The sequence below is a fragment of the Trachypithecus francoisi genome, unplaced genomic scaffold, assembly GCF_009764315.1.
Source record: "Trachypithecus francoisi isolate TF-2019V2 unplaced genomic scaffold, Tfra_2.0 Contig01579, whole genome shotgun sequence".
Taxonomy (NCBI): Eukaryota; Metazoa; Chordata; class Mammalia; order Primates; family Cercopithecidae; genus Trachypithecus; species Trachypithecus francoisi.
Window position 1 is genome coordinate 27,428,108 of NW_022681442.1, and position 1,001,893 is coordinate 28,430,000.

Genomic DNA, 1,001,893 nt, shown 5'->3' on the forward strand with positions numbered 1-1,001,893 from the left:
ACCCACATAGTGATCTGTGCTGGATGGGGATGGTAAGGGAAATGATAGGACCAACATTTTGATGACTCCCCTCCTTTGTACTACACTGACTCCTGAAGTAGTCAGTTTGGCTTATTCAGTAGGGAAGTGCCCATGGGTACCATTTCCTACATCTGGGGTCCTTCAAAATTATCCCTGAGAGTTGTAGGGACAGACCCTAGGGTAGGGGTGCAAATACTTTATACTTGAGATGGTACTGCCAGAAGTTCTCTGTCCTGTTGGTTTGAGTCAACCATAGATGTATTAGACTTGATTTTTTTAGTCTTTTCTGGTGACACAAACTCCATTTTCACCTAAGTTAGCTGTCTGGAGACTCCATTTGCTAGTAGTCAGTGCCACAGATTTCACTAGATAATGCTCTGTGGATTCCAGGTCTTAACAAACCAAACAGCCGGCATCATTTCTATTTCTTAGTCATCAGCCTTTGGTGACTCTGGCAATGCTCCTTGCTCGACTGCCTTACTTTGAGGCATGGATGGAGTGGGGCTTAGTGGGCACCTTTTGCCGTCAAGCCACATTCCAGAAGCCCTTTCAACAGGAGGTACCTTCTGGTTTTGTGGCTTTGGAAGGACACATGGGTCATGCACACTAACTCCTCTCTTAATATTGTTCATGGTATTGACTCCTCTCAGCTTCTGCTGAACAGCAATTATATTCATATTTTATAGTCCTTTAAAATATCTATATTATCAGCTAGTGATATAATTAACTGGGTCAGACACAGTACGGCTTTATGCACAGGAATTAAAATTATAGGATCTATTCCTGGGCTTCAAGTCTTGGCTCTGCCATTTGAGTTTTAAATAACCACTTAATTTTGAAATAACTATCTTAAATTTCTTCTTCTTTAAAACTGGAAGTAGTATTCTGGTTTTTTAAAATTAAAAACAAGTGCTATGTTGTATTAGCCCTCATTTTTATAAATAAAGCTATAGTAGTCAGTGGTTTTTAATAAATGCATCGCATTAAATTCAACAGAGCAGCTGCTGTGCTGTTGGAACCTCAACACCCAGTCAATGCCTTGGAAATCCCCATTACCACGCCCCTAAGCTTTCCCAGAATCAGTCTCACTGATGCTGTATTTCCCACAAGTCGATATATATGGGTGGCTCCAGGTGATGTGCCTGTCAGCAGTGGGCAGCTGCAGCCTCTGAGATCTGGAGAGGTACCATAATGACCTACCAAAATGCCAGTACCACCACAAGGGGCAAATTTCCCCTGCCACGTTTAGGCCCCTGGTTGGCAGCAAGCAGTGATGAGGCTGGCTGGTAAGCACTACAACAGTACAAGTCCACAGGGGTGCCCATCTAGGAATCCCAGTGCCAGAGGAGGCTCTGGGCCAGTCTCCTCAAATTCACAAAGGCCAGCGGCACAGGAATTTGTATATATGGGCAGGGGTAAGAGTTTACTGGCATGGCACCAACAATTAGAATGGACACAAAAGCAGGGTCTGGCATCTCCTGCTGTGCCAAACATTCAACACTGGTTAGATTATGTGGAGGGACTGGGCTGAAAGTGGGATGTACTTGAGGGGGGTTCAGAGGAGTGCTAAACTAGTAGGGAAGTGCTTTTGAAAAAGCTAAGTAAAGCTGTTTTAAAACTTAAAAGGACCCAAAAGCCTTAAGAATGACTAGCAACTAAAACCAGGAAGCCACTGATCCACAAAATTCTCTTCTATCACCTCTGCCTTTCTCGGTAAGCACACACTGCCCTTAAGCATGTCAGCTCTGCTCCTTCCAGGTGTATATACAACAGCTGCAGTCACAAAATGAGATGGGCTTTCTTTTCCTGAGCTAAATTCCAAACTTTCAGGGACCAGCCCAGCTTGGGTCCTGTCTCCATATATGGCCAAAATGATAGGTACAATTGTATAACTTGGCAGCAGAAACCCAACCCCTGTGGAGGTGGGTTTATAAATAGAATAAACAATCTAAATTTAATCTATTTCACAGATGAAGCTAGCTAGAAAGGCAAACAAATGTAAAGAACTTTATATACCATGATACCTTGATGTGGGTGGGAGATAAGGAAATGTAATTTTATAAGAAATAGATGGTTTAGCCAGGCGCAGTGGCTCATGCCTGTAATCCCAGCACTTCGGGAGGCCGAGGCGGGCGGATCACCCGTGGTCGGGAGTTCAAGACCAGCCTAACCAACATGGGGAAACCCCGTCTCTACTAAAAATACAAAATTACCCAGGGTGGTGGCACATGCCTATAATCCCAGCTACTCGGGAGGCTGAAGCATGAGAATCGCTTGAACCCCAGAGGTGGAGGTTGCAGTGAGCTGAGATTGCGCCATTGCACTCTAGCCTGGGTAACAGGAGCAAAACTCTGTCTCAAAAAAAAAAAAAAAAGAATAAATAGATGGTGGTTTCACTAAATCATGAGTATGAGAAACAAATTTGAAGAGACAGGGAAGAATATAGTTTTGGACATATGAGTTTAATTACCTGCTAGATTATCAGATGGAAATATGTGGTAAATGGATGGAAACAAGGTGCATAAACTTAGGAGGCAGAAATTTTTAAACTTTAGGTTTAGACATTCACCAGATTGGACAATTTTTAACATTTAAAATAAAACTCTTTGCCACAAAAAACAAATGTATTAAAACTAGTTTCCAGAACTGCCCAAATGACTTTTTAAACGTGATTTAAATGTCAAGTTTTCTTTGGCAAATCTATCCAAAATACGAATTTGCCTTTTAGAAGTTAGTTTATAATTTATATATTAGAGTGCCCTTAATTGATGTTCATCGGGATACATTCCTCTGAGCCCTAATGGTTTTGGGAAGCCTAGGCGGGTGGATCACCTGAGGCCAGGAGTTCAAGACCAGCCTGGTCAACATGGTGAAACCCAGTCTCTACTAAAAATGCAAAAATTAGCCGGGCATGGTGGCAGGTGCCTGTAATCTCAGCTACTCAGGAGGCTGAGGCAGGAGAACTGCTGGAACCCGGGAGGTGGAGGTTGCAGTGAGCTGAGATCACGCCATCGCACTCCAGCCTGGGTGACAAGAGCGAGACTCAGTCTCCAAAAAAAAAAAAAAGTGCCTAAGTATCTTTTAATTAAGTTGTCATTCTCAAAGATATTCTGGAGCAAAAATCAGGAATTAAACATCTATAAATTCTTCTTCACTTCTGTTATAGTGCAGCAATTTATCATCTAACCCATAGTGGTCTATCAATTGAGTAAGGCTCAGTTTCTTGTTCTCTTCAGACACAGCTGACTGCAACTCATAAAGCAACAGCTGGCTACAGCTTCTCCACTTCTTTATTAACAACTGTAACTGAGACAGATCATTCTGAAACAGAAAAAAGAAAAAAAACATGTATGTATGTCAATAACTAGTCATGCTAGTTCAACTTAATTAAAGTTGTTAAATTAGTGGATGTGCAGGTTTAAAGGCTAACATACACTGGGATGAATGGGATTCTATCTAGGAAAAAGTAAGATGGTCATATGTAGAATGGTTACAGTGTCATTCAACTTGAGTTCAATGGCTATTTTGTTGGCTCATGCTCTGGACCATCCTTATGATAAGGGAAAAATCAGATCATTAAATTGGGCCAAAACTATGTCAAGAAGCAGTAATACAGGGAAAAATCTACTCTATCGCAACTGTAACTTTTTAAAAATGACACTATACTGTACTTTCCACTAAATTTTGCTATGAACCTAAAACTGCTCTTTAAAATTACAATATTCTAGTTAAAAATATTTTTTTAGGCTGGGCGTAGTGGCTCACACCTGTGATCCCAGTACTGTGGAAGGCCAAGGTGGGAGGACTGCTTGAGCCCAGGAGTTCAAGACTAGACTGTGCAAAATAACAAGACTATCTCTACAAAAAAATAATTTAAAAAAATTAACCAGGTGTGATGGCACATGCCTGTAGTCCCAGTTACTAAGGAGGCTGAGGTGGGCGGATCACTTGAGCCCAGAAGTTCAAGGCTACAATAAGTTATGACTGTACCACTGCACTCCAGGCTGGGTAACAGAGACCATGTCTCTAAAAAGAGAATGAATAAATAAAATATATTTTTTCAACATTCAATACTCCTAAATTTTATTTTTAAAAAACCCTAAAATTTCAAGAGAACAAATGAGATATGCTATCTCATCATTTATTCCACATAGTTGGGGGAAAATGAGCTATTGCATATATATGAATTTTCTAGGTAATAAAGGTTATCTCCTTCCAAGTACTCAAGTTCTATTTAATTCAACCTATATGAGTTGAAATCTAAAATCTAATATATATTTGTTTTTTCTCAAATAATATGGCTGAATCACATTAATTATTTGGGGGAGACACAAGATCATTACTAAAAATACCTTTTATTGTACTCTACAGCCCATTTTTAGTTTTACTAATTCACTGTCAGCTTTTACTTCTGTTCCCGTCATACTTGCATCTAACATTTAATACTTCTAATATTGCTGTGGGCTAGAAACGAGAGAGAAATGTTTAACTGCATATTAAATAAGAGCTGAGATTCTTAAAAAGTTTTACCTGGTGTTTAAGGGCCTTTTCTACTCTAAATCTGGAGTTGAATTAAAGTTGTTGGAAGCCAGGTTTCTGAATATTTGGCTTATTGCTTATTATGGTAAAAAAACAAACAAACACTTTATTTTCTATTTTTGAAATTACTTTCCTGCAATTTATGTAAAAATAAAAATTATGCAATGGTCCCGAAATTCTTCTTACCTTTGATCTATACATTTTGACTAGTTTTAGCCTCCGAAGAAGGTCTTCTTTCTCCTGAACCTGCTTCACCAATTTGGCTTTTTCAATGTTTAATCTTTGTTTAGGAAGATTCTCATTCACAAACTCATTTTGGAGAGCACTGCATGATCCAGAATCAAGTGACTGAGATTCACAGACACTGAAATTCTTCAAAGTATTTTTCAAATTTGTATTTTCTTCAAATTCACTATCTATGTGTTTAGAACTTTCTTGAAATTCCAAACAGTTTTCCTCTGTGGAAGATGCTGGTTTGTCTGAAAAGGTCTGATCATTTTCTTCACTCTCTACTTTAAGACGTTTCACCACATTGTAACAGGAATTAAATGAAGATCTTGTTTTCCTTAATCTTTCTCTAAGTGTTGCACTCATAGGCTATAAAGAGCACAAAACATTAAAAATGTGAATTAAGAAAAACATTCTTCACCAGAAATAAAGGCCTTACATTTCTGTGCTAGACACCACTAGATGGCTTTCTGTCTCCATATCTAAAGAAGGCATCACAAAATGTCTTTAATTTCTGGAAGCTCCATTTGTTCTATTTCCTTTTTACTTCAGCAAGATCAATACCTTTCTAAGTGTTGAGAGGTTTATCCCAGTAATCAAGGAACATTTGTTCAGTAACAAGCACATGCCTGACAGTACTCCAGGTGCTTCAGAATTACAGAGTAAGGAAAAGACCTAGACCCTGCCACTAAAGACCTTAACAATATTGCACAGATTCTAACTTTCTCCATTAATCTGAAACTAACTGAAATGAATTGATTCAAGAGGAAAATATGGAAAAGGGCTGGTGGGTGTCATATATGTCACCTTAGAAGAAAAACATAAAATTGTTTAATAAAATGTCTACTTATTTATGCTACACATTATGTTAATTAACAACCTTCAGTAGAATTTAAACCACCACTGCCACAATACTTAGAAACACATAATGGATCCACTGGAAGGGCAAAGATTTTCATACTTGTTTTCGTGAACTATTTGTATAGGGAGATGATGGATTCGCAGAGGCCTGAGGAGTGCTAGGTAAAACCACAGCTGAGTCTGACGGGCTCTCCATCTTGAAAGTGAAATCTTGGTTTTTCTCTAAAAAAGAAAAAGCATTAAATAAGAATCAAATTAGCCACACCTCTCCATAGTCGATTTTTATCAAAGAATATATTTTATTGGTGAACAAAGCATCCACAAGCAAGCCAGATATTTCTTCTAATTTCACTTTGTAATTCATTATTGCCCTTTTTGCAGTTTTCCATTTACCTTCCCACAACATCAACCAGCTAGTATCTCATAGTCACAACTCTCCTTGTTTTCGTTTCATCCACCAAAACATATTCAAATTCTGCCTTGGAAGAAGGGAAGAAGTAACAGCTTTAGATAATCAGGAATTCTTTATGATGACAGCTTCATAATTCAAGAAGATATAGCCGAAACCTTGACTCAAAAACAACAGGACCTGAATGTCACCCATCCTGAACTCTACAAGCTGTGACTAGAACCCGTTACCCTGCCGGCCCGAGGCGTAAGAAACACAGCGGAGATGCATTTACGCCCTTTTAGCTTAAAAGCAGCGAATAGGCACTGAAAAAGAGAGTGGACTGAAATTGCTTTCTCCGACAAAGGCATCAACTTTTAAGAGGCAAACCAGGCGCGGGAGTAGTCCACTCCTTCCCCCCATTGCAGAAAGCCCACTAGATCCCCGGAGACCCCATGCATGAGGTGAGCTCAACTCGACTCCACAGCACACTCCCGGGAAAGCCCAGGTCTCAGGTAACTTCCCTTCCCCTCAGCTGAGTACCTCCCTCCGCCATTCCCAGCGAGAGCAAAAAGCGCGCGCAGCTACGGCCGTAAATCGATTCTGTGACAGGGCGGGGCCGTGCGGGTGGCGGAGAAGACGCGCAATTGGCCAGACTGACTAACGCGCGAGACGCCGCTTCACTCAGCCACTCAGAGCGGCGGGACTGCGCGCGCGCCTCCGCCAGCCGGCGGTTGGGGCGGGGCTTGGCCACACGGTAGGCGGCCTAGACGCGTGATTGGCAGAATTAACCGTTGCGCGCGGCTCTCCCCGCCCAGCCCCCGAGAGCAGCGGGAGTGCGCGCGCGCTGCCGTGATCCGCAGCAGGTCTTCGGGGCGGGCGAAGCTGAGCTTTGGAATGACTAACCGATCCTGAGGGGGGCGCGCTTCCGTTCGCGGCTTCTCTTATTTTCAACCGCTTTCCCTTCAGGTTTCCTTGTTTTTGTGCGTCTGTGAAGTGCGCCTGAAAGTGCCTCCCCCGGCCCCCGTCAGCCCGCCGCCTCCATTCTCTGGCTCCAGTCAGTCTCCTCTCCCCGCTCGTCACAGAAAAGGCTTTCCTCAGATGTGGCGCGGCCAGAAGCCGCACGGCTGGCTGCATGTTAGATTTACAGCTTGTGGACTCCCCAGAGGCAGAGACCACAAGAACATTGTTGGGTTCCAGCCTATTGAGAATGAAACATGCTAGAAATCTATCCGAGAGTCCTGGCACTTTCGCTGAGCTCATCGCCAGCTTTTTTGGCTGCCGCAAACTCGGCGGTCCCTTTGCTAGGTGTTTATTTTTGGAAACAAAAAACCGTTTCTGTACCTCAGTATTCAGGCTTCTTAGCGTGACCTCAAATCTTTTACTCAAATCTGAGGGAAAATGTAGCCCAAGGAAGTTTGTTGTGGCGCAACACAGGAAACAGAACAATCACTACAGGAGATTGTGTCGGTCCAAAATTCAGATGTTTGAGACCGATAGGGCCTTTGCCGGCCACCGGGCAGCAGCATCCCCAGTCGAGAAAATCCACCCCATCCCTCCCCCCCCGCCACGCTTCCAGTGTGGCGAGATTCTGTTGCTACGCGACGACAAAGTTAGCTACACTGGGTGGAGCACTGGGTTTAGGGAAAGAGTTGTGTAACTTCTGAGTCGCGTGGAAGTTGGGAATTTCCAGGGACTAGTGTTTTCAGTCCTCTTATTCAATGGCCATTTTAAACATTGATATCGTCTCTTTACTATTAATAACATCTGACAGTAATGGCTTAGAAGTGGCCAGAAGGGAGTTACCTGAGCCTTAAGCAGTCAGGTATAATAATTACAGAACCTGAGGACTACTTAAGGGAATGATTAGGGGCACAGACGTTAGAGTCAAATTGTCTAGATTCAAATCCTGGCACCATACTTTATGTTGTGCCTCAGTTTCTTCATCTCTTAATATGGGATTGGGGAATTAAATGAGAGCTGGTAAGAGGCAGCTAGAGCAGAGCTAGGTATCTAGGAAGCAGTAGTTATTTTATATATTCAAGTGTATTCACCATTCCCTAACTGATTTAAAGGAATGTATCACCTTCACTTACCTTTCACCCCTTGATTTATCTCCCATTCCCCAAAAAAGCACATACATTTTTAAAAGATGCTGTTATCTGTAAGATCCCACACAATGTAAACTATAAATAGCAGAAAATGTAGAGCTTCACATATGATTAATAATACATATTTCACTCCTAAAACTTTTTAAAATTACATAAGTTAACCCCAAGGAATTTACAAAGTGGAAGACAGAACTCATGATTTCGTGATAAAGGTGTTATCTCACCAAACTGCAGGTCTCAGTCTGTACATTTATTTCTCCCTTTACTCATTCATTGGCATCGGTTAATCTCAAAGAAAAAGCAGAATGATTTGTCCCGACAGTAGAAGCACAACGCAGACTCTGCATATTCTTTATACCTCCCGGCATAAGGGCGAGTTGTTTTTATGAGTGGCTAAAATCAGCTGCTCCCAAATCCTTTTACCTTTACAACCTAAGCTTAGAGTCGTGTTTTTCCTGGCTGCAGAAAGGAAAACAACATCTTGCCTTGCAAATGTTCTGACTTGCTTATTATGTGAACTGGTATCTTAAAATGGAATTATTTGGCCAGATTTTCAAAGAACTTCAGAACAAATACTCAGAAAAACCTGTATTTCAGAAATGTGCATTTGTTGACCTACCTCTCTGGCTTTCATGCATTGTTAGAACTGAATTATCTCCCTATACGTAAGTTTGTATTTTACTTAATCTTTTCACGTCACAAATTGGAAACCCAGTTTCCTCGGTTTCATGTCAGAGATCTGGAATATAGCCCCTATACTTTTAATTGTACCTTTAGATAAAGCATATCATACATTTCAATGTCTTTAGTGACTTGAAATCTATTAGCCTGTGAAGACTTTGGTGTTTCTGACACAGGACATTGTATGTTTCCTATGAAACTTTTCAGGAAGGAAAAAATACTGGCCCAGTGAGCCAGGAAGCAAAGACTCCTTACCCTACCACAGAGAACAATTTAAGCAATAGAATCCAGTAATAATAGTAATTAATATCAACTTAAGTCAGGCTTTCCATGTATTTTAAAATTTCTTCAGTCCCCAAGGCTACTGTTGGCTACTTTGTTACTCATCAGGGAGTGGTAAAATGCTTCGTTCTTGTCTGTAATTATTGGTGGGATGATGATGTAGACCTAAAATCTTTATGAGGTTTTTTTTAAAATTTTTTTTTGTTCTTATTCTTGTCTAACGGCAAGAAAAGAATAGTAAATAGCCTCTCTTTCTCTGTCTCTACCTACACACAAACGCACAAACACACGTACTTTTTAGCCACAATTAAAATGTTCATGTTAATTTTTAAATTCTCAGCTTTAGTATTATTTTGTAAATCTTAACAATAGTCTCAAGGTAACCTAAATTATATTCCCATAGACTTTTCTGTATTGACAACATTTTTTGTGTCATGTGGACGTAACTAGTATCCATAGGTTTTTTTAAAGAAACAAAGACATAGGCTGGGCGCAGTGGCTTGTGCCTGTAATCCCAGCACTTTGGGAGGTCAAAGTGGACTGATCACAAGGTCAGAAGTTCGAGACCAGCCTGGCCAATATAGTGAAATACTGTCGCTACTAAAAATACAAAAATTAGCCGGGCCTGGTGGTGGGTGCCTGTAGTCTCAGCTACTTGGGAGACTGAGGCAGGAGAATTGCTCGAACCTAGGAGGCAGAGATTGCAGTGAGCTGAGATTGTGCCACTACACTCCAGCCTGGGCGACAGAGACTCCTAAAAAAAAAAAAAAAAAGATAAAAATACACACTTCTGAAACTAGGATTAAAATCCACTTGGGTGAGGAATTGTGTAAAATCCACATGATTCAGTTGATTTATAATGTCCATTAGGACAAATTAAACAAACTAAATTTAATACAAATTTATAACACAAGAAAATCTGCCAAATTTTCTTAGCTGACTTTCAACACTTCTTATGACAGTTGTACATAAGTTGAAAATGCCCTTCAAAAACTCTTCTCTGGGTTTCCCTTGCCATGAATTCAAGTCGCATCTTTTAGACCCATCCATGGTAAAGTGATATTTTAGTGCTCTGTAATTTCATAAATTTCCCTTTGAGAATAGTTGACAAATATTTCTATTTTTTTCTCTATTACCTAGAAGATCTCGTATGGAATTACATAATGTGTAATGCCTGCACTTGTAGAGACTTTGTTACCAAACATTGATCTTTATGATTTAACTATTTCATATTATTTAGCCAAGATATTCAAGAGAGGGTTTTATTTTAACTTCAAGATAAAAGGGCCATTGACATAGCTGTTAGGCATGCCACAGTGATTGCCTCACTGAGTAGGATGGTTACTTAGATAAGGAGAGGATCAGTATTATTAGCACAATGAAACCTTTCCATCACCATGCAGCTAGAAAATGTATCTAATAACTAATATTCAGGACAATGTACTACACAAGAACCTAAAAAGCTCTCTTCATCTGAATTTCCTGTCCTTTTATTCTCTCAGATCTGGCATTTTGTCAAATCCATCAGAGACTAGAGAGGCAATAGTGTCTATGATTCACTGCTATTACTGGGTGTGTTCCCTTGGAGAAGAATAGAGTGATTCAGGTTAGATTAGTAATGGTGAGGGAGAAGGTAGGGCCAAGTGGGTGGAGGGGGAGGGATAGTGGCATAGGAGTTAGATTCTTAAAAGGTAATGGGAATAAAAGTACTGCTCAGGGCCACATTCTTCTCATGTTCTTTTTTAAATGTCACTCCTGCATTTATTTGGAGAAAAAAAAGGCATTAGATGTCAGCAAATCCTTAAGCAAGAGAACATGTCTTTTAATCATCTTTAACCACCTTGAAGTTTGAGAAAACAACCCCCAAGATAATTTCACAGTATTGAAATCTGTTTAAAGTGCCGATAAACAAGTCAACTCAGTTTTCTACCCTTGCCTCTCATTCCTGTTTCAGTCTTGAGGGTATAAAAGGTTTCTTCTTGGTGGTATTTTTTAGCTCGGGGAGCAAGGGTGTCTAAGGGTGCCAGGAAAATAAGGAAGTAAGAGACCATATTCTAGGATACTATTGATCTTCGTGCTTCTGCTCTTCCACCTCTTGGCAAACTTAGATGATAAGTATAGTAGTAGAGAAAATCTGTGAATTTAGCCTAACCAGAAATTTTCTGGCTCACATCAGGAGCTGATAGCTAGACTGAAATTTAATCCCTTTCCCACCACTCTACCAATCAGGAGAAAACACTAAGTCTCCACTTCCAAAGGCAAGGTAACATTACATTAACACCATCAGCCTTTAGGAGCAGCATCAAACCTGCTGAATGCAGTGCCCCTGACCAGGATGTCTGAAACCCTAGTGAGGACCAGGTGGAGAGACATGATCAAAGATCAGGGAGGTGGCTTGAGCAAAGGCACCTCTTCATGGATCCTCTACCTTCCACCTCCAAGATTGTGTCAAGTGCTCATGTCCCCCATACTGTGTCTAAATTATACCACTTGTGAGTGACAGCAACATCACTCAGCTCTCCACCTCCGTGACACATCTGTGGCTACCAACAAATAATGTATAAAGTTTAATGATGATGCTGGTGATCCTCAACTGGCAAGTGATATTATTACTTTTTGATACTAAAAATATGTCTTTCTTACAGGTAGGATCTTGGAAAAGAAGTATAGAATAAAAAATCATTCACTCTGACATGGTCCTCTAAGATTTCACCCAGCTATTTAGACTTTATTAGTACAAGATTAAGACAGATAATACTTTTCCTTCAACAACGTAAACCTTTAATTCAAACCTTTCCAAACTGTCCCACCCCACAAAGTTTCCCCTTATCTTCCACTCTGGTTGTTATATCATCTATCAAGCACATTATATAAGCATTTTTCACTTGATTTAAGTATCTACCTTTGAGTCAACTTGTCTCTTCCTTTTTTTTTTTTTTTTGAGGCGGAGTCTTGCTCTGTCGCCCGGACTGGAGTGCAGTGGCCGGATCTCAGCTCACTGCAAGCTCCGCCTCCCGGGTTTACGCCATTCCCCTGCCTCAGCCTCCCGAGTAGCTGGGACTACCGGCGCCCGCCACCTCGCCCGGCTAGTTTTTTTGTATTTTTAGTAGAGACGGGGTTTCACCGTGTTAGCCAAGATGGTCTCGATCTCCTGACCTCGTGATCCACCCGTCTCGGCCTCCCAAAGTGCTGGGATTACAGGCTTGAGCCACCGCGCCCGGCCAACTTGTCTCTTCTTACAGCCACTTTCAAACCTTTCTTTTATTATTATTATTTTAATCAAGAGAAGGGTGATTTAAACAATTGTTTTCCAACACTCCCTACTACATGGGAATGATGGCTTAATATATCTCCATTTTACTGTTGACTCCCTTTCTTCTGCTCTGGTATGACATGATCTACACCCTTCTATGAATGCTGGATATTGAAAACACACCTCTATGTTGCTGAAGGTCTGGTGTGAAGGGAATTCATACTAAGCACAGGAATAACACTCACCAGCAAAGATGGTCTTTAGGATGGTTAGGCTTTTGGAGACCTGTCATTTGGCAAACAGCATCCCATGATACCAAAGAATACAGGTTTGGGTTTTGGAGGCCAGGCAACTAATCACGTCCACATTTGTTAAGCAAATTCCTATGAAACTATAAATTATAAGGTACTCATAGATTTAAAAAAAAAAAAAAAGCAAGCATTACTATAGGTTGGCATTGTCTGAAATGCTTTCCTAGTCTAACTCTGGAGCATTAAAATAGAAATTTCAAACCTGCATGTACAAGTTTAGGATTTTTGTAAAGCTGCCAAATCTTTAATATAACAATAATTAGCATAAAACTTGTGCAATTAAGTTGCCCTGAAAAGAATGAGTTTGAATCTTTTGCAAGATGTCTCTCTTTTTAAAAAAAGCATTTTACCAGTATGTATTATTTTCACTCAGAGCGGTTTCCCACAGGTTTTGAAGAGATGTAAAGCTGACTATGTTTTATTTCAATAATTATCTGCAAGGATAGCAGTTTATTTTCAGTCACTAGTTTTTGGAATGAGTCAATCAACCACATTTGCCCACCAATATCTCTATGAATACTTTGCATTTTTATAGTTGAGAAGAATCAGTTTTATTGCTCCCCTCAATCTAGATAAAATTCCTCCATGCTCAGAATGGGATTAAGTCCCCAAATCAAATGTGAGAAAGAGAAATTCAGACATATCAAACAGTAGATGCAGTAAGGCAGTACCTATAGTGACTTGATTTTGATGGGTGAAAAATAGCATGTTATCACAGGTTTGAACCACTACAGGTAAGAATTACATGGACTAATGAGAACACTTACGCAGCTGAAATTTGCATACTAATTAGCAGTTCTCAAGGCAAATCTTAGAAACCCCTCACCTTCCAATCAATAACTGCTCAAACTGAGATTACAGGAAGCTTTCTTGGACCACTACGTTCATAACTGAAGTCAGTTGTGGTGAGTGTTCAAATATTTTCTCCAAGAATTATGCAGGAGGAGAGGGAAGAATTGAGGAGGTAGGGCAGTAGGGAAGGAAGGGAGGGAAGGGAGCTATATTTACTACATGTTTCTTGCCCTTAAGCAGAACAAAAACTAGTGTTCCAAAATGATGTCTTTCATAACAAATTACTGATTACTAGGCTTGTTTACTCCATACTAAAGTTATTCTGCAGATTTGACCTGTGTTTTGAGGCCTAAGCATCAGCTCAAACACCAAGAATCCTGGGCACGCTTAATTTGGGCTAAATTCTGACAGTCATGACTTCTTTCTTAATGAGAAATGTATTCTTCATGTTCTTAAGGCCTTTTGATACATTTGAATTAAAAGAATTATGGAAGTTCAAGATTTTATGTTTAATAAAGGTATAAGCATGCATTACAGATACATGTGTACTTTCGTAGCACTGGTGGAATATTATAATGATTAGGTTAAACTTGATTATACCTTGTAACTTAGATAAGCCATTTTACAGTAGGTGAAATTTGAATGGGTAAAGCCATAAAGCCACAGAGCTTACTTATTTGGGTTTTTTTTTTTTTTTGGTCTTTTTTGTTTTTCATTCCAAATCTTGTCTTTTTTGAGTTTTGTTGCTGTATAGAGTCAACTGGGGATGAAATGGGCTGTGGTCACAAACTGTGAAGGTGAGATTGCTTAAATCTGTACTAAACATGAGATAATCATGGGTTGTCAGTTTAAATTGAGGAAAATGGGGAAATCTTTGGAATTTTTGTTTGAATACAAGTTTTAGTGAATAAAAATGACACTCATTGATGTTTACAACATTTTTCTCTGATTCATTCATTCTCTTGGAAATATGGCTGCAGCAAGGGATAGGCCTGAGTCAGAGCATCTGAGTCATTTACTGACCCTGTCACTAACAACTAATGAGCTGTATTGACTTTGGGGGTTTCAATTCAGTTTCCTCATCTATAAATTGTGAAGAGAAAAGTTATCTTTGCCTGTCTCTGAGTTAGTTCCTACAATTCCAGGTGGGGTCATTTTGGTACACCTGAAATTACCACTTCCCACCAGAGTGTTAAATGAAGTTACGGGTAAAAATTCTCTATAGAAATAACCATTATGATAATATGATAGAAGAGGTATTAGGTGCTGTACATGGAAAAGTAAATATATTCTTTAGGAGTTTACAAGTGGACACCAGTATTTATCACACTGATTAAACCAGAGCCAGCTCTGGGAAAAACTAGCACCCAGAGGTGGTTTTTTTGTTTTGTTTTGTTTTGTTTTTTCAGTGACCTTTCTTTCCTCTTCGCAGGCCTCCCACATTATCCTAATCCAGCCCTTTCAAGCCCAGGGTTTTAGGCTAACTCTCATCAACCACCTCTTGCCATTGCAGGGCATACTCCAAGTTATTTTGCTTACTTGTACTGTCATCTTCCGGAACTCATGCCCCTGTCTTTATTAATATTGGATTCATAGAGTTGGTGCTCAATAAATGTTTTGAATGGATGATTTTCAGGATGGATGGAATAATTATGTAATCAGTAATTCAGAAAGTGAGCATCCCAAACAAAGTAAGAAGAGGAAGTGGTGCTGTAGCAGTCTCCAGAGAAGAATATTTTTGATGCAACTGATACCTTGTGGAACAGCTTCTCTAAGGGGAAAACTGTTCCTCAAATATAATATAAACCTTTCAGCTGTATGTTTTCTAATTATTTCTTATCATTGTTTTGTACGGTTCTGTCACTGGACCAAGGAAGATTACTTTTACCAGAGTAGAAACATACACGAAACACGTGGTTCCTTTCCAGATGATGATATTGACCATCTTTGAAAGTGGTGACTTTTGTTCACAATAGAATGGGTTTTAACAGCTTTGTCTTTTCTCCCTCTTACCCAAATCTTCTGTGAGAGGTAGTATAATTTTTAGTCTGTGTAGCCAGGAAATAGAGTGAAAGTAAATCAAGTTTGTGGAAACCAACCATAACTTCAGCTTAAGGAAAAAAGTCAGATACTATAGCAGGAAGTAGATAAATGTTGGGTGGTATACATAGAATACTGACTTTCATTCCACAGTGTATACATGTATCAAAATATCAGATTGTACCCCGTAAATATATATAAGTATTGTCAATTAAGATAAAATGAAAGTTTAAAAATGTATCCTGATTTTATTAATTCTGCAAACTGTGCTGTATACCTGTAGTACAACTTCTGAAAAAGGTAGAGAAATGTGCATCCTTTCAGGGATAACATAACAAGGTAAATAAGTTTAATTTTTTTATCCGAAAAATTGAGGTTACTATTTGATTTGCTTCATTTCGCCACTTTATTTGCCTGAATATGTCCTGTCTTTCACTCCTCTGCAACATCACTGCTGCTGTTCGAGCTCAGGTCCGGCCTGCCTGCCTACAATAGCCTCCTGCCTGGTTTTCTGACTTCTAGATTTTTCCTCCACTTTTCCTATACCATCCCATTTCCCATGCCCATCAATTCTCTACATTGCTGCTAGAATGATCTTTTTAAAGATATTAAAATCTTCCAGTGACTGTCAGTTCTCTTTAGGATAAATCCAAATTCCCTACCAAATCACTCATACATATCTTTCCAGCTTCATCTTGTGCCACTCCCTGTCACCCACCCTGCACACCAGCTTTGCTGAATTAGGTACTTAAAATTCCCAGAATGGATAAAGCTCCTCTCCTTATCATCTTGCTACTTCCTTCTGCCTGGAAGACACAGGCATGTGTATGCATGTGCACATGTGTATGCGTGCGTGCACACACACACGCTTTCATCACCTGGCTAATGTCTACTCCCATCTCAAGATTAGGATCTTGTGTCAAAATCCCAACGCCCTCTCACTTGCTTCCCAATGGCCCACATTCTCCTTTGATTCCTTTCCTCCTCAGAATCTTCTGGCTAGAGTTAGATGCCTTTCCTTTTCCATGGTACCCTGTAGGTGTCATAATATATATTTACCATGAGCTATTTGAGAACAGGAACTGTGTCTTTGATCTCTATATTTGCAACTCCCACAACAAAAAGCTTAGCAGATGTGTTTGGGTTCAAGCAGAAGATGAAGTGCTAAGAATACACAGGGAAAGTGCTAAGAGAGTTCAGAGACGGTTGAGTCAAGGAAGACTTCATGGAAAAAAATGGTATTTGAGTTGTATTTTATTGTCTTCACAATAATCTCGATAGAATCTTTTTGCTTTTCAATCAACATTTTTAAAAAAAAATGTTAAGACTAACTCTGTCAAATATATTCTATAAATATACAAACCTGATTACAGAACACAGATGTCCCTTGGGTGGTATAGTAATAGATTTATGCTTGAGAGCTTTTTAAACACCTTCCTAAGGGCTGATTGACAGGTATATATGACATCATAGGTTGGTATTTTCCACTCTTGTTGGGTCATAGAGAAGAAAGCACAAGGTAGCAGTTAAGGGAATGTACACTGGAGTTAGACATACCTGGATTTAAATCTCAACTCTGCCCTTATAAAGTCTATTGATGATAATCTCCCTAAATGTTTCCTCTTATATTAAACAGGGTAATAATATCTACTCCATTAAATGTGATGCTGCAAATAAAGTGATTAACACAGAACTTGGCATATAGTGACACTCAACATAATGGTGGTGAAGGTCATGGTGGTAGAGGTGGTGGTTACCTTGAAGCCAGGGATGGAGACAGGTGGATGGGGCAGTACGAGAGAGAGATGCTTGATGAGAGTTTTCTTATCTCTTTCATTTAGCCACAATGTCTCAAATTGTGCTCCAGGGGCACAGTGGTTCTATGAACTGGTCTAAGGTGTTTCATAGGTAAAATAAAATTAAGGTGATATTTTCCAGGCTTGTAGAAAAAATTAAAAAGAAGTAGAATGTTTTCATTTTAATTTTTTTCAATATCCTTTCCTTAAAACTTTAGGGTCTTGTTATCTGCAAGTGGATAACAGCAGATAACAATGAACAGGTTACAAATAAATATTAAGAAGAAAGATCAGTAAACGGATTTATTTAGTTTTAAGTTTTTGTTTTTTTGAGACACGGTCTCACTCTTTCACCTAGGCAAGGTTGCAGTGACACGATCATGTCTCACTGCAGCCTCAACCTCCCAGGCTCATGGAATCCTCCCACCTCAGCTCTCCAAGTAGCTGGGACTATAGGTGCATGCCGCCAAGTCAGCTAATTTTTTTTTTTTTTTTTTTTTTTTTGGAGACAGAGTCTCATTCTGTAGCCCAGGCTGGAGTGCAGTGGTGCAATCTCAGCTCGCTGCAACCTCTGCCTCCCAGGTCCTGGCTCAAGCAATTCTCCTGCTTCAGCCTCCTGAATAGCTGGGATTACATGCATGCACCAACATGCCCAGCCAAGTTTTGTATTTTTAGTACAGACAGAGTTTCACCATGCTGGCCAGGCTGGTCTTGAACTCCTGACCTAGTAATCTGCCTGCCTCAGCATCCCAAAGTGCTGGGATTACAAGCATGAGCCACTGCACCTGGCCCATGCCAGCTAATTTTTAAAATTTTTGTAGAGATGGGGTCTCACTATGTTGTCCAGGCTGGTCTCAAACTCCTGCTCTCAAGTGATATCCCCTCCTTAGCCTCCCAAAGTGCTGGGATTACAGGTGTGAACCACCATGTCTAGCCTGATTTATTTTAAACATTTGTTCAACATTCAACAAATATTTATTTTTTAAAAGGTTGTGTGTGTGTGTATCTGTTTTGTAAAGATTCATACACATGTAGTTTGGTCATTTTTCTTGCTAGTATTATTGCTCCTAGTTCATACAACAAAACCAAATATGGCTGCATTTCATGCTGTTCTACAAGGGGCACCATGACATCCCCATGCTTGACCAGGAGTATGTGATCTGCGAACCATCATCCCATTGTCTGAAGCTTTGGAGCCCTGGTTTTTAAGACATACTTAAGTTTCTATTGCAATTTCTATGGAGAGCCCAATCATTCCTCTCCTCATTCCTCTTACATTAGAGGAGCACTTCTTTACAGACATAGATTTTAAAAACAAAGAAAATCTTGGTTGCTGCACACTTGTATTATTTGTGCCATGTACCATGAATAAAAGAGTACATCTATACCTCCTGGAGTCACTGTCCACTGGGATATTCCAAATAGTTGGAATAAGAAGACATGGGAAATAGAAAACATGCCTTGCTCCAGCCATACTGTGTACCAGTCATCCCCAAGAAGAGAAAACCAAGCTGTTCACAGCTAATGATTGAATAGGGTTTGGAAAACACAAATGATTAATTCTTGACTCATCTTCCTCTCAGAAATCCTCTGAGACTCTGAGTAACTTGTCTATTGCTTGTTCTTGATAAGTGAATGAATCTAGAACATTTCTATGTGTTGACAAGCCTGACGGATTTCTGAGGACTGTAGGGAGCCAATCTGTCAAATGACCCTGGGCAGCTCTCATATCATGGTATGGCTCATTGTTACTTCTTCCGTGTTTATCCTAGTAAGTCTTCTATGTTTATTCAGAGGTATGGAAGACAAGAGATTGGGAAGGCTCATTATCCAGACACAAATGGAAAGACTCAAAGGACATGACATAAATTTTTGGACCCAAGTCCAGCTTTTCCAGGTAGTCTCACCCTGCTGAGGGTCTGGATGAACCTTACTTCAGTTTAAATGAAGTTTCATTCTAGCAAGTAGTTATTTACATTCAGGAAGCTATCATAGTAATAAATTTAACTTTTTTGTTTGTTTGTTTTTGAGATGGAGTCTCACTCTGTGGCCCAGGCTGGAGTGCAGCGGCGTGATCTTGCAAGCTCCGCCTCCCAGGTTCATGCCATTCTCCTGCCTCAGCCTCCCGAGTAGCTGGGACTACAGGCACCCGCCACCACGCCCAGCTAATTTTTTGTATTTTTAGTAGAGACAGGGTTTTGCTGTGTTAGCCAGGATGGTCTCGATCTCCCGACCTCGTGATCCGCCCCCCCTTTTCTCCCAAAGTGCTGGGATTACAGGTGTGAGCCCCTGCACCCAGCTAATTTGTATTTTTATTAATTGCTTGTCTCAATTGCTGGCTTTACTGCATTAAAGTGGATCTAATATGCGATCAAAAGCTAGAAATAGCAACCCATCGTCCTAATGCTTCTGTACCTAGACCACAGTTGGATTCATTTTTAAAAATCTAGATGGTAAGCTCTGGTTTGAAACAAGGAGAATTCAAAACGCTTTTGGAAAAGTTTCCTGGAAGACTCATCTTCTTTATTGCAGTTATGTGAACTCTGATACTGCTAAATATACCACAAAGAAATCCTTAAGTCCACAAAATCTTTTTCTACGCCTTATCAGCTTTGCACTTAAGGAATTAGAATCTTAACATTTTTTTATTCCTAAACAAAAAAACTAGTCAAATCTCTAATGTATAAAAAGAATGACTAAACTGGGTTTATTACAGGAGTGCAAGGCTGGTTTAATATTTGATTATTGACATATTAACAATAAAAAAATTGAAAGCTATATGACTATCCAAATAGATGGTTAATAAAAAGCATTGATAAAGCTCAACATTCATTTATGTTTTTTAAAACAGCAAACTAGTGATTGAAAGGAACTTCTTTATATGATAAAGGATTTAATCAAAAGATCTACGATAAACATAGTAATGAAATGTTGAAAGTTTTTCCCCTAAACTTGAGAATAAGGATGCTTATCATTATCATTTCTATTCATCGTTGTACTGAAGCTCCTACAAAGTATAGTAAGGTAAGAAAAACATACAAAATGAATAAGAATTGGAAAGGAAAAAATAAAACTCATTATTTGCAGGAGATATGATTGAGTATATAAAAAATCTTCAAGAATATACAAATAAATTATTCAAAGTAATATGTGAGCATAGCAAGTTTACTACATACAAGGTGAATATAGTAAAAAAAACTATTAGACTTGTAAAAGAAAATAAAATTTCAAAAGATAATTGTTTTCAGTAGCATCAAAAACATGAAATACCTGGGAAAGACATAAAACCTCTACACAGAAAACTATGAACGATGAATTATAAAACATAAAAACTATGTATTTATAGAACATATAAGTATATAAATGATAAACATTAAAATATGTAAAATACATGTTTGTAACACATATAAACTATAAAATACATAAAACACTAAAACATTATTACAAAAAATTATAGACCCCAATAAATGGAGGCATAGACAGGGTTCATGAATTGGAAGACTCTATGTTTTACAGATGTTGATTCCAGCTGAGCACAGTGGCTCGTGCCTGTAATCCCAGCACTTTGGGAGGCCAAGGCAGGCAGATCATTGAGGTCAGGAGTTCAAGACCAGCCTGGCCAACATGGTGAAACCCCATCTCTAGTAAAAATACAAAAATTAGTCGGGCATGGTGGCACACACCTGTAACCCAGCTACTTAGGAAACTGAGGCAGGAGAATCGTTTGAACCCAGGAGGCAAAAGTTGCAGTGAGTGGAGATCGCACCCCGCACTCCAGCCTGGGCAACAGAGCGAGACTGTCTCAAAAAAAAAATGTTGATTCCCCGCAAATTGATACATGGATTTTGTGCCATTTCAATTTTTAAAAATTCTTGACAGGTGTTTGTGTGTGTGTGTGTACATATGCAGTTGACAAGCTGATTCTGAAATTTAACTAAAATGCAAAGACCCAAGAACAGCCAACATGTCTTGAAAAAGAACAAAGAGAAGTAACCTGCTTTACTAGATATCTTAATACCTAGGCAGTGTGGAATTAGAGCAAAGACTGATGAATAGCAATGAAGCAAACAGAGTCCAGTAACATACCCTTGCACGTGTAGGGTCTTCATTTGTGATAATGGTGGCACTGCAGAGAAATGAGGGAAAGAATTATCTTTTTATAAGGGTTATACGTCAATTGAATAACCATATAAAAAAATGAAACTTGACCTATACTTCACATCATACACAAAAATCAGTTTCAAGAGGATTTAGACCCAAATGTGAAAAAAAAATTAAGTGACAACTTAGGAGATTTATGCAAAAGAGTATCTTCATGACTTTGGGAAATGGAAGGATTTCTAAAGTAGAACACAAAACACAATGATCATTAAGGAATTAATTAAGTGGACTGTATTAAAATAAAGAACTCTGGGCCAGGCACAGTGGCTCACACCTGTAATTCCAGTGTTTTGCAAGGCCAAGGCAGAAGGATTGCTTGAGGCCAGAAGTTTGAGAACTGCCCAAGCGACATAGCAAGACCTCATTTTAAAAAACTTTTTTTTAAATTAAGAATTCTGTTTATTGAAGACCTTTTTAAAAGTTGAAATGGGAGCCACAGACTGAGAGAAGGTATTTACCACATATATAGCTGATAAAAGAAACGAATAAGAAAAAGACAAACAATCCCAACTTTAAAATGGCCAGGAGAGTTGAATAGGTACTTCACAAAAGAGAATATCCAAATGATGACTAATCAATGTATGAAAAGAAAGGAAACTTCATTAATAATCGGGGAGATTCAAGTTAAAACCACAAATAAATACCACTACACACCCACCAAAATGGCAAAAATGAAAAAGATTAACCATAACAAGTGTTAATGTGGATGTAGAGCAACTGGAACTATTGTGGAAAATCTGGCATTATTTACTAAAGTTAATACATGTACCCTAATATTCAGTAAGTATACCCCTAGGTATAAATCCAGTGAGAATTTCATACATATATTCAACAAAGACATGTCCAACAATGTTTGTAGCATCATTTGTCATAATAGTCAAAGTCTGGAACTAACTCAAATGCCATTGACATTGTGAAAGCAAAATAAATCCCCAAACCCCAAAATCACTAAGCCAAAGGGAAAAGTCAAGCTGAGAACTGCATCAGGCAAACCTGCCTCCCATTTTGTTCCTAAAAAGAGAGCTATAAAGATTAAAAAAAAAAAAAAAAAAAAAAACCTACGTGCTTTCCCCACATTTTGCCCACTGGGAAATTCCTTGTGGGCCCTAAGGTCTTTACCCTAAAATGGTTCTGTTGAATTTTACCCTAACAATGTATATTGATTGCTTATCTTCACTGGTGCGGGGCAGAACTGGGAAATCATCGCTTTGCTCACCTGACACAAATGCATTATCTGACTGTTTCCTCTAATGTAAAATGCAGATGCACTGAGCTAGGTGAATGTGTAAGTGACTGTTTCTCTACCCACCTCTCACATGTAAATTGTTATTTGGTCAAAGGCTGATCAAAGACTCAAAAGAATGCAACCATTTATCTCTCTTATCTACCCACATCTTTTACAAGTGTTTTCTTCTTTCCCCAGTATCCACCTTTTCCCCTTTAAATATTGATGCCCTCAAAATCATGTTTGGAGAAAGGTACAGGCCTACTTCCCTGGCACACATCCTGAACCTTGGCAAAATAAACTTTCTAAATTGATTGTGACCTGTCTCAGATACTTTCAGTTTGCAACATAGAATATATAATAAATTTATTGTAATACAATCATATAGCAGAAAACTTCACAGCAACAAAAATAAATTACACACAACAACATGGATGAATCTCTAAATATAATGTGAAGCAAAAGAAGCCAGATACAAAAGATTACACACTATGTGATTCCATTTTATTAATTTCCAAAGCAGACAAAATTAATTTATGGTGTTAAATGGTTCTAAAAAGTAGGCTTCTGAGGTGCTGATAACGTTTTATTTTTTGCCGTAAGTGGTGGTTATGTGGGTGTGTTCACTTTGTGATTATTCATAAAACTCTATACTTATGACTAAAATATCTCCCTGTATGTATATTATTCTTCCATATTTAAAAAAATATTTTTAAAATGTCTCAAGATTTATTCCTTTTTTGAACTTAGGTTTTTTGAGGCAGCAACAATAATATACGTTACATACATATTTTACATATAAAATGTTTTTCTTTTTGTTTTGTTAATAGACTTTATTTTTCACAGTAGTTTAAGGTTTACAGAAAAATTCAGCAGAAAGTACAAAGCGTTCCCATATACCCCTTTAGCTCTACCCCCAAAGACAGTTTTCCCTACTAATAGCAACTAGCATCATTACTGTGGTACAATTGGTGAGACAGTATTGATATATTATTATTAACTAAAGTCCATAATTTACACTAAGGTTCACTCTTTGTGTTGTACATTCTATGGGTTCTGACAAATGCCTAATGATACATATCTACCATCACAATTGAATGAGTTTCTAATTTATTTTTAATTTGTTAGTGTTTGGTTTCCTAAATTCATACCATTTCCATAATAATTATTCCTTCACATTACTGATTGATTTTATCTTCTTTATAATTAGTACTATTTCTGAAAGAGGATGCACATTTCTTTTTATGCCATTAGCCAATGGCCTAAGTCAAGTAACATCAAGATAAGGATTTAAGGCCAAGTTCTTGGGCAAAAGATTTGCCCAGGCCTAAAATTTCTAGAATAGCCGACTTTCCACTTATCATTGGCAGTTAGAAGATGTGTCAACATTGTAGTGAAAGATTCTATTACAATGCTTCAAGGAAGACCTGCCGTGGGGGATTCTACCCTTGGCCACCACATTAGGGATCACTGAGTCACGCTCTGAATCAACATAAGACTCAGGACAGGATGTATAAGTCCTGCTGCAGCACAGTTGTCTCAAAAGGCCTAGTACACTTTTTTAATTGAAGATCAACCACACCCAACCTGGAGTGGGTCTCACAGCAAATTTCTTCCCCTGCTCCTCCCTCTGTATTCGAAGCATCTCAGAAATGACTAACACTATGAAAGGAAGACAGCTATTCTCACCTGTCTTAGTTCATAAAGAAGAAGAAGGTAGTGGTGGCTTCTAATAAATACTCAAGACTAAAGGAAAAACTCTAATGACTGCATTTTAGTCTTAGAGTGAACTCTGTTGGACCTGTAACTATGAGGACTGGATAAGAGACAAACCCACTTGTTAGTCCTTAAATATAACAACATACAGGGAGTGTTGATTATATGTTGGAAGAAGAGAAAGCAGATATACTCAAAGATGTTTAAAACAACCAAAACTGAACTCCAGCCTAGGCAACAGTGAGACGCTATCACAAAAACAAAAACAAAATGAAACCACAACCAAAAACCTTGTCACACAAACACAATCCATAAATAGAACTGTGAATTCTAAAGTCAAGAAAAACATCAAAGGCAGCTCAAAGTTGTCATGAAGTGGGCTTGCCAACATTTTAAACCAGATGATATCAAAATGACCACTAGCACAGTCTCTTTATAATGCTAACTTTACTAAACCGAAGCACCTTACTAAATCAAAGGGAAGGATTAGATTGATGTTTACCTTAGGCTTAATGAGCTTTTCTTCATGGAAATATTCAAACAATAAGATTATGGAGAATTATATAGAGCTCTAAGAAAATGAAATTATCATTAAACACTTTAATATCTATTCATACACCTACAATCATGATGATAATTACCTACTCAGTAAAACAGTGCCTCCAAGAGCTACAACAAAGCAATGTGGGTGGTACCTGAGTTTCAGTTACTACAAAACAGAAAGTCAGAAAGTAAACTGTGGACCTTGGTTAATTCAGATTTTCTCCTATATCATACTTCTCTGCATGAAGCTCACAGAAGCTCTCAGAGTAGCCTCCTCTATCAGTCATCTTTGCTGTTATGTAGAGATTTCCATTCACCATATCACAAGTCTCGTTTTAAAATGGTAAATATATGAAATTATCCTTCTTTTCTAAACACAGTCTTACCTGATGGTAAATCATGACCTGCGCATTCAGGTGTAGCTGAAAGGGTCTTTGAGATACCAACATGTTTCCCATTATGAGGCCAAGTTGAGTCTGCTCTCTGATAAATGCCATTAGCTGCTTTCTACAGGGTGGAGTTCTCAGATATGTTTAAGTAAATAGAGCTGTACAAATATCAACACTGGCAATGGAATACAGGGTTTATCCATGGGGTTAGCATGATTTGTGGACTATCAGGACCCATGCAAAAGTGGGCTCTGTGCTCATTCTATTTGCTGTGTGGTGTCGTTTGCTTTACTAAGGATGTGTTGTTTTTACATGAAAATAGTTCTTGCCTTTGAACTCCAATGTTTTAGGACAATCCTCTGAGTTGTATGGGGTTGCTGTGTCTTAAACTATACTGTTGCCATATTTCCTGTGAGCACCATGCCTGAAGTTGTGTTGTACTTTTTTTTTTTTTTTTTTTGTTGAGACGGAGTCTCGCTCTGTCGCCCAGGCTGGAGTGCAGTGGCCGGATCTCAGCTCACTGCAAGCTCCGCCTCCCGGTTTACGCCATTCTCCTGCTCAGCCTCCAGAAGCTGGGACTACAGGCGCCCGCCACCTCGCCCGGCTAGTTTTTTGTATTTTTTTTTTAGTAGAGACGGGGTTTCACTGTGTTCGCCAGGATGGTCTCGATCTCCTGACCTCGTGATCCGCCCGTCTCGGCCTCCCAAAGTGCTGGGATTACAGGCTTGAGCCACCGCGCCCGGCGTGTTGTACTTTTAATATTCATTTAGACTAGAAACCTAAAGAAAAGTCTTGATAGAGTTTGAACAGTGTAAATAATTTATTTCTATGAGTACTTGTGCTGTTTGCTTAAAAGACTGCAAAAAAAGAATACGCCTCAAGTCTCTGGGTCATCTTTTAGTAAAACTCTTCATTCCAATAGGAAAGGCTCTCCCAAGGACACCAGAAGCTGTGGTGTATAGATTGATAGCACGTGATGACAGCTACCTTAAGAATAGCAGGTGCTTTCACTGGGTTAAAAAAAAAAATCACAGGAGTCTTCTAAGCTTCTTTTCAGAACAAGTGTTGAAAAAGATAATTTCTCTGGAAAATGCTCCTTTCATAGATCTAAGCACCCTTTCACACTACCAGATGTCAGCATGCCAAGCTTCTTACAATGATGGAATATTTCTTATAGTTTTCCCTATGGGCTAGAAAGTTCCTCCCACAGATAAAATCAAGGAGTGCCCGCATCTTGCTTTTACCTGAAAATGTCTTGGGGTTACAGTTATGACATATCATCACTCAAGGAGACTAGAGTATCAAACTTAAAATAAGCTGGCAACAGAACCCCAAAAAGAAAACATACAGTAACTTAACACTGTTGTAAAAAGTCCAGGACCAGAAGAGCAAGGCAGGGCTTGCCCCTTTACCTACCTAAAGCAAAATGGGGATTGTTCCCCATGGGAAAGACAAATGAACCCCAGTCCCAGGCTCATTTCAGAGCCTCATCTCAGGAACTATGAGTTTAGGAATGAGGCGTCTGATCATACTTTTTACTTTGTCCACTGTTATAAAGAGTCATAGTTCATAGTGAAAAAGAACTCAGCTGCTATTATCTGCAGGAGTGGCTGAAAAGGATGGAAGTGTGCCCATAAATCCTTTCTCTCATCACACCCACAAAACATTCAGAGTCTAACTCAAACTGCATGCAGTTAAGAAAACACTGGAAGGGAAGAGGAATGAAATGAAAAATTGTTCTTTTCTATCGAGCTCTTGTTTGGAGGGTTCTAGATTCTTTCTACCCCTCCTGGTTTGGGGAAAACCAACCTAAAATAGTCTTCTTACTCTTAGCCACCTTCCTCTTCTCCTTTTCCCTCTTTCTGGCCTTCATGACTTCTTTATTTTACTGTTTTTTTCTCATTTTTTTCCTGTCCTTCCTTTCCTCGTGTCTCTACTCATTCCACTTTCAATGAATACTTATAGTGAGCCCAATACAGAGAGGCCCTACAGACACAAAAATGGCTACAACATCAGAGTCATGGCCAAGTGGAGGAGAGGGAGGAGGAGAAAGAAGTAACAGGTCTGGTTTTTAACACGTTGAGCTTGAAGTACTTGCTGGACATCTATGGAGGTAGACAGTAGTGGTTGGGAATGCTAAGCAGGAATTCAAGAAAGAGGAAGTTTTATTGAATACTATATGTACTGTGTTTGGAGTTGGGAATACAGTGAAAAGATAAAACCTGTCCATTTTTCCAAGGACTTTAAGAAAACAAGCAAGAGCATTACAGTGTTTGAGGTACCCAGATAAAAGCATGGGCAGGTACTGAGGAGATACAAAGCAAAGCAGTCAGATCAACCTGAAGTGAGGGAATGGGAAGAGCCAGCCAGTCCCTTGGCTTCATAGAGCCCATCAGCCAGGAAGGTCTCTGTAGGCATTAGGCATGGGATTGGCACTTTAGCTCTGTTGATGCTAAATTGTTCCAGCCAGGCTTACCCATGGAGTGTTAGCTTTTCAGATTTGTGTTCTCTTTTCTCTAACTGGATATTGATCTTCCCTTAGCAGAACAGTCTCCATCTCTAGATGGGGAAGGGAAACCCATGGCTACCTGTAAGGCCTCCTTCCCATGAGTCTTAACACTATGCTGATTTGGCAAAATAGCCTACGGTCTCTTACATTTCTTCCTATTTTATAGACCCAAGAATAAACCCAAGAGTGTTCTGGGATAAGTATACAGACATAAATAAATTTGGCAGTCTGATTGGCCGCAAAAATTTTCCAAGAGAATAAGTAGATCATTGCCATGGAGTTTTCCATCTTGTGAGATCTAATGAAATTAACTTTCTACTTCAGAAACACTTTTCAGTCTTTATGATGAAATCCCTTTGACCATTAACTTATCAGATCTTGGAGCTAATGGAAATTCTCCCACCTTACCCCACCCCAACTCTATTTGTGTGAGCATCAGAGAAAACTCCCATGCTTTTCATCAGGCATCCATTTGTGTCTATTCCTCCTAGCCTAAAAAATCCTCATAAGCCAATTAAGTAAATTAAGATTTACATAAACAACTTGGTTCTCCCAGTCCTTTCTCAGCTGCCTGATTTCACCTAGACAAACTAAAAATGGAAACCCAAAGAGCAAATATTTGGTGCATTTTTAGCCCTTTAAAGGAAAACTCCCCTTTTGTGCTTTTTCTGTGGCAAGGACATTGTCCTCTACTCACAAGTTATTGCTAGAAAAACAGACAGCTTTGCGCATTGGCGTGGAGTTCCGCATGGGGTAAATCTATACAGCTGCAGTCAACAGGGATATCTTTTCCCAGTGATGACTGGGTTTGTTTCTCCAGGTTTTCAATTTAGGTTGTTCACTTGGTTTCAAAATTACCTTTTAAAATGTGTAATTTAAATTATGGTAATATGGTGTGAATCATTTCTTGAACCTTATTTAGGATATTCTTGCAAGTTCCACAGGATGATTATAAATACTTATCTTGAAGTTAATGTTGCATCTTGTTTGTTCTAGAAAGACAGAAGAATTGCTTATTGAACGTTTATGATTTTTAGCTCAAAAAAATTTAATTAAGCATGCTAGCTGCAGGCCAAAGAGGGAATATTTGAGATATTCCAAAATAATAACATTTGCTTTTAAATGTTAATATCTTATTTCAGGTACTCTTCCTGCTGTTGCTGTTTCACCTAACATTGATGAAATGAACACAATCTGATTAACATATGGTATATGGCAAAAAAACATTATCTTATGAAGTATATTGTATTACATGCCATCCTAACTATGCTGCCAAGTATTCTATAAGTATATAGGCTAGCTGAGCCTACTTCTTACTTCCAAGAGGAATGAGTGGATGGTAAAGACCATTAAGAATAGGGTTATTCTGTCTGGGTGCAGTGGCTTATGCTTGTAATCCTAATACTTTGGGAGGCCAAGGCAAGAGGATCGTTTTAGCCCAGGAGTTCAAGACTAGCCTGGTCAATATAGCAAGTCCTCATCCCTACAAATAATTTAAAAAATTAGCTGGCATGGTGACACAGGTCTGTGGTCCCAGCTACTCAGGAGGCTGAAGTGGGAGAAGAATTGCTTGAGCCCAGGCAGTCAAGGCTGCAGTGAGCCATGATCTCCACCACTGCACCCCAACCTGGTTGACAAAGCAAGACCCTGTCTCAAAAACAAAAAACAAACAAACAAAAAAACAGAACAGAGTTATTCTATTTAAGTTCATCATCACTATCACATTTCATTGAGAATTGCTGAAACTTGCACAGCATTTTCAATGATTTGCTCTGTAAATTTTTGATAATTCTTTAAGCTCCTCATGATTTACGATAGTTAAGAGCCTGGAAAATTATTTTAAACAATTTTACAGAATGGCATAGGAAAAACAATCAAGCAAACAAAAAGCTTTGCATACTAGTCCCGACTCTGCCGTTAACTACTTTCCGCAAGTTATTTAGTTTACCTTCTCATTCTGCAAACTAGGTGGCCCAAACTAGGTAATCTGTAAGGTCTCCTTGAGCTCTAAGATTTTATAATATTAATATTAGAATTATGCCCACTTTTACTAAAATTACTGTCGAAGCTCCTAACATCTTCTGAGAGTAATCTCTTCATAGTACTTTTAAGTCTTGGGTGTCTACGTGGCCTTTATCAAGAGGAAGTTATAGTCTTAATATATGGGGTGAATCACTCTCACCCTTTGTAAATGTGAATACCTCTCTATGAAATCAAAATATTTTGCAGTTTCACTTGATGTAACTTGTACTTCTGTAATCAGTTTATTGAAAAATTAGGCAATACCAGGGCGCTCCTCCAACTCCAGTAACACTTTATATGAATTTATTCATTATTCATAACAGTACCTACATATATTTGGAGAATACTATTACTTATTATTATGAACCAGTGAGGATGCTTTTGAATTTAATAACTGAAAATACCAACTCAAATTGGCTTAAATGGTAAGGAAGTTTATTATCTCACACACAAAGAATCCAGAGGTACATTCAGGCTCTCAATGTTGTCATTGAGAAGCAAGGATGTTTTCAATCCTCATCTCCTCACTGTGGTGATACCCTTGTGAGTGTAATACATTAGCACATCGACATCACATGCAGAAGTACCAATGTCCTGAAAAAGAAAATGGCTATTTCTTCTTTTTCTCCTTAGAAGCAATAAACTTCTCCTAAAAGTCCTGAAAAAACTTTTCCTCATCTACCATTGGCCAAAAAATGAGTCACATTTCTTCCTAAATCCACCACTAAGAAGAATGGGTGAAAATTAACAATTTTGGGGACAGAATGGGAAGGTAACCACTATGATCGCAACAATGTATAATATAATATATTCGTAGTCCATAGATAGTGCTTGTGCATAGATTCCTTGTCATAATGCTACATGTACTGAACACTTCTGCTCCCAAACATTCTGGAAATTCTTGGCCAATTCTTCACTCTAAGACCAAAGTCCATGACCATTGCTACACTACTAATGATTTGTATTCTGTGGGGAAAAAAATGAAATTAATGGTTCCAAAGTAAATCACCCTAACTTGTGTGTATGTCTTTCCTAGAGGATACATCTCAAATATTGCAACAAATAGAACATATGATGCAATTATATAATTTAAGTGAAATTGACGAGCTCTTGAAAGACACAAGCAATCAAAGCTCACTCAAAAAGAAATAGATAACCTGAATAATTCTACATCTATTAAGAAAATTGTATTTGTAGGTCAAATCTTTCTAGAAAATAAAACTTCATGCTCAAATAGCTTCATTGAAAATTCTATCAAACTTTTGAGAAAGAAATAATACCAATTCTACACAAATTCTTCCAGAAAATAAAGGAAAAATGAGCAATTCCCAGCTTATCTTATGAGACCATTATTACCCTGACCAAAATAGGGCAAAAACTTTACAAGAAAGAAAAATCTACAGACCAATATCTCTCATAAACAAGGACACAAAAGTTTTTTGTAAAACATCAATAATAAAATTCAGCAAATTTCCTTCTAATATAAAGGAAAATATGTCATGTCCAAGCCTCATCTCCAGAAAATAAAAATAAACAAAGTAAATAAATCAATGGGAGTTATATCAGTGAAAATGATGGAGTAAGAACCTCTTTTTTTTTTTTTTTTTTGAGACGGAGTCTCACTCTTATTGCCCAGGCTGGAGTGCAATGGTGTAATCTCGGTTCACTGCAACTTCTGCCTCCCAGGTTCAAGTGATTCTCCTGCCCCAGCCTTCCGGGTAGCTGGGATTACAGGCATTCACCACCACGTCTGGCTAATTTTTTGTATTTTTAGTAGAGACGGGGTTTCACCATGTTGATCAGGCTGGTCTCAAACTCCTGACCTCAGGTGATCCAACTCCCTTGGCCTCCCAAAGTGCAGGGATTATAGGTGTGAACCACCACACCTGGCCAAGGACCTCTTAATATTTTCTCTTCTATGAAGTAATGGGGGAACTGGGAAAAAATAGAACAACTTTTTCAGAACTCTGAAAATTAACCAAAGTTTTGCAGCAACCTGGGAAGTATTTATTCAGGAAAATGGCTCAGTAAGAGCAGCAAGCTTCGTGGCATTTTAACTTGCCCTATTCCATCCCCTTCCAACTCTGTGGTATCTTTGAAAACCAACAGCCCACAATCATGGGGAGAAGCTGGAGACTGGCAGCCAATGGAGTGGACAGAATGAGGTCGGAGTTCCTTCAAAGCTGTATTCACAGAGCATTGTCACTATTTGACCCTTCTAGTGGTTCTTTGGAAGATTCCACTTACAAGATTGTCTTTATTTGACCTGTCTCAGAGCTCATTCAGTGTGAAAAGCCTTTTCTGTGGGGCATTTGTCAAAAATAATTCAATGCAATTGTCTAACATTGTGGCTACCCAAGGAAATGGATAATGGTTGAGGGAAATAAGAGGCTAACCAAAAAGCTTAAAAGGAAAAACTTGGGATAAGATATCCATGGTGGCTTTTAAAAGTTCTAACATATTTCTGGGAATCTAGAAGACCATGTACATGCATAGACATGTGTACATATTTAGGGCTGTGTGCATGCTCAGGAAAGACCTATGAAGGCCCTATGGATGACTTTGAGGCTCTGTGAAAGCAGAAAGTAAAGGCTAAGGCAGAGCTATCAACTGGCTGGCTGAATCTTGAATGTATGCCCCTGCATGCACACAGAATCCCTTGGCAAAGATTCAGAGACTTATTGGTTCAGGGCATTTAAGGAAATCTCTGTCCAATTATTAGCTGACCACTGAGCTAACTGGGCAAAGACTTTAGTGGCCACATGTAACAAAGAATACAGACTTTACAGAATTAGTCCAGGAAAATCACAGCCAAAATATAAGAAAAAGTAGCAAACAACAAAAACAACAAAATCTGCAGAGGGAGGAGAATCTGATTTCAGAGTTACCATATTATATTATTTGAAATGTTGAGTTTTCAAAAACAAAATAATTATGAGATATGCAAAGAAACAAGAAATTATAGCCCATATAAAGTTTTAAAAATCAATTAATAGAAACTGTCTTTGAGAAAGTCCAGACATTAGATTTATTAGACATAAACTTTAAATCAGCTATTTTAATATATTCAAAGAGGTAAAAGAAACCATATCTAAATAACTAAAAGAAAGTATGAGTACAATGACTCACCAAACAGAAAATATCAACAAAGAGATAGAAATTATGAAAAAGAAACAAATTCTGTTGAGGGAGGGGGTATAAAGGTAAAAAAAGATATAAATGTATTTATTATCACTGAAATGTACACTTAAAAGTAGTAAAGATGGTAAATCTTTAAAAAAATTTTTTTGAGACTGAGTCTTACTCTGTCACCCAGACTGGAGTGCAGTGGCATGGTCACCACTCACTGCAGCCTGAACTGGGCTCAAGTGATCATCCCACCTTTGCCTCCTGAGTAGCTGGAACTACAGGTGTGCACCACCATGCCCAGTTAATTTTTAAATTTATCTGTAGAGTCATGGTCTTGCTTACATTGACTGGGCTGGTCTTGAACACCTGGCATTAAGTGATCTTCCTGCCTTGGCCTTGCAAAGTGCCAGGATTACAGGTGTGAGCCACTGTGTCCAGCCAAAAAAATAAAAAATAATAATAAAAAAAGAATTTGCCAATCTGTAAGCTCTGTGAGATGTAGTAGTAAATAGTTAAAAAGAAACAAAAAGAAAAACATTTTTTAAATCAATGTAACCACCATATCAACAGACCAAAGAAGACAAGTAACGTAATTATTTTAATAGATGCAGAAAAAGCATTTGACAATCAACATGCATTCATGATTTTAAGAAACCAAACTCTCAAGAAACTAGTAATGAAGGGAGTTTTCTCAACCTAATAGTGGGGATCTACAAAAATCCTATAGCTACCGTGATACTTAATGGTGAAACACTAAGTGCTTCTCTTCCCAGATGGGAATAAATCAAAGATGTCCTCTCTTATTACTCCATTCAACATTGCATTGGAGATTCTAGCCAGTGTGCAAAAAATAAATAAAGGGTATTTCTTTATTAGAAAATAAGAAATAGAACTATTCACAGATGACATGACTGTCTATGTAAGAAACTCCAAAGAATATCCAAAATTGTACTAGAACCATTGTTTAGCAATATTACAAAGTCAATATATAAAAACTAATTGTACTTTCTTTTCTTTTTTTTTTTTATTATACTTTAAGTTCTAGGGTACATGTGCATAACGTGCAGGTTTGTTACATATATATACTTGTGCCATGTTGGTGTGCTGCACTTTTTTTTTTTTTTTTTGAGAGGGAGTCTTGCTCTGTCGCCCAGGCTGGAGTGCAGTGGTGCGATCTCAGCTCACTGCAAGCTCTGCCTCCCGGGTTCATGCCATTCTCCTGCCTCAGCCTCCCGAGTAGCTGGGACTACAGGCACCCACCACCACGCTGGGCTAATTTCTTTTTGTATTTTTAGTAGAGACAGGGCTTCATCGTGTTAGCCAGGATGGTCTTGATCTCCTGATCTGGTGATCCACCCGCCTCAGCCTTCCAAAGTGCTGGGATTACAAGTGTGAACCACCACACCCAGCCAAAAACTAATTGTACTTCTATGTATCATTGACGAAAAATTAGAAAATAAGATTTTTTTAAAGAAAGCATTTTAAATAGCATCATAAAATATTAAGTACTTTGGTACAAACATAACAAAATATGTGTAAAATCTGTTTGCTGAAAACTATAACACTAATAAAAGAAGTCATATATATGTAAATATATGTAAATGGAAAAATATGCCATGTTTATGGATTAATAGAATTACTGTGGTTAAGATGCCATTTATTTCCTAAATAGATCTATAATTCAATGCAATCCCAATATATTTACAAATAAGATTTTCTGGGGAAATCAAATTAATATGAAAAAACAAAGGAACTAGAATAGCCAAAACCCCAAAGTTGAACGATTTACACTTTCTTTTTTTTTTTTTTTTGAGACGGAGTCTCGCTCTGCCGCCCAGGCTGGAGTGCAGTGGCCGGGTCTCAGCTCACTGCAAGCTCCGCCTCCTGGGTTTACGCCATTCTCCTGCCTCAGCCTCCCAAGCAGCTGGGACTACAGGCGCCCGCCATGTCGCCCGGCTAGTTTTTTGTATTTTTAGTAGAGACGGGGTTTCACCATGTTAGCCAGGATGGTCTCGATCTCCTGACCTCGTGATCCGCCCGTCTCGGCCTCCCAAAGTGCTGGGATTACAGGCTTGAGCCACCGCGCCCGGCCAGATTTACACTTTCTTAATTCAGAGTCCAGAATGTACACCATTATGCAATGGAAAACATTCATAGGGTCTGTACTTTCTGATTTCAAGACTTATTATATTGTTACAGCAATTAAGGCAATATGGTATTGGTGACAGGTAGACATACAGATCAATGGAGCATAACAGAGGTAAGAATAAATCCTTACTTATGCGAATAGTTGATAAATCAATTTTAATAAATCTTTACTTATGTGAGTAGCTGATAAATCCTTACTTATGTGAGTAGTTGATTTTTGACAAATTTGGAAGGACAATTCAATGGCGAAAGAATAATCTTTTAAATACACGGTTTTAGAACAAACAGTCTTATATTTAAAAATGAACCTTGAGCCAGGTACAGTGGCATATGCCTCTACTCCCAGCTGCTTGAGAGACTGAGGACAGAGGGTCACTTGAGTCCAGGAGTTTGAGCCCAACCTGGGCAACACAGGAAGATCTCACTTTCTAAAAAAAAATTTTTAATTTTTGGAAATGAACCTTGGTCCACACTTTGCACTTTATACATAAATTAGCTCAAAAATGTCCATAGGCATAAATGTAAAGCTGAAAATATTAAAATTTCTAGAAAAAAATGTAAGAAAATCCTTGACCAGGAAGGGTGGCTCATGCCTGTAATACTCGCACTTCGGGAGCCCAAGGCATGTGGATTCCCAGGGCTCACGAGTTCAAGACCAGCCTGGTCAACAAGGTGAAACCCCATCTCTACTAAAATATAAAAAATTAGCCAGTCATGGTGGTACACGCCTGTAGTCCCAGCTACTCGGGAGGCTGAGGCAAGAGAATTACTTGAACCTCTGGAAGAGGGAGGTTGCAGTGAGCCGAGATCACGCCTCTACACTCCAGCTTGGGTGACAGAGCGAGACTCCATCTCAAAAAAAAAAAAAGGAAAAGAAAATCCTGTGAATGCAGGTTAGGCAAAGATTCCTTAGACATGACATCAATAATATGATTCATAGTAGGAAAAAAATGACAAATTGGACTTCCTCTCTAAAAGGCCTTGTTAAGAAAGCAGTCATCTAGCTGTAGACTGGGATAAAATATTTGCAAAAACACCTATCTGATAAAGAACTTGTATCCAGAATATATAAAGAACTATCAAAATTCAGTAAGAAAACAACCCAGTTTTAAAATGGGCAAAGATTTGAACAGACACTACAAAAAAAGATATATGAATGGCAAATAAGCATGTGAAAAGATGACCAACATCATTAGTCACTAGAGAAATGCCAATGAAAACCACAATAAAATATCACTCCACACTTATTAGAATTGCTAAAATGAAACAAATGGATAATGCCAAAAGCTGACAAGGATGCAGAACACCTAGAACTCTTGTGTGTGTGTGTGTGTGTGCGTGAGCCAAAGATTTATTTATTCATTTCTTGCATTTGAAGTACTCTTCAATAACATCCTTGGCCTGAGACTCCTTTCCATAGTCCTTAACTACTACACAACTGCAACCAACCACTTTACGGGGTTTCCCCTCTCTGTCAATTTTACAGAGGCCTACCCATTCTCCTAGTTTCTTGTTGTCATCAACCTTAATTAGGTTGATCTGGTGTTCAGCACAAAGGGCCTCCACGAACTTGACATACATAGGCTCATCACAGTTGGATGCAAGCACACAAAGATGGGCTTGGCCCTTGTCTAAGGCTTTGGCAGCTTCGCGAATTCCACGTGCTAGGCCATCGTGGATGAGGGCGGTCTTCAGCACCTCTTGTAAAGCAGTATTAACGTCCATTACACCTCCAGCAGCAATGCCTTCCTCGGCCATGGCGGTGGGTTACGGGTGAAGCGGAATCTTGAACGCACCCAGGCCTCCGCCTCCGCGCGACTCCGCGGCGGCAGGGAAAGAGCCTAGAACTCTTACACACTGCTAGTAGGGATGCAAATTGTTTAAAACTTTGGTAAACTGTTTGCCAGTTTCTTATAAAGTTAAACATACATTTACCTAGGCAAGCATTTTACTCCTAGGTATTTACCCAAGAAAAATGAAAACTTATGTTCATATAAAATATGCACATGAATGTTTATAACAACTTTATTCATAATTGACAAAATGGGAAATAATCCAGATGTTCATAAACATATAAATGTATAAAAAAATTATAGTTCCACACAATGGACTATTAGTAATAAAAAGAGGTAAATTATTATGCTTACAACAACATAAATAAATCTCAATGCTAGATCAAAAAAGCCAGATTCGAAAGGTTAGATATTGTATGATTCCACTTATATGACATTTTGGAACAGTAAAACTATAGAGATAGCTGCCAGAGGCTGGAAATGGGAGTGGACCACAATGAAGCATAAAGGAATTTTACGGTGCAATGGGACTGTTCTATATCTTAAATATGGTGGTGGTTACATGACTATATGCATTTGTCAAAGCTCCTAGACCACTAAAAAGTGAATTTTACTGGAATATGAGTTCTCTGATTTGCATCTGATTCTGGCAAATTGCTGACACCAGGGTCCTCAAAAACACATATTAGAAACCACTGGCATAATGACCGTTCAAAAACTTTTAGATGACTGTTATAATCAGTAGAATGTTAAGTCAATGAGTATGTCAGGCAATGAGACCTGATTCTCAGCATGAGTTCACGTACTACAGATATATCCTTGAGGAAAACAGTGGCAACCACAAGCCAGGTAATAGGGTGCGGTCTTTATATTAATGAAGATAGTCCTGTGTAGACATGTTTTGTGAAAACTAAGCCCATCTCCTGAATCATGGCCTGCAGCATAAGAGAATGCTCATCCTTATGCAGACTTTTCAGCTCTCTGGCAAATCCATCTATCAGGTGGCTTCCAGCTGTTTTGCTGAATTTTTTGTTGCCCCCCCCCCCAATAGGGATCAAGCCTAACACAAATTTCAAATAACTGGTCTATTTATATAAAATAATCAGATTTTGACAGCCTATCTTATTCTGTGATCAGTATTAAACTCTTCCTCTTCTTGCTGCTCCTGACATCCCTCCCATGTCATTTCTGAGCAAATAAAGTGCAGATGACTTGGCTTGCCCCAGTTCTTAGAGAGGCTTAACTCTACCAGGATGGGTAGGTAAACACTGCCAAGCATAAAACTAGAAGTCACTTCTCATCCTGATGGGAGGATTTTCATTTCTTCTGCTAATAAGGGGAATCTTTTGGAATCAAAAGGATATTTTTCTCTGATTATAAAGGGTGTCCTAGTCTGATTTGTGCTGCTATAACAGAATACCAGACAGTAATTTATTTAAAAAAATATTTCTTACAATTCTGGAGGCTGGGAAGTCCAAGATTGAGGGGCTGGCATCTGGTGAGGGCCCTCTTGTTATGTCATAACATAACAGAAGGCCTCATATGGGTGAGAGAGAGAGAGAAGGGGGTTAAACTCATTCTTTTATAAGGAACCAACTCCAGAGATAACAAATCTACTCTTGAGATAATGCCATTAATCTATTAATGAGGGTAGAGTCATGACCTAATCACCTCTTAAAGGTCCCACCTCTTAACATTGTTGCATTGAGGATTAAGTTTCCAACACATGAACTTTGGGGGACACATTCAAACTCTAGCAAAAGGGGAGCAAGTGCTAAGGCTAACACTGCACTGATTTTTCTTTGGCTCATTTTTGTCTTTTGATAAAGCTAATTTATAATTGTTCAATTACTAGAAATAAGTTACAAATAATTTAGTAGGCCATGTGTTAGAAATAACCTATGGTAGCTTTAATTAAATGCATCATCTATAGGTGATATATTCTAATATAATCCTATATTCTTAATGTCTAAGTTCTTCAAGTCCAGAGAACGGAATCTTTTTTTTTTAATGCGTCTCCCATTGATAATATGTTAGGTGGTGAACAGGACAAAATGGGAGCAGGGAAGAGTACAAACCAAAGGCAATACACTTTTTGTTGTTGTTATTGTTTTTATATCCTCCACCAGAAAGTAATCTCTAACATGGGACTTTTGAGAAAGGTAACTTGGCAGAGAAGGGGAGGGAATTGCTGTAGTCAGTGGTTGGCTTAGAAAAATCTCAGCATCATCCTAGGCCCTGCAGTCTCCCTCATCTTAACAGCAACCACTAAATATCATTGTCTCTGTCCAACCTTGCTGATCTTGTGCTGCTCAGTTCCTTTTTCTTTTTCACCTTTGCCTTGCTAAAGCTCAGGCTCTTCACTAAACTACTGCCAGAGCGTCCCCATCAGTCTATCTTGCCTCTTTCTGTTCTACTCCACTGTCTACACTATCACCGAATTTATCTTTGTTCAGCCCAGCTGAACCTTCGGCAACTCCCCCTCACCCTCAGAATGACACCGACATGCCGCAGACTGGCACTTCAGACTCTCTCTGAAGGGTAGGTGCATCCTTGAAATATCTTCTTCAGCCTTGGCTTCTCACCACCCCCGATCCTTTAAGGCCCAGCTCAAAGGACACCTCTTTTGTGAAGCTTCGGCTGATGTTCACAGTTGAGAGTGGATTTTCATAGTCCTTAACTGTTCTCTTGTGGTTTATATTCTTCCGTATGTTGTAATTACTGGTATATGTGGTGACTGTGTTCATATATTTTTTCTTTTTATGTTGTAAATTACTGGAAGGCAGGTTTTATATTTCACCCTCAGTTGTATTTATACACCTCATGCCTTGCTCATGATAGACACTCCACTAGGTGGTAGTCCACTCACTCAACAAATATGAGTTTTGAATGGAAAAATGAATGAATAGATCTGAAGTTGGGAATGGAAGAAAAGGAAACCAGGGTGCTTTGTTATTATAATCAAGGCAGCAAGGAACACAACTGGCGATAATTCAAGAAGCCCACATGGGAAGGGCAGGAGTTGGTACTACTCAGCTATGTCCTTCCAAAAGCCAAACAATTCCACACACCATGACATATGATGTTGTCATAATTGTGTATAGAAAAGTCTTATCTAGTGGCACATGCTAAGCAAAGAAGCCAAACAGGAAGATGGTCTTCCAGTCTTTGAACAGTAGTAGAAAACTGTGACAAATAATTGTTGTATTATTTTTATTTAATATGTAAGAATTAGTTTTTTTAAAAAAATCAGTGGATTTACTGTTCAACAAAAGAGCTGAATCAGCAATTGTAGATACTGGAATTACCTCAGAAAATATAAAATTGTTTTCTCTCACCTCCTTCTCAGAGAACTTTATTTCTTATTATCTCTTGAGAATGGAGGGCAAAATGTGTCCCAAAGCTATAGGATACCTGGTGAAAGTATCATAAGCACATCATGGCACTATCATGTGATACTGTTTTTATGAGAGAAGAGTCATAGAATAGGTAGAAATCCACCTATTGGGTACACCCCTTTAAACCAAACACATAAAGAAAATATGCATCTACAAACATTCCATAAGGTAGGGAATAGTCACTTGGCAAAAGCACTCACTCTGGTCACCAAAAACAAATCCCTTTTCAAAAATACATCAGCCACGTAAAGCAGAGTCTGCCTGTACTCACGCTGCTCAGAGAGTGGTGCATCTGGTCACTTGGTGCCAATCTGGGCCACACGTGAAAAGACACTCTTTCTCCCCAGCGTATTTAAAAGTCAGTAGATAATTTTGGAAGTATAACTATTTTTCCAGGTTGCCTTTTAAGGTACTTTCCTTTCTAGTCCATCAAAAATGGATTACTGTGACTCATTAACACAGCTCCAAACACAGTCAGAGAGCAAAAAACACCTTTCCGGTGTCTTAGTCACTTCTATTTCCTAAAGTTGACTCTTTGCTTCTTCATTTTGGCAAGAATTTTGTTGTTTTCTGGTTAATTTAAAAACATTTAAAAAACAACTCCCTTACTACCAGGCATATGGTAGGAACTTAATATATAAATATTTTGTTGTTGTTGTTGTTGTTGTTTTTGTTTTTGAGACAGAGTCTCGCTCTGTTGCCCAGACTGGAGTGCAGTGGCCAGATCTCAGCTCACTGCAAGCTCCGCCTCCCGGGTTCACGCCATTCTCCTGCCTCAGCCTCCCGAGTATCTGGGACTACAGGCGCCCGCCACCTCGCCCGGCTAGTTTTTTGTATTTTTTTAGTAGAGACGGAGTTTCACCGGGTTAGCCAGGATGGTCTCGATCTCCTGACCTCGTGATCTGCCCGCCTCAGCCTCCCAAAGTGCTGGGATTACAGGCTTGAGCCACTGCGCCCGGCCAATATATAAATGTTAAATGAAGTTTCTTTCACTCCATATACCATGTCTTACTCACAGATTTGCCAAGTACAATAAACTATGAACATTGAATAACTAGAATGTGAGTGCTTGAATTCTTTTTTCTTCTCCCCCAAAGTGCCTAATATAGGACTCTGTAAACACTACTCACACATGCACATCTGAATATGTGAGAACCGGCACATGAACACAGAGACATGCAGTCTTATCAGCTGTTGAGTTAGCTTAGAGGATCCTTGACTAATTAACTTCAGGGGTTATCTGTTATAGATCTGATTGTTTTATTGTACCTGGAGAATACCAATATTTTTATAGGAACCCAAGGGAAGGAAAATACCATCCATGCTGATTCTGATGGTTGCTTAGCATGTTAGTTTTATTTTATTTTTTAATTTATTTTTATTTTGTAGAGATGGGATCTCACTGTGTTGCCCAGGCTACTCTTAGACTCCTGGCCTCAAGAGATCCTCCTGCCTTGGCATCCCACAGTGCTGGGATTATAGGTATAAGCTACAATGCCTGGCCTGTGTGTTTGGTTTTATATAGTTGTTATAGTTGAATAATTGATTGGTCTGTGGTTGCTGAGTTCTATAAACAGATTTCTATCTAAAACTATCAATAAACTATTCCAATACCATACTGCTGTTAACTGAAAACATCCTCACTGTTCAGATGGTTTTGGGTTTTTTTTTTAGTTATAATTTGCTCTCAGGCTGATCTGTTCTAATATTGCCTATTTTCTTTCAGTTCAAAGTTATGGGCAGACTTAAATTTTAATAATACACAAGGCAGGAAATGAAGGTTCAAGAGTCAAGTGGAATCTATTAGACTCTGCCATTTACGAGATGGAAGACCTTTAGCCTGTTACTCAGCCTCTCAAACTTCACTTTTCTCAGCTATAAAATGAAGATAATAATGGTACATATCTCTCGGAGTCATTGTGGGGATTGTGTTAGAGAATGGATGTAAAATATCTGGCTCACAGTAGTTCTAGAAAGCATTAGTTGCAGTTGCTCTTCTTTCCTGGGATCAAGAATCTGAACACCCACACAGTGCCTGTAGCGAGTTGCTCCTTAATGTCAACTTAAGAACATTTGTCACGTAACCCAAAACACGTCCCTCCACAGCCTGTGAGGCCCTGTGTGATCTAGTCCTGCCTCCCTTGCCAGCCTCTCGCTCGCTGCCTGTCTCCCTTCCCTTGATGCTTTTGAGCAAATTGGCCTCATCACTGTTCCCCCATCTCACCATGCAGCTTCCACCTGAGAGCCTTCTCAGAGACTCTTGCCCCATCTAGATATTAGAACACTCTCCAACCTGCCCTTCACCTGTGTTGATCTCTTTTCAGCCTTCACCTATCACCTATGTAGCACGACTTTCCCTAACACTCCTCTCCAAGATTATGTCTCTTCTCATGCTCTCATAGTAGCCAGTACTCTTTCTTTCTGATCTTGCTCTGTCACCCAGGCTAGAGTGCGTTGGTGCCATCATAGCTCACTGTAACCTTGAACAGCTAGGCTCTTGTGATCCTCCTGCCTCAACCACCTGAGTAACTGGGACTGCAGGTATATGCCATCATACCCAGCTATTTTTTTTTTTCAGTAGAGACAGGGTCTTACTATGCTGCCCAGGCTGGTCTTGAACTCCTGGCCTCAAGTCAGTACACTTTCTTTATAATAGTTATCACATTCTTGCAGTTGCTCTTATAATATATATATGCAATCTGCAATTATATATTGTACATAACTGTTATAGACTGAATTGCGTCCCTCCAAATTTCATATGTGAAGCCCTAATCACTAGTGTCTGAGTGAGTTTATTTGAAGATAGGGTTTTTAAAGAAGTAGTTAAATTTAAGTAAAAAGGAGCCCATCAGGGTGGACTCTAATTCAATCTGACTGTGTCCTTATAAGAAGAGGAGATTAGGACACACAGAGAGAGACACCAGGGATGTGCATGCACAGAGAAAGGCCATGTGAGGACACTGCAAGAAGGCAGCCATCTGCAAGCCAAGGAGAGGGGGTCTCAGGAGAAATCAAACCTCCTGACACATTGATCTTCAACTTTCAGCCTACAGAACTGTGAAAAAATAAATTTGTGTTGCTTAAGCCACCCAGTTCATGGTATTTTGTTACGGGAACCCCCACCGACTAATACATTATGTAAGGCCTGTCTTCTTCCATTAGACTGTGAACTCCATAAGCATAGGGAATATGTCCATATTTCACCACCAAACTCTTAGCACATAGTTTAATGCCTGGCTCCAAGCAGGAGCCAACGTATTTTTGTTTAATTCTTGAATTCATGAATAAAGGAATAAATGATGCAGGGGCATGTCTATTTTATGTTGAAAGCTTTGTGTGTTCTGGGTTCTTCAGTGTTCTCCTATAAGACTGATGGAAGACGTGTTGAGTATTTATTTGGGGAAAGCAGTGTCAAATTCTGCATCATTGAAAGGGTTCTGAAATGCATACTTCAGTGTGGAATATGGGCAGCTTAGGAGCAAGAGCCCCACAGGTGTTGCCGTGGTCTCCTACCCTTCCATGGGATGCAGTGCCCACAATAGCAAGGTGCAGTCGCACATCAGTGCTATGCTGTAGTGGCCCCACTGCTCCCTTCTAGTATCTTAGGATAATGCCTCAGCACTGGGGATCCCAGTGTGATGCTGGGTGCCAGGAATGTGCTATGGCCTCAGAGGACTGCCTGAGTGAGTTCCAGGGTCAGACTTCCCATTTTACCAACACCAAGGGTCTCAAGCTAGTCTTTGGGCCCCCTGGAAAGCCACATGCTATCCAGGTATTCATAAGAATTATCCTGATTGATGCAAGTTGACCATCTAGGGAAATCTAAAGGTCCCCAGGATGTACTTGGAGTTGCAGGACATCTGGAAGCCCACACGTCTTCAGGTGTATGGAGACTATGTGGTCACCTGATTTGAAGGACAGGAAGGTCCTTATCCCTCCCCAACAGCACCTCTCTCCATTATTAGGTGGCTAAATGCTTAAAATTCCATCACTAACATGTCACTCTTTTAGGTCAGCATCACTATATCTGGTTGCCTCTTTTGTAAAATGAACCCCTACCCCACCAATTGCTCAGTACGTTCAGTCATTAGCATATTATGAATTAGTTCACCAACTATTTTCTCCAGATGAGCTTGACCTGCCTTGAGTCACAAGAGTGGAAAGAGGACAAAGACATCTATAGGGGAAACAGATCTTGAACGTAAATCCTGCCAACTTCAGTTTCTCTAGGGCTCAGGCACTATAACCACAGGCCATCCATGTGCCTAGACCACTGCTGAATCATGCAGTGGGATTTCAGTACCCATGGCACCGAGGAAGGGTACTGCCACAAAGTTGTGGCAGTTCTCCAGTCATAGAAGGTAGGCAATAAAAAAGCATTTCCTTTATGCTGGTCTTTTGTTTCCTTTTCCCCATGGGCCTATAAACAGTTAATCTGGAATTCTGGAAGGAGAAGCTTTCTGCCTCTAGTAAAGTTTGATTCCTGCAGGCAGATTTTTTTTTTTTTAAATCCAGCAAGTGTCAGATAATTGGAAGGGTGGAGTAACGCTGTAAACCACGACACACCTTTGTCAGGACTTGTTTGGAAGCAAAGAGTTGAAAGAAACAAGGTGGAGAGAAAGAGAAGTGAACATTTTTGAAAGATCACTCAGCTTTAACACACCTTGGCTGGGTCTGGATAAAAAAAAGTGAGCACTGCAAATTTCTAGAAGAAAACATCAGGGGAAGAAAGAGAGAGGGGGATTTATTCAAAGTTGTTTCCAATTCCTTCAAAACCTCAAACCAGGTAAGTAAACAGGAAGACTGACCTTTCTGCCTTTCTCTGAGACTTTGATGTAAGGTTTGCTGTTTAGAAATTAAGTGTTTACTGGAGAAAAGAAGATGAAGTTCTGCAGTTTCTAGCATTCTGGTTAAAGTGATTAATTGGTTATAAAAGATGACTTTGTTGTATGCATTCTGCTTAGGGTAGGTCTTTCAAAGGAAATAAGTGGGGAAAAGGAGAAGGCTGGTTAAAATATAGCGGGGTCTAGAGGCAAGATCTTTCTGTATTGTTTTCAGCATTGTAAAATGACTTGTGTTGTTTTATTTAGAATATGATACGGCCTTATAATTCCTTCTCTTCCAATCTCAGTTTCCCCTCTCGCTATCTTGCTCTCCTCTTCCCTCTGTCTCTCTGTCTCCACTGGACAAAGAGAACAACTCAGAGGTGAAGTTAAAGTATAGGTAAGGGGCCTTCTAGAAACAACCCTGTGCTGACTGGGCCTCTCTGATTAAGCCATACATGGTAAACATTGCTGTTCACCACACTGTAAAATTACCTCTAATCTAAAGAAAAGTGTGATCTTTGAAATGATCTAATTAATTCAGGAATTTTCCAGGATCAAACTTAGAAGAAGAAAAAAAAAAGGAAGAAAATTGTTTCCCGTATATATACTCTTACGAGTCAACTTGGGTTTCCCCCTGCCAAAAAAAATTCACTTTGAGATGAGAATTACCAGTTTAGATACCTAAGTGGATGACGTTAACTGGTAACTGACAAATTATCACTTTACTTTTTGAAGTGGAGGTAAAACCTCTGGCACATTCCTTTTTTTGAGAAGCAATTAATCAGTAGTCTAATAGTGGACTCGTAAAACATAGTGAGATTTTTAAAAGGTATTTATTTGAAAAGCAGAATAGTTTCTTCTTACCTCCATATGTTCTCTCTTAGAGCTAAGGCACAGATCTGTCAGAGCTAACCTAAGACAGATGTCTATCCCCACACAGACGTACTCTAGAGAATCAGAGGGGTCCTGCTTTACTCTTAGGCCCTGCAAAACATCCACATGAGTCTGATCAGAGTTTACACAGGAAAAATTAAAATGAACAGCTCTGCTTCAAGCTTGCATAGAAACTTACCAGCCTGGGTAATATGGCAAAACCCCAACTCTACAAAAAATACAAAATTAGCCAAGCATGGTGGTGCACACTCATAGTCCCAGCTACTCAGAAGGCTGAGGCAGGAGGATCACCTAAGCCCAGGAGATTGAGGCTGCAGTGAGCCGTGATGGCACCACTGCACTCTGGCCTGGGCAACAGAGCCAGATTCTGTCTTAAAAAAGAATAGGAACTTTGGGAGGCCGAGGTGGGTGGATCACCTGAGGTCAGGAGTTCGAGACCAGCCTGGCCAATATGGTGAAACTCCATCTCTACCAAAAATGCAAAAATTAGCTGGGCGTGGCAGTGCGTGCCTGTAACCCCAGCTACTTGGGAGGCTGAGGCAGGAGAATTGCTTGAACCCAGGAGGCGGAGGCTGCAGTGGGCCAAGGTTGCGCCACTGCACTCCCACTTGGGAGACAGAGCAAGACTCTGTCTCAAAAAAAAAAAAAAAAAAGAATAAGAAAAAACTCCTTAGATTGGTGAAACTGACCAGAACTAAGAACTAACTACCTTCTCAGATTATGAAAAACAAAAAGAAGTCTGTGTTTACATTGTTTCATTTGCCATTATTAACAGTGGCAGGACACAACTGTAAACAAACTAGCATAATCACAAAGCTGGTGCCCTATCCCACCTGCCCCTAGTCATGACAATCCAGGATGCCAAATGTTGCAAGTGGCAAACCCATCTCCAGGGTGTTATAGAGACAAAGCCAAGCCTCCAAGACAGTCAACTCCAGGGCATTGGCTTTCCTGGAGTCAAACTGCTGGGCCCTTCTGTGTTATCAGGTCAATAGCCAGTGGATGGTTTTCTAATACTTTGGCAATTTTGTTGTTTTGTTTTAAAATTTAAAGTGTATAAAGATTGGAGTAATCGAAGCTATAAAAATACTTGCAATTCGGCCGGGCGCGGTGGCTCAAGCCTGTAATCCCAGCACTTTGGGAGGCCGAGGCGGGCGGATCACAAGGTCAGGAGATCGAGACCATCCTGGCTAACACGGTGAAACCCCGTCTCTACTAAAAAATACAAAAAACTAGCCAGGCGAGGTGGTGGGCACCTGCAGTCCCAGCTACTCGGGAGGTTGAGGCAGGAGAATGGCGTGAACCTGGGAGGCGGAGCTTGCAGTGAGCTGAGATCTGGCCACTGCACTCCAGCTTGGGCGACAGAGCGAGACTCCGTCTCAAAAAAAAAAATACTTGCAATTCATTAACAGAGTATAGAAACATTCCTAAAACAAAAGATAGAGAGAAAAATACTTAGCTTCTTCATTATCTTTGTTGTATGAAGAACAAAGTGTTTCATGTGTCATTAGAATAAGATAACTTGATGGTTTAAACCCAAATATGATGGTAAACAGTTAACGTGATGGTTCACTGTCACTAACAGTGGTTTGTCCTTGTGTGTGTGTGTATGTTAGCAGCATCGTCTGAATAGTTTTAGGTAGATGTGACATCATCTAAATAAAGTAGAAAGGAAAAAGCTCGGCCGGGCGCGGTGGCTCAAGCCTGTAATCCCAGCACTTTGGGAGGCCGAGGCGGGTGGATCACGAGGTCAGGAGATCGAGACCATCCTGGCTAACACGGTGAAATCCCGTCTCTACTAAAAAATACAAAAAAACTAGCCAGGCGAGGTGGTGGGCACCTGCAGTCCCAGCTACTCGGGAGGTTGAGGCAGGAGAATGGCGTGAACCTGGGAGGCGGAGCTTGCAGTGAGCTGAGATCTGGCCACTGCACTCCAGCTTGGGCGACAGAGCGAGACTCCGTCTCAAAAAAAAAAATACTTGCAATTCATTAACAGAGTATAGAAACATTCCTAAAACAAAAGATAGAGAGAAAAATACTTAGCTTCTTCATTATCTTTGTTGTATGAAGAACAAAGTGTTTCATGTGTCATTAGAATAAGATAACTTGATGGTTTAAACCCAAATATGATGGTAAACAGTTAACGTGATGGTTCACTGTCACTAACAGTGGTTTGTCCTTGTGTGTGTGTGTATGTTAGCAGCATCGTCTGAATAGTTTTAGGTAGATGTGACATCATCTAAATAAAGTAGAAAGGAAAAAGCTCGGCCGGGCGCGGTGGCTCAAGCCTGTAATCCCAGCACTTTGGGAGGCCGAGGCGGGTGGATCACGAGGTCAGGAGATCGAGACCATCCTGGCTAACACGGTGAAATCCCGTCTCTACTAAAAATACAAAAAAAACTAGCCGGGCGTGGCGGCGACGCCTGTAGTCCCAGCTACTGGGAGGCTGAGGCGGGAGAATGGCGGAAACCCGGGAGGTGGAGCTTGCAGTGAGCTGAGATCGCGCCACTACACTCCAGCCTGGGCCACAGAGCGAGACTCCGTCTCAAAAAAAAAAAAAAAAAAACGAAAGGAAAAAGCTCATAAAAGTAGAAAAATGATTTAAAATTGTGTCTTCTTGCCTAGAAAAGTGACATGGGATCATTTTTACATCTTCACAAAAACATTAACTATAAAATAACCACAAAGCAACCCTTTAGAACTATGGATGGAAATTAGTATAATTTTGGAATTGAGAGCTTGAATGATCTGCTCATCCTTAGTTCTAGTGAAGTGGCCCAACTATCTGAGAAGTTAAAAATTATGTTATTTGACAGTGCTTCCATTAAGTAGGGCTTTGGGAAGATGAACACACTGGTGAATCCTGCTAGGATAGGCAGGCTCAGGCACATACCTGGGCAGGAAACGTTCCTTTTCCTAATGTTACACTTTTAAAAAACTATCAGCACTTAAAATGTGTAAAAAAGAAGTCCTGGGAATATACTGTAGGTCCCATGGGAAGATCCTAGTCCAGGCTTGTGCCCCACGCCATCATTCTCCACTTAGTATAACTCACTTATAGAAAGTTTCCTCTTATATTTGGTTTAAAGGAATCAGTCTCCCAACACCTACCTGACACCTCAGATTGGCAGCGGGACACACAGACATTGGGGTGGCTTCAGATTGAGAGACAGGCATCCACCTGTACCTGCCTACAGCCGGCTACATTCACAAAGTACCTTCCAATGAGGAGCTCCCAGGCCCTGAAGGAGGGCATCTGATTTCTAAGTAGGTCATCACTGCATGCCATCTGGAAGGTGGGGAACCCTTGGCTTTTTACTGCAGAAATTCTTTGTCGTCGGGATTCAGGGAAAAGATGGAGGGCCTAGAAATGCCTGCTATTTTTCTGGATAAAGAAAAAACAAGCAAAACTTTCCAGGTTTGCTGCCTGGAGACTGTACTCTTAGCAAACAGAGTCATGATCCATCTTCCTAAATGACTGCAAGTGGAACCCATCCAGCCAATCCCAAATGTATAGCTGTCAGCAGCAACTTTCACTGAAAGATCAAAATAAGCAATAACTTGTAGGAAGTAAAAGTTTCTGTGGATTGTTATAAACAGTTCATTTCATGGTAATATTTCATATCAATTCAGGTACCATCCTAGAAAGCTAGTCACCTCCCCACTGACTGCCAGGTGCCTTTAAAGGTTTAATCTCCCCAAATGCCTCCTGATCCACAGCTTATTGTCTATTTTTTTAAAAGAAAGTCAGAGAAGGGTTTCAGAGGTATCAAATTAATGCTTAAACAAAGGATTGCAAAGAAGGTGTCCAGTTGCATGTAGGTTTGCATGACATAAGTCATATAGGTTATAGCTGGAATGCAGACAGATTCACTGGCCAGGTTTGTCCTTTAATGAGGCTAGACTCCTTTGTTAAACTGTGTATGGAGCCCCTCCTCTGAGCTCCAGGAAACATACCTATAAAGACATTCTGTGGCTTCTCAGATCCAGCTAGGATTTTTTCCATGATGCCTCATTCCTTGCCTTAAGCTGTGTTTGAGAAACCCCAATGAGCAAGAAGTTGGCACATTTACCAGGCCCTGAAGCTAAGTGTATGAATCTCGGTTATTCCACCAGATCGTTGATCAGCTGGTCTCATTTGGTCTTGGTTTTCATCAGGGAAGTCACCCAGTGCCACAGTATGACTTTCATGGTCCCTAGACACTTTTGCCTTTGTAGGCCCCTTCCTCCATCAAAAAACTTTTAAAAATTCTATTTTACAACTGCATTGGTATAAAGAAGGACATAATCCAGATTAGATTCTGTTCATTTTTCCTTCTGATGTTAAAAGTAAACATTTTGCGGGCCCCAAAATGTGCTGTGAACCTAGGCACTGTGCCCACTTTGCCTACTGGGTAAGTCGAGCCTGAAGGCACTAGGCAGAGACTGGAAGGAGAGCTCTTCAAGCAAGGGGCACCTGGCAAAAGAAGTGTGCCTCAGCATTCTAGAACCCAGTTCGAACTACAACCAAAACATAAACTTTTGGAGGAAGAGAAAGTTAGAGGAAGGGAGAGAATCACAGGGAAAGTCAGATTTCAGGTCCTTTCAGAACCTGGGGCCAGGCAGCACAGCAAGAAGAGAAGAGCCCAGTTGGGACGAAACCTTTGCTGTGCATTCCTGTGTGTTTAACACTTGAGCCTTCATTCCCACTGCCCTTTGGCAACAGCCCTGCCTCATACCATCCATGCTGAGGGACACGGTGGACAAGATTGCACTGGTTTTCTTTTTCAGAAGCAGAGTAAGAATGAAGGGAGAATATAAAAAATACAAATATGTGTTTTCCACATGCTTCTATAGATTTTACAGGCTTTGTTCAACTGTTTTTCATACTTATGTCTGCAGATAAGCATGCAAGAGCCGATTATAGTGAATGTTTCATACTTTGAAAAGAGTAAAGTTCCATACAAGTACGACAAATAAAATTATTTTTATCCTGATTTAAATCCATCAAGTGCCATTCTTACCTCCAGACTCTAAAATAATGAAGCATGAATGTCTCATATGCATAGAGTTCCATATAGAACATTGAACATTATGGGAGACATTAAAATGTATTAGTTGATAGCCTAAGTGCCTTGACAGATCCCCTTCAGCTATTTATTACCATGGAAAAGAATGGAGATTTTATAGTCAAACAAAGGTCAGGACACCTAATCTGCTATGTAAGCCTCTTGATGCTCAGCAGGGGGCAGGCTGATCAACTAGACACTGAAAAATAAGATCCCAGCACAAAGAAATAGAATCCAAAGTGGAACTATTAAATTAATCTTTATTATACCTGTTACAAGAAATGGGAATGATCTTGTAAAAAATAATCACATGAAAGAATCATGCTTTAAATTCTTGAAATCATGTTTTTGGTTATCAGCTTCAACAGTGGGGACCTATACTTACGAAAAACAGTGATAAGTATGACTATCCTGGTTTCTGATCTTTCCTGCAGGTGGCTATGGTATGGATGTAACCAAGAAAAACAAACCAGATGGTACTGAAGTCACTGAAAGAAGTAAGAGCATCAGAATTTTTTAATTTATGTGTTTTATTATAAAAGTAACAAAAATTTGGAAACAGAATAAGTAATTCATTAATAATTCTACCACAACCACTGTATCATGTTTAAATGTGTTCCTAAATGGACTTTAATCCTCCTCATAAGGTAGTTCTTGTTGATTTTTATGTCAAAAGATGTCCTGCTTTTTCTTGAATGATGAAGGTTGTCATTTCCATGTATAGTTTTTATAACCCTCATTTTTAATGATGAGATAGCATTATGCTAAATGAATTCACCATAGTTTATTTTATCATTTCCAAATTTAGGGGTACAGGGCCACAGAAATCTAAACGAATAACATCCTAGTTATTGCAGAGACAAAGTTGAAATAAAACTAATATCATAGTTGACCTCTACACTGAAAATTGAAAACAGGTACATTTATTTTGTGAAACTGCCCAAATAATAAATTCAGAGACATTTAAACTCTCCTCCTAACAACTTTAAGTCAGGAAACTCTTTCACTTATTCTGTGACTTTCATATATCTCCAATAAAAAAAAAAATTCTGGCTCCATAGACTTGAAACTTTTGAAACTTTTAGTTAGGAAATAATTTATTTTTATGTGTCAAAGAATACCAAAGGTCTGTACAACGAGAGGTTTAGTGAAAGCTCAAGGACTATTTTTCAAATCAAGCTGCCACTGTACTCTAGAAAAACATTTCCTTTTTTTTTTTTTTTTTTTTTTTTTTGAGACGGAGTCTCGCTCTGTCACCCAGGCTGGAGTGCAATGGTGCAATCTTGGCTCACTGCTCACTGCAACCTCTACCTCCCAGGTTCAAGCCATTCTCCTGCCTCAGCCTCCCTAGCAGCTAGGATTACAGGTGCTCACCACCACACCCAGCTAATTTTTTGTATTTTTAGTAGAGACAGGGTTTCACTATGTTGGCCAGGCTGGTCTCAAATCCTGACCTTGTGATCCGCCCACCTCAGCCTCCCAAAGTGCTGGGATTATAGGCGTGAGCCACTGCGCCCAGCCAACATTTCCTTTTATGCATTAAGTACTGTTTCTGGCATGTCCATAAGCACATTTTCTTGCTAGGACAACCAAACTAATTAGCAAAATGCAGTATGAAGAAGGACAGTGTGAATAAGAGTTGTGTGGGATGGAGCAGGTGTCAGCGGCACAGGTGAAAGTAGCACAAAATGATCCTGCACCATCTTCCTTTACTCTTTTCTCCTTTCACCACCTTCCCCACACGTATGTGCCCATGCATGCCACACACACACACACACACACATGCATGCAAGCACGCACACTGGAAACTTGCTTTTAAAGAACAAAAACCCCAGATAGTTGGGGGCTTCTGTATACCCACCAGAGACAGAGGTAGCAGTGAGGGCCACAGTCAGAGCATGAGTGATGGATTCACCATCTCTGAGAGCTACAGGAACTAAATTTCAGAAGCCAAGGGGCTGGTTCTTCAAGTCTGTCTGTGATGCGCCTGGATCACTGATTTTGCCAAACCCCAAATGTGTCTTACCAGGAGCCCCCTTCCTTCCCACAACTTCAGGGGTTGCCCTGAAGACTTTAGAACAAAACATAATATTCTTGAACACCTCCAAATTCATGAAGAAGTACACAGTGAAGTCAGCCAGGGTGTTGGTCTCAGCTGGACTGAGAGACAATGGGGAAGGAGCAATTCAGAGAAACAGAGTGACTTGAGACAAGAGGGTCTGGTCCTCCTTCAACCTCAGACCAGGTCTGGACTGGATCTAATTGTCTAAGGAGAGACATCAACACCAAAATTACTCATGTTTCAAACAGTGGCTAACTTCTTTTGGCTCCAAAAAGATATAAACTTATTTTCCAAGCATATTAAACCCATTGTTATTGCTCATATCTTTTTGCACAGTGGGTCAGATCATACACCTTAAAGCACAAGCATAGGAAAATCAACGTCGAACCTAATTTAATATGCTTAGCCTATGGCAGAGCTTAGACCTTGCCAAGATCCAGAGATGTCAGTGCATTACATAAGAACTCACCTTTTCTTTGTCTTTTTCTAGTTGTCACTGAAACAGTAACCGCAAGACTTACATCCTTACCACCAAGTAAGTAACTACCTCGATAGCTTTCTTTTCAGTAGGTCACATTTGAAGGGCCCCACACTTGTAACCTTCTCCATGGGAGTTCCAAAATTTTTGAAATCTTTTTTAACAGCTATATTGACATTAATTTCTATACAACAGAATTCACCAGTTTGAAGTGTATAATTCAGTGATTGCTAGTATATTTACCAAGTTATGCAGCCATGGTTACAGTCCCATTTTAGAAGATTTCCATGGCTCTGCAAAAAGAAGTGACCGTTAGCAGTCATTCCTTATTCTCCCTCCTCTCTCCTCAGCCCCTGGAAACCACAAATCTACTGTCTCTGTAGATTCGCCTATTCCAGATGCTAAAATATTGGATATCTTATCTAACCTGAGCAGGGATTGGGGGCTACCAGTCAAGCTTCTTGTTGAGGCTACTTTTTTTTTCCAGGAGCTCCTATCACTCCTGCAATATTGATCTGAGCCCAAAACCTACCCCCTGCCCCCGCCTCCAGGGAGCCTTGTTCCCTGGGGATGAGGAGAGCCCACCCACCAGCAGGTGAAGTTGGAGCAGTGCTGGGCTGCCAGGTGGAACACCAGCAACACAGAGCTGCCACACACCCTTCCAGCACTTCTAGGCGCTGCCATGCCTGGGTACTGACCAGGCACTCAGAAAAAGCAAGCTCAACCAAGTCCTGGACTCAAGGAGCTTTCATCGCTCAGCCTTTTCTAATATTTAAAATTTCCTAATACGCAACTTGCTATATTCTACCCAGGAGACTTTTCTTTTAAATCAGGTGGAATACTCACTCTAGATATTTGTATAAAACAAAACAAAACAAAAAACAATGAAACTGGAGCATGGCAGCTTGCATCTTATAATGTAGGTGAGAAAGGGACCCCAAACTAAGAAGGTCCCGGTGAAAAACCAGGGAAGGCTTCCACATGGTGGGTGACAGGGGATCCTCTGGCCTGACTCTACCCTGAAACTGTCACCTGCTTTTGTTCCTGGCAGAAGGCGGGACCAGCAATGGCTATGCCAAAACAGGCTCTTTTGGTGGAGGGAGCCGGTTGGAGAAACAAAGCCTGACTCATGGCAGCAGTGGCTACATAAACTCAAGTGAGTGCCCACTGGTGCAACGGATCAGGGAAGAATGGGTGACAAAGAGACAGACACCAAGAAAGTCCTACACAAGACACAGGGCAGACACGATTTTGAATCAGTGCACAAGAGGGACAATTACAATCACCTGTCATCCATTCCAAATGCCCCCAAGAGTTGTCTAAATAACACACAGCCATTGGACGGCGGGGGTGGAGAATGGAAGTGTAAATTATAAATCATCAGCATTTGAAGCCTGCTTAAAATCAGATCCATTTTCATTAAGTCCACAATATAAATAACTATCATTAATTAAGAAGACTTCATGGGTAGGTAGCTATTTCCCCACTAAATCACTCTCTTTAAGCCATCTCTTTAGAGAACCATGTGCACGCCTGAGGGTTTACAATTTGAATGAACAACAACAACAAAAGAAACGTAACGATTGGGTTACTGTGCTAAGGGAAGCTGGTGACATGCGATCCCATGCTGTGCAAAATTCCACTGGGCAAGCATCCAACACAGGCCCATTGTTCCCAATGAAGCACTCTTTCAAACTAAAACAAAACAAAGCAAAGCAAGGCGAAACAAAACAAAAACAAGAAGCACCCAGATATCCCCTGAAGCCATTTAAAATACTTGAAAGTAAAACTAAAAAGGAAGCCCCAAGGCATAATAACAGCCAAAAGAAACACCTGCCCTTACCTGTTGAGGCACACTTCAACGCTGGATTCTATTCTAGTCCTTCCAAGCAGTGTCTACAAGAAAAATGCTGCCAAATCCTTTCCATTTCCATGCATGGTAACCACACACAGGAAGGACTTTCCCAGGCAATAATTCCACCTTTTCATTTATGAACAGCTGGGGGAATGCTGAGGTGGCCCCTTTCAGCTGTGCCCTCCCGAAAGCCCTCCCTGAGTGTACTTGGTTAATATAGTTGGGTCACAGTAACCGTTTGATTCACCTCTCTGCTGAAGCACTGAAAACTTATGCTTTTCCCCTCTTGCAGCTGGAAGCACACGAGGCCATGCCTCCACCTCTAGTTACAGGAGGGCTCACTCACCTGCCTCCACTCTGCCCAACTCCCCAGGCTCAACCTTTGAAAGGAAAACTCACGTTACCCGCCATGCATATGAAGGTATCAGTCCCACTAACCATACAAGAGAACCATTCTCTTCCCCAAGCAACTTCACTCATTCTTTGAAGATTTATATCCTGGCCACCTGTGTCTGCCCCTCACCTTTCTCCCCACTCCTCCTTCATTTCTTTTATGGACTTTCATTACTTGAAGACTTCATTCATTCATTCACTACCTTATTTATTCATTCATTCACCCATTTAGTTACTTTTCCAACTAGTATTTTATCCAGCACCTACTATGTGTTTAACACTGTGTAGAAAGGCTTGATGAATGCGTAAATGAATCAGACATGGATCTTGTCTTCAGGACCTACAGTCTAATAGACAAGTTAAGATGACAGATAAAATACAATTGTGTAAAGCAGGTGGAGATTATCATTTTAAGCTGAGGAAATCAGGGAAAATTCTATGGAGGAGGTGACATCTGAGCTGGGTCCTCATGATGAGTAAGAGTTTATTACCCAAAGATGGAGAGATGGGGCTGTCCAAGCTGTGGGAGCAGCAGCATAAGCAAAGACAGCCAGAAGAGCCCAGGGCTTAAGTCGGAAATTCAGGGGTACTTATGTGCAAAAGGTTTGAGGGACTCAGATTCAGTGCTAGGATAAGATGTTTAGACTTTATTCCATATGCAATGTGAAGCCACAGAGAGTTTTTAGCAAAACAATCACATTTGAGGTCCAGGACTGGAACTCTGGAAGCCATATGTTGGAAAAATTGGTGAGAAAGAGACTAAACACAGTGACAAGTTAAAAAGAACTCCTCAGTCATCCAGAGAAGGGACATTTTGGCTGGGACCAGGTTGGTAATGATGGAGGTGAGGAGCTAGAGGTGGAAGGTATCACTGAAGTGGAATTGACAGGTTTGGCAATAGATCAAATGTAAGAAGGCTTCACACACAGGTTGGGTTCTTGGTGGTGCCAACAACTGAAACAGGGAACTAGATGGATGACTCCACTTGATGAATCCAGCTATTTCATCCTGAAGTACAGCCACTTGCCCAGCTCTCTGGCGAGGGTAGCAAGCAGGCAGTGGGTGATGCAGGATTTGAGTTCAGGGAAGAAGTCAGGGCCCAGATACCCAGGTGGAAGCCATTCGCAAAGAGGTGTTAGAGGAAGTCAGAAGACTAAAGGAGTTTGCCAAGAAGGAGAATATAAAAGTTGAAGGAAGCAAAGAAAGATAAAGTGGAGGGAATAAGGAGAAAGAAGAGCCAGAGAACAGAGAGAGGAGGAAGAGTCTTTTAGGGACATGGGGAGACCAGGAACATGCAGCAATGCTGAGGTCAACACAAGAGAGTGCTCAGGGTCAAGAAGGAGTCGTAGAAGAAGACACCTGGGTTCCATTACTAAGGTTCCTGGAGTTCCTGGTGATCTGCAATAGCAGTTTTATGTGGGAAACTGACCAGCCAGGTGGCCAAGGAGTTTAACGGTGAGAAGAGATGGGTGCTGGTGTTGGAGAAGCAGGAGTAAGGCCCACACACTCTAGTGAATGACTACAGCGGGCTGGCATCCCACACACACAGCAGACTCCCTCCTGCTGCTGCAGGATGAGAGCTACCGGGCCACTGGGAAGCCCCAAATCCAGGTGAGGTGGATTGCATCATCACAGTGCTTTCTGAGGTCGGGCCTGACCAGGGATTTGTACCTTCATTTTAATTGGGTCCACATTTGGGACAAGCCTCACAAGGTTAGAGAGGTTCCTGGTGCTGAGGGCAGGTTACTTGATCAGGGCAGGTCACTTGCTCTAGGACAGGCACAGGGCAAGCCCAGTGGAGGAAGTGAACAAAAAAGAAAGAAATCAAAACCTGCTGCTCTCCTTTGTTCATCCTTGCCTCATCTGAAGTAGGTCCTTGACCAGAGCAAAGTGCTGTGACCAGGGCCATGATGGGTCGTGTTTTACATCATGAGCCTGGCTCCTTTGACATGCATGCTGAAGAGCATACCTCATCCCCCCCGAAACACTGAGGGCTGTGGAGGTCCAGAAAGAAGTAACAGGCACTACCTCCCCTTTTGGAAGCTCTATGGGCCTAAGAGGCCATTTGTTCTAAGTGTTTTATCCCCTCTCCAGGGAGTTCCAGTGGCAATTCTTCTCCAGAGTACCCTCGGAAGGAATTTGGTATGTCCTCTCCTCATTTTCTAAAGAAATGGTCAAACGAGGCTCTAGGAAAATCCCTGGCGGAGATGAAGTGGTGGGAGTAGGGGACATCATGAGTTAAATGGATTCTTCTAAAGGAGTTTGACCCCTGCTGACCTATTTTTCCCTTGCTCTTTATCCTGAAGCATATTAAGGGGACTCTCAACCACATAAACTTGCTGTCATAAGCCTTTGCTCGTGGCACTGTAGAAATGGTAAGCTATATATAAGGCTCAGGCTTGGATGGATAAGCCCCTAAGGCCAAGCAATAATTGTAGGGATTCTTCTTTCCAGGAGATGCACAGAGGCCTCCCACAAGGCAGAGCAGCGAGTAGAACACACAAATGCTAGGCATCCCGGCACCTCACTATTGCTTGCTTTCAAGGGAACTGTGTGTGCTTCATGAACCCCCAGGCTGTGTCTTCACTTGGCCTTAAGTTTTTGTTCCATGTTCTTGCAATCTCAGTGTGCATATGAATTGATACCAGGAACATTGATTATACAATGATTATAATTTTATGTATTTGCTACAGTGGGGAAACCATGGCAGTCTCGAATAAAAAATCAAAGGGAAGACTTGGGAGCTTTTTGATACATTTGATCAGTGTAGTCAGCCAGTCCAAATGGATCATGCTCCCCAACAGATTACCTTAGCTAACTTAACTTTCAAAATGTTAGCTAACTTAACATTCATTTAGCTAATTTAACATCATAAATGTACTAGGGCATTACAAAACATTCTCTGCTATTGCTAAGTGATCATCATTTATTAAGCAACTGCTATTCAGAAAAGCCTCTATCTGGATTTAGACACACTATGAAAGTAACCCCTCACCAAATATATCTACTTCCATGTCAAAAGTATTTAGCATGCCACCTCTTACATATGCCTAAAATTGCATTTCTTTGTTTCTCAGCATCTTCCTCAACCAGAGGACGGAGTCAAACACGAGGTGAGTGCTGTCACTGGGTTCAGTCCAATTCATTCAACAAGTATTTTCTGAGCAGCTGATGTGTGTCCAGCCTTGAGCCAGGGAGTGTAAGGGGTACAGAAGAATAAACAAGGCATGCTTTCTGCTTTCAAGGAGCTTAGAGTATCCTGGGAATCTTCCACCGGCTCTATCGGGAGGGGAAGGGTAGCGTTTGACGGTAATCTAACAAGCACATAAAGGCAGGAAGCAAAACATACGATAACAATGTAGACCATCATTTGTCTTGCTGTGGATCATCTGAAGATGCAGATACCACATCTGCTTTCACTTCTGGTCTCCTGGCTGACTTTAACAAGATATGCTCTAACTGCCTTTACACATCAAAAGATGAGCAAAATCCCCCCAACCTTTTTTTTTTCTAAATTCATCCAGGAGATAAACAGCTCCACGACAGTTTTGTAATCTAGTCATCTAGACAGTGATACAGGAGAGAAATATAATCCTGGGAGAAGCAACCTTTGTTAAACTTTGGGCAGGGTTGGGGGCAGCATGTTAGGGCTGAGCTGAAGGCAGAATTCTTCACAATGACCCACCTAGACTTCCTATGGGCCTTATTATCATCAATAACTTGAAAGTTAGGAGTATGCCAACCACCCACAACTTTAGGCTGATAGTTGAAAGATGCAAATTCTCCACCTGAAGCTAACTAATAATGTTAACTACCAGCTTCCTGCCCCTCCCATCTCTGAAGAGGCCAAAATGGCAAGTAAACACTCTGGTTTTTAGAATCTTTTGCCAATGCCTCAGACCATGGAGGCAGGAGAGGACCTTGGTTGTGGCAGCCGTGAGGTGGATGATGGGGAGAGGGCTGATCATTGTTGATTGTACTGGAACCTCCTTGCTCAGCCTGGAATTTTATTAGAACATCTGCAGCTGCCTGGGAGGTGTGCAGTTGGCAGAATGGGGAATTGTTGGAGGTACGGAGGTCTCCCTTTTTAAGCAGCACTCTTCTTGGGCACACCTGGATTTCCTGTTTCCAGAACTCAGAAATGTCAGAGCAGCCTAAAGGGTCATCTGCTGCTAGGAGTTCAGTGTCAGGGATTGTGATCTAAGCTCCTTCATTCACATCCTTCTCTATCTCTTCCCTTGTACAGAGAGTGAAATTCGAGTTCGACTGCAGAGTGCGTCCCCATCCACGCGATGTAAGTGGTCATGATCTCGCTGAAAAGAAAGGGTCCAGAAATCCAGGACTAGTACTGTGTGTGTGTGTGCATGCGTGTGTGTGTGCATGCATGCACACACATGTATGTGCATGCATGCAATCATAAAACATCTTTAAGGGCCTTCTGTGAATTGGACTCTGGGCTAGGTGGCTGGAGTTAAGCTGCTGAGTAAACCGTGGTTCCTGCTGTGTAGTAGTTCACAGACTAATAGGGACACAGTAAGTCAGCCAACCATCACAACTCAATGTGGTGAGGGAACAGGGAGGAGCAGCTCCACAGCAGCCCATGGAGATCAGGCCAGAGAAACCTTCCGGGGGTAGGTGTTACCTGAAGGGAAACTAAAGAGTGGATCAGTTCGGCTCAAAGGGAGAAGCCTGCACAAGACATCGAAGAAACAGTTCAAAGTAAGGTTCAAAGTAAGGACACAATGGGATAGATTAGAGAAGGGTCAGTAGTAGAGTATAAGAATTCAAACTTTATTTGAAATGTCAGAGACCCCCAGTCTCTGTCGATGGAATATGTTAGATACCTGTTGTTCTTGCTAGAGGTATTTGACAATGTTTTGAAATGAGCTCAACTTTAGGACTGCAATCATGTAAAAGGAGTAGGAGAAGAAAGAGTAGGGTCAGTGGCTCAGGACAGAGATGGGTGCTTGTCCAGAGAGCTCAGTACCTAGGGTTGTGGAATCTGATTCCAGGTCTGACACCTTCTCACCGGAATCCTTCCAGGCTTAGGGTTGGTGAGGCGAAGGGAGTTAGGGCTGAGAGTTCCTTCAGCATACGGTGTCTACAAACCTGTGTCTCCTCTCATGCACTACCCATGCATGGTGTCTCCCACCTCTCCTGCTTCCCTGCTTCCTGCGTGGGAGGCACAGGGAGCTTGCTCCACTTTTCACCTTGCTACAAATTAAATCAGCCAGACAGACTTGAAATTAAATTACACGTGAACACAGCATAATGTTTAGGAGTTATGGCCCACAAATTCCTTTTGGCAGCCCCAAGCATACAAGGTCAAGGACCCAACATCGGATGCATCCTGCACAGGGGATGAGACTACTATTGAAGCATCTGTTTCAAGGGACCTGGTTCTCTAACTGCCTGATCCTAGATAATAGTGTCTTCTAGCCACAGAATCATTCCTGTGATGTTTGATGAGGTCTAATTAGGAAGTATCTCCCAAGCACCTTGACCTCCTTGTGAGACGCAGAAGATTCATGAGGCTAATATGACAAAGTACCAAGTTGATAAGTGCTATTCGTTAGTAAAATGTGAATATTTTAAAGCCAAGCAAAAAGTCCCAATGTGTGAGACAGATGCCATTCTCCCTAGTAGTCAAAATGCCACAAATGTTCCCCGAATTGCACAGGGACTCAGGAAAGAACCCTGGACTTAACAGAAACGTCTGTGGATTCTTTTACAGGGACAGAATTGGATGATGTTAAGCGTTTGCTCAAAGGGAGTCGATCGGCAAGTGTGAGCCCCACCAGGAATTCCTCCAACACACTCCCCATCCCCAAGAAAGGCACTGTGGAGACCAAAATTGTGACAGCGAGCTCCCAGTCGGGTAAGTGTGACAGCCCAGCTGCCGAGAGTGTGAGAAACAAACTTACCCTCCAAACCCAAAGAATGGACTCAGAGACCCAGAGAACAGTGAAAGTGAGACTTGAAATTGGGGCCCACCAAACCTCATTCCAGCTAGCACAGGGCTTTCCCCAGTAGCAACCGGTTGTAGGGCATAGATATTTGTTTGCTTGTGACAGCTGCCTTTGGTTTCCTAAGTTCCCACAATGTAAGACTCGGCAGGCATTGAATTTTATGGTTTAGGGGATAGAGGTTTTAGTTATGTTGATTATTAGATTGGCTAGATATTCCCTACTTTCCACCCCTAGCACTGGACCCTATCCGATACTCAGGTCTTCTTTTACCCCTTGTGTGAGGATTAATCCTAACCATATCCACCCCTAATGAAGGGGTTTGTTTATAGCTCTCTTCTGGGTTTTCCTTAATGTTAGCTTTAAATGTTACTTAGTGATTTATACACTTTCCATTTGTCCTTTTCCCTTCCTTCTGGGCTTTCTTTTACCAGTCCCTTGAGAGTAATGAGTTCACCCTCGTTCAGCTGTTTGCACTGATGTTTCAGTGGTTAGGACCACTTGATAGGGACCTTGCCAGCTTGGGTGGGGCTTATCTTCTTTTAAAGTCTTAATTAGTACCCAGTTGCCAGGCTGGAAGTGGTGAACTGTGAATTCAAAAGGCGGAGTTTGAGTTTGAAGTCCTTTTAACCTAAAGGATGACAGGGTGGAGAATATGGCCAGTATATAATTTCTAAAAATCGGTTTTTGGTTTCCATAGAAGGAAGATCAGTAGTCCTATCTAAATGTGGGAGTCCATATAATAACTTGTAAGGGGTCAGTCCCAAGTCTTTGCCTGGGGCTGTTCTAATCCTAAGGAGTGCTACTGGGAGACATTAAAGGCATTTTAGTTGTAAAGATTAGTTTAATAATATGCTTTTTGAGAGTTTGATTTATTCTTTCTACTTTTCCAGAGGAAGGGGGATGCCAAGGGGTGTGGTAATCCCATTTAATGTGTAAACTTTCCATAATTCCCCTTAGGACCTTTGAGGTAAAGTGGCTCCCATTGTCTGAATTAATATTTTTTACCAAGACAAATCTAGGTATAATTTGTTTTAAGATTATTTTTACCACATTCCCAGCGGTAGCATTTGGGAGGGGGAATTCCTCCACCCAGCTGGAGAGGTGGTTTACCAGTACTAGTAGATACTTCGGTCTCCCTATTTTGGGCATTTCTGTAAAATGTACTTGAATGCTTTGAAATGGCCTTAACCCACGAGGTCTTCCTCTGGTAGTCTGTTTTCTAACTACTTTTTTATTTATTCTCTGGCAGGTTACACAACACCCACACACTTGTGTGGCAAGGGTATAAACCCATAATTTTTGAGTATTGTATCACACATGGCCTGGGGACCCCAGTGACTTCCTTTATGCAGTATGGACATCAGTTTTCTCATCATGGGTTTCTTATCATTTCTCTGTCATCAGGGAGCACCCCCCTCCCATCCTCAGTTTGAGCGGCTCCTATCTTTCCCAGCTCTTCCTCCTCCTCTTTAGAAAATTTGAGTTTTAATATCACCTTAGGGATATTTGGGATTAGGCTAAACAATCTAACTTCTTCCTCCAGGGAAGCTTGCTTAGCAGCTTTATCTGTGAGCCTGTTCCCTACAGCTTCTATAGTGTTTCCTACGGCTATCTCTACTGGAAGCAAGAGGCTTTTTAAAACTTGTTTGATCAGTTCCCCATGTATGAATTCTTTCTCCCTGCTGTTTGTTAGGCCCTGCCCTGTCCGGATCTTTTTAAAGGTGTGTACTATTCCATAGGCATATTTGGAATTAGTATATACAGTGCCTTTTTGGCCTTCTAGAAGCTTTAGGGCCTGGTTAGGAGCATGTAATTTACAGGTTTGGGCTGATCAATTATTGGGTAATCTCCCTTTTTCACATAAGGATTGTTTCCATTAATGACAGCATAGCCATTGTGTTTTTACCATTTATTACTTGGGATGACCCATTTACAAACACTGTCATCCCATCATATACTGGGGTGGCTTCACTTTAGTTTGATATGAAAGTCTGGTTTCACTTTAGTTTGACATTCTGTGATATCCAAATGGTTACGATTTGATGCCTTTTTATTCTCCTCTCCTTTTCATAAGATGCTGGCTGGATTCAAGCAAATACATGTTGTCAAGACTAAATTATCTTTTTCTAATAATATGGCTTCATATTTTAAAATTTGGGAATTAGTTTACCATCTCCCAACACTTTGATTTAATATATTCCTGACCTGGTGTGGGGTGCTCACTACCAGGGCCCTGCAGAAGATCAGCTTCCGACTCCCCTCCACCAGCAGGGCCGTGGCAGCCACTGTCTACCTGCACCTTTGTGTCCCCATCTCCCGTCCTCCATGGCCCCTCTCTCTTTGTCTCTCTCTCTTCCTCTCGTACTCTTTTTTTCCTTTTACGTTATCTCTCTCCCTCGTTTCACCTTCTGTGTCTTTGATCTCTGTCTTTTCCAGTCTCTTTCTTGCTTATTTTCTTTTTTTTATCTCTCTGTCATCCCTGTTTCCTCTCCCTCACACTCAGTTTCTTCTTCTTTCTCTGGGCGCCAGCGCGCTCCCCATGTTAACAGCTTACTTACGTTAGCTCTCTCACACTGTCCACCTTTATCTCGTGCTTCGGCTCTGCGGCTCCTGCCGCCCCTACACCTGCAGCTGCACAGCTGGCTCCCCCTTGCCTTCAGAGTCAGCAGCTTAACTCTTTCTCTCTCTGGGCACCAGCAAGAGCCGTGCTGTGGCTCCCCTCTGTCTGTCTGCAAGATGGACAGCTTTGGCTTTGTCTCTCTTTTTCCAATTTCGTTTCTTATTTTTCACAAAAACCTTCTAATTCCTTACTTGACTTTTTATTCCATCCATCTTTTTTTTTTTTTTTTTTTTTTTGCAGTTTCTTAGTAATATCAGGCCAGCTTTTGGTCATAAAATTAACCTTTAAAAGGCCTTGCCCTACTAGGTCCTCTGGACTAATCCTAATTTTTTTTTTTTTTAAATTTGATCCCTGAGCCTCTGCAGAAATGCAGAGAGGGTCTCCTCTTTTTCTTGTTGGAGCTCAAATGGTTTTGAGACATTCTGTGTCCTTGAAGTGGACTCTTTAATCCCTTTAATTATTCTTTCCCTTAGGTCCTGCATTTGGGCCCAGTCTTTGGGGTTATTGTTATTCCATCTGGGATTTGCATTTAGGAATTTCTGCCCAGCTGGCTGGATTCCTTGCCCGAGAGGATGCTGTCTCTCCCAAATGGTCATGGTTGCCCTTTTAATTATTCCCCTCTTCCCCAGTAAACAGGATAGTCATGATTTACATCATCTTAGCCCAAGTACAAAAATTGGGTCCTAAAAATTGATCTAGTGCTTTGCTAAACTGAGGAATTTTTCCAAGAGCGGCCTTATTTCCTATTTAAAATTTCTAACATTAGTACTTGTTAGAGGCACACTTACATATCCAACTTCTCACTGTCCCATAGGGACTTCTCTAAAAGGGTGTGTATTAGACATCTGCTGTTTAGAAGGGCTAGGGAAATTCTCAATGTCCTTCTTACATTGTTCTAATTCTTTCCTCAAGTTTGGATAAGGATTTACGGGAGCATTGGGTTTAGCTTCTTTATGACCCCCAGATTCCTCTTCCTCCATCCTTCCTGTTAACCCCTGATCTCCCTGTCCTCTACTTTGTGAGATGTAAGGTGGAGCCAAGCGTGTTATGGGATCCCAGGGCTTTTTATTGGGCAAGGGCTTTTTACTATGCTCCTTTTTTCCTCTTGAAGGGGGAGTATGGGGGTTAATTCACTAATTTAACAAAGAGCATAACCCATCTCCTCTTGTGAGGATGGGGTTTTATTATTCACATAGCGAATTAAAGCTTGGCACACCCTGTCCTCATCTGAACCAAACTTAGGCCAAAAGACTGAAGGCTGACGAATGGGCTCTTTGGCCCAGATAAAACAGTAATACTTTATCATTTTTTGCTTTTCCTTGTCCCTGGTTCGAGGGTTAGCCCTTAAAACCCTGCAGCATTTTCCCCAATGGACTATTTGGGGGAATGTTAGAGGGTGTATTTTTAGTTCCCTCTGTTGTTGGGCAGGGGCTCTAGGTGTTTGTTTAGGGTTGCCTTGCTGCATTTTGTTGCAGTCCACAATGCATTGCAATCCTAGTTAGCTTAGGGGCTCTTCAAGTTTTTGACTTATGACCTAAGTAGCTGAGCAAGCTGATAAGAACAGACAAAACGAGCTATTTTGCAGTCAAGTAAACTTTTATCTTAGACTAAACTTATTTGATTTGAGTGGGGGAAACTAAGCAGGGCGGGGGGCGAGGAGGAACTGGTGAGGGAGGGGAGACCAATAAGCAAGCATTAGCTATCCAAGCAGGGGCCTAGTATATTCTGTTTCTTCTGTAGTTTGCTGACCTAAGCCAATTTAAGACACTTTGTCTTGGAAATGGACCACTGTATACATTATTTTCTTCAGAAGGGAAGGCATCATGGTGGCAGATCTATCCTGGCCTGGGGATTCAACCACGCCTTGGCAGGCCTTTCAGGCTTTGCCAGAGACCTTGAAAAGCACTGGGCATCTACTCTTCAAGCAGTGAAAAATGTGGGCTGTACCTATCCTACCCCTGGCTGGTCACCCATTCCATATGCACAGCCCAGCCCTAAATCCTAGAGATTCTCTTCCAGGACAGTATGTTGGCCAGGTCCCCCAAATGAAGAATACTGGGGAAATTTGTAGAGTTTTCATGTATTCATTCAGTGACTATTTATTAAATGTCTCCTCTATGCCAAGTACCAAGCATTGAGGAAAAGCAATGGACCAGAGAGACACAGTCACTGCCCTTGTAGACAGTGGGTCTCTGGAGGAAGTCAGAAAACCAACATGCCCCGGTCAAGTAGGATGAGCATTGTTCAGCAGTTCCATATTACATGTCCCCCAAGTGCAAGGTAGGTTCTGTGGGAGGCAGAAATATAAATTAGCAAAGCTGTGGAGGGAGGTGAGAGAAAAAGCCGGATCTATTGTGATAGGAAACTTCCCTCCCATTCACTACTGGAGAAAAGCCTAGAGATTGTGATCTTTCTTGTTTTTCACCCTAAAACCAAAACATCAAGGCACTTTCTGACCTGCATGACTGGCTCCCTCTCACAGACAAATCAGCAGAACTGACCCCAAATATGAAGAAGCAGGAAAATCCCCTCTTGGGGGCACAATGTCTGGCTGGTTCATAGGAATGTTTAAGGAGGGTGGAACCAGAGAAGGCTGCCATGCATGCCATGTGGCCCCAGACCAAGGGCTCCCCTGCCCAGGCATGCGCCCTGCAATGGCCATCGTGCCTGGAATTCTACTGAAAGAGGTTCGCTTCGGGGTCTCATTTGTTGCTCCTGAAAGAACTGTTCTCTCAGTGTCTTTGAAGATGGAGCACTCAGCAGCAGGTGGAGAGGAAGGCCATTGGTGGGACAGCCCACCAGGAGATGGGGAGCCAGGTTTAAAAGGAGAAATAGGTGGACCCCAAGGCAAAATATGGCTACCTCAAATTTTACCAGGAGCCAGCAAAAATTTCTAATCCAAGAGATAATGTTTTCACCAGCTCTGAGATTTCGGATGGAAACTACCCCAGGTTCCCGGACTGAGAAAGTTCCTGAAATGTGGAACTTCCAATGCCCAAACCAGGAAAGTCCCAGAAAAGTGTGGTAACTAGATTCCCCGGCAGGGAGTGTTGACTTGTCTCTCACTGGGGTGTGTGCATGTGTCTGTTTCCAGTGTCAGGCACCTACGATGCAACGATCCTGGATGCCAACCTTCCCTCCCACGTGTGGTCCTCCACCCTACCAGCGGGGTCCTCCATGGGGACCTATCACAACAACATGACAACCCAGAGCTCGTCCCTCCTCAACACCAATGCCTACTCTGCAGGATCAGGTACCTGGAGGGCAGCCTACACCCTCTGTCACCCTGAACTCGGCATGCCTCTATCCTAGAGCTGAATGACCCTCAGAACGTTTGCCATCCTCAGGGCCTCCTGGAGAGGCTTTCTGTGGCCAAATATCCCAGGAGACTCCCCCTGGAACTTCAGTTCAATTCAATCTAGAAGGTATTCTGGTGTGTATATATAGCACAGTGTATCAGGAAAAATTGGAAAGAACACTGAAAATGGATGTAGAAGATCTAGTTTCATTTCATATGAATTGATGGTGGGGCCTTGAATAAGTCATTTGACTTCTCTGAGCTTCAGGGACCATCTCTGTAAAGTGGGGTCACTCACAAGAGAGACTTTGGCTGGACCCACTGTCCACTCCAGGTCTGACAGACCTGAGATCACCTGTTGGCTGTGACCCAAGGTGCAGTGCAGGCTAGTGTTTGATTCTCTGCTGCAAGGCAGGAGCCTGTTTTTTCTAAGAACAAAACTTTACCAAAATATAAAAACCCAATCCTGGCATTTCTTCTGGTGCTTCTATGGTATCCGAATCTCTATCCCTGTCTGGGCCAGATGTCCCTCTCACCAGCCTTCCTCCTTGCCCCTGCAGTCTTCGGAGTTCCAAATAACATGGCATCCTGCTCATCCACTTTGCACCCTGGACTCAGCACATCCTCCTCAGGTCAGTGTCACCATCTTGAGATGACTTTTCCAGGCTATTTGCATAGAAGTGTTAGGATGCTTCACCCAAGAGCATGAAGGACTTTCTTCTATGCATACTGCAGCCCAGAAGCAGAGGCACAGGGCTGCACAGAGCCTGCCCTCAACCACAGGGAGAACTCAGATCTCAAGGGAAAGGTCTCAGGTGAGGGGATGTGAGCCCACATTGACATGCGTATTCTAAGGTGGTACCTTTCTTTTCTGGAAGAGTTGGAGGATTGTAAATGAAGAGTCTAATGGAATCATAGTGTAGGACATTTTCAGGGTAAAGGCATTGTTAATTTAGAAGGATTTTATTTCAGATCTTTTAAAGAAAAATAGTAATTCATTGAGTAACTGCTTTCAGATCTTTCTATAAATATAGCACATAGTTTGTTGGAGTGACTACATTGGGGTAAATAATGTTACTACTTAGCTTCCAATGCAAACATACAACAATTTTTAAAAAAATATTTATTTGCTATGTTTCCACATACATCTTAAAGGCCTATATGTAAATGTTACCAGCCTACATCTTTTCTTTTTAAAGGAGTCTGCCTTCTCCCTGTGATAATGTGACTAATAAATATAATGATGTGGGCCTTGTTTATTTACTTAACTGACAAGTACAAGTTTTGCATTCAGATTTTCAGCACCTTCCTCCAGTTGACTAGAGGCCCACCAAATCCAGAAGACATTGGCTACATGTTTTATTTCTTCTGTCTTTGCTATTTTGCTTTGCAAAGTCCTGATAAAAACCAGGTCCCAAGGGAAGGTGGGCTGATATCAGATCCTTGATCTTGTGCCCCAAATAACAAAGCTGCTGGCCAGCAGGAATAAGCTTCTGCACGTTGTTGAAAACAAACAAACAAGCAATCAAATAAACAAGGAGCCTTTGAAATCATAGTGGAGGTGGGGGAGTTTTATGTGTTTGTGTCAGGAGAAGGAAGAGCTAACTGGAATACTAGGAGTTTGCCAAGTTAGTGCCTCTCAGCACCTGAGGTGTCTGTGTCCACATCCTACGCTTACAGTTCCCACACTGTGCACCAAGGCACCACAGGAAATAGGAACCCCTACGATATTTTTACATTTTGAGAGATCTGTCAGCAACATCTGTCAGACCCTGTGCAAACTACTGCTTTTAACTTGGATGGACCTAACTACGTGATAAGTAGAACTGTTAGTAATTTTTGGCCTGGGGTAGGTAGGTGGGGGTATTAACAAAATTACTATGTCACAAAGAGTGTGGGAAACGAGGAAGTTTTGGAATCTGTTGGCAAAAGCATTGATCATAAAAGTGGTTTCAGACTCTGGGGGCCATCCTAAGCCAGGGGGCATCCCCTGTGCTCCCTGTACTCACCTGACCTCTGTTGCTTTCACAGTATTTGGCATGCAGAACAATTTGGCCCCCAGCTCGACTACCCTGTCCCATGGCACTACCACAACTTCCACAGGTCAGTAGGCTAGGGTTGGAGCTCAAGGGCTGGGAAGCAACACCTCGTTGCAGCTACAACTCACTGAATTAGGAGACCCAAAATGTCCCTGAAAATCAGTCAACCTTTCCCACCAAAGAAACAATACCTCCTGACCTGAAGATATCAATCTTGATCATTAACTGGTTCAGACATGAGTCAAGCACACAGGGAAGTCTGTCCTGTCAACAGCATCACCTTGTGAGGCATCACTTGTATGTTCCTGTGTCTCTCACAGTCAAACTGTTAGGTTGGTGGTCTCGCCAGCTCACTGCTCTCCTTGACAACCCACTGTCACAGCAAATCAATCATCTGGTTGATTTTATGATGCACCCCCTACAGGTTGCTGCCTCTGTGCAAACCTGGGGGTGGCTGGGGACGTGAAACCTAGGTCAGCCTTTGCCCCCAACTTGCCTGCTACTTAATTGGTGGAGGAAGTCTAACACACATGAGACAATGAGAGGCTCTATAAGACAATGGGAATAAGTGATAGGCCATGCAGAGCAGGTGTTAAGGGCTGTAGGAGTTCAGGAGAGAAGGAGATGCATGAGGGTCTAGGAGGACTTCCTGGAAGCAGCTAGAAGGATGAGAAGGATTATACCTGAGAACATTCCATCTAAACCCTCATTACTGTCTCCATGACTGGAGAGAGTTGATTCATCATCTGCTTCTCACTGGAGAGGGTCGGCGGCACCTCTCTGCCAGGGGTGACCAGGCTTCTCCTGAGTTGCCTGGAACGACCCTCCCATGCTGACCCAACTTCCTTTCTTGCAGCATATGGGGTGAAGAAAAACATGCCCCAGAGCCCTGTGGCTGTGAACACCGGCGTTTCCACCTCTACTGGTGAGTGCTGCTCCCAGCTGCCGGGGGTCAGGCTGGTGCACAGGGAGGATTATTCTGCAGTAATCCTGCCTGTGTATCCTTCCAATACACGCGGTATACTGGAAGAGGAAATAGGACCCATGAGTGGTCTTAGACCTGCAAATGCAACTTGCCCCAAAAGCTTCTTAGATGTTTCCATGAGTGAATAAAGCTGAACATTCCCATAAATGTTCCTATCGGAAGGGGGCAGGAAGCTCCACCCTCCATACCTGCCTAGGGCCAGGCACTTGCGCATTAGCCACTGCCCTTGACTGGAAGCCTTTGGCCCTTACCTATTACATGCAGCTCATGGAGCCCTCAGAAGCTGCTGGCACCCTCCCTACTTTCTATAGAATCTATATCAACTTCCTCCACATATTTCAGCACCATGCAATGAGCTGTTTCCTCCATTGTTCTAATTCTGGTGTGTTGTCTTCCATTCGACAATTCATTTATTGGAAAGCCTTTACTGAGCACCTTCTTTGTGTCAGATGGACACTGTTCTAAGTGCTGACAGTACAGCTGTGAACATGACAGGATAGATTCCTGCCTTCACTAAGCTGATGTCAGTGGTGGAGGCAGATGACAAACACACAAAGTATGCAAGATAATTACAGAAAAGGATACAGATTTTAAGGACAGCAATAAGTGATGTGGTAGAGATAGGAGTGTGTGTATGAGGGTGAAGTGCTTTAGATGGGGTGGTCAGCTAAAGCCTCCCCAAGAAGGCAATGCTTAAGACCTAAAGGATAAAAATGAACCCAAGTTAGTTAAGGAAGAACTTGCCTGACTGGGGGACTTTTGCCCATTCAATAAAGATCCTGTAATCACCAGGAGGGGAGGCAGCCCCCATAAACCAGCCATCCAGAGCTTCTGACATTGACCCAAACTCTTGGTGGCCAGGCCCAGCCAGGCATAGAGGGTGTCCTTGGTCCCCAAGATGCTTCATAGTAACCACTGTCAGCAAGAACAGGAGACCCTCATACACACCTAATTTACCTTCCACCCCCCTTCTCTTTCTTCTCCTTCCTCTTGTCTTTTCTCCCCTCTCCCTTCTCCTGGTGCATGTCCTTCCTTCTCACCCATTTTCTTCCTCCCCAGCCTGCACCACAAGTGTGCAGAGTGATGACCTTTTGCACAAGGACTGCAAGTTCCTGATCCTAGAGAAAGACAACACACCTGCCAAGAAGGAGATGGAGCTGCTGATCATGACCAAGGACAGCGGGAAGGTCTTTACGGCCTCCCCCGCCAGCATCGCTGCGAGTGCGTCAGATCCCGTGTGGCTTGGGTTTCAGAAGAAAGGCAAATAGTGTAGGAGAACAAATGTCCTAGCACGGTGGTTTGGGACCCTATGAGTCGTGAAACCACAGCCATCCCGTTCTAATGAAAAGCACCTGTCTGAATAGTATGTTCCAGGGTCTGCCTTCAATGCAGATGAGCTGAGAAAATTCAGGCAAAGAGCTGTCAGAGAGGCATTTGGGTGACAGCAAGCCTAATGGCAAACACAGATTGGGGCAGATGAATCCCAGGAAAGAGGGGCTTTTCTTACCAGTCTAACCTTGACCTTCCCAAGCAGGGTAGTGAGAGGGGGCGGGGGAAACATAGCCCAGAGTTGAGAGGTTGAGAAGAGAATATGCCAGGTTATAATGGGTTCTGTCCACAGCTTCTTTTTCAGAAGACACCCTAAAAAAAGAAAAGCAAGCTGCCTACAATGCTGACTCAGGCCTAAAAGCTGAAGCTAATGGTAAGAACAAATATGATTGTTGTCCACCTTAACTTCAGCCAGGCCACATTTCATTCATTGTCTTCGGAGACCTTGCTACTCAAAGTGTGGTCCATGGGCCAGCAGCATCAGCCACACCTGGGAGTGTGTTAGAACAGCAGGAGCCCAGCCCTAGCTCAGATCTACTGAGTCAGAAGCTGCAGTTCAACAAGCTTCCCAGGTGATTTGTGTGTGCGCATTATTGGAGCAAAAGCCTGCCTCTGCCACGTCTACGATGGCATCTGTTTTCTCATTTTACTTGTTCTCCATAATCTTCAGAACTAATAGAAAAATGCTTTGCAAAGCACTTGTTAGCTTTATTTTTTTTTTCTTCCCAAATATCTGCGTTCTTTGTCCAATAACCACATTTCTTCATGATGCCCTGTAGGACTCTCCAAATCACTGATTTCAGGGAGGTCAGTAAAGGAAGGAAAATGTTAAGTCATAGAACATTTTAAAATAAATGCCAATCAAATCAGTTATCAGTTTAACAAGGTAAGAGATTGAAACCTGACTGTAAGTCTTTTTTTTTTTTTTTTGAGACAGAGTCTTGCTCTGTCACCCAGGCTGGAGTGCAGTGGTGCGATCTCAGCTCACTGCAAGCTCCACCTCCCAGGTTCACGCCATTCTCCTGCCTCAGCCTCCCGAGCAGCTGGGACTACAGGTGCCCGCCACCACACGCAGCTAATTTTTTGTATTTTTAGTAGAGACAGGGTTTCACCGTGTTAGCCAGGATGGTCTCGACCTCCTGATCTTGTGATCCATCCGCCTCGGCCTCCCAAAGTGCTGGGATTACAGGCGTGAGCCAATGCGCCTGGCCCAACTGTAAGTCTTGAAAGTTAGCAGTTCCTGACATTTTAGGGGTAGGTCTAGGGCTGTGGAGTCAAAAGATCCTTTTCAGAATCTGATGAAAGGTATGAACAAATTGCCCAGTAAATTCTACATGTGCCCACAAACACTCAACTTTCTTACTTTTTTTTTTTTTTCTTGAGAAGGAGTCTCGCTCTGTTGCCCAGGCTGGAGTGCAATGGCGTGATCTCAGCTCACTGCAACTTCTCCCTCCTGGGTTCAAACGATTCTTCTGCTTCAGCCTCCCAAGTAGCTGGGACTACAGGCATGTGCCACCACACCCAGCTAATATTTTTGTATTTTTAGTAGAGATGGGGTTTCACTATGTTGGCCAGGCTGGTCTCGAACTTCTGACCTCGTGATATGTCCGCCTCGGCCTCTCAAAGTCCTGGGATTACAGGTGTGAGCCACTGAGCCCAGCCAAACACTCAACTTTCAAATAGCATCACGGACTGAGGAACAATCCTCCTCCAAGCTCATCCTTCTCATTCCCAATTCCTTCCACCCCAGGTCGGGAACTTGTGTTCAGAGTCCCTTAACCAAGAAATCAGAGTCATTTCTCACAACCACACTCATTGTTTGAATGCAAGTGGCACCCATAACTTGGTGTTCCAAAAATGTTTTGAGGTGTAAAGGTTTAAGGTCATAAGAGAATTAAAACATGGTACTTTCTCCCACCATTAATTGTTTGCCAAGCCATGTCTTCATGGATGTAATTATCACAAACATCAGATTAGCGAGGACTGAGCTGCTGGATGTTCCTGCACGTCATTGAAAGTACGTTTATTAAGAAAGTAAAGGATTTAAAAATGGCTACTCCATAGGCAGAGCAGCCAGCTCCTCCAGTTTAAAAACTCTGGTCAAAACCTGTTTGTCCTTTCAGGAGACCTGAAGACTGTGTCCACAAAGGGCAAGACCACCACTGCAGGTAGGTGAGAACCACGAACCCTGCAGTGACAGGATCCAATGGGGCTGCCTGTGGCTAATGGACCAGATGACAGCCCCTCGCCTGGAAGCAGTGCACAGAAGCCACCAGACTCTAAAGAGTTTCCCTAAAGGCTCAGAAGGGAGCAGGGTGGGGGTCAGGGGAGTGGCAGGCTGTGGGTCAGAGGTGGCAGCAGAAGGAGCTTAGCTCAGGAGATGAAGCTAAGAGGCCCCCCACCCCCAGCTGCCCCTAATTAACACTTGCTAATTAGGTTGTCTCCTAACACAACAGTGCGACTGTGTCTTTACACAGCAGCTCAAGAAGAGACTAAGCCATGCACGCCTCCAGCCCCTTAGCGTTTCCTCATTTCCTTCCACCGCCTTTTGATAGAAGCAGGTCAGCTCTTACCATCCCATTTTAGAGAACTAAAAACACTTTTCATTACAAAAAAACATTGTTTTAATTCACTGGGCACCCCTGAAGAGCTGAGTATAATTCTAGGCGCTGTGAGGATTAAAGAAAGCACTGTGTGAACTGAGGCACGGAGATGGGAACGCTTTAGGTTTGTGTCCAATCAGATGCAGATCAATGCTATATTCAAAATAAAGATGTTTAAGCCTCATGCTGTGCTGCTAACTCCTCTACTATTTTGCGTGCCTTGTCCCCTTTCATTCAACAACCTTCCCAGGAAGTAGGCAATCCTTTAACCCCATGTTATAAAAACGGAAACAAAGGTGAAGTGACCTTCTCAGGGTCACACAGCTGAAGCCAGGATTGCCAGACTTCTGGTCAGCACCAGCCAGGCCCTGTGCTCAGTCCAGGAGCCAGCCCTGTCCCATGTTGAACAGCACAGGAACTTCAAAGCCCCCAGTCACAGTCACTCAGGTCAGAAAGTCACCAAAAGTCAGAGAATCTGGAGGGAAAAGGCAGGAGCCGCCTGCATTTGCTTCATTTTCTCTGACTCTTCCACAGGTATCCACAGCTACGGCAGCGGTGGTGTTGGTGGCAGTGGAGGAGGTGGCAATGTTGGTGGTGCTGGCGGTGGCCCTTGGGGAGCGGCGCCAGCCTGGTGCCCCTGCGGCTCCTGCTGCAGCTGGTGGAAGTGGCTGCTGGGCCTGCTGCTCACCTGGCTGCTCCTCCTGGGGCTGCTCTTCGGCCTCATTGCTCTGGGTATGTGGCAAAGGCAGCAGGGCAGCCTATATGGTAGGAGGCAGGCCAGCCCCACTGCCGGTCAGAAGGGCAGGAATCTGTGAGTGGGCCCATGTGTTAGGGGGCGAGGGGACCTGAATGCATTGGTGCAGACCCTTGTTACCGCAGATGAGGAATCTGAGGCCCCAGGAGGTACCTGGCCAAGGACATGCTGCCACTTAGTGGTGGAGCTGAATTTGGATGCAGCACCTGATGCCCAGCCCCACCCTCGCTGCACCTGTAGGCCCTGCTCTAAGCACCTGGCTGCCCATAGTAACAAGGTCAGGATTTTCCTAGTCTTTTTTATTTTTGCTGTTTCCAAGCAGCCATATCTATTTCTTTTCTTTTTTTTTTCTTTCTTTCTTTCTTTTTTTTTTTTTTGGAGACAGAGTCTTGCTCTGTCCCCCAGGCTGGAGTACAGTGGTACAATCTTGACTCACTGCAACCTCCGCCTCCCGAGTTCAAGTGGATTCTCCTGCCTCAGCCTCTCGAGTAGCTGGGACTACAGGCGCATTCCACCACGCCTGGCTAATTTTTTGTATTTTTAGTAGAGATGGGGTTTCAATGTGTTAGCCAGGATTGTCTCGAGCTCCTGACCTCGTGATCTGGCCCCCTCGGCCTCCCAAAGTGCTGGAATTATAGGCCTGAGCCACCGCGCCCGGCCAGCCATATCTATTTCTATCAGCGCTCACACCACCTCACAGGGAGAGTGAGGACAAGCTTTGCCACCCAGCTCATATGAGAAGACTGACTCCCAGGCCAGGTTTCTTTAAGGCTCTGTTGTGATGCTGAGCAGCTAATCCTGCTGGTGGCCACGGCGGACGGTCTCTGCATGAGTATTGTAGCGTGAAGAAGCCACCGCAGGCCCCAGTCCCTTGTGTCAGGCACCCCACGAGGAGCGAGTGTGTGAAAGGTGAAGGACCGGGCCCTCAGTGATACAATCTGTGTCTGTTGCAGCCGAGGAGGTGAGGAAGCTGAAGGCTCGTGTGGACGAGCTGGAGAGGTTCAGGAGCAGCATGCTGTCTGACGAGAAACTGGAGAGAAGCAGCAAGGCCCGCCTCCAGGGCATGGCACCCACGGTGGGAGCAGACCTGGACAAAATTGGGCTGAACAGCAACAACCAGGAGGTGCTCTGGATGTTCGTGAGGAACAAGCTAATGACGGAACAGGAAAATGGTGAGAGCATCGCCGGGCACAGGGCCAGCTCCCCTGAGTCCCTTTCTTCTTTGCATGTAGGTGGTATGTGGGCATGTGCTGTGGGCACCATCATCGAGCCCACTCTCAGCCTCTCTCCTCCTCCGATCCTCTCAATAGCCCTGAGAGGTAGGTGGGACCAAGACTGTGGTCCCACTTCACTCCTGGGAAAACTGAGTTCTGGAAAGAAGAATTGCCCAAGATTACCGGTAGCCAAATTTAGAGTCTGATCTCTAGTCTTTGCTTCAGTTTCTTCTTCCCATACCATGATCCCCTTATTGTGTGTGTGTGACGGACAGGAGGTGTGAAGCTGACTCAGGATTTGCTTTCTCTTGCAGGAAATCTCCGAGGAAGCCCTGGCCCTAAAGGTATTGCCATGGATTGAACCTTGTCTCTGATTCATTTCCTGCAGTTGGAAGCGAGTTTTCTGGGTGGATTAGAAACCTTTTTCTTTGTTTTAAACGGGAGGATGAAGAGCTGAATGATCTTATGGTATCTGTTGGTTCTTTGTTCTAAATGGGAGGATGAAGAGTTGAATGATCTTATGGTATCTGTTGAGAGGGTTGAGATTTGGTTTTAGAGTCAGAATATCTTAGATAAGGAAGCATCTAAGAGAAGCCCAGCAATGAGCCCAAGTGACATAGACTGGGACTGGGAGGGACTCACTCACCTTGAAATACAGTTTACTCTGCCATACAAGGCAGAGTATGGCCTTTGGGTTCTTGCCCTGTCTCACAGTTTTCGTATCTTTCTGGTTTCAGGTGACATGGGAAGTCCAGGACCTAAAGGTAATTATAACATGGGCATTTCTACCTTAAATGTTAGCAAGTGTTAATTGTTTCAAACAATCAGCAAGTATCAGAAAACCCACCTTGCACTCCAAGAAGTAATTTGACAACAGATGGGACAGGCGTGTGAGGAGGAGAGGTTTCCAATCCCAGGGACCTTTGGTTGGACACAGAGCAGCTCTCCTTGGTCCAGCTGACCGGAGTTGGAGAGCTTCCATGTGCACAGGAATCTCCAAAAGAATTTGGTCCCCATTCCCCGAGCCTCTGACTCAGGGGGTATGGATGTGGGCAGGAGTCTTTATCTTAGTCACCCTCGGTGATTCTGCAGCCAGAAGAATACTGAGCACCACGTTCAAGATGACAGGATCCCACCTCTCTCGAGCTCCCCCCTCACTTCCTAGGCAACCCCAGTCCAGGGAGTCAGCTCCTCCACTTTGGAGCCCTCGAGTCTCTTTTTTCCCTTCAGATCCTTTCCACCCACACCTTCGCATATACCTGGGTCATTGTCCCAGCGCTCCTTCCCCAAGGCTCCAGCCTGCACTCCCTTCCTGACCATGTTAGGGATGGGGACTGATGCTGCCAGAGTGCCTGAACCTGCAGTTGTCAGATAAAATACAGGACTCCCAGTTAACTTTGCAGATAAACAACAAATAATTTTTCACTATAACTTGTCCCAAATATTTAATGGGACATACTTATAACTAAAAATATGTGTTGTTTATCTGCAATTCAAATGTAACTGGACATCTGTATTTTTATTTGCTAAGTTTGGCAACCCTACCCGAATCCCACTAGTGACTTCTTTGGGGAATTGGGCACAGTCCTCTGGCTGACCACTCTCTCTTTTGCCTTTGTTCCTGCAGGAGATCGAGGGTTCCCTGGGACTCCAGGTACGTACTCTCTGATGACCTCCAGCGCTGCTGGTGTTGCAGCTGCTCAGTCCTAGCTGATGGCTTCTGGGAGGAAAACAGGGCCTGAGATACCCCTGTGTGTCCACAGGTATTCCTGGGCCCTTGGGCCACCCAGGTCCAGAAGGACCAAAAGGTCAAAAAGGCAGCGTGGGTAAGAAACACATTTTTCTTTATTCATTTATTCCTCATTCTTTCATTCATTTAATAAACATTCATTAAGTGCCTGCTGTATGCGAGGCCCTGTTTTAGGCTCTGGAGAGACATCAGTGAACCAAACAGAGAAACCCTGCTGTTGTGGAGCTGAGATTTGGGTTGGGGAGAAAGACAGTAACCGTGAAAAATAGTGAAGTCTGTAGCAGGTTGGGATGATGAATGACACGGGAAAGAAGAGCCTGGAGGGATTTTGCAAATGAGAGCTGGGGAGGGTAATTTTACACAGGGAAGTGAGGGAAGGCCTCTCTGAGAGGCCGCCATTTGAGCAAAGATTTGAAGGGCAAGAAGGAGCCAGGCAGGAGAGATCTAGGGAAAACATTCCAGGCAGAGGGAGCAGCCAAGGCCAAGGCCCCAGGGCAATTTTCAAGGAGCATCAGGGAGGAGGAGACATCTGAGCTGGAAAGTCCAAAGGGATGGGCCGAGAGGAGGCAGGCTGTGTGGGGCCTCAGAGGCCAGTATAGGGACTTCGGCTTTGACTCTGGGTGAGTTGAGAAGCCATGTGCAGGTTTGGGGCAGAGGTGGAACATGATCTACTCACATTTTCAAAGAGCCACTCTGGCTTCCAGGTTGAGCCAAGGCTATGGGGTCCAGGAGAGAGACAGGGAGGCCAGGGAAGGGCTCCAGGCAAGTGTCTGTAGTGGAAGGCTGCCTGTGGAGCCCTTAGCTGGGGCACGGGATCCTAACTTGGAGGCTGGCCATCCTTGTCTTTAGGAGATCCTGGCATGGAAGGCCCCATGGGCCAGAGAGGGCGAGAAGGCCCCATGGGACCTCGTGGTGAGCCAGGGCCTCCTGGGTCTGGAGAGAAAGGGGAAAGAGGTAAGAGGCAATTCCTTCCCCGGCAGAGTTAGCTAGGCCTGTGCTTCCTTCTCTCTGTCAACACCCGTCCCTCCTTCATTCTGTCTCTCTCTCCCTCCTTCCTTCATTGACTGAGCGCTCACCCTGAATCAGGGTCTGTGCTAGGCCCTGCGGAGACGTTCGGCATGGGCTGGGCTGCAGGGCCAGTCCTAGGGCTGAGGACCCATCTGACATCCCTGGAATCCACAGGGAAAGTGGTCATAGGAGCAGTAGCCTTCCCAGAGTTGGGTGGTAAGGAGGATGAGGAATCAGGCCAAGGTGGGGCTCAGGGGGCAGGGCAGAGCAGAGTTCATTGTAAGGTGGAGTAGTGCACAGACCTTTGAGCCTCTCTGTAGGCAAAAGAAAGAGAGATCAGACACTGTGTCTATGTAGAAAGGGAAAACATAAGAAATTCCATTTTGATCTGTACCTTAAACAATGGCTTTGCTGAGATGTTGTTAATTTGTAACTTTGCCCCAGCCACTTTGCCCCAGCCACTTTGCCCCAACCTTGAGCTCACAAAAAAACATGTGTTGTATGGAATCAAGGTTTAAGGGATCTAGGGCTGTGCAGGACATAACTTGTTAACAAAATGTTTACAAGCAGTATGCTTAGTAAAAGTCATCGCCATTCTCTAGTCTCAATAAACCAGGGGCACAATGCACCGGGAAAAGCCGCAGGGACCTCTGCCCTGGAAAGCTGAGTATTGTCCAAGGTTTCTCCCCATGTGATAGTCTGAAATATGGCCTCGTGGGATGAGAAAGACCTGACCATCCCCCAGCCCGACAGCTGTAAAGGGTCTGTGCTGAGGTGGGTTAGTAAAAGAGGAAAGCCTCTTGCAGTTGAGATAGAGGAAGGCCACTGTCTGCTGCCTGCCCCTTGGAACTGAATGTCTCGGTATAAAACCCGATTGTACATGTGTTCAGTTCTGAGACAGGAGAAAAACCACCCTACGGAGGAGGCGAGACATGTTGGCAGCAATGCTGCTTTGTTATTCTTTACTCCACTGAGATGTTTGGGCGGAGAGAAACATAAATCTGGCCTACGTGCACATCCAGGCATAGTACCTCCCCTGGAACTTAATTATGACATAGATTCTTTTGCTCACATGTTTTTTTGCTGACCTTCTCCTTATTATCACCCTGCTCTCCTACTGCATTCCTCTTGCTGAGATAGTGAAAATAATCATCAATAAAAACTGAGAAAACTAAGAGACCGGTGCCAGTGCAGGTCCTTGGTATGCTGAGTGCCAGTCTCCTGGGCCCACTGTTGTTTCTCTATACTTTGTTTCTGTGTCTTATTTCTTTTCTCAGTCTCTGGTCCCACCTGATGAGATATACCCACTGGTGTGGAGGTACAGGCCACCCCTTCACCTCTCCTGGCTGGAAGGAGGCCAGGAGGGAGGTAGGGAAGGCCCCAGATGTAGGTTCAGTGCTGGAGGGACTGGGGAAAGTGTTGCAATTCCATCCTTAACTATTAGACTGCTTTTGTCAGGGGAAACCAAGACAGATACCAGAAACCCTCTTAATGCCAACAGACTGTGAGCAGGAAGTTTTATTTTCAGTTTTACTTTCTCTTTAAAATATTGCTGAACCAGACAATAAAATTTATTGAGTGCCTACTAGGTGCCAGACTCCATAGACTATAAAGTATCTGGGGGTAGGAACTGGAGGAGTTTTGCTGATAAGTGGCCTCACTGGGGCACCAATTGAATCCAAGGCCACTAGCAGGGTGGGAAGCATTCCCTCCAAATGACAGTGCCAGGGTAGGGGGCAGCCACACTGGGGCTTCTTCTAAAGTGTTCATCCCTCCATTTCTCCTCAGGGGCTGCTGGTGAACCAGGTCCTCACGGCCCACCTGGTGTCCCAGGTTCTGTGGGTCCCAAAGGTAAGTCCAGTGTGCAGGGAGGACTCAGTTTCCCAGAGGAGAAGGCACATTCAGGATGGATCACAGAGAAGAGGCCCTGGGACCCCAGACAGCCCTAACCGCCTGCCCCAGGCCTATGCAGGGGTGGTGGGTGGCTCCAAAGAGCATCCCCCAAAAAAGCAGTCCCTGGAGAGTCAAGACTGGCGCTGTAAGTTTAGCCCCATAATGGGCTTGGGGCCATGGTTCCATCTCTTTTCAGTGGCCTCATTATGTGATCCCTAAGCAGGTCGATGGATCATTCAGGAAATCAGAAATTAGACCATTTCCTTGACTGACTGCAGCCCAGATGCACACATCAAAAGTAACATGTCTGGGCAACCCAGGGAGAACGGGCCCCTTCTCAAAGCCCAAATGTTCTACTGCCCCAGCCCAAATGTTCTACTCTGAGCAGGAAAGAGCAAGGGGTAGTTTGATCCCATCCAGCTGCAGCCCCTTCCCTAAGGAGGACATGCACTGGGGTCACTCCCGGCCTGCAATACACGCACACAGCCAGCCCTCACCTGGAAGACAGCATCCCCAACCCCCACCTGCCCTTCCCCGGGGCCAGATGTCCCCACCTGTACCTGCCCCTCTGCTGATTGTTGTCTCGTCCTCCTCAGGTTCCAGCGGCTCTCCTGGCCCACAGGGCCCTCCAGGTCAGTGTGCTGCTGCTTGTAAACAGGTTGTATTTCTGGGGCAAAGGTGGCAATGTTAAAAGGAAAACTAAATATTTTTAAAGCCAAAGAAGCAATTATAGAGCAAGCCTCCCAGAGATACAGAATTCAAGTCTGCGTGTGTGTCCTCTGTGGCAGAGGCTGGGCTCCCTGATGTGTCCTGTCCAGATCCCTTCTGACCTGGCTTAGGGCTTGAGACCCTCCAGCAGCCTCAGAAATGGAAGTCCCCACCCTGCCTCCATTTCAGCAAGCACCTGCCTCTGTCTTGTCCCCTGTGGCCACAGAGCTTGTCCTGCTGTCTTGAAAATCTTGAGCTGTGGCCGGTGCCTCTGCCAAGGCTCTACAATGTGTTCTAGTGCCTGTTCATCAGCGGGGGCAAGGAACCTGGGCCAAAATGACTTACAAAGGACTTGGGAAGGAGTCCATGGAAAGCATCCTTTGACTTTTACTATAGGATGTGTGCATGTGTGTGCCTGAATGTGTGCATGTGTGTGCATACAAGTCTCATCATTCCAAAGCTAGGGATACTCATCTGTGTGCATGGCTTCTTCTGCTGGGCAGGTCCTGTAGGTCTCCAAGGGCTCCAAGGTGAAGTGGGACTTCCTGGTGTCAAAGGTAAGCTGGAGGGAGGCCTGGGGGGACAGTGAGGATCTGATGGACACAACCCACAGCCTATGTAGGCTGACAAGTGCAAGAGGGGAAGGAGAAGTCAGGATTGGGGGAGCCTGTCTTCAGAGACAGATATTGCCCCTTCCTGGTTGTCCCCTGTAGGGCATCTTACACCAAGGTGTCCATTTCCTTTTTAGGTGACAAAGGACCGATGGGACCACCAGGACCCAAAGGTATGCCACTCACTGCTGCTCAGTCATTACCAGGGCCTGCCTCACTCCTGGGAGCCCAGATGGGACCCTCACTGCAGGGTCTGAGGGTGCACAGGACCTGGACCAAGATCTCATTCTCATCCAAACTCTCAGGGAAACTGGGGCACAAAGAAGGGAAACAAAGCACTAATGTCACATTGAATTCTGGGATGGTGAATGGTTCTCGGGGTGGTGAAGACACAGCATTCCAAGGCATCTGACCTCTTGTGTCCATGGCACCGATTTGTGCAACAGCAGGGGCTGGGGGTTCAGTCTGTAGGGGGAACTGACTCTGCCAAAGATCAGATGTGTGCCTTTGGCTGCATTAATGCTGTGTCCTCACCGACACCCGCTGACAGGAGCTTACAGTACAGCGAGAACTGTCCCACAGCCGGGGCCTGTTACTGGATGAGGGTGTTTTCCTTGCTCACAGCTGTGGCTTTCTCTGCCTCCCCCTTGTTTGTTTTAGGTGACCAGGGTGAGAAAGGACCTCGAGGCCTCACAGGTCAGTCTGTCATGGGAATCTCCTTTAATCCATCCATGACTTTTGTAAATCCATCAGTCACTAGGTTGGAAAAAATCCAGAAGTAAGAGACCGAATCTGTTTGAAACCCTTCAGGGAACTTGTGATCTAGAAAAAACACAAGATGAGAAAATAAAGCCTGGAATGGAGGATAAGGAGGTATTCAGATGTATAGTCCAAACAGTAAATGTTTGGAGCAAAAAAGAAAGTGTAGGGTTGTCTCTGATAATTTTGGGGAATACAGTTGAGAAAATTAAGCTCTTCCCGTAGCAGCAGAAAGTTTGCACCACTGGTATCCTCTCAACCACTGACCTCCTGCCAACTGGCGTGATTATAAAGGAAATTGATAGTAATAGAGCTGTGACTTAAGGCGTGGTTTTGAGTTTCCAAGGAAATAAGACTCATGTACATGCCCATGGTTCTGATTAGGTGTGGTTTCTGGGTGAGCCCATGCCACTGCCCAGGGGTACCAAGTGGCCCTGACCTTGGAATCAAAGCAGAAACCGCTTCTTTGACCTCTTGGAGGAGGGAGCAGACTACTATTGTTGAAGCATACACAGCTTGCAGGTGTCCAACCAGCTAGTTCTTTGTCCGTTGCAGGCGAGCCTGGCATGAGAGGTTTGCCTGGTGCTGTTGGTGAGCCCGGGGCTAAAGGAGCAATGGGTAAGTGTTCCAAAGGAATGGATTCAGTGAGTTCCCCATTTGAGGGGTCACCACAACCCTAGAGAGATCCGTCTTCTAGAACTGCCTCTCCTGCTCTCTAATCTGCCCACCCCTGGTAGAGTCTCCCTTGACCAGTCATTTCTGTGTCTGGGCATCCTTTCTGGGGCTCAGAGAGCTGCAAGTACCTCTGTTGGGAGAGGCCTTGCAGCTGTCTGTGAGCTCCCCACTCCCCTGGGGAAGATAGTGTTGAAGTGCTTAGGAACCTCAAGTGCTCCAGGAATCCCAGGGCTAGTCTCATGGCCAAATTCAGGTTTTTACCCTTTTACTCACCTGAGGTGCCTGTCAGCCTGGCTGCAGAAACTGACCAAGAATCTCAGAGGTAGCTGGGTGCAGTGATTCACGCCTGTAATCCCAGGGACTCAGGATGATCGCTTGAACCCAGGAGTTGGAGGCTCAGTGAGCTATGATTACACTATTGCGCTACAGTCTGGGTGACAGAGCAAGAATCCATTTCTAAAAAAAAGGCCATTGTTGAGGATCAAACCCAAGAAGGGTTGAAACCTCACCTGTGGAGATGAAGCATCTGCACGCTCGTTCAGTTACCCAGCTGTTAGTGCTGACACTGCTAGGCAAGTGAGATGCTTTACCTCCCTCAAGGGTAGATAAGACTTGCATGAGGTGACAAGTGTCATGCGAGGTACAGAGTGCTGTGAGGATACAGTCAAAGGAGAGATTTTTTTCCAACAGGAAGGATGGAGGAGGGGGCATTTCAAGTGGTCCCAAAAGTTAGAAAGATTTTAATCATGACCAGTTTGGAAAATTCCATGCAGGGATGACGGCATGAGCAGGGAAAGACAAAGAAATGGGAAAGAGCAAGATATGGTCCCAGAAGGCCACCGTTTTGGAGAGAGGTTACAATAAATAATGCCTAGAGCAGAGGAGACAAGAACGTGGAGGACCTTGACTTCTAGGCCCTCGAATAAATACGACAAGCATTGAGCATCAAGCCTCTTGAGATGCAATGGGAAGGCACCGAACAATTCTCAACAGGAAAAGAGACAATTGCTGGTTTAGGAGAAGGGGCAGGGAGAGTACTGTATCCAGAGAGTGTGACAGACAAGGCTGTCCCGTGGCTGATGGCTGCGTGGGCTGCTGGGAGACAATGTGCTTCAAGGACACTGGGACAGGAGAGGGAGGAATCGCAGAAATCACTCCAGGAGCAACTGAGAGACCTTGCTTCTACTTTACCAGGTCCTGCTGGCCCAGACGGACACCAAGGCCCAAGAGGTTGGTCACTGATCTGCTGCCCCAGCCTCACTCCCATCGCAGCCCATGTTCCAGCATGCAGCCCTCAGTCCCCTTAACCATAGCGCAGAGGAGCGTACAGCATGTGGAAGTGTGCAGTGTCCAATTCTGTTCCCCTTCTCCTTCCCACCTGCCAGCAAGTCCATTAGGAAAACTCTCAGAAACTATCAGCTCAGATGTGATGACCAGTTTAGCTTTCCTAAATGTAAACACTTCCACGTTGGCCATTCTCTCTGTAGGTGAACAAGGTCTTACAGGGATGCCTGGAATCCGTGGCCCACCAGGACCTTCTGGAGACCCAGGAAAGCCAGGTAACAGAGCCAGAAGAGGGAGCCATGGCCCTGCTTAGTGTGTGTGTGCTTTGTGTGTACAGATGTAAGCATGTGTATGCGTGTGCATGCACAGGTGTGCAGGTTGTGAGGGAAGGGGTGTATATGTGCATGGTTATATGTGTGTTCTTGCAGGTGTGCACAAATGCACCCATGTGTGCCTTATCCCGTTTTCCTCCAGCAGCTCGGCAGGGAACTGCCGTAGTGTTAGGTTGTTTTGTGTGCCGTGGCCGTAGGCCCTGGCACCTCTGGGTAACTAAGTCTGGCAATTCAGAAGAGTGGGATTAACACCTGAATACAAGGAGTTCTAGAAAGGGGCAAGGACACTCTGAAAACTGCAGACTTGAAGGTCACCTCACTATCTTGCTCCTCTGAGCCCTTCCCGGGACTCTTGTCCTCCTCTCCTGGGACTGTACTGGGCCCTCACCAATACCCACCAGGCCGAGGAGGAAGCCATTGTTAGAGTCTCCACCGAGAACAAAGAGCAAACTTCTCAGGGCTGCAGGAAGAACAAATGAAAACCAGCCAAGAAAGTTGTGTGGTCAAGGCGGGTGGGCATTCGTCGGGGGCCTCTGAGAGTATAGGGGCCTCCTCAGTCTCCTTTGGCGGGTGCCCAGACAGGAGCTATAGAGGGGGAACCTGGGGCAGCACTGGGATCCGTGAGTGTTGAGCATTCTGGGTTTGTGGCTGTCCTCAGATTCCAAAAGGGTCTGTGAACCCTAATAGGCTCAGCACCATTGCCTGAGAAAGCAGTGGGTCGCGTCACTGCAAAGCCCAAAGAACTGCTCTCCATCCAGAGCTGAGAGGTCCATGGATGCTGGCTGCCCCGGCAAAAGACATGTCCTTCTGTACCCACTGACCCTTCCACTGCAATGTCCACCGGTTTGTGCAGGTGTGGGTGTGGCTACCAGGGATGGCCTCAACCCTTCAACTGTTCCCTCTTGTGTCTGATTTTCTGCAGGTCTCATAGGACCCCAGGGACCTCAGGGTGAGTCGCTGGATCACTCCTACCTTCTCCTGGGGTAACTGCTTGGGCCAGGGCTTTTCCTGCAGTCACCAGAGTTTCCGCTCCTCTGCCCACTCCCTGGCACACACTCCCTTTCACTGTGAGTCTTGAGAAGCACCTTAGGAAGGAAAAATAGACACAGAACAATGTAGAACACCATTCTAGTAGAAACGAGATTAGATTGTGTACCAATTCTATCTGCCTGTGCCCTGTTCCCCTCAGGTGCAGGAATCTGAGGGGAACCCCAAGCTCATAGCAGAGCTCCTGCTAGCCAGGATAGCTGTTATTCCAGAGGCCCAAGTTCCCCCACTGGCATGGCAGCGCATGGGCGCTCACCCTTGTTCAGGAAAGTCCAGTTTCTCTGGGACAGCCTCAGTGTTAAAGCCTGTCCTGTAGTTGGACCATTGTGCCCCCATATTACTACACCCATCCCCTAATTTCCTGAAAGAAATTAGGCAAAGATTGAAAATGAAATCAGGCAGCAGCCCCCCAGCAGTTGAATGCATAGGTACATGCTTCCGATGCTCTCACAGAGGAGTTCAGTAGTTAAAGGCAAGAGGGTGATGCTGCATTGGACACAGGAAACCCCGCCCCTCCCCTGCAGGGGAGAGGGGAGACAGAGGCTGCTCTGCAGGCTCCAGGTGGCTCATAACCCCAAGGGATGGAACCCCTCCAAAGCTGAGCCCATGGTCCTCTGCCTGCTCCAAGCCACGCTGTTGCCCCATTTCCCAAAGAGGGACAAGGGCTCAGAGCAAGAGGCTCCCCAGGGGCTGTCTAGACTAAGGCGGAAGGCAAAGCTGGTGCGTCCCAGGGTTTCAATCAGCAGTGTGGCTGTGCTGGGTGACAGAGCACTAGTTACTACCGAAGGGTGTCTGGAATTGCTGGGCCTTCATCATCCTGACTTACTTGTTCTAATCACATCAGGACTTCCCGGTACCCCTGGCCGACCAGGAATAAAAGGTAAGCGAATTTCCAAATGAGATTTCTTTCTTTTCACTGGCCATTTTTGTGGAAGGAAGGGATGGACAGGAAGAGGCCATTCTCTGGCCAGAGCCTGGATCAACAGTGGCATCTAGTGGTTCCAGCAGAGGGCTATGAGGCTGGGAGCCCAGGGATGTGTGAACCAAGCCCTGAGTCCTCAAGCCCCACCTCTCCCCAAACACTTCCCCACCCCACCAACCTGAGCCTTGCAGGAGGTTCTGGAAGGGCACTGCCCTCCCCAGAGCCTTTCCATGCCCTGTTTTGCCTCTAAATGCCCCCATTAGTGCTTCATCCCCCTGGTATGTAGGCTTGGTCCCCTCCTAACAAGTCTCTTCCCTGGGGCAGGAGCTCCCTTTGTCCTTATCATTCACATCAGCCTTAGTGTGAATGAGTACATCAGACCCTTCCTGAGAGGTGGCTTTAGTACAGGCAGAGAGGAGTGTTAAGATGCTACTGAGAGGGCAAGTCAGGGTACTCAGTGGGGAGCTCATCCTCAGGGGTCTGACCGGGGCAATGTGGTGATGCCTATACACACAGTGACCCTCTTGTCCAGTTCTGCCTATCAGACCTCAACCCCGAGCAAGTTCAGGGATCCACAGTGCTCAGGGACAGTCTTTCTCCTTCTGTTCCTGTGACCCCAACACGCTCCTGAACTTTGACATTCTATCGAGCCATGCTCTGTCATGAGCAGTCACTGTCACTCTTGGTGGGACCCTAAAATAACCACTTTCCAGAAATCATTTGCAGTGACTGATTGGGCCAAGGAGTTCTTTAGGGCTCACTAAATGTCATTCCAAAATAATGATAACTGAGTTTATAGATCCCAGGCAGACCACACTAGGTCCATGGATCTGTTCACAAATGGATGGTACCTTTTGTAAGAGTCTCATAGGTTTTGGAATTCCCAAGGATAACAGAAATCCTCCCTTTTTGAGGGCCCGTGACTTCCTGTCCAAGGGGGAGTTCAGACCCTGACTGGACAACATGCACAAGAGGGCCTTTTTACCTAACGTTGGATTGCATCCCAGCAAAACAAACTCAAGTGCTTCTCCTGTCTTGTTCATGAGCCCTGGCTGAAGGATGGTGAGCAGAGACCATCCCTCTGCTTTCCCTTCAGGAGAGAGCAATAGTCTCCTTTCATTGTGTGAATGAATGAATTGCTCACAGAACTTGGGAAATGAAAAAAAGGGGCCCCTAAAGAATGGTTTCCCCAAGTGAGTCCATGGAGTGTCAGTTCTCAGCACTGCATCCAGTTGATACGTTTGGGAATGTCCTCTTCTCAAAAGTCCTCCACGCACACTTGCATTTTCAATGCTCTGAGACACAAGGCAGAAAAGAGATCTTGTTAACCTTTATATGACTCATACCTTCTCAGATTTACCCACTGCAGAGCCCCCTTTAATCCTGCACAGCCCCTACAACTGTCCCACAGAGCACTCTGGGAACCCCGCTCTACCTGGGAGGCTCATTGCCTCTGTCCTTTGACCTTTGAGTATTTTTCCCACCTAAGGCGATTCCCAGGCAGAGTGGTGGAATGTGGGAGTGTGAAGGACTCTCCAGTCAGCCTCATTCTGGGCTTACTGAAAGGCAAGCTTTCCACATCCTCAAGTGAAGCCACTTCTCTGAATGAAGATGGATGCTCTGGCCTCCAGGGGCTCCGGCTGAAAGATTGGGACTTAATGCATCTTGCTTGCCTGCCTTCAGTTCATTAAAATGCCTTTAGCCTGAGGCTGAGAGGCCCAGAAGGGGGTCCCAAATGCAATCAGAAGCCTTGAAAATGGCTTATTGAGCCACTAATTGATCCTCATAACAACCACTCTCGGCCTTTTCCTCTCTTTCTAGGTGAACCGGGAGCTCCAGGCAAGATCGTGACTTCAGGTAGGCAGGTCCTAGAGGGACCCTCCTTTCTGTGTCTTTCTTATCCTGGGCATCTACCTTGGCTCTGCAGTGTTCTGGGCTGGATGTAGCAGGCAGTTTTTTGGATCAGTAGAGGGGGAGGAGGGAAATTTAGCAGTGATGAGAAGAAGAAATGCCAGACTATCCACCACAGCCTGGCTCAAGTCCCAGCACCTCTGAGTGAGAAGAGTAGGGCTCAATGTTCCATGTGCCTCCTGCTTTCAGACGGGTCGTCAATGCTTACTGTCCCAGGCCCCCCAGGGCCTCCCGGAGCCATGGGACCCCCAGGACCTCCAGGTGCCCCAGGTCAGTCTGTTTTCTTGCTTTGCCCCAAATCAGCAGTAGGTCTTGGTGGTAGTGACAGTAGCCCTATTTGTTCAGATCCTGAAACCCAGGGCAGGAACTGAATCTGGTAAACAGAATAAGGAGTTTGGCCTGAGAAAAGCAAACTCTTGCATTCTCAGACAATGAAGTAGATCAGTTATCCTGCTTCACAGCATAGGAGGCGAATGTGCTCTCAGCATTTACAGAAGGGGAAGCTGAGGCTTGGAGCAGGTAAATGGCTTGCCCAAGATCCCATGGCCAATTAGCAGCAGGACAAAAGATTTGGCCCAGATCAGTCTACCTCCAGAGCCTGTGGCCAGTCAGAAGACCCAGTCCTCGAACCCTTTGTTTCCTCCTGGAAAACGATTTGATATTCTGCATCCAGGGCAACAAAAATGCTAGGTATCTATTTGAAGAAAATATCCCCAAATGGGATGGTGACAAAAATATGAAAACTTCGGAACAAAGTTGTTAGGAGATAAAACAAATATTTATTGAGAGAGCGGGACACTCAATAATGCCTGCTCTGTGGTTTCAACTGTATTTTTACAAGATGCAAAAAAGAAAAAATGCTGGAAGAAAATAAAATGCCCACAAATTGAAGAGTTATGGACAATTTGTTTCCTACCTTTCCAAAGTGCCTTTTTGTTATATGTATTTTTAATTATTTTAAATTTGTGTGTACAAATGAAGTGCACAACTTATCACAACCAATGCCAGGATGTACCAGCCTTCCCTCCTGACAAGCTCCAGTGAGAAGGAATACGTAGAGGCATGTAGAAGTCCCTAACCATTACAGGACAGCAGCAGAGAGTGCAGTCCTGCCTGCCCCGGGGTCCTCGTATCTGTCAGAGATGTTCTCACGCAACTGGACCACAGAGCTGGCCTCAAATTGCTTATTGCTCTCAAATAAGCAAGTTGGCCTCTTTGGGTCCCTGTTCCATGCCTTGGGAGGAATTATGCCTTTAGTTCTTCCTATGACCCTACATGCGTGATTTAGCCATTTCTTCCTCAACCCCATTTCCAGGCCCTGCCGGCCCAGCTGGTCTCCCAGGACCGCAAGGTATGTCACACCCTGCAAGAACGCAAGGCGATGGGCCAAGTCGGGAGGACTTTCCTCTCAGGGTGGACATGGGCCCCTCTGTTCTAGATGACGTGAAAGGTGTGTTTTGGAAAAGGAGGAGAGGGCCAGGGCTCTTCACCGGGGTCTTGCAAGCTGATTCCCTGGAGCTTGGGGCAGCTGTCATAGAAGTTCTGGGAGTCCAGGAGGACCAGGGGCAGACTTGGCCTTGAAGATGAGTATCTGGCAGGAGTGCATCACTGACCCAGGGAGCAATGACAAGGGTCTGTGGGTTCTTGGCCACAGGCCCAGGCTGAGAGGACTAATTCCCAGGTCCTTTAAGGAGCCCAGGTGGAGACTGCCGGGCCTCCCACCTGGACATCTGGAGTGCAGAACAGCAAAGGCTTCAGCCCACCCGGTCCAGCGCTCACTCTGAGCTATCACTGTGTTAGGAACTTGGTCTTCAGTGTTTCATCGAGTCTTCCCAGCACCCCTGTGATGTAGATCTTTCTGACCTTGGTTTACAGAGGAGGAAACTGAGGCTGAAAGAGGTTGAGAACTTGCCCAAAGTCACCAGCTAGACCTGTGGGAGCAGGGGTTTGAACTCAGACTTTCTGACATCAAAATCCAATGTATCCCCGTCATTCCACATGCTCTTATCAGCTGTCAGGGAGCTTGACTATGGTCCTGCCCTGCCTCTGAGTGAGGGGGCACCCTTAGCAGATGAGGTGCTGCAGGTTCCTGTGCCATGACACAGGGCCTCCCCTCTTGTCAGGGAATCAAGTCACACCTGTTCTCTACTTCATCCCTTGTCCTGCCATGAACTGTGGCTGTAGCCTTGTGGCCACAACCTACTCACCAGGCTTCCTCCTCCTGACTTCCATGGGGATGTGTTTATATAACCTTCCTGCTCCTGACTTGCATGGGGATGTGTTTATATAATCTTCCTGCTTGCTACACATGGAGGGAATAACCATGTCAACCCAACCAACCTGGTAGTCTGGCCTGAGGGAGGGAACCAGCTCTGCCCTTGGGGAGCTTCTGGCCTAACCAGGGAGACCTGGTTCCTATCCTTGGGGAGCCCAGGTCTGATAAAGTAGGCAGGATACATGCACATGAAATAAGTGCTGACAGTACAACATAGAAACTTATGGAAATAACTTTAAAGCAAGCATTAGGCCAGAACCTGTTCCTAGTGGAAAATCCACCCACCCATCCATTTACCCACCCATCTACCCATCCACCTATCCATCTCCCTATCCATCCATCCATCCATCCACCCACCTACTCATACACCCACCCATTCATCCATTCACCCACCCATCCATCCATTTGACAAGTATTGATTGAGCATCTATGTCCTCAGGTGCTGTGCTAAGTGCTGCTTCCTCACAAGCATCAGTGTCCATACTCAAACTATTTCTTTCTTCTGCAGAACCCTTCCTATCTGGCCCTCCAGGCCCACCTGGCCCCCCAGGTCCCAAGGGAGATCAAGGTGAGAACTGTGTGTCAGGGAACCCAGAAGCCAGTATGTGTCCTCTGTTTACCTGCTGGTTGCCAGGAGGGTTTGGATGAAGCTGAATGAGCTGCGGCATTTTTGCATCCTTCTGCCTTATCCCACTGGGAGCTCAGCAGCCTGGAGCAAAGGTAGCGGGGATGCACAACAGTCAGAAACTCTACAAAGGATAGCCACCCAACATTGGCCTAGTGAGAGGAGAGGCACAAGGAACCCCAAGTTCTATATCTGCTCCAGCATTGGAACCCCTATCCCCTCCTCCATGGGTCCACTGAAACCACAACACCTGGTTGGTACCTGTCTCATAGCTCTCTGCCTTTTTCCCTCAGGTCCCCCAGGCCCCAGAGGACACCAAGGTACAGTAGAGCTGGCATCAAACAAAACCTGGGGTAGGGGTGGGGGTGGCAAAAACTCACCTTCCAAGTGCTTTGAGCTTGACAGAAAGGCACGTGGTGCAAATAAGCAAGAGTAGAGCAGCATGTCTCTAGGAATGGTTGAGTATGTGCATGGGTGTAGTGCAAGTGTGTGTGTGTGTGTGTGTGTGTGGCATCTCTAGGTACTGCCCAAAGGGCAATGCAGCCCCAGCAATCATGGATCTTGGGGAGGCTCTACGGGGCTGTTAGTGGGTGAGAAAAATGAGACTGACTGTCCCTCTCTTGTGTTCCTCAGGCGAGCAAGGCCTCCCAGGTTTCTCAACCTCAGGTAAGGGCTGAGCCCTGCCCCGTTCTGGCTCTGGCCAGAGCCTGTCCGAACCCTGGCTGACCGCATTGTGTGTGTTGTTGGCTTCCAGGGTCCAGTTCTTTCGGACTCAACCTTCAGGGACCACCAGGCCCACCTGGCCCCCAGGGACCCAAAGGTGACAAAGGTCAGTGAGGGAGCAGCGAGAAGGTGGTGAGGAGTAGGGGTGAGCCTGGTGCCCACAGCCCAGAGCCTGAAGAGATGGCAGCAAGTATTTATCAGTGTAAAGTCTTGGGAGAGAGAAGAGGCTGGAGGAAGGAAAGGCCAGAGGGAGGAAGGGACAAGGACATGGAGATATAGCCTCCGTGCAAGGGAGCTGTGGTATTATTACAAAAATGAGGCCAAGAGCCATGGGACAATTGTTGAGACACACACTAATAAGTGTGGTTTGGCTTAACCAGGAAAGGCTTCCTGGAGGAGGTGATGCAAACTTCTCATTTTGGATTGCAGGTGATCCAGGTGTCCCAGGGGCTCTTGGCATTCCTAGTGGTCCTTCTGAAGGTAAGAACTGAAAGTGACCAAAGTTCCTCTCTGCTTCTTCTGGTGAAGGCTGATCATTCCAATGAGGATATTGCTCTATTCGCTCATTCATTTCTCCATGATTGATTGTTGACTATCTCTATGTGCTAGGACCTATGAGCTGCCTTTAAGGAGCTTACGAGATACTGGGTTGAGGAGAAGGACCCAGGCACATATAATGATAACTAACAATGCAGACTCCACATGATGGAGAACAGAAGACCCTGGGTGCTGGGGAGTGGAGAGAAGGGGGATGCCATGTTGGGGGTCCTTCAGCAGGTTGCGGAAGGAAAGGGTAGTTCAGCCTGGGGCAGCTTCCTAGCTCCGTGCCACTTTCAGACAGTGGCTGCTACAGGCTCTCCTTTCTTCTCTTCTCGGGGATCCTTCACCTTGCCACTATCCTATTTCTCCCCCTGAGAAGACCCTCCCTCCTCACACCATGGAAGCTATTCCTGGGCCTGTTTGACCGTAGGGTGGAGAAACCGACACAGGACACTTTCTCTTTGCTGCAGGGGGATCATCAAGCACCACGTATGTGTCAGGCCCGCCAGGCCCCCCTGGGCCCCCTGGGCCTCCGGGCTCTCTCAGCAGCTCTGGCCGGGAGATTCAGCAGTACATCTCTGAGTACATGCAGAGTGAGTGGCCGGCCGCCCCAAGCCGTGGGGACAAGAACACGGAGATACAGTCTCTGTGCAAGGGAGTTGTGGTATCATCACAGGAATGACGCTAAGACACATGGGACGATGTCGGGCAGTGGGAGTGTGTGTGTGTGTGTGCGCGCGTGTGTGCGCATTGAGGAAAACAGTGTGTGTGTCCAGGCCCGGATCTTCCCCCTGCAGAGCCAGGCCTACAGGCCTGTGAGCTCCCCAACACCAGCCTTCTCATAGCTGCCCCCGACACAACCTCACCCTCGCCCACACCCTGGGAGGAGGCTGGCGCGCGCACTCATTCCCATGCACACACGCGCTTTCACACCGCACCCTGCATGTACTCATTTGTCAAATGGGTGGCTGGCTGGAGTCTTGCTGGCCCACAGCCCTCATGGGCCACTTGACCCAGCGCAGGCCTCTGCCTCAGTTTCTCCATCTGTAATTAAGGGAACAACAGTGACGGGGAGTCTAGGCTCCCTCCTGGCCCAGCCTTGTGCCCGTGTGTGGGGTGGGGCAGGCATGTTATCATGTGCTTCAGGTCACCTCTGTGGGGAGAACATGTCCTCTTGGGACAGTCTTGACTTTGCTTTGTTCCTTGGTTGGCAGGTGACAGTATTAGGTCTTACCTATCCGGAGTTCAAGGTCCCCCAGGCCCACCTGGTCCCCCAGGACCTGTCACCACCATCACAGGCGAGACTTTCAACTACTCAGAGCTGGCAAACCACGTTGTGAGCTACTTACGGAGTAAGCCTTTCCCCATGCCCTGCACCTGGCACTTTCCTCCTGTGGCTCTGCTTTTGCTCCCAGAGGCTCATCACCTCATTTGCTGTTTGCTTTGCCCTTCTCTGGAATATGAGTTTTAATTCTGAATTCCTAATAATTAGGCCACTGGGATACAGTGTCAACAAGAGTCTGTCCAGATTCAGGGCGGCCACACTAGAGAGCCACCGAGTGAGCCGTCCTGCAATCGACTAATGTGTTCCTAATTATAGGTTCTTCCTACCTGTGCATGAAGGTTGGCAGCATCTGGCAGGCATTAGGCTAAAGCATGTTCTTGAAAGTAAACTTCCTTTCTTACCAAAAAAAAAAAAAAAATCCCAACAACAATATTTGACTTTGTTATGCTTTCAAAATACCCTCATAATACTCCATTCATCCATTTCCCCCAAAGACAGACAGCTCGGGGACCGGGCCTTTCAGATTCTGGAATAATGAGAGTGTTGCTTCAGTAGCTGCTAAGCAGGTAACCTGAGGTTTTCTTCCCGACAGCTTCGGGGTACAACATCGGCTTGTTCTCATCCTCCATCTCTTCTGAAGACATCCTGGCTGTGCTGCAGCGTGAGTCACCTGTTGGGGGATCGAGAGTGGGACTATCTTTGCTTTCTCCTGGCCTCACTCGTCAGGCAAACCTTGTCCTCGTCTGAGCCTGGGGAGGGCTACAAGAGGTAGGCAGAGTCCTTTAGACAAAGAGCCACTTACTGCGCTGATCTGCTTGCTGAGTCAGCAAACTGGCTGGAAAGGGGGCAGGAAATGTCCTCCCAAGCCCCCATGCCAGGCAAGCTGGCAGGTGTCCCTTCAGGAAGCTGGCAGCTTGTTGATGTCCCCCCTGAACACTGTGGGCCTGCAGACCCAGAACTCACAAATGTCATGCCGGAGCCAGTTTGTGTAGGGGAACCCAGGCTGTGGCTGGACCATGGGTGGCACCCCCCATGTCCTGGATGGGTCCTGCTAGTGCATCCTCTCCTCTCCAGGGGATGACGTGCGTCAGTACCTACGTCAGTACCTGATGGGCCCTCAGGGTCCGCCAGGGCCACCAGGAGCCAGTGGAGATGGGTCCCTCCTGTCTTTGGACTATGCAGAGCTGAGTAGTCGCATTCTCAGCTACATGTCGAGTAAGTGTCTGCAGGAGGGTTGGTTAGGAAGGGCCTGGGATGACTGGGATGAGGACTCCCAGCGTAAACTTCCCTGTGATTGCCCCACTGACCCCCACCTGCCAGGCTGCACCAACCCCAGCAATGAGCAGTGCTCAGAGCTGTTCAAACCTGTGAGCCTGGAGCAGGTCAAGAGGCATGGCAAGGAAAGCCAAAACGGAGGTCCCAGGCACTGTCTCGTGTGCCGTCTACATACAACTCTCTCTCTCTCTCTCACACACACACACACACACTCCCATACACACATCTGCTCCCCATACTCACACTCCCATACTCACACACACTCCCATACACACACTCTCTCACTCCCATACTCACACATTCACACACACTCCCATACTCTCTCTCACACACACTCACTCCCATACTCACACACTCACACACACTCCCATACTCTCTCACACACACATACACACATTCCCATACACACACACTCACTCCCATACACACTCCCACACACACGCTCCCATACTCACACACATACTCCCATACTCTCTCACACACTCTCACATACACATACACACACTCATTCCCATACTCACACACACTCCCATTCTCACTCCCACACACACACTCCCATACATACACACTCCCATACACTCCCATTCTCACACATACTCCACACACTCCCATACACTCCCACATACACTCCCACACACACACTCCCACACACACACTCCCACACACATACTCCCATACACACACACACTCCCACACATACACTCCCACACACACACTCCCACATACACACTCCCATACACACACACACACTCACTCCCATACACACACATACACTCCCACACACACACTCTCCCACACACACACTCCCATACACACACACACACACACTCACTCCCATACACACACACTCCTGTACTCACACATACACTCACTCACACACACACACACACTCACAGAATGAAGCACACGGGCACCTGGACCTGCTTCTCCGGCCCCGCCGGCCCCTCCCCTCTTCCCTTGATGCTCCTCTTCTCTGTCTCTCTCCCTGCCACCATCTCTTCTCTTTCTTGGACCCCACTTCTGTCCAAACCTCTTCTGTGTCCGATCTCCTCTCTGACAGGATGTTTCCATCTGCCTCCCTCTGCCTGATCCGATTCCATCACATCCCTAGGTTCTGGGATCAGCATTGGGCTTCCTGGTCCCCCGGGGCCCCCTGGCTTGCCAGGAACCTCCTATGAGGAGCTCCTCTCCTTGCTGCGAGGTAAGGCCCAGCAGGGGACATCTGTCCAAGTGGCTGGGGAGGAAGCAGAATCCCTTGGCACAGGCCAGGACTGACTCCATGCCCTCCCTTGGTGTCTCAGGGTCTGAATTCAGAGGCATCGTTGGACCTCCAGGTCCCCCCGGTCCACCAGGGATGCCAGGCAATGTGTGGTCCAGCATCAGCGTGGAGGACCTCTCGTCTTACTTACACAGTAGGGCACTGCGGAGTGGGATGGGCAGGGCAGGGGATGCAGATGGGCCTTGGGGGCTCCCATGGGCTTTAGCAAGGGCAGTCCAAGTGCTCCTGGAGCCTGTACAGGGCTGGGTGCGGGGCCCTGGAGAGCGCCACATGTGCTGGCAAGGGGCCTTCAGCTGTGGCAGGAACAGAGATGGGGAGCGATGGCTTTCCCAGGTGCAGCCCGGTGTGTGATTAGGGCCGACGTGGGGCTCCACCTCTCAGTGACTGGAGGGCTGAGTTGAATGAGGCTGAGAATTGGGAGTGGGAGGGCCTGACGGGGGCAGCCATTCCTGGATGATGCCAGGAAACAGCAGGCTCTGGCCTACTGCTTTTCTCTCCTCCCATCACCCGGGAGGCCCAGACTTATCCCCTCCTTTCAGGAGGGGCCCCCAGCGCCCCCAGCACAAGCTGGAAATTCACCTTCCTCCGCAGCACTACCCTGACCTTTCTTTCTCTTCCCTCTGCCCAGCTGCAGGTTTGTCATTCATCCCAGGCCCTCCAGGACCTCCTGGTCCCCCAGGTCCTCGAGGGCCCCCGGGTATCTCAGGAGCTCTGTCAACCTATGCAGCTGAAAACAGCGACAGCTTCCGGAGCGAGCTGATCAGCTACCTCACAAGTAGGTGCCCCCGACGGTGATGCCCCACCAGGTATCCCGCAGGCCTTGCTTTCCCCTGTAAGCCGGGCAGGGAGGCACTTAAAGGGACAGGGAGGCCACACATGAGAGCCACTAGTGGGGTAGGCCCGGTTTCCTTCCACACCAGCATTCTGCCACTCGGGTACGAGAACCCTGAAGTTCACTTCCGGTCTCTCAGGGGCATTGACACCCTGGGAGAGACTCCCTAACTCCCAAGGCTTTCTCTCCACCGAGACCCGAGCTCCCACTCATGCAGCTTCTCACCCTGCAGGTCCTGATGTGCGCAGCTTCATTGTTGGCCCCCCAGGCCCTCCTGGGCCGCAGGGACCCCCTGGGGACAGCCGCCTCCTGTCCACGGATGCCTTCCACAGTCGGGGTAGCAGCTCCTCCTCACACAGCTCGTCTGTCAGGCGGGGCAGCTCCTACAGCTCTTCCACGGGCACAGGAGCTGGCACAGGCTCCCTGGGTACAGGGGGTGCCTTTGGTGCAGCTACAGGAGACGGGGGCCCCTATGGCACTGACACCAGCCCAGGCAGAGGCTATGGGGCAGCAGCAGAAGGCAGCATGTATGGTGGCAATGGCGGACTATTTGGGGCTGACTTTGCTGGAGGTCTGGATTACAATGAGCTGGCTGTGAGAGTGTCAGAGAGCATGCAGCGTAAGTGGGGACTTTTAAGCCTTGGTGCTGGGGGGAAGGAGCGTGGGAGCATCTCCAGACTGGCTTTCTTGTTTGTAGAACCCCCAGGCTGTGAAGACAGAATCAGGCAGGCAGGGACTGGAGGGGACTGGCAGCCCTAGCCTAGTTCTCAGCCCACTCAGCTCAAGGAGCCCCAGCCCTGGGACCTGAGCTGTGGGGAACAGAGCACGCCGTGGCTTTGTACTTTGCTTTCCAAGACTTAACTTGCTCCGGGTCCCAGATAAGTCATATGACCACACTGGTTTTTCTGCTGGGGCTGAGAGAAGGATGTTGGCTAAGAGTCCTTTCCCTGTGCAGCTTAACAGCACAGTTACACAGTCAACAAGCTTTTGATGCCGGCCCGCAGCAGGAAGAGAACTGTGCCGGTCACACAGTGGAATACAAAGGAAGCTGGAGGGCTTCACCTTTGCTGCGGCTTGATCTAGTTCAACTGCTTTGGGAGTTAGATACTCGGAGAGCACTGTGCTCCTCCTGAAGAGGGTGCTGGGCGATCCCTTCTTCCTGTGCCCATGCTCTGGTGTTTTACAGGTCAGGGCCTACTGCAAGGGATGGCCTATACTGTCCAGGGCCCACCAGGCCAGCCTGGGCCGCAGGGACCACCCGGTATCAGCAAGGTCTTCTCTGCCTACAGCAACGTAACTGCGGACCTCATGGACTTCTTCCGAAGTAAGGGCATCCAACTGCTTCCCCAGCACCTGCCTCACTGCATAGGTTCCCACAGGTCTGCTCCAGAGACACTAGTCTCATGAGAAACCTCCAGTTATTAACATTTGAGATGCTCAAAATTAGACAAATTCTATAAATTCTGAACTTTGTTTCCTCTTATATATCCAAACTCCATCACTATCTCTCTGTGTTACTCTGAACAAATGACTTGCTGTCCCAAGCTTCCAGGCAATCAAGCCTCTAAGGCCAGTGTTTCCTGCTTTTGCAGCTTATGGAGCCATTCAAGGACCCCCTGGGCAAAAAGGAGAGATGGGCACTCCAGGACCCAAAGGCAAGTGGTGGCAGAGCCAGTCCCCGGATCCTGTGTAACACCCACCTCTTACTGAAAAGAGCTCCTGTGCTGCTGCCACACCGGCTACCTGTGCCCTAAGTCCCCAGACTCATGTATTACTTAGTTATGCCCCATTTGTCCTTCCAGGTGACAGGGGCCCTGCTGGGCCACCAGGTCATCGTGGGCCACCTGGCCCTCGAGGGCACAAGGGAGAAAAAGGAGACAAAGGTAAGTGTTGACTGCTCCGTGTTTTGCATGTTCTGGAGAGCTGCAAGGCTGACACTCAGTAGAGAAGCAGGTGATTTGTTCCACAGCAAGCCTGAGAAATTCAGGCAAATGCCAATTACTCCAGGCAGACACTGCCAAAAGCAGAATTTGCATAACAATCCCATTCACAGTGAGGAAGAAAAGGAGAGTGCCAAAGCAGGGAGGAAAAGGAGAACCAAGCTGGTGTTGAAATGGGGCAAACAAGTTAAATAAATGTATAGTCTTACAAAAGATTTCACCTTTGAAGCCATCTTTGCAGTAGTCACAGTTGCCATAATTGCCCAAGCCAAGATCCCCACACGCCACAAGATGTTTTAACTTCCTACCGATCTTCTAACTTTCAGGTGACCAAGTCTATGCTGGGCGGAGAAGGAGAAGAAGTATTGCTGTCAAGCCATGAGCTAGCCATGGCAGGACAGCTCCTGGACCAGGTGTCATAATGCATATGGCACTTAGGTCCAAGCTCTCCAGAGGGTGAAAGCTGGAGTCTGTCAATGTCCTACTGAGACAGCATAGCCAACCTAGCTAGCAACATTTGTTTAGTCTGAACAATATATACTTATAGAATTCAGTCGAAGATACACAATCTGAAACAGCTTCATGGGGTGGACTCTAGTAAGAGTAGTTGCAATGTTTTAGAATGAGATTTACTTCTCTGCTATCTAGATCTGAACTCCTTGGCTTCTTTACTTAGTTCAAGCCCCAGCCTAGGAAAGCCAGTTACATAAAAGTTGGCTCAGGAATCTTAGAGCTTTGCCTAAATACGAGCCCAGAAAAGGGAGGATGGGGATGGGGTGCCTTCCTGGAGGTGACACTTGATGGGGGTGTGTTCTGGTTACTGCTGCAAGGCTGTGCCATCATCAGCGCCTTCCTCCCCTGTTCATTCTGCATTCTGTAGTCAGTTGGCTAAGAAGTGACTCTTGCAACTAAAAAAATTAAGAAATTCACTTCCCCTCTAGGAGGTGATAGGGTTTCTAATGGTTATCATATATGTATATCACATTCCCATTTGCTTAGAAAGTCTGATTGCAGCCATGATTGTCCATAGGCCCATGCTAGAGTTCATGTATCTGTTATACTGAACCAGGCTAGAGCAAACAGAAAAACAAGGGTGAGAGGCAATGGACAAGGAAGGAAGAAAGGGAGAGGGGGGAACAGAATACCTGATGCTGGGGACACAGCGTCAGCTCAAGACGTCACCCTCCGCTCTGCATTCCGAAAATGGCACTTGGGGGACAGGGCACAGTTGGTCTTTAACCACTTTTCAATGTCTAAAAACATTTGTTTGTGGTCTGTAAGATGAAACATCATTTCAATTGTAAAATTTCCAATTAAATTTTTTTTCTTTTTTAATATCATGTTTAATGTGATTCATCTGACCAAAGAAACATTAAAAAAAATAGTCTGGGTTAATTGGGTCTGACTCTAACACTGTTTATTACAAACACAAGAAAGCAAAAGTGGTTGTATTTTGGGGCACAGCTTCTGGTATTTCATTCAATCCCTGAAGTCTTTAAAGGCAAATCTTTAGATACCTGCCAAATATGAACTCAATCTGGGGATTTTTACAAAGTATATTAAAGTTTTCCCTAAGCATAAGTTATCTGAAATAAACATGCAAGAAATGAGCAAGAAGATGATTTGCAATTAGGTAGTGCTTTATCCTGGAGCAATGGAGTTATGATTGTAGGGTAAGTAATATATGGAATATAAAACCTTCTATTAAAGAAAAATGTACAAATCTCAAATGCCCCAAAGACATGTACAGTAAAATCAGACACTCCAATTCAGAAGAGACTATACTTGGCCACTTCGTGAATTTGTTACAAGTTGTGACTCTCAAATTGCTGGATAATTAAAAATGGGATTAAATTATATCTACTTCTACACCACTACTCTTCTAAAAAGACTTTTATTTTCCATAAGGTCTCTGCTGAGTATCTCGTATTATCCCATAAAAAATGCTCCACTTGTTTCCTCTGTATCAACCCCTAACGGCAACAACCAGTCAAGCACTACACACTCTACGTGGTCTTTTTGCCTTTTATTATATCCTGATAATTGCCTGCTATGAATGAATGAGTTTTTTTTTTTTTTTTTTTAAATGAGGCTGGGTGCGGTGGCTCATGCCTGTAATCCCAGAATTTTGGGAGACCGAGACGGGCAGATTGCTTAAGCCCAGGAGTTCGAGACCAGCTTGAGCAACATGGCAAAACCCCATCGCTATTAAAAATACAAAAAAATTAGCCGGCGTGGTGGCGGGCACCTGTGATCCCAGGGACTTGGGAGGCTCAGGCTGAAGAATCACTTGAACCCAGGAGGTGGAGGTTACAGTGAGCCAAGAACGCACCACTGCACTCCAGCCAGCGAGACTGCATCTCAAAAAACAAAACAAAAATAAAATAAAAATTAGTTCATACAGCCTCTAGACTTCAAACAACTTTTTACTGTCTAATGAAAACTATTGTGTATAATAAAGGAATTGTGCCTTTTAAATATTTTTTTCATTAGAATTATTTTTACCCAAAGGCTGAATTTTTTACTTAATTGTAGCTTTTACACTTATTAAAAGTAACTTCCAAAAAAAGTGGGGAAAAGATGTTTTGACCCTTTTAAAAAAGTAGCTTTAGGGGTTCAAGTATTATATCCCCTTTAATAGTGATCCTTATCTTGATTAATCAAGACATAGGAGTTTTTCCCTTGTTACTAGATTTGGCTAAGATACCGAACGTCTTCATAGTGTTTTATGCTCAAGTAAAATAGGGTGTAAGTCCAAACATATGACCTTCTCTGGACAAAACTCAGAAAGAGGATGGGCAGATATGAGGTTATGTCCTCAGCTGGATGGCAATGGATGTGAGCCTCTTTTGTTTCATTTTTTTTTTTTTTTAAGTCAAGAATGAGCTCAATAGTGCACAGCGCTCCCAGATTAGAAAATGACACTCCATGCCTCCCTCCAGCTGGACACGTGCCAAGTGATGCTGCCTAGTGTCTACTGAATCTTGCATGAACATTATGACGACGAGATTATTTCTGCAGAAGTGATGTCATATGATTTGTGAAATGCTTGGTGAGAAAAATCATCCATCCCAAGGGGGAAAGAAATTAAAAACATACACATATATACACAGGCTGACAGAAATATTTTAAGCACCTCCCAAAGGAGGGGTTTGCATGCTGAAAGACAACCCCCAGCAAGTTACCACTAGAAACTATATTTGAGTGTGTGTGTGTTTGCGTGTGTGCTGCGGACTACAGACAGCTAGGAATACTAACTCTGGGAGGGTCAGAAGACCTGGGGGACTGCAAGTTTTGCAGTATAACTAGGACCAACAACTGCAAAGTTTCTCAGGCAGGACACTCCAGTTTCAAAGATTCTCAATAAAAGACTGCTTCCCAAAATTGATTAAGAAATAACTTTATTTTTCATGTGTCAATCCCATGATTGAAAGGACATGTTGCTCCCAAGTAGACAAGAGGCATAATCTGAAACAAACTTATTTCTGAAAATTTAGCTTATGAACTCATTACACTGCAAACCAGATAAGGAGCACAAAAAGCTGCAGCCCACACTGAAACCTGGCAAACACTCTCCGCCAAGATTAGTAGCAGGAATGTTAAAGCTTTATCAGAAACATAGAAACATGTCAGCAACAGAACAGCAACAATACAGCCATTAACTGTTGTGCCTTCAACTTAAGAAAAGCATTTAAAGTATCACCCCATTTCTTATAAACATTTCTCAGAAAAGAACTGTTCATCAAAAGACTATTAGAACTGGAACTCTCTTCTTTCACTTCTAGATTTTCTTTAATCAACAATATCTCTAGTTAATACTTGGAAAGAATTTGGCTTCTCAGAAGAGTCTTTGTTATTTAAGCACAGTGTGGAATGGGAAGAAGTGTACAGTTACAAGGAAACTAGAAGAGTACAAAAAAATAGTCACTTCTGAAACTCGCTGATGCTCAAGAAATCAGAGACCCTTCATTAAAGTGGGTCTCATATGCCTGAGAGCTTTGTGCTTGAGGAAGTATGACTTAGAGGTAGCTCTGGTTCTGGTAATTTATATTTAATTATAATTTGCTGTATCCTGTCACAAGAGAGTTCTAATATTTTCAGCAAAGTAAAAGCATTCAACATTTTTTCCTTACCCACCCTATAGCTTCCCCATAGAAAAAGATAAGAAAAAGCTTAATGTGACTCTACATAGAATAGCAGCTAATTCAGCAATTCACACTGTATGGTTGTTGACAGGACTAGGAAAGGCAGCCTGGTGCCCCAAGCTCTAGGAGCTGGATCTGCAGAAGTGTGCAGGTCTGCTGTGTTTACAGCACTCAGGGAAAGAGGGGAGGAGGTGGCTGATGAGGGTGCACGTTCGGAGAAGTTTTTATGTGTTTCATGGCATATTCTGCCACAGCAACAAAAAGCCAAATCAGGAGCATATTTGACTGCACTCTTCTATTTCAAAGAAGTCTGTGCCCCTCGCCCACTCCCCACCTATACTTCATGCAAGAAAGATAGATCACTATCATCTATTTGAATACAGGGTCTCAGAAGAGGTGGGGCTGGTATGGGTACAAACAGCATATTTTATAACAAAACACTTTTTGAAAAGATTTATATAACTTTACGTATTAAAATGAATGCTTTACCTCTACATATGTGTCACTGTACAATCTTGCACCCACACGAATATGGTCATATTTGAAAGCGAACTCAAGCACAAACACTGAATCCAAAAGGCAGTTTTGAGGGAGATCCGAGAGTTGCTGCAACCTTACCCACAGCGTCAACCATTCTACTCTGAGCCTCTCTCCTTGAATCAATACTCTGAATGTCAAGTTGAAAGGAACAGAAAGAATCAAATATTCAGACCAAATTAATCAGGCACCACACACTATTTAGCACACAGGGTATCAATTAAATGATACTGGAAAAAAAATGTCTACTGCCTGAGGTATTCATTTTTTAAGTCAATAAACTGAAAATTTCAAAGGAGAAAGTGTTTTGAAAATGTTCCTTCCCAATCCCTCTTCAAATAAATCATTAAATACACTGGGCAACATTATACTGTCATTTTTATCATAACAATATAAACAATTTTTATCATCATCCTGAATATTACTTTATAAAGATATATATTTTAAAAGGCTTTCAAAACATTTTTCAACCCAGCATTTGAGAATAAAGCATTAAGAGTTTTGTATACAGTAACATTCGTGTAATAAGTGTATGAATTTACAACCATACATAACATGTATATATATATGTATATATATTTATATAAAAAACAAACTTGGCCAGAAATTAAGGCTACCTACAAAGTTGTCCAAGTAAATTATGCTTGTCAAAACAATTACAAAATTAAAATCACACATGCATTTTTAAATCATCTAAATCACTGACAAAACAAAGTTCAGCATCCAAAGTTTTCAAATTAACTGCAAGAAAGTGCTACAGACATTTACATTTTCTAAATATGAATCAGGGTTCCCACAAAGTTACATTTAAATTTTTTACCAGCCTCAAAAGGAATATAACTAAAAACAAACTTTGACAATTTGGTACCTAGCACTCTTAAGAGAGAATAGGTTGAAAATGGCAGGCAGCAAGCATCATTTACAAATGTGCTGTCTCACACAGCAAAGTACAGTTTATAATACTGTCTGACCTGACACGTGGCTGAAATTCTAAGCCTCAAAAGGGACTAGGAGTGAACATTTCATTAATAATTATACACATCAGCAACCACATGATAAAGGCTTCAGGCTTTTCCCACTCAAATCAAAGTGAATGATTTAAACATGGAACAAAATAAAATCAAGACATAAGTAACCTCATTTCAAAATAAGGAAAAGTAATTTCTGACATGTGCCTAAATATTTAAACTTTTAAAAAAGTATTCTGAACAAATGCCTCTTTTAAGATTAATTTCCAAAGATATATTTATAAATATAACTCACAGCCTGCAGGCCTCTGACAGAGTTTTAAACAGAATTAGCTAAGATGGAGAGAAATCATTTAACCAGCTCAGGTATTATTTTAGAAAATAAACAGAGACAGCTAAACCTACACTGCTTAAGTTTCATGAGTTTTACATTTCCAATTTGCAATCTAAAAGCTACCTCTTTTTTTTCATCTTTCCAAACTTTGTATATGTGTTTTAGGATGAAAATTTCTATCAAATGGTAAGAGAAGCAAAAATTCCAAAACAACCATGTTTAATTCTAAGGATGTTTTTGTCCCTGTTGATCAAAAAGAAAATCCTACTTACGACTTGACTGAAATGTAGTGTTTCAGGCACTATCTTAAGAAAATCAGCACCCTCAATTATTAGCTCATGCCGAAAGAGGTAATTCGTTTTGACAAATCACGGAAATAATTTTTCTCTTTTAAAAGAGGTTGTTCCTATTTAAAGAAAAAATATATTCATTTACTGAGTCAATAGCATAGTTGAGCAAATCATAGCTTTTTTATGAGAGCTGATCCACCAAAAGAAAATTATCCCAACGCTCTACAGCAGAGCTTCAACTATAGAATTTAGGCATCAATGAGAAGTTACGTCAGGTAAAAGGAATTTATTAATACTTAGTGATGTAACAGTTTTTCTTAAATAACTTTAAACATTATTTCTCCAACAGTTTTCAGGTAGCAGTGTCTAAAGAACATAATTTTTAAGATGAATATACAAAGTCACCTTAGTCACCAAGATGCTACTTTGCCAACATGGCCTAGCATCTATCTTAGTTTGTTTTCCCTTCATCTTTGCTTTTTTTTTAAAAAAAAAAAAAAAAAAAAAAGGAAAACAGCTAGAAGGTGAGGCAGGTGATTGTCTTCGTGAGTTATCTGACAGAGACTGTGGCAGAAGATGAGAAGAGAATGACACACTGAAAGAGCAAAACCCACGCACAGAATGTTTCCCATTGTTATGATCCGGTGGAATGCAAGCTGGGAATAGGATAAAATTTGGAAATCCGGCTCTGTGTTGATGGGTTAAGGCATTCAGACTCCCCAGTCATTTTAAAGAATACTTCCTGTTCCTGTAGTTTCCTGGCAAACTCTTCTTCCAGTGTCTTAAAAAGAAAGGGAAAAAGAAATTGTTATGTGCTGGTATTACATATAGAATTTATGCTGACAGTCCAGATAAAACTGCTTGTCCAAAACACTTTCTTTGTATATTATCCTCAAGAAGACATGCCTGCTCAATTTTTTAAGATCATAAGCTTTGCAGAGCGCTATGTGCAAGTCCAGCTCAGTCACATAAATGGACAATTTAGGTCCATTACTTACCTTCCCTATATTAGAGAACCATTTAATTCCTCAATTCCTCTGCTGTAAAAATAGGGATAATGTGCTATGTGAAGTCTAAATGTGATAATGATGTACTTCCACATACTATGCACTCTAATATACGGTACCTATTATTAACTATTATCTGTTTCTCCCACATGGCACTTACCCTGCCTACTTGTTATTTGAGTTGCGACGCGCCTGTCTTTTCTTTCACACTACGCTATAAGATAAGCTGTTTAAAGGCACAATCTAAACCAGAATCATTTTACCCCCACAATACAGAGCAAAGGTAAGCGCTTGAGAAATACAAGAGGCACCGTTGTGATGTGAATGTCTGTGCTCCCCATATCCATATAAAAACCTAATCCCTAATGTGCGGCACTATGCACAGAAGGTGGGACCTCTGAGAGGTGATGAGGTCATGAGGTGGAGCCCTCCAAATGGGATAAGTGCCTTCATGGAGGGCTAAAGAGAGCTGTTATTCCGCCGTGTGAGGACACAGTGAGAAGTCGGCAGTCTGGAACCCTCACCATAGTGTGACCGTGTTGGCACCCTGGTCTCAGACTCCCCAGCCTCCAGTTTATGGCATTTTGTTACAGGTATCAATGACTTTGTGGAGAAGTGATTCAGGGATAAGTGGTGCTGTAGAGGTACAAAGCACAGGAAAAGAAGGAAGGATATAGGAGGGGTTCTCAAAAGAGGTGGAACATGAGCTTAGTGCTGAAGGAAAGATAAGAATTTGATAGGCAATATGGGGAAGGCATGCCAGACAGAGCTGAAACACAGCACAAAGGCAGGAAGCTGAGGAGCTGGTGTGAGGACTGGTCATTATACCCAAGGCTGGAACATGGACTGGGAACAAAGTGGCTAGTGGGAGAGGAAGCCAGAAAGGGTGACTGTGACTCAGGTGTGGCACTATGAAGGCTTCACAGTCAAACTGAATCAATAATTTACATTTTACTCTGATGGAACTGAAGATTTCTCAACATCACTATGACAGTGTCAAGAGATGTTCTTGAGGATAAATCCTCTGGTGATGGCAGGCGAGTGGGAAGAAAGGAAAGGGAACTAGAAACTACAAGGCCCATTAGGCCATTCCTGAACAATTTAAGCAAGCACCAGGATAGCAGTGAGAAAGAAAGGAGACACGTTATGAAAAACTGTCCAAATTAATTGGCATCTGATTGAATGAAGGGTGTGACAGAAATGAAAAATAATTCTGGTTTCTAAGCATAGATGTCAGTTAAGAGAACAGGAATGTAGAAAAGAACATCTGGCGGTGAGTGGCCTGCAGTGAGCGGGGAAAGGTGAGACGGAGATGAAGGAACATCTGGCGGTGAGTGGGCTGCAGTGAGCAGGGAAAGGTGAGACGGAGATGAAGGAACATCTGGCGGTGAGTGGCCTGCAGTGAGACGGAGATGAAGGAACATCTGGCGGTGAGTGGGCTGCAGTGAGCGGGGAAAGGTGAGATGGAGATGAAGGAACATCTGGCGGTGAGTGGGCTGCAGTGAGCGGGGAAAGGTGAGACGGAGATGAAGGAACATCTGGCGGTGAGCAGCCTGCAGTGAGCGGGGAAAGGTGAGACGGAGATGAAGGAACATCTGGCGGTGAGCAGCCTGCAGTGAGCGGGGAAAGGTGAGACGGAGATGAAGGAAAAGGAGGCTGAGTTTGGTTTTCTCTCTACTGAGTTTATAATCTTTAGTCAACATTGAACAGGTATGTAGTCATCTGTACAATGTGCCAGGAACTGTTCTAGAAACTGAGTACGTATCAATAAATGAAGTGATCATGGCACGCTTTTAAGGGGTTTATATTCTCACTCACAAGAGGGGACAATAAACAAATGGGTCTGGTGGTGATGAATTGTTACGAAGAAAAACAAAGAAAGGAGAGCAGATACAGAACGTCTGAGGTTGAGTATAGGTGCTACTGAGATACAGTGACCAAAAAATGGAACCACAAGGCCTAGGTGAAATGAGGAGGAACAGAACATCCCGATGGAAAATGGGCGCTTAGTGCTCAAACTGATAATAAAAACAAGAAACAATAATAGCAATAGCAACCATTCACTGAACCATTACTATAGCTCAGGTACTAGATAACTGCTGTGTAAACGACACCAAATAGGTAGGTAGCATATTCTCATTTTACAAATTAGGAAAACCAGGCCTACAAATGGCAAGTGAGAAAATTAGTAAGCAAATGTCAGTGCTGAGATCTGTACCCACGTGTGTATGACTTCACAATTTGCGCTCTATACAACCGCTACCATTTAAGTTCCGGAGTTGTCTATATGCAACAGTTGAAGCCATGACTAGCAATAAAATCATCCAGGTAAAGACTGTTCTTTACCAAAGGGGCAAAACTGAGAAATGTCTACATTTCCGGAGACAAAAGGGGATAAAGAACACAGAGAATGAGCAGAGCTGGGTCACAAAAGCCAAGTGAGAGGAGAATTTTAAGAAACAAGACTTTTAATGAGAACAGTTAGATAAGGTCATAGAATTTGATTATTAGCAACTCACTTGTGACCACTGTCAACACGTTCAACTGGGGTGTTTGAGGCAGATGTTAGGCCGCAAGGAGGTAAAGGAGATTTTTCACCATTTACAATTCTGTACTTTTTGAATTCTAAACTACATGAATACATTACCTATTCAAAAATTTTAACAATAAATAAAATTTAAATTAAAAAGCCACACTACGGGCCGGGCATGGTGGCTCACGCCTGTAATCCCAGCACTTTGAGAGGCTGGAGTGGGTGGATCACCCAAGGTTAGGAGTTCAAGACCAGCCTGGCCAACGTGGCGAAGCCCCGTCTCTACTGAAAATACAAAAATTAGCCAGGTGTGGTGGATGCCTGTAATCCCAAAAACCTAGGGGGCTGAGGCAGGGGAACTGCTTGAACCCAGGAGGCGGAGGTTGCAGTGAGCCGAGATCGCGCCACTGCACTCCAGCCTGGGCGACAGAGTGAGACTCTGTCTAAACAAACAAACAGAAAGCCACACTATGAACTCATTTAGTCACTTCACTTCCGTTGGCACATAGCTAAATACGTATTTCCTTGACTGACTGGATGGATGGAAGAAAGGAATGGTGGAAGTGTATAGTAGGCAGGAAGGCCCCCACAAAACAAAGGTTTAAGTTTGAGTAGCAATGGGTCAGAGATCATATAGTGGTAGCAAAAACTCAGGTGACATGGTTAGCCGGTAAGATCAGGTGAATAGGGTGTCAAGTACAAACAAGGGAAAGGAGGGAGACAGAGAAGACACCATCCCTATTTTACCAGATTTCAAGTTTACATAGAATACCAGGGCCTTGTAATATGGCTGCGGTTGACCTGTTCAGACTCAGCTGTCATCACTTCCTTCCTTTTCTTCCTCCCTAACGACTACACACCGGCACACCCCCTCTTATACTCCAATGATAGAGAACATTCTGCAATTCTCTGTACACTTCCTTTTCACTCATTCTCTTCTCTCTACTCAAATCATCCCATTCCACTCCAATCAGCCCATCCGCTCAGCAAGTTCTTACTCATCCTTCAAGACTCACTTGGCTTGTAAGGTATCTCTTCTTGAAGACCTTCCCTGACTTACCCAGGCAGATTTAAGCTCTCTTCCTCCTCTCTTATACATTCTGTTCCTTTCCCCTGTGTCCTGTACTCACCTCCTTCAGAGCAATGACCCAGCCAATTCATAACTGCTTGTCACTAGATTCCAAACCTTCTGGGGATAGAAACTTCATCTTTTCATCTCTACGTTTCCTGCCCCTGACACTGTACCTGACACACAGTAGGTAAAGAGCCAATAGCTGGGTAGATGGATGAGTACACACATATCATTTTAATTAAAGCTTTTATTTACCTTTTTCCTAGGTCTCAATTTCTCTCTCCACTCCTTTAATTCTTGGCTATGTTCCTCATCTAACTCCTTCAGTTTCTGAGTCTCATGCTCAACCAACAAGTGGCATTTTTCATTCTGAAAATAAAGTTGGGATTTTAAAAAATTTCAGATCAACTAAGCAATTTTTCACAAATACAATTACCTTCCAAAATAATAAATTGCTCATCAAATGTCATGCTATTACTGAGATTCAAATTTTTCTCTATAAAAACCAAGGGCCATGAATTAGGAAATGAATCACAGCTTCATTTTTACAAGTTTATAAGCTAGAACTATTACATATCACATAGAAAGAACTTAAAAAGAACTAGCTTGAGCTTTTGTTTTTCCTTTCTAAGAAGATTTGCTCATAAAACTGACACTTCAGAAGGCAGCTTGCATACATTTTACCCGTGAGTACAGAATGTGGGATCTGGTACCAAAGGGTTGGCCTAATAGATCTCTTGCTCTAATAGATCTCTTGGCCTATTAGGCCAATCTATTAAGATCTGTTCTACTATAGTAAATTAAGCAAATATATAGATACCCACATTTATACACTACTCTGAAATCTTAAACATTTTAGATGGGCTGTACACTCTATGTAAGGTCCTAAATCAGCCCTCTCTCAAGTAACCTTTAAATTTCCTAGGAGAAAACTTCCCATGTATTTAACTTATCGCTTATGTCAAAAACCTAGAAGAAAAAAAACTATTTCCCTCTAAAAGGAAAAGAAATTCTAAATTTAGAATCTGACAAAAAATTCAGAATATGACAACAAAACTGTCTACATCATTTTGAAACTCTCCACATCTTCATGCAAAATATACTAAAAACCATACTCAATACTGCTTTTGAAAGACTCAATTTCTTAGGTTACAATTTAGCTTCATGTTTACATTAATCATGGTTATATATAATCTACACAAGCACCTATGATACTAAACTGATCTTCATTTGGATCTGTACAAAAAACAGAACCTCTCAACCCCAGCATGTTCGTAAGTGTGGTGCAGTTGACTCTGGCTAGCTACTGTTCTCTCGAAAGCAGCCACTTGTGCTGCTGCATCCTATGGGCTTTGCTGTCAGGCTTCTGTATCTGACCTGCAGCTGATGCAGTTCGCGGACATTGGCTTCACATTGCAACTGAAGATCCCGCATTTGATTCTCATGTTTTTGATGCTGAGCCATTCTCTCATTTTTCTGCCTCTTTTCTTCTTGTGCAGCAAACTATAAATAAGAAAAAAAGATAAATTATAGTTTAGAAGCATGTGATTTCTATATATTCTGAAGATATAAAGGAATGTAACAAAACAAGGCACAATAAACTGAAACTACAAGTAATAATATGCTGAGACTCAAACCTGGAGCCCACATCACAGCTTCAGGGGGGAGCAGGAACTTCTGATTAAAACCTTGATCCTTCTATCTGCTTAGTGACCTCAGTTAATTTGTGTGTGTGACCGTGACTACAAAAGTATCACAGTGAGGCCATATATCTCGACTTGAAAAGTTGTCCAAGTCACCTCATTCCCAGGGCTGGTCTTAGGACCAGTGTAGCTCAGGAGCTGGTATAGGAGGAAGGGCTTCGCTCTCTGTGACCACCATCCTGGGGAAGACTAATTGGTATATGCCATATATCTATAGCCCCAGACCTCAGAGTTAAAGTGAACATCAACAAGCCTAAGGTAGCTGTGATTGTTTAGAAAGAAAGGAATTTCATAGCACTTCTAATGGTCATTCAAAACTTTAAAACCTAAAAGAGGACAGACTAATTTGCATATTTACCTGTTTAATTTTATCACGGTCCTGATCTGGTGTGGCTGTCGAGTTAATTCTCAAACTTTTCTTAAACATGGCCATTCGCGTCTTGGCTTCACTGCGCTGAATCTTGGGCAGTCTTGCTCTTTCTTGAGTCTGTCTGTTTTTCAATTCCTCAATAAGTCGTTGATTGTAACGTTGCATTTGCTCTGTTTCCTATGGAAGTTTTAAACAGAATCCAGTGACATAGAAACAAGAGTCAGTACCCACACGCACACTCAAATCTGTCATTTTGTTGTTGCTGTCTCCTATAATTACCCCCTCCCTTGTTGCAGTGACCAGCAAAATAGTAGGCACAAAATAACTTGTAAGAAGTTAGGCCGCGTCTGGTGGCTCACACCTGTAATCCCCGCACTTTGGGAGGCTGACACAGGAGGATCACTTGAGCCTAGGAGTTTGAGACCAGCCTGTGCAACATAGTGAGACCCTGTCTCCACACACAAAATTTTTTTTTAATTAGCAGGGTGTGGTGGTGCATGAATGCACTCGGGAGGCTGAGGGAGGAGGATCCCTTGAACCCAGGAGTTCGAGGTTAAGTGAGCTATGATTGAGTGACACTGCATTCCAGCCCAGGTGACAGAGCGAGACTCTGTCTCAAAAGAATAAAAAGAAAAGAAAGTTATTAGTGATAAGAGTCTTATATTGAAACTCTTTTAATAAGCACAAGGAGTCCATACTTCAAGATACTTTAACCACAAATGGAGCCAAAATAGCTACCTTTGAGAGCCAAGATGAAGATTACAATGTGTAAAACGTCTTTAAGCATTTTAATTAGTTATTTTCCTTATAATTTGTAGAAAAGAAATTTGCAATCATGATCAAGATACAATTAATTACTCCAAACTTCATCCAAGAAATTGTAGGATAAAAGACAGAAAGGAGGTCGGGTGTGGTGGCTCACGCCTGTAATCCCAGCACTTCTGGAGGCCAAGGTGGGCAGATCATGAGGTCAGGAGATCGAGACCATCCTGGCTAACACAGTGAAACTCCATCTCAACTAAAAAAATACAAAAAAAATTAGCCAGGTGTGGTGGCGGGCGCCTATACTCCCAGCTACTCGGGAGGCTGAGGTAGGAGAATGGCGTGAACCTGGGAGGCGGCGCTTACAGTGGGCCAAGTTCATGCCACTGCACTCCAGCCTGGGCGACAGAGTGAGACTCCATCTCAAAAAAAAAAAAAAGACAGAAAGGACATCTAAAATTCATTGTCTAAGAAAAGTAAGTTTCAAAACTAAACAGCTTTGCAAATTTTAAAACGAACAAAAAAATGAAGATATTTTCCTTTCATTAACCTTCTCGTGGCGCTTAAGTAGCTGATGTCTTTGCATGAAATATTGATCTTTAAGCTGCTGTTTGAGCAGCTGGTGTTTTTCTTGTAAGTGTCGTTCTTCGAGCTCCCAAATTGCAGCTTCTCGAGCTAGAAGACAGCAGTTTTCAAAATGTCACTTTGCTCTTTTTACTAATATACTTTGCTCTTCATTTTAATATTTACATAAAAGTATTCTAAATACACTAACTTGTACACACGTATTGACATTCTGAGCTGTAAGTGCAATTTTAACCAATGTAAGGCAATATCTATTACCTCTTTCCATTCTGTTCTAATGTCGTATAAACAGAGAATGTCCTACCGTGAACACCAAAATTCTATTTAATCATCTTAATAAGAAAGAAAAAAAAAAAATCTAAGCTAATTTGTTAGGGAAAATAAGTACTTTAAATCCCATTCTAACATGCGACCATTAGGTATACTAACAACTATAAGGCATAACAAGTACAGGAAATTATTCAGATTTATTTCCAGCATCATCAGGGCAAGAAGAAATTTTAAAGGTTGTATGTTTACGTTCACTGCTACTGTCGTAAGGAATTCTACATTTTGCAGTATTTTTTAACAAGTTACCTCTCATGAGCTGTTGCTTGTTATTCAGGCACTCTCTCTCAATATTAGCTAACTCTGCCTTCTGCTGCTGGATGATCTTTTTCAGAGAGCCATCTAATTCTTGCTGTTGTTTCTGAACAAACTCTTGTTCCTATTAAAAACAGTTAATTGTCAGTTAACAAGTATCTAATGAACTAAACATCCATTTATCTATATGACTGTATATATTAGTGGTTAACAAGAGTTCCAAACCAAGTTTGCAAAGTTAGCTGGATTTTAAAATCACCAACATTATATAGTACAAATGTATTTAGTCATCCAATTCAGTCTAAGAAAAAAGCATTAGAATACATAATATTATAAACTCACTATGAATGATACATACAGAATAGGCACATAGCCCACTCATAATTAAAGTGCCCTATTAGACTAGCATCTTTGAGAGAACAATAAATTTGCAGTTTCTAAAACCGATTACTCATTCCACTATGGTATGACTAAAACAAGGATAAATAAGAAATGCTCTTTAGGTGCCGGGTGTGGTGGCTCATGCCTGTAATCCCAGCACTTTGGGAGGCCAACACGGGTGGTTTTCTTGAGGTCAGGAGTTCGAGACCAGCCTGGCCAACGTGGTGAAACCCCATCTCTACTTAGCATACAAAAATTAGCCAGGTGTGGTAGCACACACCTGTAAATCCCAGCTACAAGGAAGGCTGAGGCAGGAGAACTGTTTGAATTTAGAGGGCAGAGGTGGCAGTAAGCTGAGATCATGCCACTGCATTCCAACCTGGGTGACAGAGCGAGACTCCATCTCAAAAAAAAAAAAAAAAAAAGGAAAAGAAAAGAAATGTCCTCTAGGAAGAAAGGCAATTAAGAGCTAATAGGTGAAACAGATACCAGAATTTGGGGAACTAAGGAGGAAGAATTTTAGGAGATAAATTTTAGGAAGAAATACCATGGCTATCCTAACAGAAGAAGATAGTTTCTGTATCTACAGCATGTGCCTAAAAAGAAGAACAATAGTTTGAGAAATTAATGAGAAGTAATGCATTGCTAGAGAAATGCAAACTGGGGATAGGAAAGTGAGTTACATACTATAAATCTATCAAGAAAATTTGTATAATCATAGAATTCTACAAACATGTTTGGGATTCACTAATTCATTCAACAAATATTTATTGAGTACACACTATCTACCCAAATGTGAAATTTCTGCTTTAGAAAAACATTCTTCGATTATTGTGTAAAAAAAAGAAATGTTAAAGTGACTGATGGTCTTTCTGCTAGAATCATACATTTACAGAAGAAAAGGAGTAACATCCAAATTGAAGAAATGTAAATTTGGATCTGTCCATCCCTCTCTTGGCAGTTATAGCAGGTGGTGACTGACTTAAGGAGTATTCAATCAATCTTTGTGTGGATTTAGAATTTAGAATTGAAGCAGAATTTCACTTGTAATCCTCCCTCTTGCACATCCTTGAGAAGATCAAAACCTAATATGCATTTTGGAGCTATTCTTGAGGCCTTAAGAGTCTGATGAGGTCTGGCTCACTGCCAGGCAGCTCCTCAATGCACAGAGAGTCTCACTCCGCTCCTCAGGATGGTTGCCTTGCTACCATCCTGAATCTCTGGAGGTGACACAGTTCATGCCAGAGAGTGAACTAATGTGGTGTCGTAAATGCTGCTGTCTCATCTGCATCATCATTTGTATTTTAGCATAAATACATATATAGTAGCAGAAAGAAAAGACTAATGAATGCCTCTATAAAATACAATTACCAACTTGGCTATAGTCACCTGTAAAACTTTATCATTAAGGCAATTATCATTGGAAAAATTTTCAATGAATATTTAAATTCAACTATCTAGAATAAAGGCTTCTGCGTTTTATTTAAAGAGATACGAAATCTCCAAGCCTATCTTTTAAGTTATGACAAAGTTGTTCAAGCTGTTCTGTTCCCTAGTAACTATTTGTAACAAAATTAGTTTCTCTAATTTCAATTGTAAAATTTCTATATACAAACTTGTTCAATAAACAACGTAACCTGCAAAAATATCAAAGAGTTTTCTTTTGTTCAACATTTTTATCATTGGTTTACATACAGGATTAAAACAAAAAAATCTGTGTAGACAGAAACAATGGGTCTAAATTAACTAGCATAAATATAAATCTTACATTTAGGCACAAAAAAATTAAATGCAAAAGTAAAGGACGGGGTGAATAAATAATTATGAGAAAATAAAAAAGGTAAATATTAGCCAGTGCCACTAAAACAGTAAATGTAATTTCTCATCTATGCAATTTTTGTTCATATTACTGTATTTATGTCTAAATTAAACAAGGTAAGAGTTCAATTCAAAGAAAACCTTTTTTAAGCACTTAGTAAATGGTGGGCACTATATTACTTAGAAGGTTCCTAAAATCAATGAAAGACAGTTCTGCCTTCAAGGAGCTTCCACTCAGTTGGTCCCAAGTATCAACAGTCTTCATCTCAGTCCACATAAAGAGTAGTGGGTCCCTTCCCTTGGTACCACATTTTTAAAAGTTCAAAAGTAAACCACAGAAAACTCAAAGCTGGGAATAAAGGGTTCAGAAACCATGCCTCACAATGACTGCCTGAAAGAACCAGAGAAGTGTTCCTAAAGCAGCTACTCATACAGGGTAAAGAAGAGTTATGACTGTTACACTATATACTGAAGCAGGCAGAACTAGCACTGTGTGGTTCCAGAAGTAAGATAGGGATCAACAGGTAAAAGTCAAGATAGGCAGATGTAAGTCCAATGCATACAAGTCCTAACAATTAGAGTTAGCAAAGAACGCAGCTGCCTTACAGAGCTATAGACTTGAAAAATTAAGCAGAATCTGGATAACTATGTAGTCAGATACTGTATAAAGGATTTTTTATATTAAAGCTAAAAATTATCTGAAAAGGTCCCTTACACAGCAACCAATATATTTCATTACCTCAAAACAAAACGTTAATGTTATTACACATTCACTAAACTTCCTAACTTCAAAAGCCAAATACAGTAACATTCACAATGGAATTTATATTTAGAAATTACTTCCAGGTACAAAAAGAGCACTCACATTTCAAAAAGATTACACAAACTACATTCACCTTAAAAAAAAACAAAAAACAGATGGACTTAATCACTTGGATTAACAAATAAAAGACAACAGCAAAAGAACCTAAACTATTAAGGCCAAAAATCATTTTTTAAAGTAAACACATAAACTGTAAAAGTACAAGTTTAAATTTGGATAAACAACTTTATCATATTAATAACTATAAACATTAAAAATAGAAAACTGTAAGAAAGGGTTATGATATATTGGGCTATTTGTATAGAATTTGATCATTTTAAATGAAAAGAAAGGCTAAAAATGGTAATGATCAGAAAAGTGATCGTAATTCATAATTTCTCCCTCTCCTTTTAAAAATCAGTGTTTTCCTTACTCTCTTAGAAAACTGTAAAAAGAGTCAAACAGCTGCCAATAATAAAAAACAAGTCTAATTTCAGCAGAGGAAAAAGGAGGGGTTGAAATCAAGCTGTATTCTATCTACTCCTGTTGTATATATCAAACATCACAAACAAAAATTACAGTGTTAAATGAGCTAGTTATTTCCCTATGGAAACTGCAAGAAAGAATACAGCTTGGAATTTTAGACTTAACTTAAAACTACAATAAGGAGAATAGCAACTCACTATTCATTATTGACTACTTGAATAAATGGAAAATAGAGTTAAATGGAATGAAAATCACTATTTTTAATATGGCTTTTCTGACCATATCCATCAATAAAACATCTACATACACATATATGCAATCAAAATGTCACTTCACACGAAAATAAAAATCTAATCACAGCATTCAATTTCTCACATGTGCAAAGCTTATACTATTGAGAGGATATTTTATTTTCTTGAAAAATATGAACATCCCAAATTAGAATTTGTGGCAGGGTAGACAGAACACTGTGTTAAAAGTGCTCTAGTTCCAGCTCTACTGTTAATCTCTTATGTAACTTGAGGCAGATCACAGTCTTCTGTGCCTCCATTTCTTCATCTGTAAAATGGTTATGACTCCATCCCTGTATTAGGGTGGTGGCAATGAGAATCAAATGTGAAAATTCTGAAGAATACTGTACTCTAAAGTCAGGTTATTGCTATTATTGTCATTACAAACATTATCATGTATCAATCATCTAGATTTTGGCAAATGAAGCCAACAATGAAAAAGCACATGTGAAAAGGCAGGTAAAACAGGAGAAGCCATCCTCCCACAGGCACGTGGGACTTACGTCCTGCATTTGGGCGTTGAAGACTGCACAAGATGACAACTGAAAAGACTGAATCATGACCTGAGCAACACCCTGTGGATCAGAATAGAATGCACCTCCCAGGTAAGAATATATCTGAATTGCTTTTTGTAAACAAAAAGAATAATTATACAAATGTTGAGTTTCTTGTGGCCTGGAACAAGTCACTTAACAGAGGAACCTCTTTCTCATCTGTAAAATGAAGGATTTGAACTAGATCAGTGGTTTCCAAAGTCTAGTGTGTTGCTCTTGTTTTTTAAGCAAGTAGAACCTCCTTTTGTAAAACTCACCCCCAAAAAATCCCAGTTTACAAAACAGCAAAAGTGATGTTGCTTGAATTGAAGCAGAAGCAGGGGCTCACAGCACAGAGTACCTGCCTTCTTAGGGACTCCCAGAGTTGCTTCTCAAAAGTTCCTGTTAGTATAGTTTGAAAACCACTGGACTTAAATGATCAAATATGTTCTAGCTGCATGACTGTATGACCATTACTTACAAATTCTCAAAAAAAAGTATGAAATAGACTATAAAGTTATAAAGCTTTTGTACCTTCGCTTAAAGCAGTAGACAGAAATACTTTTAAAATCTGTTAGATCACTAAATTCCTCATTAGATTTACTGAAGGAATTTATGATTACTTTCAGCTCTACTCAGAAAATATTGGCCTATTCCCAAAATTATACGAATAATTATCAACAAAGTCTTATTAAAACATAGTATTACCTAATTCATTCAACACTAATTCTCAGTTTCGACTTTAGAATTTGATATATGGCCTTTTGGAATTAATAAAATCTATATTCCTTTACAAGGCAAAAACTATATTATTCTAATCTAGTTTGAAATCCCAATTAACCAAAGTACATGTGGGGCCAGCAAGGACTTCCTCTTCACTTGGTAACAAGACATGGCCAAGAACCACTGAGTCGGCCGGGCGCGGTGGCTCAAGCCTGTAATCCCAGCACTTTGGGAGGCCGAGACGGGCGGATCACGAGGTCAGGAGATCGAGACCATCCTGGCTAATACGGTGAAACCCCGTCTCTACTAAAAATACAAAAACTAGCCGGGCGAGGTGGCGGGCGCCTGTAGTCCCAGCTACTTGGGAGGCTGAGGCAGGAGAATGGCGGAAACCCAGGAGGCGGAGCTTGCAGTGAGCTGAGATCTGGCCACTGCACTCCAGTCCGGGCGACAGAGCGAGACTCCGCCTCAAAAAAAAAAAAAAAAAAAAAAAAAAGAACCACTGAGTCAAGCTGATGAGAGTTTAAGTTGCAGCACCAGTAGGTAGCTTAAATATGAGGCAGTATGGTGCAGTGAATCAGCGTGTGAAACACGTACCCACACTTATCTGGATGAGAATCCTGGCTCTACCATTACCCAGGTGTGTGACCTTTGCAGGGTCACTCAGCCTTCCTGTGCTTTAGTTCCCTCAACCGTAAAATGGGGGTAATAAGACTACCTCAAGGGTAATTAACTCAGATTAAGTAAGTTCATACACGTAGAGCATTTAGAACAATGCCTAACACATAGTAAATGCTGCACTTGCTATTAACTACCTTGAACTAGGAATCCCCACACCAGGCCAAGACAAAATGTTTCAATGGCTCATGGCAAGAAAAAAACAAAAGCAAACTAAATTTATTCAGATAAGCTAGTTTTATTTAAGTTTTAAATTCTAAGATTATATTTTCCTTATTTTTCATGGTGTTAAAAATATTCTCTCCTTTTAAATGATGGTGACAAGTAAATGGTAGTTTTAAAATATCTTTATTTAGCAAAATTTAAAAAAAAAATTTTCAATGGCAGCCCATGTCACGGTCCCCAGTGGTTTTTATTGTTTCTATGTTTCTTTTTATGGGTCTATAAAATCCACAAGTCTGGGAACCAGTTGTTAAACCACATAAAACGACATTAAAAAGATAATCCAAAAGAACAGTTAATACACGATACACATCTCTTATTCCTTTCACTGACATGTAACGGAAAACTGAGCTCATTTATCCTTGCCTCCAGGCTTAGGATAAATTTAATCAGAAGATTTATCTTCCTTCATATAAAAGACTTTATGTGAGATAATTCTAGAAAATTCTGTTAAAAATACTAATTTATCTCATTTTGTAAAGAATTCACCCGGCCAAGGGCGGTGGCTCACGCCTGTAATCTCAGCACTTTAGGAGGCCAAGGTGGGCAGATCACAAGGTCAAGAGATCAAGACCATCCTGACCAACATGGTGAAACCCCGTCTCTACTAAAAATACAAAAAATTAGCTGGGCATGGTGGCGCACGCCTGTAAGTCCCAGCTACTCGGGAGGCTGAGGCAGGAGAATCACTTGAACCCAGGAGGTGGAGGTTGCAGTGAGCTGAGATCGCACCACTGCACCCAGCCTGGAGACAGAGCGAGACTCTGACTTGGAAAAAAAAAAAAAAAGAATTCACCCATCTTATGACAAGGCTCAACTTTATCATAACCTAGATCGGGCTGCTTTAAACTATATATATGTAAAAAATAGTCTATTTGTTTAACTGCTTGATTCTGAACCAAAAAGAAAAACAAGGTACTTAATATTTAAAATCTGGTCTTAAAGTTGCTTATGTTGTCACGCTTAAAAGTAATGTTTGAACTACCATTTAAAGTTACCATTTGCTATTTTTTTTCTAACTGAATTTTATGGAAATAATAGCGTTTTAATGGGCATAGTTTTTGTAAGCACAAAGCTTATATACCATCCTCTATTTTTATGTCCTAAAAGTTTTCTATAAAACATTGGCATTACTACTTAAAACTATAAGCTCCCATCAAGATTAAAATCAGATAAGTGTATTATACATTCATATACTTGTTTATTTCATCTGGAGTCAACTTTCCAAAAATTCTACTTAATTTCATATTAGCAACTTAAATGTCACCATTAGTATGAATTTAGTATTAAATAAAGAGGATTCCAAGAGTTTTTGAATAGGGAGAAGTCAACATCATATAATAATAACACTTAAAATTTACCCTTTCAACCATGGTTTATCAAGCTGTAAGAAAATGGTGCTTTCTGTTTTTAGTAGCATTAAGCTGCTGCTGTTACCTGAGCATGCTGGCTTTGTGCAAGCTCCTCTTTCCTGCGTTTCATGAGCTCTTTTCTCAGCTCTTTGGGTGCTTTCTCCACTTCATTTATAACCTACAGTGTATAAGCATGCAGGAGGTGGGGAAATAATGCTTTCTCCACAGCAAGCATTTATGAGAGCAGATAAGCTACAAGTCAAATATTAAAGTTGTTAAAAAGTTCCTTTCAACATGCATTAGCATAGGTGTTAGTCTGGTGAAAAAGAACGAAAGAAGAGAACATGCATAATCTCAGTGCAGAAAGGGACATTACACCACACAAAGGTTAATTAGTTGCTAAATATCCCTATACATCATTCTCTCTCTTAAAGATCCAAAGACAACCAGCGAAGAATTACTTGCAGCACTGATGCTGAACTAAAGGGATAAATTTAACTGACCTTGTTGAAAGATCATAAAATTATAAACGTACCTACTGACATAGTTGGAAATATTGAACATAAGGAAAGCTAATGCCATTTATAAAAGTGCAAAATTTCATAATTGGCTTGATCATAATAAAGAAACAATGCGAAATAAAATCTACTTAATGAGGCCGAAAAGAAAAAAGGAAAGCAAGTCTTAGAATACACAAAGGAGAAATAAATGGATACTAAGTTTCTTCATAAGCACACCATTTTATACATGGTGTGGTAAAAACGAATGTATCTGAATAGGATTAGAATAACATTTCCCTTTGCTGACAAGTTAAGCCAAGCCTGTCAACTTAAAAATTGGTAATATGAGCACTCTCAAAAGTAAGTTTAGTAAGCTATGATTTATTATAGCAGATAAAATATAGAATGAAGTATATTTTAGAGCTCCTTCTTTTAATCATTTTGAAATCTTAGAAGTATATTCCACCCAACAATAGATCTGTAATCCAACTATGAAAAACAATCATGTGTTTACAAGTAGAAGCACCAAAAGAAACCAGATTCCAAATCACCACATGCTATTGATGGTCCGTGAAAGAGACTGATTTTGATTTAACATCATGTATTTAAAATTTCCCATCAGTAATCCCTCATGAAACCAAATCACCATTAAAAGGAAGAGACTCCCCAAATGCAAGAAGTTTAGCAATAAGGAAAAAAAATACATAATGTAATTATTTAAAATATGCATATCATGATCTCAAACATGTTCAGCGGCTGAAACTCTCCTACCCCCCAAACAAAAATAATAACTGAGACTTTTATATCTAGGATTAATTTTTAAATTTAACTGATATAAAGAATATCTCAAAAACTATTTGTGAGAAAATTAACATGCAGCCCTAGTAATGTCATATCTAACAGTATATACAGCAATTCTACATAAAACATAAGAAATAGTAATAATAGTGATCTTTAGAAATGGAAGCCACATCAAACAAAATTACATATCATTTCATTCATCTTTATCTAAAGAAATCATAAAATCACTGTATTAATGTTTGACTCTATCCTTTTCAAAGCAAATCCTTAAGATTCAGCAATATGACATTCAATTTTCTTCTCAATTTAAATGTTAAAGTCAATGAATCTGGGTATTTGAGATTTATAACAAAAGTGAAAATGCATTTATTAGTTTGGCTGAGGTTTCTGTTTGTTCCAACCCTAATAAAGTTGATCACAATCATTGTCTCTGGTGTCTTTTATATCATGAAAAGGAAAATCCTCTTCCTATACTGAAGATGTTAATAAATCATAAAATTATCTCAGAAAATTACCTACATGTTAAGCTCTTTTAGTTTTAATTTGGGACAAAAAGAGATGCTAATATGTAAACCTTCCTTCTGAAGCAATGACAATCTGTTACACTGCAAACAGATTCTATAACAAAATGAAACAGTTTCAGGAAACAATGAAAAAACTCATTCTAATCAAATGACTTTACAGATATGTTCCACTTCTAGTTCTTCAAAGTACCTCACAATATGATGGTTATAGGTAGCATGTCAAATTTCAGGTTATTCAGCTTTTGTTTGGCACAATATCCATGAAAGGCAATGAAGCTAATCAACAAACAAAATTGTTAAAAGTATGAATTAAAGATGACAACTTATAAATAATAAAATGAATTACTGCTGCCACTGGCAAACACAACATAGTAAGTTTTCTAAAAAATACTTTTGTATAAGGACTTAAATGTGTTGCATTAAGGACAATGGTAGACTGGAAAATGGATTAAACTCAATTTGAAGACTTGATTCAAGGTTTAGCTGGACATTTAGGGGTAGTCTGTGAACAGGTCACTAAAATCTCTTACTCCAGTTTTCTTGGTAGTAAAATGGGAATAATGACTGACCTTATTACAACTCTATATGACTGCTGAGAAGACCGAATGAAAGAATGAATGAGTGCTATTTAACTATCAAGTATTATTAGTATTCCTAATTCCTTAGATAGTCTTAAAACAATTTTTTTTTTTAAAAAAAGCTTTAGTAATTAAAAACAGTGGTGTACACTTACCTCCTTCTTTCGGTTCTTCAGCATATTCTGAAATTTGGACAACTCTTTCTCTTGTTCTCCTTTAATGCGTTTGGCTTCATCTCGCAAGCGATTTGTGTGCTCTTGTTCCAGGCGTTCGATAGTCTGTTTCTGCTGTCTTTCTAGATTCTCAATTTCCTGGTCATATTGTCGCTTTTTACTCTGTAAAACAATATAGCTCAAGATGATAATTTTTCCATCACCCATATTAACCCCTTATAGTAAAGATGTTTCCTAAGAGAACACAACTAGTATTTAAATTTAGTAATGTGCTATAACCTTTACAATAAAAAGTCAAATGCACTAAAATATGTTATGAAAATTCTCAAAAAAATGAGTTCATTTTTTTCTAACATGGAAAATTTTTTTCTATTTTATTTATTTATTAGACAGGGTCTCATTCTGTCACCCAGGTTGGAGTGCAGTTGCACAATCACAGTTGACTGCAGCCTCAGCCTCCTGGGCTCAAACAATCCTCCTGCTTCAGCCTCCCAAGTAGCTGGGACTACAGGTGCACGCCACCATGACCAGCTTATCTTTTTATTTATTTATTTATTTTTTTGGAGAGATGGGGCTATCACTATGTTGCCTAGGTTGGTCTTAAACTTCTGGGCTCAAGTAATCCTCCTGCCTTAGCCTCCCAAAATACTGGTATTACAGGCATGAACCACTGTGCCTGGTCTTTTTTTTTTTCTTTTCTTTTCCTTTTCTGTTTTTTGTTTGTTTGTTTTCTTTTCTTTTTGAGACAGGATCTCCCTCTGTCACCCAGGCTGGAGTGCAGTGGCGCAATCTCTGCTCACTACAACCTCTGCCTCCCAGATTCAAATGATTCTCACGCCTCAGCCTCCTGAGTAGATGGAATTACAGGCATGTGACACCCTCTCTAGCTACGTTTTCTGTATTTTTAGTAGAGACAGGGTTTTACCATGTTTGCCAGGCTGGTCTCGAACTCCTGGCCTCAAGTGATCTGCCCACCTCGGCCTCCCAAAGTGCCAGGATTACAGGTGTAAGGCACTGCGCCCAACCCAAAATTTGTTTTCTATTATACTAGCAGAATGTTCAAAGTTTTTAGATTATCCAGAAGAATAGCCAATTGTTGTGAAGTAGTAAAGCAAATTAGAAAAATTTCAATATTTATCCAATAAAATTTTTGATAAATCAAAGGGCTTATTTGAAGTCTACTTTAATAAAATAATACTATTAATAATATCACTATTATTTAATAATAAGATTACTTGTCATTTTCAGATTTACTCTTCCACATTATGATTCTTACAATAAACATCTTATTCTATTGGAATAGATCTTTTGGAATTATAAATCTACTCTTTCAACAAGACTCCTGTTTATATAATACTCAGTAACACTGTTTTTGAATACAGGTATAGTTATTTATTTGTAATGTATATTTTCTTTTTAAAAAAACTGAAAAGTAAAACATTTCAGAAAGTATGGTGGGGGAGAAATACAGATTTTACAAGGTTTTGGAAAACAACATAAGTACTATAAAAATACTCAATGAGAACAAAAGTTCATTATTTTCTTAGGAAATCTCAGTTATGATCCAGCTCATGTAATCAACAATCCACAGTTCACACACAAAAAAATTTTTTTTTTTTTGAGACGGAGTCTCACTCTGTTGCCCAGGCTGGAGTGCAGTGGTGCCATCTTGGCTCACTGCAAGCTCCACCTCCCGGGTTCACGCCATTCTCCTACCTCAGCCTCCCAAGTAGCTGGGACTACAGGTGCCTGCCACCTCGCCTGGCTAATTACACAAAACAATCTTTATCAATTAAAATTACAAGTCAACACAAGGACTATATTCAAAACATGAGTACTATAACATTTCAAATGATACTTTTTCTAACCTACATTAAGGCAGATAGTCAACATAAATTACAAAAATTTTATATTACATTATTAATTCCTTTTCCAACTTTGGACACAAGGCAAAAACTGAAGGACTCAGTGACAGCTACCTGGGACTAGTAAGCACTATTTCCTCTAGCAGCAGGAAAGAAAGATGTGGAGGCTTAACTGTAGAAGTCAGAGAATAAAGCACATTTTTAAAAAGCCCCTGAGGAGTCTTACTGCTCATCTAGGTTTGAAGTCAACTGCTCTAAACTGGCTTAAAATCTTGGATTCCAAATCTGAAAGATCTAATTAGGGCACTGAAAAATTATTCAGCAATAGGCAAATCTAGGAACGTTGTTCACTGACTTCACGATTTTAAGTTTTCATGAGAGAAAAATAAAACAACCCATCACACCATAAACAGCTTGAGGTAGACTAGGACAGAAAATCCTCTCAAGAAAAAAGAATAAATCAATAAAAGGCATCCAGAACACCAAAAAGATAAAAATGCCAGAAATAAATCACAAAGCTACAGAAATCTGGCAATCAGAGAACAAGTTCTGTAACCTGCTTTTTTTGTTTGTTTGTTTGTTTTTTTTTTTTTTTTGCACTAAATGTCATTATTAACACGAAAGGGTATAAAATGGTATAAAAATCAGACTTTACCATCATTTCCTGCTCAAAGCGCCGGAAAATTTGTTCTCGTTGTTGCTGTAGTTTGCTATTGAGCTGCTGTTGGGCTCTTTGCTCTTCTTTCTGAAGAAATCTTAATTCCCGAAGTTCCTGACGTCTGACAAAATTTAATGGTAATGACAGAGAAGACAGCAAAAATTACACTTCTGAAATACTTTTTTTTTAAGCTTTAAAAATTTTCTTTCAAGTGCAACGGTAGTAAAAGAATAATAAAAAATTAGCCAATAATTTACCTTTGTTTCTCTATTCTTCTGACTTTTCAGAGACTGAAAAGAAGTCACAAACCAGTTTTAATTACATTGTTTCTCTACTCACCTAAGAAACCGCAATTCTTCAGTTTTGGAATCACTATCTGTAACTATCTTTGACGTTGTTACACTCACTTCTACACCATCAACAATAAATTTGCGTGTTTTCTTCAATGTTTTCTTTTGTCTTCTTGTTTCCTGAGAGAGATTTTATTTTAGTTAGGCTTTGTACAGGGAATACTGGAGGTAGGAAACATTTTCTTCTTCTTTTAACATTTCTTTCTTTCTTAAGACAAAACAACTGAACAGCCATGCAGACTACACATAGAAAGTATAAATATAAAGCAGCAGACTCATCTGTGGAACCAGTTATAACACCTTAAACGTCATCTGACTTACACACGTCTTCACAGATGAAATCAAATTTTTTCAAAGTATGCATGTTCATCATTTTCATGTATAGCTTTTATGACATAATTAGGCACCAGTGATCATGAGCAATTCACATAGTTAATCAGTAGAACTTTTACATGTTCTCTTTTTTTCATCTTTTCACTTTGTAGTTTCTCAGATATCTCTGCTTTTTCACTGACAAAACAATTAGAAATGAATTTGTGGGGCTCATCTCTTAAAAAAAATCTAGATTGACAGGTCTGGGGGTAGCTGGAAATCAATTTTTTGAAAAAGCTCTCCGGTAATTTTTAAACACTGCCAGCACTGGGAATCAAAATCTACTTAATCAGTAACAATAATATCAACAGCCCCTCCCTCCATCTCAAGGCCAGAGATACATGTATGATTTTAGGGTTACTACAAAGACAGTGCCTCCACTGCATTCCAAAAGTACCAGATTTGGCTGCTAGCTATGGCCTAAAATTCTTTATCAAGACTAAACTCTTCATTCCTCAATTGGTATCCAAAAACATTTAAATGCAAACAGAAATAACAGACATATAAGACTCCTACAAATACATTTTGGTAAACAAATTAAGTGTTCAGGGCAGATACTTACTGGGTTTTGATATAGAAGAAAGAGTTAGAAGGCAGAGGGAGCAAAAATGGAATGTGAAAATACTAAACTCAAAATGCATCCGATTTTTAAATATTTTCTCTATGGCACCTTCCAATCACCTTTCTGCATCCTCTCCTCTTACTGTTCTCTTCTCCAGGGTTCCAGGATCCTCATGCTCTTCTTCCTGAGTCCAGGACTACAGTATCCTACCCAGGATTCCTTTAAAATCTAATGATGGCAAACTCCAAAAAATACACCCACCTACACCTTAACCTCCAAACTTCACATTTCTTCAGCTCCTACTAAAAGTTCAATAATTAATATCTCCTTCATTCTTATACAAGTTATTTGCATTTTTAAAAGAGGCTATTAAGTCAGTGAATGAATTTCAGAGTGGTGGTGATTTCAGTCAGTGAAAGAAAGCAAACTGAAAAAAGAAGAATACATGTAATCATTTGGGGCTGACAGGCAGACTGACCACTCATGCCCTGGAGATCCATCTAAGTCAGTTTTCCTAGGTTGTTCCTGCTTTTCTGTCTTCTCTTCTGCTACCATCAACCCAGAGGGTCTAAGAAGTATTCTCCAAGGGGTGCCCCATGGATCACCTGCATCAGAATTCTGTGGGATCTTTTGCTACAAATACTGATTCTTGGGACCCATTCCAGACTTCTACATAGCCCCTAGTAACTCCTAACCACACTAAGATTTGAGAATTACACTCAAAGCTCCACATGTTCTGGGCTGTAGTGTTTGTTTTGTTTTCCCCACAATGGTTCTCATGGCAGTGGCAATGTCTGTGACTGCATGGGCCAATGGTAAATCAAGGATTATTTATACCCTAAATGTGCTTAAAAAGAGATCATTCTTTCAATTTCTAATTCTCTCATATATTGTTGATTCTTGCTAATGTTGCATCTAGATATGTCCAATAAAAGAACCTAATCACACCAAGCAACCATATTACACTGTTTATCTGCATCAGATTTGCAAAAATAGGTAGATCCTACCACAAAACTTAAAGATTACATCCAGAATCTCCTTAGTTCTTTTAATTGCTTTCATAGGCTATAAGAATTTGTATGGTTAATACTACATTGATTTAATGCTGTTTTATTTTCAAGACATCAATTTCACATAAACTCTGAATTGAGAAAATGACAAAGGAAATTCCAAACAATGACTCATGCACACTTACTTGTAAAGATATTGATCCACTGTCTTTAGTTTTACTTAGGAAGCTAGAGATGGATAAATTCAAGTCAATGCTGCTAGTATCAGCAGTGGAACCAGTGCCTGAATCAGTATCATTTTCCTTTGGATTCTCAGATTCTGGTGGCAGAATAGTTTCAGTTTTTGATAAAGAACCTATTTCTTCTTTATTTTCTCCACTGTCAGAGTTGATATTAATACTAGGTATTAGAACAGGCTGAGGTTCACTGGGCTGTGAAACTGCAGTGACTTGAGGCTCTGTTTTAATTGACATCGGAATTTCTTTTTTCTCTTTATCTATCTGAGTAGTGACTTTAGAAGCATCCTGGACTTCACTTACTAAAGCCTTTTGGTCGGTATCAGCTACCACACTTCTGACCTCTATTTCTTCAGTGATACTTGACTCAGTAATTTCTTTAACTTCAGTTGTTCCTGGTTCCTCATTGATGTCCATTATGTTCTCTGAACTGTTTATTACCTGTTCCTTATTTTTACCTTCTTCTATTTCATTCATTTCAACTATTTCTTTAATAGGAACTTCCTTAGTACCACCAGCCTCAGGACCCACCGTGGGCTTATTAATTAATTTCTGGCCCATTTCGACCACTTCTTTCCCATCATTACTCTGTGTATCCTCAGCACTGTCTTCATCTGCTTTCTGAGCCACATCTGCTGCCTCATATGTTCCTATCACATCACTTGTATTGCTGATCACATCTTTTTGAGTTTTGTCGTCTTCCCCCAATTTCTCTTGGGTGTCTTCCTTTGGAAGCCCAACTTCACTATCAACTGCCTGAATATTTGCCTCTTTTTCTCCAGTCTCTTGAGAAACTAAATCTACTATTGGCAAAATAGTATCTTTAATTTCTTCAGATTTTGTAAGCCTATTTTCAAACACCTGTTGCTTTTCCTGATCCTTTTCTTCCTCAGATTTTAGATTATGTCCAATACTTGTTTCTAAGGTTATCATTATATTATTCTCTTTTCCTTCACTGACTGAATTAATGTCCACAGTTTCTTGGTCTTCTGTGTCAGGCAGATTTTCAAGCTTGGGCCTCTCCTCCTCTCTCTCATTCTCCTTGATTACTGCTGTTCTGTCATGGAGTTCAGTCATTGCTTCTAACTGATCATCGGTAACATGTTCACTAATATCCTCCACAGCCTTTTCAGGTTCATCAGTGGTGGGTTTTTCATTAAGAATTTTGCTGTTGAGTTTATCTTCAGAGTTATTATGTTCTGTTTTTTCTGAGACAGATTCCAAAATACAAGCATTTTGTGAAAGTTTATCTTCTTCAGAGCTGGCGATACTAAGGTCAGAAGATGTACGCTTACTTGCAGGTATTGGCTAAAAAAGATTTAATATATTTTTAATGTTAAAACATGACCCTAAGAGTGACCAAAACAATGTTTACAGACATACAATGATTTAAGATCTTTATTCAGCGAATGTTGCTGAATTTAAAGAATTAACAATTCTTCTCATAAGAAATATAAAAAAAATGGGCCAGGTGCAGTGTTGCACACCTGTAATCCCAGCACTTTGGGAGGCCAAGGAGGGAGGATTACTTGAGGTCAGGAGTTCGAGACTAGCCCGGCCAACATGGTGAAATTCCATCTCTACTAAAAATACAAAAATTAGTTGGACATGGTGGCACACGCCTGTAGTCCCAGCTACTTGGGAGGCTGAGGCAAGAGAATCACTTGAAACCGGGAGGCAGCAGTTGTGGTGACCACTGCACTCCAACCTGGGTGACAGAGCGAGGCTCCATCTCAAAAAAAAAAAAAAAGGAAATGTAACAAAAATGTGCAGCAAGGAGCAACCTTGCTACTAATCTTCAGGTCTAAATTTAAAAATTTTGTATTGCCACCCATCAATCCTTAGATACAGGTACAACTACACCTCAAAACCCAACTCTAAAAATTAACTAAATGAAATTTCTTTCCTAAATACTGACCAGAGAATTTTCTGTTTCCTCCTCTTCATCTTCCTCTTTGCCATCTTCAACTTCTTCTGTTACTTCAGCCTTTGCCTCTGCAATCAGTTCTCGGATGGGTTTGTTGGAATCAACAGTAACAAAAGGATGCTGTTGAACATTAAAAACAGCATACTCAACAACTGGAATACTACTAAACTAAGTTTCAAACACACATTCTTATGTGGTAAAAATACGAACATGTGGGCAGGAAAACGACAGACAACTTCAGATAATGCTACATCTGAGAAAGAAAGAGGAGAGGGGGCTTGAGCATAAGCAGAGGGCTGCCTAGAACTGGATCTGTACATTTTTAAGAATCTGAAGCAAATTTGTCAAAAATCATAAGAATTGTTATATCTGGGTAGTAGGTACATGTACTTTCTGTATGTTTGAAAATTTCATAATCAAAAATTTTAACTGAAATTTAAAGCAAAGTTCAGGTCACTAAATTATTACTTCCTTTTTTTTTTTTTGAGACGGAGTCTCACTCTGTCACTCAGGCTAGAGTACAGTGGCACAATTTTGGCTGACTGCAATCTCCATCTTCCAGATTCAAGCGATTCTCCTGCCTCAGCCTCCCGAGTAGGTAAGATTACAGGCATGCACTACCATGCCCAGCTGATTTTTATATTTTTAGTAGAGACTGGGTTTCACTATATTGGCCAGGCTGGTCTGGAACCCGTGACCTCAGGTGATCCACCCGCCTCAGCCTCCCAAAGTGCTGTGATTATAGGCATGAGCCACTACACCTGGCCTCATTATTACTTCTTAAAAAGTATCCACCTCTATAAAGCCTATCAAAGCCTCAAAATTATAAAAATCTTTAGAGTTCTGTTATAAGTATCTACAAACACCTGTATTCTTGACATGGTTCTAAAATTCTTGAGACTAAGAAGACATTTTATTCATCTTCGTATACTCAACATTTAACAGTGTCTGTCACAGACTAAGGGCTTCAAGTGTGGGGTAACAAAATAATAGAAAGTGTGTTCCAGGGGTATACTTGCTGCACACAACAAAGCAATTTTTTTCTGCTTTATTCCCCCAGATAGATAGGTCAACCTAAAACAGTATGATGGCGTTACATAATAACTCAACCTAACAGTAACCGCCTCAAGATTTGTCATTTTATTTGCCCACCTATAAAAGTAATTGACAAATTTTTATTTAATATATTACAAGTAGTCCTTCTATAAAGCAAAATTAAATTTACCCAATCACTTTAGCAACATTTTTTTAAAGTCAATAATATTTACTATTTACCCTCACTGTAAGACATTTTTTAATTAATTAGTTCACAGCCCCCGTCCCCAAGGAGCTTGCTTTCTAGTAATTGGAGAGACATAATGGAAATAACTACCAAAATGAAAACAACAATTAAACTGAATCAAAAAAGCACAGGAGGAATAACGTTTAAGCTAAATGCCTGTTGGTAACAGCAGCGTTTATTTTGTAAAGCAAATGCTAACTACTGCCATTTTGACTCTCCACAGGAAAACTTAAGTGGAAAGAAAGCACACTGAATATGAAATTATATTCTTACAGAGATGTTAAAATAATTATATTATTTGCTGTTGTCATACTCTCTTACCTGCAGTAGCTGAGAGGTAGTCCACCTAGCATCCACATTCTTTTCTAAGCATTTCTTTAGAAAGTCCTTAAAATTTGAAGACCTTCAAAATAAATTTTAACAGTAACATTCTATTTTACTTTCTTGTTAATCAAATCAAACAAAACTCTTTGATAAGTTATGCTTAAGTTTCATTATGTATGTAATAGTATTAATTCAACATTTAAAAAACGAGTTAATAAGACTATTAAGATTTTATAAAACTTACTCATTTGTAAATACACGTTAGACATATATGTAAGTAGGTACATAATCACTGAGACATAGCCATATACTCACAAGTATGCCAAAAAGCACAAAATTTCTAATAAATTTCACAAATATAGATCAATCTATATGCCTCACTTCCTCATAGTACAGAAAATACCTTTCTCATGCAAAACTCAAATCACTCATATTTTCAGATATATGGGAAAAGTGAGCTTGAAGATTTTTAATGGTCCTTAAGAGAAATATACCAAAAATCAATTTTCTAATTCATATAATCTTCGTACCATGTACCCAATTTTAAATACTCTTGGAAAATTGTGAGAATGTAACATGAAGTTTTGCTTCCTAATATCGTTTGTTTCTTATTAAGCTTTTTAAATAATATTTTTACCATCTTGATGGCTGTGCTAATGTAGGTGGCTCAGATTTTGCTATTTTTAGCAGCACTCGCATTGGATTTAATTCATGATGAGGTGGTTCTATCTCAGCCATTTCTATTAAAGTGATACCGAGGGACCAAACATCAGCTTTGTAGTCATAGGGTCTGTCCTTAGATGTTTCACACATGACTACTTCAGGAGCCATCCTATGAAGACAGATAATTAAAAGTTAACATGTTTAATAACAGTGACTGTAAACCACATGGTATAATCAATTATGTGGACAAAATTAATGAGTTATTGTAACTGCTGACATGACTAATACTATAAATTCATAAAACTGAATACATACCAATATGGTGTACCAATAAAGGAATCTCTTCTTTGAATTGTCCTCGTGTTTTTAGCTGATACTCCAAAATCCGCTTGAAATAATCACACAAAAGCATTAATGAGAACTTTTAAGCATTGTTCATTGTATTCAATGGGGAGAAAAAAGCATTTTAAGTCTTTAATAAGGCCAATCTTACAATAAAAAGTAAAACAGAAAGAAAAAAATGTCTCTCCCATCTTAATCTTGACCATCTCTTTCTACCATCTCCCAAAAAAACCTGCTAAAGATCCCATTATCAATACATTTAATACCACCATGTCTTCAGATGACAAATCCTTCAAAATTGAAAATTAAAAAATGGTAACTCTAAAAGCAGACCAGTCTATCCACTTCAAAAACAAATGCCAACTAGTGCTATGTGGCACAATTAAATTAAGAGTCATTAACATTTTTTCTATAGTGTGAAAAATAGAAATTAAACTAAAGCAATCTTTATGACAGTGTATGTCTTGCTAACTTCCTCATAAAATGATATTGCCAAGAAAAAACTGGGAACCTTATGTTTTCTGATTTAAATTATACAGAACAGTAACATTACAGCTTTTTCAGTTGTTAATCCCACCTTTTCAGCTTGGAGTTCAGACAACATTAACAGTAACATAAAATTGGTATTGCTGCATAATTTACCTCATGCCGTAAATGCACAAATTTTTAAGTTTCACATTTGACACCACAATTCTCAAAGCTGAATACCAAAAATTCAGTATTTGATGCTCATGCCTAGCACAGAGTATACACTCAATAAATGGTAGCTACTATTAGCCATATTCGCAATTCTAACCTTTGTCGTTTTTGTTGTAGAACTCTTAAAGGTCATGCAATTCTGCCTGAATTACTTTTATCTATTATATGGTTCTTAGGGATAAGATTGTTTTATATATCTGTGTTGCAGAAATGGAAGGTTCTCTGGAAGTATTTGTAAATTAATAAAACAGAAATTACAAATATTTTAATTGTCAACTAAATATTATTTTAGAATTCCTAAACCTTCAGTATATTTATTTTTAAGGTACACATTATTTTACACAAGTTTGTCCCTATATTCAAATAAAATTTCAATATATTTACAAAAAAAAAATGCCCCCAAAATTGAGCAAAACTATAACATCCCATTTCAAATTAAGCTAGGAGACTTTCAAAAATGATGAAAAACAGGCCGGGCATAGTGGCGCATGCCTGTAATCTCAGCACTTTGGGAGGCCAAGGCGGGCGGATCACAAGGTCAGGAGATCGAGACCATCCTGGCTAACATGGTGAAACCCCGTCTCTACTAAAAAAATACAAAAAAATTGGCCGGGTGTGGTGGCGGGCGCTTGTAGTCCCAGCTACTCGGGAGGCTGAGGCAGGACAATGGCATGAACCCGGGAGGCGGAGCTTGCAGTGAGCCAAGATCGCACCACTGCACTCCAGTCTGGGCAACAGAGCAAGATTCCGTCTCAAAAAAAAAAAAAAATGATGATGAAACTAAAGAGCCATGTAAGTCAGAATTAGAAAAATTCTGAAAGGTGACAGAACTCAAGAAAAAAATTTAAAATTAAGAAAAAAATCACTTTAGAAACAAAGGCTAAACTAGGGAAAGCAAGAGCAAATAATACAACAAATTCATACCCATTACCACTTCACACCCAGTAGGATGGCTATTATTTTTTTAAAAGCATAGAAAAAAAAGTGTTGACAAGCATGTAGAGAAACTGGAAGACTTGCACATTTCTGTTAGAAATGTAAAATGGTGCAGTTGCTATGCAGAACAGCATGGTGGTCCCTCAAAAAAATTAAACAGAATTACCATATGATTCAGCAATTCCACTTCTGGGTGCATACTCAAAAGAATTAAAAGCAGGGAGTAGGACAGACATTTGTACACCAACATTCATAGCAGTATTATTCACAACAGCCAAAAAGTGAAAGCAACCCAAGTGCCCACTGATGGATAAATGGATAAACAAAATGTGTTACATACATACAATGGCATATTATTCAGTCTCAAAAGGGGAAGACGTTGTGAAATATGCTACAACATGGATGAACCTTGAGAACATTATGGTAAGTAAAATACGCCAACCACAAAAGGACAAATGTTGTATGATTCCACATACATATATACCTAGAGTGGTCAAAATCATAGAAACTGAAAGCAGAATGGTGGTTGCCAGAAGCTGGGAGGAGTGGAAAATGGGGACTAAGTGTTTAATGGGTATGGACTTTAACTGCTGCCAGATGAAAAGAGGTATGGAGATAGGTGATGGTAATGGTTGTATAATAATGGGAATGTACTTAACACCACATAAATATACACTTAAAAATGATCAAAAAGGTAAATTTTATGTTGTGTATATTTTCCTACAATAAAAAAGAAAGCAAGCTAAAAAAAGGACTTGAGAAACAGTTACCAGTATGGACAATAGGCAAAGACCCAACAAACAAACAATAAACGTCTCTAAAGAAGCAAGTCAATGCAAGGGAACGGAACAAATGCTCAGATCTGTAACTCCAGAAAACCTTCCTGGGGGGGCAGGGGGAGGGGAAGAAAGCACTTGAATATTATAAGAGCATAATATTTATTAGAAAAGACTGGTCAAACTACCGATCTTAAAAAAAAAAAAAAGTTTTAGCATCTAAGCAAAAAGAGCACATGACTTACAATGGAGAAGAAATTCAGATTATCAGACTTTTCAACAGCAACACTTCATGACTGAAGAAAACAAAGTAACATATTTCAGATGCTGAAGGAAAGAAATGTGTGCCAAGGATCTGTTATCCAGCAAAACTAACCTTGAGGTATAAGGGTACAACTGTTACCACTATGTAAGAATTCAGAGAGCCCTTTCAGAGGAATCTACCAAAAGCTGAGCTTCAGATAACCAACAGGACCAAAGACACATCAACATAAGGAGTGGTGGTGAGCATTAAAAACAGAAATGAGAGTTAAAATGAATTATGAGGTATCCTAAACCTATCAATGTCCTTGAGAACCAGAACTCTCAATACAGAAGAAAGGAGATGCACATGTATTACAGAAGTTAGATTTTAAAAACCTTTATCCCAAATTTGAATGGGAAATATATATGAACTCATGAGGGGTCTAGCTCTGTCCTTTGAAAAGTCCTAGAACAATGGCCTATACAGAAAACTGTAAGCATCTCTTACACCAGATTGTGGTCTTGAAATCTCTTACACCAGATTGTGGTCTTAAAAGAAACCAGGGCTTCTCGAAGAAATGGCTAATTACATGGGGTACAGTGGCTCACACCTATAATTCCAGCCCTTTGGGAGGCTGAGGCGGGCAGATCACTTCAGGCCAGGAGTTCCAGACCAGCCTGGTCAACATGGTGAAACCTCATCTCTATGAAAAAACAAAAAATTAGCTGGGCATGGTGGTACATGCCTGTAATCCTAGCTACTCAGGAGGCTGAGGCACGAGAATCCCTTGAACCCAGGAGGTGGGGGTTGCAGTGAGCTGAGATCAGCCACCACACTCCAACCTGGGCAACAGAGTGAGACTCTGTCTCAAAAAAAAAAAAAAGAAAGAAAAGGAAAAAAGAAATGGTTAATTACAGGTCTGACACAGAAAATACACAGATGAGCCTGAAACATCTCAGAACTGTCAAGTGGGCTATCAAAGATTACCAGTCCTGTTAAGAAGATTAACAAGCTGACACGAAGAAGACCCCACTGACTAAAGATGGAACGTGAGCTTCAATAAGAATAAAAACTGCAATGGATTTGAAACCCACCAAATAAAACTAAATCCACGAACAAACAATATTTTTTAAAACATTGGTCATCAATTGAAGATAAGAGACAGCCAAGTCATTATCTTCATTACTAATTTTATAATCAATGAAAATAATGAAATAATTGGTGTTTCTATCAAAATCATTACCAAAAATAATGAAAACAAAATAATGGGATTCGTTTTGCAACCCCAAAAGACAGATGTGTAGGCATTAAGCCTCAATAGCTGCAACATCAAAAAGGGGCACAAAGCAGACACGGTGTGCCTCCCAGTGAAAGAATGCAAAACCACCTGTAAGTCTTGCCAAAGGATCAGGCTTGAGAATGATCAAACTTTGGATTCATCTGCCAAACTGAAGGAAATACAGAGAGGAACTTCAATCATCAGGAGTATGCAATAGCAAAATGCAGTTTGAGAGAAACACTACAGGCCAAACAGCCCAGGTTCCATGGATCAGTGTTTCTTTCATTATTAGCCCCCTTAAGGAGTCATTTTAAACATTGTTTTCAAGTCACCCCTCCTCCCATAAAATTTTAATGCCACAGATACATGTTATATCTCTTCACGTACTGGAGCCTTTGGAAGGTCGCAAACCATTGTAATGTATAAGGTTTTTTTTGTACCTAAAGGACTAATTTTAGCCCCCATGTGGGTGATATTGCCCTCATCCCCCCATTATACATGCCATAATATAAATAAAAGAAAGGAATGGGGGAAGGCCTGTAAGTTAAGAGACTTCAAAAACCCAAGTTTTATATCGGCAAGTTTAAACCCTAACATCTAGAGATGAATATTGGGTGACTGAGCCATAAAGAAACACAAGGAAGGAAATAATATAAAAGTCAGGATAAAATGTGGAGAAGAGAAGGGCAGTGGCTGAGATGGGCATACGGAAGAGCTTCTGGGGTGCCTGCCTTTGTAGTCACTACCTAGATCAAAAAGTAGAACTTTTTGATCTAGGTAGTGACTACAAAGCTATGTCTACAAAGTACTAAAGTTAAGCTACACAATTTCGGGTGTAGTTTTCTATATCTGTATTTATTTCACAATCAAAAGATTAAAATTCACTTTGGGAGGCCCAAGGCAGGAGAAGCACTTGCACCCAGGAATTCAAGACCAGTCTGGTCAACAGAGCAAGACCTCATCTCTACAAAAAAAATTTTAAAACTTAGCCAGGCGTGGTGGTGCACGCCTGCAGTTCCAGCTATTAGGGAGGATAAGGTGGAAGGATTCCTGGAGCCCAGGGGTTCAAGGCTGCAGTAAGCTATGATCACATCACTGCACTCCAGCCTAAGCAACAGAGCAAGACTCCATTAAAAATAAAAATTAAAAAGAATACAATTTAGTATACCATCTGTTTAAATGTCTTGACAAAGTAAAGTGAAATGACTATAGTCACTGGTATCAACTTGGCTTTTGAATATATTTTGTCCTTTGAATAGCCTTTCAAAATATACAAATTCGGACTTCATCGCTAGACTTTTTAAAAAATTCCTATCTTGGGTAAATTTAAAGAGGGCTATAACTTCCATAAAACCTACATCTAATTCTTCTTATGAAGGTAACATTTCTTCCCTCAGTATAAAGAGTAAAATTAAAAATTCTAGTTCTTATATTTAGGTAGTCTCTTCAGAACTAAGATTACTTTGTTAGTTTAGTCAATGTACCGTATCAATAAAAATAGAATATAAAACTAAACACAGGGGAAAAACCTCACTCGACGTGAGCTTTGGAAATAAAGAAAAAAACTGAGTTAGCAGCTTCACATACTATATTATATTCTAAACATAAAACAGTTACAAGTATTAAGTCTACATACAAAAATTTAAGGGTACAAACTTGAAACCGGTCTTTAAAAAGCTTGCCTTTTTGAAAATAAAAATTCATTCTTTCTTATCTTCTTTTTAAAACATTGAATTAGGTGTTTATATTTAGGAATTATAGAAAAATGAGTATCCAAGAAAGTGTTTTTTAAAAACTAGAATGGAGTTAGTTCTCCATGTTTCACATATTTAAGTAGTCATAAAACCACATTAAGTCACATACATAAAGATGGGAAATTTCAGAGTAAAAATTCAAATGTTTTATTTAAGTGAATAACTTACCCAATTTGATATCTCCATCTAAGGTAAAGAGAATGTTGCCAGCCTTTAGATCTCTGTGGATGATCTTATTATCATGTAAGTAGTTCAATGCATCTAAAGTTTGTTTGCAAACTACTTGTATTTGGGACTCAGTTAATGGTCTCTCAAGTTCTATAAGGAGAAAGTAAAAAAAAATCTGCTTTTTATGCAGTGAAAACATATTAGCAGGCTATATACTTTTCTGTATGTATCATCACTGTCAAAGATCATATGCAATGAATTTATTTTAGAAGAACTAAATATCTACAAAGATTACTTTCTTGACACGCTCAACATTTCATTTTAGAATTTTACTATAATTATCCAAGAATATAAAAACATAATTGAGTTGATTTAACTTACTGAACTTCACTCAATACTTATATATATTTGAATATATTTATATATATTTGAAATTCTTTAATCTTATTAAGTATAGTTTAAGATATGAACATAAAGAACAAAAAGGTATTTACCAAGCATCACAGCATCTACTGCTCCACCTGCACAAAATTCAATGAGGATCTGCATGCAAAAAAAAACAAAAACAAAAGCGTGTGTCTAAAACTACACTGAGTTTTGAGTTTCAGTATCTTTTCTTCAGCTTAGCAAAAAAAATAAAGAAATAGCTATCAAATAATCTGGGTTATGGAGACAATATACTAAACGAAGATTTTGTCAAAAGAGTCACAAATCTCAAACAATACACATTTGAGAAAGCCCATCTTGAAAGTATGGGCATTTTTGTTCATTGCCATGTTTAGTGTCCCTGCTTCTCTAAAACTACCAGGTACAGAATTTTCATTTGGTATAGTACTGCATAGCCATTTGGTCACCAATGAAAGATTTTATTACTTATATTTTTAAAGGCAACTTGTGCTTTAAGTGCACAAATATGCATTTGTTATTTTAAACTGTATTAAATAGGAATAAATCCTGAAAATATTTATACAGAGACTTCTTTTAGCTTAAAAAAAAAAAAAAAAAAAAAAAACAGAAGAAATACATACAAAAGCTTCAGATCCTAGCTCAATTATTTTCTGCTGATAGGTGACTATCTTGACTTCCCTGGTAAGATATAACACCATGTACCTTTCCTTCTTAACCCTTACCACAGTTGTAATTTTATATTTATTGTGATTATTTGATTAATTAACATGTCTCCCACTAAACTTCCCCTCACAATTGTCTAAATTTTTATTGTGCAATAGTCCCAAGTAAAGGTATTATCTGTTTATTAACTAGTCTGGGGGTTCATTTGCATTATAATCTTTGGAAACACTCTGCCACAGCCCTGAACAATAATTTCAGAAAACACCACATTAATAATAACTATAATTTAAAAAAATAACATATTTTTAACTAATTAGGTAGCTTCCTGCCTTTTTTACCTCAGCATAATGCTTTACTTTTTTTACAGGTGCTTGCCAATTAGAAATTGTATTCAAATTCATTACATTATTCAGAAAACAATTTGGGAGGTAGATCATTACTCATCCTACAGATGAGTAAACAGACTCATAAAAGTTAACTGACTTATCCAAGTTCCGTAAGTGGCAGCACTAGGATAAAAAACATAGACCTTTAGGCATCCAGTCAGGTATTCCTTATACTACTTACTCTTCTCTCTCATAAAACTTTGCTTCTTCCTTCAGGAAGAAAGACTGAAGCTCCGTTTTAAAAAGTCCCTCTTGATTAAACTAATGTTGGTACGGAACAAGTGATTGACAGATTATTATAATGAATATGAAAGTTTTATTTCTGTATCTACTTGTGCCTTAATATTTTCTGAAAATGAATTTATACATACAGCTTTAGCCATCCCATCATGCACTAAAGTTGAACCTGATAATATGATAAATATTTAACATTTCTAGTATTTTACAGTTTATTATAAGATTTACAAAAAGTTTAGGATAAAAAATTATAAACAATTTCTAATCATTTAAAACTTTTAAATGATTAAATTTAAATTATAAACAAGGACATCTAATTTCATATTTTCATAAATTTATTATTCTTAACCAAATGTTTCCACCCGGACCAAATGTTTCCACCCGGATCCAATGTCAAACAATAAACGATGAAACTGTACAATCTGAAACAAATCTGAACATCTGCTGAAGCTGAGAATAACTTTGTTATTACTCTCTTACTGGCAGATCAACTCTCATTCAAGTGACACAAGTAACTAAATAGAAGAGATAAGACATAAAATAGGTTTTAACAATTCATAAACATCTCTTTAGGACAATTAACTCATTTTGGCTACTCCTTTAGATCAAGAGAAAATACTTACCCAAAGATTGTTCTCATAATAGAAGGCATCCAGAAGTTTGACTATATTTGGGTGATCACAAGATGCTAATATATCAATCTCCACCATGTAATCTTCAAGTTCTTCTTCAGATTTAGTGTCAATCACTTTTGCAGCAGCTAAAACACTGGTCTCTTTATTCTGGGCCTGAAAATGAAAGTATCAAGGTGTCACACTTCAAATGCATCGTTTTCTAATTTTTTATTATTTTAATAGATTTTAATTTTTAATTCATATTTATGTGTAGACTGTCTTTTAAAAATAGTGTGTCAAGAGAATGAGAAGACAAGTCACAGACTGAGAAAGTATTTGCAAGACACATATTTGATAAAGGAAAGTTTTAGGTTCGCAGCAAAATTGTGTGGAAAGTACAGAAAGTTCCCTCGTACCCCATGCATAACCTTCCCCCCCCATCACACTGCACACCAGAGTGATACATCTGTTACTATGATGAACCTACATTAACACATCATTATCACCCCAAGTCCAAAGTTTACATTACAGTTTGCTCTTGCATCTATGGGTTTCAACAAATGTGTAATGGCATGTAGCCATCATTATAATATCATACAGAACAGTTTCACTGCCCTAAAAATCCTCTGTGCTCTGCCTACTCATCCCCTCCTTCCTCCAACCCCTGGCAACCACTAATCTTTTTACTGTATCCATAGTTTTGAGTTTGCTTTTTCCGGTATGTCATATGCTTGGAATCAGACTATGTATAGACCTTTCTGATTAGCTTCTTTCACTTAGTAATATGTATTTACAGTTCCTTAATGCCTTCGTGGCTTAATAACTCATTTCTTTTCAGCACTGAATAATATTCTATTGTCTGGATATACCACAGTTTATCCATTCACTTACTTAAGGATATGTTGATTGTTTCCAAGTTTTGGCAATTATGAATAAAGCTTCTATAAACATGTATGTGCAGGTTTCTGTGTAGACATGTTTTTCAACTCATCTGAGTAATAACCAAGGAGTACAACTGCTGGATCATGTGGTAAGAGTATGTTTAGTTTTTTAAGAAACTGCAAACTGTCTTCCAAAATGGGTGAAAGAGTCTGCATACACACCAGCAATGAATGCGCTCCTGTTGCTCCACATCCTCACCAGCATTTGGGGTTGCCAGCAAGCATGGCTTTCACCAGTCTAACAGCTATATAGTAGTACTTGTATATTTTCAATTTACAATTCCCTAATGACATATGATGTTGAGCATCTTTTAATACATTTATTTGTCAAATCTTTGGTGAGGTGTCTGTTCAAATCTTTTGCCCATTTTTTAACTGGGCTGTTCATTCCCTAATTGTTAGGTTTTAAGAGTTCTTTGCATATTCTGGATAACTGTCCTTTATCAAATATGTGTCTTGCAAGTATTTTCTCAGTCTGTGGCTTGTCTTCTCATTGTCTTGACACATTATTTTTAAAAGACAGCCTAAACACAAATATGAATGAGTGCATGCTATGGCTACGCGCTGCACTAAGGGCTCACATGCACAGGGGACAGCATTTCGAATCACAGCCTCTGGGGGGTCAGACCACTAGGATTTAAATTCTGGCGGCTTTGCCACTTATTGGCTGTGTTGCTTGGGGCAATTTACAAAATCCCTCTTTTAGTTTCCTCATCAGTAAAAGTTACTCATACCTACACCTCACAAGTTCATGAGAATTAAGATAACATATATCTGCTAAGTAAAAAAAAAAAACCACAAATAAACATTTAATATAGTATCTGGCATATATAGAAAGATTCAAAAATCTTAGCTGTAATTACTATTACTATTTAATCTTCACAACAACCCCATGATATGTTATTATCTCTAAAGGAGGATATAAATGAGCTTTGAGGGGTTAAAAGGCTTCCCCAGGTCATACAGCTAGTAAGAGGCCAAAACAGAATTTAAATCCAGGTCTGTTTCCAAAGGCCTTTCTGCTGGAGGATGAAACCCATTTATTTATGCCAGAGGTTGCAAAAACTTTTTTTGTGAAATTAACCCATCTATGCTGGAGGTTGCAAATTTTTTGTGTGTGAAAAATCAGACCTTGGCAATTACTTTGGGCAGTAGGATATAAAAAACTCCCACAAGCTTAGCACTCCAATAATGGAACACTAGGCATAATCATTACTCATGAAGGGTGGCAGAATACACCACTTCAAACATGCCACTTTGACGTAAGGATCACTTTGAGTGAAAGGCACTTGAAAAATAGCAGATGCAAGAAGGGCATCCTAATCTTCCACCCTTTCTTCCTGAAACTAGGAAATAAAATGTTCCTGTGAAAGATGTCTTCTCTATCCCAGGAGAAAAGAAACATTCTTTGATAGGGAGTCATAGTCAAGAGAATTATGTACAAACGGACCTTGTTAAATTAAATGTCTTCCTTTAGCCTCCCCATATAACATATCTACTTTTCCACAATCGCCTCTCTTCTTTCAACCTAACACAAAAGCATGTAGGTTTTGCCATTTCTCTCTGACTTCATTTTCTTTTGAGGGTTCCCATGTCACATAAAACTTACATTAAATTTCTCTGCTTTTCTCTTCTACTCTATCTGGTGTCAATTTAATTCTCGGGCCCAGCAGGGACCTTAAGAAGGTGGAGGCAAAGTTTTGTGTCCTCTATACCCTTTCCAGTCTCCCCATATTTCTATCATTTGGTCATTTTTCCCTGTTCTTAGTACTTTAACTTTCCCGTTTTCTTTCTTTGGTTAACTTCTCACCGCCATTTATTACAAATGAAAGGTTTCCAAATATGTAGTAGATACCAGGATCATTTTTTAACATTAGGAATCATATCTTAAAATGCTAACTAGGTTGTTTTTATAAGACATTTCAATATGATATATGTTAACATCACTTCAGCAAAACTGTACTTATTACATTAAAAACAGATACTAAATTTTTTAAAGTTAACAATAAATGTTTCAATAAATAAATGTCTAAATCTCACTTTTGAGAATTTATCAGAAGGAGATAATTTCATAAAATAGAACTCATGCAGATACAAAAATACTCATCAAAGCACCATCTGCAATAGGGAAAAAGTAAATCAGCCTAAATGTCCATTAACAGGAACCTGCTTAAATCATGCAGTACAGTTCTACAATGGAAAATTACGCAGCCACTAAAATTAATTGACTGATGTCCTAGAGATTTTAAAGATGTGTCTTTCATACTTGTGAATGGGTTGGCATGAAGGAAGAAAAATAATTCACACTAGATAATCTCTAAAATTCCTCACAGTAACAAATTCTGTCATATATTGATTATACCAACAATGACATCATTTGGTTTAATATAAGTAATAAGTTACATTAGAAAGAATAGTCCCTCAAATTATTGCTTGAAAATAATATAATTACTCATCAGGATCTGGTTCTAAAAAACTCTAAAAAAACAAAACTGAAATAAATATTTGTAAGTGTGTGACACTACTCTCTACACTAATATAACTGGGACATAAAGTATTAAAAAAAAAAAAAGAGCTTATCTACCTAATATCTAAAGGCATAAAAACTCTTCACATAGGCCAGGCACAGTGGATCACACCTGTAATCCCAGCACTTTGGGAGGTCAAGTCAGGTGGATCACAAGGGCAGGAGTTCGAGACCAGCTTGGCCAACATGGTGAAACCCCATTCCTACTAAAAATACAAAATTAGCCAGGCATGGTGGTGGATGCCTGTAAACTCAACTATTCAGGAAGCTGAGGCAGGAGAATTGCTTGAACCCAGGAGGCAGACGTCACAGTGAGCCGAGATCGTGCCATTGCACTCCAGCCTGGGCAACAGACCAAGACTCTGTCTCAGAGAAAAGAAAAAAAAAACTCTTTACATAAGGCTTAATGAAATAACTAAACCCTGGGTCCCCAACCACGGGGCCACAAACCAGTACCAGTCCATGGCCTGTTACGAACCAGGATGCATAGCAGGAGATGAGCAGCAGGCAAGTGAGCAAAGCTTCATCTGTATTTACAGTCACTCCCCATTGCTCACAATACCACCTGAGCTCTGTCTCCTGTCAGATCAGCAGCAGCATTAGCTTCTCAGAGGAGCATGAACTCTATTGTGAACTGTGAACCCTGTTATGAACTGCATATGCGAGGGATCTAGGTTATGCGCTCCCTATGAGAATCTAACACCTGATGATCTGTCACTGTCTCCCATCACCCCAAGATGGGAACATCTAGTTGCAAGAAAACAAGCTCAGAGCTCCCACTGATTCTATATTATGGTGAGTTGTATAATTATTTCATTATATATTACAATGTAATAATAATAGAAATAAAGTGTACAATAAACGTAACACACTTGAATCATCCCCAAAACATCCCCGCATCCAGTCTGTGGAAAAGTTGTCTTCCACAAAAGCAGTCCCTGGTGCCAAAGAGGATGGGGACCACTGAACTAAACAAATGTTAAAAACAAGAATGGAATAACAAATACCCAATCTTAATTTAAAAATATAACTTCTGTTGATAAAAAGATTTCAAGTATCAGTCATGATCACCTAAAATCACTGTGTTTATTTTCATGAATCATCAATAGAGCTTGGCCACATTACATAAACAAATGAGGGATTCTGGGAAACATAAGTTGTCTCAATGTTCCATAATGGCTTCATATCCTAAAAAAATTACACCCTCATATTACTCTTGTTTGAACAGAAGGTATTCCCTGGGTGGTGAGTACAGGAATAATTTTTAAATCTTAATTTATTGTCTTTCTATATTTTTACATTTTCTAACATTATATAGTATTTCATAGTGAAGAATATATTTTAATAAAATCTTCAGCTGGAAACTGAAAGACCAGCACAGAAAACAGAGATGATTTCAGTCCCAAAGAGGTGTTAGTCAATCAAAGGCAAACAAACAAACCAACAAACAAAAAACACATCAGATAAATACAAAAGGAATCTAAAAAAACAAGGAATAAAAAGAAAAAATAATCACTGGGACTGATTTTGTCAATCCGGATGATTTCATCTCAAGGCTGAGGTATTCTTCCCCCACCAAAAGAAGAAGAGTCTAATTGTCCAGTGTGTAAGAACATTTAACCATAAAATGTAAAAACTAAATAACTCAAATTGCTGTTCATGAACATCCACAACAAGGCACTGGTCCAAGCTGTGGAAAACACAAAGACAAACAACACCCCAGTGAAATGTGCTCTAGAAAAGAAACGCAATACAGCCGCTCCCTCTATCCCCAGGGAATACATCCCAAGACCCCCAGTGGATGCCAGAAACCTTGAATAGACTAAACCCTATGTATACTACGTTTTTTCTTTGCATACATATCTATGATAAAGTTTAATTCATAAACTAGGCACAGTAAGAGATTAACAATAACTAATAACAAAATAGAACAATTGTAACTATACTATCATAAAAATTATGTGAATGTGGTCTCTCAATACATCTTACTGTACTGTACTCACCTATTTTCAGACTGCAGGTAGATAAAACCATGGAAAGTGAAACCTCGGATAAGGGGGAACTACTGCACAGAAATCTATTAAAAATCTTGGTCAAATCTTGACCAAAAGAGTTGATCTGCTGAAACCCATTCATTCTTCCAACAAATACTTACTGAGTGCCTTCTATATGTTAGGTCACACTGTTCACTGTCAGCATCTGCTGACAATGTACAAACAAAAATCTCTGTGCTGGGGTACTTACAATTTTGGGGAGTGGACACTCAACAAATAAATTAGTATATTAGCAATTAGTACTGTGGGAAAAAGTAAACTAATAAGAAAGATGAGGAGGCTGGGAGCGGTGGCTCATGCCTGGAATCCCAGCACTTTGGAAGGTCGAAGTGGGCAGATCACTTGGGCCCAAGAGTTCGAGACCAGCATGGACAAATGGCGAAACACCGTCTCTACCAAAAAATACAAAAATTAGCAGGGTGTGGTGGTGCATGCCTGTAATTCCAGCTACTCAGGAGACTCAGGCACACGAATCACTTGAACCTGGGAGGGAGGGGTTGCAGTGAGCCAAGATTGCACCATTGCGCTCCAGCATGGTTGACAGAGTGAGACTCCGTCTCAAAAAAAATAAAATAAAATAAGATGAGGAAATGGGGTATGGGAGTACACAGGCAAGAGTTTACAACTTAAATAGGGTAGTTAAGTTAGGTCTAACTGAGGTGATATTTGAGCATATTAACATCAACAAAATTCAATGATTATTTTAGTGTTTTTAGCTATGTAAATTGGAACTTTTAGTATTTTACAAAGAAATCAGTAAGAAAAATCTCAAATTATTTCAAGTATGTTATCCTACATAGTAATATCCATCGTGCTATTAGAAGAGGTATGGATCTCTGCACTTTCCATTTAGTAACTTATTTAATCCTTGTATCAGTTAGGGTCCGGACAGGAGGAAAATCACATTGATTATTTTAATAGAGAAAACTGAATAAAAACAATTACTAACTCTGTTGCTAACTGAAAAAATAATACAAAGGATCAGGGAGGTAACAACTACAGGCAAAAGCTACCACCCCTAGGACTATGGGAGCAAAGGGAAAAGACTGGAATTATTAAAACTCAGAAGCTCAGAGGAAGGGTTCCACAGACCTGAAACTCAGAGGAGTTTCTCTGAGGAGACTGCTGCTCAGCTGGTGCTGTTGTCTCTGAAGAGGGGTCCTGTGAGACTGGAACCCAAACTTTTGAGGAACAGGGTACCAGCCAATTGGTGCTGGTGTTATGAAGGGTTATGATGAGGTTAGTTCTGTGAGTGTTGGAAAAACTACAAACTGTATTCAACAGCTGCTACAGAAAGAAACTGCTGATGCTGGAGCAAAAAATAAACTTCTATAAGGGTGATGGTCAAAGTAACAAGAAAGCAGACAGGAAGTTCACAGGAAACAAGACAAAGGTATAAGTCATTTCTTCCTCCTTCTCCTTGCAGCCTCCCTCTAGTGCCCTATACTTTTGAAACTGAAATGAGCTGCTAGCAAGGCAGAAATGTGATCTGCAGTCTTTGAACCAGCATCACAAAGTAAAGTATAGAAGGGAGTACTTGGAACTGAGATTAAGAACTGGCATAATCCTTCTACAACCTATGAGCAACACAGATGGGAGAGCTAAGGTACAGAGTAGAGTAAACGTTTGGGTAATAAATACCCAAAGTTACAAAAAGCTATTAAATGAAGAGAGGGGAAACTGCACTGAAAGAAGCATATACTTTTAGACTGTTGATATTGTTACCTGTTTTAAATTACACGCAAATTATGATCTTTTCAGTCCTGCTAAGATTTTGGTAGGAACAAGTATCAATATTAAAAAAGAATAAAATTACTCATCATCATTTAGCAAAGATACAGAGTTAACTCTCATTATTTGTGGTAGTTATGCTCTATAAAGTCGCTGCAAGCACTGAATTAGCAACTACTAAAACATTGTTCATAGGGAAATCCATGCACACACACACACCCCTCATATAGATTATCATATTCTTAAATCCTGAAAACAATTCATCCTGGGAGATTCTCCTTTCTTTATTTCACAAAAGAGAAATGAGGTATATAAGTGTTAACTGACTTGTGGAAGGTCATCCCAAAAACAGATGTCAGACTTGGGATTCAAACCCTGTCCAACTGGCCCCATAGCCAGACCTTCTTGCACTTCACTACACTGCCCTCTGCTGTCTCCATCCTCTGGCCATCTCTCCATGAGAGGTGAAATCAAGGCAGTGTCACCTTGTTCAAGTTCGGCTGGGAACGTGCTTGTCAGAGGGTTCAATTTTTTTTGCAGCTTTGCGCATACACACAAATAACCAAATAAGTGCTGGAAGCATAGATTTTAGGACTACAAGTAAACTTTAACAGGTAGGCAAATTCACAAATACAAAATCTGCAAATAACGAGGATCAACTGTACATATTCTTTCCATAATTTCTGTAAAACATTACAGAAATCCAAAGGATTATGTCATTTCTTGAATTCTGCAAAAGACAAAGAAATACACTTTATATTATCCTTATATTTTCTCCACATTCCCAAACTCTATTTTATTTATATTGTTCTGGTTATGTATTCAAAATTTAGTCATTGGTCAAAATATATCAACAAAATGGTGTCAGTAGTAAGTTAAACTTGGTTAAGTCTGCAGTTTCCAAAATGTTTTACCAATTCTCAGATCACACAGTTTTCCTGCTTATTTCAAGGACTTATTGACTCTGAGCAGCATGAACATGCAGAAACAAACACAACTGTGTAATAAAGAAGCCGAGGAAATGTGCATAGATTACATAGTTGGAAAAGATGAAAAAGAGAACACAAAAAGACAATTTCAAAAACATTTTAAAATAAGACAAAAAAAGTACCACGTCTGGAAACTAATTCAAGAAAAATAAAGACTTTTAAATAGTAAGGAAAACAATCCCATTTACAATAGCATCAAAAAGAATAAAACACTTGGGAATTAACTTAAGCAAGGAGGTGAAAGACTTGTACAATGAAAACTAAAAAATCAATGCTGAAAGAAATTAAAGACATAAATGAAAACACATCCCATGTTCATATATTGGAGGCTTAATATTGTTAAAATGTCAATACTACCCAAAGCAATCTACAGATTCAATGCAATCCCTATCAAAATCTCAATGACATTTTTTGCAGTAATAGAAAACCCTATCTTAAAATTCACATGAAATCTCAATGGACCCTGAATAGCCAAAATAATCTTGAAAAAGAACAAAGCTTGAAGATTCACGCTTCCTGATTTCAAACTTACTATGAAGCTACAGTAATCAAAACAGTGTAGTCCTGAAACATAAACCAATGGAATAGAGACCAGAAAGAAAAACTGCCATATATATGGTCTAATGATTTTTGGCATGGGTTCCAAGACCAGTTAATGAGAAAAGGGCAGTGTTTTCAAAAAATGGTACTGGGAAATCTGAATACCCACATGCGAAACAGTGAAGCTGGACCCTTACCTAACACCATAAATGAAAATTAACTCAAAATGGACCAAAGAAAAACCTAAATGTAAGACCTAAAACTAAAAAACTCTCAGATGACAGCATGAGGCAAAAGCTTTATGATACTGAATTTGACAATGAATTCTGAGATATGACACCAAAGGACAGGCAACAAAAGAAAACACAGAACTGGACTTGATGAAATTGTAAAATGTTATACATTTTAAAAGACAATATTAGAGTAAAATGGCAACCTACAGAGTGACAGAAAATCTTTACAAATCATATATCTGATGAGGATTAATATCCAGAATATACAGAGAACTCCTAAAACCCAACAACAACAACAACAACAAAACCCACAACTAGCCCAATTCAAAAATGGGCAAAGGAGCTGAACAGGTATTTTTCCAAGGAAGATATACAAATGGCCAATAAGCACATGAAAAGATGCTCAACATCACTAATATTAGAGAAATATAAGTCAAAACTATAGTAAGTACCACCTTACACCCACTAGGACGACTATTATTTTAAAAAAAGAATGAAAAGAACAAGTACAGGCAAAGATGTAGAGAAATTAGAACTCTTGTTTTGTGCACAAATCGATGGAAATGTAAAATTGGTACAGCTACAGAAAACAGTATGGCAGTTCCCCCTGAAAATTAAAAATAGATTCCTACAAGATCTAGGAATTCCACTCCTGGGTATATACCCTAAAAAACTGAAAGCAGGTCTCAAAGAGATGCTTGTACACCCACGTTCAGAGCTAAACACACAACAGCTAAAACATGGAAGCAATCCAAGTGACATCAATAGATAAGTGGATAAGCAAAATGTGTATATATATACCATAAATATTATTCAGCCTTAAAATGGAAGGAAATTCTAACATATGCTATGACATGGATGAACCTTAAGGTTCATTACGCTAAATGAACTAAGTCACAAAATGATAAATACTGTATGATTCCATTTAATGAGGTACTTAGTGGAATCAAAATCATAGTATCAAAAAGTAGAAGACCAGTTGCCTAGGGCTGGAGGAAGGAAGAAGTAGGAAGTTAGTGTTTAACAGGGTAGAGTTTCATTTTAAAAGATAAGAGGCATGGGGATGGGCAGTGGTGATGGTTGCACATTATGAATGTATTTAATACCATTGAACTAGACATTTAAAAATCATGAAGATGGTGAATCTTCATAGGATATTAAAAAATAGTCAAGATGTAAATTTTATGTGTATTTTACTACAATTAAAAAATTGAAAAACAAATTTACACAAATTTTGTAGTTTCAAAGTAAGCATTAATAAATAATCGTTTGTTTTGCTCTAACAATTCTAAAAATTTAACCTAAAAGAATGTCATGGAAATACACTATGTGCATATAGACATCCATTATATGATGGAAGCATTGCAAAGCAGTAAGAAAAGGACGGTCTTTAAAGTGCATAGTGCTGGGACAACTGGGTATCTACATAGAAAAAATAAAATTCGGCCTTTACCTCACTCTGTAAGCAAAAATCAACACCCGTTTAATTACAGACCTAATGTAGAAGGCAATACCATAAAACTTTACAAAGATAACACAGCAGGATATCTTCACCATCTTGGGTAGGGAAGAATTTCTAAAGACAAAAACATTAGCCACATAGGGAAAAGTTAATAAATTTCACTATATTAAAACTTAAAATGTCTACACAAAAAAGAACATCCTAAAGACAGTGAAAAGACAAACCACAAAGCAAAAGAAAATATGTACATCATATATAACTGACAAAGGATAAGTATCTAAAATATATAATGACCCCCATAAATCAATGAGAAAAAGAGAGAGCCCAAAAGACTTAATGGCCAATAAACATATGAAAAGGAGCTCAACCTCATTAGTAATAAAGGACGATACCACTTCACATCCATCAGGGCACAGACAAAAAAAAAAGGGGGCCAGAAAAAAGATTCTATCAAGGTTAATTTAAAGATCCAAAATCAGATATGGTATGTAGTTTCTTGGCCATTCTTTATAAAATTTTGGCAGGATACTCTGAAATAAATTAAGTAACATTACTTTATATTTATTTATTTATTTTGAGACAGAGTCTCGCTCTGTCGCCCAGGCTGGAGTGTAGTGGCGTGATCTCAGCTCACTGCAAGTTCCGCCTAATATTTTGTATTTTTAGTAGAGACGGGGTTTCACCACATTAGCTAGGATGGTCTGATCTCCTGACCTCGTGATCCGCCCGCTTCGGCCTCCCAAAGTGCTGGGATTACAGGCATGAGCCACCGCGCCTGGCTCTACTTTATCTTTAAATGTTAATAAGCCATAACACAGACCTTTAAAATTTTAAGAGACTTTATAAAGCTCATGCCATATAACATACCAACTGGAAATAAAACATGCTTTACAAGCAAAGATAAAATATCTTGGCTGGATACGGTGGTTCATGCCTACAATCCCAGCACTTTGGGAGGCCAAGGCCGGCAGATAGCATAAGTCCAGGAGTTGTGGAGCAGCCTGGCCAACATGGCGAAACCCTATCTCTACTAAAAAATACAAAAATTAGCCAAGTGTGGTGGCACACACCTGTAATCCCAGCTACTCCAGAGGCTGAAGCATGAGAATCACTTGAACCTGGGAAGCGGAGGTTGCAGTGAGCCAAGATCATGGCACAGCACTCCTGCCTGGGCGACAGAGCAAGACCCTGTCTCAAAAAAAAATTAAAATTAAAATTAAAAAATAAAATATCTTGATTTCCAGTACATTTCGTTAAAATTGAGATGCTAAAATGACAACGTACAAAAAGAAATGAAATTTATTAACTTTGCTCACACTTTCCAAGAAAGGAGGAAGGGATGGAAGGAGGGATGATTCAAATACCTTGCCTTTCTAAAGAAAGCACTCAAATTAACTAATATTTCAGCATTAATTTATAGGAAGAAGTGTGGGCTGATAAGCTGGTAAACTGGAAAAGTTGATCATCTTATAAATTAAAAGAACAATAAAATATTGTTTTTATACTCCACACGTACATTCAATAGTTACATCTTTACAGATAAAAAACAGAAGGTTAGTAAGAAACACAGGGATATAAAATAACTGCCCTAGTCTTGACATTTTTCCTCCCATTATCTTGAGATGAGATTATCACTTAAAAACTATTTCTGAAAATGATTCCTCTTTAAGAAAAAAAAGAAAATTACTGCTTCTGTTACAGAGTTGTATTAAAAGATCTGTGTGAATTCAAACAGATTTACAAAGAAGAAACATGGGAACAAAGTAATATGTCACTTTATCTAACAGTCTATGTCAGCACATAAACAATAACTTTCTGGTTGAAAACAGAAAACTAAGAAGGAAAGTTTAAAACGTTAAAATTGTGCCAGAAAATAGAGTATAAAATAATTCACTAAATTACTAACATTTCCAATGTCAAGTTATTTAAAATTGTTCAGAAAGGATTAACATAATTAGACAAGTAAAAAAAAACAAGGGTACAAATAATTGAAAGAAGAAAATCCTTAAGAAAAGAAAATGAAAAAGAGAAACAGATAATGAATGGATAAATGGATGAATGGATGGATAGACGTGTGTAATAAAGTCAGTATAGCAAAATATGAACACCTGTAGAATCTAGGTAGTGGATACATGTATGTTCACTATACAACTTCTTTTACTTGTCAACATTTTATAGGATTGAAAAATTTCAATGTTGAGGGAAAATAAACAATAAGAGCACTCAATAAGGTTAATATATTAGAGAATAGTAATTAATAGCTTTCTTATATCCAAACAATAATTGCAAAACATAATGGATGAACTATCCCATTCAAAATAGTAGCTGAAAAGATAAAATATCAAGGCAAAAATTTAATAAGGAAATGCAGAACTCGTATGAAAAAATATTAAAAATTTAAGGGATAACAGCTGTTTGCGGTTGTTGTTTGAGACGAGGTCTTGCTCTGTCACCAAGGCTGGAGTGCAGTGGCACAATCACAGCTCACTGCAGCCTCCACCAAGTTCTAGGGATCCTCCCACTTCAGCCTCCCCAGCAGCTGTGACCACAGGCGAGTGCCATCATGCCCAGCTAATTTTTTTACTACTTCCCAAAGACATGAGGTCTCACTATATTGCCCAGGCTGTTCTCGAATTCCTGGGCTCAAGCAATCCTCCTGCCTCAAATTTATAAAGTGCTGGGATTATAGGCATCAGTCACTGCACCTGGCCAGATAACAGTTTTCACTGAGGTTTTGGGGCAATCAAAAGCAGTATTTGTTCACTCTGTTTATTTTCAACTTTTGTTTTCTAATAAATTTATTTTCTAATTTTAAAATACCTCTATGGATCAGGAAAAAGAATTAAATAAATGAAAAGCAATCTACATTGTGGAAAAAGGACCTCATATCCTATAAATTATTAAGGAAAAAATAAATAACCAAAAATGTTAATAGACAAATGAATAACACAGATGAATCCTGAAAAATTACACTCAAACACTGGTACTGATTCTGCCATCCAGGAGACATCTGGCAATGTCAGGAGGTATTTTAGGTTGTCACAAAGAGGTACGGTCAGGGAAGCATCCTACAGTGCGTAGTATAGCCCTCCACAAAAAAAGAATTATCCTGTCCAAAACGGCTGTAGTGCCAACACTGAGAAACCCTGTGCTAAGTGCAAAAAGTCATACATATTAAGAACACATATTGTATGTCTCCCTTTATTAAAAAATTCTAGAAAAGGCAAAATTACAGTGTCATTTCGAAAGCAAGTAAGGACTATCTTGAGCTTGGTGTGGGAATAGAAACTAACTGCAAAATAGGCACATGGGAACTTTCTAGGGATGACAGAAAGGTTCCAAAGCTGGATTGTAGTAATGGTTGCAAAACTATATAGATTTACTAAAACTCACAAAATCATATACTTAAAATGGGTGAATTCTGTGGTATATAAATTATACCTCAAAATAGTTTGTTTTTTTAATTTTTTTTTTTGAGATGGAGTCTCGCTCTGTGGCCCAGGCTGGAGTGCAGTGGCCGGATCTCAGCTCACTGCAAGCTCCACCTCCCGGGTTTACGCCATTCTCCTGCCTCAGCCTCCCGAGTAGCTGGGACTACAGGCGCCCGCCACCTCACCTGGCTAGTTTTTTGTATTTTTTAGTAGAGACAGGGTTTCACCGTGTTAGCCAGGATGGTCTCGATCTCCTGACCTCGTGATCTGTCCGTCTCGGCCTCCCAAAGTGCTGGGATTACAGGCTTGAGCCACCACACCCTGCCTTTTTTTTTTAATTGGGCAAATAACCAGGAATTGCACAAAAAAAGATACCCAAATATTGAATAAGCACATAAAAAGGCACTCAACTTCATTAGTCATCAGGAAAATGTAAATAAAACCACCACACTCAACAGAATGGCTAACAAAAAACATTAAAGATAATATTAATAACAACACCAAGTGTAAGTGAAGACACAGAGCAACTGGGAAAACTCCCATACCCTACTGACGCGAGTGTAAATTGGTACAACTGCCTTGGAAGACGGGTAGTATCTTCTACAGCTGAAAATACATATCACCTATGACCTAGAAAATTCCTTCCCAGTATATAGCCAACAGAAAAAATGGCATTTGTGCACCAAAATGCACAAGAATATTCATGAATCGTACTTTTCTTTTCAATTAAAAAAATTTAAGGCTGGACACGGTGACTCACACCTGTAATCTTAGCAATCTGGGAGGCCAAGGTGGGCAGATCTCTTGAGCCTAAGAATTTGAGACCAGCCTGGGCAACATGGCAAAATCCCATCTCTACAAAAAATACAAAAATTAGCTGGGCATGGTGGCAGGTGCCTACAGTCTCAGCTACTTGGGAGGCTGGGGTGGGAGGATCACCCGAGCCCGGGGAGTTGATCATGCCACTGCACTCCAGCCTGGATGACAGAGGTGAGACTCTATCTCAAGAAAAAACAATAATAATAAAACAAAGATGAGATCTCCCTATGTTGTCCAGGCTGGACTTGAACTCCTGGGCTCAAGCGACCCTCCCACCTTGGCATCCCAAAGTGCTGGGATTACAGGCATGAGCCCCTGCACCGGGCCATGAATCATATTCTTAATATACAAAAAATCCAAATACTACAGAATGGATAAACTATAATATTTCATAAAATACCATAAAGCAAAGAAAAAGATCAAATGACTACTACATGCAGCGACACGGATGAAACTCACTCATATAATGTTTAGCAAAAGAAGCTCAACACAAAGGAATATATTAAATGATTACAGGATTAAAAGAATCATGTAAATGATTATATGAAGCCCAAAAACACAGCAATAAGATTGTAGTAGTCTGAGTAAGAGACTACAGCAGTTTTGACTAGTGAAATGACAGTGAAGAAAGAAAGATTTGAGAAATATTTAGTAGGTAGAATTAACAGGCCTTGCTGTTTAATTAGGTTTGGAGGGGAGGGCAGCAACAGGTGTTAAAAATGACCTCTAGGTCTCTGGCCTATGCAATTGGTAGATGGAAGTGGTAATTACTAAATGGGAACACAGAAGGAGCAAATTTGTGGCTGACATCATGAGCTGAATTAGTTCATCTTTTGGACTTGCAGTTTAAGGTATCTGTGAGACATCTAAGCAGAAATCTCTAACAGACGGTTGGATGTGTAGATCTGGAGTTCAAAAGGGAAGTCAGAGTAGAGACAGAAATTGCATTTAGATGGTAATTGAAGCCATGGGAGAAGGCAGGTTCTCTTAAGAAAAGGAGAAGGCGGCCTATACCTAAGCCCTGTGGAATTCCCACACATTAAAGACAGAAAGAGGAAGAGCCAGCAAAGGAATGTGAGGAATAGACACAGAGGTGGAAGGAAAATCAAGAGTATGGTGACTTAAAAGCCAAAAGATGAACTTTTTAAAGGAAAGAATGGTCAAGTATCTCAAATGGTCCTGATAGGTCAAGTAAGAATGTTAAGTGTCCCCTGAATTTAGGGACATGAAGAATCTTAAGACCATGGCAAGAGTCATTATTGGGGAAAGTGGTGGGTGGAGGTTGTCAAATAAATAATACAAAAAAAAGTCACAGAACTGAAAGACGTAAGTCTTTGGATTGAAAGGACTAACCAAGAGCCCAGCAAAACGAAAGAAGACGACGAGACCTACATCAAAGTACATTACCATGAACAGAGGATAAAAGAAAATCCTAAAGACTATTAAGAGAAAAAGATGGCAAAGGATCCAGGAAGCAAAATGGCATCAGATATTCAACAGCAACTCTTGAAGCCAGAAGATAATGAATGGAAGAAAGTCTTCAAAACTAACAGACTCCAAATCTTAAAAATTCTTTAAAAACTTACTTTTAAACTAGAATTATATATATTAAATTGTGACCTTATAATAAAGACATATTTACACAGGCAAGTTCTTAAAAAATATGTTTTCCATGGATCCCCTCTCAGAAGGCTACTAAAGGTTGTACATAACAAAAACAAGGAGGAAATACGAACAGGAAAAACAAAGTATTTAAAACATCCTTGAAGTAGTTTGTGTTCCTAAAACTTCTAGGGAAAAAACTGTAACTCATTATTAAGATACTAAAAAAGACCTAAACAGAGATAAAACATTCACAGGTGGGAAGACTCAATATCAAAAAGAGGTTAATTTTTCCAAAACTAATGTATAAATTCAATGAGATCTCTCCAAAAAAACAGTTTTTTTTTTTTGTTTGTTTGTTTTGTGGCACTCAACCAGGCTAACTCGAAAATGTACACAGAAGCCCTGAGGGCCAAGAATAATACTAAACTATGTTGAAGAAACAGCAGACATTTATTTTAATGCTTTCCTAATTAAGACAGTGGGATACTGGTACAGGAATAGACAAATAGATCAATGAAGAGACCAGAGAATGCAGAAACAGACACATGCTATACAACAGAGCACTGCAGAGCAGTGGGGAAATATTTTTCTTTCCAGTGAATAGTTCTGGGACAATCGTGTATCCATATGGGGAAAAAAAATGAAACTGGACCCCTACCTCACACCGTTTACAAAAATCTATTCTAGGTCGATTGTAGATCTAACAGTTAAAGAAAAGCAAAATCATAAAGTTTTTAGAAGATAATATAGAAAATTATCTTCATGATCACAGGCTAGGAAAAAATGTCTTAAGGATAACACAAAAAGCATCAACTGTAAAGGAAAAAACTGACAAATTGGACCATGTTAGAGAATTCATAAAAAGACACTACAATGAGAATGAAAAGACAGGTCTCAGAATGAGAATATATTTGCAATAACTATCACCAGCAAATAGTTAAAATTCAAAACACATATATTGTACACACACACACACACACACACACTCAACATATAAACAAAAAGACATCAATAGAAAAATGAGTAAGAGACCCGAACACAAAAGAAATTCAGATTACCAAAAATATATTAAAAGAATTATTTTTAGTAATCTGTGAAAGGTGAATTAAACGCACAATAAGAAATGTAACACATTATCAGGCTGTCAAAAGTTTAAAATTCTGACAACACTAAATGTTAGCAAAGATGCAGGGTAAGGAAATTCTTAAACTGCTGGTGGGAATGTAAACTTGTGTAATTAGTTTGGCATCATCTGGTAAAATTAAAGATACACTACCCTATAACCTAGCAATTCCATTCCTGTATTAACTTAGTGAAACTCATGCATATGTGCAACTACTATTTTGTGTAAGAGCCAAAAACTGAAAGCAACCAATATATCCATTAATAGTACAATAGTAAATAATTGGTGATATCATCATATAATAGAATACAATGCTACAATAAAAAAGAACTACAGCTCTATGTGATAAAGATGAACCTCACAAACATAATACTGACTTTGAAAGAAGCAAGACACAAAAGAATATGCTCAATATGATTCCATTCACATAAAGTTCAAGTGCATACAAAACTAAATTTATAACATTTAGGGATATAAACCTAGATAGTAAATGATTAAGAAAAGCAAAAACATGAATAATTTAAAGATTGGATAGTGGTTTCCTTTAGTGAGAGAGAAGGTATTAGACACAGAAAGGAGGCAAGAGGGATTCTCGGACGTTGGCAGAATTCCTTGACACTGATGGTTGTTAATAACAACTCACTTTATTATCTGCTAAATGTATATGTTTCCGTACTTTTTAATACAAAGATTATATATTTTACTATTTTTTAAAAGACACACAGCCATCAGTTGTCATACAGAAATCACTTTCATCCAGCACACAGCCAAGAGTTTAGTTTCAACTGGTTTAATAGATAATATAGCTTTCCAGAAATGCAATTCAATTAATATCTAATGTCATTCTTTTTTTCTGTTAAAAACAAAAGAAATTCAGTGGGGAAAGCAGAGGGCAGTGGCTCACGCCTGTAATCTCAGCACTTTGGGAGGCCAAGGCAGGCGTATCACCTGAGGTCAGGAGTTCAAGACCACCCTGGCCAACATGGTGAAACCCTGTCTCTACTAAAAATACAAAAAATTAGCCAGGCACGGTGGCATGCACCTGTAGTCCCAACTACTCTGGAGGCTGAGGCAGGAGAATTGCTTGAACCTGGGAGGCGGAGATAACAGTAAGCCAAGATTGTGCCACTGCACTGCAGCCTGGATGATAGAGAGGGACTCCATCTCAAAAAAAAAAAAAAAAGAAATCCAAAGATAAAAAAATTGTGAAGGATATGACATATCTTCATTTATATATCAAATACTACTACTTTTAAAAGAGAAAATAAATTTAAAGTAGCAAAGTTTTTTCAGGCAAGGAAGTAACTGCTAAATGTGTACAGTGCTGGACTGAGTGGAAGGAATACAAGTATACGATGGAAGAATGACACAAACTAAATACACAACATGATTACCTATAGTTTACACATCCCAAATCTGAAAATCTAATCTGAAATGCTCCAAAATCTGAAACTTTCTGAGTGCTAACATGACATGATGTTCAAAAGAAATGCTCACTACAGCATTTTCAATTTCAGATGTTCAATAACTAAGTATAATGCAAATATTCCAAAATCCAAAAAATTCCAAAATCTGAAACACTTCCGGTCCCAAGCATTTGGGAAATGGGATACTCAACCTCATCTCTATTTACAATATAATCTTTGTAAGTTACCAATTTCCATAAGCAAATGATAGAATCAAGTTTATAAACAGTTTTCTACTACATACTACTATGTACAATGTTAAGGTTCCACAGCTTTTTCCCCCAAATATAAGGAAGTTTATAAATCCTCAATTTCTACGGAATCTTGAAAAACAAAAACTTTTAGAAAAAAGAGGCCATCAGCCAGGCGCGGTGGCTCAAGCCTGTAATCCCAGCATTTTGGGAGGCCGAGACGGGCGGATCACGAGGTCAGGAGATCGAGACCATCCTGGCTAACTCGGTGAAACCCCGTCTCTACTAAAAAATACAAAAAACTAGCCGGGCGAAGTGGCAGGCACCTGTAGTCCCAGCTACTCGGGAGGCTGAGGCAGGAGAATGGCGTAAATCCGGGAGGCAGAGCTTGCAGTGAGCTGAGATCCGGCCACTGCAGTCCAGCCTGGGCGACAGAGTGAGACTCTGTCTCAAAAAAAAAAAAAAGAAAAGAAAAAAAGAGGCCATAAGAAGTCAGATAAGTTTTAATTTCAAATTTTATTTTTTAAAAAACTCATACCCTACTCCTTAGAAGCAGACAGCAGTGAAATGAAAAAAGAAAAAATAGTGCCAGCCCATGCTCTTTAAATATCATACTAAAATACAGTCATCAAGACCACAGAAATTCTCCTTGACACGATTTTATAGTGCTCAAATAACTACATGAAATAAGACTCTTGTTTTTCAGAAAATTTTCAATTAATGTCTCAGTACAGGAAGACAGATCACATTTTGCAGAAAGTGTTGTGAAAGAATAACACAGGGCTTTAGTATCTCCACACAATCTGACCATGCCATTAGAAACCAACAAAATGGTTTATTATCTTCTTGGTTCCTCTTCCTATCTCACCCGATATTTTGCATCTATGAGCTCTAAATGTAATAACAGTAATTTCTACCATTTACTGAGCCCTTTCAATGTGCCTTATATTTATTATCTTCTTTAATCCTCACACTGAGGATATCTTATGGATGAGCAAAGTTAGGTATAGGACAAATAAGAAACTTGCTCAAGGTCATATGCTGCTATTGAGTGAGAGACCTGTTATATTCCAACTCCAGAGCCAGTGTTCTTACTACTGAACTGTTCATATTTGATAAAACATATTTACACCATGAAAACTGCTCATAATCACCTACCACCTTCTAACTACAAGATTCTAGGTGTCTTGAGGATTTATTTTTGCCTTTCCAGGCTAAGTACATACTCACAGAACTTTAATGGGTGAAAGAATCTCAACTCTTAAGAAAGTCAGTATTATGGCTAAGAAAACAGAGGCCCAGAGAAGTTAAGTGTTTTGTCCAGGATTACAAAGCTGGTTTCTGACAGCCAGCACTAAAACACAACTCTACATTCCTAGGAGTGATCTTCCCACTACACTGAAGCCTTGCATCTTATGTAGCTCTTGCTGAAACCCATACTCTACCCTCCACACAAATAACAAAGCTTATTTTGCCAACTTCCACAGCATATGATAGCTTCCACGACAGCATTCATATGTAGATAAAACACATTCTTCCATTTCAACAAGTAAACAGATACATCACTATATGCTAAGGCTGTGGATGAACCCAAATACATATCAAAAATTTGGCATTTAATTTTATTATAGAAACATAAACATATTAACTGTAATAAGTGACGAGTGCTATAACAGCCATGTGAACAATGTGTTCTGAAAGCATACAGAGAGGAGTAGATACTTCAGCCTGGATAAAGAATGAAGACTGGGGTTTTGACAAGACGCATTTGAGGCAGGGCAAAGGCAGAAGTATAATGGTGCTTAGAAAGTAGTAGGCAGCCGGGGATGGTGGCTTCCCGCCTGTAATCCTAGCACTTTGGGAGGGCGAGGCGGGCGGATCACCTGAGGTCAGTAGTTCGAGACCTGCCTGACCAACATGGAGAAACCCTATTTCTACCAAAAATAAAAAATTAGCTGGGCGTGGTGGCACATGCCTGTAAACCCAGCTACTCCGAAGGCTGAGGCAGGAGAATCGCTTGAACCCGGGAAGGGGAGGTTGCACTGAGCCGAGATCGCGCTATTGCACTCCAGCCTGGGCAACAAGGTCGAACTCCATCGCAAAAAAAAAAAAAGCAGTGGGCAAAATGCTCTCATTTCTTCCAGTGACTGTTAAAATAAAAAACAATACTAAATATGGGCTCAGAAGACCTGAGTTCAAGTCTAGGCTGAGACTCATGTGGCTGTGAACAATTTCAATATCTTCATCTGTGAAATGTGGATACTAATACTGACCCTGCCTACCTCACAAGATTTTTGTGGGGGCCAAACTATTTGAAAGTACTTAACTTCAAAGCCCTGTATAAACGTAAGTTATTTTCTTACGTTTTCACTTCTAGGCAACCCTGTGGGTCCTTCCCCTAAAAGCTGTCTCATAAAAAATTCGCCCTTCAGGATGAAAATACTCCAATGACATCATTCCTATGTCTAGGAGATATATTATTACTAGGAGACCATATTACTAGGAGATAGTAAACAGTCAACATTAATGCCTTCAGGTTGAAACGCCAAGCTTCTTCCTATTGAAATAAATATATGCGTGTGTGTTTTTAATTTCTTAAGCGCTGATACTTCTAGTCAATGCTTACCATAAATATATTTAAAACTAGTACCACATGAAGGTCTTCTTTTGGAAATTTTGTCAGAAATTCCATTCCATTTTATAGTATGCGGTAGAGCAACCAACTCAAGAAGAGACCGCAAGTAGCAATCACTTTGATCCCAACTAGTTCTGTATTAGCTCTAGATACAACCAAAAAAAATACCCTGGACCCTAAAAAGGGAACTGTTAGAGTACAAGCATGCACGCGAATGCAGTCAGTAGACAAATCCACTGCAAAGTGCAATGAGTTTCTCATTCTAAAATACCTGAAGGGCACAACCAGACCCCTCCTATAAATTAAGGAACACTCTCATTTCCTTTGAAGCTCGACAGAGTAGACTTTATAACCCTGTCTCCCTTTCCAATCGCTCTTTAAACTCCATCCAGGCCCCATTTTGTTCCGTAAACCCGACTTCTTACCTACTCCTTGGATGACCAGCCAAGTAAAGTTGCATCGAACCGTAACAGTCAAAAGGAGCAAGAGACAGGAAAGGGACTAGGGGAGCAGAAGTCCTCCCGCCACTCCAGGCCAGTGGCTGTTTTATCTTCGCAGTACAACTTCCCGTTTTCTCCCTCTTACCTTGTACACCTTCCCAAAGGCTCCATCGCCCAATTCTCCTATAATCTCCCAAAAGTCTTCGGGGTTCAGGTCCCTCTTCACGTGTTCGTACTGCTTCTTCTTCTTCTCGCTCCCCAACTTGAAGATCTTACGGAAATTAAAGAAGGACATTTTTCCTCCCAACACAGAGTTCCTTGCACTTAAGGACTAAAAACAATAAAAGGCAAAGTTTCTCCTCCCTGCTCTCCCGCGCGAGCCCGGCTGGCGGCGGCGGGCGCGGCGTCCCTCGGCCCCCGCAGCTCCGGCCGGGCGGTCCCGGGAGAAGGCGGGGCGGCGACCCGGGCTCCGGCCCGCGGTGGGGGTGCTGCGCGAGCGGCCCCTCCGCCAAGCCCGGCCCGCGAGCGGCGCGGTGAGCACCTCGCCTCCGGCCCACCCTCGGGGAGCGGCACCTGCCCGCAAGCTCGCTCCCACTCGGCCTGGTCCGACGGGTCCGAGCGGTCAGGACGCCCGTGGCGGCGGCAGCTTAGGCCCGTGTCACGGCGAGTCTCCAGGGGCGGCGGCTACTCCTGGAAAGAGAAGCGGCCGGCGGCCTCGGAAGCGGGCAGTCGAGGAGCCGAGCCCTCCTGCCTCGGGCTGCGAGCCTAGGGTCTCCTCCGCCGCCGTCCGTTCCCGCGGCGCAAGGCCCGCGCGTCCCCTCGGGTCTAGGGCGCCGCCGCAGCCTCCGCCGCCTGGCTCCCTCCCCAGCCCACACAGCCTCGGCCTGGAGCGCGCGCCGACGCCGACTCCGTAGCGCGCCCGCGCGCTTTCCCGGCTGCGCGCCCGCCCGGTCACGCGCCCTGCTCACCGCGCGCTCGCGTTGGGGCGTCCCCTCTGGCCCCGCGCACGCGCGCTGGGTCCCGCAGACTGGCTGTGCCCGAGGGTTCGCGTGAGCGGAGCACCGGGCTTGGGGTGCGGGGGCCTCGTGTGATGGACGCATTTGCTCTTTGGTCCCTGACGATTGTTTCTCATTTGCCTTCCAAGGCCCAAATCCTGTCAGTCCACGGCCTTGGTGGAGCGGCCCCCTTGGGCAGGACCCTGTTGATTGTGCTAGCGGATGTTGCCTCCATTCTGGATCTGGGAAAAACTGTGGAGTGAAAGGCCGACCTATTAGGGTTGGGACCCGAAAGCGGACTTTTTCGCTCTCAGACGGGCCCCAGGTACAATGAGAGGGGAGTTTGTGTGGTGGTTGTGAACTTGAGCTTTGGAGAGAGAGAACTGTGACCTTGGGCAGGTAACCTCTCTGAGTCTGTTTCCTCGCTGTAAAATGAAGATCCTAACAGTCCCTACCAGAAGGTTGTGAATGAGGCAATGGATGGAAGACTTTTGCGCGGCCCCTGCACCCGCAAACGCTCAATCTTAGTTCTTACTCTTGTTGTTTTAAGTGTGCAGGCAAGATAGACACAGATACCTAAAAATTGTTTAATACAACTTTTTTTTTCATTTTTTTCTTTTTCTTTCTTTTTGAGACGGAGTCTTGCTCTGTCGCCCAGCCTGGAGTACAGTGGGGCGAACTCGGCTCACTGCAAACTCCGCCTCCGGGCTTCACACCATTCCCCTGTCTCAGCCTCCGGAGTGGCTGGGACTACAGGCGCCCGCCACCATGCCCCGCTAGTTTTTTTGTGTTTTTAGTAGAGACGGGGTTTAACCGTGTTAGCCAGGATGGTCTCGATCTCCTGACCTCATGATCCGCCCGCCTTGGCCTCCCAAAGTGCTGGGATTACAGGCGTGAGCCACCGCGCCCGGCCCCCACTTCTCAGGTGATGACTGCGACACTCCCTTGAGGGTAAAACTAACTTCTGGCCACCTCCACAACTGTAAACCTGGTGTCACTCTTGGTGACTCCACCTCAACTAAGGCCCCCACTTCCTGATCTGCCTCCAGCCCCCTTGGACAGCACTCTCTGGTGGGGCAGTGTGGGCGCTGGCTGGAATCCGTCAGGTGGTGACCTACCTTCTCCTCCACCAGACCACAACTCTTTCAGGCCAGATGTTTGTTGTTCATCACAATATACAAGTACCCGGCAACATTCCTGGCATATAATAGGAAGGCAGATCTGGTGAATGAATGAATGAATGAATGGCGGTATCTGGAGCAGAGACAATGTATATATATTGCTGTTTATGTAATGTCCCCCCCCAGTCATTTTGCCCTCCAGCCCCAAGATGGCATAGCAAAACCCCTCTTCCAGTAAGACGCTTAAGATGATTCAATTCCTTGAGATCCTTCTGTTTTGTAAAGTGTTATTGCAATATGTTAATATACAATAAATTGTACATATTTAAAGTGTGTATTTGTTTTGTTTTTTTTTTTGCTAGTACTTGTTTGCTTTTATTTTTTTAAATTATACTTTAAGTTCTGGGATACATGTGCAGAACGTGCAGGTTTGTTACATAGGTATACACCTGCCATGGTGGTTTGCTGCAAGTGTGCACTTTTATATGTTTTGACAAATGTATAGACCTGTGAAAACAATACTATAATTATTTTTAATTATTATGATTTATGGAGAAAATGAAATGCTTAAAAAATAAAATTAAAAGTACTGTAATTCAACTATCCAGACATGACCGTTGGTAAGAACTTACATTTCAAAACAGGATTTTTTTGGCTGTGCATTAACTTTTTTCAACGTGGTTGAGGTTTGCTACATAAAAAGGTTTGCATCCTGCACTTCGCATATTTCAATACAATTAATAATTGTTCTCTTCCATTATAAGATATTTAGATTATAATTTCTCTGTTTTTAATAAAATATGGATAAATATCTTTGTACACAAATCTTTTTCCACATATTTGATTATTTCCTTAGGATAAATTGCCAGAAGTAGATTTTGGTCAATGGGTATATGTCTGTTTGCTTATTTTGTTCTTTTCAAAATAGAAAAGACTTTACAATTTTGTCAATTAAAAGATAGTATATTCTTGGCAGGGTGGAGTGGCTCACACCTGTAATCCCAGGCTGAGGTGGGAGCCTGAGGCTTGAGCCCAGGAGTTTGAGACCAGACTGGCCAACATGGGAAGATCACATCTCTACCAAAAATTAAAAACAAAAAAATTAGCTAGGCATGGTGGCACTTACCTGTGGTCTCAGCTACTGGGGAGGGTGAGGCAGGAGGATCACTTGGGCCCAAGAGGATGAGGCTGCAGTGAGCCATGTTTGTGCCACTGCACCCAGCCTGGGCAACAAAGCGAGAATTCATCTCAAAGAAAAAATAAAATAAAAATAAAAGATAGTATATTTTTGTTGTAAATAATTCAAATAATACAGACATTAAAAACTAGGAAACTGTCTATAATTCTGTCCTCCTTCCTTCCCCGCTACTCATAGTTACCATCGACCTAACCACTGTTAAAAGTTAAGCCTGTGATGATGGATATGTTTATGTAATAGACAGTGGTGGTATACAGTTATCACCCAACTCATCTAGTTATATACATTTACTGTATGTCAATAATAATTCAATAAGTGGTTTTTAAAAAGTCACTAGCAAAGCAAAGATAAAGTTCTGACACCATTAAGAAATAGAAATAGGCCGGGCATGGGGGCTCACACCTGTAATCCCAGCACTTTGAGAGGCTAAAGTGGGTGGATCGCCTGAGGCCAGAAGTTCGAGATGAGCATGGCCAGTATGGCAAAACCCAGTCTCTACCAAAAACACAAAAATTAGCCGGGCGTGTTGGTGGGTGCCTGTAATCCCAGCTACTCAGGAGGCTGAGGCAAGAGAATCGCTTGAACCTGGGAGGTGGAGGTTGCAGTGAGCTGAGATCGTGCCACTGCACTTCACCTGGGCAACAGAGCTAGACCCTGTCTCAAAAAAAAAAAAAGAGAAAGAAAGAAATAGAAATATTATCATAAATTTTTTCATATATTATGAAAAAAAGAAATGGAAATGAGCCTCTTGTAAATGCTTCTCCTTTTAATAAAATAATACACATGGCCAAATAAAAAAAGTTAAGCCTATGAGCATGAGAGAATTTCGGGGGACAATAAAAAAGGGTTTATAATTAGATTATGGTGATGATTGTACACTTAGAATGGGTGAATTATATGCTTTGTAAATTATACCTCAATAAAGCTACTTTGAAAAAGTTAGGCATATATTTTTGTGTGTGTGTGTGTGTGTGTGTGTATATATATATATATATATATATATATATACTTTTTTTTTTTTGAGATGAAGTTTCACTCTGTCACCCAGGCTGGAGTGCAGTGGTGCGATCTCTGCTCAGTGCAACCTCTGCCACCAGGATTCAAGCAATTTTCCTGCCTCAGCCTCTTGAGTAGCTGGGATTGCAGGCGCCCACCACCACGCCCAGCTAATTTTTGGTATTTTTAGTAGAGACAGGATTTTGCCATGTTGGCCAGGCTGGTCCTAAACTCCTGACCTCAAGTGTTCTGCCCGCCTCGGCCTCCCAAAGTGCTGGGATTACAGGTGTTAGCCACCGCACCCAGCCGCACATATATTTTTTAAAATATAAAACTGACATCATCCAATACAGATCGTTGACATCTTTCCAAGCCACCCCAAATAGATCTGTCTAATCCTTTTTTAATAGCTGGACAGAGTTCTAGTGTCTAACTATGCCATAATTTATTTAAGCATTTTTCTGTTGACAGGCATGGAAGGCATCTAGGTAGTTTCCAATTTTTTTGTCATCATACGCAGTTCCACAGTGAGCATACATATACAAGCATCTTTGCATATTTGTCTGATTATATTCCCTTAAGACACAATTCAAGAAGTGGAATTGATGAGTCAAAGACCGTATTAAAATTTTTTTTTGCTCTGTATTGCCTAACTGGCCTCTAAAAAGGTTGGTGGCCAAATATGGTGGCTCACGCCTCTAATCTCAGCACTCTGGGAGACTGAGCCAGCAGGTTTGCTTGAGCCCAGGAGTTCCAGACCAGCCTGGGCAACATAGTGAAACCCTCATTTCCACAAAAATAAAAAAATTAGCCAACCGTGGTGGTGCATACCTGTAGTCCCAGCTACATGGGAGACTGAGACGGGAGGGAGGATCACTTGAGCCCAGGAGGTCGAGGCTGCAGTGAGACATGATCGTGCCACTGCACACCAGCCTGGGTGACAAAGCAAGGCCCTGGCCGGGCGCGGTGGCTCAAGCCTGTAATCCCAGCACTTTGGGAGGCCGAGACGGGCGGATCACGAGGTCAGGAGATCGAGACCATCCTGGCTAACACGGTGAAACCCCGTCTCTACTAAAAAAATACAAAAAAACTAGCCGGGCGCGGTGGCGGGCGCCTGTAGTCCCAGCTACTCCGGAGGCTGAGGCAGGAGAATGGCGTGAACCCGGGAGGCGGAGCTTGCAGTGAGCTGAGATCCGGCCACTGCACTCCAGCCTGGGCGACAGAGCGAGACTCCGTCTCAAAAAAAAAAAAAAAAAGCAAGGCCCTGTCTCAAAACGAAAAAGGTTGGCATATGAAAGTGTCAATTTCACCACACCCTTAGTAGCAACAAGGTATTATCCATCTTTTTTTTTTTTTTTTTTTTTTTTTTGAGACGGAGTCTCGCTCTGTAGCCCAGGCTGGAGTGCAGTGGCGTGATCTAGGCTCACTGCAACCTCCACCTCCTGGGTTCAAGCGATTCTCCTGCCTCAGCCTCCCAAGCAGCTGGGATTACAGGCTCCTGCCACCACACCAGGCTAATTTTTTGTATTTTTAATAGAGACAGAGTTTCGCTATGTTGGCCAGGCTGGTCTCAAACTCCTGACCTCAAGTGATCCGCCTGCCTCAGCCTCCCAAAGAATTGGGATTACAGGCGTGAGCCATCACGCCTGGCCTATCCATTAATCTTTACCAAGCTAATAGCCCCAAAATAACTTATCTTAATTTAGAATTATCTGATTATTAATGATGTAATACTTTTCCGTTTGTATACTGGCCACTTTTATTTCTTATTTTATGAATTGCCTCATCATATCAACGAATAATATCAAATAATGTTTGTCAGTATTCTATAAATGACATGAGCTAGTCTAACATACTTTGATGAAACGATCACAGAGTTAATAATAGCTTATATATTTTCACCATGAAGTTATAGCCACAGAAATTACTTAGTAACACTGGGTGTGATGTCATTTAGTCAGATCAGATTTTTCCAGTGAAGGCCATGACATGTAGATGTCTGTGTTATTTATAAATGATAATTTGGCTTTCCTGAATTTTTGGAACTTTAAAAGTAAAGTTGAAGTAGCGATCATGTATTCATTTTTAAAAATTTTTTTGGATTATACTTTGGTATGCAAATAAATTCATTTAATACATAATTTTTTGGCTCTACTCGCCTTAAAAATAGCTTAATACATTCTCACTAAACAGCTTGGTGAGAGGATGCTATCTTCACAATTTGCCTGGTAAATAATCTTCTCTGGTAATGATAAGGATATCATTACAAACTGGAAATTTAGACTGGGCATGGTGGCTCACACCTGTAATCCCAGCACTTTGGGTGGCCTAGCCAGGAGGATCATTTGAGGCCAGGAGTTCAAGACCAGCCTGGACAATATGGCAAGACCTCGTCTCTACAAAAATAAAATTAGCCGGGTGTGATGGTATGCACCAGCTACTCGGGAGCCTGAGGCCAGGAGTTTGAGGCTGCGGTGGGCTGTGATAGCACCACTGCACTCCAGCTTGGATGACACAGAGACCCTATCTCTAAATAAATAAATAAATAAATAAATGGAAATTTAGTACATTGTGCTTAGTGGTTTACATGCGTCATCTCGTTTAAACCTCATGGCAACGCTATAAAGTAGGTACTATGATAATCCCTATGTAAAAGAGAGGAAACTGAGGCAGTGAGTTATGTAACTTGGTTATGGCCTCACGGATAGTAATGGCAGATTTGCACTTGAATCCAAATCTCGGAAAACCTAACTCCCCAGTATTTAGCAACTCCACTAAAACAGTCTCCTTAGCCTCCTTGAGCTTTTGCCATAGCCATCTCACAGGATTGTGCCACTGCTATGCTTTTCTTCTTCCTCTAAATTGAAAACGTTCTACTCACTGTCTCCACTTTGTCGGCTCAGCTCCCAAGTATGTCTGTATGCATGTGAGTGTGCATATGTGGATACATATGTATATATGTGTTCATATGTTAATACATATGTGTGTACATGTGTGAGTGTATAGGACAGAGGGCGTATGTATGTGTGAGCATGCATGTACATATTGTGTGAACGTGTGTATGTGTATGAATACATGTGTGTATGGGTATTGTGAATGTGTTTGTATGTGAGTGTGTATATATCTGCATATGTATGTGAGGCTGTGTATGTTTCTTCTTGTAGACTGAAAGCATTTGGAGGGCAGGGACTGTCATGCTCATTCTTGTACCTTCTGCATCTAGCCCAGTATCTTCCTATTCCACACATTGTTGTTGAATGAATAAATGAAAATGATAAAACTTTACACCTAGTGAAAGAAATTACGTGTCAATTCCTTTCCCCTTCCTTGTTTAGACAATCAATTTGCTAGTTTGTTCTTTAAATGCTATTGTGTAGATTAGATGGAAGTAGCAAATTCCTTTGATGTTCAAGTATTCTGTGGCATAAATACAGTTTTCTATCCTTGTGGAGTTATATTTTTAGAAAGGAATTTTTTAGATATTTTAAGAAGGTAACTAACCTGTGATTATGACAATTATTCTCCTGAAATAGAATTGTGTGTCATTCAGAAAATTCCAAATCAGGTTTTGGGTCTCTCTTTTTCCTATTTTGAAAACAAGAAAAAGTAAACAAGTCACCTGATTTAAGCTCTTTTTTATTTCATAAAAGGAATCTAAAAATATCCTCCCTTCTAATTTGTCTCTCTTTCTGCGTCATGCAGAACTGTTACACACACATACTCCCACCTTCTCCTCATCCCTAGTAACTTCGCTAAAATGAATCATAAGCATTTGGCAGTGCAATGAGAAGGCTTAATGCATCCAAATCTTGGGAAATTAGAAAATAGAAACTACATAGAGTCCTTCTTTTACAAGTGGTACTCCAATTCCAGTTTAAAAATCTACACTCCATAACGTCTTTTGAACTTTAAGTATTTGAATGGTCAATATTAAATGTCTTATACGTTTCCTCCTTCCCCCTGCTAACGTTTCAGGACTAGTACCTCTCCCAAGTTTTTAATTAAAACTTTTTGTTACTATGCATTCATTTTTCACAAAGCTGCCATGACCATTACAAACCACAATCTGAGGCTTATTACATTACATTATTAACACCATCATGAGATACTGCCCATTTGTCTGGTAAATCCTAATCTTTTCTATTTCCACGACTCATATTTCATATTGCTACAGGAGGAAATTAACCAATACAGATTCCTGTTGAAGGCAAATATATTCTTGTATATCAATGTTAAGTCATAAAATGATCATTTCTAACAAAAATGAACCAAATGATTTTCGATTGAGGGTTTGGTAAAATAAAAAAAGTATATATTTTAGAGTTAACTCTTTAAATAACTGCTTAGAATTGGTATCTTTCATTCTTCCATTTGTTCAACAGATAGTCATCAGTTTTCTCCTACATGTCAGGCAGTATTCTAGGGACTGAGGAATCAGTCAAAATCAAAACAGACCAAAAAATCTCTTGGAAGTTATATCTAAATGACTAAGTGGGATTTAGACAAATAGATATTATTTTCTAATCCAGTAATATTTTGCAATTTCTGGAAACATTTTTGTTTGTCACAACTAGGGGAGGGGATGCTTCTGGTATCTGCTGGGTAGAGGCCAGGGATGCTGCTAAACATTCTGCAATGTGCAGGACAGCACAAAGAATTATCCAACTGAGGTTGTGCTAACCTCAGGTATTAGAGGTCAAGATATTGGTTACCTGTGAGGGGGTGGTGCCTGGAGGAAGACATAAAGGGGAGGTCTTCTGGATGCTGAGTGCATGAGTGAGTTTATTATGTTAAAAGCTTCTACACTTACAATCTGTGCATTTTTCTGTGTGTATGATTTTAACATATAACCCCTACATTCTGTAAAACTCCTCCCACTAACAGTTAGGCGTCAATGTCCCTTCCTCTTGCATCTTGGATCTGTGACTGCTTAACCAATATAATACAACAGAAGTAATATCGTGCCAGTTTCCCAGGCCTTAAAACATTAGCTGTTTCAACTTCCCATCACTTGCGACACTCATTCTTAGAACCCACCGCTGTGCCCTGAGGAAGCCCAAACAACCCATGGAGACATTCACATGGAGAGTATTGTGCCCTCAGTCCTGGTTGAACTCCCAGCTGACAGTCAATATCAACTTGCCAGCCATGAGTGAACCATACTGAAGTTCATCATCTATCCCTGTACGAAAGCTACGTGAGCTGACACCGTGTGGAGAAGAAACAAGCGTTACAACTGAGCCCTGCCCAAATTGCCAATTCATGAACTAAAAAAAAAAAAGATTGCTGTTCATTTAAGTCACTAAATTTTAGGAATGTTTAGTAAGCAGCAATCTATAACTAGAACAATGCTCAATAAATGAAAATTTTCTTTAAGAAGGCATACTATAGCCACATAACTTCGGGAAACTCTTGGTTAACGTTTTAAAAGTTTCCCTTACTGCAGAACTTTTAACGGGCTAATGTGTTTTATGTTCCTGAACGAGAGTATCCAGTGTTTCTCGAACATTTTTAACCACAGACTCTGTATCATAAAATGCCATCTTGTGAGATTTGGGTTCAATGGCCAGACTTTAAGAAAACCAAATGAACTTTTCAGTAATTCAGTAATTGAAATTCTAATTCTTAAAATTGCAAAGAGTTTGCATTAGGATAGTTTTAATTTGAAAAGTCGTATGTTATACAGTTAATTCTGGTAATAAAGTAAAAAACCCTAAATTTGCCCCAAGATTTTTTAGAACTATTTGCAAAGCTTTGATGACAGTTAAAAAGCTTAGATGACCCTTCTGTAGTTATTCCAAAGTCCCTGAGGTCATATTCAAAGGTTACATAAGCTTTTTAAAAAAAACCTAAATTCTGTTTTTCCTTGGAAAGTAATAGTAGCAATGTATGTGTAGATTTAGATGTTGAATGCTTTCCACATTTCCTTAAATTCTTACTTGACCTTACACAACATACTTCTAATATACTGATACAAAGTTGTATGTTTATTTGTCCAGATCTTAAAAACAACATTGGACTGAAGAGAATAAATTAAAAAGATATATCTTGTTTCATGTCTGGTAGAAGCCAAGTTTATTCCTTTTTGCTGTCATTCAAAATCAAAATCAAATGGAGGTTTTTTCTTTTCTTCTTTTTTTTATTTTTTTATTTTTTTGAGATTGAGTCTTGCTTTGTCGCCCAGGCTGTAGTGCAATGGCACGATCTTGGCTCACTGCAACTTCCATTCACTGGATTCAAGCAATTCCAAATGGAGGTTTTTCTTTAGTTTTCCTACCAAAGGCCAATTCTCAGTCTCTGCAACACACATTCACCTCCGCCATATCTCAGCTCAAACGTATCCTTTCAGCAGGAGGGAATTTTGGGATAGAAATACAGAGACAAAGCATAGCTTCATGAGGGCTAAGATGCTGACGGTTTCCCAGATGCCCCTTGTCATTCTTCTTTAGCCTTTCAGTTACTCCAACAAAATGTGACCCCTGGAGATAGAGTTCTCCATTTCATCTTCTGTATTCCACTCTTATCTTGCATCAGCAGTGCCTTGATTTCTATCCTATGATGACACCACCAAGTCTTATCCACTCTGATCTCTACCTGATTGCTGGAAAAGTTATTTTCTGTTGAAACCTCTGGGTTTAAACTGTGCTAACTCACATCACTTCACTCTCAAATCAACTGAGTTAGGAATTCTGGTTTCTAGATTTCTCTTTGGCTTATGGAAAGACCACTTGTTCAGCTTTTGTGCACCACGTAAACACACATAGCCAAGGGGATAAGGGAAGACTGAAATCTAGCCCACACTTCATTAACCAGGGTGAGTACCAGTGAGTCTGTGTTAGCCCACACAGGAACACCATTTTCTAGTTTTACAAAGGTGACTTATAAAGTAGTCTAGTCCTGGCCTGTGACATAGACCTCGGCGTAGCCATTTGAACATCCAAGATCGGCTGGGCACAGTGGCTCACACCTGTAATCCCAATACTTTGGGAGGCTGAGGCGGGCAGATCCTCTGACGTCAGGAGTTTGAGACCAGTCTGGCCAACATGGAGAAACCCCATTTCTACTAAAACTACAAAAATTAGCCAGGTGTGGTGGTGGGCACCTATAATCCCAGCTGCTTGGGAGGCTGAGGCAGGAGAATCTCTTGAGCCTGGGAAGCAGAGGTTTCAGTGAGCCAAGATCACGCCATTGCACTCCAGCCTAGGTGATGGGGTGAGACTTCATCTCCAAAAAAAAAAAAAAAGAGTCCAAGATCTTATCTGTTGCCTTAGGCTCTTCTCTGTCCTGTTCCAAGGTATTTCAGATGTTCCCTTTAAACGTGACTAGTTTGACTGATTTTTTTTTTTTTTGAGATGGAGTTTGGCTCTTTTTTTTTTTTTTGAGGTGGAGTCTTGCTCTGTTGCCCAGGCTAGAGTGCAGTGGCCCAAATCTCAGCTCACTGCAAGCTCCGCCTCCCAGGTTCACGCCATTCTCCTGCCTCAGCCTCCCGAGTAGCTGGAATTACAGACATGCGCCACTATGCCTGGCTAATTTTGTATTTTTAGTAGAGACGAGGTTTCTCCATGTTGGTCAGACAGGTCTCAAACTCCCGACCTCAGGTGATCTGCCCACCTCGGCCTCCCAAAGTGCTGGGATTACAGGCGTGAGTCACTGTGCCTGGCCGACTGAGTGACTTTTAAAGATCCCTCTACCCTCAAGTTCCATGATTTTATATGCCGTTCTTATCCCCCCTCTTCTTATGGATGTGGTGCCCTATGCCTCCACTTGAGAGGCTGCCATCCACCCACCTGCTGCATCAGAAGTTTCCATTCTTCCTGACCCACCTGAACATTATCGCCTTTTACAACAGCCTCAGCTAGAGATGCCCAACCATCAAATTAAATTTTAAAGGTAAACCTTATTGACATAGATTATAACTTTTCAAATAGTGAAAGTCTGTGATCACTTTTTAATGAAGTTTTTTTTTTTTTAGAGAAAGCCTAAAATACTAACATGCTATATATATATATCTCACTCATATATAATCTTTTTGTTGAATTTTTAATGAAAACAAAGTCGGTGAATGACAGTCATTGTTGAACATATCTGAAATCTCCTGTTAAGGTGAAGTAAAATGATATGAGTTTGAGGGAGGAGGATACCATTTGTTGTAAGAATGAATAACAAATAACAAATAACAAAAAGCATAAACTATAAAAGAAAGAAATTAATGAATTGGAATTAATCAAAATTAAAACTTTTCCTCTTTAAAAGTTTATGCAGCCCCCACATACTCCTTCTACTCTGAGACAGTTCTAGTCTATTGCTTCTTAAGAGGAAATATAGACCTTGATTTCAAAAATATATTTTAATAATATTTTATAATCAACTAATTTTTGTAACCAGTTATTGTAACTACATATTTTATTGGGAGAAATAAAAGGAGATCCAAATAAATGGAGATGTATACCATCTTCATGGATAGGAAGACTTAATGTTGTTGAGATGTTCATTCTCCCCTAACTGATGTCTAAATTCGATGCATTCACAATCAAAATCCCTTCAGGGTTTTGTCTGAAAATGACAAGCTAATGCTAAATATGGAAAAGCAAACAATCTGCCATATAACAAGAGAAAAAGAGAACAAAGATACGGGATTTACACTACGAGGTCTCAAGATTTATCATAAGCTATAGTAGTCAGTTGAGGTTCTGGTGTAAAGATGGGCAAAAATGAAACATAGAGAATCCAGCATTAGATGTATATACATATATATACACATATACATGTGTGTATATATACACACACGTAGTTACATATATACACATATACATGTATATACACACGTATATAGTCACATATACATACATATACATGTATATATATACACATATACATGTATATATATACACATATACATGTGTGTATATATACACACACGTAGTTACATATATACACATATACATGTATATATACACACGTATATAGTCACATATACATACATATACATGTATATATATACACATATACATGTATATATATACACATATACATGTGTGTATATATATGTATATACATACAGTCAATTGATTCTTGGCAAAGGTGGCAAGACAATTCAATGAGGAAAGGATAATATCTTCAATAAATAATGCTGAAACAGTTAGCCACATTAAAAAATAAAAAGTAACCTCAACTGTTATACCATATACAAAAAGTAACTCTAAATGGAATATAGAGCTAAATGTAAGAGCTAAAGTTAAAAATTATAAAATTATAAAACATCTTTTAAAAATTAGTGATCTTGGCTTTGGAAAAGATTTCTTAAATATGACACAAGAAGCATAAACTATAAGAGAAATAAATTAATGCATTGGATTTAATCAAAATTTAAAATTTTTTATCTTTAAAAAATGCTACTAAGAAAGGCAAGCCACAAACTCAGGGAAAATATTTTCCAAACATATACCCAACAAATAACTTGATTCTTAAAACTCAAAGAAGACTTATAGAGCAGTGGGCTTAACCTCATTTGCAAAGGGTCGAGAGAGGGGAGAAATCTGTGGTCAAATACTATGGCAACACTGGGACCAGATCTAGAAATAGAACTCAGGTGTCTTAACTGCCTGGGGTGTTTTTTCCAAGCCAACTAACCCAATTTAAAAATTGGCAAGATATTTAGACACACATTTCAACAACAAAAAAGATACATGGAGGGCATACAAGCATATGAAAATATGTTCAACATCATTAATCATAAGGGAAATGTAAATTAAAACCACAATGAGATACCAGTCCCCATCCACCAGAATGGCCAAAATTAGAAAGGATCTCCCCATCAGGTGTTGGCAAGGATGCTGAGCAACTGGAAAAACTCATATATCACTGGCGGGAATGTAAAATGTGCAACTAATTTGAAAATCAGTTTGATGGTTTCTCAAACTGTCAAACATATGTTTACCATATAATCCAGCCATTTCACTCCTAAGTATTTACACAAAAGAAGATATATGTCCAAATACTTGCCCATGCATGTTTATAGCAGCTTTGTGTCTAATAGCCCAAGTTCGAAACAACTCAAATACCTATCAGCAGGTGGATAGATAAACAAATTGCTGTATATCCATACAAGGGAATACTACTTAGCAATAAGCAGGAATGAGACATAGATACACCCAACAATGTAGATCAATCTCAAAATAATTATGCTGAGTTAAAGAAGTCAGCCCCCTTAAAAAGAGTACATTCCATTTATACAGTAAACGGAAACTAAAATGAAAACAAAACTATAGTGACAGAAAGCAGATCAATAGTTACCTGTAGAGAGAGGAGGGGGGAGAGATTACGAGTGAATATTTACGTCAAAACTTTATTATAAAGCTGAATTATAACTTTACAATTGTGAATTATAAATTTGTGTGTTCCTGTATAATCTCCCCCTCCTCCCTCCTCCATCTTTAGGCAACTATTGATCTGCTCTCTGTCACTATAGTTTTGTTTGATTATAATCAATTTTATGACCTTGTATCTTGTTCAAAGGCAAATTCACAGGTTTACCTTAATGATATTAATAAACCCAAATATACGTTACTGTTCTGCAGTTAACATAGCTTTACACTCAAAGACCCCAAGCAAAATGTTAAGAAATCGCCCTTCATTGGTCACATTGTTCATTACAATTTCATTTTCATAGGAAAGAAAAATGGTAGCATGCAGGGATGATGTGAATGGGCTTTGGTGTCCCCATCATTACCGTTGACAACCACCTCCTTCATTCTTTGACATGGACAAGTATTAATATTATAGATATAGTTTTTCTCATTGTTAGGTAAAGTGATATTTAAACACAGCTTAGAGGTAAGTCTGCCAGTTCCAAATGAATAGTTTAGACCCCCCTAAGCCTCTTCCACATAGGATTTTGAGCAAGCACTGTGGGAGGCCTCTCCCTTTCTGTGATTCTTTCTATAATAGGGAGCCACTGCAATGGTTTTTATACCTGATTAGCACCGATAATCATACTGAGATTTGTAGAGCATCTTGCTTATAATTGATATTTACTAACTTTCACAAAATGTAGGCTTCTGTTAGAACGCTGAAAGTCCTTTCCTCTCACTGAATCTTTCTGCCTCACTCAGGAGACCATCCTAATTCTGTTCTACAGCTTTGCCTTTCAAATGTTTGCTGGTTCACATAACAGCAAGGCTTAGGGAATTATTAAGGGATAAAGACTGCTTTGAAGCCAAATATTACTGCCATCCCGCACCAGAACCAATCCTGCTAAACCAACAAACTCAGAAGCACTTGCTCCCTTCCAGAGAGCTTTCCTTTGTCCTCCCCTCAAACCATATGATTTAGTTTCCCAAGGGAGGCTATGTTCCATTTTGGTTTGATAGTATCCAGATTCTCCAGATAAGCTTATTTACAATGTGTTCTACTCCTATAAACCAGGCCAACTGAGTTGTTTTCAAATTATGCACTCCTTCTTAGAGCGGGCAAAACTAATTCAAGTATTTGATATAAAAGCATTGTAAGGTGATGTGCTTCTTCAGCTTCAATAAAACATCATTTTATTAAGGAACAAGGGTTTCTGTGTAGTCAAAGTATTACTTATTCATGGGCTACACAGAAGAAAAATTCAGTATCCCCTTAATTCCCGAGACCATGTAGCAAATTAACTAGCGGATTTAAACCCCCTTTATTGGAGTTTTAAATAATGAGTGGAGGCACCATCTTAAAAAAGAAAAATAACAGTGATGCTTCTGATATGGAAGACATTTCATCTTTTTATAGTTTGCTGAGCATTGGGGGTAGGAACTCAAAGAGACCAGCAATCAAATGATATGTCAATATTTTAATATGGGAAGCCAGAGCCAAGGAGAAAGAGCCAAAATCCAGCGCCATTCTCAGCTGCAGCAGCTGCCTTGGAAAGGTCTAAGTGGGGTTTTGACAAATTTAAATTGTCATCGAACCTGTGGAAAACAATTTTGCTGTAGAGGTGGTGCTACAATGTGCCACCTTCAGGACTCTTCAGAACTGTCCCAACTGAGGCCCTCCTCTCCCTAGGCCACATCCTTATCTTGAAGCAGCCCTTGTCTACTGACTGCTTGATGCCAGGGTCTTGTCATGGTCTAGCCCTCCTGTCTCAACTCAGGACAACCCTGACGGGCTGTTTCAGCTTCAGATATCTCAGTGGGGTTAACTGAGGCCTTCACTGAGACTGTTTCGTGATCCAACCTCTTCCTACCCAATCCTGCTTCCTTCCCCTTGCTTCCCCTCCATAGGTATTAAATCCAAGGGTATTTGCATTTCAGCACACTCTTGTCTCACACCTGTTTTCTCCCAAAACCCATTGATTTGTTCTCATCTTATTCTTAAAAAATAGCTGAACAAATAGCATATAAAGTTAAAGATTAGGATCCCAAGCCTGGGCATGGTGGTTCACATCTTTAATCTCAGCACTTCAGGAAGCCAAGGCGGGCAGATCACCTGAGGTCAGGAGTTTGAGACCAGCCTGGCTAATATGGCAAAATCCTGTCTCTACTAAAAATACAAAAATTAGCCAGGCATGGTGATGCACACCTGTAGTCCCAGCTACTTGGGAGGCTGAGGCAGGAGAATCACTTGAACTCAGGAGGTGGAGGTTGCAGTGAGCAGAGATTGCACCACTGCACTCCAGCCTGGGTGACAAGAGTGAGACTTCATTCTCAAAAAAAAAAAAAGATTAAGATCCTGTACCTCTATTCCCCTAGTACCATGTCCTGGAAGGAATCACTGTTAACTATTGTTTGTATATCCTTCCAGAAAATAAATCCACAACCATATACACACATTTATGTCACTTTGCTGCAGAAGTAAGAGTATCACATGTAAACTGCTCTGCAACTTGATTGATTTCATTTAACATATTCTATATGTCTTTTCATATCAGTGCATACACGTACTTTCATAGTAGTTTCATATTATTCTACTACATAGATGTACCATAATTTTTAAACCAGACTTTCCTACATGAACATGTGGATGGGGTTTGGTTTTTCACTTTTGCAAATAAGATTACAAGGAACATCCTCAAATATTCTCTTTGCCCTTTTGTATAGTATATCTATAGGATAAATTCATAGACGTAGAATTCCTAGATCAAATGTTGTGAGAACTTAAACTCTTTTTTAATTGTCAAATTGCTTTCCAAAAAGCAGCACCAATTTAAATTCCAAAAATTTCCGTAGTCAATGCCAGAGAATGACCCTTTCCTTGCACCCTCACTAGATGTGGACATAACAAAATTTTTAAACCTTTGTCCATAATAACAGGTGAAAAATATTATTTATGGGATGCTGATATAGTTTGGATATTTGTCCCTCCAAATCGCATGTGAAATTTGATCACCAATGTTGGAGTTGTTCGGGTCATGAGGGTGGATCCTCATGATTGACCTCATGGTAATGAGTGAGTTCCCATTCTTAGCTCCCAAAAGAACTGCTTGTTGAGATGAGCCTGGTACCTCCTCCTCTCTCTCTTGCTTCTGCTCTCTTGCAATGTGCCCTCTGCACACCCCGGCTCCTCTTCCCCTTCCACTATGAGTGGAAGAAGCCTGAGGCACTCATGAGTAGCAGATGCTGGCACCATGCTTCTTGTACAGCCTGCAGAACTATAAGACAGATAAATCTCTTTTCTTTAAATTACCCAGCTTCAGGCATTCGTTTATAGCAACATAGGCTGACTAAGACACGTGCCTTTGCATTAGTATTTTTCAAATCCCCTTTGGGCAAATGAATTTAAAAATCTCCCTCCTCTCTTTGCTCCCTATAACCTCCTAGGTGGACTGAGACCATGACAGAACATGGAGTCCGCCCTTCAGAACTCCATTTCCACTCCACTTGCCCTTTGGCCAGCCACCTTACACAGTGTTCAAACTGAACAACTACACATGGCAGCACTGGAGCCTCACTGTTTTGAAGGATATGTCTTTAATTATGAGTAAGTCTGAACATCCTTTAGTATTTTTTATTGGCCATTTGTGCGTGTGTGTGTGTGTGTGTGTGTGTGTGTGTATTTTTCTTTATGGAGAGCTATTCTGAGTAGCTGAAAATCCATTAAGGCAATATTTTCATGACTCTGTACACTATCCCAATAGGATGAGTGAATGGTAAATGAAAATATTTGGTACTTTATTTAGTATGTTGAAACAAGTCATCTTTAAATTTAGTGATTTTAGGCCACTAGTTCATCAGCCTCAACTAAAATTTCATATCCAAATGTACAACGTAATTCCTGTAGAGCGGTCCTCTTTTGATGGTAATAAAGATAATGATCATGATAATAGATACAATTAATCAAGCATCTAATCTATGGTAAGCAGATTAGGAGGCAGGAGAGCTTAGAAGCCTCATACCCTCACCAGCTGTGCCTAACATACAGAACAGGCTCTGTGGTCTGATCAATTCTCTACTGATCCCTGCTCTACCTGTTACAAACTGTGTAGCTTGGAGAATTTACTTAGCCTCTCTGAAACTTAGCTTCTTCATCTCTGAAGTGGGAACGTTATTATCATCATTTTTTTTTTTAATTTTTTAATTTTTTTGAGACAGCCTGGCTGTGTCGCCCAGGCTGGAGTGCAGTGGCGCGATCTCGGCTCACTGCAAGCTCCGCCTCCCGAGTTCATGCCATTCTCCCGCCTCAGCCTCCGAGTAGCTGGGACTACAGGCGCCCGCCACCACGTCCGGCTAATTTTTTGTATTTTTAGTAGAGACGGGGTTTCACCGTGTTAGCCAAGATGGTCTCGATCTCCTGATCTCGTGATCCGCCCGCCTCGGCCTCCCAAAGTGCTGGGATTACAGGCTTGAGCCACCGCGCCCGGCCATCATCATTATTTTTATTATTATTAATACATTCCTAATGGGGTTATGGTAAAAATTAAACAATATGTCACTTAACATGGCACCTGCTACCTAGTAAGTGCTCAACAATTGTGAGTTATGTTGACAGGGCATCTTATGTACATTATGGAACTCTCTGATTTAAACAAACAAGCTTCAACAATTCTCCATTGCCAGCACAATACGATTATGTTTGACCCTGTGTTCCTTAGAACTGTAGAGGTGCCCTAGGGATTGCTGCAGGGAAAAGCACTGAGAGAGAGAGGTAAGGCCAGTAAGCCTTCCAGGTCCATCCTCTTCAATCCAAACAGATCCACTTGTATCTGTCTTTTATGCTGCAGTTCCAAATAACAATATTATTTGTTATTTAAAAAGTTTCCACTTTTTTTTTTTTTTTTTAAGTAGAAGTTTCTCTGAACCGCAGGAGAGAAATCCTGGTTTTCAAAGCCTTCCACAATTTGGCCTTAACCTACTTTTCCAGGCTTATCTTCCTTGGTATTCAGTCATGAATTTACCATCCCATTCTCTGCAATGGCTTATTTGCTGCCTGCACAATAGATTACTTATTCCTTAAGGATGGGAGATTACTTATTCCTTAAGGATGGGCACTGTGTCATTTATATTTCAGCATTTTCAGAGACTAGCAGAGTTTCTGACACCTACTATGCTTTCAGTAAATATTTGCTAAAGCAATAAATGAGTCAGTGAATGAACCCTCCAGTTAAATTTGTCTCCTAGATGCCTCTCTCAAATGTGTCTTGTGTCTTTTTCCTGCCCTTTGCTCATGAAGATTCCCTTGTCTGCGTGGCCTCTCCCCATCTCACCTCCACTAAATTCTTAATTCAGTCTATAAGACTAAAATCAAATTGTGTGGTTACTATAATATCAACTCTTGTCATCCTGGTTGGAAGGCTTCTCTTCCTCCCCGAAACTCATATGGTTTATGAGTTGCCTGTGCATTCACCTAGTGGTTTAGCATGCATTATTTCCTATTGACATTATCTGTATGTCCTATCTTCCTGTTGTGGAAAGCAGTAACAATGTCTTGAAGTCTTTTTATGCTTCATTGCTTAGCCCAGTCTCATACATACTGTGTGCTCAATATACATCTGAAAAATGGATCAACAAATAAATGAATGTTTGGTTCCTTGATATCCCAGCCAGGGTAACCCCAGAAAATGAAGGCTATACAATAGGAAAGTGAGAGTGAGGCATTGTATCTCAAAAGTTTTAAACACTGGACTCCTTTTTGTTTGTTTGTTTTTTTCTTTTAGAGAGAATCTAGCTCTGTCACTGTCGCCCAGGCTGGAGTGCAGTGAAGCGATCTCAGCTCACTGCAACCTCCACCTCCCGGGTTCAAGCAATTCTCCTGCCTCAGCCTCCCAAGTAGCTGAGATTACAGGTGTCCACCACCACACCTGGCTAATGGGCTCTTTGATATAAGGACACTTGCCCTGGAGTAGTTGGTTAGAGGACCCTGAATTCCATACTTACCAGCCATGTAGCTTTACAATAGTGTACATTTAAATTCAGGTCACAAAGCAAAAGTAAAAGGAAGCATTTTTTTACTCTCTACAAATTGCACAATAAATAATGTCTTTGAAGAGAAATCTCTTCTTTCTGCAGCCCCTGTGACATAGACACTCTTTGGGTAGCACTGACATGTATGAAGAGCAGTGTTTCAGATATCTGCTCTTGCATAACAAGCCACCCCAAAACGTGGTCATTTAAAATATCAGTGTTATATTGTGTCTCACACTCCTGGGCTCCTCTTTTTCAATCTCACCTGGGGTCACTTATACAGCTCTGGTCATCAACCTCCTGCCTAGAGCTGGAGGGTCCAAAATGGTCTAGTTACAGATCTGGCTGTTGGTGCTTGCTGTTTATTGAGGCACATCAGTAATCCTTCCTGTAAACTAAACGAGGCTTCTCACAGCAGAGAAAATCTCAGGATTTCAAGATGGTGAAGGTGGAAACTGCCAGGCCTCTTAAAACCCAGGTTCTGGAATTCACACAGCATCATTTTTGTCAGACATTTCTTCATTAGACAAAGCAAGTCACAAAGCAAGCCCAGATTCAAAGGATGGAAAATTAGATTCCATTTATTGATGGGAAGAGCAGCAAAGCCACACAGCAAAAGGATATGAACTAGAAAGGTGGGATTCACCGGGGGCCTTTCTAATGCTCTATCACAGGAAGCTCTACAGACGTCATTAATACCGCTCATCCCATTTCTACCCCCCATCCTTCAGCGAGTGAGAACCACCTGAGTACTTTTGGTCAAAGGAGGCTAACTTCCGAATTTTCTTACTTAAAAAAAAAGTAGTATTGACTCATGAGAGAAGTTTTAGAAATACTGTCAAGGCAAAGGAAAGAAAATAGCACCCACCTGCAATTCCGCAACCCCAAAACAATCATTTTTAGGATTTAGGTATATATCCATCTAGCCTTTGTTCTAAAATATTGATAATAAAATATAGACTATATGTTATTATATACCTTCCAGGCACTATACTGTGTGCTTCACATGGATTAACTCATTTAATATCATGACTCTACAAGATAGATATGATTACCTTCTTTACTGGAGAGGAAATTGAGGCTTAGAGACCTTAGCTAACTTAGTATTTTATATATAATACATTATATTATATATAATGTGATATAAGTTATACATAGATCTTGTACATCTATCTTATATATCTCATACTGTTTTGTAAACTCCATTTTTCATATAGTATTTTTGTCATGTACATTTCATTACTTAATAGCTTTTGAACAGGCTGAATCAAAATTGAAAAGCAACAATGACTTCGCAGTATTTGGATTTCTGGTTCCTGGCCATGTTTGCTTCTTGAGCCTGTCAGGTGTTTGCAGATTAGAACACAATAATGATGTGTGCCCTTCACTGAAAAGTACTAGCTTTGAAATTTTTAATCTTTTATAAGAGTCTCAAGGCTTGATTTTGGCAAAGTTGGTTGATGGAGAATATAGCATCTGAATTGTTTTAAAATTAAGACACATTCCCTAAAAGCCCAGCAATGCAGGTGCAGAACTGGAGCTCATCCACCTCCCAGGAGCTGGAGTGGGAAATGACAGTATCAAGGGCCACAGGGATTTGTGTTTTTTCAGGCATCAGGTATTTGTGTTTTTATATGAGATACTACCTAATGAAACAATCAGCCAGCTCTCAATAAATGAACAAGTCCTTTCAGTGACGTGGGCCTTGCATTTATATCTTTAATCTCTAAATTTTGTATATTCTAGGGCAAAAATTGACAGGGGTTTGTGGTATGTGGGAGGGAAGGTAGAAATGCTTGGGAAGAGAAATTTAGTAATATCCCTTTTTACAGGAAATAATAAATTAATAACCTGAAAAGATGTGAAAATAGCAAATAGAATATGAGAAACAACATAAATGTACAACATAAAATGATGTACTTTACAATTACTCTGTAAATTTAGTGCCCGTGTGTTCTTGTTTATAAGGGGATGACATGATTCACCTCTATTTCTAGCTGTCAGAAATAGAAGACTCAGCAAGGTGCGTGGAAAAATTTTTAGAAATAAAGACCTTTAATCCACTTATTAAAATGATGCTCACTGTTCTCATTTCCAGCCTGCAATATAATAACAAAGATAAACATAGGAACAAAGCACTTTACTAATAAGGAGGAAATACTTTCATAGGCCTGATGTTGCCTTTTTACTTAACAGATATCATTGTGTTTTCAATTTGTGAAGAAATACACAAGAAGAATAAACCAATTAAACAGATTGAGATTTCCTAAATGCTGGTGATTATGTAGCCCTGCTGTGGATATTTACTTTTGGGAATGAGAAACCCTTGATTCCTAAATTTCTCTTTCATAACAGTACCATATGCCCAATTGAGTAGAGATTCAATGTTATTGGCTTGGTACCAAACCAGTAGTAAATTGGTAAATAAGTAAATAAGTTTCTTTTCATATTCCAATTATAATAGATTGGAAATAGCTGCCTAGAACACTAAGTTGAAATGGATTCTGAGGTTGACAGTCTGAGCTCAGAAGAAGAGTTCTGAGATAATTCAGTGATTTTTTTGCCACTGGCAGGCAATGCAGGGAACAGCAGCATGAATATCGTAGTGTTGCCATCCCTGTTAAGATGTAAGGAAATAATACTTTGCATGAAACATCTGTTTAATATTAATAATGTTTTCCATAATTACCCAACACATACTTATTGAGCACCAGTTAGGTTCTGGAAAATGTTTTAGGTACTGGGACACAAAAGTGAACAAACAATATACACACGCTAACTGACATTTGAACATAGTACTTCACTATTCCCAGTGATCTTTCCAGTATGATACCTTATTTAATTCTCACAATGGATTAGAAAAATAAATAAAACAGGTAGTGATATGTACATATTGCAGGTGAAGAGACCAAGGCAAAAAAAATCTGAGTGTATTTTCTGAGCTGAAGCATACCCATAGAGCAAACAAAATACTTAATGGTGAAACTGTAAGAACATTTTTATTAAAATAAGAATAAGATTCAATAAGATTCACCACTTTTTTTCAACACTGTATAAGAGGAACATAAGAACTGAAAATGTATTATCTAAGTTACTCTTATTAAAGAATATGCATTGTGGACAAATTCCAAGGACTCTATGTACACAATTAATACAAGGGCACAAGATTTCTGGATACAAAATCAGTGTATGAGAATCAATAGCATTTCTATGCATCATTAGTATTAACTGAAAAATGTAATAGTAAAAAATAATTATTCTCAACCACAGTAGCAACAGGATGCAAATACAATTTCAACCAAAATCCCAACTTAGTTATTTGTAGAATTTGACAAGCTCATCCTAAAGGTCGTATTGAAATACATAGGGTCAACAAAGGATAAGACAATAATGAAGATTGAAATGGAGGGATACTCACGCAACCACATATCAAAACTTACTATAAAATTATAGCAATTAAGGCAACATGTCCTTGGCCCAGGGACAGATGAATAAACCAGTCAAACAGGTTAGAGAGACTATAAACAGACCTGTGCATCAATGGAAACTTGATATACAGCAAAGTTGTATTGTCATCAATGGAAATGATGAACTAGTCAATAAATGGCCTTGAGAAATTGGCTATTTTACGGAAAAAAATATGTTAGTACATTATATCATACACACACACAAACTACTACTGTACAGGTAGATTAAAGACTTACAAATGAAAATCAAGTCTTTAAAACTTTCAAATACACATCACTGCAGAAATAATTTTTTTCAAAAGGAAATATAGAAAAATATATTTAGAACTTTGAAATAGGAAAAAATTCTTATACAAAACATAATAAGTCTGGTAAATTTAAATTTCTATACAACAAAGATACTTTAAACACAGTAAAAAGATAAGCTGCACATTTGGAGAAAATATTTGCAATGAATGCAACTGATAAGAGATTGGTTTCCAAAATATATAAAATCATCCCACAGAATACTAGAATAATGAACTCCCCCATCCACCATGGGCAAAGGATATAAACAGGCACTCACAGAAAAAACCCAAATGACAAGCATTTGGAAAGGTGTTCAGCATCATTCAGGATCAGCAAAACACAAATCAAAACAATGATTTCACACTATCAAACTGTCAGAAAAGTTTTTAAAGCTGGGAAAACTCAGCAATGATAAAGACATAGAGCAAGGGAGATTCTCATACACTGATCACAGATATTCAGGGGTATAGGCTGATGGAGGCTCCAGGGTCTTCTGATACCACTGTTTTCATACGTGGCTTCCAGGATCACTGCAGCAGGGAAAGAGCACAGAGAACTCAGTCATTCTTCTATGCTTACCCTGGAAGTAACACATAGCACATCCACTTACAGTCCATTGGCAGAACTAGTCTCATGATATCCATCTGGCTGCAGAGGAGGATGAGAAATGCAATCTTTTCGTGTGCCCGGAAAGAGAAAAATGAAACGAGATTTGATGAACACATGGCATTCTCTCCACCATATCTGACAAAATAATATAAAGCTAGGTAGCAGATAAATGTTAATTTTACCCTTCTTTATGTTTGTGTATATATCTAAATACTTCATAATTTTTCAAAAAGGGAGAAAAGGAAGAGAGATTAAATTATCTGTTCTGGTTTATAGATCTAATAAGTGGTGGATTGACTATAACTGTCTCCATATAAACTCTATTCCTTCAAGAGTCAAATCCACGTACTGTATTCAGATTATTCATTCAAAAAATATTTATTGGTTAGGCACAGTGGCTCATACCTGTAATGCTAGTACTTTGGGAGACTGAGGCAGGCAGATCACCTGAGGTCAGGAGTTTGAGACCAGCCTGGCCAACATGGTAAAACTCCATCTCTACCAAAAATACAAAAATTAGCTGGGCATGGTGACAAGTGCCTGTAATCCCAGCTACTTGGGAGGCTGAGGCAGGAGAATTGCTTGAACCGAGGAGGCAGAGTTTGCAGTGAGCTGAGATCACACCACTGCACTGTAGCCTGGACTACAGAGTGAGACTCCGTCTCATAAAAAAACCCAAAAAAATAGAAATATTTATTGAGCTCCTGTTATATTCCCGCGCTTGAGCCTTGAGAAATGTACAGTGCAATGGTATAAGAGACAGACACATAAATTATTACAATACAATGGGACATGAAGCAAATTATATACAAAGTGCTCCTGACCATTATAACCTGGTAACATAATCACTGGAGACTTCCTCATGATGGTCCTGACTCCCTGAGAGTTTTAAAATGTACATTAGCAATGCATGAGGTCAATGTCATCTTCATTTATGAGAGCTGAACTTTTGTGGAGTGATTTTAGAAAACGCTTCAAGTAAAACCTTGTCATAAACTCCGCCTGATTCATACTCAGCCTGTACAGACTTGCTAGGGAGATGCTGCTAGAACAATACAGTCTTCTTAGACTTCATGTCTTCAGATAAGAAGTTCTTTGCTCATCTATCCCAAAGCAGAATTGAGAAAACCAAGTTCCCAAGGGAGAGGAGACTTGCTCAACTTGCTAGTACTAAAGTCTTGGGCCACGTTGGTGAAACGCCTAAGCTGACAATTCTCAATGTGTGGCAAATCTGTGGAGGTCAGAGATGAAAAGACCTAGCATATTTTCTAGACTCTTCTATGATCACAATTTGCTTCTGATAATTTATCTCCTGATAGTCTCCTCAATGCGATTTTTAAAAATTTCCATTACACACACAGCTCTGTTTCTCCAGGGAGTTCCATATTCTAGTTTATTCATTCATTCAACACAAATGTTCGAGCTAGAAATATAGTAACTAGCGAAACAGACACAGTCTCTGACTTCATGGAGTTTATATTTCAGCTGGGGAAGTAGACATTAATAGGTATGCCATTAAACTTCTTATATGTGAATAAGAGTTATGAAGAAAAATAAAAGTTGTTGTGAAAGAGAATAGATGCTACTAGGAATGCTAACTTAGAATGGAAGGGTTAGGGAATGCAAAGTTAGGCTGGTGGTGCCTTGGCCTAGGGAACTGGTAGAGGAAAGTCTAGATATTTGTGATATTTTTTGGTGGCTAAATAGATAGGATTTGATGGTTCATACATAAGTAGATGGAAAGAGACAGATAATCCGGGGTGACTCCTAGGCCTGAATCGGTAATATAAATATTTCCCTTACCTTGTTAGAATGTTTTCTCTTATCTGTTTTAAAAAAACATATTGGCCAGGCACGGTAGCTCACGCCTGTAATCCCAGCAATTTGGGAGCCCAAGGCAGGCAGATCACCTGAGGTCGGGAGTTCAAGACCAGCCTGACCCGACCAACATGGAGAAATCCCATCTCTACTAAAAATACAAAATTAGCCAGGTGAGGAGTTGTGCACCTGTAATCCCAGCTACTCAGGAGGCTGAGGCAGGAGAATTGCTTGAACCAGGAGTCAGAGGCTGCAGTGAGCCGAGATCACTCCAGCCTGAGCAACAACAGCGAAACTTCGTCTCAAAAAAAAAAAAACCATATTCATCTGTATGTTGCATTCCTTGCACACATGTTTGATCCTTAAACATAGATATTTCCTTACCTGACCAAAGGATCATTGGGATATTGACCACCTTTCACCTTGCTGTATTCAATACCACTAGTCCTTTTGTCCTATAGGCAGGATGTTGCTAAATCCAGATATATGGGGCTCTCATCCCTCTCCTACTCTCGGTGGTTAGTCTATACTCTCAAAGAGTAATTTAAAATTTAAATTTCATTTATTTACAGTGCAGTCACATGTACATTAACATGGTGCACACAGGATGTATACACAAAAGGGTATACAATGAAATGTAGACCTCCTTCAACCCCAGGTTGTCTTCTGCTCTGCCAAAGTCAACCACCATTACACATTTCTTAACTGTCCCCCAAAAGACCATTTTTGCATATGCAAATGAATATTTTGTAAACAAATGGAACTGTTCAATACCTTGCAATCTTCCCTTAACGTATCTGGAAGATCTTTTCATGTCATCTTTTTATAACCGTACACAATTTAGTTAATTAATTAATTTTTTATTTTTACTTTTATTTTGAAAAGGAGTCTCTCGTCACCCAGGCTGGAGTGCAATGGCGCAATCTTGGCTCACTGCAACCTCCACCTCCTGGGTTCAACTGATTCTCCTACCTCAGCCCCCCAGTAGCTGGGATTACAGGTGCCCACCACCACGCCTGGTTAATTTTTGTATTTTTTTAGTAGAGATGGGGTTTCACCATGTTGGCCAGGCTGGTCTCGAACTCCTGACCTCAGGTGATCTGCCTGCCTCGACCTCCCAAAGTGCTGAGATTACAGGCGTGAGCCACTGTGCCCCGCCACAGTTTAATTTAACTAATTTTATTTGTTTATTCTGCCCTTTATTGATGAACATTTTCATTGTTTCTAATCATAGGCCCTTACAAACAATGCTACAATAAATAATCTTTTATGTACCTCATTTCACAAATATGAAAGCACCTCTATAGAAAAAATTCCTATATGCAGAATGTGGAAGCAAAGGGATGTGCATTTGTAATTTTGATAGCTATTGCCGTAATTTTAAAGTATATTCCAACTTACACTTCCACTTGCAAATGTGTTAGAGTTCCTGCTTTCCCACCTCCTCACTCACATATTATGTCATCAAACTCTTCAATCTTTGCCAATCTGAGAAGTACAAATATTATTGCACAATTCTGATCTGCATTTATCTCACAGTGAGATTGAACATCTTTTCTTTTGTAACAGCACTAAGATTATACCTCTTCTGTAAACTTTGCATATCTGCTATCTCATGTGGAAGAAGCTTTTCAAAATGAAAATTAATAAAAAGTGTTCTTGATCAACTATGAGTAAAGATAGACTATCAAATCTGATTGATAAGGTACGGTCTTTTGAATATGAAGAAACGAAGATCAGTTTTGATGAAGTCATTACCTAATTTGCAAAAGTTAAGTCATAAAATATTACTATTTATCACTGAGAGAAAACTATCATTGGCATATTTTCCCCTTTTCAAAAGGAACAAGCCATTCATTCATACAGCATGGACAAATATTAAATGCATGTTGCTGAGTGAAAGAAGCCAGAATGATAAGGCTACATTCTGGGAAAATCTATATTCTGGAAAAGACAAAACTTACAGAGACAGAAACAGATCTGCCAGTTGTTGCTGGGGTTTGGGAGAGAAGAATGTTGACTACGTGAAGCACAGGGGACCTTGGAGGGGCATCTAACTATTCCATATGCTACTGTAGGCGTGGATCCATGATACTATCATTTGTGGAAAACCATAGAACTTTACAAAACTAACAGTGAACCTTAATGTCTACAAAATTTTACAAAATCAACTAGGAGGTTGGGGGATCCCAGGATGAAATACAGGCAATGACAAAAGAGCCTAACTATATTACACATTTATAACATAACCGCACCGAAGAGGACTGGCAGTCTATAACTGTGGAAATACTGGAAACTGGAAAACTGAAGACAAGGAACTGTACTTAGCACTATACTCTAGTTGGTAAAGTTGTTTCTCAAGGGGTACTGTTTAACGATTCTGAGACTGCTATACATGTATGCAGGGACTGAACAAATAAGTAAATGGCTGTTACATGCTAACTCTCAGGGAGGGAGGTCACAGGTAAACAAGAGGAAGAGGCTCTAATGTCATGCGTGGTTGTGGATTAGAACCAGAAACATAAATATGAACTCATGTTTAGATTAATATAGATATTAATGGATAGATATAGAAATAATGATGAATATGGGTGTATATACAGGTTGCCATACAGTCATATATTTCTTATCCCTATCCACTGAGAGGGCCTAGAGACAACAATACTCCAGTAGCAACACACATATCTCATGCCTATATCTTGGTTTCTATTGCCATTTCCCAACAAAAGGAGCCAGGACTTCTTGGAGAAATGGCTGATTTTAAGACTGGGTCAGAGAGTATACTAGATGACGCTGGCACATCTTATATTGCTAGAAAGTAAGGAAATGCTCAAAAAATAAAACCATGGAGATATTTCAAAGGAACACAGAAGCCAAGTGGAACAGCTCCCAGTGGCCAAAGTTGAAAAAATTGGGATTAAAAAAAAGTATCAGGTTATAATCCAAAATATAAAATAAATAATCACCAGCTCATACTAATATGCATAAATTATTGAATAAATAAGTAAATGGGTGAAAAGAGACAACTCTCTCCCATACAAAAGAAACCCAAATAATTTATGTAGATGATCGCCCTGCAATGAGGCAGAGGGTAACTCCCTACCCCGTGTTAAGTGTGGACAGCACTTAGTGACTTGCTTCTGAAGAGCACGATACAAAAAGGAGGGGAAAAGTAACTTGGCAATGAAGAAACCTGACAAACACCACCTTCCCCAGGTGACCAAGGTTAAGGCCATCAGTGATAAGTTATGTTGATTACATGTATTTTTGATATGATGTGTTGAGAATGTACTTAGTTTCTGTGGTCTTCTTCCCAAAGACCCCTGACACTGGGCTCACCAGGAGAAAATGAATCCAAATTAAGGGACATTCTACAAAATACCTGACCAACACTCCCTCCTGAAAACTGTCAAGGTTATCAAGGAAAGTCTAGGAGGAAGGAAAGTCTAAGAAATTGTCTCAACCCAGAGGAGCCTTAAGAAGCCATGACAGGTCGGGTGCGGTGGCTCACGCCTGTAATCCCAGCACTTTGGGAGGCCAAGGCCAGCAGATCACGAGGTCAGGAGATTGAGACCATTCCAGCTAACATGGTTAAACCCCATCTCTACTAAAAATACAAAAAAAAAAAAAAAAAAAATAGCCACACATGGTGGTGGGCATCTATAGTCCCAGCTACTCAGGAGGCTGAGGCAGGAGAATCGCTTGAACCTGGGAGGCGGAGGCTGCAGTGAGCAGAGATCTCACCACTGCACTCCAGCCTGGGCAACAGAGCGAGACTCCATCTTTAAAAAAAAAAAAAAGAAGAAGAAGCCATGACAACTAAATGGACTGTGATATCCCGAATGAGACACTGGAACAGAAAAAAGTGGTACCACTTGTCACAACAAATGAGGAAACAATATCGACACATTTTTATTAACTCAGCTCTCTGCTGTGATCAGATTTATTAATATCTTTTTTTCTGTTAATAATAGGGGAAACTGGATGCAGGATGTGTGGGAACTCTGTACTATTTTTGCAACTTTTCTATAAAACTAACACTATTTTTTTTTTATTTATTTTTGAGACAGGGTCTCCATCTGCCTCCCAGCTTGAGTACAGTGGCATGATCACAGCTCACTGCATCCACGACCTCCTGGGCTCAATAGATCCTCCAGCCTCAGCCTACTGAGTAGCTGTGACTACAGAAGTATGTCATCATGCCCGGCTAATTTTTGTATTTATTTGTAGAGATGGGGTTTTACCATGTTGCCAGGCTGGTCTCAAACTCCTGGGCTCAAGCAATGTACCCACCTCGGACTCCCAAAGTGCTAGGATTACTAACACTATTTGAAAATAAAAAGCTTAAAACTTAAAAAATAAGATTGGTAGATGGATAGAGGAATGGGTAGATAGCTGTGTGATAAAGTATAAGAAAATATTATTGGTAAGATCTAGGTGCCAGGCATACGAGTGTTTGCTGTAAAATTTCTCTGACTTTACTATATGTTTGAAAATATGCACAATAAAATGTTGGCAAAAAGAATATTAATATAATTCAGAGTTATTAATGTTGCTCATGTTTTTCTTTTTGCAACGTCATCTTTCTTTTTTCCTTATTTATTTATGGGCATGATTATACACATAAAGTTTTAAAAAAGAATATTTTTCCTGTTGCATTTCATTTCTGACCGTTACTAGCATTCATTTTTTCATAATTATTACTGAAATTTATTTTGTCATGTAGAAGATTGTCTAAAAATTATACCCTCTGGGTATCAAATCATTAGATACGCTACTGCCAAGTATAACCAAGTGTGTACTACCCAAGGGATCCCCCAGCCAGCTCCTGTACTGGGGAGAGGCTGTGTAGGCAGCGTTCACTGGACTCTCTGTAGGGTGCTGAGAGCCCAAAGGGCAGCAGCAGCAGTGACGGCGTGAGGGCTGGCAGCCTTGACAGTCGCCCCACTGCCCTTGTGGTGGTGAGGAGCATGCTGTCAGCTTCAGCACAGGCATCTGCAGGAGACACTGGGCACTTTTGGCCCAGACATTGGCAGCCTCGACAGCAGACAGATTCCCAGGGAGCTGGAGCAGAGCAGGAGGAGGACCAGGGCGATGCCACCTGGTATCTGGGGAAAAAGCCAAACAAACAGGACTGTATGTATGTATGTATATGTATATATTTTAGAGCCAGGGTCTTGCTTTGTTGCCCAGGCTGGAGTGCAGTGATATGATCAGAGCTCCCTGTAACCTCAAACTCCTGGGCTCAAGTGGTCCACTCACCTTGGCCTCCCTAAGTGCTGGGATTATAGGCGTGAGCCACTGCACCTGGCCTTGTTGCCTTTTATAACTCATTTTTCTCATTGTGGTTTTGACTTGTATTTCTCTAATGATCAGTAATGTTGAGCTTTTTTTCATATGCTTGTTGGTTGCATGTATATCTTCTTTTAAAAAGTGTCTGTTCATGTCCTTTGCCCACTCTTTAATGGGGTTCTTTGTTTTACTCTTATGAATTTGTCTAAGTTTATAGATGCTGGATATTGACTTTTGCAGATGCGTAGTTTGTAAAAATTTTCTTCCATTCTGTAGGTTGTCTGATTACTCTGATGATTGTTTCTTTTGCTGTACAGAAGCTCTTTAGTTTAATTAGATCCCACTTGTCGATTTTTGTTTTTGTTGTCATTGCTTTTGGCACCTCCATCATGAAATCGTTGCCTGTCCCTATGTCCAAAATGGTTTTGCCTAGGTTGTTTTCCAGGGCTTTTATAGTTTTGGGTTTCACAGTTAAGTCTTTAATCCATCTTGATTTAATTCACACCAGTCAGAATGGGTACTGTTAAAAAGTTTAAAAATGACAGATGCTGGTGAGGTTGCAAAGAAAAAGAAATGCTTATATATTGTTGGTGGGAGTGTAAATTATTAGGCAAAAACCACAATTACTTTTTGCACCAACCTAATAGTTCAACATTGTGCAAAGCAGTGGGGCAATTTCTTAAAGATTTAAAAAGAAAACTACTCTTCAATTCAGCAATCCCATTACTGGGTACATACCCAAAAGAATATAAATCATTCTCTCATAAAGACGCATGCACACATATGTTTGTTGCAGCACTATTCACAATAGCAAAGACATGGAATCAACCTAAATGCCCATTAATGATAGACTGGATAGAGAAATTGTGGTCCCTATACACCATGGAATATTATGCAGCTATAAAAAAGAATGAGATTGTGTCCTTTGCAGGAACATGCATGGAGCTAGAGGCCATTATCCTTAGCAAAATAATACAGGCCTGTAGTCCCAGCTACTTGGGAGGCTGAGGCAGGAGAATGGCGTGAACCCGGGAGGTGGAGCTTGCAGTGAGCCGAGATTGCGCCACTGCACTCCAGCCTGGGCGACAGAGCGAGACTCCGCCTCAAAAAAAAAATAATAATAATAATAATAATAATACAGGAACAGAAAACCAAGTACCACATATGCTCACTTATAAGTGGGAGCTAACTGATGAGAACTCATGGACACAAAGAGGGGAATAACACACACTGGGGTTCACCGAAGGATGGGAGGGTGGGAAGAGGGAGAGAATCAGGAAAAATAACGAATGTGTACTAAGCTTAATACCTGGGTGATGAAATTATCTGTACAACAAACCCCTGTGACACAAGTTTACCTATGTATCAAACCTGCACATATACCCCTGAACTTAAAATCAAAGTCTAAAAAAGACAACAATAAAATCACATTTTAAGTGATTCAAAAATTTGTGGGAAAAAAACTCATTTTTCTCATTTTTTAACAACTCCTCCCCACCTTCCTAATTTGTATGGTGATGACTTAGATATGTGACCCAGTTATCAGCTGGGGCCTCCCTGCACATTCCATCCTTGTCTGAGTTTCTCTGGTTTTCTGAAAATTTCCAGATGTACTTAAGTTCTCCATGGTCTTGGAGTTTACACGTCCATATTAGTCTCTGTTTTACAGCACATAAATCTGGATGTGAAACTCCACCGCCTCTCACACCCACCCTTGATGGGAGGTACCTCTTCACTAAAGATTTTGAGAGTGGCAGGCCAAGGTGGGCGGATCATCTGAGGTCAGGAGTTCGAGACCAGCCTGACCAACATGGAGAAACGCTGTCTCTACTGAAAATACAAAATTAGCCGGGCGTGGTGGCACATGCCTGTAATCCCAGCTACTCGAGAGGCTGAGGCAGGAGAATTGCTTGAACCCAGGAGGCAGAGGTTCCGGTGAGCCGAGATTGTGCCACTGCACTCTAGCCTGGGTAACAAGAGCAAAATTCCGTCTCAAAACAACAACCAAGGCCGGGCGCGGTGGCTCACGCCTGTAATCCCAGCACTTTGGGAGGCCGAGACGGGCGGATCACGAGGTCAGGAGATCGAGACCACGGTGAAACCCCGTCTCTACTAAAAATACAAAAAATTAGCCGGGCGCGGTGGTGGGCGCCTGTAGTCCCAGCTACTCAGAGGCTGAGGCAGGAGAATGGCGGGAACCCGGGAGGCGGAGCTTGCAGTGAGCCGAGATTGCGCCACTGCACTCCAGCCTGGGTGACAGAGCGAGACTCCGCCTCAAAAAAAAAAAAAAACCAGAAAGATTTGGGGAGAGCGATGGAGGAGTTTACATGGCAATGCAAATGATTTCAAATGCATAGGCCTGCTGGCTACAAGACAACAAGTGACAGGGCTGCTCTCACTACATCCTGGACCGGCTTCAAAGCCTGGATCAATGCTGGATGTCTTCCCAGTTACCAGCGAAAGGGCTGAAGCAGTATTTCTGAGTGTGGAAGATGCTCCCTCCAGAACCCTACCAGGTATTGTGCTTCCTTTTCAGTAGTGGAGGCATGAAATGCAGACATTTGTCCTTTACTTTGAAGGGGTTGTCCCAGGGTAACCCAGGCTCTGTACTGATGTGGCACTGTGTGGCCTAAACACTTCACGGACATGGCAGAGCCCAAGCCTCTGAAGCACAAGTGTCTTATCAAGGCCTCCAATGTACTTGCACTTCTTGCTCACCCAGTATGATTAACATGATATTATTGACATAGTAGATCAATTTGATGTGATGTTCTCTCTAACTTCCAAAATGTATTCTACCAGTGCAACAGCTAGTGTTTCCTGGGTCCTTGCCAAGATGGACTCCTACATCATGGGAAAGCGCTCTCTTATCAATGAATTCTTCTTTATCTAACTGTATGCTCTACCTCCCTTGATTATGCATACTCAGGATTGTTAAAAGAAAAACTTTAGACAAATTAAATTTAACAGAGTTTAATTGAGCAAAGTATGATTTGTAAATCAGACAGCCACTTCTCCCCAACTCCGTCTCCCTCCCCTGCCAACCAGAGAGATTTATGGACAGAAAAAGGAAAGTGATGTTCAGAAAATGGAAATGAAGTACAGAAACAGATGGATTGGTTGCAGCTCAGTGTTTGCCTTATTTGAATACTCTTCAAACAGTTGGCTGCCTGTGAGTGGTGGAAGTGTGGTTTCTATGATTGGCTGGGACTCAGCTACTTGTTACAAGAGTAGTTTACAGTCTGTTTACACATCCAGTTAGGTTACAGTTCACTATGTACAGAAAAACCTTTAGGCAGAACTTAAAATATGAGAGAAGGCAGCTTTAGGCTAAACTGAATTTAACAGGATCCCTATGTACTCTTCCAGCTTCTGACAACACATATTGTTCAGGTCCTGCAGCTCCTACAAGAATGGTCTCTTTTCTCCCTGAGCAGCTCCTCAAGTATGTTGTAACTTCACCCTCATTACTGGTTTGGTGGCAAGATGAAGGGAAACGTTGAGATTCTGTGGGGAAAGAAGTTGTTTTCTTTCAAGGCAAAATCTCTGTATTGACTTCAAAAGTAGGAAGTGTTAACCTTTAACCAGCCAGGAGAACGGACCCCTTCTGCAGGCCCAGAGAATTCAGAGGAAATCTGGGAAGTCAAAATTTACAAGGACCCCTGCCCATATGTCCTCACCCCAAATCTCAGGATCCCATTCCCTCCCAACTAGGATTGTGACTTTGACATAGACAGCTCACTAGGATTGAGAATTCTGCCTTCACTGGAGCTCTGCAACTTTTGTTTGGTTGGTTGGTTGGTTGGTTTCATTTTTGAGACAGGGTCTTGGTCTGTCACCCAGGCTGGAGTACAGTGGCACGATCATGGATCATGGCAGCCTCAACCTCCTGAGGCCCAAGCAATCCACCCACCTCACCCTCCCAAGTAGCTGGGACTACAGTCATGTACAACCACGCCCAGCTAATTTTTGTGTTTTTTGTAGAGAGAGGGTTTTGCCATGTTGCTCAGGCTGTTCTGGAATTCCTGAGCTCAAGCAATCCTCCCTCCTCCGTCTCCCAAAGTGCTAGGATTACAAGCATGAGCCCCAGTGCCCAGCCGTGGCTTTCTAATTTAAGTTCTGGGTCTCATCTTCAGGAGGTCCAAACTCTGACTGCAGGAGATGAGAGGGAGTCTCTTGTGCTGCCAAGATCTTCTGGCTTTTACATTCAGCTTGAAATTGGTGGTTAATCACCGGCAACCTTTCATTGTCTCTCTCCAGTGCATTGAGAGTGGCAACAACCATGCCATTTTATTGTCCTTAAATCACTACTTTCCCCAAACCTCTGGATGGGCCTACAACCCATTCCAGTTCACCACTGGTGAAAGTTTTGCCCCACCAGGGACTCCGTCTACCACTAGGGAAGGGTTCTCATCACTAGCCAGTCCTCAGTGACCCAGCTTCAAAATCCTATGTTAGAGGCGGCTTCCTAGGACCACTTTACCCCTGTGCCTGCTGTTGTATGTCAGGTTCCTCCTGGCTCTCAGACTCTGAGATTTGCCTGATAGGGAATATTAGAAAATGCTTTCAGGAGCTGAGTCCTGAGGGCGCGAGGGAAGCAGGATTGCACAGAGGGAGAAGTTGAATTGAAGGGCAATCACAATAGAGGCCTCAGCTGATCCCACAGAAAGTTCTGGAGCTGGGATAGTTAATCAGAAATGTCACGCACTAAGGTCTGGGAATGTGTCAACTGGTTACTGTCCCTGAGGGCAGAACATAATTTTGGATGAGGTCACCCTACCTTGAAAGTGGCCAGTAAAAGCCCCTTTTTCCTCTACTCAATCCTGCTTCCCTCACCCACTCAGGGCTCAGCTCCTGAAAGCGTTTCCTAATATTCCCCTACAGAGGAACCTCAGAGTCTGAGAGTGGGGAACCCGACCTACAGATAGGATGACCAGGAGCAACCAGGACTGAGGAACAGCTTAGGACGTGGGAACATCAGCATTAAAACTGAACAGTCCCAAGCATACAAGGATGTTTGGTCACTCTAGAACATCCGTCCATAAGCCCTGGCCTTAAAATACACTATAGGGAGCTGCGATTCTGTCAATTATAATTTATCAATAACAATGAATATATGTGGCTGGGTGTGATGGCTCATGCCTGTAATTATAACACTTTGGGAGGCCAAGGTAGGAGGATCACTTAAGGCCAGGACTTAAAGACAAGCCTGAGCAACATAGCAAGACTTCGTCCCTTCAAAACATTGAAAAATTAGCTGGGCATGGTGGCACACACCTGTACTCTCATCTGCTGGGCAGACTGAGGTGGGAGGATCTCTTGAGCCTAGCCGGTCAAGGTTATAGTGAGCTGTGATTGCACCACTGCACTCCAGCCTGGGTGATAGAGTAAGACCCTGTCTCTTAAAAAACAAAGAAAAACAAACAACAAAATGAATATATATGAAGAGAATATACGTCAGTAGTTAAGACGCTGGGCCACCGGATACATTTTAAGGAGTAGCTCAACTAAAAAATGCTGCTAGAAGATTTGTGATTATTTGACTATATTTGATTTGTAATATTTAGTGAATCATTGAGTAGGAATATTAACATGTCTTAGGTCATGTCCCTGACATAAAAATGGAGTAGAAGTTGCTGAAACAAGGCCAAGGAAACAAGTTGCAAGGAAATAAAAGATCACATCAGAAAAACTAGAAGCACCAAAGGCATCAGGTTGGCTAGCAACAGCATCAGAACCACCTGGGTCTCTTACTGAAAATGCAGAGTCCCACCAGCAGAAATAACCCGACTTGGTGGCTCCAGGATCAGGACAGGGGGCCACTGGAGGCTTCCTTTTTAACAAGTTCCATAGAAGATACTAATGCAAGTGACACCACATCTCACTCTAAGAGGCACTGCAGTGTTTCTACCATCTACTTTCTTTTAGCCCATTGATTAATCACCAATTATGTTCTTAAGTTTTAGCAAGTTAGGTTGCCAGAAAAAATACAGAACACCTAGTTAAATTTGTATTTCAGATGAACAACAAATAGCTTTTTAGTATGTCTCATGGAACCATAAAATATTAATAATACAAAAACATAATATGTTATAATAGTAAGGGAATGCTAGAATATGAATAATACTGTTATAAATTAAATGATCACATCAAATAGACATAAATAAGTAATTATAATAAATATAATAGAAGTGTTTAGTAAGAAGAAACTATTCATTGTTTACCTGAAATTCAAATGTAACTGAACCTCCTGCATTTTGATTTGCTCAGTCTGCCAGCCCTGCTATCAAGGGAATTTTCAAACATACACAAAAATAGAAAGAAAGTAGAATAGACCCACATGTAACCATCCCTCTGCTTGAATAATTATCAACATTTTGCTCCAGTTATTTTTTATTGAACTTTTATGCTTATCCCCCATGCTGTGGAGGACATAGAAAAAAATGACGTTCTTAAGTAGCTTATCCTTAAGTTGGGGAACATGGTACACATTCTTGAAATAACTATTGAAGAAATAGGTGCTGAAGTGTATAATGCTGACTGTAAGTTCCACAGGAGTTCGGGGAAGAGAGCATCAGCCAGTGTTGACTGGGGTGGTCTTGGCTGAGGGGAGGCAGGAGTGGAGATTGTGGTTAGGCCTGATAAAGTCTGTGTGGATAAAGAGATGATTAAGCAGGCTTTCCAGGTGGTAGATGAGGTAACCAGCATAACCAGGCTGTATTCACTCTGGCTCTATAAAAAAAAATCTCTCTCTCCATTTGAAAGCACTTACAGCACCCGGACCCTCCGCCCCACCCCTGTGCTTCACACTTTAATCATCTGGGCCCAGAGCAGCTGTCACCCATCAGGCTAATATACATCAAGCACTACTGCAAATTACATCATCAGAACCGATTAGCTCTTGAACATGTCAGCATAATAGCTCTTCGATCTTCTCTGGGTGACTCGTTAATTAACCTCTGGAATATGCTGTCTTTGACATCATTGGGGAGTTAAATTTTTCCTAGATTGAAAGTAGCCCTGGGGAAAATTGTAAGTTGATAAGAGAAAGAAAATTCATTCAGTCACGCAGCTTTATGCTAATGCTCATGAAACATCATGGCTATTTGAATCTATAGGCATGTGAAAGGAAAATAAATCTCAGGACCCCCAAATCACTAAACCAAAGGGAAAAGTCAAACTGGGAACTGCGTAGGGCAAACCTGCCTCCCATTCTACTCCTCGATAAGATAGCTGCAAAGATGAAAAAGGTATATACATCCCTTACAATTTGCCCACAAGGAAATTCCTTGTGGACAAAGGACCGACAGAACTCAGTCATTCCTCTGTTCATGTAAGACAAATGCATATCTGATTGCTACCTTTGGCCTACTGTTTCACTAAGCCAGACTAAGGCCTAAGTGACTATTCCTGTAAATTGCCGTATTCAGTGAAAGGCTCAACAGAAACTCAAAAGAATGCAACCATTTTTCCTTTATCTACCTGTGACCTGGAAGCCCCCATCCCTCTTCAAGTTGTCTTGCCTTTCTGTACCGAACCAATGTACGTCTTATATATATTGATTGATGTTCCGTGTCATCCTAAAATGTAAAATACCAAGCTGTGCCCCAACCACCTTGGGCACATGTCTTCAGGACTCCTGGGGCCATGTCACGAGTGCATCCTTAACCTTGGCAGAATAAACTTCCTAAATTGATTGAGACTTGTCTCAGATACTCTTTGGTTTACAAGGCACGTGTTGAAAAATAAAGCTAAGTACAAAATGATGCTCTGTGTCTTCTCTGGAATCACATTAACATTTAACATGATCAGTTTTTGTTTGTTTGTTTGTTTGTTTGTTTGTTTTGAGATGGAGTCTCACTATGTTGCCAGGCTGGAGTGCAGTGGCGTGATCTCAGCTTACTGAAACCTCCGCCTCCTGGGTTCAAGGGATTCCTCCGCCTTAGCCTCCCGAATAGCTGGGATTACAGGCTCCTGCCACCACACCCAGCTAAATTTTGTATTTTTAGTAGAGACGGGGTTTCACCATGTTGGCCAGGATGGTCTCAATCTCCTGACCTCATGAAAAATGATCAGTTTTTCTATACAAGTGATAAGAAGGCAAAATGTGGGGTCTTACACATTCACACACTCACTTCTGAATTCCTCTCAACTTTAAATGTAACTGTAAATACTAAGAAGAATGCAAACTTGAAAAAAATACTTTATTGAAATATAGCTACAGATCAAGAAACACAAAATAACCAGTAGCCCCACAAGCCCACTTCATGCTCCTTTGAAGTCAACACCCTTCATCAAAGGGTAATTGATTTCTTGACTTCTAATAGCATAGAACAGCTTTGACTGATTTTGTACTTTATATAAATAGAATCATATGATATGTACTGTCTTCTGTGTTTGCCTTCTTTCATTCCACATCACAGTTGAGAGATTCAAGAGATATAGCTTTTGTAATTAATATATACTCAACATTTTAAAAACTGGAGCTGGGTGCGGTATTTCAGGCCTGTAGTTGCAACACCTGGAGAGGCCAAGATGGGAAGATCACTTACACCTAGGAGTTTAAGACCAGCCAGAGCAACATAGTGAGACCCCATCTCTACCAAAATTTAAAAAAAAAAAAAAAAATTGGAAAACATCACTTTAGATTACTTTTAACATTGTATGTATGGGCTGGGCGTGGTGGCTCACACCTGTAATCCCAACACTTTGGGAGGCTGAGGTGGGCGGATCATGAGGTCAAGAGATCGAGACCATCCTGGCCAACATGGGGAAACCTCGTCTCTACTAAAAATACAAAAATTAGCTGGGCATGGTGGCAGGCGCCTGTAATTCCAGCTACTCAGGAGGCTGAGGCAGGAGAATCACTTGAACCCAGGAGGCAGTGAGCCGAGATCATGCCACTGCACTACAGCCTGGTGACAGAGCAAGACTCCATCCAAAAAAAAAATTGTATATATATCTATACACAATTTATTTGACCAAGATTATAAACTTTTATAAATGTCCTGCCTAAAAAGAAAAGTTATTTTTTCTTTTTGACATTTTTATTAATTCGTTTATCCTGGCCTATTATAATGATTATTAATCCAATTTCTCCAAAACTTAATCCTTACCCAGCTCCAAATGCCTTACAATCTTTGTAGCATCTTTATGAGAAGAGAAATATAAGAATAACACAAAGGTGTTTTCCAGTTGGTGGACTCACTAGCAGCTGGTGGCCACTAGGGAGGTCGATGTGCTGCCAGCTCTGTCCCTGTAAGGACATCTGTCATCTGTCAGAGCAATACTCTAGGACTTTCTCAGAAGAGTGCATGTGCATCAAGACTTGGTTGATTGTTTCCATTCACTTAATTATAAGCCTGAGTCCAGTTTTTTTAAAAAAGGGTCCAGTTTAAAAAAAAGTGATCACCCATCACACAAACCACTAGTAACCATGGGAAGTTCCAAAGTTGGCAAGGCATTGTGGATTTATGACTTAAATGACCAGGCATAATGTAGAACGCAGGCAACTGTCACATAGATTTTTACACCATAAACTCCAGAAACCATGCCCAGTGTTACCATGTGATACAGGCTTTCTTTAAAAATCTTTGATTTTCTTTTCAATTTTAAAAATTGTGTTAAAATACATGTAACATAAAATTTACCATCTTAACCATTTTAAGCATATAGTTCGGTGGTATTAAGTATATTCATATTATTGTGCAATTATGACTGCCATCCATTTCCAGAACTCTTCATTTTGCAAAACTGAAACTCTGTACCCATTAATCAGTAACTCCTCATCCCCACTACCCCAGCCCCTGACAACCATCTTTCCACTTTCTTCAAGATGCAGATTTTTAAAGCACAAAATGCAGAGTTCTCTTGTGTACTCAATCCAGTCTCTTAGAACACAAATTTTCCTTAATTAAAGGCATTCTCTGCTCTCCGGAATGAAACCTAGCCCATTACCTCCTGCCCTCTTCATCTTTGCAACGGTCATTATCCTTTGGTCAAGTTCCTGCCATTTGGGCAGGAAGGAGGAGCTATTTGACTTATATGTAAGGACCCAATTAGCCCTCTTGGTGCAGTTGGCAGCACTGTCAGTCTCATAAGTGTAAGGACTTAGATGGTATCTCAACCTCAGCCATCTCTCCCTTTCATGTCTGCTTCTTCTCATTCCAAGAATGCGAATTGCACCCTGGTTCACCTGGGGCCTTCTGCTGACATAGGAATCGCCTTCAAAGTCCATGAGGCAAGATGGGCTGTGAGTAACTGTTATCTACAACTAGGCAATTTCTGACTTTGTTCTACAATTCAATCCTTCACTCCTTAAATTCTTGAGCCACTTTAATTCCCTTGACCAAATGGACTTGCTGTTAACTAAAAGCTATATCATTAATAACTTCTAGTTGTGAGTGATAGAGAAGATCAACAAATCATCTTGCCAAAATGCAAACATAAAACTGGACAAAACCGATCAAAACAACCATTGCGGCACTCTGAGATCAAAGGCACATGACAATCTGAAAAGCAGTTATGCTTGAAAATGACTGAAAATGACAGTGAACATCTAATGCATTTGACGTGGGGCTTCTCTCATTCCTCTTGCTGCCCCCAGCTTGATTAATGTAGATGTTCTATCTGGGAAGGGCAAGCTGTCAGTGCAAGCAGCACCTCTACCACAGTCAAAGGGGCTCATTCAATTTGGAGTAGTCATTCCTAAAGGGAGAAATGAAGAACACAGAAGTAATAGTTATACAGATTATTATAAAATCATCTATAGTAATTTTCTTCTCATTTCTTATCTAACTTTTTTCAAACACGTGAGATTGTATTAAGCAATAATTACAACATTGTATTGCTGTGTTTATAACATATAGATGTAATATATATGAAAACAATAGCACAAAGAAGGAGGGAGGGATAGAAGAATATTGAAGCAAAATTTTTATGTTTTTCAGGAATTTAGTATTAATCTGAAGTACATTATGATAAATTAAGATATATATTGTAATTCTTAGACTACAATCTCTGAGAAATGACTAAAACTTTTTTCAAAATTCAGAGTAATTCAAATGTTACCCTAAAGATATTTAACACAAAAGAAAAAAGGAAAGCAATCAAGGATTAACCGATTAATAAAAAAGAACGTTGACATATAGAAAACAGGCCGGGCGCGGTGGCTCAAGCCTGTAATCCCAGCACTTTGGGAGGCCGAGACGGGCGGATCACGAGGTCAGGAGATCGAGACCATCCTGGCTAACACGGTGAAACCCCGTCTCTACTAAAAATAAAATACAAAAAAAAACTAGCCGGGCGAGGTGGCGGCGCCTGTAGTCCCAGCTACTCGGGAGGCTGAGGCAGGAGAATGGCGGGAACCCGGGAGGCGGAGCTTGCAGTGAGCTGAGATCCGGCCACTGCACTCCAGTCCGGGCGACAGAGCGAGACTCCGTCTCAAAAAAAAAAAAAAAAAAAAAAGACATATAGAAAACAAATAGAAAAATAGCAAATATAAATCTAACCATATCAACATTACATTAATGTGAATGGTCTAAACACCCCAATCAAAATGCAGAGATTGTTAGACTGGATAAAAAAACAAAAGCCAACTATATGATATCTGTAAGAGGCTTAGATTCAAAAACACAACTAGATTGAAAGTAAGAGGATGAAAAAAGATACACTATTCAAAGAGTAACCATTAGAGGACTGAAATGGTCATATTAATATCAGACAAAACAGACTTTAAAACTAGAAATATTACTAGAGACAAAGAGGAACATTTCATAACAATAAGAGTCAGTACATGAGAAAGACATAACAATTAGAAATACATGTGCCTTTAACAACTAAGCTCAAAATACATAAAGTAAAACTGACACCTATCTCAGAGATAACTCACACGCAGGAGGGGGAAAAGTTACTGTCCTCTGATTACTCCAACTCAGGGCCCCCACTTTATGCTGCTAAATTATACAGCATTTATCATGACATATTGTAATTGTCTGTTTACTTGTTTGGCTCACCTGGAGCCTTTTTTCCTTCTGTATGCCCAGGATAAAGCAATGTTTTCAGTCTGCCCAGCAGATATAGAACAGTTGACTTTTGTAATCAATTAATTAATAAGTGAATGGTATCCTAGGCATACGGGGAGAAGCAAAAGACAGCGTGGCATATTGTAGGAACTGTAAGTTGTTCCAAATAACATCAGTTGTGTATTCCAATGTGAACTACTGTATTTAAACTATTCATTGGATTTAAGTCCAAACTTATTTGGCCAAACTTTCATCAATATTTTGAGGATGTATTCTTTAGGACAGCATTGGAGAGATGATGGCCTCAAGTGTAGGATGGCTATGAGGGGCTGATGGGAGATGAGCCTGGAGAGGCCTGGCCAGGAGGAACTTGGTAGGAAATGCTAAGAGATTTGAACTTTGTTCTGCAGACCACATAAAGCCATTGAAGTATTTTAGACAAGGGAGTAACATAGTTTAATCTGTACTTTATAAGGCTCACCTTGGCAGTAGCATAGATGATGAATTGAAAGAAAGCCAGGCTAAAGGCAGAGAAACTAGTCGGAAGGTAGGGTCAGTAACCCAGGCAATAAATGATAAAAGCCTGGGCTCAGGTTATGGCAATGGGAACAGGGAAGAGAGGCTAAATTAAGAAAACACATTTAGAAAACAGAACTGACAGGTCTCCATGACTAATTACATTGTAGGGCAAAAGAGAGGGAGTTGTCCTTGAAACATTCCAGGTTTCTGACTTAGACAATCGGCAGGTGGTGGTGACATTCATCCTGACTGAGAAGGGAGAAACGGGGAAGAGGTTTACTTTGAGGTACCCAGGAGAGTCCGGTTGGAAATTCACATGGGGGACTCAGGAGAGTGTTCTGGGCTAGATATGAAGAGTTGAGAGTCACTAGAAGATTGTTTCCATTGAAGTCATAGGTTTGGATAAGGCCACTCAGAGAAAGTACATAGGGTAAGACGGGAAATGAGCAGGAGATTGAACCTTGGGGAACATCAACATGTAAGAGATAAACAACAGAAGAGGACACTGAGAAGGAAGAAACAGAGGTAGTAGAAGGGAAACCTAAAAGGGGAAAAAACCCATTAGGAAGCCAAGGTGGGACAGAGAGAAAATATGTCAAATCAACATCAAAAACTAGTAAATCAGGGGAAAAAAAAGATACAGAATGATAAGGAAAGAAAAGTATTCATTGAATTTGAATCTGCTAAGGTTATTGTGAGTCTTAGGAAAGTAATGTCAGTCAAGTGGTGGGCTGTGGTGGGGTGGGTTGAAGACCAAGATAAGCCAAATTATGATAGGTTGAATTAGAGACCCACCGCAGAGGAGTGTAGGTGGGAAGCATTTAGGACTCTTTCAAGGAGCTTTTCTTTGAAAGGAGATGAGAGTGAGCTGGAGGGCAGTAGTTAAAGGGGAGAAGGGGTCTTCAGAGAAGCTGTTTTTGGAAAGTTTGGATAAGGTTAAAGAGAGCAGGAGAGCATACTTAAGGGCCAAGGGGAAGCCAGAGAGAGAGGGAGGATGACATCATAGGGGATTGAGCAAGGTTGCTAAGGAGGCAGGAGGACAAGTGATACAGATGAGGCCCACTGCATTAGACCCAGAAATGTTTTCTTATTCTGGTTTCTTCACCACCAATTGATGAATATCCATAAGATACAATTTTTAGGATAGATTTAGTAAATTGGCTTGAGAACACTTCTTACACATTTTTGTGCCCCCCACCATAGTATGTTAGATGTGGCAGGTATACCCACAATTCTCTTTTATTTTTTTGAGACAGAGTCTTGCTCTGTTGTCCAGGCTAGCATGCAGTGGCATAACTACAGCTCACTGCAAGTTCAGATTCCTGGGCTCAAGCGACCCTCCCACCTCAGCCTCCTGAGTAGCTGGGACTACAGGTGTGCACCACATACACACACACCCTCCTGATATTTTTCTTTTTTGTGGACATGGGGTTTCTCTGTGTTCCCCAGGCTGGTCTTGAACTCTTGGGCTCAAGCAATCCTCCCTCCTTGGCCTCTCCAAGTATTGACATTATAGGGGTAAGCCACCACATCCAGCCTGACTACAATTTTTTTTTTTTTTTTTTTTTTTGAGACGGAGTCTCGCTCTGTCGCCCAAGCTGGAGTGCAGTGGCCGGATCTCAGCTCACTGCAATCTCCGCCTCCCGGGTTCACGCCATTCTCCTGCCTCAGCCTCCTGAGTAGCTGGGACTACAGGCGCCCGCCACCTCGCCCGGCTAGTTTTTTGTACTTTTTAGTAGAGACGGGGTTTCACCGTGTTAGCCAGGATGGTCTCGATCTCCTGACCTTGTGATCCGCCCGTCTCGGCCTCCCAAAGTGCTGGGATTACAGGCTTGAGCCACCGCACCCGGCCCTGACTACAATTTTTAAATTCATTAAATCATTCCTCTGACGAATAATTAACAACCCCCGTTGTTTACAGGGAATACAGGTAGAAGCTAGCTCAAGTCCTTCAGAATCTAGCTAAAATCTTGGCCTCCAGCTGGCTTCCACTGCAGCCTCCCTCTCCAGGCAGTTGTGTTGGCTGTGTTGGCTCGCTCTGCTGTGTTGGCTTGCCCAGGAACATGACTCGCCCATCCTTCTGCCTTTGCCCTGCTCCCACTCCATCACTGTATCACAGTACCCTTTTCACATAGAGTGAGACTAAGACTAAAATCCAAACCAACCATGGCCTACAAAGTTCCTTGGATCTGCCTCCTGCCTATCTCTCCATTGCATATGCAACCACTCTCCCCACTCTGTCTTCTATTCCTTGAACAGGAAAGCATTTTGCTGCCTCCATACAGTGGCCCTTGCTTTGACTGCTGCCTGAAATGCTCTTTGCTTAGCTCTGTGTGGCTGGCTTTTTTACCCTTCAGGTCTCAACCTGACGTCACTTCATCTAAGCACTGAGAGCAATTTGTTTATTGTCCCTCCACGCTCCCCCTACAGAATGGAAGCTCCGTAAGGGCTGGAACCCCAACCCCACTGTCTTGTCTCTTATCCTCAATGTCTATTACAGTGCTTGACAAATGCCTTTAAAATATGCTTCATGAATGAAGCATGAATGAATGAACAGCTCCTCCATAATCTCAACACCCAGCTTAAATCCCACCTCCATAGTAAATATGAATAATGGCTGACATTTATGTAGTGCTTACTTTGTTCCAGTGTTTACATATGTTATCTCACTTAATGAGGTCCCTCCATTTACCTCCTGTAACTCATACAGTAATTACCCATGCTACTCCTTTCATATTGAATCACAATTTAGCCTCTTACTTTGCTATTTAATATATTACATGCATCACTCTTTTTGCTCCAGTGGCATAATTACTGCTCCTCCACAGCCAGTGCCAAAGCACACAGAGAGAACTCAAGATATGCTGAATGACTGAAGATGTCCCCGCCCCCTGCCTGCCATCCCTGGGGTTATAATAGTAACATAAAAAAATGTTGAGAGATTATTTTTATCATGTCAAAGATAAGCACAGTCAGACTTTAGTTAAAGCAGTGAAAACACTACTGAGTAACTATTGACAGTAGGGGAAAGAGCTGAGTTCCCTTCAGATTCATAGAGAGGTCACCAGGCTTTTTAAAGAGAAAATGAACTGGGGGGCAGTGGGGCAGGGAAGAATTGCAGGTGCTTGAGAAGAGTCTACAAAGTGAAAAAATTACAAAAAATGGGAAGGGAGGGGACCAGTCCATATGAGATCCATCTAGGCTTGCTAACTGGTGCTTATTGGAGTTAGGCTCCTACCCTGCCAACAGGGACTAGGAGACAAGGCCTTGTCTTCAGGTGTTGGCTGGAACAAACAGTAAATTCTTTTGGCAGCTTGAGTTTTCTCAGGCAGGCACTTTAAAGGGATCTAGGGTCATTCCAGGAATGTAGCCTTGAGCTCTTTGAAACTATGTAGCACTTGTTCATGTCTTTATAGGCCAAAGTTGAGGACAAATTGAGAAGAAGACTCAAGGAGCCCAATTAGAGTTTGGTCAAAGAGAGAATCTTTTGTCAACTGTAAACTCCAAACAGAAAATCTAACCCACTTTGCAAATGGACAAACTCAATTCCACCTGTAAAGATGTCAAAAATGTTTAAAACATGATAGTTTGAACTCTGAGGTATGAGATATCCAGTTCTATCCCCTCATTTTCCAGAAGAATTTGTTTAAAACCTTAACTTTCTAGAAAGAATTGTCCATTCTGTCACAAATGCTTCAAAACCAAGTTCACAAGTTTCACATTGAGAAGCTATAAGAATGGGTTCCTAGCATTACATATTAACTTCTGGGTTTTGAAATATCTGCTTTGCGGTGTTGCAGAATTCCAGCTCGAGGAGCCCTGCAGTGTTGAGGATTTTAGGAATCCCTTCATACGTGTCCAGGCGGTGGCTTGGGGAACCTGAAATCTGTGTTGATGGAGACTAAAGGGAAGAGGATCCTCCCAAATTTCTCTAAATGCTTCTGCAGACTGGAAATTCTGTTCTACATTTCATCTTAGATTTCAGTTACAACCTACTCCTTCAGGTTTGGGGCTCAGATCAAAAGGAACACCCCTGACGAGTTGATGGTGCAGCACACCAACATGGCACAAGTATACATATGTAACAAACCTGCACGTTATGCACATGTACCCTAGAACTTAAAGTATAATAATTTAAAAAAAAAAAAAAAGCAAAAGGAACACCCCTTAGGAATCTTCCCTTCATTGTAAAAGATGACATCGGGACATTCTGCTCTGGTGTGGTCACCACCTGGGTGTGGTCCTTCCCAAGGCTGGCAGTAAGTGTGGAGTCCGGAAGGGCTCTTATACCCAACACTCTACCCTGGAGAGTCATGAGCGTTATTCCTGAAATCATCTCAGGCTCTGACACCCAATAGTGATTTCCTCCTTTGGGTTTCACCCTGGAGCAGATGTGTGCAGTCAGGAAAATGTCACCCAACCTGTCTCTCCCCATCTGGCAGGTCAGCAGGAAGCACCTGTCCTACTGGGTATGTTTTCATTACAAGGGCCACCCTCCTATAAGAGCAGGTATCTTCTCTCTCTCTCTCTCTCTCTCTCTCTCTCTCTCTCTCTCTCTCTCTCTCTCTCTCTCTCTCTCTTTGAGGTGGAGTCTCACACTGTCGCCTGGGCTGGAGTGCAATAGCCCAATCTCAGCTCATTGCAACCACTGTCTCCCAGGCTCACGCGATTCTCCTGCCTCAGCCTCCCGAGTAGCTGGGATTGCAGGCACACACCACCACACTCGGCTAATTTTTGTATTTTTAGTAAAGACGGGGTTGGTTTCCGTATGTTGGCCAGCCTGGTCTTGAACTCCTGACCTCGTGATCTGCCTGCGTCGGCCTCACAAAGGCTTGAGCCACTGCGACCAGCCGGTGTCTTCTCTTATTGAATCTTAAACCCTACATCCCCTACTGTTCATTGCAGTAGAATCTGGGCAACGTATTTTACCAAGGACTCTTTTTTGAGCTTCTTAAATGGCCGGGGAAGTAATTAAATCCCATGGGTCTAATGACACACACATTTTCCATTCTAGCGGCTCCAAGTTCCTTCTCTGATAAATAGTTTAGCAATTATCTCTTTGGCCACTACCTGCCTCCCCCGAGAATGCTCTGCCAGGGTGATCTGTACTCCCTTGCCATTTTCCAGAGTCTCTGTAAATTAGGAAGAATTCCTGATGTCTCGAGTAACGTAGCTCTTTATGGGACTGGAACGTGGCTCTCTTTCCTCACTTTAAAATAGAAATTCTGGAGACTAAGCACCATCAAGGTAGCCATGATTTACCAAAATGCCAGCTTTTCAAAGTTCTTAAGTGCACAACCTTCCAGACTGTAGACCGAACAAGGGGAAAGGAGACAAAATGTATTGTCATGGTTTTGCATGGCTAGTCTCTGGCAGAGTCAAGACCTCACATTCACTTGAATGCTCAAATTTAGATAGTGACATCTCCAAGTGAAACTACAGAGTCCTAAGTGTGTGTGTCAGGTCACTTGCCAACTGTAAATGAACATTTAAAATATGTCACAATGCACTTGTGGCACGGCTTACTTTTTGTCTGCTTTACATATCAGGTATCAAAAAGAAAAATAGTCTGATCCTGCCCCAACCTCTAGAAGGCCCAGGTTCAGGGTCCCGCCACCAGCGGGAGGAGGGGTGAAAGGTGACTAGAAGGGCGGCGTCAGAACTGCAGGAATTTCAATGTCGCCTCCTAGGCCTCAGCGGTGGAGGCTAGCACTAAGGCGGGAGCTGCAGAGCTGCCTGAGCCAAAAGTACGCCGCGCCGACGCGGGGTATGTAACGGGGCGCGGCTTCGGCTTGATGGGGCCGAGCGGATGGTTGGGCCGCGGCGGGATGAGGCGGGGCTTCGGGTGGGACGGGGCGGAACTTCGGAAGAGATGGGGAGGAGCCGTGGCGAGGCACTGCAGAAGAAAGGAAATGCGCTGTTTGGGAGACCGGGGTTGGTCCCCGGCGGGGCCGGGGGCGGGCTCGGGCCGGAACGTCAGAGGCGACCTCGGCCAACTGCTCTTGCGCGGAGCGGGGAGGTCGCCGCCCGGAGCTCAGAGCGCGGAAGCGCCGGGTTTCAGGGTTCCTGGAGCTGCAGGCGGCGGGAGGGGCTGCAAGTGGGTCCATTTTTTTAGTATCATTTTTCGTCCTTTTCTTGGTTCATCCCCAAAAGCGGAAAGTTTAGGGCAGAGCGACAATCAGACCCATCCACTGTGCCCCAACACGTGCAGGGCTGCGAGGGCGCCCGTTCCTCCCGGGACCCCAAGCGGTTTCTGGTACGCCTGTATAGACGTATCTTCCCAGAGTGAAAGTTTATGTTTAGCCGTTCCGAAGTTGGTGCTTTGTGGGAAGGAGAACAGCGGGAGAGTCGTAAGGATTGCAGGCATCCTGACGCGAGGAACGCCTCTTAACACGCCCCGTGACATGGAGTTTGACAGGGCCCTGGATCCCTGCGTTCACCCCTCCTGGAGTCCTGGACGCCCACCTAGGAGCAGCGTCAGGGCCGTGCCACTTTGACCCACGTTAAACGCATTGCATCCTCATTTCTGTGTCCTGTCTAGATGCTTGACTCAATGATGCAGAACCTTTCAGGGTTAGCTGGAAGCCACAGCCCAGCCTCTTGATGCAGCCTGGATCCAGCCGGTGTGAAGAGGAGACCCCTTCCCTCTTGTGGGGTTTGGATCCTGTGTTTCTAGCCTTTGCAAAACTCTACATCAGGGATATCCTGGACATGAAGGAGTCCCGCCAGGTGCCAGGTATGTGGCTGGCCACCCTGGGATGCCCTGGGCTGCATCTGCCCTCCTTTCCCAAAGTCTCAGAAAACTGGGATTAAAGGCTTTTAGGAGAGCCTTCCCTGCTGCAGGCTTTGAAAGTGACCTAGCCTGGGCCATCGCATGAGTTCATTTATTTGCAAAGTAAAAAAACAGTCTAAATCTTTTTTTGTTTTTAAGTAGGTGTTTGGGGGAGTAACATTTGTACTGAGGTTTTTACCTCCATTTAGGGTCTTTCATACTTGAAAATGCTCATTTGTTTTTCTTTGGCCCTGCTCCTGTTGGAGAGATCGCTGGGCCAGATATTCTTAGGCCTGGCTCCTTTCCTAAATGTGCCACTTACCTGGCCCGGGCATGTGACTCACCTTCTGCAAAGTTTGGGTTTCTTTGTAAAAATGGAGCTTAACGCTGTGTAATGGAATCTTTTGATTCCTGATATGTAATGGGGGTTTGTTTTCTTTTGACTTAAGCAGAATCAAAATATTATAAACTCCCTGAGAGGAAGGACATCATTTGTCTTGTTCACCTGTGTAATCCCAGGGCTTAGAACAGTGCCTGGCATATAGTGCGCCCTCAAATAGAAATAGCCGTTGAAGCAGAAAGGCATTATACATGTAAAGTTTAAATTTTTCTTTTTTATTAGAATAGTGGCTACTAGAGATAGGCTTACCATAACTAAAAATATAGCAAATGTAGTTTGGGGTAGATTTAAATAATTGACATAGCTGTCTAATAATTCACAAATAGTTTGGGGTGGATTTAAATAATTCACGTAGCTGTCTAAATTCACAAATAGCCACGTGTTTACTGTGCTATTTGAGAAGTTTGGTTAAACTTTCTGTGCTATTTTGAGTGAAGCTTTCCAGTCAAGGGCCTTCTGAATAAAAAACTATGAGTTAGAAGTAGTCAAGAATCTCAAGCATCCACAGTTTTAATGAGATAAGGTTCGTTTGTTTCCAGTTAAATGTACAAATATATTTGGATGACCTTACACTAATGAGTTTTGTGCAGATTTTTCGCCACGCCTTTGTTTCCTAATTATTGTTGGAAATGGTCTGTTTTTTTCCCTTGGAAGGCAGCCAGCCTCCTCCACAGTTTTCCATTTTCCAGTCTGGTATTCTTCGTAGCTCATCTCTTCAGGAAGAAATTAATTCACACCAAATTCTAGGCTTCCTTGCTTAATGATCTTCTGCAGGTGAGAAAACAGGTACCAAGGACATGACGGGCTTAACTCTCCCTGTAGGCAAAAGACTTTATGATATATTGAAAACAAACCAACAAAAACAGGACCAGTGATCTTTGATTTACCACTGGTGAGAATGTTTCCAAAGTGTTTTAAAAATGAAACCTCATGGTTAAAGCAGACATCAACTGACAGAGTGGATACTTTTAGACCTGGGGTCCCCAACCCCTGGGGCCACAGACCATTACTGGTACATGGCCAATTAGGAACTGGGCTGCACAGCAGGAAGTGAGCGGTTGGCCAGTGAGCATTACTACCTGAGCCCCACATCCTGTCACATCAGCAGCGGCATGACATTCTTACACCTCATTGTGAAGTGCATGTGTAAGGGATCTAGTTGCGCACTCCTTAGGAGAATCTAATGCCTCATGATCTGAGGTGGAACAGTTTCATCCCCGAACCATTCCTCCAACCCCCATCCTGGGAAAAATTGTCTTCTACAAAACCGGTGTCAAAAAGGATGGGGACCACTGCTTTAGATCATACCATAGTGTTCTGGGGGGTGGGGAATTCCACTCCTAGGTTTTTGTTTTGTTGTTGTGTCTGGTTTCATTTACTATAAAGACAAAACTTTTGACTACATAAAATTTAGGATTGTTTAAACAGCAAAGAATATCTTAAACAAAATAACAAAGACAAACCCCAAAAATGATAAAATATGAAATGAATGTGTTGTATGATAAAGAATTTCGCTGACCTTTGCCCTTGGTTCCTGAAGGGTAACATCTAAATTATTATAGTTTCCTGAGTGACAGGAGCATCATCATTATTCATTGTGGCCTCTCTAACCACACTTGAACTTATGCAAATCAGGTGGTTCATGCTGGATCACTAGATAGTTTGGGATGGGGGCTCTCTATGCCCGAAAGACCAGCTGTTTGATTAGAGAGTTGGGGTTTTGAGCCAGATCATATCAGTCCCACACTTTGGGAGGGGAGTGGGGCTGGAGATTGAGTTTAGTTATGTGGTCAGTAATTCAGTTAATTGTACCTACCTTATGAGACCTCGGTAAAAACTCTGGACACTGAGGATCAGATGAGCTTCCCTAGCTGATAATCACGTGTTGGTGTGTCAGGGGGTGATGTGTCGAGGACACAGAAGCTTTGTGCTTGTGCCCTCCCAGACCCTGCCCTGGGCATTTCTTCGTTTGGCTGGCCCTGATTTGTATCCTTCATGGATAAAACTATAATCATAAGTATAGCACCTTTCTGAGTCCTGTGAGTCATTCAAGCGACTTATCAAACCTGAGGGAGTATTGGGGACCCCCAAATTTATAACCAGTTGGTCAGAAGTACAGATATCCTGAGGACCCTCACAAAATTTGGGACTCATAACTCAAGTGAGGGCAGTATTGTGGGGGACTGTGCCCTTTACCTGTGAAATTTAACCTAACTTTGAGTAGTTACCATCAGAATTGTATTGCAAAATGATTGCAAAACGTCAGCTCCCCAAAATTTGAATTTAGAGTTAAACTAAGAAAAATACTGTGAAATTTGATTGTGGTGGTATTTAGATTTGTGGGTTTTTTTGTGTTTTGTTTTTTGTTTTGGCATTAACAAAAAGTAGCCCAGGTACAGTGGCTCATGCCTGTAATCCCAGCACTTTGGGAGGCCAAGGCGGGAGGATCACTTGAGCCCAGAGTTCAAGACCAGCCTGGGCAACAAAGTGAGACCCCGTGTCTAATTTTTGAAAAGCAGTACCAAGACTACAGTAAGCTGTGATTGTACCACTGCCTTCCAGCCTGGGCAATAGAGCAAGACCCTGTCTAAAAAAAAAAATGTATTTTTAATAATAGCTGATAACATACAGAAGTCATATTTATTGTTTTAAATACCTCTATCTGTGTCAGACTTTAATGATGGGTTAAATAATAGTGACTCATTTATTTAAATCGGCATATAATACTTATCCTATTCTAGTGGGTACAATGAAGTGGAAATAATATATCCGTAAGAATTATATTAAATCTGGTTGAAAAAGATTATCTTAGGTGTTTTAACGCTGTCAAACATAAATAACATAGCATCAATTAAATAACAGCAGTTACACTAAAAAGAGAGCAATCAAAAGTACTTTTAAAAAGAGAAAACAGTCAAATGTCTTGCTGTGGTTGTGGACGTTCAGGGTCGGCTGCTTGAAATCTGAATCAACCTGCCTGTGACTGTAGATCCCTGAACCCTTACAGCTCGACCCTCCTCCTTCTTGGGGGCCTGATGATCCAGGGGATCCTCTGATGCTTTTAGGCCTCTGTGGGCTGCATGTGGAACAGCAGGAACACAAGGGCCACTTGGGAAAGGCTGGAACATAAACTCTGTTATCTAGTATTTGTTACTGTTTTCTTTTCTTAGTTCATTGAGCTTTCTCTCAATTGACAGAGAAGCCATCCAATTTTCTTGAGCTCTCTTCTTATAGAAGATTGCTTTGATAGAAGAAAATGGCTCTCTAATTCTTTTTTCCATGTCTTCAGTCGTCTTCTTGTAGATGCTGTGCATCTGATACGTGTAGTTCATGTTTCTATATACTTGAAGAAGTTTCTTCTTTCTAAGCAGTATATTTCCTCCTCAGTTGCTTTTCTCTGAGTTTTAAAATTCAAACTGTTAAATTCTTCTGATCTTTTTCTCCATTGTTCTGTGATGCTTTTAAGTTTTTTTTTTTTTTTTTTTTGCATCAGCCACTTGGAACTGGAAAGATTTTGTTGCATCTTCATCTTGAGTGACCGTGTCTGTCCTTAAAGGCAAGTCATTGTTGTCAGTCTGTGAGGTGAAAATTCATAGGCCCCACTTTTCTGTCCTTTTTCAAGAAAGTCTACTGTGTCCACAAGTGAAGACCTGTCCAGATTTTTATTAAGTGTTGCCACACACAAAGTTTGTAGCATTGGATGACTGGCCTCCATCACAGGTGACTTGAGGACTTCATTGGCTTGTGCTGTTAGCCCAGTCTTCTCAATGCCTTTCCCATAGACTTCAACCCAGGAAGAATACCTTTTGTTCCACTCTTTTCCCCATCTGAAAGTGTTTTTGCTCTTTATTAAAACCACGACAGTGGTACATGCTAGGCTCTCCTTGGAGACCCAAAGAATCCTGGGACTTTCAGACATCACCAGCAGAGCATCCTGCTGCTTCTCGACCAACTGGAAAGACATTTCGGTGGCGGACAGCCGGCCCTCTGTGGGTCCAAAGGACTCTGCTTTCTGCCTGTGATTGCCTATGTGCTGTGGGCCACAACAGACCCTATGGAGTGTCTGTCTGTAATACAAACAAGTACCTGGCAGCCAGGATAGATCATCACATAGGCCGGGGGAGGGAGAGGCCAGCCCTGTTCTGTAAAACAGTTCTCTCTAACTCTGCTCTGCTCAGTGTACAAATAGTGATATAGAGCATTTGGGGAGGCAGAAAGGGCTGAGTGCAGCCAGAGATCAGCCTGGAGCTCAGGCCACTTGGCCCTGCAGCAAACCTAGACCACCAAAGCAGCACCATGCGTCAGCCCTGCTCTGCACACAGGCACTCCAAGGCAGAGTGGTGGGGTGTATGGCAGTAGAGTTGGCATCCCTGGGTGAGGTTCATTTTCCTGGTTTAAAGTTTGCTTCTGCCATAAGGAAGCCTGCCCTTGACTACACAGGACACAGGGATCTCCCTTCTCTGCAGGCTCCCTGTCCTTTTGAGTTTGGTCAGTGCAGGCAGGCAGGGGCAGAGGACTGAAGATCTCATCAATGGTGTTATGGAAAAGACTAGGTTTCAATTGTGAAAACTTGGGAGAAGCCCGTTGGAACTGGCTACATCTTAGAATTTTATGGCCTGGGTGCGGTGGCTCACACCTGTGATTCTAGTGCTTTGCGAGGCCGAGAGTTTGAGTCCAGCATGGGCAACAGAGAGAGACCCCCACCTCCATAAAAATGTTTAAAAATTAGTTGGGCTCCTGCTTGAGACCAGGAGTTGAGACTGCATTAGGCTGTGATTGTGCCACTCGGGCAACTGCAGTTGGCAACTGAGACCCTATCTTTGAAAAAATCACAAGCAAAAACATGGATTTTCAGTGGAACCACTTTGTCTCCATTCAATTCAAGTTTTCCTGGGTGGGGGTGATTCTCTTTTGGGGGTGACACAGTGGCCCAGGCTCCTTCCCTCCTTGTTCCTGCCATCTTCAGCTCATGCCTGCAAGGTTGTCCTGAGGACAGTCTCCAACCACCAGGTTATCTTTAGAAGCGTGCCTCTGTGGAGGGAGAGGGTCTTGCTTTTGGCTAAATTTGCCACCTCTTATTTCTTAAAACCACATCTCACTCCCCTAGTATCTCTCTGTAACTGAGGCTTAGAGGCTCATTGTCCATTTTTTGGACTCTTCCTCAGTCCCTTTGTCTACAAGGGAAACAACCGTCAGCAGAGGCCAGTCTGGGCGTTCTAAGGGGCATCGGGATTCAGGCCACAGGTCCCCCCATGACTGGAGAGAATAGAGGCTGTGACTAGGCTTCATGGTAAGGAGAATGGCCAAATGCCTGAGGTGATCATTGTTTCTTAGTTTAGAATTCACATATTTATTTTAAAAAGGACTTGACTGAGTGTGGTGGCTCCCAGCACTTTGAGACACCAAGGCAGGAGGATCGCTTGAGGTCAGGAGTTCAAGACCAGCCTGGGCAACAAAGTGAGATGCCCATGTCTAATTTAAAAAAAGAAAAAAGAAATCACCACATAAAAGTTTATAACCTGTTTCTGAAAGTAAAGAATTTAGCCATCATGGGGGTGGGGGGAAGAGGCTGGAAAAGAGATTGGACAGGACTCTTTAGTTGCAGGTAACAGGAACACAGTGCACGCAGCTTAAGGTGAAGCAGGGAGCTCGGGTCAGGTTATTGAGGGACAGGTAGAAGGGAAACCCTGCAGGAGCCTGGACAGCCCTGGGACCATCAGGGACTCCCTGCTCTGAGCAGCCCCTCTGTGTCCTGGCCCCAAGCCAGAAAAAAAGCCTCTGGGTATCAGTGAGTAGGTTCCCTCTCAGCTTTCTCCTCTGGCAGGAAGTTGCCTGCCGCCATCTGTAGCCTAGGTTTTGAAAATAGAGTTATAAAAAGAGAAGTTTTGGAGTTGTAACCTGGCCCCAAAGGGTAGTGTTTTGTAATCTACTTACTGTCTTTTTTTTAAAAAAAAATGCTATTGCCAGTTCAAAGAAATGACGGCTGATTTCTTAGAAAAGCACTTGTTTAAAAAAAAAAAAAAAAGAGCCAAATAAGCCTTTCTCATGGTTTCCTCTCTCCTTCCTTCTAGTTGCTTCAAATATAGTCCTGTGTTTGGTCCCCCACTGTAATGCCTGTTTTCAGGCCCCTTGTGAGCATTCTGCACAGAGGTGTATTAACCAAATGGACAGCACTGGTTTTCTCCTATCTGTACTAGTACAAGCTTTAATGTCAAGCTTTCTACTTAGGACCTGTGAGGAAAAGACATTGGAATTTCTTGGGGCATTGTCATTTGTCAAGGACTGATTCTTAAGTCTAGAATTTCAGCAAACAGCATGGCGTTGATTTTTTTTTTTACACCCCTTGCCCCCTACAAGTTAACATTTAATGAAGCAGAAAATGTGATCATACATTATGTTGACTTTGCTTTTTTTAAATTTTAGGTGTATTTTTGTACAATGGACATCCAATAAAACAGGTAGATGTCTTGGGAACTGTCATTGGAGTGAGAGAAAGAGATGCTTTCTACAGTTATGGAGGTAAGAACAATTGTGTCTGAAATGAAGTTGATGTAGAAGGCTGACCCTTCTGGGCTGAAAGTTGGATTTTAGCAGCCCCAGCCGTTTAGAGTAGCTGGGGACCCTCACTAAGGGCATGTACTTTCTCTATGGGGTACCGCTTATAGCCCCAGACATGGGCTAAGAATAAAATGAGGCAACGGGTAGGAATGATACTGATGAATTCAGTGAAGTGACAGCTGCTGAGGCACTAGGACGTGGAAGAATTAAAATACAGCCCCCTAGGAGCACCGATGGACAGGGCGCGGGGGGGCGGGTACCTGATGCCCAAGGGTATATCTGTAAATAGCAAAGGGTGGTAATATATGGTTATGTGGATCACTTTAAAAAGCAACGACCAGATTAATGTTAAAGTAGATTCTTTAACAACACAGGAAGGTGCGAAAAATAATTTAAAAATCTTTATATCTAGAACAGTTAACAAAAAGCCTTTTGATACCCAAAGGGGTAAATATCCATTATCAGAAAGTTTATTTTCCCTCATGATGACAGAAGCTTAATAAAGGGTTTCTATATTATGGACACTAGAGAATTGCTCGCATGTGATTTTAGTGTAATAGGTCCTTATTTTTTCATTGAGTTGATTTTTAAGCGTTTAAGACATTGCCTTGTAGAACTCCAAGCTTCTCTGTAGTCAAGAGCCCAAGCTAGATATTTTGGGGAAAACTTAACTTTAAATTCCAAACCTTTGCTGAAATTGACATTGTCACTGTTTGTGCTATGACTTGGATTTGTATTCTTACTATTCTTGAGGAAAGATAGAAGGCAGTTGAACTTTGTGACCAAGAGCATTTCATTGGCAGTCCCCACATAATTGATAATTTGTAGATACAATCTCATTGCATTTCTTTACATGTACTCATTTTCCTGAAGAGTATTATCTTGTGCTTTTAATAAAATAACATGTGAAAAATAAAAGCTCTCATTTTTTCTGCTTTTTCCCAGCATGTGTGTGTGTGTGTGTGTGTGTGTGTGTGTGTGTGTGTGTATATATAATTTTTTTTGTTTTTAATTCTGAAAAGGATCACCCTGTCAGACATTCCCAAACTGAATCTCTTCTCTGCTTTATTTTGCCAAAGATATTGGTCCTGTTTTTCTCCAGACAACTCAACAAATATTTACTAAGTGCCTACAGTGTATCCAGCTGTGGGCAGTACACTGTGGTATAGTAGAGTGCTTCCTCTCCAAATGCCAACGATGAAATAATAGCATCTTTCAATTTGCAAAGCACTTTTATATGCATAATTTCATATTATTCTACCCCTAGTCTTTTGAAATAGAAAGTACAGGTACTCATTTTGTAGATGAGAAAACTAAGGCTTAGTAACTTGCTCAAGATTCCACTGATGGAGATTTGTGGGTCCATTCTGTTTACTGACTCCAGTGTGTTCGGTGGTCTCCATACAACTCAGTTTGATTTTTCTCTCCTCTTTCTTTCTTCCATCCCCCACCCACCAAAAAATAAATAAATAAATAACTGCATTTGATTTTTAGTTTTCTGTTTTTCAGATCAAATAAATGAGGCTGTTTGAGGACTTTAAAATCCTGGCCCTAGAACCAGGCTAGATATTAAGCCTGCGCCTAAAGGAGCTTCACTTAACCCCTTTTCCCATTATAAAAAGATTAAGGCACTATGACTGCCTCTTCTCCAGTAAGCATTTCCCTCTGAGTGAGTGTCTGAGGAGCATGACATATCTGTGGGCTTCGGGAAAATAAAAAGCATCTGACTGCTGAAATTATTGAGAGTAGAGAGGCTTTTGCAACTTTAATTCTTGTGGAGAGCTGCCCCTCTCCTTGCTATCCTCAGGCACAACATGGCTTTTGGGCCACCTGCCAGGTGATCACTCCCTACTGTTCTGGGTTCTGCTTCGCCTGACTCACCGCAGGCCCGTGCTGGGGGTGCTTCCTGCTCACACTGACTCATCCTGCAGCTGAAACAAAAGGCCAGTGGTCCAGGCAGTGCTGTGTAGCTGTGGAGTACGTTGTGCAGCACTGCAAGGGTGCCTCCATTCAGGGGCATTCCAGCAGCCAGACCTCTGGGCACCAAGGCACTCAGTCTGCTGGGAGAGATCACAAGCCTGCTTAGTCCAGGGATTGGTGACAGTGCCCAGAGTGCACAGAACACTTGGTAGCAACTCGAGCTTAGACCTAGAATGTTGGAAGGCTACAGTCAAGAACAGAATAACCTCACATTCTCTAGGACAAATGTTCATGGGGTAATTTTTTTTTTTTTTTTTTTTTTTTTTTTTGTGGCCCAGGCTGGAGTGCAGTGGTGTGATCTTGGCTCACTGCAACCCCTGCCTCCCGGGTTCAAGTGATTCTCCTGCCTCAGCCTTCCAAGTAGCTGGGACTACAGGTGCTTACCACCATGCCCAGCTCAGTTTTGTATTTTTAGTGGAGACGTGGTTTCACCATGTTGGCCAGGTTTGTCTCGAACTCCTGGCCTCAAGTGATCTGCCCACCTCAGCCTCCCAAAGTGCTGGGATTACAGGCATGAGCCACTGCTCCTGGCCTGCTAATTTTTTTTTTTTTTTTTTAGCTTTCTATTATAAATCAAGCTTTTCAACTGCAGAGAAGTGATGTGCCTGGAAGTGTCATGCATTTTTTTAACGCAAAATGTCCTTATTCATTTTTTGGATTCTTAAAATGGTACTTACTCATTATAAAATAAAATTTCAAACTAGAGACAATTTTAATGAAGTATATAAAAATCATGTGAAACACTATAAATCAGGCAAAACAATGTCAGTGTTCGGGTGAACATCCTTCCTCATTCTAAACATGTTCCCAGTATCAAAGAAATATAGAAATGCCTATTTCCTTAGTACTGTTGTGCATGTTTCTTTCTCAGTGTTTCTGAAATTAGGCTTAACAGTCAACGTATACATTGAATGTGGGGTTCCTTCCCCACACTCCAAGAGAAACTGCTGTTAGTATTTAATGTCTTAAAATCATTTCTGTGAAAATACACTGTTTAATGTTGCACATAAATTGGATTATATATTTCTGTTTTACAATGAGCCATGTATATCTTTTTATTCTCATATAGTACGTCATTGTAATTTTTTTAACCAATTCCATATTTATAAACATTTAGGTATTTCCAAGTGTCAGTATTATAAAGAATACTACAGTGAACAGCCTTACATAAGATGTGTATATCTGTGTACTTATTTTTGTTTTATCTGGAAGTAATTTAAAAACAACTTTGAGAGGCAGGGTCTCACAGTATTGCCCAGGCTGGAGTGCAGTGGCTATCACCGGCACAATCGTAGCACACTGCAGCCTCAAACTCTTGGACTCAAGCAATCCTGCCTCAGCCTCCCAAGTAGCAGGCATGTGCCACCATACCTGGCTTACATTTCACAATCCGATGCATGTTTCCAAATTTGCTCGTTAAGATTTAAATTTTAGAAATTTGTTACTAATTTATACTCCCACTATCAACATATGAGGGTATCAATATTTTTAATATTTGTCAATTTCATTGTTGATACATTATTTATACTTGCTTTTTTTAGTGATAACTAGTGAACTTAGCATAGTGACGTGTTTTTATTGGCCATTTATAGATCTTCCATGAATCGCATATTCTTTTCTTTGCCACTTTTTCTCTTGTGATCTTGATGATTTTCTTATTAGTTTATATGAGCTCTTTATTTATTTTTTATTTTTTGAAACAGGGTTTCATTCTGTTGCCCAGGCTGGAGTGCAGTGGCATGATCATGGCTCACTGCAGCCTTAAACTCCTGGGCTCAAGCAATGCTCCCACCTCAGCCTCCCAAGTAGCTGGGACTACAGGCACATACCACCATGCCTGGCTAATTTTTAAATTTTTTTTTTGGTAGAGATGGAGTCTCTGTGTTGCCCAGGCTGGTCTCAAACTCCTGGGCTCAAGTGATCCTCCTGCCTTGGCTTCCCAAAGTGCTGGGATTATAGGCATGATCCACCATGTCCAGCCTATGAGCTCTTTATATATTAAATCATTGACCCTATCATTTGGGATATTGCTATCCAGTGTTAGTTTTTAGGTGGTCAGACTTAGCAGACTTTCTTTAATGAGTTCTGATTTTAATAGTCTGCTTAAAGAAGTCTCTCCTCACCCACTATCAGCCCAGGGTTAAAGGTATTCACCCATATCTTCTTCTCCTCTTAAGTTTACCTCTTCTGTATTTAATAATATGACACCCATCTAGGATTTATTTTAGTATAGGAAGTACTCTTCTTGGCTTTTTCTTCAGCATGGATTTAGGCCAGCAGTAAAAAAAATTGCCTTAGATTTCTTCAGGATTATGTGTGCTTTTACAACAGTCTAGTTGATGATTTTTTTTTTTAATTATGAGACCCACTGACCCCATGCTTAGCAACCTCTGTTCTGAGTTTGTCAGAAATTAAGCAAAGAGAAAATGCCTGTTATTCCCTAGCAAACATCTCCAAATTCCTCTATAGTTGTAAATATAACTGCAATGGGAATTGTTTGATTTTTTGCAAAAATTAGATAAACCAGGAATAACAGAAGCCAGACTAGTACTGTTTTTGTGGCCAGGATATAATTATTTTCTATTATGAAAATAATACGGTACCCTTCTGTGATGTGCTTGGCTTTCCTTACATCCCCTGCAGTGGTGAGGACTGGGCAAAAGATCTTTCACAAAGAGAAACCCAGGCCAAATGGCTTGGAACGCTTTGTCTTGGTAAGTCAGCACACTAGCAAAGAGACTGTGACAGAAGGCTGCACCCTAAGTGCGTGTGCCTCTAACCACAAACCACACGATGCTCTCTTGTTTCAGGGTGGGAGAGAAAGGCTGATTTTGTATGTGAGCAGTCATTCAGTTTTTGCACTTAACTTCCCAAGGCCACCATTTTTAGTACAGAGGTGTAGACAAGCATCATGAGGGTACCCTTGAGGGTACTAATCATTAGTACCTTGAGGTAGGATAAGTGAAATGCTGACCATATCCCATTGGGCTTGTGTACTACACTGAGTTGTGCAGACAAGCAGTTTATACTCATATACAGTGAGAGGTTGTTTCAAAAGTGGAAGGAGAGTTTGATAAGGGATTTGCTTCTCCAGGCTATTGAAAGAGGTCATCTTTCAGTATGGCTGAATGCAATGATAGTAGGCTAATTCACCAGCCTTGCCCAAATCTCTCTTCTACCCTTTTACTTTTCTCTTGCAGTGGATGACAGCACTGGAGTTATAAACTGCATCTGCTGGAAAAAGTTGAATACTGAGTCTGTATCAGGTAATTTTATTTGCCACATTCCTTTACTGTTCACCTAACTAATGGATTTTACTCGACGTAGTTCATCAAAACAGCTACAGGACTAAATTTTCACATTTATCTGCTGGTGAGTTACATTGATCTACCTGAAGCACTATACCCAGAGCTTTGGCTGCTCTGAAAACTGATGCCATAGGAAAGCCACTTGCTTTTCTTTCTCCCATCTCTTTGGTGCTCACTTCTTCCTAAGCCTACAGGAATGTGAGTAGGTTACAGGGAGTTTCAGCAGTCCATTTTTACCATGCCCGTTATTACATAAGTCAAGGCGTCTTAGCCTAATTGCTAGCCAAGTCTGAATCCCCTTGTCCCAGCCGTATCACTTGACCAAAGAACATTTTGATGACTGTTTCTCTCACATGGTTGCCACTAGCTTCTGTGCTGCCATGGTCCAGATTTCCTGAAATCTCTGTGTTCAAACAAATAATACCAAAAATTCTAAGATTGAGAAGGTAAGATAGGATTCCTTTGGAAGTTATCCATTAAGTAATATAAATTAAAAGAACTTTAAAATTGTATAGTGAACACATTGACTATAACTGAAACAACATTTGGAGTTGCTTGAATATATTTTCATAATTTTTAGATACTTTTGTTTTGTTTTGTTTTAAGGCGGGTTCTCACTATGTTGCCAGGGCTGATCTCAAACTCCTGGACACAAGTGATCCTCCTGCCACAGCCTCCCAAAGTGCTAGGATTACAGGCTTGAGCCACCACACCTGGCCCAATTTTTAGATACTTTTTAAAGTTAAGTTCATAATATGAAAGAATATCATGCAATATTGGTGATGGTTTTTGGTTCTAGAGAAGCTACGAAAACTGGAAGCTTGTTTTTCCTGTGTTTTACAACATATACAGTGTAGTGCCATACACAGTGGGGTTATTCAGTAAACACTGCCTGCTCTAATATCTAGCATCTAGTATCCATCTACTTGCATTATGTATGGTAAGAATATCTAATGCTTGGGGTCGTTTCTTCTTTTTTGCCGTAATGTGTCAGAATCTCAGCTTTGTACTTTGACTGTACCGATCAATGGAATGCTCATTTGCTTAATTTTCTGATGTATTTACATTTAGAATTTGGCTGTCAGTTTCATATAACTTTGGAATTCTAATCCCTAATTTGGGGACATCTAAATCAATGGCATTGCTTTGGTGAGGAAGGTTTGTAGGTAGATTTAAGGGAGACCACATGTTTTTAGGCAGATATCTGATAGGCAAGAAATAAATCTGTGAGACAATCAGGTATCTGGATTTTTATGTATGTCTGAGGTGTTTTTCTTAATCTGTTTTGTGCTGCTGTTACAGAATATCTGAGACTGGGTAATTTTATAAAGAAAGAAATTTATTTCTCATAATTCTGAAGGTCAGAAATTCCAAGATCAAAGTTTTGGTGTCTGGTAAGGTCTAGGTCCCCCCTCCAAGATGGCACCTTGAATGCTGCATCCTCTAGAGGGAGGAGAACTGTTCCTCACGTGGCAGAAGAGCACGAGAATGAGAACCACTTCTGCAGACCCATTTTATAATGGCCTTAATTCATTCATGAGAGTGGAGCTCTCATAACCTAAACACCTCCCGTTGGACCCCATCTTCCAACACTGTTGCATTAGGGGTGAAATTTCTAACACATATTTTGAGGGGACAAAAACATTCAAACTTGTTTTTGTCAAACTGTAGCAGTATTAAAATCATTTGCAGATTTTTGGTGGTTGTCACAATCTTCAGTCAGAAGGTGTACTTTGAATATGCGTACTTGTTCTAGATGGAGAGTCAGCGAAGTTTTTCTGTAAAGGGCCATATTTTCTGCGTTGTGCACCCTATGATCTGTGTGTCTCTACTATTCAATGCTGCCATTATAGCGGAGAGTAACCACAGGCAGTACATAAGCAGATGGGCAGGCTGTGGTCCCATAAAACTTTGTTTTAAAAACAGGCTATGGATGGATTTGGTTCATGGGCTATAGTTTGCACACCCCTGTTTTAGTCATTGTTTCAGTTTTCAAAATTAACTCTTTTTAAAGAAATAGCATCAGCAGGAATATATAATTCTTACACTTAGTAATTTTTTAGATCAACAAAATGGCTATTAATACTGAGAGTCAGATTTTTAAAATATCAATAAGTAGATACAGGAATGAACAATCACAGTGGGTAGCCTTAATTTAAGATTGCTTTGCAAATATAACGAGAAGGTAAGAGTACAAGGAGAAAAGGAGAAAACCTAAAAATGAGTCTTATCGTCTTTAAATTGTTCCCAACTAGCCCATTCTCTCCTTTTTATTTAATTGCCCTTAGTTTAAAAGCTTTCCATTGGAAGGTGGCCAGCAAAGGCTAATTTTTTAAACAAAATTTAGTCTGAGTCAAAATCATGTTCCAGTCCATTAAAGTGAAAGAATATAATATTAGCTCCTGTAAATGTCACATTGAATGTACCGTTTGGACTTGGCCTATGAGCAAAGTTAAGATTTCCTGGCCCTGAGTATTAGAATGTTAAAGGGGATTTCTCTTTCATGATGGAATAGACGCTGAAAGTGAAGTTCTGTCAGGCTCCAGTCTTCTCATTATATTCATTAAATTACACAGCTTGAGCCTCCTTTCGGCAATTTGGCTCACCCTTTAAGTGAAAGGTGGGCCTCTTGTTCTCAGGACAACCATCAGTCTGATCATTTCAGTGGTGCTACGTGAAGCATTTACTATCACCTATAATGTCTGCATAATGGCAATGAGATTTATAAATACCTTTAAAATTCAGCCTAAGTAGAAGAGGACCTGGGGATAGGGATGCAGATGGGACAGCCTTTTGAAAAAGTAGCAGTTGGGAATTTTTTGAAGAAACCTAGTAAGTTCTGAGCAGCAGTAATGCTGATTGCATCCAGGTTCCTACCTATCACTTACTGAATGCACAGAGTTCTCTGTACTCCCTACGTTGCTGTTTCCCTGGGTATAGTAGGTGCGTTCAAGGAAAATTAATGCCTCTGCACGTTACAGAGCCACAGTTGTCAAAATTGTATTAGGTTAATTTTGAGGAAGGGCTTCTCTATAAAGAAATACAGAGAGTAGATCATCTTGTATAAAGACACAGCCTCTTTTGCAATTTAAAAGCAAAATAAGATGTACGGAATAATTATGTATTTGTTAAGGTATTAAAAATCCAAATGACTGAAGCTGGTATAGGAGTTGTGAGCATGCGTGCATTGCTGACAACGTTGTCTAAAACAGAAGGGTTTGATCAGTTTATTCTGGCAAGCATTCTGACAGTATGTAATGAACTGTAAACCAGTTTGTAATTTTTTATCCAGTAATAATCTCTAATGAAAGACCCCCAAAACACAAGATACTTTTTCTAGAAGGTTTAATTATTCATCATCACAAATAGCTTATGTTTAATTATTTCCTATAAATATGGAATTGTGCTAAGTGCAGAATGTAAGTATTCAATTAGATCATGCACAACAACTCTGTGTATGAGGTAGACTCTAGTGTTACCTCCATTTCATAATTGAGGAAACTGAAATGTAAGAGTAGAAAGGAAACTGAGGCACAGTGAGGTGAAGCAGGTTAAGCAGCCTGTCCAAGGTTACACAGCTAGTAGGAGGTAAACTGAGATTCATGTCAGGTCTTTCTGACTCCAATAGCCAAATGCCAATGGCTAAGCTGTACTGTCCCTATATAGTGCTAGTGAAAAAAAGCCAAAGTAAAAAATTATAAAACTGTACCTATCATCCCAGCTACTCAAGAGACTGAGGTGGGAGGATCACTTGAGGCCAGGAGTTCAATTCCAGCCTGGGCAACATAGCGAGACCCCATCTCTAATAAACATAAAATGCTTGGCTGTGTAGCTTCTTTGGATACACATGTGTATTTGAAATTATGCTAGACAGAAAACAGAACACACAGTCTTTTACACCCACCAGCTGTAACTGGGAAATATGAGTATCTTCCTGGGGCAGGCAGCAGAGAGTAAGGGATAAGTGGGATGGCTCTGGAGCTAGAGACTGCCTGGGTTCAAACCCCAGCCTTGTCTCTAACTAGCTGTTTTATTTTGGTCAAGTTGCTTGACCTCTCTGTGACTCAGTTTCCTCATCTCTAAAATGGGGCTAATAAGCAGGAGTGGTTGTGAGGACTAAATGTGCTAATATATTGTAAAGTCCTTAGAATAGCACCTGTAGTACCCAGACATTGTGACAATTCTTCTTACTTAATACAATTTGGAAGTAAAATAGTGATAGAAGTTATTTAGAATTGAGTGTACATTGGGTTTTTTTCATCATGAAGTTGTTCAAGTTTATAGTTTTAAGTAGTGACAGAGAGAGAGAAAGTGTGAGTGTGCGTGTGTGTGTGTGTGTTTGAGAGAGAGACAGAGAGATTAGCCTAGTTTCCCAACAGAGATGAGAGGGGAGAAATTGGGATGTTGAGCACTCAGATGGGACGAGTCTCCTCACAAGGACATTTGAAAGGTTGTTTAAAGCTATTGCTACCACGCCTAGTTGAACTCATTGTACAGAATTCGTCTCAAGGCCATACAGTGCCCTTTGACTGCACTGGCGATGCAGGGCAGGAAAGAAGGCCCTGGAGCCTGTCGGAACTTGCCCTCTGGACCTCAGTCTAGACTCCATTCCCTTCACCCTACTCTTGAATAATTACAGTTTATACCTTTTTCTCAGTGGAAGACTCCAAAAGGTTATGTGGATTTCCAGCAGTAGAACAATTACTCAGAAGTAGAATAAATAAGCATATTGTGTTGGTCTTACCCTAAAACTGTCTCACAGGTGTGGTAGAGTGATTGTGGTATAACTTTTTCTCTTTCCCTCTGGCTCTAAACAACTACAGCTGCTCCAAGTGCAGCAAGAGAGCTCAGCTTAACCTCGCAACTTAAGAAGCTACAAGAGACCATTGAGCGGAGAACAAAGATAGAGATTGGGGACACGATCCGAGTCAGAGGCAGTATCCGCACATACAGAGAAGAGCGAGAGATTCATGCCACTGCTTACTGTAAGCACAAGATATTTCTACCAAATTGGTGGTTTTTCTGGATGTACATTCAGTAAACCTCTTGTTCACCTGGAAGTCAAACTTTCAAAAAGTTCAGTTAAGATACAACTCTATTTAATGAGTGAATTACATTGTTTAACATGCTTTCTTTAGAAAATGAGCATTTCTTAATTTTGTTTTGAAGAAAGCTAATTATAAGTTGGGAAAGAAAATGAATTATTTACTTTATATATGGTTGGCAAGTTTATTTGGATGACATAGTAGAGTTTCCAAAGCACTTTCAAGTTCAGAATGTCAATGCATTAGGATGGAATATGAACATTCTTCAAAATAATGGAAATTTTTAAATTTTTTCTTTATTTTTTTTTTCTTTTTTTGAGACAGGGTCTCACACTATTGCCCAGGCTGTAATGCAGTGGCACAGTCACAGCTCACTGCAACCTCAAATTCCTGGGCTCAGGAGATTCTCCCACCTCAGCCTTCTGAGTAGCTGAAACTACAGGCATGCGCCACCACACCCAACTAATTTTTTATAGAGATGGGGTTTCGCCATGTTGCCCAGGCTGGTCTCAAACTCCTGAGCTCAAGAGATCTGCCTACCTCAGCCTCCTAGAGTGCTGGGATTACAGCCGTGCGCCGCTGTGCCTGGCCAGAAATTTCTTGAACACCATTAAGTCCATTAACTTGAAATGAAAACAGCTAATCAGAAATATGACAGTTCCCCATCATCTTCCCTTTGCACTGTGCTAGCTGGTTTTCAGTTGGAAATCTCAAAGACAACCCCTGCTGTCCACCAGAGGAGGAGACGAATCAATACATTGATGTGCTTTCCTGGTTCTTTGGCCCTGGCCAAGCCCATGACACTTAGGGCATCGCATTCCCTCATGCAGGATGACTGGGAGCCATTTAGTGCATCTAGACTGTGATCCCTGGGCACTCACAGGGAGGAAGGCCCACCCAGCACCTCATTTACTATTGTCCTAGCAGCAGTTTGGGCTTGGGAAAGAACTGAGCTCAATGTAATTTGCAATTTCTGTGGCATCTTTTTTCTGGTCACTTGTTAGATAAAGTGGACGACCCAGTGTGGAACATTCAAATTGCAAGGATGCTTGAGCTGCCCGCTATCTACAGGAAAGTTTATGACCAGCCTTTTCGCAGCTCAGCCCTAGAGAAAGAAGAGGCACTAAGGTAAGTGGTGCCTTATCACTGCTGAGCATGTGACCACGGCAGGAAAGCGAAGCAGCGGGAGCCCAGATGCTGGGGTCAGCCTGGGTTCAAATCCCGAATCATCCACCTACACACTGTGGAGCTCTGAGCAAGCCCTCCAACCCGCTCTGTGCTTCAATTTCCTCTACTGTAACGTGAAGAGAATAATAGCACAGATGTCCTAGGGTGGTTGTGAGGAAATTATGTGTGTAATTGGAGTCACTGAAGGAGGAGTGGAGGCAGGAGCAGAGAAAAACACTTTGAAGAAATAATAATGCCTGACATTTTTCCAAATTTGATAAAAACTTTAAACTCACAGATCTAGGAAGCTTAATGAACTCCAAGGCAAGAAACCTGAAGAAAATTGTAGCAAGTCACCTCATAATCAAAATATGATACCATAGCATGTCATAATCAAAAACCTGTTCTAAAAAAACCTACACCAGTCATTCTCAACCAGGGATGATTTTACTTTTTTATATGGGAGGAAAACAACCCAGGAGGAATGAGAGTGTATGGATATTTGCTAATGCATGCATAAAAGAACTCTGAGAGGAGACACAGAGAACCGGTAACAGCAGCTCCCTGGGGGGTGGGGACTGAAGGATAGAACAGGAAGGGGATAGAAAGGAGACTTCACTGCTTATCCTTTAATGTTTTTTAACATGAATATATTATCTATTCAAAAAAGTGTGTTAAAAGTACAACTATAGACTCATATAAAAAGTGAAAATTCTCCATTTTCCTGTCTCCACTTTCCTGCCTCAGCACCATTCCCCAAAGATTACCGATGTTCATAAGCCAATGTGTGTCTTTTTAAATTAGTTTCTTCTGTGCTTACACAAGCGTGAATATTCACCCATAGATTTTGTGAGTTTCCATTTGTTTTTTTATAAAAATAGGACCATACCTTACATGCTGTTTTGCAGTTTGACTTTTTTTCTCCTAATCTGCCATGAATATCTTAGTTCCTGTAGTTCTGCCTCATCATTTTAAACAACCACATAATGTTCACTGTATGAATTACTCTTTGTATGAAAAACAAACCCCAATATAGTGTTGCATTTTCTAGCTAACTTTCTGTTTTTTATGCACCAAAAAGGAACAAAGGTGATGGTTTTCTACAAAGCTCTTTAATACTTTCCCTCTACAGCAATCCAGGCGCCCTGGACCTCCCCAGTCTCACGAGTTTGCTGAGTGAAAAAGCCAAAGAATTCCTCATGGAGAACAGAGTGCAGAGCTTTTACCAGCAGGAGCTGGAAATGGTGGAGTCTTTGCTGTGCCTTGCCAATCAGCCTGTGATTCACAGTGCCTGCTCTGACCAAGTGAGTGCAGCATGCCCGCGTGAGAATTCTGGTTCCCTGCCCTAGATCTGCAACTGCAGGTGTGGGTGAAAGTGACTGTGGCATGAAGATTCACAGAGTTGACCCAGGGAACAGAGGGGATGGTTCTGTCACACATTGTTTCTATTCTGGAAAGGTCATTGACCACTAAGAACTTGAAATGAGGCATAAGGCTGGACCTGCCCCTACCCCTTCCTTATTTTATTTTATTTTATTTTTCGGAGACACAATCTCACTCTGTCGCCCAGGCTGGTGATTCTCCTGCCTCGCAAGTAGCTGGGACCACAGGCATGTGCCATCATGCCTGGCTAACTGAGATAACTTTTTCTAAGAGGAATAAAAAATTAAAAAATAGAAAATTCTTAAGTGTTCTTTGAAATTTTACTCATAAATGACACAATACAACTCGGTCTTTATTTAAACTCCTAAAACACAATGGGTTAGTCTTGTTCTGAAAAAGACAGAGCAAGTCATTGAAAACCGTGGTTCAAGTTCAAGAATCATTTTGCTGATCAATAAATCATCTTGGATGGATAATTACCTCCTCTTATCTACTTCCCTGTCACTTGGCTTCTGCTGAGATTAAACACCCATCTCAATGAATACTAACAACCTAGTACTATGGACCTTAGACTATTATTTTTTTTTTTTTTTTTTTTTTGAGACGGAGTCTCACTCTGTCGCCCAAGCTGGAGTGCAGTGGCCAGATCTCAGCTCACTGCAAGCTCCGCCTCCCGGGTTCACGCCATTCTCCTGCCTCAGACTCCCGAGTAGCTAGGACTACAGGCGCCCGCCACCTCGCCCGGCTAGTTTTTTGTATTTTTTAGTAGAGACGGGGTTTCACCGTGTTAGCCAGGATGGTCTCGATCTCCTGACCTTGTGATCCGCCCAGCTCGGCCTCCCAAAGTGTTGGGATTACAGGCTTGAGCCACCGCGCCCGGCCGACTATTATTATTTTTTTCTACTCAAATATTAAGCATAATAAGATTAAGAAAGGAGGGGCTGGGTGCAGTGGCTCACGCCTGTAATCCCAGTATTTTGGGAGGTCAAGGTGGGCAGATCACTTGAAGCCAGGAGTTCGAGATCAGCGTGGCCAAAATGGTGAAATCTTGTTTCTACTAAAAATACAAAAATGAGACAGGGTCTCACTCTGGGTGACCCTGACCCCTGACTGTCACCCAGAGTGAGACCCTGTCCCAAGAAGAAAAAGAAAAATGAGAAAGTTATCTCCATGTTTTCACTCCTAGTGTTACTTGGGTAACTTGTTTGGTTGCTTGGTGTTGACGTATTGCTTGGAATTAAGAATTATTTGAGACATTGGTTTTAGGCTTTCCCTTTCATTACAGGTCTTAGGTTTGTTGTTGTTGTAACATGACTCATTTATTTATTTTCTTTATCCCACCAGGGAATGATCTCAGCTTAAATGTCCCTCCTTGCCCTCCCTGGCTGTCTAGCTGCTCTGATTGCCACGTGGCCCCTCACTCTTACACCCTGTTTTTGTATCTGACATCACTGGTCTGTCTTTGTTCGCCTGCCTGTTCCTCCATCAGAATTTAAGTTCTGTGAGAGCAGAGGCCTTGTCTGTCTTATTCTTTGCTGTCTACCCGGGGCCTAGAACAGGGCTGGCATAAAGCAGATTCTCAGTAATTATTTGCTGATTGAAGGAATGAATGATTTTTAAAAATTCAAATTGTCCCACAAAGTGTAAAGGTAAAGGTCAATTTCTTTCCCATCCTCCCTCTTACTCCCTTTCCCCTAAGACAAGCACCAGTACTAGTCTCTGGAATATCCTTCTGAGATAGTCTGTGCTTACATGTACTCTAAGTCATTGTAACCCCTTCTGTTTTACACAGATATTAGCATGGCATAGTATACTATGAGACACCTCACTTTTCATTGACGTGTGTCTTACAGATTCTTTCCTAGCCGTACATATAGGCTGGCCCCTACAGTTTTTTGTCACATGTACCATCATGTATGTGACCAATCTCTCTGTTCCTGGACTGTTTAGATGTTTTCTAATCTCTTGCCATTACCAACAAGGCTGCTGTGGACACCCTTGCTAGGTAACATAAGTTGTTCTTGATTTTGGTGGAACGGATACTGAGTCACATCCTGACCTCCTGGACATGACCACTGCTTCTCAGTTTTGTTTGTGGTCCTAATTATCTCTTCTGGGCAACAGCCTGATGTGCCCAGTGACCCATGGTTTCATACGGGGAGATGAGGGATATCGTTTCAGAAAACACCAAGGTGGAAAGGGTCACGACTGGCTGCTTTGTTCTTTGCCAAGTTTGTCTTTGCCAAGGTTGCTTCAAACAGTTGCAGTGCTCCAGCTGTCGGCTGACAGCAAGATTGACCTTCTTCCCAGTTAATCATTTAGAGGCAGCTCAAAGCCAAATTGACCTCCTAGGACTGCGGATGGTTCTATCAGCATGTTTGGAAAGAAATTTTAAAGCTTAGCGAAGACCATATTTTTCACGTGAAGCCAGCTCTTCCGTGATAGCTATAATTAAGTAAAGAGAGAGACTTAAGGACTCTTTGAGGACTAAAAGACTCCTCCATTCAAAATGATCGTGGAGAACCTTTGGCATATCTTTTTGAAAATGCTTACAGCAGAAACTTGTGTCTGCCTAGTGCTATATGTTTAAAAAGAATTGAATATGGTACTGTATTTGTTTTGTCTTTGGAAACTCTTTTTTCTATCAATTATGAATTAGTCCCCCACATTGCTCTGGTTGGGGGAGGTCAGTGTGATTAAATTGAGTTCTGTTTAATAGATTCCTAGGAGACTAAAGGTGCTTTACAATGAGAGTGAAACCCTAGATCCTTTGGCACTTTCTGTTGTCATACAGATGAAAGCTTAACAAAAACAAATCATTGTGATGGTGTTATAGTTTAGAGGCAGAGAGAGAGCAGGCTTGAATGTTTCCTCCTTTTTTTCATAGTGGTCCTTCTTAGCAAATCCAGAAACATGATAAGCAGGGCCTGCAAAACCATTGTTTCTTTGACAGCTGGATGACTGCTGAGTTTGTTTGGGAATGAAGACTATATATATTTCAGGGATCCACCCAGTTCCTGACCTGAGATGAGGAGAGGCTTGGTAAGGCTCAGTACGTTTAGCTAGTCACTGTTTTTTTTGTTTTTTGTCTGTGAGCAATTTCGGTTTCCTAAATCTGATGAATCTGTCATTGCTCTTTTTGAAAAAGACAAGAAAGACACAGATCCCAGCCCAGGAAAAGCTGCTGGCTGGAAGAGACGATTAGTGGCTTTACCCTTGAGACTATGGTCTTTATAACTAGGCCAGGGAAATATGTCCCAAGGTCAGCTGAGGCAAATGTTTTTGGAAAGGAAGCTTCAAGTATTGTTTATATTTACAGAGAGACATTTCTGTTGAGTCCTCCTTGCTCACAGCTGAAACTGTGTTTTTAATCTCCCAGGCCCAGCATTCACTCTTCCTGCTACTTGATCTTACTGAAATCTGGGAGGGGGAACTAGACTTTTTATATGGTTTTGGGATAACCAAAAGTCATTTTTAAAGACAAGAATAATCATGTAACAATCATCTCTAGTTAGTTTCCAATTTATTTCTATCTTGCTAAGAGATGTAATAAACCGAACCCTTAGGATCCTTACGTTAAATTGACTAAAGAATATAGATCTCCTTAGAATTATAAAGATTAAGTAGTTTTGAAGGTTTGCAAAGGAGTCTGTATCGCGCTGATGGTGCATCCCCTAAGAGCACCCAGGTATGAAATTAAAAGCAGTTTTGCCCTAAGCCTCTGTGAATAAAATGATGTGTGGCTGAGGATTGCTAGGTGAGGTGTTTATTCTAAACACACCCAGAGAGCTTTTCTGCCTGTGGGAGTTGTCAAATATTTCTCAGCCTTATTCTCCCTTCAGAATGGAAGCTGTCCTAACCTGGAATGTTTGTCAGTTTTGGGGCCCTAATGATGAGGTTCTCCAGTTTGTTCTTTTAAGGAAAAACTTACACTGTTAATTCAATTAGAGTGTTAGGGTGTTATCGTTAGCCCAGGAGAGTACATTTGTGAAACATCACCAGGATCTATTAGAGTAACAAAAAGCCTGTTTGGGAGGCCTCTTCTAGAAAGAGAAGGTTTGTCTGGGATGGACCTGTGAACACTTGGGACTCTATGGAGGCTCTTCCCTCTCCCCTTGAGGAAATGTCATTAGCAAATCTCAGCCAGGCTTTTTCAGCACCTCTGGGTACTGCCCCACATAGCCTTTGTAAGTATCTTTCAATAGCGGTAGGACTTGGCCTTCAAATGCTTTACTGGGAGCTTTGCCACATTTGTTTAGAACTCTGATCTTTTCAATATCTTAACAACTTTCTGTCACATTGAAAGTGGATCTGTAGGCTGGGCGCGGTGGCTCACACCTGTAATCCCAGCACTTTGGGAGTCCAAGCTGGGTGGATCATGAAGTCAGGAGATCGAGAACATCCTGGCTAACATGGTGAAAGCCCGTCTCTACTAAAAATACAAAAAACTAGCCGGGCCTAGTGGCGGGCGCCTGTAGTCCCAGCTACTCGGGAGACTGAGGCAGGAGAATGGCGTGAACCCGGGAGGCGGAGCTTGCAGTGAGCTGAGATCTGGCCACTGCACTCCAGCCTGGGTGACAGAGCGAGACTCCATCTCAAAAAAAAAAAAAAGAATCTGTACTTTGAAGGGCAATTGTTGTTCGCCATTTTCTTTGTTTTAGGAAGGAGCGGAAAATCCCGAATGATACACACTCTCTAATGTGTATTTGTTTCCATTCGTCTCACATTTACTTTATCAGTCACCTAACATGTGCGAGGTAGTAGGTGGCCAAGATGAAACAAAGTCCCTGACTCAAGAAGCACCCGATCTGGTCAAGCATGGGGGGACTAGCTGATAGCCTAGCTTCCCCAGGGATAAGAAGCAGGATGACCTGGATGACCCTCTCCAGGCAAACTTGTCTCTAGAGAAGGGAAGAAACACTGAAAGTGAGGGGGAGAGCTGACAGCAGCAGAGTTCCCTTCCAGGTGGGGACTGTGCTTCACCAGCACTGCTGTCTACTTTCAGCCTTGTGGACTCCCCTTGGTGGACCTCTGCACAGCCTCTATTCTCCTCCATTTAAAATAATGAGGCTATTTAATACTTCATGCTGGAGTCCCCAAATTATTCCAACTTACATAAAAATCTTTGAAGTCCCTAGGAAGAGATTGTTACAGCCTCAATTTTAATGGAAAAGGGGGCTAATATATACATACAGTGTTTTGGTTTTGTATACAAAATAAGTCAAAGATTGTCCAACAGTGAGGGTAACTTTTTTTATTCTGCACTACAGAGTGAGTTCATTAAAAAAAAAAAAATCAAAACTAAGGTATGGAACAGTTATGAAAGGTGACCTAGCAGGGCACACTTCTCAGTCCTCCTTAAATGCCATCCTGCTACAGTGGTACATACCAGGATCTTTTTGACTCAGCAATTAAAAGGCCTGTTGGACAAATTCATGAACCAGTTGCTCTAGGGAGTTGCTCTCAGGTGCTGTAAGGTGAGACTTATTTCTTTTCTTTTTTTCTTTTTCCTCTCTACACAGGTGAATTTTAAGAAGGACACGACTTCCAAGGCAATTCATAGTATATTTAAGAATGCTATACAACTGCTGCAGGAAAAAGGACTTGTTTTCCAGAAGGATGATGGTTTTGATAACCTATACTATGTAAGACATTTACAACTTAACTTTTTTCCTTCGTAGCTTCAATTACAAATATATTTATTACTTATGAATAACCACTTAATTATTATTAAAAATCATTGAGGAGGTACATAAAATCAGAAGTCAAAGTTGGCCCTTATCCTTCCCAAGGTATCTCTTTTAATAATAGTTGACCTATGAACCACACAAGTTTGAACTGTGTGGGTCCACTTATATGCCAACTTTTTCAGCCAAATGGAGACGGAAAGTACAGTATTTGCAGATGTGAAACCCACATATGAGGAGGGCTAACTTTTCGTACATGCAGGTTTCACAGAGCCAACTTCAGGACTTGAGTGTGTGTGGATTTTGGTATACCTGAGGGTCCTGGGACTGATCCACCGAGTATACCAAGAGATAACTGTATATCCTTCTAGACATTTATCTGTACATTTACAAATGCATACATATAAATATATGCTCCTGTGGCTTTTTAATTGTTTCAGATCCCTGGCTTATGCAAGAGCCTTTTTGTTTTATAAAAAATGCCATCATCTTCTAAATCAACATTTCTCAATCTGAACATTATTCGGGCTAGGTGATTGAGTGTCGTGGGAGCTGTCCTGTGCATTGCAGGATATTTAGCAGTATCCCTGACCTTCACCTACTGGAGACCAGTAGCAGTACCTCAATTGTGACAACCAAAAATGTCCCTGGACATTGCCAAATGTCTCCTGGGATCAGTGAGACTTGCTACTCTAAATAATGCTCTACACCTTTTTTGGTACCAAAATAACACGTCACAGGCACCTTTCCACATTAGTAGTTATAAATCTACCTCATTATTTTTAACATCCTCAGGGTATTCCATACTGTGGGTACCTGTCGTGTATTTTTTAGCCATTCCTTTTTGATGGATACTTAGGGTATTTCTAAGTTTTGCTGTCACAAATAGTGTTGCAGTGGCTATTTTTGCACAACTATGTTTGTGAACTCATGTCAGTATTTCTGTAAGATTGACTCTTAAAAGAAGAGTTGCTGGAGCAGAGGGCATGGCCATTTAAGCTTTTGGTTGACACAGTGTGATGGACCTACCTGAAGGCTGTACCAGTTGACTCCCAGCAGGAGTATGGGTGCTTGTTTGGGTCACTCTTTCCAAGTTAAAAGTTCGCCTTTTTCTGCATACCTTTAATATTGGAGGAGCTAAGCTGGAAATGGGCCTTCTCAGAACCACTGACATCAGTGGTGTGGACTTAGTTACATGCAGCTCTCCCAGAGACTGATCAAATTCCAGAAGTCTCACTATTTACAGGCAAGATTCCTGACGGGGAGCTTTTCTTTTTTTTTTTTTTTTTTTTTGAGACGGAGTCTCGCTCTGTCACCCAGGCTGGAGTGCTGTGGCCAGATCTCAGCTCACTGCAAGCTCCGCCTCCCGGGTTCACGCCATTCTCCTGCCTCAGCCTCCCGAGTAGCTGGGACTACAGGCGCCCACCACCTCGCCCGGCTAATTTTTTTTTTTGTATTTTTAGTAGGCGCCCACCACCTCGCCCGGCTAATTTTTTTTTTTGTATTTTTAGTAGAGACAGGATTTCACCGTGTTAGCCAGGATGGTCTCGATCTCCTGACCTCGTGATCCGCCCGCCTTGGCCTCCCAAAGTGCTGGGATTACAGGCTTGAGCCACCGCGCCCGGCCGGGAGCTTTTCTTAATATGACATTTCCTGATGTTGATTTACCCTAGTCACTCCCCACTTTAGAGGAATTTTAGAAATTAACAATACCATTTAAATAACTTTTGAAACAGGTATCCTGGTCTACATAAGGGCAAGTGCCTCCCACACCATCCCAGGATGGGAGTCCTGGCATGGGAAGGCCGGGTGGGAGTTAGTTGCTTCCTGGAAGCTGGAGAAGCTCATGGGGGCAGCTCACCTCGAGCCCCGCTCTGGGACACACATTTCCTCCCAGCCCTTCAGAGAGCAGCTCTTCCTGAGGAGCAGCAGTCCAGGGCAAGGCGTGGCGGGGCTGGGCACTTCCTCCTGTGAATCATTGTGATCAAGCACAAATAGATCTCTTTTCGCCATCTGTGACTTCACCCCTCCACTGCTTTGTAGTCACCTTTCTCCTGAAGCCCTGCCTTAGGGAAATGGTTAAAATAAGTCAACACTTCTGTTTGCCTAGTGCTTTCCTGCATTCAGCAGCTCTCACACATGACCTTGTTTAATCTTCGTCATAACCTCATGAGCTGAGAGAAGGCGGGTGTTCTCAGGATGCCCCCTCCAGTAAGGCAGGTCAGACAGGCATTCTTGGGCTGTCTTTAAGGAGGAAACTTACAGCTATTTGTTTGCATGTCTATTTTCTTTCTTCCTTTCTTCCTCTCCCTTTTTCTCTTTCTTTCTTTTCTTTCTCTTTCTCTCTTTTTTTGTTACTAGATTCACTGTGGAACATGAAAGTGAAACCCGTTGCATGCTGCTTCCCTCTTATCTGAGCTGATTGGAAAAGACTAAGTTGGCCAGGCGCAGTGGCTCACGCCTGTAATCCCAGCACTTTGGGAGGCTAAGTCCGGTAGATCACTTGAGGTCAGGCTTCGAGACCAGGCTGGTCAACATGGTGAAACCCTCATCTCTACTAAAAATACAAAAATTAGCTAGACGTGGTGGTGCACGCTTGTAATCCCAGCTACTCAGGAGGCTGAGGCAGGAGAATCACTTGAACCCAGGAGGCGGAGGTTGCAGTGAGCCAAGATCAGGCCACTGCACTCTAGCCTGGGCGATAAGAGTGAGATTCCATCTCAAAAAAAAAAAAAAAAATGCAAAAAGAAAAAAGTTATGTCTGCCTTTGAGAGCAGAATGTGTTTCGGTGGATAGGCCAGCTTTACTCGCATGCTAGCTTGCCCTTGCAGGGTTTTTTGTTTTTGTTTTTTGTTTTTTTCTCTTATTTTTCCTTGTGGTTGGGAGAAGCAAGAAAACTGATATAACACAAGACAGGTGTCACGGCTCAGAAGAAGAGGTCATGGGGTGAAGATCGGAGGCCTTGATCACTGTGCCTTGCTCAAAACTATAACAACAAATAAGAGAAATGTGTTATGAGTGTTGAAGAAGAAAGTTAGTTGCTCCTTAAAAGTATGCAATTCCAGCTTTTTTTTGTTTTAACCTCATTGCCCCAGTGAACCAACTCCCAAGGACGTGTCCTCTGGGCAGAACTGGTTTGACACTAGGCCAAGTATCAAACACCACATTAATGGTGTAGGGATGATTGTTATGAAATCTTTAGAAGCTATCCTGAATACTAATTTGGGAGTCTGAATGACACAACTGCTGTGTTACCTAAGAACACTCTCTCTCTCAACTATTTTTCCTATTTAGGTAACCAGAGAAGACAAAGACCTGCACAGAAAGATCCACCAGATCATTCAGCAGGACTGCCAGAAACCAAATCGTAAGTGGCATATAATGTACAAGTGACACCCTGGTGCCCTGGAAGGGGATACTGTCTCCCGGGGAGCACTGGATGGAGAGTCAGGAGACCTGGGACTTTTCCCGGTAATGACTTGGAAAGGCGATAGTCAAAGTACCTGCCCTCCCTGAGCTTCCATCTCCTCTCTAAAGGAGTGTTAGGCTAGCACGATTGTTGTGACCTTGGCTATACGTAAGATTCAGCCTTGGAGCTCTCTAAACATTCAGAGCCCAGATTCTACCCTGGGGATTCTGTTTCTATAGAGGATGAGCTGGGAGCTAGACAGGGAATTCTGATACAGTGAGGTAAAGTCACCACACTAGGACGTTTTGATGTCATTCTGCTTCTCATGTTCTCTCTGATTTGTGCTATTTCCTATTTCATGCTTGCCCCTTTTCTTTGAACACAAACCTGACATTTCCCTCTATTCTAACATCAAAGTCTTTCAGTGTTGGAAGGAATGGTTCTAGACATGACAGTTTATGGACGGTGTAATTCAGTCCTCTTGGAAACTGATAATTTGCAAAAGAAATGGTTTAGAACATGGTTTTAGTAGAGTTAGTTCAGCCCCTAGTGGTTAGACTCTGAAACTGTAGCTAGTCTGACAAGGAACAATACCATTTCCACACTAGTTAGAAAGAGAAGAAAGCATTAGTACCATCTTTAAATGCTATGTAAACTGACCGGTCTTAAAGATGACTTTTCAAAGTCTAGCTTTTGCAAACACATACTATAATAAGAAGTGTTTAAAAGGTTTGTTAATGACCCCAAGTCCCTGATCTGCCAGTGAACTCCACCTCCAGTCCTTTGGCCCATACATCCCTGAGGCCTGGCCCTGCACCAGGTTGAGTCAGTGGGTGAAGCTGGGCCAGTTTTCCAGCCCCAGTATTTATGGTAGACAGCTCTAGTTAACCTTTAAGAAGCCATGAGGTCGGATCCCAGAGTGGTGTGACAGCAGCTCTTAAACTCAAAGCAATATATTATTTCAATGCAAGTGAATGGACTTTGTTCACTTCATTCAGAACAGTAAGAACAAATATCCTTCAGTTGAAGGAAAAGTCCATCTGTCTGCAATTGAAGGAGCTTTTGAGAGCAGTGCAATGTGGGATTCCTCAGCCAAGAAGGGATGAGAAGTTGCTCCCAAGATAACATCAATGCAGTCACCCTAGTCATGGGCCTCCTGGCCAGATTCTTATTTTCATCTGCATTAGGAATAGAATGGATTGAACCCTAGGGCTCCTAGGGCTAGTAAAGCACATGAAAAGAATTCACATTTCATTTGGACTTGGCTCTCTGAAGTGTCCTGAAAGTGGCAGGTTTAACATCTACATCTACCCACAGCTCATCAAGTGGACAGGCCCTGCCACTCAGTCTGTGAATGGGAGCCTCTAAAAGCCACTAGCCAATCACCTGGCCCTCTACACTCCCAGGAGCCAAATTCTGAAGCCTGAATTACTGACAATGCTGATAAAAGATGTTATAAGAACTGTGTTGGAACCTGCTGTGACCACCCTGCTTCATAATGTCATAACATAGCAATTCAGAATAGTAATGTATGTGCCTCATAAAAAGCCAAGCAGTGCAAAAATACACACCAAAAAGTCAGACTCCCTCCCAGCACTGAGCCCCAGCTTCTGTGTTCCCCTCTCCAAAGGCAGTGGTTGTTATTGGTTACTTGCATATCCTGTTGAATATGTGTTCTCTATCAAGGATAAACTATACAGATATGTACTTACTATCAAGGATAAACTATACAGATATGTACTTACAAACATATCTGTATTATTTATCCTTGATAGAAAACACAAGAGAAGTTTAGCCAATGATATACATTGTCCCACACCTTGTATTTTAGATCTAACATTGCCTTCTAGAGGTCATTTGCCAACAGTACACATAAAAGTACCTACATCTTTTCATTAGCTGGACAGTATGCTGTTATACGTGTAGGTAAATATCCAGCCCTCGATCTAACCATTCCTACTGTGCCTTTAGTTCCTTTCTAATCTTTCATACAGAATATAGCCTGGAGTTTTTCCTTGTCAGGATGATTGGTAGAAGGACTCGAAGTCATTTATGAGTGTCTCACAAAGGCTAACCCTTCAATAATGAAAGGACTGTGAACATCAAGCCTGTCTTAAGTCCCTGAAGGATTGATATTTGTTTTCTGAAGATGGGCAGTGTGGCGGCATTGTGAGGAGCTGTGCTCTGGAGCCACCTTGCCTAGGTTTGAATCCCGGCTCTGCCACTTGGTAGCTGTGTAACATCGGGCAAGTGTCTCGGATTCTTTAAATGCAAAGTGAGGATAATAATAGTACCTACACGATGGGTTTTTATTTTTATTTATTTATTTTTTTTTTTTTTTTTTTTTTTTATTTTTTATTTTTTTTAAGACGGAGTCTCGCTCTGTCGCCCAGGCTGGAGTGCAGTGGCGCAATCTCGGCTCACTGCAAGCTCCGCCTCCCGGGTTCCCGCCATTCTCCCGCCTCAGCCTCCGAGTAGCTGGGACTACAGGCGCCCGCCACCGCGCCCGGCTAGTTTTTTGTATTTTTAGTAGAGACGGGGTTTCACCGTGTTAGCCAGGAGGGTCTCGATCTCCTGACCTCGTGATCCACCCGCCTCGGCCTCCCAAAGTGCTGGGATTACAGGCTTGAGCCACCGCGCCCGGCCCTACGATGGGTTTTTATAAGAAGTCAATGGATGGGCATTTAGAAAGTTAGAAGAGTACTCAGTGCATAATTGTGATCCAAAAAGTGTTAAATAAAAATGAAGTTCTTTTCTAATGGCACAAGTGGTAGCCTCTAATTCTCTAGCCTGGAGGCCTGAAGGCTCACCTTCTACTTGGTTTATTGATCTGGAAGGAAGCAGTTTCAGAGATAATCTGTATGTGGATTTTACTCAATTATTGTTGGAGTAAAGTTGACAAAATCTGGATTTTGGATTTCAGTATGGGTACAACAATGGCAAATTATCCAAAAAGAAAGAGCTCTATGTTGGACATGTCTTTTTATCTCTTTTTACCTGAAAATGTTCCAATTTATCAAAAAAAATTAAAAGACTGCTACAATAAACACTGATATACCCTTCACCTAGACTGACTAAAAGCTTCAGTTTGTATTTGCTGAGCATGGGGTCCTTCTCCTGTTTGATCACCAAATCATTTCACACCTAAGAAAATGAACATTTGGTGAGTTCCAAAACGTCAGCCTTTCACTAAATGTTCCTTTATACCATTAGCTTTCCAAAAATCTCCTGTGTATTTAGCTCAGGTTCATTTTTTACTAACCCAGAGCTGGAGAGAACTGCTACTTTTGGTAGAAACTGAGTACCATATAACACTCCTCATACTGGAGGATTTTTTTTTAACTTACGACAAACTTTTAAAAAAGAATTAAAGAAGTTTAACCTTTTGTAGTTACAGTAGTAGGTTATATCTGAGATGTATCCTTATGTCACTTGGGTCTCTAGAACATCAGCATTTGTGGTTTCTGGTGGAGGTATGATGGGGTATAGTATGAATCAGGCTGCATGCGAAAGTTCTTGGGAAAATATAAGGCGCAGTTATCACCGCTCATAGAGATCCATCATAAGATAACTATGTCTGCCAGGCAAACACTTTTCAGAAAAGTCTGCTTCGGCTTGTGGGTTTGCTCCAGAAGAGTCGAATTATGTAATTGTACTAACCACTGGGGAGCTCCTTGCTGGCCTTTCCTACTTTTACTGTTTTCTAATAATTTCTCACTTAGAGAAGAATCTAAGGCCAGGCACAATGGCTCACTCCCATAATCCCAATGCTTGGGAGGATTGCTTAGGCCAGGAGTTTGAGACCAGCCTGGGCAACATAGGAAGACCCTGTCTCTACAAAAAATAAAAATTAAAAATAGAGAGGAGTCTAAGTTCACGTTACCCATGTGACTGGAGATCACTTTTGAACAGCCTCACCAGATAACCCTCAGCAGAACAGCCTTTCTCAATAAATAGTTGAAGGCCTCTGAGACAGTCAGCATCACTGCTTCGGGCCCCACAGATGCCTGTAAGTCATCTTGAGCCCTGGGTCCAAGCATCCAGGCCTTGCAGAAACTACAGGCTGAGCAGCACTAAATTCCTTGTGCTCCTCCCTACCGTGTGCAGGTCTGTGTGGTTGGAGCCCCTCACCCCCCATCATCAAACCTACCCTCGCTTGCTGGTCAGCTCTTCCTCCTTGAGAGGCTTTTCTTCTTGGGAAGGGCTGAGTTCCTTCTCTAGAGCAGGAACTAAGTTACATTCATCTTCTTGGGTTATGGGTATGATGAACCAAATCATAGTAGTTCCCCCTGGTCTCTCATCCACACAGCCACCCTGAGAAGGAGGTGGTTTTGTTCCCAGGAATGACTTTGTCCCAGTTGTAGAGCCAGGGCTTGAATTCAGGTATGGTGGACTCCAGTGGCAGCTCTCGGTCTGCTAGGCTCTACTTGCTCCTCCTTGCTCAGCACTGCACACATAGTAGGTGTTCAGGAAGTCTATGGAGTGAATGTTGAAGAAACAGCCTGGAAGTGTGGACGCCAGCAATCCCAATCGGGAGGAGTAATGGGTGGACACAGCCACTAGAGGTCAGAATTTAGCAAATCTTTGTTAGCCCAGGAGCAGTCTCTGAACCTTAGGGTTGGAAAGGGCCTTGGAAGTGGTTTTCACCACAGCTGAGAACACTGAGGCCTAGGGATGACTTGCCCAAAGCTACAGAAGTGCACCAAACCTTGAACTATGCTTTGCCTTACACTGCAACACCTCTTCGAGCAGCTTCCTGAAGCCTAAAGCATTTTTCATCTGAAAACAACTTTCAGTGACTGTGTGGAGCACCTTTTGTGTGCCAGGTACTGGGTATACGGCAGAGAGAGACCATGCCTGGCCCTACCATGGAGTTTTAAACTGTGACAACTGGAGAGGGTTTGCTTTTGGTAAAGAAGTTTGACTTTGACTCAAAGTTAGAAATACATTTTACATCATGACCCAATAAATTATATAATTCTAATGCATAAGATATATGGAGTAAAGTTTCATGAATTAATATGTATCCAAATTACAATGCAAGATATTCTGTAATGTTCTATTTCTGCTCTCTTAGTTTGGTAAGAAAAAGAATGCTGATCGCAACCTACAAAAATTGGTTTCCTGATCCCCTAATAGGCACAACCCTCAGTTTGACTACTGCCGACCTAAAAGGAAGGAGCTGAGGCAAAATTAATACAAGTAGAGAGTTAATTTGGGCCAAGTTTCAGGATTGCAGCCGGGGAGCACAGATTCAGGTTTTCTGAATATACACTCTGATTAGCAGCAGTGATAAGTGGAATTTTTTTTTTTTTTTTTGAGATGGAATCTCACTCTGTCACCCAGGTTGGAGTACAGTGGTGCAATCTCAGCTCACTGCAACCTCCGCCTCCTGGGTTCAAGTGATTCTCCTGCCTCAGTCTCCTGACTAGCTAGGATTACAGGTGCATGCCACCACACCTGGCTAATTTTTGTATTTTTAGTAAAGACGAGGTTTCACCACGTTGGCCAGGCTGGTCTCGAACTCCCAACCTCAGGTGATCCACCCACCTCAGCCTCCCAAAGTTCTGGGATTACAGGCATGAGTCATGCACCTGGCCCATAAGTGGATTTTTAAAAGCCAAAAAGGAGGACAGAGTTGATACAAAGTTGTTTGTCAGGAATTCTCATTGGTTTATAGATAACCATTGATAGGTGACTGGCTATACATTGTTAAGCTATAGGGTGTGGATTATAGTGTTCAATTTCACATAATTAGGCTAATTCATAACTACTTGTGCCAATAGCAAACAGTTTCCGAGGTGAATACATAGTGAGGAGTAGAGCGTGATTGCCGTTTCGTCGTCGTGTCTCTCAGGGCCTGATAATTAAAAGGACTTGCATTCTTCCTATTTTATTTTCTCATTACCAGTGTTTAGGTCATTGATTTCAACTAGGAAAGAGGTTACTGACTTTGAGTTTGTATTGTTGTGTGCCACATGGTCTTAGTTTTGGGCAGAGGCTAAGAGGTTACTAGGAATACAACTATCACAGATGAGACTTTTGGAAGCCAGGAAGGGAGGAATGAGAACAGGCCAAAGATAGGAATCCCTTCTCACCAGGCAGCCCCATCAAATCAGGACTTAGAGGGAAGCATACGGAGGCTGCAGCAAACCAGCTCTGCTGTGAGTCTCAAGAGGGGTCCCCCTTGAGAAGCTAGAGGTTTGGCACTGAATAGGTTACACTTATACATGTAATTACCCCAGAGAAAAAAGTTTATCAAGCACTAAAAATCCACTAGGTTATGGATAAAAAAATAAAATCTTTGATTGGGAATCCTTGAAGGTTGAAGTTCAGAGTCCCTGAGCAGTGGCTGCACATCGCCGTGGTGACATCAGGGGCCTAAGAACAGGTGTTTCTGTTTTGTTTTTGTGATCATATAGATCATGCATCTCAGACTTTAATGTGCATAAAGATCATCTGGGGATCTGGTCAGAATGCAGGTGCCAAGACAGGAGGTATGGAGAGGACAGAGGAGGGCCTGACAGTTGTGACCACACTCAGCCACCTGCCTTTTTCCTGCAGACATGGAGAAGGGCTGTCACTTCCTGCACATCTTGGCCTGCGCTCGCCTGAGCATTCGCCCGGGCCTGAGTGAGGCTGTGCTGCAGCAGGTTCTGGAGCTCCTGGAGGACCAGAGTGACATCGTCAGCACAATGGAGCACTACTACACAGCGTTCTGAGCAGAGACACGTAGACCAGCTGAGGAGGACAAAGATAAGGTGGCGTTCACTCCCAGGCTCTGACTTTCAACATCATGCAGGGGTTTATCTGTCTGGAGGCAGTTACCTCATAATAAACTACAAAATATGGTCATTTTTGGAATGGGATTTGGCATAAATGTGGTTGGCTGCCTTCTGTCTGCTGTGTCCTTAGGGTACAATGACTTTGATCTCAGCCATGACACAACAAGAAAACCCTCCCTGTTGACCTCCTGGCTGGACTGCGCATTGTTTGCAGAGCAGAATGGGGAGGAAACAGTGTTGGCAGCTTAACTGATGTGTGTGGTTGGAATCTCTACCATGGCAAAGGGTCACCACAGGGTAGTGAACATTCAGGAACTAAAGGACATATGGCCTGATCACACAGTTCCAAGCTTTTCAAAACTTCAGGTTATCAGAGACCTTCCTGTGGGCCTCTCTTGATGGCTAAGAACCAGTTTAGGGGAGTAGTTCTCTCTGGATTGAGTGTCACTTGCTTACAGTTCTGTGGCTCAGGTACCAGCAGTGGGGTTGAGACCTGGGTTGATGCTATTTACAAACCTGCCCAGAGATGGGAATAAACAGGGGATCCATGGCATGACTATGTGTTTGTCATTTTCCTTTTATTTCCTTGGGAATCGAAAGGTGTCCCAGTACATTTCCCTGTACTGGCTACTGGTGTCCCAGTACATTTCCCTGCACTTACAGAGGTGCATGACTGAGGTCCCTCAATGCCCCTGAAGATCACAGAGGCAGTCAGCCAATTGCCTGGCAGGCAGTAGATGTTATTTTCAGGGTTGCCGCTGAGTGTGCAGGATGTGCTGACACCATCCAGACAAAGACTCGGTATGTGCCCAGACAGGTGATGGAGTCATGCTTTTGCTCAGAATGACAAGGTAAAGAAAAAACATCTGAGGTATGTTGTAGGCCTGTCCTGACAGCAAAATGACAAATCCAGCCAGCAAAAATAAAGTGTGGAGAAAGATTTGGAGTTAATTACAGTCATTTAACAGAAGGCATTGCCTTCGTCTGCCGCATTTGCTCGATGTAATAAGCTCTTCGTGGCTCAGCTGGAGATCCTTTAGGCCTGGAGTGTTGCTCCTCTCTCCATGGAAACAGGACAGTCTTTATACACAGAAGTCCGCTGCAGCTGGATGTGTCAGGCTGAGAGCTAGGACCAGTGGGTTGCCTCCTGTCATAGACTTTTGGCAAACCTTTGCTGATTTCTGAAAGTGATTATGTAGCTGCCCTGCATCTTCTCTGTGTACAGAAGGGTCCCTAGAATAGAGTCTGCCTGGAATGATGTCCTGGGCGTTCTTCCTTGAGGTCAGCAGCTCTTCCACGTTGAATGCATCTTTGATTAGTGGGGCTGCCCAGCAAGGAGTCCAGAATCAGAAGGTAAAAAGGGCATACCCTTGCCTACAGCAACTCTGCTCTTAAGGGTTTATCTCAGGGAGATGACCACACCAGTGTGAAAGGATGATTGCACAAGATGCTCATTGCTGTGTAATCTAGAATTCTATATTGGGGAAAATATCTATAGGGAAAAAGTTAATTACGGTTCTTGGGCGCAATGAAATGCTATACAGCCATGAAAAAAATGAATGCAGACAGTGTTGCCATGGCATACTGTCCCCAATAGATTTAGTGGGAAGTAGATAGAGTTATAGATCTGTTTCTATAGGATAACACCATTATCTACAGCTCCCTGTGTGTATGTATATATCCGTAGAGAGAATGTATATTTCTGCATGGAGGTCTTTATAAATGTAGCACATGTATATATATATACATACAGTTGACCACTCCCTTCTCCTGGAATTACTTTCCGCATTTGGCTTTCAGGACACTGAGCTCTCTGGTTGCTCCTTCTCGGGTTCCTTTGTTCAGTGCTGTGCCTCCCTGAAGGCTCAGTCCCAGACCTCTTTTCTATCTGGCTTGCTCCCTGGGGGAGTCTCCAGCAACCACATGGATTATACCATCTACATGCTGTCCAGCTCCTCAATTTAAACCCAAAATGGGCCTCTTCCCTGAACTGCAGACCCCTATATCTGGTTTGCTACTGACATATCCACTTAGGTCTCTAATGGACATCTCAAACTTCATAGGCCCAAAGCCAGGCTCCCAATTACTCCTGACCCCAGGCTTGCTCCTGATAGCGACATGAGGCAGCCAAATGCCTAGGCAGAGAGGGGCGGGTCCCAAATGAAACCTCGCGTTCAAGCGAAGAACAGCCTGAAGGCTGAAGGCTAAAAGACCAGACTGCTGGTCCTGGATGAAACCCACCACCCAGAGTGGGAACTTCTGTTCCTGTTTGCCCACCCTTTCCCGGTCGATTCTTTCTGAATAAACACCTTAACCAATCGAACGTTGCCTTTTCCAATAATACCTACAGCCTGCCCCTCCCCTATTCTGAGCCCATGAAAAGACCCGGACTCAGCCATATTAGGGGGACTTTCCCGCCTTTGGGTAGGGGGACCACCCCCATGTCCCCTCTCTGCTGAAAGCTGTTTCATCGCTCAATAAAACTCCCAGCTTTGTTCATTCTTCCACTGTCAGCACATTCTCATTCTTCTTGGGCACTGGGCAAGAACTCAACCAGTGTGTAAGCCATACTTCGCCCAGGCGGGTGAAGTGGGCGGGCCGTCTCCTGCAGCAGGTAGCATTATCAAGCAAGGCCCAGGCGGGGTGTCACCAGCCAGAGGTCCTGGCTTGCAAAGTAACCGAGAAAAAAATGCTGTGCCACTCCTTTGGAAAGTTTCCCTGATTCAGGAAGAGGCAGCTCCATCATCCAGTTGCTCACACCGAATCCACTGGCTTCTTTCTATCATACCTCACATCCAATCTGTCTGTAAGTAATTTGGCTCTACCTTCAAAATATCTCCAGAATCAACTGCTTCTCCCTCCTCCCGGCCTCCTGACAGTCCTCCCTGCTTCCACCCTGGCCCATCTTGGGCTGTTCACAGCACAGCAGCTGCTGCCACCCTGTTACGCTCCCACTCTCCTACAGCCTTTGGTCTTGCCCCAGGTAGGAGCCTGAGGCTGCACAGAGGTCAGCATGGCCTGCTTGCCCTGCCCTCCTGCCCTCCCAGCCCAGCCGCATAGGCCTTGCTGCACACACGCCTTGGCATATATGCTCCCACTGTTTCCTCTTCCCAGGTAACCATGTGAAGTGCCTCGTTCTGCCCTTTTTCCAGTCTTTACTTGAATATCACCTTCTCAGCGAGGCCTGCCCTCATTCCTCTTTCGCTGTTTGTAACCCGCCCCCTGTTCCCCTCCCAGAACTCCCTTTCCTACTTCATTTTTCTTCGCAGTGTTTGATACTGCCTAACACACTGCATGGTTTCTTACTTGCCCTATTTATTATTTTTCCCCAATAGACAGAATGTTCCATGACGGCAGAATTCTCTGTTTTGTTTCCTTCCATGTCCCCAGCACCTAGAACAGTGCCTGACAGACACATCTCCTAAGCAATATGACCAATAAGTGTGTGTGTGTCTGGCTGCCTTCCAGCTGCCAGTGTCTGCCTCTGGGCTGCCAGTGTCTGCTTCCTGGCTGCCAGTGTCTGCTTCCTGGCTGCCAGTGTCTGCCTCTTTCCTGAGGGGAGCGATTGGGGGAGGTGCTTTCTTGCACATTCTTAGTAGGCTGTATAGGCTGGAAGTGCTCAGAAGTCACACCCCGAGGGAGCAGCCTCAGCCAACAGCACCTTGGGTATAAATGCCCCAGCTCCCTCGCCCTCAGGTAAGCATTGCCAAGGCACATGTTCCACACTCTTTTCCAGAGTTCCTCTGTGGGACTGAGCACCATCCATCCACCCACAGGAGCAGCTAACCTGATAACTACCAGCCTCACCCTCCCTGGTTTACTTCCCTGCTCCCCTTTACCACATGCTGACCTCCCAAATCCATTTCTTGGTTTCTGGTCTCTGCCTCAGGATTGGCTCCTGGATGAACACAAACACTATGTTCACAAATATATTTGGGAAATGCTGGATGAATAATTATACACATCAGACAGATTACTAGAAATGCTCACCAAAGGGATGCACGTGTTACCTCTGCATGGTGAGATCTCAGGTGCTTTTTACCCCACATAGCTATCCTTTGGCAGTTTTATAATTAGCAAGTGCTCACTCTTCCACTGTCAGTACATTCTCATTCTTCTTGGGTGCTGGACAAGAATTCAACCGGTGTGTAAGCCAGACTCGGCCCAGGTGGTCTCAAACTCCTGACTCCTTACATAATTTCTACAAAAATTATAAAGCTGTTTCCCACTCCCCACCCCACACTCATGTAACCTGAAACATGAGTAAACCAAAAATGAGGTAGGCCTCTGTCTTCTACAGCAACATCAGAACTCTAAGAACATGAGGGACTCTTAGAAAACTCTCTGGAGCTAACCACAGTTGGGTCACAGCTCATGTACTGAAGACCAGCCAGAGGGTTCCCCTGAAAAGGAGGGAAACTGAGCAAACATTCTCCAGTTCTCTTGGTGTGCACGTGTTTCAGGAGGTGTGAACCCCACATGTAGCTTGTGTAGGCAGGAAGACAAATAGTGCTACTCTCTAGTCAAGGATTTGTTTGAAGAGCCATGATTATCCCCATATGGTAAGCTACCAGTGCTCCCCATCCCTGTAAGACACTTCTTTCTCATTACTTTCTCCTCTGATGGTGTGCCAGGACGCTGGCTGAGAGAAGCCAAGTGGAAAGAAGGCTGTTCAGTGATGAGGAACCTAAGACTTAGTGCCAAGGACTGAAACCAAGTAAACTTGTAATTTTCCATGATGGAAACATCTACGCTTTCTCATTAGTGGCCTTTACAGCAGTTAACCCAAAGAAGTGTCTCATTGTTTTCTTACTACATTTATGTGAAGCATACAGGCAAACTCAGAAAGACTGTGATAAGACTCACCAGAGATGCCTGCACAGGTGCTGGGGGAAAAGCAGGACCATCCTGGAGGGAGATGGTGTCTGGACAAAGAACTCTGCAGTGATTCTTATTTGCATGACTGGTGGAGGCTCTAAATGTGAGCTCAAACTCCCACGTAAGTGAGTTTTCATTGTAATCCAGAATCTTGTAACATCAGCCTACTTCTATTGAACTTACACTATCATCTGTTAGCCTGTACTATATTTATTAAATAAACCTAAAAAGGTAAATCACAGTACAGCAAAAGGTTCTGTGTTCCCCAGAATTCTAAATCAAGCTCCAAATTCCTGAAGAGGCCCCAGTCGTTTCCTGTGTGTCAAATTTAAATGATAGGTTTTCATTTTGGAACATAAAGAGAGGGATTTTGAAGACCACGGCATAGCCCTGGGGTTTTTGGATAGAGATAATAAAGAAACAATCGGTTCTCAAACAGGTTTGAGAAAATGTCAGTGTGAATTGGTGAAAACTCTGGGTTGGAAATAGTGCCGTTTTATTACCTCAGGTCTACCCAGTGGTCTTTATTAAACCTGAATTACCATGACGGAACCGGTTTCTGCTCTTAGGGAATTTGCTTTAATAAGAACTAATTGTGTATCAGTTACTAGTATCATTTAATTATTATGTATTTATCATTTAATATTTAGGTGATGTAAAAGTACTTCAACACAAGAGAATTGAAAACATGGCCACACAAACACTTGTAAGCAAATGTTCACAGTAGCATTATTCCTAATAACCAAAAAGTAGAAACAACCCAAATGTCCATCAGTCAGTGAATGGATAAACAAAAAGTGGGCTATCCGTACAATGCAATATTACTCAATGAAGTACTAATATATACTAAAGTATGGTGAACCTTGAAGAAATTAAGTGCAAGAAGCTAGACACAAAAGACCACATGTTATATGATTCCATTTATATGAAATGTCCAGAAAAACAGGCACATCCACAGAGAAGTAGATGAGGCCGAGTGCAGTGGGTCACACCTGTAATCCCAGCACTTTCGGAGTCCGAGGTGGGCAGATCACCTGAGGTCAGGAGTTCAAGACCAACCTGGCCATGGCTAAACCCCGTCTCAACTAAAAAGTACAAAAGTTAGCCGGGCATGCTGGTAGGCACCTGTAATCCCAGCTATTCGGGAGGCTGAGGCAGGGAGAATTGCTTGAACCCGGGAGGCAGAGGTTGCAGTGAACCGAGATCATGCCACTGCACTCTAGTCTGGGCGACAAAGCGAGACTCTGTCTCAAAAAAAAAAAAAAAAAGAGTGTTGCCAAGCATGGGGAGGGTGGGGATTGGGTGGTACAGGGCTCCTTTTGGGGTTAATGGACATGTTCTGGAATTAGATAGTGGTGATGTGTGCACAACTCTGTGAACAGACTCAGAACTATGGGCTAGGTTGGGATTCTTCACATTATGGTGTCTGGGTTTCCAGGGCAGGCATTCCAAGAGATAGCAAGAGCCACATGGATGCCACATGGCCATTTTTGTGTAGCCCCAGAAGCCACAGCCTCACTTCCATGGCCTTCTAATTGTTGAGGCTATCACAAAGTCCCATGCAGTTTCGAGAGGAGAGGAATAAACTCCACCTCTTGATGGGGAGTAATGAGGTTCTAGAAGGGCACATAGGTCCGGGAATATTACCCTGGCCATGTTGGAAAATACAGTCTCTCACAGATATCTTTCAGCTTTTATATAATACAGCATCATTCTTTAAAGAGCTAGTGTTAAAAATACCAACAAAGTACAAAGAAGGGGGAAGAATGGTCTACCACTTCCCAAATACTGTGTGTATCTATGTATATATATCTGTGTATCTATATCTATATATACATACACACACACACACATATATACATTTTTTTTTGAGACAGAGTTTCACTCTCGTTGCCCAGGCTAGAGTGCAGTGGTGTGATCTCGCCTCACTGCAACCTCCACCTCCCGGGTTCAAGCAATTCTCCTGCCTCGGCCTCCCGATTAGCTGGGATTTCAGGCATGTGTCACCATGCCCTGCTAATTTTGTATTTTTAGTAGAGACGGGGTTTCTCTATGTTGGTCAGGCTGATCTCGAACTCCCGACTCAGGTGATCCACCCGCCTCAGCCTCCCAAAGTGCTGGGATTACAGGCGTGAGCCACCAAGCCCAGCTTACTGTATATATTTTTAAGATTATATGTATATTGTTAGGAAAATAACCATGTTAACAATATTTTTGTGTATCCTTCCAGAAAAAAAAGTCAGCATTTTATATGCACTTCACATTTTTATTAATACTATATTTTGGAAGTTTTTTTTTCTTTCTCACTTTAGCATGCAAAATCAGCATCTTTTAAAATGGTGACATAATTCCATCGTATTGCTGTTCCATAATGCACTTAACCAGGGCCCTATCAAAAACATTTAATTCGTTTCTGATTTGTTGCTATTGCAACCAATTCTGCAGGAAACGTTTTTCTTTTCTTGGTATACATTTAAAGTATGTTTATATGGCAAATTTCTAGGAATGGAACTGCCAGGAAAAGGGGCATGAGCATGTTAAAATGTGCATAGGCACTAACAAATTACCCAGTAAAAAGACTGATCCATTGTACACTCCTATCAATGATTTATGCGTCTACTGTTTGCCCACGAGCTCACCCACACTTTGTATTATCAGTATTTTTAGTCCACGTCCATCTGATAGATGAAAATGATTTCTGGTTTCTGTTTGTATTTTTGTTTCTTTAGTATGAGTAGTATTGAGCATCTGTTCATCATGGGGGCCTTCAGATAAAGTTCTACCCTGGATAGTAGCCATTGCTTCCAGCAAGGGCTACAGACGGCCAGGCATGTGTTCTAGCAGTGGTATCTACTGTGGAACCAGCCCAGAGCACAGCTGCCGAGGTGCCAGTTAATACACAGCTGGAATAAACATCTGGAAGAACTCAAAATTCAAAATTCCAAACCTGCCCCTCCAAGTGCTTGGTCACATGCCCACCCAAATATTAAAAATAATAATATATTACAACAACAGTGGTTTTATTTATTTTTCTTTTTTCTATATCACAAGTCATCAAGCAAAGAAAGGGCAGCAATCTTTTTAAAACCAGCCACCACATTATTGACTCAGACCTCTCATAGACCAGATGCCGTTTAGCTCTGGTTCAGTGAAACTGTCCCCGGTCAGATTAATGTGAAAAACTAAGGATGTTTTTAAGAAAGTGCTAATTAAGTGGAGAAGGTAGTTTTAGTAATAGAAGTGGTCTTGCAGCAGCTGCCATTGACTCAACATAGCTTAATTATCATAATAAGCTGATGCTTTCACTTTCATCATTTGCTGGGTTTGGTACAGTTAATTGGGGCATTGGGTAACACCATTTTTTTATCATCTTCTTGGCTAGAAATTGCTCCCTTGGGGAGGAGGGCATTTATTTTTTATTCTGAGGACAATCTGTGATTGGAGGAAATGAAGCAGGGTGAGGACAGAATATCCTTCAATTCTTCAACTCTGCTTTAGAGCACAGCAGCAACAGCGTTGCATGAGCTCTGATGTGTGGCACAGGCATTTGTGACAAGGGCTGAATGTTACACTGTCCTGAAATTTGTGAATGATTATTCTAATATAAGTTAGATGGCAGAATAATATATTGAGCTATTGGTGTGGGTTTTGTTTTTCTTGTATTTTATTTCTTCTCTCTAAGCTGGAAGCCAGCTTTGTCTCAGGGAGGTTTGGCTTGGAGGCTGAATTCAGAAGTTGTTTGCATGGACTACCTGTTTTGTTGTGTTTTTTTTTTTTTTTTTTTTTTTCAGACAAGAGTCTCGCTCTGTCACGCAGGCTGAAGTGCAGTGGTGCAATCTCGGCTCACTGCAACCCCCTCCTCCTGGGTTCAAGCTATTCTCCTGCCTCAGCCTCTCAAATAGGTAGGATTACAGGCATGTGCCACCATGCCTGGCTAATTTTTGTATTTTTAGTAGAGATGGGGTTTCACCATGTTAGCTAGGCTGGTCTTGAACTCCTGACCTCAGGTGATCCGCCTACCTCAGCCTCCCAAAGTGCTGGCATTATAGGCGTGAGCCACTGCGCCTGGCCTGACAATCTACTTTATGTTTTCTGGAAGCCTGAAGCCTGGGGAAGGATTGGAGATTGGTGGCCCCCAGGCATCCCGGATGGGAATGTGCTCCCTGTGACAGTCCTGTGGCAGGTGCCAGCGTGGCAGGACTTCTGTGGAGAGGTCTTGTGGTGTCTCTCAGAAGGTCAGAGCCTTAGCCTAGGATTCTCATTTTCAGCAAAATTCCTGTGCATCAGCTTGGAAATGAAGCGGCCACAAGCCCTTCCCTGAAGGTGCACGCAGGCTGGAGTCCTGGGAATTTCCACAGCAGTCTTGGTCTTGGGAGAAGAGTGGGCCTGTCCCTGTTTTCCAGGTACCCTCTAACCTCGTGGATTTTCACATATCGCCAGGGAAGGGGAAAGCCTGCTCTGTCCTGTTACCACGAATCTAACTTTCATTCCAGGCTCGAAGGTGAGGGTGCCAAAGCTGAGGTAACTTGAAATAAAGAAAAAAAGGGGCCGGTGTGGTGGCTCACACCTGTAATCCCAGCACTTTGGAAGGCCAAGGCGGGTGGATCGCAAGGTCAAGAGATCGAGTCCATCCTGGCCAACATGGTGAAACCCCATCTCTACTAAAAATACAAAAATTAGCCGGGCGTGGTGGTGGTCGCCTGTAGTTCCAGCTACTCAGGAGGCTGAGGCAGGAGAATCGCTTGAACCCAGGAGGTGGAGGTTGCAGTGAGCCACGATCATGCCGCTGCACTCCAGCCTGGTGACAGAGCAAGACTCTGTCTCAAAAAAAAAAAAAAAAAGAAAGAAAGAACGAACGAAAAAGGAAAAAAGGACTATGGCAAGTCTCACCCACCTGCATTTTGGTGGTAAGATTCATACTGCACCACAATTCGCATAACATTCAAGGTGAACCTTAAGGTCGTGCTCCCCACGCCCTTCCCTGCCAGAAGGCTCTCCAGTGAGGGAGAAGGGGAGGACGTCACCGTACAGTTCCAGGGACATTGCCTATGGCCCTCCCTCGGGGGTGTGCCGCGACAGGAACCACCTGTCCTTGCATCACTGCTGACACAGGATTGGACATCGCTGCCTCTGAGGATGGGGGAGAGATATGTAAGATCTTGTTGCGATTCCTCAGTGGGATCCACCTCATCATGAATGAAAATGCCACCTTGTCCCACAACCATGGCACCTGTTGCCAGAGGGGAAGAGCAACCTGTGAACACAGGCCCTGTTCCTGCCAGGCTGTGTGGGAGCAAGCAGAGGACTCAGGAGGGTGAGCAAATAGAATCTATTCTAGGAGATTCCAAAAACCACCTGAGCAATGAGTCTTCTCCCAACATGAAGAAGCTTGAACGCCTTACTCATCGCAGCAGCTGGCCCAGCCCTGCCCTGCCCAGCCCAGTGCCTGGGGAAGAGTCAGCAAGCTCTGCCTGCGCCTGTGGTTTCGGTCCTGTCCCGGCTTGACTTGTCCTGGTGGAGGGTGAGACCTAGAAGCTCCGCTCCTGGGAATGACAGCTGGTGTGGAGGTGCTGGTCTCAGCACTCTGCCGCGGCTTAGGCCATCAGCACGAGCAGATGCCCCATTAGGGTGGGCCTGAGAATGGAGAACGAGGACTGTCATATGCTATTTCTGTCCATTTGTTGTTGACCCAGGTAACCAGGAAATATGGGAGGCAGGCAGATTCTGGTTGTTTCCACAGGACTTGAGACTTAACCAGACAACTGACTCTCCTGAGTGTTCCCTCTTGGGTGGCCACGCCACAGTTCACCCCATCGTCTGTGGTAGACTCAGCATTAGGCACAGCGCTGGTGCTTAAGTTTCCATGGACAGGCAGTGTGCTTATTGAGTGCCACCCGTGTGCAGGGCATCGTCCCAGGTACTGAAAAGGATGCCAGGACAAAGTTTCCTGTCTTCAGGGAACTGTCAGTCAAGTGGATCAAAAGACACATACCTGAGTGATCTGTAACCCGGTGGATCATAAGGCACAGGCCTGTGTTTTGTTTGACCCTCAGGGGAACGAAAGTGTTTTTTTTTTTGACCCTCAGGGTTTTAAAACTTTATACCAATATTTAAAAATTGGCTACGGCTACCATCTAAATGGAAAAAAAGGCAGTGTGTGCTTGTATATGTGTATGTTTGTAGGGTGTGTGTGTGTGTGTGTGTGTGTAAGGCAGCACTGCAGAAGAACCTGGTCACAGTGATGGCCTCTTCAAATAGGGAATCGGGGAGCAGGAATGAGTGGAAGACTTGTTGTAACGGTTTATAATTTTTTTAAATGTAAAATGTAATAACTACAAATAAAAAAGGATTGGGGAATTCACATAAAAATCCAGGTGTCTGGCTATTCTTGACAAGGCAGAAGCTCTAGCAGGACTGGGAACATTTTGTCTGGAAACGGGTTGGGAGAGGTCAGCATTAAAGGATTTTCAGCTGAGAGGGGGCATCAGATTTGTGTTTTAGAAAGTATTTTAGGCCGGGCGCGGTGGCTCAAGCCTGTAATCCCAGCACTTTGGGAGGCCGAGACGGGCGGATCACAAGGTCAGGAGATCGAGACCATCCTGGCTAACCTGGTGAAACTCCGTCTCAACTAAAAATTACAAAAAAAAAACTAGCTGGGCGAGGTGGCGGGCGCCTGTAGTCCCAGCTACTTGGGAGGCTGAGGCAGGAGAATGGCGTGAACCTGAAGGGCGGAGCTTGCAGTGAGCAGAGATCTGGCCACTGCACTCCAGTTTGGGCGACACAGCGAGACTCCGTCTCAAAAAAAAAAAAAAAAAAAAAAAAAAAAGAAAGTATTTTAGCAGCAGAGTGGAGGAGCACTGCTTGAGGGTGAAGTCAGGGGCAGGTAGACCAGAGAGACACGTCTGCTGCCGTCATCCAGGGAGGGGTGGGGAGGGCCTGAACCAGACAGTGGCAGGGGACATTAGTGTAAGAAAACCAACAGGTAGGTAACCAATTTGGGGAAGAGTGGAAAAGGCCAGGTGAACCGCCAGGTTCTGCAAGGCAGACCACAGTAAGGGCTACAGGATTTTTAAATTAATGGGAGGAGAAAAGGGGGCTCAGGAGATTTCTGGGGGTCTGAACTGGTGCCAGCAGAAATGCTAAAGGAATATGTCTCCTGAAATGTAAGGGAAAACCCACAGAGAAAATGGGCTTTCATGAATAATTGGCTCCTCTACCCCTTTCCAGGCTCTGAGAGTGTTTCACGGGTTTACCAGAGAAAATGGCTTCCAGAGACTGCAACGTGAGAGAACTGGAATTTCAGACAGGAATTGAATGCATGTGGCTTAAAAGACAAAGAAGCACCAAGTGAAAAGTAGCCGAAATCATATTCCTTTGGGGAATGAATTTTCTTGGATCTGTGTTCATCCTTTATGGCTTTATTAGTCATTGTGAAAGCCCTTTGGCGGTTGCAAAGCTGCCAGCAGAGTGCTGTTCCTGGAGGATTACCTTGAGCAATAAGCCCCAAAAAGCAGCCCAGGCGGGCATGTCAGCAGGGAGGCTGTCCTGGCAACACTGCTGTCCAAGGGGAGAGGCAGACGCCCTACCCCTGAGGTTTGAGGCCAGAGGAAGAGAACCAACCTGGAGATTCTGCAATTCTGTTTTCTCTTAAGGTTGCTTTGGCCGTTTAGGGTTTTCCATGAAGGACAGAAACAGGTCCGTTCCTTGAAGGCAGAAAGAAGTTTTTACTGCCCCTGCACTTGACAATGTTTAATTACATTTGCCACTTGAATCAGAGTTGAAAATATCTTCCTTTTTTTCTGTTGGGAAGTCTTGCTGTGCATCCCCCAGGCTGGCTGGAGTGCAGTGGCATGATCTTGGCTCACTGCAGCCTCCGCCTCCTGGCTCCTGGGTTCAAGCGATTCTCTTGCCTCACCCTCCTGAGTAGCTAGTACTACAGGAGCACACCACCATGTCCAGCTAGTTTTTGTAGAAAGGGGGTTTCACCATGTTGGCCAGGCTGGTCTCAAACTCCTGACCTCAAGTGATCTGCCCACCTCAGCCTCCCAAACTGCTGGGATTACAGGCATGAGCCACCACACCCACCTGAAAATATCTTCCCTTTGAGACTTGGTGACCACCTGTTGATTTGATACTGGTGTGGCCTCAGACACTCTATGATGTAAGAAAGATAGTTAAAGTAAAATCAACCCAGTACTTATTACTTCATAATAACTAATGAACAGTTATACACCAATCACCCAGCAAATTTAAATCTACACATAAGCCCAAATGGGTAGGTACTATTGTCATTCCCAGTTTACAGGTGAAGAAATAGAAACTGAGAAACTAATTTTCCCAGGGGCATATATGTAGTAAACTGGAAAACCGAGGCTTTTACCCAGTGAGTTCAACCACTAGGCTTTAATTGCTTTCAGGATCAGAGAAGTCTGTTCTCTGGTAGCTTTAAACTATGAAGCCAATACAGAGTGTCTTCAGATTTGGGTTGATATATAAACGTTATTTTTGCCACAGTTGAGGTTGCACCGAGGACACACTTCTGGTGATGAATGGCATGTGAGGGCGCTGGGCTGAGTGGGTGGGGTGACATCACATCACACCCGTGACAAAGAGGGAGCAGGTGTTTACTGAAGATGCAAGAACCTTGGGTCAGGGCAGCAAGCACTCCTACCTAAACAACTGTGCAGTCCCATGGGGAGACCAAGAGAATGGCGGAGTAGCCTCTGAGGAGTTTTGTTTGGTTCATACAGTGTTGGTCTTTCCAGGCTTTATTGTTTTAAAATTAAAAAATAGTTGATTTTAATTATGAAATATTTCAAACACACAGAAAATAATAAAGCAGATACCTAGTTACCACTAAGATGAAACCGCTGTGAATATTTTCCCCTGGCTGGGCGAGGTGGCTCATACCTGTAATCCCAGCACTTTGGGAGGCCAAAGCAGGAGGATTGCTGGAGCCCAGGAGTTCGAGACCAGCCTGGGTAACATAGTGATATCTCATCTCTACTGAAAATTTAAAAAATTAGCCAGATATGGTGGCATGGTCCTGTAGTCCCAGCTATTTGGGAGGCTGAGGTGAGAGGATCACTTGAGTCTGGAAGGTCAAGGCTGTAGTGAGCTATGACTGTGCCACTGCACTCCAGCTTGTGCAACAGAGAAAGACCCTGTCTTAAGAAGAAGAAGAAGAAGAAGGAGAAGGAGAAGGAGAAGGAGAAGAAGGAGAGAAGAAGAAGAAGAAGAAGAAGAAGAAGAAGAAGAAGAAGAAGAAGAAGAAGAAGAAGAAGGAGGAGGAGGAGGAGGAGGAGGAGGAGGAGGAGGAGGAGGAGGAGGAGGAGGAGGAGGAGGAGGAGAAGGAAGGGAAGGGAAGGGAGGAGAAGGGAAGGGAAGGGAAGGGAAGGGAAGGGAAGGGAAGAAGAAGGAGAAGGAGAAGGAGAAGAGGAAGAAGAAAAGAGAAAAGAAGAAGAAAAAGGAGGAGGAGGAGGAGGAAGAAGAAGAAGAAGAAGAAGAAGAAGAAGAAGAAGGAAAGAAAGAAAGAAAGAAGAAGTCCCCCTATGTGTTTCAGCCCTCTATCTCTTTAAAGAAACATGTTAGAAATACACATAAGGCCAATCCTGTTCCTTTCCGGCCTCTGCCCCCAGAGGTAATAACTATTATGTGTATCATTCCCATGCAGATTTTTTTTTCTTTTTTATTGTGGCATAACTTACAAGTGGTAAGTTGTACAAATTTTGATGATCCAGTTTGATGGACTTTGCTTACACTATACCTGGATGATGAATTTTTATATATGTATACACCCAGAAAAAGATAGAGGTCAAGATATTGAACATGTCCAGCACCACCTCAGAGAGCTCCTTTGCTTCACGTTATTTCAAAAATAAGCAGATGGAGGTGCCAACATTTAAAAGTTTTAAAATCTAGAGATTTAGTGTAAAAATTCAAATTTCTGGCTCCTGAAGTTTTGGAAAATATGACCACATTAAGCTCACATTCTAGCATGGGGACAGAGTGGCAACTGCCCACTGTAGACCCAGCATGAGTGCCCCAGTTTGCCTACTACGCCTGCCATGCCCTGTGGGTATATCCAGCCCACTGCATTCACTTACAGAACCTGAAAGGTGCCCCTCTATTTGTAAAATTTCAAAAGTGCCACAAATAAAAATGTAGAGAAGAATTACCTTAGCTATCTTTAGGAAGGCAGAGTTTGAGAAAAAGTGTCCTCCTCCCCACCTGCTAATGACTTAGGAAGCTGCTGAGAATGTCATAAAATAAAAAGGAATCAGATTCTCTAGGTCCGTGCTATTCAAAGTGTGGTCCTCCCATCAGCAGTATCAGCAGCATCCAGGAGCTTGTTAGAAATGCAGAAAGCTCAGTGCCCTCCCACACACATGGATGAGTTTGTTAGGGCTGCCATAACTAAGTGTCACACACTGGGCGGCTTACACAACAGAAAGGTATTTTCTCACAGTTCTGGAGGCCAGAAGTCCAAGATCAAGGTGTCAGCAGGGTTTGTTTCTTCTGAGGCCTCTCTCTTCAGCTACCTTCTCCCTGTGTCTTCACATGGTCTTCCCTCTGTGTGTGTCTGTCCTCATCTCCTCTTTTTTTTTTTTTTTTTTTTTTTTCGAGACGGAGTCTTGCTCTTGTCACTCAGGCTGAAGTGCAGTGGCGCAATCTCAGCTCACTGCAGCCTCCGCCTCCCAGGTTCAAGTGATTCTTCTGCCTCAGCCTCCTGAGTAGCTGGGATTACAGGCACCCACCACATCCGGCTAATTTTTGTACTTTTAGTAGAGACAGGGTTTTGTCATTTTGGCCAGGCTGGTCTTGAACTCCTGACCTCAGGTGATCCACCCACCTCGGCCTCCCAAACTGCTGGGATTATAGCCATGAGCCACCACACCCGGCCTCATCTCCTCTTCTTATAAGCACACCAGTCCTATTGGATTAGGGCCCACTCTTATGACCTCATTTAACCTTAATTACCTCTTTAAAGACCCTGTCTCCAAATACAGTCACATTCTGAGGTAGGGCGATTATGATTTCAATGTATGAATTTTCAGGGGCATGACCAGGGACGGTGGCTCACATCTGAAATCCCAGCACTTTGGGAGGCCAAGGCGAGCAAATAGCTTGTGCTCAGGAGGTCAAGACCAGCCTGGGCAACATGGCAAAACCCCATCTTTGCGAAAATACAAAAATTAACTGGGCATGGTGGTGTGCATCTGTGGTCCCAGTTACACAGGAGGCTGAGGTGGCAGAATTGCTTGAGCCCAGGAGGTGGAGGTTGCAGTGAGCCGAGATCCTGCCACTGCACTCCAGCCTTTGCAACACAGCCAGATCCTGTCTCAAAAAAAAAAAAATTGAAAAAAGAAAATGAGGGGCAGGCACAGTTTGGCCCATGACACCTACTAAATCAGGATTTACATTTTAACAAGACCCCCAGGGGACTTGTGTGCACATTAAAGTTGGAGAAGAGCCAGGCACTGTGGCTCGTGCCTGGAATCCCAGCACTTTGGGAGGCCAAGACAGACAGGCTGCTTGATCCCAGGAGTTCAAGACCAGCCTGGGCAACATAGTGAGACCCCATTTCTAAAAAAAAAAAATTAGCTGTGTGTAGTGGCGCATGCCTGTGGTCCCAGCTGCTCAGGAGACTGAGGTGGGAGAATCACTTGAGCCCAGGAAGTGGAGGCTACAGTGCGCCGAGATCACACCACTGCACTGAAGCCTAGGTGAAAGAGGAAGACCCTGTCTCAAAAAACAAACAAACAAAAAGTTGGAGAAGCTTGGTCCAGGTCTGCTCCCTGGTAAATAAAACACTAGTAGGTCTGACTAGGAATGGGGAGGAAAGAAAGGAGAGGCTGCAATGATTTATTTAGATGAACTTTCTCTCCAGTCCATAGGTCTGAGAGGGTGGAAATACTGGGAAACTTAAGGCCAATTCCCCCAAGTGGGAGTCCCTGCTTCTCATTGCAGAGCAGGGACCCTCTGCACTTTGGGGCATGTGAGCAGGTTAACAGGTAAGGATTGATGAACCAAGTGGGTATGAATTGGCCCATAGGAGCTAAGAGGAGCCTCCTTCTGAAAATAGGTTGGAATACTGGAAATGTGGCTGCTTTTAACAAAAAGCTCATTTTTACCTAATCACCATCTGTAGATTTCCACTTTTAAGGTGCAAAGCAAGTCTCTCGGATTTCCTGGAAAGGGGACCAGAAGGTATTACCCTGCATTCCTCTTCAGTCTTCACAAGCCCATTTTCCACCTGTCATAGGCCTGATGCTATGGCAACAGTTGTCATAGAGATACTCCTATGTCTGGTTGAAGCTAATCCATACCCATTACGGTCAATCATATGGTTTAAACTAGAGATTTTCAAGCTGTGTCTCATAAAACTGTAAGGTACTTCCAGGGTTTCACAAACATTTTATTCAAATAGCAATTAAATAGATGTGTCTTGCTGTGTTGCCCAGGCTGGAATGCAGTGGCTATTCACAAGCGCTAACATAGCACACTATAGCCTTGAACTCTGGGGCTCAAGCAATCCTCCTACCCCAACCTCCCAAGTAGCCAGGGACTACAGATGTGTGCCACCATGCCCAGTACAATTAAAAACAGTTTAAATTTATTTTTAAATGACAAAGAATGTAAACAACATCAAACCATATTTAATACAGTATTTGAACTAAAAAGTGAATATCCAAATTTTGGTCTAACAGAGTAGAGTGATTTGTAGAATACTACCCCCTCCCCTACAGATCATAATTACAAACTCTGGACAAGACAAAAATAAAAACCTATTTGATGCCACTGGACAGCAACCAGACTAAAGGAAGGGGACTTTTTCCTTGAAAGAAGGAAGACACTCTGGGTGAGATCCACACTTGTATGACTTTCCCCTAAGGGCGGCCACTCTTGAACTTTAGCATATATTAGAATCCCAGAGGAAGATAACATAATTCAGTCTCTACAACATATCATTTACAGTGTTCACTATATAAAAATTATTAGATATGTGAAGAAAGAGAAAAATGTGACCCATAATCAAGAGATATACTAGTCAATAGAAACAGACTCACAGACAACTCAGATGTCAGAACTGGCAGAGAAGGGATTTAAAATATCTTTGATAAATGTATTAAAGAGTCTTTGGAAAAGATGCAGATACTGGGTAAAGAGATGGAAAATTGAGAAGAGATTGGGAAGCTGTAAAAAAGAACTATATGGAAATCCTAGAACTGAAAAACATGATATCTGAAAAGTGAATCTCCTGCTTCACATCCTCACTCCCAATCCAACCTTCTGCCCTGGAGGTAAACATCTGTATTAGGAGTCTTTGGTTATAAATGATGAAGCTCTTACTCTAGCTTAAGACAAGGTGGTAAGGTGTAGGAGAGAATACCTAACGAAACTGTGGGGAGGGACAGAGTGGCACTACTTTAGAGTCAATTGGCCCTAGGAATCCAAATGCTGGGAAGATGCTCTTGTTTCTTTCTCTTCCTGCCTCTGAGATTTGGCTGTATCCTCTCCCACTGTGAACATTATCCTCTGTGTGGTCAGAGAGATGGCTGGGGTCAGCTCTGGGCTCATAGCTTCACAGCTCTGAGAGGAAAGAGGTTCTCTTTCCACAGCACCAGTCCCAAGGAGGGTGTCTGATTAGTCCAGTATGTGTTATATTCTCTCTATGGACCAATCACAATTGCCAGGGGTGGGAGTATTATTATTATTATTATTTGAGGCAGGGTCTCACTCTGTCACCCAGGCTGGAGTGCAGTGGCATAATCTTGGCTCGCTGCCATCTCCACCTCCTGGGCTCAAGTGATTCTCCCACCTCAGTCTCCCGAGTAGCTGGGACCACAGGTGCACGCCACTGTGCCTGGGTAATTTTTGTATTTTGTGTGTGTGTGTGTGTGTGTGTAGACAGGGTTTCAACATGTTGCCCAGGCTGGTCTGGTCTAGAACTCTTGGGCTCAAGCAATTCACCTGTCTCAGCCTCCCAAAATGAGCCACTGCATCCAGACTGAGATGGGGGTATTATTAATGGCTTGGATCAAATGCCCAACCCCAACCAATCACTATGGTCAGGGAGACAGTTCCTATTTGGTAGGGGAACAATTCTTCAAAAGGAGAGAGTAGCCTATACATGGCAAATGGGAGAACTACAGCCAAATATGTGCCTGCTACTCCATTAGCAGTAAGTGGGAATCCTTCCACATTATTTGTATATGTATTAAATAGTGTCTACCTGTGGGCTGCCATCAAAGCAATCCCATGTCAATGATTTGGATGCAAGTAATTTTGTGGGGCCATGATGTAAAGAAGTATGGTGAGGGATAGAGAAGTGAGACAGGAAAGGGGAGATCCAGTGAAGGTTAGCACTTGAGGCAACCAGGGCTCAATCCCATGGTGACCCTCTGAGAGACGGTAGAGAAGAAACCTCAGTATTGTCCTGCCAAAGGACAAAGAAGTTGGGAAATGTATGCACCAACTCATCCCTCATGGTTGTGGGTTGCTCCTGAGACACAGCTTCCTGAACATACTCCTATGGCAAGAGAAAACCATGACAGGGGACACAGGTTCCTGAGGGCAGAGGCCCCCACTGGGTAAGGAAACCCCTCCGAAGCCACAGTTCTCTGGGCTGCTGGGCTGAGGGGGAATGGGCAGGACACTGCCTGATACATGTCCATAAATCTCTTTACACAAACAGGATCCTGTTACTTATTATTATGGTAAAAATCAATTTTTCAAAACTAAACATGCTTGTTTAAACATGCTATGTGTAAAACTCAAACAAGGCCAGGCATGGTGGCTCATGCCTGTAATCCCAGCACTTTGGGAGGCCAAGATGGGTAGATCGCTTGAACCCGGGGGTTCTAGACCAGTCTGAGCAACATGTTGAGACCCCATTCCTACAAAAAATTTTAAAAATTAGCCAGGCATGGTGGCAAGAGCCTGTGGTCCCAGTTACTTGGGAGGCTGAGGCGGGAGGATGACCTGAGCTCGAGAAGGTCAACACTGCGTGAGCTGTGGTTGTACCACTGCACTCCAGCCTGGGTTGCAGAGGAAGGCCCTGTCTCAAAAACAAACACCCCCAAACGTTACCTACATCCAAATGTGTTGTTGTTCCAAATGGGAACACATGGGTGACAACAGGACTAATGCACTCATCACAGTTCAACAGTCCTGCAAGAACTAGTCTGTTTGTTACACTTCTCATTGGGGCACTATCTAACTACAGTAATCCTCACTTAACATCATCAACAGATTCTTGGAAACTGCCACTTCAAGCAGAAGAACAAATAACAAAACCAATTTAACCATAGGCTAATTGATACAAACAGGAGTTAAGTTCCTATGGCAGGGGCCAGGTGCAGTGGCTCACACCTGTAATCCCAGCACTTTGGGAGGCCAAGGTGGGCGGATTACATGAGGCCAGGAGTTTGAGACCAGCCTGGCCAATATGGTGAAACCACATCTCCACCAAAAATACAAAAATTAGCCAGGCATGGTGGTGCACATCTGTAACCCCAGCTACTTGAGAGGCGAGGAACGAGAATCACTTGAACCCAGGAGGCAGAAGTTGCAGTGAGCCAAGATTGTGCCACTGCACTCTAGCCTGGGTGACAGAGTGAGAACCTGTCTCAAAAAAAGAAAAAAAAAAAAAAAGAAAGAAAAGAAAAGAAAAAGTTCCTATGGCACATTTCAGATCACAAAAACATCACCAAACTTGCAAATAAAGACCAAAACACTTCTAATATTAAACATTGAAATAAATGTGAGCTATACTTATATTTAAGAAAGATTCATGGCCGGGCGCGGTGGCTCAAGCCTGTAATCCCAGCACTTTGGGAGGCCAAGACGGGCGGATCACGAGGTCAGGAGATCGAGACCATCCTGGCTAACATGGTGAAACCCCGTCTCTACTAAAAAATACCAAAAAAAACTAGCCAGGCGAGGTGGCGGGCGCCTGTAGTCCCAGCTACTCTGGAGGCTGAGGCAGGAGAATGGCGTGAACCCGGGAGGCGGAGCTTGCACTGAGCTGAGATCCGGCCACTGCACTCCAGCCTGGGCGACAGAGCGAGACTCCGGCTCAAAAAAAAAAAAAAAAAAAAAAAAGATTCATAAAAACAAGTAAGATCATTATTTACTCACTCAAGTTTTCCAGTTCAGGGTCAAGCATGGCCGGGCCTATCCGGGCAGCTCAAGGTGCCAAACAGGAATCAACCCTGGACAGGATGCCATCTCACGGCAGGACGTACTCTCATACCCACATTCACTCAGACTGAGGCCATGACACGCCAAGTCCCCTCGCAGGCACAGCTGTAGGAGGCGAGAGGAAACAGGAGGACCTGTAAAAAACCCACACAGATATGGGGAAAGATGCACACTCCACAGACAGTGGCCCTGGCCTGGAATTGATTCATTTCTTCATCAACGTTATAACCAAATGACATTGAGCAAAATGATGTATTTGAGGTCCTGCTGTATAGCCATTAGATATAAGTGTCAGTAGTTAATGTGTGTGTGTATACATATATATTTGTTTGTTTGTTTGTTTGAGACAGTGTCTCACACTGTGGCCCAGGCTGGAGTGTAGTGGTGTGATCTCGGCTCACTGCAAGCTCCGCCTCCCGGGTTCACACCATTCTCCTGCCTCAGCCTTCCAAGTAGCTGGAACTACCGGCGCCCACCACCACGCCCAGCTAATGTTTTGTACTTTTAGTAGAGATGGGGTTTCACCATGTTAGCCAGGATGGTCTCGATCTCCTGACCTCGTGATCCACCTGCCTCAGCCTCCCAAAGTGCTGAAATACAGATGGGGTTTCACCGTGTTAGCCAGGATGGTCTCAGTCTCCTGACCTCGTGATCCACCGGCCTCAGCCTCCTAAAGTGCTGGGATTACAGGCGTGAGCCACCGCACCTGGCTGTAGTTAATGTATATTAATGTAATATTGTCTTCAAGTGGCCTTAAACAATTACCTTGAAAACTAAAGATGGCTTTCTCTGGGTGAAAATTGGGACATTTAAGAAGAAAATGTAATGATGGGTATGATGAGTTTGATCAAGAACAAAATAGCAAATATCTCTGCCTCAGGCAAGCTCTTCAAAATATCAGTCTCAATGACAATAGCTTATGAAGCAATGTTCCAGAAATGCTCGTGCAAAGCCACCCAAAGACAAGAGAATGATGTTGAATTGTTTCACCCTTTTTTTTTCTTATTGCCTGGTCTCTGTGAACCTCTGTGTAAGTCACTTTTTATGGCAATAAAAATTACCCAAGTCCTCAATGTTTTGTGTAGTAAAATGTGCAAATTAGTTTTATACTCCCTGCCAAGTTGCAGGGCCATTTCAGACTAAACACAGTGGAGCATGGAAACAAGGCTTTCTGTTTCTATCCATGGAAAATGAACAGCTTAATATTTTTAAAAATATATATGTAAAGAAGCCTGGCAATGAAAATGCACTTAGAGTGTCATGCATAAATAACACATTGCACGTGAAGGAGAAGAAAATACTACTAAGAAAAACCTTAGAAAACCTCAAACTATTATTGTTATTATTATATATACGTAATTTTTTTCAGAGACAGGGTCTTGCTCTGTCACCCAGCCTGGACTGCAGTGGCACAAGCATAGCTCACTGCGGCCTGGAACTCCTGGGCTCAAGTGATCCTCCTGCTTCAGCCTCCTGAGCAGCTAGGACCACAGGTGTGCACCACCATGCCCAGCCAATTTTTCTATTTTTTTGTAGTGCTGAGGTCTCTCTGTGTTGCATAGGCTTCAAGCTATTATGAAGAGGACCTGGTAGTCTCAGGGCAATAAGAACATTGGATGAGTATGCTGTTGTGAAGGAGCAACAAGAACCACTGCCTGATCCTTCAGCCCAGAGAAGAATACGCAAATGCACAAATCTCACTACAATGCAAGCTCCCTGAGAGTGGGGTTCTGGTCTACCTTATTCACAGAATAGGCATTTAATAGTTGTTGAATGAATGAATGATGCCAACTTGATGATTGAAGATTCATGTTCAATCTTTACAGTTCAGCAAAAGCAGAGAACAAATAGTACTTATTTTCATAAAGAATAATAATAATAACAATAATGGCTAATATCTACTGAGGATTCCTCATGTGCCTACACTGTGTTGACCATTTGACATGATTACCTCATGTTCACCTGGCAGTCAGCCCATAAGGGAAGCTTGATTATCTTCATTTTATACACAAGAGACTGAAGTTTAGAAGTTTAAACAACTTGCCAAGATAGCAGGAATTCAAACCCAGACAGTCTGAAGCCAGAGCCCACATGTTTCCCCACTCTACTCTTCTGCCACTATGCATTCACAAAACCTATTAAGAGGAAGTTTTTTTACCACACCCTGAAATGTTGGCAAAAAAGTAGTGATGGTGTTCAAATGGTGAGAAAAGAAGGAGGGAAGAAAGTAAGGGAGCAGTGACTCCTCTTTAGTTGTACCTGTGCCAAGCAGGGTTAAAGTGCATTGTATAATACACACATTAAGCATTGGCCATTGTGAAAGAAGATGACATCTTAAAATGCATGGGATATGGCATGTCAATGATGCTGAGGTACAGTCTTCACATTGCAGACTTATCAGGTGTTTTAGAATTATTGTAATATTAATAATATGGGCAGTGAGATCCACAATTAACTTTACTTTTCAGGCCAAACCAACACGCTGGTGTGGCCATTTCAAATGAGGAAAGAAATTACTATAAGAAATTACTCTCCATCTGGTTTTAAAAAAATCATTTTATTAGCTAAATTTTTCTACTATTTAAGTGAGTTAAATTTAAATTAAACACTTCAGCTGATAGTTTTACAAACCGAAGCCAGCCAAAGTTGCAGTATTGAAATTTTATTGTATTAACAACCTAAGATAAAATGTTGGCCACAAAATCAAAGCTAAGTCTGGAATCCATATTATTTTTATGTACTTTTAAATTTTCTTCTGCAGATACTGACTTTTTTGCGGGGGAGTGCGCAGGAGACAGGGTCTTGCTGCGTCACCCAGGCTTGATTGTAGTGGGACCGTCACGACTCACTGCACCTCCACCCCCCAAGCTAAAGGGATCCTCCCAACTTAGCCTCTCTAGTAGCTGGGACTACAGGCAGGCACCACCATGCCTGGCTAATTTTTGTATTTTTTGTAAAGACAGGGCTCCGCCGTGTTGCCTAGGATGGTCTGAAACTCCTGGACTCAAGCAATCTACCTGCCTTGGCCTCCCAAAGTGCTGAGGTCACAGGCATGAGCCACTGCGACCGACTGGATTCCATATTAAAAAATAATAATTCCGATTTGAAATTTTGCAAGCTATCTGACACATTATGACTCTAAGATACCCAATTATTAAAATGACATAATTGGTAAGGCAACAAAGTATATCTGAAAGATATTTTTTCCCTAAACAATGAAGTAAAAACTAGCAGAGGAACCCTTCATTGACTCCCTTGAAGTGGAATAAATGTGAGAACGTGAGCAGTTGTTAGACATTATTACTAACATAACTCTGAAAGAGAAAATTCTTATTACTGTTTTTTCAAGCTTCTGTATAAGTTCAATGGAGAATGTCAGAAGACTGCAAAGCAAGTTGCTTAAAGACTCTTGCTCTTTGCAAGGACTTTTGTGGGAGTCTAGTTCCTTGATGCTGTGAACCTAAAATAGAATATGGAAATTGACTGCTGACACTAACATAAAACTGACATCCATAACCACTCACTTTGGATTTCTATACTTATCAAATTGTTCCCACCGATTGATTTTATATTTTTATTAATAATAAATTATTTTAAACTGATGAATATTTCAAACACTTCATAGTACAGATAGCAATATAAAAAATAAGTTCTCACCACCCAGTTTTAACAATTTTAAATAATGCTAATATTTAACAGTAAATATTAACATTTTACCAAATTCAATTCCTTTTTTCAAAGGACATATAATACTATAATTACAGAATTCTCTGGTTGCCCCCCTCACCAGGGGTAAGCACTACCTTAAAGCTGGTGTGTCCATTTTATTTTATTTCATGTTTTGAAACAGGATCCCACTATATTGCCCAGGCTGGTCTCGAATTCCAGAACTCAAGCAATCCTGAGTAGCTGGAATTACAGGTGCTCACTCACGCCAGCTTTTCCTGTCCATCTTAATACTTTGACCACAGATATATGTATGCCTAAAATATGTATATTACATATAATATTGTTCTTTATGTTTAACATTTACATTTACATACTGTCCATATCTTTCTGCAACTTGCATTGTTTTTACTCACCAGAATCTGAGAGGTTTATCCTTGCTGATAGTTTCATTTCATTCATTCTTTTCTTCTTTTATTGAGGTATCACATCCATACACTGAATGCACAACTCCAGTGCCCAGCTCAAAAACTCCACCCAGATCAAGGTGGAGACCATTTCCAGCAACCTGTAGTCTCTGTGCCTCTCCTAGCTCATACCTCTCAGAGGCAACCACTGTCCTGACCTCTAGCACCATCAATTAATTTTGTCTGTCTTGAACTTTATGTAAGTGGAATCACACATTGTGTACCCTTTGAGTGTGTCTTTTATGTTCGGTGCAATATTGTGTCTGTGAGCTTCATCCAGTGTCTTGCATGAAGCAGTCGTTCTGTCTTTGTCATTGGTATATAGTGTTCTGTTGTGTGAATGTAACATTTGTGATATTGTGAAATATATTTAGCCTTAGTCCTCTGTTCTTGACATAAAACTCCTAAAATATTTGGAATCTTCAAAGTGATGTGTCCTTTTGAATGCAAATGAGTTGACTGGTGGCTAGTAACTCTGGGTAGCTTCAGGATGGTGGCTGGTCACTAGAAAGACCAAGGCAGGATTAGAGGGTTGGGACTTTCAGCTCGCCCTTAATATCCGAGAAGAGGAGGGGGCAGCATGCTCATCTTCCATGCTGCTGGTCATGCCTACTGGGAGTCTTTCTTGCCCTCGGCCTAGGATGGAGCCTCTGCTCTGTGTTCCTGAGGCTCCCTGTATTTCTTCTGGAGCACTACTCATCAGAACTGGACAAAGCCAGGTGATGCCTGCGGTATCAATCCACAGGCCTGCAAAAACACCACTGTGATAAATAAGCTGGAAGTATGATAGCAGGTGGCTTGAGCTTCCACACATGTACTTCTATGTAACTGGTGAAATATACATTGGTGCTGCAGAAATTTGGGAGGAGATCAGGAGACACTCTCTTCTTACAGAACCTAGAAGTAATTAACTGGCGCTTTTTTTTTTCTTTTTCTTTTTCTTTTTCTTTTTTTTTTTTTTTTGAGATGGAGTTTCACTCTGTCTCCCATGCTAGAGTGAAGTGGTGCGATCTTGGCTCACTGCAACCTCCACCTCCCGGGTTCAAGCAATTCTCCTGCCACAGCCTCCCAGGTGACTGGGATTACAGGCACCCACCACCATGCCCAGCTAGTTTTTGTATTTGTAGCATAGACAGGGTTTCATCATGTTGGCCAGGCTAGTCTCGAACTCCTGAGCTCAAATGATCCACCTGCCTCAGCCTCCCAAAGGGCTGGGATTACAGACATGAGCCACCGCGGCCAGCTTATTGGCACTTTTTATAAGGCAATGAGCAAAAGATTCAGAACTCTAAGAGTCAGATTTCATTTGAAAGGTTTTTCAATAATTATCTTTATGTCCTATTTAAGTCATTCATTCATTTAACAAACATTGAGTGAAAACTGGCTATGTGTCAGACATTGTTCTCAGCACTTGGAGGTGTGCCATGATGGGCAAACCAGGCCAACATCTCTGTGCTTATAGAGTTTGCATTCTTATGTTTTAGTAAAATCATTAATTAATAATCAGACATTGTCTACATGGTTTCTTGGCTCTCCATCGGCAAGATTTTTCTGTTTCGATTCTAAACTTCTGAGCAGTGGCCATCTCTCATGAGTTAGGCAAGAGAGACAAATGGCCAGGAGTCTTGGCCTAAAAGACAGGGATTTTTCCAAGGTCTCCTGGCACAAATGATCCAGTTCCTACCACAGTAAACAACACTCTTAAGTGGAAATATAAAATCTTTCCTCACAAGCGCCTCTCATCTCCAGGGAGTTTCCTTTTTAAAATTTATTTTAATTTTTAGAGATGAGATCTCGCTGTGTTGCCCAGGCTAGAGTGCAGTGGCTATTCATAGGCACGATGGTAGCACACTACAGCTTCCTTCAACTTCCTGGGCTCAAGCAATCCTACTCCAAAGGCCTCAGCCTTTGGAGTAGCTGGGAGTCCAGGTGTATGTGACTGTGCCTGGCTCTAGGGAATATTCTTGCAGTGTGCATGTGCAGGATGCTTTGTACTTATAGACTGACCTGGACCATCAGCTCTGACCCCTGCCCCAAATAGCCCTTTAAATCAGCAGCAATCACCTCAGCTGCAAGGCCCATGTGCAAAAATGCATGGGCTAGTGCTGCTTACTTGGAAGGAATGATTTGTTTTAAGTAAGTTCAGACCTATTAATATGCCTCCCAAGAAGTTAACTATTCAGAAAACTCATTCCTCTCCCCTGCAAAAAATACAAATAAAAAATAAAAAGCAGTAACTCCAAAAATGCAGGAAACATCTCACCTCCGTGAAAGTAAAAACAAACAAACGGCCGGGCGCGGTGGCTCAAGCCTGTAATCCCAGCACTTTGGGAGGCCGAGACGGGCGGATCACGAGGTCAGGAGATCGAGACCATCCTGGCTAACACGGTGAAACCCCGTCTCTACTAAAAATAAATATAAAAAACTAGCCGGGCGAGGTGGCGGGCGCCTGTAGTCCCAGCTACTCAGGAGGCTGAGGCAGGAGAATGGCGTGAACCCGGGAGGCGGAGCTTGCAGTGAGCTGAGATCCGGCCACTGCGCTCCAGCCTGGGCGACAGAGCGAGACTCCGTCTCAAAAAAAAAAAAAAAAAGAAAAGAGGCCGGGCGCGGTGGCTCAAGCCTGTAATCCCAGCACTTTGGGAGGCCGAGGCGGGTGGATCACGAGGTCAGGAGATCGAGACCCTCCTGGCTAACACGGTGAAACCCTGTCTCTACTAAAAATACAAAAAACTAGCCAGGCGCGGTGGCGGATGCCTGTAGTCCCAGCTACTGGGAGGCTGAGGCGGGAGAATGGCGGGAACCCGGGAGGCGGAGCTTGCAGCGAGCCCAGATCACGCCACTGTACTCCAGCCTGGGCGACACAGCGAGACTCCGTCTCAAAAAAAAAAAAAAAAAAGAAAGAAAACAAACAAACAAACCCCCTTAAGATATCTTTTAAAAGACTTTGAAGCTATATTCATGTAAGTTACATCTATCTATGGTAAGCATGTGAGTAACGTTATCCAGGTGTGAAAAACCATGAAGTAAAAAACAATTCAGAAAACATTGCTTTCAGTCCATGAATAAATGCCGTATTTTACACTGAAATTTAAGGAGAAACTCATTCTTGGATGCTAACCACACCCACCCACCCCATCTTAGGTCTTTGCATCCCCCAAAACTATAGCTCCTCCATATAATCTCTCCTTCAAGATTCCAATTCTTCTTGGACTGGTCAGCCTAGAGGATGGTAATGACTCAACAGTACTGCTAATCTTTGAGTCATTGTCCCTTATTTATTCCCTTCTAGGCTCATGACTCTTGTCTTTGATATAGGAACCCTGTCTGATGAAGCATCATTTCAGAACTTTAAGTCAACTTACAAGTGTGCTACTATTCACATCTGAGCACAAATTTAGAACTACTATTGTTTCTTGAGTACACAAGTATCTACAAAGATCACTATTGTTGTATAAGAATTGGTCTTGACATTAATTGGTAGCAATACATAATCCACTTTAGACTATCCAATAAAACTGTTTTAGCTTTCAAAAACAAATAAATAAATGCCTTACTTTAAGTGTACATGAAGAGGTGCACACTTAATAGAACACTTATTTCTCCCAGGCTTCATTAAATTAATGCTGAATAAATATTTAAAGAATAGTAACTTGAAGGGGCCCCAATGTGGCCCTCATTCTTAGAATTAATTCCCTAAACAAAGGTGTTGGTTTATGATCAAATTCACAGGACTCCAGCCCATGGTAATTGACTGGATCAGGGTGGACGCATGACCCAAGCTGGGCCAATCAGATTCTTTTTCCCCAGTAGACTAGGAACTGGACTCCAGAGGCAGCCAGCAAATCTTTAGGTGTGTCTGGAACTGAGAGACTGGTAGACACTTGCGTGTTGTGGGAGGCTCCTGCTACATGAGTGAAGAAACGAGTAAAAGTCTGCCGTCAAAAAAGTAAATCAGACACACAGTGCTAAGCAGAGATAAGAGATGAAGAAAATTATTGTTGCTTATGTTCTTAAAGATTTGATACTTCCTGGTTCTACTACTTCAAGAAGCCAGGATGTGTGTGATTCCATGAGACATTACTATATATTGGAAAAAACCCCCATCCCCCTTTTCAAGCTAGCTTAGCTCAATTTTTAGTATTTGTAAACCAACGAGTCTTAACTAAGACATACACTGTTCATATTGTTAGGAGGTAAGATCACAGCAATCTGCCTAGGGCAATACCTTGTTAATGACCATCCAAATCCCAGGCAGATTCACCCATGTAGGCAAAACCCAGCCTGCTAAGGCTTTCTGTCTCTCACCCATTGGGTAAGAAAAGAACAAACTAGGGGGATATCTTCTGCTTTAGATAGGACAGGGCTTGAACTGAAGCTGGACTTGACTTTGAGAGTCTTAAATCTTTCACCTGGAAGAGACGTGTAGGTTCAAACAGGACAAAGAACAGTAATTTCTATGCCATTTTTGAAGAGAACTGAAAAAAAAAAAAGGGGGGGGGATAAAACCAAAACCAGACTCATATTTTTGGTTATTTGTGGCTTCAGGCTATTTTTAAAGAAACTGCCTTTGAATTCCCCGTGGTATTTTTCTTTTCTGTTCTCTTTGTCTTCCAGAGGCCAACTCAGGGTTTGCTGGATTCTGGAAAATCCAGGGGATTTTGAAAAAGAAAATCTGTGGTGGTTTATCACTAAAACGGAACCATACAGGCTGATCTTTTATACCCAGATGATGCTGGCAACCCCCTCCCAGCCAGGAATACACTTCAAGGTATGTTCAATTATTGAGATAGACAGTATGAAACCATCCACACTCATTCCTGAAAGTCTTAAAACACAATACACTAGTTTGGGGGCCAGATGTCTGGTCAGGGTTAGGGATGCAGCCTGGAGTTATGGAATAATATTGTTTTCCTCTGTGAATCTAATTAAGTCCTTGGCCTCTTTGGCTGTGCAAGTTCCCAGATTTCCCTCTGGTATTCCAGGGGCATGGTCACTTGCTAAGGCTGGAATTCTAAGTGGTTCTATCAAAACCTTCTGCTGTACACGGACCCTCACCAGAATCTAGGCTAAGACAGCAGAGTGAGACTCTCAAGGGACCATGTAAAGAAGCATGTTGAGATTTCACTGATGAACTTACTGTGCTGGGTGTCAGACAGAGGCGGCTTCCACCATCTGGTGGTTTGGCAACAGGAGGGGCCTGTTACTATGGCTAGAATTCGTGAACAGTGAGGCTGGGTGGTGGGGCAGTTCTGGGGCCATATCCTGGTCCTGTTCCCCAGCAAGGAGAGGAGAAACCTGACAAGCAATTTACTTCCCTGGGCAGTTGGCCTTGCTGTCTGCTCCACATTCAGGAGGGACCATCCTCAAGACACTCCCCAAACATAAGTCAATAAATATATCAGGGCTGATTTGAGAGAGAAAGGGAGTGGGGGAGAAGAAAAAGGAGGAAGAGGATGAGAAGAAACAGAGAGAGAAGCATGAGCGCTGGACTGCTTAGCGTCTGTAGAATGGCAGGTTATTCATCCCAGGCCCTCCTGCCTGTCCCTGCGGCGGGAGGTAAAAGTGCTAAAACGACTTTGGCCAGAAGAGGGCCCCAAATTTCACTCAAATATACACAATTCTGGGGAAGAGTCTGGCCAGACCTGTTTATGTAAGTTATCCACCATTGCACAGCAAGGAAAGGGCCAGAAAAAGCACCAGAGACCTGGACATGGGAAAGAACTTCAAGGTCACAGGCTGGTTTATGGTTGGGTCAGGACCAGAACCCAGGTTGGGTAATTCCTGCTCTGAGACTCTATCCTCCAGTTCTTCTTAGGCATCGCTTAGTCCCAGCAGTATCTACAAATATCTGCTGAGATCCCAGTAATTTAAAAAGACAACCATTTATTGAGGACCTGGCATGTATAAAGCCCTGCTGCGCTGGGTGGGCAGGTGTGTGTGGCAGGTGGCAGGTGGCAGAGGTGCTGGATGATGGGGGTGGGGAGGGAAAGGGTGGTGTCCAAGTCTAAGTTCATTATCCTCAAGGCTTTCAAAGGCTTCTTGCTGGTTTAGAAGGCAGAACCCAAAACACAGGAAAGTTAAATAACAATAAAAGATATAAATAAGGGTCAATACAGTGAAGGCTGAGCTGTCGTAGGGTGATGTATGATTAGTAAACAAATGTGTGATTAGGAATTGTCTGAAGAGGAAGAGAAGGTTATACTGTGCTTTCATATAGCACTCTGTGGTTTCCAGTACTTTCCTGTATGTTGTCTTCTTTGGGGTGGTCACAAAGGCCCTACATGGGAGAGGAGGTTTTAGGGGCGCTGATGGAATCTGCATGTACACAGAGGACCACGGAGACACACACGGCCTCTGCTCTAGAGGAGTGTACAGTCCTCTTTACTGGGAAGTCCAGGCATCACGAGTTCGTGTGCTTGTGTGAATGGAGAACTGGAACCAAGGGCTCCAGGGTTTGAGTGAGTGCAACATTCTAGACCTGCAGGTGTGCTAAGTGTGCTCTTTAAACGAGCTCTTCTTGCCCTAGTATAGGCACATAAATGTGGAGGGGAAAGACAGCTGGTTTGGGACTAACTGACTATGTGGCATCAAGCAACTTGCTTAGTTTTTCTTGGCCTTGGTTTGTTCCTCTGTAAAATAAGAGAAATAAAGAACTTCTCGTCCTTTCTAGTTGGAAAGTTCTTTGATTCTAAGCAGTCTACAATTACCTGTTTTTGAAAAATCAGATTTTCAGGTATCACTTTGCATCTTTATTTCACCTTCCCTTTCCCTTACTTATCCTAAACTTAAAATTTTTTTTGTAATTATATTTTGTCATTTTTAACTCACACAATGTCCTTGGATTGGAGTCATCCCCAGTTCACGGGTGGAGGTGACAAAATAGGGGTTTCTCTAATCTTCTCTAGCACTAGCTCTTTGAGCAGATGTTTTCAACACAGGCCATCCTATACACCTACTGTGTGCCATGCATAGTTGGGGTATTTAATGAATGATGAACAGTCCCTATTTCCAAGGAAACATCCCCCAGTCTCTGTCATTTTTGGGGCATTGCCAGGCACATGTGAGGCATTCAATAAATGTGTATTGAACAGAAAGGAATTCCCAAGGCACTGTGGGAAATAAATCTGCATGAGGTTGAAATGTATCCAGAGAAGAGATAGCCTGCACCATTTCATACTTAAATCCCCTTGGACATACAGCCCCAGTACAGAGAAGACATTTTTCTCACACAGGAAGAAATAACTTCTGCCCAGATCTTGGCACCATGGGGTTGAGTGGGGAGCACTCACTTGCTCCCTCCAATTTAGGTAATTACGGAACAAAGGGGGAAGTTGGGATTATGCTCAAGTCAGGCTTAAAGGCCTGAATTTATAAGATGTCAAGTTGCAGGGAGTTTTTTAGGCAGGAAAAAGGCTACCACCTTGTAGGCCGCTAGGATGAGGGGAAGCATTGGCCCCTCTCTCCTACGAATTTCTCGTGTTCATTGTGGATCTGGGTACAAAAGAAGGGTAATAAGGAAACCACTAGGGCTATTTTAGGTGAGCTGACTGCTTTCATTCACAAGGGGACCCAAGGCAAACTAAACCCCCTTCTCTTCTTCCCCCTACAACAGCTAAACACCAGCTCCCCTCACTGATGGCTTTTCAGGCTATATTAGCACTTCCAGAAGACTTTGCCATCCACAGAAGATGAGTTACCCAAGAGCCATGATGAATCTCTATATCACAAACTCACAGGCTGTCTTGATCCATCATCAGAGAGGACCTGGAGCTGGCCAGCACCCTCCCAGGTTCTGGAGCTCAATGCAGAGGATTCGTTCCAGGTCTACCTCTCATCATTTCAGGGAATAAGCCTTGCTCTTGGAGGTAATGCCCTGTGCTCCCATTTTCCCATCAACTGAGCAACATTACCAGGTGCACCTTCCCCAGGACTCCTGCTCCAACATTCACAAAAGTTTTCTATCATCTTCTCTGACCAAGAAGCTCTGGCCTAGTGCCAAGATCTCTCACAGTCTGAGCACCGTAGGCTCATCCATCTTTTTAAATTTTTTTTTTCTTTGTCTTGTGCCATCGTTTGGTGTCCTGGCGCCCTTCCCCAGGAAGGTTGGAGGAATACTGGGTTACTCTGTACGGAGCAAATGTGTGAATAAATAAAGCCTTAGATCTGTGCTTGGGTTCTGATAGTCTAGAGGACGCACGGAAGAAAGTATTAATGCAATTAGGTCATAAAATTATTTGTCCTCATTTCAGATGTTTCACATGGGTCCACAGTCACAAAGCTTTATTGTGATTGTGAAACAACTGGAGTAGTTGTGAAAACACTACCCCTTTAAATGTTTGAAAGCAGAATGGGAAAAAAATATTGAACCAGAACAGGGGAAGCCACATTGAATTAAGTAGTAACTGTGCTCCAAGTCCAAGGCCCACGGACAAGTGGCTTGGAAAGTGGGTTTTCCAGACTATAGGGAGGGGTGAGAATGCCAGAGCCTGGGGCTCATGGTGAGCTGGCCTCCAACCGGGTGGGTTTTCCCACCATTGTATGCTTCTTTCCCTGTCGCCAGCCTGGGGAGGGTCCCCAGGGGAGCCCTGGGCTTAAGGCAGTAGTGTTATGCAGAGTCTGTAACTTTGTCATTGGTAAATGATGTCACAGGGTAGGTACACAAGCCCAGATCCATGGATGACCCAGGCAACGAATCGATCACATTTCCAGGGAGAATTCACCCTTTATGACCTTCAGAGGGGCAGGTGGTTCGTCCAAAGAGGCTTTGGCTTGAAGGATTTAAAGCTGGCCCTTTCCCCATTTCCATCTCCTCCTCGGGGGCCTGGGCAGTAACAGCCGGGTAATAAACTACTTCTCATTAAAGAGATCTGGGGGTGGAAGTGGTAGGGGGACATAAAAGTGGGGACAAAAAGGCACAAATCCGCTCCCAGGCGGAAAGCCAGGATGGGGGCGCGCTGGGCTCACTTTCCCCGTTCCCTCTCCCCGCGAGGCCACCTTGAGTTTTTGTGCCCGGAGAACTAGCCCCGTGCCGCACCAGGCCGCAGGCTGCGCGCTGGGCTCGGGTGGGGGCTCGTCGGCCCGCCCCTGCCACTGGGGCCGGGCTGCAGCCCCCTCCCCGTCGCCCCGAGCCCCTCCCCCGGCCCGGAGCCCCTCCCCGCGCGCTTCCCCTCGCTCCCCTCCCTCCCTTCCCTTCCCTTCCCTGCCTGCCAGGCCCTGCCTCCGCCTTCTGCGCCCACAGCCTCCGCCAGCGCCGATCCCCCCGGAGCCCGAACCCGAGAGCGGCGAAGGGGCGCCGCCGGCCCCTCCCCAGGGCGCTGACAGCAGGCTCCGGGGCCCCCGCCCCGTCCCCTCGCCGGCGGGACACACCCCCGCCCCTCCTGTGCTCCGCCAGTTCCCGCCGGACCCACCGGGCGGCGGAGAGAGCGAGCGGGCGAGCGGAGCGCGGCGGCCGCGCGGGAGTGAAGGGGCCCTCGCGCGGCAGGCCGGCGGGGAGACCCCCGGGGCACACGGAGCCCGCGCACCCTCCGGGACCCTCCCCCGTCCCCAGGCCCGGACCTGTGGGCGCCGGGAGTCCAGGCAGCGTTCGGCGCGCCGGGCCGGGGTGGCGGGCGGACCCGGGACCCGGGCAGCTGGAGAAGGAGCCGGAGCCCGGCCGGGATGAGAAGGTGACGCCGCCGGGGGCGCCACTCGCGTTGAGGGGGACGATGCTCGCCTACTGCGTGCAGGATGCCACCGTGGTGGACGTGGAGAAGCGGAGGAACCCCTCCAAGCACTACGTGAGTACAGCCCCTGCCGACCCTGCGGGGGGTGGCCCGAGGTACCCGGAGGGCCCCGGATGGCCCCTCGCCCCTCCCCGCTGTGAGGTCCCGGAGCTAAGCGCCCACTGGGCACCCCGCAGCCGTGGAGTTTCTTCGCAGGGCTGTGATCTCCAGGGAAGCCTCTTCTGTCCTTCCTCCTTCCCCCTCCCCGGTTTCTTTTTTTGGCATTGGAATTGGCAAGTGGCTGCCCTTGTCTGTTACAACGGTGAAGTCATCTGTCCGCCTTTGATGGATGGTGGGGGGAGCTTTCGTCAACCCCTCGCGGAGCAGCCCCGTCGGGAAAGCGCATCTCCTTGGCCCTCCCCAGGGGCCCTGGGCGCTCACGCTCACACAGCCCGAGATGCTTTCAGAGCGCGCCCTGGAGAGGGAAGCCTCGCGCCCTGCCTCCCACGCCAGCTCTGTCTCTGCCTTCCTAGGCCTGGGGCAGGGGGCAGAAGGAAGCCGCCGCCCCCCCGCCCAACCTCCACCCTCCGCGCTGAGCTTTGATTTCCCTCTTAAAGCCATTGTGTCCGTCGGTGTGAGGAGAATTGTGGCTTTTCCTTTTATCCCTCCTCTGGACGTGACCCTTAACCGGGTTCATTTCCTCTTAAGTGATGCTCCATCTCAGACACGAGGAGGCGAATGTTTGCTGTGGTCTCCGAGGAACCGCCGACTGCCCCTCCCCTTTCCTCCTCCAAACTTAATGAGAAGGGGTTAAGGTTGACTGGGCCAGCTCCAGAGCCTATGTGACAGTTCCCCTTTCATCTCAGCCGGTCCTGTCTTCCCATCCCTCACACCTTAGGAAGTAAACACGGTGTCCTTGACCCCTCCGAGCGTCTGTGCTCCTGTACTTGAGATAGAAGAGACCCGAGCACAGAGGACTGCATGTTATTTGCAAATTGGGTATTTAGAGGAGCAGTTTGAAGGCTCAAAGCATTAATCTTAACAGTTAAAACAGGCTGCTGATTGCTGCCCTGGATTGCACATAGATCTCTGAAGTGCCTTTTCTTCCACTGTTGCAAAGGGACTGGGGTTTGTGGCAATGTCAGCCTCGGGCTACTCTTTCTGCCTTTGTCACCAGTGTAGCTCTGAATTTTGAGTTTCTTTACAGCTGAGCAAGTACGACTGGGCTCAGATGGGGAGGAGGTAAATGTGGAGGCAAGTTCCTGACTAGGCAGGGAGGTGGGTGCCTGTTGAGGCCAATCCCTGACACCCTTAGAGAGTTGTTTCTTTTGTGTCGTCTGGTCCAGCAAGCATCTTCCACTGCTGTTACAAGAAAGGTCTTTTTGGAGGGCTTGGGTCACCAGGTGGTCAACCTGCTCTGTGGACAGATGTCCCTTTGTATATCCCAGGGTTCATTTTTCTCAAATGTTGCAGGCTAAGTTTTAAGGGTTCTCATTTGTAGTCCTCGGTTGAGCTTGGCACTGCATTCAACAGATGGCACTCTCTGCTCTGAGACCCAGGCAGGTGCGTTTCCAACTCTGGATTTTAGAAGAAACCTCACATTTCAGCTCCCACTGATGGTGCCCAAGGTTGCAGATGCAGGACACACTGGTAACAAACTAGAACTGGGGCCCACTGCAGACAGGATTGAAAGGCAAGGTTATGTGCTGGGGCTCTGAAGGTAAACGGTCTTGCTCAAAGTCTGGCGCGCAGCCACTAACTAGCCACTAACTAGCACCTTGGGAAAGTTATTTAAACCTCCCCCAGCCTCAGTTTACTCAATTTCAAGTAAGGATAATAATAGTATGTACTTCCTAGGGCTGTCGGAAGAGTTAAATGAGATCATCTATGTAAAGCACTTAGCCCAGTTCCTGGCACGCAGTAAGCTCTTATTAAATGGTAGCTTATTATTGGTGAGATTCTGACTAAGAAAGTATTTTTGAAAAGCAGCTATTAATGGTCTGGCAAAAAGGAAGGAAGATTTTGGGTTTTAAGATTGACAATAACTTGTTCTATGTGAAAAATACAAAAGAAGTCCTGTCCAGTTCCCTCGAAATGATCATTTCCTTCCTTTTTACAGACCAAGTGTTTCCCGGGACATCTCCGCTTCCCGAGGAAGAATCGATGACACTGTTTGGGGCAGGGAGTGATGTCACTGAACAGATGGGGCCATACAGAGTTCTGAACTAGGGTTCTGGAAAACACTGAGAGGAGAAAGTGTTATGTGTTGTGGAATTGTGGAATGGGCAGAGACCCAAAGACTCATCTGGCTCAACTCCTTCATTTTACCGATGAGGAAATGGAGAGCCAGATTGGGTAAAGTAACTTGTAACACAGCTACTCACAGCACCTCGGTATAACTGGCCTTTTGCCCGTCGTGTGGGTTTTTTTCACTGCATGTACCCTAAGTCTGGTTAGGGTTGGTTAAGAGGACAAATATCTGGTGGTCAAAAAGTCTCTACCCATTTGGGGCATTGTATATATATTAATACATAACATAAGCATCTCCAATAATAGAAAGGGGGAAAGAAAGTAATAGAAAGGGCCTGGTGGGACAGACAGGGGCAGGAGGAGCAGGTTGGGGGAGGCTGCAGCCTCTTTCTCTCCTGGCTCTTGCACGGTGGATACCACACACCAGAAGCTCAAGTGTTGTGGGTAAGGCTCTCTGGTGTGGTCAGCTGGCAGGACATGCTGCACCCATCGCCTTTGTGTTCTGGAAACCCTCTACACTGGAGGAGCATGCCTCCTTCCAGCCTCTCCTCTGCTGATGGTGAATTCTGAGTCTGTGGTTTGGTAAATTGCAGAGCAGAGAGGTTTTACGGGATGTGCGTGTCAGCTAGAGCTAGCCGATGAGAGGCCTGGGGCCCTTGCAGGAGGAGCTCTGCTGGCTCCAGAGTGCTGAGAACACACTGCAAAGGTTCTCCCAGGACATTCTGCAAAGGGTTTGCTCATCCCCATGGGGAGCGGGAGCTGCCTGATCACCAAGGGTCCGGTGCTTTCAGTCTGTTCATGAAGGCACACAAGTAGCCTCCATCATGTGGATGGCACTGTCAGCCCTGGCTTCCTTCCTCTCTGCCAGGCCCCTGCTTGAGGTGGGGTTGAGAAGGGCAGGCAGCTGCTACTAAGGTCAGGCTCCCTGGCATGAAGCTAGGCTCCTTTCCTGGCTTTCTGAGCTCTGCCTGGGGAGACCCTAGGTAAACTGGCTTTGACCTCTGACCGCTTGTCCTGAAAATGGTCCTGATGATGCTGGATGCAGAATGCACATTCCTTCATTTGAAAGTTTTTCAGTAAAGATTTGAATTCAGGTCCACTTGATTCTTTGTGCTCACAGGCAGGTATAGGTGTATATCAATTCATATGGTGGTGGAGAAAAGCTCGTTTATCTGAAACAAACAAGAAATTATATCTATTTGGATTTGGGAGGTATTGCACTTTCACAGTTGTTTTACTTCCTGATTGTTTATTTCAGACAAATACCAATCATGAATGTTCTGATCCTCTGCAGGACTCTTTAGGGAATGCAAATAATAGCTAGTTTAGCAGTTACCGTCGATGGTGAAACATATTTAACGCTCATGTTTTCATGTGATTCCTGCAGGTCATTGAATGTACCCTAATGTGGGGTAGGTTTTTGGATTCCGTTTTACAAATGAATTAACTGAGACTTGGAGCAATTCACCAACTTGCTTAGGGTCTCGCAGCTAGCACAGGGCAGATCTGGGGCAATGCAGGTCAGGTTAGCTCCAAAGGAGGATGTGGATATAAGGTGGGGCCCTTCTTCTCAATTAGAATCTGGGCAGGAAGGCCAGGCTCAGCCCTGTTCCGTGGTGACAGAGCAGTGCAGGGTTGTATTTAGGACTGCCTCACTGTGGAGACATCTACCATGTGCCCTGCAGGTGAGTTCGTGGTGGGCAACGCAGGCGGGTTACTGTGAGGCAGGAGGAATAGAGCAACTTCAGGCTGGTGTCTGGTCCCCAGTAATGCTTGGGCTAATAAATTAAGGGTTGACTCTGTGGAAATAATACATTCTTCCTCTGTTTAGATCATCCCAGATTTTATTCTTGGTCCTGGGAGCTACATGCTTAGGAATTGGCCCCAAACTCATTCATTTCTCTGCCCTTCTTCTTTTTTTTTTTTTCTCAGCCCTTAGATTGTGACTCCTGCCCCACAGGAATGAGAATGTGCAGCCACAGCCTGCAACGGTCTTTTTCAGGACCAGTTCCATTATGGAATGAGTATGGTATTGAGCAGATCAGTGCTTGAATCCTACCTCTGGCACTTCCTAGCTGTGCAACCTTGGGATGTCACTCTGAGCCTCAGTTTCCTCATCTGTAACTTCACAGGGCTTTTGGGAAGTTGGCCTGAGATAATTTGGGGTAAAGTGTCTACCCAGTGCCTGACCCCACCATGGACATGCACCATATACTAGTTGCCATCTGCTGTTCCTGATCACCAAGGCACTGCAGGTGATTTAGGACCCAGTCGGTGAATCTGAGAGAAAAGGAAAGACTGAGGCAAGAAGAACAGCCCAGTGTTTCATAGTCTGATGGGGAAGTGGGTTACACGCCCCACGGAAAACACCCAGCCTCCAAGAGGAACAGATAAACACACAGCAGCTGTTCAGACCTGGAGGGGTTCCTGGAGCTGAGCATTGGGATCTGGTGGTAGCTTTCTGGTAAGCTGGGAAGAAACAGAGGTTGGGAGAGAAGGAAATAGGTTGCTCTGGGTAAGGGCAAAGTCAAATAGGATCCTAGCCCCAAGGTCAGCACCACGCATGGGTTAGCACTCTTGCCTGCATTCTCTCTCTGTTTCTCTTACACATGTACAAGCATGGGAACGGTTTCTTCTCTGGGGAGGGAAGTGATCGAGGGGTGATTCACAGGTCTGACAAGGCTCTCTGCTCATGGAACAACCGACCACATCCTTCAAAGCCGTTGGAACAGGGAGCACAGCCAGCCATTTATCGCAACCCTGTGTCGAGCTGAGTGAGTGCTTTTGGGGGGCAAACCAGGATAGAAATTACCATGTGTGGCGGCAGGCAGAGGGGAAGGGAAGAGAAGGGAAAAATAAACCTATTTGAGGTCAGATGAGACCGATTCCAGCCCAGAAATACAAGCCCCAGCTGCTGCATTTTCCAAAGAGATATTCCGGGGCCAGCATGAGTTAACTGACCGTGAAGGCTATGAATTAGAGAAGTGTTGTTAGGACTTCTGACTTTGGGTTTGCACAGCAGTTCCCTGCAAATTGCCTTCTAATTGCCTCAGCCTGAGTCACTGACCAGACTATTTCTTGGCCAGAAAAAGTCTAACGGGCAACTGTATTCTCTTTTACCTCTTAATTAAACAAAATGAAACAAATAATAGAGTTATACACATGGTAGTCCCACTTACTCCTCTCGAGTTCTGAGAATCCAGGAAAGGGATAGTGGATTAGGATAGGGACCCAGGGGACAGGAAGGACAAGGGGTGTGTGTGGGAAATGAGGTGGAGATTCTGGCTTGGAAATAGGTTCTGAATGAGGGCCAGAGGTGTTCTCTGCCATGACAATTGCCAAAAATAATGGAAGCGCCCAATAGAGTGATCAGGGCTTCCAGAGGCGGATTCCCAGAGCAGCGTGCTGCTTCCTGCCTGGCCCGGGCTTCTGCTGCCTGTAGTGCAGCCAGTCACAGGCAGGCAGGTGAATGGAAAGGTCAGGAGCCTAGCTGTGAAGGGGATGGGGGTCACAGGAGGATCCCTCTTATGCCTCTGGGTAACCCCCAGGCAAGTCACCACGTCAGCCCGCAGAGACTGAGCCCCTGCTGTGTGCATGGTGCTAGTCAGAGTCTGGCAAGGCTGTCAAGATGCCATAAGAAGGGGGAGAACTAGCATACAAGTACCTACTATGTGCCAGGCAATGCAGAAGATGCCTTTAGAGGCGATTTTACTTGAACCTCATAACAACCCCACGTGGTTAGGTAGGTGTTTTTATCCCCATTCTATAGGTGGGGAAATAAAGCTCGGAGGGTTCGTGTCATTCAACTCAGAGTAATTCTGAGGCAGGGCTGGGATTCTCACCCTGGTCTCTGACACCCTCATCTATGAGTGCCACTTCTTCCCCAGCACAGCTGGCTTGCTGAGAGAGAAAACCAGAGAGTCCAGGCAGCACCACCTGAGGATGAAGGGTGCACCTGGGAGGCTGTGTTGTCCCAGAGCACCTGTGTGCTGTATCCCTTGACTGAGCATTGGGATATCCTGGCCCCACCACTCACTGCGTGGGATCCAGTGCAAGTTACTTATGTCTCTGAGCCTCAGTTTCCTCATCAGTTAAAAAAAATATATATATATATATATGGGGAAAGTAGGACCTAGCTCTTAGGGTTATGATGAAGATGAAATGAGTTTGTAATTGTAAAGAGCTTAGACCAGTACCTGGCACCTTATGAAGAGCAGCGTAAGTATTTGCTATCACAATCACTAAGTCCTGAAGCTGTTCAGAGGAGGGAGAGCGCTCTGTGAACTGGAGTTTTCAGGGAAGACTGACTGGAGAAGGCAGGCTTCATGATGGGCCTTGAGGTGCAGTTAGGATTTGGCTGGGAAAGAGTAGGATATAGATGGGAAAACTGGGAAAGGGCATTCCAAGAAAGGGAAAAGCAAAGGTGCTGGAGGTGGAATGTGCAAGGAAAAGCTGGGCAAAGCCGAGGGTGGATGAGGGAGAGAAGGATGATAGTAAAGCTCAGGGCCAGCTCTGAAGCCTCCGATGGCAGCAGAGGGAATTCAGTTTATTTTGAAGACACCTCGGAACCTTCCTTTTCTCCCAAGGGCTTGGCAGGGAGAGAGAGCTAAATAGTCATTTTGAGGTCCTCCTGGTGGGCTCCAGGGCTGTTTTTGCGACTGTGTCTGGAACAGAGCTAGGTAAGGACTGGAACCTTTTTCTAGCTCTGCCTGGGGGACTCTTTAGTTGGCCAGCAGAGTCCCTCCCCTCCTGTTTACAGCTCTCACTGCTAGAGATCTGGCTTCCCCATAAAAAGTTGATTGCACCCGGGCTCTTGGGGAGGAAGGGTTGAGGAGGAGAAGAAGAGGGAACAGCAGGAAGTGAGGTGTCAGCTGCTTTGGGTCTTAACTAGCATAGGGCCCTGTATGGGAAGGCCTGATGCAGCTGTGTTTCAGGTGGAGTAATTTCCATCCACACTCCCCCAGTGGCAAGAGAGAGAATGTGCCTATCGTCGTAGGGTCTGGGGGCCAATACCTCACAGCCTGAGGGGAGCCCAGCATGTCTATGTCTTCTGAACCATCCATGCTAATGTTGCCTTTTACTTCAGGATCTCTCTGAACTTGTTTTAGTTTTTTTCTTTTTTTTTTTTTTTAGACAGAGTCTTACTCTGTCACCCAGGCTGGAGTGCAGTGGTGCCATCTTGGTTCACTGCAACCTCCGCCTCTGGGGTTCAAGCGATGTGACTGAGGGAAAGATCCTCAGTCTCCCAAGTAGCTGGAATAACAGGCATGTGCCACCACACCTGGCTAATTTTTGTATTCTTAGTAGAGATGGGCTTTTGCCATGTTGGCCAGGCTGGTCTCGAACTCCTGACCTCAGGTGATCCACCCACCTCAGCCTCCCAAAGTGCTGGGATTACAGGTGTGAGCTACTGCACCTGGCCTGAACTTGTTTTAGTTTTAAATGCAGTGCTTCAGCTGGGCATAGGGGCTTATGCCTGTAATCCCATTGCTTCAAAAGGCCAAGGCAGGGAGGATTGCTTGAGGCCAGGAGCTCAGACCAGCCTGGACAATGTAGCAAGACCCCATCTCTAAAAAAAAATTTTTTTTTTTTTTTTTTGAGACGGAGTCTCGCTGTGTCGCCCAGGCTAAAGTGCAGTGGCGCGATCTCGGCTCACTGCAAGCTCCGCCTCCCGGGTTTACGTCATTCTCCTGCCTCAGCCTTCCGAGTAGCTGGGATTACAGGTGCCTGCCACCTCGCCCGGCTAGCTTTTTTTGTATTTTTTTTTTTTTTTTTAGTAGAGACGGGGTTTCACCGTGTTAGCCAGGATGGTCTCAATCTCCTGACCTCGTGATCCGCCCGTCTTGGCCTCCCAAAGTGCTGGGATTACAGGCTTGAGCCACCGCACCCGGCCTTTTTATTATTATTATTATTATACTTTAAGTTCTAGGGTACATGTGAAAAAATTTTTAAAATAAGCCAAAATAAGCCAAAGTAAGCCAGGTGTGGAGGCATGCGCCTGTAGTTCCAGTTACTCAGCAGGCTGAGATGGGAGGATGGCTGGAACCCAGGAGGTTGAGCCTGCAGTGAACTGTGATCACACCACTGCATTCCAGCCTGGGTGACAGAGTGAGACCCTGTCTCAAAAAAAAAATTCTAAAAAGCTAGGCATGGTGATGTACACCTGTAGTCCTGGCTACTAGGGAGGCTGAAATGGGAAGATCACTTGAGCCCAGGAGTTGGAGGCTGCAGTGAGCTGTGATTATGCCACTGCACTCCAGCCTCAGTGACAGCAAGACCCTGTCTCTAAAAACAAATAAATAAATGCAATGCTTCAAACTACCTCTTCATTTATTTGACCTCTACCACACTCCCAGATAGTCTAGTAAGCCTTATTCTTAGGGAAAATGTAATAATAAAAATAACAGCTGACCTTTCTAAATGTTTTCTATGTGCTAAGCGTTTCATATGGATGTTCTCAGAACAGCCCCACGCAGCGTGTAGCTCCCACCAGCATCCATACTGTGCAGGTGAGAGCACAAAGGCTCAGAGAGCTCAAATGAATTGCCAGATGCCACACAGCTAATAAGCTGCATGTGGAGAGGCCTGCACTGACCCAGGTCTGCTGGCTCCAAAGCCTGCCCTGTCCCCACAGAGACCCCTTAATGACACATTACACATCCAGGGTGCCTGGGCTCCACGGTTTCACCTGAGGCCTGGTTGGTTGGCTCCTCAAGCCGTGAGATCTTCCACATGTCACCTACCCCTTCTAGAACTACATTTGCCCATCTAGAAAATGGGGCAACTGCTTCTTTTCAGGCTTGCCTTGCAGAGGGGAGGGTGGGTATAAAAGCTGCTTTGGAAAGCACTGAGCCCAGAGATGATAGCTGTGTGAGGGGATCCCTTGATCCCCCAATCTGGGTTCTTAATTATCTAGGGCAGGGATGCTATATAAAAAGAGTTTTTCCTGAGCCCAGGGCATTTTTAAACAAGGTTCACCTGCCCAGCCACCTCGCCTGAGAAGCCTCATAGACAGAGTTGACTCAGGAATACTTAGGCTCCTAGTGACGATCTCTTCTAGAAAACGGCCTCTGGTTTTCCTTGTTTCCAAACCAATCATTTTTTGTGAACAGGAAAAGACAGAGTTATTCCCAGTCCCATCTCTCCCTGCTGTTACCTGAGCGGGGGAAGTGATATCTAAGTGGCTGAGTTAGCAAAGGGGAAACAGCTGTGGTTTCTGCCCCTCCACTGGGCTGCTTTCTCTGTCCCTGTGCTGTCATTTCCCTTTGGCTGGTGAGGAAGCCACCCTCCCCAAGCCTGGGTGGAGGCTCACGGCTGGGTCGGGGTAGACTCTGTGCGTGTGTGTCAGTGCAGCATAAATTTTGCGGTGGGGCATGTGGGACCATTTAGCCTGTTTCTGGGATCCCTGGAGCATGAACTTCAGACCTGTTGGAAATTGATCACTCTTATCAGATCTGACCACAACTTCAGGGAGTCAGGAGTGGAAGCAATGCCCCATGTTGAGAATGAACTTGCGGGGTGCACCAGGTGGGGTAGGGATTGATGGAATGTGGGCTGGTTTGCACTTTTGCTCATCACTGTGTGGTCCCTTGTAGAGAAGCCACGTTGTTTTCCTTTTTTGAGGAGTACTCTCACTAAAGGAGACCTTGGCCCATATTGTATCACCACCATCATCATAGAGCTGTTACAGGAAAGGGGTCCCGATCCAGACCCCCAGAGAGGGTTCTTGGATCTCGAGCAAGAAAGAATTCAGGGCAAGTCCATAGAGTAAAGTGAAGGCAAGTTTATTAAGAAAGTAAAGGAACAAAAGAATGGCTACTCCATAGACAGAGCAGCCCCGAGGGTCGGGTCGCTAGTTGCCCATTTTTATGGTTATTTCCTGAGGATATGCTAAACGAGGGGTGGATATTCATGCTTCCCCTTATGAGACCATATAGGGTAACTTCCTGACATTGCCATGGCCTTTGTAAACTGTCATGGTGCTGGTGACAGTGTAGTAGTCAGGATGACCAGAGATCACCCTCGTTGCCATCTTGGTTTTGGTGGGTTTTAACTATGTTCTTTACTGCATGCTGTTTTCCTTTTTTTTTTGAGACCAAGTCTCGCTCTGTCGTCCAGGCTGGAGTGCAGTGGCGCAATCGTGGCTCACTGCAACCTCCGCCTCCTGGGTTCAAGTGATTTTCGTGCCTCAGCCTCCCGAGTAGCCATAAGGCGCTCACCACTGTGCCCGGCTAATTTTTTGTGTTTTTTGTATTTTGTTTTGGTGGAGACAGGGTTTCACCATGTTGGCCAGGCTGATCTCGAACTCCTGACCTCAGGTGATCTGCCTGGCTCAGCATCCCAAAGTTCTGGGATTACAGGCATGAGCCACCACGCCCAGCCTACTGCATACTATTTTATCGGCAAGGTCTTTATGACCTGTATCTTCTACTGACCTCCTATCTCATTCTGTGACTTAGAATGGCTAAATATCTGGGGATGCAGCCCAGTGGGTTTTAGCCTTGTTTCACCCAGCCCCTATTCAAGATACAGTTGCTCTGGTTCACATGCCTCTGACATAGCGACTACATATTGAATTCCCATTTTGTGCCAGGCATTGCCTGGCCTTTGATTTATAACCTCTGGCCCCAGTGCAGCCATTAAGATATGTATTTTTAACCTTATTTGACTCATATGGAACCTGAGGTTTGGAGAGGGCAGGTAGCATTGTTAAGAAAGCACAAACCGGCCGGGCGCGGTGGCTCAAGCCTGTAATCCCAGCACTTTGGGAGGCCGAGACGGGCGGATCATGAGGTCAGGAGATCGAGACCATCCTGGCTAACACGGTGAAACCCCATCTCTACTAAAAATACAAAAACGAGCCGGGCGAGGTGGCGGGTGCCTGTAGTCCCAGCTACTCAGGAGGCTGAGGCAGGAGAATGGCGTAAACCCGGGAGGCGGAGCTTGCAGTGAGCTGAGATCTGGCCACTGCACTCCAGTTCGGGCGACAGAGCGAGACTCCGCCTCAAAAAAAAAAAAAGAAAAAAAGAAAGCACAAACCCAGGCAGATGTAACCTCCCTCCCCTTCCCAGTCTGTGCCTGGTTTTACACCATCACTGTGTCTTACACACTTGGTCCCTTTTCAGGGCGCCCAGGGCTACAGAGGCTTCTGTGAGAAGGTGCCCCTCGTGGGGAACTTGCCCTGGTTGCTTTTGCCCATCTAAGTGTTCAGAGCATATAGGGATTGTCCCTGTCCTTTGAAGTGGCTGCTTTGTAAACTCTTTCATGGTAGGCCCAATTCTGACCCAGCGTTATCCCGTTTCCTGATGGCCCAGACCCAAAAGGCTATTTTAAGGGACTTGCCTGTGTGGGAGAATTTCTCTCTGTAACAACAGAGAAGGAGGCCTGGCCGGCCTGGCATGGGGCTGGCAGTGGAGCTCCGAGAGGGTGAAACTCTGTCCTGAATTCTGCCTCCTGGGCTGGAACGGATGAGTTGAGCCCTCAGCACAGTGCCTGGCACCCAGAAGGGATAGAATCACTTCTTGATGAGTGTGAGATTCCCAGAGGTGGCAGCCCAGGGATTTCTGCTGGTTGGAGCCCCAGTGGGCTGGCAAACTGATGCTTCTCTTGCAGAGGTAAGGTCCGTAATAGAACAATGTCTGCACTTCGGTCTCAAGCTGGGATTAATTACTGACTTTAGTCATCACTCATTGGCAACTTGAAGCAAGCAGCCTGATGTTTTTTGTTATTTCTGAACATGGCAGCTCCTAGACAGGGGAAGTGGGGATGTCAGGTTAGAGAATGTATGGGTGGAGTCCATTTTAGATGCAGGCACTTGTCTTATTTAATCCCCACAGCAAACCCTGGTCATCATCTGTGTTTTATAGGAGGGGAAACTGAGGCTCAGGGAGGTGCAGCATCTTTGCCCCATCACTGAAAACAAGGGTGGGAGCCAGGGTTGCATCCCAGACCTCTTCAGGAACAAAGCCCATGGCTGCAGATGGCTTTGTCTGACAGCTTCTCTAGGGGATGGGAAGCTAGGGAGCTCGTCACATAGGTCCTAGATAAAACTCCAAGGGGCTGGATTAAACCCCAGGTCACCTGCCCATGTGACCCTCCCTCTGAGCCTTTCCCTGAAAGCATGATGTGGTTGGACCAGATGTTAGGATATGATAACAAGCTTGCTATAGGAACAGATCTGTGCCAAGGTCTGGCCTCTGTTTGCAGGTTCAAATTTTTATTCCCCTTGAACTCTTGCCCACGGCCACTTTTGAAGGCCTGGCCCTTCAGAGAGTTCAGCTGCCAGAGTCTCTACATCCTCCTCTTGGGGATGGTGGATAGCATGGCATTGTGGTAGGGAGCATGGAGGGGTTTAATTTCCTGGTATTTTCAGCCCCATGCTTGCTTAGGCAAAACCAGGCTCTGGAAACCAGAGTAAGCACTAAGAGAGGGACTTGAGTGCCAGCAGTTGGAAGCTGAGGGCAAGAGGATGGGGGCAGAGCATTGGCAGCTGCTGGCATGGGATCTGGCTCTGAAGCTGGCTATGATTCACAGCCCTGTCACTCATTAGCTTATGTCACTTGGCCAAGTTTCTTCACCTCCATGGGCCTCAGTTTCCTAAGTAAAATGGGTATAGTAATAGTATTACCTAGCCCATATGGTTGTTACTCATATGATAACTGTTCCATAAATGGCACTATCGCTATCACCGTCGTTATCATCCTTCTTGATTTTGCTCCGTTTCTGTCATCTCCTGGAAACTTCCCTGACCTCTCAGCTTACAATGACATTTCCGTCTATGAATTTTTATAATGTTAATTGTTTTACATCTCATTTAACACTTACCAAGAATGACCTTGGATTGTTCAGCCTTTGGCAAGCTGATACTGACTCATGTTCATTCATTTATTGTTTCATTCAGTCAATATTTGAATGTTTACTATGTGTCAAGCACCAGGAACACAGCAGGACAGATACAAATCCCTGGTCCTTTAGAGCTTACATTCTGGTGCGGGAAAGGAAATAGTAAACAAACGACACCCTGTCATTTGCAGCAACATGGATGGAACCGGAGGTCATTATGTTAAGTGAAAGAAGCCAGGTATGGAAAGACGAATATTGCTCTCCTCACTCATAGGTGAGAGCTAAAAAGAGTAGATCTCACAGAGGTAAGGAAGAGTAGACTGGCGGCTACCAGAGGCCAGGTGGGAGGGATAAAGAGAGGTGTTGATTAAAAATGAATACAGAAATAGAGTTGGGTAGAAAAAATACGTTCTAGTATTTGATAGTACAGTAAGGAAATTGTAGTTAACAATAATTTTTTGCGTATTTCACAATAACTAGAAGAACTGGAATGTTCCCAGTACAAATCAAAGATAAGTGTTTGAGGTGGTGGATATCCCAATGACCCTGATTTGATTATTACACCTTGTATACAGGTATCAAAATATCACATGTACCCCCAAAATATGTATAACTATTATATATCATTTAAAAATAAGAATACAATAAAATAAACAAAATAGGTCAAGTACATCGTCTGTGAGATGGGGGATGAATGGAGTAGGGAAAACTAAAACCGGGTGAGGGAGACAGGCGTGTTGGTGGTGGCGAGAGTTGCTGTGCTATTTTATAGAGGGTGGCCAGGGACAGCCCCACTGTAGAGGTGGCTTTTGAGTAAGACTTGAGGGAGGCGCGGAAGTGAGCCCTGTGGCTATCTGTGGGGAAAGTGGTTGAGGGAGAGGGAACAGCAGGTGCCAAGGCCCGGAGGTAGCTGGTGTGGCCTGAGTGGAGTGAGAGAGGGGAGAACAGCAGGTCATGGGGTCAGATAGGGAAAAGGGTCACGTCGAGCCTTGTATCCCTCCCTGCCCCACACAGCATGCTCTGCTCAGCAGTGAGGACTCATGATGACCTACTGGAGACTGAAACTGGCCAAAACACTGCCAGAGAGGTGGCTTCAAGGACTGCTTGGGGTTTGACCCTGACCCCCTAAAAGAGACCTCCTGGGGGCCGGGCGCGGTGGCTCAAGCCTGTAATCCCAGCACTTTGGGAGGCCGAGACGGGCGGATCACGAGGTCAGGAGATCGAGACCATCCTGGCTAACACGGTGAAACCCCGTCTCTACTAAAAATACAAAAACTAGCCGGGCGAGGTGGCGGGCGCCTGTAGTCCCAGCTACTCGGGAGGCTGAGGCAGGAGAATGGTGTAAAACCCGGGAGGCGGAGCTTGCAGTGAGCTGAGATCCGGCCACTGCACTCCAGTCCGGGCGACAGAGCGAGACTCCGCCTCAAAAAAAAAAAAAAAAAAAAGAGACCTCCTGGGGAAACACAGTTTCCATCAGTGTCATGGTTAGGAACTCCAGGGCCCCAAAGGCAGGGTACACACCAGGAAGCCTCACTGGCTGAACGTTAGTTTTGTGCCTACTGTGTGCAAGGCACTGTGTTGAAAGCAGTACTCCAGCTGGGAGCCGGGAGGTGGGGGGAGGGGCGTGAATTCCTGCAAAAGCAGCAACCACCACATCCTTTCATCTTTAATGGCCCCTCCTCATGCTAGCAGAGGATCTAGATTCAGGTACGTCCTGGATCAGTGTGATAAATCCCTGGACAAAGGCTTCATTCTACTAAAACCCCTTCTCCCTCCACCTCACACTCCTGTTTTTACCAAAGCTTCTAACTTACAGTTGCTGAAGCTGGTTGTTAGAAACTCAAAACACATGTTCCTATCAGTGTTATATCGTAAATGGTGTTAAGATTCTCAAGTCAGCCCACCAAAACTTTTCTCATCCTCAGAGTAGAGTTGTATCTCTGACAACCAGATATCTCTAGTTCATCTACAGCATAGGCTAACCTGGGAGCCTAAACGCTGTGTGTAACCCAGGGAAACTGGCTTCCATTGTTCACAGTGAGAAGGAAACTCTAAGGCTACATAACAATAACAACCATAACAACAACAGCATGAATGATGTGCCCTCCACTAAGCACATCACTCATATAATCCTTGCAACAGACTATGAGAAAGCACTATTATGGTCCTTCCTTTACTCGGAGAGAACAGAGGCAGAGAGAGATGCATGAGATGCATTTACCAATGGTCACAAGCTAGGAAGGGGCAGAGCGGGGTTCAGAGCCAGGCAGTGGGACTCCAGAGTCCTTCATGAAACCTCTTGCTTCCTGGTCTTCTGGGAATCCCGCTAGCCAGCCTTGCTGCAGCCCAGGGTGGTTGTCTTAGACCTTATGTGCAGGACACTTGTCATTAGGTGTTAACAAGTGTCAGAGTGAGGGAACAAAAGCCAAGGGTGGCCAGTATGAGCAGTTTCTCTTTCTTCTCCCAGACAGGAAAAACCATTTGTTTCTGGAACCTGACACTGCAGGGGGTGGGCTTGGTGTATGTGGCTGCCTTCCTGGGCCATTTACAAGTGCAGCACATGGGGCTGGGGAGGGGGCTGGGCCGGGGTGGCGATGTGTTTATTGGTGGAAGCTAGATTAGGGTGTCTGGCAAGATGTTTTTGACACCTAGACCATTCCACTCAGTGAAACCCAACAGGTGGCCAGGCTGTTACTTTAGCTGGAAGCGGGGCAACCTCCCCACCCTGTCCTGTTCAGTTTATTGTTGGAATGAGATGGGTCCTAACCAGTCCTTTCTCTCTATGGCCCCAAAATAAACAGCAGCTGTTGCTGGCGCCATCATCTCTGCCTCTGCCAGTCTGTCAGCAGCTCCAGGCTCTTGCCTGGCCTTGCCCCTTTTGATTTGATGGCACTGGGCATTGGGGCCCTTTAGCTTTGCCCTACGGAGCCTGCCTTGCTGACCAGCTGGTGTGCCCTGGCATGCCCTCTCCCAGGCCTGGTGCCCACTGGCACTGTCCCCTTCGGCCCTGTAGTGAGGCATGTGTGCATGGCGGTTGCAAACTCGGACTCCAGAATATGACATCCATTTGCCCCCTGGTACTGCTGCTTAGTTGGTGACTTTGGGGAGGCAGTTTAATGCTGAGCCTCAATTTCCTTCTCTGTAAGGGCAGCTATTAGTATCTGTATCACAGGATGTTGTGAAGATTATGTGGAGGCAGCCAGTGGGAGGCCGACTGCCTGATGGGAATCCCAGCCTTGCCACTCAGGGGCTGTGCAGCCTTAGGGGAGGGACTGTGTGGCCTTGGGGGAGGGGCTGTTGGCCTTGGGGGAGGGGCTACAGCTCTGCACCTCTGTTTCCTCATCTGTAAAATGTTGATAATAAAAGCATCTCTCAGGCTGGTGATGAGGATGGCATGGGTTAATTAACGTAAAACACAGAAAACACTCAGAATACTGCCAGGCACAGAGCAAGAGCTCGGGGACTGGAATAGCATATGCTCTCCCTGTCAGAGAAGGCAGAGCACCCCCCAAAAGAATCCTTCGCATGTGCATGTCCAGAGCTGATACAATTGCTGTTCTCCTGACCTGACTTTTGGGTCTGTACTACCAGGCTAATTTGCTTGGCCTCGTGTTGAACTTGTGATTAGAACTTCCTTCAGGGTTTAGGGGTGGTGGTGGAGCTGGTAATGAAAGAGGATGGAGGCATGAAAAAAGAGAGTTGGGATTTCTATTCTACTTGTTAGTGGTTCTGCTGATGTAATGTAAGAAATGGAAAAAAGATTATGTCCATGGCCAAGGGCTGCCTTCAGAGCTGGTGAGCAGATCCCACGTGGGGTTGACCATTTATCTGTGCTGATGTGCATGCCCCAAGATATTCTTCTAGATCTGTATGTATGTTGATATTCTGGACACCCTCCCTGTGGGCTGACAGCTGGGGCCAGCTCACTTTGGCCTCCCCCTGGCTCTATACTCTGGGAAACTCTTGCTATCTTTGGCTTTTCCTTGCTTTTTCTCTCCATTTTGGAAAGATTGTACTGGGAAGCCCCATTAGAACATCCAAATGGAAAAATATTTATTCTCAAAAAGAAAAAAAAGTCGTTGGCCCCGATTGTGTTGGGCCATAGTGCCGGGTGCCACCGTGGGCACACCGATGTCTGGTAAAGATCCCCCACTTAGGACTGAGCTGTTACACGGTCTCCCCAGGAGCCTGGTCCTGTAGGAGTGGTGGCTACCCGTGCTGTTTCGCCTCCCTGGCCTTTGTCAGTCCTTGTCCAAGGAGAGAGAGCAATGGTAGCTCCATTCCCAACATTTGGGGTGCTGCCTTCTGACACATAAGTGAAGAGAATGGTCTGAACCTTAGAGAGGAAAGCAGCAAAGTAGTTCAGAGTGGGGGTTCTGAAACCAGACTGCCTGAGTTCAAATTTCTGCTGTGCCATTTATTGCTGTGTGGCCTTCGGTGAGTCCCTTACCCCCTCAGTGCTTGGATTTCCTCTTCTGTAATATGAGGATAATAGTACCTTCCCCATAAGGTCATTAGGAGGATTAAATGCCAATGATGGCAAAAGCCCTGCTAAGGTGCCTGGTGCAGAGTCAGTGCTCCATGTTCCTGCCGTGATTTGCACCCACACCGCAGGTGAGTCTGCTTCCTATCAGCCCAGAGCCCCTGGGGCCTGACAGGTATATATTTAGAGCCCTTGAGAGGGCCGCATGGTGTTTGTGACAGTGGTGTCTTGGATGGAGCCTGTGGCATGTTCTAGAGGAAGGGCGAGTGTAAAGATTCAGGCCAGCAGGGGATTTCCTAGCTGAGTGTCTGTGAGGAGTCCTTCACCCTGGGGGCTCAGTTTCCGCAGCTAACCATGCCCATGCCTCCCTTGTCAGTTGGCTGCAGAACCAGAGACACCACGAAGCATCCGGTAGTCAATCTCCTTCACGGTGGCCATTCAAACAGCTGTGAGGCTTGGCAAGGGCCCCAAAAGGCGGCTCAGTGGGCTCTGGCCTTTCCCACTGTTTCCTGCACTCTCCGCTCTTTCCCTCACTCTCCTCTCGAGAGCAGCCCTGAGTTGTGCAGGGCTGTGGGTGCGGCAGGTAACGGTGTCTTCTGCAGGTACTGTCTGTGTCCTAGTTTGCAGAGCTCCTCACATCCACACCTTCTCTGAGGGATGCTGCTGGGAAGTGCTACAGGTCTCCTGCCTGTTTCATAGACAAGGACAGGCTCAGAGAGGGTCCATGACTCCTGGAAGTATGGTGGGCACTATTGATGCCTGCCCCCCCATGTCCCCCGGACTCACCTGAGTTCACCTGCTGTGCCCCAGCTGTGGCATCCAGCACACTGACAGCTCCCCACCTCACTTGTCTGTCTGAGCTCTCGCTCCTGGGCCATGGCCCCAGGGAAGCTTGCTCTGCCCAGGTGGGTGCACCTGAGAAAGACTTGGGGGAGGTAGGGGGCCAATTGTCATCCCTGGAACCTGTTCTCAAGTGGTGGGAATGGGAGTTATCAGCCTGGATCCAAGGCCTTGTCTTAGGGTTGGCTTCGGGAGGAACCCAACTAGAAACCCAACTAGGATAGCAAACTTCTCCTGCTAGCAAATGGTGGAGCTAGGACTGAAAACCTCTGTCTGGGACTCCCAGGTCCCCACACCAGGCTGCCTGTCTGGAGGTTTATGGTTTCTCGTTATAGAAGAGTCAGACAAGAAAATTGCCCTCTTGCTAATAAGAGGGCAATTTTCAGAGTACGTAAAAGAATAGAGGACTGGAGAACACTTGGTAAGTACAACAGCTTCTAGGGGCCCACCAGGGAAGGACTCAGTCAGTGCAAACATGACAGGCGGGCCTTGGAAACAAGGGAACCTGGCCTTGTGTAGACTTGCCTCAGGAAACAAACAAACGAGAGACTTCGGGATGATAGAAATCTAATATCTTCTTCCATCATTCGTCAGGCTGGGAGGAGCAGCATCAATAAGTGTCTAAGGAAATGGAGAGGGGCTGCCGGCTCCTATGCCCAGGTGCAAGGTGACATACATGAGCAAGACACTCTGCTTGTTTGTAGTAAAATTCCCTCTGTAAAATCGGGCTAGTTGGCAGAGCATTGGACATTATGCACATGAAAACTTCTTGTGACGGAGTTTCAAATTGTGGAGACACTAGTGTGTTTTTAGACGGTGAGAACATCTTTAAGAAAACAAAGGGAGAAAAGAAGGGGTGTGTGTGTACATGTCTGTGAGTGTGGAGTGTGCGCACACTTGTGTGTTGGGGAATGTTGCATGTGTATGGACATGTCTGTGTGGGGGGTTTAGTGCGGCGTGTGTGTGCATGTGTGTGCTGGGGGATGTGTGTGTGTGTGTGTAATAAAAGCTGTTGGATCACTGTCCACCAGGCATAGTCCTGGGGCAATCTTTTATCCTTGAGAGCTCCCTATGATCAGGCTGGGGTGTCCAAAAATACTTAGATTTTAGTATAAAAGGGTCTTATAGATCCTTGTGTATACTTACAATAACCACCTTTGATCTTTTCCTCCAGTGCCTCTTTGGTGCCAGGCAGGTGCCCATAGACCTCATTTCATACTCTCAAAGGAGACTGTGTTTCTCCCCTTTATAGATGAGGGGACTGAGAATCAGAAAGGCTAAGTCACTCACACAAGGTAACACAACTAGGAAGACGCGGTACTGGGATTCGACCAACCTTTATTCCATCCTTTATTGGTTCCTCATCCAGTGAAAGGGGAGCTTGGTGAGATTCGGCCAAGCCTTTGCCCATGCTGAAAGGGGCCTCCCTCTCCATCCGGGGCACTTGCTCTAGAAATGTGATTTCTGGCTTCAGTGAAGGCCAAGGTGGAAGCGTGGGGAGCAGAAGGCTCTGAGGCCCGGCTGCCTGAACTATATAGAGTGGTGCAGGCGTGCTGTGAGGACCTGCTTCAGGAAAATGTTGTTGTGACCCAGAGGAGGGCAGAGCTGCAAGGGAATTGTGGAAAATCAGGGAAGACGTGGTGGCGGGGAGTGGCCAAAAGCCCAGGATGTCCTTGAGTTTACCCCCATGGGCCTCCGGGAGAAAAGTCTGTAGAACTTTCTAGCTGAGTGAGGAACTTTATGTCTAGTTTTCATACTCTGTGAGCATCTGTCAACCTGTTTGTTTACGTGATCTGCTTTCTCCACTGTGTGGAGGCTCCATATTCAGGTGTGTGAGGATGGGACGATGCAGATCAGTCAGTTGTCTGCTAAGCGATTTCACTTCGAATAAGGGAATGGCAGAGAAACAGACCTTCCCAGTCTGGATTCCTGGAAGGGATCACGGGTGGACATTTCGTCATTGTGAGTTCTTGGCAGACAGAGGCAATGGGGCCACCCGAGTTGCCTGGCTGCTCCCACCCCTGCGAGCTCACGTCAGAGCAGTGGGAAATCCCACGAAAGCTGCAATTCCAGATGGGACTCTGCATGGGGCATTTGGGATTTACTCCCGGCCTGGGCCTTTCATACCCTTTGGTTTCCAGAGCTGCTGGGAGAGGGCTTCCTGGTACCTAGCCAGCTTGTGGCTCCAAACAACTGCTTGAAAGCAGACAGCTTCTGCCGGTGTCCTCAAGAACCTTAAAGGGCCACCTCTGCCCCACCTGTGTGCTCCAGCATCAGCCAAGGTAAACTCTGGGAGGCAGGCGGACTCACTCAAGGCAGCCTGAGCAGCACAAATGTTGAAAAATTATCCTGCAATAAATTCCCAGGCCCAGAACTATTAAGATAAGTGTTAACTGAATATAGCATTAACTTGCATGTTGGTTCAGCTGTCGATTGACTTAGATTACAATGTAGTAGTGGCCCACGTAGTGGTTACAGGCCACAGGGCTTCTGGAGAGAGTTGGAGTTCATCACTGACCATGTGACTTTGGGCAAATTACTTAATCTGCCTGGGCCTCAGTTTCTTCATCTTTAAAATGAAGATGATAAAATAGCACAAACTCCTAGAGTTGGTGGCTGGCATAAAAGCAATGTTAATGGTTAAAATACCAGAAACAGCAGGTGCTTGGCATCCCTACTCTACTCCCTGAGTGGTGGCCCATGCCGAAGCAGTTGGCACCCTCCCTTTTTGGAACAGCTTTATTGAGATATAATTCCCATACCATAGCACCAATTCACTTAAAGAGTATGATTCAGGAGTTTTAGTATATTCAGAGTTGCCTAGCCACCACAGTCAATTTTAGAACATTTTCATGACCCCCAAAGAAACCCTTTAGCCATCACCTGTGACCACCACCCTAGGCTGCCGTGAACCTGCTTTCTGTCCCTGTGGACTGGCTGGTTCTGGACATTTCATATAATGGAGTCATACACGACGTGGTCTCTTGTGACTGGCTTCTTTCACCAGCATAACGTTTTCATCTACCATCAGCTCCTTCATTGGCTTCTAGGGTGAGCTGGATTCCTTCCATGTGGTGGCCGAGGGGTCCTGGACACAGCCACTCCCCATGGCCCTTGCAGGGCTGGCCTCTGCTCCTGAGTTCAGGTTCCATGAGAGCATTTCCTCTTGCCACCTTGCAGAGTGTGTGAATTTTCTCCCCTGCCCCAGCACCTTAAAGCTGGCCAGAGCTGGGTCTTTCAGGAAATGTTGAACTCTCCTGCAGTTTATTCCCATTGCTTCCTCTGGCCTGGTCAGAGATGTGGGGGAGGGGTGGAAACTGGGCAGAGCGTTTACTGAACTGTCCCCCAGGGACTCTCTTTCCGGGAGGGGGAGGGGAGGGAGAGACAAAAAAGCATCTTTATTTGTTTTTGATGTTGACTAACTCCCCAGCCCCCTTACCAAGTTCTGGTGAAAGTTGCCGCGTTCCTGGTCACGCTCTCTTCCCTCAAAACACAGGGTCATAGGACTTTTCTCTTGGGGGCAGCTGATAGGGAAGTGGCCAAGTGTTCCACACACAGAGTCAGGCTACATTTGCTTTTCGTCTAGCAAAGCAGATCCAGTGCAAAACCAGTGAATCGTTAGGATTCAGTCGTTAGTTGCAAGTAACAAAATCCCAGCTGAAACAATCTCAAGCCATGTGGAAATTTTATCGTCTCACTTTCAAGGCAGTTCAGGTAGATAGTAAGGAATTACAATTTTTAAAAAAGATTCCTCTATTAATGAACATTTAGACTGTCTCTAACTTTTTTCACCACTTCAAACAATGCTGCTCTAAGCATCCATATATAAATATAAATTATATATATATATATGTATGTCTTTGGGAACTTGAGCTACTATTTTTGTAGGATAAATTATTGAAGTGACATTAATAGATAAGACAGGTTAGGATTTGTGTCAGATAGGTCAGTTCACATTTAATCCATTCTCCTATACTATCTGTATCTAAATCCATCAAATGAGAAGTGATGTTTACAATGAAGACTTTTGTAGATCCCTCATACTTATGGAATCACTTCATGGACATTGTATTATTTTGCATTTTTTCCCATTTATGGCTGTGCAGCAGGCTAAAATAATGTTTAGATGGAAAAGATGTAACATAAAGGGCTGCCTGGTTAACCACCAGATATTTGGAATATTCTATACCCTTGAGTGCCATAGTTAGCAACTTTGTTCAAGAGAGTTTGTGATTCTCTGTTAGAAAATACAGGATGAAAATTCTAATAATGCTAACTGTTGGTGAGAATATGGGGAAGTGGGAATACTTACATACTTTTGGTAGAAGTTTAAGTGGTTTAACCACTTTGGAAAACAATGTGGCAATATCTAGTAACTTGAAGGTGTGCTTATCATGTGACCTGGTGGTTCTACTTCTAAGTGTATACCTTGGATTCTAAGGTATAGAGAAAATCTCCCAAGTGCACATGAGAAGACATGCAATGATTTTTATTGCTATGTATTTGTAAGACAGACAAATTGGTATATCAGTCAGAATGGGATAGGTTATGTTACAGGAACAAACAGCCCCCAAATTCTATTTCTTGCTCATACTCCCTGTCCATTGGAGTCATTAGGGGCTCCTGCTCATTGTAGGCACTTGGAGACTGAGACTTGCAAAGGCCTAGAGTGCTTCCATGGTCCCTGGGGCATGGGGAGAGAGTGTAGCAGTGTCTGGAAGTGGCAGTCAAATACTTCTGTCCATGGAATATAATTCTGCCATAAAAATGGAATGAAGTGCTGATTCATCCTGCAACCTGGATGAACTTTGAAAACATTATGCTAAGTGAAAGAAGTCAGACACAAAAGACCATGGGTTGTATGATTATATTCATATGAAATGTCCAGAACAGGTAAATGCATAGAAACAGAAAATTGGTTAGTTGTTTCTGGGAGCTGGACGTATTGAGGAATGGAGAATAACTACTAACTGCCATGAGGTTTCTTTTGGGGGTGTTGAAAATGTTCTGGAATTAGATAGTGGTGATGTATTAGTTGCATAATTCTGTAAATATACTAAAAAACACTGAATTGCACACTTTAATTAGTTAATTAATTAAATTTGTTTTTGTAGAGACTGAGTCTCATGATGTTGCCCAGGCTGGTCTTGAATTCCTGGGCTCAAGCAATCCTCCCAAACTGGCCTTCCAAAATGCTGGGATTATTCAGCCATCCTGCCCAGCCAAATTGTACACTTTAAAATGGTGACCTTAATAGCATATGAGTTATGCCTCAATTTTTAAAAAATGCTTCTGTCCAAAAGTAACACATTCCATTGGCCAAAGAAGTCACCTGGCCACACACACCTTCAGGTTGTTGAGGAAGCACAATTCTACCATGTGCCTGGGAAGGAAAAGAATTGGCATATTCAGTGAACAGCCCTAATGGCTACCACTTGGAACAGTACAAATGCCAATGGATGGATAAATAAGGTATGAGATATTCACTGATGGAATTCTGTACAGTTAATGTGAATAAGATCTATAGGTGTCAACATGAAAAGATCTCCAAAACAATACTGAATGAAAAAGCAAGAAGTAGAATATTATCTCTGATACCATTTATGGAAATATTATTTATGGAAATATTGATCAATTTATGTAAATTAAAAGTTATTCACAAAACAATAGTGTGTACCGTATGGTTACATGTGTTTGTAGTAAAAGCGTGTAAACACAGACTGGAGGATGCTTCGCACCTGTCTTGTATTATGGCTGTTCCCCCCTGAAAATGTAAGTCACGTGCTGGTTCTTCTGACCAACTGGTGAAATTCATCCTATTTTTCAATGTATTGCATATTCTCACCATTGCAAACCCTCATCCTGACTTATTTTTATTTTTTCTTTTAGCCCTAATCCTCACTCCTATCCCTTTTCCTCTTAGCCATCCTCTCTAATTTGTTTAACCTAAGCCTGTGTGTTCTCAGAAAATAGGTTGTGCTGTTGGTGTTGTGTGGTTGGTAATCTATATACATGGTGTTATGCTGTTGATTTTGTTTGATAATTTCACTTTTTACTCAATACTATATTTGTAAGATCCATTTAAGTGGTTGTATGCCTCTACTTTATTGCTTCTGACTGCTGCATGGTATTCCATACCCACGTCCACCACACTTACTTATTATCCCTCTTGATGGACACTGAAGTTGCCTTCAACACCCTCTACTGCGAACATCGCAGCAGCAGATATCCTTATATACTGCAGCCCTTAAAACCTCCACAAAGATTTCTCCAGGAGTGGGATTGCTACTGAAAGGCAGTATGACAGTATTTACTTAAATGAAGTCTGTGTGTGCATGAGGGCTCACCTCTCTCCTACATCCTCATCAACACTTGGTAATACCCAGAAGACCTTCCTGGCTATTGGCACTTCTCCCTAAAGACCCATTCAGCCTACATTGGAAGACACAGTGAATTTTAATCTCTTCCTATCATTCCTTCCTGGCCTGTCTCCCTTGTCTGGAATGAAAGTTCTTTGTATAATTTCCTACCCAGTTCTCACTAATAGGACCAGAAACCCAAAACCTTCCTCCATTATCTTAAGAACTCAGCCAGCTTTTCAGAACTAAGCCTCCTTTGTTTTTTGACTTAATCTGAACTAAACCTCTCCTATCTTGTTTTCCCCTCTTTGCTCAGGGCCTGGAAGCCTCACTGGCTATTCCTGTGGATTGCTCCAGGAATGGTCCCTGAAAGGTATTGCTTCACCTGAGTCTACCAGGGTCGGGGCGGAGCTGCAGACCTTCCCCGGATGTCACCCTATCACAGAAGCCAGTTTTGGGATTTAGCTCTGTTTAAATTGGGACCTGTAGCCTTGCTTGCAAATGGACATGAGTTGGTCTTACTTGCTGGGGATAATGACAGGAAAAAGAATCCTACCTAATGCAGCCCAACTTTTGGCCTGAGCCATTCAATGGATAATTCATCCTAACTGCTCTATGATGTCGTGTATTGCTGGAGTGGACCATTACTGAAGTCTTACCTTTTATGTCCTTGCTTTTACCTTGCCTTGTTCCAGCAAGGCTTAAGCATAGCTTTAGGTCCTATGTTATGCACATATTATGTGATTGTCTGATTTCTCTGATTACATTATAAACTCTGCACAGGCGGCATCACGATCTTTCTGCCCCTTCTCCCAGGGCCTGCCTCCCTCCGTCCTTCCACTGCCTTGCTTCACGGAGCTTTGCACTTAGCAGGTGCTCAGTAAATACTTGCTGGGTGGTTGACACAGGATTACATGTTAATCCATCATCTTCAAAGGCTAGAACCAGACCTATTTAAAAAAACAAACAAAATCCTTCCTTTTAAAAGTGGCATTACCTTCTTACCCTCACAAATGTAATGTCTCCTTTATTGCTTTCTGGGGTAGGGGGTCTTAAGGGAGTAACTCAGAGAGCCTCTTTAACTTAAAAGAGGCATAATAAATTACAGTCTTTAAGAGAAGATTGGATGCCTGCGTGCCTCCCAGAAGTGGGTTAGGAGCACAGCATTCTAGATGGCTCCTTTGTTTGCACCCCACCCTGTCTGCAGGGCTGGCCTCCCACAGCAGTGTGTGGCATCCTACAGATCATTATTAAATAAACAGTTCCTTGAAATCACAACATTAAAAAGTGCTGTCTATGTATTGTACCAGGAAAGCCAAATATTATGGAAAAGGTCAAATATTTCCACTGTGTTAAGAAAATAAGAACCCAACAGCATGGAACTTCCCACTCAGTAGGCAAAAGATGTGGTGGAGACTTCAAAAGGGTGGAAGAACCATCAAGACAGCTTGAGCTGCAATGGGTGACTGCCCCATTTAAAAAAGCAGGTGTGTGTGTATTCCAGATGCAGCTGCAGAAATTGCAACACCACCTTTCACCCGGGAAGTAAATCAATGCACCAATGTATGTATCATGGCTCACCCAAGCAATCGTCCAACTGTGTTTCGGGCTGGGGGTGAGGTTAGGAGGAGAGAGGACGAAGTACAGAACACAAACATTCTTTGTTCTCCAAAGACCCGAAAGGCAGATTCACAGGAAGAGATTCCTCATCCTGGTCTGAAATGAAGATAGACACTTGGCGATAGGGCTGATGGCTCTAGCAGAGGCCCTGCCCTTGGGATCTAGGCAGCATCTCAGCCAGGAGGGCTCCCTGACTCTGAAAGTGGAATATCTGAGTGATAAGAAGTTTGGCTTCTCCCACCCACTTTCCACCACCAGGTAGAGCTTGTGAAGCCTGAAAAGTCTGTAGGGACAGGTAGCCTGACGTTCATGGAAAGAGACCCAGGAATCAACTGGTTTTAATTAAAAAGTCAGGTTGGATTATCTCAGGGCCACCCCCAGGGAGGGTGATGCTTCCAAGCTGACCAAGTTCTGAGCTGCTGAGCTGCCCACTTTAATGAGCTTGGGGAAGCTCATTTGAGGAGTGGTGGTAAAATCACTCACTGGACTTGCAACATGAGAATGTTGTTCATGAATCATCAGGAAGAACTCCCAGGTGTGGAGAATGGACTCTTGTTCCTTCAGCTGATTTGGGACCTGGCACTCACACTTGCTTACTAACTTTCTCTCCCTAGCGTAAGCAAGCTTTCGCCTCCTGTGTGGAGTCTGGCTACCTACCCATCATCTCCATTACCCAAAATGCGAAAACAGAGTACCACAGCATCTTATTACATAGACTTCCCTCTCTCCCCAGAGATATGCCAGTGCCCCTGCCTGCCATGCCAGGCCCTGCAGGGATGATGATCATGGTCTCCAGCATTTACTGAGCTGTAATTCTGCACAGGGAACCAGGCCAGGCTCTGTGCACCTTCCTAGAGCCTCACAGCGGTCCTCTGCAGGGCATCACTGTTCTCATCCACTCTTGTCATCCCCGTGTTACAACTGAGGAACCAGTGGCTCTGGCAGGTATTGGGACGTCTGCCCATGGTCACATAGACTGTGTGGCAGAGCTGGAATTCAAATCTAGGCCCCGTGACTTCAGTACTGCTCTATTTGAGGACTGTGCAGAAATGGCACAGCCCTGCCTTCAGAAGCTCATAGTCTAGTTGTAGAGAGCAGAGCTCCTTGCAGGGACAAATAATCCATCAGGCCCAGCAGAACTGGGTACCACAAACCGCTGGGAAGTCTAGGAAGGGGCTGGAAGGAACTCATGGTACACTGAGCATGTGGTGTGCCAGATGGTGTGCTATGTACCTATGTGTCCATGATCTCTTTAATTCTCAAAGCACTCCTGTGAGGTTCACTTTATAAATACAGGACTGGGCCAGGCGCGGTGGCTCAAGCCTGTAATCCCAGCACTTTGGGAGGCCGAGATGGGCGGATCACGAGGTCAGGAGATCGAGACCATCCTGGCTAACACGGTGAAACCTCGTCTCTACTAAAAATGCAAAAAACTAGCCGGGCGAGGTGGCGGGCGCCTGTAGTCCCAGCTACTCCGGAGGCTGAGGCAGGAGAATGGCATAAACCCGGGAGGCGGAGCTTGCAGTGAGCTGAGATCCGGCCACTGCACCCCAGCCCAGGAGACAGAGCAAGACTCCGTCTCAAAAAAAAATAAAAAATAAAAAATAAAAATAAATAAATACAGGACTGAGGCTCAGAGAGCATGTAGCTTGCCCAGCACCACAGTGCTCCTGGTTGGTGGAGCTGGGCCCGAACCCACATGTCTTTCTAATTCCAAACCACATTCTCTTTGCATGATACGGTGATAGACACTCCATTTCAGTAGAGTTACCAGGGAGTGAAGGCCTTGAAGGATGGGTGAGAGGTGAGAAGGGAGAGAGGAGGGAGTGGGCATTCCAGGCTGAGGGAAAGGAAGAGGAGCAGGCCTGGGGAGCAGCAGGAATTACACCAGCCCCTCCCACAAGTGGCCCAGTTTTTATTACCATCCTAAATACATTGCCTTGGTGTACACGAACTTGCTGAGGGCCTAGTTTCCATAGCTTGGAGGAGGTGACATCTCCCTCCCATCCCTCGTCCATCCTGAGCTCCCTGGCTAGCTTATTCAATGTGGTCATCTGCAATGGATGTGGACCTGCCAGGATGACAGATTTGCCTCGGGACATCCTCCTGTGGAAGGAAATGGATTTATCCCTTGATCACTTCCATGCCCTGTGCGTCTCCCTGCCTCTTGCTCATTCTACAAATTACCTCTCCATTACCCCCGAAGCCCCCTCCAGTCAGGGGTTCCTAATTACCTAATGGTGACCATGCTACCCCTTGCCAACCTTATGAAAAGCATGGCCATGTCTGTTATCTCATCTAATCTTTTGCTCTTCCAACCAGCATTTATTAAGTGCCTACTGTGTGCCACACACCATATCAGGTGCTGAAGACTCATGGGTGAACCAGAACAATTTCATGCCTGGAGAGAAGGGAAGGTTACAGAGTAGCTGGGACGACTGACATTAACTAGAGTTTCAAAGTGCCCGGCTCTAAAGTGTCCTCCAGGACCTGGAAGTAATTACACTCACTAGGGGGAAAATTCTAGCATTGAGAGCTGGTTCCATCAGAATCCGGGGCTTCTGTGTCTCCTAGGGTCTGCATGTTTCCCAGTAGACCTGAAGCTGTCTGATCACGTGCAGGAGCTGGGAGTCTTCTGGAGGCCTGGGATGGATTTCTGGGCTTAGTCTGGAGAGAATATGTAAACAAGTGCAGGCTCCTTAAGGAAACCTGAGAGGCAGCACCACACAGTGGAAAGAACAGTTTTGGAGTCCAACAGACCTGGACATACATCTGGGTTTATATCTGTGTGACCTTAGGCAAGTCACTGAACCTCTCTGAGCCCAAGTATCCTCACTTGGAGGATAGGGATGATGATAGCATGGATGTGCCTGAAATGCCCAGCCAGGAGCCCAGCACATAGTGACCTGAGGAAACATGGGCATCTTTATTAGCTAGAGGTCATGAAACTCTGGGTGTGCAAAGCAGGCCAATTTGTGATTTGTTTCATTTATAAGAGTTCTCATTTTATGAAAAAACTTGCTGACAATGCTTTCATATGGGGAGCTCCTCTTATGGTTTGAAAAATAAAATAATTTGTTATGGATGCTGTGTTTTACCCAGGAGCACCCTGTTCTCAGCTTCATACAGAACTAAGCCAAGTGTGTCAGCGCTGTCCGGAAGGAGAGCCTCTAGGGGTGTGCCACAGGACTCTGTCCTCTGTCTCTGACCTGGAATGTTGGTCAGTGACTTGGATGAGATTTTGATGGCATCCTGTTCACATTTACAGGTGACCAGGAAGGAAGGAGAGAAAGTGCTTAGAACTGAACAGGTATAAATGTAATGAGTTTCGAATGAACAATCCAAAGAGGAAATTAAGAAAACAATTCCATTTTTATTAGCATCAAAAAGAAGAAAACACCCACCTCTTGCAAAATTGAAACCCTGTATCAATTAAATAATAACTTCCCTTTCCCTCCTTCTGCAACGCCTATTAACAGCCATTATACCTTGAGTAAATTCTCAATAAACGATACTGTCCTGGAAAAAAAAATGTAATGGACCCTGATGAAATCAGTGGCCCTAGTGCAGGCAGCAGGGGGTTTGGTTTTCATGGAAGCAGGTGTGTGAGATGTCAGGGTTGGGGTTGTTTGGGAGCCACAGAAGCCAGCAGTGTAAATGCCTCTCCAAATCCTGGGGATGCATTCACAGAATTCACATTTCTTAGAATGCATTTGTAGAAATTTAGGATTTAGAAAGATTAGAGAGAGGCCGGACACAATGGCTCAGCACTTTGGGAGGCCAAAGCAGGTGGATTAGTTGAGTCCAGGAGTTCAAGACTAACCAGGATAACTTGGCAAAACCCTATCTCTACAAAAATACAAAAGTTGGCCAAGCTTGGTGGTGCACACCTGTAACCCCAGCTACTCATGGGGGTTGAGGCACGAGAATTACTTGAATCCAGGAGGTGGACGTTGCGGTGAGCAGAAATCGTGCCACTGCACTCCAGCCAGGGTGATGGAGTGAGACTGTCTCAAAAAAAAAAAAGAAAGAAAGTTTAGAGAGACAGACATGGAAAGATCTGCTTCCATTCTGCCCTCTCTGCCTGTCTACACCTAGTCTACACAGGTGAAGGTTGGATTCAGCTTCTGGTGTACATTTTATGAGAGCAGGGTAGGAGGGCAGCCTGGATGGTGGAGACACAGGACTGTCACCAGAAGCCACAGGAAGTGGGGCTGGTTATCCTCAAGCCGAGGAGATACTGGGAGAGGGGCTATGTGAAATGTCCTCTTTCAGGAGAGGATTTTGAGACGTTCTCTGGGGCCCCAGAGGCAGAACTAGTGGGTATGGACAGGCATTAGCAGGAAGTAGATTCAGATCAGGATAGGGAAAATGTTCTCAGAGGCTCGGTGGGCGCTGCGTGGCTTCCCCATGGGTTGACCCAGCCTCTGTGCTGGAAGCTGAACTCGCTTGGGCAAGGGCTGAGTTTGAGACTGCTTCAGCATTCCTCCAAATAAACCTCCCCTGGCCACAGAAAAGCCCAGAGAACAGAGAATATTGGAAGCTAAGGGAGAGCCTGCAGTCATTTCCCAACTCTGCCCCTCCTCCTGCCTTCCCATTTTAAAGACGAGGAAATCAAAGCCCCAGACCACTGACAGAACCAAACTCCATGCCTGCCCACTCTCCCCTTGGGGCCATCTGGAGGTTTCTGCAGAAGGAGGGTGCTCCGTCTGAGCCAGTCAGTGGATGAGGGGTTTCCCAGGGGAGTGCCAGGTCAGGCACATTCCTCAGAGCTTCATGTTTTCAAAATAGTCCCGTAAACCAATACCCTTCCTCCCAGGGGTCAGGGAGTGGCCATCAGCTGGCAAGGGACAATAGGAGGGACACATCCCAGGGGACACTCTCGGGTGAGGCATTAGAGTGTGGGTGCGGAGATGTCTCTTTTCATTGCTCTGCAGGAGTGAGTGTGGCCTTGACGCGCTGACTGGCCTGGCGTGGCTGTCCCAGCTGAAGCCTGTCCCCTGCCCGCTGCCCTTCTTTCCCTCATCTCAGCCTTGTCTGCAGGCACCTCCCTGCCTCCCACTCCCCAGGTTCACCAAGCTCCCTCAGCTTTCCAAAGTCTATGAGTCGTAGTGTGAGGCCATGCCGTGAGGCAGGGACAAAACACAGGGCTTGGAATCTGTCCCACTGGGATTGGAATCCAAGCTCTACTGTTAATACATCCCAGCTGTGTGACCTTGGGCAAGTCACTGATCCTTTTGGACCCTCATCATCTTCTTCTGTTAGACGGGCTTGTACCCATCCCAAGGATTTGTATATGGGTTACATGGGCTCAGTGATGTATGGCTGCCTCCAACGCAGAGCCTAGCACATGGAACTTGCTAGGGTGGCCTCCCTCTGTGCCTTGGTTGCCATGAAATGGTGGAGCCCTGTGATGAGGCCAGCCAGAATGATGCTCCCAACCCTGTAAGGGCAGTGGTTAAAGCCAGTCTCAATCAAGGTGGGGGTTAAGGGTTGACTCTGGCCTGAATCAGGAATGCCACCTTCTTACACAAAGCCAGCATTGCCTTCAAGATGACTTATGCAAAAGAGACGGATTTTTCTGCACCCCGCTCTTCTCATGGCATCCGCGGCACATCGTCCCTCCCTGTCAGCAAACCTAGGCTACCGAGATTTTGAGATAGTTGCAAAGTATTTATTCTGAGAATTCCCAGGACAACTTGATGGATCCTGCCAAAAACATCTTTGAACATATAACTTGACACACTTTTGTGAATTTATTCCCCAAGATAAATTCCTAGCAGGGGAATTGGTAGGTCAAACAGTTTGCATTTCTCATTTTGATATATGTTGGCAAATGGCCCTCCTGAAAGAATTCAGATCCCTCCCACGAAGTCTGAGACCTATCTATTTCCTCATAACTTCAGCACTGATCTGACCAAACCTGATTGTTTCTGCCAGTCAGATAGAAAAGAAATAACATCTTGTCGTTCTGGTTTGGCTTTTTTCAGTTACACATGAGATGATGGAGTGTCTTTGCATGTATGGGTTCGCCATGTGTATTTCTTCTTTGGTAAATGCTTATTTATATTCTTGGTCCATTTAAAATTTTTCTTTTGGGTGGTTCAGCTCATTACTTTGGGTTTAGAGGATGGTTCCCTGGAGAGAGGGGGTATTCTCTAAGGGGGCTTGGTGGTGGTATTCGGATCAGTTTCCTTTGGGGCTGTGAGTTAGTTAGAAGTAAGCTTCTTCACCCTGCCTGGGAAGGGGCTGCCCTGAGCTTGCTCCAGGCTTCCTAGGGTCCTGGTTAACAGGCATGTAAGTGCTGCTCCCCGCCCCCACGCCCTCATGGCTGATCAGTGCATCAGGGCAGAGCTCATATGAGGCTGAATGATGAGTTTGGTGTTAGATTTAAGGAATGGGGGGCCGTGGCAGAATGCCAGGGAACAACCTGTGTATGTATGCAGCTGTGTGAGAGCTCCAGAATTTCTGCAGGGGACTTGGACGGCTAGGGGTTACATCTGCATAGGAAGCACCGTGTCTTTGCTTAGAGTGTCTATTCCAAATAACAAAAAAAAGCAAGTTTAATAAAGTTGCTTTTGTGCACAGTATGTATAACATCTAGAAAAGATCAATGGCCTATTACTCAAGAGAAATAATTACACAAATAAGTCAAATGAGAAGGATGAAATAAGGCCAGGCGCGGTGGCTCATGCCTGTAATCCCAGCACTTTGGGAGGCCGAGGTGGGCAGATCACCTAAGGTCAGGAGTTTGAGACCTGGTGAAACACTGTCTTTACCACAAATACAAAAATTAGCTGGGGATGGTGGTGCACGCCTATAATCCCAGCTACTTGGGAGGCTGAGGCTGGAGAATCACTTGAACCCAGGAGGCGGAGATTGCAGTGAGCCGAGATTGTGCTACTGCACTCCAGCCTGGGTGACAGAGCAAGACTTCGTCTCAAAAAAAAAAAAAAAAAGGATAAAATAAAGAATAAAATAATAACAACAGGGCCAGGTGGAGTGGCTTACGCCTGTAATCCTAGCTCTTTGGGAGGCTGAGGCAGGAGGATCACTTGACTCCGGGAATTTGAGACCAGCCTAGGCAACATGATGAAACTCCATCTCTACAAAAAATTAACCCAGCATGGTGATGCTCCCCTGTAGTCCCAGCTACTAGTGGTGGGGGCAGGGGAGCTGAGGCAGGAGGATGCCTTGAGCCCAGGAGGTCAAGGCTGCAGTGAGCGGAGATCATGCCATTGCACTCCAGCCTGGGTGACAGAGCGAGATCCTGCCTCAAATAATAATAACAAGAACAACAGATTTCCCACTTGTGTCTGGAGCTGGCCGATGGAGATTGCAAAGGTGGGGATTAAGCCTCCCTTAGCACTGCTACTAGTATTAGAATACCCAGGAAATCTAGGAAATAAAAAGAATGAACGCCAGGTGTGGTGGCTCACGCCTGTAATCCCAGCGCTTTGGGAGGCTGAGGCAGGCGGATCATTTGAGGTCAGGAGTTCGAGACCAGCCTGGTCAACATGGTGAAACCCTATCTCTACTAAAAAATATGAAAATTAGCTGGGTGTGTAAAATTAGCTACTCGGGAGGCTGAGGCAGGAGACTCACTTGAACCCAGGAGGTGGAGGTTGCAATAAGCTGAGACCGCACCACTGCACTCCAGCCTGGGTGACAGAGCAAGACTGTCTCAAAAAAAAAAAAAAAAAAGAACTTCCATACATTAAGTGTTTTCTGTGGGCCAGGCATGTGCTAAGTGCTTTGGATGCATTATCCCATTTAATCCTCACTCAAACCATCAGCGGCATACCCTCTTATTACCCTCATTGTCTAGGTGAGGAAATGCAGGGTCAGAGAAATTAGCTGGTTTGTCCAAGATCTTACACCAGATAAGAGGCAAAGCTAGGATTTAATCCCTGAATTGGTTTGGCTCTACACATTGGGCTTTCCTGTGTTTCTCCCCGGCCCTGACCCCTTGGTTAAAGCTGGGGGAGATGCCACTTAGAGGGTAGAAGACAAGGGAAGTTCTGGCCATGTGCCCCAGCCCCCAGCCACCTTCCGGAGCCCAGCTGGCATCTCAGAAGACATGGCTGGGAGGGGTGCCCAACCCCCCTGCCCCTTATTTGGGGGCTTTGGTGTGCAGCCTGGGAAGGCTGGAATCTATAGCTCATGCCTTTCCCTGCATGGGCCTGGGTGTGAGCAAGGGTGTGAGGAGGGGGCAGGCTCACTGGGGGTGGGCTCTGGCCAAGCGAAACAGGCTGAGGTCAGAGGGAGGGGGCCACCCTCCCCAGGGAATGCTTGGATGACGTGACTTTGAGGGGGCGCTGGGGGAGGAGGGCTGGCTGTGTATTTCTCCTCTCACCTCAACCTCAGCCTGATGAGGAACCGGGGAATTGGGGCGGGAAGCCTGACCAGATGCAGCCCCTGGCAGGCTGCCCTGGCCGCTGCGCAGGGCTCTTCTCCAGCCAGCTTGGCAGGTCCCTTCCTCCCCTCCTGAGGGGACCTGGGAGCAGATGACGTCCTGGAGTTGGCTGTGGCAGACAGGAGGGTCTCCTCTGGCCACACGGCAGGAAGGGGCAGGGAGAAGCAGGTTGGGGGCTCGAAAGAATCCCCTTCCTGCATTCCAGTTGCTCCGCATTTTGAGCCAAGTTTCGGAGCAGGAGGGGAGATTTAAAAGGTTTGCTTTCAGATCCAGTGCCTGGGAGCGAATTGCGCATAAAACAAAGTCATTGACTTCTGCCACTTAGTTTCTCTCATTCTCTAAGACCTCAGGGTCTTAGTCATTCTGAACTGTCTAAAAGTGAGCAGGTGAAGCACCTTGTGCCTTTCCGGGAACTGGGGTCTCCCTGGGGAACGCACTCCCACTCTGAGATCTGTTCCAGTCACTCCATTGCATCCTGACTGTGGACTATCTGGGGGTCCAGAGCCTTTGGGGTGGGATTTCTCCATCTCCAAACAGCCCCTCCTGGGCTCCTATCTCCTCCTCCTCCTCTAGGGACCCCACACATTTCACTGCTCACACTCTCTTTCCTTGCCAAGCCTGCTTCATCGTCCTGCCTGCCCCCTGCTCTGGGGCCCTTTGGCTTCTTCTGGGCTCCCTCATCCTCATCTCTTCCTCCTTCAGCCTTAGATCTCCCTGACGCCTGTTCTCTCCTCTCTCTCCAATCCCAAACTATGCCAAGTTTTCCACCGGAGAAACACTTTAGTTGGCTTTGACCTTGTGCTTCTTCGCCCCCTCGCCCTCCTCCCTCTTCTGCCCCCATCATTCCCTCAAGCCTGAGAGCTGGGACTCAGTTTACCTCCTGCCTCTCACCCCAGCTGGGGTGCCGGCCACCCCAGCTGGCCCTGGCTCTCCCAGCGAATTCAGGCTGTGTCATGCCCCCTCCCCTAGCCCTCAGCCTTTGCCTATGCTGTTTCTTTTGCCTAGGGCACCCTTCCACCGTCATAACCCTCACCTGTTCACCCAGCCGACCTTCCTTATCTGTCACTCCGGCATCACCTCTGTTAGGAAGCCTTCCAGCGTGGCGCCTCTCCTGGGGTTCCCTGGGAACATGCACAGCTCTCGACCTAGCCTTACAGCACATTGTCCCTTAGTATTGCTCTTTCTCACCATACCAGAGCTCCCCGGGACTAGAGCTGTATTTTATTTGACTTTGTGTTGCCAGTTTCTAGCACAGAGCCCAGCACGTAGTAAGCACCAAATCCTTCTTTACTGGACTGGACTGAATTTTATCAGACAAGTAACATGGCTTTCCTGAGGATCTACCAATGTCATTAGACATTGTAGAGAAAAACAAAGGAAGCCCAGATCAAATATTTGCTTTCAAGGACTTTATAATCCAGTTGAGAATGATTCTGGGAATGGGTTGGGGGAACGGTCAGACATGAAATTGGCCATCTGAGTCTCCAGTGCTGCAGTGGGCGCTGTGGTTACAGGTGCTTTGTAAGGGTTTCAGAGAAGGGGAGAACTGTGGGTAGAGGGGGACCCAGTGAGGTCTGGGGAAGGGGTGGAGGGTGGATGAGATCACATAGAAGAAGGCTGGGCCAAACCCACAGTCAGGACTGGGAACTGGGGGAGAAATATGTTTCCAGAGAAGGTGAGCCGATTTCACCTAGTCATAGGATCTTCCAATGTCAGAACAGGGTTAGTGGATTTTAAGTGCAGTTTCTCTATCCTGGAGGCCAAACAGGAGCTGATGGCGTTCCCAGTTTTGCCGCATAATTGGGAAACTTTTACTGCATGTCAGAGTCTACCGGGGCCAGTGATCTCTCCAGGCAAAGAGAGCAGGATATTTCAGGAATCAGTTCTTTCCAATTCTCAGTGTTAAAGAGCCGGTTTCTTTCTTGCTGAGCCTGGGGAACCAGGTGTGTTCTCTTAAAAGTCAGGCTTTCTCGGCCGGGCGCGGTGGCTCAAGCCTGTAATCCCAGCACTTTGGGAGGCCGAGACGGGCGGATCACGAGGTCAGGAGATCGAGACCATCCTGGCTAACATGGTGAAACCCCGTCTCTACTAAAAAAAAATACAAAAGTCAGGCTTTCTCCTTAACCAGCCAGGCACAGCTGCTGCTGTGTGCCAGAGCTGGTGATGAGCAATGTGATCACTGCAGAAATGATTGCAGAGGTTCAGCATACATTTCCCCAAGATTAATGGACATAGCATGATCTCTACCCACACAAGCATGCTGTGCACCGGAGAGGGGGCAGAGGGAGTCCCAGGGCTGAGGCAATCCAGGGAGGTTTCTAGGAGGTGGTGGGTCTTGATTGGCTCTTGCAGGAATTAGGCTGAGAAGATGGAGGAATAGAGTTCTTTCTGACAAGAACCCCTTAACCAAGAGGTACATTGTCTCCTTTCTAATTTTTTAAACAATAGCTTTGTTGAAATGGAATTCATATCACACAATGCATCCATTTGAATGGTTTTTAGTTCATTCGCAGATAGTGCAACTCTCAACCAGTCATTTTTGAACATTTTCATCATCCCAGAAAGAGGCCCCATTAGCAGTCTCCTTATCCCTGACAGCTACTCACCCACTCCCAGCTCTCGGCAACCACTAATCTACTTTCTGTCTCTATATATTTGCCTATTCTGGACATTTCATATAAATGGAATCATATAATGTGTGGTTGCTTGTGTCTGGCTTCTTTCACTCAGCATGTTTTCAAGATTCATCCATGTTGTAGCATGTATCAGAAATACATTCATTTTTATAACTGAATAATATTTCATAAAACAGGAATAGAAAAGCAAATACCACGTGTTCTCACTTGTAAGTGGAAGCTAAATGATAAGAACTTATCAACACAGGTAGGGCGTGGTGGCTCACACCTGTAATCCCAGCACTTTGGGAGGCCAAGGCAGGCAAATCACATGAGGCCAGGAGTTCAAGACCAGCCTGGCTAACATGGCAAAACCATGTCTCTACTAAAAATACAAAAATTAGCCGGGTGTTATGGTGCACATCTGTGATCCTAGCTACTTGGGAAGCTGAGGCAGGAGAATTGCTTGACCCTGGGAGGTAGAGGTTGCAGTGAGCTGAGATGGCGCCCCTGCACTCCAGCCTGGGCGACTGAGCACAAGAACTTCTGAACACAAAGAAGGAAACAACAGACAGTGGGGCCTAATCGAGGGTGGAGGGTGGAGGAGCGGAAAAGACAACTATCGGGTACTGGACTTTATACCTGGGTAACGAAATAATCTAGATAACAAACTCCCATGACGTAAGTTTACCTGTATAACAAACTTTCACATGTACACCTGAACCTAAAATAAAAGTTTAAAAAAATAATAATAATTGGCCAGACATGGTGGCTCACGCCTGTAATCTCAACACTTTGGGAGGCCGAGGTGGGCGGATTGCCTGAGGTCAGGAGTTCAAGATCAGTCTGGCCAACATAGTGAAATCCCGTCTCTACTAAAAATACAAAAAAAAAAAAAAAAAATTAACCAGGTGTGGTGGCACGCACCTGTAATCCCAGCTAGTCAGGAGGCTGAGGCAGAGGAATTGCTTGAACCAGGGAGGTGGAGGTTGCAGTGAGCCAAGATCACGCCACTGCACTCCAGCCTGGGCGACAGAGCAAGACTCTGTCTCAAAAAAAAGCATAATATTCTATTGTATAGATAAGTCACATTTTATTTGTCCATTCCTCATGTAGTGGACATTTGAGTTACTTTCATGTATTAGTTATTACATAATGTATATAATATTTTATAATGTAATGCTGCTACGAATGTTTGCATACAAGTTTTTGTGTGGATGTAAGTTTTCATTTCTCTTGGGTAGGTGCCTCAGAATAGAATTGCTGAGTCATCCGGTGACGCTATGTTTAACCATCTGAGGAGCTGATAGACTGTTTTCCAAGGTGGCGACACTGTTTTACATTCCTGCCCGCAGTGTATGCAGGTGTGAATTTCTCTACATCCTCACCATCACTTATCTGCAAGCTTGATTATAGCCATCCTAGTGCGTGTGAAATGATATTTCACTGTGGTTTGATTTACATTTCTCTAATTGCTGATGACTTTGAGCATCTTTTCATGTGCTTATTGGCCATTTGTACATCCTCTTTGAAGAAAAGTCTATTCAGATCCTTTGCCCATTTTAAAAGTGGATTATATCTTTTTATTATTGAGTTGTAAGAGTTCTTTTTTAATAAAAGTTGCATGTATTTCATACGACATGATGTTTTAATATACAATATGTAATGAAATGATGACTACAGTCAAGCAAATGACCACATCCATCAACGTACGTAGTTCTTTATTTTGTGTGTGTGTGTGTGTGTGTGTGTGTGTGGTGAGAGCACTAAAATCTACTCTTTTGGCATACCTCCTGTATGCAATACAGTATTAGTGATGGTAGTCCTCAGGCTGTACCTTAGATGTCCAGACATATTCACTCTACATACTGCCAATTTGTATCCTTTGACCAATATCTGCCATTTTCCCTGCCTCCTCGCCCCTATCACCACTCTTCTTTTCACTGCTTCTATATATTTGGCTCTAGAATCCATATAAGAGATCGTACAATGTTTTTCTTTTTCTTTTTCTTTTTTTTGTTTTGATATGGAGTCTCACTCTGTCGCCCAGGCTGGAGTGCAGTGGTGCAATCTCAGCTCACTGCAACCATCACCTCCCGGGTTCAAACGATTCTCCTGCCTCAGCCTCCTGAATAAGTGGGATTACAGGTGTGCGCCACCACACCGGGCTACTTTTTGTATTTTTAGTAGAGACGGGGTTTCACAATGTTGATCAGGTTGGTCTCGAACTCCTGACTCCATGATCCGCCCACCTCGGCCTCCCCAAGTGCTGGGATTAGAGGCATGAGCCACCATGCCTGGCCCAGTATTTTTCTTTCTGTATCTGGCTTATTTCACTTAGCATAATGTCCTCCAGGTTCACTCATGTTGTCAAATGGCAGGATATCTTTTGTTAAGGTTGAATAATATTCTACTGTGTGTGTGTGTGTGTGTGTATATGTTATATATACTATATATGTTATACATATATATACCACAATTTCTAAGAGTTCTTTTTATATTCCAGATATAAGTCCTTTGTCTAGAATATTTGCAAATGACTTAAAAATATTTTCCCCCATTCTGGGGATTGTCCTTTTACTTTCCTGCTGATGTCTTTTGAAACACAAAAGTTTTTTATTTTGATGAAGTCCAATTTGTTTGTCTTTGAGCTGTGGTTTTGGTGTCATGTCTTAGAAACCCTTGACTAACTCAAGGTCATGAAGATTTGTGCTATGTTTTCTTGTAAGACTTTAATAGTTTTATCTTTCACATTTAGGTTTCTCATCTATTTCAAGTGAATTTTTGTGTATGATCTGAGGTCCGTCTCATTTTGTACTGAGTCAACCTGAAGAGCTCCCCACCTCCCCAGTTGGCCTGCTGCACTCTGCCTCCGCATTTGGGTCTCAGCTCAAACATCCTCACTCCAGGGAGGCCTCCCCTGACCATCAGTCTAAGCAGCTGCCTCCCTGCAGTTTCAGTCACTGCACCCCATTTTACTGAGGCTGTCAGAAATGATCTTATGTGTTGTCTGTTGCCTCGCATATAAGCTCCATGACAACAGACCCCGTCTAGCTTACTGCCTTCATTTCTAGCACCTAGTGCAGTACCTGACACTCAGCCGGTGCTCAGACTATTATTTGTTGAGAGCAAAAAGCTTCTTTTGGTTAAAGGAGCTGTATTCCCAGCGGATTTTGCTTAAGACTTTGTAAGTGTCTCTGGCCTCATGGAGTTGGAAGTTGGAGGGCTGAGTGGGAGGGGATCTACCAGCATCACAGTCACAGGTGGTCACTCGTCGCTTGCCCCAGCAATCCCATTACTTCACAAGACAGCCCCTTCCATCCTTGGACAACTCTGATGATTGAAAAATTATTCCTGACGTTGGTCAGAGACCTGCTTCCCCATCACTGGCACTCGTTATCCACTGCCTGCCTTTAGGGACAACTGGAGTTGAACTTCACATTTTGATAGTCCTTTAAATATTTGAAACCAGCTATTGTATGTCTCTTAAATACCTCCTCTGGGCTGAGTGCCTCTAGTTCTTTCAGCTGTTCCTCCTGGAGCTGAGAAGGGCTGGACTCTGACCCCTTAGTCGCTGATGAAGGCCCGCAGACATGGGGTGGGCACAGGCTGCCAAAGAAAGCCCCAGCACAGCCACAGCTCAGAACGAAGGAACCCAAGTCTTCTTGTTTGTCTTCCCCACTTTGAGCTGATGAATTCCAAAACTGGAAGCAGAACTTTGAGAAAAAGCACCCGGTACAAACTCCCTAACTAGATATCTTAAAGGCAGAGCTGACTTTTAGTAGAACAAATTACTCTGTAATACTGCTTTCTATTAAAAGAGTGTGCATGTATGTGTGTGTGTGTGTTTGTGCGTGTGTGTGTTTTTTTAGCTAGTCCAGTGGTCTTTTTGATGTTGGTTCAGCTTAGTGGTTCTCAACCCTGGAACAACCCGTAGACCCACCTGGGGAGCTCTTAAAACTATCAGTGCCTACCCCACCTTCCAAGATTCTGATTTAAATCCTGTCGTGTTTTTAAAGACCCCCAGGTGATTGTAATGTACAGCCAGGATTGTAGACCTTGGCTTCAAGAGCTCAGCATTGAACCTGAAATTCCCTACAGCCTTATAAGAATGCGCAAATGCTGGATGTCAGCACAACATTCCAGGAGCTGGCATGAGCCAGAGGACTGGCTAAGAGGACTCAGTTATTTTCTAAGATGGAAATTATGAAAGCTATACATGTTCAAAAGAAATGAAATAATATAGAAATGTTGGCCAGGCACGGTGGCTCACACCTGTAATCCCAGCACTTTGGGAGGCGCTGAGGTGGGAGGATTGCTTGAGGCCCAGAGTTTGAGACCAGTCTGGGCAACATAGCAAGACCCCATCTCTACAGAAAAATATAACAATTATCCAAGCATGGTAGCACATGCCGATAGTCCCAGCTACTGGGGAGGCTGAGGTGGGAGGACTGCTTGAGCCCAGGAGGTCAGGACTGCATTGACCTATGAGCTATGATTGTGCCACTGCACTCCAACCTGGGCAACAGAGCGAGACCCTGTCTCTAAAAAGAAAAAGTAGAAAGCAAAACTATTCCCATTTCTCCTCTCTCTCATTCCATGCAAATAATCATGATTATCAGTTTGTTGTTTTTTTTTTTCTTTTTAGTGTGTATAGACACACACATATGCAAACTTCCCCCCATACAATTCACCCCCCAGATACATTTAATCATATGGTATACATAGCATTGTAATCTTTTTCTTCTTTTCTCAATATACTATGGACCTTTTCCCATGATATAGAAAAGTCCACCTTATCTTTAGTAGGTATACGAACTATAATTTATTTGACCTTTTTTATCAATAGACGTTCAATATTCCTTATCTTTGTATACATACACACACACATATATACACACATACATGCATACACACAATTGTGTAAATACATTCTTAGCGGTCAAATTGCTGAGTCCAAGGGAATGCAAGTTTGGCGATAGAAATTGCCGAAAAGCTCTTCAAAAAGATTGTTCTTGTCTCTCTCAAGCAATGAAATTCCTAATGACAGCTATTTGCCTTGTGTCAAAAGTTGAGCTTTGCTGAGCACAGCAGAGAGGAAGGTGTGAGTGTGTCAGATGGTGGGGAGGAAGCCCAGGGGTCATTTACCCTGCAGGCTGTGTGTGGAGGCGGCTGCCGGCCTCTGACTGCTGTGTTTCCCGGGAAAAGGAAACCAGGCTGTGTTAATAACCTTTGCCATTCTCTCCAGGGTGTGACGATGGAGTGGGGCACATTTTCAGGATGTGTGTGTCGGGGTCAGTAGTCCTGGGTCAGTCATTGATTTGGGAGTGTGTGGAATGAGAATCCCCTTTTCTGACCCTTTCCTAGACCCACTGGGTTGTTTCCAAGCCCCTTGGAAGCCCAGGAGTGTAATTTTTTTGATGGCTCAGGAGAGGACACATTTAATTTCTAGGACTTTATTTAATTTCTAGGTTTAATTTCTAGAACTCTAGCTCCTGAATGTCCGTGAGCATTGAGCTTTTCCCCTTGATTTCCATTGCAAGGTGAGCCTTATCACTCCAGCCTAGACACGCCATCGACCTCTCTGGGCTCCTGGGCATTACCCAAGATGTCCACTGCCAACTGCTGGGCCTCTCCATTGGAGTGCCTCCTGGCTCGAGGTGGTCAGATTTGTTTGCTCTGCCAAGCTAGCTTGGGACCAGAGGGTGGTGGCAGAACTGGAAGGAGGAAGGTACAAAGGTCCAACCACATGCTCTTAGGTACTCTGGAGAACATCCCAGTGGGGACATGCCCAGAACTCTGTGATTGCAAAATGGGCTCCTTTCTAGGCCCAGCACTTATTGGTGCCCCAGAATCTTCTAGGGGAAGAGACTAAAATTCATTGAGTGCAAAAGACTGTGCTAGTCACTTTGCAGGGGAAGGGAAGTCACATTTATTAAGCACCTACAGTGTCCCAGGCACTGTGTTTGTTCTTGTGTTCTCATTAGTCTTCACTGTGAGGCAGGTATTCTTAACACTATTTTATGGATGGGGTGTGGAGGCTCAGAGAGAATAATAACTTTTCATGACACTGATCTGACTGAGTTTAAGCTATACAAAATAGAATGCTGAGCCCCACGCAAGGATCCCTAGCCATCTGCCTCATGGGCGGCCTCAGCATTGACAGATAGATCATTGTCTCTGTCACCAATTGACAGAGCTGATTAAACCACCAAGGCAAATCTTGTGGCAGGGACTCTGTTTTGCTCCAGGCAGTCTACTGTCGTTATTAAAGAGGACAAAGTGTTCAGGATATAGAGTGAATGGCTGCATTTGAATCTGAGCTTCATTACTTGCTATAAATATGATGACCTCCGGTAGACCAGTTACCTCTCTGGGCCCTAGTCTCTTCACTTATAAACTGGAGATGATAAAAACACTTTTCTCATAGGACTATTGTAAAAGAGTAAGTGAGAGAATTCGAACAAAGTGCTTAGCAATGCCTGGAACATAGTCAGCACTCAATACATTGGCATGGCCATTAGTGTTTCTATTACTCCTGATCGATCAATCCCTTTGTTTTGTGTGTGTAAGATTTGGCAGAGCTGACTCTTTGGGCTGTTTTTCTTCTCGTTCTGGGGGCTGTAAGGACAGAGCTGTGACTGCCTAACTTTTGAAAGGCCCATGTAAGATTGTGAATCCTGGGAGTTCCTAGTTTATACACTCATTTCCCCTCCAGGAAACATGAAGAAAAGAAAAAGCGTCCAGCCCCAGAGGGGCCAGCCGCAGCACGTTCATCCTTTCAGCGGAGGCTCCTGGGGACTGTCATTGTTTTCCCAGCTCTCTGGGCAGCAGAGCTATTTTTTGCTCCTCTGCTCTCCCAGGCTGCCTTGGTATTAGTAGTGGTTCCACCACTGCCGTGTGTGTGTGTGTGTGTGTGTGTGCCCATGTCCATGTGTATGTGTCCCTGTGTGTTTGTGTCCGTGTGTGTCCGTGTGTGTGTCCCTGTGTGTGTATGTCCGTGTGTGTGTGTGTGTGTCCGTGTGTGTGTGTCCCTGTGTGTGTGTGTGTCCCTGTGTGTGTGTCCATGTCCCTGTGCCCTACTTCCTGCTCCCCTCCTATTTCTAGTCATAGCGTCATGATCCAAGTCTCAAGGCAAATGGGAAGAAGTCAGTTCCCTTCCTGGGTGTCTAAATAGCCCACATTCATTGGGCCACTTTGCACATTGCCAGGCCCTGTGCTGAGTGCCCCATGCGTATCATCACATTTAATGGGACGCTCCCATTAGAAACCACACTTTGCAGCAAAGGAAACCCTCACTCAGAGGGTCTAAGACACTTGCCTAAGCCCACATAGCAGGGACATGTGTGGATTGAAATTCAAATCCATCAAGTGGATAGATTTGAATTTCAAGTCGTCTTCCTCCTCTGTGAAGCCAAGACGGCCTCTGGTCCCTTCTGAGGCTCACTTCTTGGCACTCCATTACTCACATCTTGCACTGTTCGCTCCGTGATTTGTCAGTGTGAGTTCCACTGCCCCTGCTGGGCTATAAGGGGAGGCTTACAGCCTGGAGGGTGTAAGGCTTCCAGGCTTACAGGCTGGAGGTTGGATGCTTTGGCCTCATCTTCTCTTTAGCTTGTCTCTAAACCAGGCGCGAGGTCAGCACTCACTGGGTATTTGTTGGTTGCTTTGTTCTTTCACTGATGAAGGAAACAGTAAGTGAGCATCTCTTAGGTGTCAAGTGTGGTGCTGGGCACTAGGATGCCACGATCCACCTTCAGGAGGCTTCCATTCTAACAAGGAGACACAGGGTCAGCTCCCTGAATCCTCACAATAGCCTCCAAAAGGTAACTACTGTGATCTCAATTCTGCAGGGTAATAAATAGAGGCTCCACCAGTAGGGAGGCTTTCTCCAGACCATCTCACGTATTCATTACCCTCCCATTTAAATAAATAGTGGGGCCGGATGAGGTGGCTCATGCCTGTAATCCCAGCACTTAGGGAGGCTGAGGCAGGTGAATCACCTGAGATCAGGAGTTCGAGACCAGCCTGGCCAACGTGGTGAAACCCGTCTCTACTAAAATACTAAAAAGAAAGAAATGAAAAACAAAAAAAGCCTGGTGTGGTGACACACTCCTGTAATCCCAGCTACTTGGGAGGCCGAGGCTGGAGAAACGCTTGAACCCGGAGGGTAGAGGTCGCAGTGAGCTGAGATGGCGCCAGTGTACTCCAGCCTGGACGACAGAGCGAGACTCTGGAAGGAAGGAAGGGAGGGAGGGAGGGAGGGAGACCCATGGAAGGAAGGAATAAAAGAGACCCATGATTCCTGCAAACAAAGGCAGGCACTGGGTGTGATGGGTACCTGCTACACACTCTCGAATGATGCTCCCTACTGTAGAGGCCTTTTGCCAATGTCCCTTCCTCTGAGTCTCTTTTAAAACCCCTTTTCCCCAGAAAAGGTCCATGTGGCCCAGGTCTGCAGTGGAAGCTTCTATGTTTTGGAGGCGACTGGTGGATGTGTGGTTCTGGGAGGAGCCTTCTCTTAGCACATTATATGGCCTCCAACTCCCAGAGCCCTTCTGGGGTTCGCTTCTGCTGCATTTACTATGACTGCTTCTGAATACAAAGTCCTGGTATCAGATGGTCTCAGGACTAGAAAAGTCCTGCTGCCTGGTCATTAGCCCTATAGTCAACCTGTGAGTGCGCACTACCATGGAGGTCACCCTTCACCACATCCAGGCTTCTAAGTGGTGGTGGTTCCCCGAATCTGCAGCTTTGCTTCTCTCCCCACCCTAAGAATGAACACCCGCTCTAGAGGAGGGGTTGGAATTTTAATAGGGCCCTACCCTGAGGGTCCTCATCATTCTCAGGCTGAGCTCAGAAACCTTAGCCAAGTGGCCACAGGCTGTTGAACGTGCTTTTGCTGACAGGGTTTTGGGTTGGCAAAGATGTGTTTGTACTCTGCTCCTAGGCCACCAGGGATTTGCTTCTGGGAATGGGGACAGTCTCTAAGTGTTGCCACTAGCCACCTCTTTGGCATTTCAGAGTGAGTGAATTCATTTGGCATTAGATCAGCCAGTCATTATCTCAGTGTGTCCAGCAGACTGGCAGGCCTAGTGAGCCTCAGGGGAAAAGAGGAAGATAGTTTCTGCGGATAGGGAGACCCGGGAGGAAGATCGACTCACCCGTGTTAAATAGAGACCAACACAGCCTGTGTCAAGCTGGGTGTTCTGAGCCAACAATTAGTAAAGGAAGGCAGATATAATAATTGACTAATCATGGAAAGCATACTATGAGCACCACAAGGGATGGTCACAGACTTGCTAGGCTAGTGGGGGCCCAGATCAGGTGTCGGAACTCTGGGGAGATTTTTATCTGGGTGCAGCCGTGTCAAGAGAGGTCTTTAGGCCGGGCACGGTGGCTCACACCTGTAATGCCCGTACTTTGGGAGGCTGAGGTGGGCAGATCACTGGAGACCAGGAGTTACAAACCGGCCTGGGCAACATGGTAAAGCCCTGCCTCTACTAAAAATACAAAAATTAGCCAGGCATGATGGTGTGCACCTGCAATCCCAGCTACTCAGGAGGCTGAAGCAGCAGAATCGCTTGAACCCAGGAGGCAGAAGTTGCAGTGAGTTGAGATCACGCCACTGCACTTCACCTTGGGTGACAGAGCCAGACCCTGTATCAAAAAAAAAGGGGGGGGGTTCTTTAACACCAGGGCCTTTACTGCTTCCCAGTGGGGTGCAGTGGGCCACAGCAGGGAGGAGATGGGGCATGGGGCTGGCATTTGGTGTAGGCACTCGCATGGGGAGCAGCAGCCCTGGAGTCCTCTTCTGTGCTGGGTGGTCTGCATCTAGGGGACCAGCCTGGACTAATTTGGAGTATATGTGCCTCCTTCTTACCAACCCCCCATGATAGAACCTTGTACATGGGGTGCTTTGAATGGGAAGTTAGAGCCTATTAGTACCTTAGACAGGCTGGTGGCATCTTCTTGGGTAAGAGCCTGACAATGATGAACTCCCCCAGGAAGCCAGAGCAGTGATCGTGTCCCCACACATGAACTCCCTTTTTCTGGCTGCTCGATTGTGTTCATTTTGATTTCTGGGACCATATGCTTTAGCAGTCAGTCCCAAACGTTAGCTGTTCCTGCATCCCCAGACTCCAAAGATTTGGGTAAGTTAAAGAGCTGGGGATCCTGAAGAGATCGTATGCCCTCAAGGACCCTAGGGAGTATTGACAGCCCACCCAGGGGAACACAGTGTGTGTACATTAGAATAAGGCATGCTTTTCTCGGTGTGGCCGCAGTCCTGAGCCAGGGTGCACAGTTTGGGGTGTGAAGCATAGGTTACATTTCACACCTACTTGTCCACTTGACCAGGCAACCACTGGGCAGTGAACAACTTGCCCAACTGTATACAATGGCCTTAGTGCAGCCAGCTGATCCCAGCCCCATGGTCATGTGAGCAGGTGAAGGAAGATTGCCATTGAGTTTCTGTTTGGCCTGGGGCCTGGGGCCAGGGGCAGCTGGTAGGAGTTCAGGGAAAGTAAGGCCCACAGTACCATGGAGATATGCAATTCCCCCCATAGCTCCTAACTCCTTGCCTCTCATTGTACATTTTGTAGTCAAGGGGGCAACAGGTACTTACCAGCACTTTCTAATTAAACACAAGGCGGGTCCTAGGCCTTCTAGGAATGGTTGGGCTGTGCATTTGCAGTTGCTAATTGGTCCCAGACCAGATCAAATCGTGGACATCCCTCCACAGAAACCGGGCTGGGCTTCATTCTCAGTGCTCTGGAGCTGCGCGGTAAGTCTGGTTTGTATCAAGGCCATTTTCTTGTTGAAAGGAGCAAGGCTAATAGAGGACAGAAGCACCCACTGGGAAGGCGATTTTGGAAGTCTCAGACATTGGTGGGCCTCGTGAACTGAGCAGACAGAAGGCAACCCAAGATGACCTCCGGATGGGTGGGACTTGTTGGGCCAGAGCGTTGTGCTGGGTGTGTAACGAGAGTTCCCACGCGGTGTCTGTGGTGATGATTCCACTCCTCCATCAAGGGTGAGCAGTTGGGAGGGCCTGAGCCCCTGGGTCCCCTCAGTTTGGGCTGACCCAGGGGAAGCTGGAAGCAGTTGCTAGTCTCTCGCGAGCCTTCATAGACGCCTACCATCTGCCTGAAATGGCTGGAGACAGGGGAAATAGAATCCATGGGTTTTTAAAATCCAGAAGGAAGAGAAACTCCACCCGTGAAACGTAACCCCAAGTAAAGCATTTGGAAGCAGGATGTTTAATTGCCAAACTTTTCTTGAGACCCAGCTGCCGGGTAATGTTATCCTGACTGCTCCTGAGGCCGGACGAGAGTCTATCTGGGCCCCAGATGCAGACTTGTAAACAGAGCTGGCTTTCTTGGATGACCTCTGCCCTGTCCCCCTTCCCTGTCACCTGTTCTTTCTCTGCAGTTTTTCTCTGAAGTTTCCAGTGCTGGCAAGGCCAGTTCAGGGAGACTTAAGAGGCCCTGGTGTTGAGATAGGGAGCTAGGCATGGGCTGGGGTGGAATTTTTTGTGTACATCACCTGTCTGGAGTAATAATCTAGGATGTCCAAGGTTTGGAAGAAAGCAGATGAGAGAGAGGGGTCTGGAGATTGTCCTCGTATCTCTGGGCTTATCTCCAGGGAGGTCTCTTGCCATTTCCTCAACCCAAGATTTAGACTGTCCAGTGGGGTAGGTTGGAGGGCCTCTGGCAAATCCCCGAAGTTTGGGAGAATCTGGGAATGGGGGCTCGCTTCCCTGCCCTTCACACTGAGTCACATTCATGGCTGCTCAGGGCATAGAAAGTGGGGTGCAAGATACTAGCAGGAACAGTCCTTTGCCAAACAAGGAAAGAACTGCTTTTTGGGAGGAAGCATGGCTATATCCTAGCCAGGTGGCCGTGGCTGACAAGGGCCACAGGGACAGCCCTCGTCAGCTCTTCCCTCCTTCTGGCTGGCTCTCCAGCGGGGTGTACCTTTAGTATGATTTCAGACCAAGGGTTAAACAGAGATGACTTCATGTGAATTTTCAACTTTTATTTTTAAAAGAGACAGAGCCTCACTGTGTTGTCCAGGCCAATCTCGAACTCCTGGGCTCAAGCGATCCTCCTGCCTTGGTTTCCCAAAGTGCTGGGATTACAGGCATGAGCCACTGCATCCTGCCCTTTTATTTTTTAAAATAGAGGCAGAGCCTCACTATGTTGTCCAGGCCAGTCTCAAACTCCTGGGCTCAAGTGATGCTCCTGCCTCTGCCTCCCAAAGTGCTGGGATTACAGGCATGAGCCACCAGCCCTGCCAAATTTCACCATTTCTGAAGAGTAGAGGGCAAAGGACTTTTCCGAGGGGGGATGCTCTAGTCACGTGCAGAGTAGTCCTAGGCTAGGCTGGGAAGTGGAACATCTGGGTTCCTGTCCCGGCTCTGCCACCAGTGGCAGTGAGCACACTCCAGTGATAACCGTGTTTGCATCAGTCCTGGCAGCCCTGAAGCTTGTGTCCTTTGTAGAGAGGAGTCTGAAGGCCTGAGCAGCTGGGCTGGGGTCTTGCAGCCAGTAAGGAGGGTGCTGGGAGGGTGCTGCCCCCATGTGTGGCTGACTCCAGAGTCTGCTGGTTCCTACCTGGCCATGCCCCTTCCTCGGCAAATCACCACCTGGGTTTCTCCTCTGCTAAAGGAGAGGCCTCCCTGGATCCTCCCAGCTGCCAGGGGCTGTGAGCCTGTGATTGATTCTCTCTGGGAGGTGAAGGGAAGCCTAATTGCTAGTGGGATGGAGGACGTGTGTTAAGCCTCAGTTAAGCCCTTCCCCTGGGCTCCGCTTGGTTGGTTCCAGAGAAAGGCTGATGTCTAATGCCCTGCAGGCGAGTGCAGCCCTCTCTCCAGGGGCGGATTGGCCACTTGGGCCCTCTTCACATTTAGCTCCTGGGGTGGAGGTCAGAGAGATAGCCCCTGGTGCGGGCTCAGCCTCTGCTCCTGCCCCAGGACCTGTGGGAAGCAGAGATGAAGGTGGGAGGGGAGATGGAGCTGGGAGTCAGCAGGCAGACCCGGGTAGGTTATAAACCCCAGGAAAATCCCACAGCATTGAATTTGAGGGGGTCCTCGGCATCAGTCGGTTTTGTAGCATTCCTAACCATTTGCTTCTGTCTGGGCCCCCAGTTCTGTGTCTTCTTGGTCTCAGGCTCTCAGAGTCGCCTTTGTTCCCGCATGTTCCTCTAGGCGCACTCCCTCGGCAAGGGCACCGCAAGCTTCTCAGACCACCCACACCTTTATTTAAAAAGATGGTGTCAACCGGCCGGATGCGGTGGCTCACGCCTGTAATCCCAACACTTTGGGAGGCCAAGGCGGGCAGATCACGAGGTCAGGAGATTGAGACCATCCTGGCTAACACAATGAAACCCCGTCTCTACTAAAAAATACAAAAAATTTACTGGGCATGGTGGCAGGCGCCTGTAGTCCCAGCTACTCGGGAGGCTGAGGCAGGAGAATGGCGTGAACCCGGGAGGCGGAGGTCACAATGAGCCAAGATCACACCACTGCACTCCAGCCGGGGTGACAGAGAGAGACTCTCTCAAAAAAAAAAAAAAAAAAAGATGGTATCAACCAAAATAAAATTTGAAGGCCCCCTGCAACCATTTGAATGCACTCCCTCCTCAGCCCGGGCATCCTAACATTGAACCTAAAAGACGGGTTCAGGCCATGACGGGAAGTGGGGATCAGACATGCTTCATTATACTCCCCCAGCATCAATATCAATGCAGACCTTAGGTCTGATAAGAAGCATTTACAATCTGTACTCTCTGAAGCCTGCGGCCTGGAAGCTTCATGTGCATGATAAAACCTTGATCTCCACGATTGCTTATCTTAACCCAGACACTCCTTTCTAGTGGTAGTAACTCTTTCAACCAATTGCCAGTCAGAGTATATTTAAATCCACCTATAACCTGGAAGCCCCTCGTCCCTTACTTAGAGTTGTCTTGCCCTTCCAGATGGAACCAATGTAAATCTTATATGTATTGATTGATGTATTTCCCTAAAATGTATAAAGCAGGCTGTACCCCAGCCACCTCGGGCACGTGTCATCAGGACCTCCTGAAGCTGTATCGCAGGTGTATCCTTCACCTTGGCAAAATACACTTGCTAAATTGATGGAGACTTGTTTCAGATACTTTTTGGTTGACCATGTCATTCAGTCCTGATCAAAGTAGTTCAGTTTAGATAAATTTACATACAGGGAGGTAGTCCAGTGCAGTTAAGAGCATAGGTATTAGAACTCAGCTAGACCTGGGTTCAAATCTTTTGCTCTGTAATTTATTAGTAACTTCAGGCAAGTTACTTAGCTTCTCTGAGCCTCACCTTCCTCTTGTACAGTATGGGAATAACAGTGGTAGCTACCTCATTGGGCTGAAGATTAAATGAGCTAATGCATATAAATGCTTTATGCTGTACTGGTATCCAGTAACATTTAGTTGCCTAAACATTAGGTAACATTAAGTTATCAAAATGGTTTTACAATGTATCATGTGATACCTATTTACATATGATATAAAGCAAAGCATACACCCATTTATTATAATAATAGCCAATAGTCTATTTTGAGCTGATGAAGATAGGGGTGGCCTTTTACCTTATGTTCTGTATCAGGGTCACATGTCGTAAATGCCCCATCTCTGGGTGGCAGCGCTCAGGCCTGTTTGCTTTGGTGTTATGGCCCTCTCCTTGGCTGTGTTTCAGAAAAACTCGCCATGGCGTGAGGCTGCCTCTGTGTCATAGAGATAGGAAGGGAGAAGAGACTGGATTCAGCTCATTTTCTTGTGTATTACCTGAGCAGCCAAGCACAAAGCCTCGCCACGCCTGTTGCAAACCCTGTTCCAGGCATCTGGGAGTTGGGCCAGTCTGATGGCAAGGTGTCTAAATGTCACTTCTCTTTGCTAATGTTCCTCCTTCTCATCATGGCCCAGATCCCTGGCCTCACTGGCTATTTTGTTCTTACTGGTAGAGTCCCCCCCAGCCCCACCCCCACAGGCCTACAGGACAGAGTGACTAGACAAGAGTCCCTGGAATCTGAATTTTTATGAAGCCCGCCCCCAGCCCCAGGTGATCCTAAAGGACGCCCTGGCCTGGGAACCACCATTCAGGACCTACAGCCACTGCCTCTCTCCTGAGGGAAGAAGGGAGGCAGAGGTCTCACCTGTGTCTTATCAGTGCCCTCCCTTAACTGTCCTCCTGGAGACACCCCTGCAGGTGTCCCTTCCAGGGAGAAGTTCAACAGAATAGCCCTGAGGCTGTGGGAGGGCACCCATTCCTCTAACTCAGGCCTCTCCCGGGTGGGACAGAAATAGTGGAAAGAGCAGGCCAGATTGTGTGGACCAGGGGCTTTCTCTCCTTCTCCAGGGATTCCTAAGTGAGTTCAGCCTTCCAGAGTGGCACGAGCTCTTGCAGAGCCTGATGGAGACTTGGGAACTGGGGTGACAGCCTGGCCCCGAAATGCCTTCATTGTGAGGCTCCCAAAGAGAAAAGGTTTCCAGTCTCCCACGTGCTAACGCCTCTTCTTCAAATCCGTTTCTCCTCCAGAAGACCAGTGTGTTTGTTCAACATAGCAAAGTGTTTTCTGAGCACCTGCTCTGTGCCAGGCACTGAGCAAAGACAGGGATGCTGAGATGAATCACACATCTCTGAGCGCTTCTGGTCTCCTGAAGGGCTTTTCAGAGTGAGTTCTGAGGATCCACTGCAGCAAAATAAGCTGGGGTTTGTTAAAAGTATAAACGTCCGAGCCCTCAAAACCCATGTCTGCAGAATTTCAGAGAGCGGGGTCCACCTGCAATTTCAGAAGGCCTCTTGTAGAATCTCATTCACTCTAAAGTTGTGAACCAGTGGAAATTAGCTATCTAAAAAGGCCAGGCGCGGTGGCTCATGTCTGTAATCCCAGCACTTTGGGAGGCCAAGGTAGGTGGATCATCTGAGGTCAGGAGTTCAAGACCAGCCTGGCCAACATGGCAAAACCCCGTCTCTACTAAAAATACAAAAATTAGCCGGGCATGGTGGCAGGCGCCTGTAATCCTAGCTACTCGGGAGGCTGAGCCAGGAGAAACGCTTGAACGAGGGAGGCGGAGGTTGCGGTAAACCAAGATCATGCCATTGCACTCTAGCCTGGGCGACAGAATGAGACTCTGTCTCAAAAACAAACAAACAAAAATGTAATGACCTCGATTTTATGTTTATTGTATGAAATATATACAAATAAAAAAGAAGGAAATTAAAACCACTCATTCTGATCCTATTTTCCTAAGATAATAATTGTTGGCATTTGATGAAATATCCCTCTAGGGGTGTCCGTGTGTGTGTGTGTGTGTGTGTGTGTGTGTGTGTGTGTGTGTGTTTAGACGTCTACATGGTAGCTGATGCTGTGCTATCCCCTAGGGACAGATGAGATGAGAAAAAGAGTGGTCCTGGCCATTGGAACACCTGCAGTCATGTTACATGATACCTGGCACAGACAGCTTGAAATCCAGCCTTGCTCACCTGCTCTTACCTTTTTCCCACAGGTATACATCATCAATGTGACCTGGTCTGACTCTACCTCCCAGACCATCTACCGGAGGTATAGCAAGTTCTTTGACCTGCAGGTAAGTTGGTCAGAGCTCGGACAGTGGCCCGAGTCTGGTGGGCTGGCCTCTCTCATACCCTCGCTTATCCAGGGAGCCCCCAACGGAGCTGTCAGGGTCAGAGTCCAGGTGGGAGCAGAGGGACAGAGGAGGGAAGCTCGAAGGTGGAGCTGGGCTTGTCTCAATCTTGCATACTGCAGACAGACACTCGGGGCTTTGTTGGCCTCCTCCAATGGTCTTAACAGTCATGCTTTGTCACCCTCTCTTGCCTGCAGGGTAGGAAACTGTGGTGGAGAGGCAGGAGGATGGTGGGAGGTGCTGTGTGCCTGACCAGACGTGTGTCTGTAAACATCCAGGGTGAGACAGAAGCCACCACATCATTGCAGCCTAAGAAAAGCAAACACACAGGGAAGACCGAAACAGAAAATAAGCATTTTTTTCAACTACAGGCACAAACTAGGCATACATACCACGGTGTCTGTTTAACTGAATGAGGCACTTGCCACCCAGTTTGTACGTGTACGTGGTAGGTGTGTGTCTCTAAGACACATAGGCATGTTCACAAGGGGGATGGTAGTATGGGTCCCACAGCTACCCCTGCAGACACACCCTTGGTGCCAGCTAATTTAGTCAGGCCTCTTTGGGTTGCAAGTGATAGTTTTACACTTGCACTGGCTTAGGCACAAAGGAGACGTGATTGGAAGGAGGGACCAGGGAAGCTTGTGCAGCTGACCACATGGTGAGAAGAGCAGCGAGGCAGAGGCCTTCAGGAATACCTGAAACCAGGATCTGCTCTCCCTCTGTCTTGTCTCTGCTTCCCTCTGGCATTGCCCTCAGCTTCTGTTACCTCACACCCCAAGGAACATGGCTGTCAACAGCTCTAGAATTTTATATCTTTTGGCTCCCAACAGAGCGGAGATTGACTCTTTCCCAGTTCCAAGTTGAAAAATCCCAGAGACGATTCTGATTGGTCTGGCTTGCGTCAGGTGCCCTCTCTGGACCAATCAGTATGGCCGGGAGTTGAGGGTCTTTTAGCACAGACATGGCCACTAGGGAGCCCACCTCTGTGGATCACAGGCAAGTACTAGAGAAGGGAGAATCAGTCATGAATTGAGCAGCAGCCCTTTCAGATAGAGCCAAGATGTTGTAGATTCCTCTTGGGGCTGTGAGCCTGGTTTAGGCCAATAAAAACACAAAGAGACACCCACTTCTACCCTCACAGCCAGGGTCCACTCCTTTCTTGGCAGGCCTTTGGTTGTCAGTCATCTTGGAGAGGTCATCTTTGGCACCATGTGCTTGCCCCCAGTACCTGATTCTATCTCGTTGTCCTCATTGCCCTACCTATGAGACAAGCCAAGGGTGAGCTAGCTTCCTGTATTACAAATCCTCTCTTAATCCAACAATATGGGCTTGAATATCCCGTTGAATATGGGATTGAAAGCCACTCCTTACTCTCCAGCCTTCTTCCTCTTCCCTCCTCAATTCATGTCCAGCCTCCTTAGGTTTGGTGTAATCTGGTGGGGTTTGCTGATACCCCATCAATGGGTACAGTGTGCTGGACAGGAAGTGATAACTCAGTTGGGGAGAGGGAACCCTGAAAGGACTCATTGATGAGCTGGAGGGGGCCTGAAAGCCGGTGGAAACTTCCAAATCAGAACTTTTCTCCCCCTCTTCCGTTATGATCCCCCACCCCCTCCTGCATTGCAGAATCTCAGGAGAAAGGAATGCTGTTCCCCCACCACCACCTCCCTTGCCTGGAGGGCTCATTCCCTGTATGTGGAAAGGGGACGTGCAAGCAGGGAGCAGCTAGTGCAGTGTGCTGGCTCTAGCTTAGCAATGGCCATGCGCTTGGCCAGGCTTGTCCATGTGGGTCATTGCTGAGCTGTAGATGCGGTTTGGGAAGGGGTTGGAATACTTCTTTGAAAATTAACTTAGGAGCCAAGCATAGCATCTTTACAAACCCATTTTACCTGCCGTGATGAGTTTTAGTGGCGTCCATTTTGAAAAGCCTTGCTGGCCGGGCGCGGTGGCTCAAGCCTGTAATCCCAGCACTTTGGGAGACCGAGACCGGGCGGATCACGAGGTCAGGAGATCGAGACCATCCTGGCTAACACGGTGAAACCCCGTCTCTACTAAAAAATACAAAAAACTAGCCGGGCGCGGTGGCGGGCGCCTGTAGTCCCAGCTACCGGGAGGCTGAGGCAGGAGAATGGCGTGAACCTGGGAGGCGGAGCTTGCAGTGAGCTGAGATCCGGCCACTGCACTCCAGCCTGGGCGACAGAGCAAGACTCCGTCTCAAAAAAAAAAAAGAAAAGCCTTGCTTATGTATCAGGTCGCTGATTTTGGCATGGTGGATCCTACAGAGGTAGAACAAAGGGAGTTGCTAACTCCATCTCTGGTCACTGGTGCACCTCAGAACTCATGTCTCTGAGGGGTTGTGTAAGAGAGCAGCTTAGAGTTTAGGCATCGGGGACACATTGGTTACTGGCTGTCACCACGTACCTCCGGACAGGCTCCTTCACTTCTCTAGGCTTGCTGTTCTCATCTGTACTGTGAAGGTTCGAATAGTGCCTGCCCAGTAGGGTTGTTAGGAGGAATGAATGAGTGGATCCACTTTTCTCCCAACACTTAGTTGCCTAGTGAGTTGCCTGGTGTTGCCAGGTGGCAGGGATGTTGGGCTGCATGGCTGGGGGGGGGTCTAGGGGCTGGAGACCCACTTCCTGATGTTGCTTTGTGGCTTCCCTCACTTGGCGTCACTCTGTGGTGAGCTCCCTGTGCCCAGTCCCTGCCAGCGTATTCAGAGCCAGGTAGGCCTCAGGCTTCTCTCTCAAGCTGTCCCTGGGGGCAAGGTGGGAGCTGCGGGGAGCTGGGGTGCGGCCCAGGGGCAGCTCTCAGAAATGTTTTGCTCGTTTCCTTTTTGGCTGACCCTGAAAGTCCCAGGCTCACCAGGCCCATCTCCAAGGAGCTGCTCCCTGGGTTTCACCAGCTCATGGTTCTAAACCTCCTGGGGGCCACAGACCCCTCTGTGAATCTGATGGAAGCCCTCTCCCCAGGAAAAGAGCGGATACATACAATTTTACTTACAGTGGCAAGTGTTCACAGACCCCCTGTGAACCCCCAGTGAAGAACTAGCCAGGTGTGATGGTGTGCCTGTAGTTCCAGCTATTCAGGAGGCTGAGGTGGGAGGATCACTTGAGCCTGGCAGGTCGTGGCTGCAGTGAGCTATGACTGCACCACTGCACTCCAGCATGGGTGGCAGAGTGAGACCCTGTCTCAAAAAAAAAAAGAACTGCTGAGCTAAACCAGTTTAGATCATGAATCATACATTCACACCCGGTACTATTTGGGCAGCATTTGGGGGTCTATTCAGGTAACAACAGGAGGCCTGAACACCCCTTTGACCCCTTTGAGAGACCCTTAGTTCCCTCCTGTACAAGCTGGTTCCCTGCACCCCAGCGTGGGTCTCCCTGTACTTCCCCTCCCTTATCTCTCCCTCTTCAGATGTTTTCCTTTGTTCCCAAAGGCCAGGTACCCACCAGGCAGCCTTGGGTTCCTACCTCTGTCACACAGCCGGGGAACTGCATACAAAGCGATCCCAAGTGGTCCCTGACCCTCTCTGGTCGTGAATTGAGGGCCCCAGGGTATGTGCAGATCCAATTTCATTCGGAACAGCACGCGGACCCTCTGTTTCTCCCTCTGAGGGCACACAGGGAGATGGACACCTGCACCCTGCCCTTCATGCTCTGCAGCCATGAGGCCAGGAAGTACTTGAAGGGTGCTCTGTCATCTGAACAGAAACCCCACACTCTTCGGTTTTTTCCATTTCTCTCCACAGCAGCTTCCACATCAGCACAGCCCTTCCCCACCCCCTCACCCCCACACTCCTCACCCCCTCCCAGATTCTAAGATCTGAAGCAGAACCTTTCTCTGGTTATTATCTTCAAAGCTTCTGCTTGGACCTAACTCCCCTGCATGTGAAGCTCCCAGTAGATCCTTGGAAATGAACAGTCTCAAGCACACACCAGCCCTGAGAACATCAAGCAGGAGGGAGCCAAGAGCCTGAGGCTTGTCCTTGGAGAAGGTTCATTGTCCCTTTGGGGTGACTCATGGCATTAAGGACAGGTGCTTAGAACTCTGGTGGTGCATTGAGGAGCTGTTCACAGGGAATGGGGAAAGTCTGAGGGTTGGGAGAGACGGAGATAAACCACCCCCCCGCCCCCGATCCCCTGGTAACTGCTCATTCCATGCTTTCTGAAGCCTTAGGACTGTGCAGAGCAGAGCCATTTATCTCAGCATCCCCTTCCCATCCCACCAGCCACCTTCTTCACTCACAGCTTATCTGCTACCTGTGAGGCCTTGGATTAGGGCTGCCAGATAAATATGAGATGTCCAATTAAATTTACATTTCAGATAAACAGCAAATGCTTTTTTAAGAATAAGGGTGGACACTGGGCATGGTGGCTTATGCCTATAATCCCAGCACTTTGAGAGGCCAAGGCAGGAGGACTGCTTGAGTTCAGTAGTTCAAGACCAGCCTGGGTAATGTGGCAAGATCCCATCTCTACAAAAAATAAAAAAAATTAGCCGAGTGTGGTGGCATGCGCCTGTAGTTCCAGCTACTCAGGAGGCTGAGTTGGGATAATTGCTTGAGGCCGGGGAGGTCCAGGCTGCAGTGAGCTGTGATCGCGCCCCTGCACTCCAGCCTGGGCAACAGAGTAAGACCCTAGCTCAAAAAAAAAAAAAAAGTTCCAAACATTGCATGGCATATACTTACACTAAAAAAAGTTTTTTGTTTATCTAGAATTCAAATTTAATTGTGCATCCTGTATTTTCACTTGCTAAATCTGGGAGTCCCAGCCTGGCTGAGTGTTAGAGGCGAGGGTGGAAGTAGAAAGATAGTCCAGGCTGGCTTCAGGTAAGAGTGGATGGGCCTGTACTAAGGCCCCCCAGGCAGCAGCTTTTGTACAGAGCAGAAGTGGCGCAGGCTGAGGAACCTACTTTTGAGAAGGATGAGGTCTCTTCCTGCCGGGAGTCTACATCTCGTGGGGAAGGCAAACTTGGAAGCAGTTAAGTCCACTGTAGATGAAAAAAATACTAGATTGAGGTATAAGCAATATGCTATGAGATGAAGAGGAAGGAAAGAGCTTTCTTTTTTCTTTTTTTGAGACGGAGTCTCACTCTATCGACCAGGCTGGAGGGCAGTGGCGCGATCTCTGCTCACTGCAAGCTCTGCCCCCCAGGTTCACGCCATTCTCTTGCCTCAGTCTCCCGAGTAGCTGGGACTACAGGCACCCACCACCACACCTGGCTAATTTTTTTGTATTTTTAGTAGAGACGGGGTTTCACTGTGTTCGCCAGGATGGTCTCGATCTCCTGACCTCGTGATCCGCCCGCCTTGGCCTCCCAAAGTGCTGGAATTACAGGTGTGAGTCACCGTGCCCAGCTAGAAAGAGCATTCTTGGGAGAGGGAACAAAGAAGATGCCCATATGGTCTCTCTCTCTCTTTTTTTTTTTTTTTTTTTTTGAGACAGAGTCTGGCTCTGTCGCCCAGGCTGGAGTGCAGTGGCCGGATCTCAGCTCACTGCAAGCTCCGCCTCCCAGGTTTACGCCATTCTCCTGCCTCAGCCTCCCGAGTAGCTGGGACTACAGGCACCGCCACCTCGCCCGGCTAGTTTTTTGTAGTTTTTAGTAGAGACGGGGTTTCACTGTGTTAGCCAGGATGGTCTCGATCTCCTGACCTCGTGATCCGCCCGTCTCGGCCTCCCAAAGTGCTGGGATTACAGGCTTGAGCCACCGCGCCCGGCCTCTTTTTTTTTTTTTTAAACATTTATTTATTTAGTTTTTAGAGACAGGGTCTCGCTGTGTTACTCAGGCTGGAGTGCAGTGGTGTGATCATGGCTCACTGAAGCCTCAACCTCCCAGGTTCAAGAGATCTTCCAGCCTAAGCCTCCCAAGTAGCTGGGATCACAGGTGCATGCCACCAGGCCTAGCTAATTTTTTTTTTTTTTGTAGAGACGGAGTCCCACTATGTTGCCCAGGCTGGTCTCAAACTCCTGGGCTCAAGTGATCCTCCTGCCTCAGTCTTCCAAAGTGTTGGGATTACAGGCATGAACCACCACACCCAGCCCCCATATGGTCTTAATTAGTGACAGCAGCCTAGGGTGACATAGCCAAACACCCACACTCTAGTTTGGGGGGATTTGGTTATTTTTTGAGAATCCTTATCAGGGTAAAATATGTCTCTAGTTCGTTCGTTCGTTCCTTCCTTCCTTCCTTCCTTCCTCCCTTCCTCCCTCCCTCCCTCTCCCTTCCTCCCTCCCTCCCTCTCCCTCCCTCCCTCCCTCCTTTCCTTCCTCCCTCCTTTCCTTCCTCCCATCCTTCCAATATTAAGTGTCTGCCTTGTAAATCCAGGCAGTGTGCCAGCTCTGGGATACATTGATGATCCAAAGCAGATCTGGTTCCTGCCTTTATGGGTCTCGCAGCTTAGTGAGGGAAGATAGATTTTAGTTAAAAAACAAAGACAAACAATATTGTTTTACGCCATTCCAGATGTAACAAAGGAAGGTGCCATAGACATATTATAGGGAAACCTTACACTCTGGGATCAGAGCAGGCTTCCTGAAGCAGTGAGTTTTATCTGAAACATCGGGGAGTTATTTTATCTTATTTTACTTTTGAGATCAGAGACTCTTTTGTGCTTCTAATGAAAGCCGAAGACTCTCTCCCCAGACAAGTGCATGAATGTGCATCTATAATTCTAATAATCCTTTTGGTTATTCATACGCTGCCTGAAATCCACCCATGAGCCCCAGGATAACACCCTCTACTCTTCCCCAGACCTTCTTCTCTCCCCATATCTCCTGCCATGAGCCTTCAGACCCAGACACACACAGGGGCTGCCCACTCAGAACCCCCAGGTACAGAGACTTTAAAGCTGTACTGTCCAATGAGGTGGCCACTAGCCACATGTGGCTACTTATATTAAAGTTAAACTTAAATGAAATAAAAGTAAATGTTTAGTTCCTTGGTTGCACTTGCTGGATCACAAGTACTCAGTGGCGGCCATGGCTAGTGGTTGTGTGTTGGGCAGATATAGAACATTTGTATTATCACAGAAAATTCTATTAGACTGGTAGTTTAGAAAACTTTGAACGCACAACAGGCTTCAGCCAGCTTTCTGGCCACCTTATAGTGATCTGTCACCTCCCAGCCCCTCCCCGAGTTGCTCCCTGAAATCTTCTAGGGCCCTGGCAAGAAGAGGGAGATTATTCTCCTGCACAGTTTGCCCATCCTTAGAGCATTTCAGCTCAGCAGCTATTTCAAACACTTCTTCTGGAAACCAGGTCAGTTTCCTGAGAGGGCTTCTAAGAGCCTTTCAGATGTCAAGTGAAGAACAGGGAAGAGGTGAGGCTCTTAGTCTCCAAGTGGAAATTGATTTCTTCTAAAAATAACTCACCACTCAACCCTATCTGACCAGGAAAAGGACCTGTCCCAGGGGAAGCTGACCAGGACAGGGCCTAATGTCGAGGCCCATTTGGTGATTAAGGGCCTGGGGTTGCTTGGAGGTGCAGTTGAGGTGGGAGGGGGGTGGCAGATGCCCTTTTCAGTTGCTTTCTCACCGGTGGCTGGACCACGTTTCCAGCCTTTGTCTATTTCCTTGCACAGCTCCTTCCCAGTCCCCCTGAGGAGGGGCCGGAAGGCTCTCTGAAGCCCTGGCTCCATAGACGGTTGTTGCACAACCTGACCTACAAGGCACTGGGCTACAGTAATTGCTCTGCAAACACCGACTCCACCATGCTGCTGGTGCTTTAGTCTGAACTCTGGCCAGCGAGTGCACAGGGTCAATATTTGATCAGAGCTGGGAGAGGCCCTTTATTTTCCCCTGCACCACTTGGAAGATAGAGTTAAGAGGGGTTTTCAGGTTTGTTCATTGGCTCTAAAGGACTTAACCTATTTTGACAAGCTTTTCTCTCTCTTCCTTGTTCATCTCTCCAGACTCTCCACCCATGCACCCCACCCCAGGATCACACTCACTTTCCAGCTCTCCAATAGCCCACCTCATGATGGGTGAAAAAATTATAATTCCTGAATCACTAATAACTAGCCTTGGAATGAATGTGTATATGGGTATGAGTGTGTACTGATGTCACTTATGGAGCTTGATGGGATCATTGCATTTTTAGAGTTAGAGGAGTCCTTATTCCAAGTGCCTCACTTTGCAGGTAACGAACTGTTAATTTTTCTATTCATTAAATTTATATAGGCTTTCATTTGGTTTAATATCCAGAGCAGGCCTCTGCTGAGATCAACCTGAGGTGATCCCAATTTGGGCCAAGAACCAACCCGAAAGCAGAAAAGAGGAGGAAATGTCTCTTCTGCAGGCGCTCTGCCTTTGAGTCATTGAGGGAATTTGTTCGAGATCACTGACCCTAGACTAAAGCGATGAGGCCACAGCCTGGGGAGGTAACCTGCTAAGTTCTAAGAATGATCTTGTACCAAGGATTGCAGAGAGTTCCAGCACACCTAGTGTGGCAGTGCCAGTTCCAGAATGAGGTGAGCACGGGTCATGGTGAATGCTCACATCAGCCTTGCCTGAGGTCAGTCACTGGTCCCAGGCAGGCACGGACAGCCTCATGTTGTTTGCAAGGGCAAAAATGGGAAACAGCCTAAAAGACCATCCATACAGAGTTGCTAAGTCAACTGCGGTATTCTCACAGCACTGAGTACAACAGTCAAAGCAAATGAGACTGATCCATGGGTGGATCTCCAAGAAACATTCTGAACAAACAATGCAAGTTTCAAAACAGTATTTATAGTATGATAATAATTATACACCAAAAAAACCAACAACAAGATATATATTTTGCAGGTACATATACAGCATATGAATGTAAATTTTTTTAATCTAGAAGGCTGTACTCCAGATTGGTGTCAGAGTCATCTCTAGATGGGTCGTTAGAGATATTAGTGGGAGGAAGGGCTTGATCAAGGAGGAACCTTATCTTAATGTTTTACTTTTTTAGAAAAGGAGAATGTATTCATATATTATTTGCAACATTAATATTGAATAGTTAAAGGGACGCCTATGGGGGGAGTTAGGGTAGGTGGGAAGTCAAAAATAAAATATGTCTTTCCTGTTCATTATGGTATAATGGGACAGAAAGCACAGGTGAAAAAAGTAAACATAAGAACATATCTAACAAAGAGAACATGAAACTCATTATAAAAATCACATTACCTCATATTTCCTGGACCATCATTCTAGATAATTCCTATGGAATGTAAACTGGTTAGATCCCATTACAACCAACCCCAGGGATCTGTCCAAATTATCTCGTCCAACTGGAATCTTGTATTCAGATATTACTGAAAATCTGCAAGCTGCATATTGAGGCAGGACGCACTTGGGCGGGGGTTCTTGTGTCATGACGAAACTGTACTCAGAGTTGTGTGGTGCTGGGGCACCGGGGCTAAGGGCATGCGCCCTAGGAACAGGGTGCTTGGGTTTCAAGACCAGCCCCAGCACTTACTGTCTAAGCTTTGATGAGTGATTTAACCTCTCTCTGCTTGACTCCTCATCTATATAATGGGGTGTATAGTAATAACTGCCTCACTGGGTAACAGGAAAAATAAAATGACCCAGTCCATATAAAGAAAGCCCTTAGGATAGGACTGGCACAGAGATTGTAGACAGGGAAGCTGAAATGTCACCAATTAGGCCCTCAGAAGCTTAAAACTTCAAAAAGCCAGAGAGCCCCACTCCATCTAGAGACAGAGGTTTCTTCCTGTGCCTCGTTAGTATAGACATCACTTTCACCAAATAGCTCGGTCTGCCTCCAGGCGAGAGAGGCAGAAGGCAGTGTTAACCGCTCTCTGGATAAATGCTTTTCACCTCCAATGTTTAACTACAAACCTATTTACCTTCCAACAGTGCTGTTAGGAAAACATTGTTTTTTAAAAAGGAATTATTAGTTGACAGCTTTCCCTTGCTCCTGGAAAGAGGCATCTTTGATTCCTGAAGGAACACAGAGAGGTTCCAGGGGAGCCTTATGGAGCTTCCATCGGCTCTTGGGGATTCCCTGGCTGGCTCCGCTCCACCTGGGAGCTGGCTGGGCTCCAGCGCCCCTTTGAACTTGTGCCTGTGGCCTGAGTATGAACTCCAGCTTCCTCCTGCCTCTCCTGAGTTCTCCTTTGGCAGATCCTGTTGGCAGGTGAGGGGGTTGTGGAATATTGGGAGAGGAAGACCAGGGTGAACTGGCACCTCTGGGCAGGCTCAGGATGGGAAAGCCACTTACCATTGAGTTTGAATCCTGGGGTTACCTGGGGTCCGGCTGGAGAGTGTTGGGAAAAGTTTGGGTTGATCTTTTTTCCCCTTTAAGCAGATGGAGTTTGCAACTTCTCATGCAGTTTCCCAACCTTGTGGGTTTAGGGAGACCCTTGTGCTTGTGGGGGCCTCTCAGGTCCAGAGCAACTCGGGACCTGGTTCCAAACAGATGGAGAGAGGTACGGAAGGAAGGTGGTGGCAGTGGGGATAGAGCATCTAGGAGAGGTCTCTGCACATCTGTGCATAAAGGAAAATAAGACCCAGAGGGCTGAGCTGGGGCCCTGAGAACCACTGCATCGGGGCTGCCCTCAGGAGAACTTTCCACCCAGCCAGAGCCTGTGGACATCAAGAGAGCTGGGGAGCTTGTGTGACACTGAAGCTGCTGGGAGTTGTCAGATACGCACCGTGCTGTAGGTGTGCATGGGAAATCACGCCTTTCCTATACAGACGAGGACTCACTCTGTGAGCCTCATTTTGGATGGTTGTGTGCATTTGATCCAGGCCCAGGGTCTTCACAGAGTATTCACAGGGTGTTTGGCCAAAGCCTGTTCCTGATGGACCCAAGGCCCTGTCAGATCAGACCCTCATTTGTGCACTAGAAAATCAAAAGTCATCTCTGCCCTTTGCTGCACCCCCAGCCTCTCCATGGGATCAATGTGGGATTTTCATAGAGCATGGGAAGCTCTTTTGTAAACTGGGGAAAATGGTAAGAAGCTGGAATATCCTCTGGGTGTCAAACCTTGGCAATGTTCATTGGCTCTAAACTTCTGGGTGATGTCTTGTGAATGTGAGCGCTAGGAGCCTTGGGGATGTCACTGCTCCCCCAGTGACTGTCCAGCAGGGCTGAGAATGTCCCTTTCAGGGAGAGAAATCAGCTGTGTGCAAATAGCACAATATGGGAGGTACATGTTTATCAACTGATGTTAACTACGTCCGCTGGGAAATCAGTGGTGGAATTCTAAGTTTTCCAACCAGAAAGCCCTTAGAGATTATCTAGCAGGATGACAAGTATCTGACACTCATGTTGCCATCTCCCACTCATGCCTACAGCAGACATCACTAATTGATCGTGGCATTCTCCCATCCTGTACCCATGGCAGACATTGTTAATTGATTACGAGCCCAGACATGGTCTCAGAGTCTTCCTAAAAAACAAAACCGAATATCTTCATGAAGTCACTACCTATCAGTTGGCAATGGCACCTTGAGATGAAACTAACTGGCCGCCCTCTCATCTTGCCCATTTCCCTTATTTGACAGACGAGGAAATGAGGTCCCAAGCGGGGAGTGATTGTCCAAGATCACAGCAAGTGACAGCAGGACTAGAACTCCGATGCTCTCGCTTCTAGCTCACTCCAATCTGGGTTCCTAGCCTTCCACTCAGAAGTCCTCTTTGTGTTTTTGGCTGAGGAGGCAGGAAGCTTCTGTTGCCTCACTGAGAGCCCCTGGAGGGAGGGGTGGGGATCTATTCACTCTCCCTAGAGAGAAGCTGCCTTTACAAAGAGCTGAAGACTTCTCTAGATCCCAGAAAAGTCACTCATGGCTCCCTCCCAGGCTCAGCTGCTTCCTGGAGCTCAGCCTACCTCTCCTGCACCGTCACCTGCCTCGCTCATTGTTAAATAATAAACCCCATCTCTGCCAGCGGCAGTGTCAGAGTCAGCTCACACCACCTGCATGACTGCTCAGAGCTGCACACCTTGTTTTCCTGGTGTACATGTCAGGTTGTGTTTGGGTGTCACGTCAGGGAGGTGTTGGAATGTAGTTGCTGCCTCTGCCACCTCCTTCCCCCTCTGGACCGAGGCCCAAAGGTCCAACTTAGAAAATTCTACTTTGCCCCTACCGGGCCCCCATCTTACCCCTCTTTGGATAACCAACAGGAAAGTTGTCTGGGAAGTGTGTTGGGGGACAGTGCCCCCCTCCAAACTGGAGAATGAAGGGAAGGGGAATCTTTGATGGTGGCCAGGTGAGTGTTGTGTGTGCATGCGTGTGTGTACATGTGTGTGTGTGTGTGTGGTGTGTGTGTATACTCAAGCTGTGAAGCTTCAGGCGTGACCAGGCCACTCTCTTCCTGCCGGAGGGAATTTCAAGTGCCTCCCGGCACCTCTGGAGGAGCACTACCTACGTGCCTGACTCCATGCGTGGTGCTGGGGACCCCAAGGGGAAAATCCAGGGTCATCCTGGGTGAAAGAACCCTCAGCTGGCAGAGCATGAGGGTGGAATGCATAGAACGGGTGTTGCCGCACTAAGTGGGCAGCCCGGGATGTAGACCACCTGCATCATGCCTGCATGCTCTGGGCATTCCCTTCGCTTGTGGGGGCAGCTTCGATCTGGGGCCTGAAGGTCTTGGCATCCTGATTCTCCCACCCCACCCCCACATCCTCCCCCACTGGCAATGGCAGCAGCTGGTTTTGTTTTTGACTCTTATGGAATGAAGCATGTGGGGCAGTCAGGTAAGCTATGGGAGCCTGAGCTGTGGGCTTTTCTGAGGGAAGATAGAGTTACTCATCCCTCTGGGAGGCAATCTGCCACCAGCGTGGTGACCAGGGGTTGTGAGCTGCATTGATTCCCTCATTGGCAGCCCCCGCCCCAGGCTGGACCTCAGCTTCCTGATGATTTTAGGGGCTGCCATCCCTGTGTCTCGGAACACTAGTTTATTTTGTTTTACTTTTTGAGACAGAGTCTTGCTCTGTCGCCCAGGCATGCAATGGCATGATCTCGGCTCACTGCTACCTCCACCTCCCGGGTTCAATCCATTGTCCTGCCTGAGCCTCCCGAGTAGCTGGGATTACAGGCACCCACCACCACACCCGGCTAATTTTTGTATTTTTAGTAGAGATGGGGTTTCTCCATGTTGGCCAGGCTGGTCTCGAGCTCCTGACCTCAGGTGATCCGCCTGCCTTGGCCTCCCAAAGTGCTGGGATTACAGACATGAGCCACTGCACCTGGCCTCAGGGACACTAGTTTAGATTAGAACATTGTGGAAGTAGTTGGGAAATTGGAGCTTTTTCCTTTATATCCTCAATTTAGCTGAAGCCAAGGAAAAAAGATTTTATATCTCCCAGAGACCTCCACAGATGGATGACATCAGGCTCTCCAAAGGACTTGTGGGAGTCCTGGTGCCAAATTCCCAACTTTCCAAGTAATAAGGGCAGTATCTCCCAGAGATGGAAGGTTCAGGCTGTGTTACAGCCAGACTCATTTGGGTTTGCGCCTTGGCCTGCCCCTTTACCAGCTGTGTGAACCTGAGTTGCCCTCCAGGAGTCCTCACCTTCCCATCTGCAAAAGGGCTGTACTTGTAGAACCTGTCCAATGGAGTTGTTGTGGGATGTGAAGATGAGCCTCAGGAAAGCCTTGCCGTCATGCCTGGAGCAGCTGTGAAGCATTATTATTATGAGCTTGTTGGTGTTGCCTCTGGCACCCCTGGAGAGGAGAAGGGGCTCCACGATCCTCCCTGTGAACATAATGCGTGCCCAGCCTGGATTAGGGGAACATTTTTCCCAGCCACAAAAGGGTCTTGGGTACCTCCAAGCTGCAGTAAATCAATGCTCTGGGGCTGGCGAGGAGACAGACCCCAAAGCCACCAGGGTTTGGCCCTATCTGCTAATTATGGAGCATTGATCTGGTGCTCAGTAAACGAAGTGGCCAGTGCACCCACCCTGGCAGTCTTGTGCTCAGTGCTGGATGAGGGGCTCAGGAAGAGCCCAGGAATGTGGTGCATTTAGACATACCTTGTTCAAAAAGGTTTTTTGTTTTTTTGGTTTTTTTTGCCAAACAGAAAGCATGAGGCTGGTGTTTGGGCTGGAGCTGAGATGCTGGCAGAGGGTCTTTGGGTGGATGACAAGCGGGCCGTTCTTCCTGCTGAGACAGTCCTGACTGCACCTCCCAAGGGCAGCCCTAGTGGAGGCCAGCCTGCCTTGCTCCCCAGGGAGACAGGCTTGTTTTGTTCTGGGTTTTCCAGGGCTTCACTGCTCATCTTGGAACCTTTGAGGAGGAATCCTCAGTGGGAAGGTGGAGGGAAACCCCTGTGTGTGTGCCTGCCCCCAATCCATCCAACAGTGCAACAGGGTGGGGACCAAGACAGAAGAGACTGGGCCAGGCAATCTGGCAAAGTGCCAAAGTTTTAAGAAAAGTGTGTAGGGGGACTCCAAAATGGGGACTTTATCCATTACTTTATACATATTTTTGGTGCATATTGAGAAAAGTCAGCTGCTGCCTGAGTCTGGCGGTTGGGACAGTTTGGAACACCTGGGTTTCTTGGCTGTGTAGTCAAGAACCAGGGTGCGGGCTGGAGCCATGGGCCTGTGCCCTGGCTGGGTGTCAGAATCACTTGTGATCTGGGTTCACCTGCGAGCCAGATTAAAAATGCATCCAGATTCCTGCTCCCCACCAACCTCCTGAATCTGACTGTCTAGGGCTGGGTCCCTGTGTCTGGAGTTCAGACCGACTTGATAAGTGAATCCGATGCAAAGCCGGGCTGAGAACTGTGGAGTGTTGGGATAAGGAGACACTGGGGCCTGAGGAGCTCCCTGTCACAGCTGCTGGTGGTGCCTGCAGGCGACCTCAGTCCCAGCGGCCAAGGGCTTCTCTCACCTCTGCACTTTCTCCTCAGCTCAGGAAGGGCAAGAAGGAAGGAAAGAGCCTAGGGACAAACCTGACTTGCTCCTCTTCAGGCAGTGGAGGTTGGGGAGCAGTGGTGGCCCCTCAGACTGGGGAGACTCGCTGTAGGAACCAGTGTTGGTGCTTGCTTTGTGTCAGGCCCTGTCCCACATCCTTTCCATGATCACCCCTGAACTGCTTACAGCCCACCCTGGGATGTAGGCACCACCACTCTCGCCCATTTTTAAAAATTTATTTTTATTTTATATATATATATATTAAGAGTCTCAGTCTGTCACAAGGCTAGAGTGTAGTGGTACAATCATAGCTCATTGCAGCCTCACTCCTGGGCTCAAGCCATCCTCCCAGCTTAGCTTCCTGAGTAGCTGGGACTGCAAGTGTGGAGGCCAGCCTGCCTTGCTCCCCAAGGAGACAGGCTCGTTTTGTTCTGGGTTTCCCGAGCACCGTGCTGGGCTAATTTTTAAATTTTTTGTAGAGATGGGGGTTTTCGCTATGTTGCCTGGACTGGTCTCAAACTCCAGGCCTTAAGTGATCCTCCTCCCTTAACCTTCTTAGTAGCTGGGATTACAGGTGCAAGCCACCACCCCCCAACATTCCCCCTTTTTTGAAAAAGGAGGTGAGGGTACTCAGGTCACATAGGATGTCAAGGTCTCACCACAGGTAGGTGGAGGAGCCAGGATTCAGACTGGGCAGCCTGGTGCTGGAATCCATGCGTTAAGCCGTGCCTCTCTGCTGCCACTTTGATGTGCTGCAGAGCCAGCCTGGGAGGCCCCACACCTTGAAGAGGAGAGGAGTCCTTTCCCTTTCTTGTCAAGAAGGCTTCAGCCTTCTTCACCTACAGTGCAGGAGGGGCAGGTGGGGGCTGGGCATAGAAAGAAATGGTCAGTTTCTGTATGTTCGTTTCCTTTCTCTGCTCAGGAGTCTTGGATTCTCCCTGGGGTGTTCTCTCTCTGTCTCTCTTTCCTCAGTTTCTCTATTTCTCTGTGTGTGTCTGTCTGAGGTCTCTGAGCCCATCTCTGACTGTGACTCTGTTTGTTCCTGTGACCTTTCCCTGCACCTCCATCTGCGCTCTCATGTCAGCCTCCCTGGAGGCTTTTTCTCTCTCCCTGATTCTGTCTTTGCCAGTCTCGTCTGCATGTCTCATCCCAGGATGCGACTGCATCCCAAGCAGGAGTCTGGGAGAAGGGCAGGTGGAAGCCTGCTCTGGTCTGCATGGGAGTCTCCAGCTGGGATTAGTGAAGGCAGAACCCCTTGCAGGGGAGGGAAGCTGCTTCCCCTCTCAGGAGACTGTGGGGAAGGGGAGGCAGCTTTCCCGAGAGTGGCTCGTGCCTTTTGGAATCAGGCGGCAGTCTTGGCACCTGATGGGGAGGCTGCCCTGCCTCCTGCGGGCAGCCATGATGGCCAGCCATTGTTCTGTCCCCCTCCCAGCAGAGCGGTGACTGCTTCCTCCCTTCCCTGGGCCATGTTGTGCCGGGGGGCCCTATGAGTACAAGGGGCTGGCAGTGGCCTCAGCCCTCACTCAGGCTACCCCCGGAGAGCGGGATTTGAAGTCTCTGTGGGTGGGGTTAGGGGCACGGAGGGCAGGAGTCTTGGGCCAGCTCTTCCCCTTCTCTGGACAGAGGGTCCCCCGGGTCTCATCTGTCTGTACCATTGCCTAATCCCTGCCCACTCCTGTGCTAACTGTTCCTCTAAGGCCACACCTGCCCCATTGCCGTTCCTGCTAGAAATAGCTGAGCAGTGGGCAGGTGCCTAGGAAAGGGAGTGGCTCTTGCAGGGTCAGGCTGGCCCCCAAGCTGTCAGCGATCCAGGTCAGGTAGGCGTCAGGAACAGGCTTGGGGCAGGGCTTTGCTTGCCCTTGAATATCTTCTCTCAGCCAACAGCCATTTTCTCTGGTCCAAGCCTTTGCCATCAACTGGAAGGAAGGGTTGGGGGTGAGCACCTCAACACATTTGTTGAGCATCTGCTAAGGGTAAGTCATGGTGTTCAGAGTGGTGCTGAGGGGCTGGAGACAGATGCAACCCAAGCTGACCTGCAGACTGGTTACCCATTTAAGCAGACACACCTAGTGGGCTACGGCTCCCAGTGTCTCTGTGCACTCCCAGGTGTCTCTGTGCGTAAGCCACACGTGTGCCTCCACCTCAGTGTGTTCCAAACCCAGCTGCCATCTGGACCTCTCCCCACATCCTCCCCACTCCCTTCTTCTCCTTTTCCCCCTTCTCCCCTTCCTTCCTCATTCTTACTTCTCCTCCTTCTCCCCCACCTCCTCCCCTTTCTCTTCCACTCCCTCCTCCTCCACCCCAGCAGACCTATCCTCCTGCCTCCTCACTGCACCCCCCGAGTTTTTACTGGGACTGCCCTGCCCTCCAGCCAGCCGCTGCCAGTGCTTCTCTGTGCTGCAGCTTCTCTCCAGTGTTTATTTGTAATTATGAGTGCTTTCAATCCTATAGAAAATAATATCACAGGCCTGAGAGGACATACTGCCCAGATTTAACACATGTGAATATTTTGCCACATTTGCTTTAGATACATCTTTTTAAAATAAATAAAATGGTGCAGATAGAAGAGGTGTCTGGTCAGTACTACATTCCCTTCCTCCTGCCTCGGGTCTGCGTGTAGGAGTGGAACTGGAGGTGGGTCTAAGAGAAGGGCTGGGGTTCAGGTAGGCTGGGAAGGCGCTCCAGGCACGGGCATCCACGTGGGCAAGGTGTGGGACAGGACCACCTTGGGCATGCACAGAGGCTAGGACGACCCCTGTTTCTGTGACCTCTTGGGGTCTGGAGTCCAGGGAGGGCGGGGCCTGGAAAAGGGCAGGCCTGCACACAGGTGCCCCAGCAACCCCCGAGTAGCCAGCACCTTCTCTCCCTGCACTTCCTCCTCCTCTTGTACCTCATTCCAGGTGGGCAGCTCCCCCTGTTTGAAAGGAGCTCATCACCTGGGTCAGCAGCTGGGCTGCCACCTGGAGAAGTAGCCTGCAGCTGGGCACCAGGGTGGGCTTGGAAGACACCAAGCTTTGCGGGGGGACTTTTCCTGTTGCATTTCCCAGGTGCCTGGCAGGAGGCAGTTTTTCCCCCAAGGAGAGCCTCATTAGAAGGTCTGGCAGCAGAGCCTGGGAAGCACAGGCTGCCCCAGGCGGCTCGCCTCGCTGCGGGGGCTGCTTTACAAGGCTTCCCTGGCGACACTGCCGGAGGTTTATTTTTAGCTGTAGGGATTCCTCTCTTTTTCCTTCTGGGCTCCACCTTGTTCTCCCCTTTCCCCACTGTGAAGAAACACTGGGAAGTCCTTGGCTTAAGGAGATTCCAAAAAGAAATTACAGGAGACGTCTATGGGCAAAATAAATGCCTGACCTGAGTGACCAGGGAGGAAGCCATCCACGCAGCAGATGCCAGCTTTGACACCTTCAGACCTGTACAGGGCACACTTGTGCCTAAGTCAGCTGCTATGTGTATCTAAGGTGCCAAAAGGGATTCAAACCCAGTTGGGACCACCCCATACCTGGCCAGTCATGTCCCGTGTCCAGCCCAACAGCAAGTCAGCTCGTACTCAGCTCATCTTCTCAGACTTCCCTTCAGAGACAGCCCGGATCTGCCCTCTTCCTCTCCATTAACTCTGCCCCAACCCTGCTCCAGCCCCGCATCAACCTCTTACCTGGGCAACTGAGACAGCCTCCTCAGGGGTCTCCACATTCTCACTGTCACCTCCTCCGTAATCCAGTCTTCCCATGAATCAGAGCCCTCCTAAAACGTAAACCCTATCCTAGCAGACCATGGCCTTGAACCTTTCTGAAGACTCCCTTTCTTTTTGGAATGAACTCCAAACTCCTTGCCCTGCCACCAGGCCCTGGGTGATGGCCCTGCCTGCCCTTCCAGACCCGTCTCTGCCACCCTCCTGTTGCTTGTTCTCAGCACCCCAGCTCACTTGCTTCACCTGCTCCTTGGGCACCAAGCACAGTGCTGCCACCAGGCCTTTGTCCTTGCTGTTCCCTCTGCCTCTAGTCCCTTCCCTCAGGTCCCCAAGGAGCTGACTCCTGCGCACTCAGACTCAGCTCACATGGCACCTCTCACAGAATCTGAGAGCTCCCCCAGCCATGCATTCATGTACTTGTGGTCACTTTGTCACATTCTACTGTCTTCAAAACATTTATTGTGGCCGGGCGCGGTGGCTCAAGCCTGTAATCCCAGCACTTTGGGAGGCCCAGACGGGCGGATCACGAGGTCAGGAGATCGAGACCACCCTGGCTAACACGGTGAAACCCCGTCTGTACTAAAAATACAAAAAACTAGCCAGGCGAGGTGTTGGCGCCTGTAGTCCCAGCTACTCGGGAGGCTGAGGCAGGAGAATGGCGTGAACCCGGGAGGCGGAGCTTGCAGTGAGCTGAGATCTGGCCACTGCACTCCAGCCTGGGTGACAGAGCGAGACTCCGTCTCAAAAAAAAAAAAAAAACATTTATTGCAACCTATTACTATTTTTTTATTTTTTATTTTTATTTTTTAGAGATGGACTCTCCCTATGTTGCCCAGGCTGAACTCCTGGGCTCAAGCTATCCTCCCACCTCAGCCTCCAAAGTCTGGGATTACAGGGATGAGCCACCATACCCAGCTCGTTGTCTTCTTAACTGTTGTTTACTGTGTCATTCCCCACCTCCCTCCCCTTCTCCCCAGAATGTGAGCTTTCAGAGAGCAGGATCCTGCCTGCTGATAGCTTCTGTTTTCCCGATGCCTAGAACAGTGCCTGCCATATAGTGTGTGCTCGGGAAATCATTGTGGAATGAATAAATGAATGTATAGTGAGCTGCCGCTGGGCATGAAGGAATGGGAGAAAGAGGCCTGCTGTCCTCCTCCTCCGCTTTAAAGACAAGTTGTTTTTTTTTTAATTATATATTTTTTTGAGATGGAGTCTCGCTCAGTCGCCCAGGCTGGAGTGCAGTGGCGCGATCTCGGCTCACTGCAAGCTCCGCCTCCCGAGTTCACGCCATTCTCCTTCCTCAGCCTCCCAAGTAGCTGGGACTACAGGCGCCCGCCACCATGCCCAGCTAATATTTTGCATTTTTAGTAGAGACGGGGTTTCACCGTGTTAGCCAGGATGGTCTCGATCTCCTGACCTCGTGATCCGCCCGCCTCGGCCTCCCAAAGTGCTGGGATTACAGGCGTGAGCCACAGCGCCCGGCTTTAAAGGCAAGTTTTATTTAGCTCCCATTCCTCCTCTTGTGTGCCCATCTTTGCCTATGGGCTAGATTTACTATTGGGATCCACTTGTTAAGGATTAGATGGAATCTTCATGGCAGAGAACAATGAGGGCTTCTCAAATTTTCATGTGCACATGAACTACTGAGCAATCTTGCTAAAAGACAGATTCTGATTCAGCAGGTCTGCCTGGGGTTTGAGATTTTGCTTTTCCGTCAAGCTCTGAGGTGATGTCAGTGCCACAGTCTGCATTGAGTAGCACTGGCGTGGAACATTGGGAGGCTATGTTTGAAGTCCCTCTTCTCCGTTCCTCTCTTATTTTTCTTTCGGTCCCAGTGGGATCTTTCCCTTGTTAGGTCACAGCCCTTCGTGACGAGGTAGGGATCTGATCTGGTGAATTTGGGCTTTGTGAGGAGCCCTGTTGCAGCACTTCCCAGAGGCTGCCCATCATTGGTTCCTTTGAGCTTGAGGGTCATGTGTCTGGCCTGTTGATGCCCCTGTGGCAAGGAGGAGGCCCCTTCCTGCAATTCAGCTTTGTGTCTCTGTGTGCTTTCTACAAGCTTGTGAAACCAGGATCTTGAGGTGTGGCTCATTCACCTGGAGTGACTTTCAGAGGCCATCTGGCAAGTCCTCCACCCTTCTCAGTCCTTCCTGGGAAAAGCAGGGCATTCTAACCACTGTGCATGTGGGTTTGATAGATAGGGCTGTGGGAGAGGGGTGATGGTTTAGTTCCAGCAATAGTTGAGTCATGTAGGGAATGTAATGCCTGACTTGATTGGATCTAAGATTAGAACCCGCTGGAGGAATCTACATTTTCTATTGCCTTCCCTCTTTTAGTTTGTTTCAATAGACCTTGATTGAGCTCCTCTGTATGAGTCAGGGCAGGCTAACTGCTGTATAACAAACTCAGTGGCTCAACATAATAAAGACTTACTTTCTGTACAGGTCCCAGACCAAAACAAGTCACTAGAGGGCTCTGCTCCAGACAGTCGTTCAGGAACTCAGACTCCCCCAGTTGGTGACCCCATCCTGCATGGATTTTTACATCTAGCCAGCAGGCAAAGGAAGAGAGAATATGAAGGATTGCAGGCAGATTCTGTGGGTTATGCCAAAGGGAGGGGTACATTACCCTGCTCCCATGCCATTGGTCAGGATTTAGCTCCATGATTGTACCTCCCAGCAAGGGAGGCTGGGAAATGTATTCTAGTCATAGGTCCAGGTATGTGTTGGATACCATGATGGACAATGGGAATATCAAGGCATAGACATGACTTTCAAGAAGCTCACAGGCTTTTGGAAGGAAACAGTTTCATAAGCAAATCATTAAATCCAGTATGGTAAGCATAGTTCTAGAAGTGTGACCGATCTGCAGGAGTGATGGGGAGGAAGGAGCAGTGGAACAGCAGGTTACTGGGGGAGACCTCAGGCAGGCCAGGCAGTGTGCAGGGACGGACAAGCGAGGGTGGCAGGGCATGTGACTAGAGAGGTCAGTCGAGCAGAGGTCATGAATAGGCTTGTGTCCCACAGGCAGCGGAGAGCCAACAAAGGGTGTGAAGCCAGAGATGAAATCTGCAGATCGGGGAGCAAGTTGCAGCAACATTAGAGACTGGTTCGAACTTAGCACTCTTCTTGCCTAGACCTTTGAAGAGGTTTCACATGTATCTTGGTCTCTCACGCCAGGAAGTTTCTAACAGAGGAGGAAGGGGTGGCAGTGGGGAGGTGACTCTCCAGGTCACCTAGTGCAGGCAATGCTTCTGGCCGGAGTTTGCTGGACCTGCTTGAGGTTTCCACTCAGCAGCACAGGGCCTCGATAGTGGCTTCCAGTGTCTTCAAGGATGCTTTCATTGCCCTCTCCTGAGTTCTAGGATGGCCCAGGCACTGTTATTTCCTGGGAAGGCCAAAGAGGCTGGTGCTGGTTCGCAGCCCCAGGGCTCCATATTAACCAGGCAAGGCTGCAGGGAGGAGCTGAACTCTGCCTGCTTGACCCCAGCCTTCTGCGGTAGCCTACTCTTTTGCTTTTCCTTTTGACAAGACTTTGGGGGAAGAAGGTTCTGAGACCTATGGGCACCTTGACCCATTTATAGGTCAAGAGAAAAATATAGGTCAATAGAGAAAAAAATGGGGAATGGAGATGCTTGGGGAAGGGAAGGAGAAAGGCTAGGATGTTAGACTGTCATTTAGAAGTGTTCCACTTGGCTTCCCTTTCCAGGAAGCCCATCAGGGTTGCACACTGGGAGCTCGTTCTGGAATCTCCTTGCCTTGAGCAGCGGCCTGGGCCCAGGACCGCTGAGGGTCTGTTTTGGCTTCATCTTTGCCAAAAACTGCTCTCTTTGTCCCAGATTTCGTTCTGAATTTGATCCCGTAGTGGCCAGGGCACTTGGGGTACCACAGTTCTAGGCCATTTGGAGGATGAGAAGAATCAAGAACAACTGAGGCTAGGGGTGTGGTTCAGCCGGGGAAAGGTTAAAGACGGTTGCCTTCCCTCCCCTCCCCTCTTCGTCAGGGCCTCCTCGTATTTTGGATGGTCCTTGGAGTTTGTGTGAGAGAGAAAAGTGTCAGGCAGCTTTGGAGGGAATTTCAAAAACCTGTGAGTGGTCTCTGGCAAGGGTAGGGGATGGCTAGAGACCCCCAGGAGGAAACAGGGTGACCACAGCCAGGAGCCTGCCAAAAAACACCTCGAATCTGGGCAGACCTCCTTCTCTGCGGAGTGTCACCACCGGCGCCCTGGGCTGATGCCAGGATTCCTCTGGCTGGCTGTCCCACACACAGATGTTTCTTTCACCAGTCTCCATCCTCTGTACTGGCCAGATATGTCTTCCTAGAATTCCACTTCTAGTGGAGCAGTGTTCCTCCTCTGCTCAGCAGCCTCAGGGGCTGCCTATTGCCTGGAGGAGAAAGTCCGAGTTCTTCCTCTGTTTCAGATGACCCTTGCAGCCCTGCCCCTCACACTGCCCCATGTACATCCTCCCTGCCCCAGCACCAGGCTCCCACAGCTCCCACACTTCCTAGGGATGAAAGGGAGGGAAGTTCACAAGCAGCCAGGGCTGGCACACTGGGGTATCAGGAGGATGCTGAGGTGTAGCTCCCATCCATAGTAAGAAGCCAGCCCCTCACGGCGCCTCATGCCTGTAATCCCAACACTTTGGGAGCTGAGGCGGGTGGATCACTTGAAGTCAGGGGTTTGAGACCAGCCTGGCCAACATGACGAAACCCCATCTCTACTAAAATACCGCAATTAGCTGGGCATGGTGGCAGGTGCCTGTAATCCCAGCTGCTCGGGAGGCTGAGGCAGGAGAATCACTTGAACCCAGGAGGTGGAGGTTGCAGAGAGCTGGGATTGTGTCACTACACTCCAGCCTGGGCGACAGAGCAACTCTGTCTCAAAAACAAAAACATAGTAAGAAGCCATGCCTCAGATTCTGTGACTCCTGGGGAGACTCTCTTCCTTCCTCCAGGAGCCAGGCTCAGAGCTGGCCACATATAGAATCTCTGATCTGACTGCTTTTGTTACTAGCTCCCTAGGTGCTCTGCCACCCTGGCCTTATGCTCTTCCCTCTTGGCCAAGGGGAGCTGAAGTCACCTGAGTGATCTGCGTTGGGACAAAGCTCAACAGCCTTAGGATGAGAAACGGTGTGAAATTATAGGTGAAAAACCCAGAAGGCCTTACAGCCGTTGGCAGTTAGGGTTAGATGAGCCTGACAGATGGCCCTGAGCAGCTCCCTGAAAGCAGAAAGGGCTGGAGGAGGGCATCAGAGATCAGGGAAACACCACTGGAGTCTCTTTACCTTAAAACTGGTGACCCCATCCATCTAGCATTCACAGTAAGGCAAGTACACCTGCTCACCTGTATTCTCATTTCATCCGCACAGTGCCATGGGGCGCTGTTTCTACTCCCACTTTACAGATGAGAAAATGGGGTCACAAAGAGATTAAGTGACTTGGCCAAGGTCATGTAGCTAGGAAAGAATAAGCTGGAGTTCTGACTTCAGCCCTCAAGCATTCCACTACTAACTAGACCACTAATAACGGTAAAACAGTGCCAAGAGAGGTGCCTCCTTCTGGGGGTTCCTCTGCCTGGCCTGTGTTAAAGCACTCTACATATTCATTTTCCCTTTTTAACCTCAGCCACCATGGAGGGGAAAAACAGGCATGGCCCCATTTTACAGATGAGTAGACTGAGGCTCAGAGAAGTTAAATGGGAATAATGACTCCTGGCATTTGGCAGCACTTGCTTGCATCTTCTCCTTGGATCCTCACAACACCTGTGGAGACAGGCAGGTCCAGCATTTCACAGATGGGGCTGTGGTTGCCCAGAGAGGCCAAGCCACTTGCCCTGGTTGTCCAGCAACTTCTTGCAGGCTAGAACTGGAATCCTCCTCTGTTGACTCCAACCTAGTGCTCTTTCTCTCCTGCACAAAGGCCATGGGTCAGCAGGTGGGGGTGTGTGGAATGAGCCCACTGGGGTAGGTTTGGGGACAGGCATGGGTAGGCAGCCTCCTTGGGCACCTTTTGGGCATCAGAGAGAGGCTTTCTGTGGCTTGAGGATTTCCCCTGGGATTGCATCCTCCGGCACATCTTTGCTTAATTCACCCTGTGTACATCTCACTGCAGGTGTTGGGCTGTCCTCCCAGGCCCAGCATGTTAAATGTCACGTCAGCCCCTACACAGGGAATGAGCTGCTGGGAAAGCCAGAGGCCTCCTCCCCAACCCTGGCCCACGCACACCAGCTGGGCAACTCCCCTGGGGCCTGTAGGTGCCCCGAGCCAAGCTGGCCCAGGCCAAGACACCTCCCAGACCCGTCCACCCCTCAGTCTCCCTGCTGCCTCCCTGACCTCAGGGTTATAGTTTCCTAAGCACTTTCCCTGGCATGAGGGACACAGCCTGGTGTCATAACAAGAGTAATGGTGACAGGGATGATAAGAATAGCTGGTGTATATGGAGCACTTACTCATTGCCAGGCTCTGTGCCAATCACTTTACCTACATTATCTCATTGAATCCTCTCACCCACCTGACCAATCAGGTTCTGTCCCTGTCCCCAGTTCGCAGATGAGGAAACTGATTTGAATGCAGAGCTGCCTAGCTATGCACCATTTATTTTTCTTCTTCACATTTTCTAAAATGTTATGCAAGCACCACTGTGGTTCAGGAAGAGACTCTTCATAGTGTATGGGCAGGTATTTATCTTGTAATGGTTATGCTTCGTTTTAATGTGTGTCAATGGTATGGGTTGAAGTTCTTATGTGTTCCTCCCAAAATTCATATATTGAAGTCCTAGCCTCTGGTATGTGACCTTATTTGGTAACAGGGTCATCAAGATGTAATTAGTTGAGATCATGCGGGAGTAGGGTGGCTCCGTAATCTAACATGACTGGTGTCCCTATTAAAGGGGGAAATTTAGACAGACACACACACAGGGAGAACAGCATGTGGAGATGAAGGCAGAGATCAAGGTGATGCTTTTACAAACCAAGGAATGCCATAGATGACTTACATCCCTGAAGCTAGGGGACAGGCATGGGACAGACCCTCCCTCACAGCCCTCAGAGGGAACCAACCTGCCCATACCTTGATATTGGACTTCTAGCCTCCAGGACTGTGAGACAATCAAACTCTTTAAGACACCTAGTTTGTGGTACTTTGTTACAGTGGCCCTAGCAAACTAAGTACAGTTAGAATACACACACACACACACACACACACGCATGAACACAATACCCTTTTTTTTTTTTTTTTTTTGAGACAGGGTCTAGCTCTGTCACCCAGGCTGGAGTGCAGTGGCATGATCATGGCTCACTGCAGCCACAATCTCCTGGGTTCAAGTGATCCTCCCTCCCCAGTCTCCCAAGTAGCTGAGACCACAGGTGCACACCACCACACCCAGCTAATTTTTAAATCTATATATTTTGTAGAGGTGGAGTCTCACCACGTTGCCCAGGCTGGTCTGAAACTTCTGGGCTTAAGCGATCCTCCTGCCTTGGCCTCCCAGAGTGCTGGGATTACAGGCACGAGCCACGGTGTCCGGCCTATACACTTATCATTTGAAGACAGAGAAAGGGGCCATGAGCCAAATAATATAGGCGGCCTCTTGAAGCTAAAAAAGGCAAGGAAACAGATGCTCCCCTAGAGCCCACGACTGGAAATGGCTCTGCTTTCCCCAACCCAGACACTGGAAACAGCAGCTTAGTGAGTGTGTGTTATTATCAAGTGGGCATCTGAGACCTCCCACCTGCCAGTCCCCATCCCAGAGACTCCAGCCACATGCAGTGCCGTCCTTGAGATGGGTTCTGAAAATGACTTCTCCATCTCGTCACACTGCTGGTGATGCTTTAGGGTGCCCTAATTCCCCCTGAGAGTGGCACATCAGGCATCTGCCCTCATCCAGTCCTGTTGCCAGCTGTGTGGTCATCCTCAAATCGCTGGAATAAATGATCAGGGGCCTCCACCCCGGATCCCAGCACTTTTTCTGACACACGGCGGCATTTCATGGAATCCATGAGCAAGGCAAATCACTCCCATCCCGCTGCTTCCTGTAGCAATCCTGATAGGCCCCCTGCCGAGCATGAATCCCTGCCATTCCTCCCTCTGGAAGGCCTTCCTCCCGTTTCCCAGCTCTCTATTCAAGGCCTCGCTCTGATGTCTCTTCTGAGACATCCTTTTGCTCACTGCAGCCACACTGATCGTGTCCTTTCCTAAACTCCCATCGCCTGGCTTTTCATACCACTCAGCAGGTTGACACCCACCTAATGCTGCTAGGTAAGTCCCTTGTGCCCGTGTGGGTGTCCCAGCTCCCACTCAGATCACGGACCATGACTGACACTCCTGAATCCTGCTGATGTGGTAAAGGCCTGGCTGGGAAGGGACCTGAAGTAGTGAAGGCTTGCATGTTTTCCAGAAAATGGTCGAAGAAGTCTTCTTTGACTTGTTAAGGAACTTTAGAACCTGGAATGGGCTCCCTCTCAAAGTCGGGGTGTGTTCTGGCACCGTGCTTCCTCAGCGTGGCATGAGCCACGTCCCAGCTAAATGCATCCCAACTCCTTGCCAGGGTGGACAGGTCCTCTCTGTCTCCTCTCTCTCTCTCTCCCTGGCTGTTCCTTCAGGCCTATCTGGGGGGGCCACTAGTATGGAAATGGCAGAAGAGTCACTTAACTTGAATATGGATCATTAGAAATGATCCAATCTGCATAACACTCCAGGCAACCAGCTGGGACACCAGAAGGGCTGCGTTTTAGGAGCAAGGACCTAAATAAGACCCTAAAGTAAGGCCTACTGTAAACTCACCCTAATGAAACCCAAGAATAAGTAAACAATATCCACAGAGGAGACAAAATTTGGAGGTTGAGTCACATCAAGTTAGAGGTACTTGGAAAATCCCTAGGACTTTCCATAGATCCACCCTAAGAAAGCAGAAAACTGCCTACATAAGTTTAAGGTGATTAACCAGTACTTGAATTGGCTACTAGAACAAAAATCAACACTTTTCAGAGAAAAATAACAGAATCCAGAGTCTCTACAGCATATTAGCCACAATGACAAGTCTAAAATGAAACATTACTAAGTGGTCAAAGAAATAAGAAAATATGACCCATAGGTATAAAAAAGTACTAGAAACTAACACAGAGATGGCCCAGATGTTGAAAGACTTTAAGGCAGTTAAATAACTAAGGGAAAATATGGATTTAATGAGTAAGCAGATAGTAGAGAAATGGAAACTATAAAAAATAGAGTCAAATAGAAATTTTGAAACTTAAAAGTGTGATAATTGAAATGAAAATGTCACTGGATGAGCTTACCACTAGTATGGAAATGGCAGAAGGATCACTTAACTTGAATATAGATCATTAGAAATGATCCAATCCGCATAACAGAGAAAAAAGAATGAAGAAACACACACAGAGTTCCAGAAACATGTAGTACAATATGCAGTCTTCTGACTTACATGTTTTAATAGTCCCAGAAATAGAAGAAAATTATAATGCAGTAGAAACAAAACTTTTTTAAAAAATGGCCACAAATTTTCTAAATATTATGAAAATTACCAACTTACAGATTCAAGAAGCCCTGTGAACTCCCAAAGAGAATAAATATAAAGAAAATGGCTGGGCATGATGGTTTATGCCTGTAATCCCAGCACTTTGGGAGGCCAGGACAGGAGGACCACTTGAGGCCAGGAGTTCAAGATCAGCCAGGACAACATAGTGAAATCCTGTCTCTACAAGAAAAAAAAAGACAATTAGCTGGATGGTGCACACCTGTAATCCCAGCTACTCGGGAGACAGAAGTGGGAGGATCACTTGAGCCCAGAAAGTCAAGGCTGCAGTGAGCTGGGATTGTGCCACTGCACTCCAGCCTAGAAAACAAAAGCTTGACCCTGTCTCAAAAAAAGAAAAGAAGGCTGGGCGCAGTGGCTCACACCTGTAATCCCAGCACTTTGGGAAGCTGAGGCAGGCAGATCACTTGAGCTCAGGAATTCGAGACCAGCCTGACGAACATGGCAAAACCCCATCTCTATTAAAAATACAAAAATTAGCCGGGCATGGTGGCACACACCTGTAATCCCAGCTACTCAAGAGGCTGAGGCAGGAGAATCGCTTGAACCCGGGAGGAGGGGGTTGCAGTGAGCCGAGATTGCACCACTGCACTGCAACCTGGGCAACAGAGCGAGACTCCATCTCAAAAAAAATAAAAGAAAGAAAAGAAAAGAAAAACCACACCATTATTGTCCCTCTCTTTTTCTGTGATGTTCGCTGATGTGTCCCCTGCATGTAACACAGGGACTGCTTAGTCCTCAGCTAAGTCGAATGAACAAATGAATTCTGAGGTTTCCCGCAATCTGGCATGGTCCCCACAGAGACTGGGTGGCCTTGTCTCTTTTTTTTTTTTTTTTGAGACAGAGTTTCACTCTTGTCGCACAAGCTGCAGTGCAATCGTGAGATCTCAGCTCACTGCAACTTCCGCCCGCTGGGCTCAAGCGATTCTCTTGCCTCAGCCTCCCAAGTAGTTGGGATTATAGGCGCCCGCCACCATGTCCAGCTAATTTTTGTATTTTCAGTAGAGATAGGGTTTCACCATGTGGTCAGGCTGGTCTTGAACCCCCGACCTCAGGTGATCCTCCCACCTCGGCCTTCGAAAGTGCCAGGAATACAGGCCTGACCCACCGCGCCCGGCTGTCCTTGTCTCTTTTTAAGGGGAATTTCTGGGTCAGGAAAGCCACCAGCTTTTTGCACCGTTTTTTCTTGAGCTAGATAGAAAGGGCAGAAGGTGAAGGTTTGAGGATTTGGGCCTGAAAGCTTGAGTCGCTGGGAGCTCCACCCTCTGGGGGCGGCGAGGAGCCGGCCTCTTGGGTTACAGATGTGCCCCAGCTGGGCTCGTTCGTCCTCCCCTCTCCCCTCCTTGGATTGCTGCGTAGCCCTGCCCTGGGAGAGCTGCTGAATCAGCTTTCCCTGGCTGGAGCCAGCGCGTGCAGCCCAGCTGTCCCCTATCTCTCACAGGATCCACCCTTTAGATAAACTGCCTGGCCTCCTCCACACACTGCGAGGTTCTGATGTGGTTGCGAGGGCCTCCATTAGCCAAATGCCTCTCACTCCAGCCAGGACCCTTGCGATGGGCCCTGCTTTTCCTCCAGCCTGAGTTAGGCCGGTGCTGGAGTGACAGGAGAATCCACTTCCTGCCTGCAAAGGTGGTCCCGCAGAACTCTCTGCTGGGCGGGGCCTTCCTGCCTCACCGCCCCCGCGCCCAGGCTTCCTCCTTCCTCCCAGAGGGCGCGGCAGCAGGTTTAGGAGACAGCCCCGCTCAGCCCCTGTTGTTTTATCTGTGGACACCGGCCCTGCAAATTGGGTACTGACCAGGCTTCAGAGCCCGCTTTGCAGCCTGCCTGGCCCTCTGGGAGGGGTGACATTTTCACTATCTCTCACCGCCCGCCACTCTGACGTACTGAGGACCAAGATGCTGAACTGCGCAGCTTTGCCAGCTACAAGCGTCACACAGAGTGAACTCTTACTTGGTTTGCTCTGGAGTCTGAGCCCAGAGATTTGCTTTCGTTGAAAGTTGACCTGTGGGCAGAAAAAGTGTCCCTGGCAGCTGGTTAGCTGTGCTTCCGTTTTCCGTGGCCAGTGGTCCATGGGGGTGGGGGATGACTGACGGGGAGAGCAGCTCCGGGGCTCTGCTGGCTTAGCCTGGTGGTGGGATTAGGTGACAGGTGTGGCTGGGCTCAGCACCTGAGGTCCCGCCCATACCTGCTGAATCAGAACCTGCCAAGAGCTGCGGATGCATGTTGAAGGTTGTGAAGCCTGGCTCCTTGATGTGAAGGGTGCAGGGTGTGTGTGTTATTTTGACGGAGACTCGCTCTGTCGCCCAGGTTGGAGTGCAGTGGCGCCATCTTGGCTCACTGCAGCCTCCTCCCAGGTTCAAGCGATTCTCCTGCCTCAGCTGGGACTACAGATGTGCACCACCATGCCCAGCTAATTATTGTGTTTTTGTTTTTGTTGTTGTTGTTGTTGTTGTTGTTGTTGTTGTTTTAGTAGAGATGGGGTTTCTCAGGCTGGTCTGCGAACTCCTGGCCTCAAGCAATCCTCCTGCCTTGTCCTAAAGTGCTGGCATTACAGGCATGAACTACTGCACCTGGCCGCAAGGCTACAGTTTAACTTATTTCTAGCACCTAAGGCAGAGCCTGACATGGAGAAGGCATTCAGTAACTGTTCTTGGAGGAAAGGAATGAATGCATGAGTCCTGCCTGCCCCTGCCTACTCCCCACAGCACCACATTCCCTCTGCACAGTGAGAATCTCAAGTCTCTTAGGTCGGAAAGAGATGGAGGAGTCGGAGAACATGCATGTCAGAGCTGGGGAAAAAATGTCAAGTTTTTGTAGCCTAACTCCCTCAAGCCCCAGAGAGTCATAGCAACTTGGGTGAGGTCCCACCACTTGTGGTGGAACAGCTGGTCGCCTTGTTTCGGGAGACAGGTGGTTGTGATCAGGACAAAGTGTTCCATACCTGGGTGTGTGTTGCTTGGCCCACCTCTCTCCTCAGACATCTCTGTACCTCTTCATCAGAAACCTATGGAGCCATTTCTCCGAGGCCCCAATAACATGTTAGTTATCCATTTATGAATTCTCATTCTTCTTATGGAAAAGATTTAAGGTACTTATAAATATGCATAGAATACAACAAGATAAAAAGTAAAAAGGAATACGTTGGTATTAAGGAAGTGTGCAGATGTGTGAACAAGGGTATTCACTATAGTGCTATGTATAGTAGTGAAAAATCAGAAACAACCTAAATATCCAACAGTACGGGAGTGGGTAAATACACTATGGCTCATCCAGACACTGAAATTCTGTGTACCAATTGAGAATGCTGACGTGGCCCAGGCGCAGTGGCTCACGCCTGTAATGTCAGTGCTTTGGGAGGTCGAGGTAGGAGGATCTCTTGAAGCCAGGATCTTGAGACTAGCCTCACAGTGAGATCCCAGCTCTACAAAAAAATGTTTTAAACTAGCTGGGCATTGTGGCACACACCTAGTCCTAATTACACCAGAGGCAGAAGTGGGAGGATCACTTGAGCCCAGGAGTTTGAGGCTGCAGCAAGCTATGATTGCACACCGTACGACAGCCTGGGCAACAGAGTGAGACCTGGTCTCTTAAGAAAAAAGAACATTGATATGAAAGTATTCATTGACATGGAAAAATGTTCATTATATAGTGTAAAAGTATTGATGGGTTCATTTTATTTACATGTATGGAAGAATGCCTAGCAAAGATAGGTATCCCAAAATATTAATGTCAGGGAGAGAGATTATGAGTGATTTTTATTCTCTTTTTGACCACCCACTGCTATAACTTCTAGTTTTTTCCCTTAGCGAACATGAATTACTTATGTAATAGTGTTAGTATAGAAATGAAATTTACAAAAACAGAATATGGGTGAGGAAAATGGGAAAAGGAGAAAATCAGAGTCCTAATCTATATAGAATTTGTTTGAAAATGTATAAATTTTAAAAATCCTTTGCTGAGTGTTAAGATGTAGGAAAGAAAAAAAATGCTGTTTATAGTGTTATGGCCCAGTTGCTGTTTTTACACGTAACAGGCAATTATTAAATATTTGAGAGTTTGACTTAAAACATTGAGAACTCATGTGGCCAGGCGCCGTGGCTCACACCGGTAATCCCAACACTTTGGGAGCCTGAGGCAGGCGGATCACTTGAGGCCAGGAGTTCAAGACCAGCCTGGCCAAGATGGTGAAGCCCCATCTCTACTAAAAATACAAATGTTAGCCAGGCGTGGTGGCACACGCCTGTAATCTCAGCTATGAGAATCACTTGATTCCGAGAGGCGGAGGTTGCAGTGAGCTGAGATCGTGCCACTGCACTCCAGCCTGGGTGACAGAGCAAGACTCTGTCTCAAAAAAAAAGAAAAAGAAAAATTCATGACCCAGCTTTTGTTAAATATCCATCTGTATTCAGGGAAGTGAAAGTTAATCATGCTGCAGTCTTTGTCTTGTTTTGAATGGAATCACCAGTGACCTGCCCTTCCTTATGTGGGATCTAAATAACCTGGGTATATTGGGTAATGATTATGCAAGAGACAATCCTAAAATTGTGTGTTAGAGCTGGATGGGTGGACGAACGGATGGATGGACGGAAATAAATGCGCGCGCGCACACACACACACACACACACACAATCTAGCCTAGAACCATGCTATCTATAGCTTGGATATTTGTTCCCCCCAAGTCTCGTGTTGAAATTTGATACCTAGCCGGGCGCAGTGGCTCAAGCCTGTAATCCCAGCACTTTAGAAGGCCGAGACGGGCGGATCACGAGGTCAGGAGATTGAGACCATCCTGGCTAACCCGGTGAAACCCCATCTCTACTAAAAAAAAATACAAAAACACTAGCCGGGCGAGGTGGCGGCGCCTGTAGTCCCAGCTACTCGGGAGGCTGAGGCAGGAGAATGGCGGGAGCCCGGGAGGCGGATCTTGCAGTGAGCTGAGATCCGGCCACTGCACGCCAGCGTGGGCGACAGAGTGAGACTCCGTCTCAAAAAAAAAAAAAAAAAAGAAATTTGATACCTAGTTTTGGAGGTGGGCCTAATGAGAGGTGTTTGGGTTGTGAGGGGTCGGGGTGGAGGGGCTGATCCTTCATGAATAGTTGGTCCTGTTCTCATGGTAATGAGCGAGTCCAATGAGAGCAGGTTGTTTAAAAGAGCCTGGCACCTCCCCCTTGCCCTCTGCTTCCTGTCTCGCTCTGTGATCTCTGCACATGCCTCCTCCCCTTCCATGCCATGAGTGGAAGCAGCCTGAGGCTTCACCAGATGCCCAGTAGATTGTGAGCCAAGCTAAATAAGCTTCTTTTCTTGATAAATTACCCAGCCTTGGGTCTTCCTTTATAGCAACACTAAACAGGCTAAGACAAACCGCTTTTCACCACCTCCAACGCTAACACCTTGGTCCAAGTCGCCTTCAGTAGGACCCTAACTGGTCTCCCTGCTTCCACCCTGTGGTCCATTCCCTACGCCATAGCTAAAGCTGTCTTTTCTAAGTGTGAAGCAAATCATCTGCCTCTGCACAGAACCCTCCAGGACTTCCTCTTCCATCACGATAAGCCCTGAGTCTTCACCGGAGCCTCACCAGACCCTCTGTGCTCTGGCCCATCCTGCCTCTCAGATCTCATTGCCTGTCCCTCTGCTCCTGGCTAACACCACTCCGGCCACACTGGCCTTGCCAGGCTCTTTTTGCACGTCCTGCTTCCCTGCCTGAAAGATTCTCCCTCTCCAGTGTAGCTTGCTTCCTCGCCCCCTGCAGGTCTCTGCAGAATTGCTAGCTCGGGGTCAGGCCTTCCTTGCCACCCTATATAAAATGACAACTCCTGCTGTGTTCCAGTACCGTATCCTACTCGATTTTCCTCCGCAGCACTGATCTGATCTTCCCTGGCACGTGACATGTTTATTTGTTTGCTGTTTGTCTCCCTCCACTAGAGTGTAAACTCCCTGAGGGCAGAAACTTTGTCTGTTTTCTTTACTGCCCTTTCCTTAGTGCCCAGTGCTGTAAAGTGGATGCTCAATATATATTTGAAGGACTGATTGGACTTCAAAGATCATGTGACTGATCCTTCTCATTCTACCAAGGAGGGGCCTGAGGCCTAACCTTGAGAGGCTCCGTTCCTTGCCTGAGGTCACACAGCTGGGGCGGCAGGACTAGATCATGACTCCCCTCCTGCCTACGCTTCAGAAAGGAGATCAGCCACACACAAAGGGACCCTGGCCTCATCCATCCTGTCTTCCGTGTGTTTTTCCAGTTTACATAGAATTTTAGCCCAGAATAGCAAAGAAAAAACAGTTTTTCCTCCAGAACCATGGAAACTCTTCCAGTGGGTCTGTCCCTGGAAAAACAGCAGCGATCTCAGGGTGGGAAGGTAGGAAGTGGAGGAGTGGTCTTCCGGCAGCGGGGGCAATGGGATGGATTTGGTTTTGCAATTAAAATAACAGCTGGGTCTGTTTCCACAGCATGGTTCTGGAAGGTGAGTGGTCTGTCTAAAGTATCAGATGGGGCCGTCCCCCATCCTGGCCCAAGAGGGTTTCAGATGGCCAGTGGCTGAAGGATTCACTCCACAGATGAAGTATGAAAGAAACCAGGCCCAAAGGAGCCTCTGGAAACCCTACAGGCAGCCTGGCCTGAAAGCCTCTAGTCCCTACCCCAGCCTTGCTCGGAGTCATCTCCTGACACCTTCCCCTGCACTCCTACCCTCTCGCTGAGATTGATCAGATGCCCTCTTCGATGCAGAGAGAGCTTTGGCCTCCTCCCTCTCATGCCCCATGTGGTTTGTTAATCATCTGTGAAATGAGGGATCTCAGGCGTCACTCATCCGTGTGAGGACACTGGGGCCCTGGAGAAGTGGAGTGGAGTGGGGAAGGGATGATGAGGAATATTCTGGTCTTCTGAATCCTGTCCCTCTGTCTGTCTGGCTTCTCAGATGCAGCTTTTGGATAAGTTTCCCATTGAAGGTGGCCAGAAGGACCCCAAGCAAAGGATCATCCCCTTCCTCCCAGGTAAGCATTGGGTGGCTCCACCCAGGGCTAGGGATACCGGGGAAGGACTGGTCCTTCCCTTAGGCTGAGAAGAGGCTACTAAGTGGCAAATTCTGGGTGAGGCATGCCTGGGAATCTGCATATGAACAATTTCCCCCAAGGGATTTGGAAGCTCCAGACTGTGAAGGCCACTGTCCTCCAAGTGGCTTCTCCCACCATTGCAAGACCATCTCTGCTGGCTCCTGGCCTGTAGCTTCTGAGGAGTTTCTCAGGCTCCTGGACTTTGGTTTCCTTTTCACAAAAAGCACAGAGAGACCAAGTTCTCCTGTGAACGGATGAAGAGCTGCAGGCTGAGCTGTTTGTACTGACTCCCATTCTAATCATGGATAACCTTAAATTGAGCACGCTCCCGATCTGATCTCCTCCAGTCCTCATGTCACCTTATATGGAAGAGGCGGCTTACACCATTTTGGAGTGTGTTTAAGGCAATCAATTACATTATATAATTTACAGGAAAACTCAGGTGTATCGGAACCTGTTATTTTGATGATATCTTAAGTGTGTATAGAGATTTATAGCCATGGAGTGCTTTTTTATTTGTTATCATATGCACATCTCCATACTGAGGTGTGTAGTATAATCTCCCCTAATGGGTGAAGATGTTGGGGTTCAGACAGACTAAGGAACTGCCCGTAAAAGTGGCGGAGCTGAGGCATAAACTCGGGCCTCCTGGTCTATGTCTGGCTCTGCCCTGTGCCAGGTGAGCGATGCTATCCCCTGGCTCTCCGGAACCCCTACCGTTTACCAGAAGAGCTCCCTTCACAGTGGGCTTCCCCCGGGGCTCAGGCTGGCCCTGGACCTGCACAGGTCGGGACCACGGTGATCAGTCAGACCTTGGCAAAAAGCAGGGCCTGCATCTCGCTAACCCCTGGCACACTGCCAGCCCACAACCAGTGCCTACTTGCTGACTTGAAAACAAATGTAGGGGCACCTCCCTCAGAGAGTGGCTCCTTTCTGAAAGGCATATCTCCTGCATTCCTCCATCCTCAAAAGCAGCGAAAGATGTGAGTTCCTATGACCTCCTGTCCTTGGAGTCCTATGCTATAGCTGGAGATAATTAGTTTAGTTACAAGGAAGAATTTCTAAATCCCACAGTTTGGGCAAGACTGGAACTAGGCAGTGAGGGTGTCCACCCAAGACTGGAACTAGTCAGCCCCTGGCCTCCCTCCATGGAGGCACAGGATTGCTTCTCCATCCCTGGCCTAGGAGTTCACATGGGGTGACTTGCGTGCCTTGCATGGCTTTGCACTGGGTCTTGAATGGAATGTCCAGCATCCAGGTTGGTGACAACCTTAGATGGTGCTCCAGTACAGTCTGGAAGCTCAGTGCCAGGGTCTGGTAGCCCAGCTGGGACGCTGTGGGCACAAGCGTCCTAGAGGCAACATGAGGCCACAGCGTGGTAGCCTGGCCTTGGGGCATGAAGGTCACCAGTTTGCTCCAGAAGAATGGGCTTCCCCCACTTCTTCCTCAGCTAGCACTCCAGAGAAAGAGCACCCCATTACCATTCCATCAGTGGCTGTTTACCGGGGCTCAGCCCGTCAGAGCTCATGGGGCTGGTGAATTAAAGGGAGATCTGAATTTGTTTTCTTCATCTACGGAACCCTCAGGCTAGTGGGAGAGAAGACCTGCTCCATCATCCCAGGACCACTTAAGGCAGGATGTGACTCTACCACTGTGCAATTTGAGGGTGACTGGAGAGGGAGCTCAGAGAACAGCGATCTCATTGTGAGCTGAGGAAGTCAGCAGAGACCTCCTGAACAAGGGGGGCCTGGAGCTGGCCCCTACAGGATGGGTAGGCTTGGAGGGTGGAACGCAAGGCAAAGGCTTGTGTACTGCAGCTACCTTAGCCCCTTGTCTCGGGAGTCAGACTGCCCCGGTTCACCCTGGAAACCCTGGCTCTGCTGGTTACCGGTTGCATTAACTTCTCTGTGCTTCAGTTTCCTCATCTGGAAAATGGGGATGATGATAGAATGTACTTCGTGGGGCTGTTTCAAGGATAAAATAAATGAGTGTATCTCAGGTGGTTAGAGCTATGGCAGCTCCTAGTGGGGGCCAAATAAATGTTAGTCCTTATAATTACTAATGTTCCATGCATGCCTAGCATTTTACACCACACATTTACATATATAATCTGATTTGATCCTCCCAACAAGGTGATCATCCCCATTTTACTGACTAGGAAGCTGAGGCCAAGGGAGGCTAATAGACTTGCACAAGCCTACACAGCCACGAAGTACAGCCCACACCAGAGCTGTCATTCCTGACTCCTGGGCCAGGCTCCCTTTCATATCAGAACGAAGAATACAACAGCTGCCAACGGGACTGAGTACCTCTCTGAACTTCAGTTTCCACTTACAGGATTGCAGTGAGGATTAAAAGAATTTATGCAAAACACTTCACACAATATCTGTCTTACAGTAAATAATAAATGGCAGCTGTTAATCAAGAAAGTCACCTGTCCCCACACCACCACCTACTGGGAAAAGTCAAGCGTGGGGACACCTTCCAGCTCCTGCAAATGTGATCGTGCATAGCGAGTGATATTGTCAGGAGGAATGAGGTTGACTTGCCCCGACCCTGTGCCCTTCTTTTTCCTGGCTTGGCTTCTTTTCTTGGCTTCCTCCAGCAGGGTTCCCTCTTAGACCCTTCTCTTCAGCTCACTCATTCTCCAGAACTTCAAAATACATATTGCTGGCCATTTGGAATCCTACCCCAGGGTTCCCAAGCCCTGTCCCTGGCCTTCCTCCTGCTCACTAGAAATTACCTTAACCCTGTTACGCTCTGCTCACTCCTTAGCTCGGACATGAAGGAGAAAGATGGAGGAAAAATAACTCAACACTATCAGAACCTGGCCAGGGCAAGCTGAGTGGGTGTGAGGATTCCCCATCCACCCCCACTGCCCTGATGCACAGAGCTTCCAGGAGGAGAGGGTGTCAGAGAAGGGCAGTGATGAACATTACCTATCTTAGGTCAAGTTCCTCAAATGCAGAGCCTGAGATGAGGATTCGCATGCATGTGGCTTTTGAGGGTATGCTGTCACGTGAACTTCCTGTGGCAGGGAAGGAAACAGAATGGGGCAGAGGAGGAAGTGAGGCAGAGATGTGTGTTCAGCTAAGTCCAACCTCCGCCTGATCCCACGGGGAGCTCTGGTGGGTGAATGGCACCACAGAACTGTTCCATCTTAGGGGACAGCTTTTACAGCCACCCCCCGCCCCCAATCAGTCACCCATTGTCTGTGGGCTGCCTCCTCCTCCAAAGGGTGTAGAGCATGGGCATGATGGCTCTGATGGCCGGGGGCATGCATCTGAAGAAGGGGGCAGCTGGGAGCCCCTAGCAGCAGCCCACACTCACAACACTGAGGGGAGGAGCCACAGCTGGTGCAGGGGCTCAGGAGAGTATCTGCTCTACACCCTAACACCAGTTCAAGGCTCTGCTTCTGCTTCCCTGCCTCTAGGGAGGGTGTCTGAAGCCACCTGCTGATTCCCCCAGGCTCACCCCCAGCAACAGTGACTCAGCAGAACCCCAGAGAACTTAACAGTCTTTCAACCCCAGGCAGGGTTAGCAGCTAGCCTTGGGAATAGCCTTGCCAGCCCATTGCCTCACCTGAAATTTCAGAGCAAGGAAATCCCAAGGGGTGGAAGCAGAAAGCACCCATTATTTCCAGAAGGGTCTCAATTTTAGCTCCAGAGATGCTGGGATGTGATAAGCATTTCTGCTGCCCAAGTGTGGAGTCTAGGGGATGTGCTTGGAGTGTTAGGCTAGCTGATTTGCTTTGGCCCATGTGGCTGCAGGCTGATGGCTGAGGCCTCATAGAAATTTGACTGACTGGTGGAGCTGACAGAGAAAGCAGTGGAATTAGAGAAGAAAGGAACCCATGGCTTGGTTACATGCTTGCCCATTGATACCAGTCAAATCCTGGCAGAAAATCTCACACATGGGCTATAAGTCTTGGGACCTAGGACACAGGCTTGTGATATGTCTGGGTGGTGTAATGGTCAGAGTTCAGGGTCAGCCTGTAGATTTGAAAAGTGGGGAGTGCCTGGGGCTCCTGTGGTCAAAGGCAGACGCTCCATCCCTGGAGAAGCTGACCCAGACAGTGCCCGTTGGCTCTTGGGGGACAGATGGAGTGTTGTGCAGTGGTGCTGTAGTTGGGAGTAAGGATTGGGGGTCTGTGAGTAGGGCTAACAAGATGATAGAGTGGGGAGCCAGTACACTGCTGGCCCAGGGGGCTGACATTGGCATATCCATCAAATCCTATAGAAAATTTTGTAGGGGAACTGCCCATAAGAGAGCCCCCGAATTGTTTCACCAGGGCTAGAACCTACTTTCTGGACCCTGGAAGTGAAAATCCACTGTACCTGGGACCACCAGCCTTTATGAAGTCTGTGGCGCCTTGGGAGGGCAAGGAGAAGCTATGGACCCATGTAGGACTGGCAGTTCTCCAGCAAGGCATCCTGGGAAAGAAAACCCAGACGTTTCATGGGCAGAAAGGGGCAGAGAGTTACTCCAGGGCCCAGACACCCTGAAGAGTGGTGGTGGAGGCAAGGGGTAGAGAGAAGGGAAGGAAGCCCCTCCAGGCCTATGCCTGCAAACCCCATATTATGTGAGACTGGGGAGACACACCCGTCTCTTTTTTTTTTTTTTTTTTGAGACGGAGTCTCGCAGTCGCCCAGGGTGGAGTGCAGTGGCCGGATCTCAGCTCACTGCAAGCTCCGCCTCCGGGTTTACGCCATTCTCCTGCCTCAGCCTCCCGAGTAGCTGGGACTACAGGCGCCCGCCAACTCGCCCGGCTAGTTTTTTGTATTTTTTAGTAGAGACGGGGTTTCGCCGTGTTAGCCAGGATGGTCTCGATCTCCTGACCTCGCGATCCACCCGTCTCGGCCTCCCAAAGTGCTGGGATTACAGGCTTGAGCCACCGCGCCCGGCCTCACACCCGTCTCTTTTGCTGGTTTTTGCAGCCTTCCTTTGAGACAAGGCCCTTATCTGCTTCCGTCATGTTTCTATCATGAGACTGGATGGGGGGTGCTTTATTAAGACTTGTTGGGCGCAGTGCCTCACACCTGCAATCCCAGCACTTTGGGAGGCCGAGATGGGTGGATCACTTGAGGCCAGGAGTTCCAGACCAGCCCGGACAACATGGTGAAACCCCCATCTCTACTGAAAATACAACCCAAAAGTGAGCCAGGCATAGTGGCACACGCCTGTAGTCCCAGCTCCTTGGGAGACTGGGGTGGGAGAATTGCTTGAACCTGGGAGGCAGAGGTTACAGTGAGCCAAGATTGTGCCACTGCACTACAGCCTGGGTGACAAAGCAAGACTCTGTCTCAGAAAAAAAAAAAAAGACTTATTGATTGCTCCTAGTGTGTGCCTAGCGTTATCCTAGCCACTCTGCATACCTTCCCTCCAGTCTCACCGCAGGTGGCTTTATCCCCATTTTAGAGAGAACTCAAATCACTCTCCACCATTACTTAGCCATACGGTGGCAGAGCCGCGATTCTTCCTATGGGGCTGTATGTCTTTCCTTGGGAAAGAAGAAATTGCCACAACAGCCTCAGCTAGACTCTGTCTTTGTCCCTCTCTTCCTGCCTGCACACCTCCCAGGTTAGGGATCTGAGAGGTTCTGCCTGAGACAGAGCACGGACAGTCCAGTCCCTCCCTCAGGCTGTCATTGCTACCTCATGTTTCAGGAGTGCCCTGTGTAGGCAGCAGGAGGCTGGAACCTCACAGGGACTCAGGTGACCTGTAAGGGCTCTCTCATTCCATTGAGTGGCCAAGGTAATTACTCATCAGCACAGAGTAATTGATAGTTTTCTTGCAATTAAACCATTTAATTTATTATTATTTTAATGATTACAAATAAGATAGTCCCAAGGCTTTCAGAGCGCTATCTTCCTTTAATTATGGTCTAACAAGTTTGGCTATTTGGTTTCCTAACACAGCATTTTCTTAAACTTTTTATTTTGAAATAATTAGAGACTCACAAGAGGTCGCAAAAATACTAGGCACTCTACATCCCCCCCTCCAATTCCACCACTGTACTGCAGGGTAGCTGGCATTATTCCCATTTTAAGGAGAGGTCAAATCACTTTCCATCATCACATCACTTCCCCCCAATGGTAACATCTGATGTAACCACAGTATGTTATCAAAACCAGGAAATTAATATTGGCACAACTCAACTAACTAGACCACAGAGCTGAGTAATTGATTTTTATTTTATGGAGGTGGAGAGCTGTTAAACAAGCATGCCAGCTGGTCTTTAGGAAGGAGGCAGTGGTGTGATAATAGGCCCTGAGAAACTCCACTCCCAGGCCTGACCTCTCAGCATTCCCATCCTCAACAAAAAGCCATATTCCAGAAACCTGTGCAAATTCAGCTCTTTGGAACCAATCACATGATCTTTTAGGTGTCCAAAGTGTTATTCTATTCAAAAGAGGCATATAATAAATCCTGTTGCAAAGCAAGGAACTTTTAAAAAAATATCCTTTTAAGTATTCTTGGCTGGGCATGGTGGCTCATGCCTGTATTCCCAGCAACTCAATAGGCTGAAACGGGAGGATCACTTGAGAATAAGAGTTAGAGACCATCCTAGGCAACATAGCAAGACCCTGTCTCTAAAACAAACAAATAGAAAACATATTTTTACTTCAGCTCTCTTTTGATTAAAAAAAAAGTATTCATCCTTTCCTCATTACATATATATATTTATTTTATATACATATATTTTGTATATTTTTAATATTTTATATACATGTATATATTTTTAAATATATATATATTTTGAGATAGGGTCTCGCTCTGTTGCCCAGGCTGGAGTACAGTAGTACAGTCACAGCTCACTGCAGCCTCCACCTCAGAGGCTCAATCTATCCTCCTGCCTCAGCCTCCCAAGTAGCTGAGACTACAGCTGCATGCCACCATGCCTGGCTAATCTTTGTATTTTTTTGTAGAGATGGGGTTTTATCATGTTGCTTAGGCTGGCCTCGAACTCCTGGACTTAAGTGATCCACCTGCCTTGGCTTCCCAAAGTGTTGGGATTACAGGTGTAAGCCACTGCACCTGGCCTGGTTTACATATATTTTTATACTTTGGGACTTCTCTTGTGCCTCCAAGTTCCATAGGTTTGACAAGACGGGCTCAGATGAATGCCTGCATATGCAGTGAGTGAGTTACTTTATAGGAGGGGAGCCCACATCTTTTAATAATGGATGGTAAACAAACCTGCCCTTTTGCTCCGAAGATAGACACTATCCTTAGTCCAAGACTATATGCAAACCTGCCGTATGCCCCAGAGCAAGGCACTACTGTCTTCTAAGGCTGTTTGCTATGCAAGCACCTTTGAAAAGATCTTCCAAAACAAAAAGCAGTTAGTGCCTTGTTTACAAGACATGTGCAACAGCAGGAGGCCCAGGGAGAATTGACTCAGAAGTGTGCCTTAGCTCTTTCTGAAGTCTCTTGCTTTTTGGAGAGGTGGGCAGAAATCAAGGTCCTTAGGACATTGGGCCAAGCGTGGTAGGGTCACCAGCCTCTCAGGGCAGCCTACTGTTTACTTGGAATTTTCTGCCTTGTTTTAGAAGATGATTGTGGAAAATCCATCTCCTGTTTCCCATCCTGGGATTGGAGTAGATTTCCTGTGTATCCCAAGTTTGCTGGCCTGAGGAGACTCCCTGAGAGGAAATGGTCATTACGACATGAAGTAGAGTGTGTAGCTGCTGATGTAAAAAGCAAACAACTGCAGCCAGGGACTGAGGGACTTCAGAAGCCAGGCAGTGAAGCAAAAAAAGCTACATTCCCTCTACAAAGGCTGTGCGAGGTCCCCTCCCACTAGCAAGTCATCTGTTTCTCTGTGCTGGCTGGCACTGGGCCTCTGGGCTTCCAGAAAGTCCTTCATCCTAATAGCTGAGTTAGTCCCATGCATCACTATCCATATCCCCAAGTTGATGAGTCATGGAGAAGTGAGATTGCTTAGGGAGAAAAGTGAATCTATAACCATAATCAAGGCAGGCGCTGCCAGCCTGCAGACAGCCTTGTGACCTTACGAGCTTAGATGGTATCTTTTTAGATGGCAGGCATGCTTGGTTCTTTTGTACTGACTCGCCAGTTTATGTAATGGCCCCTTAATGAAGAAGCAGTTTGGAGCTACAGCGCAGAAGGTGCTGGGTGAATTGCAAGCATGTTCTCCAGGGCCTTCCTCTCCAGCCCCAGAGCCCTGTGCAGCAGATCCGGTATTTGTTTCAGCATAGAAGGAAGCAGGGGGAAGGGATGTCTTTAGCTAGAGCTGGTCCTTGGTCCCCCCCGGGCTGTAGGTGTCTGTGTATGTCTCCACCAGGCACCAGCGGAGAAAGCCCTTCCGGAAGGGCCCTGGATGCTGTGACGGAGCTTGTGGCTCAGAGATTTCACCAGACTGCAACCCCCAAGGGAGAGAGGTTGAGAAGTTTCTGGGCCCCTAGGTGACCTGGGATGTCAGTAAAAGACAAACTATGTGATGGAGGGAGAAAAATAGGGTCCATTGGTAATTCTGGGGTTTAGAAAAGGTCAACAAGATTATAGGCCTGAGAGGCACCATATGCCATCTTAAACGCAGTTTTCCTCCAACCTCCACTGGAGGTACTTTGTCTTTTCTTGCTGTAATTACTGCTTCCCATCCCCAAAAATCAGTCTCCCACTCTGTAATCTGGACGGGCAGTTCTCAGGGCCTGCTGTCAGCAGATGATTCTGAACACAGCGTGGAATAGCTACATTCATTCCTTTCTATCAGATATTTATTGAACACATACCGTGTGCCAGCTGTGGCCACTGGTGATATGACTGAGAACAAAGTAGGCCCAGTTGTGGTTCTCAGGAAGTTTGCCTTCCAGTGTGGGAGTTAGAAAGAAGAGCAATTTCCAAGAGTGATGAGTGCCAGAAGTAAGAATAACCAGGTCATGTGACAGGTGCTACAGCTGAAGACATCTGAGATTAAGTGATCACGAAGGGCTCCTTTGCAGAGGTGACATCTCCACTGAGTAGGTTGGGATTATCAAGGCCCAGGGGTGCCAGGCTTGGGGGACAGCAAGAGCAATAACCTTCGTGGGACCACTGGTGTATGTTTGAAGAACAGTAAGAAGTGTTTGGAACAGTGAGGAGTGCTGAGTCACCCAGAGAGAGCTAGGCAGACAGGACTTGTGGAACCAAGACACTCCAGAGTAGCTCCACCTGTGTGTTTGTGAGCTGTGCCATCTGGCCCAGTCATATGGACTCCAGGCTCTGTTGCCTCATCTGTCAAATGGGTTGATCATGGTTTGGGGTGGCGTTGCAAGCAGTTGATGCACGGAAAGTGCTATGTAGGGTGCAACGGAAGAGGACTGGTGCCGCAAACCTGTCTGTGCTCGTGGTGGCTTTGCCGCAGGATACAGCTGTGGGGTTTCCTTTGCTCTGCCCTCTGCTTGCCCTCCCCACTCTTTGCTGAGTCAGCTCTTCCCACCGCAGCCCAGGCCACAGCCCAGACACAGCCTGACTTCCTGCAGTTCTTTCCTGGCCTGTGGTAACTTGCAAAGGAGCAAGGAACTTGTTTCTAAAGAGCAGATGACCCAGATGGCTGATCTGGAATGAAAGGTGGGGACCCGACCTCTGATCACGTGGCAGTGTCAGTGTCACTACCTTCCAGACTCTCAGCTGCAGACCCTCCAGGTCTTGCCGGGAGTAACAAGCTTTGCAGGGGTCAGCCACGAAAAGGCCTTTTTTGCTTTTGAAATGTAGATCGGTCTCCCAAGCCCTTCCCCCATGACATCCCCACATTTCAGGACCAGAAAAAGAGCCGGACCACCTTGTTACAACTTGCTGTGTGCCTTCCCAATCATTTTAAAAGGGAATCAGCTCCTACCCCAAACCCTCCATCCTAGATGGATTGTATCCTAGGTATCTTCCCCAGGAACTTTCTGATCTGGGCAGAAAAGCCTGTTTCTTTTCATGGTCTCAGTCGGTCTGTGTCATCTAAGGTGTGGAAAATGCACCCGGCCCTGGGTCTCCAGAGTCCTGGATTCTAGTTCACCCCATGCTAATCACCATGGCACAAAATTGAAGAAGTTAAATTCGAGCAATCAGGGATCACCTTGCTTGTTGGCAAAGTCACCAGAAAGTGACAGGCATGATTTCAGGGCTCAGTGACACTCCTGTCTTTTCCCCTCTAATCCCTCCCCCTGGAAATACATCCTTTCCTTACCTGATGCCTAAATGTCCTTTTACAAGATCGGATCCTTTCCCTCCATGCTGAGAGAGCACAGTTATACCCTGGCGTCCCCAGGGATGGTGCTTCCAGCCAGCTCACTCCAGCGTAGATGGCTGACTGGACGGTTACTGAGACCAGGCTTGATAGAAGTGAGAGGGCAAGTGGGCAGCTGAGGCTGGAGACAGAAGAAGGTGCTGGGCCTCAAAGGCCTGTGTGGAGTCTGGAGAAGGGACTGGTGGGAGCTTGCGTGGAGCAGAGGAGACCAGCTGGGGTCCTGCAGAGACTTGGCCTAGGCTGGACCCTGGGTGGAGGGCAAAGGTGACTTGGCCTAGGCTGGACCCTGGGGAGAGGGAAGTAGACTGAGGTCTATCTTAGGAGAACAGCCAAGAGGCCATGCTGATGGATTGGAGGTGATGGGGTGGGGTCGAGAATGACTGCCCGCAGCTCTGCCTGGACAGCCCTGGCCAAGATGGCAGAAGGAGCTTTTCACAGCACCACCACTCCCCACTCCTGCCTGTGGGCTGCATCCGTGGGGGTGAAGGGAAAGGACTTCCTCCCTCCTCCCTGAGGTGGCTGAGGCCTTTGGAGCATATGAAAGGTGCTTTGTGGTGGGCAGCCTCCCTCCGCAGGAGCCTCTGGGCACTGGGCACTCTGGTTTCCGGGTCCAGGTTTCACTGGGGGGTCGGGAGGGGCAGCAGAGGGTGGTGGTGGAGGGGAACACTGAGGCGCATTGAGAAGGAACTCCACCCCCCCCGCCCCATAACTTCTTAGGAGGTGAGGGGCGCTGGAGGAGATAAATCCCCACAGTGTCCCTGGCCTAATTCCCCACACTGCCCTCCAGGGTCACCCCAACTGGACCCAGGCCCAGAGACAAAGCCCCAAGCCAGAGCTCTTCCCTGGCCGGGACTGAGCTGGCTCTAGGCATCACCTGTGTGAACTGATGTATCATTCATCTAGAGCTGCCTGGCACCCAGCAATCCCATCGTTCTGGGCCCTGAAAATATCTCCTCCCCCTTCACCTCCACAGTTCCTGGGACTGATGTCCACTGAGGAGGCCCCAGGATGCCAGGCTGCCTGGCCTCCAGACCACAGTCGGCCCCAGGGGACTGGCATGGCCTGAAGATGGGGCCTGTTCATCTGAACGTACCTTCAGAAGGGAAGGGAGGAGGCAAATGTGGAGGGTGGGGGTTGGCTGGCAGCCGCGCCTTTCTCTACCTGTCAGGGACAGGGTGGCCTGGCGACACCCCTACAGACTTCAACTGTCAAGATCGAAGCTCGTGTGAAGGAAAGGGGCTAGGTTTCTGTTTCTCCCCAGGACCAAACAGGAGAAGCCAGATTTTGCCTTAGTAGAGGGCACATTTGGGTGGATCTCAGAGAGAACTTCCAGGGACAGGAAGAACTTCTCAGGGGGCAGGGAGTGGGTTTTGAGCACTGGCTTTGGGCTCCTGCACATCTGGGTTCATACCTGGGCTTTCTACTTGGTACTACTTGCCTGGACCAAAGCTGCTGTTTTCCATGGCTGAGATGGGTAACTGTTGTACTTCCACTCTGGAGGACTTAGAGCCAGACAAACCTAGGGTTCAAATCCCAACTCAGCAGGCTCGGTACGCTGTCTCACACCTGTAATCCCAGCTACTCAGGAGGCCGAGGCAGGAGGATTGCTCGAGCTCAAGAGTTCGAGACCAGCCTGGGCAACATAGTGAGACCCTGTTTCAAAAAATAAAAATTAAAAGAAATCCCAACTCAGCCTCTTCATAGTTGTGTGACTCTGGGCCAGTTGTAATCAGTTTAATTCTGACCTTCCATCACAATCCCCATCTCTGAAATCCCTCCCAGGGTTATTGAGAGCATCAAATGAAATGTCATCTGAAAAGCACAAAGTAAGCCCTCAGCACACGATTGTTATTTGGTGATTTTTAGTATCAGGTCCCTAACAAAATTGTGAGCTGTCTCTGGGATGGTTTGAATGCAGCCTCCTAGAATCCCTTCCAAGAGTGAGATCTCTTCTCAGGAGTGCGGTCCCACAACCTCGTGTGTTTTAAGGATTGCTGTTCGAAATGTGGTCCTCAGATCAGCAGCATGGGCATCATCTGGGAGCTTGTTGGAAATGCAGACACTTGGTCTCCCCCAAGACCTGTAAGTCACCGTCTGCATTTTAACGTGCACAGGTGATTTGTATGCACCGTAAAGTTGGAGAAGCAATGTTTTAAGGTCCATCAGAGCCCTTCTACAGGAGGTCTACTGTGTTTTGAGGCCTCTCTTTGTGCTTGGTTACGTTCAGTTCATTCACGTAATACAAACAACTGAGCCTGCAATGAATCCATTTCTGACTCAAAGTAGAGGTGCATGGGGAGACGAGGATTTACAGAGGTAACTTGGTGAGGGCTGGTTTCTTGGCGTCACATCCTTACATACACCTGAGCTGCCCGCCTGTTTCTGGTATTCTATGGGAGGGAGTGGTGAGTAACAGTCCTCTCTCCCCATCACTAGCCCAACCAGGAGGATGCTCAGGCCCCAACCACACACCCTCATTGGATATAGATCAGAACATTCTCTCTCCCCTCCCTTCCAAGATGGGGTGAAGTTTTGGGCCAAGGAGATTGCTCAGGTTTTTATTTCAGAAGTTCCCTGATTGGAGATGCAAGACTGGCTCATGAACTCTCTGTGGTTTTTTTTTTTTTTTTTTTTGAGACGGAGTCTCGCTCTGTCGCCCAGGCTGGAGTGCAGTGGCCGGATCTCAGCTCACTGCAAGCTCCGCCTCCCGGGTTTACGCCATTCTCCCGCCTCAGCCTCCCGAGTAGCTGGGACTACAGGCGCCCGCCACCTCGCCCGGCTAGTTTTTTGTATTTTTTTTAGTAGAGACGGGGTTTCACCATGTTAGCCAGGATGGTCTCGATCTCCTGACCTCGTGATCCGCCCGTCTCGGCCTCCCAAAGTGCTGGGATTACAGGCTTGAGCCACCGCGCCCGGCCCTCTCTGTGGTTTTGAAGATAGTGTGGCATGAGAACGTCTAAAGCCTATGTCCAGAGTGATGTTGTACTATTAGGAGGGAAAACAGGCTCTTGTAAGGAGTCTCTGGAAAAAGTTAAGTCAACAGAATAAAGTGAAGCCAGGCATGGCTGCACACTCCTGTAGTCCCAGCTACTTGGGAGGCTGAGGTGAGAGGATCACTTGAGCCCAGGAGTTCGAGGTTGCAGCAAGCTATGATCATGCCACTGTACTCCATCCTGGGTGACAGAGTGCAACCCTGTCTCTAAACAAAATTTGTTTTAATTTCAAAAAAGAAAAAAAAAGTGAAATTTGAAAGGAGCATATTTTGCTCTTCTTTTTTTTTTTTTTTTTTTTTTTTTTTTTTGAGACGGAGTCTCACTCTGTCGCCCAGGCTGGAGTGCAGTGGCCGGATCTCAGCTCACTGCAAGCTCCGCCTCCCGGGTTTACGCCATTCTCTCGCCTCAGCCTCCCGAGTAGCTGGGACTACAGGCGCCCGCCATCTCGCCGGCTAATTTTTTGTATTTTTTTTAGTAGAGACGGGGTTTCACAGTGTTAGCCAGGGTGGTCTCGATCTCCTGACCTCGTGATCCGCCCGTCTCGGCCTCCCAAAGTGCTGGGATTACAGGCTTGAGCCACCGCGCATGCTCTTCTATATAAAATAACCATTGCAGACCTAAGCTTCAAAAGGAACCAGGGAGGAGAGTTAAGCTGAGTGAGTGACTGGTAATTTGGTGGCCAGGTAATTCTTCTCTGATTGACACATTTTTTACTCTTGGCCTCTTGTTTCTGGTCTGAAAGACAAATTAACCATTTTAATAGTTGATAGTTGGTGAAGATGGCTTAAGTAAGACCTGTGTGGTCTTGCTTACCAGAAAAACTTGCTGGTGAAAGACAGAGGGTAGAGCAGCTGTTCACAATATGAGCCCAGTGGTCCAGAGATAACAATTCATTGAATTGGCTGTAGGGAAAAAGTTGCAAACAGCTTTCTAGGAACTTTGTGTGAGGCCTGGAACTTTAACAAATTAAACCATCATAAATGAGAGAGAATGTCTGCTTAAGGATTATGGCTACTATTTATTAAGCATATACTTCTGCCAGATACTGTGCAAAGGATTCATGTGCTTATGTTATCTCATTTAATGACAACTCTACTTGACACTTGAAAACTCACAGGCTAGAAGGGGTGCATGACTTACCCAAGGCCACTCAGCTAGTAAGAGGCAGAACTGGGATTCAAACCCAGTTCCCTCCACTTCCAAGTCCAAGCTCTTGATAACTATTTTTTTTTTCTTTTGAGATGGATCTCGCTTAGTCGCCCAGGCTGGAGTGCAGTAGGATAATCTCAATGCACTGCAACCTCTGCCTCCTGGGTTCGAGCAATTCTCCTGCCTCAGCCCCCCAAGTAGTTGGGATTACAGGCTCCCACCACTATGCCTGGCTAATTTTTTTTTCTTTCTTTCTTTTTTTTTTTTTTTGGTAGAGACAGGGTTTCACCATGTTGGCCAGGCTGGTCTCAAACTCTTGACCTCAAGCAATCTGTCCACCTTGGCCTCCCAGAGTGCTGGGATTACAGAGTGCGGGGATTACAAGCGTGAGTCACTGCACCTGGCCTTTGACCACTATTCTTTATGTCCTTGCCACAGAGTGGGATGGACAAAAGATGTTCTGTCTGGAGATTAACAGTTAAGATTTGGTATAAAATGGTGGGTATGTTGCCTGCACCAGGGTGTTTGCATATCTTTAAACCTTGTTTCAAGTATTATCTCATTTAAATATATATATATATATATATATATATATGAGGTTGATCTGGCCGGGCGTGGTGGCTCAAGCCTGCAATCCTAGCACTTTGGAAGGCCGAGGCAGGTGGATCACGAGGTCAGGAGATCGAGACCATCATGGCTAATACGGTGAAACCCCGTCTCTACTAAAAATACAAAAAAAATTAGCTGGGCATGGTGGCGGGCACCTGTAGTCCCAGCTACTCGAGAGGCTGAGGCAGGAGAATGGCGTGAATCTGGGAGATGGAGCTTGCAGTGAGCCAAGATCGAGCCACTGCACTCCAGCCTGGGCAACAGAGTAAGACTCTGTCTCAACAAAAAGAGGTTGATCAATGTTGTCCTTTTAATAAAGTATCACATTCTTATCGTAAAAGTTTTAGCTAGATTACATTATTTTCTGTCACGTTTCACTTGATCTATCAACTGCTACCAGCTACCTAGTGGCAGATGCTGGAATTGCAGGCATAGTGTCCAGAAGGAAATAATTGAATTCTGGAAAGCTGGCTTTGGAAACTCAAACCTATGAAGTAACTATGTAATGATAATCATCACAGATATTATTTCCTAAACCATGATACAGAGTACTGAAAACAAGGAAGAAAGATGTCCCACTTTACTGTTACTTTTCTATGTGACGCTAAAACTGAGAAGTTTTCCTTTGAGGCACCAAATAGAACCTTAGGAAAAGTCTCAGGGTGTTACTTATTCATTCCTAAAACTTGGTGAGGGAGGAACTCTGGGCCTGGGGTCTGCTTTGCTGTCCTGTTTCTTTTGCTGTGCTTGACAGCAGTTTATCCAACATTAGGGTGTTCTGTGCATTGTAATAGATTTGTATTTATTAGTTCAGAATCCCCCATAAGGATAGGTCACAGACCTTCTCTGAGCCTGAGTTCCATCATCTGTGAAATACAAGGATTGGACTTGATGCTATCTAGGTTTTCTCATAGTCCCAACATTTAGTGAGCTAACAGCTATTAAGACCAAAGGGATAAATGCCTAATAATGGAATATCATGCAAAGAGGAAAACATTTTAGGAGAACAGGAGTCCTGTAGGCCTGCCTCAAATCCCACTGTACTGGCAGAACGTGGCTGCCTCTGTATAAGGCCAGGCTCGTGCCCTTCCCACTCCCCTATTCCACTCCTCCATTTCCTTTGGAAGGCAGAGAAAGCCCCCTTGTCCTAAATGTTTCCCTGTAAAGGGCTCCTGCTGAAAGACTGCATACACAGCCAAGACTTTGACCTTCACCTTTGCCCCTCACTGACTTAGTGAAAAAGAGTTCTTATCCTCCCCTGTCTAGGTTTGGGGAGGCGGGGAATCAGCTAGGGTTAGTAGGAATTCAATGAAAATATAAATAGAAATGTGGTCTATAAATAATAGTGCCCCAAAATATCAGGAGGCATGAATACCAGCTGGGCAGCAGACAGTCACAGATCACGAGGGCCTGGACAGGGAGTGCGTTTATTCAGTTGCTTTGGTGCCTCTTGGGATGCTTCCAACTTGCCAGTGAGCTTGGAGAAACCCTGTCTCTTTCTGGACTCTAGAAACGCCCTCTTTGTTGCCTCTCTTGCACCCATCTCTAGCTAAACCTTCCTTAACACTGCCTGGAATTAGATCTGGTGTTTAATCCCAGCAGTATGTGACTTGGGGAAATTCAGAAGGTATCTCTGAGCTTTAGTTTTTTCATCTGTACCCATGAGGATTTTTAAAGCTGGAGATTTTGAAGAGCAAGAACTGTATCTCATTTTATCTTGGTTAACAGAGTGGAATCTAGGGCCAGATTGCCTGGATTCAGATCCCCGTAGTGCTCCTTACTAGTTGTTTGGCCTTGGAAAAGTTACATAACCTCTCTGTGCTTCAATTTCCTTGTTAAATGGGAAAAATAGTGGTATCTATATTGTTGGGCTGTTGTGAAGAATAAGTTAGTTAATATTTGTTAAATGCTTAAAATAGTCTGGCACATAGTAGACATACATAAATATTTATTAAGCAAGGAAACAAATCTATATGTCCCCTGTGCCTACAGTGTTACCTGGTATGTAGTAGCTGCTCAATAAATGTGTAGCGTGAATGACTGAATGACCTATCTATCTTGCAGTCTACAAAAGTCATTCAATAAGATCATGCATGAATTCTGTCTAAGCCACAGAGTACTATACAAATGAAAGTGGGAATATTATTCTTACCTACTAGGGTGACAGCTTGACAAGGGTTAAAGATACACTCCCTTATTATCCTCATTCATCTTCTCTGCCTTGCATACTCTGCATTCTGTTGGTCTGGGGGAAATGCCTGGAGCTGAGACATCTCAGTGGCAGAAAAAGTCCCTTTCCTGCTGCAGTGTTCTGTGGCAGTGCCAGCCTCTCTGCATGGCCTAGCACTGCCCTACCCTGCTTAGCGTTAGGCCCTCATTGTGGGTAGTGCTGACAAAATTGTTCACAGGCAAAGCAAAGCAAGCTCTTAAGCAGACAAACAATTGGCTGTGTAGCAGTTTGCTATATGCAGATTTTAAATATAAATAAAAGAAACCAAAAAAAAGCCTGTGTCCCTCAACGAAGCAACCTGAACGGACACGGCAGAAAGAGCATTGACCCAGGAGTCAGGTGCTGGGTTCTAGGCTCAGGCCTGCCTCAGCTTGTGTGTGGACTAGGGACCATCCCATCAACTCTCTGAGCCTCCCCAGGTCTGGAAGGTATTAGATTCTCTCAGTAATTCTCAGCCTCAGAGGTACATGAGAATCACTCAGGGGGCTCATGAAAAAGGCAGACTCTCGCCCTGTCCATCCCCTTCCACTTGAATTCAGAGTGTCTGGGCAAATTTTAGGAACTTCATTCATTACCAGTATTCCAGATATCTCTGATTCAGGTAACGCAGGGACCCTGTCCTCCCGAGAGGAGTGTTAGGCTTTGTAGTAGTTACCTGGGTAACAAATCTTCCCCCAAAATGAGCAGCTTAAAACGATAATAAAAGGCCAGGCATGGTGGCTCATGCCTGCAGTCCCAGCACTTTTGGAGGCCAAGGTGGGAGGATCACTTGAGCCTGGGAGTTCGAGACCAGCCTGGGCAACATAGAGACCCCCATCTCTACAAAAAAATTTTTTTAATTAGCTGGGCATGGCATCATGCACCTGTGGTCCCAGCTACTTGGGAGGCCAAGGCAGGTGGATCACCTGAGGTCAGGAGTTCAAAACCAGCCGGGCCAACATAGTGAAACCCCATCTCTACTAAAAATACAAAAATTGGCTGGGTGTGGTGGCACGCGCCTGTTGTCCCAGTTACTTGGGAGGCTGAGGCAGGAGAATTACTTGAACCCAGGCAGAAGTTGCAGGGAACCAAGATCATGCCACCATACTCCAGCCTGGGTGATAAGAGTGGGACTCTGTCTCAAAAAAAAAAGAAGAAGGAGAAGAAGAAGAAAGACTTCAGGAAGAAGGGCTTCAGGCAGGGTCTGAAGGTTCTGGTGTCTTCTCAGCGTGAACATTATGGTCCTTGGCCTTAGAGGTCCAGGAACTCAGACAGTTCTGCATATGCAACTGTAGTGGCTTTGGTGTGCTCTGTGTGGCCATTCAGTCTCTTTGGCACCTTTCATAACCCCACCCCAGGGACCTCCCGGCATGCGTCCTGATGCACTTACCCACTGGACTCCCTTCAGCTTCTCAGATGTGCCTGTCTCTTCAGTCTCTGGGCCTCTGCTCAGACTCTCCCTCTACTTGGAACACTCTTCCCACTCACCTTTGCCCGGCTTACTCTAACCACTTCCTCAGACCTGTCTCCCTCCTGCATGTGCCTGTCACAGCCGACACATCACAGCACAGTACCCACGCACAGTGTCCTTTGCGAGGGCAGGGACCGTCACCATCACACCCCAGCCCCCAGCACAGTGCCAGCATTTGGGAGGGAGTGAATGGGTGTTGCGTGTTGGCCCTTCTTTTGGGGATGGGGTAGGGTTGAGATGTACCCTGTCAGGAAAGCTGGCCACAGGTTGCTCAGCCCGGGGCTCAGAGAAAGGAAGGAAGATAACAGAATCATTAGGAGTGTAGGCACGTTTAGTCTGCCTAAAGAAAGAGACTGTGGCACACCCAATCCCAGCTCTCCCACTTCCTTGCTGTGCAACCTTGGGCAGGGCACTCAACTTTTCTTACCTTCAGTTTACCCATCTGTAAAGTGAGATAACAACAGCACTCAGTACGTAGCTCAGAGGTTGTTATGAGGATCAACTGTCATGATAAATATAAAGTACATGGCACAGGGCTTGGCACATACCAAGGGCTCAATGAATGTTACATCCTCTTAATGTTACTGTCACCATCCTTGCAGGAGAGGGTTGAAACCACAGAAAATGCTGGTGGGAGGTTGATGAAGAGAGTTGACTGTCTGGGCTCAGTTTTGCCAACAGAGCCAAAGCTCAAGAAAAGCAGGTTTTGGGCCAGGCGCGGTGGCTCAAACCTGTCATCTCTGCACTTTGGGAGGCTGAAGTGGGTGGATTACTTGAGCCCAGGAATTTGAGACCAACCTAGGCAACATAGTGAGACCTTATCTCTACAAAAATAATAACTAACTAACTAACTAACTAAATAAATAAATAAATAAAATGAAAGCAGGCTTTAGTGGACCGTGTCCATCCCAAGAGAGCCAGGCAAACTCCCCTGTGGCTGTCCAGACCAGGCCTGTGGTTTTGGACCCTTTACCGACGGGCCTCTGCATCCTGCGGCTTTTCCTCTGTCTCAGAGCCTCAGAAGTAAGTGGGCGTCTTTCAGCATCATCGCTGCAACCCAGGACTTCCATCCGCCTGCCCCACAGCCTCCTCATCTGGGTGGCCATTCTGCGGTGTCTCTCTAAGCCACAGAGGCCTTGTGCCCCTCGCCCAGCCCCCCACACTGTGGGCCATGCCACAGGGAGAGGCTGCCGGGAAGCTCTGCCCAGCGTCCCACCGTCTTTCCTGAGGGCAGCCTCCCCTGGAGGGAGGAGCCAAGACGGCACAGGCTGAATGGGGCCCTTTATTCCCAGCTCCCACAGGGAGGGCTCAGAGCCACTGCCCACCACGCCCACCACACCCACGCCCACATGGGGGGGGACAGCTTGGCCCTGATGCCGGCCTCTGAACTAACCACACTCTGGCCCCACTCTGTCTGGGTCCTGGAGGGCAAATCCACCCTTCTCCCTAGCCCTGGCTGAGGCTGCCATCCCTAATATGTGGGGTGAGCTGTATTTACTAGTCCACCAGGAGTCTGGGTGTGTGTACATGAGAGACAGCCTAGAGCAAGCCAGTGTGAACACACACACACACTCACCATTCAGCAAGGTGCGGTCAGGGTCCCACCACTCGCCATTCACCAAGTCGCTATGTGCCAGTCCTTGTGTTGGGCCCTGAGGATAAGTTCCTGGGCTTCACTGGCCACAGGAAGCTTGCATTCTGTCCTGAGGGAACGCTGTAAAGAGGCAGGTTCAGAAGATCATTAGCAATGGTGGCAGAATCTCAGAGGGAAACAACAGAGGCCGGGGAGAGAGGGCACGTGGTCACCAAAGGCCTCCCGATGAGGGGTGCAAGACAATGGCTGGGCAAAGGGCAGCAGGAACAGTGCACAGGAACAGGGACAGCGAGCACGCAGGCCCTGAGGTGGGGAAGAGCAGGATGTGTCTGTGGCATGGGCGGAGTGACAGGAGATGGGCGGGCAGAGAGAGAGGCAGGAGCCGAATCCTCCCCGGCCTCGAGGGCCGCAGAAGGGAGTTTGGATTTTATCCTCAGTGCCCTGGGCAGTCACTGAAAGGATTAAGCAAGAGTTATGGTTTGAGAATATTATTCTGAGGCCAGGCACAGGTGGCTCACATCTGTAATCCCAGTACTCTGGGAGGATCGCTTGAGCCCAGGAGTTCAAAACCAGCCTGGGCTACATGGTGAAACCCAGTTGCTACAAAAAGTTAGCCTGGTGTGGTGGTGCACGCCTGGAATCCCAGCTACTCCGGAGGCTGAAGTGGGAGAATCACTCGAACCCGGGAGGCAGAGGTTGCAGTGAGCCGAGATCACTCACTCCCCTGCACTCCAGCCTGGGTGACAGAGCCAGACCCTGTCTCAATAAATAAATAAATAAAAATAAAAAAGAAAGAAATGGTTCTGGTCCCACTGCTCTAGAATGCTGCTCAAAAAGACTTCCATTCCATTAGGTTCAGCAAAGATGTGTTAGTCCCTCTGTGGGCCCGGGACAAGGTGCTTTATCACTAGCAGACACCCATAAAATTCCAGTGGACCCACCTGGGGTGAGGGAGAGAAAGATACTGTTCCCTTCAGCCTGGCTCTGCTTGCTGGGTATGGGAACCTCCGAACCAGAATTTGGGAGATTGTTCTTCCCTCCAAGGTGCGCTGATGCTTTGTGCAAGTAAGCCGTGGCTGCAGGAGGGCGAAGGCTTCGCTCTGTCGTGAACCACAGTGGGCTTTTGCAAGTGTGTTTCCCTGGGTGTGTGGGAGAGGGGGTGGGGAGTGCTGGAGCGGGGAGACACACCTGTGTGAGTCACCCTAGAATGCCCCAGGAGGCGGGTGGAATGAATAATCAACCTCCTCACCATTGTGTCACGTCCTCTGCCCTCTGAGTTGGGGCTTGGAGAAACGGAAGCTGTGTGGGAGACACAGATGTGTTTATGGGGTGGGTGAATCAGGAAGGGCAGCCACAGACTGAGGGGAGCTCATGTTTGGCCTTGGTGGGAAGCCAGGTGGATGGACTGGGTGCCTGGGAAATGCTTCTGGTACTTGGATTCCACGTGGCCAGCAAGGAGACAGGCAGGGCCCACCCCACCCCATCCCACTTGCTTGACCTGGAAGTGTCAACTCATAAGAGATCCCACTTGTCCACCATTTACCATGGGCTGGGCTCCGTGTTAAATGCTTTTACAAACTCATTCACTGGCTCCTCACAATAGTCCTTTGCATTAGACATTACTGCCCCCCATTTTGCAGTTTGAGGAAACTGAGATTCAAATAGGTTGTGACTCATCCCCTGTCACATAACAGTAACTGGTAGAGCCAGATGTACCAGTCAGTGCTCTCCTGGTGACAAGAAATAGACCCATCTCAATCTGGCTTAAGAAAAAAGGGGAAACTTATTGGTTCACATAACTGAAAACCAAGAGTAATGGTTTCAGGCATAGCTGGATCTAGGGGACCAAAACATGTCTCTTAAGCCCTCAGCTTTGCTCTCTTTTCTGTTGACTTAATTCTCCGATAGGCTTCCCCCAGATGGTAACAGAGATACATAAAGATGCTTCCTAGCAGCCTGGGGCTTGGCATTTATGAGTTAGCAGCAACTGTAGAGAGAGAACACGTCTCTTCCTGGTAGTTCCAGCAATAGTCCCAGGCTGATTCCCACTGGACCAGCGTGGGTCACATGCCCGTGGCTGGACTGTACTGACTGATCAGCCCCAGCTTTTGGGATAGGATCAGCCCCACTGAAATCCCATGGACACTGAATGAAGGAGGGATTGTTTCCCAAAAGAAAATTAGGGCACTGTAATAATTAAAAGCTGGCAGGCAAAACCTACCAATGCCTACCATGCTAGACTTCAAGCCAGAGGCAGCGTCTTGGCTCTAAAGAGAGATGCATGGGAGCCAGAACTCGGGGCATGGCGTCAGTATGCCTCGGGCTGCTGACCTTCCCCATGGGGATTGTGTCTTTCTGGAACCTGCATGTGCCCACTGCTTCCAGCCTCAGCATCTAGACTTTACTCCTGCCTTCCGCCAGCCCAAGTAAATGGCAACAAAGCCAGATGTTGCAAGTGGAGAAGCAGGATTGGGTGTCAGGGTGTGATCTGAGCCAGATACAAGGCTATAGACTCTGGGGATGTCATCTCAGCTGCACCAGAAGCTGGAGGCAGCCCAGCAGGGGAGCAGGTGACCTGCAGTCCCCAGGCTGCAGAGAGTGAGAGGTGACATGTGAGTTTTAGGGGCAGCACTTAAAAAGAGAAGCAGTGGCCTGCCCATCAGCCGCTCCCACCCTAGCCTAGCAGGACTAATCCAGGTGAAAGCTGGGTGGCCCCATGGTCAGGAAACAGCTGAACGTCAAGGGCAGGGCCAGCTTTCAGGAAGACAGGGGAGCCAGCAGAGGCTGTTAAGCCGTTCTTCTCCCCTGCCCATTACATCCTCTTCCATCAAGGCCTCTGTGCTCTTTGCTCTCTTCCCCAGCGAGACCCTGTTGTTCAGTGAGAAGCCAGTGCCTGCTCATACTTAGGTGTGAATGGTTAATACAGCTTACTGTACCATTCTCCAGGGAGAAGTTTATATATCTTGACGAAAATCTTGAAGAAACTAAATTCTGATTCTGCAGTCTCAGACATCAAAGAAGTAGGCTGTGAGTTTGTTGGTTTGTTTGTTTTTAGAGTTGGGTATTCTTAGGGCCGAGGGCACACCCTCTTGGTGTCTGCTTGCTTTAAACCATCAAAAGTCCCAGCCTGAGCCAGGTGCAGTGGCTCAGGCCTATAATCACAGCACTTTGGGAAGCTGAGGCAAGAGGATCGCTTAAGGCAAGGAGTTCGGGACCAGCCTGGGCAACATAACAAGACCCCGTTGCTATAAAAATGTAGCTGGGTGTTGTGTGCACCTGCTACTTGGGAGGCTGAGGTGGGAGAATCGCTTAAGCTCAGGAGTTCAAGGCTGCAGTGAGCTACGATAGAGACACTGCCCTCTAGCCTGGGTGGCAGATGAGATCCTGTCACAAAAACAAACAAAAAAAGAGTCCCAATCTGCTTCTTCTTGGACCAGCTTGGATCACCGAGCCTCAGTGACTCTGTGAGTTGGGGGTTGGTAACAGCCTCTCTGAAATCAAACAGACTGAGAATGAAAGAGGGGTCGTTTGTGTTTTGTTTTTCATGGCGAAGAAAGCCCCATTAGTGGAATCATGGTTATATTCTCTCTGCCCTCCTCTACCCAGGACCCTTCATTTAAGAGCTTCTATTGGGATTTATACCTGATATAAATGACGAATTGATGGGTGCTGACGAGTTGATGGGTGCAGCACACCAACATGGCACAAGTATACATATGTAACAAACCTGCACGTTATGCACATGTACCCTAGAACTTAAAGTATAATAATAAAAAAGAAAAAAAGAAAAAAAAAAAGCTTCTGTCTTCATCAATCTGTCAGCAAACAGCACGGATGGAGGCGCCTGATGAGAGCAGCTGGACATGGGGTCCTTGGCTGGCCCAGCCCACTTTGCACAGGGACATGGTCAGGTCTCAGGACCACAGAGAGCTGTGGGAGTAGGAAACTGAACCTCTTCTCCTTCCTTCCACGGGCATTGCCTGTGTCTTATCACCCCACGAGCATGCATGTTACCCTTGCAGCGGGAGGGAGATTCCCTCTAGGAATCCTCACATCTCCTTTCCTCCAGTTCATCTGGGAAATCTGTTTGTCTCTTCTCTCCTGGGTGTCACATCACCCCTCAAAACCAGAGAAGGACCCGCCTCCCCCATTCCCTTGGCTTCAGGTCCCCACAGCTTGCCTCTCTCCTCTCAGGCTCAGAGACCCCAGAGCTGCTCTGTCCAGACACTCCCCTGTCCCCCATGAGGGCTTCAGGCTGCACCCATATCCATTTCACCCAGCGCCATGCCAGACATTTCCAGGGATTCAGGGAGTATAGAAACTACCCCTGTCCTCAGGGCCACTGAAGTCCACTTAGGGATATAGGGCCCTGTCAGGTGACTGGTCTGCCCTGTGGCTCTCCCAGAACCACCCTGTGGTAGGTTGGATAACGGTTGAATTAATAAAGGTTGAATCTCCCAAAAAGGTATGTCCAAGTCCTAACCCCCTGAAACCTGTGAATCTGGCTTTATTTGGAGAAACGGTCTTTGCAGATGTAATTAAAGATCTTGAAATGAGATCATCCTGGCTTTAGGGTGGGCACTAAACTCAGGGACAGGTGTTCTTATAAGAGAAAGGCAGAAGGAGACGTGAGACACAGGCATGGGACGGGAAGGCCATGTAAAGACTGAGACACAGATTGCAGTGATGCTGCTACGAGCCAAGAGATGCCTGGAGCCTTCAGAAGCTAGAAGAGGCACGGAAAAATGCTCCCTGGTGCCTCCAGAGGGAGCGTGACCCTGCTGGTGCCTTGATTTCAGACTTCTGACCTCCAGAACTGGCAGAGAATACATTCCTGGATTGTTGTTTATTTTGAGACAGTCTCACTGTGTCACCCAGGCCGGAGTACAGTGGTGCAGTCACGACTCAGTGGAGCCTCAACTTCCCAGGCTCAAGTGATCCCCCTACCTCAGCCTCCTGAGTAGCTGGGATCACAGGTGTGCGCCACCATGCGTGGCTGGGTTTTTTTTTTTTTAGCATTTTGTAGAAACAAGGTCTCACTATGTTGCCTAGTCTGGTCTTGAACTCCTGAGCTCAAGTGATCCTCCAGCCTTTGCCTCCCAAACAGCTGGGATTACAGGCATAAGCCACCATGGTCTGCCAAATTCCTGTTGTTTTAAACCACCGGGTTTATGGTCATTTGTGCCAGCAACCTTAGGTGACAACTGCATCCCACCTTCCTTTCTGTTCTTAGACCCAGTTAGAAGGGCAGGAGGGCTGTCCTTGGAGCATGAGGCCTCTGCACTGTGCGGTCTGTGGACTCCAGGCCTGCCTGTGCTCTCCCCTGTTTCTTAGGCAAGTCTCCCTCGACAGCCTGGCCTCTCTGGGTTACATTGAGGGGAGGGGGTTGTGAGCATCTGTATCCTTGGAGGACAGGGTGGCTGGGAGGAGCTGGCCCTCCTTGAGCCCAAGGGGCTGCTGACCTGTTGCTATAAGTCAGGGGACCCTTTGAGAAGGTGAGAGGGGCCCTGAGGAGGGCGGCTTCCTGACAAATTCTCTAGGACAGAAGGGACCAGAGGGCCAGAGTGGGGTGACTGCCAGAGGGTCCTAGAGGTTGGCAAGGAAGGGCCAGACAAGCATTCAAGGAAGGCTTCACGGGGAGGCAGCATGGAACAGTGCCTTAAGGACAGAATGAGGGTTGAATAGGCAGGCCCCAGGGCACTTAGAATGAAACCAGACTCTTTTCTGTGGCTGCAGGCTCCTCTCTTTTCTGTCTTCCATCATGTCCAGTTCCTTCTGCCCCAGGGCCTTGGGTGTGGTAGTTCCCTCTGGCTAAGCCCGCTGGTTCCAGAGCTTTGCATAGCTGCTCTTTCTCTTCCTTGAAGTCTCCACTGAAGCCCAGAGAAGCTTCCTTGACCATTCTCTGAATTCTTCCCTCCAGGCACCCCTCTTCACATTGCCCTGTGTTATTATCTTTGTAGAGGTGGGGGAAGACATGGAAGTGTAACCAAATTACTCACTAGGTGTGAAAATGTGTACTGCCTTCTTCCCATGCCCACTCGCCTCCCAATTGGAAGGTAAACTCCTGAGAGCAAGGCCCTCATCTCTCTGGTTCACTACAATGCTCCCAGCACCTGGAACAGAGCCCAGCACAGCAGGCCTCCATCAAGACAGTGCTGGGTGGATCAAGGGAAGGAAGAATGGAAGGAAAGAAGGAAAGGCAAGGGGAAGTCTTCCAAGAATGAATGGTGTTCCAGGTGGCAGAAAGATAGGGAAGAAGGAGTTGTACACGCATGCATAGACACTCTGAGTGTGAAGAGGAGAGGCTGCCAGGAATAGATTAGCCTGCTCAGACCAGAAGAGGTCCCGAGGCCAGCCCTCTCTTATGGCGCCTATAATCAGTGCCCTCTTATTACCTCTACAAATGGGTCCTAGTTCATGGAGGTAGCTACCAAACTCTTCATGGCTGGTATGGGGACCCTGGCCACTGGTACTGTGTCTGGTGATTCTATTGTCAAGGGCCCCAGTCCCTGGCTGTCATGGGAGTCCATCCCATAGGTACCACTTTCCCAAGAAGAGCCCTGGAGGCTGTGGTTGATCTAGAGATTTAACTGTTCTCATCTCCCTTCATGTGCAGAATAAAATCCAAAGTCCTCGCGGTGACTCTCAAGGCTTTACATGATCCAAGTGCAAAGATCATGGCTCCCCCCAACTCTCTAAGCTTTAAAACCTCAGGTTGAAATCCCAGCTCAGCCACTAGATAGCTGTGTGACTTTGGACAGGTCCTTCAACCTTTCTGAGCTGCCATCTAAGACAAAATGGGCCTGGTTAAAATACTTGCTTCAAGGTTGTTGTGAGGATGAAGGGAGGGAATTCAGTGAAAAGCTCTTAGTGTGCACCTGGTGTGCGCTGAGCTCTTAGCTACCATTAACCCTTTCCTCCCTCCTCCTCTGCCCGCTAACATCCCCACTATAAATCAGTCTTAGGGCTTCCAGAGGGAGCGGCCACAGAGCCCAGGCCCCCGATGAGCACACAGCAGTCCCAGTGAAGGGGCCTGTTTCAGGGTCACAAAGCCAGCCTGTGGCCTGGGTGGGACTTGAACCCAGGACTCCCACCGGAGGCCCCCACTCCTCCGCTGGTCTCACCCCAGCCCAGCCCAGAGTGGCAGGAAGAAGAACCTCCAGTGACTGCTTGGAAGTAGCTGCACAGCTTCTTCTCCGCTTTCAAGACTGAGTTAATCCTGATGAGTTAGATCTGTTTCAGGCCCCGTGCAATCTTCCTTGCGATGCTCATAAGATTCCTAGGGCGGCATCTGGATGGCTTCGAAGACTCTGGCAGAAGCTGAGCCCCGCCGTCAACGGGCTGCGCTACGTTTACAAGAGGCCTTTAATGCCCTGTGGTCTCGGCTTCCTTAATGGGGATTTTCCTCCCCCTCCTTTTTCTCTCCCCCTTTTGGCTTTCAGAGTGTGGTTTGGATTCCTAACAGAGAAGTCAAGACCAGAGAATCCCTTCCAGGCCCTCCCTCCCTCTCTCCCCCACTGGCCAACTGTGCCAAAGCCCTGGGAAAAGAAAACGTTGCTTCTAAAGGATTTCAGCGGGAAAAAGAGGGAAGCCCCATTGGGCTTCCAGAAACTCAACTGGGAATTGGCTTGTGCAGAAATTCTCCTCTGACCTTGCAAGTGAGCAGCAGATCCAGGAGCCTGGTGGGGAGGACTGGGCAGCTCCAGGTGCAGTGGCCTAATGGCCTCACTCAGATTGCAGGCTGGAGGGGCAGGGCGGGGTCCTGTGCTTGGGGCCAACATGGGGAGGGGTCAGGCAGCACCCTCTCACCTACCTCCCCACCCCAACCTATCCCTCCCTTCTCTGGATCTCCTACACCTGTGGAGGCCTCAGTGCTCCTTAACTAGTTTTTAAAATGAGTTCTTCCCAGCACTTTGGGAAGCCAAGGCGGTCGGATCACCTGAGGTCAGGAGTTCGTGACCAGCCTGACCAACATGGAGAAACCCCGACTCTACTAAAAATACAAAATCAGCCAGGTGTGGTGGCACATGCCTGTAATCCCAGCTACTCCGGAGACTGAGGTAGGAGAATTGCTTGAACCCAGGAGGCGGAGGTTGCAGTGAGCCAAGATCGCACCATTGCACTCCAGCCTGGACAACAACAGCGAAACTCCATCTCAAAAAAAAAAAAAAAAAAAAAAAGAGTTCTAGAGTTCTGTCTGCAACTAGGACAGGAATGATCTAAGCCTCAGCCAGAGCTTTGGCTAACCTTGAGATTGGGGGCTGGGAGGGGAACCCCATTTACCTTCCCATCTCCCTCCTTTCTTTTTTGTCCCCCAACAGGATGAGAAAGGGCAGGAGTGCCATTTTTGGAGGCTGAGGCCCTGATCCATGCAGGTCTGTGGGCCCTGCCCCCACCCTCCTGTGGTCCCCCTGGGTTTCCTCTGTATCTCAGACAGTCTGGACCGCAGGTGTCATTGGGTCTGGGCATCACTCAGCTTCTGACAGACAACTGCCTTCATTAGAAAGGCCCAGAATTCCAGCCCCAGGACCACCCATCTTCCTGGCAGTCCTGAGCTTAAGTCTCCTCATGTTTTTATTTTTACACAGCCTCCCCCTGGCCTCACACATGTAGCCTGTGGCATGCGAGCAATCAAGCGACAGGCAACCAAAAAAGGGTAGAAGGCAAAGAGGCAAGGGAATACCGAATCTGTGACATCTTCCCCCAAGGAACAGCGGCGTCGCCAGTGTCTGGATAAATCATGTTTTATCTCCTTCAAGAGGAACACAAAGCAGAGCTGCTTCATCTTGATGATGTTGTCTGTCTGCATAGTGTTGTCCATCTGACAGGGAGATGGCCCGGCTCTCTGGCTTCAGAGAGAAGACAACGACGGAGAGCTTGAGCAAGAGTCCAGGAGAGGAACAAGAATGGCCCAGCAAGCACTTCTTGAGCATCTGCTGAATGCAAAGCCTAGTGCTCCATGGAGTGTAGGGGCAGACAGGAGGGGTGAGCTGCAGAGCCATCATAGAGAGATGAGAGATACCCACAGGAAGCAGGTCACATGCGATAGGACGTGGTCACGCGTTCCACTGTCTGACTTCAGCAGGGCTTGCGACCAATGCTTGTGGTGGCAGGGAAGTCAGGGGTGGCTGCAGCTGTGGTTTTCATGGCCCCTGGGTCCCCTGTCTGTTCACTTCTGCCTACCAAAGGCTGCTCACCGGAACCACTGGGGCTCTCCACCTCAGGGTTTTGTCTAGCCATGGGCACACACTCAGCCAGACATGCTAGAGTTAACGCCCTCAGAGGCAGCCCTCAGTGACAAACGGAGTTGGTGGGTAGATCTCCAGCCTCCATGTGTCAGGTACTTTCTCTGTCATCTCCTGGAGCAGCCCCAGCAGAATTGAGCTCTAGGTGCCCACCATGACTAACTGGCCTGATAACACTTCCTTCCCCTCCCTGCCCTTACCATCCCACTCCCCTAATGATATTTCTGGGGATCGCCTCCAAAACAAGTCAAATCCTTATTGCTGGGGCTGCATCTGGGGGAATAATCTAAATCAAGGTGATGGCTTTTCTGAGTACTTCACTCAGACCTTGACAGAAGCAGCTGGCGTGGATTCGTGAGCAGTCTACCCGTCTGCTCACATGCAATGGAAATGATCTTAATTGGGTCTCCTTTAATTCAAGTTATGAAAACCCATCTTCAACTCATTTAAATGAAAAAGAAAATGGTATTGTTTTATGTAGCTGAAAAGGACCAGGTTGACCCTAGTTTAGGAATAGCTACCCATATCCAGCTGCTAAAATAATGTCAAAGGGCTCTGTCGCTCCCTCTCTCCACTCGGCTTTTCAGTCACTCAAGAAGCTTTTACCAAGCACCTGTCTTGTGCCAGGCACCCTTCCTTTCTCTCATTCCTTTACTTCTCAGGCCACTAGAGGTGCCAGGCTTTCATCCTGCCAGCTTAGCAACCGTGGGAAAAAGCAGTCTCAGGGCTGACTCTCATTGGCTCGGATCAGGTCCCTCCCCACCGCTGAGCCAATCACTGTGACTGTGGCTGACTAGGCTGCATCCTGTGGCTACCTTTGTTGCTAGGGGGTGTGGCTAGACTTACTGACACCACAAGGACTGGGAGTGGAAGATGCCTTCTCCAGGGGAAATTAGGTAGACTGAGGCAACAGATGCCTGTACAGCTACAGGTGAGCACTTCATCATGTGCCAAGCTCATGGGCCCCGAAATGAGTCACAAGTGCTATAACTCACAGCAGAATGTGGCAGGTAGCCTAGGAATGGATAACGTGTTGTGGATGTTCTGGAAAGAGGGACATTATTCCCCGCTCAGCCAATCAAGGAACACCTTCTAAAAAGGGGGCTTTGGCCCTAGACATTGACAGCCACCTGGCACAGAAGTCAGTTGTGTAAGACCTTGAACATCAGACCAAGGAGTTCAGATTCTAAATTTCTCAGACTAGAAAATAACTATGTCTTGATGCATTTGTTATGATTGAATGTGGCCAGCTTGGGAGAGCCAGCTGGGAAGGTCTGAGGGGCTGGCATTTCCTGTAAGCCTTGCCCATACCTGTAGAGGGGTGTCCCAGCTCAGCTGGCAGCAGCCCGTATGGCTGGAGGCTTTGTGCGCAGAGAGGCCAGGGAACAGTCAGGCTGGGACAGCCATGCTTCCCTTGGTATTGCCTTGTGCCCGCCCTGGAAGGAGCCACCCACCTAAACTAAGAATAGGAATTCCTGCCCAGCTGGCAGGAACGAATGCCGATTTCTCAAGGAGGGATGGGCCTGAAAACAAAACATAGCATGTGGGCTGGGCTCTACTTTGTGTTGATTTGCAAGGTCACTTGAGAGCCGCACCCACTCCGGGCATTCATTGATCCTGCCATTAGATCCAGGCGAGGTGGCCTGGCCAAGTCGCTCATTGAATCCCAAGATGGCAGCCTCCAGGGCTCCTCACCTGCCAGAGAGGTCCTGGGCTCTCAGCCTAGGGCGCCTCTTACCCTCCGGGAAAGGTGACTGTTTCTCTCTTGTTTCCTTGACCATGGACTGAGATGGTGGCAGGTAGTGCTGGACTGAGATGCTGAGAAGCCAAGGGAGAGGGAAATAAGAAGGTCGCTGTGGCAGTTTTAGCCAGAATCCCCCACTCATGAGTGTCTCTCTTCCAGGCAAGATCCTCTTCCGCAGAAGCCACATCCGGGATGTAGCTGTGAAGAGACTGAAGCCTATCGATGAATACTGCCGGGTAAGAGTGTGTCTGGGGCTGGGGGAGGGGCTGGGGGAGGGCTTCAGGGTGGAGGGAGGGGCCCATCTGCCTGAGTGTCCATCTGTGAAGAAAGGTTGCTGTACAGAACCCTCCTGAGGCCTGGTGTTTCCTGGCCAGAGGGGTGGGTATGGGATCACCCCGTAGCTGGGCCACCCTCTGGGACCCAAGGACCTCGGGTTCACAGCTAAGCTTCTGTGCCTGTCAGGACATATCCATGTTTACAAAACACTGTTTTAAGTCACTTCCTCTGGGAAGTGAACTGAGCTCGGGAGCTAAGTCAAAGAGCCTCCTTCCAGAGGGCTGCTTGCTTCTCTATGTGAGATTTTGCTGGACATAGAAGAACTATTTCTTGGAATTCCTGTTGGGATGTTGTTGGGATCAGTTCAGTAGCATCAGCAGTACACATTTGTTTATTCACCTAAATCTTGGTAACTACAAATGTTCATATACACATCTTTACAGATGCAGGTGTTCACATAAACACACAAGCACATGCACATTAACACAGCCGGTGCCAAAGAGCAGGCAGGAGAAGGACAGCAGTGTCATGAGCCAGAGCCCACCTGTCTGTCTTGGATTAGAGCCCAGCGCTCCTGCAGTGAGCATGAGTGGCTACCAGGGGATGAGCAGCCCTCAGTTTCCTTGGCACATGGCCTCTGGAGGGCCAGACTTCCCAGGTTGGAAGCCCTGACTAATTTCATGAACTTGGGCAAGTTACTGAACTTCCCTGAGCCTCTGTTTCCACATCCGTCCAATAGGGAGAACACACAGGGTGCCTCCACACGGTAGTCAGGAGGATGGAATGAGCTGGCACATTGTAAGGGCAACAGCACAGCGTCTGGCTCAGAGGAAGCATTCAGCAGATGCTTTTGTTATTATTTTTACAAAGGGCAAACAATTTGTATTAAATAAACAAGCGAATGAAAATGTTTTATTATTTTTTAAATTTTATTTATTTATTTATTATTTATTTAGGTGGGGCAAAGTCTTGCTCTGCGGCCCAGGCTGGAGTGCAGTGGTGTCATCTCCACTCACTGTAACCTCTACCTCCTGGGTTCAAGCAATTCTCATGCCTCAGCCTTCCGAGTAACTGGGATTATAGGAGCGTGCCACCAGGCCTGGCTAATTTTTGTATTTTTATTAGAGATGTGGTTTTGCCGTGTTGGCCAGGCTGGTCTCAAACTCCTGGCCTCAAGTGATCTGCCCACCTTGGCCTCCCAAAGTGCTGGGATTATAGGCGTGAGCCACCGCGCTCAGCCATATTTTTAACACGTTTTTGAGAGAGGGTCTCGTTCTGTTGCCCAGGCTGGTGAAAAGGCTTTATTAAAAGCAAATAAAAAGTTAAAAAGCAAATAAAAAAGCAAACACGAAATAATTTAATGTTTCTACTGGGCACCATTGGCTTTAGTAGAGCTAGAATTTCGTAGTTAAATGAAACCCACTGTGGTTCCTGACTTAAAAATCTTGAGAAGATGTGGTATAATGTGTTATAATGCGGCAAATGAGGTATAAAATTTCACAAGTGCTGGTATTAGAGTATCAGAAGGAGAAGAGCTGGAGTCGAATCCCGGTGCCCACTTACTAGCTATGTGACCTTGGGCAAGCTGCTTTGCCTCTTTGAGCCCTAGTTTCCTCAGCTGTAAAATGAATATAGAAACACTATCTCACATGGGGACTGAGTAGGAAGAATGTGTATCACAGTGTCCTCACACAGAGCTGTTGCAGGAAGACCACTGGAGGCCAGGAGTTCGAGACCAGCCTGGGCAGCATAGCAAGACCTCATCTCTCCAAAAAAAAAGTTTACAATTAGCCGTGTATGGTAGCACACACCTGTAGTTTAGGTGAGAGGACTGCTTGAGCCAGGAGGTCAAGGCTACAGTGAGCTATGATCATGCCACTGCACTGCAGCCTGGGTAACAGGGAACGATCCTGTCCCTAAATAAATAAATAGATAAATAAATAAATAAATATGTTTAAATAAGAACCAACATGCTAAATTTATTAACTGGTATTCCCAAGCCTATAGGAAGAAAAGACAATGTAGTCTCCATTAAACTGAAGTTTGAATTTCGTGACTGTGCACGTTATACTTGGGTCACATGTTCTGCCTTATTTTAAAAGGATGCCCCAATGCTGGATTCCCTTAAGCTAGAAACTTCTCTTCTTCAGACCAATATTCATTTTTCTCTTTAACAGGCATTCACTGTTTCTGGTTAAATTGATGGCTGTAGCCTGAGCTTTTATTTCTCTTTATTCCTTTCTCAAGAAGTTAAATAAATGGGCAAAGCTAATGGAGGAGGGGGCACTGGGCGGGAGGAAGGCTTTTCCTGCTGGGATTTATAGCTCCGATTAGCCAGCCCAAGGCATCTGCAGCTGGGCTCCATGGAAATACTGTCTGTTGGATCATCCGGAGGAGGAAGTGATGGCATCTTATCTCCTGGGATCAGGATTTGAACAGGCCCCTGATTCAGAGGGGCTCTGGCGCTCCAGTGTGCCATGGGTAGCTGGGGGAGCCATTGAAGTGGGGTCTGCAAGAGGAGGGGCCTCCTAACCTCATTAGCACAGATGGAAACTGCCCAGAGCCAGACAAGGAACGGGGCCACCAAGCAGACAGCCATCTATCTCACAGGCAGTGATTTACTCTGAGAATGACGGGGGTGGGGCAGTACAGAGTGACCTTTAATTCTGTGGAACTAGGAATCTGGGATCTGTGGTCTGATTGTCTGAGAAACCCACTGACCTTGGAATGGTCTTTAGGGACAAGTCCATGGCCACTGCCACCCAGCTTTGCATTTCACAGCTTGCCTCCAGACAGGCCACTCAGCATCACTGCCAACCCCAGCCAGGTTCATAGCCAGTGCCGTGTGCAGTCCGCTCCACGGCCAGCCCTTCCCCTGTCTCTACCTGCCCTTGTCTACATACTGCCTGGAACCTCTGGAGTCTCTACTTACAGTGCCCTGCATAGCCCACCTGCTTGACTGGCCATCTTCCTTGGACCTGCTAGACAATATGAGCTCAGAGTCTGGGGTTTGATAGGAATTCACATGCACCCAAAATTGTGCAGCTGGCTCTGCACACTGAGCAGCCGGCTCCCTGCAAGGACTCAGACATGGAAAGTCTGACCATGCAGTGGACCTCCCCAGACTTCGGACTCCCTGCCCTTGCTGGCCAGCCAGTCCCACCACCTAATGGCGGTTTCACAGCCCAATCTCAGTGTTAATTTTTAACATATAAGCAGCAGATTGGATGGGAATCACGGAAAATTTACCACATGCTGACTGAGTGATCGTTTTATGTGGCACTTGAGGGTCAGGTGTCTATGAAGAGGGATTCCAAAGGCATTTCTTTAACTTCATAAATTAATTTAAAGGACAACATGGTAATGCAGTTAATATTTAATGGTCTGGGACCTCAACAAGTTGAAGACTTTCATCAGACTAACAAGAGTAAGCTCTACCATAGAGGCTTGGACTCACAATTTTGTAAGTGACTCTAGTTACCCCATTCCTAGGGGTGAAATACATGTTTGCAGTATTTGTCCAGGGGATAAAATAAATATTCTAGGGAGGGGTTCAGAGAGGAGTGTGAGAGAGTTTTCGAGAATGATCAACTCACCCTTTGACATGTTAATGACATTTATACAAGTCTCCACTTCCTGGTTGGTACGACTAGAATTTTTTTGCTGCCCAAATAGCTGAGCTTGTTTCTATTATTCGTCTGTCTATGACACATTTGATTTCAGGGATCAATGGCTTTCTTTGTAGGAGGGAAGAGGGATTGGGTGCGGTCAGACTTAGGGGCAGGAAGTCTGAGCCCAACAAGAAGTCAGCGCTGAAGGGTAAGGATCCCCTGACCCTCCCCTCTGCACCTCGCAGACTCATTCATTTTTATTCCCACTTCCCAGATTTGAAAACTGAGGCTATTGCATGGCAGTGGTTCCTAGTCCCAGGTATTCTCCCTTCCACTGTGGGATTTTCCACCACAGCCAATCATTGGAGCTCTCCCCTTGGGGAGAGTAACGTTGTTCTTGTGGTCCTTGTTCTGAAAGCAAACCTGGCCCAGGAGAGGCCTTGCCAATGGGGAGACTTAGGCAGAGGCCAAGGCTGATCTGTTCATGAGGGGCCTCCCGAGTGGCCTGGTGCTCTGGGGGAACCCAGGTAGTAGAATCTCACCATCTCCCTGACAGACCCAGGAGAAGGAGGAGTTTCTAGGCTGAGATAAAGCAGATCATGTCCCTTTTCTCCTTAAAGACCTTCAGAAGGCTGGGCACAGTGGCTCATGTCTGTAATCCCAGCACTTTGGGAGGTCAAGGTGGGCATATTTTTTTTTTTTTTTTTTGAGACGGAGTCTTGCTCTGTCACCCAGGCTGAAGTGCAGTGGCACAATCTCAGCTCACTGCAAGTGCTGCCTCCCAGGATTCACACCATTCTCCTGCCTCAGCCTCCCGAGTAGCTGGGACTACAGGCGCCTGCCACCACGCCCAGCTACCCAGCTAATTTTTTTGTATTTTTAGTAGAGACGGGGTTTCACCACGTTAGCCAGGATGGTCTCGATCTCCTGACCTCATAATCCGCCCGCCTCAGCCTCCCAAAGTGCTGGGATTACAGGTGTGAGCCACCGTGCCCGGCCAAGGTGGGCATATTGCTTGAGCCCAGGGGTTCGAGACCAGCCTGGGCAACATGGTGAAACCCCATCTCTACAAAAAATACTAAAAGTAGCTGGGCATGGTAGTGCATGCCTATAGTCCCAGCTATTGGGGAGGCTGAGGTGGGAGGGTCACTTGAGCCTGGGAGGCAGAGGCTGCAGTGAGCCATGATTGCACCACTGCACTCCAGCCTGGGCAACACAGTGAGACCCTATTTCAAAATAAAAACGGGCTTCCTTCAGAAGAGTCCCACTGCCCCTGAGAATATGTGAGCACCTCAGCCGGGCCCTCTGTGGGCTGGTTCCAAGTGCTGCTGAGGCCTCAGCTCCTACCTCTCTCTTCCATACCCTGCAGTCCAGTTCAGCAGACACGAGGCCATCCTCAGCTAGCCAGGCCTCCGCCCCTGAGCCTGCGCTGGTCCCCTGCCTGGTTGCACATTCAGCTTCCACAGTGAACTCTTCCATAAGCCTCATGACACCCCAGGAAAAGTTGATCACTCCTGCCATTCTGCCCCCAGAGGACTGCGCCCACCCCCACTCTGCTCATTTCTTCTCTGTGGGAGGGTGACTTCTGTGTGTCCGTCTTCTCCCAGACTGTGAGCTCCTTGAGGGCCACGTTTGTCATCTCTGTGTCTTCACTAATAAACAGGAAGCTCAGCCCTAAGGGGATGTCCAGCCAATGCCTGATGACAAGATGGAAAGATCACAAGTAGATAGAACTTCCTCAGAGAGTGACATATCCCCCAGGCCCTGATGTACTAAGATCCCTTGTGAAATGCCTTAAACTACTACCAAGAATTAGACACCATTTACATTTCAAAGGGAGTCACTGCTCAGATCCGTCAAAAAGAAAACCCATGTGTTTTGAATACTCTGATTTCAGAAGTTCAGTGAAACCCCAGCTTTCTAGATGGTGACCTAGAAAGAACAGTCCCGGCAGGTTAGAGGCAGCCCCAGAGGTGGGGCTGGAAGGACACAGGTGGGAGGCCAAAGGGGCAGGATGCCAGCCCCCTTGTGCCACACCTCCAACTCCACCCAGGGCGGCTGGGCTTTTACCCATAAGATTTCCAGGGATTAGAAAGTGATGCTTTAAAAAAAAAAAAAAAAAATCAGTGTGCAGGAAGAAGCATTTTAAAAAAAAAAAAAAACAAGAAAATAAACTGATGCTGCTGAAAAGAGAGAAGCAATCGAGCCGTGTAAGGAGTGGACTCCCGTGGTGTTTTGCCAAATGCAGAGCTTTACTCTGTGTCCTGACGCAGGCATTACCCAGAGTGGTGGGCTCTGTGGAGGATGACCGTTTCAAAGCAGAGGGTCTGAGCACAGTCTGCCTGGGCCCCCTCCTGTGCCACTTGTATGTGCAAAGACCAGACTTGTGCCCACCGTATCTGAGTGGAGGTCTCAGAGACACACAATGCAGCCACCCTCTCCCTTGTCTACACTGGCACCATTGGCCATGATGACACTTGGTGCTAAGTGGTAGCTCATGTCATGGCCCCCAGAAAATGGTCTTGAGGGGTAGGAGCTGGAGACTGCAGGACAGTTTAGGACTGGAAAAGGGGAAGCTAGCAGGGTTAACTGATGACAAAACCTGAATGGCTCTTCAGCACCTCATTACTAGTCCCACCTGACCCAGGTACCCACTACCCCAGCCCTTTTCTGCGTGCCATTTCTGTAGATCTGCTCTCAGCCAGCTCACTGACCCCTGGTTTACAGAATGGCACGGTTGGGGGGGACTGAGGCCAGCTCAGCTGATATCCTCCAGGGACCTGCATAGTTCCAGCAGCCCCGCAGGGCAATGCTTCCTGCCACTTGCCCCAGAACCTGAGGGCTAGAAAGTCATGCTCATTTCAGCCCTTCTCCAACCTGAAGCCTTCAGAACCCTCTGAGCTCACCTGAGCTCTATTAAAAAGTCTCAATCAGATTGATTGATAGATCAGACAAATGAATTCACTGGTGATGGTGCTGTTTAGTTAGAGCTGTTAACAGTTAGAGCTGGAAGAAACTTCAAAATGTCTCAAACCTGGATTTGCCCCAGCTGTGTTCCACAGGGTGTCACTAGGAGTTGCTTGGAAAATCAGCACCACGGTCAAATAACTGTGGGTAACGCTAGAGGCAGGAGGGAGTGGATCAGGGCATAGGCTCTGGACTCAGCCTGATTCAAAATTTTGCTACTTATGGCTGGACGCCGTGGCTCATGCCTGTAATCCCAACACTTTGAGAGGCTTAGGCAGGTGGATCGCTTGAGGTCAGGAGTTCGAGACCAGCCTAGCCAACTTGGTGAAACCCTGTCTCTACCAAAAATACAAAAAAATAGCCTGGCATGGTGGCACATGCCTGTAAATCCCACCTACTTGGGAGGCTTAGACAGGAGAATTGCTTGAACCCGGGAGGCAGAGGTTGCAGTGAGCTGAGATCACGCCATTGCACTCTAGCCTGGGTGACAGAGTGAGACTTGGTCTCAAAAAAAAAAAAAAAAAAAGCTTTGCTACTTACTAGCTGTGAGGCCTCATGGAATTATATAATCTCTCTGTGCTTTAGTTTCTTCTTTTGTAAAACTAAAATCATGGTCATATTGTCCTCTTAAGAGTTGAAGTGCTGATTAAATGACACAGTCTTACAGGATGTTGTTAGTAGTAGTAAATGCTGGCCTGTACAAAGCTCTACAGGTTTCTTTCCTGCAGGACTTCTCAGAGGCTTTGTGATGGTAACAAACATGGTAATACCCAAGGCCAAGATGGGGGGACCCTTAAGGCAGATTTCACCTGTGCCAACAGAGCTCATTTCACCTCATCAGGGAGTCCTTCCATGAGACATACTTCAGGATTCCATTTTATCTTGGAAGAAATGACAACCAGAGAGGTGAAGTGAGCTGCCTAAGGTCACACAGCAGGTATATAACTGCAGAACTGGAACTGGAATTGACTCCTGTCTCCCATTCCCGTGCTCTTTCGAGTGTGCATCACTGCTTTCTCCTAAGGAATGACGATGGCAGCAATGACACTAATGTTATCACGGCTCACGTTTACTGAGTGTACTCTTTACCAGCCACTGTGCTAGGCTTCTCGTATTCATCTCACTTAACTTCCTAACAGCTAGGTAGGTGCCACATCGCATCCCAGAGCTCAGAGAGGGCAGGTAATGCATCCAGCCTCACACAGCCCATAAATGGCAGAGCCAGGACCCAAACCCGCATCTGCCTGCAGCCCTGAGGTCCTGAGGCTCTGAGGCCCTGACTTTACCATCACATGGCATACATCATGAATGTCTCATGGCAGAATTTTAGACCTAAGCTGGGGTTGCTAACCCTGATATGCCTGTTATCTGGCCCCTACCCTGCTGTTCTCAGAATGGCTGGGCTTGGGGGTGCCCTGGCCCTGGCCATCACCAGCCCAAGCTGCGGGGACTCACTGCTCAGCACCACCCTCTCCTACCAAATGATTTTGGCCAGAGCTGAGCTTTGGCAGTAGCTCTGATGGAAGCTGCTCTGGGCTGAGAGCCTCTTGTCAGCCTGAAATCAGGACGAGCCCTCCACGCGGCTCCCCTCAAGGCTCCCTGTTAAATAAAGATGCCACGGTTGTTCCACCAAAAGGCCTCTTTGTCTGAGGCCCTCATGGCCCACGCGTCCTCTGCCTCCAGAATGTGGGTCTCTGTCGGCATGAAGAGCCCCTCTGTTCCCTGCCAGGGCTGGGTGAGCCGTGGCCGGCCAGGGTCTGCGCTTAGGGTGGATGGCAGCACACTGAGCTGGGAGGGCACTAGCACTCTGGGCCACTGAAACCCTCCCTCTCCCACCCTGTGTCCGTCCCTCTCCCTTTCAGGGTGGTCACTTGGCAATGACTCTCTGCACACAGCTGGGATTCCTGGTAATAGTTTCCTCCTGCCTTCTGCCCATCCCGACCCTATTGGTGCTCCCTCCTGAGGCCCCCTGTCCTCCCTGAATTTCTCTCCCTCCCTCTCACTCCCTGTCTGTCTCTCTCCTTCATCAGTTTTTCAGTTCCTTTTCCTTCTACCTTCCCAAGGAGAACACAACATAGACAGTGTGCGTTAAATGAGAACTTGAACACTCTGGGGGCATGCTCCACCCATCTGACCTTCACAGCTTGGGGCTTGGATTATGCCCCTCTCCTCACTTATGGCTTCACCCCCAGCAGCCTCAGTATCCCCATCATACGTGGAAGCAATGATGTCTACCTTCAGGACAAAATGGGGTGACATGTCATTCGATTTGCTCTCTCTCATCCCTGTAAAACCAGGCACAGCCCCATATGCAGCACACACTGCAAAGCCCTCACTGTTTGGTGGATGACTGGTGGAGTCAAGGGGCCAAGGGCAGGGCCTGACACGTAGCTGCTCATTTAATGTTAATTTTCCTTTTCTGTTTCTTGCCTGTTGATGGAGATGTGTTATGTTAGAGACCCTTGGAAAGCCGTGAACCCTGAAAGGAATGACTGGGAGTTACATCATGCTGTCTTATCTGCTATGGTCTGGTCTTGTCTCATCTTGCCTGGGTGTGGGTTTGGCATCGAGAAGGGCCCATCTTGATAGGATGCCTGGTGCTAGATGGCACACTTGCGTTGTTATCTAACCAGATCAGAGAATAACTAAACCATTACTTTCCTCTTCCTCCATATTATCATTCTATGGATGCAACCTAAGATTATATGTAGGTTTTTTGCCCCACTGTCATGTCCCCTGGCTACTGGATATTGGGCTCATAGACATGGAAACCTTCACTACCTTATCCATTTTTCATTCATTCATTTCTTTAAACAAGTATTAATCAAGTGCCTGCTCTGTCAGGTACTCTACTAGGATCTGGGGACACAGAAGTCAACCGAACGGATTCAAATCCCTGCCTGCAGGGAGCTTACCTTCCAGTGAGTCTTCCCCACCCTCCACGGGTGCCTGCGGGCAGGCCACATGGTCTCCCTGCACCTCCGTCTCCTCACCTGTAGTATGGGGATGGGAATTGCGCCCTCATGAGGATTTCCTGGAACGACACTCGCAGACTCACTGTACTTGGCCCAGGAGCCGCTGGATCCAGGCGTTGCATCTGAAGCTGGTCGTGGTGTGTGAGGTTTCGGGAGGCAGGGGCATGGGACAGGGTCGTGTCTTACACACCAGGGGACTTCTCATCAGGAGTGTCTCACAAGCCCTGCGTTTGTTGACTCCTCCAGTCCTGGGTTTTTCTGTCTTCTCCTGGCTCTAGCCCTTGTCTCCCTGTCCCCCGTCCCTCAGCCCTGCTTTGGCAGTGTTCTCTCCTGTCTGTTTGGACCAAGGGATCCTTCCTTGCCCCAGCATTTCTCCCCATACTAAATTGAGGGGCCCAGAAAGCGGGGCTATAACTGGCCTCACCCTACACCCCCAACCCCTCCATGTCAGACCTGGCCAGGTCAGGGTCCTGCATGCTGGTGTGCAGCATGAACTCTGACTACCTTCTTTTTATTTGATTGTATTGTATTTATTTATTTTTTTGAGACAGAGCCTTTCTCTGTCGCGCAGGCTGGGGTGCAGTGGCGCGATCTCCGCTCACTGCAACCTCCGCCTCCTGGGTTCAAGCAATTACCCTGCCTCAGCCTCCCGAGTAGCCGGCATTACAGGCACCCTCCACCACACCCGGCTAATTTTTGTATTTTTAGTAGAGACAGGGTTTCTCCATGTTGGACAGGCTGGTCTCCAACTCCTGACCTCAAGTGATCTGCCCACCTCGGTGTCCCAAAGTGCTGGGATTACTGGCGTGAGCCACCATGCCTGGCCTAACTCTGACTACCTCCTGACCTAGTACATCACTTTCCAGCTGCAGACTCTCCTCATGCCTGGATGACAAGCGCACAGCTGGCCCACACACTTGCCATGACTACCATTTCCCATAGAATGCCCACTGCTCCTCTCTGCTTATCCAAACCCTGCAAACTCCACTAGCCATGCTCATGCCCACTCTTCTAAGAAACCTTTCCACACTCTTCAGTTTACGTTGTTTCTCCAGGCATCCTCAGCTTGGCCTGAAACAAGGCCCTGCTAGTCATGCCCCAGCCCACCTCCTATGGCCCTTCTCCCTTGCTCTGGGCCCTCAGGCCACACTGGCCTTCATTCATCTCCTGGAACCAACATGCTTGATCACTCTACCTCCACCTTGACCAGTTAATTCTTACCCATCCTTCAGGACTTAGCTTTAAAGAGTCCTTCCTGAAACACTGGCTCCCCATCTTCCACATCTTCTTGGGTTCTATCAAACTCCATCATAGTGCTGTGTTGTCCTTGGCAGCAGTTATCAACTTGTCATGAAATAATTAATTTTGTGGTCAGTGTTTAGGGAGTGTGAATGCCTGGTGCAGCTGGAGCTTGGCTAGTGGGAGACAAGGCTGGGAGGACATGACCTTAGACTGTTGGGTTAGGGATCTTGGACTTACTCTGTGTGCAGAAGGGAATTCCCTCAGGGTTCCAGCAGAATGACTAGCTCCTGAGGACCCTAAGACCCAGGGTTCTAGGGTTCAGTGGTCTTTTTTTTTTTTTGATACGGAGTCTCACTCTTTCGCCCAGGCTGGAATGTAGTGGCCGGATCTCAGCTCACTGCAAGCTCCGCCTCCCGGGTTTATGCCATTCTCCTGCCTCAGCCTCCCGAGTAGCTGGGACCACAGGCGCCCGCCACCTCGCCCGGCTAGTTTTTTGTATTTTTTTTTTTTAGTAGAGACGGGGTTTCACCGTGTTAGCCAGGATGGTCTCGATCTCCTGACCTCATGATCCGCCCGTCTCGGCCTCCCAAAGTGCTGGGATTACAGGCTTGAGTCACCGCGCCCGGCCATTTTTTTTTTTTTTTTTTAAGCTGGCTGACTGGCTGGTTGGATGGTTGGTTGGTTGGTTGGTTGACTGGATGGTTGATGGGTAGGTTGATTGGATAACTGGTTAGAGTTTTTTTGTTGTTGTCTTGTTGGTTTGTTGATTAATTGGCTGGTTGGTTAGTTGGTCAGTTAGTTGGCTGGCTAGTTAGTTGAGAGAAATGGATAGAAGGAAGGAAGGGAGGGAGGGAGGGAGGGAAGGAGGGAGGAAGGAAGGAAGGAAGGAAGGAAGTTTAGTTGTTTCATTCGTTATTTGATTGGTTGATTTGTTGATTAGTTTTCTGGGTGGACATGTGGGTGGCTGGTCGACCATGTCTTCCATGGCACAGTTCTTGATCCTCTCTGTCACTGTTGGTGCAAGGTGACACTGTCTTGGTTTCCCTGTTCCCAAGTTCATCACACCTAATGCCCTTTCTTCCTGTCTTTCCACAGGCACTTGTCCGGCTGCCCCCACACATTTCACAGTGTGACGAAGTCTTCCGGTTCTTTGAGGCTCGACCTGAGGATGTCAACCCTCCAAAAGAGTAAGTAATAGCTCAGGCCTCTCCCGTGTGCTAGGGAGGCATGGGCTAAAGCGGTGGTCAGCCCAGGGAGGCTGAGGCTGTGGGAACACAAGCAGAAGGAGAGCTAGCAGGGCCAGCCGAGCTAAAGAACAGTGGTCCAAAGGAATGGGGGGCATTATTCCCCAGGTTCCTAGTGTCAGAGCCCACTCTTCATTTTCCTTTACCCCAGGGCTGCAAAGTGAGAGTGTCTCTGCATTTGTGGAGCAGATTTTCCTACAAACTCTTTCTGATTCACAGGGTTATTACAAGGAGCAGATGAGATAACAGAAAATATAATGGACATGCCATTGAGACTGCTCAGGGCTAGCACAGTCCTTGCTCTTTGCTGTTACGGCTGCAGAGCTCCCAGCGCGCACTGCCCAGGCTGAAAACTCACCTGCCGAATAACAGCAGTCCTGGGCTGCTCCAACAGATTTTATAATCATCATAAAAAATCATAATGAATTTACCCAGTGTCTTTTATGATAGGCATTATCATATTCAGTAGTCCTATTTACAGAGGAGGAAACCATGGCTTGGTGAGGTCAGGTGCTTCTCCCCCAAAGTCATGCAGATGGTTTGACAGGAGACAGGCCAAGACCTGAACCTAAGTCTGTAGTTCCTCGTGGCCCAGTGCTGGCTAATGTTTCCATGTTTGGAGAGAAGCGGGGAACCATGCAGGTCTTTTTTCTCTCTGAAACTGAGATGCTCTGGGCTGGTGGTCAAGATGGCCCACCCAACCATGCTGGTTTCTCACACACAGGATCCAACTCCATCCAGATGGCCATGCTCTCTTGCTCAGAGCGTTCTGCTCACCTACAGTCCCCAGCATAGGTTCTCATTGGAGAGAAAAATCCAGTTCCCACCTAGGAGCTGGTGGGCAGAAGGCAAGGAGGGGTGTTGGGTAAGAGAGAGGGTTGGGGAGAGGATTTAAGGGGATGATGATGAATCACCTCACTCCATGGCTATCCCCTGGAAGCTTCAAGTACCAGATGGGTGAGAGAGAGGCAGATGGGGTGGCTATGACAGAGGGAAAGGAGAGAGTAGGACACAGAAACTCTCTGGGCCAGGTGGGGAGAGGCAGGTGGAAACTGGTGATGGGGAGGAGAAAGCCTGAAGATGAGGGTGGGCATTGCATGGCTCTGGAGGTGCCATCCACACTGCACTTTCTGTGACTGTGCCCATGAGGTTGTAGAGTGTGTGGCCTGCACACCCACACATGGCAGTCCTGCCTAAAGGGACCCTTCTCTCTTCATGCTTGCTAAAAGACTAATAGCCTGAAATGGCATGGGCATGTTGAGGGAGGAAAATGCAGCTCCAAGGCCCACCTGGCCTAGCAAAGGCCATCTTCATTGATGGCTGCCTCAGGCAAGAAGCAAGCACTGTGAACCATCAGGAGCTTATCAGTAACTTGATTCACAGTGTGAAGCAGTGGAAAGCCACAAGGTATAGGATGCAAGGTCTTGAGTTCACATCCCAGTTCTGCTGCTACTAGCTGTGTGATGTCCAGGCAGATCCCTCATAATTTCCCCAAGCTTCTCTGTGGTCCCTAGTGGCTCAGTGCTGGCCGAAGTTTCTACATTTAGAGAGGAACGGGGATGAATCTTAAATTCAGCTGAAAAAAAAAAAAAGATGCTAGGCATAGTGGCTCACACCTGTAATCCTAGCACTTTGGGAGGCCAAGGCAGGTGGATTTCTTGAGCCCAAGAGTTCAAGAGCAGCCCTGGCAACATAGCGAGACCTTGTCTCTACAAAAAATAAAAATTTAAAATTTAAAAAGAAAGAAAGAATAGTGAGAAATAGGGAACCATCTGTAAAAAGGGAATAGTGATGAAACCCTGTTCTTGCTACCTCCAAGGGTTATTCATGAAACTCAGATGATGAGAGGTAGGAGAGGTTTGCACCAGGGCTTGTATATTCTTTTTTTTTTTTTTTTTTTTTTTTTGAGACAGAGTCTCGCTCTGTCGCCCAGGCTGGAGTGATCTCGGTTCACTGCAACCTTCACCTCCCCAGGTTCAAGCAATTCCCTTACTTCAGCCTCCCTACTAGCTGGGATTACAGGCATATGCCACCACACCCAACTAATTTTTGTATTTTTAGTAGAGACGGGGTTTCACCATGTTGGCCAGGTTGGTCTTGAACTCCTAAGTTCAAGTGATCTGCCTGCCTCAGCCTCCTAAAGTGCTGGGATTACAGGCATAAGCAACCGCGCCCGGCCAGGGCTTGTATATTCTTATCCCCACTTTACAGATTAGAAAACAGGAGCTCACAGCTAGAGCGGGAATTTAACCGAGAACTTCCAGGTTGCAGGCAGAGGCCCACACTCTTCTGTTTCTCCTGCCTGCTTCGCTGTGTGGTCCTGAAGCTCCTCAGTTTCTCCTTTCTGTCCCCGCCTCTCTGCGCTCCTGCCCCTTCCTTCTTTATCCTTGCCTTGCCTCAGGGCAAGAGAAGGCTCTGAGCCTGGCAGCAGTATCCCTGGGTCCTCACCTGACCCTGCCCGTGCCCAGCTGTGATGTTCTCTCCAAGCCTCTCATTCTCTGTCCTTGCATGGGGAGAGAGGAGATGCTCCTCCCTAGGTGGGTGGCTGTTGGAATCCCCCGTGATCGTGTGCCCTGCCATGGGGGAAAAGGATCAGGATCATTGACGGTGGAGGCAGCAAGTGTATCGCCACAAAAGCAGCTGACCCCGCCTGTGATCCATGCCTCCAAACCTGCTCTTTGCTGGTCAGCTGAATCCATCGGCCTCACTTCATTCATGGCATTAAGTTAGCCTTTTACCCACCTCTAGGAGGCCCTTGAGGAACAGTGGAAACCAGGCTCAGTGAGAGTCTTGGCTATTGGTGAGGCAGCAGGCCATGGCTTTGTGGGGTCAGGCTCTGGGGTCAGGCCCTGCCACTTAAGGCTCGGTGATCTTTGGCCATTTGCTCAACGTCTCTGCATTTCTGTTTCCCTGAAACGAGATAATGCAGAACTCATGAGTTGGTCAAGAGGGTTTACTCAAATAACCTGGCCAGGTGCTACTGGTGCACAGGAAGTGCTCCACACCTGTGTTCACAGAAGGCTGGGGAACAGAATGAAATGTGTGCACGCTCCGCCCCTGCCTGACTTTTGCAGGGAGGGGCTGTGAAGCATTTGGCCGCTCTGCCACCAGGCCAGCAGGGGTTATCTGCCTCTTTCTTGAGGTGGTATTGGCTACGTGGGCCAGTTCACCACTGGTCTGGCAAGTTATGGGCCTGGGAACAGGAATGCCTCCAGCCCCAGGACAGGTCTGAGGCTCAGGAAGTGAGCTCAGCTGTGGCCAGGCAGTTCTGAGCGGCTTCCCCTCCCCTGGCCCGGCCCATCTCTGCTCCGCCTCCAGGACCCACCAAGAGAGACCTGTGTTCCACTGCAGAGTGTGCCTGTCACAAAAGAGCCAGACTTTGCCCGTGACCCTCGGCTGACAGGCTGCCAATGTGTGAGCCTGCAACTCCTCCCACTCCGGCTGCTTGGACCTTCCCAGGCCACTGTGCGCCTCCCTTCCCTCCAGCCTAGAACATAAACACAGGATCGAGTAACAGCATATTTTGACTCTGGGGCGACTGTGGAGTGGCTTATCAAATTATCAAAGCCGGTGGATTTAATTGGAATTTTGCAGATAACCCCTGGCTTCTTTCAAGTGTGCTGCTGCAGGGTCCATTGAGAATTCACAGGGGCTGGGGCGGGGGACCGTCTTCCCTTTCCATCTTCCAGAGAAGACAAGGTCTGTCATAGCCCAGATTCAGTGTGGGAGGTGGGCAACAGGCCTAAGCACCTCGGCTTTGATCCCAGGCCACTCGCTGGCTTCTGCAGGCGGAAAGCCAGGCCCATCTCCAGTCGGCTAGCCGTTGCTCTTCCAGACCACTGGCCCTGCACAGAAAGGATGTTCTTCATGGACACCTTTGATGAGCTTGGCACAGAGCAGCCATGGTGGTTTTGCCTCCTCATGCGGCATCCGCAGGAAGGTTAATGGGATTTGTGCCCTTATGAAAGAGGCTCCAGCAAGGCCCTTGCCCCTTCCATTATGTGAGGACACAGCATTTGCCCCTTCTGCCATGGGAGGACACAGCTGGAGTGCACCATCTGTGGGGAACCAGGCTTCACTGGACACCAAATCTGCTGACGCCTTGATCTTGGACTTTCCAGCCTCCAGAACTGTGAGCAATAAATTTCTGTTGTTAAGAAATTACCTAGTGTGACCGGGTGTGGTGGCTCAGACCTGTAATCCCAGCACTTTGGAAGGCCAAGGCGGGTGGATCACCTGAGGTCAGGACTTTGAGATCAGCCTGGCCAACATGGCAAAACCCCATTTCTGATAAAAATATAAAAATTAGCCAGGCATGGTGGCACGTGCCCGTAATCCCAGCTACTCGTGAGGCTGAGACAGGAGAATAGCTTGAACCCAGAAGGCAGAGGTTGCAGTGAGCTGAGATCGCGCCACTGCAGTCCAGCTGGGTGACAGAGCAAGACTCCATCTCAAAAAAAAAAAAAGCAAATGAAATGACCTAGTGTAAGGTACTTTGCTATAACAGCCTGAATGGACTAAGACACTTGCTGTTTTTACTGTTGGTCCCTGCCACTGAAACACAGGCTCCAGGAGAGCGTGAACTTGTCTTTGTTCTGTTCACAGAACAAAGCTGTATCCCCAGCACCCAGAACAGTGCCTGTCCCAGAGCAGGGTCTCAGAGGGTCTCTGTTGAGTGAATAATTGTTGTCATTCAGTCCTCACTATGGTCTTACATGGTAAGTGTGACTGTGACATGATTTTACCAAGGAGCTGAAGGCTCAGGGACGTGAAGCAGTTCACCCAACTGGCAGATGCAGGGCCAAGATCCAAGCCAGGCAGGCTGGCCCCGGACCTACGGTTCTAACCACAGCCCTGACCCAACCCATCACTCGGCTCACACCCACTATGCCTTCCCAACCTCCTCAGCAGCACCCCTCCCCACCCCCACCCCAGCCAGAGCAGGTGGGTGCCAACCTCAGCCCATTCGATGTTATCCTTTGAGGATGGTGTGTGTCTTAGTCTGTTCAGGCTGCTGGAACAGAATACCACAGCCTGGGTGGCTTATAAATAACAGAAATAAATTTCCCACAGTTCTTATGAAAGAGGCTGGCAAGCGCTAAACCAAGGCACCAGCAGATGCAGTGTCTGGTGAGGGCCTGCTTCCTGGTTCAGAGATAGTTGTCTTTACCCTGGTGGACAGGGAAACAAGCTCTCTGGGTTCTCTTTTATAAGGCACTGATCTCATTCATGAGGGCCGGTCACCATGGCCTAATCGGCTCCTACTCCATCACCTTGGGCATTAGGATTTAACATATGAGTTTAGGTGAGACACAAACATTTGGTCTCTAGCAGTGTGTTCTTGGAAAGCCAGCAGTTGAATAGGGGTGTGTGTGTGTGTGTGTGTGTGTGTGTGTCCTGACTGGAGGGAGGGAGGGGAGCACAAAGGCAAAGGAAGAGAAAGGAAGAGTGTTTGCCTTATTGTATTGGTCCCCTCCTCTGTACTCTACATAATGCTTATTTAAATACTCATTTAAATATTAGGCTGCCCGCAAAGGTGGTGTTATTATCCCCATTTAGCAGATGGGGAAGTGAAGTTGCTGGCAGTTACCTGGCTTCCCCAGGCCATGCAGCCAAGTGGGGAGGCAGGCCTTGGAGCCTGAGTGCAGTTCTGTTAGGCCCCTCCAGCTCCCCCAGCCCCCAGCCCTTTGCCCAGCAGTCATGAGGGGTCAATGGGCAGGGGTGGGCAAGAGAAGCTTGATGTAGTTTCTTGGTCTTTCCTGTGTGAATTTCTGGGGAGCCATGTGACAGCTTGGGATGAGGAGACCCTTGGTCACCAAATCCTAAAGAAAGCAGATAAAGACATGCTCTTGGCCCTGTGCAGTGGCTTACACCTGTATTCCCAGCACTTCAGGAGGTCAAGGCGGGAGGATTGCTTGAGATCAGGAGTTTGAGACCAGCCTGAGCAACATAGTGAGACCCCCATCTCTACAAAAAAAAAGAAAGAAAGAAAAAAAATGAGCCAGGCATGGGTGGCACACACCTGTGGTCCCCGCTACTCAGGAGGCTGAGGCAGGAGGATTGCTTAAGCCCAGGAGTTTGAGGTTACAGTGATCTATGATTGCGCCACTGCACTCCGGCCTGGGCAACAGAGACAGACCCTGTATCTTAAAAAAAAAAAAAAAATCACACACATGGAAGCCACACCAAGAGACACCCTCCGTAGTAGCTGAGATAACCCGGCTGTGAGCATGACCTGCCTCCTGGCACAGTGTCCTGCGGCCACTTTACTGACTCAGCTCCCCCTTGCTTTGCTCTGCCTGATCTCCTGAGAATCCCTTGCTTCCACAGGCAAGGCCTCTCACCTCCAGATGCAGTCCTCCCATATGGTGTCAACAAGGGCAAACAGGAGCTAAAGGCAGGCCCAAGCTGGCCCGGCAGGACTCACCACGTGGTCAACTGCGTGACCCAGAAATGCCTCTTTGTGTTCCATTTTAAATTCTCATCCAATGGAAATAAGGAATCTAAAAGTCTTTAAAACGAACACTAGGAACTCTGTCTGCAGATCCCCAGGAGGATGCAGTTCTGGTGGGAGAAATATCTGACTATAGGGCCCTGGGACCCACCTTTGCGTCTCTGCAGCCTCCTGGCCCAGTGGTCATGCCCTCATTCTTTTCTTAGCTTGTCTCCAGCCTCCATGCCCTGCCCCATGGTTCCCTCTACCAGGAGCACCCTCCCCTCCTCCCCACTTGCTCTGGGACTGCATCCTACTCTGTCTTCAGACTCAGCTTGAGCTTCTCTTCCAGAAAGCCCTCCCTAGAGCTGGCAGCCTGGCAGCCTTGGGATCTGCTTGTGAATCTTTCCCCACCAAGGAACCCACGAATCTCTGGACCCCCAGGACCTGGCACCTAGTAATTGTTGGGTGATTGCCCAACTGTGCCAAAATAAAGCCAGGCCATTTAAGAGAGTTGTACATTGAACTGCCCACCTCAGGGGAGCAGAGCCAGGAGGATTCTCAGCCTCTCCAGAGTCAGGGGGCCAGGGGTCAGAGACCAGCTCTGCCACTTGCCTCAGGCAAGTTGCAAGGCCTGTGTGTGCCTCAGTTTCCTTTACCTGTAGAGTGGGAATCGTCGCTGCCTCCGAAGGTAGATGTTAGGATGATGCTTTAGCACACATAAAGTGCCGAACAAACCTGGCATGGTGTCAGCACTGCCAAGGCCAGTGTTTGCTGTCCCCATCATGGTGGCCCCAGGTGGGAGGGCACAGCAGCAGCAGGCCCCACATCACTTCCCCCCATATACACACACAAGTTCTCCACTTCTGGAGATGCAAGGCTGCCTTTGCAAACTCAGGGCTGAGGTTGCAGCCTCCTTGACCACTGCTGGTGGTCCAAGCTTGTGGGCAGGGTGGGCACACATGCCTTTGGTGCACCCGTATCACAGAGGGGGAAACAGGCCAGGGCTGAGCTGATCTGCCCTGCTCTTGTCACTTACTTAGTATCCTTCTTCTCAGGCCTCTTACCAGCCCACTGGCCTGGGTACCACCTCTTACCCACTATGGGACACATAGTGGGCCCACACAGTGGGTAGACGGTCACCTCCCACTTCCTGCTCTCGGCCTGGGCTTGTTTCTTCCTGCTGAAGCCAGCCAGAATCCTGGTTAAATTCTTGACATTGCATGGGAGGAGCAGAGAGCCCTGCTAAACTGGTTTCTGTTCTTCAGCCCAGGGCCACAGAGTCACCCTCTGTTGTACAGTAGAACAATGCCCCAATGTTCCAAGGGACCTGGGGTGAGAGGCGGATGGGCCAAGGCCAGGCCAGAACCATCCCTGCCTCAGCCTGCCCGTCAGGGGCCCGCAACACTCCCCAGGGGGCAGAGTCCACCCCCAGTATCCCTGCCTCCTGCAGGGAACCCCAGGGCAGGCCAAAGGGGAGGCCATCCTGTGGGAGGGCTGCTCCAGCCAGAGCACAGGTTTGGGAACTGGGCCGGGCTGGTTCAGGTGGCAGAGGGGCTGGCTTAGGATGCTGAGGGAGGCTGCCAGGGAAGGAGGGCCAGGGCAGAAGCAGGTGCTGCTTGGGGCCTGGGGTGGGAGGAGGTCAGACTGGAGAAAACGCTCTCCTCTGCATGGCTTTCTCACCCTGTCCTCCCATTTGTATTTTGGGGATGGTTGTTTCATCTCGGACTGCATGGTAACATGGTGGGGAGTCCAGTGAGGGGACAGAGGTTGTTGCTGCCATTCACCTGGGAGAAGCAGAGCCCAGGAGGACAGACGGACTCTGCCAGCCCTGCCTCGGGGTCCCAGTAGGAAGACGAGGGCCAAGGTGGTGTGTGTGGCAGTGCAGCCGGAATAGCACTGAGAATGTGGGGCGTCTCCTCCGGGAGCCCCACGTCCCCAGTTGAATGCCAGGTCTGGCCTGTTCGGGAAGGCAGGGCGACTGCTCGGCTTGTGTCTGGCTGCCAGCCTCTTGAGTTAGAGTCCAGGCTTTCCAGCTCACCAGCAGCATTGCTGTGGGTTGACGGTGTGGCCTTCCATTCTCTGTAAGTCACACGGAGTTACTGCTCCTGCACTGGGGAGAATGAATTGGGATGATGTGTGTGGATCACAAACTGGGCACTGAGTCATACACCCTCCTACTCCCCTCCCTTTCCTGGGAGGCAAATGGAAGGTTGTGGACAGAGCACTGGAGCGTCTCCACAGCAGCCTTCCTTCACTCTGCAGGTAGTTATTGAGTGCCAGCTGTATGCCAGGGACCGCATAGGCTAATCACCTCAAGAGTTAAAGCTGAAATTGTGAATTGAGTTAAATTAACTGCAGCGGCAGCCGTGGGAACACCCAGCTCTGCTTGTGAGCTTGAATGGCTCACTTCTCCTCTTCTGGTCTGTTTCCCCATCTGTGCAAGGCCCCCTTGGTACACGTGGCAAAATGGTTGTGAGGTTCAAGGAGCAAATGCGTAGAAAATGCCCCTAGTGTACTTGGCCCATCACAGAAGCTCAGGAAACGGGATTTTCTGTTTTTCTTCCCGTTTCCTCCATTAGCCCAGGCCTGGGTACAGAGTAGCCACCCTGAAAAGGCTGGGGGAATGGAATGGGGTTGGCTGAGCTGAAGGTGAGAGCTGGGAGAGGAGCGTCTCACTGAGTCCCTCTCCGCTCTGGGAGTCCTGGCCAGGGCTGGTGCTGCCTGTGGAGTGAGGCTGCCCCCACCACCCTGCAGGCTGTTGGAAACTCCAGGGCATCCCATGTCCCTGTCTCTCCTGGGGGATGGGGGTAGAAAGCCCACGTATACCTGCCTGGCTGCATTCTGGTCAGACACCCATCATCAAGATGGCTCTGTGTACCCTGTAAAGCCCTGCCACCTCCCATCTGGCCAGGGACATGGGCCATACTGTCCTTGCAGCCCCCTGCCACTGGCTATTGCACAAATAGCCTCTTTATGTTGATGGGCAGGAGGGCCAGCTGGACCTAGGAGCTTTGGAAGGCTGAGGGAGGGAACAGAATGTTAGATAAATAAACCCTGTCCATCCCCTGCTATGCCCCCTTCAACCTGGGTGGGCAGGTGGCAGGAAAGTGCCCACAGGAAGCTGTGTCCAACCCACTTGAAAGGGGCATTGGCTGTGGGGAACAAGGACTTCTGCAGGCTCGGCTGTCCTGCTGGATCGGCGAGCTGGAGGGAAGCAGATTCAAACAGCCCCAGTCCGGCCCAGCTCACAGAGCACACGCCTGGGAGGCCCGTGTCCAGGGAGAGAGGATGACTCTGTTTTCAGGCCTGGCACAGTATTTTCTGCAGGGTGGGGAGGAAGGTGGCAGGGAAGGGTATCCTGGTGCAGGAGTGTGTGGGGGTAGACTGGGTCCCCCATTAATTTCTTGGGCTTGTGCTTTCTATGTTCTCTGAAACCTCAAGGCCCCCACGTGCCCACTGTCTCACCCCCGAGGAAGGCCTACAGAGCCCTTTGGAGCCTCGGCGCCGAGGCCTGCTTTGCTGTTATGTTGTGTCCGAGGTGGGTCTTGGTTCCCCTGTGTGGTTATCACTACCCTCCATGTTCCTAGTCCCTGGGTAGTTACCCCTCCATGGGGAGCTTAAGGCAGAGCTGAATTTAGAACCTGGGTCTTCAGCCACTGAGACCAGGCTTCCTCTGTTGCATCTTCGTGGGAGGCGTGTGTTCATGCAAGCGTTTCTAGATCATCTCGATGTGAGGCCCGGGACTGCAGGAGTAGCTCAGTCCCCGCTCTCGGGGCCCTGGTGGTCTAAGGCGGAGGATAGCACGGCATGGGCCTGGCTTGCTTCCATAGAAGGCAGCAGATCATTATAGGCTCTAGCAAGCCCTGGCTCCTCCCCGACCTGCCGTGTGGCTTGGGAATTATTTAAACTCCCAAAACCTCAATGTCCTTGCCCGTAAAACAGGGCTTATAACAGCTGCTGATAATGGGAAGGCAGAAAAAGGACAACTGATTGTAATAGGTGCAGGGCCTTGCACAGCAACAAGCCAGCCTGCTCAGGTGGTCAGAAAGGCTCCCTGAGGAGGTAGCATTCAGGCTGAGACTAAAGCAAGAGCTCACTACTCAAGGAGAGTGGCAGAGGAGGGCATCCAGGCCAAAGGGAGTCCCTGAGATTGTGTCTCAGGGATTGAAAGAAATTTCATTTTCCGTGACAATAAGGGATTTTTGGCTAGGGCTAGGCCAAGAAGAGATAGGCCTGAGGTGGTCATTAACAATTGCTACACTTCAGCACCAGGTAAATGGGCAGAACCTAGGGGTCTCTGGGCTTTCTCCTGGCTCTGATATTCTGAGGTCCTAGCAGAACCTGTTGGCTATCGCAATAGTCCAAGCATGCAACAGTCAGGATCTAGAGTGGGGCTGGATGTCTGTGGGAATGGGAGATATTCATAGACATAGTTTGAGATGAAAGGGACAAGCATCCAGAGACCTTGTGACTCCTTCCCCTTCACAGGCTCTATAAGTTGGATCTTGAGGGTGATTAGAGTTCGGGCACGCCTGTAACTTTGGGTCACTTTGAATCCCTCAGTTCATGAGCTACATGTGTATCTGGCTCCACCCCATGGCCATATCGGATACTACAGCTCCCTGCCTCTGGCAGATGCTGCACTAAAGCCGTGCTGGACCCTTGACCATGGTTTATCTTGTTTGAGCATCCTTACAATCCTGGGAGGCCCACGCTCCTTTCTGCAGATGAGGGACCTTAGGCTGAGACTGGTTGACTTGCCCCTCAGCTAGGAAGTGTCAGAGGCTGGATTCATGCCCTTGCCCTTCAGCTCCAAGTCCACACCCCAAACGTGGGTGAGCTGAGGATGAAGTGAGAAGCACCTGAGCCTTGGCTGGGGCAACTAGCTCCAAACTTCAGGATGGGAGCCTTCATCAGACAGAAGGGCAGAATAACTGCATCAGGACGCTGTGGTTGCCATGGTCACCACGGGGGCTGAAGGTAGAGTTGAGGGCATGTGCCATATTTGGGATCTTTTAAGGGGAACCCAGGTTTCCTGCTGGGCCACATCCCTGAAAAGGTACCAGGTGTGCTGAGACTGCCAAGTCAGGTCCAGGCCTCCCAGGGCAGCCTGTCGAGACCCTTCCCCAGCCTTAGGAGCTCCAAGGAGGGGCTTCCTGCCCCAGGAGGATTCAGGCCTCTGAGGAGGGGTGCTGCCTGGCTGGTACAGGCTCCTTTGATGGAACAGACACAGGGAAGCTGGTTCTAGAAGCACTCAGAAAAACAGGCTTCCCACTCCCAAACCACAGACTAAGCCCTTAGCCCCCCACACCCTCTATCATGAATGGCCCATTTGGCACATGGGGAGTCATGAGTCCAGAGGGCACGCAGATGGCTACGTGCAAAACCCCACCCAGGACACGCGGCCCGGAGCCTGGCTCAGTGGTCAGAGCCAGGGGGAGAGTTTCCCCCAGACAGCTTTACTGAGGTATAATTTACGTGTTATAATATGTACTTGTTTTAAGTGTACAATTAATTCATTGATTAGTAATACTTTTACAGTTGTGCAACCATCACCACAATCCAATTTTAGAACATTTCCATCTCCCTTAAAAGATCCCAGAGGGAGGTTTTGGGGTTATTTTCTTTCCTTTTTTTTTTTTTAATTTTGAGACAGGGTTTCTCTCCATCGCCCAGGCTGGAGTGCAGTGGCACAATCGCGGTTCACTGCAGCCTTGACGTCCCAGGCCACCTCAGCCCCCAAGTAGCTAGGACTGCAGGCACATACCGCCATGGCAGGATAATTTTTTTATTTTAATTTTTTGTAGATACGGGGTCTGGCTCTGTTGCCCCTGCTAGTCGCAAATTCTTGGCTTCAAGCCATCCTCCTGCCTCAGCCTCCCAACATGCCAGGATTAGAAGTGCGAGCCACCATGCCCGGCCACCAGAGGGACATTTTATATTCTTGCCAAACTCCAGGTTTTGGAGACCTGTTGGTATCCCTTCCTTCTGCTTCTGTGTGAGAGGAGGAAATGCATGTTCCCAGGGACTGAGTCTCTGCCCCACTTGCTGCTGCTGTGATTTCTGGGCCCTCTGGTAGTTCCAGCTGCTGTGCTGCCCTTGCACAGATTGCTCAGTAGCCCAGGGACGAGGCCCGCCTGGCCTTTCCGGTGCAGCTCTGAGGTGGACTAACCACTGAGTTGGCACCCAGGGTGAAAAGGGAGGGTGTTCATCTCGGTGGGCACGTTCTGCCTATTGATTCCAGTGGCCCAGCTGGGTGTTCACGTTGAACTTCATCCCCAGCCCCAGATAGTTAGGTGCCCCAGGTCAATGGGAAGCCCACCTCAAATGCAATGCTTACTTCCCCCCAAACTTCTTAGAAGGCCAGTAGGTGCAGGCAACAGGCCAAGAGGCTGCACTACAATGATGCCCAGCTTTCTACCCAGGGAAATGCCAGGTATTCTGGTAGCTCAGCTGTTTAGCAGAAAGTGCATGAATTGCTGATTGTCAGCTTGGCTTTTTATAATCATTTTTCCCTCTTGGGATGCTCCTGGGAAGGAAGGTGGCAGAGCTGTTAAGGGAGGTGGCCTTGGACTCACAGGTGTAACTTCAGATCCTGGCTCTGCCCCTCACCAGCTATGTGCCAGGGGGGACAACCTTTTTTTTTTTTTTGAGACGGAGTCTCGCTCTGTCGCCCAGGCTGGAGTGCAGTGGCCGATCTCAGCTCACTGCAAGCTCCGCCTCCCGGGTTTACGCCATTCTCCTGCCTCAGCTTCCCAAGTAGCTGGGACTACAGGCACCCGCCACCTCGCCCGGCTAGTTTTTTGTATTTTTTAGTAGAGACGGGGTTTCACCGTGTTAGCCAGGATGGTCTCGATCTCCTGATCTCGTGATCCGCCCGTCTCGGCCTCCCAAAGTGCTGGGATTACAGGCTTGAGCCACGGCGCCCGGCCTGGGACAACCTTTTTTTATTACTATCTTTAGAGATAAGGTCTCTCTCTGTCTCCCAGTCCTGGAGTGCAGTGGCCACCATTACAGCTCCCTGTGGCTTCAAACTGCTATCCTCCTGCTCAGCCTACCGAGTAGCTAGGACTACTGGCACATGCCACCATCCCCACTATTTTTTTTTTTTTTTTTTTTTTTTGAGACGGAGTCTGGCTCTGTTGCCAGGCTGGAGTGCGTGGCGGATCTCAGCTCACTGCAAGCTCCGCCTCCCGGGTTTACGCCATTCTCCTGCCTCCGCCTCCCAAGTAGCTGGGACTACAGGCGCCCGCCTCATCGCCGGCTAGTTTTTTTTTTTTTGTATTCTTTAGTAGAGACGGGGTTTCACCGTGTTAGCCAGGGTGGTCTCGATCTCTGACCTTGTGATCCGCCCGTCTCGGCCTCCCAAAGTGCTGGGATTACAGGCTTGAGCCACCGCGCCCGGCCAACCCCACTATTTTTTAAATTTTTTGTAGATGTAGAGTCTTGCTATGTTGTTGAGGTTGGTCTTAAACTCCTAGGCTCAAGCCATCCTCCTGTCACGGCCTCCCAGACAATCTTTTAACCCCACCTAAACTTATCACTTACTCACCACACCTGGGCCTGCCATCCCCACCTCTCACCCCAGTACTGGGATGTCTCACTTGTGGCATATACCACAGAGGTAATTAAACCCTTAGCATCTGGCTTCCCTGAGAGGCTGCACACACCTTGAGGGCCGAGACATTACCGCCAGGCATCTACTATATCCCTTATGGTAGCTGAAGGCTGGACACAGTAAATGCAATAAATGGAGAGGATGACTCTGGGCCTTATATTCCCCCCAGGAGTAAAATAGGGACCATAGAAGTGGCAGCATAGGGTTACTGTGAGGTCTGGAAAGCTAATAAGAGTAATCAATTACTGTATCTCACCATGTGATGACATTCTTCTAAGTGACTACTTTTTTTAGTTATTTTTATTTTTTTGAGATGGGGGTCTCACTCTGTCACCCAGGTTGGAGTGCAGTGGTGCGATCTCGGCTCACTGCAACCTTCACCTCCCAGGCTCAAGCGATTCTCCTGCCTCAGCCTCCCGACTACAGGTGTATACCACCATGCCCAGCTAATTTTTTGTATTTTTGGCAAAGGCAGGGTTTTGCTATGTTGCCCAGGCTGGTCTCAAACTCCTGAGCTTGGGTGATCCACCCACCTCGGCCTCCTCCCAAAGTGCTGGGATTACAGGTGTGAGCTACTGTGCCCAGACTACCTTTTTTTTTTTTTTTTTTTTTTTTGAGACAGGTCTTACTCTGTCACCCAGGCTGGAGTGCAGTGGCGTGATCTCAGCTCACTGCAACCTCCGCCTCCCGGGTTCAAGTGACTCTCCTGCCTCAGCCTCCCAAGAGGCTGGGATTACAGGTGCCCACCCCCATGCCCGTATTTTTAGTAGAGACAAGGTTTCGCCATGTTGGCCACACTGGTCTTGAACTCCTGACTCCATGATCTGCCCACCTCGGCTTCCCAAAGTGCTGGGATTATAGGCATGAGCCACCAAGCCCGGCCAACCTACATGTTTTAATTCTCTGGTTTTTTCATCCATCCTATGAAGTGGGTACAGTTATTTCTTTCCAGTTTGCAGGTTAAGTCACTGAAGCACAGGGAGGTCATGTGACTTGCAATGCCAATAACTGGCAAATATGGGCTAGAACCTCTTACCTATCCTAGCCCTCAGTGAAGCTTGGCAAGGGCTTAGCATGCTGCCCAGCACGCAGTCTTCATGAATGTACCAGTTGTTACTATCGTTGTTGTCGAAGCAGCTGTGCCAGAGGCTGGTTCATCAGTGCCCGCAAAACATCACTCAGCTTGCAGCTACATGGATTTGCAGTTTCTGGAGTCATCGGAGCAGCCTCTCCTTCCATCCTTGCTGTGTCCCAGTGAGAGGCAAGGTGGGAGGGTTTGCCCCTAGTCCCAGCCTCTGGACCTCAGTTCCCCAGACATCATCCAGCTCAGCCTTTGCAGGTTGTGCAGTCCAGAGAAGGGAAATGGTTTGCCTGAGGTCAGAGAAAATGGATTAGCACCAGGTTTTTTGGCTCCAAGTCCAGTGCTCTTTCTGGTTCTCAGAACTTTCCCATCTGATTTCAAGGGCAACCCCAGGCTTGGTGCATTCGGAGCATCCCTGGTGCGGGGCATGGGAGGGTGCCTGGAGGCCTGAGTTGAGCCCTTGAACAGATTCCAGTAGGAGTCTGGCTGATGGACAGGGAGAAGGGGCTGGCTCCTCTGAATGGCTCAGAAGCAGGAGCTTGACTGTGGCCAGGTCTGATTTAATTTGGCAGAGGCAGGCTGCAGATTAGACCAGGCTATGCCTGCAAGCCAGGGAATTCAAGGTTAATTACCGGGGGCACCTCTTCCTGGCTCCCACCCCAAGCAGGAGAGGGCACCCATGAGCCTGTCACCTGGTCTGAGACACCTGGAGAATTGCAGTGCTGCCTCAGGAGCCAGAGGATGGGGGACATGCTTTATCCCCATGCTGGCCCCCTCATGTGCTGGGCACTGGGCTAGGTCCTGGCAGCCACAAGGATCTTAATAGGCAGGAGCAGGGGACAATTTGTGCTGCCCGAGACAGGAAATAATTCAAGGAAAGGCAGGCATCTTGGTTTGGAATTCCCCAGAAGCAGATCTGAGGCTGAGGATTGCCGCTCAAGCAGTTTGGAGGTGACACCAGAAGGCATCAGTAAGGTGACACAGGGCAGGGAAGACAAGGTTGCCAAGTGCGGTGTCATCAAGCTTCATCTCGCAGGGACCGGCACCTGGCTGCAGGCTGTTCCCCAGGGACAGGGGTGCTGGGACATTCATGCACCCCTTTCCCCTCCCTCCAGGCCATCCCCAGACAATAGCCGGAGGGAGCTTTCCAAAAAGCCTGTGCTTCCCACTGTGCTTAGGATGACTGCCCAGGGCTTCCTGGTGCCCTTTGCCTGGGGAGGCCTGGGCTCCAACCTCCCACTGAGGGAGCCACTGAGGGAGCCACTGGTTGGTGCTGCAGGAACCAGAGGAAAGAGCCTGGCAGCCACAGGGAAGCTCAGGAAGTCCCCACCACCCCACACCCCAGCCTGGGGGCTCTGGCTGAGGCTCTTTGTCACTAGCTGAGTTTCTGTAATAAGAGTGTGGAGACAGGACTATGATTCACTCAAGGCCTGAGGTCGGCGCCGGCAAAGGTTATCAGGAAGGCCTGCATGGAGGAGGTTCAGTTCATGTGTCCCTTGTCCCAGAACAGCCAGACTGACCCAGGGTACCAGGGACAGTTATTGAGCTTGAGGAGGCCAGGCAGGTCCCATGCAGGTGCTCAAGGCAGGAGCACAGGAGGACACTGGAGAGGGAGAGAGACTGTGGGGGCTGTGGGTGTGCAGGGAAGGCTGCCGTGGATGTGGGCCTCCAAGTGGGCTTGGGTGCTGAGGGAGGGTTTGGAGGCAAAAGGAAAGGGAGAGAACCTGGGCCAGGTGGCCTTGAGAGCAGGCTTGGAGATTTCCCAGCAGAGGAGGGCAGGAGGGTGGGAAGGTAGAGAGAGAGACGAAAGCTCATGATGGTTAGGAGTCAGCTGGCACTGGGGTCAAATCTCAGCTCTGCCACTGGGCTAGTGACTTAACTGACTATGCCTCAGTTTCCCCTTCTGGGACATAATAGTAATGACAGCATCTTCCTCTTGGTGGGTGGCTATGAGGATTAACTGAAATAATGTACATGAAGTTCAGTGAGCAGCTGGGCCGAGTGGTTCACGCCTGTAATCCCAGCACTTTGGGAGGTTGAGGCAGGAGAATTGCTTGAGGCCAGGAGTTCAAGATGAGCTTAGGCAACATAGCAAGACACTGTCTCTAAAAAAATGTTTTTTAACTTAAAAAAATTGAAATATCGCCTGATGCGGTGGCTCACACCTGTAGTCCCAGCACTTTGGGAGTCTGAGGCAAGCAGATCACGAGGTCAGGAGTTTGAGACCAGCCTGCCCAACACAATGAAACCCCTGTCTCTACTAAAAATACAAAAATTAGCTGGGCGTGGTGGTGGGTGTCCGTAATCCCAGCTACTCAGGAGGCTGAGGCAGGAGAATCACTTGAACCCGGGAGGCAGAGGTTGCAGTGAGCCAAGGTCGCGCCACTGCACTCCAGCCTGGGTGACAGAGCTAGACTCCATCTCAAAAAAAAAAAAAGAAATATACAGTGCCATGGCTAGCACATAGTAAGCATCCAGGGAATATCGCTTCCTAAGCATGAGACTCTGTTCTTAGAGTTTAGCCCTGCCAGGGAGAGGGGTGAAGGAGGCCATAGACCGTGTAGTCCAACTGCCAAAGGGGAGAGACACACATGAGGCAATAGTGCAGGACATTAGCAAGAGCATGCAGGCTCCACTGTGATGCCAGGGTGGTTTCCATGACAACCCGAGATGATGTCAGAGAGGACGGAGTACACGAGGCCACAGGCTGCTGCCAAGTCCATCCTCATAAATAGGCAGGAAACCTACTGTCTGCACTTGCTGACCCATCTGTGACAATCAGGGATGACCTTCTGGAAGAAGTGGCACTTCCACTGAGCTCTACTCAGGGGGAAAGGAGGGGAGAGCAGAGATGCAGGGTCTGCCTGTCCTGTCAGGGAGGGATTGAGAACAGGTGGAGGATGCAGTGTCTGACCAGCTTCTCGAGACCATCCGGCAGCCCTGAGCTTGGTTGCTGGTTGTCAGTGAATTTGTGCATTCATTCAAGGAACAAGATTATAACCAGGCTTGTGCTGGGTGGGCCTGGCAAGACACACACAGTTCATGCTTTCAGGGAGCCTACTGTTGAGGGGAAGAAATAGACAGACAAAGCGATGGCAAAGACATAGTGGGAATGATGGAAGCCACACAGGAAATAACTGAGTGCTGTGCTAGAACAAGGTTTGTGGGGGGTGCCAGAAAGTGCTTTAGGCTGGGAGCTGGGGCCCAGGACAGCATTGGTCCGGCATCACTGTCCCCAGAACTTAAAAAATCTCTGCCGAGAGGAGGCTGTAAAACTGGCCCTGGTGAAGCCAGGCCATCCTCAGGCTGCAGTCCAGGCACTGACCCACTGGGCAGCCATACCAGCGGCAGAACCACTAGGAGGCAGCCCAGGAAGCTTGATAGCTGCAGGTGCTTTAGAGGGAATGGATGCTCTATTACCGTCGGAAACCAGGGTGCATCTCTTGAGCATGTGGTCATGGACACTGTGACACTGTGACCCACTGTGCGGGTCACTAGCCAGGTTTCTTCCTGTTGGACATTATCATGCCAGACCTGAAGTTGTGACCTCCCTAAGGAGTAGTCTAGAACTCAGTGGTGTCATTTGGGTCTTTCTTTCTTTTTTTTTTTTTCTGAGACGGTCTTGCTCTGTCACCCAGGCTGGAATGCAGTGGCACGATCTTGGCTCCCTGCAACCTCCAACTCCCAGATTCAAGCAATTTTCCTGCCTCAACCTCCTGAGCAGCTGGGATTACAGGTGCACACCACCACACCCAGCTAATTTTTGTATTTTTAGTAGACAGGGTTTCACCATGTTGGCCAGGCTGGTCGTTTGGGTATTTCTGACCCTGAGTCTTTGCCTTTGTTTTACCTTTCTCTTCACCACCTACTCCTCATTTAGCTTTTCTGTCTGGATTTTATGTGTCCTTCTTGGCCACAAGGTGGTAAATGAACAGTGTGGTGGTTAGGATTTGAGCACTAGACTGAGCCAGGTTGGCCTCCAATCCCATCTCTATCCCTCACAAACTGTGTTGCTTTGGGCAAGTCACATGCTGTCTCTGATCCTCCATTTCTCGTCTGTAAAATGGGGATAATAAGGGACTCTACCACATAGGCATGTAGTGAGGATACAATGAGCTGACGTGTGTCAAGGGTTTAGTTTGGCACCTGGCATAATGTAAATGCTTGACCAATGTAGTGGTCTTCTCAATAATAGTATTAATAATAATAGCAGCACTCCCACTCCCACCTTTGGGAAAGAAGAGCCCACTCAGAGTGGGGAAAGGTGCTCAGTGGTGACTCCCACCAAGGCCTGGCCCATGCCCCCCCTTCCCTCTCCCTGGTTGCCACTGTACTTTGGGGATCATGGGCATAAGCCTGCTCCGGGACCTTGGGGGGCTTCTTGGTGCAGAAGCTCAGGGGAGGTTGCTTGGTGGAGGATGGAGGTGGCGGCCCAGGGCTGGCCTGCTGGGACCTGTAATGGGCAAGCTGGTGGGCAGCAGGCAGGGCCTTTACTGTAGTTGCAGTGAGCTGGCCCAGGAGCATTCAGGGTTGACAGGAAGGCAGCTGGAGAAGGCTGGGAGCATGGAGGTATTACCTAGGGTTCCTGGATGGCCCCCCTGCTGCAAGCAGGACACAGGCCTGTCCGAGCCTGGAGCTGGAGGCCTCTTTGCAGAAGCCCAAGTAGGGAAACTAAGGCACAGAGAGGGCTGCCATACCCAGGTCATGCAGCCTGCTCAGACAGCCAGGCCTGGAACCCATGGCTCGAGCCCCACAGGCTGGGCTGGCCCGGGTTTGGCATCTTGCAGGACTCCTTCCTACACCCCGTCCTTTACATGTATGCTCTGGCAGACCCTGGGCACACAGGCCCTTGGCCAGGAGCCCCTTTGTCCTGCATTTTGAGTGCCTGCTGTGAGGGGCATGCAGCCATTGCCCTCTGTGGAACAGCCTCATTAAGTCAGCCTCTTGGTCCAGCAGCCAGAGGGATCCAGGCTTGGCTGTCACTCCTGTCACCTCTGGGGAGACCCATCAGCCTGGCAGCAGCAAGGGATTCTGGGGGAATGTGAAAGTGATAACAGTCATTCAGATGGGGCTGGAAGTCCCCAGCTCTGTCACCCCCAGTGCTGCCAGCCACCAGCCACCAGTGTGGTCTCAGCAAAGTGGCTTTACCCTGCAGAGCCTGGGTTTCTTCATCTCTGTACAGACACCCCAAGGCTTGGCCCACCCCACTGAGGCCAGCCAGGCCCGTGTCCCTGCTTCTTCCATGCTGCTCCTCCTCCAGTGGCCTCCACCCCTACCTTCCTGGCTCTTTCTCTCAGTGCCCTCCTTTGGCCAAGCCTATTCTGTCCTAGGTGTTTCCATCATTTCCCCTGCAAGTGACAGCTCTTCCAGAATCCCTCCCTCTCCTCCCCTCTCCCCTCTCCAGGGTGAACCAGCGCTGGCCGCAGGGCCGTGTGACTGGCAGGTGGAGCTGGAGCAGGTGGAGGATCTGTGCATGCGCTCCCTGTGAGCCTGACTGTGCATGGGGGGCTTTATGTGTATTAACTTGTTTATCCCCCAGCAATCCAATTAGGTGGATCCTTTCAGTCTCTGTGCTTTATAAACGAAGACAGAGACCCTAAATAATCTGTCTGGCAGAGCTGGGATTTGAACCTAGACAGCTACACACACACACACACACACACACACACACACATGCACCATGGGAGCCAAGCAAACCTTCTGGCCATACCATGTCAGAGTCTGGACTGTACAGTCCAATAAAGTAGCCAGTAGCCATGTTGGCTCTTTAAATCTAAGTTTTAATTAAACAAAATGGAAAATTCAGTGTTTGAGTCATACTGGCCACAATTCAGTGTTTGAGTGCTCAGCGCCACTATGGCCAGTGGCCACCATACTGGACAGGGCAGACAGAGACTATTTCCATTACCCTGGAGAATTCTACTGGACAGCTCCTTTGAGGGCACCACTAGGTGTTGGGGACAGAATTGGAACATTCCGTGCCATTGGGGGTCAAAATCAGAGTGGGCTTTCTGGAGGAGGTGCCCCCTCCTTAGGCCTTGAAAGTTGTGAAACACTAGACAGGGCAGGAGGGGGCCTGTGCTGGTCGCAGCACAGACAACCCAAGTCTGCAACCTTGCCTCCCACTGCAAGCTGTGTGACACCAGGCAAGTGACTCAAGCTGACTGAGGTGCATCTGTAAAATGGGGCTAACGCAGCTGCCTCTGTTGGGCTGGGCACATCTGGGTGCTTGGTGCTTGTGGGTTTGTCACATGGTGTCCAAGAAAGTCTGGGAGGTTCAGGTTCCTTCACTGTAAGAGGCGATCACCCAGGCCTCCCAGGGCCATGCAGGTGGGCTAGGTGTGTGGGAGGAGTGTGGGGCCCTCTGAGTCCTCTTTCCCACAGAGGCCAAGGCAGGAACAACCACAGCCTGGCCTTGGGTGGGCCTTTGGCCTCCGTGGGAAAGAAAGAGCTCCTCGGCCCAAGCTCCCAGTCTCAGGTTGAAACTAGGTGAGGGCTGGGGAGTGAGGGGCCATCAGCTGGGGAGTGAGGGGCCATCAGCTGGGGAGTGAGGGGCCATCAGCCAAGGAGTGACCCAAGAAGTCTGTGCTCTGCAGTGGGGCCCTGGTATCTGCCTGTGTGTCTCACACACACGCGCGACACAGAGACCAGGCACACATCTGCAGACGGGGCTGATGTAGCTTGAGGGGCAAAGCAGTCCTCTGGCTCCCCCGAAACAAGTCCTCACCCCACCGCCTGAACAGGGAAAACAAGAGGGAGCTAGAAATGTGATCCTCAGGCACAGAGCTGGTGCCGCCGCCTTCAGGGAAAATCTCTTTAGGAATACTGTCGCTGGGTTGTTCTCAGCAACTTCCTTCTAAAATCTGAGCCAGCTCCCTTTGGGGCTCAGTCCAGCCCCAGCTGCCTGTCCTGCTCCCCAAAGACATACAGCCTTCTTACCCTCCGCACCCAGCATGCACACACACACACACACTGCCCCTGCACCATTGCTCACACCATCCCTTCCACCCCAAATCTCCTTCCTGCCTCTGTTCTTTCTAAATATTCTTCATCTTTCAAGGGCTAGCTCTAGTGCCCCATCTTCCACATAGCTCTCCCTGGCCACCCCCAGACTACTCTGATCTCTCTGTCCTAGAAATTTCTACACAATATTTCCTTTGACCAAGCTTTGGGGCACCTGATCACAAGGGAACGTGTATGTTGTCTTTTTGTGGGTGTTTGCCATCTCTTTCCAGCTAGATGGTGAGCCCTTTGAGGGCGGGACAATGTGTCTTCTGCCACTGTCTTGCTTCATACACAAGACTAAGTCTACAACAGCCCTTCAGTCAAGATATGAATGGATGGTGGATGAATGATGGATGGATGGATGGTGGATGGATGGTGAATGGATGATGGGTGGATGGTAGATGGATGATGGATGAGTGGTGGATGGATGGCTGGATGATAGGTGGATGGATGATGGATGGATAGATGGATGGATGATGGTGGATGGATAGATGGATGGATGGATGGTGGATGGATGGTGGATAGATGATGGATGGCTGGATGATAGATGACTGGATGATGGATGGATGGATGGATGATGGTAGATGGATAGATGGATGAGTGGATGGTGGGTGGATGGATGGTGGATAGATGATGGATGGCTGGATGACAGATGACTGGATGGTGGATGGATGGATGGATGATAGATGGATAGATGGTAAATGGATGGTGGATGGATAGATGGTAGATAGATGATGGATGGATGAAGGATGGATTGATGGATGGATGATGGATGGCTGGATGATGGATGGATGGTGGGTGGATGATGGATGGATGGATGATGGATGACTGGATGATGGATGGATGGTGGGTGGATGATGGATGGATGGATGATGGATGGATGGATGGATGGTGGATAGATGGATGATGGATGGATGGATGGATAGATGATGGATGGATGGTGATGGATGGATGGTGGATGGGTGATGGCTGGCTGGATGGTGGATGGATAGATGGATAGATGATAAATGGATGATGGATGGATGGATGGATGGATGGATGGATGATAGATGGATGGTGGATGGATGATGGATGGATGATGGATGACTGGATGGTGGATGGATAGCTGGATAGATGGTAAATGGATGATGGATGGATGGATGGTGGATGAATGATGGATGGACTTGGAGAGAGGCAAGTAAGGTCTTTAAATATAGGATATCCTCTTTGACCTTCTCCTCATGGACTTCGTTGTTGAACCCCATCACCCCATTTTGTCACTCCCCCTCCCATGGTTCTCTAGGTCTGGCATGTGGCCCCCGGAAGTCCAGGGAACCCCTATAGCCAAGAGCAGTCTGGCATGTACACGGAGAGCAGGATCTCAGGTGGCCTGTGGAGGAGCTCCCAGCACTCCATGGCAGTGGGCTGAACTGGCAATCCCCTGCCCCATTTTGCCCTCTAGGAAATCAGCTGTGTGTTTCTGCCGTCCTCCCCACTTCCCCTAGCCCTGCCTCCTCCCACTCCCATAGACTGCTCCTCAGTGTCACCATCTAGGTGGGACTCCTTGGAATGCACATGATGGGAACCCAGGCCTGTCTATCGTCATGGTCCTGCGTCAGTGCCCTGAGTGACAGAGCCAGGGTCTCACACAGGCCATACTGAGAAGGTGGGCAGTCAGCACCTCCTGTATTCCAGCCACCATCCACACTCCTAGTCTAGACCCTGTGAACCCAGGCTGTTAGGGTACAGGTCCTTTCCATGGGCCAGATGCCATTTAAGAGCTTTGCACATTATCCCATGTAATCCCCATGACAACTCTGTAAGATAGCAACTATTTTAACCCACTTTTACAACCGAAGGTACAGAGAAGTGAAGTCACTTGTTTATATCGGAAAGCACTAGGTGGCTGAACCAGGGTTCTAACCCACCCGCCCTTTTAACTCCCTGCTCTGAGGCCTGGACATGATAAAACTTGTCCTGTGGCTGAAGACACACTTAGGGCCTTTGCCCAGAATAGTGGAACAAGTCAGAGGAGACAGACAGACAGTGCTTTGTTCTTTTGTGTGGACAGAGCAGCAGCAGAGACCCTCTGGGATGTTCAGGAGACAAGCAAAATGCCTGGGGGGTTCTGGGGTCTGTGATGGCCATAGCATCTGACTTCTCTGGGACACAGCCTGGGGAGCTCCAAGACCCCTTCTCTCCGCAGGAATTCAGCTTTTTCACCCAGGGCAGGAATTCCGGCCCCTCTGGACAAGCCACACGGTCACAATGGGGTCCATTCTCAGAACCCTGGAAAACACAGGCCCTGCGGAGAAAGGACGGATTCTTGTTAAACACAAGGGCCCTCAGTGCCACGATTTAGATCAGGGAGCAAATGGGGGCAGAGAATGGCCTGCAGGCCCCTCTGTCTGTCTTGCCTGGAGGTCGCTGCCTCTGGAGACCATTCCGTGCAAAGGCTCTCAAAAGCCAGAACAAAAACTCAGCTAGGGGCTAAGGGGGGTGGAAAAGAAAACCCAACTCTCCAGACCTCAGTGATCCAAAGCCCCTTCTCCCAGCCCCTTCGCTCAGACCTTCCTCACTTGATTTCTGGAAGAACATGCTCCATCTCACTGTGGTGGTTTCACAGATAATTCGAATTCTCACATAGCCCTGTGAGGACACTGGGAGTAGCCTCCCACTGGGACTGGGGAATTTGAGGCCCAGAGAATATGTCAGTGTTTTTAAAACTTTCCTGCCACAGTAGGAAATTTCACACTGCAACTCGATACACAGACAGACATCTGATGCAGGTGCCACAAAACAGCTTTGCCAGGAGTCACTCGCTGATCATTTCTAGTCTGTTCTCTTTAAAATGCTAATTGGGACCACTAAATTGATTCTGGAACTCACTAATGGGTCGCTGCCTGTCATTTGAAAAGCACAAGTTTGAAGTGGCTTGTCCAGGGCCACCAGCCCCTGAGGAGGCAGAGCTGGGGCCAGAACCTGGGTCTGTGGACATTCAGGACTGGACTTTGACAGCCCCTCTTCTGCCCCCAACCCCCAGCTGTCAACCTCTCCTCTTAACAAAAATTTTCCTCCAGCCAGGATCTGACCAAATCACTCCCCAATTCTGCGAACTTCTAGATTTCACAGCCAGACATCAAAGCCCTGCCCAGCCTGGACTTTCCCGGCGTGTCCACCCACTACCCCTACTGCCCAGTCCGCAACTGTTTGGAGCTGCTTGTTCCTGCTTCTGGAGCTTTCCCCCTCCATCCCTCTATGGATCCAAACCCCCTTGTCCTTTAAGGTCTCCTCCTCCAGGAAGCTACCTGGGATGTTCTGTAGCCCCCAGGACCTCTCTTTTCTCTGCGCTGAGTGTAACCCCTCCTGTAATTCTCAGCCTGGATTGTCTGAGAATGTTGGCTTTCTCGTTGGACTTATGTCACATATATCTCCTCTGCCTGCCTGCACAGGCCTTAATGAGATTGCCTACAGTGAGAGCTTAAAAAGTGCTTTTAGGTTGATAACAGCAGTCAAAATCATTATGTACCTCAAGGGCCCCACTCCCCTGGCCAAGGTTGCATCTTCTCCAGCCCTCATATTCTAGATAGTGCCCATGTCCCCAGTGACTGCTGGACTCTGAAGGTCACCCCCAAGTCAGCTGTCTGGCAGCCCAGCCGGCCTCTTAAGCAGTTCCCAGTGGCTGTAGGTCCGGCAGACAGGCATCCTGGGCCCAGCAGCTAATGTCAGCCAGCAGACAGAAGGGTGAGAACATCAGGCTGGAAGTTCGTGCATGTGTCCTTCTCTGCCAAGGCACTTGCCAATGGGAGGAAGAGTGGTGAGGAGTGTGGCGGGCAGTGGAGGGTACGACCCTGCAGCATTCGTCAGAACTCCACCTGGCAGGCACTCGGCACCCTTCCACGGAGCCGGCCCAGCCAGGCCCAGCTCCCTTTCCTCTCTCTCCCGTGCCTCAGTGGCTCTTCCTGGCTTCATCTCTCACTCTGAGAACCCTGAACAACAGGATGGCAATCTCCATTCCCCAGCAAGGGCCTGCTGCCCGCCACTGGTGTGGCCTCTCCTTGTGGCCCAATCCCTAGTGGGCCTCAGCGTGGCCCCTTGGGAGCTTTGTGGGTCAGGACTGTCCGTTTAGCTTCAAGAGCCTGGGCCAGCCACTGACCTCAGATCTCAGTCTCCTCATCCATGAAATGGGTGAGCTCCTCCTCTGCCAACTTCAGAACACCAGAAACTAAATCCTGGGAGTTTTCAAGGGGAAGGCAGAGTGTGGGAAGCCATGTGTCAAAACAGGGCGACAACACATGTGAAATTGCTCAGTGCCTTTCCTGCGCCCTCCAGCCTCTCCCTGTGCAGTCTCCAACACCAGCCACTTCACTAGAGCATCCAGGGAGGGAGCACGGCGTGTCTGGCCAAGATAAATGAAAGGAAAAAAGAAAAACCCTTTAGGGTCTACGTTAGCATGAAAATGCAAGCCCTTTACATCTCTTGGTTTTGGGGGCTCTGAGAGTTGGCCACTCCTTGGGAGGTTAAACGTGTCCTAATAGATGGGTCCAGAGGCGTGTTTCTATTCCTGTGGGGCGGGGATGAACCCGCTTCTGGTGCTCAGCACTACACAGAGACCAGTGGTTGTCCCGGCATTTGGGAAAGCCCAAAACTCTGAAATTGGGGCTGGAATCACCCCCTCCTGGCACTGTCTGCCAGCAACGTGGAGAGGTCCTTAAGGAGAATCTCCTTTTGTTTCAGGGGACTCCGTAGGACCCACGTTTAAATAGGCCTTTGCCACCTGCATAGCAACTGAGGTGGGGTCAGATGGGCCCAGGTATGAAAGAATAATGACAAAGACAATTTATAGCAGTTTCTGTGCCGGCCACTGTGTGAAGCCCTTTCTACATACTGTACATTTCATCTTCCCCAAACCCCGAGGGTTTGTGCTATTATTGTCCTCATTCTACAGATAGAGAAGTAGAGGCTCAAGAGGCCAAGAAAGTAGATCAAGGGCACCCCCCTGCCTCCACAGGAAGCAGCAGGGATTTGAACTGGAAGCCTCTGTCTCCAGAACCCCCCTCATCCAGACACAGATTGCATCATCCTACGGAGAGGGGCCAAGAGATGAACCGTATCACCTGCAGATGGGGCGGGGTGGGAGTGGAAGCTGCAGGAGCCCTTGTTTAGATGGGAAGGGATGGAGTGCTGGGTGAAGGAACTCCACCCCTCTTTCCCAGCCAGGCCAGACCTGTAGACCACAGGAGATCACCCATCCCAGTTTCTCCAGTTTGAGCCCTGAAAGTCCCATGTCCCTGTTCTCCTGGGACTGTGGGTCACTGTACCTGGGGTCTGAGTCACCCCTGGACCAGCTGCAGAGAATGAATGGCTGAGTGGTCTGATGGGAGCTGTTTCAGGACACAGCTTGGGAGGCCTTTTCAATCACATTAGCCTCTGGCAACGCTAGAGGGAGATGCTAGACCCGCCCTTCCTCCCCTCCCCTTCTTCCTGTGGCTCCCTGGCCGATAGTGATTCAGCAGCAAGTCGGAAGCAGGCTAGACTGTGACCTACCAGGAGTGGAGTCACTGGCAGGGTGGGGGCTGTCAGCACCAGCTCAGGGCAAGAATTGGAGCAAGGAGGGGATATGGACTGGAGAAGGGGACTGATGGGAGGTGGAGGGGTTCTTGAGTTGTTAGGGAACTGAGCCCCAGCAGAGGGCCCTTCTGTCCCTCTGCTGAGAATCAGCAGCCAGGGCCTGGCACAAAGGAGGCCCTCAACGCATGTGAGTTTAGTTTCTTTCCCACTCTTTTTTTTTCTTCTTCTTCTTTTTGGGACAGAGTCTCACTCTGTCACTCAGGCTGGAGTGCAGTGGTGCCACCACAGCCCACTGCAGCCTTGACCTCCTGGGCTTCAAGCAATCCTCCCACCTCAGCCTCCCTTGTAGCTGGGAGCACAAGTGCTTGCTACCATGCCTAGCTAATTTATTTTTGGTAGAGATGGGGGGTCTCACTATGTTGCCTAGGCTGGTCTCAAACTCCCTGTCTCATGGGAACGGCCTGGGTAGCCTGAAGTTGCTCAGAGCTGGAGAAGGTAGCCATCCCTGTGAGGCAGCCACCCCTGCCTGGGCTACTGGCAGCCAAGGGGATGGTCAGTGGGCCATTGGTCCTGGGCTTCTCCTGCCAGGACCAGCAGGAAAATTGTGGGACAGCAGAGGGCAGCTCCTCAGTGCCCTCCACTCCCTGCCCTTCCCCAGCAGCCCTCAGTGAAAAGGTCTGAACAGCTAATTTCCTTCTTGGGACTGGAAAGTCTTCTGGGTAGGATGCAGCTACCATCTAATACTCTTCTCCTCCTCTCTGGAATTCTCTGCACAGTTGAGCTTTTTGGGGGCACAGCTAGGACTCAGTCTCTGCCCACTCTCCCTTCTGCAAGGGGGGTAAGCATGCCTTTGTTAAGGCCTTCCCTGGACTGACTGGTGGGAGCCAGGGGAGGGGGCAAATGGAAGCTCTCCCACCTTTCTGTAGTTCCTTTCCAAGGCAACAGTTTCCCAGACTCTCCTCCACCCCATCCACGCTGCAGTTTGTATTCCTTCCAGTGGGCTTATAAACCACAGCTCTTCCCCAGATGGGCAACCTTGGGCAATGGCTGAACCTGTTTCCTAATCTATAAAATGGATTAAGATGATAGGACCTTCCTCTTAGCGTGGATGAGAGGATTGAAGGAGACATGGAATATGAAGAGGGTTCTCAAACAAGATGGGGAAAGAAAGGGAGACAGTCAGAAATGCAGATTCCCGGACCTCGCCCCCAGCATTCTGATTAAAGTGGGTTCTGAGTCTAAATTTTGGGAAAGGTTGATGCCTAGGAGAGGGGGAGCTCCGCACTCCTGGCTGTGCAAGCAAATCACCTTGAAGATTAATAAACACTCTAATCTTGGAGGCCACCCCTAGACCTCCTGGATCGGAATCTTGGGGAGCCTCCATGAGGATGACTCTGTTCCTTTCCCTGGGAGCCTGCTGCCTCTTCCTCCAAGAGAACCCCTTTCCACTGCACCCCCCCAACCTCCCCACCCCCGCCTTTCCAGTGGCAGACTGGAGGGCTAGTTTGCTTCGACCAAAGATGGGCAGCAATTGGCATTTTCTTTGGCCCCTGGGGAAAATGGAAGGCATTTCCTTTGGACTCCAGAGAGAGCCCCAGCCAGCCCCGCTGCTGTTCCCTGAGCACTGAACAGAACCTTCAGCCTTTAGGGGCATGTGAGGCTCAGGTTAAGGGAGCCAGCTCACCTTTCCCAGTCCCCTGTGGATTGGTGAATGGAGCGGGGCGGGAGGAGTGGGAGAGATAAGGAAGGCAGGAACAAGGGCAGGATTTGGGAAATCTGCCCATCCTTGAGTCTGGACTCTTTGCTGGAGGGCAGGGCAGGTAAACGGAGGTTAGGAGGGGTCTAGCCTAAGGTCACAGCAGTTACTTTCTCTGACGGCATTTGAACGCACTTCCTCAGAAGCTCAACTTCCGTTCCTGGCCTCCCAGTTAACCTTGCAGTATCCTCTGTTCCCCCACTCCCCATCCCGACTCCCCAGCTGTAGCCTTTGAGAAGGGCCTTATCCATGGCCTCTGCCAGCCTTGGGGCGTGCAGTGAGAGGACGCAGCCACAGTGGCCCCCAGCGAGTCTCGGGTCTAGGACAGGGGCAGACTTTAATCAAAGGGTCACACAAATCTGTGATTACCTGGTGGGTGGTGTTGAGGAAGACACGTTGAGGAGGTGACATTTCAGTAGTGACTTACGGACTGAGTGGGCTGGGTTCACCTCCCAATTCTTTGCATCGCTAGGGCAAGCCATGCAAAGAATTGGGAGGTGAACCGCTCTGGTGGCGGGGTGAGCGGGCTCCCAGCGCCGGGTAGGGCCCGGGTTCCGGCGAGCGCCATCCCGGATCCTCAGTTTCCCAGTTTGGGAAGTGAGGAGAACCTGCCTTGCCCGCCCCCGCCCGCCGAGGCTGAGGGAAGGTGAGCCCCCGTTAGCGGGGCGGGCTGGGGCGGAGCGGAGCGGGGCGGGCTAATCGCGCCGGGGGCCGGGCTGGCAGGGGGCCCGCGGGCGGGCGGGCGCGGCGCGCAGTGCGTGCGGCTGCGGAGCGCGCGGCTCGCCGGCCGTGGGCATCACATGAGCAGCGGCACCGGGGACAGACCGCAGCCAGCCCGAGGGCGCCCCCGCAGCCGCAGCCCCGCGCCCGCGCCCGGCTCTAACCATGTCTATCTGTTGTTGCTTCTTTTTCAGGGACTATGGCAGTTCCAAGAGGAAATCAGGTAAGGGAGCCTCCGGGCATTTTCCCTTCAGCCTTCCTTCCCGCTCCGTGCACGCGCCCCTCCGATCCTGCAGAGGACTTCTTGGGGGCGGGGAGCGGGGCGGGGCGGGGGGGGGTTGTCCTTGCACGCCAGCCCCGGGGTCCTGCGATCCTGCGGGGCCAGGGGTACTCGCTTCACTTGCTCCTCCTCGGTCCATGGCCCCTGAGACCTTTGGTCCTAGAACCCTCCTTCGCCTCCCACCGAGTCGCTCGGGCTCCCGCTACCTCGCCGTCCCCAGTGGAAGTGGGGGTGGGTGCATGGGGAGTGCGTGGGTGGCTCGTGAAGGGGCTAAGCCCCCGCACCGTGGGCAGCCGGGTCCTTCACCCCCGGGCTGCAGCGGCCACTGCTGCGCAGTGCTAAGACTTCTCCGGTCCCTCCGGTGCAGCGTGATAGAAGGGTTAATAGAGACGCGGGGCTTTCCTGCGAGAAGGTGAGATTGAGATCCGGGACTGAAAAGGGTCGTCCTTGAGTGACTTGAGTTTTAGCACCTGCACCACGGACCTTCCTCCCTCCCCCAACTCTGAGGGTTTCCTCGCTGCGAGGTGGGGGCTCTGCGTTTTGGCAGCTGAGACGCACTTGGGAGGGGGCTGACCCGATCCCCCAACCCCTTTCCTGTCCCCCACATTGGCCTGACAGGTGCCAGGGCCCGTCTGGAGTTCAGAAAGGGGTGGAGGCAGGGAGAGAGGCGGGCCAGCCCTCGGAGCTGTGGGCTGAGGGTAGAGCAGGATTCTCTCTGGAAGGGGGAGGCTGGGCTCCCCAGATGACAGATGCCTGGATGTGGGCGGGCTGTAGTTAACTGGGGGAGAGTGGTCCCTAGAAGTTAGGGCTGTGTGTGTGCTGAAGTGGAGGCGGGGACAGATTGCTGCAGCGATCCATGCGGGCAAGTGGATTGGCCATATTGATAGGGTGGCTGTACCTGGACAGTCATCCTGGGGTCTGGCCCTTGGGGATGTAGGAGGTAACGCATGACTCCTGTGAATGGCTCCTGTGCCCAGGTGCCTTGGCCTGTGGATAGGTTGAGGGGAGTGCCCCTGTGTGGTGGATGGATGTAGAGTGGGGTAGATGTAACTGTATGATATGTATGTTTCTGTGTGTACACGTGCTTGCTCACGTGCCTATTGGGATGGGGAAAGTTGTGTCCTGGTTTATGTGTTGGGGGTATGTGTGGCTGTGGGGTTCTGTGTACATGTGTGAGTCATGAGAGTTGTGTGCTGTGAGGGTGTGTTTACTTGTTTGGGTGCATAGGCTGGGAGGGTGTGTGTGGTTGAGACATATCTGGTTGTGGGTTGGAGTCTGTGCTCGCATTTGTGTACCAGTTTGGGATGTGTCTAGCTGTGGGATGAGGTGTGTGTGCACTTGCCTATCACCTGGGTCTGCGGTGTCTCAGGCAGGCATGCCCACTGGTGCAAAAGGCCCTTTTCTCCTGTGAACTGCAGGGCGAGGCTGGGGAGAGCGTTCCTCTATTGTCACTTCAGGCGGGCCCCAGGTGGGAGAATGGAAGGAGGGGCAAAATGGGGACTGTGTTCTGTCACCTCCCCAACAAGAAGCTTGCCCTGGGCCTCAGAGGTATGGTGTCCGTGGTTGAACCTGGACTCAAATTCTGGCTCTGTGTGACCTTAGGCAAGTTTCATAACCCCTCTGTGCCTCAGTTTCCTCATTTTCTTTAAAACAGAGATGCTGGCCGGGCGCGGTGGCTCAAGCCTGTAATCCCAGCACTTTGGGAGGCCGAGACGGGCGGATCACCAGGTCAGAAGATCGAGACCATCCTGGCTAACACGGTGAAACCCCGTCTCTACTAAAAATACAAAAACTAGCCGGGAGAGGTGGCGGCGCCTGTAGTCCCAGCTACTCGGGAGGCTGAGGCAGGAGAATGGCGTAAACCCGGGAGGCGGAGCTTGCAGTGAGCTGAGATCTGGCCAATGCACTCCAGTCCAGGCGACAGAGCGAGACTCCACCTCAAAAAAAAATAAATAAATAAAACAGAGATGCTAATGGTATCTGCCTCACACATAGAGGATTAAGGATGTTAATGTGGAGTAGTCCTGGCACTGAATAACTACTGTAGAAGTATCAGTTCTCAGGAGCAGCAGCACTTTCTGAAGGCCTGGGACCTAGTCCTGGCTCCATTGCCACTTTTCTCCCTATGTGACCTTGGGCAAATTCCTTCTCTATGCTGGGCCTCATTTTCCCCTTTTATAAGGCAAGAGCTGGACCAAATAACCTCTCAGGTCTGCTGCCACAATCTCTGAGGCTCGGCTTCTGTGCTGCTTCCTAAGCAATGCAGGGCCACACCCAGGTTGCCTCCCCCAGGGAAAGCCAACCCCCAGTTTCTCTGCCTTTCACTTTGAGGCCAGGAAAAGGATGGATAGAGAAATTTAATTTACATTGGTGTGCTTATGATAATGGCCACTTAGTGTCGTGGTTGAATATGCCAGCTCTGAAGCCAGACAGCTGGAGTTGAGAGTCTGGCTTCTCTCCTCTGTGACCTTGGGTAGATGTCTTAGCCTCTCTGTGCCCATTACCTCTTCTGTACATTTGGGATAATATTCATACCCACTTTGTGATGGTTTATTATGTGTCAACTTGGCTGGGCCACAGTGCCCACATATTTGGTCAAGCATTATTCTAGATGTTTCTGCAAAGGTGTTTTCTAGATGAGATTCACATTTAAATAAATCAGTAGATTTTGAGTAAAGCAGATTACTCTCCGTAATGCAGGCTAGCCTCATCCAATTGGTTGAAGGCCTCTTAATAGAACAAAGACTGGCACACACACACCCGCCCGCAGCAAGGAGGAGTTCTGCCAGTAGCCGCCTTTGGACTCAGCTGCAGCTCTTCCCTTAGTCTCGCCTGCCAGTCTCCCCCATCACATTTTGGACTCTCAAACCTCCACAATCACATAAGCCAATTCCTAAAATAAATCTCCCACTGTCTTCAAGCTCTGTATGCACCTCCTGTTGGTTCTGTTTCTGTGGAGAACCCTGACTAATACACACCTCATATGGTTATAATGAAGATTAGATAAGCCAATACATGTAAGCACTGCCTGCCACCTAGAAAGCTGCCCGGAAGTGCTAGATGCTGTTGTTGAATGAGCATCTACTATGTGCTAGGAAATTTACACATTTCCTCATTTGCTGATGAGAACCACAGTACACGATGGGTGGTGGGATTCCCATTTTGCAAATGAGAAGCTGAGGCTCCGATGGGGTGAATGCCCACACACAGTCCTTGGCAAACTGGGGATTGGAGTCCATGTTTAGGGCTCTGTCCTGCTCTATAATGAACCTCACGAAGCTTGCCAGGGTCACTCCAGCCAGGGATGTTTGCACAGAGGTAATGGATGCCATTCTGGGGTTCACTGTAAATCTCTTACTGAGCATAGAGCTTAGACTTGAGGCAAGGTTTAGTGATGGTGGAGTCAACAGAAGAAGAAAGTTCTCAGGTACTTTCTAGAGGAAGCAAGGCTGGTGACCTTGAAAACTGAAGGACAGTTTCGCCTCAAATTTATCTGCATCTTTCTTCACTCCATTGAACCTGCTCCTTCCAGCATCTTCCTCATCTCAGGAACTGTCACCATTCACCCTGTTGCTCAAGCCCAACAGCCAGAAGTCATTCCTTTTTGGTTTTTGTTTTTTGAGACAGATTCTCCTCTGTTGCCCAGGCTGGAGTGCAGTGGCATGACAGCTCACTGCAACCTCCGCCTCCCGAGTTCAGGTGGTTCTCCTGCCTCAGCTTCCTGAGTAGCCAGGATTACAGGCACCCACCACCACACCTGGCTAATTTTTGGAGTTTTAGTAGAGACAAGGTTTCACCATGTTGACCAGGCTGTTCTCAAACTCCTGACCTCAAGTGATCTACCCATCTCAGCCTCCCAAAGTGCTGGGATGACAGGTGTGAGCTACCGTGCCCAGCTGAGAAGTCATTATCGACTCTTCCCTTTCTTTTACCTGCCAACTCGAGCTGCAGAACCACCTGTCTCTCCACCTCCACCATCACATGCGTTAGAAGCCCCCTTCTTCTCTCCAAGAAGACCCCACCTTCCTACCTGGTCTCCCTGCTTCTCTATTAGACCTCTATCTGACATTCTCCACACCACAGCAAGAGTGAGCTCTTCAAAAATATTCATCAGCTGGGTACAGTGGCTCACCCCTGTAATCCCAACACTTTGGGAGGCCAAGGTAAGAAGATCACTTGAGCCTAGGAGTTCGAGACCAGCCTGGGTAAAACTCTCTACCAAAAAATAAAAAATGAGCCGGACGTGGTGGTGCACACCTGTAGTCCCAGCTACCCAAGTGGCTGAGGTGGGAGGATCGCTTGAACCTAGAAGTTTGAAGTTGCAGTGAGGCATGATTGTGCCGCTGCACTACAGCCTGGGCAACAGAGAGAGACCCTATCTCTAAATAAATAAATAGGAAGGAAGGAGGGAGGGAGGGAAGAAGGGAAAGAAAGAAAAAGAAAATAACATACTTTCCTGCTTAAATTCCCCCAGGGACTCCATCCCACCCAGAACTAATTCCCTACCCTGGCTCACAGAGCTTGTGTGACTTGGCCCCTGGCTGCCTTCCTGACCTGGGCTTTACCCCTTTCGTCCCCACCCATCACACTCTGCTCAGCCACACCAGTCACCTTCCGCTCCTTAAACGCATCAAACACATTCTTCTATGTGGCCTTTGTACTTGCTCTTCCCTCTTGCCTGGAATGTTCTTCCCTGATCTTTCATATGGCTGGCTCTTTCTTAAGATTTCTGCTTAAAACTATCACCTTCTCAGCAAAGCTGCCTGATCCTGCACTGTCCAGCTGCCCCGGCAGATCACCCCTCTTCTTCCCTCCTCATCACTCCCCACACACTAGTGATCCTGTGTGTTTGCTTGCTTCTTCTCTGTCTCCCACCACCTCGAGAGCAAGGACCTTGGCTACAGGGCTTGCACCAACACCAGGGTCCACTGGTACTTTTTGAATGGGTGGGTGGATGGAAGAAAGCATGCATGAATGAGTGAACTTTGTGCAGGGTCAGGAAAGAAAGGTCATTGTGGCTTCAAATTGGGGATCTTTGCCTGGAAAGAGGAGACATTTTTTGGTTCGGGAGCAGAGAATGGGAGGCTTTGGTAATCCAGAGGGAGCACATGCACAAAGGTAGAGGGATAGGACTAAGTGTGGCTTGTTTGGAGACTGACCTAACTGAGCATCAACTATGCCAAGCACTGTTAAAGGTGTTGAGGCTATAGGAACGTGTCTTTCTACCCTAGAGAAGTTTGCAGTCTGCTATGGGTGATGAGCTATATAGGAGAATGTACTATTAGATGGAGGGAAGTGAGAGAGCAACATGGTTACCTGGGGAAGAGCAGTCCCGGCCAAGGGCACAGCAAGTGCAAAGGCCCTGGGGACAGCATGTGCTGGCTGCTCAGGACACAGTAGGAAAGCCTGTGGCTGGGATGAAGAATAGTGGAGGGTAAAGTAGAAGGAGGTGAGAGCAGAGATGTAGCTGGACATTCTAAGGATTTTGACTTGCATTGAGTGAGATAAAGATTCACTGAAGGGTTCTAAGTAGAGGCAGGGACATGATCTGGCTTCAATCATAGAATGATGGGGATTGACTAGGCAGAATGGGTTATGATGTGCAAGGTCGCAGGGGGCGGCTAGCCAGGTGAGATAGGATGGGGCCTCCGGCAGCAGTGGACAGGGCAAGGCTCTGAGGGTGTTGGACAGACTCTGATGATGGATGTGGACCTCGAGGGAGAGTTTGTGTGGAAGCTGGGAAGCACCTGCATCAGGTTGCTGGGGTCCTACTCTCAGGCCGACAACTTGCCAGTCATGTGATCTTGGGCAAGAGATCAGGTTCCCTCTGAGAACAGGTTATCTCACCTATTCTGTTGTATCAGCCAGGGTTCAACTAGAGGAACAGAACGAGTGGGAGGTATATATTAAGCAATGTAGTGTAAGGAACTAGCTTACACAATTGTGGGGGCCGACTAGGTAAGTCTGAAATCCATACGGCAGGCCATGAAAGGGGGCAGGCTGGACCCCCAGGCCCAGGCTGGAGCTGCTGTCCACAGATGAAATGTCTTCAGTGAAACCTCTACCCTGCCTGAAGGCCTTTCAACTATTGACTCAGGCCCACCCAGAGTGTTTTAGATAATTTCCTTAAAGTCATCCAGTCATGGTCTTTAATAACTGTAAAAATACGTTCCCGGCCGGGCACAGTGGCTCATGCCTGTAATCCTAGCACTTTGGGGGGCCAAGGCAGGTGGATCATCTGAGGTCGGGAGTTTGAGACCAGCCTGGCCAACATGGTGAAACCCCGTCTCTACTAAAAATACAAAAAATTAGCTGGGCGTGGTGGCAGGTGCCTGTAATCCCAGATACTGGGGAGGCTGAGGCAGGGAGAATCGCTTGAACCCAGGAGGCGGAGGTTGCAGTGAGCTGAGATTATGCCATTGCACTCCAGCCTGGGCAACAGAGCAAGACTCCGTCTCAAAAAAAAAAAAAAAAAACAAGTTCCCCAGCAACACCTAAATTCATGTGTGATTGCGTAACTGGGGACAGTAGCCTAGCCAGGTTGATGCGTACCACCTGACCATCGTACCTGTCAAATGGGGTTGTTATAGTAGCAGCGACCTGGCCTGCCCCAAGGTGCACAGGGTTAGAGGTGATGCCCTTTGAGGGGTTTTGTGCTGTGCCTGGCAGTAGGAAGGGCCCGTTGTTGTTAGCTGTTGTTGCTTCCCCAAGGTGGGCACTGCTCCAGGAGCCCCAGCGGGGCTGGAGCAGACTCCCCAGAGCAAGGGGTTCTCTCGAGACCTGCAAAGATCTCATGCCTCTCACCCACTTCTCTAGGAAGCTGCATTTCGCCAGGGCGCCTAGCTGGGAAGTTCTGAGATGCGCCACTAGGGGGCGCAGATGGCCACGGAGCCTCCGGGATGGTCAGGTCAGGGCCCTGGGGCTGTGGTCAGGAGAGCCTGATGGTTCATCCATCCCAGGAGCCCTGTGGAAGCTCCAGCTCGTTTACATGCAGTGAGGTTGCTCAAGAGTGTTGCTGCAAGCTTGATTCTCTTAGGCAAGCGTTGATGTTCCTCATGAAATCCTGTTTACTTTATTCTTCTCCTCGGAAAAGTAGTGAGCTCAGCCTCACCTCTATCTCAGTGATCATGAAACTGTATTATTGGCTGAGTTTGTGAGATCAGCATTAATGTAGTTTCACTGCAGAGAAGCAGTGTTGCTTGGGGTTGAGAGTTTAGGTTTTGGCAACAGGCAGACAGCGTTTGAACCCCAGCTCTGCCATTTGTTGTTATTGCCGTTTTAATTATTGATAGATGAAAAAAGAAGGGGAGAAGTTGGTCTTTGAGTTGAGACATTTATGTCCATTCTGTGAGCCCCAGGAGGAGACGACAGGGCATAGACTCAGCCATTACTAAGTATTCTGTTGAGTTAAAAGTGCACTCTGGAGCCAGAATGCCAGCTTCCTGTCCTGGCTCTGCTCGCTGTGTGATCTTGGTCAAGTCCTTCTCTGTGCCTCATTTATTCACCTGTAAAATGGGGATAATCAGGTTTTTTTTCATTGTGTTGAGAATTGAATGAAAGTTCCTGAAGTGATAGCTCCAGCACCGTGCCTGGCCCAGAGGAAGCACTAAGGATGAAGCAGCTTTTACTATGAATAGGAGGCTGCACCGGAGGGGTTCATCTCAAACAGGAGAGAGCGCTGGTTTCGGCTTTTGCCCTTTCTCAGGAGTGACTCCTCAATCAGACAGGAGGAAGGTGGGGCATGCACTGTCGCATCATTGCCAGGAGCCTCCCTGCAGCAACCCGGGTAGGTGGTCTTGGGTAGGTGGTCTTGTCCCAGTTTTGGTTTTTTTGGGTTTTTTTTTGTTTTTCTTTTTGAGACGGAGTCTGGCTCTGCCGCCCAGGCTGGAGTGCAGTGGCCGGATCTCAGCTCACTGCAAGCTCCGCCTCCTGGGTTTACGCCATTCTCCTGCCTCAGCCTCCCGAGTAGCTGGAACTACAGGCGCCCGCCACCACGCCCGGCTAGTTTTTTGTAGTTTTTAGTAGAAACGGGGTTTCGCCGTGTTAGCCAGGATGGTCTCGATCTCCTGACCTTGTGATCCGCCCGCCTCGGCCTCCCAAAGTGCTGGGATTACAGGCTTGAGCCACCACGCCCGGCTTGTCCCAGTTTTATAGACCAGGCAAGTGAAGTTAAGGAACTTGCCCCAGGTCAGCCAGACACAGAATACTCTTTTTTTTTTTTTTTTTTGGTGAGACAGAGTTTCGCTCTGTTGCCCAGGCTGGAGTGCAGTGGCACAATCTCGGCTCATTGCAACCTCCACCTCCTGGGTTCAAGTGATTCTCCTGCCTCAGCCTCCCGAGTAGATGGAATTATAGGCGTCCACCACCATGCCCAGCTAATTTTTTATATTTTTAGTAGAGATGGGGTTTCACCATGTTGGCCAGGCTGGTCTCGAACTCCTGACCTCAGGTGATCCACCCACCTTGGCCTCCCAAAGTGCTGGGATTACAGGTGTGAACCACCATGTCCGGCTTTTTTTTCTTTTTCTTTTTTTTTTTTTTGCCTTTCAGACTTGAGTGTGGTGGCACAACCACAGCTCACTGCAGACTTGAGCTCCTGGGTTGAAGCAATCCTTCCACTTCAGCCTTCTGAGTAGCTGGGACTACAGACATGCACCACCATGTCCGGCTAATTTTTGTATTTTTTGTAGAGACAGGGTCTCACTATGTTGCCCAGGGTGGTCTTGAACTCTTTGGACTCAAGTGATCTTCCTGACTTGTCCTCCCAAAGTGCTGGGATTATAGGTGTGAACCGCCGCACACAGCCTAATTTCTCTATTTATGAGTTTGGTTTTTATTTATTTATTTTAGTTTGGTTTTTAATAAAGTGAAGTTGCTTAGAGCAAGACCCACCCATAAGTTCTGGCTACTATTAAGGGTTAGTCTATGGTTGGGCGTGGTGGCTTGCTCCTGTAATCTCAGCACTTTGGGAGGCAGAGACGGGCAGATCACCTGAGGTCAGGAGTTCAAGACCAACATGGTGAAACCCCATCTCTACTAAAAATACAAAAAATTAGCTGGACGTGGTGGCACATGCCTGTAATCCCAGCTACTCGGGAGGCTGAGGCAGGAGAATCGCTTGAACCCAGGAGGCGGAGGTTGCAGTGAGCCGGGATGGCACCACTGCACTCCAGCCTGGGCAACAGAGTGAGACTCCATCTCAAAAAAAAAAAAAAGGGCTTAGTCTACCTGAAAAGTTTCCTCTCTTCTCCTCCTTTTATAGAGGAAGATTTTAAGAGACGGATGGCCACTTGCCCAGGGTATGGGGTGGGCAGAACCTGGTCTTCGGCCGGTCAGCACTCCCACCAAGCCCTGGAACCAGGTGGAGGTGTGAGGAGGGCTGCTCTGAAGCAGAGGAAGCCGGTCTGGGAGGCCTTTGGTACTTCCCTTCACCGCAAGGTAAATACCTCAGCAGGCCACTAGCAAAGCTGGGCTCTCTGGCCCTCCCTGGGCCTGTCCTGCCCGACCAGCAGCAGAGGAAGACGGAGGGAGACAAGGCAGTGGCAGCAGGCCTCCTCCCTCCAGAGCGCAAGCTTTGTGAGGCTTTCACCTCTCTTAATAGTTTGTTGGCTCCTGGCCCCACGGAGTGCACAGCTCAACTGAGAAGGCGGGACCTTTTCAAGGATTCTTTAACTAATACTAGGCAGGAAGGCTTGGGATCTGCAAGGTGGAAGCGGGGCGGCTGGCCACTGTGGGAGAGGCTGGAGATGGCCCCGAAGGACAGAGGAGATTGTGATGGGCTGAAGGGTGTGGGTAGGGCACCCTGCAGGAGGGACAGCCAGGCATGAGTGAGGATGTGGAGCTGGAATGAGTTTTTGCTTTGTTTTGGTTGTGGTGAGTTTTTCTGGTGTTAATTTTTAGCATGGGATCTTACTCAGTGGCCCAGGCTGGAGTGCAGTGGTGTGATCAGGGCTCACTGTGGCCTTAAATTCCTGGGCTCAAGCGATCCTCCCACCTCATCCTCCCAAGTAGGTGGAACCACTGGTGTGCCACCATGCCTGGCTTATTTATTTATGTAGGAGACAAGAGTCTTGCTCTGTCACCCAGGCTAGAGTACAGTGGCACAATCTCGATTTACTGCAACCTCTGCTTCTCAATTCTCGTGCCTCAGCCTCCCAAGTAGCTGGGACTACAGGTGCCTGCCACCATGCCTGGCTAATTTTTTTGTATTTTAGTAGAGACAGGGTTTCTCCGTGTTGCCCAGGGTGGTTTTGAACTCCTGAGCTTAGGCAATCCACCCACTTTGGCCTCCCAGAATGCTAGGATTACAGGTGTGAGTCACCACTTCTAGCCTTAATTTATTTTTTATTACTGACTTATTTATTTATTTTATAGAAACAGGGTCTTGCTTTGTTGTCCAGGCTGGTGTTGAACTCCAGGCCTCAAGTGATCATCCTGCCTCAGCCTCCTGAAGTGTTAGGATTACAGACGTGAGCCACCACACCTGGCCTGGCATGAGCTTGAGAAGTCTGAGGGAAGGAGAGGTGCCCATTATCCTGCCAGGAGCAAGGGTAGGGCAGGAGATGAGTCTGGAAAGGAAATCATGGAGAGTGTATCTGGAAAGGAAATCATGGAGAGTGTATTAGCAAGACCTTTTAAAGCAATCTCCGAGGTTTTCTTGTCCTCCTGAGCTACCCATACTCAGTGAGAAAGGCCCAGGCTACTTAGAGAACGTGGCCAAGATCTTCCTGCCACCCTCCAATGGCCCATTCTAAAAGTGAGCATGTCTTATTTTGAAGGCGTTGGCTTCTGGCACATCTTACCATCTTACCAAGGCTCATGTTTTTTTTTGTTTTTTGTTTTTTTTGAGATGGAGTCTCGCTCTGTCACCCAAGCTGGAGTGCAGTGGCGCAATCTCGGCTCACTGCAACCTCTGCCTCCCAAGTTCAAGCAATTCTCCTGCCTCAGCCTCCTGAGTAGTAATCAGTAGTCTGATTACAGACGCACACCCCACCACGCCTGGCTAATTTTTTGTATTTTTAGTAGAGATGGGGTTTCACCATATTGGCCAAGCTGGTCTCGAACTCCTGACCTTGTGATCCACCCACTTCAGCCTCTCAAAGTGCTGTAATTACAGGCATGAGCCACCGTGGCCGACCTCCGGGCTGGTGTTTTTAAACAGTTTTTATTTTCATGGCTCTGGGTCCTCAGCCTGATTTTACCCTTGGAGTTCAAAGCCATCTAATTGGAAATGAAAGGAGCCTGATTGACTTGGCACCTCTGCAGCCAGCCCACATGGCAGTGATGCTATGGAGAAAGTGAGTGCTGCTCATGTGTGTGTCTGCACCACGCCCCCTGGCCCGAGGTGGCTGAGCCCCACTGCCCGATTGGCCTGGACACACAGAGCGAGGCGGGGCGGGGGCAGGGGCGCAGCAAGCGCTCCCCGGTTCCTGGAATCCCCAGAAGGAGGCAGCTAGTTGGAAGCCTCGATTCCCTCAGCCCTGCTTGCACAGCTGCCTCTGCCCCCTCACTCCTGTCACCCAGTTTCTCCTGCTAGGAAAATAGGAAGCTGGTCCAAAAGGGAACTGCATGGGCAAAGGTGAACTGCAGAATCTTGAGTCTGCTCATTGAAATACAGATTCCCAGGGCCTGCCCGGACCTACTGAATCAGCATGTCTGGAGTGACGCCCAGGAATCTGCATTTTTTCGTTTTCTTAAGAGACAGGGTTTCAGCATATGGCCCAGGCTGGTCTCGAACTCCCGAGCTCCTCAAGTGGTCCACCCACCTTGGCCTCCCAAAGTGCTGGATTATAGATATGAGCCACCACATCTGGCCAGTCTGCAGTGTGTGTGTGTGTGTGTGTGTGTGTGTGTTTGTGTAACGGAGTCTTGCTCTGTCACCCAGGCCGGAGTGTGGTAGTGCGATCTCAGCTCCCTGCAACCTCTGTCTCCTGGGTTCAAGTGATTCTCCCGCCTCAGCCTCCTGAGTAGCTGGGACTACAGGCACCTCCCACAACACCCAGCTAATTTTTGTATTTTTAGTAGAGACAGGGTTACACCATGTTGGCCAGGCAGATCCTCCTGCCTTGGCCTCCCAAAGTGCTGGGATTATAGGCGTGAGCCACTGCACCCAGCCAATCTGAATTTTTCACAGGTTTCCCAGGGCCTCTGAAATCAAGCCAGGGTTGTGTCTTGGATGGGTCACCCATGTGAGTTGATGGCCATGTTCAGGGTAGACAGGCAGCAAGATGGCAGAGGGATTGGCATCCCCGAGATGGATGGTGCCTGGATGGTGCCTGGATGGGACTGCTCCTTGAAGGACATTCAGTTGTCTCCTGAGATGGGAGGCTGGGCTACGGGGGCAGGAATGGAGAACAGGACTCCAAGTCTCTTACCTCTGAAACACAGCCCGGCATTTGGAGCCTTGGAGAACGGCTCTCTGAGGGGCCTACCCAGCCCTGACCTGATGAGACACACCATCCGCCTTTCATTTCCAGAAGGTTTTGTTCCTGAGGGGGGGAAACACCCAAATTGTGGTCCAGCAAAGAAATGTTTCCCACCGTGGCCCATGGCCAGAAAGTCACTGGTTCCTCACTTCAGCGTTTGGTTTATAGACATGTGACAGAAGAGGCAACCTTTCCAGTGATGACGAAGCCGGCGGAAAAACAAAGATGTGGGGGAAATGTGCATTACTTATTGTTTTAGCACCTTTTTCTAATCTAAAGTTACTTTGTTTAGAAACAGAGAAGTGGTGTGTGTAACTTAGTCGGCATGTGGCGTTTTTAGAATTGGTCTGTTTCGAAATGTGAAGGAAAAAAATATTTTTTTCCTGAGTTTCCGTAAAACTTAGAAGTTTACAGGAAAAACATGCTTTTCCCTGACTCTTCTTTCTGCTTTGCCCCCTGGATTTCATCATTGCCACGTGTGGCCCAAGCAGCCGGCTTGAAGATGTATTTTATTATTGTTAGAATGAAGTCTTGCACCAAGACAGCTGGGTCATATCAGAAAGTCACTTTGCTTCCTTGTGCTCAGAAGGAAGAGTTTGCTGGTGTGGAGGCTCACGACTGTAATCCTAGCACTTTGGGAAGCTGAGGTGGGAGGATCACTTGGGCCCAGGAGTTTGAGACCAGCCTGGGCAACCTACTGAGACCCCTTGTCTCCAAAAAAAAAAAAAAAATGCTGGGCACGGTGGCTCATGCCTGTAATCCCAGCACTTTGGGAGGCCGAGGCAGGCGGATCACAAGGTCAGGAGATCAAGACCATCCTGGCTAACATGGTGAAACCCCATCTCTACTAAAAATACAAAAGATTAGCCGGGCGAGGTGGCGGGCGCCTGTAGTCCCAGCTACTCGGAGGCTGAGGCAGGAGAATGGCGTGAACCCGGGAGGCGGAGCTTGCAGTGAACCAAGATCGCACCACTGCACTCCAGCCTGGGCGACAGAGTGAGACTCCGTCTCAAAAAAAAAAAAAAATTTAGCCCCGTGTGGTGGCACACACCTGTGGTTTCAGCTATTCCGGAGGCTGAAGCAGAAGGATTGTTGAGCCCGGGAGGTTAAAGCTACAGTGAGTCATGATCGCACCACTGCACTCCAGCTTGGGCAATAGAGCAAGACCCTGTCTCAAAATAAAATATAAAAAGAGAAGGTAGGCCGGGCGTGGCGGCTCACTCCTGTAATCCCAACACTTTGGGAGGCTGAGGTGGGCGGATTACTTGAGGTCAGGAGTTTGAGACTGGCCTGGCCAACAAGGTGAAAGCCCATCTCTACAAAAATACAAAAATTAGCTGGGTGTCATTGTGGGCACCTGTAATCTCAGCTACTCAGAAAGGCTGAGGCAGGAGAATCACTTGAACCCGGGAGGCGGAGGTTACGGTGAGCAGAGATGTCGCCATTGCACTCCAGCCTGGATGACAGAGCGAGACTCTGTTTCAAAATAAATAAATAAATAAAATAAAAGAGAAGGCAGAGCTGGCCATCTCTTCACCACCCTCCGCCTCGTCACTGCTTCTAGATCCCTGTGACTGAGGGTGTCCTCAGCTCTGCCCTGGAGTACCTTAGACTCTTTGAGTGTTGGGAGGGGATCAGGTCTGGGTGCGTAACTTCCCAGCTGGAGGGTTAGATCCTTGCTGTGCTAAGCAGTGATGACAGGCTGGTGATAACAGACCAAACTAAGCCTGTCTTTGTATGTTGGCAATGGCACCCCCAGGGGGACCTTGCAAATACGTATATTTGAACATCCCTCCTTTCAGATCTGTCAGGGACAAGTTCCTCTGGCCTGTCAGCTCCTGCCATACACAGTCCTGGAGCCTGGTGGCTCTGAGTTGCTCATTTGCGTTTGTCCACAGGGTCCTGGTCAGGGGAACTCCCCTCTCCCCTACCCTTCCTCCATGACTTGGCTCACTCGTGCTCCAAGCCCATGGCTCAGTGGCCACTAGGCAGCTCTCTCCTGGGGCACAGGGAGGGTACCCTTGAAGGCTGAGTGGATAGGAGGCAAGTTTCTGAGCGGACACTGGTACTAGGCCTGCCTTCCAGGGTGACGTGGCCCCTGCCAGACCTAAAGCTGGCTTTTCTGGCTCTGGCTCTGGCTGCCTTCTTGGTTTGTCTACTGCACATCTGACAGGTCTTGTGATGGAACCTCAGTTATACCAAGATGGAAACAATGGGGTCCTTGTCCTCAGAGGACTCCTGGCCAGATGGGGGAGGTGGGCAAGGAAACAGCAGTTTTAAAGCAGTGCTGCACGGGGCTGGGGCCATGCCACGTAGGGGTCTCTGAGCAAGGCACACAGACCTGCCGTGGCTGCTGTGCCTAATTTACTGAGCTTTCTAAATGGGTCAGCTGGGTGAAGAGGACAGCACCTGTGCAGAGGACATCTGTTCAGTGGTAGCAGCCACTGTCCCCATGTGCCACATCTTCCGTGTGGGGCATCTCTTTCATAGCCCTGGAGTACCTACTGTGTGGTTCTATTTCAGAGGAGCTGTTGCATATTGCTATTTGTTCAACAAAATCATTGCAGTTTAAAAAGTTCTAATTAATAAGTGTGCCTGGGTAGGAAAGAACTTGACCCAGGAGCCACCTCCCACCTTTTCCTTATTGTTAGGAAGAGCCCAGCAGTTTCCTGGGAGACAAAGGAGGGCATGAATCTTGACTCCCTGTGATTCCAAGATCACTGTCCCGCAGCCAGGTTCCTGACCCTAGGAGATGGGCATGAAATATCCTCCATCAGGGAAGGAATCTCCCTCCAGTGAGAACTCCCGAGAGGCTGATGATTGACCAGGATTGACAGGACAGGGAAAGAGCAGCCCTTTCACATCCCAGGTCAAGACCACAGAGGCCCAGAGAAGTGTTCCAACCTTCCCACGCTGGGACAGCCAGCCAGGGCCAGGGCTGAGTACTGAGCACCAGGCCTCCTTCCTGGCTTCTCCCCTCTCTGGAAGCTTAGCATTAGACAGAGCCGCCCGAGCTGTGGTGCTGAAGGGTTAACTCGGGGCTCCCCAGAGAGCCGCACACTCCTGACCCTCCCGTCTTCCAGGGCCTCTCAGCTGTGGCCTTCTGGGCATAGCTGGGTCACGTGAGAGCCAGATGTGGGGATTTCCCAAGCAGTGGTGTGTGCGTGCGCACTGCGTGTATGCACAGCTCTGTTTACGTGGCATCTCAGCACTCAGGGGATTGGTCTGAGTCCCCTGAGCAGGGAAGGGATGGGGTAAGGAAAGGCTCAGGGGCTCCCAGCAAACACCATGGGGGGCTGCACCAAGCCCTGCTCCCCACAGACATTCCACATGACCAGGTTGTTCCTGTTCTGGCTCCTGTTTCCTGTAGCATCCATCCTGCCAGAGACTATACTGGTTAGGGGTAATTTTTCTAAAAATCTCTTTAAAGGGCTTTGAAGCAGATGCTGGGAGCCAGCAGCCCTTCAGGGTGTTCTGCAGGCTCAGAGGGCTGCATGGGAGTCACTGCCCAGCACAAGCCAGGCCTGTATGCCTGTATGTGGTTCCAGAGGCCAAGCCTGGACTAGAGAGGGCAGAGCTGTGGGCACCAGGAGGGTCCTGGTGCAGTGGGGTAGCTGGGCCTCAGTTTTCCATGAGCCCTTGGGCTGGAGAGCAGTGAGTATTCGTCTTTCCATCAGCCACTGAGGGTTAATTGGGCATCTCCTACATTCAAGGTGTTGTGGGGTGCTGACAGGGTTAAGGCCTTGAAGGAACTAAAGGTCTGATTGAAGAGACTCAAAACAAATCTTTATTAAGCACCTACTATGTGCTATGCGCTTGCTAGGACTACAGCCCTAACCGGACATTTGGAGCCAGTGGGAACAGTCAGTGAACAAAGATCCTGCTCAGGGCATGATGAGGGAGACAGCAAACCTTGAAAAGTGGGTGTCCTCAACCTCAGTCCAGGAATGAATTCTCCTCCTACCCCTGACCCCCCATCCCTACCCCGTCTTGCACCAGTGGATGGCAGCATCCAGCCAGATGTCCCGAGGCTCTGTAAGCCCTACCCCAAAGATGAGTCCAGTTATACCTTCAAGGCCTCCAGGACTCAGCCCTGCCGTCTCCTCCCTCAGACCTTCCGGGACCCAGCCTATCTCCCCAAACCTACATGACTCCTGAAGCAGACAGGAACGCTGGGGAGGGTGTCTGTGGTTGTGTGTCTGATGCTTTTAGACAGAGGGTGGAGAGTCAGATGGTCTCAAGCAGGGGCCGTTGATGCTCCCAAAATAGTTGGCGGTTGATTCATTGATAATCCGATAGCAAGAGTCCAGCCTGGAGAAAAGGAGACATTCCACATTTCGTTGTCCAGGGAGGGGAATGTCTGTCCTGAGTCCATTTCTGTTGACTCCATCACTCACTCGCGGCTCTCAGGGAGACTGAGCCAGGGAGGAGGCGGATTGCAAGACTGGGGGCTGGAGACCGGCAGCTGCTGACTTCATCCCGCTGCCGGCCTCTGCTGTTCCTTCTCGGTGTGAATGCAGATACTGGCTTTGGCTTGGGCTTCTGGGGAAGCTAGTGGGTGGGGGAATTGGAGGGAGGATCTCCCAGTAAGTGGGGGAGGACCACCAAGGCAGGCCACCCCGGGGAGGCGGGTGGCTGGGATCCTGGAACTCAGAACAAACTTGAGTTTGTCTCTTCTCTGCATACAAATGCCCTGGGGTGGGGAGAGGTGAGAACCTGAGAACTGAGGGGGAGGCCGCAACCCAAAGAGCTGCCGCGGGTTGGGCAGCAGCTGCTGGGAGCAGAGAGGCTCTGAACCTGCCAGCCTCCCTGGCCAGCACCCCTCTCTCCACCCACAGCACCTCTTACTAACCCAGCACCTGTCTTTAACTAGGAAGCTTCGGGTCTTCTCAGCAGGGTGGAGGGAGGTGACAGAACTACCGGCTACTCCGTGCCAGGGCAGCCCCCTTTAGGCAGCCGCAGTGCTCCTAGGGCGTCCTTGGCCTCTCCATCCACACCCACTTAGGCTGGGCTGACCCTTCTGGCCCCAGGCCTGGCCTATGCCAGCACCCTTGGACTTAGTCCCTAAGGGGCTGTGGAGGGTCTCCAGGCCCAGCCCCCACTGCACACTATCCCACCCCATCCCCCTCCTGAGCAGGGAAACTGCTCCTTGACTGCGTAACCCAGGGCCGGAGGGTCAATAGTGCATTCCTCCTCTGGGTTGGGCTGCCCCCACACGTGTTCTGGATTCCGGGGAACAGAGGCAAGTCCTTTCTTGCTGAGAGCAAAAGGAATAGGAATATGGCTACATTTACAAAAAGCAGCAGAAATAAATAAAGCCTTGGCCAGTGGCCAGGGAGGATCAGAAAATGACATCCCCCATGAGGACCCTTTGTTCCCAATTCCTGGCCAGCCTGCCTGGGTTTAAGTCTGATGCCATCACTTCTTGCTGTAGGGCCTTGGGAAAGAACTTTAACTTTTCTTTTCTTTTTTTCTTTTCCCCCCGAGAAGGAGTCTCACTCTGTTGCCCAGGCTGGAGTGCAATGGCGCAATCTCGGTTCACTGCAACCTCTGCCTCCTGGGTTCAAGCAATTCTCCTGCCTCAGCCTCCCAAGTAGATGAGATTACAGGCATGCACCACTACGCCTGGCTAATTTTATATTTAGTAGAGATGGGGTTTCAACATGTTGGACAGGCTGGTCTCGAACTCCTGACCTCAGATGATCCACCCACCTTGGCCTCCCAAAGTGCTGGGATTACAGGCATGAGCCACCGCGCCCGGCCAGAGCCTTAACTTCTCTGAGCCTCACTTTCCTCATCTGTAAATTACAGACTGTTGTAAAGATTAAACAAGAAAATGTTCATAAATGTTTAGCACAGCACCTAGCATGAATGTTAAGTAAATGGAAACTGGTATAATTATTCTAGCTCCAGCCCTACTGCTTATTTGCTGTGCGATCTTAGGCAAGTCTCTTCTCCTTTCTGGTTCTGAGTCCCTAAATAGTCCTTCCAGCCTGTGGGGTACCACCAAGAAGCCAAAGATGTAGCAGAGAGAGGGGACCTGGAGACAAACAATGGCCTGGCTTTCCATTTGGGATTTGCTTTCTGTCTTTAAGAAGATATCCATCAGAAATTCAGCTTTGCTAGGTTTCTTCTTGAGTACTTACTTCTGTTTATTTAGCTCAGTGGCCCCAAACCCTCAGGCCTTGGGCATAGCCAGCTACATAATTTGCAGGATCCACATGAAAATGAAGACTCTCTCATTCATAAATTATTAATGAAATCCCTGACAGAAGAGCATTAAATCAGCTGCAGGGACCCTTCTAAACCTAGGACCCTAGGCCACTGCCCAGATCACACCTCCATGAAGCCAGCTCTGCCTTGGAGGCTCTGAGTGTAGGAGCAGGCCTGGGGTCCAAGCTGCTGCATTAGCAGCATTCACCCCTCGCCCTCCAGTGCAAGGGCACTCTTTCTTCATGCCATGGGTTTCTCTGACCAGCTGGCTGCTGCTTACCCTGGAACAAGCTTTTGTAGAGTTGCCCATGTCAGAAGCAGCTCACACACTAAACACCAGACTTCCACCCAGGTGTGCTTGGATTGGAAGTCATACTTGAACTATTTGTTTTCTGTCATCTTAATTGGTGCCATGTTTTTTTTTGGTTTTTTTGTTTTGTTTTGTTTGTTTGTTTGTTTTTAAGAGATGGAGCCTTGCTCTGTTACCCAGGCTGGAATGCAGTGGTGTGATCTCAGCTCACTGCAACCTCCACCTCCCGGGTTCAAGCAATTTTCCTGCCTCAGCGTCCTGAGTAGCTGGGATTACAGGCACACACCACCACACCTGGCTAATTTTTATATTTTTAGTAGAGACGGGGTTTCCCCATTTTGACCAGGCTGGTCTCAAACTCCTGACCTTGCAATCCGCCTGCCTCAGCCTCCCAAAGTAGGATTACAGGCGTGAGCCACTGCGCCCAGCCTGGTGCCATGTTTTTTAAGACTTTTTAAGAATTACGAATTGGCCATCCATGTTTTTCCCAGATGACATTCACATGGTTTTCACTGTTGCCCCTCAGTTTCTGCTGCTCTGAGCATGACAACCTGTTTCAGGTCCTCTAAAGTGAGTATCACATAGGCCAAACTACTTCTTTGTAAAGGAATGATAACCCTGTTGGGCTGTTGTAAAGATTTGAGTTGCTGTGTGCCTATGCAGTCATGCCTACCACAAGAAAGTGCCCTGTTCATGGCAACAATGACAGTGACTGTTACTACTGAATAACAGGACTAGCAGCTCTTAGGCCCTAATTATTTGGTGGCCTGAAAGTGGTGGCTAAATTTCCTGGTGACCTAACCAGAAAGGAAAAGAAACGTGGAGTCTGCAGGAAACTGAAGAAATCTAGTCCTGTGCAGTTTAGTTGTATGGGAGAGGAAAGGCTAAATTGCAGCAGTTATTTAAAAACCAGTTCAAAGCTGTAGTGAGGTAAGAGCGGTATTCCCAAAGAGGGAGAGGGCTTGAGTGCTCCAGTGTGTACAGATACTGAAGGATGGAAGGGCATGGAGAAGACAGGGAGGTGTTCATTCCATTGGGCCCCCGGCCTGTCGCCCCTCCCCTCCCCGGAGCCCAGGGTGGGGCTGTGGAAAGAAACTGACAAGGCTGGTGACCCTGCCCTGGTCCCCCTGAGCCTGTGGTTCTCTTTCATTCTCCATGGAGTTTGTGCTGTTGGCTGTGTTCATTCCGGTCTCTCCCACCTGGGCTCATGGCCCACTCTGGATTTATTAGTTTGGATGGATGGAACTTGCTTTACACCAGGGAAGCATTCCTGGAAACATGGCTTCAGACTAGATTTGGATAAATTCAACCCAATTCTCACTGCTCTGGAGTTACTCAAGATTGAAAGAAGCCTTACTACGAATCTATAAGGGCCCTTTTAAAAATTATTTTATACTTATTTATTTTGAGACAGAGTCTCAGTCTGTTGCCCAGGCTGGATTTCAGTGGCATGATCATGCCCCGCGGCAACCTCAACCGCCCTGGGCTCAAGCAGTCCTCCCACTTCAGCCTCCAGAGCAGCTGGGACCACAGGCAGGCACCACCACGCCTGTCTAGATTTTTATTTTTTGTAGAGATGGGGTCTCACTATGTTGCCCAGGCTGGTCTCCAACTCCTGGGCTCAAGCAATCCTCCCACAGTGGTCTCCCAAAGTGCTAGGATTACAGATGTTAGCCACCATGCCCAGCCTTTGTTATTATTATTTTTAAGACCAGTCAAGTGCAGTAGTGAGACGGGGAGAAAGAGTGGAAGAAGTTTGACATGTAACTGATTGGGAACAGTTGAGATACTCACCATCTTCAGAGCAGCCAAGGACCCTCTCCTAACCTAGGCCTATCCGGGTGTTCCTATGAAGTCCTTGGATATATGTGTACTGGGTGGGTAGGTTGTCCTTAAAGTCAGGGGCACCTGCAGTGTTGTTCTTTGGTTTCTCAGCATCACCTGGGCCTGTTAAGGATCAGGTTCAGCATCTAAGTGCCTTTGGGTCCCTGTATTTGGCCGGAATCTGCAGTCCCCTGGTTTTCTCCTGGCCTGGCTTGTTGCTGATATTGCGAGCAATGCCATGAGGGACAGCCATGGCAGGGACATGAGCACTGTGGGCCATGTGAGGGAGGGACATGGCATGCCTGCCATTTCTCAGGAAACTACTGCTTTCATCCCTAGCACTTACTCCTCTTCATGTCCAGAGGCCTAATTCCCAGCCCTCCAAAACCTCCCCCAGGCATTACGCCATTTCAGTCTTAATCCTACAAAGAAGGCAGGACAGGTGTTTTTTCCCCATTTACAAAAGAAGGAACAGACGTTCAGAGATTTGCCAGCTATCCCAGAGTCAGCGAGCTAAGTGGCAAAGCCAGCACAAGAACCAAGGTTGCTTTTATTCTTGCTCCAGATCTCTGCCCTCTGTGCCTCCTGAATCATCTGCTATTTTGGACTTGCGTTGCCTCCATTGAGCCTGCATTCAAGTGGTTTTCCCAGGAAGGACAGTCCGTTTCTCTGGAAAGATTCATTTCCGCTGTGGCCCACTTGCGTTATGGAGACTACCAGTTTTCTGCTGGGAAGGTCTAGAATGTCAGACAACTGCCTCAGGCAGACCATCAGACAGGAGCAAAAGGCCCAAATACTTAACTGTACAGATGTGAGCATTGAGGCCCAGAGTATTTATTTATTTATTTAGACAGAGTCTCACTCTGCCACCCAGGCTGGAGTGCAGTTGCGCAATCTTGTTTCACTGCACCCTCTGCCTCCCGGGTTAAAGCGATTCTCATGCCTCAACCTTCCGAGTAGCTGGGATTACAGTGCTCACCACCATGCCCAGCTAATTTTTGTATTTTCAGTAGAGACGGGGTTTCGCCATGTTGGCCAGGCTGGTCTCGAACTCCTAACCTCCAGTGATCCACCCACCTCAGCCTCCGAAGTGCTGGGATTACAGAGTGAGCCACTGCCCAGCCGAAGCCCAGAGTATTTAAGCCACTTGCCCAAGGCCACACAGTGTGTTCTCAGCAGGAGCCAGGATGCAGGTTTCCAGTCCGATGCCCTTCACTTTCCAGCAGGCCCATGACCCTGCTCTGTAGGACCCTTGGTTCTGGGTCACCAGAGGAGAAGGAGGCAGAGACAGGGGAAGGCAGGAAGTAGTTGGTTCGTGTCAGTCACAGCTGCTCACTTGGCTGTGCCCCCACGCTGCTCCTTCACCCCTATCCCTCTGTCTGTTCAACTCCCCGTCTTCCCAGCCCTTAGCCAACAACCTTGTCTGCCTCCTGGCCCCGAGGGTTTATGAGCCAGGGGCTCTTCTCTGTTCATTGTAATGAGGAAGAAGGGGTCCTTCCACCCCTTGAGAACTTGCTAGAGTGGGCTAGAGAGAAGGGGGAGGGACTTTGAGTGGGAGCAGCAGAACTGGATTAATTCTGCAGGTCAGGGGACTGGGAAATAAATCATGTTTTAGAGAGAGGTTTCTTTAGAGAGAGGTTTCTTTTTAAAAAGACAGGCTTACTTCTAGTCTGCTTCTCATTTTCCTTTGCGGAGAGCTATGGGGAGGCCCGCTTATGGGGACTGAAGGCGACAGGCATGAGCTCTGGTTGTCTGCCCACAGGCCACATCCGGCCCCCTTTGTGGTTTTATAAATAAAGTTTTATTGGGACACAGCCCGCTCATTCTTTTATGTATTGCCTGTGGCTGCTTTTGTACTATAAGAATAGAGTTGAGTAGTCTCAACAGAGACCATCTGGCCCCCAAAGCCTACAGTGTTTATTATCTGGCCCTTTGTAAGCACCTGTCCAGCAGAACAGGTCTTCTTGGGTTCTCCAGGCCCAGGCAAAACAGCTTTCCTTGGCTCACTGAAAGAGGTTAGCACTTCTCAGGTCTCCTTATGAAGAACCCAAAAGGAACCCAAAGTAGGCAAAGTGGTCAAGCAAACTGAAGTGGAGAGTGGAGTGGAGAGAGGGCGAGATGGGGCTGGGACGGGCCTGGTGCTAGGCCCGCTCGGGGGCATTTCAGGGCCTTGCAGCAGGCAGCCCACTTGGCCACATCTCTGGGATGCAGCAGCAGGGAGTTGAAACTTCAGCAAGATGTGGGCGCCAGGCAGCAACACCCACATTCTGAACCCAGACCTCCTTGGCCATACCAGCTTAAATCCTTGCGGAGGCCCTTGGTGTGTCTACCTTGTTTCAGCCCTACCAGGGCTTGAAAGCTGGGCCAGCATTGCTTCTGCTCCCCAAGGAGGCTACTGACTGCTGAACCTGGGGAGGGGCTCTAACCTCAGATTTTGCCCTGTTTGTCTCTGAGTGAGGTCCCCTAGAGTCCCTCTACCTTCCATTCCAGATAACCCGGTGTCTGAGAGTGACTGTAGGGCAGTATCTCTAACAGGGTGCCAGCTTTTTCTTGGTGCATCCAGTATTAAACACTGCCTAGTTCTTGTCCTTGCAGGCCGGGGGGCATGGTTTTCTGGGTGTCCCCAGAGCTGATTGAACCCAGGGAGGCAGACTCATGCTAACCACTCTCATGGGAGTTACTGCTAGTGGCGGCTAACCATTATCAAGCACTGACTATGTAGTAGGCACTGCGCTGGGCACTGTTACATATTATCTAATTTAATTCTCACAGCAACCTAGAAGGTAAGCACATCACGTCATCCAGATTTTTTACAAGTTCAGGAACAGGCTCAGAGAGGGTAAGTCACTTCTTCAAAGGAGCAGAGCCTAGATTTGAATCCAGGCAGTCAGACCCCAAAGGCCTTGCTAGACGTCTCCGCCAAAGCCCCACTCCGCTAATTTACAATAGAACCAGAAGGGGGCCAGGCTTTCCAGTTCTACACCGGGAGCCAACCTGCAATTGGAAGGTGGCTTGCTGAGTGAGGGAAAGAGTCAGGTACTTTAAATAGAGAGCAGCATCAAGCTCTGATTAGCTCAGGTGTGTGTCCCTGCAAGAGATGGACACTGCTGTACTAGTTGTGTGACCTTGGGCAAGTTACTTAACCTCTCTGGTTCAGCTGCTTCATCTGCAAAATGGAGGGGATGATAGAACTCATCGTTGTAGGTTTGTTGGGAAAAATACGAGTTACTATACGCAGAGTGCTCAGCCGGATGCTTGGCAGAGGGGAAATGCTGTGTAAGTGTTTGCTGCTATTTATCAGTACTCTCTGAATGGGTGAGGCCCCTCTCCTGGCAAGCGCCTGGTGGGCAGTGCCAGGGTTTGTCTCTCCGACCTGCAATTCAGCATTCTTTTAATTGTCCCCACTGCAGCCAGTGCTCTGCTCCTTTGGAGGTGAAGAGCAGCCCAGCAGAGAAAGCAGCAGCCTGGGGATGCCGGCAGACCTGGTTCCATGTCTGAGAGTTGTCCCCTGTAAAATGGGGCTAAAAATGCCTACCCACTTGATGGGGTTGCCGTGGTGACTAAATGAGTCACTGTAGTTCAACTGTGTCAGTGCTCTTGACATGGTGGCCCTCTTCTCTTCTGTTCTAGAAATGCACAAACCATTGATTAGACCAAGAGCTTTCTGCCTCATTCAGATGTTAATGGTATCACATCTCAATCATATGTTCTTTATGCTGCTTTGATTTTGCTCCTTCCTCTTGGCAGGAAGACAACGCTAAATCCCATTTCACAGGTGAGGAAACTGAGGCTCAGATTGGACACCACTGTCTGAGCCTGGAGTAGAGCCCTCATCTCTTCTGGTCACTCAAGGTCCCTGTCCTTCTGCATTGGGGTTGGGGAGCGAGACTCCCTAAAACAATGTTCTCTCTGCTCTGCTGGGGCCAATCTGTCTTCCTCAGTGGGTGGGGCTGCAGGAAGGGCTAGATGACACATCAGGGTCCAGTGGGTGTGGTGCCCCCAGGCCTAGAGATGGGTCCTGGGCGCTCCAACCCTGACATTTGAGGTTCTGGGTCCAGGCCACTGAGCCCGCTGGCCTTTGAGGATCCTTGCAACCACCAGGCCCCGTGGGACCCAGCCACCCACATGGCCAGAAAGGAAGGGTCAGGCTGCCTTGTACAGGGCTGTGATAACCACGGGCCCCATTCCAGGGAGGATCGTGTAGGATTCTCTGTGCTCCAGAGGAGTCCTGCATTTCGGCGGACGCCTCATTATCCCTGTCCCAGCCGGCTGTGTCCCAGCGCCTCTGTAATCACACGGGCCCACGCCCAACAGCCAGCCCAGGGCCAGGAAATCACTCTCCTCCCTCCTCCGCCTTCCGCCTGTGGCCGGCCAAGCGCAGCGCCTGCAGCCACTCGCTGTGGACCTCCTGCCTGCCTAACTGTTCTCTCTCTGGTTCTCTTCTCCTGCTGCCGCTTGCTCTCGGGGACTCGGAAGTGTGGCTGTCCAGCTGGGCTGAGTCGCCCAAGAAGGACGTGACAGGTACTGCCCAGCGTGCGTGCATGTGTGTGAGCATGTGTGTTCCAGGCCCGTGTGCACGGGAGCCGGTGCCTTCAGGCCCTGCGTGTGCTTCCCTGTGATGTGCAGCAGCTGTGTGCCAGCATGGCAGGGGGTCTTCCACTTGCTGTGCCCTCTGCCTCCCCGGTCAGATCCGAACGCGGGGCCCTTTGCTGAGTGATGACCACGTAGCTCAGCGTGTAAGCACATGTGCTCTGGACCCAGGCTGTGTGGGTTTGAATTCCAGCTCTGCTACGTCCTGGCTATGCTGTCTTGGGTGGGGTGTGTAACCTCCTTAAGGGGAAGCCATCCCACCTCGTGGGGCGCCTGGCACACAGAAAGCGCTCAGGCAGTGGTGGGGCTTTCGCGTCTTCAGCCTTATCTCAATTGGCTGTTCCAGTGAGAGAGCCAAGCCAAAGACAGTTCATCTCACTTCAGGCAAGTAAACTGAGGCTGAGAGCAGAGGACCCTGGCACCCACGCCTCATTTCCAGTGATCTCACTGGGGAGCTGGAGATTTGGGGCAGGGGGTGGGGCAGGTCTGTGACTCACTGAAGATGGGTCGCAGCCCCCATGCCCAGCAATCCAGAGCTTGGCCTGCCTGGCTGAGATGGCCTTCAGGGACTAGGGCCTTGGTCTGTGTCTGGGAGGAGCTGGGCAGGAGTCAGGGACTTGCCTTCAGCCTTTGGTCTTACGGGACCATGGCAGAGAATCCTGGACAGCAGGGTTCTCAGCTTCTGGATGGAGATGGTCGGAGGAGGGATGGAATTTCCAGAAGGGTCTTCTATGGGGCCCCTCCGTTTTTGAGACTGTTACACACCCTGACCCTCTAGCTCCAAACCTGAGAGCAGAGGTTCAAGCTGGGGGAATAGGGGACAAAGCAGAAGGGTGGGAACTGAGTGGGGTGGGGCTGAGCCAGCCCCAGGGTTTAGAGCCCAAAGCTCAGCCCCTCCTGCTGCAGCTGTGGGCGGGGAATGGGAGGTGAACGTGTTGGGAGGAGTCCAGAGGAGAAGAGAAGGCAGTGGGTCGGAGGGCGTTGCAATCGTCCTTCTGGAGTTTCCTGTGACGAGGGCCTGGGCCTGAGCTAATCACTGGGCTCCTGTCCCTTTTTCCCCTCTCCATGCGCCAGTGAGCCAGAGCCCACTTGGCCCACAGCAATACATTTTATTCACCAAACGTATAGCGGAGGGGCCAGCAGTCCCAGTCCAGCCTGGGAGGAACCAGTTGTAAGGGGCTAGAGGGACTTTTATAGGATGCCCAGGGTTGGCGAGTCATGGGGAGCCTGGGGTGGAGGCCAGCACAGGGTCTTACTAGCTCTGTGACCCTGGGGAGGACACTTAACCATGTCTCAAGATGGTCCCAGCTGTTTGGAGCAGGAGGCCCAGGGGAGGCAGTGTGGGCTGGGGGAAAACCCAGCCAGACTGCGAGTCCAGGGCCAAAGTCTCTCTGGGCCTTGGTTTCTCCATCTGCAGTGTTGGAGGGTTCTTTGAGATATGAGACAGGAAACTCAGAGGTAAGGGCTGATGCTGGAGATCCTTATAGATCAGGGGCCTCAGGTTGCTTAGCCTGGCATCCCTCCCGAGTAGGCCTAGGGGGCTCTGAGCTGCCTCTCAGTCCAGCTGGCAAGTACCCGTTGCCTGCTGAAGGTGGGGTCTGGGAGGGGCATGTTGCAGGGACACAACCCCAGGCCTCCCTTCCCCACCCTTCTCCTGGCACCTGCAGCCCTGGCACCGAGCTGCCTGCTGGTTCTGAGCCCACAAAGGAACCAACACCTTTGCTGCTCCCCAGATCTCCCATTCTCTCTGTTTGCTTTAAAATGAACATCTGTGGTTTCCATAGTACTTGAAGCCCCGTCACTTCATTCCACGCTTAGAACAATTCCCGTGAGGTAGGAACGGCTAATTGTTCCTGTTTCCAGATGAAGCTAAAACTCAAGAGAGGTTATGTGTCCTCCCCAGGATCTCAGAGCTAGTAAGGGCAAAGCAGGACTGGACCTCAGATCTTTAGATTCTAATTCTAAGCATTTCCATCATGAATTTCAGGTAATTACTATGTCCCATGTCATGTCCTGTGGCACTAGTCCTAGGGTGTCGAGAGACTCTTGGTTGGGGAGCAATGCCCAACATAAAGTTCAGGAGGGAACAGAAGAGAGGGAACAAGAGTGATCAGGAGCCTTCCGGAGGGCAGAGATGCTTGGGGAGAAATTGAAATTGGTAGAAAGAAGGGAAAGCATTCGAGCAGGGGGCAGCAGCTAGCGCAAAGACTTGGAAAGTAAGAAGGTGCATGGAGCAGTGGTGTTGGGTGTTGGCGCCTAGTGGGTGCTCAATACATGTGTGTTGAATCATGAGTGATGTAGGGAATGGTGGTGTGGGGGACGGGGGTCAAGGAACTTGGGGAGATCAGATTGGCAAGAAAGACTGGGCTTGAATTTGGCCTTTATTCTATAGGCACCAGGGAGCCATGGAAGGCGTTGGAGCATGGGAGTGACTTGGCAAAAGCCCAGTTGAGAAGTTTAAGTTGGCAGCCAGAGTTCCATCCAGGTGGTAGTTAAAGGAATGCAGATGTGAGGCAAGGGTGGGGCAGGGGTCCAGGGGACCCCCGGGACCCCAGCAGGTCCAACTAGGGGCTCTGTAATAAAGCATAAGGGTCCATCCCTGGTTGAGACTCATGCAAAGGCCCCTTCCAACCCAGGAGAGGCTCTGCTGTCTAGAAGAGGTACACTCCTTCTCCATGCTCCTGCCAAGCACTCCTCATCTAAAGACACCAGGCTCCCTCCACTGCCCCCTCCCCACTCAGGCAGACTCCTCCAGCCCCCAGTTCTGCAGGCCTTGGCTGGAAGGGGATCCAGAGTGGCCTCTGTGGGATGACATCATCGCCCACTGCCTGCCTGGCCTGCAAGTGGTTTCTCATCTGGATACCTGCTCGCAGCTCCCGCCTGCCCGGCTGCCCTGGCCAGGGAACACCCTAAGAGGCAGCTGCCACAGGGAAGAGCTGGGAGCCTGCCTGTGCAGGGGGAGGGAAGGGCAGTCAGAAGGACAGAGTGTCTGTGTGTCCATCCCACAGCCTTTGGAGCAGCTCCTGAGAGGGGCCAAAGCCTGTCTGTGCTTTCCAATACCTAGAGAACGTTTCCTTAACTTTTCTACCTGTGTCCCAGAGAGTCAGCCCTTCAGAAAGCTCAGGCCAATTTTCCAGGAAAATGGTTGGGGGAAGGGGTGTGGGGCTGTGGATTTAACTCAACTTTGAAACCCTGCCTCACATTTTCTTGGGTTGGATTAAAATGAGCTGATGTCTGTCCACTCCCCAGCACCTCCTGCTCGTCCTCCAAGCATCTTTTGGCCACAAAGCTGGGGCTCCTTGCTCCTCCTTACCTCGATTTCCCCGTCTCCCTTTCTCCCTTCGAGTTTGGCTGTCTCATTTTCCTATATTTCCATATCAGAGTCCAGGTATTCATATTGACTCCACAAACCAGCGAGTCCCTCTGTTCATCTTTCTGCCAGTTCACGCGTTTCACTGGTTCATTTCACACTTACTGAGTGCCTGCCACCTAACAGGCACTGTGGTCTGGTCAGTAGAGGTGGCAAGAGTCAACTGGGAACCCATACTGTAGGCCAGGCACGGTGGCTCATGCCTGTAATCCCAGCACTTTGGGAGGCCGAGGCGGCCAGATCACTTCAGCTCAGGAGTTCAAGACCAGCCTGGCCAACATGGTAAAACTCCATCTCTACTAAAAATACAAAAAAAATTTAGCCAGGTACGGTGGCGGGCACCTGTAATCCTAGCTACTCAGGAGGCTGAGGCTGGAGAATTGCTTGAACCCGGGGGCGGAGGTTGCAGTGAGCCAAGATTGTGCCACTGCACTCCAGCCTGGGCAACAGAGCAAGACTCTGTCTCAAAAAAAAAAAAAAAAAAAGAGAAAGAAACCCATACTCTAGTCTTTATTAAGCAGCAGCTGTGTCCCAGGTATCTGGGATGTAATGGGCCCTTCCCTGGGGACCAGGTGCCAGTGGCCCATTGTAGGCCACATACAGTGTGGAAGTTAAGATCACAGCAGTGGTGTCAGGTGAGCTTGGGTTCAATCCCAGCTGTGTGACCTTAGGGAATTCACTTACCCTCACAAGGCTTGCTTTGCCCCTGCGTAAAATGCGGCCGTCACAGGACCTACTACACGGGGTTGCTCTGAGGATTGGACAAGGCAGCTACATGCTGTCGGGGGCCTCCCAGTCAGCACTGATGCAGGCTTGCTGTCACTACTGCTATGATCTGGGCACACTCAGGGCTTGCGGGCTCTCTAACATGCCACAGAACTCTCTGTTCTTCTGTTTGCTGCTGGAGCCTTTCTTTCCCACTCTTCTCATCCAGTACCCCCACACTGGGAAAGGAGGCCCTGTTTCGCATAGGGCAGGGATGGCCATTTTTGTGCCGGGTGCACTTAAGAAGTGCTGTTGGCCACAGAGGCTCCAGGCATGGAACAGGCACTACCGTGCCCCTAGGGGCACAGTGGGAGGTAGTCCGTCAGTGCAGCACCCGGCACTGCCTCTGCCCAGCTGGCAGGGGCAGGCACAGAAGCTGGCACGCCTAAGTACAGAGGCGGGGCAGGCCCTGCTGCCCGGCTGTTGGTTGCATTTCTGCCTGAAATATAATCCCTGCTTTAGCAGGGCTGCTCGGGACTGTGCACGTGCGAATGTATGTGGCACACGCAGCTGTGCAGGGTCCCTTCCGCTTCTCCAAAGGGCTGAGATGGCCCTGCAGGGCCCACACCTCATGGGAGAAAACTGCCGGGGGCAGTGGGTTTCTTTCCCTAGAAGGAGGCCTCCCCTTGGGATTTCCTAGAGTTCTGTGGCCATTGCCGTCTGCCCTAGTTTGGAGGGAGCCTCCCCTGACAGAAGGACCCCAAAGATCTCAGTAGTGTTTCTTGCTCCAGGGTGCACACACGCACCATGGGGACACAGAGGGGATGTCCAAAAACCACTCATGCCTGAGTCCCAGACCAAAGAAACTTGTCTCTCTGGAGCCCAGCATCAATACTTTTAAAAAGCTCTCTGGGTGATTCTGTGCTACCAAGTTTAGGATTGCTGTGCTAGAAGAACCAGACTGATGGAAACAAATCAGAGGCAGTTACTCTGCAATGGAAAGACAGATGGGCTTGGGCCTGAACAAAATCATACTGAATGAATGTGATGCTCTTCATAGCAGCTGTGGGAGCTGGAGTCGTCTCTTGCCTGCTCTAGAGGGGCGTCTGGTTAGTCTTGTGTGAAATGGAAAGATAAGGGGGATGTTGTGGGCATGAAATGGGGCAGTTAATGTGCCTGGCACATCACATTTGCCAAATCAAACTCACGCGTGTGGGAAATGTGGCTGTAGGCTGAGGCATCAAGGGGGCTGTGTGGAGCTTGGAGACCCTCAGCAATTTTTGTAGCCAGGCTAGTGACATGAAGCCCCCTAGCCTTCAAGGAAATTGGCAGACATATAGTTTATACCAGTCCCAGTGGCTCATGCCTAAAGTCCCAGCACTTTGAGAGGCCGAGGCAGGAGGATCACTTGAGCCCAGGAGTTCAAGACCAGCCTGGGCAACAAAGTGAGACCTCATCTCTACAAAAAATAAAAAAATTAGCCGGCTATGGTGGTGTGTGCCTTTGGTCCCAGCTACGTGGGAGGCTGAGGTGGGAGGATTGCTTGAACCCAGGAGGTCAAGGCTGCAGTGAGACATGATTGCACCACTGCACTCCAGCCTGGGCAACAAAGAGAGACCCTGTCTCAAAAAAAAAAAAAAAAATGTACTAGGAATTCCCTTTGGGCCGGGGGTGGTCTGAAAAGGCTTCCTGTAGGAGGTGACTAGTCCATCTCTGGTTAGTGGATCCTTTTCACTCCTAGCTAAAAGCACATCATATTTTAAGTGTCTTATCCCCACCCCCACCCTAATAATGGTGATGGGAAGAGCTGAAGTGCAGAGGTTTAAGCAGCATCCAATGCCATACAGCTAGGAAGCTAAGAGAGCACCCAGCCTGTCTGCCTTCCTGCCTGGTGCCTGCTTAGTGAATGTCGCGCTGGTCCGGTGGCCGAGGAGAACAGAGAAGCTGCTTGCTCCTGGGAGTCCGCCTGCCCTCCCTCTGCTGCACCCAGCTTTTGACCCCTCAAGCCCCTCAAACTGCCAGGGGCCTGACCACAAGCCCCGGCGCTGAAAGGCAGAGAGAAACTGAGTCAGTCTCTGCAGCCAGAGGGCCCTCTCTGGAAGCAGGGCTGGGGGCAGGGCTGAGGCTGGTCTGACTGCACCCGGCCTGGGCTCGGTGGCAGCGCCTGGGTGAGTCCCAGGGGTAGGAACGGAGCGAACTTGAAGAAAAGTTGGCGGGGGGCGGGCTGGGCTCGCCAGCCGCTGGCGCGGGGACTTTCTTCTTGGGTTTCAAGTAAACAGTCTGGGCCTCCTCCCCCTCCCCTGCCTCCACCCCCGGCTCCTCATTCGACGGGTCTCATGTGTTTCTATTTAAGGGTTGCGAGTAAACCCCAGTGATTGGCGGCCTCAAACCCTCTTGACTCCTCGCCTGGGCCTGGGCCGCGGAGAAGCTCTCTCCCGCTCTCTCCTCTCCCTCTCCCGCCCGAGGGAGCAGGGCTGCCTTTTCTCTCGGGTTTGCAGGGGTTGGGGGCAGAGGCTGGAGCCTCCTGCTTGCCTTTCCTTTGCCTCTGGCCTCAGCCCTCATGGGCCGCCCACCCGCTGGCTCGCCGCCCTTCTCGATGCCCCTGCCGGCCCGAGAGGGAGGCCGGAGAGTCCCCGTGGGCCCCAGGCCTCCCCGCAGGCTCCCTCATGCCGGGCTGTGACTAACTCATCGCAGCACAAGGCTTCTTCCTGAGCTTCCTTGGCCTCCGCCTCGCCTCCGCTCTGCCTCTCTCGTTCCTCCTCCTCCTGCCCGTCCCCTCCCCGGCCCCCTGGCTCCCCATGTCCCCCGGACCCCGCGGTGCAGCGGGCCGGTGTGGGGCCTTGCTATATGGCCTGTCCTTGGCGCCCTGTGAGCTGCGAGCCCCGGCTGCCGGCTGCCCCTGGGAGCGGCGCTGGCGACAGAGCAGCCACCCCCGAGGAGGCCGATGGACAGGGGGCGCCCCGGCCGCGGGGCCATGGCCGGCCGCTGGCTCACCGCGTGCTTTCTGCCCTCGCCAGGTGCCGACGCCACCGCCGAGCCCATGATCCTGGAACAGTACGTGGTGGTGTCCAACTATAAGAAGCAGGAGAATTCGGAGCTGAGCCTCCAGGCCGGGGAGGTGGTGGATGTCATCGAGAAGAACGAGAGCGGTGAGTGCCCTGGCCGCTGGCCGTCCACTGGGGTTCCGGTCTGGCCCCCTGGCCAGGCTGGTTTTTGTTCCTCCCTCCTCCCCCACCGCTGTAGCTATACGTTATTTCCATCTGGCAGAGAGAGGGCCGAGGCGGTTGAAGTTTCCCCCTGTTGGTTTGGGCTGCAGGCCAGCAGTTTGCCTGGTGGTGGAAGAATGTCTCCCTTGCTCGGGGTAATTAACCAGCCTGTGTTAATGCAAGTTCAGGCACAGCGCAGGAATAAGTGGCCAGCCCTGCTGGGGTCCCCATGCCCTCAGAGGCCCGTGGGGCAGGGTGCTCTCAGCTCAGGGATGCCCAACAACAGCATCCTCCATACGCCATATTCTGAGCCAGGGTCCAGGCAGGGGCAGGACAGCTGATGGGGAAGGCAGGCCCTGCTGTCAAGGTGGGGTCCAGGGTTTCCAGGTCCCTGGCGTGTTGTCTGAGGAAGGGCCAGGCCTGTGGGCGTTGGCTGGGGTCTGGTTGGGGAGCTGACTGCCCCCTGCCGAGCTGGAGGCCCCAGGACCTGGAAAGCAAGCGCAGTGAGGGGGATGCAGCCAGGCCCAGCCCGGGCCGGGCAAGGTCCCAGACTGACAGGGGCCGTCCTGACAGCTGCCCAGGGCAGCTGGTTCTCAGGGTGCCACGGAGGGTGCAAAGGTACCTTGGTGTTCCTGGCAGCAGGAGTCGTAGCAGGTGAAGAGAGGAGAGCCCAAGCCTGTCAGTCCAGGCCTGTTCGGCCCCCAGCAGAGCCAGGGATGGGACTCGAGCCCAGGACATCCATCAGCCCACAGCCTCCCAGGGCTTGCGTGGGTTTCTGGGGTGTTTTGTTTCAGTTTCAGTTTGCTGCAGGGAAGGCCCCTGTGCTCAGAGCCTCTCTGAATGGTGTTTGGTGGATACTTCCAGAGGGCAGGAACCTGTTCTCCTCTCCTAGTCCCACTCTGTGCCTTGCCAGTGTTTAAACCCCAAAGGAAAGACAAAGCATGCTTAGGACGGCAGTGCCTGCTCTGTAGAGACAAAACCAAGTCACAGGGAGGTTGCGGGGAAGCGAGTCTCCTGAGATCCGAAGCAGAACCCTGTGCCTCCAGGTGGCCAGGAGCTGTGGGGATGCTGAGGAAAGCCCGGTGGGCCTCCTGGGGGAGGTGGGTGCAGGCTCCTGCCACCGGTGGCTCTGGGGAACAGGGCTGTGATATGCACATAGGGCCTGACTTGTGGCCCTCCTGCTCTGAGGTCTTCGAAGTGCCTGTTCCCCTCTCAGGTCAGGCTGTGTCTGCCCTTGTGCCTGGAGTCATCACCAAGGTGGTCAGCAGCGACAGTCCTCCCTGGCAGAGCCATGTCCCTGCTGTGAGGCCTCAACCCTTCGTCCCAGGTGCCCACACTGGGCTCCTCCCTGGGCAGCTTTGTCCTCAGCCTTTGTCATGTTCGTGGCACCACCTCCCTTCCCCCAAAGGAAGCTGGCAATGTCATGGGGGTCTGACTCTGGAAACCCCCAGCACCTGAGGACCCAAAGTAATGGATCTCTAATGGTGACATGGGAGACCTCAGGTGAGGGGGTTGCATCAGGAAAGGTGGTTGGTTCTTCTCAGAACTTCTGGCTAGGGAAGTTCTGCAGGAACCAACGGTTCTCCCACCAGGCCTGCCTGTCACACCATAGCTTTTTAACCCTCGAGCAGCAGGAGGTAGTGAACCCGCATGTCTTTGGGGGCTGCCAGCCACTGGCCAGGATGGCTGAAGATGAGACAGCACACAAGAGGAAGTCATCCTGCTGGAAGACTCCAGGATTCCCAGGGCGTGTGTGCCCTCTCCCCTCCTGTCCCATCTATAGGACCCTGGGACACTGGAGTCCTAGGATTGGGGGAAGGAGCCTTGACAAAGGGGGAGATGCCTGCTCTCCTGAGGAGCTGCCGATGGCTGTTAGAGGTGGCCCAGGTACCCCAGCTCCCGACGGCCACCTGTGGCCAGAGAGGCCAGTCTGGTATGCAGACCGTGTGAGGGAGCTACTGTTCTTAGAAGCCGCATTCTACCTGCCACTACCTGCTTGGGGGCTTCACGTCCCTTAACTTCTCTGGGCCTCAGTTATTCTTTCCATAAAATGAAGATGACCTTGTGGCTGTTTGGAAGCAGGGGCTGGAGCAAATAACCTCCCTGAGCTCTCTCTCAGGTCTGAACTCCATGGCTGGGAAACTTGGTGGGACCCTAGGTGTCGGATAGAAAGAGCTTCCCTGAACGTGGCTTTTCTACTTCTGGGAGTTTGGTATCTTTACCCTTGGTGGAGACAGCTGCTCAGCTGCAGATGTTTGCACAGGACCTGGACTGCTGTGCCTGCCTCTTCAAACCCATCTGTTGCTATCTACCAGGAGGCCTGGAGTATACAACCAGCCTAACCAGAGAAATGAAGTGGGTGGAGGGGAGAAAGGAAGAGAGCCAAGCTGCAGATCTCTGGGAGGGTGGTTTCCCAGCTCAGGGAAGCTGGAGGCCTGACGGTGGGGGAGAGGAGGCGTCTTGTGCGTCCTGGTCCTGCAAGCTGGCTTTGGAAGGAGTGGTGAGTGAGGCTTTTGAACTCAGGAACAAAGACCCAATTGTGAAGCCTTTGACCTTGGGACACGGTGGGTGTGTTGAGGCATTTCCATTTGCATTGTTGGGCAGTGGCCCCAGCCAGCACCATCCCCACCTCCCTGGGCCTTGCCTTGCCCACAGGGTGCCAGGACTCTGCCAGTGTCCTCTCACTTGGCTAGGATTGCTTCAAGTAGAGTGTCCACAGGGGGACCCAGCCGCCTCTGACTCTGCCTGCTCATCAGAGCCCCTCTGTGCTCTCATTGGTCTAAAGAGAGATGTGCATGGAAGGTGATTCTGAGTCAGTAAACACCAAGTGGCAGGCCACATGCTTCACACACATCATTCTATTGGGATATCATGGAATAACACCATGCAAGAGAAGGCAGTTTCACCAATTTGTGGCTGAAGTAATAGGCTAAGAGGCTAAGTAATTGCCTTAGAGTCCAAGAGCTAAGATCTCTCCCCTCAACAGAGGCCATGCAGGGAGGCTGAGAATGGACCCATCCCGGGTGGGAAGGGTGGAAGCCCAAGTTGGCGATGCTGTAGGTTGAGGAGAGAGGCAGGCTGGGTGAGATAGCTGCAGAGCTCCCTGAAATATCTGTGGGGAAGGTTGTCTCTGCATCCATCCTTCCAGCTAGTGGGAATTCATGTTGTTCATTGATCCATTGAACTTGAGGACAGGAAACAGCTGAGAGGATCTGAGGAAGGTGATGTGTACTTAGGACTGAGGACAAACCTATTCCAGAGAACAGGAGTCAAAGAAACCCAAAGTGGGACTTAAGTAGCTTTAAGGAAAGCTTTTGTGATCAACCAGTGGGCCTAGGGCCAGATCAGAAAAGGACTCTTTCTCCATTGATCAACAGGAACACGTAGAGCAGAAAGATTCAGTTTTGGTAGCTTTGCCACCAAGCAAGCCATACCAGGGCATGCAGCTGCCATTGTTACTTTGTCTTTGGAAACCCCTCTACCCTTGACATAAGCAGCAGTGCATAAGTTGGTGGGCAGGTTTTAAAGAATGTCCTCTTGAGGACATTCATTTGCCTCAAATGCTGCATTGGCTTCCCTCTCCAGCAGGCATAATTTCTGGCAGCATGATGACATCAGGGTCCTGGTCACTCTGATTTCTGCGTTGAGCAAAGCTGCATCCAACTTCCTAGGATTGTTTCCTTCTTCTCAGGACTGCAGGCGAGGGGAAGAAGTGGGCAGATGAGTCAACAAAATTTTTCCTGCCTCACCTTTCTTTTCTGAGTCTTTGCTTACTTCCTGCACCAGCATAATACATTGGGAGTTCTTATACTTCCATGGAAGCAAAGAATTTTGAGCTCCTGGTCCATAATTTTTTTTTACAAGTGAGAAAACCAAACCTTGGGAAGAATTTGAGAATTTTTACTCCCCTCTAGGGTCAATGCTTTAGTCCCAGTTGAGTTGTGAGTGGAGGACAGAAATTCACTCAGACTTTCTCAAGAGATTATTGAAGCAATAAAGGAAAATCTCACCAAACCCAGGGGTGAGAAGTAAATCAGCCTTAGGGGATTGGGACTGGGAACCAAAAGTCAGCACAAGCCAAAGCAGCTTCTCTGTCTCTCTTTCTTACCATGTGGATTTTTTTTTTTTTTTAGATGGAGTTTCACTCTTGTTGCCCAGGCTGGAGTGCAGTGGCATGATCTCAGCTCACTGCAACCTCCACCTCCTGGGTCAAGCGATTCTCCTGCCTTAGCCTCCCAAGGAGTTGGGATTACAGGCACCTGCCACGGGTGGCTATTTTTGTATTTTTAGTAGAGACAGGGTTTTACTATGTTGACCAGGCTGGTCTCAAACTCCTGACCTCAGGTGATCCACCCACCTCGGCCTCCCAAAGTGCTGAGATCACAGGCGTGAGCCACCGCACCCAGCTACCATGCAGATTTAAAGCACAGCTGTGCTCTTCCAACTGCAGATCAGCCTGCCTTCTCCTCTCACCCAACCATGACAGCAGCTTATTTGAGTGGCATTGGTTTCTCAGGACCAGACTTGCATGACTTTTCAGTTGAGATCTCTCCCAACAACTGAGTTTAACCTCTGGTTCTCTGAGTTCAGAATTCAAAGTTTGAATCTGATTGTTTCCTCACCAGCAATGGATTGGCAAATGTTAGATCGGGTGTCCAGCCCTGGTCCAATAGGCTGTGTCCCAGAGATGCATCACAGCGTATAAACATGGTTACCTAAGCAACCTCTTCAGCAGAGGCTGTTGGTGGGCAGGTTTTAAGGAAAAGTTACCCAAAAACATGGTGGCTGCAGCCATTTTACTTGTTCAGTACCTGTGCATGTGGTGGGGAGGGTGAAGAATCCAGAATTCCAATACTGGGTTTAAGATCTAAGTCTATACTGTGTGATATAAGTAGAAATCAATTCGTTTTCTGATGGTTAAGAGTAGGTAGTGATACATACCACATGGGCTTTCTGTAAGGATGAAATACACTCTATGTAGGAGTGGTTTATTTATTCACTCATTTATTTCAGTTCTTGAATACTTGAATACTTTGTGCTAATTGTGTATACATCCATGAGGTTCCTGCCTTTATGGAGCTTAGAGTCTAATTGATGTGCTTATTCTGATATACTGTATTGTGAGCCTGGGATAGCCTTACAGACGTTGCTTTTTTTTTTTTTTTTTTGAGATAGGATCTTGCTCTGTCACCCAGGCCAGAGTGCAGTGGTGCAAATCTCAGCTCACTGCAACCTCTGCCTCTCGCAGGTTCAAGTGATTCTCCTTCCTCAGCCTCCCGTGTAAATGGGATTACAGGCATGCACCACCATGCCTGCCTGATTTTTGTGGTTTTCAGTAGAGATGGGTTTCTTCATGTTGGTCAAGCTGGTCTTGAACTCCTGGCCTCAAATGATCCACCCACCTCGGCCTCCCAAAGTGCTGGGATTACAGGTGTGAGCCACCGCGCTCAGCCTGCATTGTCTTAAATGGATTTTATATGTGTCTTCTACATCTTGCTTAGATTCTGTGCTTACTGTGTAACCACCTGATTATTATTATAATTCAGACTTCCACATTCGCCTGCTCCTGGAAAAGAAGTGTCCCAACAAAGATAGGCTAGGCTGTTTCTAGAAGGGCAGGTTTATTGTAGTCTGCATTGCGGCTAACTGAACTAACATACTTATTTCTACAACAGTAGAATGCTGGCTCCAGTGAACCAGTCTCCATTTAGATGTGGTGCCACAGAGGTGGTGCCTTGCCCACGAGGTCCTGTCCTAGCCATCAGAAAGCCTTGTGCACCAACAGCTCTTCTCTTGGAGTGCAGCCTGTGTGTGTGTTCTTGCTATATCAGTCTCATCAGCAGAGTCCCTTTTGGCCCAAGACGATCTCTAGTGTACAGCTGTTACCCACTTCACAGAGCTGGCTGGAGGGGCAAGGGCCGGGGAGGATAAAGCCAGGAGCAGAGGCAGGCATGCTAGCCCAGCCTCGGGCCCTTCCGCTCAGCTTTATTCACTCCAGGATCAAGATTATGTTGCAAATGAGATTGCAGGATTGCCTAGCAGTTAGGAACAGGGACTTCGCGTTAGAGAAGCCTGCTTTTCATCTTGATTTGGTTACTTCCTGTGGTGATCCTGGGAAAGTTTCTCGGGTCCTCTCAGCATCAGTTTCCTTACCTGTAAAATGGGGATAATTGTACCCACAGCTATGGGGTTGGTATATGCTAATTCATAAGGAATTCAGGGCCAGGAATGGTGGCTCATGCGTGTAATCCCAAAACTTTGGGATGTTGAGGTGGGAGGGTAACTTGAGGCCAGGAGTTCGAGCCCAGCCCGGGCAACATAACAAGGCCCTGTCTCTACAAAAAAATAAATAATAATAATAATAAACACAAAAAGAATTTAGTGCTTCATGCAGGGCCTGGCACACAGTGGGTGCTCAATAAGTGACAGCCACTAGTAAGACCACTGACTGGGGCCGCTCTGCCACAGATCAACCCTGGAGCCTGCAGGGGGCCAGTTTCTCTCTTGTGGCCTCGATTTCTGGTCATAGAACTGACTTGGTGGTTTCTGAGGACTGTCAGTCCTGAGGGTCTGTGAGGTGGCTATAGTGGCAGAGAGTTTACTGTCAGGTAGTGAGACCAGGACAACCCGTTCTGGGGCCAGACTCACTCCCCTGGAGTTCTTGCTTGGGCAGCTATCCTTGTCCCAGCCTAATCAACAGAGTCCAGCAGGAAAAAGGGTTGGCGACAGAAGTCAGGGTCCCATTGGTGGCCTCATGGGATCAGGGGCTTTCGTGACAGCCCCACACTGATGGTCCCTCAGTAGCCCTGTTGCATGGTGCAGAGCTGCAGTGTGGGGGGTGAAGACAAGCATAGTCGAGAAGGCTTCCTGGAGGAGTCAGAGGCATTGAGCAGGGGTGGGAGAATGAAAGGATTAGACAGGCAGAGTGAAGAGTATGGGACGTGGTGGGGCTGTGACTGCACAGCAGGCATCTAGGTGCCCCAAGCAGAAGAAAAGTGGGAGCTGGGCAGTAGGAGGTGGGAGGATAGGGCCTCGGGAAGCTGGTGAGCAGGAGAGCTCCCTGAGAAGAGTGAGCCTTGAGGCAAGCCCTCCGGGCTGTGTGGGGAGGAGGGTGGCAGGCACAGGTGTGGCAGGGGCTAGGCGGCTCTGCAAATAGTGCTTTCCTCCAGCTGGATCTGCAGGGCCTACTGTCAGGGAGGCATCCAAGGGCTTGTCAACGCCAAGTGCTGCCAACCACTTGCGTGAAGCTAGCTGCCAGGCAGGCAGGTGGGGCAGTGAGCATGGAGGTGCTCCCTCCACCACACTGTCACCCTGCCCAGGTTGGACATGCCTAGTGTCCAGTTGCTGTGGCCTGACTCTGACTCTGTGGACCTATTGGCTCTGTGGACCTCTCGTGTCCCAAACTCCTCCAAGGCCATTTTCCTTAAATAGTTATTTCTCAGCAATATATATGGGTCAGTGGTGGCCTTGGTGTGGTATGCAGCCCTGGAAGTCCCACAGAAGTGCCAGAGTGACAACCACTGCTCACCCCAGTTGTAGCCTCAGGGCAACACCTGGCCGCCTTCCCTTTGGGGGACAAACAGGTTTCTACTGACTGAGCCCGTGAGCATCTCCAAAATGTTATTTTTCCAAGTTTGAACACCAAGGGGCCTGTGAAGCCAGTCTTCCAATGGCTGGTTGGTCGGTCATCAGTAAATCTGTATGAGCTGACTGTTAGGCTGGGATCCAGAAGTGACAGAGGCCAACAAAGCCCTCATGGGGCTCAAATATTGCAAAGAGACATGTAACAAGTAAACCAAGGAAGTAATTCTAGGTGTTGACAAGCACAAGTCAGGAAACAAGCAGGCGCTGTGGAGAGGTCAGCAGCAGGGAGGGGGTGGGGGTGTGGTCAGGAAAGATGCCATTGAGGTGTTGTTAAAGCTGGGGACAGGTGGGCCTTGGTGAATGCAGGAAACAGCAGAAGGCTCACTGGTTCTGGGAGGGCAGGAGTGAGCAAGGGCAGAGACGGGTGCCAGGCCAAGGAGTGTTATTCTAGGTATAGCTGTCACTGCATGTCTACTTGGAGCCCTGCAGCGGAACTGACAGAGGTGTCTTGCCTCTTCTGACTCAGGTGTACCTTTGCACAGGTATCCTGTGAATGGGTAGCCCTGGAGACCCTCTGCCTGCCCCCAACACACAGACACTGCCTTTGTCCCCAGTAGAAATGACAGGTCTCTCACCCTCCTCCCCGGCTGAAGTGCAGGGAAAAAGATCACCCCACACATTTTCTCCACTGTTACATAACAGATTTCGGCAAAGTGTAAAGCAAACACTTTCTGGGGAGTATAATTTTTCAAGACCTTGGGGAATTTGGGTTGGGAAAATGCCCCTTCCTCATTCGCTCCCCAGCTTATCCTGTGGCCGTGTGATATTACACCCTTCAGCAGTTGGGTTTTCTGTAATTGTTCTGGTGGGAGTGGGGGACGGCTGCCCTCGTCCCTTTCAGCATTTTTTCAGATTCCATAACCTCATCCTCTGGGTTTCCAGTGCTCACCTAGAATCCTGGCCTCACTGTGGGGGCGTAGCTGGGGTGACCCAGTTTACCCAGATGGCCTGCAAAGTCTGGGGGAGCCAGGGCTCAGCGGGGCTCCCCGTCCTGGGAGCTGAGCTGTGGAATCCCAGGAAACTGAGGGAAACTTCTGGCTCATAGAACCCCTGAGTTCATTTCCCTCTGAAATATGCTGTGTATGATTATCATTGGTTTTGTTTCATCCAACTCTCTGAGCCCCAGCTCCACACTCCCCTTTTTAGCTGGGCATCTCTCAGGCTCAGGCTAAAGTTCATTTGCCTCCCCAGAGTTTTTATTGGATCAGATTGTGGGGAAGTGGCCCAGGAGCACCATGGGAAATGAGCAAAGGCCAAACTCAGAGTAAGTCTGCCAAGGACTGTCCGTAAAGCGAGTGAACTGTGGGTGGGTTTTGAGACTGGTGTGCGATAGCAGATCCCTCTCTCCTCTCGTGACAGGGCCCGTTGGCAGTGCCACAGGCTGCCGTGGGATCCCCATGTCCTGGAAAGCTCTAAGGACAGTGGCCAGAAGCCTGCATGTTCTGTTCTCCCACATTCCTGCCAGGAGGGTTATTGAGGAGATCAAGGCCACCTGGAGAGATGCCTGCTTGTGCTAGCTAAGGGGGGGGGTTGACTTTTTAAAAGGTGATCTCTTTCTGAATCACAGTATTTTTATGTTTTACAAGATATAAAACCATGCAGTCTATAAAACATCTTGGCAAGAGGCAGGATGGATGTTGGCATTCTGTCTTTCCAAGGAGGGAGTTGAAGCCCAGAGGGGTGAAGTGACTTGCCCCAAGGTTGCACAGCTGGGAGGTGGGGCATGAGCTTCAGTCATTGCCATCTGACCAGGGTTTGGAGATCTGGATGCTTGCATTGTAGATTTCACTTCTTTGCAAAGCCAAACTGCAGAATGCTTCACCACATGAGTTCCCCGGCCACAGAGAGCAGGAAAGCAGCGGTCAGTTGTGCTAAAGCCCCACTGGGGCAGGAGAAAGGCCAGGGGCAGCAGGTCAGAGGGAATCTGAAAGGAAAGAGAAGCATGTTGACTCATTTTCCCGCAAGAGAGTTGCATGAGCGTTCCCACCTTTGGCTCACCAGGTCCCTGGGGAGGGGCTGGTCTGCGTGGGTGGGTCAGTCTGCTTACCTGGTGGGCAGCACCAAGGGTGTGAGGGTGGTGCTGGTCAGCGCTGCAGCCTACACTGCCTTCTTCTTTTCACTATGCAGACCCATCCTGGCCACCCCCCCAAACACACGCCCCCTAAGGAAGACCTGTCACCTGCCACCCTCTCTCTTTCTGCACCCCTACCCCAGCATTCATCACATCTCAGCCCTCAGTGAAATCCTACATGCAGGGGCTGCTTCCACAGGATGTGGTTTGCTCATTCAGTCAACAAACATGAGCACCTACTCTGTGCCCTGTGGCATGCCCAGCACTAGGATGCACGTGGACAAGAGGCAGCTATCCCTGTCTTCCCATTGCTGAAGGTAACAGCATCCTAGGACTGTCTCTTTGCCTGCAAGGTAAAAAGCCCAGATGTAGTGAGTCAGTCATTTTCACTCTGCACCTACAGTGTGCAAGGCAGAAAGCAAGGTGTGGCTGAAGCCTGGAGACAGGACTCAGAAGGATGGCATAGTCTGCTCTGGGTACTGTGAGCGTTCATGAATATTGTCAGGCTTGCTCAGAGACAGGGACAGGGCCTGGATTGGGTGGGTGGAGGAAGACTTCTGAAGAAGGTAGGCCTTGAACAAGGGGCAGGCCCCAGGTGGATGGAAAAGCTGAAGGAGGAAGGTGCTCCAAGCAGCGTAAACCTGAATGATTCATGCAGAGGTGTGGAGGGTGAAGTGGACAGGTATGATCCAGCCACAGTGCCTGGGGGCTGCCTGAGAGAAGCTAGAGGAGCTGGTCAAGGGCTTTGAAGGGCCTTAAATATAGACAAAGAAAGCTTTTCCTCTGTTCTTCCCCACTGTGCTGCGGGGCTGAGGGAGAGTGGAGACCTGGAAAAGTGAAGCCACGTGGCCAGCATCGTAGTGAGTTTGAGGCAGGGCTGTGGCACATCTGTGGGCTGCTGGTGCAGTGGTGGCTGTCTCTGAGGTCCCGGGAGGCCTGGAGTGATGTAGCAGGTGCCAGGTGAGGGGAGGAAGGGAAGCAGGGCTCTCCAGCTGCTGCCACTGCTGAGCTGCTGCTCACCTGGCCTGGGCCCTTCAGCCTGTTACTAGGGCTGGAGCCTGGAGCCAGGCAAAGGCACCACCCCTGTGCATTTAAAGAGCCTTGTTATTCTAACTCCCCTCTCCTCTCCCCGCAAGATCAGCTTCACATGCCCCAACTGGAGAATGCAGACTTCCCCATCTAGCAAAGCTTCTGGGGGCTGGCGTCAGGCTGGGAAGGAGGCATCGTGCGCTCCAGGGAAGGTGGGGCTGCCCTACAGCTGGCTGTGAGTCCCCTGTCAGGTCCAGAGGCTCTGCCTCCTCAGCCCCTTGTGTTCCTCCCTTCCCCCAGGAAGGGGGTGAGGTCGCTGTTGAGGTTGGCCAGGCATCCAGCTCTGGTGTTTCTGGACATGATGTCTCTCTTTTGTTTTCTGTACTTTTAAGTGGCATTCTCACAGGCCCCAGGCTTCTCTCTGCTCAGCGTGCTCACCATCTTTTGATTACAGCAGGATCTTGAGCTGCTGTGATCAGGGGTAGCGTGCAGGTGTGGCAAGGATACAGGGCTTGGGGTCTTGCACTTGAGACCGCAAGCCAGCACCTGAAGCATTGGCTACTTGAGTCTCCCATGCTTGGTTTGGCCAAATGACCTTTCTGTGCGCTGGTGGGGCTTTCTGCCAGTTCTAGACACTCACTTCTTGCTCGAGGCATTGGGTCAAGGAATAGCCACTTGGCATGGTGCTCAGAGTGTCATGTTAATGGGCAGAGCAGTGGCGTGCCATCGTGGGAGGAAGGCCAGGCTTTGCGTAAGAGGAGCTTGGTCAACCCAGACTCTAAGCTCAGTTACCAAACAACCAAGTGACCTCAGGCAAGCCACTCCACCTCTCTGAGCACAGCTTTGCTCATCCACAGCATGGAAGGGTGATTAGGAGTGGAGACAGTGGCCATGGTTGCTTTCCAGACACCAAGCCACCCCATTCCCCTGACCATTGTGCTGTTACCAAGCTGGGCAAGAAGCCAACTTTATCTCTGTAGTTCTGGAGCTCCTAAGATTCCCTCTTACCCCTAGGGACCTGAAAACAAGCCAGTTTCAGCTCAGAGGGAGCAGGCAAGGGGAATTTGACCATGTTGGCAAGCCTTCAGCCAGCTCTCCCCCACAGCCAAATGGGTCACTGGCTACAAACGTCCTTGGGTTCGCAATGATGATCACAGGGATCGTGGACTCCTGAACACCTTTGGAATGGGCTTTGTGAAGCCAAATACATCACAGGTTAAATTTCTGGAGAAGGAACAGCTGAGAAATAGTCTCGAGCTTCCCTGAGCCACTTCTGTACTATGGCAGCAAAAGGGTGTGCATGTGCGTGCGAGGGGGATGTGTGTTGTCCCCCCTAACAAAAGGGTAGGAGGTAGGGCAGAAGCAAAAGACGATCTGATCTTGTAATTTGCAACAGCCAGTGGGCCAGCTGGTGCTTTTCGTGGTTTTTAGGACAGTGCCGGGAACAGAAAGAATATGATGAATGTCATGGAATTTCATGATAGGAGTTTGGGGTGGCTTCCCCTCCTTTTTAAAATAAAGTAATGTTTTGAAGAGTTGCCCTGGAGAACTGCTGAAAGCAGAGAGGCTGATGGACGTTTTTGGTTATGTCAGATGAGGACAAGATTATCCAAGTGAGCGAGGGTGTCTCTCCCTGTCGGCTGGGCTGAGGGGTTCCAGGGCCGCCCTGCCAGAAAGCAAGCAAAGGGCCCGTAATCACAAACAGGCCAGGATCAGTTACAACCAGAAGTATTACTTTAGACTCTTGGCTTTGATGGGGAAGAATGCAGTTTTCCTTGGCCCCCTCCCCCGTCCTTCTCAAGTTAAACAAGATCCATGAAAGCAATAGCTCTGGCGCTTGTAAAGAGAGGCTTGGTGCAGGGGTCTCAAAAGCCAAACATTGGAGGGCTCCCCTGACCCCCACTGGTATCGGGGTAGGGATTTGCCTGACCCTTTTACTGCCCCATTTCTCCTTGTGTGCACTGTCCCAGACTCTTTCTGGTCTACCTGGGACCTTCTCACTGCCTCACCTGTGTCGTGCCCACCAGCCCGTGTCCTGGCATTCCCTGAGTGCTTGCCATGCATCTTTTCTGGGTGGATATGTGGGTGGGAAGGAAGTCGGGCGGGGATGGCAAAGAAATGGCTCAGCATACTGGAGCAGACCTTAGCCAGCTCCTGAAGATAAGAGAACAGGAGATTCTCATCCCTCAGGGCTCCAACCCGCCCCTGGGGCACCCTCTTCTCCTCCCCTCCCCCGCCTTAACCAGCGCCTCCTGGGCAAGCACCTGATTGACTCTTTCCTGCTTGGGCATGAACAAGGCTGCTCTGGAGCACTGGCATTATGCGGGGCGTGCTTTCCCCAGCATTGATAACTGGAGCAGAACCAGGGGTGGCTTGAACCTTACTGCCCACAGGGTGGGATTTTAACTGGCTGTTCTTTGTAGGAGAGAAAGGACAGTTACCTCAGCATCTGGGCTTTGCATGGGGAGAATGAGCATCCAGGGTTCCTGTCTTGCTGGCTCCCTTGGGAGTATTTAACCCTATTCTTCTGTTTCCAAGCACCAAGTGCAAGCACCAAGTGAGGCTCCATGTCCCAGGCCTCACTGCACAACCAGACACAAACTTGCCTCCTTGGATTTCAAGGGCCTCTGCATTCAGTGGAGCTAGAGCATCTTGTTGGTGCTCATGTGCCAGGTGAGAGGAGGATTTGGACCTCAGGGGCCTGACCTGCCCTCCACACCCTGGTCTCTCCACCCCCAAGAGATCATCCTACCACCTCAAGGCCCTTGAAGGAGAAAATCCATTCTAGAAGTGGTTCCAGGGTAAGGGGCTGAGTGGAATCATAGCCAGGTTAGGCAGGAACTCTGACCCAGAGACAGGACAGTGAGATTTGAGAGATGGAGACATCCAAATCCAATCTAAGGGCCATGCCAGAGCTGGGAAGCTGGAGCTGATGCCATGCTATTGCAATATTGCCCACTTCCTGGGGAGTGAAGCTGTGGCTCCTCATGGCTGACAGCTGGGACTCAGCGGGGGTATCCTGGCCTGCCATAGCCAGGGTATATTTAAAGGGGCAGAATACTCACAGCCATCCCCTACCTCCATGCCCCACTGACTCCTATATGATCTGACTCCGTCTAGACCTCCCCATAGAGGCCTCCCTGCAAGGGCCCCCCAAGAGGTGGTTGGAGGACCCCATGGAGGCTGGGAGATGGGGTGTATGGCAGGCAGGCCAGGTCAGTGACTTCCTCCAGCTTTCTACCCATCTCTCTGCGCTCAGGTAGTGGGATCGTCCTGTTAAATGGTGGTAGGATATTGATCAAAGGCTGGACCTTATTCAGAGTAGAGAAAACCAGAACCCAGCAACCAAGCAAGTGTATAGTCAGGAACTAGAGATCAGACGTTTGTTCATGCAATTCACTCGTTCCCCAGCTTTTATCTCCTGCTGTGTGCCAGGTACTGATGCACAGAGGTGAACAGAAAAGACGTGATCCCCATCTCTATGGAGCACAGTCTACAGGGGATGCAGATAATTGCCCACTCTGACCCAGCCGAGGGAACTGTGGTTGCTGGTTGGTTGTGGGACAAGGTGGTTGACTCTCTGCAGGCCCTTCCCCTGTGGGTGCTGGGGGTGGGAGGCACCAGAGATTGACAGGTCAGTGTGGGAAGAGCTGTACCACTCACTGGTACTCATGGGTATCAGTCACCACGGCCTGGCCAGTCACTGTAACTGTGGCAAGTCTCTAGAATGAGAAACCTGGTCTGGGCCAGGCTTGGGGGGTATCTGGACTAGGGGAGTATCTGATTTTAGTGTGGCCTTTTCTCCTTGGATTGGGATGGGATCTGTACTAGACCAATTCTTGGGAACCAGGAAGACAAGATGGTTCCCAGAGGTAAAAGAGACAGGAAGGGAATGGGGCAGGAAGGCGCTCAGTGAGAGAACCTAATCCTAGGTCACCACAAACCTAGCTGAGGCCCCAGGATGGCTATCCCAGAACAAGGGGATTTAGGGCTCAAGTTAGACCCATTTGCTGCTTTCTGGAGACTTAATATCAGAAACCGATGAAACGGATGAGAAAGGCAAGAAAGAGGTTATTGAAGCACCTCCTACGTGTCAGGCAGGGAACGAAACACCTTTTTTCTTATAATGATCACCACTGCCCTGTAAAGTATGGGTATCGTGATGCCTGTTTTACAGATAAGAAAGCCAAGGGCCAGAGGGTTCAGGTCATCCACAGTTCTCCCCTGTACACTCTGCTGCCTCTTGGTGAATCCACTGGAGGCTTGTGCCCTGGTTGGGGAGCTATTTTTGGTATAGCTGTCTCCCCACCGTCCTCTGGGAGGTGGGGAGAACAGGTCTCTGGGGCTGCCCATTCCAGTGCCCCGAGTTGCACCTAAGAGGACTTTGTTTGTGGTCCCTGGATAAGAGGCAGTGCCACCAAGATTCCCAGTAGAGGCCTGCAGACAACCTGGGTGGCTGCCTTAAATGGGCTTGGGAGGTGCTGCTAGTGTAGTAGTCCCAGCTACTCGGGAGGCTGAGGTAGGAGGAGGGCGTGAACACAGGACGAAGAGTTTGCAGTGGGCTGCATTCCTCCAGGAATGTGGGCCTGTTCCTGGTGATTAGCCTGTGGGGCCTCCCTGAGCTTTGATCTTCCATTCCTGTAAAGGGAGAGGCCCAGATGGAAATGGCCAGGTCAGGTATCCAAGCAGACTACATAAGCTCTCAGGACTGGAAGTATTAGCTCATTGGATGTTCCTGGGCAAATTATGCAACAAGCAACAAAAACCTCTGTGCCTTGGGTCCTTGAAGGTAGGTCCTCCTGGGTAAGCTAGAGGTGCTTGCTGTGGGTCAAAGGCATTTCCCCAAAGTGGGGAACTGGAGGAAGGAACATTGCCCAGGGGCTGAGTCACCGCACAGGATTCTTGCAGAGCAGAAGTTGCAGGGGCCGGCAGGAAGACAGCTGGAGAGAAGATGCCCGGTGCTGATCCCGCACTGACCCCAGGAGCTGGGCTTCAGAGAGTCTGAGCTTGACAGGATGCCAAGATGAGCAAGACTCAGCCTATGTCCTCAGAGAGCTCTTGATCTAGCTGGGGGACTGGCCAATCCAAACCTAAGGTCAAGGTGATGGGGGAGCCGTGAGTTAGGAGAGCAGAACGCTGGCTGGCAGGGGAGTCAGGGTAGCATCACAAAGTTGGTAGCTTCGAAGGATGGGACCTGGATATAGCAATGAATCAAAGATATCAACACATTTGGGGGCTTCTGAACCCTGCTGCATGTGCAGTCAAAAAGCAAGATAGAGGGCACTTGCCCCAGGTCCCAAGAAAGGCTTCAAATCTGCCACTGAATAGCTACTCTGTGGCCAGCATGTGGCCATTCTGCTCCTCAGTTTCCGTATCTGTAACATGAGGATAATATTTGAAACCCATGTGGCTATTGGGAAAGGCCAACTGTGAAAGAAAATTGTCAAGGGGCATATTCACCTTCCTTTCCTTTTCTCTGATGGACAGGGATGGGCTACCATCCAGTTTAGGCAGTAAGTTCTATTAGGGGATAGTTAGGAGTCCATCGGGTTTCTGAAATTGCTTGGAATAATAACCCTTCTTCCCCCACCAGTCTATAGCCTGGAGACTTTTTTCTTTTTTTTTTGAGACTTGGTCTCACTCTGTCGCCCAGGATAGAGTGCAGTGGCACAATCACGGCTCACTGCAGCTATGACCTCCTGGGCTCAAATGATCCTCCCACCTCAGCCCCCTAGTAGCTGGGACTACAGGTGTGCACCACTATGCCCAGCTAAATTTTTTAAAATACATTTTTAGTAGAGACAAGGTTTCACCATTCCAGGCTGGTCTTGAACACCTAGACTCAAACAATTTGCCCACCTCGGCCTCCCAAAGTGCCAGGATTACAGGCATGAGCCATCACACCTGGCCTATCCTTTTCAAAGCACTTTTCTCGTCTATTATCTCAGAGTAACTCTAGGGGTAAGTAGGGTAGGTGGCTTTGTTTCCATTTTTCAGAGGAAACAGTTGAGACCTCAGAGCTTGCTTGTGGCTAGGCTTGGATTTGAACCAAGGGTCTGCAGATTCTTTTTTTTTTTTTTGAGACGGAGCCTCACTCTGTCGCCCAGGCTGGAGTGCAGTGGCAAGATCTCAGCCCACTGCAAGCTCTGCATCCCAGGTTCACGCCATTCTCCTACCTCAGCCTCCCAGGTAGCTGGGACTACAGGTGCCCGCCACCATGCCTAGCTAATTTTTTTTTATTTTTTAGTAGAGACGGGGTTTCACCGTGTTAGCCAGGATGGTCTTGATCTCCTGACCTTGTGATCCACCCACCTGGGGCTCCCAAAGTGCTGGGATTGCAGGCGTGAGCCACCGCGCCTGGCCTGGTCTGCGGATCTCCTGACCTTGTGATCCACCCACCTGGGTCTCCCAAAGTGCTGGGATTGCAGGCGTGAGCCACCGCGCCCGGCCTGGTCTGCAGATTCTTTATCCAAGGCTTCACCTGAAGAAGATCGGTGGTTCCCAGAGAGTGGGTCGTGTAAACACGTGCTGGGCGGACACAATTGAGTGGCATTGAATCCCGTCACGAGAAGATTCTTTCCTTACAGTTCTCTTTCACTACACATTGGGTCAAGGGGAAAATCTCCATCTGGGGCTCCTGTGCTGTTAACATCTGTCAAACGCTGGCTGATGTCATTTGTTTGTTTGACCAAGAGTAAATCTGACCCAGGCTTAGAATCTTGCTAGAACTTGCCTTGATCTCTTGTTGAACTTCATGGCACTGTTTCATTGTATGTGTTTTTCCAGAATCTCCCGTCCATACCTAGGAATGCTGGTTTTCCATCCATTGTAGCACAGGAAAATGTATTTTTGAAACACATGTTTAAGTTTTTAAAAATAAAGGCAATTTAAATAAACACACTAAGATGACACTAGTGTAGGCATTACTCAGGTTCACTGGTTCACCTGGCCAGAGGGCTTGGGGAATGCAGAGTTACACCACCCCACATGGGACTCTGTCTCTTGGGCACCTAGGGTGACACCAGTGGCTCCCAAATTCCAACTGGGAAAGGAGCCTGGAAAAGCATCGGCATTCGTGGTGGCTACTCCCCACACCAAGCAGAAGAATCCACGTTGTCAGAGAGCTGCTGACGTCAGGCGGTACTGGATTTTTGCAAGCCCTCTATTTAAAATTCCCCAGAAATTAAATAAGGAGGCTTTGGAGGGAGGAATGCCCTAGACAAATTGTGGAGTGGGTTTGTTTTGTTTGTGGAGATGGTCTTTAAAGTCTAAATTGTCCCCGTTTTATTTTTGCCCAATTGAAGAGGGGCTGAACTCAGCTGGGAGGAAGGCGATGGTTGTCAGCCTACAGCTTTTAGTTGAAACCAACTCCATTTTGGGACCAAGAAGCTTCCATTTTTAGCAAATAGAGAAAGGGAAAAAAAATATACAAACTCATACATGTACACATCTTAGGCACTGGAGTAAGCTAGTTAAATGGATAAGGATAACCTTTATATTTCAAGTGACCACAGCTCTCTTCTCCAGGCTGCAAATAGATATATTAAGCACCAGGCACATTGCTGGGTACTTTCCATCCTTTTCTTTTCTTTTTCTCACCACAACACTGGTAGTATATACATGCTATTTCATATTCCCATCTCACCAATGGGAACTTAAGCCTCATTCTTCAGCCTCTTCCTTCAGCCAATGTGAAGGACCAGGCACCATACTGGTCTGATGTTGGCTTCCTAAAGCTGTAGTCTACCCAACACCATGATACATGGGAGGATCTTAGGTGGCAGAGAGGCAGTATCAATCCTTCTGCGTCACACAGTGGGAAAAGTTTGTTCTCACTGCAGTTCTCTTCCAAGCCTTCTGACTTGTTGCAGTTTGATGTTCGATGATCTTTAACCCCTGTCTAGTAAATCTTTGTAGCAAAGAGGGAGCAGGCCACAAACTCAGCCTCTTCATTTGTGGCACAGTTCAAATGTACTACATAGCTTTGTTTTCATTGTGTGTGCTTTTCTGTTGGAGCCAGTGGTCCTCGTTGTTTATTCATGGTGGCGATCTGAAGTTTCCTTAGCAGATTTCTTTCTTAAAGTTTAAAAAAAAAAAAAAAAGGCAAATTGCTTTAAAAATACAGTCCGTTTCCAGACTTATGATTGTGTGACTTACAATTTTTCAGCTTTATGATAGGTCAATGGGGGTATTAGTACATTTTGAACTTGGGATATTTTCAACTTAACGATGGCTTTATCAGAACGTAACCCCATTGTAAGTCAAGGCACATCTGTGTATGTTATATGAACCACAGTATATGTAATTCAAGGATATAGCAAAAGTTGTGTGTGGTGTGGAAATACCTGAGGTTTGAGGAAAGCTGATTCAAAGTCACTCTTGCCCTTGGGTGAGATCTCGTGCCAGAACGCTCTTTCAACCTGGGTGACCCTGCCTTGCCCTACCATGTGGGCTTAGAGGAGAGGCAACTTGGAGGCAAGGCTGCAAACCACCTCTCCACGAGGAGTGGGAAAAGCCACATCCTCGACTCTTCCAAGACTCAGGGCTCGGTGGACACCAGTGGAGTGGAGGAGAAGCAGATGAGGGACTGGGTTTCTTGGCTCATCTGTCAGATGGGAATTTGGGGCATAATAGAGCAGGCATTGCTGGTTTCCTTCTGGAAAGCAATGAACAGCTGAGCTGGAGTGGTTTTCAGGGCCGCCGAATGAATGCTGTACTGCGTATCAGACCTGAGTGCCAATCCTGGCACCTCCCCTTCTTAGCCACACTCCCTGGGTAAGTCCCGCATTCTGAGTTTCCTAAGGCAGCCTAAGATTTCACAGATCTGGGGACAGACTTCTGCCCCAAGACATACTGAACACACAGTCCTCAGAACTCCTTTCTCATCCTCACTGCCAGGAGGGGGACCTGCACAACTCAGGCTGCCTGGACCCTCCCGGCTTGCACCTAAGATTTTGGCGTCATGGCTGTTCATATTGATATTGCCCTTCCATTTGCTCCAAAAAGTTTGAACAGTAAATTTGAAGATCCTCATACTAAGCCATGTCCTTTTGTCTCTCCATTTAAGACTTTGCATCTTGTCAGATTTGAGCTGTCATTACCATCTGTTCAGACCTCTTTTTTGGCTCCTAATCCTGGCACAGCTTTTGCTAAATGAGATCGTGCTGCCAGTACTGTGTCTCTGTCCTCATCCTGGGTTGATTAAAACATCCAACAGGACAGGTTCCCATTGGAGCCACTCCGCCCTGTTGGACTGTGCCGGCCCTCGAGCTGTGGATCTGTCAGTGCCGCCCTGTAGCCCCCAGGGCCCTGGGGGATCATGAGAGACACAAGGGCCTGGAGGTCTCAGCTGTGACACATCCCAGGCCCACCAGTCCAGTAGCTCACTCACTGCCAGGCCCCCTTTCTTCCCGGTGTACCCCTCTGTCCGACATTGCCTGGGCGAGTGTGCAGAGCCCCTTCCCAGGCTCTCCCAGCATTCCTCAGGGAGTCCATGTTTTACTTAACCGTGACCAGCAATGACGCTGCCCTTCTCTACTCTGGAATTCACCACCTTCTTCTTTAAAAGCTGGGACCGTTGCCCATTTTGTGTCCTTGGGTGTTGCTCCCATCTCCATGTCTCCCACGATTGCTGATGATGAGTGGAGGGCTCTTTGTCAAGTGCTCTTGGGACCTTTCTGTGCAGCCAGCTGGTGAGAGTGTGTTGAGGCAGCCTGTCCGTGCTGTCCCTACCTCTGCCTGGGGTCCACTTACCCTCTCCAGGTCAGTGTGCCAGGCTGACCCTTCTGAGAGTGAACCTTCCTTCTGAGAGTGAATGCTGAGCTGCGGACAGGAGCCCAGGAGACCCCTCCTCCCTGTGCACACCCTCCTCAGGAAAGAGACTTAGCTCTTTCTTTTTAAAAAATTTTTTTAGATGGAGTCATGCTCTGTCACCCAGGCTACAATGCAGTATGGTGCAATCTTGGCTCACTGCAACCTCCGCCTCCCAGGTACAAGCAATTCTCCTGCTTCAGCCTCCCAATTGGCTGGGATTACAGGCCTGTGCCACTACACCTGGCTAATTTTTGTATTTTTAGTACAAATGGGGTTTCGCTGTGTTGGCCAGACTGGTCTCGAACTCCTGACCTCAGGTGATCTGCCCGCCTCGGCCTCCCAAAGTGCTGGGATTACAGGTGTGAGCCACTGTGCCTGGCCGACTTCACCCTTTCTTAATCTTTCTCTTGCTGGAACAGCATGGAAAACACCCTTTTTGTTCCCCTGAGCACGTCCTTAGGGCTCCACCTCTGGCAATGTAAGTGTCCTGAATGGATTCTTAGCGGGCCACCCCTTCCCGTCCCACTCTCCTTCCCTGACTGCCATCTTCCATCGTCTCACCCTTGACAGCAGATCTCTCTCACCATCCACATCATTTACAATCGTGACATTAGAGTTTACCTTCTTGCATCTTCCATCTTTCCTGAGCACCTTCTGTTTAGGAACCTGGGCGCCGGTTCACGCCTCTGTGCTCTGCTTAATAATGGGACTGAGAGAGGGCAGCAGCTTGAGGGGAGTGCCTCATTTTCTTTTTCTTTCTTTCTTTTTTTTTAAGACAGAGTCTCACTCTGTCACCAGGCTGGAGTGCAGTGGCACGATCTTGGCTCACTGCAACCTCCGCTTCCCGGGTTCAAGTGTTTCTCTTGCCTCAGCCTCCCAAGTAGCTGGGACTACAAGCACACGCCACCACGCCCGGTTAACTTTTGTATTTTTAGTAGAGACAGGATTTCACCATGTTGACCAGGATGGTCTCGTTCTCTTGAGCTCGTGATCCACCTGCCTCGGCCTCCCAAAGTGCTAGGACTATAGGCGTGAGCCACTGTGCCCGGCCTCGAATGCCTCATTTTCATCTGGAATAATTCCCTATGAAGCCGTTAGAGTGAGCTCATGCAGCCTGTCACTCTGAGGTTCAATTCAAGTCTCTTCTCCTCTAAGAATTCTTCCCTGTCTAGTCAGTCTCATCTCTGGATATTTCCAGTACCTTGGCAAGCATTGTATCACCCACTGCCATGTCCACTGCACGGGGCTGTCTGGGTCGCCCTGCTGCACCCAGCACAAGCAGTCTTGTGCCAAGTCTCCCCTGCGAGCAGCCGCCCTTCTCATCCTTCCACTGCTCTGCAGCTCCTGGGGAGGCCTCATGCCATCTTGTAATCTCCACCTCAACCTGTCTCCGACCCCCACCCGTGCCAGGCACAGATCAGACCCACACATTGTCAGTAGAGACCTTCTGAGGTCAAGGCTAAATGACAGTGACACCACGAGGGTCTCTCTCTCCCCCTGAGACTCCAGACACCTAAGACCTACCTACTTCCCTGCCCAGCCCCGGCCCCAGTCACCCAGGTGCATTGAGGTCTTGGTTCCTTAAAGGCTTTAGAATTCCACTTCATGTTGGCGCTTTGTGACTTGCACTCGTCTGAAGGCACTATTCTGATTCCAATCAGACACCATTCTGAAGGCTTTTCAAGGATTAGCTCCTCTAATCCTCATAACAACACTGAGATGTGGGTACTTTGGGTCGGTTTTACAGATGAGAAAATTGAGGCAATTGCCCACATTCATGCAGCTGGCAAGTAGCAGAGCTGGGCCTCAATCCCAGGCAGCCTGGCTCTGGAGCCCTCGCTGGAAACCGTTCTCTGCTACCTGTCATTTAACCATGTGTCCCTCTCTGCCTGTGATGCTTGTCAGTCAGGCCTTCTTCTGGGTGCCTCACCCATGACCTCAGTCTGCTCAGACCCACCAGAGCCCTGTGGGCTTGGCAGGGACCTAGCCTAGCACCGGCTTCTGGGCCTGTTCGGTGAGGTGGGCAGGCTGGAGCCGAGTGGGGAGGTGGCAGCAGCCCAGGCTTCCTTGACACGGACTCCACGGAGCCTTCCAAATGGTGACGTAGCAGCCTGTGCTAATGGTCTTGGAATCCAGGCCCCAGGCGCCCAGGGGAGGTTCTGGGTCCCTGGTGGCCTCAGAGCCCACCCAGGGGAGGGAAGGCTCTGGGCAGTGGAGCAGGGTGGGCATCAGGTAGGATCGGTTGAGTGGCTCATGAAGGCAGGGGCTGCGTGGGTGCACACAGGAGGGACTGGGGGAGTTTCTCGCTCGCTCCTGTTTGCTTTGGACCGTGGAGGCGCGTGTCTTGGCAAGAGCTACAGTGACGGGGCTTTCTGACCAGGGGAGGCCTGGCCGAGGGTGGGCGGCCTTTCGCTGGTCTTAAAGGCACAGCACCCACAGACAGCCTGCATTTCCAGCTTATCTGGTTCCACAAAGGCAGAAGCCTTAGATCTGCCTGGAGGTCATGAGAAAGGGGTCAGGCTGGGTCCAGGACAGAAGCACTCCCTTGGATCCAGCCTTGTGCCGGGTGTGGTATGGGTAGGTGGGCAGTGCTGGTGCTATGCGTCTGTCCAGGATGCCCTCAGCCCCTTCCTCCTCTCAGTGTCTTCCCACCCTCCGCCACTTGGCGCTTGCAAATACCCTATTCCATTCTTCAAACCCGCACCAAGCAAAGAACTTGGAATGCCTAGGAAGATCACCCTTCCAAAGGGTCAAGGTCTGAGCTCAGGTTTAAATCATGAATAGAGGCGCTTTGGGAAGCTGGTCAGGGTGCTGGCAGAGGGTTCTGGAAGCAGGCTGCTGCTGTTCCCCCACCCCGAGCCCGTATGAGGAGGAGTTTGAGGAAGGGCCTGTCTTCCTCTTTCCCTAGCTCCACCATGCACCCTTCCCCACCTGGACACCAAAACCCTTACATAGATCTGGGCATGAAATGAGCACAGCCCACATTCTGAGCTCTGAATTACCTGGTGTTAGGCCAGATGTGAAGGAGCGAGAGTAACTCATGGGGAAAGAAAACATGAAGCCTGGAAGTCACCTAAAGCCTCCTGGGTTTTTCCAAACTCCAAGCTCTGAATCTCATCCTGCCTCGAAATCCTCTGGGTTTGTGCCCAGAGCCTGAAGTCCAGCCTTCTCCAGCAGGCTTCAGGGCCAGGACACAGGTGGCAATCGAGCCCCACATGTGCCATGCCTGGGTGATGGGGGAGGAGAGCCTGAGTCCCGGATGGGTGTTGTTCACTGCAGTGTCCTCGTGCGTGGAACAGGACCTGGCCCATACCAGGTGCTCGGGAAATACTTGCTGGTGAAAATCTCTGGGTATTGCATACACTGTATGTTCCTGATGCCACTGGACATCCCCAGGTACTTAATATTACTCTGGTGTGCCAGTGAGGCTCAGAGAGGGCCAGTGACCTACCCCAGGTCACGCCAACAGTGAGTGGTAAAGCTAGGATCCTAACTGAGGTCTGTCTAGGAAGAAGGGGTTAAGAAGCATCCTTGGGGCCGGGCGCGGTGGCTCAAGCCTGTAATCCCAGCACTTTGGGAGGCCGAGACGGGCGGATCACGAGGTCAGGAGATCGAGACCACCCTGGCTAACACAGTGAAACCCCGTCTCTACTAAAAATACAAAAACTAGCCGGGCGAGGTGGCGGGCGCCTGTAGTCCCAGCTACTCGGGAGGCTGAGGCAGGAGAATGGCGTAAACCCGGGAGGCGGAGCTTGCAGTGAGCCGAGATCGCGCCACTGCACTCCAGTCCGGGCGACAGAGCGAGACTCCGCCTCAAAAAAAAAAAAAAAAAAAAAAGAAGCATGCTTGGGTGCAATCCTGGGCTGAACAGGGCTGGAAGGGTGGGGAGTCGGGAGGACGAGAGGATTTCAGAGGGAGAGGAAGGAGTGGGGGTCTCCCCTCCCCCTACCAGCTGTTTTGTCCTAGGCCAAGGCGTGACCTCAGAGGACTTTATTAACATCCTAATTGTGTGCAGCTGGCCTCACTCTGGCCCTAACGAGCTCATTATTCTCCCTCCTTAAGGAGGCCATTGTGGCCTAGTCACCCTGGGGACAGCAGTGGCCTGGGAGTGCCCGTCACTTCCTGCTGCCCTCAGCCAGGCTCCCCCATTCCTGGAGAGGCTAAGGCCCCGGTCCCTCTCCTGGCCTCTCGCTCTGTCTGGCTCACTCTTTCATTTCCCTCTGTCTCTGTGTGTGTGTCAATCTTTGCCTCAGTTTCCATCTCTACCCTTTTTCTTTTTTTTTCTTAACACGGAGTCTCGCTCTGTCGCCCAGGATGGAGTGCAGTGGCTCGACTTCGGCTCACTGCAAGCTCCGCCTCCCAGGTTCACACCATTCTCCTGCCTCAGCCTCCTGAGTAGATGGGACTACAGGCGCCTGCCACCAGGCCCGGCTAATTTTTTTGTATTTTTAGTAGAGACGGGGTTTCACTGTGTTAGCTAGAATGGTCTCGATTTCCTGACCTCGTGATCTGCCCGCCTCGGCCTCCCAAAGTGCTGGGATTACAGGTGTGAGCCACAACGCCTGGCTCCATCTCTGCTCTTTCCCTCCCTCCCCAGGTGTCAGCATCAGTCAATTTGAGACAGCTTTGAAACTGGCCAAACAGGTGGACTCTGCTGGGCCAGTTCACTGAAGATGCTCAGCCTGGAGAGAGGGAGGACCTGGTGCTTGGGCCCGAGCTTCTCCCTCCTGGGGCTAGGACATCCTCCCTTCCCTGCCCTGAGCTGGAGGTGCTGGCCAGAACCCCCCATGTTGCCTTCTCCTCTCCTTAGCCCGTGGGTCATTGCAAAGTGGCTTGTTACTTGAGGCCCACAGAGCAGGGCTGGCTGCAAATGCCAGGGTACATGTTCGTTCTTTCTGGGCCTCTGCCACCTGGAAAGGGCTGGGCCCTGGTCTTCTGGCATTGCAGAGACAGGGCCCGATGGGAGGAGAGGCCAAGTGAGGCAGCTTCAGGGTATTGTCCAGTTTGGGATTCTAAACAAATTCTCCAGTCTTGGGGTTTAGCCCTGAAGACCAGGGCAAGAGACTCTAGAATAAAGGTTTCCGCCACACACCATGTGTACCTGGGGTCCTCTCTCAGGGTTCCTCTAAAACAGGCTGCAGTTTCCCATTCAAGGGAATGAGCGTGGTAGCCCCTTCCCTGGCCCCTGTCTGGGAGGGGTCATCTCAGCATAAAGGCACTCCAGGCCAGAAGACCTGCCTAAGCAAGGCCCTGGCAGGCATCAGACGACCTGGTGGGCATCAGAGGGCCTGGCTGCCAGGCTGGGCTGGAGGGTGCACTAAGGGGGCACCCAGCCAGCCCAGGCCCTTTGGAAGGGTCCCCACTATCTCTTGCTGCCACCAAGCTCCCTGCCCCACCTCCCAAAAAGATCCTGCTTCCTTTGTACCTGGAAACCAGGGTTGACTTCTCAGGGAGGAAGCCAGGTGTGGCAGCCAGCCAGAGAACAGCTGCCCCCAAACCTGGGCACAGATAGGGCCACTTTCTCAGTCCACTTCCTTCCATCCTTCTGAAACCCCTGAAGACAGCCCTAAAACCCCAGCTTAGAGCAGATGCGTGGGCACACGCCTACACACAATCAAGTCAGTTTCCCGAGATAAGCGAGTGCCTCCTGATCTGCGTAGGCTGTCCTCTGCTTGTGCATGGCACAGACACCACCTGGCCACCTATGGGTGCTGACCCTCTAGTGATTAACGACTACCGCCATGTGGATAATAGCTCAACCTAAGCTACCTCCCTGCAGTATCTCCTTTATTCCCCTCAACAACCTCAGGAAATACGCTCCATTCATTATTGTCATTACAAAGAGGGTGACTGAGACTCAGAAAGGTTTAGTAACTTTCCTAAGGTCACACAGCTGGGAAGCAGCAAGCCAGGACCTGACTTCAAGTCTTTCTGACTCAGTATCCCTAATTATTACCTCTGTTCCCAGAGGACCGTCAGCTGTACACATTGACACCCAGGCACATGCAGGCTGGCATCTCTCCTGCTCAGAGACGTGTCCACTCTCAGGTGTCTGTGTAAAGTACCAATATTCAGGGCCATACATTCTCAAGGAGTCACCTTACCCTTGTGCGTGCAACAGACCTGTACCTTATCTGCTGACGGTGGCTAAGAACCTGGGTTCTGCAGCTGGACTCCCTTTTTGTGGGGCCTAGAGTCCTCATCTGCAAAGCGGGATGGATGATGACAAGAACATTTATTTCTCAAGATCCTTGAAGTGTGAATAAAGTAATATATGTAGAGCAAGTGCCTAACACAGACCGCCCTGCTCAGTGTTCAGCTGTAAATGTGTGTGATACACACATGTACAGACACGGCCTTGGTGCTATGTGCATATCATGTCCAAGCACACAAGGCCTTTCTCCTTGGCTCCAAAGGCCTCCTGATCCCAGGATCTGGGTCTCTTCTCCACTGGAGGTATCCTCTTCTCCTCTTCTTCATTCTTGGGCAAGCTTTCCATGTAAGTCCTGCTCCTTTCCTTCCCCAGGAGCCAGGGATCCAGGATGGCGGGTGGGTCTGCACTCACAGGCAGCTGGAAGCTCCCGGGGGCAGAGCAGGCCTGGCCCCCGCTCCTACCTCTGCCACACAGGCCTCAGCGCACAAGGAGAGCTGGGCCAAAACTTGCTGTGGAGCCGAATGTACGGCAGAGGGGCCCGTGGGGCAGGGCAGCATGGCAGTCTGCCTCTCAGACAGTGTGGGTGGCCCAGGGATGTGCCCAGGATTGTCTCTGAGTTCTTCCCACCTCAGCATTTCTGCTGCACCAGAAGCTTCTACAGTGGCTGGACCACATTAACTGCTGACCAGGAGCTCCTCACCCTAAGATATTTAATAGCAACTTAGGATCCTATTAGAACCCTGTTCTCCCACTGTGCCATCAAGACTTGAGCTGAGTCTTTTTTTTTTTTTTTTTTTTGGAGAGAGTCTTGCTCCATTGCCTAGACTGGAGTGCCATGGCACGATCTCGGCTCACTGCAATCTCCACCACCCGGGTTCAAGCGATTCTCATACCTCAGCCTCCCGAGTAGCTGGGATTACAGGCATCCACCACCACACCTGGCTAATTTTTTTGTATTTTTGGTAGAGACACGGTTTTACCATGTTGGCCAGGCTGGTCTTGAACTCCTGACCTCAAGTGATCTGCCTGCCTCAGCCTTCCAAAGTGCTATAGGGATTACAGGCGTGAGCCACCACGCCCAGCGTTTTTTTGTTTTTGTTTTTGTTTTTGAGACAGAGTCTCACTCTGTCACCCAGGCTGGAATGCAATGGCATGATCTTGGCTCACTGCAACCTCCGACTACCGGGCTCAAGTGATTCTCGTACCTCAGCCTCCCCAGTAGCTGGGATTACAGGCATGGGCCGCTACACCCGGCTAATTTCTGTATTTTTAGTAGAGACAGGGTTTTACTATGTTGGCCAGGCTGGTTTCAAATTCCTGGCCTCGAGCGATCCGTCTGCCTGCGTCTCCCAAAGTGCTGGGATTACAGGCTTGAGCCACCGCACCCGGCCGGGGCTGAGACTTTCATCCTCAACAGCCTGGGCTTGCCATGCCAGCTCCAGCATGTGCAGAGTGGGGCTGTGTGGCTTCAGGTCTCAGGTCCTTCCTGTGTCAGGCTCTGTTTTTTTTAATTAATTAATTATTTATTTATTTATTTATCTATCTATTGGCGGCGGGGGAGGTTTGTTTTTTTTGTTTGTTTTTGAGATGGAGTCTCACTCGTTGCCAGGCTGGAGTGCAGTGGTGTGATCTCAGCTCACTGTATCCTCCACCTCCCAGGTTCCAGCGATTCCCTTGCCGCAGCCTCCCAAGTTACTGGGACTATAGGCGCACACCACCACGCCCAGCTAATTTTTGTATTTTTAGTAGAGACAGGGTTTCACCATGTTGGCCAGGATGGTCTCAATCTCTTGATCTTGTGATCTGCCCACCTTGGCCTCCCAAAGTGTTGGGATTACAGGCGTGAGCCACCGCGCCCGGCCTAGGCTCTGTTGATGCTAGGGGAGATGACAGCTGCAGAGAAGAGCCTGCCACCAGCTTGGCTGTGGGCATTCCACTGAGCAAAGATAGGCTCAAATACCACCTAGGTGGGCACAGGTTAACATGAGCAGAGGCGCCCACCCCGGCTCTATGCAGACCTCCAGGAAGCCTGGCGTGAGTCACACTGTTGGACCTCTTGGAAAGACTCCCTGGGCTGACCCCACCCATGGCTGCTGACAGGCCTCTGCCAGGTGCCAGCAGCTCAGACGTCAATTGTGGCAACCAGGGCTCCTGACCAAAGTCACTGGTGTGCCACTGAGGAGCAAGCAAAACCTGAACCCCTGGATGTGGCCCAGCTCCCCTGAAGGGCTCAGGCATCAGCTAGTGAGCCCCTCCAACGCATGTAGAGGCACCGTTTTCTTTCCCACAGGATCTGAGAGTGCAGTGGCAGAGAGGAAGTGTGCTGGGGGAGGTGTGGACAAGGGTATGTGGTTGGTTTTTTTTTTAGGTAGGGTCTCGCTGTGTCACCTAGGCTGGAGTGCAGTGGTGTGATCACGGCTCACTGCAGCCTCAACCTCCTGTGCCCAAGCCAGCCTCTCACCTCAGGCTCTAAGTAGCAGGGACCACAGATATATACTACCACCTAAGGTGGTTAGTGCGAGAAGCGTCAGGATGAGACATGGGAACCAGAACTGTGCACTATCAACATTTTTTGGTAAGAGACAGGATCTCGCTATGCTGCCCAGGCAGGTCTTGAACTCCTGGGCTCAAACAGTCCTCCCACCTTGGCCTCCCAAAGTGCTGGGATTACAGGCACGAACCACCCCCACCTGACCACTACTGACATTAGAACCTGGACCTGGGAAGGCATGTGAGAGCCTCAGCTTTCAAGAGCCTCCTATAAGTGACTCTGAGTTGGGAATTGTGGTATCAGCTCTTTGGGATTCTTGGGGGTTACAGCCTGGTGAGCAGAAATTTGGGGGGTGACCACATGCCCAGAATGGCTTGGTGGGCTCTGTCCTTCCCTCCTGAGGTCTGTGGCAGGTGCCCGGCTGACTTTTGTTCCTCAGATTTAGTTCGCGATGGGGGATCTTCAGTCATGATGCTTAGTGATTGTTAGGGGTGGCATCAGCGAGGACTGTCTCTGTTCAAATGACTGAAACCCAGCTCCAGATGCAGTAGTCCCCCCAGCCATCTGCAGTTTTGCTCTCTGGTTTCAGCTACCTGAGGTTAACCATGGTCAGAAAATATTACAGTATTTTGAGAGATGGAAACCACATTCACATAACTTTTATTACAGCATATTGTCATAATTGTTCTATTTTATTAATTATTGTTAATCTCCTGCACCTAACTTGTAAATTTCTATTTATTATTAAATTTATACATTATTTATTTACTTGGAGGCAGTCTTGCCCTGTCACCGAGGCTGCAGTGCAGTGGCACGATCATAGCTCACTGCAGCCTTAAGCTCCTGGGCTTGAGCGATCCTCCCACCTCAGCCTCCCAAGTAGCTAGGACTACAGGTGTGTGCCACTATACCCAGCTAATTTTAAACTTTTTGGTAGAGATAGGGTCTCACTTTGTTGCCTAGGCTGGTCTTGAACTCCTGGCCTTAAATTTGTAAGTTAAACTTCTTCATAGGCATGTATGTATAGGAAAAAAATAGTATATATAAGGGCTTGGTACTATCTGCAGTTTCAGGCATCCACTGGGGGGTCTCGGAATGTATCCCATGTGGATAAGGGGGATTTATCTTTTTCCTTTTTTTTTAAGAGAAGGGGTGGGGGTCTTGCTATGTTGTCCAGGCTGAACTGGCCTCAAGTGACCCACCTTAGCCTCCCAAACAGCTGACATTATAGGCACAAGCCAGCACTTCCGGCTCTTGACTCTGCTGCTGCTTTATTGACTTAATTCTCAGGCCTTCTCACCCCATATGCTCCCTGCAATTCCTGAGTTTTGTGGGACTCAGGTTTCAGATCATCAAAGCACCCATGTTTGCTCCTAAAAAAGCCCCTGAGTAGCTTTGCTTGGAACCATCAACAGTGTCCAGAGAGATGACAGACTAATCAGGAGATGAGTGGGCAGATGTGCCCACATCTGTGGTAAGGAGGCAGGGTCACATGACAGCCCAGGGAGACGGGAAAGCCCTGCTCTGTGACCTCTAGCCAGCGTCTGTGGGAGAACAGCTGGGACTGGTGCTTCCTGGCAGAAGCCACTGGGGTTCCTGAGAGTGCTCCCCCAGAGGCTCAAGAAGGGGGAAAAACATCCCACGCAGAGCCCCTTGCGAAGTCCATGCCCTCTGGCTGCTTTGGGGCCTCCATCAGCCACAGCTTCTGAGCAATCAAACCATGCTGGCCTGAGCATCAGGGAGGACGGGGGTGCTGCTCCAGGCAGCCCTCTCAGTGCCCCATGCTGGGTTCAGAATGTGCAAGTGGCTGTGGGCAAGATGAGGGTGACCTCCAGCCACCTTCAGGCAAAAGGCAGGGGAATTGACATGCAAGCCTCTGTAGTATTTTCCCAACCTGAATTGGGCAGAGGGAACGAAGGCAGATATCCACTCCAGGCCCAGGGCCATAAGGCAGCTGAAAGGCTCCCTACATCCGTTGCTGCTTCTCCCCTCCTCTCCCCAGGTAGACAGGCCTAGGCCCTTTGCCTCTGCTGGACGTCTCTGTAAAGGGTAGACATGGAAAGCTTGTTGGGCATTCTCATGGAGACAGAGCCCTGGGACTCCTTGACTAGTGGAGGTTGGGCTTTTCCTGGGTCAAGGGAAGTAGACAGTGAAACCCCTTCCACCACGTCAACGAATGGGTCCTACTGGCTTTCCTCCCAATAGCCGAATGTGGAAGGAATGGTGCCTCTTGTTTATCCAAATGTCGGAACAGCCAAGGTGTGAGTAGAGGTCAGGTGGGGGCTCCCTAGGTGCCAGGGTCCACCTCCTCCAGCCTGACTTTGGCCCCAGTGTGGGCATCCATTGCCCACTACAGCTAGCTCTCAAGGGTACTGCATGCCCCAAGCATGGTCTGGACCCTTCCTGAGTTCCCATAATTACAGCCCACCTGGAAGCAGTCTCATCACCCACAAGTTGAGTGAGTACAGATGTCTGGTGCTCTGATAACCACCTCCAGCCCCAGAGGCTGGGGAAATGACAATAAGTTTTAGTGGTGTGTCCAGAAGTCTCTGACCTGTCAGTGGCTGCTGCCCTGTCCCCAACCAGTGGGTTCTAGCACCTGCCTGTAACCACGAGCTGCTCAGTGACTTCAGCTGTTCTCTCCAAAGAGGTACCTACCTTTTTCTGTGATCCAGAGACCTATCCAGCACGCCCATGATGCCCACCTGCCCTCTTCCAACCTCAGACCAATGTCCCAGTGCAGGAGGTCTCAGGGGCCTGGGGTAGAGAGTTTACCTGAGAACTGGTGTGGGCTTCTCACCCTGGAGATTGCCTGCCTATCTCGGTCCTGCGCAGACAGCAGAGTGTAGGGGTTAGAGGCCAGCCTGCTTAGGCTCCAATCAAGGCTCTACAGCCCCTCGATGCCACAGTGTCTCATTCACCTATGTACATGTTTATGAAATAAATGTGGCAGTAAGTGGCCCGGGCACAGACAGTCCGAGAAGTGGGCAATCTGGGAGACACAGGGTTTGGAGCAAGAGCAGGAGGTAGAGGAATCGGACCGGTAGCATTGCTTCACCTGCAGTGGGGGCATGTCCCCAGATCTTCCTGACTCTGACGGCGTGTGACTCATCGGCCCAGGTTGCCTCTTTTCAGGCGTGTATGGGTTGTGTCATAAGAGAAGGTTGTGGTCTCCAGGGTTGGCAGAGCCTAGGGGAGGGAGATGGGCACAGGGAGCAGAGGGCCTGACCCAGGGTTCTCCGGAAATGATCCTGTTACCTCTCTTCTCTCACCCCAAGCAGAGAGGGACAGAGGAGTCTGTGGGCTGTCCCAGGCAGAGGGGACAGAGGAGTCTGTGGGCTGTCCCAGGCAGAGGGGACAGAGGAGTCTGTGGGCTGTCCCAGGCAGAGGGAACAGAGGAGTCTGTGGGCTGTCCCAGGCAGCCCGCAGGGCCCTGGATCATGGTGTTTGAGGCAGTAGCTCAGAGATAACCCCTCTCCAGAGAGGAGGACACCGAGACCCTAAAAGGGCAGTGGCCCTCCTGAGGTGCCAGAGCCACAGAGGCCTGGACCTCAACAGTCCAGACTCCTGGTCCAGGGCATTTCATGGGCTTCGCAGAGCTGCAAGCAGAGGGTTGTGGAACTCCCCAGAAAGGGTAGGAGAGACAGAGGGCATTCAGGACTAGACTGCTGGCTGTTTGCAAGCCCAGACCTGTCATACGGGATGGTGAGGACCTAGTTGAAGACCTAGAAGATGAGCTGGGGTTCTAAGTCCTTGAGGTCTCCCCACGACTGTGCAGTGGTACCTGGCAGTTTTCCTCTCCTCTCCATTGTTTTCACAGCAGCTATCAGAGAGCCTCCCCCCACCAACATGCCTCCTAGATCCTTGGGTGGTCACTTGCTGCAGTGGATGGTGACAGGGCCTCAAGTGCTGCCCAGGGAGAAGCCTTGAGTTCTCCAGACAGGAAATGGAGAACTGGGCCATAAGCAGAAAGGAGAATCAGTACCAAATTACATTTGGGGGCAAAGAAGTATCAGGGAAGAAGGGATGAGGAGGAAGACAGGACCGTGTGAAGAGGACCTTCTCGGAAGGGACCAAAGGCAGTGGAGTCCAAGACCTGGGTGCTCAGAGGACTTTGTGTGAATGAGGTTTTATCACTTGGCCATGATCTTCAAGCATCGTGTGAGGATGCAGTGCCCACTTACTGCGACCGAAACGTCAACACACTTAAAGGGCAGCTGTGAGTGGCGCCAATGCAACGGTACCACTGACCCGTGATGGGGAAAAGGCAACCGTTGACTGTTAGACACTGTCTGTGAGGCACTTAGTCTGGATGCCTTTGAAAGCTGAGAAGGCAGCCAAGCTCCAGGCAAACCAGCATCCTAATGGGTTTGAAAGACCATAAATGGTCTCTCTGTATGGCCGGAGCTCCCTTGGCCTTTCCTACAAGATGAATTTTCACACACTGGACATATCACTATGTCTATTTCATTTTCCATCAGACATTTGTTAGTGTGGGTCGCAGTTTATTCGTCCCACTTCTCAGGGAGTGTGCTGGTCTTTCCTGCCTTAGAACAGATGCAGGCTCCTCAAGGCTGGAGCTGGGCCAGCCATTTGCTGGGTGCCCAGGCCATCTGGCTCCGTGCTCCACTTCTTGTGCCTCTCCTTCCCTCCTCGTCCTGGCCCCCGAGCCACGCCTGTTGCCCTGCAGTCTCTCACAGTCCTATTCTTTCTTGTCCTCCCTGCAGGCTGGTGGTTTGTGAGCACCTCTGAGGAGCAGGGCTGGGTCCCTGCCACCTACCTGGAGGCCCAGAATGGTACTCGGGATGACTCCGACATCAACACCTCCAAGACTGGAGAAGGTGAGGGCTTGCAGGTCCAAGGGGCAGGAAGCAACGCGGCCTCTGCAGGCAGCTCTCCCATTCTTCCCTAAAACCAACGGAACCCCTAAAGTGAGCTGAGCCTCCTCCCTTGGGATCCCATCTCAGTAAGGGCTGGCCCAGAATCTCACCTCCCACCCCAGTCCGACCCCTGCTGCTCTGTCTCAGGGGCTCAGGAACTGAGGGGTGGCTCAGACCCCTACACAGCCAGCCTCTCTGATTAGCTTTAACTCTGTGAGGTTTGTTTTCCCACCCACTCCCCTTTTTTTATTTTTATTTTTTATTTTTGTATTTTTTTCTAGAGACGGGCTTTCACCATATTGGCCAAACTCCTGGGCTCCAGCAGTCCACACGCCTTGGCCTCACAAAGTGCTGGAATTACAGGTGTGGGCCACTGCACCCAGCTCTTCCTTTTTTTTTTTTTTTTCTTTTTTTTTTTTTTAAATTCCAAACACTTAAAAACTACTCAGTGAGGTTTCTCAGGGTCTTTCTCTTTGCATTTCAAAGAGCCTGCCCCTGCCCCCTCAGCCAGCACTGGCCTGGACCTAACTGTGGCTTCCGTACTCCCCAGAGCAGGCTGCTTGATCCCAGTCCATTTGAGCCACCCCCAGTTCCTGGCTGCCTGCTCCTAGTGGTTTCCAAGCCTCCCATGGCCTGGCTGCAGGAATTCTTTCCCTAACGGTTGGTGGGGATGGCCCAGATGGATATGTCTGAAAGCCAGAGGGATGAAGGCCGCCACCCGGCGCTCGGGCCACCTCCAGGCCTGCTTCCTGCTGCCAGGCCAAAGTAAGCAGCCACCAAGTGCCAGCTCCTTATTCATCCTTCCCCTAAATGTCGGTTACTCGGTGGGCAGTTGGGGCCTCACCCTTCCTCCTATGTCGAGGCTTTATTTCAGCCCGTTGACCAGAGCCTCGGCCCCTGCCATGTGCTTCCACTGTGTGACAGGTTTCCAGGGACAAGGCCCCATTGGGAAGGGTCCGCATGTTCAGGCTGGGCTGCTCCCTGAGCCCTGGGGCCGAGCCTGCCCCCATCTCCCCTCTGGTTCCATTGCATCTCTACAGCAGGGGAGAGTCTTGGCCCCTGAGGTAGGTCTGGCCTCACATGCCTGCAGTCCCCAGCCTCGCCTCCTACCTAGTTCCACATTCTTTTTGGTGTTGTTGAGACAGAGCCTTGCTCTGTCTCCTAGGCTGAAGTGCAGTGGCACAATGTCAGCTCACTGCAACCTCTGCCTCCTGGGCTCAAGCAATTCTCATGCCTCAGCCTCCCGAGTAGCTGGGATTACAGGCACATATCACCACCACGCCTGGCTAAGTTTTGTTTTTAGTAGAGATGGGGTCTCACCATGTTGGTCAGGCTGGTCTTGAACTCCTGGCCCCAAGCAATTCACCCACCTCAGCCTCCCAAAGTGCTGGGATTACAGGCACACAGTGCCCAGCCCCTAGTTCTACATTCTACAAGGTATGCCAGGGTCTCTCAAAAACAGCAGGAGTTCACAAAGTACCAGATACTAGACCGGGTCCTGAAATGCCCTTGCCTCCACCCTGGGAGAACTCTGTGGCTATGGCCATCCCCATCTTTCCAGCAGTGGGAACTGAGGCTTCAAGATGTTTATCAGGTTTGGACCCTAGTCCACCTCCTTTGTCCCGTGGTCCTCACTGCTGTGCCACTCACCTCTCTGTGAAGCATTTTGCTTGTAAGCAGTACAGGCAGCTCTAGGGCAGTGCGTGTATGAATCAGAGCCCCAGTTGAAAAGGCTGCACCAGGAAGGTCAGAGCGGAGCTGTTGGGTCGATTATGGAGGACTTAGGCACTGAGTGGGGAGAAGGCCAAGGCAGGAAAGCGCCCGAGAGGCGTGGAGCACAGATGCCAGCCTGGTTGGAACAGACGGCAGGTGCTTTGCACGCAGAACAAGTAGTAGTGGGTTGTGCAGGATTTTGACCTTGATGGAGGAAGAATCAGGCTGCCAGTGCAGGTTCTGCGTTCAGAGGGGGTGTGTGTGTGTGCGTGTGCATGCCCAGGGTGATTCTCCTAAAATAGGTTCCTCTGCACGCCTCTGACAGGGCCTGTGTGTCAATACTCTTGGCAACTTCTGGATAGCTGTGGATTCCACCATCACATCTTGGGCATTTCCCACCCAGATCTACAGAAGGGCTCAGGGATGGGTCCCCTGGGCCTAAGGCCCCGGCTGCTGTGGTGTGTCCACTAGTCTCTCTGCACCTGCAGCCACATGGCCAAGAGATTGGCCGACCCTAGTTCCCTCTGCAGCCATCTCTACCCCAGCACTATGGCCATCCCATCATAGATGCTCTGAACCCTGTAGACAGAAATTGGAAGCCTGCATCCTATCAAAGCTTTCCTAATAGCTCATGCTTCATTACTTTGGGAAGAAAAGATGATTGGCTGTTCTGGTATGTCCTCATCATGAGACACTCTGGTGTGTGTTCATGCGGCTCTTGAACCCAGGTGTGCTGTGGGAGTTCAGTATGGTAGTAAGGGTGGGAGTTGAGACTTTCTTGACCACTGATAGAGGTGCGGGTCCAAGCCTGACATTTGCAGGGTGCTTCAGTGAACCAGGAGAGGTGTGTCACCTCTGTCACGCCCTCGAGTTCATTTGTGATAGAGCGAAGACCAGAACCTAAGTCTCTGCCTTTGCTCCTGTGTCCCACACCTACCAGTATGGACCTGCTTCTCCAGAGTGGGCGCATAGTGGGACATGCGGAACAGACCACGGTCTTCTGTGCTGCTGTACCAAGGGCGTGTACCCAGGTAGTGAGCAGATTCCCCAGCACCCAGACCCTGTCCCCTCCCCACAGCCCCCTCTTCCCAGGGCTTGGCAGCCCAAGGGGCAGCAGAGTTAGGGGAAGAGCAATAACTCAGGGTGTAAAGTCTGTGGTAAGAGTCTGGGCTTTGGAGCCAGACTGCCTGGATTCACATGCTACCTGACACAGAGTGTTCCTTAAAACCCTGTGCCTCTGTTTCCCCATTTGTAAGATGCTAACCACATAGGGCTTTTGTGAGGCCCAAGTGAGATGATCCCTGTACGTGGTTTAAACTGGGCCTGGCACACAGAGTAAATGCCGACATCAACACCTTACTGTGAATGCGGCCTCTGGTCTGGCCATGAGCTGAACCCGTCCATCTCTACAGAGAAGCCCTACACACCTCCTCCACCTCTCCCCGCCCCGCCAGGAGGCCTTGCACAGGACCTGATTCATGTTTCCCAGAGCCTTTCAGCCCCTTGTCTAGGCTCACACCAGGGCAGGTGGTGTCACTCTAAGATAGATGAGGACAGAGAGGCTTAGAGAGGAATGGCCGGCCTCCCAGTGACACAGGTTGCTGGCAGCGGGGCCTGGACTGGAATCCACACCTCCTAGCCTTTTGTCCAGCCCTCCTCCTTATAAGAGGCAGGTCAGACAGGTCCCTCTCCTTCCAGGAAAGCGAGTGCTTTCCCAGGGCCTCGGTGGTCTGGGACGGTTTTATTTTCACTCCAGCCACTGGCCCCCCTCCCATCTCCAGACCCAGGCAGCCTGGCACTTTCTTTGTGTGGTGCCAGGAAGTGAGGCCAGCTGGCACCCTGTAGCCCTGTTCCAGTGTCCGTTTCATCTGGGAGTCCCACAGGAAGACAGAGGCATCTGGAGCTGGGGTCTCAGCAGAGGGTGCAGGGGGCTCAGAGCCAAGCAGCAGCCACCAGAGGAGCAGTGCAGGCTGCCCAGTGCGCGGGGTCCGGAGCAGTGAGAAGCTGGGGAGGGGGGCCCCTGTCATCAGATGTCCCAACGCGTGGCCTGAGAGGAGGAGCAGAGCCAGGGCCTCTGGCACCCACCCTTGTGTCATTCCATTCAACAGCTGCTTCCTGGGACCCAGCTATGTGCCTGGCCCTGTGCTAGGCCCTGGGAATGCAGAGACACAGGGCAAAGTTCCCAGAATGGCGAGAGCTTTCAGCCCCGCAAGGAAGGGATCCAAGTCTCTCTTGGGCACACTGATTCTTCCAAGTGTGGTGCCTGTCCAAGGTAGCACGTTCACAGTCAGTACTCAGTGAGTGAGTGGACATAAGCTCAGATGTTGCAGGACCCCAAACCCTCCTGGGAATCAGCACCGCCCAGCAGTGAGGGACACTGATCTCACCATCCCTGGAGGCTGCAGCTGAGGGGCTGCCTTGCACTGGGCTGGAGCTAGGGACCCTCTTTGTCTCTAAGGTGGTGGGATTCTAAAGGCTTTAACCCACTCCTAGGCTCAGGGGAGCACACTGGGGAGTTTGGCTGAATTTTTCCCTGTGTGCCAACCATGACCTGTCATATCTGCCCCATCCAACAGGGGCATGCCTTTGGTTCAGTCCAGGTGGTGGTGACCTGGAAGTGTGGGCCTCCCCTCCCTGTGCCCCTTCCTCCCGCCCCCATCCCATCTCATCCTCATCTCCATTCTCTCCGCCGGTTGCTGTTGGCCGCATGCTCCATCGCCATCTCCCACACCAGTGTCCAAGAGACGCAAGGCCCATCTGCGGCGCCTGGATCGCCGGTGGACCCTGGGCGGGATGGTCAACAGGCAGCACAGCCGAGGTGACTGCGGGAGCTGGCTTCTCCTCCCTCGCAGCGACCGCCTGTCTCTCGCTAACACTGCTCTTTCTTTCCGGGCTCTGCTCTCTGCCCTGTGGCCTCCTCATTCACCCAGATTCACGGGCCGGCTTTTTTCTCACCTACTGCAGCTGGTGTGGGGTGGGCCTGCTTGGGAACTGGGGTGGCACTGGGGGTGTCTCTGGCTTTTGTCAACATCCTGGGTATGAGGGTCATGGAACACAGTTGTGGGTTCCTTGAAAAGGCACAGGGGCTTGAGGAGGGGGACAGGGGGTCTCGAGTCTTTAAGAAAGGCCACATTGGCCCTGGAAGCTGCAGATTAAAGGAGCTAAGCATGTCTAGCCCTCTGGGCCATCCCACTCCCCTATTCTTCATGGCCCCTGTCCTCTGAGAAAAGGCTCCCTCAGCCAAAGTTCTTCTATCAGTTGCTTGGAAACAAAGCAGAAAGAAGGACCGGCTCACATTCACGCTCCTCCTGCTAGCTCCACAGAAACTAGAAAGGGAGCAAAGCCAGACCCAGCCTAGTACCAGGGTGCAGCCCAACAGGCTCTGCTGAGGGTCAGGTCCAGCCAGGAGCAGTAAGTGCTGGGGCTTCAGGAGGGGCCTGATCCAGGGGAGTCCATAGAGCCCCCCAGACCTGGCACATGGGCTGATCAGATGTTTGTGGGTTTAGAGCTTTCTCACCCAGGATCTTTCTAGCATCCAGGAACTTGGAAGGTAAGGGAGTGGAACAAACCCCCAGGGCTGGGCCGCTGATCAAACCCCTAAACATCTGCAGACCCCCTGGGCCAGGGCTTGGCCAGCCCCACATGGAGCGGGTTTTGTGTGTGCTTCTCAGAATGACGGCACAGAGAGGGGTATGTCATAAACATTGGCCTTTCTGGAAGCGGGGACACCCAGTGTCCCCCACCCTCACAACTTGGTTCTAAATGACCATAAGAGCACGTTTTGGTGTCTGCCCCAGGCCCAAGGCAGCAGGAAGCCTGGACACAGGTGGTTACAGCCTGTGGCTGGCTCAGCGTCAGGCACAGAGCACTGGCCATGAGGAGTCCAGCTTGTCCTGAGGGCAGGGCTTCAGGCAGGCCAGACCCAGCGAGCTGACACAGGGCTGGGGCCAAGTTGTAGAAACAGCAAGAACAGGCTGGACATAGAGTGAAGGCCACCCTAAAGCTAGGACGTAGCTCAAGCCTTGGCGGCAAAAGAGAGTGGGACGTAGGTCTGGAAATGTGCAGCAGGGATGAAGGCTTGGCTCCAAACACCCTTGCACACTAAGCCCCAAACATGACCATCTCCACAACCCCACAGACATGCACAGCCCTCATGGCCACAGATATGACTGTGCGCCCTGTCACATCCAGCCTCCCCGATACCCACATACCCACAGTCCCAGGCACACAGCCACTCACAGTACACGTACACAATTCCAGTTATGCAGCTGCGCATACACTGTGCCATGTGTCTTCTGTTTATACAATCACAAATGCATCATACACAGTCACAAAATCATCACACACACATATACACAACATACACACATACGCCACGCGTACCTCCACAGCAACACTCACAAGGACACATACAGCTTCATACACACGATGCCTTGCACCACATATAGCCCAATCACAGACATACAGTGATATGTAGAGACACAAATATGCAATGAAATGCCTAATTCTTGGTCACCCATACCTAAGCAAATATAAGCCCCCAGCTCTTGCTCTCTTTCTTTCTCTCTCTTCAATAAGAAACCTAAACAACATAATTTCCCAGCCTTAGCCTGATGGGCTAAGTTAAACCAGGCAGCCAAGAAAAACTTGCAGAGAGTTGGCTTGGAGACGCTTGCTGCAAACAGCAGAGCTGGTGGGGGAAGCAGGCTGCAGGTTGTGGAGGAGCTAGACAAGAGAAAAGCGGAGCTTCCCCACAGCCTCCGCTCCCTATTCCCTCAGCCAGCCAGGCCCTTGGAACCAAAAGGCCTCTCTCAGTGGGGTTGGGTAAGTCGTGGGGGCAGGAGGGGAGTGGGGAGACTGCTGACAGAGGGGAAAGTGTTGGGGAAGAGGAGGCTTCTGTGGTTTGGAAACTGCAGGGCATCCAGCCCCTGCCTCCAAAACCAAAGCAGGCCTGTCCCCCTCACCCACCCGGCTGACCGCCTGGCTAGCCCTCCCCAGGGCAGGCTGCCACCGTCTCCTGGTGGCGTGGTCAGAGTGCCCACGGCCCCAGTGCTTCCCAGAAGCCCTGAGGATCCCACTGGAGCTCACAGCCTCCCTTTCTTCAACCCCATTTCCAACGGGAAATCTCTTCCCAAGCCCTTGACCACCCTGAATCACGCAGCTGCCCGCTGAGGGCCTTCTCTTGTCAGGTGGCCCCAGATGGGGTTTGTGACTCAAGCAAGTCTCTCTCCCTTGGGACACCTGTGAGTTGGAAGGCCTGAGACCCACAAGGCCCATGTCCACGTGGAAAGTCCATGCCTCTGCCATCTGAGCCAACTGGGTGGAAAGGAGCTGGGAAGACCTGGTCTGCCTGCCTAGCCCTGCCAGGGAAGAGGGCTCTGGGTTTTCATCCCTGCAACCTGTGCAGTGACCGGAGCAGGACGAGCCTCCCATCCAGGAGCTCTCACCAGCAGCACATGAACTCCTGGACATCTGTGGTTGCTGCAGCCCCAGGGCCCCCAAGAACCTTTTGCAGGAGCAGCTCAACTTTACCAGCCAGCACTGATATCCCTGGTTCTGCTCCCACCCACAAGAGGTCAGGAGAAAGCCTTCCACGCACCCCAGGAGGCTATGAAGGCTGGGGCTGGGCCCTGGTGGCCCAGGAGGCTGAGCCCGTGTGATGGTCTAGACCCTGTTCTCTGCCATGAGGCAGGGCAGGGCTCCTCTGATCTTCCCATGAGAAGGGCTGTCATTTTTCCCTGCAAATGCAACCTTGCCTAGGAAAACCTTAATGATGGCTTCCTGCTCGAACCACAGACTTTTAAAAATAGCCCAGCTGAACAAAGGCAAAATGTGGAGCCCAGGCCTTGCCTCATCCTAACCTCAGAATCCTGGATTCCTGAAGCCTGGCGCTGCCCCTCTGGCCGCCACTGGGCCGGGATTTGCCATGCCTCACTGGAAAATGGAGCAGAACCAGGAGCAGGCAGGAGAGCGGAGAGAGTTGGACTGTGGAGCCCTGAACTTCTCAAAGGGCCGAGTCAGAATCTGGCTGGGCAGGGTTCTCAGGCCGCCTTGGCAGCAGTTCGAAGCATGGCTGGGTTGGAATCTGAAAGCCTCCAGGAGTAAGGCCCTCCCTGAGTCGATGCTGACCAAGTTCTGCAGCAGAGAAGGGCGTGCTGAAAAATCCTGCAGGCTCCCATGGGTCATCACCCTCCTTCTGCTTTTGGGCAGCCATTTGAATTTGGCTAGTGGCCCATCTGTTCTGTCCTCACAGCCCAGCAGGGCAGCCACAACCACCCCCAAAGGGAGCTGCTATCTCGGCTCAGCACAGGGCTGTAGACAGGACCTCGATAATCCAGGGGAGAGTGGACAGATGGCCCTCCCACAACTGGGGTTTGGGGTGGCAGCTGCCTCCCACCCCCACGGCCACCAGTCTTAGGCAGGCTGCCTGTCAGCGTCCAGCCAGGGAGCCCAGGGGGTGGCTGTCACAGCTGGACGCCAGGAGGGCGGGCGTCCCAGAGGCCAGAGGCCGGCAGCCTGCTGTTCTGAGCTCACAGCGCTTCCCATCAGCACCCTTGCTCGGCCTTGCCTGGTCATGATGCAGTCAACAGTCTCTCGCTGTCTGCCAGGCACTGTCTCAGCCCCTGGGGAGCACCCACACTAGAGAGGACAGCATTGGCCCAGGGTGACCCTCCAGAAGGGCATGGTCAGACTGCCGCTTCCTCCTCCTGTCTGAGCTCCTGTTCCCCCAGAGGAGGCGGCGGGGAGTGTTCCACCCCGAGCAGTCCTCTACGGAGTGTCTCAGCCAGGAGGCAGGGACTCTTTAGCCAGCCAGCTAGGAGCATAGCCAGGGAGTACTCACCTGTGGGGTCTACCTATCAGGGGCTTCCTGGGACAGGGAGAGCTGGACCCCAGCAGGCATGGAAGAAACACCCTCCTGGAAGCCTGATCAAGGACCCAAACGGGAGGCACCCAGGCCTCCTGCCAGGAGAGAGGCTGAGAAAAACCAGGGGAGGCACCGTGGTACCCCATTCTCCCCACACCTGTCCTCCCAAGCCTTTCTGAGAGTCTACAAGGACTTCTTTCCCAGTGCCTAGGGAAGACCTTGGGCAAGACCCTGAAGTGACATCCTTGAAAATAGAGCAGGCTGCCCTCCAGAGGGGCTGGGCCTCGGCTGTGTGGTTGGCACAGCATGTTCTCCTGCAGAAGCCGCTTGAGCGCACTGGCCCAATAACGGCCCCAGGGTGCTACCTGATTGTGCTGTGCTTGGTGTTTCCAAGCTCATTTGGCTGTGAACCCTTGTCTTAACAAAACACATATAAGTGCTCCCATAAGACTTGGGTTCCATGGACTCCTCTTGGGAGATTACATGACCAGGTGTTAATGGATGAACTGGGTGCTCAGGGAAGGCTTCACCAAGGTGTCCCTAGAGCCTCTGAAGGTCAGACAGAGGAAGGATGCGAGAGGTTGAGCTGGGGGCAGGGATACGAGAGTTCGTCTGGGACACAGATAGAAACAGGGCACATTTCGAGGAGAGGTAGTATGCCATGGGGCCTCAAGGCATGCAAGTTCACCTCATGAGGAGCCGGCTTCTCCTAGTCCTGCCCTCAGCCCAGCAAGCTTCTGCAGCCCTGTGGACTTCAAGGTCCCGGCAGCCTGGCTGCCATTATCAGGCTGGGAGAGCTGACTCCCCACTCCCAGGGCCTTGCCTGACAACCTGAGTCCTGGCTGGCTTTGGCACACACTGGGAGCAGCAGTGACCCCTGCTCCCATGGTCTCCCTGCTGCCACCTCTGGGGCCTGGTCCTTCCCTCCCCTGGAGGAGCCAGAGCCCACCCAGTGCACCTTCTTGGCAAGCAGCTGAACAAAGGCCAGGCCAGGGCAGGAGGAGCGGACAGGAAACAGGACCTGCACCCTGACCTCAAATAATCTTGCTTTCTTGCTCCCACCCCCAGAAGAGAAGTATGTCACCGTGCAGCCTTACACTAGCCAAAGCAAGGACGAGATTGGGTTTGAGAAGGGCGTCACAGTGGAGGTGATCCGGAAGAATCTGGAAGGCTGGTGGTATATCAGGTAGGGGACCCTTACATGTATGAACGAGATGCCTCTCGCCCACCTGGGCCCTGGGCAGAGTGCAAAGTGGCCGCAGTCATCTGTGGCAGGTAGATACTGACAGCTTTGTGCCCACATCACAGGGCTGGGCTGCTACACCTCTGCACAGCTGAACAGCTCAACCAGAGAGTGCTCATCTTGCAAATTTTCTCCTGGGACGCGTAAAGCAGAGCTTGAGTCACAGCCAGCGGGGCACAGAGGCCCCGGCTCAGCTTGCAGGCTGTGGTGCAATCCCTTCCCACGTATCTGCCAAGAGAGTTCAGCACATCTGAATTTGGTTTTGTGTGTCCGGCCTTGGCTGCCTGGCTTGCTCCACAGCTAGGGCTGCCTGGAGCATTGGCGTCCGCAGGCCTTGCTGAAGTCCCAGCAGGCAACCTCTGCTGCCCAGGCTCAGCACTCGGGGAGGTGGGCTGGGAGCGGGGGCGGGGGCGGGCGCAGATGCAGGCCTCTTGCAGCCATGTCCCTGGTGGATGGGGACTGGCTGTTCAATCTGCAGGGCTGGTTGCAAGGGCTGGAGCAGAAGTCAGGCCTCGGCTCAGGCCATCAGAGGCCTCTTCCTTCTCTTGCCCCTTCCTCTTCCAGGCCTCATCACAGTTCTCGGCCTAGAATCCTATTGAATGGTGTGGGTAGGGAAGTGGGGTCTTTCCTGACCTTCTGGAAGCAAACAATCCCGTGGGTTTCACTCACCATTACCTAGCCAAGACCTGCCCTTCCAGGACCCCTGCTCTCAGGAAATGCTCCAGACTTGATCTCAGGAAGTGCTTTTGGTGTCCTTGTAACTGGCTCCGCTGTGATGACTTTGCCCACCTTCTCTCTTCTCTGCCAGTTACCCAGCTGACAGGGATAGTCCTATATCCATGGGCTCTGGGGCCCCTAGACCCACTGTGGGCGGGACATGCATTCTAGGTGGTCTCCCACAGAGGGGACGGGATTGTGCAGTGGCACCAATGTGCCCCAGGCGATGCGAGTACTCATGGGACAGTTGCTCAGAACATGGCACAACATGATGGCATTAAAGGCTAGTCCATGCTGAGGTCACTGGCCATACGGAGATTGCACCTTAGTCTGACCTGATGGAACACGGCTCCATGGCATGCACTGCACCCCCCACCCCTACCCTGCCCCTACCCCACCCCACCCTGGAGCCCTAGTGCATATCAGTCAGGAGGGCTGATATGTCCCTTTCTGTCTCATTGGGCAGGATGGGACTGTGCATCTGGACGTGTGTTGTCCAAAGCCACTGCCCCTAGACTTTTATGTTCTCAGCAATGGAAACTAGAGTCAACCAATAATCCACCAGCCATGAGTCTGACATGGGAAAGGCAGGAAACATTCTGGCAGGTTGGTGGCCTAGCTCACTTGCCTGGAGCTTATCTACAAGGCTGCTTTATTATTATTTTTTAGTTTTCTAAAATGACCAACAAAGTCACTCTGAGCTGCTTCTAGTCTGCTCCTGTCCCCATGGCCTAGTCTTACAGCCAGCAGGAGCTCAGACTGAGAAAACCCGGCTGAAAAGATTCCACCTTAAAAAGGCTGCCAGACACCCCCTTAAATATGCCATTTCCCAACATTCCAGGCTCTACGTTGATCCTCATTTCCTGTCTTTCTTCTCCCCCCACCCCTACACACACACACACACACACACACACTTGCACTCTCTCCATCGTGTCCTTTCCAGCTTGCTTCCCGCTGGAGTCATTTCATTCGCCAGAGCTGGAAAGCAGATGTGAGCAGAGCTGGACCCAGACACACACAGCCACTCCTGATTCCCTCGCGTTTCTCCTCCTGGAATCTAATTTTATCCATATAGCACTGAAGGAACACAAATAGGAGCACTCGGGGCCCTAAGCAGGCCTGACCTTCACCTCCATGAGCCCCCTCTCCCCATAGCTCTACAGTGTCGATGTAGAAAAACCGTCAGTGAGGGCCAGTGGGCTCATCTTTGTCTTTTCTCTGAGATGCAAGAGCACCAGGCTCTGGGCCAGATGCTGCTAAGCGCTCACTGTGTGACCCCCTTGCTTTTCTGAGCCGTAGTTGTTGGCTCACGTGAAGATTAGGTATTTTTACTCATTGCTCCCATCCACTCTTAAAATTCTGTGCTTCTGTTTGCACCCATTGCATCAGGGAGCCAAGACAGGCCCCTGACTCCCACCCATGTGTTAACTCACATCTGCCTCCCAATCCCTGGGGAGGCGAGCTGGACTCAGCCTGCCTGCATGTTTCTGTGACATGAACATAAGAAGCCACCTCCTACCTGAGCTTTCTCGCAAAACTTCAGCTTTCATATTCCTTTTCTCCCACCTAAAGAGTGCCCAAGAACAAGGTCAGATCAGGAAGACGGGGGAGGGGGGAGTTTCAGACATCTGGTGTGGAGGAGCCATTCCAAAGAGCCAGATGTATCCCAGAGAGCAGACGGGGACATTGCAACCCAGACTTGGGGGCACTGGTCAACGACTACTGGACCAGGAAGTGAAGTCCCCATGGGTTTGGGTGAAAACTCAACACCACGAGGAAAAAAGGAAAAGCTTGTTTTCAGAAGTCATCGAATCACCAGAAATTAAGTCAGCCCTATCCTTTGCCTTTTGCCTTTGCTTATGAGCTTTTGGTTTTGTTTCCTTTTGTTTTGTTTTGTTTTGCTTTGGTTTTAGTTTTATCTAGTCATGTGCTTTGTCTTTTCACCTGTGCTTTCTGCTTTTGGAGCCCCACGTAGACTTTCTCAACCCCCAACATCATGGCAATCTTCTATTTTTTTATTCTGCTATATGGTATAAAGCCAGTGTCTGGCTTACTTGTTGTTCCTAGCTGGGTCATCAGTTTTCCCCAAATCACTTATTACATTTTGGAGATAGAGTCTCACTCTGTCTCCCAGAGTGGAATGCAGTGGCATGATCATAGCTCACTGTAGCTTCAAACTCCTGGGCTCAAGCAATCCTCCCACCTTAGCCTCCCGAGTACCTGGAACTACAGGTATGTGCCATCACACCCAGTTAATTTTTAAAAAAAATTTTTTTTGGTAGAGATGAGGTCTCGCTATGTAGCCCAGGCTGGCCTTAAGCAATCCTGCCTCAGCTTCCCAAAGTGCTGTAATTACAGGTGTGAGCCACCTCGCCCAGCCCCAAATCACTTATTGAACAATGCATCCTTGTTCCACTACAGTAAGTTTAGCCTGGTTTGTGAACTTGGTCTGTGACAGTCTATAGAGGATCCACCTACTCTCCCTGCAGTGGCATCACAGCTTTCCCATTCAGTCATCTGGCATGGAGGAGCCATTCCAACTAAGACGTTGGAGACATCTTAGGTGATCTCAACGTGTCTGTCCTTCTGGCTACATTTTTAGCAGCGACTCTATCCCTGCATCTTGCAGAAGAGACATAAACTGAGCTCCAGGGAAGGGACTTGTGCAAGGTACTATAGACTAGAACTCAGACTGCCTGACTCTCACCTTCTAGAGTCAATTCCCTCTCTAATACCTCCCCTTCCTACAGGCCATTTAACTTTACTTACCACATCCGCACCTTCTCATTTCTTATCTTTCCAATTATCCTCAACTGACTGGGAAGTAGCAGGCCATTATGAAGTCCTCCTTTGGGCAACCCAAAAGTTGATAAATCTGATCCCAAGCTCCCACGTTTGCCTGACTTTGCAGAGAGCGAGAGCCCACCCCAAGAGGGATCAGGCAAAGAAAAAGGAGCATGGTGGGTGGGGGGGGCAGTGGGAATTGGTGTCTGGGTGTCTTTTCCACCTACCCTTGGTGCCATTTCTCTCCAGAGTATTGGGATTGCCAAGCCTTGCAGAACATGGTAGGGAAGGCTCCCCTGGGCAAGGCCAGATGGATCCTAGGGCCTGGAAGTGGGGTGTGAGGTCAGAGTGCTCTAACAATAGCACATCCGCTCCTCCCCACAGATACCTAGGCAAAGAGGGCTGGGCGCCAGCATCCTACCTGAAGAAGGCCAAGGATGACCTCCCAACCCGGAAGAAGAACCTAGCCGGCCCAGTGGAGATCATCGGGAACATCATGGAGATCAGCAACCTACTGAACAAGAAGGCGTCTGGGGACAAAGAAACTCCACCAGCTGAAGGCGAGGGCCACGAGGCCCCCATCACCAAGAAAGAGATCAGCCTGCCTATCCTCTGCAATGCCTCCAATGGCAGCGCCGTGGGCGTTCCTGACAGGACTGTCTCCAGGCTGGCCCAGGGCTCTCCAGCTGTGGCCAGGATTGCCCCTCAGCGGGCCCAGATCAGTAAGAACCTCGCTGACCTCTAGGTCCTCACTGCAAAGCTCCTTAGAGAATGGGCATGGGTGCATGAAAGCCAGGGGGGTGCATAGGACCCCCATGGTGTTTTCCTCCTGGGCTACAGACTGGCCTTTGACCCTCACTCTGTCAGCTTGTGTCATGCTAATCACAGGAGTGGAGAAGGCAGAGGAGTATGATGACTCAACTGCTCCCAGCTGCTCCAGGGAAGCTAGATCACATGAGGATGTAGGTGGTAGCGTTCCCTCCTTCTCTAGTGGAGAGCCAGCAATGGTCACTCTACAGATACATGCATTCCAAGAGCAAGAAATGCTTTTTTTTCCTTATGGTAAAGGCTTTATAAATCAAGACAGATGATGTGTAGTTGACTTTTTTAAAAAATCAAAAACATTTCCCTGGGCTGTAGAATGTGGGTGCTATATGCAGGGCTGCCCTACACAGTGACAGTCTGTAGAGAAACGTCTTTCTGGGCCTTAGCAGCTCCTTCCCTGTGACTTTCCACTGGTTACTGGAAACCTAAAAGACCTAGGAGCTAAGGCTTTACCACTCTGCACAGGCAGTTTCAACAGGGCATTCTTCAAGAATCACCTTCATTTCTACAGGAGACTCCGGGCAGTCTGGCACCCTCCATCTCTGGCCCAACAATGCCTTTTGTTGAGGCTTAAAACTTCTGTGTTATAGGAGCCTAGCTTTTATTTGTGTCCAGCCATTCTTAAAATCTGGAGGAAAGCTGTTTCTTTAGTTTAGCTCCACTGGGTTAAGTTAGCTCTCGTGCCTGAAATCTTTTAGGGAACAGCTGGGAAACAGTTATTGGGCACCTCCTCTTGCCTGGCATTGTGCTAGCTTCTACGGATTTAATAGTAAGCAAAAAATAGACATGGTCTCTGCTCCTAACTTTGAAAATCTGATAAATCTATACACCCGTTACCCTGAAAAATGCCCATATAGCTGCACATTTTGAAAAGTGCACATACTTTTAGAGGGTTCATAGATCTCCTGGAAGCACAGCCAAGATAAAGGGCTAAGTTTCCCCTTGAAGAAGCCCAACTACAGTGCCCATAGTGACTTAGAGCATCAAGCCTTCATAAAGGCTGAGCAAAAGCATGAACTGGAAGGATCAGGAGTTAGTTTCACCTAGGGAAAGCAGGTATGGGCACTGTTGCCCATCGTCTGACTGGGATTTCTGAAGCCATGTCTCTTCCTTTAGGCTCCCCGAACCTACGGACAAGACCTCCACCACGCAGAGAATCCAGCCTGGTATGTGTACTGAATTTCTTCTCCCTTTTCCTTCCTTTTCTGTGGATGCACTTATAGCCGCCCGATCAATTGGCTATCTTGCTGCAGAGCCTCTTGATCCAGGGGTTTTCCAGGGCCCTGCTGGGGCTTCTAGTTTTGTGGGGCTAGGGGCAGGGAGGGAAGCCTGCAGATCCCAGTCTTCCTGGGGGCCTGGCTGGACAGTTTATAATCGGAAACACACTGCACTCCAAAGCTAAATAAATCCATCCCAGCCACTGCATTGGCAGACATAAACATTTAGACTGCCCGGCAAAAGTGTCCAGCCAGGGCATTGCCAGGGGCTGGAAATGGGGCTGCTGTCCATGTTAGCCTGGAAGCCTTTCAGCTTTCCTTGGTCAGGAATGCCCAGTGGAGGTGGTGGATGGCAGAGTCTGGGAGGGCAGAGGGCAGATCCGTGAACATCTTCCAGGGAGGAGTGTGAGTTGCAAGGACTGGCTCATACCCCAGCTTCAAGAGGTTAACAATGCCAGGGTCCCTGGCTCATGTGGGTGGGGTTTCCTGGTGTCCAGACCCTCGGGCAGGCAGATAGGCATCAGGGGCCAGGGCTTGGGGTGCCTGCGATGCTGGTGGCAGGCCAAGAGCCCTGGAACAAAGAACTGTTAGTAGGCGCAGTGGGATGTAGTGGAAAGAGTGGGTCTTCAAGTGCCAGGCATGGATTCGGATTCCACTTCTGACACTTAGAGGCAGAGAGACTGTAGGTAAGCCACTTGCCCTCTACAAGCTTCAGTGCTCTTATTTATCAGATGGGATAGTACTAGCCATCTCTTAGGGCTGTTGCAAGGATGAAATGAGATGATGTATGTGGCGGGCTAGCAAACGGGTTTCCATTTCCTATGTCAACTCTTGCCTGCTTGGTAGTACTACCTGGTGCACTGGGTTAAGGAGGATTCTGAAGTCACATTTGGGCTCAGCAGCAAGAGTTCCTGTGGTCAGTGATATCAGCCCTGGCTAGGGGGGATGGCACCAGTCTATGGAAGAGTAGGCTCTTCATAAAAATATGGTTTTTAAAGATTTCATCCCTGGGCCGGGCGCGGTGGCTCAAGCCTGTAATCCCAGCACTTTGGGAGGCCGAGACGGGCGGATCACGAGGTCAGGAGAGCGAGACCATCCTGGCTAACATGGTGAAACCCCATCTCTACTAAAAATACAAAAAACTAGCCGGGCGAGGTGGCGGGCGCCTGTAGTCCCAGCTACTCGGGAGGCTGAGGCAGGAGAATGGCGTGAACCCGGGAGGCGGAGCTTGCAGTGAGCCGAGATCGCGCCACTGCACTCCAGCCTGGGCGACAGAGCGAGACTCCGCCTCAAAAAAAAAAAAAAAAAAAAGATTTCATCCCTGGAGATGAGACCTTCCTTGCCCTGGCTGTGGACCCCAGTGGAGTTTCTCTTTTTCTCCTGAGTTTTATATATCCAGACACTGAATTCTCCCTCCCAACCATCTCTTCTAGCCACGGCTAATTATTTTCAGGCAGACTTGATTTTGGCAAGAATGGGGTAATTCCTTCCACACTTACCAAATGCGGGGATTGCTGAGGCAGGGCTGCTGTTTCCAGTTAGGCCCAGCTGCATCCCACCTGGCCAGAGATGTGTTCTGGGCTGAGCCTGGGCTGTGTCTGCTCACATGCATGGCTGCACAGCCAGGCCCTGGGGCCGTGAAAGGTGGCAGATTCTCACTCAATCCCTCAAAAGCAGCTTCCTCCCACACCTCACTCACTCTGACCCAGCTCAGTTTCAACTGGTGGGGTTAGGACATGCAGAGCCTTGAAGGATGAGGAAGGCTGGGAAGAAGAGAGAAGTTCAGGAGGGCTGAGCTCCAGCTTCTATTTATTGAGCTCTCCCTATGCCCCTCTTTGGGCCCAAAGTGATGTATGTTATTTCAGGGATCCTCTGCAGGACGCTGGCATTAGTTCCATTTTCCAGATGAGAGAACTGAAGTTCAGAGAGATCAAGGGCTTTGCCCAGGGCCACACAGCTGGTAAATTGCTGTGATTGGAGTCCAGCCCCAAGGTTGGGGTCTTTCCAGGTCTTCCTGCTACACCAAGCTTCTTCCCGTCCCGTCATCCCTCCCACAACTTTTTTTTCTCAATTGCTTTATTTGAATCCCTTTGCATGAGGGAGGACATAAATAGCGGTGTACAAAGTATATTTTAGCAGAGTAGAGAGAAGACCAGTGAAGCAAAAGTGTACAATCCACAAGGGCAACGGGTTGTCCATTCAGTTTCCTAGTGAGCGCTCGGTGCCTTAGACCAGTGTCTGGCACCCAGTAGACGCACAACAAACAGTTGTTAAATGAATGGGGGAGGCTCACAAACCATGGGCCAAGGCCAGCTTCTAAATGTCCTTGAATGTCATGCTTAGATGCTGCTGTGCCAGTGTCTGAAAAGCATTGAGGATCTCCAGTGAGTTCTACCCTGCCCACAGAATATTGCAAGTTTTATTTAGTGCTTACCTGCCTATCTGGCCTCGTCATGATGACCAGCTAAAGGCTTTGCTCACCCAACCGCACTGCCTCCTTACACACCCACCCCAGACTAGAGACCAGTTGTGCTCCATTGCCTTGCCTGTGCTGCCAGAAGTCCCACCTGCAGTCCTTGCCCCTAGACTCCAGAACAGTGGATTTCCTTCCTCTCCCACAGGGCAGTGTGCAATTGATTTCTCTGCTTTTTTTTTTTTTTTTTTTTTTTTAATGAGACAGTGTCTCACTCTGTCACTCAGGCTGGAGTTCAGTGGTGTGTTCATAGCTCACTGCAACCTCGAACTCCTGGGCTCACGCTGTCTTCCCGCCTCAGCCTCCCCAAGTAGCTGGGACCACAGGTGCATAACACCATGTCCACCTAGTGTGTGTGTGTGTGTGTGTGTGTTAGAAATGGGGTCTCACTATTTGCCCAGGCTGATCTCAAACTCCTGGCCTCAAGCAGTGCTCCCACCTGGGCTTCCCAAAGCACTACGATTACAGGAGATTTCTTGCTTTTTAGTTTTCATTTTGAGATTCAGCTACTGAGGCATCTGAAAACTTGACCTCCAGAGATGTAAGATTAGAAATTACTATATTTTTTGTGCTGGGCACAGTGGCTTATGCCTGTAATCCTAGCACTTTGGGAGGCTGAGGCAGGAGGATTGCTTGAGCCCAGGAGTTTGAGAGCAGCCTAAGCAATATTGCAAAACCCTGTCTCTACTTTTTTTTTTCTTTTCTTTTCTTTTTTTAGCAAACTCTTCCAGATCCTGAGAGAGCCCATCTCTACCAAAAAAAAAAAAATTAAAATTAACCAGGTGTGGTGGTGTGTGCCTGTAGTCCCAGCTACTGGGGAGGCTGAGGTGGGAGGATCACTTGAGCCCAGGAGACGGAGGCTGCAGTGAGCTCTGATTACTCCACTGCACTGTAGCCTGGGTCCCAAAGCAAGACACCTATCTCAGAGTAATGATGATGATGATGATGATGATGATGATGATGATAGTAGTAATAGTAATGTGAGCATTTTGATAGCTCAGACAAGTCTCCCATGAATCCTGAGTATTATTAGAAAGCCTCATCAGAACAGTCCCCTGGCGATATATACCCTGAGACTCCGGTGATAGATACGTACTCAGGCCAGCTGCTGTCCAGCTGGTGTAAAGAGCCATCCACACCCGCTGGGACTGAGTGGGGACCAACCCCTGGCCATGTTACTCTTCTGATTTGGGCGGGTTTTGCCCACTGTGTGTTCCTTAACCTTAGGGGTTCCAACTGCCAAAGCCACCAGAGCCCCCTTCTGTTGAGGTGGAGTACTACACCATTGCTGAATTCCAGTCGTGCATTTCTGATGGCATCAGCTTTCGAGGTGGACAGAAGGCAGAGGTAAGCCTCGGGCCATGAGGCCGAGGGTTTTACTCATCATGGTGGAAGACCTACTGCATTTCCCATTTTAGGCCTTGCTAGTAAGATTCCTGAAGGGCAGGCAGGAAAGGTACAGAAACGAGCCCCACAAAGACGAGCATCTGCCTGGCGCTGGCCAGTGCCACGGCCTGGACTAGATCCAGCTCTCACGCTCCACCCTGAGCTCATAGGGCTTGTCTCACAGCAACATTTCCCAGAGCGTGTGCAGGAGCTTGTGACAGGGGGCCTTGAAACAAAGGGCTTCTGTGGTCAAATGAGCTTGCAGGACAGTGGATTAAACAAAATCCAACCCATTTGTTGTTTTAATTGCAGGGCTTCCCAGAGCCTAGGATACAAGAATGTCACTGGGAGTGTCATCTACAAGGGTCTAGAACAGGCAGCATTGCCCGTCCCACAAGCTTTCTCTCCCAGGAACACCTCGGGCCAGTATCCTGCAGTACCCACCATTGGGAAGTGTTGTTAGGAGGATGTGGACCAGGCAGGTAGACTGAGATACTGGGGACCTGGGCTCTGGCCAAGTCCACACCACATGACCCTTGGCCTTTGATGCAGTCACTTCTCCCATCTGCCACCCCCAACTTTAAGCATTTCTCTCTGCAAAATGGGGTGATAGATCCTGGGACGCTCCCCGCAGCCTGTCTTCCAGCATTCATGCCACTCTGTTTTGTGGCTGGGGCTTAGCATGGCATTCCCAGCAGCAGAGAAGAGCTGTAACTCAGTCAGTTCTCTCAGTGGCTTTGTGTAGTCATTGAGTTAACTCCATCTAATACAAGTGAACCTGTCAGATTCATTGGGAAGTCTCTGCCTCTAAAGCGGTGACATTTCCAGTGTGAATGTTTTAAATCACATGCCTGGAACTTGGAACTAAATTTCGAAGAAAAATCATTCTCTCGGTGCTGAGATTTCCAGGAATCTGTAAAGAGCACAATGTGGCAGAACTGTCAGGCTCAAGAGCCCCCTGTGCTTGAACTGTAAGTACGGGGCTGGGGCAGGATGAAGGACAGAATGTGGGACCCAAAGAAGGAGAAAATCTTTCTCTTTTGGTGGGGGATGAAGAGAACTGGTCTCTTCTTACCTTTGCATTCTCCACCTTTCCCTCCGTCCTTGGCCCTCTTCCCAAGTTGCCAGTGTTTTCACACTACCCCTTCCCCACCCCAGGACCTTTTCCTCCAGGAGTGTCCCACCATCCCCAATTATCTGCCCTTTACGTTCCCCAGTCCAAATGGACCCCAGCACAACCAGCAGCCACACTTTTGGCCATTGGTTGATCTCCAAAGTTATGGAAGAAGCTCCTTAAACCAGTTTATACTAACATGGAAATGACTGAAAGCCCCCTGCCCTTCCTACAGGAAACCATTCAACCCAAAGAAATCTCTTCAGCTAGTGGGATTTCAGTGGGATTCCAGTAAAATAGCCACAGGGGATGGACCCTGGGGAGAGGCTCTGCAGAGAGGCTCTGGCCTCGGGCCTGTAACTCCCAGGTCACTTCATCTGCATCTTCCCATTCTCTTCTGACCCTAGAGACCCTTTCAAGGACCTCCAAGGGAGGACCTAGCAACATCGAGGGTATGAGGAGGGAAGGGGCAGCAGAAAGGCAGTGTTTTCTTCATACGTGTCCTTAGTCTACTGGCAGGGTAGGGACTGGGAACAGTGCAGTTTATGGGGAGGAGGAGTGGGCCAGCTTAACCCGGCTGTTAACACAGACGTGGAGGACCAGGGAGGGAACTTGGCAAGCGGGAACCCACCAATCATGAGATGACAGAGACCTAGGTTTGAATTCTGGTGCATTATTTACTATGTTGGGTCTTGGGCCACTTATTCAGTGGCTCGGTTTATTATCTGTATAATGGAGATAATTTATCCCCGAGCCAAAGTATGATACTCCTACCTTGGGATGTCATCGGGTCCCAGATGCTCCCAAATCACTGGCTTGTCTGCACTCGTCCCCCAGGTCATTGATAAGAACTCAGGCGGCTGGTGGTACGTGCAGATCGGTGAGAAGGAGGGCTGGGCCCCCGCATCATACATCGATAAGCGCAAGAAGCCCAACCTGAGCCGCCGCACAAGCACGCTGACCCGGCCCAAGGTGCCCCCGCCAGCGCCCCCCAGCAAGCCCAAGGAGGCTGAGGAGGGCCCTACGGGGGCCAGTGAGAGCCAGGACTCCCCACGGAAGCTCAAGTATGAGGAGCCTGAGTATGACATCCCTGCATTCGGCTTTGACTCAGAGCCCGAGCTGAGCGAGGAGCCCGTGGAGGACAGAGCCTCAGGGGAGAGGCGGCCTGCCCAGCCCCACCGGCCCTCGCCGGCCTCTTCTCTGCAGCGGGCCCGCTTCAAGGTGGGTGAGTCTTCTGAGGATGTGGCCCTGGAAGAGGAGACCATCTATGAAAATGAGGGCTTCCGGCCATATGCAGAGGACACCCTGTCAGCCAGAGGCTCCTCCGGGGACAGCGACTCCCCAGGCAGCTCCTCGCTGTCCCTGGCCAGGAAAAACTCCCCCAAATCAGGCTCCCCCAAGTCATCATCACTCCTAAAGCTCAAGGCAGAGAAGAATGCCCAGGCAGAACTGGGGAAGAACCACTCCTCAGCCTCCTTTTCCTCATCCATCACCATCAACACCACTTGCTGCTCCTCCTCTTCCTCCTCCTCCTCTTCCTTGTCCAAAACCAGCGGCGACCTGAAGCCCCGCTCTGCTTCGGACGCAGGCATCCGCGGCACTCCCAAGGTCAGGGCAAAGAAGGATGCTGATGCGAATGCTGGGCTGACCTCCTGTGCCCGGGCCAAGCCATCGGTCCGGCCCAAGCCATTCCTGAACCGAGCAGAGTCACAGAGCCAAGAGAAGATGGACATCAGCACTTTACGGCGCCAGCTGAGACCCACGGGCCAGCTCCGCGGAGGGCTCAAGGGCTCCAAGAGTGAGGATTCAGAGCTACCCCCGCAGACGGCCTCCGAGGCTCCCGGTGAGGGGTCTAGGCGAGGCTCATCTGACCTCATCACCCTCCCGGCCACCACTCCCCCGTGTCCCACCAAGAAGGAATGGGAAGGGCCAGCCACCTCATACATGACATGCAGTGCCTACCAGAAGGTCCAGGACTCAGAGATCAGCTTCCCCGCGGGCGTGGAGGTGCAGGTGCTAGAGAAGCAGGAGAGCGGGTGGTGGTACGTGAGGTTTGGGGAGCTGGAGGGCTGGGCTCCTTCCCACTATTTGGTGCTAGATGAGAACGAGCAACCTGACCCCTCTGGCAAAGAGCCGGACGCAGTGCCCGCCAAGGGCAGGCAGAACGAAGGCAAGTCAGACAGCCTGGAGAAGATCGAGAGGCACGTCCAAGCGCTGAACACCGTCAACCAGAGCAAGAAGGCCACACCCCCCATCCCCTCCAAACCTCCCGGGGGCTTCGGCAAGACCTCAGGCACTCCAACAGTGAAGATGAGGAATGGGGTGCGGCAGGTGGCGGTTAGGCCCCAGTCGGTGTTTGTGTCCCCGCCACCCAAGGACAACAACCTGTCCTGCGCCCTGCGGAGGAATGAGTCACTCACGGCCACTGATGGCCTCCGAGGTGTCCGACGGAACTCCTCCTTTAGCACTGCTCGCTCCGCTGCTGCTGAGGCCAAGGGCCGCCTGGCCGAACGGGCCGCCAGCCAGGGTTCAGACTCACCCCTGCTGCCCGCCCAGCGCAACGGCATCCCCGTGTCCCCCGTGCGCCCCAAGCCCATTGAGAAGTCTCAGTTCATCCACAATAACCTCAAAGACGTGTATGTCTCTATCGCGGACTACGAGGGGGATGAGGAGACAGCAGGCTTCCAGGAGGGAGTGTCCATGGAGGTTCTGGAGAGGAACCCTAATGGCTGGTGGTACTGCCAGATCCTGGATGGTGTGAAGCCCTTCAAAGGCTGGGTGCCTTCCAACTACCTTGAGAAAAAGAACTAGCAGAGGGCCTGGGTTCTTGCAGCCTCAGTGTGCCTCTCTGGCCGCCCACTGGATGAGCGGCGAGACGAACAAAAGGGAAAGGAAAAAACGGGAGGGGTGGGGGGTGGACAACATTCAACCCTGCAGAATGGGTGACCTCAAAGATGCCCCCCGTCCAAGCCATCCCACAGCTGGAAAGTAGGGGATGGGGGTGCACACACTGAGTAAGTAAGGGAATGGACCAGGGAGTCCCAGGCCTGGGCCCCAGGGCCAAGAAAGCTGAGATCCCCTGTGCACCACGGGGACTTCACCAATGGATTACATGCCATTTGGGACAGGCCGTGTGGGAGACCCCAGTTGTGCCTTTGCTACAGATCTGCAAAAGACGTGGTCATGGGGGCCTCCAGTGTCTTGCCCCTGCTTGGCCCAGTTTTGGTTGCTGGCCTCTTGCCACTCCAGGTAGCCCTGCTATTGTCCTAAGCTGTATCTGTGAACTGCGCTGGTTTCCCAGGCATTGCCACTGCATACCACAGGTGGGTACATTAGAAGCCACCACTGGCTTTGGGGCTTGGGGGTGTCTTGTGAGTTCAAGCCTGCTCCTGGGCCAGGCCACTGTCACTGTTAGTTGAAGAAAAAGCAGTTCCCAGGTGCCAGCAAGGACCATCTTCCATAGCTGTCACTGTCTTGGCCTTGAGAAGAGAGCCCGCTCTCTGCGGGGCACCCCATGGAGGACACAGTACCAGAGTTTACAGAGAGGGTGGGCGAAGCCACCGGTCTCTTCATAATCTGCACAGACTATTTTGGGTATTTCCGGGCGGGCAGTTCCTTTGCATGTTTCGGGAGAGGTTTGTTGATTTGGGGCTTATGTGTCAGGCCTTTGGTTTGCGTCTTATTTTAGGGGTTGTTTGGGGGCCTGGGTGGTCGGCCTCACACGGGAAGGGGATGGGTAGTGGATGGGGTTTCTGTTGTATCTTGTGGGCGGGTGATTTTGCTTTTGTTTTGGTTTCACATTCTTCCCCCTCCACAAGCCAAAGTTGTTTCATTTGGTTTCCACTGTGTGGACTGTGCTGGAGCTTGGCGCCTGCCAGAAAAATTGGGGGCTAGGCAAGCCCCAGGTTGCAGACATGATGAAGCAGAGAAACTGTTCTTCTGGTTCCTACACAACCTGAGAGGGGCAAAAACCCTCCCCAGGAAGGAAGAGGGTGTTCAGGAGCCAGACTTTTGGAGAGAAGGCAGCTCCCAGTCTGCTGGGTGACCGCCATTCTGCATGTGTTCCCCAGCTGGGCAGGGCTGGAAGCCTTACGTATGAAGTGTGGAGAAGCAGCCATTGCCCCCACTATGGGCAGAGGGGACCCGGCTGGCCCCTTGGGTCAGACTGGAGCCAGCACTGCCAGCCACCGGCTCTGGCCTGCTGGCAATGCCACAGGTGCCCAAGAAGATGGAGGATCCCTGTGCCAGGAGCCAACCTGGTCTTCCCGAGGGGCAATGCCCCAGTGAAGACAGAAGTAAGAGAATAAAGTTCCCTGCAGGTCCTCTGTCACCTTTGGGTTGTTTTTTTCAATTGTTGACATTTCAGCGGGGACCCTCCAGAAGCCTAGCCGGCTTCCCCCAAGGACTCCTCCTTCGCTGGGAGTGGATTTCCACACGTGCCTTTGATTTTGGACAGATCGGGCCTCACAGCCACCGATTCAGCTGCCAGGGTCCCTGGACTGGGGGTTCGTGTTTTCTATAGAGGCAGAAAGGCCCTCCCTCACCCTACCCCCCACCCAGGCAGGGCAGCATGGGACCCAGCGTCTCAGTGCCTTCAAAACCCACCCCCACCCCTACCCTACCACACCCCATCCCAGAGGCCTTGCCTAGGCAACCCCAAGCCCCTGTCCTTCGCCATACACTGATACCTGGCAGCTAGAGCAAATGGCTCGTGTTCTTTGTTGAAGGCCTGTGGTGAGATTGTTTTGTTTCCTTTTGTTTTGTGAGTTTGTTTAAAATTGAAATTAGTTATTTTCTTCTGCTGGACAGTATTAAATAGAGCAGGATGTTGAGTTAATCTGCTAGATTGCAGTACTAATGGTAGTGTTTAGTGTCTTCATATTAATATTATTTGTACTTATTTGAACAATAATGATAAAGAAGTGGTTCATTATTTTTTAATTAATGCACTTTAAATAAGGTAGAATGGAAAAAACCCAGAGAGCAAAGTGCATGACTTAAAGATGCAGTATATACTTTTCTCATTTTTAAACAGCACATATTTATTAAGAGAAAAAATAATTTATGACTATTTAAAATAAAATTTAAAAGTAGAGTGACTGTCAGGTAAAGAACCTTCAATGTAGCTATCTTCCAGGGGGAGGGCCCTGCAGCCTCGCTCCTCAGATGTCTGCACTGAGCCAGTTCAGTCACTAGTGCGCCAGCCAGGCCAGGAGGGAGTGCAGAGCGTGTCTGCCAAGCACAGAGCATCTCAGTTGGACTGGACCACAGTGCTCCCCAGAGCCTGCCTTTCCTGCCCTTCCCCACCACCTGCACTGCCCCCCACATCCAGCTCCCCAAGGACCTCCTCTCCTTGATCCCCAGTGCTGTAAGTGATAGTCATTAAAAGGCAGAACTGAAAGAGACCTCAGAGGTCACTCTCCCATCCCTTCCTGTTACTGCGGCCCAAGGACAGGAAATGACTTTTCCAAAATCCCACAGCTAGTGAATGGCAGATCTCCCCACTACATTAATTCCGTGCTCCTCTTCACCGCCATTATAGTTTATTGTGTGGTCATGTTTACATTGTGACATCCAGCCCCAAGGATGGCTGGGAGTTACTCAGGCATCCAAGAAAAGTGGGGAATGCTGCCACCTGGTGACAGCATGTAGATTTGGGCAGTGAACAGGGATTGCCGTGCCCCAGTCTTCGCACCTCGCCCCCTCACCCCCTAACTCACAGCATAAACGCTGCAAACCCAAAGAGAATATTAATACTTGAAGCAAGAAGGGTGCATGCCAGTCCTTCTCAGACATGGCCAGGGGATACCAGGCCTTGTGCCCCTGGACTCCTAGCCCTAGCCAGGGCAAGAGGGCCTTTCCCTAGAGCTACTGAGCTGCTTTGTGATGCTGAAGGATACTGCCGGCAGCAGGCAGAGGAGGGAGGGGGCCTAGGGCTCTGACCCATCTGGAGGAAAACCAGATCGGACTAAAAAAGGAAAAAGAAAAACAAAATCTCCGCAGTGTCCAAACCTAGTTTCCCATGACTTGCGATTGAAAATGTGAAATGACACTGTATTGCTGTATACTGCAACTTTAACCATAATGAGCCCTTCTGAGGTCATTATTGAGGTTCCTATAATGCCTGAAGATGCAGCATTTGGTGCTTTGTTTTCCTTTCCATTTCAAGACCTTTTCCTTGTATTTCAGGGGGAAAAAACGTCATCTCCCCCCACCTCATCCCTCTTTGTGACAGCAGGCCTGGCTGTGTGGCCTCTCTCCTCCTCACTGTTCTTACCAGGCCATGGGACTTTGGGGGCAGTGAGAGAGAGCTGGAAAGGGGCAACCCTGAGCAGCAGGTGTGCTCCACGCCCTGTGGGTTCCCCTGCATCCAGTGGCTGTAGACCGGCTGTCTTGCCAGGCCTCAGCCCCGTCTACCCCCAGCCTGGCCCCAAAGGTTTCTCTTTCTTCCTCCTTGATTTTCCATCTTGACGAAGGCATTATATAGAATCATTGTAATCACTTTCAGATGTTAGAGCAGCATATTTTACAGGCATTTATATCCATTGCTTTCCTCAGCAAGGCATGTTACTACTTTTATCATCTAAGGAAAAAAGACAAGGGAATTTCAGTCAGGCATTATTTTCCTATTACTAGTGTTTGCAGAATAGGTATAGGACTATTTAAGTTTAGACCTTGGTTTGGTAGTTTTTGTTTTTAAGGGGAAAAAGAAAAAAATAACCCCTATTTTTCCTGTTATTGTATTTAACTAATATATTATTTCTTTAAGGTTACTCACTTCCCCTACCCCCTCCAAATACCTTGCATTCTCAATCAAAAATGGAAACAATCTGAGAGACAGGAAGAGTGCAATATTACCAAGATGGATGCCAGGGCTCATTGGGGACAATGGAGGGAATACCAGTGGTGCTCAGGCAGCGAGAGGCAGGGAGCGGGCTGCTGAAGGAATCCTAGCTGTGGAACAGGTGGGTGGGTTGGTGGAGTTTGATCTTGTAGCGTTCTCCTCTCCCCCTTCCTTGGGAAGATGATAGGGGTCCCTGCCAGATCCACCCAGCAGAAAGGGATTCAGGCATGGGGCCCTTGACCTCTGGGGCCCCAGTCCCTGGAGCAGAGTCAGGCCCTCAGGAACTGTTCCTTGTTTTGATTTCTGTTGTGGTGCAGCCAGCTGCTCAGACCTGGCCTAAAAATGACTCCCAGCAGCCCGCTCCCACCTCAGTGTCCTGATGTTTGGGCTGTGATCCTTCTGGTGTATGTTTGAATCTTTCTAAAACTGGGTGCCCTCAGTTCAGTTTCTAGGCAGGAAGCCTAGAAGTCACCAAATCTTGGGGGGAATGTGAGAAACTTGACCGTGCACACCCTAGTGAGACACCAATGGGCAGCCTGGGCTGTCCATTCATCTCAGCGACTTCAGCCTGAGGAGTGAGCCCTGCCTGTGCTCCGCACCCAGACAGTCCGTACAAATTCTGCTCCAGGAAGTCGGGGGTCTATTCAAGTTTCTCTGCAGACAGAACTTCCCACAAGTACCAATCTGGCCTCCTTCCTCAGCACCGGTAGAGAAAGCAGCAGAATGGGAAGTTTCCTCTGGGTTTGAGCCTCAGAGCTCTGCCCTCAAGGTGACAGGGACGTCCCTGTGGCTTGTTCCCTCCACCTCCAGTACTGTATGCTTGCTGCTCCAACCCCCATTTGGTGAATTTCTGCACAGACACGGATCTCTGTGCCCCGGAGTGGGACTGTGCCCTGTGCGGGACTCTCCCTTGGCTTATATCCATCTAGATATTCAGTCTTTGAGAATCTCAATGCAGAGCTCTCTGGGAAGAGAACTGTCCACATTGCTAAATAATTAAGATTCCCTCACTTTTTTGAGGGCCATGTGTTGAGAATGTGTGCGTGTGTGTGTGCGTGTGGTGTACGAGTGCATGTGTGTGTACGCAAGTGTTGGTAACATCCCACTTGAACTAAATAACATGGGGTTAGAGAAAAAAAAAACCAGGCAAAGCTGTCTCCATTGAACAAGTCCTTGGCAATGGGCAGGTCCCAAGGGACTCACAGCTTCTGGCAGCAAGTGTGTGTGTCATTCACACACATCATTTTGGCTGGAGAGTGCAATGTGTCTTTTTTTTTTTTTCTTTTTGTAATTATTTTATTAAATATTTAGTTGGAAATTTCACACTGGCATTAACAGGTCTAGCATAAGCGGCCTAGGCAGTCATCCCAGGCTCCAAAATGAAGATGTGCAAAAGAGATGCCACTGGGTATAGAAACACTGGGTTGGTTCAGTTAGGCCACCCCCTACAGATGTGTCATCCAGCAGGCTGACTCCCACCTTTCAGTCATGCCATGGGTATGAGAAGCCCCTTATAAATAAAAGCTTCCAGTCCCTTCATCCTTGTTTCAGAGGGTGGGTCAGGTGGTCAGGGTGAGACCTTGCTCTTGGTGCACCCAACAAGACCTGCAGGTGCATATAAGTGTAGTCCCAACTGCAGGGCCAGACTGAACACTTCTGGGAAGTATGGAGGGCTCTGCTAGACCTTCATGAGTTTCTGGCTAAATCATCATCCCTGTTTGGTGCAGTCTCATGTCTCTGTGGTTCCCAAGGTGCATGATCAGAGCCAGTGAGAAGACAGGAGTGTGACCCACAGCTTTGGGGAAAACAGCCCCACTGTTAACTTCTCTCCTGCAAACCTGGGTCCCCAGGCCATAAGGTGGGCACACTGGTGCTTACAGACTGGGTGGAGGGCTCTACCTTCCAAGGCCTTGATCCCAGCCTGTCTATAAGGTTGGGATTAGCACGCAATCCCCATTCCCCAATCCTGTCTTTTTAAAATCTCAAGTTTGCAATTAACCTTGACAATCAACACCCTCTCCTACTGCAGTCCTAGAACTCAGTGGCTTTAGAGAATGGGGTCCCCTGCACTGAAGGTCCCTGCCTTGCTCCCAGTTCCATCCTGGCCAATAAGCTAAACCTCAAGAGGTGAAAGAGAAAAAGGGAAGGAGGGAGGAAGAATTATTTAGAGCAAAAGGAAGGCTCGAGCATGTTAGAGGCAAGTGAGAGGCACGTTGATAAGAAGAGCGTGTGCATGTTTGGGGTAGCTGGGGCCTACTGCCCTTCACTAGGAAAGGCGGCTTCCAAAAGAGGATGTCTTCTAGAAAGAAAAGTTGTGTGAAGGCTGAAAAGGGGTCTGGAGTTTTGTCTTTGTTGATTAGAAAGAAGGAAGAAGTCAGTTCTGAGTGTTTCAGGAAGAAAAGAGCAGGTAGAAACGGAATTTAGTGATTCAACACCCAAGGGTCCAGCCACAGCAGGTTGGAAAATCCTCTAAATTTGGCCACAGAAGCTGGCTAGAAAAAAAACTGCCACTCATTGGGCCACATGCTGGGTCCCCATCGGTTCTCAATGAATGGTCACTGATTTACTTAGCAGAGAGGGGAAGTCACCAGCCACAAACCAATCTTTGAGTTTGCAGGCCCTGATTCCAGAATATATGCATCCAGCTCCCGGTTTCTCAGCTGGTTTTGCCCACTTCCCTTTGACGGTCCAATCCAAAGCTAGCCTCTCAAGTTGTATAGCTCAAAGACCAGTGACCACAATGGGTCATACAGTAGGGACCCACCTCCACAAATTAGAACCCGGGTTCAGACTCCATTGGGCACATCTGGGAGGAAGGCAACCTCCTTTGTCATCCTGTTGGTACCAGTCATTCTCAAGTATCTCTGACACCTGTGGTGGTTCAGTTTGCTGAGCCTGCCACCTGGTATGAATTAGACTGGGTATGATGAACATTCATCCATGGATATACCCTGCCATTTTGCAGTGCCTTATAACCAAGGCACACTCCCCATATGAGTTTACTGCAGAGAGAACAGCAAAACAGCCACCCTTCTTGAATTTACAACTCATTATCTGCAACAGGTTTTCTTTAAATCCAGGACACAGGATGGGAAATGGGTTTCCCGGCCAGGTACTCAGAGGCCTGCAGGAAGTGATTCCGGGGCAAGGCAGACTTCAGTAATCCCTGAAGCGTGAGCATATGGACTGCACGGCTGGGTGGGGACTGGTGGACATCTCTGGAACTCCAGAACCTTGGAGAATTCCTCATGGAATTCCCCTCCCAGCTCTTAGTGGGCTCTGTGGGGTCAGGAGGAGCCCTTCTTCCAGGTTTTCCTTCTTTCCTCCTCAGCAGAGAAACTGGAGAAAGGACATTAAACTCAGTGCAGTCAATTTGAGTGCTGAAATATTTCCAGAATCAATGGTGGTGCTAAACTATCTCCATGTTTCTAACATTTTTAATAGTGGAGTTGGTTTGTTTTTAATCTCATCACAAAAATGCAGTGCTCTTGGGGAAGGGACCAGCCCCTTGGCCTGCCACTTTCCAGGTGTCCCTTATCACTTTGACAGGACTCTTTGGTCTGCAGAAAATGCTCTGTCTTGGCATGCTTCTAGACTAAGATTTGGGTTTTGTTTTGTATTTTGTTTATGTTTACATGCATCTTATATTTCCCTGAAAACTAAATAAAGTTTTGGGCCTTTTTAACCAAACAGAATCACCTCTTAATTCTCCCTGTCACCAAAAAAAAACCCATCCAGCTGAATAGCAAATGTCCCATTATCTCAAATTGCAAGGTGGACTCCAGGATCCCAGGGCCCTCTGAAAGAAAGGACACTGGAGGGTGGGGGCAGGCAGGTAGGTAAGCTCTCGCTTTCTTTTTTTTTTAACAGGGTCTCATGCTGTCACCCAGGCTGGAGTGCAGTAGCATGATCATAGGTCACTGAAACCTCAACCTCCCAGACTCAAGCAATCCTCCCACCTCAGCCTCCTGAGTAATTGGGACTACAGGCACACCACCATGCCCAGATGATTTTTCTATTATTTGTAGAGACAAATGTAGAGGTTCTTGCTATGTTGCCAGGGCTGGTCTCAAGCTCCTGGGCTCGAGCAGTCCTCCTGCCTCAGCCTCCCAAAGTGCTGGGATTACAGACATGAGCCAGCTCTCACTCTTGCTGAGAATCATAGTCAAGCTCCTCCAGCTTCTTCCCCATTTTGGGAGGCTTTCTGGGCAGTGGCCAAGGCTTTGAAAGATGCAGATCTTGGGGCCAAGGACCCACATCCAGCAGGCCTAGCTGCCCCCTTAGCATGGCCCCCGACCCTCTCCTGCTTTTGCTGGACCCCAGTAAGCAGGACCGGGTAGCCCTGATGGTAGGAACAGGCCATGGCTGTGCAAGACCATGCAGAGGCTGGGTAGCCTGAGCATCCTCCCAGGGACAGGATGGGCAGGCAGGTATCCCACACGCCTCTGAGGCCTGGCGCTGCCAATCGAGCTCAATTCCAACACTGTGCCTAGACCTTGGGGCCAGTCTGGCTGCCTCCTCCCCACCACCCCTCTCCCTTCAGCCTTCCCCACCACTCGGCTCACTCGGCGCACCTAGAACACTTCTTTAAAGGACTCTATCCAGAGGCCTCCCTTTTCTCCTCAGTGGCACCACCCATTTGGTATAGGCCTCTGCACCCACCAGTGAGCTCCCTCCAGATGTGGGGGTCTGAGCCTGGGGAGAGGGGTGGAAGCCTTGTTCCTGGGGAGCTCAGAGCACAGCCCCTGATGACCTGAGTCGACCACTTGTCATCCTCCCATTAGCCCCTAGGTGGCACTGCGCACCCCCCCACAAGCAGCAGATTTGAGCCCTGCTCAACCTTAACGGAAAGCCAAGCTTCCTTGTGGAATCCCAGGGCACCTTCCCCACCACACCCTGCTCCTCACAGATGCAGTGGCCTCTCCCAATTTACAAGGCTCACCTGGCATTCTAGCCCCAAGTCACGCTCCAGCCCCTGACTCCAGGGAGTCTTCCCTGATTGTCCCAGCCCACCTTGAAGCCTCAGAGGCCTGCAATTACCCCTGAGGGAAGGGCCACCCCTCCTGATGACTCCCTAGTACCCAGGACACCAGCCCTCCCACACCCCAGCCTGCCCCCACATGTGCACGCACACGCTGGCCCTCTTTCCCCAGTGCTCCGCGCACAGCACAGCCCTCAGGCTGGTACGAAATCACCTTTATTCACAATCACAGCGACCCGAGTGCACAAGGGAAGCAGCAGCTACCCCTGCACTGACAGAGGTAATGAGATGATGGCTTCCTCTCCCCAACCCTCAGCCTCTGGGATCCCTGGCTGGGGGGCCCGCTAGCCAGCCCCCGCTCCCTCCCACAAAAGGGGTCTCCCATGGTCAGTGACTGGGTAGTGGAGACCCATAGTGGGACAGTGACTTCCACAAAGGCCCAGCCTGAGGTCCTGGCACACCACCCCATGGCAGCCCTCACGGAAGAACTCCCGACAGTCACACAGAAAGCCTGCCCCTCTCTCCCCAAACAACCATTTTACAGAAGTAGAAGCTGGGGCTCCAGGGGGCTACAACTCAGCCAGGGCCACACAGCTGGTTAGTGGACTAAAACCCATGCCCTGCCTGCCACACAGAGGAGCAGTCTCTGATGGATGCAAAAAAACAAAAACAAAAAGCCATCTGAGGGGGCAGAGGGCTGGGAGGCTGGGAGAGCCCACGCCAGGGCAGGCAGGGCTGAGAGGACCAACCTCAGCAGGTGGAGCGCTCCCTCCCCAGAACTTAGAATGAGAAACTGGAGGTGTGAGAGGCAGACCCTGCCTCCTCATCTTCCCTACAAACAGGCTCCCTGCCCTGCCATCACAAGGTCCCCCTGTCCTATTCCTGGCCCACACTGGGAACACTAGCCCTCCTGAAGTCTGACGTCCTTATGGACGGGGGACCTCCTGGGCCACCTGACGTACCTGAGTCAACCATGATAACCCAGCTCTGGCCCAGGAGGAAGGGTGCTCTATGGTTCTGGGTGACCACCAGCCCCATGGCACTAAGGAGGATCGGTTTGCCTCTCTGTAAAATGGACACTGTTTGCCAAAAGGCCTCCCAATTTGGCCCCTCCTTATGGAGTTCCAATTCCTGATTGGCAGGGATGGGTATGAGCTCTGTGGCTGGAGTCGGAGGAAGATACTGAGTGATGACTGCCTCAGTCGCACCCTTTCCCAGGTACCCCATACACAAGGGCAGTATTTCTAGGGGCCCAGAGGATGGGAACTCACCTACAAACAAACAAACAAACAAAAAAAAACCCAAACCACAAACCAAATAAATTAATTAAAATGAGGAAAAGGGCTGGTCTTGGCCCAGGGAACGCACACCTCCCCACCCGGAGCCCTGGCCCATCCCAGGCCTGCCGCAGGCTCTATCAGCCCAGGCCCTGGACAGCACAAGATGTGGGGAAAAGGTCTGAGAGGGTAGCTGCAAACCTGTTCTCAGGGACCGTGGCAGAAGACCAACCCTTTTCCCCAGCCCATACCGAAGGGCTACCCCTGGGCAGCGGCATCCAGCGAGATGATTGGGGCAGGAAGGCTACAGCCAGGACAGGGTCCTCCCCTTCTCAGCCAGGGGCCCAGAACCTGGAGCCCTCTGCAGCTTGTCCATGTGCCCATCGGGTAGTGGGAGACAGACATGGCATGAGGCTGCAGCCTGCCCAGGACAGGAGGCACCCACCAGCCTCTCACCCCCAGCTGCCATGCCCATTGGGCAGGGAACGAGGAAAGAGAAAGTAGGCCTAGGTCAGAGAGGGAGACGGCAGCTCAGGAGCGGCCTGCCCAGGGCGGTTGTTGAGCAGGCTGCACACTCCTCAAGGGCAGTTGGCTGAGGGGGCAAATGAGCCTAAAATCCAGTCCACACTGCACTAGCCAGGCCACATGCCCTGGCTCAGGGCTGCAGCTGCCCAGAGGAAGGTACAAGTCTTCTAATTCTCACAAAGGTGCCCTATGGACTACAGACACCTCCTAGAAACCTGCCCCAGATGGGGAAAGATTAGGGCAGGCTGAGATCACAATTTAGCCCTCAGCATGCAGAGAAGAGCTGGGTGCAGAGAAGGGAGAGACAGGGAGAGACCGGCCTCCTCTCCTCCCCTCCCTCTGCCTGGCGATTTGCCTCTGCCCCTCCCTGCCTGATACCCCCCTCTCCCCAAACCTTCAAGGGCCTCAGTTTCCCATGTTTAATGGAGGAGGAAAAGTTTCCAAAATGAGGAAGAGAAGGGGCCCCACTGGCTTGTTCCTCAGCTGGGGCTGGGCTGAAGCCGGAGGAGATGGGTGTGCAGGGTGGGCCACCGCAACGGGCTAGGAGCTGCGGTAGGTCTTGATGATGTCCTTGATGGGGCGGCGGCAGATGGGGCAGCAGGCGTGCAGAGCCTTCTTGAGGCGCAGGCCACAGGCGTAGCAGAGGCACATGTGGCCACATGTGTAGATGACCGTGTCCACCGCGTGTTCATAGCAAATGGTGCACTCATCGCTCCACTGGCCCAGACCTGGGGTCACTGGCGACTCGGGCAGGCTCACTGGCGAGTTGGGGGCTGTCCCTGAGGACAAGGGGGCACCAGTCAGGAGGAGACATGGCCCAACCTGGCACTGGATTCATGGGAAGAGAGCTCCCCGGCCTCTTGTGTCCCCCTCCATTTATCAGGATCTGCCTGTTCACCCTGAACCCAACTTCCAGGGCACAAGGGAAGAGGCTGAGCTCTGAGCAGCCCCACTTCTGACCCACTCCACCCCCAGATGAGGGGAGTGGCTAGGAGGCAGTGAGAGAAAATACGGCAAGATGGAGAAAGGAAAGAGTCCTGAATTGTTTAAGGTAGGTCTCTCCTAAGCTACCCTTTGGCATTGCCGAGCTAGGGGACAGAAGGGGATGACCCCAGAAATCACCCCGCAACAAAGGTTCACTGAGCCCAGCTCCGGTTCCTCTCCACTCCCAGACCAGACACAAAGGCCACATCCTTGCCACAGTCCCACACAGTCACCATGGAACAGAGGAGCCAGCCTACTTACCGCCAGCAGAGCTACCCAGAGGGCCAGAGCTGCACGTGCTGAGCAAGGGGTCAGAGAGGCGGCTGCCCAGGGCACTGGGCGAGGTTGGCGTGGAGGCAGGGGAGCAGGGGAGTGATGGGATACCACGCTCAGCCAGGATGGTGGAGCCTGTGAAAGTGGAGGGAGGGAAGGACACGCTAGCTGCCTGTCCAGGCCAAACTGGAGAAAGCTCTGTCTCTCACAGTGGGTTCCCAGGCTTGACCACACAGACCAGCCACAGGGCCGAGAGCGGGATTTTGCAGGCTGGTGCAGGGGATCATTTGATATTACTGCCGTGGAATGTAGCTAATCAGCTAAAGACTTTGACCCCAGTCAGCATCCAGCCTGGCCTCGGTTCTCACCTATGAACTGGAGGGCCACATCCTGCTTGCTTCTTGCTAAAACAGCAGCTCCAAACTAGGCCCCTGCCTGGCACCTACCTCCACTCCTCCCCATGTATGCTTTCTGCAAAGCTTCCTGGGCCGGAGCATGTACGTTACCATCTCCCCTGCCCCGCAACCTCACCCTCCTGTTCAGAGCCCTGCACTCTTCACCACTGTCCCCAGATATCACCCACCTTTTCTGCATGGCACCTCTGCAATGCCTTTGCCTTCACCCTTTCCCACCTTGTTCTGATCGTAGATTCTCTCCTCCTCTCCTTCCTCCTTCCATCACTCACTTCCTCTCCTTTTATATATATATATATTTTTTCAGACGTAGTCTCGCTGTGTCACCAGGCTAGAGTGCAGTGGCATGACCTCGGCTCACTGCAATCTCCACCTCCCAGGTTCAAGGGATTCTCCTGCCTCAGCCTTCTGAATAGTTGGGATCACAGGCACATGCCAACATACCCAGCTAATTTTTTTTGTATTTTTAGTAGAGACAGGGTTTCACCATGTTGGCCAAGATGGTCTCGATCTCCTCACCTCATGATCTGCCTGCCTCAGCTCCCAAAGTGCTGGGATTGCAGGCGTGAGTCACCACGCCTGGCCTTCCTCTCCTTTTTAACAATCCATGCCTACCTCTTTCCCTCCTTCCTTCTTTCTTCCCTTCAACATATCCTTACCGAGGACCTACCAGGCACCAGGCCCTGTGCAGACAGAAAGCTGGAAACAGCCCCTGCCTTCAAAGAGCTGGCTGTCCAGGAAGCCTCTGGGGGCTGTCCTCAAACTCCTTCCTCCGGGCCACCCTGACTACCCCTAGACCACATTAATCCCTCAAGTACACACACACGCGCACTACAGACATATTACTATACAACCACAAAGGCTGGGGTATTATTTGTTCTGTGCGCAGGACTCCAGTTTTGTTTCTCCAGTAAAACCACGAGCTTTCTTTTTTTTTTTGAGAGGGAGTCTTACTCTGTCGCCCAGGCTGGAGTGCAGTGGCGCCGTCTTGGCTCACTGCAAGCTCCACCTCCTGGGTTCACACCATTCTCCTACCTCAGCCTCCTGAGTAGCTGGGATTACAGGTGCCCGCCACCACGCCTGGCTAATTTTTTTTTTGTATTTTTAGTAGAGATGGGGTTTCACCATGTTAGCCAGGGTGGTCTCAATCTCCTGATCTCGTGATCTGCCCACCCTGGCCTCCCAAAGTGCTAAGATTACAGGTGTGAGCCACCGCGCCCAGCCCATGAGCTTTCTTTTTTTTTTTTTTTTTTTTTTTGAGACGGAGTCTCGCTCTGTCGCCCAGGCTGGAGTGCTGTGGCCGGATCTCGGCTCACTGCAAGCTCCGCCTCCGGGTTCACGCCATTCTCCTGCCTCAGCCTCCCGAGCAGCTGGGACTACAGGCGCCCGCCACCTCGCCCGGCTAGTTTTTTGTATTTTTAGTAGAGACGGGGTTTCACCGTGTTAGCCAGGATGGTCTCGATCTCCTGACCTCATGATCCACCCGACTCGGCCTCCCAAAGTGCTAAGATTACAGGTGTGAGCCACCGCGCCCAGCCCATGAGCTTTCTTTTTTTTTTTTTTTTTTTTTTGAGACGGAGTCTCGCTCTGTCGCCCAGGCTGGAGTGCTGTGGCCGGATCTCGGCTCACTGCAAGCTCCGCCTCCGGGTTCACGCCATTCTCCTGCCTCAGCCTCCCGAGCAGCTGGGACTACAGGCGCCCGCCACCTCGCCCGGCTAGTTTTTTGTATTTTTAGTAGAGACGGGGTTTCACCGTGTTAGCCAGGATGGTCTCGATCTCCTGACCTCATGATCCACCCGACTCGGCCTCCCAAAGTGCTGGGATTACAGGCTTGAGCCACCGCGCCCGGCCCATGAGCTTTCTTAGAACAGGAAATCTTATTCACCTGTGACTCTCCCATAAATCCTAACATAATGCCCTGCACACACCTAAGTGCCCAAAGAGATCTTTTTTATCTGTAGTTATTCTAATTCATTTAGTGATATTATTATTTCTAAGGATATTCAATAGATGCCCACAGGGTTTCTCTTACTGTGTTGCTATTTTTCCAAGTTAATTATCATCTCCTTCTTTCAGGAATTCACAACTCCTATTTACTTTTCTTGCCTTGTTGCATTGGCCAGCATTTTTAGAACATCTGTAAGCCATCTCTATTATATTCCTGACTTTCATGAGAATATTTCTAAAGTTTCACCAGTAAGCATGGAACTGGCTGTATGTTTTGTGATACACACGAGTGAAGGAAATAACCTCCTATTCTTAGTTTACTTAGGCTAGCCACAAAGCCAAGCATTCCTCTGTAAGGTTAGTAATGACCCTTCATACATTGCCACTGGTTAGTTATTCCTTTGAAGTCAGTCAGGATCTTCCAACACCAATTTGCTGGTTGAGATGCCCAATTTTCCAAACAGATTAGGAGCACTCTGTTGAATGTCTATTGAATTCCGGGTGGCTCTTCTTCAACATCCACCCTGGCCTATCTCCCTCTTGAAAGAGAGAAATCTGGATTTTTTTTTTAAGCCTCCCCTTTGCTCCAGTCTAGTAAACCTCTTTGGGCAACAGAAGCCTTACTGGAAAGCTGCTTAGCTATTATTAGATGGTGCTGAGGGAAGAAAGTACCTTACTCTTATGTAATTTCCTTGCCCTGAGGAATAGTATATCCTGGTCAGTGAAATCAGCTTGGCTTTTTTTTTTTTTTTTTTTTTTTGCATCCCAGCCTAATTTCTTTTTATTCCATCTTGAATTCTCACCCAAGCCTGATTCATCTGCCTGCTTGCTTGCTTTCTTTGTTTCTCTTTCTCTCTCTCTCTCTCTTTTCTTGAAACGGAATTGCACTGTTGCCCAAGCTGGAATGCAGTGGCACCATCTCAGCTCACTGCAGCCTCCACCTCCCAGGTTCAAGCGATTCTCCTGCCTCAGCCTCCCAAGTAGCTGGGCTTACAGGCATGCATCACCACCACCACACCCAGCTGAATTTTTTTGTATTTTAGTAGAAATGGGGATTTGCCACGTTGGCCAGGATGGTCTTGAACTGCTGGCCTCAAGCAATTCATCCACCTTGGCCTCTCAAAAGTGCTGGGATTACAGATGTGAGCCACCGCGCCCGGCCTTTTCATTCCCTTTTTATTTATGTTTCACTCCATCTTCATTTGGTCTCCTTCCAGAGTTGGAAGTCCCCAATGGTTTTTATATGACATTGCATGCTCTCACAAACCAACAGCATTACATACATTAACGTATGTGTATTCATTTATTCACATGTGCCTGTACACAGTATGCCAATCTCATAGAGTAACTACCTCATGCTCACTCGTCTACACACATTATTTTACCTATCAAGCCTCCTGGGCTAAGGTCTCCGCTAGGGGCTGTGAGGCCCAGGGGTCTCCAAACTTGGGTAAGCATACTTGCTAAAGAAAAACAATTCAGATGTCCAGAACCTGTCCAAGGTCTACAGAATTAAAATCTCTGGAGGTGGGGTCCAAGAATCTGCACTTTAATAGGTCCTCCAGGTGAGTCTAATGAAACCAGCTTAGTCTCACAGAGCTGGTTCAAAGACCAGCACTCGGAAAGCATGAATACCTGCTCACTCTGGGGTACAGAGGTACCAGGAGACACTTTGTGAAAAGATTTCTGGTCAAATTAGTATGTAAAAACTGTACACCAAAACCACCATCACCGTCTCCTTCATCAAACTTCATATTAAAGGCTCTGAGAAGTCTTGCAATAAAGAATCTTCCTCCCTTCTTTTCTTAACTCAATACACATCCCCCAGGCCTTTCAAACCCTGTGCCCCCCAGAAAAGGCAGGTCCAGAACTCTGCTGCCCCACTTCCCCCAAGGCTGCCTACGTGTGTATTCCCCAGAGTCCCCCAATCAGACACCACCCTGCACCACCTGACTACTGACATTCCAACCTCTTTTTCTCATTTGGACTCACAAACTTCCTTAAAGGTGAGGACCTTTATTTCCATTTTGGAGAAATGGTAACCAAGACTCAAAGAGTTAACTGCCGGGAGAAACCTTTTTTCCTCTTTTTTTTTTTTTTTTTTTTTTTTTTTGATACAGAGTCTCGCTCTGTCGCCCAGGCTGGAGTGCAATGGCCCGATCTCGGCTCACTGAAAGCTCCGCCTCCCGGGCTCACGCCATTCTCCTGCCTCAGCCTCCTGAGTAGCTGGGACTACAGGCGCCCACCACCTCGCCCGGCTAGTTTTTTGTATTTTTGGTAGAGACGTGGTTTCACCGTGTTAGCCAGGATGGTCTGGATCTCCTGACCTCGTGATCCGCCCGCCTCAGCCTCCCAAAGTGCTGGAATTACAGGCGTGAGCCACCGCGCCCGGCCTTTTCCTCTCATTTTTAAGTGGTCACTGGGTTGTGTGCTTCTGGATTGTTTATGTATCTGTGAGACTATGGGTTGATCCGATTCTGGGCATCAAACTCAATAACTCGCGCTTTTCCCAGTCTCACCCCCAGGTGAGTCTCCCAGGTGACATATATGGGCTACTGACTAGATGACCGAGTCCCGCCCAGAACTCACCTTAGGTGTCTGTGATTTCTTAGCAATACCATCACGAGCCTGGAGGAAGAGAAGCTCGCCCTTTGTCCCCTACCCGGATCGTCCCCGCCTCCAGGAAAGGCACACGCCCAGGCGCAGTTGCAGGCACTCACCGAGGATGCGGATCTGCGTGATGGTCCCGTGCAGGCCGAAAAGCATCCAGAGCGGCTGCGAGGCGTCCACGCACAGCTGCATGCCAGCGGCCGCGCCATTGTGGCTGAGGTGCAGCTCGCCGTCGGCGTTGACCACCAGGCCCAGGATGTCGCCGCTGTGCAGGGGCCCGGGCACGCGGCACACGGCCCAGAACTCCTTGCGGTCCACCAGGGCCTCAGGGCTGAAGGGCAGGTCGGCCGGCCGCAGCGTGCCGGGGTCGCACGTGGTGACGCCGAAGGACAGCGCGCCGGGCCGCGCGCCACCCGAGCGCGTGACCTTGACGAAGATGGTCTCGGCCACGCGCACGGGCCGGCTAGTGAAGACGAGCGCGCGCTCGTCGCGCCCGTGCTCCACGCGCGCCACTGTCTGCTCGTCGAGGATGCGGACGTGCGCGCCGGCGCGCAGGGTGTGGAAACGCAGGTCGCCGTCGAGCTGCGCGGGCAGCGCGCGGCTGTGTTGCGAGTTGAGTGAGTTTTGCGGGATGGGGCAGCCGGCGGCCGGCGCGGCCTCGTCGCTATCCGCGCCCGGCACGTTGAGATCGCACAGGCTCACCGAGAGGCGCGCGTCGTCCGCCTCGCGCCGCAGCGACGGCCGCCGCAGGGCGGTGAAGGAGCGCGGCCGCAGGCAGTCTGGGAGCACCAGCTCGCTATCTGCGCGGGAGACACGGGGCGGTGTCACGCAGGACTCCCGGGAGGCGGCCTCGGCGCGCCCCGCTGCCCCGGCCCTACGCGCGCACCGTTACAATCCCGGATGGCTAATGCCGCACACGATACTTGTGACATAAATTAGCAAGCACAGTCAAGAAGCGGCACACCAACATGGCACAAGTATACATATGTAACAAACCTGCACGTTATGCACATGTACCCTAGAACTTAAAGTATAATAATTAAAAAAAAGAAAGAAAGAAAGAAACTGCTCTTGCAGGACATCTGTTTAAACAGGAATAGGTGGGGGGAAGCCGAAACTTAAACCATGTGGGTGCTTCCAAATGCTCACAGGTGCCTGCTATATGCAAATGTGTACTTCCTCATTTTCTACAGTAAACGTGTACTCCTTATAATATAAATTTTCAAAAATTTAACTCCTGGGCTCCTTCCATCTTATCCCTAGCACCTAGAACAGCGCCGAGCACGCTGTTGACAAACAGTAACCATCGTGGAAAGTGCACTGATGAAGGCCTAACATCCTGTGAAGCCAGGGAGCAACCACCCGCCAGCAGACACACACAGACACCCTCTTTGCGTACATTGTCTCATCTAACCTTAACAATTACCTTTTGAGGCTACCATTGCCATGTCAGGACACAGGCTGAGAGAAGTAGATCTATCCAAGATATCCTTTTGAAAGTGGCTTAATAGGGAATCAAACTCATCGTTCTTTTTAAAATCATACAAGTTATACAAAATACAAAACGGTATTTTGTAGAAAATTCAGTTCAGCAAAAAAAATAATAATCCCCTGTAAGCCCACCACACAGAGAAAAACATCTTTAATATTTGTATGCATGACCTTTCAGCCTTTTTAAAGGCTGTATTTTTGGGGGTTTTTTTGTATGTTTATTTGGCATTTTTTTGTTTTTGTTTTTGTTTTTTGAGACGGGGTCTTGCTCTGTGGCCCAGGCTGGAGTGCAGTGGAGATATCTCAGCTCACAGCGACCTCCGCCTCCCAGGCTCAAGCCATCCTCTCACCTCAGCCTCCCAAGTAGCTGGGATGCACCACCGCGCCCAGCTAATTTTGTATTTTTTAGGTAGAGATGGGACTTCGCCATGTTGCCCGGCTGGTCTCCACCTCCTAGGCTTAAGCGATCCTCCTGCCTCAGTCTCCCAAAGTGCTACAATTAGAAGTGTGAGCCACCACACCCAGCTGGTTACTTTTTTAGTGCAAAAATTGTGTCATGCTCTATAAACATCACTTGTTTTTTACCTTTTATATGTACTACATCACTTTGAAAATGTGATGACATTGAAAATGTGATGACCCATTTCCCCAGAAAAATGCACATTCTCACAAACTTCTGTAGATAATTTCTCAGCATTCATGAACTACATGAAGCCATCCATGGGCAAGGACTCCAGGCTAAGAACCCTTGGAGTTTTTTTCAAAATTTTCAAAAATTTAACTCCTGGGCTCCTTCTGTCTTATCCCCAGCACCTGAACACCTCTCCATGCCAATAACTGTTTCCAGCACCATATTCTTCTAATGGCTGTGTTATGTTCTGCTTTATGGAGTCCTGTAACTTGCAATAAAAGTAATCACCATGTTCCATGAATTATCCCTGCAATTCATTCTTACAGCAGCCCGTGGAAGTGTTCCTGTTTTACAGATAAAGCTCAGCAGCGTTATGACAGCCACCATGTGGCAGATCCAGGATTGAAAAAAAGGTCTGTCCAACTCCCAATGCCGCATTCTTCACTTCCAGACTCTCCTTGTTTATTGAAGCCCTTCTTTGTGAGTCAATCTCTCCAAATTTGCCTGGTGCCACTGTAAGCTGCACCATGGACCGATCCCTTCCTTCAGGACTTCTCTCTGAACCTCTCCAAGGGAGAATCTGCACTGTCTCCTCAGGAACTGGGTTAAGGATGGCTGGGGTTGTCGGGTATGACAGCAAAGCTTGGGGGATTGCTCTGGTAGGGACAGCAGAGGCCAAAATTCAGCTCCAACTGAATGTAGACATGGTCACTAAACCTCCCTCTTTTCTTTCACCCTTTCCCTGGCCTTCCCAGAAACTGTGTTGTCTGGCCCCCAGAAAGCTCTGGGTGTGAGCCCTTCCCCCAAGCCTCCCAAAGCTCTGGAGAAGCCTCCTGGGGCCTGGCTGATTGGGGTTTCCTGGAATCATGTTGGCGAGGAGGAGGGAGCCGGCCGGAAAATGTGATTATTCCAGGGAATTGACTCTGACAGTGATGGTGCAGAGAGGCTGGGGGGCTGCAGAGAGGCAAAGGCAGAGGCCAGGAGGGCCTGTGCAGGGGGAGGTGGGAAAGACAATGGGAGAGGCAGAGGCGAGGAGGGCCTGTGCAGGGGGGAGGTGGGAGACAAATGGTGCAGAGCTGGGGAAAGCAGTGGGCTGACCTGAACCCTGGGGAACAGCCCCTGCTCCCACACCCCTCTGGGATTCCAGGCACTGGCCCTTGGGAACTACAGAGGGTGGGAGACAGAGAGGGGAAGGGGCAGTAACAGCAGGGAGAAGAGGAATCAAGTCGCTCAGATATGTCCAGTCAGAGCTCCAGGAACACAGCTGTCACAGGGCCCACACCACCACCTTAGGACAATCCGTCCAGAGCTCCCGGGGCTGGGCAGACCCTCAGAACAAAGCTCTTAATGGGACTGGATGCAAGCTATCCTGGTCTCTCCGCCCCTTCAGGCGTCCCCTTCTACTTAAACATGCACACTACCAGGTGCTCACTAACTCCCAGGCAACCTGTTCCACTGTGGAGTTAATCTGTCTTTAAAGAGTATTTCCTTCTCTTAAACCAAAATCTACCTCCCTGTATTTAACCCACTACCTCCTGAGCTGCCTATCAGCCCAGTACTGAAGACAATTCTCAGGGAATACTCAGACTTCCCACACACCTTCCCACCTCTTAGACAATGAACAGAACCAGACTCAGTACTCTAGATGTGCACCAACCAGCTCAAGGCACAGTGTGGCCATCACCTCCCTTGGTATGTATGCTATACTTCTAATAATGCAACCTAAAAGTACATTAGGTTTTTTTCAGTAACCAACATACATATACTAGTAGGCAGGACAAGAGCACAGTTAAGTGCAATGAATTTGAAGTCATCAGTCCAGGTTCAAATCCTGGCCCTGCCATTTCCTGTAAGACAAGGCTACAAATAGCTGAACTTCTTGGGGCCTCTTCAGCAGTGAAATCAGCATCTACTGATTTATATAAAATCTGTATCTAATACTCCCCTTAGAAGAGACGCTGTGAGGATGAAAAGGAGTAAGGTACACAGGGTACCTAAATAGGACACCTGGCACAGTCATTAGGTTAATATAAGCCATTGTTATTGGCACGTGAAATGCCACATGATTCAGAAGAAAGTGCATGGGCTTTGGGTGATCCAGGTCTGGATCAGGCCTAGGTTTAAATGTCTGACCCAGCACTTGACTGATGGTTTTTGGGTAAGCAACCTTCCTCCCAGCCTCAAATTGCTCACCTAGAGAATAGGGGTAATAATACCTGCCTTGAGTTGTTGTTGGAAAGCTTAGAGGTAAAGTGGGACCATCCCCAGCACCGAGAAGCTACCCGATAACTTCAGATATTAGTATTTGCTTGGCTTGAGCACAGTCTCAACTAAAAGTCAGGTACACCTGTCCTCAGACCAGGGGCTTTTTGAACCTTAATGCAGGACTTCACATCAGTCATGATGGGTACCCAGGAAATATTCACTGAATGAAATCACCAAAGACCAAGAAGCAGCAGCTAAAATGTAGAGGTGAGAGGATAAAGAAAGGAAGGAGAAACAGTGGAGGATGTACAATGAGAAGAAGGGGGTAGGAAGAGGATCCCTTTAGCCTTGATTGAAATCTTGCTAGAGTTGGGAGGGGAGGGACAAAAGCTGCTGGGAAACAGCTAAAAACGGAATGAATCCCTAGGGCCAGTGCCCAGCCCAAGTCTGTCTTCTCTCCCTCTCCACCCCTCAGGGTCAGGAGCAGCTGCAGGCAGCCAGCAGCTCCAAAATAACCATCCCATCAGTGAGCCCAGCTGTGTCGAGGCCCTGAAATAGATGAAACTCGAGACTCAGGAGCTGGTCAGAGCACCCTCCGCAGAAGGGACGGCAAAGGTCACAGTTGAGTGAGCCGATACCAAGTTAGAGGTCAGGGCAGTGTTTGGGGCCCCAAAGCCATGGGAGAACACCATGGAACCAACCTCAGCCCAGGGCTGCACCACTTGATGGATAAGGCTTAGAAAAACCAGATGGGCAACCTGTCACCCCAAGCAGTAGGGTGGCCCCACATTCGGAAGCAACAAGTTACATAATCGGTGCCGGGACACGTGCCCCCCTACTTTGGAGGTGTTTATGATGGGAACAGAGATGGCACAAGGCCACGAGGAGAAGCTGCTAAGCTGACTCCCCTTGCATGTCCCATCATTCAGGAAAGAACCTGTCAGTCTTCAGCTCTTGCCTGTTCTGGTGGCCGGCAGTGGCTCTACCGACACCCTGAGCCAGAGCAGAAATAAGCAGGCACTGCCAGGGCAGGGAGGTCCCGGCCATGTGTTTCCTCTCCTCTAGGTGGTGCTGGGGGCCCTACTCACCGACCTACTGTGTGCCCAGCCCTGGGCAGGGAGTCTGGGAGAGGGAAGAGCCAGGAGTAAGTGGAAAGGGCAAGGTTTAAGGGCAGGAATTTTTTTTTTTTTTTTTTTTTGATACAGGTCTTGCTCTGTTCCCCAGGCTGGAGTGCAGTGGCAAGATCTAGACTGTCTGCATCCTCTGCCTCCCGGGTTCAAGCGATTCTTGTGCCTCTGCCTCCCAAGTGGCTGGGACTACAGGTGCACACCACCACGCCTGGCTAATTTTTGTATTTTTTGTTAGAGACAGGGTTTCACTAGGTTTCCCAGGCTGGTTTCGAACTCCTCAGCTCAAGTGAACTGCTGGTCTCGGCCTCCTAAAGTGCTGAGATTACAGGCGTGAGCTACCATGCCTGCCCCGAAGACAGGAAAATATTTGAATACAATTTAATTACCAGAGTCTTGGCATCTAGGATTAGACAGAACCTTAGAGGAACTAAGGTACTAGGAAATCCATTCACCCCTGCCCATCTGTCAGCCTGGCTAGAAGCTAGAATGGCCCTAGGGTCAGGAAGTTTGCCATCTCCCAAGGCTCCCTCCGCCTTGGAGTAACTATGACTTAGAAACCCTCTCCTGGTGGGAATCCATCTGTGTCCCACATACCCTCCTCGGGGCTCCCTCTGAGTCTTCTCTCCTTTACAATAAATATCCCCTTTAGGATCAAGATCCCCAGCTAAGGCTGAAGTCCCCTTCCTGTTTCAGAGTGCGCTAGGGAAGGTATTCTGGAAGACACAGGAGTTGACTTGACTTGGGCTGAAGCACAGGAGGGTTTGGGTTGACAGGTGAGAAAACTGTTAGCAAACACCTAGTGAAGAGCAGGAGGGGGAGGGAGAGGGGACAGACTGAGGAGGGCCCCAGGGCCAGCTGTTGCCCAGAAAGCCACCCGGCCCTGCCATATGCTGCCAGCAGTGCAGGGTAACCAAGGTAGGACCTGGGCGTGGAGGACCTCACGGCAGGCCAGGGCCTCCTTTGAGGCAGAGCTTGCCGTCAGCCTGAGAGTCCCATTTGTTGACGTTCTCACATCCGGAGCACTGGCTAATCTGTAACCAAGGGTCAGCCTGCAGCCGCCCGGCTTGCTGGCGGGTATCTGCTGGCCCCTGTTTGGGAGGTGCTGCCAGCCCTTTACTGTCTCCACAAACATCCTCCTGCTGGTCCGCATCTGGCACGGGGCATGGGAGGGAGCCGGGGAGGGCGGGTGCCTGGCTTGGACAGGCAAGGGGGTTCTCCACCCATCTCAGCACCCACCTCCACCCTCTCCCTTTAAACCCAACCATAGGAAATTTAGGAGAAACAAACATGTTTTCTGGGCTCACAGAGGGAAGGGCAGAACATCCTAGAATCACTCAGTCACAGACTTTAAGATTCAGAGAATCTTCAAGCCATGGGATCTCATGGATTTATAGAATCATTTGGTCTAGTGGATCTCAAACTTTTTTAAAAAGCAGTGGAATCCTTTTGTCTAAAAGAACCCAAAGCTCTAGCCAAAGTCTAGGAGGTGGGCAGAGCACCTGTCCCCTCCCCCTCTCTCTGGCCTTCTCTGCAGCCTCCAAGACACCTCTGTGGAACCCCAGTGTTCCGAGGAACCCAGCTGGAGAACCACAGATCTTGTTCCAAGGAGCAATTTCGATTGCATGGTTTTCCTTTCAGCCTGATACAGGGACCTGGGTTCAAGGCTCCCTCTTCTAATTGGAGAGCTGGTTTGAGGGGTTGGCTTTTTTTGGCGGGGGAGGGTGGTGTTTTTAAATTAGGTATTCCTTTTTAACCTAAAGACAAAAGCCCTTCTCATTTGTGTAAATGCCTTTCCACATCTGTGAGGTAAGTGGGGCGTGTATAATTATGTCCAAATAATAGATGAGGAGGCTGAAGCACAGAGAAGCTGAGAACTGCCCAGAGGTAGTGAGCGGCCAAGTCAAGCCTTGATTCAGTCGATCTCCTGCATCTGAAATAAAGGCATTGTTCCCAATACTGCAAGGCCCCAGCTCCTCCCTCCACATACACCCCCACCCTGAGCCCCCCACTCTCTCCAAGGCCCCCTGTACAATCTCTTGAGCCCAAGAGATGCTAGGGGCAAACATAAGATTGCCTATTTTGTAAGTTAAAAACAGTCCAATACTGGCGATTACATGTGGTTCAACTTTATATATATTCATTGTGGTAGAAAACTAGAGTGCACAGGAACAACTGAACCAGACAAAGCCCTTGGGAGCCTCCAGGAAACTACAAGGCAGGCAGACCCACCTTCCCAACTGAATCTGGCATCCTGGGCACTGCCCCTTCTGTGTACCAGAACTGCCAGGGCCCTGGTGGCCTATCTGTGCCCAACATGCGCAGGGCATCCTTGATGCCTTGAACTCTCGTAAGCTCGAATCTGGAAGGCACAGGAGGGCCACTGTCCCCACTCTTGTCGGGCATCCAGACTTAATAGGGAGATCAGATGGACTCACATCTAGAGAAGCTGGAAGGTAATGTAGCCCAAGCTCCTGGGTTCAAATCCCAGCTCCACCAACTGCCAGCTGTGTGACCTTGGGCAGGTTATCAGACCTCTCTGAGCCTCTGTTCCTTATCTACAAAATGGGCACAATAATACCTTCCTTTATATACAAAGAGGATATATGCTGTATCTTTAAAGAGCAGGACAATACATGACTCAGAGCTGCTTATACCACTTAGTTCTCCACGTGCCGATGGTCAGGAGGAGGAAGGGTCATTTTGAATGTGGGAGGTCTGGGAAAGCTTCCTGGTGGAGGGGAGGGTTTGGTGTGGGGAGTGATATAGCTGGCAGAATTTGGGGTAAGCAGAAAGGAAGTGCCAGAAGAGCCTCTGAAGCAGAAGGAAGAGCAGGATTTTTCTTAACCAAAAAGAAGTGAAAATCATCAAAGAGGAAGAAATCATGATCGGCAGCCTCAGCCGTTTCCCCCAGCCCAAGAGCTGGCTCCGGCTCCTTAAACTAATATTTGCCTCTTGGCCCCTGGCAGCCGCAGCTGAGGGTAAACATTGGTTTCGCTGGGAAGCGGAAGGCCCAGATGGCAGTGTGGTCCTCAGCTGGGGATCAATCATACTCAGCGCCTCCAAGCTGAGGCACGCCCTGGATAGAGGACCTGACCCAAGCCCCTATCTCCCGGGGGCCTGGAGAACCCACCCAGCAGCACGTGGACCTTGGAAGCCCACCCTAAGAGTCTCCACACAGCTCTCTCCTCAGTAGGCAGGCGCGGGTCTTCTACCAAGACCTGGGAACCTGTGCATGGCAAGGGATGGAATAGAATGCATAAGCCCTCGGGAGCTCCCACCCCATCCCCTCCTAGAACCCTCCCGGACCCAGCCCCACCATTTAGAGGTGTTGATAGCCTTCTCCCTCTGACCTTACTCCCAGATCAGCCTGAGAGATCTGGGTTCCAGGCCTGGTGGGGCTGATGAGCAGCTGGGAGAGTTTGGGCAGGCCCCTCCCCATCTCCGGGTCTCATACTTCTCCACTGTCAAGCAGCCAGTCCCTCTTACTGAACAACTTGACAGCACAAAAGCTACTGGAAGCTTTCAGCTCTCATGGCTCTCTCCCTTGTGATGCATACACATACCCACACCTGTGCACACCCCTCACCTCCACAAGTCACCCACTACCTCTCCACCTCATTCCTTCCCCTCCTGGATCTGCTCCCCTACTGACCACCAATTCCCCATCTCTGTGCCTGTGGACACCCCTCCCTCTGACCTAAATTGTTCCTCAACCAAGCCATTTTTTTCACCTCACTTAGTTCCTGACTTAAAACTTGTCTTCTACAGGAAGTCCTCCTCGATTGCTCTCCAGCTGCACTCCCCTCCCACATATACACACAGTTTTACTCTTCAGCTCACACTTGATTGCAGAATTGAACTTGGACCACCTTGCATCAGTTACATGATGTGTCCCCCAGGGAAAACATTATTCCAGGAGAGGAGCTGGGTTTTCGATTCTTCTGTCTCCCACCTGCCCCCACATAGTACCTAGGCTGTGGTGGGCACCGAGGGATGCTCTGGAGCTCCCTCGTAAGTGGGCTCTTGGCCCACCAGCCTCCTGACGGGACTCACAGACGCTCTTCCTGAATCGACATTTCTGAGAGGAGCAAGGAGATCTTGAGACACTGGGATAGGAGCTTCTTTCTCCATGTATTAATCACCCAATAAAATCTGTGTTTATTTAGTTGCTGGCAGGTCCCTTCTCCCTGGAGGAAGGAAGCTGTTATTCTTGACGATACCCGCCTGGGCTTGAGCCAGGGCACCCCAAAGAAAGGTGATCTGCGGAACTCCAGCATAACAGGGAGGAGGGCCTGCTGGGGCTGTGGCCTGGGCACCACTGTGGGCTTGGATTCTGGTCAGGGCAGGGAGGACCGTCCATTGGGGAGAGACACCAGCCCCTGCCTCCACTCTGTCCGGGGACACAACCCATCCACCCATGGCCTGACCCGCTTACCTACCATGTGCCAGCTACCCTGGGAAGCCTCTGGTCTAAGGAACGAACACAGAGCAGGTAAGGTTGGGAGGGCTTTGACCACAGGCTTCAGACAAAGGGGACAGGGGCAGGCCTGGCAGAAAATCCCTGAAGATCAGACACTGGTTTGGGGGACAATCACCCCAGGAAAGACTGGCCCAGCTTCAGAGTCACCAAGACAGACAGCGACTTTCTTCAGAGGAGAGACAGCAGTGGGGAGAAGGACACCAAGACCAGGGAAAGCAAAAAGGGTGAGAGGATCTAGGTCGAGGGAGAGAGAAAAGCCCAGAAAGATACAGGTGCAGTAAAGGGGCAAGCGATGGAGAGAGGGAGAGGTGGGAAGTGGGACGGAGAGGAAAGAGGAGGCAGGGAAGGAAGCTGACCCTGAGGCTACCTGGGGTAGAGGGGAGTATCTCAGAAGACAGGCACTAAACGAAGGTGGAGAGATCACGCCCACCTCAGGAGATCTCTGGATGAATCTCTGTGTCTCCCTCTCTATCTTTACCAAAAAAAAAAAAAATTCAGGAGGAATAAAATGAAGGGATATCTTTAGCTGCCAATTGAATTTAGGGGCCATAATCAGTGTTTGAAAATACCCAGGGATTATGGTGATTTACGGCTGGGATGGAATCAGCTGGGGCCTTAACCTTATCGGGTGTGCAGAGAGGAGCCTGTCAGGAACTCCAAATGCAACTGAAAACACTGCGTGCAAGCCCATTTATAGTCACAGGGGGATGGGGCTGAACCAGGTCAGGCCACCTGGGCTCTGGCCCAGGGTGGGCCCTTCAGATTATTCTCCAAGCCCTCCTCAGCCCCTGACGGTGGGAAGCCCCATGCCGTCTGGCGTGTTCCTCTTCATTCCCACGTGCCAGGACCCTCCTGGAACTTGCAGGCCCAGCCCAAGTCTTCTCTTCCAAGAAGCCCTCCTGGCTTCCATCCTCCCCCACTGACCTCAGCCTCCTCTGACTTCCTGCCTCCTTTTATGTTTAAACCAGCTGGAGGGTAATGGGAAAGGTGTTGCTTTTGGCATCAGAACGCCCAGTTCAAGTCAGGGTTCTGCCACATCCCTACATGGGCAAGCCAGGTCTTGAGTGGGCCTCAGTTATCTCCCTGCCAAATGGGGATAAAAACCACTCCCTGTGGGGCCTGCTTCAGAGGGGTTAAATGAGATAACTGGATAGAAACCATCTCGGCAGATGGAAGGCATCCCATGACCACAGCAGTTAGCGATTTACTGGCTTCTCTTGGGTTGTGCCCTGAGTGCCTGCATCGTCTGGAGTGTTTGCTTCATCTCTCTAACTTCCCAGTGAGCCTGGGCTATCTGTGGGCAGGGCTGGGTCGCCCTTGGCCCCCACCCACCTGCCGTTTTCTTCATCTAACAAGGCATCCGCCCTCTCATTCTTCCCCCGCTACTACTCTCCCCGACCCACCCTGCAAATATTCCTCCACATCCTCTGAAGGTCAGGCAGAAGCCTCCACCCTGGAGAGCAGCCCGACCGAGTCAGAGGTGGATTCTTCCCCATCTTGCAGGGAAGTGGACATGTGGACAGACCAAGGCTCTGCCGATGCTCAGTACTGAGAGAAGCATCAGCACCACTTGGTGGCACACGAAGACGGAGAGGAGAATTCCGCCCAGAAAGGCTTCAGGGAGGAGGGGGCTTTGGGGCTGGCCTTGAAGCCAGAGTGGGGACGGTGAGGAAGGGCACATTTTGCTTAGGGAAAAGCAAGAATGTCACCCCACTACCATCACCTGCCCACCCTTAACAAGACTGTGGCTTTCTCAGGAGCAGAGACTTTGCCTTCCACCATGTGGCTGAGCCCTGGGCTAAGTCAGAGCCTTCACAACCATTACACAGGTGGGAAGCCTGAGGCTCAGGCAGAAGTGGTCAGGTTAGAGCTCAAACTCAAGCGCTGGGACTCCAGTGCCTTCAAGTATGGGGCCCTGAGGATACCAGAGCAGCACCAAGGCATTCACTCGAGCCCTGAGTGAGGAACTGCCCTCCCCAGTATGGGTGGGGACGAATGACAGTCACTGACCCCTTACTGTGCATCAGCTGCTCCTCAAAGAACCCTGAGAAAGCATTTAGCCCCACATTACAGATGAAAAAACTGAGGCCCCACACCTAGTACAGCGCGAGGCTAGGATCTGCCGGTCTCTGTAGCTCAGGGGCATGAACGCTGCCCTTTCTGCCCCCGCTGTAGACACACCCCTTTCACAGAGAAAATGCAAAGCACCTGGGCTCCCTTCTTCAGTTGCTGAGACCCAGATCTGCCCAGTTCCAGGCTCTGAACATGTCATTGTGAATGCAGAAACACTTTTGTTGAGGTGAAAAACAGAAAGTTCTCAAACTACTAGCTAATAAAAACCGCTTCCTGACGTTTGGAACTCAACAAACAGGCTTCTGACTCATTTCTTTGTTTTTACTATCACTGACTTTTTGCTCAAATAAAGGTGTTGTGGAAAAGAAGAGCTTCACTGTTGCTAGGCTCTGAAGTCAGAAAGGAAAAAAAACGTTTTTCAACCACCTTCATGGCCTCTTTCTCTGCAGGGAGCGGCGGGCAGAGATGGCAGAAGGAAAGAGTGTTGCTTGAGCATATACTTGGTACCCGAGACTGTGCTGGGCACTTTACTCACAGCCTCCTTGATGGAACTCAATCTTCCCACCAACCCATTTCACAGATGAGGAAGCCGAGGCTTGTGCAGCCTCTGCCTGGAAGCAAAGCCAGTTTGCTGATGGCCTGATTTGTACCCAGAGTCTGCATGTGCGCACGTGCACTTGAGTGCCTGTGCACAAGGAGAGCCAGGTGGGAAGGATCCTGGTCTGGGAGTCAGGTGACCTGAGTTCTAGTCCTACCTTAACCACCAACTTGCTGTGTGACCCTAGGAAGTCAGAGATTGTCCTGTCCTCTTCCAGCCCTGGTACTTGTGCCATTGCAGGGAAGCCTGGCCCCTGAGCATGCCCGGCTGCTTCCCGAGGCTCCTCCTCCTTGCTCTCTCACTCTCCTGAAACAGCCTAACTTACGCTGGGGGCCAGGGAGCAGCCAAGAGTCTTAGCTCCCCCAGTGCCTTCTGCCCCTGGATCCTACCCTTTTATCCAACATCCCTGCAAAAGGCACTAGGGTGGGCTTGGAACCCAGTCTTCTGGAAGGCTGCAGAGCCCAGGGGCTGACAGCTGGCTTTAGAGCTGGAGACTCAGGGCTGGCTCTACCCTTCAAGGGCCATGGCTCCTGGGACCATGATGCAACCTCCCTGGACTTGAGTTTCTGCCCAATAACGGGGTCTCCCTCCCAGGGTTGCTATGAGAACAGGCAAGAATGAAGTGCCTTGCACATAGTAAGTGTTCTATGAACTGTGGTTGTGATGGTTAATTTAATTACTTCTGGGGGTGGTGGTCTTTGAGGTCGCCATTTATGATTGTGAAGGTTGCACACTGCCCAAGGCACCACCTGAGAGGCTGCAGATAGCAGAAATCACACCCAGGTTCCACTGAAAAGCAATGGGCCTGGAGGAAAGGAGCTCTCTGCAGTTCATGCCAAGGCTCCCAGGGCTGCCCCTGTTCCCCTTGGCACCAGAGAGGGGTCCCTACGCCTGATGGGATTGAACAGTACCAGGCTGTAGTGCCCAGAGGTTGAGGGGTGTCCCCTGCACCAAGGGGCCGGAGGGACAGGCACTCACCAAGCAGCTGGACGCCCCGCGTGAGGCCGTAGACGTCCACCAGGGCCCAGAGCGGGTCGGCCGTGCGGACCCCGCTGAAGAACAGCATGACAGCCGAGTCGTTGATGCGGTGGAAGACACGACCCTTCTTGTCCACCCAGAATGCGATGATGTTGCCCTCATTGGCAAACTCCTCAGGCAGCGCCTTGGCCCAGAAGCCACTCTGGGCCACCAGGTCGGGGCAGGCGTACTTGGGCAGCGAGTCAGGGTGGATGCGGGACGGGTCCTTGCTGGTGAAGCCCAGCCGCAGGGCCCCGCTCCAGCAGCACTGCTTCTTGGTGATCTGGGTGGCAGGGGGTGGCCTCAGCCCACCCTCTTCCACTTGGTCAATCGGACCAAGGGTAGCCCCCCTCGGGTGGACTCCCTGGAGCATCCCACAGCAGCCTGCCCACCATTCCAGCATGGTTCCCTCCCAGGAGCCCTCCCTGCTGGGAAGACAGCAAGGGGTTCCCGCGGCCACCGCCCTCCCGGTTCCTTCCTTGTCACACAGGGAGGTTGAGAAAGGCATAAGGAAGAGGGAAGAGGGTCACCAGAGAGAAAAGGCGGGGGCAGGGTGTGGTGGTGGGGGTGGCAGCAGGCAGAGTCCAGAGGCCCAGGGAACGCCGTGAGGGAAGCAGGAAGCACGGGGCGGGGGCGGGGGCAGGGGGCAGGCCCACCTTCAGCCTGACTTGCTCGTAGATGAGGACCGGGCGGTTGCTGAAGGTGATGGCGTTGCAGAAGCTGGCCTGCCTCTTGACAGCCTTGTGGCTGAGGTCCATGAGGATCTGGGAGCCCTTGGTGTGCGGGTGGAAGAGCAGCGGCGTGGCTGGGAGCCCCCCACCAGGCAGCACCGCTGGGCAGTGCTTCTGCTTGTGGTGGCATCGGTGAGAAGTGACGGGGAAGGGGCCCCCAATGGAGTCTGCAAAGGAACAGGCCACAGTGTCAGAGAACTTGACGGGTCCACGAGCCAGACCAGAGTCCCCTAGGTAAGGGCAGAGGCTGGGCATGACCAGAAGTCACCCGGAGCCCAGTTCTTCCACCACTGTTGCCACCCCTTGCCACCATCCTTCTGCCACCATCTCTCACCATCTCCCACTCCACTATCTGCCACCATGCTCTACTGGTTCACTACCCACCACTTCTCCCCTTAGCCTTCCCCATCACCTTCCACCCCCACCCTCTCCCACCTCCTCTCCCCACTAGTATTTAACACCCTCTGCCTTTCACCACCTACCATGATAGCACATCGCCTTTACTACTGCCCTCCACTACCACTCACTGGCACTCCACCATCCTTGGTTTGTTTATTTATTTTATTCAATAAATATTTATGACATATCTGCTGAATACCAAGCTCTGTCCTGAGTACTGGAGACACAGACATGAAACATACATGGATCCTGTCCTTGGGGCTGTCACTAACTGGCTCTGTGACCTTGGGGAAGACAACACTTCCCTCTCTGGCATAATGGGTGGCCTCTACTCTGTGGCTCCAAGACAAGTCTCAGCAGCACAGGCAGCATTAATTAATACACAGCCTCAGGGGCTGGGGACTCTGGTGGGGCCCCCAAGATCCACGCCCTGTCCTTCAGGAGGTGGAGCCCGCCCATCCTGTCATCGTGGGGAAAGAGAACAATGAAGAATGGAGGAGAAGTGGGTGGAGCCATAGAAAGCCACAAAACATGACAGAGGCCTTCTGGGATGTTTCAAATTTTGGTCCTCCAAGGCAGGAATTTAATGATGCAAAGAGCTCGGCATTGGGCCTGTCCAGACCCTTCCACTCCCTAGAGCAGGAGGAGCGGCTTCCAGGAAGGAGATGGAAGACAGGGAGGGAAGGGAGAGGGAGAGGCCCAGTCCTCCGTCCAGGCTGTGTTGGCTTTGGTCTGCATCCCTCTGTACCACTTTGCATTTCCAATCCCCCTCTTCTCCAGAGGCCCCAGACAACAGTCTCCAAAGCCCCAGGCCAGCCGGACATCCTGTGCATGAGCCACCGGGCCTCTCTAGAGCAGCTTCCTGCCTGCCAGGCTCACTAGGAAGGGGTGGTACGAGGAGGAGTTCACCTTGTCCTCACCAAGGAGACAAGACGGGAACGGCTGAACAGTGCAAGGGCTTTGGAAGCCGTCAGGCTATGAAGGCTGGAAATGCTCAGAAGAGACCCAGATAGTCTAGAAAGGCTGCCTGGAAGAAGCTGAATGGCCTCTGGATAGTGCAGAGGAGGGGAGGCCATTTCAGGGAAGGGGACGCTGGGAAGAAGGGCAGAGAGTGGCATTGGCTACAGGTGCCTTGCCTGGAAAAGATGCCCACTGGGCTCCGGCCAGCCTCAGACACAGCTTGACTTTTGTTTCATAAAATATGTGCTGGTGAAAGGCAACATCACACATTACTGAGGTTTGCATCCAGAGGTAGAAATGGAAGCATAAGAGAAAAATCACCCCTGCTGTGTGGGTAGCTAACACATCGTGGTGCATCTGCACAATAGAATACTACTCAGCAGTAAAGACCAATGAACTACCAATATGAATAACAACATAGGTGAATTTCAAAATAATGATGTGAGTGAAATTAGCCTGTTAAAAACAAAGCAATACATGATTCATGGAGCAACTGCAGGGCTTCCATTCTCTTCAAAACCCTTCCTCTCCTTCCATTTTTTATCAAATTCTAGAAAGTGCAAATGAAGCTGTAGTGATCAAAAGCAGATAAGTGGCCCGGGCACGATGGCTCACACCTGTAATCTCAGCACTTTGGGAGGCCAAATGGGGCAGATTACCTGAGGTCAAGAGTTTGAGACCAGCCTGGGCAATATGGTGAAACCCCATCTCTACTAAAAATATAAAAATTAGCCGGGCATGGTGGCAGGCACCTGTAGTTCAAGCTATTCGGGAGGCTGAGGCAGGAGAATCACTTGAACCCAGAAGGTGGAGGTTGCAGTGAGCCAAGATCGTTCCACTGCATTCCAGACTGGGAAACAGAGCAAGACTGTCTCAAAAAACACACACACACACACACAAAAACGAAACAAAACAAAAAAACAAAAGCAGATAAGTGGACGCCTACGATAGTCGGGGGAGACAGGCAGGATTACCAAGGAGCACAAGGCGACATTTGGCAGTGTGGCTGTGTTCCTTATCTTTTTTTTTTTTAATGGCTGGTTTTCAATGGTCTATGTGTTCCTTATCTTGATGTGGTAATGATTTCATAGGGGTACACTATGTCAAAACTCATCAAATTGGACGCTTTAAACATGTGCAGTTTAGTGTATGTCAGTTTCACCTCCCTGAAGCAGTTTTTAAAACCCTGCTGAGCCCAGCTGCTGCTGAGAGCCTTTCCTCTGGGGCTCCCCCTCCCCAGCCTCCACTCTGAATCCATGGAGCAACTGTAGGGCCACCAATCCCTTCAAAATGCTTCCCCTCCTTCCCACCCATCCTACTCGAGGTCCTGGGGCCCTGGGTAAAGGCGCAGAAAACACTGACTCTGGGCAAATATAGTGGAGACACAAGGGGCCAGAGACCCAGCCCCTGGAAGACATTCCCCAAGGCTCCCTTCCAGAGAGGACCCCTGCCAATCCCAGTGTTGGGTAAGGGGTTGAGGGTGGGGCTGGGGCAGCACAGGCCCAGCACCCTGGCTGGCAGCAGAACAGACAGAGGAGGTGGGGCCAGGAGGACTCTGGGCCAGGGGTACCATGTGCACCCAGGCATGTGGGCTCCAAAAACACACTCATGGGCACACACATACACCTGTGAGCACGCAAAAGTAATCCCAACCCTAGGCCATTCATCCTCTCCTGTATTCCTGAGACCAGGAACCACACACTTACACATGTACTGTGACACACACACGCAGTCATGTACACATGGATGTGCAGAACAATACATACAAAACACACGCCTATCACACACGGGTCATATACATCAAATAATAGTGGCAGCCATTTGCCAAACTCTGAACTAGTTTTACACACACTTACTGGTTTCACCCTTATGGCAAACTTATAACTATTAAACTTATTATCAACCAATTTACAGATGACAAATATGTGCCTCAGGGAGATTAAGTGGCTTGCCCAGGGTCACAGAACCAGTAAGAAACAGACCTAGAAGCCAAACCCAGCAATCTGACTACAGAATCTTTGTTATTGGCCACTAAGCATCAAGAGGCCACAGTGGCTCACACCTGTAATCCCAGCATTTTGGGAGGCCAAGGCAGGAGGATCACTTCAGACCTAGGAGTTGGAGACCAGCTTGGGCAACAAAAGCAAGACCTCATCTCTACAAAAAATTTAAAAATTAGCTGAATATAGTGGTGCGTGCCTGTACTGAGTCCCACTAGTCCCAGCTACTCAGGAGGCTGAGGCAGGAGGATCCTTGAGCCCAGGGGTTGAAGGCTGCAGTGAGCTATGATCATGCTACCACATTCCAGCCTGGGTCAGAGTGCGACTGTGTCTCAAAAAAAGTAAAAGGCATTAATAGCCAAGAATTCATGGATTTGGTGTGCTGGATAAATTTTTAAAATGCAAATTAAAAAATACTCATAACCTATAAACTATGAAAAAAAAAAAAAGAAGATTCCTTCAGGCTGGGTGCAGTGGCTCACACCTGTAATCCCAGCACTTTGGGAGGCCAAGGCAAGCGGATCACTTGAGGTCATGAGTTCGAGACCAGCCTGGCCAACATGGTGAAACCCCGTCTCTACTAAAAATACAAAAATTATCTGGGAAGGGTGGCACATACCTGTAATCCCAGCCACTTGGGAGGCTGAGGCACAAGAATTGCTTAAACCCAGGAGGCGGACAGTTGCAGTGAGCCGACATGGTGCCACTGCACTCCAGCCTGGGCAACAGAGCAAGACTCAGTCTCAAAAAAGAAAGAAAAGAAAAAAAGGTTCTTTCATGTACCACCCAAAAGCATCTCATGTAGCATACATACAGGGCAATACATTGACACATGTATTTATATGTATGCCACCAAAACACAGAAGTGTAAACCATGTCCTCAGCCCTCCTGCATTCCAGCTGCGATGCGACGCAACCTGGAAAGCCAATGTTGAGAATGGTTTGGCAGTTTCTCATGAAGCGAAAAACTCCTAACATATGTCCCAGCACTCACGCTTCTGGGCATTTCCCCACAAGAAATGAAAACATGACCTGCACACAAATGTACAGCAGCTTTATTCATGATAACCCTGAACTAGAAAAAACTTAAACGTCCTTCAGCTGGTGAACAGTTAAAAATGTGACAGCTCCATGCAATCACTACTCTGCAATAAAAAGGAACATAACCACTGATACACACAGACACACAAATGGCTCTCAAAAGTATGCTACGTAAAAGAAGCCAGATGCAAAGGGCTGTATGCTGTACGATTCCATCTGTAAGATATTCTGGAAAAGACAAAACTAGAGAGACACAGAGATCAGTAGGTATCAGAGAAGGAGAGCAGGGGAGAGATTTGACTACAAAGAGGCAGGAAGGAAGTTTTTATGGCGATAGAAGTGTTCCATATCTTAGCCTGGACAACACTGGAGACCCCATCTCATTGTACAAATAAAAATAAAAAATGAGCCAGGCATGGTGTCTCACACCTGTAATCCCAGCTACTTGGGAGGCTGAAGCGCGAAGATGGCTTGAGCCCAGGAATTTGAGATTGCAGTGAGCTATGATAGCACCACTGCACTTCAGCCTGGGTGACAGAGCATGATTCCGTCTCTAAAAAAAAAAGAAAAGAAAGAAATAATGTTCCATATCTTGAGATTGGGGTAGTGGTTACACAACTTGTACATTGTCAAAACTCACAAAACTACACACTTGAAAAGGACAAGTTTTACTATATACATATGATACCTCAATTTAAAAGCTACAGCTGGCTGGGTGTGGTGGCTCAGGTCTGTAATCCCAGCACTTTGGGAGGCCAAGGCAGGCTGATCACATAAGCCCAGGAGTTCGAGACCAGCCTGGGAACATGGCAAAACCCCTTCTCTACAAAAAAAAAACCTACAAAACTTAGCCAGACGTGGTGGTGCACATCTGCAATCCCAGCTGCTCAGGTGGCTAAGGCGGGAGGATCACTTGAGCCCGGAAGGTTGCAGTGAGCCGTGGTAGCACCATTGCACTCTATCCTGGGCAAGAGAGCAAGACCCTATCTCAAACAAAAAATTAAATTAAATTAAAAAGTAAAATCTATAATACAACTAACAAGTCACATCTTCATTCAGATGGAAAGAAGAGAGGCTGCACTTTCTCACCACCATGGCACCACCATCAGCTCACCCTGCGCAGTGCCTTGGATGTGGCCATCTACCAGAAGACCCCCAGTGCTTGGTTGGGCCTGTCACCCTAACCCTTAAGTTCCTTCCACAGCTATGAAACAGAACAGGGGTTCCCTGCCCCAGCTATGGGGAGAGAGCACTTCGGTAGCTGCAAAGCCCCACCCACTGACTACCATGCCTGTCTTCTGCCAACAGTGTGAACAGGTCGTCGGGGCAGCCATGGAGACCAGGCCCGCCCTGAGCAGCTATCCTCAGCCCCTTCTCTCTGTACTCAGCTCGCTGTGTGATCATCGCCCACCAAGCCACCTCTGGGGAGACCACTTGAAAACCCTCTCTGGTTTTCCTGCCATGAACTGCGGGCTCCTGTCACGTGGCAGGCCCCAGCTGCACTCCTGACCTGCCCCGCCCTGCTCCTGGCTCCAGGGGAGCCCCTGAGCACCCCTCACCCAATCTACCAATCCTGCCTCAGGAATAAGCACACCTGAGTTCTGTCCTCTCTTGTTCACCCTACGGCTACAGCCCTAACTCAGGCCTCGCCACTCTTCTGAACCAGGGCAGGGGCCACGATGCGCTCTCCCCAGCACTCCTCTAGGGGGCGCTGTTCTCATGGACTACGAGTGTCCAACGTGAAACCTTCATCAGGGTGACCCCCTCCTCCCCCACTGCGGCTGCTCCTGCTCCTGCTACCCCCTCCTCCATCCCAGCTGGCATTAAAATATTGGGGGCAGGGAGTGGGGTGGCAAGCGGAAAGCAAAATGAGAATGAACTTTGGACATAGCTCTGATGCCAAGGGTCCAGAGGGGGCAGCAGGGGGTGGGGCTTCCTCCCTACACTATCCAACAGGATCCCTCCCAGCACCGGGACTATGACTCTTTAAGGTTCCTATTCTACGAATGAAGGAGTTGGATTGAGAATGGTTACGCAACTCACTTGTGGTCACACAGCAGTTAGGTGGCAGAACTGGGACTTGAACCCTGGTCTTCCAAGGCCACGTCTGGGGTCCTTTACCCTACTCAGCCTCTGGTACTAGAGCTCCTTTTCCCCATGAGTCCAAGATGGCAGGCACTTCGGGGAAGGTTGTGTGCAGGAGGGGCTGGGCCCAGAGGGAGCAGCTGCAGCAAAGGGCCTCAAAATAGGGGGTGTGTGGGCTGCACAGCTGCTCCACCAGGGACACACACAATTGGATGGAGCCCCAGTTGTGCCACCTGGCTCTCAGCAGAGCTCCCAGGGAGGGCCCTCAAGTGACAGGTTTACAGGCTTCTTGGGAGCCCCAGTGGGGGCACCCTCCTCAGGCGAGGCTGCTGCTGACATGGTGGAAACTCCCCCGACAGCCCCATTCCTCCTGGGCATTTATGAGCTGCCAGACACAAGCCTGGCCAGCCCTCTGGGTGACCCTCAGCTGGCAGACCACATTCCTGCCTCTCAGCGGGGTCCCGGGGCAGACGCCTGGACACACATAGCCTCCGGAGTGACCTCCCGATGGCCCCCACCAAGCTCTGCCCCAGAACCACTGGCAGAGCCCCAGATGCCCTAGGCTGGTCTCAGCTGGGCTGCCAAGGAGAGATGGGGGGAGCTCACCACCCAGCCAAGAGCAGAGGCACTGATACTGACGCCAGTGCCCAGCCTCCCATGGCTTCAAGGGCAGTGTCTTGATTTATGCCCCCAACGCCACTCTGGCACAGATCCTCTGAAGTTAGGTTTACACATTGAGTGAGGAACCCAGATGTGAACCCAGGGCTGGCTGCCTCCAAACGAGGCAGCTCTGTCACTAACTGTAAGACCTCTGGGAGCCTCACTTTCCTCATCTGTAAAATGGGGTCATGGCAGGCCTTCATGGGATTCTTGTGAGGATTCAAATAGATGATGTACGTAAAATTCAGTAAGTAGTTGCTATTATTATTATTCCTATTTATATCACTCTGCTTTCTACCCCCACACCTTTGCTCAAACCACTCCCTCTGCCTCACCTGCGCCTCTCCAAACCCCACCCATCTTTCAAGGCCCAGCTGAAGCCCGCTGCATCCAAGATCATCTTGTTTTGAACCCACGGTCCTGAATACCAGTGCTGGCATCATCATCTTCATCCAAGAGACAGTCTCGTCTCACTTTCTGGGTGGTGGAGCGAGGCACAGAGAATGAGCATTGGAGGCAAGAGGCCCTGGGTTCAAACCCTGACCAGGCCACAGACTTGCTGTGTGACTTTGGACAAGTTGCTTCACCTCTCTGGACCTTGATTTATTTCTCTGTAAAATGAAGCTCACCATAGCTGCCCTGCCCACCTCTCTAGGCTGTAGTGATGCCCGGGTAAATTTACAGATGTGAAAGAATTTTGCAAACTTTAACACTTGATCTCAACATAAGGTCTTTTTAAAAACATAAAAGCAAACATAACCACTGTAGGAAATGATCGGCTCCTTTCAGCCCAGTGGGAGACCAGGAACTTCAGTCTTATTTTACCCCAAACGTCCTAATCTCAGATTGCCAGGGTGGTTCTGATTTGGACTCGCTTATCTGCATTAACTGAACAGGGCTCTGGGGGAAAGGATTTAGGAGAATGGTTGGAAAGCTGGGGATGCCTGACTCCTGGTGGGAAATGGACAGGTGGGGACGGAACTTGGGGGACAGAGATGATTGTAAAACTGGGCAGAATTAAACTTCTTTAGGTTCCCTAAAGGGGCCTCTACCTCCCACACCTGCCTCTGATTTCCAGGCTTGGCCCAAGCCCACTTCTGTGCTGGGAACCTTTCCTTCCTCCTTCCCACCTATATATCTGCCTTTCTCATGCATCCTTCAGACGTAGATTTTTTCAAGACTAGGTTAGGGGCCTTACTATGGACCTCTGAGGACCCCATAAGCCCCCTAACAGAGCACCCATCACCAAGCAGCCTTTCTCAACCCTGGTTCTTACACAAGATTAAGCCCAGATACCCCAAGGCACTTGTTGTATGCAATGCATTGACTTGTCTCTTCTGCATCCAGAATGGTTTTGGTTCTATGCCATCCTCAGGAGAGTTGAGAAGTCACTCCCATCAGCTTCTGTGTTCTGCAGAGTAGCACTGCACTGGGAAAGGCTGCAGGGTTATTTGTGCCTGTCTATCCCCCTGATGGACTGTGAGCCTCCCCAGGGCAAAGACCACTTTCTTTTTTTTGAGACCGAGTCTGGCTCTGTCACCTAGGCTGGAGTGCCGTGGCCTAATCTGGGCTCACTGCATCCTCCGCCTCCCAGGCTCAAGAGATTCTCCTGCCTCAGCCTCCTGAGTAGCTGGGATTACAGGCACAAGCCACCACGCCTGGCTAATTTTTCTATCTTTAGTAGAGATGGGGTTTTATCATGTTAGTCAGGCTGGTCTCAAACTCCTGACCTCATGATCTGCCCACCTAGGCCTCCCAAAATGCTGGGATTACAGGCATAAGCCACGGCACCCAGCCCCATTGTCTTTTTTACTGCTGTTTCCCCATAGCCTAGTTCACAGCACACAGCAGGTCCTCAATAAAAGTTGCTGAATGAATTGCTAGTGTTTGATTCTTCTATCTACTGATGAACTGGCAGGAGTTCAGGCAGCACCCATTTTGTGCCTTGCCCTTTCTGGTGTCCAGTGGAGAAATTAGAAAAAGAATGGAATAAAGGGAGCAGCTCCCTTCCCTGCCTAGCATGCCTGACTACAGCCTGCCTGCTCAAGAACCTTCAATAGCTCCTCACTTGCCAGCAGTAGAAAAGAATCAGATAAGGAAGGCCATGAGGGTTGATTCTTTCCTGTGTATCAAACGCCGCAGCGTGTGCCCTTCATACACAACCTGATCACACCCTCCAATCCCTGCAAGGCAGGTATCTATGGGAACAGCCCCTACAATGGCCCCAATAATCCCTGAATCCACCTCTTGGCCTTCAGGCCCTTGTGTGACCCCTTCCCCTTAAGCGTGGGTTGGGCCTAACATGTAACTTCGAATGAATAGAATACAGAGGAAGTGCCGCGGCTCACGCCTATAATCCCAACACTATGGGAGGCCGAAGCGGGTGGATCACCTGAGGTCAGGAGTTCGAGTCCAGCCTGGCCAACATGGTGAAACACTGTCTCTTCTAAAAATACAAAAAAATTAGCCGGGTATGGTGGCAGGCACCTGTAATCCCAGCTACTCGGGAGGCTGAGGCAGGAGAATTGCTTGAACCCGGGAGGTGGAGGTTGTAGTGAGCTGAGAAGGTTGTAGTAAGCTGAGATCACACCACTGCACTCTAGCCTGGGTGACAAGAGTGAGACTCCCATCTCAAAAAAAAAAAAAAAAAAAAAAAATACAGAGGAAGTAATGGAATGTCACACCCAAGACTGGGTTATAAAAAGACTGTGGCTCCCATCTTGGTTACTCTCTTGCCTCTCCTAAATTGCTCCCTCAGGGGGAAGCCAGCCACCATGGTGTAGGGCCACTCCATGGAGAAGCCCATTTGGCAAGGGACCAAGGACTGCCCATAGCCACATGAGTAAGTTTGGCAAGCCTTTTGATGCAGCCACAGCCAACAATGTAACTGCAACCTCATGATAGACATGAAGCCAGAGGCACCTAGCTAAACAGCACAGAGATTCCTGAGCCACAGAAACTGGGAGAGCATTAAATGTTTGTTGTTTTAAGCTGCTAAGTTTTGGAATAATTTGTTAAGCAGCAATAGATGACTAAAACAGTATCAATAGTTCCATTTCACAGATAAGGAAACAGAGGCTCTGAGAGGTAATAACTTGGCCCAAAGTCACATAGCTGTTAAGTGGCAGAGCTGGGCTCTGAACTCAGATCTGTTGCACTGTGCAGAGGTTCCTCCATGGATCCCAGCTAGCTGACTGGCGTGCTCAGTCCCCTCTCTCCTCCTAAGTCAGTTTCTCCATGAACACCGCAGCGCCCGTGCATGCCCAGGGTGGGGGCCATGTTAGCACCCTAGCACCTCCCACAGAGTGCCTGGCATGGGAACAGTAGGTCCTGCTGCTCCCTGGAAGATGAATGAACCTATCATGACAGGGTGGGTGAAAGAAAGTGATAGGGAACGGGCAAGACAGGCACCTTTGTAGCCAAGTTAATCCCCAACTGAGCCTCTTGCTCTCTCTCACTCTGCAACATCCCCATACTGACATTTCTAGCAGCCAGAGATGTATATAGCTGTGACTCCCAATTCCTCACTGCTGGGAAGAGGACCAGTCCTCCTCCTCTCCCTCTTGTTTCCCACCTCAAGATTCCAGGAGGGGACTCCAAATGTTAACTCTTCAGGGCTCAGCTCCCAATCCCTGTCCCTGTCCTCCCAGCATCTCCCCAAACCCCCCAGGCCAGGCCTGGAGAATGGGGGGAAGCGCAGCCCAGTAACATCAGCACCCCTAGTTCCCCATATCAAATCCAGAGTCATGCATGTGTACATGCGTGCACACACACAGATGGCAGGTGTGCCTCATGGCAGACACAAGCACTGTTGTGCAGGCCCAGAAGGGCTGGGGAACACAGAGGCAGCAGGTGAGTGTGTGTGTGTGCATGCGTGTGTGTATATGTGTGTGTGAGTGTGTTTATATGTGCACTTGTGGCTGTGTGTGTGTGCATGAATGTGTGCATGCACTGTGTATATGTGTGCATGTGCGTATGTGTGTATATATGTGTGTATGTGTGCGCACATGTGTGTATGTGTGTGCACCTGCGTATGTATGTGATGTGTGCGTGCACGCATGTATGTGTGTGCATGTGTGTGCACATGTGTGTGCATGTGCACGTGTGTGTGTATGCGCTGGCAAGCACACACAGGCCTAGAGGAGCCTCCACAAAAACCTTCATAAAAGCACACTCTGTGGAGTGCTTACTATGCAACTTACCCTTCCCAATTTACAGAAGTGGACACTGAGACGCGAGCAGATGAAGGGACTGACCCAAAGTCACACAGCCAGCAAGAGCAGAACAGGATTCAAACTCTCCCGGAGAATAATTGCTCCTCCTTCCCTTCCTCTCCAAATACTGCCTGGCCTCACTGCCCAGCCCTGGCCTCACCTCCCTGATGGTTCCCCCACCCACCCCCTCAGGCCATCTTCAGCTCCAACTGCCCTGCCGTCCAGCAGGCAAGGGCCTCTGTCCACCCCACACTCTTCCCCCCTACCCACTAACCCAGCATCTGCTGGGAGCCACTGTGTGCCAGGCGCCAGGCTGAGGTAAGGGAACACAGAGCTAGAGTGACCCGATGCCCACCTTCCTGGAGTCCACAGGCACGAGCGGGGTGTGGGGGTGTGCACCTTCAAGCTCCGGAGCTCCCCTTGGCCTAAGCCCCCAGAGCTGCTGCCAGGAGATGGGTGGCTCCCTCTGCTAATCTCACAAGGCCACTGGATGCCTTCTCCACTGCTGCCTGCTTGAGGATTAAGGAACCCAAGAAAGGTAAGTAGGGGACCAGCTGCAGAAGGAAGAAGGCCTGGCTTCCCCACTGAGGCACCAGCTGTGTGGCCTCAGTTAGCCATTTCCCTTTCCTGGCTGCAGCCTCTCCCTCTGTGACAGGAGGGGGTGGGAGCCAATGTCTCGGGTCCCTGTACACCAGCATCCTCCAACACTCAGGCTTGTTAAACCCAGAGACTAACCTGAGGGTGACATGTATGTCTGGGTGCATGTGCGTGTGTCACCTACACATCAGCCGTCAGCAAGGGGTCCATTCCTTGCCCTGGGGGAGCATTGAAGGGAGGTGAAGGAGGAAGGTGGGGGGAAAGGAAGAAGAGAGGACAGCAGAGGCGAGAGGAGGGAGGCCTCCCAGTGTCACTGCTGTCTCCCTCTTCGCACTCCCCTTCTCACCCTTGTCAGCCTGCCCTCAAGACTGGGAGCAGCTCTGGAAACCTGCCGGATGGAAGAGATCAAGCGTGTAACCACTGAAACCATTTTCCAAACGGGAATTCATTTCCCCATGGGTGTCCTGCCAGGCTGGTCCCAGAGGAGCCCGACTCCTCACCAGCAGCCGCACTACACACACACACACACACACCACACACACACACACAGAGGCATGGCACAGGCACAGAGGACCACAGATGTGGCTGCCCCCGCGTGGAAACATAGGCACAGCAACACACAGTCGCTTCAGTCCACAGTTACAGACACATCACACAGGTACACAGAGATCTAAAACACAGATACACATCTGTTGACATCAGAAGCTCAGAGAGCCAAAACACGTCCACAAACAAAACACACAATTAGATAACCCCCGACACACATACAGAGTCCTGTGTCCTCTCTGTCGCCCTCCCCTCACCCACTTTAACGCAGCAATCCAAAAGAATCCAAAGAAACAAGCCGAAAGTCCAAGGCTCTAAAGAAAATACAATCAGCCAGGCGCGGTGGCTCATGCCTGTAATCTCAGCACTTTGGGAGGCTGAGGCGGGTGGATCACGAGGTCAGGAGTTCAAGACCAGCCTGTACAACATGGTGAAACTCCGTCTCTACTAAAAATACAAAAAATTAGCCGGGCATGGCGGCAGGTGCCTATAATCCCAGCTACTCAGGAGGCTGAGGCAGAGAATTGCTTGAACTCAGGAGGCGGAGGTTGCAGTGAGCCGAGATCGTGCCACTGCACTCCAGTCTGGGTGACAGAGCGAGACTACGTCTCAAAAAAAAAAAAAAAAGAAAAGAAAAAGAGAAGAAAAATACAATCAAGAACCATTTCAATGTGCCTTCAGGAGCCCAGCTACAGGCTACGGCACACCTAGGAAGGAGCAAACCCCTGTGTCTCACGCTGGCCCCAGCTCATTTCCCAGAAGAAGGTGAAACCAGAGCTGCTGGGGCAGCCAGGGCATGGGTACAGGTGTGGGCACACATGGGCATGGATGCGTGAGGACACATATGCAAGGGTTCTGATGGGGGTGGGGGTTGGCTGTATGGGCACAGGCAAATATTCCCTCTCCAGACCTTCCAACTCCTGTCCCCTCTACTTGTGCAATGGCAAAGGCCAGGGCCAGCTTAAGGGAGGCCCCGCCTGGGAGGGCAGTCCTGGCAAAAGGGTGGAGGCCAAGGCAGATGGGGCATTTGATGAGCGCTCACTGATGACCACCTTGCCTGCAGGCCCAATTCCTAGAGTTCTCAGAGCACCCCAAGTGATCCTCCTGCCTCCAGGGAAATGGGACAAATGAGAGGGAGGGAATATGACCCTGGGCCCAGGATGCCTTTCCAAGCCCTCTTGATTTTCCCCATGTTGAGTTCTCTGCTCACATGATTCATGTAATCCTCACAATAATCTTGTTTTCTTTTTTTCTTGAGACGAGGTCTCGCTATGTTGCCCAGGCTGGTCTCAAACTCCTGGGCTCAAGCAATCCTCCCACCTCAGCCTCCAAAGTGTCTGGGATTGCAGGCGTGAACACCAGACCTGGCCTGCACAGCAGTCTTAGGAGGAGGGTGCTATTACTAGTCTCATTGACAGGTGAGAAAACTGAGGCTCAGGAAGACATTTGCCTTCTTTACAAAACACATCCATCCACTCCCAGAGCATGAGCTAGGGTGGTCTCAGGTCCTCACCCTCTAGGGAGCCTGTGCTCCAGCTGGAGGACAGTGTAGTGTGTCCTGAGCCTGCTCTGAGGGCCTCTCTGTCCTTCACAGACCACAGGCTTGCCCAAGTCTGACTCCAGTGGAAAATGCCAGTCGGCTCCAGACCCTCTGCCAACAGGCCCCACCAGGGCCAGCAAGCCCTCAGAAGAACCCCCACCCCACAGACAGGCAAGGCCAGGCCCAGGTCAGCCCAATCCAAGCCTCCAGCCAAGGCCCAGGCCACTGGCAGTGCCCCTGGCCTGGCTCCGGATTATGTGTCTTCCAGGGCCTTCCATCTGTCACTTAGCCCTCCAAACCCAGGACAGAATTCATTTCCTTTTAAGAGAGCCAATCATTTGCTTTTCCCACATCTTTCCCTATTTTTTTTTTTCTTTTTTAATTAGAAATTACTCTCCCAAAGTCCAGAGCCTGGAAGGGAGAAGCCACCTGGTCACCAGTTCCGGCTGCAGCTGCCCACGCGCTCCTGCCACCACCCTCCTTCCTGAGCCTCTCCCAGGTTCTCAGTGCCCACTGGACTCGGCAGATGGACATTGTCCCACCTCCTAATACCCCGTCCAAGCAGGGAGCAGGGGACATAGGGGAGTGCATCAGGGACTCCCCAAGGTCAGCCCGTGCTGTTCTGGCCAGTTTGTAAAGGAACCCCAGTTCCCAGGGCCCAGGGAAGACACGCAAGTCCCTAGGAAGGCTTCTCCTCTCTGGGTCTGTTGCCACATCCGCCATGGCGCTCCCCAGACCACAGTACTAGAGCTAGAGGAACAAGAGGACAGGGGTTGGAGCAAGCAGGAGCTCTGCAAATGGGGAGCCAGCCAGTGGCCCCCCTCTCTTTCACCCCTTCAGCTCCAGGCTGTGGGTCTGTCTGACTGTGGACGTGACCTGCAGGGCTCAGAAGTTCGCTGGCCTCCCCCACAGAGCACACACTTGGAGAAGCGAGGTCAGGCACTGTGGGGTGCTGTCACTTGCACACCCGTGTGCTTAGGCACAAGCCAGCACAGGTGCACACCCACAGGCACCTTCGGTGCCTACTCATGAGCAAAGACACACTTGCACACTCGGCACACATGTGGGTGCCCACACGTCTTTGCAGGGCTCCAGCAGAGAACACAGCACCACCTCCAAGGCCCACATCCCAGGGCCGACAAGCAGGTTCCCCCTAGCTATCTAACTGTGGCTGCCTCTGTCCCGGGAGAGGCGGGTAGGGACACCCAGGACCTCGCATCCCACTTGGGAACTAGTCAGCACCTTGGTAAGAGGACATGGAGGTAAGAGGACAAGGAGACTTTGTGGGGAGCCTCAGCTGCCTGACTCCCACCATCAGTGGGAGGCGCCACTGTCAGGGAAGGCACCCCTCTTCCCGCTCTACCCAGCTCCCTTGCTGCCCCCACCCCAGTGCCCACCACCAAAAGGTGTCCCTCACACAGCCCCAGACCCCCCATGGAGTGAAGAGGTAGGGGCATGACCAAGCCCTCAGTCCCAGCGCCCCTCCGCCGGGCCTCCCCAGGCGGTCTCCGGGCTAAGGTGGGCGGGCCCGCAGGCATCCGCGGGGCCTTACCATGGAGAGTGCTCCGGGTGATCTGTCCCCCCATCTCGGGCGGCGGGCAGTGCAGCCACCTCTGCTGGGCGGCTGGTCACTGAGTCGCCCCGGCAGGCTGCTCCCCTCCTCCTCCCCCGTCTCCTCCCCCGCGGGCGGAGACCGGCATGGCAGGGCCAAGGCCCCTCCCGCGCCCCCACGCGCCCCCTCCCGCACACGCGCACGCCGCCCGCCCGCGGCCAGCCGGCCACACGCGCACGCAGCACGCACACCCCTCCGGCCGCCGCCTCCCCGCTCCCACCCACTCCAGCCTCCCCACCTCCCGCGCTGGTACAGCCGATGGGATCTGTCATGTTTATTTACATAAGGAGGAGGAGACTGGAGGCTTCCTGAAATAGCAGCGAGCTCCAGAAAGCGAGCAGAGGCGCGCACACGCACACACATCCCCATCACACACAGCCCCATCTCAGGGATGCAGTGAGACACACACCCCTCCCTGAACGCCCAGGCCGACAGCCATTCATTCACCAGCCTCATGCACCTACTATATGCAGAGGTCCTGCTAGGTGAGAGCAGACCCCCTGGGAGACAAAACAGACTTTGTCCCTGCCCTCAAGAGGTTCACAATCAAGCTGATGGAGCTGTTCATCAAGTGCTAACACCGTTTCTGTCTTCTTCCAGGCTCTGTTCCAAAGGCTTTGCAAGTATTAACTCCTTTGGTCCTCACAGGCTTAATGATGAGGTCAGTATTACAGTCATTATCAACAGGTACCATCTCTAAGATGATGATGATGGTCTTACAGATGAGAAAACTGAGACAAAGAGAGGCTGCTCACCTAAAAGGTGGCAAGGTTGGGATGCAAACCCAGGCAGTACAGCACGAGAATCCAGGCTTTTCCCCCCACACCAATCTGTCCCTTTAATCATGTACATACACATACACACACACCACACCCCAACACAGACCTGCACTATTCTTCTGCATCCTGTCACACAGATGTGCACTGTGGGCTCACAGGCACTTGGGAGCATTCACCACTGAGCACACTCAGCCATCTACTGCCCACCAGACATGTACTCACATGGTTACATACACACCTCTCAATGTACACACTCAACACATGACTGCTTCCACAGACTCACAAAGTTTCTAGAGAAATCTTAAGGTGGACACTGGCACCCCACACTGAGGGAAGAGGGAAAGGTGTGGACAGAGGGGGAAGAGGGAGGCTGGGATGACAGGCCCCTCCAGCCCTGGGCAGGCATGCCGGCAGCCCAGATTATCATCAAGAGAGCAGCTGCCATGCAGTGAGCATGCACTGTGCACCAGGAACTGCGTGGGTGGCAGCGGCTATGATGATATCTGTTTTACAGAGAAGAAAGTGGAGGTTCTAAGAGGCTAAGGAGCTTGCCTGAGGTTACCCAGCAGGTCACAGGCAGGACCAGGACTCAGGCCATGTCTGAGGGACAATGTCACCATCCAACACAAGCTCAGGGGACTCTACCAGGACAACAGGACAGCACCCTCCTCCCTGGCCCTGGCCTGGACCCCAGCCCCTGTCCTCAAGGTCTGGGATCTTGGACTCCAGGGAAAGGACTGGGAGGGAAGAGAAAGCCAGTGGGCCGGTGGGAGGACAGAGGGGTAGGGGCTGAAGAAGGAGCCACAGGAAACGCAGAGGCTGCCCCACAGCAGATGGAACTCAGAGACCTGGGCCCTGTAAGTGACTGGACTGGGTCCTGAGCCCACAGCTCAAGACCCTGCTGCTCCCACTTCTGAGTGGGTCTGGAGAAGGGGTTAGGAGAACAAGGAGGGCCATTCAGGCCTGACCTAGAGTCATCAGCAGAGGGCTGGGCAGGATCTGAGTGAGAGAGCAAACCCAGCCTGCGGAAGCTCCTCCGAGCCAAAGGCATGCCCAAGACTTCTGGGAGAAGTCACGACACCCGAGTCCACACAAGGCAGCCCACCTTCCACAGGCACATGCCAGCTTGTGGCTGTGCAGAGTCACACGTACACACACACACTTCCTGGCACACATACCCAGTTCCCATGGGGGCAGGAAGCTAAGTCAGTCTGACAAGGAGAAAGTAAGCCAAACTCTTTTTGCAGGATAATGATCATAATAACAGCAAACACGAGGCCTTACTGCGTGCTCCGCACTGCCCTGATCATGTGACGCATTTAACTTGTTCAATGCTCACGACAACCCTAAGAGATCAGTGTATGTGTATGCCCATTTTACAGATGAGGAAATTGAGGCCAAAAGAAGGTGCTTTGGAGGCTGTTCCCGTAGCAGCAGAGTCAGCCTCCGCAGCCTGCCTGCCTTTTAACACACCCAGCTGGCCCCTTGCCCACCAACCCCTCGCACATGCCCAGCCTGGCCTTCCTATGGCCCCACACCCAGACACCAGCCTTCCTCTCACCTTGGTTCCTGCCTTCTTCTCACTTGGAATGCCCCCTTCCCATCATCCAGCACTGGGAACACTTCTGGGAAGCCTCCCTAGGGCCCCAGGTAAGAGTAAGTCCCTGTTCTTGGCACTTATCTTTCCTCTGAGCTCCTGAGCTGGGCATCTCCTAATCCTTACCTTACTCTGTCCGATACAGAGAGCCATGGCCTGGCTGGGCCCCTCTCTCCTTGCCCCAGCTTCGCCTGGGTGCACCTCAACCATTTCATTCAACTCTACCCACATTTATTGATCCCCTACTATGTGTCAGACACTAAGGGTGCAAGGGTGGTCCTCAGTGGCAGGTCCTGGCTCTCGTGGACTTCCAGTCCAGAGGGAAACAAACATTTATCAAGTAGCCTCACTAAGGAGTATATCATCACAACCCGAGAAAAAGGGTCTGAAAGAAATGAGCTCCCACTTCTGAGTGGGTCTGGGGAAGGGGTTAGGAGAACAAGGAGGGACTGGGAGCTGGCACCTTTCAGAAGCAAGGTTGGTATGGAGCAGGGTGAGCAGGAGGAGCCTCAGGAAATGCTCCATTGCCCAGCCAGGATAGGTCAGGGGTACACCAGAAGGGTCTTCAGGAGCAGAGTGAAGACTCCGGCCTTCTTCCTGAGAGCAACAGGGAAGTCCTGCAGCAGGGAGGCAACAAACCAGACCCACATTTCAGAACGTCACTGTCCTATCTGGTTGTGAAGGGTAAGGGAGGAGGCAGGAGGCTCCAGGGGAGGGAGCAGCAGAAGCAGCATCCTGCATCCCACACCCTGCAGGGCTGGGCCTTGCCTAACTTAGCCTTACTCCCCTCGGGCATCGCATCACTCCTGCCCCCGCCCAAAGCAGGCACTCAGAAAACATCTCACAAACAGACCTGAAATCATGTAATTTTCAGATACAGGACTGTGGGAAAGCAGCCAAGTGGTAAACAAGCAGGGATAGGGGCAGGTTGAGGGCTCCACAAGCTGGGAGTCCTTCAGGTGAGCAGCAGCCCCAACTCTGGCCACTTGAGTGAAACAGAACAGAGAACTGGGAGGCGGCCTGAGCGGCCCCCAGGCCTTCGACACTGTAGTCTAAAGGGTCTACAGACGTATGAGCCTGTCACAGACGTATGAGCCTGTCTCCCACAACCACGTCCCCAAATAGGATGTGGCAGTGTCCTGTGTCTGAGGCTTCCCTCTCCTGTCACTTCACTAGGCAGTGTCCAGGACCTCTAGAGGGGGAGGCAGCCCCGGGATATGGCAGAAGAGCTGCACCCCTTCTCTGTTTTATTCACTGAGGCATCCCATAAACTCTCATTTGGAGGCGGGTGCGGTGGCTCACACCTGTAATCCCAGCACTTTGGGAGGCCAAGACCGGTGGATCACTTGAGGTCAGGAGTTCAAGACCAGCCTTGCCAACATGGTGAAACCCCATCTCTACCAAAAATATAAAAAATTAGCCAGGTGTGGTGGCGCACGCCTGTAATCCCAGCTACTGGGGAGGCTGAGGCAAGAGAATCGCTTGAACCCAGGAGGCCGAGGTTGCAGTGAGCCAAGATCGTGCCACTGCACTCCAGCCTGGGCAACAGAGACTCCATCTCAAAAAAAAAAAAAGTCATTTAACCAAAGATTCTGTTACTAAAAGGGGTGAGAAAATCACTAACATACATCATTCATTCACTTATTCATTCATCAACCATTCACTGAGTGCCCACTATGTACCAACTGGTGAGCAGGACCCAACACCTGCCCTGCAGAAGCCAGGGGTGTAAAGCGGGCATGGACGGGGAAACAGGCGGTTCCAGATCCCAGCAGGAGCCAGGCTGAGATCGAGGAATGAGATTCTTTCAGCTCTGGGTAAATGATCTGTGTTCCATTCTATAGCCACACTTTAGAAAGGATGTGAAAGGGGAATGGAGAGTCTGTAAGCAAATATATATAAATGCTACCATTTATTGATCACTTACTGTGTGCTAGGAACTGTGCTAAGTATCTCATGTATCAGCCAATCCCAAAACCTCCCTTCAGGAGTTATAATCATCCCCATTTTCAGGCTATAAAACTGAGGCTTAGAGGTTATTCTGAAGGGAAGACAAACGAGGCTTTAAATCCAGACCTCCTAACATCAAAACTCATGTTCTATCCAGGAAAGGGCAAAGGGCAGGGGCCCCTCTTGCTTACAGGAGAGAAGACCAGGGGACAGTGGACCTTCTCCTTAAGGAAGAGAAGGGTTCTGTGTGGCAGCAGAGCCTAGATGTTTTCCAGTGGACAGAAGGTGACGTTCCAGGGATGAAGCCTAAATGCAGGCAGAGGACAGGTAGTAAGGCTGGACTTCTCATCCGCTAACAGGTGACCCAGACAGACACTGGAGATGTCATCCTGGAAACTGTGAAGAAAACAGACTCATATATGGCCTGGTTGCAGACTTAATACCTCAAAGCCTGCAGGCAGGAAGCAGGGCTGGCTGTGCCCTTGGGGGCCTGGTCTGACAGAATCCCCAGCTACATCTGTCCTCTCGTGCCATCTAGGGAACCTTAGACCCCTTGGCTTTCTAAACCCATTCAGTTCCCAAGACCCTCCCCACTACCATAGCTGTCCCTCCTTTCCCTGCCATCTCCTGTCCCCGCTTTCAGACAGCTTCTCTTCCCTTGGGTGCCATCTTGGTTTCCATGATGGTCTACCTAGCTCAAGGCTTTCCTCACCAAGTCCTCTCTCATCCAGGTTTCCCAAGGTCTAGGACCTCATTCCCAGCCTAAACCTGCCCTCTCAGAACTCAAAGTCTAAGGCAGAGCCGGCAACTCCAGAATAAAACATGGAACAAATTCACTGGGGAATAGAAACCATCAGTCCAGGCACCAAGCTCTCTAAGGGGAAAGAGCCTCCAGAGAGCACTGGGGCCAGCCCCTACCTTCAAGCAGGCGAAGAAGTTCTGGGCCCATTTTACAGGTGTAGCAAAGAAGGCCCAGTAAATGATAGAGACTTTCCCAAGGCCACACACTGGGTGGAATGCAAGGAGGACTGGGGACCCAGGAGTAATGTCTTCTGCTGCTATGCCTAATATGACACACAAATCCGGGCATCAGGAGGTACAGAAGACAGCACTGGACAAAGGAGGGGGTAACTTCTTTTTATGAGGTAGGGGGAAGTGACTAGGGTCTGGGGAGGCCAGGAAGAGGAGGTGACCCTGCTGTGGAGGAGCTGGGAGGCAGCCCCTAGCTGCTATAGTGTTTCCTTCATCAAGAACAAGCGATAATTTGATTGAGCTGATGAGTCGCCTCATCAGCATTTGAGGAGTATGGCCATCCTGCCAGGGCCCCATCCTCTCTACCCATTAGGCTGGGCCTGGCACTGGAGAATAGGAAGCAGGGAACCCCAGCTGAAAGCTTCCTCCTATGGCCAGAGCCAGGACAAGAGTGGAGGCTGCTGCCTCGAGTCTGGATCCAGAGTGAGAGATGAGGAGTGACAGAAGGATAAAGGCACCCAGAGACGGAGAGCACAAGCCGTGTGCTGCAGAGAAACTGGAGCCAGGGAGCCCAGAGGGCGTCCTCGGGGGCTGGGACAGGTGCCCCAGCCGTGACAGCTGCCAGCCGCCCAGGAGGATGGGAACACAACAGGTGCAGAGGCGGGGTGGAGACTGAAAGGGAATCTGAGCAAACAGAACCTGGATGGAGTTGAGGCCCCTCCCTGCCCAGGCCCACCGCCAAGCAGCCCTTTCTCTGCCTCTCCGAGACACAAACACACCTGCTCATGCTCCCCAGTTCCAGGCCTCAGAGCCAGCATGGCCAGCCTGGACTGGACAGAAGGGTCACCATCCATGCCAGGCAGGAAGGATGAACAAGGAAGAAACCAGGTTCCTATTCCCAGGACAGAGTGTGCCAGACAGAGCCCACACCCACTGAGCCCCTAGCTGGAGGCAAACATTTGCCGATGATAAGATCTGTGTCACAGGTCAGGAAGGGCGGATGGGTGTGCCCACCCCACCCATGTGGAGGGTGGGAGCTCTGGTCTTCAGGTCAGACAGGTAAGCTACTGAGTTTCTCTGAGCCTCCACCATCTCTTCTCCATGGTGGAGATCACATGGCCCAGAAACTTGTGAAAACTGAATAACTTAACACCTGTGAGGGCCGCTGCCTGGCTCCATCCATAACAGCAACGCTTGAGAGTCAGAGAACTCGGGAATCCACATAGAACTGGAAGGACTAAGGTCTCTGTCTCAGCCTTGGAAAGGAGTGACTTGGGATGCAGGATATGAGTACAGCACTAAGAATACAGCCAGGCGCAGTGGCTCACACCTGTAATCCCAGCACTTTGGGAGGCCAAGGTGGGCAGATCACCTGAGGTCAGGAGTTCGAGACCATCCTGGCCAGCATGGTGAAACCCTGTCTCTACTAAAAATACAAAAATTAGCAGGACGTGGTGGCACACCCCTGTAATCCCAGCTGCTTGGGAGGCTGAGGCAGGAGAATCACTTGAACCCAGGAGGCGCTGGTGGCAGTGAGCCGAGATTGTGCCACTGCACTCCAGCCTGGGTGACAAAAGTGAAAACTCTATCTCAAAAAAAAATACATGTTACCCCAAGGAGGAGAAATAGAAGACCTGCTTTAATAAGAAACATTTACTCAGTACCCGCTTACCCTGCACCAGGCACGTTCTAAGCTTTGCATGTATGATTGCATGCGTGCCTCACATGCAAATGCCATTTCAGAGTCCTGGGTAGCTGTCAGTTCTCCTAAGGAAGTAGATTAAACAGTCCCTTGTCACCTGGTTAGTGCTGCATTTTTGCTCAGGAATAGAATGAATTTTAAACTGGAAGCTAGCCTTTGTCCCAGCAATCACAAGTGATAAATTAGCAGGGTCTGAATGCACAAGATTTGCTCCCTACACCAGAACCTGGATGGGGAGAGGGAGGAGGGGCAGGCAATGAGACTTTATGGGGAGAGGAGACGCAGAGAAATGAGGAGACACAGGGTGACGCAGGAGACAGGAGGAGCGCGGATGTGCTGGAACAAGCCATGGGCCTCGTCCATCTGAGATGCGGAAGCACACTCTGCTGATCCCTGCTGGGCCTGCCTGGATTATGAGAAAAGCTGGCAGCTGATAACAGGAGGTTCAATCCCTCCTCCACAGGCAGAGATCCCCCTCCATCCGCCCCTCCCTTCACCTCCAGCCCACGCACACACTCACACATACACATCTTCAGCCCCACGGCTCGGCCTACGCTCCTGGTGCCCACTCCTTCTTTGTGTCAGGCCCCCAGCTAGCTGAAGCCACCCCAAAGCTGGGAGGCCCCCTCCTTCCTCTGGGGATTCTGCTTCCTCTGGCTCTTGCCTGCTTCCTGCCCCTCCCAGGTCCAGCTTACAGAGGGATGGCCAAGCCCAGGACCAGCTGACTTGGCCTCCACTTCTGCTCCCACGCCTTGGCCCTGCCCCTGCCTGCTGCCCCTCCTGGGGCCTCTTACTCCAACCTTTGGGCTCAGATACTGGGTCTCAGTAGCTACAACAAAGTGACAGTACAGGACCCCACAGGGACTCAGGCCCTTGGCTGGGGTACTCCCAGTATGGCCACTGGCAGCTGGATCCCAGTGCTGTGACACAGCAAACACTACTCAATGCCACCAGTGTTGTCTACACTAGGGGCTTCACAGTACAGGTGGTGGTTAAGAGTAGGCTCCAGAGGCAGACTTCCCAGGTTCACACCTTGGTTCTAACATCTCTAAGTGTCTATTTCCTCTTCTGAAAAATTGGCTTGATAGTAATAATGCCTAGATCCTAGGGCTACTGGGGAGATAAAATGAGCTCATTCATGTAGTGTGCTTAGAACAGCGTGGGATGCATGGGAAGCACTAGTATGTGGTAGCACCACAGATGAGCTGCTCCTGACCTCTACACAAAGGCCGTGACCTTACCCTTCCTTACAGATGAGGAAACCAGGACACAGAGGTGGGAAATGGCAGAGTCGGGATTTGATCTCAAGTCAGTCTGCCCAGAGCTGTTCTATCTGGGAGCTTCTTCCCCTCAAAGCTCTTTAGCCCCAAAAGACCTAGAGGCCTTGTGTCCCCCCTTCCCCTCTGACCTGGCTGCCCTGCAGGGCCTTTAACCTGTCAGTAGGGGGTCCTGGCACCTCTTGCTCTGAAAAAACTAGGCAGGAACTTGACAAATAAGTACCCAAACCAATTCAGAAAATTACATCTGCTGCCAGCATCTTGAAACATCTGCTCTGGGCCCCCAGAAGGGGAGGAACTCAGCACCCTAGATGGGAACATTGAGGCTTGGGGACACTGAATACTTTGCCCAGGTCACACAGCTAATGCTCAGCTAAGCTGGGATTTAGACACACACCTACTGGACATCAGAGCCCAACACCTGCCCCTCTGCCATGTGGCCTCTTAGAATAATGACCCAGCTCTTAAAAGCTATGAAACAATGTCACCAATGTCTTAATGGATCTGCAAAGGTACTCTATCAGGCACTACAGGACAGATGCTCATCCCTTTGCACAGGAAGAGAAAAACAGAGGCTCAAGGAGGTGGAAATTAATTGTTAAAGTTATAAAGTGCCAGAGCTGGGCCAGAACCCAGATTTCAGACTCAAGAGCACAGGCCCCAGGGCTTTGTCTACTGCAGAGTGCTGCCCCTGAGAACAGCCACCTTTGGTTAAATAAACACAGCATCAGTCAGAGGGACCCAGGGCTACTGCAGCCACAAATGTAAAATTTGAGCTGGGCACAGTGGCAAATGTCTGTCATCCCAGAGCTTTGGGAGGCCGAGGCAGGAGGATCACTTGAGTCCAGGAATTTGAGGTTACAGTGAGCTATGATGACACTTCTGCACCTGGCCTAGCTGACACAGGAAGACCTTGTCTCTAAAAAAAAAAAAAAAAAGTGAAGTTTGATCCCAATGTGGACTGCCCTGGACTTTGGCTGTAATGTGCCCACAGTCACCATCCTACTTTGCCAGAGTCCCCGCCATGCACCCAGGCACTCACCTGCAGGCCTTGCCCCAGCCAGGCTCTAGGCCACTCCCACAGTAGGGTCAGAGATTCAGCACCACAGAGGTCTCCAAAAGAGAAAGTGGGGATTGAGGCAGGGAGTGCCAGCTCTCACAGGTCCCAAGGCATAAACCTGAAAATGCTCCAGAAAGAAAAAGTGGGTGGCAGGTCCCTTTCAGGAGCAGGGAGCTTGGCTTGGCTCAAAAAACAGGAACTTCTGTTCTTATACAGCAAAGGTGAGAGATGACTTGAGTCCAGCCACTGCACTATGCCAGCTCTGTGCCCACCACTATAGGCCATGACCTAGAGCCCAGAGGACACCGGCCATGCCAGCTGCTGGGCCACAGGCAAGATCCCCAGGCACCGAGGTACCTGTGAGTAATGGGGTCCGTGCAGTACCTCTCAGGAAAGGCCAGTGGCTTTTTCACCCCCACTGAGTCCAGGAAGGAACTCTGTCCCCTGCTACTACACCTGCAGTCCTAGCCCTAGACTGATTCCCCGACCCCAACCCCCGACAACCTCACATCTCACAGCTCCACGAACAGGGACTTTTAGTCCCTAAAGACCTGGGGACCGTGGGCATGTGGCCGGCTCAGGGCTGGCTGCCCCGCCCACCTGAACAAGAGTTCAGGTGTGGCCACCAAAGGTGGCTGTCAAGACTGTGGGATTCCTGCACAAAGGACAACCCAAGGAGGGGAGCCACCCCAGGGTGACGGCAATGACGGAAACCCACTGCTGTAGCTGTTAGCTGTTCCCTGCAGCTGCCCCATCTCACAGTTCGCACATTCATCCGTGGCTCATTGCCGCCGCCTTCCTTTCCTCCCTCTCCAGTAACTTCTCTCAGGCTCCTGTCCCCGACACCTCCGTCTTCGGGATTACTTCCTTCAGAGACCAGAGCACTGTGCAGGGTCAACATTGAGAAAGCAAAGCCTTCCCTGGGAGTCAGAACTCCTGAGTTCCAGGCAGGCCCTGAGGCTCTGGAATTTAGGGAGGCTTTTTATGTCTCCGTGCCTTCTCCCTCCTGGTGGTGGCAGTCAGGGATCCAGAAGGTGGGCAGCAAATGCAGCTCCTGGGTTGGGCTCCACCAGCAGGAAAACAGGGGCAGGAGGTCTCTTCCCTGGGAGCCCCTCCCCTCTCTAAAACAAATGCTGCACCCCTCACAACCTCAACCCTGCTTAGCCAAGCCCACTTCCCTCCAGGGAACAGAGCTCTTTGTTCTCAGGGCAAGTGAGGGAGGTGGGTTTCATTAGACTTTGTTTGGTGGTCCATTACTAACCATAACACTGCCTGCCATAATTCACTGTGTGACCTTGGGCAAGTCGGTCCCCTCTCGGGACACAGTTTTCACACCTGTAAAATGGAGGCATTGGACTGATTCACTTTATCTCTGAACCAGGAGTTCCCTGAATCAGGAATGTGGGATGGGGATCATTTGGGGGGAGGCAATCAAAACTTTCTAAACTGTCTGAAGAAGTAGCTCCTTCTCCCATTCCCCCTTCCACCAGGGTCTGTTGGGAAACCCAGGATGGGCCAGCGGCACGTTCTTCACTGGAAGTGACTGCTTCTCAGTCCTCCTCCTGGCCCCACCCAACATGAGCACCCCCAAGGTTCTGAGGCCCAGTTTAACCCTTGAGTTCTGCTATCCAGGCCAGAAATCTGGTGTCAGCCCAGATTCCCCCATCCAAGAGGTCACTGTGTCCTTCTCAAATCCATCCCCTCCTCCTTCCCTCTCCTGGCTCTGCCCACGGTTCAGGCCCCCAGCATCATCGTACTCTGGACAATCATTCCAGCTTCCGTCCCCCTCCACAGGGTTGCCAGCCCGGCCTCTCTGCCCGACTCATCCCTCTAGCTCCTGTGGCTCCCAAGCACCTCAGGATAAACTTGAACCCCACTGGGGGGATTATTCAAGGTCTTCTGTGAACTGACCCCAGTCCGTGTATCTGGCCTCACCTTCCATGACCCCCCACACCCTACCCCATGTACCTATGCTCCATGCACACAAGCCAGTTGTGTTCTAGAACATGGCACATTGCTTGTCTGTTGCTCTTTGAACACTGTCCCTCTCCTTGGAGTGCCTCTCCCCAACACGGCTCCCACAAACACTCCCACCTCACCTTCAGCCCCCAGCTCACAAGAGCCTTTCCTCTGAGATCATCCCAACGCCCCGGGATGGAATAGACCAGACCTTCCCTCTCCAAGGCTGTCCAACCAGCCCTCTGTGCAGCCCCAGCCCTGCAGCCATGGCTGGAGGCCCTTCCCATACTGGGAGCACCCTGAGGGCAGAAAGGTCTCTTTTTAGCTCTACATCCTTAGCATGTGACAAGGTGGTCACTCCGTAGTGCTCAAAGTAGATTTCATGAAGAAAGGAAGGAAAGGGGGAGAGGAGGAGGAGGGAAGGACGATGAAAGCCTGGGGCCGATGGTGTGGGCTCTTTACTCTTCCCGCTCTGCTCCTCTCCAGGCCTCAGCTCTGAAGTCACTCTCCCAGCCACAGTGCCCCAGGTCCCTGTGGACCCAGTGAGACCCAAAGGTGACCGACTGCCTGGCCGTGACCTCGCAGCACCAGTGGGGGCCCTCCTTGTTCCTGTAGTACTATTGGCAGCACCAGCCTGTGCTCACTCAAGCAGAAAGAGTCAGGAAGCCACGCAGCCAGGTGTGTCCTGGAACATGGGGGAGCCAGAGTGCAGAGCCTTATCTGACCATCTTCCCTGGAGGCAGCAGAAGAGCATCCGCCTGCCCCCAGCCACCCCACTGCAGGACTACAGGGAGGAGGGGCGGAAAACCTTGTGCCTGGCTCCCTCCCAGCTTCTCCCGGATTAAAGCGGCGGGGGACAGAGCGCCTCCAGCTCATTTGCATAAACCATTTATAGCAGCGCCTTCAAACCCACGCCTTCCAAGAAGAAAAAAGCCCACTGCAATCGCCTGTGGCTTCCCAGTCTGTCGTTTTCCCTTCTCCTTCGTTTTTTGTTTTAATGACAGGAAGCTGTGCTCAAGAGCAATCTCTGCCCTGGCTGTTCTTGGCAGCAGAGGGAGCTGTGCTTTCCCTCCAAATTGAATAAGAATGATAAGCAGCCATCCCCCAGGTGTCAGTGATTGACAGTCTGCAAAGCCTATGAGCACTCATGAACTGTTTCAGTCTCCCCAGGAAGCACAGGAGGTAGCTATTGCCAGACCCCATTTGACAGATGAGAAAACCAAAGCTGAAAGAGGGTGACTTGTCTAAGCCACAAAAAACTAGTAAGTGACTGTAATGGGCATGGTGGCTCATGCCCAACATCTATACTACCCCAAGACAACAGCAGTTCTCAGCCCTGGTTGCACATGAGCATCACCTAAGGAGGTAATAAAATTACTGGTAGAGCCAAGTGTGGTGGCTCACACCTCTAATCCTAGCACTTCGGGAGGCTGAGGCAGGAGGATCGCTGGAGCCCAGAAGTTTGAGACCAGCCTGGGCAACATAGCAAGACCCTGTCCCTACCAAAAAAAAAAAAAATTAAAAATTAGCCAGGCATGGTGGTGCATGTCTGTAGTCCCAGTTACATGGAAGGCTGAAGTGAGAGGGTTGCTTTAGCTCAGGAGGTCAAAGCTGAAGTGAGCAGATATCACGCCACTGTACTCCAGCCTGGGCAACAGAGAGCCCCTGCCTCAAAAAAACAAAAACAAAAACAATTACTGATGCCCAGTATCCACGCTAGACCAATTCATAGAGAAATCTCAAGTGTGGGGCCCAGCTCGCTAAGCAGTTCTCACACGCAGCCAGGGTGCCATCCCCTGGCATAAGCCAATCACAATGGTTTCGTTCCCCTTCCCAGTGACATGGTCAAGAATGGCCATGTGACCCACTTCTGGCCAATGAGGCATAGATTTCCCAGCAGTGGGAAATGTGCTGGGACCCCTCTGAGAAAGGTATCCTTGCTCCACAGAACAGAGGGGTCATTCTCCTTTCTCTAGATACCACTGTGTCCAGCTGTAATTCCTGGGACCGCCGTGGCCATGTCACTACTGGTCTAGAAGGAAGCCAACCCAAGGATGGCAGAGTAGAGAGATAGGAAGTACCTCATCCTAGAGCCTTGACTCAGCCACCCCTGAAAGCCACCCACCTTGGGACATCCTGTTTTCTGCATAGTACAGCTCCTTACTGCTTAAGTCAGTGCAATCCAGCATTTGTTATTTGCAACAGATAGGCCTGAGACAACAGCAGTTACCTTCCCATGTCCCTCATTCCAGTCATCCCCATGTCATCCAGGAAAATGGATCTCTGGATCTTCCACTGTAGCGTGCACACTTGACTGAGGGCCCAGCTGTGGAGCTCTGAAGTCCATCCCATGTTTGCTCCAAGGCAATGCTTCCCACAGCGCACCCCAGCTAGTGATATGTGTGGCAGGGATATTAAGACAGGCCCATTCCTGGGAGATGTAGGGCTCCACTGCCAGGGACTGTGCCTCTGGCTGGAGGACACTCCAAAGTCTTGCAGAACTTTTCTTAGAATTGCACTATAGTCTGATATGCTCCCACCAAACTTCTTTCCTTTCTTGCCCCTCTCCTTCACTCAGGGTCCCACTTGCACTGAGGTCTGATGGCTCTCCCAGACTCCCCCAGCTTCCTCCTTATTTTTCTCCATATAGGCATTTCCCCTGATTATGTATGTATGTAGGCATGTACATATGTATGTTGAATCCTCTCTTGATGTCTACTTAACCCATGACCTGCCTAACACATGACCTGCATCGCCTCATGCCTGGACTACTATGAAAGCCTCCCAAGTGGCCTACTCACTTGTGTGCCCCTTCCACTCCATCTATAATCCTTCCTACACAAACCATGCTACTCCCCAACTCAAGACCCTCCAACAGTTTCTTATTTCTTATACTATCAAGTTCAATTACTTCTGCCTTTCTTTATAAGCAGTACTGATCCTGACCTGCCCTACCAGCCAACTCTGGCAGAAGACTGAAATCTATCCCTGTTGTTTCACTTACATGCCTAGAGGGCATCCCCATGTGGGAGCAATCCTGGCCATTGGCAGCAGAGAAATGATTGATGTGGCCCATGCCCAATGAATACTGAAGCTGTCTTAAGTCTGAGTACCAATTCCATCCCTTTCCACAGATGTTCCTCAAAGACAAAGGCCCCCTTGGCCTCCCCTCCCTTCGCCCCAATGGAATACTTAATTAAAAAAACACATTTTATACACAAATCTCCCTCCATCAACAAGAAGAGAATCCTCTAAAAATGGTTAGGATAACAAAAATGATTCTTATTCATAATGATAATGATATTAAGCAGAAGATGATAAAGTTGAAGATGGTGATGGTATTGGAGAAAAAAGTAGTGATAAAAATAAGTGTGAAGGCTGGGCGTGGTGGTTCACGCCTGTAATCCCAGCACTTTGGGAGGCCGAAGCGGGCATATCACTTGAGTACAGGAGTTCGAGACCAACCTGGTTGACATAATGAAACCCTGTCTATACTAAAAATACAAAAATTAGCCAGGTGTGGTGGCACACGGCTGTAGTCCTAGCTACTCGGGAGGCTGAGGCAGGAGAATCGCTTGAGCCCGCGAGGTAGAGGTTGCAGTGAGCTGGGATCAGGCCACTGCACTCCAGCCTGGGCAAAAGAGCAAGATTGCATCTCAAAAAATTTAAAAAAAAAAAAAAAAGTCTGAAAATAAAAGAAAATTTTAAAAGCGTGTAAAGCAGAAAAGCAGGGGTTAAAATGTTCTCACATTATGATCTCAAAGATAGAAGCGTATATGCGGTATAGCTGACTTCCTCCTGATGCACTGCTGTGTTAACCAACTGTGTCTGTTAGGAATTGCATTTGGTTGCTAGTAATAAAAAACAGAAAAAACATAGCTTTTAAAATATATTAGGTGTTTTCTTTAACATAGGAAGTCTGCAGGTACACAGACATACTAGCTAGTGTGGCCGCTCTGTAATTATCAGGGACCTGGGTTTCTTTCATCTTTCTACCCCATCTTCCACGTAACACTGCAAAGTTGCTTCATAGTCTGAAATAGCTGCTGAAGCTCCAGCCAGCTTGCCCACATTCCAGGCAAGAAACAGAAAGAACACAGAAAACCAAAACCAAAGGACATACATTGGTTACCTATCCCTCTTTAAAGGAGTCTTATTCAAAGTCCACCCAACAATTCTAATTTGCATCTCATTGACCAGAATGTAGTCACATGCCTATACCAAACTGGACAAGAAGCTGAAATGTGTGGTCTTTTCATTGGACACATTGCCCTCTCAAGTTAAAAACAGGCTCCTCAGCCATAGGATGAGCTCCATTTCCTCTGGAGAACATTCTGACGGATGCCCTTAGTACATGGAAACTTCAAAGCTGGGGGTGTCTTCCCTGGTGTCCCCATACACCCCTTTGCTCCCTCCAGCTGAACTGCACACCCAACATGAGAAGCTGTGTTGTCCCTAAACTTGATGACAGGTTGGTATGCCAGAAAACTGTGTGATTTATTTAAATAGGACATAAAAAGCATCAAAAGTCTCTTTTAAGAGAATGAAAAGATGAGCCACAGACAGGGAGAAATTCATTGCAAAGCACATATCTAATACAGAATCTAGACTATATAAACACAATTCTTAAACTCAAAAATAAGAAAACAACCTAATGAAAAATAATGGGCAAAAATTTAAACAGACACTTCACCAAAGTAAATATATAAATGGCAAGTAAGCACATGAAAAAAATGCTCATTGGCTGGGTGCAGTGGCTCATGCCTTAATCCCAGCAATTTGGGAGGCCAAGGTGAGAGGATTGCTTGAACCCAGGAGTTCAAGACCAGCCTGGGCAACATCACAAAACCCCATCTCCACAAAAAGCTCAAAAATCAGCCAAGTGTGGTGGTGTATGCCTGTAGTCCCAGCTTCTCAGGAGGCTGAGGTGGGAGAATTGCTTGAGCCTAGGAGATCGAGGCTACAATAAGCCATGATTGTACCACTGCACTCCAGCCTGGGTAACAGCACAAAATCCTGTCTCAAAAAAAAAAAAAAAAAAAAAAAAAGACCGGGCACGGTAGCTCACGCCTATAATCCCAGCACTTTGGGAGGCCAAGGCAGGTGGATGACCTGAGGTCAGGAGTTCAAGACCAGCCTGACCAATATGGTGAAACCTCGCCTCTACTAAAATTACAAAAAGTAGTGGGGCAAGGTGGCATGCCCCTGTAGTCCCAACTACTCAGGAGGCTGAGGCAGGAGAATTGGTTGAACCCGGGAGGCGGAGGTTGCAGTGAGCCAAGATCATGCCACTGCACTCCAGCCTGGGTGTCAGAGCGAGACACCATCAAAATGGAAGGAAGGAGGGAAGGAAGGAAGGAAGGAAGGAAGGAAGGAAGGAAGGAAGGAAGAAAAAATGCTCATCAATGGACAGCAGGTGGTTGGAAAAAAGTTTGGTTTGTTTTGAGACAGAGTCTCGCTCTGTCTTTCAGGCTGGAGTGCAGCGGCACTGTCTCTACTCACTGCAACCTCCGCCTCCCGGGCTCAAGTGATTCTCCTGCCTCAGCCTCCCGAGTGGCTAGGATTACAGGTGTGTGCCACCATGCCTGGCTAGTTTTTGTGTTTTCAGTAGAAATGGGGTTTCACCATGCTGTCCAGGCTGGTCTTGAACTCCTGACCTCAGGTGATCTGCCTGCCTTGGCCTCCCAAAGTGCTGGAACTACAGGCGTGAGCCACCATGCTCAGCCTAATTGAGGCTAAATTTGTGCCGAAATTAGGCCGGGTGTGGTGGCTCATACTTGTAGTCCCAATTACTCGGGAGGCTGAGGCATGACAATCACTTGAACCCGGGACATGGAGGTTGCAGTGAGCTGAGATCACGCCACTGCACTCCAGCCTAGGCAACAGAGCAAGACTCTGTCTCAAATAAATAAATAGATTATTGATATACACCATAGCATGCATGAATCTCAAACTAATTATGCTGAGTGAAAGAAGCTAGAGAAAAAAAGAGACCATACTGTATCATTCCCATTATATAGAACTCTAAAAACTGTAAACTAACCTATAGTGACGGAAAGCAGCTGGCAGTTACTTGATTATGGCAGAGGCAGTGGGTGCAGCAGGGAGGAGTAGGAGACGGGGATTATTTAAGGCACGAGGGAACTTGTGAGGGTGATGGAAATGTCCACTAAGTTCATGGCGCTGATGATTTCACAGGTATATGCATATGTCAAAACACATCAACTGTGCGTTTTAAATATGTGCAGTATATTTTTATCAGTTATACTTTAATAAAGCTGTATTTTAAAACCTATTAAATATGAGTGTGAGCCAGCCGTGGTGGCTCATGCCTGTAATTCCAGCACTTTGGGAGGCCCAGGTGGGCGGATCACTTGAACTCAGGAGTTCGAGACCACTCTGGGCAACAAGATGAAATCCCGTCTCTACAAAAAATACAAAAATTAGCCGGGCATGGTGGTGTGCACCTGTGGTCCCAGCTACTCCAGAGGCTGAGGTAGGAAGATCACCTGAGCCCGGGAGGATGCAGTGAGCCATGATCACACCACTGCATGCCAGCCTGGGTGACACAGTGAGACCCTGTCTCAAAGAACATATATAAGAGTGTGGGCCGGGCGCGGTGGCTCAAGCCTGTAATCCCAGCACTTTGGGAGGCCGAGACGGGCGGATCACGAGGTCAGGAGATCGAAACCGTTCTGGCTAACATGGTGAAACCCCGTCTCTACTAAAAAATACAAAAAACTAGCTGGGCGAGGTGGCGGGCGCCTGTAGTCCCAGCTACTCGGGAGGCTGAGGCAGGAGAATGGCGTAAGCCCGGAAGGCGCAGCTTGCAGTGAGCTGAGATCCGGCCACTGCACTCCAGCCCGGGCGACAGAGCCAGACTCCGTCTCAAAAAAAAAAAAAAAAAAAAAGAGTGTGAGAGGAGGGAGTAGGGGGAAAAAAGTGTTACTTCTATAAAAACTAAGATGAATCAGTTCCTCAAAAAATTAAAAATAGAATTACCATATGATCCAGCAATTCCACTCCGGGTGCATACCCGAAAGAATGGAAAGCAGGGACTTGGACTTGAACAGAATTCATAACCCATGTTCATCGTGGCATTATCCACAATAACCAAAACATGGCAGCAACCCAAGTGTTCACTGACTGATGAATGGATAAACAAAATGTGGCACATCCATCCAATGGAATATCACTCATCCTTAGAACGGAAAGAAATTCTTCTTTGTTTTTTGAGATGGAGTCTCGCTCTGCCACCGAGGCTGGAGGTGCAATGGCGCAATCTTGGCTCACTACAAGCTCCGCCTCCCGGGTTCACACCATTCTCCTGCCTCAGCCTACTGAGTAGCTGGGACTACAGGCACCCGTCACCATGCCCAGCTAATTTTTTGTATTTTTTTAGTAGAGACAGGGTTTCACCATGTTAGCCAGGATGGTCTTGATCTCCTGACCTCATGATCCACCCACCTTGGCCTCCCAAAGTGCTGGGATTACAGGTGTGAGCCACTGTACCTGGCTGAGAAATTCTAATATTTGCTAAAACAAGAATGAATTTTGAGGACATTATGCTAAGTGAAATAAGCAAGTCAAAAAAAACCAAATACAGTATGATTCCACTTATCTGAGATACCTAGAGTACTCAAATTCACAGAGACAGAAAGTAGAATGGTGCTTCCCTGGGGATGGCGGCAGTGGGAAATGGAAAGCTAGTGTTTAACGCGTACAGGGCTCCGGTTTGGGAAAATGAACAAAGTTCTGGAGATGGATGGTGCAAAATAACACATGTACTTAATACCACTGAACTGCACACTTAACAAATGGTTAAGATGGCTAAATTAAATGTCTAGATTTTATGTTATGTGTATTTTACCACAATTTTTTTTTAAGTGCAGAAACAAAAACTAAGTTGAAAGCTTTGGAAAGATGCCCTAAAGGATTATCCATTAAAAATGCTGTCACACTAGGGAGGAGAACAAGACTGGAACCCTCTAGCGCTCCTCCCCATCACAAAGATAGCCAAAACAATGAATAAACAATGATATATGTATATAGATAGATAGGTATAGAGAAAGAGAGAGACATGCAGTTTCGCTCTTGTCACCCAGGCTGGAGTGCAATGGCGCAACCTCGGCTCACTGCAACCTCTGCCTTCTGGGTTCAAGAGGTTCTCCTGCCTCAGTCTCCCAAGTAGCTGGAATTACAGGTGCCCACCATCACACCCAGCTAAATTTTGTATTTCTAGTAGGGAAGGGGTTTCACCATGTTGGCCAGGCTGGTCTCAAACTCCGGACCTCAGGTGATCCACCTGCCTCAACCTCCCAAAGTGCTGGGATTAAAGGCATGAGCCACCGCCCCCGGCCAACAATGTTATTTTAACAAAAATAACTGAGGGAGAGTGCCAGAGTTCATCAGATGGGTGAAAGAAACTTGAGATGGCTACACAGAGAGCAGAAGGAAATGCTAGGACTCCATCCCCCCACCAGGATCAGCTGGGAACCAGGAGGTAAGCAAGAGGGTGCCAGCAACCCCCATCAACACCTTGGCCACCTACAGACCTCACCTCTGGAGTTCCCTGCAATTCTCACAGACACCAAGCTCAGCTGAGGAAGCTGCCTGGAGTCCACACAGCAGTACTCCTCCAAAGAAGAAGCCAACGCTGTGCCGTGCCCCCTGTGCCCACATGGCTACTCTGCTATGCCATCTTGGAATTGGGACAAGAGGTGGAGAGCATCTTGTTCCAGGGTGAGCTGCCATGGGTCCCCTTCATCCCTGAAGCTAAGTCACCCTGCACCCCAGCCCAGTGGCCCAATATCCCCAAGGCAAGCTGCCAGCAGTTGTTACACCCTTCCCTGCAGGGTCCAGCAGAGGTAGGGCCTCTCCACCTACCCCTCCTTCTACCCCCTTGGGCCAGAGCCTAACTTATTTCCTAGGTACCCTGCCTGCCTCCTAAACACAGTACCTTGGATGCTCAGGACAGTCACATCTCTCTGGTGCCTAAGTTGAAGGAGAGCCTTATATCCCAGAAAACAGTACTTTGGCCGCCTGGAGCAGTCACTCACCCCAGTGCCTAAGCTAAAGTGGTGCCCTGCATCCCAGAGAAATAGTTCCTGGGCTGTCCAGGACAGTCATGTCCCCTATTACCCCCAAGCATGAGCCAAAGCGGCATACCAGTCCCTGGGGAATCAGTGCCCTGGCCAAGCTGAGCAACTGTGCATCCCAGGACTGAGCTGACCCAGTACCCCCTGTCCCAGGGAAATAGAGCTGTGGCTGAACTGAGACATCCTGCCCTACAGGCCAAACAACCCTAGTACTCTGTTTCCCCAGAGCTGGGCTAGCTCTCTAGAGTCTGAGCCACTGACATACCCCTCTCCCTGGGGAGTAAAGTCATCACTGTGCTGTTCCTTGCCCCCTCAGTGCCCAAACAACAGCTATGCTCTACCTTTCTGGGATACTTGCTGCCACTGCACCTGGCATCACACAGTCTGGAATATTGCCAAGCTCCACAATCTCTTGTTCTAGAGTCGCACTACACAATGCTTCATCCCCTGGGATCTGAGTTGCCACTGAACCCTATTGGCTTAAGTTCCTGAATTGCAGCCATACCCTGTTTCCCAGGCCCAAATCTTCAGAGCACTTCTTCCCAAGAGTCAGGCCAGTACTGTGCCCTGTCCCTCCCAGCAGTAGAATCACAGGTATAACCCAGCCTATGAGTCTGAGCTGATAAGGGGTGCTTCGGAGTCACAGATGCTGGCTTTTTGGGCAACATATATCCAACCCTGCCACAGAGAGCAAAGCTGCACCCCACAACCCAGGTGGCATAATAGGCTTGCAAGACCCTGACCCTGGGACCCCAGCCCCACAGCCACTCTTAAGCACCTGAACCTGGAACCCAGGGCTGCTGCAGCTGCTTGTAGGCCATGTCAGACTTGATATCAAGAGATATCCCCTTGGCTAAGTCTTCCCCTTGTGGGTTAAATGAGAATAGGAGGTCCTCAAGTACCCTTGACAACGAGGACATTAACAACCTATGATGCCACTGCACAAACATCTACAGCCTAGGCCACGGGGGTGCTCACAGTTATTGCTGATGTCCAGTGCAGCTGAAGAAGCTGCACAGAGACTATACCATTGCACCTATCCAGAAACAGAGTCATCACACTCTTCCCAACTGGCACACTACAACCCAGCTGCAGATGAAAACCTTTCTCTACACAAGCCATTCTAAAAAGTTTGGAAGAGGTGATTGATCCACTAGATGTACAGACATCAATGTGGGGACGTGGGGACACAAGAAACTCAAAAATCAAGAAAATATGACGTCACCAAAGGAACATAATAACTCTTTAGTAAGAGACCCAAATGGGAAGGAAATCCACAAATTTCAAGAAAAGAAATTCAAAAAGGGATCTTAAGGAAATCAACAAGATACAAAAAAATACAGATAGACAATCGGATAAAAATCAGGAAAACAATTCACAATGTGAAAGAGAAATTCAACAGAGATAGAAATAATTTTAAAAGAAACAAACAGAAGTCCTGCAGCCAAAAAGTTCAATGAATGAAATAAAAAATGCAATAGAGAGCTTCAACAGAACTTGATCAAGCAGAAGAAAGATTATCTGAACTTGAAAGGTAGGTCATTTGAGCTGGGAGTGGTGGCTCATGCCTGTAATCCCAGCACTTCGGGAGGCTGAGGTGGGTGGATCACCTGAGGCCAGAAGTTCGAGACCAGCCTGACCAACATGGAGAAACCCCATCTCTACTAAAAATACAAAATCAGTCGGGCATGGTGGCTCATGCTTGTAATCCCAGCTACTCAGGAGGCTGAGGCAGGAGAATCACTTGAACTTGGGAGGCGGAGGTTGCAGTGAGCAGAGATCATACCATTCCACTCCAGCCTGGGCAACAAGAGTGAGACTCCATCTCAAAAAAAAAAAAAAAAGAAAGAAAGAAAAGGAAAAAGAAAGGTCATTTGAAATTACCCAGTCAGAGAAAAAAAGAAATAAGAACAAAAAAGTCAAGAAAAATTACAAGACTTATGAGACATTATTAAGCAATCAAATATTTATATTACAGGAGTTTTAAAAGGAGAAGAGAAGGAAAAAAAGTATAGAAAACCTATTTAATGAAATAATAGCTGAAAACGTCTTAAGTCTGGGGAAAGATATGGACATCCAGATCAAGGAAGCTCAAAGATTCCCAAATAGATTTAACCCAAAAAGACCCTTCCTGAGGCCATTATAGTCAAATTATCAAAAGTCAAAGACAAGAGAGTTCACACAGAAAGCCTCCAAAAAAAAAAAAAAAAAAAAAGAGAGAGAATTCTAAAAACAGCAAGAGAAAAGCATTGAGTCATATATAAAGGAATATCTATTAGACTAGAGCAGATTTCTCCACAGAAACCTTACAGGCCAGTGGAGAATGGGATAATACAGTCAAAGTGCTAAAAGAAAATAACCATCAGCCAAGAATACCATACCTAGCAAAGCTATCCTTCAGAAATTAGGGAGAAATAGTCTTCACCACACAAGCAAAAACTGAAAGAATTCATTACCACTAGACTAGCCTTACAAGAAATGCTCAATGGAGTCCTACATCTGGAAGCAAAAAAGAGAATCATCACTATCATGAAAACATAAAAGTGCAAAACTCACTGGTAGAGCAAATACACAAAGGAGAAAAAGAATCAAATCTTATCACTACCAAAAAAAAAAAAAACCCAAACCACAATCATAAACAATAAGAAAGAAAGGATACACAAATCAATCAGAAAACAATTAACAAATTGACAGGGACAAGTCTTCACCTATCAACAATAATCTTGAATATAAACAGATTAAATTCCTCCATTTAAAAGATATACACTGCCTGAATGGATAAGAAAATAAATGACCTAACTATATGCTACCTACAAGAAAATCACTTCACCTGTAAAGACACATATAGACTGAAAATGAAGGGGTGGATAAAGATATTCCATGAAAACAGAAACCAAAGTTGGCAGGAAAAGCTATGCTTACATCAGATAAACCAGGCTTTAAGTCAAAATGGTAAATAGAGACAAGGTCATTAAATAATAATAAAGGGATCGATTCAGCAAGACAATATAACAATCATAAATTATACGTGCCAAACAATAGAGCACCCAGATATATAAAGCATAAATTATTAGATCTAAAGGGAGAGACAAAGGCCAGGCACAGTGGCTCATGCCTGTAATCCCAGCACTTTGGGAGACTGAGGCAGAACGGTTATTTGAGGCCAGAAGTTCAAGACCAACTGGGCAACATAGTGAGACTTCATCTCTACTAAAAAAAAAAAAAAAAAGCCAGGAATGGTAGTATGCACTCAGGAGGCTGAGGCAAGAGGATCACTTGAGCCCAGGAGTTTGAAAATACAGTGAGCTATGATCATGCTGCTGCACTTCACTCTGGGCAATAAAGTGAGACCCTGTTTCAAAAAAAGTGGGGGCCAGGCACGGTGCTCACATCTGTAATCCCAGCACTTTGGGAGGCCAAGGCAGGAGGGTAGCTTGAGACCAGGAGTTCAAGACCAACCTGGGCAACATAGCAAGACTCTGCCTCTAATAAATAAAAATAAAATTAAAATGTTTCAAAAAGTAGAGATAGAATCCCAATACAATAATAGTTGGGGACATCAACACCTTACTCTCGGCATTGGATAGATCATCTAGACAGGAAATCAACAAAGAAACATTAAATTTAAACTGCACTATGTACAGACATTTACAAAACATTTCATCAAATAGCTCTGGAATACATTTTTTTTTGGAGACAGAGTCTTGTTCTGTTGCCCAGGCTGGAGTGCAGTGGTATAATCTCAGCTCACTGCAACCTCCACCTCCTGGGTTCAAGCAATTCTCCTGCCTCAGCCTCCCAAGTAGCTGGGATTACAAGTGCACACCACCACACCTCGCTAATTTTTGTATTTTTTTGTTGTTGTTGTTGAGACGGAGTCTCGCTCTGTCGCCCAGGCTGGAGTGCAGTGGCCCGATCTCAGCTCACTGCAAGCTCCGCCTCCCGGGTTCACGCCATTCTCCTGCCTCAGCCTCCAAAGTAGCTGGGACTACAGGTCCCGCCACCTCGCCCAGCTAGTTTTTTGCATTTTTTTTTTTTTTTTTTTGGTAGAGACGGGGTTTCACCGTGTTAGCCAGGATGGTCTCGATCTCCTGACCTCGTGATCCGCCCGTCTCGGCCTCCCAAAGTGCTGGGATTACAGGCTTGAGCCACCGTGCCTGGCTAATTTTTGTATTTTTAGTAGAGATGGGGTGTCACCATATTGGCCAAGCTGGTCTTGAACTCCTGACCTCGTGATCCATCTACCTCAGTCTTCCAAAGTGCTGGGACTGTAGGCATGAAGCACTGCACCCAGCCAAATACATATTATTTTTATCAGCACATGGAACATTGTCCAGGATAGACTACATTTTAGGCTACAAAACAAGTCTCAACAATTCTAAAAGAACTGAAATCATGGCCGGGTGTGGTGGCTCATGCCTGTAATCCCAGCACTTTGGGAGGCCGAGGCAGGTGGATCACCTGAGGTCAGGAGTTAGAGACCAGCCTGGCCAACGCAGTGAAACCATGTCTCTACTAATAATACAAAAATTAGCTGGGCATGGTGGCGCACACCTGCAATCCCAGCTAGCCAGGAGGCTGAAGCAGGAGAATTGCTTGAACCTGGGAGGCAGAGGTTGCAGTGAGCCCAGATTGTGCCATTGCACTCCAGCCTGGGTGACAGAGCAAGACTCCATCTCAAAAAAAAAAAAAAAAAAAATGGAAATCATATCAACTATCATTTCTGACCACAGTTAAACAAAACTAGAAATCAGTAACAAGAACTTGTGAAATTGTACAAATACATGGAAATTAAGTAACACGATCCTGAACAATCAATGGTTCAATATAGAAATTAAGAAGAAAATTTAAAAATGTGTTGAAACATATAAAAATAGAAACACAACAAAGCAAAACCTATAGGATACAGCAAAAGCAGTATTAAGAGGAAAGTTTATAGGAATAAATGAATACAGTAAAAAATATATATATATATAGTGAAGTATCTTAAGGCACTAGAAAAGAAAGAACAAACAAAACGCAAAGTTAGTAGTGGGAGAGGTATAGTAAAGACCAGAGTGGAAATAAAACAAATTGAGACTAAAAAAACACAAAAGATCAACAAAAAAGTTGGTTTTTTTGAGAGGATAAACATAATTGACAAGCCATTAGCTAGATTAACCAAAAAAAAAGATAAAAAGACTCAAATACATAAAATCAGAAATCAAAACGGAGACATTACAACTGATACCGCAGAGGCTGCTCTGCCTGTGGAGTAGCCACTCTGTTGTTTCTTTACTTCTCTAATAAACTTGTTTTCACTTTATTCTGTGGACTCACCCCAAATTTTTTCTTGCATAAGATCCAAGAACCCTCTCTTGGGGTCTGAATTGGGACCGCTTTCCAGTAACATCTTCCATGGTGAATCACAAAGGGATGATACTGAAGAGATCCCTGACCCAACGAAAATAGATTGCAGCATCAATCGGCCAATTTTGGAGTCAAGAAAACTTTTCAATTATTTATAGCTTTTAGCAATTAAGTAAAGAATCCTCCTGTAAGCAAAATTTGGAGCATATTTCTTTCTCTCTACTTGATTTCTCTAGAACTTGGAAACTATTTGTGAGTATTCTTAACTTGTGGCAATATAGTTATTTACAAAAGTGCAAAAAGCAACTGTTTTCTTTTTTAACAGAACACAATTGGAGACTGGTTATTTTACCAAGGCTTTGACTGGAATGGCATTCTTTCAGATATAAACAGATTCCTTTAAGGAATAAAAGCCCCTTGGGAAAACTGGCCTCATATCTCATCTGCACAGTCCCTGTACAGGGTTCCTCACCTATGGTAAGTATAGAATGTCATTTTCTGACAGGCTTAGGAGACCCAAGTTATCTTGGGACCTCCAGAGGACAGAAATTTACCCAGCTCATACAGGTATTTGCAGTCACAAACCCATGGCTTGGCTCAAGGCTTTAAAAAGTCTAATCCATGATTCCTTATGGAACAAAGATCCATCAAAGGCAATTTTAAAAGGTGCCTATATGGCAAATAATTATTCTTGCTGCACTTCTACAAACAATCAAGACAATTATAATATGACTAAAGCTTATTTTGCAAACGAAACCATGATTTGGTTTTAATAAAAAGGAAGACTGGAGAGAGAAAATTTATGTTTCAAAAACTATGGAACACCTGTTATTAGATTCTAATCTTGTCTGTTGTTTTTCAGTTTTTTCTGCAATTTAGATTGACCCTGCTTATTTCTGTGAATCAAGTAGTGATTTCTGGCTGCTGCTCAGAAGAAACAAGAGAAATAGGTAATATAAAAATCTGGATCAGTCTTCTAATTCTGGGCATATACCAGAATTGGGTAGCAACCCCAAATCAGCTTGGTTCCAACACTTGCCCAGTTCCTGGAAAGACTTCTCATTTAGTTTACTTGGAATGCTTTTACTTACATTGATTTGTTGTTGTGAAACATATTGCTGTCGTACTCTTTGTGTAGGAAAGGAGGATAAGCTTACTCAACAATTTCTTAAATTGAACACTTAATCTTCCTGATATCACCTTTTATCAGAAGTCAGAGTTATGAATGACCCTCACCATACCAGCATTTTCTTTTTTTTTTCCCTTTTTTTTTTGAGATGGAGTCTCACTCTATTGCCCAGGCTGGAGTGCAGTGGCACCACCTCAGCTCACTGCAAATTCTGCCTCCCAGGTTCAAGCGATTCTCCTGTCTCAGCCTCCTAAATAGCTGGGACTACAGGCACACACCACCACACCTGGTTAATTTTTTTTTTTCCTGTTCTTTTGAGACAGAGTTTCACTCTGTCACCCAGGCTGGAGTGCAATGGTGCGATCTCAGCTCACTGCAACATCCGCCTCCCGGGTTCAAGTGATTCTCCTGCCTCAGCCTTTGAGTAGCTGGGATTACAGGCACCCACCACCAGGCCCAGCTAATTTTTGTATTTTTAGTAGAGATGAGGTTTCACCAGGTTGGCCAGGCTGGTCTCAAGCTCCTGACCTCAGGTGATCCACCCACCTCAGCCTCCCAAAATACTGGGATTACAGGTGTGAGCCACCGTGCCTGGCCTAATTTTGGTATTTTTACTAGAGATGGGGTTTCACCATGTTGGCCAGGCTGGTCTCGAACTATTGACCACAGGCGGTTGGTCCACCTCGGCCTCCCAAAGTGCTGAGATTACAGGCATGAGCCATTGTGCCCGGCCTTTATACCAATGTTTTCTGACTGAGTGCCTCTCTACTCTAAATACAAGAGACCCTAATAGATAGAAATATCATCACCCCTATTCAGCCAGCAGAAGTTAGAGAAGATAGATATTCATCCGTCTGCAACCCATAGGATTAAGGGTCCCCTTGTAAAAGGGAGGGAAAAATATGTCGGAGGTGTTCAAATCAGAGCCACTCCATCTTCAACAGGGCCTGGGTAAAATGAGACTGAGATATGCTGGGCTGCATTTCCAGGAGGTTAGGCATTCTTAGTCACAGGATGAGATAGGGGATCACAAGAAACAAGTCACAAAGACCCTGCTGATAAAACGAGATACAGCCGGGCGCGGTGGCTCAAGCCTGTAATCCCAGCACTTTGGGAGGCTGAGACGGGCGGATCACGAGGTCAGGAGATCGAGACCATCCTGGCTAACACTGTGAAAACCCGTCTCTACTAAAAAATACAAAAAAACTAGCCGGGCGAGATGGCGGGCGCCTGTAGTCCCAGCTACTGGGGAGGCTGAGGCAGGAGAATGGCGTAAACCCAGGAGGCGGAGCTTGCAGTGAGCTGAGATTTGGCCACTGCACTCCAGCCCGGGCGACAGAGCGAGACTCTGTCTCAAAAAAAAAAAAAAAAAAAAAAGAAAGAGATACAATAGGCCAGGTGCAGTGACTAATACCTGTAATCCCAGCACTTTGGGAGGCCAAGGTGGGCAGATCACCTGAGGTCAGGAGTTCAAGACCAGCCTGACCAATGTGGTAAAACCCCATCTCTGCTAAAACTATAAAAATTAGCCTGGCATGGTGGTGCATACCTGTAATCCCACCTACTTAGAAGGCTGAGACAGGAGAATCGCCTGAACCTGGGAGGTGGAGGTTGCCGTGAGCCAAGACTGTGTTACTGCACTCCATTCTCGGCAACAGAGTAAGACTGCCTAAATTAAAAAAAAAAAAAAAAAAGTGCCTAAAAAAAAAAAAAAGTGCAATAGAAAAAACCAGCCAGCCAAAACCCACCAAAACCAAGAAAGCAACGAAAGTGTCAATAGCATAATAAAAAGACACTCCCACCAGTGCCATAACAGTTTACAAATGTCATGGCAACATCCCTAAGTTACCCTATATGGTCTAAAGGGAGGAGGAACTCTCAGTTCCAGGAATTGTCTGCCCCCTTCCTGGAAAACTCAAATAATCCACCCCTAATTTAGCATATGATAATAAATAACCATAAAAATAGCCAACCAGGAGCCCTCAGGGCTGCTCTGCCTATGCAGTAGCCATTCTTTTGTTTCTTTACTTCTCTAATAAACTTGCTTTTACTTAAAAAAAGAAAAAAAAAACTGATACCACAGAATTACAAAGGATCATTAGAGACTATTACAAAACAACTATACATAAACAAATTAGAAAACCTAGTGGCTATAACCTGGCATTCATATGCAGAAAAATAAAAGAAAACCAGCCAGCACAGTGGCTCATGCCTGTAATCCCAGCACTCTGGGAGGTCAAGGCGGGTGGATCATGATGTCAGAGTTCGAGACCACCCTGACCAACGTGGTGAAACCCCATCTCTACTAAAAATACAAAAATTAGCCTGACATGGTGGTGAGTGCCTGTAATCCCAGCTCCTTGGGAGGCTGAGGCAGGAGAATCGTTTGAAACCAGGAGGCGGAGGTTGCAGTGAGCTGAGATCGTGCCACTGCACTCCAGCCTGAGTGACAGAGTGAGACTTCATCTCAAAAAAAAAGACAAGAAAACCTAGCAGAAATTGAGAAATTCCTGGACACATGAAAACTACCAAGATTGAACCAAGAAGAAAAAGAAAACCAGAACAGACCAATTCCAAGTAACAAGATTGAATCTATAATAAGTCTTCCATCAAAGAAAAGCACAGGACCTGATGGCCTCACTGCTGAATTCTACCAAACATCTGAAGAAAAACTAATGCCAGTTCTTCTCAAACTCCTCCAGAAAATTGAGGGGGAAAGAATTCTTCCAAACTTGTTCAATGAGGCCAGCATTACCCTATACCAAAACCAGACAAGTACACAACAAAAAAAAAAAAAAGAGAGAGAGAGAAAGAAAAAAAGAAAGGTACAGGTCAATGTCTCTGGTAAATATAGAAGCAAAAAATCCTCAACAAAATACTAGTCAACCAAATTTAGCAGCACATCAAAAAGATGATTCACCATGATCAAGTGGAATTTATTTCAGGGATACAACATACACAAATCAATAAACACAATACATCACATCAACAGAATGAAGGACAAAAACCACATGCTCATCTCAATAGATGCACAAAAAAGACTTGATAAAATTCAGCATCCCTTCATGATAAAAACCTCTCAACAAGTTAGGTAGAGAAGGAATATATCTCAACACAATAAAGGCCACATAGCACAAAATCATAGCCAATATCACACTGAAAGGAGATAAGTTGAAAGCTTTTTCTCCAAGATCCAAAATAAGACAGGAAAGCCCACTATTACCACTTTTATTCACCACAGCAGTGGAAGTACTAGCCAGAGCAATTAAGGAAGAGAAAAAAATAAAGAGCCTCCATATTAGAAAACAGGAAGTCAAACTGTCCCTGTTTGCATATAAACTATTGTATATAGAAAAGCAAAAGACTCGCTGGCATGGTGACTCACTGGCATGATGACTCACACCTGTAATCCCAGCACTCTGGGAGGAGGAGGTAGGTGGATCACTTGAGGTCAGGAGTTCGAGACCAGCTTGGCCAACATGGTGAAACTCCATATCTACTAAAAATACAAAAAGTAGCCCAGCATTATAGCGCAAACCTGTAATCCCAGCTACTTGGGTTGCTGAGGCAGGAGAATGGCTTGAACCCAGGAGGAGGAGGTTGTAGTGAGCCGAGGTGATGCCACTGCACTCCAGCCTGGGAAACAGAGTGACAGTCTGTCTAAAAAAAAGAAAGAAAGAAAGAAAAAGAAAGAAGGAAGGAAGGAAGGAAGGAAGGAAGGAAGGAAGGAAGGAAAGCTCCACCAAAAAAACTCTGAGAACTAATAAATTAATTCAGTAAAACTTCAGAATACAAAATCAACATACAAAAATCAGTAGCATTTCTATACACCAACAACAAACTAGTGGAAAAGGAAACCAATAAAGCAATCCCATTTACAATAACTACAAAAAATTATATCTAGGAATAAATTCAACCAAGGAAATGAAAGATCTCTACAATAAGAGCTGTTAAACACTGATGGAAAAGATTGAAGAGGACATAAAAAACTGAAAACATCCATGTTTATGGATTAAAAGAATTAATGCTGTGAACATGACCATACCACCCAAAGCAATCTACAGATTCAATGCAACTCATATCAAAATACCAAAGACATTCTTTACAGAAATACAAAAAGCAATCCTAAAAATTGTATGGACCCCACCCCGCAAATAGCCAAAGCAATCCTGAGCAAACAGGACAAAGTTGGACATATCACACTACCAGACCTCAAAATATATTAAAAAGACCAAAACAGCATGGCACTGGCAAAAAAACAGACACATAGACCAATGGAACAGAATAGGAAATCCAGAAATAAACTCATGTATTTACAGCAAAACTGATTTTCAACAAAGGTGACAAGAACATTCATTGGGGATAGAACAGTCTTTTCAATAAATGGTGCTAGGAAAACTGGATATCCAAATGCAGAAAAATGAAACTAGAGCTGTATCGCTCACCATATATAAAAATCAACTCAAAATTGGTTAAAGACTTAAATGTAAGACCCCAAACTATAAAAGTACTAGAAGAAAACATAGAAGAAATACTTCAGGACATTGGTCTGGGCAAAGATTTTATAAAGAAAACCTCAAAGCACAGGCAACAAAAGCAAAAGTAGATAAATGAAATTATATCAAACTAAAATGTTTCTGCATAGCAAAGGAAACAATCAACAGAATGAAGAGATCACCTACAGAATGGGGGAAAATATTTGGGGGGGGATATGAATAGGGGGAAACTATTCATCTGACAAGGGGTTAATATCCAGAATATACAAAGGACTCAAACAACTCAACAGCAAAAAACAAACAAAAATCCTCCAACTAAAAAACAGGCAAATGAGCTGAATAGATATCTCTCAAAAGAAGGCAGACAAAAACCAACAAGTTTTTTTTTTTAATGTTCAACATCACTAATCATCAGGGATATGCAAATCAAAATGACAGTGAAATATCCTTGCACCCCAGTTATAGTGGCCATTATAAAAAAAATAATAATAATAACAAATGCTGGCAAGGAGGCAGAGAAAGGGGAACTCCTTCTGCAGGTGGGAATGTAAATTAGTACAGCCATTATGGAAAACAGTATCGAAGTTCCTCAGAAAAACTAAAAACAGACCTACCATATGACCCAGCAATCCTTCTACTAGGTATATATCCAAAGGAAAGGAAATTACTATGTCAAAGAGCTGCACACCCATGTTTATTGCAGCACTCTTCATAATAGCCAAGATATGAAAATCAGCCTAAGTGTCAAACAACAAGTGAATGGATAAAGACAATGTGGTATATATACACAATGGAATACTATTTAGCCATTTAAAAAATGAAATTCTGTCATTCATGGCAACATGAATGAGCTCAGAGGACATTACATTACTGAAATAAGCCAGGTACAGAAAGATAAATATCAAATGTTCTCAATCATATGTGGAAGCAAAAAAAGTTGTTCTCATAGAAGTAGAGAACAGCATAGTAACCAGAGGCGGGGAAAAGGAAGGGGGAGAGGGATAACCAAAGGTTGGTTAACAGATTCAGAAGCACAGCTAGATAGGAGGGATAAGTGCTAGTGTTCTATAGCACTATAGGGTGACTAACTAACAACAATTTATTGTACTTTTTTTTTCTTTTTCTTTTCTTTCCTTTTCTTTCTTTTTTTTTTTTTTTTTTTTTTTTTTGAGACAAGGTCTTGTTATGTCACCCAGGCTGGAGTGCAGTGGTGCCATTGTCTCTCACTGCAGCCTTAAACTCTTGGACTCAAGTGATCCTTCCACCTTAGCCTCCAGAGTAGCTGGGACTACAGGCGTGTGCCAACATGCCTGGCAATTTTTTTTATTTTTTGTAAAGATGGGGGTCTCACTATGTTGCCCATGCTGGTCTCAAACCTCTAGCCTCAAGCAATCCTCCTGCCTCAGCCTCCCAAAGTGTTGGGATTACAAACTTGAGCCATGAAGCCTGGCCCTGTATATTTTCAAATAGCTAGGAAAGTGTATTTGAATATACATAATAAATAAATGATAAGTGTTTGAGTTGATACACATGTTAATTACCCTGATTTGATTATAACACATCGAATATATGTATCAAAATATCACTGTACCCCATAAAATATACAATTATTATGTGACAATTAAAAATAATAAAGGCCAAAAAATACTGTCAAATAATATAATGGCAAGACAACTATAAAATCCTCAGTAAAAAAAAAAAAAACTAGGCCGGGCGTGGTGGCTCAAGCCTGTAATCCCAGCACTTTGGGAGGCCGAGACGGGTGGATCACGAGGTCAGGAGATCGAGACCATCCTGACTAACACAGTGAAACCCCGTCTCTACTAAAAATACAAAAAAACTAGCCGGGCGAGGTGGCGGGCGCCTGTAGTCCCAGCTACTCGGGAGGTTGAGGCAGGAGAATGGCGTAAACCCAGGAGGCGGAGCTTGCAGTGAGCTGAGATCCGGCCACTGCACTCCAGCCCGGGCGACAGAGCAAGACTCCACCTCAAAAAGAAAAGAAAAAAAAACTAGAAGGATTTTGCCCATAAACAATTCAAAAGGATCTTTAGTCTCCTGTTGCATTTCAAAGCAGCCAAAACTGACTACTGGAGAGCATGCCGTAGGAGGGTTCCTACAAGAGGTACTCAGGGAATTCCAACCAGGGAATCATGGCTCTACATCAAGACACCAACTAGTAAATGCAAATTTGTGTGTTTTGGTAAAAATATTTACATATGTATCATTTTATACTACTATTCCCTACATTGATGTTTCACCTAACAAACCAATAAGGCTTCATTCTGATTGTATGAGAGAAACAGGATTTTTTATTTTTTATTTATCTATTTATTTATTTTTTTTTTAGGTGAGTTTCCCTCTTGTTGCCTAGGCTGGAGTGCAATGGTGCAATCTCGGCTCACCGCAACCTCCGCTTCTCTCGAGTAGCTGGGATTACAGGCAGGTGCCACCATGCCTGGCTAATTTTTTTTTTTTTTTTTTTGTAGTATTAGTAGAGATGAGGTTTCTCCATGTGGGTCAGGCTGGTCTCAAACTCACAACCTCAGGTGACCCGCCCACCTCGGCTTCCCAAGGTGCTGGGATTACAGGCATGAGCCACCGTCCCTGGCAAGAGAACTTCTAAGAACATAAAAATGAAGACCCAGAAAAAAAACACACCAAAATGCTGACTGTCAGGCCTCTGAGCCCAAGCCAAGCCATCATATTCCCTGTGACCTGCACATCTACATCCAGATGGCCTGAAGCAAGTGAAGAATCACAAAAGAAGTGAAAATGGCTGGTTCCTGCCTTAATTGATGACATTCCACCATTGTGATTTGTTCCTGCCACAGCTTAACTGAGCATTAACCTTCTGAAATTCCTTCTCCTGGCTCAGAAGCCCCCCAACTGAGCACCTTGTGACTCCTGCCCCTGCCCGCAAGAGAAAAACCCCCTTTGACTGTAATTTTCCACTACCCACCCAAATCCTATAAAACGGCCCCACCCCATCTCCCTTCACTGACTCTCTTTTCAGACTCAACCTGCCCACACCCAGGTGAAATAAACAGCCTTGTTGCTCACAAAAAGCCTGTTTGGTGGTCTCTTCACACAGATGTGTGTGACATTTGGTGCCAAAACCCGGGCAGCTAGCATTCCAGCTTCTGTCCCTCATGGCCAGTTTTTCTCCTTCTCATCGGTCACTCCTACCTATTCTCCCACTGAAACTTCCACCTATCAATCTCTTCCCACACAAGGCAAATGGTTCTTGGACCAAGGAAAATATCTCCTTCCAGCCTCACAGGCCCATTCTATTCTATCATCATTTCATAACCTCTTCCATGTAGGTTACAAGCCACTAGCCTGCCTCCTAGAACCTCTCATTTCCTTTCCACTGTGGAAATCTATCCTTAAGGAAATCACTTGTCAGTGTTCCATCTGCTATTCTACTACTCCTCAGGAATTGTTCAGGCCACCTCCCTTCCCTACATATCAAGCTTGGGGATCTGCCCCCACCCAGGACTGCCAAATTGACTTTACTCACATGCCTCAAGTCAGGAAACTAACATACCTCTTGGTCTGGGTAGACACTTTCACTGGATGGGTAGAGGCCTTTCCCACAGGGTCTGAGAGGGCCATCGCGGTCATTTCTTCCCTTCTGTCATAATTCCTCGGTTTGGCCTTGCCACCTCTATACAATCCAATAACAGACTGGCCTTTATTAGTCAAATCACCCAAACAGTTTCTCGGGCTCTTGGTATTCAGTAGAACCTTCATACCCCTTACTGTCCTCAATCTTTAGGAAAGGTAGAACGGACTAATGGTCTTTTAAAAATACACCTCACCAAGCTCAGCCTCCAACTTAAAAAGGAGGACTCTGCCAAGGATAGAGCACAAAAACTCACCAACCAAGCAAGCAATTACACTGAACCCCTTGGGCACTCTCTAATTGGATGTCCTGGGTCCTCCCAATTCTTAGTCCTTTAATACCTGTTTTTCTCCTTCTCTTATTCAGACCTTGTGTCTTTCATTTAGTTTCTCAGTTCATCCAAAACTATATCCAGGCCATCACCAATCATTCTTTTTTTTTTGAGATGGAGTTTTGCTCTGTCGCCCAGGCTGGAGTGCAGTGGCACGATCTCAGCTCACTGCAAGCTTTGCCTCCCAGGTTCACGCCATTCTTCTGCCTCAGCCTCCTGAGTAGCTGGGACTACAGGCACCTGCCACCACGACTGGCTAATTTTTTTTTGTATTTTTAGTAGAGGCGGGGTTTCACCGTGCTAGCTAGGATGGTCTTGATCTCCTGACCTCGTGATCTGCCCACCTCGGCCTCCCAAAGTGCTGAGATTACAGGCGTGAGCCACCACGCCTGGCCTTTCACCAATCATTCTACATGAAAAATGCTCCTTCTAACAACCTGACAATATCACCCCTTACCACAAAATCTTCCTTCAGCTTAATCTCTCCCACTTTAGGTTCCCACGCTGCCCCTAATCCTGCTCAAAGCAGCCCTGAGAAACATCACCCAATATCTCTCCATACCACCCCCCCAAAATTTTCCCTGCCCCAACACTTCAACACTGTTATGTTATTTTTCTTCTTAATATAAGAAGACAGGAATGTCAGGCCTCTGAGCCCAAGCCAAGCCATCAGATCCCCTGTGACCTGCACGTATACATCCAGATGGCCTGAAGCAAGTGAAGAATCACAAAAGAAGTGAAAATGGCTAGTTCCTGCCTTAATTGATGACATTCCACCATTGTGATTTGTTCCTGTCTCACCTTAACTGAGGGATTAACCTTCTGAAATTCCTTCTCCTGGCTCAGAAGCTCCCCCACTGAACACCTTGTGACCCCTGCCCCTGCCTGCAAGAGAAACACCCCCTTTGACTGTAATTTTCCACTACCCACCCAAATCCTATAAAACGGCCCCACCCCATCTCCCTTCACTGACTCTCTTTTCAGACTCAACCCGCCTGCACCCAGGTGAAATAAACAGCCTTGTTGCTCACACAAAGCCTGTTTGGTGGTCTCTTCAAACGGACGTGCGTGACACTGACGTTAATCATCCATAAGCGAGTTCTTATTTTTTTCTTCATATGTTCTTGGATTTTCCTAAAAGTATATGTTACCTTTGTCAGGCCTCTGAGCCCAAGCTGAGCCATCATATCCCCTGTGAACTGCACATATACATCCAGATGGCCTGAAGCAATTGAAGAGCCACAAAAGAAGTGAAAATAGCCTTAACTGATGACATTCCACCATTGTGATTTGTTTCTGCCCCACCCTAACTGATCAATGTACTTTGTAATCTCCCCCACCCTTAAAAAGGTTCTTTGTAATTCTTCCCACCCTTGAGAATGTACTTTGTGAGATCCTGCCCCTGCCCACAAAACACTGCTCCTAACACCACCACCTATCCCAAAACCTATAAGAACTAATGATAATCCCAACACCCTTTGCTGACTCTCTTTTCGGACTCAGCCCAAAAAGAGAGTCAGTTCAAGGTATGGAACCACAGAATAGAGTTGTTCACCTGCACCCAGGTGAAATAAACAGCCTTGTCATTCACACAAAGCCTGTTTGGTGGTCTCTTCACAGGGACACGTGAGACAACCTTTATAAAAATTTAAGCAATAAACTGTTTTAAAGCAACTATCTGGGCCAGGAGCAGTAGCTCACCCCTGTTATCTGAGCACTCTGGGAGGCTGAAGCAGGAGGACTGCTTGAGGCCAGGAATGTGAGACCAGCCTGGGAAACATAGTAAGACCCATCTCGACAAAAAATTTAAAAATTGGCCGGGCGCGGTGGCTCAAGCCTGTAATCCCAGCACTTTGGGAGGCCGAGACGGGCGGATCACGCGGTCAGGAGATCGAGACCATCCTGGCTAACACGGTGAAACCCCGTCTCTACTAAAAATACAAAAACTAGCCGGGCGAGGTGGCAGGCGCCTGTAGTCCCAGCTACTTGGGAGGCTGAGGCAGGAGAATGGCGTAAACCCGGGAGGCGGAGCTTGCAGTGAGCTGAGATCCGGCCACTGCACTCCAGTCCGGGCAACAAAGCGAGACTCCGCCTCAAAAAAAAAAAAAAAAAAAAAAAAAAAATTTAAAAATTAGCCAGAGTATGCTGGTGCATGCCTGTAGTCTCAGCTACTCAGAAGGCTAAAGTGGGAGAATTGCTTGAGCCCTGGGCGGTCAAGGCTGCAGTAAACCATTATCACACCACTGTACTCCAGCCTAGGCAACAAAGCAAGACCCTGTCTCCAAAAAAAAAAAAAAGATTGATGGTAGTAGAGTTTAAAACGGTGACAAAAGTGATGACGGTGGTGTAATGTGATCTTCAGGACAGGTAGCCCAAAACAACAGGCTCAAGGGAGATTTGGCATTCTTCTGGATAAGCCCTTAAGGGGTTCCTGAATCTCTATGGAGGGAACCAGACCCGACCAGCCCTCAGATGCATAAGACGTGAAGCCCAGGCACTGACTCCCAGGACCTAAGGCAGGTGAGCCCAGGACTCCACTATGGTTATATTACGCACTTCTGGACACCTAGCCCTGCCCTGGGCACTGAGGAGAAAAATATGAGAAGGAAACAAAATTTAACCTTTTCTAGACATAGGCACAACCACTGGCAATCATGTATCAATTATCTCATTTATTCCTCGATACAACTGGTCGAAGCAGCCAGTCGACTCTGCTGACCATACTCTCTTTTGGTAGGGGACAGGGCTATAAAAGTTCTTTTTTTTTTTAAAGCTTTTTTTTTTCTTTTCTTTTCTTTTTTTTTTTTTTTTTTTGATACAGTCTTGCTCTGTTGCCCAGGCTGCAGTGCGGTGTCACGATCTCGGCTCACTGCAACCTTCACCGCCTGGGTTCAAGTAATTCTCCTGCCTTAGCCTCCCGAGTAGCTGGCATTACCAGCACCCACCACCATGCCCAGCTAATTTTTTTGTATTTTTAGTAGAGACAGGGTTTCACCATGTTGGCCAGGCTGATTTTGAACTCCTAACCTCAAGCAATCCACCCTCCTCGGCCTCCCAAAGTGCTGGGATTATAGGCATGAGACAACGCGCCTGTAAAAGTTTAAACTGTAAAAGCAATATGTGCTTATTGTTAAAAATAAATAAATATAACAGTACTGATTTGTCTGGAGTAAAACATCCTTTTCCTCAACACTACTCAACCCCAGCCAATTCTCCAGAGGTAGCCCCTGGTAACAGTTGGGTGGGCATCCACTCAACCTTGGTCTGTGTGTGTACAAACAAATATGGTTGAGTGATAACTAGATGCACAGGCAGATATCAAGGTATGGAACCACAGGATAGAGTTGTTCCCCAAGATACCTGCACCGCTCACTCCCTCACCTTCTGCAAATGCCATCAGGTCCTCTCTGACCAACCTACCAACCTATTCAAAGTGCTGTTCCCCAGACCCCCCAACTCATAATCCCTGTATCTGCCTCACTCATGGTTTCTTTCTCTCCAGGGTGTTTTTCATCATCTGACATCCGTATGTCATGTTTTTGGGTATTAAAAATCTGTCTCTCTTCATAAGAATGTAATACCATGAGACAGAGAACTTGTTCCCTGCTGTATCCTCGTACTTAGAACAGTGCCTGGCACACAGTAGGCATTGACTAAATACTGGTTGAAAGAAAAGAATGAAAGAAGAGAGGGAGAGAGAAGGAGGGAGGGGAAGGGAGAGGAAGAGGGGGAAGGAAAAATGTAGCACTCTAAATGCAAACAGGCCCATACTATACATATTACAGAATTTGCTCTTTTCTCTTAATAATATAGCGGACTTTTTTTAAACCATTACCTCATTAATGGGAAAAGCTGCAAGGTATTTCTGTGAATACATATCATCATTTACTTAACCCACTCCTTCCTTCCTGAAACTCTGCAGGCAGTAAGTGGAGAAAGGGGCAAAACAAGGTACCCCCAGTCCATGGCTCTTGGCAATAAGCTTTCCCAAATTTCAGTCTAGGAAATTGACTGTTCGTGGATCAGGTCATGCAAAGTTACCCTCAAGAGACATAAAGGAGACCTGGCTGAGGGTGAAGAAAAGATGTGTTCATTGGATGCCAAGGATCGGTAAAAAGGAGATGTCACTGAGGCACACTGCAGTGAGGCCCATGGGGGCAGAGCCAGGGAGATGGTGGCCTGCCAAGTCCAAGTGTTGGGTCCTCCTGGCAGGCATTTCCCTGTTGGTGAAGTGGCCTGGGCAAGGCTCATAGCCCATGGGCACTGAACTCTCAGATTGTGTTCTCAACTTGCCAGGCCTGGAGCAAGTTCACTTAGCACTCAAAGAGCTGCTGCAAGGGGAGAAGGTGCCAGGAAGTTCATCTGACAGAAAAATGTCTCTTTGAGAAACAGTACATTGACTTCTGATTTGATTCATAAATCTTTGTGGACTTGATTACAGACAGCCAGGGGCTTTCAGTCCTATCAACTCAGAGGCGACACAGAGGAGATGAAATTTGGGGCCAGCTCAGGCAAAGGCCAGATGTGGGCAGGAGAGGACTCACTAAGGAAACCAGCTCCTCAGGCTGACCCGCCTAGCTCCTAGCTCACAAAGCCATTGTGTAGATTAAATGAGGTCAGAGCTGTGAGTCATGGGGCTCAGGGCCTGGTACACAGTAGGAGGTCATTAAACGGTAGGTATTTCTTGTTTATTATTTTGAAGAAGGTGAGCAATGGCATAGGGCAGGTCACACAATGGTGACTCACGCCTGTAATCCCAGCATTTTGGGAGGCCAAGACAGGAGGATCGCTTGAGCCCAGGAGTTCAAGATCAGCCTGGGCAATATAGTGAGAACTCATCTCTACAAAGAGTTTAAAAAGTAACCGAGCATGGTGGTGCATACCGCTAGTCCCAGCTACTCAGGAGGCTGAGGTGGGAGGATCCCATGAGCCCAGGAGGTGGAGGTTGCAGTGAGAAGAGATCATGCCCCTATACTCCAGCCTGGGTGACAGAGTAGGACCCTGTCTCAAAAAAGAAAAGGGAGGGAGGGAGGGAAGGAGGGAGGAAGGACAGAAGGAAGGATGGAAGGAAGGAAGGAAGGAAGGAAGGAAGGAAGGAAGGAAGGAAGGAAAAGGAAAGGAAATAAATCAGGAAGTGTAAGTCCTCCAGGTTTTTCTTTCTTCCAAAGAAGGAAGGAAGGAAGGAGGAAGGGAGAGAGGGAGGAAAAGGAAAGGAAATAAATCAGGAAGTGTAAGTCCTCCAGGTTTTTCTTTCTTCCAGAATTATTTTGGTTATTCCGGATCCCCTGAGGAGGAATCTACATTTTTCAAGCTCCCCAGGCACGTCATAGGCCCTTAGAGAACCACTGCACTGTGCCATATCACACCTCTAAACTCTGCTCCCTTGGCCTCTCTGGCCTTCTGACCTTTCCTGATTCTCCTTGTACCACTCCCACACCTTTCTTCATGGTTTCATTCAGTCCATCCTGTGATATTTCAAGCACTCTCATGGTTTAAGTGACACCCACTGCTGACAACTCATTGCAGCCCTGATCTCTCTTCTGAGATTTAAGCTTACACATGGAGTTGCCAACTCAGCGTCTCCCCCAGGATATCTCAGGGCTCTTCTGACACACACTGGCCAAAACTCAACCTATCATCTTTCCCTCCAGCCCTCCCCTTCTGCTTGGGGTCCTGATGAGATCACCATCCTCCCAGTCACCTGAAAACCCGGCACCAGGAATCATCTGGAATTATTCCCTCACCCTCACCACCTGCATCATTCACTTATCAGTGCTGCCAAACACAACTCTTTTTTTTTTTTTTTTTTGAGTGGGGTTTCACTCTGTCACCCAGGCTGGAGTGAAGCAGCGCAATCTTGGCTCACTGCAACCTTTGCCTCCCAGGCTCAAACGATCCTCCCACCTCAGCCTCCCAAGTAGCTGGGACTACAGGCGCACACCACCACATCTGGCTAATTTTTTAATATTTTTGTAGAGATCGTGTTTTGCCATGTTGCTCAGGCTGGTCTCAAACTCCTGGACTCAAGTGATCCACCTGCCTTGGCCTCTCAAGGTGCTGGGATTACAGGCGTGAGCCACTGCACCCGGCCCAAACACACCTCTTCAACGTGTTTCAAAGGAGCTCCTTCCTCTCTTGGACCACATCTGTAGTTCAGGCTTCAGCATCCCTCCCCTAGACAACGTCACTTCCTTCATAAGTGGTGTCCCTGTCTCCCAACTTGTCCCTCTTAACTCCATCCTCCACAGTGTAGCCAGCGTGATCTTTCCAAAAAGCAAATCTAAAACATTCAATAGCTCCCACTCCCCAGAGACACCTAGGGTCTATGTGGACACTAGTTCTTTTGTCATCCACTTTCACTTTCACGGCTGAGATAAATGTTTCACCAGGTGGTGGTTTGTTCTTGGCAACAAGATGATCTTTTGTAAATGAGTGTCTCACTGACCTTGCAGAAGTGAAAGTTTACTACACCTTTATAAACAGGCTTGGCTAATGTACTAGCATGACTTCTAAAAGAGCAGTGACTGGAATTTTCATAGTAAACAATGCAGCATTTCCTGCCCTAATTTCCCCAGCACCAGGGGCCTTCTAGTCAGGATTTCCCAGGCCCACACTTTCTAACATCTCTCTTTCCTTTTCCAGCCCCACACTGGTCAGTTACAGCTTCCTACGTCCCAGCTGTGTGTTTCCTGTGAAAAGAATAAGAGGGTAAATGAGAAGTTATTTTAAAGGACGTGAAGTGGAGAACTTCCTCTGGAAAGAATATCTAAACACACACTTGATGTTTCTCTTTTTTTTTTTTTTTTGAGACAGAGTCTTGCTCTGTCGCCCTGGCTGGAGTGCAGTGGCACGATCTTGGCTCACTGCAACCTCTGCCTTCCAGGTTCAAGCGATTCTCCTGCCTCAGCCTCCTGAGTAGCTGGGATTACAGGCGCCTGCCACCATATCCGGCTAATTTTTGTATTTTTAGTACAGACGGAGTTTCACCATGTTGGCCAAGCCAGTTTGACTCCTGACCTCAGGTGATCCACCGGCCTCAGCCTCCCAAAGTATTAGGATCACAGCCATGAGCCACCTGCCCAGCCTGATGTTTCTTGAGTAGGGGACTGAGATACAGCTAAGGCCACAGGGTGGTGAGGTGGAGACGGGGAGCTGTCCAGAGAGAATCTGGCCTGAGGCACCTAGAGTTTAGCACACCCCTGTCCCAGTGGCCCTGGGCATGCATGCTTCCTGCCCCACTCCCTACCCTATGCATGGGGCCCTTAGGGTCCCTGGGTTTTGAAGTAGCTGCCTCGAATTAAGAGCCCAGTTAATAAGTGTCAGAGTCAAGGTCTGAACCCAAGATCTGCCTGTCAAGCTCACTCCCTTGCCACAGTGCCAGGGGCTACTCCCTCTGCTCCCCACCAGCCCTGCCCTTCTCCGCGGGGCTGGGGGTCTGAGCAGGAGGACTTCCCCAGACAAACTTTTGGGTCTGAGGGGCCAGAGTCTGCACAATCAGGAGTCTCGAGTGAAGAGAAGCCCAGGGACAGATGGCCTAGGCTGGGGCAGGAGGGGTCAGAGAGCAGAGGCCTCAAGGAGAGTCCACATCCTGCTTGACAAGGAAGAGGAACCTGGGCACAGAGAGGGATAGAAACCAGCCCGGGGACACAGTCCACAGCAGGTAAGAAACACTCCCTTTGCGAGGCCGAGGTGGGCAGATCACGAGGTCAAGAGATCAAGACCATCCTGACCAACATGGTGAAACCCCATCTCTACTAAAAATACAAAAAAAATTAGCTGGGTGTGGTGGCACATGCCTGTAGTCCCAGCTACTTGGGAGGCTGAGGGAGGAGAATCACTTTAACTCCAGGAGGCAGAGGTTGCAGTGAGTGCAGAGGTTGCACTGCACTCCAGTTTGGCGACAGAGCAAGACTCTGTCTCAAAAAAAAAAAGAAAAAAAAGAAAAAGAAACACTCCCCAACTCAGTTCATCCAGGAGACCTCCTGGGAGAGGTGCAAAAAGAAAAAGAAAATGAAAAAAGACTGAGCCTCCGGGACAGATGGGGGAAACCAAGGCCAAAGTCACACTGACAACAGCAGGGTCATGGCCAGACCCAGCTCTCCCAGCCTCTTGGACACCTCTCCCTCTCCTCTCACCTCCCCTTCCTCCTCTCCCACAGCCCTCCCCTGGCCTCACTGCCCCAGGCCTCACACGGCTGCCCCAGAGGTCTTGGGGGATTCCCAAGCTGCAGACCACTCCAACCAGATTCATCAGTGCCCCTGTCCTCCCACCCCCGACCCTCACCAGCTCCTAGGCCAGAGGCACCCTGGCCCCACAGTATAGAGGTCTGAGAACCAGGGAAGCAGGGACCCTGGGTTCTAGACCTCCATCTGCTTCAACTTGCCCTGTGAGTCTGGGTAGGTCCCTGCTCCTCTCTGAGCCTCAGTTTCTCCTCTGTGAACTGACAGAGTTTGACGTGACCCCAGACATTCTCCATTCCTGAGGCACTAGGCGTGGCTCGTGTCTGTCGCAGTCTGTGAACCTGGCGGGAGCCGACGTATCCCAGGGCTAGCCTCTGTGGCACAGGCACCTTGGTGACCTTTGGAGAGGCCACTCAGGCCACACCCTGGGGCAGGGCCCAGTGGGGCCTCCCCAAAGCCCCCAGTGTCTCCCAGTGAAAAACAATGAATTTCATTCCAAATAAGGGAACTACAGCAAAGTTCCCTGCCACGGCCCAGTTCCGGCTGGTTTATGTTAGCTGGACAAGACTAAACAGACCTTCACATTCCCAGTAGTAAGCACTAAAAATGAAAACGTGCCTGCTTGTCTCCGGAGCACTGGGGCAAGGGAGAGGCCGGTGCTCCCTCCCGAGAGGCTCAGCAGACCTGGGGGCTGCTAGGGAGGGCTGTTGGGGAGCGAGCAAGACTTCAGCAGGCAGCAAAGCGGGGTGGGCAATGGGTGATGGTGGCCACGGTGGTCTAGGGGGGTGTAAGTGGAGAAGAGCAGGGGATTCTTTGTGTTGTAGAGGTGGGAATGTGACAGGGAACCAGAAACAAGAAGGTAGAGAGAGAGAGAAAGAGACGCAGGGAAAGAGTGAGGCAGCCACAGACCCTAGAAGACCCTAGAAGCCCCCACCACCTGCCTTGACTGGGAGGACAGGAGGGAGGGAAGAGGGGAGAGAAGGGACCCAGCCACTTCCTGGACAACACAGCACCTTGTTCCCAGGCCCCCTCCTGCCTCCCTCAGTGTGGACACAACTAGCTTGAGATAAGAATTTAATTATTTACAAAACAGAGACACCTGAAGCAAGACTGCCCTCCCCTTTCCCACACAAGCCTCCCTCCACACATACCTGCCCTCGAGCCCAGCCCAACCCTGCGGGCGCTGGGAGAACTGCCAAGCAGCACAGCTCCCATCCTTTTTAGGTTTATTTGGTAGAGACGGGGTTTCCCCCATGTCACCCAGGCTGGTCTTGAACTCCTGGGCTCAAGCAATCCACCCACTTCAGCCTCCCAAAGTGCTGGGATTCCAGGCATGAGCCACCTTGCCCAGCCATAGTTCCCATCTTAGAAATGACTAAATTAACACTCGGAGGGACAGAGAAGTGCCCTGCCCAAGGTCGCCCATCTGTGGCTGGCAGAGCCAGGACCAGTGGTCCCCACAGCTTCTGAGTCCTGTGAGTTGGCTCCACAGCCTCAGGCCACACTGTCACTGGTCAGCCTTGCCTCATGGCTACACACAGGTGGCTCCATCTCCTCCATCAGCTCCTTACCCACTCCCAAGAGAAAGCCCCTCTCTGTCCACCTGAACTTCTCCACCATTCTTCAAAATAAACCCCTTCTCCTGGAAGCTCTCCCTGATTCCATTCAGCCTAACTGACCACTCTCTCCTCTGACCTCTGACCTCCCTCTGCCCGAGTAATCAGCAGCACAAGTTCTATGAGGGCAGAACCATGTCTGCCTCCAGAGCCTGGCACAGGCCTGACACCTAAAGAGCACCCAAAGAACATGTGTGCCATCAATGAATAATGAATGAAGCAATGGTTCCATCTTGCTCTTGTCTGGGCCCCCGAGCCTGGTATTCAGAAAATGTCATTTCAGCAGAGAACTGATTGGACGTGGCTGCGGCAGTCCTGAAGAGCCCATAGAAGAAAAGTTTGAATTCCCCAGAATCAGCCCATTCTTGCATTAATTTCAAAACATAGTTGAGTGCCTACTGTGTGTGCCAGGCACCAGTGGCAGTGATACAGCAGTAAGCAAGAGAGACGGTAAAAGATACAGACAAGCAAACAGGCCTGGCAGCTAGTGTGATCAGTGCGAGGATGGTGAAGCCCAGGGCAGCCAGAGAGGGACAGCAGAAGCCATCTAACCCACCCGGTGGTCAGGGAAGGCTTTCTAGAATAGGCGAAGCTAAGCCAAGACCTGAAGGATGAGCCCAATGATGGCAACCATAGTACTCAAGCATTACCTCAAATAAGGAATTAGGACACGGAGAGTTAAGCTTTGAGACCCAGGGAGCCAAGACAAAGTCTAATTCCAGAGTCTATGCCTCAGCTACAGTGCATTCTATCCTGCCTGTCTTTCCTCTTCCCTCCTTGCACTCCAGGTCCCCCCAGATGCTGCTGGAGAATTCCAGAGGCCTGCTGGGCTGTACCAGCGTCAGCATGTGGGTTGGGTTTCCATAGCCCAGTGGGACCCCCAGGCCTCTCAGCCTCTCAGGTTCCATAGCCAGGCCAAGACAGGGGGCCTGGGGGTCCCTGCGGACCCAGACAGAGCTCCCCCTGTGTCCCTTGGACAGACTGGCTGGTGGAGAAAGCTCCCCCTCTTCTCAAGCACCTGAGTTTCCTGGGCTGCAGGGAAAGGACTCTGTCCCAAAGATGTCCTTTCAGAACACAGGAGAGATTGCCCTAGACCTGTAAAGCATGTCCACCACTCACTCCTGGCCTGTTGCCTGTTTTGGTAAAACAAAGGAGGACCTCTGAGATGGGGAAGTCCACCTGCAGCAGGGTGGATGGGGGCTAAGAGGCCAAGTCAGGAGCGCCCCCATTCAAGGCCCACTGGCAACGGTGTGACCAGGGCAGTGGGAACGGGAAACAGCCAGGTGGGGAGGTCCTGGAAACATCCAGGAAATAAGGCCAAGACCACCTGCCTCAGAAACTTCTAGGGGGGTCTTGAGCAACACCCGGGAAGGAAGAGGGCTTCCCAGGGCTCAAAGCCCAGGACAAATGGAATGGAATTTTTTCTTCCCAGCAACTTTAGCTCTCCAAGAGAAGGATCCACATTGGAGGTAGCAAGAGAGAAACAGAGGAGGGGTGTGGGTGGCAGCCCTATATAGACACAGATGTTTCTCAGGCAGAGGTCAACCCAGCCAGGGGTGAAGGACAGCCCCTCTGGGTCCCAGCCCCTCAGCACAGCACAAGGGAGACAGCTGCACTGCTTCAGATCCTGGCTTGCCACATGTCTTTGCCACTGCCTGGCCTAGGTAAGAGCTGGCCTACAAGGAGGGGGGCTGTTGGCCCAACCTGGCCCATCTCCCACCCCACAGAGCCACACGCCAACCCCCAGGGACCCAGATTTAACATGTCCCACTCGATGTGTGCTCACTCTCCCCAGGGGCCGCTCAGCACACGTTAAGATCCAATTGGCACTAATTGGACGAAGCTGGCAGTGCCCAGGGCAGCCTGAGTCCTGTCACCATGGATTTGACTCACCAGGCAATGGCTGTGGGTGTCTACGGAGCCCACCATTAGTGTCATTTTGGGAAGCTCAAGTGAACATGGATGGTGCTTTCTGAGTCAACATCACTGTCTGGCCAAAGTTTGCAGCCAGAGACCTAGAGCTTATAAGTGACTTATCCACAAATAGTCTTACATCCAGGCCAGGGCTGAAGCCTGGGCCTCCCAAGTGTCAGTTCAGAGGTTGCTCTACTGGCCTCTTCATCTGCTGATGGCCCCAGGAAGTCTTCTCTAGAAGAGGAAGGAGGTCTAGCTCTTCCCTTCCTCCCAGGGTACAAGACCTCCACCCTGATCATCAAACCCTGCCCAAGGAGGGAACCTCAACCCAATTCTAGAATACTGGGCTCCAAAATGGACTCTTGGCCACAAGACTCAAACACAATCACAAATCCTGAACCCTGAAATGGAAACCTGCCCTCCAGGAATGGAACCCTCACCCCAACCTGCAACCCACACCCCAAAACGGGAGCCTCAAGATCAGCCCAGAATCTTGCCTGCAGAAATAGCACCTTTACCCCAAAATACCACCTCATGCCTCAGGAACTGAGAACCTTAGCATCAGACAGGAAACCTCCACTTTCAGAACAAGTCCTGAATCTTGGCGAGGGATCTATCTCTTCAAAAGTCAATCCAGCCTCTTCTTATATACTACTGAGCCGCACAATGACATTTTGTTCAATGACAGATCACATATAAGACAATGATCCCATAAGATTATGATGAAGCTGAAAAATTCCTATCACCCACTGATGTCGTAGCCATGATAACATCATCGTGCAATGCATTACGTTACCTTTTCTATGGTTAGATGCATAAATACTCACCCTTGTGTTACCACTGCCTGTGGTATCCAGCACAGTAATGCTATATAGGTTTGTAGCCAAGGAGCAATAGGCCACACCACATAGCCTGGACATGCAGGAGGCTACACCATCTAGGTTTGTGTAAGTGCACTCTGTGCTGTTCCCCTATGATGAAATCGCCTAACAACACAGTTCTCAGAATGTGTCCCCATTGTTAAGCCACACACAACTGTATTTGGTTTCTTTTTTTTCTTTTTTTTTTCTTTTGAGACAAGAGTCTCGCTCTGTCCCCCAGGCTGCTGGAGTGCAGTGGTGCGATCTTGGCTCACTGCAGCCTCTGCTTCCTGGGTTCAAATGATTCTTCTGCCTCAACCTCCTGAGTAGCTGGGACTACAGGTGTGCGCCACCATACCCAGCTAATTTTTTTTTTTTTGTATTTTTTTTTTTTTTTTTTTTGAGGCGGAGTCTCGCTCTGTCACCCAGGCTGGAGTGCAGTGGCCGGATCTCAGCTCACTGCAAGCTCCGCCTCCCGGGTTTACGCCATTCTCCTGCCTCAGCCTCCCGAGTAGCTGGGACTACAGGCACCCGCCACCTCGCCCGGCTAGTTTTTGTATTTTTAGTAGAGACGGGGTTTCACCGTGTTAGCCAGGATGGTCTCGATCTCCTGACCTCGTGATCCGCCCGTCTCGGCCTCCCAAAGTGCTGGGATTACAGGCTTGAGCCACCGCGCCCGGCCTTTTTTTGTATTTTTAATAAAGATGGGATTTCGCCATGTTGGCCGGGCTGGTCTCAAACTCCTGACCTCAGGTGATCCACCCGCCTCAACCTTGTGTTAAGGAGGTGAAGCTAAGGCAAAGCCACCCAAAGTGCTGAGATTACAGGCATGAGCCACCGCACCCAACCCTGTATTTGGTTTCTTTAACACAACCTCAACTTGGGGGATCAGATGAGGAAACCCAAGATCCCTAAAACAGTTTCTTTTATATTTTGCAGTGAAGGAGGCAGGACTCCCTCATGCACGCAGAGCCCTAGTTTCCCAGCGGGCTGCCCTCTGAGGCTGAAACGTTCACCTGAGTGACATTCTGCTCCCTCATGACCTATCCCAACCGCTTCCTCCAACCCCTGGGCCCACATCAGGGTCTGCAGTCTGGCTGGTCTCCTCAGTCCCACAGATCTGCAAACGCCAGCCTCAGAAAGGGAAAACCCCTTCTGCCCCTCTCGGGCACTGGCTAAGCCCTCTCAGCCCTCCAAAGAGGGGGTTTCCTGCATGGGACTTGAGGAGGTGTGGGTGAGAAAGTCTGTCCACCCAGACAGGGCTGGCACTCCATTGAGTCCAAAGTCTGCCTTTGTCCCTCAGGGCTGGAAGAGAAGTCAGGGCGCTCAGAGACAGAAAGAGGTCCTGGCTGTATCCTGAGGATGAGACTCGAGAATGGATGTCACCCTAATGCTGATTCAAAGAGGCCCCAGGAAGAGGCCCAGGAAGAATCTGAACAAGATTTGGAAGATCGGACTTTCACAGTCCTGTGGAAATTCGGACTCAGTGTCTCCTCTGTGAAGTGTGCTGTGAATCCTGTCATGGGAGAGGAGGGAGTTGGTTACATGCTTTTCAAATTCGAGGGACCTGACCCTGTGAGAGGTCCCCAAGCCCAGGGGTGGATACAAACAGACGTTTCCTCCTCTCGCCACTTTCCCAGCTGTTGCCTGGTTCTCAGCCACTCTTCCGCATTCTGTTTTACTACAGGGCCATCCATCCAGTCCCTCTTGCTTGTCCATCTCTTGACAGTTTTATAATTTAATAAGTGCTGAGCCCCAGGGTGGGGGTCTGGGGCTTTGATCTCCACTCTGGGAAAGCCAGAGCAACCTTGGCCTGTCCCGACTGATTTATGGCCACCTTTCAGGGGCTTGTGTGTGTGTGGCTGGGAACTGGCACCCACAGGGAGGGGAGCCACCTGAGAAAGCCTGGCCAGGGCAGGGCTGCAGGTCCCTGGCAGAGAAGAAGCCAGGTGCACATCACACCACAGGTGCTGCCTCTACCCTCCTGGGAGCCACCTGTGATAGGCAGAGGGGACATTAATAATTGATGGTGTCCCAAGGGATAGGGATGGAACCAACAGCTCAGGCCCTGCCCAGCCTGGTCACCTGTCTCTCTTCCTGGCTCTAAAACCTCACACCCATGGCAGGAGCACAGGTCCCAAGTGTGCATACACTGACCTTCCACAGAGCCCCCAGGTGCACGTTCACCACTGCCGTTCAGAGATGGCACAAGCAGCTCCCCAGCAGCTCCCTCTCCTGGACGCATCTCCAAAGCTTCAAGTCGACCTTCTAAAGTATCTCCCAAGTCAATCTGCTTGCCTGCCCAACTCTGACAACTCTGCACACCTCTCTCCTTGCATACAGGACTGCAGTGGACTCCTGCCTGGTCCCTCTCCACCCCTCCCCATCTCTTGCCCCAAGAGCCTGCTAGCACATCTAAGTGATCCAGTCATTCTTCTGTTTAAGGCTTTTCAATGGTTCCCCTCAGGCATCACACTCCAAGCAGAGCGTTTGCATCACATTTGGGGCCAGGACTTGTCCCCCTCAGGTGTTCCTCTGGAGTCAGCTTCCAGCAGCTCCTAAGAGCATCATCCTGCAAGGTCTGAGCCTCGGGATCTTGTTACTGCTTGGTCCAATCCAGCTGTATGACCTTGGGCAGGTCTGGGGCCAAGGGGACCTGAGATGAGAAAGCAGGTAGGGCAAAACAATCTCCATGATACATTTAGGTTCTGATGTTTGAAACAGTGGCCACTGGCCCTTCAACCAGGCACCAAGCACAGGCCTGACCACCTGCCATACCTTCTCCCCTCATGAAGAATGTGTTTAAAGGAACATTAGCTGGAAAGAGCATGGCAAGAAAAGGAAAAGAAAGCAGAAGTGGGCCGGGCACGGTGGCTCACACCTGTAATCCCAGTACTTTGGGAGGCCGAGGTGGGCAGATCACTTGAGGTCAGGAGTTCAAGACCAGCCTGGCCAATATGGTGAAACCCTGTCTCTACTAAAAATACAAAAATTAGCTGGGCGTGGTGGTGCACACCTGTAGTCACAGCTACTTGGGAGGCTGAAGCATGAGAATCACTTGAACCTGGGAGGCAGAGGTTGCAGTGAGCCAAGACTATACCACTACACTCCAGCCTGGGCGACAGAGTGAGACTCCGTCTGAAAAAAAAGAAAAAGAAAAAAAAGAAAGACAGCAGACGTGGAGGAGGAGGAGGAGGAGGAAGAAGAAGGGAGGACCCTTCTGCCAATAGGGACCGATTGAATTGGACAAGGCAGGGCCGTGAGTATGTCAGGAAAGAGACCATGCCCAGTACTCACCTCTCAATTCTCCATACCCAGCACCATGCCTGACTCAGAGCAGGCACCAACACATGAAATGAATCAGCTGGAATATCCTTACAGCCTCATTCTACCCTGATCGGGCCAGAGTGCCTCCTCCCCTCCCTCTCAGGGGCACTTGGACACCTACACTTGGACACACATATTCTGGACTGCCTCATGCCCTGGAGAACATCAGCCTCTCAGAGGACACCAGGCAGGGGCTGGGGCAAGCCAAGTAGGAAGGATGAAGGTGAAAGCCAAGAGCATGTGGACCTGCCATCATCTTAATCCTAGCAACCTCGCCTGTCAACATTCTCACTTTTCCGTCCTCACCCCAACCGCTGGAGCAGCCAGGATGGCATTCTAGGGCAACAAGGCTAAAGAAGGCCATCCAAGTAACCCAGCAGACATACTTCCCTCCTCTGTCCCCCCATCCCAAGAAGCGTCCTCTCTCCTCCTCCTCCCCTGTCCCTACACAGACAGTCTATGACCAGCAATGTACTTCCATGGACAGAATGAGTGAGAAGGGGGTGGGACACCTCTGAGAAGCAAGGAAGCAGCTACTTAATGATTTTTTGCTGAAAGTTCCTTGGCTAGGAGGGCTGGGGTGACTCTGGCCAGGGCTCAGCCCCGTTGTACCCGGCAGCAGTTCTGAGCCAGTCCTGAGCTCCTTCTCCTAAGAACACCCTTCATGTGGCCTCCATACCCAGCTCAACTGGGGTAGTACTGCCCCCTCTAGGATGCTTTTTAAGATACAGAAGAGCTGGCTGGACACAGTGGCTCACCCCTGTAAACCCAACACCTTAGGAGGCTAAGGTGGGAAGATCACTTGAGGCCAGGAGTTTGAGACCAGCCTGGGCAATATAGTGAGATCCCATCTCTACAAAAATTTAAAAATTAGCTGGGGCTGAGGGCGATGGCTCACACCTGTAATCTCAACATTTTGAGGGGCCGAGGTGGGCAGATCATCTGAGGTCAGGAATTCAAGACCAGCCTGGCCAACACAGCAAAACCTCGTTTCTACTAAAAAATACAAAAATAAGCCAGGTGTGGTGGTGGGTGCCTGTAATCCCAGCTATTCGGGAGGCTGAGGCAGAATTGCTTGAACCCAGACTCGGAGGTTGCAGTGAGCTGAGATTGCACCAGTGCACTCCAACCTGGGCAGCAAAGCAAGACTCCGTCTACCAAAAAAAAAAAAAAAATTAGCTGGGTTTGGTGTTGTGTGCCTGTAGACCCAGCTACTCAGGAGGCTGAGGTGGGAGGATCGCTTGAGCCCAGAAGGTTGAGGCTGCAGCGAGCCAAGGTCATGTCCGCTGCACTCTAGAGCCTCGGCAACAAGGCAAGACTCTGTCTCTTAAAAAAAAAAAAAAAAAAAAAAAAAGAAGATACAGGAGAGCTATTATTTTTAATGGCACATTGGCATTTGGAGCGGCCAGTGGCATTTAATCGGCAGGGGCCAAGGATGAGAAATGAACAGTTCATGCCTAATATGCTAGTAGCTTCCCATCTGGGAACTGAGGCCAACTCCTACTCATTTTCAGGTCACTTCCTAGAGAAACCTTCCCTGAACCCCAAGACCAAGTCAAGTTCCCCCCTTATAGTTCCCTAGTTTCTCCTTCAAAGCCTTTACCCAGAGATAATTGTTTGGGTAAGAAATTACAGAAATAGTGGAGCAGAACAGTTAAAGATTACGGGGCCTCTGGCCTCCAGGAGGCGGAACGTAACACCCCACCCCTTGTGGAGCGTAAACCCCACCCCTTAAGTGTGGGCTGCACACAGTGACTTCCTTTCAAAGAATGCAATGGAAAGGGGGGAAAGTGTAACTTTAACTGCACAATGGAGAGACCTGACAAGCACTCCCTCAGCCAGGCGCTCAAGGTCAACATCAACAGCAATGAGTCATGTTGACAGCATGTGCCGTGGATATGATGGAAAATGGCACTTTACCTCTGTGGTCTTTCGCTCCAAAACCTAAAACCACAATCTAATCATGAGAAGAACACCACAAAAATCCCAAAAGAGGGACAGTCTACAAATACGTAACCAGTAATCCTCAAAACTGTCAAGGTCATCAAAAGTAAGGAAAGTGTGAGAAATTGTCACAACCAAGAGGAGCCTAAGAAAACATGACGACAGGCCGGGCGCGGTGGCTTCCGCCTGTAACCCCAGCACTCTGGGAGGCCGAGGAGGGCAGATCACAAGGTCAGGAGTTTGAGACCAGCCTGACCAACACAGTGAAACCCCATCTCTCTAAAAATACAAAAATTAGCCAGGCGTGGTGGTGTGTGCCTGCAATCCTAGCTACTCAGGCGGCTGAGGCAGGAGAATCCCTTGAACGTGGAAGGCAGAAATTGCAGTGAGCTGAGATGATGCCACTGTACTCCAGCCTGGGTGACAGAGTGAAACTCTGTCTCCAAAAAGATAAATAAAATAAAAATAAAAAATAAAATACTAGTGCACACCTGTAGTCTCAGCTACTCAGGAGGCTGAGGAGGGAGGATCCATTGAGCCCGGAGGTGAGGCTGCAGTGAGCTGTGATCATGCCACTGCACTCCAACCTGGGCAACAGAACAAGACCCTGTCTCAAAAAAAAAAGTGGGGGGTGGCAGGGAGGGGAGCACAGCATGAGCTCTAGCACACAGATATTAGCAATTGTCATCTCCAGATTCATTTTTATGCGTTTGTCATTTTTGTTCCCATCTGCCTTCCCACTAAAGGGTAAGCTGGAAATGGTGAGAACTGACCTACTGCGTTTCTCACCATATCTGCGTGCCCAGGAGGGTGTCTGGCCCATGGCTGATGGCCGTCAGCTGATGCTTAGTTTGTTAAACAATGAAATGAGCTCTCTCATCCCCCTCTTACCCTCCCCATCAGTGCATCCCACAAACCCCGACTGTCATCCTCAGAGAACTTCAGTTCCCAAGCCCAGTGCCGGAGCCCCGCCTCCCCTTGGAACTGTTACTAGAGCAGAGAAAAAGCCAAGGCCTCCCACCTGCCTCCCAGTGACTCCTGCTTATTCCCTCCTCCTCTTCTCTTAGCCCTTCTTTTTCTCTAAGCTCTGCCCTCTTACCCCCTACAAGTGTCAACACCTGCTCATTTCCCAAAGCCATCCGGGGAATGACTCCTGATAAGCATCTTTTAATAAACTCTGGAGCTGGATCTGTCATCCAGAAGCTATATTCTCCCTCTCCCCAGTCCCCCTACCACCTCCCACTTCCTGGGCTGGCCCACTAGCGCCTCTGGTCTGGCCAGGTGGGACCCACAGGCTCCACAGGGCCTTTGGACTCAGGCTTGCTGGAAATGGCCAAAAGGCGGCCCAGGCTGTTTCTGAAGCTGGCCCTCCTATCCGCCTGCTTGTCTCAGCAGTCGGGGCCAGTTCTGCCCGTGCCACCCAGCCTGATGCTGGCCAGTTCACTTCCCTCCATCCCTGAGGCAGTTTTCCCAGGCGTTACCAAGGAGACCACTTGCATCCTGCCCAGGGTTGCCAAAGCAACGGGCTCAGCGTGAAGCAGCCCCTCAGCTCTAGCCCCTGGGTGTGCAGGTCCAGGAACGAGACAGGCACAAACTAACAGGAAACAGGCAGCCCTAGCATGCCCTGGGCAGTGCCTAGCTCCCCCCTCCTTCCTACCCTCACTCTTCCTCCTTCTCTTACCGCTTTTGCTCATCCTGCCTCCATTTTGGGCTCTGTGATTTAGAACCAATGCCTGTGCCTCACTGTGCACACCTTGGAAGCAAGCACATGCCATCTGCTATGGACTGAATTTTACCTGCCCCTCAATATTCATATATTGAAACCCTAATATGCAATATGATATGACTATATTTGGAGATAGGGCCTTTAGGAGGTAATTAAGGTTAAATAAGGTCAGAGGGGTGAGGTCCTGATCTGATAGGATTAGTGGCTTTATAATAAGAGGAAGAGAGAAAGATCACTCTCGCTCCATATGCACTTGCCAAGAACAGGCCATGTGAGGTCACAGCAAGAAGGAGCCACCTGAAAGCCAGGAAGAGGGCCCTCAATGGAACCTGACTGTGCTGGCACCTCGATCTCAGACTTCCAGCCTCCAGGACTCTAAGACAATGCATTTCCATTGCTTAAGCCATCCAGTCTGTAGTATTTTGTTATGGCAGAACAAGCAGACCAAGACACCATCCCAGAGGGCCCATGAAAAGAGTCCTAATATGGAGAAATTCTCCCCCAAGATCAGTTTGCTCCCTGATCAGCTTCGGTGTCCTGGGTAGAAATCCCAGCCCTGCTCTTTCCTAGCTCAGTGTTTCTGGGCAGCACTCTTCACATCCTTTAGTCTCGGCTTTCTCATGTAAAAAATGGGAACAATAAGAGCCTGGCACAGTGGTGTGCACCTGCAGTCCCAGGAGGCTGAATCAGGAGGATCACTTGAGCCCAGGAGTTCAAATCTAGCCTGGGTAACATAAAGAGACTCTATCGCTACAATAAATAAATAATGGCCAGGCGTGGTGGCTCACACCTGTAGTCCCAGCACTTTGGGAGGCCGAGACGGGCGGATCTCCTGAGGTCAGGAGTTTGAGACCAGCCTGGCCAACATGGTGAAACCCTGTCTCTACTAACAATACAAAAATTAGCTGGACTTTGGTGGCGGGTGCCTGTAATCCCAGCTACTCAGGAGGCTGGGGCAGGAGAATCACTTGAACCCGGGAGGCAGAGGTTGCAGTAAGTCGAGATTGCGCCATTGCACTCCAGCCTGGGTGGCAAGAGCAAAACTCCGTCTCAAAATAATAATAATAAATAATAAAATGGGAATAATACCTACCTCTCCTTTTGGGAAGATTAAATGAATTTATTTACATTAATATTCCTAGCATCAGAACTTGGGCTTCTTAAAAATCCTTTCATTGCTGGTTTTTTCTTTTTTCTGCCTGTGAGCAAGAGTCCTACTGCCCATAGCTGTGGGTTGGGAATGCTTCCAGACTTGCCCATGGGAACCCCAGATGAGCAGGTCAGCTTGGCTGTCACACCCAGCCCTTTCAGCTTGGCCTAGGACAGAAGACTGACAGCCTCTGTGAACCTCTCAGCAGCTCCAGATGCCTCATCCCCTCCTCTCCCCAGCCTGCCTTCCACCGCCGTTGGTGTTGTTGAACACCACAAAAGCCGTCCATGGCTCTCAATGCCTACAGGATAAAATCTAACTTCCTCGTCCTAATATCATAGGCCTTCCAAGATATGACCCCAGCCTACCTTCAAAGATTGACCTGTTAACCTTCCCACTGGGGTCCCCACATCCAGGCAAGAGGACTGCTCACCATCCCTGAACACACCCTGTGTTTCTCTGCCTCTGTGCCTTTGCTGCCAGCCCACTCACCAAGACGCCCTTCTAGCTCCCCTCCAAATTTCCCCCATCCAACTCTGGGCTCTCCCCCTCTAGAAGCCTAGTCCCACTTCCTCCAACTTTGCCAGAGTAGGACTGTTCTGAGGCCCCAGAGTCACAACAGTTCTCAGATCTTGACGATCTTGTTAAACGCGCAGGTTTGAGGGCCCCATCCCCAATTTATTCTGAATCGAGGGTCTGAGCTGGGGGCTGGGAACCTGCAGGGTAGACATGCTTCCAGCCAACGCTGATGCAGGCAGTAGAAAAACCTCACTCTGAGAAACACTGGCCCCAAAGAACTGCAAGCTTCCTCCAAAGTGTCTGATGGATCTACTGTCTAAAACCCTGAAGAAAGCGTAAGGGGAGGAGGCTGGGAATTCCAGACTAGCACGGCCCTCCTGATCCTCTGGTTAGCCAAGGGAGAAAGCATCAAGAACCCCATGGTGTGCCCTTTCCCAGCCCTGGGGCTCTGTCCAGAGACTCAAAAATTACTCCCCCATCTCTCTCCCACAATGAAAGATAGAGCCCACCCAAGACTAAATGTTACAGGGGCAGGATAATGCTGCAATCACAGTAATAAACTCTCAAGTCTGAGAGCCCTGGCTTTGAAGCCCAGACCCATCAGCTTCTGTGTGGACTGGGATAGGTTACTTAACCTCTCTGAGCCTCTTTTCCCCCATCTGTAAAACAGTGACAATGCTACCTCCTTCCATAGGTTGTTGGGGGGGTATTAATGGAAATAATCCACATATAAGAACTTGGTACATAGTAACCACCCAGTGCATGGTAGCTATTGTAAATATTATCACGATAATTAACATAACAGGGTTCAAAGGTAAAACTGAACTGAAAACCAACAGACCATGCAGGATGGGTGCTCTGGGTTCAACATGCGGCTGACGCAGCCAGTCACTCTGAGGAGGCCACCAGGCACCCCCCAGATCCGTCTGCTGCATTCCCGGGGGCGGAGAGCTGGATGAGCTCACCTAATCTGCAAGCGTCATGACAACCAAGGAAGGAGCCCAGACAAGAGCTGAGGGAAGATCTGTGGGTTGACCAAAGAATGGAGACCTTGAATATCCCATTATGGTAATTGAAGCAGGGAAGGGTATGATGAAGATAGTACTTTGGGAGAATCACTCTGGCAGTATCAAAGGAGGGACCAGAGGCAGAGAAGCCAATTAGGAAGGCAGCTGTGGCAATATCTGAGATGAGGACCCAGATCAAGGAAGTAGCAGCGAGAATGTGAATGCAGAAAAATGGCTAGGGCTGAGCACAGTGGCCCCAGCACTTTGGAAGGCCAAGGCAGGAGATCTGCTTGAGCCCAGGAGTTCCAGACCATCCTGGGCAACATGGCAAGATGCCATCTCTTAAAAAAAACCTACAAAAATAAGCCAGGACTGGTGGTGTGTGTCTGCGGTCCCAGCTACTTGGGAGACTGAGGCAGGAGGATCACTTGAGCCCAAGAAGTTGAGGCTTCAATGAGCCAAGATCACACCACTGCACTCCAGCCAAAAGAAAAGAAAAAGAAGGAAGAGAAGGAGGAAGGGAGGAAAGGCAGGCAGGCAGGCAGGCAGGAAGGGAGGGAGGAAGGAAGGAAGAAGGGAGGGAAGAAGGAAAGGAAGGAAGGAAGGAAGGAAGGAAGGAAGGAAAGAAGGAAGGAAGGAAAGAAGGAAGGGAGGGAGGGAGGGAGAGAGGGAGAGAGGGAGGGAGGAAAAGAAAAATAGCTAAGACCTTGTGCACAGATAAGCCTTCCCCCGCCCCTGCTCTCATCCCCAAAGAGTAGTGAAGAAATTCAGGGTCTACAGACAAGTTCTCATGACTCACTCTGGCCCACCACAAGAATCAAGATCCTTAGTCAACCTTCACAGCTCCTCCTTCAGCCCCCCAGGAGCCTCAGCCGTCATAGAAAAGAGAGTGAAAACAACAGGTGTCTCGCTGGCATCACACCCAGCCAGACATGGAGGGGGACGGCCTTCCTACAGCTGTCACAACCAGTGACTTTGTGAAGTATCCAATTCAAGAAGCACCACTTTTTGAAACATGGGAGGTGTACGTTTAGGTGTATACCCAGAAGAACCCAAAACAGGTGTTCAAACAAAGACTTAGACACAGATGTTCATAGCAACATTATTCATGAAAACCAAAAGGTAGAAACAACCTAAAGTCTTCCAACTGATGAATGGATAAGTGAAATGTGGCATATTCTTACAATAGAATATTATTCAACCACAAAAGGAAAAAAGGTGCACGCTACAACATGGATGAACCTTGAAAAGATTATGTTAAGTAAACGAAGCTTGATACAAAAGGACAAATATTGTATCCTTCCATGTATATGAAATGCCTGGAATAGGCAAGTCCATAGAGACAAAGAGTAGATTTGTGGTTGCCAGGGATTCGGGGGAGAGGGTAACAGGAGTGACTGCTTAATGGGCATGGCGTTTCCTTTTGGAATGATGAAAATATACGGAATTAGGTAGAGGCGGTATTGTAAATGTACTAAATGCCACTGAATTATACATTTTAAAATGACAAATTTCAGGTTATGTAAATTTTACAATAAAAAAAATGGGAGGTAGCCCATCCAGTCTCCATCTATGGGTAACCACTGGGGCTGAATAGCCCTCCCCATGGGCTTTCCTAGGATGCCTGTCCCTCACCACTTAGCACTCAGCAGGCAGGCACTCAGAAAGACCTAGGAAAGGAGGAAAATCTTTATTCTTTGTATTTTTCTCCACGAGGCATGAACCTCCTGTGCACCCTACCCCAGTTACTCTGTGCCCCTCACTGAAAATATATACATAACTTCCATATACATATACTTTATATTACATGTAATATATACATATACGCTCGAGCCCCTCCAAGCCTTTACTATCTGTGCCTTTCCTCCTTCTCCCACACCCTAGGACTCTGATGCATCCCTTGCTGTCTATCCAGTTCCCGCAGTTCCCTCCATGTCCAGCTCAGATCCTCCCAGATGCCCCTTCTCTGACCTCTGCCCACACATCTGGGTTTCGACAGTCCAACCAAGCAAACACTTGATTCCATTCACTCCCTCAGTCATGCCTTTCAAGTAGATCTCCAGCCTGGGAAAGGCCAGGGGTGTCTTACCTCCGAGCTGGGCACATAGGAGCTCCTCGGGCACTGCCTGTTGGTGCTAAGCCCAGAGCTACACCGTGGACCTCTCCCCTGAACACTCCTAGACCAACGCTGTTCAGAACCCAGTGGGAACCACCAGCAGCACAGTGGGGTCAGTATGTTCCCAGGAAGAAGACCAAAGTCTACCACCCGAGAGGCGATGGTGAGGTCCCATGTCATGTCAGTCTGACAGCCAGACCTATCTTAGATCTCTGATCAGTCCCAGGATCCCTAGTATACCAGGTCCCTTCCAGTTGTTTTAATTAAAATGGTGAGGAATCAAGAGATTGCAATTATGTAAGGAGAGAAAAAAAATCAAGACAGTCACTCCACCCCTACTCCCAGGAAATTTCTGGATGAGCACTGATAAGAATTAGAGATGAATTCTGGCTGAGTACATCCCAGCAGAACTCTGGGTAGGCAGTTAACATCACAGCCTATCAGGTCAACACCAACACAATTAGAATGGACTTCTGGCTGACCACTGATACATCAGAGAAGACTCGTAGGTCAATGCTGACACATTTAGAAGGGAATTGGGAATAAACACTAAACAATTACAGAATAAAGGTGATGGCTCTATTAGAGTAGAAAGATCGGAAGCAGTCCCTAGAAGTCAAGCTGAGAAGTCACCAGGATCAGTAGACCCTGGGTGAAGGACAGAGCCAACAACTGGTGGCCTTCATGGGCACACTCTGTCCTTCATTTCAGTCTTAGTAGCAGTGGAATCAAAATTCCCATGGTCACCTAGAGTAGGTGTGTGGTTGGGGGCCCCACTCCTGCCTTCTCCCAAAGACCCTAGCCACAGAGACCTCAGATCCCCACAATTCCAAATTTTAGATTAAAAAGATGCAATTAGTGGGGGGTTCTCTGGGTTTCCGTAGAGACAAGGATGGAGCAAGGCCTTCTCAGGAAGACAGTCTGGGAATATTAAGGGCCAAGTCAACCCTCTGGCCCCCAGCTAACCCCTGCCCCCTGAAGGACAGGGCCCAGTTTTCCCACTTTAATTTGGGCAATTATTCTTTTCCCTCATTATCTCACTTGCAGAGAAGGTTGAGCTGAACGATATTCATAGCTTCATTAGGAATCTGTTTCCAGTGCTCAGAAACAGTCTTCATACTTGCTAACACTGAAAGCTTCTTTCTGATTACAAAAATAATATTGCTTATTATAGAAATTTTAGAAAAATGGAAAATATAAAAAAGAAAAAAAAATCCCATACCATCCCATATCCAGAGGAAATCATTGTTAACCTTTTGGAAACTTTACAAGCATTTTTGCTTGTTTTGTTTTCGTTGGAATTTTTTGCATTCATATCACTTTTTAAACAAAATTGGGATCATACAGTCTTCGCAGCTTTGTATTCTGTCATCATACTGTGAGCATTTTCCAAAGTCATCAAATATTCTTCACAAATATATTTTTTTTTTTTCTTCTGAGACGGAGTCTCCCTCTGTCGCCCAGGCTGGAGTGCAGTGGCCGGATCTCAGCTCACTGCAAGCTCCGCCTCCCGGGTTCGTGCCATTCTCCTGCCTCAGCCTCCCGAGTAGCTGGGACTACAGGCGCCCACCACCTCGCCCGGCTAATTTTTTGTATTTTTAGTAGAGACGGGGTTTCACCATGTTAGCCAGGATGGTCTCGAGCTCCTGACCTCGTAATTCGCCCGTCTCAGCCTCCCAAAGTGCTGGGATTACAGGCTTCAGCCACCGCGCCCGGCCCACAAATATAATTTTAACGACTGCATAGTACTCTACCAAGAGTATATACCACGATTACTGAGCATTTAGGTTATCCACCTAGTATAAATAGCACTGCCATGAACATCCTAGCCTAGTGCCATAAGTATATATGCCTTCATCTCCACTTCCTTAGGATCAATTCCTCTCAGTAAAATTACAAAGTCAACAAATTGATTTTTTTTTTCTTTTTTTTGCGAGACAGAGTCTCGCTCCGTTGCCCAGGCTGGAGTGAGTGCAGTGGCACGATCTCAGCTCACTGCAACCTCCCAGATGCAAGGGATTCTCCTGCCTCTGCCTCCCGAGTAGTTGGGATCATAGGCACGCACCACCATGCCCGGCCAATTTTTGTATGTTTAGTAGAGACGGGGTTTTGCCGCGTTGGCCAGGCTGGTCTGGAACTCCTGACCTCAAGTGATCCACCTGTCTTGGCCTCCCAAAGTGCTGGGATTACAGGTGTGAGCCACCGCACCTGGCCAACAAATTGATAGTTTTAGAGCATCTTGACATACATTGCCATATTAATTTCCAGAAAGACTCAACAAACCCATTGATTTTCCTGAGCCAAGTGAGAGCTAAAGTTTTGAAAGAGCTGGAGTATTAGAATGCAGGACAGTGGTCCCGTCTCTCCTTCTCTTCCCTGGTCTTAAAAGTTAACTGTTCAGCAAAAGAAGGAACAGAATTCCAAGTCAAAAGGTAGGGGTCTACAGCCTAGCACCTAGCGCTGAGGTCTGACTGGCTTTGGGAACCTGAAGCGAGCCTTGGTTCTCCTCATCTGTAAAATGGGTATAGTGTGATTAGCTCTGCTCTGCTGACTACCCCAAGCAGTATTCACGCCCGCTGAAAACGTGTTTGAGAAAGTTCGATGCCTTGTGTTAAAGGGCACTATTGTTATCCTTCCCGAAGGAATTTAGTAGGGTCTGAGGGCCCAGGAGGACCCAGCAGTGTCTTCCAGAGGTCAGAGACAGCACTGGAAAGTCCAAGACAGGAATGGCAGGCTCGGAACGGGGAGACTGGGCCTAGGGCCACCCTGAGGGTGCTGAATGGATCTGGGCCGATGGAGAGCAAAGACATTCCTGGTAAATGTCCCTCTGTTTCAAGGCTGCCAACCCCTCTTTTCTAGGGCTCTGACTGGATATCTGGTCTTTGGGAAAACCAGAAATCAAACTAATTCAAAGGATGCGAAAAGCCAACGGCTACAAAGGACCCCAGGAACCAGCAGCTCTGAGCCTTTATTCCAGTCTGCTGTAAGCCTGTCCTGAATTTTTAAAACTCTCCCATTGGAAATGCAACTAGTGCTCCCAGCCTGGTCTCTCCAGCCCTAGGGCCGATGGAAAGGAGACCGACCGAGGTGCCTCCCTGAAGACTGACGACCCAAGCTTCCCTCCTCACTCCCCACTCCCCTATCGACCTGGCAAACGTCCTTTCCCACTTCTTCAGACTCGCCTAACACCATGGCCTAAGGGGACTCCACTGACGTTCCCAGTGCCAGCAGACAGAACTGCGCAGACCCCGCGGGACGCCATCCTCCATCACCATCATCGCCGGCTGCCCTCCACCCCCAGCCCACTCCACAGCCAGAGGTGCATCTCCGGCCTCCAGACCCGCACAACAGGTGGCGTCTGCCCGTCCTCCCCAACCACACCTCCCTGGCCCTCCACCTGCGCCCCAGTCCTCCAGCTGCGCCCGGCCGGGGAGCCTACCTTTGAGGTTCTGGGGGTGGCCCCGTGGCGCGCGGCTCGGGTTTCCTCGGGGCAGCGAGGGGATACTGGAGAAGTTGTTACCCATGGCATCCGGCCCCAGGGGGTTCGGCGCTCGCGGGTGGGGGCGAGGCCGGGCAGGAGCGGAGGTGCGGTGTGCGAGTGTGCGCGTGCGGGTGCGCGCCGCCGGGGGAGGGCCCTGCTGGGGCTGCGGCCGGGGGCGGGCGGGCCTCTTCTCTGCTTCCTTTCTCGGGACTTCGCGGTCCTTGGCGGGTCCCGCCCGCCGCGGGTGTCCTGGCGCGAGCGGGGCTACCTGCCTCCCATGCCCCGTGGCGGGAGCGGGGGCCACAAGCAGGGCCCTGGGCCGGGGCCGGGGCCGCCCGGGGCTCCCCGCTTCCTCCCCGGGAAGCTCGGGTTCCGGCTGGGGGTGGGCGGCGCGGCGGCTCCGGCGCGCTCCCCCCGGGCCATAGAGTCAGGGCCCCCGGCGTGGGTGTTCGGCGGCTCCGAGGCAGGCTCGGTCACCGCCCCGCGGGGACGGCCGCGGCGACGATGTGCTTGGCTCCCTCCGGCCCGCGGGTCTGCATAGAGCGGGGCTCGGCGGAGCGCGGGGCGTGCTGGGCGCTCCCGACGCAGCTGGTATCCCCCGACCGCCGCGGTGCCGCCCGCGCCGGGTCCCTCCTGCGACCGCCGCCCCCGCCCCCCGCCCCGGCAGTCGCCAGGATTCCCTCGCTCCGGTTGTTATGGTGACAGCTGCGCCGGTGAATGAGCGTCTTAGTGACACGCGCGCGCCCGCTAGGCCAGATGTGACCCCGGGGCGCGCCGCGTTCCCGTGGCCGCAAGCTCTCGGCGGCGCGGGTCCGGGTAAGACATCAGGCGAGGATGGTGGCCTCCGGGGCTGGCCTTATTCCCAGCACGGAACCATGGAACTTGCACTTGAAAACAAGGGGAGCAGGGCCGCGAGAACCCCGAGCTCCCCGGATGCGGGTGCGGGCGAGCCAGCGCTCATGTTCGGTTTCCCTAGCTCCAGGTACCGGGCCTGGCGCAGAGTGGAGAGCCCAGGGAAACATGTAAATGGACGAGCGGATGCTTGGATAAAGTAATTGAGATTAGGACCCCAGCACTTGACCCTCCGTTCTCAGCCAGGGTAGGGGCGCTAGGGCAAGTGTTCAGAGCAGGAACCCCGAGCAGTCTCACTGATGCATAGGTGCCACTGAGGGCCTTTAAATGCCCACGGACCAGACCCACGAGCCTGGAGCTCTGGCCAAGCTGAGGGAACAGATCTCCGGGACAGCATCAGAAGACCACTAGCTCTGAACTGAGTGGTTCTGTTAGCTATAACAAGGTGGGAGAGAGGAGCCTATGCAACCTATGGCAGTCAAAGAAGGCTTCCTGGAGGAAGGGGGTTTCAGCAAGTGCCCTACTCATGTGGCTAGTGACTTCCTGTAGCTCAGCACTGCACCAAGAAGCCTGCAGGAAGCGAAACGGAAGTCATTCTTCTCCTACCTGGACCTGGGGCATCTCTCCTGGTCTATCAGGGATGGAAGACGTTCCAAGGTTCCCACCAGGGAATCGGCCTTCCTGCTCCTCTGAGTCATCTCTAGCTCCCTGATCTGGCTTCAGCAACTCTGATCCAGAGTCCAGTGAAGATATAGGTGAGCAGGGGGACATCTCATGTATCCTTTTCTATAATAGAAGGTTCTTCCCCCAAGTCTCCATTTGGCGGCTCCTCATTATCTAGGCACAATTCGAGTCCTGACATTCCCTGACTGTCCCAACTAAAGGACCCCTCCACTCTCAGTCACTTTCCACGATATTCCGTTTTATTTTCTTCATAGCTTTGATATGTAATTTGTTTACAAGTAGCCTTTCGTCGTTTATCTTCTGCCTCTCCGCTAGAATATAAGCTCTGTGAGGGGAGAGCACAGGTCAGTCATGTTCACCAGAGTGTCCTTACCCCCTGGGGGAGTGCCTGGCACATGACAGATTCTCAGAAAATAATTGTGGAATGCATGCTTCCCACTGCCGGCTAGCAGACTCCACTGAGATCCTTGGGAGCAGAGCCTCCTGAACCACCCTTTATTTTCCTCTCCTGCTCTCCTCGCTCCATCCCCATTCCAGGCATCATACCCTTAAATGTCTGGGACTCCAGGCAAGCTAGAAATATCTGTGACAGCCGCTCTCTCTCTGGAATCTGGAGGGAAAGACAGCCCCGACCCCAGCCTCCAGCCTCTCGGATGCCCAGGATCACGTGTGCAGGCAGCTGCAGATGGCCACAGCAGGTCAGAGATGGCTGTCTTATTTATGGGCAGTGTCTTCCCAAGGCTCACTCCCAGCTAATGACTCATGCATCAGAAATCCACAGGCTCTGAATGGCAACACACTCACACATGTGCTCACATACCGCTACACTATCACACACTCACACCTATACAAGCACACACACTTATATTCCCCCTGAAATCTGCTGGAATGAAGTCACTGTGAGTGGCAGCTAGGATCAGGCCTTTCACAAGTTAGAACAAATAGGAGGACTCTGCATAGTTGAGACTCATTCCGCTGGAGTGTGTGTGTAGTACAAGGGCCTTGCTAGGATTTACAGATGGCAGCTACGGGTAAGTCCGGTGTGAGCAGGGGAATGGGGGAGGGGATGAGGCCCCAAAGGCAGAGCACAGCGGGGATGTCTCGAACTCCTGACCTCAGGTGACCCACCTGCCTCAGACTCCGAAAGTACTGGGATTACAGGCATGAGCTACCTTGCCTGACAAGGGGATGTCACAGGCCCCACATGGTCTACACCTGGGGCTGTGGGCAAAGCAGGGGAGAGAGGAAGGTCAAAGGGAAGGAGGGAGGTGAGGGCCAGAGGTTTGTGCTCATTTGAGTCCAGAGGCAGCCCAGGTTCTGCAGCTCAGGGCAGCGTGATCCCAGAGAGTCCCAAAGGAAGGTGAGAGGCATCAGGGACAAAGGCAGGGAACTAAGGGTTGAGGAGCTGATGGGAGTATCAACGGGGCTGGGATAGGATGAGGTAGCCAAGGCATCCCTGGTGCAAAATTGAAGGAGGCACCCACTGTCAAGGTCATGCAGATACCAACCTTGCACTTACACGAGCCTGGGAATGAGGGCCTCTTACATTTCATGCACTAGGCTCCTTTCTACCCTCACCCTAGTCCTTCAGGGAGCTCTGTACTGGAAGAGGGGACACCACTGTTAGTGTCAACTAGGTCTCTGGCCAGGAAGGGACCTAGAGGAGGTTGCTGTGGCTGCATAGGACTCAGAGAAGTTGAGCGCGGCCCTTCTGAGGAGTCCTGTGCCCCAGCAACTTTTCCCTGGCAGGGACTTAGGGTAGACCCAACTCAGAGGGTCAAAGAAGGCCAGCAGTCTCCTTATTCCCAGACCTGGGGCAGAACCCAGAGGCCTTCCTGCCATCCTTCCCCAAGGCAGCTGCTGGGAAACATGGAGATGGGAGTTGGGGTGGCTGGGTGGTAGCTCTGATCCAGAGGACCCTTCCCAGACCTATCCTGGAAAGGAAGAGGAAGAAGGAAACTGCCAGGGAGACTGGGGCTGATGAAGTCTCTGTTTTGATGGCTTCAGGGGAAACTATTAATACCCACAAGGTGGTGCTCCAGCACCAGTCACGGTGGCAACACCTACACACCCAGCAGTGCGGATTCTGTGAGCAGTGCCTGAGGGGGTGGGTGTCAGTGCATACGTGTGCACTTTCGTGAAAACCTGTGTCCTTGTATGTGCATGCGTCGGTGTTCTGAGTGCACACACAGGCACGCAGGACAGGGAGGCCCTGGGGCAGGGACCTGGGGAAGCTTCCTTCAACAGCAGCTCCACTCCCACCTTCCCCACCTTCCCTTCCTTCCCTGTTGCTCTCTTCTTGCTGATTCCTTCCTTCCTTCCCTCCTTCCTTCCTTCTTTCCTTCCTTCCTTCCTTCCTTCCTTCCTTTCTTTCACAGAGTCTTGCCCAGTGGGAGTTCAGTGGCACGATCTCAGCTCATTGCAGTCTTGCAACCTTCACCTTCCGGGTTCGAGCAGTTCTGCAGCCTCAGCTTCCCGAGTAGCTGGGACTACAGGCACACACCACCATGTCCAGCTAATTTTTGTATTTGTAATTGAGACAAGGTTTCACCGTGTTGGCCAGGCTGGTCCCTAACTCTTGACCTCAAGTGATCCACCTGCCTCAGCCTCCCCAAGTGCTGGGATTACAGGAGTGAGCCACTGTGCCTGGCCCTTGCTGGTTTCTTTCACTCTCTACCCGCTTCCCACCCCTTCTCCTCTTTCTCCCTGCCCTTCCTTCTCTGCTTCTTCCCACCCTGGTCACTTTCTCTCCTTGCAGTCTCTGCTCTTCCCACCCTGGCTGTCTGCTCCTGCCTGGTTCACCTCTCTCTACCTACCTTCCTCTTTCTCTCTCTCCATAGCTTCCAGATCAGTTCAAGTCTTGGAGTCACCATGTTGATAAAATAATAGCATATTTGACTGAGAGTCTACTTCCTTCCCTGAGCCTTTGGATGCTGAGTTCAGAACCAGCCAGAGGGATGACCCTTCCTCAGGCAGACAAGAGTGGGGTGCCTCTAGGCCAAGCTGGACTCCCCTGAATTGGGATCACTCTAGTCAATGGCATGACACCTCCCTCCATGCAGAGAAACTAACCTTAAAATGGGAAACAGCCACAACTATCCCTGGCTACGATAAGTAGCACCCTACCATTCCCAAAGTCCCAGCCCATTGTGTTGGTTTGGGTTTTGTTTATTTGTTTGTTTGTAACTCTGTTGCCCAGGCTGGAGTGCAGTGGCATGATCTCAGCTTACTGCAACCTCCCCTCCTGGGTTCAAGCAATTCTCGTGCCTCAGCCTCCTGAGTAGCTGGGATTACAGGTGTGTGCCAGCACGGCCAGCTAATTTTTTGTATTTTTAGAAGAGACAGGATTTTGCCATGTTGGCCAGGCTGGTCTTGAACTCCTGACCTCAATTGATCTGCCCATCTCAGCCTCCCAAAGTGCTGGGATTACAGTCATGAGCCACCACGCTACGCCTGGTTTTGGTGTTTAGAGCTGAGGGTCTCACTCTGTCACCCAGGCTGGAATGCGGTAGCGTGATCATAGCTCACTGCTACCTCGACCTCCTGGGCTCAAACAATGCTCCCACCTCAATCTCTTGAGTAGCTGAGACTACAGGCACGCGCCACCATGCCTGACCATTTATTTATTTATGTTTTTTAAGAGATGAGATCTCAGTTTGTTGCTCAGGCTGGTATTGAACTCCTGGCTTCAGGTCCCGACTAGGCCTCCTAAAGGGATTATAGGCATGTGCCACCGTGTCCACCCAGCCACCAGCTCATGGTTAATCAGGCTATCAGAAAAGCTGTGGGGGGAGGGGCGGTGTCCTGCCTGAACTTCAGGGGGTGGCTGGACAAGTTGGAGGGGTAGATCCCTGAGTGCCTGTGCCTGATATTTAGTGCATACTCAATAATTAGTTATTAAATAAAGGAATGAATAAAGGAATGGATGGATTAACCTGTCGGGCCCTCCCTCTGAAGGATGGAAGTCTGTGCTGCCCATTTTAGCATGGAATGGGCCCTATGCCATCTTCTTCCCAGGTATTTTTGGGATTCAGCTTCACTCATTGCCCAGTGACCATTTGCTGAGCACTACCTGCATCCCTGGTGCTGAGTGAGGTGCAGTTTCCTTGCTGCCACCGTGGGGCAGCCTGTCCTCTGCTTTTTGTACAGTCCAGTCCCAGTTCCCCACCTCCCAGGCCCAGGTTCAGAGCTGAAATGCAGCAGGTCTGACCACATAGCTGGGCTGGGCAGGTCGCTCTGAGCACCAAACCTTTTTGATCATACACCCCTAGCAGTAATAAATTTTTAAAGCGTGTACACCAATATATGTATATTTCTTTATAATTTCTATATGTGCACTACCGTATTCATATTGTCTATATTATGAAACAGACTAAATAGACAAATGAGATTGTAAAATGGATCATCTTGCCCTCCTCCTGGGGCACACACACACTCTAGATTAATAATTCTCAAACTTAAACATGCATCAGAATCATCTATGAGGCCTTGGGGAGAGGGGGAGAAAGTTACTAAAATGCGGACTCCCAGACCTCACCCTGAGAGACTTAGATAGAGTGGAATCTGATACAGGTCATTTATTGATTACACATTAGGAAACTGCTCCACATGGTCACATGTTCTAGCTGTGAGGATGGTGCTTAAAGAAGGCCTACAGGCTTTCTTGGGGGAAAGCTGGACACCCCACGGGGACCAGGCCAGTGCTGGCTGCCACCCAAGCAGGGCTAACTTATTGCAAGAGGTGACTGTGCAGGGAGGTAGCAGGGATGAATCTCAGCCCCTTCCTCTGCTCCACAGACAGACTTGCTCTCTGGGGGTTGGCCCCTGAATCCAGGATCAATTGTGAGGTCTTCATAGACTCCCAAACGCTTATTTTGGAGCCCAACCCCGTCAGGCCAAATGTACTAAAATATACCACATTCCACATTAAACATAATTTTCTTGCAGTAAACATTTTGAAATGATTTTTACAAATTTGGCTTTTGGGATCACTGGACAACAAGGGACTCACTGAATTTACAACTGGTTTTATTTCTAAGCAATCATGCATGTGTTGGATGTCTTGCCAAGTGAGAAAAAAACTATGTTTGTCTTCAAATATAATGAAATGTTTATGAGTACTACATTTAGCAATTAATGACACTGATACAACAAAGGCATTTAAGTGAACATTTATTAATTTTGGTTTGAAGTTTTCCTTTCATAATTTGAGGGCAACAATTTTTTTTCTGGTCTCAAGCAGATGCTTTAAAAGTTCATAGGCTTAAGTACCCATAGTACCCATGGAAAAAATCCAGACCTGAGGCCAAGCACTCCCAAGATTGTATCTGAAAGGATGGAAGGAGGTTCCTCCATGAAGCAGAAAGGAAAATGCCCAATGTTGGCCGGGCACAGTGACTCACACCTGTAATTCCAGCACTTTGGGAGGCCAAGGCAGGCGGATCACCTGAGGTCAGGAGTTTGAGACCAGCCTGGCCAACATGGTGAAACCCCGTCTCTACTAAAAATACGAAAAATTAGCCAGGTATGGTGGCTCATGCCTATAGTCCCAGCTACTTGGGAGGCTGAAGCAAGAGAATCACTTGAACCCTGGAGGTGGAGGTTGCAGTGAGCTGAGATCACACCACTGCACACCAGACTGGGCAACACAGCAAGACTCCATCTCAAAAAAAAAAGGAAAAAAAATGCCCAATGTCGGAAAGAGGACAGTGTGTCTCCATCTGAGAAACTTGTGCTCTGACTTCAAAGTCCAGCATCAATTGATCTATCCCAGGGCCACTTGCTCAAATAATTGTAACAGGTGACATTTATGAAGCACTTACTGATATGTCCCAGGCCTTGGTCTAAGCACTTCAGATGCATTAGTTCATTTAATTCCAGAAACAACTCTGTGAGATAGGTACTAATTTTGTTCTTGTTATTATTACTATTATTATTCCTATTTTACAAATAAAAATCCCGAGGCTTGGGGAAGTTAAGTCACTTGCCTAGGAGCTGATGGGGGAGGCATGGAGGCACAGCCCTAGGACAGCCTGAGTCCTGATTCCCATGATACTGTGCATGCACCAGGGTGCAATTCCTTCACGTCCCCAGCCTGAGGGAGACACCTATGGCAGAGGAGGCCTCCTCACTGAGCTCCTGAACCAGCCCCCTCCTGCTTGAGGACACCTGAGATGCCTGGTGGCTTCAGCTCAGCTTTCTGGAAATTAGCCAGGGAGCACACAGCTACTGATGAACACAAAACAGAGTAAAAAAACAACAAAATCAAAGAAAGATGCTTGAAATGACTGTAGTACCCCCAGCATCCTCTTTTCTACCACAGATGTTTTAAATGGCCTTTACTTGGCAGGCAGACCCTTCCAAGAATGTTACAAAGACCAGAGAGTCATAAAGGAAAAGTATCATAAATATGACCACATAAAAATGTAACACTCCTTCATGGCCAAAGTTGAAAGACAAATAGGAGTCAGGAGGCATCTCTCCAAGAAACCAGCAGCATTAAGTCACACCAAATGCCTTTAGCGTGAGACCCAGGACAGGGAGCAGACTTTTCTCCAATTGCTGCTGGCAGTGTGACATCTCCCTTTCACGCACCCTTCCCCAGAGCAGTCCCTGGCACACCCAAGGGCAGCTCTCTTCCCAGGAAGGTTTCTCTCAGCCGAAAGAGCAGACCTGCTGTGTGTCCCGCCTCTCCCTTCCTCTCACCCCAATTCCTCCCTCCAGCCACCACTAGGTGACACCAGAACTCCATTGGAATCCCCTTTGTCTCTGACAAGTTTTTGGGGAGCCCTCAAGCCATTCAAAACACCTTAAAAATGTTTACCAGGCCCAGGCGCGGTGGCTCACACCTGTAATCCCAGCACTCCGGGAGGCCGAGGTGGGCGGATCACCTGAGGTTGGGAGTTTGAGACCAGCCTGACCAACATGGAGAAACCCCCGTCTCTACTAAAAATACAAAATTAGTCGGGCGTGGTGGCACATGCCGCCACGCATGCCACCGAGTAACTGGGTGGTGCATCCCATCTACTCGTGAGGCTGAAGCAAGAGAATCGCTTGAACCCAGGAGGTGGAGGTTGCAGTGAGCCAAGATTGCGCCATTGCACTCCAGCCTGGGCAACAAGAGCAAAACTTCGTCTCAAAAAAAAAAAAAAGTTTACGAGGCCAGATGCAGTGGCTCATGCCTGTAATCTCAGAACTTTGGGAGGCTGAGGTGGGCAGATTGCTTGAGCCCAGGAGTTCAAGACCAGCCTGGGCAACATAGTGAGAACTCATTTTTACCAAAGAAACAAAAATTAACCAGGCATGGTGGTGTGCACCTGTAGACCCAGCTACTCAGGAGGCTGAGGTGGGAGGATCACCTGAGCCTGGGGAGGTTGAGACAGCAACAGGCAGTGATCGCGCCACTGCACTCCAGCCTAGGTGAGTGAGACCCTGTCTCAAAACAAAAAATAAATAAATACATGTTTATGGATTGCACTTTTCCTCTTTCAAAATGAAAAGAGTTTTGCTGGGAAAACATATACCCTTATAGTTTCCATTAGCTACTTCATGGTAAAGAAAATACATCGTTGAGGAAACTGGCCCCCTCTTCAATCACTGAGATGTTCCCCTCTGAGTATGTGCCCTTCACTGAGGCCACTTTTCACTTTTCATCCTGAGATGGGGTCTCTGGCAGCAGAGGAGCTCTCCCTGTCATGGTGACTGTAGGACAGAAAGCCAAAGCTCCCTGCAGAGACTCTCCCAGGACTGAGGCCAACGGTCCCCAAACTTCAGCTGAGTCACAGTCCTCCAGAGCGCCCCTACTCACACCAGGATGCCCCCTCTGACTGTGGCCAGTTACCCAGTATGGGCATCTGCATGACCCCGGCCCCTGGCACTCTGCAGATGTCTAGGGAACATCTGTCACCACATGGCCAGAGCTTGAGGGTGTGTGGTCAACAACAGAGGTGCTTCCTAGCCTGGCCCTCTGTGTACCCGATCACCCTCAGAGCTGGAATTCTATCCAGGTGCCCTCTTCCCCCAAAGCAGCCTGCCTGTCTTTGCCCCTGCGTCTCTGCATTTGGCCCAACATGTAGTGTCACATGCGAAGGTCGCAGGATCTCCTAGCCAGAGCACCAGCCCCGCTCTTCATGGTCTGGGAGCATCATTTCTGTTTGGGCAGAAAATCTACCTTTATAGTTTCTTAGTCATGTAAGAGAGGGAAGAGAAAATAACATTCTAAAATTCAGGCTTATTTGTCTCTTCTTAGAAACATAGGAGTTAAAAATGTATTATGGTCGGGTACCGTGGCTCATGCCTGCAATCCCAACACTTTGGGAGGCCGAGGAGGCAGGATCACTTGAACCCAGGAGCCTGAGGCTACAGTGAGCCATGATCGTGCCACTGCATCCAACCTGGGCAACAGAGTGAGACCCTGTCTCAAAAAGAAAAAATTTAAAAAGTATTATCAACCAGGGAAACAGTTCCATGTTCTGTTCCTCAGTCAGAAACAATGTTAAGATTTAAACCTGATTATTTTGTTTTGCATCAATAATAATACTTTATTATTATTATTATTATTTGAGATGGAGTCTCGCTCTGTAGCACCCAGGCTGGAGTGTAGTGGCTGGATCTCGGCTTACTGCAACCCCCACCTCCCGGGTTCAGGGGATTTTCTTGTCTCAGCCTCCTGAGCAGCTGGGATTATAGGCACACACCACCATGCCCAGCTAATTTTTGTATTTTTAGTAGAGACAGGGTTTCACCATGTTGGCTAGGCTGGTCTCGAACTCCTGACCTCAGGTGATCCACCCACCTCGGCCTCCCAAAGTGCTGGGATTACAGGCATAAGCCACCACACCTGGCCTGCTTCATTCTTCTAATGGCTGCATGGATCCCATTTTATGACTGTGTCATATTTTATTTAAACAGTTTCCTGTTGATGAAATTTAGATTGTTTCCAGTTTGGTTGTCATTAAAAGAGCTATAATGAACATTCTTGTTTGTTTATCGTGGCTACTTCTGCAAAGCTACCCATGGGATGAATTCAGACTTTGTAATTACTAAGTCAAAGGGCATGTGTATTTAAATTTTTGCTTTAAATATATTGCCAAACTGCTCCACAAAAAACCTACCAATTTGTACTCCAACCATAGATGTACGAAAGTAGCTATTTCCTTAAGCCTCATCAACACTGGGAATTATCAATCTTTCAGTTGCTAACAACTTGGAAATTTTTAAAGGCACCTGGTGGTTTCGTTTCTTATTTAATTATGAATGAGGATTAGAATTTTTTCAGGACATTTGGCCACTTTTTTCTCTCTCTTTTTTTCTTTTTTTTTCAAATAGCCTGTTCAAATCCTTCACCCATTTTTCTTAGGATTGTTCATCTTTTGTATTGATTTATATGAGCCTTCCACAAATTAAGGAAAAGAGGCTTATGTGTGGCAAATACCCTGCTTTCAGTTTGTTATTTTTATTTTGTTTATTGGTATGTTTGCCCATAGAAGCTTCTAATTTTTATGACACTTTGTCCATCTTCTCCTCTACAGCTACTAAATTCTGGGGTCTGTTCACAAAGGCCTTCCTTAGCCTCTGATTATGAATAAATTCACGTACATTTTCCTCTAGAATTTTTATGATTTTAATTTTTATGTTGAATCTTTGAACCATGTGAAAATTATTTTGGTATGAAGCATGAAGTAGAGATTGCTCCCGAATGGCTAGCCAGTTGTTCCAGTGCCATCTGTTAGAAGGCCCCATTTCATTTCCAGCCTCTTTCCACCCTCAGGGCTACGCGGCTCTGTGGAGTCACCAGAGTGGGACCTACAGAAGTGCCACGTTGCTTTCCCCGGGTCTGCCAGGACACCTCAAAGGCCTGTGTCCTCAGGGAAGCAGAGAATCAGGCCACCGAGAGACAGAAAGGGCACCGCACTCTGCTAGACACACAGAACAATAGTCTCCCAGTCCTGAGAAGTGGACTTCTCAGGATGTTCAATGTTGAATGCCTTCCCTGTGAAGGGAAAAGAAGAGTGAGAACCGTCAGGGGAGGGCATACTCACCATATACAAAGTAGGAAGATGGCCACACCCATATTTATGAAAACACACATGCATACACACACCAAATATGTACATATGCACTACACACATACACATACATGTGTACACACATGCATACACAAGTACATAGACACATCTCACATCACATACAATGAGTTTCTCCAATAGGGGGCATCTAGTCCAAAACAGCCCTCTCAATAACAGGAACTCCAAGAATGATGAAGCCAGTGTTTCTCAAATAATATCCAGACTACTTTGCAAATATCAAAGAAAATCTGGAGGACCCCCAAGAATACATCTGCAAGACTCCAATTTGAAAATAAAACAAAATAACATGAAGAAAGAACCAAAGATTTATTCTATATATATATCTTCCAATTGCAAATTAACATATATTTATAACTGTTTTTTTTTTAAGATGTAAATCATTATTTAAAAAGAAAAATGAGGCCGGGCGCGGTGGCTCAAGCCTGTAATCCCAGCACTTTGGGAGGCCGAGACGGGCGGATCCCGAGGTCAGGAGATCGAGACCATCCTGGCTAACATGGTAAAACCCCGTCTCTACTAAAAATACAAAAAAAAACTAGCCGGGCGAGGTGGCGGCGCCTGTAGTCCCAGCTACTCGGGAGGCTGAGGCAGGAGAATGGCGTGAACCCGGGAGGCGGAGCTTGCAGTGAGCTGAGATCCGGCCACTGCACTCCAGCCTGGGCGACAGAGCGAGACTCCGTCTCAAAAAAAAAAAAAAAAAAGAAGCCTTTCTCCATGTATTGCTCCCTCTATTTCTCCCCCTACTCGTTCAGCAGGGCCAGGCTCCAGGAAACAAAATGGGATTCTCCTTTTTGCCTTGTCCTTTTATCTTTTTATGTTTTTCCAATTAAAATATGTTATGATTTTTACTGGAAATAGTTAAAAATCATTATTATGATTATAATAATGATTTATTATGTCTACTATTATAAAAGTAGACAATTCAGAGAATGGAGATTAAAAAAAAAATCAAGCCATCCCCTCTCTTTGACAAATAATATCCCTTTTGTAGTGGGCTTCTTTCTGGCCTGTTTCTTTGCTGAAGTATTTCCTGTCAATACCTGGCAAGGGCCAGCCCCACTGCAGTCACTCAGCACCTGTTGCTCTGCAGGGCTCCAGGGACCCAAGCTGACCTGATAGCTCTATATTCTCTCTCAAAGGCTGGAGCTGTGGAAAGGTTGGCCCGGAGACTTTGACCCAGTTTTCTTCAAAGTGTTCTTCCAGAAGCATTGTCTATTCTTTTCTGGAGACTCCCAAGGTTAGAGTGGCTGAGGACCCTCAGGACACTCTATCCCTCCCTGAGACTAGAATGGAATTGAGGGGTGCTCACAACCCTCCCAGCCTAGTTCGCTCCCCGCCTGCTCCGCACCAGCCCTGCTGGTTCAGGGTCATGAAGTCTGGCCTTGGGCCAGGACAGTCCACTTTTCTGGTCAGCAGCCCACTGGGTGACTAAGGCTGAAAAGCACAGATGGAGGATCCCAGCTTCCTCCCTGGCTCTGTCCCCACCAAGGTATGTGAGCTCCGACAGCCCCTCTGGGGCTGTACCCACCTGAAGATGTAGTGGTGATTGTCCTCCTGGCCTGAAGGGTTTCTCACCCCTGCCCTGCCCTCTCCTCCACTCAGAGTCAGACTCACAGGGCCACTGGTGGCTCTCCCTACTTTCTCCAGTGCTTCCTCATTTCCCTCACACAGGGAAATCTGTCTCATAGGAACCAGAGTAACATACAAATATGGAAAATAAAAAAACTAAATGGCCGGGCTCAGTGACTCATGCCTGTAATCCCAGCACTTTGGAAGGCCAAGGTGGGAGAATCACCTGAGGTCAGAAGTTCAAGACCAGCCTGACCAACATAGCGAAACCCCCGTCTCTACTAAAGATACAAAAATTGGCTGGGCATGGTGGTGGGTGCCTGTAATCCCAGCTACTTGGAAGCTGAGGCAGTAGAATCACTTGAACCTGGGAGGCAGAGGCTGCAGTGAACCAAGATCATACCACTGCACTCCAGCCTAGGTGACAGAACAACACTCTGTCTCAAAAAAATAATAATAATAAGTAAGACCCAGGTTTCTGTCTGTCTTCATCAGAAGTGCAGGTCACACAGATGGTCATGAAACTTGCAAGACTTATTTGGGATGATCTGACTTAAAATATGGGCCAAGTAAGCTTTACAAAATTCATTTTGCAGGTTTCAGGAGTCCCTCAAACATCTGGGCTGTCATCCTTCAGAGAGGCTGGAACTGAGACACAAGGAGAGACCTAGTGACCTCGGAGAGTTAGGAGAAGCAGTGATTTCAAATGCATGTCCATCACCCGTCACACGGAAGAAGGGCGGGGGGAAAGCCATGCAGGTGTGGGCGTGGCACTTAAGTAGCCTCTCCCATGGGCACCCAGTGGTTAATGCACATGGTTAGCACGTCTCCAAGGGAGGCCATCCCCTTCCGCTATCCCTTTCATGGCAAATGCTGGAGCATGGCTGAAGACTCCTCTCAAGGGTCTCCTCTTCCAGGAAGCCTTCAGGCAAGAATAGATGCCCCTTCTGGCTCCTCCTAGCCTGAAAGCCAACATGAAATCTCTCTGGGCTGAGCTGAGTCGTCATATTTTGTTGTTGTTGTTGTTGCTGTTGTTTTACTACGTGTCTGAGACAAGTTCAAAGTCATGCTTTTCATCAAGACCAGAAAATATGCTTTGACTCCATCGGCATCTTTGCCTCACCACACCCAGAATTTGCCTGTGCCCCAAAGGAAGCCCTGACAGCTGTTAAGCCTGAGCATCCAGACCCTAAAGCAAAGAGAAATGGGCCGGGAGGAATGGAGTGACAGGGTGGGGCCCATTTGCCTATAGGTGCTTCGGGCTGGCTGGTCACAGAAGGTGACTCATTCCCCCAGAGAGGATGGGAGTGGCACCAGGGGACCATTGGGTTGGGGAGGGGAGCCTTTGTGGAGAGAGCCTGTCCCTGCCTTAAGTGCCTGCTGGACCCCGGGAGTCTGGGCTGGGGCCTGGACACTGCTTCCTCCTTGACCCCTCAGGCCCTTGGAGGCCGAGAGAGAACCTCTTACAGATCCCAGGCTCATCCCCAGTGCAGCAGACACCAGGAAGGTGGCCAGAGCCTCACTGAGCCCACCCGACGGCTGCCCACCCACCCAGGCTGGAGTCATGGATAAATTCCGCATGCTCTTCCAGCACTTCCAGTCAAGCTCAGAGTCAGTGATGAATGGCATCTGCCTGCTGCTGGCTGTGATCACCGTCAAGCTGTACTCCTCCTTTGACTTCAACTGTCCCTGCCTGGCACGCTACAATGCACTCTACGGCTTGGGTCTGCTGCTCGCACCCCCGCTCGCCCTGTTTCTCTGCGGCCTCCTCGCCAACCGGCAGTCTGTGGTGATGGTCGAGGAGTGGCGCCGGCCCGCAGGACACCGGAGGAAGGACCCAGGCGTCATCAGGTGCGGTCCCACACCACTCAGTGACCCATGGGCTTTACCAGAGGCTCCCCAGCCACCCACAGGCACTGCCAAGTGCACCCCCACACCCCAACCATCCTCATTATCAGGGGATTCTCCACTCACCCTATAGGTACTGCCAGGTGCACCCTCTTCTTTCCCCAACTAGGAATTATCGGCTCACAGAGACCCACTTGCCAGTTTCCACTCTGGAAATGTGTTTCTGTTTCTATCATTTGTCACCTTTTCACGGCCAGTGCTGTAAACATAGGAATGACACAGAATTCTGAATTACCCAGGCCACTCTAGGGACTGCGGGAAAACTGCCTCTTTGCCCTCTGAAGTTCTGCTGAAAATCAACTGGCAAAAGGCAGATTAATAAGAGAAAAGGCATAGAAATTTATTTGATTCTTGTTTTATGTGCTGCAGAAGACTTCAGAATAACGACCTAAAAATACAGGGGAAATGGTCCATTTTTATGCTTAGGTTTAACAAGGTCTGGATAGCCATGCAGAAATAGAATCGGATTTAAAAAAGGGATGAACTAATGCTATAGAAGGAGTGGGGAAACTGAGCAAGGCCATCTAGGTTCTTCCTGGCCTCTCTATACAGCGTTCCTTTCTCCCAGACACAGGGCAGGACCCTCTCTAGAAGGGAGTCTTATGACCTACAGTGAAACTAGGCAGGTCAGATCGTTTCTTTATGGCCAGTTTTTAGACAGAAAGGCGGGGGGAAGTTAGAGTCATATTTTTAGGTTTTATGGTGACAGCTTTGGAGAAAAGGGGTTCTGGTTTCTATGACCCACCTTGGGGAAGATGGATTCCAGTTTCTATGGCTAGCCTTGCGGGAGAATAAGGAGCCAGAGATTGGGTGGGGGGACTGGGCGTGGTGGCTCATGCCTGTAATCCCAGCACTTTGGGAGGCTGAGGCGGGCGGATCACCTGAAGTCGGGACCAGCCTGGCCAACATGGTGAAACCTCGTCTCTACTAAAAATACAAAAATTAGCCACGCATGGTGGCACACGCCTGTAATCCCAGCTACTCGGGAGGCTGAGGCAGGAGAATCGTTTGAACCCGGGAGGCAGAGGCTGCAGTGAGCCGAAATCATGCCATTGCACTCCCGTCTGGGAGACAGTGCAAGACTCCTTCTCAAAAGTAAAAAAGAGATTGGGTTGGGGGAAGGGGAAGGGGAGCAGGTGAGGGTACAGGGGAAGGTTAAAAAAATAACTTTTGCTTCTGGGGTCTTCATTTTGGGGTATCGTTTTCTGAGCCCCAATACCACATCTCCACATCTGTCACACTGGCCACGGAATACAATTCACCACATGCTTGAAGGGCCATCCCATGACATGCATAGCAGTTTTTTGCATGTAGTGAGAGGCAATGATTAGCTTAAAGGCTGTGTTCCCTCTCTTGTAAGCTCCCTAGGGCGAGGACCTTACCTACTGCACACCGTGTCCTCAGAGCCCAGCACATGCATGGCACTCTGTAGCAAAGTCCGTTGGAGTTGAGTAATTCATTGCACACCCACGCAGGGCCAAGCTCTGTGCTAAGTGCTTTGAGTGCATGGCCTCTCTGAATTCTACCTGAGTTCTCAGGCTGCACCTTTATTGGACCCATTTTTAAGGATGGAAACTTGAGGCACAGAGAAGTTAAGGAACTCGACCAAGCTCCCACAGCCAGGAAGTGGCACTGCTCAGATTCAAACCCAGGCTGACTGAACAGGCCAAGCTGGAACAGCTGCCCTTCCTGTTTCGGGACAAATCTCTAAGTGCGCTAGATATGCAGGCAGTGGCGGAAGGGCCAGGCGGGCTTTCACCCACTCCCCGTCTCCTCCTCTCCCCTATTCTTTGATATGGACGGTAGAGGTGTTGTCAACTATCTAATGTAATTTCATAACGAGTCCCCAGTGGCATCTTCTGACCACAATGCCCTCCATAGAAAATGCTAAAGCCAAGGCCAGGCACGGTGGCTCATGCCTGTAATCCCAGCACTTTGGGAGGTCAAGGCAAATGGATCACCTGAGGTCAGGAGTTCGAGACCAGTCTGGCCAACATGGCAAAATTCCATCTCTGCTAAAAACTACAAAAAATTAGCTGGGCGTGGTGGTGTGCACCTGTGGTCCCAGCTACTCAGGGGGATGAGGAAGGAGAATCGCTTGAACCCGGGAGGCAAAAGTTGCAGTGAGCTGAGATAGTGCCACTGCACGCCAGCCTGTGCGACAGAGCAAGACTCCCTCTCAAAAAAGAAAAGAAGAAAAGAAAATGCTAAAGTTACCACTGCCTAGAACATATTTACAGTTCACACTAGGTAGGTCACACACACACACGCCTGGCATACACCATTGGATGTTTTGTGTACAATCCAATTCAGAAACAACATTTGCATCCAGTGCACCTGCCTGCAGCCTCTGTTCCATGTTCTCAGGGATCACATCTGCCTGCAATTCCGCTGTGCAGGGTGGTCACAGGCACTGGGTGTGTCCCTAGCCTTTTCCTCTGGGGTCCAGTGGGCACAGCTCTACTGGACTCCTGTCCTGTGGCCAACACTCAGTCGAGGTCACTGCAGGCAGGGGCAGAGCTGACCAGGAAAGGCGCCTGAGGTCGGTCAGAGGGTGGGCTCCTGGGATGCCTTGTGGGTGGGGATGTTAGAGGTGCTGCTTTTGGAGGGTTACTGGGCAGGGCTGCCTTAGCTTAGGCTCTCCTCCAAAAGCAGGCTCTGGAAAGAATGTGATAATGAGTGGGCAACTGGGGCTCAATTCTTCAGGGGACCCCCTAAGGGCATACATAGAACACATCTCAGAATTGTCCCACTGAGGATTTAAGAAGCTGGGATATTTATCCACAAGGCCCCATCCCTCTGGGGTTGAAGGTTGATTTGGGGGTTAACTTTTCAGTGCTTGCAGCCTACCCCTCTCTGGAGCAAAAAATCCTCCAAAGCCCCGGGGGCAGAACAATGCAGGTGCTTGAGGTAGGAGGCCCTCGGGCCCTCCCTGTGAACAGAACCAGCCACCGCAGCCACAGATGCCTCTGGCATGGGCAGGGCACCAGCAGTGTCTGCTGCAAGGCCTAGCTCCTCAATGCTCCAGTCCTGGGGATCCCAGGGGCCCCAGCCCTCCTTCCTCCCTGCGTCTGTCGCTGAGACCTCTACACTGAGAGCTGCAGTCTGATGTAACCCGGCCTGGGACTTCCCAGCAGTCCATCCTTGCATCTCCCCTGCTGCAGCTGACTTCCAGCTGCTCCCTGTGAACCCCCTCCTTCCTCTGCTCCCAGGTACATGTGCTCCTCTGTGCTGCAGAGGGCGCTGGCCGCCCCCCTGGTCTGGATCCTGCTGGCCCTCCTTGATGGGAAATGCTTCATGTGTGCCTTCAGCAACTCTGTGGACCCTGAGAAGTTTCTGGACTTTGCCAACATGACCCCCAGCCAGGTACAGCTCTTCCTGGCCAAGGTTCCCTGCAAGGAGGATGAGCTGGTCAGGAATAGCCCTGCTCGAAAGGCAGTGTCTCGCTACCTGCGGTGCCTGTCACAGGTAACTGGGGTGATCCTCCCCTGGCCCTTGCACCCTCACCAATCCCCCGCATTGGTTCTGGAGTGGGGTCGGGGGTGGTGAGGAGGAACAGATGATGGGCTCAGTCCATTCCCAGGAGGCAGGGAAGCGCTGGAGACCACTGCTCTGCCTTGCCTGCGCCCACTGCACACCTTCTTCCCACCCATGAGAAATAATACTAATCTCCACTTATTGAGCATTTATGTGCCAGGCACTGCAGTGAGCATTTTATATGTATTATTTCATTTAATTTGTGGAACAACCATTATCCTCCCATTCTCCAGGTGAGGAAGCAGGCTCTGAGAGTTTAGTTCATAAGGCCAAAGTCACACAGCTTATAAGAGGCAGAGCAGGGATCCGAAGGGGTGTCATTATTCCTCTTAATCACCTTCCAACAATGTAGGCTGTCTCCAGATGCCGGTCTTCCCAAAAGGCACCAACTCTACTATCTTGGGGGACAAACCCCAGCTCTACCCCCAGCCTAGACTCCAGATTCCACCTATAGATAATAAAGACACAGCCCCTGCTCCTTGGGGAGTCTGACAGGCTCATGGGCTGGCCAGCGGTGCAATGGAGGGAGGACCCGGGTGCAGGATGCACTTGATTCTGGCTCATACTGTGACCTTGGCCATGGGACTACCCCTCTGGACCTCAGTTTCTCATGCAAAATACAGAGGAGCTTGGTCTCCTCCATCTTGATGGTCCCTGCAGGCTTCAACACTCTAGGCTTTTCCTAGTTCAGTGGAAAGAGCATGGAATTTGCAGTGAGACCAGGGTTTGAATCCTTACTCAGCTGTAAGTTATCAGTCATGTAAAGTTTAGCAAGTTGTTTGCTTTTCTGCTCTCATGTATAAAATACTCACCTTAAATCTGGTGATGTTGAGGGGAGTCCTGTGAGATGCCAAATGAGAGAGCTTTGTAAATTGTGGAAATCACTTCTGTAAATGATAAGGATTCAAATATGTCCCTGTGGTTTAAAGATGTGACTTCCCTGCTCCAGGTCCACACAACTGCCCCAGGTCTTAAGCTGGGCCTTAAAGAGACTATGGCTTTGGAAGGTAGAGAGGTGGAAGAGGAGTCTGCCAGGTGTGGGCTCCAGCTTTAGAGAACTACGTCAGTTTGTCCTCACTCCTGGCTGGGAACACTCTCCTGTTCATATTGTGTGTCACTGTCATTAGCCTTCAGTCTCGGCCCTCAAGGTCAGGTTGGGTGTCCCTCCTCTGGACTCCCTCTCTATGACACGTACCCAGTCATCGCCTATTTAATCGTCTATTTCCTCCACTAAGGTAAGAGCTCTGTGAGAGCAACGACTGAGCCCCCAGTTCCTAGCACAGTGCCTCCCACAAAATATAACACAGTGGATGCCTAGATGGGAAGACAGACAGATAAGCACACACAAGGATGACAAAGGACTGGATAAAAAGATGAGGGGGGCCGGGCGTGGTGGCTCACACCTGTAATCCCAGACTTTGGGAGGCCAAGGTGGGTGGATCACATGAGGTCAGGAGTTTGAGACCAGTCTGGTCAACATGGTGAAACCTCGTCTCTGCTAAAAATACAAAAATTTGTTGGGCGTGGTGGTGCATGTCTGTAATCCCAGCTACTTGGGAGGCTGAGGCAGGAGAATGGCTTGAACCCAGGAGGCGCAGGTTCCAGTGAGCTGAATCACACCATTGCACTCCAGCCTGGGCAACAGAGCGAGACTTCATCTCAAAAAATAAAAATAAATTTAAAAAAAGATGAAAGGACGGATGATGGATGGTTGGATAGGGGGTGGATGAGTAGATAGATCAAGGGAAGAAACGAGGAGCATATGGGAGCATGAATGAATGGGAAAAGAGATGGATGGATGATGGACAGATGGAAGGATAGTTAGGAGCTTGACTGGATGGGAAGATGACAGATTTACAGTACGACAAGAGGATGGATGATTGGATGGGTGGAGAGATGGTTGAATGGGTGGATGGATACAAGGATGAGAGAATGAATGGAAGGGAGAATAGATGCATGGATGAAGGATGGTTGGCAGGACGGATGACTGAATAGGAAAGTGCATAGATTTGAGGAAGGATGGATGGGAAATGTAAAAGGGGGGACTCTGGAATACCTTTGCCACACTATATAGGACAATTTCTCAAGTAGCAGATGCTCTAAGAGTTAATTCACTTTACAAGGCCACAGGGGTACAAAAGAGGACATGTAATCTGATGATCACACAATTGTCTTTGTGTTCATTCTTCTCAATTTATTTCCCATTTCATTCAATACTCTGATTAATGAACTATGATGTTTGGAGTGGTATACTGCAGTTAAATTATCTAAGGAGTATTTGAATCCATTGGAAAATGAAGAATATTATGTAGACATGGTCAAATTAAATATGCAACATTCACATACGTATTCATAAATACATATGTATAGGATTAGGCCCCACTCACACCTAACCTCGGGCCTTCTTACCTTGCAGGCCATCGGCTGGAGTGTCACCCTGCTGTTGATCATCGCGGCCTTTCTGGCCCGCTGCCTGAGGCCCTGCTTCGACCAGACAGTCTTCCTGCAGCGTAGATACTGGAGCAACTACGTGGACCTGGAGCAGAAGCTCTTCGACGAGACCTGCTGTGAGCATGCGCGGGACTTCGCGCACCGCTGCGTGCTGCACTTCTTCGCCAGCATGCAGAGTGAGCTGCAGGCACTGGGGCTGCGCTGGGACAATGCAGGCAGGAGCCCCGAGCCCCTCGCAGTGCCTGAGCCCCCAGAAGTCCTGGACAGTGGAAGCGGGAAGGCCCACCTGCGCACAATCTCCAGCCGGGAGCAGGTGGACCGCCTCCTGAGCACCTGGTACTCCAGCAAGCCGCCGCTGGACCTCGCTGCATCCCCCGGACTCTGTGGGGGTGGCCTTAGCCACCGCGCCCCTACCTTCTCACTGGGCACGAGGCTGTCCCAACACACCGACGTGTAGGGTCCTGGCCAGGCTTGAAGCGGGAGTGTTCGTAGGTGAAATGCCGCTCTGACAAAGGTCTGGAGTCTTTCCAGGCCATGGGGACCCCACAGCAGGCACCCTAACTCTTGTTAGCCTCGTTTTTCAAGTAGCCCAATCTCTGCCTAGTTTCTGGGTGTGGCCTCCAGTGTGCTTCACAAACTTTAATGTGGACTCCGTTCACCGAGGGCCTTGTTAAATACAGGTGCAGACTCAGTGTAGCCAGGACCGAGTCTGAGATTCTGCATTTTGAACAAGCTCCCTGGTAATACTGATGTACTTTTGGTCAGTGGACCAAACTTTGAGTAGCAAAAATCTAAATAGATCTGCCATGGGTTCTGGGTTCTAGAAGTCAATTCTAAATAATAATAATTACCTTAGTCTCTTGCCTGGTTTCATTTGTGTAATTGTCTTTTTTTTTTTTTTTTTTTTGAGACGAAGTTTTGCTCTGTTGCCCAGGCTGGAGTGCAATGGTGCGATCTCGGGTCACTGCATCCTCTGCTTCCTGGGTTCAAGCGATTCTCCTGCCTCATTCTCCCAAGTAGCTGGGACTACAGGCATGCGCCACCACACCCGGTTAATTTTGTATTTTTAGTAGAGACAGGGTTTCACCCTGTTGGTCAGGCTGGTCTCGAACCCCTGACCTCAGGTGATCTGCCCGCCTCGGCCTCCCAAAGTGCTGGGATATATAGGCGTGAGCCACCACGCCCGGGCTGTGTAATTGTCTTTAATTCTCTGGGGTTTCTAGCAGCTTGTACCAAGGTTCTCATAGTAAGTTCTAGCAAACTCTGCTGGTTGAGTTCCTTTTGAAACCACTAGTTAGTGCCTCTTGCTGGCTACTACAGATGACTACTTTTATATTTTCCTGTTGAGGGGATTTTTCTGTGTTTGAATGTCAAGGGGCTGACTCTCCCAGCTCCAGCCTTCCCAGGCCCCACCAATTCTAGCCAACCAAGGCCAAGCAGCCCTGCCTGGGTCCTCCTCCTTCAAGATGCCGCTCCTCTCAGCCTTCTGCTCTCCTGCAGCAGGGGCAGGCGCTCCTCCTTCACCTTCCACGCACCCCTGCCCCACTGCTAGCCTGAGCCCTGGGCTCAGCAAGGTTCCTTCCTAAGATGATCCCCTCCCCTAGAAATTCCCAGGGGTATCTACTGCTGCCCTTAGCAAGAGGTTGGCACCCTGGTGAGGATTTCCTCAGAGCAAAGTAGGGGTGTGGGGTCTAGCTCAGGGACAAAAACCCCTGAAATGCCGGTGTTAGTTCTGCTGGAAAAACTGCCATTCCAGGCCGGGTTCAGTAGCTCATGCCTGTAATCCCTGCACTTTGGGAAGCCGAGGCGGGTAGATCACCTGAGGTCAGGAGTTTGAGATCAGCCTGGCTAATATGGTGAAACCCCGACTCTACTAAAAATATAAAAATTAGCCGGGCGTGGTGGTGGGCACGTGTAATCCCAGCTACTCAGGAGGCTGAAGCAGGAGAATAGGTTGAACCCAGGAGGTAGAGGTTGCAGTGAGCCGAGATCACGCCGCTGCACTCCAGCCTGGCAACAAGGGCAAAACTCTGTGTCAAAAAAACAAAAAAAACAAAACTTCCACTCCATCTCTGGCAGCCCGAACAGGAAGGGTTTGGGGAGATTTAGCCTTTGCTCTCCTCTGGGCCTCTGCCCCTCCCTGATGACTCATCCAGGCCCCACTCCCTACCCCCACCCCCAGACACCCTGTGTTCACCTCCCTCAGCACAGATGGTGGCCACAGGAAGCAGACCCCGGTTCACCCCATGCTTTTCTACTTCCTCAGCAACCCAGGAAGTACAGGGGCCCCTGGATGCCCCCCACCCTGGCGCCCTGTCCCCTTCATCAGGCAACTTTTGTGCTCCTGGACTCTTGACAAGAGGCCTTGTGAGACCAGAAAATCCCTGCAGCTCAGCCTCCTCCCCACTTACAGGCTGTGGTCAGGCCATGCAAATGTCTGAAATAGCGCTGGGTTGGGACCTGGTTTAGGCAAAGCGTTAGCAGTGATAGGGTGCAGAGGAAGGAGGGAGACCTTGGAGGTGGCCCAGTCTGCATGAGTGAGCTCCCAGCCTGGGGAAAGGAGGCTCAGGGAGGCTGCTTTGGGCTCCAAGGAAGCAGCATCTGGAGTAAAAAGGCGCCAACTGCAATCAATACTCTTACCTTCCTATACTGAGCACTTACAGAGCACCAACTGCATAGAAAGCACTGTGCCAGGGAATAGGGAAGAGAATACACCAATGACCTGCCCCTGCCCTCAAGGAGCTGTGCTTCCTTGTGCTGAGGAAGTAGAAAAGCATGGGGTGAACCTGGGTCGGCTGTCTGGGGCCAACATCTGTGCTGATGGAGGCCATAACAGGATGTCTGCAGGGCAGGGACTGGGGAGAGAGGGAGTCATCAACGAGGGGCAGTGGCCTAGAGGAGAGCAAAGGCTATACTTGGCACTCGATTAGGGGTCAGAGGTGGGTACAGAAATTATGATAATCCAAAGCATAAGGTGTAAGTGATCTAATAAAGGCAAACCAGGTACCATGGGGAGTTAGCAGGGAGAAGGAGGCTCTCAGCGGTGGGGGGTGAGGGAAAGCTTCACGATGAAAGTGCCATTTGAATGGGTCTTAAGGATGGGAAGGATTTTGACATGTGGAGAGAAAGATGGAGGGAGGGTGCAGAGCATCTTACGGGAAGAAATAAGAACAAAGGCATAGGCTGGGCGCAGTGGCTCACGCCTGTAATCACAGCCCTTTGGGAGGCTGAGGCGGGCAGATCACGAGGTCAAGAGATCGAGACCATCCTGGCCAACATGGTGAAACCCCGTCTCTACTAAAAATACAAAAATTAGCTGGGCATGGTGGAGCACACTTGTAGTCCCAGCTACTTGCGAGGCTAAGGCAGGAGAATTGCTTGAACCCAGAAGGCGGAGGTTGCAGTGAGCCAAGATCACACCACTGCACTCTAGCCTGGCGACAGAGGGAGACTCCGTCTCAAAAAAAAAAAAAAAAAAAAAAAAAAGAGCAAAGGCATAAAGTTGGGCAAGGGGCAGAACATGTTCTATTTATTTATTCAGCAGATGCTCACTGAATGCCTAGAGTGGCCAGAGAGCAGGACAGATAGTCCTATCTTAATGGGGCTTCGAGTCTGGAAGTGGAGACAGAGATATAACAAGTGAACAAAGAGCCAAGTGGAGAGGTGTGCAGTCCAGCCTGGCAAAAGTAAAAGACCCTGGCCAGAGGGCCCAGGAGGCCCATCAAGCCATGTTCCCTGAGCTCAGTACCTGGGAATACATTCTCTTGATCCTCTGTCCTTGACAGCCTTCAAATGTATCTTTCTTTTTTTTTTTTTTCTTTTTTTTTTTGAGACAGAGTCTTGCTCTGTCGCCCAGGCTGGAGTGCAGTGGCCGGATCTCAGCTCACTGCAAGCTCCGCCTCCTGGGTTCACACCATTCTCCTGCCTCAGCCTCCCAAGTAGCTGGGACTACAGGCGCCCGCCACCTCGCCCGGCTAGTTTTTTGTATTTTTTAGTAGAGATGGGGTTTCACCATGTTAGCCAGGATGGTCTCAATCTCCTGACCTTGTGATCCGCCCACCTCGGCCTCCCAAAGTGCTGGGATTACAGGCTTGAGCCACCGCACCCGGCCCGTATCTTTCATCCTCTTCTGTCCCCAGTGTGGTTTCAAACCCCTGACCATGTCCTGTATGTGGACCTTCTTCGGGAGACACAGTGGCCAGCCAGACAAGGCAGGAATGTACTGGAAGCATGGACACTGGCTGTTCCAGTCCCCACCCTCATGCAGCCTGGGCAGTTGCAGTTGTCATCTCAGCTAGGTTTGCAAGAGGAGGGGAAGATGGTAGGAGACTCCAGGATTTAGCTCAGGACTTTGACTTTATCTTGCTGGCATTTGGGGATGAGAGACAAGTGCTTGGTGGCAAGGTCAGGAAGAGTGATGATATTTGGGGTTCACCCATGTGGAGAGGATGGTGAAGCTGCAGAAATGGATAGGGCCATCAAGAAAACGGGCTTGTGTGAGAAGAGGAAGGACTAAGACTTTTAGTTCTGGAGTGGAAAGAGGAGACCACAAGGGAGAGAAAGGGTTAATCACAGAGGCAGAGTCCAGACGCAGGCCAGGGAGGAGAGAATTCCTAGATGGGGGAAGGAGGACCAGCAAATCCAGTGGTGTTTCTGAGCAACCGATCAGGGGGAGGACAGAGGGAAAGTCACCGGTCATTGCCAACTTCCCAGGGGAGGAGACTGCTCTCCCAGGGGGGTAGTCCTGGCCAAGCAGATGGGTAGGTTTCTATGTGATTCTATATAAATCCCTGGGCACCTGCCCCAATTTGTGACGATGATACAAGAGAGACCTTCAGCATCCCCATATGGGGAAGGGCACTGGGACCCAAAGACTACGATGGGAGCAGAGAAATCATGTCTACACTAACATGCTCCCACTTCCAAGGCTCTCATTGAAAATGAGGGAGTCTAGCCAGGCACGGTGGCTCATGCCTGTAATCCCAGCATGTTGGGAGGCTGAGGCAGGTGTATCACTGGAGCCCAGAGTTCAAGACCAACCTGGGCAAGATGGCGAAATCCCATCTCTTAAGAAAAAAAGAAGATGGCCGGGTGCGGTGGCTCATGCCTATAATCCCAGCACTTTGGGAGGCTGAGGTGGGTGGATCACCTGAGGTCAGGTGATTGGGACCAGCCTGGCCAATATATAGTAAAATGCTGCCTCTACTAAAAATACAAAATTAGCCAGGCATGGTGGTGCACATCTGTAATCCCAGCTACTTGGGAGGCTGAGACAGGAGAATCGCTTGAACCCAGGAGGCAGATTTTGCAGTGAGCCAAGATCGCACGATTGCACTCCAGCCTGGGCAGCAAAAGCAAAACTTTGTCTCAAAAAAAGAAAAAGAAAAAAGAAGAAGAAAATGAGGGAGTTCTCTATTTGGGGCTCAGCTCTGCCCCGCCCTTTGGAGTCACATGAAATGAATTCTCCCTGCCTGTGCTGACTGGCTCTGATGGGGAGGCTGAGGCATGTGGTATGGGGAGAGGTCCCTGAGGGTCTAGAGGAGGCCAGTGGGAGGTGATCTTGTGGCAGCTGCCATGGCAGTGAGCTTTGTACAGGCATTTCGCTCCCACTCATCTCACAGAGCTGTACCATCTCAGAAGTGTACCATCTTATCTCTTCTCACGGAGCTGTACAGGTGCGTGCTGTCTCCCTTTTGTCTGAATTCTTGCCTCCCTACAAATTTATCTTGGTCCAAAGTTCACTTCTTTTCTTCATTCACTTGTTCGTGTATTCCTTCCTTCATACTTACTAACTGAGCATCCTTTATGTACTAGGCGCACTTTGCTAAGCATTGGAAATATGGTAGTGAATAAAACAGATGAGGACTTTAAGCCTTTATGGTACAATGGGAGCCCCTAGATATTAAATAACCCACCCACCTCAAAAAGTAATTACAATTGTATTAAGTGCTAGAAGTGGAAGTACATCCAGGGGGCTCTGAAAGCCTGTGTCCACAGGACCGGTCTCAGCAGAAGGTTCAGGAAGGCTTCTCTAAAGAAGGAACTGTAGGGGAGGGAAAACTTCCCCTTCACCCAATGAAAGTTCGCTGAAAATCACTGACAGAAAGCAGATCAACAGGAGCAAAGCATATATACTAATTTGATGCCAGAGTTTTCAAGATGAAGACCCAAAGACACAGAGGAAATGGTCCATTGTTATGCTTAGGTTCAACAGAGTATGGAAACAACCACACAGAAATACGATTGGACAAAAAAGATCTGAGCTGATGCTATAGACTTGTCGGGGAGCCCAGCAAGACTTCCGTTTAGGTTCTCCCAGGCCTCTCCGGACAGCACTTCTTTCTCCCATGGGACGGGGGAGGGGATCTTGTGACCTGCAATCTAACAAGGCAGGTCAAATCATTTCTTTTTTTTTTTTTTTTTTTTGAGATGGAGTCTCGCTCTGTCGCCCGGGCTGGAGTGCAGTGGCCAGATCTCAGCTCACTGCAAGCTCCGCCTCCCGGGTTTACGCCATTCTCCTGCCTCAGCCTCTCGAGTAGCTGGGACTACAGGCGCCCGCCACCTCGCCCGGCTAGTTTTTTGTATTTTTTAGTAGAGACGGGGTTTCACCGTGTTAGCCAGGATGGTCTCGATCTCCTGACCTCGTGATCCGCCCGTCTCGGCCTCCCAAAGTGCTGGGATTACAGGCTTGAGCCACCGCGCCCGGCCCAAATCATTTCTTTATGACCAGTTTTCACACAGAAATGTTGGGGGTGAGGATTAGAGTAATTTGTTTTTTGTTTTTTTTTTTCTTGCGACAGAGCCTCTCTGTCACTCAGGCTGGAGTGCAGTGGCACCATCTCAGTTCACTGCACCCTCCGCCTCCCGGGTTCAAGCGATTCTCCTGCCTCGGCCTCTTGAGTAGCTGGGACTACAGGCGCCTCTCACCACACCTGGCTAATTTTTGTATTTTTTAGTAGAGATGGGGTTTTGCCATGTTGGCCAGGCTGGTCTTGAACTCCTGACCTCAGGTGATCCACCCACCTCGGCCTCCCAAAGTGCTGGGATTACAGGCATGAACCACCACCCGCTGGGTCTAGAGTAATATTTTTAGGTTTTATGGTTTTATGGCTGGCTTCAGGGAGAAAGAGGTTCTGGTTTTTATGACCCGCTCTGGGGAAGAGGGAGTCTGGTTTCTATGGCTAACCTTGGAGGAGAATGAGGGGCCAGAGACAGGGGCACAGGTGAAGGTCAGAAAGAGTCCTTTGCTTCTGAGACCTTCATTTCAGGGTATTGTTTCTCTGAGCCCCAATACAATCATTACATTGAGACCTTAAGGATTCACAGGAATATTCTCTGGTGAGAATAGGGGGAGAAGTATTGCCGGAATGTGCAGAACCTGTGCAAAGGCCTGAGATGGGAAGGGGCTTGTCCTGTTTGAGAAACTGAAAGCAAACTGGTCAGCTGGGGAGGAGGCATCGGGAGGAGAAGGGCCCTGGCACCAGCTGTCAGAGGGTCATACAGGCACGGTCATACAGGCCCTGTTAAGGATTTTGGACTTAAAACATTGGAGGGAATTAGATAGTAATTTGTCAGATGTTCACTTTTAAAAGATCCCCCTGGCCACAGCCTGGGAGTGTCTTGATAGAATTGCAGAAGGCAGAGAAGAACTGATGGGGCTTGGATTGGGGTGGAGATGGAGAGAATCGATAGATTAGAGGTATTTCAGAGTTAGAATGGACTCTAGGTGTCTTGATTAAAATCTCACACAAAAACATTATATTAGGCTAGGCTGGGAATGTAAAATAAAATACACTAGGCTGGGCGCGGTGGCTCAGCCTATAATCCCAGCACTTTGGGAGGCCGAGGCAGGCGGGTCACCTGAGGTCATGAGTTTGAGACCAGCCTGGGCAACATGGTGAAACCCCGTGTCTACTAAAAATACAAATATTAGCTGGAGGTTGTGGTGCCTGCCTGTAGTCCCAGCTTCCTGGATGGAGAATCACTTGAACCTGGGAGGTGGAGGTTGCAGTGAGCCATGATCATGCCTCTGCACACCAGCCTGGGCAAGAGAGCAAAACTCTGTCTCAAAAATAAATAAATAAACAATAAAATAAAATACAGTAAAAATAAAACAAAAGTGTCAGTTGCTTAACACAATAAAGATGTATTTCTCACTCAAGCAAAACCTGATGTAGTTAAACAGGGAAGGGAGGTTGAAGAAGGGGAATCTGCCCCACACAGTCACTTGAGGACCCAGCTGACACCGCCATCTTGTGATGCCACCATCAAGACACATGATATGGCTGGGTATAGTGGCTCATGCCTATAACCCCAGCACTTTGGGGGACCAAGGCAAGGGAGGATCCATTGAGGCCAGGAGTTGAGACCAGCCTGGGCAACATAGCAAGACCCTATATGGACAAAAATTACAAAAAAAAAAAAAAAAAAACCCTAGCTGGGCATGGTGGTGCACATCTGTAGTCCTAGCTACTTTGGAGGCTGAGACTTAATGATCTTTTGAGTCCAGGAGTTCAAGGTTACAGTGAGCTATGATTGTGCCACTGCACTCCAGTCTGGGAGACAGAGCCAGAACCTGTCTCTAAATAAACAAATAAAAATAAAAAAGACCCATAGTATTTCCCAGAAGCAGGTCCTGAGAAAAGGAAGTGAGTGCACATAGCTTTTAAGGAAATTGCTTCCAGGGAACCCTGCAAGGAACAGAAGTGATACTGGAGAGGGAAGAAAGCCACCCAAGGGTAGAGCCACCAGCCAGTTACCACCGTGGGCAACCAGAGCCTGATCCCACTGGGGAGCTCGGGGAGAGCACAACACGAGTAACCATTCCCCGGGAAGGAGGAGGTGGCATGTCTCCACCAATCTCTGGCGGTCACCGGCTGGGGCACTAGTTGGGCACCTCCAGGTTTCCTTGGGCCAAATGTAAACCCAGTGCCAGAAAAAAAAGCCCTCAGGCAGACAGTCTGGGCTGTTTTTAGTGAGCAGCCTTTAGAAGATAGTGGTGAAAGGCCGGGTGCGATGGCTCAAGCCTGTAATCCCAGCACTTTGGGAAGTGAAGGCGAGCGGATGCCTTGAGGTCAAAAGTGTGAGACCAACCTGGCCAACGTGGTGAAACCCCATCTCTACTAAAAATACAAAAATTAGCCAGGCATGCTGGCAGGCACCTGTTGTCCCAGATACTCAAGAGGCTGAGACAAGAGAATCGCTTGAACCCAGGAAGCTGAGGATGCAGTGAGCTGAGATCACACCACTGCACTCCAGCCTAGGCAACAAAGCGAGACTCCATATCAAAAAAAAAAGAAAAGAGAAGATAGTGGTGGTGAGGGCTGAGGGGAGTGGGCGGGGCACAGAGGTGTCTGTTACACCTGGCACCAGGGCCACCCTCGGAGAAGTGTGGGAAGATGGTAAGAGGTGACGGTAGATTCTGCACCAGAAATCAGGCACAAAGCCCAAGCCTCCCTGGCACAGAGGCTGAGAATTATAAGGGAACACGTGAATGACTTGGTAAGTGCTACCATTTTGCCACAGCGTACACCCCCATAGGGTTTGGCTGATGGAGAACATAGCATTTTATCTTTCTTAGGCAGAGACTTCATACCTCTGATAACCCAGCCTACCAGCACCTGAGATGCCTTGGCAGCCACATTTACTGTTGGCTCCTGCCTCCTCCACTGCCCCAATCTCTGGATGCTCCAACAGCTTCTGGTTGAGGGCAGCGCCCATTGGAGCACCCCACACTCACACTCTCCTACGCAAATTGTGCATTTTCCTAAAAGTACGGCACCCGCTCTCCCCAGGAGCCTCCTTTGCATGCTGCTTTTCATGACACCCCTAACTCCTCCAAACCAGAGGGCACTCATCAGCTGTGCCCTCTGGGTGCCTGGACAACAGCCCCAAGGCCAGGAAGCGGGAGGCGAGTGTACATTCCACAGTGTTGACCATGGCTGAGTTTGCCACCATGCTCCAAAATGTGTGTGACATCCAGCTTTTTATTTATTTAGTCGTGACCTGGGAGTTATAGGGGAGAGATTGAGAAGACACTAAGCACTGATAAGTGCACCACTAAAGACCCCTACTGAAGTTAAATAGAACCATAAGCCCTCAAGAGTCCACCGCCTAACGTCCAGAACCTGTGAAAATGTTACTTTCCGTGGCAAAAGAGGCTTTGCAGATGTGATTAAATTATGGATTTTGAGATGAGGAAACGATCCTGGATTAGCCAGGTGGGTCCCTTATAAGAGGGAGGTAGAGCCCGGCATGGTGGCTCAGGCCTATAATCCTAGCCCTTAGGGAGGCTGAGGGGGAGGATCACCTGAGGTCAGGGGTTCGAGACCAGCCTGGCCAACATGGTGAAACCCTGTCTCTACTAAAAATACAAAAATTAGCCAGGCATGGTGATGCACGCCTGTAGTCCCAGCTACTCCGGAGGCTGAGACAGGAGAATCGCTTGAACCCAGGAGTCAGAGGTTACAGTAAGCTGAGATCATACCACTGCACTCCAGCCTGGGTGACAGAGTGACTCCATCTCAAAAAAAAAAAAAAAAAAAAGAGAGAGAGAGAGAGGTAGGAGGAGGGTGAGAGTCAGAGAAAGAGCTATGATGAGGGAAGCAGAGGTTGGAGGAATGCAATGTCACAAGCCAGGGAATGCGGGTGTCCTCTACATGTAGAGAATATGAGGAAATGGATTCTCTTCTAGAGCTTCCAGAAGGCACAGCCTGCCAGCCACTTGATGTTAGCCATCCAAGATCCATTATAGGCTCCTGACCTCAGAACTACAAGAGAATAAATTTGTATTGTTTTAAGCCACTGTATTTGTGGACATTTGTTACAGCAGTAATAGAATACTAATACAGATTTTGAAAATGCACTACTGAAGCTCAGGTGTGGAGATGATCACTATTATTATTACAGTGTTGTAAGGATGGTTCATGACCACTCCTTGTGTGCCTGGCGCACTGAGAAACTCTTGACCTGCCCAGCTGATTGAATCCTCACAACCACCTGGGAGGCAGGCGCTATCATTCTCCACATTTCACAGATGAGAACGCTGCGGCGCCCAAAGGTTAGATGACTTGCCCAAGGTCCCTGGCTAGTGTGTGGCCGGGCTGAGACTTGAACCCAGGTCACTGGTTGGGTTGCTCTTAACTCTGTGACACGGCTTCTTTTGTTTGTTTGTTTGTTGTTTTTTGAGATGGAGTCTCACTCTGTCACCCAGGCTGGAGTGCAGTGGTATGATCTCGGCTCACTGCAACCTCCGTCTCCCGGGTTCAAGCGATTCTCCTGCCTCAGCCTCCTGAGTAGCTGGGATTACAGGTGAACACCACCACACTCTGCTAATTTTTTTTTTTCTTTTGTGTTTTTAGTAGAGACGGAGTTTCACTGTGTTGGTCAGGCTGGTCTCGAGCTCCTGACCTCAAATGATCCACCCGTTTCAGTCTCCCAAAGTGCTGGGATTGCAGGAGTGAGCCACCACATCCGGCCGGCTTCTTGGTAAGAGAAAAACTTGACCATTGAGTGGAAGAAACAAGGAGCGAGTGGGTGGGGCCTGGATGTGGCTTTGGATGGGCAGTGAGGCATGACCGTGGTCCAGGAGAGCAGCAGCAGGAGGGAAGGGTGGTACCCGGGAGCCCAGGGATGTCCCTGTGTCCAACAGCTTTGGCCACAGTAACAAAACATACCACAGACAACAAACATTTATTTCTCACAGTTCGGGAGGCTGGAAGTCTGAGATGAGGGCACTGGAGGCTGGGTTCTGCCTTCTCACTGTATTCTTGCAGGGTGGAGGTCCAGGGTCCAGGGTCCCTTCTATAAGGGTGCCAATCCCATTCACCAGGGCTCCACCCTCAAGGCCTAATCACCTCCCAAAGGAGGTGCATCCATGATGGCGTTGATATACAACACTGGGCCACAGGGAGGGAACTGGGAGACGTCCGTAGGATGCCTGGTGAAAAAAAAAAAAAAAAAAAAAATTACAATTTCTTTATCTTATGTAATTATGATAGGAAAAAAATGAAATATAAAGTATTAGGAAAGATTTGTGTAAAACATCCCAATGAAACCTCCTAAACTTCTCAAAATAAGAAATGAGCTTGCTTTGGTGAGCACTTTTTAATATCAGGGTTTTTTTGGCATGAAATGCCACAGGCAATTCCTATTCAAGACTCTTTATTTTATTTATTTATTTATATTTTTGAGACAGAGTCTCGTGCTGTCATTCAGGCTGGAGTGCAGTGGCATAATCTCAGCTCACTGCAACCTCTGTCTCCTAGGTTCAAGTGATTCTCCTGCCTCAGTCTCCCGAGTAGCTGGGATTACAGGTGCCTGCCACCACACCCAGCTAATTTTTGTATTTTTAGTAGAGATGGGGTTTCACCATGTTGGCCAGGCTGGTCTCGAACTTCTGACCTCAGGTGATACACCCGCCTCGGCCTCCCAAAGTGTTGGGATTACAGGTGTGAGCCGTCGCGCCCGGCCATTTTTGTATTTTTAGTAGAGACGGGGTTTCACCATGTTGGCCAGACTGGTCTGGAACTCCTGATCTCAAGTGATCCGCCCATCTCGGTGTCCCAAAGTGCTAGGATTTTAGGCGTAAGCCACCATGCCCGGCTCATGAAGGCTCTTTTTTATTTTTTATTATTATTATTTTTTTGAGATGGAGTCTTGCTCTGTCACCCAGGCTGGAGTGCAATGGCGCGATCTCGGCTCACTGCAACCTCTGCCTCCTGGGTTCAAGTGATTCTCTTGCCTCAGACTCCTGAGTAGCTGGGACTACAGGCGCCCGCCATCACGCCCGGCTAAGTTTTTGTATTTTTAGTAGAGATGGGGTTTCACCGTGTTAGCCAGGATGGTCTCGATCTCCTGACCTTGTGCTCCACCCACCTCGGCCTTCCAAAGTGCTGGGATTACGGGTATGAGCCACTGCGCCTGGCCTCATGAAGGCTCTTTAATGATGATTTCTTCAAATGTTGGATAAACACCACCCACAAAAAAACTTAGCCCAAGTAGGTGATAATTTTTATTTTTATTTTTATTTTTTTTGAGATAAGGAAAAGATACAAAAATCAGCCGGGCATGGTGATGCACACCTATAGTCCCAGCTGCTCGGGAGCCTGAAGTGGAAGGATGGCTCGAGTCTGGGAGGTAGAGGTTGCAGTGAGCTGAGATTATGCCACTGCACAGCAGGCTGGGAGACAGAGTGAGACCCTGTCTCAAAAAAAAGAATTAACCCTCACTCTACTCTCAATGACAACTGTAACTTTTTTTTTTTTTTCGGGCATAGAGACTGGGTCTCTCTATGTTGGCCAGGCTGGTCTTAAACTCCTGGGCTCAAGCAATCCTCCCTCGTTGGCCTCCCAAAGTGTTGGGATTACAGCCGTGAGCCACAGTGCCCACCCTGCAACCAAAATTCTTATGATAATGAGAATAATGGATTGATAATCTAATCAAACTGTCTTATATTGAGTATTTATTATTGTTATTATTTAGAGATGGGTCTTGCTCTGTCATCCAGACTGGAATGCAGTGTTGTGATCATGGCTCACTGCAGCCTCAAACTCCTGGGTTCAAGTGATCCTCCCACCTTGGCCTCCCAAAAGTGACGGGATTACAAGTGTGAGCCACTGTGCCCAGCCTCAAGTATTTTAAAATAACACTGCACTTAGAATTTGCAGAATATGTATATGTGGTTAGAGCAGGCAGTGTGGACGCTACTAGACAGGCACATTACCTACAAGCAGGGAGCTATGTGCAATATACAAGACAGAATCCCAGGTGGCCCCCTGAAACCACCCCTCCTGGTTTCCTGGACCACCCCAAGCCCACCCCAGCTCTGGCATCAGCTCACACCTGCTGTTGGCCACGCACACGAACACTGCAGGAGATGTGCAGGGTAGGTCGCCTCCATCACTGGACCTCCCTCATCCTGCCATCCACCTATGGTGTTCCATGGGGAGCCTCTGCGAGGGTCTTCCAAAGGGCCCCAGCCTGGGGGCTCCAACTGCCCCAAGCCCAGCCTGACAGCAAGGGGAGCAACATTCTTCCCCGCTATGTCTTATTGGTGACAATCCAGCATCTCCACCCAGACCAGCAGAACAGGAACCTGATTCGCCCAGAAGAGAAAGGCCAAAAAACATTTCCTGACCCCTCCTCCACCCCCCACTCCCACTCCCATGAGAGGGCTAGCCTGGGTTCCAATCCCACTCCTCCACCTACCAGCTAGGTAACTCTCAGCTGATAACTTAACCTCTCCAAGCCTCAGTCCCCACCTCTGTAAAATGGGGATGGTAGTACCTGTCCCATGGGATTGTACGAAGGTTACACAGCCAATGCTTGTAAGTGCCTGGCACAGGGCTCCACCCAGGGCAAGCCTGGGTCACTGCTGGTTCTGGTCAGTGATACAGAGACCCTCAGACACAAAGACCAGTAACATGGTCACACACACACACTGATACACAGATGCAGAGGCCCAAAGGCACAGTGAGCTCACGTGTTGGCATACACATGGGGAGGCACAGATCTGTGGGCCCCTTGGAGGTGTCCTGGCCAGGCTCTGTCTCAGCCCCAGACCCCACTGCTTTTCCCAGACAGGAGCCATCCCGCTGGAGCTGGATCTGACCTGCCCTTGGGAGAGCTCGCATCAGAGCGAGCACACTCAGCTCCTCCTCTTTGATGTGTCTGCGGAGGAGGGCTGGCCAGGTTTCTGCAGGCACTCTTGAGGCCCAAACTCCAGGCATGAAACCCTATCACCCCACCCATTTAATTTTTTCACCCCCTTGCTGTCAGCATGCAGACCCCTTTATTTTTTGATTGGGGAAGTAGAGGTCAGAGGTGGAGCCAGGAAAGGGTTTGCCATCCACAGCCCACAAACACACAGGCACACCCACAGAGACACAGGCAGGCCGACATAAGGACCCCTGTAACACATTCACAGGCCACAGCCCCTGCCCAGGCAACCTGTCAAATCCAAGTCTTCTGCTAGCAAATCCAGGACATTTCATTCTACCCCATGTCCACATTAGCACCATCCCCCCAACCACCACTGCCATCCCCTCTGTGACCAGTATCCCCATGACCACCAGCAGCACCCTCACTGCAGCCACCGCCACCACAGCACCACACTGTCATCGGGGAACCGACGGAGGAGCCCTCTGGGATTCTGATACAGCATGGAGGAGACCCCCAGTGGGAAGGACAGAAGGGGGGCAATGAGCTTCCTAGGAGCTCAGAAGACAAGGTCTGGGAGCTCTGGCCCCTGCAGCAGCCCTGGACTCTCCAAACTGCAGCCCTGCTGGAGACAGTGTCTTCCCAGTCTGTGTCTGAGCCTGCCCTCTCCCACCTCTCCCTCCCTCCCTCCCACACCCACAGAAAGCTGGTCCCTAGCAGGTGCTAGTGCTGGAGGTGGAGGCGGCTGCAGAGAGAGAGAAGCCCAGGAGGGAGGGGCACAATCCTGGCTGAACCCACAGGATTGGTCAATCTGCACCCTCCCGGCCAGCACCTGACTAAAGATTTCTCAAAGCGACAGTGACCTCAGCCTCTGCTCTGAGCTCTGCTGGTCCCAGCCAGGAGCGCCCGAGTCATGAGGTGGGCACCCAGTGGGCAGGGTGGGCGGCAGGGGCCCTCTTGGAGGCAGCGGTGAGTTGGGAAGAGGAGGCCAGGCCCCGCAGGGGGCGCGATGGACAAGTTCCGGATGATCTTCCAGTTCCTGCAGTCCAACCAGGAGTCCTTCATGAACGGCATCTGCAGCATCATGGCCCTGGCCAGTGCCCAGATGTACTCGGCCTTTGACTTTAACTGCCCCTGCCTGCCGGGCTACAATGCGGCCTACAGCGCGGGCATCCTGCTGGCGCCACCCCTGGTGCTCTTCCTGCTTGGCCTGGTCATGAACAACAACGTGTCCATGCTGGCCGAAGAATGGAAGCGGCCGCCGGGCCGCCGGGCCAAGGACCCCGCTGTGTTGCGCTACATGTTCTGCTCCATGGCCCAGCGCGCCCTCATCGCGCCCGTCGTCTGGGTGGCCGTCACACTGCTCGACGGCAAATGCTTCCTCTGTGCCTTCTGCACTGCTGTGCCCGTGACCGCACTGGGCAATGGCAGCCTGGCACCCGGTCTACCTGCCCCTGAGCTCGCCCGCCTGCTGGCCCGGGTGCCCTGCCCTGAGATCTACGATGGCGACTGGCTGCTGGCCCGAGAGGTGGCCGTGCGCTACCTCCGCTGCATCTCCCAGGTGAGGGGGCCTCATGGCCTCAGGCTGGGTCTTACTGGCAGATCAAGGTCCCTCTGGGAGGGCCCTATCCCCCTACCTCTCAAAATGGGGCCTCTGCTCAGGTGGCGCTCCGAGGTGTGGGGGACATCTTCCCAATTGAGGCTGAAGGCACAGCCATGCGTGTGCCCTCAGCCCAGGGCCATCCGGAGAACGTGCTTTGGCTCCCTCTGTCCAGAGGCTTCTGGTGAGTGGGCCTGACCCCTGTCCTGAGGTCCCCAGAGTGGACCTGCATCCCCATCCTGATCTCTGAGCTTGGAAGCTGGAGGAATTTGCATCCTTTCCCTCTTCCGGGCCTCAGCAGTGGTGAGGCCAGTGGGTGGCTAAGCCATTTGGGTACATTTCCCTGGCAAATGCCCCCATCTGGTGCGTCCCTGCTGGGGAGTGGGAGCTGAGGACTAGGATGTCCTGGAAGGGGGCGCATGGATGAGAGAGAGGCCCTGTTGGGATGTGATGGAAAGACAGGTTGGAGAGCCCATTGACGGGTCAACCAGAGCGAGGGTCCTCCCCAGCCCTGCTCCCACATCCTCTGCCCCTCCACGCTCACCCATCCAAGCCTCTATGGCCTCTTCCAACCCAGTCAGTGCTGTGTGGAGAGGACCACCCAGGCAGCCCACCCTCACAGCTGGCAGACCAGGTGCTGTCAGGGCGAAGGGATGGGACCAGCCTGCCCTGCAAGGGCTGGAGAAACGTGCACACTCTACCCTGGCAAGTCCAGACACTCCTGGCTTCCCGCTGTAGCAGGGGCCTCTCTCCTGGGAGGCCTCCATCACCACCCAGATGGCCCTGGTGAATGTCACGCTCTGAGCATCCAGACTGAACTCTACTTCCCTCTCCTCCCAAACCTGCGCCTCCTCTCCTGTGGGCACTCATCCCATCATCCCCAGCCTCAGGGCCTTGGCAGCTGTCCCTCCACCTGAACTTTAAGCCACCACATCATAAGCTGAGTGGGCCCCAGAGGGTGCAGACTGCCTGGCCTATACACGCTTCACTTGGCCTTCAGAGACTGAATTCTAGATCCAACTTTAGAATTTGTTGGCATGTTCTAAAGACCAGAATGGGCCAGATATGACGTGGCTCATGTCTGTAATCCCAGCACTTTGGGAGGCCAAGGCAAGAAGATCGCTAGAGCCCAGGAGTTCAAGACCAGCCTGGGGAATATAGTGAGATCCTGTCTCCAAAAAAAAAAAAAAAAAGAAAGAAAAGAAAAACATTAGCCAGGCTTGGTGGCACATGCCTGTAGTCCCAGCTACTCAGGAAGCTGAAGTGGGAGGATTGCTTGAGCCTGGGAGGTCAAGGCTGCAGTGAACTGTAATTGTGCCACTGCACTCTGGCCTGGGTAACAGAGCAAGACCTGCCTCAAAAAAAAAAAAAAAAAAGTAAAAAAGTATATAAAATTAAAATGAAAATCAGAATTTTTCACATAAAAATCAGATTTTCAAGTTGGAAATCCAGAAGATCCAGCCCCACCGGGCCCGCATGTACTCCTGGAACAGCCTGGGGTGCCCCCAGCCTGTACACACGCTCAGCGGCTCCCCACCCTGTCTGCTCTGTCATGACCTGCCCAGCCCCATGATAGGCATCTGGGCTTGCCCTCAGCCCCAGTCCCGATCTGCCCAAATGCTTCTCTGTGCGGCTGGGGCCTGACCCTGAAGCGTGGGCGGGGGAGCATCCTGCCCCGTGCCCTGCAGTGAGCTGACAGAGCAGAGTGGAACCAAGCGCAGGGTGCTCTTCAGCGCAGAGTTTGAGTTCTTGCCTGATTTGCCTTCATGACGCCTGAAGGCCCAGCTCGGAACCGACACAGAGGAGGTGCTTACTTGTCACTGGTGACAATACCAGGAGCCAAAGGAGAGGTTCAGGACTCAGAGGAAAATGGGCCACTATGGCCTGAGGAGATCAAGGAAGGCTTCCTGAAAGAAGAGGCACAGTAAGTGAGGGCCTATTGGCACAACAGTAATGGTTAATAGTCACTGAGCACTGGGTACCAGGCACTGCGCTAAGCTTATCACATTCAGTCCTCACAACACTCTGAGATAGGTGCTACCACCAGCTGCATTTTATAGGTGTGGAAACTGAGGCACGGAGAAGTTGAGTGCTTTGCTCCTGGTCAACTAGTAAGTAGTGGAGACAGCATTCAAACCAAGCAGCCTAACTCCAGGGTCTGCCCACTTAACTCCTGGGCCCTGTGGGTGCCCCGCCAGCATGGCAGGTGCTTTACCCACGTGATCTTCTTTCCATGAGGTGCACCTATCTCCATTATTCCAATTTCTTTTTTTTTGAGATGGAGTCTTGCTCTGTCGCCCAGGCTGGAGTGCAGTAGTCGGATCTCAGCTCACTGCAAGCTCTGCCTCCCGGGTTCACACCATTCTCCTGCCTCAGCCTCCTAAGTAGCTGGGACTACAGGCGCCCGCCACCATGCCCGGCTAGTTTTTTTTTTTTTTTTGTATTTTTTAGTAGAGACAGGGTTTCACCATGGTAGCCAGGATGGTCTCGATCTCCTGACCTCATGATCCGCCCGTCTCGGCCTCCCAAAGTGCTGGGATTACAGGCTTGAGCCACCGCGCCCGGCCCATTATTCCAATTTCTATGCCCATTTTACAGATGAGGAAATGGAGGCCAAGAGGCAAGCTCACTTGCCCAATTTGTGCTCTTTGAGCTAGAAGTGCTCGCATAGAGAGTGCTTTGGGAGTCTGAACAGGCTCGGAGGCCCAAGGACAGTGCCCCATGACTCTCTCTTGTCTCCCCACAGGCGCTGGGCTGGTCCTTCGTGCTGCTGACCACACTGCTGGCATTCGTGGTGCGCTCTGTGCGGCCCTGCTTCACGCAGGCCGCCTTCCTCAAGAGCAAGTACTGGTCCCACTATATCGACATTGAGCGCAAGCTCTTCGACGAGACATGCACGGAGCATGCCAAGGCCTTCGCCAAGGTCTGCATCCAGCAGTTCTTCGAGGCCATGAACCATGACCTGGAGCTGGGTCACACCCACGGGACACTGGCCACGGCCCCTGCTTCCGCGGCTGCCCCCACACCCCCCGATGGTGTGGAGGAGGAAAGGGAGAAGCTGCGTGGCATCACGGATCAAGGCACCATGAACAGGCTACTCACAAGCTGGCACAAATGCAAACCACCTCTGCAGCTGGGAAGGGAGGAGCCACCGCTGATGGGCAATGGCTGGGCTGGGGGCGGGCCCCGGCCTCCGCGCAAGGAGGTGGCCACCTACTTTAGCAAAGTATGAGGCGTAGCCAGCTGAAGAGGCAGGAATGGGGATCTGAGCCTACAGCCCCTCCGACCCCCAAACCAGGTGGAAAAATGAAGGGTTTCAGTACTGGCAGTAGTCCCCTAGGCAGATCCACACTCCCTAGCACTCGTCTGCCCATCGGAGGCAGGACATTTGGAGCTGCAAGAGGATTTGACACTTTCAGCTGTGACACTGCCCTGGATGGCCCTAGGGCAGTGGGCCCGTGAGCAGTATTAGTCTAAAGGGATCGGAACTGTCATGGCAGGTACAGGGACCAATGGCTCCCCTCTGCCCAGCCCTTCCCAGGCTGATGTTCACCGTCTCCTCCCAGGTTTGACAGACATCCCCGCCCCTGGGTTCACTCTCTTCTGTCGCTTTTCAGGGCCTCTCTTCCTTTATGCTCAGGGCTCGGGGAGTGGGAATCATCCCAGCATCTCATGAAGTGGGAGCCCTCTGATTTGGGCGAGTATGTCCTAGGTGAGACTGTGTGGGCCGGGGCGGGTCCATAAGGACATGACACACAGCCCACTGGGGTGATACACCTGGGGAGACAGGCGATGAGACAAGATGTCAGAAGCTAGGTTCACATGGAAGAGGCCAGAGTGTGTGGTCACCATGGGGGTCACGTGACAATTGTCCAGGTGGACTGAGTGTTTATTTAGCACCAAGCACAAAAGTCCTCCTGTAGAGGGGTCTTTGAAAACCACCCTAATACCCCCCTCACATCCAGGTCTCAGGGGGAAATCAGACCATCCCCAAGGCTTGAGAAGTTAGACACAGAAGCTGAAGTCTCTCCATTTTTCTTAAAGACCCACCTCTTGGGGATGAAGTTCTAAGAGGAGTTCCGAGGCTGTAGCCCAGGTGGGATGAGCAGGGAGGACAGCAGCATAAACGGAAAGCAGCTCAGATTCCAGAGTGAGACAGAATTGGGTCAAATGCTGTCTCTACCACTCACAAACACTGTCCCTGGGCCAGCTGCATCACTGCCTGTGCCTTAGTTTCTTCATCTATACAATGAGGATGAGCCCCACCCCCTCCCCATCGTAGGGTTGCTATGTGTAAAAGCACATGGTACATGGTAGGCACCCAGCACAGTGTGGCTAATGTATTTGTTGATTTCTGAACCCAAGGACTTCCGTCCTCCTCCCCTGGGCAGGGATGAGAGACAGTAACACAAACACTCAAGCTTCCATCTTGTTGAGGAGGAATAAACAGAGGTACAGATAGGTTTCTCAGCACCGCCCTCAGCTCTGAGACAAGCCCCAAGCATCTAAGAATTGATTTTGATCTTGGCATGATTCCATCCTTTTTTATCCATCCTTCCCTCTATTCCCACTTCTGGGGTCCAGTTTCCCTCCTCTTAATTCTTTGGGAGGAGCTGCTCAGATCTTCATGGGCCAAGGTGGGCTGGGAGGGCCCTTCCAGGAGGTAGGAGTTGGTCTGGGCCCTGAAGTCAGGGAGGATTAGGATGAGCAAAAACAAGCTGTATCTTGGTGGACGAGGGCGCTTCCAGTGTGAAGAGAAGGCCCAGAGGTATCAGGAGGTACGAATGTGAAGGACAGCAAAGCTTTGGGTCAGGCACACCTGGGTTCAAATACCAGCACTGCAGGACTTGTGGCAAGTCACCCAGCCACTCTAAGCCTCAGTGTGTCTGTCTATAAAATGGATATTAGAAGATCTGCTTGGCCGGGCGTGGTGGCTCATGCCTGTAATCCCAGCACTTGGGAGGCCAAGGAGTGAGGATCACTTGAGACTGGGAGTTGGAGACCAGCCTGGGCAACATAGCAAGACTCTGTCTCTATATAATAATATAATAATAATAAGAATAAGAAGAAGAAGAAGAAGAAGAAAAAGTCTTCTTTTTCGGACCCGGGCTCAGCGCGGGCCTGACGGCACCCTCCCCTGACCCTCGCGGGGTCTCCTTCGGTAGCTTCTGCCCCGTGGGGGTCAAGTATGCGGGGTGCTCTTGAAACTGTCATTGGGGGGGAGGTCTAGGTCAGATTTATAACTTTTTTAAAATAAAAAAAAAATTTTTTAAAAAGACCTGCTTTTCAGGATTGTGGTGAGGATGAAGGAAGATAACTTTTAGGGAAGGATCTGGGACTGTGGTTAGCATATGCTGGGATCTGAAACAAGCAAATAAACAAGCAAGCAAATGCCGGTACCTTTTGTTTCCTTCCTACCTATGGTCAAGCCCAGCTTAGGGAGGCCAGCAGGTCACTCAGCAGCTCCACCGTGATGGAACCACGTGCACTGCACAGCTGACAGGTGTCGGGGGTCCTCTCCCTCCATGCTAAGGGTCATCTAGCTTGTCCACAGACTCTCCTCTGCAGCATTCCTGACCCGTGACGCTTCAGCCCGCATCTTGACCACTTTTAGATACAGGCTGGGCAGCTCTGATTAGTACAAAGCGCTTCCTTCAGAAACCTGCCTCCTTGTAACTTCCACCCACCAGCTGAAGCTCTGCCTGCAGGCCCTGGAGAAGCCCTAGGTTCCTGAATTCAACCCTCAGCCCTCCAGGGATCCGAAGCAGGTCCCGGGGAGTTAGCTGACTATGGGTCAAAGAGCCAGCATTGGGGATGGCTTGTCCAGTCAATGACCCGACCGCTCTGAGGCAGAAGGGCCAGAAGAGGGTGGGGCCCTGGCCCTGAGCATCCTGCAGGGCTCAGCGCGGGTCTGAGGGCACCCTCCCCTGACCCTCGCGGGCTCTCCTTCGGTAGCTTCTGCTCCACGGGGGTCAAGTACGTGCGGTGCTCTTTTTTTTTTTTTTCTTTGAGACGGAGTCTCACTCTGCTGCCCAGGCTGGAGTGCTGTGGCTGGATCTCAGCTCACTGCAAGCTCCGCCTCCTGGGTTCACGCCATTCTCCTGCCTCAGCCTCCCGAGTAGCTGGGACTACAGGCGACCGCCACCTCGCCCGGCTAATTTTTTGTATTTTTTTAGTAGAGACGGGGTTTCACCTTGTTAGCCAGGATGGTCTCGATCTCTTGACCTCGTGATCCGCCCGTCTCGGCCTCCCAAAGTGCTGGGATTACAGGCTTGAGCCACCGCGCCCGGCCCGTGCGGTGCTCTTGAAACTGTCATGGGGGGAGGTCTAGGTCAGATCTCCCCAGTGCCTCCACACCCCCACGTGGCCCTCCCGACTGGTCCCACTGATGTGGAGCACGGCCGGGTCCGGGTCTGGGCTGAGGGCGGAGGGCCAGCACCGCCCAGGGAGCGCCAGCAGCGGGTCGGTGGGACGCGCTGCAGCTGCAGAACAGGCACCTCAACTTCCTCTGCGCTCCTCTCCTCTCGCACCGCCCTCGGGGCCCGCCCTCCTCTGCCTGGTGGCGCCGGGAGGCTGTTTTTCCACTCACTGGCGCGCAGACTCCATCTCACTGTTTTCTTCTCTCTTTTCTGGAGTTAGATTAGTCTGAAGCCGCCACCAGCCCCAGGCCCCGTGCAGAAGAAAAGCAGGAGGGAGTGGCGGAGGCTGCCGCTGCCCTGCGCCGCCCTCCCGGAGGCCACTTGGAGAGTCCAGCCCCGCGGAGGCCATGGCCACAAGTGCCCACAGCTGGCCCCAGGTAAGGAAGGGGCCCTCCCTGGGGTGTGCCAGTGTCAGGGGAGCATGGTGGAGCAGGTCCCACGCTGCCCAGAGGGAGAGAGGCCCCTAGCTGAGGTTCCCTCCACCCAGTTGAACAGGGAGCAGTCCTGCCCCTCCCGAAGCCGCCAGTCTCCTGTCGTCACTGATGTTGGAGGAGGTCCCACTGGGGGTCTGGTTGTGACCCATCCTTGGTCTGGGGGCAGTGGTCTCACAGGATGACCTGACCCATCCTCTGCTCACCACCCACCCTGTGCAGGTATCTTGTACCCCACTTTGAGCCAGTTTATGAACCCAGAGCCTCCACAGGGAGCTAATTAGAAGCCTAGAAGCCAAGAAGGGAAAAGGATGGGGCAGAGGGGACTGACTTTAACCCATTCATCCCCAGCAGTGATGCAAACTGCCTTTCCCAGGAAGTTAGACTGGAAGCTCCAGGCTGTGAAGTGGGGGAAGAATCAGACTCCTCCTCCACCTCTTCCTCCTGTTGTTGCTCCTGGTCCTCCTCCTCCAGCTTCTCCTTTTCTTGGAGCCCACGTGGCCACATGGCTCTGCCTGATCCCATCTGGCAGCCTTCCTTGGCAGGGACGGAAGGGGTGATCTAGAAGGGGTGATCCCTCCATGAAGCATGGAAGGGAACAGGGCCAGGTCCCTCCCTGTCTGCCGCTCACCCCATCCGTCTACTCCCTGGCTTCCTCTGACCTGGGGAGTTTTGTTTTTCACTTTCCAGATGGGGAGGATATGGGGCCACACCCTGGCCTGTCTCTCAGGCTTGTGTGGGTGGAGGCTAGGAAGGGAGCTGGGCTAAACTTCGCTGTTGCCCGAGGCCATGGCCACTTCCCGGCAGGTTGCCAGCGTCGCTGCAGCCCAGACCAAGGCAGAATAATCTCCGGATGAGCTGGTGGCACCGCTGAGCCTTTGCTCTTACCAGGACTTCCTGTTGCTGGCAGGCGGGGTGGAGCGGGGCTGCTGGGAGGCTGCTGGATAGGAGAGGGGGTCACGGCTGCAGAAGAGGAGGTTCTTCGGGACACTCGCGGATGGACACAGCAAGGTCAGTAGGAGACAGAAAAAAAGAGGGTTCACTTAGCACAGAATCACCCTTGTCCACTTCCCAAGTCTCCTTAGGTTGTGGTTAGAGGTCCTGCTGGGGCACCTCTGTGTTTGGCCTCAGCAAGGCACTTTATCCTCTTCAGGTCTGTTCCCTGCTCTTTGCGGGCAGGAGAATCGTCCCCACCCCAAAGACAAGATAGGGTGGGAGAGATGGAGAGTTTCATACAGAGCACAATCAGGCATCTTTTATTCTTTCCTTTCCCTCCAACATCCCTAGGAAAGAGCAAGGGTCAGGATGATTTATTCTCTTTTCACTGATGAGGAAACTGAGGCCCAGAGAAAAGTCATGAAGCGTGATCAGACCCTGAGGTCTCCAAAAAGATAAAGTCCTTGCGAACTCCAGGAATTCTGGCATCTTGCCACGCCCACCCCAGCCCACACGGCAGGATCCTGTCCAAGTCCCTTATCCACCCGGACACTCACTCTAGCTTTTACACCCTCAAGGCTGAGGCCCTGAGGACACGCCATGGATCCAAGGAGTCCGTGGCCCCTCTGCTAATGTGTGCCACCTGGATTCCCAGAGGGAAAGCCGGTCAGCGCCCCACATGCACTAGCACCATGGGCCACCCCCAAGCCCTACCCCAAGAGAAGTTCATGGTGGCAAAAAGAACCTAAGCATTTGAGGCAGGTCAGCCAAGCTTGAATCTCAGTCTGCCTCTCATCTGTGACCCACTCGTCCTCAGGAATCCTTCACCTTCCTTAGGGCATGGAGGGCACACAGCTCAATGTGGGACTGTGAGGATGGGAAATGAGGGGTGCCAAGTGCCCTGGAGGAACTCAATGAACAGTGGCAACTGTCACTTCCCAGGGCCCTGTACTTCCTTTCTCCCCAGCCTGGCCACACTAGCGTCTTCTTCAACTCCTGGTTTTCAGAGGGAAAGACTTATCAGTCATCTGCTCCACAGGAAACATCAGGTCAACCACAGTTGGGGATAAAATAGCACAACCACACCCTGCCGTCCGGCGTCTCCCAGCCTGCGCCCCTTCCTAGTACCACCAGCAACTGTCAATCCCGTCTCCTCCTGCCTCCTCTCCTGCAATCCACCCCACCACGACCGTCACCATGGCAGCCCTGATCGCAGAGAACTTCCGCTTCCTGTCACTCTTCTTCAAGAGCAAGGATGTGATGATTTTTAACGGGCTGGTGGCACTGGGCACGGTGGGCAGCCAGGAGCTGTTTTCTGTGGTGGCCTTCCACTGCCCCTGCTCGCCGGCCCGGAACTACCTGTATGGGCTGGCAGCCATCGGCGTGCCCGCCCTGGTGCTCTTTATCATTGGCATCATCCTCAACAACCACACCTGGAACCTCGTGGCTGAGTGCCAGCACCGGAGGACCAAGAACTGCTCTGCCGCCCCCACCTTCCTCCTCCTAAGCTCCATCCTGGGCCGTGCAGCTGTGGCCCCTGTCACCTGGTCTGTCATCTCCCTGCTGCGTGGTGAGGCTTATGTCTGTGCTCTCAGCGAGTTCGTGGACCCTTCCTCACTCACGGCCAGGGAAGAGCACTTCCCATCAGCCCACGCCACCGAAATCCTGGCCAGGTTCCCCTGCAAGGAGAACCCTGACAACCTGTCAGACTTCCGGGAGGAGGTCAGCCGCAGGCTCAGGTATGAGTCCCAGGTAAGGAGCTGTGCAAAGGGAAGCTCCTCTTTCCTAGTGGTGGCTGGTAGGAGGTCCGGGGATGGCCTAGTGCTGAAACTGGAGTTGGTCCTCAGGGGCTGAGGTCTGTGGGAAAGCACTAGCGTCAGGTATCAGGGCTGGTTAACAGGTGCATGGTGGGGCAAGGGCCATTTTCAGACACAAGTAAGAGTTTAATCAATTTTTTTTTTTTTTTTTTACTGTAAATCTCACTTGTATATGACCAAATTAGTTTTAAACATTGAAGGAACATTCTTCTGGCTTGGTCTGGGCCTTAATTCCAATCACAGATAAGCCCCTTACCCCAGCCAGATTGAGCGTGGACCCCCGCAAGCCACCCCAGAAACATCTGTGATGGGCCCTTGACAGTGGAGTGGGGCTGGCTCTGGAGATGAACACATTCCTATCCCAGGAAGGGCCCAGTCCAAGCAGTGAGTCAGCCTCAAGTGTTGCTGACTTAAGGGGAGTCCCTTGGGTCAGGATGGAGTGTTGAGTCAGGAGATGCAGTTGCTGTCCTGAGCCTTAGCTGGGCTCTGAAGGAGAGGAGGTTGGTCAAGGGACAGAAGGCAAGGGAAGAGAACTGGGGAGTAGCAGAAAATCTCAGCTGCAAGTGTGAACTTAGAGAAGCAGGGGGTGAGGGAGAGATAGGAAGGAGAATAGGTTTTCTTTTCTTTTTTTTTTTTTGAGACGGAGTCTCACTGTTGTCGCCAGGCTAGAGAGCAGTGGCGCGATCTCAGCTCACCGCAACCTCCATCTTCCGGGTTCAAGCAATTCTGCCTCAGCCTCCCAAGTAGCTGGGATTACAGGCACGCAGCCACCATGCCCAGCTAATTTTTGTATTTTTAGTAGAGACGGGATTTTGCCATGTTGGCCAGGCTGGTCTCAAACTCCTGACCTCAAGTGAGCACAGGTTTTCTAAAAGGTTTCTTCTCTCAGTAAATAAGATGTAAACAGAGGCCAGGCGCAGTGGCTCACACCTGTAATCCCAGAACTTGGGTAGGCCAAGGCGAGTGAATCACTGGAGGTCAGGAGTTCGAGACCAGCCTGGCCAATATGGTGAAACCCTGTCTCTACTAAAAATGGAAAAATTAGCCAGGTGTGGTAGCAGGCACCTGTAATCTCAGTTACTTGGGAGGCTGAGGCAGGAGAATTGCTCAAACCCGGGAGGTGGTTGCTGCAGTGAGACGAGATCACGCCACTGTATTGCAGCCCGGGCAACAAAGCAAGACTCTATCTCAAAAAAAAAAAAAGAAAAAAAAAAAGAAAAACATAGAGAAAAGGTTGGAGACAGCACCAGAGTTGGAAGATGGTAGACAAAGAAATGATACTTATTTGATGCTGATCAAATGCCCCCAGGTCTCTGTACAGGAGCAAATGGTGAAATAAGGATGACCTTGCCTGTCCTTGCCCTCCAAGTGTTCCAGACAAGCACATGGGTGACCTCCAAACAAGGCAGATGGTGATGAGAGGAACCAGGCCACGGGGGATTCAGGGAAGGCACACGTGCTCCCAGAGGGGCCTTTGAAGGCTTCCCAGAGGAGGCAGCTGAGCTGAGCCTGGCAGGTTGAGCTGGGTTTTGATGGCATGAGATGATGGCAGGGGAAGGAGGTGCTCTTAAGGTAGCAGGGGTGGCAGCAGAAAACAGGCTAAGTCTAAGAGCAACTAGAGCGTGAGTTGAAGGGGGTAAGCAAGTGATGGAATCACAGCCACAAAGACCTGCTTCCCTTATACAAGCGGAACTTGCTCCTTCTCCATTTGCTCTGGGAGGTAGGGCCCATTTGCTCTGGGGGGTAGGGCTCAGGCAGTTCCTTGCCCCTCCTGAACTGTGCCCATTCTCTGGCCAGCTCTTTGGGTGGCTGCTCATTGGCGTGGTGGCCATCCTGGTGTTCCTGACCAAATGCCTCAAGCATTACTGCTCACCACTCAGCTACCGCCAGGAAGCCTACTGGGCGCAGTACCGCACCAATGAGGACCAGCTGTTCCAGCGCACGGCCGAGGTGCACTCTCGGGTGCTCGCTGCCAACAATGTGCGCCGTTTCTTTGGCTTCGTGGCGCTCAACAAGGATGATGAGGAGCTGGTTGCCAACTTCCCAGTGGAAGGCACGCAGCCGCGGCCACAGTGGAATGCCATCACCGGTGTCTACTTGTACCGTGAGAACCAGGGCCTCCCACTTTACAGCCGCCTGCACAAGTGGGCCCAGGGTCTGGCAGGCAACGGCGCGGCCCCTGACAACGTGGAGATGGCCCTTCTCGCCTCCTAAGGAGCTGCTTCTCATGCTCTTTGTAAATGGCACTACTTGGTCCCAAACTGAACCCCACTGCTTGCTCACATCCGTTATCAGAAGAGGATTTTTAAAAAACCGTTTTGGCCAGGGGAAAGGACCACAAGGCAATCTGTGGTGTGGAGAGACCCAGTAGACAATGGAAGCCCCAGCCAGCAGGGCCAGGTGACAGTGAAGCTTACCAGTGGGCTCCTTTATGGTACTTTGCGCAGTTAACGTGTCTAGCTGCAAAGATGTGCTTAACGCAGCAGTGCACCACTGGGAAGCGGCCTCCAGTGCAGCCTCTGGCCTTATTTTATATATTTAAATTTTTGATAAAGCTTTTCTTACTAAAAGTAGTCTGGTGTCTGCGTGATTGAATGGGCATGCCACAGCAGGCTGGTGGTCATGGGGCCAGGCCCAAATCCTATGCCGTGTTAGGGAAGGGGACAGGACTAAAATGGCCCATAGGGTGGCAGTGGTGCACGGAGTGCCAGGGGTTCAACATAGGGGAAGGCCCTGGGGCTGATGATCTCTTTGCGGTTGGGTTCCATTATCTGATTTGGTGTGGGGAACAGATGAAGCCTGGCCTATCTCAGAAGGAAACAGTCTGAAATATCACGAGTCAGAAGATTCTGTGCTCAGCGGGCAGGCCCAGAACTAGCTCTTATAACCTAGTGGTCATGCCCAAGAAGCAGGCCAGCCCCAGCTTCTCCTTCCTCCCATCCCTGCCCGCCACCCCCACGACCTCTAGAACCTTTGGATGCTCTCCCTTGGCCCTGTCCGGCTTCCTGGCATATGACTCAGTCATTTCCCACGGAAAAGCTCTCAAGACACTTAAAGCTCTGCCAGAGAAAACTTTTAATTCCCTCAGGACCAAGCCAAAAAAGAACTGGCTTCAACAACTAGCTGGGTCTGTGCTGGCCTCCAAGACCTTAAATAGCCCAGACATGGAGAGGTTAGGTAATGTGGCCATGGCGGGCGTGGCATGAGACATCATCAGTTCACGCCAACACCCGTGGCTTTCCTCAGGAGCCCAGGTTTCTCCATTTTCCCCTCTGGGCTCTGAATTTGTCCTCCTGTCCCAGACTCACAGCCTCCACTAAAAGGCAGAAGGTACCAGTGGGGCTGAGGCCGAAGGAACACCCAGAGACTCCAAGATAGGAGGGGAGGGCCACTCCCTGCAGCCTACTGACCCCCTCTGGCTGGACTGACAGCCTGCCAGGGACACAGCAGGATCCTGACCACAAGATCCTCGGGAGTAGCCCCTCCACTCTTGCTCCCCAGAGGACTCCCCTGGAAGAGGGACCCTCAGCTTTTCTGGGAATCCAGGGGCCTGCTGCCCGCAATCCCCAAGCAGCCTCAGATAAGGAAAAAGATAACAAGTTGGTACTGAAAATAAAGCAAGCAAAGAGGAATTAAAAACAATCTCAAATTCCTTTTCATCCTGACAGGATTCCCCCACGGGTGCTGCAGAAAAAGCAGCATTTAAATAGAGTCCTGAAGCAACAGTCTTCCAAGTGCCCAGGCACTCGAGATGGAGCCGGGCTGGCCCACTGCTGACAGTGTCCGGTGGAGCCGGCCTGCCACTAGTCCTCCAGCACTGAGCTCTTGGCCTCCACATACTCCAGGGCCTTGGCCTTGACTGCCTGCACATCCTTCTCTGTGCCATGCTGCTTCTCGTAGTCCAGGTAGCGCTTGAAGAAGAACTTCATTCTCTTGGGAGCCAAGCTCAGATGAATGACCCGCTCAAAGATGTCCCTGTTGAGGAAAAGCAGAGTGGCATTTGCCTCTCAGTACCAGGCCACATGCTTCCTGGCGAGCACTCACCCACTTGCTCTCAGCCCTGGAACCAGGACCCTCTCCCATCCAGGACTCCCACTTCTACCATTATCCTTATTAATCCATGATGAATTCCCATGATGCCCTAGGGATGGGCACTACCACCCTCATCTTCCAGATGAGCAGACGGACACCCAGAGATGGTAAGGGACTCCCCTGCCTAAAGCCACACAGTGATCAGGACAAAGCTACTGGGATGGGGGACACAACAGTGAGACACATACATAGTGAGCTTTTCTAGGAGAAAAGCTCAGCTCAATGAAGGGCTTGGGGGAGGCACCTGTTTTTTGGACCTCAGTCTACTCATCTCTAAACCCTCCCTGTCTTGTGGAGATGCTGGGGTCAAAAGCAAGAGAATGCCTGTGAAAGTGGTCTACAATGAGAGCCAGGAACAGTTAATTATGAGAGAAACTCGAGTCTCTTGACCAGGCTACCTCCTACCAATGCCGGCCTGTGAGGCAGAAAGAAAAGTTGAAGAAGTGAATGTCACTGGGCCTGGGGCATCACATCAAGCTGGTCTTCTAGATCAAGTAAGAGGACTGGGATGCTGAGAGCTGCTGTGGGACCAGTGCCTACCACGCCCTCCCCTGAGGAACTCGGCCTTGGCCGGCTGCCCCACTCACCGGACGGCCTTCTGGCTGCCGTGCTTGATGGTCATGTCAATGTAGACTGACCAGACATCTGTGCGCTTTGGGTAGGTGCTCAGCGTGTTCTCAAAAATGGCTTTGGCTCGCTCTGCATCCCCCAGCTGAAACTCAAGCTGGGCAAACTTGGCAATGACATCCACATCTGCAGGGAGAGGACGACGGCTCAGAGACCCAACAAGCAGACAGCCCCCCTCACCACAACACAGTGTTCCGCAGGGTCAGCATGAGCCTGCCTCCCTGCTCTTGGGTCCCAAGACCCAGGCTGTGACAAGAGGGACAAAGCCCCAAAAGGAAGGTGGGGTGGGTTTGGGGCCAAATACACAGACGGGCACTGCAGACACACCACTCTCTGGGCACAGAAGAGGTGGGGGATCCCAAGGGCAACAGAACTAGTGCTAACTGCATTTTGTTCCTCCATCTTTTGGAGCCTGGCATTTGAAATGTAACATGCACTGTTATGCTCAGGGGCACAGAATCGACAGGCAAGAAGAAAGCCCTCATAAGGCTCTCCTGACTTAGAATAAGCAATGCCAGGGCCAATCCCTACTCCCCGATCGTGGAGTGCTCCTGGGCTTAGGAGCTGGGAATGAGCACTCACGCTCCTTGCGAGGCAGGCACTCCAGGGCTCGCTGCAGCACACGGCGACTGGCCCCAGCCTGGCTCCTCCGCAGAAGGAAGGCACCGTATTTGATCCACACAGCTTTCTCCTGCCGGAAACGCTTCAGCATCCGGTTGTAGAGTTCACCAGCTTCCTGTGGGAAAAGACAAGGCATGCTAAGGAGAGTGTGATACTACAGAGGGCACAAGCCAGACAAGCAGCAACACTCACAAGAAGCTAGACTTGGGGCTCCCAGACACAATCTCAAGGCCTAATGCTAGAGACCTGAGAGGAACGGGAGGGAGGCTCAGAGAAAGGCACAGTGGACAGAGGAGTCCCTGCTGATCCGCACCCACGGGAGGGCGGTCCTAGCCTAGGAGAACATGAGAATGACAAGCGGGAGGGAGATGCCAGAGCGGATGCTGGGCTGGGACGCCCCCTTCTGTCTGTGATGCCCTGCCAGCAGCCCAAGGCAGACACACCGGGGTCCACTTCCCCTTCACTTCCAAAGCCACTCTCCCTCACCTTGACCCCGCAGGCCTGAAGAAGAGGTGAGGGAAATGACTTCTCTTACTTGGAAGATGGGGAAGTTGGGGCCCCGATGTTCGGTGGCAAGCCCAGAGCAGGACTGGACCCAGAACCCCAGAGGCTCTTCCCAGAGATTGTGGCCCCTGGGACTCCCCAGAGTTCGTCTGTGGCCCAGCCTCCTACCTGGAATTTCTCTGACTTGGCGTAGATGTCAGCAAGGTGGAGAAAGACTTTGAGAGGTTCATTGTACTGCACAGCTCGCTCAAAGACCTTGGTCAGGGACTCCTGAGAGCCGTACATGTTCTCCAGGTTCAGCAGAGCCACCCACACGTTCAGCTTCTCCTGCTCCTCTCTGGAGGGAAAGCAGTCAGCACATGAGCTCCACATGAGACCGGTGAGCCTCCCGCCCCATCCAGGGAGACCCAGGAACCATCTCCCCCTCCCAGGCTCTGTGTCCTCAGATCCCACCCCAAATGCAGACTCTAAGAGGCTGTGTCCCCACCACAGCTCCCACAGTATTAGGAACCCCTGCTCCCACCCCAATGGCTGGGTCTGAGGCTCTCCTGGATTCTGCCTCCATTCCTGGAAAGGATGCCCACCAGATCCCAAACGGGCCTGAGGTTTGGGCCGGACGCAGCGTCCTGGGTCTGATTCTCTCTTCAAACTAAGAGGATGAAGCAAAGGACTGCCTTCCCTCTTCATTAGACCTCAAAAACTCCCTCTCTGTTTGGAAAACCACCTGGGGATCTCCCCCAGGTATGTAGTGAGCTCTTTTCTTACTGTGCTTCTGCTCAAACTGGTTCCCTCATGTTAAGTGTACAGACTCTTGTGAAGGTTAACCTTAGCAGTTTCAGAGAAGAGGACTATAAAATATAAATGAGTGGATCTGTTTCACAGATGGCCACACCTATGGCAGAAAGCCTGGGGACCCATGGACCCCTAGTGGCAGCCACCCAAAACGCTGCTGGACTGCCTAGGAGGAACTACCCCACAGGCTGAGACACCTCCCAGCCCAGAACGTGCGGAGACACAGTGCTCCCTGGGGCAAAGCTGAGACCTGAAGGAGATGGTCTTAAGGGCCCTCTCAGCCACGGCACGGGCCTTCTCGATCTCCGTGGCCTGCAGGTGGAAAGCCATGTACTGCAGCCACAGAATGGAGCTGTTGGGGGAGCTGAGCACTAGTCGGTCAAAATCATCCGCAGACTCTGGCTGCCGCCCAGGATCCATCAGCGCCTCCTCAATGCGGGACAGCTCCTTCTCTGCCTTCTGCTTCTCCAACTCCCTTTCTTTCTTGCTTTTCTTTTTCTGCTATGGAAGGCAGAAACACAGTAAATCATCTGCTCCTCAAGGCCTAGGGAAGGGCTGTGGTGGAAGCCACGAGCTGGCCGGGCAGCCCAGGGCTCTCTATTCTCCCCCTGGCCTGGGAATGGCTGCTGCCCCCTCCCCCACCCACCCAGGAAGACACTCAGCCTAGGAACAGAGCACGAGACTGACACCAAGGGGTCCCTGCAAAAAGGACATGCCCTGCAAAATACAGCACCGTGGCTTGGTGTGGCTTCTCATCCTCCTCGCTGTCTGAGCTCTCTGCTAGAGGCGGCAAGGCCGGGGTCAGAGAGTCTAGTCCCACATTCCAAGCGAAGCCTGAGGACAGCTGCAGCCGGGGCACTTCTGCTGGCTTGGTTTGCTTCTCCTGGAGGAACACAGAGGTGCTGAGGAAAGCACCTGGCTTAGGTTGCTCCCTGTTTCCCCACCCCAGCCCACCTGGAGGAGCACAGACTCCTCACCAAGCCCAGAGACCCTTCCTCTCCTCTCCTCCCAGGCCATGCCAGGCCCCGGCCCACTGGGGCAACGTTACAGCAGTGACATAAAAGTTTAAGTAAATACATTTGTTTAGGTAACAAAATTTTCACACACACACATGCATATGCATACTCGTATATAAAATAACAATAGAAGCCAGGCATGGTGGCTCACGCCTGTAACCCTAGCACTTTTAAGAAGCTGAGGCGGCTGATCATTTGAAGTCAGGAGTTCAAGACCAGCCTGGCCAACATGGCGAAACCCCCTCTCTACTAAAAATACAAAAATTAGCCAGGCATGGTGGAGCATACCTGCAGTCTCAGCTACTCGGGAGGCTGAGGCATGAGAATTACTTGAACCCAGGAGGCAGAGGCTGCAGTGAGCCGAGTGCATACCACTGCACTCTAGCCTGGGTGACAGAGCGAGACTCTGTCTCAAAATAATAAAAACAAAAATAACAGTAGAGCTGGGACAGAAATATGACAAGAATTCTGAGGGTGGCAGGGAGACCCTGCCCAAACAGGTATAAGCCGTCCCATACCAGTCCTCTCAGCCCAGATATTACTATTCTCATCTTTTGGAGGATGCAGGCTCAGAACGGCTCAGCCTCCTCTTTATCTGCCCAGTCTCCTAACTTAATTCAGTTCCACCCAATAAACATTCCTTAGAATTTATTTTATGCAACCTGCTCTAGGTAAAAAGGGTCCCTTGTCCTCAAGGAGCTGATGGTCAACGGAGGCAACTGACAGTCCCCACTTTCATATTTTATAGGAAGTGAAGTAAAAGAGGATAATGCGGAGGACAGCCCAGCTCTTCCCTCGCCTGGAACAGCCTTTCCCCTCCCAGTGACATCGCCCTCACCTTGGGCAGGACATTCGTCTCTTCTGCCTCCTCTTTTCCCTCCCGATAGTACACGTCCATAAGGCTGTCGTCCTCCGCTGACGGGCCGGCTTTCTTTGGCTTCTTGCTCACTCTTTCCTGAGAGGCCAGGTGGAAGAATGCCTGGGAGCATCCTCCTGCAGCCCTAGGCGACACCCTCCCTCGGCCCCAGCGGGTGCCCCGTCCCCATGCCCTCGCGGCTGTCCCTCCAGGAGGATAGGCAGCCACAGCCCTCCGCAGGACCTCACCTGCTCACTCCCAGACTCCCGGCGCTCCCGCCCACCCCGCTTCTGTGCCTGTGGCTTCTGGGGTTGTTGCTTCTCCTTGCTGGGCAGCTCCACCTCCTCCTGCCCCTTCTGGTTCTTCTTCTCGTTCTTTTTCTGATTTTTCTTTTCCCCTTTCTGGTCTCTCTCCTCAGCCTCTGTTTTCCTCTCCTCTTGCTTTGGAAGTGGCCCTTCCAGGGAAGCAGAAAGCAAGTCTGGCTTCCCAGTGTCTCCCGGGAGGAAAGACAGCTCTACCTGGTTCTTCTGGTGGTTGAGGCTATGACAGAGCGAGACAGCGGGAGGTGAAGACATCATAAAAAGCAGAGGGCACCGCAGGCAGCCCCAGGCCTTCTTCCTCCTGATCAGCCCATGATTCTGGGCCCTGCCCCATCTGCCTTGGGAGTCCATTCAATATTCTCAAGAATGATTTGCATAATTTTTCATGCTTAGTAGAAAAATACAGGGGGTAGATATGATGCCCCCTCCTACATCCCCAACAACAGGGGCTATGCAGAGATGAGTTACCACCTGTTTTCACAGGCACTGGGGGAGAAGGCCCCAAACAAAGGCCTTTTATTCATCTGAACACCACTATACAAGCCATTGTGTTTACAGTTCACCCTGAAATCTCCTCCCAGAGCTCCTGGAGAAAGGGGTTTGACTCCCATTACAGAGACAGAGAGAACGGGAAGGCACCTACCGTAAGACCCTGGCTGTGAGCAGCTTCCCTTCGGGGAGGTGTTTGTTATAAAGCGCTTTCTTGGACGGGCTGTGCTGGGAGACATGTGAGTACCGAGCCAAACCCACAACGGAGGGGCCAAGGCTGAAAGGCAAGAGGCAAGAGTCCTGTGGTCATAAATGCAACAACGGAATTCCAACCAGGCCTCGGGACTTCACTCTCACAGGGACTCAAGTTGTGACAAGGATTTGTGACAGACATAAGTTGCTGGCATTCAGCAGGAGGAAGTGGGCTTTGTAAACTAGAAAAAAAATCATCAAGCATAATGAAGATATGATTGAGGGCATTTTTTACCCCACATCATGGCATCACAATATATAAATCACAAACTGCTAGGAGAAGAAAGTGCAGAAACAGTATGGCAGGGAAGGCTGCAGTATCCGGTGCTTGTAAACATGAGGTGATTTCACAGGATGAATACTTACAAATCATGATCAAACAGTACAACAGAACGTCCACATTTATGTATTTATTTTTAAATTTAAATTTAATTTTTTTAGACACAGGGTATCACTGCCTCCAGGCTGAAGTGCAGTGGCACAATCATAGCTTACTGTAACCTTGAACTTCTGGGCTCCAGCAATTCTCCTGCCTCAGCCTTCCAAGGAGCTGGGACTACAGGCTCATGCTACCACACCTGGTTAATTTTTCAATTTTTTTGTGAGACATGGGGGTCTTGCTTTGTTGCCCAGGCTGGTCTTGAACTCCTGGCCTTCAAAGCAATTCTCTCATCTCGGCCTCTCAAAGCACTAGGATTACAGGCGTGAGCCACCGTGCCCGGCCCCAGATTTATTTAGAACAGAAATTAGAAATGCCATATTCTTTGTCCAAAACACCAAATAACTAATAACGCTTGTTTTAAAAGTATTAGAAAACTTGGAATTTCAAAAACTAGAGGGGACTCATAAACTCTCCTCCCTTCATATTCCCATCAAAGAAGTTGACTGAGGAACACATGGACCCCAGAGCAAGATAGGCTCAGGGAAGGCACTTGGGTCCGGGTGTAGACCCCCCCTCACTCACCGAAAGAACACACCATGCGGCTGGATGGACCCCACGTAGCCCCTCAGAAGCTGCCCTTCCTTAATATCCTGGATGGAGTTAATCTCTGGATCTTCTACTTTGCTTTTCGTCTCTGGGTTTGTTCTAAAGGAATAAAAGGTTTACATGCACATCTTTAACCCCCACTGTCCCATGCCACCCCCAATACACCTGCAACCATCATACTTAGCAAATAAGAATATGACTCTGGACCTGTCAGTAGGATATAACCTTTAGAGCCCCACTCTACTCTCTCCTAACATCTTGCCAGGCCAGAGGCAGGTGCCTGGGAGCCAGCTATGTAGAAATGGGGAGAGGCAGACCAAGCCAGACAGGTCAAACCTAAAGCATTGGCCTCATCAACATCAATGTCTAACCACAGAGCAAGCTGACCTCAAGCCAACTCCATACAGGGCACACTCACCCCTACAATGGAACCCTGGAGGCTAAAGCATCCCCCCTCACCAGGACAACCATCTGCAACCTTGGACACCCACATCTGGGTATCTGACCCTTTCCCTGGGAAACAAGAGCCTGAGCAGACAGGATTCTTACAGCAATCTGAACAGCCTCAGCTTTTCTGGGTAAAAGAGGTTCAGGATAAAAAGTGATGAACAGAGAAGGTGGGAAGCGCAAAATTCCATGTCAGATACATGTAGCCTCCCCTCGATCCTGAGTGGGTCTTCCTCCCTTCTTGTTCCAACAACACAGAAACCCACCTGGATGATCGCAGTGACAAAGTCAATATGCTGTCTGCAGTGGACAGGATGTAACATCTGAATGAAGGCAAAAGAGAAGGAAACACTCAATTTTCAGCATCTGTGAACAGCAAAGGGCCTCAGCTTCCTCTCCTCCAGGCTGACCAAGAGGCACAAGTGAGGGGACAGGAGACTTTGGTCATGTTTTTTCATTCTGTTGAAAACCTGCTGAGGGACTCTGGACAAGTCACGTCACCTCTGTGGGCTTCAGTTTACTAGTCTATTACATAGAAATAACACTACCCACTCTTCTTACCTAACAAAGGTAGTTGGGGCCAGGTGTAGTGGTTCACACCTGTAATCTCAACACTTTGGGAGGCCAAGGCAGAAGTACTGCTTGAAGCCAGGAGCTCAAGACCAGTCTGGGCAGCAGAGCGAAAAAAATTTTTTGCTACATTACATTTGTAATCGCTACAATACTTACATTTGTAAGTATTCTACAAAAAAAATTTTCTTTAAAAGCCAGGTGTGGTGGCACACACCTGTAGTCCCAGCTACTTGGGAGGCTGAGGACAGAGGATTGTTCCAGCCCAAGAATTTGAGGTTGCAGTGAGCTACGATCACATCACTGCCCTCTAGCCTGGGCAACTGAGTAAGACCCTGACAAAGAAAGAAAGGGAAGGAGGATGGGAGGGAGGGAAGAAAAGAAAGTCTCACAGAGGCATACAGTATGTCCTTAAAAGAAGAACCAGCACTGTATTAGATCCTGCGAACGTTTGATCTCAGCAGAGAGACACACTAACCCCAGGAGATCATGCCCAAGGAATCAGCTAGGTACTACCGCAGACACAAGAGCAGTTCAGAGGAGGTGGGTTAGCAAGGCTTCCAGGAGGGACAGCAGGGTTGCATCTCTAAATATTTCATCTAAAATGGCAATTAGTAGTCCCAAACCATAATATACAGAATCTTAGAGGTAGAAAGGATCTTAGCAACAATCCCCAGTCCAAAATTATCCCACGACAGATGTCTGCCTTTGATAACTTGGCATCACAGCCGTCAGAGTGGGACAGGGCCTCAAGGGACAGTCTACTGTTAGGCAAGGAATTTATCGTAGGCTTGGCCACAATAAAACACATTTAAAACCACAACCTCATTATCTAAGCCTCAAGAGAAACCAGAGATGATCCTGGTTGTCTCTAGGACTCATTCTTTGTCTTCTCCCAGGCCCTGGACATGTCTGTGCTGTGCAGTAGTTGTCAGTGGTTGAGAATTTAGGCAGGTAGGTGCTGGTGGCTGGGACAGCTGAGACAGGAGAGGGCCGTTACTATTTTCCAGTCTCTGCCTCCAAGGGCATCTACTCTACTGTCAGTTGACTACTGGATCCAGCTGAAATCTGTCTCCTCAAGTTTAGTTTATTCAGGCTATTAAAAGTCTTTTTTTTTTTTTTTCCTGTTTTTTTTTTTTTTTTTTGAGAGGGAGTCTTGCTCTGTCGCCCGGGCTGGAGTGCAGTGGCCGGATCTCAGCTCACTGCAAGCTCCGCCTCCCGGGTTGACGCCATTCTCCTGCCTCAGCCTCCAGAGTAGCTGGGACTACAGGCGCCCGCCACCTCGCCCGGCTAGTTTTTTGTATTTTTTTTTTTTTTTTTTTTTGAGACAGAGTCTCACTCTGTCGCCCGGGCTGGAGTGCAGTGGCCTGATCTCAGCTCACTGCAAGCTCTGCCTCCCGGGTTCACGCCATTCTCCTGCCTCAGCCTCCCGAGTAGCTGGGACTACAGGCGCCCGCCACCTCGCCCGGCTAGTTTTTTGTATTTTTTAGTAGAGACGGGGTTTCACAGTGTTAGCCAGGATGGTCTCGATCTCCTGACCTCGTGATCCGCCCGTCTCGGCCTCCCAAAGTGCTGGGATTACAGGCTTGAGCCACCGCGCCCGGCCTAGTTTTTTGTATTTTTTAGTAGAGACGGGGTTTCACCGTGTTAGCCAGGATGGTCTCGATCTCCTGACCTCATGATCCACCTGTCTCAGCCTCCCAAAGTGCTGGGATTACAGGCTTGAGCCACCGCGCCCGGCTTTAAAACAGTCTTTAAAACTCGAATTGGCTGGGTGTGGTGGCTCATGTCTGTAATCCCAGCACTTTGAGAGACCAAGGCAGGTGGATCACTTGAGCCCAGGAGTTTGAGACCAGCCTGGCCAATGTGGTGAAACCCTGTCTCTACTAAAAACAGAAAAATTAGCCAGGTGTGGTGGCACAACGCCTGTAATCCCAGGTACTTGGGTGGCTGAGAATCGCTTGAACTCAAGAGGCGGAGATTGCAGTGAGCCCAGACGGTGCCACTGCACTCCAGCCTGGGCAACACAGCAAGACTCTGTCTCAAAAAAAAAAAAAAAAAAAGCCGAGCGTGGTGGCTCACGCCTGTAATCCCAGCACTTTGGGAGGCCGAGACAGGCGGATCACAAGATCAGGAGATCGAGACCATCCTGGCTAACACGGTGAAACCCCGTCTCTACTAAAAATACAAAAAATTAGCCGAGCGTGGTGGCGGGGCGCCTATAGTCCCAGTTACACGGGAGGCTGAGGCAGGAGAATGGCGTGAACCCAGGTGGTGGAGTTTGCAGCGAGCTGAGATCGCGCCACTGCACTCGAGCCTGGGGGACAGAGCGAGACCCCATCTCAAAAAAAAAAAAAAAAAGAAAAAGAAAAAAACAAGAGACCAATTTTTGCTGAACCAATGGCTAAGATACAAATTTAAAATATCCAGTGCCAACAGTGGTATGAGAAATGGACAGTCATATTTACTGTTAGTGGGGACATAAATTAGCACAGTCATTTTGGATGGCATGTAACCCATCAATTCACTTCTAGGAATTTATTTACCAAACATACCTGTATTAGTATCCAAATATATGCGAAAGAGCCAGGCACCGTGGCTCACGCCTGTAATCCCACCACTTTGGGAGGCCGGGGTGGGCAGATCACCTGATGTTAGGAGTTCGAGACCAACCTGGCTGACATGGCAAAACCTAGTCTCTACTAAAAGTACAAAAATTAGCCAGGCGTCCTGGCGCATACCTGTAATCCCAGCTACTTGGGAGGCTGAGGCATGAGAATTGCTTGAACTTGGGAGGAGGAGACTGCAGTGACCTGAGATTGCGCCACTGCACTCTAGCCTATGCACTGCAATCTGTCACAGTTAAAAAAAAAGACTGTGTCTCATGCCACTGCACTCCAGACTCTATCTTATGCCACTGCACTCTAGCCAGACTCTGTCTCAATTTAAAAAAGAAAAAACAAAACCCAAATATATGTACAAAGATCCTTCAACATTATTGTCTATCAAAAAAAAGTATTGTCTATCAACAGAGAATTGGTCACATAAATTTCAATTAAAAAAACCCAGAATACTAAACAAACGTTTTAACATAAGGTAAAAGGACAAAACAGATTTTGATATATTAGCATGGAAAAGGAAAAAAATCCATGATAAACTGCTATGAGAAAAAAAAATATATAAAATGATATTCTATTATTTATATAAAGAAAAACTATATATATGCATTAAAGTCTAGAAAGATAGAAGTCAAAGTACATAATGGCAAAAAATGGTAGAGAAACAGAGGGGTGACAGAAATTTTCATTTTCTATTTCATAAACCTGTTTTTTCTGATAAAAAGTCATGTATTACAACGACATTTAAAAAAAAATACACCAATTCCACAGAGAGGTGAAAAGAGAAAGAACATCTGGCTTACCTGACAACCTTTTGGGGGACGAAGTCTTCCAGGGGCGTCTCGGAGTAGGAGTCACTCACGTGAAATATACTGACTGTTCCCATCTTCCCAAAGGGGAAGGAGACGGTCAGTCCCTCATTGGGAGTCACCTTCACCACTCGGCCCATGGCCACTTCCCCTTCCTCAAGCTTGTGAGGACCTGGTGGAAGAACCAACCTGATTCAGGGAAGAGGAAATGAGCTAAGGGAGGAGCGGGAATGCTGGCCACACACAGGCTGGGGATGGTGGAGGCTGCCCAGACTTGGGGTATCCGGGCTGAATGATCCAGAACCATCTAGACTGAGATCACCCTGTCATGCAGCCAAGAACCCCAGGGCCAAGTGGTGAACAACTCTTTCCCAGGGACTTGAGAAAAACACCTGTGTAGGTAAAGGTAACTCAGAGAGTAGCAGAATAACTGGGCCAGAGCAAAGCCCAAGAGAAGAACTGTTCCAAGAAGGTCCCACACCAGGCTTTCTGAGGATTCCAATACTGAAGGGGTCCTCCAACTTGAGCAAAAGTTGAAAACCCATCCCACCCCTTCCCACCACTTCCTTTCCCCAACCAGGCACTGTTTCATTCCCACACCTATGAGGGACAGGCATAAGAAGGCCTTGGAGGAATCTGGGCCAACAACGGTGGCCCTCAGGGCCTGGCCAACCCGGAACTTCTTATCTGGATGCTTCAGAACCTGGAAGGATAAGAAAACTCCTGTGATGCTTGAAGAAAGGCTGTCATTTATCCAAAACCATAGCATTTAAGTCTTCATAGCAAGTATCTCCCAAACCAATCCTTAAATAAGAACAAGGTTCCTTAAACCCACCGTGAACCCACACACCAGACACTGAGCCAAGCTTAGGGAGCTTGGGTCCCCTCTCCGGGGATCTCAAGCACACTGACCTTGAAGCTCAGAGAAGTGAGCAATAAGGGAATTCTCCCCCGGATGTCTGGGGCAATCTCCACCTCAAGCCATTTCTTCACCACATTGTACTGAGGGAAAAAAAAGGAACCAGAGTAGGGCAAATACAAATACAAGGTTTCCCACCATTAAAAGTTTCCTAAAACTCTAAGGTGGAAAGTGCTCCAGTACAATACTTTTCCAAGGAACAGGAATCCACCCTTCCATCCCGCTGCCCTTGCTCAACCTCCACTTCTCACCGGCTTCCCTCAGACTCCAGCTCAGAGCCTTTGCCAGCCTAGCAGAATGTGCATCTCTCCCAGGGTCTCAGCTGACCACGAAGCAAAAGAGACTCCAGAGATGTCCTCAAGCTGGAGAACCAATCCCACAGACCTCTGTAGCCTCCTCCAAGCTCAGCTGTGCCCAGTGATTGTTAACCATCTCCAGAGGCCAATTTTTTATTTCTAAACCAATTTGGATCCTTCACTGTTTATGCAGTGTCTTGCCCTAAATACGCACTCCAATTTTCTCTTTTTCTTGAGACAGAGTCTCGCTCTGTCTCCTAGGCTGGAGTGCAGTGGGGGCAATCTCGGCTCACTGCAATCTCCACCTCCTGGGTTTCAGTGATTCTTCTGCCTCAGCCTCCAGGGTAGCTGGAATTAGAGGCGCTCACCCCAGGCCTGGCTAATTTTTTGCATTTTTAGTAGAGATGGGGTTTCACCATGGTGGCCAGGCTGGTCTCGAACTCCTGACGTGAAGTAATCCACCCACCTTGGCCTCCCAAAGTGCTGGGATTACAGGCATGAGCCACCACGCCCGGCCATAAATACATACTCAAATTTTCAAGTCAATTTAACAAATCATTTATCAAGCAGCTTCTGTCTACATGGCATCATAGTGATAAAAGCCAGGACCTGCCTTCAAGGAGATTACAGCCTACAAGCAGTAAGTCAAATCAGTATGCAAATAACTACAACAGCAAGCAACATGTAGGAAGTACAACATGCTACAGGAACTAGTAAAGAGGGAAGGTTATCTGTGCTGAAGCTTGAAGGGCAGTAGACAACTGGAATAGAAGGTACTCCAGATGTAGAAACCAGCACAAATAAAGACAGGAAGGGAAAAAGACAGAGAAGCTTTTCAGAATACTGCCACATAAGGTGCACGGAGGGTCAGATTATGAAGAGCCTTATCTGCTACGCTGAGGCATCTGGGGCATATGAATGTCTATAGACAATAGGTAACTGAAGGGATCAAGCATCAGTGACGATCATGCTCAGAGATGCTCATCAAAGAGGAATCTGGCAACAATGGAGAGGTGTTATTCTTCAAGGTCAAACCCAATCCAGCCGCCTCTCCTGTATGTTTCAACCAGTACAGGTTGCTTTCTTTCCTTTTTGAACTCCTGTTCCAGTTGGGGTTGGAACACATAATCTGGCACCCAATTTCATGTTGTTTTACAGTGCGCCTGAACTTCATGAAAAGCATGAATCTGAAATCCAAGTTACATACATTTATATTCTAAATCTTGCCCTATATTTTGCTTTCCATTTCTACAATTAATCTACCAACATATTGAATTATGAGCTGCTTACTAATCGTGTGTAAGCCATATTTTAGCTCCCTAATTAGACCAGAAGTTCTTTAGTGGCAGAGGCCATGTACTGTCTCCCACAAACCTAGCATGGTAGCACAGACTCAAATGCGTTTCTCTGCTAATGGCTTTTTTCTCCAATGTCACGACCATTTCTTCTGAAAGAAGAATGACATCTCATTGCCGAGTGGCAAAACTTCTTACCTTCTTTAAGAAGCAAGTAACAGTCTGGCTGGCCTGGTACTGTTTAATCTTCTCCACAGGGCTAACAGAGTGAGTGTTAAGAGCAGTGTGGCCATCCTCCAGCTCACTGTTTGCAGAAAGGAAATGTAAAGAGTAAACCCACCACTGGATAAGACTTCGAGTTTGAAACCATCTCTCCCAAGTGGCTATGGATTGACTATACAGGACTCCCCTACTCACATCCACCCTCCAAGGCCCTGTTTCTCTCCTCAAAGGGGAATGTCCACAATACTGGCTCAAGGCTAATCTTTTCCATTTCATTCACCTACTTATGAACAAGCTGCTTTTAAAGAAGGTAGCCCATAATAGCCTTTATAAACTCAGGAAACAGGCCGGGCGCGGTGGCTCAAGCCTGTAATCCCAGCACTTTGGGAGGCCGAGATGGGCGGATCACGAGGTCAGGAGATCGAGACCATCCTGGCTAACACGGTGAAACCCCGTCTCTACTAAAAATACAAAAAACTAGCCGGGCGAGGTGGCGGCGCCTGTAATCCCAGCTACTCAGGAGGCTGAGGCAGGAGAATGGCGTAAACCCGGGAGGCGGAGCTTACAGTGAGCTGAGATCTGGCCATTGCACTCCAGCCTGGGTGACAGAGCGAGACTCCGTCTCAAAAAAATAAAAACAAAACAAAACAAAACAAAAAAAATAAACTCAGGAAACAACATTGTTTTACTTCTTTCATAATACTTCGTTGCTTTAGTTTGCAAAACTGCATTCAAAAATTCTCTCCCTGAATTTGACAACTGTGTGAGTTCAGGAGGGTAGATATTAAGCCCACTTTATGCTATTGAACCAGTAGTTAAAGTCAGGGCTTCTGACTCAAAATCCAGGGCTCTCTGCCCTATGCTACCCTTCCATTAGCATTTTCTTGATTTTTTTTTTTTTTAAATAAAAGGAGCATTCATTTATTCAAGTAATTTTTTTTCTTTTTTTTGAGACAGTCTTGCTTTGTCACCCAGGATGGAGTGCGGTGGCACAATCTCAGGTCACTGCAACTTCTACCCCCCAGGTTCAAGTGATTCTCATGTCTCAGCCTCCCAAGTAACTGGGATTACAGGCACCCGCCACCACACCCAGCTAATTTCTTTGTATTTTTAGTAAAGACAAACCCACCATGTTGGCCAGGCTGGTCTCGAACTCCTGACCTCAAGTGATCTACTGGCCTTGGCCTCCCAAAGTGCTGGGATTATGGATGTCAGCCACGGCACTCAGCCTTTTTCTTTTTTCTTCTCAGAAAAGCCACAAAGGGATGTAGCCTGAAAGTTACCGGTCCTCAATCACCTGGAAGGAATCACAGAACTGCCACCCCTACTTACCAATTCAAATAATTTCTAAGCCCAAATGAACCAAACTCAACAATAAAATATTAGTAAATCTGTAAAATACAACAGCAAGTGCTCCCTAATGTAGAAAATGGGAACTTTCCTATCTAGTAAAGTAAGAATTGACCCAGCACTCTGGGAGGCCACGGCAGGTGCATCACCTAAGGTCAGGAGTTTGAGACCAGCCTGGCCAACATGATGAAACCCTGTCTCTACTAAAAATACAAAAAATTAGCTGGAGGCTGGGTGCTGTGGCTCACACCTGTAATCCCAGCACTTTGGGAGGCCGAGGCGGGTGGATCACGAGGTCAGGAGTTCAAGACCAGCCTGGTCAACATAATGAAACCCCGTCTCTACTAAAAAATACAAAAATTAGCTAGGCATGGTGGCGGGCGCCTATAGTCCCAGCTACTCAGGAGGCTGAGGCAGCAGAACGGCATGAACCCGGGAGGCAGAGCTTGCAGTGAGCCGAGACTGCACCACTGCACTCTAGCCTGGGCGACAGTAAGAGACCCCATCTCAGAAAAAAAAAAATTGGCCGGGTGCAGTAGCTCACGCCTGTAATCCCAACACTTTGGGAGGCTGAGGCGGGTGGATCACGAGGTCAGGAGATCAAGACCATCCTGGCTAACACAGTGAAACCCTGTCTCTACTAAAAATACAAAAAATTAGCCAGGCATGGTGGCGGGCACCTGTAGTCCCAGCTACTCGGTAGGCTGAGGCAGGAGAATGGCGTGAACCCAGGAGGCGGAGCTTGCAGTGAGCCGAGATCGCACCACTGCACTCCAGCCTGGGTGACAGAGCGAGGCTCCATCTCAAATTAAAAAAAAAAAATTATCTGGGCGTGGTGATGGGTGCCTATAATCCCAGCTACTCAGGAGGCTGAAGCAGGAGAATCACTTGAACCTAGGAGGTGGAGGTTGCAGTGAGCTGAGATTGTGCCACTGCACTCTAGCCTGGGCAATAAGAGTAAAACTCCGTCTAAAAACAGAGAGAAAGGACTCGAATAGACATTTCTCCAAAGAAGATATACCAATGGCCAATAAGCAAATGAAAAGATGCTCAACGCCGGGCGCGGTGGCTCAAGCCTGTAATCCCAGCACTTTGGGAGGCTGAGACGGACGGATCACAAGGTCAGGAGATCGAGACCATCCTGGCGAACACAGTGAAACCCCGTCTCTGCTAAAAATACAAAAAACTAGCCGGGCGAGGTGGCAGGCGCCTGTAGTCCCAGCTACTCAGGAGGCTGAGGCAGGAGAATGGCGGGAACCCGGGAGGCGGAGCTTGCAGTGAGCTGAGATCCGGCCACTGCACTCCAGCCTGGGCGACAGAGCAAGACTCCACCTCAAAAAAAAAAGAAAAGATGCTCAACATCACCAATTATCACAAAAAGCAAATTAAAGGCACAATGAGATATCACCTTATACCCATTAGGATGGCCACTATTAAAAAAAAAAAAAAAAGAAAGAAAATAATGAGTGTTGGCAAGGATGTAGAGAAACAGAAACCCTTGTGCACAGTTGATGAGAATGTAAAATGGTGCAGTGATTATGGAGAACAGTATGGAAGTTTCTCAGAAAAATAGAATTACCATACAATCCAACGATTCCACTTATAGGTGGAATATACTCAAAAGAACTGAAATCAGGATCACAAAGAGATATTTGCACACTCATGTTCAATGCAGTACTATTCACAATAGCCAAGAGGCACAAGCAACCTAAATGTCTATTGACCAATGAGTGGATAAACAAAATGTGGCATATATGTACAATGGAATATTACTCAGCCTTGAAAAGACTGGATATGCCAGACACAGTGGCTCATGCCTGTAATCCCAGCACTTTGGGAGGCCGAGGCAGGCAGATTGCCTGAGCTCAGAAGTTTGAGACCAGCCTGGGCAACAAGGCAAAACTCAATCTTTACAAAAAAAAAAAAAATTAGCCAGGCATGTTGGTGCATGCCTGTAGTCCCAACTACTTGGGGGGCTGAGGCAGGGGGATCACTTGGGCCCAGAAGGTCAAGGCTGTAGTGAGTCATGATCACGCCACTGCACTCCAGCCTGGGTGACAGAACAAGACCCTGTCTCTAAAAAAAGAAAAAAGACAAGACAGGACATTCTGACACATGCTGCAAAATGGATAAACCTTGAAGACATTACACTAAGTGAAATAAGCCAGTCACAAAAGGATGCATTCTGTATGTGTTCCACTTACATGAGGTACCTAGAATAGTCAGATTTACCAGGATTGAAGGGGAAATGGTGGTTGCCAAGGGCGGAAGAGAGGGAGAAGCAGAGTTGCTGTTCAATAGGTATAGTTTCAGTCACGTAAGACAAAAAGCTTCTAGAGATTTGCTGTACAACATGCATTTAGTTAACAATATTGTAATGTACATCTGAAAACTGTTAAGAGGGTAAATGTATGTGTTGTTACTGTAATTTTTTAAAATGACAGATAAGGACACAGATACATATGAAAGGAAGACCATGTGAAGACATGGGGAGAAGACAGCCATCTGTAAGACAGGGAGAGAGGCCTTAGAAGAAACAAAACCTGTCAACACCTTGACCTCAGACTTCTAGCCTCCAAAATTGTGAGAAAACAAATTTCTGTTATTTAAACCAAACCAAACCAAACCCACCATATATACGGATATGTGTTATCCTTTGTTCTTTTCCTGAAGTGATTTGAAACTTCCTCTCCAAAAAGAGCACCCCCCTGAAAAAACCAGGGTTGGCAGTACTGAATGGGGACCTATGAGAAAACTCACTGGCTAACAGGAGTGCCAGAGACACCTTTTAACACTCCTGAATGGCCTTGCCTCTTTCCTCCCAGCCCTCCAGAGGAGTAACCAGGTAAGATGAATCTTAACCTTGAGTGCCCCTCAACACCTCTGAGACTCAGCTCTAGAGCAGACAGCAGTCTCTTTCTGCACGAGTTCTGCACGAGATCCCCATACAAAATGGGAAGTAAAAATACGGCTACAATTCCTCCGTTAAGTCAAAACTGTCAGTTAAATGTTTTTCATCCTGACTTCAAAATATTTATTTTAAAACATAAGCATGAGAAATTCACTAGGTTTCTCAAGAGCCTTAAGATTAAAACAAGTCACAGTACAACAAAGGTCCATGGAGGAAGTGGAAGATGTCTGGCCATCTGTCTGGGAGTGTGTCTGGCCATCTGTCTATCTGTTATTATAACTCTACATCTCCCACCTCCTTAACAAATCCACTGAATTCCTGAAGTGGCCCACTCTGCTACAGCCAAGTACCCCCACTCTGGCTCATACCATAGTCTTCCAACACTAGCAGTGTTAATGAGGGGTTCCTCAGTACTCTTAGGATCAAAAAACATTTAGGATCTCAGTGTTCCCAGAGTCCACTGACTCATCCCCTGTGTATTTGTTAATTTAAGATATCTATCCTTAGTTTGAATAAACTACTTAACCTCAACCCTAATTAAGGGTTTAATTAAAACAAGACATCACATGTCAGAGGTGAAGATACTGCAGGCTGAAGCCATTAATATGAAGAGGTTTCTTCATTTTCCAACAAAGACTGGAGGGTAAACACAATCAAAATCTACAAAACTAAGAAAACCACAGAGTTAACAAATAGGAATATAATTCATCCCCCAAATCTTATTATTCTGAACCTTTAGTTTAGGGCTTACTTTGAAGTCCCAAAAGTGTTATTAGCATCTGAAACTCAATGTGCCAGGAATATTTCCTTTGTTTTTTTTTTTTTTTCTTTTGAGACGGGTTTCACTTTTGTTGCCCAGGCTGAAGCACAACGGCAAGATCTCGGCTCATCCAACCTCGGTCTCCCAGATTCAAATGATTCTCCTGCCTCAGCCTCCCAAGTAGCTGGGATTACAGGCGCCCACCACCACACCCAGCTAATTCTGTATTTCTAGTAGAGACGGGGTTTCACCATGTTGGTCAGGCTGGTCTGGAACTCCTGACCTCAAGTAATCCACCTGCCTCAGCCTCTCAAAGTGCTGGGATTACAGGTGAGCCAGTGTCTGGCCCTGGAAATTACTCTGAAGGCTGTTCTATAAATCTCTAGGTGCATAAGATGTACAACCTGGATGGATCCCAGGACTGAGCTGCAGAGCCTTTCTTAATTAAGGTCATATGCATCTAGCTTTATTCACTAAGGGTCTACCAATCTGAGCGGCTGGGTTCTTTTAGAGAACTCCTTGTTCTCCTCCCCACACAGTATCTTATGGAACACTCTTCTCTACAGAATCTACCCCAGCATGACCTGAAATTCTAGCTCAGCTTCCAGCCCACCAAGCAGTCATCCAGGTTGAAATAACAGATATTCTTGGATACATTTTGCTTATTTAGGGAATTACTGGGTTATAGAAAATTGGGTTGAGAGCAAAAATGTTTCTTTTTGTGACATGCTGACAAACAGAACTGTTTAAATTGGTAATTAAAACCTATACACAGCTTTTGCATTAATTTTCATATGATCCCTCTAGCCCTAAGATAACCAAATATCCCCACTGGAGAAACAAGAAAACTTGGACAGAGAAAGGCAAAAATAAATCCTAACACTGGTAAAATCAAGATTCTAACTCAGGATTCCTAATTCCAAAGCCCAGTGCTCCTTCCATAAGACAGTGCTGCTAACGTCCCCCTCACCTTGGCCGAACACTCAGCTCCGGGATGGTTCGAACAAATCTGGGGTGACTTATTGGGAGAAACCTGGAGAAACAAATAAGATGAATCATTTCTCTTCATCTCTGTAACACAGTAATCTGTAGGTCAGGATTTCTCTCTCCTCTCCACCAAACCAAGCTCACAAAAGCAACCTGTTCCGCTGTCACACCACCACTGAAGGGAGATGTGTCAGGCTGAAAGTTTCCATCCCCAGCCTTTGCAGTTAATAGTAAGGAGCAGGTTCATCTGATCTTTTTTTTTTTTTTTTCTGGGACAAGGTCTCACTCTGTCACCCAAGCTGGAGTAGCCTCAACCTCCTGGGCTCAAGCAATCCTCCCAGCTCAGCCTCCCAAGTAGCTGGGACTACAGGTGTATGCCACCATGCCCGGCTAATTTTTATTTTTATTTTTTGTAGAGATGGCGTCTCACCATGTTGCCCAGGCAGGTCTTGAACTCCTGGGCTCAAGTTTTCCACCTCCCTCATCATCCCAAAGTGCTGAGATTACAGGGTTCAGCCACTACACCCAGCCTCATCTGATTTTTTTTTTTTTTTTTGAGACGGAGTCTCACTCTCTTGCCCAGGCTGGAGTGCAATGGCACGATCTCAGCTCACTACAACCTCCACCTCCTGGGTTCAAGTGATTCTCCTGCCTCGGCCTCCCAACTAGCTGGGACTACGGGCACTGTGCCTGGCTAGTTTTTGTTTTTTCAGTAGAAGGGGTTTCACCATATTGGCCAGGCTGGTCTCGAACTCCTTGCCTCAGGTGATCCACCCGCCTCAGCCTCACAAAGTGCTGGAATTACAGGCGTGAGCCACCGTGCCTGGCCTGATCTTTTAGGACTGTCATATTAGATCCTGAAAACAATTTTCCTTACAGTCTATACACTCCAATTCTTTCGTTCTAAAAATAAGGAAACTGAGGTCTTTAGAGGATAAATGACTTACTGAAGATCCCACAGTTGGCTACTGAAATTAATATGCAAAGCATTGGCCAGACTTTGAATTCTTTTTTTGCTCTTCTTGTTATAGCAATAATTTCTGCTACTGTAACATGTGGCACAAGAGTTAAAGCAAATGAGGATAATTAAGGTGGGATGTGGAGAATGGATTATGACAACTGCAGATGTATACAGCACAGCAACTGAGGCAGGCAATCCACTAGGCAAAGAACAGACTACACATTCTCTCTTTCAGTTGTCACCATGGCCCTACAAGGTAGTCGCTACCACGATTCTCACGTTACATATTAAGAAAATAGGCCGGGCGCGGTGGCTCACGCCTGTCATCCCAGCACTTTGGGCGGCTGAGGTGGGTGGATCATGTCAGGAGATCGAGACCATCCTGGCTAACACAGTGAAACCCCGTCTCTACTAAAAATATAAAAAATTAGTTGGGCATGGTGATGGGCGCCTGTAGTCCCAGCTACTCGGGAGGCTGAGGCAGGAGAATGGCATGAACCTGGGAGACGGAGTTTGCAGTGAGCCAAGATCGTGCCACTGCACTCCAGCCTGGGCGACAGCAAGACTCCGTTTCAAAAAAAAAAAAAAAATTAAGAAAATAAAATTTGAAGTCAAGTAGCTACTGCCACATGGTCACAGTTAATCTAGAATTCAAACCCAGGTTTGACTCCGAACCCATGTTCTTAACAACCACACCATATATTCCACATTTTTAAGAAGAATCATGCACTGTAATCCCAGCACTTTGGGAGGCAGAGGTGGGTGGATCACAAGGTCAGGAGATGGAGACCATCCTGGCTAACACGGTGAAACCCCATCTCTATTAAAAACACAAAAAGTTAGCTGGGCATGGTGGCGGGTGTCTGTAGTCCCAGCTACTTGGGAGGCTAAGACAGGAGAATGGCATGAACCTGGGAGGCGGAGCTTGCAGTGAGCCAAGATCACGCCACTGCACTCCAGTCTGGGCAATAAGCAAGACTCCGTCTCAAAAAAAAAAAAAGAAGAATCATGCAAAACAATTCTTTGGTGAATGCCTTTTGTTAACTAAAAGAGAATCTGACTTACATGCAACATTTTGGAGCCCGCCTACTTTCCCAGTCCTCCCTCAACAACAATCTCCCCTAGAAGTCAGGCCACCCCCGCAAGCCTCCATACTTGAATGTCTTCATGTCTCGCCCACCAATCACTCGGGCAGTGACCGTCTTCCCAACCTTCAGTTTGGTAGTAGGAGAGATGCCCTCTGGAACATCATCTAGAATGTGGGACGCATGGATACAGCCAATGATGCCATCTTCCAGAGTCACAACCACATGGGTGGGCTTAATGGACTTGACAGTCCCTGTGACCATGTCCCCGATGGAGAGGGCGTGCTTCTTTATGGTTCCTACAGTCAGAGCTGGATCCACTTCTTCATCCTCATCAACTGTCTCAGAGTCCTTCCGGGTCGGCCTCATGGTCCTCTTGGCAGCCGGCCCCTCCACAGCCAAAAGAAGGCCAGTCACTCCTGGTTCTGTGGTCTTGAGGGTTAGGGAGACACCCTGTCCCACCTGCAACTTCTCTGAGTCAAAGCGGAAGGTGTCGTTGAGGTGAGAGCTAAGGGAGAAAGCTGCCAGGTGGCCAGTCTCTACCAAGGAGGCAACAGCAAACGACTTCTCCAAGTGCTGCACAATCGCCTGGTGTTCGCTGCCTTTCCTTAGCTAGAAGAGAGAAAAGCAACTATCCCTGCTTTCCTTACACAGCATGGTCACTCACTCACGGCCCCACTGGGCAGGGTATAGCTGAGGAAACCCTCTGGGGTCCCAAGGCGAGGGAACCCAAGGCTGGTCTGAGCTGGAACAGACTAGCCTTCACTCCCTGGACCTAGCTTTCTCTCCTGTACACTAAACTCATGGGGCTGCCTCTGAATTACCTTGGCTTGGTTTTGTTTTGCTTTCACCTTAAATTGCAAGACCCTATCCTAGATCTACTAAATCTGAATTTTACAAGTTATTGAGATAATTCTGATGCACAGCCTTGCAACCTCTAACAGCTCTCTCAGCTTATAGATATTGTGGTTCCTGACTCTGTCCTGCAGCTCCCCATCCCCAATTTAATCACTCTTCCACCCAAGCAATGAATAGAGTCATTACTGAGAGTTTATTGTGTGCAAGGTACCTAACCTCTCTTTCCTCAAAATCCAAATTGTGCTCATGCTCTTGTATGCCCGTTTCCCTTAGGTGATAAAATGGTACAGGGTCCTGCTAGAAAACTGAATGAGAGGTTAGTATTGCTTTCCATTCTCTCTCTGTCTGTTCTAAACTCTTAATACTGTAAGCAACTAGAAATTAAGGATTGTATCTATACTGCACCATACTCTATGCAACTAGGTGCCTAATAAGTGCTTTAGACAATAACCAAATATATTCATCACCCAGAGAAAAATAATAATTTTGAGATTTCCCTCAAACCCATTCTTATGTCACACAAAAGTGTCCAGAAGACAAGGCAGATGAGGGTGTGGACGCACAGCCTGGAGGTCTGAACTGCCCACAGACATGCTGTTCGGCTCATGCCTAACTTATTTTAAAAAAATAAGTTTCCAACATTTTCAGCTTTTATTTCAAATAAAAATCCAAATTCTGCCTTCTCTTAAAATTCAAGCAGCAGTAGCCCCAGATATTCCCACCCGACAACAACTGGGCAGGACTGAACAGTCTCAGCCCCATGCGGGCTGGGCATGCACTCCCCAGCTTGTCAGAGTCGAGGCCAGCCACTCCCTACCCACACAGCCAGCTCCATTCCTGCACTATTTATTTGTTTGGCCCTAAAGATAGAGTGCCCATGTAACTTATCACCAGAACCAGAATAGAAATCAGCACTATGAACCACACCAGGACGAGAGGTCTAAACCAGGGGTGTCCTGGATCCATCCAGACATAGGGCCCTCGCTACAGGTATCTGAGTTGGAATTCCCGAACTGGAAGTGTGGGGTTGAAGGGTGCATCATATGAAACCAGGAAAATGGAAGTCAGAAGCAAGCTTACCTTTTTAGCTTTTCTATTCACCAAGTCCTGGTGAAGGGAAACGTGCACTTCCAACTTCAAAAGATCAACATTTAAGATCACAACCTTCTTTTTCTGCCCAGATTCCACCTCCTGCCCTGCAGTGCAGAACCACAGTGTGATTATCCTTCTGGAACAGGGTGAAGGGAGAGCAGCACCTCTCACGTGTAGCTGCTACCCCTTATATCCAAGAAAGCAAAGAGGACACACGTCCTGGGTCCATGAGGGCCATAATTAGGGAAACCAACAGTCTATCGCCCATAGTTCAAGTTCAGGTGGGCCTTAATTTATGTAACCTAATATATAAAAATCTAGATTTACCCAATTGTAACAATTAAAGGATTCGTACCTAAGCTTTTGCATTCACTCAAGGTAGGCATGCCAAAAATCTCTACTGAATCAACTCATCTACCCTAAGTATTTAGAAATTCTATATCCAGGAGAGGGAGCAATGGGCAAAGGGTCCTCCCACCAACCACAGTGGGTAAGACAGAAGCACTCACCTGCGCGATGGTATCTGCTGGCTCTCAGGACCAGGTCGGGCACCGGACCCCCACTGAATACCACAGAGCCATCTTCCAACACCTCCTGCACCACTAGGTCAAGGAACATTCCTGGGGTCATCTCAGCCAGCGTCTGGATCAACACAGAGTCTGCCAGAGACCCGAAGGAAACACGGATTAGTACCATGAAACAACACTCTCACTGTTCTTTTCCTCTGGCAGTGTGCTGTCACCACGGAGGACAGTGGAGCACTGGAACCACTGACAAGGTAAAATCACTTTTTGCAAAAATGTTCGGTATCCACGAAAACTCTTGTCACAGGCAGACAGACCTAAGCCCCTTGCTAATCCTACCTGACCATAATTCATGGGAGTAGCCAACAAATACCAGGAAAATAGGCTTTCTTTCGGTTTCTGAATTTTCACTGTCCCCTCTCAAGCCTCCTGCTATGAAATTCCATTAAAGTTACAACAATCCCACACAATGGTTCAAAGTCTAAGAGGGTCAGAATAATAACCCCTTACAAAGCCTGGCAGGTCCCAGTTCCATTTCATCTGCTGAATAAAGGAATGAAAAGTGAAAAGGTGAGTGAATTCACAACAAATGCAAATATAAAGCCACAGAACTAAGGGAAACTTTGACTCTGGACTGGCAGTGGGGAGAAGGGGACATCTAGGATGCTCGTAATGACCTTTACCTTAAAGGGGTGTAATATAAACATTGATTAAGCTGCACATGTAATAACTATGCACTATGGTCGGGCGCAGCGGCTCACACCTGTAATCCCAGCACTTTGGGAGGCCAGGGCGGGTGGATCACGTGAGGTCAGGACTTCAAGACCAGCCTGGCCAACATGGCAAAACCCTGTCTTCTCTAAAAATACAAAAATTAGCCAGGCATGGTGGCGGGTGCCTGTAATCCCAGCTATTCCAGAGGCTGAGGAAGGAAAATCGCTTGAACCTGGGAGGTAGAAGTTGCAGTGAGCCAAGATCACACCACTGCACCCCAGCCCAGGTGACAGAGTGAGACTCAGCCTCAATAATAATAGTAATAATAATAATAATTGTGCACTTTATGCAGGTCATACTTCCATTAAAAAAAAAAGTTGGCCGGGCGCGGTGGCTCAAGCCTGTAATCCCAGCACTTTGGGAGGCCGAGGCGGGCGGATCACAAGGTCAGGAGATTGAGACCATCCTGGCTAACACGGTGAAACCCCATCTCTACTAAAAAATACAAAAAAACTAGCCGGGCGAGGTGGCGGGCGCCTGTAGTCCCAGCTACTCGGGAGGCTGAGGCAGGAGAATGGCGTGAACCCGGGAGGCGGAGCTTGCAGTGAGCTGAGATCCGGCCAGTGCACTCCAGCTTGGGTGACAGAGCGAGACTCCGTCTCAAAAAAAAAAAAAAGGCCGGGCGCGGTGGCTCACGCCTGTAATCCCAGCACTTTGGGAGGCCGAGACGGGCGGATCACGAGGTCAGGAGATCGAGACCATCCTGGCTAACACGGTGAAACCCCGTCTCTACTAAAAAGTACAAAAAAAAAAAACTAGCCGGGCGACGTGGCGGGCGCCTGTAGTCCCAGCTACTTGGGAGGCTGAGGCAGGAGAATGGCGTAAACCCAGGAGGCGGAGCTTGCAGTGAGCTGAGATCCGGCCATTGCACTCCAGCCTGGGCGGCAGAGCGAGACTCCGTCTCAAAAAAAAAAAAAAAAGTTAACCAAAAAAATTTTTTCTTATGTTCTGGGAAGCCCAGCAACTCACCTAACAACAGGTGTAATTTACAACACATACTCCCACCCCTGGCCTGCCTCCCCTGCCCCACAGGTGCCCCACCTCGGTTGCTCATGAGGCTGCGCACGCCCTGCAGCTCCTCCAGGCACTGACTCAGGAGGAGGAGGCTGGTGGTGGCCAAGTCCCCCAGAGCACAGTCCGACAGCCGCAGTGACAGCAGCATTCGCTGCTTCTCCTCATCCACATTGGTCACCTTTGCTGCTACTGTTTGGCCCTCAACAAAGTGGTCACTTGTGGAGGTTACAAATTTATCACTCATGATCTGAAGAGAAGAACAGGGAGGAGATGAGAAGAGGAAAGGTCTTCATTAAGACAACCCACTTGATGTCCCCAGAAAGGGAGATGTGAGTTGGGAAAATGGGGCCCAGGAAGCTCCTCCAAGCCCTCTCTGAACACAGCTCTACTCCCCTTCCATAAAAACAAAGCTTCCGGATTGGCTGGGAGCAGTGGCTCACGCCTGTAATCCCAGCACTCTGGGAGGCTGAGGCGAGTGAATCACGAGGTCAGGAGTTCCAGACCAGCCTGACCAACATGCTGAAACCCCGACTCTATTAATAATACAAAAATTAGCCAGGAATGGTGGCACGCACCTGCAATCCCAGCTACTTGGGAGGCTGGGGCAGGAGAATCACTTGAATCCGGGAGGCAGACGTTGCAGTGAGCCGAGATTGCACCACTGCACTGCAGCCTGGGCGACAGAGTGAGACTCCATCTCAAAAACAAAAAACAAAAAACAAACAAACAAAAAAACCAGAGCCTCCAGGAGAGGGCACTCAGGCAAGAAGGCACATTCACGGCAAGCCAGGCAGACACCAGGGCTGTCCTCACCCCTAACAACCCACGGGAACCCTCTGCCCCTCACTGGGCTTGTTTCAGGGGCCCTCCCCTCTGCTACCATTTTTAAAATGTTTCTGGCAGGGGATGCAAATGAGATTTTCCCAGGCAAAACACCAGGGAGACAGGCCTACAGAGGGGAAGAAATACTGATGAATGATCTGCGGCAGCAATCAGCTGCACGCCATTTGCTCGACTGTCTTCCATGACTTTGGTGAGTCCCATCCCCGCCCAGGCCCCGGCTGACATGCCAGGCACACCAGGAGGCTCCACTAGGGGACTGCTGGGATTGTTCCCATCTGAAAAGTGCAGGACTCAATGACATGGGGGTGGGGGGCGGTAATAATTTCAAGGACATTCTGGTCCCTTAACACCTGAAAAACCTCAGAAGTCTGCAAAACCTGTACTCAGTAGCTCAGGATGATCAATTTCCCTGTCTAAATGTGCCGAGAATAAAAACAAGTGCAGTTATCTTCACACTGGAGACCAAGGCCTTCAATGTGTAGTGTGGAGTGGGAAAGGAGTTCCTTCCTCCAGATGGTCACACAGCTGGGCAAGAGGAACATGGGCCAAAAGCTCAGCTGCACTCACCCCTCCCAGGTGCCTTTACGTCACACACACCTTAAGTGGTGCCCCTGAAAATCTTTCAAAAGAGTAAAGTATCCTTGGCCGGGTGCAGTAGCTCACACCTGTAATCACAGCACTTTGGGAGGCCAAGGCGGGTGGATCACTTAAGGTCGGGAGTTCAAGACCAACCTGGCCAACATGGTAAAACCCTGTCTCTACCATTAAAAAAAAAAAGCTAGGCATGTTGGTGGGTGCCTGTAATACCAGCTACTTGGAAGGCTGAAGCAGGAAAATCGCTTGAACCCAGGAGGCGGAGGTTACAGTGAGCAGAGATCACACCACTGCAATCCAGCCTGGGAGACAGAACGACACTGTCTCAAAAAAAATAATAAATAAAGAAGAAGAAGAAGAAGAAGAAGAAAATTAAAAAATGAAAAAAAAAGAAAAAAAAACCGGCCCTCAGGTTCTGTGACCTTGTATTTCTCCTCAAAGCCCTTGTACATGGAGTTGAACTTACAGCTTTTGGGGCCAGTCCGCTAAGACCTGAGGGGAACTGGATGAACACGCCATAGTCCTTGATGCTCTTCACAAAACCAATGAGCAGCATTCCAGGATGGATTTCTGAGAAGTTCTTGGGATCCTGGCCACCTTCTACTGTGGAGACCAAGGTCGGCTTCCTGCAAAGAAGCTAGTGGTACTTCATCAAGGAATGTTCCAGAAAGGGCAGATGAAATGTCCATCTCTCCCATCTCCTTTCTCCACAGAGAAAGACAGAACTGCAGGCTGACCTCTGCTCCTACAGTAATTCTCTAAGTGTGCACACCAGCAGCATCAACATTGCCTGAAACCTGGGAGAAATGCAAGTTCTCAAGCACCACCCAGACCTACTGAATTAGAAACTTTGGTGTGGCTCAGCCATCTGCATGGCCCAACTGCACACTACAGCTGAGAATCACGGTTTTATTCCATTCCCGATTCACTAATCTGCAGATTACTAGAGAAGACCAAAAAGGGATGGCTCATCCCCCTGGTCTGACAGCTGGATCAGCCATCACACAATCCTCTACTACTCCCTCTTCACACTGATGAACTCATTTTTCCTCCTCTGCCCGTTTTTACTCCAAGGCGAATGAACTTTACATTCTGTGAGCAGAAGCTCCTTCAAAGCACCTATGCAAAGACCAAAGGGAATATTCCTGAGCCTATAGCCCTGGGGGGAGAAGGCACATAGTGAAAAAAAAAGAGGAAAGGGGGACAGACGCCACCGTATTAATTGTTCTAATCCAAGGGGCAAGCACTGAAAGCCCCCCAAAAACTAGATGTGCTCCCGAGCAGCCCACTGGGCCTCCTTCTCCAGCCCCCTAGAGTCCCCCTCTATGACCTTTCAGGCTACTCCGCCCTGACCAACGGCATCTGCCGGCAGCACTTACTCAGGCCTGCTCTTACTTTCCACAGCACAGGCTTCGTCACTGGTTTGGTTTTGTGGAGATATTTCTGAGGTCAAATAGCTATCTTTTCCCCATGAGGTTTCTAACTAATTTCCCCAGAATTTCCCATCCAAGCGCCCATGGCCCCCCACCTTCCTCTGTTCCACAGATACCAGTCAAGGATACAACATGCCCCTCGCTCTGGCTCAGACACAGGACTCGGTGAAGGATGTCACCTGCCTGGAGCCAATGATGTAACAATGGGCCGTTGGCAACGTGGTCCGACAGATGAGATGTGGGGAGGAAGGCACGGATGTTGTGCGGCAGGACAGCCACCTCCAGCCCATCTTTGGTCTTCTCTAAAACCTTCACATCTACCAACTACCCAGGGAAGAGAAAGACAAAAATAGCACTTGTCATGAACAGAGAACAACCTGGTCTGGATCAGGCAGGGCTTGGAGGCATCAAACTCCGACACCAAGGATCTCTAAGAGGCAGCTTTCTTCCAAACACCACCCACCACCCCAACCACCCAGCATGCATGCACGTGCACATGCACGAGGACTCATGTGTGGACCCGTCACACTCCTCTCTCAAATCCCTCCACAGAGCCCCAGGAAAGCCAGAACCGCAGGCTGGCCCTAGGGACCCAAGAGGAAAGCGGTCAGCAGCCCACTGCTGAAGAGACTCACTGTAACAGGACTTTCGTGGACAGCTTCCATTTGTTCTGACACACAGGAAGGAATGCATATGAGGTCCTCTCTCAAGAACCCCTCTAGCCCCAAAATCTTATCAAGCTACCTCTATCTTTCCACTTCATGGGCTCCAATACACCAAGTGTTAGTGGTGCCCTGCTCTCTGCCACTGTAACATAAAATAGCTTGTCCAGAAAAGTCCAGGTACCTGCCCAATGTTAATGGCTTTTCCTTTCTTCTGACTGTGTCCTGCAGGCTCTTTCTTTGGCTCTGGATCACTCGACAGCTTGAAGGATAAGAGCATCCTCTCTTTGGATGGCTCACAGTTCAACACGGCAACCTTCACCACCTGGCGAGAAACCACACAGGATTGGCCAACTCCTCCCAGCAGACCTTGCAGGCCCTGCAGCATGCCCTCCACTAGTGCTGCAGAGGCCTTGAGAGATCTACCAAGCCTTTGGATCAGATCAGAAGGCAGTGAAAAGAAGAAATGCACTGAGAACTACACAATCTCCCAGGGCAGGCTCTGGGATAAACAGAAGACATAAATAACTTTTCTTGTACCATCCAAGTCTTAAAAATTATTTTTCTCTCTGAGGTGATGGAGATGCTAATTACCCTGGTTTGATCATTACACATTGTAAGCCTGTATTGAAATATCACATGGTGGCCAGGCTTAGTGGCTCAGGCCTGTAATTCCAGCACTTTGAAAGGCCAAGGCGGGCTGACTGCTTGAAGCCAGGAGTTCGAGACCAGCCTGCCCAAAATGGCGAAATCCCATCTCTACTAAAACTACGAAAATTAGCTGGGTGTGCCGGCATATGCCTGTAGTCCCAGCTACTTGGGAGGCTGAAGCTCGAGAATCACTTGAGCCTGGGAGGTGGAGGTTGCAGTGAGCTGAGATCGCGCCATTGCACTCCAGCCTGGGTGACAGAGGGAAACTCTGTCTTGAAAAAAATAAAAAAGAAAAGAAAAGAAAAGAAATATCACATTGTACCCCATTAATATGTACAATTACTATCTATCCATTTAAAGTCGTTTAAAGGAATAAAAAAGTGTTTTTCCCAGTGATACCAAGACTCACTAGTTTTACAGCACTGCCCCCGTGTGGTGACAGTGACCTCACAACAATCTCTGATATGAGAGGCACAGGTTTATCACAGGTCAAGACTGACCTCTTCCATGCATGCCTGAGACCCATCAGCTTGTCAGCTTCTGCTGAACCCGCCAAGGCTTTCTCCCTGTTCTGTTCCCCGTCTCCTCCATTTAGCCGGCTCATACCCACTGCCCCATGTGCTCTCTTCCTCAGCCTCTTAAAGGCAGCCCTACTACTTACTGCTCCTTCATATTTGTGTTTGTGGGGTCACCAAGGGTAGAGGGGACCTGTCTAGGGGAAGGGTTACCTGGCCAGTGTAAAAAACTCTCTCCGGGTCAGGGATATACTCGGTACTGAGCTCATGCTTGGGCACCAGTCCCTGCACATTGTTGTAGAACTTCACAATGCAGCCATAGTCCTTGACCCTGATGATGAAGCCATGTGTCTGCAGACCAGGCTTGGCATCGGCATAGCAGGTAATGACTGGTAGTTTGGACTCAACCAGGGTTTTTTTCAGGGTCATCATCAGCTTCTTGGCTTCAGGGTCACAAAGCAAAACCTAGGGGAGGGACAAAGGCTGTCAAGTTATCTGTTACCATGAGAGCCACTCAGCTGGTCTCTGAGACCTCTTAAACCCAAAAGCCATGGGGCCATTCCCCAAGCACCTGCTATAGCTTTTCCTCTAATCAACTCAGTGGCAGATTCTTCTTGCTTCCTGCTGTATGACAATCTGGAGCATACAAATTACTATTTCACATGTAATTGCTCCCATAAATTGCTGCACACTACCCTCTCCTGACCATGAAGCAACATTCACGGCACCTCTGTGGACTCTTGGTTACACTAACTTCTACACCATCTTGGCTGCTTCCTAGTGGGCTTCGCATCTAGTCTAACAGAACCAGTGATGAACCAATTTACCACCTTAGTACTGCTGTTTATTAGCTATCAAATAAGATGGAGATGCAACTGTCTTTCACCCCCTCAGAAGGTCATCTCCCTAAAGACAGAAAAACTCTGTTTAACTCTTGATCCCACTACTGTAAAATTTTGCACCAATGGGCAATCATTACCTCTGCTGAGTCAATAATGATGAAATAAAATGAATACAGGAAAATCTGACATGCTGAGTACCTGCTCATGGAGCACTCCGTGTGCATCATCATACTGAAGCTTCACAACCCTATGAGGCTTTCCTTGGGATTCAAGCCTTTGTCGTAACTCATCCATGTTTTGGCAGCTTTGCTAGGGCTATTTCTGTGCCTGGAACACACCCTTTGCTCTCCCCAACCTCCCAAATCCTACCTATCCTTTCTAGTTCAAGTGCTACCTCTGCCAGAAATCTAGAAAACATTATTGTCATACAGAGCTGACATTCAAAAACTGGTTCTGCCGTTTATTAGCTGTGTGACTCTGGGCAAGACAGTTGGCTTTCCTAAGCTTTAATTTTCCCACCTGCAAAATGAAAACAATGGTACTTAATTGTTAGGGTTGTTTCAAGGATTAAATGAAATAATGCCTGTCACATGCCTAGCATAGAAACTGGCACAGAATACCTGTTAGTGGCAGTCGCTATCGATAACGTCAACAATTCTGGCTGCTCCAGCCCACCCTCGCCTCCCCTTTCTCAGGTGTGACCACAGCACACCACCTGCACCAAGCCACATGGCAAAAGATCACAGGCTAGCTTGCTCTCTCTTCATGTATGAATATTTTAACTCCCAATTATGCTACACAAAACAGGGACTCACTTTTCTCTTCCCAATGCCAGGTACAGCACTAGACACACTACAGACATTACACACTCACTTTGTGGAAAAAGGCAGAAACTTCAGTTGAGAACCGCTCTCTTCCCATCTAGCCAAAATCCCAAGAGACCCTTCAGGAGGCTCACCCGGCACTTGACCTCATCCCCGATGTGGTACTTCTTCTCCGGATTCTTCATCAGGATGTCAGCCAGGTGCATGGGAGGTACCAGGCCCCTCATCTGCTCGCCTACCTTCACCAGCATCCCATATGACTTTATGGTTAGCACTATGCCCTAGAGAGTCCAAAGATAAGCTGCCTCAATGTCTCAAGAATGGCCTTTCCCCCACCTCTTACAAGGCATGTCACACCTCCCCTTCACAGCCACCTTCCTGGGCTAACTGTGCCTGTTACTCCAGATGGCATATGGGTGAAGCACACACCCCACCCTGAGCTGGATTATTTCATCAGCTTTATTTGTGGGAGCCTTCACATCTTTCTGTGTGAGCATGTGCTTTCTGTGTGCCTTAAAATACATTCCCCAAAGAAAGGGACTATGTCAAGGTGTTCTAAGGAATAAACTCTACATATAAAGGGAGCTGCTCAATTAGAACCAAATGGTTGGAGAGGACAGGTATCTGGAACTGGCTTCTCACTAATATCCCAGGTAGCGCAATAATCACAGGACTAACTTTTGATCTGGTCTACTAACTACCATCAAATCCCAAATCTCAGGATTTATGATCTATTGCCTTTGTGTAGCTGGGTGGTGCTAGTAAGATCTTACCTTGAAATTAATTACGAGTTATCCAAAGAAAAAGAAAGAAATTCTAGTCAGCAGGCAAAGGTAAGGAACATGACATTCAGTGTATTAACACGAGGACTAACAAGCTGACAGTCACCTGTATGTGAACTAAAGAACGCCTGAAACTGAGGGAGTACCTAATTATATACTTGAGGTCTTACCTTTACCACTGCCCCAGGTTCAATGTCATGATATCTAAGGTACTGAGCTTCAATAATAGATCTAGGACAAAGAGAAAACACAGAATTAAATAAACTAGGGCAGAGGTTGCCTAAAATTCAGGGCTACCACAGTCACGCTGGCAAGAAAGAAAACCCTCCCCAAGCACAGCCAGGAGAAACGGAATATGAACATGTACAGGTGCACATCTCTACACCCCTACCTGTTAACGACAGACTTACGTTCGTAGAGAGAGCAAGGCCAGTTCATCCATTTGGCTGTAGTCAATAATTCTACACTTGTGAGTGTTCCCTGGCTTGAAGGCCTCAGGATTGAAGACATTCTTAGAATCCGAGAGATGGCTGAGCTGCAAAGTACCAAGTGATTGAGGACAAGCCAGAGACAATAGGTCTGAGCCAATGAGAACTTACAGCCCATAGAGAGGACTCAACACTAATCATGTACCATTAAAAACAGTACTTTGTTTGCCTGGTTAAGTAATTCTTCACACTAAAAAACTGCTCTTTATCATCACAGAATTTCAGGAAGGTCAGAGAAAGTCCAGAACGTAGGTCAGTCAACTGTGCCTAGTGCCTGTTTTTGTAAATAGAAGTTGTATTGGAATATAGCCATCCGTTCATTTACGTACTGTCTATGGCTGCTTTCAAGCCATAACAACAGCGTTGAACAATTAGGACAGAGACCACAGGACTCACAGCCTAAAGTATTTATGACCTAGCCCTTTAAGAAAATCTCTGCCGGGCCCTGGTCTGGATCCTAACTCATCCTTACACTTAACTATTAACCAAGTATCAGATATGGCAAGCTGGTTCTAAGGCATCCTAACACAGTCAATAGACATTGTTCTAATCACTATGAACAGGAATTAGAACTGCAATATCCAGAAATTCTAAACTAGCATCAAGGGATGAAAGAAGCAGAAATGGCCCCCTGTGCTCCAAAAGTCCTTTCAGTGATAAGATCCCTGACCAAACAAAGAGGCCTCCTTACCCGGGCATATGCCAGAATCCCATCCTTCAGCCTGAAGGTGGCCCCAGCCTTTTTGAAAAAGCCCTGGACAGGAACATCATCCAGCACCGCTCCAAGGTTCTGGCAAGAGAGTCGGGTGAGTGGGCGTCCAGGCTGTAGGAAGATGGGGCGCAGACTCAGGCGCACAACTCTGGTTCGAGGATGGACGCAGAGGATGCAAGCCCTCACCTAGACAAAAGGAAAGGCAGGGTGAGCAGGAGGAGGCGCACAGGAGTACCCTAGAGCAGACCTTCCAGGCATCAAGCCTCTCCACATGCTAACCAGGTATGTGAGAAAACACATCCTTAGTATGTAAGTACTCAAACTGGCTTCCATACTCAAGCAGCATGCAACAAAGTCAAAATGTCCCATAGGGATCATGTCTGACTAAATCAAAGCTTACTCAAGCCAGGTATAGTGGCTCACACTGATAATCCCAGCACTTTGGGATACCGAGGCAGTTGGATCACTTGAGCTCAGGAGTTAGAGACCAGCCTGCACACATAGTGAAACCCTATCTCAACAAAAAATACAAAAATTAGGCCGGGGATCATGGCTCATGCCTGTAATCCCAGCATTTTGGGAGTCTGAGGTGGGCAGATCACTTAAGATCAGGAGTTTGAGATAGCCCAGCCAACATGGCGAAACCTCATCGCTAGTTTTAAAAAACAAAAAGTTAGGCTGGAAGCGGTGGCTCATGCCTGTAATCCCAGCTCTTTGGGAGGCCGACGCAGGCGGATCACGAGGTCAGGAGATCAAGGCCATCCTGGCTAACACAGTGAAACCCCGTCTCTACTAAAAATACAAAAAAAAAAAACCCAGCAGTGAGCTGGATGTGGTGGCACGCGCCTGTAATCCCAGCTACTCAAAAGGCTGAAGCAGGAGAATCGCTTGAACCCAGGAGGCGGAGGCTGCAGTGAGCTGAGATAGCGCCACTGCACTCCAGCCTGGGCGACAGAGCAAGACTCTGTCTCAAAAAAAAAAATAGCTGGGCATGGTGGCACGTACCTGTACTTCCAGCTACTCAGGAGGCTGAGGCACAAGAATCACTTGAAATGGGAGGCAGACATTGCAGTGAGCCAAGACTGTGCCACTGCACTCCAGCCTGGGTGACGAAGTGAGACTTAGTCTCAAAAAAAAAAAAGAAAAAAAAAAATTAGCCAAGCACGGTGGCATGCACCATTTGGGAGGCTGAAGCAGGAGAATCACCTGAGTGAGCCCAGGAGATCAAGGCTGCAATGAGTGATGATCATGCCACTGCACTCCAGCCTGGGTGACAGAGTGAGACCCTGTCTCAAAAAATAATAATAAAATAAATACATAACAATTAGCAGGAAAGTTTACTCAAGGCCGGAAAACTATGTACCAGATGTCCCCTCAACACCAAGGAGCTAATATATCTGTAATACAACAGAAACCATGCACTGGCTCCTCTGAAACTAACAGAAAAAGCCTGATCTCTTCACGACATGAAAACATGTAAAATGTCTCAATTCCACACACGAATGATTATAGGGAGAAAAAAAATTACTAAAAAGAGGTTTAGGAAAATATTAACAGTATTATCACTAGGTAGTATAAAACCCTCATTTCACTTAAAAAAAAAAAAATTCTCAGCTAGTTGCAGTAGCTCAAGCCTATAATCCCAGCACTTTAGGAGGCCTAGGCAGGAGGATCGTTTGAGCCCAGGTGTTTAAGACCAGCCTGGGCAACACAGCGAGACCCCATCTCTACAAAAAATAGAAAAAAATTAGCTGGCTGTGGTGGCATGCATCTGTAGTCCCAGCTACTCAGGAGGCTGAGGTGGGAGGATTGCCAGAACCCGGGAGGCTGAGGTTGCAATTAACCGTGATCATGCCATTGTACTACACTCAGGGCAACAGTGTGTGACCTTGTCTCGAAAAATAAATAAATAAATAAATTCTCTATAGCATACATTACTATTTAAAAAAAGAAATCATTTTAGAATTCTAAAAAATTCTGAATAACATATATTAGGATTTTCTTCCCAAATATCCATGTTCATTGTAGAAAACTTGAATATTTAAATACAAGTGGAGCCAGGTGTTGTGGCTCATACCTGTAATCCCAGCACTTCGGGAGGCAAAGGTGGGGGACTCCTTGAGCCCAGGAGTTCAAAACCATCCTGGGCAACATGGCGAGACCTTGCCTCTACAATTTTTTTTTTTTTTTGAAACAGAGTCTTGCTCTGTTGCCCAGGCTGGAGTGCAGTGATGCAATCTCGGCTCACTGCAACCTCTGCCTCCCGGGTTCAAGCAATTCTCCTGCCTCAGTCTCCTAATTAGCTGGGACTACAGGTACATACCACCAGGTCTGGCTAATTTTTTTTTATTATTTTTAGTACAGACAAGGTTTCACCATGCTGGCCAGGCTGGCTTTGAACTCCTGACCTTGTGATTGTCCCTCCTCGGCCTACCAAAGTGCTAGGATTATAGGCGTGAGCCACCACACCTGGCCTACAAATTTTTTTTTAATTAGCCAGGCATCATAGTACACATCTGTGGTCCCAACTACTCTGAGATCAATTGAGCCCAGGAGATTGAAGCTGCAGTGAGCCGTGTTTGCGCTACTGCACTCCAGCCTGGGTGACAGAGTGAGACCCTGTCTAAAAAAAAAAGAAGAGAAAAAAAGAAAAGAACAGAACAGAAAAATCACCCAAAGTTCATCACTATTAACACCTGACTGCATAATCTTCCAGTATCTTAACCAGTGGTACTTTTCAAAATATTTTTTCAAAATTGCATCTATACTACTCATAGAACTTTTAAAATCACCTTTTGCTGTTTAAACGTATCTTATTGTCCTATGTTAAATATTCTTCTAAACAACTTTAAATTAGAAAAACAAAAAATTAGTAATACCAAAGGAAAAAAAAATCAAACTACATGGAAGACTATGAAGTAAAAACCAAAAGTTGCCTTCTTTTCCACCTGCTCCTTCTCTAATTTCAGTTCGGCCCCTGGGAGTTTCTTAGTTTCCATAACATTTTTTTTTTTTTTTGAAATGGAGTCTCGCTCTGTTGCCTAGGCTGGAGTACAGTGGCACAATCTCAGCTCACTGCAACCTCAGGCTCCTGGGTTCAAGCGATTCTCCTGCCTCACGTTCCTGAGTAGCGGGAACTACAGGCATATACCACCACGTCCGGCTAATTTTTGTATTTTTAGTAGAGACAGGGTTTCACCATGTTGGCCAGGCTGGTCTTGAACTCCTGACCTTAAGTGATCTGCCCACCTCACCTCCCAAAGTGTTGGGATTACAAGCATATGAGCCACTGTGTCTGGCCTCCATTAACACTTTTCATTATTCCTCTCGTCTCCTCTCTGTACACCTGCATGCATGCAGTCCTAGGTCCTCCCTGTAGCTAGCTGTGATACTGGACAGCAAATGGACCACAATTGGAATCAAGAAAATACAGGTTCAACATTTCTTACTGCCTGATTTGAGAAATATGTTCCAGCTTTCTTGGGATCCAGGTGCATAAAATCAACCACGCCCGTGAAGAATGTGAGGAAGTTTAGTGTAAGGCCAAATGGAGTCACCTAGAAATAAACAGAACAAGTTATGAAAAAAAGTTCTTTGAAAGAACCAGGAATGTGAGACACTGCTCACAGTAAACACTCAATGCCACATTATCCCTAACTGTGTCTCTCTCCTCCCCCAACTAACTCTTATCAATCTTTTCTTCCTATAAAACTAACTGACAGAACAATTCCTGCACTGGCTGTTTCCTTCTTAGTAGGCTCACCTCCCTTCCAGCTAAGAGAGGACATCAATCCTTCCACTCTCTGGGAGTCCTCCATAGAGTGGAAGGAGCTTTGTACATGTATCCTTGGGGAACTGCCAGCCTGACAACTGGAATAGATTGTTACTTACATACTTGCCCAGTATAGGAAGGTAAAACTCAAAGGCTTGCAAAAGGGAGATACTGACCACAAGCAAGCCAAGTCACCCTACAGAGTCAACAAAAAGCTAAAAGTGACAATCCCCTCAAAAGATAGTGATGAGGGAGATGAATGAAATCAAGAGAACTGGCCGGGCGCGGTGGCTCAAGCCTGTAATCCCAGCACTTTGGGAGGCCGAGACGGGTGGATCACAAGGTCAGGAGATCGAGACCATCCTGGCTAACACGGTGAAACCCCGTCTCTACTAAAAAATACAAAAAATTAGCCGGGCGAGATGGCGGGCACCTGTAGTCCCAGCTACTCGGGAGGCTGAGGCAGGAGAATGGCGTAAACCCGGGAGGCGGAGCTTGCAGTGAGCCGAGATCACGCCACTGCACTCCAGCCTGGGTGACAGAGCGAGACTCCGTCTCAAAAAAAAAAAAAAAAAAAAAGAGAACTAAGTCCTCTCTCTTACCTCCCCGCAAAATACGAAACCTATTCTCTGGGAAAACTGTTACCAGAATCAAAAAACAGGAAAAGTGCAAATTCTGAAAATGTCAATTAAATTCTAAATATCACATAAATATCCAGCCCCTTTCTCGTACTCATTCTCAGGCAGCCAGGCTTAGACCCTCTTGGGTGGAGATTGTCCGATCCTTTCTAGAGAAATCTAACATGCCAGAGAAGACCTATAACAATCACATTATGAGATTGTCCAAATTAAATCTGCTAGTCCTGTTCCTGACAGGAAAGTTAAATAGTCACCAAGAAGCTGGGTGCGGTGGCTCATGCCTATAATCCTAGCACTCTGGGAGCTGAGGCAGGTGGATCACCTGAGCTCAGGAGTTTGAGACCAGCCTGGCCAACACAGTGAAACCCTGTCTCTACAAAAATACAAAAATTAGCTGGGCGTGGTGGTGGATGCCTGTAGTCCCAGCTACTCAGGAGGCTAACGCAAGAGAATCACTTGAACCTGGATGGTGGAGGTTGCAATGAGCTGAGATCATGCCACCGCACTCCAGCCCAGGTGACAGAGCAAGACTCTGTCTCAAAAACAATAATTATCATAAAAATTATAAAAATTTAAAAAACAGTCAACAATCCCACACAGGCACACAGACTTGCTCACAGTTTTTTTAGCACCTCACTCATAATACGGCAATCTAAACAAAAACTTTCTAGAGAATTGGAAGTTAAAGTTGAGAGGCTCTCCCAGGATGCTTCTGGATAATGTGCCACACTAAAACGAGGAAGTAAACCAAAAAGAAGAACACATGGGACCAAAGAAGGCTCCAAGAGAGATAGAGGAGAGAGCAGAAGGGAAGTCCTAGGATACTGGCTATGCAGCAGCCCTACAGAGCAACTAGTCCATCCTAGAGCAGGAGGACATCAAAAAGGGTTCTAGGTGGGAGGAAAAAGAAACTAGTAGTTTACTTAAAGGGTTTGAAAGCATGCAGAATTGTAGCGAGATGAAAATAAGTTGAGGGTATAGGAAAAAATGTTGATAGAAAAAGAATTTCGCAAATGACAAAAACAAAGCTGACTGCCACCTCCAAGAGAAAAAAAAGCTGTTCAAGAAGGTCATAGTAGGCCAGGTATGATGGCTCACACCTGTAATCACAGCATTTGGGGAGGCCCAGACAGGTGGATCACTTGAGGTCAGGAGTTTGACACCAACCTAGCCAACATGGTGAAACCCTGTCTCTACTAAAAATACAAAAATCAGCCAGGTGTGGTAGTGCATGCCTGTAGTCCCAGCTACTTGGGAGGTTGAGGCAGGGGGATCACTTGAACCTGGGAGGCAGAGGCTGCAGTGACCTAAGATCGTGCCACACTGCATGCCAGCCTGAGCAACAGGGTGAGACTCTGTCTCAAAAAAAAAAAAAAAAAAAAAGGAAAGTCATGCTGGTATGCTGGGCGAGGTCACTCACGCCTGTAATCCCAGCACTTTGGGAGGCCAGGATGGGAGGATCACTTGAGCTCAGGAGTTCAACACCAGCCTGGGCAACATAGTGAGACTTTATTTCTACAAAATATATATGTTTTAATGAAAAAAAGAGAGACCCAAATGTTTTCTAGCTTGATAAAAAGTTAAAACTCAATGCCTAAGATTGAAAAATCAAGAGATACCAGCAGAAACTTATTACTCAAAAATATGGAAATTTCAAAACATAAGCTAAAAGAGTTAAAGATCGGGGTTATGATGGATAAGTTCTTCATTATAAACCTTTTAATTCCATTTGACCCTTTAGATCAGCACCATCCAACAGAAATACAATGCTAGCCACACATGTAATTTTAAGTTTTCCAGCAATCACATTTTAGAAACTACAAAGAAACAAAAGACATTTTAGTATAGTTTTTTTAACCTAATATAGCCGACATATTATCATTTCAACATGTGGCACTGGCCACATCTGAAGTGCTCAATGGGCATAAGTGACTAGTGACTACCCTTATCAGACAGTAGTTTTAGACCATATGCATGTAATATTTTAAAAAGAATTATTTTTGTTTTAAAAAGTAGTAGTAGCAATGAACAGCTTACCTTCTGCACCTGAGCTTTGACCACCAGTCCTGGTAGTAAGTTATTAAGGGTCCAGCTCTGCTCTTCAGTAGCAATGGCAGTAGAAACCTCTGAGTGACCAACAGACAGACTAACAACTCCTCCGTTGCCTTTCACCTTTTCAATGATGCAGTTCAGGTACTGACCCACCTTTAGTTTAGCACCTGAAAGCCCAGATCCAGACCCCAAAAGAAAAAATGTCTCTATGAGAAGGACTTTTAACATGGGCCCAAGTAATACTTGAAGAGACCCATGGCCTACCTGCCCAATTAGCATCGATTACTCCCCACATTCCCAATCTCTAAGGTGCCAACTACAAGAAGGAAATGAAGTTCTCCTAACTGATCTGGAATTCAATTACCATACAAAAATATGAACATCTCAACAAGCCAGGAGATTGCTGGTTCAGAAGCCATGGGGGCCCAAATTGCAGTGGAATCTTCCAGGTGAGAAAAACTGACACTGTTCCATCAGATCTTAGTGAGACCCTGCCACTCGTTGGCCCTTCATACATCTTTCCTTTCCTATTAACTAGGATTAAGTGCTGGTTTAACCAAAGCCATAGCACCTTCAGGGTCACCATTCTGTCATGTCACTCATCAAAATGGCACTTAAATATAATCCCCACATGTACCACCTCACCACCAGGTACTGGCTCCTTTTCTTGCCCTCACCTTTGTTCTTCTGTCTGATGTACTCCTGGGCTTTCAGCAGTGGCAGAAAAGCTCTGGTCCCATCAACACCAATGTCCACTAAGTAGCCATGGTCTTCCAGGCTGGATACGGTACCTGTAAGTAGCTGGGGAAGAGAAAGTAGTCCCAAAAGTTCCAATTCAAAGGTAACAGGACACACAACAAACGTCCAAACTTGAATGCTCCTGCCACTAAGCTCCCACTCTGCCACTATCCCACCCCCACGTTTAACTTTAAGCCACAGTCCCACTAGACAGCAGACATCAAATTCAATACTCCCAGGCTTGAAGGATCTGACGGTTGCCAGGCAATGAGGAATGTTTAACACAGCTGAATGATGGAACAATATAGAAGAATCTCTTGCCTCGAGTGCTTTCAAAAGATAGCAGACTTTCGGCCGGGCACGGTGGCTCATGCCTGTAATCCCAGCATTTTGGAAGGCTGAGGCAGACAGATCACTTGAGGTCAGGAGTTTGAGACCAGCCTGGCCAACATGGTGAAATCCCGTCTCTATTAAAAATACAAACATTAGCCAGGCATGGCACCTGTAATCCCTGCTTCAGGAGGCTGAGGCAGAAGAATTGCTTAAACCCAGGAGACAGAGGTTGCAGTGAGAAGAGATCATGCCACTGCACTCCAGCCTGGGCAAGAATGAGACTGTCTTTTAAAAAAAAAAGATAGCAGACTTTCACGTTATGCAAAGAGAGATGAACTGCTTGACCCTGCAAGGGCGCTCCCAGAACCAGGACTACTAAGAGAATCCAGTACTACCCTTCTAACTGTCATAGGATGTCTCTTCTGAGCACCTCCAACACATTAAAAAAATACTGCTGGCAGGGCGTGGTGGCTCATGCCGGTAATCCCAGCACTTTGGGAGGCTGAGGCGGGTGGATCACCTGAGGTGAGGAGTTCAAAACCAACGTGGACAACATGGTGAAACCCCGTCTCTCCTAAAAATAAAAAAAATTAGTCAGGTGTGGTGGTACACACCTGTAATCCCAGCTACCGGAGAGGCTGAGGCAGGAGAACTGCTTGAACCCAGGAGGTGGAGGTTGCAGTAAGCCAGGATCACGCCATTGCACTCCAGCCTGGGCAACAAAGCAAGACTCCATCTCAAAAAAAGAAAAAAAAAAATGCCAATCTCCTTTATATTACAAGGCAAGTAGTGTGGCTCTGAAACTTACTAGCGCTTTGGTCTTTGGTAAGTTACTTAAACCTTTCTGAGTCCATTTTGCCAAATGTATAAGGCATAGTATCTACCTGCCTCACAGGGTTGCTGTAAGAATTTCATCAAAGTGCCCAAAATGTCACCTGTCATATAGTAGGCTCTTGACACTTGTCAATTTCCTGCAACTTAACTTACTTTTATTCCCTTTTTATCCAACTAAATCCTACCAAACTTTCTAGGCCTTTCCTAAATCCTACTGCTTCTAACCAACATTGCAAAGATCATATTGATCTCTGTCCTCTTAATTACAAGAGTACTTACATTATCCATATGAGTGTAAGTTTACCCTTTTGTACCTACCAGACTTGGAGGCTCTGAGCCAGGACTAACATCTCCCGAATATCCACAGGACTGAACACAAAGTAATGAGATACCCACTAATACAGCTGATAGACTAACTTCTCTGACTACCCCGTCACCTGCTCTCAGACAGCAGCTTTCAAGCATTCTATACAAATGCTAGAAGCCTTTGTAAAAGACTGAATGTGCAAGGAAGTTTCAGTAAGTAAGGCACTATGAGGAACTCCTCACCATCACCAAGTCCCCTGCTAAGGCTTCCAGGGGGCATTTTTCTTTGCCACCAGTGAGATTTGGACTTGCTTAGCCAGGCAAGGTGGTTCACGCCTGTAATTCCAGCACTTTGGGAGACCGAGGTTGGGAGTTCGACACCAGCCTGACCAACACGGAGAAACTCAGTCTCTACTAAAAATATAAAATTACCTGGGCATGGTGACGCATGCCTGTAATCCTGGCTACTCAGGAGGCTGAGGCAGGAGAATCGCTTGAACCCGGGAGGTGGAGGTTGTGGTGAGCCAAGATCACACCATTGCTCTCCAGCCCGGGCAACAACAGCGAAACTCTGACTCAAAACAAAAGAAATTTGGACTTGATTTCTCTTTTCTCTTCTCCAATGTAATGATTAGGTTCAAGTCTTCAATGTCCATTACGTATCCAAAGAACCCAAGAGACCTTCCTTCCAGAAAAAGACCCACTCCTATGTGTAACAGTTAAGCTGAGAGGAAAAGTGGCCTAGACCATGCTCCCTAGGAGGCAGGAAGAAGGCACATTGCCCACTCCTCCTCCCTGACCCTAGATACCTACCATGCCAGGCTTCAGGGCCTCAGCACTCAGCACTCTGTTGACATTTTTGGGGTTCAGAGACAGCTTGACACTCTTCTTACCCCTGTCTGTGATGCCCAGACTGCTCACCACACATCTTACCAGCATTCCAGGTGAGAAGAGTTCAGGCAAGTGAAGTAGGTCCTGCATAACACAAATGAGAAAGAGCTGATACACACCCTTCTCCTGAACCAAAACTCCATTACCCAGCCTTGGCTCAGTGCCTTCTCATCCTCAGACGCCAAAGAACCCAAAAGGTAGGTGAGGAATAACCCCCGCATCCACAAAGGAAGTTGGGTCTGTGGCCTAGCCACAGTCTTGAATTTCAGCATAAGGCCTTCAAATATTTCTACATAACTGGCATGTAAAATGACACGTCAAAAGAGTTGTCTACACTTTCTGCCTCTACTTCATCTCTTACTCACTCTTCGGCTCACTGCCATCTGTTTTCCACCCCTCTTACTCTACCACTTTATCTCCCCATAGAACTACCAATGAGTTCCATATTGCTACATCCAGTGGTCAGTTTTGCAGTCTATCTCTTACATGACCATTAAAAAGCACTTGAGGGTTGGGCACAGTGGCTCACGCCTGTAATCCCAGCACTTTGGGAGGCCAAGGCGGGCAGATCACCTGAGGTCAGGAGTTTGAGATCAGCCTGGCCAACATGGTAAAACCCTATCTCTACTAAAAATACAAAAATTAGCTGGGTGTGGTGACGTTTGCCTGAAATCCCAGCTACTCAGGAGGCTGAGGCAGGAGAATTGCTTGAACCTGGGAGTTGGAGGTTGCAGTGGGCTGAGATCATGCCACTGCATTCCAGCCTGGGTGAAAGAGTGAGACTCCATCTCAAAAAAAAAAAAAAAAAAAAAAATTATAGGTCAGGCATGGTGGCTCACACCTATAATCCCAACACTCTGGGAGGCCGAGGCGGATGGATCATTTGAGGTCAGGAGTTCGAGACCAGCCTGGCCAACATGGTGAAACCCTCTCTCTACTGAAAATACAAAAATTAGCTGGGTGCGGTGGCAGGCACCTGCAATCCCAGCTACTGGGAAGGCTGAGGCAGGAGAATCGCTTGAACCCAGGAGAAGGAGGTTTCAGTGAGCTGAGATCATACCACTGCACTCCAGCCTGGGCAACAGAGTGAGACTCTGTCTCAAAAACTGAAAAATCATGATCATCTCTGCCAATCCAGGGCCCCTTCAGGGTTTCCTATCTCAGGATGTCATGACCAAGTATCAAATCATGCACCACAGAAACCTAGAACTCAGCCCTGACACCTCTATCTGCCCCACCACCCATATTGAATCTATCACCAAGCAATGACTTTGCCTCCTCAGTCCTCAGGAAATCCTGAACCCAGGTCACCATCAATCTCAGGACGTGAACGACCACAAGAGCCTCCTAACGTGTCTCTAAGGAACTTCTCATGCCTCGTCAATCTACACGCTATGCCACATGTCACCGACCCCAATGAGAACATTTCAAGGACTTCCCATTGATTCTAGAATTTAAAAACAATACTTAAAATGGCTGCATATGCCCTGGCCCCCACTCAGGATCTCCTGCCCATCTCACATCACAGTCTCTTTTGTTCTCCTTACCTAGCCATACTAGCCTTCTCTCTGTTATATATCACATTGCTTCTGCCTGAACGCCATTCCTTCTTTACCTAGGGAACCCTCATTCTTTAGATCTCAGCTTAAGCATCCCTTTCTCAACAACTTAGTCAAAAATTCCTTTATAATAAACTCTCATGGGACCTTGCACCTTCCCTTCTTAGCACCTGGCAAAATTGTAATTTTAAATCTATTTGCGTTCCACTTATTTTCAATAGCAGGCTTCATTCGGATTTCCCTTACCTTCAGAGGTTGTTCTTGTGTCACCTGCTCATTCAGCTTTTTGGTGTAGGCATCACAGATTTCAGTGACTTGTACAAACCCCTGGAGGCCGTTGGGGAGACTAATCACCAGTTCCAGTTCATTCACCTCTTTTACACAACCCAGAATCCGCATTCCCTCACATAGGGACTAGAAGAGAAAAAGTGAAATGTGTACAATAAGGACGGGAACAACAACAGGAAAGGTTGGAAGGTCTGGCTTCTAGTCTCAATTTAAAAGCTATGAGGCTGAGCACAGTGGCTTACGCCTATAATTCCAATACTCTGGGTGGCCAAGGCAGGAGGACTGCCTGAGCTCAGGAGTTCCAGACCAGCCTGGGCAACATAGTTTCTACAAAAAAAAAAAGATTAGCCAGGCATAGTGGTGCACGCCTGTAGTCGCAGGTACTCTGAGGTGAGTGGATCGCTTGAGCCAGGAGGTTGAGTCTGCAGTGAGCCGTGATCACACCGCTATACTGCAGCCTTGGCAAGAAAGTGACACCCTATCTCAAAAAAAAAGATGAAAAATAGGCCGTGCATGGTGACTCACGCCTGTAATCCCGAAACTTTGGGAGGCCGAGGCGGGTGGATTACCTGAGGTCAGGAGTTCGAGAGAGCAGCCTGGCCAACATGGCAAAACCCCGTCTCTACTAAAAAATACAAAAATTAGCCGGGCATGGTGGCAGGTGCCTGTAATTCCAGCTACTCAGGAGGCTGAGGCAAGAGAATCAGTTGAACCTGGGAGGCAGAGGTTGCAATGAACTGAGATCACGCCACTGCACTCCAGCCTGGGCAACAAGAGTGAAACTCTCTCTCGAAAATAAAAAATAAAAATAAATAAATAAATAAAAACCTACAGGAATTTTATAAGTGAAAAGAAATACACATGTGGACATATCAGTGAACTTCTCAAATATCTAACAGAGCACTGTGAAAGGTCTAGATTATACAAGTGTTAACAGCACTGGGATACTGGAGGACACCTTTGCCTTTTACCTTATTCTGAGCAACCCAAATTCAAATGCCTGGTAGACAACACAATGAAGGAAGCCAGCTAGCTAGTGGAGATAGTGGCAGTCTGGAGTGACCATGCCAGGTCTAAAGGGCACAACCACTACCCAGCTCCTTGTCATTACAAACATGAGGGAATATGGGCCTTGTGCTTACATGAAAAATTTTTTCAGGCAAAAAAAATTGTAGTTTTCAGCCAGGCGCAGTGGTTCACGCCTGTAATCCCAGCACTTTGGGAGGCCAAGGCGGGCGGATCACAAGGTCAGGAGATTGAGACCATCCTGCCTAACATGGTGAAGCCCTGTCTCTACCAAAAATACAAAAACTTAGCCGTGCGTGGTGGCGGGCGCCCGTAGTCCCAGCTACTCGGGAGGCTGAGGCAGGAGAATGGTGTGAACCTGGGAAGTGGAGCTTGCAGTGAGCAGAGCAGAAAAGGCGCCACTGCACTCCAGTCTGGGCAACAGTGTGAGACTCTGTCTCAAATAAAAAAATTTTTAGTTTTCTAATGCTGGCTCCAAGTCTAACAATTTTTTTTAAAGTATCATATAGGACAAAATACTGACTCTGAATCTAGCCAAATCTAAATGTTCCCCTTCAAAGTTATTTAACTTCTTTTCTTTTTTACAGCTAACATATATTGGTGTTATCATCTAAAAATGTAAGAAGGCTGGGCACAGTGGCTCACTCCTGTAATTCCAGCACTTTGGGAGGCCAAGGCAGGTGGATCACGAGGTCAGGAGTTCCAGACCAGCCTGACCAACACGGTGAAACCCCATCTCTCTTAAAAATACAAAAATTAGCTGGGTGTAGTGGCGCGTACCTGTAATCCCAGCCATTCAGGAGGCTGAGGCAGGAGAATCACTTGAACCTGGGAGGCAGAGGTTGCAGGGGGCCGAGATCACAACACTGCACTCCAGCCTGGGCAACAGAGTGAGACTCTGTCTCAAAATAAATAAATAAATAAATAAATAAAATAAAATAATTTAAAAATTAGAAAATAAAAATGTAAGGAACACAGTAGACCACTTCAATTCTTGGAGATGGGTTTCACATCTATGAAATGAATGGATAGGATTAGAATAATTGCTAAAGTTACTGTCCATTCTAACCTCTGAATATATGAGAACACAAGTCCTGTGAGGACACAAGCCCACAGCAGTTCTAAAGGAAAAAAAGGGGGCAGGCATGGGGGGTGGCTCACGCCTATAATCCCAACACTTTGGGAGGCTGAGGCAGGAGGACTGCTTCAGCACAGGAGTTCGAGACCAACCTAGGCAAAATAGCAAGATGCAAGCCCCACAAAAAATTTAAAAATTAGCTGGGCAAGGTGACACACACCTGCAGTAGTCCCAATTGCTCAGGTGAAGCTGAGGCAGGAAGATTGCTTGAGCCCAGGAGTTCAAGGCTAAAGTGAGCTATGATCATGCCACTGCATTCCATCCTAAGCAAGAGAGTCAGGCCTGTCTCTGGAAAATAATAAATAAATAAAAAGAAAAAAAAAAAAAGACTCCTAGCATCAGTTAGCAACAGAAGGAAATCATGCTCAGTCCTCAGCATAAATTGCAAGAATCTCTATACACACACACATGAAGTATAATTTATTAAGGGGAAAATGGAATTAAGGGAAAAAAGAAGGAAAGAAGAAAGAAAGAACATACACAAACTTAAGCAACCAAGGTCAACTGTTCAAATGAAAACCAACTTTAACAAACCTCAACACTAAGGATTTCAAACTTCTCTCTTGCGGACTTGCTGCTTTCTCTCTTTTCGATTTTCAACTTTTTTGTTTTTGCTGGCCCCTTCTGGCTCTTTTTTCTTTTGGTGGATCCCTCTTCAGTAGAAATCTAGAAGCGAGTAGGGGGAACCCACAAAGACCCAAAAGAGTAAGAAGCAATCTGACTTTTCCCTCCCATTTCAGGTCATCACTCACCTTGCTTTGTTACTCCTTCACTCCACCCTACTCCATCCCACTCCCAAGTGTTCCTTTAATTCTTGTTTAAAAAAAAAAAAAGAGCTGCCAATGCTCCCTCTGCCCAAGGTCTGAGAAGCCTCCTTCATGTTCCCAAAGTCTCTTCTCTCTTGTGTCCTTCCTTTCTTGACTGGGATGAACACTGGGGTTCCTCAGTTTGAGAAGCAATGTAGAAGAGTATATGAAAATGGACACTGGAGTTACACAGACCCAAGTTAAACTCTCATCTTTTCAACCATAACAAGCTATGTGGTTTCAGCTAAATTATATAAAGTCCAGGCACAGTGGCTCATGACTGTAATCCCAGCACTTTGGGAGGCCAAGGCAGGCAGATCACTTGAGACTAGGAGTTCAAGACCAGCCTGGCCAATAGGCTGTATTTTTTTACACTAAAAATACAAAAAAATTTAGCTGGGCATGGCAGCACACACCTATAGTCCCAGGTACTCTGGAGGCTGATGCAGGAGAATCACTTGAACCCAGGAAGCGGAGGTTGCAGTGAGCTGAGATCACAACACTGCACTCCAGCCTGGGCGACAGAGCAAGACACTGTTTCCTCATCATGGAATTGCAATTGCTGCTTTATAGCACAGTTGAAAAGGTTACATAATATAGACCTAAAGCCACACACTCAAATGTTAGTTCCCTTTCCCCAAGAATTTGGAGCACAGTCTAGTCTAGGTGAGACTGTGAAGTCTAATGTAAATTCTGACCATTACATATGGAACCCATGTAAAAATGCAATGATCAGTCAGGCACAGTGGAACATGCCTGCTGTTCCAGCTACTCAGGAGGCTAAGGAGGAAGGATCGACTGAGCCCAGGAGTTTAAGTCCAGCCTGGGTAACAGAGTGAAACATCATCCCTCCCCATCTCTTTAAACGACAACAACAAAAACAAGAAAAACATCGGCTGGGCGCAGCAGCTCACATCTGTCATCCCAGCACTTTGAGACGTCAAAGTGGGCAGATCATCTGAGGTCAGGAGTTTCAGACCAGTCAGGCCAACATTGTGAAACCCTGTCTCTAACAACAATACAAAATTAGCCAGGTATGGTAACAGGCACCTGTAATCCCAGCTACTCACGCCACTGTACTTCAGCATGGGCAACAGAGCGAGACTCCGTCTCAAAAAAAAAAAAAAAAAAGAAAAAAAACCGCTTCCTCTCCATCCTTCATCAACATGGCACATGGCAAAGAGAGCCTAAGAACAAGAAACTGCAGCACTTTATTTTGTTTGTGTGTTTCTCGAGACAGAGTCTCGCTCTCTCACCCAGGCAGGAGAGCAGTGGCACAATATTGGGTCACTGCAACCTCCGCCTTGTCAGTTCAAGCAATTCTCATGCCTCAGCCTCCCAAGTAGCTAGGACTACAGGTGTACCACCATGCCCAGCAAGTTTTATTAGTATAGACGGGGTTTCACCATGTTGGCCAGGCTAGTATTGAATTCCTAGCCTCAAGTAATCCTCCTGCCTCGGCTTCCCAAACTGCTGGGATGACAGGCATGAGCCACTATACCCAGCTAACAACTGTACTTTAAACTCTAATACTAAATGCCAAGTTTCAAAAGATACAGGATCATGGTGGTATGGCCTCTCTAAACGAATTAAATTTATAGACGCAGACTTCAACGCAAAAAAAATCTGGAAAATAACACATTTTCAAATAAGGCTCATTTTTCACAAGACCCTAGAGTAAAAGTTTCCAGTGAGTGTCATCAAACAAGCATACTACTTACATCAAATAAGTTGTCTTGTTCAACTGACTGCTGGAAAGCTTTCTCTGGTTTGTGGATCTTTCTTGTACCTCCTCGGGGGAAGCTTTCTTCCAGGGTTGCCATGTTTGGGTCTCCTAAAAACAACGCAAAAGATAATGGTGACATGTTGTCTTCGTAGCAGATTTCAGAAAGGTGTGATCAAGGGGGCAAGAGACAGAATGTTCCAGCAATATGCTAGACAACATTCAGAACTACAATATAGATGGTTTAGATGTCAGGCCCGGGATAATCCATACTTCATCTTTCCAAAGGTCTCTGCTTTAAAACCACAAGTCCACCTACCTTCTTCCAGAAAAGTAAGTTATAGATTCAACGTAGCAAATACTCACTAAGCAGCTACAGTTAAGTCAGAGATACACTGTAGCTCTATAGATGAATATATAATTCTCTGCCTTCAAAGAACATGCACTTTTTGAAGATAAAACAATTATGTAAGTAACTTAAAATGCAAATTGGATTATAAAAGATCACAAAGATGCAGGAAGGGATAAGGCTTCAGTAAAGGAGGCAAGCTTCATAAAGAAGATCCTAGGCCAGGCTCCGTGGCTCAAGCCTGTAATCCCAGCACTCTGGGAGGCCGAGACGGGTGGATCACGAGGTCAGGATATCGAGACCATCCTGGCCAACACAGTGAAACCCCGTCTCTACTAAAAAATACAAAAAACTAGCTGGGCGAGGTGGCGGGTGCCTGTAGTCCCAGCTACTCGGGAGGCTGAGGCAGGAGAATGGCGTAAACCCCAGAGGCAGAGCTTGCAGTGAGCTGAGATCCGGCCACTGCACTCCAGCCTGGGCTACAGAGCGAGATGTGGTCTCAGAAAAAAAAAAAACGAAGATCCATTTTGCTGAAGAGTAAAAGATGAACAGAAGCTTGACAGGTAGAAAGGGAATGTGAGAAAAGACATGGATGGGAAAAACCTATTATTTCAATAAACACCAGCAATTTCCCTATCAAACAACTGCTCAAAGGCTTGCTGTTGTCTCTGAAGAATTATTCAACTAGACCACTCGGAGATTAAAGCATAAAAACTGAAGTTAAATTTTAAAGGAGGCCGGGCACCATGGCTCACACCTGTAATGCCAGCGCTTCAGGAGCCTGAGGCGGGCGGATCATCTGATGTCAGGAGTTTGAGACCAGTATAGTCAACACGGCGAAACCCCGTCTCTACCAAAAATGCAAAAATTAGCCAGGGGTGGTGGTATGCGCCTCGTCTCAGCTACTCAGGAGGCTGAAGTGGGAGAATTGCTTGAGGCCGGGAGGCGGAGGTTGCAGTGAGCTCAGCTCATACCACTGCACTCCAACCTGGGGGACAAAGCAAGACTCCATCTCAAAAAATTAAAGGAGAAGTTGGGCTTTTTTGTAGAAGACCTTGAATTAGATACGGGTAGTTTACTTTGGCAAGTCAGAGACTTAAGCAGGGAAAGCGACAGAACAATAAGCAAGAAAAATATACTGCAGACTATAGATTGGACATGAAGAGAGACAGTACTGAAGGCAAATAAATTCGGTAGAAGGATTCAAATGCATTGTTTCCTGATATCTCAGTGATTTAAAAAAAAAAAAAAAGGATTCAAGTGCAGGACAGCAGAGAAACCAGGAGAACCAGAACTGTGTATAAGTGAAAACAGAAGACAGGAGAGGTTAGTTCTGACAGACACTTGGCAATAAGAATCTAGAAGAGCTTGAGACTAGAGAAGTGATGACTGGGTGGGGCCAAGGATATGGAATCAGGGATGGGTATCAAAGAAACAGGAAAGTTCAGGGGGTTTGGTTTGCTGGGAATTTCACCCTTAATTTCCTTTCAAACAAGGGGAAACTGAGGCTCCAAAAAGTAAGGAGATCCAGGGGCACAGAAGACAGGCTACTTTCCGAACACAAAGCCTGAAGTTACACGGGCTGCTAGCACAGAGCCGGCTTCGAAGTGCGGCTAAGGTGGCCGAACCACACTCATCTAGCGGGTGCCTGGCAGGGACCCAGGCCTGAGAGAGACCTGACAGCCATGAGGTTTCCTCGTTTTTCGCCTCTGCCTTTACTCACCCGCCCCGCGGCGTCGGCACCCCGCTAGCACTGAGCTCGAACCGCTGTACTCACACACGTGGAGACCAGGATACCTACGCTCCAGAGCAATTCTTCCGGAAGTGTGGACAGGCTCAACACCCTACTTCCGTTGCTATGTTGTGGAGGTGACCTAGAGACAGGAATCGGAAGGGCGGGACTTGGAGCCGTAGCCAATCATCGCAGACGGCCGAATCGCGGCGGCTTGCTAAACGCGTGCGGGGGAGGTGGCTTCTTCCGGCCGGGGCGAGAGGTGGTTACGTTTGGTGAAGGACACCAGCTGCGGAATTTTTGGCTTTGGCAGGTGGGTGAAGAGTGGAGGCCGGGCTTGGACCTCGCGCCTCCACGTTGCGGGACCGCCCGCCGTTTCTGGCCGAGGAACACCTCGAGGTCTTAGTTTTCGAGGAGAGAAACGGTGGGGAATGGGAAAGGAGCTAGAAAAAACTAGGGGCGCAAGGGGGCGGCCAGCGGGTGAGAAGCCTGGAGGTGAGGTGCATAGGTGCGCCCAAGGGCTCCCACAGTTTCCGAAGACCCTTAGATTGCATTCGCCAGTGGAGAAAAATGAGGCCCTCCGCGAAGCGTCCCCCGAAGTCACCCAGTGACGTAATATTGGACGAGAGCTAGGGCTTCTGACCCCCATCACCGGCCGAATTAACCTCTTTTCTTCTGTATGCACATAGCTGTTTGTTCCCACCGAGCTGTGCTTAGGAAGCTGGCCAGCCGGGCCTCCTTTAGCTACACTGCAGCCTTTTTCAAAGCGAGTGAATGTGGCCCGGCCCCTACAGTTCGCCAGGCCCGCTGTAAAAAGGTTAGATTTCAGTCTGTAGACGATCAGTGGGAAGGCTTTTCCTAGGAGGTAGCCAGAACAGAGAGCTGTAAACTCCTTGAGTGCAAGAAGCTGCTTCTGTTACGTGAGTGGTTCTCATCTTTGCCTTCCTTACCTCGTGATCTCACCATTCCAGGTAGGTGTTAAGTTAGAAAGGAAAATACTAACATCGAGGAATAGAGAAAGTAACAAGAGCTACTGGTCACTTTGGACCTTTAATAAAGTGCCCATCTCACAGATGGAGAGAGGCACGGAAGGATTAGCGGTGGCTCACGCCTGTAATCTCAGCACTTTGGGAGGCCGAGGCAGGCAGATCACCTGAGGTCCAGAGTTCGTGACCAGCCTGAATAATATGGTGAAACCTCGTCCCTACCAACAGTACAAAAATTAGCCGGGCGTGGTGGCGCACGCCTGTAGTTCCAGCTACTGGGGAGGCTGAGGAAGGAGAATCGCTTGACTCCGGGAAGCGGAGATTGCAGTGAGCCGAGATCATGCCACTGCACTCCAGACTGGACGACAGAGTGAGACTTTGTCTCAAGAAGAGCTGTTAGCAGCTTAATTAAAACAGACCACCATTTAACAACATTAAATCACAACTAGGAGTCTTACAAAGGGCACTGTAAACACAAGGGTTCCTTTATCTTTGCCCTAAAGTAACCTGCCGCATGCTGAAGAATGCAGAACCAAATTTTCAACCTTACTCCATCATTATCTCACCAGCAACAACCCCGTTCCCCATTTCGTCCTCCATTTGAGCCTCTCAAGAGTCCTCCTCCTTTAAGACCCAGACTAACTTGAGTGACTGATTTCAGTTCTTGAACCATGCACTTCCCTGCAGTCAGAATTAGTCTTCTGTAGGATATCACAAAACATCAGCCTTCCTCCCATATTATGTGTAAAGGAAATTTAAAACACCTTAGTATTGCTGGGCATATTCTCCTAAAAAGTTTCGTTAGATGTAATGTAGTGGAGGTTTTCAGTTAATGGTCAAAGTTAAGCCCTTGTTTTCTGTAGCGTTTCTCCTAAAAACCTACTTCACACCCTAAGAAATGAATCCAAAAATGTATCATGAAATGAATGGGGGAGGGAAGTATGTCTTTAGTAAGTTTAGTAAAGTGAAACAGTTGATAGCTACATTATAAAGTTGCTTTTATCGCTTCTGTTGGCTAAGATCAAGTGTATAAAGTTACTTTTAATGGAGATTTTCCTAACTTGGGCTAGACTGGCCAAGGTCTCTGAAGAGGCCTAAGGAAGTTTGGATTTCCTTCATTGCTCCAAGAACCTTCTTGAAACTTGAAAATTAAGGTCATTTTTCTCAAATTTTCATTGCCAATTCTTTACACAAGAATGCCTCTGAAAGCCTTTGAATGGGGGAGTTCCAGTTTCCATAGCAATGACTCCCTCACAGATATCTCCCTCTTCCATTTCATCAAGACCCAGCTGAGTCACTGTCACTGCCTACCAATCTCGACCGGACCTCGACCGGCTCGTCTGTGTTGCCAATCGACTCGGCGTGGCGTCGGTCGTGGTAGATAGGCGGTCATGCATACGAATTTTCAGCTCTTGTTCTGGTGACCTTTCGAATGTGTCTTGTCTATAAAAGAAATTCATGCCTTTGTAAAATACACAGGTACTATAGATTAAGCCGCCTTTGCTATATATTCTTCCAGAGTTTTTTTAATACACTATTTGTTTTTCTATTTCATTTACTGCAGTATTTTTCAAACTTTAGCATGCTTCAGGATTATCTAGAAGCCTTATTAAAATAGATTCCTGGACCCAGAGTTTCTGATTCAATAGGTAGGGCCTAAGAATGTGCACTAACAAGTTTCCAGTGATGCTAATGCTGCTGGTCTAGGGACAAGACTCAGAGAACCATTGACGTGCTTTATAAAATCCAGAAATAAGATTTTTCTTAACAACATTTAACGTTACTTGGGACATCTTACCATGTCAGTACACAAAGATCTGTGCATATTTTGTGTCGTTTAATGGAAACCATTTTTTAATGAGTCGTCTATAATGGACTTTTAAGATTTTCATAAACAATATTTCATTGACCATCTTTGAACCACACAATGTGTTTCCACTTCGTAATATTTCAGTAAGGGTAAATTCCTGGAGAAAAAAAGCAGCTAAATGGAAGGGTACACTCATTTTATTATTCGATAGATACTGCCAAATTGGACTTTCTGAAGGTTGTACCAGTTTATTTTTTTATTTTTTTGAGACGGAGCCTCGCTGTGTCGCCCAGGCTGGAGTGCAGTGGCGCGATCTCGGCTCACTGCAACCTTTGCCTCCTGGGTTCACACCATTCTCCTGCCTCAGCCTCCCGAGTACCTGGGACTAGCGGCGCCTGCCACCATGCCCGGTTAATTTTTTGTATTTTTAGTAGAGACGGGGTTACACCGTGTTAGCCAGGATGGTCTCGATCTCCTGATCTCATGATCTGCCCACCTCGGCCTCCCAAAGTGCTGGGATTACAGGCGTGAGCCACCGCACCCGGCCGGTTGTACCAGTTTATACTCCAAGCAACAGAGAGAGAATTCTTGTTTTCTCACATACTTAATGCTACTACTTACCATAATTTTATCTTTGCTCATTTGATTAAATATTGGTCTCATTTGACATTTGACTAATAGGTTGGTTATCCTTTTATGTTTTGTCTTTTTGTTTTTGGCATTTTTTTCTTAGTATTTTCCCTTCCCTGAGATGACTTAAATATTTCCCCATATTTTCTTCCAGGACTTTCTAGTTTCACTATTTACATTTAAATCTTTTATCTATTTTGGTGGTGGTGCAAGGATTCCAGCTTCCTTACTACCACCAGTAGCTATTATTAACTCCATTTAGTAAATGATCCCTTCTCCCCTGTCCCATGGAGGTCCTAAATTATTTATAACAAGAAAAATTGTAAAAGTAAGGGTTGTAGTTGAGCTGTTGATGATCACCCGTTGAGAACGTTTGAAAAATAGCAGCTCCAATTTTCGAGCAGCCTTAAAATGGATTAATTCAACGTACTGTGGTGTGATGGAGCCAGGAATGAAAAACATTAAGCTGTATTGGGTCAGAGAATGAACTTAGCAGGGGCTATTGTGTTCTCCTCTTATGCTGAGTGATTTGATGTATTCTGAGGTGCTCATGAAATAGCAGTCAACGTAAAATCCTACTTCCAAAAGCTTTTCTTATCAGGAAGGCTTTTTCCACCATCTTTGCTACTGCTGTGTTGGGTGAGATATAAATATGTACAGTATTTATATGCAGTGACCTTGAGTTTTTAGACTAAAACAAGACAAAATTTATTTACTTTTAAATTACATCCAAACCAATTTATTGTTGCTTTCTTTCTTTTTTTAAAAGATTGAAATCATGGCAGGTCCAGAAAGTGGTGCGCAATACCAGTTCACTGCTATTAAAAACTATTTCAACTCTTATACTCTCACAGGTAGAAGGAATGTAAGTATTAATGATAACTTTAAGCAATTATATTTTTAAGTAATATAGATGCAACAAGTCTTGTTTACTTTTTTCTTTCTCAGTGTGTACTGGCCACATATGGAAGCATTGCTTTGATTGTCTTGTATTTCAAGTTAAGATCCAAAAAAACTCCAGCTGTGAAAGCAACATAAATGGTAAGAAGTTGACATTTAAACCTTTATAACTTAAGCCATTTTGATGTTAAGATTTTCCCCCAACATATACTATAAAAATAAACCATTGTCATTTTGCAAAATTTATAGCATACAAGAAAAAAAGAGGCCTAGTATAGTGGCTCATATCTGTAATCCCAGCACTTTGGCAGGTCAAGGCAGGCAGATGACTTGAGCCCAGGAGTTCAAGACCAGCCTGGGCAACAATGAAACCCCATCTCTACCAAAACAAACATTAGCCAGGGTGGGAGAACTGCTTAAGTCCAGGAGGCAAAGGTTACAGTGAGCTGAGAACACGCCACTGCATTCCAGCTTGGGCAAAAGAGCAAGACCCTGTCTCAAAAAAAAAAAAAGAGGCTAGGCGCAGTGGCTTGTGCCTATAATCCCAGCACAATGGGAGGCCGAGGCAGGCGGATCACCTGAGGTCAGGAGTTTGAGACCAGCCTGGTCAACATGGTGAAACCCCATCTCTACTAAAAATACAAAAATCAGCTGGGTGTGGTGGCAGGCGCCTGTAATCCCAGCTACTCGGGAGGCTGAGGCAGGAGAATAGCTTGAGCCCAAGAGGCAGAGGTTGCAGACTTGGAAGCTCTTTATGTAATCATTAACCAACCTTTTATATCAGTTGCAAATATTTCTTTTTCTAGTTTGTTTTCAGTTTTTATGTAATTCTGTCTTATCCTTAAATCCCCATAGGTTTTATTTTATTCTTATAATTCTCCAACCCCCATTTGCCCATCCTTTAAATGAGTAAATCTCTGTTGTGTTGGCAATAGATATGTGGAAAGCCCACATGCCAGATCCTCATCTGCTGTAGCTCTCCTTCACAGACATCTTTTTTCTTTTTTTTTTTTTTCTGAGATGGAGTTTCACTCTTGTTGCCCAGGATGGAGTGCAATGGCATGATCTTGGCTCACTGCAACCTCTGCCTCCTGGTTCAAACGATTCTTCTGACTCAGGCCCCCGAGTAGCTGGGATTACAAGTGCATACCACCACAAATGGCCAATTTTTTTGTATTTTTAATAGAGACGGGGTTTCACCATGTTGGTCAGGCTGGTCCTAACCTCAGGTGATGTGCCTGCCTTGGCTTCCCAAAGTGTTGGGATTACAGGCATGAGCCACCACGCCCAGCCCAGATATTTTTCTTTTTGAGACTCTAGCTCTGTTGCCCAGGCTGGAGTGAAGTGGTGTGATCTCCGATCACTGTAACCTCTGCTTCCCAGGCTCAAGTGACCCTCCCACCTCAGCCTCCTGAATAGCTGGGATTTCAGGTGCACGCCACCACGCCCAGCTAATTTTTGTATTTTCTTTTGGTAGACAGGGTTTTGTGATGTTGCCCAGGTTGCTCTTGAACTCCTGGGCTCAAATGATCCACCTGCCTCAGCCTCCCAAAGTGCTGGGATTACAGGCATGAGCTACTGTACCTGGCCTCTTCTATGCCTAAGAGCTTTTCCAGTCTCAACAGTTGACCTTAGGGACTGCATATCCCAGAATGCAGCGATCACTGGCTTATTCCTAACAAACAGGTAGTATTTTGTCCAATTTTTTATATTAATTACCTCCTAACTTCAGGAGGGTGGTAGTATCCCCATTACAAAAGTGGAGAGGCCAGGCGTGGTGGTTCACACCTATAATCCCAGCACTTTGGGAAGGTGAGGTGGGTGGATCACCTGAGGTGAGGAGTTCGAGACCAGCCTGTCCAACTTGACAAAACCCCGTCTCTACTAAAAATACAAAAATTAGCTGGGTGTGGTGGCAGGCACCTGTAATCCCAGCTACTTGAGAGGCTGATGCATGAAAATCGCTTGAACCCAGGAAGCAGAGGTTGCAGTGTACCGAGATTGCACTGCTACCCTCCATCCTGGGGGATAGAGTGAGACTCTGTCTCCAAACAAAAAAAAAAAAGATGTTACTTTATATGCTAGACTTTTCTAATAGTATACCTTTAGGATCATACTAAATTGTTGGTAGCTTATTTGTTAAAGGTGGAATGTTAGGTTAAAATGTATTAATCTGAGGCTGGGCACAATGGCTCACGCCTGTAATCCCAGCACTTTGGGAGGCTGAGGCGGGTGGATCACTTGAGGTCAGGAGTTTGAGACCAGCCTGACCAACATGGTGAAACCCTGTCTCTACTAAAAAATACAAAATTAGGCCAGGCGCAGTGGCTCATGCCTATAATCCTAGCACTTTGGGAGGCCGAGACGGGCAGATCACGAGGTCAGGAGATCGAGACCATCCTGGCTACTAACACAGTGAAACCCCGTCTCTACTAAAAAAAATACAAAAAATTAGCCAGGTGCGGTGGCGGGCGCCTGTAGTCCCAGCTACTCAGGAGGCTGAGGCAGGAGAATGGCATGAACCCGGGAGGCGGAGCTTGCAGTGAGCCAAGACTGCACCACTGCACTTCAGCCTGGGCAACAAAGCGAGACTCCGTCTCAAAAATAAAAAAAAATTAGCCGGGTGTGGTGGCACATGCCTGTAATCCCAGCTACTTAGGAGGCTGAGGCAGGAGAATCACTTGAACCCAGGAGGCGGAGGTTGCAGTGAGTGAAGATCGTGCCATTGCACTCCAGCCTGGGCAACAAGAGCGAACTCTGTCTCAAAAAAAGAAAAAAGTATTAATCTGAGATAGACTTTAATTTTTTTGGTGTCACATCTTTAACAATCTAATAAATTCACATTCAGTTTCAATGGGTTCATGTTATCTTAGTAATTCTTGAATGTCTTAAAAGTAAAGCTGACCACATTTCTATCTAAACTGTTTGCTTTGTTTGTAGGATTTTAAACTGTCTACAGTTCTTAACCTCATCTGTTAAGTTCCCATGCCTGGAGAAGCTATCCCAACTCATCATGTGATAATTCAATTTGTACAATAAATTATGAACCTGGAAAAGCTGGTTGTCTTTATTTACAAGATATCAAAAATATAAAAACTGTACAAAATGCAACAAAGGCAAAAACTGGCAGTGACTTGGTCTAAATCTTTTAGTTTCCCAAAGCAAGGCTCAGTACTGGAGGTAAGCAACTGAAATGTCTGTCTGACTTCAAGTGTACTAGGTTGTATGTAGCTGTTTTAGCTGAAGTAGAACATGGAAGCTAAATTTCTTCACCTGGTTTATCGAGTGTTTGGGTGCACTCAAAACTCAACAGGTATATAAATTCAGATGTCAGTGGATGGTTGTACTTCATCTAGATCTAACAAAGGAACCCTACCTAGTTACATACATTCCACTAATCGTGGGCTAAGAAAAAAAAAGTTAGTGGATCATTTAACAGTTTTTGAGTGCCATACAGTAACTACATTTTTACAGCAGAAACATACATGCTCATAGGATTCTTCAGCTAAAATTCAAGATGATAGTATATTTCTGAATTTGAATCTTGAAGCAGGATGAATTATTGAAATCAACTTTTTTTCTAAACGTAATAAATTAAAATAGCATTTGAACAGAAAATGCATAGTTTCCACACAATCCAAAGCACCATAAATGTCCCCTCCATGATCATAATACCTCTTATTCAACTAACGGAAATTAGTCAAATGTGGTTGCTATAGAAACGTGGAACTGTCCCGTTCAGATTTTCCAAGCAGCATACTTCCAGATCCATATAGACAAAAACATTCTTTGTAGCTTAAATATTAATCACTGAGGTATTTGCTTTTAGTCTCCCTTTTCAAAAACAGTAGCTTCCAAAAGGTCTTTAATACCGACGGTTTATTGTGGACTATAAGCTCCTGCAGCTAGAACCAGGTTTCTTCGAGTAAAATGAAGGTGTACAACTGGTGTTGATTTGGTCATATATGTTCCCAGCAACAACTCCTGTGAATTCTCAGGTAAATTTATATGCCCAGTGGCTGTAGTAAAGTCATCGGTCTCTAAATCCTCAAAGGCTTTGATAGCATCCCATAATCGAACTGTATTATCCATTGAACCTAAGGGGAAGTCAAGGAAACCATTAGTTGCATCCATCATATTTACATTCGGACATTTTGTCCAGTACACTTTATGTATCTACTGTACATTTTGGGTGAAAAATCTAAATTTGACCAACAACTCTACTCCTTCCTAAGGAGCATTTCAAGCGGTACTTTAACCTGAGAAGTAATTCATGTATAGGGTGACACTCTGGAATCACAGCTAAAGGGAAGCAAAACCTAAAACACAAGGACTTACTTTTGCAATCGTCAACAGTTTCCTCTTAACATAGCATTTACCATAAAGCCATTAATAGTCATTTACCTGATGCCAAAATTTCACCATCTCTACTAAACCTAAGTGAACAGACTGTATCAGTGTGGCCTTTTAATTCTCCAACCATCAAACCATGTCCAATATCCCAAAGAAGTACTCTGCCATCTGTTGCTCCTGTAGCCAGGAATCTCCCATTGGGAGAAAATGTCAAGGAATGAATTGGTCCCTACAAAAGAAGTTCATAGAAAGGATCAAAGTAAAGTATGTCTAGGAAAATAAGACAAAATTTTAAAGTTTTGTAGTAAGAATGGTGTCTGCAAAATTTATGTGTCACTTGTTTAAAAAATATTTTTATCTTGAAAGCAACCTTGGATGCTGGAATAAGAGTGTATAAAATACCTTGTGTCCAGTGAAGATCCTTACACAGTTACCATTTAGGACGTCCCAGAGTCGCACAGTTCTGTCTGCAGAGCCCGTAGCAACATAATTAGAATTTGGATGGAATCTGGTACAATTCACATCAGCAAGATGGCCAGCAAATATTCTTAAAGGCTGATAGTGGTCTGTAGCCCAGAGCCTTTTATAAAGTTGTTGAAAGCAAAAGACAATTAGTACATAGCTGTGAAATGCCAAAAATCCATATGAAATAAATAGAAACATCCATATGAAAAGTTAGTTCTGAGTGGGCCCCCCACTTACTAGTTAACTGAGGGGAAGAAGGATGAGACTCAGTCCTGAGAATTCATCTAGTACAATTTTTTTTTTTTTTTTTTTTTTTGAGCTGAGGTCTTGGCTGGGCACGGTGGCCCATGCTTGTAATCCTAGCACTTTGGGAGGCTGAGGCAGGTGGATCATGAGGTCAGGAGTTTGAGACCAGCCTGACCAACATGGTGAAACCCCATCTTTACTAAAAATACAAACAATTAGCTGGGAATGGTGGCACACACCTATAATCATCCCAGCTACTCAGGAGGCTGAGGCAGGAGAACTGCTTGAACCCAGAAGGTAGAGGTTGCAGTGAGCTGAGATGGCGACACTACACTCCAGCCTGGGCAACAGAGCGAGACTCTTGTCTCAAAAAAAAAAAAATTCTGAGGTCTTGCTCTGTTGCCCAAGCTGGATTCAAACTCCAGGTTCCAGCAATCCTCCCACCTCAGCCTCCTCAGTAGCTGGGACTACAGGCGTGTACCACTGTAGCGAGCCAAAACTTAAGTTCTAGAACTCCAATACTCTGTATATTCTTCCTCCCCTATTCCTAGTCTAAACCACAGAAAAGTATTTTCCCCTCGTTCTGGCCACCAAATAGTTGTTTTGTTTTGAGATGGTCTCACTCTGTCACCCAGGCTGGAATGCAGTGGTGCAATCTCGGCTCACTGCAACCTCCACCTCCCGGGTTGAAGCAATTCTGCCTCAGCCTCCTGAGTAGCTGAGACTACAGACACGTGCCACCACACCCGGCTAATTTTTGTATTTTTTCTTTTTTTTTCAGTAGAGACAGGGTTTCGTCATGTTGGCCAGGCTGGTCTGGAACTCCTGGTCTCCCAAAGTGCTGGGATTATAGGCGTGAGCCATTGCACCTGGCCAAATAGTTTCTAACCTGAAATACCTTATCCTCAACTTCTAAGAAGATGACAGAGAAACATGAAGGTGCTCACAGTGGTATGGAAGACAAGGTTAAGCATCTGATGGGGGTGGAAGGGAGGACTGTTAATTAACTATTTTTTAAAAACCAGGATTCATATAGATGTAATTGCAGATATAATAATACTCCTGCCCCAATTTCTTTTTTTTTTTTTTTTGAGGCGGAGTCTGGCTCTGTCACCCTGGCTGGAGTGCAGTGGCCGGATCTCAGCTCACTGCAAGCTCCGCCTCCCGGGTTTACGCCATTCTCCTGCCTCAGCCTCCTGAGCAGCTGGGACTACAGGCGCCAGCCACCTCGCCCGGCTAGCTTTTTTTTTTGTATTTTTCAGTAGAGACGGGGTTTCTCCGTGTTAGCCAGAATGGTCTCAAACTCCTGACCTCGTGATCCGCCCATCTCGGCCTCCCAAAGTGCTGGGATTACAGGCTTGAGCCACCGCGCCCGGCCTCTTTTTTTTTTTTTTTTTGAGACGAAGTCTCGCTCCTGCCCCCAGGCCAGAGTGCAATGGTGCGATCTCAGCTCACTGCAACCTCCGCCTCTTGGGTTCAAACAATTCTCCTGCCTCAGCCTCCTGAATATCTGGGATTACAGGCAACTACCACCACGCCCAGCTAATTTTTGTATTTTTAGTAGAGAAGGGGTTTCACCACGTTGACCAGGCTGGTCTCGAACTCTTGACCTCAGGTGATCCGCCCACCTCGGCCTCCCAAAGTGCTGGGATTACAGGCGTGAGCCATTGCGCCCGGCCCCAATTTCAAATAAGTTATAAATGCAAAAGCTTCTCAGAAAGTTGATCCTCAACAATGGAAGTGTAAATGAATTTGGCTGGCTGCTGTAATTCCCAACAAGAAACCATTCTGTTCATTGAATACACCCAGTCATAAGATCACAGTGTTCTTACCGAGCTACTCGGTCATGGCCCCCTGACACAAAATAATATCCATATGGAGAAAATTGTGTGTCCCATACTGGATAGTTGTGTCCTTTATATCCCACCAAACAAGTAAATGTTTGAAGGCTCCACAATCTAACAGTTCCATCCTCTGAAGAGGAAAGCAGATAGTTCCTGAGAGAAGAAAAGGTGATATATTTGACTCCCAGAGTAACCTTTGGTCACCTGTCCAGTTTTATATACATTTGAATACATTAAATATTTTATATACACTTGAATATTTTACATACATTTGATTATATTAAATATAGCTAACATGCTATATCTCACTTTTAATTCATTCATGCAATTCACAGTAGATATCAACTGAAAGAACTACTATGTTAGCTCTGACACTCTACATATACCGAGCACCTATTGAATGAGGTAAGATGATACAGAAACTTACGGAAAATCAGTTCTTTACAAGAAAAAAGTACCGGGGTAATTAACAAAGTATAGTCAAGTAAGGTCAATTGAGAAAGTTTAAGAAATGTGATATGTCACTTAAAACTCAACAATTTTTGACCCTAAAATAAAGATGCTATTTTCCTATGCTGTGTAAGCTATTTAAGAATTAAAAAGGAAATGTCTTTTGAAGAAAAAAAAAAAAACACTATAGACATGCTAATAATTCTCTACCTTTTTCAAGGATAAACACAACAGATTGGTAGTCAGAAGGTATTACAATTTTCACTGAAATCAGACGTTTCCCTCAAGTAAAAATGTATCATCTGGCAAAACCTTATCAAACAACAAAAAACCTAATTCTCAAAGTTTCATAATGATGAAATCTTGATGAATGGAAGGCTATTATCTTTTTTTCTTTTCTTCTTTTTTTGAGATGGAGTTTAGCTCTTCTTGCCCAGGCTGGAGTGCAGTGGTACGATCTCGGCTCATTGCAACCTCCGCCTCCCAGGTTCAAGTGATTTTCCTGCCTCAGCCTCCCAAGTAGCCAGGATTACAGGCGGGCACCACCATGCCCTGCTAATTTTTGTACTTTTAGTGGAGACAGGGTTTCCCATGTTGGCCAGGCTGGTCTCGAACTCCTGATCTCAGGTGATGCACCAGTCTTGGCCTCCCAAAATACTGGGATTACAAGCGTGAGCCACTGTCCCTGGCCTGAAAGTTATTATCTATCCAAGTAATATACTAAGGGTATTATGAATACAAAACACCCTCCCCCCATTTTTACAGTGTTAGAGATCATGAAAAATAGGCAAATACCTATACACATAGGATGACATTGTAATCATACACCTAAAGGGAAACAAAACCAATTTCGAATTTCCTTTTTCATTTACTCTTAGTACTTTTGATTATAGAAAGATAAATCCTCAATTACTAGCTAATATGCCATTAATGTCAGGAATTTGTCTTAAATTTGATGAAGCAGCCAGAAGACACAATGCAGGGACCCAGTGAAGCATTTCAACCCCTAATGGAGTTCTATAAAACTAAAGCTTTGGTTGGTTATTTACCATTGGGTAACAAATAAAAATAATTAAAAAAAAAAAAATACCAAAGCTAATTTTTAAAACCAGTAATCCCTGAAACTGTGCATTTTGATTCTATAAATTTGAGTACACAGACTGGGCACACGCCTGTAGTCCCAGCACTTTTGGGAGGCCAAGGTGGGCAGATCACCTGAGGTTGAGAGTTCAAGACCAGCCTGACCAACATGGAGAAACCCCGTCTCTACTAAAAATACAAAATTAGCCAGGTGTGGTGGCGCAGGTCTGTAATCCCAGCTACTCGGGAGGCTGAGCCAGGAGAATCACTTGAACCCAGGAGGCAAGAGGGTGCGGTGAGCCGAGATCACTCCATTGCACTCCAACCTGGGCAACAAGAGTGAAACTCCGTCTTAAAAAAAAAAAAAAAAAGAGTATACATTAAATTGCTACCGTGTACAAACATCAGGATTCAAAGATGAATTAGCAAATGGCAAGATTCTAAAAGATAATGAATGACAGCCATGAGATTTTTATCAGAATTTTCCCAGTATTTGCATAATGTTTCCAGTAGTTGACTTTTATATAATTTCAATATAACATAGCAGTATTTAATTTTTATTGTTTGTATTTTACCTATCCGGACTGAAGCTGGCTCCATAGACAGGCCCACTGTGACCATACAAAATCTTCAACTCACTTGCTGTTTTCTCATCCATGATTCTTTCTAAGACATCATCTGATTCTTTGTCTATAAGACTAAGATCTAAAATGGTCCAGAAATATTGATGTTTTAAAAGTACATTCATCAAAACTTTTAAAGTAATCATACCACAGTTCAGGAGAGGAATTAACATTTGAAAATTTCCTCCTATATACCAACCACACTGTGCTAATCCCTCTAAATTAGGTGGTATCATCTCAGCATATAAGAGAAGAAATTGACATTCAGAACAGATAATTTGCTAGAGTGCACACAGCTACTCAGTGTGGGAACCAGGACTGAAACTCGGTTTTGCTCACTATGCCACAGTGTTTCACAAAAATGAAAACTATGAGCCAGGCATGGTGGCTCACACCTGTAATCTCAGAACTCTGGGAGGCTAAGGTAGGCAGATTGCTTGAGCCCAGGAGTTCGAGACCAGCCTGGACAACATGGAGAAACCCTGTCTCTATAAAAAATAAAAAATTAGCCAGTGTGGTTGCACACACCTGTAGTCCCAGCTACTCAGGAGGCTGAAGTGGGAGGATCACTTCAGCCCAAGGATTGGAGGCTGCAGTGAGCCGTGATCACACCACTGCATTCTAGCCTGGGCAACACAGTGAGACCCCATCTAAAAATAAAAATAAAAATAAAAAAACCTTATAGACTTATTAAAATAATTTAAAATACAATTGTTTTATTTAAATAATAAACTTTATCTCAGGCCGGGTGTGGAGGCAGGAAAATCGCTTGAACCCGGGAGGCAGAGGTTGCAGTGAGCCACGTATAATTCTGGCACTTTGGGAGGCCACACAGGCGGATCACTTGAGGTCAGGAGTTCGAGACCAGCCTGGCCAACATGGTGAAACCCCATCTCTACTAAAAATACAAAAATTAGGCCGGGCGCGGTGGCTCAAGCCTGTAATCCCAGCACTTTGGGAGGCCGAGACGGGCGGATCATGAGGTCAGGAGATCGAGACCATCCTGGTTAACACTGTGAAACCCCGTCTCTACTCAAAAATACAAAAAAAAACTAGCCGGGCGTAGTCCCAGCTACTCGGGAGGCTGAGGCAGGAGAATGGCGTGAACCCGGGAGGCGGAGCTTGCAGTGAGCTGAGATCCAGCCGTTGCACTCCAGCCGGGCGACAGAGCGAGACTCGGTCTCAAAAAAAAAAAAAAAAAATACAAAAATTACCTGGGCATAGTGGTGGGCACCTGTAATCCCAATTACTGGGGAGCTGGGGAGGCTAAGGCAGGAAAATCTCTTGAAACTGGGAGGTGGAGGCTGTAGTGAGCCAAGACTGCACCACTGCACTCTAGCCTGGGTGACAGGGCGAGACTCTGTCTCAAAAAAACAAAAACAAAAAAACTTTCAAATAAAATCCTGACCTTATTTGTTCTTTATTAGCCATTTTTATGACTAAAACAGGAAGTACCATCCCTTATTTAAAGATTTTTCAAGATTTACAAGCAATCATAAAATGTTAGATTTTTAACTTTAAGTTTTTTAGCCTAACACTCATTCTACAGATGAGAAAACTGAGGCCTAAAGAAATTAAAACTGTCTAGTATCCCAGTCACTCCAAAGCTTTTTTCACTGTTGGGAATGTTAGAATCTTGAGTTAAAGTAAAATAAAGTAAATTTCTGTAAAGAACACAATCTTCTGTGTATTTTCCATGGAATCAAGATTGGTGTAGACTAATGGCAAGTTCACATTCCAAAAGGTCATCTCAGTTACCTGATGCTTGTTTGACACTACGAAGCTTTTTGGGTGTTACAGACCACACTCTGACAGTTGAATCTGCAAAACCTCCAGCAATCAGACTAGAATCATCAGTGACATCCACTGCAGTGAGACCCTGCCAATAAAAGGTTTAGACTAAACAATACTATTTTAGGGTATTCAGAGTACAGAATAGGAAGCAAATGTTAATCATCTTCACACTATACTAAATATATCCTCAACACCCTATTTTAAGGAATATATAAAGACTTTTTAAATCCTTGATTTAAAATATTGGCCAAGCACAGTGACTCACGCCTGTAATCCCAACAATTTGGGAGGCCGAGGCAGGTGGATCACCTGAGGTTGGGAGTTCGAGACCAGCTTGGCCAACATGGTGAAACCCCATCTCTACTAAAAATACCAAAATTAACTGGGCAGGGTGGTGGGTGCCTGTAATTCCATCTACTTGTGAGGCTGACGCAAGAAAATCACTTGAACCCAGGAGGCAGAAGTTGCAGTGAGCCGAGATCGTGCCATTGCACTCCAGCCTCTGTCTCAAAAAATAAATAAATAAATAAAATAAAATATTAAGTTTGGCCAGGCGTGGTGGCTCATGCCTGTAATCACAGCACTTTGAGAGGCTGAGGCGGGTAGATCACCTGAGCTCAGGAATTTGAGGCCAGCCTGGCCAACCTGGTGAAACCCCGTCTCTACTGAAAATACAAAAATTAGCCAAGCATGGTGGCTCATGCCTGTAATCCCAGCTACTTAGAAGGCTGAGGCAGGAGAATCACTTGAACTGGGAGGCGGAGGTTGCAGTGAGCCGAGATCGCACCACCACACTCCAGCCTGGGTGTCAGAGCGACGACACTCTATTTCAAAAAAATTAAATTAAATTAAAATAATAAAGTTTATATGACTGGGCACAGTGGCTCACACCTGTAATCCCAGCACTTTGGGAGGCCGACGCGACCAGATCACTTGAGGTCAGGAGTTCAAAACCAGCCTGCACAACATGGCAAAACCCTATCTCTACTAAAAATACAAAAATTAGCTGGGCATGGTGGCGGGTGCCTGTAATCCCAACTATTCAGGAGGCTGCAGCTAAGGCACAAGAAATGTTTGAACCTGGGAGACAGAGGTTGCAGTGAGTCGCGATCTCACCTCTGCACTCCACCCTGGGTGACAGCACAAGACTCTTGTCTTAAAAAAAAAAAAAAAATTGATAAATAAGTGTGCGTAAGTACTTAAACCAAGTTCAACAGAGATGAACCACAATTTGCTACTCCTCAAAGGCTAGCAGAATTCTGATCAGTGAAACAAACGCCATTAAACATTGCCTTCTATTCTGTGTAGTATCCAATTCTCTTTTCCTGACTGCTGTCTTTAAATTATATTAAGAGTTTAAAGGCCGGGCGTGGTGGCTCACGCCTGTAATCCCAGCACTTTGGGAGGCCGAGGTGGGCAGATCACAGTGTCAGGAGATCGAGACCATCCTGGCTAACACAGTGAAACCCCATCTCTACTAAAAATACAAAAAATTAGCCAGGCGTGGCGGCGTGTGCCTGTAGTCCCAGCTGCTGGGGAGGTTGAGGCAGAAGAATGGCATGAACCTGGGAGGCGGAACTTGCAGTGAGCCGAGATTGCGCCACTGCACTCCAGCCTGGGCGACAGAGCGAGACTCCGTCTCAAAAAAAAAAAAAAAACAGAGTTTAAATAACAAAACTCCATTTTAGCTAACACATTTGTTTCTCTCTTAATGGTAAATCATCATTCTACATGACTCTCCAGGCAGAAATCGCCCAATTAGTTTACCAACCTGGTAAGCATTGAGAAATGTATAGAAACAAATGGAGGGTAAGCAGTCTGGCCCAAGGCGCACTCGTTTGGTGGTTTCTTTCATATTCATTATCTTATCCAACTTATCTGAATCTTTCAACTCAGGAAGAGGGATTCTGTGAAAGAAAAAGAGAGTCAAAATTACCTTTTGACTATAACAAACTTGAACTCTCTATAACATATTGTCTCATACCTCCACACACAAGTTCCTGAAGCTTTTTCCTCACCTGTTCTGAGGTGGAGCATTGGGATCTTGTTTTTTGCTTTTGGATCCAATACTATCTTTTTTAGGCTTCTTCTTTTTAGGTTTTCCTTCTTCATTTTCTCCCTCTTCATCCTCATCATCCAAAGGTACCTCAATTTCTGGTTCTTTTAATAAACCAAAAAATACCTACAAGTCAAAAGAGTCAACATTTTTAAAATTATTTGTTCATTAATATACCCATTTTACATCTTGATAGGATAAATTACAATTACAAAATAGTAATTTACACTCTGAAGCAGGGTTCTGTACTTGTCTACCCAATAGCCATTCTCCCCTTTTTCCTTACTAACAGAACCCTGATTTTATTGGAGTAGCAATGTGCTCAGTTAAATCATTTCTGTTTCCAGGCTCCCTTGCAGCTAGGAATGTCCATATAAGTATATTGGGTACAGTTGTATAAAAAAAATTTGTTTTCCTGATTAAAAAGGGAAAGCTTCAGCACAGATATGCCTTTTGTCCTCCCCCTTCTTCCTTCTTGGAATGGAGCTGCAATGCTGAAACTGCAATAGCCATTTGTGAGCACAAAGAAGCAAGCCACATTCTAAAGATGGTGGACCAGAAACTAGAAGGAGCCAGGGACCTTTATGGCATTGTGGAGCCTTCATGCCAACCCTGGAAGGCCTTCCTCTGAAATTCATTTTATGGGAGAAAAATTCTTTGTTTCAGCCACTGCATTCAGGGTTCTATAAAATGCAACCATACCCAAATTGTCACATATAAACATCACCCTTAGAACACAAAATTTTATATACAGTATAAAATTGTTGCCAAGCGGCCAGGCACAGTAGCTCATGCCTGTTATCCCAGCACTTTGGGAGGCGGAGGCAGGTGGATCATCTGAGGTCAGGAGTTTGAGACCAGCCTGGCCAACATGGTGAAACCCTCTCTACTAAAGTAAATACAAAAATTAGCCAGGTGTGGTGGCGTGTGCCTCTAATCCCAGCTACTCGGGAAGCTGAGGCAGGAGAATCACTTGAACCTGCGAGGTGGAGGTTGCAGTGAGCTGCGATCACGCCATTGCACTCCAGCCTGGGTGACAAGAGCAAAACTGTCTCAAAACAAAAACAAACAAACAAAAACATTGTTCCCAAGCTAGCTATAAGAAAAATGTGTAACTTATGTAGATGGAAATGCTACAATTTTTCATAATCTGCATTATAGAGTTCTTAGGTTCATTCCCATACCTTTGATTTGTTTGCCTCTCGTTTAGCCTCTCCTGCCAAACTTCCCACCATCGCATCTATCTGTTGCTTACTACGCGGCATCCCATCAAAGATGTCAATGTAGAGGTGCTCCTGAACTATGTTCCATATCTGATTGTTCTGTTTCTCCTGAAGATGCCTCTTCAAGAGTTGGTACGAGTCACGGGAAATACGCAGAACAAATTTACTTGTTCGAAAATCCAACATGGTCTCATTCCCTTTCATGTGTTCCTTTTTGGTAAGACTAGATAATACACGTAGGTCATCCTGGTAATAACATTCCTGATCTCCATGGAACCTGTTTCAGTGATTTTAAAAAGTCATTTTTCAATGTAATCATTAAGGGATCTGCCTCTCCCCCATATACTTATAAACCATCCCAGAATATTTTCAGTATAGTAGTCTAAAAAATCCTGAACTAAACTGTAGGATAAGAAGTAACTCATTTCAAAATGACTATAATTCAGTTTCTGAATTTATTCTAAAAATGAACAAATATAAATCTCTAATGAAATGTATCACAAACATTTTAAGAAAAGAATTTAAATATCCTAAGTGAAAAATAATATACCCACCATTGGTAGACAGTTTCTTTAGAATGGAGGCATTTAAAAGAAACTGGTAGACATTTGAAAATATAAGAACCCTTACTTTACTAAATGTTATGGTTTCTCAAAACCCACTTTTAAAAGTTTTATTATGAAAATTTCAAAAGTATACAATAGAAAAGAATATAATGAACTCAGTGTACACATTACTCAGCCTCTCAACAATAATCAATACATAACATTCTCATAAAACCCATCATTTTTAATGATTTCCTATATTCATTGGAAATATAGGAAACCAGACATATTTTTAAAATATCAATACTTTAATATGATCACTAAACAACAAACTTAGTGGAAGTACTCACTGCTGATACCAATCAATGAGTACTTCCACTTACTCACTATTACCAAAGTCAATAAAATAAAGCCTTTAGCCTTGATAACAACTAGTAAATTTAAATGTACTTGTGTTTTTACAACTCTTAATTTTCCTAAGAAAGTAAAATTAAAGACAATATATTTAGCATTCACTAAAAACAGCAACCAATGCAAAAACATTTTTAAAACAATAACTAAACATATTAGGGCTCCAGCTCTGAAAAAGATAGCCAACAGATTTCTAAACTGTTAACTATGTTACCCCACTACAACTCATCAATATATGATCGAAGATTTGAATAAAATTAGAAATCTCCGCCTCTTATATCAGTAACTGCCCATTATCCTCCTGTGGTGATGGGGGTCCTGGCAAGGGATAAGACTGTCCATAAAGGAAAGACAGAGAATCCCCTATGATATTCCAGCTTCCTATGTGGGGAGACAGCTACACCATGAGACTGGAAGAGCAAAAAGGTTTTTCCTTCTTGTTTAGGGACAGGTTCTTGCTCTGAAGCCCAACCTGGAGTGCAGTGGTTCAATGCAGCCTCAAACTCCTGGGCTCAGGGATTCCTCCTGCCTCCGTCTCCCCAGTAGCTAGGACTGCTGTGCCACCATACTTGGCTAACTTTTGTTTATGTGATCTCGGCTCACTGCAATCTCCGCCTCCGGGGTTCAAGTAATTCTCATGCTTCAGCCTCCTGAGCAGCTGGGACTACAGGCACGCGCCACTATGGCCGGCTAATTTTTTGTATTTTAGTAGAGATGGGGTTTCACCATGTTGGCCAGGATGGTCTCGAACTCCTGAGCTCAGGCAATCTGCCCACCTCAGCTTCCCAAAGCGAGGGATTACAGGCATCAGCCACTGTACCCGGCTCAATTTTTGTTTACTTTTTGTAGAAGCAGGATCTCGCTCTTTTGCCCAGGCTATGTTTTTGTTTTTATACTTTTTTTATTTTTTATTTTTTTGGTGAGATGGAGATTTACTCTTGTTGCCCAGGCCAGAGTGCAATGGCGCAATCTTGGCTCACTGCATCCTCCGCCTCCCAGGTTCAAGTGATTCTCCTGCCTCAGCCTTCCAAGTAGCTGGGATTACAGGCATGTGTCACCACGCCCGGCTAATTTTATCTTTTCAATAGAGACAGGGTTTCACCATATTGCCCAGGCTGATCTTGAACTCCTGATCTCAGGTGATCCGCCTGCCTCGGCCTCCCAAAGTGCTGGGATTACAGGTGTGAGCCACTGCGGCCGGCTTGTTTTTGTTTTTTTAAGTGACAATGTCTATGCTGCCAAGAATGGAGTGTTTCGATGACAGTACTTTAAAGAGAAATTAGCTTCTAGAGTAGAAGTTCTGTCATCAGCCTTTCTTAGTTTTTTTTTTTTTTTTTTTCAAAAACACTTGGCTACAGAACGTTTTGCTTTATATACTTCCTATTGGCGTCCTAGTATAATGAATTACTATAATGGCATAGAAGCCAGGGGTTCCAAGTTCTACTGTTCCTCTACTACTACTACCCTGTGTTCAATGATAAATCTTGACTTCAGGCTCTATTGCTTGTATTAAACATTTCTTATTCAGGCTGGGCCCGGTGACTCACACCTGTAATCCCAGCACTTTGGAAGGCCAAGGTGGGCAGATCACCTGAGGTCGGGAGTTCAAAACCAGCCTGACTAACAGGAAGAAACCCCGTCTCTACTAAAAATACAAAATTAGCTAGGCATGGTGATGTATTCCTGTAATCCCAGCTACTTGGGAGACTGAGGCAGGAGAATCGCTTGAACCTGGGAGGCGGAGGTTGCGATGAACCGAGATGGTGCCACTGCATGCCAGCCTGGGCGACAGAGCAAAACTCCATCTCAAAAAAAAAAAAAAAAAATCGTATTCACACTGCTAAGCAAGGCCTCCTTTTTTTTTTGAGATGGACTTTCGCTCGTCGCCGAGGCTGGAGTGCAGTGGCACAATCTCAGCTCACTGCAACCTCCGCCTCCCAGGTTCAAGTGATTCTCCTGCCTCAGCCTCCCAAGCAGCTGGGATTACAGGTGTCTGCCACCACGCTCGGCTAATTTTTGTATTTTTTAGGAGAGATGGGGTTTTGTTATGTTGGCCAGGCTGGTCTCGAACTCCTGACCTCAGGTGATCCGCCCACCTCAGCCTTCCAAAGTGCTGGGAATACAGGTGTGAGCCACCACGCCCAGCCTGCCTCCTTCTTAAATACTCCTTTCCCTTGGCTTCTATAACTCAACTCTCCCCTGGTTTTCTTCCTGTATATCTCCTCTACGTGGCCATTAAAATTTGGAGCTCCTTGGCTCAAGCCTGTAATCCCAGCACTTTGGGAGGCCAAGACGGGCGGATCACGAGGTCAGGAGATCGAGACCAGCCTGGCTAACATGGTGAAACCCCGTCTCTACTAAAAAAATACAAAAAAAACTAGCCGGGCAAGGTGGTGGGCGCCTGTAGTCCCAGCTACTCGGGAGGCTGAGGCAGGAGAACGGCGTAAACCCGGGAGGCGGAGCTTGCAGTGAGCTGAGATCCGGCCACTGCACTCCAGCCCGGGCGACAGAGCAAGACTCCGTCTCAAAAAAAAAAAAAAAAAAAAAAATTTGGAGCTCCTTGGGCCTAGCCCACTTACTGACTTATTTCATACTCTCCCCTAGTCAACCTCATCCATATCCATCAATAATGCACACAACTCTGATTAATAGTTATAGTCCCTACCTCTCCTCTGAGCGCTCATATATCATCTACCTATCAACTTGACATTTCTTAAATGAGTCAAAGGCATATTCAAATCAGAACTCAAAATTATTCCAAGGTCTGACAAATCAAGTCCTCTTCTAGGGTTTTCTGTATCAGGAATTGGCTCCCCTATCCAGCTGAAGGGGCCAGAAAACTGGAGATTTCAATGATACCTCCATCTCCCTCACCTCCCTAGCCAATCTATCAAGTGTCTCATTCATGACTCTGTCTACTTCTCTTCACCTCTACCACAACCTAGTCCAGTGTTTCTGAACAAGGGTGCTACTAGCATTTTGGGCAGGATAATCCTTTGTAAAGTGGGACTACCTAGGTGCACACATTAGAACATTTAGCATTCCTGCTCCTCTGCCCAGTCATTATAACAACCAAAAATGCCTCCACACATTTTCTTTCCTTTTTTTTTTTTTTTTTGAGACAGGGTCTCACTCTTGTCATCTAGGCTAGAGTGCAGAGGCGCAATCTCAGCTCACTGCCACCTCCATCTCCCAGGTTCAAGTGATCCTCCAGCCTTGGTCTCCCAAATAGCTAGGATTACAGGAGTGAGCTACCACATCCGGCAAATTTTTGCATTTTTTTGTAGAGACTGGGTTTCACCAGGCTGGTCTAGAACTCCTGAGCTCAAAGTGATCCGCCCGCCTCAGCCTCCCAAAGTGCTGGGATTAAAGGCATGAGCCACTGCACCAGGCCACCTCTACACATTTTCAAATGGTCTAGTGGAAGGGGCAATTCCACCCCCAGTTGAGAACCACTGCAATAACTTCCAAAACTTGTCCCTATAGTCATTCTATCCCCCATGTGTTTCCCCACCGCATAGAAGTCCTTTCAAAGTATATAATAATGACATGGTCCTTTAATGACTCTGTAGCAGAAATGACTGTGTAGCAAAAAGGCTTCATTCTCCCCAAATACCCATTTTTCCTGTCTTCCTCCATAAAAGAAAACCTGAATATCAGCTGGGCACATAGACACTTAGGTAAAGACCACATTTCTTATTTCCCCTGTAGCTAGGTGTGGCCACTGACTGTTAAGATATAAAAGGAAGAAGTGTGTGCAGTTTCTGTGTGCCCTACCTGCTGACTGGCACACTGATGTGACTGCTTAGAGCAGGAAAACCATCTTATGCCACAAAGTGGAACATGCATGAAAAGCATGGGAGAGCAACAAGACTGAGGGAGCTTGGGGCCCTGGTAATGAAGAACCCACCACACCAATCCCGAATGTCCCACCTTTATTAGAAAAATAAGGCCGGGCACGGTGGCTCAAGCCTGTAATCCCAGCACTTTGGGAGGCCGAGACGGGCGGATCACGAGGTCAGGAGATCGAGACCATCCTGGCTAACACAGTGAAACCCCGTCTCTACTAAAAAATACAAAAAAAAACTAGCCGGGCGAGGTGGTGGGCACCTGTACTCCCAGCTACTCCGGAGGCTGAGGCAGGAGAATAGCGTGAACCCGGGAGGCGGAGCTTGCAGTGAGCTGAGATCCGGCCACTGCACTCCAGCCTGGGCGACAGAGCGAGACTCCGTCTCAAAAAAACAAACAGAGGGCCGGGCGCGGTGGCTCAAGCCTGTAATCCCAGCACTTTGGGAGGCCGAGACGGGCGGATCACGAGGTCAGGAGATCGAGACCATCCTGGCTAACACGGTGAAACCCCGTCTCTACTAAAATATACAAAAAATTAGCCGGGCGAGATGGCGGGCGCCTGTAGTCCCAGCTACTCGGGAGGCTGAGGCGAGAGAATGGCGTAAACCCGGGAGGCGGAGCTTGGCAGTGAGCTGAGATCCGGCCACTGCACTCCAGCCCGGGCGACAGAGCGAGACTCCGTCTCAAAAAAAAAAAAAACAAACAAACAAACAAAAAAAGAAAAATAAATAAAATTTTATTGTATTTAAACCTCTGTTGTTTGGGTTCTCAGTTACTCTTATTCTAATCTAATCCTAACACTGCTTCCTAGTGTTCTTAAGATAAAGGCAAAAATAAACTTTTATTTATGCCATTGCTAATGAGTTTTCAGTGACTCTCAACGAAATCTAATCCTACCCAATACAACTCCCTAATGCTCTTAGGATAAACAAAGATCTTCAACATGGCCCAAGAACCAGCCTATTCTTTTTTTTTTTCAATGCTTTCACTTTAACAATAGAACCTGCCTACTGTTCCAGTCCCTAACTAATTCCCAGCTTCATGGTATACCACACCCCCATCCCATTCTCTGCTCCAGCTACCCTGGCCATCTTTCAGCCTCTGTACCTACCAGAATCCTTCCCACCAGACAGCTTTAATACATACTTTTCCCTCTTTTCTTCATCTGGCTAACCCCTACCTAATCTTCAGATATCAGATCTCACCTCAAGTATCATCTCCTCTGGAAGCCTTCTCTGACTTCTCCAGCTAGATTAAACCCCACATTTTAAGTTCTCATAGCCTTAGGTACCTCTCCTTCACAATGTACATTTTAAGCTGCAGTCTTACATTTGTGTGGTTACAGATGTGAACATATATGCACGCACACACAACGTGTGTGTATATATATATGTAAAAATTTACATACTTCTCAAAGAATGACTTTGCTTCATTCTCATGTTGATTGTAGACTAGCTCCAAGTACATGTGCACAAACAGAGGATAAAAGAGTTGGGATAACTCTGCCCGATGGCAGTCCAGGGAACATTCAATGAAGTGTTTCAGTCCACTATAGTATTCTTCATACATTGTGGGATCTCCTTGTTGGCTGTAGGCCGACAACACAGCACTGACATCTGGCTGGTCTTCCACAGCAACACTTCCAACTGTTTAAAAAACAAAAAAGAACTTTTAAGAAAATGACCTATTATGACCACGTGACTATGGCTGTTTTGTTAAGGCCCAGAGGTGAGTTGCTGCTCAGATTGTTGTCTCTTTCTTCCCAACGTCTCTCCCTCAGCACAATCACATAATCTGTTTCTTTTTTTTTTTTTTTGAGAGGGAGTCTCGCTCTGTCGCCAGGATGGAGTGCAGTAAGGAGATCTCAGCTCACTGCAACCTCCGCCTCGCAGGTGAGTCTCTTGCCTCAGCCTCCCAAGTAGCTGCAACTACAGGCATGCGCCACCATGCCCAGCTAATTTTTGCATTTTTAGTAGAGACAGGGTTTCACCATGTTTGCCAGATGGTCTCGATCTCTTGACCTTGTGATCCTCCCACCTTGGCCTCCCAAAGTGCTGGAATTACAGGCATGAGGCACTGCACCCGGCCCACACAGTCTTTTTATTTTTCTTTCTTTTTGAGATGGAGTTTCAACTCTTGTCGTCCAGGCTGTAGTGCAATGGCACGATCTTGGCTCACTGCAACCTCCGCATCTCAGGTTCAAGCAATTCTCCTGCCTCAGCCTCCTGAGTAATCCTACCCAATACAACTCCCTACTGCTCTTAGGATAAACAAAGATCTTCAACATGGCCCAAGAACCAGGCTATTCTTTTTTTTCAATGCCTTCACTTTAACAATAGAATCTGCCTACTGTTCTAGTACCTAATTCCCAGGGCATGGTGGTGCATGCCTGGGATTACGGGCATGCACCACTATGCCCCCTAATTTTTGTATTTTTAGTAGAGAGGGGGTTTCACCATGTTGGCCAGGCTGGTCTTGAACTCCTGACCACAGGTGATCCACTCGCCTCCCAAAGTGCTGGGATTACAAGTATGAGCTGTCGGGTGCGTTGGCTCACGCCTGTAATCCCAGCACTTTGGGAGGCTGAGGCAGGCGGATCATGAGGTCAGGAGATCGAGGCCATCCTGGCTAACACGGTGAAACCCCGTCTCTACTAAAAATACAATAGGCCGGGCGCGGTGGCTCAAGCCTGTAATCCCAGCACTTTGGGAGGCCGAGACGGGCGGATCACGAGGTCAGGAGATCGAGACCATCCTGGCTAACACGGTAAAACCCCGTCTCTACTAAAAAATACAAAAAACTAGCCAGGCGAGGTGGCGGGCGCCTGTAGTCCCAGCTACTCTGGAGGCTGAGGCAGGAGAATGGCGTAAACCCGGTGGCAGAGCTTGCAGTGAGCTGAGATCCGGCCACTGCACTCCAGCCCGGGCGACAGAGCAAGACTCCGTCTCAAAAAAAAAAAAAAAAAAAATTAGCCGGGCATGGTAGTGGGTGCCTGTAGTCCCAGCTACTCGGGAGGTTGAGGCAGGCGAGTGGCGTTAACCCGGGAGGCAGAGGTTGCAGTGAGCCGAGATCACGCCACTGCACTCCAGCCTGGGCAACAGAGCGAGACGCCGAGACTCCGTCTCAAAAAAAAAAAAAAAAACCAAGTATGAGCCACCCATAATCTTTTAATGGAATTTTTTTCACTTGTTTCAGTCACCCAAACCGAAACCTGTCAGCACATCCATATCTTAAGATAATAACAGGCCGGGCGCAGTTGCTCACGCCTGTAATCCCAGCACCTTGGGAGGCCGAGACGGGCGGATCACGAGGTCAGGAGATCAAGACCATCCTGGCTAACACAGTGAAACCCCGTCTCTACTAAAAAATACAAAAAACTAGCCGGGCGAGGTGGCGGGCGCCTGTAGTCCCAGCTACTCTGGAGGCTGAGGCAGGAGAATGGCGTCAACCCGGGAGGCGGAGCTTGCAGTGAGCTGAGATTGCGCCACTGCACTCCAGCCTGGGTGACAGAGCGAGACTCCATCTCAGAAAAAAAAAAAAAAAGATAACAACAGGCCATCACGGTGGCCCAGCATTTTGGGAGACTGAGGCAGGTGGATCACAAGGTCAGAAGTTCAAGACCAGCCTGGCCAACATGGTGAAACCCTATCTCTACTAAAAATACAAAAATTAGCTGGGTGTGATGGCGCGTGCCTGTAATCCCAGCTACTCAGGAGGCTAAGGCATGAGAATCACTTGAACCCAGGAGGCAGAGGTTGCAGTGAGCCGAGATCGCGCCACTGCACTCTAGCCTGGTGACAGAGCAAGACTCGGTCTCAAAAACAAAAAAACAAAACAGTAACAAGAAGAGTCAACATTCCTCCTGGAACTACCTTATGTTAAAGACAAATTGTATAAAAGATGGTATGTGCAAATCAAACAACTACATTAACTTTCTCTCAATGCTCTGTGCAAATGGCACCCATTACCACCAAGCTATGCACTGCAGTAACATTCCCAGTTCTCTGAGCCACCCAAGCACTGTGTAACAATCCTGTAACATATCCTATCCTGTGTTCCCTTCACATTATATACATCTCTTACATCACTTAAGGGTGGGAAGGACCATGCCCTATTTATATCTTCAAAAGATAGTTATATGCTTAAAACAATTTCCATAACCAGCATTTCAAAACAGAAAACGTAAGTATTTATTTGTAACACAGCACCACCTAACAATACATCTGTCAATTAAATCAGAAATTGGTTGTTGGAAATTTTTGTAAGTTGCCATGATAGCACACTTCGCTCTTTACTGCACAAATGTGATAATTTATTTGGTTACTCTGATGGCCTCTTTTCCTCCTTACTGATTTCTCAGTTATGATCTATAATTAGGTCAAGTTTCTGAAGAGATGGGAGATTACAGCAAAATAACAACAATATGATTCATCTTATAGTTCATTCACAAAATTCAACATTAAAAAAAGATTTCTCTCAAACACTTTTTTTTTTTTTTTTTGTAAAGATGGAATTTTGCTCTGTTGCCCATGCCGGAGTGCAATGATGCTATCTTGGCTCACTGCAACTTCTGCCTCCCGGGTTAAAGTGGTTCGCCTGCCTCAGCCTCCCGAGTAGCTGGGACAACAGGCACATGCCACCACGCCCAGCTAATTTTTTTGTATTTTTAGTAAAGACAGGGTTTCACCATGTTGACCAGGTTGGTCTTGAACTCCTGACCTCAAGTGATCCACCTGCCTTGTCCTCCCAAAGTGCTGGGACTACAGGCGTGAGCCACCACGCCTGGCCTTCAATCCACATCTGCACACATTTCTATTTATGGATTACAATGATATATGAATACAATGCTATGTATTCATACTTCATTTCTGGCAATGCTGCAAAGATTAGGTCTCATACAGATTAATTTGGCTAAAAGCTCTGCACTGGGTAATTCAATAAACATTTATTGTTAGCTCAGGATCACCTCCAAGACCTTATATTGTATATGAGTTTTTTTGTTTTTTTTTTTTTTTGAGGCGGAGTCTCGCTCTGTCGCCCAGACTGGAGTGCAGTGGCCGGATCTCAGCTCACTGCAAGCTCCGCCACCCGGGTTGACGCCATTCTCCTGCCTCAGCCTCCCGAGTAGCTGGGACTACAGGCGCCCGCCACCTCACCCGGCTAGTTTTTTTTTGTATTTTTAGTAGAGACGGGGTTTCACCGTGTTAGCCAGGATGGTCTCGATCTCCTGACCTCGTGATCCGCCCGTCTCGACCTCCCAAAGTGCTGGGATTACAGGCTTGAGCCACTGCGCCCGGCCGTATATGAGTTTTACTGCATGGATTTGTGACAACAGTTGCTTTGAGAAAGCAGGGGCTCAGGTGTCAGGGACACATACAGAGGTATAAACTTATCCATACCAAACATTTTACATATACATATTATAAGTGCCTCACGTGGCCGGGCGCAGTGGCTCACGCCTGTAATCCCAGCACTTTGGGAGGCCAAGGCAGGCAGATCACGAGGTCAGGAGATCAAGACCATCCAGGCTAACATGGTGAAACCCTGTCTCCATCAAAACTACAAAAAAAAATTAGCCAGGTGTGGTGACATGCGCCTGTGGTTCCAGTTACTTGGGAGGCTGAGGCAGGAGAATCGCTTGAACCTGGGAAGAAGAGATTGCAGTGAGCCAAGATTGGGCCACTGCACTCCAGCCTGGCCGACAGAGCAAGACTCTGTCTAAAACAAAAAAAGCCTCATAACCACTCATTTAATAAAGAGAAAATTCAACATGAGAATGACTTGTCTCCTGACAATACTAACGTAAAAAAAGATTTTTTTTTTTTTTTTTTGAGACAGAGTCTGGCTCTATCACCCAGGCTGAAGTGCAGTGGCGTAATCTTGGCTCACTGCAACCTCGGCCTCCCGGGTTCAAGCAATTCTCCTGCCTCGGCCTCCCAAGTAGCTGGGATTACAGGCATGCGCCATCACATCTGGCCAATTTTTGTATTTTTAGTAGAAAGGGGGTTTTGCCATGTTGGCCAGGCTGGTCTCAAACTCCTGACCTCAGGTGATCCACCCGCTTCAGCCTCCCAAAGTGCTGAGATTACAGGCATGAGCCACCACGCCCGGCCAATATGAAGGTAAAAAAAATTAAAAGGTAAGCAAAGAATGACAATCAGCATCACACATGTAAATGCAGCAAAGACGAAAAGGTCCAATGTCCATGCCTAAACACATGGTTCTCAAGCTGCCCGATGTCAACATTCCTTAGAAGCCCTTATTCAAAAGTGAAGATTCGGCCGGGCGCGGTGGCTCAAGCCTGTAATCCCAGCACTTTGGGAGGCCGAGACGGGCGGATCACAAGGTCAGGAGATCGAGACCATCCTGGCTAACACGGTGAAACCCCGTCTCTACTAAAAAATACAAAAAACTAGCCGGGCGATGTGGCGGGCGCCTGTAGTCCCAGCTACTCGGGAGGCTGAGGCAGGAGAATGGCGTAAACCCGGGAGGCAGAGCTTGCAGTGAGCTGAGATCCGGCCACTGCACTCCAGCCCGGGCGACAGAGCAAGACTCCGCCTCAAAAAAAAAAAAAAAAAAACAAAAGTGAAGATTCCCAGATTCCACCTCTAGAGGGTCTGATTCACTAAGTATGAAGTGATGCCTAGGAACCTGCATCCTCCAAAGACTTAACACTGGTAGTACTCAGCCCATATATATTTTTAAAATTTCAGTCGGGTGCGGTGGCTCATGCCTGTAATCCCAGCACTTTGGGAGGCCGAGGCGGGTGGATCACGAGATCAGGAATTCAAGACCAGCCTGACCAATATGGCGAAACCCCATCTCTACTAAAAATATTTTTTAAAAAATTAAGCCGGGCATGGTGTCGCACGCCAGTAGTCCCAGCTACTCGGGAGGCTGAGGCAGCAGAATCGCTTAAATCCGGGAGGCAGAGGTTGCAGTGAGCCGAGATCGCACCACTGTAGTCCAGCCTGAGCGACAGAGCAAGACTCCGTCACAGAAAAAAAAAAAAAAAAAAAGAAAAAAAATTAAACTTTTAGCTGAGATTCAGGGGGTACATGATGTGCAGGATTGTTACAAGGGTATATTGTACGGTGGCTGGGCACGGTGGCTCACGCCTGTAATCCCAGCACTTTGGGAGGCCGAGGCTGGTGGATCATATGAGGTCGGGAGTTCGAGATCAGCCAGACCAACATGGTGAAAGCCTGCCTGTACTAAAAATACAAAAATTAGCCGGCCGTGGTAGTAGAAACCTGTAGTCCCAGCTACTCAGGAGGCTGAGGCAGGAGGATCGCCTGAACCCGGGAGGCGGAGGTTGCAGTGAGCCAAGATCGCACCACTGCACTCCAGCCTGGACAACAGAGCAAGGCTCCGTCTCAAAAAAAAAAAAAAAAAAACTATAAAGTATTTATTAACACATCTTTTAAAAGGAAGAAATAAAGAGAAAATAAAAGTACTTATAATACTTAAAAGTACGCTAGTACGAAACTGTGAAACTGTACAAACACTCTTAGTGTCATGCGGACCTGCCTAAGGCTCAAAAGCCCAAATGAGAGGAAAGGGACCAAAAGCGTGAAGGTCCCCGCCTCTCCGCGCTCACCTTCCCATACATCCCTCTGCTCAACAGCTCTCCTCAGCCTCTCGCTGAAACTGACAGCTCGGAAGGGGGTTTGACTGCGCAGCCGGCGCACTAGAGAAAGGGGCGGGCATGTGGCCCTAGAGGCGGGCCCAGGAAATTCAAAACAAGCCCGCAGAGGTGCAGGCCTGCCAGCCCCTGCCTTACCGGCTTGCTCCCCTTCGCGGCGGACGTGCCTCCCCGGAACCCCACGGCTTACCTTTACCCGGAGCCGCAGGACCTGAGGCTGAACCTGAGACGGCCGTGACCCCCGAAGCGCCAGTGCCCGGAGGGTCGGGGGCCGCAGGGCCAGGGGCCGAGGCGGTCACCCGGCTGAGAAGCGCGCTGGCCACCTCAGCGCCGACGCTGTCCACCTCTCCCGGGGCTCCGGAGCCCGCCACTGCCTCCTCCAGCAGCCGGGCCTCACGGCGCAGCGCCTCTTCGGCCTCGCGGAGGTTGCTCTGCCGTAGGAACTGCAGCACGGCCAGTAGAGTCTGTCGGTCGTGCGGAGCGCCGGCCTCCGGAGCAGCGGCAGGCACCGGGGCCGCCCCCGCCGGGGCAGCGGTGGAGACAGCCACCGTGAGCTTGGGGGTCCCGCCATCCCCGCCAGTGGACGACGACGCCGCAACGTTCCCGCCGCCGCCGTTGGGGCCGTTGTTGGTAGTTCCGCCGCTACCCTCGCCTGCGCCGTCTCCCGCCTGCGGAGGTAGCAGCGTTGGCGGTCCCTCAGGCTCTAGCTTGACCGCCACCTCCGTCTGCTCCTCCGCCAGCGCCGCCATCTTGCGGCTGAGCCACCTTGCGCCGTCAAGCGTGATTGCATTTTCGCCACATGGAGGGCGGGGAGGAGCATTTCACGACAACTCTAGTAGGCCATTTACGGCAGTAGGAGGAGCGAAAAGGAAGGAGAAACGGAATAGGAAAGAGCAACTTTCAAAAACGAGCGAAAGAAAGGCAGGAAGTGGGCGTAGGGAACACCTATTACATTTGTCTGATAATAATTGCCATTTATTGCAGACCAGCTATATTTAGGCATTATATAGACGTTTTACATTATGTGATCTCCTTCAATTCAATAATCTTTTTCTTTTTCTTTTTGAGACGGAATTTCACTCTTGTCGCCCAGGCTGTTCAAGCGATTCTCCTGCCTCAGCCTCCCCAGTAGCTAGGATTACAGGCATGCGCCACCACGCCCGGCTACAATTAAATAGTCTTATGAGGTAATATTATCCCCACCCCACAGATGGCTCTGCCGAAACCAAGAAAGGTTAAATAACTTAGCAGAGTCACGCAAGAAGAAAATCCAAATGTCAACATTCGAATCCACGTATTTAACTCAAAAGTATATACCATTTGCCAGAGGAAGGCTTCCAAGATACTGGTAATGTTTTAGATTTTGACCCGAATAGTGCTTTTTTTTTTTTTTTTTGCAATTTTTACTTTTGTAAAAGTTAATCAAGCTGCATGCTTTATGAACTTTTTAACCATATACATTACATTACATTTTATTTATTTACTTATTTATTTTTTGAGACGGAGTCTCACTCTGTCGCCCAGGGTGGAGTACAGTGGCCCAATCTCAGCTCACTGCAACCTCCGCCTCCCGAGTTCAAGCGATTCTCCTACCTGAGCCTCCTGAGTAGCTGGGATTACAAGCATGTGCCACCACGCCCGGCTACAATTAAATAGTCTTATGAGGTAATATTATCCCCACCCCACAGATGGCTCTGCCGAAACCAAGAAAGGTTAAATAACTTAGCAGAGTCACGCAAGAAGAAAATCCAAATGTCAACATTCGAATCCACGTATTTAACTCAAAAGTATATACCATTTGCCAGAGGAAGGCTTCCAAGATACTGGTAATGTTTTAGATTTTGACCCGAATAGTGCTTTTTTTTTTTTTTTTTGCAATTTTTACTTTTGTAAAAGTTAATCAAGCTGCATGCTTTATGAACTTTTTAACCATATACATTACATTACATTTTATTTATTTACTTATTTATTTTTTGAGACGGAGTCTCACTCTGTCGCCCAGGGTGGAGTACAGTGGCCCAATCTCAGCTCACTGCAACCTCCGCCTCCCGAGTTCAAGCGATTCTCCTACCTGAGCCTCCTGAGTAGCTGGGATTACAAGCATGTGCCACCACGCCCGGCTAATTGTTGTATTTTCAGTAGAGACAGGGTTCTGCCATGTTGGCCAGGCTGGTCTCAAACTCCTGATCTCAGGTGATCCGCCCCTGGGCGTCCCAGAGTCCTGGGATTACAGGCGTGAGCCACTGCACCTGGCCCATATACATTACATTGCAATAAAAAGTTTTTAAATGCAATAAAAAGTTTTACAGGTGCGGTGGCTCACACCTGTAACCCCAGCACTTTAGGAGGCCGAGGAGGGCGAATCACGAGGTCAAGAATTAGAGACCAGCCTCACCAACCAACATGGTGAAACCCCGCCTCTACTAAAAATACAAAAAATTATCTGGGCGTGGTGGTGCGCCCCTGTAATCCCAGCTACTCTGGAGGCTGAGGCAGAAGAATCGCCTGAACCCCGGAGACGGAGGTTGCAGTGAGCGGAGATCTCGCCACTACACTCCAGCCTGGGCGACAGAAGGAGACTCCATCTCAAAAAAAAAAAAAAAACAGAATTTTGTGGTTGTGAAATATGTACATTATGTATTCATGCTATTATCCGTTATTACAAATAAACCATTTTAATTTTATATTTAAAAATCATGGCCAGACGCAGTGGCACATACCTGTAGTCCCAGCACTTTGGGAGGCCGAGGCGGGTGGATCACCTGAGGTCAGGAGTTCGAGACCAGCCTAGCTAACGTGATGAAACACCGTCTCTACTAAAAATGTAAAAACTTAGCCAGGTGTGGTGGCGGGCGCGTGTAATCCCAGCTATTTGGGAGGCTGAAGTAGAAGAATCACTTGAACCCAGGAGGTGGAGGTTGCAGTGAGCCGAGATCGCACCATTGCACTTCAGCCTGGACAACAAGAACAAAACTCCGTCTCAGGAATAAAAAACAAAATCATATATGCCATTTTGCAATGTGCTTCATAGGTTATAAAACCCTCCTGCATATTTTATCTCACTGGAACCTTGTAACTACAGATGAGAAAAGTGAGCCTGAGGCATTGGGAAAATCTAGCACAGCCGTTCAAGTCATTGGTTTTGAGGTCTTACCAGCGTCCTTTGACCCTGCTTACTTTTTAAAAATATTGTATTTTATTTATTAGAGATCTGGAGGCTTATTATATTGCCTAGGCTGGCCTTGAACTCCTGGACTACAAGCAGTCTCCCACCTCAGCCTCCCAAGTAGCTGAGACTACAGGCACAGACCACCTGGCTTGACCTTGCTTACTGGCTGAATAACCTGGAGCAAGTTGCTTAATTTACTATGCCCCAGTTGCCCAATTTCTGGGTTTTTTTTTTTTTTGATTTTTTATTTTTTGAAACGGAGTTTCGCTCTTGTTGCCCAGGCTGGAGTGCAATGGCATGATCTCGGCTCACTGCAACCTCCGCCTCCCAGGCTCAAGCGATTCTCCTGCCTCAGCCTCCCGAGTAGCTGGGATTACACCCATGTGCCACATCAGGCCCAACTAATTTTGTATTTTTAGTAGAGACAGGGTTTCTCCATGTTAGTCAGGCTGGTCTCAAACTCCCAACCTCAGGTGATCTGCCTGCCTCAGCCTCCCAAAGTGCTGGGATTACAGGCCATCACACCCGGCCCCAGTTGCCCAATTTCTCACCAAAAAACTAACAGTACTTACATCACACTGTTTTGAGAATTAAATGAGATAATGCATATGCAATAGCTAGTACATAATAAATAGCCATTGGTTGTTTCTACTTCACTTTAAAAGGTGTTCTGTAAATGTTTGATTAAGAAAGTGCAAGTGGCCAGGCGCAGTGGCTCAAGCCTGTAATCCCAGCACTTTGGGAGGCCGAGACGGGCGGATCACGAGGTCAGGAGATCAAGACCATCCTGGCTAACACGGTGAAACCCCGTCTCTAGTAAAAAATACAAAAAACTAGCCGGGCGAGGTGGGGGGCGCCTGTAGTCCCAGCTACTTGGGAGGCTGAGGCAGGAGAATGGCGTAAACCTGGGAGGCAGAGCTTGCAGTGAGCTGAGATCCGGCCACTGCACTCCAGCCTGGGCGACAGAGCGAGACTCCGTCTCAAAAAAAAAAAAAGTGCAAGCATGATGTTCAAAAGTGATCTCAAGACTGAAATACAGAGCTACTCTAGGGATAGAGGTGGTGGCTCATGCCTGTAATCCCAGCACTTTGGGAGCTGAGATGAAGGTTGCAGTGAGCCAAGATTGTGCCACTGCACTCCAGCCTGGGCCACAGAGTGAGACTCCAACTCAAAAAAATAAAAATAAATAAAAAATAAATAAATAAAATACTGAGTGTGACCCATTAAATTGATCTTAATTGAATTAATTTTTTTTCAATCTTGGCTCACTGCAAACTCCACCTCCTGGGTTCAAGTGATTCTCATGCTTCAGCCTCCTGAGTAGCTAGGATTACAGGTGTGCACTACCATGCTCAACTAATTTTTATATTTTTAGTAGAGATGGGATTTTGCCATGTTGGCAAGGCTGGTCTCGAACTCCTGACCTCAAGTCATCTTCCCGTCTGAGCCTCCCAAACTGCTGGGATTACAGGAATGAGCCACTGTACCTGGCCAACCCTGTGTTTAAAAAATAATAATAGTAATCTATAATCTATAACCCCTCACACTTTCTTTTTTTTGTTTTGAGACGGAGTCTTGCTCTGTCACCCAGGCTGAAGTGCAGTGGTGCAATCTCAGCTCACTGCCACCTCCACCTCCCGGGTTCAAGCAATTCTCCTGCATCAGCTTCCCGAGTAGCTGGGACTTCAGTCTTGCACCACCATGCCACGCTAATTTTTCTATTTTTGGTAAAGATGGGATTTCACTATGCTGGCCAGGCTGATCTCGAACTCCTGACCTCGTGATCCACCCGCCTCGGCCTCCCAAAGTGCTAGGATTACAGGCGTGAGCCACTGTGCCCAGCATAACCCCTCACACTATCACATACTAGTTTTAGCATCCATTTCTGATTTTTTTCTGCATCAGTTATTAATACTGTGGTTACCAATTGGTGATTTTCTAATTTCATCATTTCTCCTACACTTACTAGTTGGCTTTCTAATGGAAGGAAGAAATTTTCTGTCTCTTGGCCGAGCACAGAGGCTCACACCTGTAATCCCCACACTTTGGGAGGCTGAGGCCGGGCCGGGGGGGTCACTTGATGTCAGGAGTTTGAGACTAGCCTGGCCAACATGGTGAAACCCCGTCTCTACTAAAAAAAAAAAAAAAAAAAAAAAGAACCTGGCATGGTGGCTCACACCAGTAAACCCAGCTTGGGAGGCTGAGAGAGGAGAATCATTTGACCCAAGAGGCGAGGTTGCAGTGAGCCGTGATCACATCACTGCACTCCAGCCTGGGTGATAGAGGAGACTCCGCCTAAAAAAAAAAAAAAAATCTGTCTCCCTATTTATTTATTCACACAGTTACTATCATCATTTTTATTTTGATATTGTTTGTCACAAATCTGATCATTAGGATCTCCTTCAAACTGGCTCCTGTATTTATTTGATATGGTCACATAATTGTTTGAGCTTCCTTCTTAATTTCTAGCACAAGACATTCTTTTTTTTTTTTTTTTTTTGAGACGGAGTCTTGCAGTCTTGCTTTGTCACTCAGGCTGGCGTGCAGTGGCCAGATCTCAGCTCACTGCAAGCTCCGCGTCCCAGGTTTAGGCCATTCTCCTGCCTCAGCCTCCCAAGTAGCTGGGATTACAGGTGCCCGCCACCTCGCCCGGCTAGTTTTTTGTATTTTTTAGTAGAGACGGGGTTTCACCGAGTTAGCCAGGATGGTCTCAATCTCCTGACCTCGTAGCACGAGACATTCTAAATTCCCTTTGTATTGTCCCAGGCTAGAGTACAGTGGCACGTTCGTGGTTCAGTGCAGCCTCGACCTGCCTGGGCTCAGATGATCCTCCCACCTCAGCCTCCCAAGTAGCTGAGACCACAGGCATGTGGTATCATGCCTGGCTAATTTTTGTGTTTTTTGTAGAGACAGGGTTTTGACATGTTGCCCAGGCTGGTCTTGAACTCCTGGGTTCAAGTGATCCACCTGCCTCACCCTCCCAAAGTGCTAGGAATAGAGGCATGAGCCACCGTGCCTGGCCAGTTCCTTTTATTGGTATTAGAAACCAAGACCAGAATGTGAGGTATGTAATTGCTTCTAGGCCCTCTCACAGATAGTGGCTGAGAAATGTACATACATCTACATGTACACATATCTATCTACATTAATTTATCTTTATCCTTAAGTTCACCTTAAATGTCTCCATTTCTAATCTAGTAAAGCAGAATTTATTCTATCCATTCCCTTTTCTGTATTTTTAACACCCTTTTCCAATAGTGAGAATTCTGTGGTTGTTCACAACATATTTACTTACTTGCTCAACCCTAGGATGTACAGAAAGTGGCTTCAGAATTGCTAACCTATGTCTCTTTGAAAAAGAAGTGTACTAATTAGATTCACTAATTTTTAGAATGCTGGCAGTTCTAGCTTTGCACAATAGTCTGGGGCCATAAAAAATAAGTGTGCTGGCCGGGTGCGATGGCTCACACCTGTAATCCCAACGCTTTGGGAAGCCGAGGCAGGTGGATCACCTGAGATCAGGAATTCAAGACCAGCTGGCTAACATGGTGAAAACCATCTCTACTAAACATAAAAAAAAGTAGCCAGGCATGGTGGCAGGCACCTGTAATCCCACCTACTTGGGAAACTGAGGCAGGAGACTCACTCGAACCTGGGAGGCAGAGGCTGCAGTGAGACAAGATTGCTCCACTGCACTCTGGACTGGGTGACAGGGTGAGACTCCATCTCAAAAAAAAAAAAAGTTTGCAAGTGGAAACCATGCAAAGTGATATTAATAATCAATGTTAATGTTAACGTTGCTCTGTGACCTTCAAAAAATGTGAAAATATTCAACAGTCTCTTACTGTTGGTTATAAATGTATAGAAAAATGAAAAATAGGCCGGGCGCAGGGGCTCAAGCCTGTAATCCCAGCACTTTGGGAGGCCGAGACGGGTGGATCGCGAGGTCAGGAGATCGAGACCATCCTGGCTAACACGGTGAAACCCCGTCTCTACTAAAAATACAAAAACTAGCCGGGTGAGATGGCGGGCGCCTGTAGTCCCAGCTACTGGGGAGGCTGAGGCAGGAGAATGGCGTAAACCCGGGAGGCGGAGCTTGCAGTGAGCTGAGATCCGGCCACTGCACTCCAGCCTGGGCGACAGGGTGAGACTCCACCTCAAAAAAAAAAAAAAAAAAAGAAAAAAAGAAGAAAAATGAAAAATAAGCCAGGTGTGGTGGCTTACGCCTGTAATCCCAGCACTTTGGGAGGCAGAGTCGGGCAGATCAGGAGGTCAGGAGATCAAGGCCATCCTGGCCAACATGGTGAAACCCTGTCTCTACTAAAATATAAAAAATTAGCTGAGCATGGTGGTGTGCACCTGTAGTTCCAGCTACTGCAGGGCTGAGGCAGGGGAATCGCTTGAACCCGGGAGGTGGAGGTTGCAGTGAGCCGAGATCGCACCACTGCACTCCAGTCTGATGACAGGGCAAGACTCTGTCTCAAAAAAAAAAGAAAAAGAAAAACATAGTAAAACTGATATTTATTTGGTACATTGTAATTTAAAACATTAGAAACATTAAGGATTAAAGTGCTTCATTTCTTTGTTAAAAACTCATCAAGAATAATAGGAGTGCAAAGGCTTATTGGAAAAAAAAACTCATTATGAATAGTTTGAATAGTGCTTCCCTTCTCTTATAATTTACAGTATAGTGATAACATGTTTTTCATGCCTAGCAAATTGTCGTTTGCATTTTTTTCTTTTGTGCTTTCAATGTTGTGAAATGTCTCTGAGAGTTCCTATTTAATGCAAAGGTTTTTTTTGCTGGCAACACTTCCTCTGGGATATCTTCATCCTTGTACTAACAACGAACTTCATCATTTATGTTGATAAGTTTGCCATTTATGAGTGATTGAAATTTAACTTCCAACAGTTTTCCTGTTTTTTTTTTTTTTTTTTTTTTTGAGACAGAGTCTTGCTCTGTCGCCTAGGCCAGGGTGCAGTGATGCGATCTCAGCTCACTGCCACCTCTACCTCCCGGGTTCACGCCATTCTCCTGCCTCAGCCTCCCGAGTAGCTGGGACTACAGGTATGTGCCACCACCCCCAGATAATTTTTTTTTGTAGTTTTAGTAGAGACAGGGTTTCACTGTGTTAGCCAGGATGGTCTTGATCTCCTGACCTCGTGATCCGCCTGCCTCGGCCTCCCAAAGTGCTGGCATTACAGGCGTGAGCCACCGTGCCCAGTCACTTTTCCTTTCTTTACTACACTTTTATGTTTGTTTGTTAATTTCTTCTTCTGATTATTTGTTTGTTTGTTTTGAGACAGGGTCTCACTCTGTTGTCCGGGCTTGAGTTCTATGGTGTGATTGTGTCTCACTATAGGCTCAACCTTCTAGGCTCAAGGGATCCTCCTACCTCAGCCTCCCTAGTACCTGGGACTACAGGCTTGAGCCACCATGCCTGGCTAATTTTTGTATTTTTTATAGAGACAGGGTTTCACCATGTTGCTCAGGCTGGTCTCGAACTCCTGGGCTCAAATGATCCACTCGCCTGCCTCAGCCTCCTGCAGTGCTGGGATTACAGGCATGAGCCATTGTGCCAGCCTGATTATTCATTTTTATCAAATGTCACGTGAGTCGCTGGCAGACAAGGAGACAAGACAACTACAACTGAATAAGGTAAGTACAATAACCAATCACCTGCTCACTTTGAAAGAAGTGAGATGCCCGGCGCAGTGGCTTATGTCTGTAATCGCAGCACTTTGGGAGGCTGAGGCGCGTGGATCACCTGAGGTCAGGAGTTCGAGACCAGCCTGACCAACATGGAGAAACCCCGTCTCTACTAAAAATACAAAATTAGCAGGGCGTGGAGGCACATGCCTATAATCCCAGTTACTTGGGAGGCTGAGACAGGAGAATCACTTGAACCCGGGAGGCGGAGGTTATGGTGAGCCGAGATCATGCTCCAGCCTGGGCAACAAGAGTGAAACTCCATCTCAAAAAAAAAAAAAAAGAAAAGGAAAGAAAAAAATGAGATGATGGTTACCGATCACCAGGTGTCTCTGTTGTTAGAGATTTGTGGACTGAAGAGCTAGTAGCAAAGTTTATACTTTATGCAATTGTAGTTAATATGCTATGGTAACTACCTTTGAACCATGTTATTGTTGGACTGATGTTATTTAATTAAACTGTGGTAATTGAAATTCATACATGTCAGAACTGAACAAAGCAAGAACCTTCTGTATTTTTTGTCTTTAGCCTGTGGATATATAGTCCAAATCCTGTGTTGAAAAGGATTTTGGGTTAGTTCTTCCCCACCCCATCCTTCACAGTGGTTATCTTAATCATTTGAAACACGGTTTGATTAATTTATTTCTCTTTGTATTCAGTTTTAGAAGGTTTCCCATCTTTTTTTTTTTTTTTTTTTTTTGAGGCGGAGTCTCACTGTGTTGCCCAGGCTGGAGTGCAGTGGCCGGATCTCAGCTCACTGCAAGCTCCGCCTCCCGGGTTTACGCCATTCTCCTGCCTCAGCCTCCCGAGTAGCTGGGACTACAGGCGCCTGCCACCTTGCCCGGCTAGTTTTTGTATTTTTAGTAGAGACGGGGTTTCACCGTGTTAGCCAGGATGGTCTCGATCTCCCTCGTGATCCACCCGTCTCGGCCTCCCAAAGTGCTGGGATTACAGGCTTGAGCCACCGTGCCCGGCCTCCCATCTTTTTTTTTTTTAATGTGATATTCAGGACTATGCCAAAAAGTATATTCAGAGAAGTGTCATATCCATTCCTTCTATCCTTTATTCCACCCCATTCTGACCACACCCTTTTATCCTTTCTGTTTCTTTTTCAAATGTGCAGATAAGGTACAGTATATTTTCTTCTTTCTCTTTCTTTTTTTTTTTTTTTTTTTTTGAGACAGAGTCTCACTTTGCCACCCAGGCTGGAGTGCAATGGCACTATCTTGGCTCACTGCAACCTCCACCTCCTGGGTTCATGTGATTGTCCTGCCTCAGCCTCCTGAGTAACTGGGATTACAGGCACCCACCACCACGCCTGGCTAATTTTTGCATTTTTAGTAGAGACAGGGTTTCACCACGTTGGCCAGGCTGGTCTCGAATTGCTGACCTCAAATGATCCACCCGCCTCAGCCTCCCAAAGTGCTGGGATTACAGGCATGAGCCACCATGCCTGGCCTCTCTTTCTTAAACAAAAGGTGGCATACTATAGATCCTCTTTTTTAAGTTGCTCTTTTTCACTTAGCAGTGTATCCTGGAAATCGGCCAGGCAAGGTGGCTCACTGCCTGTAATCCCAACACTTTGGGAGGCCGAGATGGGTGTATCACCTGAGGTCAGGAGTTCGAGACCAGACTGACCAACATGGTGAAACCCTGTCTCGATTAAATACAAAAAACTAGCTGGGTGTGGTGACACATGTCTATAATCCCAGCTACTTGGGAGGCTGAAGCAGGAGAATTGCTTGAACCCGGGTAGGCAGAGGTTGCAGTGAGCCGAGATTATGCCGTTCCACTCCAGACTGGGCAACAGGAGCAAAACTCCACCTCAAAAAAAAAAAGTATCCTGGAAATCGTAACTGTCTTTAGAGAAATTTTTCATTTCATTTTTTTTTTTTTTAGCGTTTCACAGTGCTCTATCTTGTGGATGTTCAATTGTTTATTCCACTACTCTCCTATGTATGGACAATTAGTTTCCAGTATTGTATAATTACCAACAGTGCTGCGTTAAATAACCTTTTGTGTATGTATTTTTATATTGTTGGATTATATCTTCAGAATAAATTCCCAGAAGAGCGATTGCTAGGTGAAAAGATAAGTGGACATTTTGTTTTCCCAGGTGTTGCAGAATTCCCCTCCATAAAGTTTGTATCAATTTACAATCCTGTCAGCAACGTGTGAGAGTGACTATTTCCTCACAGCCTCATCAACAGAGTGAATTGTTACTTCCTAAATTTTTGCCATTCTGATAGGTGAGAAATGGTATCTCAGTATGGTTTATTTTTATTGCCATTATCATCATTTAATTTACATGTAATAAAATTGAACTTTTTTGATGTGCTTTTATGGGTTTTAACACATCTTACAGATTTATATTTTATTTTTGAGACAGGGTCTGGCTCTGTCAGCTAGGCTGGGGTGCAATGGCACAATTATGGCTCACTGCAGACTCTACCTCGTGGGCTTAAGCAAACCTCCCACCTCAGCCTACCCTCCCATTATCCCCCAGTAGTTGAGTCTACAGGCGAGTGCTACCACGCCCAGCTAATCTTTTATTTTTTGTATTCTTTTTAGAAACAGGGTTTTGCCATATTACCAGCTTGGTCTTGAATTCCAGAGCCCAAATGACCCACCCACCTCAGCCTAACAAAGTTATTTATTTATTTTAGAGCCAGGTTCTCACTCTGTTGCCCAATCTGGAGTGCAGTGGCAGGATCTTGGCTCACTGCAGTCCCAACCTCTCTGGCTCAAGCAATCCTCCCATCTCAGCCTCCCAAGTAGCTGGGACTACAGGCGCAGGTCATCACATCTGGGTAATTTTTGTGTTTTTTATACAGATGTGGTTTTACCATGTTGCCCAAGCTGGGCTTTGTCTTTGTAGTGTTTGCCTGGCTATTGTTGCATATGTTTTTTTTCTATCACATAACATAGATGTTTTGAAGTTTAAAATCAACATGTCTGTTTCCATGAAAAAGCTTGTATCTATTTGGCATTTTTTCTTTCTTTTTTTTTTTTTTTGAAATGAAATCTCGCTCTGTCGCCCAGGCTGGAGTGCAGTGGCGTGATCTTGGCTCACTGCAACCTCCGCCTCCCGGGTTCAATCGGTTCTCCTGCCTCAGCCTCCCAAGTAGCTGGGGCTACAGGCGCACGCCACTGTGCTCAGCTAATTTTTTGTATTTTAGTAGAGACAGGATTTCACCGTGTTGCCCAGGCTGGTCTTGAACTCCTGAGCTCAGGCAATCCGCCCACCTTGGCCTCCCAAAGTGCTAGGATTATAGGCATAAGCACCACACCCAGCTATTTGGCTTTCTTTTGATAATTTTCATTTATTTTCCAATTTTTTTTTTTTTTTTTTTTTTTTTTTTTTTTTTCAGACGGAGTCTGGCTCTGTCTCCCAGGCTGGAGTGCAGTGGCCGGATCTCAGCTCACTGCAAGCTCCACCTCCCGGGTTTACGCCATTCTCCTGCCTCAGCCTCCTAAGTAGCTGGGACTACAGGCGCCCGCCACCTCGCCCGGCTAGTTTTTGTATTTTTAGTAGAGATGGGGTTTCACCGTGTTAGCCAGGATGGTCTCGATCTCCTGACCTTGTGATCCGCCCGTCTCGGCCTCCCAAAGTGCTGGGATTACAGGCTTGAGCCACCGCGCCCGGCCTATTTTCCAATTTTTAAACATGTGTGTGTGATCATGGTCTCTCTCTGTCACCCAGGCTGGAGTGCTGGAGTGCTAGGTGCAGTGATGCAGTCATAGCTCATTGCAGCCTGGAACACCTGGGCTTAAGCAGTCCTACTGCCTCAGCCTCTTGAGTCACTGGGATCATAGGTGTGAGCCATCATGCCTGTCAAAAGTTGTACATATTTTTAAGTTTCTTGTTATATGTTAACTAATTTCTTTCCTTTCATTTTTATTTTTAATTTTTTTGAGACAGGATCTCATTCTGTTGCCCAGGCTGGACTGTGGCGGTGTGATCACAGCTCACTGCAGCCTTGACTTCCTGGGCTCAGTGATCCTCCCACCTCAGCCTCCCAGGTAGCTGGGACTACATGCGCAGTGTAGTACTACTGTGGGCGGTTTTTAAATTTTTTTTTATTTTTGTGGAGACAGGATCTCACTATGTTGCCAGGGTGGTCTGGAACTCCTGGGCTCAAGCAATCTTCCTGCATTTGCCTTCCAAAGTTCTGGGATTACAGGCATGAACCAACGCACCAGTCTAATTGCTTTCTTTAAGGTTGTACAGATTACACTGTCAACAGCAATAAAAAGGCCTATTTTCACTAAAATAATAACTTGTCAATTTCAACATGTGGCCAAAATACAAATGTTTCTACCTTGTGACCCACCAATTCCACTGCTAGAAGTATGAAAGTAATTATCAGGTATGCGCTGGCTTTCACACGGTTGTCCTCTGAAGAATATGAGGGTGTGATACCAGGTATTTTTTTTTTTTTTTTTTTTTTTTTTTTTTTTTTTTGAGACGGAGTCTCGCTCCACCGCCCAGGCTGGAGTGCTGTGGCCGGATCTCAGCTCACTGCAAGCTCCGTCTCCCGGGTTTACGCCATTCTCCTGTCTCAGCCTCCCGAGTAGCTGGGACTACAGGCGCCCGCCACCTCGCCCGGCTAATTTTTTTGTATTTTTTTAGTAGAGACGGGGTTTCACCGTGTTAGCCAGGATGGTCTCGATCTCCTGACCTCGTGATCCGCCCGTCTCGGCCTCCCAAAGTGCTGGGATTACAGGCTTGAGCCACCGCGCCCGGCCGATACCAGGTATTTTAGAAAGCATAAGTGTGTTAAAATCCATGAACAGGGGGATTATGGGAAAGGACTTCAATATTTTATTTTATATACTTTCTTGTGTTGTTTTAATTTTTTTGTTGTTGTTCTGACTGAGTTTCTCTTATTGCCCAGGCTGGAATGCAATGGCACGATCTCAGCTCACTGCAACCTCTGCCTTCCGGGTTCAAGTGGTTCCCGTGCCTCAGCCTCCTGAGTAACTGGGACTACAGGCATGCGCCACCATGCCTGGCTAATTTTTTTTTTTTTTTTTTTGAGACGGAGTCTTGCTCTGTCGCCCAGGCTGGAGTGCAGTGGCACAATCTCGGCTCACTGCAACCTCCGCCTCCTGGGTTCATGCAATTCTCTTGCCTCAGCCTCCGGAGTAGCTGGGACTATAGGTGCTCACTACTATGCCTGGCTAATTTTTTATATTCTTTAGTAGAGACGGGGTTTCACTGTGTTAGCCAGGATGGTCTCGATCTCCTGACCTCGTAATTCGCCCGCCTCAGCCTCCTAAAGTGCTGGGATTACAGGCGTGAGCCACTGCGCCTGGCCAATTTTTTGTATTTTTAGTAGAGACAAGGTTTCACCATGTTGGCCAGACTGGTCCCAAACTCTTGACCTAAGGTGATCCACCCACCTCAGCCTCCCCAAGTGCTAGGATTACAGGCATGAGCCACTGCGCCCAGCCTTAATTCTTTATCATATGTATTACTTTGTATTATGGTACAATATATGTAAAACATAGAATTTACGACTTTAGCCATATTTAATGTACAGGTCAGTGTCATTAAATACAGTCACATTGTTGTGCAGCCCCATCACCACCCTCCATCTCCAGATCCTTTTCATCTTCCCAAACTGAAACTCCGAACCCATAAAACAGAAACTCTCTATTTCGTCTCTGCCCAGCTCCTGGTAACCAGGATTTTACTTTCTGTCTCTATGACCTTAACCACCCTAGGTATCGCATATAAGTGGAATTATATAGTATTTGTCTTTTGTTTGTTTGTTTGTTTGTTTTGAGGTGGAGTCTCACTCTGTTGCCCAGGCTAAAGTGTAGTGGTGTGATCATGGCTGGGATTACAGGCTCATGCCAACATGCTTGGCTAATTTATATATATATATATAATTATTTTATTTTATTTTGAGATGGAGTTTCGCTCTTGTTGCCCAGGCTAGAGTGCAATGGCACGATCTCAGCTCACTGCTACCTCCTCCTCGCGGGTTCAAGCGATTCTCCTGTCTCAGCCTCCCAAGTAGCTGGGATTACAGGCATGTACCACCACGCCTGGTTAATTTTGTATTTTTAGTAGAGACAGGGTTTCACCATATTGGTCAGGCTGGTCTTGAACTCCAGACCTCAGGTGATCTGCCCGCCTTGGCCTCCCAAAGTGCTGGGATTACAGGCATGAGCCATCTCCTCCGGCCTACTTTTTTATATTTTTGGTAGAGACAGGATTTCACCATGTTGGCCAGGCTGGTCTCAAACTCCTGACGTCAAGTGATCTGCCCGCCTCTACTTCCCAAAGTACTAGGATTACAGACGTGAGCAGCCTCCTTGTGGTTTTGATTTGCATTTCTTTAATGATTAGTGATATTTAGCAGTTTTTCATATGCTGATTGGCCATTGCTGCTGCTGTTTTTTTTTTTTTTTTTTCTTTTTGAGACAGAGCCTTGCTCTGTCGCCCAGGCTGGAGGGTAGTGGCATGACCACGGCTTACTGCAAACTCTGCCTCCCGGGTTCAAGTGATTCTCCTATCTCAGCCTCCTGAGTAGTTGGGAATACATACAGGCATGTGCCACCATGCCCGGCTAATTTTTGTATTTTTGTTAGAGACAGGGTTTCACCATATTGGCCTGGCTGGTCTCGAATTCCTGACTTCAAGTGATCCGCCCGCCCACCTCATCCTCCCAAAGTGCTGGGATTACAGGCGTGAGCCCCTGCGCCTGGCCCATTGCTTCATTTTTTATGAAATAATAAAATGTAGCTAAATAATATTCCACTGAGTGGATCAATGACATTTTATTTATCCATTATCAGTTGATGGATATTGGAGTTCATTCTAATTTTTTGTTATTAGGAATAATGTCGGTATTAGCATTCATATAAGAGTTTTTGTGTGAACATATGTTTTAATTTTTCTTTATATACCTAAGAGTGGAATTGCTGGCTCATATGGTAACTTTATGTTCAACCTTTTGAGAACTACCAGACTGTTTCTCAAAGTTGCTGCACCATTTGACATTCTCACCAACTACATGTGAGGGTTCCCATTTCTCTACATCCTCCACAAAACTTTTTATTATTTGTTTATTATTATAGCCATCCTAATAGGGTGAAGTAGGCTGGGCACAGTGGCTCATGCCTGTAATCCCAGCACTTTGGGAGGTAGAGGCAGATGGATCACTTGAGGTCAGGAGTTCGAGACCAGCTTGACCAACATGGCAAAACCACATCTCTACAAAAAATAGCTGGGTGTGGTGGCGTACTTCTGTAGTCCTAGCTACTGAGAGGCTGAGGCATGAGAATTGCTTGCGGCCAGGAGGCAGAGATGACAGTGAGACAAGATCATGCCACTGCACTCCAGCCTGGGCAACAGGGTGAGACTCTGTCTCAAAAAAAAAAACTAATAGGGTGAAATAGCATATTATTGTAATTTTGGTTTGCATTTCCATGAAGACTTATGATGTTGACCATCTTTTCATATGCTTATTGATATATTCACTTTGGAAAAATGTTTATTCAGATTATTTGTCCATTTCGAAATTGGATTGCATGTTTTGTTTTTGTTTTTGTTTTTGAGATGAGCTGTCACTGTGTTTCCCAGGCTGGTCTTGAACTCCTGACTACGTGGAATCACTGTAGAGCTCTGTGAACATCCACTTGAGGCACTCTTTTTCAATACTATAGTCGTTTTTATTTCCAACCCTCCGGAGTCTATACCTCCTCCATGTTTTAGGAGACATTTTCTTCCTTTCATTCCTTCTTGGGTCTTCCAGACTTCAGTATCTCAAGCTTGACCAGACGTTGGGACTGGAGAAAGAGAGGCAGGGTCTGGTCCAGAAGCAATGGGAATGCTTAACTTGGTTCACTGTTCCCCAGGGAAACACCATGACATGAATTCCTCATCAGTTCCCTAGGAAGTACTTACACTGCTCCCAACCAAATTAGTATTACTATTGTTCAGTAACAACACATTCAGCATTGTCTTTTTTTTTTTTTTTTTTTTAAGATGGAGTTTTCCCTCTGGTCGCCCAGGCTGGAGTGCAATGGGCGCTCTTGGCTCACTGCAACCTCCGCCTCCCGGGTTCAAGCGATTCTCCTCCTTCAGCCTCCCGAGTAACTGGGATTACAGGCATGCACCTCCACGCCGGGCTAATTTTGTATTTTTAGTAGAGACGAGGTTTCTCCATGTTGGTCAGGCTGGTCTGGAGCTCCTGACCTCAGGTGATCCGCCTGCCTCGGCCTCCCAAAGTCCTAGGATTACAGGCGTGAGCCACTGCGCCCAGCCTGCATTTTCTTTTTCCTTTTTCTTTTCTTTTTTTTTTTTTTGAGACCGGGTCTCGTTCTGGCGCCCAGGCTGGAGTGCAGTGGCGCCATCTTTGCTCACTGCAACCCCCGCTTCCCAGGCTCAAGAGATTCTCCTGCCTCAGCCTCAATGAATCACCACCCCTGGCACACATTCAGCTATTTTATTTTATTTTATAGTTTATATTTTATTTTATTTTTTATTTTTATTTTTTTTGAGACAGAGTCTCATTCTGTCGCCGAGGCTGGAGTGCAGTGGTGTGATCTCCGCTCACTGCAACCTCCGTCTCCTGGGTTCAAGTGATTCTCCTGCCTCAGCCTCCTGAGTAGCTGGGATTACAGGCCTATGCCACCACCACGCCTGGCTAATTTTCGAATTTTTAGTAGAGATGGAGTTTCACCATGTTGGTCAGGCTGGTCTCAAACTCCTGACCTCGTAATCCACCCGACTCAGCCTTCCGAAGTAAGGGGGTTACAGGCGTGAGCCGTTGCGCCTAGCCATATTTTTAAAATTTATTTTTTTTTTTGAGATGGAGTCTCGCTCTTGTTGCCCAGGGGGCTGGAGTGCAGTGGTGCCATCTTGGCTCACCACAACCTCCACCTCCTGTGTTCAAGTGATTCTCCTGCCTCAGCCTCCCGAGTAGCTGGGATTACAGACGTGCGCCACCATGCCCGGTTAATTTTGTATTTTTAGTAGAGATGGGGTTTCTCCATGTTGGTCAGGCTGGTCTCTAACTCCCGACCTCAGGTAATCTGCTTGCCTCGGCCTCCCAAAGTGCTGGGATTACAGGTGGGAGCCACTGCGCCTGGTCACATTCAGCTCTTAAATGTGACTTTGCCAGGCATTATTTGATTAGGAGCATTTGACTTCCCGAATCTGGCTTGCAGGCATCGTGACATTAGCTGGCATTATCTTAGCAAGGATAACGGTTTTTTGGGTTTTTTTGTTTGTTTTGTTTTGCTTGAGCCGGAGTCTCGCTCTGTAGCCCAGGCTGGAGTACAATGGCGTGATCTCGGCTCAGTGCAACCTACGCCTTCCGGGCTCAAGCGATTCTTCTGCCTTAGCCTCCCAAGTAGCTGGGATTACAGGCACGCACCACCATACCCAGCTAATTTTCGTATTTTTAGTAGAGACAGGGTTTCACTATGTTGGCCAGGCTGGTCTTGAACTCCTGACCTCGTGATCCGCCCGCCTCGGCCTCCCGAAATGCTGGGATTACAGGCATGAGCCACCGCGCCCGCACTAGCAAGGATAACGTTAAGTCAATTCCAAACCTCTCAATAAAATTGGGCAATGGGGTGGGGTGTACCTGGGTGGGTCTGAGTTTCTGCTACAATAGGCCCTCAATAAATGTTTGTTGAGCCTGGAGCGCTGGCTCACGCCTGTAACCCCAACACTGGGAGGCCGAGGCGGGTGGATCACCTGAGGTCAGAAGTTTGAGACCAGCCTGGTCAACATGGTGAAACCCTGTCTCTACTAAAAATACAAAAGTTAGCTGGGCGTGGTGGCGGGGGCCTGTAGTCCCAGCTGTTTGAGAGCCTGAGGCAGGAGAATCGCTTGGACCCGGTAGGCGGAGGTTGCAGTGAGCGCCACTGCACTCCAGCCTGAGCGAGAAGAGTGTAACTGCGTCTCAAAAAAAAAAAAAAAAAAAGTTTTTTGAATTCAATATAACGGGCTTTACGGGAAGGGGGTTACATGGATGATGTTTGAGTAGTGATTAGAATTTCATCTTGTATCAATACACTATATAATTCCTTGAAATAAATAAACATACATACTTCAGAATAGGAACTTCATACTTCCTAAGGGAAATAATCTTGGATGGACGTGATTTGCCACAGAAGAAATGCATAATTGGTACTCAAATGGAAATGATTATTATTTGTAATGCAACATCATATGCTACCTAGTTCAGTGCTCTGTGAATTAGATGATGCAAACGGAATATTGTTGCTTGGAACGGTAGCAATTTTGTTGGTTTTAAAAGGCGGCGAAGAGAGCGTCCCCTTCCAAGGGGAAAATTTGGTGAGATTCCTTTAAGGTGCGGCACGCTCGCTCCGCTGCCTGCCCAGGAGCTGCGGGGTTTGCGCCCGGCGGAGGTGAAGGTCGCTAAACCACATTTCCCGGCGGGCACCTCAGGCTGCCGCGCCTGCGCAGTGGGGGCGCCCGAGGCCGGCTGAACTCCCGCGCTCTCCCGCCGCCTCGCCTCGCCTCGTCTGGCCTGGTGTCTTTCCCGACTATGGAGGGGGTCGCGGTGGTGACTGCGGGCAGCTTGGGCGCTGCCAAAGCCGATGGAGCTGCAGCCTTGCCGCCTCCGCCTCCCGCCTCCCCGCCCGCCCTCACCCCCGCACCCGCAGCGGGTGAGGAGGGACCGGCGCCTGTGTCTGAGACTGGGGCTCCCGGCTGCTCCGGCTCTCGGCCCCCTGAGCTGGAGCCGGAGCGCAGCCTGGGCCGCTTCAGAGGCCGCTTCGAGGACGAGGACGAGGAGTTGGAAGAAGAAGAGGAGCTGGAGGAGGAAGAAGAGGAGGAGGAGGAGGACATGAGTCACTTCTCGTTGAGGCTGGAGGGAGGCCGGCAGGACTCGGAGGACGAGGAGGAGGTATTTAGAGCCCCCGCGCGACCCCTCCGGGCTCAAGCGGCGTCAGGGACGTAGCTGGCAGTCGTCGGCCGAGTGCGGGCCCGATCCTAGTGCGCCACTGCCGCCCGGAGCACTGGAGCCGACCTCCCCCGACCCCGGCCCCGGCTGCCTAGGCGTGTGGCGCCGACAGGCCTGCGGCCCGGCCCGGGTCTTTACCCGCTTATTTTGTGAGGTTCCTGCAGGTCACTTAGGCTCTGCGAGTCCGACTCATTCGTTCTGTTAATAATCACAATTATTTTGAGACAGGGTCGCCCAGGTTGGAGTGCAGTGGTGCGACCATGGCTCACTGCAGCCTCCAACTCCTGGCCTCAGGCGATCCTCCCGCCTCAGGCTCCGGAGTAGCTGGGACTACAGGCACGCGCCACCACGCCGGGCTAAACTTTTTTTTTTTTTTTTTCTTTTAGCGTGGAGGGCTCCCTATGTTCCCAGGCTGTTCTCGAACTCCTGGGTTCGAGTGATTCTCCCTCTCTGGCCTTCCAAAGGATTACAGACGTGAGCCATGTAGCCTGTCCTGTAAATAATTATTGAAGCTACTGCTTACTGGGCAGCAAAGATCCTTTTTTTAATTTCGTTTTGTATTTTTTTGAGACGGCGTCTCGCTCTGTCGCCCAGGCTGGAGTGCAGTGGCACATCTCAGCTCACTGCAAATTCCGCCTCCCAGGTTCTTGAGATTCTCCTGCCTCAGCCTTTGGAGTAGCTGGGACTACAAGGCGCCCGCCACCACGCCCGGCTACTTTTTTTATTTTTAGTAGAAACGGGGGTTTCACCGTTATAGCGAGGATGGTCTCGATCTCTTGACCTCATGATCCGCCCGCCTCAGCCTCCCAAAGTGCTGGGATTACAGGCATGAGCCACCGCACCCGGCGTAAAGATCCTTTTGAAACAGTAATTTGGCTGGGCGCTGTGGCTCACGCCTATAATCCCAGCACTTTGGGAGGCCGAGGCGGGTGGATCACGAGGTCAGGAGTTCAGCCTGACTCCAACGGTGAAACGCCGTCTCTACTAAAAATGACGAAAAGTAGCCAGGCGTGGTGGCACGCGCCTGTAATCCCAGCTACTCAGGAGGCTGAGGTAGGAGAATCACTTGAATCCGGGAGGCGGAGGTTGCAGTGAGCCGAGATCCTGCCGCTGCACTCCAGCCTGGGCGACAGAGCCAGACTATCTCTCAAAAAAAAAAAAAAAGGAAAGAAACAATAATTTATATTGTGTTATTATTGTAACTTTCAGCGGTATTTAATGGTTTGGAGGTAAATGTTTCCATGTTGCAGTGACATTTGAGATAATGGTTTAAGGTTTTGCGGAAGGTGGACTGAGCGCGGTGGCGCACGCTTGTAATCCTAGCACTTTGGGAGGCTGTGGCCGGTGGATCACCTGAGGTCAGGGGTTGGAGACCAGCCTGGCCACCATTGTGAAACCCCATCTCTACTAAAAATACAAAAATTAGCCAGACGTGGTTGTGCGCGCCTCTAATCGGGAGGCTGAGGCAGGAGAATCGCTTTAACCCAGTAGGCGGAGGTTGCAATGAGCTTGGGCTAGAGTGAGACTCTGTCTCAGAAAAAAAAAATGAAAAAGGCAAGGACTTGTATTTTAAAACTGTTTCCATTGTATTTGCAGCGCCTGATTAATCTCTCTGAGCTGACCCCATACATCTTGTGTTCCATTTGCAAAGGTTACTTAATAGATGCAACTACCATTACAGAATGTCTTCATACCTGTAAGCATACTGGTCACATTTCTGAATAATTTTTCAGTTTTTGAAATGTCTTCAAAGCATTCTGACTTCAACATTTTCTTTTTCAACAGTTTGTAAAAGCTGCATTGTAAGACATTTTTACTACAGCAACAGATGTCCAAAATGCAATATAGTAGTACATCAGACACAACCTCTTTATAACATAAGGTAAGAATATATGTTACAATTATTTTTTAAATATACTTTTTCTGAAAGCTTGAAGTTATATAGTTGGAATAAATTCTTGACCTCTCAGGATGGGCTCAGCGACTAACGCCATAATCCCAGCACTTTGGGAGGCTGAGATGGGTGGATCACTTGAGGTCAGGAGTTGAAGACCAACCTGGCCAACATGGTGAAACCCCATCTCCACTATTAGCCAGGAGTGGCGGCACATGCCTGTAATCCCAGCTACTTGGGAGCTTGAGGCAGGAGAATCACTTGAACCTGGGAGACAGAGGTTGCAGGAGCCAAGATCGTGCCACTGTACTCCAGCCTGGGCAACAGAGTGGGGAGAATGTCTCAAAAAAAAAAAAAATTCTTGACCTCTCTAAACATTAAAAGGGAACTACATATTCTTTTAAGAAATATGTATAGAGCACTTACTATGTACCAGGCACTGTAATATCTGCTGAGGACTTAAAAGAGGCACAGGCCTCTTTCCTGAGAATTTTAATCCCATCATCACCCATTCAGGTTAATGAGGCTAGTTTAGGCTTTTCATTTCCAGTATATAGGTATTCCAAATTCTGTTTTTTTAGAAGTAATACCTGAAACAACTGGCCTCTTTAGTAAAGCCCATTTGTCATAGCTCATTGTGGCTTATTAATCAAATTTCCAGTTCATACTCAGTTTCTTAAGAGAGGAAAAGTACTAACAGTAGATTACTGGTATTTATTCAACATATACTACTGATTTTTTACTACCTTCACACAGGAGTGCTTTGCAGATGATAGAAGTTCAAAATACAGTCTCTGCCCTCAACTCGTATTCTTATGAAGGGAATAAAATCAAATTAGCAAGGCGTGGTGTCACACGCCTTTAGTCCCAGCTATTTGGAAGGCTAAGGTGGGAAAATCCATTTAAGCCTAGGAAGTAGAGGCTGTAGTGAGCTACGACTGAGCCACTACACTCCAGCCTGGTTGACAAAAGTGAGACCTTGTCACACACACCCAGAAATCAATGCACATGAAACTAGTTACCCATTCAAGAATCTGTGAATACTTATGATTGCATATATTTACTTAAGGTTTTCTTGAGTGAGTTATATTTTAGGAACTGTAAATTCTACTTAAAAGTAACTCACCTCTGAAAAAGAAGATACCTGCTTTCAAGAGAAAACACAATTAACTCACTCTGTACCAAAATGCATTTTTCTGAATTCTGAGGTATTCTCCATCCTTTCCTTTTATTAGGTTGGACCGACAGTTACAAGACATAGTGTACAAATTAGTGATCAATCTAGAGGAAAGTAAGTTTCTTTTATTACATGGTTGTGAATCCCAGAATCTCTGACTCTACTAGTTACATTTTAAGTGTAATTTAGTCTGTGTTTTATCATTTTTTAGGAGAAAAAAAGCAAATGCATGATTTCTATAAAGAAAGAGGTCTAGAAGTACCTAAACCTGGTAAGTTTGGGTGTATACTATAATGTACTTATAGATTAAAGAATACTAACAATACAATATGTGCCCTTTGAAGTTCCTTTTGGGGTTAGCTTGTTATATGATCAGAGAGATTTTGAAGGTAATGCTGTATGTAATCCAATTTATTTATAAAAATTAGAGATTGCAGACTGTGGAGCTAGATTCTCTGAGTTTGTTCCTAGCCCTGCCATTTTGTGAGGTGTATAACTTAAGCCAAGCCAGTTACATACTTAAATATCTGTTTCTTCATCTACAAAATGGTGATAATCATACCACTTCATTAAAAAAAAAAATTGAGTAATATAAGCACTTAAAACAGTGCCTGGCACACAGTAACTGTACCAGTGTTAGTTTTTATGATGATATAATGTCATGGAATGGATGTCAAATAGATTTGGATTTAAATCCTGGTTCTTTTTATTTTGAGATGGAGTTTTGCTCTTGTTACCAGACTGGAGTACAATGCTGTGATCTCAGCTTACCGCAACCTCCACCTTCCGGGTTCAAGCAATTCTCCTGCCTCAGCCTCCCAAGTAGCTGGGATTACAGGCATGCGCCACCACACCTGGCTAATTTTGTATTTTTATTTATTATTATTATTTTTTGAGATGTCACCAGGCTGGAGTGCAGTGGCATGATCTTGGCTCACTGCAACCTCTGCCTTCTGGGCTTAAGCGATTCTCCTGTCTCAGCCTCCTGAGTAGCTGGGACTACAGGCACCTGCCGCCACGCCCAGCTAATTTTTGTATTTTTAGTAGAGACGGGGTTTCACCATGTTGGCCAGGATGGTCTCAATCTCTTGGCCTCGTGATCTGCCCGCCTCAGTCTCCCCAAGTGCTGGGATTACAGGCTTGAGCCACTGTGCCTGGCCAATTTTGTATTTTTAATAGAGACGGGGTTTCTCTATGTTGGTCAGGCTGGTCTTGAACTCCTGACCTCAGGTGATCTGCCCACCTTGGCCTCCCGAAGTGCTGGGATTACAGGCGTGAGCCCCCGTGCCTGGCTTTTTTTTTTTTTTTTGATGAGATGGAATCTCGCTCTGCCGCACAGGCTGGAGTGCAGTGGCGTGATCTTGGCTTACTGCAACCTCCACCTCCCAGGTTCAAGCAATTCATCTGCCTCAGCCTCCCTAGTAGCTGGGATTACAGGCATGTGCCACCACACCTGGCTAATTTTTTTTGTATTTTTAGTAGAGATGGGGTTTCACCATGTTGACCAGGCTGGTTCCGAACTCCTGACTTCAAGTGATCCACCCACGTCGGCCTCCCAAAGTGCTGGGATTATAGGGGTAAACCACCTTGGTTAGCCTAAATCCTGGTTCTTTGACTTAGTTACTTGGGTGACCTTATACATATTGCTTATTCTCTCTAAGCCTCAGTTTCTTTTTTTTTTTTTTGAGACAGAGTTTTGCTCTTGTCGCCTAAGCTGGAGTGCAATAGCATGATCTTGGCTCACTGCAACCTCCACCTTCCAGTCTCAAGCGATCCTCCTGTCTCAGCCTCCCAAATAGCTGGAATTATAGGCACACGCCACCATGCCTGGCTGATTTTTGTATTTTTAGTAGGGATGGGGTTTTGCGATGTTGGCCAGGCTGATCCGAACTCCTGACCTCAGGTGATCCACCCACCTCAGCCTCCCAAAGGGTTGGGATTATAGGCATGAGCCATGGTGACTGGCCATCTCAGTTTCTTTATTAGTTAAGGGAAATAAAAAGAGTAGCACTGGTACCTATATCATGGGACTATAGTAAGGATGAATCAGATGATGCATGTGAAGTGCTAAGTATGAGCCCTGGCACATGGTAGTGCTTATGCAGGGTTGTCTACACATGTTGCTGTTCTGATGAGCTCTCTCTGCGGCCCTAATATGCCCGCAACATGTTTACCTTCCATTGTGGAGTGGTCCCAGGCTTCCCTCTCATTGCACTGGCTTTGACAGATTAGCTGATGTCATTAAAGACAGGGAGATTGAGTGCTTTATGATCTTTTAAATACTCAACATAGTTACAATACTTGTGTAGTTATTTTTCCAAAGATCTCAATTTATGACATTTTTATTCTTAATTAACATTTTTGTTTAACTATTAAATAGCTGTTCCACAACCAGTCCCTTCAAGCAAAGGAAGATCTAAAAAAGCCCTAGAATCAGTGTTTCGTATTCCACCAGAACTTGATATGTCTTTATTACTGGAGTTCATTGGGTGAGTACCCTAAAAATCTGCCTTTTAACTTAAAGAATGTTAAAAGTCCTAACAGGAAATCGTTCTGAACTCAGGTAAAATCAAGTTTTTCTGACATCCCCTTTGAGAATTATGAAATAATTGAATATTAGAAATAATTAGAAAAAGGTATAAAGGGTCGGGTGCGATGGCTCACGCCTGTAATCCCAGCACTTTGGGAGGCTGAGGTGAGTGGATCACCTGAGGTCAGGAGTTCGAGACCAGCCTGACTAACACGGCGAAACCCCGTCTCTACTAAAAATACAAAAAAATTAGCTGGGCATGGTGGCGGGCATCTGTAATCCCAGCTACTCAGGAGGCTGAGGCAGGAGAATAGCTTGAACCTGGGAGGCAGAGGTTGCAGTGAACCAAGATGATGCCATTGCACTCCAGCCCAGGCGACAAGAGCAAAACCCCCGTCTAAAAAAAAAAAAAAAAGACTGGGCATTGTTGGTTATGCCTGTAATCCCAGCACTTTGGGAGGCTGAGGCGGACGAATCACGAGTTCAGGAGTTCAAGACCAGCCTGATCAACATGGTGAAACCCTGTCTCTCCTAAAAATACAAAAATTAGCCAGGCATGGTGGCAGGTGCCTATAATCCCAGCTACTCAGGAGGCTGAGGCAGGACAATCATTTGAAACCAGGCAGCGGAGGTTGAAGTGACTCAAGATCGTGCCACTGCACTCCAGTCTGGGTGACAGAGTGAGACTCTGTCTCAAAAACAAAAAAAAGTGTTTGTCATTCCCATGCCTTTTTTTTTCATGTGGTTGCCACTTGTATATCTATCCCTGAGCAGTATGTAGCATTGTTTTTGCCAAACTTGAAATGGTATACTTTTCACTCAGTATTGTGTGATTCATCCCTATTGAAATATATAGCTCTAGTTCATTCATTTTTACCATTATCTGGCATTCCATTAAAATGAATATATTATTTCTTATCTTTTCCTGTTCTGTTGAATATTTAGGTTGTTTCCAGGTTTGTGGGTTTATTTACTTGTTGCTATTATAACCAATATTGCTGTAAACATATTCATATGTATTTCCTGTGTATATATGAGATAGATAGTTCTCCACGAGTGTAGTTTTACTCAGTCTTAGGGTATGTATTCCTCTTCAACTTTACTTGATTTTGCCAAATTAGTTAGATACCTTTCTTTCTTTTTTTTTTTTTTTTGGAGACAGAGTTTTACTCTGTTGCCTAGGCTGGAGTGCAGTGGCGCAATCTCAGCTCATTGCAACCGCTGCCTCCCAGGTTCAAGGGATTCTCCTGCCTCAGCCTCCCGAGTAGCTGGGACTGCAGGCACATACCACCACGCCTGGCTAATTTTTGTAGTTTTAGTAGAGACAGGGTTTTGCCATGTTGGCCAAGCTGGTCTCCTGACCTCAGGTGATCCACCCACCTCAGCCTCCCAAAGTGTTTGGATTACAGAAGTGAGCCATTGTGCCCAGCTAGATACTTTTCTAATTAGAATAAATGGCTTCTTTCATACACTGTAGCATATGGTGTACTCCATTTTAGTGCAGCAATGTTAAACAGACTGTCATGGTCCCAAAGTTGGCATGTATCAAACTGTAGTTTTCAAACGCATAACTGGCTGGCACAGTAAACTAAAATGCCTTTCTTGGAAAAATCTAGATTTCTCATGTTGTATCACTGTTGACTATTTTACTTCTCAGTCATCTCTTTATAACTCTGGGCTGCTTGTATCATTTATTATCTAGCGTGTGCTTTGTTGTATTTTATCTCCTTGTATATTCACTTCGTGCTCTCAACTGATATTAAGAACCCCTAAAAGGCAAGAGACATTTCTTATGTCCCCAAGAAGCCCATAGTAGTAGTTGATGATAATGACATAAAGATCCTTTTGGAAAAATTAGAAGAAATCATGTAATTCCAAATTTTAATCCAGCAATTTCTATTATTAAAGAGTGTTACAATTTATGTCTCTATAAGGGAGTAGGTTAAATAATGGTATGCCCATACATGAATATGCGCTAATATTATTATATGTGCGTGACGATGTGGAATAATCTCCAAGATGTATTAAGTGGGAAAAGCAAGGTGCAGAAAGGCAACCACACGTACCATGTGCTTACTTAAGTTTTCTAAAAAGAGGATGGTGGAAAATATGCACGTACACATATACTTTTTATGTGCACAGACCATTCCTGAAAGGCCATATAAGAACATATCGGCCGGGCATGGTGGCTTATGCCTGTAATCCCAGCACTTTGGGAGGCCAAGGCGGGCAGATTACCTAAGGTCAGGAGTTCAAGATCACCCTGACCAACATGATGAAACCCTGTCTCTACTAAAAATACAAAAATGAGCCAGGTGTTGTGGCGGGCGCCTGTAGTCCCAGCTACTTGGGAGGTTGAGGTGGGAGAATCACTTGAACCTGGGAGGCAGAGGTTGCAGTAACCCAAGATGTCATTGCACTCCAGCCTGGACAATGAGAGTGAAACTCTGTCTGGAAAAAAAAAAAAAAAAAAAGTCCGAGTGCAGTGGCTCACTCTTTTAATCCCAGCACTTCGGGAGGCCGAGGTGGGTGGATCACTTGAGATTAGGAGTTTGAGACCAGCCTGGCCAACATGGTGAAACACTGTTTCTACCAAAAACGTAAAAAATTATCTAGGTGTGGTGGCACACGCCTGTGATTCCAGCTACTTGGGAGGCTGAGGCAGGAGAATTGCTTGAATTGGGAGGCAGAGGTTGCAGTGAGCTGAGATTGTGCCACTGCACTCCAGTGTGGGAGACAGAGAAAGACTCTGCTGGAACAAAAAAAAAAAAAAAAAATAGAACATATTAATGGCAATGTCCCTAGGAGGCAGCACTGGAATCTATGACTCTAGGATGGGAAAAAGTCTTACTTGCCATTGTGCTTGAATTTTTACACATGTGACAGTGTGACTTTTGTTTTGTTTTCATACTAATCAGAAGAAGGCTGGAGTAGTATCTTTTAATGACTAGCTAATTAAAATTTGAAAATTAGAAAGAATTGGCCGGATGCAGTGGCTCTTGCCTGTAATCCCAGCACTCTGGGAGGCTGAGGTGGATAGATTACTTGATGTCAAGAGTTGGTGACCAGCCTGGCCAACATGGTGAAACCTGTCTTTACTAAAAATACAAAAAAAAAAAAAATTAGCTGGATGTAGTGGCGTGCACCTGTAATCCCAGCTATTCAGGAGGCTGAGGGAAGAGAATCACTTGAACCCAAGAGGCAGAGGTTGCAGTGAGCCAAGATCATGCCACTGCACTCTAGTCTGGGCAACAAGGGCCAAACTCCGTCTTGAAAAAACAAAAACAAACAAACAAAAGATACAAAAATTAGCCAGGCATAGTGGTGCGCACCTTTAGTCCCAGCTATTTGGGAGGCCAAGGCAGGAGAATCACTTAAACTCGGGAGGCAGAGGTTGTGGTGAGCCCAGATAGCGCCATTGCACTCCAGCCTGGGGGCGACAGGAGCGAAACTCCATCTCAAAGAAAAGAAAAAAGAAAATTAAAAGAATTTTTTTTTTTGAGACGGAGTTTCACTCTTGTTGCCCTTGCTGGAGTGCAATGGCGCAGTCTTGGCTCACAGCAACCTCCACCTTCCAGGTTCAAGTGATTCTCCTGCCTTGGCTTCCCAAATAGCTGGGGTTACAGGTGACTGCCACCATGCCCGGCTAATTTTCTATTTTTAGTAGAGACAGGGTTTTGCCATTGTCAGTCAGGCTGGTCTTGAACTCCTGACCTCAGGTGATCTGCCCACCTTGGCCTCCCAAAGTGCTGAGATTACAGGTGTGAGCCACCGCACCCAACTTAAGGAATTATATTTTTTAAAAATTATTTTGAGAGCCAGGCATGATGGCTCATGTCTGTAATACTAGCACTTTGGGAAGCAGAGGTAGGAGGACCGCTTGAGTCCAGGAGCTGGACGCCAACCTGGGCAACATGGTAAAACCCTGTCTCTACAAAAAGAAAATTAACTGGCCATGGTGACGTGCACCTGTAGTCCATCTACTAGGGAGGCTGATGGGGAGGATCGACTGAGCCTGGGAGTTTGAGGCTACAGTGAGCCTTGATTGCACCACTGCATTCCAGGCTGAGTGACAAGAGCAAGACCCTGTCTCAAAAAAAATTATTTTGGAGAAATGTAACATTTTCCACTAATCCACAGCAAGAACTTGGATCCACTTTTTATACCTTTTTTGAAAAGTCAGATGTTGTAATACAACGATGGTAAACATGTGATGGGTGTGCCACCGTTTCTTCTTTCTTTACTTGTAGTAGAAATCAATAATTAATCATAGCAGGCTTTCCTGAGTGAGACTTGACCACAATGCTCAAGGCAGTCATTACCATTACCAAAGTTGTTCCATTATTAACACATTCCCTGCCGTAGAGGAAAAAGCACTACCTTGGAATAGGAGATCTGGAGATCTGGATTTAAGTCTTAGCTCTGCTGTTTTCTAGCTTTATAACCTTGAATAAATTCCTTTTGTTTATTCATAAGGTATATTATGTAAAGTATATATTTTTTTCCTTTTTTTTTTTCTCCCAAGACAGAGTCTTGCTTTGTCACCCAGGCTGGAATGTAGCAGCACAATCTCGGCTCACTGCAACCTCTGCCTCCTGGGTTCAAGCAGTTCTCCTGCCTCAGCCTCCCAAGTAGCTGGGATTACAGGCGCACACCACCATTTTTTTTTTTTTTTTTGTATTTTTAGTAGAGGCAGGGTTTCACCCTGTTAGCCAGGCTGGTCTTGAACTGGTCTGGAACTCTTGACCTCATGATCTGCCTGCCTCAGCCTCCCAAAGTGCTCGGGTTACAGGCGTGAGCCACTGCACCCGGCCTCATAAGGGGTGTGTGTGTGTGTGTGTGTGTGTGTGTGTGTTTTGAGACAGACAGAATTTTGCTCTTGTTGCCCAGACTGGAGGGCAGTGGCGCGATCTCAGCTCACTGCAACCTCCGCCTTCCGGTTTCAAGCAATTCTGCCGCCTCAGCCTCCCAAGTAGCTGGGATTACAGGTGCCCTCCTCCACGCCCAGCTTATTTTTGAATTTTTAGTAGAGATGGCGTTTCACCATGTTGGCCAGGCTGGTCTCGAACTCCTGACCTCGTGATCCGCCTGCCTCGGCCTCCCAAGGTGCTGGGATTACAGGCGTGAGCCACTGCACCCAGCCTCATAAGGTATATATTAAGGTCCTGCTGTGTAAATAAAAATTGAATCTTAGAAATTGTTGATTATGATGGGTATTCAGTGTACCTCATAATATGGTCCTTTATCTTTTTTTTTTTCTTCCTTGAGACAGGGTCTTTCTCTGCTGCCCAAGCTGGATTGCAATGGCGCGATCTTGGGTTGCTGCAGCCTCTGCCTCCTAGACTCAAGCAGTCCTCTCGTTTCAGCTTCCTGAGCAGCTGGGACTATAGGCACAAACCATCATGCCCAGCTAATACTTTACCATGTTGCCCAAGCTGGTCTTGAACTCCTGGCTCAAGCAGTCTACCCACCTAGGCCTCCCAAAGTGATGGGATTACAGGCATGAGTCACTGCACCTCACCCTAACTTTTTATTACGTGGAAAAGCATTTATGTTACCGCAAAAGTTAGGCTATTGGGAGTATCCCGTAGGAAACTGTTTTCATGACAGGAGAAGGGGAGTTTTAGTCTGATGGAAGCACAAAGGCAATTTGGTTCAGTGCTTGACTCTGCTTGACTTGGAGGAGGAAAAACATTGAGGTGGATTCAGCCTCTGCACTAATTTTTCAGTTACTGGAATATGAAATTAGATTTCTCCCCTAAATTGGGTATGCTTTTTTTTTTTGAGACGGAGTTTCACTCTTTTTGCCCAGGCTGGAGTGCAGTGGTACGATCTCAGCTCACTGCAACCTCTGCCTCTGGGGTTCAAGCGATTCTCCTGCCTTAGCCTCCGGAGTAGCTGGGATTATAGGTGTATGCCACCATGCCCGGTTAAGTTTTTAATATTTTTAGTAGAGATGGAGTTTCATCATGTTGGCCAGGCTGGTCTCGAACTCCTGACCTCAGGTGATTTACCCACCTCAGTCTCCCAAAGTATTGGGATTACAGGCGTGAGCCACTGCGCCCAACAGGGTATGCATGTTTTATGGTCTTTTTTTTTTCTTTTTTGAGATGGAGTCTCGCTCTCTTGCCCAGGCTGGAGGCGTGATCTTGGCTCACTGCAAGCTTCGCCTCCCGGGTTCATGCCATTCTTCTGCCTCAGCTTCCGGAGTAGCTGGGACTACAGGTGCCTGCCACCATGCCCGGCTAATGTTTTTGTATTTTTGGTAGAGACGGGGTTTCACCATGTTAGTCAGGATGGTCTCCATCTCCTGACCTCATGATCCACCTGCCTTGGCCTTCCAAAGTGCTGGGATTACTGGTGTGAGCCACTGCGCCTGACCAATTTTTTTTTTTTTTTTGAGACAAAGTTTTGCCCTTGTTGTCAAGGCTGGAGTGCAGTGGCATGATCTCGGCTCACTGCAACCTCTGCCTCCTGGGTTCAAGCAATTCTCCTGCCTTAGCCTCCCGGGTAACTGGGATTACAGGCATGCACCACCACGCTCAGCTAATTTTGTATTTTTAGTAGCGATGCGGTTTCTCCTTGTTGGTCAGGCTGGTCTCAAACTCCTGACCTCAGGTTATCCACCCACCTTGACATCCCAAAGTGCTGGGATTACAGGCGTGAGCCACCGTGCCTGGCTTTATGATCTTAAGATAGTCTCTTATCCTTTTTGTTCTATAGTTTCTATATGTAAAGTAGATTATAAAAAGAAATAACCCAAGACAGACTGCATGGTATGTCAAAAGAGTATAGGTCTTGAAGACTAACTCAGGGTAGGTAACCCTTGGGATGTAACTTCTCTGAACTGATCATCAGTTTCTGTATTTCTAAACTGGAGATTACAATAGCAACTCAAAGGATTGTTGTAAGAATCAACATATGATATTCTTAAGTCTAAATTATCAATATGACTACTAAAATAATGCAAGGTCATTCAAAAATAAAGGTTAAGTGGTCCATGGTGCTATAATACATACACCTGCATACGAAAGAAAATGGAGTCTTACGAGATGTGTGATGCAGCAAAAATTTAATGCCATTTTAAGCTCAGTGGTGTTTAGTAAACCTGAGAGTAGTATGCCACTCTATACTGCCTTAGTCCAACAAGAGTATTGTGTTCAGCTCTGGATACCATATTTTAAGAGAGAGATTGGTAAACAGGTATAACCAGAATGGTAAAAGTTTGAAAATACGTCCTATGTGGTAGCAGAAAGAACAAAAATATTTCATTTGGAAATAAAGCAATGGTAAGTCCCTCAAATTAGTTTAAAATCTTTAAAGGGCTACCAAATAAAAGAAAAATTGGTCTGATTCACAATATCAGAAGACAAAACTATGACTACTAGGTATATGTTACTGGGTGAAGCATGTTTAAGTGGAAGCAAGTAATTTTTTGTGTGTTTTTGAGATGGAGTCTGGCTCTGTCATCCAGGCTGGAGTGCAGTGGCACGACCTCAGCTCACTGCAACCTCCGCCTCGCAGGTTCAAGTGATTCTCCTGCGTTAGCCCCTCGAGTAGCTAGGATTGTAGGCATGTGCCAACATGCCTGGCTAATTTTTGTATTTTCAGTGGAGACGGAGGTTTACCATGTTGGCCAGGCAGGTCTCAAACTCCTGACCTCATGTGATCCACCTACCTCGGCCTCCCGGATTGCTGCAATTACAGGCATGGCCCACTGCGTCCGGCTGCAAGCAAGCAATTTCTAACAAAGTCCCCCACAAATGAAATTGCTGACTTGTCAGTTAAGCTGTCTTTTGATATTCAGGCAGAAGCTGATACCCATGTACCATGTATTCTACAGAGATAATTCTTATAATGAATGGGATGTTTTATTTTATAACTCTAAGATAATATGATAATTTAGCATTCTATTTATGTGTATATTTTATATTTATATGTATATTTACGGATTTACAGTTTATATTTATATATTGATATATAAAATAAATCATGTATAGGTTTATTTATAATATATAAATTATATATTTCTGTATCTCTCTTTTTTCTTTTTATATATTTAAAAAAATTTTTTTTTGGAGATGGAGTCTTGCTGTATTGCCCAGGCTGGAGTGCTTTGGAGTCTAGGTGGCTCACACCTGTAATTCCAGTACTTGGGGAGGCTAAGGCAGGAGGATGGCTTGAGGCCAGGAGTTTTGAGACCAGCCTGGCCAACATAGTGAGACCCTCTCTCTTAATTTTTTTTTTTTTTAAATTAGCCATGCATGGTGGCACATATCTGTACTCCCAGCTACTCAGGTAGGCTAAGGCAAGAAGTTCACTTAAGCCCAGAAGGTTGAAGCTGCAGTGAGCCGCTACACTCCTGCGTGGGTGATAGAGCAGATCCTATGTCTTAAAAAAATAAAGAAAGAAAAAGAAGAATACTTTGGAGATGATGCAATTGTGAACTTGTCTAATCTTCACAACATAAGGAAGAAAGAATATTGGCTTTGATGTTAGGCACACCTGAGTTTGAATTTCAGTTTTATTACCTACCAGCTCTGTGTGACCCAAAGCAAGTTATGACCTCTGTGAGCTTAATTTTTTTTCATCTGTAGAAAGGGGTACTAATACCTGATTTGTAGGGCTATTGTGAGAACTAAATGAAAAACATGCACAATATATGAATACCTAATTCAGTGCCTGGCACATAGTACTTTCTCAACAAAAAGTTTGATCTCCCTTGTCTCCTGCATGGCTTAAAAGTAATTGATTTAACCAAGAAATCTGTAGGCTTCTAGGTGAAAAGGAAACAGTAAAATTATGTCCAGGTAATTATTCTGCAAGAAAAGCAATAGGAAGCAGAGCAGCCTTCTTGTAAGAAATTTTGTATTGTAAACATCACTATAGAGAGAAAAATCACATTAATTATGATTAAAAGAAAAACAAACATGAAATCAGACTTTAAGCTGTAAAATGTTAGGATGCTAAATGTGGGGTGAGGGGGAATCTAATATTTAAGAATATACTTTTTCCTGGAGATCTATTGTACATCATGACGACTACAGTTAATAATGTATTATATACTTGAAAATTGATAAGAGTAGATCCTAAATGTTCTCACTACAGTAAAATAGTATGTGAGCTGATGAATATATTAATTTGCTTGATTTTATTAGTTTATGGTATATATGCATCTTAAAACCTATAGATATACACAATTTTAATTTGTCTATTATCCCCTAATAAAGCTGGAAGAAATAAGCAAATTCTCATATTTTCCATCAAATAACAAAGAATATACTTTTAACTTCTAAAATTAAGTATAGAAAGTAGTGTAAAATACTGCATAAAACTGCCTTTGCCTTAACCACTAGGTGGCAGAAATGACAATTACATTTGTTTATTTCATAAAACTTCAGGTGACCGTGTTTTAGAATTACAATGAATTGATGATTCTCAAATATATATGTTGTTTTATGGTTAAACATATAGCTAAAAGTATTAAATATTGATTAATTTTGCTCTCATTTTTCAGTGCTAATGAAGGCACGGGACATTTTAAGGTATTTTACTTTTTTTTCATTCATTTCACAAGCGGACTCTGTAGCACACAAATTCGAGTCACATTAGCAACCAAATGGAGATTGTATAAAGAAGTTATTTAAATATGAAGTACATTTAATAATATTTTATAGATTTATGAATAAAAGTTATTAAGTAGGGATTTGTTCATTCAGAATAGTAGTCTAAGGAAAATTAAGTGAATACTTTTTAAAACTAAATCCAAATGCTATGTTAATTTGGTGATAAAAAATGTCTCAAAGTATTTTTTGCATAGTTGGCATTTTGAGTTAAAGGTGAGCTTAAAATTTTATTTGCATGTAACATTTTTTGCTCAAGTTATCTTGCCCTACTTGTTACTTCAATTATTCACTGAAGTTTTAGAGGTAAGAATGAACTCCTTTGTAACATATTTAAGTTCAGAGTTGATTTAAAGATTCCAAAATCACAGGTACCATTGTATACAGTATTACTACTATAATGTGAGTCATCAGGAAAAGGTAACTTTTTAAAAAGGGGTAAATCAGACCTTATAGTTACTTGGGAGGTAAATATACAAGGAATAGGTGACTTTGATCTGTTTAGATTTTCAGTGACTTTGTCGAGTCTGTACTGAAAGTTAGGTGAATTATACCTGGTTGGATATACTGTACTGTTTTATGAACACACTAGCTCAGAGACATGAATTAAAGCATAGGAATAGATAGGTAGTTCTCTGGATGAAGCATATTATACATGTATCTCAGAGACTGACGTGATAGAGGGAATGCAGTTTTAAGTCCCCATCTTTTTTTTTTTTTTTTAATATGGAGTCTTCCTCTGTCGCTCAGGCTGGAGTGCAGTGGCACAATCTCGGCTCACAGCAACTTCTGCCTTCTGGGTTCAAGCGATTCTTGAACCCAGCCTCAGCCTCCTGAGTAGCTGGGATTACAGGCATGAACCACCACACCTGGCTAATTTTGTATTTTGAGTAGAGACGGTGTTTCACCATGTTGGCCAGGCTATTCTCAAACTCCTGACCTCCAGTGACCCACCCACCGGGGCCTCCCAAAGTGCTGGGATTACAGGTGTGAGCCACTACATCCGATCATATATCCCTGTGATTTTTGATAGCGTTGAACCTCTTCTAAGTTGTAAAACATCAAACTGGTGGTGTTTAGCTTTAGGAATTTCTCGTAGCCATGTGGTGGGTGGGATAGTGGCAGATAGGTTTTTGTGTGGTTTAAGCACAGGGATATATGCTACCAGTGTTCCCTGAAGATGTCTGTCTAATAACCTGCAGTAGTCAGTCCAACAGAGTTTTAAAACCTCATAAAGAAAGAACTAGAGAATGAATTGAAATATTAGGCCAGGTTCGTTGGCTCACATCTGTAATCCCAGTACTTTGGGAGGCCAATGTAGGAAGATTGCTTGGAGCCAGGAGTTCAAGACCAATCTGGACAACATAGGAATACCCTGTGTCTATAAAAAATAAAAATGTTAGCTCTGCATGATGGCATGGGCCTATAGTTTCAGCTACTCGGGAAGCTAAGGTGGCAGGATCACGTGAACCTAGGAGATTGAGGCTGCAGTGAGCTGTGATCGTGTCACTGCACTCTAGCCTAGGTGACAGAGTAAGACTGTCTTAAAAAAAAAGAAAAGATAAAATATTAGTCTACTGCTTCCTCAAAAACACATGTGCAACCCAGAATATATAGTTGTGATTCTCACACATGAAAAAACATGATAGCAATACCACCTTGAAGTGTTCTTGCCAAAACATACTGGAAGGTGATTATGCTTCTAGGTTTAATTACTAATTTATAAGAAATACAGGGGACAAAGAGATGTATTAGGCTGAGCGCAGTGCCTCACGCCTGTAATCCCAGCACTTTGGGAGGCCAAGGTGGGCGGATCATGAGGTCAGGAGATCGAGACCATCCTGGCTAACACAGTGAAACCCTGTCTCTACTAAAAATGTAAAACAAATTAGCCAGGCATGGTGGCGGGTGCCTGTAGTCCCAGCTACTCCGGAGGTGGAGGCAGGAGAATGGTGTGAACCTGGGAGGCAGAGCTTGCAGTGAGCCGAGATTGTGCCACTATACTCCAGCCTGGGCGACACAGCGAGACTCCGTCTCAAAAAAAAAAAAGAGAGATGTATTAAATGAACTGTAGGAATATAATAAGCCAGATCAAGATAGTGGAAAACTACATGGCAACCAATTCTGTTTCTTCAGCAAATAAATTAAAAAGGAAAGAGAGGCCGGGCGCGGTGGCTCAAGCCTGTAATCCCAGCACTTTGGGAGGCCGAGACGGGTGGATCACAAGGTCAGGAGATCGAGACCATCCTGGCTAACACGGTGAAACCCCGTCTCTACTAAAAAAATACAAAAAAAATTAGCCGGGCGATGTGGCGGGCGCCTGTAGTCCCAGCTACTCGGGAGGCTGAGGCGAGAGAATGGCATAAACCCGGAGGCGGAGCTTGCAGTGAGCTGAGATCCGGCCACTGCACTCCAGCCTGGGCGACAGAGCGAGACTCCGTCTCAAAAAAAAAAAAAAAAAAAAAAAAAGGAAAGAGATGAAGAATACACCTACAGATGAAACCTATTGATAAAAGTAACTCAAGGGACATATAAGTTAATTACATTGTATGCACATTATTTGGATTTGATTTGAAAAATATACTTTTTAAAAATAATAACCCCAAATTGGGCTGGGGACATTGGGTCATGCCTGTAATCCTAGTGCTTTGGGAGCCCAGGGTGAGTGGATTACCTGAGGTCAGGAGTACGAGACTAGCCTGGCCAACATGCCACAACCCTATCTCTACTAAAAATACAAAAATCAGCCAGGCCTAGCTACTTGGGAGGCTGAGGCAAGAGAATCACTTGAACCGGGAGAGTGGAAAACTCGGTGAAGTGAGCTGAGATCATGTCACTTCACTCCAGCCTGGGCAAAAGAGCAAAACTCCATCTCAAAAAACATTATAATAACCCCAAATTGAAAACAACGTATATAACCTATTCGCTGATGAATGGATAAATAAAATGTTCTACTTCCATATAATAGAGTATTATTTGACAGTAAAAAGGAACGAAGTGCTGATACATGGTCTGACGTGGGTAAACTGAAAACATGTTGCTAAGGAAAAGAAGCCAGTCACAAAAGGCCATCCATATATTACATGATTTCATTTATCTGAAATGTGCAGAACAAAAAAATCCACAGGAGCAAAAAACAGATTAGTGGTTGGCAGAGACTTGAGGAAGAGGCTCAATGGGGAGTAACTGCCAAGAGGTACAGGTTTCTTTTTTTTTTTTTTTTTTTGTAGATGGAGTCTTGCTCTGTCAACCACTCTGGAGTGAAATGGCACAATCTGGGCTCACTGCCACCTCTGCCTCCTGGGTTCAAGCAATTCTCCTGCCTCAGCCTCCCAAGTAGCTGAGATCACAGGTGTGCCCCACCACACCCAGCTAATTTTTTGTATTTTTAGTAGAAACGGAGTTTCACCACGTTAGCCAGGCTGGTCTCGAACTCCTGACCTCAGGTGATCCACCTGCCTTGGTCTCCCAAAGTGCTGGGATTTACAGGCATGAGCCACCTTGCCCAGCTAGGCTTCTCTTTAGGGTAATGAAAATATTCTGAAATTGGCCGGGCGCGGTGGCTCAAGCCTGTAATCCCAGCACTTTGGGAGGCCGAGACGGGCGGATCACGAGGTCAGGAGATCGAGACCATCCTGGCTAACACAGTGAAACCCCGTCTCTACTTAAAAATACAAAAAAAAACTAGCCGGGCGACGAGGCGGGCGCCTGTAGTCCCAGCTACTCCGGAGGCTGAGGGCTACTCGGGAGGCTGAGGCAGGAGAATGGCATAAACCCGGGAGGCGGAGCTTGCAGTGAGCTGAGATCCGGCCACTGCACTCCAGGCTGGGTGGCAGAGCAAGACTCCGTCTCAAAAAAAAAAAAAAAAAAAAAAAAAAAAAGAAAATATTCTGAAATTACATAGCAGTGATGGTTGCAAAATTTTGTAGATATACTAAAATCGTTTAATTGTACACTTTTAAAGGGTGAATTTAATGGTATGTGAATTTACATCTCAATAAAGCTGTTGAATTTTTTTTTAATACGTAAGCCAAGATTCAGTAGAAACTTTGAATAGAAGCATTGTTTGTAATTTGCTTGGTGTAAACATTTTGGGGATATAAAAATGTATCTGGTTGAAACAATATATGCTTGGCCAGGTGTGGTGGCTAACACCTGTAATCCCAGCACTTTAGGAGACCACGACGGGAGAATCACTTGAAGTTAGGAGTTGAGACCAGCCTGGGCAACATGGGGAAACCCTGTCTCCACTGAAAATACAAAAATTAGCCTGGTATAGTGATGCATGCCTGTAATCCAAGGTACTCAGGAGGCTGTGGCAGGAGAATTGCTTGAATCCTGGAGGGAGAGGCTGCAGTGAGCCGAGATTGCACCACTGCACTCCAGCCTGGGCAATAGAGCAAAACTTCATCTCAAAATAAACAAACAAAAAAACAGGCCGGGCATGGTGGCTCACACCTGTAATCCCAGCACTTTGGGAGGCTGAGGCAGGCGGATCACGAGGCCAGGAGATAGAGACCATCCTGGCTAACACGATGAAACCCCGTCTCTACTATATTAGCCGGGCATGGTGGCAGGCGCCTGTAGTCCCAGCTACTCGGGAGGCTGAGGCAGGAGAATGGTGTGAACTCAGGAGGCAGTTTGCAGTGAGCCAAGATCGCGCCACTGCACTCCAGCCCGGGCGAGAGAGCGAGACTCTGTCTCAACAAACAACAAAAAAACTGACTGGGCACGGTGGCTTACGCCTGTAATCCCAGCACTTTGGGAGGCTGAGGTGGGCGGATCACCTGAGGTCAGGAGTTTGAAACCAGCCTGCCCAACATGGTGAAACCCTGTCTCTACTGAAAATACAAAAATTAGTGTGGTGGCTTGTGCCTATAATCCCAGCCACTTGGGAGGCTGTGGCAGGAGAATTTCTTGAACCCGGGAGGCAGAGGTAGCAGTGAGCCAAGACCCCATGATTCCACTCCAGCCTGGGCAACAAGAGGGAAACTCCATCTCAAAAACATATATATGTATATGCTTATGTTAGAATTTTTGTTTGAGCCCATCACTGGTTATATTTTTTTCATGAAAATTAGTTTTCTCTTTTAGTAATAACAGCCCTATAAGACAATAAAATCATTTTCTACTGGGTTTAAGAAATTGGGGCCAGGTGTGGTGGCTCACGCCTGTAATCTCAGCACTTTGGGAGGCCAAGGCAGGTGGATCACCTGAGGTCAGGAGTTCGAGACCAGCCTGACCAATATGATGAAACCCCATCTCTACTAAAAATATAAAATTAGCCAGACGTGGTGGCAGGTGCCTGTAGTCCCAGCTAGTTGGGAGGCTGAGATAGGAGAATCACTTGAACCCAAGAGGCAGAGGTTGCAGTGAGCCAAGATCGCACCACTGCACTCCAGCCTGGGTGACAGAGTGAGACTCCGTCTCAAGAGCTAAAATCTAGCCGGCCGGGCACGGTGGCTCAAGCCTGTAATCCCAGCACTTTGGGAGGCCGAGACGGGCGGATCACGAGGTCAGGAGATCGAGACCATCCTGGCTAACATGGTGAAACCCCGTCTCTACTAAAAAATACAAAAAACTAGCCGGGCGACATGGCGGGCGCCTGTAGTCCCAGCTGCTTGGGAGGCTGAGGCAGGAGAATGGCGTAAACCCAGGAGGCGGAGCTTGCAGTGAGCTGAGACCCGGCTACTGCACTCCAGCCTGGGCGGCAGAGCGAGACTCCGTCTCAAAAAAAAAAAAAAAAAAGAGCTAAAATCTGTCGGGCACAGTGGCTCATGCCTGTATTCCCAGCACTTTGGGAGGCCGAGGTGGGCGGATCACGAGGTCAGGAGATCGAGACCAGCCTGGCTAACATAGTGAAACCCCGTTTCTAAAAATACAAAATTAGTGTGGTGACACACATCTGTCGTCCCAGCCACTTGGGGGGCTGAGGCAGGAGAATCGCTTGAACCTGGAAGGCAGAGGTTGCAGTGAGCCACGATCGCGCCACTGCACTCCAGCCTGGGTAACAGAGCAAGACTCCATCTCAAAAACAGAAAACAAAGTTAAATTCCTTTACATAAAGAGCAAAATGATACAAATAATCTTAGAGACAAATGGCTCACAACACTTACAATTCTTCAGTGCTTACTATGTGACAGGTATTTTTACTAGTTATTTACATACATTAACTTATTTTCATAATGTATGAAGCAGGTGCTATTTTTATCTGTTTTACAAATAGAGACACAGACAAGTTCAGGAACTTGCCCAAAGATTCACTATTAGAAAATGGCAGAACCAGGAAGTTTGAGCCCAGGTAGTCTGTGCCTGGAGTGCCTACGCTCAACACTATTCTATATGCTGTACTGTGGTAATAATGGGCAGACCATTTATCAGTTGCTCAAGTATAACAAGCAAGCCCAAGACACCTAGAAAAATAAAATACCTATCTAATATATACTCTATGAGTTTTAGTCGGGAAAGTTCTTAAGAACAAACTACTGTACAGATAGGAAAGCTGAGTGCTGTAACTTGGAACAAATGTGTGCTTCGGTTCCCTGGGTAGCCATTCTAGGCTCCCAGTCTGTAAGTCCTAGAAAAATACTTTGTACTTTTCCTAAAAGGGACTCTGTTTAGTTCTGATTACTTCAGCTTTTCATTTGCATGAGGTCGTAGCATCCTTAGTTGTCTCAGAGAGGTGGGAGCTAGGTAAGCATTAATTTTTACTTTCAAACTCTGTCGGCCGGGCGCGGTGGCTCAAGCCTGTAATCCCAGCACTTTGGGAGGCCGAGACAGGCGGATCACGAGGTCAGGAGATCGAGACCATCCTGGCTAACATGGTGAAACCCCGTCTCCACTAAAAAATACAAAAAACTAGCCGGGCGAGGTGGCGGGCGCCTGTAGTCCCAGCTACTCGGGAGGCTGAGGCAGGAGAATGGCGTAAACTCGGGAGGCGGAGCTTGCAGTGAGCTGAGATCCGGCCACTGCACTCCAGCCCGGGCGACAGAGCGAGACTCCGTCTCAAAAAAAAAACAAAAAACAAAAAACAAACTCTGTCATCTACTTATCACCTCCTACACCTCAAACTGTTGCATCCCACATTCCAGCCACATATGTCTAGATAGTGATCTTTTTATTTTTCACTCAAAAAAGAAATCCCTGGCCGGGCCCAGTGGCTCACACCTGTAATCCCAGCACTTTGAGAGGCCAAGGCGGGCGAATCACGAGGTCAGGAGATTGAGACCATCCTGGCTAACAGTGAAACTCCATCTCTTTTAAAAATACAAAGAAAAGGCCGGGCGCGGTGGCTCAAGCCTGTAACCCCAGCACTTTGGGAGGCCGAGACGGGCGGATCACGAGGTCAGGAGATCGAGTCCATCCTGGCTAACACGGTGAAACCCCGTCTCTACTAAAAAATACAAAAAACTAGCCGGGCGAGGTGGCGGGCGCCTGTAGTCCCAGCTACTCGGGAGGCTGAGGCAGAAGAATGGCGTAAACCCGGGAGGTGGAGCTTGCAGTGAGCTGAGATCCGGCCACTGCACTCCAGCCTGGGCGACAGAGCGAAACTCCGTCTCAAAAAAAAAAAAAAAAAAAATTAGCTAGGTGTGGTGGCGCATGCTTGTAGTCCCAGCTACTCGTGAGACTGAGACAGGAGAATGGTGTGAACCTGGGAGGCGGAGCTAGCAGTGAGCTGAGATTTCGCCACTGCACTCCAGCCTGGGTGACATAGCGAGACTCCGTCTAAAAAGAAAAAAAAAAAGGAAAAAGAAATCCCTTTATTATGAAACTTTTTTTTTTTTTTTTTTTTTTTTTTTGAGGCGGAGTCTCACTCTGTCGCCCAGACTGGAGTGCAGTGGCGGATCTCAGCTCACTGCAAGCTCTGCCTCCCGGTTTACACCATTCTCCTGCCTCAGCCTCCGAGTAGCTGGGACTACAGGCGCCCGCCACCTCGCCCGGCTAGTTTTTGTATTTTTAGTAGAGACGGGGTTTCACTGTGTTAGCCAGGATGGTCTTGATCTCCTGACCTCGTGATCCGCCCGTCTCGGCCTCCCAAAGTGCTGGGATTACAGGCTTGAGCCACCGCGCCCGGCCTATTATGAAACTTTTTAAACTTACACAAAAGTAGGCAGAATAGTATAATGAACTCCCATGTACACACTACTGCAATAATTATAAATTCATGTTAAGTATCTGTTTATGGCAACATAATAATGATACTACAGTTTTTAAATTAATGATAATCCCTTGATCAAATATTCATGCACTACTTAAATTTCCTACATTATCCCATGAAAATAGTTTGATAGTTTTTCAATCAGGATTCAGTAAGGTCCATATATTGTATTGGTTAATGTGTTTGTCATTTACACCCCTTAATGTTTTTTAGTCTCGCCATTCCTCCTCCGTCTTGTTTTTTCTTCCTCGCAGTTTTTTGGGTTTTTTTGTTTTTGTTTGTTTTTGTTTTTTGTTTTTTGTTTTTTTTTTTGCGACGGAGTTTTGCTCTTGTTGCCTAGACTGAAGTACAATGGCACGATCTTGGCTCACCACAACCTCTGCCTCCCAGGTTCAAGTGATTCTCCTGCCTCAGCCTCCCCAGTAGCTGGGATTATAGGCATGCACCACCATGCCTGGCTAATTTTGTATTTTTAGTAGAGACAAGGTTTCTCCATGTTGGTCAGGCTGGTCTGGAACTCCTGACCTCAGGTGATCCTCCTGCCTCGGTCTCCCAAAGTGCTGGGATTACAGGCATGAGCCACCACACCCGGCCCCTTGCGGTTTTTATGTTGAAGAAACAAAGTTGTTTTATTTATTTAATTATATATTTATTTTGAAATGGAGTCTCGCTCTGTCGCCCAGGCTGGAGTGCAGTGGTGTGATTTCGGCTCACTGCAACCTCCACCTCCCAGGTTCAAGTGATTTTTCTGCCTCAGCCTCCTGAATAGCTGGGATTACAGGTGCATTTTTTTGCATTTTTTTGGTAGAGATGGGATTTCACCATGGTGGCCAGGCTGGTCTTGAACTCCTAACCTCAAACGATCTGCCTGCCTCTGCCTCCCAAAGTGCTGGGATCGCAGGCATGAGCCACCATGCCCAGCCTCGAAGTTGTTTTAGACGTTTGGTATTGGGTGTTTTCTCTGTGTCTTTGAGGTGTAAGTTCAGTACTTGAAATGAATGAATAAATTTTACTCTGAGTTTTGTTTTTTCAATGAAACATTAAAATAAACCAGCAAGCCTATTTAGAAAAATTGTTGACATACTTTTCCGAAAGGGAAAGCTAAGCAGAATTTCCATTTTTCTTCTCTGATATGTATATTAACTTGCTTCATAGTAAGTTTTTTCAAGAGTCTGTTGAATCATCTTTCCTGTAAAATTTTCTTTAATGTTTACACATTACATATATATACATACATCTCATGCATGTACAGGTATATTTAACCTAAAAATAGTTTTATCTATCTATTTTTGTAGCCATTGGAAAAGAAGTTTGTTCGAGTTTCAGGAGAAGCAACTATTGGACATGTAGAAAAATTCCTCAGAAGAAAAATGGGTCTTGATCCAGCTTGTCAGGTACAGTACCTATATATAAAAGAATAGGTAAAGTTGTGAGATTACCTTTAGCACACTGAAGAAATAACTCTCTAGGATTTCATGCAATTATTTTTGTTTTATGATGATGTAGACATTTTTAATGCTAATTGAATATCGATACATAGTGATTCACACCTCCAGCTGTAATCACATTTGATTTATTGTCCATTTCTTTTTTTTTTTTTCTTTTTTTGAGACAGTCTGTTTCTGTTGCCCAGGCTGAAGTACATTGACACGATCATGGCTCACTGCAACATTGAGGTTTTCCTGGGCTTGGTTGGTCCTGCCTCCTGTCTCAGCCTCCTGAGTAGTTAGGACTAGAGGCACATGCCACCATGCCCATCTTATTATTATGTTTTTTAAGAGTTGTGGTCTTGCTGTGTTGTCCAGGCTGGTCTCAAACTGCGAGCCTCAAGTAATCCTCCTGCCTCAGCTTCCCAAAGCACTAGGATTATAGGAGTTAGCCACTGTGCCAGGCTAGTATCCATTTCCTACTGCCACTGATGGCAATCTATTAGTGTCAGAGAAGAGCTGAAGATAGGAGAAATATTAAAGAGTCTTCAGTTCCAACTCTTTCTATTTCGGTAGTAGAGAAAAATATTGCTTATCATCCACTTTTCTTTATAGGACATCCTTGCATTTATTAGTTGTTCAAGTATAACAAGCAAGCTCGACCAGGCGCAGTGGCTCACGCCTGTAATCCCAGCACTTTGGGAGGCTGAGGTGGGCAGATCACGAGGTCAGGAGATCCAGCCTGACTAACATGATGAAACCCCGTCTCTACTAAAAATATAAAAATTAGCCGGATATGCTGGCATGCACCTGTAATCCCAGCTACTCAGGAGGCTGAGGCAGGAGAATCACTTGAACCTGGGAGGCAGAGGTTGCAGTGAGCCAAGATTGCGCTACCGCACCCCAGCCTGGGTGACAGAGCACGACTCCATCTCAAAACAAAACAAACAAAAAAACAAGCAAAGCTCAGGACACCTAAGAGAAGTGAAATGTATTTATCTAATAGGGACCCTATTAGTTTTTTGTTTTGTTTTGTTTTGTTTTGAGATGGAGTTCCACTCTGTCGCCTAGGCTGGAGTGCAGTGGTGCGATCTCGGCTCACTGCAACCTCCGCTCCCCAGGTTCAAGCGATTCTCCTGCCTCAGCCTTCCTGAGTAGCTGGGATTACAGGCAGGTGCCATCTTGCCCAGCTAATTTTGTATTTTTAGTAGAGATGGGGTTTCTCCATGTTAGTCTGGCTGGTCTCAAACTTCTGACCTCAGGTGATCCTCCTACCTCAGCCTCCCAAAGTGCTGGGATTATAGGCGTGAGCCACCGTGCCTGGCTGACCCTATTAGTTTTTTTATGGATTAAAAGAGATCTCCTGTTCTAGCTATGTAATATTTTTCTTTTTTTTTTTTGAGGCGGAGTCTCACTCCATTGCCCAGGCTGAAGTGCAGTGGGGCGGACCCAGCTCACTGCAACTTCCACCTCCTGGGTTCAAGCGATTCTCTGGCCTCAGGCTCCCAAGTAGCTGGGATTACAGGCCTGTGCCACCACACCTGGCTAATTTTTGTGTTTTTAGTAGAGACGGGGTTTCACCATGTTGTTGGTCAGGCTGGTCTCAATCTCCTGACCTCGTGATCTGCCTGCCTCGGCCTCCCAAAGTGCTGGTATTACAGGCGTGAACCACTGCACCTGGCCGTAATATTTTCTTGTTGTATGATGGAAACTTCAAACTTCATGTATCATTGAACATAAAAGTAAAATATACTCATAGTTCTAGTTATGTGGTCCAGTTAGTAAAAATGCACATTTATTTAGCTTTGCTTTTTCATTAGTCAAATTTAAAAAGCATTTTTGTTATTCTCTATCATGTGTAAAGTCTTATAGAATAATTTTTATCTGAAATACTGTGTATTGTGGCTAGGCACGGTGGCTCACCTGTATAATCCCAGCACTTTGGGAGGCCAAGGCAGGTGGATCATTTGAGGTCAGGAGTTTGAGACCAGCCGGGCCAACATGGTGAAACCCTGTCTCTATTAAAAAATGAAAAATAGCTTGGCATGGTGGCACACTCCTATAATCCCAGCTATTCGGGAGGCTGAGGCTGGAGAATTGCTTGAACCTGGGAGATGGAGGTTGCAGTGAGCCTAGATCATGTCATTGCACTCCAGCCGGGGCGACAGAGTGATAATCTGTCTCAAAAAAATAGTAAAATAAAATAAAATAATAAAATACTCTATTGTTAGTTAAGTTAATAGATATGTTAAAACAGTGACTGGCCAGGTGCAGTGGCTCATGTCTGTAATCCCAGCACTTTGGGAGGTCGAGGCAGGCAGATCATCTGAGGTCAGGAGTTCAAGACCGGCCTGGCCAACGTGGTGAAACCCTGTCTCTACCAAAAATACAAAAATTAGCCAGGTATGGTGGTGCACACCTGTAGTCCTGGCTACTTAGGAGGCTGAGCAAGAGAATCACTTGAACCCGGGAGGTGGAGGTTGCAGTGAGTCAAGATCATGCCACTACACCCCTACCTGGGCAACAAAAGAAAAGAAAAGGGCCAGACGCGGTGGCTTACGCCTGTAATCCTAACACTTTGGGAGGCCAAGGCAGGCGGATCACCTGAGGTCAGGAGTTCAAGACCAGCCCGACCAACATGGTAAACTCCATCTCTACTAAAATATAAAATTAGCTGGGCACGGTGGCACATGCCTGTAATCCCAGCTACTCAGGAGGCTGAGGCAGGAGAATAGCTTGAACCCGGGAGGTGGAGGTTGCTATGAGCCAAGATGGCACCACTGCACTCCAGCCTAGGCAACAACAGCGAAACTCCAACTAAGAAAAAAAAAGCGACTGAAAGTTTGCTAGTGTTTTTAGTATCAATATTTACTAGTAGTGGCCGGGCGCGGTGGCTCAAGCCTGTAATCCCAGCACTTTGGGAGGCCGAGGCGGGCGGATCATGAGGTCAGGAGAACGAGACCCTCCTGGCTAACACGGTGAAACCCCGTCTCTACTAAAAATACAAAAAACTAGCCGGGCGACGTGGCGGGCGCCTGTAGTCCCAGCTACTCGGAGGCTGAGGCGGGAGAATGGCTGGAACCCGGGAGGCGGAGCTTGCAGTGAGCCGAGATCGCGCCACTGCACTCCAGCCTGGGCGACACAGTGAGACTCCGTCTCAAAAAAAAAAAAAAAAAAAAAAAAAAATATTTACTAGTAGTTAAATATATACTAAATCCAATAAAATATGATTTCTCTAACTGAGCTTGACATATCCTGGTTATACCTCATGGCAGTTGAAAACTAGAAATGACCTATTTTTTACCTTGTAGCCACAGCACACTTGAGGTTATTCTTAGGTTTTGGTTAGAAACAAAGCTGGTTAGTGACTCCTGGATTAAGAATTGTGAGTGATCGGCCGGGCACAGTGGCTCACGCCTGTAATCCCAGCACTTTGGGAGGCCGAGGCAGGCGGATCAGGAGGTTAGGAGATCGAGACCATCCTGGCTAACACAGTGAAACCCCGTCTCTACTGAAAAAAAAATACAAAAGATTAGCCGGGCGTGGTGGCGGGCGCCTGTAGTCCCAGCTACTCGGGAGGCTGAGGCAGGAGAATGACGTGAACCCGGGAGGCGGAGCTTGTAGTGAGCCGAGATGGTGCCATTGCACTCCAGCCTGGGTGACATAGCAAGACTCCATCTCAAAAAAAAAAAAAAAAAAATTAAAGAATTGTGAGTGATCACATAACAGCCTATTATTTCTAAAAGCAGAAGTCAGAAGACTTGCCCTTATTATAGAATAAGAAGTGACACCCTCCTGGGTATATGGATTATTCTGTGGCTATATAAGTGTTTGTGTGTGTGTTTTGTGGGTTTGTTTTTTTGTTTTTTTGTTTTTTTTTTTTGGTGGCAAGAATAATATACTGTGTTGCTCAGGCTGGCTTTTTTTTGTGTGTGTGATACAGAGTCTTGCTCTGTCACCCATGCTGGAGTGCAGTGGCGCATTCTTGACTCATTGCGGTCTCTACCTCCTGGGTTCTAGCAATTCTCCTGCCTCAGCCTCCCAGGTAGCTGGGATTAGAGGTGCACACCACCATGCCCGGCTAAATTTTTTGTGTTTTTTAGTAGAGATGGGGTTTCATCATTTTGCCCAGGCTGGTCTCAAACTCCTGGCCTCAAGTGATCCTCCTACCTCAGCCTCCCTACTGGGATTACAGGCATGAGCCACTGTGCCCAGCCTGTTTTTTTTAACTGACAGAAACTATATATATTGGGTTGGGCGTAGTGGTTTACGCCTGTAATCCCAGCACTTTGGGAGGCCAAAGTGGGTGGATAGCTTGAGCCCAGGAGTTTGAAACCAGCCTGGGCAACATAGTGAAACCCCAGCTCTACAAAAAATACCAAAATTAGCCAGATGTGTTGGCGCACACCTGTAATCCTAGTAGTCTTAGCTCCTAGGGAGGCTGAGGTGGGAGGATCATTTGAGCCTGGGAGGTTGAGGCTACAGTGATCCATGATTGCTCTGCTGCACTGAGCCTGGGTGACAGCAATACACTGTCTCAAAAAAATAAAAATAACAATAAGTGAAGGCCAGGCAAGGTGGCTCACACCTGTAAACCCAGCACTTTCAGAGGCCAAGGTGGGTGGATCACCTGAGGTCAGAAGTTCAAGACTAGCCTGGCCAACGTGGTGAAACCCTGTCCCTAGTAAATACAAAAATTAGCCAGGTGTGGGAGCACATACCTATAGTCCCAGCTACTTGGGAGGCTGAGGTGTGAGGATCCCTTGAACCCAGGAAGCAGAGGTTGCAGTGAGCTGAGACCACACCACTGCACTCCAGCCTAGGTGAGAGAGTGAGACTCTGTCTAAAAAAAAAAGAAAAAGAAATAAATCGTACCTATTTATTGTATACAACATGATGTTTTGAAATATGTATACATTGTGGGATGGCAAAATTGAGCTAATTAACATACCATTACCTCACATTTTTTGTGGTGAAAACACCTGAAATCTCTATTCAGCAGTTATAATATATTCTTCTTATTATTATTTGTTTGTTTGTTTTTGAGGTGGAGTCTCACTCTGTCGCCCAGGCTGGAGTGCAGTGGCACGATCTCGGCTCACTGCAAGCTTTGCCTCCCAGGTTCACACCATTCTCCTGCCTCAGCCTCCTGAGTAGCTGGGACTACAGGCACCCGCCATCACGCCCAGCTAATTTTTTGTATTTTTAGTAGAGATGGGGTTTCACTGTGTTAGCCAGGATGGTCTCGATCTCCTGACCTCAAAGTCCGCCCACCTCGGCCTCCCAAAGTGCTGGGATTACAGGTGTGAGCCACCGCGCCCAGCCTATAATATATTATTAAGTATAGTCACCATGTTGTACAGTGTATCTCTTCTAAGTTGATTTTGTTACCTAAAAATGTGGGTTTCTTCTTTGCTTACATCATAGAAATTAAGGCTTTTAGCATTTTGAAATAAAATGATATAAAGGCTCATACCTGTAATCCCAGCTGCTCTGTAGGCTGAGGTAGGAGGATCAGGTGATCTAAGCTTGGGGGGTCAAGGTAGCAGTGCATGATGAGACCCTGTCTCAAAAAAAAAATGATATAAAATTTGTTTCGACCTTTAATTTTCTTTTTCAGCTCTTGGCTCTCTAAATAAATATTATACCATTCAGCTACTGTATAGCTGGTAATGTTCATAAATTATTATTTAACCAAAATGTTAAAATAGAATTATCAAATACACAGACCCATTAATTGGCGACTAAAATTGTTGAGACCTAAATTTAAGATAGAGTAAGTAATTAAGAGTTACTTCTAATATGAACAAAACATGGAGCTAGTTTACCAGTCATCAGACTACAATTCTTGGTGTCCTGCAGTCACTTGAGCCTGATATGCTGACTTTCTTTAAACCAGTTAGTTCCAGGTGGGAAATGTGTGCATGGTTTACAGATATGTGACCTTCATTTGTGGTTATTTACTAACAGGAATGAGTAATTCCCACAGGACTGTTAAACTTTAAAGTTATTTGTGGCAGATCAGATTTTAAAAACAAGACAATTCCGAAAGATTAAAAAATACAGGTCATGTGTTCTTTTTTTTTGAGACAGTGTTTTGCCGTTTTTGCCCAGGGTGGAGTACAGTGGCGCGATGATCTCGGCTCACCGCAACCTCCGCCTCCTGGGTTCAAGCGATTCTCTCCTGCCTCAGCCTCCCAAGTAGCTGGGATTACAGGCGTGTGCCACCATGCCTGGCTAATTTTGTAGTTTTTTTAGTAGAGACAGGGTTTCTCCATGTTGGCCAGGCTGGTCTCAAACTCCCAGCCTCAGGCGATCTGCCCACCTCAGCCTCCCAAAGTGCTGCGATTACAAGTGTGAGCCACCGCGCCTGACCATCATGTGTGTGGTTTTTTTTTTTTGTTTTTTTGGGTTTTTTTTGAGGCAACAGTCTCGCTGTGTCACCCAGGCTGGAGTGCAGTGGTGCAATCTCGGCTCACTGCAAGCTCTGCCTCCTGGGTTCACGCCATTCTCCTGCCTCAGCCTCCCGAGTAGCTGGAACTACAGGCACCCACCACTATGCCCGGCTAATTTTTTTTTTGTATTTTTCGTAGAGATGGGGTTTCATCGTGTTAGCCAGGATGCTCTCGATCTCCTGACCTCATGATCTGCCTGCCTCGGCCTCCCAAAGTGCTGGGATTACAGGCGTGAGCCACCGTGCCCAGACCATCATGTATTCTTAAGAAAGATTTAAGTTCATTTAAAATTTAGAGATCAATAATTATCCAAATATGTTTCTGTCTCATAGAGACTCCAGTGTCTCAAGGTTACTGTGGTTGATTTAGTGGTATTTATTCTTTGATGTCTTATTGTATTTTGCTTTATATGTAATTAGTATTTTATATTGCTTTGTACATCGTTTGATATTCAGACCTTATTTTGCTTTTATGAAATGAAATTTAGAACATATGCCTCACATTGATCACTAAAAATTCTTCTATAAGATGTGGTATTTGATTTTGTTAATCCTGCCATAACTAATTCCATCTTAAAAGTTAGGTTGGCCAGGCACGGTGGCTCACACCTGTAATCCCAGAATTTTGGGAGGCTGAGGCAGGCAGATCATGAGGTCAAGAGATCAAGACCATCCTGGCCAACGTGGTGAAACCCCGTGTCTACTAAAAATACAAAAATTAGGTAGGCATGGTCGTACACACCTGTATAGTCCCAGCTACTCAGGAAGATGAGGCAGGAGAATCACATGAATCCGGGAGGCGGAGGTTGCAGTGAGCCATGATCGCACCACTACACTCAAGCCTGGCGACAGAGCAAGACTCTGTCTCAAACAAAAAAAAAAGTTAGGTTATTTATTGTTATTACTTATTTGGTGTATGATATTAAGCCTTCTATTAAATTTAGTTTCCAAATAATTTTTTAAGGACTAATATATGATGTTTCCTTACCATTTATTATATATTGTTACTAAATTGAGTGTCTATGTATTTGACCTTTGGAGTACAAAGATGAGACAAAATTCATGCCATCAGGGGACTCAGAGTTTTATAGGAAAGTTATATAAGTAAACAACTAACTGACAATAGGATGTAATGAATGCAACAGTAGAGATAACACAAAAATGAATGATTTAACTCAGGAATGGGATTGAAGAACAGATAGGAATTTGCCAGACACACAGAAAAAAAGAACTTAATAGCAGAGAAAAGAGTATGTATGGCCGGGTCTGGTGGTTCATGCTTGTAATCCCAGCACTTTGGGAGGCCGAGGCAGGCGCATCACAAGGTCAAGAGATCAAGACCATCCTGGCCAACATGGTGAAACCCCATCTCTACTAAAAATACAAAAAAAAATTAGCTAGGCATGGTGGTATGCCTATAGTCCCAGCTACTTGGGAGGCTGAGGCAGGAGAATCGCTTGAACCCAGGAGGCAGAGGTTGCAGTGAGCCGAGATCCCGCCACTACATTCCAGCCTGAGCAACAGTGAGACTCCATCTCAAAAAAAAAAAAAAAAAAAAAAGAGTATGTGTGATCAAAGGAATGAGCCAGTGTGGCTTATCAAAGCACATTGATTGAAAAATCTTCACTTGGAAGCTCTAGCATGATCTTGCTTTTAAAAAGATACGGACTTTTTCTCCTTTTAATAAGACTACTTTCATGGTCTGATTTCTTCTCTGAGATTCAAAAATATTTTTGTTATCTCTTCTTGACACTACAGAGGGTAAGATATTATGCACAAAAAGTTCATGTATCAGCCTTGAGGCTGCTGTCGTTAGAAGGACCTGCTTACAAAGCTGGCCTTTGGCTGTCTGGGAACTAGGCCTGCAAAAAGTTTCCTACACTAATATGAAAAGTTTCCTAACTGCAATTTGGTAGTTGTTAGACAGCGAGTGCCAACTAAACCAACTTTTTTTTTTCCCTTTTTTCTTTTTTTTTTTCCAGACGGAATCTCGCTGTGTTGCTCAGGCTGGAGTGCAGTGGCACCATCTTGGCTCACTGCAGCCTCTGCCTCCCAGGTTCAAGCCATTCTCTGCCTCAGCCTCCCGAGTAGCTGGGATTACAGGCGACTGCCACCATGCCTGTCTAATTTTTTTGTATTTTTAGTAGAGACCGGGTTTTACTGTCTTGGCCAGGCTGGTCTTTAACTGCTGACCTTGTGATCTGGCTGCCTCGGCCTCCCAAAGTGCTGGGATTACAGATGTGAGCCACCATGCCTGGACTTTTTTTCCTTTTTTTTTTTTTTTTGAAATGGAGTCTCCCTCTGTTACCCAGGCTGGAATGCAGTGGCGCGATCTCGGCTCACTGCAACTCTGGCTCCCAGGTTCAAGTGATCCTCCTGCCTCAGTCTCCTGAGTAGCTGGGATTACAGGTGTCCGCCACTATGCCCGGCTAATTTTTGTCTTTTTTGTAGAGATGGGGTTTTGCCACGTTAGCCAGGCTGGTCTCGAACCCTTTACCTCAGATGATCTGCCCTCCTCGGCCTCCCAAAGTGCTGGGATTATAGGCATAAGCCACTGCACCTGGCTGATCCCATTTTTTTTTAAAGCAAAAAATGAATAACAAAAAAACCCATATACACCCCTATAGTGTTCTAGGACCATACACATCAAACTCTTAGAAACTGACTAACCCCAGCTGAGTGTGGTGGCTCATGCCTGCAATCCCAGCACTTTGGGAGGCCAAGGTGGGCAGATCACCTGAGTTCGGGAGTTCGAGACCAGCCTGACCAACATGAGAAACCCCGTGTCTACTAAAAATAGAAAATTAGCCACACATGGTGATGCATACCTGTAATCCCAGCTACTTGGGAAGCTGAGGCAGGAGAATCGCTTGAACCTGGGAGAGGCAGAGTTTGCAGTGAGCCAAGGTTGTGCCATTGCCCTCCAACCTGGGCAGCAAGAGCGAAACTCCATCTCAAAAAGAAAGAAAAAAGAAACTGACCACCCTCTAGGGGTTAGGGTTGAAGTGAGGATTTATCATTCTACTTTCTACATTTTTTTTTAGGTTTGTTACTGTATACCTGTCTGTTTTTATTTTATTTATTTATTTTTTTGAGATGAGATTTCATTCTGTCGCCCAGGCTAGGGGTGGAGTGGTGCGATCATATCTCACTGCCTCAAACTCAAGCAGTCCTCCTGCCTCAGCTTCCCAAGCAGCTAAGATTATAGGTGAGAGCCACAGTACCCAGCACCTCTGTGTTTTCTGAATTTGTTACAGTGAATTATTTTTTAAAGATTTTTGTAAAGCTTTTTACAAAAAAAGTAAAGATCTGTAAAAATTCAAAGTTGAAAATACAGTAATAATACCATGAATGTATACCATGTGGTAAAGCCTACTAAGAGTGATGGTTTTTGGATTGCTAAATATTTAATGAAACATAGGCCCAGTGCTTTGGCTCATGCCTGTAATCCCAGCACTTTGGGAGCCTTAGGTGGGCGGATCACCTAAGGTCAGGAGTTTGAGACCAGGCTGGCCAACATGGGGAAATCCCATCTCTACTAAAAATACAAAAATTAGCCAGGTGTGGTGGTGTGCCCTTGTAACCCCAGCTACTCGGGAGGCTGAGGCACGAGAATCACTTCATCCTGAGAGGCAGGGGTTGCAGTGTGCTGAGATTGCGCCACTGCACTTCAGCCTGGGTGACAGAGTGAGACTGTAGTCTTAAAAAAAAAAAAAAAGAAAAGAAAAATTAATAAAACAATGATAGTACCACATTCTTTAATTTTTTATGGATCTGAGTTCTGTGTGCAAGATCTCACATCATTACTTTTAAGTCATTTTGGAAATACCACTCTAAAAACAGGTGACAGGCTAGATTTGGCCCTTGAGTATGCCAGCCTGGGTTCTATCTCATAATTCTATATAATCTCAGATTAGTAACAACTTTTGCGTTTTAGACTTACTAGCTTTTAAATTGACAGAGTGGTATTTGCAAAATGAAAGCACAGTCACACTGTGGCTGCTTTTGTGCTATAACAGCTGAATTGAAGAGTTATAACAGAGATGCTGTGGCCTACAAAGCCTAAAGCATTTATTATTTGGCCCTTTGCAGAAAGGGTTCACCAACCACTGAGATGGCATTTAGGCTTTGGAGAAAGTTAGACCTTGCACAGACCTGGTTTTATATCTGAACTTTGCTATTTACTAGCTTTGTGACCTCAGGAAAGTTTAATGTCTTCACTTCTTAGTTTCCCTATCTGTAAAATTGGAATTGTAGTTACCTAGTTCATAAGCATATGAGGATTAGATAACACATACCAAATACATATGTAACTTATTGTACATAGTGGCTGCTCATTTAAATGTAGCTGCTATTACTGTTCTTTCCCAACCATGCTGAAAGTTTTTAGAGTTTAACATGTTGACAGTGTATAGAATTTATTGGAGTAAACAGTATTTGAAGATAAGTCTGGCTAGGAGGTGGTTTTAGTGGTTTAAGCCTACGGGCAGTAGTTGAAAGGTATGATATGAATTCAAGAGACAGGAAGAAAGAAGCAATAGGACTTTGTAATTGATTGTATGTAAGAAGAAAGGAAAAGGAGAAAGAGGAAGCAGAGGTGACATTCTGGTATGGAAGACAAGGAGAAATTTCATACCATAATCTAAATAGTAATGTTAGGAGATGGAGCCAGTTAAGTCATATATATATATATATATATATACTGTCTATCTGAGGGTCTAACCCCATTTTAAGGTAATAGGAAGGGAGTAGTACTCAGTGAAAGATTAAAGATTTGCATTTCTATCTTAGCAAGTAAGTATAGTAGAGTCTTAGTAAAATGTATATGTACAATATTCTCTCTAGAGAATTCTGTATAAAAGTCAATATACTGGCCGGAGCACACTGGCTTACACTTGTTTTTTGGGAGGCCTAGGCAGGAGGATCACTTAAGACTAGGAGTTTGAGACAAGTCTGGGCAATATACCAGAGACCCTGTCTTTACAAAAATTAAAACACACACACACGCACACACACAGTTGGCTGGGTGCAGTGGCTCAAAACTGTAATCCCAGCACTTTGGGAGGCCGAGGCGGGCAGATCATGAAGTCAGGAGATAGATCTAGACCATCCTGGCAAACACGCTGAAACCCTGTCTCTACTAAAAATACAAAAAATTAGCCGGGCATGGTGGTGGGTGCCTGTAGTTCCAGCTACTTGGGAGGCTGAGGCAAGGGAATGGTGTGAACCCAGGAGGCGAAGCTTGCTGTGAGCCGAGATTGCGCCACTGCCCTCCAGCCTGGGCAACAGAGCGAGACTCCATCTCAAAAACAAAAAACAAACAGAAAAACACACAATTAGCCAGATGTGGTGGTGCATACCTCTAGTCCCAGCTATTTGGGTTGCTAAGGTGGGAGGATTGCCTCAGCCTAGGAGTTTGAGGCTGCAATGAGCTGTGATTGGGCCACCATACTCCAGCCTGGGTGACAGAGTGATACCCTGTTTGGGGGGAAAAAAAAAAAGATATATCTTGGAGCTTTGCAATTACTTGTTGAAATTTTTTCATCTACAAAAGTTTCCTTAGTGTGAACTTTCAGTGTTGTACTATGATTTATATGGCATTGTTGGAAAATGAGATATTCCTCATAAGAGAATTTTTTCAAATAATGTATGACTGCCTTTTTAAGGATTAATACCTTTTAATGATTTTTTTTTTTTTTTTTTTTGAGACGGAGTCTCGCTCTGTCACCCAGGCTGGAGTGCAGTGGCGGGATCTCGGCTCACTGCAAGCTCCGCCTCCCAGGTTCACGCCATTCTCCTGCCACAGCCTCCCAAGTAGCTGGGACTACAGGCGCCTGCCACCTCGCCCGGCTAGTTTTTTGTTTTTTTGTTTTTTTTCAGTAGAGACGGGGTTTCACCGTGTTAGCCAGGATGGTCTCAATCTCCTGACCTCATAATCCGCCCGTCTCAGCCTCCCAAAGTGCTGGGATTACAGGCGTGGGCCACCGCGCCTGGCATTTTTTTTTTTTTTTTTAAAGACAGAGTCTTGCCCTGTGGCCCAGGCTGGAATGCAATGGCGTGATCTCTGCTCATTGCAACCTCCGCCTCCTGGGTTCAAGTGATTCTCCTGCCTTAGCCTCCCAAGTAGCTGGGATTACAGGCACCATGATTACCACCATGCCCAGTTAATTTTTGCGTTTTTAGTAGAGACAGGGTTTCACCATGTTGGCCAGGCTGGTCTGGAACTCCTGACCTCAGGTGATCTGCCCACCTCTGCCTCCCAAAGTGTTGGGATTACAGGCGTGAGCCACTGCGCCTGCCCTTAATGATTTTTATCACAGATATTTAAAAAGATGTACTTTCCTGTGCTACCTGATGTTGAATACATCCAGCATGACTTAATTTCTTTGAGATTCAGGGAAATCATTTTGAATATCAGTTGTACTGTGCTGTTGTCCTGCTGTATCCTCTAATGCTCTTTCCATGTTACCTTATTTACTTCTGTAAAAAGTTTCTAAAACTCTCTTTTCAAGAGTGTTTAATCAGCCTAAAATAAAATTGCAAAATCTAGTTTGGAAACAATTTATGTTGATTTTTTTTCTTCATTTCTTCAGATGGTATTTTGAAACAACAAATCAATCTAATACTCTCTTCATGTCCATAGGTAGATATCATCTGTGGTGATCACCTGTTGGAGCAGTATCAAACTCTGAGGGAAATCCGACGTGCAATAGGTGATGCAGCAATGCAGGTAGGTTCTAGACATATCCAGGTCTAACAAATAAGTTAGTGAAGAAACAAAGTTCCATTTATCAGTAAGTTTCCGGCCGGGCGCGGTGGCTCAAGCCTGTAATCCCAGCACTTTGGGAGGCCGAGACGGGCGGATCACGAGGTCAGGAGATCGAGACCATCCTGGCTAACAAGGTGAAACCCCGTCTCTACTAAAAAATATAAAAAATTAGCCGGGCGAGGTGGCGGGCGCCTGTAGTCCCAGCTACTCGGGAGGCTGAGGCAGGAGAATGGCATGAGCCCGGGAGGCGGAGCTTGCAGTGAGCTGAGATCCGGCCACAGCACTCTAGCCTGGGCGACAGAGCGAGACTCCGTCTCAAAAAAAAAAAAAAAAAAAAAAAAAAAAATCAGTAAGTTTCCATAAATATTCTACAATTGTCTTAAAATTACCTACACTATAAATAATAATTATATTTAATATTTATCAAATGTTTACTATGTATCAGGTACTGTTCTAAGTAATTTATGTAGATTAGCTTACTTATTCTTCATAATTATTGTAAGAAAGCAGGCAGTATTTTATTTCCCATTTTAAAGATAAAGGAAACTGAGTTACAGTAAGGACATATACCTTCCCACAGTCAGTGGGTGAGACAGGGCTCAGATTCTAGGCAGTCTGATTCTAAAAGCCTTGTTTTTTTCCCCCTGTCCAGTGCTATAATACAATTTTGAAGGCTTCTAGGTCAATCTATCCAGAAGGACATTTCAAGAAAAACTTGCAAGTACATATTAGGCTTTAGAGGCAAGGTTGTCCAACCCGTGGCCCTCAGGCCACATGTGGCCCAGGATAGCTTTGAATGGGGCCCAACACAAATTCATAAACTTTCTTAAAATGTGATGAGCTTTTTTTTTTTTACTATCAGCTACTGTTTGTACTGTTATATTTTATTTTTATTTATTCATTTTCTCAAGATAAGGTCTTGATCTGTTGCCCAGGCTGGAGTGCAGTGGCACTATCTCAGCTCACTGCAGCCTCTGCCTCCCAGGTTCAAGCAGTTCTCCTGCCTCAGCCTCCCTAGTAGCTGGGATTCCAGGCATGTGCCACCACACCTGGCTGATTTTTGTATTTTTAGTCAAAGTGGGGTTTCACCATGTTAGCCAGGCTTGTCTCAAACTCCTGACCTCAAGTGATCCACCCACCTTGGCCTCCCAAAGGGCTGGGATTACAGGGGTGAGCCACTCCGCCCAGCCTGTGTTAGCATATTTTATGTTGGCCAAAGACAATTCTTCCAGTATGGCCCAGGGAAGCCAAAAGATTGGACACCCCTGCTCTAGAGATTCACATAGCTTTTCTTGTTCAGTAGGTAAGAACTCAAGCTAACTATTTTGATGTTTTAATTAACCTATAACGTGAAGTCTCCTAGTCAAAATAATGAAAACCAAGATAGGATCTACAAGTTTAATGAAGAGAAAACAGGACCACATATTCTAATGTATTTCTGAACCTATCGTGGAAAATTGTTTTGTTTTGTTTTTTTTGAGACTGAGTTTCGCTGTTATTGCCCAGCCTGGAGTGCAATGGTGTGATCTTGGCTCACCACAACCTCCGCCTCCTGGGTTCAAACAATTCTCCTGCTTCAGCCTCCCGAGTAGCTGGGTTTACAGGCATGCATCACCACGCCTAACTAATTTTGTATTTTCAGTAGAGACGGGGTTTCTCCGTGTTGGTCAGACTGGTCTCGAACTCCTGACCTCAGGTGATCCACCAGCCTCGGCCTCCCAAAGTGCTGGGATTACAGGGGTGAGTCACCGCGTCTGTCCACAAAGATTGTTTTAATAAAGATTTGATGAACTCTCAAACAAATTTTTGTTTGCTAGAAATATAATTCTTGGGATAAAAAGGCATTCTGCTGTGAGTGGCACACATAGGGCATCATTTGTTCTTTGTGCCAGAATCAACATCAAGAGATTTCAGAAGCACAATTTTTTGGTACTTGGGTAGCTGGTGATCATTGGTCCTGGAGCCCTTACTTGTTGTGTAAATTAGACAGTTGTGACTTTGTTTTTGAGACGGAGTCTCGCTCTGTCACCAGGCTGGAGTGCAGTGGCATGATCTTGGCTCACTGCAACCTCCACCTCCCGGGTTCAAAGGATTCTCCTGCCTCAGCCTCCCGGGTAGCTGGGACTACAGGTGCCTACCACCATGCCTGGCTAATTTTTTGTATTTTTAGTAGAGACAGGGTTTCACCGCGTTAGCCAGCATGGTCTCGATCTCCTGACCTCCTGATCCACCCGCATTAGCCTCCCAAAGTGCTGGAATTACAGGCGTGAGCCACCGCGCCCAACCGTTACTTTTTTTTTTTTTCTTTTTTTTTTTTGGAGACAGTCTTGCTCTGTCACCAGGCTGGAGTGCAGTGGCGTGATCTCGGCTCACTGCACCTCCTCCTCCTGGGGTCAAGTGATTCTAGTACCTCAGCCTCCCAAGTAGCTGGGACTATAGGTGTCCCACCACACCAGCTGATTTTTGTATTTTTAGTAGAGATGAGGTTTCACCATGTTGGCGAGGCTAATCTCAAACTCCTGGCCTCAAGTGATCTGCCCACTTCAGTCTCCCAAAGTGCTGGGATTACAGGCATGAGCCACCACACCTGGCTGACAGTCTTGGCCTGTTGGGTAAATCCAGGTTTCTGCTCCCTCTTAGGGCTGTGTGGTGTGATGCACGTTTCTAGGTTATGTGATTGTGTGGTTTGTTGTATTAAATGTTGTGGGTGATTATAACACGAGGACAAACATTTTGTGTATCTAAGTATAGAAAACATATGGTAAAGATCTCTATTAAAGACAAGAAATGCGGCTAGGTGCGGTGGTGGCTCATGCCTATAATCCCAGCACTTTGGGAGGTGGGGTGGGAGAATCACTTCAAGCCTAGGAGGTCGCAGCTGCAATGACCCATGAGTGACTCTGTACTCCAGTGTGGGCAACAGAGCAGGACCATGTCTCAAAAAAAAAAAAAAGAGGCCGGGCACAGTGGCTCACACCTGTAATCCCAGCACTTTGGGAGGCAGAGGCAGGCAGATCATTTGAGGTCAGGAGTTTGAGACCATCCTGGCCAACATCCTGAAACCCCATCTCTACTAAAAATACAAAAATTAGCTGGGCGTAGTGGCGGGTGCCTAGCTGGGAGGCTGAGGCAGGAGAATCGCTTGAACCCAGGAGGCAGAGATTGCGGTGAGCCAAGATTGCACCACTGCACTCCAGCCTGGACGGCAGAGCAAGACTTCGTTTCAAAAAGAAAAGTAATTCTTGGCCAGGCATAGTGGCTTGCTCCTATAATCCTAACACTTTGTGGGGCCGAGACATTTGACCCCAGGAGTTCCAAGACTGCCTGGGCAATATAGTGAGTCTCGTCTTTACAAAGGATAGAAAAATTAGCAGACATAGTTGTGCATACCTGTGGTCCCAGTTACTGGGGAGGCTGAGGCAGGGGGATTGTTTGAGTCCAATAGTTCAAGACCAGCTTAGACAATGTGATGAAACCCCATCTCTACAAAAAAATACAAAAATTAACCAGGTGTGGTGGCACATGCCTATAGTCCCAACTACTTAGGAGGCTGAAGAGGGAGAAGATTGATTGACCCAGGAGGTTGAGGTTGCAGTGATCCATGATCACACCACTGCACTCCAGCCTGGGTGACAGAGTGAAACCCTTTTTCAAAAAAAAAAAAAAGAAAAGAAATATAATTCTTTTTTTTTTGGTATCATTGCCTATGTTCATTTGTCTCAGTGGAACAACTGCTCAAAAGAAGATATATTATATGAATTATCTTTTTTTCTTGTCCTCACAATCTGTTCCCAAGAATTATTTTCTTAATGTAAGTTATACAGTTCCTTGGAAGAAGCAGAAAATATACACACATGCGTAGTTATATGTGCATAATGTACATATGATATATTTTAATTGACATGTAATGAAATGCATGAGTTTCAACAAATACCTGTCTGTTTAACTCAAACCCCTCCTTCACATACAGAACCTTTCTGTCACTCCCAGAGAGTTCTCTCATGCTCCTTCCCAGTTAATTCTTCTCCCTAGCACCAAGGCAACCATTGTTCTGATTTTGTCACCAGAGATGAGTTTTTTCTTTCTTTCTTTCTTTCTTTTTTTTTTTTTTTTTTTTAAGACAAGGTCAGGCCAGGTGTGGTGGCCCACGCCTGTAATCCCAGCACTTTGGGAGGCTGAGGTGGGGGGGATCACCTGAGGTCAAGAGTTTGAGACCAGCCTGGCTAACATGGTGAAACCCCACCTCTACTAAAAATACAAAAAATTAGCCGGGCATGGTGGTGGACGCCTGTAATCCCAGCTACTCGGGAGGCTGAGGCAGGGAATTGCTTGAACCCGGGAGGCAGAGGTTGCAGTGAGCTGAAATCGCACGATTGCACTCCAGCCTGGGCAACAATAGCAAAACTCTTGTCTCAAAAAAAAAAAAAAAAAAAAAAAAGACAAGGTCTCACTCTGCCCAGCCTGGATTGCAGTGGCACAATCATGGCTCAGTGTAGCCTCAACCTGGGGGGCTCAATTGATATCTTCCCACCTCAGCCTCCCAAGTAGCTGGGACTACAGACGTTATAGATGTGTACCACCACATCTGGCTATTTTTTAAATTTTTTGTAGAGATGGGGTTTTGCCATGTTGCCCAGGCTGGTTTTGAACTCCTGAGATCAAGCAATCAGCCACCTCAGCCTTCCAAAGTGCTGGGATTATAGGTGTGAGCCACCATGCCTGACCTCTGTTTTTTAAAATAACAGTTTTGTTAAGATGTAATTCACATAATGTATTAGTCCATTCTCACATTGTTATAAAGAAATACCTGAGACTGGGTGATTTATAAATAAAACAGGTTTAATTGTCTCGCAGTTCTGCAGGCTATACAGGAATCATAGCAGCTTAGCTACCAATCATGGCTGAAGGCAAAGACATGATAGGAACCAGGAGCAATTGAGAGAATGAAGAGGGAAGTGCTAGACGCTTTTAAACAACTATATCACACAAGGGGAAATTGTGCTAAACCATTCATGAGAAATCCAACTCCATGATCCAGTCACCTCCCACCAGGCCTCACCTGCAACATTGGGGATTATAATTCAACATGAGATTTGGTGAGGACACAGATCCAAACCATATCATTCCACCCAAATTATGCCCCTCCGCCCAAATCTCATGTCCTCACATTTCAAAATACAATCATGATTTCCCAATAGTCCCCGCCAAAGTCTTAACTCACTTCCAACATTAACTCAAAATTCCAAAGTCTCATCTGAGACAAGGCTAGTTGCTACTGCCTATGAGCCTGTCAAATAAAAAACAAGTTAATTACTTCCAGGATACAATGGGGGTATAAACATTGGGCAAATAACTCTCATTCCAAAAGGGAGAAATTGGCCAAAAGAATGAGGCTATATGCCCCCATGCAAGTCTGGAACACAGAACAGCAGCCATTAATTTTTTTATTTTTATTTATTTATTTTCTTTTTGAGATGGAGTCTCTCTGTCACTCAGGTTGGAGTGCAGTAGCGTGATAGGCTCACTGCAACCTCTGCCTCCCGGACTCAAGTGATTCTTCCACCTCAGCCTCCCAGCTTGCTGGGACTACAGGTGCACACAACCAAACCTGGCTAATTTTTGTATTTTTTTGTAGAGATGGGGTTTTCACCATGTTGCCCAGGCTGGTCTCAAACTCCTGGGCTCAGGCAATCTGCCTGCCTCAGCTTTCCAAAGTGCTGGGATTATAGGCGTGAGCCTCCATGCCTGGTCCTCGTTAAATCTTAAAGCTCAAAATTAGCCAGGCATGGGTACACTACTGTAATCCCACCTACTTGGGAGGCTGAGGCAGGAGAATTGCCTCAGGCAGGAGAACCTGGGAGGCATAGGTTGCAGTGAGCAGAGATCACCCAGAGGTCACACCACTGCACTCCGGCCTGGGCAACAGAGCAAGACTGTCTCAGAAAAAAAAAAAAAAACCTAAAATCTCCTTTGTCTCCCCACCCTACATCCATGGTACATTGGTGCAAGGGGTGGGTTCTCAAGGCCTTGAGCAGCTCCAACCCTGTGACCTTGCAGGGTTTGGGCCCCATGGCTTCTCTCACGAGCTAGTGTTGAGTGCCTATGGCATTTTCTTTTTTTTTTTTTTTTTTTTTTTTTTGAGGCGGAGTCTCGCTCTGCCGCCCAGGCTGGAGTACAGTGGCCGGATCTCAGCTCACTGCAAGCTCCGCCTCCTGGGTTCACGCCATTCTCCTGCCTCAGCCTCCTGAGTAGCTGGGACTATAGGCGCCCGCCACCGCGCCCGGCTAATTTTTTGTATTTTTAGTAGAGACGGGGTTTCACTGTGGTCTCGATCTCCTGACCTTGTGATCCGCCCGCCTCGGCCTCCCAAAGTGCTGGGATTACAGGCGTGAGCCACCGAGCCCGGCCGCCTATGGCATTTTCAAACACAGGGTGCAAGCTGTCAGTGGATCTATCATTCTGGGATCTGAAGGACAGTGGCCCTCTTCTCATAGCACCACTGGGCAGTTCCCCAGTGGAGACCCTGTGTGGGGGCTCCAACCCCATGTTTCCCCTCCGCACTGCCCTAGTAGAGGTTCTCCATGAGGTCTCTGCCACTGCAGCAGGCTTCTGCCTAGACACCCAGGCTGGTCTTGAACTCCTGACCTCAAGTGATCTGCTTGCCTCAACTTCCCAAACTGCTGGGATTCCAGGCGTGAGCCAGCATGCCCGGCCAAAAAGAACATTTTAATTAATTTTATTTTTAAAAATTCAATAAAGATTTCCACAATAAACCATAGTCATTAAGTCTACAAATATATATGCAGTTATGCATCACCTAACAATAGGGATATGTTCTGAGAAATGCATTGTTAGGCGATTTAATGATTTTGCAAGCATCACAGAATGTACTCAGGTTAGGCATGGCTCATGCCTGTAATCCCAGTACTCTGGGAAACCGAGGCAGGAGGGTCATTTGAGCCCAGGAGTTTGAGACCAGCCTGGGCAACATGCTGAAACCCTGTCGCTACAAAAAATATAAAAACTGGCAGGACATGGTGGTGTGCACCTGTAGTCCCAGCTATTTGGGAGGCTAAGGTGGCAAGATCAGTTTAAGCCTGGGAATTCAGGGCTGTGGTAAGCTCTGATCATTCATGCCCCTCTGTGCAACAGAGCAAGACCCTGTCTCAAAATAATAAATGAATGAAATAAACTTTTTTTCTTTCTTTTTTTTGAGACAGGGTCTTGCTGTGTAGTCTTGCTGTGTTGTCCAGGTTGGAGTGCAGTGGCATGAACATGGTTCACCATAGCCTCAACCTCCTGGGCTCAAGTGATCCTCCTGCCTCAGCCTCCTGTGTAGCTGGTTACCAGAGGTGTGCCACTGGCTAATTTTTTAATTTTTTGTAGAGATGGGGGTCTCACTTTGTTGCCCAGGCTGGTCTTGAACTCCTGAGCTCAAGTGATACTCCAGCCTCAGCCTCCCAAAGTGCTGGGATTACAGGCATGAGCCATGAGCCACCACACCTGGCCTTGAGTTTATTTATTTATTTTTTTTTTTGAGACAGGGTCTGTCGCTGTCACCTAGGCTGGAGTGCAGTGGCATGATTTTGGCTCACTGCAACCTCTGCCTCCCAGGCTGAAGTGATCCTCCCATCTCAGCCTCTTGAGTAGGAGTAGCAGGAAATATAGGCATGTGCCACCATGCCTGGCTAATTTTTGTATTTTTTGTAGAGACGGGGTCTCACTATGTTGCCCAGTGTGGTCTTGAACTCCTGGGCTCAGGTGATCCACCTGCCTTGACCTCCCAAAGTACTAGGATTATGGGCGTGAGCCCCTGCACCTAGCCTTGAGTTTAAATTTCTTTAGATGGACATCTGCTCTCTCTGGTTTACCACTGGTCTTCAACATTCCCTATTGACTTCACATACCTAACTTATGTATTCATTTATGTTACTGTCCTGGCGCTTGTGGGCACTTGAGTTTGTGAATCCTTTTCTAGAATTCTGGTGAGTTTTTACTGTAATTGCCAGGAACACAAACCAGATTGCCATGAGTTGAGAACTGAGGAAGTGGAGCCATGGAAAAGCTTAGCAAAGAAGCAAAAGAGAGTAATAGCCAGAGCAGCACTGGAAATACAGGATATATGAGCTGCAACCCCTTCTCTGTGTTGCTCAATTCAGGTCTGTGGCACATTTCCCAATGACCTTTCCTTTTAGCTAGTTATCCAGTATGCAGGAAATTAGAAATAGTCCCTTAAAAAGGTGGATTATGGCCAGGCATGGTGGCTCATGCCTGTAATTCCAGCATTTTGGGAGGCCGAGGCAGGTGGATCACCTGAGGTCGGGAGTTCAAGACTAGCCTGACCAACATGGAGAAACCCTGTGTCTACTCAAAATACAAAAATTAGCAGGGGGTGGTGACGCCTGCCTGTAATCCCAGCTACTTGGGAGCCTGAGGCAGGAGAATCACTTGAACCCAGGAGGCAGAGATTGCAGTGAGCCAAGATTGTACCATTGCACTCCAGCCTGGACAAGAGAGCGAAACTCCGTCTCAAAAAAAGAAAAGGTAGGGCCGGGCGCGGTGGCTCAAGCCTGTAATCCCAGCACTTTGGGAGGCCGAGATGGGCGGATCACGAGGTCAGGAGATCGAGACCATCCTGGCTAACACGGTGAAACCCCGTCTCTACTAAAAATACAAAAATGAGCCGGGCGAGGTGGCGGGCGCCTGTAGTCCCAGCTACTCAGGAGGCTGAGGCAGGAGAATGGCATAAACCCGGGAGGCGGAGCTTGCAGTGAGCTGAGATCTGGCCACTGCACTCCAGTCCGGGCGACAGAGCGAGACTCCGCCTCAAAAAAAAAAAAAAAAAAAAAGAAAAGGTAGATTGCTTGCTGGATGCAGCCTTGGTGAGAGCCAAAGAATTAAGACCTGGTATCAAGAAAGGAGTTGGAACCCCATAAAAAGTAGATAAAAAGACTTGGATACATAGCATCTGGAATCATATAGTATGGGGGTTAAGTTGCACAACTGCCCCGAGGGCATTCATTACTTTTTTTTTTTTTTTGAGACGGAGTCTCACCCTGTCGCCCGAACTGGAGTGCAGTGGCCGGATCTCGGCTCACTGCAAGCTCCGCCTCCCGGGTTCACACCATTCTCCTGCCTCAGCCTCCCGAGTAGCTGGGACTACAGTCGCCTGCCACCTCGCCCGGCTAGTTTTTTGGGTTTTTTTTTTTAGTAGAGACGTGGTTTCACCGGGCTAGCCAGGATGGTCCCGATCTCCTGACCTCGTGATCCGCCCGTCTCGGCCTCCCAAAGTGCTGGGATTACAGGCCATTACTCTTTTAAAAAATTCTTTGGTCGGGCGCGGTGGCTCAAGCCTGTAATCCAGCACTTTGGGAGGCCGAGACGGGCGGATCACGAGGTCAGGAGATCGAGACCATCCTGGCTAACATGGTGAAACCCCGTCTCTACTAAAAATACAAAAAACTAGCCGGGCGACATGGCGGGCGCCTGTAGTCCCAGCTGCTTGGGAGGCTGAGGCAGGAGAATGGCGTAAACCCAGGAGGCGGAGCTTGCAGTGAGCTGAGACCCGGCCACTGCACTCCAGCCTGGGCGGCAGAGCGAGACTCCGTCTCAAAAAAAAAAAAAAAAAAAAAAAAAAAAATTCTTTTTCCTTTTTTTTTAAAACAAAAATTATGTAAGTAGAGAGGGGGTTTCACCATGTTGCCCAGGCTGATCTTGAACTTTCTGTCTCAAGTGATCCGCCCTCTTCGGACTCTCAAAGTGTTGGGATTACAGGCATGAGCCGCTGCACCCAGCTGAGGGCATTCTTTTTTTTTTTTTTTTTTTTTTTTTTTTTTTGAGACGGAGTCTCGCAGTCGCCCTGGCTGGAGTGCAGTGGCCGGATCTCAGCTCACTGCAAGCTCCGCCTCCCGGGTTTACGCCATTCTCCTGCCTCAGCCTCCCGAGTAGCTGGGACTACAGGCGCCTGCCAACTCGCCCGGCTAGTTTTTTCTATTTTTTAGTAGAGACGGGGTTTCGCCGTGTTAGCCAGGATGGTCTCGATCTCCTGACCTCGCGATCCACCCGTCTCGGCCTCCCAAAGTGCTGGGATTACAGGCTTGAGCCACCGCGCCCGGCCTAAGGGCATTCTTTAAGGAAGAAGTAAAACATATATATTTTAGGCTTTCATTAAATGAGTTTTTCAAAGCTTAATCAATTATTATAGTGGTGAGCTGCATTTATGTGGAAATGAACAGATCTGTGATGCATTGTAGTAGTTGAGTCTTTTTTGGGACATCTAATGCTTAAGTAGTCTATTAAGAAGTCTAGGGTCGGGTGCGGCGTGTCACGCCTGTAATCCCAGCACTTTGGAAGACTGAGGTGGGCGGATCACCTGAGGTCAGGAGTTCGAGACCAGCCTGGCCAACATGGTGAAACCCTGTCTCTACTAAAAATACAAAAATTAGCCAGGCGTGATGGCAGGACCCTGTCATCCCAACTGGTCAAGAGACTGAGGCAGGAAAATCGCTAGAACCTAGGAGGCGGAGGTTGCAGTGAGCCGAGATCACGCCACTGCACTCCAGCCTGGTGACAGAGCGAGACTCCATCTCAAAAAAAAAAAAAGGTCTGGGCTGGATGTTTGCCTCGCACCTGTAATCCCACACTTTGGGAAGCCAATATGGGGGGATTGCTTGAAGCTCAAGAGTTTGAGACCAGCCTGGGTGACGTAGCAAGACCTCGTTTATACTGGGAAAAAAAATTTTTTTAAAGTAGCCAGGCATGGTGGCACATGCGTATGGTCCCAGCTAGTTGAGAGGCTGAGGTTCGAGGATCACTTGAGCCTGGGAGATTGAGGCTGCAGTGAGCTATGATCACACCACTGCACTCCAGCCTGGGCAACAGAGTGAGACCCTGTCTCAAAAAAAAAAAAAAGTCACTGTGGAAGGAAAAGTATATCTCTTTTAGTTCATTTTGGAGAATCATTTGATTAACTGTGTCTACGTGATAGTTTCAGAATTAGGTCCTGAGAATCATTAAAAAGACACATTGACAGGCTGGTCTAGATGGCTCATGCTTGTAATCCCGTCACTTTGGGAGTCTGAGGCAGGCAGATTGTTTGAGCCCAGCCTATGCAACATGGTGAAACCCTGTCTCCTACAAAAAATACAAGTGAGCCTGGTGGTGGTGCATGTCTATCGTCCCAGCTATTCATGAGGCTGAGGTGGGAGGATTGCTTGAACCCAGTTGGTCAAGGCTGCAGTGAGTCCAGATTTGGCCACTGAACTCCAGCCTGAGCAACACAGCAAGACCCTGTCTTCAAAAAAAAAAAAGTGGGGCTGGGTGTCAGGTCAGGTGTTCTGGTTCACAATTGTAATCCCAGCACTTTGGGAGGCTGAGGTAGGAGGATCATCTGAGATTAGGAGTTCGAGACCAGCCTGGCCAACATGACAAAACCCTCCCTCTACTAAAAATATGGAAATTAGCCAGGCATGGTGGCATGCACCAGTAATTGCAGCTACTTGGTAGGCTGAGGCAGGAGAATTGCTTGAACCTGAGAGGCATAGGTTGCAGTGAGCAGAGATCGCACCACTGCTCTCCAGCCTGGGCAACAGAGCAAGAATCTGACTTGAAAAATACATACATACATACATACATACATACATACGTACATACATACAAACAAAAATTAGCTGGGTGTGGTGGTGGGTGCCTGTAATCCCAGCGACTCGGGAGGCTGAGGTAGGAGAATTGCTTGAACCTGGGAGGCAGAGGTTGCAGTGAGCCGAGATTGCTTCACTGCACTCCAGCCTGGGCAACAGAGTGAGACTCCGTCTCAAAAAAAAAAGCACATTCACAAGGAGTGTTTGGTGAATAAGAATCCATATTATGGTCCACTTATTTTCTTTAAATTAAAGAATTTCACCTTAGTGTTAGATTATTTTAAAAAAAAAAAAAAAGCCAACTTTGACTTGATTATTTGCATTACTGGTTTGAAAGAACTGCAAAATCGTCTTTTTCTCCCTTTTCAGGATGGTCTGCTTGTACTTCATTATGGTCTTGTAGTTTCTCCTCTGAAGATAACTTGAAGATTCTAGGCACTGAGGAGGGAAACAAAGGAGGTTTCTGCAGGACTGCATCTCACCAAAGATTTCCATGAAATGTAATTGCTACCACTTTGCTGTTCAAGACATAACTTACCTATTTTTAGCACCAAGAATTGTAACATTTATAAGTACAACTTGGAACGATGGAATGCATCTGTTACTAGAGACTATATATAAAAAGCAGCCAAAGCTCAGGGGAAATTTTTCAAAAATTGAATTTTAAAATTCCTTGTGATTTTAAATACTTTGACATTGATTTTGCTTCCCATCTTTGAAGTAATTGGTTAGTTTTCTTTGTTCAGCCATTTCAAGTTGGTAGTTGGGATATCTGCTCTCTGGGATGGCATCAGTTGGGCAGTCATCCTTTTGGAAGAGAAGTGTGCTTTTGAATGGAAGATTCAAAGCCAGTCTTTGTTAAACTGCAGGGTGTACTCTCAAAGACCAAAACTATTGGCCTCTTTTGTGTGTTGCCAGCATATTTTGAACTTGTATCTTTTTTTTATACCAGCAACACTACAAAGGAGAAGTTACTCATTTCAAAATGGATGAATTGTTATTGGTGAAGAGAATCTGAGTTTATGGTCTGTGCCATAAACTTTCAGTGTAATAAGACTTATTCAATACATCTTCCAATAAGGGGTGCTTCTTTGTGACAATATTTTTATTTCTGACATTTGTTTTATTTGGGTACATAGTGTGGTTGTTGATACCTTGCAATAGTATTGCTTCTGAAAGTAATAAAAAATTTTAGGAGAATTTGAGAAGTTTACAGAATTACTTATTCATTGTTTTCTTAGTTTAATGTTTATTTTTCTCATTATTTCATCACTAGAATAAAGAATAAGGGTGTTTGAGCTCACCTCCATGCAAAGACTTCAGTTTTAAAACATTATTTTGCCTAAAATTAGCATTGTGATGCTTTCTAAAAGAAATATTTTATAAACCCTGTTTCACAGCAGTATTTCTGAATCTGTATAGAGACTACTACAAAATTGGACAAAGATTAGCAATTCTTTGTAAAGAATTTGTGAATTGTGTATAAATTTCTTCTAACATTTAGTAAAAATGTATTTTAACCTATTTGGAAATGTTAGTGTTTACTGTGGGTTTTTAAAAAAATAACCAGGCCAGGGCCGGGTGCAGTGGCTCACGCCTGTAATCCCAGCACTTTGGAAGACCAAGGCAGGTGGATCACCTGAGGTCAGGAGTTCGAGACCAGCCTGGCCAACATGGTTAAGCCCCGTCTCTACTAAAAATACAAACATTAGCTGGGCATGGTGGCAGGCACTGGTAATCCCAGCTACTCGGAAGGCTGAGGAAGGAGAATTGCTTGAATTTGGGAGGCAGTGAGCCGAGATCACACCATTGCACTCCAGCCTGGGAGACAGAGTGAGACTCCATCTAAAAAAAAAAAACACCAGGTCAGGCACTGTGGCTCATGCCTGTAATCCCAGCACTTTGGGAGGCCAGACGGGCAGATCATTTGAGGTCAGGAGTTCAAAACCAGCCTGGCCAACGTGGCAAAACCCCATCTCTACTAAAAATACAAAAATTAGCTGGGCATGGTGGTGTGTGCCTATATTCCCAGCTACTTGGGAGGCTGAGGCAGGAGAATCACGAGCCCAGGAGACAGAGGTTCCAGTGAGCCGAGATTATGCCACTGCACTCCAACCTGGGCGACAGAGTGAATGAGACTCCATCTCAAAAAAAATAAAAAATAAGCCAGGCGTGGTGGCTCATGCCTGTAATCCCAGCACTTTAGGAGGCCAAGGCGGGCAGATCACTTGAACTCAGGAGTTCGAGACCAGCCTAGGCAACATAGTGAGAGCCCACCTCTACAAAAAAAAAAAATTACCTGGGCATGGTGGTGCATGGCTATAGTCCCAACTACTCAGGAGGATCAATAGCCTGGGAGGTCAAGGCTACAGTGAGCTATGATCCTGCTGCTGCACTCCAGCCTAGGCAACAGAGCAAGACACTGTCTCAAAGCCTGATCTTTAGTAGATACTTAGAATGTGCCATTTGTAACAAGTGAGTTGACCGAGAGTTGAAGAGATGTTAGTGTTTAAAGATTATTGTCTTTAGAACCCAGATTTGGTTGTTTTCAAGCATTACAGATTTTTTTTTTTTTTTGAGACAAAGTCTTAAGGCTGTCACCCAGGCTGGAGTGCAGTGGCGTGATCTCACCTCACTGCTACTTCTGCCTCCCAAATTCAAGAGATTCTTGTGCCTCAGCCTCCCAAGTAGCTGGGATTACAGGCCTAGGCCACCACACACGGCTAATTTTTTTTTTTTTTTTTGAGACAGTCTCACTGTGTTGCCCAGGCTGGAGTGGAGTGGTGCAATCTTGGCTCACTGCAATCTCCGCCTCCTGGGTTTAAGCGATTCTCCTGCCTCAGTCTCTTGAATAGCTGGGATTACAGGCCACCCACCACCATGCCCAGCTAATTTTTTTATTTTTAGTAGAGATGGGGTTTCACCATGTTAGTCAGGCTGGTCTCGAACTCTTGACCTCGTGGACCTCATGATCCAGCTGCCTCAGCCTCCCAAAGTGCTAGGATTATAGGCGTGAGCCACTGCACCTGGCCTAATTTTTGTATTTTTTAGTAGTGACAGGTTTGGCCATATTGGCCAGGCTGGTCTCAAACTCCTGGCCTCAAGTGATATCACCTTGGCCTCCCCAAATGCTGGGATTACAGGTGTGAGCCAACGTGCCCGACCACACAAATTTTACCATTTCAGGGAAGAGATTATCCCCACAGAGACTCAGCTGTAGAGTTGGGGTAAGCATTCACTTTCCCCCTATTTTCCTCAATAACCATCCCATTCATGACTGTAACATGGGAAAATACTTACCTCCTTAAAAGTAGAATATCAAATGTAATTATTTGATAAACACTTCTGTAATGAGCAAGTCAAGAGTGTCACTTGTTAGACATTGTGTGGACAAGAAGATTCAAAGAGGAGTGATGTATCTTGAAAGAACTCACCATCTATGGGTTACAACACCTCTAAGAATCTAATAAAAAGCAGTTACTGGTAAGTACTGTGAGTCACAAAAACACTCTACCTTTTCTTTCCTTTTTCTTCTTTTTTTTTGAGGCGGAGTCTCACTCTGTCGCCCAGACTGGAGTGCAGTGGCCGGATCTCAGCTCACTTCAAGCTCCACCTCCCGGGTTTACGCCATTCTCCTGCCTCAGCCTCCTGAGTAGCTGGGACTACAGGTGCCCGCCACCTCGCCCGGCTAGTTTTTTTTGTTTTTTGTTTTTTGTTTTAGTAGAGACGGGGTTTCACCATGTTAGCCAGGATGGTCTGACCTCGTGATCCGCCCGCCTCGGCCTCCCAAAGTGCTGGGATTACAGGCTTGAGCCACCGCGCCCGGCCCCCTTTTTTTCTTTTTTTTTTGAGATGGAGTCTTGCTCTGTCACCCAGGCTGGAGTGCAGTGGTGCAATCTCAGCTCACTGAAAGCTCCACCTTCCGGGTTCACGCCATTCTCCTGCCTCAGCCTCCCCAGTAGCTGGGACTACAGGTGCCCGCCACCAGGCCCAGCTAATTTTTTGTATTTTTAGTAGAGACAAGGTTTCACCGTGTTAGCCAGGATGGTCTCGATCTCCTGACTTCATGATCCGCCCGCCTCGGCCTCCCAAAGTGCTGGGATTACAGGTGTGAGCCACCGCACCCAGCCTTTTTTATTTTTTATTTTTATTTTTTGAGATAAAGTCTCCCTCTGTTTCCCAGGCTGAAGTGCCGTGGCATGATCTCAGCTCACTGGAGGCTCCGTCTTCCTGGCTAAAGGAATCCTCCCACCTCCGCCTCCTGAGTAACTGGGACTACAGGTGCATGCCACCACACCTGGCTAATTTTTGTATTTTTAGTGGAGTTGCAGTTTCTGCCCACCTCAGCCTCCCAAAGTGCTGGGGTTATAGTCATGAGCCACCATGTCAGGCTCAAATGCCCAGTCTTGATTCACTCAGATTCCCCCACTTATCTGTTCTCTATTTATCTCTGCTGAAGGTGCACAAGGCCCAGATACATGTGTTAGTCTTATTGTCACCACCAGCAGCATGCATTTAGTTTAGTTGAGATGGTTTTTTATTTTATTTTATTATTATTATTTTTTTGACACAGAGTCTCACTCTATTGCCCAAGCTGGAGTGCAGTGGCTCGATCTCAGCTCACTGCAACCTTTGCGTCCCGGGTTCAAGCGATTCTCCTGCCTCAGCCTCCTAAAGTGCTAGGATTACAGGCATGAGCCACTGCGCCTGGCTGAAAGTTTTTTCAAAAGGAGTTTTTACTGGGAACAGAAAAAGAAACAAAACCAGATACCCAAATCTGCACAAAAGTTTACAATAGAGCATATGAAGTACAGATTCTAGAGCCTAACTTCAATGGCTAAAGAAAGATTTGTTGATTGGGACATTTTGCAGGTCCTTTTGTTTTTGCCTAATCCCTATCTGAGGTAATATTTTTATTTTTTTTTGAGACGGAGTCTCGCTCTGTCACCCAGGCTGGAGTGCTGTGGCTGGATCTCAGCTCACTGCAAGCTCCGCCTCCCAGGTTGACGCCATTCTCCTGCCTCAGCCTCCCGGGTAGCTGGGACTACAGGTGCCGCCACATCGCCTGGCTAGTTTTTTTTGTAGTTTTTAGCAGAGACGGGGTTTCACCATGTTAGCCAGGATGGTCTCGATCTCCTGACCTCGTGATCCGCCTGTCTCGGCCTCCCAAAGTGCTGGGATTACAGGCTTGAGCCACCGCGCCCGGCTATCTGAGGTAATACTAAGCAAAGATGCCCAGAGGAATAGTTCATGGTAGTTTTTGTTGTTGTTGTTGTTGTTGTTTTTGAGACAGAGTCTCATTCTGTCACCCAGGCTAGAGTGCAGTGGCACAATCTCAGCCGGCTGCAGCCTCTGCCTCCCAGGTTCAAGCAATTCTCCTGCCTCAGCCTCCCAAGTAACTGGGACTACAGGCACTCACCACCACACCTGGCTAATTTTTGTCTTCTTATTAGAAATGGGGTTTCACTATGTTGGCCAGGCTGCTCTCAAACTCCTGACCTCTGGTAATCTGCCCTCCTTGGCCTCCCAAAATGCTGGGATTACTGGCATGAGCCACTGTGCCTGGCCATTCATGGTAGTTTTAATTTGGCAAAATGAGTGCTTAACAGTTTTCTCTTTCCTCCTTAAATGCCCATTTTCTCTGTAATATAGATCTCAGTCATTTCTGCTGACCCTGGGCATCACTCTCCTTCCTCTGCGCTGCCTTTCTCTTCTGCTTGAGTCAGATGCATTCTTACCTAGTTTCCAACAGTTTTTCCTTTGGACTCCAAGCTAACACCGACCTGGACATACTCTTTCCCCTCTCCTACAGAGACTTCGTTTAGGATTCCTGAAAGTAACACCGTGGACCCATTTATTTGTCCAATTCAGCTTGCCCAAAGTATGTACCCTATTATCCACTCTTAGATAAGTGTTCTCATAGTTTCACCAGGTGATATTTACTCATCAGATGTATGTGTGACTCACTGTTAAATTTTTTATTCTGTTTTTCTTTTCTTTAAAACTCTCAGCTGGGTGCAGTGGCTCACGCCTGTAATCCCAGCACTTTGGGTGGCCGAGGTGGGCAGATCACAAGGTCAGGAGTTTGAGAGCAGCCTGGCCAATATGACGAAACCCATCTCTACTAAAAATACAAAAGTCAGCCGGGCATGGTGATATGTGCCTGTAATCCCAGCTACTCAGGAGGCTGAGGCAGGAGATTTGCTTGAACCCAGGAGGCGGAGGTTTCAGTGAGCTGAGATTGCACCACTGCACTGTAGCCTGGGTGACAGAGTGAGAATCTGTCTCAAAAAAAAAACCTCTAATGATTGCAACCACTATGCTGTATTTTGTTATCTTGGAAACCTCTGATAGTAGAGAAGATTCAAGCACATGCTGATTCTGAATGTTCACCTTTGTTTTCTTTAGTAGACCGTGTCTTAAGAGGAAGTCCTCATTTTTTATCCTTTTTCATTATGTTGTTGTGTACATGAGTTTGATTATTGGCTTCTTTTCAAAACTGGATTAGTGAAATCTAAATTTTATTACCTGTAGAGATTAATAGTCCTCTCACAAATGAAATGACATATTGATCTCCCAAAAGCCTGCCAAGCAGTTACTTACACAGAATGGGTATTATGGCTTGATCGATACTGCATTTTGATTTGGTGCTGATGGTGTCTGTGGTTTTACAGGGCTTCTTATTATGACACCATTTTCATTGAAATGAGAAACGATTTTTTTCTTCTAAGGTTTCTCAGGAAAGAAAAGCTAGTTGAATAATATTTTAAATTAGAAGATGAAGACAAAGGCTGCCAGGAACATTTTTTTCCCCCCAAATAGAAATGAAGGCAGGGAGCCAGGCACGGTTCTTTGTGCCTGTAATCCCAGCTACTTGGGAGGATCTCTTGACCCCAGGAGTCTGAGACTGCAGTGAGCTATAACTACAACACTGCACTCCAACCTGGGCAGCAGAATGAGACCCTGTCTTTTAAAAAAATAAAATAAAAAAAGACATAAAGGCAGTATTGCATAGTGGTTAAGGACATAAATCATGGAGCCAGACTACAGAGCTTAAAATCCCCACTTTAGGCCAGGTGTAGTGGCTCACACCTGTAATCCCAGCACTTTGGGAGGCCAAGGCAGGCAGATCACCTGAGGTCAGGAGTTTGATACCAGCCTGACCAACATAGTGAAACCCCATCGCTACTGAAAATATAAAAATTAGCCAGGTATGGTGGCAAGCACCTGTAGTCTCAGCTACTCGGGAGGCTGAAGCAGGAGAATCGCTTGAACCCAGGAAGCAGAGGTTGCAGTGAGCCGAGATCGTGCCACTACACTCCAGTCTGACTCTGTCTCAAACAAACAAAAAAAAAAACCATAAAAATTCCAGCTTTACTGCTTGCAAACTCTGTGATCTTGGACATATTATTTAACTTTTATAAACTTTAGTTTTCTTTCTCTGTAAAAGGGAACAATGGTACCTAACTCAAGGGGTTGTCATGAGAATCAAGTGAATATATAAAGCACTGAGAACAGTATCTGGCACAATCTATTATCAAGTTCAAATGCAGTCCTTACATAGTCACTTCTCAGATTACTTGGCTGAGTTAGTTCCTTTCTGATAAATAAGGGGGTCCATTAATATTACAAGATTGCTGTTGAGCCATCTATTTTTTCCTTTATTCTTTCTTACATATTTATCACCTTACCTGCTTCTATCAGTAACCAGGAGAGGGATGGCGATACAGCTTGGCGATTAACATCTCAGGAGCACAAGTTGGACCTGCATTCTGCTTTCACCCTAATTCCAGTCTTAGCTCTTCTGCTTCTGCTTTATGACTAGATTATTCCATGGACAGACAGTTTCAGTTGTCAGAAAGAGTTCCTGTTGTTGAGCTGAAGTCTTAGTTTAAGATAAAGTGTTGTTTAGCCCCAGAGGATATCAGGAATTTTAAATGTCATGTATGAATTCTTATCCCAGGAAACCATGGAAGATTGAAATTACCCCTCTCACTTATTCATATGTGTAGCACTGCACATGAACCTGTGAGTTAAATTTGTTTTAATAAGTACTTCTAAGAAAAGATGCTATTTTTGCTGTGTGCAATAATCAGCAATTGACTAAAAGCTGCCACTCGTTAATATTCCAAAACTGTTGTCCTTATATAAATGATCTTGGTTACACTCTACTGAGCATTCTATAACCCTTAGGAGTGTGTGATAGAGCTAGAATGAAATGTCTCAGACTCAGAACAGAGACCATTTGCCTCATTATGGGAGAGAATAGCCACGTGGTGATCCACAGTGGTTAACCAATGAGGAAGCAGCCTAGAGACCCCTCTACGATCATTTTTCTTTGTAGCTTGAGCTTCCTTTGTTTTGTTTCATTCAGAATCCCTGAGACACTGCAAAAAAAAAAAAGTCTTGAAATATCTGCAGTGTGACTCACTCCATTTTATCATAATTCTGCTGTGTGTGTGTGTGTGTGTGTTTTAAAGGGAATGTAAAAATGGATTTATAAATCTTAGCAGGTCTCCGCCCCCAGCTAGTAAGCCTGTGAAATATCAGCATAAAACATGGGGGAAATCAAGCTATTTTCTGGGAGATCAAGAAAGGAGGAGAGAAACTTTTTGATCTACATAGTAATCACTCCCTTCATCCTTTAAGAGTATGCAGCAGGGCATGGTAATGTAATAAAAACAGTCCTTTATTTAGCTAGATTTAGGAGCACCCACCCTTTTGAAAATGGCACGTGAGATATTTGAAAATCGCAAAATGCATGATGACTTCAATGTAACCTGTACCTTAAGTTTGAAAATGTTGCAAAGCCAGTATTGTATGTTCTATAAAGAAAAATAAAATGTCACATATGAGTTCTGCTTTAAACGCCCATGAAGCCCATTCTCTGTAATTTCCATTTTAAATTACTGTGCTAACTTTCTGGTACAGGCAGGGCGCGGTGGCTCACGCCTGTAATCCCAGCATTTTGGCAGGCCAAACCAGGCAGATCACTTGAGATGAGGGGTTTGAGATCAGCCTGGACAACATGGCAAAACCCCGTCTTTACAAAAACACAAAAGTTAGCCAGGTGTGGTGGCACATACTTGTAATCCCAGCTGCTCAGGAGACTGAGGCATGAGAATCGCTTGAAACCAGGAAGCAGAGGTTGTGGTGAGCCAAGATCGTGCCACTGCACTTCAGCCTGGGCAACAGAGCAAGACTCTGTCTCAAAAAAACCAAAACAAACCAAAAAAACCCATAAAAACACACACAAAAAAACTATCAGTACATAAACATATTTTGTTGTAAGAAAATAAAAGTATTCTTACAAGTTAGGTGTTTTTCAGGAACTTAGAGACATCTGATTATATAATAAAAATAATATTAGTTGAAATTTAGTGATGGCACTTAGAAGTAAGCAACATTTCCAGCTCGCTTGCTCTGTGTGTGTGTGTGTGTGTGTGTGTGTGTGTGTGTGTGTGTGTTTAAACCCACTTACATCCAGAGAGATTTCTGGCTTTGGGCTCTGTTTTGAAATCAATACTTTTTTTTTTTTTGAGACGGAGTTTTGCTCTTGTTGCCCAGGGTGGAGTGCAATGGTGTGATCTCGGCTCACTGCAACCTCTGCCTTCTGGGTTCAAGCGATTCTCCTGCCTCAGCCTCCCAAGTAACTGGGATTACAGGTGCCCACCACCACGCCTGGCTAATATTTTTGTATTTTTAGTAGAGATGGAGGTTTCACCATGTTGGCCAGGCTGGTCTCGAACTCCTGACCTCAGGTGATCCACCCACTTTGGCCTCCGAAAGCACTGGGATTATAGGCATAAGCCACCATACCTGGCCAAAATCAATACTATTATTAGATCTGGTTTATGTTGTCCTAATGGGATTCCTTCTTACTGGGATTGACCCAGGGTGGCTATACACAGTGGTCTCAGCTGGAGCAGAAAGTGTATGAGATGTTTGTGATTATATTTTTCTGATAATTCCATAAATTTCCTGCCAGTGGGATTTTTTGTTTGTTTGTTTGTTTGTTTTGAGACAGTCTTTCTCTGTCACCAGGCTGGAGTGCAGTGGTGCAGTCTCGGCTCACTGCAACCTCCGCCTCCCGGGTTCAAGTGATTCTCCTGCCCAGCCTCCCAACTAGCTGTGATTACAGGCATGTGCCACCACGCCCAGCTAAGTTTTGTATTTTTAGTAGAGACAGGGTTTCACCATGTTGGCCAGGATGGTCTCTATCTCTTGACCTTGTGATCTGCCCACCTCGGCCTCCCAAAGTGCTGGGATTACAGGTGTGAGCCACTGCGCCTGGCCAAATTTCCTACCAGTGGGTTTAAAAAATTGAGGTGAAATTTATATAACATAAAATCAATCATTTTAAAGTGAATGATTCAGTGGCACGTGGTACATTCACAATGTTGTGCCACCACCACCTCTATCTAGTTCCAAAACGTTTTCATCACACCAAAATAAAACCCCATATCCATTGAATAGTCATGCCCCATTGCCTCCTCTCTCCAGCCCTGGCAAGTTTTTTTTTCTTTTTCTTTTTCTTTTTTCTGAGGTGGTGTTTTGCTCTCGTTGCCCAGACTGGAGTGCAACAGCACCATCTCAGCTCACTGTAACCTCTGCCTCCCAGGGTCAAGCGATTCTCCCACCCCAGCCTCCCAAGCAGCTGGGATTACAGGCGTCTGCCACCACACCTGGCTAATTTTGTATTTTTAGTAGAGATGGGGATTCACCATGTTGGCCAGGCTGGTCTCGAACTTCTGACCTCAGGTGATCCGCCCGCCTCAGCCTCCTGAAATTCTTAGATTACAGGCGTGAGCCACTGTGCCCAGCCAAGCCTTGGCAACTTTCAGTCTGCTTTTTATTGCAGTAGATTTGTATTTTGTTTTTGTTTTTTGAAACAGGGTCTCACTCTGTCACCCAGGCTGGAATGCAGTGGCACCATCATGGCTCACTGCAGCCTTGAACTCCGGGCTCAAGCAATCCTCCTCAGGATTGTCCCACCTCAGCCTCCCAAGTAGCTGGAACTACAGGTGTGCACCACCACGCCCAGGTAATTATTGTATTTTTTGTGGAGATGGGGTTTTGCCATGTTGCCCAGGCTGGTCTCGAACTCCTGGAGTCACGTGGTCCACCCACCTCAGAATCCCAAAATACTGGGATTACAGGTGTGAGCCACCACACTTGGCCCCAGTTGATTTTTAAATACTTTTTTTTTTTTTTTCTGAGACGGAGTTTTGTTCTTCTGCCCAGGCTGGAGTGAAGTGGTGTGATCTCAGCTCACTGCAACCTCCACCCCCTGGGTTCAAGAAATTCTCCTCCCTCAGCCTCCCGAGTAGCTGGGATTACAGGTGCAGGCCACCATGCCCAGCTACTTTTTGTATTTGTAGTAGAGATGGAGTTTCACCATGTTGGCCAGGTTGGTCCTGAACTCTTGACTTCAGGTGATCCACCTACCTCTGCCTCCCAAAGTGCTGGGATTACAGGCGTGAGCCACCGTGCCCAGCCTTAAATACATTTTAAAAACTATTTTATGTTTGTCCTTAGAGCCATTAATGGTGGCACTGGTCCTCTGCTTGAGTTCACAGGTAAGTTCTAGAAGTTTATCCCCACAACTATTTGTGACTTACATTAACTCTGGAGCTAAACTTTGGGCTGTAGCTTGCGGACAGTTGCTCAGATTTTGCCTCGTTAGCCAATGCGGTAGAATGAATTCTAAGTGTCCTGGATTGACCACCTCTTGTAGAATTGTCCCTCTGTAATATGCCCTCATTTCCTGACCCCTTGATGGGAAGCTACAGAATTCCTTTGCTGAATTGTAAGAAAGCCCACCCCCACCTCCCCCTTTTTTTTTTTTAATAGAAAACTAGTACCCAAGTCTATGTAATTTTTGTCAGAAGCAGAGGTGATTTGTGGTTGGCTGGGCCCAAAGTCCAGTTTTGAGATACCACCACCTCCTGGCAATGCAGGAAGGCAGTGGCTGAGGCAGTCTGCAAGTGTAGCAGTTTGCCTGGAGAATTTGGTGTTGCAAAAGGTTTCTGGGACAGAGAAACCTTAAGTAAAACATGGTGAGAAAGAGATGAAACAAGATAAAAAGAAAGATTTCTACTTCCTTCAGCAAGGGGATTTATGTAGAAGGGAAACATAAGGGCCAGGTGTGGTGGCTCCCACCTGTAATCCCAGTACTTTGGGAGGCTGAGGTGGGTGGATCATTCGAGGTCAGAAGTTCGAGACCAGCCTGGCCAACATGATGAAACCCCCATCTCCACTGAAAATACAAAAATTAGCTGAGCGTGGTGGCACATACCTGTAGTCCCAGCTACTTGGGAGGCTGAGGCAGGAGAATCGCTTGAGCCTGGGAGGTGGAGGTTGCAGTGAGCCAAGATCGTGCCACTGTACTCCAGCCTGAACAACAGAGCAAGACTCCATCTCATTAAAACACACACACACACACACACCCCACATAGGGAAGAAAAGCAAGCATTGTAGAGTCAGAAGACAAGGGTTCAAATCTCAGCCCTGCCACTTCCTGTGTGATATCAGACCAGGGTCTTAACCTTGATTCTGAGGTTCTACTTCATTTGTAAAATGGGGATACAAATACTACACCTAACGAGTGGTTGTGAGGTTTATATAATTCTATGTTTACTACCTCATATAGCATCTGACACATAGTAAATAGGTACTAAAGTCTATTATTAATAAGTCTCAGGATGCAGGGGATATAATTGTCTAATGAATCTGAAAGTCATATGGGATATCACTAGCACATGCTGCAGACTTTCCCCTCATCTCTTGAATTCATTTTGTTGTCTTGTTTACATAACAGTTGATGTCACTTGCTTTCCTTCCCTTGACCTCTCTGCTTTGATTCTGAACATTTTCCATGTTATCTATTATGAATTAATCATTTTTCAACTCTGTAAGTTACTCCTGTTTTTTTTGAGGCAGGGTCTCACTCTGTCGCCCAGGCTGGAGTGCAGTGGCGTGATCTCGACTCACTGCAGCGTCCACCTCCTGGGCTGAAGTGATCCTGCCACCTCAGTTCCCCAGTAGCTGTGACTACAGGTGCCACCACAGTTGGCTAATTTTTATCTTTTTTTGAGAGATGAGGTCTCCCTATGTTGCCCAAGCTGGTCTCAAACCCCTGGGCTCAGGCCATCTGCCCCCCTTGGCCTCCCAAAGTGCTGGGATTCCAGGCGGGAGCCACCACGCTTGGCCAATATCTTTCTTCTATAAATGAGTTCATGGCAATTAAGGGTGACTGATTTCTGAGCTGAAGCTGAGAAATCAGTCAGAGCCAGACTGACTCTACACCCAAACAGTGCTTCTCTCAGTGAAAAGGCAGGAACCACAGAACACGAATTATGTTGGCGGGATTCATGTGACTTTTAATTTCTTATTTTACTAGTGTCTTACAGTAAGTGTGAGGAGTAAAGAGAGGGATGGGGTAAAAGTAAGGAAGGAGAGAAAAGTATCTTTCAAGTTCCTTGAACTATTGAAGCATGTGCCAGGATAAGAAAGTTCAGTAAAAGCATCATGTCCTTATTGCCAGAGCTCTTAAAGGAGACATGAACAGAGACGGGGCAACTCTTCAGCTCTGGCAGAAGTGACTGCTGGACAGAGAACGAATCCTGCATCAGCCTTGGCGCACATGAAAGACTGGGCAACGCAGATGCTACACAGTTGGGCAGATGAAGAGCTGACTGTCCAGAATCTACTTCTAGCAAGCAAGTAGGCGCATGCACACCCCTTCTCTGGTCTGGGTGTCTCTTCCTCTCCGGCAGGACCCCACCAACTGTGCAGCCATGGGGTAAGTGTTGGGGAAGTCTTTTAGAAAAGAGAAAGATTTCTTTCTTATGTTTGCTGGTGGTGTTGATTGACCAGAAGTGGTTGTTGTTTTTTTTTTTTTTAACTTTGGTACGGTAGCATTGTGTTCTGGTGACAAAATATCCTACACTTAGCACTTGTAAAAGGCATAGGAGAGTGAAAGCGAGGCCTTTTTAGGACCTAGATTAGTGGGAAGGGGAATACGTGGATTCTAAGTGTAAGGGGATGAAAAAGCTAATTCTATATCACCACAAATGAACTGACACGGAAATGACACCTTGGCTTTTTCCACTCATAGAAACACTCACTTCCTCTAGCTTATACTACTAAATCTAAGGTCAGTTTCATCACAGTTTGGAATAACTATTTACTGTGCTTCTAAAGGAAAGGTGAAAAGCTACATCCTTAATAGTTTTTTTATCCTAATTAAATGGATTTGTGTAAGCTGAAAGCCTAAAGTCTAGGGATTCTTTTCATTATTTTATATGTTGGGAGAAACCCTTAAAATTCATCACTGCCATTTTTTTAACCTACAGAATTGAAAGAATATGAAATGGGCAGGGATAAGTAATTACACGAATCATAGACATGGTCAACATGCATCTAATTTTACCCACTGAGCAAAGAGAGCAAATGGGGGTAAGTTATTTTGAGAAGAACCGAAATATGTTTAAATGGGAAGAATACTACACTAGACTATTTTTTTCCTACATGGAAGAAAAGGATATATGCAATTGAGCGAGGTGGAAGGTGTCCCTTAAACAAACGCCTATTATTTGTGAAATAGTTCTATCAGAGTGGAATTGGGTGTGGACCATTAGTTTATCTTTGGCAGTGATCTTACGTTTTAGGTATCTAGAGTAAGATTATTTAGCTGGGTAATGGCTGGGTCGTGTGAATAGTTTTAATTTCAGTTCACAGCAAATGACGATGATCACAGATTTAGCACCTTAGTTTGTACTTCCTCTGCACCTGAATCATCAATCACTGTGAAGCATGAGCTGAAGGTCAGAAAGCTGTATTCTTAGATAACTCATCTGTGATTGCTCCAGGACTGCAGTTTACTTCAGTCTAAGGGGTGGTTTTCTTATTATAGAAGGTAAGTATTCAATACTAAATATGAGACTGAAGCCTTAAAGATATTTTATAGTGGTGGCAGGTGTTATGGTTCAGGAATAGGCTGTTTAACAAGTCAAATGCATATCATTCCCTCTTAAGCATTAACTTTTTCGAAGCAATGGAATTATATTTTTTGGCTTGAAATGGTGGTTTCTTCTCTATTTCATTTCTCGGTTTTCTTAGGAGATATCACTGTCTCCTCTAATATTTCTTCAAAACTTTCCCCTATCTGGGAGGTTTTCTTAGAGGCTACCTTAGATGCCTCCTCCTCCTCCTCCTCTTTCTTAAGTGATAGCCCAGTGGATGAGACTTTGGAGGTTGCAGAACTGAGGATTCTAGATGGGAGCAGATAACTTGGATTGGGAAGTGGATTCAGCCCCGAAATGCTTAACCCACTGGTGCTAAAACGTGTCTCCTCGCCTTCCAGCAGTTTCCTGTAAATCCAACAGAGAAAAACTCTTAGGAAGTCAATAACTTTTTCCCCCTAGAACTCAACTCTCCAGTCCTGATCCATTTGAGAGAGATTCCAAAGGACTTTGGAGTTTCTTCATGAGATTGAAACCAACAAATATTTAATTTCAAAGCTCAAAGACTTGGACCGCATGCATACACATGCACACACACACAGTCCTTCAGCACCAGCTATGTTTAAAGCATTGTCAAAGGGAAACCTATCCTATTCACAAATACATTCCAGGAGGAAAACCTACAACTCCCCTTGGTCACATCACACCTATTTTTGGCAATTAGCAACAAAGCTCTAGGGAGAAGTAATTTTCCTAATTAACACCTTAGCTGCAATAGGGATAAGGAGGTGAGATGTCCACAAAGGTGGTAGAAACTGCTTTATTCAAGAGATTTGTACTTTTTCAGTGTATAAGAGTACAAAAGGGCCAGGCGCGGTGGCTCCAGCCTGTAATCCCAGCACTTTGGGAAACTGAGATGGGCGGATCACGAGGTCAGGAGATCGAGACCATCCTGGCTAACACGGTGAAACCCCGTCTCTACTAAAAAATACAAAAAATTAGCCAGGCGAGGTGGTGGGTGCCTGTAGTCCCAGCTACTCAGGAGGCTGAGGCAGGAGAATGGCGTGAACCCAGGAGGCGGAGCTTGCAGTGAGCTGAGATCCGGCCACTGCACTCCAGCCTGGGCGGCAGAGCGAGACTCTGTCTCAAAAAAAAAAAAAAGAGTACAAAAGGAATAGAACCAGCAATAACAAAAGCCAGTGAATGACACTATTTCAGATAACAGATTTTTATCAGTGTGACTGAAAGAGTCCTATAAAAGAGTGGCCCCCAAACCATGTTTCTCATAACTCTTAAGAATTTTTTAATCTTTTTTTTTGAGATAGAGTTTCACTGTCTCCCAGGCTGGAGTGCAGTGGCATGATCGCAGCTCACTGCAACCTTCATCTCCCAGGTTCAACCTATTCTCCTGCCTCAGCCTCCACAGTAACTGGGACTACAGGTGTGCGCCACCACGCCTGGCTAATTTTTGTATTTTTAGTAGAGACGGGGTTTCACTATGCTGGCCAGGCTGGTCTTGAACTCCTGATCTCAAGTGATCCACCTACCTCGGCCTCCCAAAGTGCTGGGATTATAGGAGTGAGCCACCGCACCTGGCCCCAAACCCTATTTTTAAAGTTACGAGTCTGATGGGTTTCTATTTTAACCTCTGTATACTCACATTATCCCCTTAAATCCTTTCAGAGGTACACAGAATACTCTGGGACGAGTAAGATGGAGCTGGATTATATCTAAGTAGAGGGACGGAGCGGTCAGCTCAGCTGAAAGGGGCCAGTGATGCCCTTCTTCCCTCCCTCACCAGTCAGAAGCCAGAGAGACTAGACCCACTTATTTGGGCAGTATTGCCCCTAGGTGACTGGATTTACTTGGGTAAGCAGGCCCCTTTGCAATACCTGTAAGCTGCTATCTCAATGTCAAGAGCCATTTTGACATTGAGCAAGTCCTGGTATTCCCGAAGGTGGCGTGCCATCTCACTCTTGGTGTTCCTCAGATCATTCTCCAGCTGCCCAATGCTATCCTGAAAAGTAACATATCCAAAATAGTTAGGTCAAACCAGCTGAAGTTCCTCAGGATTTCCAGAAGGCAAGGATTCCCAACCCTGACTACACATTAAAACCACCTACTGAACTTATAACTTGCTCATATCCAGGCCTGTCCCTGAGCCCAGATCCAGATTCACTGGTTCTGGGGTGGGGTCCCAGCATTTGCATTTTTTTCATAAAGGTCCCCAGGAGATTTGAACTCATGGTGAGGACTGGGAACTTTTACCCAAAGGGCAAGTGAACACCTGCCCTTTTCAGGATAGCCACAAGGCATATAGTTCTCAACTGAACATGGAGATGATTTTTTTTTTTTTTTACACTTACCATTCCTCCCTTGCTTATTGTATTGCTGCTAAAAAAAACTCTGTTGTAGCATGTGCTTTCCAAAACCCAAAGCCTCAGTTTAGCAGCTTAGATTCAGAAAATTCCAACTGTGGAAAGCACAGAGAGCTTTCCAGCAAGACCTCTCCGCCTCCATTCATTTTGATGATTTCCTAGAAGCCTGCTAATCAGTCACTTTACTGAGAGCATTTTACAGTATAGGTAAGGAGAAAGCAGAAATACTCCACAGAATTTTTTAAAAACCAAGGCATGGAAGAGAAATTGCTTTATATTTATATATTTATAGTCCTTGAGCAGCCAGAAGGAATTTTTTTTTTTTTTTTTTTTTTTGAGACAAGGTCTTGCTCTGTTGCCTAGGCTGGAGTACAGTGGTGTGGTCACAGCTCACTGGCAGCCTCCAAACTCCTGGGCTCAAGCGATCTTCCTGCCTTAGCCTCCCCAAGCAGCTGGGACTAACAGGTGTGCACTACCATGCCTGGGTAATTAAAAACAATTTTTGTTTTGTAGAGATGAGGTCTTATTTTGTTGTCCAGGCTGGTTTCGAACTCCCGGCCTCAAGAGACACTCCTGCCTTTACCTCCTAAAGTGCTTAGATTACATGTGTGAGCCACCATGCCCAGCATGGTCTTTTCTTTTGCTTCTTAACTATACCAAGTTCATTGCTGTCCCAGGGTCTTTAGGCTTGTTATGTCCTCTATCTAAAATGTCAGTCTTTACATGGCCAACTCCTTGTCATAGAAGATTCAGTTCACCTGGGCTTGGTGGCTCACAGCTGTAATCCCAGCACTTTGGGAGGCTGAGGCGGGAGAATCACCTGGAGTTGGGAGTTCGGGAACAACCAGACCGACATGGAGAAACCCCGTCTCTACTAAAAATACAAAAAAAATTTTTGTACAAGTGCCTGTAATCCCAACTACTTGGGAGGCTGAGGCAGGAGAATTGCTTGAATCCAGGAGGCAGAGGTTGCAGTGAGCCAAGATTGTGCCACTGCACTCCAGCTTGGGCAACAAGAGTGAAACTTTGTCTCAAAAAAAAAAAAAAGATTCAGTTCAAATGTCCTCTCCTGCCGGGCACGATGGCTCATGCCTGTAATCCCAGCACTTTGGGAGGCTGAGGCGGGAAGATCACCTGGGGTCAAGAGTTCGAGACCAGCTAGACCAACATGGAGAAACCCCATCTCTATTAAAAATACAAAAATTAGCCGGGCGTGGTGGCGCATGTCTATAATCCTAGCTACTAGGGAGGCTGAGGCAGGAGAATCACTTGAATACGGGAGGTGGAGGTTGCAGTGAGCCGAGATCGCGCCATTACACTCCAGCCTGGACAACAAGAGTGAAACTCCATCTCAAAAAAAATAAACAAATAAATAAAATGTCCTCTCCTCAGACAGGTCTTCCTTTGCATCCAATTTAAGTATTCACCCTCGACCAATCCAGCACTTTATTTTACTTTAAGCCAGAGCAGCTGCTGGCCCATGCAGGAACCTTGTGCAAATTAGAAAAAGATACCCCCAATGGGAGAACAAATTAGAAAAAAAGCACTCAGTTGAATGCAGCCACCCTGCTCTTAGCTCTTACCATTATATGAAATTATCTTCCTCTTTTTTTTTTTTTTTTTCCGAGATGGAGTCTTGCTCTGTTACCCAGGCTGGAGTGCAGTGGCGCAATCTCAGCTCACTGCAACCTCCGCCTCCTGGGTTCAAACAATTCTCCTGCCTCAGCCTCCCGAGTAGCTGGGATTATAGGTGCATACCACCACGCCTGGCTAATTTTTGTATTTTTAGTAGAGTGGGGTGTCACCATGTTGGCCAGACTTGAACCCCTATCCTTGTGATCCACCCGCCTCAGCCTCCCAAAGTGCTGGGATTACAGGCTTGAGCCACAGCGTCTGGCCCCAGCAATTTATTAGTTTATACTAGTTTATTTTCTGTTGCTTTCCTCTAAAACAGACTTTTACAACTTTGGCAGTATTGATGTTTTGGGCTGGCTAATGATTTGTTATTGTGAAATGCAGGATATTTAGTAGCATCCTTGGCTGGATGCCAGATGCACATACTTCCCTCTCCCATTTGCGACAACAAGAAAATGTCTCTAGGGCATGGCGCGGTGGCTCATGCCTGTAATCCCAGCACTTTGGGTGGCTGAGGCAGGCGAATCACTTGAGGCTGAGGTGGGAGAATTGCTTGAGCCCAGTAGGCGGAGGTTGCAGTGAGCCATGATAGTGCCACTGTGCTCCAGTCTGGGTGACAGAGCAAGACCCTGTCTCAAAAAAAAAAAAAAAAAAGGACACAATGATTGGGGGTTATTTTTAAGAAACAGTGATGCAGGATCAGACGCGGTGGCTCACGTCTGTAATCCCAGCCCTTTGGGAGGCCGAGGCAGGCAGATCGTGAGGTCAAGAGATTGAGACTATCCTGGCCAACATGGTGAAACCCCGTCTCTACTAAAAACACAAAAATTAGTTGGGCGTGGTGGCACGTGCCTGTAATCCCAGCTACTCGGGAGGCTGAGGCAGGAGAATCACTTGAACCCGGGAGGCGGAGGTTGCAGCGAGTCAAGATCATGGCATTGCACTCCAGCCTGGGCCACAAGAGCAAAACTCCATCTCAAAAAAAAAAAAGAAACAGTGATGCAGATAAACATATCAGAAATCTCAAGAAAGTAAGTGTTGACAGGCCCTTGAAACTCCCCTTGTGTGTGAATGATAAAGCAATGGTGAAAGGTAGGGCTAAGACATCAGGGGGTACAAACTTCCAAATCAAGAGAATTTGCAGAATTAAAATTCCTGTCACCTACCTGTTCTATAAATATTGACAGGAATACTGCAAAGAAGAGACTCAATTGACTGATGGGTACAGAGCAAGGAATGACAGCCAGTAGGAAAAATACACATTATACTGGACCATGATGCATACATTTCAAAGTGTGTTAAGAGATCATGAGGTCTTAAAGAGATTTTTACCAAGAAATTTTACCTGATAGTTCCTATTTGAGGTTACAATCAATTCTGCTACTGACATATTAGGGACAAGAGAATCAATATTACTGTGGTAAGAGGGAAAAGAGTCTAGGGTGAGGGAAAAAGGAGAAAGAAGAAAATATGATTATGCAAAGAAGGAGGAGGAATGCTATATGAAGATAAGAGGAGGATTTCATCAGGAACTTTGGGTTGCAGTTTTTGCTCTGCCACTAACACCCATTGGACATCAGCCTGTTTTCTACATTTTAGTTCCTTCCAATCTTCTACTTCTGCATACAGAAAGTTATAATGTTTATTCTTTTTCTAAGGTGTTCTAAGATCCTCAAATTAGGATTTCACTTTAATATATCTCACATATACATTAATATATGATGAGTCCATTATCTGTTAAATTAGTAGGCATTAGAACAGCATGACACACAGGAAGAACTCAGTAAATGTTAGTGATTTTTATTCTTGATAATATCATACCACGTGGCCCTCTATCCTTTTGATGATATGGAAAAATTAATTACAAACCCTCATTATTACCAACCCCTTAGATAACAAAGAAAAGTAAAGTAATGTATAACAATACTTTAATATTGGATAGTTGGAGGCATATACCTTAAAGCACTAGATTTTTTTTTTAATAACAATTTTGAATAAAAAGCCTTTCTAAAGTGGCTTATACCACTCACAATCAGGACATTAAACATAATGCCACCTTCCACAGTAATTAAGGATCATGATAATAATCAATTTTAAAAATAATTCGTTGACATCTTTTAGGTCAACTGAGGTATATTAGGCTGTTTAATTCTACCCTAAATGGCCCCAAAGTGCACTGTTTGAAATAGTATGGATACTCATTGATTTTCTTTGTTCTGAAAGATGAACAGATCTGCTGTTGCTCATTCTTAACAATGCCTGACTCCAGTGGTCCCCATTCTCCATCTTGCTGCAGTCTTGAAACCAAATAAAAAAGCATTTTGAAATCATGCTAAGAATGAATAGGCTGGAGGCAGTATAGGTGCCAAGTTCCTAATGTGTGGCTTAGAGATAGATGATATGTCTCATCAGCAGGTTAATTAGGTCCTTGCTTAAAACATGATTGTTGTTTCACAGCTGTGTTTTCTGAATAAGAGGTGGTTGGGGAGCTGAGCTCTAGACAGATGAGATTTCCTTGAACTTCTATGTTGCAGATTTCATAGATCTATTTTAGATCTATTTTACAGATCACTGTAGAGAAAAGCACAACTTTGCTCCTTTCAGAAGGAACTGTGCTGTGTGCTGACCATTGATTGCTCTTCAATGTCTGGTCTCTTTGTTTGTGCTCTCCTCCCCACATCAGGCTGAGTCTTGCATTGCCCTTCAGAAGCCCTGCCAAAGATGGCCTCCAGCTCGAGATCTGAGCAGAGCGCTGCAGTCTGTCCCCTCCCCCAACCACGCAGCTGCTGCCGGCTTAGCCTGAGGGAACGGGAGAGCGGCACGCCCAGCTCCAGCTGGGGTCTCTCCTGGAGGAGCTAAGACAAACGCTGAGCATCGTGTCCATGGTTGGAAGGATGCCGGGTGGAATAAGAGAAATGACTAGCCACACTAACATCTGCAGTGGTGAAGAAGAACGACAGAGCTGTGGATTTCAGCACGTTTGGGGGGCCCTGGGTCAGGGGGGCAGTGGTGAATGCCCCACATCTGATTGAAAGAGGCTATTTAGAATTACTGCTCTGCATAATCAACTTTAGTGGGGACAGAGGATTTTTATTTGTGGTTCACCATGCGTGCTTTATTCTCACGCCTATCTTTCCTTTGTCCCCATCTTTTTCTTTCCTCCACCACACTCGAAAATCCTGCATTATAAGTATCTCTGTAAACTACTTTACTGGAAGAAGTATTTTAGATCAGTGTACTCCAAAATCAGTCTGAGGACCAACAGGATGCAGCACTTTTATTGAAAAATGCATATTCCTGGGCCCTACCTGTGAACTGCTGAATCCATATCTTTGGGAGTGGGCCTGATAATTTTTTTTAAGCCCCCAACTGACCTTAGAGTGTCACTGGGTTTAGGATCCACTAGTTTAAATTTATTTCTATAAAGAGGCTATCATGGTAGCCCAGGTGACAGTAATGCAGTAAGATAGGGAGGGGCAAACAAAACAAAATGAAACAAAAACCAAGTGGAAGAGCTTAAAAAGATCAAATGTAGCTAATTTTAGAAATGGATCTATCAAGCTATGGATTTATATGCAGCCACTGTCACCTCCAATCTCCAAGGGGCCAGCCCCTTCCTGCTATTTAATTAGGCTGTACTCCAATCTCATAATGGAGAGAAAAGAGCAGACTTGGCTTGTCTCCCTGGAGAGCATTAACCTGCAGTGATCTTGATCATTCAGCAAAGTCTTTCAAGGAAAGCTTCAACTTTCCAAGACTGACCACAGTGGACGTCTGAGACCCCGAGTACCCGCAAAGAATGTCTTTTGACATCTTTAACAGAACTGGGACTCTAAAGGTGCCAAAGTGGCTATGTAGGCACCAGAATTGCCCTATGTCAGAAATGGAAACCCCGTCAGCTTTTTATGCAGAGGGGAGTTGCATTTGGCTTTTGAAGACAATAGCCTGAGCTCTTCCTGATCTCTTCTCTTGCCTGATTCAGACTCTCTCATACACTATTGTGTACTTACTGTGTCACCTTGAATCATTTTTTACCCTTTCAAAAGTGTAAGGTTTTTTTCCTCAAATAGGCTACCAGCTCTCTGAGGCAGAGAAGATGTGACTTTAATGGGGCCTTCCTATGTTTCATAGAGGGTGTCAAGTTTGAAAAGAAAAATGGCCCTACCATTAATCTCTGTAGCAGAAGAAGAACAGTCTCCCATTACTGCAGTGAAAAGTGGGGATGAGATGAGAGGGCAAGAAAACAATGGCTAACTCTCACTGTAGAAAGGGAAGCTTTTCACCTTGGTCAGCACTGCTAAGATTGTTAGAACAGTCAGAGACACCCTTGTGGCATCAGGCCTTTAGGATCTGCAGGTAAGGCTTGAGCCCCACCTTAGCCTTAGGTCCCAAGGATTAGGGAACCAGCTCTCTGTTGTCTGACCTCCTCTTCCACTCCCATCAGCAGGTCCTCTGTGGCTCTAAAGGCTCAAGCTGATGGGGGCAGCACCGCAGAACTGCAGATACTGCAGTTTCTCTGTTGTTTTTGTTTGTTTCCTGTAGACCATGTCTGGATGACCCTACCATCATTGTCTAATGATGAAAGCCTTTTACAGCAAACAAGCCAGGCAAAACTGTCACTACCTCTTAGAATGTATGGGCTATAAAAAGCAAACAGAGAACATGGAAAAGCCCAATTCAGCTGGCAGCCCTGAGTAAGTTATCCTTTTTTTGTAGAAATACTGGGCTAGCCCTCCAGAAGACCACCTAGCTCGTCCTTGGAGGCTTCTAGAAGAAAAATGAAGTCTCAATTAGCCAAATGTGATTAATTCAGGCCATCCAGGGGTTATGGTACATAATGAAAAGTTCAAGTTATGGATTTTGAAGCAGAGATGGAAGTATTATTTGAATGATAATGCAATACCAAACTAACCTAAACAGTTCAAGCAGGCTTTTTTCCTTCATCAGAGGAAGTTATTTGTAACAAACAGCAAATACCTGCACATCAGTAAGAATTCTTTAGCTTCTGATTATAAAATGTTACTTTTGAGATTTCATTCCTTTCTTGGTTCTATTTTACCTGTGTTCCAAGCCCTATTAATTTCACCAAATGTAAACTTTAATCCCAGCTAGAATTATTGCAAGTTTCTGAATTATTGTCATTCAAAGGAGCTTTTATTGTACCTTGAAACTGAACCACACTATTTCAATTCTTTTCTACACCTTCCATTTACCCTGTCTCCTGCCTCTGTGCCCTTTGCGGTCATAATCCCAGAATGTCTTACACAGTAAAACTGAAGATGCAGTGGCCTTTGTTGGGAAGAGATAGCCAATCAATACCTTCACAGAAGCTTAGAGGACAGGGAAAGATGGAAAAAAATACATACACTAGAACAAAGAAAAACCATCTCTGTGACTTATCACATACACTTAAGATGAAAAAAATATTAACAAAATAGGAATTTTGAAGTGGGACCTCATAGCTGCTGAGCAAATTAAATGGTTTTTGTTTAGTGCTAAGCCATCCATGAAAGCCAAAATTGATGTTGTCTATGAGGTGACCTCTGATTGCAGGTAGCCAAGACTGATGTGTTGGTGTTGCAGGAAAAAAAAATCAAAGCAGTTAATTGTCTAGAGATTCATAACTGGGACACGAGACGGGAGAGACATCATTTCCGAGATGGGAAGGACTCGAGATCAGCACCGTGGACAGCGCCCCGACCTTTCACATTTTGCCAATAGGCGAATGCTTTCTTTAGGAGGAAATGTCAGCTGGTGGACAATGGAATCGTGTGTGTGTTGGGGGAAGAGGGTAGAGCAGGTTGGATGCCACTAGCTCAAGCATCGCTCAGCTTGTTGGCTCCCAATCTCTACTTTTTGGAGGGCGAAAGTCAAGAAAATGGAATAGGACTCTTCCCAGTTCAGTATCGCATTCTTCCTTCAACCCTGAAGTAGACCATACTCCATAAATATCTTCTAGGGCGCACAGAAAGCCTTTCAAAGTCAACCAAACAAGCCAGATAGCCGAGACAGCCCCGCCCACGTAACCTGCCCCGTTGGGCTCAGTCCTACTTTGGGTGGGGCACTGTTCTCCGGGTCGCCAGTGTGTGTAGGCCCGCTTGCTGACAGACAGGCAGAGTTTGGTTTTCAAACCTCAAAGAAACTTAAGGGCTTATTTGTTCGAAGGGCTGGGGCTGGGACATAAATGAGGGGCATTCCCTAAAATTAACAGTAAAGACTCCAGGGCTTTTTGTTTACCGGTGCCTCCAGCCGGGGCTCTTCTTTCCTCTCTTCCCTCCCCCTAAGTCCTGGGGCCCAGTTTTACCAGAGGAAGCAGGTACGCGCGGGAGAGGACAGGGCGCCCCTCCCCAAGCCCAGCCCCGGCCCTTACCTGGTAGCCAGCCACCTCGGCACTGTGCCGCTCCTCCAGCTCCAGGATCTGCCTCTCCAAGGACTCGTTGGCCCCGCGCAGGCCCTCGATCTCGATGGTGCGCGCCTGCAGCTGGCGCCAGTACTCGTGGATCTCCTCGCGGCTCCCCCGGATGGCCTCGGTGCTGCGCGCCGCCTGCTCGTTCAGGTTGGCGAACTTGGACTTGTACCATTCTTCCGCGGACTGCAGGTTCTTAGCGGCCAGGGACTCATACTGGGCACGGATCTCCCTCAGCGCCGAGGTCAGATCTGGTTTAGCCACAGCCACGTCCACCTCGGCCGCGGCCTGCGACGACGCCTGAAGCGTGGCCAGCAGCTCAGCTACCTCCTCATCGTGCACCTGGCACAGGAAGGTCAGCTCGTCCAGCAGCGACTCCACCTTCTTTTCCAGGTCCAGGCGGGCCAGCGTGGCGCCGTCCACGTCGCGCTGCTGCGCCTTCAGGGCGCGCTCGGCGCCTTCGCGTCCGCGGCTCTCCTCCTTGCAGCGCGCCCGCAGCCGCTGCACCTCCTCTGCCAGCCCGTCGCGCTCCAGCAGGGCCTGCGCGCGCGCCGAGCTGGCCTCCTCCAGCTGCGCGCGCAGGTCGCGCAGCTCGCGCTGGAAGAGCTCGCCGACGCGCGACGGCTCGGCGTGGCGCTGTCGCAGCGCGGCCAGCTCGGCCTCCAGCGCGCGGTTCTGCGTCTCCAGCTGATGCACCTTCTCGATGAACACGGTGAAGCGGTCGTTGAGGCCCTGCAGCTGCTCCTTCTCGTTGGTGCGGAGGATCTTGTACTCGTTGGTGCGCGCCGCTGCCTGGCTCAGGTCCAGCCCATCCGACGCCGGCGGCCGGCGATAGGCCAGGCCGAGGCCGAGGAGGCCACATTGCTGCGGGACAGCGACTGCGAGCTGAAGCCGCCCGCGCCGTCGGCCCCGGAGAGGCGGGCGGACAGGCGAGAGCCATCCCCGAACACCTTGCGGTAGGAGGAGGAGGAGCACAAGTAGTGCTCGGAGCTGAAGCTCATGGTGCTGGGATCCCGGCCGGACGTTCGGCTTCGGCGGGAGCTGCAGAAGAAAGGAGAGGTGCGGCTGGCAGGGCGCGGCGGGGCGGTGCGCTCCGGCTTTTAAGGCGCTGGGGCTGGGGCGGTGCGTTGGGGGCGGAGCTCCTGCTCAGAGTCTGGCAGGGAGAGGGAAGGGGGGCATCCAGGAGCGGGGGCGGGGAGGCGCAGTGACTACCGCAGTTGCGCGCGGGACGACCTGGGGCACGGGGACAGGGCCGTCTGCGTCGGAGTCACCCTTTTCTGCAGAGCCTCTCCCCAAGAATCGACTGCTTCGGAAGTGACTCGAGCGGAGGGGTGCCTAAATGACTGAGGTTTCCCATCCGGAAACCACACAGCTCTGTCACATCCCTTTACCATGTCCCCTCTTTCTTCTTTAACCCACTGGGAAATTAGGGGTTTCTGGGAGGTGTCCCCTACACCCACCGTCATCCTGGATTCCAGAGGGCGAGGCCGTGTTTTTCCAGTTACAGTGGGGACCCGCAGGGCGAGGCCTTGTCCCCTCTCTCAGGTGGCTCAGGGTCCCCAAGGAGAAAGGTGGGTGATGCTACGTCAGAGAGCATCTCTCCAGCTGCTCCTCTGCAGCTCCAGGGGAGGCTCTGGGCGGAAAGATGTTCGGCAAGTGCCTCTCCCAGAAGAGAGGGGAGATGGGTAAAGAAAGTGACCCCGAGCTGCGGGAAGTGGGGAGAAGCAGCGGTAGAGAGGGGAAAAGAGGCCAGACTTGGAGAAACAAGAGGCACTGGGAATGGCTGGGGCTCATCGATAGGGCACTAAAGCATGGCACAGGCCAGGACCACAAGCTGGTGGAAAGGGGGCTGCAGACTTTTGTGTTTAGAGCATTATATTTAAAAATATTTCGAAAGGAACATTTTTAAACCAGGAGATTTCACCTGAAAAGAAATTGGATTTCTGGCTTCTTCTGAAAACGGGAAGAGCTGGGATGCCCACAGTGGGCAGAGGTGAGTTGCCCTTGCCATTTGTATAAGAAGTGTGCTCTCGTGTTCACCACAGTCCCTGCCATTCTCCACTGAATTACGCCCACCTTCTTAATTCATTGACTTTACCTTTCTGACCCGGTGGGCATTTGAGATTTCAGTCTGTGTAAATCCAGCAGGGTAGGTCCTCACCTGGCTTCGGAGAGCCACTGCCTGTGGAGATCCCTTTTTGGAGAAAAGAGATCCCTGCAAAAAGATTAAACTTCAGGAGTAGGGGAGAGGGCTGGTGACTGAGCCGGCCTCTTCTGCCACATGGAAGGGTTGGTGGGACGGGTTGAGAATCAAAGAATGGGATCTGGAAAGAGGAAGGCTGGGAGGGGTCAGTGTGGAGTCTGTAATATGTACCCACTTTCAAGCTTCTAACATCATTCAGGATGTGGATATGGCTTTGGAGAGGGAGTAGGAAGACCTTTTTAGTTATATTCCAAAATTCCAGACTGAGAGCCTGTGCAAGGATGTGATGGATGGTTTCCTGCAATCCTCTCCCTAAACCCAACTCATATCCTGTTACTGGTGGATGTGAAAGCGTTCCTTTCATTTGAAAGAGGATGATGATGACCATAATTCTTTGTACCTATACAGCTTACAAAGCACCTTCACATGCCTCAGCTCAAGCTTTCATGACTCTTGGGAGGTAGGTGTTGTTACCCCACATGCTTAGTAAGTGGCAGAAGCCACAATTCAAACCCATTGCCTCTGACTCTGAGTCCAATATTCTTTCAATTACAGACCAGCATGCTGATTTGTTATTGGCCAAAACTCTTCCAAAGCCCACCTAGTCCTATTCTGGCTGCATAGAATTTTTTTTTTTTTTTTGAGACAGTTTCACTCTTGTTGCCCAGGCTGGAGTACAATGGTGCGATCTCAGCTCACCGCAACCTCTGCCTACCGGGTTCAAGTGATTTTCCTGCCTCGGCCTCCAAAGAAGCTGGGATTATAGGCATGCACCACCACCCCCAGCTAATTTTGTATTTTTAGTGGATACGGGGTTTCTCCATGTTGGTCAGGCTGGTCTTGAACTCCTGACCTCAGGTGATCCACCCGCCTCAGCCTCCTAAAGTGCTGGGATTACAGGCGTGAGCCACTGCAGCCGGCCGTGCTGCATGGAAATTAATGAGACTTCAAGAGTCTCACTGCAGGCTGGGCAAGAGGTCTCCAGGCTACTAGTACTGAAAGTCAGCAAAATATCCTGGTTGAACTTCCACCTTTCTTTCCCTTCCCATCCTCCAGTGGAATCAGTACCCCAGAGGCAAAACACACATAGAACAGAAGAAAGTGAGGCAAAAGGCCTAAATATTCCAGCAGAGTGGCAGTTGCCCTGGCAAAGCTGCATTTTGCATTTTCTCAACAGTTTACCTGAGATTCCAAACTGGTAGTCCCCTGTGGGACTTATGCCTCCCCTTTCTTGGCATTCCACCCCACAGGCCCAGATGTTTGGCTTTAATAATTTTAGCACAAAGCTGTCCTGCGAAGGAGTGATCTTGGCTGAGCCTCAATCCATAACTCTTTCCAGCTGGCCAGGCCTCCTGAGGGAGTTCCCCGTGTGTGCCAGGGCTGTGTCTTCATCTTCTTCTAATGGCACACTCAGACACCACAGACACGTTGTCAGTCATCCTCAGTTCTCCCCAAGGCCACATTCTCCAGTCTCTCTGTGGCATTTGGCAGTGCTGACCACTCTCCTTGGTTTTAATGACTCAGTTCTTGGCCTTCTGCTCTTCCTTTGTAAACTCTTTCTATAGGCCAGGCGCCGTGACTCATGCCTGTAATCCCAGCACTTTGGGAGGCTGAGGTGGGAGGAGCTCTTGAGCCCAGGAGTTTGAGACCAGCCTGGGCAACATGGCAAAACCCCATCTCTACCAAAAATACAAAAATTAGCTGAGTGTGGTGGTACATGCGTGTGGTCCCAGCTACTCAGGAGGCTGAGGCAGGAGAATTGCTTGAACCCAGGAGGCAGAGGTTGCAGTGAGCCGAGATCGCGCCATTGCACTCCAGCCTGGGCAATAAGAGCAAAACTCTGTCTCAAATAATAATAATAATAATAATATAAACTCTCTTTTTAATATATTAGATCTCCCAGAAGCAGGGAGGCTTATAAAGTTTTCTCCCTGAGAGATCTAGTTTTGCATCTAGCCAAGAGTTTTTCCTAGCCAAGTGACCTCAAGCACATTGCATTTATTTGCTAAGCCTTAATTTCTTGAAATCGTCTATGAACTTTCAATAAAACAATCCCCAGAGTGCTTTGCAAACCTGGCTGATCATTAGAATTACCTGAGAACTTAAATTCAGATTCCCAGGCTTTACCCACAACCCACTAAATCTAGGAGATTGAGATCCCTAGACCTACCATTTCTCATGAAATGACTATGCAGTTTAAATGAGATTATGTATACAAAGCAGGCATCGCAGTACCTGCCGTGTGCATGTTCAGTAAATGGTAGCTGTTAGAACTATCAACTTCTTCAATTAATTCATTCAAACATTCAAATGAATGTTTATGTCCAACGTCCTGGAGTAGGTGCCTTCCCCATAGGAATAAGGCAGATGTGGGCTCTGCTTCCATGGGAGTGGCATTCTAGTAGGAGAGACAGAGATTAAGCAGCTAATTACACCATTAGTTGTTAATTACACTTGTGACAAGTACTCTGAAGGGAAGTACAAGTTGCTGTGGGGCATACAACTAAGGCCCTAACCTATGCCAATGAGTTCCAAACCCCTATTTCCAATTTCCACCTCCAAACTCACATATCTAAGTGCCTGTTGGATATCTCCTCGTGAATGCTTGCTGGTCTTCAAATACCATAGATCTGAAAGTGACCTTATTATCTCCCTCTTCTCCTCCCCTCCCCCTTGCTTCTTGATCTTCACTTTGTCCCACTCCTGTTCCTCTGCTTACATAGTTCCTTCTTCCTGGAATTTCACCCCCGGCCATACTTCAACTATTGAGATCCTTTTTTTTTTTTTTTTTTTTTTTGAGACGGAGTCTTGCTCTGCCACCCAGGCTGGAGTGCAGTGGCCGGATCTCAGCTCACTGCAAGCTCCGCCTCCCGGGTTTACGCCATTCTCCTGTCTCAGCCTCCCGAGTAGCTGGGACTACAGGCGCCCGCCTTGTCGCCCGGCTAGTTTTTTGTATTTTTTAAGTAGAGACAGGGTTTCACCGTATTAGCCAGGATGGTCTCGATCTCCTGACCTCGTGATCCGCCCGTCTCGGCCTCCCAAAGTGCTGGGATTACAGGCTTGAGCCACCGTGCCCGGCCTTTTTTTTTTTTTTTTTGAGACGGAGTCTCGCTCTGTCGCCCAAGCTGGAGTGCAGTGGCCGGATCTCAGCTCACTGCAAGCTCTGCCTCCCGGGTTCACGCCATTCTCCTGCCTCAGCCTCCCGAGCAGCTGGGACTACAGGGGCCCGCCACCTCGCCCGGCTAGTTTTTTGTATTTTTTTTAGTAGAGACAGGGTTTCACCGTGTTAACCAGGATGGTCTCGATCTCCTGACCTCGTGATCCGCCCACCTCGGCCTCCAAAAGTGCTGGGATTACAGGCTTGAGCCACCACGCCTGGCCAACTATTGAGATCCTTAAGGCTCAAAAATGCTGCCCCTCCACTTGGTATCTCCAGTGGAAGGTGATCCATCCTTCCCTTGAACTCTCCTCCTCCTACCCATAGTGTTTGCAGCACTCACATGGCTCATAATGAACATAGTCTTCTACTGTAATTATTTGTATGCTTGTCTGAATTGAAATGGGAGCTGTGTGCAGTAGCGCACACCTATAGGCCCAGCTACTTGGGAGGCTGAGGCAGGAGGATCTTTTGAGCTCAGGAGTTTGAGGCTGTAGTGTACTGTGATTGCACCTGTGAATAACTGCTGCACTCTAGCCTGGGCAACGTAGTGAAACTCCATCTCTAAATATTAAAATAAATAAATAAATAGATAGATAGGTAGATAGATAGATAAATAGAACTGGAAGCTCCTTGAGCACAACTCATCTTCTACATCTATATATATATCTCAGCACCTATCACAGTATTAAACACGTGAGGTGAAAAAAGGGTTTGAAAATGCTTTCTCATACAACCACTTGGGAAAAGTCTTGGGCATGACACTAAGAGTGAGATTCATAAAAGAAAAAAAAAACAATACTTCTAACTTCATCAGAATTAAAATCTTTTGCTCTGCAAAAGTTCCTATTAAGATGATGAAGGTGGCCGGGCACAGTGGCTCACGCCTGTAATCTCAGCACTTTAGGAGGCTGAAGTGGGCAACTCACGAGGTCAGTAGATCAAGACCATCCTGGCTAACATGGTGAAAACCCGTCTCTACTAAAAATACAAAAATTAGCCGGGCGTGGTGGCGGGCATCTGTAGTCCCAGCTACTCGGGAGGCTGAGGCAGGAGAATGGAGTGAACTCGGGAGGTGGAGCTTGCAGTGAGCCAAGAACGCGCCAGCCTGGGTGACATAGCGAGACTTTGTCTCAAAACAAAAGATGAAGTCTGGGCATGGTGGCTCAGCACTTTGAGAGGCCAAGGTGGGCAGATCATGAGATCAGGAGTTCGACACCAACCTAGCCAGCTTGGTGAAGCCCCATCTCTACCAAATAATTAGCTGAGCATGGTGGTGTGCACCTGTAGTCACAGCTACTTGGGAGGCTGAGGCAGGAGAATTGCTTGAACCTGGCAGGCCGAGGTTGTAGTGAGCCGAGATTATGCCATTGCACTCCAGCCTGGGCAACAGGCCACAGAGTGAGACTCCGTCTCAAAAAAAAAAAAAAAAAAAGAAGGTGAAAAGAGAAGCCAAAATATTTACAAATTACAGCAAATGTATCCAGAATATGTATCCAGAATTTGTAAAGAACTTTCTTTTTTTTTTTTTTTTTTTTTTTTGAGACGGAGTCTCGCTCTGTCGCCCAGGCTGGAGTGCAGTGGCCGGATCTCAGCTCACTGCAAGCTCCGCCTCCCGGGTTTACGCCATTCTCCTGCCTCAGCCTCCCGAGTAGCTGGGACTACAGGCACCGGCCACCACGCCCGGCTAGTTTTTTTGTATTTTTTAGTAGAGACGGGGTTTCACTGTGTTAGCCAGGATGGTCTCGATCTCCTGACCTCATGATCCGCCCATCTCGGCCTCCCAAAGTGCTGGGATTACAGGCTTGAGCCACCGCGCCCGGCCTGTAAAGAACTTTCTAAACATAACAGAAAGGAAATGAACATTCCAATTAGAAAATGGACAAATGACTTGAATAGGCATTTTACCAAAGGGAATATACAAATGGCAAATAAGCACATGAAAATATGTTCAACAGGCTGGGCGTGGTGGCTCACGCCTGTAATCCCAGCACTTTGGGAGGCTGAGGTGGGCGGATCACGAGGTCAACAAATTGAGACCATCCTGGCCAACATGGTGAAACCCCGTCTGTACTAAAAACACAAAAATTAGCCAGGCGTGGTGGCACGCAGCTGTAGTCCCAGCTACTCGGGAGGCTGAGGCAGGAGAATGGCATGAATCCAGGAGGCAGAGCTTGCAGTGAGCCGAGATCGTACCATTGCACTCCAGCGTGTGCAACAGAGTGAGACTCCGTCTCAAAAAAAAAAAAAAGAAAGAAAATATGTTCAACATACCTATCACAGAAATGAAATTCAAAGCACAATTATGTGACACTATATAACTACTAGAGTGGCTTAAACGCAAAATACTGACAATACTAAGTGCTTACAAGGATGCAGAACAGCTGGATCTCTAATTTATTCCTGCCAGAAAAGCTGGTGGGGATGTAAAATGGTACACATACTCTGGAAAAACACTTTATAAAGTTAATATACATTTGGCTGGGCACAGTGTCTCAAGCCATTACTGTAATCTTAGCACTTTGGGAGGCCAAGGTGGGCAGATTACCCAAGCTCAGGAGTTCAAGCGCAGCCTGGGCAACATGGTGAGACTCCATCTCTCCTAAAAATACAAAAATTTAGCCGATCATGGTGGTGTGCACCTGTAATCCCAGCTACTCGGGAGGCTGAGGTGGGAGAATCACGTGAACCCAGGAGGCAGAGGTTGCAGTGAGCTGGGATTGCGCCACTGCACTCGAGCCTGGGCAGCAGACCGAGACTCTGCCTCCAAAATAAATAAATTAATGAATTAATTTAAATAAATTAATATATATTTACCATGTGACTCAGCAATTTCAGTCCTGAGTATTTAGCCTAGAAAAAGGAAAACCTATGTTCACACAAAAATGAGTATACAAATGGTCATAGCAGCTTTCTATATGATGTACTAAAATAGGAGACAACCCAAATGTCTTTCACCAGGTGAGTGGATAAACAAACCAAGATACATTCATACAATGGAATACTGTTCACCATTAGAAAGAATGAACTATTGACACATGAAACAACTTGGGTGAATTATAAGGGCATTTTGCTGAGTAAAAGCTAATCTCAAAATGTTACATATTACATGATTCCATTTATAAAACATTCTTGAAGTGAAGAAATTATAGTGATGGGGAAAAGACCAATGGTTGACAGCAATTAAGGTTGTAGGTTTGTGGGAGGATGTGACTATAAAGGGGCTAACAGGAGGGAATTTTTGTGGTAATGGAACATTTCTGCTACTCAAATCTATACACGTGATAAAAATTCAGAGGGTGGGAGAGGAAAGAGAGAAACCTAATGAAATCCAAATAAGGTCTGTAGCTGAATTAAGGTGTTGTATCAATGTCATTTTCCTGGTTTTGATAATGCACTATAGTTATATAAGATGTTATCATGGGGGGGGAGCTGGGTAAATGGCACATGGGAACTTTCTGTACTATTTTTGCGATTTTTTTTGTGTCTTAAACTATTTCAAAGTAAGACATACATAAAAATAGGCAAATGTTCTTAGGAGATACATACTGAAGTTTTAGGGTTGCAGTATCATAATTTATGTAACTTACTCTTAGATGGTTTGGCAAAAATGCTGTCCACACTTACCACGCACATAAATGTACACAGAAGGGGGAGGTAAAACAAATGCATCAAAAAGTTGACCATTGGTGAATTTAGGTGAAAAATGTACAGTTGTTTATTGTATTAGCCTTGCAACTTCTCTAGGTTTAAAATTTTCAGAATAAAAAGTCAAGAAAAAAAATTTTTTTTTTGAAACAGAGTCTTGTTCTTTGCCCAGGGTGGAGTGCGGTGGCACAATCTCAGCTCACTGCAGCCTCTGCCTCCCAAGTTCAAGCATTTCTCCTGCCTCAGCTTCACAAGAGTAGCTGGGAGTACAGGTGTGTACCACCAAGCCAGGCTAATTTTTCTTTTGTTTTTTTTCTTTTTTGAGATGGAGTTTTGCCCTTGTTGCTCAGGCTGGAGTGCAATGGTGTGATCTCGGCTCATTGTAACCTCAGCCTCCCAGGTTCAAGCGATTCTCCTGCCTCAGCCTCCCAAGTAGCTGGGATTACAGGCGCCCACCACCACGCCCAGCTAATTTTTGTAGTTTTAGTAGAGGTGGGGTTTTGCCATGTTGGCCAGGCTGGTCTCAAACTCCTGAGCCTCCTAAAGTGCTGTGATTACAGGCATGTGCCACCACTCCCAGTCTTTTTTTGGTATTTTCAGTAGAGACAGGGTTTCACTAGGTTGGCCAGGCTGATCTTGAACTCCTGACCTCAGGTGATCTGCCTGCTTTGGCCTCCCAAAGTGCTGGGATTACAGGCATGAGCCACTGCACCCAGCCAAGAAATTAGGAAAATATTGATTAATAGATACATAGGGGTGTGTGTGTGTGTGTGTGTGTGTGTGAGAGAGAGAGAGAGAGAGCAAAAAGGAAAGTATCACTCAAATCTGGGCTTGAACCAGTGACCTTCAGTCTAATACTCTTTTAACTTGGGCTAATTGTAAAGAGCTCTCACCCTTCCTTCTTGCCCACCAATAGGAAAATCCTGCTTGTTTTGAAGTAACAGAAAAAGGTCAGAATTCACACTATGTTGGGAGTATTTTGAGTGCTAGTCTGAGTCCTTGGTATTGCCGTAGTCATCTCACACACATTTACTGAACCCTGGCTATATGCCAGCTGCTGGGATCCTAGAGATGAATATAGCTAGACGTGACAAATGGTGTCACTTTTCTCAGATTAATTTAATTTTTAAAAATATGGAATTATATGTAGTATGTAATGTGCTACGACTTTCTTTTTTCACTTCATAAATCATATACCTTTTTCCACATTAGTTATATACATCTATTTACTTATTTTTAGAGTTCAGTATAGCGTTTACTTGTAAGGATGTGCCATAATACTCGTTTTTCTCTAATAAAAACACCACTCTGATTTTTTCGTTTGTCTGATGATTACCACAAGTGCGTATGAGATTTTTATTTTAATTTTTTAATTTTTTAATTTATTTTTTAAACGGAGTCTCGCTCTGTCGCCCAGGCTGGAGTGCAGTGGCCGGATCTCAGCTCACTGCAAGCTCCGCTTCCCGGGTTTACACCATTCTCCTGCCTCAGCCTCCCAAGTAGCTGGGACTACAGGCGCCTGCCACCTCGCCCGGCTAGTTTTTTGTATTTTTTTAGTAGAGACGGGGTTTCACCGTGTTAACCAGGATGGTCTCGATCTCCTGACCTCGTGATCCGCCCATCTCGGCCTCCCAAAGTGCTGGGATTACAGGCTTGAGCCACCGCGCCCAGCCGCATATGAGATTTTTACAAAGAGAAAGAAAAAAAACAATCTAGACATGATGACTTACGCCTGTAATCCCAACACTTTGGGACGCCGAGGTGGGTGGATTGCTTTGAGCTCAGGAGTTCGAGACCAGCATGGGCAGCATGGTGAAACTCCATCTCTACAAAAAGTATTAATACAAAAATTAGCCGAGCATGATGGCGCACACCTGTAGTCCCCACTACTCAGGAGGCTGAGGCTGGAGAATTGCTTGAGCCCAGGAAGCAGAGGTTGCAGTGAACCGAGATTGCACCACTGCACTCCAGCCTAGGCAGCAGAGTGAGACTCTGTCTGAGAAAAAGAAAAAAGAAAAGAAAGAAAAGAGAAAAGAAAAGAAAAATACATTGCCTGAGTGAAATCCAGCCTTCATCTCTACTTTGCCATAATCATACGCACACCTGCTGTGTGTCCAGCTGCCTTTTTGGTACTTTTTATGTCTGTATGGTAAAAGACATGAGACATAGTCACACTCCCAAAAAACTACAATCAGCTGAAGAGATTTGACTAACTTGAGATTTTAACTTAAGGACCAGGCAGTATGCACTTGATTATGGACCATACATTATTCTAAGTACTCAGAGGGAAACCTACCCTTTTTCTGTCTAATTTTAGACTATTTTTTCAGCTGGATTTCTTTAGCCTCTACGAAAAGATATTGCATGAGCATATCATTAAGGAAGATGGGGGAGAATCATGCCCCAAACTTTCTAGAAGAAAGGGAAATGTTTTTAACAAAGAAACATGAAAGAACATGACATCAAGCTAAATCATACTCCTGTTTGTCCTTCATTTATAAAACTTCAACTGTTTCTATGTACATAGAAGATAAAAAACAATAGGCTGGGTGCAGTGGCTCACACCTGTAATCCCAGCACTTTGGGAGGCCAAGGCAGGCAGATCACGAGGTCAAGACATCGAGACCATCCTGGCCAACATGGTGAAACCCAGTCTCTATTAAAAATACAAAAATTAACTGGGCATGGTGGGGCACACCTGTAGTCCTAGCTACTCGGGAGGCTGAGGCAGGAGAATTGCTTGAACCTGGGAGACAGAGGTTGCAGTGAGCCGAGATCACCCCACTGCACTCCAGCCTGGCGACAGAGTGAGACTCCGTCTCAAAAAAAAAAAGTTCTTTGGGTGTATCAGTTGATAGTAACAGTTCATCCTATGTGGTTGTAGTTGTGCTTACAAATTTGTGTTTGCACAGTTTTGAATTGCCTTGTTTGATGTGCAGCGTTTGTTCCTCTTCCATATTTTTGCTTAGGGAATTTGGGGTTTCTATGTTTTGGCTTTAGCAGTGTCTCAGTGTTTAAGCCTATATCTGTGTTCTCTTTCTCTCTCTCTTTTTCCTTCTCCCTCTCTTTCTTTCCCCTTCCCAGAATGTTCTCTTTATTCACTTACTTCTAAGTCTGAGGCTAGGCTGAACCAGAGTTTCCAGAACCCCAGGGTTAGGAGAAACAGGACTTGCCTGTTCAATTACACTTCAAGACCATGGACAGCTCCCCAGCCGTCCTAGTATTGGCGCCTGCTTTATAGACTTCACCGAATGTGAGAATGGAGACGAATCTGAGAAACCATTTGGCCTACCTCCTCCTACCTTTTGCTGTTTCCCAGAGAAAGGATCCTAGTCGGCAAATAGTCCAGGATTATTAACTGCCTGGCTGTGGGGAGATACAAAGGACCTGGAGGGTGCCTTCACCCAGCATTTCCTGCACTCAAATCTGCTAGTGCTTGGAAAAATCCTTCAGTTCAACTCAACAGACTTGTGTGGACCAAGCCTTTCCCTCCCGGGGGAGATAAGGCCTAAATACAGAAACAGTCGCAGAGGCGGAACAAATGAACTCTAGTTTAATAAGAAAATGATTCCTCCTAAAGGCTGTTCTCCACGGGAAATAGAGGAAGAGAGAGCCCAGAGCATTGGGGGCCGAAAGGGCTGGAGAGGGAGTGGCGGAATGGAATGGAAGAGGGGCATTCAGGGACTTCTAGGGGACTCTGAAGTCAGTCTTGGTGAACTCCACACAGTTCACACCAGTGTGCCCTGAGCACACAGTCAAAGATATGCCTCACGCTTTCCTAAAATGAGAATGCAGAGGTCTCCCACTGTCTCCTCTTCCAAACTAGACTTTTTTTCTTTTCTTTCTTTCTTTTTTTTCTTTTTCTTTCTTTCTTTCTTTTTTTTTTCTTGAGACAGGGTCTTGCTCTGTCAACCAGGCTGGAGTGCAGTGGTGCAAACATGGCTCACTGCGACCTCAACCTCCCGGGCTCAAGCGATCCTTCTGCCTCAGCTCTCAAGGCAGCCTAAGACTATAGGCACATGCCACTATGATCAGCTAATTTTTTTTTTTTTTTTTTTTTGGAGAGATGGGATTTCATCATGTCGCCCAGGCTGGTCTCAAACTCCTGAGCTCAAGCCATCTACCCACTTTGGCATCTCAAAGTGCTGGGGTTACATGTGTGAGCCACCATACCCAGCCAACTAATTTCCAAAAGATAATTTATGCAATGATTTGATGTATTTTGTCTTCTTTGTTCTTCATAACAAGCTTAGGGTTTTATTATTCCAATTTTCCAAATGAATAAACTGAGACTCTGAGAGATTAGAGAACTTGTCCGACATGACACAGCTAGAAATTGGCAGAGCTGGGTCTTGAACCAAGTTCCTCTGATTCCAAGCTGGTGTTCCTTTCATCACACTTTATCCCTAATTGGGTCTTTGTGTGTGTGGTAAAATACATATAACAGGAAGTTTACTCTTTTAATCATTTTAAATGTATAGTTCAGTGGCATTACATTCACAGTGTTGTACAGCCATCTCCATTATTTCTAAAACCTTTTCACCATACCAAAAGAAACTCTGTACTCATTAATCAATAACTCCACATTTCCCCCATCCCCGTCTTTGGCCACCCGTTTTATTTTCTGTCTCTATGAATTTGACCGTTCTACGTACCTCACAGAAAAGGAATCACACAATATTTGTCCTTTTGTGCCTGGGTTATTTCACTTAATATAACTTCAAGATTTATCTATGTTGTATCATGTGTTAGAACTTCATCTCTTTTTTTCATTTTTTTGAGATAGGGTCTTGATCTGTTACCCAGGCAGGAGTGCAGTGGCACGATCTTGGCTCACTGCAACCTTCGCCTCCCAGGTTCAAGCAATTCTCATGCCTCAGCCTCCCAGGTAGCTGGCATTACAGGTGTGCACCACCATGGCTGGCTAATTTTTATATTTTTAGAAGAGATGGAGTTTCACCATGTTGGCCAGGATGGTCTCAAACTCCTGACTTCAGGTGATCCACCCACCTTGGCCACCCAACGTGCCGGGATTACAGGTGTGAGCTACCATGCCTGGCCAGAACTTCATCTCTTTTTATGACTTGATACAGTCTTGTGGTTGCAGAGGACAGAGATTCACTCAGGCCCACCAGAAGGAAAGAAGGGTTATTGTAAGCGGCCTTTACAGAATTCAGGAAGACAGAAATCTCAGCCACATGCTGAAGTTTAGGAATAGCCATGTGGCTGGGTTTATTAGGACTTAAATGTAGTTTGGAATCTGATCAGCACAGCTCTGGGGACCAAGATACCTCATTGATTTCTTAGTGGCAGGAAGTTATTGTTTTCTGATACTTAACCATTATGTCAACATAGTGATACTCTACTTAGCCATATTCTCCTTGTGGTCTGGCACCACCAATGAACTACTTCATATCCTGTGAAAAGCAAACCTCAGGCTTTTGCTAACCCCACATTTCTACCATTTTAATGGTATGCTATATTTTCTCCCTTTGTGACTTTCATCTCCTGCTCCCGCTGCCAGTTGACAAACTTTCCAAAAATATCTGGCTCTAAGCCACCTGCCTACCTAGAAATTATCTGCCCTTGAGATGAGCATCTTCCCCTGCTCTGATCCGTTGTACCCAGGGTGACAAGTCACATGCTTGTGAACATGACTCCTAATGGTAAAGATCTGCCTCTCTCAGGAGGAAGTTGGGTGCATGGCAGGCGGATACACAGAGAGGCATTGCCTTCATCCCTCTGCATGAGCTCTCTAGTGCTCTCCCATCAGGCTGTTTATTGTACTTTAACCCTATGGATTTACTTCTGTGACTTTACAAATCCCAGAGCAGAGGTGTATTTGGCTGAGTTGATGTGTACTATGCAGATATTTTTGCTCATATTTTTAGATGATACAAATCATTGCTATATGGTGATATGGAGTTTGGAATTACTTGAAATATGCTTAGCTTATGTCAAGGTGCCTACTGGTGGTTTCTGAATGAGAAACCACCTTTCCTTTCCTTTCTTTTCTTTTCTTTTTTCTTTTCTTTCTTTTTTTTTTTTTTGAGACGGAGTCTCGCTCTATCGCCCGGGCTGGAGTGCAGTGGCCGGATCTCAGCTCACTGCAAGCTCCGCCTCCCGGGTTTATGCCATTCTCCTGCCTCAGCCTCCCGAGTAGCTGGGACTACAGGTGCCCGCCACCTCGCCCGGCTAGTTTTTTGTATTTTTTAGTAGAGACGGGGTTTCACCGTATTAGCCAGGATGGTCTCGATCTCCTGACCTCGTGATCCGCCCGTCTCGGCCTCCCAAAGTGCTGGGATTACAGGCTTGAGCCACCGCGCCCGGCCTCTTTTCTTTCTTTCTTTTGTTTTTTTGTTTTGTTTTGTTTTCTTTTCTTTTTTTTTTTTTTTTTTTTTTTTTTTGAGACAGAGTCTTGCTTTGTCGCCCAGGCTGGAGTGCATGATCTTGGTTCACTGCAACTTCTGCCTCACTGGTTCAAGTGATTTTCCTGCCTAACTCAGCCTCCCAAGTAGCGGGGATTATAGGCACATGCCACCCACTCCTGGCTAATTTTTGTATTTTTGATAGAGACGGGGTTTCACCATGTTGGCCAGTCTAGTCTCAAACTCCTGACCTCAGGTGATTCACCCACCTCGGCCTCCCAAAGTGCTGAATTGCAGGCATGATCCACTGTGCCCAGCCAGTGAATGGGGTTGTTTCTTTAACACTGAAAATCTGTTTTCAATTCGTGTGCCAAGTCTGCAGTAACAGGAAGATCTTCAGAACACAGCGCACACCGAGGTACTAGCAAATCCACCGCCTTCCAGTAAGCTGTAGGTAAAAGGACTGGATTGTGGGAATCATGCCATTTCTAGTTCTATGACTGTGACAAAGAATGTGGTGCTCACCACACATCACACAAACATCTCATGTCCTCTGCCTCCACTACGTTTCCCAGCTTCCCTTGTAGTTAGGTTGGAGCATGTGACTAATATTGGCCAACAGGCTGTGAGAGGAGGTGATACATGTTCTCCACACTTTCTCTTCTTGGAAGGCATGAGTTTAGTTGACAGAACCCTCAAGGTGGAAGCAGACTGGATCCCTGAGTCATCGACTGAAACAGTGCTGCCCTGGGGAGCCTCCTAATCTTTTGGGAGTAGGAAATAAACCTCTGGAGGGTAGGCCCTGGAGACCTTGTTGTTTGACTATTACTGCAGTATAGCCTGGGTCACCCTGATTAGTACAGTCACTAATCAGCAGTGTGACCTTGGGTAAGTAAGTGTCTTCAGTCCTCATCTTCCTCTTCTGAAACATAAGAGAATTGCCCCAAATAATCTCAAAGGTTACTTTCATGATTCCTGATTTACCATGTCCTGTTGACTTTTCCTGGGTGGAGTTTCCATTTACTTCTTTCCATTCTTACTGCCACTGAGGTATATATTTTCTCACTTGAGCCTCCTAATCGGCCTCCATGTCTCCAGGCTCATACATCTGTCTTTCCACTTCCTTATATAGATCATGTTCCCTTCTTACTCAACAGCCTTCACTGGCTACTCACTGCCTGCTGAAAAAAGCCCATGTGGGCTGGGCATGGTGTCTTACCCCTGTAATCCAAGCACTTTAGGAGGTCGAGGTGGGTGGATTGCTTGAGCCTAGGAGTGTGAGACCAGTATGAGCAATATGGTGGAACTCTGTCTCTACAGAAAAGAAAAGAAAAATTAGCCAGGCATGGTGGCGCACACCTGTAGTCCCAGCTACGTGGGAGGCTAAGGCAGGAAGATTGCTTAAGCTCAGGAGGCCAAGGCTGCAGTGAGCCTTGATCATGCCACTGTACTATAGCCTGGGTGACAGAGCAAGACTCTTTCTCAAAAATAAATAAATAAATAAATAAATAAATAAAATCTGTGAGAGGTCCTTGATAATCTGTGTTTGATTATTTGTGCAGAGTTCTCTCTCATCCACTGTGCTGTGGGCTTCTTGAGGCCCAGTATCGCATTTGATTCAGTTAATAGTCTCCCACACAGTTACTGCCTATTGAAGTGAAAAGTCAAATATCTCCAAACTAGGAATGAAGCCCTAGTAGGAAGATAGAAACTACTAAATGAATTGCAATGATGAAGTTTGCTAGTAGAACACTGTATTAGTCCATTTTCACATTTCAGATAAAGACATACCTGAGACTGGGCAATGTACAAAAGAAAGAAGCTTATTAGGCTGACAGTGCCACATGGCTGAGGAGGCCTCAGAGTCATGGTGGAAGGTGAAAGGCATGTCTCACATGGCAGCAAACAAGAGAAGAGAGCTTGTGCAGGGAAACTCCCATTTTTAAAACCATCAGATCTCATGAGACTTACTCACTATCATGAGAACAGCATGGGAAAGACCCACCCCCATGATTCAGTTGCCTTCCACCAGGTTTCTCCCATAACATGTGGGAATTCAAGAGGAGATTTGGGTGGGGACACAGCCAAACCATATAATTCCACCCCTGGCCCATCCCAAATCTCATGTCCTCACATTTCAAAACCAATCATGCCTTCCCAACAGTCCCCCAAAGTCTTAACTTATTTTAGCATTAACTCCAAAGTCCACAGTCCAAAGTCTCATCTGAGACAAGGCAAGTCCCTTCTGCCTATGAGCCTGTAAAATCAAAAGCAAGTTAGTTACTTCCTACATACAATGAGGGTACAGGCATTGGGTAAATACAGTTGTTCCAAACTGGAGAAACTGGCCAAAACAAAGGGGCTGCAGGCCCCAGGCAAGTCTGAAACGCAGTGGGGCAGTCATATCCTTTTTGTTTTGTTTTGTTTTGTTTTGTTTTGTTTTGTTTGAGATGGAATCTTGCTCCGTCGCCTGGGCTGGAGTGCAGTGGCATGATCTTGGCTCACTGCAAGCTCCGCTGCCTGGGTTCATGCCATTCTCCTGCCTCAGCCTCCAGAGTAGCTGGGACTACAGGTGCCTACCACCACGCCCGGCTAATTTTTTGTATTTTTAGTAGAGACAGGGTTTCAGTGTGTTAGCCAGGATAGTCTCATTCTCCTGACCTCGTGATCCGCCCACCTCAGCCTCCCAAAGTGCTGGATTGCAAGTGTGAACCACCGTGCCCGGTCCACAGTCATATATATATATATATATATATATATTTTTTTTTTTTTTTTGAGAGTCTTGCTCTGTCATCCAGGCTGGAGTGCAGTGGCACGATCTTGGCTCACTGCAAGCAACGCCTCCCGGGTTCACACCATTCTCCTGCCTCAGCCTCCTGAGTAGCTGAGACTACAGGCACCCACCACCACGCCTGGCTAATTTTTTGTATTTTTTGTAGAGACAAGGTTTCACCATGTTAGCCAGGATGGTCTGGTCTCGATCTCCTGACCTCGTGATCTGCCAGCCTCAGCCTCCCGAAGTGCTGGGATTACAGGTGTGAGCCACCATGCCCGGCCCTGCAGTCATATCTTAAAGCTCCAAAATGATCTCCTTTGACTCTATGACTCACGTCCATGTCACGCTGATGCAAGAGGTAGGCTCCCACGGCTTTGGGCAGCTCTGCATCTGTGGCTTTGCAGGGTATAACTCCCCTCCTGGCTGCTTTCACAGGCTGATGTTGAATGTCCGATTTTTCCAGGTGCAAAGTGCAAGCTGTCAGTGGATCTGCTATTCTGGGGTCTGGAGGATGGTGGCCCTCTTCTCACAGCTCCACTAGGCGGTGCCCCAGTAGGGACTCTGTGGGAGCTCGGACCCCACATTTCCCTTCTGCACTGCCCTAGCAGAGGTTCTCCATGAGGGCCCCGCCCCTGCAGCAAACTTCTGCCTGGGCATTCAGGCATTCCCATACATTTTCTGAAATCTAGGCCAAGGTTCCCAAACCTCAGTTCTTGACTTCTGTTCACCTGCAGGCTCAACACCACATAGAAGCTGCCAGGGCTTGGGGCTTCCACCCTCTGAAGCAACAACCTGAGTTGTACCTTGGCCCCTTTTAGTCACAGCTGCAGCAGCTGGCTGCAGGGCACCAAGTCCCTAGACTGCACACAGCAGAGGGACCCTGGGCCCGGCCCACTAAACCATTTTTTTTCTCCTTAACCTCCAGGCCTGTGATGGGGGGTGCTGCTGTGAGGACCTCTGACCTGCCCTGGAGATATTTTTCCCACTGTCAGGGATTAATATTAGGCTCCTTATTACTTATGCAAATTTCTGCAACTGGCTTGAATTGCTCCTCAGAAAATGGGTTTTTCTTCTTTATTGCATTGTCAGACTGCACATTTTCCAAACTTTTATGCTCTGTTTCCCTTTTAAAACTGAATGCTTTTAACAATACCCAAGTCACCTCTTGAATGCTTTGCTGCTTAGAAATTTCTTTTGCCAGAAACCCTAAATCATCTTTCTCAAGTTCAAAGTTCCACAAATCTCCAGGGCAGGGGCAAAATGCCACCAGTCTCTTTGCTAAAACATAACAAAAGTCACCTTTGCTCTAGTTCCCAATAACTTCCTCATCTCCATCTGAGACCACCTCAGCCTGGATTTCATTGTCCTTATCATTATCAGCATTTTGGTCAAAGCCATTCAGCAAGTCTCTAGGGAGTTTCCAACTTTCCCACATTTTCCTGTCTTCTTCTGAGCCCTCCAAATTGTTGCAACCTTCGCCTATTACCCAGTTCCAAAGTTGCTTCCACATTTTCGGGTGTCTTTTCAGCAGCACCCCACTCTTGGTACCAATTTACTGTATTAGTCCATTTTTACACTGCTGGTAAAGACATACCCAAGACTGGACAATTTACAAAAGAAAGAGATTAACAGTTTCACATGGCTGGGGAGGCCTCACAATCATGGCAGAAGGTGAAAGGCATGTCTCACATGGCAGCAGACAAGAGAGGAGAGCTTGTGCAGGGAAACTCCCATTTTAAAACCATCAGATCTTGTGAGACTTACTCATTATCATGAGAACAGCAGAAGAAAGAGCCACCCCCATGATTCAATCACCTCCCACCAGGTTCCTCCCATAATACATGGGAATTCAAGATGAGATTTGGGTGGGGACAGAGCCAAAACATATCAAATACCTACTCTCAACATGTAGAATGTGTACTAAAATGCAAAATATGGGCCAGGCAAAATATGGTGGCTCATGCCTGTAATCCCAGCACGTTGGGAGGCCAAGGTGGGTGGATCACCTGAGGTGGGGAGTTCGAGACCAACCTGGCCAACATGGTGAAACCCTGTCTCTACTAAAAAAAAAAAAAAAATACAAAATTAGCCAGGCGTAGTGGCACATGCCTGTAATCCCAGCTTCTTGGGATTCTCCTGCTGAGGCAGGAGAATCGCTTGAACCCAAGAGACAGAGGTTGCGGTGAGTTGAGATTGCGCCATTGTACTCTAGCCTGGGCAACAAGAGCGAAACTCCGCCTCAAAACAAAACAAAACAAAAAACATGCAGAATATGTGTGTGTTAAAGTCTGCATCCAAGGTTGACTTCTAAAGACTATTTGGAAAGCCTTGTGCAGTAAGGGAGGTGAGGGGGTTACAAAGATGTAATATGTAAAGCACAGCCCCTGCCCTTCATTGGGTGGTGGGAGGAAATGTGTGCAAGAAGCAGTCTGCTTAGAACAGCAAGGGAGTCCTTAAAGTGGCTTTCTGGGGACAACAGAAAAAGGAATTTGACTATGTGGGCTGGTCCTGGTGCAACCCTTCTTTCTAAGAAGCGTTATGACTTAGACCCCACTGGCTTCATCTGTAGTGCTACAGGGGGTCCCTGGTGGGCCCAAAACACAGACAGAGGAGGAGAGAGGTAGGACCAGAAAAAAAGAAGGAAAGTGGGAAGGAAAGAAAGTAAAGAAGATAATGAGAGTAAAGGGTGTGCGTTACCAAAGAATCCAGCATTTATATCCTACTTCGTAATACAAACAACATTCTCACAAGAATCCTGTGAGGTGACCATTGATATTTTTATTCTGTGGATAAAAGTAAAAAAGGGAGAGAGTTCAAGGGATTTGCCCAAGGTCATAAATTTAGGTTTGTAACTCAATACCTGTACTGTGTTCTCCATTGCACCATTTGTCTCTCCACCAAGAGAAAGTGCCTCAACTCCTGAACTAGGGGTTTCATTTCCCAGTTTATAATGCTATTTAAAATCTTCTTTAAAACTATAGGTCAGGAGCAGTGACTCACTCCTGTAATCCCAGCACTTTGGGAGGCCAAAGCCAGCAGATCACTTGAGGTCAGGAGTTCAAGACTAGCCTGGCCAACATGGTGAAACCCTGTCTCTACTAAAAATACAAAAATTAGGCATGGTGGTGCATGCCTGTAATCCCAGCTGCTCAGGAGGCTGAGGCTGGAGAATCGCCCGAATCTAGGAGGCGGAGGTTGCAGTGAGCTGAGACTGCACCACTGCACTCCAGCCTGGGGAACAGTGAGACTCTGTCTCAAATAAAATAAAATAAAATAAAATAAAATAAAATAATAAAGCCCAAGGGCTGAGTCTGTGATAATACCAGATGAATTTAGAGCATCTTATAGTGCTAGAAAGAAACAAAGTGTTCAAAAATAAATGTATAAACAAGTGAGTAAGCAGGACTGGGCATGTCAAAAGGACACAGGAGCCAACCTGAGAGACCTCCAATGGCTAAAGGCAGAACAGTTTGAGTGACAAAATGAATTATGATAGTAATGGGTTATGACTCAAACAATAAAATAAGTATCAGCCCATACCTATATAATTAAAAGATTGAATAAATAAATTGTGAAGAAGGAACAAATATCCCTTACAGAAGAATTCCAATTAAGACATGTCAAAGGAATGAAAGAACTCGGGCGCGGTGGCTCACGCCTGTAATCTCAACACTTTGGGAGGCTGAGGTAGGCGAATCACGTAAGGTCAGGAGTTCAAGACCAGCCTCAGCCTGGCCAACATGGCAAAACCCTGACTCTACTAAAAATACAAAAAAAATTATCCGGGGGTGGATCACCTGAGGTCAGGAGTTCGAAACCAATCTGGCCAATATGGTGAAAATCCATCTCTACTAAAAATACAAAAATTAGCCAGGTGTGATGGTGGCCGCTTATAATCCCAGTTACTCAGGAGGCTGAGGCAGGAGAATTGCTTGAACCCAGGAGGCGGAGGTTGCAGTGAGCGGAGATGGCGCCACTGCACTCCAGCCTGGGTGATAGAGCAAGACTTTGTACTAAAAAAAAAAAAAAAAAATTAGCTGGGCATTGTGGCGAACACCTGTAATCCCAGCTACTCAGGAGGCTGAGGCAGGGGCATCACTTTAACCCAAGAAGGGGAGGCTGAGGTGAGCAGAGATCATGCCACTGCACTCTAACCTGGGTGACAGAGTGAGAAAAAAAAAAGAATGAAGGAAACAGAAAATTACCATTAGAACACCACAGTAATAATTGCTGCAGATAAAGTCCACTGATGAAGCTAATATTGGTGGGCAAAACTCTAAGGAGAACCAGGATATTTACATAGCATTTAAATATAAACCTCCAAATATGCATTAATTATCTTGTTTTTAACATATGTCTCCAAATGCTTTGATATGCCTCCCTCCACAATGGAAAGCTTAATTCCCCTTCCCTTAAATGTGGGCTGATTTAGTGGTGCACTTCTAACAAATCATGCAGGGGTCAGCAAAGACCCAAATAGGAAATATATTAGGCTGTTTAAGTCATATGGTCTCTTTTGCAGCAACTCACCCCTACTGTTGTAGCATGAAAGCAGCTATAAAAAAATATGTGAATGAATGAGTGCGGCTGTATGCCAATAAAACTTTATTTATAAAAACAGGCAATGGGTTGGATTTGGGCCTCCAGCCATGGTTTGCTGACCTCTAGAATAGCATACGAAAAAGAAAAAATAGTAACTTTGCAGTGGAGAAACCTGGCAGACACCACCTTAACTGAGTGATCAAAGTTAACATTACCAGTAATAAGGAATACTGAAGTGTTATCAGTGAAAAATGGTAGAGTAAGGAAATCCAAAAGTTTATCTCTCCATAAATGCAACCAAAAGGTTGGTTAAAACTGTTAGACTTGGCCAGGCACGCTGGCTCACACCTGTAATCCCAGCACTTTGGGAGGCTGAGGCGGGTCGATCATGAGGTCAAGAGATGGAGACCATCTTGGCCAACATGGTGAAACCCCGTCTCTACTAAAAATACAAAAATTAGCCATGCATGGTGGCACGTGCCTCTAGTCCCAGCTGCTCAGGAGACTGAGGCAAGAGAATTGCTTGAACCTGGGAGGCAGAGGTTGCAGTGAGCCGAGATCGTGCCACTGCACTCCAGCCTGGTGACAGAGTGAGACTCCATCTAAAAAAACAAACAAACTGTTAGAATCAACTTTTCAGAACTCTGGACACTAACCAAAAGGCCTGTAGCAGCCAGTGGAATGTTTTCATAAAAAAGACAGCTGAATCTTGGTAAGAATAGCAAGTTGTAGTGTTTTAACTTACTCTGGTCTCATCCCCAGGTTAGCAGTGAATTTGGAGAAAATAGCTACAGTCCCACTATAGGTACCAGTACTAGAGGGAAGAGAATGGACCTAATTGACAAGGAATTGTTTTTGTTTGTTTTGACCTGTATGGTGGCTCCCTGGAGGACTTTCTCAAGGGCTTACCTTGATCTTGTCTAACTTAGAACACTCTAGTGGTGAGTGTGGCTACCCAAGGAGCATTTGTTGAAGATATTTACAGACAAATGTTTTGGTTATTACTGCCTGGGGCATTGGATAACATTTGGGGCAAACAATAGGCTAATACAAGCTTGGGAGAGAAGACTGAAGAATGAGATGCTTTGGAGAAGGACTTTGAAAACCTGACATATCCTTGGGAAACCAGAAAGCCACACGCATGCCGAGGCCTATGCACATGTCTAGGAGAGATCTGAGAATGCCCTAAGTTTTCTGACTGATCTTCAGACTCTTCACAAGCATGAAGCAAAGGCTAAGGCAAAGAGCTAGATTCCATCTCAAAAAAAAAAAAGAGCAACCAAATGGAAATCCTTGATTTGAAACGTACAATAACTGAAATGAAAAATTCACCAGACAAGTTCAGCAGTAGATTTGAGCAGACAGAAGAAAATATCAATGAATTTAAAAATGAATCAATTGAGATTATCAAGTCTGAGGAACAGAAAAATAAAAGAATGAAGATTATGAAGAGAGCCCAAGAGACCTTCTGGGGTTCCAGAAGGAGAGGAGAGAAAAAAAAAAAAGGAGCAGAAAGAATATTTAAAGAAATAATGGCTGAAAACTTGAAAACTTTCTAAATTTAATTTAAAACATTGATCTATACATCTGAAAAGCTCAATAAAATCCAAGTAAAATAAACTCAAAGAGATTCACACCAAGACACATTGTAGTCAAATTGTTATAAGCCAAAGGCAGGAGAGAAATCTTGAAAACAGTAAGACAGTGGTGACTCATCACAAGCTGGGTGTGGTACGCATGCCTGTAGTCCCAGCTACTCAGAAGGCTGAAGTGGGAGGATAGTTTGGGCCCAGGAGTTTGAGGTTAGCTTGGGCAATATAGTGAGACCCCATCTCAAATTTAAAAAAAGAAAGAGGCTGGGCATGGTGGGCTGTAATCCCAGCAGCAGTTTGCGAGACTGAGGCAGGAGGATCACCTGAGGGGCCAGGAGGTCAAGATCAGCCTGAGATACATAGTGAGACCCTGTCTCTCCAAAAAAAAAAAAAAAAAAATAGCCAGACTCAATGGCATGTGCCTGTAGTCCTAGCTACTTGGGAGGCTGAGGCAGAAGAATTGATTGAGCCCAGGAGTTCGGGGCTGCAGCGAGGCATGATCATGCCACTGCACTGAAGCCTGGGTAGCAGAGTGGGACTTTGCTTCTTAAAAAAAAAAAAAAAAGTAAGCTGGGCGTGGTGATTCATGCCTGTAATTCCAGCACTTTGGGAGGCTGAGGCAGGTAGATTGCTTGAGCCCAGGAGTTCAAGACCAGCCCAGGAGTTCAAGAGCAGTTCAAGACATGGTAAGACCCCATCTCTATGAAAAATACAAAAATTAACTGGGCATGGTGGTGCATTTCTGTATTCCCAGCTACCTGAGAGGCTGAGGTGGGAGGACTGATTGAGCCTGGGAGGTCAGGCTATAGTGAGCCATGATCACACCACTGCACTCCAGCCTGGGTGACAGAGTGAGATCTTGTCTCACAAAAAAGAAAGAGAAGAAAGAAAGAGAGAAAGAGAGAGAGAAAGAGAAAGAAAGAGAAAGAGGAAGGAAGGAAATAACGAAAAAGAAGAAAGAAAAGAAAGAAAAAAGAGAGAAGAGGGAGGAAGGAAGGAAGAAAGGAAGGAAGGACTCATCGTATATAATGGATGCTCAATAAGATTAACACCCAATTTCTCATCAGAAACCATAAAAGCCAAAAGGCAGTGGGATGACATATACTAAGAGTGCTGAAAGAAAAAAACACACCCTGTCACCCCCAGAATTCTCTAACAAAACTATTCTTCAAAAATGAAGGAGGGAAAAAAAGAAATTAAGACATTCTAAGATAAAGACTGCAAGATTTCATCGCTAGTAAACCTGACCTATAAGAAATCCTAGGCCAGGCTTGGTGGCTGACTCCTGTAATCCCAGTACTTTGGGAGGCCGAGGCGGGTGGATCACCTGAGGTCAGGAATTTGAGATCAGCCTGGCCAACATGGTGAAACCTCGTCTCTACTAAAAATAAAATAAAACTTAGCTGGGTGTAGTGGCACGCACCTGTAATCCCAGCTACTCGGGAGGCTGAGGCATAAGAATTGCTTGAACCGGCCGGGCGCGGTGGCTCAAGCCTGTAATCCCAGCACTTTGGGAGGCTGAGACAGGCGGATCACGAGGTCAGGAGATCGAGACCATCCTGGCTAATACGGTGAAACCCCGTCTCTACTAAAAAAATACAAAAAACTAGCCGGGCGCGGTGGCGGGCGCCTGTAGTCCCAGCTACTCCGGAGGCTGAGGCAGGAGAATGGCGTGAACTCGGGAGGCGGAGCTTGCAGTGAGCTGAGATCTGGCCACTGCACTCCAACCCGGGCGACAGAGCGAGACTCCGTCTCAAAAAAAAAAAAAAAAAAAAAGAATTGCTTGAACCTAGGAGGCAGAGGTTATAGTGAGCTGAGATCATGCCACTGCACTCCAGCCTGGGCAACAGAGTGAGACTCCGTCTCAAAAAAAAAAAAAGGAAATCCTAGAGGAGGTCCTTCAGACTGAAATGACAGTAGACAGTAATTTGAATCTACATGAAGAAATAAAATAAACCATTGACGGTAACTCCATAGGTAAATATAAAAGGTAGCATAAATGTATTCTTGATTAATTTTGTTTAATTTTTTCCTATCTTATTTAAAAGATAAGTACATAATGCAATAATTATAAACCTGCATTGATAATGCACACAATATATTAAGATGTATTTTGTGTGACAATAATAGCACAAAGAAGGGGAGAGGGAACCAAAGCTATATAGGAGCAAATTTTTTGTGTAATAATGAAATTAAGTTGGCATTTATCTAAACTTAAGTTGTTATTAAATAAGATGTTAATTGTAATTCCCAGGACAATGACTAAGAAATTAACTCAAAATATAGTAAAAAGGAAAACCCCTAAATGTCTAGCTATTGAAGAATGACTAAATTATGTCAACTTGATGGAATATAATGCAGCTATTAAAAATGAAAATTATGAACAATATTTTTAATACTTTAAGACTGTATAATAACAAAAATAAAATCAAAGTTAAAATTTATTTAAAAATAAGAGAAAATTGCAGCAAAGTAACTGGGAGAAAAAAATTTACCTTTGTTCTTTTGACAAGGCTGAATGAAAACTTAGACTTAGTTCTTTAATTATAACAAGAGCTCTAATTCTGAGTGAATCTCTGAAGAGATAGCTATAATCTCCCAATATTTTGAACCCATTTGGCATGGGGTGGGGTGGGGGGAAGGGCATTGTTTTTACTGGAGAAAGAAGGAAAGAAAAGCCTTTGAATTAGGCCCTGACACTGCCTGCATGTCCAGGAAATACTTTAAAAGCACCAAGTCATTAATCACAAGCTTTTAGAACAGGAATAAGCCATTCTAATTAATTTCTTTAAAATAAATTTATTTTTGGAGACAGGGTCTCACTCTGTTGCCCAGGCTGGCGTGCAGTGGTGCAATCACAGATCACTATAGCCTCTACCTCCCGGGCTCAAGTGATTCTCCCACCTCAGCCTCCAAAGTAGCTGGGACTACAGGTGCATGCCACCATGCCCAGGTAACTTTTGTATTTGTTTTATTTTGAGATGGGGTTTCACCATGTTGCCCAGGCTAAAAAGAAATATATTTGAGTAATAGAAACTATGGATCACTAAACATTCATTACAGAACACTGAGCATTTGTGAGTCCACTTCTGGGCTCTGAGAAGAAGTAATGAGGAAGGAAAGGGTAGGAAGGAAATTGAATCAAGTGGTAAGAAAATCTTGTATCCACGGTGGGTGGGAAGGGGGCGTGGTGCTGTTCAACAGAAAGCTAGCATACGTGACAGTGGGGGCGCACAGCCGGGTGGTTACAGAGCTGGTGCTCTCTGAAGGATCAGTCCCCTTCTATTCACGTTAGGATTCCTGTTTTCCTCCACGCTGGTTCTGATCTAAAAATAGGATGCAGTGACTTCACAGAAGCTCAGTCTTTAATTCATGGAAACAGTGTGACCTGAAACAAGCTGTATCACCAACCCTGGGGCACAAATCAGGTCACAACTCTTCCCTTGTTCTTCTCTTTTCTCTCTCTCTCCTTCTCTTTTCTCTCTCTCTCCTTCTCTTTTCTCTCTCTCTCCTTCTCTTTTTTTTTTTGAGATGGAGTCTTGCTCTGCCACCCAGGCTGGAGTGCAGTGGCCAGATCTCAGCTCACTACAAGCTTCGCCTCCCGGGTTTACGCCATTCTCCTGCCTCAGCCTCCGGAGTAGCTGGGACTACAGGCGCCCGCCTCGTCGCCCGGCTAGTTTTTTGTATTTTTAAGTAGAGACAGGGTTTCACCGTGTTAGCCAGGATGGTCTCGATCTCCTGACCTCGTGATCCACCCGTCTCGGCCTCCCAAAGTGCTGGGATTACAGGCTTGAGCCACCGCGCCCGGCCTTCCTTCTCTTTTTTGAGATAGGATCTCACTCTGTCACCCAGGCTGGAGTGCAGTGGCATGATCACAGCTCACTGCAGCCTTGACCTCCTGTGCTCAAGTGATCTTCTCACCTCAGCTTCCCAAGTAGCTGAGACTACAGGCATGCACCACCACACACGGCCCTTCTACTTTTCAAAACAAAACCAGCTTGACCACCCATGTGCCAGGTTAGCAGAAAGTCCAATATCCCTTTCTCCTCCCCTTGAGCTGTCCAACATCCCTGGTGTTTACTCCATCCAAAGGGATCAGCTTTGTTTCCAAGTGCTTCAAGGACAAGGCGATTCTCCTGCCTCAGTCACCCTAGTTAGCTGGGATTACAGGCATGTGCCACCACATTCAGCTAATTTTTGTATTTCTGGTAGAGACGGGGTTTCACCATGTTGGCCAGGCTGATCTCAAATTCCTGACCTCAGGTGATCCGCCCACCTTGGCCTCCCAAAGTGCTGGGATTACAGGCATGAGCCACCGCACCCGGCCCATTGCCTGTTTTTTTTTTTTTTAAAGAGTATTGGTTAAGTCAGTCGAGCGCAGTGGCTCACGCCTGTAATCCCAACGCTTTGGGAGGCCAAGGTGGACGAATCACCTGAGGTCAGGAGTTCAAGACCAGCCTGGCCAACATGGTGAAACCCCATCTCTACTAAAAATACAAAAATTAGCCAGGCATGGTGGTGGGCACCTGTAATCCCAGCTACTCGGGAGGCTGAGGCAGGAGATTGGCTTGAACCTGGGAGGTGGAGGTTGCAGTGAGCTGAGATCGCACCACTGCACTCCAGCCTAGGCAAGAAGAGAGAAACTCCATCTCAAAAAAAAGAAAAAAAAAAAAAGTATGGTTATTTTGTAGGATAGTCTTCAATTTGGGTTTGTCTGACATTTTCTCATGATTAAATTGAAGTTATGCATATTGGGAAGAATACTAATTTTTTTTTTCTTTTGAGACAGGTTCTTGTTGTGTCACCCAGGCTGGAGTGTAGTGGCACAATCTCAGCTCCCTGCAACCTCTGCCTCCTAGGTTCAAGCAATTCTCCTGCCCCAGCCTCCCAAGTAGCTGGGACGACAGGCACACACCATGACATCTGGCTAATTTTTATATTTTTGGTAACGGGGTTTTGCCACGTTGGCCAAGCTGGTCTTGAACTCCTGACCTCAAGTGATCTGCCCACCTCGGCCTCCCAAAGTGCTGGGATTACAGGCGTGAGCCACCGTGCCCAGCCTTTTTACTGTATTTTGAGTTAATTTCTTAGTCATTGTCCTGGGAATTACAATTAACATCTTATTTAATAACAACTTAAGTTTAGATAAATGCCAACTTAATTTCATTATTACACAAAAAATTTGCTCCTATGTAGCTTTGGTTCCCTCTCCCCTTCTTTGTGCTATTATTGTCACACAAAATACATCTTAATATATTGTGTGCATTATCAATGCAGGTTTATAATTATTGCATTATGTACTTATCTTTTAGGATAGGAAAAAATTAAACAAAATTAATCAAGAATACATTTATGCTACCTTTTATATTTACCTATGGAGTTACCGTCAATGGTTTATTTTATTTCTTCATGTAGATTCAAATTACTGTCTACTGTCATTTCAGTCTGAAGGACCTCCTCTAGGATTTCCTTTTTTTTTTTTTGAGACGGAGTCTCACTCTGTTGCCCAGGCTGGAGTGCAGTGGCATGATCTCAGCTCACTATAACCTCTGCCTCCTAGGTTCAAGCAATTCTTATGCCTCAGCCTCCCGAGTAGCTGGGATTACAGGTGCGTGCCACTACACCCAGCTAAGTTTTATTTTATTTTTAGTAGAGACGAGGTTTCACCATGTTGGCCAGGCTGATCTCAAATTCCTGACCTCAGGTGATCCACCCGCCTCGGCCTCCCAAAGTACTGGGATTACAGGAGTCAGCCACCAAGCCTGGCCTAGGATTTCTTATAGGTCAGGTTTACTAGCGATGAAATCTTGCAGTCTTTATCTTAGAATGTCTTAATTTCTTTTTTTCCCTCCTTCATTTTTGAAGAATAGTTTTGTTAGAGAATTCTGGGGGTGACAGGGTGTGTTTTTTTCTTTCAGCACTCTTAGTATATGTCATCCCACTGCCTTTTGTAAAAAACATTGCAGGCCGGGCGCGGTGGCTCAAGCCTGTAATCCCAGCCCTTTGGGAGGCCGAGACGGGCGGATCACGAGGTCAGGAGATCGAGACCATCCTGGCTAATACGGTGAAACCCTGTCTCTACTTAAAAATACAAAAAACTAGCCGGGCGACGAGGCGGGCGCCTATAGTCCCAGCTACTCGGGAGGCTGAGGCAGGAGAATGGCATAAACCCGGGAGGCGGAGCTTGCAGTGAGCTGAGATCCGGCCACTGCACTCCAGCCTGGGTGGCAGAGCGAGACTCCGTCTCAAAAAAAAAAAAAAAAACATTGCAGTGGGCTGGGTGCGGTGGCTCACGCCTGTAATCCTAGCACTTTGGGAGGCCAAAGTGGGTAGATTACTTGAGGCCAGCCGGGCGCGGTGGCTCAAGCCTGTAATCCCAGCACTTTGGAGGCCGAGACGGGTGGATCACGAGGTCAGGAGATCGAGACCATCCTGGCTAACACGGTGAAACCCCGTCTCTACTAAAAAATACAAAAAACTAGCCGGGCGAGGTGGCGGGCGCCTGTAGTCCCAGTTACTCGGAGGCTGAGGCAGGAGAATGGCGTGAACCCGGGAGGCGAAGCTTGCAGTGAGCTGAGAACCGGCCACTGCACTCCAGCCCGGGCAACAGAGTGAGACTCTGTCTCAAAAAAAAAAAAAAAAAAAAAAAAAAAAAAAAACTTGAGGCCAGGAGTTAGAGACCAGCCTGGCCAACATGGTGAAACCCCAACTCTACTAAAATTAGCCGGGTGTGGTGGCGGGCACCTGTAGTCCCAGCTACTTCGGAGGCTGAGGCAGGAGAATTGCTTGAACCTGGGAGGCGGGGTTGCAGTGAGCCAAGATTGTGCCACTGCACTCCAGCCTGGGCAACAGAGCGATGGGAGGGCGAGGGGAATAACACTAGTTGAGTACTTTATGCCAGGCACCATGCCAGGGGCATTTACAGAATTAATCCCATTAAACCTTCAAACAACCCAGAGATTATTATGCATATTTAACACAAATGGAATCTAAGGCTTCAACAGGCCAAGTAATTGCTCCATTTGTTTTTAGAATACAGGTCAGTCTTACATTAGAGCTCATGCCTATTCAACATATCATTCCTTTTTTTGTTTGTTTTTGTTTTTGTTGAGACAAAGTCTCACTCTGTCACCCAGGCTGGAGTGCAGTGGTGTGATCTCAGCTCACTGCAGCCTCGACCTCCCAGACTCAAGTGATCCTCCCACCTCAGCCTCCCAAGTAGCTGGGATCACAGGGACACGCTACCACACCTGGGGAATTTTTGTATTTTTTGTAGAGACGGGGTTTTACATTGTTGCCCAGGCTGGGTCATTCTTTCTTAAAACCATGTTCAGAATCAAGTTGAGTAGCCTCCCGTAGAATTATCTGGCATGGGGTAATGGGAGAATGGCAAATACCAGGCTTGTACATCACCACTCACCATTCCTCACTCATGGCAGCCACAACTAATCGAACCTGGCACTTTACCCTCTTAATTCAATAATTAAGAATTCAAAACCTAGGAATTCTTTTTTTCTTTTGAGACGGAGTCTTGCTCTGTCGCCTGGGCTAGAGTGCAGTGGCCAGATCTCAGCTCACTGCAAGCTCCGCCTCCCGGGTTTACGCCATTCTCCTGCCTCAGCCTCCGGAGTAGCTGGGACTACAGGCGCCCGCCACCTCGCCTGGCTAGTTTTTTGTATTTTTTTTTAGTAGAGATGGGGTTTCACCGTGTTAGCCAGGATGGTCTTGATCTCCTGACCTCGTGATCCGCCCGTCTCGGCCTCCCAAAGTGCTGGGATTACAGGCTTGAGCCACCGCGCCCGGCCTCAAAACCTAGGAATTCTTTCTCAATTCACTGTTTCAGGCAGGTGCTACCAATGGATAGGAGTTGGCATGGGAGATGCAATCAGGCACATGGGTTCAAACCTATACTGCATACTTACTAGCTATGTGACCTTGAGTAGGTCATGCAACCTTTCTGAGGCTCGTTTTTGTCAGCTGTAAATTAAAATAATATCTCAGTTGCAGTAGAATTGCCTTAGAATTATCCTGAGGATTTGTTGACATGTATGTAAAAGTACCCAGTGCTGTACCTGGAAGAGACCAGGCCGTGAAAAGTGTATAGCCTTTGAGGAGCCCGTCAATCCCTTCGGCTCGTGCTCTGGAAACTGTAGGGAACAATTTTTTTTTTTTTTTTAAACCAGGAAATTCTGTCAAAGAACCGCAGTTTGGCCAGGCACGGTGGCTCATGCGTGTCATCCCAGCAATTTGGGAAGTCAATGCAGGAGGATCACTTGAGTCCAGGTGTTTGAGAACAGCTTGGGCAACATAGTAGGACCCCGTCTTCACAAAATAAAAGATTTGCCAGCGTGATGGCACAGGCCTGTGGTCCCAGGTACTCAGGAGGTTGAGGCAGGAGAATTGCTTGAGCCGGGGAGGTTGAGACTTCAATGAGCTGTGATTGCGCCACTGCACTCCAGCCTGGGTGACAGAGTGAGGCCCTGTCTCAAACAAGAGACAGAAAACAAAAAAGAAACCCCAAAACATAGTTTGGAGAGAACTATACAATAGCATACAGTCAAATACAGGCTGTGAATTCTGTAGGTTTAAAAAAACGGTGGGGGATGGCCAGGTGTGGTGGTTCATGCCTGTGATCCCAGCACTTTGGGAAGCCAAGGCAGGTGGATCAGTTGAGGTCAGGAGTTCGAGATCAGCCTGGCCAACATGGTGAAACCCCGTCTCTACTTAAGAATACAGGGGCCGGGCGCGGTGGCTCAAGCCTGTAATCCCAGCACTTTGGGAGGCCGAGACGGGCGGATCACGAGGTCAGGAGATCGAGACCATCCTGGCTAACACGGTGAAACCCCGTCTCTATTAAAAAATACAAAAATTAGCCGGGCGAGGTGGCGGCGCCTGTAATCCCAGCTACTCTGGAGGCTGAGGCAGGAGAATGGCGTGAACCCGGGGGGCGGAGCTTGCAGTGAGCTGTGATCCGGCCACTGCACTCCAGCCTGGGCGACAGAGCGAGACTCCGTAGTAGCACGTGCCTGTAATCTTTGCTACTCGGGAGGATGAGACAAGAGAATCACTTGAAGCCAGGAAGTGGAGGCTGCAGTGAGCAGAGATAATGCCACTGCATTCCAGCCTGGGCGACAGAGCAAGACTCCGTCTCTAACAAACAAAAGTGGTGTGAGATCCCTCCTGGAAGAGTTGGATATGAGAGGGTCTGAAGATTTAGAGTTTGGAGGAGGCATCGGTTGGAAGGTGGAACAGCATAAGCAAAAGCAGTAAGAGAAAGTTGAGAGCACAGAGAGGAGACTGGCTCTTCTGTTGTCGAGGGTCTGGCCTGGGGAGTGTCTTCAGCGGGGAAGGAAAAGTACCCTCGGCCAGCTCCTGATCTTACTCAACCAACCCCAAGAGCACCTGAAGCAGCAAAGACTCTGCACGTTTCATGACTACCACCAGGGAGCAGTATGGCCCAACAACTTGGCGCATCAGGGTTCATTCAGTTACTAGTTTGTGCCAAGAGCTGATCTAGGAGCATGAAAGTGTCTACCAATCTAATATTTGTGAAGCACTTTGCATGGAGTTTTCAAAGTACTTTAACCCCAGTGATCTGATCTAATACTAACTACAACCCTGTGTGGTCTCTATGTATTGGTATCATCTACCTGGAGGAACCAATGTTGAGGATTTAAGTGAATTATTCAAGTTCATTTAGACCGTGCAGGAATCTGAATTTCAACCAAGGGCCATAATCTCCACCTCTTGCCCTCTACTACAACTTACTGCCTTTTGTTAAGGAGACAGGAACATACAAATATTTAGCATAGTAATAAAAGCTTATATTAATAACTATTAAGAACCAATGGCAGTTTCAGTTTGGGAAGATGAAAAAGTTCTGGAGATAGATGGTGGTGATGGTTGCACAATAATACGAATACATTTAATGCCGCTGAACTGTATACTTACAAGTGGTTAAAATGGCAATTTTTTTTGAGAAGTCTCGCTCTTGTCCCCCAGGTTTGAGTGCAATGGCTTTATCTCGGCTCACTGCAACCTCTGCCTCCTGGGTTCAAATGATTCTCCTGCCTCTGCTTCCCAAGTAGCTGGGATTAAGGCGCCTGCCACCATGCCTGGCTAACTTTTGTATTTTTTAGTAGAGATGGGGTTTCACCATGTTGGCCAGGCTGGTCGCGAACTCCTGACCTCAGATGATCCACCTGCCTCGGCCTCCCAAAGTGCTGGGATTACAGGCGTGAGCCACCGTGCCTGGTTGGCAATTTTTTTTTTTTTTTTTTTTTTTAGGCCGGGTCTGACTCTGTCCCCCAGGCTGGAGTGCAGTGGTGGAATCTTGGCTTACTGCAGCCTCAACATCCTGGGCTGAAGCGATCCTCCCACCTCAGCCCCCCAAAGTAGCTGGGATCACAGGCGCATGCCACCACACGCAGCTATTTTTCTGGAGAGATGGGATTTTGCCATATTGCCCAGGCTGGTCTCAAACTCCTGAGCTCAAGCAATCCGCCTGCCTTAGCCTCCCAAAGTGCTGGGATTATAGGTGTGAACCACTGCACCCAGCCTAAGATGGCAATTTTTTTTTTTTTTTTTGATACGGAGTGTTGTTCTTGTTGCCCAGGCTAGAGTGCAATGGCACGATCTCGGCTCACTGCAACCTCCACCTCCCGGGTTCAAGCGATTCTCCTGCCTCATCCTCCTGAGTAGCTGGGATTACAGGCATGCACCACCACGCCTGGCTAATGTTTGTATTTTTAGTACAGATGAGGTTTCTCCATGTTGGTCAGGCTGGTCTCAAACTTCCGACCTCAGGTGATCCACCTGCCTCAGCCTCCCAAAGTGCTGGGATTACAGGCGATAGCCACCGTGCCTGGCAAGATGGCAAATTTTATGTTATGTATATGTTAACACAGTTTAAAAAATGACAGCTACACAAATGGTTAACTATACAGCATTTATTAATAACAAAAGTTACTGTTATATATCAGTAACTGCCTTTAAAAGCACTTATGACCTTATTATTTCTTTAATTCTCACAACCATCAATTAAAGTAGGCACCACTATTATTCTCATTCAGTAATTTTAGGCTGGGCATGGTGGCTCATGCCTGTAATCTTAGCACTTTGGGAGGCCGAGGCGGGTGGATCACGAGGTCAGGAGTTCAAGACCACCCTGGCCAATATAGTGAAACCCCATCTCTACTAAAAATACAAAAATTAGCTAGGTGTGGTGGCATATGCCTGTAGTCCCAGCTGCTCAGGAGGCTGAGGCAGGAGAATCGCTTGAACCCGGGAGGTGGAGGTTGCAGTGAGCTGAGATCATGCCACTGCACTCCACCCTGGGTGACAGAGTGAGATTCTGTCTCAAAATAAATAAATAAATAAATAAAAATAATTTCATCACTGGGTCTGTCTTTACTCCCCTCCCTCTCCCCAGGCCCCACCCCCAACCCCTTTCCCCAGCAACCGTGGTATAGGCTGTGATCTGCACTTCACTGGTCCTTGGTTAACCAGTGTTGTAAGTGTGACAGAATGGAAAGACCACCGGCTTTGGAGTTTACTGACCTGGAGCTGATAGGGTCTCAGCTGTTTTACTGGCTGAATGTTCTTGGGCAAGTTACTTAATCTCTCTGAGCCTCAATTTTTTCATTTATGCATAGAGTTGTGATGAGCAAATAAGATAATGTATACATGTGAAATGTTTAACAGTGCTTGACACATAGAATGGACTAAAAAATGTTGGCTGTTATTATTTGCTCCTAGTAGGATGCTCAGACAGCAATAAATAAATAGGCCAGGAGCAGAGGCTCATGCCTGTAATCTCACGCCTGTAATTCCAGCACTTTGGGAGGCGAAGGCAGGCATATCACCTGAAGTCAGGAGTTTGAGACTAGCCTGGCCAACATGGTGAAACCCCGTCTCTACTAAAAATATAAAGATTAGCCAGGCGCCGTGGCAGGTGCCTATAATCCCAGCTACTTGGGAGGCCGAAGTAGGAGAATCGCTTGAACCCAGGAGGCAGAAGTTGCAGTGAGCCAAGATCGCACCACTGCACTCCATCCTGGGCGACAGAGTGAGACTCGTCTCAAAAAAAAAAAAAAAGAGAAGGCCGGGCGCGGTGGCTCAAGCCTGTAATCCCAGCACTTTGGGAGGCCGAGGCGGGCGGATCACGAGGTCAGGAGATCGAGACCATCCTGGCGAACACTGTGAAACCCCGTCTCTACTAAAAAATACAAAAAACTAGCCGGGCGAGGTGGCGGGCGTCTGTAGTCCCAGCTACTCGGGAGGCTGAGGCAGGAGAATGGCGTGAACCCGGGAGGCGGAGCTTGCAGTGAGCTGAGATCCGGCCACTGCACTCCAGCCCCGGCGACAGAGCAAGACTCCGTCTCAAAAAAAAAAAAAAAAAAAAAAAAAAAGAGAAAACAATAAATAAATAGACGGATATGTCCCAAGGGGATCTGAAATACCTCCTGGCCCTCATGAGGGTAGGGATGTTGGAGGAAAGCAGCACCCAGCAGAGAATGTTTAGCCCCAATCAGCGGAGCTGGTGGAATGATAGGACGAGGTAAGGCTCTTGGAGTTCGACTTCATCATCTTACAGAGGAGGAAATCGAAACCCAAGAAAGGGAATATTATGCAGAGTCACCCCCTTTGTCCCAGTCAACTGGGAAATTACCCTGAGAAACAGTCAGGTGTGGTGAGAGCCCCTCTCTGGAGGACAGGCCCAGGCAGTGAGGTGAGTTCTCCTTAGCCAGCTCTAGGGCCCTTCCCAGAAAAACAGCAGGTTACCACCAAGTCCTCTCCAGCCTCAGGGCTGCTCTGAGAGGTGCTCACCTCTGTCCTTTTTCTGCAGGATCAGCCAAGAGGATCATGAAACTGGGAGATCAGCAGTTTATTGTAGCTTCTAGGGCAGGGGGTATGGAGAGAGAAGGAAAGGGAGGGGCCCTGGGCACACTGTCACAGCCGTACCTTTGGTTAATATTTGTTCTTTCTTCTTCCTTGGCTTGGAAGCCAAGGGAAAGTCAGTAACAGCTTGTAAAACAGGATCCCAGAGACTTGAGAAGCTGGTTCCTGTGAAAGATGACTCAGCACAGGCCTTTAGAATGCCAGGCAGTGTCCCTGACTGGATGCTGCACAGGCCTGCGAGCACTGTGTGGGTCCCTTTGGCTGTTACAAAGTCCAGGCTATTTTTCTGCTCAGGGGTACTTGCCTCCTAGGAGCTGGGGCATGTCCTGCAGCCCCCAGCTCATGAGTAGGTATTAGCATCAGGGTCCTTGTTGTGGTTTGATCTCTGAATCCCTTTCCTTTACAGAGACCCTTCATGCCTTGCCTACATTCAGTGACCCTCTTTTTCTCCAGGCCGTCATTGATACTGCCTCCAGACTGGGCTTTGCAATGCATTTCATCAGGGCATTCCCAAAGGATGCCTCACTGCCTATAAACTCAGCTCCCAATTCCTTAGCACAATGTGGTCCTGACCAAAGTTTCTGCTTCAGGCCAGGCGCAGTGGCTCACGCCTGTAATCCCAACCCTTTGGGAAGCCAAGGACGGTGGATCACCTGAGGCCAGGAGTTCGAGACCAGCCTGGCCAACATGGTGAAACCCTGTCTCTACTAAAAATACAAAAATTAGCCAGGCGTGGGCCGGGCGCGGTGGCTCAAGCCTGTAATCCCAGCACTTTGGGAGGCTGAGACAGGCGGATCACAAGGTCAGGAGATCGAGACCATCCTGGCTAACATGGTGAAACCCCGTCTCTACTAAAAAAAAAAAAAAAAAAACTAGCCGGGCGAGGTGGCGGGCGCCTGTAGTCCCAGCTACTCGGGAGGCTGAGGCAGGAGAATGGCATGGACCTGGGAGGCGGAGCTTGCAGTGAGCTGAGATCCGGCCACTGCACTCCAGCCTGGGTGACAGAGCGAGACTCTGTCTCAAAAAAAAAAAAAAAAAAAATTAGCCAGGCGTGGTAAAAAATTAGCCAGGCGTGGTGGTGCACGCCTGTAGTCCCAACTACTTGGGAGGCTGAGGCAGGAGAATTGCTGGAACCCGGGAGGTAGAGGTTGCAGTGAGCTGAGATTACGCTACTGCACTCTAGCCTGGGCGACAGAGCAAGACTCTGTCTCAAAAATAAATGAATAGATAAATAAATTAAAAAAAAAAATTCTGCTTCATCCCAATACCCTCTCCTTCCGCCTGCCACGCGCCCCATACTCTAGCCCAGGGTTTCTCAGTGTAGTCTGTGGACCATCTTCTTCAGAATCATTCAGGACATGATTCCTGGGTACGAGACCTACTGAATGGAAAATGCAAATTCCTGTGCTCCGGAACTACTGAGCCAGCTGTTGGTGATACCTCGGAACCTGCATTTTAATGATACTGGGGCTGATTTTTGTGTAGAATACAGTTTAAGAACTACTACTCTGCCAAACCAGATTGTTGAGTCTCCTGACTGTATCTGGGTAGTCACACCTTTCTCACTTCCTGCATTTTGCAGCCTGGTGCACTCTGCTTCTCCTTTAAGCTTCGTCTCACACATCAACTCTTCTGTGCTGCTTTCCCTAAATCCAGGTTCCTTTCTCGGTGTCCACATGATCCATTGCACTTTCCACCCACCTCTGCTATAGTATCTTCTTATCATGTCAGAGCTAATTATTGGCTCCTTCACTTGTTTGTGAACTCCCTAAGGACCATGGATGTTTCATTTTGAATCCCCAGAGCCTAGCAAAATACCTGGCAGGGAGAGGACATTTAATGCATGTTACTGAATGAATGAATGAATGAATGAACAAATGTAGAATGAGTGGAGACCAGGTCACAGTCTAAATCGGAAAAGTAGATTAAGGCCGGGCATGGTGGCTCACGCCTGTAATCCCAGCACTTTGGGAGACCAAGGCAGGAGGATGGTTTGAGCCTAGGAGTTTGAGACCAACCTGGGCATCACAGTGAGACCTCATCCCTATAGAAAATAAAAAATGCTGGGCATGGTGGCTCACACCTGTAATCCCAGCACTTTGGGAGGCTGAGGCAGGCGGATCAAGAGGTGAATAGGTTGAGACCATCCTGGCCAACATGGTGAAATCCCATTTCTACTAAAAATACAAAAAATAGCTGGGTGTGGTGGTGGGTGCCTGTAATCCCAGCTACTCAGGAGGCTGAGGCAGGAGAATCGCTTTAACCCCAGTGATGGAGGTTGCAGTGAGCTGGGATCACACCACTGCACTCCAGCCTGGCAACAGAGCAAGACTCTGAATCAAAAAAAAATTAGATGGGCATGGTGGCACCTGCTTGTAGTCCCAGCTACTCAGGAGACTGAGGTGGGAGGATCGCTGGAACCCAGAAAGTCAAGGTTGCAGTGAGCTGTGATTGTGCCACTGCACTCCACCCTGGGCAACAGAGCAAGACTGTCACAACAACAACAAAAAAAGAAAAAGAAAGAAAGGAAAAGTAGATTAAACTCATTATGTAGTGGACAGAGCCATATTTATCAGGCAGACTCCTGCTTCACATTTTCGGTCTAACTTGTTCTAAATGTTTGATCTTTTCTTGAGGAAGCTATGGATTTACACTATGGCAAAGGTAGTTAGGTAAGTTATGAGTTAGGACTAAGAAATATTTTTTAAAATCCCAACGTGTTTGTGTGGGAGGCCAAGAAACAGCTTTCTCTTGATCTCTCTCTGAGGATAGATCCTACCAGACTTTTTCTCCACCTGTTCCCAAGGATTCTCCATTTCAGAATTCTTGACCTTTTAACTCTAGTGATGTAACTGCCTCAGTCAGGCACGCCCTGGGCCTTGTCATGATTGTCCAGCTCAGAAATGCCAACAAACTGGTCTCTGGGTGGAACTTCCTTGCCATCGGTTTACTACCTTCCCCTACTCCCAGCTCCCTGCATCTCTTTCCCAAACCCCAGCCCATGAGTGCCTCCTTTCTTCATTCTTGTCCACAGGGAGGTGCTCCTCCTGCTGTCTAAGGCCAGTCCCTTAGTGGGTGCTGGATTCCATCCTTCCTCGGCACTGGGCTCCATCAGCAGCAGCACACTTCCCTCCATCCTCACTCTCTCCTTTCTGGCTTTTCCTTCCACACATAAACAGAGTCAAGCTTCTCTCACCTCAGAAAGGTACCTCTCTCTAGCTATAAGCCAGTTTGCAAGTTCACTTCACAGCAGAGCTTATCCAAAGAGCAGGCCCTGTTTGCTAGCCACTCACCCTTAACTCCATTTCTGGCCCCACCTCTCCAGTTATTCTTCCCAAGGCCACAGCAACCTCCTAATTGCACAATCTAGCAAGTAATTTTTTGTTTGTTTCTTTGTTTGTTTTTGAGACAGAGTGTCGCTCTTGTTGCCCAGGTTGGAGTGCAATGGCACGATCTCAGTTCACTGCAGCCTCAGCCTCCCAGGTTCAAGCAATTCCCCTGCCTCAGCCTCTCAAGTAGCTGGAACTACAGGCACCCGCCACCATGCCCAGCTAATTTTTCGTATATTTTTTAGTAGAGACAGGGTTTCACCATGTTGGCCAGGCTGGTCTTCAACTTCTAGCCTCAGGTGATCCACCTGTCGGCGCCTCCCAAAGTGCTGGGATTACAGGTGTGAGCCACTGCACCTGGCTCCAAGTAGTTTTCAGTTGCTATTTTGCTTGCACTTTGTGTGGCATTTGACACTATGAACTACTTTCTTCTGAAATCTCTGTTGTTCTTTCATTCTTCCTTGGTTTGCAAAGCACTCTCTTTGTTCTTTTTTTTTTTTTTTTTTTTTGAGATGGAGTCTCACTCTGTTACCCAGGCTGGAATGTAGTGGTGCAATCTCAGCTCATAGCAACCTCCGCCTCCCAGGTTCAAATGATTCTCCTGCCTCAGCCTCCTGAGTTGCTGGGACTACAGATGCCCGCCACCAATCCCAGCTAATTTTTGTATTTTTAGTAGAGACGGGGTTTCACCATGTTGGCCAGGCTGGTCTTGAACTCCTGACCTCAAGTGATCTGTGCGCTTTGGCCTCTCAAAATGTTGGGATTACAGGTGTGGTCCACTGCACCCAGTTTTTTTTTTTTTTTTTTTTTTTTTTTTAAGAGGGCCTAGCTGGGTATGGTGGCTCACACCTGTAATCCCAGCGCTTTGGGAGGCTGAGGTGGGTGGATCATGAGGTCAGGAGATCGAGACCATCCTGGCTAACACGATGAAACCCTGTCTCTACTAAAAATACAAAAAATTAGCCGAGTGTGGTGGCGGGTGCCTATAGTCCCCAGCTACTTGGGAGGCTGAGGCAGGCGAATGGCGTGAATCCGGGAGGCAGAGCTTGCAGTGAGCTGAGATCATGCCACTGCACTCCAGCCTGGGCAACAGAGCAAGACTCCATCTCAAAAAAAAAAAAAAAAAAGAGAGACAGGGCCTGATTCTGTCATCTAGGCTAGAGTGCAGTGGTGTGATCTTAGCTCACTGTAGCCTTGAATTCCTGAGCTCAAGCAATCCTTCTGCTTGAGCCTCCTGAGTAGCTGAAACTACAGACATGCACACCATGCCTGGCTAATTTAAAAAAAAAAGATTCTTTGGTGGAGACAGGGTTTTGTTATATTGCCCAGGCTAGTCTTGAGCTCCTGGTCTCAAGTGATCCTCCCGCCTCACCCTCCCAAAGCTCTGGAACTACAAGCATGAGCCACTGTGCCTGGCCCGTCTACTACCTTCTTTGTGGAGTCCTCTTCCTATTCCCAAATGTCAGCAGTCTGTACTTTTCCTTGTTTAGTTCTTTTATCGTCTTTTATTTGTGTTTTCTGCTATAGCTTATAGAATCTAATGCTTAGCACTTACTATTGAAGACATCTAACATCTGTGAATCTTAATAAAATGAGGATTGTCTTAATTAAGGTTTTATTAATAAAATCTTAATAAAATGGGGAAAAATATAATTTATGCACGTAAAGGGCCCAGCAAAGCTCCTGGCATAAAGTAGAGGCTCACTAAATGGCAGTAATTTGTATTATTATCATTAATAATAAAATAATGTCTCAATCTCCAGCCTATAAGTTTATATCTTTATTATTATTTTGAACACTTTTTATTGTGGTGAGTTTTGAACAGAATTGCATCATGAATTTCCATGTACCTATGACCCAGCCCCAATAACGATCAACCCATAACCAATCCTGCCCCATTCACCCCATCCTCTATAAAAAGGTACAAACTTAAAAAAAAAAACTCGGCTGGGTGCGATGGCTCATGCCTGTAATCCCAGCACTTTGAGAGGCCGAGGCAGGTGGATCACGAGGTCAGGAGTTCAAGGCCAGCCTGACCAACATAGTGAAACCTCGTCTCTACTAAAAATAAATTAGCTGGGCGTGGTGGCATGTGCCTGTAGTCCCAGCTACTCGGGAGGCTGAGGCAGAAGAATCACCTGAATCTGGGAGACGGAGGTTGCAGTGAGCCGAGATTGTGCCACTGCACTCCAGCCTAGGAGACAGAGTGAGACTTGGTCTGAAAAAACAAAACAAAACAAAACAAAAAACCCCCACAATACTATTATCATACTTTAAAAATCCAATCATTTGCAATCCGGGTTGGTATATCTGATTCTTTTGAGATATTGCCACCTGGATGTTTCCCAGGCACTTCAAACTCAACATGTCCAAAGCTGAACTCATCACCTTCTCAGATTTCTGTTCTTCCCTGCTCCCTTGTGGTCCCTGTCTTGGTGATGGACACACCGTTCCCCAGTCCCTCAAATCAGAACCTTGGGAGTAGCCCTTGGCTCCTCATTCTTCCTCACACTGCATGCAGCCAGTCCCTGAAAAACTGTAGTATCTCTTCCCTGCAGCTCTCTTGCTGGCGTGGAAGGAGACTTTATCAGGTCTCTGCCTCTGTACATTAGCTCTCTAACTGGTGTGTCTCTATTGAGTCTTTTACTCCTCTAAATCTATCAACACTCTTGCCAATTATTTTTCTCCAAGGATTTTTTTTTTTTTTTTTTTTTTACTTTTTAGTAGAGATGGGGTCTTGCTGTTTTGCCCAGACTGGTCTCTAATTCCTGGACTCAAGTGACCCTCCCACCTCGGCCTCTCAAAGTGTTGGGATTACAGGTGCGAACCACCATGCCCAGCTGACTGTTTTTTTTATTGCAGTAAAATAGCCATAACAAAATTTACTATCGAATCATTTTAAAGTGTGCAACCATCATCACCATCTGTCTACAGATCCTTTTTTTTTTTTTTTTTGAGATGGAGTCTCGTTCTGTTGTCCAGGCTGGAGTGCAGTGGCACGATCTCAGCTCACTGCAAGCTCCACCTCCCTGGTTCACACCATTCTCCTGCCTCAGCCTCCCGCATAGCTGGGACTATAGGCGTCCACCACCACGCCCAGCTGATTTTTTGTATTTTTAGTAGAGACAGGGTTTCACCATGTTAGCCAGGATGGTCTCGATCTCCTGACCTCATGATCCGCCCGCCTTGGCCTCCCCAAGTGCTGGGATTACAGGCGTGAGCCACCACACCCGGCCTCTACAGATCCTTTTAATCTTCACAAACTGAAGCTCTATCAGAGCTTCAGAAAGTCTCCATTCCTCCTCCCCCAGCCCCTGGCAACTGCTGTCATCTACTTTCTTTTTTTTTGTTGTTTGTTTTTGAGACGGAGTTTCGTTCTTCTTGCCCAGGCTGGAGTGCAGTGGTGCAGTGGTGCAGTATTGGCTCACTGCAACCTCTGCCTCCCAGGTTCAAACAATTCTCCTGCCTCAGCTTCCCAAGTAGCTGGCATTACAGTCACCCACCACCACTCCCAGCTATTTTTTTTTTTTTTTTGTATTTTTAGTAGAGATGGGGTTTCATCATGTTGACCAGGCTACTCTCAAATTCCTGACCTCAGGTGATCTGCCTGCCTTGGCCTCCCACAGTGCTGGGATTACAGGTGTGAGCAACTGCTTGTTTTTTTCTGTTGTTACCTATGTTTTTGGTGTGATGTTCATGTCCTCCAGTAATCAATCTTTCTTTTTTTTTTGAGACAGAGTGTCACTCTGTTGCTCAGGCTGGAGTGCAGTGGCACGATCATGGCTCACTGCAGCCTCCACCTCTCCAAGCCCCATCATCTGCTTTCTATTTCCATACATTTGACTGCTCTAGGTACCTCATGTAAGCAGAGCTATACAGGATGCATCCTTTTGTGACTGGGTTATTTCACTTAGCATAATGTCTTGATTGTATATACTTATGTTCCTAACAGCATTATTCATGATAGCCAAAAGGCAGAAGCAACTCAAGTGCCCATCAGCAGATGTATGGATAAACAAAATGTGACATATACACACACACCCAAACCACTGGATTATTTAGCCTTAAAAATGAAGGATATTCTAACATATGCTACAATATGGAAGAACCTTGAAGACATTATGCTAAGTGAAATAACCCAGTCACAAAAGGATGCATCCTGTATAGCTCTGCTTACATGAGGTACCTAGAGCAGTCAAATGTATGGAAATAGAAAGCAGATGATGGGGCTTGGAGAGGTGGAGGCTGCAGTGAGCCATGATCGTGCCACTGCACATGAAAAGATGTTCAACATCAGTAATCAAGACCCTGCTTTCTTTTTTTTCTTTTGATTTTTTTTTTGAGACAGAGTCTTGCTCTGTCACCCAGGCTGGAGTGCAGTGGTGCAATCTCGGCTCACTACAACCCCCACCTCCTGGGTTCAGGTGATTCTCCTGCCTCAGCCTCCCAAGTAGCTGGGACTGCAGGCATGCAGTCTTCTATGTATTCTGGATATTAACCCTTATCAGATATATGATTTGCAAATATTTTCTCCCATTATGTGAGTTGCCCTTTTATTCTGTTGATAGTATACTTTGATATCCAAAAGTCCTTAAGTTTTTATGTAGCCTAATTTGCCTGTTTTTTTCTGTTGTTACCTATGTTTTTGGTGTGATGTTCATGTCCTCCAGTAATCAATCTTTCTTTCTTTTTTTGAGACAGAGTGTCACTCTGTTGCCCAGGCTGGAGTGCAGTGGCACGATCATGGCTCACTGCAGCCTCCATCTCTCCAGGCTCAGGTGATCCTCCTGCCTCAGCCTCCCTAGTAGCTAGGACTACAGGTGCATGCAACAACACCCAGCTACTTTTTGTACCATTTGTAGAGATGGGATTTCATCCTGTTGCCCTATTTTGTTTTGAACTCCCAAGCTCAAGTGATCTGCCTGTCTCACCCTCCCAAAGTGCTGGGCGCAACAGGCATGAGCCACCGTGCCCAACCTCCAATAATCTTTTAAACACACACTTGCCGGGCGCGGTGGCTCAAGCCTGTAATCCCAGCACTTTGGGAGGCCGAGACGGACGGATCCCGAGGTCAGGAGATCGAGACCATCCTGGCTAACACGGTGAAACCCCGTCTCTACTAAAAATACAAAAAACTAGCCGGGCGAGGTGGCGGGCGCCTGTAGTCCCAGCTACTCCGGAGGCTGAGGCAGGAGAATGGCGTGAACCCGGGAGGCGGAGCTTGCAGTGAGCTGAGATCTGGCCACTGCACTCCAGCCTGGGTGACAGAGCGAGACTCCATCTCAAAAAAAATAAAAAAATAAACACACACTTGTATATGGTTGATCCTTTCACTGTCCTCTTTGTAATCCTGGAATGCTTCTTTCTTTTAAACTTCTTAGCTGAATGATCTGGTCTTCATACTTCCTCAGTCTCCTCTCTCAGAATGACAACAAGGCAATCTGTTGTCATTCTGAATTTGCTGCACAGCTGCAAGCATTCACCTTGCTCTCCGAAGTCACCTTTGCACTTGCTAGGCCTGCTTCCTCCCTACCTTGCTTTTCACTAAACTAACTTCCATTCATCCTTTAAAGCTTCCTTCAAGTACTTCCTCCTCTGGGAGGCTTCCTTGGCTGTTCCACAAGTTATGTGCCTTCCTTGGTAACTTTTAATTTAATTTAATTTTTTTTTTTTTTTTTTTTTTGAGACGGAGTCTTGCAGTCGCCCAGGCTGGAGTGCAGTGGCCGGATCTCAGCTCACTGCAAGCTCCGCCTCCCGGGTTTACGCCATTCTCCTGCCTCAGCCTCCCGAGTAGCTGGGACTACAGGCGCCCGCCAACTCGCACGGCTAGTTTTTTTCTATTTTTTAGTAGAGACGGGGTTTCGCCGTGTTAGCCAGGATGGTCTCGATCTCCTGACCTCGCGATCCACCGTCTCGGCCTCCCAAAGTGCTGGGATTACAGGCTTGAGCCACCGCGCCCGGCCAATTTAATTTAATTTATTTATTAAATTATTTTATTTATTAAATAATTTAATTTAATTTATTTATTTATTTTAGAGACGGAGTCTTGCTCTGTCGCCCAGGCTACAGTGCAGTGGCGTGATCTCGGCTCACTGCAACCTCTGCCTCCCGGGTTCAAGCAATTCTCTGCCTCAGCCTCCCGAGTAGCTGGGATTACAGGTATCCGCCACCATGCCTGGCTAATTTTTGTATTTTTAGTAGAGACGGGGTTTCACCATCTTGGCCAGGCTGATCTTGAACTCCTGATTTCGTGATCCACCTGTCTTGACCTTCCCAAGTGTTGGGTTTATGCCCAGCCAACCTTTAATTTTATGGTAACCCTTATCAGATTGTGTTTTAATTGTTGGCTCATGGGCTTCCTGTTCCTCCCACTAGACTCTACATTCCTTAAGGGCAAGGTTCCTATTCATATCTTGTCATCTGCATGCTGCCCAAATCATGGTTGAACAGTTGAACTGGATCTCTGCCACTATTTAGTTTCTTTGACATTCAGCAAACTATTCAAACTCTCTGGGCCTCAGTTTTCTCACAGGATCATTGTGAAGATTAATTAAATTGTGTTTGTAAAGTGCTTAGTGCTTACTCTGGATCAGAGTAAAATGCCCAAAGAAAATTAGACATTGCTCTCATCAGCTTGTTGAATTGAGATCTCAAACTCTAATCAGCAGTATGACTTTACACAAAAATCTTAAATTCCTAAGGCCTGTTTTTTTCCTTCTCCCTGGATCACCTAGAGTCGTGGTTCCCAAAGTAGGCTACACTTTGTAATCACCTGGGGAGCTTTAAAAGTGCTAATATTGGCCAGACACGGTGGCTCACGCCTGTAATCCCAGCACTTTCGGAGGCTGAGGCAGGCGGATGACAAGGTCAACAGATCGAGACCATCCTGGCCAACATGGTGAAAGCCTGTCTCTACTAAAAATACAAAAACTAGCTGGGTGTGGTGACTCATGCCTGTAATCTTAGCACTTTGGGAGGCTGAGGCGGGTGGATCACAAGGTCAGGAGTTTGAGACCAGCCTGACCAATATGGTGAAACCCCATCTCTACTAAAAATACGAAAAATTATCTGGGTGTGATGGCAGGCGCCTGTAGTTCCAGCTACTTGGGAGGCTGAGGCAGGATAATCGCTGGAACCCGGAGGTGGAGGTTGCAGTGAGCCGAAATCGTGCCTCTGTACTCCAACCTGGGTGACAGAGCGAGACTCTGTCTCAAAAAAAAAAAAAAAAAAAAAGCGCTAATATCTGGGTCCCTCTGCTAAAAATTCTGACTTAATTGGTGTGAGGCACAACTTGGGCATGGGCATTTTGCAGAGGCTCCGCTGGTGATTCTAATGTTCAGCCAGAATTGAGAAACACCAATCTAAAGTTTCTTTCTAATCTAACACACTACTAGAAAGTTGAGCTGCAGAATTCCCTGGACGCAGGGAAATGGAATGTCTCCGGGCATTTTTCTGCTATCACCCTTTGTTAGTTTAACAGGAAGCATTATTGAACAAGCTCACTAAGCTGGAATTCCAGGAGTATTTGTGGATTCCTGAGTGTTTAAATTTAGCAGCTCACTTCATCCAGGAGAAACCTGGGGACCAGTGCTCTGAGAAAGAGAAAACAATGGTTCTTCCCTACTCTACAGCTCTAACCCAAGGCCTGGGAGTCTAGATACCCAGGAGTGCTGTACTATGGCTAAAGGAAAGGGAGGAGGAAAGAGTCCTTGGTACTTGGTATAATCCTTTTTTTTTTTTTTTTCCCCAAGAGACAGAGTCCTGCTCTGTCTCCCAGGCTGGAATACAGCGGTGCAATCATAGCTCACTGAAACCTTGAGCTCCTCCTTTAGCCTCCTGAGCAGCTAGACCTACGTGTATGTGCAACTGTGCCTGGCTAATCTTTTTTCTTTTTTTTTTTTGAGACGGAGTCTCGCTCTGTCGCCCAGGCTGGAGTGCGGTGGCACGATCTCGGCTCACTGCAAGCTCTGCCTCCTGGGTTCACGCCATTCTCCTGCCTCAGCCTCCTGAGTAGCTGGGACTACAGGCGCCCGCCACCACGCCCGGCTAATTTTTTTTTGTATTTTTAGTAGAGACGGGGTTTCACTGTGTTAGCCAGGATGGTCTCGATCTCCTGACCTTGTGATCCGCCCGTCTGGGCCTCCCAAAGTGTTGAGATTACAGGCGTGAGCCACCGCGCCCGGCCCTTTTTTCTTTTCTTTAATGTTTGTGCCAATGGAGGTCTCACTGTGTTGCCCAGACTAGTTGGAAATTCTGGGCTCAAGTGATCCTCCCACCTTGGCCTCCCAAAGTGCTGGGATTACAGGAATGAGCCATTGTGCCTGGCCCCTTGCTATAATCATAGTGGGGGCACCTGGGACCCTGACTAGAACGAAGTAGGGGCTGAGAGTTACATATATTCATTCCCTTATCACTGTACTGTGCTTTAAAACCACATTCACAGCCATTACTTGAGTCTCTGCATTATCTTGAGAAATGCAGAGTAGATCTTACTGCCTCTACTTTGCGGATAAGCAAACCAAGTCTGAATAGTTAAGGGCCTTGCCAAAAGTCACAATGTGTTAACACGAAGGGTCAGCATGGAGTCCCTATATCCTGACTCTCTGTTGGGGGCAGAAAAACTCTTCACACCCAGGTAGCTAAGAGTTCTTCTTGGCTTCTTGGACTTGGAGTCAAGGTTCTAAGTGGTCCCATTAAATGCTACAGGGAACAACTAAAATACCTCTTCCTGGCCAGATGCGGTGGCTCACGCCTGTAATCCCAGCACTTTGGGAGGCCGAGGTGGGCGGATTACGAGGTCAGGAGATCGAGACCATCCTGGATAACACAGTGAAACCCTGTCTCTACTAAAAATACAAAAAAAAAAAAAAAAAATTAGCTGTGCATGGTGATGGGAGCCTGTAGTCCCAGCTACTCGTGAGACTGAGGCAGGAGAATGGCATGAAGCCTGGAGGCGGAGCTTGCAGTGAGCCGAGATCACATCACTGCACTCCAGCCTGGGCGACAGAGCGAGACTCTGTCTCAAAAATAAATAAATAAATAAATAAATAAATAAATAATACCTCTTCCCGATTACCTGTGGTCAGCCACCTCTGAGCACAGTTGCACTCTCTGGGATCATTAGCAAAACCTTTACTTTTGCAAAGTGTGATGCTCAGACCAGCTTTGAGTCTTGGTCATTCAGGGAGGCATTTAGTTATAATGCCCCGTGTGTCCAGGAATAGTCAGATGGACCCAGTAGCGTTGGCCAAATGCTGAGTCACAGGTAGAGGTTGGTCCTTGGCCACTGGCTCAAGATGAAATAGAAAAAAAAAAATCTGGAAATTATTTTTTACTAAAGTAAATGTGATTAAAGTCCTGTCTTATTCTGAGATTATGTTCTTTTTACTTTTTTGGTGTTAAAATTACATTTTGGATGGGCGCAGTGGCACACTCCTCTAATCTCAGCACTTTGGGAGGCTGAGGTGGGTGGATCACCTGAGGTCAGGAGAGTTCAAAACCAGCCTGGCCAACATGGTGAAACTCCATCTCTACTAAAAATACAAAAATTACCTGGGCATGATGGCAGGCGCCTATAATCCCAGTTACTTGGGAGGCTGAGGCAGGAGAATCACTTGAACCCAGGAGATGGAGGTTACAGTGAGCTGAGATGGTGCCACTGCACTCCAGCCTGGGTGAATCCTAAATGGCTGGGATTACAGGCGCGCGCCACCACGCCTAGCTAATTTTTTGTATTTTTAGTAGAGACAGGGTTTCACCATGTTGGCCAGGCTGGTCTCGAACTCCTGACCCCAGGTAATCCACCTGCCTCGGCCTCCCAAAGTGCAGGGATTACAGGCATGAGCCACCATGCCCGGGCTTTTTGTGTTTTTTGTTGTTGTTGTTGTTTGAGATGGAGTCCCACTCTGTCACCCACGCTGGAGTGCAGTGGCCCAACTCAGCTCACTGCAGCCTCTCGCCTCTTGGGTTCGATCCTCCTGCCTCAGCCCCCCAAATAGCTGGGATTACAGGCACCTGCCACCACACCTGGCTAATTTTTGTATTTTTAGTAGAGGCGAGACTTCACCATGTTGGCCAGGCTAGTCTCGAACCTCTGACCTCAAGTGATCCGCCCTCCTCGGCCTGCCAAAGTGCTGGGATTACATGTGTGAGCCATAGCGCCCAGACATACTGGTTTTATTTAACAAACATTATTATTTTCATTTCAATTTTAAAGATGAGGAAACTAAGACATGAGGGTGTTAAGAAACTTGCCCAAGGTCACAGCTAGTTAGCAGCAGAGCCAAGAGTTGAAGCCAGGGCGTTTGGCTGTGGAATCCATGCTCTTAATCCCTTCACTACACTGCCTGGTTAGAAGCAATTTAAGACTTTTGTGGCATGTAATGGTCTATTTTCAGCCTGTGATTCCACAGCAAGTGCCTGTGGACTAAGCCGCCTGATCTGTGTTGAGCTACTGTCAGTGATCCCTTTTTGAGCCCCCTCCACACCACCACTTGGAAAATCAGAACAGGTGGACAGCCCTTTGACAGTCTGGAAAGACATCAGCAGCAAAAGCAATGAACTTTGGGTAAGGTTAGCAAGCCCTTGTAGCTTGGAACCTGAGAGGTCCTCTAGAGCCTAGGCTGGTAGCTTTCAAAAACAGTTTTAAAAGCAACCAAACCCTTTTTTCCAATATAGACCTATTTTCAGCTAATAGTATACATAGAAAATAGGTAGTACATGTAAAATGTATGTATATGTACATATATACATACACATACATCCTTAGGTGGAACCCCTTCATAAAACAGGTTAAAGTGGAGGTGTTGTGCAGAAGGAGAACTAGGGATCCAGTTGACCTTATTTTCATCCCTCATGTAACACTGAGCCACTATCTGGGACCCTAGAGCTCTGAGGAACAGTTTGAAGACCATTGCTCCAGGCCAGCTTTTCCTAGGGAAAATATTAGTCTCATAGGATGTGTTATAGAAAAAAACAATTTCATGTTCAAATACATCTGGGAAACCCTGGATATGCTAACTTTGTTTTGAGGTTTGCAATTACAGGTATACCTCAGAGATATCATGGATTCCATTCTAGACAATCATAATAAAGCAGTAAAGTGAGTCACATGATTTTTGTTTCTCAGTCTATATAAAAGCTATGTTATTGTAGTCTATTCAGTGTGCAATAGTTTGATTGTGTAATAGCATTATGTCTTTTAAAACTATACCTTAATTTAAAAATACTTTGTTGCTAAAGAGTGCTAACAAATATCTGAGCCTTTAATGTTTTTGCTGGTGGAGAGTCTTGCTCCATCTTGATGGCTGCTGACTTACCAGACTGGTGGTTTCACTCTTGTTGCCCAGGCTGGAATGTAATGGCTCTGTCTCGGCTTACTGCAACCTCTGCCTCCCGGGTTCAAGAAATTTTCCTGCCTCAGCATTATGAGTAGCCAGGATTACAGGCGCCCACCACCATGCCCAGCTAATTTTTGTATATTTAATAGAGACGGGGTTTCACCATGTTGACCAGGCTGGTCTTGAATTTCTGACCTCAGGTTATCCACCCGCCTCAGCCTCCCAAAGTGCTGGGATTACAGACGTGAGTCACTGTGCCCGGCCCAAGCTTCTTTCAAAATTGGAGTCAATCCTCTTAAACTCTGCTGCTTTGCCAGCTAAGTTTACATAATAAACTTTTTTTTTTTTTTTGAGATGGAGTCTCACTCTGTCACCCATACTGGAGTACTGTGGCACGATCTTGGCTCACTGTAACCTCTGCATTCCGGGTTCAAGCAATTTTCCTGCCTCAGCCTCCCAAGTAGCTGGGATTATAAGTATGTGCCACCATGCCAGCTAAATTTTATATTTTTAGTAGAGACAGGGTTTCACCATGTTGGCCAGGCTGGTCTCGAACTCCTGACCTCAAGTGATCTGCCTGCCTCAGCCCCCTAAAGTGCTGGGATTACAGGCATGAGCCAAAGCCACCGTGCCAAGCATAATAAACTTTTTAATTTTATATTCTCTTTTTTTTTGAGACAGAGCCCCACTCTTTCACCTAGGTTGGAGTGCAGTGGCACCATCTCGGCTGACTGCAAGTTCCGCCTTCTGGGCTCAAGCAATCCTCCCACTTCAGCCTCTTGAGTAGCTTGGACGACAGGCATGCACCAACACACCTGGCTAATTTTGATACATTTTGTAGAGATGGGGTTTTGCTGTGTTGCCTAGGCTGGACTCGAACTCCTGGGCTCAAGCAATTTGCCTGCTTCAGCCTCCCAAAGTGCTGGGATTATAGGTGTAAGCCACCACGCCCTGGCTAGTTTATGTAATATTCTAAATGCTTTGTTAACATCTCCGCAATGTTCACAGCATCTTCACCAGGAATAGATTCTATTTCAAGTAATCACTTTATTTGCTTGTCCATATGAAGCAACTTCTCATCTATACAAGTTTTAGTATGGGATTACAGCAATTCAGTCACATCTGAATTGCTCTGCTTCTAATTCTAGTTCTCTTTCTATTTCCTCACATCTGTGGTAACTTCCTTCACTGAAGTCGTGAATCCCTCACAGTGATCCTTGAGGATTGGGATCAACTTCTTCCCAGCTTCTGTTAATGTTGATATTTTGACCTCCTCCCATGGATAACGAATATTCTTTTTTTTTTTTTGTGACAGCATCTTGTCCTGTCATGCAGGCTGGAGTGTAGTGGTGTGATCTTGGCTCCCTGCAACCTCTGTCTCTGCCTTCCGGGCTTAAGCACTTCTCTTACTTCAGCCTCCTGAGTAGCTGAGACTACTGGCATGTGCCACCACCTCCAGCTAATTTTTGTATTTTTTGTAGAGACAGGGTTTCCCTGTGTTGCCCAGGTTGGTCTTGAACTCCTGGGCTCGAGTGATCCGCCTGCCTTGGCGTCCCAAAGTGCTGGGCTTACAGGAATGATATGGTTTGGATCTGTGTCCCTGCCCAAATGTCATGTTGAATTGTAATCTCCAATATGGGAGGTGGGGATTGATGGGAAATAATTGGGCCATAGGGTCAGATGTCCCCCTTTGGTGCTATGCTCATGATAGAGTTCTCATGAGATCTGGTTTTTAAAAAGTGTGTGCCACTTCCAGCTGGGTGCAATGGCTCACACGTGTAATCTCAGCACTTTGGGAGGCTGAAGCAGGTGGATCACAAGGTCAGCAGTTCAAGACCAGCCTGGCCAAGGTGGTGAAACCCCATCTTACTAAAAATACAAAAATTAGCCAGGCGTGGTGACAGGCACCTGTAATTGCAGCTACTTGGGAGAGTGAGGCAGGAGAATCGCTTGAACCCAGGCAGCAGAGGTTGCAGTGAGCCAAGATTGTGCCATTGCACTCTAGCCTGAGTGACAGGATGAGACTCCATCTCAAAAAAGAAAAAAAAAAAACTGTGTACCACTTCCCCCAATCTCTTCCTCTTGCTCCAGCCACATAAGACATGCCTGCTTCTCCTTTGCCTTCCACCATGATTTAAAGTTTCCTGAGACCTCCCAGAAGGCTTCATGCTTCCAGTACAACCTGCAGAACTGTGAGCCAATTAAACTTCTTTTCTTTACAAATTACTCAATCTCATGTATTTCTTTATAGCAGGGTAAGAACAGACTAATACAGAAAATTGGTACTGGGAGTGTGGCATTGCTATAAAGATACCTGAAAATGTGGGAGTGGCTTGAGAACTGGATAAGGGGCAGAAGTTGGAACAGCTTGGAGGAAGGATCAGATGAAGACAGGAAGATGAGAAAAAGGTTGGAACTTCCTAGAAACTGGTTAAATGGTTGTGACCAAAATGCTGATACTGACCTGGACAATGAAGTCCAGGCTGAGGAGGTCTCAGATGGAAATGAGGAACTTATTGGAAACTGGAACAAAGGTCAATTTAGTTGTGTGTTAGCAAAGAAGTTGCAGGCATTGTGCCCCTGTGCTAGGAGTCTGTGGCACTTTGAACTTGAGAGTGATGATTTAGGGTATCTGGTGGGGAAATTTCTCATCAGGGAAGCATTCAAGATGTGGCCTGGCTGCTTCTGACCACCTATGTTCATATGCATGAGCAAAGAAATGACATAAAACTGGAACTTGTATTTAAAAGGGAAGCAGATTGTAAAAGTTTGGAAAATTTGCAGCCAGGCCCATGTAGAAAAGAAAAACCCATTTTCAGGGGGAGGAATTCAAGCTCACTACATAAATTAGCTTAAGTAAAGAGGAGCCAAATGCTGATAGCCAAGACAATGGGAAAAAGGCCTCAAAGGCATTTCAGAAACCTTTGTGGCAGCCCCTCTCATCACAGGCCCTGAGGCCTAGGAGGGAAGAAAGGCTTTGTGGGCTAGGCCCAGGGCCCTGTGACCCTGTATGGCCTCAGGACACTGCTCCCTGTATCCCAGCCACTCCAGCTCCAGCTGCGGCTAAAAGGGCATCAGATATAGCTCCAGCCACTGCTCCAGAAGGTGCAACCCATAAGCCTTGGTAGCTTCCATGTAATGCTAAGCCTGCTGGTGCACAGAGTACAAGAGTTGAGGTTTGGGAGCCTCTGCCTAGTTTCAGAGGATTCATGGAAAAGCCTTGATGTCCAGGCAGAAGGCTGCTGTAGAGGCGGAGCCTTATGGAAAACCTCTACTAGGGCAGTGGAGCCCTTACACAGAATCCCCACTGGGGTACTGCTTAATGGAACTGTAAGAAGAGGACCACCATCCTTCAGACCCCAGAATGGTAGATCCACTGGCAGCTTGCACCTTTTACCTGGAAGACCTGTAGGCACTCAATTCCAGCCTGTGAAAGCCACCATGGGGGCTGTACCCTGGAAAGCCTCAGGGGTGGAGTTGTCCAAGGCCTTGGGAGCCCACCCATTACACCAAAGTGCACTGGATGTGAGACATGGAGTCAAAGGAAATTATTTTGCAGCTTTAAGATTCAGCCGGGCATGGTGGCTCATTCCTGTAATCCCAGCACTTTGGGAGACCAGGGTGGGTGGATCATGAGGTCAGGAGTTCGAGACCAGCCTGGCCAATATGGTGAAACCCAATCTCTACTAAAAATACAAAAATTAGCCAGGCGTGGTGGTGCTTGACTGTAGTTCCAGCTACTTGGGAGGCTGAGACAGAAGAATCACTTGAATCCAGGAGACAGAGGTTGCAGTGAGCTGAGATCATGCCACTGCACTCCAGCCTGGGTGACAGAGCGAGACTCCGTCTTAAAAACAACAACAACAACAACAAAACATTTAATGACTACCCTGCTGGGTTTCAAACGTGCATGGGGCCTGTAGCCTCTTTCTTTTGGCCAATTTCTCCCGTTTGGAATGGGAATATTTACCCAATGCCTGTACCCTCATTGTATCTTGGGAGTAACTAACCTGTTTTTTATTTTACAGAGGGAGAAGGTACTTGCCTTGTCTCAGATGAGATTTGGGACTGTGGACTTTTGAGTTAATGCTGGAATGACTTAAGACTTTGGGGGCCTTTTGAGAATGCATGATTGTATTTTGAAATGTGAGGACCTGAGATTTGGGTGGGGCCAGGGACAGAATGATATGGTTTGGATCTGTGTTCCCAACCAAATCTCATGTCAAATTATAATCCGCAGTGCTGGAGGTAGGGCTTGGTGGGAGGTGATTGGATTGGGGGAATGGATTTTCCCCTTTGGTGCTATTCTCGTGAGATCTGGTTGTTTAAAAGTTTGTAGCATGGCTGGGCACAGTGGCTCATGCCTGTAATCCCAGCACTTTGGGAAGCCAAGGCGGGCAGATCAGAAGGTCAGGAGATCGAGACCATCCTGGCTAACACAGTGAAACCCTGTCTCTACTAAAAATACAAAAAAGTTAGCTGGGCGTGGTGGCCTGCACCTGTATTCCCAGCTACTCAGGAGGCTGAGTCAGGAGAATGGCATGAACCTGGGAGGCAGAGCTTGCAGTGAGCCAAGATTGCGCCACTGCACTCCAGCCTGGGTGACAGAGTGAGACTCCATCTCAAAAAACAAAACAAAACAAAACAAAAAACAAACAAACAAAAAAGTGTGTAATTGAATTAGACCTCTCTCACATTGCTATAAATAACTATCTGAGACTGGGTAATTTCTGAAGAAAAGAGGTTTAATTGACTCACAGTTCTACAGGCTGTACAGGAAGCATGGCTGAGGAGGCCTTAGGAAACTTACAATCATAGCGGAAGGGGAAGGGGAAACAGGCACATCTTCACGTGGTAGAGTAGGAGAGAGAAAGTGAAGGGGAAAGTGCTACCCACTTTTAAACAACCAGATCTCATGAGAACTATCATGAGAACAGCAAGGGGGATGTCTTCCTCCATAATCCAAGTAGCTGGGATTAAAGGCATGCGCCACCATGCCCGGCTAATTATTGTTATTTTTTGAGATGGAGTTTTGCTCTTGTTGCCCAGCCTGGAGTGCAGTGGTGCAATCTCAGCTCACTGCAACCTCTGCCTCCTGGGTTCAAATGATTCTCCTGCCTCAGCCTCCCGAATAGCTGGAATTACAGGCACCCACCACCATATCCGGCTAATTTTTTTTTCTTTTTTTTTCTTTTTTTGGATATTGAGTCTTGCTCTGTCGCCAGGGTGGAGTGCAGTGGCATGATCTCGGCTCACTGTAATTTCCACCTCCTGGGTTCAAGCGATTCTCCTGCTTCAGCCTCCCAAGTGGCTGGGATTATAACCATGCACCACCATGCCCAGCTAATTTTTATATTTTTAGTACAGACGAAGTTTCACCATGTTGGCCAGGATGGTCTCGAACTCCTGACATCGTGATCCACCCATCTTGGCCTCCCAAAGTGCTGGGATTACAGGCATGATCCACCACACCTGGCCCGTCCGGCTAATTTTTTGTATTTTTAGTAGAGATGGAGTTTTACCATGTTGGCCAGGCTGGTCTTGAACTCCTGGCCTCAGGTGATCCACCCACCTCGGCTTCCCAAAGTGCTGGGATTACAGGCATGAGCCACCATGCCCAGCCATAGTTTTTTAAAAAATGAATGAATTATATTATATTCATACAATGGAATGTTACAGAGCAATGAAAATATACGATTGCTATGTATCTTACAAATATAATGTTAAGTGAAAGAAGCCACACAGACCCTGGGAGGCAGAGGTTACAATGAGCTGAGATTGTGCCATTGCACTCCAGCCTGCGCAACAAGAGTGAAACTCCTTAAAAAAAAAAAAAAAAAGAAAGAAAGAAAGAAAGAAGCCAGACAAAGACAAGCATATTCTATGAGTCTATTTATATATAATTCAAAAACAGGCAAAAACCCCACATCTTTGGAACTGGAAATCAGACTGGAGAGTATTTATTACTAGTCTGAATGATTAGTAGCAGGAGGTGAAACATTGTCTGGGAAGGGTCATGTGGTGAGTTCTGAAGCTTCTGATTGTATTTTATTTTGTTTTGTTTATTTATTTTTTGAGACAGGGTCTTGCTTTATAGTCCAGGCTGGAGAACAGTGGCCAAATATTGGCTCACTGCAGCCTTGACCTCCCAGGTGCAAGCCATCCTCCCACTTTAGCCTCTGCCCTCTGGAGCAGCTGGGACTATAGGCATGAGGCACTGTAACTGGCTAATTTTTAAAAATTTTATTTTTTGTAGAGACAAGGTCTCACTATGTGGTCCAGGCTGGTCTAGAACTCCTGAGCTCAAATAACCCTGCCCACTTAGCCTCCCAAAGTACTGATATTATGGGAGTAAGCCATGGCATCCAGCCAGGTTTTATTTTATATCTTGATTTGGGTGGTGGTTACATAGATGTGTTTATTTTGTGAAAATAATGTATACATTTTTCTTCTTTCTTTCTTCCTTTCTTTCCTCTCTTTTTCTTCCTCTTTTTTTTTTTCCTTCAGAGTCTTGCTCTGTTGCCCAGGTTAGAAATACAGTGGTGTGATGATGGCTCACTGCGGTCTTGACCTCCCAGGCCTCAAGGGATCCTCCCATCTCAGTTTCCCAAGTAGTTGAGACTACAGGCCTGTGCCACCAAACCAGGCTAATTTTTTGTAACATTATATATATATAAATTCTAAACCAAAAATAAAATTCTAAGCTTCTCATCTGACTGAGTGGGCCCCTCCTCTTGGCCATGGTGATTCCAAAGTAAACCTGAAAAACTGGTTTAGGCCTTAATGGGAAGGGGAGGATCCAACATGCCTCATTATACTCTCCTTTCTCTGGAATTCAGGCACAACTAACCAACATTAACATTAAAATAGAGATCTTAAGAGTGACAAAACACTCTTTGTAGCAATAAGATACCATATTCTATCCAGGCTCTAGTATAGCATCACATGACAGATAGCAGGCCCTGAAATAAATTAAAGTATTTCACCCCAAAATATATTTATTTGACATATTTTGAAATGGCCCTGCAGCATTGTCTCCAGTAGAGAAAATCTACATTCTGTACAGAATCTCCTTTCCTTTCCAGTTTTTTTGCCTCTAAGGGCAGCCACCTATGAGACTTCATGTACATAATAAGAACCTTGGTCTGCACAACCCCAGTTTTTTTTTTTGTTTGTTTTTGTTTTTGAGATGGAATTTTGCTCTGTTACCCAGTCTGGAGTGCAGTGGCACTATCTTGGCTCACTGCAAGCTCTGCCTCCCAGGTTCATGCCATTCTCCTGCCTCAGCCTCCCGAGTAGCTGGGATTACAGGCACCCACCACCATGTCCAGCTAATTTTTTGTATTTTTAGTAGAGATGGGGTTTCACAGTGTTAGCTAGGATGGTCTCGATCTCCTGACCTCGTGATCCGCCTGCCTCAGCCTCCCAAAGTGCTGGGATTACAGGCATGAGCCACCGCGCCTGGCCACAACCCCGTATTTTAACTCAGATACTCCTTTCTATTGATTCCAGGTCTTTAGATAATAACTTTTTTTTTTTTTGAGATGGAGTCTTTCTCTGTTGCCCAGGCTGGAGCGCAATGGCATGATCTTGGCTTACTGCAACCTCTGCCTCCTGGGTTCAAGCAATTATCTTGCCTCAGCCTCCCAAGTAGCTGGGATTACAGGCCTGTGCCACCATACCCAGCCATTTTTTTTTTTTTTTTTTTGAGACGGAGTCTCCCTCTGTCACCCAGGCTGGAGTGCAGTGGCCGGATCTCAGCTCACTGCAAGCTCCGCCTCCCGGGTTTACGCCATTCTCCTGCCTCAGCCTCCTGAGTAGCTGGGACTACAGGTGCCCGGCCCGCCACCTTGCCCGGCTAGCTTTTTATATTTTTTAGTAGAGACGGGGTTTCACCATGTTAGCCAGGATGGTCTCGATCTCCTGACCTCGTGATCCACCCGTCTCGGCCTCCCAAAGTCCAGCTATTTTTTTTTTATTTGAGATGGAGTCTCGCTCTGTAGCCCAGGCTGGAGTGCAGTGGCGCAATCTCGGCTCACTGCAAGCTCCACCTCCTGGGTTCACACTATTCTCCCGCCTCAGCCTCCCGAGTAGCTGGGACTACAGGCGCCTGCCACCATGCCTGGCTAATTTCTTGTAGTTTTAGTAGAGATGGGGTTTCACCATTCACAGGATGGTCTCAATCTCCTGACCTTGTGATCCGCCCTCCTCAGCCTCCCAAAGTGCTGGGATTATAGGCATGAGCCACAGCACCTGGCCATGCCCAGCTAATTTTTGTATTTTTAGTAGAGACAGGATTTCATCATGTTGGCCAGGCTGGTCTTGAACTCCTGACCTCAAGTGATCTGCCTGCCCAGCCAAGGTGCTGGGATTACAGGTGTGAGCCACCATGCCTGGCCATTAACTTTTAATTCTTTCAACCAGTTGCCAATTAGGAAATCTTTGGATCTGCCTATGACCTGGAAGCCCTTGATTCAAGTTGTCCTGCCTTTCCAGACCAAACCACTGTACACCATACATACATTGATTGATGTCTGGCTGTTACTTCTGTCCCCCTAAAACGTGTAAACCAAAAATAAAATTCTAAGCCCCCCAGCCAACTGAATGGATCCCTCCTCCTTGCCAAGGGAGTTCTAAAGTAGACCTAAAAAGCTGGGCGCAGTGGCTCAAGCCTGTAATCCCAGCACTTTGGGAGGCCGAGACGGGCGGATCACGAGGTCAGGAGATCGAGACCATCCTGGCTAACACGGTGAAACCCCGTCTCTACTAAAAACTACAAAAAACTAGCCGGGCGACGTGACAGCGCCTGTAGTCCCAGCTACCAGGGAGGCTGAGACAGGAAAATGGTGTGAACCCGGGAGATGGAGCTTGCAGTGAGCTGAGATCCGGCCACAGCACTCCAGCCTGGGTGACAGAGCGAGACTCCGTCTCAAAAAAAAAAAAAAAAAAAAGTAGACCTAAAAAACTAGTTCAGGCCATGATGTGAGGTGGTGGTTTGGACATGCCTCATTATACTCCTTCCCTTTGGAATTCAGGCACAACTGACCAGCATTAACATTAAAACAGAGATCTTGAGTGACAAAACAGACTCTATAGCACTAAGATACCAAATTCCAACCTGACTCTAGTATAGCACCACATGATAGATAGCAGGCCCTGAAAGAAATTATTTTACCCCAAAACATATTTCTTTGACATATTTTCAAATGGCCCTGCAAAGTTGTCGCTTTTGGGGGAAAATATATACATTCTCTAGAGAATCCCTTTCCCTTTCCAGGTCTTTTCCTGATCCAGGAGGGATTAAGAGTCTGGTACCTGTTTGGGTCAGATAAGAGACATTTACCTTCTAGTTTCTCTGAAGCCTGCTACCTGGAGGCTTCATCTACATAATAAGAACCTTGGTTTCCACAACCCCTTATTTTAACCCAGACACTCCTTTCTATTGATTCTGGACTTTTAAATAATAACAACTTAATTCTTTCAACCAATTACCAATCACAAAATCTTTTGAATCCACCTATGACCTGGAACCCCCCCACCCCCACCTCACTTTGAATTGTCCTGCCTTATCAGACCAAATCAATGTATATCTTTTTTTTCCCCATGTGGAAATAATATGAAACATTTATTAGATATGCTGGACAAGAACAGAACTAAGTACTCCAACTCTACTGCAGCATTACCAAAAAAATCATCCCTTCACCACCGTGTAAGTTTTAAGGGCAACCTGCCCAAGGATACGTGTTATATAAAACACAGCAAGATTGCTGCTGCCCTGCCAAGTACTTCAGTCCCTACCCAGGTCCTACTGAAATACTGGTGGTCCCAATTTTTTTTTTTTTTTTTTGAGATGGAGTCTTGCTCTGTTGCCCAGGCTGGAGTACGGTAGTGCGACGTCAGCTCACTGCAAGCTCCACCTCCTGGGTTCACGCCATTCTCCTGCCTTAGCCTCTCGAGTAGCTTGGACTACAGGCACCCACCACTACACCAGGTTAATTTTTTTGTAGTTTTAGTAGAGACGGGGTTTCACCATGTTAGCCAGGATGGTCTCGATCTCCTGACCTTGTGATCTGCCCACCTCGGCTTCCCAAAGTGCTGGGATCACAGGTGTGAGCCACTGCGCCCAGCCCCAGTTAGTTTTATTGAAATAAAAAAAATTTTTTTTTGAGACAGAGTCTCGCTCTGTCATCTAGGCTGGAGTGCAGTGGCATGATCTTGGCTCACTGCAGGCTCCGCCTCCCGGGTTCACACCATTCTCCTGCCTCAGCCTCCTGAGTAGCTGGGACCACAGGCACCCGCCACCATGCCCAGATTTTTTGTATTTTTAGTAGAGATGGGTTTCACAGCGTTAGCCAGGATGGTCTCGATCTCCTGACCTCGTGATCCACCCACCTCGGCCTCCCAAAGTGCTGGGATTACAGGCATAAGCCACCACGCCCAGCCTGAAATAAATTTTTAAAGAAAAAAGTGTAAAGCATTTAAAAAGACAAGTCAGAATACTTCAGGAACCACATATCCAACACAAACTTTATCCTCAAATGAGTTATGTTTGCCTTGCACTAATAAACTTTGATTCCACTCAAATTAGAGCAAGAATCTTCCATACATAAGTATCTTCCCTGCCCAATAATTCAAAGAAAAAACATCCAAAATGATTAGTAAAGAAAATTGTAAGGCCGGGCGCGGTGGCTCCAGCCTGTAACCCCAGCACTTTGGGAGGCTGAGACGGGTGGATCACGAGGTCAGGAGATCGAGACCATCCTGGCTAACACGGTGAAACCCCGTCTCTACTAAAAAATACAAAAAAAAAAAAAACTAGCCAAGCGAGGTGGTGGGCGCCTGTAGTCCCAGCTACTCGGGAGGCTGAGGCAGGAGAATGGTGTGAACCCGGGAGGTGGAGCTTGCAGTGAGCTGAGATCCGGCCACTGCACTCCAGCCTGGGTGACAGAGCAAGACTCCATCTCAAAAAAAAAAAAAAAGAAAAGAAAATTGTAAGAATTAACAGACTCTTTAAATTTGTTTTAAATATTTTTGAGGTTTAAAAAGTGCTTAAGGTTTGCCCTAGTGGGAAAACATCTGAATGAATACCCTAATGGCAAACCACTGTAAAATGCTTCAGCTACATTTAGGGGAGAGGGGTAGGGATTATCTTCAAAGCACCCAGCTCTCTTGATGAGAAGGTCAGAGGTACACTGGTTTGTATTATTGCAACATCCATAAGATGATGTAGGTTGTTTTTCCTTCAGAAAGGGCTTTATCAGAAGAGCATTACCCTTGACCTCCAAATTTGGCTGACAATTTACTGATAAGATTCATAACCTTTGGGTTGCTCTGGTATTTTGACATATTTGCTGGGTTCTGAGCCACATCCTGGAAGGCCACCATAACTTCTGGATCCTGCATGGCTGCAAGAACCTCTGGATCACTAAGAATTTCATTGAGTCCAGGCATTCCAGCCATTCCAGGCATGCCCTCTCCCATTCCAGGCATTCCTCGGGGAAAATTACCAGGCATTCCCCCAGGAAGGCCACCTGGAAAAGAGCCATACTGAGCTCCTGACTGTTGTCTGGCGTCTTCTTCCCTCTGGGCTCTCTCATGCTCTTCTCGAGCCTTCTTAACTCTTTCTAGTCTGTCTTTGATCTCTTGCTCTTCAAGTTTTCGCTCATACTTTCTCTGATGTTCTGCAATTTTCTGTGCCCTAGGTTGAACTTCTTTCAGCATTACACTAGCATCTTCATCATAATCCAATTTACAGGCAAGGGCAAGATCATGGGCTGCTTCTTCCCGGTGGCCTAGAAGTCTATGTGCTTTCCGTCATCACTTGTAAGGCTGAGCTGAATCAGGATTTATTTCAATGGCCCTGTCACAGTCCCAGATGGCGGAATTTGGCTTTTGTAATTTGATGAAGACACTGGCTCTCTTGGCATACAAAACGGCCAAGTGAGGATTCAGCTTGATGGCATCTGTGAATAAGTCAATGGCTTTCTGCAGTTCACCATCATTTAGGGCTTCAATAGCAGCCACTTTCTTATCATTTGCCTGATCCACCATCACCTCTGTTATCCCATTTCTTGAGGGGCATCAGTGTCTGGTTCAATCACACCTTAATTATCAATTTCTAGCTCACTTTCCCTACTTGATGTTTCGTCTGCCTTTAAGACTTCCTCTACCTTCTTACTATCAAGTTTTTCTTTTTTGGTATTTTCTTCTGATTTAGCTTTCTGAGTGGTAGGTGGTACTTTTATCTCGGTGCTCTCCACCCACTCCCTCAGGAAGCTCATTTCCTCGTTGTGCAGAACGCTCGGATCCTGAAGATGTTTTCACAAAGGCCCGAAACTCATTCACTTTGCAGGGGTCCGTGGTTGGGAGGCGGTGGGCAAAGCTGAGGGGCTGCAGCCCAGTTCCAGGCCCAGATGCTGGCTTGGCATGACCGTGCAGAAGGGCCAAACCGATGTATATCTAAATGTAGTGACTAATGTCTACCTGTAACTTTTGATCCCCTAAAATAAATAAAATCAAGCTGTAACCCAACCACCAGGGGCACATGTTCTCAGGACCTCCTGAGGCTGTGTCAAGGGTCATGGTTCTCACATTTGGCTCAGAATAAATCGCTTCAAATATCTTACAGAGTTTAGTTTTTTTGTTTTGTTTTGTTTTTTCTTGAGACAGAGTCTTGCTCTATCACCCAGGCTGAAGTATGGTGGCACTCTCGAATAGCTGGGATTACAGGTGTGCACCACCATACCTGGCTAATTTTTGTATTTTTAGTAGAGATAGGGTTTCACCATATTGGCCAGGATGGTCTTGAACTCCTGACTTTATGTGATCCACCCACCTCAGACTCCCAAAATGCTGGGATTATAGGCATGAGCCACCATGCCCGGCCTGAATTTGGCTTTTTTCATCAACAATATTATTCTTCATTTTAAAAGAAAGAGAAAATAGCAACATTGAAGAACCCAAAAATAGTACCTGAATTTGGCTTATCAAGATATAATTTTTTTTTTAATGCTGCAGATTTCCTCAAACAGGTTATATGGTTCAAAGGCAAGTCTCCTGGAAAACTAATAGAATGAAACAAAGGATGTTTTCTGGGCCACCACTAAGGAAAGGGTAGTATGGCACTGAACAGGAAGGCCTACTTTTGTTTGACTCTCTAGTCTGTTTCTCTTTCTAGCCTTTTGTCTTAATCCCCTGTGTATTAGTTTCCTACTGCTGCTGTAACAAATTATTGTAGATTTAGGGGCTTAAAACAACACAAATTTATTATCTTACAGATCTGGAAGTCAGAAGTCTGAAGTGGGCTACAATGAGCTGAAATCAGGGTGTCAGCAGGGCTGTGGAGACTTTGGGGAGCAATCAGTTTTCTTGTGTCTTCCAGCCTCTAGAGGTCTCCTGCATTCCTTGGCTTGCGGTCTTCTCTCATCTTCCTAGCTTGCAATGGCAGGTCAGATCTTTCTCACATGCATCACTTGGACCCTGACTCTCCCCTTCCCACTTTCTCATTTTAGGATCCTTGGATCCCCCTGGAAAATGCAGGCTCCTCTTCCTATTTAATACCATCTAGTTAGCATAGTTAATTTCACCTGCAAACTTAATTATCTTTTGCCACATAATTGTGACATAATCACAGGTTCTGGGGATTAGGCCATTATTCTGCTTACCATGCTGCTAAGGTTAGATGCAGATCCTAGTACTTTACCCATCCTTTTTCTTATAAGCATGGATGGCTAGTGTCTGACCAAAGAATTAGTTGAAATGAACTCTTTTGGGTTTGGTGAAAGTAAAAGTTATAAACTCAACTACTTGCCACTCAAATGAGAGATTTATTTACGCTGAACCCAAGATGATGCTTGTTACAACAGGAGTGCTGTAGGTGTCAGGTAAGGGAGGACCCGAGCATCATGCACTTCCATGTGAAGGGACCATCAAACAGACTTTTTGTGAGCAATAAAGCTGTTTATTTTACCTGGGTGTAGGCAGGCTGAGTCCGAAAAAGGAGTCAGCAAGGAAGATAGGGGTGGGCAGTTTTATAGGATTTGGGTGGGTAGTGGAAAATTATAGTCAAAGGGGGTTTTTCTCTTGTGGGCAGGGGCGGTGGTCACAAGGTGCTCAATGGGGGAGCTTCTGAGCCAGGAGAAGGAATTTCACAAGGTTTTTTGTTTTGTTTTGTTTTGTTTTTGAGACAGAGTCTCGCTCTGTCACCCAGGCTGGAGTGCAGTGGCGTGATCTCGGCTCATTGCCAGCTCCGCCTCCTGGGTTCACACCATCCTCCTGCCTTAGCCTCCTGAGTAGCTGGGACTACAGCCACACGCCGCCACACCCAGCTAATTTTTTGTATTTTTAGTAGAGATGGGGTTTCACCATGTTAGCCAGGATGGCTTCCATCTCCTGACCTTGTGATCTGCCCGCCTCAGCCTCCCAAAGTGCTGGGATTACAGATGTGAGCCACTGTGCCCGGCCAGGATTTCACAAGGTTAATCGCTCAGTTAAGGTGAGGCAGGAACAAATCACAGTGGTGGAATGTCTTCAGTTAAGGCAGGAACCAGCCATTTTCACTTGTTTTGTGATTCTTCACTTGCTTCAGGCCATCTGGATGTATACATGCAGGTCAGAGGGGATATGATGGCTTCGCTTGAGCTCAGAGGCCTGACATTCCTGTCTTCTTATATTAATAAGAAAAATGCCATAAAATAGTGTTGAAGTTTTGGGGCAGAGAAAATTTTGGAGAGGTGGTATGAAGAGATAATTGGCGATGTTTCTCAGGACTGCTTTGAGTGGGGTTAGGGGTGGTGTGGGAACCTAGAGTGGGAGAGATTAAGTTGAAGGAAGATTTTGTGGTAAGAGGTGATATTGTGGGGTTGTTTGAAGGAGCATTTGTCATATAGAATGATTGATGATGGCTTAGATAAGGTTTTGGATGAATTCGGAAACTAAACGGAAGACACAAGGTCCGAATAAGAGAAGGAGAAAAACAGATATTAAAGGACTAAGAATTGGGAGGACCCAGGACATCCACTTAGAGAGTGCCCAAGGGGGTTCGGCATAATTACTTGCTTGGTTGGTGAGTTTTTGGGCTCTATCTTTGAGTTTTTTTATGTTGTCATACACCAGGACAGATTGATTTAGGTAAAAACAACATTCTTCATTTAAAAATATGCAGTCCCCTTTTTTTAGCAGTGAGTAAGTTGAGGTCTCAGCGATTTTGTTTTTATTATTATTATTTTTTTTTTTTGAGACGGAGTCTCGCTCTGTCACCCAGGCTGGAGTGCTGTGGCTGGATCTCAGCTCACTGCAAGCTCCGCCTCCCGGGTTCACGCCATTCTCCTGCCTCAGCCTCCCAGGTAGCTGGGACTATAGGCGCCGCCACCTCGCCCGGCTAGTTTTTTGTAGTTTTTAGTAGAAACGGGGTTTCACCGTGTTAGCCAGGATGGTCTCGATCTCCTGACCTCGTGATCCGCCCGTCTCGGCCTCCCAAAGTGCTGGGATTACAGGCTTGAGCCACCGCGCCCGGCCGGTCTCAGCGATTTTGGAGGAAAGAGAAATGCAAAGCCAGCAATTGTTTGTTAAAGAAGGATTAGAAACGGCTAGCAGAGAGTGTGTGAGATTAATAGTTTGGTGGAGATAGCTGGGGAGAGGTAGAGGGTGGCATAAGAACAAGAATGAGAAAAATAGTGAGCATAAAAGTAAAGAACAGGACTTCATCAGGGTGAAAGTATTGGAGGGCGCTGTGTCAGCAAAGATCATCCATCCACTCCAAGAGGGAGTCAAGAGTGGTGGACTGGGGATAGTACCAGCAGATATCCAGTACGATGGTTTGGAGGAAAAGTGTAAACCGGCAGTGTAAACAAGGGCAGGGCATTTATGAGTAGCTGAGAATGGTGAATAGGAGTATGACTAGACAGAAGATAGTAGGGATGACAAGTTTTTGGGGTGTAGTCCAAGTAGTGGGGGTGACTGTATAAAGTCCTGTTGTAAAGAGTAGGGTAAGGAAGACGAGACCTAATAAAAAGGAAAGGATGCATTAGACTTATAAGGGTTACTATTATCCTTTAGGAATGTGGGTGAGTTTAAGGGAAGTAGGAGAGAGTACATGCGACTACCAGGAGGAAGAGGAGAAATCAGACTGGCTATCCGACAGACACAGCTTTATTCTGGAACAGTGAACCCAATGGAGAGGGTCCTGTAGGCAGATGGCAGTTAGGGTACTATACATGACTAAGTAGGGTCCGGTCCATTGAGATTATATAGTTTGAGGAGTCAGATTCTAACAAGAGCTGATCATCCAGCTAGGGTGTCTTCATATGGCTGGGAATCTGGAGTAGGCAAGAGAAGATTAGCAGCCTGGTGAATTTCCTGTCTAGCCTGCTGGAGGACTGGAAGATAATCACCTAGAGGGCTGGTGTCTGAAATGAGACTGGGGCCTAATACAGGAGCCCAAATGGGCTGTACCCTGTAGCATCCTGAGGACAGGCCCAAATTCTGAGAACGGCAAGTGGTAAAAGTACTGTTCAGTCCTTTTTAAGTTGGAGGCTAAGCTTGGTGAGGTGTGTCTTTAAAAGACCATTAGTTCTTTCTGCCTTTCCTGAGGATTGAGGGCAATAAGGAGCATGAAGATTCCATCGAATGCCCAAGGCCTGGGAGACTACCTGAGTGACTTGACTAATAAAGGCTGGTCCATTATAGAACTGTACAGAGGTGGGAAGGTCAACTTGAGGAATTATGTCTGACAGAAGGGAAGAAACGACCATGGTGGCCTTCTTGGACCCTGTGGGAAAGGCCTCTAGCCACCAGTACAAGTGTCTACCCAGACCAAGAGGTATTTTAGTTTCCTGACTCAAGGCATGTGAATAAAGTCAATTTGCCAGTCCTGGGTAGGGGCAAATCCCCGAGTTTGATGTGTAGGGAAGGGAGGGGGCCTGAACAATCCCTGAGGAGTAGCAGAATAGCAGATGGAACACTGAGAAGTGATTTCCTTGAGGATAAATTTCCGCGATGGAAGGGAAATGAGAGGTTCTAAGATATGAGCTAGCGGTTTGTAACCTACATGGAAGAGGTTATGAAATAACAACAGATTAGAATGGGCCTGTGAGACTGGAAGGAGATATTTTCCTTGGTCCAAGAACCATTTGCCTTGTGTGGGAAGAGACTGATGGGTGGAAGTTTCATTGGGAGAGTATGTGGGAGTGATTGATGAGAAGGAGAAAAACTGGCTGTGAGGGACAGAAGTTAGAATGCTAGCTACTTCTTTAGCTACCTTATCAGCATAAGTGTTGCCCTGAGTGATGGGATCTGATGCCTTTTGATGGCCCTTGCAGTGAATGACTCCAGCTTCCTTTGGAAGTAAAGCGGCCTTGAGAATAGTTTTTATTAAAGAGGTGTTAATGATGGAGGACCCTTACGTAGTGAGGAAACCTCTTTCAGCCCATATAACAGCATGGTGGTGCAGGATATGGAAGGCATATTTAGAGTCAGTATAAATATTGGCGTGTAGTCCCTTTGCAAGAGTGAGGGCTCAAGTTAAGGCAATGAGTTCGGCTTGCTGAGAGGTAGTAGAGGGTGGCAGAGCAGTAGCCACAAGGATAGATGTGGAAGATACTACTATAGCATAGCCTGCCTTTGCTGGTGAGTGGTGATGAGGCCTGGTGGAACTGCCATCAATAGACCAAGTGTGATCAGGGTGAGGAACAGGAAAGAAGGAAATATGGGGAAATAGAGTGAATGTCAGGTGGATCAGAGAGATACAGTCATGGGGGTCAGGTGTGGTATCCAGAATAATGTGGGAGGCCAGTTTGAAGTCCAGGCCGGGAACAACGGTAATTGTGGGAGACTCAACAAAGAGGGAATATAGCTGAAGGAGCCGGGGGGGCAGAAAGTATATACATCAGATGTGGGGAATAAAATCGATTTTGGAAGTTATGAGAACTGTAGAGTGTGAGTTGAGCATAGTCTGTGATTTTGAGGGCCTCTAAAAGTATTAATGCAGCAGCAGCTGCCTCACGCATATATGAGTGTCAGGCTAAAACAAAACAGTAAGATTAAGTTGTTTGGACAGAAAGGCTACAAGGTGCAGTCCCAGATCTTATGTAAGAATTCTGACAACACAGCCCTGTACTTCAGCTATGTGTAATGGAAAGTGTTGGGATGAGTTAGGGAGAGCTAGTGTGGGAGCAGCTTTTAGGGCTGTTTTTTTTTTTTTTTTTTTTTTTTTGAGACGGAGTCTCACTCTGTCGCCGGGGCTGGAGTGCTGTGGCCGGATCTCAGCTCACTGCAAGCTCCGCCTCCCGGGTTCACGCCATTCTCCTGCCTCAGCCTCCGGAGTAGCTGGGCCTACAGGCGCCCGCCACCTCGCCCGGCTAGTTTTTTGTATTTTTAGTAGAGATGGGGTTTCACCGTGTTAGCCAGGATGGTCTCGATCTCCTGACCTCGTGATCCGCCCGTCTCGGCCTCCCAAAGTGCTGGGATTACAGGCTTGAGCCACCGCACCCAGCCAAGGGCTGTTTTTTAAGGAATGGAAAGGGGAGTAGGGAAATGATTTAGGATTTCTGGGGTCAGCTAGGTTTCCTTTTGTGAGTTTATATAAAGGTTTAGTCAGGATGGTAAAACTAGGTATCCAAAGGCGGAAGTACCTAGCCATGCCTAGGAAGGAAGGGTGTTGTTGTTCTGTAGAAGGGATTGGGGTTTTGGAGATTAGCCAGACATGATCAGCAGGGAGAGCAAGTGGGGTTTTATGAACAATTATGCCACGATATGTAATGGATGAGGAAGAAATTTGGGCTTTAGAGGGTGATACGTGATATCCTTTTGAGAATAGATGTTGGAAGAGCAGGAGGGTGTCCTGTTGTGAAGATTTGTAGGAGGGGCTATAAAGTAGAAGATTGTCAAAATATTTAATAAGGTGAGAAGCAGATGGATGGAAAGAAAGTAAATCATGAGAAAGGGCTTTACTGGAGTAATGGGGGCTGTCCAAGAAGGCTTGCAGCAGGACAGCCCCGGTAAGTTGCTGAGACTGATGGGTGTCAGGGTCAGTCTAAGTGAAAGCGAAGACTGGCTGAGATGAAGGGTGCAAAGAAATAGTAAAGAAAGCGTGTTTGAGATCCAGAACCGAATAATGGATTGTGGAGGGGTTGTGGAGGGAGGTATTGAGGATAGGAGAGTATATGGGTTTGGCACCACAGGTGGATAGGCAAGACAATTTTGTTGATAAGGTGCAGATCCTGAAGTAACTTGCAAGACTTGTCTGCTTTTTGGACAGGTAAAATGCGGGAATTGTAAGAAGAGTTTATAGGTTTTAGAAGCCCATGCTGTAGCAGGCGAGTGATAACAGGCTTCAATTGTTTAAAGCCTGTCATGGGATGGGATACTGGCGTTGAGCAGGGTAAGGGTGATTACATTTTAGTGGGATAGTAATGGGCATGTGATTGGTTGCCAGGGAGGGGGTACAGGTGTCCCATACTTGTGGGTTAAGGTGGTGGGATATGAGAGGAAGACATGAAGGAGGCTTTGGGTTGGGAAGACGGGCAGCAATGAGATTTGCCTGTAGTCCAGGAATAGTCAGGGAAGCATATAATTTTATTAAAATGTCTTGGCCTAATAAGGGAACTGGGACTGGGCGCAGTGGCTCACGCCTGTAATCCCAGCACTTTGGGAGGCTGAGGCGGGTGGATCGCGAGGTCAGGAGATACAGACCATCCTTGCTAACATGGTGAAACCCCGTATCTACTAAAAATACAAAAAAAAAAAAAATTAGCTGGGCATGGTGGCAGATGCCTGTATTCCCAGCTACTCGGGAGGCTGAGGCAGGAGAATGGCATGAACCCGGGAGGCGGAGCTTGCAGTGAGTGGAGATCGCACCACTGCACTCCAGCCTGGGTGACAGAACAAGACTCTGTCTCTAAATAAATAAATAAATAAAGGAACTGGGCAGGTGGGGATAACTAAAAAAGACTGCATAAAATAATGTTGTCCAAGTTGGCACCAGAGTGGGGGAGTTTTAAGGGGTTTTGAAGGTTGTCCGTCAATACCCACAACAGTTATGGGGGCAAGGGAAACAGGCCCTTGAAAAGAAGGTAATGTTGAGTGGGTAGCCCCTGTATCAATTAAACAGGAGATGAACTTACCCTCCACTGTGAGAGTTACCCAAAGCTCGGCATCCATGATGGTCCAGGGGTCTTCCAAGGCAATCGGGCAGTGTCAGTCTTATGTCAGTCTTCAGCCACGAAGCTGAGGAGATCTGGGAAGCAGTCAGTCAGAGAGCTTTGGGCCAGACCCTTAGGGGCTCTAGCAGTGGCTGCCGGGCAAGCTGGGCAGTCTGATTTCCTGTGGGTCCCTGTACAGATAGGACACGGCTTGGGAGGAATCCCGGGCTGCAGGCATTCCTTGGCCCAGTGGCCAGATTTCTGGCACTTGAAGCAAGATCCTGGTGGAGGAGGTCCTGTAGGACTGCTTGACCACTGCGGCTTAGGCATTTTGAAGTTCTTGTGTGCTGGAGGTGTGGCTGGGTTTTGTCTCACAGCAGAGGCAAGTAATTGTAACTTAGAAATGTGTTGCTGTCTGGCTGCCACCTCTTTATTATTGTACACCTTGAAGGTGAGGTTGATTAAATCATGTTGTGGGATTTGAGGGCCAGATTCTAATTTTTGAAGCTTTTTTCTAATGTCAGGAACTGAATGGGTGATAAAATGCCTATTTAGAATGAGACAACCTTCTGACCCTTCAGGGTCTAGGGCTGTAAAGTGTCTCAGGGTTGCTGCCAAACGAGCCATGAACTGGGCTGGGTTTTCATCTTTATCTTGGGTAGTTTATTTAAGCTTGTCATAATTAACAGCTTTGTAAGCTGCCTTTTTAAGTCCTTCAACTAGGCAGGAAATCGTGTAATCTTGCCTAACTATACCTGGGGAATCTGCCTGATAGTTCTGTTGGGGATCCTCTCAGGGAACTGCTCTAATGCCTTCTTAGAAGTCTGGCTCGTGAAACTGGCAGTTATCAGTGTGAGACTGGGCTAGAGAAAAAACTCTTTCCCGTTCATCTGGGGAGAGGGTAGAAGTTAGGATGACATTTAAGTCACTCCAAGTTAAATTGTAGGACAGAGTTAGATATTGGAACTGCTGTATATATTTAGCAGGGTCTGATGAGAAAGAGCCTAAATGTTGACTATTGTGAGAGAGGTCTGATAGAGAAAAAGGCACATGTACTCTGACTATGCCTTCAGTTTCAGTCTCCTCTCTAAGAGGAAATTGTTGGGCAGGTGAGTGAAAGCTAGTCATGGAACGAAACTGTAAGCTGGACTGGGTGTGAGGAGGGGAGGTGATAGAAGGATTATAGGGTGGAGGAGTGGAGGCTGAGGAAGAATTGGAGCCTGATTCAGCCTGGCAGGAAGCCACCTAATGAGCAGTCTGGGGAGGAGGGGAGAGGTCAGATGGCTCAGTAGAAAAGGAAGATTGGAAAGACTCAGCGACGCTTGGGGTTGGGACTGAGGGGACAGACGGGAGGGAAAGAAGGAGGATTTGGGACGAATCACATTGGGAACAGACTAGGGAGGGAAAAGTGTGAAAAATGCCTGGATGTAAGGTACCTCAGACCATTTGCCCATTTTTCGACAAAAATTATCTAGGTCTTGTAGGATGGAGAAACCGAAAGTGCCATTTTCTGGCCATTTAGAGCCATTATCAAGTTTGTATTGGGGCCAAGCGGTGTTGCAGAAGAAAATAAGGTGTTTAGGTTTTAGGTCAGGTGTGAGTTGAAGAGGTTTTAAGTTCTTGAGAACACAGGCTAAGGGAGAAGAGGGAGGAATGGAGGGTGGAAGATTGCCCATAGTGAAGGAGGCAAGCCCAGAGAAAAGAGAAGGTAGACACACGGAGAGAAGGGGTGGGGGGTATGTGACCCCCAGGGAGGTGGTGCTTGCCACCAAGGTGAAGGATCAAGGCCAGGCATCCCTGCGGTAATCAGATACCTCTGAAACACGGGTAATTGTCCCCACAGTGATTAAACACCAAGGGAAGACTGTCTTCCCGAGTCCATGACCAGCGCCAGAGTTTTGGATTCACAGATAAAACACATCTTCTCTGTCTCTACCGGAAAAGGAAAGGAACTGAAATTAAGAGAAGGGAGAGATTGAAGGGTGGCACCAAAACTGAAAGGAGAAAGAGGTTGAGGGATAGTGAGAGGTTGGAGAAGAGAGTAAAAAGAGGCAGCTTACCTGATTTAAAATTGGTGAGATGTTCCTTGGGCTGGTTGGTCTGAGGATCTGAGGTTGTAGATGGATCTTTCTCACAGAGCAAAGAGCAGGACAGGGGATTTATCTCCCAAGGGAGGTCCCCTGATCCGAATCACAGCATCAAATGTCACGCACATCCATTTGAAGAGACCACCAAACAGGCTTTGTATGAGCAATAAAGCTGTTTATTTCACCTAGGTGCAGGTGGGCTGAGTCTGAAAAAGGAGTCAGCAAGGAAGAGGGGGTGGGGCAGTTTTATAGGATTTAGGTGGGTAGTGGAAAATTACAGTCAAAGGGGGTTTTTCTCTTGCAGGCAGGGACAGGGGTCACAAGGTACTCATTGGGGGAGCTTCTGAGCCAGGAGAAGGAAATTCACAAGGTTAATCGCTCAGTTAAGGTGGGGCAGGAACAAATCACAATGGTGGAATGTCATCAGTTAAGGCAGGAACTGTCCATTTTCACTTCTTTTGTGATTTTTCACTTCCTTCAGGCCATCTGGATGTATGTGTGCAGGTCACAAGGGATACAATGGCTTAGCTTGGGCTCAGAGGCCTGACACCTAGATCATGGTAGGCTTGGAAAACTGTCCAAGTTTCAGGGACTGCACCCTATTCATGCCAATGAAATACAGACATTGACGCCTAGCATCTGACATCTGAATTGGAGCCACAAAAGGTGCTGAAGAGACTAATACTCTGAAAGTGAGGTGACATAGGGATTTATAATCCCTTATCCTGCAACAGTGAGTCAGTTTCTTTGGGTCAGTTGTATAGTTTTTGTAGTACTCAGAAGATTATTTTTCAAGGTGGCCCTTTGGGCTAGCAATCAAGAAAGAGACCCATGAACTCAATGTTGCCTGGGCAGCAGGCAGCAGGGGGTGTCTCAGATTGGCTGCTACCATGGCAACATTGATTGCTGTCATAAGCAGGGGTGAGGCAGATAGTTAACATTTTCAGAGAACACAGGGACTACTTGTATCAGAATTACTTAGGAATTTGTTTAAGTTTTAAATTCCTAGGACCCAAGGTCAGAGATTCATGATTGGTAAGATTGAGACAGGGTATGGAATCTGCCTTTTAGAAAATTCCCCAGGCAACTATGCCTGATGAAATTTGAGAACCACTGATTTAAAAAATACAGTGTGTCCCTGTTACAAATCCCTATATAAACCTGTCTCACCAGAGCCATTTTCTTTTTTTTTTTTTTTTTTTTTTTTTGAGACGGAGTCTCGCTCTGTCGCCCAGGCTGGAGTGCAGTGGCCGGATCTCAGCTCACTGCAAGCTCCGCCTCCCAGGTTCACGCCATTCTCCTGCCTCAGCCTCCCGAGTAGCTGGGACTACAGGCGCCTGCCACCTCGCCCGGCTAGTTTTTTGTATTTTTTTAGTAGAGACGGGGTTTCACCGTGTTAGCCAGGATGGTCTCCATCTCCTGACCTCGTGATCCACCCGTCTCGGCCTCCCAAAGTGCTGGGATTACAGGCTTGAGCCACCGCGCCCGGCCACCAGAGCCATTTTCTTGTTTACAAAGGCCTTACAATCTTTAAAAGACACAGTGAATGTGCTGAACTGGGAATTTATACTGATAAATGCCCAAGTTTTTTCAGAGCTAAGAGTTTAAATAGGTGTTTCAAGATTTCAACACGCATGGAACTTTTTTCTTTCTTTTTTTCTTTTCTTGGGCTCAAGTGATCCTCCCACTTCAGCCTCCTAAGTAGCTGGGATGACAGCTACAAGCCATCACAGCTGGCTAACTTTTTTTTTTTTTTTTTGAGATGGAGTCTTGCTCTGTTGCCAGGCTGGAGTGCAGTGGTGTGATCTTGGCTCACTGCCACCTCCGCCTCCCGGGTTCAAGCAATTCTCCTGCCTTAGCCTCCTGAGTAGCTGGGACTACAGGTGTGTACCACCACACTCAGCTAGTTTTTGTGTTTTTAGCAGAGACAGGGTTTCACGATGTTGGCCAGGATGATCTCAATCTATTGACCTCCTGATTGGCCCTCCTCAGCCTCCCAAAGTGCTGGCATTACAGGCATGAGCCACCATGCCCAGCTGTCAGCTAACTTTAAAAAAATTTTTTTGTGGATATGTGATCTACCTATGTTTCCCAGGCTGGTCTTGAACTTCTAGGCTCAAGCAATACTCCTGCCTCAGCCTTCCAGATGGCTGGGTTTACAGGTGAGAGCCACAGTGCCTGGCCTGGAACTTTTTTTCTAAGTAACATCTATTAATATCTCATAGAGCTGTCATACCAAAATGTACTCTGAGACTCCCAAGGTAAATTTTCCAAATTGGGAAATTCAGCTCAAGATCACTGTGAAGGACCAGGGTGGGATCCAAGAAGGGGACAGCATGAACCAGGACTAGAGAGGATGGCTAAGGTGCAGGACTATGTTCTTTACATCACTGAGACATACCATTCTCTCTCTTGCAAGGAGAGACTCAGGACATAAAGAACACCACCAAGAATATAGGCTTTCTGATGTTTCTGAGAATCACTGCTGTCATGAGCCTCTTGCTAATGATGAGTTAACCCTCGTGGGGTTAAGAACCAGTAGAGCAGGCCTAGCGCAGTGGCTGATGCCTGTAATCCCAGCACTTTGGGAGGCCAAGGTGGGCAGATCACTTGGCTCCGGAGTTAGAGACCATGCCGGCCAACATAGCAAAACCCTATCTCTACAAAAAATACCAAAATTAGCTGGGTGTGGTGGCGTGCACCTGTAGTCCCAGTTACTTGGGAGGCTGAGGTGGGAGGATGGATTGAGCTCAGGAGGCGGAAGTTGCAGTGAGCTGAGATTGTGCCACTGCACTCCAGGCTGGGCAACAGAGCCAGACCCTGTCTCAAAAAAAAAAAAAAAAAGTTTAAGAACCAGTAGATCAGTGGATGTGTGACATCCAATGTGTGGTTTTTCTATTTCTCTAGTACTACTCTTAACCCAAGGCTTGGGCATATTCAGTTTTGCTAGTTGTAGTGGATACTCTTGGCTGCCTACTTACATCCACTCTCCACCCCTTCTCCCTATGAAAAATTGCAGTTTTGCTTAGCTATCCTCTCCATCTCTAGCCCCAGGGACAATATCTAATTTGTTGGTGTGTGATCCTTCCTTGGCAATGACTTTTAGTCTGAGAGGTCTGCATGTTTCCTAATTAATTTCAATTAGGTTGAAAGGAAGAACTGTTGTGGAGGAGAGGTGTCTGTGCTTTGTTGAAGTGAGGGAGGAAACTTGAAGCCATCCTACACATTGTAAGATGAAGTAAACTTTCAGGGCTACAGGGCACAGAGACAAAACTTGGCCCTTTTTTTTGGGGGGGGGATAAGGATGTCATTCTGCCACCCAGGCTGGAGTGTGGTGGGCATATTCTCCTCTCACTGCAGCCTCTACCTCCCAGGCTCAAGTGATCCTTCCATTTTAGCCTCCTGAATAGCTGGGACTACAGGCACACATGACTATGCCCACTTAATTTTAAACGTTTTTTGTAGAGACAGAGTTTTGCCATGTTGCCCAGGCTGGTCTCGAACTTCTGAGCTCAAGCCATCTGTCCACTTCGGCCTCTCAAAGTGTTCGGATTACAGGCATGAGCCACTGCTCCTGGCTGAAACTTGGTTCTTAGCGGCAATATTGACTACTGAATATTTACCCCAGCACATACCATACCTCTGAACTTCCTTATTATTTAAGCCATTTTAACTGGGTTTCCTGTTACTTGTGATCAAAAGTTTCCCAATGTCTGTGGTCGCTGGTTTGCCTTGCACTCTCTGGTTCATGCAATTTTTTTTTTTTTTTTTTGATAAGGTTTTGTTTTGCTCTTGTTGCCCAAGCTGGAGTGCAATGGCACAATCTTGGCTCACTGCAACCTCCGCCTCCCAGGTTCAAGCGATTCTGCTGCCTCAGCCTCCTGAGTAGCTGAAATTACAGGCACCTGCCACCAAGCCCAGCTAATTCTTGTATTTTTAGTAGAGACAGGGTTTCACCATGTTGGCCAGGCTAGTCTCGAACTCCTGACCTCAGGTGATCCACCCACCTTGGCCTCCCTAAGTGCTGGGATTACAGGCTTGAGCCACTGTGCCCAGCAGTTCATGAAACATATGTAAAATGTAAAAAAGTAAAAGCAGAGAGAAGACAATGGCTTGTGGGCTGAGAGAATCAGTGGTATGTGGGCTAAAATATGTTTATGTAAAAGCTGTTGTGAGCAAACTGTCTTCTTCCTGAGTCGTCACGTTTTTCAGTTTCCACAAGTGTCCGCATCCAGAAAACAAATTCATTAGATCAGCTTTTATTTGCATTTCTTATCTCAAAAATAATTATATGTTTGTTTAGCTTCTTGTTAGCACAGAAAATTGTTTACTGAGGTAGATGTGGAATGCCAAGATGAGAAAATTAAATCAATTAGGAAATGCTCTCACTGACAAATAGTAGAAACTTACCTGTACATACCAGAAGAATTGGCTTTTCGAATAGACAAGTAAATGCACTTTTTCACTCTTGACATGAGTTTACCTGAGGCTTTGGTATTTTTTTTGGTTTTGTTTTATTTTGTTTTGTTTGTTTGTTTTGAGACGGAGTCTCATTTGCTCTATTGCCCAGGCGAGAGTACAGTGGCACGATCTCATGATCTCAGTTTACTGCAGTGCCCGTCTCCTGAGTTCAAGTGATTCTCCTGCCTCAGCCTCCTGAGTAGCTGGGACTACAGGAGCATTCCACCATGCCCACTTAATTTTTGTATTTTTAGTAGAGATGGGGTTTCACCATGTTAGCCAGGCTGGTCTTGAACTCCTGACCTTAAGTGATCCACCCACCTTGGCCTCCCAAAGTGCTGGGATTATAGGTGTGAGCCACCGCGCCCAGCCTGAGGCTTTAGTTCTAATATAAGTGCTGCTAACCCCAAATATGTGAAATGCTCAGGTGGGCTGAAGTGCTCTGGAGGAGGGATATGCGTTCTGGTTGCACAGGGAAGAGGTGTTTCATTTTTTTTTTTTTTTTTTTTTTTTTTGAGGCGGAGTCTCGCTCTGTCGCCCGGACTGGAGTGCAGTGGCCAGATCTCAGCTCACTGCAAGCTCCGCCTCCCGGGTTTACGCCATTCTTCTGCCTCAGCCTCCTGAGTAGCTGGGACTACAGGCGCCCGCCACCTCGCCCGGCTCGTTTTTTTGTATTTTTAGTAGAGATGGGGTTTCACCGTGTTAGCCAGGATGGTCTCGATCTCCTGACCTCGTGATCCGCCCATCTCGGCCTCCCAAAGTGCTGGGATTACAGGCTTGAGCCACCGCGCCCGGCCGAGGTGTTTCATTTTAAGTGCAGCAACTTATCACTTATTTAGATGGATATTTAGAGGCTAAGGTTGGAATGGTTGTTGATATTTTAGATCTACCTGGAAACAAACTGTACTAGTGATTCACTCAGGTTCCTGCTATAAGAGAGGGCTGCAGCTTCACAGGGTAGAGGCAGGTATGTAAGAATGAGAGCTGGCCGGGCCTGGTGGCTCACACCTGTAATCCCAGTACTTTGGGAGGCTGAGGTGGGTGAATCACTTGATGTCAGGAGTTTGAGACCAGCCTGTCCAACATAATGAAACCCTGTCTCTTCTAAAAATACAAAAATTAGCCACACGTGGTAGTGTGTGCCTGTAGTCTCAGCTACTTGGGAGGCTGAGGTAGGAGAACAGCTTGAACCCAGGAGGTGGAGGTTGCAGTGAGCCAAAATTATGCCACTGCACTCCAGCCTGGGCGACAGAGCGAGACTCCATCTCAATAACAACAACAAAAATGAGTGAAGGGGTGACCTGCCCCTCCACACCTGTGGGCATTTCTCGTTAGGTGGAACGAGAGACTTGAGCAAAGAAATGAGACACAGAGACAAAGTATAGAGAAAGAAAAAGTGGGCCCAGGGGACCAGCACTCAGCATACAGAGGACCCGCGCTGGCACCGGTCTCTGAGTACCCTCAGCATTTATTGACCATTATCTTTACCATCTTAGAAAAAGGGAAGTGGCAGGATAATAGGATCATCGTAGGGAGAAGGTCAGCAGTAAGACATATGAATAAAGATCTCTGTGACATAAGTTTAAGGAAAAGTGCTGTTCCTTGATATGCATATGCAAACATCTCCATAAACCTTTTTTGTGCATAAGGAGCAGCATTGCTCTAGCAAGTCCCACCTTTTGCCCTAAGGCGGTTTTCTCCTTTCTCAGTAAACAGAACAGACAATTGAGTTTTACACCGAGAATGTTCCATTGCCCAGGGCCAGGCAGGAAACAGATGCTTTTCTCTATCTCAATTGCCAAGAGGCCTTCTTTCCTCTTATACTAGTCCTCCTCAGCACAGACCCTTCACAGGTGTCAGGCTGGGGGACGATCAGGTCTTTCCCTTCCCACGAGGCCATATTTCAGACTATCACATGGGGAGAAACCTTGGACAATATCTAGCTTTCTTAGGCAGAGGTTCCTGTGACCTTTGGCAGTGTACGTGTCCCTGGGTAATTGAGATTAAGAGAATAGTGATGACTGTTCACAAGCATACTGCCTTCAGGCACTTGCTTAACAAAGCACACCCTGCACAGCCCAAAATCCTTTAAACCTTGAGTCACCACAGCACAAGTCTTTCTTTCTTTTTTTTTTTTTTTGAGACGGAGTCTTGCTCTGTCGCCCAGGCTGGAGTGCAGTGGCCGGATCTCAGCTCACTGCAAGCTCCGCCTCCCAGGTTTACCGCCATTCTCCTGCCTCAGCCTCCGAGTAGCTGGGACTACAGGCGCCAGCCACCTCGCCCGGCTAGTTTTTTGTATTTTTTAGTAGAGACGGGGTTTCACCGTGTTAGCCAGGATGGTCTCGATCTCCTGACCTCGTGATCCGCCCACCTCGGCCTCCCAAAGTGCTGGGATTACAGGCTTGAGCCACCGCGCCCGGCCTAGCACAAGTCTCTTTCAAGGACAAGATTGGGGGTAGGGTCACAGATTAACAGCATCTCAAATACAGAACAAAATGGAGTCTCTTATGTCTATTTGTTTCTATATAGACACAGTAGCAGTCTGATCTCTCTTTCTTTTCCCCACAAATGAGAGCCCTGGTTTGCTTCCTTTTTTTTTTTTTCTTGAGATGGGGTCTCTCACTGTCACCCGGGCTGGAGTGCAATGTGGCCATCTCCGCTCACTGCAACCTCCACCTCCCGGGTTCAAGCAATTCTCCTGCCTCAGGCTCCTTAGTAGCTGGGTTTACAGCACCCGCCACCACACTGGCTAATTGTTTGTATTTTTAGTAGAGATGGGATTTCACTATGTTGGCCAGGCTGGTCTTGAACTCCTAACCTTGTGATCTGCCCACCCTGGCCTCCCAAAGTGCTGGGATTACAGGTGTAAGCCATTGTGCCCGGCCCCTTCTTTTGTTTAAATAATTTAATCCAATTTACAGCACCGTAAAAGGCATTAAAGTAAATTCTACTCACAATCCCATCACGCAGTCATTTAGTTACTAATTAATTTATTAAAAAATATATAGGGAATCCCCAGTGTGTCAGACCATGGGCTAAGTGCCGTCTCCCTCTCAGTGAACAAGACAGACTGTCCCTGCCTTCTTGGAGCTTACAGGCGTTATTGCGAAGGCAGATAACATATCACACAAATATTTCTTTCATTGCAACTGTGGTAAGTTAGAGAAGGGAACGGAAGGTACAGGGCAGGACGAAAGAAAATAACAGGAGGGAATTTCAGGTAGATTGGGTTGGGGATTAGGGAATGCCTCTGAGAAACATTTGAGTTAAGGCCTTCAGGATGAATACAAGTTAGAAAGGTGAAAAGAGGCTTTCAGTTAGAGAAACAGTTTAATGTAGGTACAAGGATACTTGGGGTGTCCTATGAACTGGAAAATGGAAATTTGGAAGAAGTCAGGTGAACATGGAGTAAACAGTGCTATTTATATATTTGATTCCTTTTTGGAAAGTTATAATTTTTTTATTTTTTACTGTGGTAAAATATATAACATAAAATAGGCCGTTTTAACCATTTTTTTTTTTTTTTTTTTTTTTTTTTTTTTTTGAGACGGAGTCTCGCTCTGTCGCCCGGGCTGGAGTGCAGTGGCCGGATCTCAGCTCACTGCAAGCTCCGCCTCCCGGGTTTACGCCATTCTCCTGCCTGAGCCTCCCGAGTAGCTGGGACTACAGGCGTCGGCCACCTCGACTGGCTAGTTTTTTTGTATTTTTTAGTAGAGACGGGGTTTCACCGTGTTAGCCAGGATGGTCTGGATCTCCCGACCTCGTGATCTGCCCGCCTTGGCCTCCCAAAGTGCTGGGGTTACAGTCTTGAGCCACCACGCCCGGCCAGCATTTTTTTTTCTTTTTCTTTTTTGAGACAGAGTTTCTCTCTGTCCCCCAGGCTGGAGTGCAGTGGCACAATCTCGGCTCACTGCAACCTCCGTCTCCTGGGTTCAAGTGGTCACCCTGCCTCAGCCTTCCAAGTAGCTGGGATTACAAGCATGCCCCTCCAGGTCCAGCTAATTTTTGTATTTTTAGTAGAGATGAGGTATCGCCATGTTGGTCAGGCTGGTCTCGAACTCCTGACCTCAAGTGATCCACGTGCCTCAGCCTCCCAAAGTGCTGGGATTACAGGTGTGAGCCATCACACCTGGCTGCATAATGTTTTCAAGGTTCATTCAAGTTGTAGCATGTATCAAAACTTCATTTATTTATTTATTTCTGAGACAGAATCTTGCTGTATCACCCAGGCAGGAGTGCAGTGGCATGATCTCAGCTCACTGCCACCTCCACCTCCCGAATTTAAGCCATTCTTGTGCCTCAGCCTCCCTAGTAGCTGGGATTACTGTGTGCACCCAGCTAATTTTTGTATTTTTAGTAGAGATGGGGTTTTGCCATATTGGCCAGGCTTGTCTCAAACTCCTGGCCGCAAGTGATCCACCTGCCTCAGCCTCCCAAAGTGCTGTGATTACAGGCATGAGCCACAGTGCCAAAGGCCAAAACTTCATTCCTCTATATGGCCGAATAATATTCCATTGTATGTATATACAATGTCTTGTTTATCCATTCATGTGTTGATGGACACTTGGGTTATTTCTATCTTTTGGGTATTGTGAAAATGGTGATACAAATATTTGTGTACAAGTATCTGTTTGAGTCCCTATTTTTAATTATTTTGGGTATCTACCTAGTAGCAGAATTGCTGAGTCATTAGTTTAATTTTTTCGAGGAATGACCAACAATGCACGAGCGTTCAAATTTCTCCATATCCTTGCCAACGTGTGTTATTTTCCATTAAAAAATTCTATCTGTGGGTATGAAGTGTATGTATTTGATTCTGACTCTCCTATATCCTTGAGAATCCATCTCTCCTGAAACTCTGAAGATCTTTGTGGTCACTAATCTGGCATGAGGCTTACAATGACCTGCCTTCATTTTTTGCCCAAGTGTCCGATTTCCTTAAGAAATGTTCAGCAACTCTGGATCAAGGTGTTGGTGGGGGATCAATTTGAATCTCCAGTGTCTACCATCTGGTAGATATTCAACAAATAAAATAATTGTGATAAAGGTTGCAGATCTTGTCTCTCTCACTTTGTAAACACCCAGTGGAAGTTTCCAACAGGCACCTGAGAGATTTTTGCTGGATTCAAACAAATTAACTTTCATGACTATGTGAGGCAGTTAGTTGTTGATTACATTTAAACTGCGAATCTGATCCCTGCCACACTGCTTGATGCCCTTCAGTTACTCTCCATTGCACTTAAGGTTGGGGCTCCTGTTCATTAACATGGTCTGCAGTGCCCTGCCAGGTCTGACCTTGCCTCCCTCCAGGGCTATTTTTTGCCACTTTCTCCCTTTCTCTTTAGGCTTGGGTTATTCCTCAGATGCACAAGACTCATCTCTGGCACCGGCTGTTTTCTCTTTCACTCTTGCAAACAAGTTCGCCCTCATTTTTGCCTGCCTGCCTGCCTGCCTGCCTTCCTTCCTTCCTTCCTTCCTTCCTTCCTTCCTTCCTTCCTTCCTTCTTTCCTTCTTTCCTTCCTTCCCTCCCTCCCTCCCTTCTCTCCTTCTCTTTATCCCTCTCTTTCTCTCTCTCTCTTTCTTTCTTTCTTTTTTTGAAAAAGGGTGTTGTTCTGTCACTCAGGCAGGAGTGCAGTGGTCCAATCATAGCTCACTGAAACCTCAAAAACTCCTGGGCTCAAGTGATCCTCCTGCCTCAGCCTCCCAAGTAGCTAGGATTATAGGTGTGTGCCACCATGCCGGGTTAATTAAAAAAAATTTTTTTTTAAGATGGGGTCTTGCTATGTTGTCCAGGCTGGTCTTAAACTCCTGAGCTCAAGTGATCCTCCTGTCTCAGCCTCCCAAAGTGCTGGGATTACAGGTATGAGCCACTGCACCCCGCCCTCCTCTCACTTTTTCACCTGAATCCTACTCATCCTTCAGATCTCAGCTGAGATATCATTTCCTCAGGGAACTGTTTCCCAACCCTCACCCGATCCTAACTCTAGACTCTATTTTGTTCTCCCTCATAGCATCTTTTACTTTTCCTGCATAGCACTTATCAAAACTGTAGTAAAGCAACTTTTTGTTTGTTTAGAGTTCATCTTCCAAGTAGTCAGCAGTCTCCATGAGGGCAGAAACTCATGTCTGTATCCGTCAGTGGCACTGTATCCTTCATAGTAGGCACTCAATGCATAGTTTTGAGGAGAGCTTCTACCAAGAAGCAGAAAAACTGTTGAGTGGCTTGTGAATGCTACTCATATTCTGGGTGACTCAGACTTTCTGGTATTCTGGGGAAAACAGTGTCGATCAGATTGGATAGGACAGTCACATGAGTGCCTGGACAGGAAGTTGATGAGAGGCCATCCAAGGCCACAGTGGGGTGGCCTCTTTTGCCAAGCAGTGCCCAGGTTCTTCAGCTCATGTCAACTTAGAGACCTCAAGCAAGCTTTTTATGGTTCCTCAGCCTCCCAGCCCTCCGTTAGAAGGTTGTTTCATGAGTTGGCATGGCTTGTCTTACTCTTGAAAGTCATGAGGCCAAATTGTTCTATTCTTTTCCATTTAAAAGAATTAACTTTTTGTTACAAAAGCAATACATAATTACATTTATCTTCCAAAACATTAAAACGAAAGCTAATACTCCCTTTGAACATTCTCTCAATAAAATAATGGTCCTTTATCCCTAGCTTAGAGATAACTTCTGATATATTTTGGGCATGTAGCTTTACAGATCTGTTTTAAAAATCTTTCATAAACCTAATGTATGATAATAGGGAATAATGGTATTATTTGTGTGTTCTGTTCTAGCTTTTTATTTTGAAATAATTTTAGATTTACAGAGGAGTTGCAGAGCTAGTATAGAAAGTTTCAACATACCCTTCACCCAGCTTCTCTTAATGTTAACAATTTATGTAACCCTGGTTCAAAACTAAGAAATTAACACTGGCACAATACTAATAACAAAACTACAGAACTTATTCCAGTTTCACCAGCTTTTTCACTAACGTCCTTTTTGTGTTCCAGGATACCACATTGTGTTTAGTTATCAGATCTCTTTAGTCTCCTATCTGTGAATAGGATAATCTCTGACAGTTTCTCAGTCTTTCCTTGGCTTTCATGACCTTGACACTTTTGAAGATTACACGTCAAGTGTTTTGTAGAATATTCCCTCAATTTGGGTTTATTTGATGTTTTTTCATGATTAACTGAAGTTTTGCATTGGGGGAATAATTTTTAAACTATTGATACTATCCATCTGTCTATATATAATGGATATAGATATATAATTCTGCAACTTGCTATTTTCATTCAAAAATACGACTTTGAGATATATCCATGTTGATAAGTGCAGATCAGTCAATTCTTTTATTTATTTATTTATTATTATTTTTTGAGACAGGATCTTTCTCTGTCACCCAGGCTTGAGTGCAGTGGCACAATCACAGCTTACTGCAGCCTTGACCTCCCAGGCTCAAGAGATCCTCCCACCTCAGCCTCCTGAGTAGCAGTTGCAACTACATGCTGGAGCCACCATGCCCAGCTGATTTTTAAAAACTTTTTGTAGAGATGAGGTCTCACTGTGTTGCCCATGCTTCACTTAAATTCTCTTTTTTTTTTTTTTTTTGAGACGGAGTTTCGCTCTGTCACCCAGGCTGGAGTGCAGTGGCTGGATCTCAGCTCACTGCAAGCTCTGCCTCCCGGGTTCACGCCATTCTCCTGCCTCAGCCTCCCGAGTAGCTGGGACTACAGGCGCCCGCCATGTCGCCCGGCTAGTTTTTTTTTTGTATTTTTAGTAGAGACAGGGTTTCACCATGTTAGCCAGGATGGTCTCGATTTCCTGACCTCGTGATCCACCCGTCTCGGCCTCCCAAAGTGCTGGGATTACAGGCTGGAGCCACCGCGCCCGGCCTCTGATTTATTTTTTAAAACAAAGTTCTTGATTATAAAAGTAATACAAACACCCTAAGAAATTAATACAAAAGTACAAAGAAGAAACCACTCCATCTTATCACTGAGAGAAAACAACATACATATTTCCCTGTAGTCTTGTGTGTGTGCAGTTTTTTTCCCAGTTGTGATCACATTCATTTGTATGTGTCTGTATATTTGTTTTTCTCTCAGTACCATGGTCTTTAGACACAAACCCTGGCCTTTTTTCTTCTTTTATTTTTGAGATGGAGTCTTCCTCTGTTGCCCAGGCTGGAGTTCAGTGGTGTGATCTTGGCTCACTGCAACCTTTGCCTCCCGGATTCAAGCAATTCTCCTGCCTCAGCCTCCTGAGTAGCTGGGACTACAGGTGCACACCACCATACCCAGCTAATTTTTGTTTTAGTAGAGATGAGGTTTTGCCATGTTGTTCAGGCTGGTCTTGACCTGCTGACCTCAAATGATCCACCTACCTCGACTTCCCAAAGTGATGGGATTACAGGCGTGAGCCATCATGCCCCACTTCCCTGGCCTTTTTTCAAATGCACTTGGTTTAAAGATTGTGTTATGCCAGCTTCCAACCCCTGTTCCTCTTTTCCACACATCCTGTGAAATTTAGAAGGTGAGGGGCCCAAGGTCTATCCTCAGCTGACCCGAAGCGAAGTTGGCTAAGAAGCACAAGAAGGGGTAGAAATGCTCCAGTGGAGCATTTACTAAAAAGACGCGGAGGTTTTGGTTGACTGCAAGCCCAATATGAGTCAACAGCATGGGTGCCAAGAACTTTATCACAGGAGTGCAAAGCGATAGGTCCCAAAAGGAGGAAGCTATAGTCCTGCTTTGCTCTGATGATACCACAAACATATGGTTCAGTCTTGGGTGACATATTCTCAAGAAATCACAGTCAAATCTACCATTTGCCTAAGAGGGATAAAGACCTTCAAAACCAGGGCAGAGGAGGAACAATGGAAGGACCTGGAGACACTGATGTGGAATGAGAAGACCTTGGGCAGAGGTGATAGAAGTAAAATATCTGAAAAGTCAAAGGTCCAAGAGAGATTAGATGTTTGTTCTCTGTGGCTTCAAGGCATCGAATTTGGACCCTGAGAGTGGAAATTTAGACACATTTTCTCACTGGTGATAGCTGCCCGGACCAAGGAATTCAGTCCTCTGGAAACAGCGGGCTGCATTTGAGGATTCTTCCTGCTGAGTTGCTGGTGGTGGGGTGAACACTTACTGAGTGCTTACTGTGTGCCAGGACCCTGCTGAAGGCCTCACCTATATTGTGTGATTTCATCCCGTCAACACCCTTTGACGTGGGGACTGTTGTTTCCTATCCTGGTGTTACAAATGTGGGCACCGGGTATAGGAGGTCAGGTACCTTGCTCGAAGTTACAGTTTGTAAGTGGTGGTACCGGGACTCGAACTAGTTCTGACAAACTTCAAAGCTGGTGTTTTTAGCCATCAGGGGGATTCGAGGGTGCCATGGGGTTGTGGACGCATGAAGGTCCTTGAGATCCATTACACCAAAACATTCTGTGACTGGGAAAAAGGATGCCCTCTTCTCCCAAAGGAAAGCTTCAGCTGAATGAGACGAAGTGGAGAGGGTAGCCCGGGGCCCGGCTGAGGGGCGCAAGCAGAATGCCAAGGGATGGAGACCTAAAGGAGATGGAAGGGTTGTCAACGTGCGTCACCCTCAGTTTGAAGATCTTCAGACCCGCGGGAGATATAGACGCAGCGCGGTCAGGGAGCGTCGACTTCGCCGAGTTCTGCGGCGGAGCCAGGAGACGGAACAACGCGCCGGTCCCTGGCCGGGCGTGAGCGGCGGGGCGGTGCCGGGAGGCGAGGGCGGGGAGGGCACGCGCCGAGGCTGCTGCGGCAGTTGCGCGCTGGGATTGTTGCCGTGCGCTGTGGAGCCGGTGAGTGCGGCGGGACCCATGGGCGGGCGGGGAAGGAGCGGTCGAGCGGGGAGCTAGGTGGGGAGGTGCGCCGCCGAGCACGCGACCCCAGGGTTGCTGCCGCCGCCTGGCCCCGCCTCTGGCCCCCAGGGACCATGGACCCCAGGCCCCTCTCCTTAGGCCGAGCCCCCGCCCGCGCGTTCGCGGACGCCGCACGCCTTCCAACTCCCTCGGTGCGGCCCCCGCCCCACGGCAGTCCTTTCCTCCGCGCCGCCGCGATGTCTCCGGCCCACGTCACGCTCGCGCCATTGTTTCCCAGCCGCCGGCTTGCTGGGACCCCGCCGCAGCCTCCGAGTGCGGCCGTTCGCCGCGTTCCGCCCGTTCCCCCCTTTCCTCACGCGGGTAGTAGCCCTTTCCTCAGTCCTGCTGACTTCCTCCAGCTGATTCCGGACTGTCCCCGGCCACCCCTGAGGCCGTCCTTTCGCTCCTCGTAACAGCCTCCCCGCCCCCTGAGCTCTCTCGGTCGCCTCCCGAGAAGCCAGCGGGCCTCTGTGGTGGAGCGCCAGGTTGACAGCGTTTTAGCAGGACCGCGAGAAACGGCCAGCTCGCTTGCCACACGCCCGTGTGCAGCGCTTCCTGGAAAGGTCGCAGCGAATTGTAAGGCGCCACAAAAAACATCCGGACAGCTCCTGGTCAGGGGGCTGAGCCGTTCAGTGGCGGCCTATTCCTCTCCTTTTTTCGGGGCCCTTGAAACCGGAGAGGGCGAGATGCCGATTTGAGGCCTGAACCCTTAGTTGTAAGAAGAACGTTTTGGGGGTTTGACTTCGGCAGGCCACAGCTTCTGAAAGCAGCAGGTAGAGGCTGCTGTCCCAATCGACGTTTTCCTGGGCCTTCACCTTTAGGGCCTTGATGTTTGAGGGGGGTCGTGCTCTGAAGTACAGCGCGCCTAAATGACTAGTCACCATTACAGGGGGGCGTGTGCGCGCCGATCCAGGGGCCGATGAGTTCTTCAGGATTGAGCTGTACTTGGTTCCCAGTGTCTGTGGACTGTTCATTTCGCCTCTTAAAGCAACGGATGCAAACTGCTGACTAATGTGAAAGGGAGAATATTAAAACTGTGTCATTTACCGTGAAAACTTAGTGTTACTGTGTAGAGAAGGCATTAGGTTTTAAAAATATTTACCACATGGCTTTTCAACAACGGTTAGAATTTATCCAAATGAAGACATCCAGGCCTGAAAGGGTTAAGTTCGAAAAGAGAAAAAAATAGATGTGAGCTGAGAGTGAAAAAAAAAAAAGGTTAAGTTCAAGAAAACGTAGCTGGTTAGTAATTAAAATAAAAAACTCCACATGCAGGGTTGGTACTAGCATACACAGACTTTATTTCTGAAGTGCATTTCCATTGCAGTATAAACCACTACATTTCAGCCCTGTAGGTAGCTGCATTACTCTCATTGACCCCGAATTAAGGTTTTAGGGTTTAGTAACCAACAAATCTGTAAAATAAGGTGGTGGAGGGGGCGGGGGTGGGGTGGGGCGCTGAAGGAGATGTTCTGCAGGATTCCTTTTAGTTCTAAGGTTTTATGCCATTGTATGAAAATTTGCAATCAGCTACAAGTTTCCAGAAGTTTGTAAGCAGATTTATTATACTTAATAAATACTATTAAGTATAGTTAATAGTATTAAGATATTAATATTATCTTAATACTATTAAGTTAGTATTAATAATACTATATTAAGTATTAATAACTTAATAACTATATTAAGTTATTAAAATACTATACTTAATAATAATATTAAGATAGTATTCTCCTATAGTACCTGCCACCCTTAACCGGAAGACATCATGTCTTCCTAAAGAAAGCCAGATTACAATAGAATGTTATGCAGAGAGGTGGTCATTAATCTTTCTCTAGACTATTTCTGCTGTTTTATGGGGAAAGAGGAATACATAAAACACGGGTTTTATTTTTTAAGTATTTTTATTGCTTAATTTTCTCTCTCTCTCTTTTTTTTTCCCCCGAGACGGAGTTTTGCTCTTGTTGGCCAGGCTGGAGTGCAATGGCGCGATATTGGCTCATCGCAACCTCTGCCTCAACCTCCCAAGTAGCTGGGATTACAGGCATGCGTCCCCACACTTGGCTAATTTTGTATTTTTAGTAGAGACGGGGTTTCTCCAAGTTGGTCAGGCTGGTCTCGAATTCCTGGCCTCAGGGGATCCGCCCACCTCGGCCTCCCAAGTGCTGGGATTACAGGCGTGAGCCACTGTGTCCGGCCCTGTTGCTTAATTCTCTTACCAAAAGCTTAATTCAATGAAATAGTAAACAACAACAAAACCCCCAAAACAAAAACTCACTACTTTATCATGTTACGACTGTGCTCTTTTAAAGTACTTACATAGATATGGGTTTTTATCTAGTTACAGTTGCTGCGTACTTATTATTTGGGATTTCGCACTTACCAATATTTCTGGGATGTCCATATATCTACAGAATTCATCTACTCTTCATTTGTAGATGCTCTCTAATTTGCCCCAGACGTCAACAATGCCTGGCACACAGGCTCTTAGTAAATTTTTGTTGAATAAATGTAATATTTTGAGGTTTTTAGACATCTAACACAAAATGCTAACTATCACAAGGCATATGTTGAGTGACATGTGAGCAGTAAAGACAGTCATACTTGCAGCCAGGAGACATTGCATTTATTTAAGGGCCTGGATTTTGTAGTCTGGCTTGCTACTTAACATCATGCAACCTCGGGGAACTCAGTTAACCTTAGACAAGCTCACTCAGTTTCTCTCACCTTGAGAAGGGAAAAGTAGAACAAAATTTACAGGGTTATGTGGATTAAATAGAATAATTCAATTTAAGTGATACTGGCACACATTAAGTTCTTTATAAATGTTAGTTTTTTTTGCTCAGAGTGAAGGAATATTAATGTAGCTTGATGGGATCAGGAAAAACAGAAAGTAACACTTCAGAGTAGGGAGAAGATGCTGAAGTGGATGTATTGAGGGTATGATTAATAGATGGTTCTCACTAAAAGGGTTTGGTGGAGCAGTAGTCTTGAGATAAAGCTGGAAAGAGAAATTCCGGTAAGCAGTTTACAAGTATGCTACATGGATTGTTTGCAATTAGAGCAGAGTGAATGACCACTTGAGGTCAGGAGTTCGAGACCAGCCTGGCCAACATGGTGAAACCCTGTCTCTACTAAAAATACAAAAATTAATCAGGCATGGCAGCGCATGCCTGTACTCCCAGCTACTCGGGAGGCTGAGGCAGAAGAATTGCTTGAACCCAGGAGGCGGAGGTTGCAGTGAGCCGAGATTGTGCCACTGCACTCGCACCTGGGCGACAAGAGTGAAACTCCATCTCAAAAAAAAAAAAGGAAAGCCACAAAATTAATGCAGTAAACTGACCTGGTGTGATGGCTCACGCCTGTAATCCCAGCACCTTGGGAGGTCGAGGCTGGTGGATCACCTGAGGTCAGGAGTTTGAGACCAGCCTAGCCAACATGGTGAAACCCTGTCTCTACTAAAAATATAAAAAATTAGCTGGGCGTGGTGGCGCGTGCCTGTAGTCTCAGCTACTCGGGAGACTGAGACACGAGAACCGCTTGAACCTGGGAGTTAGAGGTTGCAGTGAGCCTAGATCTGCCACTGGTCTTCAGCCTGGGCGACAGAGCAAGACTCCGAGTGTCTCAAAAAAAAAAAAAAAAAAAAAGAAAAAGGAAAAAAGTTAAAAAAAATTATGACAGTCTTAATCATTGTTTTGTTTTGTTTTGTTTTGTTTTTTAGAGATGGAGTCTTGCTCTGTTGCCAGGCTGGAGTGCAGTGGCACGATTTTGGCTCACTGCAACCTCCGCCTCCCAGCTTCAAGCGATTCTGCTGCCTCAGCCTCCCGAGTAGCTGGGACTACAGGCATATGCCACCATGCCCAGCTAACTTATATTTTTATTAGAGATGGGGTTTCACCATGTTGGCCAGGATGGTCTCGATCTCTTGACCTCATGATCCGCCCGCCTTGGCCTCCTGAAGTGCTGGGATTATAGGCATAAGCCACTGCGCCCAGCCCAAATTCATATGTTATACAGAATTTTCTGATTTATAAATGTGGGCAAGTGATTGTAAAAAATTGTAAAAAACACTGTGACCTCTACAGAATCTGGACCCATAAATCTGTTTCTCCATCTGGAAGGACACTTGAGAGTCTTCCAAGTTCAGTGCCTTCATTTGACAGATGGGGAAAGTGAATCCCAAAATGGTTTGTATTTTTTGTCTTTTATGCAAGAAAGCCTTCCCTACCTTTGATCCGTAAGGCTATTCATCTCTATATTCTTCTATAAGTTGTATGGTTTTGCTTTTTCACATTTAGGTTTATTGACAGTGTTTATTTTTTCTGCTTAGTTTATCTTCATTTTTATTTATTTTGATTTGGAATCTCGCACTGTCGCCTGGGCTGGAGCGCAATGGCACGATCTCCGCTCACTCCGCCTCTTGGGTTCAAGTGATTCTCCTGCTTCAGCTCCTAAGTAGCTGGGATTACAGGCGCCAGCCACCACGCCTGGCTAATTTTTTTGTATTTTTAGTGGAGATAGGGTTTCGCTACGTTGGCCAGGCTGGTCTTGAACTCCTGACCTCATGATCCACCTGCCTAGGCCTCCCAAAGTGTTGGGATTACAGCCGTAAGCCCCACTGCACCTGCCCTCGTTTATCTTTAATATGATCAGTTAGTATTTGTGTTACATGTTCTTTTTCTACCGTTGTGTTTGTCATAAAATTATCCTCTATAAATTCATAAAGACAGGACATGCTTTTGTTACGCTCTGATTTTGGGTCAGAATATTGTAGAATATGAAATTTTTGAGTTCATTTTAGTGTAAATATTTTACAGATTTCTGCTCTTCTACACTATTTTGTCTCATTTGCCTTCAAAGGTGAGTAGTACATGTATTTGACTATCTTGAAAAATATTTTGGGCCGGGCGCGGTGGCTCAAGCCTGTAATCCCAGCACTTTGGGAGGCCGAGACGGACGGATCACGAGGTCAGGAGATCGAGACCATCCTGGCTAACACGGTGAAACCCTGTCTCTACTAAAAAATATAAAAAATTAGCCGGGCGAGGTGGCGGGCGCCTGTAGTCCCAGCTACTCGGGAGGCTGAGGCAGGAGAATGGCGTGAACCCGGGAGGCGGAGCTTGCAGTGAGCTGAGATCCGGCCACAGCACTCCAGCCTGGGCGACAAAGCGAAACTCCGTCTCAAAAAAAAAAAAAAAAAAAAAAATATTTTGTACACTTTTTAAAGCAGTCATGTTAGAATCTAGTTAGGCATTTGTGTATCTCTATCTAGTTTGTTTCAGAGCTGCTAAGTAAACCAGCTAGAATAATAGTGTGTAGATTGAAATAGCTCAAACATTCTGTATCAAAATTGTAAGAATTTTGAGTTATTTTAATAAGCATTTAACTAGTATCATGCTGTGTAAATAAGACCAAGCTGTGGCTTGAAGAGTAAACATTAGAACTTCTTTTTTTTTTTTTTTTAGATGGATTCTCACTCTGTCACCCAGGCTGAAGTGCAGTAGCACAGTCTCAGCTCACTGCAACCTCTGCCTCCCGGGTTCAAGCAGTTCTCTGCCTCAGCCTCCCGAGTAGCTGGCGTTACAGGTGCCCACCACCACACCCGGCTAATTTTTTTTTTTTTTTTGTATTTTTAGTAGAGATGGGGTTTCACCATCTTGGCTAGGCTGGTCTTGAACTCCTGACCTTGTGATCCACCCGCCTCGGCCTCCCAAAGTGCTGAGATTACAGATGTGAGCCACCACACCTGGCTTTTTAAATTTTTTTTAAGATGAAGTCCCTGTGTTGCCCAAGCTGGAGTGCAGATTTGCGATCTCAGCACACTGCAACTTCCGCCTGCTGGGTTCAAGCGATTCTCCTGCCTCAGCCTCCCTAGTAGCTGGGATTACAGGTATGCACCACCATGCCTAGCTAATTTTTGTATTTTTAGTAGAGATGGGTTTTGCCATGTTGGCCAGGCTGGTCTTGAACTCGTTACCTCAGGTGATCCGCCCACCTCAGCCTCCCAAAGTGTTGGAATTAGAGGCATGAACCACCGCACCTGGCCTAACATTAGAGTCTTTCACAAATCTGAAGTCAGTAAATGCCTTTTTTTTTTCTTTTGAGACGGAGTCTTGCTCTGTCACCCAGACTGGAGTGCAGTGGTGCCATCTCAGCTCACTGCAACCTCCATCTCCTGGGTTCAAGCTATTCCCCTGCCTCAGCCTCCCTAGTAGCTGGGATTACAGGCGTGTGGCACCACACCTGGCTGTTTTTTTGTATTTTTAGTAGAGACGGGGTTTCACTGTGTTAGCCAGGATGGTCTCGATCTCCTGACCTTGTGATCCGCCTGCCTCGGCCTCCCAGAGTGCTGGGATTACAGGCATGAGCCACTGTACCCGGCCAGTAAATGCCTTTTTTTTTTTGAGATGGAGTCTTGCTGTGTCACCCAGGTTGGAGTGCAGTGGCACGATCTCGGCTTGCTGCAAACACCGCTTTGCGGGTTCACGCTATGCTTCTGCCTCAGCCTCCCAAGTAGCTGGTACTACAGGCGCCTGCCACCACACCCGGCTAATTTTTTGTATTTTTAGTGGAGACGGGGTTTCACTGTGTTAGCCAGGATGGTCTCGATCTCCTGACCTTGTGATCTGCCAACCTCAGCCTCCCAAAGTGCTGGGATTACAGGCGTGAGCCACCATGCCCGGCCAATGCCATTTTTTTTTTTTTTTGAGACAGAGTCTCGCTCTGTCGCCCAGGCTGGAGTACAGTGGCCGGATCTCAGCTCACTGCAAGCTCTGCCTCCTGGGTTCACGCCGTTCTCCTGCCTCAGCCTCCCGAGTAGCTGGGACTACAGGCGCCGCCACCTCGCGCGGCTAGTTTTTTGTATTTTTTTAGTAGAGACGGGGTTTCACCATGTTAGCCAGGGTGGTCTCGATCTCCTGACCTCGTGATCCGCCCGACTCGGCCTCCCAAAGTGCTGGGATTACAGGCTTGAGCCACCGCGCCCGGCCCAGTGCCATTTTTTTGAGCCTTGAATTACTCGTTTACTTTTGAAGTAGATTTGGTGAAGTAAATCTTGAAATAATTCTCTATAGGTCTGAGAGCTTCCAGGAAGAAAGGAAACAAACCTGTAGCTATAGCTGTCCTTAGATTTAGGATACTTTAATTGACATGATAAATGTGTGAAATTGCTACAGCCTCTGATACGTAGTGGACACTCTGAGATTTTGACTCCAAAAGTAGAGGCCTATTACTCATTTCTCCAAACATAAAGTACTGTATTGTGCTGAGGCCTCAAGTATTCAAACATCTTGCACTCAAGCATTGTAAACAGTTTATTGACCAATTTCCATGTCTCAGCCTCTGTTCTTAGCATCTTGCATTCTTGTTCCAACTCTTGTTTTGCAATGGAAGAACTGTAGTGCTTATAATTTGCTTAGTCATAGAGCTAGTTGATGTTAGAGCCAGGTTTTGAACCCAGGCAGTGTGGCTCCAGAATCTGTACTCTTAACTACAGTATAATTCTGTGACTTCAAATTTTCTAACTTCTCTTTCCTGTTTACTTCTTCGTAAAATGAGAATAATAGTACCTAACATATAGGGTTGTTCTGAAAAGTCAATGAGTTAAAATATGTACTATACTGGTTAGAATCATACATGAAAAATACTAAGTACTCAATAAATGTTGGCTGTTATTATGTTAGCATTATTAAGGCATTGAACTAATGCATATCTCTGAATTTTAACCAAATAGGTGGACTAAACTTTGAGTGCGAATTTATTTATTAAAAGGTAGAAATACTGTGGTCTGGTTATTTATGCCTTTCTGATTTTATCTTTTTAAATTATTTTGTAAGAGGAAAAAAAGCTGAACCAAAGTTGAATGGTGAGCAGGAGTCCATTGGTAAGAGAATGAGTTCTTTTTTGAAATAAAGCCGTTTTTTATCTGCCTCTTTTTTTTTTTTTTTTTGAGACAGAGTCTTTGTCTGTTGTCCAGGCTGGAGTGTGCAGTGATGCGATCTTGGCTCACACAACCTCTGCCTTCCTGGCTCAAGCAATCTTCCTACCTCACCCTCCCGAGTAGCTGGGTCTACAGGCACGCGTCACCATGCCTGTCTAATTTTTGCATGTTTTTATAGAGATGGGGGTTTTGCCACGTTGCCTAGGCTGGTCTCGAACTCATAAGCTCAAGAGATCCGCCTGGCTTGGCCTCCCAGAGTGGTGGGATGATAGGTGTGAGCCACTGTACCTTGCCCTATTTTTTTTTTTTTAAAAGTATTCAGGAATCATTACTAAAGGTGCAAAGTGTTATATATGGTCTGAATGTAAAAATTGTGCAGCTTGTTTATACCTGTATGCTTTTGAAGACCTCAGTTAATTATGGCAATGTTTTGAAGAAATAGCTCAATTATTGTAAAATGTTTTCCTTACATGCTCTCTTGTTCCTTTGTGTCAATAACCATGTTATTGTTGAAGGTCTGGTATTATTCAAAACATTCAGTTAGAAGCAACCTTAATGTGTTGATGTAGAACAAATATATAGCAGTCTATGTGATATGGCAGGATAGTAGCAATAGAATGTTGATGAGAACGTAGCAAAATTCCAGTCTTTTTTGTATGTTTTTTAAAACTTTAGCAACAGATGAAATAAATTTGTAGTTTCTAGTTAAAATTTCAGACTACAGATAGGAGCATGTAGCTGCTTGAAGAAGAAAAACAAATTGTCAAGGCAACAGGTACTGCATTTCTCACTCGACAAGATCTCTTCTCAACTTTGTTATTTTTTCCTTCAGAGAACAAGGAAGCTTTTGTTCCAAGGCCTGATGTTGAAATATTAGCAAAATATTACGTTAATCAAGCCAAGAATCTTATGTATTTGTGAACCAAGAGTAAGATTTCACGAATACTCATTTAGAGCATTAAAAGGACTTGTGCAGTTATTCTTGCATTTTCAGGCTTACACAAAAATAGGCTTCTGAAAAGCAAAGGACTCCATGTATAGAGGTTTAGTGGTTCATTTATTTGTCTGTTACGTCTACCCTGCGAGATGCTGGGGATAGAGCAGCAAATAAAACATTCCTCTTCCTTATGGAGCTTATATTTTGGAGAGATTGACAGAATGCAAACTGTCAAATGTAAGGGTTACGTGCAAAAAACAAGTAAAGTAGGATAAGAGGAGAGTGAGTGATGTGTGTGGGTAAGTGCGATATTAGTTGGAGTTTGTTAACCGTTGGCATCACTTTGGTGTGTGAACTATGAGTGTTGGCCTTTGACAGGAATGTGTAGTGCAATTTGGAACAAATGACATAAAGAACTCTGAATGAAAATAATGAAATGAAAAGCAAACAAAAAAACTTGTTTATAGGCTGGGCGCAGTGACTCATGCCTGTAATTCCAGCACTTTGGGAGGCAGGTGGATCACTTGAGCTCAGGAGTTCGAGACCAGCCTGACCAACACGGTGAAATCCCATCTGTCCTAAAAATACAAAATTAGCCAGGCGTGGTAGTGCATGCCTGTAATCCCAGCTACTTGGGAGGCTGAGGCAGGAGAATCGCTTGAATCTGGGAGGCGGAGGTTGCAGTGAGCCAAGATTGCATCATTGCACTCCACCTGGGCAACAAGAGTGAAACTCCTGTCTCAGAGAAACTAAAAAACAAACAAACAAAAAAAACTTATCATGAACTGTTTAAAAGATGATGAGAGGTAGTGAAACACTTAACATAATTTAAATGCAACAGTTTTAAGGAGTCTTCTGGAAAAATAGGCATTTTTTCATCTTAAACTATTTTATTTTGTAATTTTTATAGATTTAGGGGATACAGTTTTGGATATATAGCATAGCGGTGGTATGGCTTTTTAGTGTAACCATCACCTGAGTAGTGTACATTGTACTCATTAGGTAATTTCTCATCACTCACCCACCTCCCACCCCCACTTAAAAGTGTTTTATATATGTGTGTGTATATATACATATATATATCTCCTTTTATGTGTTTTGTGATGATAAGGATTAAAATTTACAAAATACTTTAAAAAGCTAGAGCTTATTTCACAGTGCTGTTCTTTGAGTTATAGGTGACACTGTTAACTACAAATATGAGGATTTAGTTTTTCAGCAGTACTGGTAGATAAAGTAAACTTGCATCTGACTTTCCATGTTTTTTTTTTTTTTTTTTTTTTGAGACGGAGTCTTGCTCTGCCGCCCAGGCTGGAGTGCAGTGGCCGGATCTCTGCTCACTGCAAGCTCCGCCTCCCGGGTTCACGCCATTCTCCTGCCTCAGCCTCCCGAGTAGCTGGGACTACAGGTGCCCGCCACCTCGCCCGGCTAGTTTTTTTGTATTTTTTAGTAGAGACGGGGTTTCACTGTGTTAGCCAGGATGGTCTTGATCTCCTGACCTCGTGATCCGCCCGTCTCGGCCTCCCAAAGTGCTGGGATTACAGGCTTGAGCCACCGCGCCCGGCCCTGACTTTCCATGTTTTTAAGGAGATGTATTTGTAAGTAAGTTGGTTTGTGGCTGTGTTACAGAGAGGACCCTTAATCACAATATAATGATAAAACCAAGTGGCTAACTACTATAGTTTATTGATTTTACTTGCTCATCTGCCAAGGATTGGGGTTATCAAAGACTGAATAAAATGTGGCTGTTTAGTACAATATGAGGCATACAAGTGGAGGATATAGCTTTAACTTTTCTTTTTCCAGAAACTACTTTAACGTAAGTAATATGCAATGAAAGTTGTTGTATTTAGAGACCAAAGTAAGTTTCAGGGTGGTGAGAAAATTTGAAGAAATTATTTAAAATTATCCTTTCCATTTAAGTTTTAGGGCAGTGTTCTTTTTTTTTTTTTTTGAGGCGGAGTCTCGCTCTGTCTCCCAGACTGGAGTGCAGTGGCCTGATCTCAGCTCACTGCAAGCTCCGCTTCCCGGGTTTACGCCATTCTCCTGCCTCAGCCTCCCGAGTAGCTGGGACTACAGGCGCCCGCCACCTCGCCCAGCTAGTTTTTGTATTTTTAGTAGAGAAGGGGTTTCACCGTGTTAGCCAGGATGGTCTCGATCTCCTGACCTCGTGATCCACCCGTCTCGGCCTCCCAAAGTGCTGGGATTACAGGCTTGAGCCACCGCGCCCGGCCAGGGCAGTGTTCTTAGAATGAGAATGAATGGGTTGATTATAAAACTTATAAATGCCAAGTTTTGTATTTTTTTTTTGTTGTTGTTGTTGTTTTTTTTTTTTTTTTTTTTTTTTTTGAGACGGAGTCTCGCTCTGTCACCCAGGCTGGAGTGCAGTGGCCGGATCTCAGCTCACTGCAAGCTCCGCCTCCCAGGTTCACGCCATTCTCCTGCCTCAGCCTCCCGAGTAGCTGGGACTACAGGCGCCCGCCACCTCGCCCGGCTAGTTTTTTGTATTTTTTAGTAGAGACGGGGTTTCACCGTGTTAGCCAGGATGGTCTCGATCTCCTGACCTCGTGATCCGCCCGTCTCGGCCTCCCAAAGTGCTGGGATTACAGGCTTGAGCCACCGCGCCCAGCCTGTTGTTTTTTTTTTGAGATGGAGTCTTGCTCTGTCACCCAGGCTAGAGTACAGTGGCGTGATCTTGGCTCACTGCAAGCTCTGCCTCCCAGGTTCAAGTGATTCTCCTGCCTCAACCTCCCAAGTTGCTGGGATTAAGAGTGCCTGCCAGCATGTTTGGCTAATTTTTGTATTTTTGGTAGAGATAGGGTTTCATCTTGTTGGCCAGCTGGTCTCGAACACCTGACCTCAGGTGATCCACCTGCCTCGGCCTCCCAAAGTGCTGGGATTACAGGTGTGAACCACCCAAGTTTTGTATTTTAAATACAAAATTAAAATTTCAGTGAAGTAGAAACTAGTGATTATTCATACTGCTGTTATTACCCTATTATCTACGTTGACATACTTTTTCCATTGAAAAATGAGTATTTGATTCAAACTGCCATGTGTTAAACACTTCGCCTGATAGACCTGCTCTACATATTGTTAAAGTGCTTCTTAGTTTATTCCAAATGAATTACTCACCTGACTTGAAATAGACGTGTAAAATGACTTTTTTTTTTTTTTTTTTTTTCCTCTGACGGAGTCTCACTCTGTCGCCCAGGCTGGAATGCAGTGGCCGGATCTCAGCTCAGTGCAAGGTCTACCTCCCGGGTTTACGCCATTCTCCTGCCTTAGCCTACTGGGTAGCTGGGACTACAGGCGCCCACCACCTCGCCCGGCTAGTTTTTTGTATTTTTTAGTAGAGGCGGGGGTTTCACCATGTTAGCCCGGATGGTCTCGATCTCCTGACCTTGTGATCCTCCCGTCTCGGCCTCCCAAAGTGCTGGGATTACAGGCTTGAGCCACCGCGCCCGGCCATGTAAAATGACTTTTTAAAGAGCGTTTGCCAATGTATAACTCTAGCAGCATGGCATTTTGTCTTAATGCAGAATTGTCATGAAAAGAAGTGCTGATTGCTTTTTTTTTTTTTGAGATGGAATCTTGCGCTTTTGCCCAGGCTGGAGTGCAAGGGCACAATCTCAGCTCACTGCAACCTCCGCCTCCCGGGTTCAAGCAGTTCTCCTGCCTCAGCCTCCCGAGTAGCTGGGACTACAGAGATACGCCACCTTGCCCAGCTAATTTTTTTCCATTTTTGCTAGAGTTATTGTCTCGAACTCCTGACCTCAAATGATCCACCCACCTTGGCCTCCCAAAGTGCTAGGATTTCCGGCTTGAGCCACCACGCCCGGCCTTGACTGCTATTTATATACTTTTATCAATTTGGGCATGGCGTGAAGAATGTTACTGTACTACATCATAATTCTTGAACTTTTCTTAACATTATGTTAAGTAATGAGAGGGTAATTATGGGAGGGACAAAATTTCCTTTCATTGTAGTTTAAAGATAGTGGTCTTACTACATGTGGCTATGAGCATTTTATTGGCATACCATTTTGAGGGAAAGAATATTCAGTGCACATTGCTAACCAGGCTTACCCTACAGTTTCAGTTGCTCTTTGCTTCCTGTTTTCAGCAGTTGCCTAAAGCTGTTGGAGCAGCTGTTTTCCTTTCTTTGGGGGAAGGTGATGGTAGTGGTAAAGGGGACTGTGCATGTTTTGCCTGTGAAAAAAATTTTTTTTTTTTCGAGACAGAGTCTCGCTCTGCTGTCCAGGCTGGAGTACAGTGATGTGATCTCCTGACATCAGGTAATCCACTCACGTCGGTCTCCCAGAGTTCTGGGATTACAAGTGTGAGCCACTGCCACTGGCTGAAAAACAGTCTTATTGTGGCATAATTGGTATACAATAAGTTGCACATAGAGTATATAATAAGTTTTGACATATATATATGTACCCATGAAACCATCACCATAATGAAGATATTGAACGTATCACCGCTTCTCCCCAAAAGTTTTCCTGGGCTCCTTTGTAATACCTCCTCCTCTCCCTACTTGACCTCCCTACCCCAGGGAACCACACTGATCTGCGTTCTGTCAGATTAGTGTGCATTTTCTAGGATTTTATATATATGGAATCATACACTATATACTCTGTCTTTCACTCAGTGTAATTATTATGAATTTTTTAAATGTTTTGCATGTAAATACTTTATTCCTTTGTATTGCGTAGTAGTATTACATTGTATAGATGTACCATAAGTATTTTTATCCATTCACTTGTTGATAACATTTGGGTTGTTAGTAGTTTCTAGCCATCACAAAGCTGCTGTGAACATTTGTGTATGTTTTTTTTTTAAATTTTTTTTTGAGATAGGATCTCTGTCACCCAGGCTGGAGTGCAATGGCACGAGACGATCTTGGCTCACTGTAGCCTCAACCTCTTGGGCTCATGTGATCCTCCCAAGTAGCTGGGACCACAGGCATGTGCCACCATGCCCAGCTAATTTTTCAATTTTTGTGAAGACTGCATTTTGCCATGTTGCCCAGGCTGCTCTTGAACTCCTGGGTTCAAGCAATCCGCCCATCTTGGCCTTTCTTTCTTTCTTTCTTTTTTTTTTTTTTTTGAGACGGAATCTCACTCTGTCGCCCAGGCTGGAGTACAGTGGCCGGATCTCAGCTCACTGCAAGCTCCGCCTCCCGGGTTCACGCCATTCTCCTGCCTCAGCCTCCCGAGTAGCTGGGACTACAGGCGCCCGCCACCTCGCCCGGCTAGTTTATTTGTATTTTTTTTAGGAGAGACGGGGTTTCACCGTGTTAGCCAGGATAGTCTCGATCTCCTGACCTCGTGATCCACCCGTCTCGGCCTCCCAAAGTGCTGGGATTACAGGCTTGAGCCACCGCGCCCGGCCTTGGCCTTTCAAAGTATTGGGATTACAGGCATGAGCCACTGTGCCCAAGCCTGTGTTCAAGTCTTTATATGGATATGCTTTAATTTCTCTTGGACAATTACTTAAAAAGGCTGGGACATATGATAGGTATATGTTTAAGTTTTAAAGAAATGGCAAACTTTTCCAGAGTGCTTGTGCCATTTTTATTTTCTTTCCAGCAGTGTAGTAGAATTCAAGTTGCTCTACATTCTCAACAACATTTGATACTGTCTGTCTTTTCAATTTTAAATATTCAAATAGGCATATTTTGGTATCTTACTGTGTTTTTAATTTGTATCTCCCTAGTGACAAATGATGTTAAACATCACTTCATGTGCCTATTTGCCATTTATATATATTCTTTGATGAAATGTCTGTGCATATCTTTTGCCTGTATTTTAATTCGATTATTTATCTTATTATTGCATTTTGAGAGCCCTTCATATATTCTGGATACAAGTCCTTTTGTCAGATGTATGTTTGCAAATATTTTGTCCCAAATCATAGCTTGTCTTTTTCCTCCCAATAGGAGAGAGAGAGAAAACATCTAATGGAAACAATATATAAATGCAATTTTGTTTTAGTTTTTTAAGTTCTTTCTTAGCCATGAAGAGGGACTTAGAACAAATTAAGTATACAAACAAGATTGCAGAGACAATATTTTAACCTCCTAAGAGAATAAAATATTCTGAATCTTTTGCGTGTGCACATAAACCATAATATACAGAACAGATTAATATGATGTATATATGCCAACCCTGTGGTAGGTTGGTTTATTGTTTATTTTTTTGTTTAGAAATTGGGTCTCACTGTCACCCAGGCTGAAGTGCAGTGGTGTGATTGTAGCTCGCTGCAACGTCAAACTCCTAGGCTCAAGCGATCCTCCTGCCTCAGCCTCCTAAGTAGCTGGGAGTATAGGTGCAAACCACTGTGTTACTAAGTACAAAAAATTAGCCGGGCGTGGTGGCGTGCACCTGTAATCCCAGCTACTTGGGTGCAGTTGTTGTTTGTGTATGTGCAGTTGTTGTACATACAACTTTCTTTATTTTGTATATCACTCCCTTACTTTACGCAGGTCTCTGAACAAATATTATCTCCTCAAAGAGGCCTTCCCTGGTTTTCCTACCTACAGTATTGTTACAGGAAAGGGGTCCTGATCCAGACCCCAAGAGAGGGTTCTTGGATCTGACGTAATGAAGAATTTAGGGTGAGTCTGTAAAGTGAAAGCATGTTTATTAAGGAAGTAGAGGAGGCTGAGCACGGTAGCTCACACCTGTAATCCCAGCACTGTGGGAGGCTAAGGTGGGCAGATCATTAGGTCAGGAGTTCGACACCAGCCTGACCAACATGGTGAAACCCCGTCTCTACTAAAAATACAAAAATTAGCTGGGCAAGGTGGCGCGTGCCTGTAATCCCAGCTACTCAGAAGGCTGAGGCAGGAGAATCACTTGAAACTGGGAGCCGGAGGTTGCAGTGAGCCAAGATCATGTCACTGCACTCCAGCCTGGCCTACACAGCGAGACTCCATCTCGAAAAAGAAAAAAAATAATGTAGAGGAATAAAAGAATGACCACTGTGTAGGCAGAGCAACCCCAAGGGCTGCTGTTTGTCCTTTTTTTTTTTTTTTGAGACAGAGTCTTGCTCTCGCTGCCCAGGCTGCAGTGTAGTGGCATGATCTCGGCTCATTGCAACCTCCACATCCCGGTTTAAAGCAATTCTCCTGCCTTAGCCACCCAAGTAGCTGGTATTACAGGTGTGCGCCACCATGTCCAGCTAATTTTTTGTATTTAGTAGAGACGGGATTTCACCATGTTGGTCAGACTGGTCTCGAACTCCTGACCTCAGGTGATCACCCGCTTTGGCCTCCCAAAGTGCTGGGATTACAGGCGTGAGCTACTGTGCCAGTCGCTGCTTCTCCATTTTTATGTTTATTTCTTGATTATATACTAAACTAGGGTGAATTATTCATGCCTCCCCTTTTTAGACCATATAGGGTAACTTCCTGATATAACCATGGCCTTTGTAAACTGTCGTGGTGCTGGTGGGAGTGTAGTAGTGAGGACAGCAGAGGTCACTCTCATTGCCATCTTGCTTTTGGTTGGTTTTGGCTGGCTTCTTTATTGTAAGATATTTTATCGGCAAGGTCTTTATGATCTGTATCTTGTGCTGACCTCCTGTCTCATCTTGTGACTTAGAATGCTTAATCATCTGGGAATGTAGCCCATTAGGTCTCAGCTTTATTTTACCCAGCTGCTACTCAAGATAGTTGCCCTGGTTCAGATGCCTCTGAGAGTATGACCGTTGTCATTCTTTATTTTCTTGCCTTATTTGTCTTTTTTTTTTTTTTTTTTGAGACAGTCTTGCTCTGTCCCCCAGGCTGAAGTGCAGTGGCACGATCTCAAGTCACTGCAACCTATATCTCCTGGGATCAAGCGATTCTCCTGCCTCAGCCTTCCGAGTAGCTGGGATTATGGGTGCGTGCCACCACACCCAGCTAATTTTTGTGTTTTTAGTGGAGATGGGGTTTCACCATGATGGCCAAGATGGTCTTGATCTCTTGACCTCGTGATCTGCCCGCCTCGGCCTCCCAAAGTGCTGGGATTACAGGCATGAGCCACTGTGCCTGGCTTTTTTTTTTTTTTTTTTTGAGACAGGTCTTCCTCTGTCACTGAGGCTGGAGTACAGTGGCATAATCGGCTCACTGCAAGCTGTCTCAACCTCCGCCTCACTGCAGCCTCTGCTGGGCTCAAGCGATACTCCTGCCTCAGCCTCCCAAGTAGCTGGGACTACAGGTACGGACCACCATGCCCAGCTAATTTTTGTATTTTTTGTAGAGATGGGTTTTCGCCATGTTGCCCAGGCTTCAAATTCTTGAGCTCAAGTGATCCGCCCACTTTGGCCTCCCAAAGTGATGGGATTATAGGCATGAACCACTGCGCCTGGTCTATGTACAAGTTTTATAGTTTTAGATTTTACATTTAGGTCTATGATCCATCTTAAATTTTGTGTGTGTTGAGAGGTGTGGATTAAGTTCATTTTTCCACAAAAGGAGACCCATTTGTTCCTGCACAATGGATTATTCAGTCATTAGAAGGAATGAAATGTGATATGTGATACTACATGGATGAGCTTTGAAAATATTATGCTAACTGAAAGAAGGCAGACACAAAAGGTCACATGTTGTATGATTCCATTTATGTGAAATATCCAGAATAGTTAAATCCAGAGACAGAGTCTAGATTGGGGGTGGAGGGCATAGTGGGGAGAAAGTGCGTAATGGATAAGGGGTTTTATTTTAGAGTCATGAAAGTATTTTGACACTAAAAGGAGTTGGTGGTTGCACTAAATGCCACCAACTTGTTCACTTTAAAGTGGTCAATTTTATGTGAATTTCCCCTGAATAAATTATTTTTTTAAAAGCCACAGAGGTGATTTATATTAAAAAGACTTACCCTGGACAACATAATGAGACCCTGTCTGTACACAAATTTAAAAAAAAACATTAGCTGGGTGTTGTGGTAAGTGCCTGTAGTTCTAGCTGTTCTGGAGTCTGAGGTGGAAGGATCACTTGAGCCCAGGAGTTCAGGGTTACAGTGAGCTATGATCATGTCACTGCACTCCAGCCTGGGCAACAGTGAGACCCTGTCTCAGAGGAAGGGAGAGAGGAAGGGAGGTATATATTGACTTCATGTCATAAATGATGTTAGCATTTTCAAGATGGGAACTATCTTAGGCTCCAGATGTTTTCACAAATAATGCTATTTTTATAAAATGTTAATAGACTTCGTAACTCTAAGAGGATATTTTTCATCCTTATTTGAAACTACTTAACTGATGAAAACTTCAAAAACAGGAGTGAAACCTAAGAATAGCCTGGTGTTAAAGTAGTTAAAGACACTTAAGCTGCACACCTCATTTTAGATGTTTATCCTAGTTAGATGAAATGTTTTAGTTTATTCCTTCTTTTTGCTCATAATCTTTTTTTTTTTTTTTTTTTTGAGACAGAGTCTCGCTCTGTTGCCCAGGCTGGAGTGCAGTGGCGCGATCTGGGCTCACTGTAAGCTCCGCCTCCCAGGTTCACGCCATTCTCCTGCCTCAGCCTCCCGAGTAGCTGGGACTACAGGGGCCCGCCACCATCCTCGGCTAATTTTTTGTATTTTTTTTTTTTTAGTAGAGACGGGGTTTCACCATGTTAGCCAGGATGGTCTCGATCTCCTGACCTCGTGATCCGCCCGTCTCGGCCTCCCAAAGAGCTGGGATTACAGGCTTGAGCCACTGCGCCTGGCCGCTCATAGTCTTTATTGCCAGCTGAAAATAATTTATTATAGAAAAATGTAAAAGAATGCAATAAATAGAAATCAAATATTTATTGCTTGTATTTGTGCCACCATTGACTGAACTTAGTATGTTATCAAAATATATTTATCTTTTAAAGGGGTGACATTTTTTCCTTTTCCAAATTACAGTAAAACCAGGTGGAAGTGAATGGTTTTAGCAGCTTAGAAAAAAAAAAAAAAAAAGTAAAAATCTGAGGTTTGGCATTATAAGTTATTTATAACAATGGGAGAAGAAAAGACAAGTTGTTTCACATTACAGACCTACCCCCAACTCCAAAGCCTGATACTTTCTTACCAAGTCAAAAAAAGAGACACATTTGATGTGCAAGCTGGAGATTTCCACATGGGTAAGACATTTATGAAAACCTAGATGGAGGCTGGGGAGTGGCTCTCACGCCTGTAATCACAGCACTTTGGGAGGTTGAGGTGAGCAGATTGCTTGAGCCCAGGAGTTCGAGACCATCCTGGGCAACATCTTTTATAGAGACCCCCCCCTCCTTTTCCCCATCTCTGCCTGTGGTCCCAGCTACTAGGGAAGCTGAGGTGGGAAGATGGCTTGAGCCTGGGATGCAGTGAGCAGAGATCATGCCACTGCGACCCTGTTTCAAAAACAAACCAAAAACCTAGATGGGGCAGTGTCCTTTTCAGCCCAAGTGCCACCAGACACAGCACAAGAGACTACTAAAACTCAATGGCAGGAGGCTGGGCATGCAATGTTTGGGAGTATAAGGCACCACACTTCTGGCTCAGGATTTGGGAAGTAGGGTAAACAAAACCTACTTGGAAAATAATCGAGGAAGAAAACCAACAATTGTCTTCTGCAGAGGTGGGGACAGGGAAGGAGGTAGGGCCAGGGCCAGGAGCATTTTACATCACTGACCTAACTCCATTTTACATCACTGACCTAACTCGGGAAGCTATCAGGGCCCATCTTCAACTGACCTTAAGAGGAAAACCAGATGGTTGATGGGAGAATCCACGGGAGTGAGAGGGAGAAAGGGAATGTGGCTGGCAGGAGGCAATAGCCCCTTCCTTCCTGGGCACAGGAAGGCAGTCAGGGCACCAGATCCAGGCATTGACCTCACAAGGACAGCACAGTTTTTGCAGCTTAGAGATCACCCACCTGCCCCCACCTAGCTACTCATTCTGCTCAGCACTACCTGGTATAGGGCCACTCTCTGCCCCAAGGGAGTGGATGTCTCTGTAGCCTGGGGCTTCTTCTGAGGCAGCATTACCCTCTGCCCACTTGGCTTGGGGCTCCTGGCTCTCAGGGGTAGCAACAGCCTTCCCTTACTGGGCAGTGCTCTTGTTGCTGTAGGCACCTTGCTCCTGCATTTCCTCTAGCTGAGAGGCAGAAGAACCGCCCCCATCCTCCTTCCAGTTTTTGTGGAAGAGCAGGCTGCTGAATTTGAAAGATTTCTTAAGAGATAACTTTTTAAGGGAGACTTCCCCCTTGGCCTCAGCACCCTGGATAGGGGATGCTGGCTCAGTGGCGTCGCCAATGGCCCCGGCTGTCTCATGTGTTCTGTTCACAGAGGGCAACACTCCTTCACCCTTGGGAGATAAGTCTTCATTGCTTTTCACGTGGCCATTGTCTTGTCTGTTGGCCTTTGCGGGGGAAGCGCCTGCTGCAACCCTGGTGGTCACATCTTCCCAGGAGCCTTGGAGCTCTCTGGCTGCCCGTGATGGTGGGGGTCTGTTGGGGAGTAGCCAGTATCCAACCCAGGCTCACACCTTGGGGTAGTACAGCGGGATTGGTTGGGCAGGCAGAGGGATGAGGCTGGCGTCTCACAGGGATGGGGAAACAAGCTGTACCCCTACTCCAACCCGCTTGCTGTGCCTGCTACTGTTCAACTCCACATCAGAATCTGTTGATCAGAATTTAAAATTTGCCTACTACACATATTTTAAAAACATACATCAACTTAGAATTATATATCTTCACAAACTGTGCTGTGCTGTGGTTTTAGTGCCTTTTCTAGAATCTAGGATTAGAGTTAGTAATTACTGGCAGGATGCTTAATTATTTGGAAGTATAAATGATCTTTCTGGATTGAAGTTACCATATGAAATTATTTTTCCAACTTCAGATTGTTGAGAAGTGTCAGTATAATTTTCAGCATATTTACTGTATTCAGTGTGTTTTCATAGGTAATTATATTAGGCAGTTTGCAAGCTGGAGTTTTTCTGATTTTTAAAAAAATCTGATGTCAGTATACAAATGCCAATATTAAGTTACTAAATTAATGATTTTCTTTTCTAGAATACAAAATACAGTTAAAATAAAATGTCAACCTCTTGGAGTGATCGGTTGCAGAATGCAGCAGATATGCCTGCTAACATGGATAAGCATGCCCTGAAAAAGTATCGTCGAGAAGCCTATCATCGGTAAGTATTTTGTCTATTTAATCCTCAAAACAGCTCTATGAAGTGGGCACTTCATTTTACAGATGATGAAATTAATGTACAGAGAGGTTAAGTAACTCAGATCGTATGTTTAGTTCATGGTATAAATCTAGTTCTAAGTCGAGACTTCGTTTTTTTTTTTTTTTTTTTTTTTGAGACGGAGTCTCGCTCTGTCGCCCAGGCTGGAGTGCAGTGGCCGGATCTCAGCTCACTGCAAGCTCCGCCCCCCGGGTTCACGCCATTCTCCTGCCTCAGCCTCCCAAGTAGCTGGGACTATAGGCGTCTGCCACCTCGCCCGGCTAGTTTTTTGTATTTTAGTAGAGACGGGGTTTCCTGACCTCGTGATCTGCCCATCTCGGCCTCCCAAAGTACTGGGATTACAGGCTTGAGCCACCGTGCCCGGCCTAAGTCAAGACTTCTAACTACTAGTACACCATACTGCTTTGTATATCTACTAATAAAAGTCTTTAAGAGAAAAATGTCTTTGGTTGCTAGAAAATTGCACCTAAGTTAATAAGAATTTTTTTTTTCTTTCTTCGAGGGGGTGCTGGGTGGATAGAATCTTGCTCTGTTGCCCAGGCTGGAGTACAATGGCGCAATTTTGGCTAACTGTAACCTTCGCCTCCCTGGCTCAACCAATTCTCTTTCCTCAGCCTTCTGAGTAGCTGAGACTACAGGTGTGCACCCAGCTAATTTTTGTATTTTTTTGTTTTCTTTTTTGGCCAGAGTCTCACTGTTGCCTAGGCTGAAGTGCAGTGATGCAGTCTCAGCTCACTGCATCCTCTGCCTCCTGGCTTCAAGCAATTCTCATGCCTCAACTTCCCCAATAGGTGGGATTACAGGCATGACCACCATGCTAGACTAATTTTTGTAGTTTTGGTAGAGACAGGGTTTTGCCATGTTGGCCAGGGTGATCTTGAACTGCTGGCCTCAAGTGATCTCCCCACCTCGGCCTCCCAAAGTGCTGGGATTATAGGCTTGAGCCACCACACCCTGCCAAGAATGAATTTTTTTTTTTTTTGAGATAGTCTGGCTCTGTTGCCTAGGCTGGAATGCAGTGGCATGATCTCAGCTCATTGCAACCTCCACCTCCTGGGTTCAAGCGATTCTCCTGCCTCAGCCTCCCAAATAGCTGGGATTACAGGTGTGCATCACCACAGCTGGCTAATTTTTGTATTTTTAGTAGAGACAGGGTTTCACCATGTTAGCCAGGCTGGTCTTGAACTCCTGACCTCAGGTGATCTACCTGCCTTGGCCTCCTGGAGTGTTAGGATTATAGGTGTGAGCCACCACACCCAGCCCAGGAATGAAATTCTTGTATTTTTTAGTTATTTATTTATTTTTTTAGTAGAGACAGGGTTTCAGCATCTTGGCCAGGTTGGTTTTGAACTCTGGACCTCATGATCCACCTGCCTCGGCCTCCCAAAGTGCTGGGATTACAGACGTGAGCCACTGCACCCGGCCTTAAACTGTATTGTTTTTTTTTTTAAACTGTATTGTTTAAAAAATTTTTATTTTATTAGAGACGGGGTCTCGCTATGTTGCTTGGGTTGGTCTCAAATGCCTGGGCCCAAGCATTCCTCCGGCCTTGGTCTCCCAAAGTGCTGGGATTACAGGCATGAGCCACTCAGCCCAGCCTAAATTGTATTTTCTTTTTACTTAACCTCTTTTTATAAATTCAATTAAATGTTTGCTTCTACCTAAATTTTAAGTAGATAGGGTACTTGGGAGTAGATAATGTATTTAGTAATTATTTATTTTTAAGAAGAAATTAGAAATTTACACCTAAAGTGAATTTCTGGGGTAGAAAGATCTGGGCCCTACTAGAACCTTCTTCACCTCCCATACCAGGAAAGCCAGGAATAAGTACAGGTGCTAGTATATTGGCGGTGCTAAAAAGTTACATGGAAGCTACAGGAAGTCTAAAATGACTCTTAATCACTTAGCTGTTTCTGGGCTACAGGAAAAAGGAAATGAATATTACTTTGAAATCTTACTGGAAAAATGGCTAAACTGGTTTATACAGGTAAGTTTTTGTAAGCAGACAAAAAAATTTCTAAGTGCAGTCTTCTCTCTATAGGAAAGCTAAGTCAGAATTAGGTAACATTTTGTTGTTTCAATAAATACTAATATATTTTGAAAACCATTGTTACTTGTTATTGAGTATATCAGAAGTTAATTATTATATCAATAGTTGGTTTTTTAAGTAGGCTGGTGATATTTGCCTCATGGTAGGTCACTTTGTGGCATTTCTAGGTGTTAGGATGCTGTTGTTCCTTAAACCCTGAAAAAGTGAAAACTAAAGATTCCTGTCAAATGGGTAGTAATGATTCTTTTCTGTGTGTGAGATATGTTGCTAGATATGGCATGTTAAAGTGTAAAACAGAACATTTATGTGTGTCTGTGTAATAAAGCATAACATACATTTGGAAAATATTATGTTATATGTAGTTCTATACTTTTTCTTCAGTTATTTGCTTGGTCTTTATACTGTAAGTATTTATTAACATTAGGTTAGGATGTAACATTTTTAGCAGTGGAAATAAGGACTAGTAAACATCATTTAATAAACATCCTAGTTGTATTTAATATATATCATAGGCTGGGCATGGTGGCTCACACCTGTAATCCATGCACCTTGGGAGGCCGAGCCAGGCAGGTTGCTTGAGCTCAGGAGTTCCAGACCAGCCTAGGCAAAATGGCGAAACCCTGTCTCTACAAAAAACCACAAAAATTAGCTGGGTGTGGTGGCTTACACCTGTGGACCCAGCTACCTGGGAGGCAGAGGTGGGAGGATCGCCTGAGCTTGAGAGGTGGATGCTGTAGTGAGCTGAGATCATGCCACCAGCCTGGGTGACAGAACGAGACCATGTCTCAAAAAAAAAAAAAGTGTGTGTGAGTGAGTGCGTGCGCATATGTGTGCGTATCATAGCCTGAATGAATGTTCTCCTGACTCATTTGGAATGGTATTTCCTGTAAGATTTTAGATGGATTCTGCACCCTGCATTCTTTCATATAGTAAGGTGTATGTACTGGAAACAATAGAAAAAAACATTTTCAAGGGCTTGATGTTTTAGATCATTGAAAAAAAATTTATCTATGTTTATTTATTTAAAGAGGCAGGGTCTCATTCTGTTGCCTAAGCTGCAGTGCAGTAGTGTGATCATAGCTCACGGTAACCTCAAACTCCTGGGCTTAAGCAATCCACCTGCCACAACCACCCCAGTAGCTAGGACTACAGGTGTGCACCACAGTGCTCAGTAATTTTTATTATTTTTAAATTAATTAATTAATTAATTAATTTTTTTGAGACAGAGTCTTGCGCTGTAGCCCAGGCTGGAGTGCAGAGGTGCAATCTTGGCTCACTGCAACCTCTGCCTCCTGGGTCTGGTTCAAGCAACTCTCCTACTTCAGCCTCCGGAGTAGCTGTGATTACAAGCATGCGCCACCATGCCCAAGTTATTTTTGGTAGAGACTGGGTTTCACCATGTTGACCAGGCTGGTCTTGAACTCCTGACCTTGTGATCCGCCTGCCTTGGCTTCGCAAAGTGCTGGGATTACAGGAGTAAGCCACCGTGCCTGGCTGTGCTTAGTAATTTCAAAAATTTTTTTCTAGAGATGTGGTCTCACTCTGTTGCCCAAGCTAGTTTTGAACTGCTGGCTGCAAGCAGTCCTCCTACCTCGGCCTCCAAAAGTGCTGGAATTACAGATGTGAGCCATCATTCCCAGCCTGAAAAAATTTTTTAATGTAGAAAATTTGGGTTATTGGTCTCTTGCAAGAATTTGCTTTAAAATTATTATTATTATTATTATTATTATTATTATTATTATTTTTGAGACAGGGTCTTGCTCTGTCACCCAGGCTGGAGAGCAGTGGCTTGATCATGGCTCACTATAGCCTTAACCTCCTGGGGTCAAGTGGTTCTCCTGCCTCAGCCCCCTGGATAGCTGGGACTACAGGCACATACCACCACACCTGGCTAATTTTTGTATTTTTTTTGTAGAGACAAAGTCTTGCTGTGTTGCCCAGGTTGATCATCTCGAACTCTTGTTTTCAAGTGATCCTCCTGCCTTGTCCTTCCAAGGTGCTGGGATTACCAGTGTGAGCCACCATGTGCAGTGTTTAAAATAAAGTATATAAGTGTGTGCTTTTAGAACAATAAAAACATTATATATATGTATGTGTGTATGTGTGTGTGTGTGTGTATATATATATAAAATGTGCATGTTTTTAACCATTGACAAAAATTGTATGTATTTATGGTGTACAATTTGATGTGGAATGGCTAAATCAAGCCAATTAACATGCATTACCTCTTACATTTATCATTTTTTTTGTGATGAGAACATTTAAAATCTAATCCCTTTGCAATTTTGAGGTAGATTATTATCTGTACTTATGATGTAGTCATGAGACTTGTATCTCCTAACAGTATTTGTTTTTGTTAATTAAAAATTTTAAATAGAAACCATTTAGAATAAATTTATTTTAGTTTTCTAGTTAAGTCAATTTGTAGAATATTCTGTTTCCAGGCCTTTTCATTAAAGACATTTATTTGAATTGGTAATTTATCATTGGTTAAGTTAGGCTATGCTCATCATTATCAGAAAGCATACATTGTATGTGATGCTTTACAATTTCCCTTTAGAAGAAGCTAAATATTCTTAGTAAATAAATATCTAACTTCCAGCTTTTTTCTTGCTTAATATCAGTTTTCTGAATTTCAATATAGAGATGCGGGTCATATGTCATTATTAAGATACTGGCCTTCAAAATGTATGACTGTTGCTCCTCCTTCATTTCCTTAAGGTTGTTTAGTTATCTGGGCTGAGGATAGTCATCAGGCCAAACCTTTCAGTGGAATGTGTTTTGCTATATGGTTAGAAGACAAGCTGAGCTGCTCAGATGTCATAGTGACCTGAAAGAGGCAACTTCGAAAATTACCTCTTAAATAGTTTTTGTTTAATACTAGAATCTTTTAGTGATCACTATAGATCAGAATTTGTATTTACCAATCCAAGAATGGAACAATTAGGTTTTTCATCTGCTCTCTACATTGACTGTGCCCAGGATACCGAAGTCAGGCATTTAGTTTTACGTTGGTAAAGTTCTGATGATTCCAATACAACAGAATTTCTGTAGGACAATGAATTGGTTTTTTTCTTTATGAACACAGTTTATTAATTTAGCAGTGGTTTTATTGTAGTGAACTGAAATTTGATAAATTATTAGGCTTGTGAATTTTTTGTTAACCAGTCTTTTGTCTTATTTTAGAAGATAATTGCAATGATTTTCTCTTTAAAATTCTTTAAAGACTTTTGTATATTTATCTTAGATTATATATCTGAAGTTTTTTTTGTTTTTTTTTTTTAGTTGCAGTTTAGGCTTCCAGAGCCATATCAGTCTTTATATAAATCTGTTGAATAATAGTTTCTTCTATAATCAAAGTAAATTTCCTGTACATGTTTAAGGAGTGAAAAGGAATTTTTATATATATATATAATTTTGTAGTATTTATAGCTTGGATCTAGAAATGTTTATGATGGCCCAGGCACAGTGGCTTATGCCTGTGATCCTAGCACTTTGGGAGACCCAGGGGGGCAGACTGCTCATTGAGCACAGGAGTTCAAGACCAGCCTTGTCAAGAACATGGCAAACCCTGTCTCTACCAAAAATACAAAAATTAGCTGGGCATGGTAGTGAGCACCTGTAGTCCTGCTTACTTTGGAGTCTAAGGTGGGAGGATTGCTTGTGCCTGGGAGGTCGAGGCTGCAGTGAGCCATGATTGCAACACTGCACTCCAGCCTGAGTGACAGAGTGAGACTCTGTCTCAAAAACAAAAGCAGAAAAAAGGGAAATCTTTATGATTTTCTTTTTTAAACCTCATACTAAAAGCAGGTGCCAGGTTATATGCAGATAGAGACTGCCAGGTTGATCACTTTCAATTTCTTTTAATCACTTATGGATATCATATGAATGTCATTCAGCTTTTTTTTTTTTTTTTTTTTTTTTTTTGAGACGGAGTCTTGCTCTGTCACCCAGGCTGGAGTGCAGTGGCCGGATCTCAGCTCACTGCAAGCTCCGCCTCCTGGGTTTACGGCATTCTCCTGCCTCAGCCTCCCGAGTAGCTGGGACTACAGGCGCCCGCCACCTCGCCTGGCTAGTTTTTGTATTTTTTAGTAGAGACGGGGTTTCACCGTGTTCACCAGGATGGTCTCGAACTCCTGACCTCGTGATCCGCCCGTCTCGGCCTCCCAAAGTGCTGGGATTACAGGCTTGAGCCACCGCGCCCGGCCTCATTCAGCTTTTTAATTTTGTCATTAATCAAGCTGAGCAGTAAACTGTCATTTTAGTATTGGTTCAAATATTCAGTGGATAATTGCTAAAATTTCAGTAGCCACTTTATAAATTGAAAATCATGTGGAAAATGTAGGTCTTCTGGAAGGCTGAAGAGCCATGTTCCTTAAATAATATACATATGGGGCCAGGCACGGTGGCTTACGTCTGTAATCCCAGCACTTTGGGAGGCCGAGGTGGGCGGATCGCCTGAGGTCAGGAGTTTGAGACCAGCCTGGCCAACATCGTGAAACCCCATCTCTACTAAGAATACAAAAATTAGCCGGGCTTGGTGGCGGGTGCCTGTAATCCCAGCTACTCGGGAGGCTGAGGCAGGAGAATCGCTTGAACCCAGGAGGCGGAGGATGCAGTGAGCTGAGGTTGTGCCACTGCACTCCAGCCTGAGTGACAGAGCAAAACTCAGTCTCAAAAAAAAAAAAAGGAAAAAAAGAAAAATAATATGTATATGGGATATATCTTGTCAGAATAAGAAGAGTGAGGTAGAACATCAAAATTGTGACTGCGTGTGGTGGCTTATACCTGTAATGCTAGCACTTTGAGAGAACGAGATGGGAAAATGGCCAGGAATTTGAGACCAGCCTGGGGAACATAATGAGACCCTGTCTCTACAAAAAGTAAAAAGATTAGCTGAATATGGTGCTGTGCACCTGTTGTCCTAGCTACTCGGGAGGCCGGGGCAGGAAGATCACTTGAGCTCAGAAGTTTGGGGTTGCAATGAGTTTTCATTGTGCCACTGCACTCCAGCCTGGTGACACAGGAAAACCCTGTCTCTAGAAAAAGAAAAGCGGGGGCGGGGGGGGGGAATACAAAACTCTGGGTTTTTTTGTTGTTGTTATTTTATCATTCTAATGCTTTTATTCATGTTTCACGTTCCTAAGGAATGACAGGTAAGAATTTTTTCGGCTTAGTATTTTCCTCCCAAAATTCTATGTATGAAATTCTATTCAGCAGTAAAAAGTGAACTGTTGATACATGCAACAGCTTTGATAAATCTCAAGATGATTATGCTGAGTTAGTAAAGCCAATCTGGGTTACACTCTGTATGGTTCCATTTCTGTAACATTCTTGAAATGACAAAATTATTGAGATTGATAAATTAATGGTTGCCAGGGATAGAGGTTGGGGTGGGTGGAGGGAGAAGGTGGGTGTACCTATAAAAGGGTAGCAAAAGGAATACCTTATGAAAGAACTCTTGTATCTCAACTCTAGTGGTAAATATATTAATCTATACATACACAGAATGCTTGTAAAACTGATGAAGTCTGAATAAAGTTGTGAACTGTGTTAATGTCAATTTTTTTTTTTGAGACGGAGTCTCGCTTTGTCGCCCAGGCTGGAGTGCAGTGGTGCAATCTTGGCTCACTGCAAGCTCTGCCTCCCGGGTTCACGCCATTCTCCTGCCTCAGCCTCTGAGTAGCTGGGACTACAGGCGCGCACCACCATGCCCGGCTAATTTTTTGTATTTTTAGTAGAGACGGGGTTTCACCTTGTTAGCCAGGATGGTCTCGATCTCCTGATCTCGTGATCCACCCGCCTCGGCCTCCCAAAGTGCTGGGATTATAGGCATGAGCCACCACGCCCGGCAATGTCAATTTCTTTGTTGTGATATTTTTCTATATGGCACAAGATTTCCCCATTGAGGGGCACTGGGTGAAGGGGTCATGAAATCTCTGTATCATTTCTTACTCAGCTGCATGTGAATCTACAATTACTCCAAATTAAAAAGTTTAACTTAAAAAATTCTCTTGGGTAGGCTGGGCACGGTGGCTCATGCCTGTAATCCCAGCGCTTTGGGAGGCTGAGCCAGGCGAATCACCTGAGGTTGGGAGTTCAAGACCAGCCTGACCAACATGGAGAAACCCTGTTTCTGCTAAAAATACAAATTAGCCGGGCATGGTGGCGCATGCCTGTAATCCCAGCTACTCAGGAGGCTGAGGTAGGAGAATCACTTGAACCTGGGAGGCGGAGGTTGCGGTGAGCCAAGATTGTGCCCTTGCACTCCCGCCTGGACAATAAGAGCGAAACTCCATCTCAAAAACAAAATAATAATTAAAAAAAGAATTCTCTTGGGAGGCTGAGGTGGGAAGATCACTTGAAGCCAAGAGTTTGAGATTGACCTGACCAGCCTGGCAACATAGTAAGACCCTGTTTCTAGGGGAAAAAAAAAAAAAAAGCCACAGGTGATAGTGCATGCCTGTAATCTTAGACACTGAGGAGACTGAGGCAGGAGGATTTCTGATTTTCTTTTTTTTTTGAGATGGAGTTTTGCTTTTATTGCCCCAGCTGGAGTGCAATGGCGCGATGTTGGCTCACTGCAACCTCTGCCTCCTGGGTTCAAGCAGTTCTCCTACCTCAGCCTCCTGAGTAGCTGGGATTACAGGGATGCGCCACCACGGCAGGCTAATTTTGTAATTTTTGGTAGAAATGGGGTTTCACCGTGTTGGTCAGGCTGGCCTTAAACTCCTGACCTTAGGTGATCCACCCGCCTTGGCCTCCCAAAATGCTGGGATTACAGGCGTGAGCTATGGCACCTGGTTGAGGCAGGTGGATTTCTTGAGCCCAGGAGTTTGAGGTTACAGTGAGCTGTGATCATGCTGTCACACTCTAGCTTGGGAAACAGAGCGAGACCCTGTCTCTTAAGAAATAAAAACAAAATAAAAATTCTCACAGTGACACCTTTTCTTATGTCACATGAATTCCTTATCTGTTCTGGATACAAGATGCTCTTTAAAATGTGCAGTGATACCACTTTATGGAGTACAGATTCTCTAAATGTTACTGTTCAAAAGAATGTATTGAATCCTAAAGCACTTTCCCTTTACTACCATTCCCTGTATACTTCTTCCAAAAACAACATATCTAACAGTAAAATTAAGAAGAAAACTGGTGGTATTGGTGGCATGGAAGAGAAAGAATAAAAGCAGATCTGAGATTTATTGAAATAGTACAAGAAGAAACTTACCACTGAGGAAATATTATTTATATTTATATTTAGATGGTGTATTTCACCTTAAAGGATATGGCTTCTGTATTAATTGCAATGTCTGACAGAGAGATTCATTCATGTTTTTGTATCAGTAATTTGTTCTTTTTAATTACTGTGTGTCATTCTATTGTGTCAGTATACCACAATTTATTTCATCATTTATTTTCTGTTGGTGGACATTTAGGTTTTTTTAATACTAAAAACATTGTTTTTGGCCGGGCATGGTGGCACATGCCTGTAATCCCAGCACTTTGGGAGACCGAGGCAGGTGGATCACAAGATCAAGAGCTCGAGACCATCCTGGCCAATTTGGTGAAACCCTGTCTCTACTAAATATACAAAAATTAGCTGGGCGTGGTGGCACGCACCTGTAATCCCAGCTACTTGGGAGGCTGAGGCAGGAGAATAGCTTGAACCTGGGAGGCAGAGGTTGTAATGAGCCAAGATTGGGCCACTGCACTCCAACCTGGCGATAGAGCGAGACTCCATCTCAAAAACAAAAAACAAAACAAAAAAACATTGTTTTTTAGAGACATGATCTCACTCTATTCTCCAGCCTGGCAACAGAGCGAGACTCCATCTCAAAAACAAAAAACAAAAAAAACCCATTTTTGAACTTAAAGTATAATTAAAAAAAAAAAAAAAGACCCATTTTTTTTTTGAGACATGATTTCACTCTGTTGCCCAGAATGGAGTGCAGTGATGCAATAATAGCTCACTGCAGCCTTGACCTCCTCCTGGGCTCTAGTGATCCTCCCAACTCAGCCTTCCAAGTAGCTAGAACTACAGGAGCACACCACCACACCTAGCTATTTTTTTATTTTTTATTTTTCGTAGAGATGGGGTCTCACTTTGATGCCCAAGCTGGTCTCAAACCCCAGGCTTCAATCAATTCTGCCTTGGACTTCCAGAATGCTGGGATTTTAGGCGTGAGTCACCATGCCTGGCTGACATGTGGATTTTACTTTTTTTTTTATTTAAAAAATTTTTGTAAGACAGAGTCTCACTCTGTCTCCCAGGCTGGAGTGCAGTGGTGCAATCTTGACTCAGTGCAGCCTCTGCCTCCCAGGTTCAAGCGATTTTTGTGCCTCAGGCTCCTGAGTAGCTGGGATTACAGGTGTGTGCCACCAGTTTTTTTTTTTTTTTTTTTTGTATTTTTAGTAGAGACAGGGTTTCACTATGTTGGCCAGGCTGGTCTTGAACTCCTGACCTCAAGTGATCCACTAGCCTTGTCCTCCCAGAGTGCTGGGATTATAGGCGTGAGCCACGGCGCCTGGCCTACATTTGAGTTTGTTTTTTGTTTGTTTGTTTTTTAAGTCTTTAGTTATTGCGTATAAAGCTGCTATAGACTGAAAAAAAAATTGATAAAGGACTTATATCTGGAGTATATAAAGAACTTTTAAAATGTAACAATATGAAAATAACCAAATTATGAAATGGTTAAAAGACTGAACATCACTACAGAAGATATATACAGGTGACATAAAAACACATATTTAACTTATTTAGCCATTAGGAAGATAAAAATTAAAGCGACTGTATATATGCCTGTTACAATAACTAAAATAAAAAATACTGACAATATCAAACCTTGCCATGGATGTGGAGCAACTGGAACTTTCTCGTACATTGTTGGTGAACGGGGAGAGTGCAGCTCCTTCAGAAAAACAGTTTGTGGCAGTTTCTTATCAAGTTAGAGGCCTCATCACTAATTACCCAGAAATCCCACTCCTAGATACTTACCCTAGAGAAATGAAAACTCAGGTTCACACAATGGATAATGTTTATAGTATCTCTGTTTATCATTGCTCAAAACTGAAGGCAACCGAAATGTTCTTCAGCAGGTACGTGCGTAAACAATATGTGGTATATTTATAGAATATAATAAATGGTATATTTATAGAATGTATTATAACTCAGGTTATAATGAAACTATATATAAAAATAATGAACTAGCGATACATAACAGCAATTTGGATCACTCTCAGAGTCATAATGCTGAGTCAAATAAGCCAGTCTTAAATGACATCTGGCATGATTTTATTTATATGATAGTCTCAAAAAGACAAAACTGTAGTGATGGGGAACACATTAGTGGGTTCTAAGAGTTAGTAGAGAAGAAAAGGGTGACTACAGAAGGATAGTAAAGGAGAGTTTTTTGGGGTGATGGAACTTTTAAATTCCAGATTGTGGTAACTGTTATGTGAGTTAGGATTCATAGAAATGTATACATAAACAGTGTATTTTAAATAAAAAACTATTATTGTATTTTAGTAATAATAAAAAATTGTAATTTTTAGTTGAAAAAATAAGAATAATTATGTTATAAACGTTCTTGAACAAATCTTTTTGTTGATATATACATTCAGTTCTCTTGGTTTCTTCCCAGGAATGCAATTGCTGGGCCATAGCTTAAGCATACGTTTAGTTTTTGTAGATACCGCAAAATAGTTTTCCCTAGCAGTTTATAGTTCCACTTACAATGTATGAGAGCAGTATCACCAACACTTTAATATTAATCTTTTGAATTGTACATTTAATTTAAAAGTTATCCTAGTGTATACATAGTGGCATCTCCCTTTGGTTTTAAGTTGTGTTTTTCTGATGAATAAATAGGTTGAACACCTTCATATTGTAAGTAGCCATTTGCAGAAGATCCTCTTCTGTGACTTGCCTTTTCAAGTTGTTTGCTAATTGTGTTGTCTTTTTTTCCCATATTGTTTTGTGGAAGGTGTGTGTGTGCGCATTCTCTTAAAAAATAACAGCTTCAGTGTGGTGCGGTGGCTCGTGCCTACAATCCCAGGACTTTGGGAGGCCGAGGTGGGTGGATCATGAGGTCAAGAGATCAAGACCATCCTAGCCAACGTGGTGAAATCCCATCTCTACTAAAAATACAAAAATTAGCTGGGCGTGGTGGCATGCGCCTGTAATCCCACCTACTTGGGAGGCTGAGGCAGGAGAATCACTTTTTTTTTTTTTTTTTTGAGACGGAGTCTTGCTCTGCCGCCCAGGCTGGAGTGCAGTGGCCGGCTCTCAGCTCACTGCAAGCTCCGCCTCCCGGGTTCACGCCATTCTCCTGTCTCAGCCTCCCGAGTAGCTGGGACTACAGGCGCCCGCCTCGTCGCCCGGCTAGTTTTTTTGTATTTTTTAGTAGAAACGGGGTTTCACCGTATTAGCCAGGATGGTCTCGATCTCCTGACCTCGTGATCCGCCCGTCTCGGCCTCCCAAAGTGCTG

At 46.8% G+C, this 1,001,893-nt stretch overlaps 16 protein-coding genes, 3 long non-coding RNA genes, 1 other non-coding gene and 2 pseudogenes across 54 annotated transcripts in view; 11 read left to right on the forward strand and 11 right to left on the reverse strand.

Moving 5' to 3' along the window:
- Window positions 1-2,462: 2,462 nt before the first annotated feature.
- SFR1 (SWI5 dependent homologous recombination repair protein 1) lies at window positions 2,463-6,751 on the reverse strand. Of its 3 annotated transcripts, XM_033183639.1 has the most exons (5): window positions 6,581-6,751; window positions 6,043-6,124; window positions 5,750-5,871; window positions 4,747-5,157; window positions 2,463-3,342 (listed from the first exon to the last, which is right to left on the reverse strand). In XM_033183639.1, exons 2-5 carry the CDS (start codon window positions 6,053-6,055, stop codon window positions 3,151-3,153), a joined length of 738 nt encoding a protein of 245 aa, XP_033039530.1. In that variant the 5' UTR covers window positions 6,056-6,124; window positions 6,581-6,751; the 3' UTR covers window positions 2,463-3,150. The 3 variants fall into 3 exon arrangements, with proteins under 3 accessions (XP_033039530.1, XP_033039515.1, XP_033039521.1); XM_033183624.1 differs by lacking the exon at window positions 6,043-6,124; XM_033183630.1 differs by lacking the exon at window positions 6,581-6,751 and having other exon boundaries at window positions 6,043-6,562.
- Window positions 6,752-36,483: 29,732 nt separating this feature from the next.
- On the reverse strand, window positions 36,484-36,991 carry LOC117067297 (40S ribosomal protein S12-like). Its single transcript, XM_033183654.1, has one exon. It carries the CDS (start codon window positions 36,901-36,903, stop codon window positions 36,505-36,507), a length of 399 nt encoding a protein of 132 aa, XP_033039545.1. The 5' UTR covers window positions 36,904-36,991; the 3' UTR covers window positions 36,484-36,504.
- A 7,897-nt stretch (window positions 36,992-44,888) lies between these two features.
- On the forward strand, window positions 44,889-101,712 carry COL17A1 (collagen type XVII alpha 1 chain). 2 transcript variants are annotated; one of them, XM_033183665.1, is made up of 53 exons: window positions 44,889-45,122; window positions 51,539-51,601; window positions 53,657-53,701; window positions 54,696-54,800; window positions 55,792-55,920; window positions 57,987-58,034; window positions 58,970-59,005; window positions 60,139-60,186; window positions 61,627-61,770; window positions 67,576-67,734; window positions 68,340-68,411; window positions 69,811-69,882; window positions 70,675-70,743; window positions 71,863-72,024; window positions 72,425-72,505; window positions 74,256-74,300; window positions 75,270-75,467; window positions 76,443-76,661; window positions 77,018-77,047; window positions 77,441-77,467; window positions 78,331-78,357; window positions 78,467-78,529; window positions 79,303-79,407; window positions 81,250-81,312; window positions 81,951-81,986; window positions 82,566-82,619; window positions 82,811-82,846; window positions 83,334-83,369; window positions 83,988-84,050; window positions 85,302-85,337; window positions 85,595-85,666; window positions 86,646-86,672; window positions 87,615-87,650; window positions 89,514-89,549; window positions 89,793-89,873; window positions 90,919-90,954; window positions 92,387-92,446; window positions 92,797-92,823; window positions 93,137-93,169; window positions 93,258-93,332; window positions 93,656-93,706; window positions 94,237-94,359; window positions 94,981-95,118; window positions 95,644-95,712; window positions 96,126-96,266; window positions 97,438-97,527; window positions 97,628-97,738; window positions 98,234-98,380; window positions 98,670-99,056; window positions 99,624-99,761; window positions 100,030-100,092; window positions 100,240-100,320; window positions 100,704-101,712. In XM_033183665.1, exons 2-53 carry the CDS (start codon window positions 51,550-51,552, stop codon window positions 100,757-100,759), a joined length of 4,338 nt encoding a protein of 1,445 aa, XP_033039556.1. In that variant the 5' UTR covers window positions 44,889-45,122; window positions 51,539-51,549; the 3' UTR covers window positions 100,760-101,712. The 2 variants fall into 2 exon arrangements, with proteins under 2 accessions (XP_033039556.1, XP_033039565.1); XM_033183674.1 differs by lacking the exons at window positions 44,889-45,122; window positions 51,539-51,601; window positions 53,657-53,701; ... (2 more) ...; window positions 57,987-58,034; window positions 58,970-59,005 and adding an exon at window positions 59,884-59,961.
- A 2,049-nt stretch (window positions 101,713-103,761) lies between these two features.
- SLK (STE20 like kinase) lies at window positions 103,762-165,973 on the reverse strand. Of its 2 annotated transcripts, XM_033183688.1 has the most exons (19): window positions 165,214-165,973; window positions 142,891-143,055; window positions 141,068-141,116; window positions 140,574-140,723; window positions 134,691-134,763; window positions 134,350-134,544; window positions 133,710-133,791; window positions 132,098-132,226; window positions 130,129-131,487; window positions 127,989-128,119; window positions 127,647-127,770; window positions 125,109-125,288; window positions 122,636-122,728; window positions 115,260-115,389; window positions 114,649-114,773; window positions 113,325-113,513; window positions 112,641-112,766; window positions 111,519-111,632; window positions 103,762-107,432 (listed from the first exon to the last, which is right to left on the reverse strand). In XM_033183688.1, exons 1-19 carry the CDS (start codon window positions 165,361-165,363, stop codon window positions 107,286-107,288), a joined length of 3,711 nt encoding a protein of 1,236 aa, XP_033039579.1. In that variant the 5' UTR covers window positions 165,364-165,973; the 3' UTR covers window positions 103,762-107,285. The 2 variants fall into 2 exon arrangements, with proteins under 2 accessions (XP_033039579.1, XP_033039588.1); XM_033183697.1 differs by lacking the exon at window positions 122,636-122,728.
- Window positions 165,974-215,677: 49,704 nt separating this feature from the next.
- Window positions 215,678-265,034, forward strand: STN1 (STN1 subunit of CST complex). Of its 12 annotated transcripts, none has more exons than XR_004430709.1 (11): window positions 215,678-215,864; window positions 216,309-216,503; window positions 223,363-223,458; window positions 228,678-228,743; window positions 233,609-233,770; window positions 234,835-234,958; window positions 236,130-236,301; window positions 241,903-242,025; window positions 245,362-245,434; window positions 261,408-261,542; window positions 264,367-265,034. XR_004430709.1 is itself a non-coding variant. In XM_033183738.1 (11 exons), exons 2-10 carry the CDS (start codon window positions 216,371-216,373, stop codon window positions 252,196-252,198), a joined length of 1,107 nt encoding a protein of 368 aa, XP_033039629.1. In that variant the 5' UTR covers window positions 215,678-215,864; window positions 216,309-216,370; the 3' UTR covers window positions 252,199-252,237; window positions 264,367-265,026. The 12 variants fall into 12 exon arrangements, 10 of the variants coding, with proteins under 10 accessions (XP_033039629.1, XP_033039619.1, XP_033039638.1 ...); XR_004430708.1 differs by lacking the exon at window positions 264,367-265,034 and adding an exon at window positions 261,633-261,671; XM_033183738.1 differs by lacking the exon at window positions 261,408-261,542 and adding an exon at window positions 252,041-252,237 and having other exon boundaries at window positions 264,367-265,026.
- A 16,069-nt stretch (window positions 265,035-281,103) lies between these two features.
- LOC117064476 lies at window positions 281,104-285,646 on the forward strand. The gene is made up of 3 exons (XR_004429482.1): window positions 281,104-282,246; window positions 284,149-284,211; window positions 285,091-285,646. It is a non-coding gene; the product is annotated as an uncharacterized LOC117064476 (long non-coding RNA).
- Window positions 285,647-286,678: 1,032 nt separating this feature from the next.
- Window positions 286,679-548,031, forward strand: SH3PXD2A (SH3 and PX domains 2A). Of its 5 annotated transcripts, XM_033183812.1 has the most exons (15): window positions 286,679-287,254; window positions 341,141-341,221; window positions 376,288-376,363; window positions 407,837-407,913; window positions 419,844-419,935; window positions 450,353-450,381; window positions 475,687-475,731; window positions 482,893-483,024; window positions 517,011-517,124; window positions 521,611-521,694; window positions 526,810-526,927; window positions 530,870-531,207; window positions 532,427-532,476; window positions 536,228-536,347; window positions 538,338-548,031. In XM_033183812.1, the coding sequence occupies exons 1-15, from the start codon at window positions 287,183-287,185 to the stop codon at window positions 540,309-540,311; spliced, it is 3,402 nt and encodes a 1,133-aa protein (XP_033039703.1). In that variant the 5' UTR covers window positions 286,679-287,182; the 3' UTR covers window positions 540,312-548,031. The 5 variants fall into 5 exon arrangements, with proteins under 5 accessions (XP_033039703.1, XP_033039711.1, XP_033039718.1 ...); XM_033183820.1 differs by lacking the exon at window positions 475,687-475,731; XM_033183827.1 differs by lacking the exons at window positions 286,679-287,254; window positions 341,141-341,221; window positions 376,288-376,363; window positions 407,837-407,913; window positions 419,844-419,935 and adding an exon at window positions 449,662-449,842.
- LOC117067380 lies at window positions 465,827-482,918 on the reverse strand. Its single transcript, XR_004430718.1, has 3 exons — window positions 482,870-482,918; window positions 474,746-474,831; window positions 465,827-467,174 (listed from the first exon to the last, which is right to left on the reverse strand). It is a non-coding gene; the product is annotated as an uncharacterized LOC117067380 (long non-coding RNA).
- A 1,492-nt stretch (window positions 548,032-549,523) lies between the features above and the next one.
- NEURL1 (neuralized E3 ubiquitin protein ligase 1) lies at window positions 549,524-651,250 on the reverse strand. Of its 2 annotated transcripts, none has more exons than XM_033183858.1 (6): window positions 650,487-651,250; window positions 571,636-571,877; window positions 570,941-571,262; window positions 557,465-558,154; window positions 552,373-552,519; window positions 549,524-551,906 (listed from the first exon to the last, which is right to left on the reverse strand). In XM_033183858.1, exons 1-6 carry the CDS (start codon window positions 650,569-650,571, stop codon window positions 551,668-551,670), a joined length of 1,725 nt encoding a protein of 574 aa, XP_033039749.1. In that variant the 5' UTR covers window positions 650,572-651,250; the 3' UTR covers window positions 549,524-551,667. The 2 variants fall into 2 exon arrangements, with proteins under 2 accessions (XP_033039749.1, XP_033039760.1); XM_033183869.1 differs by lacking the exon at window positions 650,487-651,250 and adding an exon at window positions 587,305-587,488.
- Window positions 651,251-664,994: 13,744 nt separating this feature from the next.
- Window positions 664,995-672,472, forward strand: CALHM3 (calcium homeostasis modulator 3). Its single transcript, XM_033178597.1, has 3 exons — window positions 664,995-665,572; window positions 668,842-669,097; window positions 671,583-672,472. The coding sequence occupies exons 1-3, from the start codon at window positions 665,286-665,288 to the stop codon at window positions 672,072-672,074; spliced, it is 1,035 nt and encodes a 344-aa protein (XP_033034488.1). The 5' UTR covers window positions 664,995-665,285; the 3' UTR covers window positions 672,075-672,472.
- A 14,672-nt stretch (window positions 672,473-687,144) lies between these two features.
- Window positions 687,145-692,959, forward strand: CALHM1 (calcium homeostasis modulator 1). The gene is made up of 2 exons (XM_033183891.1): window positions 687,145-687,836; window positions 690,622-692,959. The coding sequence occupies exons 1-2, from the start codon at window positions 687,285-687,287 to the stop codon at window positions 691,105-691,107; spliced, it is 1,038 nt and encodes a 345-aa protein (XP_033039782.1). The 5' UTR covers window positions 687,145-687,284; the 3' UTR covers window positions 691,108-692,959.
- Window positions 692,960-694,101: 1,142 nt separating this feature from the next.
- On the forward strand, window positions 694,102-700,051 carry CALHM2 (calcium homeostasis modulator family member 2). 12 transcript variants are annotated; one of them, XM_033183968.1, is made up of 4 exons: window positions 694,102-694,671; window positions 695,533-695,736; window positions 696,013-697,413; window positions 699,276-700,051. In XM_033183968.1, the coding sequence occupies exons 3-4, from the start codon at window positions 696,859-696,861 to the stop codon at window positions 699,690-699,692; spliced, it is 972 nt and encodes a 323-aa protein (XP_033039859.1). In that variant the 5' UTR covers window positions 694,102-694,671; window positions 695,533-695,736; window positions 696,013-696,858; the 3' UTR covers window positions 699,693-700,051. The 12 variants fall into 12 exon arrangements, with proteins under 12 accessions (XP_033039859.1, XP_033039933.1, XP_033039838.1 ...); XM_033184042.1 differs by having other exon boundaries at window positions 696,701-697,413; XM_033183947.1 differs by having other exon boundaries at window positions 695,617-695,736.
- A 484-nt stretch (window positions 700,052-700,535) lies between these two features.
- Window positions 700,536-754,204, reverse strand: PDCD11 (programmed cell death 11). Of its 3 annotated transcripts, none has more exons than XM_033183909.1 (36): window positions 754,050-754,204; window positions 751,976-752,088; window positions 749,983-750,114; window positions 747,243-747,410; window positions 745,360-745,521; window positions 743,013-743,136; window positions 742,321-742,502; window positions 739,323-739,430; window positions 735,853-736,059; window positions 735,084-735,208; window positions 734,844-734,904; window positions 734,026-734,172; window positions 732,439-732,690; window positions 731,244-731,384; window positions 730,527-730,721; window positions 729,431-729,601; window positions 727,555-727,774; window positions 725,725-725,874; window positions 725,204-725,319; window positions 723,336-723,877; window positions 721,203-721,265; window positions 715,188-715,293; window positions 713,392-713,481; window positions 713,080-713,182; window positions 712,474-712,651; window positions 708,749-708,805; window positions 708,012-708,134; window positions 706,950-707,072; window positions 706,235-706,526; window positions 705,969-706,085; window positions 704,848-704,997; window positions 704,365-704,612; window positions 703,491-703,659; window positions 702,780-702,933; window positions 702,158-702,323; window positions 700,536-701,453 (listed from the first exon to the last, which is right to left on the reverse strand). In XM_033183909.1, the coding sequence occupies exons 2-36, from the start codon at window positions 752,075-752,077 to the stop codon at window positions 701,282-701,284; spliced, it is 5,616 nt and encodes a 1,871-aa protein (XP_033039800.1). In that variant the 5' UTR covers window positions 752,078-752,088; window positions 754,050-754,204; the 3' UTR covers window positions 700,536-701,281. The 3 variants fall into 3 exon arrangements, with proteins under 3 accessions (XP_033039800.1, XP_033039794.1, XP_033039809.1); XM_033183903.1 differs by having other exon boundaries at window positions 704,365-704,615; XM_033183918.1 differs by lacking the exon at window positions 739,323-739,430 and having other exon boundaries at window positions 704,365-704,615.
- A 15-nt stretch (window positions 754,205-754,219) lies between these two features.
- On the forward strand, window positions 754,220-761,440 carry ATP5MD (ATP synthase membrane subunit DAPIT). Its single transcript, XM_033184054.1, has 4 exons — window positions 754,220-754,371; window positions 758,254-758,349; window positions 758,433-758,525; window positions 761,325-761,440. Exons 2-3 carry the CDS (start codon window positions 758,263-758,265, stop codon window positions 758,520-758,522), a joined length of 177 nt encoding a protein of 58 aa, XP_033039945.1. The 5' UTR covers window positions 754,220-754,371; window positions 758,254-758,262; the 3' UTR covers window positions 758,523-758,525; window positions 761,325-761,440.
- Window positions 761,432-785,748, reverse strand: TAF5 (TATA-box binding protein associated factor 5). Its single transcript, XM_033183930.1, has 11 exons — window positions 785,159-785,748; window positions 778,732-778,969; window positions 772,480-772,795; window positions 771,258-771,421; window positions 771,011-771,146; window positions 769,204-769,324; window positions 767,398-767,527; window positions 765,281-765,445; window positions 763,140-763,317; window positions 762,789-762,966; window positions 761,432-762,481 (listed from the first exon to the last, which is right to left on the reverse strand). The coding sequence occupies exons 1-11, from the start codon at window positions 785,715-785,717 to the stop codon at window positions 762,264-762,266; spliced, it is 2,403 nt and encodes an 800-aa protein (XP_033039821.1). The 5' UTR covers window positions 785,718-785,748; the 3' UTR covers window positions 761,432-762,263.
- An 18,530-nt stretch (window positions 785,749-804,278) lies between these two features.
- PCGF6 (polycomb group ring finger 6) lies at window positions 804,279-855,997 on the forward strand. 2 transcript variants are annotated; one of them, XM_033184067.1, is made up of 10 exons: window positions 804,279-804,745; window positions 806,399-806,498; window positions 806,588-806,684; window positions 807,932-807,987; window positions 808,085-808,144; window positions 810,254-810,362; window positions 819,921-819,948; window positions 829,480-829,578; window positions 842,709-842,795; window positions 854,843-855,997. In XM_033184067.1, the coding sequence occupies exons 1-10, from the start codon at window positions 804,386-804,388 to the stop codon at window positions 854,897-854,899; spliced, it is 1,053 nt and encodes a 350-aa protein (XP_033039958.1). In that variant the 5' UTR covers window positions 804,279-804,385; the 3' UTR covers window positions 854,900-855,997. The 2 variants fall into 2 exon arrangements, with proteins under 2 accessions (XP_033039958.1, XP_033039968.1); XM_033184077.1 differs by having other exon boundaries at window positions 842,713-842,795; window positions 854,843-854,977.
- Window positions 844,669-844,802, forward strand: LOC117069949. The gene has a single exon (XR_004431730.1). It is a non-coding gene; the product is annotated as a U11 spliceosomal RNA (small nuclear RNA).
- An 11,832-nt stretch (window positions 855,998-867,829) lies between the features above and the next one.
- On the reverse strand, window positions 867,830-880,859 carry INA (internexin neuronal intermediate filament protein alpha). Its single transcript, XM_033184092.1, is given in 4 exon segments — window positions 867,830-869,847; window positions 871,332-871,456; window positions 879,823-880,712; window positions 880,715-880,859. Coding segments are annotated over 4 exon segments (1,470 nt in total). The 3' UTR covers window positions 867,830-869,537.
- Window positions 880,860-942,965: 62,106 nt separating this feature from the next.
- LOC117064643 lies at window positions 942,966-945,628 on the reverse strand (annotated as a pseudogene).
- Window positions 945,629-960,267: 14,639 nt separating this feature from the next.
- Window positions 960,268-963,649, reverse strand: LOC117064496. The gene is made up of 3 exons (XR_004429495.1): window positions 963,638-963,649; window positions 962,001-962,006; window positions 960,268-960,518 (listed from the first exon to the last, which is right to left on the reverse strand). It is a non-coding gene; the product is annotated as an uncharacterized LOC117064496 (long non-coding RNA).
- Window positions 963,650-974,046: 10,397 nt separating this feature from the next.
- NT5C2 (5'-nucleotidase, cytosolic II) overlaps window positions 974,047-1,001,893 on the forward strand; it is a 106,896-nt gene continuing 79,049 nt past the window's right edge. Inside the window, 2 exon segments of the mRNA XM_033184125.1 lie at window positions 974,047-974,166; window positions 989,171-989,295. Coding sequence (XP_033040016.1) covers window positions 989,195-989,295 — 101 coding nt within the window. The 5' untranslated portion in view covers window positions 974,047-974,166; window positions 989,171-989,194.
- Window positions 988,045-989,030, reverse strand: LOC117064654 (annotated as a pseudogene).

Excerpts from the sequence above, each read along its gene's own strand:
- CALHM2 (XM_033183968.1), top strand. The coding sequence starts at position 696,859 with ATGGCAGCCCTGATCGCAGAGAACTTCCGCTTCCTGTCACTCTTCTTC. Across the intron at positions 697,414-699,275 it reads GGCTCAGGTATGAGTCCCAG|CTCTTTGGGTGGCTGCTCAT; the intron begins GTAAGGAGCTGT and ends TTCTCTGGCCAG.
- LOC117067297 (XM_033183654.1), bottom strand. The coding sequence starts at position 36,903 with ATGGCCGAGGAAGGCATTGCTGCTGGAGGTGTAATGGACGTTAATACT.
- TAF5 (XM_033183930.1), bottom strand. The coding sequence starts at position 785,717 with ATGGCGGCGCTGGCGGAGGAGCAGACGGAGGTGGCGGTCAAGCTAGAG. Across the intron at positions 778,970-785,158 it reads TCCTGCGGCTCCGGGTAAAG|TTGGAAGTGTTGCTGTGGAA; the intron begins GTAAGCCGTGGG and ends TTTTTTAAACAG. Across the intron at positions 762,482-762,788 it reads TGGTGAAATTTTGGCATCAG|GTTCAATGGATAATACAGTT; the intron begins GTAAATGACTAT and ends ACTTCCCCTTAG.
- COL17A1 (XM_033183665.1), top strand. The coding sequence starts at position 51,550 with ATGGATGTAACCAAGAAAAACAAACCAGATGGTACTGAAGTCACTGAA. Across the intron at positions 81,987-82,565 it reads TGGCCCACAGGGCCCTCCAG|GTCCTGTAGGTCTCCAAGGG; the intron begins GTCAGTGTGCTG and ends TCTGCTGGGCAG. Across the intron at positions 89,550-89,792 it reads AGGCAAGATCGTGACTTCAG|ACGGGTCGTCAATGCTTACT; the intron begins GTAGGCAGGTCC and ends TCCTGCTTTCAG.
- CALHM3 (XM_033178597.1), top strand. The coding sequence starts at position 665,286 with ATGGATAAATTCCGCATGCTCTTCCAGCACTTCCAGTCAAGCTCAGAG. Across the intron at positions 665,573-668,841 it reads AAGGACCCAGGCGTCATCAG|GTACATGTGCTCCTCTGTGC; the intron begins GTGCGGTCCCAC and ends CTCTGCTCCCAG. Across the intron at positions 669,098-671,582 it reads ACCTGCGGTGCCTGTCACAG|GCCATCGGCTGGAGTGTCAC; the intron begins GTAACTGGGGTG and ends CTTACCTTGCAG.
- SH3PXD2A (XM_033183812.1), top strand. The coding sequence starts at position 287,183 with ATGCTCGCCTACTGCGTGCAGGATGCCACCGTGGTGGACGTGGAGAAG. Across the intron at positions 521,695-526,809 it reads CAACAGGCAGCACAGCCGAG|AAGAGAAGTATGTCACCGTG; the intron begins GTGACTGCGGGA and ends TCCCACCCCCAG. Across the intron at positions 526,928-530,869 it reads GAAGGCTGGTGGTATATCAG|ATACCTAGGCAAAGAGGGCT; the intron begins GTAGGGGACCCT and ends TCCTCCCCACAG.
- STN1 (XM_033183738.1), top strand. The coding sequence starts at position 216,371 with ATGCAGCCTGGATCCAGCCGGTGTGAAGAGGAGACCCCTTCCCTCTTG. Across the intron at positions 223,459-228,677 it reads TGCTTTCTACAGTTATGGAG|TGGATGACAGCACTGGAGTT; the intron begins GTAAGAACAATT and ends TTTCTCTTGCAG. Across the intron at positions 236,302-241,902 it reads ACAGTGCCTGCTCTGACCAA|GTGAATTTTAAGAAGGACAC; the intron begins GTGAGTGCAGCA and ends CTCTCTACACAG.
- SFR1 (XM_033183624.1), bottom strand. Across the intron at positions 5,158-5,749 it reads CAAATAGTTCACGAAAACAA|CCTATGAGTGCAACACTTAG; the intron begins GTATGAAAATCT and ends TGCTCTTTATAG. Across the intron at positions 3,343-4,746 it reads TCAAAATGTATAGATCAAAG|AATGATCTGTCTCAGTTACA; the intron begins GTAAGAAGAATT and ends TTTCTGTTTCAG.
- CALHM1 (XM_033183891.1), top strand. The coding sequence starts at position 687,285 with ATGGACAAGTTCCGGATGATCTTCCAGTTCCTGCAGTCCAACCAGGAG. Across the intron at positions 687,837-690,621 it reads ACCTCCGCTGCATCTCCCAG|GCGCTGGGCTGGTCCTTCGT; the intron begins GTGAGGGGGCCT and ends GTCTCCCCACAG.
- ATP5MD (XM_033184054.1), top strand. The coding sequence starts at position 758,263 with ATGGCAGGTCCAGAAAGTGGTGCGCAATACCAGTTCACTGCTATTAAA. Across the intron at positions 758,350-758,432 it reads CTCTCACAGGTAGAAGGAAT|TGTGTACTGGCCACATATGG; the intron begins GTAAGTATTAAT and ends TTTCTTTCTCAG.
- NEURL1 (XM_033183858.1), bottom strand. The coding sequence starts at position 650,571 with ATGGGTAACAACTTCTCCAGTATCCCCTCGCTGCCCCGAGGAAACCCG. Across the intron at positions 571,878-650,486 it reads CCACCCCCAGAACCTCAAAG|ACTCCATTGGGGGCCCCTTC; the intron begins GTAGGCTCCCCG and ends GTTCCTTTGCAG. Across the intron at positions 571,263-571,635 it reads ACGAGCAAGTCAGGCTGAAG|ATCACCAAGAAGCAGTGCTG; the intron begins GTGGGCCTGCCC and ends CCTGCCACCCAG.
- PCGF6 (XM_033184067.1), top strand. The coding sequence starts at position 804,386 with ATGGAGGGGGTCGCGGTGGTGACTGCGGGCAGCTTGGGCGCTGCCAAA. Across the intron at positions 808,145-810,253 it reads TCTAGAAGTACCTAAACCTG|CTGTTCCACAACCAGTCCCT; the intron begins GTAAGTTTGGGT and ends ACTATTAAATAG. Across the intron at positions 829,579-842,708 it reads GTCTTGATCCAGCTTGTCAG|GTAGATATCATCTGTGGTGA; the intron begins GTACAGTACCTA and ends TCATGTCCATAG.
- SLK (XM_033183688.1), bottom strand. The coding sequence starts at position 165,363 with ATGTCCTTCTTTAATTTCCGTAAGATCTTCAAGTTGGGGAGCGAGAAG. Across the intron at positions 132,227-133,709 it reads CTACCTCTCAGCTACTGCAG|CATCCTTTTGTTACTGTTGA; the intron begins GTAAGAGAGTAT and ends AATGTTCAACAG. Across the intron at positions 112,767-113,324 it reads ACCGTGATAAAATTAAACAG|TTTGCTGCACAAGAAGAAAA; the intron begins GTAAATATGCAA and ends TCTTATTTATAG.
- PDCD11 (XM_033183903.1), bottom strand. The coding sequence starts at position 752,077 with ATGGCAACCCTGGAAGAAAGCTTCCCCCGAGGAGGTACAAGAAAGATC. Across the intron at positions 729,602-730,526 it reads GCCAGAGCGAGGGGCATGTT|CTTCTTTGCAGGAAGCCGAC; the intron begins GTATCCTTGACT and ends AAGTACCACTAG. Across the intron at positions 703,660-704,364 it reads CTTAAGACCATCTCCTTCAG|AGAGGAGCAGGAGAAGCTGA; the intron begins GTCTCAGCTTTG and ends CTTTCCCTCCAG.